The sequence below is a fragment of the Pleurodeles waltl genome, chromosome 3_1 (assembly GCF_031143425.1).
Source record: "Pleurodeles waltl isolate 20211129_DDA chromosome 3_1, aPleWal1.hap1.20221129, whole genome shotgun sequence".
In the NCBI taxonomy this organism is placed as follows: Eukaryota; Metazoa; Chordata; class Amphibia; order Caudata; family Salamandridae; genus Pleurodeles; species Pleurodeles waltl.
In genome coordinates this window covers 1,955,051,715-1,956,205,147 of record NC_090440.1, presented here as the reverse complement: position 1 = coordinate 1,956,205,147, position 1,153,433 = coordinate 1,955,051,715, and the positions used below count along the sequence as shown (strand labels likewise).

Sequence of the window (1,153,433 nt, the reverse complement as noted above, 5' to 3'; positions counted from 1 at the left end):
GGTGTATGAAAAGAAATTCGGACAGAACTATGGTAAATTAGTATATTTAGAAATATAATTACAAATTAGAAATGAGGCGTAAATAATGTGGTTTTGTTTTATTAAATGTTAGGCTTTATGAGTTTTTAGAATGGGTACATAAACACTGAGAAGGGGCACGACAGGAAATGCCTGTGAACAAGGTCGTAATGACCGAAACCCGTCGGGCGTTTTTGTATTCCTTTTGAAGTATATTGATCCCAGCATTAAAGCAGTTCAAAATGAAGACCTTTGGAGTGCGTTTTTTCCTTTCATAAAACTAAGAAAATCGTCTTTATATATATAGTGGCAATCGCCAGTAGGTAGTTATAGTTACGGCCATGTTTCCATAGAAAATAGAAAAAGCGTTTTTTGACTTCTTTCTTTGAGTTCTTTCAAGTAACTATAACTCACATCCTAAGGTAACTATAACTCGTGCCATAGCCATGCACAGCTAATTACTCCACATATTATGTTATTAATGAGATCTTGTATGGCATCGTTGATACTGCAACATTTGCAATAACATTATTGATAAGAAAACTGTGCATGGCAAGGGTGCAAGTTATAGTTACCTTAGAGTGCAAGTTATAGTTACTTGAAAGAACTCTCACTGTAACTGCTGAATTTCTATGGTTTTGTACAAGTAAATTCAGAACCTAACTATAACGTCCCTGTAACCTTTGTTTTTTTCAGTGAATATATTATTATATAAATGCATATGTATATATAAGTATATATGTATATATGTCTGTGTAAATAATATATAAATATATATATATATATATATATGTATATATATATATACACAAAATTCCTAGGAGTCAATTTAGAGTCTTGAGTGCTAAATTACCTTGCGTAGAGGCTGGGATCACTAAAATTAGGCAAATCTTGGCTGTTTGCCCAGCAGTGACAGCCCCCCCACATGTCCTGTAAACCTTGCTCAACGTCAGACCCCAAAAATATTTTGAAGAGGGTCCCAACATGGTAAAAGGGACAGAAATGGGGCAACAAATGCAAATAGTACCTGCTGCTTCAAGCCTGACATCGATCAACAAGTATTCCAGATGCCTTCTCACAATATGTCTGAGAATTTGCAGGTGCATCATTCCTACAAATACCTCTCAAATCTCGTGAAATAGACCCAGGTAGCAATATATTCTAATTTTGGAATGAATCATCATTGACTTATAACTCTAACAAAAACTGTTTCGATTTAGCCAGTCAGTGCTTCATTTGTAAAAGAACAAGAGCTGAGGCCCAAAGGTTTTGGTCAGATGCCTAAGAGTCGCGGCAGTACTATCAAAGGTAAGGGTGCCGAATTCAAAGATGCATAGTCTGGATTCCACCTCATGCCTCTTTAATCCACCACCAGAAACTGTGTACCTCTTTATCTTGGTCTTGCAAGATATTTTTCATACGTTCTTTCTCTCTTCATCACTCTTTTTGTATCTTCCTCTTCTTTTTTCTTTCCCCATTTTGTGTTATTCTCTCTCTTGCTTCGGATCAAAGTATATTGAGGAAGAATATGTGCAGGTCTCTAAAATTGAGTGTTGGTGGGCCCCACCTACAACAATTAGTTCAAATTAAGCACTACAGCCAGCCCAGCCCAAAACTGAGATGGGCTGAAATGGAGGAGAAGTGTAGATATATAAACTGTTATGAATAAAGTGAGACAATCTTAGAAAAAGGCACACATTCCCATTCTTCTGTTGACCAGATCTCAAACAGTACCTCAATCAGGTAGAAGGATGGCTGCCTACATTCCTTTGTCCCCTTTCCAGGACATAAACTCTTGAAAAATGTTTTTGTGAAATTTAAACACACGAAAAAGATTTTTGTGATATTTAAGGAAAATTAGAAGAAATTAGAGGACATTTTAGACAATTAACTTTGTGATTTGTTGTGTGAAAATTGAATGCGAGGGTATACCTCATGTTAATACATCTTGCAAGATACTGGTTAGGGGACGGGGTGAGGAGAAAATGTCTTACAAGAAACACTTTCTGCTCTCAAAAGACATTTTCTGCTCAAAGCAGTCGTACACTGGAAGAAAACTTGCGAAACGAAATTTGAGTACTGTAAAATTCACAAATATTGTGAATTTTGGAGTCATATTAGAAATTCTGCACATTAAAAATGTAAGCACAAAAGTACCACTCAAGAGCAGCCAAATATTAACTTGAATACAAGTGTCATGAAAAGATGACATTCAAAACTGCAATAGGCATGTTGCCCATGGTAGTGCAACAGAAAGAGCCCGATCCACTGAATTTGGCCTCCAAGATGGACAACCTTCTGAAAGCGGACCCTCTCACAAAGACTTGCTAATCATAGCAAACAATTAGGAAAAATAAACAGGCGTCAGGAGAAGTTGAAACACTCTACATAGACATTATATACACAGGGCCGGATTTATCAAAATTTTGTGCCACCCTTGCGCCATACATGGTTGTGCAAGAGCAATGCAAATCCTAGATAAGATTTACCAAGTCACACAAGGCCACCTTGCGTGGACCTGTGTGGCTTGGTAAATCTGCAGTAATGCAAGGCAGCTCAAGTCACTGCCTCTTATTATTGTACATGGTGGGGGTGTAACGTGGGTGGAGCATGGGAGTTCTCACACATCCATCCATGTATTCAGAGGCATTCCCACAAAATTTACCAACACTGATGGACCTGGGAGTATGCCAGAATTGTACACCTTCCCACCTGAGGTGCAACTAGGAGAAATCTTTTTATTTCACTTTGTTGTTTACTCTTTCTAAGTGTGCTGCATTCTGCAATAAGGAGGAATATGCCTCTAAGGATTCTTTTGTGCTGGAAGGTGTCCCATACTGCACAAAAATAATCCTGCCTGTAATGTAGACACCCTTGCTCCATAGCACAAGGGTGCCTGCATTGGGAGGAACATCCGGGACAACGACTCCGGAACAATGACCTACGTTGTTAGCGCAAGTGGAACCACGCTTGCATTAACAACGACTCCACTTTTCTCTGCCTTAACCACGCATGTGCTAAACAAAGCACACACGTGGTTAAGGCAGAGAAAAAGGGAGAGTTCATCGGGTAAGTGGAGCTGGGGCAGCGTTGGCGGTAATTTTTAGGGGTGTGGGAGGTCAATGTAGTTGTTTTTTTTAGGGGCACGGTGGGACATCGGGGTAGTTCTGGTTTTTAGGGTGGGGGATCGGGGCACTTCTGTTTTTAGGGTCGGGGTCGTTTTTTTTGGGGTGGGGAGTCTGGGTACTTTATTTTTTGTTTTTGGGGTGGCGTATCGGGGTAGTTTGTTGTTTGGGGATGGGGTCGGGGTAGTTTGTTCTTTGGGGGTGGGGGTATCGGGGTAGTTTGGTTCTTGGGACTGGGGTGGCGGGGTCGGGTAGTTTGTTTTTTGGGGTGGGGGATCGGGGTAGTTAGGTTTTTGGGGGTGGAGGGGATTGGGGTAGTTGTGTTTTTGGGGTTGGGGGATCAGGGTAGTTAGTGTTTTTGGGGGGTGGGTGGGGGGTTGGGGTAGTTAGCATTGTGGGTGTGTGTGTTGGGGTAGTTTGGTTTTTGGGGTTGGGGTCGGAGAAGTTTGGTTTTTGGGGCTGGGGGTAGGGGGGTCGGGCATTTAGTGTTTTTGTAGGTAGGGGTCGGGTGGTCGGGGTAGATTGGTTTTTGGGGTTGGGGGTCAGGGAAGTTTGGTTTTTGGTAGTGGGGATCGGGGTAGTTTGGTTTTTGAGGGTGAGGATTGGGGTAGTTTGGTTTTTGGAGGTGGAGGGTGGGGTGGTTTGGTTTTTGGGGGTCGGGAAAGTTTGGTTTTTGGGGTGGGGTCGAGGTAGTTTGGTTTTTGGGGGTGGGTATCGGGGTAGTTTGGTTTTTGGGGTGGAGGGCGGGGTGGTCGGAGTAATTAGTATTTTTGGGGTGGGGAATCGTGGTAGTTTGTTTTTTGGGGTGGGGAGGTTGGGGTAGTTTTAGTATTAGGTGTAGGGTACTTCTGGACCTTAGGACAGGTGGGGGGGTCGCACGCTAGAACCACGCATGCCGTTCCCACACATGCCTTTACTAGGCATGCTTTTACAATGAAAAATCGCTGTAAAGGCATTCGTGGTAACAGCGACGCCAGTTGTTCAGGCATGCGTGGTTCCAGCATTCGTTGTTCCATCATACATTCCTGCGTTGGCGCTAGGCTGCTAATTTTGCGCCAGCGCGGGCAGAGGACATGAAGGCGCCATATTTCTTTCATGCAGCACAGCAAGGTATCTTGCTGCGTTGCGGTGCGTGAAAGATTGATTAATCTGGCCTCAAATCTTTATCTTTGAGGCAACTTCTGTACATAACACTACAAGATTACTCTGGGATTAAAAATAAGAAAATTATGTTTTAACTGGGATTCCCTTGCAACTTCTCCCATGCCTTGAACAGTTTGCAAAAACAGTTTATAATATTAAAGTGAATGAGCAATGAACCAAATGTTGTTTCTATGTTAAGTGCGAGATGAGATTTTTTCGTCTTGGTAGACATTTAACATGACATTCCTCGTTAACAGCAGGTTCCATGCTTCATTTATTTTTCTCTTTCTTTATCCCTTCGATATGACATCCAGTGTTTATTAAAGCCTGAAATCACGTTAGAGGCAACTGATTGACTTTAGTGAGCACTTGTGTAAAACCAGCCAACACTGCAGACTGAGGCCCTCATTACAACCCTGGCGGTCGGTGGAGAAGTGGCAGTAATACCGCAAAAGGGCCGGCGGTAAAAAAAATGAAATTACAAGCATGGCGGTGACCGCCATGCCAAACTGCCACTTCTCTACTCCGATCGCCAGGGTGGTAACGACCGCTGGGCTGGAGACTTTGGTCTCCAGCCCGGCGGCCGTCACTACATCGCCGGCGGTATCACGACCCTGCATACCGCCATGGAGTTCGTGGGGTTCTGTACCGCCACGAAATCCATGGCTGTAGGCACTATCAGTGCCAGGGAATTTGTTCTCTGGCACTGATAGGGGTCTCCCCCAGCCTCCTCCCTCTCCCCATAGTCCTCCCCCAAACCCACAACCCCCCTACCAGCACTCCCAAAGGTGGTAGGACCCCGCTCCCCACCCTCCCAAACATTGACACACACGCAGACCCCCCCATACGCACACTCACACAACTACTACACATACACGTACACAGACACACAGACATACACTCACACATTTCCCTCCGGGAGGGAACAGGATCCATGGGGGCTGCTCCGCCGACAACACCCCGTCACCAGAACACCGCCACAGCGAATCCTGGGACGTGATTCGGTGGGTGGTGTTCTGATGACATGCCGGTGGAGCAGCCTCCACTTCACCGCCGACCGCCAGTATGGCTGCTGGCGGCTCTCCGTCCTGAAAAGTCATAATACTGTGTGCGGAAAGCCGCCTTCACTGGCGGTCTTCAGCACGGCGGTAACTCGGCGGTCTTGAAAAAAGACCACCGAGGTCCAAATGAGGCCCAGAATGCCGTAGGAGCCAGGAACCAGGTGATCACACTGTGCCATGCGGAAAAACACCAAAATATAATTAGAGTCAAAGTAATTACACTTTTCTTTTGTATAAAAATATTAACACCATTGTTGAGTTTAAAGCTTCACTATTTGATTCGTAACAGTATTGACCTGATATGTTCAAGGGTAGTCGGGATGAGCTGTGAGATACGACCTCTTGCTATTGAGGTGGCGTCAGGCCCACTTGTCAGGGAAGTGCCACTTTAAGTGCCCAACAGACCCCCATCTCACTGCTCTACCACACCGGATGTCAATTCACCAAAATGGCAGGGGTAGCGGAAGGGACATCACACGCCATTGCTTACACAAACACACATTCACTCATAGGCACACTCTCTTTTACATAAGCACACTCTCATCCACAAGCATGCCCACAACCTGCACTTAATAGTGTTTTTTCTTTCCTCAGCTACCAAGGATGGTCATATTGCAGCTAACTGTATTCCATTTATATTACACTAATAGTGACTATTGTCCCTCATTACGAACCTGGCAGTCGGTGATAAAGTGGCGGTAATACCGACTACAGGCTGGCAGTAATTACCGCCAAATTATGACCATGGCGATGTTATCTCCAATAGACAGCCAATGTACCACACCAACCACCAGGGCGGAAACAGCAGACACCACGGCGGTAGCCGCCTACAGCCAGGCGGAAGACAGAGTTCCGCCCACCATATTATGACACTACAATCCGCCACTTTTTCCGGGGCGATACCAATGCCATCAAAAGCCTGGCAGAAACACATCACAGAAGTGAAAGGACTCACCATTGGAGACACAGGGAAGAACCACGCCGCCATGGAACCGGAACTGCAAGTCTTCCCGATGATATTCTACATTATGCTCCACCAGGAATGCTGGCGAAGATGACGACAGTGAGTACAGACGCCTAGCACACAAGGGGGGGAGAGTGACACACACCTGACATACACACGCCATACACACAACCAGCTGCATTACAAAAAAAATCTGACCACGAAAATCTGCAGAATAATGCAAGGACAACAGGAATTTACAAAAATGATTGTAATCAGTCCAACAATAAAATGATAATTCCGGTTTGGCCATGATACAGATCTGCACACGTATATAACAAAGAGATACTGCCCCGTTCATAGTGCAAAGGGCCCACATGGCCACAGGGCACAGTCCAAGGCCCCACTCAAATCCTTCACCAATCCAGATAGAACCTTGCAGGGGCATCAGTTGTCAAATAGGCAGGCACCTCAGGGGATAAGGGGGCACCACAGCCAGATGCAGGAACAAGCCAACTGGTTCTGGAGGGAGCAACATGCCCTGTGCTTTGTCCTGGGGAGTGCAAGGCCACAGTCTCTGGAGTGGGTGCCTTGCCCACTAGTTCTGGAGGGGGCAACATGCCCTGTGCTTTGTCCTGGGGAGTGCAAGGCCACAGTCTCTCAAGTGGGTGTCTTCCCCACTGGTTCTGGAGGGGGCAAAATACCCTGTGCTTTGTCCTTGGAAGTGCAAGGCCACAGTCTCTCAAGTGGGTGTCTTCCCCACTGGTTCTGGAGGGGGCAACATACCATGTGCTTTGTCCTGGGGAGTGCAAGGCCACAGTCCCTCGAGAGGGTGTCTTGCCCACTGGTTCTGGAGGGGGCAACATGCATCCTGGGGATTTGTCCTGGGGAGTGCAAATCCACAGTCGCTTAAGTGGGTGTCTTACCCACTGGTTCTGGCAGGGGCAGGCCGCACAGCAGCCCATGGAGGCTGGACTAGATGGTGTCCGCCGGCGGTGACGACTGCACTGTGGTGGTGGTTGTTTGAAGCTCCTGCTCAGCCCCTGCACCCTCCGATGGCTGCAGTGTGGTGGTGGTTGTAGGAGGCTCCTGCTCAGCCCCTGCGCCCTCCGATGGCTGCAGTGTGGTGGTGGTTGTAGGAGGCTCCTGCTCAGCCCCTGCGCCCTCCGATGGCTGCACTGTGGTGGTGGTTGTGGGAGGCTCCTGCTCAGCCCCTGCACCCTCTGATGGCTGCACTGTGGTGGTGGTTGTGGGAGGCTCCTGCTCAGCCCCTGCACCCTCTGATGGCTGCACAACCACACTGCAGCCATCGGAGGGTGCACAACCACAGCTGGCGGTGGGGGCTCTGTGACCGCTGCTGGTGGTGGCCGTTGTTTGGCTGGCAGCTTCCACTGGTGTAGAGTGCCTCCTCTCCTCCTGCTCATGGGTTGAGGATCCCTTACCCTTCCTGGCACTGGTGGATGGGCTCTTCCCCCCTCTGCCTGCTGGTGCAGGATCTTTCCCCTTCTTTCCAGCTGCTGCAGGCTCCTTCCCCTTCTTTGCAGCTGGTGCAGGCTCCTTCCCCTTCTTAGCATCTGCTGCAGGCTCCTTCCTCTTCAGTATTGTTGGCCTGGAATCCTTTCCACCACGAGTAGGTGGTGCAACCACTGGGCCCGTGGACGGTTTGGCTGAGGTGCTTGGCTGGGTCTTTGCTACCCTGCCCATATGTGCAGGACAAGGGGGTAGGGGTAAGGAAGAGGTCAAGCGTGGAAAGGAAAACCTTTTTAGGGACTTTGGGGCAGGAAGAGGGGGGAGAAATGGGAGTGGAGGATGGGGGAGTGGTTGTTGGAGGTGCTTGTCTGGGGATTTGGTGCAGGTGCATGGGCTGTATGCTGTTGTGAGGTGGATGTCTGTTGTGTGTCTGAGTGCTTGCATTTGTGTACTTTAGGAAGGGGGGACAGACACAGTGGGAGAGGACACAGGGGACGTGTGTATGGATGTTGTGGAGGTGTCTGCCAGTGAGGTGTGTGTTCTGTTTGGTGTGGTGATGATGCTGGTAATGGATATTGATGTAGTGCATGCAGATGTGAATGTAGTCATGGAGGTGGAGGAGGAGGGGGAGACAGTGGAGATAGTGGATGTTGTCGTGTCTGCAACTGAATGGTGTTTGTGTGAGTGCCTGTGGGATGAAGTATGGTGCTTGTGTTTGCCTGTGAAACTCCTGGGTGTTATCTTGTGTGCATGCTTGTCTGCCTGTGTGCTTGGGATTGGTTGGGGTTGAGGAGAATGGGACTGGGAAGTGGAAGTTGGAGGGGGAATGGTTGAAACAGGGACAATGGCTGCCATCAGAGAGGAGGCCAAAGCCTGAATCGATCTCTGTTGGGCCGCCAATCCACTGTGAATACCCTCCAGGAATGTATTAGATTGCTGCATCTGGGCTGCCAGCCCCTGGATGGCATTCACAATGGTTGTTTGCCCTACAGAGATGTATCTCAGGAGGTCAATAGGCTCCTCACTCAGGGCAGCAGGGCTCACTGGGGCAGGGCCTGAGTTGCCTGGGGTGAAGGAGATGCCCACCCTCCTGGGTGAACGGGCACGGGCAACTCGCTGAGGGGCAACTGGGAGGGCGGTACTGGTACGAGGGGTGGCAGCTGTACCTGCAGCTGGGGTGGTCACAGAGGTGTCCCCCACCACCAGGGAGCTCCCATTGGAGGAGGTATCTGACTCTGTATTGTCCCCTCCAGTCTCTGCTGTGGTTCTCCCCTCGCCCTCCATCCCACTAGTTCCCTCAGCGTCGGTGGACTCTGCCTCCAGGGATGCAGCTCCCTCTGTCACCGGTGCCTTTGCTCCTCCACCAGATGATGCTAATGCACATAAGGACCGGATGACAAAACAAGAAAGGGGTGGAGAGAGACAAAGGATACACTGGGTCAATGAATGCACCAACAACACAGCTGGCGTACACAGCACCCTCACACACAGGGAACAGGCCTACGCACTATGCATTGCACTACCAGTGAAATGGCTAGTCACTAAGGAAAGAGGAGGGGCACACACCACCAACTGCAGCACACCTGGGACCCATGCAGCCCTGCCCAGGAGTGAATTCTAACAAGCTAGGTAAGCATCAATTCCCATTCAAACCCTTAACCACCAGAGGACCCACGCTGCTATGTCTGACCTGGCCTAGGAGCACCCAAGGACACACAACCACCACCCGGATACCACCCCACCAGCCGTAAATTGTAATGATAGCCACTGTACTCACCCCATGTGGCTGCTGTGATGCCCTCAAGCGCCCAACCAGCTCAGGGTAGGCCACCGCCAGTATGCTGGCCATCAGGGGGGTCAGGGTCTGATGGGCACCCATTCCTCGTTGGGAGGCCATCCCCAACGGCGCCTCCCCGGTCTTCCTTACCCAGCGTCTCAGGTCCTCCCACTGTTTGCAACAGTGGGTGCTCTGCCTCCCGTAGACCCCCAGGTTCTGCACGTCCTTGGCGATGGCACACCATATTCCCTTCTTTTGATGGGTGCTGACCTGCAGAGGCAATAGAGACAGGAGAACAACATTAGACAAACAGTCCAGCCTGTCACACAAATGGCCCACTATACCCGTTTCCATCACCATTGGCACACACATAGCCCAGCCCACAACATGTACACCGCCAAGAGGACATCCGCCCACACCCCTTACACGAGGCCTTCATACACAACTCCAAGCATTCATGCCACATGCATCGAGCACAAGGTGTACTCACCTGTTGGTCTGGAGATCCATACAGCAGTCCGTACTGGGGTAGGACTCCATCTATCAGTCGCTCCAACTTCTCAAAAGTGAAGGCTGGGGCCCTTTCCCCGGTCACAGGGGCCATATTAGGTTCCAGACACAGGTCACAGCAGCACATGCAGTGTAGGTCCTCTCCTATGGAAGGTCAGGAAACAAGTGAGGAATCAGATAGAAAATGGTGGGCACGTCCGCAGTGATGCATACCGTCACCGCCGGCGTAGATCACCACTGGCCACTGTACCCCATAGGGCCCAATATTAACCAATGAGGAATTGCACAGCTGTTCACGACCGCCTACCGCCACGGTGCACAACATCAGCGGCATTACCTCACTTCCACCTGTCCCTCTACACAGGACAGGCAGTCGCCATTTCACGGGGGTTGACAGTCATATCAATTATTGCTACATCACAGGATCAACAGGGTGTTTATTGTAGTGCTAAAATCTAGAGGGGAAAGTGCAATGGGATGGGGTGATGATGGAGGAAAGTCCAGGGTATTGTTCCAGTCTGTTTGTAGCACAGGTGCATTGTCTATGGGGACATAGGAAGGGGAGCAGTGGCAGTTCAAGGTGGACAAGGTGACTGAGTGGGACACAAGGGGGACAATCAGGAGAGCCTCATTTCCTGGTGGTGGTCTTAGCATGTGTCTCTGGCTCCTGTCTGGTTCGCAGGGAACGTTTGCGGGGTGGTTCATCTTCTGCAGGAGGAGGGGTGCTGGTGGCCTGTTGGTCCTGTGGCAGGGCCTCCTGGCCACTAGCTGCAGTGGAAGTGGAGGGCTGTTCAGATAACAGGCTAGTGGTGGGGCCCGTTGGTATGGCACTGCCTCCTTCATAATGTTGGCCATGTCTGCCAGCACCCCTGCTATGGAGATCAGGGTGTTGTTGATGGCCTGCAAGTCCTCCCTGATCCCCTGATACTGTCGTTACAGCAGCTGCATGTCCTCCTGCACGTTGTCTAGGATCGGGCCCATCGTGTCCTGGGAATGTTGGTAGGCTCCTAGGATCTCAGAGAGTGCCTCCTGGAGAGTCGGTTCCCTGGACATGTCCTCTCCAGGTGCACACCAGTCTTCCCAGTGTCCCTGTTGGCATGTGTCTCTGTCCCCTGAACAGTGTGCCCACTGCCACTGGCCCCAGGTCCCTTATTGTCTTGTGTGCGAGGTGTGGCCTGGGGTCCCTGTACAGGTGGGCACACTGCTGATTGACGTGTCCTGGGGACAGAGGTGTGGGGACGCTGGGTGGGTGCTATGGTGTTGGTTCCTGATGGGGGAGGCTCTGTGGTGGTCTGTGACTGTGGTTGGATGACCGACTGTCCAGTGGTCCCTGATGGGCCAGGTATATCGTCCAGATCCTGAAGTCCAGAGTTACTGTCATCACTGTGGGCCTCTTCTGTTGGGGGACTGGATAGTGGTGGCACCTCCTCTCCAGTGACATTGGCTGAGGTACCTGTGGGGATGTAAATGATGTATTATGCTTCAGGTGTCTGACATTTGTACTTCTGTAGCTTCCCCTCTATGATTGCTGTTCCCCTGCCAGCTTTTGCTTGTGCATATTGGTGTATAGCTGTTATGTTAGTTTCCCTATGCTGTACATGCTTTGGTGATGATTGTCCATGCAGGGCAGGGAGGGGTGTCAATGCATTGGTAAAGCATGCAGGGCTTGGCATTGAGATTAGTGTGATGTGATGGTGGAGTGTGTTGGATGGAGTGGAGTGATGGGAGTGAAGGTGAGGGTGTGTGATGGCATGCAGGTATGGGGGGTGATAATTGTTAAAAGTTGACTTACCAGTGTCCAGTCCTCCTCCAACTCCGACCAGGCCCTCAGGATGCAGTGTTGCCAGTACCTGCTCCTCCCATGCTGTGAGTTGTGGGGGAGGAGGTGGGGGTCCACCGCCAGTCCTCTGGATAGCGAGCTGGTGTCTTGCTACTATGGAACATACCTTCCCCTGTAGGTCGTTCCACCTCTTCCTGATGTCATCCCTTGTTCTTGGGTGCTGTCCCACAGTGTTGACCCTGTCCACGATTCTCTGCCATAGCTCCATCTTCTTTGCTATTGATATCTGCTGCACCTGTGCTCCAAATAGCTATGGCTCTACCCTGACGATTTCCTCCACCATGACCCTTAACTCCTCCTCAGTGAAACGGGGGTGCCTTTGGGGTGCCATGGGTGTTATGTGATGTGTGTTGGTGAGGGTGTGTTGGATAATGTGTTGGGGTGTGTGATGTGGAGTGCGTGAGGGGTGTATGGGTGTGATTGATGTGTTTGTCTAGTTGTGGCAGTGGTCTTGGTGTCTGTCTGGTGGCAATGATTTGTATTTGTAAGGGGTTGTGGGTAATGTGGGTGTGTGTTTTTATAGTGGTGTGGGTGAGGTGTGTGTATGACTGTCAGGTGTGTGTTGTTTGAATTGTCAAATGTAGTGTTGTTTTGTATGTGGGTGTCCATTCTGAGCGCAGCGGTATGTACTGCCAATTGTTTACCGCCGTAGAATGTCCGCCATGGTGATTCGTGGGTCATAGTGTGATGGGCATTGTTCTGTGGTGTAACGGTGTGGGTTTTGGAACCGCCACTTTATCACTGACCTTTGGGCTGTCGGATTTGTGTATGTGGCTGTATTCTGTCCGATTGGTGTGTGTGTGTCATAATATGGTGGACGGATATTTGCCAGCGTGTCTGTAAGTTGGCGGCAGTCAGCACGGTGGTAAGCAGCATTTACCACCAATGTCATAATGAGGATCATTATATTATTCACTTTTAGTGTAATAAAAAAAACTGATTGAAACCTACAAATTGGACCCTAAGCAACGTCCACCAGCCTTTGTGTTCCTGGCACTGATGTTGCCACTTCTGGGGTCAGGGGTCGCAGAGGCAGTGTCAGGGGTTGCAAGGGGCAAGCTGTGGGTCCCAGCTGCGACCCCTGGTGACCCCTAAATGTCATCCATGATAGGAGTCTGTACCTCTAGCCTGCAGCCGGTAAGGGAAGCCGGCCCAACACTCCTATTGTCTTGCTTTCTTCCTTTCCCAGTGTCGCTCCTTCTGCAATCTTTCCCTGATGATGAGAGGGCCAATCCCATCGCTGGTAATTCTATGTACTCCTCCAACAGACCTTTATCAAGTATCTGCAACCTTATTACATCACCATTATCTTCCATTGGACTATGTCATCACCCTTGTATGTAGAAGTGACAAACAGATCGAAATTTTGCAGGTGAGGTTAACCAGTGCTTGAAATTGAAAAATAGAAGTGCAGGTACTCTGTATCAGAGGACCTGCTTGTTTCTGAGAAGTGCCGGTACTCTCCAATTAAAAGTATTACGTTTTTCTTGAGAAGAGCAGGTACTCTCCCTGTCAAAATAGAAAAGTGCTGGTACTCAGGTTAACAACACAACTACAGTGCCCTCAATGATGTCATTTGTGATTTCACGTGTGAGGTGGTCAGCAGTGTGTAGAAAGCTATGTTGGTTGCAAAGCTAACCATTGTGAAATTTGAGCGTTGCTTAGGTTTTTGATCGTAACCGCAATGTAACTTAGAGAGAAGGGATTTTAGTGAGTTTTTAAGGTTGTTTTGTTCATTATTAGTAACTGATCGTGGGGAACAACCAACATTTTTGTGTTTTTTTAGTATACTTTATCAATTGTCCAAAAGTAGCCCCTACTTTTATCCCAGTAAATTATGGGTTTTAGCTTACTCTTTTTAGCCATGCCCTGTGCCCAGTCCTTTCTTTTATGATATTTTGGAGAATACACAATGGAAAAAGGCATGCTGGAACCATGCATGCCTGAACAATGCGGTCAGAACAACGACCTCGTTGTTACCACAAATGCCTTTACCATGCATGCCTTAACAACAATTTTTTGTTGTAAAGGCATGTGTGGCACGGCATGCGTGGTTCCAGCATGCAACCCCCTGACCTAACACCCCCACCCCTAAAACAAAACTACCCTGAGCCCCCACCCCTAAAAACAAACCTACCCCAAACCTCCGCCTGCCCCTAAAAACAAACCTACCCCATCCCCCTCCCGCCCCTAAAAACAAACTACCTGACCCCCCACCCTTAAAACTAAAACTACTCCAACCCCCCCACACCACCCCTAAAACTACCCCGATCCCCACCTCTGCCCCTAAAAACTGAAACTACCCTGACCCCCACCCCTAAAACTACCCTGATCTCCCACCCTGCCCCTAAAACGAAAACTACCTTGACCCCCACCCCAAAAAAAGTAAAACTACCCTGACCCCCCACCCAGCCACTGAAAACAAACCTACCTCGATCCCCATCCCTGCCCCTAAAACTACCCCGACACTCTACCCCGCCCCTAAAACCTAAAACTACCACGACCCCCTATCCCACCCCTAAAAACAAACCTACCCCATCCCCCCACCCCTACCACTAAAACTACCCAACCCCGAACCTAAAAACTAAAACTACCTTGACCCCCCATCCCACTCCTAAAAACTAAAACTACCCCGAACTCCCACCCCTGCCCCTAAAACTACCCCGACCCCCACCCCTCAAAACTAAAACTACCTGACTCCCCACCCCTAAAACTACCCCCAACCCATGCCCCAGCCCCACTTACATGACCGCGTCCTCTCCAGATCCTGACTCTCTTTTTCTCTGCCTTAACCACGCATGTGTGTTGTTCATCACATGCGTGGTTAAGGCAGAGATAAAGAGAGTCGTTGTTCACGCAAACGTGGTTACTGTTTCGTGAACAACGCAGTCATTGTTAAAGAGTCGTGGTTCAAGATGTTTCCATGTTTTGGATAATGGGACAGGGCATGGCTTGTAGCCATGTGCTATGCCTGCTATCCTGAGCTAAGCATGTGCTGTGTGCAGCCTGGGACTATGCCAAGGATGACCTGCAGCCATATCCCTCATGCCTTGAGACATTCAGCCTGCAGTCAAGCCCTGCATTCTTGGAACCATGTTCTCTAATACACCTCTTGATCTACAGAGCTTCTGGGCATGGCCTTGAGGTATCATATGGTCTTGCCTCCTGGTCACAGAGTCTATGCACAGCAGGCTCTGGGCACAAACTGTGGCATTCAGCCTTGCTTTATGTACACTCGCCCTGTACCCACCGGGCATGGTCTTTAACCATACCTTGCAGATTATAGATAAATGGTGTGACTATAATGCCCCTCGACTGGACATGGCTGTAGACTAGCTGGCCCTAGTGGCCCCTGTGCCAACTGGTTGCCTCAGGGCATAGGGTGTACTGTACCCCAGTACCCCTGACCTCAGTGCTACACCCAGCAGGCATACGGCACAGTGAGTGATTTTTGTCCATATAGTCCACTCAGTAGCTCTGATCACAATGTCCGCTGGGCAGAGGATGTGGCCTTTGATCACTTTCTGAGCCCAGTGATCCTTCCTGCGGCATCCGCTGAGTATAAACTTCGGGCAGCGATTTCTACAATTTCACTTTCTAGGAATTCCTTATGGGAATTTCTAAGGAAACAAAATGCTATTTTATGGTTCTCAAATGGCACAGGTTGTTTCGCAGATTCATCATATTAGGCCAAAGATATTAAAAAAATACAAAATGTTTTTTTTATAGCTACATTTCGTACCAGTCCAGTGCCAAAATAGTATTGGGGGCAAGCCATAGCCATTACAGAGATACATTTAGGGTCAAAGTTAGGGATGTAGGATTAGAAATGTAGGGGTAAAAGGATGTTAATACCATCTCACCCTACGTCTGACAGGGAAGGGGAAAACGTGCGTGCTAACCCTCCCGATTCAGGGGGAAGACTACCGATTTCAAGACTAGTCTCCCGCCTCCCGGTTCCTGCATGTAAAAACCTGATTCCTTTGCGGGCTTCAGCTGGCAGGGCCTGGTCTTGTGTAACTCGGAGTTTGCACTGCCAGTAATCTACTTCTGCAGGCCTGTGCACAGCACTTGCATCACGCTCTCTGCCTGCCATAGCGCTTTCTCTGTGCTCTGGTCAGGGAAGGAATTTTTTTTTTATATTTGTGTATCTAATATCCAATCCTGCAGCAGCAGCAGTCTTGTGAATCCCATACATAACAGTAACCCGCTTCAGGCCCCAATAGAAGTCAATGGGGGAAATGCATTCTCCAGATTTTTTTCTAGAAATCTTCCACTTTTATCATCTAAAATGTTTCCATGTACGGGAAAATTCTTCTATTCTATGAATCGCTGTTGTCCGTTCAAGAGAAGGAGCGAACCCACCCTACTCCCGCATAAACTGAAAGAAATATTTTTGCAGTGAGGTTCACCAGTAGGTTGGCAGTTTGCGAATGTTGAAAATGCTGCCCAGGCCATATTTATCAGATCTGCTCAACCAACTAGATTACAAGTTCAGATTCAAAATTTGACTTGTGAAATAGGTACAAATCCAACTACCAAGATATAGCTAAGTTATTTTTTCATCCCTAAAACTACTTGATAGATTTTGCCAACACATACAAATACACTGTCTTGGCATAAACAAAATATTCATATAAAATGTAATCTAATTCGGCCCAGCACCATTTTCTTAAGCTGCAAACAGAAATACCTTAATAAATCCAACTTTAGGACATCCACATTACCTTTTGTCATAAAGCACCTGCAAGAACCTTTCGAGGCTGGAAAATGAGCAGCCATCATTTTCTGTGTGTGTGAAGTTTATGGAGTTAGTCTTGCCAACGTTGATGTATTTATTTCACAATTACACCTAAACAATTGACAAATTAAAAAAAAAAAACTCACTTACTCTATTAGTGGTATACTTCATCATGGGGTCCCATCCTGATACATCAAATACCAGGATAGGCTTGACATAAGTAGAGGGAGCACTTTAATTATATTTGGTTGTAGGGGATCTAAAGATTCTTAAGAAAATAACTGTATTTGGATGTCCCCTGGTATGGGTAAAAATAGGAGAAAGTGGCTGCTGCTGGATTTTATTTACTCAAGCATCCTGCTCATATACGTTTCATCCTTATGATTATCAGCCCCTATGGTTCCAAGATTTTCATCAGGCCTCGCTTTTTTATTCCTGACAATTGGAGGTACTAGTCCCTTTCCTTAGCAGTCTAAATGTGAAATAAGGTAAAGCTATGATGGCAAGGCTTACTTTGCCATTATGATACACTCAAATGGTTTTGGCTATAGGTAGGAGATTGAAACAACATATTAGTGCAATCACACAACAATATTGGCACGCTTACATTTGTCCAGTCAAACAAGGGATACAACATATAACATACAAACTTTAAACACACAACATGTAGCATGCAAATTAATAGATGGGGCTCATTGCACATTTATTGATGTGTTTTACACCACCATGTATCCTCTCCTTTTACTTCCCAATAAACTAAGAGATATGAAATGTAACACACAGCATATTAACACATGTAACATGCAAGAAAATAAGCGTGGCACACTGTTTTGCGCTGCAAGCTATAGAGATAGCATTTGTGTCACACACGTGTTTGGTCTAGGGTTGCATACGAGTAGGGAGGGGGCATGACTATAATCAGACACTATAAGGCAAGGATAGATAATGTTAAGTCTATGAAAGTTCAACAGAGTAAGGTTAGGTTCATATTTTTAACTCAAAATTAGCTGAAATGCTTGATTGCCATAATTTCAATTTGTGCCATATATTACTTCATAGGTACAGTGTCACAAACACAACTATTTGGCAAAGGGATAGCCCCGTACGCCATACGCTTGAAATATCACAGGTGTATCAAAGGTTAATGGATGGGAATGGTAGTTTTCCCTGCTCATGCTGCCGCCATACGCAAGAGTTCAACTGTGCTCACTACTTTCATCATACACTGAGATAAAGTCCTGTACACTTAGGAAAACATTTGTTATATTTTGAGGAACTGCAAATAGCTGTGCACTAAAATTAGGTAGACAGTGTACCTTATCACCTAAAGTATGAAAGGAAAATAAAGTTTGTATAAATTTGCAAGACAGGGATGTAGTCAGGGGTGGCTCCTCCATTAGGGCGAAGGAGGGTCACCTCTTGCTAGCAGCGGCAGCTGCAAAACCTTTACAAGAAAACAATAATAAAATGAGGTTATTATCGTTTCCTTGTAAGGGGGCAGGGGCACGGGGGTGACAAGCAGCGAGGGGGAGTGCACAGCACTCCTCCTCAGAACATGTGTGTTTGGCCGGCCGTCACAGGCCGGCCAAACACACATACACAGTAGGCTCTCTCCAGCCCAGCAAAACAGTTGCCGGGCTAGAGAGAGCCTGGACAGGCTCCCAGTCTGCCTGGCAGTGCCCTGGATGGGCACTCCCAGCTAATTCTGATGCTGCTTTGAGAAGCATCAGGATTGGCCACGTACTTCGAGTCGCTACTGGATGTAGTGTCATATACGAACTATAATGGCGCTTTTACACGAGGAAGCTTGATATGAGAAATTATATGAAATTGTGTGTCCTGTTGCCCTAATAAGGTGTGTTTGATCACAGAGCGGTGGGCAGAGGGACGGTGCATAGTACTTTAACATGTTTACTAAAATATACATTTGTGGAATTAAGTTGGATTTTTATTGTTTACTCCCTTTAACTTGGTATTTAATTCTGCTTGGTGACCTCATTTTTCACAAGAGGACCAGATCGATCCCAACTTCACTACCCTCCTGGAAGACCTCAGTATCTTGGAACAACCCTACCCACGTGACCAGACACTTTTTCAACCCTATTTATCACCAATTTCTCCAACATCACAGTAGACAAACTCACCCATCACATAGACAGACCACTTCCTTATACCTTTATGCGTGCACCTGCCCAACCAGCCAAGACCACCAAACACCACTGGAGCAAATGTACATTTTGATCTCCAAGGGATGGTCTGCATGCCCTCCACACCACATCTTTCTAATGGACACCATTACAAACTTTAACAAGTGGATCACCTCCATAACTCCCCTGAGAGCCTTCCCCGCATCTCGCCCGAGTCACCAGCCAGCTGGTACACACAGACACATGAAGTGTCACTGCAAGCAACTGGAGAAACAGTAGTGCCAGCTCCACAATAACACTGACAAAACACTCAACTATACAACTACTTTTCAAATGGATCTCTCCACTCTTAACGTCCTCCACTTCGGAGACAGCAACACCCCAGAAACCACCATAATTTGCTGGCCAGCCATCACCACCATAGAAATGGCTAACACCATGCACTCCATCCATTCAGGAATCCTCTCGGACCAGTGCCTGCACTACATTTTCACCAAAGGTCTCGACTCAATCTGTGCAGCTCTCCTACCAATACTCAACTTATCTCTCTCCACCACCACCGACCTGAACTCCTGGAAATATGCCACCATCCTATCACTCCTCACAAAGCCTTCAGAACACCCCCCAGACCATGGCCAACTACAGGCTCACCCCCCCCCCACCCTTATACATCCAAAGTCATGGAGAAGCTCATCAACATCCACCTGCTCAATCAGCACAATACAAACCACCGCCTAGACCATTCACAGTCTGGATTCAGATCCAATCACAGCACCAAGGCAGCCTTCGTCATAGCCACCAATGGCATCAGCATCATCATGAACTAAGGTCACACAGAAGCCCTTATCCTACTAGATCTCTCAGCAGCATTCAACACTGCCTCTCACCTCATCCTCATCGAACACCTCCATTAGACTGAAATTTGTGGCTCAGCACTACAGTGGATCAATTCCTTTTTCTCTGGAAGCCCCTTACCAATCCAACGGAATCAATCTGATCTTTGGCATCCCCGAAGGCTCCTTCGTGAGCACCACCCTGTTCAATAGCTAGATGAGGCCCATTACCAGCACCATCCGCTCTCACGGATTCAGCACCATCTCCTACGCTGACAACACACAGCTCATCCTCTCCCTATCAGAAAACACTCTAACCACCCAAACAAACTGTCAGTTACATGTCCTCAGCAACAGACTTGATGAGCAGAAACTGCCTCAAATTCAACTGTGACATAACCTATGCGGTTCGAATCAGCAAAAACACATCTTTCTTTTCCCCAGCCTGGTGGCCCTCTGCGCTAGGACTGACACCCTGCCCTCCAATGCTACCAGGAACTTGGGCCTTGTGATCAACAGCTAAATCTCTATGGCCAACCAAGTCAATGTGGTAATATCTGCCTACTTCCACACCCTCAAACTGCTCAGTAAAGTCTGCAAATGCTTTGTTTGGCCACCAGTGGATCAATCATGCAAGCCCTTGTCACCAGCAAGCTCAACTATGGCAACATCTACATTGGCATCACAGCCCAATTCACTAAAAGACTCCAAGTAGTACGGAGCACAGCTCCAAACCCACACTCAACTTACCTCACCGCACTCATATATCCAACCACCTCACAGACCTCCACTGGCTCTCAGTCCATAAACACCCTCTATTCAATTCCTCCCACACCAACAAAGCTCTTTGTAACCAAGGCCCAATTTACTTCAACAACCACATCGTGTTTCAAACCCTATCCAGACACCTTTGCCTAGCTAGCCTACTTCTTGCTCACATTCCATATATACAGTCAGCCAAAGCCTGAGGTCACACCTTCCCCTACCTCACCCCCACAGCATGGAGCAAGCTCAGTTACCACATCTGACCTGCCAGCACTGTTTTCAAATTCTGAAAAAAAAAGAAAACCTGGCTGTTTGAGTAGGCCCACCTCAGACATGACCATATCTTTCTCCTTCTCAGGTGCCTCGATACCCTCCTGGTGATATGCATGCCCTACAAATCTGTATAACATAACATATGCCATTCCGGAGTTTGTTGAACTTATTATAGGTAAGAAACTCTATAAATTCCAAAACGTCCTTGCTTACTTCTTCCAACTTCTTTTTGAAAATGCATATATGAATTTTTGTTTCCAAATGGTCTTCAGATACTTGTTTAGCTGTGTTAATGTTTAAGTTTTGCCAACCACATGCACATCGTCATGCTATAAGTGACCAATCTTTTCAGAATGATTTTTCTTTCAGAAATATCAAGGGTTCAGTTCATTGTGAACCAATAAACTGACTGAGGCTGAATTCGCTTTGAATTATTCAGTCGATATAGTACAGTGAGAATTTAGACTTGGCTGTTTTTTCATAATTCTGAAAGGGTGTCTTATTGACCTGTATCTAATATGCGTGATATATTAGTGTCCCCAAGTAAGGGTGGTGCTGATAAAATTGCTGAAGCCATATCATATGAATATGACAGGCCCAATTGTTCTGGCATTGTCAAAATTCCAAAATTCGGAAATAAGTTTCTTAAAGGTCTGGATATTTAATTATAGCCCCCCAGCTGTGTGCTGCTCAGACATACACTTCACCACATGGGGGATTAGAGAATAGATAATGGACTTTAGATACAGCCTGTTAACTTAATCCTATAACACTGAGGTATCCCAAACCTATAGACTATAGCAGTGATACTCAAAGTATGGCCGGGCCAAAATGCGGCCCTCGTGACCTTTATATGAGGCCCTCTCGTCTACAGCAGCACTAGGCTGCTTTTTATTTGATTCAGCACTAACAGTAAACAGATGTTAAATAAGCAAATAAATAAAAAGATAAGCATTTATTTAAATGTTAAATGTTAATTGAAGTTAATGAAAGGTAGTAACTAGGCTGTCCTGCACCGCATAAATTTAGGAACATCCTCATTTTTAAAGGCACTGTGCAGCAAAAGTTTAAAAATACGATTAATCTCTTCAAAATTATAAAAATTAATTTTATTAACAAGCAGAACCGTTTCATCTTGGTACATTAGATTATATCAGTGCATTGAGAAGTATATTTTTAGTGATAGTTTTCAAACATGAATTTAAAAACATTCATTCTTCCCCCTACTACGACAACAATGTCAATAGTAAACTAAGAGGCAAGTCAATTGTTATGTGCACCCTTGGGCGGACTGGGCTCCTAGTACACATGAACAAAATTACACTTTATTAAATCAATCACAGCATATGTTTTTTTTTTTACAGTGCACATCCTGAAATTCTGTATTTCGAGGTCCTCTTATATGCAATAATGAAGAAAAGTGAGGGAAAGTGAAATAAAACAATTGTGTAGGATAACACAATTTGGTAAAATGGGGGGCCGTGTTTAATCCCAGGTTTTCTGGCTTCACATGGTGAATGCAATTTAGCCACTAAATGTATATGCCTTGCCTCCCTACCCTGGCCAATGGTCACATCACAGACCAAATTTTTTGGGCCTGGAGAAAATGTTTGCGAGTCCCCATGGACTGTAGGAATGATGTGAGATGTTCAAGACTGCAACTATTATATACCCACCTTTTGTGTAAAAGGACCTTCACCCACGCTATTAGTGGTATGCTTCATCATTAGGTCTCATTCTGGGATACTGAATACCAGGATATGTTTAACCTTCGTGGAGGGGGCACTTTAATAATGTTTGGCTACAGGGGTATCAAAAGATGCTTAAAAAAAACCTTGAGGCACAGGTACAGTCAAAAATAGGAGAAAGTGGATATCCCTGGATTGTATTCATCCAAGTAATCTGCTTGTGAAGATGTTTCTACCATGTGGTTATTGGCCCCTATGAGACCACAGCTTTTATCAGGACTCACTTTTAACCTCCAACAATCAGTATCACTAGTCCTTTACCAGCAGTCTAAGTGTGAAATAGAGCAAAGATAAGAGAATAACACTCTGGCTTACTTTTCGGGTATGGCACACAGAAATGGTATTGCCTGTAGCCATGAGATACATCAGCATATATTAACGCAATCATGCCACAATAAGTAATGCACAATGTGTAAAAACACCACTGTTAGCGGGCAATCCAATAGATGGGGTTCCTTGCACATACGGTATTTTGATGCCTTTTGCACCGCTATGTATTCTCCCCTGCTGCAGCCCAGTAAACCAAGTGAAATAAAGTGTAACCGACAACATACAAACATATTTTGAAAGCAGGAAGATAAGTGGGGCACACTGCACTGCAAGCTGAAGTGATATAACTTGGGTTGGCTATTTCCAGAAAAATCTGGGCACGTGCAACTTATTCCTCTATTAAAGAAGCCATCTGCTTATCCAGCTATCCTAGGTTAATTTTGGCCTACATCCCTTCTTCCTGCAGGCTCCAAAATGCTGGAGAAAATGATAATGACACCACTCTCATACCACCTTGAAGAACATGATCTGCCTTTCGACCAGGCCATGGCATGGAACCAGAACGTCTTTAAGTGGCAGACTTCATTAAAAGAAATCTGGAACTAGCTCAACTAGCCGTTCTGGTTCTGTTAGACTTATCAGCAGCCTTTGACACCGTGTCCCATACCATCCTGCCGGAATGCCTAGGAAACATGTGAATCCGTGGTTCAGGTCCGTGGTGGCTCCACTCATTTTCGAGGAGTAGCAGCCAGACGGTTTATTTTCCTGTACATGCTTCATCGACTAAGTCATTAAAACAGTGCCCTTTTTGGCTATATTTATGGCTGGGTCACACAGCACAGCAAGTCACCTTGCTGCACTGTGTGACAGGGAAAGGGAAGGAATGTGCCGTATTTACAAGAATGCATTCCTGCCTTTGTCCATGCTCTGGCTCCATTTTGGCTGCATAACGCCAACGCAGACAACCAGAATGCAACGGTGACTGCTTTGTAAGAAGGATTGTTTTTGTGCAGGAAGGGACACCTTCTTGCACAAAAACAATTCCCTGAGACATTGCCCTCTTTCTATGTGTGCTGCAGAGTGCAGCACACATAGAAAGAGCCACAAATGAGGAGAAATAAAATATTTCCCCTCCTTATGCTCGCCTAGTAAGGCGTGGCATTTTGGTGCATTCCAGGGTCTACCACTTCTGGTAAATCTGGGGTGAACACCTTCCCAGGGCAGAGTAATGGAAGGCAGTGATCAGCACTGCATTGCTTTACTCAAGATTTACACATAAAGTGGCCTTGCGTGACATCATAAATCACATTTTAGGCTTGTATTGCACATTCACCACAGAAAGTGATGCAACCCCACCTATAAACATGCCCCTTAGTGCTCATCCCTGAGGCCAAAGCTGTTCAACATATATACTGCCATCATTATTGACACCATTGCTCAATTATATGGTTTTAACATGTCATCTTATGAGGAAGACATTCAGCTCATGCTCTCCTTTTAAAGAGCTAATAAGAAGATTCAAGAGGTTTTTAAGGGCTGTCTTTTTTCAGTAGCTGAGTGTATAAAAAAAGAGTTCCCTAAAACTCAACGCCGAGAAATTAGAATTTTGGTACATTGGCGGAACCTCATCAGTGTGGTCTAGCACATGGTGGCTGTTGGAACTAGGAGGACCACATACCCCCAACTACCGCTGTAAGGATTTAAGGGATTACATTTGATTAAGATTCATGCTTTCGCCCTCATGTTCTAACAGTAACTGCTACATGCTTTTTACTCCTCTTGTCACTGAAAAACATTCTAAAAATTGTACCAGGCGACAGGGGTGGCCCCTCTGCTGTGGGGAAAGGGTGTCGCCCCGCTGCTGAAAGACAGCAGAAAAATACAATGATAATATATTAGGTGTATCATCATTTTATTTTTATTTTCCTCCTCGTAGGGCAGGGCGGTGCGATCCTTGTCAGCAAAGGGGGAGCAGTAGTGTGCACTCTAAGTGAACATGTCGGTTTGGCTGGCCATCGAAGGCCGGCCAAACCGTCATGAGCACCTAGAGCTCCCGACCCAGGTTGTATTGCATAGACTGGGTGAAGAACCAGTGCAGGCTCCCAGTCCCCAGCTGACCAATCCAGGCGCTTCTCTCATGCTGGGTAACAGCATGAGAGAAGCATCTGGATTGGTTCAGGAGAAAATATGCAGACAAGCATCGAGGCGGCGAGGAATCCAGTGGTGGAATGCAGCAGGTAAGTGTTTTAAAATAAAATATGTATATGATCTCCGCTCCCCAACACATGACCGCCCACCCCAATTCTCTGATCATGGCCAGGCTGGACTACGTCAATGTTTTATGTCTTGGCCTTTTAGTCAGCCTGGTTCGCTGACTCCAGGTCGTTCTAAAGTGCTGCAGCCAGACTAAAGCTTAATATTCCTCGGCAGCAATAAATCTGTCCCTATTTGAAACAATTGCACTGGTGACAAGTACAAAAACGGAATAACTTCCAAACTTTGGAAGGATTTACCGTTATCTCTTAGAACTACTGTTAAAACATAGTTTCCTAGACCATTCTGACTAATAGCATTATTATGTGACCAGATTTACTGAAGCGCTGGGACGCCTCTGTAGGGCAGCCATTACTTTCTATGAAAGTTATTTCATTTCATGTAATTTCAGAGTAGGATGAGCGGCCATAACCCAACTATGCTCCCATGGCCCCATTCTAATTGAAATTTCCTGAAATGTGCAGTTGGTTTAAACATTTTCGTGAGGGCTGATTTTCGTTTCCAAACCCCAATCTCCTCCGCCCGAAGCCGGAGCTTTCCACTCATTCAGTGACATAAAATATAAAACACACAAATACATACATCTACAGAATGAAAGGAGTACAGATGGAGGACGTTTCTGAGATTGGAATCTTAGTGGGAAGTGAACAGAGGTATTCAGAGAAACGTAGCAGAGATTGCACAGGAGAGGGTAGCTGTGTTATGCTTTATACCAGCAAGCTGTTGACATTCATGCACCAGGTGTGTCAGTTCAACAAAATGCCATATTTAACAGAAGTTACATCATGCAATGTTTGACTCTGATGGCATCTAAGTTTGAACCCTGGGCCCACCCTCATCCCTTCAAAAGTCTCATACGTGATGCTGACCGGTTAGGGAAGGGATCAGATGGAAACGACTGAAAGTAAATTGAGTTACTTTGCGTTCCATCTCCTCTTTCGGAGGTAGAATGGGAAGATGCATTTCAGCTTCATTAGCTTGATAACTACACAAAGTCTTCATCTTCCAACTATTAATTCCCACCAGCTTCAAAATAGACTTTCACAAGGTGGATAAAAGTTGACAGAGACAAAAATCTGACATTTGGGGCAATTGTTCCACTAGCCAGGATAGGGCCAATGGGATTGTCACTGCAATGGACCAAACCTGCCCTTCTCATACAGGCACTAGGGCCACTTCTCACATGAACAGTTTCAATGGGAGCAGGTCCTGTAGCTTGCTCTGCAGTTAAACATCTCTAGACCTTTGGTTGAAAAAGTCCTTACCTTACAGAGGCACATTTCCTAAGTGGTGAAGGCCTGTAATTCCCATATCTTGCTGGCAGAAAATCTGAAAATATTCCTGACACTAATGTAGTGTGAATGTACTATTCTTTCTATTGGTATTCTGGGTTGAAGGCTAACTCTACCGAGAGCCTATAGCAAGCATAAAACAGGGCAACGAGGACCCTTTTCAAACCCATCACTAGAGGATAATTTCTCTTTAAAATGATATGCTTTTATTTTTCTCCTGTGGCAGTACAGAAGCAGTTTACTATTTGGACCATCAACCATGCAGCCTTCTAATGGAAATAGATGTTTTACTTCCAACCAGTCCAGCCCTGAGATGATGCAGGCTCTCATCTGCCATTATCCACAAGATGCAAGATCAAGAGAGCGCCCCCACCCCCTTGATTTAAAAAGGTTAAATCGGAAGGGTGCATTCCTTTCGGTCTAGCTGTTGGGTTCTGAAATTATCTCAAAATCTTCCAGTGATAAGTGAATCACCTGAATGTATTAATCGCTTAGCTGCTGAGGAGTTTCCACCCTCAGTGTTGGGCCTTTTTTGGCTGTTTTGGGCACTTTACGCTTAGGCCTTCACAACATTTTTTCCATAAATCTAGGGCAAATGTGCATCCTTTTTTCCCCCACTTCTTGAGCATTCTAAAGGTACCATGGGTTTACAAATTCCAGTGGAGGGCACTAATAAATAGGCCAAAATATACCAAAAGTTGGGTTTTTGTTTGAAAAATGGGGAAAAAGTGCTGTATAAGAAAGTATATGTTTTTGTTCTAAAATTGCATGAACAAAAGGTTTGCAGGCCAAAGATCCCCACCTTTTCATCCTTTAGGAACAAACAGTTGTAAAGAAAAACATGTTTTTCACTACAGTTATTACATTTTTCTGTGAACAAAAAAAGCTACTAATTTCTGAAAACTAGACCAAACTCCAAATTTAGCAGTGGGTCATTTGCGTAGATTACTCATGGATTTTCAAACGAAACTAATTCTTGAAATAAAAAAAATGGATATAGGTAGGAAAAATAACAATTGGTGACCTTTTTATTTGTAATTTGTTGCCCTTATGACTGATTTACAGGCATAATATACCATTGCGTCTGCCAGACCCTAGACCCTTCTCGTCATAGGGATAGATAGGCCCTGATTTATGCCAAAGAGGCACAGGGCAGTGCTGTGCCAAAAATAGCAGTGCTGCACTGTGCCACTTTTGAAACGCAGGGATTTGCCGTATTTACAGGAATATGACGCACCCCTGCATTTCCCCCAGCGCTGAATTAAGCTGCCTACACCAACGCAGGCATCCTTGCACCATAGTACAAGGGTGTCTGCATTGACGGATAGATTGTTTATGTGCAGGAAGGTGTCCCTTACTGCACATAAACAATCTATAATGGTGATTTGGCACGTCTAAGTACCAAAGCGTCATTTTGGAATGATTGTTTATGTGCAGGAAGGGTCACCTTCCTGCACAGAAACGATCTTCCATGGTATTTTGCTTCTTCTATGTGTGCTGCAGAATGCAGCACACATAGAAAAAGCAAAAAACGAGGAGTAACAAAAGCATTCCTCCTCGTTTTGCCATTCTAATGCCACCCCAGAGGTGGCGTTAGTTTTTGGTGCTGCTACAGATTGATGATTACTCATAAATCTGGGGCAGCGTCAAAAGCTCCCACTGCAACACCCATTGCACGCCCCTCTGACGCAGAAAACTGGGTTGGAGGGGGCCATATTTACAAGGAGGCGTAATGGCACATTTTGTGGCGTTATGCCTCCTTGTAAATATGGAACAGTGGTTAGCGCCATCAGAGCGTCACAAAAAGTGCTAATATTTTTTTTAAAACAAAAGCTTTTTCTTTTCGAGCATGCAGAAAAAACATTGATGTCCTACACAGTACAAAAGTAATGCAGAGGACATCAACGAGTCGTCATCTGGAATAACGAGATTACGATACTATAAACGCAACTATTATCATACCTGCCAAATCACGAGGTGCACACAGAGTCTCTCATGATCACGACTTCCTTTAAAGCGTGAAATATATTAAGATACTATAAATGCAACTATTTTCACAGCAGCCAGTTCACATGCTGCCACCGTGTATCAAATGATACCAGGTCCCTTCACAGGGCCACCCTGTGAAGAGCCGATAGCGGATTGAGGCAGGGAAGGTGAGTTTGAATCCCCCACACTGAATGGGTTTCCAGCTTCTCTTTGGAGGGTATAAGCAGCCAATGTCCATTAAGGGGTATAAAAACAAACCAGAACTTTGTCGCAGCCTCAGCAAGTCTTTTTTTCTGGAGAGGGGGTGGATTGATGAGAGCAGAGAGCCTCATGTGCAGCGCTCGGCAAGGAGACCCGCACCCTGCAAGGTCCCATCCCCACCTAAAATGGTTTTATTTTTTTAATTGGTAGGTCTATATTTTGGAAGACATTCAGGCAGATTAGGCTACTCACTCTCTCTGTACAGTCTCATTGTTACTGCCCAGTTTAGCACAGCGGGTATGGTGACCTTTGTGCCCCGAAGGAGGCGTGGGTCACGTGCTAACGCATTCTACAAAAGCCTCCTAACATAACATAACAAGTGCTGTGATTCACCCTTTTGTTTGTGCACTGACTGCTACAACCTCTCGAGGCGTTTCACCAGGATGTCACAAGAAAAAAAGGCAGAAGCGCTCTCAGGCTTGCCATGGAAAAAACCTTCTGCATGCCTCACCATTTCTCAAGTATTTCCTGCGGCTGCAGGTGCGTGCTAGCACCCACGGCAGCACATGCAAGGTATACACGAAAATATTTCAAATCTACAAACAAATCACACAGCCAGGATATCCTGCAGCAGACAGGTGACAGTCAAAAGTTTGAGCAAAGCTTGCACTATCATCAAGATTAGGCTGAGATAGATGGATGCCTACAGAGATGTTTGTTGTTGGTACACATCAGAGCACCCTCAGGGTCTTTTCCTGCTCACAATGTTTCGAAATAGGGTACTTTGATGCATGAGTGACCCACGCTACAGGTCGTTTTGATAAAGTCAGTCTGCCCTCTTCTCAAGGTGCATGGAAAAGTTCCATCTTTAATCACTCCACCATGATCTACCAAGACCCATCAGGTAATAATGTGGAGATTCAAGAGAGAAAAGCTTGCATTTCTGTTGATCTGATTTGGATTGGGCCTGTTACATACAAGTACAGCCCAAAACACAATTGTCAACGTCAACAGCTCTGTATTTTTTGATCATACTATATGTAAATGGTTCTTTGTTTATTGACATGAGTGTGTATGAGTGAGAGCAACACGTTGGATCACTAATAATGTGAGGGTGAATGGATGAATGAGTTTGGAGCTGGCTGGATGAGTGTTTGAATGAGTGAGAATGGATGGGTTGGTGGATGAATGAGTGAGGATGGAGGGATGTTAGTGAGAGTATGGATGGACGAGAGTACAATGACGTATGGGTGATTTTCTCCTCAATCACTTTATGATCTTTAGAAGTATAATATCAACCACAGTCTCCCAAATGTCCGTCCCCAAACCAAGCCTTTGGCGTCTCTTCTTGTGCAATGGACCTCAGAGGGCTTCTTCTGAATAAGAGGATGATCTGTTGACATATTTTCCTCTTCCTGGTCTCTGGACTTTGGATTCAAGTTCCTAAGTAATGGGGACTTTAAATTCTGCTATTGTTAAGGTCACACTTAACGTAAGTTGAAGTTGTGCCAGTCACCAAGCTGAAGTTGTACCAATCATTACATGAATGAGTCCTGCCAATGTGGACTTCTGGGCTCAGAAAAGGCAACCATGCTCCTACCCTAGTATTCTGCAGTCCCCCTGCCAGTACTTCTGTGGAACAATGGGAGAGAAAGCTGCATTGAAGCTTCATCCTTTTCTGCAATGCCTATGAAAATAGAAGGACATTGTTGCAGATTTCATATATTGCCAGAGGGCTTCTTCTATTTTCATGGCCTTGATGGAAAGAAGAATATGACTATGATGGCAGCAAGACCAACATTCCTCTACAGCAAAGGTCATAAAACTCTATAATGCTCCACCCTCTTGCAGCCTGAAGTATTACATGAAAGTGGTATCACCTTATAGGCAATATCTGGGATCATCTGTGAATATCAAAAAGCATTTGCGTTTGGCTGTCCCCCTTTCAAGCGGATGTCTGTGCACAGGTTCACATTTTGGGAGCACAGAAGATTATATAATTGGAGGGAGCTTAGTCAATTGTACTATACATTGGTGATTGCACTGGGACTTGAGAGAGAGAGGAGTGGGCCATTCCTCTTCCCTTCTCACTCCAGGCTCCTGCAGTCCTCCCTCACTGCTGATTCCAACCTTGCTTCCACAAGGCCCACACTGTGTTTACCTTTTGCATTTCCGTGATTTTCTCCTGCATCTCTCTTTCTCACTCCCTTCTTGCACTGTTCTAACCTTCTGGACTCTTGCAGCACACACTCCCTTTGAGACGTACTACTCAACTTTCACTCGTCTGGAGGGTGACACTCATATTCATCCTCCAAACAAGCAGAATTCCTCACATTTACCTAAATGGGATTAACCCCCCCCCGAACATTTTCCTCAAGCTCCAAAAATGTTTTTATTTCCGTTGATTTTAATGGGATCACTCTTCAAAATATCTCAGTCTCAAACACATTGGGTACTTAGGCCCTGATTTTTACTTTTTGGTGCAAAACTGCACTAACATAGTTTTGCACCAAAATGTTTAGCACTGGCTTGCACCATTTCTGTGCACCAGCCAGGCACCATATTTATGGAATGGTGCAAGCCGGTGCAAAGGGTGGGCTAGCGTAAAAGAAAATGACGCTAGTCAGGTGGGTCTGGCGCTATGGAAGAAGGTGGTTTTGCACCAAAAAATGACGTTAGGCAGGTTAGAGTGAAAAAATGGCTCTAACCTGCCTAGAGTCATTTTCTGACGCAAAACCATCCATACCACATGACTCCTGTCGCAGAAAAGACAGGAGTCATGCCCACCACCCCAATGGCCAGCACAGGGGGCCAGGGTCCCCTGGGCATGGCCATTGCACCCAGTGCCATGTAGGGGGGGCCATTTCAGGGCCCCCAATGGCACTTTAAAAAATGAAATACAACACTTACCTGTACCTACCTAGGCGGTGAAGAGATGGATAGGATGGATGGAGAGAAAGGTAAATGGCTGGCTGGATGAAGGATGAACAATGGATGTAGAGGAGGATGAAGAGAAGAATGGGTGGATGGAAGGAAGGATGGATGAAGAGAAGTAAGATAGAAAGGAGGAATGGTGGTGGATGGAAAAAAGGATGGATGAAGAGAAGGAAGGAGGAATAGAGAGAAGGAAGGATGAACAGAGAGAAGGAAGGATGGGTTGATGACCAGATTCATTGAGAGTTGTGTGCGAAAGTCACACTTTTATCACTTTGTTTTCAAAATTTTCTTTGGGAAGCAACAAAATGAGTGGCAGACTCACTCGCCTCAGTCGCTCACAGCTATTCAGGATATGGTTCAAAGCGGGGATAGTTTATTTTTCTGGCTCCTTCCTTGTCTCAATGTGTTACTTTTTAAACATATGCTCAATGAATTGAGCAGTAGTGTTCATGCCTAAACTTGTAATTGTATTTATAGAGCGCGTTGTACCCGAAGGTGTCAAAGCGCTAGCTAACCAGAAAACCCCCTACAAGAAAGAAACAGGACCTATTCATCGCAATAGGAAAAAAGCCAGGTTTTCAGGTGTTTATGAAAAGCTGCGTGAGAAGACAGTTTTGGAATGTGAGTGGGAAGGGAATTCCACAGCCTGGCAGTAGCCACGCAAAAGGAATGCCCCCTCACCTGATGATTTTCCGAAATCTTGGGACCTCTACCATTTTGAGATAGGCAGATCTGAATTGTCTACTGGGCGAGTACCATTGGAAGTTCGTTCTCAAATGCCTCGGCCCCTGAAAATGGATAGTGGCATTAAGAAGACAAAGCGCTTTGAACTCTCCACGCTTGGCGACTGGCAACCAGTGCAAAGAGCGAGTGCCCTCACTGGTAGACAAACATTTAGGGACATCCAGGACCAGATGGGCAGCCCCATTCTGATTATCTGCAGTCTATTTAGAGTGCCTGTATTAATATTGAGGTACAGAGTATTACAGTAGTCAATGCGCAATGTGATAAGCGCAGTTACCACAGCTACTCTAAGGGCCAGATGTAGCAAGCATTTTGCATGGTGCAAACTGCGAAAATCGCAGTTTGCGCCATGTAAAATGCCGATTGCGATGCTCATTCACAATTTGCGAGTCGGTACCGACTCGCAAATTGTGAATGCGACTCGCAAATAGGAAGGGGTGTCCCCTTCCTATTTGCGACTTGCATCGCTATGCTAAATTGCTTTGTGACCGTGAATGCGGTCGCAAAGCAATTCGCAGTTACCACCAGTGTCACACTGGTGGTAACCCATTCGCAAAAGGGAAGGGGTCCCCATGGGACGCCTTCCCCTTTGTGAATGTTGCCAATGGACCACTGCCTACTCTGAAAAACCGAAACCAAATGGTTTCGTTATTTTTTTAATTTAGCAACTCGTTTTCCTTTAAGGAAAACGGGCTGCAAAATAAAAATAAAAACTGCTTTATTTAAAAAGCAGTCACAGACATGGAGGTCTGCTGACTTCAGCAGGCCACCATCCCTGTGAGTGCAGGGACTCGCTATGGGGTCGCAAAATGCGACCCACCTCATTAATATTAATGAGGTGGGTCTTTGCAACCCCATAGAGAGTCGCAGACGGTGTCTGAGACACGTTCTGCATCCGATATTGCAACTCAGAAATTGCGAGTCGCACCGACTCGCAATTTCCGATTCGCAATATCGGAACTTGGTACATCTGGCCCTAAGCTTCATAGGGTTGGAAGGAAAGACCTTCCTTAAGATTTTATTGATGAAAAAACAGGAACTGACAATCCTCTTAGCCTGAGTCTCAAAAGGAAAGGGAGGTGCCAAAGGTCACCCCTACATTTTTCGCCTCAGTGACAGGGAGGGGGGAGCGCTGCAGGGCTCTGGCCACCACATTTCTAACCACACTGATCTTTGCACATCAAAAACCAAGATCTCAGCCTTGTCATTGTTTAATTTATGCTAATTCTCCTTCATCCAGTTGTAAATGTCCACCATACAATGTTTAAACCTCTCTGCCACCACAGTAACATTGTTAGGAATGGATTCAATAATTTGTGTATCCTCCACATATGATAATATTTGAAAGCCATAGGATAGACTCAGTTTAGCCAGAGTGGCAACAGAGAGTGAACAAAGTCAGGGTAAGTGAGGAGCCCTGAGGCACCCGCACGATAACTGAAAAGAGCCCCATCTAAAGTGACCACAGCTCACAATATAATATTAGAGAGAAAGGACTCCAACAGGGCCAAGGCGGTTTCCCTCAACCCAGCCCGGTGCAGTCTATGTCCGCTGCCGAAAGATCAAACAGCACCAAAATAGCAGATCCTCCTTGGTCCACCTGAACATGAATGGCGTCAGTGGCAGCCAGCAGAACAGTCTCTTTTCTATGGTTCCATCGAAAGCCATTATGGGAAGGATCCAGTACATCCTGAGAATCTAAGAATGCTACCAATTCTTGATTCAAATATTTTTCTAAAATCTTGGCTGGCGTGGGTAGGAGAGATATAGGGCAGAGATTGTTCAAGTGTTCAGGGTCTCCAGCAGGCTTCTTTTTAAGAGGGGCCTACGGTACCTGTTGAGAGAAGTCGATAGCAAACTTTTTCTAGAAAACAGAAGATCTGATCAGAAGCTAATTGCGAAATGCAAACTGGGATAGGCAATTAATTATTGCGAGTAAGTATTTATTTGCAATATCAATCCAGTCTCTGGTACAGCAGTTTCATATAATAGACACATTTACTGAAACTTCTGGTTCACTTATTTATCATTCTTTGTGTTTCCAGCACAACTAAGGCTTTAAATCGCTCAGATCCTGTCAGTGTAAGTAGCAATTAAAAACTGATTTTGAAACGGGTCCTTATCAGGACTTATAGTTATGCAATTAGCTTTACAAACAAAAACACTGCTCTCTTTTCAGCAATGACTGTAAAACCTCCTAAGGTAATCCATGACAGCAATGAAGTGCCTGTTTACACTTCACTCAATTAACTTCATGTTGCATGTAATACGTGTCCCTATTTCCTTTTCCTAATGCTGTGTCTTGTAATTTTGGTTTCATGCACCATACGAGTATTGTGCAGTGCTTATTCCGAATGAGACATCTCTCGGTGTCTGTGTGACTGCATGGAGTAAATGGGGGTTCAGGATGGGACACGACTGAGAGCACTGGAGTTAAGACTGACAGCAGTGCAGGTTTTCACAATGCTTGTCAATGAGTCCTAAACGGGGTCAGATGGTGTGCTCATCCTGTCGCATGGGCTCTCATTATCCTGAATGAGACTACTGGATTTCTAGGCAGCAGGATCGATAACAGTGTGGGGGACTGAGTCTGACCCACGTGTAAGGAACTCTGTCACCCTAAATCCGGTTTTTGCTCCGGCTAACTAGCAGTGCCTCATTTCTCCCACGGGGAAGAGATGATTGGGCAGCCGAGCGCATTACATCTTTGGGACTTCTCAGGGAAGTCTTGGTCACTCAGATCCAAACCAACTCTCTCATTTACAGTATGATCTCATATACAAATGACAAAGGCAGTATAAGTTTTATATAATGTTTTAATAAAACAACTGTATTTTAGATAATAAGGCGTGAGCCGCAATAACCAGAACCATACAACACAGTAGGATTGAAATAGTCACCAGGAGAGTAAAACATCAGAACAAAGCGATCATCGTGTCTAATAGTTTCTACTCTCCCTCTGCTTGTTCTATTTCGAGCACAGCATGTTAAGCTTCTAACTTGCCTTTCTGAGTCACTGGGGAGACATCAGCCCTCATACCTGAGCAAAGGCCTGTGATCTTGGTTCAGCATCTGCAACAAGGCAGTCAGCGTCTAGTTGTGGTTCCCTGGTCGGAATCTCCCTCTTGCGTGTATTGGGACAAGGAAGTGTTTTTATAACTAACATGTCAGCGTGATCACAAAATGTCCCTACGCAGAAATGCCAAAGTCTAAACTCCTACCACGTCTATCGGCAATGTACCAGACTGTATCCTTGACTGAAGCACAGAGTGAATGTGTTATGGAGAACTCCAGTGCTGAAGTAGGCTAAACAGTGTGATATGAATATAAAACAAGACCGTAGAACTGGCTATTTGAAAAATAACAGTACGAAGCCTAATAAAAAGTATTTAGAGCAAAGTGCACAGAGGCTCTAAGCTGCAAGCAAATGAATAAAATATATCCAGGGCAAAGTGCACAAAGGCCTAAAGCCTGAAAGCTAATGCGCAAAGGATATGTAAAACTAACCACACTACACCCTCCCCTTGTCGGTAGCAAGTGGTTCCAATAACATAAAAGTATGCCCCAGATATAAACAATACATAAAATATATATATTTCGACAAGGTCAGAGGACAACAAAGTCATAAATTTGGGAAGCATGTGACGACAAAGCCAAATAAAAAAAATGTCAATTTTCGAGAAGAAAAAATAAAAATCCAATCGTCAGACAGAAGCAATAGAAAGCAGGAGCTCCTCCACTTCGATATATGTCAAGATCCACGCCAAAAAGTACCATGGAGCAGGTGTGTTCCAAAGCCCCAAAACCATTTAGTGCGGCACCCCGTGCAAGGCCTATAAATGAGACAATACCATCTTCCTCCAGGAAGGGAATCTCATAAACCGCCTCTCGAAGCAAACGCAACCGTAGTACACAAGCCTGGGAATGAGCCCTAATCGGGAACATCAACAGATCAGTATCAACCACCGGAGGGCGCTGCAGTGAGAGACAGAGAGCCAGTGCATGTTCAAACGAGCACCAAAGGCACCGAAACACGGGTTGCACACAATCCAAAACTGGTCGGAATGACAAAGACCAGTCACACTCCAAATGCCCCAGGAGTGTTGCTCCAAAATGCTGCATCATGCGTTCACGACACAGCCGCGCTGACGGGAGCAGCAACATAGGATCTCGTCGTGGCGGGACAGCCATTGCGGAAGAACAGCAGCAATAACAAGACTCCAGCCAATAAAGCCAAAATAATCGGGAAACCCCCAAAAATGCTTCAGAAAATAGAGTGTATAGCCGAAGGTATTAAACCGAATATGGAAGAGAAGGTGTGAGCAAAACCAACACCAACGGCTTTGAAAAAATGTGCAATTCCAGCAGTGCTGGACGCATTAAATATACGTCCCACAAGTTCACCAAAGTGACTCGGAAAGTTAGTATTCAAAAGGGACTGTATTTCCGCTGATGACCTTGCCACCTGTAGTGCGTAGGTCTCGCTAGCAGATGTAAGGGCCACATGCTTTTGAAACAATAAAGCCTTCAGTCGACTCAACTTGTCGAAATTAACCTTGGAAGTAGCAAAATGAGGCCAAATGTCCGCTACCTCCCTAATTTGAGTGGAGGGAAACAACACATTCCCGCAGCACGTAACGGCCTTGGTGACAACGACAACGTAAACTATCCCGTCACGCATGCCACAGCAGCATTCGCTGTTAAGAACAATGTAACTGCCGTTAGAAAGCACCTGGAAAGTGTTTTTAATAACCGGGACTGGAACTCCCTTCAGATAACAAGCTAAGTTAGCAATCGAAGCGTTACACGCTCCGTGCAAGGACAGCTGTTTACAAACCATGGAATGGCTGACAGAAGTTTCACATTCACTACCGCTAAGAAAAACCTCCCTCAAACCATTAATACATCTGTATAGAAAGGGAAGCTCCCACACCTCGTGTATGTAACTGTCTCCCAACCGTTCATATCTACCCACCGGAATGTGTTTCAAACAAGAAGTAAACTGCAGAGTGGAGATAGGCAGATTAATTACCCCATGAATCAACCACTCAGCTGACGGAATTTCAGCAACCGTGAAAGGCAGTTTTTCCAATTTTTCAATATTCAACATGACATATGTCGCTTCCTTTTTAGCTGTTGTTGACGAGTTAAATTAAAGGAGACAAAGATCTCTCTGGCACGAATGTGCTGCCACGGACCACGACCTGCCTTCAAGGTCTGAAGAGTCCAACTCAGCTGCATGATGGACCGCGTCTGACTCTGCCCATGATATAAAGAAGACATATCTGATTTAATAATGTCTATAGCAGAGGAAACGATGCTGTCAATTGTGTAAACACGGTCAGAAAGGGTATGCATGCCATTATCTACAACAGACAAAGCCTGCATCAGGTTTTCCTGATCAATTTGCCTCAACCGGGCCGCTGCCTCCTGCTGTGAAAGCTTCCAAATCTCATTATATACTTCGTATAAAAACCGTTTCTTCCGTGGTACCTTAGGTCCAGACAAAAAATCTTGTAAGTCTATATCATTAGACAGTAACGTGAGATGTGATTTAACTGCATCCAGCGTGGACGACTTCAACCATTGCTGACAAAGCTTTCCCACGCTGTATGTAGTTATGATATCAGCATGTCCTGGTGAAATGTAACAAGGGTCTGCCCTACTAGTCCTGGACCCCCCTGAAGAGGTGACAAAAAGTTGATGACACTTATTAGTGTCTACAGGCCATAATAACCACCCGCCCGGATGTACCAATGAAGTGTTAAGCGTACCATTCTGAACCCAGTGTGTAAACTCACTAAACGTAGCATTAACATATCGCTGCCAATTGTTCAATTTGGAAGGGACAGGTATACTTGGCAAATTTAACTCTCTAATCGTTGCCAAGCCCAAACAGCTAGTCTGTTGTACCGTGTCATTGAGGAAAATCATCTGCACAGCGATAATACATGCTCTAAATAATGTGTCCCTGCCCTGCATTTGCCAATTTTTCGTTCCCCAGACACTTTTCAAATCAACAGTCTTAAACCAATATTCATACCCCTCAACCGAAAGTTTAGACACAAACAAATTTGAATACAGTAATTTAGTATCGGTCAATAACATTTGCTTATTAGCATAAGGAGTAACTTTAAAATAGTAAGACTCAGCATTTTGTTGATTATGCCCAGAAAAGTATGCAAATTTATCATAATACGTTTTTGAACTCCCTTGTGGAGGAGTTGGGCAATGTTCCCATTGCATATAATCAAATATGGACTTAGGGCTACTCGCCTTATGAATAAAGTGGTGTCCATAATAGTTGTAGCAAAACATGTCACCATGATTATCTCTAAATAGGTAAGCTTCTTCATCGTCATAGACAGTATAATATTGCAAATCTGTCAGCATAGAATCTACTGTCTTCACATCCCAATCATCAGAAACAATGCCTGGTATAACAATATCATTCATTGATAACTTGAGGACATACAGTATTTGAATCAATTCAGTGGGACCATATATATCAAACATTACTTTATCCCACACAATCCCATCCGGAATCGGTATTGCAGAAATGTTTACATTGGACAAGTCTCTTCGAACCATATGAGACGAAAAATGTGGTTTTAACACAGTCTCCACGTGCTCAATGTCAGATCGTTCAGGAAGAAAATGACCATGTATTACTAGAAAAAAAGTAACCACAAATCCCAACCACAAAAAAAGAGTCATTACAGCCATAAAAAGCCACAAATAGTTCCAAGGAAAAACAAAATATGTGCGTTTAAGCCAACACAGCAGCTTACGTGGACCTCGGACTGAAGACATCGAGGACGAGGAGCCGGACACTGCATCATCAGTGTCGTTGAAGCAGCCAGAGGCAGTTCTTGCAAAAGGTGCAACTGTGAACAAAGAAGCAGATGGAGGCTCTCGCCTTGGCACACTATAAACCACATGTTCAGAAACATCAGTAGAACGTACAGCAACTTGATCAAAAGATTCCAAATTAATCGTTGTCTGTGGAACAATCGCAAGATCATCTTCCACCCTCCCCAAGCTCGGAGAGGAAACAGCGTTGGTGTAAATCACCTGCAGCTGGACTTCTTCCCCAGTAGTGAGAGGGATTCCGGAACTACTGGGTGTCCCTTTTGGTCTGCTGTGCAGAATCGGCCACATGTTGTAACTTGACAATATCAATGGAAACAACGCGATTTCCTTTGGCCCCTTGCAGCGGCGGTAAAATCACAGTTCTCGTGCCGCTAACCCCTAACACAGGGACAGGTGCTCGATAAGAAGGACCAAATTCTTTCTTTACTGCGACCTTTTCACGCACTAGATCCCCAATCCTGGGTATCCAACCAGTAGGAGTCACTGGCTCATCCTTAATTCTTGAGGAGGCAGCACTTGCAGAAGAGTTATCTTCACGGAATTGTTGTAAATCCTGCAAAACAGTGACACGATCATTTATGTCAAAGGGCGTATCCGCCGCTTCTACACCAGGACCATCTAGATCAGGAACATACATTTGTGTTCCAAACAGGCACTCATATGAAGTACGACCCCCCAGTGACCTTCTAGGCAAGTTATTAAGTGCTCTCTGTACTCCATACAGGTGGGCTAGCCAACCACAACCCGTACTTATAACTCTGGCCGTTAAGGATTGCTTTAAATCACGATTTAAACGCTCCACGACAGAATTTCCCTGGGGATGAAATGGAGACGAGAATTGGAGTTGGACCCCCAACGAAGCCATGGTGTCCCTGAATGCCTTAGAGGCAAATGCAGGGCCCTGGTCCGAATGAAAAGCCACAACTGCAAATGTATCGACAAAGATGCGCAAATCTTTAATAACAGTTTGAGCGTCAGCCGAGCGCTGTGGCCAGACCCACACAAATCTGGAGCACGAATCTACAGCAACCAAAATATATTTGTATGCACTATCTGGTGTCAGCGGACCACAATGATCCAAGTACACACACTGTAAAGGTTTATTTGAAATCAGAAGGGGCGTCTGCTGCGGGCGTCTAGCCGACGAAGCTTTAATTTGTTGACAAACGTCACAACAAAGGACATACTGCTTTGTCTCTTTATAGAGACCAGGCCACCAGTAACGAGCCTGTAAAAGTGAAATCGTGGCAGCCACACCAGCATGTGCAGATGCCGCCCCCTCATGTGCTGCAGAAATTAATCGAGGTCTCTCAATTTTATTGGGCATTTCACGTACACCAATGCCTGGAATATTAACAACAGCATTCAGCGCACTATTCAAGCAGTAACTATATTTAGAAGGAAATCCTTTAGGAAAGGGCGTGCCATGAGCCGTAGCCCTTATGGCAGCCGAAATCTCTGTGTCTGGTTTGGTACTCGAAAGAGTCACTGCGGCCACAGTGGCGACAGCCACCGCCGACTTCGCGGCTTCATCAGCCAAAGTATTCCCAGCAACGTGTATCCCAACGTGCTGGTGTCCAAGTGTATGCACAACATGGACCTTAGGAAGCGTCTCTTTCAGATCCGCAACCTTACCCCACAACAATTTGTGTTTAATGGTGTTGCCCTTAGAATCTCTGAACCCATTCAACTTCCAATAGTGTAGATATTCATTGAAAGACTGTACACAGTAGTAGGAGTCACAGACCAGCAATGTTAACATCACCGGATCCGTGCGCTCTAACGCTAACAATAGAGCTTTGAGCTCAGCCAGCTGTGCCGTGCAATCTCCCAAGGTTTTAGTATAAGTATGTCGGGGCAGAACACTTCCCCCTCCATAGTGCCGCTCACCACCGCACATGCAGCAGAATATTGTTGTTTAGTCCCAACCGCTGGTTGTGCAGAGCCATCGGTATACATGACCACCTGATATTGGTCAATAGGCAATGTGCCAGCAGGAACTGGGTATTCCATTTCATATTGAAGAAATTCTTGAGTCTGCAGTTTAGGGTCAAATATGTAATCTACATCAGTGGCTGTCAAAGACGTAGCCCATTGTATCCATCGCGGGTGTAAAGCTTTCGAATTAGGAACACTCGCTTTTGTAACAGCCTCTAAGGCCGGAATCGGGGAAACAACAATAATGCGCTGGCCCTGGGCAAGCGGTCTTTCTTTAATCACAGCCATCTGTACTGCAGTGAGTATTTTCTCAGTCTGTGCAAATCGTTGTTCTGCAGCAGAATACAAGTGGGACTTGTATGCAATCGGGACTGTCTCACCCTCATTAAAGGTGACATATGTAAACCCAACAGCCCCAGGTATCACCCTGATGACTAAATGTGTCTTATTGTCCCGTGTGTGTAAGTGTTTAACTGCTAAGAGATCAGTCTGAAAATCCTATAGGATATGTGTATGCTCAATCGTCCAAAATCTACACAAAAAATGTGGGCGCATCAACTCGTATAAAGGTTTTATACGCGTAGCATAATCAGGAATGTAAGTTCTGCCAAAATTCAGAAACCCCAACAATGACTGGAGCTTCCGAACCGTATTAGGAGGCTGCAATAAAGCACATTTCTCCAAAAAATGTGGTGCTAAGCTCTTGCCCTCACTCGACAACTCATATCCCAGGAAAATGACGCTGAGGAAGGCAATCTTCGATTTCTTAAAATTAAACTTATAGCCAATTTCCGCAAACCCCACAACAATGTGCGATACACGCCTTAGATGTTGCAGAATCTCATTGTCAGATATATGTCATCAACATATGATAACGCTTCAGGGTCCAACTCGTGCAGCATTTCAGTCACACGAGCCAAAAACAGTCCTGGGCTATTCTTATACGCCTGAGACAAACGACAAAACTTTTTCTGAGAGCCAAACGCACTGAAACTGGTATAGTCCCGACTTTCGGGCGCTATATTTTGGCAGAAAAATCCATTCGAGATATCTAACGTTGTTTTGTATTTCTTACGCACTATATTATTCATAAGCGCTGCGCTATGTGAATTCTGTATTGCATATGTGCGTGTATGACCATTTAAATGTCTGTAATCCACCACTATCCTATATGAATGGTCCGGTTTAGCAACCGGGAATAAGGGATTATTCATCGGCGAGACACAGGGCTCAATTACACCCTGGTACTCCAATTGTGTAAGAATTTTCCTAACCGATGCCCTTGCCTCAAATTTGATAGGATACTGCGGCTGTGGCTGAGCTTCGCCCTTTATTGGAATTACATGATAAGGTGATTGTCTATCCCACCCCACGTTATTTCTATATAGGGCGGGAGCCTGTGCTAGAGCCCATGTTTTACTATAGGACTCCGCTAGTTCTCTCGGAACAAGTGGTGAGAAGGAAGGTGTAATAACCTCCTCCCCAACCGGAGAGTCGCGAACAAAGTCAGGTGGCCAATCCTGTTCGGCCAGCAGAACATCATATGATTTTACCACATGGTCCCAAAAGATGGCGTTACAATGCGGTCAATGTCCCCTTCTAATCGCAGAGTCACTTTATATACTCTATCAGGATCAGAGACTCGCATATCCGCCGTTTCGACTTGTATGAAGTCATCAGTTGCTTTCACCTCCAGATGCTCTAGAAGACTCCGGCGAACTATTGTGACCTCTGCCGCGCTGTCTAACAGTGCCAACGCCCATGTCTTGTTCGTCAAGCGAACTCTCTTCTTGAGCGGCATGTCTAACTGAGACTGCTGCCACTTTCTTCTTTTTAAATTGCTGTTTTTGTTGCAGCGGTTTCTCTTCTTGTTTAATAGAAACCTCCGTTGAGCGTTGTGAATCCTGTCTTGGTTTCACGTACTCCGTTCTCCACTCTGACCGCCCACCTCTCTCACTTCTCTTCTCTGAGGAGTCCTGAAAGGAACGAGATTGGCGTGTATCAGTATATTGATATCTTTCAGGCGTCTTCAAATTATCCCTATTCCTGAGATTATACTTATTCTGCGGGGTCTCCGGTTGCGGAGACTGTCCCCCATCTTTCTTAGGTGTTTGCTGTTTCTTTTCCCAGTGCTTTTTAGTACCCTCAGGTTGCTGTTGTTTAGCATTGTCTTTATTATTTTTACCCTGTAATTGGGGTTTTTGCGGTCTAGCCCCTAGGCTATCGCGACCAATACTGGAATATGTCTCTGCTATTATTCTCGGAAGTTCCCGCTCCTGATTAATCTGCATAACGTCCCGAAGACGCATTCGCACTGCTAGTGCTACTGCCTCTCCCTTGAGATTACTCAAAATAATAGAAGAAACTGCGGCAAAATTGCCCATTAACTGCATGCCCAAATCTAAGGCAGGGGCAGCCCCATATTCATCTTGAATTTGTTTAAGCACTTCCGGTAAATTAGCTAATGTCGGTGTACCGTGTGCCATAGTGTAGAGCGCGGCAAACACCGTGCCCCAGGTATTACAAAGTTCCACCGGAGGAACCATCCCATACGGCAAACACATCGTCAATATTCTATGTTTATCCTGAGGTCCCGTATGGGGAAATACTGCTTCCAGCATATTAATTTTTTGCGCCAGCCAAAATGGAGTTTCCTCACGTTTAGCCGGTACCCTACTCATAACTGAGTGTACAGTGGCCGGATTGATACCCGGAACCACCTCCTGTGGGTGCGCCAGAGCAGCACGCGCTGCATTTGTATTTAGTGTCTGCATGACAAACTGAACTAATCGTCTATATGTAGCCATTAAGGCCCTCATTACGACCCTGGCGGTTTGTAACCGCCAGGGCCGCGGGACGCGGTGGCACCGCCGACAGGCCGGCGGTGCCCCGCGGGGCATTCTGACCACGGCGGCTTAGCCGCGGTCAGAGAAGGGAAACCGGCGGTCTCCCGCCGGTTTCCCGCTGCCCCCAAGGAATCCTCCAAGCCGGCGCAGCTTGCTGCACCGGCTTGGGGATTCCGACTCCCCCTCCCGCCATCCAGTTCCTGGCGGTTCTCCTGCCGGGAACCGGATGGCGGGAGGGGGAGTCGCGGGGCCCCTGGGGGCCCCTGCAGTGCCCATGCCAATGGCATGGGCACTGCAGGGGCCCCCGTAAGAGGGCCCCAAAATGTATTTCACTGTCTGCATAGCAGACAGTGAAATACGCGACGGGTGCAGTAGCACCCGTCGCACCTTCCCACTCCGCCGGCTCGATTACGAGCTGGCTTCATGGTGGGAAGGTCGTTTTCCCCTGGGCTGGCGGGCGGCCGCCCGCCAGCCCAGGGGAAAACTTGGAATGCCGGCCGCGGTCTTCAGACCGCGGTGCGGTATTCCTGCGGCGCAACTTTGGCGGGCGGCCTCCGCCGCCCGTCAAAGTTGTAATGAGGGCCTAAGTCTGTATATAAACGACAAACTTCAACCACTGTCAATTGAGCAGCCGCAGGGTGAGGTGTATATGTAGCCAATAAAGGCCAGGTAGGGCCATCATTACTCGGTGGACCTAACCTAACTTGTGCTACTGTGTGTGGGAGGGCGCCATCAAGCCAATTATGGTGTTCTTGATAAGATAAAGGTATCTCTAAGTATGCATAAGCCCTGTATTGCCCAGGGATATTTGCAACGTGTATTCGTGAAAAGTGTTTGTACCCCCATCAACTGCTGGAAATACGACCCAAGAATAAAAAAGTTCTGTTCTATAGGCTGCATGGGTGTCCGCCACAAAAGTGACCGGACCCCCCTGGACCGTCAGGCCATGTGCTATCAGATGTCCTGTGAGTGGTTGTCGCATATTGATTGCTATATTCACTACATTAGGATTCGGCATTTGTAAAAAAAAAATAGCACTAGGTCAGAGAAGGCACACCAAAATCGGGGTTTTCCTTTTAAAGTTCAAGCTCGAACAACCAACCACCAAGTAACAGGATGTACCTATCCCGTGGTGGCGGAAACCCTCAGCCCCACGGACGTCTCCGCTTACGGAACCGAGGAGTCAAAATATATATGAGACCGAGAGAGTCAGTCGGACCTAAATATTAGAGCCAGACCAATCGTTGGCGGCACCATGTCGCATGGGCTCTCATTATCCTAAATGAGACTACTTGATTTCTAGGCAGCAGGATCGATAACGGTGTGGGGGACTGAGTCTGACCCACGTGTAAGGAACTCTGTCACCCTAAATCCGGTTTTTGCTCCGGCTAACTAGCAGTGCCTCATTTCTCCCACGGGGAAGAGATGATTGGGCAGCCGAGCGCATGACATCTTTGGAACTTCTCAGGGAAGTCGTGGTCACTCAGATCCAAACCAACTCTCTCATTTACAGTATGATCTCATATACAAATGACAAAGGCAGTATAAGTTTTATATAATGTTTTAATAAAACAACTGTATTTTAGATAATAAGGCGTGAGCCGCAATAACCAGAACCATACAACACAGTAGGATTGAAATAGTCACCAGGAGAGTAAAACATAAGAACAAAGCGATCATCGTGTCTAATAGTTTCTACTCTCCCTCTGCTTGTTCTATTTCGAACACAGCATGTTAAGCTTCTAACTTGCCTTTCTGAGTCACTGGGGAGACATCAGCCCTCATACCTGAGCAAAGGCCTGTGATCTTGGTTCAGCATCTGCAACGAGGCAGTCAGCGTCTAGTTGTGGTTCCCTGGTCGGAATCTCCCTCTTGCGTGTATTGGGACAAGGAAGTGTTTTTATAACTAACATGTCAGCGTGATCACAAAATGTCCCTACGCAGAAATGCCAAAGACTAAACTCCTACCACGTCTATCGGCAATGTACCAGACTGTATCCTTGACTGAGGCACAGAGTGAATGTGTTATGGAGAACTCCAGTGCTGAAATAGGCTAAACAGTGTGATATGAATATAAAACAAGACCGTAGAACTGGCTATTTGAAAAATAACAGTACGAAGCCTAATAATAAGTATTTAGAGCAAAGTGCACAGAGGCTCTAAGCTGCAAGCAAATGAATAAAATATATCCAGGGCAAAGTGCACAAAGGCCTAAAGCCTGAAAGCTAATGCGCAAAGGATACGTAAAACTAACCACACTACAATCCAGTCCTTGGCCTCTTTGCAGGTCGCACAGTGGGGTAGACAGATATGCATTACTTGTAACCACAGTTCTATGGGGACGTTGAATAAGACTGTACACAGGTGTAAAAATAATAACAGCGCTAAAGCAAAAGAAAACACATTGTTTGCAGTTGGGGAATTAGGTTGAAAAAGACATGGAACGAGGCATGGTGAAGAGAGGGAAGTACATCCAGAGGACAGAGTGGAAAGACTGCAACAAAGGCTGAAGAAAGAGAAATGTGACTAGAAAAGGCATGCAGGACTAATGTAGAGGAAGGGCTTGAAAGGCAGAACGAGAGGAATGTGATATGGATTGGATAATGGAATGTTTGGGACTACCCAGGACATCCCCTTCCACAGAACTTTGGAATGTTTAACTCACAAGCACCTATTTTAGGAATTATCTATTTTCAGGACTCCTTTATACTGAATGAAGTCATTGCTAACAAAGGTTGGCAAGCCGAAAGCTCGGGTTGCCTAAGGTATATGTGTAGTATGGTTGGATGCACTCCGATAAAACACACATAAAGGCACTGAATATTACGCTGTGGCACGCTGTGTCAAGCACAGGAGTTTAGGTTTGGTGTTTCAAGACATGCCTTTATATAGGTCATGCATCTTGTAAAGGATCATTTACTACTCTTCTTTGGCCAAAGCTCCTTTAAGACCCTTTTTTTTCATCCACTTAAATCACTGAACATATAATAACTACAGTATGTGCTTAAGATGAGTATTTCGTCATCTGTGCATTTCGAAGCAGATTTGCTCGTTAATCAGAATTAATCTCAGGAAATTACTTATGATTTAATTTACACACAGGAAAAATAGTAATTTTATTTCAATATCTTGGCAATATAAAAATCACTTGCGTTTAAATCACAGTTACCAACTTGCCATACCTTTTCTTTCTTCTTAACACGCTTCGTTAATGTTTCAACATCTATCAAAACAACATTAATAATATTAAAATACAGTTATGCTGATAACCTTAAGGCCTCTTCTCTTTGTCCTGAACCAACTGAACTGAACTGATAGCTCTCATTGTCCTCTCAGTCCAGTGGTGTCTGAAACATTATCAATCCAGGCATTGAAGCGCATGTTGCTTTTTTCTATATATTCAGCCTGTTCTTTTCGTCCTCATTCTACTGGGAAATTATCTCTGCCTGCACCTCCACACTGCTTAGTGATGTTCATAATTTCTCTAACAATCTCACAATTACAAGAGCATCGTCACTTTTTCGCTTTTGCACTTTCTTTGTCTGCCATCTGGTATCCCAAAAGAACAAAGTAAGTTTTCTGATTCATTACTGGGTCTAATATGTGCACGCAATCAATATGACTCTCTTTGGTTCAGTGCTCGGGTGCCTTGGCACTTTCACCGTTGCAGATTTGCTCTTCTGCGGTGTCCCCTGTATTTGTGAAGCCCACGTAGGTTGACCACCTGGCATTGAGGCAAATTCTGGACAGGACTGTAAACAATTCAGGACAAATATTTAGGCTGAAGGGTCAAAATTCAGAACAAAAATTCAAGTCAAACGTCAGTTTTACTGACACCCAAGAGAGGCCATACCCCATTACGTTATCAGTGCATTTATTTACTCTTTTTTAACATAGCACTATTTATTCACTGTGATCTTTTTGTGATTGTCTCCAGGTATGCTACATTCAGGTGTCACATTACGTCCCTGTTCAGGGGTAAATTAATGCACTTCAGCACTGCGTCCAGGCCATCACCCTTACCCAAATCTACCCAATCTTTCTTAAAAAGACAGTAACAACAACATTTTGATTATGTTTCTGAACATTTTAAAACCTCTGTCAAACAGTTTGGGAAACATTAAGGTCATTAACCTTATGCTAGTTTAAACAAATTGAACAAAAACATCTGGCTCACCCCAACTGCCCATGGACTTTCAACCTAAAAAACGTTTAATGAGGCAGGGCAGACGGTGTGGGCGACAGTCTCACACCTGATGTCAGGATGTGAGGTACCCACAACTTGTCTGTAGACTCACAGCATTAGAGTGTATGTTTGGGACTCTACATTTATCTCAGAACTGGGAACCCAGACCACCAATCAAAGATAATAAAAGAGGAGGATGAAATTAAGATCAAATGGGAGGTTATTGCTAAGAACCGGATAAATAAGGAAGAGAAGAACAAGGTGGGACAATTCCTAAACTCAGACAAGATGGGTCCACCAAGACTAGCGGAAGGTATTGGGTACCTGGGGAGTTGTCTTTGCATACAGCAGAGAAACAGAAGAGGCACTGTCAAGTGGTCGAACAAGCAGCACCCACCCACCTTGGCAAACTCTTCTGGTGCAATGGTCCGCTGTTCGTGCTTGTGAAGGGTGAGCAGGGGCCAGACCCCTTGCAAGGTAGTGCAAGGCAATTGCCCGCTTTGTCCATGTCTTAAAATTGTTTTAAAATTGAGCAAAAACCAAACTAGTGATCTGGGTTATCCCTAAGTGTCAAGTACACATAGAATCTTCAAAATATTTGGGATGTAAATTGCACAAACAAAATGTAAACATTTCAAAATGTAATTAGTGTTTCCTTAACATATGGCACTGTTTTCCCCTTTATATACAATTAGACCTCAGAATGAACAGGGAACCACTTACTTTTCGATACCTAGTGATTAATATCTATAATTCTCCCACTGAGAAGCAGGATGGAAATCTTGGCAGAACGTCACGGTCCCTCCGAGTCCAGTTTGCTTTTTGGTCTTCTCTTCTGCTTTTTGTAGTGGGCCACGTGGCACTAGTGAAGATGGTGTGCTACCACGATGATAGTATTATTTTGCAGATGTTCCCCTGCTCGTCCTTCTTTCCTTCTTCAGAGATGCCACTCATCTGATTTGGTCACTGGGATGCCGACTGGTAGCTCTACCCACTCTAAAGCGACCCGTGACTGCGGGTGGATTAGGCCTACTGGACTTAGAACGCTATTATTCAGCTGCACAGGTCCAATGGGTGGCTCCTGCATGAGATTGGGTTTATCCATAAAGACTTTTAAGGAGGGATTACTGCCTGCTCATTGTTTACAGCTGACCATTCTATGGATCACCATCCAGGGTTATTATGCACAGCTTTCTCTTGCCTTGCTAGAACCTGTAAACTCACTGACACGAAGAAACCCTGTGCTCCTGCACTACCTTTCCCACTCACACAGGACGGCTGTGCTCAGAGCAGCTCCATCAGTGATATGCTGCAGGTGTCTTAAAATTGGGGGTTTTATTTCTGGATGGCGAGCTACTAAATTTCCAAATCCTTGTGGCAGACTACCGTCTTCACCCCAGCCAACTCCTTAATTAGAACCACCTTAAAAAATAATTAAATGCCTATTTCATGTCTGCCTCCTAGCACTAACTCTACATGAGGTGTGCCAGAAGCACTACACCATAGGGACTGGTGGCAAACTGATAGAATGGGTGTACAGACCTTTCCTGCAACATTGAAACCACTCCAGGTCTTCTCATCATACTATCTGGGTGAGTGATGTGGCCAAACCTCTGCAAGATACAGAGTGGACTAAAATACTGGACTTTCCCCACAAAGTATCCCATAGCTGTCACTTTAAGTACATTCATAGAGCTTCCTTGGGAATGCATTCCTCCTGTTGCTTGTCATTGGCTTTATGGTTTGTAATGCACATTTTGTTGCTTTCAGTTTGCTGGCTTTATTTGTTTTAGGCTATGCAGCTTGAGGTCGTCCCTTCCCTTGCCCAAATCTTATTTACGGTATCCTTCTGAGTGCCCTTTCTGTAAATAGGCCTGTAAATCTTGTTCTTATCTCATCAGATTTGCTGTGCATTCAAAGAACAAGGTCAAATGTCAGGCTCTGTCTTCGGTGGCAACTTAGGGCCAGATGTACAAAGCATTTTTCTAGTCGCAAACAGGTCGATTTTCAGAATCGGCCCGTTTGCGACTAGAAAAATGCTTTTTGGGATGTTCAAAGCCCAAACTGCGATTCGGTAACTTGTTACCGAATCGCAATATGGTTTTTGCGATCCAGTATTAGGAAGGGGCGTGTCCAGGGCGTTCCTTTCTAATACCAAATCTAAATGGTATGTATGATTGTTTTGTGACCAGGAATGCGGTCGCAAAACAATAGCAGTTAGCACCAATTACAAATTGGTGCTAACCCATTCACAAAGGGGAAGGGACGAAGGGGAAGGGGTCCCTAAAGGACCCCTTCCCCTTTGTGAAAGCATGCGAAAACATTTTTTAAGCGCAGGCAGTGGTCCCACGAACGACTGCCTACTCTTAAAATGTTTCATTTTTTTCTTTTGAAACGCAGCCATTACTCTTCGCTGCAGTCCCACCTGGCACATCGGGTTGCCGACATAGCACCTCACACAGGCTAGGCCTGATAGCCACAACCGTACTCTTAATGGCCGACCCTCCTGGCTCATGGGGATTCCAATTTAGGACCTGTGCATGGGCGATGACCCGATTGGTGCAGCCATATTAATGGTTTACTTCACTGCGACTCTCATCTGGCATATGGGAGTTTCCAACTTTTCCCTGCACTCTCCTCTTCCTCACAGGGCACCCTGGTTTTAGCAAGCAGGCAGGTGCAATTGGTCCAGGTTTTAGTGGGAGGTGGTCTTGAATTCCCTGGGTGATGTTCCTTCATCTAGCTGGGAGACTGGCAGGCCTTAGCCCCCAATTCTGATTACAGGCAGAAATCTTACAGTGCTTCCTCTCCTCACAGAGCACGAATGGCCATCTGACAGTTGACCACTTTGGGGGCTTCAAGCCTCTGTAGTCCATTTCCAGAGACCAAATGTGATTTAGAGTCTGAGCTTTTGAGGTTTATGTTGGGGACCTGCTTCCTTTTGAAGTGCCCTCTTCTCTGCCTTGACCTTCCTCTAGAAAACAGTCTGTCACAGCAGGAGCAACTCCAAATCTATTAGCACCACAACTCAGACAATGGGAGTGACTAGAGGTTCACACCTGGCTGTCAGCCACAGTGATATGTGTATCAAAAGGTTTGCCCATGGATTCAATCTTTGATTCTCTTACCAGTCCCATCCCCTTCCTGAGATGTGCCCATTCCCCTTCCAAGTGCCCTCTCTCTGAATCACAGAGCACCCTTTGAAGAGTACTGAAGAATCTGACTCTCCCTTCCTCCAGTGTGTCCCACCCAGTTCACAGGAATGCAGCAATCCACAAATCTGTCTGGGGGGATTCCTTTACCTACTCACATTCCTACAGTTAGCCCTGGGTCTCCCAAAATGGAACCCACGTATTGAACCATTCAGAAGCACACATAGACCCTGCATATGCATACAATATACAAGCACTGCACAGCACTACATCCTTCATGTAGTGTACCATTCAAAGGCACACATACACTCAGAACATGCATATAACATACACGCACTGTACTGCACTAACCCTGTACTATACCATTCACAGGCACACATACACCAACACATGTATAACACAGACTCACTGCGCACCACTCCATACCAAACTGATGTAGGCCAAAGTTGGGTGAAGCACACTAGTGGAACTGTATATGAGTGGGATGGTAGGCTTCACTCCAGGGACAAAGAGTAAACAAAGTACCTGCTAATTTCTACTGATCACTACACTGTACGCTGCGACCACTTTGCACCTGCTGCTTAAGTCCTGGGAAAAGAAGTAGCCTTTCACCACTATGAGGGTAATGCTTTGGGCGCCCCTTCTGGCCCAAAAAGACCGCAACCTGTGAAACGGCCGTAGGTCATGGTGCACACTCATGGTTCGTGTTTGCACATGACAACATAAATCAGCATCAAATATCCAGACATCATAACGGTTGGGGCAGTCATGGCAGGGGTGCATGTCCATCACTATGCAATGGACCTTTTTGTTCCAACAGATGGTGCACTTTTTATATGAAAAGAAAGTGTATTGATGGAGGTCCAGTTGTTATACTGAAGTTAATTAATGTATGTGAATTACTGGAAAAACAAAAACTGAGAAACAACATTGGAGGAAACCAAAACGAAGAAAAAAACTATTTTCAGTAATATTTTCAAAAATTAAAGGAAACATTTTAAGGGAAACATCATTTAAAGGAACCATCCAAAATGATGATGAGGATTGTTTTAGGGGGCAGGGATGGGTGGAGTTCAGGCATAGAAAGTGGTTTTATGGTTGAGTTTGGGGGTGGTGAGGGTTTTTAGGGATCATAAAGATTGGAGCTTAGGAGGGGTGGGGGGATTTCAGAGTTCAGGGATGGGTGATGTGTAGGGGTCTTGAAGGGTTTTCATGGATCATAGATGTACTGCATTTAGGGATAGTGTGGGTTGTTAGGGTTCAGGGATGGGTGGGGCCTTGGGGTCTTCAAGGATTTTTAGAATTCCCTGATGGGTGGAGTTTAGGGGTGGTGAGGGATTTTAGGGATCAGTGTTGGGTGGACTATATGGACAGATAGCTGTAGGATTCAGCAAATGGGTGAAGATTACTGTGGTGAGTTGTAGAAAAGAGCTTTTAGAGTTCAGGGATGGATGAAATATAAGCATCAGAGGTATATGGAGTTTATATGTGATGAGGGATTTTTAGGGTTCAGGGATGGTGGGGTTTAGGGGTCGAATATAGCTTTTAGGATGTAAATGGGCGGGATGAGGGGCTTTTAGGGGACAGGGATGGATGGTTTTTATGGCCTGTGAGGCGATCTGGAATGAATGGTTCTTAGTAGTGAGGAGTCAGTGAATTAAAAGCAGCCAAAGCAGCTATTTGACAATGTAAAAAAATATATCTGAAATAATGCCCCTGACGTAAATATCTCAGACAAAAATGTTTCTGAAATTAAAACCTGTAACCATTGAAATAAGCATATAAAGGCCAATTTAGAAAAAAATACATTATGTTTATATAATGCTGCCAGTAATACACTTTCCTCATGGATTGTCTTTGTTCAACACATTTATGTTTATAATAATGACTAAATGTATTGAGACAGTATGGAATCAGTTGAATTCATCACAATTCCAGCTAGTTGTAATATATTTGTGGTAGCACTTAAAGACATTGTAATATTGAATTAAGTACAAGAGTGGGAGTAAAAATGATTTATTTGAAGCAAGGGAAGAGTGAGCAGCTATTACTTCAGCAAGTCTGAACACTTAAAAAGAGTGGGAGGGCAGTGTGATGTTAACTATAATCACTCCCATATATAAGTGAAACTGTAGGTGCCTAAATTGTTTTCTTGTTTTCATTCTTGTTTGCATTTGATCAAATTTGATCTTTGGATACTAAAGGTTATTATATTTAGACATTAATCATTTCATAAAAGCAATATTTTTCCTAGTTAAAGTGTTGTAGTGCTAGGTAGAAGCAGGGAAAATGAAAACGGAAACGAGGGGCAAATTATGGAGTGTGAAACAGAAAATCCAGCTTTTTCAGAGAGAAGTAAGCTAAATTCTTGTACTTGATCTTGCTTTGCCTCCAATAGGTAAAATGGAGATTTATTCCAAGAGCAGTGGAGGAAGAGTGTGGAGGAGTGTAGTCCTTGCTTGACATACCAGTTTACTTGATTCACATGAGGTAATCTCCATTTTACATTATCCTCTTGGAATCCAAAATGGGAAGGTGTCTCCCTCAAGGACACCATTTTCTCCAGCCTTAAGTTGTTTCCTCTCTCTTCTTATTGGTCACCTTCAATTTTATCTTACAAATTATATTTTGTTATCCCGTAAAACTAATCACTGGGCATTATCACAATTTTGTGTTCACCTGTACCTTCTGGAAAGAATGCCAGTGCTCAAAGAACGGTACTGGAGAATATATTTGGGCCTTCATTACGAGTTTAGCGGTCATGAGACCACCAAACACGTGGTGGCGGCCTAACCGCTGCGGACCCGGCGGTAAAGACTGCCACATTACGAGCTGTATGTTTTGGCCGAAGCCAAACTGCCACAACACCACCAGTCCTGCTGGTCTGGTTGGACTTCTGCAGCCAGTGTTGAGCTCCTCCGGGCGGGCAGCAGGCCTAAGGCTGCCGGCTGTATTAGGAGGCAGCGAACCCTCAGGGTTTTCCAGCGGTCCCCTCTCCGTGAAAACCCTGGCGGTAATGCACCCAGCAACCAAAATCACCATTCCTGATGCTGACACACGCACCCCACACGTCCACACACATGGAGACACCCCCATCCCATCCACAAACTTGCAAACACCCCCACTCAACCACACACATCCATACAAACACCCCCACCCACTCTTACACTGACAGACACACCCCCATTTGCACTCACACATACACAACCCCTTCTGCAATCATTCACCCCCTCACCCCCTCCGCATTCATGGACACCCCATCCACATTCATGCGCACACACCCCCAATCGCACACTTGCACACACACACCCTCATCCTCACACTTGTACACACACCCTCATCTGCACACTTGCACCCCCCCTCATCCGCACACTTACCCCATCCGCACACTTGCACCCCCCATCCGCACACTTGCACACACACACCCTAATCCGCACACCTGCACACCCCCCATCCGCACACTTGCACACAACCCCATCCACACACTTGCACCCCCCCCTCATCCTTACACTTGCACACCCCCCTCATCCGCACACTTACACACCCCCCCATCCGCATGCATCCACACAGACATCCCCACTCACTCACAGTCTTGCACACATGCACCCTCACTCGCATGCATCCCAATACACACACCTACTTACTCGCACCCTGACACCCCCTAACCATGCATGCAGACACACACACCCTCCACACCCACATACATGCACTCACGCACACCCATACCGCTACACATGCACGCACACACCACACACCACACACATGCACACAACACGCCACCCCTCCCCTGCCTTTGGGGTGGTCCACCCACCTGTCTCGGCGAGGAGGTTGTCCAGGAGGGAATGGGTCTTGTCATTTGTCACCGCCAGCACTGCACCACCATTTAGGAAACCGCCGTGCTGTATTACGTATCATAACACAGCGGGCGGAGTCCTGTTGCAATGGCGGTGGAAACACCTCTCTTCAGAATTCTGCTTGTGAACGGGCAGAAATCCAACTTCACTCCTAATATGGCAGTCTTCGGCCCACCAACACTGGCGGTCTTCTGGCCCCCATGACTTCAGCAGTTTTGTGAAAAGACCGCTGAAGATGTAATGAGGGCCTTGGTGTCTTTTGTCATTGACTAAGGAGCATCTGCATCTATTTATATCCATTTGTCCAAATCTTTTGCTGTGGAAAACGGGTTCTAAGATTTCTGCGCTGGCTAATGTAAAAGGTCCTTTGATTTCCATATGTTCTAGTGACATTTGGTATGCCTACAGGATGCCCCTAGAGTCTATCATATAACTCCATGGAATACATTTCTCACTCTCCCAACATATTAGGCAGATCTTGTAAACCTTTTGTCTGAAACTTTCATTAGGCTGTTCATTTTATTTCCCTGACTGAGTAGTTGTTTACGTCCAGATAAGAGGCCTCATCAATATTTAATTTCCTTGTTCCATTGATTAGAACACTTTAAAACTGGAGTAGGATGAGTGCCTTTCACGTTCGCTCAACAGTCCTCAAACAAATTGGTATTTTCCATGCCCTGTCATTTCAGGGCATATTTCAAAAGTGTTTTTTTATCTTATTGTTCATGCTCAGGTAAGTGCCATCAGCTTCAAGAAGGGGGTTAGGAAGAGCATATATCCGAACTCCTTGCCGATAGGGGTCGACAGAGCTTGAAATGCTCCTTCGATTCAAGAGTTTTTTTTTTAAAATGCATAGGATCAGAAGCATTTTTAATGGGTCACAAGAAACCAGCTTAGTTTTAACCACAATCAGGATTTCTTACGATGATGATATAGGTGCCTAGTGTAATAATCCTGATAATGTCAAATGCTGAGATTGTAATTTTACAACGTGAATTTCCGCCCGCTGATCCTTCGCTGTGACTTTTAGCGCTAAAGACCTAAAAGCATGACCTTCTTCACAAGCTCCTTCTCGGTTTATAGGACCCCAAGAATTTTAAAATAATTTATTGCACCTTGTCATTGGTGTAGGATTTCAAGCTGTTTCGCTCCCTAGTCCAGTACCTTCTAAGTGCTACTGGACCCAAACAGTCTGTAGGGTCACAGGCAGTCTCCCTTCCTCGGTTCTACATGATGCGAGGAATGTGAGCTTCTTTCAGCAGTGCCTTCTGACAGGTATAGGATCCAAATAGTCTGACCTTACTTCAACAGTGCCTTTTCAGTCATTTATGAATCCAAAAGTGTGACTTCTTTCAGCAATCTACTGTGGTACAGAATGAGAGGGGTGTGAACTTCATTCAGTGGTGCCTTTTCAGTCTCATAGGATTATAGGAAGTGCCACCTCTCCAGATGTGCCTTCTCAGTGTTAATAGATGAGAGCAGCGTGAGCCTCATTATGCTGTGCTTTCTTATTGGCACAGGATCCCTACAGACAAACCTTTCTTCTGAAGTGCCTTCTCACTACTATGGGATATCAGCAGGGATGGTTTCTCTAGAAGAGCCTTGTCAATACATAAAGGGGCTCAGCAATTGGAGCTTCCTCCTTCAGTGCCTTCTCAATGGTGTAAGACCCCTACTGTTGTTCCTTCCTTCAGCAGAGGGCTCCTAGTGAAAAATGGTGTCACACTGTGTGTCTCTCTCAGTGTGTGTACCCTCTCAGTGATATAGTATACCAGTAGTAAGTTATGGTAGCAGTGTGTATTTTCTCCAGCATTGGCTGTCTCAGTGCTATAGGATGCCAGCAGCTTGTGCATTCTCCAACCTTCTTTCATGATCTGAGGACCATGCTCACCTATAATGAAATTCGCTGAATTCTCTAATGAAATTCATCAGTGTGATATCCTTCCGAGGCAGAAGGAAATCAGAGGTGGAAAAAGAGTGAGAGACCCTCTTGGTATGAGGCGTCCCATATAAGATGTAAACACTACGTGGTAAACACTGATTGGGTTAGAGCAAGCTACAAGGCCCAGGGTGCTGCAGGCTCTCACATGACTAGCAATGGTGAGTCCATCTTAGATTTGTGAAGTGTAAACTGCTCGTGTTTGAGAGTATTTTTTGCTGGACAATTAAGATACTTAGTTGCTGCAGTCAGATTGCTATTCCCAGAGTTGGGACAGAAACAATTTGCAGACCTGACAACCTGAACAAAAATCTCACTGTGTGCAGAGAAGGAGGAGTCTTGGATGGGGGGGACTCGTGCTGAGAAGTACGGAAGAGGCACTTTTTCCCCTCCCCCACCCCGGCCCAAAGCCCCTCCTTCAAAAAACAAAAAAAACTAAAGTTTGCTGAGGATGTTGCCTTTGTCCTGGGATGTTTTCAAACCCATTAGTAACGTCGGCAGTCGAAAGATTCAGAAAACCAACTGAAAACCATTGTTTAAAGTGATTTTCAGCTAATTTTCCCTGCCGTTGTGTGATATCAGCTCCTCAATGGGTGTCTGTGTGATGGGGGCTGATATTGTGTGTCACACAGTGGCATCTTGTGAGTTGGCAGGTCTGGAGATACCAAAGACTTTGTATTCAGAGAATGAATCTGGGATAGCATTGTGTTCAAGTATTTAGACTTGGCTTTTTAACATTGTTTATGGAGTCATCCTGTTCACTTTCACTATTTTCCTCAATGAGATGAGCTATAAGCTATAAGAATCCCCATTTGCACAAGGTCACTATGTGGGATTACATTACTGGAAAGAGATTGTTGTCATAAGAAAAGGCTCAATAAAAGACGTATTTCTCATTATACAACTGATGAACTTGTTACATTAAGAATTATTCAGAGCACAGACTTAAATTCAAAAACACTAAGGGGCATATTTATACTCCGTTTGCGCCAGAATTGCATCGTTTTTTTTGATGAAATTTCGACGCAAAACTAACTCCATATTTATACTTTAGCGTTAGACGCGTCTAGCGCCAAAGTCCATGGAGTTAACGTAATTTTTTAGCGTGGACACCTACTTTGCGTTAATTATATGCAAGGTAGGCGTTCCCGTCTAAAAAATCGACTCCGAGGCATGTGCGTCGGATTTATACTCCCGGGCAAAATTCACGCCCGGGAGTGGGCGGGTAAAAAAAAAAGACGTACGGCCGCTTTTGCGCCGTTTTTTAGCGCCTGCAAAAGGCAGGCGTTAAGGGACCTGTGGGCTCTGAAGGAGCCCAGAGGTGCCCTCCCATGCCCCCAGGGACACCCCCTGTTACCCTTGCCCACCCCAGGAGGACACCCAAGACTGGAGGGACCCATCCCAGGGACATTAAGGTAAGTTCAGGTAAGTGTTTTTTTTTATTTTTTTGGGTGGGATAGGGGGGTCTGATTTGTGCCCCCCTACATGCCACTATGCCCAATGACCATGCCCAGGGGACAGAATTCCCCTGGGCATGACCATTGGGCAAGGGGGCATGACTCCTGTCTTCGCTAAGACAGGAGTCATTTCTATGGGGGTTGGGAGTGAAAAAAAATGGCGCAAATCGGGTTGAGGCGAAAAAATTGCCTCAACCTGACTTGCCCCATTTCTTGACGCCCAAGCCCCATATCCCCCTACGCCGGCGCTGCCTGGTGTACGTCATTTTTTTTAACGCACACCAGACGGCGCCGGCTAACGTCATTCAATAAATACGGCGCCCGCATGGCGCTTCAGAATGGCGTTAGCCGGCGCTAATTTTTTTGACACAAAACTGCGTTAGCGCAGTTTTCCGTCAAAAAGTATAAATATGGGCCTAAAGGTAGCTATTAATATAGAAAGAAGTGTTTAGTTCAAGTGTTCCATTCCATTTATGAAATCAATTCAATTTATGTTTCATCACTAGGATGCAGAGTCTATAGATTTTCACAATGTTTATTATCATATGTCATATTGCGGTTAGTATACACAGAGGTGCTTCTTGTTTTTGATATCAACACCTCTGCAGAACAGGTAGAGGCCAGTTGCAAGAACAGACAGTGCGAAGATATCAAGAGTCTCTGCTTCTCACTTATGCCAACCATTCCCCTTGGTCTTCTTCTGATCAGTTATAGTGCGCGATGTGTGACCATTACAGATTGCGACTCGCAATTTTCATTTTTTGTGAATCGCAATCTGTAATGTACAACAGTGTCTGAGTCACTGTTAGCGATTCCCAAATGGGTCGCAAAGGACCTTCTTCATTAATATTCATGAGGCAGGTCACAAATTGTGACCCATTTGGGAATGGCCACACTCACAGGGATGGTGAGCAGACCACCATGTCTGTGACTGGTTTTTCAATAAAGCAGTTTTTTTTTAAAGCAGCTGCTTTCCTTAGAAAAGGAAAATGGGATGCAGTTAAAAAATAACAAGCATTTTCAATGTAATAGGTCTCACATGTGTGAGAGTTAGAGCTATTGGCATTGTAAATGATAATGTATTTTACCTATCTGTTTTGGGTTGGAGTTTAGTGGATGTATGGCAAGTGCCACAGCAACCCTCCCAGGCATGCTGCTGCAGGAGAGAGGACACAACGAGGCTGCCATCTTGGGAGTGTTTTGCCTCATTCCTGCAGAATGGCTGTGATACCCTAGAGATGCAACCCTTTCTAGTTTGTTTACCTGAACTTGTTTAGGTTGCACAAAACAAGCCACAAAGAGGCACCTTCATGGCATTTAATCCAGAGAATGTAGAGGGTCAAAAGATGAGCAGAGAAAAAGGAGCAGCCATTTACTTCTGTGTGTTGAACTTTTAAAGGAAATATTCCTTTACATTGGCAATACCAGCCTAGCTTTTAAAAACATTGACTGTATACAAAGAGAATAACAGAAGAGGCAGCTTAACTGCAAATTGATTATAGCAATTTTGTTAAGAATGGCACCTGCTTTGCAGCCCTACGAAATGGCAGAACCTTTATTATCAAGCGCTATACACAAAAAAAACCTGAGTTATTTCCAGACTGCCCCAACACGCACCAGACAAAGAACCCTAGGGGAGAGGATGTGGCGTATGGGCCAGAGCTGCTGACTTTGGGGCCGGGGAACACGGTTCGAGTCTCTGTGCAAGCGCAACATCATGTGACTCTCGGCAAATCACTTAATCTCCCCTTGCTACCAAAGTTGAATGTGTTCTTGTATAATGTCACCAGTGCTCATGTAAAGTGCTGTAATACCTTTGTATCGAGTTTGCACTATATAAAACTGCAAAAAAAAGAAAAGCTGCTCCAGAAGCATCACACATTCGGCTACAAGCGGGATAAACCCGGTGACCATTCATTCAATAATGGGTAAGGTTAACCCAAACGTGAGGAAATTCTGTTTTGGATAGCACATAAAGTAAACGCGCTGGAAGCAGTGTTTCCCCACACAGGACCCCAAGATAAATGTAGAATTGTCACAATGTGCTTGCCCTTTGGGATAGTTTCCATTGTAGATCACTGTGCCACTGGGGTGCAATATTTGCTGCAATTTACACTATCACACATGGTACACCAACACAGATTCATGATGAACACAGGGCAGCTCCTGTCCTGGATTTGGGGATGAAAAATTTACAATTTTGCCATAGTCTCCTCAGTCATATTAAGTAATATAAAATGGGAAGCAGTAGCATTGGCAGTATGCCAGTGGCTCCAGGATGTTCCTCCACAAGTTCAGGTACATGTGCTGCCTAAGATTATTGCTGAAACGTATACTAGTATAGGTCGAGATTGTCAAGGAGCCAGACCAGGTAAACCACAATTACAAGGTAAATCCAGTAAGGATAATACCAAGCATAAGAGGATTATAAAAAACGCTGGGGTAAACAGAAAAATAACAAAGATAAAGTAAAACAAAAAGTAGATTCTTCACATTCGAAGACGTCAGAGAAACGCTACAATCTTAGAAATTGTGAAACTTTAAAAACTCCTGCTAGAAATCAATTTACTGATAACACACTTGTATTGTTTCCTTCAGGACTCATCCGATAAATGAAGTGAAAGAAGATGGCTGTCAGAACATCGAAACGAATATGTGAAACCAAAAAAGAAAGCACAACGTTCTTCGGAAATTGAGATTAAAAAAGAAGAAAAACTTCCACAACAAAAATTCAAAAAGAAAAATGTTGTAGCTATTTTGGCTAAATATGTTACACATGTTAAGATCACTACTGAATAACAAGACCTGGGCAGTGACTCTGCTAGACAGCGTGACAGAGGTCACATTAGTCTGCCAGAATCTTCGAGAGCTTCTGAATGTGACAGCAACTATCCACTTCCTTGAAGTTAAAAGAGCAGACAAAGATTGGCCACCAGAATTTGTCCGTACGCTCCCGCAAGGGAAAGATATCATGTTGCCTGCTTTCTCAGTCCTTGTTCCTGATACACTGAAAGAAGCCTATGTCACAGATTGGGCCTTGACACAGGCACCAGCTCTGGACCGCAGTCTTGTGGGTTGGGATAGGGATTCCCTTTACCATATTATACCACTACGATCCAAACCACAAATACAACCTCAATATCCTATTAAACATGAAGCTAAAGCACCAGTGAGGGAAATTCTCTCACAGCTTTAGTACCAGGGAGTAACTGAACCCTGTTTCTCTCTTATGAATAACCCTGTGTTTCCCGGAGCTAAGCCAGACCATTCACGTTCATATAGAATAGTTTTAGGCTACAGACAATTAAATAGTCACCCACGTACATTTGTCATCCAAAACTCACACAGTACAGCCTGAATCAATAACATAGGGCCTGATTTAGAACTCGGCGTACGGGTTACTCTGTCACAACAATGACGGATATCCCGTATGCCCAAATCTAAATTCCAGAGGAGATAACAGGATTTACATTTCGGCGGATGGGATAGTCATCACCTTTGTGATGGAGTAACCTGTTGGCCGAGTTATAAATAAGGCCCATAGTGCACAAAAAATACAAAACAACCTTGGATATTTCTAATGGTTTTTCCTGACAAAATTTAGTGCCTGAAAGCCGGAATCAAAACACACTCTCTGCGTTGGGGTGTCAACGCAGATTTTATCTACTTCAAGGATATAAGAACAGCCCAGGACTGTTCTCTGCCCGTGTGACATCAGTATTGCATGATATTGCTCATGAGATGTTGACCTATGTGGATGACATCTCCCTGACAGATGACAAACTTAACATACTTTTAGCTAGGGTGGATCACATTGTTCTGGGATTCGCCGCACAAGGCTACAAGTTCAATTTCAAGAAAACAAAACTTTCTTTTCTGAGTGTCCTATTGCTAGGATATGAACTTTCACTTGAGAGTAGAAGCCTGGCACCATAATTCTTAGAGAAATGCACACAATTATAACCACCAAACACCATCATGAAACTGCAATCATGACTTGGTTTCTTTAACTTTGTCAGAACATACTTTCCAGACTTTGTACAATGCCCCAAGCCACTTTATTACTTAATTCATCCTGATTTTTCAAGAAAACTTTAAACACCACAACACACACAGATTCTTAGATCATTACAGACTGACATGCTAGAAGGAAAACATTTACACACACGCAAATAAAACAAATTTGGTAATCCAGGTAATTCCTGGTGCCATCGGATTCACATATGTCATATTCAATGAAGGTGACACTGTACCCATAGCATACAAACCACATCTATACTTTAAAGCAGAACAACGCTTTGCTCCAACAGAAAAAATATTGACTGCTGTCCAAATGGCTGTCATAAAGGAGAGGCCACTAGCCCAAGGGAAACATAATATTGTTGTTACCCCAGTATCAGCCACTGAGACTGTCACAAAAGCAAGCTTTCCAAATGCAAAAGCACTACATCCACATTGGATACAATGGGCTACCTCTTTGACTGCCACTGATGTCAATTATGTTTTTGACCCAAAATTACAGACCCAAGAATTCCTTCAGTATGAACTTGAATACCCCATGTCTACCAACAGGCTGCCTCTTGATCAATACAGAATCATCATTTACACAGATGGTTCAGGCCAACCAGCTGTAGGTACCAAACACCAATACTCTGTGGCTTGCATGGCCGTTTGTGGGGTAATGATGCCTGATAAATCCCTTCCTCAGCAAACCTACACGCAAACCCAAGGGGACTGCACAGCACAACTTGCAGAGCTCAAAACTTTGTTTTCGCACTGGAACACACGGATCCAGAACTTTATACATTGATTGTGTGTGTGATTCATACTATTATGTCAGGTCCTTTAATGAATAATTACACTTCTGGTGTCTAACTGGGTTCAGAGATTCGAAAGGAAACACCAAAAAACACAGATTTATGTGAGGGAAAGTGACAGATCTTAAAGACAACCTGCCATGGGCTCATGTAGTACATACATTGGCTCATTAACATTGTGAAATAAGCGTTGTATAAAACTCTTTGGCTGATGAAGCAGCCAAATCTGCAGTTGCTATGGCTTCTGCTGCTGCAATAACTCACTCTCATACAAGGGTGGATGGGGACATTTTGACTGCTGTGAAAGCTTCAACTGATGGCAAGCCCCTCCCAAAAGCATATCTTAAAAATATATTCCTACCATTTAAGTGCCCAAAATATTACCTTTGCTACAATGCCAGGGGTGGGTGATCGTGTGATCCTCAACCAAGACCACAGACTAGATGTGATTAAAGCAGGTCATGAAGAAGTTGCTTCTACCCATGCTGGTATGGTGGCTACCATCTCACTATTGCAAAAATGTTACTGACGGACAGGTTTATACAAACAGACCAAGCAATATGTTGTTAGTTTTTACATTTGTCAACAAATTAAAGGGTCCACCGTAAAACACCCACCACAGACACCCCTCTAAATTTCCGACAAGCTCTTGCAGTGTGTATACCTGGACCACTGCGGTCCCTTACAACCTCTGCCTATCATTCAAGATAAACCTCTTCAAGCACTAAACAATCCTGAAATTATTTCCTTGAGGTTGGGGAGGGAGAATAATGAACATTTGTTGATTTCTGTCACCACTTCATTGACAAGAAATGTCCAAAACATAATTTTGCAATTTAACAATTCAACACAAACAGATGAAATCATTTATGATGAACCACCTATGGATACATCCACCAGTTCTCTTTCACCTAAACTGGCTCCAGTTTTTGCACAGACTGCTTCTGGTTACTTTGTCATTATTGATGGCTTCTCTTAAAATTCTTCAGCATCAGCCACTGTACCTGTATCTAACATACATAAGCTTTTTGATTGCCTCAAACATAACTATATGGTTTGTCCATGGAACTTTCTTTGGATACTTTTGACATTGCTTGATTTTCTTCTACTATAAATTGCCGGAAAATCCTTTGTGCGCGTTTTACCTGACTGAATTTCGATCCGGTAGCGCATGCGACTATACTCGGGCATACTATTGGATCACCCTTCAGGTACACGTCTTAGACAACTGTTCTTTAATTCCGCTTCGTATAAGCATGGTTATTTGGACTATTTCGCTGAACGCGTACTCTTACCTTGGCATCTTACGAATAGGTCCAAACTTTTTAGTTTGGATCCTTATTTTAAAATAACCTGCTTAACGATGGTCATTTTTCAATACAGCTTATAGTATGGGTCAAAAGCCATTTTGATACGTGTTAGCATATATTTGTAGATTTTCGTACACTTGGTGGCACTCCTTAATCAGTTCTCCGCGCATAACCCAAGGGTAGGTCGCTCCCCCTGCCGCTGCAGCTCCTCCAAGTTCCCGAGTTCCTGTGTTCCTGAGACCCACCTAACTGTAAGTACCCCCCTCCTCCCAGCCCCTCGCCCTGCCCCGCGCCACTCACCTTCTCTTCTGCTCCTGCTTCTTTTCCTCCTCTCTGTCTCTTCCTCCTCGCTCCCCCTCTGCAATCTTCTTCTGTGTTCTTCTGTTCTTCCCTTCTGTTCTTCTGTTCTTCCCTTCTGTTCTTCTGTGTTCTTCCGGTCTTCTGTGTTCTTCTTCTCTGTTCTTCTCTGTGCTTCTGTGTTGTTCTTCTGTGTTCTTCTGTGTTCTTCTGTGTTCTTCTGTGTTCTTCTGTGTTCTTCTGTGTTCTTCTCTGTTCTTCTGCTCTTCCGATCTTCTGTGCTTCTGTCTTCTGTTCTTCTGTCTTCTGTTCTTCTGTCTTCTGTTCTTCTGTCTTCTGCTCTTCCGTTCTTCTGTCTTCTGTTCTCCTGTCTTCTGTTCTCCTGTCTTCGGCTCTTCTACCTCCTCCGTCTTCTTCCCCCGAGCCTGCCCTCCTGCTCCTTCCTCATCCCCCTCCCTCACTCGCCTCCCCCTCTCTCACCCCTAGCTAACCCGTTCGCTATCTACCTCCCTCACTCCTCCTATCTTCCTATCTCTCTAGCTCCCTATCTCACTATCTAACTCCCCCACTCTCCACCTCCTCCTACCTACCTATCTGTCTATCTATCTATTTCCCTATCTATCGACTTCTCTATCTATTTTCTCTATCTATTTCTCTATATCTCCCCCCCTCCCGCCACCCCCTCTACTACCTATCTCCCTATCCTCTCACTCTACCTCTCTCCCTCACCCACCTCTACAACCCCCCCTCCCCTATCTTCACAACCCTACTCCTATCTCTCTCCCTAATCTCCAAACCTCCTAACACTCACCCTCCTCCACCCTAAACCCCCTCCCCCAGCTCCTCTCACTCTACCTGTCCCCCCCCCCTCCCTCGCGCTTTCCCGCCGCGACCTCCTGCACGCCCCCGCCCCCCAGCTCCCATTCGCCCCCAGCTGACCCCTCCCCCCCCTCCTACCTCTTATGGCGGCCGCTGCGCGACTGCGCAGCGGGCGCGCGCAGCGGGCACGCCGCTGGCGTGCCGGAGGTGCGCCAGAGGCAAGCCCGTCTGCGCCCGTCTGCGCCCGTCTGCGCCTGGCCCGCGCCCAGCGCCACGACCCCTGGTCCCCAGCTCCCCCAAGCCCCGCTGATCCGCTACGACCCCACCACCCTCCACGCCCTCAACCCAGGGCGCTCCAAAACCTGCTTCCTAGCTCACCCCAAACGCACCCATGGACCCTTCGCCTGCAACTCCTGCAAACGCATCTTCCACCACGCAACTACCACGACCACAAGCCCACGCGCCATCAACCACCTCAAGTGCATCCTGGTCAACGCTCGTTCCGTCCACAAGCACGCCGTTGAACTTTGGGACTTCCTGGACTCCACAGCCCCGGACGTCGCCTTCATCACGGAGACATGGATGAACGCCTCCTCTGCTCCAGACATCGCTACCGCCATCCCCGAAGGCTACAAGATCTCCAGAAAAGACCGCACCAACCAAGTAGGAGGAGGTGTCGCCATCATCTTCAAAGACTCCATCAGCGTCACCACCTCCACCGAAGACCCCCCCCTCGCCGCTGAACACCTGCATTTTCAGATTCGCACCGACCCAAGGACCACCCTCAGAGGATCCCTCGTCTACCGTCCTCCCGGACCTCGCGCCTCTTTCAGCGACGCCATCGCCGACTTCATCTCCCCGCACGCCCTCGCCTCACCGGACTACATCCTCCTAGGCGACCTCAACTTCCATCTGGAACAAAACAACGACCCCAACACCACCACCCTGCTCGACAACCTCGCCAACCTCGGCCTCAAACAACTGGTGAACACCGCCACCCACATCGCCGGACACACGCTCGACCCTATCTTCTCCGCCAGCAAACACGTCTTCTTCAGCCACACCTCTGCCCTGCACTGGACCGACCACAGCTGCGTCCACTTCACATTCCGACGCGAGACCTCCCACCTCCGCACTCAACCCATCCCTCGTCGACAGTGGAACAAGATCCCTGAAGAGCAACTCTTCTCCGCTCTCGCCGCCAACCAACCCACCCTCACCACCGACCCCAACGACGCAGCTCTCAACCTCACAAACTGGATCTCCAACTGCGCTGACAACCTTGCTCCCCTCAAACGCACGCATCGACAGACCAACACCAAAAAACCTCTCTGGTTCTCTGACACCCTCAAAGAATCAAAGAAAACTTGTCGTGCCCTTGAGAAGGCCTGGCGCAAGGACCACACCGCTGACAACATGACCGCCCTCAAGAACGCTACACGCGAACACCACCACCTGATCCGCACTGCCAAAAGGAACTTTTTCACCGACAGACTAGACAAAAACAGCCACAACAGCAGAGAACTCTTCAGCATCGTCAAAGAGTTCTCCAACCCCAGCGCCAGCGCCAACGCCGTCACGCCCTCACAGGATTTGTGCGAATCCCTCGCCACTTTCTTCCATCGCAAGATCAGCGACCTCCACGACAGCTTCGGACACCAGACCCAACCATACACCACTGAACCCGCTTCCCCGGACATCACCCTCAACAACTGGACCCACATCAACACGGAAGAAACCAAATCCATCATGAACTCTATCCACTCCGGCGCCCCTTCGGACCCCTGCCCGCACTTCATCTTTAACAAAGCCGACGACATCATCGCCCCGCACCTCCAGACCGTCATCAACTCTTCTTTTTCTTCTGCTACCTTCCCCGAATGCTGGAAGCACGCTGAAGTCAACGCCCTACTAAAGAAACCTACGGCTGACCCAAGCGACCTGAAAAACTTCCGCCCCATCTCTCTTCTACCTTTCCCAGCCAAGGTAATAGAAAAGACCGTCAACAAACAGCTGACCACCTTCCTGGAAGACAACAACCTGCTCGACCCTTCACAAACCGGATTCCGAACCAACCACAGCACGGAAACCGCCCTCATCTCAGTCACAGACGACATCAGAACCCTGATGGACAACGGTGAAACAGTCGCCCTCATTCTCCTCGACCTCTCGGCTGCCTTTGACACCGTCTGTCACCGCACCCTAATCACCCGCCTACGCTCCACCGGGATCCAAGGCCAGGCCCTGGACTGGATCGCCTCCTTCCTCGCTAACCGCTCCCAAAGAGTTTACCTCCCTCCGTTTCGCTCAGAACCCACCAAGATCATCTGCGGCGTACCTCAAGGCTCATCGCTCAGCCCAACACTCTTCAATGTCTACATGAGCCCCCTCGCCGACATCGTACGCAAGCACGACATCATCATCACCTCCTACGCCGACGACACCCAACTTGTACTCTCCCTCACCAAGGACCCCGCCAGCGCCAAGACCAACCTACAAGAGGGTATGAAGGACGTCGCAGATTGGATGAGGCTCAGCCGCCTAAAGCTGAACTCTGAAAAAACGGAAGTCCTCATCCTCGGCAACACCCCGTCCGCCTGGGACGACTCCTGGTGGCCCACGGCCCTCGGCACCGCACCGACCCCCGCAGACCACGCCCGCAACCTCGGCTTCATCTTGGACCCTCTTCTCACCATGACCAAGCAAGTCAACGCCGTGTCCTCCGCCTGCTTCCTCACTCTCCGCATGCTCCGCAAGATCTTCCGCTGGATCCCCGCCGACACCAGAAAAACCGTGACCCACGCCCTTGTCACGAGTCGCCTGGACTACGGCAACACCCTCTACGCCGGGACCACCGCCAAACTCCAAAACCGCCTGCAACGCATCCAAAACGCCTCGGCCCGCCTCATCCTCGACGTACCCCGCAACAGCCACATCTCCGCACACCTGAGACACCTGCATTGGCTCCCAGTCAGCAAAAGGATCACCTTCCGTCTTCTCACCCACGCACACAAAGCCCTCCACAACAAGGGACCGGAATACCTCAACAGACGCCTCAGCTTCTACGTCCCCACCCGCCCCCTCCGCTCCGCTGGCCTCGCACTTGCTGCCGTCCCTCGCACCCGCCGCTCCACGGCGGGTGGGAGATCTTTCTCCTTCCTGGCGGCCAAGACCTGGAACTCCCTCCCCACCAGCCTCAGGACCACCCAGGACCACTCCGCTTTCCGGAGACTCCTAAAGACTTGGCTGTTCGAGCAGCGATAACCCCCCCTTTCCCCCCTAGCGCCTTGAGACCCGCACGGGTGAGTAGCGCGCTTTACAAATGCTAATGATTTGATTTGATTTGATTTGTATCGTTCATACAATATCTCTTTCTAGTTTAATAAGAAGACATAATATTTGATCATTTTTGGGTGATTATACTTTCTATTGCTTTATGAGTAGAAGGCGTATTTGCCTTGTTTTTCTCTTTCACTTTTCTTTCTTCTTTTGGCATTCTCATTCATTTTCTTAGAGGTCTACTTTTCTAATTGATGTATTTCTTTTTTGATCTTTCTTTTTTTCTTAATTTTTGTTTTTTTCTCACACCTAGTATATTATTTTGATATTGCTCTCCAACTGTTATTTGAGAACAATAGTTAGATATTGCCAGATGCTGAAGAAACATCAAATTTCATATGTACTTAAGGTATGATCTGCATGAATTATATACAAAAAAATACATTGTCACATATAGCCATAACATATTTTGTTGATTCCTAGCAACGCTCTTTCTCAAATTGTTGCGATCTTTTCCTTTCATCCTCTTTTTTGAACTACTTATGATTATTAATATTGGTGTAATTAAATAAACACTTAGAATATATGCGTTACCATTAGATTCTATTGCTGCTGCCGGTCTTGCCTTGTCATAAATTCATATGGGTTTTTGCTTTGTATGTATATAACTAATATAGTACATTTCTTTGTTTGTCCCTTGTCTTTACACTGTTTCACAATTTTTGTGATGTCTTTTATTTGTTTGTTTATATTCATATGTAATTTTGGTATATATACATATATTGTGTATATTAATGGTTTATGTAAATACACTTCGGATATGTATGTTTTTATCATATTTCAGCCCTGAAGAAGTCCTTGGGAAAGGACGAAACGCGTTGGCTGTTTTGTTTTTACTTATAAGGAAAATTTAATAAAGAGAAGATATTCTTATGATGACACGGACTATTGTTCTACTCTAAGTGGTGCACGTTCAAAATTTCTACTGATTTTCTTCTATGGTTCAAATTTGTTACTGTCGCCTTCTTGCTGATACATGGTCTCTACCTTCCTGAACGCTCTGCTGTAGAACTGGTGGATAAAGTTTTAAAACCTTACCTATCCTCACACAAAGTCCAAAGAGACTTGTCCCTTGTGAACATTACAGCTGTTCCAGTTCCTGATGGTATTGTTTGGGATAAAGTACCTTTTGATATACTTGGCCCTACAGAAATGATTCAAATTCCTTATGTGTTCAAAGTGTCAATGAGTGATATTGTTATACCTGGTGTTGTTTCTGATAACTGGGATGAAAAAACAGTTTATTTGATGCTTTCTGAGCTAGAATACTATACTGCATTTGAACGTGAAGATGTTTATATGAATACCACCAATTATGGGAAAATGTTCTGTTATAATTTTAATGGACACCATTATATACGACAAACTAATACTCCAAGAGCAGTTTTCAAGTACACACAATGGGAACACTGTCCCAATGGGAATTTCTAAAACATATGTAGTAAAGTTTACATATTTTATGGGACATGATGTTAAATATGCTGAGTCCTATTTTTCAAATTACCACATTTGAAAGGCTATGAATATTGGAAGAAATCAATTGATTTAAAAAGTGTTTGGGGAATGGAAGATTGACAAATATGAGGCAAAACAGTTTTATTTAGAGCTTGTTTATTTATGTTGCAAATTATATTTTTAAGTGACACCGTACAGCAAAAGACTTGCCTAGTATTAGCAAACATAAGTAAAATAAATGCGCCCAGTTTTCCCTCATCAGCTGAATTTGAAAATTGGCAAAATATCCTAAATGTTACAGAGGAACAGCCCAATGGTTGGGTTCAGAACTGTACCTTAAATTCATCACTCTCAGGTCCCAACGGGTGGTTATTGTGGCCAGTGGACACAAATGGTTGTCATGCATGGTTTATTAACCCTACATAGGGTTTTAGAATGAGCAGACTGGAACCTTGGTATGTCATCATACAGAATAGGTAAACTTTGTCAGCAATGGCTACAAACATCCTCACTAACAGTTGAAAAAGAACACCTTTCTCTCATTTTTTAAGATGTTGACTTACAAGAGTTCTTGTTAGGTCCTAGAAAACCACGTTCAAAATGTTTCTTATATGCAATATATAATGAAATCTGGAAGCTTTCGCAAATGGATAAAGAGAATTTAGAGAAAGATTTAGCCCTTGTCAATAAAAGTATGAACACATTGACTAACCACATTTACACATTAAACAACATTGTGTCTTCTGCTATTGACATTGTTCAAAACGATATGTCACTCTTACACCAAGGACAGACTCAGCTTAGGTCCATTATGCAGTTGGGTTGGACATTACAAGATCCGAAAAACGGCTGCATGCCTATAATGCCAAGGAAGAAGCTCACTACATCATGCTTAACATTGTGAAAATAGAAAAGTTGGCTTTCACTGTAGTCGAAATACCATTGTCAGTGTGGTTAATACATAGAGCGATTGCTTTGCCAATATCAACATTCCAATTCACTTTGTGTTTAAAACATTCTCCTGTTGGCAGGTTTGAGCAGTTAGGAGACAGTTACATCCATGAGGTGTGAGAGTTGCCCTTTGATTACACATGCCTGAACGGCGACAAGGAGGTTTTTCTTAACGGAAGTGAATGCAAAACACCTGTAAGCCATTCAGTGATTTGCACAAACCGATGGCCTTGCATGTAGCACATTGGTTGCAAATTTAGCTTGCTATTTGAAAGGTATTCACATCTCTTTGATTCAGCCAGTGTTTCAGTTACTTTTGAATGGGAGTTACTTGATGCTGAGTGATCAAGGATGCTGTGGTGATTGCTTACGTGATTTCTATTTCTGAAATTGTGACGTGCTGTGGGAATGTTCTCTTTCCCACATGCATGAGATAAAAGTTAATTGCTACTTATAAAGTCAGTTTCGACTAGCTGAGCAGACTTAAAGCACTATTGTTTCAAAAACATGTGGTGCTCACATCAGCCCATGAAACCTATGACCTGCAAGTAGTAAGGTCGTCTGCAGATATACAGTCAAGTCCCTTTTAAATACAAACTATCCAAAACATTTCAGTGAATTGGTCAGTCACATTTGCAATGTATCCAACACCTCTGGGATTGTGCACTTCTTGAATCCTGTAGGTTCTGGATTCGTGCCCATCTTTCAGACTTTATTTTGAGTTATAACGTCAGCCATACGCATTTGTTTTTGGGGGATTCCTGTTAGGTTTGGCATTAATTGGCGGTATCTTGCTGTTGCTATTTCTGATTGGCAATGGCTGTCCCATCTCAACAAAAATAACTCATTTTGCACTGACTAGCCCAACTATGTCATGGACACATGATTCAGTAGCTTGGAGCATCAGTATTGGAGGAGCTTGACAAAAATTATTCACTGTCACTCAAACCAGTTCTCAGCTGTGTGCAGCCTGTCTTCCACTGCTTATGGTGCCATTTCAAACATGTGCACTGGAAGTGTGTCTTGCTTTGCAACATGTACTTTCTGTGGACGTAAATCTGATGATGTTCTCACAATGGCTTCCAATCTCAACAAAAAGAACTCATGGAGCTCCCACCAGCTCAACTGTGTCGTGAACACATGATGCAGTATTTTGGAGCATTGTTATTGGAGGAACTTGACAAAAATTGGTCACTGTTATTCAGATCAGTTCTCAGCTATGTGGAGACTGTCTTCTACTGCATATGGTGCCGTTTCAAATGTGCACTGGAAGTGTGTCTTGCTCTGCAACATGTACTTTTATGGATGTAAATCTAATGATGTTCTCGATGAGGGTTCGTTGCCAGAAGTGTCCTATGGGACTGTGGTTGTTACGTGCCGCCTTTTATGAGCTGCCCTTTGTGGACCTAGTGACTCCTAGTGCCTTGACTTCTGCTTCAACATCTAGCACTGCACAGAATGATGTCTCCTCAGCTGGGACTATGGCTGAGGCAATGGATCAGGTTTGCTCCTTCCATCTTTTAACTGACAACCTGATGGTTCTGCCGCCTGCCGAAGTGGGTCCTTTCTTGGATTCCGTATCCACTGATGTCCTTGGTGACTTTCTGCGGGAACCACATGACTTTTAAATTGGCATTTGTTAACAAAATGTATTTGCTTTTATTTAGCCCTGGTGATTGGGCACGGTTTGCTTGTCGACTTCAGCATTTTATATCTTCTATGTATATTCTCAATTGCTTTTAGATTAGTCAGCCTTTGCTTTGCTCTGGGTTGTGGACCCTGCACTCCTGTACCGACAATAGTGAAAGTGTTGTGTGTTCCCCTTAGTACCTAGGCTTGACATCCTTATTTTAGCTTTAGGCCCATAGCCTGTGCCTTTAAATACACATACATGTTTTATTCATTTTAATCCTGTTAATTTTTGTTTTTAGCACAGCCAACTTTTTAGCTCGTTGTTTTTATATTTTAATTAGGTGCCTTTTCTGAGAAGGCATAGTTGCTTGTGGTACATTTTATCAGCACCTCCGCATGCATTTCACTCTGTGCCCTGTTCAAGGCTGTTATACTCGGTACATGATATTCTAACACTGATTACTGCTCCAGGAGTTAGGAGCCAACCCTCAACCATAGACATAGTAGCACGTCAGGCCTGTTCCTAGAACACTGCTCTTTTATTATAGAGACCATGAAGGCCTAAAGAGGACAGAGGGCATTCTAGCTATGGCCGTCCCAGAACATACATCATTCTACTGACAGCTCCATTGATCCTGACAATGACTCTTCAGCCAATCTGGAGGATTGACAACAGACAACAGGCAGACCCTTATCTGGTTTTCAGGTAGGTGGTTCGGGCTCCTTCCATAGACCGGGAAAGGAGACAGGCTAACATCACTATTATCTCAGGGTTTAGACATTAGGGAGTAGGTAGGAATCATTAGATTCGTAATCATAACAGGATGGTGCAATTGTTCATTTTCTTTATTTTACTGGTAAATATGATCACTGTATTATGTTTCATCTGCCTAATTATCGTAGCCCATGTTTTTTTATAATCAAATGCAGACACTTCAATAAATATATTGAAACCTATCTTGCATTTCTTTGTTTGACTTGGCATGTGTAAGACTTTATGTACCTGATAGAAAAAGTAAGATCTGTTCACTACAACTTCCCTGAGGAGTCAGAGACTCATGTTTATAGGCTGCCAGAAATCACCTTTTCTTTCTAGGTTTGGGTGAGGTGCTGCGAGCTACCTGACGAAGTCCGGCTGACAGTTTCCAGATGGTGGGGGCTGACTCAGTCACTCGCACTCGGTGGTGCTACTGCTCTAACGCTACGCAGTCTTACGCCCAAGGTAAGAGTCATACAACACTATGACCTTCAACAGGCACTCTCGAAAAGTACAGCAGGATTTTGATCCTTTCCTGGTCAATGCACAATTGTATATATGTACTCTTGCAATCGTAGTCCCCATCATCGCATTTGAGGAGGCATCTTGGCTTTCAGATTGCTGAAGAGGGTCAGCAATTCTTGATGATCAGTCATAAGCGTGAAAGGCTTTCCGTACACGAATACATGGAAATATTCACAAGGCCATTCTACAGATATACTCTCCTTTTCAGGCTGTGAGTAAGCATGTTCTGTTTGAGACAAACGTCTAGTAGCATAGGCCACAATATGTTGTCTTGCATCTGGGTATCCACTATGGTGGGAAAGGATAACAGGGTTGGCATCAACCACAACCTCTGTATAAAGCTTTGGATTGAAGTACGGCATTTCTGTAGCATTTCTGATGGCATGTTTGATTCTCTTGAAACCTTTTTCACTTTCTCGTGACCACTTGAAAGAAACATTTTTCTGTGTTAGCTCTCCTATTGGAGCACTTACAGTGGTAAAGTCCTTTATGTATTGAGAACAGTAGCTGGAAATTCCAAGAAAAGATGGTAGCATGGAAAGAGCTTGTGGGGGTTCAAGTTGTACTTTTTCTGGATCAGGCATCATGCCCCTGTCTGAAAAGATATGGCCAAAATTTCAACTTTGTTTTGTTGAGCTCACACTTGTCTGCGTTCAAAGTCAGACATGAATTATTGAGTAATTGACATACTTGTGTGAGGGCTGTTTGGTGCTCCTTCTGTGTAACTCCAAAACACAATACATCTTCACTATGGTTAAATGCATTCACAACAGGTTTTATGATGTGTCGTATGACATCTTGGAAAAGGTCTGCTGCCGAAGACACATCAAAACTAAGGCTCTTGTATCTAAACAAACCAACATGTGTAAAAAGGTCTGTAATATATCTGCAGCTTTCTTCAAGTTCTAACTGATGACAGTGGTGGCTGGCTTGTATTACAGTGGGGGGATGGGAGAGGGGTACAATAATAATAATATTTAAAAAAAGAAAAGGCATTCACCTGATGGCGTCTTCATTTCCTCACAGAGTCCTCCACTCCTCTCATCGTGCTTCTGGAATCTCCAACGCCACAGTGGGGACCAGGGAATAGCACTTTCCAGAATGAAACAGTGTCAGGATCGGTGGGAGCAGCCTCTCTCAGCGCTCACAAGAACGCTGGAGGTCTGTGCTTTCTCTAACCCAGCTGCATTAAGAGAACTAGGTTACAGAAGTTTAAAGTGCTCATGTCAGGCTGGCCGTCGCAAGATGGCTGGCCAAAGGGATATGAACACTCTAAACTAAAGTGCACAGCTCACTGCTACTGTCACTCAGCAGCAGTGGCCCCGCCACGTCCTGACACTCTGTTCAGGTTGGGATGCTGAAAAATAAAATGGTAATAAATAAACTTTATTACCATTTTATTTTTCAGTTCTGGGGGCATTTATTTAGCAGGGTGACGCACCTCCACTCTTGTCGAGGGGCCGTCCCTGACCAATGCTAACCTTTATTCAAATCAAGTCGAGAGAAGACTTTGGCACTGTTAGACCTGACAGCCTTAGGGTGGTCACCCCTAACTTTTTGCCTGCCTCCCTCCACTTTTTGGAAACTGCCTTTAGTGGTTTTGGACTCTGTGCACTTTACCACTGCTAACCAGTACTAAAGTGCATATGCTTTCTCCCTGAAAACATGGTGACATTGGTTTCTACCCAATTGGCTTATTTAATCTACTTGAAAGTCCCCAGTAAAGTGCACTACATGTGCTCAGGGCCTGTAGACAAAATACTAGTAGTGGGCCTGCAGCACTGATTGTGCCACCCACATAAGTAGCCCCTTAACTATGCCTCAGGCCTGTGTGTGCAGTTGCACTGCCAATTCGACTCTGCATTTAAACGTACTTGCCAAGCCTTAAACTTCCCTTTTTATACATATACATCACCCCTAAGGTAGGCCCTAGGTAACCCATAGGGCAGGGTGCTATGTAGATAAAAGACAGGACGTATATCTGTGTATTTAATATGTCCTGGTAGTGTATAACTCCTAAATTCGTTTTTCACTGCTGTGAGGCCTTCTCCTTTCATAGGCTAACATTAGGCCTGCCCTCATATACTGTTTGAGTGGCAGATTCTGATCTGAAAGGAGTGAAAAGGTCATATTTAGTATGGCCAGAATGGTAATACAAAATCCTGCTGACTGGTGAAGTTGGATTTAATATTACTATTTTAGAAATGCCACTTTTAGAAAGTGAGAATTCTCTGCACTTAAATCCTCCTGTGCCTTTCAATCCACGTCCAGCTAGGTTAGTTGACAGCTCCCTTGTGCATTTCACTCAGGCAACCCTAAACACAGGATGCTCAGTCACACCTGCACACATCTGCATAGTGAATGGGTCTTCCAGGGCTGGGAGGGTGGAGGGCCTGACACTTACATTTGAAAGGACAGTGGGCTGCACTCACACAATGGCCTGCCAAACCCCCTACTGGAACTTTGGCAGACAGGATGGAACTGAAAGGGGACCTGGTGCACTTCTAAGCCACTCTTTGACGTCTCCCTTCAAAGGCTCATTTGGGTATTTAGACATGGCCTCTGACCCTAACAACTCAGACACTTCTGGACAAGATACCACTGGTGAAGAAACTCCAAACCAGAACCTGCAACCTGCCAAGAGGAACTGCCTTACTGCCCAAAGGACTCACCTGATTGCTTTTCTGCAAAGAACTGCTGCTCTGCTGTTGCCCTGCTTCCTTGCTGCCTTCTCGCTCTGCTGAGAAGTGCTCTCCAAGGGCTTGGATAGAGCTTGCAGTTCCTTGAAGTCTCAGGGCCAAAAAGACTTCATCCTGCAAAGAACTCCTTGTGCAGCGAAAATTCGATGCACAGCCTGCCAGAAACAACGCACAGCCTGCATCACAGTGAGAAAATCACTGCACGCTGAACCGGAGCGACGCAGCCCGGCTCCCCGAGAGGAGATCGACGCAGCGCCAGCGTTGCGACCGGAACTTTGACGCACGGCCCACTGGATCAACGTATAGCAGAGCTGGAACGACGCAGCCTGACTTCCTGCAGCGCCTGCTGTGCGACAAATTTCCCTGCATCACCCACCGGTTCGCCGCAGCTCCTGTGACTTTGTCCTGCACGCCCAGGATTTCTCTGCATCGTCCCCGGGGCACGAAATACTCCGCAACCTGAAGAGGATCCAAGAAATCAATGCAAGGCCCTGACTGTTGTGGAAAAATATTGACACATCGTCTGTGTACGCCCGGAGATACTGACGCACACCTCCCCGTTTTCCACCCATCTCCTCCTCTGCGACCCATTGCGGATAATTTAGACGCAAACCAGGTACTTTGTGCTTGCAAGAGACACTTATTGCTTTTTAAGAACTTAAGAATCTTTTTTATCATTCTATAAAGTGATATTTCAATGTGTACTTATCAAATCTTGATCGTTTTGATGAAATATTCTATATTTTCCTAAACACTGTGTGGTGTATTTTTGAGGAGTTATACTGTGTTGTTGCAAGATTTATTGCACAAATACTTTACACATTGCCTTCTAAGTTAAGCCTGACTGCTCAGTGCCAAGCTACCAGAGGGTGGGCACAGGATAATTTGGATTGCATGTGACTTACCCTGACTAGAGTGAGGGTCTTTGCTTGGACAGGGGGTAACCTGACTGCCAACCAAAGACCCCATTTCTAACAGGCACCATTCAATTAAATGATCATGGCAGCAATGTGCCGCCCTGGATGTTGTTCTTGTTCAGAAGCTATGTTTGCCTGGTGCTTGTCAACGCATATGCGCACATCTCCTTCATGGTCCTTTTTAGGCACTACTAATATGGGAGAAACCCATGGCGTGGACCAGTGGAACATTCAATAAAGTAATTCTTAAGTAATCATTCAAGTTCTTTTTCAACAACTTCTTCTAACTGAAAAACAACCTGTCTGTGTCTCTGAGCGACAGGACGGACATCCTCATTAATATGTGTGGACAAGTCATCCTTCTTGCCCTGATCACCCCCCAAGCTTTTGGACTGATGCTGGTGGTTGCTGACTCTGACTGTGCCCTGGGCACTGCTAACCAGTCCCAGGGACAGTGCTCTGTGTAAAATGGTATATGTAAATTAGACCCAATTATAATTGGCTCTGTCAACCTACCTGTAAGTCCCTAGTATATGTAGGGCATGTAGGTTTAGGGACCCCAGTATAGATAGTGCACCCATAGGTGCACTGCTGTGGTGTCCAGTGTTCTTCTAATGGCAGGCCTGCATTGCTGGCTGCTTTTAAGTTAAAGGTAACCCCAAATTCAACTTTGGAATTAAAAGTACTTCAAAAGTCCTAAACTATCTTATTTTTACATGTGTCACCCCTAAGGTCTGCCCTAAGTGCCCCCAGGTTGCGTGCAGCGTAAATATAATCAAGGACTTCATAAAAGATATTTTAAAAGCCCTGGTGAGGGGAAAAAAGCCACGTTTGTTTTTTCCCATTGTAGTCAATGGGCCCCATAGGCTAACATTGGAGACTTTATTTTAAAATAATAAAGTGTTATTTTCAATAGAGATTAGCTAAATATAGCACGTTTGGTGCCAAATTAAATGTTATAATAAATCCAACAGCTTGTCAATGTTGAATTTGATATAAGTAGCACAGGGAAAGAGTTTTAGAACTCTTTTCTAAAAGTTACCAAATTTAGCCCTGTAGTGCCCTTTCCTGATTGGTTACCATCTGGGAGCCTGAGCCAGACTGTCTTAATGAGGTGTGAAGTGGCCTGGGCTGACACAAAGGAAGCATCTGGGGGGCTGAAGCCAATCTCTTTTTTGGGTACCTTCCTGTAAGCAAACAGCAGGCATGGGAGGATGACATCCCATCTCCTTCTGAGTTTGTCAGACAAACCCATGATCATGCCCTTTAGGGTCTTGTTAAATCTTACCACCAGACCATTAGTCTGGGGATGATATGGGGTGGTAAACTTGTAAGCAATACCACATTCATCCCACATCGCCTTTAGGTAGACAGACAAAGTTTGTGCCCCTATCTGAGGCGACCTCCTTGAGGAAACCTACTCTTGTGAAGTAGGGCCCTTACCACTGTGGGAGCAGTGACTGTCCTGAGGGGTATTGCCTCTAGATACCTAGTGGCATTGTCCACAACCACCAAACTGTATCTATTGCCTGAGGCAGTTGGTGGATCTAGGGGACTGACAATATCAGCCCCCCCCCCAAAGGCCCGAACCACTGGCATTGGTATTAAGGGAGCCTTTGGCTTGACCCTTGTCTTGCTGCTAGCCTGACAGGTGATACAGGAGCTACAGAACTCGTTCACTTTTGCTGAAATGTTGGGCCAATAGAAATGGGGGACCACCACTCTCCTGATTGCCCCTGGTTTGGGTGCCTTGCCTCAGTATAGAGGACTTCATCCTCCCAGTAAGCCCTGTGGGATCTACTGACATCACACTGTTCTTGCCTGGAGGCAGTCTGCTTCAGGTCCTTAAGAGTGGGAACCTCTCTCTTTGACCCTGGCACAAATCTTCTCTGGTGGGCCCAACCACACCTTGCAATTCTGCCAAGTCAGGCAGAGCTTGCAGGGGTGGGATCCCTTCCTCACAGATCAGATCCTCCCCTTCAGGATTGGATTCCCCCTTGCACCTCTGTAGTCCCTTAGGCTGGCAAGCCAGACCCTGTACCCTTTCCCTTGCCTCAAAAGGCTTGGCCCATTGTTCTAGGGTCCAAGTGCCCAGCACTTCCCTGTTGTGCTGCTTGTGACCTGGTCACAGCACACACCCATTCAGGGAGGTCCAGCATCTGTGCATGGACCCTGCTCTCCACCTCTGACCACTCAGATGCTTCAAGATCATTTCTTAGTAGACACTCTACTTGGAGGGCAGGAGTTACAACTACCTTCTTAGGGCAAGTCACACCTTCGCATTCCAAGCTCACCATAATTATTGGATGAAGCTTGGTTTTGCTGTCTGCATAAGTCACCTGGTTGAATAAGCCAAGTAGGACCTGCTTTCTCCGTTTCTCTGTGACCATAGTCACACTGGCTCCTGTATCTCTCAGAGTCTCCACCTCAATCCCATTGACTTTAGGCACCGGCCTGTACTTCTCCATGCTTGGAGGTAAGGCAGCCAGGGCTGCAACATCCACCCCTCCCACGGACACTAAGGTGACCTCTGTATATCCTGACCCCACCCCTGGGCTAACTTTCGCTATGCCCACCAGTGGGGGGCTTGTGGGAGCAGACAGCATCTCCACTCTTGTGTCCTGGCTGATGACAGTCAAAGCTCTTCCATGCCTTGGCAAGTTCCTGGGACTGTCCGGCTTCCCCTGATAGCCCCTCCTCTTGGAAGTGGCATGGCCCGGGCTCCCCCTTCCTATGCAGGTTTTGGGGACTCTTGTGAGGACTCTTTGGAATTTTTATCTTCCTTCCCCTGGGAAGGACCCTGTCCTACTTTCTTCTGATCACCCCCTGAGGGTTTGTTGGAAACTCTGGTTCTCAACCATTCATCAGCTGCCTCCCCAGGTCCATGGGTTTGGTCAACTTAGAGTCTACTGGATAGTGTTGTAACTTCTCTGAGATACAATTAGTCAAGAGGTACTTCTTCATGATTATATTGTATAGCCCTTATAGGTACTTACCTTGTTACCCTGTATCCAGCCCTTTAGTGCCTTAACTGAGGTATCCACAAAGTCAACCCAGGACTGGGTATTGGCCTTCTGGGTGCCCCTAAACATTATCCTGTACTGCTCTGTGGTAAGACCAAAATTATGGGTGAGGCATTTCTTCATGTTGGGGTAGGACTGTCTCTCATCCTCTCCTAGGGTCATAAGCCTATCCCTTCCAGATACTGGGATCAGTTCCAATAGAAGTGAACCCCGGTACAGAGGTTTAACCTTCCTCTTCTTGAGAGCTCTCTCAAAGACTGTCAGCCACTTATCAATGCCACCCCCCTCTTGATCACTAGGACTACTCCCCTTGGGTCGTCTGGGGCAAAACTCACCACCCCTGGACACCTCAAAGTCTTTGCTCTTCTCTTGCCTACTTCTTCTTTTCTAGGGACAACTTCTCTGGTTCTAGTGCTATATAGGCCAGCTGGGCTTCCAGATCTCTTTCCCGGAGGGACAGGTTTGCGCCTTCTGAGGTGACCCTTCTCCCCCCACTAGCTCTAGGCAGAGCCCTGGTTACTGTGTGGAGGGATGACCCCTCTTCCTCCCCATCACTGAGGTGTAGAAGTTCTCCCTCCCCTGAGAGGTTGGACCTGGCATCCTCCCCCTCCTCTCCTCCTGAAGCCTTCTCTGTGCCTACCTCCTGAGCTATGGCCCAGGCCCTAAGGGACATAACCAGCTCAGCCATCCTAATGTTAGTGGCTGCTGGCAACCCCCTTACTGTACACAACTCCCTAAGCAGGACTACAGAGAGTTGTGGGTAGGGTATTTAGATCACGCTCCATGGTATCCCTAGGTTTTGTGTCACTTAGAAAAAACTTAGCAAAAATTGAATCAGGAATTTTTTTTTAAAACACAAAAATTAATTGAAGCTAGTCCAAATTAAAAAGAAAATTTGCACTAGGACAATTTAGAGGATTTCTTATTTGCTTCGCTTAAAACTGTATTTTGATATCAAACACAAGTACTGAATCGGACCAATATGCAGTTTGATTTTCATAGTCTTTAACTTTCCTAAACAATGAAACAATGAAGTGAATTAACTTAATATTTTGTGATGAGCATTCATATTGTAATTCACCGAAATCAGTCCCATGCCAGCAGCTGTGTTGAAACTGAGCAAGCAGGCACTTGCCGCTGTACCTTGAAGTATGTGGATCGGTGCTTGGACTTCTGTTTTCTTATGCTTTACTTTGGTTTTGACGGGGTATGCCTTGGTAACGGAGATAGTTTATTGTACTCTTCTTCAGGCATTATATTTATCAAGGCACCACTTTCCATAATGAAAGGTATTGAACATCCATTTATTTTCAATTCAATCTTTGGACAGTGTTTATATGATTTCGTAACTTTGACATGTCGACTTTTTTTTTACAGACTTTTATCCTCACAGGAGACCAGTCCAACATGTGCACATGTTTCTGAGGTAAGCATTGACATGGTAAAATCACTTTCTTCACTTTCACTTATTATTGGGGCTTAAGAATTATTTGACGATGATTTAGATAATGATCAACTTCGTTTAATAGCTATTCACCTCAATTGATGTCGTCGCTAGGCCTTGTGGTTGCACATCAAACGTTGCTTCAGGAATGTTCCTGCAGCCAATTTGTCTTTGCGCCGTGTCGCACTTACTTTTTCCTTTGCTTTGCACATTGTCACAAAATTGTTCTCTTTACCAGAGCCTTTGCATATCTGACCAATAGTAGGTCTTTGTGTGGAAACTCAAATCCACAACTGAAACACAACTTTTTTTTTGGCATGTAGACATCACTTTGTGTCCTTCAGTCTTTTGTTTTGAATTACTTTTCACATTCATGACTGACTAGCTCTGGGCACCTCCGCCCTCCATATCGGCAGCTTGTCTCTTAGCATGTTCCTCAGCTCTGACAGCCAACAACACTTACTCCAGACTTAGAGTTTCTCTTGCTAAACGCCATGGAATGGGCCAACAGGTGCCCACCCCAAGCCCCAGGAACACCCACACTAGAGGGACACCAGAGGATTTGGGACCCCATCCCAGGTAAGTAGGGTAAGTATATATAAGTATTTGTAAACATACTTTTAAGTGCCATTGGGGGCCCTGGCATAGGGGCCCCTGCTTGGCACTGGGTGCAATGGCCAAGCCCAGGGGACACTGGTACCCTGTGCTGGCCTTTGAGGTGGTGGGCATGACTCATGTCTTTTATAAGACAGGAGTTATGTGTTATGGATGGTTGTGTGTCAAGAAATTTACGCTAGGCTGGTTACCCGTATTTTTATGCCTCTAACCAGCCTAATGTGATTGTCTGACACTCAATCTCCATCTCCTCTACTGCCTCACCCACCTAGAAAGCTTAACCCCGGCTTGCGCCATTCCTTAAATATGGCTCCCTGCTGGCGCTGTAGAAAGGCTCAAGCCGGCGCTAAACTTTTTGATGCAAAACTGAGTTAGCCCCTGAGAATGCTGTGTGGGGTGTGTGCTGAACATGAGAATGGAATATAATGCTATGGGAATGGCGATTCTCATAGTTTTAATGTTTGAAGAATGGTGATTTTATTAAAGACAAGGAGGCTAGTAGTATGCATTAATCCTTTTATTCACTACTTCCAAGCAGCCTCTTTAAAGGTCCATGTTAGAATCTAAAATAACAACAGAACTAAAAAGAACTTTTAGTCCATAAAATTTGCCAACACTCCATACTCTTCATCTTTTGTTTCTCTCTGAATCTTCAAATAAATCTTCTGCAACTTCATCAAACACTCTTCTGCAGCTTCTGCAAACACTTCTTTAATTCTCTAGAAGAAATACATTTGTGAACATATAAGTTATCTGTAGTACACTTAATAAAATAAACTATTCAACTTAAAACATCCGCTTCAAAATAATAATCATTCCTCTTTCATTTATATGTCATACTATTACTAATATCACAGTACACATTAAAAAAAATAACCTCCCTCCAAATGAAGGGATGGCGGGATAATGATAGCCTCCTTCTCTTTAATGAAATCATGATTCTTCCAACATTAAAACTATCACAACCCCCATTTTATGGTAAGACAGGAGGCTAGCATTATGCATGTTATTAACTCCTTAATACAGAGCTAGGCACAAGCTTCAAAGGTTTAAAATAAAATCTCCTGAATATTTCAGAATTAGACCAATCTGCTGCCTTCAAAATCTCCTCCAACCTTCCTCCTTTATTACAAACATTTGAGGACATAGCTCCTCTTATTGAATGTGATTTGATTTAAATCTTTGCACATCCACGCCTACTTCTTTCATAACATTCTTCACCCATCGACTAATGGTCATAACTGAAACCGCTCTATAAGGTCTCACGTATGATATCAATAACTGAGTGACACCATCCGCGCTAAATTCTTCCATCCTTTTTTCATATTCTTTTATGCAATCGACCACACAAAATTTGCATTTCTCCTCAACATAAGGATAAAATACTGACTATGATATACATTTAGTTCTCCTAAATATCTCAAACAAAACTCCCTCTGGTTGATAAAATCTAGTCTTTAAATTTAACGCCTGTACATCCAAAACTCTTCTAAAGAAATTGAACATAATAAAGTTACTAACTTACAAGACAATTCCCTCAAACCTAAATACCTGTTTGTGGGCCATCCATCAAATAAAGTCAGAATCAAATTCACATCCCATAATGTATCGTACCTAGACTTAGGAGGTCTTTTCAAATGAATACCCTTCATAACTCTACAAACTACAGCACATCTGCCTATAGAATGTCCTGCTGCAATAGCAGATCTATAACAATTTAAAGTTCGATAAGCCAATCCCCTATCATACAAATCTGCTTTAAAATTAGCTACCTCCACATCATCGTCCTTCACGGGATCCAGATTCCGTTCCAAGCACCAACATACCCAAACTTTCCATGCTCCTCTATATCTTTTCTTATGAGCCCATGACTCATTGAGGAGTTCAGAAGCTTTATTCGAAAGTTCTCTGAATCTTTCTGATCTCCTGATATCTTCCACACTATAAGGTTGAGAGAACCCTCCTCCACAAGAGGATGTTCTTTTCAGTGTATACCTTTCAACATTCCTGCATGACATTCTATTAGGAGGAGAATCACCACCGCTATCTCTAAAACTGTTGGAAACCAAATCTGAGTATTATAGAAGGGAGTTACCAGAATTATTTGACAACTCCTCACATGCAGTAAAACTCTCTGAATCAATGCAAAAGCCGGTAATGCATAACCCCTCGTATCTGTCCAATCCTGTGTGAAAGCATCCACTGCCAACGCTTCCGGATCTGGTCGCCAACTGAAATAAACTCCTTTTTGAGCAGTCAAACAGGAAGCAAAAAGATCTATCTCTATAGATCCTAGAGATTTTTCTGTCTCTTTGAAAATCCTCCTGTCTAACATCCATTCGCCTTAGTCTCTTAAATGCCGAGAGTTCCAATCTGAAATCAAATTCTCTTTCCCTGGCAAATACTGAGCCAACAAATTTATCTCTTTCTCCTGACAAAACTCCTGGCTATCTCTGTTAACTTCTTTGATCTGCTTCCACCCAGTTTGTTTATTTAAGATACTGTCATAACACTGTCCATCCTCAGTAATACCGAGTAGCCTTGTAATGTCTCTTTGAACCTCTGCAAGGCAAAAACACCATCTTTCATCTCTAAAAATTGTATTTGTTCTTGTTTCTCCAACAAACTCCACCTGCCTCCTGTCTCCTGGCCCCTGCGCACATTGCACCCCAACCAAAGGTGCTTGCATCTGAATGAATTACGTAGTCTGGAACTGTCCCAAACACCGTTCTCCGATTCCATGCTTCTAAATTTTCCAACCACCAGGTCAACTCCTCCTTCGCATCCACGGACATTCTCACCTTGTCTGCATACCATAAACCTTTTGATAAACCTGAAGCTTTCCACCTCTGCAGAGCTCTGTAATGTAAAAGCCCTGGGAATATTGCCTGAATTGAAGAAGACGAGAGTCCTATCACACGAGCTAGCTCCCTCAACAAAACTTCCTCCTTTATAAGTAACTGATTCACTTCTCTTTTTATCAATTTTATTTTCCTGTCTGGTAACCTGAGTTGTACCTTTACTGTGTCCACAACAAAACCCCTAAATTCTATTTGTTGTTTAAGCTTCAAACTTGGTTTTTCCAGATTCACTATGAACCCCAATCTTTCTAAAGAATTATATACTATTTGCAAGTGTTCCTTTAAAATTCCCCTATCTTGATTCATGATGAGAATATCATCTAGATAAACCAGACCTCTTATGCCCTGTTCTCTCAAAAGGCCCAAAATGGGTTTAAATTTCTTTGGAAGACACCATGGAGCCGATAAAAGACCAAATGGAAGACATCTGAACTGGTAAAGAATTCTATTCCACCAGAACTGAAGGAATTTTTGTCTTTCTTTCTCCATCGGAATAGTGAAATAAGCATCCTTCAAATCTAATTTCACCATCCAACCTTTCTCCTGTAAAATATCTCTTAACATATGAATTCCCTCCATTTTCAAATGCCTATAAGTCACATACTGGTTCACTTGTCGAAGGTTGATTACTGAGTCCCGAACCCCTGTCTTTCTTCACCAAAAATAATGTGCTTACAAAGTATCTTTCCTTTTCCTTTATCTCTATCACGGCATGCTTTTCTAACATATGATTTATTTCCTCGCTTACATTTTCCTGATCCACTTTGAATTGAAGTTCCCTTGGCTCCTTGTCCTGATAAGGTATACTGTCGAATTTTATTCCGTAACCTTTTCCAATATTCAAAACCCAATAGTCCTGTGTTATCTTTTCCCATTCCTTTCTGAAAAATCTTAACCTTCCTCCCACCTTTAAATGGAAAGAAACAGAAGTAATCTCCATACTCACCTGAGGTTGAAGACAGATGTACTCTCCCTCTAGAAGGTCTGCCTCTGGTCCCCCTAACACTTTGAGGGTAGAAATTTGATGTTGTTGCCCTCTCCTTCCAGCTCTTTGATGTAAATTATTTGGTTGAAATACCTTGCGCATAGATCTTTGAGCTCATCATTCCTTCTCCAAAAAGAAGCCCTTTAGTCTCTTCATCAACCTCTTTTTTTTTGCTAATTTTCCCAATTTTTGTTTTTTCTAAACAAAACTGCCTTCTTTTTTTTCTGCCACAAGGTTTGCATTTGCATTTCCTAGAAAACAATTAGCCCTCTGACCCCAGCCTCCGAGGAGTTCCAGGTCTATATCACCTCCACTAATAAGGGCTTCTTCAACTAAATCAAATATACCTGTTAGAGGACCCAAGTCATCTAATAGTTTATCCTCGCATTGTTTCAGCGAGCGTTCCAATCCTTTCCTAGGATCCCTTCCAAGTTTGAATAAATACGTTTTCAACTCTGGATCCAAGTTAGGGGTCATCGTAACCTTTTCTCCAATAACAGGTCTAGAGCACTCAGCCCTCTTGGTATTTCTTTCTGATTTTTCCAAAGGTTTCCTAATTTACTTCTATCATATTCTGCTACATGACCCAAAGGCCACGAGTCTGAACTCCTTGGATGTCTTATCTCTTTAGGATCAAACATTTTGTGACCCAAGGGGTCTTTCAGACTCTTTTGTTTACTTTGCAAGGAGAACTCACTACCTCTAAACTCTGGGTCACTCAAAATATCCCCTTCCTCATAATCCATGTCAAAAATGCACTCATCATAATCTGGATTAGGCTCTTTTCTCTGTTAGTATGACTGAATCCACATGCAGGGTTAACCTGCCCAGAACTTGTGCCGCTTTGGGACACCTATTCCTGTGAGTCGCGTTGGACCCCATATTTTGAAGATACTGAGACCTCCTCAACCATCAAATGTTTCTTTTTTGTTAAGCACTTCCAACCTCCTCAACCATCAAATGTTTCTTTTTTCTTAAGCACTTCCCACCTGGACCTTTATTAGAGGAATTATCTTCATCAGACAAAGTCCACTACTCTTCCTCATCATCTCTCCCATTTCTCTTTTTATTTTTTAAAATCTCACACAACGTTTCTTTCATGCTCTCCTTTAATTCATCTCTAATTAGCTCTCTCATCCTCTCCTCCTGTTTATTATTCCCTTTACCTGGGTCTGCCATCTTTTAAAATAACTATTCTAATCAATTGTATATGTACTAAAATCTCCCAAAATTTGAAATATTTCACTCTTAAACACTTACAACTACACTAACCGGTCGTAAATGATCGTTGTTTTCACTCTTCCAAAGAAAAACGACCTAAAAAACACACAACAATGTCAATAACCCACACAGTGCACCGTAGTGAACTTCTGTCTAACGTTTTTTCATCTCCACTAAAAGTGAAACATATATCAGGTAAGAAAAATGCCTTCATTCTTCCCTTATGACCTTTATTATTTGTTGAAAAACTCTCTACTTTTATTGATTAAGCGCTTGCATGCACTAAAGGTAAGATACATCATATATTTTCCCCTGAGCGTCTCGTGAAGAGAAAGCTCTTCATGCTTTTTTCCTTAACGAGTCCAACACGCAACTCATAAGGAATTAAATCAATGCCAAACAGCCTCGCGAGCACGTATGATGCGCGACTCGCAAAGCAAACTCTCCTTTTGAAAGACGCTCTTAGCCAATGCGTCTCAACTGCAAAAAGCAAACGCCTTGTAGTAAACACATTAATATTCTCCACAATTTCAAAGAATACTTAGCCTTTGTCTACAAAATCCTTCAGCTAACATATATGTACACCATATATCCATTCTTTTTTAAAAACATATTCCTAAACAAATAATTCTAAATTCTCTTCGACTTAATAAATCCACTTCTTTAAAATAAGCAACTTAACATATTGTCTTTTAGTTTTCAAACACATTTTCCCCTTATCTTTTTTTTTTTACTCTAAATCTTTATTAAATTTCTTTCTAGACACTCTAACACAACCCCATAAATTGGGTTCTGTTAAATGCACCACAACATACTCTACCTAAAGAATAATAATTAATTTAAACATCGAAAACTCTATTTATTCTGTTAACATAAAAAGCTGACATAATTTTGAAGTTATACTTATCTGCTCAGAAGCAGCAAACAAAAGAGGAAGAGTATGGAGTGCTGGGGAGTTTTATGGACTGAAAGTTCTTTTTAGTTTCAGATTCTAACATGGAGCTTTAAAGAGGCTGCTTGGAAGTAGTGAATAAAAGGATTAATGCATAATGCTAGCCTCCTGTCTTGCCATAAAAATCAGAGTGTAGCATAAAAGTGATAGATACAGGGAAAATAACTGAATCAATAAATTAACAATGCACTAGAAAACCTTCAAGAGAAAAAAAGCTAATTAATCTTGTAACACACACAATAAGGCAAACTAAACATGTTTCCATACAATATTTTCCATTTACATTTCCCTAGGGTGCTGCCCAATTGCCCCCACAAAGGACCAGAGAAAAAATTAAAACAGAATTTTTCAGACCCACCCAAAAGTTCATGGTTTGGACAAAGCTTTATGTATGGGAAGCTGGCGGGCCCTCATCAGTCTAAAATACATTGCCCATGCTTATGTTGACATCATTGATCGGGGTGGAAGGAGGAAGGGGCTGACATGGCATTGGCCCGGTTATTTTAAAACTTAGGAGAAGTCTCCTGTGCAAGCCCTAGAAGCATCCACCTTCTTGACGAACTGTTCTTGTTAGGCGCACTTCAGATGTAGTGAGCTTGAAATGAATAGTTCATCGAGTGCCTTATAGGGGTTTTGAACTGCCTCTGATACACTCTGAAGCACTGCTGGGTAGCCTCAAACTCCATAAACACACAGATCTCGAACAAATGGCCCATCTTCACACATTCACCCTGTATCCATCTTTATCAACTTCCTCCAGTTCCAAACCACTGAAATGCAGAAGATCCAGCAGTAGAGGACCAGGTTGTAGGGGCACCTTAATCACTCTAGCCCCATACCACCTTAACACCTGCAATCCTGTTCTCCCAGGGGAAGTGAAGAGCATTTATAAAGCTTTGTCATCACATGAACCAAGTACCAGCCTGTTTCGGCATTTGGTTCGTCATCTGGTTACCCTGTCAGTTTTGATGCTGGGAGGCCAGAAAATATTATTCAAAATTGGGCAATCCAAGTCCACCCTGTTCATATGGAAGTTCTAGCATCTAAAGTGTAATCGAAGGCAATGGTCCGGCCAATAAGGGGAGGACATCAAGCTGTCCAGTTTTTAAAGCTCCTGTTCATGATCAGGCACATAACCTCCTGCATTGCAGACACATAGGGAGCATCATCATTTCATTTTAGGGAGTGATATATGGCCCATTAGTGAGAGCGGGAGTGCGGGACAAAATTCTGTCAAGCAGGGCAGTCCTGTAATTACCCTACACGCATATATTTCCAGCATATTACTTGGCAAAGGGGCCATCAGCATATCAATGTCTTTATTCCCTCAGCTTATTACAAAAGGCCAACATCTGAAAGGATCACCTGCTCCCTCTGTACCATCTTACTGAGAGGCGGGGGTGGCTGGTACCCTTTGAAAGTGGTGGGGTCACTGAAGTGGCCCCACTTCCCGAAGAAACAAAAATAAAACATCCCCTCCCATTCAAACCCCCAAAGTAAACCACCCATCCCTCCAAAAGCCCAAATAAAATCATAACACTAACTACAGAATAAAACATATCCCCTACACTTACATGCATTGCACATATCAAATAAAATACAATAAAACAGCACTTACCCTTGGGCTGCGCATCCTCTTTAGTGTAATTCGCCTTCTCTGATACATGACAAGCTCTCCTAAACAATCTAGACGCTGTTAACCAGCATGAGAGAAGCACCTGGATTGGATGGAGTGGGCTGGCTGGATGCTCCTTCAGGCCCTGGAGGCTGGTGCTTAGTCTCCACCCACTTGTCTTAAGACAGCTGGGTGGAGAGCTTCAAAGTGCGCCTGTCACTTTGGCCAGTGCAAAATAGCCGGCCAAAGTGACATGCGCACTATGGAGCATCCCGTCAACCCTGCTTAAGGCCTCTGCCACCAATGCCAATCGGCAGCAGAGGACATGCCCAGCATGTCTCTGGGCTAGAGCTGGTGCAGTGCGCACTGGGCCGGTAAAAATAAAATGGCAATTAAATCTTTTCCTGCAGGGCTCACAGCAGGTGGGGGGTGACGCTACCTCGCCCTCGAGAACAAAATGCTGATAGGGAAGAGCTACAACTCCTGCCAATTGGTGTACAGGTTAGACAGAGCTCTACATTTCCTCGAGGAGTGAAGCAAATGCAGCAACCCACATTCATGCTCTCAGGGCCAGCTTTAGCACTGGTGGCACCCTCCGCAACAAATTCTATTGGTGCCGAACAATGACTTCCTTCTCCACGGATTCCATCACTGCCAGCTACCAACAGTGCCCCTCCTTTCTCCATAGGTATTTAATTCATTTTACAGCTTTACTCATATCAGTCTAAGGTGTGGGAGCACTTTACATCACACACTAATTATATAGAGACTAAGGGGACAATTTACATGTCGGCGGAGAGGGAACTTCCTTGAAACAGCAAAGGCGTTCCATACCCATCAATAAAGTGGTAAACCTCTCCAATTTAAATGTGGACAGATCATAGGTTCGACACTGCCATAGCCAAATGTCTCACATGGCCCAACGTTGTCAGAAAAATTTCTTTATGTCCGTCTGCCCAATTAGGATGGGCAGACATACAGCTGTTTTTACTGTCCCTCCCCACAGGTGGTGAGAGACAGTAATAATAAAAAAATGCCCCCTTCACCATGGGAGATGACTCCCATGATGAAGGGGCATTATCTTTTTTTTATTTCCAAAAAGGATCTCCCACCTACAGATATTCTTTTTGAAAATTAAAATAAATCAGTTTGGTGCAAGGCTCCATCATGTTGACGCAGCCCTGCACCAAACTGTAAACAGCATTGCCAGTAGCCGCCTTGAGGATGGTTCCTGACAGTGCTGTAGAAATGACCACCAGCCTGGCTGTCACACCTGAATCACCATGGCGGAGAAACAGGCCACCCACCGAGATATAATTCACCCCCAATTAATCATGCATGCGCAAATCAGTATATAAGAAATGTTAGGAGGACAAGGTGCCGGAGTCACATCAATTTTCGTAGGCATTATATTCCACGAGTGCTTGGCCTGGAGAAGCACAATCCCAGGAATTAAAACACAAAACAGTGGTTGGTGTTGTCTTTACTAATAACAATTTATTTCTACGCCAACTAACCCTTTTTAGCAACATTAGAATAATCAAACTCTAGGGAAAAAACATAACATTCTAAACTATATCTTGTAACTTGCATGCAACTCTTTGGTGACAGTTCATAGCTCACTGTGCTATATTAGGATTGTAATTTTTGAACTGCAAGTAACAAAAGGATCTCTCTGATAAATACAGTAACCCACTGAGCTTTTTACATAAAATACAATTCTGTGCTCGGCATGGTACTCTTGCAGAAGGCCTATCAACCCTCTGTTCTACTTTATGACGAATCCAAACTGCCACTGGACAAAACCCAATCTCACTCCAGCAGGCTGGAGCAGTGCATTCATCACCAGAGCTATTTTGACATTTTTATCGTTACCTGACATTTGCTGGAGACACAAGGAACTCTGCAGCAGGTGCATTTAAACTCTTAACCCCCCCCCCCCCCCTCCCGAGATAGTCGCCCAGTGCATTAGGAACGGATGCACCACCCTAAAGCCGGCCCTGCATGCTCCCTTAGATATACAAATACGTCATTGTTGCACAACAACCTTATATGCCTAGTGTTCCTTCCCCAATACCCTTTTTTAGCATTGATGTTACGAGTTTTGCCACCAAAGATTTCTGGCCAGTGCTGATAGCATCCGTGACAGAGGGCATCTGCCTGCTTGATGGGTATGCCTCTCAATCGCCACTTTCTCAGATATTAGGACTATAATCATAACCCTAGTCATTGGTGAAGGTTAAAGTAACCTTATCCAGCTGATGACAACTAAGCCGGAATTCTAGCACTCTAGCACCGAAGGCAAAACTTTCCACCCAACAGCATCAAAGGCATTCTCCATTGCGAGAAATGCCACTTCATATTTCCCACTGCTGTCCAGCAAATGCTGTTCAATGTGTACAAGCTGAGAAGACTGGCCCTGGGGTATTAGTGTTTTATTAAGCGTAGCAGCCTAAATGCAACAGTCTTGCTTAGGATCTTCACATCCACGTTTTTCATAGACATGGGTCTATAGGGACTAGAATTAGTACTATCTTTACCAAGTTTTGGGACCAGAGCGGTAACGGCTTCTCTTACAGAGTGGCGTATATCACTGTCCAGTGCTTCCAAATATAGCTCAAGTCATTTGTCAACCAATAATTGCATGTGTCCACTGCAGAAGGGTTTCCGGAGTCTGTCAGTTCCCAAAGCTTTTTCCACCTTTCAATCCCCTACTGCAGCAAGTTCTTCACTGTAGGGGTCAAATTTAGTCATGCACGTTGTTCCCCGTCAAGACATGGAAGATATGTACCCTCCAGACATCATTCAAATTCCGCACATTCAGCTGTTTACCATTTATAAAGGCAATGTATATACTTCCAAAAGCCATCATTTTTGCCCTTCTGTGACCACTTCCCCTACTATTGTGTCCATCGCAGAGTATATTATGTCGGAGATGTTGGTCTTCAACCCCAAGGCTAGCATGTTACTGCAATCTTTTCACATGTGGACTTTTTCCCTATAGTAGGTGTACGTTCACTTAGCTGGCCTATTAGAGGCTTTTCCTGTGGCATACCTCCTATTGGTGAGCTTTCAAGGCCTTTCCAGGCACAAAGGGAAATCTGCTTCCAATCTGTTTATTTCAGTTTCGTGATGAAGTACATCATGTTCTACTAGTGCCCTAACACCATGGAGCTTACTGGGGCAGAATCCTGAACCTTCACTTTCGTAGCCTCACAGTCCAAGGCTCGTGATGATGCTAAGGTCCTTTAGACAAAAAAAGAATCTTGTGTGGGTATCCATATGGAGGCCTGCACCATGAAACATTTCCACCCGGTATCAGAACCTACACGTAAAATAATATGCACCAGCAGCAAGTGGCCAGACAATGGCCTTCTCAAATATTTACTGCTCACACATCCCCTACTCAGTTTGCTGCTCATAAACCAGTGTTGAAGTCTGTTATGTTTCAACCTGTGGACTAGAGTAAAGAGCGAAAGTCCTATTCCGGGGTGCGGCCTCTGCTAAATGTCCACAAGGCAAACTTGACCCCAAAGATTCAGACACCTTTGATTCTGACTATCTACCTCAAGATCTAGTTTACAGTCGATGGCCACACCCTGGGCACGGCAACAAACGGGTCCAACAAACGAATTAAACCATAGCGTATAGAAAGATCAGCCACATTGGTGCACATGTATTTGTTAGACAAATTGCTCTTCAATGTAGAGTTCTGCATACCAACACAGATCTCTCTTGTGGGCCTCTAAGTACTTTACACAAATGAAAAGGTATTCCATGCACTACTTCTTGAGTGTGAACAACTGACCCTCCATAATGTGGCCAGTCACTTATGATCAATCACACATAGGGTATTATTCATCTATGGACACCATTAACATGTAATGGTTTTTCATAGATGAAAACACTCTGCAGTGTTTAGCAAAACCTCTGCCCCCACTTCGTGTCCCAGGTCATCATTTGCACCGACAGTGCCATACACATTGTGCAAACTTTTATTTACTCTGCACCCCAATCACCCAGTCAACCCGCCATTCCCCAGCCATTAATTCAAACACACTGCACTTAACCCAAACCAGAACAGTACCTCCCACCGCGTGCTAAGAGAGAACAATCATAAACTTTAACTAGCACTGTCTTTGACGCCAACATAAACAAAGCCCAGGCCTGCACCTCCACTCTAACTTCCCACCTCAAATTAAAAAATAATATCCCAAACAACTTTATCATGTAGAAAGACGGTGAAACTTAAGGCTTGCCTCAGACACTCTGCCACTGTCTGGAGAGAGAAGGGACGGGGGAGGGGCTAGTTCCAAGGGGTGCCTGTTCTCACCTCCCATATTTTCAGTCACAGTATATCCACACTCCTCGCAGCTGAGGAAAACACTCATCCCCTCCCACCATTACTTTCACCACCTCACCTCTGCCTCGTTGGAGTCCTCCTTCTAATGGCATCCTCCTTGGATTCCGTGTTTCGCTGGAATCGGGTTCCGCTTCCTCTCCTCCTCTGTCCTCCACACTCCGCAGACCCTCTCCTCCAATTCTTGACTGCACAAAACTATCTCCTTGTTGATGTTTTTATTAAACAATAAGGAGTCTAATCATGTTTGCGTTGGGTTGTTTCGGTTCTGGATTCAACCTGGAATTTCACTCCTTTTGTTTCACTTTGGGAGTTGTGCGGTTGCTCTTCCCTGCTGGCTGAAAAGGTAAGGAAAGGTGAAAGGCTCTTTCAGCATCCCCCTGTCTCCTGTGATTCTTCCCCCTGGGTAGAGTGGGACTAGGGAATTCTATATAGGAAATCAGAATGAGTTTTTAGTGTGCCTTCTCTATGGCAAGTTTTAAAACAATATGGTTGTAGGGTCATGAACTATCATAACATTTGGGACATTAGTCTCTTTGTTTTGTAATAACCAGGTTAACAAAGTATGAACGATAAACAGAATAAAGGGTCCCCCTCATAAATAATTTTGACAACCCATTTTAGGGGAAGACATTCTCTCTCCATTTTATAGTAGACTTTTCTTTTGGGAACAGACTCCTACTATTATACAAATGAGGCATACCTACATGTTTAAACAGCTCTCAAGCCCATCCCAGTCTATGTCCGTCAGGAGATGAAAGACATTGGAGAAATGTTTGACGTAGTAAAATATCGCCCGTACATATTGTTGACTTTAATTGGAGTAGCTGCCAGTTTTGGGTTTTGTATATGATTATGTGCTTTTAGATTAGGCAGAACACTAATTAAGGGTCTTGAATTGTAGGGAAAGTTAGGGAGAAAACGTTTATAGTACTCTGTGGTATTCAGTAATTTCCTGAATATGCCCTAAAGGTTTTTTTATCTCTAGGAAATTGTTTATAGCCCGCACTTTATCCTATTGTGGCAGTAGCATGTGAAAAAACTGCTAAAATATGACCTGCAGTTAAAAAAACTGTGAAAAAGAAGGACTGAACAGAGAAAAAGACCTCATTCATAAAAGGGGGAAAAGAGGTAGGACTGTATGTAGAATATGTATGTAGAAATGTAAAAGGGATTCATGGCTGGAGTCCTCACAAACTAAAGACCAATTTCACAAGGGAGCCAGGCTAAACTGGATAAGGTGACACTCGAATGCTCAAGAAAGAACACAATAATCAACTCCACAAGGGAGCAAGGCAAAACCGGACAGGTTCCCTCTCCCCTTCGACTTTCACTTGGCTAATACGTGACCCATCCTTGTGCCGCAGTACTCGATGTAGGAAATTCTCTTGGTCGAGACTACTTATGGCTGGGGAATGCCTTTTACCATTTCCTTCACCACCTCTTCATGTCTGCCTTTGAATATTCATCTTCCCTACAGTCAGGCATCCTTCCTTAGGCTGGTATTCACTTGTCCTTCCTAGTACAGTTTCCGTGGGCCCTTTCCTCCTATTCTCGGCTGCTGCCCTACTATTTCATTGTCATCTTCTTTTATGGAGAAACCCAGAGTTTATTCCGGTTCTAGGTCGGCAACAGAGGTCTGCCCTTCCGGTTCAGGGTTGCCCATGTTCATGACATAGGTGACCTTTCGTCTTTGCTGGCTGATGCGGTAAATGAAGGCGATATGCCCCATCACAGCTGCGTTGCAAGAAACTCTGATAATACATGCAAAGAAGGTGCAAAGTGATGGGAACTGCACTCTGAGGGTTCCAGGCAAGGCCAGATCAACTAGAGTCATGCACAGGAGCGTGGACTAGATTCCTGTGGAATACTACTGCCGAATAAAAACAGGTGCAAACATGGGTAAAAGGAAGTCACCTAAAATGCAGGGGCGGCTCCTCCATAAACTGTGTTTAATATCCCTTCCTTGTGAAAGGGGTGGGGGCATTGGGGGTGACGAGCAGAGGCGAGTGCACTATGCACTCCCCTCAGGGAGCATGTGTGTTTGCTGGCCATTTCGGGCTGGCCAAACACAAACACACATGCGCACAGGGCTCTCTGCAGCCCAGCAATGGAGTTGCTGGGCTGCAGAGAGCCTGCACAGGATCCCATTCTGCCTGGGAGTGCCCTGGCTGGGCACTCCGAGCCAATCCTGTTGCTGCTTTGAGCAGCATCAGGATTGGCCGCAGGGCACGCTGGGAGCCTGTGCCTGCAGCCTGAGGAGAGGCGGCGTTATGTTCTTAATTTCACCCCAACGCGCCGCCCGTCCCCAGAAATCCCTGCGAGCTGCGACTGCTAAAATGTCATGTTTAATATGTGTGACTGTTAGTGAAAATCACACATTTGGGAATAACACTTTGGAAGCCATCTGTGAGAAGAATTTTTTACTGGAGGGTGTGACACGTCACATAACACTTCTAAATTACGTTTAGCGTCTCACACCTTTCGAGCACTGGTAACATTATTGGCATGCAATGCGTCGTTAATGAGCCATTTTGTGTAATGCAACTCTGCAGATCTTCGTGCACTTTTAGATAGTTTTTGGTAAATCTGGCCCTCAGTGGAAAACAGTACAAAATTAATTTGCTCCATTTTCTACCCATGGCCAGTATTGATGCTGGATAAACCAAAATAACGTTAAATGGATAATAATGAAAAACACCTGCTTTAGAGAAGTGTCAATAAAACAAACAATGGGGCTGAGTCGTGGCCCTCTATTGCAACACATCTAAGTGCACAAAAGGTGGAGGGGCATGTGCATTTTAAAATGATGGTAATATTCGGTTCGACTATGGTTTGGTTATTCATTCATATTGTAATTTAACTTTTAAATATCTATAGTCATATTAGAGATGGAAAAACTGACAGTGGCTGCGACTGGCCTCATCTCTTTTTGATAAAACTTGGGATCCGTGCATCCGGTATCTCTCAGAGGAATTTAGGGAATTGACATGCCCCTTGTACTTATGGATTCTCAGACTGACCAATTCTGACACAATCCAACCTTAGACGCGCCAGATTGCACAACTACAATGGAAGACGTCCCAAACGTCCTGCCTAACCTCTTGATTGCTCACTAGGCGTTTTGCATAACCGGTCACTATCACTGTGTTCTTTTTTTTCTCTTTCCCAGTTCCGGCTCTCCTTCCTGATTTAATTGTAATTTCCCACCGGCAAGTGGATGTAGGTGGGAGATGTTGTATCTGTTGTTTTTTTCCTGCTTTCATTAAATAAATAAAAGAGATATTAAACCTAAATAGCTCTAGCCTGTGCATTGTTTACCCACTTCCAAGGGCTGCCTGATCTCGAGCTGCAACCTTGCTTTGGTTGTACGTTAGATCACTTACGTGTAGTTGAAGCAGACTTTGGAGACGTGTCATGTTATACGGTTCCTGCTAAAATATTAGGACTGCATATTTGGGATGTCAGAACTTCAGAATGTGGGAGACTAAATCCAATAATGCCATTGGAAACTGTAGGCACAATTTCTGGCCGGCTCACAGTGCATCACCTGCACGCCTAAACCAACCAGGGTGAAAGTGATTATGGCAACCAGGGAAGTTGTGGAAAAAGATCTCATCCTTTTGTTGTTGTACTCATACATGCCCAGGCGGAAATACAAAAGATATACAAACTGTGTTTTTAATATATTTATTGAAACAAGCGTGGTCTTACATAAAGTGAATAAGCTGTAATAATTAGGCAGATGAAACACAGCAAAGTTATCAGCATGATAAACATGGTGAACACAATGAACAATCCAAGTATGGTAAATGTGTTCTAGAAGTTCTAGAGGTTCCTACCTAACCCTAAGACTACGCTAAGAGCATAGCGTGTGTATCCATCTGCCTGGCCCGATTTAAGTGATTAGCCCCCGCCCCATACATGAAGACGGTATCAGGAGTTGGCCTACAGTGTAGATGGCAAACCTCTTGGGGACTGGTAGATTAGCACCTGCAGAGCTGTATGTCGAACACATCATTCATCACAGGACGGTTGTGGCTGGAGTGCCCTGCCCGGTCAGGGCACCATTTACATAATAAAGCCACACTGTGTTGGAAGCACAGCTCTGATGCAGTGCTGTGTCTAGATGTTAGAAGCTGTCTCCTGAATGGCCAACACAATAACTAGGATATTGTGTACAGTGTTCCTAGCCTTGAACAGAAAGTACTGATTACATGTCATTTCAAAGGCTAACTAAACAAGCAACATGTTCCACATATTCCTGGAAGAATATTATTCAAGAAATGCGTGTAAAATGTAATCGCTAAAAGTAGTGAGTGAAAGTGCATAAAATCTGAATTATAACATGAAGCCAAAAACAGGGAGATCCAACTCGGGTCCAAAAGGTCCTCAAGACACCCTCCTCTTACCTGTCAGAAAGATAGACTCTAAAAACTATACTCTAAAACTATACTGTATAAAACACTATAAAGGATTATACTGTTCGCACCAACAAGCAGAGCAAACAAGCCATAAAAATGAGCCAATTAAAATGTAAATTTGCTTTAAAAATAGGGGCTAAATGTAATCAACAGAGGCGTCTGTGAATTCAGTGGTAATGGAATCCAGAATGGATCTGCATCAGCAGACGACAGAACCCCCAGAGCCTCAGTGAGTAAGTCAAAGGAACAGACATGTTTTAGAGCCTCATCCTCCGCTGAGGGAGGAGCATTCTGTGCAATGCCTGCAGTGAGTGAGCCAAAAGGAGGTAATCCTGGAGCTGTATTATTCAAATCCATGAAAGATGGCTCATAAAAGGCATCCTGAAGCATCATAGTCTCATAGGACAGCTCCGTAAATGAGCCCTCAATGGGAACATTAGCAGATTCTTATCAATAGATGGTATCAATTGCGTTGCAAGACACACATCCAGTGCAAACTCGAAAGGGCACCAAAAACAGTGGAACAGAGGCTGCACACAGTAGAACTATACTGGCCGGAAAGTCAAAGACCAGCTATCCTTTAGTTCCTCCAACAAATGTATGGCAATGTGCTGTATCATGAATTCAAAACACAGCTGGATGTGCAGTAGTTGCATCACTGTTTGGCTTTGAAATGGTACATCCATTGCGGAGCAGAAAGAGAAGTAGAAAAACACTACCAGTTAACGATAACACAAGTGGTTTGCCTCTAAATAGATTCGAAAACAAGGAGTGTATAAAAGATTGAGTCACTCCGAAAATGGTGTGGAATATGCTGACAAACCCAGACGTTAAAAAAGTGCACAACACTCACGATGTTGGAAGCATTAAACATGCGACACACAAGTTCCCCTAAGTGACCTGGAAAATTGGTGTTTAAAAGCGACTGTATTTCAGAAGTCGACCTTGCAACTAGCAATTCGAAGGTTTCACAGGCAGATATCTGCACCACGCGTTTCTGAGACAATAATGCCTTCAGTCTACTCAACTTGTCGAAGTTAACATTAAAGGTAGGAATGGAAGGCCACAAACTCGCTACCCTAATCTCACATGTGGGGGAAAAAGTATGTTACCACAGCAGGTCACTATGTAAGAAACAGAAACTGTATAAGAGACACCTGCTGTCATCCCAGAACAACAAAGACCATTCAGCATCAAGTAACTTCAGTTCGAAAGTAACTGAAATGCTGGGTGAGTCAAGGAGATGGAAAATTCATGTAACATGCCATATTTGCCAAATACACATTAATACTCATGCAATGTCATTGATTGGCTTACAAAAGTTTCACAATCACTTCCACTGAGAAACACTTCCTTTTCCCCACTCATACATTTGTAATCGAAAGGTAATTCTCACACCTTATGTATATAACTCTTCCCTGAATTCTCAAATCTTCCCACTGGAAATGTTTCAAACATGATGTAAACTGAAACATGGAAACTGACAGAGAGTTAACTCCGTGTATTAGCCATACTGCTTATGGTATGTCAGCCGCTGTTGTTTTGCGTTCCCCTTAATACTGAGTCTTGACATCCTTTTTTTTGGTTTTAGGCCCGTAGCACGTGCCTTTAAATATATACCTATGTTTTGTTCATTATAATCCTTTTAGCCCAGCCAGTTTTTCAGCTCAGTTTTTATATACTAATCAGCTGCCTTTTCTGAGAAGGCATAGTTGTTTGTGTTGTACATTGTATCAGCACCTCTGCCCTGCAAAAGGCTGTTATGCTTGGAACATGATATTATAACAATGACTGCTGCTCCAGGAGTTAGGAGATCTCCCTCAAAAATAGACATATTAACATGTCAGGCCTGTTCTTGGAACACTGTTCTATTTGTTATATAAACACCATCTAGGTCTAAGGAGGGCAGAGGGTATTCCAGCCAAGGCCGTCTGGGAACGTGCACCATTCCATTGACAGCTCCGCTGATCCTGACATTGACTCTTCAGCCAATCGGGAGGATTGCCAGGAGACAACAGGCAGACCCTTGTCGTCTTTCAGGTATGGGGCCGAGGCACCTTCCATAGACCAAGATAGGCAAAGGGGCTAACACCACTATGCTCGCAGGGTTTAGACATTAAAGAGTAGGTAGGAGTCATTAGGATTTGTAATTATAACAGGATGGTGGAATTGTTCACCTTCTTCACTTTACTGGTAACCATAATCACTGTATTATGCTTCATCTGCTTAATTATTGTTTCCCACTTTTTTTTAATAATCAAATGCAAATGCTTCAATAAATATATTGAAACCTATCTTGCATCTCCTTGTTTGCCTTGGCATGTGTGAGGCTTGGTGTAACTGAGAGAAAGGGTACGATCCGTTCACCACGACTTCCCGGAGGAGTCACAGTGTCATGTTTTTAGGCTGCCACAAATTACCTTTACTTTCTAGGTATCAGTGAGGTGCTGCTGGCTAGCTGACGAAGTCAGACTGACAGCTTCCAGAAGTTGTGGGACCGACTATGTCACCCACATTCAGTGGTGCTGCCGCCCTAACTACGCAGACTTATCACCAAGGTAAGAGTCCTATGACACTGTGAAAGGCAACTTTTCTAACTTTTCTATGTTAAGCATTGCTTTTGTTGCATCCTTATTTGCCATTTTGTTGTTGTTTGCATGTTAAGTTAAAAGACAAGAGCAACTCTTTCTAGTACACATGCTTCCAAGGCAGGCGGTTTGATTTTAGAACTTGAAATGTCCAACTCAACTGCATTATAGATCTTAGTTGACTCTGTCCATGCTGTAAAAAAGACATGTCAATGTATATGTTGTCCACTGCAGAAGACACAATATTGTTCAGTGTGTAAATCTGATTAGACAGTGTATTCATTCCGTTAACAACAGTCAGTGCTTTCTCCAAATTCGCCTGATCTATTTGCCTTAAACGAGCAGCAGCACCCATTTGAGAAAGTTCCAGATTTATTGTGAATGGCACACAAGAATCTTTTGGAGTGTGGTGATCTAGGACCTAACAACAAGCCTTGAAAATTCATGTCATCAGAGATGAGAGCGAGGTGTTCTTTCAGAGCTGACAAAGTAGGAGGCTGTTACCATTGCCAACATAACTTCCCTAGGCTGAAAGTAGTGACAATCCCTGTGTGTTGTGCCTTGATATAACAAGGGTCCGGTCCGCTTGTTTTAAAACTCTGGGAGGAGTTTATAAAACATTCATGACAACCATTTGTGTTCACTGGCCACAAACACCAAAGTGGCAAATAAATGTACCAATCTGAACAATATAATTGAGCTGATCTTCCGTGTAATTTGCCAAGCTCAGCCAATTGTCAAATTTGTTCAATTGAAGGGGTACAGGGCATATTAATTTCTTCAATTTTTGCTACAGCTAGGCAGAGAGTCTGCTGGACCGTGTCATTTAGAAAAATCATCTGTAATGGAATTGAACACCCTTTTAATAAGGCATCTGTGCCCTGCACTTGCCAATCTTTTGTTCCCCAAAATTATTTTAAATCAATTGTTTCTTTCCAATATTCATAGCCTTTTAATGGCTAGTTGGGAAACTAATGAATTTGAGGAAATTAATTTAGTAGCTGTCAGCATATTTTTCTTTGTTTTTGTTGGCAGTAATTTGAATTATTAGGATACCGGATCTGAAGTATAATTCCGAGAAAAACATGTGAATTTCTCTAAGTATGTTTTAGAGATCATTTCACCATAATTGGCTGAGTTCATATACATATCTTTACTTTCAAATACAGTATAACATTCAAGCTCAGACAGCATTAAAGAAACTGTTTTAACATCCCAGTCACTAGATACAACACTTTGCCCATTTTACCCTTAAAAACATATGAAAGATGAATGGTCTCTGTAGGGCCAAAAGTATCATATGGAATCTTATCCCGATCAATCCCATCTGGAACTGGAACAGGAGAGATGTTCACCAGGGACAGGTATCTTTGCACTTTGTGGGAAGACAAATGAAGCTTCAATACCTCATCTATCAGTTCAACAGTAGACCATTCAGGAAGGTAATGCCCATTTATAAGCAAGAAGAAAACATTCACAAATCCACTCCACAGGAAAAGAGCAAACAGCACAAGTATAATCCACAGAAAGGACCATGGACGGATCAGATAAGTGTTTTTAAGCCAGTGAAAAAGCTTACATATACCATTAAGAGACGTTTAGGTAGAATCTGCAGAAAAATTGTCAATGTCAACGAATTACCCAGAAGTAGCCTGTGTGAAGACAGAAGCTGCAATAGGTAAAAGAGAACTAGTAGGCGCCGTAATGGTGGTTCATCATAAACCACTCCATTGCTTTGAGAAGTAGCAGAGAACTGTAGACTTAGGTCTGGTGCATCTCTTGTGTTTTTATCGGTAACTGGAGTAAACAGACGTTTATTTCCTGCCCTCCCCAACCTAGGGGAAATTATGCTGGTATTGTTCAATGCTTGAAGAGTTATCTTCTGTATACTAGTGATAGGGGATAGGGAACTATCAAGGAGCACTCAAGCCCTACTGTGTAGAATCGGTCACATGATGAAGTTTGACTTTATCAATGGAGACAAACCATTTGTCTTTACAATCAGCAAGCAGTGGCACAATCATAGTTCTGGTACCTTGAATTCCAAGGACTGGCACTGTTGCATGGTAGGATGGGTCAAATTATTTCTTCACCGCAATCTTTTCTCGATCTAGATCCCCAACCTTTGGAATCCAGCCTGCAGGTGCTGGTTGGTCTCCCACTCCTACAGTGGCAGCATATGAAGTAGAACGCTTATCTTGGAAGGCTTAGATTTCCTGTAAGAGAGTTAGACGTTCATTTATGTCAAAGGGAGTTTCTGCTGCCACTGTGCCAGGGCCAACAAGACCTGAGACATATATCTGGATGGTAAACAGGACTTCACATGGGGTACAGCCATTCAAAGATGATCTGGGCAGATTACTTAATGCTCTCTGGACTCCATAAAGGTGGTGGATCCAGCTGCAACCTGACACTAATACTCTAGCTGTTAAGGATTGCTTTAAATCTCGGTTCTTGCTCTCCACAATCAAATTTCTCAAGGGATGACAAGAGTAATGCACTGCTACACCCAGGGTTCCCATAGTATTCCTGTATGCTTTGGAGGTAAAGACAGGGACCTGGTTCGAGTGGAATGCAGCTAGTGCATCTATACAGATGGAGACTTCCAAATCTTTAATACCAATGTGAGTGTCAGCCAATCGCTGTGGCTACACCCAGAGAAATCTGGAGCAAGAATCTACTAGATATACCATTTTGATTGAGCGTCAAATCAGAGGCACCTTGAAGGAAATCTCTTCAAGATGTGTACTCTATTAAAAAAAAATCATCTGTGTTTCGTGTCATAGGTAGTAAGCTACTCCACACCCGCTAACAATATTTGCCATGTATGCGAAGCACATGAAATAGACCATTCTTGGCTGCGTCGGCTGCACATTGATGGAGGAGAAAAAATTAATGTTTACAAACTATTGGTTTCAACAGACGACAATTTATTGATATAGTCTAACGCACTACAGTTAAACAAAAAGTTAAAATATATATATTTAATTTAAAAGAGCCTCTCATTCTATTGATGTTTCCTGTACCAATTACATGGTGATCATGTGATACCTCATCTCGCAGAAGGCTCTGGGAGTCAAGCCAGTACCTGGCGTGGCCCTGGCTCAGCACTCCCAGCGCATGCGCCGGTCTGCCCACCTCCACCGCGCAATCGACCAGGTTACACTTTGCGTCAAGTACGACAACACTAGAGACACACTGAACACATGTTCACCTTTCCTAAACAGAGAGCGAGAGGACCAGGCAGCTTGTGGGTGGTGGGACAAGGGGTGATGGGAAACAGTAGTAGGAGTGAACTCGGATGCCTCACGTATCCCGGCAGGATGTCCCGTGCGCAGCCCTTCACACTGTGAAAATACGCACACGGTGGTTAGCATTTACATGGAAAACTGTAAGAGAGTCGCCGCCGCTCAGAAACTATCTTGCACAAAGCAGGTTCAGTTTACATTCAGTGATGCTTAGACGAGGAATGTGGTCACCTGCAGTGAAGAAGCCGTAAAGCCGCAGAGCACCAGCCCTAAAGCCTTTGATGCAGGCGGCCAAGCAAGCCTTGGCAGCCAGAGCATCCCTGGGTGGCATAGAAAGCTCACATGGATGAAGCGCGTTATGGAAGTATATATGTAGCCTATGTGAATTGAACGTGTGTGACTACTGAGGGTCATTTGCCTGACTGGAAAGTAAATTGCTCTCAACCCCGTAAAGGACAAAGTCAAAAAACACCTTAGGTGGTTTCGGGGTGTTAGACAGGAAAGACACACTTTGCCTGGAAACACCCTGCTTTAATAAGAAAACCACCCTGGTCTGCGCCTTCAATGGCTTCGCTCCAAGATCATAGAATAACATACCAAAAGGGTCTGGCAGGTTCCCTGCTGGCCTACATTCAAAAATAGACTGAAGGAACCCATCCTACAGTACGTCTTCTAGTTTGAAAAACACCTACTAGATGATCTCACACAGACTGAAAGAGCATGTCTCACAATACCTCCCCACAGACCAAAAGAAGACGAACACCTCCCACAGTACCTCTTACAGAGTGAAATAACCTCTACTGTACATCTAACAGACCGAAAGACCTCCCAATGTACCTCTCACAGATTAAAATAACACCCCATACAGTACTTCTAACATACTGAAAAACACCTCATACAGAATCTCTAACATACTGATAGAACAACTCCTGCAGCCCTCCTCACAGACTGAAGGAACACCTCCCACAGTACCTCTTACAGAGTGAAAGAAAATCTACTGTACACCTAACAGACTGAAAGACCTCCCACTGTACCTTTCACATATTAAAATAACACCCCCTACTTCTAACATACTGAAAAACACTTCATACAGAATCTCTAACATACTGATAGAACAACTCCTGCAGCCCCCTCACAGACTGAAAGAACACCTCCCACAGTACCTCTGACAGAGTGAAATAACTTCTACTGTACATCTAACAGACTGAAAGACCTCCCACTGTACCTCTCACAGATTAAAATAACACCTCCTACAGTACTTCTAACATACTGAAAAACACCTCATACAGAATCTCTAAAATACTGATAGAACAACTCCTGCAGCCCCTTCACAGACTGAAAGACAGATCCTGCAGTACCTCTTACAGAGTGAAAGAACATCTACTGTACATCTAACAGACCAAAAGACCTCCCACTGTACCTCTCACATATTAAAGTAACACCCCGTCAGTACTTCTATCATACTGAAAAACACCTCATACAGAATCTCTAACATACTGATAGAACAACTCCTGCAGCCCCCCTCACAGACTGAAGGAACACCTCCCACAGTACCTCTTACAGAGTGAAAGAACATCTACTGTACACCTAACAGACTGAAAGACCTCCCACTGTACCTTTCACATATTAAAATAACACTCCCTTCAGTACTTCTAACATACTGAAAAACACTTCATACAGAATCTCTAACATACTGATAGAACAACTCCTGCAGCCCCCTCACAGACTGAAAGAACACCTCCCACAGTACCTCTTACAGAGTGAAATAACTTCTACTGTACATCTAACAGACTGAAAGACCTCCCACTGTACCTCTCACAGATTAAAATAACACCTCCTACAGTACTTCTAACATACTGAAAAACACCTCATACAGAATCTCTAAAATACTGATAGAACAACTCCTGCAGCCCCCTCACAGACTGAAAGACAGATCCCGCAGTACCTCTTACAGAGTGAAAGAACATCTACTGTACATCTAACAGACCGAAAGACCTCCCACTGTACCTCTCACATATTAAAATAACACCCCCTACAGTACTTCTAACATACTGAAAAACACCTCATACAGAATCTCTAAAATACTGATAGAACAACTCCTGCAGCCCCCTCACAGACTGAAAGACAAATCCCGCAGTACCTCTGACAGAGTGAAAGAACATCTACTGTACATCTAACAGACTGAAAGACATCCCACTGTAGCTCTCACATATTAAAATAACACCCCCTACAGTACTTCTAACATACTGAAAAACACCTCATACAGAATCTCTAACATACTGATAGAACAACTCCTGCAGCCCCCCTCACAGACTGAAAGAGCAAACCCGGCAGTACCTCTCGCAGACTGAAAAAACTTCTCCCACCACAGTACCTCTCACTGACTGAAATAATAGTTCATACAGTACCTCAAACATACTGAGAGAACAACTCCGACAGTACCTCTAAAGAACATGTCCCACAGTGACTCCCACATCATGGGAAAATACCTCCTACAGTAGTACCCTTTATTTTGTGAAAAAACACTTCCTACAGTACCTCTCTTAAACTGAAAAAGCACATCCTACAGTAGCTTTTAAAGACTGGTTAAACGCTACAAGAAATCTGTGTATTCGATGTGCTCACTCTGTTTAGGTTTTTTTGGGATAATTTTTTTAAAGTTTTAATAACATACATCACATTCAGCATGTAGGACAAAACTACCCATCCACACAACCTAATACAGCCATCAGCGGCATATAGATCAGCTTTGCTGAAAATAAGGTCCGAGGCTGTAGTAGTCCATCCATTTGCACCATATCCAGTAATGTTTCTCTGGATAGCCCCTGACCTTGTTTATGGGCTTCACCAGCAGCGAGCACCAATCCATTCCCCTGCGCCATTCAAGAAGGGAAGGCGGTGATTCCGATCTCCTCTTCCTCACAATGTCCTGTTTGGCTACTACAGTTGCTAGTCCTATCAAGGCTCAACCCCCCCAAATATTTTCCACCTCATCCAACATGCCCAATAGTGCCTGTGTAGGTTTAACAGTGGTGAGGGATGCCAATATTTGAGTGAGGGTAGCTATGATACATTGCCAGTAGGAAGCAATAGGGGGGGTCACCGCCAATCCACGTGGTAGAAGCCTGTCCTGGGGCAGGAGCTTCTGGGACATTCTGGAGTCAGGGGTTTGCCAGTACGCCAGAGCTAGAGTGGGTTGTAATAGGTGGTGAGGAGATAGTTACGCTGTAAACGCCTCAGTCTCAAAGATATTGACATTTCCCATGAGGCCATTCGTGCTAGAGTCCAGTCAGTAATGGGCAGTTGTCCTACCTATCCCTCCCATCTTTGCCTCAGAAGTTGGAAACCATCAGGGGCACTTATCACCAATTTGTGATATATTTGGGATAGCCCTTACCCTTCCCACTTTATCCATTAGTAACTTAGTTTCAAATGGACTATATTCCGGTGTATTGGAGAGCTGGGTTTTATAGGCCTGCAAGACACGCTGCAGTTGAAGATATTTATGGAATTGGGCTACTGATAAGGTGAAGTGAGTCTGCAGGCCTTGGAAGGTGGTGACCGTACCATCGGTACAGACATCTCCAATAGTCTCTATACTGATGTCCCATTTTGCAAATCCCTGTAGTTTGGCTGTGTGTGCAAGGCGGCCCTACCACAGTGGTGTTTGGCGTGTCAAGGTTGCCCTCCAGCCCATGCCCTGGGATGTCTCTTACCAACTCCGGAAGACCATCTTGGTGGCTTCAGGGAGATTGATAGGGATTGGTTCATCCTAAAGGATACTCATAAGTCAGCTGAATCCCAGAATTGTGAGTTCGATATGGTTAATTCTAGATATTTTGCCTTTGCTAGACCCAATATTTTTGCTGGCTTTAGAACTCTGTGCACTTTACTTTTGCTAACCAGTAGAAAAGTTTAACCCTGGTTACATTCCTGATTGGCACATCTAACTTGTCTTTAAATCCCTAGTATATGGTGGGAAAAAGTGCACTTGGAGCCTTGAGGGTAGATGCTGCTTGTGGATTGCAGCACCTACTGTGCCAGAAACATGGCTTCAGGCCTACCAGAGCAGCCTTACTGTAGCAGTGTAAAAACTGCAATTTGACCTGTCCAAGTAAACCCTGTTGGCAGGTCAAAACTCTCTTTTAAATATTATCAACTCACCCTTATGTAGAAAGAATGTGTCCCACAGTGCCTCTCTGAGACTGAAAATCACCTCTGACAGTGTCCTTCACAGGCTGAAAGAACATGTCCCTCAGTGCCTCTAACATACTGAAGAACACTTTGTGTAGTACCTTTCACATACTGACAGAACTCTTCCTACAGTATCTCTCACGGACTGAAAGAACTCCTCTGTAAGAACTAATAGAGGAAAGAATTTCTCCTCCGGTACCTTCCCACAGAGGGAAAGGCCTACTCCTACAGAATCACTCACTGACTGAAAGAATAACTTCAGACAGTACCTCTCACAGCCAGAAAGAATACTTCTTCCTAAATCATCTCCTCTGCATCTGAATATCGACATACATCGATTGTTAATATACCTACAAATTAATATTTCAGGCTGCAATACTTAATGCTTTCTTCAGTGCTTAATTTGTAACTAAGAACGTGCCGGTGCTTAAAGCTGTCCTCTGAAACACGTGGCTGCTACAATTAAATGTGCGAACACAGAAATCTGAGGCAGCGTTACCCTTAAACCATCTCAGGCCTCTTTAATCTATTTACAGTCACCCCCTGCCCTTTCAGCACACTCTTGCAGCTTTCTTCTTTCTCCCATTGTGACGCTTTTTCGTTTTTCTCTTCCTCCGTCTTTCCCTTATGTGCCTTTTGCTCACAGTGAATGCTTGAGGCTGGAAAATAAGTGCCAGCCCTCAAAAATAAGTGCCGGTGCAACAACAAGCACAAATTAAGCACTGTTTTTCTTATTTCTATTCATAGCTATGTTACTTCTAAACTCGCTCAGACTGTAAAGCGCTCTAACGCCTGCTTCTAAAATTATGTTTATGCTATATTAAAATACGCCCCTCCTACTGAACCAGGAACTACGGTGTACACTCTGCAAAGAGAAATGAAAGCGAGAGGAAGAGATAATTTACTGAGAGTTATTTAAAGTTGTGCAGAAAACAAACAATGTTTTATTGTTTTATGTGTTTTTCAGGTCTTGGTTCATAGGTGCTTAAGGAACAAGCAGGCTCTTGGTCCACTGACCTGAGAAGCATGGAGGGGGCAGGCAGGATAGTGGCAACATGTGCTTCCTGTGCTACCACCACTAATTAAACACTTAAGACGTGAAGCAGTGCTGCCTGTGGCATACCCGCGTCACTGGAATTATGCAGCAATAAAGGATCAAATTATGCAGCAGGGTTGGCAAAATTATGTGGCAAGAAAAAGCAAATCAGGTGACATAATGCAGCACAATCTGAGGCAGCATTATTTCATTCTTTTATCTCTTTAACAACTAATAAAACTATTGGGTCAAAGTTGCATCTCATTAGTATCAGTTTAAGGGCCTGACTTAGAGTTTGGCGGATGGGTTTACTCCATCACAAACATAAGGGATATCCTGTCTGCCATATTACGATTCCATTATACCCTATGGAAATTTAAATACGGCGGACGGGATATCTTTCATGTTTACAACAGAGTAACCCGTCTGCCAAACTCTAAATCAGGTCCCAACACCAATCAACAACTGAAAGGTGACAATTGAATCCATGCAAAGGGTCTGTCACTGAACGGAACCTCCTCTGGAGTTATGTGTAGTAACTTTTGATCTGTTTGAGTTAGAAACAAATTTGGTGAAATCAGACAAATCATGCAGCAGATGGTGGGTTATGTGGCGAATCCATAATTATGAGGGAAACACGGTAGCTGCAGAAGTGCATAATTCTAGTGATCCTGGGCATAGCATGGAGACTTGTTTTACATTATTATTATTATTATCATTATTCTTATTATTATTGTGATTGTACATGTGGGGCTCGCTCTTCCTCGGAGTCAAAGTTTGGTGATTAAATATATGTTCAGTCCCCAGTGTTTAATTTGTGCTTGGCTATGGTTGCAAGTGAATGACTGTGGAACTCATTTTTTTGGAGATGGGAATTTATATTTCATCTGATTTTCACCCAGCACTAGAGAGAGCAAGGCAGACAAGGGAAGAAGAGAAAGACAGTAAAACAGTGACAATGGAAGAAAGAAGGTATGAATAACGGAGCTGGATGTTGCGCTGGGCTCTGAGGAGAAAGCGCGCCTGGACCTCAGCGCTGGGATCCTCTGGGCCGCGCGGTGTTCGCGCTCCGAGCAGCACGCGACCCTCTCCACACTGGAGCCCGTCTGAAGGCACGCGCAGAATGCATCGTCCTTCTCCTTTCCTGCAACCCAAGTATGGGCCGCCGGGTCACAGCTTTGTCTATAGAAAGTCCCGTGCCAGAGTCAGAACAATTAAGTGTTACATTAGTTGAGGAATAAACACTGTCAAAACCTTAAACATTGCTTCGTCTTCCCCGAGCGCTTCTGCTGTTCGCCCACACATCAAACGCAGGCTGCCTAGTAGCAAACGGAGCGATTATTACAGACGTAATCTCCACGATGCGATCCACATCACACCCTAGGAGAACTCATGAATTAACGGGGGAACTACTTGTCATCGGGTCGCCCCTGCGGTTGTGTCCTTTATCACTTGTCTATTGCACTAAAACTTTTAAAGCAGGCTGGAGAATAGGAGGAATATGGCGGCGAGTAGAGACGATGCGGGAGGGACATGTGGGGAGATAGCTTTGTGGGTTAATGCTGCTGTCGCTGTACAGTTCACCTGCACGTAAATGTACCTACGTGTTTGAAGCCTGCACTGCAGAAGCCAGCCACGCTAGTATTTAAATCGTGCACCTTTTAGAGTCACATTAAAGGAGAGGCGCGGTTATTCTACATTATTACATGGTGTAAACACCACCGGCAACGTCACCTGACCCGGCTTTAATGTTGTGTGCCATAGCACGTTAAACACAGAACTACTGGCGTTGTCAATCGGTTTTTAAGAAGGAGACAGGTGAGGGAGTCAGCAGGAGAAGCGCGGACAATTAGTTGAAAAGTAGTCCCTCCTGCAGTTCAAGGCAAACACTTGAGTGAAGGTGTCAGGATACACCCAAACAGCCAGCAGCATTGGGTGAGGGCAACAAACTCCACTGCCTGAGACCAGGAGTGATTGTCAAAGTCTCAAACCAGTGGCTAAAATACCTTGTTGAAGAAAGTCAGTGGTTGAATATGTAAAGTGTTAGTAATAGGTCTGTTTGAGTTCTGCAGTTAAAACTCAGACCTAAAAAGTGTTGAAAAAGTCAGTAAACCTTTAATAATCTCTTCCTTTGGATTAATTTTTTTATAAAGGCCAAAAACGGCATTGTATATTTACTAAATGAGGAAGGACAATCTAATTGGCCCCAGTCCCTACTTTAATGAAGATACCTATACCAAAGACAATAATATTCTAACCTGAAAGTAAAATCCCAACTCCAAATGAAAGCAAGCACACCTATATATAGATAATAAATCTAAAACTAAAACATTGCGTTATAGAAAAAATGATTTTTACAAAGCAGTGTTTAGAAACCTAGTGCCAAGTCCAAATATTTTCGAATCTTTAGAAGTTGAAGGAACGGTCTAGGTCATGGCAGGACAAATGTCTTAATTAGAGGCGCCTCCTGGCAACTGTCCAAAAAGCTATTATCCTATGAGTAAACAACCCACAATGGATTCTAGTCAAGAACCTCCTTCAGATTCATAAATCAGAGAGATAAGGAATAAAGGACTGCCTGCAGTACATTATAAGGATATTGCAAGTCACTGAGGAGTTCCATAAACATATAGAGGAACGAGGCCGAAAGGCAAGTTTCTTTACCAGATTATGGAACTCCGAGTTGACTTGCAATATCCCCATCATGTATGCCAGAAGGTACTTTATCCCTTATAATACATGGCCACACCATCACCTTACCCACAAACCACTTAAAACTTTGGTGCATAGCTCTTTTTTATAAAAGAGCGAGCATGTTTGTAAACATGAAAGAATAAAAATAAAACATCTAGTGCAAAATTAAACACATTAGAAACCTGTCTGCTCTTTGTTGGAAACAGATATTAGAAACAGTTCAATACACGTTAGTTTAAAAAGAAAACTGCAGTAGCTTAGAATCTGTAGAAACAAGCAGAAAGATTCTAGATTTTCTCTAAGAAGTACAAAAAATACACATATTCTCTCTGCTTGTAACTGTAAACTATTAAAATAGAGCAGAAGAAAGAAAAGCAAGTTTCATTATCCTTGATTTAAACAGCCGCTTCAATAATTCCCATGACATGACCTGCCTTTCGCCTAGGCTGCTGGTTCTGGCAGCAGACACTGTGAGGTCAGAACTCAACTTTAATAGCATAATAGTCGAGTTGTGACTTCAGCGATTGTGTGTGTGTGTGTCACAAGCCGCTGATTATAAGAAAATAGAGACTGCAGTTTATACAGGGATTATAAAATCCCATGTATTATATACCAGCTTTAATCCACCGGTTTAGGAAGTAAGTGAATGGTTTACAACCCTTTTTAAAAGGACCAAAGATGACCAAAAGACTGCCACACACCCTGAATTCAGCTGAAGGAGAGAGAAAGGTCTTCACTGCCTGGGTGACATTCAAAATATGCAATGTCTCTTCCTCAGCTGAGGAAGGATGAGGGTGCACGAAATAAAGAACAATCTACTGGTGTGTATGAAAAGGGAAGACAACCTCGCAATAGAAACTAAATCCAAATGAAGAGCCAAACAGTTTGGAAAAAAAATCACAGATAGTTCATTTTGTTTAGATAACGATCCCACTTTCTCCAATCAGCATGCCATAGTAGTTGCAGCTAGAAAGAACACCTTAAAGGTCAGGAATTTGAAAGACATTTCTTCTAGTGGCTCAAAAGGAGAATGCTGCAATGCCATGTGAACCAGAGGTAAATCCAAAGATGGTGCAACTGGTCTAAGAGAAGGAAGCTGTATAGACAAACCTTTTTAGAAGCGGATTCATTTGCTATTCCATATTAGAAAGTCCTTCCTCCCCCCAAAGCGTTGTAACTGCTTTTATTGAAACCCACTGAACTCTAAGGAGAGTCATCAACGTGACACCCATCTTGAAGAAAATGAAGGACCCATTTAAACCCTCAAGTGCAAGGACCAAGAGACCTGTCTAAATATCAGGAGGAATAAGATTTTCAACTATGGTCTTATGATTGTCGGGTAGAACAGCGACCAGATACTTGAACTGATTCTGCAAGAGAAGGTGAAACGCCTAGATGTTGGGGACTCTTCCTTTCAGCTTCCAAACAGATGGAGATGCCAACAGGACACCTAGGACAGGAAAGGATTCTGGAGCAGACAAGGGCCTGGAAGAAGAATCCACTCTAAGGCTTGATCCAATTGTCTCAGCAAGGGGATCCTGATCCAGACATCTTGAGCCAGAGTGGCACAACTAGCATAAAGCCTGCCCTTTCCTCCAGAGATGAGGTAACAATCTGAGACTCAGACAGACTAGAGAGAAGGCATTAAAGAGAAGAGGAGGCCACTCTCCATGAACACTGCTCTGGAAACCGGGAGAGATATATTGGAAGCTGAGCATGGTCAGGGCTGGTAAAGAGGTTCACAATTAGACTACCAAACATCCTGCAAATGTCTTAAATAACTTGAAGGAATACGTTGAAATTGTGAGATGGAGGCAAGATTGTGCTTAGGTGATCTGCTCTCACATTGAGACTTTCCTGAATATGAGAAACAGATAGGTCTGAAAGATGTTACACTGCCCAGGAGCAGATATAAATAGCTAGGAGAGCTAGATAAGCCAAGAACTTAGTGATTTGCAGTTAGCTCACTTGAACTGGAGAAGTGTCCCACATATGATTGAGGCTTCTCTCCCTGAGTTGAAAAAGACCCCAGGCTTGAGCCATATCCTAACTTCTTGTCACTTATAGTGCTAATCACAGGTTGAGGAAGGGATAAGGGAACTCTCTTTTGAGATTTGCAGTGTTCAACCGCTATTAAAAAACTTTCTCTGATTGAAGGAAATACTGGAATTGAAATGTCATAGTTCTGGGAAGAAGGAGGCAATATGCCTAGTTTAAGAATACCCATAGAAGCAGAAATCAAAAAGGAAATTAATGGTCAGTTCCCAAGAAAAAAAAAGTCCATCAATTAGAACCATTCAGTCCTGGGCACTATCATTTATCCTTGTTCTCAAAGTCAGTCCCTAGCTGAAGCACTGTTCTGGACTGGAAGGCTAGGTAGCCAAAGTCTGAACTTTGCTGGTCTTATCTCGGGTAGATGAACAAATACCTCTCATGTCTTGTACCTGGCTGCACTGAAAACCAGGGCTTGAGATAGACGGGGGCTTCTTGGTGTTGACCAGAAATACGTGTTATACCAGGAGATGTTAAATGCTGCTCATGTCCTAAGACTTCCAAGCTGCAGTTGGAGAATAGATTTGCCCGTTACCCCAGAATAGGGGAGGAGAGCGACGAATGGAGCTGTCACCATTGTTGGATCCTACTCCGTGTACATGGTGTGCCCAGACTGGGCCGCGACGGCACAAATGACAGGACACCATACTGTGGTAGACTAGCACTTGGTGCCAAGCCGCAGGCCTTTTTATTCTCTTGCACCTTATGCCAGGGGCGTACCACTAATTCCCGCCACCGGCAGAGGGAACAAGTGGCCTCACTGAGAAGGGCTCCCTACACAGTTGGACAGCTCCAAGCATAACATTCCTCCTAAACCCATAAACAGGAACGAAAAATGAAAAACAAGAGAAATACATCAGACTGCAAAACAGGCTGGAGAAAACTCAATAGAACTCAACACAGTCACATAAGGTAACACCAGTGTCATGAACCATACTGTTCGTGTCCGCACATGGGGTGGCCAAATGACAGCCCTAACCACCAACTCCCAGACCCTCACACGGGTTCACCAGCACATTCCCCCGGATGTTCTCTTATATCAATACAAAATCTCTCAGTCTGCTGGACAGTGGAGGTCGGGGTCTTATATGATATCTCCCGGAACCATCTCTCAGAGGGACGCTTACCACTGTCCCTGTGGGATCACTACCCACCGATAGCCTTTCCATACTGTCTCTCTCCACAGCCAATGACGTGCCCCCCTGGAGGTGCAGGTTTCCATCCTGCAAATTACCCCGGTGGGTCTTTTCCGTGAGTTCACAGAAGAGGTGAGGATGATCTGAGTTTTCAACACACTCAGAGTCATTGTGTCGTTCACCTGCACCAGTCCTCATTTCCACACCTTCAGATCGGTACCATTTAAAGAAGGAGACGTTCCTGGTCACAGACTCTCCTTCCCTCGTTGCAGTTATCATGGTGCAGTGTGTCTTCACAATGGTCCAAGGCACCATCTCAAATGGAACTTGAACTTCCCTCCCGGGCACCGGTTCCAAACCAACACCCTGTCACCCACTTTTAGTGGCATGATACAGGCACACCTCTTCCTTGACATGCGATCATTGTTGGGGCCACGCTGGCACAACCTTTCAGCTGCTTGCTCCTGCAGGGCTGTGGGGGTCTTGTGATTTGGGATGGTGTCTCCCATCATCCTGTTAATGCACAGTGAGCTTGGTGGTTTTCTTGTGGTAGTATGGGACGTGAGTCAATACTCCTTCAGGAAGGAGTGTAAGGCGCACTCTATGTTATGCTCCTTGGCCACTGCAATCCTCAGAGCTTTGTTTAATGTCCTCATGAAGTGTTCTGCTTCGCCGTTCACCTATGGCCAGCACGGTGTGATTTTCCAATGACAGATGCCCTTGAGTGCCAGATATTCAGCAAAGTCCTGACTGGAGAACAGCGATCCATTGTCCGTCCTGAGCTCCTGGATGACACTGTGTGTGGCCATTATCTTTTTGAATTTAGGAATGATCTGCTCCACTGTGGTTGTGTCTAGAATCTCCACCTTCGGATACTTGGAGAAGTCATCGATGACAACTAACATGTGATGACCATCTAGCAGGGCACCCAGGTTAGCACTAGCTCGGTTCCAGGGAATTGATGGGATTGCTTCTGAGAAGATAGGTGCTGGGGGTTCACTGGGGCTGACAGCCTGACAGAGAGGGCAGTGTTGCACCACTCTCTCAACGTGTTGGTCCAACCATGGGAACCACACTTTATAGCGAAGTCTTGCTTTGGTTTTGACAACTCCTTGGTGTGCTGAGTAAGCCAGATCAACTATTCGGGATTGTAAGGATCTGGGGACCACCAGTCTTAGGCCATGGAGTAGACATGCTTCCAGAGACACAGACAGTTCTTGTCGGACATTATTGAGGGCTGATAGTGTGGCCTGCATCATCAGTCCTTTTTGACAGATTGTGTACCATGGCATGCCATCTTCCTGTGGTGACACCTGTTACAAACATTCATCATCCTGGGTGGCAGTCTTGAACTCTTCCATGGACACCGGTAATGGTCGGGACCGCTCAGCTACCAGACGTACATATTTCTCCACATGGTCTGCTTCCGATTTTTCCTGAGTAGTGGTTGGACTGGCATGCTGTGAAAGGTAGTCTGTGGATTTTGTGCCCCTGGTCAATACACCACTGTGAAGTGGTACTCCTGCAATTGGAAAATCCACCTTTCTATACTGAGGGGAGAGGAGGAAACTGACCTGTTGAACAGTGGAATTAGGGGTTTGTGATCCATCAATTCAGTGAAAGGCTACACGTATAGGTACAGGTGAAAAGGGCGGCAGTCCAAATGAACAGCTATGGCTTCCTGTGAGAAAGTAGCCTCTTTCTAGCCTTGTTACCCCCACTTTTGGCCTGTTTGTGAGTGTATGTCAGGGTGTTTTCACTGTCTCACTGGGATCCTGCTAGCCAGGGCCCAGTGCTCATAGTGAAAACCCTATGTTTTCAGTATGTTTGTTATGTGTCACTGGGACCCTGCTAGTCAGGACCCCAGTGCTCATAAGTTTGTGGCCTATATGTATGTGTTCCCTGTGTGGTGCCTAACTGTCTCACTGAGGCTCTGCTAACCAGAACCTCAGTGGTTATGCTCTCTCATTTCTTTCAAATTGTCACTAACAGTCTAGTGACCAATTTTACCAATTTACATTGGCTTACTGGAACACCCTTATAATTCCCTAGTATATGGTACTGAGGTACCCAGGGTATTGGGGTTCCAGGAGATCCCTATGGGCTGCAGCATTTCTTTTGCCACCCATAGGGAGCTCTGACAATTCTTACACAGGCCTGCCACTGCAGCCTGAGTGAAATAACGTCCAAGTTATTTCACAGCCATTTTACACTGCACTTAAGTAACTTATAAGTCACCTATATGTCTAACCTTTACCTGGTAAAGGTTGGGTGCTAAGTTACTTAGTGTGAGGGCACCCTGGCACTAGCCAAGGTGCCCCCACATTGTTCAGGGCCAATTCCCCGGACTTTGTGAGTGCGGGGACACCATTACACGCGTGCACTACATATAGGTCACTACCTATATGTAGCTTCACAATGGTAACTCCGAATATGGCCATGTAATATGTCTATGATCATGGAATTGCCCCCTCTATACCATCCTGGCATAGTTGGCACAATCCCATGATCCCAGTGGCCTGTAGCACAGACCCTGGTACTGCCAAACTGCCTTTCCCGGGGTTTCACTGCAGCTGCTGCTGCTGCCAACTCCTCAGACAGGCATCTGCCCTCCTGGGGTCCAGCCAGGCCTGGCCCAGGATGGCAGAACAAAGGACTTCCTCTGAGAGAGGGTGTTACACCCTCTCCCTTTGGAAAATGGTGTGAAGGTAGGGGAGGAGTAGCCTCCCCCAGCCTCTGGAAATGCTTTCATGGGCACATTTGGTGCCCATTTCTGCATAAGCCAGTCTACACCGGTTCAGGGACCCCTTAGCCCTGCTCTGGTGCGAAACTGGACAAAGGAAAGGGGAGTGACCACTCCCCTGACCTGTACCTCCCCTGGGAGGTGCCCAGAGCTCCTCCAGTGTGCTCCAGACCTCTGCCATCTTGGAAACAGAGGTGCTACTGGCACACTGGACTGCTCTGAGTGGCCAGTGCCACCAGGTGACGTCAGAGACTCCTTCTGATAGGCTCCTTCAGGTGTTGCTAGCCTATCCTCTCTCCTAGGTAGCCAAACCCTCTTTTCTGGCTATTTAGGGTCTCTGTCTCTGGGGAAACTTTAGAGAACGAATGCAAGAGCTCATCCGAGTTCCTCTGCATCTCTCTCTTCACCTTCTGCCAAGGAATCGACTGCTGACCGCGCTGGAAGCCTGCAAAACTGCAACATAATAGCTAAGACGACTACTGCAACTCTGTAACGCTGATCCTGCCACCTTCTCGACTGTTTTCCTGGTGGTGCATGCTGTGGGGGTAGTCTGCCTCCTCTTTGCACTAGAAGCTCCGAAGAAATCTCCCGTGGGTCGACGGAATCTTCCCCCTGCAACCGCAGGCACCAAAAAGCTGCATTACCGGTCCCTTGGGTCTCCTCTCAGCACGACGAGCGAGGTCCCTCGAATCCAGCAACTCTGTCCAAGTGACTCCCACAGTCCAGTGACTCTTCAGTCCAAGTTTGGTGGAGGTAAGTCCTTGCCTCCCCACGCCAGACTGCATTGCTGGGAACCGCGACTTTTGCAGCTACTCCGGCCTCCGTGCACTTCCCGCGGAAATCCTTTGTGCACAGTCCAGCCTGGGTCCACGGCACTCTAACCTGCGTTGCACGACCTCCTAAGTTGTTCTCCGGCGATGTGGGACTTCTTTGTGCAACTTCGGGTGAGCACCGTTTCACGCATCCTCTTAGTGCCTGTTTCTGGCACTTCTCCGGGTGCTACCTGCTGCTGAGAGGATTCTTTGTCTTGCTCGACGTCCCCTCTGTCTCCTGACGCAATTTGCGACATCCTGGTCCCTCCTGGGCTACAGCAGCATCCAAAAACGCTTACCGCACGATTTGCAGCTAGCAAGGCTTGTTGGCAATCTTTCGGCGGGAAAACACTTCTGCACGACTCTCCATGGCGTGAGGGATCCGTTCTCCAAAGGGGAAGTCTCTAGCCTTTGTCGTTCCTGCAGAAACCTAAGCTTCTACAGTCCAGTAGCAGCTTCTTTGCACCAGCAGCTGGCATTTCCTGGGCATCTGCCCATCTCCGACTTGCTTGTGACTTTTGGACTTGGTCCCCTTGTTCCACAGGTACCCTCGACTGGAAATCCATCGTTGTTGCATTGCTGGTTTGTGTCTTTCCTGCAGAATTCCCCTATCACGACTTCTATGTCCTTTGGAGAACTTTAGTGCACTCTGCACTCACTTTTCAGGGTCTTGGGGTGGGCTATTTTTCTAACCCTCACTATTTTCTAATAGTCCCAGCGACCCTCTACAAGGTCACATAGGTTTGGGGTCCATTCGTGGTTCGCATTCCACTTTTGGAGTATATGGTTTGTGTTGCCCCTATCCCTATGTGTCCCCATTGCATCCTATTGTAACTATACATTGTTTGCACTGTTTTCTAAGACTATACTGCATATTTTTGGTATTGTGTATATATATCTTGTATATATATCTTGTGTATATTTCCTATCCTCTCACTGAGAGTACACTCTGAGATACTTTGGCATATTGTCATAAAAATAAAGTACCTTTATTTTTAGTATAACTGTGTATTGTGTTTTCTTATGATATTGTGCATATGACACTAAGTGGTACTGTAGGAGCTTCACTCGTCTCCTAGTTCAGCCTAAGCTGCTCTGCTAAGCTACCATTATCTATCAGCCTATGCTGCTAGACACCCTATACACTAATAAGGGATAACTGGGCCTGGTGCAAGGTGCAAGTACCCCTAGGTACTCACTACAAGCCAGTCCAGCCTCCTACATTGGTTGTGCAGCGGTGGGATAAGTGCTTTGAGACTACTTACCACTCTTGTCATTGTACTTTTCATAAGAGAAAAATATACAAAACAAGTTCAGTGTAAATACACATAACCAAAAAGTTTTGCATTTCCTCTTTTCACTCTTTTCTAAGTGCTGAAAAGTACTTCTAACTTTCTAAAAAGTTCTAAAAAGTTTAAAAAGTTTTTTTTTCTGTCTTTCTAAAAAGTTCTGAAAACTTTTTTCTCTTTTTCTATCACTTTAACTCTTTCTGAAAAATGTCTGGCACAGGCCAAAATGTTGATCTGTCCAAACTTGCATATGACCACCTTAGCTGGAAAGGAGCAAGGAGTCTCTGTGTAGAAAGATGTTTGAGTGTAGGGAAGAATCCTTCCTTGGAATTGTTACTTAACATGCTTAGAGAACAAGATAAGGCTAAAAGTGCCCCATCTGTTGAAAAAGTAGCTAATGGTTCCCAATCTGATCCAGGGACTCCCCCAGGAAAAGATTCAGGAAAGAAACTTCCAAGCCTGCCCATTACTAGACAGTCTAGCATAGTTGGTACTGATGTTGAGTCACACCATACAGATAGTGTTGTCTCACATCATAGCAAGAGCATTCATTCTCATCACAGTAGAAATGATGTTTCTGTTAGCCAAGCTGTTAGGGTGCCCTCTGTAAGGGACAGGTCTCCTTCTGTCCATTCTCATCATACTTCTGTTTCAAGACATGTCCCTCCCACCCACCCTGATGACAGATTGTTAGAAAGGGAGCTCGATAGATTGAGAGTGGAACAAACCAGACTGAAGCTCAAGAAGCAACAGCTGGATTTGGATAGACAGACTTTAGAAGTAGAGAAGGAGAGACAGAAACTGGGTTTAGAAACCCATGGTGGCAGCAGCAGTATTCCCCATAGTCATCCTGCAAAAGAGCATGATTCCAGGAATCTGCACAAGATAGTTCCCCCTTATAAGGAGGGGGATGACATTAACAAGTGGTTTGCTGCACTTGAGAGGGCCTGTGCTGTACAGGATGTCCCTCAAAGGCAGTGGGCTGCTATCCTATGGCTATCATTTAGTGGAAAGGGTAGGGATAGGCTCCTTACTGTGAAAGAAAGTGATGCCAATAATTTTACAGTTCTTAAGAATGCACTCCTGGATGGTTATGGCTTAACCACTGAACAATACAGGATAAAGTTCAGAGAGACCAAAAAGGAGTCTTCACAAGACTGGGTTGATTCCATTGACCATTCAGTGAAGGCCTTGGAGGGGTGGTTACATGGCAGTAAAGTTACTGATTATGACAGCCTGTATAACTTGATCCTGAGAGAGCATATTCTTAATAATTGTGTGTCTGATTTGTTGCACCAGTACCTGGTAGACTCTGATCTGACCTCTCCCCAAGAATTGGGAAAGAAGGCAGACAAATGGGTCAGAACAAGGGTGAACAGAAAAGTTCATACAGGGGGTGACAAAGATGGCAATAAGAAGAAAGATGGTGAAAAATCTCAAGATAAGCATGGGGATAAGGGTAAAACCAAAGATCCCACTTCAAATCTTAAACACTCTTCAGAGGGTGGGGATAAAACTAATTCTTCCTCTTCTTCTCAACCTGCACACATTAAAAAGCCTTGGTGCTTTGTGTGTAAAAACAGAGGCCATAGGCCAGGGGATAAGTCCTGTCCAGGTAAACCCCCTGAGCCTACCACCACTAATACATCAAGCTCTAGTGCCCCTAGCAGTAGTGGTACTAGTGGTGGGACTGCTGGCAACAGTCAAGCAAAGGGTGTAGTTGGGTTCACTTATGGGTCCATCATAGAAACTGGGGTAGTCAGTCCCAAGACAGTTTCTGTCACACCTAGTGGCATTGGCCTTGCCACACTGGCTGCTTGTCCCCTTACAATGGATAAGTACAGGCAGACAGTTTCAATAAATGGTGTTGAGGCCTTGGCCTACAGGGACACAGGTGCCAGTATCACTTTGGTGACTGAAAACCTAGTGCACCCTGATCAACACATCATTGGACAACAGTATAAGATTATTGATGTCCATAACTCCACTAAGTTTCTTCCCTTAGCTATAATTCAGTTTAGTTGGGGTGGAGTTACTGGCCCTAAGCAGGTGGTGGTATCACCTAGCTTACCTGTAGACTGTCTCTTAGGTAATGACCTAGAGGCCTCAGGTTGGGCTGATGTAGAGTTTTATGCCCATGCAGCCATGCTGGGCATCCCAGAGGAATTGTTCCCTCTCATTTCTACTGAAATGAAAAAGCAAAGGAGAGAAGGCCTGAAAACTCAGGATCCCTCTCCAACAACAGGTAAAAAGGGTATCACAGTATCCCCTAACCACCCTACCAGTCAGGATACCATTCCTGTGGTGGGAGAAACCTCTCCCTGGGTGGCACCTGTTCCAAGGGAATCATCAGCTGGCAAAGCTGGACTCCCTGAGGTAGAAGTACCTCTCTGTGGGATAACTAACATTGGTGACAAAAAGAGCACCATTTTAGTTAACATGGAGCATCCCTCCAACCCTCCCAGAGAAACTTTAGTGCAGAAACCCTGCACTGCCTCACAACACTTAGGACAGCATCCCTGCCCTAGTGTGGAGCTCATAGGACAGCATCCCTGCCCTGCTCCAACTCAAGAGAAACAGCATCCCTGTTCTCTCTTCCAGCCATATGGACAAAGTTTTTGCCCAGCTATGGCTTTTCTGAGACAGCATCCCTGTCTGGCATTTCCATCACTACAAATAGGTTCAGTGGACAATTCCCACTGCTCTAAACTAAAACTTACTGATAGAAACTCTGAAAATACATCTTCACATTGTTGCTTAGCTAAAAAAACTTCAAACAGGGTGGTTTACATCCCCACAGGGAAGTAACCATATAGTGGATGATAAAGGGAGTAACCAGTCTATTGCAGAGCTACTCTCTACTTATCACCACTTAGACAATAAAGTCTCAACTGGCCAAGGTTAGCCTTATTGTCCTTCGTTTGGGGGGGGGGTTGTGTGAGAAAGTAGCCTCTTTCTAGCCTTGTTACCCCCACTTTTGGCCTGTTTGTGAGTGTATGTCAGGGTGTTTTCACTGTCTCACTGGGATCCTGCTAGCCAGGGCCCAGTGCTCATAGTGAAAACCCTATGTTTTCAGTATGTTTGTTATGTGTCACTGGGACCCTGCTAGTCAGGACCCCAGTGCTCATAAGTTTGTGGCCCATATGTATGTGTTCCCTGTGTGGTGCCTAACTGTCTCACTGAGGCTCTGCTAACCAGAACCTCAGTGGTTATGCTCTCTCATTTCTTTCAAATTGTCACTAACAGGCTAGTGACCAATTTTACCAATTTACATTGGCTTACTGGAACACCCTTATAATTCCCTAGTATATGGTACTGAGGTACCCAGGGTATTGGGGTTCCAGGAGATCCCTATGGGCTGCAGCATTTCTTTTGCCACCCATAGGGAGCTCTGACAATTCTTACACAGGCCTGCCACTGCAGCCTGAGTGAAATAACGTCCAAGTTATTTCACAGCCATTTTACACTGCACTTAAGTAACTTATAAGTCACCTATATGTCTAACCTTTACCTGGTAAAGGTTGGGTGCTAAGTTACTTAGTGTGAGGGCACCCTGGCACTAGCCAAGGTGCCCCCACATTGTTCAGGGCCAATTCCCCGGACTTTGTGAGTGCGGGGACACCATTACACCCGTGCACTACAGATAGGTCACTACCTATATGTAGCTTCACAATGGTAACTCCGAATATGGCCATGTAATATTTCTATGATCATGGAATTGCCCCCTCTATACCATCCTGGCATAGTTGGCACAATCCCATGATCCCAGTGGCCTGTAGCACAGACCCTGGTACTGCCAAACTGCCTTTCCCGGGGTTTCACTGCAGCTGCTGCTGCTGCCAACCCCTCAGACAGGCATCTGCCCTCCTGGGGTCCAGCCAGGCCTGGCCCAGGATGGCAGAACAAAGGACTTCCTCTGAGAGAGGGTGTTACACCCTCTCCCTTTGGAAAATGGTGTGAAGGCAGGGGAGGAGTAGCCTCCCCCAGCCTCTGGAAATGCTTTCATGGGCACATTTGGTGCCCATTTCTGCATAAGCCAGTCTACACCGGTTCAGGGACCCCTTAGCCCTGCTCTGGCGCGAAACTGGACAAAGGAAAGGGGAGTGACCACTCCCCTGACCTGTACCTCCCCTGGGAGGTGCCCAGAGCTCCTCCAGTGTGCTCCAGACCTCTGCCATCTTGGAAACAGAGGTGCTGCTGGCACACTGGACTGCTCTGAGTGGCCAGTGCCACCAGGTGACGTCAGAGACTCCTTCTGATAGGCTCCTTCAGGTGTTGCTAGCCTATCCTCTCTCCTAGGTAGCCAAACCCTCATTTCTGGCTATTTAGGGTCTCTGTCTCTGGGGAAACTTTAGATAACGAATGCAAGAGCTCATCCGAGTTCCTCTGCATCTCTCTCTTCACCTTCTGCCAAGGAATCGACTGCTGACCGCGCTGGAAGCCTGCAAAACTGCAACATAGTAGCTAAGACGACTACTGCAACTCTGTAACGCTGATCCTGCTGCCTTCTCGACTGTTTTCCTGGTGGTGCATGCTGTGGGGGTAGTCTGCCTCCTCTCTGCACTAGAAGCTCCGAAGAAATCTCCCGTGGGTCGACGGAATCTTCCCCCTGCAACCGCAGGCACCAAAAAGCTGCATTACCGGTCCCTTGGGTCTCCTCTCAGCACGACGAGCGAGGTCCCTCGAATCCAGCAACTCTGTCCAAGTGACTCCCACAGTCCAGTGACTCTTCAGTCCAAGTTTGGTGGAGGTAAGTCCTTGCCTCCCCACGCCAGACTGCATTGCTGGGAACCGCGACTTTTGCAGCTACTCCTGCCTCCGTGCACTTCCCGCGGAAATCCTTTGTGCACAGTCCAGCCTGGGTCCACGGCACTCTAACCTGCATTGCATGACCTCCTAAGTTGTTCTCCGGCGACGTGGGACTTCTTTGTGCGACTTCGGGTGAGCACCATTTCACGCATCCTTGTAGTGCCTGTTTCTGGCACTTCTCCGGGTGCTACCTGCTGCTGAGAGGGCTCCTTGTCTTGCTCGACGTCCCCTCTGTCTCCTGACGCAATTTGCGACATCCTGGTCCCTCCTGGGCCACAGCAGCATCCAAAAACGCTTACCGCACGATTTGCAGCTAGCAAGGCTTGTTGGCGGTCTTTCGGCAGGAAAACACTTCTGCACGACTCTCCACGGCGTGAGGGATCTGTCCTCTAAAGGGGAAGTCTCTAGCCCTTGTCGTTCCTGCAGAAACCTAAGCTTCTACAGTCCAGTAGCAGCTTCTTTGAACCCGCAGCTGGCATTTCCTGGGCATCTGCCCATCTCTGACTTGCTTGTGACTTTTGGACTTGGTCCCCTTGTTCCACAGGTACCCTCGACTGGAAATCCATCGTTGTTGCATTGCTGGTTTGTGTCTTTCCTGCAGAATTCCCCTATCACAACTTCTATGTCCTTTGGGGAACTTTAGTGCACTTTGCACTCACTTTTCAGGGTCTTGGGGTGGGCTATTTTTCTAACCCTCACTATTTTCTAATAGTCCCAGCGACCCTCTACAAGGTCACATAGGTTTGGGGTCCATTCGTGGTTCGCATTCCACTTTTGGAGTATATGGTCTGTGTTGCCCCTATCCCTATGTGTCCCCATTGCATCCTATTGTAACTATACATTGTTTGCACTGTTTTCTAAGACTAATCTGCATATTTTTGGTATTGTGTATTTATATCTTGTGTATATATATCTTGTGTATATTTCCTATCCTCTCACTGAGGGTACACTCTGAGATACTTTGGCATATTGTCATAAAAATAAAGTACCTTTATTTTTAGTATAACTGTGTATTGTGTTTTCTTATGATATTGTGCATATGACACTAAGTGGTACTGTAGGAGCTTCACTCGTCTCCTAGTTCAGCCTAAGCTGCTCTGCTAAGCTACCCTTATCTATCAGCCTATGCTGCTAGACACCCTATACACTAATAAGGGATAACTGGGCCTGGTGCAAGGTGCAAGTACCCCTAGGTACTCACTACAAGCCAGTCCAGCCTCCTACACTTCCTTTTCAAAATGGGAATATCGCTGTTCAGTCTCAGTCAGTGCACAACTTGCATATGCTACCGGGCCCACTCCCCATTGTCACACACCGTTGAGATAAGATGGCGCCCAAACCTACAGGACTCGCATCCACGGATAACTCAGACTTTTTGGAGGGATCAAAGAACACCAGAGTGGCGTGGGCTGACAACGCATGTTTGGTCGCACAAAATGCATCTTCCTCAATGGGTCCCCATTCCCATGGAGCATTGGCCTTTGTCAGCTCTTGAAGAGGGGCAGTTTGGGATGCCAAGTCCTGAATAAACCTCCCGCAATAGGTGACCATGCCCAGAAAGCTGTGGACTCCGGTGACAGAGGTAGGTACTGGAGCTGTTTGAATGTCTTGGACCTTCTCGGGATCAGGCATTACCCCTCGGTCTGAGAAGTGATACCCAAAGAAGGCACTGTTGGTCCGTAGTAGCGCACACTTCTTACGATGCAGTGTCAGCCCATGGTCTTGCAGGCATTTGAATGTGGTGCGGAGCCGTTCAAGATGTTCCTATACAGTGGGGACATGCACCTTGATATTATCACTGATGTTTATTACTGCCTTCAGTCCAGCCAGTACCCCCTTATTGTGTCCTGAAAAACCTCAGCAGCACTGGATACCCGGAGATGAGACGTTTGTACTTTTGGAGTCCCACATGTGTAGAAAAAGTTGTAACGGCTCTTGATTTTTGAGCCAGCAGCAGTTTGTGGTAGCCCACCCGCAGGTCCTTCTTTGAAAACCATCGGGACCCGCTCACCTCTTCCACAATGTCATCTACGGTCAGGGTTAGGAGGCGTTTCCGATGGATAGCTAGGTTGGGCAACCTCAGGTCAATGCAGATTCTGACCTCCCCAGGCTGCTTGGGTTTCCGGGTGATGACAATTCGGTAAAACCCAGGGCGTGGGTCCCTACACCCGCTTAATGATGTCTGCAAGCTCGAGCTTTCGCAGTTCTTCTTCAACTTTGGGATGCAGGTGGAAAGAGACCCGGCAGTGTTTCAGGGCTAGAGGTTGGATGGACTAATTAATATGGAGGTGTATCAGTCTCCTTTTTAGACATCCAATGCCTTCGAATAACTGGGAATGTTCTGCTACAAGCCCCTCAATGCTCTCCCGATGTACGCTGAATGCGAATGACACTGGTCTCAATTTCTCCACCATCCAGCAGCTCAGCAACATGCCAGAACTGGTCTTGGTCATGTAGACATTGGTACAGACCTTCTGGATCTCATGTGTGATATCAGTCTTGAAAACTCCGGCCAGAGGGAGTGGGGTGGAAGACCCAAAGGCAAAGACTTTGGTGTTTGTGGGGTGGAGCGCAGGGTGAATTTGTAGAGCCTTCAGAACAGGTTGGGCAATGATGTTGATGGATGCTCCAGTGTCAATGAGGGCCACCACTGGTCTACCCTCTACTTGTATGTTGCATTTGGGGATGTGGTTTCTGGGGCATCCTCCCGGTTGCATGGCATGAATCACATGGACTGCCCCGTCCAAGTCATCATCATCTATGTCTCCATCCCCTTCGTCAGGTGTGTGTATTTGTGCAGTGTGTGCTGTCTTGGTTCTATTGTCTTCGATGGAGCAGACCGACAGACCTTGGCGAAGTGGTTGGGCTTATTGCAGTTTTTACATCGTTTCCCTTGAGCAGGGAACTGACCTTGATGTGCGTTGGACCCTCCACACATTTAGCATGCTCAAGTCTTGGTGCCTGGTTTTGGTCGAGGCTTCTTCCGGTCTGAGGTTGCTGCGGTGGCTGCATTCACTGGCTCAGTTTTCACTTGTCGCTGCAAAGCCGCCTCCATATGTGCAGAGCGCACCTTTGTTAACTCCTTTGACCGCCCCATGGTGAGCATGTCCGCCTAGGCACCCCAGGGACTTGCAATATGCTCTCTCTCAGCTTCACTGAGTAGTAGCCTTGAATAAATTGTGCTCTTACTTCATCATCAGCGTTTGACAGTGTACAGGTGCTCGCCAGCTCTTGGAGTGTTGTGTAGAAGGTGTCAGACGATTCTTCTGGAAGTTGTCGAGCCTCTTGAAGGAGGAACCTTTCATAGTCAGGGTTTGCCAATGGCTTGAAATGGGCCGTCAAAACCCTTTTCAGTGTTTGGTATTTGAATGGTGGCCCTTCTTCTGTCACTGATTTGCTGATTTTGTGGATTGCAGCTCCTCCTAGATGTAGCAGCTTGGGACGGCATTGATCATTGTCTAGGGCTACCGCTGCTAAATATAATTCCATTCCCTCAACCCACTCCTTCCATCTGGCTGTCTGGGCAGATGGCAGACAGTCAATTATGAACGGCTCTAGGGCAGGTATTGATGACATTATGTGCTAATGACAAATCTAGGCCACATCAGTGGAAGACCAACAGGGCACAGAACCGGGTCTTTGGGATTGCTTTGTGGTCAGGCGGCACCCCTCCCCCCCCCTGTGTGGGTGTGCAGTAGCAGTGTCTCCCTTGTGACCTGAGCCAGGCCACGACTCAGTTCCTGTGCCGTCCTTAGTGCTATTGGCCCTGCATCAGTGTCTGCTGCCTGTGTGAACTCATTGGCGGTGACAGTGTCCCACCTGAATGTACTTTGTTGCCTGTCCTCCTCCTTTTCTTTAGTCCCTTTTAGTGTGCAGAATGTTCCCCTTTCCACCATGTGTTTATTTCAGTGGAGGCCTCTGGCCCTGCTTGACAGTCTTTGTGACCTGCGTGGTCCTTAGTTGGTATGCAAGGAGCGGGGTCAGGCACACACCTCATGGTCTGCAGCTGACTGGAATCGTTTTCCCTCTAATGCGCTCTCCCTTCCCGTAGGCGTGTGACGAGCTGCGGTGGGTGGGGCTACCGCTGTGGGTACGGCAACTCGCCAACAATTGGGCTGCAGGTGTCGGGCCACAGGGCGGAGAGAATGCCCATCCTGACTGGCGCTAACCGCTTCCGTCCACCCGCCGCTCCTCCAAGTTGGTAGGTTGCTCCGCGAGCGGGGTAGGCGAGGGCAACGTCCCCACAGCAATGCTGCGTGGTGGCGAGACTTCCAGCTGGCATCAGGTACTGACATTAATGCGTCAGTGTAGACGGGGATGAGTGGGTTGTCTATCCCTCATCGCCAGTTTGTTGGGTCCTACTCTGTATACAAGACACCATATTGTGGTAGACTACCCCTTGGCGCCAAGGCGCAGGCATTTTTATTCTCTTGCCCCTTACGTCAGGGGCGTATCACTAATCCCCGCCACCGGCAGCGGGAACAAAAGGCCTCACTGACAGGGGCACCCCTTGCAATTGGACAGCCCAAAACATTACAACCATGATGAATATATCCTTGGGCTGAGTAGACCCTGAAACCTGAGCCAGTGGAAACTTGAACACTTATTTGTTGAAACTGCTTATAATTTGGATGAATTGGAAAGGGTAGGTGTGCTTCCTTAAGCTCTATGGCTGTCATCCATTCTTCCTGATATATCAACTGAAGGAGCTATTTCAAGGTTTCCATGCGTCTTTTTTAATGAAGCAATTGATTAAGGACCAGTTTGAAGCCCCCCACCCCCAGAGTCTTTGGCAACAGACAAATTGAAGAACAACCCCCTTTCCTTATTCTTTCGAAGGAACTGAAACAATGGCTCTTTTCTTGACCCGGTCTGAAATTCCATGTACCACAGCTTGTTGATGGCCTGGATCTCTGCACCAACCTGTTGAAGCAATTCCCGAATCTGCACGAATCTCTTAAAAGCCCAGACGACAGCCCTGTTGAACTACCAACAACTACATCCAGGCATCGAAGGTGGAGTCAACCCAGTTTGATAGAGAGAGAGAAACAAACTTCGACGGAGACACCGAGCAGGGAGTGGCACATTCAGGACTGCTGCCTGAGTTTAGAAGAGGAAAACATTGATTGTGCTGGTTTTAAAAGGAGGAAGACTTGTATTTTACTTCACATGTTGGTGCTTGAGGACATGCAGGCCCGGATTTAGTAACACTTTGTGCTGGGTTTGTGACACCAAAGTCACACAAACACAGCATTAAGTGCGTCTTAGGATATACTTTCTGACACAAACCAAGGTTTTCATTGGAAAAATATCTCAAGTAACACAAAGTAGGACTATGAGCTACTTTAAGTCAAGAAGGTGTACCATAGTGGTATATGAGAGTTCCCATACAATTACCCGTGGGTTTCGACACAAATCCTCATTTACTAATATGTGTAGACAGGAATTTGCTCAAAAACATTACAGCCCCGCAAGGCAGGTGTTTCAGTGATGAAAGATTTAAAAGTCTCCACATTTTTCCTAGTTTTCCTGTGTTCTGCACCATACTGCACACACACAAACTTGATGAGGTAGGATTGAGGAGAGACTGGTGTTCTTCTATCTGCAGAGAGTTTCAAGAACTTGGGGAGGGGACACTCTCTGAGAGCAGCCATCACTGTTGTATGTATACCATTCAGCTGCTCAGGGGAGAAGCATATGTGGAGTGGGTCAGGGTGGCAGAGCCCTAACACTGCTATATACAACTTCACACTTTTTGTGGGTGCCATCTCGCTGCAGCCACCATTTTACAGGATGAAGGCGGTAATGGGGCTGCAGCAAATGGGCGTGCACTTGGCATCCAGTAGCCACCTCTTTGTGGGTGGAAGTCCAAGAGCGACGGTGTCTGTGGCATACCACAACCATCTTTTCGCCCAGGGGAATCAGCCACCACCCTGTTCCGCAGGGGGTTAGAAATACAGGCCTGGGCCTCCCGAGAAGCACCCATATTAAAGTGAATAAAGGATGACAAAGCAATCTCTTCCCTTCCACTCATCTCTAGCAACGTCTTTCTTCAAAGAACTGCCGAAGAGGCGTCGGCCTCAAGCACAACAAAGGCTGCAAGGCCGGTGAGTAACTGAGCAACACCCTGCCTTGTTTCTGTCACTGGAGCCGTGCACACAGGAAGTTTGCAGCGGGACACAAATACTGTGATGACTACAAAGTTTGCATCACACGATTACTGTAGGCCTGCGCACTGTAAACAATGCACTGTGTGGGCGTTCTGAGGACATTCAAAACGACAAACGGTAAACATGTATTTTTAATAATTTATGACACATACTATATGCAGTCAGTTATAACGTGCCAAATCATTCAATTGTTTTGAGCCATGTACCTAGTGTAGGCAGTCAGTCAGCAGTGCTCCATTTAAGGACTTCCTACTTAGTGAAGCATTACATTTCAGGACTTCCTGGCATGTGCCACGATGCTTTATCTCCTTTCCACTACATTGGCTGAAGCAACAAACGCTCTTTCTAGCCAGACCTAAAAGGACTGGACAAGTTGGCCGAAGGGAACCTTAATCCTCCTGCCTCTTACATCTGCGAAGGTCCAAAGTCTGTTTTGTGCAGTTTGTTAGTGAAACAAGAAGTGGCAACACCAACAGGTCTCGCCAACGAGAGGAGAGCTATTGGCTTTGTCAATGTTTAGTCATGTTGTACAGCAACGCGGCTGCCATGCAAAATGGTTTAAAAAACAGTGGGAAAGACAATAGATCTCGTTTACGAGAGCCCTTAGCTTTCTCAGTGTTTTTATCCATGTTGTACAGCAGCGCAGCTGTTTTACAGTATGGCTGAAAGCAGTGCCTTAAATTGGAAAAATAGGTGCAGGAACTCACTAAATTGAGCCCTACACTAAGGGTGGAGTCGGGAGGCAGAGCTAGAGGCGGGGTAAGAGGAAAGCATTTGTTAGCAAAATTAATACGTTTTCAGTGCACAATTGTGCATGATGATACATAGATATTTCTACCATCTGTATTATTACGGTCGAGCGCACAAGCGCTCTGGCCCCTGTTGTAATCTCTCTGTGGGCTTTTAACCACACCCATCAGTTTTGTTAGTTCGTGGGCTTGCCTTTTAAAATTCGCTTGATTTAATTTGTGAAAGGCATGAATGTGTCATGCCTTTTCCTATGCTTAGCCCTCCTCGAGAGCACCGGTAAACTACTGAAAACATATGAGACTCCATCTTTTAAGCATTGCTTCTGGACTACTTTTCCTTTTTATTTCCTACGCAGCGCGATCTTGCTGGGCGGTAGTCGAGCGATTTGCATTACATCAACTCTGTTACATGGATAATTGCACTTTTGCCGATACGTGAAACTGTTTTACTTTTCATATTCAGTTGAAGTAAAAAAAATAACGCTATTACGCGGCCAATGCTAGCTGCATCATAGTGCGTTTTTTATTGCACAGGAGCAGGTGGCAGCATGGAGGCAGGGCATTCCAGGGGTAACAGGGTCTAAGGGTGTTGAGGGAAAAAGCACCATGACTCGGCCAGGATTGCCACGTCAAAGTGCTTTTTTAGGGACAAGCGGGCGCAAGCACTCTAGACCATGTTGTAATCTCTATGTGGGCTTCTAACCCTACCCATGTCACGCCCGTCACTTTCATTAGTCTGTGGGCTTGCCTTTTAAAAATCGATTGAATCCATTTGTGAAAGGCATGCATACGCCATGCCTTTTCCAGTGTTTAGCCCTCCTCGAGTGCACCAGTAAACTACTAAAAACATATAAGGCTCTGTGTTTTCAGCTGGTTTCTGGACTACTTTATCTTTTCATTTCCTGCACAGCGCGATTGCGCTGGGCAGAAGTTGAGCGCTTTGCATGTCATGGCGACCATTGGCTCCCATGTGAAACTGTTTTACTTTTCATTATCAGTTTATGTGGCAAGAAAAGTCAGGTTAGGAGTTTACAACGCTAATAGCTCTAACTCGAGGAAACGTGAGACCCGCTGCATTGCAAATGCTTGTTTAACTTATTGTGAAGTGAGGGCGCTAGGCAACACAGAGAGAGGGAGGGTAGGTGGAGGAGGAGCAACTACACAGACAGCAGGTGGGGTGGGGGGGATGGAGAGCAACAATACTGATAGTGGGTGGGTTGGGAGGGGACAGAAGGGAGAGGTACGACATGGTGAGCGGAGGGGGCAAGTCAGAACACTGACAGTGAGAGACAGAGAGTCGGTGAGGTGGAAGGCATGGAGAGAGCAACAACGTGGACAGCGAGTTGGGGAAAGCAACAACACAGGCAGTGAGAGAGAGGAAGCAAATAAAATGGAGAACATGGAGGGAGCAAGTAAAATAGAGTGTGAAGCATGGATGGTGTGGGTGCCAGATTGAACAGGGAGGCAGAGTATACAAGGGAGACTGCTGGAAAAGGCACACACTTTAGTCAAGTGCTTAGCACTCGCGGCTGGTGACTTTAAAAAGTGGTGGAGCGGGGGCAGGGGGAATAAATTAAAAAGAAAATATAAAAGAAAAAAATAAAAACTTACCTGGATGTCGGCTCCACTCTGACGCTCTCTGCTGTACTGCAGGCTTCCAGCTTGCTCTGCGGCCAATCATGACACTGCTCAAAGCAGTTTTATAATTGGCTGGAGCACCCTGGCTGGGCGCTCCAACTCAGACTGGGAGCCTGGGCTGGCTCTTTTCAACTCTGCAACATAGTGCGAGTTGTAGAGAGCCTTTGTGCACATGTGTGTTTGGCCGGCCCGGGACGGCCAGCCAAACATACATGTGCACTGAGAGGAGTGCTCTGTGCACTCCCCTCACGCTCCACCCCCTTTAAAAATAAAACGATAATAAACGTGGTTTATTATAATTTTATTTTCAAAGGTTTTGCAGCTCCTGCAGATTGCAGAGGGCGACACTCCCGCCCCTGGTGCTTAGAACAGAAAGAAAAAAGTAGCACCCGATTAAGGGAGCAGTGGAAGGACAAGAGTACTTGGGCCATGCTCCAGGGAAGGGACAAACACAAGAAGCTCAAGTGAATGGCACATGTGCCAAATAATGAAAAGCAAGCCCCTGAGAATGACAATGAAGCCTACCATTATTAGCAATAGGCAGCCTCTAAGCCCCCTCTAAGTAAATCAAATGTCTTGCCAGTGACAACACTCGTTCTGTCTCAGGTGAAATCAAAAAAATCGCTTACATTTCCGTGGCAGAAGGAGAATGAAGCATTGTTTGAGGTATTCTCCATAAGCACGCCTTACAAGCAGACCGTCGACCATAAGCTGACTATAGGGTATTGTATAAACAGACATGAATAATGTATGAGGGCCCCCAGGGGTGGTTCTATCCTTTCACTTATAGATATCGCAGGTTAAAATCGTCCTTTTATCAGCTCAAACCTATTTCTGTAGATAAGTATTTGAAAGTACTCTCATTTAGTCATACCAAATGGCCATGAAGACTTGAACTTTGTGGCCCAGCGAGAAAAAATGATTTTAGAAGTTCTTTTAATACTGTTGTGAATGGGAAGTGGGCCTAGTGAAGTACTATTAAAACATTATTAAATGGCTAATCTAAATTGTATCTCTCTCTGTGCCGTTCTAAGAGGCACCTTTTAAGAGGACAAGTGCAAATATGAAATAAAAAAATATACCAGGCAGAAAATAAATCGTCCTGGAAACGACAATAACGAGTCCCGAGTTCTCAGGTGAGTATATAAATAGCTGTTGTGTAAACGTGAAATACCTGAAGTGCTCCCGCACCCCACGGGGCGAGACAGCGGCACGTTTGATGAGGTTTTTTAATAGCTCCATTCGCTGTCGAAATACTTACCCACTAATTACCTGCACCCAAAGATTACTTGGTAATTATGCTAGTAGTCACCGAAAGAGTGCAGAGGCGGCAATATTGAGATGTCAGATGTTATGATGAACTTGCAGTCTGGGAGGCGGAGGGATACACGAGGAAGGGTGGAAAGAAATCTCTGTTCTTAAAGGCCAAATCCCTGTCTCCCGTCGGCAACCATCCTCCGCGGTCAGTGAGCTCATCTGTCAGAACCACAGAAATAAACAAAGTTACAAAAACAGTGTCAAATAAATCCTGGTCCCTGTTGTTTTGATGGTTTCTTTTTATTTATATTCTGGAATGGGCTAATGGCTGAGCAATCGTTGCAGAGATGAGAGCACGCTCGGTGTTTATGTCCACGGCGAGTGTTGACAACCGGTTGCACGTCATAGGCAGGGCACGTGACCAAGATGCTTCTTCTACAGCCCAGTAGCACACAGTGCTTAGTATGTAAAAGAATGCGAGCTGGGCCCAAAGTATTGCTCAGAAGCCCCACCGAAGGGCAGGTTGCAGAACACCCAGGCTGTGTATTCTTTATTCCACACATCTTGACTCTTTAAACCGCCCCCAGACTCTCCCTATCTCTTTTTCTCACGTGTGCATGTTCTTTTTCATCCCCGATTTCTTTCTTTGTCGCTGCATTCCTGTCTTTCTTTTTATTCCATTTTGTGCTTTCCCCTCTCTTGCTCTGCATCAAAATCTGAGGAAAAATAAAGTGCCCGTCCCCCAAATTGAGTGCTGGTGGGAACCACCTGCGACCATTAGCTAAAATTAAGCACTAGTGACACCTCAGTTTTGCATTCTTGGCACAAGCAACGGGACCTATGCCCAGTTAGCGCCTCCCTTGGGTAAAATCAAATTTGGTGCCTCACTACACCTTTTGTGGAAAAACAGTTCAGAAAAACATCTGTACAACACTTTATGGCACTATGTCAAATCCAGATGCGGGGCTCCTTCTCTACACATTACATGGTACACAACAGCAAAGTAAGAGGAGTGACAGTAGCAGATAAACCATAGGGGGGTGTCCAGAGGTCAGCTTTGCCCCGTTCTGTGGTTGTGGATTGTTGTATTTTCCTTAGGGTTGTATTTGTGGTGGGAAGGCAGTCTTGTGACTCCCAGTCAAACTGTATTGTGGTGTGTAAGGGTGTTAGATTATCATTGCAGGGTGTGTTACAGTGGAGGTGTGGGTCTTACACCCCTTCACCTCACCTGCATCAGCTGTTCTGATGTTGTCCATCTTTTTTGAGTGACACAAAAGAATGATGGACTGAATGCTGCGCAATGCAAACGCTCACCCCCAGTCACATATTTGGGTTTAATCCATCGTTCTTTTGCTCACCATGCCACCCCAGTCTGGCCCCAGCCATATGCATCTTTTTTGAGTGACAGTACAGGTGGTCGCAGTGAAGTGTGTGTAGAGGACTACACTTCTCACTAGCAGATCCTGGTATCGGAAGGAAGAGAAGTGGAACAAAAGCATTGAGTTGCATTGCACAGTGGCTTAGACATCATGCATAGTGTATGTGCAATAAGCAGGCAGGAAACAAGATGGCCAGATAGGCTCAATCTTACACTGGTAACAGATCATGTTTCCGAGACTGTATAAAATGCTGCATTGGCTACCTAGGTGTCTATTGAGCTCTGAGACACAACAGCTGCTTTCTATACTCAATTGCTGCTGATTTCTACTATGAACCTTGGAACAAGAGACTGCTTTGAAATTATGTGGTCAGGACTGGTAACAGGTACATGCACGAAGCGACCTCAGTAGTGGGTGATTAAACCACTAGGCAACCTGACATAGATTGCCATACAAAAAGCTCAGCTTTCAGATGGCAGTCAGGTCTCGGGGGCAGGCATATTAAGTCCGTGATTTACCATGGTAGGATCAGGACTTGTGACCTCCAGGTAACAGATATGTCTCTTCGGCAGACTTTCAACACACTGAGGCCTCTTAGGCACCTAAGTAACTTATGTGCATGTTGTGGGTTACTCAAGAAGGACCATAATCACCACTCGGAAGGCCTTATAGAATCAGATAACTCGCAGTAGTATGTCCCAAAACAATATTTGCTTTATTCTCGTTTGTGTACTTATTTTTACATTCCTTAATGGCGCTCTTTTAATCGTTCCTTTTCTTTTATTTCTTGTGTATTTCTTTTAGTCTTTCTCTTTCTGTCTCTTCTCTTCTATCGCTCCTTTCTCTTACTTGGTGGTCTGTGTACATTATTCTCCCGCTTGTCTCTTTCAGATGTGCCTCAAGGTCCCATTGCCGCCATACAGGAGCATGAGAGGAAACAGAAGAAAGAGCGGCAGAAGGTAAGTGTGTTATTCTGGGGACATGTATACTTCATAATTCTTATAGGGGGTAAGTGAAGGGCTAGTGTCAAATGTGATCACTCTGTGACGATTCACTTAGATTTTGTGCTCCTTATAGTGAAATTGTGAAGAGTGTTTCAAATGAAGAAAAAAAAAAAACACCACCCGTTTTCCCTTAGGAGTCTAGTTCTTTGCGTAATTGCTCCTTTTCACTTGTTCGTATTGTAGAACTCCCTCCACCCTCTCCCTTATCATTATTTTCTCACTTCCTTTTTAGCAGGGCGCTAGCAGAGCCCTGGATCCGGGCACGTACCTGAGCTAACCACATCCGTTGTGGGACATGGCGGGCTGTTGAGTCCCAAGACTGGGGCTTGTCAATTTCTTTGGGGTTCTGTTTTCCCTGGGCCCCCTCCTTCAAGCTCTCCTCCGTGTTTTCGTTGGCTTGGTTTTCACTCCCGTTGCGGTTGCATGTGCCTTCTCCTCTTCCTGGGCGTTCATGCTTCTTGTTCGGTTCCACTGCATCTTGTTCCTCTTCCTCCTCCTCCACACACGTCTTCTCTTCCTGGTTCCGTCCGAGGACGTGGTCACGCAGGTACGAAATTCCTTCTATTGTACCCCTGGGGCACGCTCCTATCGGCTCTGATCCCACATGTGTCCCGGCGGGGCCGATAACCCTGCAACATTTGCTTCCCCGTGAAAGGGGCTGATTGAGTCCTGAATCGACAGGATGCCTTGAGTGGTAATCTGCGGTTACCATTTGTGAGCTAGGGGAGTGTTGAATCTGAAATACAAAGGTTGGAGTGCCATGAACCTCCGTAATATTCTGGGATTGGTGTCTTTATGGCGGCTAGCCATGTTAATGGGGCATGGTCTGTGATTTGCGTGAAAGGATGTCCTAATAGATAGTATTGCTAGCTTTCTATGGCCCATTTTATAGCCAAGCACTCCTTTTCTATAGTGGGATAGTGTTTTTCCCTCAGTAACAGCTTCCTGCTAATATACACTATCGGATGTACCTCATCACTCTGGGAAACTACAGCCCCCAGGCACAAATCCAATGCATCTGTCTGTAAACAGAATGGCTTCTTAAAGTCAGGACAGTGTAGGACGGGTTTGGTTGTCAAAAATTCTTTGAGGGTTTGATAACTTGCGATTTGTGGAGCTGTTAATTCACCTATTTTATTTGATTATTCTTTCTTTAGGAGATTATTCAAGGGGCTGCAAGAGTGGAATAATTTGTGATAAAACGGTGGTAATATCCCACCATTCCCAAAAAGGACTGTATTTCCTTCTTAGTTTTAGGGGGCGGTATATTAGCGATGGCGTCGACCTTGTCGACTTGAGGTCGTATATGTCCTTTCTATATGTTATATCCAAGGTAATCAATAGAGGTCCTTGCCAATTTACATTTCTCTGGATTAGCCATTAATCCTGCTTCTAGTCAGGAACAAAATATCCTAGATAGGTGAAATTATGTGTTGTTCCCATGTTTCACTATAGATGACTATGTCATCTAGATAGGCTGCAGCATAGTCGATAAGGGGCCTTAATATTCTGTCCATTAAGCGGTGGAAATGTGTCAGGTGCTCCGTGCAGGCCAAAAGGTAACACCGTAAAATGGTATAATCCTGACGGGCTGGAAAAAGCTGTTTTCTCTTTATCCTGCGGGTTTATAGGTATTTGCCAGTATCCCTTTGTGAGCTCTAACGTGGATAGGTATCGCGCTGGTCTTAATTGTTCAATTAACTTGTCTACTCTGAGTATTGGATAGGTATCAAAGTCTGAAATGGCGTTGAGTTGTCAAAATCAGTACAAAAATGGTTCGTTCCATTTGGTTTCGGAACTAAAACCACTGGAGAACACCATGGGCTCGTGGAAAGTTCAATTATACCGTTATTTAACATATTCTGTACTTCTTGTTCAACGAGTTGTCTATGAGCCTCGGGTATGCGATACGGTTTTAAACAGATTATTCTCCCCTCTTTTGTGATAATGTTGTGTTAGATCAAAGGATATAGATTTTAGATTCCTATGATGTTTGAATATCGCTGAGTTGAGTTCTGTTTTTGTTGGGTAGGTCTGGTTTAATATATGGTACCCACTCTTGTAATTCATCTGGTTGGGGGCATACATTTTTCTCAAGAGGTTTTATTCTATTTACAAGATAGACAGAGCCCTCAGTCGGGGTCTGCATGTCTTCCTCTTCCCATTTTTAAAGAAGATTGATATGATATATCTGTTTTTTCTTTGCAGTTTCCGACATCTTCAATCGGTAAGTGACTGGGGTTATTCTTTCCAAGATTTCATAGGGACCTTACCATTTTGCTAACAATTTATTCTCGGTGCTTGGTAAAAGAACTAATACTTTATCCAGTATGGTTAACTCCCTCAAAGTTTTTCCTGTATTATAGTGCTTTTTTTGTTTTCTTGGGCTTCTTCTAAATGAGTCCTGACATCTTCCCATATAGATTGTATATGGTCCTTCAGCTGTTGGGTATATTCAAGTATATCTTTGCATTCTATTTCCTTCTCCTCCCATTGTTCAGCAGTCATGTCTAGAAGAGTTCTAGGTTGTCTGCCGAAAACGAATTCAAATAGACTATGTCCGGTTGAAGCCTGAAAGTGAGTTCGGATGGCACACAAGACCAACGGTAATTTCTTATCTCAATCCCTTCCTGAGTCCGATATTGTTTTTTTTTTTGGAGTGTTTTGATTGCTTGGTTATATCTTTCTACCAACCCGTCTGTTTGAGGATGATATACAGAGGTGTGAATGTGTTTTACTCCAAGTAATTTACATATTTGGGACATAACGCAGGACATAAAAGGAGTACCCTGGTCTGTCAATTATTCTTTTGGGAATCCCACTTGGGTAAAAAACCTGATCATAGCATGAGCCACGCTTTTAGTGGTCATGCTTGTTAGAGGAATGGCTTCAGGATAATGAGTACCATAATCTATGAGGACTAAAATATACATATACCCACATGAGGAGGGGGTTAAAGGTCTCACTAAATCCATTCCTACACGAGAAAAGTGAACATCATTAATGGGTAGAGTGGGGCCTTTCAGACCATCTGAGGGATTAAGGAGTTGGCACTTGGGACACTGGGCACAGAATTTGCGTATGTCAGAAAATACCCCTGGCCAATAAAAACAACGGAGTAGGTATTTCTTGGTTTTCTCTCACCCATAATGTCCTCCCCCTACCTTACCATGCGCTAAATGAAGTACCTGTATTTGATATAGGGTTGGTACTACCAATTGAGTTTTTTGTGCGTTATTATGTTGAACGGTCCTATACCGTACTCCGTTTTGTATAAGGAAATAAGGACCCACCTGTCCCGTTGATTCTGTGACGGCAGAAACCAAGGTGTGTTTCAACGCGGGGTCTTCTCTTTGACAGACTCTGAAGGGCAGTGGAATCGATAAGACAGTTTTCTGTGGGGAACAAAGGAAAAGGAATGTTTTTAACATCTATTTGATATTTCCTTTTCTGTTCTCTTTTGTCTTGCCTGCTTAATTTTGGTTTCTCTTTACCCTTGTTAATTGTAATATGGGAAAAAGGGGTTTCCTTGAGCCAAGGGTCTCTTCCATGGTCTCGGTTTATGCTTTCCAGTAGTTTATGGAAATCGTAATAGTCAGTTCCTATGATCATTTCCTCCACTATATGAGGTATTATACCTACTGTCAAGTTTTCTTCCCATCCTCTCCATTTTATATTGACCTCCACTACTGGGTATTGTTTACTGTCACCATGTATACAACAAATGGATACTGATTCTCCCTTCCGCCATTGGTCCTTTGCCAGTAATTCAGCCTTAATCACCGATTGACTACATCCGGAGTCAATCAATACCTTAAAGGGTTTATTATTCACTAACAACTCTTTGTTGTACTGTGGTGTGTTTCGGCCCATACATAAAACCTTGCCTCTAGTTACTCCTATCTCCATTGATTCGGGTTTTGGTGACTTATGGGGATAGTTGCGTGCAATGTGACCCCACTCCACACAGTGATAACACTGTTGGTTTTGATTAGGTTCCTTTTCTGTAAAGCGTAAGCCGGGGATACCCTCCGGACTCTTTGACAATCGAGGTTTTGAGAAATGACTAACATGTTTGCCTACTATAGCTTGTCCTTTAAGTGGGGTTACTGTAAAATCGGGAGCTCGATGAAAAGCACATGGCAGCTCTATGGCAGATGTTGTTGTGATATTCAGGTGTTGTTTAATCCAATTCCGTAAGGCTTCTAAAAACGGTTCCAATAATATTATTTGTATCAATTCTTCTTTGTTAGTACCAATGGGACTCAACCATTCCAGGCCTAAATCTTGTACCCTATAGTAAAGGGCTCTGGGATTTTCCATAGGTGTCCATTTGATTTTTCGAAGTTTTATACTGTAATATTCAGTGGCAAACTCTACTTGCTCTAAAATAGCCTTCTTGATATCCCCATACGGAGTTGTTCCCCCTGGATTTACCGCTAGTTATGCGGCTTGTAAGTACCAATCAATAGAGGTCCCACATACTGTCTCCATCTATCCTGTGGCCAATTTGCTGATGCAGCCACCCTCTTGAAGTTAGTGAAGAAGGCAATTCGGGTCTTCCCCTTTCTGAAACTTCTGTAAAACTGAACTAGGTGCATTCGGATGGGCCCGTGTGGTAGTTATGGTATCAGTCAATTTTTGTATCGCTGTCTCGTGGACCAATTGGTTGTTCGCTATTATAGTGGCCTGACTTTTGAGGGCAGTCTGCAACGTCTACCTATCACTCCGGGCTTCTCGTAACTGCTCTTCCCTACTAACTGTAAATGTATTTGACCCTCAGCAAGTTGACGGATCATATCCTCCAGAGAGGGGTTCTCCTCCTTGATCCCTTTTTCATGTAGGGAATAATCCCCCTTCTGACACCAATATTTGTTGTGAGTTACTCGAGAAGGACCTTAATCACCACTCGGAAGGCCTTATAGAATCAGATGTAGTCTGCCCCAAAACAGTAATAACTTTATTCTCGTTTGTGTAATTATTTTTACATTCCTTTAATGGTGCTCTTTTAATTGTTTCTTTTCTTTTATTTCTTGTGTTCTTCTTTTAGTCTCTTTCTTTCTGTCTCCTCTCTTCTATCACTCCTTTCTCTTCTTTGGAGGTCTGTGTACATTATTCTCTCGCTTGTCTCTTTCAGATGTGGCTCAAGGTCCCATTGCTGCCACACAGGAGCATGAGAGGAAACAGAAGACAGAGCGGCAGAAGGTAAGTGTATTATTCTGGGGACATGTATTTTTTATAATGCTTATGGGGGGCGATAAGTGAAGGGCTAGTGTCAAACTTGATCACTCTGTGATGATTCACTTAGATTTTGTGCTCCTTATAGTGAAGTTTTGAAGAGTGTTTCAAATGCTTTTCCCTTAGGAGTCTAGTTCTTTGTGTAATCGCCCCTTTTCACTTGTTCTTATTGTAGGATCCCCTCCACCCCCTCCCTTATCGTTATTCTCTTGCTTCCTTTTTAGCAGGGCGCTAGCAGAGCCCTGGATACCGGCACATACCTGAGCTAGCCACGTCCCTCCTAGGACGTGGAGGGCTGTTGAGTCCCAAAACTGCGTTCGGTTTTCCCTGGGTGCCCTCCTTCAAGCTCTCCTCTGCGTTTTCGTCAGATTGTTTTTCACTCCTGTTGCGGTTGCATGTGCCTTCTCCTCTTCCTGGGCGTTCGCGCTCCTCGTTCGGTTCCGCGGCATCTTGTTCCTCTTCCTCCTCCCCCTCTGGGCACGTTTCCTCGTCCTGGTTCCGTCTGAGGATGTGCTCACACAGGTACGAAATTCCTTCTATCGTACCCCCGGGGCATGCTCCTGTCTGCCACGATCCCTCGTGTGTCCCGGCAGGGCTGATAACCCTGCTACAGTGCACATTTACATAAAGACGTGTTACTGAATAAACTAAGATATTTTAAAATATTTTATGTAATATATGTGGCTATTACCCATTTAATGGTACTCGATTTACCAACCTCCGAAGAATGGAAGGCTGAATCAGCCTAGCGAAGACTTGAACACTCAGGTCACCTCATATGGCAGCAGCAAATACTCATCTCACTGAGCCATTGTAAGGGTTCAAGAAGCGTGCAGTGCTGCTAGAATGCTTTACTTTTTCTATATATATTAGAAAAGATGTGGCAGCCACCTACTTCTGTTGTATCCATTGTATCTACACAAGGGACATGAGCACTGTTTTTGTACTTGCTATGGCCTATAACTATCACTTCACTTAAAAGATATGCAAAGTGCAAACGTTTAGCTTAACAAATACCGTTTTAGGTCTGGCGTAGAGACAGCTTTAATTTTTTTTGCCAGGCTCATGTAATAAAAACATTATTAATAAAAAATGTACACATATATTCCTGCACGGGCTTTAAGAATGCCCATTTCATGCATTGGTCTCTTCAAATGTCATTTACATTTTCCTTCCGCCCACCATAACACACTCTATATGGTAATAGGTCAGCCCAATTCGACCAGTGACACTCTTGCACTAAGAGTTATTGCATTTTGCCTAAACAGATGTTTACATCGACCTTACAAGAAGTGTATTTCAGTGACATGGTTGGTGGGCCAAGGCTTTACTCTGCCAATTCCCTCATCTTAGTTAAACATGTTTTACTCATCCTCGTACGATGAAATATGCCTTCAGGCTACAATAATTCAAAGCCAATTTCCGTCAAATTATAATCCTTTTTCTTGTAATGTGGATTAAAACGAAATAGTATTTCTATGTCTGTTCTAAGTACACTTTCTTGCCAAAAAGTAGTTAAAATTATATGTGGTGGCTATTTTTTTCCTTTGAAATGTTATTGCAAACAAATGGCTGGAAGGTTTGGGCAGCATTTTTTTCTTTTTGAATCTTTTTTTCATACAGTTGCAGTAATAAGTAAAAAAACAAGCATTTGCAATGCAAATGGTCTTGCGTTAGCTCGAGCAATTAGCATTGTAAACTCCTCTCCGGACTTTTCTTGTCACATAAATTGAAAATAAAAATAAAACAGTTTCACATAACTAACTGGACTTTTCTTGCCATATAAACTGAAAACTAGGGAGCTGATGGCCGCCATCAGTGCAAATCAGACATACAAACGTAAGTAGCAGTTCACTCGTAGTGAAACCTATCGGCAAAAGTGCAATTATCTACGTAACCAGCAAAAGTGTAATTAACTGTGTAACAGGGTCGATGTCATGCAAAGCGCTCGACTTCTGCCAAGCGAGATCACGCTGTGAAAAAAGAGAAAAAGTAGTGCACAAACCGGATGGAAAACAGCGAGCTTCTTATGTTTTCAGTACTTGGTCGCTGCGCTTGAGGAGGGCTAACCACCGGAAAAGGCGTGACATATTCATGCCTTCCACTAATGAAAGCAAGCAGATTTTAAAAGGCCACGAACCAATGAAAGATACTGACGTGACATAGGCGTGGTTTGAAGCCCAAAGAGAGAACAACACGGAACAGAGCGATTTGCGCACCCCCGTAAAAAGACCATTCACCCGGGCTTTTGAAGGCTGAACTATTGGTTAAGCCAATGCTTGTTTAATTTAGTAGCGGAAATAAAATATAAGTACTGGAATGCAAAGAAAAAATCACTATTTCGTAAATGCCAACAGAGAAAATGCAGTAACTTTAGCACACATTTTTTTTCTCACAAAAGTTGTTTATCACTGTCTGAGCCGTAAAGTCGTTCTGCCAGGCTCTCCCCTTATGCAGCGACTTTGATTAGATTTTCCCTCTCCAGAGCCGCCCAAGAGTAGATGGGAATGCATGGCCATCAGAGTGTGCCTAGAGAACAGCAGGCCTTCTAGCCCACCTGTCTGGCTAGGTGATTCCTGGCACGAAGTCAGAACAAGCTTAATTGCAAGAACATCAACCTACACTTTTCTGAGGAACGTGAACTGAACGAAGAAAAGTTGATGCCAAACAGCCATACAAAGAGTCGTCAGGAACTCTGGAGGTTTCTTGTTTAAGTGAAAGAGCTAAGGAGTGAACGTGTCTTGAAAGCTGGCTTTTTGTCAGCGATGCTGGCGTCTCTCACCCATTCGGCATCAAAACAGGGCAAGTTGGAATAGATTTTCTACTGGGGAAGGGAGAAGAGAGAGGTACCTCATTTTAATAGGCAAGGACCCGCAGTTGAGCTAGCCTTTTGCCATTCACGAAAGCTCATGGTAAAGCTTTCTGGAAATATTTTAGGAAGAGCCATGGGAACTTAGTTGAGATAGGTCCATGACCCTGCACCAACCACCGTTAATTTGTCCATTTATTTGGAGCCCCTGCCCACTGGAAAACAAAACATTGCTTGGAAATTGGAGAAGCTAAGAAAAAGAGGGCTTCATGTCAGTAGAATAAGGACTGAGTGCAGGAGGATGGCCTGGCTTATAGTGGGTACCCTGTGGTACTTACACCCAGTGCCAGGTCCAGTTATCCCTTATTATTAGTAGAATAGAGGTGTTTCTAGCAGCTTAGGCTGACTGATAGAAGGTAGCTATGGCAAAAAAGCTTAGGCTGAACTAGGAGACATGCAAAGCTCCTACTATACCACTTATATCATATACACAATATCATAAGAATACACATTACACAGAGTTACTAAATATAAAGGTACTTTATTGTTATGACAATATGCCACAAGTATCTCAGCGAGTACCCTCAGTAAGAAGGTAAGTAATATACACAATTTATATGTACACAAACCCAAAACAGGTAAGTAAGAGTCAGAAAAGTAATGCAAACAGTGTAGAATTACAATAGGTTGCAATAGGCAAATATAGGTCTAGGGGCAACACAAACCATATACTCGAAAAGTGGAATGCAAATCACGAATGGGCCCCAGACCTATGGGAGCTTGTAGAGGGTCGCTGGGACTGTAAGAAAACAGTTAGGGTGTCTAGGATACTCCACCCCAAGATCCTGAAAAGTAGGAGTAAAGTACACCTACAACCCCAAAAGAACACAATAGTAGGGATAGGGGGATTCTGCAAGAACAACAAACACCAGTAAGGCACTGAAGGTAGATTCCTGGACCTGAGGACCTGCAAGGCAAGGGGACCAAGTCCAAGAGTCGCGATAGTGTCCAGGGGGGGCAGGAGCCCAGAAAACCCCGGATGAAGGTGCAAGGAAGCTGCCTCCGGGTTGAAGAAGCTTGGAGTTTTGCAACAACGAAGAGGACTAGGAACTTCTCCTTTGGATGTAAGATGTCCTACATTGTGAGGAAGGTTGCAGAAGTATTCCCACGCAGAAATACCGCAAACAAGCCTTGCTAGCTGCAAGGGTCGCGGTAGAGGTTTTTGGGTGCTGCTGGGGGCCAGGAAGGACCAGGATGTCGTCCCTTGGAAGAGGAGACAGAGGGGGCGCTCAGCAACTCAGAGAGCCCCACAGAAGCAGGCAGCACCCGCAGAAGTACCTGAACAGGCACTTAGAAGATTTGTGAACCGGAGCTGGCTCAGAGTCACAAAGGAGGGTCCCACGACGCCGGAGGTCAACTCAGAGGGTTGAGCACTGCAGGACAGAGTGCTGGGGACCCAGGCTAGGCTGTGCATGAAGGAAATCCTGGAAGAGTGCACTGGAGCCGGAGCAGCTGCAAATCACGCAGTATACAGGTTTGCAGTTTAGCGTGGGGAGGCAAGGACTTACCTTCACCAAACTTGGACTGAAGGATCACTGGACTGTAGGAGTCACTTGGATAGAGTTCCTGTGTTCCAGGGACCACGCTTGTCAGGATGAGAGGGGACCCAGAGGACCAGTGATGCAGTCTTTTGGTGCCTGCGTTAGCAGGGGGAAGATTCCATCGACCCATGGGAGATTTCTTCTTGGCTTCCAGTGCAGGGTGAAGGCAGATGAAACCCAGAACATGCACCACCAGGAAACAGTTGAGAAAGCTGGCAGGATGAGGTGCTACAATGTTTCTGGTAGTCGTCTTGCTACTTTGTTGCGGTTTTGCAGGCGTCCTGGAGCAGTCAGAGGTCAATCCTTAGCAGAAGTCCAAGATGGGAGATGCAGAGGAACTCTGGTGAGCTCTTGCATTTGTTATCTGAAGAATACCCCAGAGGAGAGACCCTAAATATCCAGAAAAGGAGATTTGGCTACGAAGAAAGGAGGATTGGCTACCAAGAGAGGTAAGAGCCTATCAAAGGGGGTCTCTGACGTCACCTGCTGGCACTGGCCACTCAGAGCAGTCCAGTGTGCCCCCAACACCTCTGTTTCCAAGATGGCAGAGGTCTGAGACACACTGGAGGAGCTCTGGGCACCTCCCCTGGGAGTTACTGGTCAGGGGAGTGGTCACTCCCCTTTCCTTTGTCTAGTTTCATGCCAGAGCAGGGCTGGGGGATCCCTGAACCACTATAGACTGGCTTATGCAGAGATGGGCAGCATCTGTGCCCATCAAAGCGTTTCCAGAGGCTGGGGGAGGCTACTTCTTCCCTAGCCCTTCACACCTATTTCCAAAGGGAGAGGGTGTAACACCCTCTCTCAGAGGAAATCTTTTGTTCTGCCTTCCTGGGCCAGGGCTTCCTGGACCCCAGGAGGGCAGAAACCTGTCTGCAGGGTTAGCAGCAGCTGCAGTGGAAACCCCGGAAAGGCACTTTGGCAGTACCCGGGTTCTGCGCTAGAGACCCGGGTGATCATGGAATTGTCCCCCCAATACCAAAATGGTAATGGGGTGACAATTCCATGATCTTAGACATGTTACATGGCCATGTTCGGAGTTACCATTGTGAAGCTATACATAGGCAGTGACCTATGTATAGTGCACGAGTGTAATGGTGTCCCCGCACTCACAAAGTCTGGGGAATTTGCCCTGAACGATGTGGGGGCACCTTGGCTAATGCCAGGGTGCCCACACACTAAGTAACTTGGCACCCAACCTTCACCAGGTGAAGGTTAGACATATAGATGACTTATAAGTTACTTATGTGCAGTGTAAAATGGCTGTGAAATAACGTGGACGTTATTTCACTCAGGCTGCAGTGGCAGGCCTGTGTAAGAATTGTCTGAGCTCCCTATGGGTGGCAAAAGAAATGCTGCCGCCCATAGGGATCTCCTGGAACCCCAATACCCTGGGTAACTAAGTACCATATACAAGGGAATTATATGGGTGTACCAGTGTGCCAATGAGCATTGGTAAATTTAGTCACTAGCCTGCAGTGACAAATTTAGAAAGCAGAGAGAGCATAAACACTGAGGTTCTGGTTAGCAGAGCCTCAGTGATACAGTTAGGCACCACACAGGGAACAAATACAGGGCACATACTATGAGCACTGGGGTCCTGCCTAGCAGGATCCCAGTGACACAGGGGCTAAAACATGCATACATACAGTGAAAATGGGGGTAACATGCCAGGCAAGATGGTAGTTTCCTACACTGAGTCGTTGGATTCTGCTTCATCTTAAACCCAAAGCTCTGGAAGTTGTTTTAAGGGTTGGAGGATTTGGCTTCCTAAAGCACAGTGAAATCCAGGGCGAGAGAGCCCATTCGGAGGGAATGAGCCATCATTGGGACTGGACTATGGCTGTGGCCCTGAGGAGGAAGGGGTAGAGAGGTGTGTTCCCTTTTGGATCTGTGGATTGGATGCCTCAGAAAGGCTTCTAGAAGTTTTTGTTAATTTGGCGCTTCCTATCTTATCCAGCCAACTTTCAAAATGTTGAGAATTGAACCTTTTAACACTGCAGGATTGGAACAAAAGGAAGAGGCTACTAGATGAAAGTGAGAACACGGTGCACAGAATTTGCTGGTTCATCTCACTTAAAGCTTTTTTTCTGTAAGAAACAAATCTTCAATGAGACCACTTACAGAAGTATCTGATTTTGTGGAAGTGGCCCAAAATAGCCTTGCGTAAGGATATCAGCACTCTAGAAAAAGTTCAGAGCAAGAAAATGCAGAAAAGTGATCACAACAGCCAGATAACTTTGGCACAAACAATTTTCAAGTTTATCTTGCTTGGGGCATTTGGAAGAAAAACTCAAGAAAATCAGCAGGACACATAATTTGACATACCAGTTCTGATGGAGTCCTTGACAGGCATACCACCCTGCAGTGCCCTTCCACAAGATTTTGACCCCCATAAAAAAAAGGCTCAGTCAGAAGGTAAAATGATTGACTGAGGTAAACTGCTATGTCTTACCTAATGTGCATTCCCTCACAGCTGGCCTGAATGTGCCCCTAGAACACAGTCATCCGTTCTCCATAGACTAACATTTATTTCCGTTGCTAATTGTTATCTAGGGATGTGTTTTGCTTCTTTAAAAATTAATTGCTGCTTATCCCCTTTACCAATTTTTGTGTTTTAAAACATTTTTTATTTCTTTTGTGCATTCACAGTGTAATCATTCTCGAACATTCATTTGCAAGTGGAAAGCATTCTACTGGTTATTGATATTTGGCTTTTGACTTTCAGAAATGTAAACGTCTCACTCAGGATCTGGAGATTAATACTACCAGAACTAAATTGATGTTGTGTTTAATCCCCGTAAATCTCTCAGAAGAATATTGTTCTGGTGGGGGCCCGTGAGCTGGTGAACTCTTTTACTTATTTGGGGATTTTGTTTATTGGGCGTATCCACAGGTCACTAAAGCGGCTCTTAATTTCAAACAATTAGGGCGTTACACAAAGAATATTATGCCTTATTCACCAAACCTATTATGCCTGCACTGCGCATATATGAGGTCAAGGTCCTGGGGTCCATATTGTATGGGGCAGAGTTATGGGGTTTTTCTAGTACTGGGCTGCTTATTAATGTTGAGAATATTTTTTTATGCAATTTAGCCTCGCTCCCCCAATCCTTGTATCCACTTTGTCAGGACATGGGTTTGAGTAGTCTAGTTGACAAAGCCAGGTTGCGGCCTCTTTTATACTGGCGGAGGTTGTGGACTACTCAAGAACTGGTGCACTATGCAGAAGACTTCCGGGACGTAATGGCCAATGAACGCTATCATAAAGTCTTTTGGCTTGTGAACATTAGAGAGTAATGTCTGCAGCTACGGATGACATATTTGTGGGCATATCCTGCAACTACTCGATTCCCATCTGCACGTTCCCTGAAGTAGGCATATTAGGCAGCTGCAGCAGCTAGCAATTTCAGAAAGGCTGAGTCATCTAAACTGGTTAGGGTTTTCCTGGATTTCAAATCTTTGATGACGCTTGAGATCGTTTACAACCAGGTGGACTGGTGGGGCTATTGACACATGCCCCATCTGTTCCTCTACAACAGAGAGTGTCGCCCATGTATTCTTCAGCTGCCCAGCTTATACTCGCCCTCGTAAAAACCTGGCTAGCTCCTATTTGCAGATGCTTGGGTACCCGCAGTCATTTTGTTGCTCTTCCAATCTTAAAGTAGTGTAACATTTGCTATACCAGTAGCCGAAATGTTGGGTGCGATGTGGTTGCTACGTAGAAAGGCATAAACTTCCTTAGCCACACCAAATTGATGATTTTATTTGCTTTGCTTTTATGTAAATATGTAATGGTGACCCTCCTACTGCCAAACTGTGAGCACATTCTTATCTTTTTCTCTTTTAGTGCTGAATTGTGACGTTTTATGCTTCTGTATTGTAACTTGTGTAACGCACATGAATTATGAATCTGTAATGTTGCAATTGTATTCTTTTATTTATTTTGTACTTTAATATTTCTTTTGCTCTTGTAAGGCCCTGGTGGCCGAAATAAAGTATTTTGAATGAATGATTTCGACTTTCAGATATATAGACGTAAAGAGGAAGTACCTTGCAATTATTAGTACTTCTCTGGCATTAATCTCTCTCCCCCAGTGGCCTTTTGGCACTCAGTAGTCTTATTATGCTGACTCCTCTCCACTAACCCTAGAACGTTGTGTTGTCCGGTCTTGTCATCCAGTTGAGAGAAGCTCTTCTATTGTCTCCAAATCTTCTCAATCGTTTGGGGGCATCCACTGCATTGATAACTTTCTAAGACCCCATTCATTACTATATGGTGATGCACCGTCTCTTTTTTGTAGGGCATACCCACTCAAGTGTGATGTCCCTTTTCACTAACATAAACCCTAGGGAAGTGACAGCCTCCTTCGTGTTAGATCTAGGCCATTCCACTTAAACAGTATGGCGGATTGTGGTGTCACGTATGTCTGATATGTCAGACCTCACCTCTTCCCAAAAGGCCTTTATGAGTCTAGATGTCTATCTAGAGTACGAATGGTATCCTCTCACTCCCCATATTTTAGGCACCTGGCTATCAAGTCCCTCTTGTGGAATCCTCTCCTATATTAGTATGCCCTATCCAGTGGGATCATTCTTAGGCCTGCTAAAATCACTAGTACCTTAGGGAGCATCAGTGCAGTCTCCCAATCTGTGACCTAAAAAGATCTTAGGGCTTTCTCCGAGGGAGGCCCAAAGGGGCTGCGGACTCTGGGGTGTTGTTAAGGCAGGGTTCTGTAGTTGTGCCCTCCTTTTTAACTGTTGATTCAGAAGCCCGCTCTCTAATGGTGACACCCTGAGGAGGCTAGGTCAGTCTATTGAGTAGATGCTGTAACTTTAAATATCTGAATTCCTGCAAGGAAGGTAGATTAGATTTGGCTTGTAGCTGTGAGAATATCTTTAATGCTCCGTCTCCCACCATGTCTCCCAGTTTAGAAAGACCAGAAGGGACATCTTTTGAGATTTTCCCCCCTCAAGCCCATGAACAGCATGACTTTGGTCCAGGGACGTATTCTTGATTTCGTTGATGATTACACTTGACTTAGTACTCTTCACCTATAGATTTACTGTAGGTAGTTATCGTCCCACATAGCGATTCTGTCACACATTGATGGTTCATTGTTTGGTCAACATATCCAGTCATTTACAATTTGGACTTGGGAGGCTCAGTGAAATGGTTTAATGTTCAGTAGATACACGTGTCCTACATATACAGATCAATACAGTGCCACATGTGCAATGTGAGAGGATTCACCGTCCCTTAATAAGGAACGATTTCTGCTTCCGGTCTCTTAAGCAAGGCATCCGGGATATAATATGGGGCATTTTGTATAGCATTTAAAGCTTAAGATGAAAGACACTGCTCTTTGTACGTAGCATCACTACACTTCATTCGGTGGGCGCACTACAGACGTGTCAGAGCGAAACCAGTCTGCGCTGGTCTGCATCCTGCTCGACAAGAATCTCTGGCTTCATTGTTGCCAACTTCTTGTCTTACACCCAGGAAGAACTACCATCACTAGGCCCAGTAGCTGCCATCTTCCCTGGTAAGCTGTCCTCAGTTTCTCTCAGTCTGAATGTCCCTGGCACCTTCTTGCCCAGTTGTAGGAATGTAAGGCTATATGCTGCACTACTCAATACCAGTTCTTCTTTCAAACATCATTGTGCGATTCTCCAGTTCATTAAAACCTAGATATTGGGTATATTGTTTCTAACTAAAGTCAGGGTGATAGAAGACCTATTTGCCCCGATCTCCCTTGCAATCTCCTAATATGAATGTACAATTATTCATGTGGATAGGATGGCCTGAGAAGTGGGTTAGCACCTTTAGCATATGCATGTTTAGCACAGTATTTCTTTGCTCTAACATCTCTATAAATGCTACGGCTGGTGCCAACAGGGTTTTGTCTTTAAGCCCCCAACCCAGCGAACAAATTTGTTACTGAGTTTGCTTAAGTTATCGCTCAATTGTAACTTTTTAGCACTGCATGATTTTAATATTTGGGTGGAGTCCCCTCAGCCACCTATGACCGGCTGTCTTCTGGAGGCCTGAGCAGACTCGGCCAATTTGTGTCTGATCCCACTCATGAGCCAGGCTACACTCTGGACTTAATTTCCTCTACTGAAGACTTTGTCACTAATGTAGGAAAGCACCATCTTTTTGGCTTGGTTACCCCCACTTTTTGCCTGCTATCAGCATGCTTTGACTGTTTTCATTGGGATCCTGCTAACCAGGACCCCAGTGATTGTGCTCTCTCGCTCTAAATGTGGTTGCTTGGGACTTTGCACACCTCACAATTGTCATACTGGTGTCCACATATAAATCCTTAGAATATGGTACTTAGGTGCCCAGGGCAATGGGACACCAGGGGTTCCCCATGTTCTGCACCATGTATTGTGCCACCCAGGGGAGCCCATGCAAAATATGTCTGCAGGCCTGCCACTGCAGCCTGCGTGAAAAGGTGCACAGGTCACTGCACCAAGTCACTATAAGTCACCCCTATGGTAGGACCTCCTAGTCCAGAGGGCAGGGTGCAGGTACCTGTGTGTGAGGGCACCCCTGCATGAGCAGAGGTGCCCCTCCAAACTCCAGTTCCATTACACTGGACTTCGTAAGTGCGGGGAAACCAATTTGCTCATGTATTGGACACAGGTGTCCAGCTACATAATGGTAACTCCGAAACTGGGCATGTTTGGTATCAAACATGTCAGAATCATACCCCAATACTGTTGCCAGTATTGGTTGTATGATTCTATGTACTCTGGAGGCTCCTTAGAGGACCCCAAGGATTGCTCTTACCAGGGGGTTTTCTCGGCATCGCACACTGCTGCCACCCCAGATAGGGTTCTGCCCTCCTGCTGCTTGACCAGCTCAGGCAGAGGAAGGCAGAACAAAAGATTTCCTGCAGGAGAGGGGGTTAACACCCTCTCCCTTGGAAATAGGTGTTACATGGATTGGGAGGGGTAGCTTCCCCCAAGCCACCAGTATGCTTTGAAGGGCAGATTTGGTGCCCTCCTTACATAAACCAGTGTGTATCAGTCCAGGGACCCCCGGTTTCTGCTCTGGTGTGAAACTGAACAAAGGAAAGGAGAGTAACGACTCCCCTGTCCATCACCAACCCAGGGGTAGTGCCATGAGCTCACTGGGTGGCCACTTCAATCTGCCATCTTGAATCCAAGATGGCCAGAGGCCCCTGGGAGCTTCTAAGTGGCTAGGCCAGGCAGGGGACCTCACAGCCCCCCCACATGCAGTTCCGGAGGACAGCAGATCCACGCAGCCAGTCCTTATTGCAGTTGGTGCCTGCAGATGCAGGGGAGTGACTTCTTCACTCCAAGGGATATGTCTTGTCGACCTCAGAGGATGTACAGCCGGGGAAAGGTTGCAGATGCTAGAAGGAGCCGGATAAACAATTTTGCAAAGTGGAGTCATCGCTGGAGTTGCAGATTGTTGTTCCTGAAGAGTCCAGTTGCAGTTCCAGTGGCCAGAAGATGAAGTAAACTTTGCAGAGGAGTGCTGCTGGAATCTTACACGTCGGATCTGAGGACTCACCCAAGAGGGAGACCCTAAATAGCTCAGGAAGGGTCTTGTTCACCTCTTTACAGTTTGAAACCCCTATTGGGTCAGGTGAGCCTATTCCAGCTTTCTCTGAGGGAAAATGCAATGTCTCCAAAATACATGTTTCCACTTTTTCGGAGCTAGTAATTGCTTCTGCTCGTGTCGTTAACAGTGCCCCTCAATCTAACTTTGGCAAGTTTAACAACTGACTTATCACAGCCTTGCATGCAGTGTCCCCGTTAAAAAAGCAGCTTTGCACTGAGCTAAAGCTTCTGGCCCTATTAATGATCATTCACTTGCTGAGATCAAATGGGCTTGCAAGCACTCAGCAAAGAATCAACATAATGCAGCATTGAGCAATTACAAAATAGAAAATGGCTCACATTTCAAAGGCCAACATTCAATCTAAGGAAATATTCAAAATTGTGCATGAATCCTAAGTGTTGCCTGAAAGCAATATCGCCTTCTCTACAGGTGAATCCCTCTCAATGTTTATCAAAATAAGATCCAAGCAACTTATAATACTTTTTTTTTTTTTTTTTACTTCAGACTACTTGCAGTGGTAAAAAGAGTAAGCTAGTTTGAGATGTTTTCATTGGAAGAAAAACATAAAATTCATTTACTTAAAATGGCCACCAGTCACAGACTCAGAGCCTGCATAGCCTCCTCTCAGAATCCTCGTCTCAGATTTCTAGGGCCTCTTGGCCACCTTTCACACCTAGTTCACCTTGTGCATTATTTAATCAATTTAGTTTGCTCTGGTTCTCCAGCTGATACTGAATTTGCATCTTCAGTGGCCCCTCAGAACCAAGTCTTGGTTATCTCGTCTTTTCAGCTGCCTTTATCCCTACAGAGAGGATGGGAGCCTGTCTCACCTCTCTATTAGAAAAACTAACTGTGCATGAAGAGGTAATGGGCAATAATTGGCTCATTTCACTTCTAGCTTTCAAGGCAAAGATAGCAGAGAAGGAGGTAAATGCTCAACTCTCCCCGTCCATTTCTTCAAATTCTTGTCTGGAAAGAACTTAGGCAGAGATTGTTCCTCTCTGCAGTACAGACGTGGCACTCACTGCAGTGCAAAATTACTTCAAATGTGATCCTTAATGAGAGTGGAGTGGCAGTCCTCCATTTGCTTGATGACACATTCTATAAGGTATCTCATAAGATACTGGTTTCTAGGCTTCATGTGGTGAGCATTAGAGACCAGTATTTGAATTTGTATTTTCCTTTCTCTCTGGTCGGAGTCAGACAGCACTTTTACCTTGCTCATTATCAGTGCAATTGTCAAGTGGAGGTTCCCCGGGCTCCTTTCTGAGCCCTATGTTTTTTAATATCGACGTCGCCCATCTGGCCAAATTGAATCTTGCTTTTGGGCTGTCATCCACATGTTATGCAGATGGCACTAAGTTAATTCTTAGATCACAAGGGAATTCTGAGGCTGTTTGTCTCAATTTTCACTCCTGCCTTATTAAAGTGGGCATCATAGATGAATAACACCAGTCAGAAACTCAATGCAGAGAAGACAGAGGTGGTAGTGATGAGAGAAGCCTCAATGATCTGGTCATGTGTCTGGTGATCAGAGTCTCTCAAACACTGTTCTATACTTTCCAAATAGGCAAAAAGTCTTGATATTTATAGTTATCATAAAGTTTGTTTCAAGCCCCAGATTGCTAAGGCTGCATCTACATGCCTTTTATATCCGTGTTGTCCAGTACCTACTATAGTAATAAGACTGCATGAATAGGATGGCAAAACGGCAGAGTGAGGGAGACTGAGTTCATCTACCCCATTAGTAAATGTCAGCCTAACTCCTGGCTAGCTCACAGTGCCCCACTCGCACACAAAACCAACGGAGATGGAAGGTGATTATGGCAACCTGAACATGACACTCTGACTCCCCAGGTAGGCCATTCAAACATATCTTATCCCTTTTGTGTTGTTAGTCCTGCATGCCACGGTAAGACAGAAAAGTTGTGAGATACGTTTTCAATACGTTTATTGAAACAATCTCAATCTTGCATATAAAGAGTAAGCTGCGATAATTAGGGAGATGAAACAAACCAAGATAATCAGCATTACAAATATGGTAAAAAAGATAAACAATCCAACCATGGTGTATGTAGTTCTAGGTGTTTTAGAGGCTCCTACCAAATGCTATGCCTATGCTGAGAGCATAGTGGGTGTATCCTCCTGCCTGTCTTGATCTAGGGGATTAGCCCCAACACCATTCTGAAAACAGTGTCATGAGTTAGTCAGTGAGGTAGATGGCAATCCTTTCAAGAGGCTGGTAGAGATGCGCCAGCCGAGCAGCATGTCACACAGCATGCGTCCCAACATAGTCGTGGCTGGAATGCCTAATGCCCCCTCTGGGTCAGTGCACTGTTTATAATAATAAACCATTTTGTGTTTGAAGTAGAGTTACAATGCAATACTGTGTTTAGGTGCTAGAAGCTGTCTCCTGAATGGGCAACATAAACTAGCATATCGTGTACAGTGTTCTTTAGCCTTGGACAGAAAGTACTTTTTATAAGTCATGCAAACGCTAACTAAACAAGCAGCTTGTTAATTATTTTCCTAGAATAAAAGCAAGCTGATAAAAATAGGTAAAAATCATCATTAAAAGCAGCCTTATGAAAAGGAATAAAATATGAACTGTGAAACCAAGCTTAAACAGGGGTGAACAACTCAGGTTCTAGAGGTCCTCTCAACAAGAGAATTCTAAAGAATGTGCTCCACAGAGCACCCACTTTAATATCTGATGTATATGCCAAAACAATTGGACGGTTGGCTGTACCTTTTTGTGACTTTACTCTGGAACTCACTTCCTTCTGAGATTCCTGCTATTGCCTAATATATGAAGTATATCAGCTGATATCCGAAAGATGTATCAGAAAGCTTAAAAAACTGTCCTTTTCAGATTTGGAGTGCATCATTCTCCTTGCCTCTACTGCCAGCACCAGGACATCTTTGAGCATTTACGCACTTGATAAAAATTGAGTTGAATTGAGAAGTGTTATGTTTAATATAGCAGGCATGCCCATTAGTAAAATCGGCAACCACCTTTCCTCTTCAGTCTGAATGATTTTTAGTATTACTTCTAGATTACAATAAAAAAAAGTCTATTTGTGTTAATCTCCATTGCTAGGTATCTGAAGCCATATGCAGATAAGGAGAGTGCCAATGACCTAACTATAACTGCATCCTCCTCATTGACATATAGGATGTTTACTTGGCCCAGTTTTTCTGAAAGCTGGAGTATTTCTGAATCTATGGAACATGGAGACTATTTCCAGTATTGTTCAGAGGGCACCTGACCCATATTGGAAGATGTTATATGTGAAGAATGAGATTTTGTCTTCTATCCCATTTCCTAAACTGAATTCCTGAATTAGACACTGCGACCAGACCCAGCACTTCAAGAGTTCTCCTGCCAATGTGAACAGGAGTGTGAAGAGGGCACAATTATGCCTAGTTCCTCTCCTGAGTCGAAACGTTTCTGAGATCTCCCTGTTTACCCTGACTGCAGCAGTGGGTTTTGAATAAAGGATGTTTATCCATGACTGTATTTTTGGGGTGAGCACAAATCCCCCTAGGACAAGGGTCAGGTTTTGCCAGTCTATAGGATCAAACACCTTATTATCCCTTGTTTTATCCAGCCAGTTGGATAGCCACCTTATATTCCACATAGTGGATCTTTGCAGCATAAAGCTTAACTGGTTTGTGTGACTTAGCATTGCGAGCATTGTGATTATTGTTAACATTCTAATTGCTAGCATTCTAGCAGCCAGCAGGAAGAACAATCTGACCTTGTATATAGTTATGATGAAGGTGTTCTGGAGTGCACAGCCAGTTCACAATTGACCACTCTTCCTCAAACATATCAAGCAGTTGGGGTCTCACCTCCGATGCTAGATGTTGGGTCTGGTGACTCTTCCACCTTTTATCTGTTGGATGACCTCTGTCACCTCCTCAGCCATTATGCTGTTACCCAGGTTGCCGGAAGGGATAGATCTGACAGGATATTGTGTTCATCGGATTCTCCACACATTCCCATCTCACAGTATATAACTGCACAGTATTCTGTCAAGGCTTGTGCTATCTCTTTATCTGAGGTGGTAGGCTCGCCTTCTCTATTCATTATTTCACTTATCCATCTTGTTTCTTCTTCCTGATTACTGAGCAGGCAGCAGGCGACCTGTGTTGCCTCCCATGCCATATAGGTCCCTCTGTATACTTATATACTTCACTTTCTGTACCACGTTTGCTTTGTCATGTTATTTAATGTGTGCTCGAGTCATTCTCTGTACACATCTTTGTGTTAGTCGGTGGTGACGCTCCATTTCTCTCACTCTCTTCTCTAGGGATTGCATCTTTTTTAGCAGGTAAATCTAAGCTTGGGTCCATCTTCTCTGAGTGCCTTGCATGCCTCCCCAATTGTTATAGCCGATTAATTAACTGACCACACATTATTTTGAAAGTAAGCAGCAGTGCCCTCCCTGAGGGTGTTTACTTGTTCATGATCCCTAAGCTGTCTTGTGTTGAGACACAGGGTTGCCACTCCACCTCTTTTTTATGCAGTCACGGTTATGAGGAGGGGTGATGGTTGTATATTCCTCTGCTGCGGTGACTGCTGCAAATGTCAATTGGGGGTTGGGGAGGGGAAACACTGTTAAAAAATTAAAAAGAAGAAAACAAAAGGAAAACACTTACAGTTTTTCGTTGTGCCGCCCATCTCCCGCCACCTCCAGGCACCTAGCACAGGCTCCCCAGCAAGCCTGCTGTTGCTCTCATGCTAAATCTAGCATGAAAGCAGAGTCAGGATTGGTCTGAGCAGCAATGACTGCTACTCAGACACTGTCCTAGTATCTGTGAAGTTCCTCCGGCCCTGCTGTTAAACACAGCACAGCTGGAGAAACCTAGTGCGCATGTGTGTTTGGCCGGCCTGAGATGGCCGGCCAAACAACATTTGCACTTAGGTGCACTCTTTCCTCCTCCCCCCCTCCAATCTCCCATGGCCCTGCCCTGCCTCTTCCTGTACTGCTGGCTGAGCCAGCAGATGAAAAATAAAATGATAGTGCAACTACTGTTTTATTGCCAGCTGGTGGCTCAGCCAGTGGGGCGACGCTCCTCCACCATTGCGGAGGAGCCACCCCTGTTCCTCTCATAAAGGAGCCCTGTTGTATTGGTGGTCTCCACTATCAGAAGGAAGAAATTATCATTCCTTGAGAAGGACTGATGTGTCTCTGAAAAATATGAGAAGTGCCAGACTGGGTTTTGTTTCAATCTCCATACATTTGAGAGCATAAGGCGTCTCATGTATTGTACCAGTTGTGTGGCACCATATGGATTTCTACCTGTTCCCGCCAACCTGTCTTTACTTATTTTCAATATGTTGCCTCCCATAATGTGTATGACTGTCTTTCAAGCTACAGTGGGCTTACTTTCTTGTAGTATGACTATGTCTGAGTTGTGTCTGGTGGGGCATTGGACCACAAATCCTCTGTTGAGTTTGTCACTGAGTTCACTGACATTCCAGGTCATAGCACTAAGCGGTCCCTCACTGCATGACTCTACATCCCTATCCATCCATTGTTCAGGTGGTTTGCCAATTGTGTGCAGTGTCACCTCACTCCTCTGAACTAGCTCTTGTCCTGTGCCAGTGTATATACTTTCCAAGATGAGAACAAACTTCAAAATTTCAAAACTCAGTTGAGATTGGCTCTGAACTTCCTCCACCCTACTGCTTCATACTAGAGATTTCTAAGCACCATCATCCAAATTAAGGAATACCTACAGAATCCTGTATAATTATAAATGGTATAACTCCAGTGTCCCTACACCAAAAGGAAGAAGAAACATGTCTAGTTATGTTTGGTGTAAGATTTCAGGGTCCATATTGTTTAACACTGCATGTCGTGGCTGTGCAGGACACTCACCATGTTTCCATGAATTACATAAGGCATTCTGGTTATTGAGGTAACTCCCATAGTCTCTTCTGTTTATGGATCAGTGTTTCTCTGGGAGTCGGTCATTTCAAACTCTTGATTTGTAATATCATTGTTCACCTTTGCTGTATCTGTATATCTTCTTGGACCCATGTTTGGGAACTGGTGTGGCCTCTGCTTTGCCTGGGCCTTTGGTGCTTACTCCTAAGCGGCAGGGGCTCCCATCACCAAATCTGTATTAGTTCCTGTCCTTGTCTTAGCAGTAGGCCAAAGTCTGTGCGCTCAGCCAACTTGCCCCAGGCTGACCTGGGAGTCCGGAAGAAGAAAGCCTTAGAATTCTGGTTCAATATAAGTGGAGCTGGAAAGAACAGCAAGTAGTCAAAGTGCTTCACTCTCATCTTTTTGACCTTTTCTAAGTATTTCATCTGCTTTTGGATTTGTTTTGTCTAATCCTTGAAACACATGACGTGTAATGACTCGAATATGATTGTGCCATCTTCAGTGCTGTGTCCCTGTCCCAGCACTTAAGAAATCTTTCTATAATAGGGCAAGGAGGGGCCCTTATGATGGTTTTGGGACCAGAGACCTGCAGGAATGAACAGTGAAAAAGAAGGAGGAAGGTTCAGTCTCTGGAGTGGAGCCACACCATTGATCTAAGAAATTTTGGAGTCTTCAGCCTTCTTTTGGTGCTTGGACAAAAGATTGAATTTTTAATATAATGGTACCAGAATATTGACATGAGAATATGAAGTAGTAAATATTGTTGACAGGGATATTGCTGGTAAAAATATTGTTTTTAAGCTATGTTTGTAATAATGTTGCCTAAAATATCATTTACAGAATATTGTTTTATATCGTTTTAATCAATATTTGTGATTTGTGTTATATATGTTTTTATACTGGAAGGTTAAACAAATATTGCATTCCTTATTTTATATGTGATTGTTTATATTTCATTTATGTAAACGTATTTTAGAAATCTATTTATATTTCAGGAGCTGGATGTGGGTTTATAGGGGAAAAGAGTGGTTTAACTGATATTGTTAATATTTTGTTTTAAAGCTAGGTTTTACAAATGTATTACTGACATGTTTATTTTTTGGATTTGATAGATTATGGTTTACAAATTATGTTTAATTTTAATTTAAAATTACTAATTTGGAAATTAATATAGAATATTTTCTGTTTTTATGATTGTTAAAAATATAATTTAACTATCTTAATTAAAACATCAATAGTATTTAATAATTTAAAGTTTACATATATAAGTTCTGAAGGTTATATTTCATTTTTTTGCATTATATACGTATTTCAAATATATTTTTTAGGTTAAATTATGTATTGTTCTTTTCTTTGCAAATAAAATATTTTATGCATTGCTTTAGTGTTTAATTATTTGTTAAAATAGTTTTAATTGTTTTAGTAAAATATTTATGTTATTTGGTATTGAATGTGGGTGTTTTTACTGTGTGTTATATTCATTAATTTGTATATTTATATCAATATGTGTATGCTACAGGCTGTAGTACATATTGTAAGGATCTTATTTTGTTATCCCTTGCCTAACATGGCTTATATTGGATTTGGAATAGTAAATTTTAACTCTTTATTGTGTAATATCTTCCGCTAGATGGTTTTCATTGGAGTGGGAGTAGAAATCTGACCTATTTAGTGTCCAACACCTACTGCAAAATGGCTTTGATTGATGTGGGAATAGTAAATCTGAGCCCTTTGATGCCCAGCACCTTCTTAAAATTAGTTTAGTTTGGAGTAGGAATAGTAAATTCAAACTCTTTAGTGTCCAGTGCCTTCTTCAAAATGGTTTAGATTGGAGTGGGAATAGTAAATCTGACCCATTTAGTTTGGAACACCTGCTTCAAGCTTAGATTGGAGTGGGAATAGTATATTACATTTTTAGCAAGTAAGTATTCTCAACAAACACATTATATTCTATTGTCTTACGTTTATTTTTATTAGCTGTATATTTTGCTTACTTTGATATTTGAGTTATGCATGTATATGTTTTGGAAAAGTTAAGTGGTATATTATTGTTTTGTTTGTAGCTGATATGGGTGTAGTGTTTTAAATTAACTATTTTATTTTATCATATATATTTTATTTATATATTTTATTTATACTTTTTTAATATATTTTCCACATGTACTTTTTATACTTTATTTTTGAAATATACATTTCTTATACCACAAAAATAGTTGCAACATGGAATAACATTTGTTTACTTTGAGATATATATATATATATATATATATATATTCTTTAATAATTACAAACATTTTGTAGTGCAATTTTATTAATACATGTCATACCCATATTACACATATTAATTTGCTGTTTGATACATGGTACATATTTGATACTTCACATATGTATTTTTTCACAAGTATACTGTTTACAAACATTTTGTAACTGAATAAACACATATTACCTAGTTGCGGTCGCCACTAGGTAGTTATAGTTGGGACCTAATTTCTCAATAAAAACCTTTTTTTTACTTGCCTGTATCTTTGGCACCGCTTGACGAATCTTCACAAAACTTCCTACAAAAATGTGCCAGTCCCATCAGCTGCTGCCTGGAAAATATCAGGGTGATCCGTCTGGGGGGGCGGGAGAAAAAAGGGGGGGTCCAAAACACGTTTTCCCTATTCATTTTTTCATAGGGATTTTGAAAAGCAATAGCGCAGAAACTACTGGATAGAATTACATCAAATTTGGCAGGAAGTTAGGTCCTGGTCCAGAAAGAGTGTTTTTTTGTATAATCCTATTCAGTAGTTTTTGGGAAATTAAGGGGAAAACAAATTTGTATATCTAGGGATGCAGAGTATTCACGACCCCTCCCGATCTGGTGCAGAGATCGGTTTGGTTGATAACACTTCAACAACAGAAGCCGTTAAAGTGTTGCCATCCTTCTTGGGACCCGGCTGAGTCCCAAAAAAAAAGTAAAAAATAAAAGAGGCCAGGGTACGGACACCCTGACCCCTTAGCTCTGGTAGTGGGGTCCCTAAGGGACCACCCCCAGGGCTAAAAAGCATTTTTTATTTATTTTCCAAGCAGAGGCACGTTGGAGCTGCAGGTCCGCCATAAAATAAAATAAAAAACAAAGCACGGTCTCCTGTGCTTTGTTACTGTAAAGCCCCCGGGTGGGCCAAGTCCCAGGGGTTCATGAATATAAAAGTGGGGGCCCTCCAGGTCCCCTCCCGCTGCCCCGGGGACCGCCACCTCCTCGGGCTTATTATTTGTATGCAGGGGGGGCGCGTGCACTGCTGCTGCCCTGGGGACTGCCACCTCCCCAGGGCTTTGTTACTATGCGGGGGCCCGCCTGGCACCCTCCCACTGGCCTGGGGCTCACCATCTCGCTAGGGCATTTAGGTAATAATAAGCTGGGGGAATGTGGCCCCGGGGCAAAATGCAATTTATTGGCAGGGCCACACGGCCTCTCTGCTGCCTGGGGACAGCCCCCACCCCGGGGCAATACTGTATTTGGAGCGAGGGGGTGCACAATCCCGCACCCCAAGGACCATCACCCGCGGGCTATGCCTATGTTGAAGGCCCCCCCCCCTCAAGAAGCCACTGATGGCCCTGGGGACCGCCACCCAGGACATAGCTTTTTGCTGTGGCTTGGCTGTAGCTCTGTAAGGCAGGTCCCGCTGTCAAAAACCAAAGCTTTCATCTCTGTCAGGGGACAGAGATGAAATGCTTCAACATACATGGTGCTTCTGTCAAAGCAGCTCCGTGCTTGCTTAAGGCTTCCCCGGCAGTGCAAGGTAGCCTGTAAGGGCTTTTGATTTTTTGTTGTTGTTTTCAAAATAATTAAATATAGAAATAAATAAAAATATATATAGGCCCTCCGCAGTCCCAGAAAGCCCATAAAGGGGTAAAAAAAAAAAAATAACAATAGACCCCAATAGCTCAGCCTGAAGGTAATTTACCTTCACACTTAGCTTTGGGGGTTCGAATCCTGCTCGACTCATTTCCCTCTTTTTTCTTTTAATAAAAAAAAAGAATTATAGTTTTTTAAAATAATAAATTCTTTATTTTAAATTGAACACAAATATCTCATTCTAAGTATATGAGATAATAAAGCCTAAAAAAGTCTCTCACTTTCTTTCTCTCTTTCTGTCTCTCTTTCAATCAATTTCTCCCACTCACACACTGACTCAGACACTTATGCACCCACTTACAGACCCGCTCAGACACTCATGCACCCACTCACAGACCTATGCACACACTGCTGCACCCACTAAACGCTGATGTATGCACTCTCACACCCAGACAGACAATCTGACAGCCACTCTCAACCCAGATACACCCTCTTACACCTATTCTCACACTCAGAGAAGCCACGGCCAGCTCCCCCCCACACGGCCAAAGGGCTGTGCACAGCATGGGTTTGGGTGATTAGAGGGTGTTGGCCGCAGGGTCTGGCTGCAGGCCAGGTCATGCAGGCAATCTCCCCTGTGCACGGGTGAAGGACGTGCACGGTGCAAGGTTGGGTGTTTATAGGGGGCTGGCCTCAGGGCCTGGCCGGAGGTCAGGCCCTGTAGCCAACTGCCACCATCCACTGCCAAAGGCTGTGTGTGGCGGTGGTTGGATTAACGTATAGTAATTAAAATTCCTATGTGTTAAAAAAAAAAAATAGAAATTCACTGAAAAAAACAAAGGTTACAGGGACGGTATAGTTAGGAAATAGAATTTGAAAAACCATATAAATTCACTTATAAAACCAAAGGTTACAGGGACGTTATAGTTAGGTGCATATTTTAAACCTAACAAACCACAGACATTCACCAGTTATAGTTAGAGTTACCTCAATTAACTATAACTTGTGCCCTAAGGTAACTATAACTCGCGTCCTCGCAATGTAGTGTTAATTACCCCACAAATTACAGCATTCATGACATCTTTGATAACATCATTGATATTATTGGTGTAATATCTGCAGTAACATTTTTTATGAAAAAACTGTGCATGGTGGGAGCGTGAAATATAGCTACCTTTGGGCACGAGTTATAGTTACTTGAGGTAACTAACTATAACCTGTGAATTTCTATGGTTTGGTGAGTTTAAAATGTGATCATAACTATAATGTTCCTGTAACCTATGGTTTTTTAAGTGTGTGTGTGTGTGTATATATATATATATATATTTATAATATATATATATATAATGATTAGTATTGTTGTTTTGTAATGTATATTTGTATAGTTTTCTTAAATATATGGCGCATATAAATTTGTATTGACTTACTATATTTTTCTAAAATTGCCTATTTTATACAGTGTTTTCAGTCATCATTTTTTATACATTTAGTTCAACATTAGCATTTATTTTCAAACGAGAATAATATTGTTTTAGTTTTATTTGACAGCCATTTTTCTTTACCTCTGTCTTTATTTTGTATTCCGTTTACATCATTATTCAACGGTTTTGGTTCTGTAGCTTGGGGTTCTCTGGTGCTTCTCAACTGATAAAGTAAGTCTATTTTCCATTATTTTTGGGGGGTTTGGGGTGCGGGGATGTGCATAGGTGTACTTATTGTAGAGGAGTATATTAGTTTGTAGTGTTTCTGTTGTTTAGTGTTAGCTTGTTATTTTGATAGCGATATTTCTTTTAATCAATATTTGTGTTTTTCTTGTTTATGTAAAGGATGATATATTGATCAGTGATAAGTGTCTGGTTATAGTGTGGTAAATCAATATTTTGTTTCTTGCTATTATGTCATGTAACCCTTTTGCTCCTTCAATGGTCCCGACAGTTCTCAGGTTTTTCTATCCTCCCTAGCCCTCAGGTTTTTCTATCCTCCCCAGCCCTCTGGGTCCTCTGCACGTTCCTTTAGCGATTTCGATGTTGCTGTGACCTTCAGTTTTGCCCTGTAGGGTCTTCACACTGTTTTCCGTTTCAGACACTTTCTGCTTTTGTAACATGGTCCACTACATTGCACACGTCTTGTCACAGGAGGGTGACATCTATTCTAACCTCCCGAATCTAGGCTTCTATGGCATATCTGGTGTCTCTGACAGCTTTAAGTTTGATCTCCATAGCTGTTTAGTCTTTTGCCAGCACCTTGACCTCCAAGCTCTGCGCTGTGTCTGACGTGACTATTAATAGGTTACTCCAGTTGCCCCTAATTTTGAAGGTGCCCCCTTATCTTTCAACATCTTGGAGTTTATCTGTGCATTTCTAGATGCTTCACTGATGACTCTAGTACCCTGCTGCTTGAGTTCCGTTTAGCAGTAGGATTGTGTCCACAGTGTATCTATAGTAATCTTTAAAATAGTAGTCACCCAAGTTGACCAGGCACCAATAACGCCTTGCAGTGGTTGCCTCCTCTTTCTGATTGTGAGGTAGTGGCCAAAATTCCAAACTGTGCTTGGGTGTGTGGGGCCTATTCACTGTCCGTGGGCCCACATGTATATAGGTCAGGTGGACAAGTGGGAGGACTATTGGGATGAGCTGTCTGTTCAAGTATTCTTTAAACAGCAGACTCTGCAAAGTTGCACATACTCTTCTTCCACCTAGATTATTTAACTTGATGGGAGCTAATTGGCTGCTTGCCAAGTTTCCTTTATGTATACATTTTCTCACTGCTGGCAACTTTTTGCCCCTTCTCTGGTATCGGTCATGTTTTCAGAGAGCCAATTGGGAGTTGTATTGATTTTGTTTACCTAAAGGCATCCTCTGTCTTTGTAGTACAGTGGGCCAAATTGCCTCAATGTATCAATGAATATCATTAGCTGCTTCACTGTCTCCCACAATTATAAAACTGTGAGTGAGATGCTTCAGGAGTGTATGCAGTGGGGGCTCTTCTCCCAAATCATATCCATTCTGGGGAGCCCCTTGAAGGAGTTGATGGCTGTCAACTCAGTGCTGGAAATGTTTACGTCTTATTAGTGTGGATGGAGATAAGGACAGACAACAATCTGTAAAAATCTTATGTAACCATGTAGCATGGGTCTGCTTCTGGTTTTGGTCTCCTTAGCATTTCAGACAGGGTCATGGATGCAGAAGCTCTTTCATACTTCAACAGTGTAGTTAACACAGGGACAGACCTAATGAGCATGGTTTTCTTAGTCTCAGTTTTTTCTCTAGTTCCAGTTCTCTTTGGGGACGTCTGCAGAAGGTTCAGGAATCCAGAGCTGGTTGAGACCAGTAAAACCTATGCTGCTGCTCTTTGATTTCAGGTTAGAGGTGCACAGGGTTGGATGTTCTTCTCTGTCAGGGTCCATATCTGCTCTTGTATATCTTCCCATTCTTTCTTGATTCCAAGTGTCCTTGCATCGATCTGTGGTGATGCAGCTTCAATGGTATTTATGGTCCCAATATGGTTCCTTGTGTCAGCTGGCAATAGGCCCAGACTAGATTCTCTTGGTGTACCCAAGGTTACTATAGAACCTGGCTCTCTTGACATACTTGTACTGCAGAGTGAGACATCTGGTCAAGTCATTGAGAGGACAGGGCTCCACTGAACAGTTATTTCAAACACCTTGGCTGCCTTAATTCAGTTGTGCCAGCAGGTTTTGATAATGGCACACCTAAGACCATCAATGGGCGCCATTTTAATCCTGGTGACAGGTTAGCCCTTAGAATTGTGGTGCAGTGTTTTGGATTCAATTCTTTTAGTAGAAGTTTAAACTAGAAATGTCAGTAGCCATTCTTCAAGGCTATTTGGTTGCCTGTATGGCTGTTTGTGAGCCTACAAGGGACTGAGGGGGGTCATTGGAATTGAAAAGGCTTGGTAATCATCTTTGGAGGAGAATTTCACTTCTAAAGCCAGCTGTTGTGTCACTGACTCTGGCTTATTATATCCTGCTGGTGTTTTCTTCTATTCAAAGCACCTCTTATCAAGCTCTTTTTAAGGTCTCTCTCAAGGTTTGAATGTAAAGTGTCTTCTTTTTGGTTGGAATAACATCTGCTATGAGGTTGGTAAAGCTTGGGGTTCTGTTTGGCGAACCTCCACGTTTCATTGTCTTCAGGTGGTTGTGCAGTTACACAGAAGGAGGTGGGGGCAGGCAAAATCTTTATAGTCTTTCATGAGCCAGGGGAGTGACATACAAAAGGGAATGGTGCCATTGAGTGTTTAACTCAGTCTAGTAAGAAATAGAATTAGGAAGGGAGAATAGGAGTGATATAAATAAAGCTGTTAGTAATACTAGATGGAAGACGTGGCTTATTTTGCCCTTCCCCACTTTTGGACCCCAGATATCTAAAAATGTATGTGGTTAACCCATAATCTAGTTCACCTCTCAGCTAGCAGTTCAATAAGAGGCAAGATGTATTTACTGCTGCCTGTATCACTGTGAGTGAAAGGTTTCACAAGACATGACATTATCAATTACAGTGGATTTCCCATTGAATGCAAGTTGTCTACTTTCATATTATACTTGTGTATTTTGGCCACGATTTTTGGCCAAGCTATCAGAAGCCCAAAATACTGCTGACCAATCTTAGGCCAATACAATAACACACACATTCTAATCTTCGGAGGGCCCTGTAGTGATAATCCAATATGTATTACATTTTCACACGGACTTTCATGGTCCCAAAAAGCGTGTACCATTTCTTTGCTCATTATGAAAGAAAATAAGGTTCCAGACTATAACCTTAGCTGTCTGCAGGTGAACACCTTTTGTGAACCATACCAAAAACTTACAGTGGGTTTGGAGCCTGCCCATTGCTTACCATTGGCTGGCTTCATTGTGACACACATTCGCTTGCTTCTTATTCGATGACTTGCTTTCCTTGTCTTGTGTTTGTCTCTTCCTTGGAGCATAGCCTCTTAATCATTAATTGTCTCACTTGTTTCCTCTCAATACCTACGTGTAGGAAACCCCTTTTTCTTTGCCTTTCAACTCTCAAGGGGAGTGCACGTTGGGTAGCTCTCTCACTCGTTTGCTGCTTCTCCTCCAAATACACGTCCCTCGTGCTCCGTGCCGCTCTCCTCTCCATCCACTCCCTCTCTCCCTTGTGTTGATTTTCCGTTCAAAGCCCACCTCTCATCCCATGTGCTCTGTGTTGCTCCCTTCTTTCCCACCCCAGTTTTTCAACTTAGTTTAAGTTACACTGGCCCCCGCTGCCGACAGCTTGCCCGAGATTCCCCCCACTTACTCATGTTGCTTTCCACATCCGCTCCTTCGTTACTACCCAGCCCCCTCCCATCCCTTGTAGTCAAAGTCTTTTTTTTTTAATAACTTTTTTGGGCAGTCCCAGCATCCCCAATTTGCTGCCTCACCAGTCCACTCTAAGAAATGTGATTTTGCGCAAGTGGAAATGATTTTTTTAATTACTACTCGAAGTGGTGTCTGCCATATTGGGTCAGTAAATAAAAAAATAAATACTACGGCCTTTATTTATTAGGTATGCACATGTGTGGTGACGCATGCATATGTCATCATGCATGCACATATGTATTTAATGGTGTGGGCACATTAGTTTATAAGGCATACACGTTCATGCACACGGCACATCATTGCTTCCTTTTTTTTTTGCAGCATCAGAAAAAAAAGCTTTATGGGTTTTCCAACCATTGGCAAATCCAATAGGTTATAAAGGCAAAACACGTTGGCTACAAATGTTTGAAAATGCATTGTAGGTGACAGAAACATGAGTATCTTAGCACTTGATGGCCACCACTGTGGCAATTTCACTCTGTATTTGGAAAGTGAAAGGCATTTCTTGTAAGCCACATCTTGTCTGCTGTTTGTCACAACTATGGAAGTATTGACACAGAGGTATAGGAAGGGATGGCTTTAGGGCAGTGCGAGTGGTGCAGCCGCACTGAGTGCTGACCTCAGGGGGGGTGCAGTGTTTAGCAATAACTTTTGATTTAAAAGCATCTGCTGAAAAGTTTCTTGTGCATCCAGCCTTCAGGAAACAATTAAAATGTCAAGATACCTCTTGTTATTAATGGTCTTGCTATAGAGAGAGATTGGAGGTTTGTCTAGCAGGAGCTTTGACTCGCCATAAAGTAGCATAGAGGGTTAATATGCTTGCCTCAAAGAACAGAATGATATTTTGCGTGTACAGCTGAGTGGGTTAGGAAAGCCAGCCTTTACAAGTGCTTTAAAACAAATGAATGTATGTCAAAGGGGGGCTATGGAGAGATGAGTGGCACATTTGCAGGGTGGTATTGAGGGATCTGAGGTGGTCAGGGGGTGGGTGGGTCACCAAAAAAAGACTGTTGCATAGGGCGCCACCAACGCTAAAGCCGGCCCTGAGTATAGGCCTCGGGACAAGGAGCCTGAGACATGGATAATAAGTAATGGGCGTGGGGAAAGAAACCATGGGAATTGGACACAGATGTACAGAGACAGGGACATGAACACTGTGGAACAGAGACCCAGGAAAGTAGCGTAGACATTTGGTGCGGTGTGTAATGGGACAAGGACACAGGCACACAGTCCCTGAAAAAACACACTCGAGTGCAGAGACTGGGAAATAAAGACTTGAAAATTGACATGGGGACCCAGGCGCTGGGAAACAGGCACTGGAACATGGACTTAAAAGCCAATACCAAGAAAAGATCACAGTGAAACCGACTCTGGACCTTCAGGACACGTCACTGTGACACAGATGCTCGGACACAGGAATGAGCACTAGGGCTCTGCGAAATTCGCATGATGTGAAATGTCATGAAAATTAGGTGAAATTGCAATTAGTTACATGAAATACAAAACGATCATTTAATCCTATATTTTAGCGTGAAATTCGTCCTTGCATCAAGGGCGCTTTACTCAGTAAAAAGACAAATAGCACGAAAAACACACGTGGTATGAGAAACAGCCAGTTGCGACTCGCACCTCTTAAAAGGGGCGGAGCAGGTGCGACGGGGAGGGAAATGGGGAACAGCGAGGGGGAGGTGGGAGCAGCTACAATAAATTATTTAAAAAATAAAAATAAAAATAAAAACTTACCTTAACTTGCTGTGCGCCGCCATCGCAGGGTGCAGGAACAGGCTCCGAGCCTGCCCTGCGCCAATCCTGATGCTGCTCAAAGCAGTGTCAGGATTGGCTGGGAGAGCCCAGCCAGTGCACTCCCAGGCAAACTGGGAGCCTGTGCAAGCTCTCTCCAGCCCGGCAAGGGCTGGAGACAGCCTACTGCGCTTGTGTGTTTGGCTGACCCAAGACGGCTGGCCAAACACACATGCGTTCGGAGGGAAAGTGTTGAGAACTCTCCCTCAGTGCACGTCACCCCTGTGGCCCCGCCCCTTTCAGAATGGAAGGATAATAAGCATAGTTTATTATCCTTTTGTTCTGAAAGGTTCTGCTGCTGGATGGGGGCGCCGCTCCTCCGCCCATATGGAGGAACCGCCCCTAGAAACAGCGGTTGGTGTTCTGACCATTTATTGTCGCACATTACAGTAAAGGTTTTCCCTGAACTGTGGCATAATTTAAATTTCATCTGGATTTAATGAGCAACTCCCACCATCCATTCGCGTGGGCCTAATGAGCAAGACCCACGACCCTAACCTGGAGAGGGAAATGGGGCTCCCTGAAAGCACTCAGCATCAAGCGCGAGTGGAAATAACTATTCGATCTGACTCAAGCATACCGAATATTGTAACTTTACAGGACCAACTTTATATCCTAGTGCTCGTGGCCACCTAATGGTTTGTTCAATGGCAGAAGGAGGGAGGAAAACCTGAATGAAATAATTGGTTCAGTGTCAATGCAGTTGCAATGAGACAGATCCTAACTGCAAAACAGGCGAGGAGCCCCACGTTGAAAGTGGAGTTGCCGAGCCTTGTCACTACTAAGCAAAATATGCATTTGGTGAAAAGAGGGAGAGCGGGAAATTTGTTTTTATTTTCAACCCAAAAAACAAACTTTGCTGACATAAACAAATATCACACCATGAAGCACAAAAAACTAGATCCATAATATTCATAGGCAAACCTAGTGATAGTTGCCTGTGTAAGTCAATAAAACCTTTAAGTCTTTTGCCAATCATACCTTATATTTTGTCATTTTCCACGACAGACATCGGTCCCATCTTCACGATCTTCCTCCCTCTGATGAGCACATGGCCTTTTATGTAGACCTACCTGGCTCGACGCTTCATCTAGAGGAACCTCCAGGTCCTCAGAGATGCCTGGTCATCCAGAGATGGAGAATAACTAAGGTGTTTGCATGTTTCAACGCACACTGGTTTACATCCACACAATGCCCGAGATGCCCATACATCTTTTAACAGTACATGTGCACATAAAAAAGGCATTCACCAGACTAAGATCCCCATGTTAAATTCCCATAGTGCCTTACCAAACCCTGTATGATCTCAGGATAGATATGTAAAGAAGCACAACATTCACACCCTAAGAGCTGCACTTGTGGAATATGAAGAACCCATACAATCCCTCAGGACAGCTATGAAAGAACCACAGTCTTCACTCTTCTGAGCACAGCATAGTAATTCCCATACAGATCTCGAGGAACATGTGTATTACCTCAGTTCTCCTACCTACAGTATAACCTACATTGTATATACTATACTATATAGTATATTATATATATATAATATACTATACTATAGGTATATTATATATACCTACAGTATAACCATGGCATTCAGCACCCTGAAAGCTGCATGGTTATATCCCTATTGTGCTATAGGACCCCTTATATTATCTTAGGATAGCTTTGGAAAGAACCACAGCATTCACCACTGTAAGAGCTGCATGGTAACGCCCCAGCAGTGCCCGAGGAAACATCACATTATCTCAGGATAGCTCTGTACAGGATCACAACATCCACCGTTCCGGGTGCTGCATGGTTATAATATCAAAGGCAACGGCCATATATTAGTTCAGACCATGTGCAACCCTGATGGCAGGATGGTCATGTATCCCAAAAATTTGGGGAACGGACCACATCTTACTATTGGTGTAGTTCAAATTTGAAAATCGTTGTGTTGACTCATACGCACCAGACTGTGTAATTGCCAGCAACAAACTTTCATGAATGGATCTTTAAAAGATGAAAAAGTTGACTTTGTTAAAATAAAAAATGTGTGGTGCATTAGGTGCAATACAAGCTGCCCCTTGCGACTTTATTGAACTACTTACTGATGTTTTTCAGTACCTAAATAATTAAAAGCTACAAAATAATTCCTATTGGAACACATTCATGCTTTACCCATTTAGAACTTGGTATACTTAGGCAACATACCATATTTTAAATCTGGCTACCTGGTTAGACCCCCATGAACGACAAGTGGACAGGCAATATGTCATTTAACACCTGGGAGGGTGGACTGGTCCAAAAAGAAGAGCGCAGAGAGCTGAGACGTGCTGAAACTCAGTACTGTGATGCACTCCGAGTTTGTCGCCTTTCACAAGCACTATGTTCAGATGTGCACTAAAACAAATTAGCTGGTCAGTGTGTACAACTTAATCACATTTTCATTGAGAGATATTTTTCAGATTTGCTGCAATGGCACTTGTGTGCCACCAGATCAAGACTGGGTAGGGGCAGGAAGTATGAGGGAAGCTGGCCAGCAGACGTCGGACACTACATATCCAGCCCCTGCAGAGGAGTGCTTGGATTTCGGTTTATGAACGTGTAAACGTGGAGTGAATACTTCTGTGCAAATAAATCCTCCATTACTGTGGAAGATGAGCGCTCCTTCCCAGACAAAAGAGAGGAAGCGATTGGCCTCTTGTAGCCCCCTTTCTGTGCCGATGACTATTGAGGATTCTGGGCAGAAATGAAGCCAGGGTGGCAATAGGGTGGGAAACACGGGTAGTGCACAGGACTACTATTGGTGTCAACACTGCAATAGGAAATTCTAATTTGTCGTTTTGATATCCTGATTTCAGCACCACCAGTCTGATTCATGAGGCCCGGAGGCATGATGGAGTGAAACACGTCATGGCCTTGGAATATATAGAGCGGATAGGTGGGACCCTCAGTCTCACCCCGTGTGCCGCTGTCATAGGAGGTGGTACCAAGCAAGCTACCCCGCTACCACTCTGCAAACGCGAAGTGAGGGGCAGGCTCAGGACAGACAGCGGTGGACCAATGGGCTCCCCTCGTGGGACATTTATGCTGTTTGGAGAGGAAGTGAACTGTAGTGCTGTGCTCAGATCAGTCAAGATGCTTGCACTCCAATCCACGTGAATGAAATGCTGCTTGTTACACTCCTTATTCTAGTTGTTGGCATCATAGGGGGCCAACATTTCCATTAATGTCGACTCCGTTTTTTTCTTCATAACAAAGATGCTCTAGAGACCTTCTGATGGGGATAAGCAGTCCCATGAGAGAATAGATCTGTATTTATTTTCCATTAAAAAATAGCAGTTTGTTTTTCGACTGTACAGTACATGCTTCTTAGTTGCTTAAAGTACAATTTCTATTTCATTCAGTTGGCGAACTTGTTTTACTTTGTATTTCCACCAATTGTCTAGCTCTCCGAACACTAATTCAAATAGAAGTCCTAATACTTCCTCCTGTATCATTTCCATTCTTCAGAGACCCCGTGCCTCCCTCTGTATGCATTGGTGCTAGGCGTGACTGCACATCGGTTTCACAGTACCTGTGCCTGTCATAGTGTATGCCTGTGTATTTGCTTTTGTTCTATCCAGACAATTTCACTTAATCATCTAGAACGTCGTGCACCTCTATCAGTATACATGTGATCGCAGGTATCAGTTTGAATATGTGTGTTCCTGTTTGCAACTATACGTGTTTCTGTGTATGCCACTGGCTGTGTGTGCCTGCGTGCCATTCGAACTCCTGTACCTTCCATATTCGTTTAGGCCCCTATTTGCGCTTGAAAAGTGACAGCTCTCCTAGGTTTGGGTAATAGACAAACGCCTGGTAAAGGGCTCTGTCTTTCGCTGCCATTAATTGAATGTTATTTTCTTTAACTGCATTGCACACGTTGTTAAGGAGCGCCTGGTAAAGGGCTCCGTTTTTCTGCTGCTATTATTTCTAACTCTTATTTCTAACTCTGCTGCTGCCCATATTTTAACTGTTGTATTTGTTCTTATCTCTAATCATCTGCTGAAGCGGAGCGCCTGGTAAGGGCTCCGGTTTCTTTAACTTGTGCATTTCTTACGCCGTGCTCTTTTAAAAACAACAAAAATTTCACTCTGTTCTGCACTTTTTTTAATGAACGAATGAACTCTGGGCTAGCACATTATTAATTTCTCAGTTGTTCCTCTCACCTGCACTGTGTCCCCGGCCAATTGTTTGGATTGTGTGGAGGGACGTTTTGGTGCAATAGGAAGTGATTGACCACTTCCGGGTCGCTCACCAATTAGAAGTGCTCCACAGCTGAATATTCAGCTTAAATCCAGATACCTCCCGCGACGCGCAGCGGGCACGCCACCGGCGCGCCTAAGGCAAGCCCGTCTGCGCCCGTCCGCGGCCATCCGGGGCCTGGGGCCAAAACCCCTGCCCAAAACTCTGTTGTTTACACCCGTAATAATCTTCTGAACCTACGATCTGTTCTTAATCCCTTCTGCTCACTTCTTAACCCCGATTCATCCCCCTACAGCTGCTCTTGCTGTAGCTACACCCTCCCACCACACCTTTATTGTAGCCTTTTTGGTTATGAGTCCAGTCGAATTCTTTCCTTGACAAACAAGACTAACTTATCTTTTACCCCCTTCACTTTCTTCAGCCTAAACTGTCGCTCACTACCTAAACATAAGGGCGATATTCTGAATATTCTTACAGACTTACAACCTGATGCCCTCTTTTTAACTGAAACCTGGCTCAATGAGAGTTCTGGACCTGATATGGCGTATGCGCTTCCCCCCAACTATACTTATCATGGAAGAAATCGTACTGACCGAACTGGTGGGGGCATAGCTTTAATTTTTAAAACTGACTACACATGTAAATGGGTAGACTTGGATTTTAAAAACTGTGAAGCCGGGTTTTTCAAACTCCTACTATCACCTAATTTTACTCTTTCCGGGGCCCTTATTTACCGTCCTCCTGGCCCCGCGGGTCTTTGGGCATCGACCCTTCCTGACCTTATTGTTCCCCTTTTAATAGAAACCACTAATTTTTTGATCTTAGGTGACCTGAACTTACATTTTAATGATACATCTTGCACTACGAGCGCTACTCTTTTAGCGAACTTAGCGGCACTAAATGTTGTTCTACATAATTCAGGCCCCACGCATAAGGCAGGACATTTATTAGACCCTATTTTTTCCAATCTTGCTACTATTTCATGTAAACAAGCCACTCCCATTCCATGGTCTGATCATTTCCTGGTGGAATTCACGATTGCACTAAAGCTGGGTCCGACTTCCTTCGCATCCCTCGCCAAATCCAGTACTTACAGAAACTGGAAAAAGTTAGATATTAATATTCTGAACTCTACACTGAAAGAAACCTTACCATCGATTACGAGTATAAGTGACGACGGGGTTATCCTGGATTGGCTTACCTCTGCCATTGATGTATGTCTTCCTCTATCAAATAAAATGAATAAACAGGGCTACCAGCATCCTCCCGCTCCCTGGTTTTCAGAAATACTCAAAATGGAAAAAACGAAATGCAAGAACTTGGAAAGGAAATGGCGAAGAAATTATGATCCAGACAAGAAATCTACCTACAAACTGGCCCTTCTTAATTACCACCGTTTGTGTAACACCGCGCGCGCCGAATATGCCACCAAGATGATTTTACAATCTCAGAATTGCCCCAAAGTGCTGTTTGAAGTAGTAAATGAACTCTCTGGTGATTCCCGCTTATCCAAACCTCCTGACCTTGATTCTAAAAATTGCAATGATCTGGCAACTTTCTTTGTGGATAAAATTGACCAAATTTATTCTGAATTCCACAATTACTCTAATCATCCCAGCACCAGTATTATACCCCAATCTATTCACTCTGTACCTTCTTCTATTACTCAAGAAATGACCCAAGTTATTAACATTAACCTACTTAATGAATGGCTCCCCATGGATTCTGCCTCTTTTTTTAATATCCTCTCAAGCATTAAGTCTGGCTCTCCGCTTGACCCTATCCCCACTACGGTACTCCAAAAGCTAGATCCCCCCATACTTCTCTCCATCATGCAGTTCCTTAACATGTCACTGATGGAAGCTTTTGTTCCTGCAAGGTGGAAGCACGCAATGGTTCTTCCTTTACTAAAGAAAATCAACTCTGATCCTGCAATTTTCTCTAATTTCCACCCAATTTCTATTCTCCCTTTTTTTCCAAAATTTTTGAAAAACACGTTAATCTTCAACTGACTCAGTTTGTTGAATCCAGTAACATCCTTCATCCTTCTCAATCTGGTTTTCGTGCCGGCTATTCAACTGAGGCGACTTTACTGGGTGTAACTGAAAATATCCGCCAACAAATTGACAAAGGAGAAACAGTAGCTCTTATCCTTTTGGACTTAAGCGCAGCTTTTGATACTGTATCTCACTCCTCTCTCCTAAAAACTCTTAACATCAAGGGCATTGGCGGAAAAGCCCTCTCGTGGTTGTCCAGCTTTTTATCCAACAGGACTTTTCAGGTTTTCTCCCATACAGCTTCCTCCCTGACTCACGCATCCCCTTATGGAGTCCCTCAGGGCTCCATTCTCAGTCCACTTCTCTTTAATATATATGTCAGTCCTTTAGCGAGTATTGCAGAACAAGCTGGTCTAACTATCTATTCCTATGCAGATGACACTCAACTTATTTTTTCACTCTCTCCCAAAGAAACCTCCAACCTTCCCTCTTTGCAAATAGGATTATCTAAGATAGCCAATTGGATGCACTTTAATAAACTCAAACTTAATGGAGGAAAGACAGAAATCCTCATATTTGGAAACAATAAATCACTCTGGGGCCCCCAACATTGGCCTTCTGAGATGGGTGTCCCCCCAATCCCTTCTCTCTCTGCATGTAATCTGGGCATCATTATTGATGACCAGTTGACTATGAAACAACAGGTGTCCAAAGTAGCTTCTACCTGCTTTGCTATCCTGAAGTGACTTCGTAAAATTCTCTAGATGCTTCCTGTGGCTGCCCAAAGAACCGTTGTCCAAGCGCTGGTTATTTCTAGACTGGACTACGGAAACGTGCTCTATTTGGGTGCGAATAAAGAAGTACTACACAAACTTCAAGTTGTTCAGAACTCTGCGGCCAGGCTTCTTTGCCAACTTCCCAGAACTGCCTCTACTTCTGGTGCACTTCGTGAATTACATTGGCTGAGAATTGAGAATCGCACCAAATTCAAAGCCCTATGCTATATGCATAGAATTAATATGGGCCTAGCTCCCAACTACCTTAAAACCTTGGTCCAACATTACCGGCCCTCTCGTTCACTTCGATCTTCCAATCAACAAATATTCCAGGTGCCCAGAATCAGACGTGCCAAAATGGGGGGACGTTCTTTTGCCTTTCTAGCTCCCTCTCTTTGGAATTTTCTTCCCTCCTACTTGCGTCATGAAAGGGTGTTCACGAGATTTTGTAAGGAGCTTAAGACATGGCTCTTTAACCAGTAACTGTCCTAGTGGATTTCCTGATCTGGCCTTTGTCTTGCATTGTCTTAAAGCGCCGGGAAACCTCCGGGTAGCTGTGCGCCATATAAATTCAATAAATAATAATAAATAATAATAATATTTATTTCCCTCCTGAAACCTGCATCTCCCATGTCTCCGGTGCATCTAGTGCCCCTTTGTAACTCTTTGCCAATGGCTCGTTTACCGCTCAGTCTTTGCTCCTCTGCACCTAGTTGTGCGTCTCTGCCCGCCCATTCACCATCTTGCACATCCCGGCCTATTCCCCCTGCCCGCACGTGTGCCTCTTGCGTGTACCCCTGCAACGCCCCCCTGCTCATGCACCTCACTCCTGTGCGCATCCCTGCCGGTCGCCCTCACGCCTCCCTGCTCCAAAGCACGCACGCACAACAGGGTATATATTAAGAAGTTACTTAATAACGTCAATTAATGTAGAAGGAGCAGCTAGCCAGAGAACGGATTCTTTTACTCTCTAAAATGCACATGGTACAGTCCAGAAAAGGTTAAATACAGTGATCAGCGCCCCCAGCGATCACACAGTGACGATAGGCAGGGTCATTGGAATTATGCAGTAGGGGAGGACCAAACTAGGGCAGACTGAACACGCAGCAAGAAAAGACAAATTACGCAGCATAATGTGGCCTATTTTGTGATGCTATTACTTCACTATTTTCTCATTTTTAGGGTCGAGTCTGCACTAGCGAGACACTTGAGTAGTTAGAAAAGGTGCTCGGATCCCCTTCCATGTTACGTCAGTGTCTTTCATTGGTTCATGGGCTTGCCTTTTAAAATCTGCTTGCTTTCATTAGTGGAAGGCATGCATACGTCATGCCTTTTCCGGTGGTTAGCCCTCCTCAAGCGTAGCGACCAAGTACTGAAAACATACGAGGCTCGCTGTTTTCTGTCCGGTTTGTGGACTACTTTTTATCTTTTTTCGCAGCGTGATCTCGCTTGGCAGAAGTGAGCGCTTTGCATGACATCGACCCTATTACACAGTTAATTGCACTTTTGGCGGTTATGTAGATAATTGCACTTTTGCCGCCAAGTCTCACAACGAGTGAACTGTAGAAGCGCAATCGCGCTCCTTTTTTCCATTTAATGTGGCAAGATAAGTCTGGTTGGGAGTTTACAACTGCTAATAGCACTAACTTGCGAGACCCGTTGCATTATAAATGCTTGTTATACTTCTTAGCACATGGCATAAGCTTTACCTTCTTTGTTCCAGTTTATCACTCAGCTATGGCAATAAGCAACGGAACGGTGATCAGTCAACCTTTGAGGAGGGCCTTCCACTGCACGTCAACACTTGTTGCCCCATTTTAGTAGCTTTTGATCTGTTTGAGCTAGAATTGTTTTTTTTTGTTAAAATCAGCAATGATGGAGAATGTGGCAAAGGTGACAAATCCAAAATCATGCTGCAAACACAGCGGCCGCAAAATCACATCATTCCAGTGGCCCCCACTATAGGCGTGTACGTACACAAGCAAATGTCTTTGAGTAGTATGAATAATCTGGGTACACAAATGCTGTTGTACAGTTCACCCTTGTTACTATTGGGAGAGAGTGTTCCTGTCTGCAAGACAATTTTTCAATATCAGTGCTTCGCCTCCTTCCCTGCCTCTTCTGTTCCCTCCATGACACTCTTGGTCTCTCTGTGCCACCTTTGACCTGTCTCTTCTTACGGTTGTGCCTGCATGCTACTCGCAATTCCTCCGCACTTCTGTCCCCTGAAGCACTTTATTTTTACTTGTGTGTGCTGGAATTGTTCAGAATGTGTGGGGAGCTGTGCTTATGATACCCTGTTGTTTGTGTAGGAGAAGCTTGAACTGCTGCTATGTTTATGGTTTCTCTTCTGCTTTCGAGGGAAGCGTGCACTGCTTATGATAAGTCTCCTGTGTGTTTTAAGTGTAAGAACACATTTTCCCTACACAAAAGTCAAAACATTATTCTCTTCGTCAATGCTTATTCGTAGAATACTCTGCAAAAAGTTTGCAACTCTGGCGGATGCATGATATATGCTGTTATCAATGTTATTGGAAAGATGTTCAAAACGCAATTTTGTATTGTGCTCAATGCTCATGTGCATCCAATGTCCTAGGCAAGGACTCGGGACTAGGATGACACTTTGTACCGAAAATCGTTTTATTAGCATTGCAGACCAGCCATCAGAGGACTGTAATTGAATTTTTATGCATTCAAGAGCCCCATTTACCACATACGTATCACACAGGAGACGTCTGTGCCAGCCGCTTGACACGGCAGTTCCCCTACTGGTCAAACTACTGTTCTTAGTGAAAGGTCGTGATTTGCTGATTGGTTAAAAGTTCCATCCATTTTACCTGTTAGCTCACATCCTGCCCAGGACAATGAGAAGGTCGGCAGCCAAAAGGTTTTCGAGGCGTGGTTTTATTAGTTACAATAGAAAACCTGTTGTCTTCTCCTCTGTGCTGGGAATGACGAATGATCTGGCACAGGCTACAAAACCTTCAACAGGTCAAGGCTGGTGGTCGTTGGTGTGGATTAAGGGGAGGGGAGGGGAGGTGTGTGTGTGTTTGTTTTTTTTTTCATGGGATGTGAAACACAGTTGTATTAGACAGATATGTATGATGTCTTCCGCTAGACAGAGTAGGTTAGACACAAAGACAGATGGTGAGCGATAAAGAAAGATGACCAGATGGATCTATGCATGTCGGGATGACTGGTTGCCATAGTTTATGCTTTTAGGACTATACAATGTGATCAAGCAGTTCTGGTGAAATAAAAAAAAAAAAAAAGACCAAAGGTTGGTAAGCTTAACCAGAACCCCAAGATGGCTCTTCAGCACATAAAAGGAAGTTTACCTGCCATGCTTGTTTTACGATATTGTGTTTTTTAGTGTTTTTTGAGAATTTCTCCAAAGTTGAAAATACATAATTCAGAGGGCTGATAACAATTCCGTGCATTATGTGATTCCAAAGCATCGCACTTTCAGGTATCATTATCAAAATGTGAAATTATTCCAAAAGCATCAAAGATAGCAAGTGGGGATCTCTTCGAGGTCCATGCTGCTCAGCAATGCAGAAGATGAGAGCAGCCATCTTAATAATTTAAACATGTCTTCCAGTCTATACTTGAATGGCCATGATGGAGCGATAGTCTCCTGGTTGGCTACTTTGTGCCGTCAGTGATGCTGGCATGAGAGATGAGCAGAGACCTATGCTCCCTTGATACATCAATATAGGAGAAATGAAGGCAAATATAAAGTGACTGCGTGCTTCCTTGGCCGCTTAATTAACCGTCTGTGTGTCTCTCCCCCTCTGGATGCGTCTCATGTCTCGAAGTATTTGTAGATCTGGGCCATGTACTGCATGACACTTTGCCAGTCCGGTCGGTCTGTGAAGAGCATCTGGTTCAGCTCCTACGAGGGGTAAAAAACAGGAGAGAGGAATTGTAAGCAAAGGAGAGGCAGACATGGCACTGTTAGGGCTCACATGGAAGTAAAGTGCTCCATTCTTACGATGACTTTCACAACATAACACTTCATAGATGGAGAAAGGATAGGGGAGCGAGGCGTGGGTAAGTGAATATCTGGATAGTCAAATCAACGAGGACAAGGCAGATAACAGGAATGGATGAGACCTTGACAGTGTGATGAACTATCAGACCCTATCTACCACATGATGTAGAATCAATCACCCATGGAAAGAAGGTAGGCATCAAAACATCCAGGTGTAGTTCTCACCCAGCTTCACTCTAGTCCATGCTTATGCACAACTACGTTTGTTGTGACATGATTTGAACACTTGACTGGTCAGCAAGTACAACATTAAAACAAATCCTACCTAAGGTACACTGAAAGCCTGAGCTCTTCCAGGTGCACAGTGATATGCATTAGTGTAAGAGTCTACCTCTTCTTCATTTCCATGTTGAAGCATGACCCAATTAGAGTACCTCTGTGGTCATCACATACATCCCAAACACTTCTCACAAGGTCTCCCAACAACACACAATGATTTGTATGAAAGTATGCCACAATCTATCACCCCTCTGCACAGTGCTCCACTTTTCACTTAAAAGCAGCCTCATGTGACACAAAACCACCACCTCTTTCGTCATCCTGCGGAAGACCAAAACACACCTCACCTATTCTACACTATAAACCCGCAATTTGCCAGTCACAAGCAATTATGGCATATGCAACCGTACAGGACTATCGCTCATTTCTCTACACTACATGCTTAAGCGCACCTACATGTGACAGAATAATAGCACCCCTCGTCATCACACACAATACCAAAATACTACCCACACAGGCCAGACAATAAACTTATCAAGCACAACCAGTAGAGTAGCGTGTTATGCATACATCAGAATGCACTTTGAGTGCTCTCAGATGTATGAGGCGGTATTCAAGCAACAAATCATTACATGAGTCAAACAAAACACTACGAAGTTAACAATTGCTGCATGGGTACTTCAGAGCAGCGTTATTGTAAATAATGACCAGAAATCATGTACAATATTGGAGTGTACGAGTTATGGGCGCATCATATGGAATCGGTGCAGACTGGTTCATCAGTGCAAGAGCAGCGTACGAGATTGCACATTTATGATAAACACAAGTAAAAAGATATTTTTCCACTGAAGGCCTTGCATCCACTTTGTATTGCTGGCGGCCCGCAACTCTTCCACGCTTAATACAGAACAAAGGAAGTGAACTCAGGAATAAAGGAAATGAATTCCAAGCTACGGGCTTCTTTTTAACAGAGTTAGGCTTACTGTGGTGACTGACGGTCTGTCATCAAGAGTTAGCCCTGAGTTTTCATGTCAAACATCAGAATTCAGGTGGCCTTTCAGGCTGTGGGCATTAACCCCCGTTCAATGGTATCAGTGTACCTGTACCAGTTTGAAAACGTCCTACAAAGCCCTCAAACATTCAGAGCTAGTAAAGTGCATTTCCATGAGATGTTGTGTGATGTGATTCTGGATGGAGAAGATGAGGTGACTGTGATAGCCGAATTGAAGGATGAAGAAGTTGTCCAATGTGATGGCTTGATTGAGGATGTTGAAGATATGGTCTATTGTGATGGCCGAACTTAAGGATGAAAAAGAGGTGGTTCAGTGTGATTGAGGGTTGAAGAAGATGTTGTCCAATGTGATAGCTTGACTGAGGATGAAGAAGATATGGTCCAGTGTGAGAGCCAGATAAAGGGAAGAAGATATGTTCCAGTGTGATTGTCTGATTGCGGGAGGAATATGATATGGTGCATTGTGATGGCCTAAGGGACGAAGAACGTGATCCAGTGAGATGGCCTGACTGAGGGATGAAGATAATGTGGTCCATGGCGATGGCCAGATTAAGGGATGAAGACCGGATAGGGAGGAAGAAGAATTTGATACTGCTACGCACAATGGAAGATAATGCTATCTACATAGCAGCACTGCTCTCTAGAGTGCACACTCACGATCTCAGGGAAGACCCTGAGATTGAGACCTAGCGCCAAAGTTCAGGATCTAAGTTCAGCTCTTGCCCATGTCCTGGGTAATTAATGTATGGACTGAAACACAGCTGGCAACATGTCATTTATGCGCCAGCAGCCAGTCCTGGCCATTTAATCAACAGCATTTTAAATGATGACTGACATTTGCTTATAATGGCAAAAGAAAAACTAAAAATCCCATCACGGTAAATGTCGCATGAGTGCATGTGGCAGCCACGTCGGAATGCTAATTTCTGTTCTGTTGTTAAATCGCAGGGTTTCAGGTTAGAGTGAGCCCTAATCACCAGGGACATATAAAAACAAAGATTGTTGAACGAAGCCTCCTGTTCGCCAGCTACACACTTCGTATTGCAGGACATATCCTTCAAATTGACATTTACGCTCTCTCAAAGGGAACATAGTTTGAGGAGTCAGTTATCTACCACGCTGACCCACCCTGCGCTGTGCCACAGGCCTACTTTCATACTCTCTGATTGTATTCCACTCATCTTTTTTCTTAAAGTTAATTAGGTCTCGCAGTGGCGTTTTCTGTATTTCTTGTCACACACAGCTTCATGCGGTTTTGTTTTCTTTTCTAAGTGTTCCGTAGAAAATATAATGTAAGCAACTTTGTAAAAGACAGCATAAACGCTTTGTATATTTACTGCAGAGAAATGTTGCGTTTTGTACCCTAACAGACTTGTGCAGATGTTCACGTAACATTGCGTGCTTTGCTCGCAGTGCCCTGGGCCCCATTTCCATTTAAAATTCACCAAGAATGTTTTTTTTTCTCAAAGCAAAAACACAAACGTTTTTAAAACTGAACACCAAAAACAATAGTTAGTTCAAAAAAATGTGCAAAGTTAATGTAAAGAAGTGTGTTTCGTTCTCTTTAAAGTAAAACCCCTGAAAGTATGAGGAGAGAAGTATTTGAAAGTTATTACTGATTCTCTTTTCGGAACTGTTGAAATTGCTTCACTGCCAATGAGGTGGTCTCTCTCAGGAGCTTTGCTTGTTAGCAATACTGTCTATGTTGTCTTCGTATGGTTGCTCTGAGGTCCAGCATATATGGTACTTATTCACTAGAACTACTGTAATGTGTTTCATTTTGCCTACTTCTTGGATACATAGCCAAGGATGATTTTAAAAAAGAGTTAAGGCCATGGCTGCGCTGCTTGGTGCTAGTCTGGCATATGAGAATGTCACATGAGGTAAACTGGGAGACTGGTGGCCATTCTTCACTTATGTCACCTAGAACTGAGGAGGTCCTGACCCAAAACACACATCTCTACTTTTGCAACAGACTGTGTATTGTGGTTATGGTTAGGCCTTGTGAAAGATGTGTTTCTCCATTTTGAAGTCAACTGTTTGTTTTCATACATGAGTTTCTCATACAGGTGTAATTCTTGCAACTATTCCCGGCTACACGCTGGGAAGCAAATGATGACCGAATACAACATCAGCTTTGTGAGACTAATGCTCCTGTTTGGAATATATTTATATTAAGTTTTCCTTCATTCACCTTCTCTGTTTTCTACTTATCATTATAACTGATATTAATTTGCTATATACTACAAAATGTATCAAACATATATAAGGTAAAACCAGTGTAGTCTATTGGCTTTTCAGAACCTTTTGTGGGGGTAGGATGTGTATACACATCTCTAACATGGCTGCTGTAGTCTCAGTACTGGCAAGAAGGGCCTCTGAGGCACCGGTCTCTTTTCTCCACTCGGTAACCTCATGAGGAGTTCATGTGGCTCTTCAGGGCTTAAAGGAATCTACTAATGGCTTCCAAAGAATCATTTCACATGCAGCACAGGGAGAAAAATGGCCGATCTGAGTTGACTGAGGGAAAGGTTTTGGGACTCTTTCTCTATGAGATGAGATGATAGAAGGGAAGACTCTGGTGTGGACGGGCTAATTGCTCTAGAGCTTGAAGGCTTCTGTGGAGAAACGGTTGTCTACCGTTCCTACACATTTGAAAGGAGGATGAGGAGGACAATAGAATGCAATTGGTAAAGTCCAAAGGGAGTATATGAGGTGTTTGTTCTTCAGGGGAATGGAGGCAGTTCTCATCAAGCATGTCTGAGGTTGATGTTTTGAATTAAAGTATAGCCATCACTGGGAACCAGTGACGAATTTGAAGGAAGGAATTGACTGGGTTTCTTTTGTTATGGCCAGTGATAAGCCACATTTTGAACTCTGGAGAATATCCATGAAGAAATCAGGTATGACAACATAATCGTAATACAGTTTGAAGGTAACAAGTAAGTATTCATTGCATGAAGGTCAGAGGCATTACATAGGAGACATCCTCTCAGTTGTCATAACTAATAGAAAGACCGCCAGGTGACCGAAGCAATATGATCTGACACTCTGTATTCATCATGATGTTAGATAACAATGGTGCAGCGTAAATTTACCTGATGTCACAACTTTGACTGATATGTACAAATAACATTTCATATAATGTAGGTTTTAACTTTATTAATATAAAATGATGGACTTGAATTCAGAAACAAAGTGCATTGACTGTAGAACTAGGAAATCATATATAATGTGTGTCTTAACATAATAAATGCAGTCATTTGAAATGACTTAGAAACCATCCTTACGTTATTGAAATGTATTAACTCCAACAACGAGAAGTAATCATGGAAATGTGTGTACTAATGCATTCACTTTGAATTTAAATTGTAGTTCCTGGCAACATTTACACTTGTGTATTCAAAAAGTTAATTGATTTTCCTAAAATATGTAACCTGAAATTAATTTGAACTTATGGAATGACATTTTCATTGTTTTGCAGTTACATATGCACAATGACACACATTTAAAATGTGTGTAATTGCACTCTACGTTTAAGTTGACTAAAGTAGGCCTGAATTTCTCTCAACATGAGGAAACTGTTTTCCATTTCTGCTTGCATGTCTTTTCTTTGTAGGTGCCTTCACATGAAATGCTAGTTTGGAAACAGATGTACCATTGTGTTAGAAGTAGAGAGTCTGGGAAAAAGATTGATGGAAGAACATGGAGGGACTGAGTGTGAGCTGACAGTCCCTTAGTAAGAAATTGTTGCAAGCAATGTCTAGATGACCAAGAACGATTTTGTTCTCAGGACTGGTCTGGGAGAAAGCACAGATGTTGCAACTTGCAACGTGAGACTGAAGGAGTAAATGGAGTTTCTGATGGCACAATTATCAGTCTTGCAGCTTGATTTCAGACATATTTTTTCTTAGAGACTGAGAGTTACAGACCTCAGACGTTTGCCCTTGTCCTTATGCTTTATGGAGTGTGGCTTTAGCTAACACATTTCCTGAGTCTAAGAAGACTCTTGACCCTGCTTCTGAAATGCAAGGGCATATTTTCCTTTTTTTCCTCGAATTTCCCTGACTTTTTGAGATCCCCCCCCCCCACGTTTATAATTTCTGATTAATTTAGGTCCCGAGTCATATGACCTTAGACATTACTCATGCTTAGGAGAGAAAATTGAAGATTGTTCTCTGAACACCAAATCTTATTGCTAATTTTCTGTACTGCTGTAACTGAACACCTTGTACGCCTTTTGCTGATGCATCTAAACTTCTTCGGGAGATCTGTTTATCCTGTTGGGATTTCGTATCTTCGCAGCATGTTTATGAGATTGGTTTATATTAACCTGACTGTTTACTTGTAATAAAATCCTGATTCATGGACCTCATTGTGTAGCCTAGTGTGTTACTTTGTTAACTGGGAACTGTTGGTGATTAATGCAAACTCTCTTCACTCTTGGTTCGATAAGAAAGGTACATCGGAAAACCAATATTTTTGGAACGGTGGGAGCGCAAAGGGCCCAGCGTTCCATCAGATATATTTATACAGTGGTTATGACAGCAATGGGGTGGGTAAACGAGGAGAGGGAGGTTAGTGTTCAAAACAGGAAAATGATGGGGCCTCCACATCTCACCATTCACTACTAAATGAAATCTTTGCTTTTTGCAATGAGCTACAACTGATTGTGAAAGCAGAACACCTTGATGTAGATCTAGGATTTATCAATGTAGGAAGTGAAGGTACTTAGATGTGGCTACTGAGCAGTTTCTTGAATAATGAAGGGCATGCACATGTGAAGGAGTTGGGCTTAAGACATGGGCCTCCTGAAAATACACATGTAATGGTGGAGACCCGGAGGAACACGTCTCTTTTGATTAATTCTTCCTGGCTACTTAGAGAAGCTCAGAACAAGTTAAGAGCAAGAATGCTAATGCCGGTGCCCTTCTGCCATCCTTGAAAAGACAATGTACTAGAGAGGCAGAGGAGAACGAATCAGGACCTGAAATTGATATATTGTATTGTATTGGTTAATTTATAGAGCGCATTCCGGCAAAAGCATCGAAGCGCTAATCAAACCGAGAGCTAGGGGAAAAGCACAAGCTACCAACAGGAATACCTATTGAGCAAAGAGCCAGGTTTTAAGGCTTTTCCTAAAGGTAAAATGAGTCGCCCTTTGTCGGAGTGTAAAAGGCAGAGTGTTCCAGAGCCTCGCCGCTTCCACCGTAAAGGCACGGTCGACCCACCTAGCCTTGTTACAACCGTGATCATATATTTGAAAGAAGATCTCAGATATCTAGTCGGTTGATAAAATTGCAGAGCAGACTTCAAATAGTCACAGCCGTCCAACTGTAAGGCTCTATGAGTAAGACAGAGTGTCTTGAAAATAATTCTCTTTTTAATCGGTAACGAATGGAGAGATATCAAACAGACTCTAGCTGATGCGGACTGGGGGCAATTCAAAATGAGGCGTGCTGCCGTATTCTGAATAGACTGAAGTTTGTCAAGGGATGTTTTGTTTGCATTTAGCAGCAGCGCGTTACAGTAGTCAAGTCTTGAGGTAACTAACGCCAGCACAACCAGCCGCCTTAAGTCATCCTCTAGAAGGTGTAAGATGTTCTTGAGCGTTTTTAATATCCAAAAACAGACCTTTACTGTATGATTAATCTCTAACTTGAAAGAGAGGGTGTCGTCGAAAATGATGCCTACGTTTTTAGCAGAGGGCATGGGAGAAGGACAACCCCCCACAAACCAGGGGCCACCAACTGTTGTTCCAGGGAGAATTATTGCGCCCAAATCACATAATCACTGTCTTGTCCCCATTGAGTTTAAGTCAATTATTGGCCATCCAGTTGTTGATTGCTGTCATGCCGCATTGGAATTTCTCCTTTGTGTCCTCCCAGTTATGTGAAACGGGTACAATCATCTGCGTATCATCTGCATAAGAGACAATCTGGAAGCCAAAGGAGCGTACCAGGTTCGCCAGAGACGCCATATATAAATTGAGAAGCGACGGACTGATGGAGGACCCCTGTGGAACTCCACACGGAAGATGAAAAGGGGAAGCACGATGGTCGCCACAGGCCACTGTGATTGTTCTATCCGTGAGAAAGGAGCTGAGTAACTTCCAAGCCTTCCCTCTCACTCCGGCCTGGGACAAACGATTAAGCAGAATGGTAGGAGAAATAGTGTCAAATACTGCCGACAGGTCCAACAGAACTAGAATCGTACCTTATCCCAAATCCCCTCTTCGGCGGATAATATCTGAAGTAGAAATGAATGCCGTTTCCGTGCTGTGAGCACCACGAAAACCGTGCTGTGACGGGTCCAGTTTACCATTCCCTTGAAGGAATTCGGCAAGCTCCTGATTAAGATGTTTTTCTAACATTTTGGCCAAACACAGCAATAATGAGATCGGGCGAAGATTTGTAAGGTCAGCAGCATCTTTTCCCGTTTTTTTAATGAGAGGAATAACTGTGGACTGTTTCCAGACAGCCAGGAAATTCCATTGCCGAAGGATTTCTGCGAACACTGGCTCCAAAGCAGCGGCCACCAGTGAAGGGGCTAACTTTAAGATGCGTGTCAGACAAGGATCCGTAGGTAAACCTGATTTCACTGCCATAAGAGAGTCAAGGATTCTATTGGCAGAAAGGGGTCGGAAGCAGTCTAGTGAGTTAAGTGACTCTGCATGGAAAAAGGGCAATTCACCCTCTAAATCAAGAGAGGGGGGACTGAAGTCCATCAGCAATTTGGTAATTTTATTATTAAAAAAGTCCACCACCAATTGACAGTATTGCAGAGAATTTTCTAAAGGGGAGAATCCTGGGCTCGTCGTAGAAGACGTCAAGGCACGAACTGTATTAAACAATTCTTTAGAGGAGTTCAAAGCCCCTCCAATCACTTTGGAAAAATACAATGTTTTAGCTAACTTAATGGCCACTTTATACTTCCCAAGGGCTTCCCTGAGTTTTCCTCTTTCTAATTGGGTTTTATTTAGTAGCCATTTACGCTCCTGCCTGCGATAGGTTCTTTGTAAATCTTTCAACTCCTCCGAGTACCAAGGTGCAGACTGAGCATGTCGGGCTTTAGTAATTACTACAGACTGTGGTGCAAGCGCATCAATGGCCCTTTTCAGACCCCGGTCAAAAATCTCAAGATGTGAGCCTCCTACTGACTTCGCCTGGTCCCAACCTGCTTTCAGTGCTGGTGGAAAATTGGTCTTATTAATTTTGTGCCATGGCCTTTTTAGGACGGTGCTTGGAGGCAATTTCGAAGCAGGGGGCTGCCAAGATAACTTAATGGATAGTAAAAAGTGGTCTGACCAATCTACCTCCCTGTTATCATTTCTAGAGATCAAATCTGATCTAATAAAGATAGCATCCAGCGTATGGCCCGCCGTGTGCGAAGGAGAGATGTCTCCCAGGTGCCAATCCAGGCTCTGCATATAGCTGGTAAAATCTACCAAGGCTGGGTCAGATAAATCATCTAAGTGTAGGTTAAAATCACCTAATACCAAGGCTTTCTCGGCTAAAAGCAACGGTTCCAAAAGTGAAGGCCAGGCTGCCAGAAAGGCGTTCTTGGGGCCCGGCGGTCTATAAAGAAGTAGGCCTTCAATGGCCAGGCTGTTTTGAACTTTAATTTTAAAATAAGAACCTTCACATATCTGATGACTGACATTGAGTTCAGTTAGTGAACAGCTTAAATGATTTTTTTAAATAATGGCTATTCCCCCCCCCTCTTTCCTTCTCTGTCATTTCTAGCGAAAGAGTAGCCTGGGGGTGACATGATTATAAAGTTTGGGTCAGAGTCAGCTCTCGCCCAGGTTTCCGTAATAAAAAGGCAATCAAGGTCAGCTGAATTAATTAATTCATTAATTTCAAAGGCATGTTTAATAAGAGAGCGGGCATTAATTAGGCCCCAAGTCATAATAGGCTTGGAGGACTTCTCATTCGTGTCCGGATCTATAATGGCCCCTTCTTCCGAGTGGGGGGAAGGCTTCCAATGACAGTAGTTACAAGAAGCACTCATGTCTACCGCAAGGTCTAGTTGCCTGCAGCAATAGTTAGAGGAGACTTTATGTATAGATAGTAATTCCTGATTAAGGTAGGCAATGCAGCGCGGGGGGCAGGTGTTAGAGGCATAATGACCGGCCCTCTGTCCCTTCTGGACGCGGACAGGCGCAGATGGGCTTGCCAGCGGCACGCCAGCAGCGCGTCCGCTACAGCGACCGCATAAATAGCCAATGTCACCTCCAAAAGCTAAGGCGTCAGCTGGCAGCTAGCTCGCTGACCCGGAATACTCCCACGATGTCTGCCCGCTCAATGCTGAAAAGGAGGTGGGGCTCTAACAGGCCCAGACCTCGAAGGCAAGTGGCAGACCACACAACAGAGAAACTCTGCCGGGGTAAAAAGAGACAAACCCCCATTTATATCAACAAATAAAAGGTCAAATTTAAAAGATATTTAAAAATGGCTTTAAATCAATTCGCTAGTTGATATATAAAAGCACACCGAAATTGCCCCAGATGCCCAAGTTAAAATTAAATGGCAATAAAGGTTGGTAACAAAGCAGTCCCCTTACTCGATTAGATTCTGTGCGTCCGCTTCAGCGACCGCATAAATAGCCAATGTCACCCCCGGAAGCTAAGGCGTCAGCCGGCAGCTAGCCCGCTGACCCGGAATACTCCCAAGATGTCTGCCCGCTCAATGCCGAAAAGGAGGTGGGCTCTAACAGGCCCAGACCTCGAAGGCAAGCGGCAGACCAAACAACAGAGAAACTCTGCCGGGGTAAAAAGAGACAAACCCCTGTTTATATCAACAAATAAAAGGTAAAATGTAAGAGATATTTAAAAATGGCTTTAAATCAATTCGCTAGTCGATATATAAAAGCACACTGAAATTGTCCCAAATGCCCAAGTTAAAATCAAAATGCAATAAAAGTTGGTAACAAAGTAGTCCCCTTACTCGATTAGATTCTGCGCGTCCGCTTCAGCGACAGCATAAATAGCCAATGTCACCCCCGGAAGCTAAGGCGTCAGCCGGCAGCTAGCCTATTGACCCGGAATACTCCCAAGATGTCTGCCCGCTCAATGCTGAAAAGGAGGTGGGCTCTAACAGGCCGATTCCTCGAAGGCAAGCGGCTGACCAAACAACAGAGAAACTCTTCCGGGGTAAAAAGAGACAAACCCCTGTTTATATCAACAAATAAAAGGTAAAATTTAAAAGATATTTAAAAATGGCTTTAAATCAATTCGCTAGTCGATATATAAAAGCACACCGAAATTGCTCCAGATGCCCAAGTTAAAATTAAAATGCAATAAAAGTTGGTAACAAAGCAGTCCCCTTACTCGATTGATGTCAACCTGAATTAGGATTTAGTTCCAAATTGCAACCACAAGTCCCGTACCATTTCTAGGATTGAAACCATGTTGCAAGTGGCCTGGAATGAGTTGAGTTTTCAAGAGATTTAGCCAAGAGATAGCAATGTATTTCAGGATTTTGAGACCAGATCAGGAGGTACCTCAACTTTGCTTGGCATTAAATAGGATGAGGAAGAGTTCCACACTTTTGGACAACCAGATAAAAACAAATTACCACAAGTTAACGATCTTTGCACCTAAGGAAAGTCATGGGTGAAGGAATGTAACATTCATTTTTGATTCACTAGCATAGTATTTGATTTTTTTTAAGACATACTCACAGATGGAGTCTGAAGGGAAAGAGGCAGAACCTTCAGTTCAGTTATGAGCTTGGTGACAATAACATTTTAGTGCATCTGCAGTGTGTTGCTACGGTCATGATTGTGAATCTAGAGAGCCAGTCTAGTGGCCATTGTTCAGCCCACATTTGTGCAGGGTGTGTGGCATCTTCCCCTGTTTTTCTTTCTGATCTCCACCTGGGTGTCAGATTGTCTGTAGGCCATGATGTCAGTCTTGGTATCATGTCCTACTGTTCTTTTGAGAGCTGGCTCTATCAGTAATAGTTGAGAGACTGATTACATCAAAGCTTGAATCGAGTTGACATCTACTCATCTACTGTGGTGTCTGGGAAACTTCTCATCTTTATGTACACTTTTGTAAATATATCTCTATGCTTCTACTTGCAAGTCTACAGAGTCTACTTACAGCTGCAACCTGTACCTACCTACATCATATTAGTTTGGATCCCACAGTGTGGCAAACAGCACTCTTATGTACACCAGATCATGCATAATAAACCGATGCTTATGAGGATGATGGCCCAAGCATGTCTTAACCTCCTGAGTGGTATTTCCCGCCAATATATACTAAAGAAGAACAAAGGAACCTTAAGTGAACTCACATTAGCCTTATCTACGAGCCACCGACCTTTCTTCAATCCACAAAGGGCTAATTTTGTGATAGAGAGCACACCGCATTCTCTATGCATGACATCTCAAGCAGTAAATGGAAAGTAAACAAGCTAATTGACAATAACAGGTAAATACATGTTTCAGTAGTTTGACAGGGCTGCCTAAGGACTATTCCTAGTTTAACATTTTAGACAAATGATTCTAATGCGGGCAGAAAACCAAGCATACACAATTCACTTTAAACTGTTACTAACAAATTAGAGGTATTGACAGGTACTTCATGCGAACCACCATGTTGATGTCTACATGCTTAATTTCATGGGAACAAGGCTCTTGGTGAGCCGAAATGCATCGTCCCTGTCATTTCCTTTGCAACACTCCTAGAGTGTCGGTGTCTGGCCTGGGACTAGAAGGACGCTGCCTTTGCACATGTGTACAGGCTGTGGTCAGGTGCTTCGTTGCAAGTTACTGCTATTGTGGAATGTAATATTTCGTATCTCACAACAATAACATCAGTGTGGAAACATGAGCCCATTCCTTTCCAGGCTATTTCAAATGTTCAAGTATTCTGTTTAGAAGGCTTGTTGGAACATGCTTGACATTACACGGATACACCAACCAGATGCTTAGCATTTCCTGGCAGCCACGTGTGCTGCTGTCAGAGTATGTACCGTTTGTCTATTTAAGAAGGGCTTCTGGGGCACCAATTACGGACTGTTGATACTGAATAAACCTTTTGAGGTTCACTGCCTGCTGTCACAGAGTGCTGGTCACTTGGCAAAAAGACTCCCGGTAACGTCATATTTCTACTAAACCAAGACGCCAATCAAAACCAAATGCCAGCAAAGCGCAAGACCTTAGTAGACGCCCAATAAATACAAGTTCTTAGCTAAAACCAACGGGAAGCAGAATAACGCCCTTTTTAAAATCCAAGTCCACAATAAGTCGCCAATGTCTACAAAATGCCATAAAGGTGCACTGCTTTCAAACCTAGTTCTGTAAATAAACTCAAGCTCTAGAAGTGAATAAATCTCTAGAAAGATAAATACAGTAAATAAAGAATTCATGTGAAAGTCAAATCCCTGATTAGGGCAAAAACTGTAGCAAAGTCCAAACATAGCAAAGACTGCTGTCTAGCAAGCTCAGCTCCTACTGTGGTCTGACACCATAAAAAGTCTGGATCTAAAGCTCTCCTTTGTGTTATATTTGCACCGATCCTCTCTCGGATGTTCATGTTACCTCCCAAACCAAATGGCACATATATTTAGAACTTTGTATTAGGTCGTGAGTGTGGTTTTCCCCTGTGTCTAGGGCGCTCACAGCTATTAAAGAATGGACGCATCACAACAGCCCTCAACTCAGTGAGTACATAACAAAAGCTGTGGGTCCGATTTAAGAAAGGAAGCATAACATGTGTCTCCTATAACTTACACCTACATTGATCTTAAAATATGCCTTTCTTTATATTTTTAATCAACCATTCATAAATAGTCATAATATAACCTATCTGTAAATGTGTGTATTTTGCGCACACAGTAAAATAAGCTTGTGATAGACTCTGTTCTCTGTTCCTGGTTCCCCAATCACCCAGCACTCCTCTGAACAATTTTTCCTCAGCAGAGTTTCCTAATCTAAAGATTGGTATCACTGGAATTTCTTTGTTTAAAGTGCATCCCAACAGCAGAGTAAACCCAAACCCAAAGCATCCAGATTAGCTGGAAGTCGCTGGATTATGGTTGTAAAGTGATTGTAAGCATGACACGGCTCTTTCTGCAGCCCAATCAAAACAACCAAAGAAAACGTCAGAGGAGCAGACCTAAGGACAAAAGAGGAGGAAAGAAGGCTGAGGGGAGAGAGGTCGAAGGAGAGAAGAATCTTGGGCAAGAGGAGAACACGAGTGCCATGACTGGGTAGAGAGGAAAAATCCTGATCATGCATAGCTCCTCAGCCCATCAAAATATGCCAAGCAAAGGATGGAGGTTGTGGGAGTAGCCACAGAGCCCTGAAAAGATGCACCTAAATAACTGACCATGACCCACAAACATGCGCCTGGACACAGCAGCCTCGTTGGTCCAAGTGCCAAATCCATGAATGCTACAAATCCATGGGTAGGGCGAGGCTGGAGATCAGTATTGTATACTAAGCAGATAATGCATTTAAGATATCTCTTTTGAGGGACTGGTTTAAGATGATGGCCATTGTGGGGTGCAGTACTGGTGGCCAAACCTTAGTACAAGGTCTAATATAGTACCACCCGCATAATTACAAAGTGGAAACACTGGACGTTATGTAACGCTCGGTAAAAGCCTTACAAAAGATTCACCCAGAAAGCAAAATGATTTTTAACACTCCGTAGGTATTATGAATGGCATAATTATACCTTCTAAGAGCCTGGAACCTCCCTCCACCTATGACAGATGTGAAGAAAGTTTCAGAGAAAGTATCTGTGTGCTATGTACTGTGGTAAGAAAGACAAAATAGACAAACCAGGTCCTTTACTGTGTACCAGATTAGTTGAAAACACAAGTTACACCAAAAGGAAATAAGAAAGACGACAAGGAATACTGTCAGACAATGTGAACTTCTAGAGAAATCATTCTTCTAATTCATCATGTTTCTTCCTGTTTGCTTATGTCCTGCCTACATTACAAATTTAGATTTATGGCATTTAACACATTTTTTAATTAGCGTTGAAATAGTTCATGTTCTCAATTGAAACTGTTTTTATTCTAACAACATTTATTCCTCCGCCAACAGTAATATTGGGGTGTTTGGTGATCCTTCCCACATTTCTGCAGCTGGATCTTCCAGTTGTAATTTAAGTGTGCATATCATTGAGGAAAATACAGTAAGTCACGTTTGAAAATACCACTATAGCTACACCAGTGGCAGTGCACTGCATTTGTACTGTATTTCTTGAGTCACTCCTATAACACACATCTTGGGGATGCCCACAAAGAAATTTATGGGACTACTTACCAGTGCGTAAAATACACACACATGTAAATAAATTACGTATTGTTAATTCACAAACGTTAGCAGTTTTTGCAACTTTTGTAAACATGGTGTAATGTCTGCAAGTGTAGGTTACTCCAGTGAACATACACAAGTCACTTGTAAGTCCGAAATGTTTATTTGTAAATCAGTCATCGGTTTCATATAACTGTTGAAGGCTTATTTGTTGACTCCCTTTCTTATGTTTTGATAACCAAAGTAGAACGTTAGGTAAAGGTCCATGCCTAACAGCAATACTTAATCATGAAAGAGGTGTGTACATACTGCAAAGTTAGTGGCAAAATCTCCTGAGTTCCAGCTGAAGAAGATAGAAACATCCTTACAGAACACATCAAGATTTTCATGTGGTGATTTTGTTCTACCAATTTTTATGTTTAGATAGAATAGCTTTCATTCAAATCATTTTATATTTTTCAATATGCAATCGAAATAATGAACTAAAGCTCTATACTAAACCCAGCAGAAAGACCAAAGAGTCATCCTAAATTAAGTATATTTCTTAAATCCAATTCACAGCAAGAAGATTAATTTCCTAGAAAATCTGAATACCTAGAAAAAAATCAAACATTTGCAAAGTCCATCAGTTAGTTAGCTTAGCTCATTCCAAGGGATAATTAATTTTTGTGCCATGTCTGGACAGACACCTGATTAGGTTCAGTAGAGGAGGAGGTGAATTTTCATGAAACACCATAGATGAAGAACTATTTCTGGAGTTCTTCGATCGAGAAGGAGTGGCAGCTGGATGCAGTACTATGTTGGTCCTGACATAAGGCGTAATGTGTGTGAATTTCATTGCATCAGACACTTAATATCTGTTTACCACCCTTTCACTACAACGTCACTGAAATAATGAATGTTCTCTGTCCTGGCAGAAAGCCTTAGATGGAGGAATGGAAATATTTTTAAACAATTAAATCCCTGGTGTTGCATTTAAAGATTTTTCTAGACATTGGCTGTGACAATTTCAGTCAGCACTTGACAGGCAAGATCTAAAACCTCAAAGTTGGTATTGGCATGATAGTGAGGCACAAGTAAAACCTCTTTAGAGTTGATGATGTTAGGAGCCCGCAAGGTCACTCAAAAACCAGTTGTTTATTCCATCTCCCTGCAGAATGTGGCCCTCAGGACCCAGTGGTGGGCTTAGTACTGCAGAATAAATTTATGGGGGATCAAATTGCTTCTAATCAGAGGAGGCTTTTCACATAGAATATGCTGAAGAACAAAAGATAATTCACAGTAGCCACCAACCATCAGATGCTTCCTCTACAATCCACCAAAGGTTATTTTTGCTATGTACTGTGCGCTGTATTGTCTGCCAATAAGAACAGACACCGTAACTGAAGAGTAAACAAACCAATTGACAAGTAAATGTAAAACATGCCTGATTAGTTTGACAGCCCTCCTTGAGGTCCTGTTCTTACGTTAGCACACCGCAGGTGAGAGATTCCTTTGGATGAATAGGAAAAAGAGCATAAACAAGCCAATATAAACTGTCAACGATAAATGAGAGAGGTTTGCAAGTACCTCAATGGAACCGTCATGTTGATCTCTACACTTCCTTTTTGGACTCTTAGAAAGAAAAGGCTTGATTGAACATGCTTGAATCTAACCTATACTCCAACGGGTGACTTGCCATTTCACGGTGGCCATGCATGTACTACTGCCAAAGGGTGTTCCATTGTACTGTTTGAATATGTCTCCTGGTTGTCAATTATGGGTCAGATGACATTGAACTGACAGGGTTCTTTTCAAAACATGGCTTTGTGGGGCTCTGTGTCTGCACCCACAGAGTGTTGGCCACTGGACTGAAAAGGAGTGAGCATTGTATATTGCCTACAAACTGACAGCGTTCAGACAGGACTTCCTTTAGTGGAGATGAAAATGTTGTCTAGTTTAAAGGTAAAAAAAGAGAATTTGTAACAAGATGAATCCTTGGAAAACTGCAGTTCTCAGCAAATCCCATTGCTACTAAGATCAGTTGTTTGTTACAGCAAGTGTCTTTTCAACCTAAACACTCCAACAAACCCTGGTGCTCCACAAACTCAATGTCTTGCAAGGTTAATACCCAATAACGTCTAGTATTTACCAACAATTTGTCCATATCAAACATTTTTTAATCAGAACGAATCTCTAGCAATGATGGGTTTTGAGCAAATCCCAATCTCTGCCAAACTATACCCCCACACCTAAATCCAGCAACCCTTGATTAAGAGCAAATGTTGATTCCTAATTGAATCAAGTTGTAAATTAATTCCAGCATTTAACGAGATTACCAGGAAAAGCAACATTCTAGTAAAGAAAACTCCCTAATAAGGTTATCTGTCAAAAAAGTATAATCAAAACTAATTCTGAGAAAAATAAATCATTGCCAAAGTTTACTTGTTGACAAAGCATAAATCCTTCTAAAGTAATCTCTCTAAAAATCTCCACCTTGGCCAGGCATAATCAATGGACATACCTGAACCCAAGCATGACCACAATTGAAGCAAAGCTCTATTTCTACTGTACAAATGCTGGATTACAGCAACGTTCAGAAACTATGATTCTCAACAAATCCTGATCGTTACCAAGCCTGATAACTTGCAAACTCCAATGAATGGCAAAGCCTCGCTCAAAGCAAAGTCCTATTTCTAATTCAGCATGACTAGAAGTAAAACCAAATCACAGCAAAGCACAGATGCCTAGCAAAGACCGGCTAAACATTAGTTCTTAGAAAATCCAAACACCCAGCAAAAGAACATCTTTCTCAAAAGCCAAACTCGTACAACTTTCCAGTACCTAAATAGCACCATAAATGGTTGCTCAGTCCCCAAAAAATTGTAACTCATCTGCAGAGTTAATTCTTTACATCAGCTCATCCTGTAGAACCAAACGAATCTGGCATGGACAATACATAGTTTACATTAAAATTGTACCCCTAACTAAGACTAATCCCAAACAAATTCCAAACCAAGCAAACCTTAAAATCAAGCAAATTCCAACCTTATCATCTTTGATGCAATGCAAAGCTGTATTCCAAGGATCTTCTCTCAAACCCTTTCTGTTTCATATCTATATGAACCCTCTCACGTACATGCATATACAAATTACACATAACTGTACATTCATTACTTTACTATGACCTCATTTGTTGGTTCTATTGTTTGTGCCTTAGTCTTTTGAGTTCATTGTTCTCGCTAAAGTCTGCTTGGTGTTGTCAAATAAATCTGTTTCATCATATTATGGTCCTATTTTTCCTTTCATATATGCTTATGCATTAATTTGCATTTTGATGAATTCTTCACTGGTAGTTGCTATTGTTTTTTGATGATCTGTATATCTTGTTCTCGTTTATTAAAGTTAAAAAAAACTTATTTCAAGGCTCTTTTTTTTTTACTGTACTGTTTAATACTTACCTAACAAATCTCTTGGACATGCTTATAGATTTCCACATTGGTTACCACTTCAGTGCAACAGGCAATAAGAGCCTTTTTTCCACACTGTCTCTCATGCACTTGTGGCCATTGTGAAACTGATGCACAGTAACGTTATTTGCCTTAATAGGGGGACAGACAAAGTCTTAGCGCTGGATTTATGGAACTGGCCTAACTGATTAATCTTGTATGTTATACACCGATCTCGTCTTACACTATGCCTTTTGGGGTTATTAACCTCCCCTTCTTAAACAGGTATAACTTAAGACTATCATAAGGAACAATAATTAGTGTATGGCATTCACTAAACAATAACATGTACAACTCTTTTTCCAGCCCTAACTTTGGGTTTTTCACACATTTACTAATATACACTGGTTTATGCTTCGGAGATTGTAATCCCGCTGTTACAGAAGGCGAGGCTTCCAATATGGCTGCTAGGAAACGGTCAAATATGAAGGACTAGAATGTTCCAGATGGCTGCTGGGATGTCAGCCCTACATAGAGGTTGTGGGACAAATCACTGGCTGAGATGGAGTTTGAAAGGGGTGTGCCGGTGACAAAAGGCATCAGTGGGAATCCAAAGATTGGAACAGTGATGGAGCATGAGCAGACCGAGAGGACATTGGAGATGGAGGAGACAGTGAGTACGAGAATACCAGAGGAATTGGAGGGAGACCGGAGAAAACGTGGAGAGCCAACCCAATCCCCACTTGTATGTCTAGCTGTCCTGAGGAGCAGATGATGCTGTGGCCTAGGAGGGGCCACAGGGCTGAGGGGCACCAGATAATGAGCCTCACTCAAAATGTGTGGGAATTTGTGTTGGCATTGTGTGTCTGGGTTTTTGGGCAAACAAAAGCTCGAAGGGACAGGAAACCCCCATTGCTCCTTTTTACCATCCACACACACAAGCAGAAATCTAACTGTTTCTCTCTCTTCAAGCTATTGTTTGGCAGAAACTCCCAACCTCTTTTGGATATGGCTGCTGAAGAATAGACGAGGAGGAGGATGAAGGCAAATTCCTCCTGGCTTATAGTACGAATCTTAAAGACACTTTATACCACTTATGGGAGGAAGTACACACACATATGGAACAGTCACAAACAAAACAGAAACAAGCATATGATTGAGGAACCTGGTTTAGGGAATTTCAAGTGGGGAACGAGGTATTGATATTATTACCCACATCAGTAAAAAAAAAAAATTGGCCACTTGGCAAGGGCCCTATACCGTATTGGATAAGATTACTGTTGTAAAATAGTTCATATAAGAGTTCAGGATAATTCATAGAGAGTTATAAGATAAAAGAAATATAATGGTAGTAGTAGTAATAGTTATTAGAATTAGTAGTTGTGTGGTTAGAAATGGTAGATCCTTCCCCCTGTGCCTGGCAATGGGACATTCGGAATATTGGGCAAAGGAGGGCAGATTAGAATCCGGTGAGCTGTGAGGAGAGAGGGAACAAGAAGAGCTGTGTGAAGGAAAAGGACTGTTGAAGAAGTGGAGATGGAAATAAAGTCTAACTCTTAAGAACTGTATGTAGTTTCAGACTTTATATCACTGGCGACGACAATTATATGGCACTACCTTTTCGACCTTTGCGCACGGGGTGGTGATCTGGGTAGCACCAGGGGTCCCATTCGTAATGTCCCGAATGCAAAATGACCCACACGGACGATATGTGATACTGGAAGGGGTCCTAGAAGGTTATCCCTTAGCATTAATTGCTTTATATTCCCCTAACACAGGGCAACAAGAGTTTCTGTGGGCGCTTAACAACAGCAAACTCAGAGGACCCATCCGAGGCTAGCATATGGGGCGGTGATTTCAACTCAGTACTAGATATACATATGGACCGCTCAACTCTCCCATTATCCTCTGCCCCAGCCAGACGTACATCCACCGATCTAGCAGAATGGGCCTCTAATAACGGTCTGAAAGAAATTTGGAGAGCGGGACACCCCACGCACCGAGAATATTCCTACTATTCATCAGTACATAAACTTCACACCAGAATAGATATGTTATTCGCTACACCTGACATACTTCATAAAATAAACACGTCAAAATATCTCGCCCGCACCATCTCGGACCATAATCCAGTACACGCCACATTATTATGGGGACGTATGTATGCTCGCATCCCAACATGGCGCTTACAACCAGAAGCCCTCACAGATCCCCCCTTCCAAGAAGAGATATCCAAAGGTTTATCAAACTACTTCACGTCAAATAAGGATACCGCCTCAACGCGTGCTATCGAATGGGATGCTCACAAAGCTGTGATCCGTGGCCACTGTCTGGCGGCCACTGTGGGAGTCAAAAGAGTACTTACTAAAGAGTTACAAGAGCTTGAAATCAAGCTATGTAAGACCGAAGTGGAGATCTCCATGAGTATATCCTCCCCGGAAACACTGAGTGCTCTTAGAGCCAGCTACAGAGACGCAGACACCAGACTATGTAAACACGGTTACAGACACTATCAGGCACAACAACACCCAGAGGGGGATAGATCTGGGAAAATGTTAGCCTGGCTGGTTCGTCAACCTATGCAGTCATCACCCATAGGCGCGATTAGACTACACACAGGCCTGGTCATTAACACGCAGGTCGAAATTAATACAGCCTTTCATATGTATTACCACACTTTAAATCAACCTTCCACCTCCCCTACTGAACAACAACTGTCTGCATTATTAACAATAATCCCCCAGAATCCGCACATAATAAGCAACACAGAAATGTTAGACGGCCCTGTCACAATAGAAGAACTACATTTGGCTCTTTCTCAAATGGCACTTAACAAAGCCCCAGGCCCGGACAGTCTGCCAGCGGAATACTTTAACTCACAACCCAATCACCTTTTGCAACCCCTCCTCGAGGTGTTCAACGAAGCCCACAACAGAACGCAACTCCCAGACTCCATGCGTGAAGCACTAATAATCGTGCTCCCAAAACCAGGCCGAGAACCCCTAGACGTCAGGTCATATAGACCTCTCTCTCTCCTCAATTCTGACTGTAAACTTCTAGGGAAGGTCCTAGCAAACAGACTACTCCCTTATTTACCAAACTTAATACACCCAGAACAATCCGGATTTATACCAGGTAGAAACACTTTCTTAAACATCAGAAGATTAATTCGCTTGATGCACGCCAATGTTGAGGAGGAGGCAGTGGCTATGTCCCTGGAAGCTTTTGACAGACTCAGCTGGGACTATCTTTACCGTACATTAGAGGCATTCGGGTTCCAACGAGGCTTCATAAATTGGATTAAGACATTATATCACAAACCCATAGCTCGAGTTAAATCTGGACAAATCTCTGAAGAAGTCCCCATAGGTAGGGGTACCCGGCAGGGCTGTCCGCTCTCTCCCCTATTATTTGCTATAGCAATGGAACCACTAGGAATGTCACTCAATACATGCAAGTTGGCAGCGAATCACAGAAACTACATCAGAAATCGCTGACCACACACTCACTCCTTCCCCGGAATCGTGCTTACTGGGAATACGCCAACGCCCCAAAGGTGATAAACACTTACACAGATTTATAGATCTAGCATTTGTGGTATACAAGCACTCGATCGCCATAAATTGGAAGGCCCCTCAAACCCCTCCTTACTCCGCTTGGCTCCGCGAGTTACACAGTTGCACACAAGCAGAAGCATATACATTAAGACAACTACAACAAAGGGGCCAGCCACAGGATGGGAGTTTAAATTTGGGACAATTATGCAGTAAAAATAGAAACCAGAGACGACTTGTTCCCCCCATGACCCACTACTACTTCTACGCCAAAAGCGTTGAGACTCTCATAATTAATTAACATATAAACCAAGAAAAAAATATCATGGCCCTCAATGCGGTTACTGAGCACTGCGCTACGCTAACCTGAACAAGCCGGACCCACTTAAACCTAGCTCCTGTTAACGCTCGGACCCACATTAGACGTACATCTCCTCCCCCCATGCGCCTTTATGCTACCTTCACTACCTATAACACCACTACGCACGCATACGTAAAAACTACAATCAGAGTGACTATAGTTATATATCCCATAGTTTTTTCTTTTTTTTTCTTTCCTTTTCGATGCATATTAGTAAAGTTATTGTTGTTTACACAGCCTACAGCTCAAACATATTGGTGAGTATATACAAGCAAAGACGCTGCATATTCTTCTGTACCAATTGTAATGCGTTACGAGTTTTTGCACCTTGTTCAATAAACTGATTTTTTTTTTTTTAAATCACTGGCGACGAGTTGGTGCATAAGGGGGCACCTCCATCTCCACCCCTTGAAAGGTATTTCTTCAATTGGCCCTGTCGGTTCTTCCAAGGATGTCAACAGTTAAGTCAGATTTCCTCGTTAAGAAGCTTTCTTATTTTATAGCGACAGCGAAGGCAAAATTATTGCCTGTCAACGTAATAGCTGACAGACACAGCTTGGAATTCCTCAAATTCCTGTATTTATGTATAGAACCAATAACAATAGTGAACGCATTCAGAAATAACATTGGACGTTTATTTTTATAACTCGGCGCGTGAAATTTGAAGCAAAAGTGTACTTTATATTTACATAGGAAATAACCAGTGCATTGATGGCTCACGCGATTAATCGCGCTTCGGCAAGGGAGTTCAAAAGGGAGTTCAAAAGTGCAACTGACGCAGCTGACAAAACAACTGTGAGGAGACATGCGCGCTGAGTCATCACAGTGGAAGAACCTTTGAACACATGCGCGTTGCGCGCTCAAAGTTGAAGAACTGGTTGTACGCTCGCGCGTTCGTCCGCACGCTTGGGCAAAAGAAGTTGAAAATGCAACTCACACAGCTGACGACAAAGCTGTAAAGAGGCGCGTGTACGTGGTATTAGTCAACAAATTAAGAATCGAACCAGGAAACCAAGTACAGGATTTAGACAACTTTCACCTTTATGCAGCAGTCACATTTATTCTACGTGATTGGTATCTGATAAAGCTGTACCAGCTACAAGTGTTACCTACCAACGCTGACAGGCACAGCATTCTTCTCCTAGAAAATAAAAGGAATGTAATAATTGTACTACATACTTGTTTATAATTTAAGACACAGTGTGCTTGTTTATAGTGCAGAAGGGAATTAAGATCTAGTAATTAAGTTCCTTATTGTGTATAAGTTAATTCTTATAATTAGTTCTTGTTTTCTTAAGGGGAATTACTATTACAATGGCGGCTGCAGGTATGTCTCAACCAATTCCTTTCTTAAATGAGATGGGTGAGCCTTATGTTCCGTGGAAAGAATGGATTAAAATTTTTGAATCGTACCTCATTGCTATTGGGGGGGATAAATTCAATCCTGTTAGGAAACAACATATTTTGTTACACAATTTAGGAACACATGGCAGAAAAATTTATGAATCTTTACCTGAACCATATATGCCTGAAGGTCAAGCACAGGATGAATATGTCACCATGTACTTAAAGCTAGAGAAACAGTTTGGTGATAGGATTAACATTGTACTAGAACGGCACAAGTTCTTCTCTCATAGCCAGGGGAGACAGGAAAGCGTTACTAATTACATTGCTGCATTAAGAGGGTTGAGTTCCTTATGTGATTTTGGAGATTTAAATGATTCCCTCATATGGGACCAGCTTGTTCGTTGCATGAACAACGCTAAAATACAAGAGAAATTGCTACAAAGGCAACCCGATTTGCAAGAGGCTATTAAAATAGCAAAGTCAATCGAACACACAGCCTTATGCCTACAAGAAATCAGATCCTCACCTCCAAATGAACACGTAAAGGAAATTGTAGACAACACAACGGATGAAAAAATTCTAAAGATAAAAACTGGTAATAGGTCGAACCAAAAACAGTCTAACCTTAAAGATAGCCTAATGTGCTACTGTTGTGGAAGCAGCAAACATTTAGACAATTCAAGTTTATGTCAAGCCAAGTCTGCAATTTTGTAGGAAATGTAACAAAAGAGACCACTTTGCTAGGGTGTGCAAGAATATCTCAAGAGTAGATAGAGAGTTTGAGGGTAAGAGCTCAGATGAAATTTCACAGTCTGTAAAGAAAATTGTCCTTCAGGTTAAAACGGAAGGGGTTAATCTATCACAGTACCCTGAGTGCACTATTTCAATCAATAACAAAACGACAAAGGTTTATGCTGATTCATGCTCACCATTTACTATAATAAATGCTTCAGATTTCAGCAAGGTGGAGAGTGATAATGAAATTGATCTAGTACGACCAGATGTTAACCCTAAGGGGTATAATAAGGATCTGATTCACCTTAAGGGCATGTTCAAAGCTGTCATTTCGTTTAAGGGCCGTTCCACAGTGGGGAAGGTTTGTGTAGTGGAGGAAGGATCAAGTTTACTGGGGTGGCAACATCAAAGAGAGCTGGGAATAAAACTGGACCCCAATGATCCTGAAGAGGTATTGAGTGTAGACACGTCTATAAGTAGCGAACAGATATTCCAGGAATTCCCTGAAATATTTTCTGAAAAATTAGGTTTACTAAAAAAATGTCAACACAAGATTAAACTTAAACCTAAATTCAAGTCTGTAGTGCAGAAAACCAGACCCATTCCACACTTACTTAGAGATGCAGTCAAGAAAGAGCTTGAAAAATTAGAGACCCTAGGGATTATACAACCGATTGAATGTTCAGAATGGTTGTCCCCCATAGTTGTGGCTAAGAAAAATGGTTGCAATGACATTAGAATTTGTGTGGACTTAAGAGACCTGCATAAGAATATTTGGGTTGAAAGACATCCTCTGCCTAGGATTAATGAATTATTAAGCACAATGGGTGAAGCTGTATACTTCTCAGTACTTGATCTCTCAAGTGCATATCATCAAGTAGAACTACATCCAGATTCGAATCCACTTACAGCATTCACCACTCCGTTGGGCTCATTTATGTTTAACAGAATGCCTTTCGGGCTTGCATCAGCAGCTGCTGTATTTCAAAAAATCATGCAGCAAATTCTAGGGGATGCTAATAAAACTCTCTTTTTCCAAGATGACATTCTTATTTATGGAGCCACAGAGGAGGAACACAATAGTAACCTAAAGAATGTCCTTAACAAATTGAGAACAGCTGGTCTCACCTTAAAGAAAGGGAAATGTCGCATCAGGGTAAATTCAGTAGAATATCTTGGACACATTATTTCAAAAGATGGGTTCAAACCAAAAACCTCACTTGTGGATGCGGTGAAGAAAGCGGTGGCTCCCAAGAATAAGGATGAATTAAGGTCATTTCTGGTCCTAGCTGAATTTGTGGCAAAATATGTCAAGAATTTTTCTGCAATCTCAGTTGACCTCAGAGAATTACTAAAGAGTCACGTACCTTACAATTGGTCAGAACAACATGATCGTGCATTTCAGGAGATCAAACTAGCTATTTTGATAGCACCGCATCTATGTAATTTTGACCATAGAATGAAAGCCATTCTGACCACGGACGCTAGTAAGTCCGGTTTGGGTGCGACTTTATCTCAAATAGTTGATGGAAATGAAAGAATTGTAGCATTTGAATCCAGAGCCTTAAGCAAAGCTGAAACTAACTATTCTGTCATCGAAAGGGAGGCCTTGGCGTGTTACTGGGCTATTAAACATATTACATTTTTCTTGTGGGGCGTCCAGTTTGACTTACGAACTGATCATAAACCCCTGGTTTATGTTTTTTCCACTAAAGGATCCTTCAACAGCACGTCTAGAATTGCTAGATGGATTTTAGGTTTAGAAAACGTTTATTTCAAAGTTGAATATCTACCTGGCAACAAAAATACGGCGGCTGATTTCCTATCCAGAGTTCCGTTAGATATAAAGGAAGACTTTGAAATTTATGAACATCCTATAATGATGGTTAGCATTCCTTTGATTAGTAAGGAGGAATGGAATTATGCATCCCAACAAGACAAGACCTTATCCTTACTCAGAACTAAAGCTAAGGAAGGGTGGCCATCGTCAAGAAAAGATCGCAAAGATATCATTAGTAATTATTGGGAAGTAAAGTATGAAATCAATGAGAATGATAATTTTGTGTTCAGAAATGATAAAATCATACCACCGCATAGTCTTAAACACAAAATCATTACTTTGCCACATGAGGGTCACTTGGGCAGAAGTCTCACCAAGTCCAGAGTAAGAGAAAGGTTTTGGTTTCCTAACATGGATTCGATGATTGAACAAGAAGTTAAAAGTTGCTCCATATGTGCACTCAGTGATAAAAGTAAAATAGTTCATAAAGCTCCCATATCTCCCGTTGAAGTTCCAGATAAACCTTGGATAAAGTTAGCATTAGACATTATTGGCTCAATCAACTTCACTGGGGTAACAAAACGATTTGCTTTAGTTCTAGTTGACTATCATTCACATTGGATTTCTACCAAGTTTGTGAATCAAATAACTACTGATTCAGTTATTAATTTCCTCAAGGACACTTTTGCTATTGAAGGCATCCCAGAAACTCTCATCACGGATAATGGAGTTCAATTGACCTCCTCGTGATGAAGACTTTCCTCAATTCTGTGGGAGTGAAACATCTTACAACTGCTCTCTATTGCCCCAGAACTAATGGTTTAGCAGAAAGGGCCAATCGTATGCTCAAAGAATGTATTCTGATAGCTAGCATTAACCACTTGGGTGTAGAAAATACAGTCAGAGATATGTTATGGGCTTATCACACCACTCCCAATTCAATCACAAAGGTATCACCTTTTTCAGCAATAAAAGGCAAGAAACCGTGCACCAAATGTTTTCCCGTCTGGTTAGGGGGGAGAGAAAGAAGTGAGCATTCCATTCATTTTAGCAAACTCAGAGTTTACAAACACCAGGACAAATATAAAGGTAGATATGATGTCAAACAGGGTGCAAAAAAACAACAGTGGGATGTAGATGACCGAGTATATGTGAAGAAACCTGGAAGTGTAAAGAACACCAGATTCATAGGTCCTTTTCGCATTAATAAGGTAAAGAAAAATGTGGTGGTATTGGACAATGGGCAATGTTGGAGCATGGACAGACTTGTTAAGCAGCCGGTGATCAACGGGAAGATGGGGAAGGACATCGAAAAGAAATCCATATCAGAAGAATTGGCAAGGGACTCCTCAATAAATAAATTTCATAGTTAAATGAGTCACCGGCAAGTCAAACCTCCAGCATGGCACAAGGACTACGACATTACCACTTGAAGGCTATTCTTTATTTCCAGGAGAGAATATCTATCCTTTGGAAAAATTTGGAATGTGCATACTTATACAATTTTTACACAATGGTATACAATAGTTGCAAAAGTTTGGTGAAATTTCATTCAACATTTTAAATGCCATGTTACAAATTGTATGCATAGCAGCTTAGTATTTTTGTTAAGGGGAAAGATGTGTTGTAATATAGTTCATATAAGAGTTCAGGATAATTCATAGAGAGTTATAAGATAAAAGAAATATAATGGTAGTAATAGTTATTAGAATTAGTAGTTGTGTAGTTAGAAATGGTAGATCCTTTCCCCTGTGCCTGGTAATGGGACATTCAGAATGTTGGGCAAAGGAGGGCAGATTAGAATCCGGTGAGCTGTGAGGAGAGAGGGAACAAGAAGAGCTGTGTGAAGGAAAAGGACTGTTGAAGAAGTGGAGATGGAAATAAAGTCTAACTCTTAAGAACTGTATGCAGTTTCAGACTTTATATCAATTACTCCAGTCACTTACCGCATATCCATAACCAATAAAGGCAGGGTGGGTCAAACATACCAGGCAAACCTGTGGAAAGCATGGGAAGATCCTCCAACCCCAACAGTTTATGGGGAGCTTCTAACAAACCATTCATGTCAACCAGGCCCTACCTCCACTCCCATGCCTGTCTGAACCGGCTCGGGCAGGTATGATAACAAACAGGACCTTCCTTAGAATCAGGACAAAGGCAACAACTTGATACCTTGATAAGACAGTATGCTGGCTTACTCTCCCCAATTCCTGGACGTACTCCCCTGGTGTCACATGATATAGGGACTCACACTGCGAAGATAAGACCCTACCAGATCCCAGAAGCAAGGAGACAAGCAGTAGAGAAGGAAGTAGAGGCCATGTTACAAGCCAACATAATGGAACCATCCCAAAGCAACTGGTGCTCCCCAGTAGTGCTTGTCCTCAAAGATGATGGCAGCTTACACTTTGTATTGACTTCCGGTAGCTGAATGCATGTCCAAATTTGACAGTTACCCCATGCCCCAGGGTGGACAAACTGACAGAACGGTTAGGAGGTGCACAATTCCTGACCACTATCAACCTAACAAAGGGATACTGGCAGATTCCCTTCAGACCCACAGCCTGAGGGAACACATGCCACCTTCTAACGACTTATGGATGTACTCCTGAAACACAATCAGACCTATGTGGTACCCTGTTTGGATGATATAGTGTTCAACAGAACAGAGTGGGGCACACATCTGCAGCAGATGCATCAAGTTCTGAAAACCCTACACCAAGCAAGATTGACCTTGAACCTGAAAAAGACTGTTTGCGACTGATTGTGTAGAGTACTTAGGTTACACTGTAGAGGGTGGCACTATTAGAATCCAATTAGTCAAACTGGCAGCCTTTAAAGATATACCTCGACCAATCTCTAAGAAAGAAGTGCATTCCTTCCTGTGTCTGGTAGGCTAATATCGCAAATTTGTACCACAGTTTTCTGAAATTACGAGCCCCATTTAAATTTCTACGGTTTCAACCAAATTACAGCTAAAAGTATTCACAGGCATTAACTTTGAAACAATTTCATATATTGTTAAATATTTGGCTCTGCTAATCTAATTTTGATAGTGTTACCTGATCCTTCATTCTCTAGATATATTTTTACTCTTTTTTTTGCATTCTTGATGATTATTGCTATTTGAAGGGTTATTATTGGTTTCATTTTGGTTTTAGCTCTAATGTGATGTGTGTGTTCATGTTTGGTTCAAATAGCTTGTGGCTGAGTGCCTGGTAGCAATGGATTGTCACTCTTCTCACAAAAAGAAACAGATTAGTCAAGCAAAGCCCGAACCTAAACCCGTCCTAATAAGAAAATAAATTTCTAATTAGGTATATTTATTTCTCAATTCAATCCAATTTCCAGCAAAGTTCAATACCTGTAAAAAAAAAAAAAAGCACAGTAATTCCTAAAGGCTATTATTGGGATTAGTGCACAAGTTCATGAAAAAGGCTAATCAACTTCTGTGCTATGTTTGGGATCGAAACCGGATAGGGTCTGGTCCAGGGAATTTATTTGAATAAAGTGAGATCTTGAGCAGGCTTTGTGGGCACTGAAATTTACAGGGTATGAGATAAGGAATGCGCTAGGGAATACTTCAATAATTTTGGACTGAAATTATGAAAACATGTACTTAGCCCTCTGCCACACACCGATAACATTTGTGAAAGCTGCTAGTGCTGGTAGAAAGTTATGGATAAAGAAATTGAAACATTCTTGATGTAGTATTTTATTTGAATGTTCTTGTAGATGTACTCCAATGGATTCACGGCCTGATTTAGAGTTTGGCAGAAGGGGTTACTCCATCACAAAGATGATGGATATCCCGGCCACCATAGTACAATTCCATTATAGCCTATGGAACGTGTAATACGGTGGATGGGATACCCATCACGTTTGTGACAAACCCCTCCCCCAAACCCTAAATCAGGCCCTCAGTGTTTGAAAGGCAGGACCCACAACCATCAGTATAATTATCTGCAGGGTGGAGGGCCATCTTAGGGGATATTTGGAGTGCCCTCTGTGTAGTGTACTGCAGTGTACCTTTTTCTTATGAAAGTCAGACTCTTATCATAGAGTATTTTTAATATTCTCTTTTCTGTTGATCTCATTTGGGCTCTCCAAGAACCCTGAGCATCATTACCTTGATTGAAGTGTACATTACAGATGAGTGTTGGTACCTTAAAAACGCATGCTTATGATTGAATATATGAAGTGGCCTGTTTAGACGTGTTCTATTTTCATTATGTGCTTGCTTGCAGATATTTTAATCAATTTTAAGTTAAAAGTGTGACGTTTTAGACATGTGCAGAAAGGTTAGCATCCTGTCTGCCTTCTCTCAAAGCTGATGTATTTTATTGTTTTTGTTATAGATGCTTCCACAACATCATGAGCACTTACAGTGGAAGCTGACATGTTTTTATTGTCTTGGTTATAGGAGGACACTATCCATATGTAAGTTGAGATAATGCATTTATTGCCATATTTGTTACGTTTTTTTCTGCCTTAGTGTCTGCAAGTACTGTTTTATTTTATAAATATTAGATACAATTGGCAATCAGATACTATAAAAACCCAGGTATCTGTCCATAAGTTAGAGGGGCTTCACGTTAGGACTATCAGACCTAACGTTTGCAGTGAAAACAAGCCTCAACTAGAGTTGGTTCAAAGAGTTGGGCACCGAAGTGGCCTTTACCCTTGCACTGCTTATTATTCCGGGCAAAAGGTGTCATAGAGAATAGCAAAACTTCTATTTTTTACCACAAGAAAGTATGCTGCATGATCCACTTTAAGAAACTCAATTTACAGGCTTGCTATTTACTACTTCTGCTCAAATGTAGCATAGCACTTGGAATTAGCTATACGGTGTTAGGCTGCTAACAACTTGCTAACCATGTTAGAAAAGTTCATATTGTCTTAGCTGGTCATGGTATGCATTGCTACATTTATGTTTCTAATTCTCTGTGGTTACTGTTCATATTTTATGCATTAGACTTGGGTTTTAGACATGCATATTTTAAAGTTTATCCTCCACTTCTTCGTTCTATTTTGAATGTATTGTCCATATGAAAGAGGGTTTAGAGTTCCACTGTGTCCCTGAACTCATCTAGCAGGACTGGTCGTGACTAGAAAACATTTCCTATACAGCACTACTCACTGGGATGTGTATGGGTTGTATTCCAACTGGATTTCTAATTCGTACTGGTGCACTGAACTAAGTCCTTGCACCAGGGGGTTTGGAATCCAGCCCCTGTGGCCCAGATTGTGATATTACTTGTGATCCTTAAAAATTCATCTGTGGTGACATAACATATTACCAGCTTTATTAAGAAGATATTTCCTCTTCTATGTTGGATCTGTTGAGAAGTGGAATGATCTCCCTAGCCTTCAACTTAGAAGTAGACAACTATTCAAACTGATTGAAACATTATGAACTTTAGATCTTGTGAATACTTATGCTAGACATTTATGTGTTTTCAATTTATAAATTAGATTGTTAATGTATATCTGTGACGGTTAAGATTTGTTTTAAACCTTTGATAAATTTAATGGAAGTCATTTAGGGGTCGCCAGGGGTCGCAGCACCAACCCCTGGCACTGCCTGTGCGACCCCTGGCCTCGGAGATGGAAAATTAGTGCCAGAAACTCAAAGGCAGCTTGATTTTATGAACGCCAGCTGGGGCTCCACTTTCTTTGTTTTCTGTCAATTTTTTATTACAATAACAGTGAATAATATTTTATTATACACTATTAAAGTAATAAAGATTGTATTACAATTAGCTGGCATAGGACCCTCCCGGGCAGCTGAGTTAAGTATAAATGCTTTGTCACGTATGTTGTAAAGGCTAAATGGCGTGTGAGGTTGCTACTGCTACTCCAGCATTTTGGTGAATTGACGTTCATGAATAATTTCTAATAAAAATTAGATTTTGAAAATATGCAGTGATGTATCTCAACATTTATAGTTAGCCTCTAATTGATGAAACAATCCTTGGTAATTTCTGGCATCATTTTACATTATGAGTATCCATTGAGTGTTGATGTGAACTGGACTGCAAGTTCCGAGTAGCACTCGAGTACCAAACGTTAATCCCATCTTTACGTGGAACATGGCTACCTGTACCCTGAAGTGGGGTTCGGAATGCAAAATAATCTTATTATCAAAAAATGTGTTTCAACCCCCATGTGGTCTTTCCCTTAGTTTATGCTAAGAACAGTCAAGCATGGACAATACCTCTAGGTCTGGTTTATTCCTGAAAGTGCCTCTGATCACTAGTGAGTTTAAGGACTCAGTGAATAATCATACATGGACCCGGACACTCATGCTTGCACTCATCCATTACTTCGCTCACCCTCTACCTCATTATTCCATTGAGCCATTAACCCATCCATAATAAAAACACGCACACACAAATATGCTGCTGCCTAAAGGTAGGAGGCATGTGCTCACAATGAAAAATATAGTAAATCATAGTAGCGGGTCAACAACCGTGCCGTGGTGTTTTACGTAATGTATTGTTATTTTAAATGTGCTTGCGCTGCATGCATCAGCACAGTAAACCCAGTCCCTTTGGCTTGGTCAATGTTTGTTATTATTTTGTTTAGGTTTTTAGAGCACCCTGCAACTCGCCAAAACAGTGGTATCGCTTGGTACTCATTTCATCTGGAGTGAGATACATCCCGTGCAACCACTACTTCTAAACTAGGCAGCTATGTTGAAATAGCATTGTCCATAGTAGCATTAGTTTACCTTTTCAAGATGACCATCACAATCAAATACACTATTTCGTCTGTTTTGTATCAGTACAACAATGATACACTATGTACAACAACAACCCAAGAGGTCATCCAGAGTAGTAATTACTGAGTGGCCATTTCAGAATGATATTCTGCATAGTGTATCATTGTTTATAGTTCCAAGATGGCAGCACATTGCCTCCAACAGGCATGATAGCATAAGTTGTGTAGGAGGCTGGCCTGGCTTGTAGTGGGTACCAGAGGTACTTACACCTTGTGCCAGGTCCAGTTATCCCTTATTAGTGTAGAAGAGGTGTTTCTAGCAGCTAAGGCTGATAGAAGGTAGCTATGGCAAAGCAGCTTAGGCTGAACTAGGAGACATGTAAAAGTCCTACTTTACGACTGGTGTCTTATGCACAATATCATAAGAAAACACAATACACAGAAGTACTAAAAATAAAGGTACTTTAGTTTTATGACAATATGCCAAAAGTATCTCAGTGAGTACCCTCAGTATGAGGATAATATATATACACAAGATATATGTACACAAACCAAAATTATGCAGGTAATAGCAAGAAAAGTAATGCAAGCAGTGTAGAATCACAATAGATTGCAATAGGAGCACATAGGTATAGGGGCAACACAAACCATATACTCCAAAAATGGAGTGCGAACCACGAATGGACCCCAAACCTATGTGAGCTTGTAGAGGGTCGCCGGGACTGTAAGAAAACAGTGAGGGTTAGAAAAATAGCCCACCCCAAGACCCTGAAAGGTAGGTGTAAAGTGCACCTACTACCCCCAGAGAGCACAGAAGTCGTGATAAGGGGATTCTGCAGGAAGAACAAACACCAGCTATGCAACAACAGTGGATTTCTGGACCTGAGTACCTGTAAGACAAGGGGACCAAGTCCAATAGTCGCGACAGTGTCGAGAGTAGGCAGGAGCCCAGGAAATGCCAGCTGAGGGTGCAAGGAAGCTGCCACCTGTTGGAAGAAGCTTGGAGTTCTGCAAGAAAGAAGAGAGCTAGGAACTTCTCCTTTGGAGGATGGATGTCCCACGTCGCGATGAAGCTTGCGGAGGTGTTCCCACGCAGAAAGATTACAAACAAGCCTTGCTAGCTGCAAGGGGCGCTGTAGAGGTTTTTGGGTGCTGCTGTGTTCCAGGAGGGACCAGGATGTCGCCACTTGGAGGAGGAGACAGAGGGGGCGTCCAGCAACTCAGGGAGCCCTCACAGAAGCAGGCAGCACTCGCAGAAGTACCTGAACAGGCACTTGGAAGGAAAGTTAACCGGAGTCCACCCGAAGTCACAAAAGGGAGTCCTACGACGCCAGAGGACAACTCAGAAGGTTGTGCACTGCAGGAAGGAGTGTTGGGGACCCAGGCTTGGCTATGCACGAAGGAAATCCTGTTAGAGTGCACAGGAGCCGGATCAGCTGCAAATCGCGTGGTACCCAGCGAAGCAGTCTAGCATGGGGAGGCAAGGACTTACCTCCACCAAACTTGGACTGAAGAGTTACTGGACTGTGGGAGTCACTTGGACAGAGTTGCTGAGTTCCAGGGACCACACTCATCGTGCTGAGAGGGGACCCAGAGGACCAGTGATGCAGTCTTTTGGTGCCTGCGGTTGCAGGGGGAGGATTCCGTCGACCCACTGGAGATTTCTTCAGAGCTTCTGGTGCAGGGAGGAGGCAGGCTACCCCCAGAGCATGCACCACCTGGAAACAGTTGAGAAAGCCGGCAGGATGAAGCGATACAAGGTTTCTAGTAGTCGTCTTGCTACTTTGTTGCGGTTTTGCAGGCGTCCTGAGCAGTCAGCGGTCGATCCTTTGGTAGAAGGTGAAGAGGGAGATGCAGAGGAACTCTGGTGAGCTCTTGCATTTGTTATCTAAAGAATTCCCCAAAGCAGAGACCCTAAATAGCCAGAAAAGGAGGTTTGGCTGCCTAGGAAGGAGGATTGGCTGCCAAGAGAGGTAAGAGCCTATCAGAAGGAGCCTCTGACGTCACCTGCTGGCACTGGCCACTCAGAGTAGTCCAGTGTGCACAAACACCTCTGTTTCCAAGATGGCAGAGGTCTGGGACACACTGAAGGAGCTCTGGGCACCTCCCCTGGGAGGTGCAGGTCAGGGGAGTGGTCACTCCCCTTTCCTTTGTCCAGTTTCGCACCAGAGCAGGGCTGGGGGATCCCTAAACCGGTGTAGACTGGCTTATGCAGAGATGGGCACCATCTGTGCCCATCAAAGCATTTCCAGAGGCTGGGGAAGGCTACTTCTCCCCAGCCCTGACACCTATTTCCAAAGGGAGAGGGTGTTACACCCTTTCTCAGAGAAAGTCCTTTGTTCTGCCTTCCTGGGCCAGGGCTGCCTGGACCCCAGGAGGGCAGAAACCTGTCTGAAAGGTTGGCAGCAGCTGCAGTGGAGACCCCGGAAAGGCAGTTTGGCAGTACCCGGGTACTATGCTAGAGACCCGGGGGATTATGGAATTGTCCCCCCAATGCCAGAATGGCATCGGGGTGACAATTCCATGATCTTAGACATGTTACATGGCCATGTTTGGAGTTACCATTGTGACGCTGTACATAGGTAATGACCTATGTACAGTGCACGCGTGTAATGGTGTCCCCACACTCACAAAGTCCGGGGAATTTGCCCTGAACGATGTGGGGGCACCTTGGCTAGTGCCAGGGTGCCCACACACTAAGTAACTTTGCACCCAACCTTCACCAGGTGAAGGTTAGACATATAGGTGACTTATAAGTTACTTAAGTGCAGTGGTAAATGGCTGTGAAATAACGTGGACGTTATTTCACTCAGGCTGCACTGGCAGGCCTGTGTAAGAATTGTCAGAGCTCCCTATGGGTGGCAAACAAAATGCTGCAGCCCATAGGGATCTCCTGGGACCCCAATACCCTGGGTAACTCAGTACCATATACTAGGGAATTATAAGGGTGTACCAGTATGCCAATGTGAATTGGTAAATTTAGTCACTAGCCTGTTAGTGACAAATTTGGAACGCAGAGAGAGCATAACCACTGAGGTTCTGGTTAGCAGAGCCTCAGTGAGACAGTTAGGCATCACACATGGAACACATACAGGGCACATACTTATGAGCACTGGGGCCCTGGCTGGCAGGGCCCCAGTGACACATACACTAAAACAACATATATACAGTGAAATATGGGGGTAACATGCCAGGCAAGATGGTACTTTCCTACAAGTTGTCTCCCAGACTTGTTATTTAAAAAGAAAATGCATATATAATAATACATACATACATTTAAATAGATAGACAGGCTTTGGGTCAGCTCTCTATTGCCATTGGTCTCTTCAAGTGCAATACATTTCCACCCATGTCAGCATACAGAAAAGTTTAGGATTCCCATGTCATCCATACTGGTAGGCATTGTTTTAAGAGTGCTTGGTCTAGGGAAGCATAAACTCAAGATTCAGAATGGAATACAGTGGTTAGGGTTGACTTTACTAATAATGTATTTCTACATGAACAAACACTTTATAGCAAAATTAGGTTAATCAAAAACTGCGAAGAAACATAACTTTTTAACATATCCCATACAGTTTGCCTGCCGCTCTTTGATGGCAGTTCATAGCTCACTGTGCTAGATTATGATTGTAACTTAGGAATTGCACAGTAACAAAAGAATCTGTGTAACAAAATCAGTATCCCACTGAGCTTTGCACATAAAATACTGTTCTGTGATCTGCATAGTACACATTCTTTGTAGCAGGCATATTAACCCTCTGCACTACAGAGGCATCGTTTCGCATGTTTCTCCTCTCTTTTTGCCTTCTGACCTCCTGTTTTTATGGTATGCTGGACTCTGTTTTGTGAATTTATTGTCTCTGCGCACTTTACCCCTGCTGATCAGTGCTAAAGTGCAAGTGATCCCTATGTAAATTGTATTGGTGATTGGTTTATCCATGATTGTCATATTTAATTTACTAATAAGTCCCTAGTAAATTGCACTATGTGTGCCCAGGGTCTGTAAAGCAAATGCTACTATTGGGCCTGCAACACTGATTGTGCCACCCCTGTGAGTAACCCCGTAAACATGTCTCAGACTTGCCTCTACAGGATGCCGTCACCGAGCTGCTGCCTGCACCGTGACCTGTGGGCACTGCATGTCACACTGTCCCACTTCGCACTGCAGCCCCAACGCCATCAACTCCAGCGCTCCTGACTTCATCATCAGCCCGGAGTTCAACCTGCAATACGTGCGACTTCAAGGGCCCAACGACCCCCGCACCGATCTCCGGAACCATCACCTGCGATGCTGCACTCTGGATCTCATCGCGAGGATCACAATGCCCTACATTTCCAAGGTACTGTTTGCAGGTCTTCCCAACACCGTAGCTGGCCCCCGACACTGCGGCCAGCCAGAACTGTTGGATTTATTGTTCATGACACTGTGATAGTCCCAGATGGAGCTATAGACTACAAGGAAATGTATTTGTAAGTCCATTCTTGCTAAATTCATATCTTTATTATTGTGTGTTGGATTATTTTTGTTTTACACAGATAAATATTGACTATTTTTCTAAAACTGGTGTGGTGTTCTTTTGTAGTGTTTTCACTGTATTACTGTGTGTTATGTGTAAATGTTTTACACATTGCTTCTGAGATAAGCCTGACTGCGCTTGTCAAGCTACCAAGCGGGTGAGCAGGGATTATCGGAGCTGGGTATCTCCCTTATCCTGACTGGAGTGAGGGTCTCTACCTGGACAGGTGCAAACTGACTGCCAACTAGACATTTCTAACAACTACCCTAGATGACTCAAACCTGCCACTAGACAAAACTCTGATCTCTCTCAAGCAGGTACATTAATCACCAGAGTTATCCTGGCACTTTTTTATTGCCTGAAAACTGTTGGGTATACAAGGAACTCATTGTGCTTTTAAATCTGTTGCACTGCTACAAAACCAGCCCCCCAGAACAAAAGCGGACTCCCACCCTCCCGGGAAAATGCCTGATGCTAGGTATGGCATGTCCGGCCTTGCAATTAGTTATGGCATCTAAATCATTACATCAGAAATTGTATATTATTGTTTTAAGTTACAAGAGCCTGGGAGACTACCAAACCTGTCAGGCTTTCCTAAGTGTGTTTACCAAAGATTATCACAGTGTGACTCTATTGCCCAAGGGGTATGTGAAAGGATAACACCTATACATTCTAAACCCTGGCCTCCTAAAGTAATATGTGAGAGTGATTGTAGCAAAATATATAGCTACAGCCTTTAACCCAGTGTAATATAAATCCACTCAAAGGCTGATTGGCTTTAGCCAGTGCTTTTCAATAAAAACAAGTAAGGCCTAGTGCCTTTGTTGTAACTTTTCATAATAAGCATATCAGATCTATGTCACTGAATCTAATTTTCCAAATGAACCAGTCAGTTCTATACACTTTATCACTGGCTTCTCATGAAGCCAACTCATGCCTACTGCATTAAGAATAGGTTTTCCCAGAAGACAACCATTAGGCAACCATTATACATGTGTACAAAATTACAGTTGGCCCCCACTCCACTAAAAGAGCCCTACAATGATTGACAAACTGCAAAACGTCTACCCTCACGTTTTGTTAGAGTTGTAACTAACATCAAATTTCCTCCTTGCTAAGGTAATGTTTGAGTATTAGGATACCTGTCTACTGGCTGTAACACGGTATAATAATAATAATAATCCACTAGGCCTATTTATTTTAATATATGCTTTCCACAAGGAACAAATCAAGCCTACTTTCTTGCAGCTTTTCAAAACACACAGATCAGAACTGTGCCTTTCCAGAACTATTACTTTTCCCAATTAATCAGGCATATAGCCTTAACCATTGGCTTGTACCCACAATTAACTCATGTCTCAGAACTGAGTGTAGCTTTTCACACAAGTAAATCATTAGGCACAGTCATAAAATTAAAAACAGAATTGGCCAAAAATATGCAACCTCTCCTACAAGGCTCTGTCGAGGACAGGTCAAATCCTCTATCCCCAGGGTTTGTCAGAGGGAGTAACCAATACCCAAACCCTTGCCTACCACAGTGATCTCAGATTCTGTGCAAGTTAATACCTTTCTACAGGCTTTAACATAGTGCAATAACAACCCAGTGTGCAATAACAACCCATCGTTATATACCTTTCACAGTAAATGGTGTAGCTTTTCATAATAAATAGATACGACTTATAACCTTGATCAGCCGAATGTCACCATAACCAACTCGGTCCCGCTAAACTGAACAAAAAGTGCAATTCAAGTACTCTGTTACAGTGGAAGTACACAAGTTCTACCCAATCAAGTGGTGTATACAACAAAATCAACAGGTTGGTGGAGCCAATTTCCCTCTCTCAGTTGTGCTTCTTAAAGCTCTTTTTTCTGTTGATCACATAAGGTCTGTAAGGGGTGCTGTCGACCAGACCTAAAAATAATTCTGGAGTGATCTCTAAATAGTCTTATCTAACAGCCACCAATCACGTGCTGTTTTCTTTACAATCCATAGATGGTTAATTCTGTTACAGGCAGTGCACCTGATTTTTTGTCTCTTACAAAAGAAGCAGCAAGTAGGAGGTGTACAAACAAACCAATGGACAAGTACATGTAAAAACATGCCTGAATAGTTGAATACCCCTTTCACGGAGCTACTGTTACTGTAACATTTTAGGGGAAATGATTCCTTTGTGAGAAGGAATGCAAGCGTTCAAATACGTTTTAAACTGTAAATAATTACTTAGAGAGGTTGTCAAGTACTTTGATGAAGGAATCATTTTGAAAGCCACAATTATTACTTCCTCATGCATGCCAACAAACAGTGTGTAAACATAAGTCACTTCCTTTTCCAGCTATTAGAAAGCCGGACAGTTATATTGTTTAGAAGGCTTGCTGAGACATGCTTGACTGTAAAGGATACCCCTGCGGGTTGTTTGGCATTTCATGGTGGCCAGGCATTTGCTACTGCTAGAGGGTGTTCTATTGTTGGACTATTTAAGTATGTCCTGTGCGGTATCAGTTATGGGCTCAGATGACACTGAACTGACAGGGTTCTAATTTAAGACATGATCATTCAGGACTCTGTGCCTGATCCAGCAGAATAGAGGCCACTGGACAGAAAAGGAGTAAGCGTTGCATATTACCTGCTGGTGGACAAGGTTTACCTAGATGAGAATCTTTTTTTACATCAAATATACACAATAGTGAACCCCTAACAAGATGAATCCTTAGCAGATTTCAGTTCCCAGTAAATCCTATGCCTACCTAGATCAGTCCCTTAACAGAGCATCCTTCATAGCAAAGCCAACACTCCAGCTAAGCCTGATACACCTTCAGGCCAGTAGTTAGCATGAGTAATCACTAGCAATTTCTGTGATTTAACCAGACTGTCGATGTTAAGCCTGTAGTTTAGCAATATACATTTCTAAAAAAGTTTCTTCTTGAGCAAGCTCCTAGTCCTATTAAAGGATCAATGTCATTAAAGTTTAAAACAGAAGCAAAAGTTGATTCCTAGTTAAACGTAGTTGAAAATTAATCCCAGCCTTTCACAACAATCCCAGGAAAGCATTATTCACAACAAAGATAAATTCCTCATAAGCTTAACTGAAAGAATAGCATATTGAAACTTAGGGCATAGTTTACAATTTGGAGGACAGGTACTCTGTCACAACTGTGATGGATATCTCATCGGTCTTATTACTAGTGCCATAGGACGTAATACACCTGTAATAAGGCAGACGTAGGATCTGTCAAGTTTGTGATTGCGTGACCTGCCTGCCAAACTCTAAATTCTGCCATTCATTTGTATTTACCTATGCATTTTAGTCGTGGAAACTGTCACAATCAAGATATCCTTACTGATCCAAAGCAAAAAGTCACCCTTACACACCAGAACTCCAATCCATTTTATTATGCACCATACCTCCAATGTAAAAATGGTGTGCCTCAATTCCCTCAAAAGGTCTCTCAGCTTCATGTACTTCCATTTAAACCCAGTGCTGTCCTGCAAATTAGAGACCTTAATTAACTGTGCTGATGCCTGGCGGAAAACAATGAATATCCTGCCTCTCTCACCAATTGTAGACCACTGCAAATCTCTTCTACCTCTGTCAAAAAATCTCATCATCCACTTTGCCACCCTTCAAACATTCTCAACCTACAGCTCAAAAGCCATATGTGGGAGAGCCCGTGGCTCCTGGGTCCAAGTTTGAGCACTGAAATAATCCCCATTTATCCGAGAAAGTTGTCCTGATCTTCATTTCACTAAGAAAACCCTTAAGACCTTCCTGTTCTGTAGACCTCAAGAGGCATTCTCATTGCAGACACTAAGAGGATGAATGTCACTCATGTAGGTGGCAAGCACATGACCTATACTTGTGGCATGTGATGTAAACATAGTTCATCGGTATGATGCCAAAACCAGTTACAGTTCATGTATCCTGGCACTCCCTGGGTGGCTTCTGTAATGCACTTCAATTTGTGGGCCCTCTTCTTCTTCACCCCTTCGGCACTGTTCTGGCACTCCATATGGAGGAGGTCTCATAGGCTGCACGTCAGGATCCTGAGGTTAGTAAAAACGAACTGCATTTATATTGAATTCAGGGTATTGACTACAAACATATCGTCACGGAATGCACTCATAGGTAATTATTGATCTACTATGCTTAACTCCACAGTCGATAACTTGAAGTCGATGTTCGTATCGCCTGATATTTTTTAAAAAGTTACATTTTGCTAAAAAAAAAGAAGCCTCAAATTTTTCTAGAACACCTCATTTCAGTTTCTAATTTTCATGTGCGGGTTAATGTGTGCACTGGTTTCCTTTGCAAGCTCCCCTGCTGCTTTTCTGAAGGCCACTTGCACAGACTCTTCTTGTTCAATTTACACCTCGGGAGGGATCCTGTGCACGGAGGCATGCAGCCCGGAAGACGCATACCAGCACGGTATTCCTCTGGTGCGCGGAGAATATTGCATTGTCTGTACAGTGGCTGGTCTATGGTGAACTCAGGGTGAACTTGGCTAGCCGAGTCTTTTTTTTTTTTTAAGGGTGATTTAACTTAGTGGGCCTACATTGATGCACAAGGACTGATGTATCCCATGCATAGGAGTAATCTGTGTTTATTTGTTATGATGAGTATAGTCACAATTTAACTGTGCCGGCTGATATTAAATACACATAAATAATGATGCCAGACAACAACGACCAAGTTCACATGGGCTTCCAAATTTCTGACGTTTTTCTTAGACGCTAAGAAAGGTTTCCAAAAACAGCATCTCCCCGTGACTCACACCTTTTCAAAATCAATGACAGGCACAAAGTGTTAGCTCAGCCCTGTTAGCTTTTGCTTCCGGAGAGTGTGTATGAGGGGCGCTACTGGAGAATGGAAGAGGGGTCCCTTCATGTATTTTGCACCCCACATCTCCACATTTCTTTATGCCACTGACACAGGGATCAACAAGCATTTGCAATGCAATGAGTCTCGCATTTGCTGGAGTTAGAGCTATTAGCGTTGTAAACTCCTAACCGGACTTTTCTTGCCACATAACTTGAAAATCAAAAGTAAAACAGTTTCACATAAGCGAGCCGATTCGCAGCGCCATGGGGGCCTCCATGAGCATCAGCGATAAAGAGAGAGACAAAAGGGAAAATAAGCTCGCTGGCAGTCAAACTTATCGCAAAAGTGCAATTTAGCCATGTAACAGGGGCGATAGCCAAAGCGGTAACAAAACCTCCCCAAACGTAAACCATTTACCAAAGTCATCAAAGGATTTTTGAAGGGCAAGCTGAAGAACGAGTAATAGTGATGGGCGTGAGGTGGACGTAGTTGAAAGCGAAAAGCACCGCATGCGCGCTGCTATGCTCGACTTTAAAACACTAAGAGCGCGTGCTTAGACTGCATGAGGTGAGCGTTCATAGGCACTGGGTGCACAAAAAACGAGTTACAGAGCACAGACAGGAAGTTTAAAGTCAATAACACAAGCTCAGTTCTAGGACATGGGACGGAAAGCTCGAGATAAACAGGCAAAGTTGAATATATAGGAATGAGGTTCGACGGAGAGGTCAGAGGCACACACGGGGTTGTGTCACCCAGGGAGAGAGAGTGAATGAACTGCAGCGATTTAGGGGTCAAATGTACACATATAAACTCAGAATAACATGGGACACATGCCGGAATCGGTGTTTCCCTGTCTATTCCCTCGGTGTTTGCTGCCGTTTCCACCCACCCCAGAGGGCGGCTCGGCATCTTGTCTTGCTTTCTTGCACGTACGTGTTTCCAGTCCGGTGATGCCACTGCTGCAGACGGGTTGCTTTTCGTTGCGGGGCTTTGGTCTCAAGGTGACACAGGGAGAGTTGACTGCTTTATAAATTATGCAGCGTTCTTCGTTCCTTGTATGTGTTGTGTGCGGGAAGCAGAGACACCTTCAGTGCTGGAGCACCTATGTCAACCTCACTATGAGCGCCTTTAATGAGGTGAGCTGCTGCGTGGAGAACACTTCCCTAGTGCCTGGAAGGGCCTAGGACTCCGACCAGCATATAGACAAAAGCACCGCCTATACACACAATCATCTTAAGGGTTTTTGGGTCTCTGGGGAAGACATGTTTTGAGGCCCCTTGTTCCTAATATCCTAATTTTATTGCACGCTTTTTACCAATTCAAGCCTACACGATGCCAAACAAACTTTCAGAAATGTCACAAAAAACAACTGAAATACGTCCGAGAGACCAAGATCCCCTGGAAGACAGTGGGCAGAGAGCGACAGAGTAAGAGTGAGAAGCAGGGAGAGGGAAGGACGGAGCTTGAGTTATAGAAATAGGGGTGAGAAAGAGACGGCTCTCCTTCTCAGGGGCCCCTTGGCCATGCCTGAACGCCTCTGAACGAGGGGACTCAGAGGTTCCATATCTCCCACATATTCATTGGCAGTGAGCTGAATGTGGGCCTGTGAAAGTTTGCCCCCTCCCTCCCCCTCTGAAGGAGTGGCCTGTGTTTTGCCCCTGTTGGGCCCGGTGATTGAGAGAGTGAGTGACTCAGAGTGATGGAATGTGAAAGAATGAGTAACTGAGAGTGATACAGAATGAGTGAATGACGAGTGACAGGAGAGAGTGTAAGAGACTAATGGCCAGATGTAGCAAAGTTTTAGCGACTCGCAAACGGCGAGTTGCTAAAGCCACTTTGCAATGTAGAAATGCATTTTGCGAGTCGGAACCGACTCGCAAAATGCATTTCCGACTCGCAAATAGGAAGGAGTGTTCCCTTCCTATTTGTGACTCGCAATGCGATACTCGCAGTTACCATCCACTTGAAGTGGATGGTAACCCAGTCGCAAACGGGAAGGGGTCCCCATGGGACCCCTTCCCCCTTGTGTCTGGCATTAAAAATAATTTTTCAGAGCAATACCTGCCCTGAAAAATACCGAAACTAAAGGTTTCGTTTTTTTTTTTTCAAAGTGCAGCTCGTTTTCCTTTAAGGAAAACGGGTTGCACTTTGAAAAAAAAAAAACTGCTTTATTTAAAAGCAGTCACGGACATGGTGGTCTGCTGTTCCCCGCAGGCCACCATCCCCGTGAGTGCCCTGAATCGCTATGGGGTCGCAAATTGCGACCCACCTCATTAACATTAATGAGGTGGGTCTTTGCGACCCCATAGCAACTCGCAGAAGGTGTCTGAGACACCTTTCTGCATTCCAAATTGCGAGTTGCAATTTGCGAGTCGCTGGGACTGGCAAATTGCAACTCGCAATTTGGAACAATGCTACATCTGGCCCTAAGTGAAGGTGAGTACATGAGTGAGAGGGGGTGATTGCCGGGAGTGAGCAACAGAAAGTGTGAATAAGACAGTGACACAGTGATAAAGGCAATGAGAGTGAGTGTTCAGGAGAGAATGACAGAGAGCGAATAGAGTGACAGAGACTGAAAGAACAAAACAGTAAGAGAGTGACAGACTGGAAGTGTAGTAGAGAGTGACAGTGACAGATTGATTGCACGAGGAAGCTAGAGTGACAGATGGAGCTAGAGTGATAGAAAGTGACTGCAAATGACAGAGTGGAGAGTGGCTGAGAGTGATAGGGTAAATGATGGAGAACATGACAGTGATTTAGAGAGTGGTTAAGACAGATGAAGTGACAGTAATTGAGAAGGGGAAGGTGTGGATGAGAGTATTCATGAGAAAAAAGGACTGAATGAGAGTGAGAGAGTAATAAACAGGCAGAGAGACTGTGAAAGAGATAGGGTGGCAGAGAGTAACCTAGAGTAGCAATGAGAGTGAGGAAGTGTGACAGTCATGTGAGTGTTGGGGCGGATCTCGGGGTGGCTGAGTAATGGATCTGGGACACTGGAGAGGCTGTTTCCTGGTCACGAGGGCCTCATGAAGGACTTATAAATTTGGTGAGTGGCAGAAAGGATAAGTTGCTTTGAGGTGTATCAGCAGCTGACTGGGGCTGACAAACCATCCAGCCCAGCGCAATCTAATCCATCCAGCCCACCCCACTTCAATCCATCCAGCCCACCACAATCTAATCCGCCCCACTCCAATCCACCCTAATCCAACCCAATCCAATCATATCCACCTCACTCCACTCCTAAAAAATGCAACCCCCCTCCAATCAACCCCACCCAACTCCATTCCAATCCACCCACCTCAATCCAATCCACCCCACTTCAATCCACTTTACCCCATTTCAATCTACCTCACTTCAATCCAATCCACACCAATCAACCCCACTCGACTCAATCCAGCACACTCTACCCCAATCCAATCCACCCCACTCCTCTACAACACTCTGCCTCTGAACCACTGAAGTCTACTCCCCTATACTGAACTCTACGACACTCTACTCCTCCTACTCCACTCTACGACATTCCAACAAATCCACTCTACTGCATGCCACTAACTTTTAGCCATGCTGAACAGCAGCCACACAGGTGTACAACATGGCAAAACACATTGCCAAAGCCAATAGCTCTTGTATATATGAGACCTATTGGCTTTCCCAATGCTTTTTAATACATAGAAGTTACCCCTAAGGCAGGCCCTAAAAAGCCTATAGGGGAGAGCGCATTGTATTTAAAAAGTACGTTTTACACGTTGCAGGAAAAGGCCACTGTTGGCATTGTTACCCCCTAGCTTTTTGCCTTTTGTTGTATCTAGTTATGATTGAAAGTGTGCTGGGACCCTGCTAACCAGGCCCCAGCACCAGTGTTCTTTCCCTAAAACTGTACCTTTGTCTCCACAATTGGCACAGCCCTGGCACACAGATAAGTCCCTTGTAAATGGTACTTCTGGTACCAAGGGCCCTGTGGCTAGGGAAGGTCTCTTAGGGCTGCAGCATGTATTATGCAACCCTGGGGAACCCTCACTCAGCACATGCACACTGCCTCACAGTTTGTGTGTGCCGATGGGGAGAAAAAGCACTCCCGACATGGCACTCCCCTCAGGGTGCCATGCCCACAACCCACTGCCTGTGGCATAGGTAAGTCACCCCTCTAGCAGGCGTTACGGCCCGAAGGCAGGGTGCACTATACAACAGGTTAGGGTATAGATGCATGAGCACTATGCCCCTACAATGTCTAAGCCAATTCTTAGACATTGTAAGTGCAGGGTAGCCATAAAGAGTATATGGTCTGGGAGTTTGTCAAACACAAACTCCACAGTCCCATAATGGCTACACTGAATAATGGGAAGTTTGGTATCAAACTTCTCAGCACAATAAATCCACACTGATGCCAGTGTGGGATTTATTGATAAATGCACACAGAGGGCACCTTGGAGATGCTCCCTGCACACCAGTCCAACTACTAGTGCTAGGCTGAGCAGTTTCTGCCGGCCTGCCACATCCATACGGGTTTCTGGCCACATGGGGTGAGTGCCTTTGTCACTCTGTGACCAGGAACAAAGCCTGTACTGGGTGGAGGTGATTCACACCTTCCCCTGCAGGAACTGTAACATCTGGCAGTGAGTCTCAAAGGCTTAAGCCTGGTGTTACAGCGCCGCAGGGCACTCCAGCTAGTGGAGATGCCCACTCCCCGGACACAGCCCCCACTTTTGGCACCAAGTCCAGAGGAGATAATGAGGAAAACAAGGAGGAGTCACTCTCCAGTCAGGACAGCCTCTAAGGTGTCCTGAGCTGAGGTGACCCCTGCCTTAGAAAATCCTCCATCTTGCTTTGGAGGATTTCCACCAATAGGATTAGGGATGTGCCCCGACCCACTGGGAGGAGGCACAAGGATGGTGTAGCCACCCTCAGGGACAGTAGCCATTGGCTACTGCCCTCCAGCCCTAAACACACCCCTAAAATGAGTATTTAGGGGTGACCCTGAACCCAGGAAAACAGATCCCTGACGACCTGAAATAAGAAGGACTGCTGACCTGAAAGCCCGCAGAGACGACGGAGACAACAACTGACTTGGCCCCAGCCCTACCAGCCTGCCTCCAGACTCAAAGAGCCTGCAACAGCAATGCATCCAGCAGGACCAGCAACCTCTGCCGACTCAGACGACTGCCCTGCAACCCAAAGGACCAAGAAACTCCTAAGGACAGCGGCTCTGTCTGAACATCCAAGAAGAAATCATCTTTAAAGGGACTCCCACCTCACTTTTGAAGCGTGAGTCCCCAACACTCTGCATCCGACGCCCCTGGCTCGTGTCAAGAGAAACCAACACTGCAGCGAGGACCCCCAGATGACTCCCATGAGGTAGACACCTTGAGGACCTCCCTGCACCCCCACGGCGACACCTGCAGAGAGAATCCAGAGGCTCCCCCTGACCATGACTGCCAGGTAACAAAGAACCCGACGCCTGGAAGAAACACTGCACCCGCAGCCCCCAGGCCTGAGAGAAACAAACTACCGGTGCCAGAGTGACCAGCAGGCGGCCCTCATCGTTGCCCAGTTGGTGGCTGGCCCGAGAAGCCCAACCTGTACCCTTCCTGCATCGCCAGAGTGACCCCTTGGCCCCTCCATTGATTTCTATCTAAAATCCAAAACCTACTTTTCACAATGCACACGGCCACCCCTGTGCTGCTGAGGGTGTATTTTGTGTGCCTGTATGGGATTCCCCCCCCCCCCCCCCAGTGCTCTACAAAAAAAAACCTGGTCTGCTCCACGAGGACGCAGGTACTTACCTGCTAGCAGACTGGAACCAGAGCACCCCTATTCTCCATAGGCACCTATGTTATTTGGGCCCCTCTTTGACCTCTGACCTGCCCTGTGTTACTGGTTTTGGGTTGACTTGAACCCCCAACTGTGGGCTGCCCACGCCCCGGAGACTGAACTTGTAAGTGCTTTACTTACCTGCTAAACTAACTTGTACGTACCTCCCCCAGGAACTGTTGATTTTTGCACGGTGTCCACTTTTAAAATAGCTTATTGCCATTTTTGCCAAGACTGTGTATCTTATTGTTTTACTTCAAAGTTCCATACTTACCTATGCCAAGTACCTTACAATTTATGTATTCACTTGAATTCTGAATCTTGTGGTTAAAAAATAAATTAAGAAAATAATATTTTTCTATATAAAAACCTATTGGCCTGGAGTTAAGTCTTTGAGTGTGTGTTCTCATTTATTGCCTGTGTGTGTACAAAAAATGCTTAACACTACCCTCTGATAAGCCTACTGCTTGACCACACTACCACAAAATAGAGCATAAGTATTATCTAATTTTGCAAATATCAACCTCTAAGGGGAACCCTTGGACTCTGTTCATACTATCTCTCACTTTGAGAAAGTGTATATAGAGCCAACTTCCTATACATGTCTTGGCAACAAAAAACTCATAAATTTGTTTTTCGCTACTGCAAGGCATACGCCTCCTAAGGGATAACATTGGGATACATTATTACATTTATTAAGTGCTAATCTTTGATTGGGAGCAGGTAGAAATGCCATGTTTGAACTCAAATGAAGTGTAATTTAAAATTATCTTTAATGGTAAAGTTGGATTTTAGATTAAAATTAAAAAAATGCCACTATTAGTTAGTTGGCTTTTTTCTGCCCTACATTTTCTGAGGCTTTCTAAGAGTTTCCAGCTGCCTGGGCCTGTTAATTGCTCCCCCAAAAGGACGTCCTATTGGTCACAGACAGTGAAAAATGGGAACTGGATGTAGCTAGGAGAGGGCCATGCTGCCAGGATGGAACTGTTCCCTGCCCCTGTTGATTTTTCGTGTTCTTTTTAACTTTATCACTGGTTGTGCTCTGCATAAATATGTAACACAGTGACTCTGAGTTAAGCCTGATTGCTTTTGTGTCAGCAACCAGAGGGTTAAGCATAGGTTAATTTAGTGACTTTTGTGATTCACCCTGACAAGGATTATGGTTGTTGCATGAGAAAGGTTTTCACCCCCTCAATCAATAGCCCAATTTCCTACAAGGGTAATCTAAAACAGTTTGACAAAAAGCAGGACTAACGCCACCGGGGGCCAGGGCACTATGGGCTTGCATGTTTTTTAATCGCTTTTACGTTCTCTTCTCTGGAAATCTGGGCTTGCATGAATTCCCTCCATGATTCTGAAAAGACCTTGAGGCCTGCTCTGTGGATAAAATGTCTCCATCAGGGGGCTCCCTCAAGAACAACCATTGGCAGTGTTGGTCAAATAGATCACATTTGTGCCATTCCCCTTAAGTTATTAGGGTTGTCCTTCCCCAAGGGATGATATATGTGACTTGGCATGCTTCCACCTCGATTTAGTAGTCAATAGGCAAATGTCTTATTGGTCCCTTCAATGTAGCTCTGTTAGAGCTCTGCTAGGGAGTATTCTACCATTTTTAGTGCCAATATAGATAGTTGCCCCCTTACCAAACTCTGCGCCATAACATCTGGGATATAAATTTCTTATGTTTGGGTCCCATGAAGCAATGCAAGTTACCTTGATTAATGCTTTAAGAGAGGCCCACAGTATAGGGAGTTCACATTTCCCATGTTTTATTAATAGGGATTCTACTGTGTGGAAGCATATGTATTCCTTAGCTACTATGTCTTTGAGAAGGTCCCCATTGAATCACAAATTCTGGTCTCTCAGTGACAACCTGTTCCCCACAGTCAACAGAGATTACCACTGCATGAGTGGACTCTGAAAGCACCCTGTGAATCTTAATGCCGAAACTTTGCTTTTCAGGTAGAGGTGACCCACTCCAGTATGAGCTATGAAAGCCCATTCAGGTTGGAAGGGTGTTGAGAAGAACTTGGTGACTAACAATGTTGAAGAATGAGAAGACAAGGATCTTAGCTGACCGGGGAGTGTCAAGAACCACTTGGTTAGTGTCTGTTTCTGACTGGTACTTGTGCAGAAGGGTGCTGATTTTGCTATCTGAAGTTGGAATGCAACGGCCTTGGCAAGGATATTCCTTAACAATAGTAGGTGAGTGAGGGGGGCGTGGCTTGCGCCCAAGAGGAATGGCCGCCTGAGCAGCTCGTTCCACACTCCAGCCACACTAGTCCTTAAGCCCACAAGCCATAAGCTGACCAAAGATGTATTTTGCCAACAACTACACATCTACGAGCCACTGCAGCATTTCAACAGCCAACTAAACACCACCACCAGCCTGATCCATGAGCCCAATTGGTACCCCCGGCCTGTGGGCACATCGGCTCCCCAAGATGGACTCCAGAAATCCACCTATTACTGCTGGCTACCTGCTTTTTGCTGGAAAAGACCAGAGCACACCGCATCTCCGAGATAATATCTAGGGTACCTTGTTCCGACTGCTGATCTGCCGATCCAACCATATACAAGGTACGAACGTGAAATACCACACTGCGCCATTTTCAATTGCGGCATTGGGGCCCGACACCTATACCACCATCAGTTCATTACCTGGGCATCACTTGGGCTGGTGTCCCCTTCCTTGTGCATGATCAAGAGGAACTCACCTTGCGAACCACTGGGTCTCGCTCCCTTAGGGCCGTGCTAACATCACAGGATGCTCGATCATCACCTCCCTGGCGGGCCCAGCACTCCTTATGGCCTACATGCCCTACGCAAGCCCTCAGATCAGCAAGCAGACCTACGGCTTTCAATCTCCCTTCCGCCCTCCACACCAGAGGTGCTATGACCCTAGTGACCGCAGATTATTTATTTTTGCATTTTAGAAAAAAGCAAACACCATCAAACAACACAAACCAGCTTCACAGAGAGTAAACATAACCTTAATTCTGCTGGGAGGGCTCACGAAACATGAACATGTTCACATTACAAGGAAACCACAGGAGAGACGTATATCATGCAGAAGCACCTCCAGTCCGTGTCCCAGGTGAACTTGAAAGATAGAAAACAACAGAGAAGGAAAGGAAAGAGAGAACAGAGCAAGAATAGAAGGAAGAAGGAAAGCAGCTCTGCTAGCATCCTCCGTAGAGATAGGGGGCACACGTTAGTAGCGCAGCAGGTATAGCCGTCGCCAGATGAACAAACCAGAAATGGCACAGTAAGCCAGCCAGCGTCATGCACACGAGCTGCAAGAAATGTCACCAAGGGGACCCAGATATCCCTCGGCCGGGAACCCTCTGGCATCAGCTCCCAGTACTCCGTGAGCCGCTCCTGACAATATGCAGCATCTCTCAGCCAATCATCACAGCGAGGCACCCGCTTCCTGCCCCAGCACATCGCCATCCGGCACTTAGTCAGCAACAGCGGCAGGCCCACTAATCATCTGGACACAGAGGGGATCTCCTCCACATAGCCCAGAAGCCCCAGCACAGGAGGACGCAGTAGCGCCAGTCCAGTCATCTCATCTATTGCATGCATCACCTCCGACCAGTAATCTTGCAGCACACCGCAGTCTCACGCCAGATGCATGAAGTCCGCATCCGAGGGCGAGCAGCGTGCACAGTTATCATTCGCTCTGAGGCCCATCTTTTTCAGGCGACTGGGCGTATAATACAGCTGATGCAGAAAATTAAAATGGATTAGACGCAATCTATAATTAGGAGAAAGTGCCCGCATTTGAGCACAGCAGTAACGCCACAGCTCCTCCGAAATAAGCACACCCAGGTCTGCCTCCAAGCAGGCTCTGGCCTTGGAATCCGCCCAGGACTCCGCAGCCTGTGAGCAAACATACAGGCTCATAATGAGGCGGTGAGCAGTAGGTGCCGTGTACAGCGATTCCAGCGCACGGCAAAGAGGAGGCTCCACAGGTGTAGGAAGTTGGCTCTGTATATACTATCTCAAAGTGAGAGATAGTGTGCTCAGAGTCTAAGGGAGGTAGAGGTTGATAGTGGCAAAGTTAGATAATACTAATGCTCTATTTTGTGGTAGTGTGGTCGAGCAGTAGGATTATCAGTGGGTAGTGTTAAGCATTTGTTGTACACACACAGGCAATAAATGAGGAACACACACTCAAAGACTTAACTGCAGGCCAATAGTTTTTATATGGAAAAATATATTTTCTTAGTTTATTATAGAACCACAAGATTCAAGATTTGAGGTAAGTACATAAAATGCAAGGTACTTCACACAAGTAAGTATAGAACTTTGATTCAAAGCAGTAGTACAGACAGTTTTAGTTAAAATGGCAATAAGTGATTTTAAAAGTGGACACTGCAAAATTCAACAGTTCCTGGGGGAGGTAAGTTTGGTTAGGTTTCTCAGGTAAGTAAAGCACTTACACAGTCCGTCTCCTGGGCATAGGCAGCCCACCATTGGGGGTTCAAGGCAACCCCAAAGTCCCCACACCAGCAACCCAGGGCCGGTCAGGTGCAGAGGTCAAAGGAGGGCCCAAAACACATAGGCGCCTATGGAGAACAGGGGTGCTCCGGTTCCAGTCTACTACCAGGTAAGTACCTGCGTCCTTGCGGAGCAGACCAGGGGGGTATTGTAGAGCACTGGGAGGGACACAAACAGGCACACAAAACACAGCCTCAACGCCACAGGGGCGGCCGGGTGCAGTGTGCAAAGTAGGCGTCGGGTTTGATATTGAAAGCAATGGAGGGACCCAGTGGTCACTTAGGCGATGTAGGCAGGGCACAGGGGGGCTTCTCGGGCCACCTGCTGGTCACTCTTGCACTGGAAGGTGGTTCCTATCAGTCCTAGGGGCTGCGGGTGCAGTGCTTGGTCCAGGCGTTGGGTTCCTTGTTACCAGGCAGTCGTGGTCAGGGGGAGCCTCTGGATCCTCTCTGAAGATGTCGCTGTAGGGGTGCAGGGGGTTCGACTCAGGTTACTCACATCATCGTAGTTGCCCGGGAGTCCTCTCAGCGGTGTTAGTTCTCTGGAGCTCGAGCCGGGGGCATCAGGTGCAGAGTGTGAAGTCTCACACTTCCGGCGGGAAGAGAGAGTTCTTTGAAAGTTGCTTAAAAGTTGCCAAGTTGTTGTATTTTTAAACAGTGCCGCTGTTCTCAGGAGCTTCTAGGTCCTTCGGGCTCAGGCAGTCCTCTGAGTCCTCAGAGGTTGCTGGTCCCTGTCGGATGTGTCGGTGTGCAGGTTCTTTGAGTCTGGTGACAGGCTGGTAGGGCTGGAGCCAAGTCAGTTGTCGTCTCTGTCGTCTCTGCAGGGCTTTCAAGTCAGCAGTCGTCCTTGTTGTTGTAGGTTGCAGGAATCTGATTTCCTGGGTTCAGGGTCGCCCCTAAATACTAAATGTCTACTGTCCTGGAGGGTGGCTACACCCTCTTTGTGCCTCCTCCCTGAGGGGAGGGTGGCACATCCCTATTCCTATTGGGGGAATCCTCCAATCTCAAGATGGAGGATTTCTAAAGTCAGGAGTCACCTCAGCTCAGGGCACCTTAGGGGCTGTCCTGACTGGTGGGTGGCTCCTCCTTGTTTTTCTCATTATCTCCTCCAGCCTTGCCACCAAAAGTGGGGGCAGTGGCCGGAGGGGCAGGCATCTCCACTAGCTGGGATTCCCAGTGGTGCTGTAACAAAAGGCATGAGCCTTTGAGGTTCACCCAGTGCGGGCTTTGTTTCTGGCCACAGTGTGACAAATGCACTCTTCCCATGTGGCCAGCAACTCGTCTGGTTGTGGCAGGCTGGCAGAAACTGGTCAGCTCCACACTCGAAGTCAGATTGGTATTCAGGGGGCATCTCTAATATGCCCTCTGGGTGCATGTTACAATAAATTGCACACTGGCATCAGTGTGCATTTATTGTGCTGAGAAGTTTGATACCAAACTTCCAAGATTTCAGTGTCGCCATTATGGAACTGTGGAGTTCATGTTTGACAAACTCCCAGACCATATACTCTTATGGCTACCCTGCACTTACAATGTCTAAGGTTTTGCTTAGACACTGTAGGGGCACAGTGCTCATGCACATATGCCCTCACCTGTGTATAGTGCACCCTGCCTTAGGGCAGTAAGGCCTGCTAGAGGGGTGGCTTACCTGTGCCACAGGCAGTGTGAGGTTGGCATGGCACTCTGAGGGGAGTGCCATGTCGACTTAGTCATTTTCTCCCCACCAGCACACACAAGCTGTCATGCAGTGTGCATGTGCTGAGTGAGGGGTCCCCAGAGTGGCATAAGACATGCTGCAGCCCTTAGAGACCTTCCCTGGCATCAGGACCCTGGGTACCAGTTACAAGGGACTTATCTGAGTGCCAGGGCTGTGCCAATTGTGGAAGCAAAGGTACAGTTTAGGGAAAGAACACTGGTACCGGGTGCCCGGTTAGCAGGGTCCCAGCACACTTTTAATCAAAACTTAGCATCAGCAAAGGCAAAAAATTAGAGTGTAACCATGCCAAGGAGGCATTTCCTTACAGCAGGAAAGCAGGTATACCGCACCAGCAGCAGGGCCCAGATCCTAAATAGGTGCAGGCGATATAGGGCAGCTTCACTGGGTACACCCAGCACCTCTTCCAAGGAGATAAACCTCCCTGCTGGGAACCAGGACCCCAGAGCAACCATGTGCAACTCCTTAAGGCGTTCAAAAATCTGGCCGTCCTCCAGCAGGGGAAAGCCCACTGCAACCCACACCGGCATCGAAGGCGCATAGACCTCACACGCTCCCAACCACCTCAGCAGACATGCCCGAGTGCGCATCAAGCACCTCACAGTATCTGTATTCCGTCAATGGGGCCCCACCGGGTTACTGATTACCCCGTCTAGCTTATTCAGCCAAACCCAGTCATGTTCTGCTGCCAAATGCGGCAGGTAACATATAGGATGCAACCAAAAATGGAGAAAATGGGCCTGTGCACAATGATAATACAGTTCCAAAACCGGGGCCACAAGTCCTCCCTGCTCAAACAGCAGAGTCAGAGTCTCCCAAGCTACTCTGGCAGGTTCCCCCGCCCAGTCAAGAGTTACCAGCAAGGACCGCAGCTGTCTCAAAAACCCGGACGTAAGCGACGGGCAGTTTGACAAACAAATACAGGAACTTGGGCAACACCACCATCTTGTCTATCACAATGCATCCAGCTAGTGACAACGGCAGCGAACGCTAAACTGTCACCTTGTCCTCCAGCCACGCAACTGCCATACCGTAGTTGGCCGACCACAGCTCATCCACCTTTCCTTCTCAACCAGATACCGAGATAACGTACCAGCCCATCTGCCCAGCATAGGGGATTCCGAGAACGGCATTGCTCAGAAGCATCAGACAATGGTAATACCACTGACTTGGACCATCCAGGTGCTCCTGATGATTATGGTGTTGTCGCAATCGCGCTGCCAGACAAAAATGAGCGGCGAGAGGGGGCAGCCCTGACGGCGACCCTGATCAATCAAAATAGGAGCCAACAGCGTCCCGTTAATTCTCAACCAAGCAGACGGCTGAGAATACAGAAGGCGAATCAGTTGAATAAATCTAACACTTAGGCCAACTCTGGCCAGTAGGGCAAACATATAGAACCAGTCCAATGAATCGAACGCCTTCGCAGTGTCCAGAAAAACTGCCGCTGCATGGTCGTCAGGTCCGATCATATTGGAAACCGCAAAGAAGGTGCGCAAGTTGAACAGCGTTGAGCGTCCAGGAACAAAACTGGACTGGTCCGACAACACCAAGGGTGCAAGCAAGGGCTGCAGGTGCATTGCAATAAGCTTTGGCAAGATCTAATTGTCAACGAAAGCGGCCACTACGAGTCACAGCTGCAAGAGTCTTTCCCAGGTTTCAGAATCGTCACTATTAGAGCCTCCAACAAAGCCGGAAGAACACCTTTCTCGAGGGCTTCAGCATAAACCTTCAGAAGGTGCAGTGCCAAGACATCAGCGTATTCCTTATAAAAAGCCGGCGTCAAACCATCCGGCCCCGGAGCCCTATTGCCCGGCAAGCTGCGTATGGCCTGGATCACATCCTCAACCGAGAAGGGGACGTTAAGGTATTGCCTATGAGAGCTCTCAAGCCAGAGCAGGCTAATTGCGTCAAAGTAGGCATCAGTCTCCAAACCACTTACACCTGGCTGCTCAGCGTATAAATCCAAGTAGAAGTCAGACATGACATGTCGAACCTCCGCAGCATCCGTCCGAAGTGTACCAGTTGAGTCAACTCTACAATGTAGTTCCCAGCCCATGGCTTGCGAAGCATAGACGCCAGGGTCCACCTGGCCCGCTCACCCTCACCATACCGACGCACCCTTGCCTCCTTACCCAAAAATCACACCTCGCGCAGAGCCACTTCCTCATAGCCAGACAGCGCCTCTCGTATCTCAGTCAAAAGGTCTGGCGACCAGTCAGAAGCCAGCTGCCTCTCCAACCCGGCAAGTTGCACCTCCAATGCCGCCAATTCACTTTGAACGGCCTTCAGCACGCCTTGCTGCTTAGCCAGGCAGACACCGCTGATCACAACCTTGAAGGCTTCCCAAAGAGTGCCCTCAGACGACACCGAGCCCGGATTAATCCGGAAACAATCCTCGGTCGCAGTACGAATCTCTTCCCGAAAAACGCGGTCTTTCAGCGATCCACCCGGGAGCTGCCACAAACGCACGGCTGGACACGCCAGGCAATTGCAACTCCAACAAAACCGGGGAATGATCTGAAAGAGTACGGGGCATATGTTAAAAAGAAGACGTCATCTATAATTCCACATCTGTGGTACCCAGTCACCTATCTAGTCTAGACCAGGTGCCATGCACATAATTAGGACATGTACCCTGCCTGTCTCCACCATGTTGGGCCCTCCACAAATCCACCAAAGCGCCCCCATCCATGATGTGCGTCAACGCCCTCGCAGCCGCCTTATGCTGAGGTCTGGCCCGGCTCTCGCGATCTAACACCGGGTCCAAGACCACATTAAAATCCCCACCCTACAAAACAGAGCCCGGGCCCAGTGAACCGATCAATCGCCAGACTTCTCCAAAAAACTCAGGGTCATCAACATTAGGGCCAAAGAAGAATACCAGACAGAACGGTCTATCATATAAGGTGCCCCTGAGCATGACATATCTCCCTCCCGGGTCGATCACCACCCCACCAGTACGCCACGGCAGGCCCTTCCGAATCAGAATCACCACTCCTTGCACATATCCAGAGTACATCGCCATATGATTTTCGCCTATCCCGCCAGCTCTCACTCTCGCTCCTGTACCTTCACGCAAGTGGGTCTCCTGCAGCATACAAATATCAGTTGCGTGGTGCTGCACATAAGCCGACACCAATCGCATCTTGCGACCATCATTGAGCCTCCTAACATTCCAAGTGAGACTTCTAACAGCTGTGGCATGGGAAGTCATCGCCCCAACAGCCACCAGACATACACCCTCCACAACCATTCCGCACAATGCAGCAGCTGCTAAGGAAAGAAACAGAAAAAGAGGGGAAAATAAGTAGTACAGCAACAGCCCTCACAACCATTATTTCACCACCCCACCCACGCTGGCCCCCAAATCGGGCCAGGCCGACAAACCCACCCTCACTCAAACACAAAACCCAAGTCAACACAACGCTCAGTTTAAGAGGACTCATCCAAGGGGGCACCAGCGAGGCCATCCGGAAACCTCCCCAAAAGGGGAGGATGGGCTAGAGCATTAAAAAAAAAGTAGAAAGTCCAGGACCAACACTGCAAGAACAGCCACAGCAATTTAAATAGCTCCATCACCCCAGCGGAAGGGTGTACCATACCGCAGCAGCAGAGCCAATGTCAATCAGTATCGCTACCAGCAGGGGACTCCACCTCCAATTTCTCCACCTGCACAGTGGCCGGGCCCTTTTTTTAGGAATAGTCTTAGCATATTTGGCAACCAGTTTTGGGTCCGTAAAGAAATTCAGTTTGCCCTTATGCAACACTCGCAGCTTGGCAGGATAAATGATAGAAAACTTGGCATCTGTCTGGCTAAATGTGCGCTTTACTGAAAGAAACACCCTATGTGCGGCCTGCACCCCTGGGGTGTAGTCCGGAAAAAAGTTAATTTCCATGTTATTGTATATCACTGGGTGCCATTCACGAGTCTGAGTATTGTGTCTCTATCTCAGTAGTTCAAAAGGCGCACAACGATAGGACCCGGTGAACCCGCTCCACCACCAGTACCTGAGATAGCTCACCAGGAAATAACGATGCAAACATATTTTCCATGTAGTCCTAAATGCGGCCCATAGCCGTCGACTCCGGCAAACCTAAAATACGCACATTATTGCTGCGGGAACGGGCTTCAAGTTCCTCATTTTTATTACGGATAAGTTCTAGCCCCCGCTCTCCGATGTGCAAGACTCTACGTGCTCAAGCCGGGTGGCGTGGCAGTCCATCTGCTTCTTCAAACAGTCCATCTGTTCAGTCAGATGTCCAGCTTCCCGTCGATACTAGCCAGGCTGTTTGAGATCCACAAACACAGCCTTCACAGAGGGCAAAGAGACGTCCTCCTCTTGAACCCTGCCAGCCTGATTGTTCTTCTTCTTGCCCTCGAACTTGGGCTGCTTCTGATCTGACTTTCACATGGCGACACCCTCCGCGCGGCTCAGTTGGGCACCATAAAATGCGCCAACGCGGGCAGCCAGGCTAGAAGGAGGGCAGAGGACGCAAACAATCACCCAAGGAGCCCGGGGCCAAGCCCTCCAACCCGTAGACCCCAGCGGAACACAGCGTACCGCCATTGAAATGAAGCAGGGAGGGCACTAACCTAGGCACCACCGCTTTGCTCTAGCCACCAGGAGCCACGTGTCGCCAGCTGCAGGTTTCGTCCCAAAAGGCCATTGCAGTGGGGTCCACCCCGAGGCAGCAGGCAGGGCCCCAGAGTATAACCCCCCCAAAAAAACACCCAGGGGAGTGGGGGGGGGGCGGTGGGGACTGAAGGGGGTAAGTCACAGGCCAACCCCTCCCCCCATGCAACACACCTCAGCTGGAAGAGGACTGGATGGGCCCGCCAGTACGCTGGGCCCAGGGGGGGTTGCAATAGCCGCGCGCCGTCAGCCACAGGTGCCGCCCAAGTAGGCCACAGTAGGAGGCCACCCTGAGGCGTCAGGCGGGGGCCCCAAGAAAATGCCGCCAAAAAATACGGGGGATTCCCCACCACATGTGCAACCCCCCCGTAGTCCGCCACAGTGCGGCCACAGGCGCAATCACACGCCCTCCCCCCTCCAGGGAGCACGGAGCCGTTCCCTGAGGCCGAGCAGAGCACAAAAGCAGCCCCGTTTGCCAGCCCAGGTCGTCGGCGTCCACACTTCAACTCCCGAGGGACCTGCGGGCCAATGAACCTGCCGATGTGGTCCCTCAGGCTCACCAGGGAAGGGTCCCCGCGGCGCTGTCCAGAAGCCGCGGGCCGACAAGCAAGGGAACACAGGGAGGGGGCGGGCGCACCTCACCTCTAACCGCGGGAGCACCTCCACTCTAGGCCGCTCCTGCGCCAGTCAGCAAATGGGCGCCGTCAGGCACTGCGCTCCTCTCGAAAGGCACGCGCCTCACTCCATGCCGGAGGTAGAATCCCCTGCGCCCCGCCCTCCACCGCAGCCCGCCACTCTCAGGAATCTGGGGGCAGCCACATCCAGCACCAGCAGGCGGTCCCAGCAGGATAAATGCCCTAGGATCGCTCCTGCCCAGCGGAGCCTCACAAAGTGGTGGCCATTTGCAGGATGGCCAAGCCACACCCCTGAGAATGTTCTAATTGGTTACTTGTGTTCTCAGCAACGACACTGTAGTTGTAGCCATAGCTGCCCTTAAAATAGCTTAGCTCCTGCACTGTGTTGAGCTGCAACCACTCAACATTCTAAAACGCAGATTAAGGGTAACCTCCACTAGTAGTTGGACTTTGCCATCACCCACAAGATGGAGTTATGACCGGTTCTGCTCAGGGTTGGCCTTCTTGTGGCCTTCCTCTCTCATATTCTAAATTGGGTGGGGTTCGGGTGGTGGGTGAGTTGTTTCAAAGGATTTTATGTTTTTTTCACCTATGTTTTTTCCTTTTCCTACTTTCCTCTTTCTACCCCCTTCCACTCCTTCTATTATTCTAACAAGGCAGTGCTATATTATGGTCACACTAATACACTTGTGCAGATGATTAAGGTATCCCCTTGCCCATCAAAACTATGCCAAATACACTCCAATGGGGTCTAATCTCAGGGCACAACACCAAGCATATACCCCATCTTCAGTACATATACCTGCCAAGGCAGCACAACATGAGAGCATCCCACAGCTTCCCCAAACAACCACCACTCTGTATCCCTCTTACTTACAAGACCATATAAACACCCACATATGCACACCAACAAATGGCTGATCTAAGAATCATCCCATTAAACACAAAAGGTATATCACACCCAGACAAACAGAAAAAGACTGCCAACCACTGCAAAAAATTAAATGGGGACATAATCATGCTCGAAGAGACTCGTAGTGTCTATTTGAGATGCCAGATTCTATTCCCCCTGGATAGCTGGCACCTTACTCTCCCCAAAGGTAGACAAAAAGAATGGAGTCATCACTGTGTTCTCTAGAAGCTCCGAAGCCAAAATACTTTCACATACACACGATCATCTAGATCACTGGTTGATTTCCAGAATTCTAAGGAAGAATAAGGAGCTGGCCATCATAAACATCTATGCTCCGAATGATAACTCAGTAGACTTTTGGAAGGATTTAGACAAACGCATCTCTGACATTTCAGAGAATATTAACATCGTAATAGTGGGTGACTTCAACCTCCCAATGAACAGGATCCTACATAGGATTTCCTCCCACAAATTCCATGGTAGTAGATCCCATTCTCAAATGATCTCCTTCTGCAGCAGCAACAACCTAGTTGATATTTAGAGGCTATTCAACCCCTCAGGGAGCAACTACACATTTTTCTCCTCGCCACATAACACTTTCACATGAATTGACTACATATTAGAGGATAAGTCACTCATACCCTTTTCACAAAACCTGAAAATCGAGCCCATTATCATTAGTGAACATGCATGCATTACTCTAGACCTCAACTTGACCACAATACTGGCTCCCTGGAAAACTATGGTGCCTCAATGACACACTTTTGGAAGACAAGTCCTCTAGGTCCAAGATCACCAGGCCAATACATCAATTACTAACAGACAACAAACCAGGCAACATGTCGAATTTGATCAGCTGGGATGCCTTAAAACATGATCTAGAGGTACCCTGCTGAGCATTGTGGCAATTGATAATAAAAACCTTAATGAATGCCTCAACTTGTTAGAAACAGAGATTAAAGTTTTAAATGAGTCCATAAAACACACCACAGGTTCCCAGGACCTTCCAAAATTGCATAGGTTGCAATATGAATATAACTGAATATTAAGCAAAAGGGTGCAGTAACGGGTGGAAATATCTGAGGGGGGTAAAATGCCCAATAAAATCAAAGCAGGGAAGGCATTGGCTTATTACCTGAAATACACCAAAACACGTGCACTATATCCGCAGTTAAAACACGGCCGATATTGCTAATAAACTGCAAAATCTATGCTAAGGTTTTAGTAAGAAGACTTGAAAAGGTGCTCCCAAAACATACCCCCCACCAAACGGCTGTCCAGCAGTGGACAAAATCTGTCTCTTCTGCTATGCATTTGATAAGACCCAACACACTCAATCCCCAAACGCAGGGATTGCACTTAATGCAGAAAAATCCTTCGACAAAGTCTCTTGGCTTTTCCTGAGAAATGTGCTAAACAAATTCTGCATAGGCGAGTCCTTCACCTGCATGGTCATGCCCTTATATGCGAACCCATCAGCTAGGGTCAGAATCAATGGCAATCTTTCTCACCCTTTCCCATTAAAACAAGGCACAAGACAAGGATGCCCACGTTCACCTCTTTTATGCCTTCTAATAATTGAACCTTTCCTCTCCCCGCTGTCACCAAACAGCATCAAAGGCGTTCATTAACAATCTGGTAAACAAGTGGCTGTGGCCTACGTCGATGACGTTTGAATTTTCACAGAAGAATCAGACACCGCAATCATCCACATCATGGGTGAGGCTATACATTGAACCCTTCAAAAATGGAGGTCTTTCCCATGAACATACTGTGTTTACCAACAATCCTGGGTAGCTTTGGCTTAAAATGGCAACCCATGGTACTTAAACACCTCAGTATCTGATTCGGGAAGGACATCCAGACATCACTAACAATCAATGAAAACAAGACTCTAACAAAAATCAAAGACCTGCTAAGCTCATGGTCCCCCAAACACATCACTTGGAGGGGCAGACCAGAGTCCATGAAAATGATGGTGGCTCCACTAATTAATTTCCCATCAAACATGATATGCGTATCAAATCTTCAAATCAGTGGATAAACTCTTACCCGACTTCCTTTGGAGAGGGAAAAGAGCCAGAATAGCCGAATTTATCCTTAAACTGAAGAAGAACAGAGGGCTAAACATGCCTGACTTTCACAGATATCAACAGGCTTTCCTGGCATCTCAAAGCAGTTGGTGGTACAGATGGACGGATGAGCCTTCCCAACCATGGCTCAAAATCTAGCCCTAACTGTCATCGCCACTACCTCTATGCACCAGCCTTACTATTAGAGGTTTCCAGAAACTACATCCGTCTCACTCTTTCACCATAATAGCTGACATATCCTCTGCCCTTTTGCAGGTTGATAAAATGTTGAAAAAACACCTCCCCAACTCTACCGTAGCCTCCCTTTGGCATAACCACAATATTAAACTAGACGGGAAAACCCTGTTATGGGAACAGAGGTCCAAAAGAAGCTTAAACCTCATTGGAGACTTAGGCTCACCCCCATACCCTTCTACCTTTGCAGAACTAAGCTACCGCCACAATCACCCCCAGCTGAATTTTAGAATTCCCTAAAGCTTAAAAAAGCCACCAGATCATTGCCCAAACCACACACACTAGACCTACCGTTCCGCCTAAGGAATCTCAGAATAATCGGTCAGTCTGCCTCTCGCATCTACAAACTGCTTTACGCACCAAAATCACACCTCTTAAGTAATCTGAAAAAGAAATGGTCTCCAAATCTTTTACCACACTTCACGGATGCTACATGGAGTAGAATCTGGCACTCGCCCTTTATTTCTAAAATCAGACCAGCAATTGCTCAAGCTAGATGCTGAACGATACACAACACTCATTGGACCACCCGCCAGATTACATAAACTACGGTTATAACAATCAGATACCTGTTGGCACTTGAACATATGTTTCTATCAAGCAAAATAGTTGCCTCATTCTGGTCCATAATCCTCCAAACGACCTATTACATTCTCGAAATAAGGATCAACCCTCCATCTTAATTGCATGCCTGGGCTCTGCAGCATACCCAGCTTGTACAAATCCCCCCTGCATGACTCCCTACTTTTGGACCTATTACTTGCCCTGGACCAAAAACAGACGTTTCAGAATGGAAATTGACTGATGTTACCTCCTTTGACAAGTGGTGGAACATCTTTTGCTCCACCAGAAGCGCAGATAATATCATGAACAAGAAACTGCACAAAACATCCCACACCCGCTGTTTATGGAATAAACTGGACCTACTGTATACTTACAAAAAATAGATCCACCATAAACTCATCAACCCCTGTGCACATAGAGATCCTTGGGTCCACCTTACCAGGCAAATACTGCAACACATAGCTCACTGGATTAGCATAGCTGCCTTCTATGTAACCACCATTCAAGCCTTCTCCTTGTCCCCTCACCCGCGCCTCACCCCTGTCTCTTTTTTCTTAATTTCCTTCTCCTTTTCTCAACCCTGCTTACTCACCACAGGCATATCCAGGGTCCTCAACACCCACCACTACAGTAATCTCAACCATAAACCTGTACTTCCCTAGATCTGTTCCCCATGTAGTTATCTTACCTGGTAAAGGCTTATAATTGGTTGCTATCATACCACTGTTCCCACCTAATTCATGCATCTCGTCTCCTACACGGGGACTCATACTTTCACAACGTAACCTGTAATGTGCCTATATCATCTGCTGTGCAATTGTTCCGTTCCTCTTTTTCCAATAAAACGATTTGAACTAAAAAAAGAATAGTAGGTGAGTGATAGAGGGGTTGTTAGTGAGGTGATCTGGGTTGAGTTTGGGCTTCTTGAGGAGAAGCTAAATATGATCAATTTTAAAGGATGGTTGGTTGTCTAAACAATGGAATTCTGAGGCTGGAACACCAAGAGGAGCTGATCAAAGGATCCAGTATAGGGTTCGAATGCACAGATACAGGGCTAAAAGGCATAAATCTTAATTTTCCAGGCCCCCCCTAATGCTGCAGTGGCATTCTTCTGTCACAAGATGACAGCAGGGAAAACTCAAAGAAGATTATTATTTACACAGATCTGTCACTCTAAGCGATCTATATTAAGTTACTAGTGTTAACTGCGAGGGAGGACAGAGGCTCGTGGTTTCAAAATAGAACTATCGAAAATAACTCATTGTTGAATATGTAAATTATGTTCAATCTACACCTGTAAAATTCTGTACAGCAAATGGCAGAATTTAGTGGCAGATCAAATGTCTACAATATCAGTGCAGCAAAATAAATTATCTTGCATCTCCCTTCAACACCCAGAAAGTTTATCTATCCTTGTGTTCCCAAACCTTACTGAACCATGACCCACTTTTTAGTATGACAAACTTTCGCGACCAACCTAGCTTTTAAAGGACATGATGTGGGTGATGATTTTTTTAATGTAACTAACGCATGTGATTTACAGACAGCACACTTTCCATTGAAATTGTCACTGAATTTGGACAGGCATGCAGTTTTACTGATAAAACTATATTGCACACAAATGATAATATGTGGAAATAGAGTTTCATTGGATATTTATTATTTGTGAATCACTAAGAAAAGTGTCTTGATTTTTTCTGATCCTATTAAAATCTTTGTTTCCATCATACTTCAGAACTACAAAAACATGCTTCATTTTTGCTTTGTTAACTGCTGAATGTGTACAGTTATTTACAGGTATTTACATTTTGTTGTATGTTATGAAAAAGTGACATCCTACAGCAATGGTTCCCAACCCTTTGGCTCCTGAGGACCACCACTGAATCATTACTGGAAGCCAGGAAACCCCAAGAAGTTTGTACAAGTTAAATTTCAACATTTAAAACAGTAATTCACAAAACATACACAAACAAGTATACACCAAACAAATAATTGAATTACTAAACATATTATTTTATATTGAAAAATATGCAAAAATCGAAACATTTTATTTGGAAAGTTGGCACTGCATCTCAGCAGCTAACTGTTCAATGTTTGGTTTTATTTAGAAAAGTTGAATCCTCAGGTCAAATTCTACATTTCCCAAGGGATTTCTATTTTTATTTTTTAGGTACTTAAGATCTGAGAAAGCTTTTTCACATAACTATGTGGTGGGGAAAGGAAGTAAAACCATAAGGGCCTCTCAACTTTCCATAGCCTCTCTGTCCCATGTAATTCATTTGTTTTATAGCACCTCTCATACCAGTGTAGGGTGTCAGCACACTTTACATGGGACTACAGTGTGTAGATTTCACATGTCATCCACACTGGTAGGCATTTTCTAAGAGTGCTTGGTCTGGAGAAGCACAAACACAGATTCAGAACATAGCACAGTGATTAGTATTGACATTAATAATAAGAATGTATTTCTATGCAATCAAATCTTTTTTTAGCAGCATAAGGAAAATGAAAGATTGGGAAAAAAAACAGCTTTCTAATTTGTGTCATGCAGTTTGCATGCTTCTCTTTAATGGCGGTTCACAGCTCACTGTGATAGATTACAATTGTAACTTATGAACTGCACAGTAACACAAGAATCTCTGTGACAAAAGCAGTAACCCAGAGTGCTATGCAAAGAAAAAACTGTTCTTTGCATGATACACGTTCTTTGCAGTAGGCATATTAACCATCTGTGCTTCAAGTCAAATCTTCTTCTGGACAAAACTCTCATCTCTCTCCCGAAGGCACATTACTAGAGTTATCTTGACGCTTTTATTTTCGCCTGATAGCTGCTGAATGTACAAGGAACTTTGCAGTGCTTTTAAAACTACTGCACAAGGGAAGTAATAAATATAAAACATGCATGTGTTTGTTATATGCCCCAGCTGGAGAAGTGCCTTCCTCCTGGCCCGTGCCTGCGGAACCCCTGGGAATGTGTCAAAGACCCTTGGGGGGGCCACGGACCACAAGTTGGGGACTGCTGTCCTATAGCCTTTCCTTTCACACTTCATGTACCCCAGCAAGATTGTCACATAATTCACTTTACTTTTCTTTCTCTGACTGTAACATAAGAGGAGTTTGTAAACATAGGTCTCCACGATAAAAAAAAAAAGCAGCAGAAGACATAGCCTTACATTTGACCTCTATCATGGAAGCGCAGCAAATATGACCAGATAATTACAGAATTTCAAGGCATCTTTATTTATTGCTTGGACTTTCATGACCCACAAAAAAATAAGATCCTGACACACAAGTGGGTCACGACTCACAGTTTAGGAAACACAGATCCGTCTTATTTTTTTCTCCACTGGAATATATTTACGCCTCACCCCACATCCCCATATATAACCCCTCCCTCCACCCCCTCACCAATGGCAGTAGTTCTTCCTTTTACTTTGCTCCTTGGAAACAGATACTCCTGCCATGTTAGATGCAACTATTAAACCATTTCCATGTGGGGAAATAATTGGAGAGGAGTTTACAAATATGCACAAATGTGGGAATTTCTTGGATGTGCACACTGTGCATGGCAGCCATGCATTATCAACTCCCCTGCCTACTCCCTTCATGAGTAAATTACTCACTTGAAAATCTTCATGTGAGTAAATCCAGTAGTGGGTTTGCACTTATAAAAAAACATGTTTGCATGTGAAAACCAAACATATGCCTGCAAATAGCATACATTTGACAATAGATTTGTGATTATGTATGTTTTTAGATCAAGGAATACCCTCCACTGCTTTCAAATATCTGGAAGTGGAGGTGATGGTGCGTGTCATCTGATCGCAATGTTCCGATATTGTCAGATTGCAACAGGATGCGCCCACTCTACATAGGCCCCAAATACCCCCAAGACCAAAGCCAGGATTTGCCAGTGGCAAGATGAAAGTGACATCCTGATCTTGATACCTTTCTTCAACCACAAACTTGTGTATCCTTCCCGAGCTGTGCCACACCAGGACGTTCTTGCAGGTGGACCCAAAGTAGTTATTTTCGATCCACAACATGCATGTCTCCCAGTGCTTACCTGAGAGAATACAAGGCTAAGGGCACAAGGTTTTCTTTGGAGTCCTCCTCCAGTGGTGCTGCTGAATATCTGGGTCACCAAATACTAGAAGTTGGCAGGTCAACACATTAACAGAGACAGCCAAGCTTGAGCTGAACTAATTGTCTGGCTTGGCTCTAAGAGCACATACAGGAGACGAGCCCTAAAAACATTTGGGATGTGAGGCATGCAACAAAAATCATGTTAACCCCTTCCCCGCCAAGGACGTGCGGTGCTGAGGTGCCACAGATGTAACCACTACATCCTGGTATAGGCCCTCGGGGGAAGTGCTGGCGCTCCCCCACCAGGGCCTCCCCACCACCCCCCCCCCCCCCCAGGGCAGGGCTGGAAGGAGATACACTTCCCCATCCACCACTGACCCCCCACCCCTCCCCCAGTGACGTCTGATGACGTCAGCGCGCCAACGCACACTGACCTCATCAGAGGTCAACTCCTGTTGCACTGGAAGCAATGCTTCCACCGTGACCCGAGGAGATACTGATTAGTTTCTCCCCGGTACGGGGCGCAGGGGAGGCAGAGAGGCATGAAAGGGGAAGGAAAAGCTTTTCCTTCCCTTTTCATGTCTCTCTGTACATTCCTGCAGCACGATCGCAAAGCGATCGTGCTGCAGGAATGCCCACTAGACACCAAGGGTTTGTTTACTTTGTGTAAACAAAGAAGAAGAGCGACCCCTTGGACAAGGGTCGCTCCCCAAGGGAGGGCATTTAATCTAAGGCCATTTCTTCTCCCCCTGGGGGCAGATCGGGCTATGTTAATTAGGCCACACTGCCTCCGGGGGGGCAGAAACCACTAGACACCAGGGATTTTTATTTTTATTTATATTGATAAGGGGGTTGGGTGGGGGTGACCCCTTAGGCAAGGGTCGCTCCCCGGGGGCAATTTATTTTATCAGGCCTTTTCAGCCTATATTAATTAGGCAGGTTGCGAGAATTGTTTTTAGGCCGTTTCTGCCCCACTTGGGGGCATACCGGTGTATTTCTATGAGGCCGATCTGCCCCCGGGGGGTAGAAAACACTTAGGCACCAGGGATTAGTGTGTGTATGTGTGTGTTTTGTTTGGGCTGGGCAGCCCCTTGGGCAAGGGTCGCTCCCCATGGGGGCACATTACTGTTGGCCATATCTTATCGGCCTATTTTTGGAAGGACCATCTGCACCCAAGGGGGGGCAGAAAGCCCACCAGAGACCAGGGAAGATTTTTTTTTCAAAATAGGAGTGTGGGGGTATGGCTATACCCCCACCCCAAATAAATGGGTCCAAAGTTGTTCTGCTCATCAGTGGGCAGATAGGGCAATTACCCCCGATCCACACCCGAGGGGTTGGGAGGTGGGGGAGGCAGAAGGTCTACTAGATGCAAGGGAATTAAAACAAAAATAGTGTGGTGGTGGCTACCAACCAGTATGGGCATGGATTAGCCCCCACCCCAACTGAAGGGGGTAAAAGTCTTTCAGCTCTCTCCCCGCACACTAAAACATCTTATCCCACGGCAAGCTAGAGGACATTTGATTATTTTGGGTTTTGGTTTTACATTTGGGCATGAAAGCTTGGCTAACTCTCAAAACCGTCCCACTTGGAATGGTGAGGGCTGCACTTTTTGGACTTTGGGACACTGCCATGTAGAAAAATCCACAAGACCTAGACACATCTGAAAATTAAACATCTAGGTGAGTCCAGGGTGGTGTGCTTCACATGCACCCGTACCATTTTCTTATCCATAATGCCCTGCAAACCACCAACTTTGCTGGAAATCACACATTTTTTCCACATTTTTGTGATGGGACCTTACGGAAACAAAATTCCTACCACCCAATTTCGACATGTTTTTGGCTCTTCCCTGTCACAGGCACTTGGCCCACCTACACAAGTGAGGTATCATTTTTACCAGGAGATTGAGGGGAACGTTGGGTGGTAGGAAATTTATCCCGGTGCAGTGATCCCACACAGAAATGTGGGAAAAATGTGATTTTCTAGCTAAATTTGAGGTTTGCTGAGGATTCTGGGTAAGAAAATATTGGGGGAATCGACACAAGTCACACCTCCCTGGATTCACTCAGGTGTCTAGTTTTCAGAAAATGTTTGGGTTTGGTAGGTTTCCCTAGATGGCTGCTGAGCCCAGTTCCAAAAACACAGGTCACCCCAGCTAAAAACGGGAAGTTCAGTATTTGATAATTTTGATGAGTCCACATAGTGTTTTGGGGCATTTTCTTTTGCAGGCCCTAGGCCTACCCACACAAGCGAGGTACCATTTTTAGAGGGAGACTTGGGGGGATGCTGGGTGGAAGGAAATTTGTGGCTCCTCCCAGATTCCAGAACTTTCTGTCACCAAAATATGAGGAAAAGGTGTTTTTTTAGCCAGATTTTAAGGTTTGCAAAGGATTCTGGTAACAGAACCTGGTGAGAGCCCCACAAGTCACCCCATCCTGGATTCTCCTAGGTGTCTAGTTTTCAAAAATGCACAGGTTTGGTAGGTTTCTCTAGGTGCTGACTGGGCTACAGGCCAAAATCTACAGCTAGGCACTTTGCAAAAAACACGTCCGATATCAATGTAAAAAATGTGATGTGTCCATGTTGTGTTTCCTGTTGCAAGCATTAGGCCTGCCCACGCAAGTGAGGTACCATTTTTATCGGTAGGCTTGAGGGAACATAGAATAGCAAAACAAGTGTTATAGCCCCTTGTCTTTCTCTACATTTTTTCCTTCCAAATGTAAGACAGTGTGTAAGAAAATATGTCTATTTGAGAAATGCCCTGTACTTCACATGCTAGTATGGGCACCCCTGATTTCAGACATGTGCAAATAACCACTGCTTCTCAACACCTTATCTTGTGCCCATTTTGGAAATACAAAGGTTTTCTTTATACCTATTTTTCACTCTTTATATTTCACTAAATGAATTGCTGTATACCGGGAATAGAATGCAAACCCATTGCAAGGTGCAGCTCATGGGTACCTAGGGTCTTTGATGAACCTACAAGCCCTATATATCCCCACAACCAGAAGAGTCCAGCAGACATAACGGTATATTGCTTTCAAAAATCTGACATCACAAGAAAAAGTTACAGAGTAAAACGTTGAGAAAAATGGCTGTTTTTTTCACCTCAATTTCAATATTTTTTTATTTCTGTTGTTATTTTCGGTAGGAAAACCTTGTAGGATCTACACAAATTACCCCTTGCTGAATTCGAAATTTTGTCTTCACACCCATTTCTGTCACTAACTGGAAGGAGGCTAAAATCACAAAAAATAGTAAAAATAGGGTACGTCCCAGTAAAATGCCAAAATTGTGTTGCAAAATTGGGTTTTCTGATACAAGTCTGCCTGTTACTGAAAGCTGGGAAGCTGGTGACTGTAGCACCACAAACCCTTTGTTGATGCCATTATCAGCGAAAAAAACACAAGCCTTCTTCGGCAGCCCTTTTGCCAATTGTTTGGAAAAAAAACGAAATTTTTGCTGTATTTTGGCTAATTTCTTGGTCTCCTTCAGGGGAACCCACAAAGTCTGGGAACCTCTAGAATCCCTAGGATGTTGGGAAAAAGGGACGCAAATTTGGCATGGGTAGCTTATGTGGACAAAAAGTTATGACGGCATAAGCGCGAACTGCCCCAAATAGCCAAAAAAAGGATTGGCACCTGAGGGGAAAAGGCCTGGCAGCGAAGGGGTTAAACTATGATGAAGTCACTTCAAAATTCAAAAAATATATTTTTTTTAACCTGCAGATTTGTTTCAGTACTTCAGATTACATTATTGAATTATGAAATAGTTATTAAAAGCAACTGTTTTTCAACATTAACTTAAAAGTATTATTCTCACTCCCCCCTGCCTCCTGAGAATGGCATTAGTGACCAAAAAGGCAAATCAACATTCATGTGTACCATTTATATGTGATTTAGATTTTTACTGCAGACAGAACATTATAGTCTCCTAAACAAAAAACAAGAGGTTTATGCATAGTGGACATCCTGAACACACTGATTTAAACGCTCTTCGAAATATGATAATGAAGTAAAAGGAGTTATGGTGAAATGAAATATTTGCCTAGGATCACACAATTTCGACAACCGAGGAAGCCAGGATTAATTTTTTTGTTTTTAATTTTTTTTTTAAATCCACTTTGCAATTCAGCTTCTATATGGATATCTATTTCTCTTTTGTCCATTTCACACCAATGCTTTGTCTTAAATTCTTGACACATGAGGTGACAGCATTGGTGGCATGCACAGCCACACAAATGCTCGATTCGCTGTGGTCTCGAGTGGTCAAGGGTCAAGAAGACCTTGAGCTGAGCTAGTCATCTACCAAATAGTAAGGCTGTTTCGATCTCACCTCATGTCTATCCCACTACTCTTTGCTCAGCCTCTCTTTACCTCTCTCTTGCAGGATCGTATTTATCTCTGATTTCTCCCTTTGTCCCTGTTTCCTACCTTTCTTTTCCACTTTCTTTCTCCTTTTTAGATTTCGCCAGTGCTTAATTTGTGCATGTTGTTTCCGGTGCGGAGCACCGGCACTTATTTTTGAGGGCCGGGGCTTACTCTTCTGCCTCAAGCATTTGCTGCGAGCAAAAGACACATATGGGGAAGACGGAGGAAGGGGAAAATGAAAAAGCGTCTCAAAGGGAGAAAGTAGAAAGCTGCAAGAGTGAGCTGAAGAGGCAGGGAGTGGCTGTAAATGGATTGATGAGGCCCAAGATGGCTTCAGGATTATGCTGCCTCAGTATTTCGTGTTCACACACTTAATTGCAGCAGCCGCGTGTTTAAGGGGAGGGCTTTGGGCGCCGGAACCTTTTTATTTACAAACTAAGCACTGGATCTCGCCCAGACAGAGCGTGCGCTATCTTTTCCAGACCTTTTGTTCTCTAAGAGTGGATTAGAGGCCGCCCATTGCTTACCACTTGTTAGGTTCATTGTTACTCTCATTCGCTTCCTTATTATCGGTCACCTGCCAGAGGCTTCTTTCCTCTTTGTGCATGTGTCCATTCCCTGGAGAATGGATGTATTTATAACTTGTGTCCTTCCACTGCTCATATTTTAGGCACTGCTATTTGTGTTTAAGCACTTTCCCAGAGTGCCTCTCTTCAGCTGGCTCCCTCAGGTACTTCTTTCCTTCTGTGCTCCTCCCTCCCTCAGTGTTGCTTGCCCCTTTCCACCATCTCCTGTCCATATTACTTACCCCAGCTGCAATCTCTCCCTCTTTGTTGTCCATGCTGCTGTTTGTTCCCAAGTGCCCCCTGCCCCCTTCAATTGGTTCCCGTGCCCTCCATTTTTCTGTTGTCCACATGCTTGCTCCCAATAGCCCCCACACACACATTATCTGTGTTGCCTCCGCCCCGTCTCTCCATTTTGTGCCTGTTTCCCACCCCACAATGAACAAAAAAAAAAGCAATATGATGCGGCCAGCGCTGGTCGCTTCATAGCGCTTCCCCCCCCCCCCTCCCCCCCACACCTTTGTCCCTCCCTCCGTATTGTCTCCCGTCCCACCAGCAACAACTAGGATGCAGCAGTTTATTTTTGTTTTAACTTCCAGCAGTGCTGCACAGCGGCCTCGCCAATGCACAACATGGGTTAAATATATTGACAAAGTCAGTAGCTCACTCACAGGCGAGACCTACAGCTTTGCCAGTGCTTGTTCTGCTCTTCTTTCTCCGGCGGAGAGTCTGACGTGGAAAAGCGCCGACTCCACTAACAGTGGAACCCTCCAATCCATCCTGATATAATTATCGTTTCCGACCATGCTACGCGCAGACCGTATTTGACTAATTTATTCGTGCAATTTATACGTTAAATTTGACATCCCATGCACAGGCACAACCTGTCTACATGACCTTCTGTCTCCTTTAACTTAGTTAATTCTGTCGGCAATGATGTGTCATCATCGGTGTTCTTGCTGGTATAATCAACTTATCCATTCACCACGCGATGCACCGACCTGTACCCGGCCAGACAGACAAACGTACAACAGGACACCTCCAGGCCGCCGCTCTCAGTAATAGCCTCTCTTTGCTGCCACAAGCAGCCCCGGCTTCCCGGAAACACTCACGAGTTACTTAAGCACAGGGGCAATTATTTCTTTGTGATAGGGTCATTATCCAATGTTGCACGAACGTCTCTTTGTTTAACAGGTTCAAGGTCACAATTCATTTTTTGACTGCAAATCTAGGTAGAGTTGAGTAATATAAACCTTAAATAAATTAACATACTATTTTTCCATTTTTGCAGAGCTGAGAGACTACAAAAGTGAGGTTCCGTCCAAGAGTAGAGGTATCATTTGGTTGTGGGGTTGCATGTTATGTCTGTCTTGATGTCTAACCGAAATTTCAGGTATTTCCTCAATTCGAGATGCAATGTGGTGAGCTGGTAACAGTTCTATTTAGGCTGTTAGTGTGTGCTGTATGGTTTCTGATTGGGTCGAACTGGAACAAAAAATTAGGCCCAGGCACCAAAATAAGAGTGTTTGCCATTAATGAATTAGATGGCTAAAATATCACCCATGTTTGCAAGGTGAGGCAGTTTTAAAGACAATCTGGATAAGTGTTTTGAAGGCACCCTGGATTTCAACTTTGCTGCAAGCAGTTTGTGGCAGTGCTTTAAATGGGCCGGTACTCTCCGGTACTGAGTACCGGCACTTTTTTATTTTGAGAGTGAGAGTACCGGCATATCTCAAGAAAAACGTAATACTTTTAATTAGAGAGTACCGGCACTTCTCAGAAACAAGCAGGTACTCTGGTACAGAGTACCTGCACTTCTATTTTTCCATTTAAAGCACTGGTGGCAACATCAGGGAAATCAACAGAAACAAGCATTTGCAATGCAATGGGTATTGCGTTTGCTCGAGTTAGAGCTATTAGCATTGTAAATTCCTAACTGGACCTTTCCTGCCACACAAATTGAAAATGAAAAGTAAAACAGTTGACATTAACAAAAAGATTTAAAGCACCATGGCTTCCCTGAGCGCAAAGTAGAGAAGGAGAGACACAAAAGGAAAAAGAAGTTCCCTCACATTCAAACATATCAGCAATCGTGCAATTATCCATGTAACAGGGGCAATCTGCAAGGCGGTAACAAAACTAGCCCAAGGAGGGATAAACATAAAGCATTTATCAATGATAAGAAAGGATTTTTGAAAGGCAAGCCCATGAACGAGTGAAAGTGATGGGTGTGCAGTGGGTGTGGTTAAAAGCAGACAGATAGATTACAACATGTCACAGCGCTTGCACGCTCAACCTAAAAACTGTCCCACCAGAACATAAAAAAGACCCTTAAACAGTTGAAAAACAAGCATTTTCAATGCAACGGGTCTCGCATTTGTTCGAGTTAGAGCTATTAGCGTTGTAAAGCAATCCACGCAGCGATCGCGCTGCATGGAAAATAAACAGATAAAGTAGTCCAGACTCCAGGCTGAAAATATCGAGCCTCATATGTTTTTGGTACTTTACCGGTGCTGTGTAGGTGGGCTAAACACCGGAAAAGGCATGACGTATGCATGCCTTTCACAAATGAAAGCAAGCGGATTTTAAAAGGCAAGCCCACAAACCAATGTAAGTGACTGACGTGGCATGGCCGTGGTTTCAAGCCCAAAGAGAGATTACAGAATGGACGGAGCACTTTGTGCTCGACCATAAAAAAATGGCACAGACACTGGCCTTTCAGATGAGCCCTGCGAGCACTACCTGATTGCCCTATAAGCCAGTCCAACCCTGGTTTCTATGTGTGCTTTGTATGTATTTATAGCCTTTGCTTGTGTGATTGGGTCAAGTGCATCAAATGATATAGAGTGTAAACACTGTTGGAATCAATTTCTTTACACCATCCTGTGTGTGATAGTACTTAGATTATTGTAGCTTTTGTAGAGCTCTCAAAGTCATAAGGGTATTTCAGAGCAATAATAAACATGGACTGGCAAGTCCAACAGGTATGGCCTTGGCAAACCGGTGCAATTAATTTTATTTATGTTTTTCACTGCAACCACGTGCCACAACAATAGGAAAATTGGCAAAGCTGGTATTGGCTGGCAGCCTTTTGACTTTCTCAATGTGTGTTTTGTTTTGCCATGATTTTATATAAAACTTTGGGGCATCTGTTGGTCCCTTGTCAATATTTAAAAAATTGGAAGAAAGCAACCATGTTTTTTGGTCTAAAAAAAACACACATTCCCATAGTTGTCTTTGGCACTGAATGGAACTGCTTTGTGTGCTGATATGCTTAAAGAACAGAATGCCATCACTTAGAGTGAACTAAGCCACTGTCTAAAGTGGGCTCGCCCACTGGCTCATGCTTTGTACTGTAGTGGGTGGAAGAAAAATGTGAATGACAATAATAGCCCAGTTGATGAAAATGACTGGCTGAAAGCCCTATATGTAACTATACTATACATATTTTACTAAATATCAAAAGTTCTACCCCTAGACCTAAAAAGAAAACATGCCACCGCCTAGAGGTTGTGGTTATTTGCTCACAATAAACATTTCAACTTAAAAACACAAATTAACCATTGTATATGATTTTAGTAGGATAGGCTGAATCTCTCGAGCAGGAGGGGGGATTTAGATCGGGTATAAAAATCCTTGAGCTTTGATGCAAATCACAGGAATATACGATTCTTGCTGGCACAAATAAAGGATACTATTGGCTTTGAATTATTGTAAACTGAAGATATAGTTTAAACACTCAAGAATGACTTTAAAAAAAGGATAACAAAAGGAAAAAACATTAGATGGATGTGCATATGCGATCAGCCAAATGTGGTCATTCAGAATGCAAGAGAGCCAGTGGCTGAAGTTGGATTGCCCATTGCATCATTTTGTATGCTGTGGTGGCAGAAGCAACATTCAAATGACAGCTGAACAGACCAATGCATGAAGAAGTCCGAACCAATGGCCTTCTATGTGTGCCTTTTTTGATTTATGAATTGTTTTGATAGCATGAGGCTGGGGAGAACACAAAAAGCTGTTTCTACACCAGACCTAAAACCAGAAAAAGTTCAGAAACCTCTGAGCTTTCCGGATGGAAAACTGCACTCATACCCCAGGGATCACTTTCTTTAACGTATCACAAATACATGCATTTTACATGATAGTCATCAATAATATTAACGTAATGAGTTTCAAAAAGGCCTGAAGTATTGTTTTTGCCTCACCTTGCATGATTCAGTTTAGCTTCTCTATACTTACAGGGTGAATGGATCATGTATTTGTTCACTTTGACATTTTAAATACAATCAATTCATGTCTGTCATAATTGACCTCCCAAATGCCTGTCTAAATTTTTTTTAAAGGTTTAAGTAAATCTACCTCCAGATCCTGGAACCACTTTCTCACTGTTTAATTCCTGCTTAGCTGCATCCTTCAAGGACACTGTCCTCTTGATTTTTAAGAATGTTTCCTGTGAAAAAATGGGTTGTTAGCTGACTGGGGGTGAGCTCTGGTCAAGCAGCAACCACAATCCTTGGGCAATGTGTAAAGTATTTGTGCAACACTTCCAACAGTAAAACAGTAAAAACACCACACAGAAGGATTCCACACCAGGTTAGAAAAATAGAACTTAATTTAATAAATAAAACAAGAGCAAAAAGACAAAAACCCAATCTGCAAAACTTGAGTTATGAAGTTTTCGCCAAAGTACCCTAAATCTGGGTTGCGGAGTGATGTGTTGGTTCCGAACCATGCAGCAGAGAGGATGTGTTGATGCTCTCCATGTAACAGCAGTGATGCTTCGGTTCTCAAATGTGGTGAGAGTTCCTGAGGCACTGACGTTGAGGATGGGTTGGACAGTCAAGACGATGGGTTGGTTCTGATGAGGGCAGAGGTTGCGATGCAGAGTTTTGGTATAATTGTTGAGGCTGTCATTGACGGGGTTGTGAGTACCTTGTGTGGAGAAAAATGCTGCAGTATCGGTTCTGAAGGAGATGAGCTGGTTTCAAGATGCGAGGTACGACAGCAATGCGATTCGGGTTGTGGCAGTTCCGACCCTCGCTGTAGAGGTGATGCTGATTTTCTCCACACACCGTCTGCAATGTGTTGATTCTGCTCCCGTAGCAGAGGATGCATTGGTTTTGCCCGAGCAAGCACCAAAGGTCCACTTCCGTGGGTCTAGGACTGGAGTGGTACCACTTGACAGGACAGACTCACAGATGGCAAAGTCCAGGAGCAGGGTGGTTGAAAGTCTGTTATGCCCCTGAGACTCCAGATCACCAGGCCAGACAACCAGCCCTTGGAGTCACTCTGAGTTCTGGGTTGGAGAGATTCAGGTCCAGTCCCTCTCACTCCCAAGCAAGAGGGCAGCAGGCACACAGCAGCATAGCAGTCCTTCTTCCTGGCAGAGCATCCACAGGTCCAGAAGTGACTGAAGTGGTGGTGTCAGAGGTCTAGTACTTATACCCAGTTGGGCCTTTGAAGTGAGGGAGACTTCAAAAACATGCCTTTGAAGTGCACAGTCACCGCCTTTCCTGTTCTGGCTCCAGACTCACTACAGGGGTGGGGGTGTGGGGGGAGTTATGCAACCCTTTGTGTGTGGACAGGACACAGCGTATTCAGCTCCTCCCTCCCATCCTCCTCAGACTTTTATACTCCAGTTACTTAGATCCATTAAGTCAGGTTCTCAGATCATATCTACCCTATTGGAATTCCTTATGACCTGGCAGAAACTGTGACTTGCACAATTACAGTTATCCTGAATCACTCCTTTGCTTCTGGCCAGGTTCCAAAAAAAAGCAGAAAGGGTGGTTAAACCCCTGCTGACTCATCTCTTGAATCTACTTTCAGGCCTATTGCTTCTTTCCCTTGTCACATCAAATAGGGAGAAGAATCTTGTCAAATGGCTGTTGGTTCATTTAGAGCAAAAACACTTGCAAGACCTAGCTCTGAATGGCCTTCACCCCGTTATGGGTACTGACACCACATTGACCTCCATCTTAACCAAATTAAGGTTGACTATGGGGAATAGACACCTGGGAAGGCCTGATCCAGTTTGGGCCTTTCCGTGGCCCTTGAGACAGCCAATCATGCCATTATGATCAAGCGTTTTGTGGTGATAGGCCTTGCAAAAAACACATTTGCCTGGTTTGTTTCTTTTCTTGCAGGTCAAAGCTAGTCACTATAAGTGACACCATTCAGGTCTAATGTGACCCAGGCAAGCTGGGGAGTACCTTAGGGTTTGTCAGGGACTACAATCCTGTTCAACATCAATATACATCCCTTAATATTCCAATCTATTTATTTGGCTTGGAATGTATGTCATATGCTGAAGATACTCAACTCCCTTTCCGCTTCAACTGCTCTACCGAACAGGTACAACAGTTTTGAGCCTTGCCTTTCTCCTATTCAATACTGGATACACAAAATCATTCTAAAGTTAAACACTGAAAAACAATGATTCAGATCTGGGGTCTCTACTTCTGCCAATTAAGCTTAGGGTCTCCCACTTACCCCAGCTAGTACTGTTCAAAGTTGGGCTTTACATTCGGCAAAGACGTCTCTTAAAGCACAGCTCTATTCTGTAGCATCTGCATACTCAACTCTTCTATCAATAGAACATTCTTATGAAGTATCTCAGAGTCATCTTGCATGAGGTTTGTGCCATGGCAGTGGCAGCATCAATCCTCTCAAAGATTGACTATGCCAGTGTTTGTTACCTGGGGCTTTCTGCACACCTGCTCTCCAGATCACATCTCATTTAGAACACAGTCCTGAGGCTGGCTCTGGGACTGCACAGATTTGAAACTATCACTAAGGCCAGGTGTAAAAATCACTTGCTGAATGTGCAGAAGAGAATACTTTTCAAAACCTTATGCTTGGCCATAAAGTGATACAATGCATTGGTGCTCCTGCCTTCATGAGCTTTATTACTAAGCACACGTATACACAAGCTCTTTGATCTGCTTACAATTTGGGATGCCAACCTAAGCAGCCTTTGGCCGCTTCTTTATTTCTAGATGCAGTTGTGCTTCTCCCTGTGGCAGGATCTGACCCGCCAGTGGTGTTTTCATAACTGCAGCCAACTGGGAGCCTTTATTGTGTTATACGTTCCCTTATGACAAGATTTATTCTCCGTTCAAATAGCGCATTCTTGATCATCAAATTCTGACAAGTCAGCAATATACTTACCTTGCTGCTTCCTCCAAATTCCCACAGTCCTGATAATGCTCCAGTAATTGTCCAAGGTCAAAACGTTATCAACATACATGATAAATAGAGCCCATTTTGTATGTAATCGCCTAGTGACTCAGAATTCTGCATTGACAGTGCCACCTATGACTAATTGATGTGGCTCCACTATCCTGTTGTTTTTATACACACTGTCACTTCTGCTCTATGTATCACTATGTGAGCACCTATGAGCATCAAGCACCTTCGATGAAGCAGTAAATGTTTTGCGTCACTTTTTGTGGTACGTTGTTTTCCTTGCCTGATGGCTTTCAGTGAAACAGAATTGTTGTAATGTGTGTGTTTATTGTTTTCTGATCTTTCAACCATTTATAGTTATACCGCATGAGACTCTTGTTCTTTATGCGTTGATTGCCCTTGGTGCCAGGTGATTTCCAAGAAGGGTAGCCCCTGTTTTGTACAGTTTCATAAGTCAGGGATATGTTCTGTGATTTTCAAAAGCCCACTTTGGAGGAGAGTCTGAGTTTTGGCCTATAAAGCATAGACTCAACTGTCACATTCTCTGCAACCCATTGATGGCCATGAAACTTTCCGTAAGTATGGTAAAACCCATCCTTTTCTATAAATAAGGGCATGAACAAGCAATTAGAAGTATTTTCATGACAATTCCTAATGAACCTGTTTCCAGTGTCTTTTCCTCCTCTCTTTGTCCCCACTCTTGTGGTGCCACGATGCATCTTTGGTGTTTGTTTTGAACTATAAAAGTATTTTAATTAATTCATTCAATAGCAGTGCATACTTTCTTAAAGCAAATGTTGCTTTCCTTATTGTTTGTCTTATTGCCTGGAAGGCAGGACTGAATATTTATTATAAATGCTTGTAATATTTTAATGTGCAGGTTCAAGCATCACCTCAAAAAATCACTGCTGAACTGCAGTGACAAAGTGACAGACACAAAAGGGTCTTTGAAAAAGTACATTGAATGATGTGCATACGTGTACATGCACATACATTGTATATAGAGCAGCATTTTGGACTTCAAATGTGACTCTAGAGTATGCCTATTCCCACTGAAGTGGAGGGTGTGATAAAGCTCTGAGGCTGCAATTTGGGTGTTCATTGTTCAACACTATACTAAATTAACAAATGTGTATACGGCCTAATGGCCTGGGAAGGCCCGCCTTTACCTGCGTTTTTCCCGTGCAAAAGTCTCGACAGAGCTACTCGTAAGACCAGAAACGGGCCCTGCCAGCACTTGTGTGATTCTGGCTCCCATGCTAAAAAAAATAGATTGGTTTTGTATTAGATGTAAAGCAGGTTACTTGTATGAATGGCAGTACACTGTGCATGGTTTGTTAGTGTGACTGTATCCCATATGTTTTGGTAGTGTACTCCAGATTGGTTGGTTGGTATGCAACAAAGTGAGTTACTTACAATGCAGTAATGCATTCCAAATCACTTTCAAACGTAGCGTGTTCCACATGGTTGCAAGGGTCTTACATACACTTCATTAGTGTGTTCCATATTGGTTACATGGTATGTTCTTCCTACAGTGGTAGCGATTTCCATACATTGCTTGTTCTTTCTAATACTCTACTGCATTCCATGTGAGTTTAATGTGGTTGGTAGTGGGTTCTGTATGGGGTGGCAGGTATTCCCAATGGTTTGTGAGTCTATTGCATATGGATTACTAGTATAGTCCATATTTGCATCACATTCACAGGAACTGCAATGCATTGCAACACCCTTTAGAAGAAGGTTTTCTTGACCTGGGTGATGGAACAAGAGAACAGAGAGGGGTTGTACCACCAGCCCGCGTTTTAAACCACTCCTAAGAAGGCATTTGTGAAGTACTGACGAAGATCTTTAAATTCAAGAATGAGTAGGTAATGAAAGTAGCCTATCGGAAAGAGAACAGAGGGGACAGAAAGAAATCAAAAGGAGACTGAAAACAATTAAAGAAATAAAAATGACTTTAAGAGAGAGACGAATGTATGGAAGGCGAGACTAGGGAAATTGGGAAGGAGATCATAAGAAAAATGAGAAGGAGAGAAAGATGGAAACACACTGTCGGGAGAAATACAATTAGGGAGCGTGTGAGATACAGGAAGAAGAGAGGCGGAGAAAAGAAAATGAAAAGCAGGAAGTGAAGGGCTGGGACAGTGAAAAAGGAGGAGCTATAGGCAAGACCAACGGTGCACATAAAATTAGCAGAGAATGAGGTTAGCAAGAAATGGGTTGAAAGCACCAGTTTTGGAGGTAAACACAAAAAACACAGACCGAATATATCCTGTGTACTTCAACAAATGACCCTGACCACGCCTCGACGGCCTTTATATTAATGCACATTGGTCTCACAGACACCAGTGTAAAATGAATCAATACACCGAGGGTCCATTAGTTCGGAAGGGACGGACTGTCTTCGGAAGTCTGGGGTTTCAACGCAAACCACTTTACAGCCTCTGCAATCGTCTGCCTGCTTCACCCGGCACAGCAACAATATTTATGTCACAGAAGCCTCCCTGGATCCCCATGAACGTGCAGGGAAATATAACTACATCTCTGAAAATCCAATGGAACAGGTGCCCAGCGCACACTGGGCTTCTGTAAATCCACCAACAGCCCCAGCAGCTGGTGTACCAAAAGTAGCTCCGAATTGGCATCATTTGTCATTGGATCTTGCTCTGGGACTACTTTGATGAAAAAAGTTGCCCATTATTGCATTTCCAGCTACGGATTTTGTCGAGCTACCCGCAGGGTACATTGTGTACCAGAAGAACTTAAGTTTAGTGGTATTGTTCCTAAGCAGTCAGACAGCCAAGGTTTTTTGGTTTTGTTCCTCAATTCGTTCTAGCGCCTCTGCCTCCTTATTTTTAATATAGTTAAATCAGCAAATTACAAGTTACATTTTTGGATATTCGTTTAAGTCCACTCAAGTTGTCTCATCTCTAGGCGTTGTTCGACCTGACACTGAATGGACTCACCTTACGCCGCGCCAGGTGTAGTAAGCACAATATAAATGCAGTTATAAAAAATAAACATCAGTTTAACATAACAGAAACATCAATTGTACGTTACTACTTCCGTAACTTTCTAACTTGGCATTGATGGTATCTTGCTTTGGGAGTTTTTTGGAGTTCTGTCGTTTAAAGAAGTGCCTAGAGTCGCGTTGGCGCTGGTGTGTTTCACTTGGAAAGCTCCCGTTTAAGATGGAGGCTTGCCCACATTTCTGAGAGATGCTGCTTTTACTGTATCCCATGGAGCCCTAAGCTGTATTTCACTAATGCAGAAGCTGAGATACTTTGAATGCATTGGTAGATGCTACTGTCGCCTTCTGGCTCTGCCTAGATGTATGCTGCTGACAGACTTTGACAGAGTACCCGGCCTCTGAGTGAGGTAGGGTGCAGCTCATGCATTGCTGCTTTTCACCAGCGTGTTTGTGCCTAAAATGGAAACTCGCACAGCATCCATTCGGCTGTTCTGCACGCTTTATGTCACGCTACACTTTTTGAATTTGTCCGCTATGAGGAATCCTTATTAAATTCACCGGAACTTTAGGTTTGTTTGTTAGCTTTCGGATGAACCCCTCCCCCTCCTGTATTTGTTCATTTTATTCGGTGGAACTGATTGTTCATCTTATTTCTTACCCATCGCGACGGCATTGTCGACTGTGATGAGCATTTCGATAGCTGCGTAGAGCTAATTTACTTTATCAGAGCTAGAATTCAAAATATGTAAATTAATTGTATCCCTACAGTGTTTTGCCAAGGACTGGAAAACAAAGTCTTCAAAACAGCTTTTAGCTAATGTGTTTATGCACCTAATGTGCTGCATTTGTGAGTCCGCATTCATCACAGTAATAGATGCGACGTCTATAAACAGGGAGCAATAAACGGGGTTAGATGGCGGACAGGAACAACGCCCGTGCCAATGCTGCCATCTAAAGCATGCTGGAGCCTCCCCTTCTCTTTGGGGACGGCATTTTGGAAACACTTGTATCACTTTTAAATGACATCTTTCCCATTTCCCATTCTGAAAATCAAAATCACAGCGTCCGCTTAAACACTCTTTGGTGGAGGGCCCCTTTCTTTGTAACTCCATGGCAATGCTATCAGTGCACTCGCTGATCCGATCAATCTCAGACTGGACACCCATTTCTGGTCCTTCATGGAGAACAGCCCTCACTCAGGTTTAGGCCTTGCCTGGTGCCCACAGTAGGGAAGCGCAGTGGCTGCCAACAACTTTGGGGGGAGGGGGGGAAATGGGGGGCGGGACACACACACTCACTCATTCTTTCACACTCAGACACGCACGCACATCCATTAACAACACTCATACCATTCAAACATCCACACACGCACCAAACATTCATTTAAAAAGATCGCACACACTCATTCTTTCACACACACACGAACTCACCCACGCACATCCATTAACAACACTCATAACACTCAAACATGCACGCGCGCACCATTCAATTTAAAACATCACACACATATACACACACACACACACAATTACCTTCAGCCTCCAGGTCCCAGGAGGGTTGGGACTGCTGCCTTCCCTCACTGGCTGACCTTGGGTCAGCTAGGGAAGGCAGCAGTCCCAGCCTCGTCACAGAGTGGGATGGTGTCAGTGAGACTGCTGACCCCACCCTACTCTGTGACGAGGTGTCACTGATTGACACTCGCCCTGGGCGCTTCAGGGCTTAAACCTGAAGCGCCCAGGGAGAGTGTCAATTGGTGACGCTTTCTTCGTCACCCAGGGGAGGGCCTCGAGGAACCTTTGCTGAGCAGAGGAGGCCACGCCCATAGGAGCTGTGACCTTCTCAGCCCAGCAAAGCTCAGCTCACGCAGCCAGGAGTCTGCGCAAATTGCACGTCTGCTCCTGGCTGCTTGAGCTGAACATGGAGAGTGTCTGTCAGGCTGACCTTTGTTCAGCCTGACAGACACTCTTCATGAGGGGCAAAAGGTGGGGGAGGGTGGCCCCTCCACCCTAAAGGACGAGCCGCCACTGGGGAAGCACTATTTACACAGGTCATGCTGCTTCATGAACATGCTGGGGCACTTGTAAAAGCAATGATTTTGCCCATGAGGGACACGTGTTCTCCTCGCTTGCTCCTAGCAGTTGTACTCACCAGGCTGGGTTTGATGCCCACACTTTCAGCAGCCTGGAACGCCAGCAGAAGATTCCTCCTCTGTAGGAAAAGAAGAAAACCCTTTCAGCAATTATAATTCACTTCCTCTCAGCTCCCACAATGACCTCTTCAGCCAAATGCTCATTTACATTCCTCTCCCATATGTCACTTCAATGTCCTGCATCCCACGTGCCCTTTCATTTTCTCCTGTCTTCGGTTTTCCCTAATTCCCACTGTAACCAATGATATCATTATTTTCTTCTGCGACTGACCCCGCAGTGTCCAGCCCAACCAAACGCTGCATCCAGCTCGACACTTTACCTAGTGAAATACATTTTGAGGAGAATGCGAGACAGGGTAATTGACAGGTGGTGGCAGGGACAGAAAATGGGGAGGGGTTGTAACACATTCCCTTACTTTCAGGGGTTCTCTTCCTCAGTCAGACATAATGAAGGCGGCTGTTTGGCCTTTAGGCCTCAGTTCCACACTTGTGGTCCCTCTCTGGTTTTTTAGTTGACCTCTTTGGAAGTTTCATTCATGGCCTACACCTCTTTTCTCTCTCTATGAAGGTCAGTCTCGTTTTCTTTCTCTCTCACGCTCTCTCTCTCTCACGCTCTCTCTCTGAAGCTTCAGTTCCAGGTCCTCTCTTTCTGTCATGTGCTGTTTTCCTTCTGTCTCGTCAGGCCAAGGCTCATGCTCCTTGTCAGCATGAAAGAACCGGACAAATGTTCAGGGCTATTAAGTGTGCATTTGACGAGTGAAACCCTGGCTCTTGTATTCCTGAGTCCCTGCCCATCAACTAGGTCTCAAGCAAGATGCCAACTAGAAAGCTCAGTCTTCAGGAGTTTTCTGAAATGCAGGTTGTCAAGTCCTGCCTTCAGACAGTTCGTTCAAGGAGCTCCGAATACTGTGAGCACAGTGATCTGCGTTTATGCTTATGCCATTAGTAGGCCTCTTTGAAAACTTAATCTTGCATTCGTAGTAGTTGCTCTGTGGTTGGTGCCATTTGCAATCTATTTTACAATAATCTAGCCACTCCATCACTCATCCTTCATCAGCTCCACCCGATGAATGGCTTTGATGTAAATTAATTAATGGGAAAACGAAAACTGAGCACCCGCATTAGAGGCAAACAATGCATGGAAAACCTACCTTAAGGAACAACAATTTTGAGGAAATACACAAATAAATAAAAAATATATATATATTTTGAAGGAAAAACAAAAACACACACACACACACATATTACCTACTGGTGCTTGCCAGTGGGTATAGTTAGAACCATGTTTCCATAGAAAAATGCTTGCCTATATCTATGGCAACATTTGATGAATCTTCAAGAAATTTCCCCCCCAAAGAAGTGTGCCAGCAATTCTTCTTCGGGGGGCCAAGAAAAAAAAAAAGGGGGGCAAAAAGCATGCGTTTACTTTGTTAATTCCCATAGAAGTTCTGAACACGACTACAGCCCAAACTGCTGGAAGGAATTACATCAAATTTGGCAGAAAGGTAGCTTTCGGGAAATGCAGATTACGCTTTTTGTTATTTGGAGTAAATTTGTTCAGAACTTTAAAGAGAAATTAAAGGAAAACCAAATTTGCACATATAAGATTGCAGACCCATTGCAACGTTTTCACGATTAATGTGGCAAATGTGCGAATGAGCGCCTCAACAAGAATGCTGTGATTGGCTGAGAGCAATCTTGCCAAAAAGTTGCATCTGCCATTCTAGGTAACTGAACACGATCCTCTGGGATGAAAAATAAAATGAAAGGTGGCATAAGGGATCAGGATAGAAGGACCCTGACCCCATGGCTGTAATATAGGGGTCTTTAAGGGGAAATTATGACCTTAACATTTTTTTTTCCCCACAATGTGCGATATTCGTGAATACGTCATGATTCTCAGCGTGGCCCTCCTGTGTAACGTTGCTCCAAATTTGCGAATATCGGCAAAAAAGACATTCACAGACTCCTTCATACACTAATTCATTGACTCATAGTAGCACTCAGACACTCATGCAGCTACTGACAGAGCCACCCAGACACACACACCCACTAACAGACCCACACAGACACTCATGCACCCACTCAAACCCTTATGCACCCACTCACAGACCTACTCAGACCATCGCACATCCACTCACAGACCCACTCAGACCCTCATGTACCCACTCAGACTTACACAGACCCTCACGCACCCAATCACAGACCCAACTCAGACCCTCACACAACCACTCAGACACTGACGCACCCACTCACAGACCCACTCAGATGTCACACATCCACTCACAGAACCACTCAGACATTCACGCACCCACTCACACACCCAGAGACACCCTCTCACACCTATTCTCACACCCAGAGAGACAGACCCTTTGGCCATGCATGGCGGGTGTTGGGTGGTTATAGTGGGTGATTACAGGTCAGGCCTGCCGCCAACCCCTGCCTCACAGGGCTGAAGGCCCTACACGGTGTGGGGTTGGGTGGTTATAGGGGTTTGGGTCATCATAGGGAGCTGGCCACAGGGCTTGGCTGCAGGCCCTCCAGCCAACACTCACCGCAGTGAGTGGTTGGGTGGTTATAGGGGGTTGGCCGTAGGGCATGGCGACAGGCCAGGCCCTGCAGCCTACTCCCGCTGTGCACAGCCAAAGGCTATGCACAGCAGCAGTTGGATTAACGTGTAGTTATTCAAATTACTTTACGTTAAAAAAAACATAGAAATTCACTGAAAGAAACAAAGGTTACAGGGACATTATAGTTAGGAAACAGAATTAAAAAACACTGAAATTTACTTAAAAAAAAACAAAGGTTAAAGGGACATTGTAGTTAGGTTCTGAATTTACTCGTACAAAACCACAGAAATTGAGCAGTTATAGTTAGAGCTATTTCAAGTAACTATAACTCGCGCCATAAGGTAACTAAAACTTGTGCCCTGGCCATGAACTGCTAATTACTCCAGGTATTACTGCAAGCCTGACAACATTTATAAAGTCATTAAAACTATCAATGAAGCATTAGCAGCCAAATTAATGAAAAAAAACTGTGCCTGGTGGGAGTGTAAGTTATAGTTACCTTAGGGCGCGAGTTGTACTTACCTGAAATAACTAACGATAACTGCTGAATTTCTAAGGTTTCGTACGCACAAATTCAAACCCTAATTTAACGTCCCTGTAATATATATACATATACACACACAAACATATCCCTTCAGGCACAGAGTGAGGCATAAATTATGCAAAAGAGAAGAGAGAATTCTGGGTAGTTCCCAGGTTTAGGGGGACAGCAGCTCCAGTATAGTGCACCCTACCACACCAGTGACACTCTAGATTTGCTCGCCTCAAATGACTGCTTTTCTAGCAAAGTTTTTGAGCATAGGTGTAGCACAGTGCCATCCAAAAAAACTCAATATACACACCTCTTTTTCATGATTAATGGCATTTAAAAAAAATAATCATGCAAAAAGAAATTTGGGAAAAAGGCATTGTATGAATTGGCTTCTAAGACATGGTAAATGCCATTCTTCTGGAAAATTTGGTGAAATAGTTTAGGTGAAATGGTTTCTCAGTAATGATATTCTATGAAACTGTTTTTCTGCGAAATCACATACAACTGCGTGGCTTATTGGGTTGAAATGATTTCACGAGCACAGACAGGTTACCATGCTCGGCTACTGTACTGATTTGAAAAGCAAAAGAGAGATCAGAGTCAAATGTAATCCCAAGACCTCTCACTTTCTGTGAAGGGATAGGGCGATTCTAGAAAGAAGAGTCAGTGGAAATGAAACACATCAAATCCTGCCCTGCCACCATTGGGACCTTCGTTTTTGCTCAGTACTTCCTCAGTCACTCTGCTTTCACAGCCTCCAGTGAGTAATCCATGAAAAGAAACCTGCTCGCTTTATGTGTGCATTGCAAGCAACAACAATTTTGTTTTGATAGTACCATAATGGGATCTCATAATTATCATTTGTGGATGTGTCCCAGAAAGATTGTCCTCTATTTGATTGGATAAATGATGAAGAAAGGTAGAAACAGTAGTCAACTTGTGCCTAAAAATATACACCACCGTCATACTCTTACCTCAAAATATGCCACATTCAATGGAGGATGAAGTGTGACAAAAAAGACCCCATTCAACAACAAGAAGTGTTAGAAGACTTCCCGTTACCTAAATTTGTTGCACCCTCCATACCTCTGGGACCTGTCCGTCTTAAGTATGTTTTATGTTATGGAGATTTTACGAGTGGCTTTGGAACACTTAATGGCATGAATAATTTGCGGTGACTGAACAACTTGTACACTGCTGCAGACTTAATGGAAATATTAGATTTGTTCAAAATTGCACCCCTCCCATTTTCTCCCCCAGGGGCGCATATTAGATTTAATTTTTATGAAGCTTTTCAGTTGCTTAGGGTACGCGCCTTCCGGCAGCTCCGGATTAATAATTAAAGGTCTCTGTACTTGGACTAAAGAAAATTAGAGGAACAGTAGAAGTGGATTTAATATTAAAAACAATGATCAGCCTCCACGTGCCTGATGTACAACTGCATTACATATAGGCCACTATTTTTTCCAAGACAGACCACACAGCTAATGGTCGGTGACCTCCATCCAAACTCTGAGGGCTTATGTTAAGTTGAGCGATGTTTGCCTCATGAAAGCCTAACCCTCTCAACTAGAAGTAATAGGATTGGATGAATTGGATACTACAATGACGTCAGAGAAAACTTCTCTCTTTTTGATACATTTGAAAAGGATCACATGACCACAGGCAGACCTGGACCAGGGGCCATTTTCTTGAGGCACATTGCACTTTTGCAAATCAAGGACAGTTTGCAGTTCAGCGGCTCCTACTGCAGTGGAAGGAAGACAGGAAGGGAGTGTAGGGGACACAAGCAAGTAAAGCCAGGTGACTACAATGTTCTGAACTTATTCTTGGAAAGAGAAAAATAAAAAAAGCCAGTTCAACATGTCCAATGTTTGCTACAGGTCAAGTTTCAGTGTAGTTCTGTCAATGTTGTCTAGAAGGAAAATCTTTCTACTGCCATTCTCACCAGTACCCAAACGAAACTCTTTTATTTACCTATTTTTATGATCTGCTCCCTGACATACGCATTTCTGTTCAGAGGTGAAAATGACAAACCTTGGACGAAGGGACTGATCAATTTACAAACCATCATTTTTTGCAACTCAGAGAATAAGAACATCAGCATCGTAAGCCAGAGCAATTAGATGTTTGCAGAGTCCCCAGGCCTCTTCTCTATGTAAACCCTGGCTCTGAGATCTATAGCTATCTATAGCTATTGCATCTCCTTTCCCCTCTAAGCCCTCCATTGGTTTTAATTTTCTGCAAGATGGCTCCTTAGGTCCATTGAGTTGTGGATGGGAGAACCTTCCCCCCACCACTGCTGGTCTCAACAGCAGCAGCTCCTCGGGCACTCGTCTAAGGAGGCTAGTGGTGACTCCAATCCCCAACAGCAGCCCGGCTCTTATCCACAGCGCTGCCTCCATCACTGCTGAGCCGTGGTGCCATTTTAGGCTGCACCACTCGGCACCTCCTTGTGGCTCGCTTTTCTCCCTGGCTCCTGCAACTAACATGCAGAAAGTGAAAGTACTCATGGTTGATTCCAGGCCTCTAACTTATTTTTTTCTGTAGCGCTGTAATCCGGCAAGGTCCAGGTGTTGCGATGTGAGCAGATTGGGTTCAGCCTGAGAGTTGACTCACTTGCATCAGCATGTTGCCTTGCTAGGCCACACCCCTACAGTACAATGGATGACGTGTCAGGCCGGACTACTACAATCTACTTTGATCTGCAGTGTCAATTAATTGATTTTAGATGGATTCACTCTTTTCCTATTTGGCCTTTCGTGCAAATTATCCACTTCATTGTGTTGGATTTCTCTTCGGCCTTCTGCTGTTCACAAAACAACAAGACTGATGTCTTCCGAAGGTTAATCTGTCCCCTCACCTGATATTTTCAGGGACATTTAACATTTGTATGCTTAACCATAGACAGTCTAAAAACATTACAAGCTGCACAGTCTTTAGTGTAGACAGGAATGGCTCATGTCAGTCGGGTTCCACCTTCTCTAAGGGCTTAGAAAACTCTGAATTTAACTACACAGCAGGAAACAGCACACGCTAGCAAACTATACTGGAGTCCTTAAGAGTGATGGACTATATACCGAGTATCTAGAGAGTGTTACCAAAGCAGAAGACTGTGGTATTGCTTCTGACAGAACAATGACTTCCTTCTTAAAGCTGCCCTAGCTGTGGGTGCACCACTCAAACTACGGCCAAAGGTCATTGTATCAAAGCTACCCTGTCAAGTGCTCCTTCAGCACTGACATCAATCAGGATTTTGACTGTATTTGCCTCAGTTACGATCTTTGAGACTGAGCTTTGTACATCACAGTTCTAGACTATTTTGAAAATATGAGAAAATTATTTGGTTCACAAATCATGAGTGAAAATCCCCTAAAAGTTTACATAGTTGGTTACACCAGTCATTTTAAACAATCTTTCTTCTTTTTCAATCGTCATACCACTGTAGGGAGAAGAGATCGAGGGGGGCTGTAGCAAGACTTCTGACTGTCTGCAGTATTTGCTAAACAATCCTTAAGGAGAATAATTTGCTAATGTCACCAACACGCATGATGAGATCCAACAAATAACCAAATACATGAACCTTTCCCCACAGCAGATTCTGGAAAAACCACAACTATTATATTGAGAGCTTGTTTAATGGTTTCCTAGCACGAACTTTGACACTGTACAGCGTTTAACTGCCTTTTGGCTAAGACCAGCATAAAGTCTAGGAGTAAGATGAGAGAAAGCTGGGTTGTGGATGGTTAATGTATTGTGATATAGTGTTCTTTAGGTTTAACTATGGTTTATTTTGCAGCTGACACACATACTATAGCCTACACCCTCAGGTCCACGAGGAACTTGTGAAAAATACATTAGCACAACATTTAAGAACAGTGAACTACCCCTTCCCTACCCCCTACCCCCTCCTGGTTATCAAATGCATTCTGAAACTTTCAAGGGTGCTTCTTTCACTTCTATTTGAAGGTCGCATGGATGGCCTGTGGAGACAAAGGCATTGAAGGGGTATATAGGACCACTGCCACAGGAGTAAATGGGTCACTCAATTGGGGGTAAACCTTATTGCCTTAAGGTACTGTTAGGTAGTAAGTTCCCTGTAATAATGGGCAAGAATTTGGATGAATGGGTTCCAGCTCACTTCATCAGTTTGTATTCTATTGCTAGAGCTATCTTTCCATGGACAATGACTCCCAAATCCTAGCTACCCAAGAAGAAAATATAGGTGGCATGGCCTCCACAGTATTAGCAGATATTGTATCATGGCTACTAAAGCCATAGCCAGATGTTTGCTCCTGAGTGACTTGGGTGATCACTGAGATGCATATGGTCTGCCCAACAGTATGATACCTGAATCTCTAGGGATCTAAGTTCTGTCAAGCTCACTGAGTACCTCATCCTAAAATCTGGCTAGCTTGAGGCAGTGCCACAAAAGATGTAATAAGGTACTCTGTGCACGGCAATTATCTAACATCTATCTTACTCTGATGTGTTCCATTTCCCAGTCTTCTCAGGGGTTCAATCCCAATAAGTCAGGATATTGCACTGTGCTTCACGTTGTCACACATCAATGCAAATGTGGCGGTCCTATTACAGAGTTTCCCTTATTTTGTATGCGTCGTCTCTTGGCCAAGTTCTTCTCCCCATAATTTTTGGGCTGAAGTTTTGTCATCTTGTGGGGGGTGCTTAAGAAATCAATAAAAAGATGGAAATCAAGGCCTTGTCATGTGGTCCATACTTTAGACACGTTTTAGACCAATAAGCATTCTTGAGGCTCCATCTTTCATTGATCAGTAAGGCACCATGTGAAGGAGTTGGGAATGTACAAACTTATCTCTCCGGGAAACCGAATTACCATCTAATATCTTTAAAAGATCTTCAAAAAATAATTTGGGGTTCGGGAAAAGGGAGCATGTAGTGTTATTTAAAGAAGTGGGCCAACCATTTCTAAATTGGAGCATTGTTGTGGTGGTTCTATTTGATAAAGGGATGTTGTTAATGATCCTGGATAGAGAGGTGGAAAAGGCCTGCTTTCTTAAATTTTATTTTTTACACTTCTTCGTATGCTGTCTGATGGTGCCCGGGCTGCGGTTGTGCTGAGATCCACCAGAAATGGCAAGCTTGTCTGCAAGATAAGCAGGGTGTGCTGGTCATGATTACTTTGTAAATGATGCAGCTGGTTTTGAAGATGGTCTGGCACGCAAGGGGAACCAACGGAGTTCCTTAATGTGAGAGTGATCATATTTCTTCAGGCCACTCTCTGGTAGAAACAGTTCAATTTTCTTTAGAAGAGAGAGCTGGTACCAGGCTGTCTGTCTTTTTTTGGGGGGGGGCAGTGTGCTCTTTGACAGTGAGGTTGGTGTCCACATTGAATTTAAGTGATTTGGCATTCATTGAAGATTTGAGTCTGAAACGACAAAGTTCATGACACTAAGCCAGGTTTGTACTGTTCTTTCCAAATAAAAGGAAATTTTCATTGAGTTGAACTTCTGGTAGGGGCTGGCAATCCAGGTATGGATAATGTGCAAGCAGTGTTTGAGGTGTTGAATGTCTGAAGCAGAGGAGACTTTCAAGTTGAGTTGTGTATCATTGGCACATCGGTGAATCTCAATGTTGTTATCTGTGAATAGTGCACCAAGCAGCTCAATGTATAAGTTTAAGATGACAGGAGAATGAATGGAGCCCTGTGGGACTCTACAGGTCATAGGGATCTTTTGTGGTCTGGACATGCACATGTGAACAGACTGATGTTGGTTGGAAAAGTAAGAGGAAAACCAGTGAAGGACATTGCAAGTGCATCCCATTCAAGACTCCATGGTGCATATGAAGGTGGGATGGTCAACTGCGTTGAAGGCAGCTGAGAGGTCCAGCAATATCGGAAGGGGTCAACTTCATCTGTGTTCAAGAGGGCAACCACTATGATGTGGAAGGTAGAGCTTTCTGTGCTGCAGAGTGATCCAAAGCCAGACTGGTTGTCGTGCAGGACATGGTTAGTATTGATGTGGTCTTGCAGTTGAACATAAACTGCTTTTAATAACCTTGTTGATGAATGGTATGTGAGTGATGGGCTGATACTTGGAGGCCATTGTGGTCTAGTGTAGGTTTTTCATGAGTGGGAGAATCTGGTCTGTCTTCAGAGTTTCTGGGAAGATGCCTTGAGGATGGGAAGCATTCACAATGGGAAACAGGTGCAAGAGAGCATCTCCAGAAAGAGCTTTAATGAAGGACAAAGTTCAGACATCATCTTCATAAGAAGTGCCAGTTGATGAAAGGATGGACTGTAGGTTGGATGAATAGTTGGATTGGCAGATGAATGGATAAGTGGATGCAAGGATGAAAACAAGATTGAAGAGATGAATGAAGGAAAAGTGAAAGGGTGGATGGATGAATTGATGTATGGCGAGAACGGCCAGTAGATAGATGGAATGGTGAAAGAATGGACAAGTGAAAGGGTTGACGGATGGGTGAAATGATGGATATGAACTAAAAAGATGGATTTATGGAAGGGTGAAAGGATAGAAGATTGAAAACATGAAATGACAGATGAATGGATAGAAAACACTTACAAGACACAGGCTCAAAAGGTATAAGTAGTTAATTCTGCAATGGGAGTGAAGAATGGATTAAACAAATGGACCAACCTGGGAGGGGTGACCTGCTAGCATAACTCCAATCCTGATCTCAGATTTTCCCCATGCAAATCCAGCAGCATAAAAGTTCCACGTGCAAAATACATCCATCAAAATACTCAACCATCTCATTTCAAGTGCTATGTAGAACAAACAATTTCGTATTAAACACCTGCATTTTAAGAGGTACTTGCTGAACTTTCATGTCCTATGTAACCAAACACATTGCCTTACATATAGATCAGCATTGCTGCTGCAGGCCAGAATCTGTAGGTCAGAAGTGACGTCAGCACAACAGATAAGATGTACTCCTTGCAGTAATATGATTAAGAACCTTACCTTGCAGGCTGTGACTCCTTTGGAGAATCGGGTGTCAAACTTGATGAAAGGCAGGAATCCCCTCAGGGTTCCAACAGAAAAACAAGCAAAGCAAATCTAATGTTCTAGTCTGTGACATGGCCAACTCACCTTATCCTGGCTGTTGAGATCTTGGTATGGGATGTGTGCAGGCAAGTAGCTGTGAAGGATGGCACAGAAGGCTAGGCCATCGCTCCAGCTGCTGCTGAAATTGGTAATATCGATATTCTGCAAATACAGGAGACAAGAGGTATACATGGAATCATTAATGAATTGTATGAATCGCACGCTGTATTTATCTATGGTTTCTAACCCTAAAAAAATATATTATACAAATTTCCCGAACCATGAATTCAGTGCTGAATACCTATCTGCAAAGTCAGCAAACAAGCATCTCCTTGGAAAAAAACACCAATCCTTATTTGACAAGTGAGACAGTATTGTCACCAGGTTGGCCGGTTTTAAGGCATTTCGTTGTTTTATTATTTCATCTGTTTTCCTATATTCTTTCACTCTATTAGCGTTTTCCACTTTTATTTTTCTGTCTTAAAAAATAAGGTTACTCAACTGTATGTTTGTATTTAATCAAGAACGGTGGATGAGGCCTGAAATGTAATTCTTCGAGGTAAAATAATTTTTCATTCCTAAAAGAAATGTTGTGGAAGTGACATCTGAGAGACACATCTGTAGCGACCACATGTAACCCTTTCAGCTTTGTCACCAGAAATAATTCCCCCATAATCTATTTTACGAGAGACAATTACTCCATCAGCTCAATCACACTTCTGTCAGTAATCGTGCAATTAATTTACACCCTCCATTATTTATTTAACTAGTAACCATGTCCTCGCAGGTTCTAGCAGCTTCATGTTTATTGAGCCCATTCAGTATCCGTAAATGTATATTTTCCAAACCAAAAAGAGCGTAAAAATGTATTTTCATTATATTAAAATGAATATTGTCCATGGAAAACTGAAGATAGTAAGTCCAGTTATTAATAGCTGTGTTACTTAAGAATTAGCTACATAACTTTGATTCTTCCTTCTTTGTCCCAGCAATTATGAAGCGAGGAGGGTCCACCTCCTCAAGACGGACACCCTCTGCAAAAACGATCTGCACTCCATACAGAATTCCTGAATTATGCTCTTGCTCCTGATAGGCACCATCCTTTCCCGCGTGGGCCCTAAAGGACAGGTCACCAGCGACACATCCTGCCAGCATCTAGGCCCCCATTCAGGATAGCTGATGACCTCTCAGTGGGTGGTGATGTAACCACTGGCCCGAGTAATGGAAGATTACCGGTTTGAGCATGGCACGGAACTCGGAAGGAGGTGAGGAGGTATTGGCCAGATTACAGTCAGGATGCACCAAAGGAGCATAACATCACCTCCAGTCATAGGGAGTAGATGTGGCCAAGTGGCAATGCTTGAAATCTTGGTCTCGGTTCAAAGTCCTGTGATTCTGGGCAAACAACTTAACTTCCCGGTGCCTAAAAATTTTTAACACCTGGTTCATGATTAAAGCTCTCTGATCAGTGCTTGCTTCACGGCAATGCGACTGGTGCTGCAGCACCGGGTGCCAAGCTTGCGAGGCTGTCCTTTGCATCACAGGCTGAGGTGAAATAAGAGAAATCTGCAGAGATCTTCCTGTGCCCGGCATTTTTCAAGTAAGAGCTGTATGATAACTCTGGTGCAGAAATGCATTTGATGGGGAGATTGGTGATTTGTCTAGTCAGTTTTGACTCATGATAAAGTAGCATAGAGGGTTAATGTTCTGGCTGCAAGGTGCAAGGTGTAACATACAGATCACATATTTTGTATTTTATATAGACAGCTCAGTGAATTACTGCTTTAGTCACAGAGATCTTTTTTTGTTAAGTGGAGTTCTTAAATTCAGTAGCGTAGCTTGGTCAGTAAGATTGGGGGGGCATGAAGTTCAGATTTCCCAACAATCACGCTGGCACGTAATGCTAAAATACCATACACTATAAGCAGGGTGCACAAGAGGGGCTCATGGGGCAGTGGTAAGGTAGAGGAATGCAGATTGGTAGGGGTAGGAAGTGAGAGAAAACACATTTTGTAAAATAACCAACTATTTTGAAGTCTTTCCAAAAAGAGAGGGAAAAAGGGTGCGTTTTTGACTGTGTATGCAAATGTTCCTGGTGAAATCCGACAGACACCTCACCATACCCAACTGAGAGCTCCTGTACCCAACAATTTATCAGAAAATACACTAGGGGGATGTAACAAGCCATACACACCCCTTGAAGATAGGCCCTAGCTTAAATTACAATCCTTCTACTATTTCTACTATAGAGCATTGAGCTATGAACTGGCATCAAGCCTGTGCATGCAAATTGAAAGCATAGGTTTAGAACCCTATTGTTTTTTCCTCAATTCTTTGTTATTCTACGAATGCTAAACAAGCTTACTTTAGGTACTAATACAATTGTATTAGTACGAGATCCACAATCATTGTGTTCATTGGGCAGATTTACTACCCATGTGTGCCTGGTTTGCATCACAGAAGTGAAACCTGGTGCAGTGTCGCTTGAGGATTCATTTCAAGCACAAATCCTGAACTGCAATAGATAGTATCCCTACAGTAACACAACGTAGCAGTATGCCGTGGGTGGTACATGAAAGTTCCCATTAATGCTAGGTGCATGGGTACATACATGTTGTCATGCACCTACCCATAGATTTGTCTCTAATTCCTATCCACCAATTTTTTTAGGAAAGAATTGCATAAACATATTCTGCCTCCTTGAGAAACATGGCTTTCCAAATTTGCACGTCTGCTGCACCATACAGCACACACATCAAATGGCAAAGTTAAACTTCGCCAAAGCATAACATTTTGTGCCAGAAAAGTATCCTTCCAGTATAAAACCTATGCTGGAAGGATACTCTCACTCATACACCCTTGCACCATGGTGAGTGTGTTGGTGCAAGGCAGCCTATGGTACACCAGCACTAGTGGAGAGAGCAAGAGTACCATATTTTGAAAGCTATTGTGCTGTTGTGCTCTCTCCTTTTCACACAACATAGCAACTTTGTTCACTAGACTGCATGAAAACTTCATAAATCTGCCTCTGTTTCTCCAAACCAAGCACTCGTAACACATAATTAGTATGTGTACTAATATGGATTACATGTGACTCCGTCACCTTGTAGCCCTCATTGGCTCAGGTAACATTTCCTATAAATTGATTTAGACACTTGTACAACTCTGCAACACATCTTCCCCCAATTAGGATTCCCACACAAGGTCCAGGCTACTATCGCTCTTGTACTGTTTAAAATGTATTATGCCATTGGCCTCTACCACGGATCAACCTTATCAACTATGAAAAGACTACAACAGATTTGGAACTCTGCTGCCATGCCGGACTATTCCTACATGTAAAGCCACAAGCCCACATCTCCCCTGCCTTGAGAGCCCTACATTGGTTGCCTGAAGATCCACTTCAAATCTGCTCTGTATCACCCATGAAGCAATACATGGAACAGGACCGCTTTCATCTGAAATAAAGTCACCAAATATATTCAACAAAAGAACCTCTGCTCAAGATTGGCACCTCGCCTCAATACCTCACCATACAAGAAGAAGACAATACATGGTACATCTTTCTCTGTTCAAGTGGCCAAACTATGGAAATCATTACCCTAAATATAAGATCCATGAATAACTATTTTATCTTCGGAAGACTACTCAAGAGTTGGCTCTTTCCTACATAACCATCATGGTCAAACAGCAATGAACAGCATATCCCTGTGTATGTAAACATTCATAATTTGATTATGTGTCTATATCTAGATTTGTGTATTTATTTGTACAAATAGGTATAATAACTATGCTTTTGAAAATATGTACATACTCTTTAAGCCTGCTTAACAAATGTATATATTACTTGTGGTCGAGAAAATAAGATATATATATATATATATATATATATATATATATGTAAATAATTCTATGCTTAACATGTTCATAGGTCATTGCATACTATGATCGCCCCATTCCCGTTCTACAGACTCTTCCTTCCTCCATCTCTCCTTTTGCTCATCCCAAACCTCATCTTACTAATATGATCTCCCAATTAATTAACACTTTCTAGATTTTTCCCTCTTCTATCCCACCATTATTCTATTTGAACCAACTAACAGACTCACAATGTCCACTGCTCAAATTCACTCATATTTCCCTGAACTAATCCACCACTAAACCTTTTGGGCTCCGAAATAGTGTGCTACTCACTGAAAAGTGCTTTGAAGCCTCGTCAAGGGTAGTAAGGGCTATAGAAATTCAATTACAATTTTTACCTATGTAAAGTGTTTGTGATTTGAAGCATCTCGAAGCTCTACATTGGGATGAATAGTGCTATAAAATAAGTAAATGTGAAAGAGGGGCTAAGGAGATATGAAGGGCATAATTGAAGGGTGGCAGTGAGGGAATCTGTAGAGAAAGAGGTAATTGTGGGGAAGGGTGCTAACAAAGGTTGCTGCACCAGGCACCACCGGGGCTAAACCGCAGCCCTGATGTCCTTAAGCCAAGTTTGCGCTACAGAAAACCGCATGTTTTTTTTTTTTTACAAAATCTCAAAGAAAAAAGAAGCACCTGAACATGAATACACTACTGTATGCTGTAACGCAGACACTGTGCGAAACACTCAAGCCGTCTAGAGCAGGGCCAGGAAACAAAGAAGGACAGTCACAGAAACGCACATCAAAATGGCAGCACCTCCAAATGAAGGCCAGAATGCTGCCATACCTCTAGACTGGGACTCCCAACCAGAGCAGATCATGACCAAGACACATAAGGGCAACCAATAAGTCAAGGAGACAAGAACAGTGTGCAAGATATACGCTGAGTGGTAGAAGACGACTGGTGAAGCTTCGAACCCACATGCAAAAAACAAGGGGCACAAAACAAAATAGAAGGTGTCGGTGGTAAATCAGCTGTTTAGGGCCTACATGTGTGCAGGGCTTGTCATGGGCAGGAGTAACATTCAGTAATTTATTGTGAGCACAAAATGCTTTTGCAGTGGGTGCCTATTCTAAGGAGGTAGATCTCCCTTAGTAAGGAATGGGACGAGCAAGAAGTGAAGATGCTAGTGCTGAGCAGGCTTGCATCTAAGTGAGCTTGGAACCGCGTCCTAGGACTAGCGCATGCGTGACAGAGGAAGCAATGCAAGTAGATACGCTCACTATGATGGATTTGATATCCAGTCCCTCAGAGGTCTAAAGTAACTGACTTCTAATTACATACAGATTCGAATAACACCAGGAAATACGTTATGACAGAAGGTGACAACCCAGGATTTTAATGTGCCACCGGTGTGTCATGTGCAGAAGCCTCAGCCTGCTGCCCAACAACTGAAGCCTGAACATGATTGGCTATTGCTAAGCAGAGGTCCCTCCCCTCAGAAGCATAACGCAGAACTGGCGGACCGTACACAGGTGGGACATACTGAAATAGCGCCCTGGCCCACCCACGCAGCACTGCTTTCTACGGCCCACATGCGTCTTTTAAGTACTACCAGGACTGGGCGGTAAAACACTGTTTCAGCTTCACAGGGTTGCAAAACGCCTTTGTGCAGCATTCCCGATTTCCTGAGTTCAACACAGTGTTCGAATTGTAAAATTATAGGCTTCATCTCTTTCTGTGGGACAGTGGAGCAGGCTTTTTACATCTCAAACCATTCGTTGAAACTCTGCTGAGAACACACCTGTCCCAACAAACTAATTGTTCCGGAGTCAAGTATAAATTAGCGGCAATTACCTGTGTCTCATCTCGCTTCTCACATAGGAAAATTGTTGGGTGTAAAGGATAGTTTGTCTTTTAATTCGAGCAGTTGCTAGCCCCTTATAGTATTTAGCAAACTCTCAAATTCTTGAATTGCTAAGTTGTTCTTCAGAAGTTTGGACTCCGCTATATTGCATATTTTAGACTTTTTCAGGCAAAGTGTTTAATACCCTTATTTCTACACTAATCCCTGCAGTGCTTGCTAGCGTCTTAAAAAGGGTCACATAAATTTAGTGTTCCCTTGAAACTGATGTGAGGATGGTATCAGACCTGCGTTTGTCATATTTACTAGTCCCATCAATAAAGATAACTTTTTGGTAAGTGAGTTGCCAGCCCGCATTTAAGAATTATTTTTAAGAGTTCCATTCGCATCTGCCCACTTTTAAGTCACACCACACAGAATAAAAATGTACTTTTCTGCACACAATCAACCAAATATTAAGATTGTGCAATGAACATTTATGATTGAACTCACGGGTAAGATGAAGTGGGAGTTCAACAGTGAAAATGTAACTTTCTGTAAATAGCCGAAAGTGACAGTGCCACAGACTTAGAAATTTGCACTCTTTAAGAGTAGGAGTGTGCTAAAATATAAAGACCTTATAGACAAAATGATGTGTACTGCGTGCCAGCTGTAAATAAACAGACTGTGGGAGAATGGGTGTCTGAATCCGGCTGTAGTTCCAATCTTGCATTATACTTTTCCTTTTTCCTTGCATTGTCGTCTGTCTGGTCTTCGCCAGTGGTTTCTGACTCCCAGAGATCGCCAGAGTGGCAGGTCCAGTGCCAGACCCCTTAGCTCTGCTGGCATAAAGTGGCACAAAAAATGCCCACTTTTTTACCTTAAAAGAATAATATCTTGTCCCACATTTGGGGATTGCCTGTCTCCTCTTGTGTAAATTTCAAGCAAGCCTTTGTAAAATGATATTTGGTTCTTACGCCGAAACAACATGCTTGTAGTACAACATTTGAAATAAATGAATGAAATCAGTTCCTTTTCTCGGGCTCGGAGGTGGTCCGATATGCAAACCTTAGTTCCCACCAAGACAGGTCTTTGTCATTCTCAAATAAGAATGGTCAGAACTCAGTAAAAATAAACCTTTCTGAGTGCTCAGAGACTTTCAAACTTTGACAATGATTCATTTCTGCTTGGAGCTGGACAGTATCCAGCTTTCCAGAACAAGGACTGGAATCAACCACCCAGTATTTCAAATTTAGTTGAAATCATCAGAGACCTGCAAAGCTGTCCAGTGCATGAGGGATACGGCCAGGGCCACTGGAATTATGAGATTCTACAGCCCTGGCTTTACCATATAATTATGAATTTTCTGCATTCGACACATAATCCATCATCTCCTGCATAATGTGCGGATTTTAACAAAAACAAAAAAAAATCGTTTTTAGCCCAAACGAATCAAAAGTTACTAAAGATGCAGCAACATGTATTTGCGCGCAGTGGAAGGCCCTTATCAATGGCTAACTAGTCACATTTCATTTGCTTATTTAGCTGTTAAACTGAAATCTTTGCCCAGACAGTATTACCGTGTGTGTAAATGACAAAATAATGAATTAACACTTTGAAAAAATTTAGTTTAATTTAGTCAACCCTGCCATGTAATTTGGCTCTCCCCTGCGCATAATTTCAGTGGCCCTGGATACGAGCTACACTCCACCTCTTTCCATCTAAGTCGGACGGTTTGAAGGTAATGCATCACACAATTCCAGACTTGATAGAGCAATAAAATACAAACTACGCATGTATAATGTTTTGGTGTACCGCACGTGGCCCTTTAGAGAAGCACAGTGGTATGGTATAGAGTGTTGCAGCACAGTGCCCTTTTAGAGTGTCTGAAAATGTGCCCCATAACTCTCTAGAGGAGAATTATAAATCCGTATGATGATAGGCCATTCACCACACTTACAGTGAGTAGTGTCCAGTGCCCTCTGCTTTTTCTCATGCCATATGTGTGGCTGATAGCCTGCCATTCATGCTGAACTGGTTGCCGAGAGAGGCAGTATCAATGGGGTGCTGGCACACACCTCAAGTAAATATTGGCTGGGCATGATGGACCCCATGTGGAACTACATGGCATGCTGGTGTCCTTCCCTGGTAAAAATGCTGGTCCTGGCATAATGGTTATAATTCTCAACATATTATAGACATCCAAGCCATGATAGTGCCCACCCTCATTAAACTGCAGCCCTAATGGTGGTAATTCTTGGGATATTGCAGCAATCTATGGAAGGCTGTATCTCCTCTAGTAAAATGCTGGACATGGCACCAGGGCAGTACTTCTTGGCATATTGTGGGCATCCATAGCTTGATGGTGCGTACTGCCAACCCTTTGAACAACAGAAGCCCTGTCATCATGGTGTTAACTTTTTAATAACCCCATTTAATTGCTTTAATGGGTTTGTTTTCTTTGTTGTGGTCTCTGATTAAACAGCATAATCACAACTGTAGAATTCAACGGACACTATGAGATGCATTACTTCATATCAATCACTGATCAGATTGTAGTAGGGATACCATTTCCTTCAAATCTTGTGGTGTTTATGTGGGCAGCTGTTTCCTTTCTAAATAGGCTCTTTCCGTTGGGCACACCAGTCTATTACGGCCCGCCACTCGACAGGACGCAGGCTTAGGGGTATCTCCAATGTTGGGCAATGACTCACTTGGCAATTATTGCACAGATACCAATCAGGCTACATTCCCCTCTACAGCCACCCACATCCTCCAAGACAACAAATACATTGGGAAGAACATTCAACAGGTGGCTGTAGTATTCTGGAAAGAGTAGAGAAGATATCAAACTAGTTTTGCCCTGACAGGGTAATTCCAAAGCATATGGAAAAAGTCACATTCATCAGGGGTAAACGGGTGAGAGGAGTGTGCCTATAATCCATAAACACCTAGGAGTAAAATAGGACAGGTGCAGGTAGTTCATCTGTATGAGGTGCAGGCAGGAAGGAAAGAATAACCAGTTCTTGAGGGACCATCCTAGTCACTCTCATTCAGTAGGCCTATCAAGCCCTAATATCCTTCTTGAAGATTAGCAAAGCATCTGGGAGTGGATGACTAAGGACTTGTAGAGGAGTGAGATACCTCGCCAACCCAGTGGACCCAGGTTGACTTTTGACTCTAGTGGGTTCTGTTCTGTTATAGCAGTCATTACTGACTGATACACCGTCAGCGCATATCACAGTTGTACGCATTTGTAGAAACAGGTTTTCTGATAATCGAATTCAGGATGAAGAGTTTGGGGCAATTTTATGTGCGCACCAGTCCAGATATCACCCAATTTTGAAACACAATGAGATTCCATCACTTGAACCCCTCCAGGTGAGATGCATGGAACAGCTACTTACTCTGCCACAGGGGAGTGTCTTGTGTAGGTTTCCAGTCCCTTTGGATCCAGCTGAGGGCCAGCCACCAGCATAGGAGTGTCACCCCCATGGACTCTGAAAGTGACTTAGGAGGAAGGACTCCATATAGGAAATCCAGTATTTCTTGTCAGCCAACCAGAGATAGCTCAAGGAAAAATGAAGGGGCTTTGTGGCCTACAATCAGCTAATCGCTCGTCATTGGAATCTGTGAGGCCCAGTAGTAGAGTTTTGGTTGCTCAAAAGGACCATATCCTAGCCAACAGGACAGTGAATCAGGTTTGTGGTATTATTATGGGGACGTTTTTAAGGCCATACAGAAGCTTCAGTAAGACGTCACCTAGAATAATGCCACTCTGTCAAAGATGTTGAGGGGTAAGTTTGACCACTTTTTCATGACTCGCTGGATCCGAGCCAGTCGCTGGGTGAGGTTGAGGCTCCAGATTTCAAGGATTCAAGGGAAATGTATATCCCCAAATATTGGAAACAGCATGCAGATCCAGGGACGTGATTGCCAATCAACCATCTTCCTATTCCTTTGAGAGGGACCAAGAGTAATTTTGGCCAGCTGACATTGAACCAAAATGACTCACCAAATTGTTCCAAGCAATTTGGTAAGACAGGGACACATATTATCCAGACGGGCAGCACATGAAGAAAAGTATGTCATCAGCACAGAGTCTAATTTGATCTCTCAAGACCATTGTTTCATCGAAATTCCCATACCTGTGCAGCATATCATACCCACACTGCCAGGGGCTTTATCACCAGTGCAAATAGCAGCGTCAAGCGAGAGCATCCCTGTCTAACACCCCTACTGATCCAGAATGGTGACAAGAGGGTGCAGTTGACTTTCACCTGTGCTCGGGATTGGGCATACATTACTCTAGTAAACAATACGACACAAGGCTAAAACCCCATTGGGTGAAGAGAATTGAATGCTTTTTGGAAATAAATGAGAGTAAGAGTTGAGGGGTCCCTGAACCTAAGGTGGAGCGCCAGAGTGATATGCATCTGGAAATACAGTGTCAGTATGGAAGCCACATAGGTCTGGGTGGACAATTGATGCAATCCCTTGCAGGAGCCAGTTGGCCAGGATTTTGGATTAGATCGTAATCTACGGGTAGACAGGATAAATTGGGCAACAGCCTTCTGTGCAGCCCACACCCCCCCCTGGGAGTACACTGATCCTTGGTTAAGCTCAAATATTATATTAGCTCTTGCAGTAAATATTTAGGGCCAGAGGTACGAAATTCCGGCTTTGCGACTTGCAAATTGCGAGTCTGAGCGACTCCCAATTTGCGAGTCGCAATGCCGGATGGTGTCCCTGACACCATCTGCGAGTCGCAAGGGGGTCGCAAAGGCCCACCTCATTAATATTAATGAGGTGGGTCGCAATTTGCGACCCCCTTGTGAGTCGCAGCACTCACAGGGATGGTGGCCTGCTGGAGACAGCAGACCACCATGTCTGTGACTGCTTTTAAATAAAGCAGTTTTTTTTTTTTTTTAATGCAGCCCGTTTTCCTTAAAGGAAAACGAGATGCATTACAAAATGAAAAATGAAACGTTTCAGTTTCATTTTTTCAGAGCAGGCAGTGTTCCATAGGACCACTGCCTGCTCTGAAAAAATGTTTTTAAGGGCATTCACAAAGGGGAAGGGGTCCCATGGGGACCCCTTCCCTTTTGCGAATGGGTTACCACCAGTGTGACACTGGTGGTAACTGCAATTGCTTTGCGACCGCGTTCGCGATCGCAAAGCAATCACGCTGTGACTCGCAAATAGGAAGGGGAGCACCCCTTCCTATTTGCGACTCGCAGTCCCATTTTGCGAGTCGGTAACCAGGTTACTGACTCGCAAAATGGGAATGGGCATCGCGATGTGGCTTTTGCGCCTCGCAAACAGCAATTTTCACTGTTTGTGAGGCGCAAAAGCCTTTCTACATCTGGCCCTTAGAGCCTTGTGTATCGACCAAACATTTTATGGGGTCCCCGTATGTATTGTGATTGGGAAGTGGTCTGAAAAGCCTCTGAAAGATGCTCGCCACAACAGTACATCTATGTTTGGCAAGAAGAGATAATCAATTCTAGACATGCTGCCATGCTCAGCTGAGATATGGGTGTATTCGGTTGGTTGGGGGTGCCGTGTTCTCCAGACAACACATAGACCCAAAGAAGTCACCCAATCCACCAACATGGCAGTTCTCGGTGGTGTTGAAGCCCTAACCCTGCTGGAGTCGACTCGGGGGGTCTATCAGTGCTTAAATGTTCCCACTCAGGATGGTTCATCCCAGGACAATTTCAGGACCACATCCCACAGGCTGTTAAGAGTTTTTTGCCTGTGTGGCTGGGGGACATATACACTCAGGCTGCTCTACTTGGTGCCTTCCATTTGGCCTGCCACCACTGTGTACCTTCCAGAGGCATTGAGTATTGGAGTGGGTGACGGACAGGGAGACATTTTTATGTAGTAGGATGGCAATGCCATGGGAGCCCTTAGTGTGATCTGCCTGGAAGAGCTGGTCATACCTAAAATTAGCTAGGGCAGGGCATCATGTCCCAAGCAGGCCATGTCTCTTGGAGGAGCAATACAGCTGGAGAGTGGCACATAGCAACCCTAAGAACCACCCACGACTTTATGTGGTGGTTAAGACCATTAATGTTCAATATCATCACAGCAAATTGAATCATTGGAGTCATTTTTCTACATTGTGCATGCATGTTATGGGTGCTGTTCCCAGACCAAATACCATACTGGCATCTAGGTGCCCTAGGAATGGAGCATATGTATCTCTCATGGAAGCACTGTGTGGTGATGTGAACAGGGTAAACAAACAACCTCGAAACTTGTGAACCACAAATCCCTCCTAATGCCCCTTGCCCCAACTTCTACCCTGAAGTACCAGTTGCCGGAAAAAAATCCCCATTGAAGAGGGACAAGAAAAGAGTGTAAAGGGGGTGACATCTACCCCAACATCATACAATACTATGATGTTGGCAAAGAATATCCGGAAAAGAAAAGCAGGAGCTAAACATAAATATAGCACAGTGGCCCATTGGCCAATTAGTACACTGAAAAACTCCTAGCGGTTGGTCAGCCTTTATAGTGATCCAGGGTCACCTCAGAGTATAGGTCTTGGGAAGTGGCAGGATCATGTTGGGGTTTCCAAACCTCTGGCCTCCTTCCTGGCTGTGGTTCTTCTCCGCTTCTGAGTCTATCGATCTGCATGTAGGCCCTTTGTCTCCTGGAGCACTGTCACCTACGCAGCTTGCCATCAGTAGCAATGCCATTACTAGAGAAATGGGGTGTAATCTCTTCATGGGAGGAAGGGAAATGGTATCTAAGTTCCAATTCCGGGCCACCTCCGGAGAATCAAAGAAAAAGGAGTTGGAGTTGTGAAGAACGTTATATTTAGCTGAGAACATGAGAATGCACATGAGGTTCACTGCTGTCAGATTTTGTTTAATAGCATCAAAGGCCCTCCTCTGCTTCTGGACTAGTTAGGTATAGTCATCTCGAAAAATGAGAATATGAGTGGGTTAGAAGAGGCCCAGTACCTTTGCTCCTTTGCTTTTGTAGCCTATAGAAAGGGGAGGGCTGGATGGGGCTCCCTGGGAGGGGGGGGGGTTACTTATACTTTGTGAGCACTTTCCAGGACAAAAAATTATGACAGTCTGCACGTAGCAATGATGCAATCTACGATTCCAACAACTTTTCTAGCGAAGATCCTTCGAACATTTCAATGAATCCAATGAACTTCAGATTACTGCTTTACCTCCTGTTCTCAGCATCTTCTGTGTGTTCCTCAAAAGGGTTTGGAGGAAATGCAGAGCTGTGGACTTAAGTTATGTGACGATATCTTTAAGTTCCACAATGTGCCCTACATTTGTGGATACTCTGTCGACTACATTGCACAGATCTTGTCATTGGAGGACAATGTCTGTAGCCACTTTGCCCATCGTGGTCTCATGGGCTGTTTGGGATGTCTGTTTACTTGTAGGATATAGAATGCACCTTTCACATCGAGGGAGGATGAGGTTGGTGAAGGATTCAAGCCTTCTTGGGAGTGCCCACTCAGGGAGAAGTGATTTTAGTCTCTGCTTGTGAGGATGCTGTGCAATCTCTTTCCAAGGTTGCACTGGAGACAACACGTCTGAGATTCTGTGAAACAGTTTACTAAGGTCAGTGCTCTAGCTTTGCTGAAATTTGCCAGCAATTGCCAGGCCCAGGCCCAGACTCAAGATACATAACCAACGAGTTGCTTTAGGAGAGAAAGGTGTAAGCCATACCAGGGCGGCCCATGGATCGAAAGGAGAATCTGAATCCACCGTTGGTGCTCACAAAGGCAACTTCAAGGATGTCAATCAGCAACAACATGCAGGGCCAGTGTGGGTTCCCTCCAAAGTCCTTCCCGAGCTGCGCCAAGTGACCAACTGTGTTTAGCGAGGCATCCTGCGTGGCCATGCTGTAGGTATCCCACCTACAGAGCAGCATCAGCGCCTTTCCATCTGAGGTAGCAATCTGGGGTCCAGTGTCACAGAAAACGTGCCTCAGGCCCACTTGCACTACAGAGCTATAGGCTGCCCGCTGGAGGCATGAGCAGCCAAACATGTCTGCAGAGGGTGGATGGTGCACAGGGTGTCGCAGAGTTTAGTAATTTTCACTTCCTGGTGCCCCCAAGGCTCCAGCAAGTGCTCAATGCAGGTATCTCTGTGATGAGTCCAGGTTTGTGGGTGCAATTTAAATGTCCAGGAGGTAATGGGGGGGTTGTCCAGGGACCGTCTCATGGAAACAAAAGTCTACACAGAGATTCCAACAAAATAATTCTGAGGTGAGAGAGGCCAGCTCCCACCATTTGTCCTGTGACAGCAGGGGACCGCACCTCCCACAGACCCAGTCTCGCCACCTTAGTTGGACCTGGGCTCAGTGCCTCTCTGGTTCACCCTATGATCAAGCCTCTAAACTCAGCCAGTCCTAGGGGCCCGAAATCCAGTGGCCTCACATATTAGCAGCTCCTCAGCAGGGCCACATATGCAGTCTAGGATCATGCATTGAGAAAGGGTTGTCGCCTCAGGATCATTAAGTCCCCCTTGCACCTGGATAAGGCACCAGCATGGGGCAGCAGGGTTGCAGGACATCTTTGTAGCCCAGGAAGTGAGTGAGGCTTCCCACCTCAACTGCATGATCAAGGGTAGTGGTGCTGCTCCAGCTGCAGGCCTGGAGTCAGCCAAGAAAGCTGACCCCCACTCCAGACCTCTGTGGTTGTTACAGGATAAGGCCTGAATCATGCTTGGGCACCGGGGCAGGCAATGGGGAGGTCTTACCCCAGGTCCACAGAGCCCACCAGTCTGCAGGCAAGCATTTGGGCATGATGCCTGTGTATCAAGGAGGCCATTCATTCCTTGCTGCCATTACCTGCAGTCTGTACATGTGGTGGATCGGCAGTCCGCAACTTTCAGTATGTCTATGCCAGGTCGCATGCTGGGCCTTAGGTCGAGCTGTCCTCCTCTTGTGGCTTGTCATGGAAAGCCCTGGGTAGAGTGTCCTTTTAGGCTGAGAATGGGAGGCCCCAATGTGGCCTGCCACCACCATTTGCAACTTCAGCAGCCCAGGTGTTACGCTGTATCTGGGCGATAGCCATGGCGCCTGCAAGCACACCAGAGATTGAGGATTACATTCTGCTGCAGTGAGGTCAGATCAACAACTTTTAACAGCAGGATCAATGATGATGGGAGAGGTTTGGTGCTGGAGCTGTCTAGAGACTGATTGCAATCTTGGTGTTACATGCCATGCTGGCCGATCATTGTGTTAATTATTGGTATATAAGGGTCACCAACATAATTAGGTTGCCTGATATAATGTTAAGCCTGACATTATATTGGTCATTCTTGGCATAGTGCAGGCATCTACAACATGAAGTACCCTCCCCCAGTATAATGCTGACCCTAACATAAGTTGAGCATTCATGATGGTTCGTCTCACTGTTATAGTGCTGTCACTGGCATAATGGTGATAAGGGTTTAAATAATATTTGCATATTTGGCATGAAATGGTGACATGTGGGTATGCAAGGAAGAATTTTTCCAGGTGTGGCAACAGTGCGCATACGTATGAAACTGACAAACTGATGTTTGGTCACCAAATGAAAAACGAATTTGTTTTTGTAATTAAAATAATAAATAATACGTTTTTATTTTGAGGAACTGAGTTTCCCGCCAAAATGAAAAATAAGTATATGAAGCAAAAATATTTGTATTTTCAAGAACTGTGTATCAGGTGTGATAATCATTACTGCTGGCTCAATTTATGGCATTTAGAACTGGTGTAGCTCATCTTCAGTCTGAACTTGCAGGGTGTTTGTAACCTGAGAGACAGCACTGCTAACAGAGCACGGGGGAACAACGAAAAAGAATAGGAAGCAAAATGCAGATGTTTCAATTGGTGTTCACAAAATTGGTAGACTATGTGAATGTGGAGCAGTGTGGTGCTCTTCTCAAAGGTAACAACATCAAGGTTCACCAATATGCCAATGATACACAAATCCTCTTGAAAGTATTCTATCCTCCACACATCCAATGCATCAAACATGCCTGCTCATCATTCAGACCTGGATGGGCAGAGCCTATCTGAAGACCAACTCAAACAAGACAGAATTCCTGTTATTTGCCAGGAACAACAATCGAGAAACAGTACAATCTTTGTTCAATTACATGAACCTTGATGGTTTTGAACCCCAACTTGCACTGAAAGCTAAGTCACTTTCACAATGGACACCAACCTCATCCTCGAGGAACACACTGTCAAAAAAGGGAAAAAAGATGGCTTGGTATTCTCTTCTAAAGAAAGTAAAACCATTTCTTTCAGGAAGCAACTTCAGATCTGTTGCTCAAGTCTGCAATCTCTTGTATCTGGGTGGCAGAAATACACTGATTCATGGCCTCCTAATCTCCACACTGCTACCTCTTACAGGCATCTGTAGAACATATGACTTTTCAGGCATCAGCAGTCTCATTCTATGTGTCACTGTAACTTTGGAATCAAGTACAAATGGAGTTTACATCAGACGGTAAATCATATGTTAATAATGCTTCATCACAGTGTTTGGCCTCTCATTCTCTATAAGCCAATACCTGGGGAAACGTGTGATTTGTGCGACTATAAAAGTGAGAAAAGGGGAATATAATGTGGAAAAGATGTGATGCTCACCATTGCTGTATGCTATTTCCCACCGCATGGGAGAAGGTTTAGAAATAAGTATAAAAGTGACCTGACAACATGTGGTAATGACTTGTAAGTGTGAGACTGCTCCAGCGCTTAATGCACTAACTTGAAAGCATGAGAGTGATCCAGCGCTTGATGCACTGACTTGCAACTGTGAGAGTGATCCACCGCTTGATGCTGTGACTTGTAACTGTGAGAGTACTCCTGCACTTGATGCATTGACTTGAAACTGAGGGATACACTGACTTCTAATAGAGACAGTGCTGCAGCATGTGATCCACTGACTTGTCACAGTAAGATTGATCAGGGTTTGATGTATTGACTTGTAAATGTGAGAGTGAGCCAGTGCTTGATCCACTGACTTGTAACTGTGAGCCAGTGCTTGATCCACTGACTTGTAACTGTGAAAGTGATCCAGCGTTTGATGTACTGATTTGTATGTGAGAGTGATCCAGCACTAGACCTATTGATTTGTAACTGAGAGTGATCTAGCACGTGATGCACTGACTTGTAACTGTCAATCAATCAGCAGATTTGTAAAGCGTGGCTAGTCACCCGCTAGGGTCTCAAGGCACTAGGGGGGGGTAGCAAGGGAACAGTTATCGAGGATCAGTTGGGGATCAGTCAAAGAGCCATGTTTTGAGGTCTTTCCTGAATTGCGATAGGGTGGGAGATCTTCTGAGGTGGATGGGGAGGGAGTACCAGGTCTTGGCGGTGAGGTGTGAGGAGGATCTTCCTCCGGCTGTGGTCTTCTGGATGTGTGGGATGGTGGCGAGAGTGATGTCGGTGGAATTCTGGTCCGACATCGTGAAGGGCTTTGTAGGCATGCGTGAGAAGCTTGAATGTTATTCTCTTGTCTATTGGGAGACAGTGCAGGTCTCTCAGTAGGGTGGAGGAGTGTGTCTGGGGGTGTTCTTGATGAGATGGGCAGAGGCGTTCTGAATGCGTTGCAGTCTTTTCCATACCCTGGCGGTGGTTCCGGCATAGAGTGCGTTGCCATAGTCTAGGTGGCTGCTGACGAGGGCCTGGGTGACTGTTCGTCTGGATTCGGGCGGGATCCATTTGAAGATTTTCTGGAGCATGCGCATGGTGAGGAAGCAGGCGGAGAAGACTGCGCTGATTTGACGGTTCATTAAGAGTGCTGAGTCCAGGATGAAGCTGAGGTTGCAGGCGTCGTCGTTAGGGGCCGGAGTGCTTCTGAGGGCAGTGGGCCACCACGAGTCGTCCCAGGCAGAGGGGTTGTTGCTGATGACAAGAACTTCTGTTTTGTCTGGATTTAGCTTGAGACAGCCATCCTACATCCAGGTGGCGACTGCCTTCATTCCGTTGTGGAGGTTGACTTTGGCTGTGTGCGGGTCGTTGGTGATGGAGATGATTAGATGTGTGTCGTCTGTGTATGAGACGATGTTGAGCGAGTGGTGTCTGGAGATGGCTGCTAGTGGGGCCATGTAGAGGTTGGAGAGAGTGGGGCTAAGAGAGGAGCCTTACGGGATGCCGCAGTTGATCTTGGTGGCCTCTGAGTAGAACGGGGGGAGTCGGACCTTTTGGGTCATGTCGGTGAAAAAGGAGGTGATCCATTCTAGTGCCCTGTCACGGATGCCAGCATCAAGGAGACGAGTCCGTACAGTGTGGTGGGAGATGGTGTTGAAGGCGGCGGACAGGTCCAGGAGGATGAGAGCCGCTGTCTCACCCCTGTCTAAGAGGATGCGAATGTCATCTGTGGCGGCGAGGAGGGCGGACTCGGTGCTGTGGTTGCTCCGGAAGCCTGACTGTGTAGGGTCCAGGGTATTGCTGTCTTTGATGTGTTTGGTGAGTTGTCTGTTGACAGCCTTTTCGATGACTTTCGCTGGGAAGGGGAGCAGAGAGATGGACCGAAATTCTTGAGGTCATCTGGGACTGCGGTGAGCTTCTTCAATTAGGGGTTGATTTCAATGCGTTTCCAGATTTCTGGGAAGGTGGCGGTTTCGAAAAAGCAGTTGATGATGTGTCGTTGTTTGGGAGTGATGGTGCTGCCTGCTTTGATGAAGATGTGGTGGGGGCAGGGGTCGGAGGGTGAGCCGGAGTGGATGGAGTTCATGATGAGGGTTTCATCTTCGGAGCTGGGAAGCTGTGGTAGATGTCTGAGATCTTGCAGTGGAAGTAGGTGGAGAGGTTGTTGCAGAGTTCTTGGAAGGGGGATGCCCGTGGAGTTCACTCCGGAAATGGTCAGTTCGCTGACGATCGCAAAGAGCTCTTTGCTGTTGTGTGCGTTGTTGTTGATGCGTTCCTTGCAAGGTGTGCCTCTTGGTGGTCCTGATGAGTTGGTGGTGGGTGTTTATGGCTTTTTTGAAGGCTTTGTGGTTGGTGGCGGTCCTGTCGGTGCGCCATTTTTTTTCGAGGCATCTGCAGTTTTGTTTGGATTCCTTGAGGGGTGGGGGAAATCAATTGGCTTTCGTTGCTGTGCATCTGTTGGAGAGTTTTTTGATGGGGGCTGAGGTGTTGGCAAAGTCTGAAATCCAGTTGTTGAGGTGTAGGGCAGCTGTGTTCGCGTTGAGGTCATCTCTGGGGGTGAATTATTGAGGCTAGTGGATAGCTGGTCCTTGGTGATCTTGTTTCAGTTCCTGCGGAGAGGGTGAGGGGGGGTCGGTGAGCGAGGTGTCAGTCGGTGGTTTGCTGAAGGTGAAGTGGCTGCAGCGGTGGTCGGTCTTTTGGAGTTCCGTGGTGTGGCTGATGAAAATGTGGTTGCAGGCGGTGAAGATGGGGTTGAGTGTGTGCCCGGCAGAGTGGGTGGGTGAAGTGATGAGTTGCTGGAGTCCAAGGTTGGTGAGGTTTTCGAGCAGCGTCATGGAGTTGTTGTCGTTGGGGTTCTCCAGGTGGAAGTTGAGGTCCCCAAGGATGATGTAGTCCTTGGAAGCGAGCGCATCGGTGGTGGCGAGGTCGGCAGTGGTGTAGCAGAACGGGGGCCAGGCAGCCTGTAGATGAGGGTGCCTCACAGTGTGGTGTTTGGGTTAGTTCCAATCTGGAAGTGGAGGAGTTCCATGTTGGTCGTGGTGTCTTTGGTGTTGTTGGAGAGGCGCAGGGATTCTTTGTGGACAATGGCGATGCTTACCCCAGGTCCGTTCATGCGGTCTTTGCAGATGATCTTGTAGCTGTCAGGGATGGGAATGTACGGTGCCGAGGAGGGGTTTAGCCAGGTTTCTGTGAGGAAGGCGATGTCCGGGGATGTTGTCTTGATGAGGTTCCAGAGCTCAATGGCGTGCCTTTGGATGGAGCACGTGTTGATCAGGATGCAGCTGAGGTCGTGTTCTGCTTTGTGGGTCCTCGGGGTGGATTAGAGGTGCGGAGGCTGGTGAATCTGCAGTGGCGACAGGTGAAGGGTCCCTTGGTGTCTCTTGGTGATGCTGTGATGCTTGGTGAACTGTGAGAGTGCTCCAGCGCTTGATGCTCTGACATGTGAATTTGAGAGTGCTACAGTGCTTGATTCACTGACTTGTAACTTTAAGAGTGCTCCTCCACTTGATACACTGACTTCTAACTGTAAGTGCTCCAGAGCTTGATGACTGACTTGTAACTGTGAGAGTGATCCAGCACTAGATGCAGTGACTTGTAACTGTGAGAGTGATCCAGTGTTAAACCTACTGACTTGTAGCAATGAGAGTGCTCCTGCGCTTGATGCACTGACCAGTGGCGTAGCGTGGGGGGTGCAGGGGGCGGCGGCCGCACCGGGCGCAACATCTTGGAAGAGACTAAATCCACGGGTTAGGGGGCGCAAATTACTTGCCTTGCCCCGGGTGCTGACAACCCACGCTACGCCACTGGCACTGACTTGTAACTGCGAGGGTGCTCCAGTTCTTGATGCATTGATTTGTAACTGAGAAATACACTGACTTCTAACAGAGACAGTGCTAGACTTACTGATTTGTAACCGTGAGCCTGCTCCAGGGCTTGATGTCCTGGCTTACAATAGCGGGCGTAAACAGGGGCGTAGCTTGGTCAATACGATTTGGGGGGCTTCAGATTTCCTGATAATCACGCTGCCATACAATATCAAAATACATTATACCACAACCAGGGCACACGAGAGGAGCTTAAGAGGCAGTGGAAAGGGAGAGGTTTGCAGATTGCTTGGAGTACCAAGTGAGAGAAACACAATATTTTGTAAAATAAGGAACATTTTTAGGGCTTTCAAAACAGAGAGGAAAGAGTGTGTGTGTGCATAGATCCTAGGTGAAATGCGACAGACACGACGCCATATCCGAATGAAAGCTACTGTAGCCAACCAGGCGTCAGAAAATACATTTATGAGGGGGGGAGGGTAAACACCCCATACAACCCCCCTGAAGCTACTCCCCTGCCTAAACCCAAAATAGCTTCAATGTAGACTTGACAACGGAGGGAGAGGATGTGACGTCACGGCCAGAGTTTCCAACAATGTAACTGGGAATCCAGGTTCAAGTCTTTGTGTCGCTCAACATCCCGTGATTCTGGGCATTTAACAATCTACCGGGCATAAAAAAGAACAGCTTGAATGTGACCTTGTGCAAAGTAACTGGTGCGCATGTAAAGCGCTCCAAGTACTTCGGTTACGTTCCTGCTATATAAAACTGAAGACAAGGTAACCAAGCTTTAACTCCTGTGTACTTTAGACATTGACTCTTTGGGGCGGGAAGATGTCCCTCTCAGTTATAAAGTCTTTGGTAGCAGCAAAATATATAATTTATACAAGATGCAGGGACAGCCACTTGCAATTCAAAGATGGACGTGGCACTGACGCTGCAGGCCTGGACCGTGTGCTCGCCCGAAATGAATCTGGACGCGATCTCTAGCAGTCACTCTCACTGCCGTATCCTCTGCCGAGCCCAACGGCCAGGCCTGCAGCGTCACCCTTGGCCGCCGCCCAAGCGAAGACGGACGCTCAGTGATAAATAGCTCTCGGAAAGCCGAACAAGCACTTGTTGTATATGCAACGACTTTTTCAGATAAGTTAAACGACCCCCTCGTATGCGTGTTCTTGCACAATGAGGTCTCCAGTTCTGCTCTAACGCGGATCACTATCGGCCACTGATAAAGTAAACTATGGCTGGGAGGGCTACTATACTGGCTGAATGCCAAGTGTTGGCTAATGTTTAATGCTGCAGGCAAAATAGTTTCATGAGTCAGAGATGGTTGGGAGAACTTCATAGGGGCAGCAGACAAGACTGAACAGCTTGTGGAAAATGAAAAGGAAAAGTATGAGGGAGTAATTTTGTAAAGGAAAAGTGCGAGGGAGTAATTTACGCGCTTATTCAGTTCACTGGGACATTCATCGAGCCAATGTGCCTTACTCCTGATTCGACTGAACTGAAGAATCTTTAATCAAGGACAACAGCATGCTGGCAGAAGTCTTATTCATAGCACTTTGGGCAAATTAACTGGTATAGGTAAAAGAACAATCAGGTTCAGCATTCACATATGCATAAGCTTTGTCAACAGAAGTTGGTTATACCCTTGTTTCAATAACAGCAGAGATGGGTTCAGAAAGGGCAGATTTTGCGCCCCCATAGGCTTGCACCCAGTGGCAAAGCTGGTGCTCCTGAGTCACTAAGATGAAAAGTGCAAAATGAAGTCTGTTTAACTTTATAATGTAGGAAATACGCTTACATGTGGATATACAAAATGTGGCTAAGCACAGGACGGATAGTGGAGTAAGGGATGACCATTCACATTACTCTACTGGCATATTAATAATGAAACTGAATAAGTAGGAGCCAAAGACAGGTTTCTAAAATGAGGGGCGTGACCACGAGGAAAGTCGAGGGTAAATAAAGTTTAGTATTCCAAAAAAGAGGAGCAATTTTCCTTGATACTGAATAGCATGGTTCAAAGCAGGACCAAAGCAGCAAAAGTCCCTGGAAGTAGGATAGAATATCTTCAGTCAAGGACCTCCACTGGCTCCCACTACCCGCATTTATGACCGAGTGTATCATCTAAAACTGTCATTTCAAGCCCTCCACCCTGCCAGGCAGCCAAATCTAAAGATCTTTGGTGCATCATCATAAACGTTATTTTCGTCAATATCTGTATGATATTCTTCAAAACCTCTGCTCATGCAACACCCCTACCAGACAGTGCCCAATAAACTCTGTCAATAAAACAAATAAAGCGGATCTCTGACATATCTGTCAGTGCTTTATTCTGAGAACACTGTAGTTAGTTTTCTTAGGGTTTTTGCCCAGTGACGAGCCAATGTGGCCATTCGAATTCTCTGGAAGAGTTTCTTGAACATTTCTCCAACAGATACACATTATTTGACATTATGATCTCACATTTTTACGCACATTAAAGTCGGTGCAGGGTCCCATAAAAACAGATTTATAAATAGCCTCTTGGTTCATACACTCTCCACTCGTTTCTAAGATAATGCACAGCTTCAGTTAAGTTCACATCTTGGTGTCTTAGGTGTTTTCTGCCTTGCTCTTAAGGCTAGATTGGTGATACATGTGGTTTCCTTGCTTTTCCAGCCATCGTCCTAGGTAGCTGTAAGCAGTGGAACACTGAATCCAACTGTGACCAATAAACTGCCTTCAAAGCTAGTTGGGTTTCCTTCCAAGGACTAGTATCTATGACCCTACAGGGTGACCGGATTGTTTGATTTTGCTATAATGCTCATGAAAAGCAGTCAGTACCCTTTGTAATTCGATAACGTACATCAATAGATTTATTATTATTTTGGTTACTCTCTTTTCCTTGAGGGGGTGGGGGAGGGGAGGGGGTACTTTCTGGCCTCCTTTTAGTGGTCTCTCGCACCAGTGGAAGTTTTGGTCACTCTTCTTTTGACCCAGTGGTCTGCCTTGTTCCCCAATTCTTGAGGAGAAAGTGGACGTAGGTCTCCCAGGTACTGATGCAACTTTTCCTGCACACAATTATTCAACAGATGCTTTTTCATTACTAAATTGTAAAGCCCTTCATAATCATGCACATTGTTACCTTTTAACCAGCCAACTGGTGTCTTCAATGAGAAGTCCACAAAATCAATCCAGGACTGTCTCTGGGTTTTTCAAGTCTCCCTGAATTTGAGTCTATACTCCTCAGGAGGGGGAAGACACCAAAAAGGAGGCCAAAAAAGCACCCCCAAGGAAAGAGGGTAACCAAAATAAGTACAAAAACAAGGAGTCTTTTAAAGGCCCCCAAAAACCTGCACAGGAGGGTGGGCCCCAAGACTCTTCCCAGCCCAAGGATAGGTACAAGGGGAAAAATTGTGATCCCAGTAAGACTTGGTGCCATAAAAGCAAAACCAATGGACACCAAACTGGAGATCTTAACTGTCCCAACAAAAAGAATACCTATAGTGCACCTGCAGTACATGCAGTCTTGAGTCTCCAGATGGGATTCCAAGTAGGCCCTGGCCATGTCAGTGAGCCTACTGAGGTAACTTTAGGCTCAGAGGGTGGAGTCGATGTAGCTGCCCTGGCTGCCTGGCCCGGTAATCTGGAGAGATACAGACAACAGCCTCATATAAATGGGATTCAAGTTGAAGCACTGAGAGGCACTGGTGCCAGTGTCACCATGGTGACTGAGCAACTAGTGTCCTCAGAACAGTATATGACTGGTGAAACATACACAGTTCTCAGTGCTGATAATCAGCCTAAGGCACATCCCATGGCAATGGTATCCTTAGAATGGGGAGGGGTTACTGGCCAGAAGGATATGGTATCTCCTGCTGTACCTGTGCAATATCTGCTAGGAAATGATCTGGAAACCTCAGCGTGGGCTGCAGTAGAAAGAAAACCCCATGCAGCTATGCTGGGTATCCCTGAACGGGTAATGGCCCAACCTACCAAGAGGAAAGGCAAAAAATCTGGGAAGGCAGCTTTCAATCAGACAACAGAACAGGTCCTCTCTCCTCAGGGGGAAGACCTGAGAGCCCCAGAGGGAACTGCGTCTCAGGAGCTTGGGCCTTACACGGCAGAGCTCTTAGGACCAGGGGGACCCTCTAGGGAGGATCTGTGCCAGGGGCAGAGGAAGTTTCCCACTCTTGAAGGCCTAAGACAGCAAGCTGCTGATCAGGAAAAGGGCGATATCAGTGGCTCCCACAGGACCTATTGGGAGGAGGGGCTCCTTTACACTGAGGCCAAAGACCCTAAGCCTGGTGCCACTAGAAGAGTGGTAGTGCCTCAGCAGTTCAGAGAGTTTCTCCTCACTTTGGCCCATGATATCCAATTAGCTGGGCATCTCGGCCAGGTCAAAACATGGATTTGGTTGGTAAACCACTTCAACTGGCCAGGTATGTCCCAAAATGTGAAGGAGTTTTGTAGCTCCTGTGCCACTTGTCAAGCCAGTGGCAAGACAGGTGGCCACCCAAAGACCCCCTTAATTCCACTTCCAGTGGCTAGGGTTCCCTTTGAAAGGGTACGGATTTACATTGTTGGTCCCCTTGACCCTCCAAAAGCATCAGGGAACAGATTTGTACTGGTTGTAGTGGATCATGCAACCAGGTACCCTGACGCAATTTCCAGGGGGACTACTACTGCCCCTGCAGTAGCTAGGGCCCTCATAGGTGTATTTACCAGAGTAGGCTTTCCAAAGGAGGTGGTGTCAGACAGAGGTACTAACTTCACGTCTGGATACCTAAAACACATCTTGGATGAGTGTGGTGTGATCTATAAGTTCACTACCCCTTATCACCCACAAACCAATGGCCTTGTTGCAAAATTCAAGAAGACATTGAAAGGTATGATTGGTGGACTCCCTGAAAAACTCAGAAGGAGAAGTGGTGTCTTACTTCCATACCTGCTTTTTGCATACCTGTGCCCGTCTGCGCCTGGACCGTGCCCAGCGCCACCCCCCCTGGTCTGCAGGACCCCGCACCTCCAGACGCCACTACACGGCCAGCAACCTCAACGCCCTCAATCCCGGCCGCATCTCAGCATGCTTCCAGTCCTCACCGAGAAACACCAACGGACCCTTCTCCTGCCGCACCTGCAACTTCACCTGCGACAGAACGAATAAACCTCCAAAGACCGGAACAAACCACCTCCACTGCATACTCCTCAACACCTGCTCCGCACGCAAGCACGCCATCGAGCTCTGGGATTTGTTCGACACCACTGCCCCAGACGTAGCCTTCCTGACCGAAACCTGGTGGAACGACTCTTCGGCACCCGACATCGCCATAGCCATCCCGGACAGCTACAAGATCACCCGCAGGGATCGCGCCAACAGAATCGGAGGAGGAGTAGCCATTGCCCACAAATCCACCCTCAAAGTCTACACCCACACGGACGACACCCTCAAGACCGCCGAACACCTGTACTTCCGAATCCACACCGACCCAAACACCACCCTCAGAGGAACACTCATCTACAGACCCCCCGGACCACGGGCACCTTTCAGCGACTACATCGCCGACCTCACCAGCACCCGCACTCACTTCCACGGACTACATCCTCCTCGGGGACCTAAATTTCCACCTTGAGAACAACGACGACGCCAACTCCACCTCTCTGATCGACAACCTCGCCAACCTCGGCCTCAGACAACTCATCACCACACCCACCCACATCGCCGGCCACACGCTTGATCCCATCTTCTCCTCAAGCGCCCACGTCACCTTCAACCACACCACCGAACTCCACTGGACCGACCACCACTGTATCCACTTCACCTTCAAGAAACATACCGAGCACCACCGCACCCAACAACCACCCCGTCGCTGTTGGAGCAAAGCTACTGAAGACCAGCTAACCAAAACCCTCGCCCAGAACGCTCCTTCCGACCCCACCGACCCAGACACCGCCACCCACAACCTCAGACAGTGGATCAACGACTGCGCCAACACCCTCGCGCCACTCAAGAAACCCACCGACAACCAAGCCAGGAAAAAAGCCACCTGGTTTACCGACGAGCTCCAAACCTCAAAGCGCGACTGCCGGAAACTTAAAAAAAAAAAAAGGTTCCTCGAAAGCACACCTGACAGCCTTGCAGCCCACAAAGACGCCACCCACAGCCATCACCAACTCAAACTAGCCAAAAGATCCCACTTCAAAGACCGACTGGATAACAACGCACAGAACAGCAAAGAGCTCTTCAGCATCGTGAAAGAACTCTCCAACCCCAGTGCCAACGTCAACGACATCCCTCCATCTCAAGAACTCTGCGACACGCTGTCCACCTTTTTACACCGGAAGATCACCGACATCTATGACAGCTTCAACACCACGACCACACCAGACCCTACCCCCAAAAACACCACCCGCACCAACCGCCTGACCTCCCGGACCAAAGCCAACGACACAGAGACACGTAAGATCATGAACTCCATCCACTCAGGATCTCCGTCAGACCCATGCCCACACCACGTGTACAACAAAGCCGACGCTACCATCGCCCCCCAACTACGGAAGGTCATCAACATCTCCTTCGAAACAGCTACGTTCCCGGACAGTTGGAAGCACGCCGAAATCCGCGCCCTCCTCAAGAAGCCCAAGGAAGACCCCAAGGACCTCAAGAATTTCCGACCCATCTCCCTTCTCCCGTTCCCGGCGAAGGTCATCGAGAAAATCGTCAACATGCAATTAACCCTTCACCTCGAAGACAACAACATCCTGGACCCCTCCCAGTCTGGCTTCAGACGAAACCACAGCACTGAAACCGCCCTCCTCGCCGCCACAGACATCAGACGCCAAATGGACAACGGCGAAACATCAGCCCTCATCCTCCTGGACCTGTCTGCCGCCTTCGACACGGTCTGCCACCGCACCCTCTAAACGCGCCTCCACAAATCCGGAATACAAGAAAAAGCCCTCGACTGGATCACCTCCTTCCTCTCTGGCAGAACCCAGATAGTCCGCCTCCCTCCCTTCCGATCCGAAGCCACCATCATCATCTGCGGCATCCCCCAGGGCTCATCCCTCAGCCCGACGCTATTCAACATCTACATGGCCCCCCTCGCACAAGTGGCACGCCAACACTACCTCAACATCATCTCTTACGCCGACGACACCCAGCTCATCCTCTCCCTCACCAAGGACCCATGCACCGCCAAAACCAACCTCCAGGAGGGAATGAAGGCCATCGCCGAATGGATGAAAAGCAGCCGTCTGAAACTGAATTCAGACAAGACGGAGGTCCTCATCCTCGGACCCACCCCCTCCGCCTGGGACGACTCCTGGTGGCCTACCTCCCTGGGAACCCCACCGACACCGACCGACCACGCATGCAACCTGGGCTTCGTCCTTGACTCTTCCCTCTCCATGTCCAAACAGGTCAACGCAGTCTCCTCCTCCTGCTACAACACCCTCCACATGCTCCGTAGAATCTACAAGTGGATCCCGACAGAAACAAGAAGAACAGTAACACAGGCCCTTTGACAGCAGCAGGCTAGACTACGGCAACACACTTTACACAGGTATCCCCGCAAAAAACATACAACGCCTCCGACGCATCCAAAACGCCTCCGCCCGACTGATCCTCAACGTACCCCTCCACAGCCACATCTCCCACCACCTGAGAGACCTTCACTGGCTCCCCATAGACAAGAGGATCACATTCAAGCTCCTCACCCACGCTCACAAGGCACTCCACAACACCGGACCAGCCCACCTGATCAACAGACTCAGCTTCTACACCCCCACCCGTCAGCTCCGCTCTGCAAACCTCACCCTCGCCGTCGTTCCCCACATCCAACGAAAGACCTCCGGCAGCAGATCCTTCTCCTACCTCGCCGCCAAGAACTGGAACACCTTCCCGACCAACCTACGACAGACCCAAGACCTACCCACCTTCAGAAGACTCCTCAAAACCTGGCTCTTCGATCAGTAGCAGCAGCGCCCCCCCCCTCAGCACCTTGAAACCCTCACGGCTATGTAGAGCGATTTATAAATTCTATGATTGATTCATTGATTGATTACAGGGAAGTGGCACAGAAGGGAGTAGAATTTTCCCCATTTGAGCTTCTGTTTGGGCAAGGAGACCTCCTTGTCTTGTCCCCTCCCAGGGTGCCTAAGCAAGTCATTGTGGATTATGTGCTTGGACTTCGTTCTAGGATGGCGGAGAACATGGAAAAAACTTCCAACTACCTTGAAGCAAGCTAAAAGGCCTAGGAGCTCTGGTATGACCAAAAAGCTGCACTGATGGAGTTCCAACCAGGGCAGAAGGTATGGGTGTTGGAGCCTGTGAGTCCTAGGGCCCTCCAGGACAAACCGAGTGGACCCTACCCCATACTAGAATGAAAAGTGGAAGTCACCCACCTGGTAGACTTTGGCTCTTGCAGGAGCCCAAAAAGGGTTATCCATGTAAACCCGCTTGAAACCCTATCATGATGAAGCTGAGATGATCACGCTCATGGTCACTGATGAGAGACAGGAAGCAGAGAGAGAACCTCTCCCTGATCTCCTCTTCAGCAATCCAAAAGTTGGCTCAGTAGAGGGAGTGTTCTTTTCAGACACCCTCACTGGCCAACAGCAGGCTGACTGTAAGCAAGTCTTACAACAGTTTGCTCAGCTTCTCCTTGAGTCCTGGTATTGGCTACCTGGTGCACACATTGATGTAGAAACTAGGGACAGCTTATCTGTCAAAAACAATATTTACAGACAGTCTAACCATGTCAAAGAGAGCATCAACGCTGAGGTCAGCAAGATGTTAGAACTGGGAGTCACTGAGCACTCTGAAAGTCCCTGGGCCATCTCAGTGGCTTTAGTCCCCAAGCCTCATTCCCAGCATGGAAAGAAAGAAATTAGGTTTGGCGTGGATTATAGAGGTCTCAATGCTGTGACAAAAAACAATGTTCACCCCATTTCTAGTGCTGATGAGCTAATTGACAGATTAGGGGCAGCCAAATATCTCAGTGCTTTTGATCTCACATCAAGGTACTGGCATGCAGGTCTGATCCCTGAAGAATGCCGCTGTTACCTTCCAAAGATTGGTGAACAAAGTCCTGGCTGGGTTAAGAGACTTTAGTGAAGTATATCTGGATGATATAGCTGTCTTTAGCTCTACCTGGCAGGATTACCTGATCCACCTGGGAAGGTCTTCGAAGCTCTGAAAAAGGCAGGCCTCACTATCAAGGCAAGCAAGTGCCAGATAGGGCAGGGCCAGACTGTATACCTGGGCCACCTTGTAGGTGGAGGCCAAGCTCAACCACTACAAGCCAAGATTCAGACAATTCTAGACTGGGTAGCTCCAACCACCCAGACTCAACTCAGGGTATTCCTCATCTTGACTGGGTATTACAGGAGGTTTGTGAAGGAGCATGGCTCCATTGTGGCCCCTCTCACAGAACTGACCTCAAAGAAAATGCCAAAGAAGGTACACTGGACAGTGAGCTGTCAAAAGGCCTTTGACACCCTGAAAGAAGCAATGTGCTCGGCACCTCTTCCCAAAGCTCCAGATTATACCAAGCAGTTCATATTGCAGGCAGATGCCTCTCAACATGGGATAGGAGCAGTCCTGTCCCAGATCAATGATGTTGGCCAAGACCAACCTGTTGCTTTTATTAGCAGGAGGTTTTCTCCAGAGAGCAGCGTTGAAGTGCCATTGAGAGGGAAGCCTTCACTATTGTTTGGTCCCTGAAGAAGTAGAGCCCATACTTCTTTGGCTCTCACTTCCTTATTTATTTAAACTGACCATAGGCCTCTCAGATTGCTTATGCAGATGAAATGCGAAAATCCCAATATGTTAAGGTGGTCCATCTCCTTACAGGGAATGGACTTCACAGTGGGTCATAGACCTGGGACTGACCATGCCAATGCAGATGGCCTTTCCAGGTTCTTCCACTTAGAAGATGAAGATTCTCTAAAGGAAGGTTAGTTTCATCCTCTTTCATTTGGGAGGGGGTTGTGGTGGAAAGAACCCTTTTTGACCTGGCTAGCCGCCACGTTTTGCCTGGTTTCTGATGTGGCTTTGACGGATAGTACACTGGGTCCCTGCTAAACAGGTCACCAGTGCCAGATTTATTTTCCTAAAACTGCACAATTGTTTTGCACAATTGGCAAACCCTTTAGCTACCACTATAAGTCCCTAGTAAATGGTACCCCTGGTATCTTAGCCCTGGGGTACTAAGGAAAGTCTCTGAGGGCTGCAGCACCAATTGTGCCACCCTCAGGGACCCCTCACCTAACCCACAGAGTGCTGCCATTGTATACTCTGATTGTTGATGCTGGCTAAATTGAAAACACAACCTGTCATGCACCCTGTGTGCCAGGTCCCCTACCATTGCATGTGCCATGTGTAAGCCACCCCTAAAGCTGGGTCTATACAGGCACATGTGAGGGCATATATGCATGAGCAGATATGCCCCTGCTGTGTGTCTGTTGATTCTGAGACATAGTAAGTGAACAGGGAGGCCATTTTAAACGCATGTGCTGGACACTGGTCATTGTGAGTTCCCCAGCTACATGATGGCTTCTCTGAATCCCGGAATGTTTGGCATCAAACATCTCAGAATAATAAATCCTCACTGACCCCAATGAAGGATTTTATCATTAATGTACACAGAGAGCATCTTAGAGGTGCCCCCTGAAAACCTACCCAGCTACTGGTGTGTTTACTGATTGGTACAAACCAGTACAGCCACCCTAGACCGAGTTCTGGCTCCTGGATGTGAGGGCCAATGCTCTGGAAAGCCCAGAACAAAGACCTGCTCCGGGCGGAGGTGATAACACCTTGTCCAGAGCAGGATGGACATTCCAGGACTGGGAGCTTTAAAGGCCTTGCTACCTTTGAAATGCTATCCAGGTCTTTCCAGATGGTGGAGATGACTGACCCCCTACCCTGTCCTAAACCCACTTTTGGCAGCAGCACAGGTGGGAAAATTGTTTAAATTAGGAGGAGGGCCCACTTCATGCCAGTCCCACCCCTAAAGTAGATAAGCTGAAGTGGACACTACTTTTTAAATTCCTCTATCTTGTTTGGAAGGAATTAGGCTACTAGGGTAAGGGTTATGCCCACTTCCCAACGGAAGTGATCATACAAAGGGTATAGTCACCTTAAAGGTGGCCAGCCCATTGACTACCACCTGGCACTCCCTGTAACGCTGCTAAATTGAATATTTAGGTGGCACCCGTGCAGTGCTTAATTTGTGCTTGTGGTTTCCGGTGTGGGGCATCAGCACTTATTTCTGTGGGCCGGCACTTACTGTGAGCAAAAGACACATATGGGAAAGACAGAGGAAGAGAACAACGAAAAAGCGTCACAATGGGACAAAGCAGAAAGCTGCAAGAGTGAGCTGGAGGGGCAGGGAGTGACTGTAAATGGATTGAAGAGGCCCGAGATGGCTTCAGGATTACGCTGCATCAGTATTCCGTGTTCGCACATTTAATTGCAGCAACTGCAAGTTTAAGAGGAGGGCTTTGGGCACTTGCACGTTTTTATATACAAACTAAGCACTGCACCCATGAACCCTAGAACTCGACTCCTGACCCCCTACGAAGAAGGACAAAGAAGAGTTGACCCCCAGAACAAGAGGAAAAGGTAGCAGCTGACCCAGTACCAGCCTTTCTGGCCTGTCTGCTAACCTCACCAGACTCTGCACAAAAGACTTGTCCTGCAGCTGCAGCTTCAAGGAACCCAAGAAGCCTGCTTGCCTTCGAAAAAGACTCAGACTCCCATGAGCAGCGGACCTGCTCAGCAACAAAGTATCCAACATGGAATCTGCAGCCTGGAAACCAAACTCCTGAAGTGACCTCTGCACCCAACGACCTCGACCCAGTGAGAATCCCACCAACAGTGCCAGCCGGGCTCGCCGGCAGTCCAGAGTCTGAGTCCACCCCTACTGGAATCAATCAAGTCGTCTGCATCCCTTGCATGCAGGCCCCCTCTCCTCCAGCCCGGCGGTGAAAGAAAACCCGGCTTCTAAAGCAACCACAGCACTTTGACCAATGACCCCAGCTGAGGTGGGTTATTGGTGCCAATGACATCTCCCGGCTCCTATGAGCTTGAGTCCACCGCTGCCGGACTCCCTCACAGGACCCCCTGACCTTGAGTGCTCCCAGATGAGAAAACCCGACACCAAAAAACAACCCTGAACCCGACGCCCCTGGGCACAGGAGAAAAGGGCCAAAGGTGCATCTGTGTCCCCGAGCACCCCAAAGCTATTACCTACCTGTATGTTGTCCCCGACAAGCTTTCCAGCCAGAACCTGAAGCCTGTTTGTCACGGGGTCAATCCTCCATGGGAAACCATTGGGAACCCAATGTCTTATTGCACCTCTGCACCTAGCTGAGATTGGCTTCGTAAGCTGTTGTCACCCCTGTGTTTGCTGAGCATTGTTTTTGCTCCATAGGATAACATTGAGAGAACTTTAAAAATTGTACTAAGTGTCTTTTACCTGATTACATAGTTCTTGAGTGTGAAACATATATAAAAAGATTTGTTATTTTTCTAAATTGGTCTCAGATTTATTCTTTGAGTATGTGTCTTATTTATTGCCTCTGTGAGTACAACAAATGCTAAGCACTACCCTCTGATACTCCTAACTACTCACCCACACTACCACAAATAGAACATTAGTCCTATCTACTTTTGTTTCTGCAATACCAATTGGGGACCCATTGGACTCTCTGCACAGTGTACTTCATTTTAGTGCACTATATAGAGAGCCAGCTTCCTACAGGGCCTGATTTAAATCTTGGCAGTAACGGTCCTGCTGTCAGCTTTTTGACTGGAAACCAGTCCGCCGCTGCGACGGTTAGCCCGCCGTATTTAGATATTGGCCGTCCCATAGACGAAAGCTTGTACTGGAACCACCGTCTCTGCCAAGAAAAAACACCTGTGTCAACAGCGGGAGAGGGTAAAGTGGCTGACGGCAGAACCCCAGATTCCCTTCATGCCGTGCAAATTTGGATGTGCCTTACCACCAAGAAAAAAGTGGCAGTCTGACATCCATGTTTAAGTTGGCGGACAGGGGAAGAGGTGAAAACTCACCTTTTCTCTCCATTCTACCCCAGTCTTCAACTGGACATGACTGGACAACGCCTGCAATCACTGCAGCCACTGAGAAAACTTGACTCCCCAAGTCGCCAGACTCGAAGGTATGGATGCCACATTGCCAGGGTATAATAATGGCACACTCACACTGGACAACAATGTCCATGTGTGTGCATTGCAGGGCTGGGGGGTAACGGGTAGGTTTGTGCTATCTTTTGTGTATGTGTGTCTGTACCCGTATGTGTGTGTGATTTGGTTGGTTGAGATGGAGGGAGCTGTAGTGGAAGGTGTGGTTGTGTTTGCATGTGTGCCACCTGCATGTGAGACCGATGTTTGGTATGCTGTGTTGCCGTGTGACACATTCAGGTGACTGTTGTTCCTGTGTGGTGGAGGTTGTCGCACTGTGTGTAGTTGTGCTTGTATGTTTGTGTAGATGAGTGTGTAGTTGTGTTGGTTGCTTTGGCTGTGTCCTGTGGGTGCAGTGTCAATGGTGTGTGTGTATGGGTGTCAATGTGTGTTTTTGGCATGTATGGGTTGTGTTGTGTTTTGAATTGTAATGGATGATGGTGTGTATATGGTGTGTTGTGCAGTGGGTACTGCAAGAGGACACATATGACTAAAGGACAGTGAGTGTCACTTACCTCTCTTCCATAGCCCATGCCATTGTATGAAGTCTATTGGGTCCCGCTGCTGCCTCCCTCTGTCAGCAATCTGTTGCCAGTCTATCCGCTTGCAGAACTGTAACATCTAAATATGGTGGGTGGGACACAGTTGGCTTGACAGTCTTTTCGGGTCAGCCGTGGACGTGGCTTGATGTAACACCACCAAGATCTAAAACAGGCCCCTAAGTCTGATCTGAAGTTGGTAGTAAATCCTCTGGTTAAAGTATGAAATGCTACTTCCAGAGGAGAATACACCTGTGGAAATGCTTCTATCACAGGGATATTATAAATGAGGAAATTCCAACACTGGATTTCCTCCAGATATTGGGGGCTTTAAATCAGTTCCCTGCTCAAGAGATCTGCCACCTTTGTCACATTTCCTGCAGTTAGGGACCCACATAAACTAACCACAGGCCTCACCCCTGGTCCCAGGGGTTGTGAGAAGTTGATGAACTAATTCAATGTTCTGTAAGACAAAGGTGCAGTTGAAACCAACATCATTTGCATCTGTGGAATCAACATTTCCAATGGCTGTTCTCTAACAAGTGAGCTACTCTCTGCAAAGTCAAGTTGATCCACTTGCCCACCAAAAGCATAAAATATAGGACAAACAGCCTCAAAGCCCAATGGCAGGGGAAAGTGACAGAGGGAGAAATACATTCTGGTTTCCCCAAACAAAGATGGGAGATACAGGTACAATGAAACTCTCACGTTTACATTTATATTTTGCACATACAGCAGAGGTAAAGATGCAACGTTTGGTGCTCTTCACATTATAGCGGTAGGCCTGTAGGGGAATATTTTTAATAAGAATTAAAGAGAACTGATTCTTCAGAATACGCAAACAAATAATCCACATAATATTAAAATCAGGGTGACAGTGACAGATGTGTTATGTTAATAAAAACTGTATTACACTGTACAACTGATGTTTGGTTCGTTTAAAAAATCAGGTTCAATTTTCAATTAATACAAACACCTGGTCTAGTTAAAAATGACAGAACAGCTCTGAAAATGTCAGACAAACGGAGACACACTGTACCATGCAAGAACGCTAATAATTCAGACAGATAAATACAACATCTCAATCTTGCCCTCTAATACATGATGTACTTTTCGGTTTGTTTTAAGTTAAAGTCGTGAAAAATGTTTCGCTCATCCAGGAAACATCAGTTCACAGAATTCCTGACCTTCAAGCTTCGAAGGAGGACTGTGTCAGGTGATCAGTGTTGGTTTCTAAGCATTCACAACAGAGAGGATCAAATAATATAAATAAAATCCTAATGTGCTGCTGCTAGAATATTAGGCCTGGCCTATCCTGGGCCCTACAGTGGCCACGTTTTGTTCTTGTCGTCCAGCTTGTTTACATCTCTGGTTGCTTTCAATGGTGGGTGGATGGCAGCCCCGAATGGTACTAAGGCCGTAGTGTTTCTGATGCTCCGAGTAATGTGGTCTTTCTGGGTCCTATTGGGACTACGGATTATCACTGCGAGCTATAAAGACTGGGTGGAAGTTCAGTGGTATGTCAATGATACTACTAACAAAAAAGGGTAAGCCCTTCCCTCTTTGGTGCGACAGGTCCTACAGGCAGAGGTGGGTGCCATTGCTCTATGACACCGTAGACCCCCATTGCTTTGAATATATAATTTTAGGACATCCCTGTGCACGCACACAAGAGTTATAAAAGGGCAGCCAATCCTATAGTCCTCCATTTTTCCTCACTCTTCAAATATAGTCAGGCTTTCTTGTTGTTTTAGGTAGGACCTTCTGCTTGGCGATACTTGTATATTTACCATTCTGCTGGGTTTGGTGAGCTGTGTGATACTTAAAGGAAAGCAGACAAGGATATAAAGTCTCTCTGCTGCCACAGAAAGTTGTCAGTCATGTCTACGATGCTAGATGATTTCGCAAAAACCTGGTGCTAGAGTGAGGGTGTACTTGGAGAAAAAGATGGCATTCTAGGGAACAGTGGCAGTGGTGGGGCTTACCAATGGAACGGCCCAGAGCACTGGATTATGAAGTGCATGGCTTGCAACCTTGTTGTGGTAAACAGCTGTCATGTTTCACACCCCCCCACGCCCCCCACCGACTATAGAAAGTGTAGTGAATGTTTGCAATGGCTTGTTTGCAGCTCTGGCCCCCAAGCCACATTCTCACTCCACTTGCCTCCTTAACTGTTGACCTGAGAAGACAACCTAATGTGGGCTCCAGGAGGTCTAATATGTGAAGTCTGGTTTGGTGCTAGGCATCGTGCATATACAGAAACAATCATGTGGTGAGCCCTTTATTTGCCAGCCATTCTATCCCTCGTAACAGCAGGAGAGGAGAGAAGACACACAGAGCATAGTCTGGGCATCCATAGTTTGAGCACTGGATTTTTTTGCAGGAGTCACAGTTTGCCACAGAAATGCATAACAAGGTGAAACAGTACCACAAAAGCACTAAGTTCTCTCTTCTCTTTTAAAAAGTCTATTGCGGGGGCGTTGCTAAGATGTCCGCCACGTAGGAGCCTTTTTTCGGAGCTCTGCCGCGGACCGCATCGTGAGCCGGCCCAAGTACATCTATGCCCGTCGCTGGTGGGTTTGTGGCGTGCCCCTATGACCTGGTGGGGCCCTGGATCGGCAGGTGAGGCCAGATCGAGCTGCCACGGCTGCCGGATTGTGGCTCGTGGGGCGGAGGGCGCGTTGCCGCGGCGACCTGCCCCGGCGTGGTTGGTGCCCTGAGAGGCGGAGCGAACCTGCACTGGAGCAGGCGGTGGAGGCCCCGGTGCTGCTCCGAGCCCGTGGAATAGAGGTGGCACCCCCCCCAGCAGAGGAGTGGAGAGTTGCTGGGCCCCTCCTGCACGTTTGACTGCTGGGTGCCTGGGGGCCCGGGACGAAGTGACAGAGGGCGAGCTGACCAGGCCTTGAGGGAAGAGAGCCCCGGGGCACGGAAGAGGTGTCCTGCGCCCGATCCGGGCCACTGGAAGGAGGTGAGCTGCGCCCCCCCCCGCCCACCCCCCAGGCACGGGATGGTGCTGGGCCATCGGGAGACAGGTGTCAGGGGCGCCCACTCTGCTCTGGACAGCGGGGGATCCTGCCCCCCTCCCCTTTTGGAAGTCTGGGGCATATGGATAGCCTGTCTGGTTGCGGGGGAGATGCCGGGCAGTTGGGCGTGCTACCCCTGAACTGAGGAGCCACGCATCGGATGACCAGATTTCGGCGGCTGTGCTTTTGGACTTCCTAGGCCACTGGGGGTGCTGAGTGGCGGAGCGGAGAGGAGAGTCCCCAGGTTCTTGGCCGTTTGAGGGCCTGGGCGCCTTGGGCACCGCTGCGGGCCCCGTGGGCTCCTTCGGGGTCGTGCGGCTGTGACGAGGTGGTGGTGCTGTAGGAGCTGTGGATTGGAGGCAGTGAGGGGAGCACTCCCTACCTGTTGGAAACTGGTGATTGCATCCCAGAGGCACAGCAAGAAAGAGGGCTCGCTGAGGGACCTCTTCGCCAAAACCCCCGCCAAGAAGACACCATCGGGTGAGCCCCCTCTGGAAGAGGGTGGGGACACTGGAGAACAGGGAGAAAGTGTGGAAGGTGAGGCCCCCCTGACCAGATCCTTCATGGAGCAATTATTCAGAGCCTTACATCGGGACTTTGCTACCCTGAAGCAAGAAATAGCAGCGGAGGTCAAAGAACTGAAACGCGAAGTCGTCGAGTTGGAACAATGAGTGGACACGCTGTAGCAGACTCGAGACGCACGGGAGGAAGAACTGGACTGCTATAGGAGGGAGCTTCTCACCCTGCACGATAAGAACCTAGAACTGCAATACCAGCTTGAGGACTTGGAAAACAGATCAAGGCGTGCCAGCAATCAAATTAAGGGTGTCCCGTCACAGGCAGTGACAGGGAAATTGGAGGACTTTGTGGAACGTCTATTCAGACATGTAGCCCTGGACCTTAAGGACCAGACCCTGGTGCTTGATAGATCACATAGATTGGGCCCTCGGGCCTCCTCGCCAGGCCAGGCACAGGACATACTGACTTGCTTGCACCACTACAAACAACAGGAGATCATAATGATAGCGCCCGGGACCATCCGGTCATTGACTTTGAAGGTTTTCGTGTTGGTCTGTTCCAAGATTTGTCAATGCAGATGCTGCAGCATCGCAGAGCATTTAGGCCTGTGCAGACTTCCTGAGAGACAATGATATCAAGTACAAATGAGGCCATTTTTTCCACCTCCAATTTGTCTGGCAGAACAAGACCCGCATTGTTCGCACGGTGGAGGAGGCTCAGGCACTGGAGGGTGTGCCGCCCGCTTCGGGGATGGGCCTTCGTTCGTCGCAGGTGGACCGGGGGGGGGTGCCGGCGGGGGCCGACCGAAAACCGGACCAGACGTTTCAAACAGACAAAACCCTCCACGGCTGAGAGCCAAAAAGAGAGAGCGGCGTTGCTTAGACGTCTCCGCAGCCAGGATAGCATTTCAGCTGCCCCACGTGGACGAAGATTTGCGACTTGCTGGACGATCAACAATAGTCCTTGGGCCGGTGCAAGTGTAGTGACAATTGCATACAGTTGCGGTGCGGCGGGGCTCTGACCCCCCCCCCCCAATCGGAGTGGTGATCGCCTTACAACAGCATGTGGATCGGACTCTCCCTCTACTTGTTCAATATTGGTTCCCAGACGGGGAACGATGCTCCAGTTTGTTTCTTTCTGTTTGTTTATTTTTCTCCTCTTTCCTATCTTTCTGTCCTGATTTTGGTGGGACGTCACTTTCTTCTAATTGCGGTGGGTTGTGGGTTCTCACCTGACCATTAGCGGGGGCTCTTACTCTTAACATGACAACTAGTCTTAGCCTCAATTTACGGGGTCTTAACGCAGCAGTAAAACGACAGGCATTACTGATCCAGCTCAGAGATACGCAGGCGGACTTCTGCCTTCTACAAGAAACCCATTTGGTACGAGCGGACTGGAGGGGATTGAGGTCACAGTGGTTCGACAGACAATTCCACTCCTCAGGCCTGGGGAGGCAGGTGGGAGTGGCAATCTTGCTAGTCACCAGTTTCCCAGGGAGGATTCTGGGGGTACAGGCTGAGATCCCTGGGCGACTTCTTTCCCTTCACATAGACCTAAGAGGTCACAGACTGACAGTAGCGAGCATCTACGGCCCGAACGGGCAGCAGGACCGATTCCCTCGAGACGCCCTGAGCAGGGTCATGGCCACCCCGGATGAGGACATTGTGGTGGGGGGCGACTTTAATTTAGTGCCGGACACCCTGCTTGACAGATCAGCCCAGAGATACAGACAGGCGGGCTCCTTTACTAAAGACCCTCGGGAGTGGTTGGAGGCAGCAGGACTCTCAGACATTTGGCGCAAACACCATCTGAAGGAGAGGGCCTACTCCTTTTCCGCGGCACACCAGACTTATGCACAAATTGATCTCTTTCTTACCTTGCCGCGCGTTACCAGACAGGTGACCGGGAGCACGATGGTTGTGGCGTCCCTGTCGGATCACGCCCCGCTCACGCTGTCCCTCCCCACTCCATCACATGCCTCAGTTGCTAGATGTTGGCGCCTTAATGTGAGACTCCTAACCTACGAAGACATCCTGACCGAAATTGAGGGAATGATATGACACTATCTGGAGACAAACGATACCCAGAGGTCGGAGTGTCTGTCCTTTGGGAAGCATTAAAAGCAGTCGTTAGGGGGCAATTTATAGCGATCGCTGCAAGATTAAATAGGGCCCGGCGGATGAAACGGCAACAACTGGAAGATGACATTCGATCTCTGGAGGCCTCCCACGGGCGGTCGGGGTCGTTAGTGATGCGGCGACAGCTTAATACCCTGCGTAAACAACTGCGCGCCCTGGGCGGCGACAGGGCAGAATATGCTCTGTTGCGGACTAAACTGAGATATTACGCTGGGGGAGATCGCGCGGGGCTGCTACTGCTAGCTCACCGACTCCAGGTGCAGGCAGTGGGATGATGTGTGGAGGAGCTACAACGGAGTGACCGGGAGGAACGCATTATCACTCAGTTTGAGCAATGCTACACTGATCTGTATGCGGGGGGGAGTGGAGGGCTATCTGGCATCGGTCCCCCTAACCGACAGTGAGGTGCTGGATGGCGACATCACTATTGCGGAAGTCTTGGCGGCTATACAGCGGCTGCCGGCTGGGAAGGCACCTGGGGCTGATGGCTTTAGTGCGAAGTTTTACAAATCCTTCGGTTCCTTGTTGGCGCCGGTCCTGGTCCGATTGTATAATGAATTGGGGCCTGCTGGCCCTCTTCCCCCTCAATACAGCTGGGGATTGTTACGGTAATCCCTAAACCGGGAAAGGACCCAACCCTTTGTGCTTCTCATCGCCCCATTACGTTATTGAACGTGGATGCCAAGATCTTTACCGGTATCCTGGCCCACAGACTGAAACCGTACGTGCAGGGCTTGATCGACCCGGACCAAACTGGCTTTATTCCCGAGCACTCGTGTAGTTATAACACCAAAAGGTTATGTCATCTACTGGACAAAGTTCAGCGAGCTCACATCCCGGCGCTGCTTCTTTCTATCGACGCTGAAAAGGCTTTCAATAGGGTCCCATTGGCGATACTTCCACGAGGTTCTGCAGCATGCCGGGTTTGGCCCTAGATTCTGTGACTGGGTATGTTGCTCGTACGATAAGCCGAGAGGTATGGTGTCTGTGAATGGGAGGCTGTCGCAGCAGTTTCCTATTTCTAGAGGCATGCGGCAGGGCTGCCCCCTCTCACCCCTATTATTTTCTCTCTATGTAGAGCCTTTTGCTGAACGGATACGTAGCAACCCTGACATAGCAGGTATCCCGATGGGAGGCAGGTCACATAAATTGGCTCTGTATGCGGATGACGTGCTGCTCCAGATTTCACAGCCTCAGTCCTCCTAGGTGGGGATTATGTCAGAGCTGACGGCATTCGGAGCGATATCAGGCTTTAAAACGCACCTCGCTAAATCATCGGTTCTGAACTTGTCCATCCCAGAAGCGGAGAGGGGCGCCCTGGAGGCCGGCCTTCCGTTCTCTTGGGCCGCTCAGGACATTACATACCTTGGCTTGAGAATCCACCCCACACTGCAACAGTAGCAAATAATTATACGAGGATGCTGGACTCTGCTCGTACCGCATTGGGGAGGTGGAGGGCTTTCGGCCTCTTGTGGCTGGGGCGGGTTGCAGCGGTTAAAATGACTATCTTGCCTAGAATACTTTATCTTATGCAAACTTTGCCGTTGCGACCGCCGCCCCATCTCCTAGACAAATTGCAGGCACTCATGTGGGAATTAATCTGGAATGGAAAGAGGGCCAGAATGTCTAAGGCCCAGGCCTATCTACCGCAGGCGGAGGGTGGCCTGGGTATTCCGCACTTATTGAGCTATTACTATGCTGCCCAGCTGCGGTACATGGTGGAGTGGACCCGGGTGCAAACGGAAAAGTATTGGTGCTTTATTGATCAGGCCGTCGCAGGTGTACACATATGGAAAGTGCCATGGCTCCTTAGGGGACGCCGCCCACCTGGGGTGTATGTATCCCCGGTCTTGCGGGCCACACTGGGGGCCGGGGACAGAGTGCAGATGGCAAAAGGGTTGTCCACCCTCGTATCCCCCCAGACGCCGCTCATTGGTAACCCTGACTTCCCCCCTGCGATTAGAGACCCAGCGTACCTGCCGTGGCAGGAGGCACAGTGTGAGAGAATAGGAGATCTCTTTGATGAGAATGGGGTCATGACTTTTAATAGGCTACAGGCGCTATATGGCCTACCAGATAGTGCTTCATAGCAATACCGGGCCGTCCATCACTGGGTAACCTCCCCTGCAATACGATCCCAGGCGAGTAGAACTCTGACCCGATTTGAGCAGTGGCTCCTAACAAGGGACACGGACAAGCATCTCCTGTCTGATATCTACGCGTTCTTGATTACACCGCCTCGACTTCTTGACACCCCAGCTAAACGTTGGCGTAATTGCGGGGGAGAGGGCACACTCACGCTCTTGCTGTGCTTCTGTCCGAAGATTGCTTCCTTTTGGGATCAGATCCTGCGGGCAATAAACGATATCTACGACACTAGCGTACTGCAATTTCCTAGCTACATTTTGTTGGGCCTCCCTAACTCCCTGACGTATCTGCTCCGTTCTCCTAGAGGCCGGGCTATTGTTTTGGCCTTAGGGGCGGCAAAGCAGCTTTTGTTGGCCCGCTGGGGTTCGGAGAGGGTCCCTACTCACACGGACTGGCTACACAAATTGTAGGCTTTGATGGGCATGGAAAAGCTGACAGCTGCGGCGACTGGCACACTGCCCCTCTTTGATAAAACATGGGCCCCGGCTATTAGATACTTGTCAGTGGACTTCAGGGAGCTGTCCTGCCCTCCTACCTCCGAATACTGCAGCTGACCAGTACGGTTGACCCTCAGAACTGAATGGTGGACCGACCGCAGCTTCCCATATGTACGGATCACTGCTACTCTGGTGATCCCTTTTGGTCGAAGACATCGGCTCATTGTTCAGGGTGTCCTGTCTTCTCCCCCTCTGCCTCCTACTCTTCTTCTTTCCCACTGTCTCTACCCCTCTGGCCTGTGGTTGTAGGTGGGTGATGTTGTAACGTTTTAAAATCAAAAAAATAGATCTTAAACCATAAAAAGACTATTGCTCAACTTATCTGGGCGAGGAGAAGTCTGACGGTGACCATAGGAGAAAACGTATCTCCAGGTTAACCAAGTGCATTAAATTGGTCAGTATTTCAGATAAATAAAGGTTTTCTATTTCTGAAGTTTCTGGCTCTCTAACAAGCTGTTTGTGAAGCAGTATCAGGGTTCAGACTAGATGGGTAATTTCCAGCAGTAGCTAAAAAAAGTATTGTGCTGAAATAAAGAGGGCACATAGAGCTTCTCACTCCACATCCTATAAACCTCGATAGGATGCTTAGTGTAGGCCATCTGAGTAGATGCCCTATCTATAAAACAATTTGCAAACAATTGAAAAACAATTTTAAAGTTGTTTGGACTCCATGTGGGATTGCAGTAGCTCATACTCCAGGGATGATATATCCTGACTGTTCTTGGGAATGCTGTTTCTCTGCTTGCAACATACTCTTGCAAGTTGATGTGAGAACAGCAGTCGGGATTCAAGCTACGTTCAGCTGCTGGCATGCCCTGCTATGGACTATAACATTATGTATGGGGGCAAAGCAGTTCTCTGCAGTGCTCGCTGCTGTCTATCAGCCATCTTTACTTTTCACTCCTTACTTCCTCTCATGTTCCACTTTCACCCCTCACCTCCACAGACGAATCTCAAACCCTCTCAGCCATCTGTCTCTAGATGGATATCCGCTCACTTTTGTCAAATTCACCCAAAATAAATATTATCTACCGCTTTCACCACCCTATCTATTTCCCCCATACCACAACATTCCCAACCAGAAACTTCAGTATATACTTCAAACCCTCAGTGAGACCAGCGTAATTTAACTAAAAAAGCAACAATGGCCATATTTCAATTACTGAACATAACGAAAATCCATCCAAATATTTTGTTTCACACATTCAAGAAACTGATCTCACAAGTCGTCAGAAACTCCACTACTGCAAACATCTACTCGCAGACTGGAAATACCCCCTCTTCATTCTTTACCTCTACTGGACACAGATCTAAACCTTGCTACAAGGAAACTTTTCATTGTTCGCAAACACACTGCTAACCTGGTGATATTGTTACCAATCAGCTGGCTGCCATCTAGAAATTGAAAAATAGAGCTTTTAAAATGTTAAGTTTAAAATGTTATCAATCTTGGTTCTTAAAGCCACATCCCAGAATTCCCTCTTTGCAGTTCTGAGCTCACACGTTCTACCTCCCAGCCGAATCTCAGCTAACCAAAACATCTTCCACAAATACTCCTCTGGTTACTTAGAACCATCTTTAACAGACTAACATAATGTTTTCATCACTGCTACTGTCAAATATCATGTCTCCCGGACTTCTCTCAGCACCCAATTCCACTCACTAGCACACATCTATCACATAACATTTATATTGCCTAATTGTCGTATCATAGATCTTGTATCCTATCTTCTCCCCAGCTTCCACAACCTACTCCTTGAAATGCCTCACATACACTCAAGTTCAAAGACCCATCTACCGTACCTCCCAAAATCTCCTCACAATCTTGTGTTACTCCACGGCTATCCATTCCCTTATGCTGAACTCCTTCAAACATCCATTATCTACTCACCTGTTAAATCAGAACACACATATCAGTTGACTACTTAATTCATGCAATTTGCTTTTGCATAAGTGTGCAACATGGTGGGGAAAGTCCCCAAAATTACATGGCAATACACAAAATGTTAATCTGGTACTTAGCTCTGTATTTTAGAGTGAAATGCGTCCTCACATTCATTTTGGATGCAACGATGCATTTTGCACTAAAAGTTAGCACCAAAAACACAAGTACCGTAAACAACAGCCACTTGTGCTCTGATCATTCCCTTGTTGCTGTGCTGTAGTTTTTATGCACTGTGGTATAATGTCCTGGATTTTGTGCAACTCTAAATTCACAGAACTAGACTGGCGTATTTATTTTTTTGCCTGGGCCTGATTTCAACCCAACTGTAATCTTGCATCACTTCTACAGCCATTGCTTCTAGAAAGTAAGCTTTGGATATTTGCAAAGTCTGACCCACGTTTCTCTTTTATAGAGGCAAAGCACTACTAAGCATTCCTTTTCTGAGCAAGGTGGATTACTGCAACAGTATATTAATAGACCGCCCTCAAAACAATTTCTTTCTGTTTGACAAAGTACTAAACTCTGCAATAAAAACCCTTTATAAATTTTCAACCTTGCTCCTACATCCTACTATTGACATCAAATCAAATGTTTATCAACAAAAAAACAAGCATTAGCATAGCCAACGTGGTTGACCTTTGGGACAAATTGGCATTATCAATGATTTTTAGCCATGCTGTACAGCATCCCCAATGCTGTGCGGCATGGTTAAAGGCAACAAACGTAAAAAATACAAAAAGTGGTATGATGTGGCGGTTGTGTCATTTTGTAGGCGCATGCACCACACAAGTAAAATGGATGTGCAGGGGAAGCAACAAGACTTTCAGAAACAACTGGAGAGAGAAAAGGAGGGTGTGGACAGGGGATAAGCAACTTGAAGGGTGAAAGTGAAGGATGATTTAAATGAGGGGGCGGAAGCAGCATGGAGGGTGAGCATGGGGAGGACAAGCAACGGACAAGAAACAATGCGGAGCTTGGGGGAGCAAACGGGCAAAGAGAAAAATGTGCAGGGGCAAGTGAGAGACACGTGGCCGAGAAAACAATGCAGGGGAGAAGCACAGGACAGCAATCACAGTATAGAGATTGTAGGGAGAAGCATATGGCGAAAGAGCTCAAAACAGAAGGTGGTGGGCATGGAGAAGTACATGAGGGAGCCACTGAAAAAAAAAACATGCACTCTTATGGAGCGATTAGGTCAAAAGAAAAAAATAGGTCTCTAAAAGTGAGCAGTGGAAGGACACAAGCAAAGAGAGAATGCTCCAAAAGAGGTATGAACGCCTTCCAGGAAAGTACACAATAGAGCCCTGCATTTGAAGAGATGTACTTCTCCCTGGCAGGAAGCCACACATGGTGTGAGCCCAAAAGGAGAGCTTCAAAGTTTAAGCTGCCTTTGAAGGGCAAATGATGGGCATACACAGAAGAGGGGGGTTAATCTTTTGTTTTGGTAGATAGGTTGGTGTCAGGGACAGGGGGGGGAATAGTTGCCTAACTGGTTTTGCCACGGGCATGTAGCCCTCAGGTAGCCACATCTCTATGATGGGCTACAAAGCTCCACACACCAAGAGAGAAGGGTTCTGTCATCTTGGGAGTGGGAAGAATAGAGAACTCTGGGAAATCTAGTTACCACACATTGCAGGAAGTAGTCATCAGGCGGGAAAGGACCTGGTAGCCCATTGACTAGTAGCCACTGCATCCCCTTATGGAGGTTGTGGGTATAAAAGTGGCACCCCTGACATTGAGACGTCAGAGGTCTGCCCTGGAGAGAGGACCGAAGAAGGGCTGCCCTGCTGTCCACTGGATGTGGCAAAGAGAGGCTTCAGCAAAGACTGGACTGCACCTGCTGCTCCTGGGCTATCAAAGACAGGACTGTGCCTATCATGCCCTGCTGAAGGAAAATTCATCCCTGAGCTCCAAACAGAAGAGGTGAACTCTAGGAGTCAGTTTGCTGGTTTCCGTTTGCAACACCAGGGCCAAAAAGCTGAAGAAGCCCCCTTGGCAATGTTGGTAGACACGACTGCTTGTTTCTCTGCTAACTGCGTAGCCCAGCAGACCAAACTCTGACACTCAAAATCTGCACCAGAGTCTGCTTGACCCGGAAAAGTTGTCAATGTGTAGTTTGGTTGCACAAGACAGACACTAGCCACAGTTAATGGGAACCGCTGGTTTAGCTGTGTCAGGTCTTCAAGGAAAATCGAACCTTGTGGCCAAATTAACCCCACTGTGCTAGTGAATGAAAAGGGTGGGCCCATGAAGACCCAGTTGCCCGGATCGGCATTTTCAGCATCCTCAGCATCTAGTATCCCCTTGCATCAAAACCACCCCATTGATGTCTATTGGAGTTTGTCCATAGGGTCTGGAACTGGATTGGAGGCTGCTTTGACTGCAAGATAACTGTCCTGCCTGCAAGATTACTGGGTCCTGTGACTTGGTCCCTGCCAGAGTTAGTCACCCCATGCGGGCCGGAGTATCTGAACAAAACTTTATAAAACGCTTTCAGAGTAATCACTAACAGCAGTAGTTGCCAATGCTTGTTTGCGTTTTGAGTGAAAAGTAGTGATTTATGATCTGTTTAAAAATCTATATCTCTGGAACCCTCCTGTGAATTTTGTTTTTTGTCGCCTAAAAGTTCATTAACATAAGCTCTATTTTTATAAGTTGTTGTTGGAGTTACTATGTGTCACATTCTTTCTTATTCAATTGTGTTGGTACTTCTAAATGCTTTGCACTATTACCTTTGATAAAGCCTTAAATGCTCTAAGCCACAGCTACCCAGAGTTGAGCTAAAGTGTTACCTCCGAGCCTGTCTAAATCCAAGACAGTTTAGTGAGTTTATTACATGGCGAGGATGCACAACCACACAATATAATAAACTGCATTTCCTCACACATACATATGATAAATTGTGTACCCTGTCTTCGCCAACTGTTTTTCTAACCTGTATATTGTCTGAGTCAACATCCATCATGCATCTAACATACAAAATATATCCTTTACTGCCCATACCATAGACATCTTGGTAACTTGGTTCTGTTGCTGTGTACAGAATTTATTGGCGAAATGCGCATTTCTATCCTAATAAATAAAAGCATGTAGCTACGAGCATACCTCCATAAGCAGCTTTCAATTTTGTTTTGTACTTAGACCGCTGTGCTGGAAATCTCCTACGGCTTAATTGTATTCAATCTCTTGTTCAAAACTGCTCTTCGGGAGCACTTCATCCTACAAGAAACTCTCTTAAATCTGTCACTGTGGATACATATGGATGATAAATATTTGTTTTGTTCTGTTATTGTTTAACACCTACCATTCATCAAATGCATACCTTACCAAATATATTCCCACACTAAACTCCCATTGCCCCTTGTACTGTGACACTGTTCCTATTAACATTGTGTTTTGCTGATATGCTCCTGTAGCTGACAACATATATTTTTTTGCCCTGTCAATGTGTAACATACATCATCGATATCCAACCGGTGATTAATCTGTAAAAAAACAAGTAAGTGCCACTACTCTCCTCGGGAGTCCACTGCAGCTTGCACCACACATTGCCCCCGTCATGCTGCCAGTGATGGCAACAACACAACTACTAACCATCTCACTCCTGCAAGTGGGACAATTCAGACTATTCCAGGCCCCCAAAGATATAAGGTTTGCGTGGTGAGTAATAGTCATATTTAATGTATATTGAATTAATAATTAACTGTTGTTGTGGTCATTTCTAAAATAGCCAGATAGTGCCACCTTATGGCAGACTGTCCCACCAGCTCAAAATAAGCACTGTATCCCTGCTTTCTTTATATGAAGCCACCCAAAATTCCTATTCGCCTCTGTAATGCAATGCTTTTACTATTTGAATTTTTTGTTTTCAAAATGCTTATGGTGCTACAACTTAATAAATAAATAAATGTGTTTCAGAATTATTACTGTTAGAATGATGTTCAGGAAAGCTGCAGCCTGGGTTGCTGCATTTAGACAGTACTGGTGCGAAACCATGTTCAGGACTCTTGGAGGACTGTCACTCTACTGAAGGTAGAAGTTCTTGACAGAATTTGTTTGAGAAGATTCCTAGTAGTTTGGTCCTTGAAGGTTTTATGGGATGGAACAGTTTCCCTTTTCTGGGAAGATTTTTTAATTTTTTACCTCCTTCTAGACTGTCCCACTACAGCCATATTTAACAATTTAACGTCTTAGTGAGATAAGAACAGATTCTTTAGGCGTTATTCTTTTTTCCAGATTTAGGAAGGGCTGGCATCTTTACGTGTGATAGGTGCTTCTCAATGTATATGTTGGCACAGGTCTTTCTGATGTTGCAGGAGTCTTGGCCAATACCTCTAATGAAACTAGTTTCATTGTAGAAGGTGATACACAGAGTCATTTCAGAGTTGCATGTAGCAAATGCCATTGTCTCAGTGCCTCCAAGAGAGAAGCAGCTGTTAAGTGTTTGTCATACTCTTTCTGGTTCATCACTTCATGGGGTGGATCTGCAGCAGGATGTTACATCAGGATCTTCTAGATCTGGGTGGATGCCTTGTGTTAGAAACGGGGTCTCTAGGTGACAGTGGTTAGCACCCTGTCCAAGTAGGGACCCTCACTCTAGTAAGGGTCAGGGAGTCACACAGCTAAGATAAGCCCTGCTCACCCTCTTTGTAGCCTGGCATGAACAGTCAGGCTTATCTCAGAGGCAATGTGTAATGTATTTGTACACACACACACACACACACACACACACACACACGGTAACACAGTGAAAACACCACAAAAGTTATCCACACCAGTTTAGAAAACTAGCCAATATTTATCAGCGTAAAACAAGATTAAAACGACAAAAAACCAAAATACTGAAGTAAAGATACAAATTTTCAAGGATTCAATCTTAGTAAAGCGCTTAGAAACACAATATCTCCAACTGAGGCTATCACAGTACCTTGACTGAGTCTTTCCCAACAGTCCGATGCTATTTGCGAGGGAGTGTGGGCCAGCCACATAGTCACACAGACTCTAGGTGCATTACTTTCGAAAACTATGGGGGAACAAGGATGCTGCACGGAGTTGGGGAGGCGAGGTGTCAGTGAAGCCGGTGCAGCGCTGGTTCCTTACTGCCACCGGGAGGTGAGGCATCGGATCCTTACTGCTGGGCAGGGGTGGGGAGGCATCAGTTCATTATGATTGCAAGGGAGGTGATGCAGCGTCGGTGGAGGCGCGTCGGTTTCTTACGACCCAAGGGGGTTGATAAATCCTGCAGGTCAAGATGTGAGGCGTGAACTTCGTGGTGTCTCAGTCACACCACAGGGCCACAGGTGCTGTGGCAGAGGTGGGTGTCCGACTCAAGCAGTGGCCAGACTTTGGAAGAGCTACAGCGGCATTGGGTCTGTGTTGCAGGTCGCAGTCGTTGCACTTAGCGGTGGACCACGGTTCCGGTACAGGCGGTGGCGCGGAGTTGGACAGCAGGGCCAGTTCCGAAGTCGCTCTAGAGTCAATGCGCTTAGTTTCTTCTCAGTTGCATTAGAGCTCACTTCAAAGGGCCCAGGTACTGGATTTGGCACTGCTTGGCAAGCCAAGACTCTCCGCAAGAGAGCTAAGGCACTGGCAGATGAAGTTTTTGATGTCCCTGAGACTTCTCAACAGGACGCTATCTCAGTTTAAACCCTTGGAGAACCTTGAAAAGCAGGATGTAGAAAGCGAAGTCCAGTCCTTTCACTCCCAGGACAGGAGGAGCAAGTAGCAGGCCAGCACAACAAGGCCACATGCAGAGTGGCAGTCCCTCGTACTGCATCCAGTTCTTCTTCCTGGCAGAATGTCCTCAGTCCAGAAGTGTTCTAACTTTGTGGTGTCCGAGGTCCAGTACTTATACCCATTAATGTCTTTGTAGTAGGCAAACTTCAAAGAGAAGTCTTTGTAGTGCGCAAGACCCTGCCTTTCTCTGCCTTGGCTCCAGACTCACCCCATGGGGTTTTAGACTGCTTTGTGTGAGGACAGGCACAGCCCTATTCAGGTGCAGGTGTCAGCTCCTCCCACCACCCTAGCTTAGGAAGACCCATCAGCCTGGTGATGGGCCATCAGGATATGCAGGGCGCACCTCCGCTCCCTTTCTGTGACTGCCTAGAGTGAATACATAAACAGCCCAACTGCCATCCTGACCCAGATGTTTATTCAACATACAGGCAGAGGCACATAATGGTTAAGCAAGAAAATGCCCACTTTCTAACAGTGATAATTTCAAACCTACAATTCAACAACCAATTTCACTAAAAGATGTAATTTTAAATTGTGAGTTCAGAGATCCCAAACTCCATATCTCTATCTGCGCCCAATGAGAGATTACACTTAAATGATATTTCAAGGCAATGTGGAAGAGATAGTTCTTGCCATAGTGAAAAACTCAGTATTTCGCTATCAGGACATGTAAAACACACCAGTATATGGGGCTGCCTTGGGCCTACTTTAGGGGTGCCTTACATGTTGTAAAAGGGAAAGTTTGGGCCTGGCAAGTGGGTGCACTTGCTAGGTCGAAATGGCAACTTAAAAATGCACATACAGACACTGCAGTGGCAGGTCTGAGGTGTGTTTACAGGGCTACTCATGTGGGTGGCACAATCAGTGCTGCAGGCCCACTTGTAGCATTTGATTTACAGGCCCTGGGCACATCTGGTGCACTATACTAGGGACTTTCTAGTAAATCAAATATGCCAATCATGGAAAAAGCAATTGCTGATACATTTTAGACAGAGAGCATATGTACTTTAGCACTGTTTAGCAGTGGTAAAGTGCCCAGAGTCCTAAAGCCAACAAAAACAGGTCACAGAAAATAGGAGGAAGAAGGTAAAAAGTTTGGAGATAACCCTGCAAAAGGAACGGTCCAACACCTTGGTATCACCCATGTCCATGGGAGTGGTATGGGTCTCTTGTTCACTCATTTAAGAAAGGCAAGCTTAACCATCCATACCTCTAGATGGAAGTCCTATTAACACCTTTAAGATTACAGTTGCTTCTTTTTTTTTTTTTTTTAGCTTATCAGGCTTGTAAAGGAAGCCTATTAATAATATTATCAGTGTTTCAGCTCTTTAAAGCCGTTGTCAATTGTAAAACTATCACGGTCAGTTTGCTGTGGTCCTGGGTTACGTTTTGTACTGCATGAGTTGCTTGGGATTCTTGTATACCTCCAGGGTCCAGGCTGCATTGACCCTCATTCACGTGAGAGATTTGCTTTCAGGCATCCCTTTATGTGACCTGGTATTAGCCTCATCAAAGGGATTCTGCAGGGGTCGTAGTGCTGGCACCAATACAGAGGGGGGCCCTCTTGGCCCTCCATCTCTGCCCTCACTTCCGTTGCCGTCAATGTAGGCTTAGGGGGTGGCAGTAGATCATGGGAGATTCCGCATGGATGTTTATGAGGCAGGTCATTCAAGACCACTACTGTATGCCGTCTCAACGAGTCTCTCAAAGTGCGTTGTTGCGCTCACAGAGGGGGTCCCATGCTAGTCCTGAGTACCGAGAGATGTACTGGTGGTGCCATGCAAGACCACAGCTCTCACAATTTAACTGACGTGTGACCTGGCGACCAGTTCTTTGCAATCACACATGAGATGATGAGGGCTGCAGACAACGATGGCTGTGACCTCCAACAAAGCAGCCCCTTCATCCTTTGGCAATGACTATGTCAAACACATAGAAGCATATACAATCCTTTCTGTGAGAATTCAGCTTTAGCCTCTCCTGTTTAGTTGTGGCGCAGGGGCTACTTACCTTCAGTGTTCTTATGCTAGCGGCTGGAGGTGCTTTACGTGTTTATTATTTGGCTGGAATTCTGTATTCGTTGGCACTGGCCGCTCTCCTCGGGTGAGTGCAAGAAGAGATGAGGTCTTAGATATGTCCGTTTTCCTCCTTGATTGGCACAGGCAGTTATCAAAACATTAGCACAGTGTATGGGCAGACAGGGGTTCTTTAGTAGTTAGAGTTCACTTGAGACTTTTCTGCTGCTTATGTTTGCCTGAAAGCAGGGAGTTGTTGATTGACTTACTGTCCTTAATACTGGTAATACGGCTTATGCTCCACATTTTGGTTAAAAAGAAACCACAGTAACCAAGCGTATGGAAGTGAGAGAACACCCTCGTGACATTGCACAGGCACGGACTTGGCATCAGTGCCATGGTTCTTACAGAAGGGGCTGCCCCAAGTGCCTGTGGCACGTTCTGTAACACAGAAATGCTGCGGGCGCACGTAAAACAGACACCTGGGTGCAGCTGGCACACTTCCGTACCCTGACCCCTGGCACTTCTGGGAAGTATTCAGCTACTATCTCTGTCTACCGCGAACCCTTTCTCTTAATCAGATACATTTTGTGGGTAGACGAACACAGAGACATTTTTTCACGTGCCACAGTGCAGATTTAGTTAACACGTATGCTACTGTATGGAAAAATAGTTTCTGAGAAGTGCCGGTACTCTCCAATTAAAAGTATTACGTTTTTCTGAGATATGCCGGTACTCTCCCTCTCAAAATAAAAAAGTGCCGGTACTCAGTACCGGATAGTACCGGCCCATTTAAAGCGCTGACTGTATGTAAAAACTGTATTTAATACTTCTTAGTGATTCGCTGTATGTGTTTTTCACGTTGGTGAGTGCTGCAAGTTGTGGTCGGCCGGCGCTGATGCCCTCGGCTGCTGGTCCCAAGGCGCCTGGGATAGTTTCCCCGCCGCCTGCTGTTGCTGCTGAATACCTTGCCTGGGATGTGACAAAGCCGGATAGGACTGGATTCTGCCGCTTTCCTCTGCTCTTCAAGATACCCCTGCTAACCCTCACTATACACGGTACCCCTGCTAACCCCCACTATACACGGTGCCCCTGCTAACCCTCACTATACACGGTACCTCTGCCAACCCTCACTATACACGGTACCCCTGCCAACCCTCACTATACACGGTGCCCCTGCTAACCCTCACTATACACGGTGCCCCTGCTAACACTCACTATACACGGTGCCCCTGCTAACCCTCACTATACACGGTACCCCTGCTAACCCTCACTATACACGGTGCCCCTGCTAACACTCACTATACACGGTGCCCCTGCCAACCCTCACTATACACGGTACCCCTGCTAACCCCCACTATACACGGTGCCCCTGCTAACCCTCACTATACACGGTACCTCTGCCAACCCTCACTATACACGGTACCCGTGCTAACCCTCACTATACACGGTGCCCCTGCTAACCCTCACTATACACGGTGCCCCTGCTAACCCTCACTATACACGGTGCCCCTGCTAACCCTCACTATACACGGTACCCGTGCCAACCCTCACTATACACTGTACCCCTGCTAACCCTCACTATACACGGTACCCGTGCCAACCCCCACTATACACGGTGCCCCTGCTAACCCTCACTATACACGGTGCCCCTGCTAACCCTCACTATACACGGTACCCCTGCTAACCCTCACTATACACTGTACCCGTGCTAACCCTCACTATACACTGTACCCGTGCTAACCCTCACTATACACTGTACCCGTGCTAACCCTCACTATACACGGTGCCCCTGCCAACCCTCACTATACACGGTGCCCCTGCCAACCCCTACTATACACGGTGCCCGTGCCAACCCCCACTATACACGGTGCCCGTGCCAACCCCCACTATACACGGTGCCCCTGCTAACCCCCACTATACACGGTACCCCTGCTAACCCTCACTATACACTGTACCCGTGCTAACCCTCACTATACACGGTACCCGTGCTAACCCTCACTATACACTGTACCCGTGCCAACCCTCACTATACACGGTACCCGTGCCAACCCTCACTATACACGGTGCCCCTGCCAACCCTCACTATACACGGTGCCCCTGCCAACCCTCACTATACACGGTGCCCCTGCCAACCCCCACTATACACGGTGCCCCTGCTAACCCCCACTATACACGGTGCCCCTGCTAACCCTCACTATACACGGTACCCCTGCCAACCCTCACTATACACGGTACTGAACTGACACGACTCCAATGGGACTTTATTTTTACCTCACCACATTACGCGGGTGCGCTGTGGGCTGAGGCACCATGGGCTGATCTAATTCAATTGTTGCACTAGAGCGGCTGACGCTTCAGTCTCTGAGCTCCCACAGCGATCTCTTTTTACAGAAGGCGGTGCAACTGTTTGTGCGGCCCAAGCTGCAGAAACCGGAGAAATTGGACGCTGACACAAGTGGGCCTCACCTCATTTGCACTGGTCGGACCAAACAGCAAGCACTGGCAAAGCCAATACATCTCGCCTATGTGAGAGCTATTTGCTCTGGCACTGTGCTTTAGGCATGTTCTGCACCTGTGTGGCTGCTGTTCAGAGTGGCTAAAAGTTAGAGACGTGGGGTGGCATAGATAGGGGTAGAGTGAAGTGGGGGTAGAATGGAGTCGGTGTGGATTAGGGTAGACTGGAGGGGGGGAGTTGGGTAGATTAAAGTGGTAGATCGGAGTGGGGAAGACTGAAGTGGGATAGATTGAATTGGAGTGGCGTAGATTGGGGTGGAGTGGGATAGATTAGGGTGTAGCGGGATAGATTAGGGTGTAGCGGGATAGATCAGGGTGTAGCGGTATAGACTGGTGTAGATTGCAGTGGGGTATATTTGAGTGGGGTAGGTAGGAGTGCGAAAGACTGGGGTAGAGTGGAGTAGGATATATTGGGTAGAGTGGAGTAGATTGCAGTAGATTAGAGTGGAGTGGGGTAGACTGGAGTGGAGTGGGATAGACTGGAGTGGTGTAGTCTGGGTGGACTGTAGTAGCGTGTAGAGTAGTCTAGATTGGGATAGTTTGGAGTTGGGTAGACTGGAGTATTATGGGGTAGATTGGGGTGGGGTAGATTAAAGTGGAGGGGAGTGGGGTAAAGTGGAGGGGAGTGGGGTAAATTGGGGTAGAGTGGGAAACAGAGATACGTGTGGTAGACTGGGGTAGATAGGAGTGGAGTTAAATTGGGTAGATTGGAGTAAAGTGGGGTATACTGGAGTAGAGTGGGGTAGAATGGAGTGGGACCTATTGGGGTATAGTGGAGTGGATTGGGATAAAAGTGGGGAAGAGTGGAGTGTGGTGGACTGGGCCAGATTGGGGTGGGGTAGATTGAACGGAGGGGAGTAGATTAGAGTGGAGTGGGGTGGAGTGGGGTAGAGTGGGGTAGAGTGGGGTGGAGTGGGGTAGATTGGATGGATTATAGTAGTGTAGAATCGAATGGGGTAGATTGGAGTGGAGTAAATTGGAGTAGAGTGGGGAAGAGTGGAGTGGATTTGGATTGTGTGGTGTGGGGTATTGGGATCAGGTGGGGAGATTGAAATGGGGTAAATTGGAGTGTGGTAGATTGGGGTGGGATGAAGTGGGGTAGGGTGAGTTAGATTGGAATGGGGTAGACTGGAGTGAAGTGGGATAGACTGTAGCAAAGCAGAGTGGGGTAGATAGGAGTGGGGTAGAGTGGAGTAAGTGGTATAGAGTGGAGATGCATAGAGAGGTAGGGACTTAGAGTGGTGAGGTATAAAGTGGAGGGGTGTAGAGTGGAGGGGTATGTTGTGTTAGAGCAATGGGTGTATAGTGGAGTGCATGTCTTAGAGTGGCATTGAGTGTCGTAGAGTGGAGTGTCGTAGTGTGGAGTATGGATGGTGTGGTAGCACACTACTACTACAGACAACATACTTTCAACTGAAATGCCTATTACATTTGCACCAAAATACAGTTTTACTGTGCACAAACAATAATGTGTGCAGATGTCATCACCTAAAGTAATGATGTGTTTTGATTATATTCACATCTTTGTTTCCACCACACTTCAGAGTTACAAAAATAAGTGATACATTTGTACTCATTCTAATATATTGACACATCAGCACCATTCATTTTTTTTGTTGTGTGCTAAAAAAAAACATCCTACATCTCCTCCTCTCACATGGATACTCTGCAGAATTGTCATAAAAATTCTCTCACTTTGAAGTCAGAGAAAGAAAAGTAAACACCAAGCTCCCTCAGAGTGACAGAGCCTGTTGACATTTGACCTCTGTCTTTGAATTAAAAGCATATGAACAAGATTTAAAGGCCTGTTTGCAGAAAACTGGGTCATGGAAGAGTACAGTAAGCAAGGTTTGCGAAACAGGAGGGACAAACTGAAGCTGGACAGCCTAAACAAATAAGGTCAGCAAATGGAAAGCCAGAAAATGTGCTACAGACACAAAGTCAAAAGTCAGCAACACCAGAGAAGCTTTCTGAATGCACACAAAAAGTCGTAGGCAAACCAGACAGCACTTCGACCTAAAAATGAGGGAATAATATGGAGGGATTCCATATTATTTGGAAAAACGAAATGGTGCCTTTATGTGTGCCACCCAGAGGTTAGCCAAATTTAGCAACCCCCCACCCTCCCCTTCAGGAGCTCTTTGTGAATTGATCTACGATTCCTGGCCTGCTTCCAAAAGTGAAGTGGGGGCCCCTATGCAAGGAATCATAACACAAATAAGTGGAGCTCCTGAGATTTTGGAATATCACAGATGTAGGTATCTTCGGGTGAAAATGGGGCCTCCTCCATGGTGGGAAGCTCCACTGCAGCTAGGAATCTGGGGTACACTCATGCTTACTCAAATACCAATATTGTGGCCCATGCCACTCTGCACCCCTCTTGTGGGAGCCTTCAGTGTCCTCAGTAAGGGGCTCTCTGGCACCTGTACGCATAGACATAGACCATTTACATAAACCTAACCCCCACCTACAGACTTCTTCGACAGATAGGCCACTACCGTAACTGACATGAACCACACACTGACCACCTGGAACGTCATCTCCACCCACGGAGACGACACCCAACTTATCGTCTGACTCACCGATGACCCCTCCACTATCAGAACCAACATCCACAGATGCATGAAGAGCATCGCTGACTGGATGAAGAAGAACTACCTGCAGCTGAACACGGACAAGATGGAAGTACTGATATTTGGCAACAGCAGCAACACATGGAACGACTCCTGGTGGTCATCAGACCTAAGACCCGCACCCACTCCCTCTGACCATACCAGAAATCTCAGAATCATCACTGACAACAAGCTCACCATGAAATCACAGATCAACACCACCTCCTCCGCCTGCTTCCTCACTTTGTGCATTCTACATAAGATCTTCATGTGGCTACCCCTACACACGAGACGCACCGTGACACAGGCCCTCATCACCAGCTGACTGGACTATGGCAATGCCCTTTACGTAGGAATTACTGCACATCTCCTACATAGACTTCAGAACATATTGAACGCTGCAACCAGGCTCATCTTCGGCCTCCCCTGACAAACCCATATCACACCCTACCTCAGGAAACTCCACTGGCTCCCCGTAAAGAAGTGATGCCAATTCAAGCTGCTGAGTCACACAAACAAGGCTCTATACAATGAAGGACCGATGCACATTAACAACAGCCTGAACTTCCACCAACCTTCGAGCAGACTACGCTCTGCCTCCCTTTCACTTGCCCATTCTTCCTGCATCTAGCAAAGCAGAAGTGGAGGATGCTCCTTATCTCATATCGCAGCAAAAACCTGGAACAGCCTCCCCACGGACATCCGAACCATCACCTCACTTCCAGAATTACGAATGGCCCTCAAGACCTGGCTGCTCGAAGAAGCCTCCGGGACCCTCAAGTGCCTGGATACCCTATTGAGTGATTAGCCACGCTTTATAAATCCTGATTGATTGTTTGTGAGAGGTGCAAGAACACTCATTCTGTGTTTCTTTGCCAGGGTCAGACTGGCCAAACCGGTAATCAGGCAGTGCCTGATGGGCAGGTCTGTCAGATCAGTGTGTGTGCCATTATTTTGTAAGGAGATTGTGGGCCTGTTTTATGGGCAGGTAGACCGTTTTTTACCGTTGATTTCTGTGATATTACCACAAATATTGCCTGCAGTTAACACAAATCCATTCAATCTCCCGTACAATGCCAAAAACTCATACATCATGTATTCACAAGTTTAAAGCTGGGGTGATTTGCAAATGTGTACCATTTTTTAGCTATGTGGTTCGTTTTAGTGTCCGGCTGATTGTTTGTTCCTGTCCGACCTTGTTCTTTGCTGCACTGTCTCCTAACCATGAGTTATCTGAATTGGCACATGAGCTGAGTGCTTGTTATTTGTTAATGAAATGTACAGCTCGGAGCCAAGTCAGACACGCACACAGTTATAGTACACTGATGCAATAACTTGGGTAGAGTGTGTTCCATCAATAAAATGCCCTAGGGTTTTGCTCATGGCACCCAAGAAAGAGGGACCATTGATCCTTGCAAGCACATAGGGGGTTGTACTGTAATTTGCACGAAAGGGGTGGCACCAATTTCCGTGGACCCATAATGCTGTGCCACAATATAGAGCTATTAGATATACTCTCTAAGTCCACATGCAGTTTTATAACCCCAAAGTATCCACAAATGAGGGTCGCTATTTACTTAAATGGAGTGCAGTGGCAGAGAGAGGCACAGAGTGAAGTGGCACAGCGTAGACTTCAGTAGCGTAGAGAGGAGTGGCATTGAGTGGTGCAGGGTGGAGTGGCATGGAGTAGAGTGGAATTTAGCGCAGTAGCACAGAGTAGACTGTTTCAGAGTAGAGTGAAGTGGCAGAGTGGAGTGGTGCAGGGCTGAGTGGTGCAAGGTAGAGTGGTGCAGGGTAGAGTGGTGCAGGGTAGAGTACAGAGGTGTAGAGTGGTGCAGAGTGAAGGAGTGGTGTGCAGTGGTGAAGAGTAGATTACAGTGGCATAGACTGGAGTGGCATAGAGTGGAGTGATGTAGAGTGGCGTAGAGTGTAGTGGCACAGAGTGCAGAGTAGAGTGGCATAAGGTTCAGTGGCAGAGTGGAGTCTTGGAGAGTAGAGTGTCATGAAGTGCCGTGGCATAGAGTGAATTGGCATAGAGTGCAGTGGCATAGAACGCAATGTCAGAGTGTAGTGGCGTAGAGTAGAATGGTGCAGAGCAGAGTGGTGTGGAAATCAGTAGCTTAGAGTACACTGGTGCAGAGTAGAATAGAGTGGCATAGATTGTAGTGAGAGTGCAATGGTGTAGAGCGATGTAGCATGCGTAGAGTGCAGTGGTATAGAGTATTGTAGAGTATAGTGGAATAGAGTACAGTGTAGCTGGCGTAGAGTGCAGTGGTTTTGAGTAAAGTGGTGTAGAGTGCATTGACATAGAGCACAGTGGTGTAGAGTGTTGCAGAGTAAAGTGGAGTAGGGTGGTGAAGCATAGATTGCATTGACAGAGTGGAGTACAGTGGCTTAGAGTGCAGTGGCGTAGAGTAGACTGTTTGAGTAGAGTGAAGTGACGTGGAGTGGTGCAGGGTATAGTGCAGTAGCATAGGGTAGTGGCATAGGGTGCACTGTTGTAGAGTGGAATGGTGCAGAGTAGAGTACATTGGCATAGAGTGCACTGGCTTAGAGTGCAGTGCTGCAGAGTGGAGTGACAGACTGGAGTGGCATAGAGTGGAGCAGTGCAGAGTAGAGAGAAGTAGCCTAGACTGGATTGGTGTAGAGTGCAGTGGCGAAGAGTGCAGTAGTGCTTAGCAGAGTGGGATAGAATGCATTGGTATAGGTGTAGAGTGGTGCAGAGTAAAGAGGCACAGAGGGCAGTTGTGTAGTTACAGTGATGCGGAATAGAGTGGTGTAGAGTTCAGTGACGCAGAGTGCAATGGTGTAGCGCAGATGTGCTACAGAGTAGAGTGCAGTGGCGTACAGAGAAGGTGCAGAGTAGATTGCAGTGGCACAGATTGTATTTGTCAGACAATCCATCTAATCCACCTGCATTTTTTGCTTTTGCCACTATCAAAGAAGCTAACAAGTGCAAGGGTAGCTGCATGAGTGGCACATTCTCCCCCCCAAAAGGATCTATTAGGCCTCCATCCTAAATTTGGTCAGACTAAGAAGGTATGACAACCCCGCATTTTCTTGCAAGTTTAAAGCACTCCCCAGGATTGAGCATGTGCTCTTCAGCTGGGAGTACAGTGCTTTCTAGGGGCAATTTTTATGGCTGCAACTATTGTGGCTTAAAGGTGTCTAATAGAGTACATCATGGAGAGCACCCTCTAGTGGTGAAGTTTATGATTACATGTGGTTTGTGATCAAAGTTTAATACCCTTGAAAGGGTATGTTTATAATTGCGTTTTTAATGTTGCAAGTTTACCATGAGTACACAAACCCTGAGACGTGCATATATATTTTTCTTGGAAATGCGTTATTGAAATAATGATGTTGACCAAAGTATATATGCTTCGTTGCCAGTAATAAGTGCATTCATTCTTGGTTATATCGATTATTGCATTTAAGTACAAGATAATATTTTGACATGTGGTTTGTTGAAATGGGCCCCCCTAGAGAGTCACAGGTGATTACGCAATTTCATTAAAAAGGTACTTCCATCAGTCTTAACATATTTATAAGTTATTGTGGAGTATTGAGTAGTCTCTGAGTAATAAAAGTAAATTTCCCTTTTCAAAAGAAAAATCACTCACTGGACAATCATTTATTGAGTGTTATTATTGCATGGCAGCGAGTGGTGACTACTAGCCCATACCACATTCCTTGAGTAGGCCTTGGGCTGCTCTGCTTCGCTACCTTGTGAGAGTCCACCCCTAAAATGGGGTGTTTGGTTCCAAGTGGAGGACAAATGTGGACACATTACTTGTGTAGGCCCCACCACTAATGGCCTGTTTTCTAAAAGTACTGGTTTTGAGTAAAGTGGTGTAGACTGCAGGTGTGTAGAGTGCTTTGACATAGAGTAGAGTGGCATAGAGTGCAGTACTGTAGAGTGGAGTGGTGCAGAGCAGGTTGCAGTGGCGTGGAGGGCAACTGCATAGAGGGGAGTAGCGTACAGTGGAGTGGGGCATAGTGAAGTAGAGTGGCATATAGTGCAGAGGCTTAAAGTTGACTGTTTCAGAGAAGAGCGAAGTGGTGTAGAATGGAGTGGTGCAGGGTAGAGTAGAGTGGTGAAGGGTAGAATGCAGAGCTGTAGAGTAGAGCGGCATGGAAGGCAGTGGCAGAGTGGCATGGAGTGCAGTGATACAGAGTAGATTAGAATAGAGTAGAATGGATTGATATAGAATGACGTAGACTGTAGTGGCATAGAGTGCAGTAGAGGGGCATAGAGGTGAGTGGTACAGAGTGCAGTGATGCAGAAAAGGGTGTTGTAGAGTGCAGTGGCATATGCAGTAGCTCAGAGCACACATGCGTAGAGTACAGTGGTGTAAGTGTAATGGTGCAGAGTAGAGTGGTGTAGAGAGCAGGGGCACAGAGTACAGTGGTGCAGATTAGACTAGAGTGGCAGGGGAGGGTAGTGATGTAGAGTGCAATGGTGTTGAGCAGTATAGCTTGCGGTGTGCGTGCAGTGGCATACAGTATTGTAAAGTATAGTGGCATAAAGTACAGTGGTGTAGAGTTCAGTTATGGAGTGCAATGGTGCAGAGTAGTTGGCATAGAGGGCAGTGGTGTAGAGTGCACTGGTTTTGAGTAAAGTGGTGTAGAGTGCACTGGCTTAGAGTGCAATAATGTAGAGTGGCACAGAGTGAAGTGGCGCAGCATAGATTTCAGTGGCATAAGGTGCAATGGCTTAGAGTGGATTGGTGCAGGGTGGAGTAGAGTGGAGTACAGTGCCATATAATGCAGTGTTGTAAAGTAGAATATTTCAGAGTAGAGTGAAGTGGCAGAGAGTGGACTGCTGCAGACTAGAGTGGAGTGCTGCAGGGTAGGGTACAGAGGTGTAGAATAGAGTGAAGTGGCATAGAATGGAGTGATGAAGAGTGTCGTATATGTAGTGACAGAGTGCAGTAGAGTTGATTGGTGTGGAGTGGCATAAAGTGCAGTGGTGCAGAGAAGCATGGCAGAGTTTAGTGGCAGACAGTGCAGTTGTGCAAAGTAGATGGTCATGGAGTGCAGTGGCATAGAGTCCACTGGTTTAGCAGGCAGTTGCATAAAGAGCAACTGCACTGAGGGTAAAGGCATAGAAGGCAGTGGCATACAGTGTTGTGGCGTAAAGTGCACTGGTTTTGAGTAAAGTGATGTAGAATACATTGGCATTCAGCATAGTGGCATAGAGTGGTGCAAAGCAGAGTGGCATAGCATGGCACAGTGTAGATTGCAGTGGCATAGAGTGGAGTGACAGAGTGGAGTATAGTGGCAGAGTGCAGTGGCGTAGAGTAGATTGTTTCAAAGTAGAGTGAAGTGGCATAGAGGGGAGTGGTGGTAGGGTAGAGTGGAGTGGTGCAGGGTAGAGTGCAATAGCATAGAGAAGTGGTGTAGAGTGGAGTGGTTACAGAGTGGAGTGCATTGAAGTAAAGTGCAATGCCACATAGAACAGTTTTGCAGAGTGGAGTGGCTTACAGTGAAGAGGGGCAGAGTATAATGGAAAGGCCTAGACCGGAGTGGTGTAAAGTGCAGTGAAGAAGACTGCAGTAGTGCATAGTAGAGTGGGGAAGAGTGCATTGGCATGGAATAGAATGGTGCGTAGTAGAGTGCAGAGGTGTAGAGTGAAGTGGCATAGAGTTCAGTGTGCACAGTAGGTTAAAGTGGCAGACTGGATTGGCGTAGTGTAAAGGTGTAGAGTGCATTGGTGTAGAGTGCAGTGGCATCAACGCCGTGTCCTCCGCCTGCTTCCTCACCCTCTGCATGCTCCGCAAGATCTTCCACTGGATCCCCGCAGACACTAGAAAAACCGTGACCCACGCCCTCGTCACGAGCCGCCTGGACTACGGCAACACCCTCTACGCTGGGACCACCGCCAAACTCCAAAAACGCCTTCAACGCATTCAAAACGCCTCGGCCCGCCTCATCCTCGACGTACCCCGCAACAGCCACATCTCCGCACACCTGAGACACCTGCATTGGCTCCCAGTCAGCAAAAGGATCACCTTTCGACTTCTCACCCACGCACACAAAGCCCTCCACAACAAAGGACCGGAATACCTCAACCGACGCCTCAGCTTCTACGTCCCCACCCGCCTCCTCTGTTCCTCTGGCCTCGCGCTCGCTGCCGTCCCTCGCATCCGCCGCTCCACGGCGGGTGGGAGGTCTTTCTCCTTCCTGGCAGCCAAGACCTGGAACTCCCTCCCCACCAGGCTCAGGACCACCCAGGACCACTCCGCATTCCGGAGACTCCTAAAAACCTGGCTTTTCGAGCAGCAGTAACCCCCCCCCCCTTTCCCCTAGCACCTTGAGACCCGCACGGGTGAGTAGCGCGCTTTATAAATGTTAATGATTGATTGATAAACTGCAGCGATGTAGAGTGGCGCGGAGTTCAAAGTTGGAGAGTGCGGTGCTGCAAAGTAGAGTGATCTAGAGTGCAGTGGTGTAGAATATAGTGGCATACAGTGCTCTGGTGTAGAGTACAGAGCTGTAGAGTAGAGTGGTGGACAGTAAAGTGGTTTAGAGAGCCGTGGCATTGAGTACAGTAGTGTAGAGTAGAAGAGAGTGGCGTAGAGTTTAATGACATAGAATGCAATAGTGTAGAGTGGTGTAGAGTGCAGTGTCATAAAGTAAAGTAAAGCAGTGTAAAGCATAGTGGTGCAGTGTCTGAGTGGCAGTTTTAAACTGCCACTTCGACCTGGCAAATGCACCCACTTGCCACGCCCAAACCTTCTCTTAACTACAGGCAAGTCACCCCTAAAGTAGGCCCAAGGCAGCTCCCTGGGCAGGGTGCAAAGTAGTGAAAAGGTAGAACATGTATTGGTGTGTTTTACATGTCCTGATGGTGAAAAACTGCTACATTTGGTTTTCACTATCCCTTGGCGTATCTCTCCCACAGGGCAACATGGGGATTGCCTTGAAATATCTTTTAAGTGTAATTTCCCAATGGGCGCAGATAGAGATATGGAGTTTGGGGTCTCTGAACCCACAATTTAAAAATACACCTTTTGGTGAAGTTAGTTTTTGAATTGTAGGTTTGAAAATTCCACTTTTAAAAAGTGTGCATTGTCTTGCTTAACCGCTCTGTGCCTCTGCCTGTCTGTTGAATACACGTCTGGGTCAGGATGGCAGTTGGGCTGTTTGTGTATTCACTCTAGGCAGTCACAGAAAGGGAGCTGAGGCATGTCTTGCATATCCTGATGGCCCATCACCAGACTGATGGGTCTTCCTAAGCTAGAGTGGTGGGAGGAGCTGATACCTGCACCTGAATATGGCTTTGCCTTTCTTCACACAAAGCAGTCTAAAAAACCCTGGAGTGTGTCTGGGGTCAGGGCAGAGAAGGGTGGGGTCTTGTGCACTACAAAGACTTCTCTTCGAAGTTTGCCTACTTCAAAGACAGAACTGGGTAGAAGTACTGGACCTCTGACACCACAAAGGTAGAACACATCTGGAATGAGGACATTCTGCCAGGAAGAGGAGCTGGATGCAGTACAAGGGACTGCCACTCTGCATGTGGACTTGTTGTGCTGGCCTGTTACTTGCTCCTCCTGTCATAGGAGTGAAAGGACTGGATTTTGCTTTCTACATCCTACTTTTCGAGGTTCTCCAAGGGCTTGAACTGAGTTTGCTTCCCGTTGTAAAGGCTCAGGGACATCAAAGACTTTATATACAAGTGCCTTGGCTCTTCTGGTGAAAGTTCTGACTTGCCAAGCAGTGCTCAGTCACTGGACCCTTGGAAGTGTGAGCTGGTGACCTGAAGGAGAAAATCAACGTATTGCCTGTCCCGCGGCTGAAGCATTGACGCAGTGCCTGTCTTGTGGCTGCAGAATTGATGCAGTGCCTGTTCAAGGCTCAATCAACACAGCGTGGCTGGGATTGTCCACTCATCGCCCCTGGGGCGTCAGTTTCTCGTCAACCCCGCACCACAGTAAGGAACCAAGGCTGCATGGCCAGAAATCAACGCATTGCCTTTCTTGCGAGAAAAGATGTGTGCACCACTTCCCCTGCCAGTAAGGAACTGTTGCATCGCCTCTCCTGTGAGGAAAGAATCAAAGAATCATCTCCCCTGCGCAGTAAGGAACCAACACAATGCTTTGCTTTCACCTCACCTCCCCTGCGAACTGCATCGTCTTTATGTTTGACGCATCCCAGGAACTTTGAGCTAAAAAGATACAACCATTGATTTCTGTGGACTAAGACTCATTTAAACCTTTAAAAAATGATATCTATACTTGTGTACGTTGGATTTTAGTCATTTTGGTCTTGTTTTACTCAGATGAACACTGGCTATTTTTGTAAACTGGTGTGGAGTACTTTTGTGTTGTTTTCACTGTGTTACTGTGTGTGCACAAATACATTACACATTGCCTCTGAAATAAGCCTGAAGGCTCCTGCTAAGCTACCAAGGGGGTGAGCAGGGGTTATCTTAGCTGGGTGTCTCCCTTACCTTGACTAGAGTGAGGGTCCCTACTTGGACAGGGTGCAACCACTAACAACTAGAGACCCCATTTCCAACAGTCTGAAAGTGTTTCAGTGCAATAACTGAAAACATATTTTTGCTCAGAGTGACATTCATAGAAAGTAATACTTTAAAGCACAAACTTACAAACAAATTGCAAAAAAAATGCCCTCTCATTCCACAATGATCTTATGACGGTGCCACAGGTGAGCTAATAGACTAGTCAAGTGTGTGAAGTGCAATCCCATAAATGGCTAGTTTCAATGTTGCCATTTTGACTTTTTAAAACCACATCTGAGCAAAGATTCTGATTTTATATAATTCGCACTATGGTCCGAAATTGTTAAAGATTCTGCTGCCGAAGTTTCCAAAGGATCAGCAGTGATGTGCCTAGGATGACTGTCTGGTCAAGTGGGGAAGCTGGGATTTGAGTCTAGGTTTACTAGTCTCACATTTTCAGAATCCACCACCGGCCAAACGGTTTACGCATTTTAACAACAGGTTTTGCTTACCTGTGTTCAATAGAGTCCCCGTGCATAATACATATTAAATTAATCAATGTGACACGATGTAAGAAATCTAGAAGAAATCTTTTTAGAAACTTATAGTAAATCGACATTAATTGAGGACGGAGTGCAGGAGCTTAAAGGAGAACTCATATTTGAAAATAAAAGCCTTCAAACAAACTACTTGAATTACAAATGCATTTGTATTCTTTTCCATACCATAAATATTTAAATGCCATTGACACTGCATTTCCTGAGATACACGATTTCAGAAGCAGTCCAGCACCTTATTGGAGTAAATTGAGTACATCAACAAAACAGTCAGGTCAGAGGTCCTGTGAAGCTCGCCAACAAGTTTTCAACAGGTCAGACTAGAAAAATGTGGCTTAGATCTGTACATTTACTCCCACTGCACTCAATTATTCTGTATTTACATTACAAATTCAGTTGAAGAAGTTCAAGGAAACAGATATTTTGGACTTAATAGGATGCTGCATTTTTTATATTTTAAATTGCATTATATGACAGAGCGAGACGGAGTGGTGCTCTAGATTAGGCCGGAGAGAAAATTATTTTTTTTGTTTAAATTTCTTTATTGACATTTAAAAGAAGCCCTCCACATGTGATAGGGGTAAAAATGTATAAGTACTACCAGAAGATCCATGACAAAAGTTGTCCCAATGCCCTTATTGCAATAACAGCATTAAGAACATGATACAGATATGATATAAATTGAAAAGGTACGAGAAGAGGGCAATGGCAGTTACACATCTGGAGTTTGTGTACCTCTCCATTCAGAGTAATAGTCAACATAGATAAAAGCTCTCACAAATAACAGAAAACCTTTTCGAACCCCTAGCTGGAGGCGCGGACGCACGACAGGTGAGAGAATGATGTGCTGTGTATCCTATGTAGCTTGTTAAGTGGCAGGTCCAGACAGCCGCACGCGGGGGACAGTAACAGGGGGAGTAGCACATTATGTGGTCATGTGCATGGTCCCCAGGGATGGCTCACCCTGGACCTCTGTCAATCTCGCTGTAACAGGACCTATGTGCTAGGGAGCAGGGGGTGGGGTTCATCTTATCAAACAATTTGAGGACATAAGTGTCCCAAAGTGTGGCCGCACCACCGCTGCCCTGCAGTCATTGATCATGAGGACTAATGCAAGATCTACTAACTGTAGGTAGTATTTGTTGGGCTTAGTGCGCTTTTTGATCCCAAGGAGGCACAGGAGTGGGTCAGGCAATAAGTGTACATCTATCACTGCTGAAATGTGATCCATTACCTGCACCCGGTATATGCCAGCGGTGGGAACACCAGAACATGTGTAGAAATGTGGCAGCAGTATTGCCACATTCCGGACAAGCTGATGAAGTTCTCGGGAAGATCGCGTGTAGGCAGTGTGGTGTAAGGTACGTCTGCAGTAAATAACTGAATTGTGTAAATTTCAGACGTGCATTACGTGAAACACGCTTTACCTGCTCTGAGGCCATGGCCCACTGCGTAGTAGTTAATTCCACCCCCAGCGAGTCATACCATTTGGACTTGTTCCGAGATGCATATACCGAGTTTCCTGCCTGCAGCGCTGCATACAGCACAGAAATTGCTCTGCCGCCCAACCCGTGTGTTAAACGGCATTGTATGCCCATATGAACTGCCAGGTCGTTCTGTCCGACTACCCACATGTCTCCAATTGCCAGTATGAGTGCATTAGGTGCCAAACATAGGCCGGTGCCAAGTTCATAGAGTTCTAGTAGGCCTTTGAATGAAAATAGGATGCCATCACTGTAGAGGTCTCCCACTTGCAGTATCCCTGCCTCTCGCCATGGTGTAGGGTCACAAGCCCAGAGTAGGGCCCTGGTGGCCAGCATACCCCATAAGGGCAGCTGTGGTGCATAAGGCACACCTGCCTGCTTGGGCTGCATGTATCTATTCGAAACTTGCTTGGTTACATGAACAAGCCTACTCATTCCTCTAACTCCCGACATGACACCCAGTCTAACACTTCCTAGGCCCCAATGTCTGCCTTCACAAACCTGCTCTCTCCCATCCTGTCTCACACTGACCATCAAATGGGCCACTGTAATTGTGCAGCTGCAAAATACAGCTCCAGGTCTGGCACTCCGGGGCCACCCTCCAGCACAAGGTGCTGAACATGGGAATCAAAACCCACTTACGGGTGGTCCCCCATACAAGATCAGAGTCCAGTCTTCCCAAGGTTTTGAAATATGACCGAGTTGGCAGTACTGGCAGTAATGCGAAAAAATATAGGTGTCTTGAGAGGACTAGCATCTTTGCTATGGATACAAGGCCCATAGGCGAGAGAGGTAGCAGTGTCCAGAAATGCATGGACTGCCAGATTGAGATCAGGGTCCTGCCATGGTTCCCATCAAGGAGGTCTTTGTCGGTGTGATAAACATTCACACCAAAATAGCAAAAAGTCTTAAAGTTCAAGGGAGGGCGCTCCTGTTGTAACATGTCCCGATGCCCAAGGTTCACCTGTCATAGAAGGAAGATGTAGGATTTACCCCCAACTAACCCTAAGGCTGGCCCGGTCACCAAATTGGTCCAGTAGCTCAGAGGGCTGGCAGATTGTTGGTGTGATCTCAGATATACCAGCACGTCGTCCGCATATAAAGAGACAATGTGCCAATCTGTTCCCACCGGGATGCGCCAGGCTGGGCCCCTATCTCACAGAAAAGCCTCCGAGGGCTCCATGGCCAGTTTAAAAAGTACAGGTGAAAGAGCAACCCTGTCAGGTTCCCCTTCCTGTGGCAAAGGAGTGCAATATATGATATCAGTGTGCATCCTAGCTTGAGGTTCCATATAATAACTTGACTCCGCTAAGAAATATAGGGCCCATTCCCATTGCCTCCAACACCCGGAGCAGATATGACCAACCTAGCATATCAAACGCTTTTCCGAAATCCTGTTAAACCGCCACTGGAAGGTCAGCCATCTGAGCCACAGCTCCCATAATATGGTAGAATTGTTGCATGCTGTAACAGGTTGCTCTCTGTGGTATGAAACTGCATCAGTAAGGGTGAACAAGCATACCATTATTGGTAGCAGCCTATTCGCGAGGATCTTGTTCAATATTTTGCAGTCAACGTTGAGCATTGATAATGGGTGATAAGAGCCCACCTCGTGTGGGTGCCTGCCTGGCTTCAGTAACACTACTATGAGGGCTTCCTGGAGGGGTTCTAGGAGTGTGCCTCTGTCATGTGCTTCATGACAAATCTCCAGCAATTTGAAAGCAAGGGTGGCCCTGAACACTGCGCAAAACTCCACGGGGAACCCGTCCGTACCTGGGGTCTTATCCCAGACCATCTGTCGTATCGGCATTCGGATATGAAGGGGCTGTTCCAACTCAAACAACTGTAGCAGGGTCAGATGGGAAAGAGCCACCACCACAAGTAGCCCCTTGCAGGAAAATGCCACTGTTGGCATAGTCAACCCTGTCTTTTTGCCTAGTGTTGATGTCAGATTTGATTGGAAGTGTGCTGGGACTCTGCTAACCAGGCCCCAGCACCGGTGTTCTTTCCCTAAAGCTGTACCTTTGTTTCCACAATTGGCACAGCCCTGGCACACAGTTAAGTCCCGTGTAAAAGGTACCCCTGGTACCAAGGGCCCTGTGGCCAGGAAAGGTCCCTAAGGGCTGCAGCATGTATTATGCCACCCTCAGGGACCCCTCACTCAGTGCATTACATGCACAGTGCTTTGCAGCTTGTGTGTGCTAGTGGGGAGAAAAGACAAAGTCGATATGGCACTCCCCTCAGAGTGCCAAGCCCACAAACGTCTGCCTGTGGCATAGGTAAGTCACCCCTCTAGCAGGCCTTACAGCCGTAAGGCAGGGTGCACTATACCACAGGTGAGGGCATAGCTGAATGAGCCCTATGCCCCTACAGGGTCTAAGTCAGTTCTTAGACATTGTAAGTGCAGGGCAGCCATACTGAGTATATGGTCTGAGAGTTTGTCATCACGAACTCCACAGCACCATAATGGCTACACTGAATACTGGGAAGTTTAGTATCAAACTTCTCAGTATTGACAAATGCACACAGAGGGCATCTTAGAGATGCCCCCTGTATGTTACCCCAACTGCTAGTGCAAGGCTGACCAGTCTGTACCAGCCTGCCACTTCCAGATGAGTTTCTGACCACATGGGGTGAGTGCCTTTGTGCACTCTGCGGTCAGAAACAAAGCCTGTCCTGGGTGGAGGTGCTTCACACCTCCCCCTGCAGGAACTGTAAAACCTGGCGGTGAGCCTCAAAGGCTCAAGCTTGGTGTTACAGTGCCCCAGGGCACTCCAACTAGTAGAGCAAACACTGCATTAATATCTTCCTAAGTACTTACCATATGGCCTGTGCTGTCCTTATAGCACCTATTAATGTTCTGGGGACCTCTGAATGCAGTAACCATACCAGCACCAGTCCTGACCTATTACCGCCTGAATGTTGGCGAGCCAGGCAGGCCTTAAAATCCGTGTCACAAAGCTGCTGCACTCCCTCACGATATTCGCAACGTAAGTCCGTCAAGCGTGGTTAAGTGGCAGCCATTGTTACCATCTCGACCTCCGTCTGGATACGCCACTTTCATGGCATCACATTCCAGCCCCCTGTAGCCATCTTTCCCATCATTCTCCTCAAAATAGCATAAGAAGTGTGTGGCAATGGTGTCCCTATAGGGTGCATAGGGCAGTGCGCCCGTCCTGAGTCTCCATGTAGGAATGGAGTCTCGAGTCCCAGCCCATTGTATCGTGACCTTCAGTGGGCTATGACAGGGTATCGTCCTGCTCAAGTATTTGGAGCTACATATCAGGAGCCAGCAGTCAGAGTTACAAAGAAAATAATCTAATTGAGTATGTACCTGGTGACCCGGGGCATAATATGAGTATTCCACTTCCCCAGGGTGCTCCAAACGGAGCCATGTCGAGGTCCATCATGTAGTGGGACATTTTGGACCACTGCTGAAAGGGTTTCATTGTCTGAATCCCCTGTGTGCCCGGGAGAGGAGATATGAGCGGTCAAGGTCTGTGTTGTGTATGCAGTTGAAATCGACTTCCCTTAGCCCCGGTGCACTAGGATCATGCAGCAAGGATGGTGACAGGGTGTTGGGTGCATATAGGGAGACTATTGAGATGGGGCAGCCATATAGGGTCCCCTCCAAGGCCACATAGCGGCCCTCCTCATCAACAAGGATCCTGGACTTCACAAAGGGCACCCCTGGTGCCACCCAAATCAAGACCCTTTGTGCATACACGGAGTAGCATAGCCCAAATGTCTGTCCCCTCCAGTATCTACAGACCTTCTATAGCTCTAACTTTGTGAGATTCGTCTCCTGAAGACATGCAAAGCTTACACCTGAAGTATTCAAAGATTCTGTGTCTCCCGGTAGGGGTCGCCATGCCTCGGATATTCAAGGTTAAAGGTGTCAGCCATGAGCGGGTACATGCCATCCCAGGGTCTCCATCCCTAGCGGTGCCCCTGCCACCTGCCCCCCCAACACATCGCACCCTCTCCCACCCATGTCCCTCGCAGCCAGGAAAGAAAAGAGAATGCTTACCGGTATTGTGCCATAACACTCCAAACAGAGTAACTGGCTGATGTCATTTATCTGCAGCAAAAACATGTCCTTGCGAAGTCACTGCTGGGGGTGGGCCAAGCCCACAGTTAATAGAGCAATAATCTGCCATGGAACTCCAACAGGCCCAGCCAGATAACGCATGATTACCGGGTCGTACATCTTCAGTCACAGCATGGCCCAAAATGACAGTATTCACAATCTACAGTCTCTCATGAATCTGGCATCTTTCTACGGGGGGAGCATGTTGGCATGATTAGCGACACCCTCTTAGAGGCATCCAAGTTGGGGTTCCAGAGCTCAGAGTCTAGGTCAGTATCTGGGGTCAGTGCTTGGAATCTTTTGGTTGTGAGTGTAGAGACCTCCACCGCTGCCCGCGCTTGTTTCAGGGCAACTTGCTCTTCAGATGGGTGGGATTGTGGACTGCACGAGCGGTAATGGTGCTTGGGTCTGCCATCTGACCAACCCTGTAGGTCATTTCCTTGTGGCACTGGGTTTTCTTGGATCCCTTTGGAATGGAGCCATGTCCAGGCCCATCAGGAGACGCAAAGAAATGAGTTGTGCCAGTGTCCACCACTCTCAAAGGGGCCAGGAATAGTAATGCACAGTATAGTCCCAAGGTACAGAGCTGCACCTTGACTGCCCCAAAAGTGCTGCGCTTCTTCTGCACTTCCTCCATATGGATCGGATATATTGTGATGTTGTTCTCATTGAAGGTCCATGAGCCCTTAGCTCTGAACACGTGCAATAATAGGTCCCTGTCCCAGAAATTGAGTAGGCATGCAATTATTGGGTGCAGTGGTGCTCCCGGCAGAGGGGGATGACCCAGGATCTTGTATGCCCTTTCAATGGAAACGAATTTCGGGACCCTGGTGGATAGGACCGTGCATGTCAGCCATACTTCCAAAAGCAGCTCAGTGTTTGGGCGCCCACAGCCATCAGGAAAGCCCAAGAAACAGATGTTATTGCAGCAGGAGCACCCTTCCACATCCTTGGCCCTTGACTTAAGCATCTGCACCACTGCCTGTAATGTTTTCAGCTGTTCTTGCATGCATACCAGTGATGTTCTGAGCGATGTGAGCGAGGACTCCCTTTCATCAACACGTTCTGCAAGTTTGACATGGTCTGCCCTCAACAGTCTGATCTCCACCTGAATCGCTCCCAATGGTGCTTCTATTGCAGTCTTGGAGTCCTGGATAGCTGCCTGTGTTAAGGTGACTGCCAGCATGACCATGATGGATTTCTGGGGCAGTGTTTTAGATGTATTGGGGCAAACCATGCCCCACCATTGCTAGTCATTGGGTTCTCACTAGTGACTTCTAGCCACACCAGGAGCAATAAGTTTAGCTTGAGCTTTGCTGTGGACCCAATGGTAGAACAACATCGGAGTGCACTCTGGGCTGCGATCCCAGCCCCCATCGCAGGACCAACAGCACCCCAGGAAGCCTCAGTTTGACAATAGGCGCACTGAGATTCACCAACCAATGTTTCTGTGCATTTTTGCCTGCATACCAAAGTCAATGGCCCGGTAGGACGCATCTGCAGGGACCAACTTATCTCAGCAGTCCCTGATGATTTTGTGGTCCAGTGTACCTTATTCACTGCAGCCTACCAAGCTCTGTCTCCAAGTCAGCATATAGTGCACTTCAGTCCCTGGCAAAGAATAATACAGCATAGCGGGGAGCCAATTATGCACCCAAACGTAGAGAAAAAAAGGGGAGAGGGGATGCCAGTCAGGTGCCCCCGTCATCTAGGACTTCTCCAGTCACCCCCTCCAGCAAACCTGAGGAGTGTATGGGTGTATGGGTCAGGAGGGTGCCCAACTTGAATCTCTGGGGTCCCTGTTTACCTTCAGGCATTGTGCTGATCCATGGGTCAGGCCTGTTAGTTCTGTTGGGCCGCAGTTGTCCCTAGCCTCCTTTGTTGGTCTTAAGGCGCTAGGGGAGTGTAAATATACTGGTGAGGTGATTTAAAAAAGTAATGGCTTCAGTTCCTTCGTGAAGCTGAGGAGAGAGGTGGTTTGTCTGATGTGGGTGGGTAGGGCGTTCTAGGCGGTGGCTGTGAGGTAGGAGAAGGAGAGTCCTTCTGTTCTGGTTTTCCTGATGCAGGGTACATCTGCGAGAGAGAGCTGGGCTGAGCGTATGACCCTGTGGGGTACGTGGAGGTTGAGTTGCTGGTTCTGGTAGGCTGGTCCGGTGTTGTGGAGGGCTTTGTAGGTGTGTGGGTGAGGGCCTTGAAAGTGTTTCTTTTCTCTATGGGGAACCAGTGCAGTGTACTTAGGCATTGCGAGATGTGGCAGTGTCGGGGTAGGTCGAGGACCAGTCTGACAGTGGCGTACTGGATGTTTTGCAATTTGTGGGTGAGTTTTTTGTTGATTTCTGCGTAGAGTGCGTTGCCGTAGTCCAGTCTGCTGGTGATGAGGGCATGTGTGACGGTCTTTCTGATGCAGCAATTCGCCGGGCGATGGTAGCTCCCTGCCCCCAGGGATGTTGTCACGCAGCTGTGAATTTAGTACCCCACACATGTGGCATACATTTTTGAATGGCCCATCAATAAGACAACAACTCCTGTTCAATAGTGGAGAAATGAACTTCTGTATCTTTAAGCAACCTGGAAGCATAACCAATAGTGTTCGCAATGCCTCCATTATTGTGTAAGTACAGCACCACCTAGACGATAATTACTAAAATCTACAGTAATGCAACATTCCAAATTAGGATTAAAAGGTTTTAGCTCTTTCGAACCTGCTGTTTTTTGATCCACTCGAAAGATTTTTGACATTTATCAGTCCAAAAATAGGGCACATTTTTTAAAAGAAAATAGTAAGTGATTTGATGTGTGAGGCATAGTCAGGTACGAAATGCACATAAAATTCACAAATACCCATACATGACTTAAGGCCAACATAGTTCTTTAGTGCTGTAACATCAATAATAGCATCCACCAAACAAGGTATTGGTTCGATCCTATCACCCAAAACTAAGTGACCTAGGTATTCAACTTTGGATTTAAAAAATTCTCACTTCTCTATTTTAAGTACCACACCTTTCCCCTGGAGTACACTGAGCACTTGGTTGAGAATAACATCATGTTCTTCCTTTGATGATGCGTAAATCAGGACATCTTCTTGAAAAGCCTCTCCATCCTTCAAGCCATTGAGCATTTGGTGCATGATTGTCTGGAAAACGGAAACACAGAAGCCAGACAGCATTCTGCAATACTGGAATGTGCCAACCGGTGAGACAAAAGTGGTATATTGTCTAGACTCTTAGTCTAAAACCATCTGGTGATACGTGGAGGCCAAATCCAGTTTACTAAACCACCTAGCACCATTGAGTACAGTCAATACATCTAAAATCATGGGCAGGTGATGAGAATCTGCCCAAATGGCCTGGTTAAGACTTCTAAGGTCTGCATAGTCATGCTACTACAAGTGTTGTTAATCATATTGAAGATTATATGTGTTCAATGATTCCGTTATCACATAAACCCTAAAATGTACTTTCTAAATCTTCACTAATGGAAAATGGTCCACTCCGTAGTTTATGTTTCACAGAGATCACACCATCTTTGACTTTAACTATGTGTTGAAATCCCTCAATGGTACCAAGATCTTCAGAAAAAAAAACAGAAGGAAACTTATTCTTAACCCCCTCCACCAGATTAGCGCACAGACCTAATACCGGATCCTTTGCTCCAGGTCGCAAGACCATCTGAAAGAGGCCCTGATGGAGCCAACCTAAAATACAGAGTCCCTTAACTGCCACAAAAACTTTGAAAAACATTTTCCTACCATTAAACATCAGAACATCCTCAAACAACTCAGACAACTCAATTCTCCTCCCTTCATATGACACAGAAGCACGATCAGAAGTCTCCAACACCCTTCCAGGCAAAGCTTATCAAACAACCTGTGAGTTATCATCGCACCAGAATCAACCAAAAGCTTCACCATCATATCTCTGACTAAAACATCAATATAAAGGTCAAAACAATTAGCAGCATCACCTGTAATTACACCATCCTCTCTGACAAATAGAAACATGTCCCTAAGATCGTCTAGAATTTTGTCAAAATATTTTTGATTATCTGAACTATCTGTGACTACATTAACAACTCTATCAATGTTTATTTTAGCTTTAGCAAAATGGCCAACTTTACTACAATTCCTACATGCCACATTCTTGGCCTGACATCCCTCTACCCCCACCCAATTACATGAGCAGAGCTACCACAGCTAAAACAACGTTTTCTGATTAAAGGCATTTCTATTTGGTTTGGAAAACTCTTACTTGCTAACACCTCACCTCCTTTTCTTGCACCACATTGATACTTTCAGAACGATTATGGTACAGCTTTTTGACAGAAATTTGAGATGTTTCAATGCTTTTAGCAATATGTAGCATATCTTCTTAAGTAGGGTTTCCTAAAGACAAGAGTTTTTGGTGAAAGGACTTATCATAACAATGCCCTGTAAGCTGGTCACATACTAATTGATCAGTATAATTTTCAAACTGAAATTCAGCAACCAATCTCCTGAGAGCAAACATTTAAGTATCCACATTTACCCCTGTAAGTTACCTTCTCATAAAAGAAATTATGACGTATAACTATCAAACCGAGCTGAACATCAAATCTTTTTTCCAGCTTCTACATTGCTTCCATGTATTTGTGCAATTCTTCTCCTTCAACCAACTCAATGTCACGTAAATGTTTAAACACAGACCGACCCTCAAAACTAATCGAGTGTAGTAATAAACACTTTTTCCTCTCTGGTCTGAACTTTGATACTACAATAGCTCCAAGATACGTTTGAAATGCATCATACCAACACTTCCAACTTATAGGCAGTTCCCAAGGAGTTTTCCAAGAATGACATACTGCATCATGAAACAAAAGAAATAAACAAACAATGTAAATTTATAAGCAACTGTATTAAATTAGAAACTGCAAGCGTGAAAACTGACAAGCACAAGCATTCAAAACTTAGTCCAAAGTAGACATGCACAATTCTCCCCAACAGTAAAAGTTGTTGCTTCCTTAATGAACAACAAGTTTGACACAACCGTGTGCACCTCGCTGAACTTGGAAATTTCTAGGAAAAACAATAGCAGTCACGGTACAACTTGCATGAAGGACTAATAGTGTACAGCATCTTGGAGATAGCACACAGGCATTGACACAACAAAAATCGCGTGAGGCCCTTGACAAGGTCACAACGCTTCACATGCTGGAAGAGATCCGCATGCGCCAGGAGATAGCACAAGCTGATGTCGACACACGGCGGGTCTCCCAAATTAAGCAAGAAACCACTGTCTTTACCCAAAATGAGACAACAGCGACAAGAAGACACACACCTCATTCTCCAAAGGATCAACGATCCACACTAAAAATAAGAACTTGCAATGGAATGGACACCGAATAATTCTGTCTTTGTGGGTTCCGTGGCAGTTCCAGCTCCCCTGCCTGTCACCAAAAAGATGTGGCGGTCCCAGGTAGGCAACTTAAATTCACACAGATGAAGGTATGAAGCAGCCACAAAACGCACATGGTGGACTCTCCTCCCTCACATTTAGCTTTTTTAACTGAAATCTTTTCACACTTAACATTCTAAATCCTGACATCTTTACATTCTTAAAAACAATGGTCAACCAAACATGCTCAGAGCACTACAATATGGGTGCCTGAGGCACTGCCCTGTGATGCGCACTCACTGTATCCCCCAGGCCTACACTGTTCTGAGTTGTAACCAGTGGCAAAGGATGGTCTACAGCTGATGGATGTCAGAGAAGAGACAGGCTCACGATGGGAAGCTGATAATGGCAGAGGAAGAGGATAGAGAGAGGTGGGAATGGAAGAGCACGGAAAGTGAAAAGAGTGAACGTAGGACAACGGAAGAGGGATGAAATGAGCAGAAATAAGATGCTTGGAATGAGAGGGAGAGGACAGAGAAGATGGAGAAAGAGTGGAGTGGGAGCTCTATAGTGTTATAAAAAGAGTAGGGCAAGTAGGTGGGAGTGACGGGGGAGCAAGAGAAGAGGTGGAAGAGAAGAAGTAACAAACAGAGGAGGAAGATCAAGAGAGAACAGTCTTACAGGCACCTGTTTACTTAAATAGAAAATCCCAATCGGTACTCTAGAGGCCGTCTCATTTGAGAGGCCAAGGATTGACTGATCACAGAGCCTACGTGTTAGACGTTGGCACTAGTAGGCAGTGGAAGAAGGTGGCAGAGGTGGGTAGTGGGTGAAGATGACAGTATCAGATAGTTGGATTGGTGGTCAGGAGGAGGGAGGTTAGACTGATGTAAAAAGTGTGTTTTGTTAGCAATGGAATATGATCACCATGAACAGCCTCTTATCCAGGCTGACCACTTGCACTATCGTCATTTTCGTTCTGGTCCATCTGATGAGCTCCTCCACCATGGCTCCACTGATCCCCCCCCTTGGACTAGTGTCTTGATCTCTTGGGTGGGGGTGTACACAGCCTCTCTGCTGATGGATGAAATCTCCTTCATACTGAAGAATGGTTTTGTCCTGAATGCAGGCTCTTCAGCACATGGGCAGACAGGGCAATCAGGTCATGGCTCAAGCATAACTTCTACTAACTTGTTTCCAGCGCGAGATAAATGGGCAGCGTGTAACCATGTATTCAGGTAACACCTGCCAAGTCATCTTTAAGTCATCAGGTTGCTGACCTCCTAATTACTGGACCAAGTGATAAAGTATTATTGGTTTGTAATGAAGCCAGCTCCAATCATCACCAGACACGGGAACTATTGGCAGGAATTAAGCAGGTAGTCAAGCCAAACCAGGAATGTTACTTCCTGAGGGTGATGGAAGTGGTAGTTCTGGTGCCTCCTGGGCTGGTATAGTATAGAGACCTGCCCGCTAGTTATCAAGAGCTCATCGTGGTGTTCTTGAGATCAGTGACGGGTGGAAAATAACAGTGGTGAATTTCCAGGGGATAGAAAACAAAATTACCACCTGCTGGACAGTGTGACTAATTGGCACCTGCGGGTGGTGTGAAGAGTGGGTTAGCAGAATGAGCGTTATTACTGAAAAGAGCCTGCACCTTTTGGCAGATTGAGGAGCAGGTATTCCGTAGACAAGGTGAGGAGATGGCAATAGTGAACAGTGAAAATCTGGCACTGGTTGGCAGCGTCAGGTGCAGCCATTGTTAGGTAGTCTGAGGAGCTGGCATTTGTTACCAGTGTTGGTGGTTCAAGCTGGTGTTAAAAACTTCAAGTCCAAGTATGTTGAACTGAGCATATTTCAAGAGCATCACGTTCACTGAATGTGTTCACACAAATGATTCAATGCCCATGACAAGAAGACTGGACATTCCAAAGAGTGCACGCTATTCATCATTCGGCCAATACACTAATCTGTACGTGATATCACATCCCAGTGCTAGGAGGAGCCAGAAAGCAGAAGCTAGGCATCACCTTCAGCGTCACGTAACGGGAAACTTGGAAATAGTGGTTTTGTGAGTATATTTTCTAATTATACTTCAACACTTAAGCATGTGCCACAAGAATGATCAGCATATGCACTCAGTCATTTTCATAAAAGATCATTCATAAATGCCACAAGTATGTCAGATCAAATTTGGCATTTGTTGTTAAGCACCCAGTTGCATTAAACAGGATGAGTACACTATGTTTACACGAACACGCAGGGAATCACAGCAAGAGTGGGAAAACCATACGGTGACAGAGGTGGCAGAGCAGAGCTCGAGTGGGAGAGTTCCTTCAAGTATGGGATCATGGACCCCAGCTAGGGCTTGTCGGCTTCCTTTCCTGGACCTGAGCAGAAGAGCACAACGACAATGGGTGACTTTGCATTCATGGACTAACAGCAGGGGAGCACAGCATGGGTGGGTGGATTTCTTTTAATTTGCAGAGGAAGGACATCTAGGGTGGGTGGGATTACATTCATTTAAAGAGGGATGGGATGGATAGCTGGGGTTGGTGGGCTTCCTTTCATTTACAGAGGAACAGGGAGGGCAGCTATGGTAGGTTGGCTTTCCTTCATTTACAGAGGGATAAGGAGGATAGCTAGGGTGGGTGGATTTCCCTTCATTTATAGAAGGATGAGGAGGTTGGGTGGTCTTACCTTCATTTAAAGGACGGGAGGATATCTAGCGAGAGTGGGCTTACTTTCATTTACAGAGGGATGGGGAGGATAGCTGGGGTGGGTGGGCTACTCGTCAATGACAGAGGGATGGGGAGGAGAGCTGGTTGGTTGGGCTACTCTTCATGTACAGAGGGATGGGGAGCACAGCTTGGGTGGGTGGGCATCTCTTCATTTACCAAGGGGCATCTCTTTGTTTACCAAGGGACGGGGAGGACAGCAACCGAGGTTGGGATTCACTTCACTTACAGAAGGAGGGGCGGCACACTTAGGGTGTGCCGAGGATGAGGGAACCCAAAACTAAAGAGAAGAGGATCGGAAAAACGCAAAGTCATTGAGCATATGATTAGAGGCGACATGGTGGGAGTGCAGATCACAGGATAGAGGGTAGACAATATTAGAGCACGGAAATGCTCGACCCCCTCCCTCTTCAGTCAGTCAAAGGAGGGCAAGGGTTGGAAACAAGAGCAGTGGCAATGGCAAACATATATGACTACAACTGATTCAGCTGTTATAGAAATAAATAAAAGGCTTCTGGCTAACATTAACTGTAATGTATAGACCATACTGCCATGCCGGCATTGGTGCACACTCAAGAGCGATAGCAGTCGATCCTCTCTAGGGTATAGGCGAGCCACCAGTACAAATTTACCACATAGCCACCAGGTGAAGGACTTCTACAGGTAAGCCACTGAACCCTTTATGCGCACTTCTTGTTCCCTATCTGCAGCACATTCTCCGGGATGGGGGCTGAGTCTTTATGACGGAGCTTCCTTTGATTTCTAGTGAGAGCCCATGCCACACGGAGCCCGCGGCTGTCCTTTGTAGTTGTGTTTTTTGAGCCCTGTGATCCAAAGGATTCTCGTCTAGCAAGAAAATATTGTAGATGTGTGCTTGTAAAGTGTGGCCTTCCCATATGGGCAGCAAAATGTATGTGTGCATCTGATATTTTTATAGGCAGCTAGGTGTATGGTTACACTGCATGTTTTCAGTAATTTGTAACATGTGACTTGCCTGTACAGTTTCTCTCCTAGCTCATGTTGTCAATACATCTATGCATAAATGTAGCATCATGGGTCTCCAGGTGTGTTTGGGAATTTCAGTACCAATAACAACATGGGTATATAAAAACACTATCGCAATTACTCTTTTGATTGGTCCTAAGTGGCTCAGCTTTGCCATTTGTTCCACTAATTGCTCCCATTACCCACTGGTAGGCTATGTGTAATTATGAACAAGAACTGGTGGCCTACCTGTGTGCACAGCATCATCTGATACTGACATACTTTTTTCTCTTTTTCTTTCACTGTGTGTGGTCCAATCCCGTTTTCCCTTCCTGTTTGTTTGTAGGTACAGCGCCCTGTTGAGTGACAGATGAGTCTTCTTGCCCTGATCAATCTGCCCGAAATTCTCTAATGGCAATGAAACATGTTGGCTGTTCTTAACATCATGATTTAACCATGTAAGTCTGTTTTTAATCATGAGCCTGGGACGCACATTATAAAGGCTGAGGGATGCCAAAAATTGGCTCATTTTTAATTCTGCTTTTTTTAAAGTAAGGGACAAACTCTAACAGTATGAGGGCCCGATCACATACTTGTTGCATTATGGTGGTGTAGGAATTAGTTGGGATAATTTTGCCACACTCACCTGGTATAGGAAGATACACTCACTCTGTGTAGGTCTTTCCTGCTCGAATAGGGCAGTGCCAATGATGATGAAATGAGCCTGTGGGCAAGCACTAGCCAACAGGCTTACGGTGGTTGCTTCTGTGAGGCGCTTCCTAGTTTAAGAATATCTCCTGCTCTGCTTTGTCCCTTGACACCGTATGCCGTTAAACATACACACCTTTCTTTGATTCGCTCAGAGTTTAACCTGGGCCAGTATGGGTTGTTATAGATGGCTGAGACCAGAAGAGCTTTTTGATATTTGCCTCATCTCTTTGGTGTTAGATAATAGGGCTTTTCGCTTTTTTTCTTGACTGTCACAGAGAAATGAATGTTACTAGTGATTAGTTCTGTGACCACTTAATTGAGAAGGAAAATAAACACACACATTTGTGACGAATTGTGATGATGGTTGCAGTGTACTAGGGGGTAAGAAAACCCTCTCTAAGGAACCCAGATCCCAAAAGACTGTGTGGACTGTGCACATATTCACCTCTACTTGTGTGACACTAGTCCCGAGGCGTGTGAGGGCTCAAGTGTTCAATGCATGAGTTCTTGGTGCACAGGTAAGATGACGACGATATCCGGTTTTTATGGCATTGTGGATTAATGCAGCTACTCACAGATAGAAGGGAGTCTATTTGTGAAGATTGCCAGATTCCCAGTCAGATCATGAGAAACTGTCCTCAGATTGTGAACCCACTGTTGTTAATTTTTATGTGTAATTGAGAGTACAGGGATCCCCCCCACACGCATATGAAGTTCTGATGCACTCAGTGTCAACGCCAGTGTGGTTGGATGAGAAGTAGACCTTTGTTACAGATTTCAATATAGTGGTCTGGTTAACAGTCTTTGCAAGAATTGATGACCAGATGGCTATCCTGATGCGTATCCCACAAACATAGTGTGCACCTGTTCTGAATGCTGCTGCATGATAATCTTTGGCTCCTGGAGATGTGATCCCACCACTGTGTTTCTGAAATCACAAAATCAGATTTACCCGGAAGCCAGATGCTCCTTCTACATCATGCATCTGACTTACAATCTGTTACACTTAAGTTCCCAATGAGATCTGTCCCAAAACAAATTTCAGTTGTCAACATTCCACTAGGAGTAAAGAAACACCCTGCTTGAATACCCGGAAGGTCGAGGAAAAAGAAGACCATCTCCCAATTCTTCTCACGTGTTCTTATACACCTACCTGGGGCAAATCACCTTCTACTGACTACATTCAATAAAGGATTTCAAGATATTCTTGTTTAAGAGTTTTCTAAAACGAATTCTAAATCAAAGCAAATTTTGGTGTTCACTCTTGCACCTCCCCTGCTTACCAGAAATTCAGGTGAAAATGACACTCTTAGCGGCATTTAAAAGTATCAATGGCTAGAATGGTTAGTTCCGCCAACTACCATCGATTTTGCTTTTTGTATACTCCATATATTGCACATTGCACTCTTCTTTGGTTACACTAATAATATTGATGTCATATTGTGCACATTTTGTTTTCTCTCATATCAGAACTCCCCTAATCTAATTGTCTGCTCAACCTTCAACTATACTGATTGGCATATTGATCTGTATTCCATGCATAACTGGGTTAAACGTTCCTTATTACTACACTCACTATTTCCTTCAATATTAACTGAATCATGTATAATTGTCTATGGTTATGAATTATCTAAATCACACTTGGGCTGTTTTTTCTTTACGCCACAAACTTCTTGTCATTAAATGAAGTCCTATAGGACAGCTGAAATGTATTTATTAATATGCTACTCTGGTAGGTATCCTCACTTCCTTGTATCTGTTCTGCACCATATGAAACCACAAAATAAATCGATAAATAAGTAGTGGTGTAGGGATACGACGGTGTCTTAATTCATGCCTACTGCAGATCTGAGCTCAGTGCTGGAGGGGCAGTTAAGGTATATTTTACGCACATGCATTCTTGTAGGTTGTTGCTTTCTATGTAGATAAGGCCACGATGGAACATGGATGTAATTTATGGGGAACTAGGATATCAATTTCTACCCAGAGTTCGCCCATTGGTACTTTGGGAACCCTTCCTGGATCATGAAGGCATAGAAAGGAAATGAAAGTTAATGCGGCTCAGAGAGCCGTGTACATTTTATAGTTTCAACTCTCCTCTCCTCCTAAACCAACTGCACAAACAGTACACTATTGAGGGCTAACAGTAGGGCAAAGGTTCAACCTGTGACGTCATTAGGTGTGAAAGAATGAGCGATGCCACTTAAGCTGACCGGGTGTTTTCGTGAATTGACATCTATACATGCACAACTATTACGGTGCATTCCAATCTTTGAAGGACAGTCAGATGAGGAATTGGCACACTACAGAATTTCCACAATGGTGTCCAAAAACGGGAAGCAGGGCCTAATTATTTTTCTAAGGAGACCCCCACTGCCAGGGTTGCTGAATACCAATCCTCGATTCCAGCACATGCTTCCTCCTTCCGCCTCCCTAAACTGCCTGTCTTTATCTCACTCTTGCGGATTCTTTTTTCATCGTTGCTTCTTCTTTTCTCACTCTCTTTCTATCTTTCTTTCTCTCATTTCTGCCATTCTCTCTCTTCCTCTAGGTCAAAGTCTTCTAAAAAAAATAAGTCCTGGTCCCCAAACGTAAGTGATGGTGCTGACCACTGCAACCACCGGCACAAATGAAGCAGCGACCATGCAAAGTGAACGGTCTTAAATCAAGTTTCTGTAAAGGTTATCTTCTGGTGATGGTTTGCTCCTTGGGTAGCTTGCTTCGGCTGGTTGAGGAGAGTAGTTTTGAGTTGTTTCCTGAAGGTGTGAAGGGCGATAGTGTGGTTTGAGAACTTGGTGACTTGAACGAAAAGTGCTCCAGGTTGACGTATATGAGCAAGTGATGTCTTAGATGACCAGCCCATCTAAGGAGTCTTTTGGACACTGCTATGACATCTACAAATACTTTTACTACTACTACCAATAATAAAAGTAATAACAAATAGAATGGCTTCATTTAGTTTGGTTGACTAATAATACCTGCTATCAATAGTTGACTGAATTGCATCCACCTTAAAATAATGATAGGTCAAGACTATCTGCTGGGACTCAAACAAAGACCGTAGCAGAACATACTCCTCCCCGGGAGATATCGCTCTAGACCCAGATGTAGTATTCCATCCAGCTGGGTATCATGAGTTCACAACAGCACTCACAAACAAATTATAGCACACACTGTGCTACAACAAAGTACTTTAGCACAGATCTTTGAACACACATGCAGCACAGCCAAGAAAGGCAAGAAACTGTCTATGAAATCCATGAAAACCTCGTTTCCCCAGCTTCCTACCACACGCATTTGTTAGGTGATTGGGAATGTGTACCACCCAAGAATTCTTGCAAGCAATTTGTTAGAGCTCCCTGACCTCAATCGTCAAACGTTAAATTATTTAAACTTCTATATTCACCTAACAGAGACCCACCATAATTCACTCCATTGACCACGCTTTCCCATAAAATGACCCCAACCTGTGTTGGACAAGGCAAAACTACCGGAAAGGCCACCACTGGATTAATTAGAAGAGCTGCAATGCCAGAGTGCTAGATGGAGTGCTATGCAAATGCCACATTATGACAACAATTACAATTATGTATGCCTGTATTGCATCATTTATTAACGTGCTGCAGCATCTACTAAGCGTGGTAGAGATGCTACAACAACCAGACTAAGAAGGTGCCACAGAGGCAAACCAAAGTTTCACACCTCACCTCTTGATATCTCACGTCAATCCCGAAACGTATTATTTCCAAGATATAAAGCTATCTAGGCAACAACTACCTGAACAGAAATAGAGGTAGTCCTCCGCTTTAAAAATCTGAGTCAAGGCGAATGCTCGTTTAGGGAGCAGGAAGCCCTGCCTGTGCCCGGTGGGAAGTATATTCATAGGGGAAAGGGAAGAGCAAAGAGCGGCTGTCACTAGTCATCATGTGCACAGGTCTGAGAACACACGAGCACTGGCACAAGGAGCACCCTGACACCCATCTAGAGAGAGGAGCAGACAGCAAAGCTATCCTTTGCTTGTCCCAAGGACTGGAGGTACCCCTCTCCTGACACAGACACGAGTGCTGTCCCCCTCTGGTTACACAGAGCTAAGCTGGGCCTGCTTTGTTTATCTCTCCATGTATCAGAGTTTGGGGCACTTTATATTGTTGCCCAATAGTAACAACGTACAGAGGATTCACATGACTGCACTTTCTTCCTGCCCGGGACCGGACTCCACGTCTCTGGCTGCCTGCTGCTTTGCTGACTGCCAGGAGGCGGGGGAGTCAGTGGGCGTGCTGAGCAGGCGCTCAAAGGGTGTGCACTGCCCCTGCAGTGTGGGATGCAAATACCGAACCAAGAGCGGCCAACCCTCTTGGTATGTCTAAAAGTGCTCTTTTCCATACACAGCCCTAACTTTAAAGTTTGCTTTGGCTCTGCTGTTGCCTTGGGGACACCTGTTTGGGGCTTTTGCTGGATAATTTATTTGTCTGCATACGTGACCATCCAACACAGCTTGGAGCGAGGCCTTACCACTACTGGGCGTTTTGATAAAAGAAATGGCGAACATTAATGTCCTAAACCCCAAAACTACCATGGGACCCAACAGCTCGACCCTAGATACTTTTCTGGCAAGAGCAGTCGCAGTTATTTGTAAGGAACTTTATTTGGCGGAAAGGCGTCTTTCATTGGGCTTAGCTGGCTTTCCAAGTATGTCTATGTCAGCTGGTCTCTGTTATGTTGCACGGGGGGGCCTGGAGCCAGCTTGGCTAATGAGGCCAAGGTAACAGCCTGCCTTCTGCTCTTGACCAGGAACTACCAGCTCACCTAATGCATCATACAAGCACCCCAGCAGCCAAGCGCAATGGTAAATCTAAGCATACTACACTACAACCCAAAGACCTGCCTAATAATACCTCTGTTCTCTACTACCATAGATTTTAACCTCCATCGCAGCCTTGAGGACACATTACTAGCTCCTCTTTTCTCTAAATTCATAGTTGTCCTTAATTAATGCCCCACGTCCTTAATGGAAAAACTTGCCCAACTTCATGCTGTGATTGCCGAAATCACTAGAATTTACTCTGCTATTGCTAACTTCATTAGAGCTTTGTTGAAATGGGAAGCAAGAACTCTTGCAAGACTTTTCATTCTGTTAAAATAAAAAGAAAATACTTTTCTGACCTTTTTTTCCAATTTCTGTTCAGACATTTCTGATGTCAGTAGCCGTCGGTGACTACCAAAACATGGCAGGAAAAGATGAAATTGGGAGACAGGGTTGACCAATTTGTGGGGCAAGAAAAGTCCAGTCCTGAATTTGCAATGCCAATTGCTCTAACTCAAGAAAAGGCGAGGCCTATTGCATTGCAAATGCTTGTTAAAACGATATCCTTGTATGCTATGCTTTTATGATTGTTTTCAAATAACTGAATAATGCTCTTTGATTGAGTGATTGATAAACAACATGCAGAATGTGGATTTACTTTTGAATGTACATGTATACATGCGACCCTGGTTAGATGTAGACATAGGTTCAGCGAGACAAGGAAACAGGGGACCTGGATCAAAGTAGATTATCAGTATAGTGCTTGCCTGAGCACATCACTGAAAGGCATGGTTCTACAACTTAGACAGTAAATTAAAACCTTTACTCAATAATCAACTCTGCAGCTGGAATTACAATTTACCTAAACACTCTCAGCAATGCAGTCAGCATCAAACTATACACGCCAACACACAGAAACACTTCAGTAACACCTACGAAAGCACAATTGTACCAGTGCAGCACAAAGTCTACCAAGACCTCAAGCAAACGAACTGTTACAGCTGAAATGGGTTAGGAGAGAATCAAATGACCCGCACCCCTACTGTGATACACTCCGTAGAAACAAGCCTACATGCACCTCATTCTCGCACAGGTTTGGTGTGCATGTCACAATGACCGCCACACTTAAATTAAAAACGCTAAGGGAAAAAGTGACTGTCACATGACCCATATTTTAAAACATCGAGCATCAAGAGTTACATCCGTCTTGGTTTCTTCTCTTTTCCGTAAAAGGCCTGTGACCCCTGAGGGCAAAACAGTCAGGTTGGTGCCAGGGAGTGGACTAGAGCCCCAGCATTACTGAGTAATCCACAAGGGGGGCGCTGACAGGAACGCATCACCGTGACTCCTGGCATTAGTGGTGTATGGTTCATGGCACATCTTTCCTAGGTAGCAGTGGTGTAACAATAGCGCCCGCAGCCCCTCTTGTGCGGCCCAAGCTCTAGGGGGACCCTCAGCACAGCCGGTATTATGCATGGCGGCGAGCTTCTGACTGAGTCCGCGGCCCCCCTCCATGTGTGTTGCAGAGGGGGCCCTCAAGTTTCGTTCAGCAACTGCTAGGTAGGGACATATTTTTATAACAGTTTTCTCTCCACACATTGGATGCGAGGTTTGTGTTAGGACACCAGCCAATATCTGAGGATGTCGAGGTGCATTCCTGCACAACAACTTGCGCTTATGGGTATTTCTGACGCCAATGTGGAGTCTTTGCTCGCTGTCCTCTATGAGTATCAGAGCTTCACAGATTTTGTTCCTTGTGGAACGTGCTCCTAGATCGCTGGGCCACCAGGCATGCCTCCTCGTCTGATTATTTTCCAGCTGCTTAACTTACATGATCATAATGTTTTGCGACTGCCTCATGAGAAAGGACAGCTCCAACATCAGATATCCATCTTTCCTGATTTCATTGTGGCAGCAGAGGCAGAATGCCATAGGTGCACTGAGGAGAAGTGTTTGCGGAGGGGGGCTCCTCATCAAGTAAGCTATGCTGTACCTGGCTAGATTAAAGGTGGACCTGTAGGGTAAAGTCTGTCTATTTCATAAGGCCACAGAAACAACCAAATTCTGCAAGACACTCTCCTCCTCCAGGAGGCCACCTAAATCACTGGAGGGTCCCTGAAAACAAAAGCCCATGTGAGCTGGGACAGAGCTCCACAGGAGAGGAATAACATTAAGGTGTAGTGCCAGAACTATCCATTTGTTCACCTTTAATCAGTTGTGGTCTCTCTACTAGCCTAATAATATAGGCGAGTTGTGTGTGCTGTTCTCACCCTTTGGCACCTCCTTTGGACTTTGAAATTCGCTGGACTAACCAACACACGGACACATGCTAATGCGTGACATCCTATAGTACTTGCCAACAGCGATGCCACGTTTCATTGTGTGCATAACCTTGTATTGGTTATGCTTCTTTTCTTTTTCTTTGCTAACAGGATCGAGTTATTTTTTTCCATTGGGCTTTAGCACTGAATGAGTGGGGTTTTAGTGTGGGAAAGAGGAGGGTTCGGACGGCAATATTCTTTGTGGTATGGTCAAATTTAAGTTGGTCCTACCGGGCTCGAGATTTTGCCACCCACGTTGTAGATTTCCTGCAACATCATTACTGGAGCTGGTACTTAAAGAAAAGCTTTGGTAAATTTGTATGGGCTACTTAATGACACAAGCAGTAAATTATAATATTTCAGTCTGCCATTTTCGACACGTGTAATTTTTCACAGAACTGCATTTCAAACGAAATCGTAGACATTCACATGATTTGTGGAGAAATCTTACTTAGCGACAACATGTGATACCTTAGAATATTGTAATAAAGTACTGTGATTGCACAACTTCAGTAGTCATCCCCTCAAGGCTGTTTGAATACTCCTGTAGCTAGGCACTTCTGGCTATTGAGTAAAGCTCGAGTTTTCAATTGTCAATTGCCCTTTGGGTGTGTATGAATTCTCACACTACTTTTGCTTGGGTGGGATTTGCCACATTAAAACGTTATTTTTGAAAAAAAACATTGGTATCTCAACAATGCCTACAATAAGCAATAGATATGTCTATCGGTGTAGCTTAAAAGGTATGCAGTGGTGGCTGGTGAACTTTTCAAACTGGAAGGGCATAAAATGAAACCATGAATTAGCCTGAGCGATTGCAGCACACAAATATAACACTCCTGGCAAAATCTGGCCTTTGGGGGAAGCCCCAGAATCCCTGGGAAGCAGCCAAAGGCAGCACTATACATCCATGCGAATACATGTCTGTGCTACACAAATGCCAGCAACATAACTGCTTGTGAGATAAGGGACCTTCTGATAAACTATGGGGCGGGGAATACGTGGACACATTAAAACATCTCAGGAATATGGGGCAATCACAGTGCGTAACTCCCAAGGAATAACAGAATATATCACAATGATTAAGGGCACATACCTCAGGTATTTAAAAAAAAAAGATGTTGTGTCTCGGACACTAAGGGCACACTGTAGGTCTTAAGACAATGTGATCTCCAGAGAAATAAGGAGTAACCTCTCAAACTAGAAGGGGGCATTTATCAGGGAGAGGTGTAATTTTAAATAACAGAGCATCTCTCAACAGAGGCTCATTGAGTCAGGAGGGCTTTTTACGGGATGGTTGCAGAGGGCAAGTGGAGAGGGACAGGGACTCGTTTTCGTGAGAATGAATACCAGCTGGCAGTGATTTTGAAAAAAGGAAGTCGAGCTCCGAAGAAGGGCACCCTGCAAGAGCGCCAGGAGCAGTATTAAAAGAAGCCATATGCACTTAGCAAACATAAACAAACATTTGTATCTTACAACTGTGCAACGTATTTTTATCAGTTTTGGAAAGATGAAGGGTTGCGCTCACATGTCCAAGATCAGCTAATGCTTGAGCTGCAGGTATCTGAATTATCTATCTTTCTTTGTGCAGGCTTCATTTTAAACTACGATTTGAAACAGTAATGACGCATTGTCATGGCCAAGAGTGCAGACTATTTCTGTTTTGCGATTGCTGCTAATCAATTACTATGAGAAACGCCTTCCTGTCAACAGAGCAAACGCAAGACCTTAGAGGGATGAAAATGAAACACACTAAAACGAGAAAATGCTGTAACTTATGCCGTTGTTGATATTTTTCCAGAGCACTTAACATTGATTCAACCCTTACTGCGTGTTCTGCATGAATCCTTTGTAAAGCTAAACATCCAAGCACTGACAACCACACAAAGGAAAACTTTAAACTGTACATTTTGCAAATATTTTTTTTATTTAAATCACAAATATGCTACTTTTGCTTGTTGAATAGAAGGACAGATAATCTTAAAGGAAGGGAAAGCAAGCCCTTTTTGTCTGATACATGCTGCTGGTTATATCATTCACTGCAGAGCTATCCGGGAAAGCCGGCAGTAACTTTATGGAATGTGTGTGTGAAACCAGCCTACTGCACTGTAGTGTAATTTCACTTTAAGCGCTGTGAAGGCTTTGCTCGTCACTATCCTTAGATATCAGACTGAGCACGAGGGTCAGTGTGAGGGATTTGTAACTTCCCTTCTCTTTGGGTTTTAGGTGGGCTCACTTGATTTAAACAATCATTGGCAAAGCCAATAGGTTTCACCTATGGGATCTACTAAAAGCAATTGGTACGCATATTGTATATACTTCATCAAGAACTGTAGTGATTTGTTTACAACCCACGTAGACGAGAGAAACCCAGGGAGGAGCCCAGGAGCATCACCTGCATGCACCAATTAGAACAGCACCGTGAAACAATTGAGGGAGAATTACAGGCATCCCCGAAAGCGGTTGGTTGATGAAAGGGACATCAAAACTCAGGACCCAGGATTCATCACCCCAGGTAGAGGACATTAACCCTCTGAGAAGGAATTATAAATGGGGGGGAGCAAAGGTAAGTCACCAGACAAGGAAGCATCAGTCTTTGTTGGCCAGTGAAGTGTTGCCAATTTGATGGGTTTTTTTCTTCTGCAGTTTTATGTAGTGTCAACTAGACCCGAAGGTATTGGAGCACTTTACATGAGCACCAGGTATATTACATAGGGAAACATTAATATTTTTTCTAAGCACAGGGATATTGAGTGATTTGCCCACAATCACAGGATGTTGAACTAACGCCGAGACTCAAACCTGGTTCCCAGCTACAAATTTGGCAGCTGTGGCTGTTACGTCACATCTTTATGCCCCGATATAGGAATGCCTACATTTGCCAACCAGTGCGTAAGGTTGCCTCTGCTAGGGATGCTAATGGTACACTGTCATATTTTACTCTGTGCTAGGGGCAGGTGTAAGGTTTCTGTCTGGCAGGTGATAGGATGGGTGTCTTGCCAAAGATAATCCTTGATGCAGCGACGCTAATACTTTTTAAGATGGCCACTGTATGGCACATCTACTCTATGGAAGTTCTTAACAGCCATTCAGCATTTCTGTGCCGCAAAATTAAAAGCCAGAAGAAGTGAGCCCGCGTGTATTTATGAGTTTGGCTTACAGTAAAAAATAAAATGCACTATGGCAGTCATTGCTGGCTGCCTCATAGCACTTTTTTTTTTTTTTTTACTTTAAGCGGGGTGAAGGAGACGACTGCAGAGGCATGCATGTTACGCCTTAATAGTATATTTACTGCTCATAAGGGCGAGAGGGGGAAGCCTTTGAGGTGAACTTCAAACATATTTAAGGAGTGAAAACGCTGTCGGTCTGTCTGTCGTCTGTCCATCTGTGCTGTCTTTGATGGATTAGCGCTGTACTCCCCTGCCATGCAATCTGCCCATGCCCTCCGTTAACACAGCCCTTATAAATGGCACATACATTCTAAACACTTGTGGAAAAAAGGACCTTTGTCATAATTCTCAATTAGCTAATATGATGGATCAGGTCCCCTTTGCAAGGATGGTCACGAGACTCCAACCATGCCCTCTGGTTTGCCACCGATGGGCCGTCCTGTGGGGCAGGATTGAGCTGTAATTCACTCCTGCTTGTGTTTGCCATGTGCTGCTGTTGACAGAGACTGACCAACAGCCCTGCAAGCGTAGGGTTAATCATGGCTATACAGGTGATGCATTCAAGCGCACCTGCAAATAGTAATCACAGGGTTAACGTGAACTGTGCTGCGATAAAGCGCCGTAACTCTGCATAGTCCAAGAAAGCATTCCAGGCGCGCAGCACTTCAGGCCTGGTTTCTGAAAATAGCTCATTTAAATCTAAAGAAAGCAGACGAACGCTCCTTTGCTTAGTTAGGTGTGGACATATGTGGCCTTTCCGGCCAAATTAGTTGCTAATTTATAGGATGTATTTCTCAGGTAACAGGCAGAGTTCCATTTGAGGGACCCGCCCTGTGATAGGCACTGTGCTGCAGTAGTCACTCTGCAATGAGTGCATGCCTTTGCCATCTGCCTAAGATCCACTGCACGTGCCCGCGGTTTCACCAGTGGCCATAGACAGTAGGCGGCGGGGCACCTCGAGGGGCGTTGGAATGTGGGACCCACAAGCTTGATTGGGGCAGAGAGATCTTTCACACCGATTTACAGCAGGGCAGTAGTCACTGAACTAGTCATGCCTCGGGAAGCAATGCATAGACACATTTGAAACAAGTCTAGGCCCATTCACAAGATGTTGTTGGTAGACTTTGGAGCACAGTTCCATCACTCTACCTCAAGCCTGCTCGGCCACATCCCCAGCTCTGCCAGCCTGCTGTGCTGCCCCTACTTACTGCCAAAGGCCCCAATTAGCTCTCCCATTGGGCCTCAAATCAAAGTGGCAAAACACTTCACGGGCTTTGCCCCCCTTCCCTATACCCTACAGACATTCAATAGTAAATGCTGTCCACCCGAATTTCTTAGCTTGCATTAGAAAGCGTGGAACATGTAGATGCTTATCAAGCACTGGTGGGAATCACTTAATAAAAGGCAGTTATTATTATTACATTGAACAGCACGAAATCCTTCACCAGTAGGTGTTTGGTAGCTGCACGGAAGGAGCAGTGACAAATGTTGGTTTGTGTTCGCCTCGCATTGGCCTCCACCTCTGATTCACGAGTATGATCTTGCGTGAGTTAAATCTCTGCTTGTCCAGTTTGCCTCGAAAGCAGCCGAGAGGAGGCAGGGAGCCTCTGCGCCTCACCGCGACAGAGGCTGGCATTCAGTGCTTCCCCATGCAGCATCTAAGCTGGCATGCCTAGCTTTTTCCTTATTCCCACTCTTCCATCCCTCGGCCTCACAGTGGAGTGTGGAAGAGGCACAAGTGACTGAGTCCTCACATCAGTGCCACCACTGAAGCCACCCTCAACGGGGCAGCACGGGCAGCGCCTCAACTGCTGAAATTGTGACTACCATGGCGAACAACAAACGAGTTCTAGAAACAAGAGGCCACTACAGCAAGGAGAGATTCATAGACTTGTCTGTGATCCAGGAACCCTGTGCACTAGTCGCATACGTAAAAGCGCTATACTCCCGTCACCACAAAGCCCTTCTTTATTGTAGATGACACTAGGCGATGGCTGGGCTCTCCAGTGAGTGTTTCCCCCCAGTCTCAATGGGTGTGTGGGTCAGTGCTGTAACTTAAGCCGTTGTTAATAGTTTAACCGAGCACCTAACATTGATTAAATTCATTGCATGTCCTGCATGAATCCTTTGTAAAGCTAAACATCCAAGCACTGACAATCACACAAAGGAAAACTTTAAACTGCACATTTTGCAAATAAGATTTTTTTCTTTAAATCACAAAAGTGCTGCTGTTGTTTGTTGGTTGGAATGACAGATAATAATCTTAATGGGAGGGAAAGCAAGCCCTTTTTGTCTGATACATGCTTCTGGTTATATCATTCACTGCAGAGCTATCCGGGAAAGCCGGCCCAAACTCTATAGAATGTGTGTGTGAAATCACCATACTGCACCCTAGTACACTGTAGTGTAATTTCACTTTAAGCGCTGTGAAGGCTTTGCTTGTCACTGCTGTCTCAGATATCGGACTGAGCATGAGGGTCAGTGTGAGGGATCTGTAACTACCTTTCTCTTTTGTCCTTGGGTTTGGGGTGGGCTCACTTGATTTTAAAAAGCACTTGCGATGGACTAACTGCTGCAGTTTACCTATGCTCCATAGCACGCTCTCTCCTCAAGTGAGCGCCCCCCCCTCGTCTCAAGGCAGTGTGGCTTCACTCAGCTTCAAACCTGAAGCCTCTCACCGCATTAAGTTATTATCATTTTATTTTTCCTTTTTCTGCACTGTTCAAAGCAGTGGGGTAACGCTCTTCCACCTTAGTGGAGGTGCTGCCACTGAAAAAGAGTGCAAGTGTCTTACAGAGAGGCTGCAGAGAAAAGTTGAATGAAAGGGAGAAGAGGAGTGACTGCAACAGGCATGGCCCATACTGTAGGGCGTAGGGGCCACGCGCCCCCACTTCCCCCCCCCACCCCCACCTTTTGCCCCTCATGAAGAGTGTCTGTCAGGCTGAACAAAGGCCAGCCTGACAGACACTCTTCATGTTCAGGTCAGGCAGCCAGGAGCAGACATGCGCGATTTGCGCAGACTCCTGGCTGCCTGAGCTGAACTTTGCTGGGCTGAGGAGGTCACAGCTCCTATGGGCGTGGCCTCCTCTGCTCAGCAAAGGTGCCTCAAGGCCCTCCCTTGGGCGACGGGGAAAGCGTCACCCACTGACTTCGACTTGGGCGCTTCAGGTTTAAGCCCTGAAGCGCCCAGGGCTACTGTCAATCAGTGACACTTCGTCACAGGGTGGGTGGGGTCAGCAGTCTCACTGACCCCATCCCACTCTGTGGCGAGGCTGGGACTGCTGCCTTCCCTCATTGAGGGAAGGCAGCAGTCCCAACCCTCCTGGGACCTCAGAGGCTGAAGGTAAGTGTGAATGTTTGGTGCATGCGTGCATGTTTGAATGTTATGAGTGGTGTTAATGGATGTGCATGTGTGCGTGTGTTTGTGTGAAAGAATAAGTGTGTGTGTGCTTCCCACTCGCCCCCTTCCCTCCTAAAGCTGCAGGACGCCACTGGACTGCAACACTCTGAAGATTACCACCCATTCCACAGACATCTGTAAAGTATAATACACAGTTGCATAATTTCCAAAATAGGAACATTTTCAATTCTAATTATTATTGTTTCTGTGAATCTGCTACTGCAAAGCCAATCTGTATGGCTTGTTTTAGTCACATATGTCTGGATGCAATAAAGACATTCCAATAGGCCAGATTCAGACAGGAGACTCCTGATTTTTTAATTTAAAAAAAATGGCTTTATTTCGTCTGTCTCTCCCCTGCCAGTGCCTCTGCTTCAATAGAAGTCAATGGGCAAAATATATTCTCCTGATTATTTAATTTTTTTATTCTCCCTCTCCTCGTCTAAAATGTTGGCATTTATGCAATAACAGATAAAAGAGACACCCAGATATTAATCACATAGCATGCTGTGTGAAGCACAGGGTTTTAGTTGACATGTTTTAATCCACACTCTTAATTACATAGGGCAAGGGGCGGCTCCCTTCATCAGGGCCGAGGAGCGTCGCCCCCCCCCGCCATCAGCAGCAGATGTAAAACCTTTAAAAGAAAATGATAATAAACGTTGTTTTTTATTGTTTTCATTTAAAGGGTCGGGCACAGGGGTGACGAGCAGTGAGGGAAGTGCACAGCACACTCCCTCGACGCGCACGTATGTTTGGCCAGCAGTCTTGGGGCGGCCAAACACTGGCTGGGCTGGAGAGAGCCTGCACAGGCTCCCAGTCTACCTGGGAGCCCCCTGGCTGGGCGTGCCCCAGCCAATCCTGACACTGCTAAGAGCGGCACAGGAGCAGAGAATGTAAGTGTTTTTTTTATTTTTTATTTAATAAATGTAATGTTTATTCCCCCACCCTGCCCGCCCCCCACCCCTTCCACGTCCCGCTCCTGCATAGGGCATGCCTCTTGGAATGGGTTACACATTTTTGCTTCTTTGGCACGCCCCTTTTAGAGACCCCACACATTTTTCGTGTCATCTAAATCCCTGTGCACTGCAAAGCCTTATAAAATATTGCCAATCTTTTCATAAAACGTGACTCACTGCACTGCAGGCTTTCATTAGGAAGCACGACAGGCAGACGTGGTGTGGAAAACGGTGGTAGGGCCCCAGAGGCTAGGAAATATGGCCAGCTGGAAGGCCAGGGCAGCGCGAGCCCGAGCCTTCTCACGTTACCTTCAGTGTCAAAGCGGAGTCTTCATCGCTCCGACCTCCCGGTCCCCTCAGGCGGAAGCCGCAAACATTTACCCTTGACCTACTTCGCCTCCCTCCCCCTTCCACCAGTTAGAAGCAGGAAGCACGTAACCCTCACAAATAACAAAAAATATTATTGAAAAGTGGAGGTCGTGATCTTTGTTGGTGAACACTGGGGAGTTGTAAAGATGCGAGGATGTTAAAGTAACTGCGTGCAGGAAACGTCTGAAAAACAGGATAGAAAGGCTTTGAATGTTGTCTGACATTGAAACACGTCACAAGGACACCATCCTGGGAGAAAAAAATGACATTTCCTACCTTGCACCTTATGGGCGGTAAAGCCAATGCTGCTATAGAAAACTCCCATCAAAAAAGGGAATTGCAGTGTAACATTATTAATCACATACCTTTACACAACAACCTGGTGACAATGCAGAGCTAATCTTCGTTGTGACAGCCATTTTAACAAATTATTCGATCCTATTAAAACATGCACGCTGAGGAGTTTCACAATGCAGCAATTTTAACGTAAGTGACTTGTAATTCTGCTTATATGGACATCTACACAACACCATTTTGTTCTGTTTAATTGTGAGTCATCACCAGTGCTTCATTTGTACTAAGAATAACAATAATATTTAAAATAATTAAATAAAAAACAATTTTAAGGGGCCCGCCGTAAATCCTGCTAACTGCCGTGTTTGCTGAATACCAAGACTGCCATGGCTTGAGTCTGCCTCATGCCTTTTGCTCTCTCTCTCTTTATCTCCTTCAAGCAAGTTCTTTTTCCATTCCTGATTTCTCCTTTTGTCACTGGTTTTCCAATCGTTCTCTCCCTTCTCCCTATTATGCTGGTCTTTCTCTTGTTCGGTGTCACAGTCTAATAACAAGCATTTGAAATGCAATGGGTCTCGCATTTGCTCGAGTTAGAGCTATTAGCATTGTAAACTCCTAAGGACTTTTCTTGCCACAAAGTGAAAGTGAAAAGTAAAACAGTTTCACATAACTGACCAGACTTTTCTTGCCACATATACTGTAAAGTAAGACTTTCACATAAGCGAGCCGACAGCTGCTATCAGTGCAAAGCAGACATACAAAACGAAACAGAAGTTCGCTTGCAGTGAAACGTATCGGCAAAAGTGCAATTATTCATGTAATCAGCAAAGGTGCAAATATCCATGTAACAGGGTCGATGTCATGCCCAGCAAGATCGCACTGCGAAACAAAGAGAAAAAGTAGTCCAAAAACCATAAGGAAAACATGGAGCTTCTTATATTTTCAGTAGTTGGTCAGTGCGCTCGAAGAGGGCTAAACACGGGAAAAGTCATGACGTATGTATGCCTTTCACTAATGAAATCAAGCAAATTTTAAAAGGCAAGCCCTCGAACCAAACAAACTTATTGGAGTGACATGGGCATGGTTACAAGCCCATAGAGAGATTACACCAGGGACAGAGCGCTTTGCGCTCGACCCTAACAAAAATTAGAACCTGGTTGGCAAAAAGTAGTGCCAGTGTCCACCACCTTCGAACACCAGCACAAATTAAGCACTGGTTGTTATCGAACCATCAAGCTGTGAAGATGTAAGTAAAATTAGAAGCAAATTAAGGTCACTGAGCCTGATGTGTCGTCGTATGCTTTGCTTTCTAGGAAAGTGGTATTAACTTGCAAGCCAAGCTGAACAGCTCATAAATTTGCAATTGCTGCAGGGGTTTCCTAGAACCTACCATGGGACAAGAAGTAGGAAAGAAAGCTATGCATATCTTAAGGTGCTAAGTGAAGTTACTTTTAGCCCTGCCCTCAAGGGTAAGGCACATTCCACAGAAAGGCACTAATGGAGAGTTCAGAATGAAGGGCTTTGGTGGGTGGCAGTATGCAAGGTGACATCCATGAAAGTCATTTACTTATTCCCCTTAGGGGAAAGGGGGAGGTTTTAAGCCACCATACGCCCTTTCTAGTCATGAACTCACTATCATGTGAGGGATGGTAGCTCATTAACAATATATAATGTTGCCCTGAGTGGGTAAACAGGTCTGTAGTCCAAGTAGGGGTATAATAGGACACCTTGCTGAACTTCAGGGAAGCTCATTTTTATGGAAGATGAATCCTCACATGCTTTTTTGTGTCACGTTTCATCATCGGCAACCTCTCCCCACCCTGGTAGCACAGTGCCACCAGGGCGGACCTGACTTTGGAGGGTCTCCACATTCAGAAGTTTATGATTCCAATGTAAGACTTCAGTTATTTCTTACATAGGCATTAGGAGTAGAGTTGTTTTTAATCTCTTAATGTGGGTTACGCACAACAAACAGGTCCTGAAGAATCACCACCTGATCCGTGTGACTAGGTGAGAAACATGTTGACCATGACTAGTAGTTCTGTAGTATAAGGAATTCCCACACACAGTTCCATAATATCTAAATCTCTAATTAGATTGGTAGACATACATTTAGTTGTTGGTAGACCAAGGTAGAACCAGATAGTTGTTTTCTGTACTTCCACCTTTTTTTGTTTTTAACCGTGGCAGGAGTGCCAGGTTGTGTTAAAGATATTTTCTTTGGCACCTTTAGCCAGTTTTAGCAGTTTTCTCAGCCCCTCACATCCACTCACTACCGGCATTCTTTCTTAAAAAGATCTCTGGCGAAGAGCCCTTTCGAAGGGCCCATCAGGCATTGCAGTGCCGGCTGATGAGGAGCATGGCCCGGTGATGAAACATGTCACCCAATGGTGAGTAATGGCTACTGTTCCTGTAAGACTAATACATGTGGTGACTGAAAAGACCCCCTACCCTAATTGGAGGAATGGAGTTCTTTATTTTCAAACAGTGCATCTTATTTCAGTTACAGGTTCATGTAAGGACAGGCATTGATGCAATGGACCACGTAATGCTCCCTAGTTTTGTATATCTTTGTTTTGGTATAGTTTGAATCTTGATGAGCCAGACCTCTTAGAAGGACCTCAAACAGAGACACCGTAGCACAGGCCTGTCAAAACAGTGCAAACCTGCCATATCCCGACCTCCCTCAAAGGTCAGTGGTAGCACCAAGATGCTTAGGTAGTATATCCTGTCAGACACGGTGGAAGTGCTGTGATGTACTGGTGCTGTATCCTGCATGCCACTCAGTGGCAGCACTATAATGCTTAGAACCTTTATCCTGCGGGTGTCACAGTGACAGCACTATCATGCTGAGGTGATACATTGTGCCAGTCAAAGTGTGGCAGCACTACAATGCCTAGGTGGTATATCCTGCCACTCACCCGGTGACAGCACTATGATGCTTAGAACATATATCCTGGCAGTCACACTGTGGCAGCACTAGGTTTCCATGCTACATCTTGCCAGACTCAATGAATAAGGCGTCTGAGCGGCGTGGTGGTGAGCAGTCTAAAGACCAGGCGACCCGCATTCTTAGTGGTTTGAGTGCTTTGCAGGAGCCGGTAGTGACCACATGATATCAGCCCTCTTTCGCCATTATTTTATTTGTGACTGCAGTCTCCCGGGGATGCGTCTATGTTGCTGCTTTCCCTTTCACTCTGTTTGGGCTACCAGGGCCTCTTACCTGCAAGCCGATGGAAGACCACCGGGGACGATTGTGTGCCCACCGACTTTTCGGCAGAGCTCAGCTCCCTTCTGTTTTACCTACCCTTAAAAGGGACTGGCTTCACGGCTCTGTGCGTACCGACACTGCTACTGCTTGGGAAGGGCGAGGGGCTCCCTAAAATAGTGCAGAAACCGGCAGGTCTCCCTTGGGTCTTGATCCTGAATGGCTTCTTCACCAGTCCTCTGTTTAAAGGAGATTTCTACTCAAAACACTACACCTATTACACCCCCCGACTAGCGCTTTGAAGGGGAGGCGCTGTGTTGCGTTTCACCATAAATGGAAACATTTTCATGTTGAGCCTAGAAGCATGCTAGAGGAGCTTTACAAGTTAGAGCACCCCAGTGGTCCTCACGTTGATTGGGGGCTACATGAACTTAACAGGCTCCTGCGAGACCATCATAAGTGTGCTCTCAGTTCTTGGACTCTTCCGCCCCCATTTCTTCTACAGTCAGCAATGTTCTTGGATTGCAACACGTGCCGAAAACGCTCCGAGGTCTTCAAGGCACTTTATCCAAAGCAACGGTCTCCCAGGCCGGTTGGCATGTATGTGGGACTGTGTGTGGCACACACGGTGGTTGTAGCTGACTGCACTGTGTTATCTTTTGCAGACGTTTAAGACGGAAAATGAAACTGTGCAGGCCTGTGCTCCAGCTGGGGGCCTCTGGTTCTCACTGCCTCGACGGGCAGTGCACGTCCTGACACGGCAATAACCCGCCGTCCGGCCCACCCTCCGAAGCCCAGACAGCGAACTGCACCACTCCCTGGCGGTAGGAGGCCCGGGCCTCAGGGCGCCGGAGAAAGACGGCTCCCAAAGACAACACGAATCCCGGTCTACAGGCAAAGCGGGAGGTTCCATGACCGGCATGTGCTTATGAAAGAGCGGCGCGGCTGGGGAAAGTCAGTCGCAGGTCAAGAAAGCAAGCGACTAAGAGAAGCAGCCAGCCGACTCCGCCTTGAGGGCCAACCGGTGGGATTAACTGGACAGGAGGCTCCAACGAAAGAGCCGTTCTCCTCTGGGGTTAAAACAACTTCTGTAGTCATTGAAGCCGGGATTCTTTCGAGTGCACGGGGACAAGGCTGCAGTACTGTATAGTTCTTACATTTCTATAGCTGCTTTATACCGCTGATTAGCTGATGGGGAGCAGGCCGCACCATGGTGCAGGGCTGGGTCCAAGAGTGCTGAACCGCTGTACAGCCGTCGAGCATGCCGACTGGAATCATGCAATTATGCGGCAGAAGATTTTTCTGCATGACTATGGATTTCGCACATTTGCCACGTAGTACATCACCTGCTGCATAATTTGCAGGTTTAAAAAAAATTGTTTTGGCTGAGTGGAAGGCCCTTTGCAAAAGTCGACTGGTCAATTTTCAATGGCCTATTGCTGTATTTGAGTGTTAGTAATGAGGTGGAAACTCTAAGCAGTGTTAACACGTGTCAACAAACATTGGCACACCCAATAGGTAACACCTGCACAAACTACTGGCTCTGTCAATGTTTTTAGCCATGTTGTACAGCAGTGCATGGTGGAAAGTAAAAAGAAAAAAAACTGCTTTGCCAGTGGTGGCCGTGTGATAGTGCTTTTATTTTATAGCTGGCAGGAAGGCGGGCTGGGAGGCATCTCGTAGGGAGAGGAAGGTGTGAAACACAGAGGGTGTGGCGAAAGAAAAGCGCTATGACGCGGCTAGCAGTGCCTGCATCATAGCCCTTTTCTTTTGTTATGGCCAGGTGAAAAAATAACAAGGAGATGGATTGGAGGGGGGGGGAACAACAACAGGAAGGAGAGATTGGTGCATGGCATGACAGTTTTTAAATAAAAAAAAGTGCTATTACATGTCCAGTGCTGGTTGAGTCATAGCATTTGTTTTTGTTATAGTGGGTGGGGGCAACAAGGATAACGAAACAAGGGCAAGAGGGTGCAAGCAACAAGGAGAAGGGTGGGAGGGGCGAGCAACAATGTGGGGGGCAAGCAACAAGACAGAGGGCAGGAGGAAGCAAGGAAGTACACTGAGAGTGGAAGCAACAACACAGACAGCAGGTGGGGTCAAGCAACATGGAGGGCGGGAGAGAGTTTGGGGAAAAAGCACATGAGGGAGAAGGGCTGTGAACACATGCACTCTTATGGAGTGCTTCAAGAAAAAGAAAAAGTTTCCCAAAAGTGCGAGTAGTGGAAGAACACAAGGACTTGGGCCATTCTCTAGAGAAGGGCCAAACACAAGATGATGAAATGAAGATGACATGTGCGGCCCAAACAGAAGCAAGCAAATAAAGGTAACAAAGGCAACCAATAGTAAGGAATGGGCGGGCTCTAAGCCCTCTGCTAAATAGCAAAATGTATTGCATGTGCTGCCTCAGGTAAGATCTACATAGACAAAACAACGCTGTAATACTACTCCCCTTTCATTTAATTCCAGTGACCCTGCATTTGAGCGCAGTGTTTTGGTGCTGTGCGTTAGTGACCACAGTGGTGCTCTTATCTTGTCCTTGTTCTTTACCTGATGCATGTGATGACAGGGAGAGGAGTGAGAGGTAAATTCTTGAAATTTACAAGCATTTATTGTTGTGCCTGATTGTGGGAGTCTCCATGTAATCCACCCATGAGGGAGATCAGTGCAGCCTATTGAATGCACTAGATAGAAGCAGCTATGGCAGATGCTGTATATATTCTTCTGGAGTGACAGGTGAGCAACCCAGACATGCACGGAATGCAGCAAGCTATAATAAATGGTCAGAGTCCATCAGCGACCAATGAAGAATGACAGACAGATTACAGATGTAATGCAACCATAGTGATGCAGTTTAGGGGCTACTCTGGAGTGACAAAGGAGCGAATCACATGTATGAACTGCTAACAGATCTGCCAACAGGTAGCCAGCATAAATGCTGTATAGGGTTCATCCAGAGCGATACAGGAGAAGACTACGGCATGAGCTAGGCGCTAGCAGAGTAAATGCTCTATGAGGTCCACTGAGGAGTGACAGGAAAGAAAGTGTGACCTACGTACACGCAAAGGATACACTCAATCACAGATGGAAAGATTCTGCCCAGGAGCTTTGAAGAGTAAACTGCAGTCACACCGGCATAGTGATGCAAACTAAAGGCTACCTACCAGTAAAAGTATGTCAATCCGCAGGTATGCACTGGTTCCAGACAGCCAAGGACCCTAGGTTTTAGTTGGCACCACAAGCCCACAAAGAATTTAGAGAAGCATGAATGCATGCATATTGGCTGCAGAGATGTATGTGCATGGCAAGTCTTGTTGCTGTTTGTTGGTGGAGCTTCTCCTCTCTCTCTGGTGCCCTAGTTGGAGATGCTGGATAACCCCCAGAGCCATTTCCTTTGTCCCTTTTGCCTGTCTGAAGGCATGGCTCTGCTCTTTAAGAGCAAAGAAGAATGGCCACCACCCCCTAAGGGTGTTTTCAGGTCTCCATCCATGCCAACATTTTAGGAGAGGAAAGCAGAAGATTAAAAAAATAATAATCAGGAGAATATATTTTCCCCTTGACTTCTACTGAACGAGGGACAATCTCAGGTGGGAAACAGCCAAAATAAAGCAATTTTTTACTTCTAAAATCAGGAGTCTGCCGCTTGAATCAGGTCCATTGGCATGCATGGGTCTCAGTGAAGTAAGCCATAGTTTGTCTGAACCCTCTGTAGGAAGCTGGCCTGGTGTGTAGTGGACACTTTATACCAGGTCCAGGTATCCTCTATTGGTGAAGTGTAGGAAGTGTCTAGGAAACCAGGGCTCTCTAGTGGTAACTGTGGATGAGCAGCCAAGACTTATCTAGGAGACATGCAAAGCTTATGCAATACCACTATAGTCACACAGCAACTTATCACACATGACGGAACCACACAGTGTTACAAAAATAAAGGTACTTTATTATAGTAACACAATACTAGAATACTTATAGGCAGTTCCCCCCAACTGGAGGTAAGTACACCGTAATTATATACACAATAGCAATCAGCAATTAGCATAGAAACAACAAGCATTGGCAATACTTATTAAAAAACAGAGAGGGCTGGGGGAGGAGGGGAAACCATATACTAAGAAAGTGGAATGTGAGAGACAGTTCCCCACCAAAGGATGTGGAGCTGTTAGAGGGGAGCTGAAAGAACTAGGGACCACAAGAGGTGAGTACCTGAGTGACCCCCAGCAACCAGAAGAGCAGAGGTAAGTACCTGGTCTTCCCAACGACTAACAGGAGGACTTGGAAAAAGGACTGTACAAGAACAGGGCCAGACCCGAAGAAACCAAAGGTGGATTCTGGTAGAAGAGGGCCTGAAAATGAAGGGGACAGAGTCCAGTGGGGGCAGGAGCTGCTACCCACCCTTCTGTGGAAGAAGAACCAGGTCGATGGGGAGAGGAGAAGACCAGCTGTGGAGTCCAGAAGCCAAAGAGGAGTCCTTGGAGTGGTGCAGATGGTGTCCTACGTCAATTGTCGGGTTGCAGATGGTCAGTGGTTTTGGAGAACAACCAACAAGCCTTGGTAAATGCAACAGGAGCAAAAGAAGAGTTGCAAGGCTGAAGAGAACCAACAAGGCCCAGGAGACTCGAGCCTTGAAGGGGTGTCGGGTGGGGGGGGTGGGGGGGGGACCCAGAGAGGGCGGGAGAGCCTACAGAAGCAGTTGCAGCTCCCACAGGGAACCCACTGGCAGCAGGCACAGTAAGTCGCAGTGAGGCTCAGCCAGCACACCTGAAGAGCAGTCCCTGTCATTGGAGCAGCAGAGAGGAGACTGTGCTTGGCAGGAAGACGTCCCTGGGGCCGGGGCTACGCAGAGACTGAAGATCCTTTGGAGCAGGAGACAACAAGCCTTGGCAGCTGCAAGAGTCACAGTGCACAGGGGTATTGTCCTGCAAGGAGAGGCAAGGGCTCACTGTCTCCCAAGTTGGACAGCTGGCAGAGAGGACCAAGGGTACCACTCCAGACTAGCATCCACGCAGTTCCAGCGGAGAGCAGATACACAGAACGGACGTCATTATAGTTGGTGCCTGCCGATGCAGGGGCGTGACTTCTTCGCTCCAAGGGAGATTCTTTCTTGGTGCAGGCTGAAGTCTCATTGAACCCAGAGGATGCACAGCTGGGGAAATGTTGCAGTTGCTGAAGGAGCCGGAGAAACAATGTTGCAAAGTGAAGTCATTGCCGGATTTGCAGCTTTGTTGGTTCCTGAACAGTCCAGTTGCGGTTCCAGTGGCCAGAAGTCAAATTAAACGATGCAGAGGAGTTCTGGTGGAGTTTTGCACATCAAATCTGGGGACCCACCCTTAAGGGAGTCCTTAAATAGCCCTAAAAGGGGGTTTGGTCACCTATTAAGGTAACCACCTATCTGGAGTTGGCTGTGACATCACTTGCCTGACCTGGCCATTCAGATGCTCACAGGGGCCTCTGCACATCTTGGTTTCCAGATAGGAGAATCAAGTGACCACCTAGTGGTGGTGATGGACAGGGGAGTGGTCACTCCCCTTTCCTTTGTTCAGTTTCATGTCATAGCAGGGACCTGGGGTCCCTGGACTGGTGCAAACCAGTTTATGCAAGAAGGGCACCAAATGTGCCCTTCAAAGCAACCGGTGCCTTGGAGAGGCTACCCCTCCCAAGCCTTGTTACACCTATTTCCAAGGGAGAGGGCGGTACCTCCCTCTCCCACAGGAAATTCTTTGTTCTGCCTTCCCCTGCCTGAGCTTGTCAAGCAGCAGGAGGGCAGGAACCTATCTGAGGGGTGGCAGCAGTGCGGGCTGCCCAGAAAACCCCAGAAGACTGGTAATAGCAATACTGAGGGTCCTCTAAGGAGCCCCCAGAGTGCATGGAATCATACAACCAATACTGACAACAGTATTAGAGTATGATTCCAACATGTTTGATACCAAACATGCCCAGGTTCGGAGTTACCATTATGTAGCTGGATACTGGTGTGCCCAGTACACAGTGAAATGGCTTCCCTGCTCTTACAAAGTTCAGTTTAATGGAGCTGGAGTCCATAGAGGAACCCCTGCTTCAGCAGGGGTGCCCTCACAGACAGGGACCTGCACTCTTCCCTCTGGGCTAGGAGGGCCTACCACAGGGGTGACTTACAGTGACCTGGTGCAGTGACCAGCAGTGAAAGGGTAGATGCACCTTTTAACGCAGGCTGCAATGGCAGACCTGCAGATGCTTTTTGCATGGGCTCCCATGGGTGGCACAATACATGCTGCAGCCCAAGGGGAACCTCTGATTCCCCAATACCCTGGGTACCTAAGTACCATATACAAGGGACTTAGAAGGGGGCACCTGTATGCCAATTGTGGGGTGTACAAAGTCCCAGGGAACCAAATGCAGAGGGAGAAAGCACAATCACTGGGGTCCTGGTTAGCAGGATCCCAGTGAAAACAGTCTAAGCATATTAATAGCGGCAAAAAGTGGGGGTTCCCATTCCAAAAAGAGGGTACTTGCTTACACCTGCCATGTGTGTGGCTGGTCACTGAAGGCTCTGGCTATTTGTTTCTGGTCCAGTTTTTCCCTATCCTGCCACCAGTAAGATAGTATTTTTGGTCGCTTTCAGAAAAAGGAAAAGAAAAAAAAAAACCACACTTTAAAAGCGCTACTCATTTGGAATAGCATCGTGCAGACTAGGATGTAAAGCTCAAAACAACGTGGCTGGCCGTTTTGTGTATGCAGTTCCCAAACTTGTGTCTCGCGATTCTGCATTTGGGTCTCTGTGTTTTAGGAGAAGGAATGAATGCGATTTTAAGAGGATCTGAAAAGGAGCTCTAAATCACGAATGCAGTATGCGAAGTGGGGCACTGTAGGGCTGCTAAAGTACTAGCGAAATTTCAAAATAAAGGCCAACATCTCTTCTGGTACCCTTGGGAAAGCAACACTCCTTATACATAACGCCAAGCCATGCTTTAGCCACCCGTGACTCATCCCCACACAATGCAACACTAATAAATATCAAATTGCACTCTCCAAATTGGCGTATGAGTTCTATTTGAAATTTATATTTATTCTTTTAAAGACAGAGTTAATGTCGAGCTATGGCCCACAGAAAATTCCCAAGTTATGGTTAAGGCACACAATAAACATGTGAACCATACCTCATACACCAAATGCAGTGCTCATGACCTCACCCTTGATCTGACGGATACAATGCAAAAGCAATAAATAATCCTAAATATGAGATTACATATCGTATTACCTTTAACACCATGAAATTTACAACAAAGAATATAGAATTATTTCTCTGAGTATGTATTTTTATTTATGTTGTGCTTTTTGATGTTGTTACGTATTGGTATAAATATTATGAGGTCATAAACATTAAATTACATGTAGGAGCTATGGCTTTAGTGTCTGTAGGCCAAGTTACGAACTGGGGGCCTAACCAGAAGTTGTGAATCTCAGTGTTTTTTTGCTTTAAATTCACAGCCATAACTCCACTTTAAGTTTGATTTTTTTTTCAGTGAACAGCTAAGACCCTTTACACATACACTAAGGTTTTTTGACCAAGGCAAACCGTAACTTCACTTTAATCTTTGTTTTTTTCTTAGTGACACTATAGAGCTTTTTTTGCTCATATACCACCTGCAACAGTTTCCCGTGCCTAGCTTCCACTACTCTGAATTGTAGTCAGGCCATGCTCACAACCTTACACATGCAATGAGCCCATCACGGGTGGCCAGCCCTTGTGGCGCACGTATGCCGGTCCATGCCTACAGCCTAAATAGGTGTAGATTTCAAATCCCTACTACTCACAGCTGAAGTCCTTGCACAGGGGGGGATGGTCACAGGCAGTGACCCTGTGGCAGACTCTACACCCAGCCAACCTTTGGGTGCCAACCAGTGCTTTTCACAGACAATGGCTGAGTGCAAGTTGAGGGTAAATAGTCTGGTCTCTAGCCAGGCCTTGGACCCAACCCGAATGGCAGCCAATGCTTGCATGTGGCTACTGGGCTAGAGCAGCTGTAGTGTACTAAAATAATTTAACATTTATTTTAATTCTAGGACCTTGGGGTGAGGATAGACTCACCCTGACCCAGTAAACCCTCTATGTTTTTATTTTTTCTGAACACTGTGTCCAATGCATCCTGCTGGGAACAGCAGCTGCAAAAGATTTTTTTCTGTGACAGCCATCCAATCAGAGCATGATTGCTTCACGAATGACTGGGAGAAAAAACTCCCTTGTCCAATGGCAATAGCCTGTAGAAAAAACTCCCTTGTCCAATGGCAATAGCCTGTCCTTTTTTAAATACTGGATTCTTAAATCTTAAGTGGATCCAAAAAATAACAATCCAGGTATCTTTATTTTTTAATCCTTTCAAGCACAGCTAAAACAACAGTTTAACAACTAAATTCTCATAAAACTACTGAACAGATTTAGACCAAACCAAGCAAAGGCACATCCTTAAGTAAAGTTCTTCTTTAATGCCAAGTTTGGTGTCATTATGTTCAACCAGTGAGTGTTAAAATGGGATATATAATTTACGATCCCACCTCTATTTCTTTGGCCCCTGCTTGACAGATCTGCACAAAACCTGCCACGCCCTATTCAAACTACGTGAACTTTTTATTGGAAAGTTTTGTGGTGATTCATTGAACTGCACCAAGGTTGTAAAGCAAACAAAAATGCCTTTTCAATTTCAAGTCAGACATATCACTGCCTGAGTAATGTGTTATATTTAAAACAGAGGAGATGTTAGCTCCTTTTTAGTTATGGAAAGGTCAGAGGTTTTGATAAAAAGGCATTTTAATCTTTAAGATCTTTGGCACAGAGCAAAATCTGCACACACTTTAAAAAAGTACATACATTTTGGGGTGTTCATGGTAAGTTTTGTGAAGATCTGATAAGCAGGTTCCAAAAATACAATTGTCACTACAGCAAAGTTTACCATTTTAAATCCCATAAGGTTGTTTTGTTTCTTGATACAGAAAAAAACAGCTATACAGAATTTCACCAAACATGGAATGTAAACAGAGCTCTAATCAAAAAATTGCCTTTGATTGGTTTAGTGTAAATGTGTTCAGTAGTTTGAGAAATGATCATTTAAAAGGCATAACAGTCAGGGCACTAAGAGGTCACATTTTAGAGATATCTAGATCTTTAACTCGCAGATCCTCCAGAGATTAAATAATCCAGAGGCAAATCCAATTATGATAATAAAGACACACCGCTGCACTAGGAAGACTGAAACTTTTTGTTGTGGCTGTCATTACCCAACATGATTCACCAAACACTATGTTAGGAAAACCAAAAGAAAAGGGGCTTAAGGGAGCTGGGTGGACCTACCCTGACCTTCAGGGTAATTTTTTGGGGGGCGGGGGCAAAGTGACCCCCTCTGGCTATAAATTAAAACTTTTTAAAAAAATGCATTTTTATCAAAAGATTTGCAGATTCTGGGCCCTTCCTGGATCCTGCGACCTAGAGCATTGGACTCAAGAATCGGTTAAACAAAAAGAAAAAAAGGTATTCCGTGCACTACTTCTGTTCTTGACCTATGGCCACGCAGGGGCTTTGGCCGTATGAAGCAGGTTTGGAGCAGGGCCTGGCCACAGTTCATTCTCTACCAATCCTCGCTGTACATAGTTAAAGTAGTTGGCTGCTTGCCATGCAGTGGGACCCCATGGCCAACCCCTGCTGTACACAGCCAAAGGTCCTGCGAATCAAGGTTGGGCCTCAGGCTGTGAGGTGGACTCCGAGCCTGGCTGCCTGCGGCCAAATTCTGCTGCACATGGTTGAAATCAATGGGTAGGGTGGTTGGCCTCCTGTTGACTGTCATGCATTGTGGCCATATGCCCTGTGCACAGCCAATTAACATATCATCAAGGAATTTTTTTTACAAATGAAATTCTTTATTAAAAGGTTGCAAATTTACACGCAGATTTGCAGACATGGACTGAAGTCTGCAAAACTAATGCAAAAAAGCCAGCTTGCAGGATCCACAAATGTGTGTGTGGCCCTGCAGATCTCCAGTGAAAAAGGCTGGCTGTTTTTGGAAGACCTCTATGAACCTCTATCTTTACCCCTTATGTGAGGAGATATTCCTTCTGTCCTTTTATGTGCCCTGAAACTTTCTTTCAGGGCGCAGGCTTTGGTGCATAACATCATGCATTGGCATCCACTACAAATATTTTTAGTTGTAACTAGTCAATCACATCAGCCATCTTTATGGATCCTCTGAGAATCCATGTATCTTGATTTGAGCAAAGGGAAATAAAAGTTCCCCATACTAATCTGATTAATTCATTTTTCACATTTTGAATATTTAAATCCTCTCTAGACCTACAAGCATCTGCTAACTAATTGCCAAGCTATACAAATGATTAACCATTTGAAAAGTGCACAATACTTTATTAAATATATGGGGTGGGGGCTTGAGTGGGACCCTCCCCTGAGCCCATTTTGGGACCCATCCTCTGGGTCCAGGTATATATTTTAAGGGTTTTGGGGTGCACGGCCCCCTTCCTCAAGTCTTATTAGGCCTTATCACCCAGTGCCAAAATCGTAAAAAAAAAAAAAAGAGGGGGGCAACCTGACCCCCGTCCCCAAGTCTTGAATGGTCCGAGGGCCCAATCCCCTGGGGACTATTTCATTAAAATAAAGAGATGGGGGCTAGGTGTCCCTGATCCTGTGAAGGCCCCAGAGACCCCATCCCTTGGGGTTGATTGTTCAAAAAAGGGAAGGAGAGGCTGCATAGCCTCCCTCCTCGAGCCATTGTAGGTCCCTGGGGCCAATATAAAGATTAAAGGGAGGGGCCTGTGCACCCCTGACCTTTTATAGGCCCTGCAGTACCCTTTTCCCCGGGGCTGTCTCATTTACTGCCTTCCAGTGAGCCCACCCCCAAGACACAGCAGTTTCCCTGCCCACAATAGTGAGGACAGAGAACATGTTTGTTCCCACCTGGCAGAAGCATTTTTAAGTCTTCCACCAGAGCTGGTGGAAGATTTAAACATGCACATGTCAGCTAGGAGCAAACTTCTGTTACCCTTCCTGCACCGCTGCAATCAGGAAATCAGAACATGTATTGCTCCCACCCAGAGGTACCATGCAAAAAACAGCTGCTCCCTCCGGGCTGGAGGAATTCTGGCTCCTACACCATGTTTGAGCTGGCTGGGACCGCGGGGGCACTGAGACTCCCTCCGTGGGTACTGAGGGACTCCAGCATTACCGGTCACTCCAGCTCCCCTGCTGTGGTATCGTGATTCTGTGCAAGGGTGGAAGCTTGTAAAACAAGAGGGCCATGGTGAGTCCCACCACAGAGTACCACAGTAACAGCAGACCAATATATTTTTTAAAATGTTAATCTTCCTGGTGGGGGCAGCCCTCTGGGTCCCCTCAAAATTGCTTAGGGCTGTGTCCCATCCTCACCCCCTTATGCCACTTTTCAACAATGTTCTCAGGACAGAGGGGCAAAGTCCCTGAGTCCTGTAATTGCAGCTGCAGCATTCTGTTCATAGCTGTGGCAGGCCAATCAGATTGCTTGGTAATGTAGTACCGGTACAGTGGTGCAGATATGGCTGACAAAAGAAAACTCCCTCTGCCAACCATATGGCCCTTGTTTTTTTTTGTTTTTTTATCTTTTGGAAAAGCTGGACTCTTGTGGGAACAACCATCCAGATACACCTACTTATTCCTACTTATATCTAATTATTCCCCTTCATGTCCAATCACAGCCCCTCTTTAAACACTAATTTCTCAAAAACTGCTTAATGGATTTCCACCAAGTCATCTAAAAGCGTGGTTTCTGAGCAAAGTTCTAACTTTTAGCCAAATCTGGTGTCATTCTATTTAGATGTTTTTCTGCACCAGAGATGAAAAATTACCTTTGGGAATTAACATGGGAAATCAATGTTTTCTGACTCCCCTCTTTTTCTTGGCCTTCACTTGATGGATTAGTGTGAAACTGTACATAAAAGAGCAGAGTTGGATGAACCTGTTTTTGGGAAATGTTGTGCTGATCTGTCAAACTGCACCAAAGTTATTAGTGAAACAAAAAACGTGCTTCCTATTGAAACTCTGACCTAACCATAACTACACAGTGGCCTTATGTGCTAAACAAATGATCATCCCCTACATGCACCATATTCCTTTATACAGTGGGCACTTATGCATTACTTATCCTATATACAGTGCTTGCCTGCAGGCCATCCTATATATGTTTTATTCCCCTCTATATAGTAATCAGTTTGCACTACTTAAAGGAGGTGTCAAAGGCCATCCTGGGTTTAACCCTTGAACAATGAAAGAAGCATCAGTGATGTCAATGGAGAGGCCTTAACTGATGTATGTGATACAATTGATGATGCAATAAACAGAAAATCAAAGGCGGGGAGTTAAGATTGCACAAATGTTAATTTCTTTAGGGTTTGAGTCATAACCATAATGCACCTTCAAATAAAGATTTTTCATTGAATGTTTAAGTGTTTTCATAAAGTTGACTAGTGAATGATATTAGTAGAGACTGTAAATGCCATTTAAACATGTAATATTCAGTGAAACAATATATGCATATAGATGCAGGCACCAACTCTTTTTCAAATTGTAATGTATTGCATAGTATGCTATCATCTGTACTTCAAGTCATACCACTGCAGAGGCCCCAAAACAGTTTCAGGGTGATGGGGTAAGCAGACACCCTGTTAGTTGTGCCTAGGAGAGTGTGGATGTATCGTGTGAGTTTCATAAAAAACACTGTGATATCATCAAATATTTTCCATTTAGGTATCCCCTTTTGAATGAAATAAATTAATTTATTTAGGTGTATGTTTTAAATGAAAATGCACAAATACCAATGTCATTAACGTACTTGTTTCACTGCAAAGTAATAATTAATCTTGCTCAAAAATATTCATGCTCTATTTTTGCATGGCTTTAATTGCTTTTCTAATGTTTTTAAATTATGAACAAGGCTTCATCAAAATTATTATCTTGATTTCTCAGTTATTGTTTTGAAACAATTAACAATGTTTCATATAAAATAAGAAGTTGAACAATGAAACAGGCTTCGTTATTTATTGATTATTCTGAACATGTTCCACAATGTTCAGGCAGAGTATATAAACTAGAACTAAGTATTATTAGGCAGAGAGGAATTTCGATCCAGGGACTCCAGGCTTAGTCGTTCAGTACCTGTAAACACCTTTCCTTGCTGAAGGCTACAGAGAAGGCGTATTGAGCTCTTCGAAGTTTTTTTTTTTAGCCAGCGCATGGACAACATAACCACTAAAATGCAGAGACAAGAACAGGAACTGTTGTTTTTTTATTGAACACAGCTTATATTGTTCAGACAAAATATGCAGGTGTGAACCATCTATGAAACTCAGGTATGTCCTTTTTGGTGCTAAGCTTAGCTCAGTTAACAAAGAGAGGTTGGGGCTAGTGATGGAAAGAAATCCTAAAATGCCACAATAATATGTTTCGTTATTCTGCCTGGTGACATCTATTTTTGCCACCACTGTGCCTATTTTTGTAATAACTACTATTCATATTGTGTGCACCACGTTAGGATATTGATTTCAACAAATCTTGAAATATATTCCTAGCATTCTTAAGTGTGTCTATTCATGATGAAAGGGGGCTTGAGTTCCACTAATTATTCCTGTGAGTTTCACCCGAATGATCATTATCTAATATGCACCTCACTCATGTATTCCTCAGTGGGTTGTTAGCCTATCAGGCTCTCTGAATCATATTGATACACTGACTAAGTCCTTGATGCCAGGGGGGTCTAGAGAACCCTTTCCTACGCGTGTTATGGAGAAAAATCCAAAAGACTTATCAATTGGGTGCCACTCTTGTGATTTAGCAAGGTGTACAGTTGTGTTGTGCTTCGCTTGTAATTTTGCTGAGACATGAGATGGTGCAGTAAGGTGCAGAGTCATACTTGGAAATATATGCCATCATCTACTTGTCAAATTCCTACCCTACGACCATGGGATAGGTCACAGTGAGGTCTTTACAACTCTACGGACCTTAAAATAAAATGCTATCCCACCCCTTAAAGATGGTCCACAACAATGCAGTTTGTGCAGCAAAACCAGTCTGTATCAGAGCAACCTTCCTTGACAGTACTTAAGAAGTCTGAATTGTAAGAAAGTTGACCCAGTGCTACATATGGACAGGTGGATGATAGAGATACTTTCTCTTTCCACGGGTTGTCTACAGTGGATCAGGGCTCCAAGTTTGAGATTATACTGCCTCAAGGCTTTTCTAAACACCCATGTGTTCACTGCCTTTCTAAAGAGAACATGTTGGACTTGGCTCTCTCTGCAGGGTCACCCACAAACTTTTTGCCTTCACCCCTTATGTTTTCTGAACCGGTTTTTGTTGGCTTTCAACGTGCATTTTACTACTGCTAACCAGTGCTAAAGTGCCCGTGCTCTTTCTTCTAAACATGATAAAATTAGCTTACACCTAATTTGCATATTTAATTTACTTATAAGCTCCTAGTAAAGTGGTACGATTTGTTCTCTGAGCCAGTAAGTTAAATGCTACTAGCAGGCCTGCAGCACTCAATGTGCCACACACTAAATGTAGCCTTTTAACTCAGGCCTGTAATTGCAACTTGTGTGCAGTTTTAAACTGCCATTTTGACCTGTCAAAATAAACCTTTTGCCATGCCTAAATCTTCCTTTTTAATACACCCCTCAGGTAGACCATAAACAACCCATAGGGCAGAGTACACTGTATTTAAAAAAAATTACCATGTCCTTTTAGGTTTTTACATATCCTGTATCCTGGTACTGAAAAACTCATGCATTTTTTTTATTTTTACTACTGCAAGGTCTACCCCTCCTACAGGCTAACACTGGTTTACCTTATTATCGTAAATAAGTGATAATGTTTGCTTTTGAACAGGTAGAAATGTCATGTTTGGGCTCTAGAGAATTGTAATTTAAAATACTGTTTAGTGGAAAAGTGAAATTTTAAGTCAGAATTTTGACAATGCCGGTCCTGGAAAGTTGCCATTTTCTTGTCCTAACCATATCATGGGTCACATGACTATGTGCAGTTGGCAGTTTGCCTTAGTGTTTTCCTCCCAGACAGAATCACAAAGGGTGACTGGATGGTGACATGATAGGACATTCAGACCTGATTTTTTTTTTTGGGGGGGGGGGGGGGGGGGATTTCAAAGGAGCTGCCTCGGCACTCACATAAAGAATTTCACACTGGTTTGTGACTCCAGACATCCTGGGGGCTTGGAAGAAGGAAAATCCAGAACCAGATGTGGAGGAAGTCTAGAGACTTCTCCCACTTTAAATGTGGCACCAGGTATCAATATTGGACCCTCAGACCAAGTCTTTAGTACACTCCTAGACCTCTGCATATTACAGAAGGACTGCCCTGCTGCCAGAGGCCTGCCCTGCTGTCTGAGAAGGAAGACTGAATCTGCTCCCTTCATCTCAGGCTACTTGAAGTGGCTCCATGGCTCAACTGACTGGCCTCCTGTTTAGTGCTACTGGGATATAACAAGCTGTAGAGGCCTCCCTGCAACTGCCCAGCTGACAAACTACAAATGGATATGCATAAGCCCTACTGGCCTCTGCAAGAGTGATTCCTTAACCCCAAGAAGCTCCTCCCATGTCCTGGGACCTTGGCTAGCATCAGAGTGCACTCTTACATACACAAAGGAGAAATCCCGAAGTTTTGGGCTCCTTGGGACCATAAATGGGCCAGTATGTGCTGAGATCTTGCCGCCCTTGCAGCACGGCAAATCAAAGCTCTGGTGACTAGACTGCTCACACTATTGTGACTGCTACGTGAGGTCTGCACTGCGCTACAGAATCGACAACCCGCGGTAATCACCAACACAAAAGCTCCAGCAACAACCATCCGCTCTGCCCAACAGTACCTTCACGCTACAGCGAAGACCATCCACGAGGCCCGGCGTGGTACTTGTGCTGCAGTGACAACCATCAGCTATGAATTCCCTACTCCTGATGGCCTCCTTCACCGCAAACTGAAATCTTTGCATTGAACTATGAGAAGGTAACTCTATTTCAGCGGGACTCACCTAGTCCCTGTTTCCGACCCGCACTCCATCGCAGTTGGCCTGAACTTGTGACTTTCCCCCGAGCTAGCATGACCAGATGACTGAGTAGCGCTTTGTGCTATCAAGCACTATACTTACCTACATCTTTGAAATTGTATATCTCTGGTACTGGCGATTTGATTTGATTTTCATTGTTTTGGTGTCAAATAATTTATTCCATTTTTGGAAATGAGTGTCATATTTTTCTTGTGCTGAGTTTTTACTTTACTATTGTTTAAGTACTGCATAAATACTTAATACTTTTCCCATAAGTTAAGCCTGAGTGCTTATTGCCAAGCTGCCAGAGGGATAAGCACAAGTTAAATTATTGCCTTTTGTGGTTCACTCTAACAAGGATTGTGGCTGTTGTTTGAGAAGGGCCCATTAGCCCCTCCCCTTCCTCCCACCTCAACCAACAACCACATTTCTCACAGAACATATCTGGAATTAATATGATATCCTATGGAATCCTATTATAGAATTGTGTGTCTTGCATTACAAAAGAACTAACTTTAATAGATGTTTACATTAGACTGAGCCTTTTAGGTTTGCATTGGACTATACAGCTTTACAGGTATGTAGGTGCCATTCCAAACATAACTTTGCACCCATATCTAATGCTTTAAATTGGCAACACTCTAGTAGGTAACCATGCTTGCCTAGCCATTTAGGCTTCGAATGTTCATGTCACTTCACCACCTTGATCAGTTGTTATGGAAGTATATGGTTTGAATTTGCTGTCATCCTTATAAAATAGGTGCTGATCCGTTCCCAAGATAATCTGTCTGATAAACATAGGGGTTGGAGTCTTTTGTGTTAGCTTACAACAAGCATATGGATAGGCTATGTTTTAAATTTGTAATTTTTACAAACAGAGAAGCCTCTCAGGGTATATACGGCATGTCACTCCAGCTACTGAGAATCTTCCAAGAGGAACAATGCTATTCATTGTCGAACAGTAGTATGCCACATACCTTTTCACCTGCAGCCATGTGAGCAGGTTTTGAGTTAGGTTAGGTAACGTGTACTTTTTTGTGCCATAATTATATGCCTCTTGTTTAAGAGCTGTATCTGAAAGGTGAATTTTATTGACTGCAGTTGTGTTTTTCATTCCTTTATGTGCCTTAGTTACTATTCTTAACCCTTGGATGCGGGCGTCGGCCACTGGCCGACGCCCGCACTACCTCCCTGGTGTGGGTCACGACCAGTGGCTGACACCAGGGAGGGGGTTAATAAATCCTCGGGTGCATCACACCCGAGGATTTATTAGTATTTTTTTGTTCCCCGGGAGACACGGAAGCCCTTCCGTGTCTCCCCCTGCCCCCCACCCGCCACTTTTGGATTACCCCATCGGAGCAGGAAGGGGCCTTGCGGCCGCTTCCTGCTCCGATGGGGAAAATGACCACAAATGGCCTTCCCCATGTTCGGGAAGGCCTCGTAAGAAAGGGGAGACTCTCCCCTTTCTTACGAGGCCTTCCTGAAAGTGTTTCCTGGCCCTGCGATCGGGGGCCAGGAAACACCACTAGAAACCAGGGATTTCACTTGGGCGGGTCGGCCCCCTCGGAAAACGTAAATCCCCCCCCTCCCCCCCCAGGGATTATTATTATTTTTTTTAAAAAGGTAGGTGCCCCCTGCTCGCGATCACGCCCCCCCAGGGGATAAATTTTATTTAAAAAAAAAAAATGGACAGGGGGCCGCCCGTGGGCAGGGCGACCCCCTGTGGGGGCAATATTTTTTTTTAGTTGTTGTAGGGTTTCCCTGGGGGCCATTTTGGCCCCCAAGGAAACCATACAACAACTAAAAAAAAATATAGATCTATATATATAGATATATCTATGTAGATATATCTATCTACATGGATATATCTATAGATAGATGTATAGATATATATAGATATTTGTGTATATATATATATATATAGATCTATCTATAGATATATATATATATATATCACTTTTGTCAATACGTGTGTGGTTTCCCTGGGGGCTGCGATCAGCCCCCAGGAAAACCAGACCCACATACAAAAGTGATATATATATATATATATATATATATATATATATATATATATATTTGCCACCAGTTGTCTTGCAGTTGCAGCTTGCGTCTTCAAAGCAATGCACATACTTCAACTGACGCTTCTCAACTGTAGCTTTTAGGCAGCAATCAAAAAGTCAAGTAAGTATTCTGATTATGTTTCTGCTACAAAAGGGTCAGACTTGTCTAGTGGCAGTTTTAGTGCCATAAAGAAGTGCAGAAGGTTTATATGCCTACTGCAAAGAGCAAATCTGTATTTTATGTAAAAAGCTGAGTACATTAGTAAAGTCAGCCATTACCTGCGCTATAATACAAATGAAATGTATGTGCGGGGTGGAGGGCGGCTATGGAGAGATGAAGGGCACTTTTGCTGGGTGGTAATGAGGGAATCCGAGGAGGAGGGAGTGGGAGCACCAATAATGATTGTTGGACTGGGCGCAGGAGGAGCTAAAGACTGTGCCAAATGGTATGTGACAAGGTGTTTTTTGAGTGTCTTGAAAAAACGTGCTGATTGAGGGAAGAAGCGCAGGTAAGGTGGCCTCTACTGTTGCACGTATCTCACACACACCATCGATTTTGTGACTGTCTACGTAGGCTAGTGTTTTAGAGCAACAGTTTAGCCAATAGCAGAGATGGCATCTTGATGGATGACTGCTGCCGTCACTCGGGTTATAGAGGACAGCTCTGACATAGGATCAGAGACTGAGACATCAGATACTGAGACAGCATCTGAGGGATAGGACAATGGTGCAGACTCTGGGAGTGATTTTTCAGTCGGAGGAGTCCCATTCGATAACTCCTCTTCCAGTAAATTATGAGGGAGGTGATGAGGACAGTCCTGCTGTCCCTTCGCAAGCAGTCTGTGCAATGGGGTAATAGTGGGTTAGCCCAACCCAGAGAGCAGGTGAATGCGGCGGCAAGCAGAGAGAGAGAGTGCTCTCTTGGGAGCTCCCCAATTTAGTTCAGCCCCAAATTCCACCCCCCAAATCGTATTGTGGAGACATCAAAATGATCTATCGCAAAACAAACTGGTTTTGTAAGACAGGCACCTGTGTTTTTGGTCCTGGGTTCGGCGGCCATATAGAGAAACACACTAAACCCAAACATTTCTGGAAACTAGACATTCGGGGGAGTCCACAGAGGTGTGACTTGTGTGGATTCCCCAAAGTTTTCTTACCCAGAATACCCTGCAAAGCTGAAATGTTGAATAAAAACTCAATTCTTCTCGCATTTCTGTCACACAAATTACAGGAATATGCTGGGATCCACAAAATTCTACCACCCAGTGATTCCTCACCTGTCCTGATAAAAACACTACCCCACTTGAATGCCTACACCTAGTGGCAGCGTCAGGAATGGATCACCCCAGGGTCAACAGCTGCCTCATGTAAGGACCAATATTGACCGTTGTGTGATCTATTCCTGTCGCGGGCACCAGGCCTACCCACACAAGTGAGGTACCATTTTTATCGGGAGACTTGGGGGAACGCTGGGTGGAAATTTGTGGCTCCTCTCAGATTCCAGAACTTTCTGTCACCGAAATGTGAGGAAAATGTGTTTTTTTTGCCAAATTTTGAGGTTTGCAAAGGATTCTGGGTAACAGAACCTGGTCAGAGCCCCACAAGTCACCCCATCTTGGATTCCCCTAGGTCTCTAGTTTTCAAAAATGCACAGGTTTGGTAGGTTTCCCTAGGTGCCGGCTGAGCTAGAGGCCAAAATCTACAGGTAGGCACTTTGCAAAAAACACCTCTGTATTCTGTGAAAAAATGTGATGTGCCCACGTTGTGTTTTGGACCATTTCCATTTGTGGGCGCTAGGCCTACCCACGCAAGTGAGGTACCATTTTTATCGGGAGACTTGGGGGAACGCTGAGTGGAAGGAAATTTGTGACTCCTCTCAGATTCCAGAACTTTCTGTTGCCGAAATGTGAGGAAAAGTGTTTTTTTGGCCAAATTTTGAGATTTGCAAAGGATTCTGGGTAACAGAACCTGGTCAGAGCCCCACAAGTCACCCCATCTTGGATTCCCCTAGGTCTCTAGTTTTAAAAAATGCACAGGTTTGGTAGGTTTCCCTAGGTGCCGGCTGAGCTAGAGGCCACAATCTACAGGTAGGCACTCTCCAAAAAACACCTCTGTTTTCTGTCAAAAAATGGGATGTGTCCACATTGTGTTTTTGGGCATTTCCTGTCGCAGGCGCTAGGCCTACTCACACAAGTGAGGTATCAATTTTATCGGGAGACTTGGGGAAACGCTGGGTGGAAGGAAATTTGTGGCTCCTCTCAGATTCCAGAATTTTCTGTCACCAAAATGTGAGGAAAATGTGTTTTTTAGCCAAATATTGAGGTTTGCAAATGATTCTGGGTAACAGAACCTGGTCAGAGCACCGCAAGTCACCTCATCTTAAATTCCCCTAGGTGTCTAGTTTTCAAAAATGCCAAAGTTTGCTAGGTTTCCCTAGGTGCCGGCTGAGCTAGAGGCCAAAATCTACAGCTAGGCACTTTGCAAAAAACACGTCAGATTTCAATGTAAAAATGTGATGTGTCCATGTTGCATTTCCTGTCGCGAGCATTAGGCCTACCCACGCAAGTGAGGTACCATTTTTATCTGGAGACTTGGGGGAACACAGAATAGCAAAACAAGTGTTATTGCCCATTGTCTTTCTCTACATTTTTTCCTTCCAAATGTAAGACAGTGTGTAAAAAAGACGTCTATTTGAGAAATGGCCTGTAATTCACATGCTAGTATGGGCACCCTGGAATTCAGAGATGTGCAAATAACCACTGCTTCTCAACACCTTAACTTATGCCCATTTTGGAAATACAAAGGTTTGCTTGATACCTATTTTTCACTCTTTATATTTCAGCAAATGAATTGCTGTATACCCGGTATAGAATGAAAACCCATTGCAAGGTGCAGCTCATTTATTGGCTCTGGGTACTTAGGGATCTTGATGAACCTACAAGCCCTCTATATCCTCGCAACCAGAAGAGTCCAGCACACGTAACGGTATATTGCTTTAAAAAATCTGACATTGCAGGAAAAAGTTACAGAGTAAAACGTGGAGAAAAATGGCACCCTGCAAAAAACACCTCTGTTTTCTGTCAAAAAATGGGATGTGTCCACGTTGTGTAATTCACATGCTAGTATGGGCACCCTGGAATTCAGAGATGTGCAAATAACCACTGCTTCTCAACACCTTATCTTATGCCCATTTTGGAAATACAAAGGTTTGCTTGATACCTATTTTTCACTCTTTATATTTCAGAAATGAATTGCAAATGAGTTTTTTTAGCTCACTTTCAATATTTTTCTATTTCAGCTGTTATTTAGGAACACCTTGTAGGATCTACACAAATGACCCCTTGCTGAATTCAGAATTTTGTCTACTTTTCAGAAATGTTTAGCTTTCTGGGATCCAGCATTGGTTTCACACCTATTCCTGTCACTAACTGGAAGGAGGCTGAAAGCACCAAAAATAGTAAAAATGTGGTATGTCCCAGTAAAATGCCAAAATTGTGTTGAAAAATTTGGCTTTCTGATTCAAGTCCCACACTTAATCAGACATGATGGTAGCCTAGGGTAAGGCTGAGGGCTCTGGCAGCTTATGTTAGACCACCCCAAAAAAGGACAACTGTCAGAGCCTCTATCTCATCTCCTTGGGGCTGGCTTCTTCCACAAACTCCAATATTCTGTTCTTCCACAGGCGAAGGGCTTGTAAGGAAATCTGGGGTGTAACCAACTGGCAACCTCTGTGGATGAAAACTCTGACTTCAAGTTTTGCCTGAGTCTGAAAAGGTGTCCATGCACCTAGTCAAAAGAGGTCTGAATCACAGAAAAATTGAGGGGATTCCCCCACCATCAGCGAAGGAGTCTGCTGCGAAGGAGTCGGCTGGAGGAAGATCCTTCTACCTCGCCGTGCAGACCTGGAACACGATGCCGCTTCACCTCAGGCAGCCCCCTCGCTGGCTCACTTCAGGAACTGACCTCAAGACCTGGCTCTTCGACTGACCAGCATCGCCCAGCTAGCGCTTAGAGCCCTGGTTGATACATCGCGCTTTATAAATGTTGATTGATTGAAGCTCCCCAAGGCGTGGTGAAACAGGCAAAAATTCTAGAATCAGTCACATGACAGGTGTTCATGCTATAATGAGCAAATGTTGGGGTGAGCTCCTGAGAACCCAACCAGACGACCACCAAAAGTATCAACATGCAGTGGCGGCCGGCAGCTTTAGGAGGGAGGGGGGGGGGGGGGCGGGATACACACACACACACACTTATCATTTTACACACAGACACTCACGCACGCACATCCATTAACAACATTCATACCATTCAAACATGCACGCACCAAACATTCATTTTAAAAGATCGCACACACTCGTTCTTTCACACACACGTACGCACATCCATTAACAACACTCATAACACTCAAACATGCACGCGGGCACCATTCAGTTTAAAACATCACACACTTACCTTCAGCCTCCAGGTCCCAGGAGGGTTGGGACTGCTGCCTTCCCTTGAGGGAAGGCAGCACTCCCAGTCTGGTCACAGAGAGGGATGGGGTCAGTGAGACTGCTGACCCCACCCCACTCTGTGACGAAGTGTCACTGATTGACACTCGCCCTGGGCACTTCAGGGCTTAAACCTGAAGAGCCCAGGGAATAGTGTCAATTGGTGACGCTTTCCTCATCACCCAGGGGAGGGCCTCGAAACACCTTTGCTGAGCCGAGGAGGTCACGCCCATAGGAGCTGTGACCTCCTCAGCCCAGCAAAGTTCAGCTCAGGCAGCCAGGAGTCTGCAAATCTGCTCCTGGCTGCCTGAGCTGAACATGAAGAGTGTTTGTCAGGTTGACCTTTCTTCAGCCTGACAGACACTCTTCATGAAGGGCAAAAGGTGGGGGGCGTGGCCCCTCAGCCCTAAAGGACCAGCCGCCAATGTCAACATGCAAGTAAAGTTTCTACACAAGCGGCAGTTTTCAGAAAAAGATGGGGCTCTCTGCATCTCAGATCTGAGACGAACTTCCTGTTAACAGCCTTACAAGGAAACGCGGGTGAATTACAAGGCATTTTGCATCTAACTGGCACCGCCTTTCTCTGAGAGTAAATTAACAACGTATGAAAGGCCTGCACCCCGCCGCCCCTGCCCCGTGTTCGTCTTGCTTTCAAAACGTCTTACCTCTCCCTCTGTTGCATTAGTTTTTGCAAGTTTCGGAAGTCACTTTCACCTTCCCAATTTCGAACCAAACCCCATTACCTCCCCATCAAACTACCCAGCTGTGACTGGAATCCGTGATGTCCATAACTCATCCCCGCCTCCGTAGCTTGACATCTGACCCCACCGCGTCCCTTCATCGGTGCTCCTCTCTACGGACTCTCCAAGTGCCTTGGAGTAGCAGACGTCTGACAGATGTGCTGTGCGCAAGTATATCCGTACTCACACAGATTCCTCCCAGAAGAATTAGTTTGGACTGTTAGTAGCACACACTTAATGAACCAATTGAGGGCCTCTCACAGCCGAGTAGGGAAAAAGCACTAGAGAAAAGCTGTTTTTATTTAACAGATTGGTTTTAAAGAATTTAAGGGGGGGGTGAAGTGGGAACCCTCTGCCTTTCAACATTTCTGTGTAAGATGGCAAGGCCCTGCTTTTCAAGATATATGTCTGGCTCATGTGATTATAAACCAGTGCCTTCGTTTATCTATAGGAAGAAAAATGTCAAAAGAAAAACGAAGCGCTCCTCATGTATTTATCCTTCCAAACTGCACCCAGTGAGTACTCGCCGCAAACACGTGGCGCGCGCTGTAAAAACACGAACACCGCAGCAGCTTCAGCTGTGGATTCATGGCAGAGAATGTTCTTGGAAACAATATTAACGAGCTTGGAAAGCGGTTTGAACATTTACCTATAAAACGAAAAATAAAAGGGGCGCACCGGACAGATGCAGTCCTTTGAGTGGGCAGGTGCCCTCAACCCGAACATATATCATTGGCCAGAGAGGGCACAGCTCCCATCGTTAGGGTACCAGTACCTCTCCATAGGAAGCAAGTGCTCGGGGGTGGCGAGTTCCATACTTCTGATGGCCCATTTCAAACACTGCCCACATGTGGTGTCATCTGGATAACAAGTCAAGGCCCGTTGGCTCCCATGCCTGGTGACCGAAGAGGAAGGTTCGAATTCAGTGGCTTTGCTGGGGTCACACCAGTGCTACGATTCAGAACCCTTCTCATCCCAGGTCCTGGAAGACATAGTAAGTCCACTGCTTAATTTCTGCCGGTGAATGCAGATGGTGGGCACTGGCACTTACTTTTGGGCACCGAGACTCATTGTCATCATTAGGCTTCGACCCTGGGTAAGAGGCAGAAAGAAGTAGAAAGGGAAAGATAGGAAGATTGATAAACGGAGACTCGGGTGAAAAATAACATGCAGTGTACTGTAAACAGGCAGGGAGTGTAAGGTGGAGGGATAAAGAGGCAGGAGGAGCAAGCAAGACTAGGCAGCCTTGGTCCTCATCGATCCCATCGCCCGGCAGTGCCAGCCACGAGCCCCCAAGGAAAACCTGGAGTCGCTGCACTTATCCTTTAACAAATGACGCCCTGCCTGAACCCGAAGCAGCCTTGGTGCAAGTGGGCTTTTTGAAGCAGGTCTGGCTGAAGAATCACATTGAGCCACCAGGCGCCTAATATGCATCCTGTACTTGACAGGTAAACACTTGTTACCTTCACCTCTAGTTTAAAACCATAACCGCGGATTGTCATCATTGCCCGACCCCCTCCCTACATGCTAGAGCCGAAGATCTATCTATCTAACCTTAACTATTAATATGTTTTAAAAATCGAATACAATATATCGTCCCTTAATGACCAAATAAATGCAATGCCTATGTACCTTCGGAAGGTAATGCCAGTGAGGCACTTTCGTACGTAGTTTCTTTTCAGGTATTTCCTGGCGCCAGCAGCTGCCGGCACTCTGAAGGAGTTGAACACCACAACAGAGACTACCATGCACCGCTGCTCACACACGTGGAAGGTGAAGAGGGGTACACGGAGCACCTCACCGGAAGTGAGAGCAGCTTTCCCCATCGCAGACCCCTTCTGGCCTCCGCACAGCGCTCCCGGATTGTCCTCTAGTGGCAGGGCCCGGCTCTCTGCGCTTCCCGCTGCGCTCCCCGCTGCCCCCCCCCCCTCCTCACAGGGCTCGCAGACGCAGCGCGAAGCGATAAGTGGGACTTCTCGGCATAAGGGCCTCTCGTGATGTGCTGCACGTGTGACCGACGCACCTCAGAGGATGAAGGGTTCGATGGGCATCCGCGGGCTACATGTAGGGCAGGCCTGACCACATCGTGGACCAGGGCCGGCCTTAGCCCTGGCTGCGCCCTGTGCGACAATGTTCATCTGCGCCCCCCAATGACCACCTCTGCCAGGGATTCCCTCACTACCACTCTTTAACAGAGCCACTCATCTCTCTCAGATGCATTTAATTCGTTTTGTAGCGCCACTCATTCTAGTGTAGAGTGTCAGAGCACTTTACATGGCACACACATTACACAGACACAATCAATCATACATGTGTAAATCAGTGTATAAGAAATGTCACAAAAGACAGGGTGCAGGAGACACAGGTAGTCCATACTGGTAGGCTGCATAGTTTAAGAGTGCTTAGTCTGGAGAAGCACAAACTCAGAATTTAAAATGTAACAACATGGTTGGGGGTTCTCTTAAATAATATTAATTGATTTATACCAATTAACCCTTTTTGCAACATTAAGATAATGAAAGAGTAGGGAAAAATAACGCTCTAATCTACACATTACAGATTGCATGCAGTTCTTTGATGACAGTTAACAGTTTACTGTTCTATATTAGGATTTTAACTTATAAACTGTAAGTAACAAAAGGACCTCTCTGACAAAAGCAGTAATCCACTGACCTATTTGTGTTATATGCACTTTGTGATCTGCATGGTACATGTTCTTTGCAGACGGCATATTAACCCCCTGAGCTATCTTAAAACTTCCAATAGAGAAAACTCCCAGCTCTCTCCAGGCAGAACATTAATCACCAGAGTTATCTTGACATTTCTATTGTTGCCTGAAAATGGCGGGAGGACAGGAATGCCGCTGTAGGGGTTTTTAAAACTATAAAATACTTGCAAACACGACACCCCATCTCAAAGTCAGCACCCGGTGCCGTGGCACTGGTCGCACAGCTCTAGAGCCGGCCCTGGCGTGGACTGGCGGCTGTGCCTGGATCTACTTTGGACTGTGAGAGGAGAGTGCTGTGGATGTGGGATCAGGATTGGAGGCCCATTTGCCAAAAACACAAATACTAAGTTGCACATGGCCAGATGAACTGATACAGACAGGGAAACTGATGTAATAGGTTGATGGTCAAATGCACGTTTAGGTTAAGTTCACCAAGTGCTAGGCATGCCTCCTATTAGGTGATCTAGTTTTTACCCGGTAAATCAATGTGTGGTTGTCTGGACCCACCGCACAGTGTGCCTAGATTTGCACACTACATAGAGGGCCAGCCTCCTACACCGATTCCCCAGCCTTTTTGTGACTGTTTTCAGTCAGATTTATATCCTTACGAACTCTCTGTCCCACTGTGCACGGGCCTAAGTCTGTTGACACACAGAAACGACAGGACAGGCGACCTTCAGGGCAAAGTTTCTTCAGACCACCTGTGGCTTGTCACAGGGCTGGCTGTGTAGAGTCTGCCTGAGCCCTGTTTTCAGCTACTATGTAACAGTGTTGAGAGGGTACATGTATAGTTGATTTATATTGAACATAAACAGTGATTAGCAGGGCAGCTTGCCAGCATTTCATTTAAGCCTTATCTATGTTCAGTGGAACTCGAATGTCTTGTGTCAGACGAAGTGCTGCGGCAGAAACTAAATGGATGTAGCTCAGGCACAGGTAACCGCCAGGGCAGATGTATGGACATATGGAGTATTATCGGTCAAAATTACTGCTAAAGTAATCCAGATAGCATGCTTCCTCTTTATATAGGATGCACAGACCATACGCAATCACTAGCTTTACACATACATATTTAGAACTATTGCTACTCTCAATATGAGGTATTTTTAAACGTCCTTCTGATGCTAGGCGCTGTGGAAGTTTCCTGCAGGTTTTTGGAAATGTTCACTATTTTTCACAGTTTGTCTATCTCGGTCTCAAATTTCAGGCAGAGGAAAAGCATGCTTAGGCAGCACAGTTTGTCTATGAATGCAGCAGTCATTTTTAGGTGGCTGGGGTACTACATTTTAATGCTGGCCTACAGACAGGATTCACTGTTTTGCCAGTCTCGTGTAATGAAAAAAATAGAAATAAAAAAATATATCCATACAGCGGCTGTGGTTCAGTCTTCTTCATCAATTTAAATTATGTCTCCAAGTAAAGTAATTCAAAGCCAATGCAACCTTTCTTTGCTCCAATAAGAATGATCTTTACTGTGGTATGCAATAAAACTAAAAATGGTTTATGTGGCTGTTCTAAGTACACCTGCCTGTAGGGATGCATACATACTGTTTTATTAAAATTGTATGCAATGGCTATTTCATTTTTTTAACATACTTTTTTTATTGCAAGTGCATGCTCACCATGTTTAGGTGGTGGGATTTGTTTTACCCTTTTTATATGTATGTGGCATATACTTGCAAAAAATATTTTGAGTAAGCACTGCACCAGCTTACCAGGGCCAAACCTACTGACTTTGCTAGTGTTTCTTTGTTCTTTAATGGGCAGATGAACAGACGTGCAAGTTCATCTGAGGGGTCAGCACGTCTAAGGAGGCCACCCAGCTGGAGTTACTCAGTCACCCGATGCAGGCTCTTTCCCAGGGCCGACTAGAAGCCAGAAATGGCAAAAATGTTCAAACCACTCCCACACAGCAGGAGGCCATGTGGTGGTATGGTTGAGTCATAAGCCTATCCTGTTCTGAAAGCTGCCCCCTAGACTGCAGCCTACTGGTAAAATGCCAGTGTGGCAGAATGGCCAGCGGGCCCTGCTCCCTTCTATCCCCAATGAATACACGTGGCAAGCATTTCTGAGTTTTGAGGAAAACAAAAATGAAATAGGGTCCGAGATACGACGTTTGCAGAGACCCTGGCTTCCGGACAAATGTGAGGGAGCAATACAGAGAATGGACATCAGGATGCACAAACTGAGGGCTGAGGTGAAACTGCACAATGGGACAGAGAACGCATAATATTGCAATAAGATGACTTTCTAAACACGAGGGAATATTCAATTCAAATAATGCATTGAGTGCAGTTTTAGAAGAAACAGTAACATACATTTTTTAAATGATCACGGATTTCCTAGATTTTCTCTCTAGTTTTTTTTTTACTGCAGAGATTATCACGTGCCCATAGACAATACATTTATGAGAGGATTTAGGGTCCCTCTACATATTCCCACTCCAGGACTGGGGCTGCTCTTCAACTGAAACATATAGCCTCTTTATTAGTCAATTATCTCCACTTCTCCAGAAAGGGGAAAATACTCTAAGAGATACCTCCAGTACTTAAAACATCGCTCTCAGGGAAGCCATACTAATGATGTGTACAGTAGTAATCACCCCTCCTTTCTCCTGCCCATTTCTCTGTACATATTCCAGCACCTGTGAATATCATACCGGCAACAATCCTCAGCTAGTTTCTGGTTTTTAAGTGCCCACAATACACCTTGCACTGCTCTTCTTTAGTGATATTTAAGCAGTTAACTCACACATTGCACTGTTCTTCTCGGTGATCTTTCAGCAAAACTGCAAGCATTCCTTCCATCACCTTTTGTGTGCTTGATGTACCACCCTAAGGGGCCAGGGGCATGCCAGATGTGGTTCACTTGCTCATAGGGTGACCACCTGGCATGGAGGCAAATTCTGGACAGGAATGTAAAAAATTCAGGACAAAGGGTCAAAATTCAGGACAAAAATTCAGGACAAAGGGTCAATATTCAGGACAAAAATTCAGGACAAAGGGTCAAAATTCAGGACAAAAATTCAAGAACAAACGTCAGTTTTACAGACACACGCAAGAGAGGCCATGCCTCACTATGTTGTCAGTGCATTTATTTACTCTTTTTTAACATAGCACTATTTATTCACTGTGGTCTTTTTGTGATTGCCTCCTGGTATGCTACATTCAGGTGTCACATTACGTCCTTGTTCAGTAGTAAATGAATGCCCTTCAGTACTGCGGCAAGGCCATCACCCTTACCCAAATCTACCCGATCTTTCCTGAAGAGAAAGTAACAGCATAATTTTGATTATGTTTCTGAACATTTTAAAAACCCTGGCAAACAGTTTGGGAAACATTAAGGTAATTAACCTTATGCTAGTTTAAACAAATTGAACAAAAACATCTGGCTTACCCCAACCGCCCATGGACTTTCAACTTAACGAGGCAGGGCAGATGGTGTGGGCGACAGTCTCACACCTAATGTCAGGATGTGATGTACCCATAACTTGTCTGTGGTCTCACAGCACTAGAGTGTATGTCCGGGACTCTACATTTATCTCAGAAATGGGAGCCCGGACTACCAATCAAAGATAATAAAAGAGGATGATGAAATTGAGAGCAAATGGGAGATCGACGGCAAGTAATTCAAAGGGTTGTTGCCACGAACTGGGTAAATAAGGAAGAGAAGTACAAGGTGGGACAATTCCTAAAATCAGACAAGATGGGTCCACCAAGACTATTCGAAGGTATTGGGTACCTGGGGAGTTGTCTCTGCACACAGGAGCGAAACAGAAGGGACACTGTCAAGTGGTTGAACAAGCAACACCCATCCACCTTGACAAACTCCTCTGGTGCAATGGTCCGTTGTTAGTGCTTTTGAAGGGTGAGCAGGGGCCAGACCCCTTGCAAGGTTGTGCAAGGCAATTGCCCGCTTTGTCCATGTCTTTATATGGTTTTGAAATTGAGCAAAAGCCAAACTAGAGATCTGGGTTATCCCTAAGTGTCAAGTACACATAGAATCTTCAAAATATTTGGGATGTAAATTGCACAAACACAATTTACAAATTTAAAAATTTAATTAGTGTTTCTTTGACATATGGCACTGTTTTTGCCTTTATATACATTTAGATCTCAGACTGAACTGGGAACCAGTTACCTTTTGATACCTAATGATTAATATCTACCATTCTTACACTGATTTCCAGGAAGAAAATCTCGGCAGAGCGAACGGTCTCTCCAAGCCCAGTTTGCTTTTTGGTCTTCTCTTCTGCTTTCTGTAGAGGCCACGTGGCACTAGCGGAGATGGTGTGCTACCCCAATGATAGTATTATTTTGCAAACCTTCCTCTGCTCGTCCTTCATTCCTTCTTCAGACAGTCCACACATCTGATTTGGTCACTGCGGCGCCATCAGGAGCTCTTTCCACTCTAAAGCTAACTGTGACTGCGGGTGGATTAGATCTTCTGGACTGAGAATGCTATTATTCAGCTGCACAGGTCCAATGGGTGGCTCGCTGGCTTTCTGCCCACCTCCCTGCATGAGATGGGGTTTACCAGTAAAGACTTTTTAGAAAGGCTTAATGCACTGCTCATTGTTTCCTACTGACCATTCTACGGATCACCATTCAGGGTTATTGTGTACGGCTTTCTCTTGCCTTGCCAGAACCTGTACACCACTGCACTGACTCTCTACTCTGCAACTCTACACCACTCCACTATAGGTACTATACTCTACTCTACACCACTCTAAAATACTCCACACTGCACTCTATGCCACAAGAGTCTACTCTGCACTCTATGACACTGAACCACTCTGCATTACTGCACTCTCTGCTACTCTATTGTATGCCACACTACTCCACTGCACTCTATGTAGCTCTACCCCATGCCACTCTGCCACTGCACTCTGCGCCAATGCACTCTAAACAACTGCACTGTACGCCACTGCCCTCTACTCTGTACCACTGTACTCTACGCCACTGCTCTCTGTGCCACTCTACTCCACTCTACATCACTGCACTGACACTCTACTCTGCAGCATTCCACTCTCCACCACTGTACTATACACCAGTGTACTATGTACTACTGCATTCTATGCCACTGCACTCTATGCCACTCTACTCTGCATCACTCCACTCTACAGCACTTTGCTCTACTCTGCACCACTCTACACTACGCCACTGCACTCCCTGCAACGTGAGTTTACTCTGCAATCTATGACACTGCACCACTCTACACTACTGCTCTCTCTGCTACTCCATTGTATGCCACTGTACTCCACTGCACTCGATGCCACTCTACTCTGTCCCACGACACTGCACTCTAAACCACTGCACTCTACACTAACACACTCTAAACAACTGCACTGTACCCCACTGCACTGTACTTTGCACCACTGGGCTCTACACCACTGCTCCTATGCCACTCTAACCCACTCCACACAACTATGCCACTAACTTTAAGCCATGCTGAACAGCAGCTACTCTGGTGTACAACATTTCTAATGGCTAAAACACATTAGCAAAGCCAATAAATCTTTCGTAGATGAGACCTATTGGCTTTGCCAATGTTTGTTAGTACTATGAGGTACGGAGGTACCTGAAAGAACTGTGAAAAATACAATTACATCATAATAAAGGCTGCTACAAAATGTGCAAATACATTTTGGTTAAATAAAAAAAAGTGCTTCTCAAATACAGATTTGAATAATATACAGTTTATACCTAGTACTAAAAAAAATTATAACACTCCATTAAAACCACACACTCCACAGCTCACCTTGGAACACCATTACAATACCTTTCTAAAAGAAATATCTTTGCCACCAGAAAACTTCAAGTGACTCCTTTTAGTAGAGTCAATGCAGGTTTTCAAGCCCCTTTGTATTTGCAGATTAACCAGTTGGGCACATTTGCATGTCTTTAGGGAAGGCGACCCCCTGGCAAGAAGGTCTGATTCTTATCTGTCCCTTTCTCCCTCCCTCAGAACACAGGAGACCCCCTGCCTTCCAGTCCAGCTGGGGAGACTGATCTGCCCGTAATTTCGCCCTGCCTCCGTTGTCCTTTAGGTGAAAGGCTAAAATTACTGCTGTCTGTGAAGACTTTCATCACGGACAACGGACGGCAGGGCGAAATTACAGACAGTCCATGAAATTTACGGACGGGAGGTCACCCTACTTGCTCACTGCGCCACTGGAACCAAGCTGCACCTGACTGATGAGCCCCAATCAGATCAAAACCAGTCCTGAGTTGCTTGTGTTCCAGTTCAGAGTGGACCTGGCTTGCAGTTCAGGCTGGGCTGTTCCTATTGGGACAGGTCCAAGGCGGATTTGCATATGGCGGGTCTAATCTGAGGCGGCAAGGTAGGCAGAAGAGATGAGTTGGAATGCTACCTCGAACAATTGCCATTTGTTATCGAAAGCATTCCTCCCATCGCCTTTTGTGTGTTTGATCCTTCCGCAGTCACCTCACAGCTCGCACTGCTCATTTGTGGTGCACATTAAGCAGCCACCTCCGACACAAGCCTCAGAATTTCTGAGCCTGAACTTGCTTTTTCCTTCAGCCTTATTAACCCAAAGATCTGGAAGCCACAGAAAAGACATTGGGTAATACATCCTTGAAGCTGTGAAACACATACCCTGCAGCCATGGGACATGCATCCGGGACCCGGGAGACAGACATCAACCACACACATGAAAGCAGCAAGAGCCTTCATCACCAGGAACCTGCGGAGTTCTGCAGTCAGACATCCAACATTAACGAACAAGGCACTTAGGCACAGCTCATTACCTAAAGAGCTGCTAAAAGAAAGAAACAGGCGCCGATCTCACTAACAATCACTTAGGAGATTCCTGTACAGCTTTCAACGGAGGGCCCTGGGGACGAGGCTCAAAGAAACACGAAGCCGCAGCAAATGATAAGGTTAATACACTTCCTTTACAGGCACATCCCTCAGCATTGGCTTCCAGTTCAGGAAGGCGTTCGGCGTAATATCCTGATAAAATATATTAATTGGTAGTCCGAGATTAGACTCCTTGGAGGGAGGCTTTATGAATGAGGAGTGTGTTGGAGAGAGGGAGGGGTCGGTCTGACGCAGTGGCGTAGCGTGGGTTGTCAGCACCCTGGGCAAGGCAAGTAATTTGCGCCCCCTAACCCGTGGATTTTAGCACTCGAGTCTCTTCCAAGATGTTGCGCCCGCCCCCCCCCCCCCCCCCCCCCGCACCCCCCATGCTACGCCACTGGTCTGACGGGTTCGGTGTGGGATTAAGAAGCATTTTGTCAGCAGATTCCACTCAGGCTAGATGCAAACTGGGTTACTCCACAGAAGTGCACTAGACAAATCTCCGAGGCTCCATAATTCGCCATGATAATTATTTCTATAGTCGTTGTTTGTACATGGGAGGTGGGCGAACTATTGAAGGCTCGCGCCGGATGTCCGGTTCTGGCTCAGCCCCAGGTCACGTGGAGCCTCGAGTCAAAAGTGAGCCGAGCAGAGAAGAGTCTGGATTCCGCCTCCTTTGCGCCCCTGTGCACACTGTGACACCATCCGCCGGGCCTCCCAGGGCGCCCCAGTCAGGAGGCTGCCCATCCAGTGCCACTGCCCAGCCCTTTTCTCTGGTGCACCCAGGGGGCTTGGGAGGGATGTGACAGTGCGCAGAGGGGGCGGTGGCTGGAAGAAAGGACTTGGTGCAAGGCGGTAATAACTGGGTTGGTGCAAGGGCAGAGGAAGGAAAGACAGAAGGCGAGGCGGAGGGAAAAGAGGTGGTAGGGTGTACAGGGGAAAGAAAGTGAGAGGTGCTGACAGAGAAAGCGACAAAAGATGAACAAGTGAGAAAGCAAGGGAAACGAGAAAGTGGAGCCAGTAAGAGGAGATAGAGAAAAAAGAGAGACAGGGAGACACAGAGACGAAGAGGAGAAAGACTGCAACTGCAAGAGATAGAAAGAGGGACAATCTGGAGGAGATAACAAGATGGGGGGGGGGGGGGGGGGGGGAGGGGGGGAGGAAGCGAGACGCTATCCACATGACAGGTTTTGCTGGATCGACTCTTGTTTTGGCTTTTCGAGCCATGCCCGACCCCTGGCTGTGCACTGGCTCAGCTCTTCTCATTAATTCTCTGGCTCGAGGTCCTGTTGGCTGCTTCGGAGCACTTGTGCGTGGGATCGGAATAAAACGAGAAGCCCGCAGGGTGTAGCTTACTAATATTTCAAATTACGAAATACAGAGTTCAAATCTCTGGGTAGAATCGTTCTAAAGGCAGCTCCCCCCCAACCAGGATTATTCAGTGCCATTTGTCAGTTTGCCCATGCCATTTTGCACTTCTGCTCAGTTGATTGCAACAAGCTTTCAAAGATGCCAGCACAATCCACCACACTCCGGTGAGTGGAAAGCACAGGCAGTCTAACCCATCGGGGAAAATCGAGAATTATCAAGACGCCTCTATCTGAAATAGCAGGAGTCTTGGGTAGAGGCAGGGTTCTAGTACACGTTCAGATCTACCTTGCAACAGTCCTAGCTCCATCCTTTCTCCAGTGATATTTAATAAGGGCATTACTATTACACACACAAAGACACTGACAATTGAGCTCAGAACTTCTGCAACGCAGCTCTCAATTGTTAACCTGTGCTCACATAAACCAGCCCTTGGTGGATCTTTGTATGCCCATTGCTTTCACTCATTTTAAACTGAGGTATTGTGCAATGCAATCATTGGTCTGCATAAATCAAAAACGATTACTAGGTGACCCCACAGCCTAGACACCATCAGGTTGCAGAGTAAAACGTATACACACGCATTGGCAAAGCCAATAGGTTTTGCCTAAGCAAGATCTAATGGCTTTGTCCATTTTTTTTAAACATGTTGCACAGAAGGGCAAGTTGCTGTGCACAAGATGTGGTCATTTACCATTGAGGTTGCTTGTGGCTACTCGCAGCAACAGGCGCATTAACTCCCTGAGCATCAACCAAGAGTTGGTTTGCCTTGCAAGGAGTGAAGCTATTAATGGGATTTCCTGGTGGGATATGGGTGAACCAGAAAGTGGATGAGACTGAGACTGGCAGTAGGCAGAGCCGCAGGAGGCAACCTCTCTCATAGATGTCATAGGGACAGGTTTACTGCTAGTTCACCTTTTAACCCCTTGGATTCCGATCCTCAGGCCGCCGGGTCAGCTTTGCCAATAGGGGACTTCTGGGTCTCTCCTGCCCTCCCTGATGTCCAGCTGGCTACTAACCTGTTCACTCTAGGCGCTTTGTGCGAGGGTTCTCACTAGACGCACACTTCAAACATCTGTTGTACCCATTAGTGAGGTCAATCACAGCTGTGATCGTCAAAGGTTTGCTCAGGTGAATGAAAAACGCATTCATTCAGAAGCATGAATCCTAAAAACTGAAATTACAGTGCTGCACATTTACCGATAATCCGTAACTCCAATGCTACACTTTAACTACACAAGCGAATTAAAAAAAGGCCAGGGGGTTATGGAAGCGAGAATACCTCAGAGTGTTTCTTGCAATGTTTGTAGTTTGTAGTGGTAAAACATGGTTAACTTAACCTGTATACATGAGTGTCGATATTGAATCCAATTGTAAAACTACATTTATCAAACCTTGTACCGAGATGAGTAACTGATTAGGCTTGGTGAATTACACTTAGTTCTGTGTGACTGTATTCTGGATTAGGCATTTATGAAAATACTCTGTGCCCAAAAGTCACTGAAAGATGATGCGCAGTGCTTTATACAGCTCTACATAAATGCACATGTTTAGAAAACGACTGATAATAGTGTTTCCTGCTTATATGAACTTAGAATATTGATCCTGCCATACAGATAGTTAAAATGATTTGTCCTAGTGCAGGATATGAGGGGATCCAACCGTATCCGGAGCCGGCAGCTATAGTTAACTAAGACCCAGCCTGGACCCAGACAAATTTGCTGAATTTGCCCTATGCCAGGATTGTCCAATTTCATCAAATGGAGGCACCGGTGAAACCTCTGTTATCTTGGCTCCACAGTGGTTAGCAGCCACATCTCTTCTGTACTCCTTTTATTGACCGCCTGATGTTGATAAAAGAAGCTCACTTGTCGTGCTGTACAGACTAGCACCAGTTTGGGATTTGCAAAGCCGACAACAACTCTTAGAGACATAAAGCAAGTGCACCCATTGCATCGACTCGGAAGCAAGGAAAGTCTGAGCACACTTATAGGGAGTCTAACTAGAAGGAACATGGATCCTAGCTGAAAGCACTCAACCCACTGTGCTGTCCTACTCACCTGCTGCCACTGAGGACTTTGTCGGTGGGTAAAGGGGAGTTTATTCTGATTCATACTCAAGCTCCTCGCATGAACTAGAGTCCCCACATTCCTTAATTAGTAATTAATTTTGCAAAGTTAATGCGATTTGGAGGCTGTGATCTGTGGCATGAACGCATGTACCTGGCTTTTGATTCGGCGCCTGTCGATTCATCATGTCTTTTTTAGCCTAATACGAAGAGGGTTCGCAAATAAGCCCCGTTCGCTTGAAGTTCCACACTGAGTGAAAACTGGTGTCAGAGTCACATCAAGGTGACTTGCAAGTGAGATTAGAGATGCATGCACTCTTCATGCCCCTGCTGTAACATGTGGAACGCACCCAACACTGGATGGCACTTTAACTGAACAAGATAAAAATCTATGGAAGAACCACTGCAAAAATTGCCTTGGGAAGCATATAGCATGTGGAAGGACACTGGCCAGTAACCAATAGCAATGACCGAAAGGAGTACTGCGTCCTGACTCCACACAGCATAGATGGCAGGACAGCAAAGCAGCAGAGAGCAGGAAGTGAAAGCAGACAACAACGTGCTGGCCAATCAGGAGCACGCAAATTGGAGTGATGTTGGATTAAGCCAATGGTAAATTCTGGTAAGTAAGGGGTAGATTTTAAGTCCCTTAGATTTTTTTTGATTTTTATATCACAAAAGATTTTGCAAGCACAACGCGCAAAGGCACAAAAGAAAGAAAAAGGCAGTAGACCTTTTCCATCCATGCATTCATAATCTGGAAAAAACATTCCTGTATTGATCAAGATCAGCCTAGCACTGCTCTGATTTAGGAAAGAGTTGAAGACACACCTCTTTAAAGAACATCACATCACAATGCGTTAAATGTCCCCAAACCTGGTATCTCTCCTATCACTCGTTGACCTTATTCAGGTTTCCGACTTTGTACAGAACTCTGCTACCTTTTGGCTAGGATCAGGCTAAAGAGAGATCACATATATACATTCATTCATCATTGAATATGTTTTACTTCCACCCTATCTTCTTGAGGCTCAATCTCTGAATTCCAGCCTACCCCCTTCTACCAATTTGCAATTTGTGGCTCAATCTTCATAAAGTGGTTGTAGGGTAGATTGCTCCCAGATGACAATATGAAAACTATAGTGATGTGGTTAGAAACATCGGGCATGGCTTAGAGACCTGAGATTTTGAATCTCAGGTCTCTAAGTAATTTGTGTTTCTATGGAAATAAACATTTTAGCCACATTTGCAGGAATTTATCTCAAAAGATATTCAAAGCAGTGCTTAGTTTGTAAAACAATTAGTTCTGGAGCCCAAAGTTTTGCTCATAAGCCTGTAGCTGGTGCTACAGATATCAGGTGTGTTGAATACAAAGGCTGCATTGTCTTGATTCCACCTTATGCCTCTTTCATCCACCACCAAACACTGCCTGTACATTCATCTCACTCATCCAGGTTCTTTTTCATCCCTGCTTTATCCGTCACGGTTTTCCATCTTTCTCTTCCTTTTTCTATCCCCTTTTTATGTTTTTCGCTCTTTTGCTCTGGCTGAAAGTTTGATGAGGAAAAATGAGTGCTGGTTTCTAAAAATAAGTGCCAGAGGGCATCACCTGCAACCACCAGTTCAAATTAAGCACTGATTCATTTACCTCCTGTCTTTCAGCATTGCACTCTAAACTCTATTGCTTCAGTATATTTTAGCTTTTTTTTTTTACTAAACAGTCTTTCATTTGATGGAAGAAAGCTATTTTAGCTACTTTTGCCAGTTAGATGCTACCATAAGTTAACGCTGACCACAGACTCTGCAGAGATGTAAAGGCCAAAAGCTTGAAACCAAGGTGGGCTAGGAGTTTCATCCTTCAAATGTGGGTAAATTGAGGACCATTACATTAGGAATGGTCAGTTCATAAAAATTGTAGATTTGAATTATGAAGCACTATATAAAAATGCAAGTTGTCATTTTTACTGTGATGAAATGTTCAATTGTAGTGATCTTATGTTTGTAAATAAAAGTACCCCTACCATGTTCTATTCTAGTTAAGTTAATGTTTTTGTGTATCGTAGGTCTCATTTGTAGAGCGTCAACGAGCTCTGGGGTATCCTGAATAGGTGTTTCTGCATGGCTTTGAGATTTCTAGCAGACTGGAGTCTTTACAGGAGTTTGATGTGCCAAGTGTGCTGTAATATGTGTTTCTGAATAATTAAAAAAAGAAGAGTCCCTACATGTCAGGTGTTTCTCTGTTGGAGAGTTTGATGGCTGGGGTAGTAAAAGACACATCCAGGGAGACATCTGGGGGATTTATTTCTTTTCTCTCTGTGGTTACTGTTGCACTAGCTTTCATTTTTTGCCTTTTTCGTCATCTTTTCTTTTATTTCTCACCCTCCAGATTGCCAATATTTAGTTTTTTTCACATTTTATTCACATATAACATTCCCTGCTCATTCATCCCCCGTTCCCATTTCCCATCTTCATAGGTCTCTATACAAGGCTTTAAGTGAGCCGGGTTCCGTCAGTGCTCAGCACTGACAGTTCAGAAAAGCAGGTGCTCAGCTTGGTCTCTATCGGGCTCTCTATTATTGCCCTCACCCTCAGAGTGAAAAAAAATCTTAACTTGGCAAAAGTACCACCCTGAACTGCCTTTGATGAAATTTAAAGAGACTGGTTAAAGTTCTTTTACAGTCTTACCATTTCAGAACTAAAGTGTGCTAAATATTTTATACAAGGAATCCATTGTCGTCAATTATTCATCTTATGCAATTAAGAACCATTGACAAAGGCAATAGTCCTGGCTTATTATAGGTGTAATGTTACTAGTATTATATATCTGGAAACAACGACAAAAAGAAACAGCAGAATACCAGTCGGGCGGCACATAATGTGAAGCACAGATTTTTATCTTAAGTGTTTTAAAGTAGGCCCTTAATTATATCGACCACGGCCCTTTGGGAGACCCGTCCCAGTTTTTTCATCCCACTTAAAGCCCTGCCTCTATTCAATTTCACCCCTGAGGTAGTGTCCTGCTGGACACGTTCTAGTGTTTCCACCAGACACCCTGCTGAGGGCTTGCTTCTACACTCACCTCACGCCCATCCATCACAGGCGTCATCAGTCAGGACACCCTGTTAATAAAAAGACTGGGCGCACGTGCCATGGCCAGTTGCATGCACCCTCACTAAGTGTCTGTGTCACCTTATGGCAGCAGCAATTCCTAACCACACTTTCTTTCCTTCTTTGGCTTTTATTGCACCCTCCAGCTTTTAAGTAACAGAGGCGCGGGAAATGATTGGACCACTTATGGAGGGAGAGGCAAGGGAGAGCAACCAATGTCTACCCTTTGCCTCTATTCTTTTTCCGTCCACCAGCCTAGTGTTTTTTTTTTTTTTTTTTTAAATCTTCCAAGACCCACAACGGTCTTCGATTAACCTCACCACTTTCCTGCTCCGCTTCAATGCCACACTTGCTGGACTGGTTTGAAAGCGATCCCCCATTTTAATTGTCAGCCTGGCCTAATTAGCGTGCGTCAGACACACACTGGCGCGCGCTGCTGGCGGCAGATACATCGCCTCGTTACAGGAGTCACAATGCTACATGCCCAGCCACACGTCCTCATAGGTGCGTGCCACCACCAGGCCGTGGCACTAGGGGCGCTGCAGTGCGCGTCTCTTCCGGCCTGGAATCCAAACCTAGCGAACAGGACATCTCGCTTAGTTATCTTTGGAAGCATTGGACGTACAAAGGAAGCTCAACGTGCCTAGGCCTGAGGCACGTAGTGAGATTTCATGTTTGTAATTAACTTTTTGAATCAGCTGTTATTCCTGCTCTTTTCTTTAACTAACAAAGTAAAGTCAACTTCCCCCTACTTGCTCTTTTTTGCCTGAAGGGCCGATTGACATCCAACACTCAATGAATTAACATTACATAAAAAATGACTGTAAGAAGCGAGTGGCGAGGAGATTTGTAAAGGTTTTGCCAATGAATGGGCTGACTAGAGAATCTCTGCAAAATAAAGGTTTATATTAACACGAACATTGGCAAAGCCAATAGGTCTCACCGTTGAGACTTATTGACTTTTCCAATGGCTTTTGGCGATGCTGTGCAGCACGGTCAAAAGTAAACAAAAATGCAAACAAAAGGCGCAATGACACGGTGGAAACTACTGGGTCTTTCTCTAAGCACATGCATGCATCACTCACTGCACAGGGGCACCTACAAAATGACCCAGCATAGTTGTTTTTGTTTACCGATCCGAGGTGGATTGGTAAATAAAAAAATGAAAAGTAACACGTAAACTCTTTATTATTTAAAAGGCAGAGGGGCCGAAGACAATTTGCTTCCCGGCCTTCTCAAGGAAAAGAAAAGTAACAAAAAAAGGACAGTGAGGCATAGAAGGAATAGGTGGGGTAAAGGAGCAAGGACCCGGCCTGGGAGACAGAGCTTGCAACACGAGTGAGACAGCAATACAGCACGAGGATTTGGTATTTGGCTGGGGTGAAAGGCATACGAGGGTGAGTGCTGAAAAATACATGCACTCTCACAGAGTGCTTAAACAAAAATAAAGAAAATAGTTCCCTAAAAGTAAACAGTCGAACTGTAGAAGTCAGCCAATCAAATAGAAAGACTATGCTTCAAGTAAGGGACAAACATACGATGGACAAACTCAGACAAGGAAGGCCACCGAATAAGAAATAAGCGAATGAGAGTGGTAATAAAGTGTACCAATGGCATGCAATGGACAGGCTGTAAGCCTCTGTAAGTTCTTGCTAAACCCATACTGCGTCTTTTGAATCCAAACAGCTCACACCGTCTGATAGGCTCGACTTAAAACAAAGCAGCCTTCAAAAATGTTAATATTCTGGCCAGAGAAATCTGATGCTCCTTTTAGCTGACTGAAGATTATTCATTTGCAGGGCTGGATTGAATGCCTTCATTCCTCTTGGAGGTTTCATATTATTTTATACATTTTGAAGTATTCGGTTTCTCACCTCTCCCTTGTCTTTCTCTCTCTTGCACTCTCTCTGCTGCCAACCACGGTTTTGTCCACTGAGCAGTGCACTTGTAGTTTTTTTGACTTCTCTATTCCGCAGCTATTCTGAGTGGATCCTCTTTAGAGGTGACTGCTGATCAGCGGCACAGCAGTGCTGTACACCAAACGCAAGCCCGTCCATCCCTGATTGCCACCCTTCCCAAACTGCATGGAAAACAGCCGCACTTTCTCTTCTAGATTGGAAGGCAGTCCTTTGTTGTATTAATCCGCCTTACTAATCATGATATCCATTTGCACTTATGACCATTTTGCAAGCAGTCTAAGATTACTATCGCTGTCCTAAAATAGTCAACTTGTTTCGTAATGTTCCACTAAGAAACTTTTTTTGGTTAACTGAACACTATTCACATGCTACCTTCAAGCCTTTGTTATGTAAAGTAAAATCAGCTCAAACACTGACTTCAGACCAGAGAGCTCTGTGAAGATTACAGTCTCGATCGTCAACCAAGACATAGCAAAATTACATTTCGGCTTACCCCTTGGATGATGTATTACCCCCTAACCACTCCACCGTATGTCATGACCAAAGTAGAGGGTTGTTTGACAGTCTTTTACAACACAATTTTAGGCAAAAATCTTTCTTCCATGGATATTTTAATAGAGCATCTTTGGCATGAGAATGTGAAATTGGGCCAATGGGTTTCAACTTGCTACTCTTCTGCTTTCTCCTCCATTCCACTGCAGATGTATCGAAGACATAGGGAACGTTTGTGAGAAAGTAGCCTCTTTCTAGCCTTGTTACCGCCACTTTTGGCCTGTTTGTGAGTTAATGTCAGGGTGTTTTCACTGTCTCACTGGGATCCTGCTAGCCAGGGACCAGTGCTCATAGTGAAAACCCTATGTTGTCAGTATGTTTGTTATGTGTCACTGGGACCCTGCTAGTCAGGACCCCAGTGCTCATAAGTTTGTGACCTATATGTGTTCCCTGTGTGATGCCTAACTGTCTCACTGAGGCTCTGCTAACCAGAACCTCAGTGGTTATGCTCTCTCTGCTTTCCAAATTGTCACTAATAGGCTAGTGACCAATTTCACCAATTCACATTGGCATACTGGTACACCCATATAATTCCCTAGTATATGGTACTGAGGTACCCAGGGTATTGGGGGTTCCAGGAGATCCCTATGGGCTGCAGCATTTCTTTTGCCACCCATAGGGAGATCTGACAATTCTTACACAGGCCTGCCAGTGCAGCCTGAGTGAAATAACGTCCACGTTATTTCACAGCCATTTACCACTGCACTTAAGTAACTTATAAGTCACCTATATGTCTAACCTTCACCTGGTGAAGGTTGGGTGCAAAGTTACTTAGTGTGTGGGCACCCTGGCACTAGCCAAGGTGCCCCCACATCATTCAGGGCAAATTCCCCGGACTTTGTGAGTGCAGGGACACCACTACACGTGTGCACTATACATAGGTCACTACCTATGTATGGCGTCACAATGGTACCTCCGAACATGGCCATATAACATGTCTAAGATCATGGAACTGTCACACTGGGGAGACAATTCCATGATCCCCCGGGTCTCTAGCACAGAACAGGTGCTCTGGCCCAGGAAGGCAGAACAAAGGATTTCCTCTGAGGGAGGGTGTAACACCCTCTCCCTTTGGAAATAGGTGTGATGGCTGGGGAGGAGTAGCCTTCCCCAGCCTCTGGAAATGCTTTGATGGGCACAGATGCTGCCCATCGCTGCATAAGTCAGTCTACACCGGTTTAGGGATCCCCCAGCCCTGCTCTGGCACGAAACTGGACAAAGGAAAGGGGAGTGACCACTCCCCTGACCTGCACCTCCCAGGGGAGGTGCCCAGAGCTCCTCCAGTGTGCCCCAGACCTCTGCCATCTTGGAAACAGAGGTGTTGCTGGCACACTGGACTGCTCTGAGTGGCCAGTGCCAGCAGGTGACGTCAGAGACTCCTTCTGATAGGCTCTTACCTCTCTTAGTAGCCAATCCTCCTTCCTAGGTAGCCAAACCTCCTTTTCTGGCTATTTAGGGTCTCTGCTTTGGGGAATTCTTCAGATAACGAATGCAAGAGCTCACCAGAGTTCCTCTGCATCTCCCTCTTCACCTTCTGCCAAAGGATCTATCGCTGACTGCTCAGGACGCCTGCAAAACTGCAACAAAGTAGCAAGACGACTACTAGCAACCTTGTATCGCTTCATCCTCCCGGCTTTCTCGACTGTTTCCAGGTGGTGCATGCTCTGGGGGTAGCCTGCCTCCTTCTTGCACCAGCAGCTCTGAAGAAATCTCCCGTGGTCGATGGAATCTTCCCCCTGCAACCGCAGGCAACAAAAGACTGCATCACCGGTCCTCTGGGTCCCCTCTCAGCACGACGAGCGTGGTCCCTGGAACTCAGCAACTCTGTCCAAGTGACACCCACAGTCCAGTGACTCTTTAGTCCAAGTTTGGTGGAGGTAAGTCCTTGCCTCCCCACGCTAGACTGCATTGCTGGGTACCGCGTGATTTGCAGCTGCTCCGGCTCCTGTGCACTCTTCCAGGATTTCCTTTGTGCACAGCCAAGCCTGGGTCCCGACACTCTAACCTGCAGTGCACAACCTTCTGAGTTGTCCTCCGGCATCGTGGGACTCCCTTTTGTGACTTCGGGTGGACTCTGGTTCACTTTTCTTCTAAGTGCCTGTTCAGGTATTTCTGCGGGTGCTGCCTGCTTCTGCGAGGGCTCCCTGACTTACTGGGTGCCCCCTCTGTCTCCTCATCCAAGTGGCGACATCCTGGTCCCTCCTGGGCCACAGCAGCATCTAAAAACCCTAACCGCGACCCTTGCAGCTAGCAAGGCTTGTTTGCGGTCTTTCTGCGTGGGAACACCTCTGCAAGCTTCTTCACGACGTGGGACATCCATCCTCCAAAGGGGAAGTTCCTAGTCCTCTTCGTTCTTGCAAACCACCAAGCTTCTTCCATCCGGTGGCAGCTTCCTTGCACCCTCAGCTGGCATTTTCTGGGCTCCTGCCCACTCTCGACACTGTCGCGACTCTTGGACTTGGTCCCCTTGTCTTACAGGTACTCAGGTCCAGAAATCCACTGTTGTTGCATTGCTGGTGTTGGTTTCCCTTGCAGAATCCCCCATCACGACTTCTGTGCTCTCTGGGGGTTGTAGGTGCACTTTACACCTACCTTACAGGGTCTTGGGTTGGGCTATTTTTCTAACCCTCACTGTTTTCTTACAGTCCCAGCGACCCTATACAAGCTCACATAGGTTTGGGGTCCATTCGTGGTTCGCATTCCACTTTTGGAGTATATGGTTTGTGTTGCCCCTATACCTATGTGCTCCTATTGCAATCTATTGTAACTTTACACTGCTTGCATTACTTTTCTTGCTATAACCTGCATAATTTTGGTTTGTGTACATATATCTTGTGTATATTTCTCATCCTCATACTGAGGGTACTCACTGAGATACTTTTGGCATATTGTCATAAAAATAAAGTACCTTTATTTTTAGTATATCTGTGTATTGTGTTTTCTTATGATATTGTGCATATGACACCAGTGGTATAGTAGGAGCTTTTCATGTCTCCTAGTTCAGCCTAAGCTGCTTTGCCATAGCTACCTTTTATCGGCCTTAGCTGCTAGAAACACCTCTTCTACACTAATAAGGGATAACTGGACCTGGCACAAGGTGTAAGTACCTCTGGTACCCACTACAAGCCAGGCCAGCCTCCTACATTGGTTGTGCAGCGGTGGGATAAGTACTAGTAACTACTTACCACTTTGCACTTTTCATAAGAGAATAATATACAAAACAAGTTCAGTGTATGTACACCTAACCAAAAAGTTTTGCTTTTCTCCTCTTACACTTTCTGCTAAGTGCTGAAAAGTACTCCTAAACTTCTAAAAGTTTCCAAAAAGTTTTAAAAAGTTTTTTTTCTCTGTTCTTTAAAAAGTGCAGAAACGTTTTCTCTCTTCTCACGGTCTCTAAACCTTCTTCTATCATGTCTGATGTAGGAACTGCTCTTAAAATGGTCAATACAACTTATGACAATTTAAACTTCAAGAGCCTAAGGAGTCTCTGCATTGATAGAGGTTCAGTGATAGGAAGGAACCCTTCAAGATAATTTCTATTTAACTTGCTCATTGAGAATGATAAGTCCCTAGCAGGCACTTCAACTGAGAAGTTAGTAGATAGCTCCCATTCTGACTCAGGGGAACCCCTTGAAGGAGGTATGGAGGGTTCTATTCCAAATCTGCCCCTCAGCAGACCACAGAGCAATGCTGGTAGTAATAGAATCTCCCATCATAGTAGGGATGTTTTTGTTCCTGGAGGCCAGGTTGTTAGATTGCAAGCTGTTAGGGACAGATCTCCCTCTGTTGTTTCCAATTTGTCCTCAGTGTCCAAGCATTACCAACCCACCCACCCTGAAGACAACATGTTAGAAAGGGAACTCAAAAAGTTGAGAGTGGAAGAGACCAGGCTGAAGCTTAAACAGCAACAGCTGGCTCTAGACAGGGAATCCCTAGACCTGGAGAAGGAGAGACAGAGATTGGGGTTGGGACCCCATGGTGGCAGCAGCAGTATTCCTGATAGTAATCCTGTTAGAGAGCATGATTCCAGGAATCTGCATAAGATAGTTCCCCCTTACAAGGAGGGGGATGACATAAACAAGTGGTTTGCTGCACTTGAGAGGGCCTGTATAGTACAGGGGGTCCCTCAAAGGCAGTGGGCTGCTATATTGTGGCTATCTTTCAATGGAAAGGGTAGGGATAGGCTCCTTACTGTTAGAGAAAGTGACACTAACAATTTTGCTGTTTTGAAGGATGCACTCTTGGATGGATTTGGCTTAACCCCTGAACAATACAGGATTAAGTTCAGAGATACCAGAAAAGAGTCCTCACAAGATTGGATAGACTTTGTTGACTGTTCAGTGAAGGCCTTGGAGGGGTGGTTACAGGGCAGTAAAGTTCCTGACTATGAAAGCCTGTATAATCTTATTCTGAGAGAGCATATTCTGAATAACTGTGTGTCTGACATGTTACACCAATATCTAGTGGACTCAGATCTGACCTTTCCCCAAGAATTGGAAAAGAAGGCAGACAAATGGGTCAGAACAAGAGTGAACAGAAAAGTTCATACAGGGGGTGACAAGGATGGCAAGAAGAAAGATGGTGAGAAATCTCAGGATAAGCATGGGGATATGGGTAAAACCAAAGATCCTTCTTCAAATCCTAAACACTCTTCAGGGAGTGGGGATAAATCAAATTCTTCCTCTTCTTCACAACATACACACATTCAAAAGCCTTGGTGCTATGTGTGTAAAAATAAAGGCGATTGGCAAGGGGATAAATCCTGTCCAGGTAAACCCCCTGAGCCAACCACCACTAATACATCAAACTCTAGTGCCCCTAGCAGTAGTGGTAATAGTGGTGGGACTGCTGGCAACAGTCAAAGTAAGGGTGTAGTTGGGTTCACTTATGGGTCCATCATAGAAACTGGGGTAGTCAGTCCCAAGCCAGTTTCTGTCACACCTAGTGGCATTGGCCTTGCCACACTGGCTGCTTGTCCCCTTACAATGGATAAATATAGGCAGACAGTTTCAATAAATGGTGTTGAGGCCCAGGCCTACAGGGACACAGGTGCCAGTATCACTTTGGTGACTGGAAACCTAGTGGCTCCTGAACAACACATCATTGGACAACAGTACAAGATTATTGATGTCCATAACTCCACTAAGTTTCTTCCCTTAGCTATAGTTCAGCTTAGTTGGGGTGGAGTTACTGGCCCTAAGCAGGTGGTAGTGTCACCTAGCTTACCTGTAGACTGTCTCTTAGGTAATGACCTAGAGACCTCAGGTTGGGCTGAGGTAGAGTTTTATACCCATGCAGCCATGCTGGGTATCCCAGAGGAATTGCTCCCTCTCATTTCTACTGAAATGAAAAAGCAAAGGAGAGAAATAGGCCTGAAAACTCAGGATCCCTCTCCAACAACAGGTAAAAAGGGTATCAAAGTATCCCCTACCCACCCTGCCATTCAGGATAGCATTCCTGTGGTGGGAGAAACCTCTCCTGGGGTGGCACCTGTACCAAGGGAACCACCAGCTGGCACAGCTGTACTCCCTGAGGTGGAAGTACCTCTCTGTGGGATAACTAATATTGGTGAGAAAAAGACCACCATTGTAATTAACATGGAGCATCCCTCCAACCCTCCCAGCAAAACTTTAGTGCAGCAACTCTGCACTGCCTCAAAACACTTAGGACAGGAGCCCTGCCCTAGTGTGGAGCTCATAGGACAGCATCCCTGCCCTGCTCCAAAACAAGAGAAACAGCATCCCTGTTCTCTCTTACTGCCATATGGACAAAGTTTTTGCCCAGCTATGGCTTTACTGAGACAGCATCCCTGTCTGGCATTCTCATCACTAGAAATAGGTGCAGTGGACAATTCCCACTGTTCTAAACTAAAACTTACTGATAGGAACTCTGAAAATATATCTTCTCATTGTTGGTTAGCTAAAACACTTCAAACAGGGTGGTTTACATCCCCACAGGGAAGTAACCATATAGTGGACAATAAAGGTAGTAACCAGTCTATTGCAGAGCTACTCTCCACTTATCACCACTTAGACAATAAAGACTCAACTGGCCAAGGTTAGCCTTATTGTCCTTCGTTTGGGGGGAGGAGGGGTTTGTGTGAGAAAGTAGCCTCTTTCTAGCCTTGTTAACCCCAATTTCGGCCTGTTTGTGAGTATATGTCAGGGTGTTTTTACTGTCTCACTGGGATCCTGCTAGCCAGGGACCAGTGCTCATAGTGAAAACCCTATGTTATCAGTATGTTTGTTATGTGTCACTGGGACCCTGCTAGTCAGGACCACAGTGCTCATAGGTTTGTGGCCTATATGTGTTCCCTGTGTGATGCCTAACTGTCTCACTGAGGCTCTGTTAACCAGAACCTCAGTGGTTATGCTCTCTCTGCTTTCCAAATTGTCACTAACAGGCTAGTGACCAATTTCACCAATTCACATTGGCATACTGATACACCCATATAATTCCCTAGTATATGGTACTGAGGTACCCAGGGTACTGGGGTTCCAGGAGATCCCTATGAGCTGCAGCTTTTCCTTTGCCACCCATAGGGAGATCTGACAATTCTTACACAGGCCTGCCAGTGCAGCCTGAGTAAAATAACGTCCATGTTATTTCACAGCCATTTACCACTGCACTTAAGTAACTTATAAGTCACCTATATGTCTAATCTTCACCTGGTGAAGGTTGGGTGCAAAGTTACTTAGTGTGTGGGCACCCTGGCACTAGCCAAGGTGCCCCCACATCGTTCAGGGCAAATTCCCCGGACGTTCGTGAGTGCGGGTACACCATTACACGCGTGCACTATACATAGGTCACTACCTATGTATGGCGTCACAATGGTAACTCCGAACATGGCCATGTAACATGTCTAAGATCATGGAATTGTCACCCCAGTGCGAGACAATTCCATGATCCCCCGGGTCTCTAGCACAGAACCCGGGTACTGCCAAACTGCCTTTCCGGGGTCTCCACTGCAGCTGCTGCCAACCCCTCAGACAGGTTTCTGCCCTCCTGGGGTCCAGGCAGCCCTGGCCCAGGAAGGCAGAACAAAGGATTTCCTCTGAGAGAGGGTGTAACACCCTCTCCCTTTGGAAATAGGTGTGATGGCTGGGGAGGAGTAGCCTCCCCCAGCCTCTGGAAATGCTTTGATGGGCACAGATGCTGCCCATCTCTGCATAAGCCAGTCGAAGCCGGTTTAGGGATCCCCAGCCCTGCTCTGGCGTGAAACTGGACAAAGGAAAGGGGAGTGACCACTCCCCTGACCTGCACCTCCTAGGGGAGGTGCCCAGAGCTCCTCCAGTGTGCCCCAGACCTCTGCCATCTTGGAAACAGAGGTGTTGCTGGCACACTTGACTGCTCTGAGTGGCCAGTGCGAGCAGGTGACGTCAGAGACTCCTTCTGATAGGCTCTTACCTCTCTTAGTAGCCAATCCTCCTTCCTAGGTAGCCAAACTTCCTTTTCTGGCTATTTAGGGTCTCTGCTTTGGGGAATTCTTCAGATAACGAATGCAAGAGCTCACCAGAGTTCCTTTGCATCTCCCTCATCACCTTCTGCCAAAGGATCTATCGCTGACTGCTCAGGACGCCTGCAAAACCACAACAAAGTAGCAAGACGACTACTAGCAACCTTGTATCGCTTCATCCTCCCGGCTTTCTCGACTGTTTCCAGGTGGTGCATGCTCTGGGGGTAGCCTGCCTCCTTCTTGCACCAGGAGCTCTGAAGAAATCTCCCGTGGGTCGATGGAATCTTCCCCCTGCAACCGCAGGCAACAAAAGTCTGCATCACCGGTCCTCTGGGTCACCTCTCAGCACGACGAGCTTGGTCCCTGGAACTCAGCAACTCTGTCCAAGTGACACCCACAGTCCAGTGACTCTTTAGTCCAAGTTTGGTGGCGGTAAGTCCTTGCCTCCCCAAGCTAGACTGCATTGCTGGGTACCGCGTGATTTGCAGCTGCTCCGGCTCCTGTGCACTCTTCCAGGATTTCCTTTGTGCACAGCCAAGCCTGGGTCCCGACACTCTAACCTGCAGTGCACAACCTTCTGAGTTGTCCTCCGGCATCGTGGGACTCCCTTTTGTGACTTCGGGTGGACTCCGGTTCACTTTTCTTCTAAGTGCCTGTTCAGGTACTTCTGCGGGTGCTGCCTGCTTCTGCGAGGGCTCCCTGACTTGCTGGGCGCCCCCTCTGTCTCCTCATCCAAGTGGCGACATCCTGGTCCCTCCTGGGCCACAGCAGGATCCAAAAACCCTAACCGCAACCCTTGCAGCTAGCAAGGCTTGTTTGTGGTCTTTCTGTGTGGGAACACCTCTGCAAGCTTCTTCACGGCGTGGGACATCCATCCTCCAAAGGGGAAGTTCCTAGTCCTCTTCGTTCTTGCAAACCACCAAGCTTCTTCCATCCGGTGGCAGCTTCCTTGCACCCTCAGCTGGCATTTCCTGGGCTCCTGCCTACTCTCGACACTGTCGCGACTCTTGGTCTTGGTCCCCTTGTCTTACAGGTACTCAGGTCCAGAAATCCACTGTTGTTGCATTGCTGGTGTTGGTTTTCCTTGCAGAATCCCCCATCACGACTTCTGTGCTCTCTGGAGGTTGTAGGTGCACTTTACACCTACCTTACAGGGTCTTGGGGTGGGCTATTTTTCTAACCCTCACTGTTTTCTTACAGTCCCAACGACCCTCTACAAGCTCACATAGGTTTGGGGTCCATTCGTGGTTCGCATTCCACTTTTGGAGTATATGGTTTGTGTTGCCCCTATACCTATGTGCTCCTATTGCAATCTATTGTAACTTTACACTGCTTGCATTACTTTTCTTGCTATAACCTGCATAATTTTGGTTTGTGTACATATATCTTGTGTGTATTTCTCATCCTCATACTGAGGGTACTCACTGAGATACTTTTGGCATATTGTCATAAAAATAAAGTACCTTTATTTTTAGTATATCTGTATATTGTGTTTTCTTATGATATTGTGCATATGACACCACTGGTATAGTAGGAGCTTTACTTTTCTCCTAGTTCAGCCTAAGCTGATTTGCCATAGCTACCTTCTATCAGCCTTAGCTGCTAGAAACACCTCTTCTACACTAATAAGGGATAACTGGACCTGGCACAAGGTGTAAGTACCCCTGGTACCCACTACAAGCCAGGCCTGCCTCCTACAACATTGCACTTAAAAATCATGGTATTGGGTGATTTTAACCTCTGGCTAGAACAGGCGGTGGGGTTCACACAGTTTCCCAAAGGATTTAGATGTGTGAAGGCTCATTCAATAAATATCCAATCCAGGCACAAGTCTGGGCACCATTCTGATGTCACATCTGCCAGAGCCAGCAAGTCTGTGGTCGCCAATAAATGCTGAAGTCCTTCTCCCTCCAGGAAGCAATTAGCACAATCCTGCCACTTTACAGGCAAAGTTCTGCTACAGACCACACAGTTGACACCAATATTCTTCAAGTAACATTCAATTGCAGCTGGAGCAACCTATTTGCCTACACAATCCCAGGAACATTACACAATTGAACCAACAAACCACATTCTAGATGCAGTCAATGGTTTTTAGTGAGCATGGCACTCTGAAGCTAAAACATGCAGATTAGAAAAGAAATGGAAATATACCTTCAGCCAAGAGTTTAAACTACAGTATTTGAAGGACTGACAGTGTACAAGCAGAGTATGTATCGGCCAATCCCCTAATAGTGCAAAATAACTATTCAAAGTGCCTCCAAATTTTGCTTCCCCATTATCTCTGCTGCACCTGGTTGAATCTTCTCAAGATCTGTTCAATTAACTTTCCTTATTTGTTTAACAGAACGACCAATCTGATCATGTAGCAGATCGAACAAGATGTGGTCCCATAACTAAAAATGTCTCACATCACAGATTACGTTTTCATAAGACTGTGAAATCTGGTCTTCTTCAAGGAGATCACTTCTATAATTGTGATTACTATCACTTTCACTTCAAAGCCTCAGGGCTCTCCTTATAAATAATGCAAAAGCTTTGTGCTCTTCTGGTTCAGGAGCTTCTCTCTTTTTTCATCAATTCCTTAAACTAAGATGAGGTGCAAAAACAATGGAAAATGAAATGGACAAACGGTTAAAAAAGCATGTCCTGTTTCTTGATGATACCATTAACTTTTGTCCTGTTTCATTGTTTTCCCATCTAGGGAAAATTCTGAAAAACGCACTTTTGCCCAACAGCAATTGTTTGTTTGAAACCTACATCTTGCACCCCTTTGAGGCAGGTCTCAGACCAGGTCAGAGGATGGAACCTGGCATCACCTCAGTTTTTTGTTGACCCCTGAAAGCTGATTGACAGAGACAAAATCTGGATACAGATGAGTCCTACCAGCAGCCTTCAACACCATGGGGTATTTATATAGCATAAACCTAGCTGAAAGTCAGCAGATGATTGTAGAGGTTCTAGAGGGTCCAAATCGAAGGCAATGTTAACCTATAACTGCAGTGGTTGCTGGTTTCTAAGAGCGAAAGTGGACTGTAGCTGCACCATGATGTAATGTTCATTTAAAAAAGTGTCAATGAGTGTCAATGAAGGTGGTATTTAAGTAAAACAAACTTAGCTGATCACTCCCTCCTCCTTGCCAGACAGAAAAACCTTGGCACTGATAACCCGACCCTCAAGATGGCTGCAGTATTTCTTGAATGATGAGTTACGGGTTGCTCTTCTTCCAGCTTCTAAGTCTTATGTGAGAAAAAGCAACTGCTGTGTTCCACAGGGATGCGTAATCTCCCTATTCTTATTTAACACCTACATGCAGTCTTTGGCTTATTTTCTACTTGTAATGTTTATATATAAGCAGATAACATGCAGTTGCTGTTAATACATTCTGCTGAGCAGGCCACTCACTCTCGATTGTCAGCAGTTTAAAGTACACTTACAGAAGTACTACCTACAGTGAGCTGGTAGATGACTTCTGACTTTTTGATACTCAGTTCGGAAAGACAGAGCTTCTCATTACTAAAATGACGCTCTGATAAATGGAATCTCTACACTTTACCAGATGTTATGAGTCTCCTCCACTCCTCTCCAAAGTTGTCCACAATCTATGGTGTCCATTTTGATTCAGTTACCTCCTTGAAGTGCCAAGTATTGAAAGTGGCCAGTGCCTATTTTTAGCACATAATCTGAAGAAAATTGCGCCCTATATTGATTGAAGGGTGATACCCTGAAACTGGTCCCAGGATGCTTGTTTCTGGTCCAGGGAGGACCTGGCTCGGCAGTTTGGGCTGGACTGTTCCCATGATTTGCATATGGCTTTGTCCAAACTAGGGTGGCGCAGTGGGCAAAAAAACAATGGATTAAACCCAGATCTTTGTGACTGGGGGTGAATGTTTGCATTGTTCAGCATTCCGTCCATTATCTGTTCTTTTTGCTATATTAATTATCAACAACATATTCTAGTAGTCACTGCCTTGGTACAATCCTGGATCTGCTATGGCATTACTAGCAGTGCTTAATTTGAGACAGTGGTTGCCGGTGGGGGCTATCAGCACTCATTTATGTGGACTGGCACTTATTTTTCCTTATCAGACTATCAGCCAGAAGAAGCAAGAGAAAAACAACATAAAACAGGGAAAGAAGGGGGAAGTGAAAAAGGCAATAACAGTGACAAAGGGACAAAGGAAGGATGAAAAAGAACCTAAGAACCTGCAAGAATGTGATAAAGAGGCAGGGAGTGTCTGGTGGTGGATGAAGCAGGCATCAGGTGGAAATTACATCATGATGCAGCTTTGGTATGGGCACACCCAATATTCTGCAGAAGTAGAAGGGCTTCTGAGCAAAACGTTGGGCCCCAACATGTATTATTTTACAAAGTAAGCAGTGATGTACACTCCAAAGATAACCCCTGCTCACACCCTTGGTAGCTTGGCAGGAGCAGTCAGGCTTATCCCAGAGGCAATTTGTAAAGCACTTCCACAAAACACACAATCCAGTGACACAATAAGTACACCACGGAGAAAACTATACAATAATTTATATAAAAATAAACTGTATTGCATGAAACATCATTAGATCAAAAGCAACATAAATCAATAATACTCTGGTTGTCAGATTATCACATAGATCAGTAGCACCCTTTTAAAAAAGCAGATATCAGATTATTATCCTAAGACACGCACTTTAGGAGAAACATTCCCTCATTGCATTAGCCATGAGGACCCCCTCCCACTGCATATCAGGTAGACCTTGAGAGCCTTTATATGTCCCTCCAACATGGTAAATATGACATATCAAAAAAGGTATGAGATCATAACCTGCAGGGAAAATACTCAGGGCAAAACATATCCTAGAGGTAACCACTCCACTGCCCCTCTTACATGTACATCCTAGCACCTCTGTGCTTCTCATGCGTGAACCAGGGCACACTCCATCCCTACAGGAGCTCCTGTGCTCTTATCATAGAACATACGGTAATCTGAGGAAAGCTGGACAGGCACTGGACCTCCGTCGAGGTTTACCTTTCCGCCCTGCCAGCTGTAGAGGACTGCCACCGAAAGAAAATAGAGGGGCTTGCCCCCAGCGAGGAAAGGAGGGGGGGGGGGGGAAACCCTTTCTGGGCTCCCCGTACACACTCCGAAAGGGGGCGGGCTGCCTGCGAGCACGCGGCGCCACTTGATTTCACAATGGGATGCTCCGGGACTCCCTCTTTTTTGGGGTTGGGGGGTGGAGAAAAAGACACTACACTCCTCTCCTCTCCTCACTACCCTGGACCGGCGATCCACTCTCCTGGGCTGCGACGGTGATAGCACAACAGCTGCTCTGAGATCCACTTCCTATGGGCTCTAGGAGCAAGAATAAGTGCCTGCTTGTGCCCCTGGGGCACCAACAGAATTCCCGCGGAGTCCATTCTGCGCAAGAAGCTGCCGACTGGCTCCTCTGCCCTCCTCTTGCAAGGGTGGGGCACGTCAGCCACAAGCAGGTCGGGCGCACTCCACTATCGCCGGTAGAACACGACCAGGCAAACAGTGCTCCGCACACCCTGATGAAGGCACACACAGAGCGCTTCTCCTAGCGCTCCACCACAGGAGTAGAGCCCACTCTTCGCTCTGAGAAGTAGCAAGCAGGGGGGAAGTGGGCATACCACCCAGCCCCTGGAGACAGCTGAGGTGAGGGCACAAGGCTGCAGGGCCAGCACCAAGGCCCTGATAAATGTAAATAGTAGTCCTTCTGGTGACCTCGCAGATCAGCACATCATCGGGGCAGACTCAAGGGCGGTTCCTGGTGAGTTATTCCAGCAGCATCTAGTGTCCAGTTCATACAGTGCCCCCGAACATGGGGAACAAATGCTGTACTTATACTCAGTTTGCCCAGCTTCCAGAAGTGGAGAGAAGGTTCCAGCCTGCTCTAACTAGTTCCAGGAATGCCCCTTCTCCTCCACACTGGTTCCAGACATCAGTAGGGGGTAAACGAGCCCTTTGTGTCAGGGCAGGACACAGCCAACACAAATCTAAGTGCGCTCCACCTCTACCTCTCCCAGACCAACTCAGTATGCAGATGTACTCTTATTACACTTCCACCCTCCCTGTGTGATGGTTGTCTGGAAAGTATGCACAAAGCCCAGCTGTCACTCTACCCCAGTTGTGGATTGGAGTCAAGCTGCAAAAGCACCAGAGTCACAAGCACACAGAAATGCTCAATTTCTAAAAGAGGCGAAAACAAAAAAACTATTTATTCATTTAAATATATCTATTCATTTTTTTACTTATACATAAATATCAATTTAATATATTCATCCTATATATATATATACAGGGAGTGCAGAATTATTAGGCAAGTTGTATTTTTGAGGATTAATATTATTATTGAACAACAACCATGTTCTCAATAAACCCCAAAAACTCATTAATATCAAAGCTGAATATTTTTGGAAGTAGTTTTTAGTTTGTTTTTAGTTTTAGCTATGTTAGGGGGATCTCTGTGTGTGCAGGTGACTATTACTGTGCATAATTATTAGGCAACTTAACAAAAAAAAATATATACCCATTTCAATTATTTATTATTACCAGTGAAACCAATATAACATCTCAACATTCACAAATATACATTTCTGACATTCAAAAACAAAACAAAAACAAATCAGTGACCAATATAGCCACCTTTCTTTGCAAGGACACTCAAAAGCCTGCCATCCATGGATTCTGTCAGTGTTTTGATCTGTTCACCATCAACATTGCGTGCAGCAGCAACCACAGCCTCCCAGACACTGTTCAGAGAGGTGTACTGTTTTCCCTCCTTGTAAATCTCACATTTGATGATGGACCACAGGATCTCAATGGGGTTCAGATCAGGTGAACAAGGAGGCCATGTCATTAGATTTCCTTCTTTTATACCCTTTCTTGCCAGCCACGCTGTGGAGTACTTGGACGCGTGTGATGGAGCATTGTCCTGCATGAAAACCATGTTTTTCTTGAAGGATGCAGACTTCTTCCTGTACCACTGCTTGAAGAAGGTGTCTTCCAGGAACTGGCAGTAGGACTGGGAGTTGAGCTTGACTCCATCCTCAACCCGAAAAGGCCCCACAAGCTCATCTTTGATGATACCAGCCCAAACCAGTACTCCACCTCCACCTTGCTGGCGTCTGAGTCGGACTGGAGCTCTCTGCCCTTTACCAATCCAGCCACGGGCCCATCCATCTGGCCCATCAAGACTCACTCTCATTTCATCAGTCCATAAAACCTTAGAAAAATCAGTCTTGAGATATTTCTTGGCCCAGTCTTGACGTTTCAGCTTGTGTGTCTTGTTCAGTGGTGGTCGTCTTTCAGCCTTTCTTACCTTGGCCATGTCTCTGAGTATTGCACACCTTGTGCTTTTGGGCACTCCAGTGATGTTGCAGCTCTGAAATATGGCCAAACTGGTGGCAAGCGGCATCGTGGCAGCTGCACGCTTGACTTTTCTCAGTTCATGGGCAGTTATTTTGTGCCTTGGTTTTTCCACACGCTTCTTGCGACAATGTTGATTATTTTGAATGAAACGCTTGATTGTTCGATGATCACGCTTCAGAAGCTTTGCAATTTTAAGAGTGCTGCATCCCTCTGCAAGATATCTCACTATTTTTGACTTTTCTGAGCCTGTCAAGTCCTTCTTTTGACCCATTTTGCCAAAGGAAAGGAAGTTGCCTAATAATTATGCACACCTGATATAGGGTGTTGATGTCATTAGACCACACCCCTTCTCATTACAGAGATGCACATCACCTAATATGCTTAATTGGTAGTAGGCTTTCGAGCCTATACAGCTTGGAGTAAGACAACATGCATAAAGAGGATGATGTGGTCAAAATACTCATTTGCCTAATAATTCTGCACTCCCTGTATATATATATATATATATATATATATATATATATATATATATATATAGGATGAATATATTAATTGATATATATATATATATATAGGATGAATATATTGTAGGAAGTTGGCTGTGTATGTGCTATTTCAAAGTAAGGAATAGCATGCACTTAGAGGTAAGATAGTGGCAAAAAGAGATAATACTAATGCTCTATTTTGTGGTAGTGTGGTCGAGCAGTAGGCTTATCAAAGGAGTAGTGTTAAGCATTTGTTGTACACACACAGGCAATAAATGAGGAACACACACTCAGAGACAATTCCAGGCCAATAGGTTTTTGTATAGAAAAATATATTTTCTTAGTTTATTTTAAGAACCACAGGTTCAAATTTTACATGTAATACTTCAAATGAAAGGTATTGCAGGTAGGTACTTTAGGAACTTTGAATGGTCAAAATAGCATATACACTTTTCACATAAATCACATATAGCTATTTTAAAACTAGACAGTGCAATTTTCACAGTTCCTGGGGGGAGTAAGAGTTTGTTAGTTTTTGCAGGTAAGTAAACCACCTACAAGGTTCAAGTTTGGGTCCAAGGTAGCCCACCGTTGGGGGTTCAGAGCAACCCCAAAGTTACCACACCAGCAGCTCAGGGCCGGTCAGGTGCAGAGATCAACGTGGTGCCCAAAACGCATAGGCTTCAATGGCGAAGGGGGTGCCCCGGTTCCAGTCTGCCAGCAGGTAAGTACCCGCGTCTTCGGAGGGCAGACCAGGGGGATTTTGTAGGGCACCGTGGGGGGGGACACAAGTTAGCACAGAAAGTACACCCTCAGCAGCACGGGGGCGGCCGGGTGCAGTGTGCAAACACGCGTCGGGTTTTCAATGGAAATCAAGGGGAGACCAAGGGGTCTCTTCAGCGATGCAGGCAGGCAAGGGGGGGGGGGGCTCCTCGGGGTAGCCACCACCTGGGCAAGGGAGAGGGCCTCCTGGGGGTCACTCCTGCACTGGAGTTCCGATCTTTCAGGTCCTGGGGGCTGCGAGTGCAGAGTCTTTACCAAGCATCAGGATCTGGGAGTCAGGCAGTCGCAGTCAGGGGGAGCCTCGGAATTCCCTCTGCAGGCATCGCTGCGGGGCTCATGGGAGGCAACTCTGGCTACTCACGGTCTCGCAGTCGCCAGGGAGTCCTCCCTGAAGTGTTGTTTCTCCACAAGTCGAGCCGGGGGCGTCGGGTGCAGAGTAGCAAGTCTCACGCTTCCGGCGGGAAACGCAGTTGTTTTAAAGTTACTCCTTTGTAGCAAAGTCGCAGTCTTGGGTGAACAGAGCCGCTGTCCTCGGGAGTTCTTGGTCCTTCTAGATGCAGGGCAGTCCTCTGAGGCTTCAGAGGTCGCTGGTCCCTGTGGAAAGCGTCGCTGGAGCAGTGTCTTTAGAAGTGGGGAGACAGGCTGGTAGAGCTGGGGCCAAAGCAGTTGGTGTCTCCGTCTTCTCTGCAGGGTTTTTCAGCTTAGCAGTCCTCTTCTTCTTAGGTTGCAGGAATATGAGTTCCTAGGTTCAGGGGAGCTCCTAAATACAGAATTTAGGGGTGTGTTTACGTCAGGGAGGGCAGTAGCCAATGGCTACTAGCCCTGAGGGTGGCTATCCCCTCTTTGTGCCTCCTCCCAAGGGGAGGGGGTCACATTCCTATCCCTATTGGGGGAATCCTCCATCTGCAAGATGGAGGATTTCTAAAAGTCAGAGTCACCTCAGCTCAGGTTGCCTTAGGGGCTGTCCTGCCTGGCCAGTGACGACTCCTTGTTTTTCTCATTATCTCCTCCGGCCTTGCCGCCAAAAGTGGGGCCGTGGCCGGAGGGGGTGGGCAACTCCACTAGCTGGAATGCCCTGTGGTGCTGTAACAAAGGGGGTGAGCCTTTGAGGCCCACCGCCAGGTGTTACAGTTCCTGCAAGGGGGAGGTGATAAGCATCTCCACCCAGTACAGGCTTTGTTACTAGCCACAGAGTGACAAAGGCACTCTCCCCATGTGGCCAGCAACTTGTCTCGAGTGTGGCAGGCTGCTAAAACCAGTCAGCCTACAAGGGTAGTTGGTTAAGGTTTCAGGGGGCACCTCTAAGGTGCCCTCTGGGGTGTATGTTACAATAAAATGTACACTGGCATCAGTGTGCATTTATTGTGCTGAGAAGTTTGATACCAAACTTCCCAGTTTTCAGTGTAGCCATTATGGTGCTGTGGAGTTCGTGTATGACAGACTCCCAGACCATATACTCGTATGGCTACCCTGCACTTACAATGTCTAAGGTTTTGCTTAGACACTGTAGGGGCACAGTGCTCATGCACAAATGCCCTCACCTATGGTATAGTGCACCCTGCCTTATGGCTGTAAGGCCTGCTAGAGGGGTGACTTATCTATACTGCATAGGCAGTGTGAGGTTGGCATGGCACCCTGAGGGGAGTGCCATGTGGACTTACTTGTTTTGTCCTCACCAGCACACACAAGCTGGCAAGCAGTGTGTCTGTGCTGAGTGAGAGGTCCCCAGAGTGGCAGAAGATATGCTGCAGCCCTTAGAGACCTTCCCTGGCATCAGGGCCCTTGGTACCAGGGGTACCAGTTACAAGGGACTTACCTGGATGCCAGGGTGTGCCAATTGTGAAAACAAAAGTACAGGTTAGGGAAAGAACACTGGTGCTGGGGCCTGGTTAGCAGGCCTCAGCACACTTTCAAATCAAAACTTAGCATCAGCAAAGGCAAAAAGTCAGGGGGTAACCATGCCAAGGAGGCATTTCCTTACATATATTAATTGATATTTATGTAAATGTAAATAAATGAATAGATATATTTATATGAATAAATAGTTTTTTTGTTTTCACCTATGTTGTTTTATGATATATAATTAAATTTTCGATCTTTCCCCGTTAGGGCATTGTTGTATGTAATGATTATCTTCTACCCAGCCCGATCGGGTTTTTGGGTTACCCTCTGTGGTTTATAAGTACACTTTCTAAAAGAGGCATTTCTACAATGGTAATAAAGAAATCCACCTACACCAGTAAGCAGCACTTCTTACTACAACTCCAACCATACCAAACATGCCTGCGCTACCCTTCATAGATCAGGAAATACCACTTACCCATATGAAAGGGCATTCCCAATGCACTCCTATGAGACAGGCAGCACTCACAGCAGTGAGAGGCTGTGTCACTACTGGGACAGGCCACATAACAAGGCACATGTCCTACCTCTTTCCTACACAGCACCTTGCTCAGAGGGCTACCTATGGCCTACCTTAAGGGTAACTTATATGTAGTAAAAGGGGAGTTCCTGGCCTGGCAAGAAAATTTAGATGCCACTCATATGTGGCAGTAAACTGCGCAGGCAGGCTCTGTGGTGGCAGGCCTGCGACAGGTTTGCAAGACTACTTCTGTGGGTGGCGCAAGCTGTGCTGCAGGCCCACTAATAACATTTAACTTACATCCCTGGGTATAAGGGATACCACTGTACAAGGGACTTACAGGTAAATTAAATAAGCCAATCACGAATAAGCCAACCATACCAAGTTTAGAAGGGAGAGCACATGCACTTTACCACTGATCAGCAGTGATAAAGTGCCCAGAGTCCTGGAGCCAACGAAAAGAGGTCAGAAAAATAGGAGGAGGAAGTAAAAAAGTTTAGGGATAACCCCACAAAAAGGAACAGGTCCAACACTCCCCTGAAGGGTGGAAGGACAAAAATACCTGTCTTCGGGTGGGGAGGAGCAACAAGAACACTGTTCTATCAGAAAAGAGTCAACCAGAGAGGATGGGGGGGAATACTAGCCAGAACTGCTACATAAGACCACTGTAGTGAGGAGATGGAGAGGACTTGGAGACAGCTCCTTCATGCCTGGTTTCTTAGTCTTCGCTATAGGCATGTGGAGACCAGGGAAAGGTTCACAGAGGAGATTTTGGTAAGCAGACTTCTTATTCTTCCCTACACAAGAATGGTATCCACTCACCGTATCTCCTGAAGTTATAAGCTATGGATACTTCCTAATCATCCTGCTAGAAGACCTAGGACTGAATATTGGAATACTTACATAAGCTATTGAGGGAAAGAGCTCTAGAAGACTTCTCACATGTGGGTTTACCACTCCGAGAGTAAAAGAGGATAGCAGGAAAATCAGTCCCTTGGTGCAAGGACGGTCTGAATTGTTATGCTGGAGACACCCAAGGGTATTCTAGGTCATTGATTGGAATCTGCCAAGCCACTATTAAAGGACATGTTTTGAAAACCAACACTGAGCTAGTGAGTGTCACTGTCATTTGAATTCTCACAGGCGTGAATGCCTGTAATATATAATGACCTATCAGACTGGATCCTATCAGAATAGCCAAATCACTCTGCAATTGTCCCTCCGAGTATTCAGAAACACGAAAGCTACACATTCTGCTTAAGGGGAATTTTCCCTCAACGATCAGCCTTTTATGTCCACCACCACATGAATAAAATGTCAAAACGGAAGTTGAGCACAGATGTGTGCAGTCTGATCAGGGTGAACCCACCATTCCTTTTGTCAAGAAGTACTTTTGTTACTGCTGATTAAGGGAGGAACATGGGATGCTTTCCCAACTAAGTAATGGCAGTGTTTGCATAGCGCCAAGGTGCACTACCAGACATATTCAAAGCACTTGTAAGCGTAACAGCTGAGGTAATGAGATAACATTAAGTAAAAAGTTCTTTCTAAAATATACCCCAACTCACGTTTGCTAAATTAATACCCCAGCAACCACTTACTACAGAAGTGTGGCAGATTTCATGGACTAAATGTTAGGGCTTAGATCTTCTTGATGATCATAAATCCCTCACTGGCGTTCTAATCTTCAAAAAATACCCACACAAATAAGGGTCCACAAAGCAATTTCACCACCTTCGCACCCTCCATTGTACAGTGCCATGCGTTACTTGGCAAGCAGAGCTAGTGAGTCTTCTGTCTTCTATCTGCAAGAGCAAATAGAGCGCTTGCATCCCACAAACACTTGTGAAGAACCTGCACGTTCACTTGTGGGGTGGATCATGATAAAATCTCCAATCACTTCTACAACGTATAACCAATACAGGGGACAGTCAATGTCCATTGCTTCAGAACAACCAGATATCACTCATCACTTGTCTCATGATAATGTACAACAAGAAGCTTATTAACTTCCGGGGCACTCATATTTGGCCCCTCAAACATTTACATTCAGACGCAAAATGAACCTCCCTGTACAGGTGGAACATCAGAGGATTTCATACTGCGGACCAGGCAGTCCTAACTGACTTTTAACTGGATAGTCAAAAAGCAAAATTAGGGGACGCTGCTTACACCACTCGATGTGGACTGACGCAGTCAGTCCTTTATACCACGGGTACCTTTGAGCCCAAATCTCACATTCAAGCAACATATCCAGCTAAGGCAGGGGTCAAGGAAACCAGGACAGCAACTATACAGTACTGAGCACCGGAACAGCCCAACATTCTGCCTTGTAGGACCAACCTTCATTAGGGATGGACTGTTACTTCAGAGTTACTCCCGCCCTCATGCAACAGAAGGTCTCTGCAGGAGGCTATTTGCAATACGGAACACAAGCATGCTTACCAGATTAGGCAGTGGTGTTATGTAATAGTGTCCAGGAAGAGGTTACTGCCCGCCTTTGAGTAAAACCACAGCCCCAAACGTAAAGTAAGGAAAAGAAAACCCCCTACTTAAACTGCAGGGCACCTGGAAAGAGGCAGCTCAGCATTAAAACCACCCAATCAAGTGACACTTCCAGGCAGGAACAACACTTCTTACACACTCCATCAGTGGGAAAGACTTTCTAATGAGGCAAAATGTGCTCAGTGACATGAGCAGCCCAAATAGACCACCTAGGACTTCCTAAGAGCTAGTAATTACGTCATAATGTTTAATACACCCACCCAGACGTGCTGCCAAATTCCTGAATCTGTGACAGGAGAGAAAAAACTCGGAGGTTGCGTTCCTGTACCTGACCACAAGAAGCAGGACAGCTTGCAGTTTCATCAGCAACAATTAATTGTGGTCCTTGGTCTCTTCTGGCGATTCGCTCCAGTGACACCAGGAAGTGCACGTGTGGGATTTGTTGGTAGCAGTTTACCACTGAAATGACCCTCATCACCCTGTGATTGTTTTTCCGACTGTGGTCAGCGGGATTTCAGACCATTAAAAAACATGTTGTTTGAATTCCGCTCTCAGCAGACTACGGGTCTTATTTGGCTGTAGGGCAGAAAGCTAAACAGGTCGAAGTGTATACAAGTTAGATGAAACCCTTTCTCGGAATTCCCAGCAAGGACATCAGCCGGGTTGAGAGGGAGAGGACGGGGGAGATGTAGGAGGCCGAGAGCGAGAGATATCGTGCTTTCCGCTGACTTTCCTAACTTCAGAATCCGAACAGAAATCCGTTTGGGTAATACAACTGCGTCACCAAAGCACAAAGAGCCAATTAGGTGTGTGATGATCAGTGTATCTGACATTCTGAAAAATAGTCTATTCCTTTCACATCACAGGGTCAAGACCCACCCGGTTAGCTATGAATACATTCAATGAAATCTGGAGCTGTTGAGTGGGCAGGAGCAGGAACACTGGAATAATGGGGCACCATAAAGTGTGACATAGTTGACAACACTGCGCCAAGAAAAGGCAAATAATGCAGCATAATGTGCGAATTAAAAGACAGATTATGCTGCACATTTTGAGGCATCATTGTGGAGCTATTTTGGCTTTTTAAAACGCATTGATTGTTACAAAAGGGGTTCTTCGGTCCCTCAATTCAAGATGTGTCCTCAGTCTTTGGCAAATCGGTCATCTGGAATACAACACTAAAGTTTCAAAGTATCAGAAGCATCGTTGTGCCACGTGTGCTGCAATTTTAGTAATTTTTGATCCATTTGAGCTAGAATTTTTTTTTTGCCGCAGTCTGTATGTTATACAATACAGGGTGGATCATATGGTAAATGAAACTAATTTTGATGTGCAGTGAAAAAGAGGCAGAAGTGCCCCTTTGTAGTGGCCTTGCCTATGATTAAGGTTATCCAATGTCTCCGTTTCACGGCACACAGCAGTCTGACAGTCCTCGGATTCCCTTTCGAAATACACTGTAATCTCATAGTTTAGCTAAACTGGATCTATAGATGTGAACCCGTACTATACATCCCAATGTATGAGGTTAAGGACAGCCGCACAGTGCAACATTTTAGTACGGTGTTATTGACGAAGTGGAGCTGTGTGGTCACACTAGCTTTGAGAAGTGAACTCAGGTCAGATCCTGGAGAGCTGGAATCCGCCTTTCCTCCTACCACACCCACACAACATTCAGTAAATTCAGATGTGGCCTGGCTGGTACTTCCTGCTAACTTTGGATCCTTGGAACCCAGGTTCAAATCCTGGCATCTGCAGCTTCATTTAACATCGAGTGGTTCTGGTCAAATCACTCAATCTCCCACTGCCTAAAAAGTAGGGATGCAATTTGTGAATCGTATTTGTATAATCCCCACTCAACGTACTAGATCTTGTAGATCGCTCCTTTTCCCAAGTAATGTACTAAGCTCCGTTGCTTCCTAGCTAGGTTCGCACTATATAAATACCAATATATACATACATGCATTCACTGGGAACTTTTCATTGGCGGTCTCAGCTGATTTTGGGATCTCAGTTAGCATTGTGCCCTGTGGTATCTATCATGATATGGCCTGAAACACTAACATTTGGCTCAGATTAAGCCTAGAATTAAAGGCGTCACTTATACAATTGAGAGGTGAAATTGTATAAACTGTCCCTTTTATATTAACGTTTGTTGGAAATACTGGCATAAAAAATCCTTGAACACAGCTATCATTTTTAAAACCCTAATGCAAAGAAAAAAATCCACAAGTATCAATTATAAAATTGCATTCAATACTTAACTCTTGATGTAAAAGATAGATGAGAGATGAATGGAAGAGTGAGAAATAAACTTTTTGGAAATGTTCCATTTTTGTATAATGCTTAACACTAAGGTTCTCATTATGAGTGTGGCGGCCTCAAGACCGTCACACTCGGACCGCCGCAGACGGGACGGTCCGACCGCCCTGTTATAACCGTGGCAGATGGGCCACGGTCCAACCGCCGGCACCGCCAAGCTGACACCTGTCGACAGCCTGGCAGTCTCGGGGGTCGCAATCCACCAGGGCAGCACTGCACTTGGCATGGGCAATGCAGGGGCCCCCGTGGACAGCCCCATTGCGCATTTCACTGTACGAATTATAGGCAGTGAAATGCGCAACAGGTGCTGTCACACCCGACGCACCACAACATTGCTGCCAGCTGGCTACAGCGTTTTCGCCCGCTGGCCTAGCGGAAAACTCCTAATAGGGCAGGCAGCATACCACCAGCATTGGTGGTATGCTAGCTGCAGCGGCTTCGGCGGTCTTTTAAAAAGACCACCAAAATCGTAATGAGGGCCTAAGTGTTGGCTTGTTTTTGAGCATTCTGTAACAAGTATCTCACTCTTGATAGGTCAGGTACTACATTCAGCACGTCGGGCATATGTTAATTGTTGCACATAATTTCGTACAGGTTCATAAAAAGCATTGGTATTCTGGCTGAAACTTTTACTGTTCTTGCAGTAAGTAAGGTTGTCGTCATTCCTACTGGCCTCTTTAGACAAAAGCAGTGGCGTAGCGTGGGGGGTGCAGGGGGGGCCAGCCGCACCGGGCGCAACATCTTGGAAGAGACTCGAGTGCTAAAATCCACGGGTTAGGGGGCGCAAATTACTTGCCTTGCCCCGGGTGCTGACAACCCACGCTATGCCACTGGACAAAAGTGATGTTATGGTCCGGTCTGGTAATATTAGCTAGCTTTATGTTAAGCAAAACTTTAGAAAGTCACTGAAAAATCAAATGTTAAAGTGAGTTTATAGTTAAGTGCAAATGTAAGTTAAAAATACAATATTAAACTTACACTGAAATTCGCCAGTTATATTTAACTTGTGACCCCCACCATGCATTGCTTGTGATCTCATCTGCATAATTATTACTGCTCCCACAGTGGGAACTTGTACTTTTGTCATCATTTTCGTTATCTTGGAGGACCGTGCCCCGTAAGCGTTCTTGTATGGGGAACCATTATTTATCTTCCTCTTTTCTGGTTATTTTCTATAATGCCTCATTTCTAAACCCCCTCTTTCCTTGTTACCTTTCTTTTGACATGTACTGGGATATTCAAACCTTCTGTTACTGGCTAGATATTCTTCCTGGGACAGAGATCCACTGAGCCATAATTTATTTTGCACAGAGAATGCTTGTACAAAAACTGAAATATGAATAATCTTCGTAAATATGAGTATTGCTGCTAGCGATTTCTCATTTTATTTAGGCGAAGGAAGATCAGGTGGCTCAAGTGGGGGCTGTGGTCCTCTGAGTTATTATCACCAAAAAAGATGCTGTATTGCAAACATCCCCCCATATATGTACATCTAGGAATACAACTAATAATGTAGAAGTGCATTACGCAGCACACAATTGTAATAATGTCACAGTATCCTACGATACAACCCAGGCTTGTCTCCACAACCTAACCCAAAACACGAGCTCTGGAGGTCACTATCTAAAAGCATGTTCCAACACCTGCTCATCTGTCCTTCTAGGCTGATAGCGTGAGAAGCCTCAGCCATTCTGGCTCCTTGGGTACATGTGTGACTCTGCCATTCAGAGGCACTGGTCTATTTGGAATTACCCAAGCCTCTATGAGCCATACATTGTAGCGAAAACTGGTTGAATGCTGCAAATTGTGTGAAGGCATTGTCTTTGTGAGTGACCCCAGTATTTTAACCTTCAGGCAAGCGTTTATTCCTCCAGTGATCAGAATGTATCGCTCTAGAGACTGGTCCTGAAGTGACCTTCTAAAGCAGCAGCTGCAGTAAAAATTTATGGTTTCATCTGTGACTTTTAGAGAGCCCTCTAATGTGGAGGATGGGGTGAAAAACTATCAGCACTGTATTTTGTGTGGTAGCTAACAGTGTCTCTCTGTTTCCGCGTTGAAGAGTAATATGTGGTGTCTCCATTGGCATAACTCGTGCCTATTTTTAAGCTTGCAAAAAGAGGTCTCAGTGGCTAACAACTGAGACCGGGAGGCTTACAGATCATGGTAGCTGCTAGTGATGTCATTGGCCACTCTGATAATCACAACAGAGATGAGTACACTGAAGCCTGGTACCGACCCCACAGCCTTCCATGGGTTTCCAGAGCACCCCCACTAATAGTAATACATAATCAATAAATAATACAAAAATGTTACATCAGAAAGCCACGCATGGTCCTAAAGCTCTTCTAGGACATAGCATTAGCTACTACAGCCAGTCCACCATAGCAGGGCGTCCAGGGGGGTTATGTGACAACGAATGATCTGGGTGGTGAAGGCCCACTGACTATATAGCTGGGTGAGGGGAGACTTGGGATCATATGGGTTTTCAGTATGTGGACTGAGTTATCATGCATTTTCTATGTGTGCATCTTTTTTTACGCATTGTGGCCTAGTGTGCCTGTCTTGCTCCTTCTGTGTATATGCTTCCCTGCTCTGCATTTTAGAAGTTTTGGGCTACTGGGCAAATAGCACCTCTGCATGCGTAAGTGTTTATGTGTATCTGTTTGTCTGCCCATGCCCCTGTCTATAGGTCTGCCTGCCTCTGTGTTATGTAATATGTACGCAGGGTCGGATTTAGCGCTGGTGGCGCTTGGTGCGACAGTCATTTTTGTTGCCTTCCCCCACCTCCTCGTCGGATTCCCTCACTACCAATGGGCAAAAGGGCTCCTCGTCTCTCCTTAGCCCCTCTCTCACATACATTTAATTTGTTTTAAAGTACTGGTAAGGGCTGGCTTTACTAATAAGCATGTAAATATACCCAAACGAATCCTTTTTAGAAACATTAGGAATAGATAATGAAAGACTAGGGAAAAACAACATAGCATCCTAACCTATTTTATGCAGTTTGCATGCAGCTCTTTGATGACAGTTCGTAACAGTTAGTGTGTAATATTAGGGATGTATCTTATGAATTGTGCTAATTTTTGGCAAAAGCAGAGATCCACCCAGCTATCTACATACAATCCAACCTGTGATCTGCCCAGCGAGTCAAAATTAGCACTAGACAAAACACCAGTCTCTCTCTCTTGCAGGAACATTAGCAACAACATTTATCTTGACATTTTTATTGCTGCCTGAAAACTGGACGCAGAAGGTACTCTAGTAGTTATTTACAATTTAAAAAGACCTGCTGCAAACACAGCATGCCTCCCCCTTTGAGGTCAGCACCACCTCCCTACGTTAGCGCCCAGTGTGGCCGCAACAGTCGCACTGCTCTAAAGCCGGCCCTTTATGTATATGTTTCTAAACCAACAACGTTCGTTTATTGACAAATTGTGAAAATTATTGCAACCTGCAGCACATTGTTAGTTTGGAAAACTATACTGATGCATTGATGAAATCGAGTAAATGGGACGTTATCAGGTTGTTTGGGGAAGCTTGGCAAACCTTTACACTGCTTCATCACTGTGGAAACTGGGCACTCATGGGCTTTACAATGTCATTGTGGGAACGTGGCAAACACAATCGTTACATCATCAGTGACGAAATTCGACCAATGTGTGCATTTCTTCATTATTGTCAATTCTGTCCTACAATGGCATAGGCAGTGCAGGGGCCCCTGTGCAGTGCACCATCGCGCCGGTCACTGCCCGATTAACAGGCAGTGATCTGCGCGACGGGTGCAGCTGCACCCGCCGCACAGAGTTATTGGCAGCCAATGTCCCGGCCAGGCATTCCACAGGAATGTTCTTTATATGGCTGGTGGGGTTCCGGGGCGCTAGCAGTTAGTGGTAAGAGTGCCAGCATGAACCCGGCGTTTTCGACCAGCGTGTTCATAATGAGGCCCATAGTCTTGCCGTGGTGTATGGAGTGCTGCTGAACCCTGTATACCCCGCAGATCTCCAACCACATTACCATCAGGATACCTGAGTCCCAGTGGGGTCTCATGAGGCAGGACTCCGTAGGACTGATAAGCTCCCAAGGACGGACAGGTAGCCCATACAGGAGGCCTTGAGAACCAAACACTTTTTCCCTGTACCAACAAACAGGGTGTCCTCAGCGAAGGACTCATCTATCTTGATGATGGAGGTGAAAGGGCTCATGGGTAAAGTGGGTTCAGATGCCACGCTGACAATAGCATTTAGACTAGGGAGGGAGAACTCTTAAGGGGGCCTTGGCTTGGATGTAACAATTCTGCTCAACATCCCATTCCAAGCGATCTTTAAAACTCCTCTGCCACTTACCAGCAACTTCCAAGCAGTACAGGCAGGGGTGGAGTCAGATCCAACTACACCCCTGCCCAGAGCTATAAAACAATCAGAGCAGGAAGGGTGGGTGAGATGACCCAAGGTCAGTCACAGAATGGTGATGCCTCTTTCGTCTTCCCAATAGGAAAGAGAATAACACCCATACCCAGCCCCAGAGTGAACACAGAGGCCTATATAACACCTGAACACTGATCATATAAACATCTGAAAGGCTGAAAGACAGACTGCATATCATTACAACAGGCTCTGACAACAGCAGTCTGCTACGCTGTGTGTTTCTTCTTACCGTTACAAACGCCTCTGGTTGTAAGACATCTCCCAGGACTGCGTGGCCTATATCAATCTGCTGCACATGTTCTATGGGTTTGTGCTGGTCGGTGGGGGGAAGGGGGATTACATGCCAATATCTGGATTCATCATATTGTGATAATGACATGGGGCAATGATCTACTGACACTTATGGCTCTTATGTGAAACAGATTGAAAAGTGTTTGGTGGTGATAAGCCCTGATTACATGGCCTGCTGTGTGGAAATGATGGTGCTTTGCACCATTACAAACATTTTTTTAACTATCAAGATCAAGCCTTCTTTAGAACTGCAATGAAATCACACTCTATTGTCATAAATATTAAGAGCCATGTGCTTCAAAATATGTATTTGCCACAAATGTTTTGAAAAGAGGAGTAGCAGATGGAAATCTCACATATAAAAGTGTCTGAATTATATTGAGTTTTAACTAATGTCATTTCCCCATTATGACGTTATATAAATCATGTAGCTTTCCTAAACAAATTCCATGGAGGTGACCTTCAAACCTCTAGTAGCAAGCATTTGCAATGCCAACAGGTCTGGCTTATGAACGGAAGTGCCCTTTCAGTTGTTAATGGTTTAGGACTCAATAAGCCATTACACGTGCACACTACACATGCACTATGTAACTTATCCTGGCACTCATGAATCTGTTGATCCACTCACCGACCAGTCATTTACTTACAAAACCACAATAAGCATACAAACTCAACAAAATATGCAAGATAAACTAAAGGAATAAGTGTAAAAAAGAAAACATTATACCACCTCAAAATGTCAGGCATATACTAACAAAGAAAATTAAAGAGAGTGGGTGCATCTTAAAGGGGTACTGTACATAGTGTATTATTGCTTCAAAGTTCTAGCATGGCTGACAAAGGTTATAACCAACAAGCTGGCCATCTTCGAATGGTAAAACAATAAACAATGACACATTATGGACAGTACCATTATATGATTGTTCCTGGTTTAGAGACAGATGGCACACAAGATGTGGTGCATTGCAGATAAAATATGCAGTAAGGAATTGGTCCGTTAGCACTGTCTGGGAAGCTCTAGTATGCAAAAAACAATTACAATAAAAAGAGAGAAGGAAAGAAATGAAAAGGATGCAAAAAGTGATGAAATATAAACCTAAAAGATAGCCCACTAGCCCTTACACTGAAGCACACGTCTTTTAATGTGGATGCACAAATATTCAGACAGATGCATCACTGACAGGGCAAAAGAGCTGATGGCTGAAGTTGGTTGACATACTGCTCCATGTTGTAATGGATAGAAGTAGAGAGTTAAAGTATACAGTGGCACAAGACGAATGACCCTCTCATATATGCACTTCTCATTAGTATTTTCTTTAGTACAAGAGTCTGTTAGGCTTACCAAATGGATTATATCAAGAAATAGTTCAGTGCAAATCTTCTACACTCAGGGTCTGTCAAAGGCTATAATCAGCACTAAAATCCTAGCTCACAAAGGCAATCTGTGGCCTATTGCCTTTGTTGTAACACTTCATAACAAAAACACAAGACCTGGGCATCTGAGATAACATTTCCCAATGAACCCATCAGGCCTGATGAAAGAGAGTTGAAAGGTACTCTGAGAAACCGATCTACAATGGATTTTTGGGTCTGATAACATGAAGGAAAATGGAATACCCAAGTAGTCCCTTTGGCAAACTGGATTGGATAATCCAGGACGACATTCTCAACAGTGGAGCGCAAGAGCAGATAGCCACCAGGAGACAGTGACACAAGAAATCACAGAGGGACTCCAGGAAGTACAGGAATCTACAAGTTCCAGGAGACATTTGGGAAAAAAGGAGACATGAGCACAGGGCTATTCTGTCATATGAAGAAAAGGAAAAAAGAAAGTACAGGAAGAAACAGACAAGGCAAATGATGGGTCGGTGCAGCGAAATGTGGGCACGGGGAGACATTGACATAAAGAGAAAAGACAGAGAAAGATAATGACTCTGGAAGACACAAGGAGATGGACAGATGAAGACAGACTGCAGGGAACATTGGCAGGCTCGGACACAGAGACAGAAACACAGACTTGGGGGCAACGAGACAGACATGGGGGCAGGGAGAGAAAGACATTGGGGGGGGCAGGGAGAGAGACATGCACACTGTTACAGGGAGATTAGGCACTACCCTGGGAGAGAGTAAAACAAAACACTTAGAAAGGGAGAAGTGTATATATGGACATCAAACAGAGACACAAGGACTATGAGACATACTCCAAGATAGAGACACACTGGCACACCGAAGGGCCACTGCCATTCTCGGACAGCACTAATCACAACCAGGACGCCTCACTGCAAAACTACACCAATTCACAATATGCACTGGCAAAGCCAATAGGTTGGACATTTGTACTGTTATATTGTCCTTTCTACTGCTTGTTAATGTGCAGGAAAGCAAATACAGAAAAAAGCACACGAATATACATGAAACCGAGTAACAGGTTGCTTTCTTTTCTGTATCATCCATTTTTCAGATACCTTTGCCAGTATTTGCTTCCCAGTGTTGCTTTATCGCTCACTGACTGTTTATGAACATGGGGACCACCTTGGAACTGACATTTAGCAATATAGTATGTTGAATATAATTCCAAGATGTCCACCATATTTGTAATCAGTCAGAGTGTGGCATGGCAGCATTTGGGATCAAATGCTGACAAAATATCTGAAAAACGGATGCTACATAAAAGAAAGTAACCCATTTTTCTGTAGCATACATTTTTCTAAAGCTTTTGTCAGTGCTTGCTCCCCACTGCTACGGGTCTGCTCACAGATTGTTGAGTATCCACTCACGCATTTCAGTGGAGGTGGAAGAACACCATGACAGCCAACAGAATAAGCATTGGTAAAGCCAATAACTTTAGCCTATGCAAAATCTATTGGCTTTGCCGTTCTTTTCATGTTGCACAGCAGTTTAACTGCTGTGCAACATGGCTAAAAGTAAAAAAAAAAAAAAGAAAGAGTGCTATGACGTGGTCAGTGCTGGTCACATTTTATAGTTCTTTTTTTTTTTAACAGCGTCATTGCATTTAAAAAAAATATGTTTTAATACTTTTATATCACTAGTGCATTAACATTTGCCAGGCACTTCAGCGGGTGTGTCAAAACATGCAACCATGCGAGGCAGTACTTTGTTCTTTTCCTACAAGCATTTGGTGTGAAAATGAGAGTGATCCAGGAGCCAAGTGTGAGCCGGTCAATGGTAAGTAAAGATACATGGGGGTTAGGCAATGGTAAGTAAAGATACATGGGGGTTAGGCAATGGTAAGTAAAGATACATGGGGGTTAGGCAATGGTAAGTAAAGATACATGGGGGTTAGGCAATGGTAAGTAAAGATACATGGGGGTTAGGCAATGGTAAGTAAAGATACATGGGGGTTAGGCAATGGTAAGTAAAGATACATGGGGGTTAGGCAATGGTAAGTAAAGGTAAGTAATGGCCGGGCTCTATAGCCTTTTTAAGATTTGTGTTTTTAAATTCAGGAGATTTCTCAAGCACAGCTCAAGCGCTGTGCAGGTGAAAACTAAAAATGATGACACAAATCAAGCAGTGGGAAGAAAGCACTCTTGAAACCATACTTAGGCGTCTAATTCAGCCAGCGGAACAGAATATACTGATACACCGCCCACACCGTAGTAAAGCCCATAGAGGTGGCCCTGCGGTACCATCAAACAACGCTTCAGGACCTGAACATCATTTAAAGCAGACACATTGTTGTAATACGTGCAACGTAACAGCTGGCTACATTGTAATGCTTTAACATGCTTGAACCCACCAATTTAATGTCTCAACACCCAACACAGCCAGTTCAATAGCCGACACTTAATGACTCACACCTTAATCCTATGCAGTTAAGACAGAGCCCAGGGCCACATAGATAACAGTTTTCCTTTAACGTCACTAAATATAACTAGTGCATATGAGCTCCCACATCAGAGAGAGACAAATTACTAAAATGCGCCAACCCCATGTATCACCAGTATCTCCTCAGCTACTAAAAGATAAGCACTGTCATCCCTCTTCATCCCATCTACACCGCCAAAGGCCAACACAATAACAAGTTGTCACGCTCAACAGAAAACTCACACTACTTTCTTCCTCTTCCAATAACCCGGCATTTCTTCTTTGTTGATAGCCAGCAATGCATCCCCACTCTTGCACACAAAGGCAACCACCAGAGTGCCAAAGGTCAATCAATTGGCTAGGTTCCACTTTCACTCTACACTAATAAGCCTAGCCAGCCTAGGTCCTACACACAACACCCTGCCCCCAAATGAATAACCACCTGCATACACACTTGTGACACCATATATTGTATGTTCTGCACATTCACACATTAATGAAGTAACTGAGTTATTCCCCCTTGTAATGACCAGTATTAAAGCCTCAGAAAACAGCACAACATGCACTTAAGATGGTGAAGGCTTGTGTGGCAATGCACACACATGACATCTCAGAACAATATTTAAAGACCACAAGAGCAACCGATGTCCGGTATAAAAATACAAGTAACATGGAATTACCTGTCTCCATCTCCCTTGTGTTCCATCAGTTTTAACCCGAACATCAGTATGCAACACATTCCACGTATCTCTCATTTAGCTACCTACCCTCCTAGCCTCGGGTACCACTAAGCACTATCTCTACCTCCCTATCAGCTCTTCCCAACACCTGAATCACATACACTAGTTTAGAGGAAGTAACCTTTAAAGCACCCACTGACCGGGTCCACTCATAACAAGCAAACTCGTGGTGCATAGACAAGGGTGACCTGCTCAGACACGTCTGAACCACTCACGAGTGCGGCTGAATGATCCAAGCACTTGGGTGCGGTGTGAGGCTGCAAAACCCATCCCCTTTCCCTCGGCCGCCTATAGGGACCTGCTTCACTGGGGCTACTCACAACACACAAAATGTCTGACCACAACAACACAGGACAGACAGAAGATAGTAACTTCACAAGCCAGAGAGAAGGCAACATACCTGTGGAAACGCAGCAATGGTCAGACCAAACACTTGAAACAGCAGCTGCTACTGACGCCCCAGTATCACCAAAATGACAAGTGAATGGAGCACGCTGTACTATACAAAAACTGCATCACGTAGCAAACAGGTGATACCTCATTTTGCACTGGAATTCCATTAATGTCCAAGTTTGATCACATACTGAGAAATCTTAGAGGCCACTTTCAGTATCCATGGCAAACCGGAGGGTGCGATCAATGGCGAGGGGGGAGAGGCATCCAGGCCGGAGGACGAGATACTCGGGCTACAATCCAAGGGGCGGTGGGCATTTTCTGCCATGCATTTAGAGCCACGGCCAACTGGCCACGCCCCTGAATCTACCGCCAGAAGAAAGTTCTTATTACTAAACAGAGCATCCAATCCCAGACGCTGCTATGCAAATTTCACCCTACGTCCTCCTCACTAGTCCACACCTGTGAAAAACAATTCCTGTGGCCCAATGCACTTGGAGCACAGAAACAGAATTAGGGTTGACTGGCGCTGCGAATGTACGTATAATTATTGCACAGCGTGCACATTTCATATTCAAATATATGAAGAATTTGCAGTTAACTGTATATGTGTTGTTGTAATTGCCTAAAGTTCGGCTACTGTGTTAGCTGTAGCGTTAAATAGAGCGCTATTGCACCGTATTGCTCGGGTGGGTAAACAATCTCCATTACATTGACTTTCTGAAATGTTATTACGTTGCCTAGTAGAACCCGCGTTGTAAATTCCCGCATGTTAACACCAGCTGCTGGATCATTGCACCGTAGGAGAATCCAGATCGATACATGCACTCCACAGCAGAATGTATATCGACAAACTGAAACCATAATTACTTTTGATACTTGAGATAAATTAATACTTTTGCAGATCAACCGCAAACACTTGCATCGTGCATTGATTAAATAATTGTTAAACTCTATTTATTTCCTGTTCTGCCCAGTTTTATCAGAAGCTTTTCCACTAGGCAAACATTTTTGACCGATGCCTCTGAAGTTACAGCCCCTCCGATTGCAAAGAATCGGACCTTGGGGCATTAGGTGAGTATTTGCCTTGGAGATGGGGGATGTTGGGTGTGGGTTTTTCAAACGGTGCTTATATTCTTTCAGCAGCAATGCCGTATTCATGACTTTAAAAGCAAACTGAAAGCAAGCAAGCCTGGCCCTCAAATAAATTAAGAGAGATAAACTTGTTTAAGGTCTAGAACTGTCACTGTGCTTGTGTTCTTGGGCCGTAGCTGACTACAGCCGCTGCGCAGCTCTTAACACTTAGTGGTGCATTTTCATTAGTAAAAGCTTTGCACAAACCTTTACATTGATCTGCAACAGGGGAAAATATATAGTGCCTGATATTTGCTTTAAAGGTGATCACAGTTAATGTAGGTCTCAGATTGAAATGGCATGTTAGTTGCAATGCTGTCTGTCTGCTGTGTATTTTATTTCTCTCTCCTATTTTGGAGGGGCCCGCGGAGATGAGACACGCTCTAGTCTCCGCGGGCATATTCGGGACAGAGGGGAAGTGACATAGGGGAGTAGGGCAGGATGTTAGGTAGGCGGGGGTGGGTCTTAAATAGGGGATAAAAAGGGGCGCGGGGAGGGCTCTGCCTCTTCTGTGCCAATACTAGTTAGGTGCGAAGTTTGGCTGGGCGGCCGGAGGGTTTTCCTGTGGGGATATTTAGACGTGAATGGAGCGCGGTAAGCTCGCGCTTGCTGTCCCGGTGTTGGTTTCGTCACGTTTAAGTTTAAATAAGCGGCTGCTTCGCTGCTTCCACGTCAGCGCATGGCAACAAGCCATGACGCTGAAGTCGTGAGGGCTGCGCTTCGCCTACTCTGCGAAGCCAGCTGAGCCGATCTCCTCAGGCCTGGCGTGCTTGACCAGGCCTGGGTCGGAATGGTGTGGCCGACGCGAAAGGCATCGAGCCGGGTAGCGGCTGTAGTTGCCATGTGTTCTTCAGCTGATACGTCCCCCGAGGGGGGCAAAACAGTTTAAAAAGGTGGTGGGTGCGGGCGCGCAGCGCGCCAAGCCCCACACCCAGGCAATTTAAGGAGAGCGAGGAGCAGCCAGAAGAGGAGGCTGGGCAAAGGGCGGACATTGAAGGTAGTGGGGAGCAGGCCCATGGGGGCCCCCTGAATTTGTTAGAGGTCACAGGGCCAGTCCTGGATATGGGCAAAGGTGAGGAGACACTTGCTGGGCCCAGTCAGGACTGGGCCCCTTTGGACAGGGGGGACAGAGCACAGTCCGGGCCCCGGGCCCCCATTTAAAAAAGGGGGCAAGGCTAAAGCCAAGGTTAAAGGTTTTCAGAGTAGGGCAAAAATGGTGAGCAGACAGGCCAAGAGGGTCAAAGTGGGGGTCAGGATGGGGCTAAAAGGGCAGGTGAAAAGGGGAGGGGCCTAGCAGGCCAGATGGGACCAGAGCGAAGTGGACAAATTAGAAGCCAGAATCAAAGAGCAGCGCCGTGTGGTGGCGGAAACGGAGGAGCGCTGGGCCCAATTGTGTAGGGATAGGGAGGAGGTGGTGACACGCGATAGGCAGTGGGGGGAGACAGCTGGAATGATGGAGGGCAGGGCCCCCCCGTATACAGACAGGTGGCCCAGCAGTTGGGTTTGGGTGCCACAGGTAGGGGAAGCAAAGGCTCAGAAGGGTAAGACATCCGGAGGGCGTTCTGGCACGGAAGGTCCCATTGGCGCACACGGTCACATTGGGAAAGGACATTCAATGCTAGTGGTAGAGGCTGGCGGGAAGACAGCGAAGCCAACAGGGCGCAACACGGCCCTAGCGCGTTGGTCCGAAGCTCTAGAGGGGTCATCGGCGGCCTTCTCTACACCACAGGAACGAGTGGAACGCACAGGTGGTATGCGCCACGAGGGCCAGGAGGAGTTTTTGGCGAATAAGATGCGGATGAATGAAAGTGCGGGCCATGCAGGGGAAATGGCTGAGGGCGAGGTGCTTGACCCCGATTACGAGGAGGACATAGATGAATGGGAAGAGATCCGTGAGACGGAGGTGAGCAGAACACAGGGGAGGGTACAAGGGCGCAAGTGCGGCGCAACCTGTTTCTGCTTTTGTTTTACAGGATCCCATGGCAGTTTGCAGAACACTGTAGGCGCAGCGCGGCCCGGCCCGAGGTCGGGGGGGCAAGAAAGGTGGGGCGGCCCCTGGCGGGTCAAGGCAGAGGTAAGGGGCAATGGTGAACGGTTTGGGGGAATAATCCCGAAAATAGTGAGACACGCACGAGCAAGTCCACAGGGGTAGGAGACTTTTCAACGCACGACACGGCAGATGGGGCAGGGATACATGGGGGCAAAGTGGGTCAAGTTAAGGCATCTCTGACAACGGCAACAAAAGAGACTGGCAATCAGACGGCAGGGGAGGCCACTGGGGCGGAAGACAAAGGGGAGGGGAAGACACAAGAAGAAGCTTCCTTACATGGGTCTTGCCATGCCTTTGGGCTCATACATAGCGGAGAAAACTAAAGCCAGAATTTGGAAACACGAATACGTAGATGTTTTTAAGCTGTTACATAGAGATATTCAGGCCAAAGAGGGCTCCAAGGAGGAGGAATGGGAGTTAGCACGCAGACCTAGGATGCCGATAACGATGGACAACTGGACATCAGCCTTTTTGAAGTATATGGATATCATAAGGAAAGCTCAGATGCATTTTGGGGGTTTTGCTTGGCTGAGCTATGATGAAGAATTCAGGGCCAGGGTGAGCGTCAATCCTGACAAGCCCTGGGGGGGATGTGGACCCAGAATTATGGATGCAGTGGATGGCGTCAGCACAGTCCATGGCATCTACGCACACCGCAAGTGGTTTGCTGGTAATCTACAAGCCTTTTCAGGCACGTCCCGCCCAGGGAGGGGCAGGTGGGGGGCAGCGGCCCCCGGTGTCCACAACAGGAGCATGTTGGAACTATAATAAAGGTTTCTGTTCCAGACAGCCCTGTAAATTCAAACATGACTGCTCCAAGTGCGGGGGTCGTCATCCAGTCACGCAATGTTTTACGCTCTCCAGCCCAGCTGAACAATGGAGAGCGTCCAAAGGAAGAGGCATGCAGGGCAATTCTGCGGCAAAGGGCTCCTACGCCAATTAGGTTGAGGACCCTTCTGCCCTGGTTACGCAGATATCCGGATACTGACGCAGCTTGTAAGTTAGAGTGGGGTTTTAAGGAGGGTTTCCGGGTGGGCTACCAAGGCCCGCAAATAAGGAAATGGGCGGATAACCTGCGGTCCGCCAAGGAAATGCCACAAGTGGTGCGAATGAAAGTGGATAAAGAAGTGGCGATGGGCAGAATTGCGGGGCCTTACTACGAGTGGCCAAGCGCACGATTGATGATATCACCTTTGGGGGTAGTGCCCAAAAAGGCCCAGGGGAATTTCGTTTGATCCACCATTTGTCCTGGCCAGAGGGTAACTCGGTTAATGATTTCATTGCAGCCGAAGACACTAGAGTGGTGTATGCATCTGTGGATGATGCCATCAAGCTGGTTAGAGGGTGCGGCAGGCATGCGAACTGGCAAAGTGCGATATTCAATCAGCGTTTAGGCTACTGCCAATACACCCGGACGATTTTGACTTGCTAGGAATGCAATTTGAGGGCGCCATTTATGTAGACAGGGTGCTTCCTATGGGTTGTGCAGTGTCATGTGCACTTTTCGAAACCTTTAGTACTTTCATTCAGTGGGTTTTTGTCTAACAGAGCGGTCATCGGACGGTGACACACTATTTGGAAGATTTCCTTTTTGTAGGAAACGCCTCTTCAGGAGACTGTGGGAGGGCGCTCACATTGTTTCAAAACCTAGCACAGGATTTTGGGGTGCCTTTGGCTCCAGAAAAAACAGAAGGGCCACAGTCAGTTTTAACCTTTTTAGGCATAGAACTGGACACGGACACCATGGTGGCTAGACTGCCGGGACCTAAGGTGCAAGAAATGCTGGAATTTTTGGGCACAATAAAAGTAATCCACAAGATTGACCTGCGGTCAGCGCAGAAGCTGTTAGGCTATCTTAATTTTGCGTGCAGGGTCATAAGGGGGGGGGGCAGGACTTTCTGTAGGCGGTTAGGGCTAGCCATGTCGGGAGCTGTGCTGCCACATCATAGGATACACGTTTCAATAGGTTTGAGGGAGGATATCAAGGTTTGGGAATTTTTTTTGGCAGATTTCAATGGTGTGTCCATATTTTTCTGCGACACCAATACAGTATGGCAAGTGCACATTTTTTTAGATGCTGCAGGGGCTTCTGGTTTCGGACTTTTCTGGGATGGGAGATGGTGTGCGGAAGCATGGCCAACACAATGGATGCAGCAAGGGAGGAGCATCGCATTCCTGGAGTTTTTTCCCCTCTTGGTGGCATTGGCGGTGTGGGGACATGAGTTAGAAAACAGAACAGTGGTTTTTCAGGTGGACAACATGACAGTAGTTGATCTGGTGAACAGACAGAGGGCGAGGGATCTCAGGGTTTTGCGCTTGTTGCGACAATTTATGCTCCGTTGTCTATCATTGAATGTAATTTTCAAAGCTGCACACATACCTGGGGTGTACAATGAGATTGCAGATTCCCTGTCTCGTTCACAGTGGCAACGTTTTCGCACTTTGGCACCAGGAGCAGAGCGGAACAAGACCATGGTCCTGGCAGGCATTTGGGAGTGGGGGGCGTGACGATCACTGGGCTGGTGGAGATGTCCCTAGCAGAATCCACTCGGTGAAGTTACAGGCTGGCATGGTTGGATTTTCAATCCTTTGAGTCCTCTCGGGCCATTTTTGGTCGCAGGGAGCAGAGGAGTTAGAGTTACGCGCGTTGCGTTTTGTTTTATCATTGATTGAGAGAGGTTTGTCTCCAGCAACCATAGGTGGCAAGCTGGCAGGGGTGTCCTTCTATGGGAACCTCTTTTTTGGGTGTGACCCAGCACGCAATGATTTGCTAGGGAAAATGTTAAAGGGCTGGGGAAGGGTTAGGTCGAGTTCAGCAAGACCAGTTAGAGAGCCCATTACTTTTGACTTGTTACTAGAGCTCTTGCATGTTTTGCCAGTCTGCTGAATGACGAATGGGAGTTGGCTTTATTTAGACTGTGCATGGTATGGATGTTCTTTGGGGCTTTTTGAGTTTCGGAATTGTTAGGGGTGGGCAAAGGGTTTGGGGGAAGTATACCTGCATGGGCATCGTTTAGGGATTTGGCTCAGGTGCTCAGAGACAGATCAGTTGGGTATAGGGAAATGGGTGTGGTTGGACAGAGGTGGCAATCAGGCGGCATGCCCAGTAACGGAATGGATACGTTTTCAAGGGGTACGGCGTTTGACGGAGGAGAGTGGGGTTTTCGTGCACAAGTCAGGGGCGAAGGTTTTACGTATGGCACTGAGGCGAACAGGGCGGCAGGCTATGGATTTTGGCACTCACTCGTTTAGGATTGGGGCGGCTACTGCTGCGGCGCACCTGGGTTGGGACTGGGTAAAGATTAAGGCAATAGGGAGATAGAAGTCTAGCTGCTGCAAGCGCTACGTGAGGCCTTAGCGAGTTTTAGGAGAAGGGTTACATACAGGGGGTCAATTTCAGGCAAAGGGGTTGGGTTTTTTTTGGCCAAAGGTAGAGACCATTGTTACAGCTCTTTTTCTTTGCAGGGTGCGTGTATGGACCGCAGAGGGACAAGACGACCACATGGCTGGTCGGCCACTCCTTTATCCATTGGGCAGCAAAGTTTGCAGAAAAGCAGATTTACGGACAGGCTTTGGGGCTGCCTAGTGACCAACACGAAGTCCTCTGGTGGAGTAAAAGCGGCATGAGGTGGGGGAACCTGCTGCCGTTTATTACTTCAAGTATGCCGAACTGGGGCTGTCCAGATTTATTGTTGATTCACCTTGGGGAGAATGACCTTGTGAAACTGTCAGAAATCACTTTGCTGCAACACATGCAGAGAGATTTGGAACTCCTTAAGCAGAAGTTGCATGGTACTTGTCTGGTCTGGACTGAATTTTTGCCTCGGAGGGCATGGAGAGGGTCAGTTAGGCATGGAGCCATAGAGCGGGCTCGCAAAAAACTCAATCGGGCCATGAGGGTTTTCTGCTGGTCGCAAGGGATAAAGGTTTTGAAGCATGAGGATATCAAGGAACAGGATGTGGCTCTTTTCCGGGATGACGGGGTGCATTTACCACAGTTGGGGAATGCTTACATTTGACGGAGCTGAGATTGCTGGTAGGAGATCTGTGGGGAGGGGAGATGTGGCTAGAAGGACAAAGGAAGGGATAAGGGCAAACAGCAATTAAAAAAAAAAAAACACAAGGAAGATTGAGATTGGTGGGGCAGCAAAACGCCAAGTGGGTTTGTGCTGGATGGCAGTAGACAAGGGAGGGTGGATAGTCAGATGCGAGCTTGGCCACCCTTCCAGGAGTAAAATAACCAGGAAAAGGATCACAGCGTGGGGGATGTACGAAACAACTAGGGCATAAGACAGCTGAGGTAGGCGTAATAAATTTCATCTCCCCAGGGTTAATTCCAGACTTTTTGCTTTTAGGATACAATCATTTATGACTTCTGCCCGGAACTGAAAGATGCGAACTAAACCTAATCTGCAATAAGCCCTTCCAAATGTCTTTCCCTTTTCTCACAGTACAGTCCCTGTTAACATGAGACTGGTGTGACACTAACACTTAACTGACATTGGGATAAATCATACAATAATAACCATCAAAAGAAGTCAACCCTGTTTGGTTACTTATATGCACAAGTCTCAGGGTTGGTAGGTGAGTACCATATTCCTCATTGTAAGACTGCCTCACGCACGGAGGTGAGAGGTTCTTCATCTCGATCTTCTCCTCTCCTAAAATAAATACATTGATATGTTATGAGAGGTTGACGTTTTAAAACTGTATCTAGCCAAGGTATGAATAAAGGCTTACTTACACATCACGGCTGAAAAAAAGTATTACCAAATGCAGATAAGTTGTCCTTAAAAGATGTTCATATTCAATAAGGTGGTAGTTGGAATTTTCTGGTCACTGACAGGAACTTGTAAGAAATGGATCCTTGCACCTCACCCTGGTTAACTAGCTACCTTGGAGGCTTACTGGACACCCTGGCTCCTTAAGTCAAAGGTATTCCCCAACACCTCTTTCCAAAGAGGTGTGAGTCGCTTTAAAGTCCAGGATTTACTTTCCGAATATTGAATTTGCACTGGGAGAGAGGTTTCCACTGTCTAGGTTTGGAAGCATATGGCCTGTGAGATTTTGCCAACCATAAGACAAGTCGAACAGGTGATGGTTTACATCATTCTCCCTTCACTCTAAACATATCAGTCTGTGAACAGTCCTGGTGCACCAGGTCCCAATTAGAAAATATGCTTTGTGAGCTGCTGCTCATAAGCTGACATTTTAAATTAAAGGCATGATTTGGGGTTTCAAAATTACTATCCTTCCATTTACATTGTTGATTCTTATCCTCTAAAGACTTGTTTTATTTATGCTTTTGGATTTTGTTGTTTCATATCGAAGTCACTTGTAGCCAAATGGAATTATAAAACAATGACTATCCGGGGACTATTTGTCTCTGTTCCTCCTTTATGTGATTCTTCTAATTTTGTGAGGTATTTAGTTAATTAATTGCTAAGAATATTTTTAGAGAAACTGGTTTTCCCTTGTTGGCCCCTCAGTCTGATGAAGTATTGTGTGCAAAATGGTCACAAAACCAAGATCTGCAAGTAGGTTTGACGTTATATAAAGTTTCAAAATAAATTAATGTTGCAGGAATAATTATTTATGTAGTAAAAGTCCTATGCAGGCGTCAGCATGCCGATTTCAACTCAAAAGAGAAGCTACAGCAGAAAGCAAATCTTCGCCAAGTAATGTGCACTTTTCCAGCCTCAGTGAATTGAGTGATTGCTGAACATTTTTGGAAATGTTTGTCTTTTGACGGAATGATGCTCGTTTACAGTAGCACTGCCATTCGTGAGTTATATGCACCAGGCTATACACTGCATATTATATATGTATAGCGTTTCCCATCGGTAAACTCTCAACCTGTTATAGGCTGCTGAGAAGGTAGGAGAAGACCAAGGAGTGGAGATTCCTGCAAGTAATAGTAACTGCAGGAACCCTGTTTACTTTCTGTTCCTGCTTTCAGGATCCCCGAGACCAGGAGTAGCAAGGACAGTGACAGAATTACCAAAGGCAGGCCAGGAGTAGCAACTCTACCCTGGCAACTCCCAGTGACCCTCTATGCAGGTGGAGTTTTGCATAGGACAGTTAATCCACCGTTTTACAACATACCTTGTTGACCAACCATAGCCTTGACTGAACCAAGCAAAGACTATTTAACCCCGCCTTCTTCTTTCTCGTCTCCCTGGTCGGTCCTCCCTCAACTAATGAGGAAGAAGTAGGGAGTATGCTTAGCGTAAAAAAAGGCTAGACGGAGGGGCATGGTTCTTTCACCATCACCTTCCTTCTAAGGTCGAGGTTATTACACGTATGTATTAAGGGTAATGAACACAAAGGTAGCCAAGAAGATGTGGAGCACTGTGAACAGTGGTCCACATCTTCAGCACTCTGCCCCACCTTCCCTCAGTGATAAACAATTTATCACTAAGGGAAGGTGGGACAGGGTGCTTCCACACTGAAGATATGGGATTCTACAGCTTTTCAGGAGTGGAGGATTCAGCCTGGTCGGCAGAGGGATATGCTCCAGTCCTTGGGTACGTGACTTGAAAAGGAATGTTTTCAGGTATTTCTTCCACCTTCTGATTTCAAGTCTAGTGATGGTTTGGCTGTGTGTTGCATTGGCTTCTTGAAATTGCAGTTTTCTGCCAGAGAAGAGTGTCCACCATCCTGCCTTTATCTAATGAAAGGTCAAAATAAGTACGGCCACTTCACTCCAACCCTGATGTATGTGCAGCGACTGCCATATCAGACCACCAGTACAGGAATACAATCACCCTATAAACCAGTTCACTAACACTACATCTTGTGAATTTCGCCCATCACGAAATGAGACTGCTTTTCCAATATGCACACACATTTGCACTCAGTGGTTAAAACAAAAAGTTTCTGCCATCTCTCCCTACTTTAACAGTGGGCCAGCCCCTAGTTTTTCCCTGCGGACAGATCAGAATTTTACTGGCCTGTAACAACCAGGAGGAGGCAGGAAGGCCCTAAGATAGGCTATTAGAGTTTCCTTTTAATACAGCATCAATATTCTAACAAATACAACAGAATAAAAGTTTGCAGTTGGAAACAACAAAGGTTTGGGTGCCACGGATTTGACGATAAGTAGTTCTGTTGCAGGCAATTGAAGACTGCCGGAGGAAAAGGTGACTTCTCTCAGTAACCAGAGTGCCACTTTGCAGAGAATAATATAACACGCATTGGCAAAGCCAATAGGTCTCACCTACGCAAGAGCTATTTGCTTTGGGAATCTGCTTTAGCCATGTTGTACACCAGTGTGGCTGCTGTTCAGCATGGCTAAAGGTTAGTGGCGTGGAGAGACAGAGTGGATTAAGAGGAGTGGAATGCTGTAGAGTGGATTTGCTGCAGCAGAGTGTCAGAGTGGAGTAGGGGGAATATAGTGTGTTAGAGGGGTGTAGAGTTCAGTGGTTTACTGGCAGAGTGTCAGAGTGGGGTGGAGTGAGGTGGGGAGGGGTGACAGAGTGGAATGGATTGAGGTAGTGGGATGGATTGGATTGGGTAGAGTGCGATGGATTGCGGTAGATTGGGGTGGATTGGAGTAGAGTAGGGTGGATTGTAGTAGACTGGGATGGATTGAAGTGGGGTGTATTCTATTGGAATGGGGTGGCTATGATTGGGATGGGGTGGGTGGATTGGAATGGAGTGGGTGGATTAGATTGGAGTGGGTGGATTAGATTGGAGTAATTGGACTGGGGTGAGGTGGATTAGAGTGGGGTGCGGTGCACTGGAGTTGAGTGGTTTGGAATGGGGTAAATTGGAGTGGATGGAGTGGGTGGGATGGATTAGACTGAATTGGGGTGGAGTGGCTTGGATTGAATTGGGGTGGGTGAATTGAAATTGGTGAGGAACGATTCAACTGGGGTGAGGTGTTTTTTTTTTTTTTGTAGAGTGGGGTAGATTGGAATGGATTGGAGTGGGGTGGGGTGGAGGGGACTGGTTTGGAGTGGGGTGAATTGGAGTGGGTAAAATGGGTGGACTAGATTGGAGTAGCGGTGGAATGCATTGGGTGGAGTGGGGTGGGGTTGATTGACTGAAGTGGGTTGGGGTGTATTAGACTGGAGTTGGGGTGGATTCGACTGGACTCTAGTGAGGTGGATTTTTTTTGTAGTGGGGTGGATTGGAATGGATTGGAGTGGATTGAATTAGAGGTGAGTGGATTAGACTGGAGTGGAGTAGATTGGCGTGAGGTGGCTTGGATTGACATGGGGTGAAGCGGAATGGATTGGGGTGGAGCGGAATGGATTGGACTGGAGTGGAGTGGATTAGTTTTGATTGTTGTGGATTGGAGTGTGGTGAATTGGATTGGGATGGGGCGGGATGGATCATAAAAGGGTTGGTTGGATCAGACTGGGGTGGTCTGGATCAGAGTGGGGTGGTCTGGATCAGAGTGGGGTGGATTGGATCAATGGACCAGAGTGGAGTGCACTGGGGTGGACAGGATTAGAATGGGGTGGATTGGATTAAAGAGGGTGGCTTGCATTAGAGTGGGGTGGACTAGATTTGAGTGGGGAGGTTTGTTCTGAGAGGGGTGAATTGTGGTAGATTAGAGTGGAGTGGGATGGATTGGGGTGGTTTGGATTAGGATGAGGGGGGTTCATTGGAGTGGGGTGGATTGATCTGGAGTGGATTGGAGTCAGGTGTACTGCACGATCATGTGTTACAGCATAATTTTGGGATTACACAATGTTGCTTTGCAATAGTTAGAACAAGATAATCATCAACTGTTGAAAACAGGGTCCACAAGCAAAAACAAAACAAAACATAAGTGCAAAGGGAGAAGAGAAGAGTTCGCAAAATAAAAGATAGTTCTTTGCAATTTTGTTTGTCCTGCTGGGCACATTTTTGCAGTCACATGCCTTCTATTTGCAGGGCACTAGAAGTTGAGAAGAACAAAATGGTACCTCAATCACGTCGTGAGCAGTGGACAGGCACTGATTAAGTTGAATCAATCAGTGCTTGGTCCTTGCTCTGCAAAAAGAAATGGAAATGATGCTTGGCCTGAAATGACCATTTACGAGGCTGTAAAGAAGAGTGACATGCAAGTCAATTTATGGGAAATAGCGGGCAGGCTTCAAGCCCTATTCTGTTAACAATAGTGTCATGCTATTGCTGGCTCGACCCTAAAAAAGTGGCAGATGCCTCCTTTAGAGGACTAAAAATCCACAAAGGCAAATCAAAATAGTTCTCAATTGGAGACATTAGCTGTCTTAGTTAAATCAGAAAGGCCCCACATGTCTCATGTCATCAGGAAAGAGAAAAGAGCTGAGAAAGATACAGGTGCAGAGACAGAAGATCCACACGGATGTTGGTTCAACATGACTGCAGAAAAATGACAAAAAAGAAAAAAAAGATGCAAAAAAAAAAAAACAACAGATGTAAGAGGATAATTCCAATGGAAGAATTCAATCTGCTGAGAAAAATAAGGGACAAAAATGTATAGCAAAGGAGCAAACAGCACTATGAAAAATCAGGGAAACAATGCCTTGTGATGCACTTTGCCTTTTCAAGAGCTGCTTTTTATATGCCTAACCAGAACCTTCCCTTTGCAGAAGCAACACTGCTAGATCTTGGATTGTGAAGTTCTAATAACTTCCACAGGAAACACAACTTTCTTGGATCAGGCACTTTACATGGTCAGACTCCGCCCTTAAATTGGAACTCAGAGTCTGTGATTTCACGCAGAAACTGCCCAAGTTTGACATTTCAGGCATTATGCCTTCTTCTGGAATCTTGTTGTCTGCACTCTGCTCAATCTTTAGCTATATGAGATGCCTCTCGGTCCCTATTGGTGCAAAGACACTGTAGTGACTCAGATGAATGAAAGGCCTCTCTCAACATGCATGCCCTGCAGCAATACAGTAAACAGTTATGCAATGCAGACTTCTTCGCCTTCCAAAGCTGCATGTACTTGGGTAAACTCCATTCTTCGATTAGTCATGGCCACTAATGACCATAAACATATTGGAGTTATGGGGTTCTGAAACATAGCTATTTCTTTGATTTTCTCATCCTGTAACCCATCAGACTATGGCCCTCATTATGAACTTGGTGGTCTCGACCGCCGTGCCGCTGGCTGCACCGCCACATAATGAAGGCAGTGGGGACCACCACAGGCGGCCTTCCACCACCACCAGGCTACTGCTGACTGGCAGCCTGACGATGGCAGAATTCTTCATCCGACAGGGCAGCGCTGCTAGCAGCGCTGTCCTGCAGATAAATAACCCTTGTTCCACCAAAGGCTGGCGGAAGGGGTGCTCCGGGGCCACCATGCAGTGCTCCGTCACACAGGTCACTACCCGATTTACGGGCAGTGATATGCACGACGGGTGATGCTGCACCCGCCGCACAGCGGCATTGACGACAGCTCCCTGTGAAGCCGTCAGCAATGTCCCAGCCCAGCAGAATGTTTATTATTCGGCCGGCAGGGTCTCAGGGGGGCTGGCGGTCTGCGATAAGAACGCCAGCAAGAACACGGCGGGGATTCACACTGTGTTCATAATTACCCCCTATGTGCCACATTGTGGAGCAAATAGGGGGTTGAGGCTCATCATATTAACTTCTGCCCTGTTGGGTATATAGAGTCCGTGGGAGTAATGAAAATTGCACTTGGGCAAGGCAGGATCCCAATTTAAGAAAAGAGCTTCACACGTGCTTCAGCATCCTGGACAGGATTTTCTCCAACCACTTCTAATTATTAGCTACTACCTCGATCCTTGAGTCATTCTAAGATCCTCCTGCAAATGTGTGGAGTGGGAACTAAGGTATCATTTTGAGAGAGGGAGACCGATTAAGGTAGTTCTTTGCAGAAAATGTTTTGAGAGGATGAGGAATGGATGAAGGGCAGAAAAAAACAGTCATTCGTGTCCATCATCAACTTGCCACCTCTTTCTTATTTGAAAGGCTTTTCTCTCATCTTTAAGCTGAAATGTTATTTCACATTTTTCTCAGTTTGTCGGTCTTAAATTAAACCGTCCTTGAGTCTTTTTTCAGCCATCTCTGGCTGTCACTTCCATCCTCATCCTTTGTTGTCCTGTAATTCTCTCACGTGCTCTTCTGTTTCCTACATGAGAATGAAAAATGCTGTACACACTACCTACCTGACATACCAATGATCTTACTTTCCACTGCCTTATACCCTCGAACATCATTATTGTTCCCACCTCAGGTCGAAATCCAACCAAGATATTAAACTATTCAGGTACAGCATTCAAAATCGAGAGTATTCCAACATATTATGTATAAAAAATTTCTAAAACCATTCTGATAAATACAAATGTTTTTACTGTGGTTTAATTTGTCATAAATACTTTTTTTTTTATATAGGATAATAACCTTCCCCAACCTCAGTTTTATAGAATACTTCCTTGAATCCATGTCAGGAGTAAAGGAAAGGTATGGCTGCGTACGCCCTTTTGTGTTTCCATATTTAAGAAAAGGTCCATTGATTGTAGAAGCCACAACTCATTGGACCACAACCTCAATTACCCTGGTCATTAATAGCTTTCAAAATAGGACAGGAGAGATCAGTGAGGAAAGACTGCAAAAGGATTTCTAATTGGTCCAATACTTCCCTCACTTGACCAAAGATCTTATATACGGTACCAGTAGGAAGCTGGCTCTGTATATACTATACCAAAATGAGGTTTAGTGTGCACAGAGTCCAGGGGTTCCCCATAGGCTAATGCTCTCTTTTGTGGGAGTGTGGTTGAGCAGTTAGGCTTATCAGAGGGTAGTGCAAGCATTTGTTGTACAAACACAGTCAAGCAATGAGGCACATACTCGATGACTTACTCCAGGCCAATCGTTTTTATATAGGAAAAATATATTTTTGTTACTCTATTACGAGAACCAGGAGAACTTTGTTGCAAATGAGTACAGTTGTCAATAGGTATCAAGCATATGTATCAAATGTACTTTGTTTTTTTGCAGACAAAGCAGTTTACAAGTAAGTAACACTTTTCTATTTCAAAAGTTGACACTGCAATTTTCCACAGGAGTCAATAGAGACCTGGGGGAAGGAAGGGGTGTGGGGGGGGGGATGTTAGCACAGACAACAGGTAAGTACATGACTTCCGATTCCAGTCTTCGGGAGTTAGAATGTCCCCAGGTCAAAGTTTAGGCTGATCCCAAAAGTGCACCACCAGCAACACGGGGCCGGCTGGGTGCAGAGGTCAAAGTTGCCGTCGGGTTTGCAATGGAATCCTATGAGGACTGGGGGACTTGGTAGAAAAGAGATTGCAGGTAAGTACCTGCGGTTTCAGAACACTGGCCTGGGGGGGTTTAGGTCAGCCCTTAGTAACACTGGTAGCTTTTACAAGGAACTTAGCTGTGTGCCAGGGGTGTGCCAATTGTGGAAACAATGGTACAGTTTAGGGAATGAACACTGGTGCTGGGGCCTGGTTAGTAGGACCCCAGCACACATGCAGTCAAGTTAGCATCAGATATCAGGCAAAAAGTGCATGGGGGGTACTGCAAACAAGGGACCAGTTAACTACAGTGCCCTTCTAAATGGTGTAATTTCTTCTTCTGAAAGACTTTCCTCAATGAAGCAGCTTTAGTTTTCCCATTGGCTGACCTTACTTACGGACTAAAACTCTTTCTGGAATAAAGCAAAAGTGGTAACAAGTCAGGTTCTCAATTTATGGCTAGCATAGATGTCACCAAATTTGCACTCTAAATGTGATCTGTTGGACATCATATTAGGGCTCATAGAAATCCCACAAACTTATCCAACATTTTTTAGAACTTTCAACTTTGCTAAACTGACACAAGATAAGATCCTTTTACATGCTTCACCCAACCACCAACGTGTTCCAAATTGTAGATAAATTATTTAAAGGTGTTAACCTCATCAATCATCATCCATAACTTGATAAACTCTTTTCGTGGTTAGGGTCATAGGAGGATCATGGATAAGTGAAAAATAAACAGAGTTTGCAGGGTCATCTGACATGACAAGAGTAATGAAAGAGTTGTATCAGCACCATCAAGCAGGACGGAGTTTTAAAACGTGTTTGGGAGTGTACCTTGATAGCCAGAAAGAACCTTTTGCATCATTTATGAACACAGATAAACAAAAGAGGCCTAGAGGCAAGTATGACAAGTATGCTTTTATGTGTCCACCTTCTGGTTAATTAGCAACCCTTAGTAAACCATAACCAAAGAAGCTTTCCTCATGGAAAGTGTCATGAGATGTCATAGTTTGAGGGCAACGGTAAATAAAATTTGTCTAAAGGTCTTTTTCTTGTCAGTTTTTGGAGGTCTATGGCCATAGAGAGCTCCAGCTGCTAGAGTCAAGTGCCTCCAGAGACTGTGACCTTGTTAGCCAGATATTGGGCCATGTTTCAATCAACTGCTTTGTAATTTATGCATGAAAGTTTCATTTCATTTAACTCTTTGAAGACCAGTGAAAGAAGTGTTCTAGGGTCCTTTAACAGCTAGCAGTTGCATGAAGGACTATTTTGAACGGAGCTAACCTTTTATTTGGGTAGATCCATTAACAGTGCATTCTCATAATCTATCCTCTTAAGAATTAGGGCTTTTAGATCAGACACTTTGAGATGAAAAGCTTCAGTTTTCTAATCATTTTTAATTGACAATGGGCGTCTTTCACTAGATTTTTGATGTATTTGTCAAGATGTAGGCAACTGTATAAATGCCATTAATTTAGCTTTTTTGACATTTGTTGCTTTGCTTCCCAGAGGTGCTAGGGAGGTAAGTCAATTGTGTGTCATGGAGTGATCATCTGAGAAAGATCAGCAGAAATTGTGTCTTGCTGGGATTCCAGTCTTTTACTTGTTTAAGGGATTTTATGAAAAATAAGTACTCAATAGAATGTACTTTAAGTAATGGCTGAGTGTAACCAGCATATTGGTGGTATTTTATGCCAATTTTGTTATGGTCACCCAGGAGTTCCACATAAATAATGAACAACATGGGGGCACGTATGGAACTTTGAGGGGCACCACAGGAGAGAGGGGGGCATCTATGAGGGCCCATGTGGATTTAAATGTTTTTGCGTGAAAGATAGGATGTGAACTATTTTAGTACAAGTTCATCTATGACAAGACTTTTCTTTAGGAGAATATTATGATCGATCATGCTGAAATATGTAATTAGGTCAAAAAGCAATAAGAGTTATAATTCACTGCAATCTAAGACACTAAGAGCATTGTCCAAAACCTGGAGGGTAGTGGACTCAGTTCTGATCAAAATATAAACAAATTACAGAGCAACCACTTCTTGTATGTGAAATGTGCGCATGAAAGGGGGCTAAGGGTTCAGGTTGGTGTGGGTTGGTGTATATATTTACTGCATACTTTCATATATTATGCAAATAACTTGTGCACCTCACATTCTGCAAATACCTATGTGTAACCTGTGTCTCACAGGCTTGAACCCCAGCAGGGTCTACTTAGCCTTTCATTATTCTGGAATCAATAAAATTGGTACAGGTTATGTTGCCTGGGTACATTTCACTAAGGCCTGGCTGTTCAGCAAACAGCAGGCAGAGACTTTTAGTTTCCCTAGCATAATGTATTTTTCCTGCTGCACTTTATAGTATATATTTCATACCAAATTAGCCCCCATCACTGAGGCTCTAATGTGTACCACTGTAATTTATGTCGACATTGCAGTGTGGCACAATAATATATTATTATAGCAACAAGAAATGATCCTTACTTAATATTAAGTCCACTATATCATTTATGTAATGTATTAAAATATACCTTAATTATAAAACGTGTAGGTTCCAGTCACATGTAAGAGAGACACCATATCAGGAGCAGTGTGTTACCTTACTTAGTCATCTCCAGCTTAGCCTCACCACCTCACACCTGGCAGAACCCTCACAATCAAACACTTTCCTCACGCGGACCACAGGATAGTATCAAAGCACAAGTGCACCAGACATGTGAAAGAAGATGACAATGAATAACACCTTCAGCCTGCCAGACAGTGCAAGTTGTCTGGTTGCAAAAGACCTATTGTGGGCTTACCAAGAACTTACAGGGCCTTACAGCCCATCTACTGCTTACCATTTGAGTAGCTTTATTGTCACTCATTTGCTAGTTTATTATTTGATAGCTTTCCTTGTCCATCTTTTGTTTGTCCGTCCCCTGAAGCATAGTTTCTTTACCATCCTCTTGAAAGGCTGACTTGTGTCTTAACAAATTTTTATGGGCGAGCGCAAAGCACTCCGTCCCATTCTGTAATCTCTCTTTTGGGCTTCCAACCACGCCCATGTCACGTCAGTCACTTACATTGGTAAGTGGGCTTGCCTTTTAAAATCCGCTTGTTCTCATTTGTGAAAGGCATGCTTCTGTCATGCCTTTTCCAGTGTTTAGCCCACATACACAGCACCGGTAAACTACAAAAAAAATACGAGGCTCGATGTTTTCAGCCTGGGTCCGGACTACTTTATCTGTTTATTTTCCACGCAGCATGAACGCGCTGCATTTATTTTCTTTACCACGCTAATAGCTCTAACTCGAGCAAATGCAAGACCCATTGCATTGAAAATGTTTGTTTCTTTTTGGCTAAGCAATCCATTGGAATGCATGCATTTTCCAGCTCTCTCCTTCTTTAATCCCCGCCCCAAAATACTCCCCATGCCCTGTGTTTGCATGCTATCTCTCTCTCTATCCTGGATGTTCACTCTTTCTCGTGTACTTCCCTGCATCTTCTCATGCTCTGTTTTGCTGTCTCTCTTGTTTGCTTTTCCCCTGTCTTGGATTGTGCTGTCTTCCTCGTGGACTTCTTCTCACACTCGTGTGTTGCTCTAGTCCCCAACCCACGCCCTATTGCTTTCGCCCAACTCTCTCCCCTACCTGCTCCTCCCTTCCCCACTCAAAAGCACTATTTTGCATGATCTAAGCAATGCCTGCCATCTTAGATCGGTCAATATTATATAAAAGGAAATGGTGCATGCTTCATTCTTCTTGGTTTGCGCACGTGTGATGACAGCTGCAAGTTTTTTTTTTTATCCAGACTAAACAGCACTGTCAAAAAAAGCATTAGCAAAGCAAGTGGGTTCCAAAGGCAAGACCTATTTGCTTTGCCATTGGTGGTTTACAAAGTAACCAAAAGACCATATAATTTAGCAACAACAATAGATCATCAACAGCCAGGATAACCAAATATACAAATAAACATTGTATATGCAATTTGAGAAACACCGGTGTCCCAACTAAGGTACACACATGAACACACAGTAAAGTGCACATGCACTGTTCTGTGCATAGTGTTATGCACTTTCCTGTGAAGGCAGCCATGCACAGGAGTGTTGCCATATATGCGCATCTAAAATCTCTCCCTAGTGTATGCCACACCTAATATATTAGCATTGGGCACCAAGAACTCTAGTGAGTGCCACCTCATAAGACAACCACTGGCAACCAAACACCCCATTTACAATAACTGACAATTTACAATAACCGAGACACAGTACGAATAGTACAGTAGAGTATATCATATTGTGCCCTGAAGTTTCAACAGGCCAGTTGCCACACAATGCTACATGAACAAACACAATGCACATGCCAACCCCTGCCCCAACTTCCTCCAATGGCAAAGAAGACAATATCACTGCATGTTACTTTAAGTGGAGGGCAACCAACATCTCTGAATTAATATTCTCAAGGGGCTCTCTCTATATCAATTAAAGCAAAATGTTTCCGAAGAATATTTTTTGTCCATTTCATTAATGTCAATCATACTCCAGTGAATGGACGCTCTTCTAACGATTCAGATATGATCTTTATTTAGAATCCTCCTCTACAGACCCAGCCAACACTTTCATCTCTAAACAGAGACTTCATCAGGGCTCCAGTGATCATTAGTATTCTTCATCCTAACTCTTTGATGTTTTCACCTTTTTAAGTTCATTCATATTAACACTCTAGTAGTCTGTGTCGTTAGATAGACCAACTGCACAGCGTTTTCATACCCTGAAACTCACACGCAGTCAAAACGGTGGGAGAGAGTACCAGAGGTATTGGGTAAATAATTGTATGAGGAAATATTGACCTGTGCAGTCTGTCAGTTGAGTTACTACCACCAGGGAAATGTCACTGCACAAAAAGCATGCTGAAAAGTGATGCTTGCCCACCTGCTACCCCTTGCAGAGACAGGGGTCAGCGGGAAGGCAGAATATCCATGATTGGCAAGCAAACATAAACAGACATTAGTATACTACCAGATATTATCAAAAACACAATTAACCTGCCACTAAATTGGCAACAACAAAACCATACATGGATAAGTGAAGTAGTATTAATAACTCGTCCTGAACTAAGCACAGAAAAAGTAATATGACAAGCCCATCATTGTTTTAGCCACAAGTGTGCAGAATAACAAGTAGAATTCTAATTTATCACCAAGTCATTTATTCTAATATGCAACATAAGTCCAGGACTGCTTTAGCAGCAGGTAAGTAATATCACTCAACCAACAGAGTAGTAGGGCATGTCCACAATTTGACTTAGGGTTACGTTCTTACTATAAACACCTCACCATTTTGCTAACCAGTGAGTGAGTAGTGATATCACAGACACACCGTTGACGGAACACCAAGTACACTGCAATGCTACATAAAAGAAAAGAAAACATACTGGACAATGATACAATTGGGTTAGCACTGAGGTCCCAACTGCATGTGCGCCGAATGTGGGTCAGGTATTTACCGAACTCAGCAAATGTTACTACCTTGGTGTAAGATACTTACCAGCTACAGTAAATTCCACCTATTCCATCAAGCAGAATCAGTTTTAACACACCAATTTTCACATTTCACATCCGAGCCTTTACCTCCTAAATTCTGGCAGGTTTAACCAGCCAAAATATATCAGAGGATTACTGCGGGTGTGATACTTATCACACAACTTGGAATTCCATTTGCACAGAGATAGGAAATTAAGCTCCAGGATATAAACAGGATCAACATGTATAATATTACGCAGCCCCATTTTCATAGCCTTTTTGGAGTATAAAGCAGCATAGATTCACCCTGTCTGCACAATACAGATAACAGCACATTTGGTGACTAATGCAACAGACACTTAGCTGGCGGTGCCCAATAGTCACTTAAAACAGCAAATGGATATGTTGTTCTATGGAATCAAAATGTCACCATGTACAGGACAAAGGCTTAATGGAGATGTTCTTTTGATAGACCTTTAATCAATGGGCAGAGCTATGAAGTCACAAAGTGGTCCTCTGTGCTTCTGTATGAACACCAGAGAACAGTGGCAGAGAACATCATCAAAGAGCCTTGTAGTGATCAAAGAAACAGCTCTGGGATGTACTCACTGATCAGCCAAAGGGGATTGTGTGGAGGGAGGAGGGAAGAGAGGCTGGCTGGACAGTTTGCTATCATCTGATATGCAGCATCTTTCTTCACAACAACCTTTTTTTGGGGAAGTATGGATTCAATACTTGTTATAATCTTTCTAATAATGATATAACTATTAGTACTTTTTACATTATCGATTGGTCTAAAGTTGACTGGAAGCCCAATGGAGTAACAACTGGGCTCCTTGTGGGCATGGGGGTTACTATATTGCTGCAGGAATTGAAGCTGCTGTCATGAGAGCTATCACCTACAAGAGCCACTGCCATGCACTGCTGCAGCGGGTCGAAGCAGGGGAATCTGTGAGTCTGTGGCACAGTGGCCACCAACAAAAAATCATTGTTAAGGCATTCATGGTAAAGGCATTAGTGGTAACAATGCAGTCATTGTTCCATGTGTGGTTCCAGCATGCGTTGTTGCAACATACATTCCCATAATACATTTCGATGTCTTCCTCTACATTTTGTCATTATTGTAACAAGAACTTTAAAGGGATTACAGTATAGCAATTGGATCAATCAGCATTATGACACCTAGGTGAAATTGTTGTGGGTATAATGGTACAATGCTATAGCAACTGCCTTAATGGAAATTAAATAGTATTACATAGCATATAATTTAAGGTGAAGTTTGGAGATTCTATGGCCATCAAATGCAAATATAAACATGTTTGATAGCATGTGTAATGCAAGCATGTGTGTCTACAGAGAACAGTACCATTATTTACTATAAACATGAACAAGACTACGCAGGTTATGGGATAGAGTGTCATGAAACAGATAAAGGATTGTGGGGTGCTGCTTTTGGGTATTGAACAGCATTATTAACACATCTGCATATGGTAGTGGAGGGACCAACCTGTAAATATAATCTCAAGCATTTGAAAAAGGTGAGTGGCTATTAGGGAAAAGGACTGTGGTGTGTTGCACAGTTTCAGCACTGTAGCCTCTGGCATCGGGTGAGCAGTTAATGCGATGAGGGTGAATAATGTTCCATGGTTTTCTCACTGCGTGTTTCGCTTAGATTCCGTGCAGCTAGCCAACATGATACCCACTGTAGTTGGGCAGCAAGGTAATGTAGTTCAAAATTAGGAAGGGGACCTCCACCTTGATCTGTGGCTCTGAAATAATTTAGTGAGTGCCACTCTGCATCTGGAGTCATGCCATTGAAAGTTGCTGATCATGTGTTCTAGAGGTGAAAAATGATACTGTGTTGTATAATGGGAGATTTGCAAAGAATTAGAGCAAACAAGGCAGTGCAACCATTTTTGGGAGGGCTACTTGGCCTGTTATCGATAGGGGGAAGTGGCCACCAACAAGCTGGAAGAAGCAGAACAAGGAAAAGCAAAAGGCAGAGGCCAGGTTGGTCATTTTCTGTTACCTCTTTTCACTGCTTCAGGAAAGGAGCATGGGGTGCTAGAAAATAGCAAACAGTTCAGAAGTGCCCTACAAGACTTGACATTGAGGAGGGATTAACCATCCAGAATAAGAGACCTAGGGTTTCAGGCTAGACATCTTAAAGCAATTAATTGGGCCATCTCACGCTCTATGATGTTGCTAATGATCCATGAGATGAGCCCTGTTTCGGATAGAAAAGGGCTCCAGAATTTTTCAAGGGATCCGAACTGCTCTAAAGGCTTTGGAGGGTGAAAGCAACCTGAGGAATACCAGACATATTTCAGGAGGTGCAGCCCCTTTATTCATCTTCACTTCAGCAATAGAATAAAGCAATTCAAGCAGCAGGGGTTGAATGCCGAAAAGCATTAGAGTCATTACCATTTCTATCCACATCCTTATCACGGTTCTAACGGGCATCACCTGCAGATAAAGTGGGTTTCATACACCAACTGGTACTGATACTAGAGAAACAACACCATAAAAGCACCCAACACCCATATTTAAAATGTCTTTTTGCTGGTCAAAGTATGTGCGTTGCATGCAGTGGAGGTCATGAAATCTCCTTTGTGATCACACCAAATCAAAAAAACTGTTCAAACTTCTGCAAAGGTTTTCCACCTTTGTCTGAATTTGTTGGCAAACCTTTAAACTTCGCCCATTTGTAAAACCCCCACATCCTATCCCCCTCTCCATTCCTATGGAGCGCAAGATAGGATTTGGCAAGCTGGGGGTGAAATGGCCTACTTCCTTTTGCTAATGTCTTCCTGTACAGAAAGAGGTTACTTTGTACCATGGTCAAATACAGACCTTACATTATCAAACAAAAGGGAAAAAATACTGTTCACCCAGGCATACTGGGCCCAAGTCACAAAGTTAAATCTAGAGACAGAAAGTTACATAAAATTCAATTAATGCCTAAATGTAAATCTCAGTCTGCAAATCACCAATTCCGGATGAAGATTTAAGCCTAGTAACAGGAATGCTTACTCGAGGGTTGGGGACATGCACGACTCATGATTTTATACAATTCCCTTACCGAACCCTGCTTCCAAAGGATTTTATATCTTTCCTATCAAGATGCATTTATTGGCAATTTTGGTGACTGAGATTTTGTGTTTCATTACGTTTTTCGGCAGACGGTGAACCGCCTGAATATCCCTCGTCCTTCCACCCTTTTTTTTTTTTTTAGATTTAATCCTGTTTGCACCTCAGCGCTACTGGATTACATGGGGGTAAATAACTTAGGGGCATAAAAGTACAAAAGCACACCTTCAAAAGGGCATCAGTTGCAATTCACCTCTCGTGCCCCTCCATTTTTCCCTTCATCCTCCCACTTTACAGTAGATAGCTCCATATTAATCAGCAGCGGCTCTATGCCAGCAGCTGCAAAACTTTGAAATTAAAATGATAATAAACAATGTTTATTATCATTTTATTTTTATAGGGGCGGGGCCATGGGGGATGACAGGCAGGGAGGGGGACTGGTGTGCACTCCCCTCAGTGCGCATGTGTGTTTGGCAAGCCACCTCAGGACGGCCAAACACACGTGCACTGAGCTGTCTCCAACCTGAGCATGGTGCTCAGGCCAATCCTGATGGTGCTCTGATGCTTCCAGCAGCATGAAGGCAGTGCTAGGATTGGCCGCAGGGTAGGTTGGGAGCCTGTGCCTGCCTGCAGTATAGAGCTGAAGAAGGGTGGTGCGACTACGCAGCGGGGCTCCAGGTAAGTTTATTTTTTACATTATTTTTTTGTTTTCTTCACCGGCACCTGCCCCGTCGCCAGCCGTGACCGAGAATTATGTTTCTCAGGAGTATAACTCTACAGATGAAAGAGAGAACCAGTATAGGCACAGATGTACGCTTGTATAAATGTAGCCAGCATTTAGGGTACATTAAGTAGTGTTCAAGCAGCACTACTTTACCACTCGTAAATGTATTTTTTTTTGCCCTGGGTTCACTGTTTTTTTCATATCCAGAACCTTTATGCTCATGAAAGAGTATGACGCACAGACAACGCCCACAATGTACACCAATACACCCAACATTAATGCGTTTTGATTTGTGGATTTATAGCTAAAATTAAACAGTTATTTTCTATGTAACAAAAACCTAACATAGCAGGTTTAAATATCTGTACAGTATCTGTAAACTCGCTTTATTATGTGCACACTGCATGCACCTAAATGCCATTGTCTAAAAATAAACCGTCACAAAAGTAAAACCTACATATCTGCTGCAGAACAATCTACAGAGAGACAAGAAATCCGTAATTTACTTTTAACATTTCATACGCACATAATTACAGAACAGCCTCCAAAATAAAGTGGAATGGTGCCATGTCACCTGCTTCGCGCATGCGCGCTTCGCTTACCGAATAGCCCTCTGTTTTCTTCTGACACCATTTCAGCAGAGCGTTCCTCTTTGAGCCGCCATACTCTCGAGCCAGAGCAGCCAGGGGGTCTTTTCGCTCCACACTGCCACAAAAGAAAAGGCACAACTTTATAATATGACAATGCGAAACCCGATGACCTGGTTAATTATTAAAAGACATCGGTGGGGACAATGGACAAGTGGGTGACACTTGCGGGGCTTGGTTTGCCTCCCCTTCGCCCCAAACCTTGAGGAATGACGAGGGGGAATGGATCAATGAGCACTCGCGGAGGAGAGTGTGTATAAGGCTTGTGGGAGCCCCGCTAAGTATCTCAGATAAGGTTGACATGGCGGCGGTCGGGGGAGGGCCGCGTCCTGACTGAAGAGACTCGCGGGACAAGTGGATGACTTCTGAGCTGGTAAAGGAGGGCGGTGCCCGGGGGCGCATGTTGGTATATTAATATATATTCACCTATCTGTAGCCAAGAGTAGTTGTTGACTGAATGTCTTAAAAATACAAATGAGCACGTTATTAAAAAAATATTACTAGAGCTCTGTATTTTGGCATACATATCATTTTGGTCTATGTTTCTTCTTGTCTAAATGTAATTTTAGTCATACAACGGGTCTCGCATTTGTTCGAGTTAGAGCTATTAGCGTTGTAAAGCACACAAAAAAACGCAGCGCGATCGCGCTATGTAAAATGCAGCGCGATCGCGCTGCGTGTAAAATAAACAGATAAAGTAGTCCGGACTCCAGGCTGAAAACATCAAGCCTCGTATGTTTTTGGTACTTTACCAGTGCTGTGTAGGTGGGCTAAACACCGGAAAAGGCATGACGTATGCATGCCTTTTACAAATGAAAGCAAGCGGATTTTAAAAGGCAAGCCCACAAACCAATGTAAGTGACTGACGTGGCATGGGCGTGGTTTAAAGCCCAAAGAGAGATTACAGAATGGATGGAGCACTTTGTGCTCGCCCATAATAAAAAAACAACTAATTCACCTAAAACTTTAGTTTTGTCGTAATAGCACGTGTAGAAATGTGCAGCCATTTAAAGCTTCAATAAATAATTTTATCCCATTTTCAACTACCTATTCTGATTGGAGGCACTGCAGCGGATCTGGCAATCGTGATTGTCAGCATTTAGAGACACTTAATAGAATGTCTATATTCTAGATTATCCAATTTTTCAAATTAAGTACAGACAGGGACATCTGCTTTCTGTGTGTATGTATGCGCAAACATTAGTGCCAACAGAAAACATTGAGATTTATTTAGTATGTAATATATCTAAATTCCCCACACACGGGGCATGTTTATTATTAGGGGTGGGGGGGTCGAGGTATTTTTAGTTTTAAGGGGTGAGGGTCGGTGGTTTAGGGGGGTCGGGCATTTTTAGTTTTAGGTGCGGGGTCGGGGTATTGTTAGTTTTAGGGGCAGGGGTCAGGGGTCCTGGTTATTTTTTACTTTTTGGGGGTGGGGGGTTGGGGTGGTTTTAGGGATAGGGGGAAGAGTCTTCCAGAAGGTCACTTGTGCCTTCAGGGAGGTTGCAGCATGTATTAGATTGCCATCTAGTAGATCTTTGTCTGTATGGTAGATCTGGACTCCATGGTATTTAAATGTATCTGGTTGCCAGACTAGTGAGGTGGCAGTGGAAAGTGGGCCAGGGTCAGGTGTGGTTGTCAAACATGGGAAAAGGCAGGATTTGGGCCAGTTGACCCGAAGACCAGGCAGTGCTGCAAAGGTGTTGAGTATGTTGGTAATTATTGTAGGTATATGTGATAGATCATGCAGATAAGTAAGTAGGTCACCCGCATAAAGAGACACCACGTGTGCCATCACGCCTGGATATTCTGCACTCCTTCTCCTATGTGCGAAGGGCTTTTGCTAGTGGTTCTACAGCTAGAACAAAAAGGAGTGGGGACGAGTGGCATCCCCGTCGTGCGCCTCTTTCTATGTTGAGAGGTGTAGAAATCAACGGCCCTGTTCGCACTTTGGCTGTTGTTGAAGGATATAATAATTGGACCATGTTCAAGAAGTAAGTACCTAGTCTCATTTTTGTTAGGACTTGGAGTAGAAATCTCCATTCTAAGAAATCAAATGCCTTTTCAAGGTCAAGCACCAGGCATCTGGCTTGAGGCCATCTCGACCGTGCGTGAATTAGGAGCTGAAAAAAGTGCTGATGGTTCAGTGATGTGGTGCGGGATGGTACAAATCCATTTTGGTTTTCGGGACCAAGGTGGGGACTACTGGTGCCAGACTCTCTGCGATAATCTTGGCCAATAATTTATAATCAGAGTTCAGGAGGGCTAGAGGCCTATACAAATTAATGTGCGTTGGGTCCTTGTGTGGTTACAGTAGTGAAATGAGAAAAGCGTCCCATTGCGTGACAGGGAGACAGTTTGTATCCAGTGCCCCTTCATATAGGCTAAGTAGGCGGGTGCTAGTAATGAAGTGTATGCCTTATAGAATTCGATGGTAGCCCATCAGGGCCTGGGGTTTTGCCCGTGGCCAGTGCTTTAATAGAGTTTTGAATCTCCATCAAGATGATGAATTAATTGAGCTATAATTGTTGGTCTGGTGTAATCCGGGGTAAGGATAGCTTGGGGAGAAACGACTCAATGGCAGCTGGGGAGATTTCCTTATCAGTATGATAAAAGGCAGCATATTGATCATGTAGTTCATTATGGATGTCTCGTTGTGTGTAAAGCAGCGCGTCTTCTTTGGAATGCAAAGCCACTATGCGGTGCTGGGGGACTGCCTTGTCGTATTAACCAGGCTAAGAGGGAACCTGCCCTGTCTGCTGTGGCATGTGTCTTCGCTGAATGTGCTGTGTAATAATCAATTATTACCATCCATAAGTTTACAATGGTCGTGCCATGTTATGCCAGGTGTGAAGTTATGATAAGCCAGCGACACTCGTTATATGCCACATACAAACCCATATGACCAGCTGCAGTCTTGAATGCCCAGCTGCAGCCTCCAATGCTAAGGCACTACCTTTTTATGTCCTGACCACAGTTCCAAATGGCCAGGGATAGCCTCAGTGGCCCAGGAATAGCAAGCAAATGTCTACACCTAGCTACAGTTTTCTAAACTTAACCTTGATGCCCAGGAACAACCATTATATGTGAGGCCCAGCTGTTAGATAAAGTGTTAACTTATCTACCAAGTGCCTCCACCCATGTGCAGTGGCGCCCCCCCCCAATTAGGGCAGATGAGCGTCGCCCTCCTGCTGCCAGTGCAGCAAAAGTGAAAAATAAAAGGATAATAAAATGTATTGCCATTTTATTTTTCACTGCTCACAGCCCGAGCAGTGTTTGGAGATGGGGCAATGCTGCTGACTGGCAGCAGGGGAGAGGTGCTCACTCCACCTGTTTATTATCCGCATGTCAGTTTGGCCGGCTGTCTTGAGCTGGCCAGCCTCACATGCGCAATGTAAACCTCTCCACCTAGCTGTCTTAGGCAGCTGGGTGGCGAGTAGGCACACGTCCCCTGTGCCTGCTGGAGCGTTGAAGCAGCCAACTCCAGCCAATCCTGGTGCTGATCTCATGCTGCTCATTGGCAGCATGAGAGCAGCGTCGGATTTGGAGAGGGGAGCTGGCTGAGGCTCCAGGAGGTGCTCTGCCATTGCGCTGACTGCACTGAAGACCAGGACAAGGAGCAGGAGCATGGGTTAGTTACGTTTTTATTTTTTTGTTTTGGCCCACTGACAGACACTGAGAAACGCACATTTCTTTCAGCTTTAATTCCAGAGCTCTCAGTCATGGCTCGTTATAATAACGAGCCATGATTAAGAGCTTTGGAATGTTAGCCTTAAGGCACTGTGATTTTTTTTTATTTTTTACTGTGCCTGCCACTGGACTGGTCCTTTGCTCGACGACCCTCCACTGTTGAGGGTCATCGGCCCCCACTGCCCATGTGTCTATAGTCTAGGAAGGTAGTGATCTTGGGAATTAGTAGGTGGGGAAAGAAAGCAATGCAACATGGTCCTCCATCCTTGTATTTTTCCTGCTAAGAGCAAATTGTGACATGGTGCAAGTGGGCTGAAGAGTTCCTGCGCTTTGACCCCCACCCCAAGACCTCTTAGCTGCAAATAGGAGGGAAACTTGAACTGTAACAGCTCACTTAGTAAATATTTTAAATGGTGACGTAGGAGTCACGCATTAAATGGCAGTTTAAGAAGTTAGTTTATGGCTTCACAAGACAAAACCCCAAAAAGCCTTAAAAAATTGTTGTACTTCCGCTAATCCTAGTCTCTCCTCTTTCACTAGTCCACTCACTTAAGCCGTAGAATCCCAACTTCCTACCCAAATCAAATAAGGTAATCTAGGCACATTACTGTCTCACTGTGCCCTTTTTCTGCAAAATATTGTGGCTACCTAGAGATAAATCATTTCATAGGACGTGCTACGGAAGTCATTGCACTCAGCCCATATCCTCATATCTCAGCGAGAAAGGGATCTAAGGGGACCAAGACCTTAAATCATAGGCTACTTTATTAGTAAAACTATCATAGCTAAGACTCGGTCAGAAATGTAAAAATCTTCATTACTACACTTGAATTTCATTTGAATAAATTGGATTGGATAGACATTGGAAATGAACCAAGAACAGAAGAAGGTGCTCAGAAGCGCCCTGCATCCACCTTTCCCCTTTTTCGTGAGGGCATGGTCTTTGCAAGTACCCCAGGTTCAATGCAGAGGGCATACATTTCAGTCACATTTGTGTCAAGTCCTGTTCCCAACAAATTCTACTGACCATGGCTTAAACATTGCACCACTCGCTGGTTGAGCTGGGTAACTTCTACTTCTATGCTCTGCACCAACCTCCCTCTTTTTAGGGCTTTTTATGGCATGTACTTAGGTTTGACTTGTGGGGTCTGGCAACAGATCATGGCCTTAGGGTGGGCCATAAGCCTAGAATATTGGCGCTTTAGTTTTAAGCTTCCATTTCATTCTCAAGGAAAGTAACAGAATTTAAAACATTTTGCTACTGGTTTGTGAACCAAGAATCCAAGTTAATGAGCAGGAAGAGATTCACGAACTGAACATGTGTCTTAATTTTAACAACTTTAAAATGGACAATGCATGTCCAAAGTTGCCACAAGAGCAATGATTGCTCAGATTCAGAATTAGGATCTTGAACCATGAAGACTGAATCGTGAATTGCTGATGTAAGCCAGTTCATCAACCAGGTGAACATTTTCACGAACCTCACATACTCATATGCTTCAAGTAAAGAAATTTTTTATTTCCCTGTTTTTTTGGTGTGCCCTCACTCAGCATGGGATTGAAACGTGTCAGCATTGCTTCCACATGAGCCCAGGTATTTTTTTCACAATACATTACTGGAATGGAGGCAACTAGATCACAACCTGCAATCAACTCAATTATTTTAGAGTTTAAATTCAAATGTTGGTCCATGAATAGTTTCACAAATTCAACTCTCAACATGCTGTTTAACGTTTTTGGGAAATATTACATAAATCTGATGAACGAATTAATACTGAACCAAGAAAGAATTGCAAACTCCAGCAAGCAATACCTTAGGGTCTAAGTTGGTGTACAGCTCACAAGCCGGTTTTACTGCACACCTAAGCAAAATTCCTATGGTACTTTGAATGGCAATCACAAATTTTAGGACCCCTCTCTATCTATTGCCCCTTGCTAATTTGCATGAACCTTCAAAGGGTCAACCTTATATGAGTGTATATTTCTTTTGCAAAATGTATTTCAATATTTATCAGACAACTCCCTCACACTCTATGCAACAAACAACGGACCTCACATATAGCATCATAGTTTTCCTCTTGAAGATGATAAAATATTTAGGCCTGCAACTTCATAGTTAGCAACTAAATGCCCTTAAACAGTTTGTATAGGAAAGAAAGGCCACTGTCACAGAGGTGATTCTTAGTTTGGTTTCTTATGCTACTTCTCGGCCTTAACGGCTTAGTCTTTATAGACTTAGTCTGCTTTGAACTCACCTGAACCACGCCACCCCTGTCATCACTGCCACCGCTACCGCCAAGAGTCCAGGGCTGCCATTACCGCGCCAGCAAGTACCATCTCCTGCGTCGCCGTCCCGGGACTTCAACTCCCGGTAGCCTCAGCGGCGGCTCTGACGCGGCGCCAGCGCCAGGAGGCGTCTACAAATCGCCCAGAGGCCGGCGGAGCGGGGGGGAAGCTGCTTTGAACTCACCTGAACCACGCCACCCCTGCCATCACTGCCACCGCTACCGCCAAGAGTCCAGGGCTGCCATTACCGCGCCAGCAAGTACCATCTCCCGCGTCGCTGCCCCGGGACTTCAACTCCCGGTAGCCTCAGCGGCGGCGCGCGGCTCTGACGCGGCGCCAGCGCCAGGAGGCGCCTACAAATCGCCCAGAGGCCGGCGGAGCGGGGGGGAAGCTGCTTTGAACTCACCTGAACCACGCCACCCCTGTCATCACTGCCACCGCTACCGCCAAGAGTCCAGGGCTGCCATTACCGCGCCAGCAAGTACCATCTCCCGCGTCGCCGCCCCGGGACTTCAACTCCCGGTAGCCTCAGCGGCGGCGCGCGGCTCTGACGCGGCGCCAGCGCCAGGAGGCGCCTACAAATCGCCCAGAGGCCGGCGGAGCGGGGGGGAAGCTGCTTTGAACTCACCTGAACCACGCCACCCCTGTCATCACTGCCACCGCTACCGCCAAGAGTCCAGGGCTGCCATTACCGCGCCAGCAAGTACCATCTCCTGCGTCGCCGCCCCGGGACTTCAACTCCCGGTAGCCTCAGCAGCGGCGCGCGGCTCTGACGCGGCGCCAGCACCAGGAGGCGCCTACAAATCGCCCAGAGGCCCGCTTCGCGGGACGCGCCGGGCGAAGCCCGGGCAAAGGGCGGGCCGTCTGTGGCCGTCCGGGGCAGGAGGAGGCAGGGCAGGGCCATGGACTATTGTCGAGGTCTTTTGACATAGAGTACCCTGGTCCTTGGGCTGACAGTAACGTAAGCAGCTAATAACATTAATGTTTGTTTTATGTACGATATAACCGGCTGACGTGTATTGTTGTGGGGGCATTTTGATAAATAGGCAACCAGTCAATTCATTGAGGAATATTTCCACTAGATAATCGATGACTTCGCTGTTCCCATCATGTCCAAACTGAGGTCTTCTAAAATGGCTACAAATAATGACTCAAAGACCTTGGATAACTATCTTTTTAAAGTAGTTAGTAAAATTAACAAAGATAGGAGATCATCATTAAGTAGGGTTAGTCCAGAAACATCTCCCATAAGGCAGTGCTTACCCCCTACATCAATGTCTCAGAGGGTCTTGACTATTTCCAACAATGAGAACGATTTAAATATTGATGTTTCTGTGGTAGAGCAGGTTTGTTGTTCCGAACCTATTCAAGTACAGGATCGGACATTACCATTAAGGTCTCCTCTTACTCAATCTCCCATTAGGAGAGGGGTACGTGCCTGTAGGAAGGGGCCTGTCAAGAAAGCAGGGTGTCGGAAGCCAAAAAAAGCTGGCCCAACAGCTACAAATAGGGGAAATGTCCCTGAGCCCACCAATATTATTGAGGGGACTAGTCTGCACTCAAGTCAAATTGATCTTCTGGTTACAATTTTTGAATCTAAATTGGAAGTACTGATCAGTCCCCTGGTGGCCAAGGTAGAATTAGTGCTTCTTAGGGTTACTAGATTGGAAGGCCTTGTAGAATCTTGTCTGACTCGGTCCACTGTTCCACTGAGTACTCACTTAGACTCAATAGGCTCTATGGATAACCACCCAGTGGGTTCAGTTACACACTCTATAGTCAGTAATAGGGTGGAGGGCTTGGGGGCTACTGTTCAGGCCCCACCGACTGTAAGTGTGCCGACTGCCTCATCCTCATCTACATCGCCAGAAGGGTCGGCTAGTGCACAAAATACTTTTAGTCGACCACGATCAATACAAAGGAGTACTCAGGACACTATAGGAGGGACAGTCATTGATAGAAGAAGTATAACTAGGCGACATAATTCTATTAATCTCCCGCCAGATTGTGCACCATATACTGTGGTTCTAACAAATGTCCCAGAGGTTGACTTGTGCTTGAATGGTTCTGGGATAGAAACGTATCCTGCTCTTAAAAACAAGACGCTTGCTTGGTTGAATAAGAACTGTGGATTTCCTTGTGCCCTTGCAAATGACATTTTATTTATCCGCAGAGTTAGCTGGATTGGCAATGGCCCTAAAAATAGAGGTGGAGACTGTATTATTATAAATTTTAAACACCCACAACACGTGGCAACAGTGCTTCTGAGAGCTGCAATTTTGCCAACTCTAGAAAATGCGGTTCTAGCTAGACCTCTTGGCTTTTTTTATAATCATGGGGCAAATACTCAATGTCGCTCGTTGTATGTGCAAGGGCAATGTTCAAATGAGAACGGAAGAGGTATGGATGCCTGTACCCCGAATGTATTTGTAAATATGTCCCGGTCTCAAATTAGGGGGGAGTCAAGTCGTCATCAGCTGACTTACAGGCAGACCGTTAACACTTTACCTCTTCACAATCGGTATGCTGCCTTATCTTCTATGGAGGAAAATGATTGACTGCCAAATGTCTTGGGAAATTCTTCCCAGTCTTCAGCATCGTCCATCAAGATTGCTACATGGAACATTGCTGGTTTAAAGAGTAAGTCTGGGATAGCCGAATGGGAAAGGATGTTAAAATCTTTTGATGTCATTGCTTTACAAGAGACCTGGGATCTAACGAAAAGCTTTTCTTTAGATGGCTTTTGTCATTTTTGCATTCCAGCTACAAACAGTGTGGCAGGAAGACCTAAGGGGGGGACTATTAAGCCTTTTTAAACTGGATATGAAAGGCACCTTAACTCAATGCCCCTCGGGTTCAGTAAATTGTCTAATTGTTGAGCTTTCCACCCAGGATAAGGGTAAGATCCTTTTTATAAATTTTTATAACTCGCATGCTAATGATTGTACCAGTCAAAACCTGGATGACTTGGATACATTTTTGTCAGTCTATAGTATAAATGTTAATACTTTTGAGTTAATATTACTAGGGGACTTTAACATACATCCATGTACCCTACCATGTATTAGGAGGGATGAGGAAGGCCCTCCCTTTTCCTCAACTGCTCATCCAGAACATACTAGGCAGGGGGATTATCTTGAGTTTTTCCTCGCTAAATGGAATTTATATGAGTCTGGCTGTGGAGACGGGAATAGTAGGTCCCCTACGTTTAAGGGCAAAGAAAATGGTACTATTATAGATTATATTTATTTGTCTTCTTTTTTGTTACATAGTGTTGTAAATTATTGTACTGAGGTGTCAGTTTTTAGTGATCATAATCCTGTTGTACTTGTTTTTAAGAACACTGAACTGATTTCTCTCAAATTAGTCGCAGAGAGTGGGGGCTTGAACCTTAAAGTCAAAGACCAGAATCGTAGGTTGAAGTGGACAAAAATAGTCCCTGAAACCTTTTTTCAGGAGGTTTTATCTAAAGTGGAGGATGAAATCTCTATATGTCTAGCGGAAAATCCAGATCCTAAGGAGGTTATAGTAGCATTTGATCAGATTTGCTTGGAAATTAATTGTAATCTCCAGGCTAAATCTATCCAGAAGGCGCTAGAGGGCAATAGATGGTTTGATAAGGAATGCTCTAAAGCACATGGTGTACTACTAAAGGCATTAAAAACTATTCCTAAAGATCGATCAAAAATAGTAAATGCTAGGAAAGTGTATAAAATAACTATTCTAGAGAGGAAAAGGACTCTGAAAGATAACGCCTTGGCTCAACTCTTGGATCCAGATACCCTAAAAAACAGTGGTTTATTCTGGAAAATAATAAATCAGCCCTTTTTTTCTGATGAAACCAATACTCCTTTAGAGGCAAACATTCCAGATGAGGGCTGGATAAAACACTTTAGTCAGATATACTCTAATATTGGTCCTCCTGGTGGAATTTTAGCAGATGAAGTTGGGGAAATCTCCCCTGACAAGGATGCAGTTATTTTTGCAGTTGCAGAGGTTGAAAGGGCTAAAGACTTAATCACAAAAAACAAAGCCCCGGGCCCAGATGGGGTACCTGGGGACGTTTTTAAAAGTTTTCCGAAATTTTGGTCTAAGGTATTATGCAAGGTTTTTAATAATCTTGCATTTGATAAAATCCCGTCTTCCTGGAAGAAATCTATAATTATACCAGTGTTTAAAAAGGGTAATAGGCAAGACCCATCTTGTTACAGGCCGATTTCACTGATTGATTCCTCAGGGAAAATTTTAGGTCGAGTTATTCTAAATAAACTGAACGATTGGTTAACAGAGAAAGGGGTCCTAGCAGATGTGCAGTATGGTTTTAGACCTAAAAGGAGTACTATAGATCAAGGCATGAATTTGTATTTATTAATAGAGAAATACACGAAGGCGAAGGAGGGTTCCATGTATCTGGGGTTCATGGACCTCTCGTTAGCCTTTGATCTTGTAAATCGATCTAAATTATGGAAAATCTTACTTTACATGGGACTGGACAAGGCTCTTGTTAACCTCTTAGTAGATTTACATACTGACCTAACAGCTTCTGTTAGAGTTACTACTGCGGGGCGATGCACTAGCCACTTTAACTCAGAAAGGGGAGTCAGGCAGGGGTGCATTCTGGCTCCCCTCCTTTTTACTATTTATATAAATGCCTTGGAATCCACACTAAAAGATGCTACCCAGGACACCCCACGGATAGGAGAACTCGGTATTCCGGTTCTCCTATACGCGGACGATGCTGTCCTGCTTTCTCGTACTGGTGTTGGTCTTCAACGATTATTGGACGCCTTTGAGGTTTTTATGACTTCCCTGGATTTAAAGATCAACGTTAAAAAGTCCCAGATTATGATCATGGGTAAGGGTAATAAAAATAAACTCCCAAAATTTTTTACTTGTGGGAGGCAAGAACTGTGTAGAGTAGCAATATTTCCATACTTAGGGATCACTTTCGATGAGAAAGGTTCCTGGGGCCCCCAGATAAAAAATAGAAATGTTGCCCTTGTAAAGTCGTCTTCTGCTCTTCGGGGTTTTATGAATAAACTCGGGGCGAGGCCAATTGTTAGTTTGCTAAAAATTTATGAAGCAAAATGCCTTGCAATAGCAACGCATGGAAGTGCGATATGGGGCTATTGCTCTATGGAAAGTATACAGATCACGGAAAATAAATTTTTAAGATCGGTTCTCTCTCTTCCCCAGTCTACTTCCACACACATTGTCCATACTGAATTGGGTGTGGGCTACATTTCAGACTTGATCAAACTGGCCCCCGTTCTAGCCTGGCTAAAGATCTGGCTGAATCAAGAAATTCCGCTCAACCACTCTATTTTAAAAGATTGCCTGCATCTGGATAAAGTAAATAAAATAGCGTGGCTAGTTTATATCAAAAATTGTTTTGTTAGATTAGGGAGATCGGATCTTTTTTACTCCCCGGAATCAATAACTGTTAAAGATATTGGACTGATTAAAAGCATGATGAAAGATCTGTTATGTTTAGAAAGAGAACAAGCTGAATATGAGAAACCATCGGTGCGGGCCAGTATCATTTTGAGTACTTATGTGGGACCTGAATTATATTTGTCTATTGTAAATCAACCCTTCCACCGGTTTCTACTTACACGTTTTCGGTTTAACCTGATCCATCTAACTCTTGGCCACTTTCAAACCTGGTCTCCTCCGGAAAAAGGAACGCCGTGTAATTGTGATAATTTTTCGATCCTGAATACAATGCATTTTTTGTTATTTTGTGACCATTACGCGGCCTTAAGAAAGAAATATTTGTTCCCAATTTTAAAGGAGGAGGGGTTTATACAGGCCAAACCTGCCCTCTTGTTCTTACAGTTATTGCAGACCCCTAGGATTATGTTCCATGTTGCTAGTTTTTTAGTGGGAGCTGTTAGGGTTAATAAAAAGAAGTTCGCCATCAATCCGATTATTTTATTGTAATGAATTGAGTGATTAATTAACTTTTTATAGGAAAGATAATTTTTGCGAATCTGGGAGAATATTAATGTTTCACGTTAAATGATGTTTTTAGGATGTTTTATTTTACTGACCCCCCTTTTTAAACATTGTAGATAATATGAATTGTTGATTGCCTGTAATATTTGATTGTAGTGTTTTTATGTCTTTTTATGATATTTATTTATCGAAATAAAGTACTTTGACTGACTGACTGACTTAGTCTGCAAGAGATAAGGGTAACTCCTTCCAGTAGCCATGATGCTGCTGAGACAGAAAAGTGCCTATCAGATAGTGCCTTCCAGAAGGTGCCCAAAAGAAGAAGAAAAAAAAAATGGGCAAAAATCACACAAAACAATCTAAGAATGCTCTGAAAGGTTGAGATGATTTAACCCCAGAACTCGCTGAGCAGTGACCTGGAGAAAAGCTGGCTGGATGAAAGCTAGTCTAACCATCTTGAACAGTGATACAGAAAAAGCAAGGCTGGGAGTAGAAAATAACTGGAGTACAGAGGAAAAGGGAAAATAAATCAGCAAAGGTTCAAGAAGAAAACCAGGAGCAAGGCACCCAAAAAACAGGTACTCTAAGTGTTAGGACACAAAGAGTAGAAAGAGTCACCTCCTTTAATAAGTCAGGAAAGAGGAAATCTTGTAATCTCTCTCCATATTGATTTGGGAAATTATTTCAATAACTTGCAGTGCAAAAGCCATTTTAGGTTGGGACTGACATTAACTTCTCCTGTGACCTCACCAAGGAACCCTGGGAAGGAGAAGACCAGGCAGGCCCATTGACTAGCATGCACTGTCTGCAAGGTAGACACCACAGATAGGAATGCTGCAAGGGAGGACCGTACAGCCAGTCTGCCGCCTTCAGGTAAATTATAAAGAAGAATGCAGCAACCTGCAGTTCGGAGGAAGAAAGGTGTCTTGTTTGCACTAAGGCCCACTCCCTGTAGCTTAATCGGTAAACTTCAAGGGGCTTGAATCTCAAATTCCTGAACTAAAAAAAGCAGTAGGCCACAAGGTGAATGGGTGAGATGGGGGAATGTTCAGGATGGACAGTTCCCACGAGGAGCAGGGTTAGTACTGATCTGCTTTAGGAGGGCCTCTGGGGCCGATTTATAGTTTGCCAAACAGGGTACTCCATTGTAAAGGTAAGAGAGTACCTTGTCTGCCAAACTCAAGGTCTGCCTGCTGATTTTGAGCTGGGTGGGCTGCAGGTTTCACACCTCCAACAGCCCAAGTAGGGGCAGTTTAAGGAAAGCTACCTGACTGTCTATCCTATTGGATGGGAAGTTGGATAGCTTTTTTATTTTGTGTTACAGTAAAACAATTATCCCACACCACTGGAGACCGCTCTCAGGGTGAGGGATACATTATTTTATTTTTTTTCCAATGATAAATTCGTACTTCTTTGGAAAGGTTTGATGGCTGGCAACATGTTTGATGGAGCCATCCGTCAATGTTTTCCTGCACTGACCGGAACTGCCATGATGGTGGTTCCTGCCAATGTATAGAGATGTCTGCGGGCACAGCAGACATCTCTAAATTTTGCAAGCAGAGTAAAGGCAGGGTGGCTGAGGTAAAGTCCTCTGCCATCCTGTCTGCCTTTACTCTGACCATCAAACCCTGAATCAGGTCTAGAGTATCACAGTAAAAGGAAAACTATGATTTAGAATGCCGCCCCAAGCGATAGTCAGTGATTAAACTATTTGCAAGACTTTGTTCCATCACCTTTTGGGTGTTTGACTGCTAGTACTATGCCTGGAAACCTGTGACTGGCACAGGTTTTCATGTCTACTACGGCCAATTTTTATGAATCCCAAAAGGTATTAAATTTGCATTTGTTTAAGGAATAATTCCATTTCTACGTTTTTGTTAAACCAGTAACACTTCATATTTAGGTTCCCAATCCAAAAAACAAACAAGTTAATACCTTTTAGTGACGTCAGAACAATGCGAAAAAACAATTCCGACATAGCAGATCAGACTCAGGAACCCCAGACCCAATGGCCAAGCCAGAACTGCATTTATTACGGTGGTGTCTCATCCCAGACACACCCCTGAACCTACACCACTGTCTGTAGAACTGTGGGCGGGACAGCAGCTGCATATAGAATTGCTGTAGAGCAAATATCTGCACAGGCATTAAATGCAGATGGAAGACTGAAGTGCCTATGGCAATAGCTAGATGAAGAACGGTTGGTGTGTTTACTCACAGGTGATACAGATACAAAAAAGAAGCTGCAAGACCTCTTTCCTGAGTGTGTAAAAGTAGGCATGTGCCACTGGTGCCTATGTTGTGTCTTTTCAGTGCGTGAGAGATGTCTGGACAGCTACTATCTGCCTCCATTATGTGTGCAAGCATATGAGAGCCTTGTACTGCTACTGCCTGTGGTATACCCAATGTGTGTATGAAATAATAAAGACTGCCCATGCTGTGTACTTGTTTCACGCAAAGAATGCATTGCTGTTTGTCATTATGTATACTTGTTCTGTTAATGCAGTTGTACTTTGTTGTAACTCTATGTATGTGTGTGGGAGAGAGTCTAAAGAAGCTTTCCTTGCTGGGGCCCATACTGCACCTATATCAGTTTCTTGCGAAATGTGAAAGAAGCATTCACCTTTGATGCTGAGCCGTACTTGCATTCCTGTTGTGTTTGTTCTGTGTGCAAGAGAGAGTCCTGCAATGCTGTTGCCTGTGGAGTGCAGGATTTTTGTATTTCAGTGAAACTTTCATTACCATTGATTACGTTGGTCGCTTCCACAGTTTGATGAAAGCTTCCTTTACTACTCTGTATTCAGTATCTTTTCTGTGTGTGTAAGGAAGCTTGCATTGCATCTGGCAATGACGTTACAGTTATGTCTGTGTGTTCCTAATGACTGAGAACCACTTTTCTCCATTGAAAAAAATAAAAACTGTGAGAACTGTTCCATTTTGGTAAAGTTCACACTATAGAAGTACCATACATACAGTGCTTGTTTCATGACCTTGTGCTAACCCCTAACATGTGTATGTAATATAGCTTAAAACCAACACTGTCCATCTGCCTTATAGGTATACTGGTGATGATAACTGCAGCACAATGAAAAACAATTATATGAACCACTTCATTGATAGGCAAGTTTAGGCACGCCCTGTAATAGTACAAACCCACGTTACTATGACGTTACAAATATTAACTGTAGAAAAGATACAAACCTGGCCAGCTTTGGAGTAGCGCAATTTAGGCTCCATCCGTTACACGTTGTCAGTGCACAATTATTAATTGATTTTACATTATATTTACTGTGGCTTAATTATATTAATTTATGTTAACATTTAAACACATTAATGAAATGTAACCCCTGAGAAACTGAAAGCGTTATAAACGTGTGCATTAGTGTTCATTTAAATTTCCTACATGTATTAATTATTCATGTCTATATTTACACTTCAAGTTGTATTTGCAGAAGTAACATGCACTCTTTTATTCATGTTTTGCATTGATTTTGAAAGTTATATGTGTTCATGTATAGCCATGTATTTGAAATGCACATTTAATGTTTAGTTAAAGTTAGCCTAACTAAAAGCCTTAATTTGAAAATGTACTTTGCTTAGTCAGTGTGTTCTTTCCATTAGCAGGTGGGTTCTCATGATGTAATTAGCTAGAGAAAAGAGTATTGTGGTATGTATTGATTTACTGATAGTAAGGCTTGAGAAGAGACATTTTGGCAAGAAAAAGTGGAGATCTAATGAGCAGATGACGCCTCCTATTCATTCTGTACTAAGACTGAGGGATGCTCAAGGCTGAAGTAACTGTCTAAATTCTTTGTGATGGAAAATTCAGGTGATTTTGCAGATGTACATACACCACAAAAAATGAAATTATTGGTTCCTGGTGGGGTGTGTGGAAACGATTGCTACTGAAGTTTCTGCTTGTTTTAATTAATGTACATACACCGTCTGAAGTAGAGCAGGCTCCTCTAGACTTTGAGGGGTACATATATCTTTGCTTCCTTTTTCTTGCAAGTGAGAAGCTTTATGCTTAACACCTATTCCTATCCTGGAAGACTTTTACTGAAGTCTCCACTATGCTGACACCTTTCTGCATTTCTGAACCTCCTTGAGACTCCCACAAACCATCTTCACACTTTAATTTAGAACATTGATTAGATGACTTCAGAAATTACTTATGCTTAGGAGTGAGAATAGAGTGTTTTTATGGAACACCTAATTCTAATACTCAGTTTCTGTATTGCTGTGGCTGTGACTATTTTGTACCTAATCTTACTGAGGGTGAACCTACTGCGATATTTCAGCTTGCAAGCTGTAATTCTGTATCTTTTTAATACTCTCCTGACATGCATATTTACTGGATTGATTATTAATTGGCAATAAAACTACTACATTTCAATCACTGATTCCTGGTCCTCATTCTGTGTCCAATTGGGCTATATAGGAACTGAATATTTTATTATTGTTATTAGCCTTTGCATTTCAGTAAACATCCTTCAGAAGACACGTTGTAAATCACGCTCCTGCATGCTCTCAGCTTCAACCATACTAGCACAAGTGATGGCTCCATTTTTAAATCACCATAACACTGTAATGCTTCTTAAGGAAACCAACAATGTGTAACTCTGGAAGACGTGCAGTAACAATAGCATAAGTTGTTACAGTGATGGTGAGAATAAGTAGTAGAATAACTAGTAGAAAAATATAGCAATAAAAAAGAGCAGCAGCACTAATAATTATCATCACAATACAACTAACAAGGACATTGCTACCAATAATGCTACTAATAAGTATACATAGGAAAAGGTGGTGCCCTGCCAGGAAGTACGTGTAAACAGCTTTCTATCATGGAGGAAATTACCAAATATTACTCAATCAGAAAATAATATGCCCACAGAAGAATTTAAAAGGAAACACAAGGTATGGAATATCGATTGGGAAAGATCCTTTTAATTATTGCTTTGTAATTCAGGACATGGGGCTGGGGGGTGGCAGTAATATGCCACCCACAGAAATTAATAAGGCTCTGATGGAATGTTACAGCGATGGATACACAGTCAGTTCTCTTTAGGTAAGGGTAGATTCAGGGACCTTTCCTCTCCCTCTTCTCAGGGGCTGGGAGTGAGGGCAGGTTGGGGCTCTGTGGTAGGCGAGGAAAAAGACCTAGCAACCAGAGGTGACTACTGAAAAAAATGCCTTACCTTCATCACAGGGTTTTTTATGCACAAGCCAGCAAGATCTTGAGTGCAACACTCCTGCAATGCTTGAGCCTTGGGTTTTTGTGCCGATGGTTGCAGGTGCTGGGTACTGACATTCATCTGTGGCGACCAAGACTTATTTTTCATCATCAGACCTTTACCCAGAGCAAGAGAGAGAAAGGCAGAAAGGAGGAGGAGAAAAAGAAAGCTACGAAAACAGTGACAACAGCGAGAGAGCAGGAATGAAACGGAACCTGCAAGAGTGAGATAGAGGACAGTCCAGACTGGTTATTCTAGATTCTAGGTATCTCCCCCTCTAAACTCCAAGGAACTTATAATGAGGCCCAAGGATCCGGCCATGCTTGGCTCAGGGGAACAATTTGTTGAGCCACTTGAAGCCGTTGAAAGTGACTTTTGAGTATTGCCCACAACCTGGTGAATCTTGACATCACGATGAATGGAGTATCCTCCAAATGGATCCTTTAGCAAGTCAATAATCACAGAGGAGATACTAGAACATTCAGGTTTTTTTGCAGGTTACACTCATCACGTGGTCCTGGGGTGGCCATCTAGATGAGTTGCTATTAGATAAAGGTATAGAAGGAAACCAACTATAGTATGATTATTGAATCCAATTCCGTTTTAGAAAATATAGATCAGGCCTCGATTGATGTCTGTGTCGAAGATCCTAGAGATATTTATCATAACTAGGAGCTACTAGTCACCTTTGTCTGTGATCTCAAGGGCATCATCTGTAATTTTGATGGTCGCCGCCTCGGTGTAACATGGCAAAAAAACAGAGTAGTAATTATGTAGTAGGTAGTTGCTATTCATTTGCTTTTACTGGTGGATTAATTTAGGTGCTTTCCATGTTATGTTACAAAGGAAAGACAAATGAGTGAAAGGTCGATTTATAGCAGTCTGAAAGTGGTGTGTATTTTCTATAACGGGATGGGAGGTTGGGTGCGGCTTGCTTGGTGCTGAAAGTGTGGTACTTGATTCAGGCTACTTTTTTGATGAAGAACTGATAATGGCACCAATTGAGTGAGGTGCTGGTGTTTTCTGGAAGTGCACTGATGCAGGGCTTGCCACCTTTGAAACATGTTATGCGTCTGTTTCTGTGTTCTGTGATCTATGACATGTAATAAGTGTCTTTAAATGAAGAAATACGATTTCTACAGGTGGGACAGAGATTTTGGCAGTCTTCAGTTCACTTGGAATCGTGTTTTGGACCATTTGTAGTCTTTCCCATGGACTGATTTTTTTTTACGATCAATCAGAATGCAGAAGGTTTTACTCCAGATATTGTAGCCTAAGGCTTTAGCCTAAGTTTCAATGGTGAATGAAGTTGAGTGCGTCTACATCAGTATTGGCATTGGCTGTAGGTAGATTTATTGGAATTGGCTGTAGATAGATTTGGAGTTAATTGGGAAGGAGGCCTTGAGTAAAAACAGTCTGCTCTGCCCCCACTGTGGATAGTAAAAGACAGAGCCTGGATGCAGAAACTCACTTATACTTCCTGGCCCTTGTGCCACAGCACTTGCTGTAACACTGACCGCAACACCACTGGAAAATCAATTTTATAGATAGTAGAGTGATTTGCCCAGTCCAGTGTGCTTGAGGAATGTCATCCAAGGGATGGCACCATGGTTAAGAGTCGATTGATCAGACTGTACTTGAAGTGCGCTTCTTCGGCTGCTTGGTGTCTAAAGCACCAGATGTCAAATTATTTGAAGACTACATGCTTTGTTTTGTTAGAGGTCAAGGTTGTACTGCCCATATGGGGCATTGGGCGTTTCCCCAGGAGGCTGGACAAGTGGGGGCCAGGTTTGTTACTGGGGGCCGGGTTTAAAAGCACTGTAGAGTTCCTTGTTTATCCAACCATTTTCAGGCAACAATTCAAGTGGCAAGATAATTGATGATTAATGTACATGCCGGATAGAGATCAATGTTTTGTCTAGTGGCAGTTTTGACTCATCTAAAGTAGCACAGAGGGTTAATATGCGTGCTGCAAAGGATGGGTACTATGCAGATTACAGAACAGTTTTTGTGTGCATAGCTCAGTGGGATAATGCTTTTGTCATAGAGATCCTTTTGATACTGTGCAGTCCATGAGTCATAATCTAGCACAGAGAGCTATGAACTGCCATCGAAGAGCTGTATGCTAACTGCATGGTACCGTTGATTGTCCAACTTTTGCTAAAAAGGGTTTGTTTGGATAGAAATAAATTATTAATAAAGTCAACCCTAACCACTGTGTTGCGTTCTGAGTCCTTAGTTTATATTTCACCAGACAAAGCACACTTAAAATGCCTACCAGTATGGATGACATGTGAATCCTATACCTTGTAGTCCGCTTTGTCTTATTAAACATTTTCTATATGCTGATTTACACATGTATTGTATGTGATATAATGTGCGCCAACAATCTATGCTAGTAAGAGAAGCACTATAAAAACATGAAATACACGTGAGTGGGGCTGTGGAGAGATTAGAGGCACTGTTAGAGGGAGATGGTGAGGGAATCATTGAAGAGCCCCAATAAAGATTTCTGTATCCTGGTCATAATTTACTATGCTTTAAAAAATGAACACAAGTGAATATAGAATGGAAAATGTGTTGTAGAATGCACTGTTTTGCCATTTTTTTCCAAACTTTTCTTAGGGGTGTGGGGGAGAAACCACCCCTCACCCAAACCCCACTGTCAGTCTCACTTGCTGTGTACCCTATGGGGCTAGACTGGCACAATCTGCCAGGGCTGCTTTTGATTCTCAGTCCAGCCCTGATAGAGGTCCCTTGATAGCTACTTGCAGCACAACACGGATGTTTAAAAAGCCATGAGACCCTTTTTTAAGTAGAGTTGCACTGTTACTGGATAAAAGGAGATCTAGAAGAATATCTCAGGTTGATGAAAGCATGAGAGGTAGCATTGATTTCACCTTCTCATAAAACAAAAAAAGAAAAACATGTTAGCGTTCCCATTCCATGAAAATGATTCCAATTTTAGCTTTGCGGGGTTTTAAAGTATTTTCAGAGACATGTGTTTTAACTACAGTAACAAGACATGCAAACTGTGCGCACTACACCTGCCTTTGTAGGGTGAGGGCCTAAGTTGACATGCCTTCAGTTTTTAGCGTAAAAGCTAAAAGCATAATCTACCTTCATAGGTATGCAGCATGAACAAAATGCTGTTATCACCACTTGGGGCTACAAAGCCACAGGAACTGTTGGATTCTGGAATATCACCAGAAACACGAAGCTGTGGGCACAAAGGACCCCACAATTTTGACACCTCAAAATTTACCTTAATCAGAATGCCCACAATTCGATGAGTCGGTGACGGTGTTAAACTTCAATTTCATGAGGCAATGTGTCTCTGAATTAAGGCACCTCCCAACACTTCAAAAAATCAAGACATACATTCAATTAAGTAAAGGGGTCCACTCAATAACTGAGTTCCGGATTAGCAGAAAAATTAAGCCTTTCGTTACAAAATTAAAAAATGAGGTGAATCAGAGTCAACACAGAGAAGTATGAAATCTGAAAATTAGTCTAAGTATCAAGTGGGGAGTACAATAAAAGGAGAAACAGAAAGCATCTCTAACAGCATCTCAGTCTTTGTGAAAGTCTTCTGGCTTACCCCCAAAATTGAGGGTGTTGATACATTATTTTTGCATATTAATTTAACAGAACTGCAGAATCACTGTGGTGTGACAGAGAAAGTTACATTCTCAGCAAGCTGGAACACATTAATTCAATGTCATATTGCACCGATCCAATTACATAAATAATTATTCTTCACATCTCTATGCTAATGTCATCCAGAGATGGTAGAACAAACTACTTCCATGAACAACAGAAATGTATTATGAATGAATAGGGTACAATGAACTAGTGGGAGGTCCGTGAAACAGTTACAGTTTCGTGATTGAGCCAGAGAAGATTCATCAAGGACAGCATTAGAAATAAGAATGGAAACAAACAAGAACTGATTTGCTTGACTGTGTGCTTCAGAAATAACAAGTAGTGTAAAGTACACGGGATTGAACATGGGTGACATCCATCCTAGACAAGATGGCTTCCAGGCCCTAATTGAGGCCTAGTTAACATTAGTCTAGCAAATACACTTATATATATCCTAGGAAACTCCTTTGAAAAGCCACAATATTGTATCAGCATATGCATGTGTATTAAAGCGTAACACCACATTTTGCACGTTTTAAAGATTGTACGAAAACATAAATACACAAAAAATCCTTAACACAACTACAAAGAAATATGCAACATGGGAGAGGTGTTGACACAGCATAATGGCCTTCAAGGACCCTCCATCCTCCCTCCAGCAAGGTAAGATGGCACGTGCACAGTTGGACATACCAGGGTCTTGCCTCTTCATTTGACATGCTTATGGAGAAAGGTCAGGTGCAGTCCCTGGGGCTGAGAACCCCACAAGTATGGAAGACAAAGACAACAGACGTGGAGCGTTACAGGGCCAGTCTGCTGAATGATACATCCAGACGTCACCAGAGACACTTCGGAATCGTCATCTTTTCAATGTTGCTAACATAAGTTTGAGTATGAGGACCACTATGAGCCCGCTTTTCGCTGAAAGATTTCATGAAGCACTGTTCGCCATTAGTACGAGCTGCTTTCGAAACCACGGAGGATGTTAAACGTCATCTCGACAATGACACCATTGCCAATTTACCTGCTCCGTGTGATGGAAATAGGTGGTGGGTGAGCGGATGTTTTCAAACCTCTCAACATTTTCCCCACTACCTTAATAACGGCCCTAAATTGCATCTTATAATCACTAAAAGGCAGCATGAAACGGACATGCACAATAAAGTCATGTTACTAGCATGGGTAGGAGTCGAAAGCCACCGGTATGCCAAGGACCCGTGTTTGCTGAAATAACTCTGGGGCACGCGCGTGCGCTGACGCGCGGCTCTTGTTAGTGCGCATTGATCCTGTGCGGTGCTAAAGAGCCCTGCTCATTGTCCCTTTAACCACAAAGTGCAGCCATGGGGAGCACTAATGCAGGAAGCAGCGAGAGCGCAGAGGCTCTTTGTAGACCCGCCTCACAGGTTATCAACTTGATGAGGCCTGTGGTTTTCTACTTAGTGCAGCAATGCACTCCAGGGAGATTATGATGGTCACGTGTATTCTGAGCAAGAGGACATATTACCTGGGCCAGACAGGAATGGCTTGAAAATGGTCACATCTCCGAGGATACACCCTCAACTGAAAGCACTCAGTTCCCTGAAATTGACACGCTGTATGTAGCCTAGATTATTATATCGAGCAAACCTTTAGTCTATTTTACGCAGACAGGAGAGGTGCTTGTACAGCACACACTCTAAACACATTCATTTCAAAGTACTGTCAAATGCAATAAGGAAATGAAAGGCGGCATAGTGAAGTACAATATTTGCCTAGAATTACACAGTTCTAGGTTTTCTGATTTCACATTGTGCCATTCAGCCACTAAATGGGTATCTACTTACCTCTCTCGTTTTACATCAAAGATTAATGTTTTTCATTAATTCTTGGTGCATTAGGTTAGACCGTGGGCACTAGCATAACAATAGCTTCTGCAGCCCCCGAGCTCCAGGGGGCTCTCTCAGCACAGTACACTGTGCACGGGCAGTGGGCCCCTGGCCTGAGCGCTCCTGACTGGGTTGGGAGTGGGGCCCTCCAGGCACTTTGCTGGGGGCCACTAAGTTTTGTTACGTCAGTGACCATGGGTAGCAAGAGGACCTCGAGCTGAACCATAGCCCGGCACCTGGCTCGACTTTAGAACTCTTGCACTCAAACTGTGACCACAGCAAAGCAGCAATGGAGTCCACGTCCAGAGTCTGTGCAGCATGCACAAACTGATTCTGCACTTCCGGTGAGATGGGGTTCTGGATCAGGGGGGCCCAAGCTTGTGGTCCATCTCGATGCAGTCTCTGGGGTGGTGCAACCCCGTCACAGGCACAAGTCACTGATGCAACACAGTCTGCTCAGGCACAGTTTGTTGTTGCAGTAGCATACTCTGTTTGGGCACACCATTGATGCAGAGGAACAAACTGTTTGGTCACACCTTGTCAACTCAGCTACACAGTCTGCTTGGGCATGCCTTGTCGATGCATCAGGATGGTCTGCTTGAACACTTCCTTGATGTAGCAACAGAATGGCCGGGAACACTTTGTTGGTGCAGTGGCACAGGCAGTTGGTACTGCCATAGACGGTTCCCAAATGAAACTGCTCTTCTGAAGAGATGGCTCTTATGTTTCCTTGAACATACAGATTGCTCTACTTAGCAGTCCTCTTTGGCTGGACCTCCCTCCCTCTCTGAGTAGGCAGGTTGACATTCAGATGCTTCAGGTCAGGGGAATAGCTTTTTCCATGTGCAAGACTCCAGGTGTTGTCCACTCACCTCTGGGGAGCTGCTTGTCACACAAACACAAGCTCTGGTTGCACTGCAGTCCTCTGAGTATTCTTCAGAGAACACCCTTCCTTGGTCAAACAGAATCTGGAACTTGAACATCAAACAGGTCAGTAACTCCCACGTTTTTTCTGAGAAAATGGGCAAGGTATGTTTATTCTCTGCCTGCACTTTCAGAACCAGTTTTAGGTTGTTCCTTCTAATGTTCTCACCAGGCTGTTCTCCAGACACAACCCTTGTGAAAATGGATGCTTCTCACACCAAAGTAGTCTACAGCCTGGAGTATCCACAAGAGAATCACAAAGAGATGTGAGGTTTCTCCACATCGCTATCAACAGCCACACCTAATAATCAGGAAACAGATAAAGGGCTGCTCTCTCCTAAAGAACCTTTATCACCCTGAGCAACAGAGATTGTAGCCCCAAACTTCACCCCCATCATCTTCTAAATGGCAGTGCTTAGGAAGCCTAGCGATCAGCTCCTCTCAACCAAAAGTCCCAAATGAATGTCTAAAGGAGCCCTGTCTCCTCCTCCCAGCATTATGAATATCACACTGACTGGGAAAACAATCTTACTGCCATCTCATGTAGAAGAACAGAGGCCTAAAGAATTACACTCAGGCCTCCTTTACTCTAGTTCACTCAAACATACAATGCATGTACCACACTTGGAATGTGAGTGCTAGGATTAGAGTGTGTGCATAGAAGCAGGACTTTACACAAGTAGGCCTTTGGTCCAGTGACACAGATAAAAAGAATCTGGCCACAAATACTGATTCACAAAACATGAAAGAAGCAATTACGGCTGTACACGCTAAAGCCAGGGACACAAATGAAGGCATTCTTGGTGCATCCCTCCAGGTCACAGGACAGGTCCAGAAACTCACTCATGTCAAGGGATCAGCCTAGGCCTTCGCACATACCCTGGATTAGCATGAGACTACAGTCAAAATAAAAAATAGGTTACCAGATAATCACATTGGGTCGCTGAGGACAGGAAAACACAACTGTACACCATTTATGGGAACACTCATGTTCCAACACTCATCTATTCCTAAATGTCTCAAATTCATTCAGTGCTGTATCTCTCTAGCACAATCCCATCTTGTCATTTTAGATATTCCATTATAATGTCAGAATCTGCTTCTTCTGTGAATACACAGATGTGTTTGCTTTCTTGCATTGTGTGTGCAGAGGGAGTGGTATTTCTCTCTTTGTCCTCTGCTCTAAGTACTTCATCTCCTCAGTGCAGTCCTTTTGCCTCTCTCTAGTCTCCATGACAATTGGTGTGGGCGGGGGTGATTTTACAAGTAATTTGATAGCATTTCTTAGCGCAAGGAGATATTATCCTAATTAAGCAGATAAAGGCCTAGCACCGAGTGCCCAAGAATATAAGGTTGTTAGCTACGGAAAAAAGGGCCACGAGGGCAGCCTGGCTTATTCTGAGTGGAAGGTGCCAGGGCAATTTTACGAATTATAATAACTTGTTTTTAATAGGACGTTTCCCACCACAGATATTCTCTTTCATAAAGCTAAATAACAGGCGTTACTTCTACCCATCTCCATGAGACTCAATTTATCATACTCGAAAGGATTGAGGGATGAGTCAGCCCTGGCGGGATTCAAACCTGTGACGTAAAGTTTGCGCACAGTCTAATTATGTTTGCTTCTCGAGATGATATTGCCACTTGCCAGACAAAGTGTTTGCAAAGTTATTTTGTGTGAGGCATCTTGAGCGAATTTCAGTGGAACAGAAACGCAGTCTTTGTTTTCTCGTTTCCAGGAATACTTTCACATTCTGCATTTTAACCTTTCCCTTTTGAAGAGCTTATAATTGGTGCCGTATAAAACTTACTATGAGATGCTGTATGAATTTTGCCATCATTTATACATGGCATGCATGCATGTACTACCAGCCAAGCTGCTCTTCGTACTGCTGTGCACCATCCTTGTGCATTACCGCCAATGCCCTTAAGTAACCTTACCTTAATGATGGTGAATGACAGCCAATTCCATAAAGGGGTTGGGCACTTCTGCTGCTCCTCCTACTATTGGTAATACTAATATATTGATTCATACAACACTTACATCTCTTCGGTGAGACATTCAATGAGAATGGGCCTGCTTGGTGCCAAAATAGAATTTCTTTTCGTATATAGGGCAAGCATGATTAGAAGGTTAGCTGCCTATGGGACCATCATGGATTTTCGCTAAATCCATTGAACACCCAACACATGCTACAGGAAACCACAACCGTAGTAACTTAGAAATGTAAGGGTATCCAAGAACATGGCAGCCGATGTGAGTCAACCAACGCCACTAGATCAAAGGCTACTGCTAGGTAGACAAAAGCCAAATATCCTGCTCCCTGCCACATTTAATAAAAATCATGGTGGAAAACCGAGGTCCCTACAAAACATGCCATTACCATTTGAGAAAGCAGTGCAAAGAATGGGAAGGAAACCTGGCAAATGGCACCAAGGTAGTTGTGAGGAAATGCCTCCTTGGCATGGATTCCCCCTAACTTTTTTGCCTTTGCTGATGCTAAGTTATGATTTGAAAGTGTGCTGTAACCCTGCTAACCAGGCCCCAGCAGCAGTGTTCTTTCCCTTAACTGTACTTTTGTCTCCACAATTGGCACAACCCTGGCACTCAGGTAAGTCCCTTGTAACTGGTACCCCTGGTATCAAGGGCCCTGATGCCAGGGAATGTCTCTAGGGGCTGCAGCGTGTCTTGTGCCACCCTAGGGACCCCTCACTCAGCACATGCACACTGCCTCACAGCTTGTGTGTGCTGGTGGGGAGAAAATGACTACGTCGATAAGGCACTCCCCTCAGAGTGCCATGCCAACCTCACACTGCCTGTGGCATAGGTAAGTCACCCCTCAAACAGGCCTTACAGCCCTAAGGCAGGGTGCACTATACCACCGGTGAGGGCATATGTGCATGAGCACTATGCCCCTACAGTGTCTAAGCAAAACCTTAGACATTATGAGTGCAGGGTAGCCATAAGAGTATATGGTGTGGGAGTTTGTCAAACACGAACTCCACAGTTCCATAATGGCTACACTGAAAACTGGGAAGTTTGGTATAAAACTTCTCAGCACAATAAATGCACACTGATGCCAGTGTGCAATTTATTGTAAAATATACCCAGAGGGCATCTTAGAGATGCCCCCTGAAAACATACCCGACTTCTAGTGTAGGCTGACCCATTCCGGATAGCCTGCCACACACCAGACAGGTTGCTGGCCACATGGGGAGAGTGCCTTTGTCACTCTGTGGCCAGGAACAAAGCCTGTACTGGGTGGAGGTGCTTCTCACCTCCCCCTGCAGGAACTGTAAAACCTGGCAGTGAGCCTCCAAGGCTCATCCCTTTTGTTACAGCGCCCCAGGGCATCCCAGCTAGTGGAAATGCCCAACCCTCCGGCCACTGCCCACACTTTTGTCGGCAAAGATGGAGGAGATAATGAGAAAACAAGGAGGAGTCACCCACCAGTCAGGACAGCCCCTAAGGTGTCCTGAGCTTAGGTGACCCTTGCCTTGAGAAATCCTTCATCTTGAGTTTGGAGGATTCCCCCAACAGTATTTGGGATGTGCCCCCCTCCCCACAGGGAGCAGGCACAAAGAGGGTGTAGCCACCCTCAAGGACGGTAGCAATTGGCTACTGCCCTCCCAGACCTAAACACACCCCTAAATTCAGTATTTAGGGGCTCCCCAGATCCAAGGAATTCAGATTCCTGCAACCTGAAGAAAGGAGGAGGACTGCTGACCTACAAGCCTGCAGAGAAGGAGGAAGAAGACAATTGATTTGGCCCCAGCCCTACCGGCCTGTCTCCGACTTCGAAAACTGCTCCAGCGACGCATCTGACAGGGACCAGCGACCTCTGAAGCCTCAGTGGACTGCCCTCAACTACAGGACCAAGAAACTTCCGTGAACAGCGGCCCCTGTTCAAAACCTACAACTTCTTTGCAACAAAGAAGCAACTTCCAAAGACTTCATGTTTCCCGCCGGAGGCGTGAGACTTCACACTATGCACTCGACGCCCCCAGCTCGATCTGCAGAAAACTAACACCTCAGGGAGGACTCCCCGGCGACTGCGAGCCCGTGAGTAACCAGAGACAACCCCCCTGTGCCCCCACAGAGACGCCTGCAGAGAGAATCCAGAGGCACCCCTGACCGCGACTGCCTGTAACAAGGGACCCGACGCCTGGAACCAACACTGCACCCGCAGCCCCCATGACCTGAAGGAACCGAACTTCAGTGCAAGAGTGACCCCCAGGCGACCCTCTGCCTAACCCAGGTGGTGGCTGTCCTGAGAAGCCCCCCCCCGTGCCTGCCTGCAACTCTAGAGTGACCCCGGGTCTCGCCATTGTTTTCAATCTAAAACCCGACACCTGCTTTGCTCACTGCACACGGCCGCCCCTGTGCCGCTGAGGGTGTACTTTGTGTGCCTTCTCGTGTCCCCTCCTAGTGTTCTACAAAACCCCCCTGGTCTGCCCCCGAGGACGCAAGTACTTACCTCCTGGCAGACAGGAACCGGAGCACCCCTGTTCCCCATAGGCGCCTATGTGTTTTGGGTACCTCTTTGACCTCTGCACCTGACCGGCCCTTTTAGGGTTTATTGTGGGTATGGGTTTTTGGGTGGTAAGGGTATTTTTAGGGTTTAGGGTGGGTTTGGGTTTTTGGGTGGGAATGGTTATGTTAGGGTGGGTATGGGTTTTTTGACGGGAAGGGTAATTTTAGGGTGGGTAAACGTATATATATATATATATATATATATATATATATATATATATATATATATATATATATATAACGAAGTGGTGGTTGCCACAACGCAGTTATAGGACCTAGTTTCTTTAGAAATATTGTTTTTTGACGTGCCTATATCTTTGGCACTGCTTGACAAATCTTCACTAAATTTACCCCAAAAATGTGACAGTCATGTCAGCCGTATGGAAAGTTTCGGGGTGATTCGTCACACAGGGGCCAAGAAAAAGGCGGGGTCAAAAAAGGTGTGTTTCCAATCTTAATTCCCATAGGGATTATGAACAGGTCTACAGCCCGAACCAGTGGATAGAATTACACCAAGAGCCTGATTACGGCCTTGGCGGATGGGATACTCTGTCACAAATTTGACAGATATCCCGTCCGCTGTAATGCAAGTTCCATTATATCCTATGGAACTTGTAAAACGGCGCACAGGATATCTGTCAAGTTTGTGACTGAGTATCCCGTTCGCCAAGATCGTAATCAGGCCCCAACTATGGCAGAAAGGCAGCTCCTGGTCAAGATACCCCCCCCCCCCCTCCCCCCTTTTTGTTAATAGATGTAAATCTGTTCAGTAGTTTTTGAGAAATTAAAGAAAATTCTAATTTGTATATATGGGGACGCGAAGGCTCCGGGAACCTTCCATATCTTGTGCTGAAATTGGCTGAAAAAGTAAAAAAAAAAATAAATAGGAAAAGGTGCCAGGGTAGAATCACTGTGACCCCTTTGCTCTGGTGCTGGGGTCCCAGAAGGACCCCTTAGAGCTTAAGAAGCATTACAAAAATAATAATAATTGGCACAGATCTGCCAAAACTGTTTTATGAAAACAAGCGCGGGCTCCCGTGCTTCTTTTGTAAACAGCCCCCAGATGGCAGTGCATGGCTGGATTTATGTATAGTAATGGAAATTACTATATGTTAAAAAAACATAGAAATTCCCAGAAAAAAAACAAAAGGTTACAGAGACATTATAGTTAGGAAATAGAATTTAAAAAAACATAGAAATTCACTCAAAAAAAACAACGGTCACAGGGGCATTATAGTTAGGCTCACATTTTAAATGTAGAGGACGATAAAAATTCATCTGTTATAGTTAGCGTTATCTCAAGTAACTATAACTCGCACCCTTGCCATTCACTGCTAATTACCCCACAAATTACAGCACTCATGACATCTTTGATAACATCATTGGTAATATCAATGTAATATTTGCAGTAACATTTTTGCAGAAAAACTGAGCAAAGTCTTTGTAAATCTGGGCCCAGGACTGGAATGATACTTTAGTGAGGGCAGTCTTTGATAATCTCAAGGTAGGAAGCTACAGACATAATCCAGAAACCCAATGACATCACAGTCCTGCACATTTAGTTTGATAGCATTGGTAAAAGGCCAGAGAGTAAACTCACTTTGGATATCCCATTTGATGTTTAAAATGGGGAGTTGATTTAGAGATATTTGTAACTGAAAATGTATGACTTCTTACCATCTAAGTTGCCAGGGTCGAACTGGGACCGAAAAAAAGACCCATACATCAAATAGAAAGCAGCCCCCATTAGTAAATTAGGTAACTAAAAAAGTGCTCCCCCTTTTTCATACACAGCAGTTTTAACTCGTAAAGGCACGCTGCGTGGGTGTTTTGCAGTGTATGGGAGAATGCCTGTATTTGTGTTTTCTGCAGGCAACGTTTGTGGTAATGCAGAAATCTACAGTCAAACAAACGGCCGGCCAGACCTTTAAACAGGCCCACACCTGGCAAAAGACACACAGCCCCTACACTGATCTATCAAAGCTCCTCTCCTGGCACTGCCAGACTGCCCACTAGGCCATTCAGACCCTGTACGTTGCTTCCATAAGAACACACGAAGTTAACCTTCTAGAAGACTCCAGTTACTTGGCAAGGCAGAGAGTGAGATCTGTTTTGCTTTGATTTACCCGCGACAGTGGCCTTCACACGTACATCAACACACATCCAAACAAACCAGCCTCGCTGCAGTATCAGCTGCGGTACCCAAAGGTCCTAGCATAACAGAAAGCGAAACACCGTGCATACCACAGGTAACGTTTTGTGCACAGCATAGTGTAGTGTGCAAGGGTGGCCTGGGGCCTATATGCAGCCCTGGAAATGGTTACCCCAGCCATGTACCGACCTGTGCAGCTCTGGTACTGCGGATCTCCACTTGATGAACTGTGTGAGACTGCAAAGATTTCTGCAGCTCTCGGTTTGCTTGTTTGCTAAAACCGAGGATGCTCCTAAAAAAACTGCTTTTGTACAGCATTAAGCGAGGTTAACATTTCTATGCTACATATTGTATATACAGATGTAACTCAAGTTCAACATTTGACAACTGCCTTTAGCGTCCATGTACATTCAGCGGATTGTCACTACTATTTTAAACACTCGATTTTCTTAATGGAGAAAGTAGAACGGCATACATTTTGGGTAGGCTTTGAGAACAGTTCCACCAGTTGGACAGAGCTTTCGGATGCGATTTAATACATCGAGTCGCCGAGCTGTTTATTCACACTCTTATTCATTGGATGGTCAGGGAGCTGGTTTCCCGCAGGAATGTTACCGAGGGGAGCTACAATTACAAAGTTAGACTTTTCCAGCAAGAATCACAAGGTATGCACTAGATGGATGGGGCGCGGTCACGTGGCTAGGTCTGCTCACTTTTGGAACGTAAGGACTTAAGTTAGTATAGAAGCCTCGAACATCGTGTGACTCTAGACAAATACGTAACATCCCAGTCTCTAAAAAATCGTATAATGTGACTTAATGGACATAATGATCTCCCTCTACTCCGCAGAAGGGATGGCCCTCCCTAGCTAGGTTTGCCTAATACAAATTAACACAAACACACTGGACTTTAAGCATAAATGTGCCGTACCCCACGTACACAGTGTGTGACGAGGAGACCTGCTAAGGTCCGCGTATCTAACCCCCAGGGACGCGAGGGACAAAGCGAGCCATCATTCTGAAGGCGGTGACGTCATCCATGTGTGACCCAGTCGCCCTTCGGTCCCACGGCCCTTTCTTCCACTCCACTCGGGTGAATGGACGGAAGTCTTTGATGAGACGCCTCTGGCAGGGACGCTCCCTGCAGAGAGACGGGTGGATTTATGATGTTTACCATTTACCATTTATTTAATTGTTGTCAGCCTATCCGGCCTTAACAATAGTACACAATAAGTATCAATTCATCACACGCAATAAAATTACATTAAATAAAACATTGTAATAAAAGAAAGACTATACTTGAGTTTTTGATTTTACATGGCCCTAGGTGAATCCAATATACCCTGCAATATCATAAAACTTGATAATTAGCCATGATTGGCATAAGACTCTTTAATTATTCTAAAAGCATTATAGATCTAAAATTTAAATATCCTATTCTTGCACTAATCATTTGGGTTCTTGCGATACCTGCCAGCAATATTATAATAACCCAGGACCTAGCCCGGTTTGATCAGCAACCTTCAACGGTTTCCCATATAAATGATAGCTAGAATAACACAAGTAATTATACTTAGGCCAACTGTGAGTACATTAATGAACGTAGCTTCCATGCTTCCAATATATAAGTTGAAACCTTCGCCACAATATGTTTCTCATCTGATCGCATACAAAGCACTTCCGCCTCATTACATTTCCTGATTCCGTATGATCTAAAAAGTGGACGTAAGTACAATTTGCGGAGTTTAAGCGTAAAATTACATAATAAAAGGAAGTGGGATAATGTTTCTTGACCACCATGAAGGCAAGGACAGCAGTCTGAACCGCGCTGTGAGACGGCTTGCCATCTGTTAGTCACCGCCGTCACTGGTAATGTACCCATACGAAATTTAAAATAGAGAGCCCTTTTTTCTTCCGGATAAATGCAGTCAATGAAAAATGCTGGTTTAAGCTCTTGATTGAACAAAATGTACCGCTTGAGTAGAGGGCTAAGTATCTCACACATACTCTGGGTCTTTTGGTCCCAGTATGCCTTTTTAATGACAGATAAACTTGGCCTTCTGATTTTCCCTGGATGAAGCCAGAGGTCTTCTTGGCCAATAGCAGCCAGGGTAGTTGAGATGTGTTTAAACCAAGGCAATTTTCGATGATTTTGTAGCTTCATGATGTCCATGAGTGTATCTCTGTATGGTTTGAGTTCCTCTTTTGCCCAGATACGGATCCAATATCTTATTGGGGCCAATGCAATGTAATCCTCGACCTTTCTCATTTGTAGATCAGTTCTCAACGCAATCATTGGTACGGCAGTGCCTAAGCAAAGTAATCGGCGTAAAAAATTATTCTCGGTTACTTGTATTAATGGGGTCTTTCTAAATCCCCAGATCTCTGCGCTGTAAAGTGCTGCAGTCCTTGCTTTGGTTTTATAAGCAAGCAGTGCAGAGCTCACAGAATGATTGCCTGTGGCTTTAGCAAATCTAAGTACCGCTCCAGCGTGCTGGGCCAAGGAGATGTTACTTTTGTAGATTTGTGATTTCCATGTCTGTTTTTCATCCAGTCTGCAACCCAGGTAGTCATAGGTAGTCACTCGGGCCAAGGGCTTGTTGTTTACCCTAAAAGTCGAATGCATCGCTTGTTTTGGGTTAAGAATCATAAACTTTGTTTTCCCCTCATTAATTACCATGCTCCTTGAAGTGCAAAATGATTCGAAACCCCTAAGTAGACGATGCATTGCTATCTCTGTTCTTGCCAGTAGTACAGCGTCGTCAGCAAAAAGCAGGATAGGTATACTTTCGTTGGCTAGTTTTGGCACATCCAGATTTAATTTCCTCAGATCTTGGCTTACCTTATTTATATAACAGTTAAACAAGGTTGGGGCCAAGACACATCCTTGTTTTACACCACGCTGGATTGGAATTTCTGCTGTATAATCATTTCTCATAGAATATCTAACCCTAGCAGTATTCCCTGTATGCAGTAGAATTAACAGCCTTAGAATTTTTCCCTGTATGCCCATTTCCGACAATAACTGCCATAATGTTTGGCGGTTGACGCTATCAAAAGCTGTTTGGAGATCCACAAAGACCAGATATAATGCACAATCTTTTAGGGTGGCGTATTTCGCGCAGATCATATTTAGCTTAAAAAGTTGGTCTATTGTACTTTGGCCTCTCCTAAAACCAGCTTGGTGTGTCGATATTAAATCTCCATCCTCCAGCCATTGATCTAAACGCAGCTGGATCAATTTGGCGAAGATTTTTCCAACGCTGTCAAGCAGTGAGATAGGCCTATAATTGCACACCATGTCCCGAGGTCCTTTTTTGTGAATTGGGACAATTATTGATTTCTTCCAAGAGGTAGGAATTACCTCGTGGTGCCAAATGCTGTTGAATATGCGTGTTAGAGCAGGCAGCCATAGCGTTAACTGATTACGATAGACGTCTGAAGGGATACCATCTGGGCCTGCAGCCTTGTACGGCTTTTGAAGGAGAATAACTTGTTTAATCTCTTTCTCGCTGAATTCCGGTATCAGCTCCATTGCGCAAGGGATGGCATGGGTTACGTGCATGGCATTTGGGCCGGGGAGTTCGTTTGGGACTAGTTCATTCTGGGTTCCATTTGTCGATCTAACAAACCTTTTTGATAATGCTACATAGGTCGTTTGAAGTGGAACTGCCTTGTTTGATCTTTGATTACTACCTTCCAGTCCTTGGATGAGGCTGGTTGAGTTATTTATGATGTTGTTTTTACTGACTGTACGGAAGGATGATAGGAGTTCATGGTGTTTGTTACCAACCCCAGATGGCCGGTCCAGACGCGTGCTCTGCTCGACCTCATATTTTATGTATTAATGTCTATAACTAAAGGACCCCCTTCAAGCAAACCGAATGATGTACTGTAGGGTGGAGGGTATTAAGATTACCGCTGTTATTATTATTATTATTATTATTATTATTATTATTATTATTATTAACAACAATAATAATAATCATCTCTTTTCTGGAGTACATCATGTGATTTGCCTCGAGGGGCAGTTGCGTAATAATAATAATATTCCAAATAATAATCCTATTGTTTATTATCATTATTATTCAGCTAACATGAGATGATCATTGAGTGCACTTTTGAAGAGCGTTAGCCCAGAAATCGAGTGCATTTCAGCCGAGGGAGCGTTCTAGTGCAGGGCACCAGTAAAAAAAAAAAAAAAAAAAGCACTGGCAAAACCAATTGGTCTCGCCTAAGCAAGAGCTATTTGATTTGCCAATGTGTCTTAGCCATGTTGTACACCGGCATGATAGCTGTTCAACATGGTTAAAAGTTAATGGCATAGCGCAGAGTGCCAAGGAGTGGACTGAAGTGGTGCAGAGTGGAGTGGTGTAGAATGGAAAGGCGTAGAGTGCAGTGAGAGTATACTAGCGTAAAGTAGATTGGTATGTCATAGAGTGGAGTGTCATGGAGTAGAGTGGAATGGAGAGGAGTATTGTGGACTACAGTAGGGTGGTGTAGGGGGCCATAGACCGGCATTGAGTGAAGGAGCATCGAGTGAAGATGCACAGTGTGTTGCAGAATGTCAGAGTAGAGTGGCATATAGTGGAGTGGCATATAGTGTTATAGAGGGGAATGTCACAGAATGGAGTAAATTGTTGTAGAGTAGAGTGGAGTGTCACAAAATGTCATGGAGAGTCGCAGAGTGGAGTGGCACAGAGTGGCTAAGAGTGGAGTGCCATAGAGTGAAGTGTCAGAGTGGAGTAGAGTAGAGTAGAACTTCATAAAGTACAGGGGTGTAGAGTGAATTAGCATAGAGAGTAGAAGAGTGAAGTGGAGAGTCAGAGATTTGCAGAATAGAGTGCTGTAGATTTGAGTGGAACAGAGTGGATTAGAATGTCGTATACTGGAGTGGCATATAGTGAAGTGATATAGAGTGTCAGAGTGGAGTGACGTAGAGTGAAGTAAAGTGTTGTAGAGTGGATTGGCATACAGTACAGTGGATTAAGGTGTCATAGTGGAGTGTTATACAATGGAGTAAAGTGGTATAGAGTGTTGTGGAGTGGGTAGAGTGTTCTAAAGCGTCATAGAGGGGAGTGGTGTGGAGTATCGTAGGATGGAGTGGTATGGAGTAGAATGGTTTTGAGTGAAGTGGTGTATTGGCATAGAGTGTCATGGGGTGGCACAGAGTGGAGTAGACTGCTGTTGAGTGGAAAGGAGTAAAGTGTCAGAGTGGAAAGGAGTAAAGTGTCAGAGTGGAGTGTCGTGGAGAGGAGTGTCATAGACCGGAATGCAGTGGAGTGGCAGAGTGGAGTGGCATAGAGTGGATTAGAGTGTTGTAGAGTAGAACAGTGTCATGGAATGGAGTGGCAGAGTGGAGTAAAGCGGTGTTGAGGAATAGAAAATCAGAGTGGAGTAGAGTGTTGTGAGTGGAATAGTGTTGTGGAGCGATGTGGCATGGTGTACAGCACAGTAGAGTGTTGTGGAGTGGAGGGTGTTCTAGCACCTTGTCATTACAGACAACATATTCTCAATTGAAAAGATTATTACATTTGCACAGGCAGACCATTTTACTGGTAAAACTGTACAGCGCACAAATGATAGTATGTGGAAATGTCATCATCTAGTATATTGATTTGTTTTGATCGTATTAAAATATTTGTTTCTACCACACTTCAGGATTACAAAAAGTGTGCTTCATTAGTACTTTCCTAATTCTTTTATATTTTGAAATATTTGCACAATTCATTTACAGACATTTATTTTTCAAATGTGATTTGTGATAGAAGAAAATAACATTGTACAACCTTCCCCCAGCACACCGGCAGTACCCAGCATGGTTGTCACATATTCTCTTACTTTGAAGTCAGAGAAAGAAAAGTAAACGCCAAGCTCCCTCAGAAGAGAGAGCCCGACATTTGACCTCTAACTTTAAATGCACAGCAAATGTGACAAGATAATAACAATTTAAAAGCTTCTTTAAAGAAAGAAGGCACTTATGGAAGAATATAGAGCCACAGGAGGGACAGAGATACTGCACGGCCTTAAACAAAGCCAGCAAATATAAAGCAAGCAACACTGAGTTAGAAAACACAAAATCATTGGTAAGCAATTGGTAGAATGCATTTCAAGGAAGGTTTCCAAATGTCTCTAAGAAGTCTTTGCAAACCACACAGCTGCACTCTCTGATAAGCTTTGACCTAAGAACGATCAGATGCTGCACATGAGGTTTTATGGTGACCAGAAGATTAAGGATGGTTGAGCATAGATTAGAAGTAGGACTGAGGAGCTGTAGTTTGGGAAGCACTCATTTATCATAGTGAAGACCAAAAAGTTATAGAGAGATCTATTCTTCACTGACCAGCTTGGTGATAGCAGTTGGTGGTTGGCGTGTGTTTCGAAGATTAAATAAATGATCCTTTCAGTAAAGTTTAGTATCATTTCTTATGGGGAGAACCACTAGAAGACTATTAAATTAGTCCAGTTTGCTAAAGACAAATTAAGATACTAGTGTCTTTTCTGTATGTAAGGAACCATATGGATAAATATTTGTTCAATAATTGAAATGTTAGTGCTGAGGCTGTGTTGGTTCTGGATCTGTCCATGTTTATAAAAGTGATGAGTACACTCTGAGGTTCCTGGCTCAGATCCTGAGAGTTGACAGGTTATCAGGAGTAGTGAAGATACTGCAGGGCGAGGAAAGTAGGCAACAAAGGGGGAGAAAAGTCAATTATTTCTGTTTGGATGAGTAGAGGTAGGTGGTCTGATAGACATCCATTGAAGAATGGTGGCTAGGAAGTTGGAGAGGTGTTTGTAGATGGGTTGAGAAAACACTGGGGAAAACCAGAAATATTTGGTTGTCCTCAGCACAGACATAAGAGAAACCAAAGGAATGGATTATTTGGCTGGTAAGAGGTATAGAGGGTAAGGAAAGAGGGCCAGGACTGAGCCTTGAGAGAGACAGACTGGTGAGGGCAATGGCTGAACTGAAAAGGTGCAGTCAAAGGGAAAATATGAAAACAAGTTTAATGCTAATTCTGTGATGCAAAGATTGGAGAGAAGAGTCAGTAGGGAAAGGACAATAGGGTGGGGTGATCAACATTGTGAAATGCAACAGAGAGATCAAGATGTATGAGATTAGAGAAAAGGTGAATGTACAGGGCAGAAGTTTCAAAGCTGGACACATGTGAGTGGGCAGTTTTAGCGGAATGCAGAAAACCAGACTCAAGGGGACAATTGGGCTGTGAGCAGTAAGAGAAGTAGTGAGGTGAGTGTAGAACCTTTTGTGGGGGTCCACTAGCCAAGTTCTGAGTTCAAATATATTTAAAGCACTAAGGCAGCAAGCGCTATATCCTATCAATGTTAAGTTTATGGCAGTGCTTTGCTACGCTCTGGCAAGTACTGGATTAGCAAACCTGAATTGAAATCCATGGACCATAGCAGTCTAATGTGCATATCCACTTCCAACAGATGGAGTTCAGTTGACACTAACCAAACAGAGATGTGTGAACATGTTTCAGTGAAATGGAGGGTGTGCATCAGTTTAAAGGCTGAAGTGACTTATAAGGTGGCTGTGCGTAAGAGCAGCAACTATTCAGGCTCAAACCAAATCCCGCCACCCAAAATGGCCACTCAAATAATCCACCAATAGCTTGGCAAATCAGTTCATATGAGAATGAGGGTGAAAATGGGCAGTGTTTAGTGTCTTGGGTGACATACTCACAGGAGTCCACTATGTTGTGGACTAAAGGTTGTGTCCATGGTGCTACACTGGGTTCTCTACATTCTTAATGATTACTAAAGTAAAATGCCGAAATCTTTGTAATCACTAATCACGGCTGGATTCTTTCTGTACCGGTGGACACCCACAGCTTTGGGGACATGGGTGAAGAACAAAATACAGATAGCGAGTTGGGGATTCAAACACTTATCTCGGCAACTGCACAATGTACATAGATCATGACATTGCGATCAATGGTGCATTAGCTCATAACACCAAGATCAATGGAGTAGTACCTCACTGACAATATCGTGTCCAGGAGATTAAATAGAGATGACCATCAAGCTCTTGGGGAGGCAAATAAGACCACACTGGCAGGGACAAGGAGAAGGAGGGCTCATCATAAGACAAGGTAGGCGACTGTTTATTTTTTAAGCCCCACGCAGTGGAGGGTGGTTGATGCCTGCACAGCCTCCAACAGTCCTCAGGCTGATGAACTCTGCTCAGACAGGCTGCCCTCTACAGGGTGCAATCCAGCAACCCTTTGTCCAAGCAAAAGAAAGCACTACTCCTCAAAGCAGCACCCAACACTTCCAGAAGGAGAAGCAACAATCTGCAAGCCCTGGCACAGGAACCACGCAATTCCTCAACTGTACTGTTGTGCAGCTCCATCTTGGGACAGTGACGGATCCTGGAACACAGACTTAGTCAGGGAGACCAGTTCTTAACCACAGTGATGGCCAGTGGAAGTTTTTGGACTTACTGAACTTTAGGGGGCTTCCTCAATCACAGGGTGCATGATCACTGCTTGCTCAGCATGTGTCAGAAAAATGGACAACAGGAGCACTTACTGAGCTGACTGCTGCTAGTTAAGGTACAAATGTATATTCAACACCAAACAGTAGAGTGAGTTCCATGTGAGGAAGAACAGCCAATAAAAGGGGAAGGATCTGAGAATGTATTAACATGGGATGTGCAGGCCAACAATAAAAGACAATTTAACACTACCCACATGACACAATTAGGCTCCAGATCGCTTTTCATCAGACCGGCTGCACACTACTCTGTTTGTGTTCAATTGGTAACTGTGGGCTTATAATTTGGTGTATGTGGTGCTATATGCATGGAACAAGGGCTGCTCTGATCGCATAGCAGTAAATTTGTAGCTGTGCTTAACCGTTAACTGCATAGGAATGAGAGATACAGTTGGTTATGTTTATACACATGCATATATTTTTATGTGTTACTGATTCTTTCTTCGTTGGAGGTGGTCAGGATCTGTCACTGGTTTGGCAGTATTTTAAATGAATATGGATATTTCTTACTTTGATAGGCAAATAATTCCAATGCTACTGATGCTTGGAACCCAGGTGCTGTGTGCATTTATTATTGTGTATTGCGTAAATACTTTACACATGGCCTCTAAGATACAACTCCTTTGTGCCAAGTTACCCGAGGGTTAGGCGCAGGTTCAGTGACTTTTTTGTGGATCACCCTATTTTTTGAGGTGGGTCCTCCCCCAGAACTAATACCCAAATCTCTTACAACCACCATTTAAGTAAAGTGACTGTACCATTTGTGTGCAACTCTGGGCCCGGCAGTGGAACAAACACACACACACACAAAGGGGGTCAATTATGAGTTTGGCGGACAGAAAAGGCTGTCCACCAAACTCTCGTGGTCAGGTTACCACCAGTGCGGTCCCCTTCCCATGGACCGCATTTAGAGTTTCCTGCTGGGTCAGAGGGCAGAAACAGAGTTTCCACCCACTGGCCTGGTGGGAAATTGCCTACAACATTGACGGCGACTCATATTAGAGCCGGCAGCTATGCAGTAGTGCGCGTAGGGTGCACCCATCGCGCTTTTCACTGTCTGCAAAGCAGACAGTGAAAATCACGATGAGGTGGCCAGGGGGTTCCAAGTGCATGGGCAGTACAGGCCCCCCCAGGGGCACCCTGCACACCGTCTCCGCCAGTCTTTAAATGGCGGGGCTATTGCCATGTAATCGCCGGCAGCAAAGTAATTTGTAATCCCCAGGGCAGTGCTGCTTGCAGCGCTGCTCTGGTGGATTAGGTCCGCCAGCCCCTCCAGTGGAGGAGAACTAGCGGTCCACATTGGTGGCAGTCGAACCGCTACCACTGACCTATCGGTCTTAAAACCGTCAGAGTTGTAATGAGGCCGAAAGTGAAGAACAGGAAAGTGCAAGAATAGGACAAATGGTGCAGTGTTCATACTAGGCTGGGAAGTTTATCTTGACACTGGCTCTATCGTGAAATAGTTGCACTCTGACATTATGAACATCATAGAAGCAAAGGCAGCAGTATTTACCACTGGACTCACAAACTGATGCATACCTAATCCAAACATGCTGTCATCCACTATAAGAACTCATTATTCCTCGTAGGGCTGTCAGGTAGAAGTTTTAACAATTGTGCTATTGATGTTCTTTAGACAGGTTTGCCTTTGCTTGTCCCAAGCAAAGGCCTTCTCCTTCTTAGGTTCTGTGTTAGCTGTGAAACATGGTAGAAACTGCGCATAATACCAGCACAAACCTGAAATACACAACTGCTCATCTTCGTCAGAAATGTGTACTGCATTCTCTACTGCTTCGAAGGTGTCTGGCTTTGGTTTCTGGTATCACACACTAACATGTGCCAATCGTACACGTGTAAAGGGATATTGGCTGCACTTGAACTGATCAGAAAATACAAAAATGTTTATAGGTATACTGTACAATCATCTATCATGTGGGGCATCTACCAGGATGCAATCGCGAAGGGCTGTTGCAGCCTCGGCGGTCCCAGTGTGACCCATCTTTTGAAATTCCATGGAAGCTCCGTATCCACTGAGGGAGCCGGAGATGGTTGCCTCAGCTAGAGGTCTGCACCTGAAGGCTGTTGGTTATTTGATCACTGGAACATGCACTTCAGAGAGACTGCTTCCTTCTGACAAAGTCAAGAATGGCTTATCCCACTAGTAAAGCTAATGCAAAATATTTCATTGCGTTACTTCTACAGTCTGATGAGATTACCCAGACCAAACGTAGGCAGCTGAGTCAAAACACTTAGTAGTGATTGTAAAAACGTCCTGATCGGAAACACTCAATACAATATAAATACAAGAATATTAAATCTGCCTTCGAATATGGCTTTAGGTCACGGGAAAACAGGATGTATATCGTAAACCCCCTCCCCCTCTGAAACACAATAGTCATATATGCTCCCCCCCTCCGAAACACAATAGTCATATATGGGACAAAAACAGCACATTACCTTTTTTTAAGATATGCACTTTTCACATTTTATTATTTTGTTTGGTAGTGTTGTGTAACTCAGACAAGACTTGAGGGTAACTGAGCACTTAGAGAGGGGGTAAATAAATCCAATTCCAAAAAGTCAGGAGCGTTACAGTAAACCCCAGAACACCCCATTGCAATTTAGTATCACATAAGCTAAACCTAACAATGCCTATTAAAAGAGCTACAGAAGTGTGGTGACTAGTATGTGAAGCAGAAACAATGTATTCAGTTAGGTTTAGATTTTTGTCGAGTGTTCAAAGCAGAGATCCAGGTTCCCTAGAATGTCTAAGTGAGGTGTTGCAGTGAAATAAAAGGTTTTGCTAGGCTCTTCTAAATGATTAATAGAAAGACACTACCCTGATGTCAGAAGGAATTAAGTTCCACACTATGGGCACTTCCGGAGAATGCTTACTTCAGTGTTTCAGGAGAACGATTACTTCAGTGTTTTTGCTTTCTGGATAACCGGTATTTTGAGAAGTGTTTCAGTGTTTCTAACATGTCTCTGGAGATCTGAAGTTTCTAGATGAGTTAGTTCAGGGTTCCTTTATGTGTTGCCTCATGCACAATACACACAAGTTTGAAAGCGATTCCTGTTTCCACTGAAAGCCATTTCAAGTAAATCAGTATTAGTATGAAGGAGATGATCAGTTACCACTCACTGTAGAGACTGTGTAGAGGGTTGCTTTGAGGGAGTCCAGATTCATTTTAGGGATTCCTACTAGTAGACAGTTACCATAGTCCAGTCTTCACAGTTAGGACTTGGGCAACAAGTTTGAAGCCAGGCAGCGGCAGGAGCTATTTTATTATTTGGAGAATTAAAAGTTGGAACTGCACTCCCTAGGAGTGGTTACTAATGTGTTTGTAAGGAAATGCCTCTTTTTACACAATCACCTCCAAAGATTTTGACTGATACCAATAGTTTTTCAACTCTTACGGAGCACTGAGTCCTGCCACACAGGCCCCAGTGTTCGTGCTCTGACCCTTAAAATGTGTGTGTCTGATTGGTTCTTCCACAATTGGCACAGGTTAACTTACTTATAGGTCCCTAGTATAAGGTACTAGGGGTACCCAGGGAGTATAGGTTAAAGCATCTCTTGTGGACTTCAGTACTTATTGTGCCACCACGAGTGTGACACAGCAAAGAAAGACTCCCAAGCCAGCTATTATTGGATGGTAGAGCAGGTTTCAAACTGCTATCTCATCGTTGCCATTCAAAGTAATGACAAAGTCAAGACATTCCTTTGCAAAATCTCTTGCAAATAAAAACAAAATCTTAAAAGAGGCTCCCATACCACGCTCCATTTCAGTCTTCCTATTGGTCAGCAGCACCTCTTGGGCTCTGGCTTCCTCCTGGGCTTTGAGTTGAGTCTTCGTCCATGGAGCTTCGACCAAGTACTCCTTCCTGTAGCCAGTGCCCTACCACTTGCCATCGGCACCTGCAGTACTCTTTTTAAAAAAAAATCTTTTTACTTTTAGGCACAACCTCCCCCTTCCTCTTTTTAATCATGTTTTCTTGCAGGCTTATATTCTACTTTTCAGTGCTCTTCCTGCTCTTTAACCCACTCACGCAGGTTTATACAGAGCAAACTTGACCGGTTTATATAGAAACGCACTCAACTGAAAGGTGCTGGAGCCTATAACATGAGCACCAGTTACATTACGCAAGGCTACATTAGTTTGTTGTTTGCTAGGCACAGATTCTGAAGTGATTTGCTCAGAATCACAGGATGTTGAGCCGAGACATGCACATGGACAGTGGGCAGCTGTGGCCCTTACGCTACATCATCTCCACAGAGGAAAGGGTTGGTTTACTTCTCAGCTCGCTCCCCTCACCCATTTTCTTTTATGACAGTTTAAATTTTACTTTTTTCCTGCTATATTTTAATGCTGCTGAACACTGCCAAATTTTCTGAAGAAATCACATGGCAACTAAAGAGGAGGGAGAGGACCCACCCTCTATGCCTGGCAGTGGGAGTTGGGTAATTGCTTTTCAGACTGATGATAAACACACTCCTAATTGAAATAAAAAAACTACTGCCCTGTTGTAAAATCTAAATTGGTTGGCTGCACACTCAACATATGTCTCTCTTGTGCCCATAATACATAGGAACATTTCCCTGTTGGAGTGAAAGCAGGTTCACTTACAGCTACGGAATCATTGCTGATTTTAGGCTTGCATTACACTATTACACTACAGTGTTCCCGATTTCTGTAATAGACATGGTCACAGCAAGGGGCCATTCTAAATATTTATTTCTGTATTTAAGGTATACAAGGTTTTGCCTTTTTTGTCCATCTTAAAACATGCATAAATGACGCTCACCTTCTGTCGAGTGTTGCAGTACACATTTTCTTTAAAAACACAAGTGGCTATCATCTATTTTTGTTTTTTCTTTGCTTTTCAGTCGTTTTAGGTGTTTTATATGCTTGTTTTGCCAAGCTACCTGGTTATAAACACAATCTAATTTTTAAAAATCCGACATCGCAAACAGGTTTGAGCACAAATACATTGTGAAACAAGGAGTACTGTAAAATAAATACAAGGAAATAATTAAGTTTTTCCAAGTCTATAACTTGGTGTGCAAGGCGGAATTCAGCCGCAATTCAAACACAGTGCCTTTTTTGCAGCGCCTAAGCAAGCGCTATTGTTGGTAACCTCAAAAAAGAAGCCAAGACACACAGACCCTTGGATAATGAGTAGCTATTTCTTTATATTTTTTATTAAGTAGTCATGCCATGGAGTGCCCAAATGATCAAAAACTGACGTACACATTTATTAAAAGTGGGCATTACACCTTTTAGCATGCCTTTTGAGAGACGAAGAAAATGTGCTCTAATTTTCCCCATATAATTGGTCAATGGCTACAACTGGGTTTATTTAATTTTGTGCATGGAAGTAGTCAAGTAGACCGTTTCATTTTTTTTAGTCTTGGGTTTAGTTGTCATTACCATAAAATCTGAATATCCCTTTCTATGCCTAGAAAATTCAATAATTCTCAAACCTAGCACTAGGATAGTTTTTAGTCAGATTGGACAAAAACAATGTAAGAATAAATTCAGAGCTACGTCAAAGAACCATGTCAAATCAGATGGGTTGACCATATTTGATGACTACATTAGTGAAGTGAGTAGGTGTTCTTTAATGCCATAGCACAGAGACTTGACTTGAGTGTTTTCAGCTGCCCCCTTCCGCTCACTATTGTTTTGAAGCAAACACACCCTTCTCCTGGTGCGCAGTTGGGAAACTGAATTGCTTTAATCCTCCCCCAGCGCTTTCTTTTTTACATATAGCACAGCAGAGCGAACTGCTGTCTGACATGGTTAAAGGAAAAAAAACACTATGATGTAGTCATGGTTGTCCTGGTCATAGTGCTTTGCCTTTTTTTTTTTTTTTTTTTACTTACTGTGCAATTGCTAAAAAAAAAACATTGACAAAGTCAGTAAATTGTGCTTAGGCAAAACCTATTGGATTTGGAAATGCATGCTATGGTCTGCCTTGGCAGTGCATTTGTCAAGAAACAACTTTATAAGCATAACTAGAAAAATACCTTATCTCCACCCATATGCTGGGAGTAAGGAGTACATGTTTTGATTGGGCAGAAGTTATGTGCTTCCACAAAAAAGTGCTTACACTCAAATAAGCTGGGATCAATTTGTTTACTTATTCAGCTGCTTCAGTTTGAACTTTCAGGGAAACATACAGAATATTGTAATGCTATTAAAGTGTGTGACAGCAGCACAAACGGGACCAGGGCAGTCATTAACCTTCATGGATGTTAAGGTCTGGCTTGAAAGTGCAACTGTCACCTGAAATTTTAACCTATACCAATTTTATTCTACAGTTCTTTGCTTCCACACAAATACTCACTCATCCAGTCTCATCCTATTTACTATTTAATGCTTTGCATTCTCATACAACATTCCTTTAAACCCAGAACTATTGGCACTGCCAGTGATTGTTAATCAGGACTATCAAGCCCTAAGGTCGGGTGCTGGAAATTAAAAAGTGGCCAGTGCTTTTACATATTATAACAAAAATCCCAAATTGTTATTTTTACTGTTGAAAGGATAGTAGTCCCATTGGCGAGTACAGGATTAAACAACCACCACTCAGCTGTGTTAACACCGGACTACTAAAGTTGGTACATCAAAGTATCAAACCAATTGTCGCATTAAGCCAGACTTAATGATCAATTTGTGTTAAATGTAACTTTTGAGCATCTGATTTTTTTTTAAAGCTGCCACTCTGTTCACTGAAGATTTCCAGTGACCATTTATGGTTGCTGGTCACAAGACAGCCTTCTGCCTTCGTGGAGGGTGGTGTGAACAACCCTCAGAAAGGAACACAAAGGGTCTGCCCTTGGAAGAGGTTTAAAGGGAAAGTCTACTTTGAAGGGCAAATGGTGTACACACATGAGAGGGGATGATATTTTGTTCTGGTAGAGAGGTTGGCGTTGGGGACAGTGAAGGAGAAACAGTTGCTAAACCAGTTTTCCCATGGGCGTGTAGCCTTTAGGTAGCCACACCCCTACGGTAGGCTACCGCCCTCCACACACTGAGAAAGGGTTCATGCCATCTTGGTAGTTGGCAGAATATTGAATTCTGGGGTAGTTAGATACCACACTTTGCAGGAAGTCATCATCTGGTGGGAGAGGACCTAGTTCTGGGTATGAAAGTGGCACCCCTAGCACCCAGACCTCAGATCACATCTGTACTGGAGGGTGGACAGAAGGAGGACTGCTCTGCTGTTACCTGGACCTAGCAAAGAGAGGGTACACCAAGACTGGACTGCCCTTGCTGCTCCTTGGGCTAGAAAGGGAGAACTGTGCCTGGGAGCCCTGCTTGAGGAAAAGTCATCCCTGAACCCCAGTCAGAAGAAGTGACTCCAAGAGTCAGTTGGCTTACATATTGTTACAGCTAAAGGGCCACAAAAGCTGAAAACGCCTGCCTGGGCGAGTTGGTAGCCATGATCACTGGAACGAAGAAGTGCAGCATGAGGTACCAAGTCCCAACGCTCAAAAGTTTCACCAGAGTCTGCTGAACTTGGAAAAGTCATCAGAGTGCAGTTTGGTTCCCCAAGGTGAACAATAGCATCAGGAAAAGGGAACCACTGGTTTCACTGTAACCGGCAAACAATGGCAACTGGTTTTTGGCTGGACTTCAACCGTTCCTCAAAGGGACATCGACTCCTGTGACCAAAGTCACCCCACCATAACCGTGGACTGAAGAGTAGCCCCAGCAAGACCCTCATCACTGGATCAGCATCCTGTAATCCTGGCAGCGGGACTACTCCATTGAAGTCTACAGTGATTTGCCCATAAAACCTGGCACTGGAGTGGAGTGGAGATCATTTTGACATCAAGGTAACTGTCCTGCCAAGCATCCTTAGCCGCTGTGACTCACTCCCTGCCAGAGTTGGTCATCCAGGGTGGGCTGGAGTAGGGGACATACCTTCATATACGTTTTCAAATGTTTTTCAAGTAACTGCTAACCACAGTAGTTACCAATGCTTGTTTGTGATTTGAATGAAAATAGTGCTTTATTATTCACATACTAATTTATATCTTGGGAACCCTATAATGTATTTCGTTCATTCTGGTGTCTAAAAATTCATAAAAGTAATCCCTATTTTTTCCATTTCAAGGTAAATAATATTAGGGTTTTACACAAGTAAAGTACAGACAAAGACAAATTAAAAATATAAATAAGAGAAACAAGTTCCTGTGGAGATATAATAAAATGCAGTTCAATACAATACGTTAGTGTTGGTTAGAAGAACATCATGTAATATGGTGAGTGTGTGTAGCTGTAGATTGTATGATGAGATGATGAGGGTTGTGTTGATGTTTGTATGGAGGATTTCGAGGAACTGTTTGGTAAGTGGACCTCAGATCAAAGTTATCCCGGCTTATTGTATACTTTATGAAGGGAAGAAGAGGAAAGGCTAGAGAGAAGATAGAACAGGCAAAAGGAGAGTCGTAGTAGGAACAAATGGGAATGGTGCATAGGGGGGAAGTCAGGGAGGGAGGAGAGTTGTGGGTTGGAGTTGGGGGCGGGGAGTGGCAGATACTATGGGCATGTTTTCCGGATAAGGTTGTCTAACTTGGACCAGATTTCTTTTTCCCTTGAATTTGACCTTAGGAATGTGTTCAAGGAGTTATCCACCCCACTGTGTAATTGTATCCATTCCCACACCAGGTGTGTGGACAAAGCTTGGATATGTCTTTGTATTCAGAAAGAATAACTTTGAGGCCAGCTGAGACAAGGACGTCCCAAAGAAGGCAGCCTTCTTTGTTAGAAACAGTGTCTATCAGTGGGAAGTACTCGCTGGGTAACAGAGGCTAGGTTTGGTGTCCAAGTCAAATTCAGAATTTGTGATACAGTTTTACTTATTTCTGCCCAGACGTTTTTAGACGAGGTGCAATCTAATAGCATATGACCGAGATCTCCTGATTTTTGCTTGCAGCTCCAGCAAGTGTCCGAGTTGCAGAAGCCTAATTTAAACAGTTTGGCAGGGGTCTACTGGGTCATATGCCCCACCCAATATCTACTCTGTGATAAAGTGGGTGTGATTCTGTTTGAGGTAAGGTTCACCAAGATGTACGGCCAGCGCATCAGAGCAGCTACAAGGTTAGTATCATAGAGGAGGGATTCCCATTTGTTTTGTATTTAATTATTTAGTGCAGAGCTAAGGATGATAGGAGGGAGTAGAGTTTGGAAGCTACATGGCCCCTTTGGAGTATGACAGAGTAATAGGAAGGTAACCATTAACTGGGGATTTGTGTCTGAAAATGAGAAGTTAAATTTTTCAAAAGTGATAAAAGAAGTTATTTAAGTCACATTCAGCTTTGAGTTGGGAGAAAGGGCAAAGGCTTGCGGGGGAACCTACGTCTCCTATGAGCAGTATGCCTTTTTGTGCCCAGCTTTCTAAGAAAATTGTTTTGCCATCTAGTTTCAGCTGTTCGTTATGCCATAGTGAGGCCAGAGTGGATTATCACATTTTATTTGGAAGTTTCTTATCAATTTTATAGAGGGCTTGTGCTGTGCGCATGTGAGGATGCTTGTTGAGTGTTCTGCTATTATTACATGTAATAAAGAAGATAAGGGAGAGGGGCTCCGTTAACACCTTTTCAATCTCGAGCCATGATTGGGAGGTGGTGTTCGAAGGAGAGAACCAAAGGCTTCCTTGTTTAGCTAGGAATGCGTGCTGATATCTCATGTAGTCCAGTAAGTTTAGGCCACGGTGATTGGCAGGCTTGGTTTCTTTAGGGTAGTTCTGGTTTTTTTGTATGGCCATAAGCATTCAGTGGCAATCACTTCTATTTTGTCAAAGATTGTGTCTGAGAGGTGCATCAGTGACATGCTGATTAGGAAGTCAACAAGTGGGGTAATGAACATTTCAAAGGATTCAGTCCTTCCCCAACAAGTGACATATCTAGTGGACCAACTGTCTACGATGTCTAATTTTAGTCGGGATCATTTTCTTGTTGTGAACTATGGACTCTCTAAGGTTTTGGAAAACTATAGGCCCAAGTGTTTTATTTTATCAGGAGCCCATTTGAGGACAGGTTCACATATAATGGAGCTGTTACAATGAACTTTGAGAGGAAGCACCTCAGTTTTGTCTTTATTAAGACAGTATCCTGAGACCTGGGAGCAAATGTTTATAGTGGGCATGATGTTGGGTAGGGGTATATCTGCTTGAGAGGTAAATAAGAGAATGTTGTCGCATAAGCTGCCTCTTTCTGTGGTCCTGCTTTGAAGAGGATGCCTGGAATAGAGGGGTTTTCGCTGATTTGTATCATAAGGAATTCCAATGTTAGAAGGAATAGTGATGGGAAGGGAGGGCAACGTTGTCTGGTACCTTGTTGAAGGTTAAAAGTATTAGATAGGCTGCCATTGATGCTTATTCTAGCTCTGGGTTATTTGTACAAAGCAAGGATCATTTTGATAAAGGAAGGAACTACATTGAAGGCGAAGAGTGTGGCATGGAGGAAAGGCCAAGAGACCTTATCGAAGGTCTTCTCCTTGTTAAGAGCTATCACACAAGCAGGCTGGCACAGGTTGTGAGCTTTCTCTACTGCATGGCTGAATAGTCTGATATTATCTGTGTTAAATCTGCTCCTGATGAAATGTGTTTGAGAGAGATGTATTATTTTGTTAAGTATTGATTCAGTCTTAGTGTAAAAAGTTTCACAAATATTTTGCAATCAATAGTTATTAGGGATATAGGTCGGCAGTTTTTAGGGTTGGATGGATCCTTTCCTTCTTTGGATATGATTATTATTGTTGCCCCATCCGATGTGCCTTTGATGGCGCCAGTGGAGGAGAAATTTGTGAAAAAGTCCTTTGGTGGGGATGATAGCAGGGATTTCCACGTCTGGTAAAAGAAGGCTGGGAAGCAGTCCGGATGTGGGGCTTTCCTAGGTTTGAGCTTTTTGATAGTGTTTAGGATTTTGTGTTGAGAAATAGGGCTTTCTAAAGAAAGCTTGATGTCCACACCTACTTTTTCTTATATTAATCCCTTTAAGGTATTCTAGGAAGGATTCATATAAAGTATCATTACTTTTTGCATAGAGCTTAAGATAGAAGTTTTCAAAGGTGGTTAGAAAGTCTTCCACTTTGTTGGAGGTTATGCCCTGTTCATTTGTTATAGAGATTATCCTAGGTTTATGATGGTTTTGTTTTAAATAGGAAGCTAGTATTATATCTGTGTTATTATGACTGCATACTTTGATGCTTTTGTTTCTTGAATTAGAAGATGGGCGGGCTTTGTTCCTTTGGATTATTTTGTATTCATATTTTAGTTTGGTCAGTTGGTTTAGTTGTGATTTATCTCTGGAAAGGTTAAGGGGTTTTCTAGCGGTTTTATTTGGAATTCCACTTGGTCTAGGACTTTATTTATTTGCTGGGTTTTCCTGGACATTAGTTTCATCATGTGCCCCTGAATTGCACCTTTCAGCGCGTCCAACATTAGTTGGGGATTAGAGACCGAATCTTTGTTGAGTTCCAGGGGTGTGGAATTTATTAAAATATCTACTTGTCCAGTGGACAGGTTGCTTCTCAAATCTACTTGTCCTGTAAAAAGATCTACTTGTCCCTTTGGTGCCATGTAGTGTGGCGACAAATTATGGCAGCAATCTCATTATGCAAGTGCTCTGATAATAGCCTCTCTGATTATGCCAGGGCTACTACCATAGTAGGGCTTGAATACTTGCAGTTTCAATCCCTACTGTAGCAATTTCCTTATTTTGCCACCTTTCTGCAGATCTGCATACTGAGGCTGGAGGAAGCAATAAGCAATAGTTCTAGGGCTGGAATGCCTTTGAGTCTGCAAACCTACTAACCTGCATGTTTTAAAGATTTTTACCAGCTTCTCTCTAATATTTTCCCATAATAAGAAAGGTTGGACATTTACTCCTGACAATGGCAGAATTAGAACTTCTTCCAGGGTTGGGAAGAAAGTGGCTGGAGGGAAAATGAACTTGCAAATGCTCAATAGATTTTTACATGAGCAAATCTACACATCGTATTTACCCATGCTAAAATACAGTTCACAAATATTTTATAGGGTACGACATATACCATGGGTGCACTTTTGTGACTTTCTTTAAGAATTTGGGGCCACATGTAGGTAGGTTCAGATTTGCGACCTGCAAATTGCGAGTCACAAATCCGAATGTAGGATGGTGTCCCTGACACCATCTGTGATTCGCAAGGGCTTCGCAAATGCCCACCTCATGAATAATCATGAGGTGGGTCGCAATTTGCGACCCCCTCGCGAATAGCGGCCCTCACAGGGATGGTGGCCTGCTGGAGACAGCAGACCACCATGTCTGTGACTGCTTTTCAATAAAGCAGTTTTTTTTTTTGTAATGCAGCCCGTTTTCCTTAAAGGAAAACGAGATGCATAACAAAAATGAAAAATGAAACGTTTTTGTTTCATTTTTTCAGAGCAGGCAGTGGTCCCCAGGACCACTGCCTGCTCTGAAATTTTTTTTACAGTGACATTCACAATGGGGAAGGGGTCCCATGGGGATCCCTTCCCTTTTGCGAAAGTGTTAGCACCCATTTGAAATGGGTGCAAACTGCGATTGGTTTGCGCCCGCGTTCGCGGTCACAAAACAATCCTACATTGCACTGCGAGTCGCAATTAGGAAGGGAACACCCCTTACTAATTGCGAGTCGCAAACCCGTTTTGCGATTCGGTAACCAGGTTACCGAATCGCAAAACTGGGTTTGTGCATCGCAGTGTGCTTTTTGCATGTCGCAAACAGCGAAAGTCGCTGTTTGCGACATGCAAAAAGCTACCTACATGTGGGTCATGGTCCCTAATTAGGTCTGGTGTTAACAAAGACATTTTGTTTTTATTAAACTTCTATTTCTCTCTCTTTCGGCCGGCTTTACTGTGAGTGATCGCATTCTGCTCTTCCACAAGGAGCATATTGTCACACAAAGTAGTTTTGTTCAGTGTCAGGTACTACAGTGGCAATCAGTGACGTAACTAAACTGGAGGGTGCCCCTTTGTAAAGAACATGGAGGAGCCCCCTCTCCAGACTCACTCAGGGCAGGTGCTGTGCTGAAGGGGCCCCCTGGAGGGCGGCTGCGGGGCCTTTGTTATGCCGCTGGTGTGCTTTTAGAGAGTTCAAAAACGTTTTTGGGGGGGGGTTTGCCAGTGTTTGTTACAATGTTGAGGGCCTGGTAGCTCCCACAACAATAAAGTGTTACAAAAGCCATGTCAAAACAAGACACGCATTGATGAAACTAAAAAACTTATAAAAATATGTCAGATCAGTTGGCTTTGTCAGTGTTTGTTTATTTTCATGCTTCCCATAATCGTGTTGAAAATGGTTACACTGATTTTCCATTAGAAATATTTTTGGGAAATACTAGCATGCATCAACACATTTTACTAAATGACACTTCATTTGCATATAATCAGAGAGCATTCTGGGAGCATTATACTTAGCCTCATAGCCTAAACTTTTCAAACATGTACATACACGTTTTTTTTTTTGGGTACTGGAACCAACGTCAGTAGTGAAGTGTGACCTTAAAACATTTATTTACAGCACTCGCCCTAAAAATGAAGGCTTTCAAATAATGAACCATAAATACAAGTTCGAACAGCATTATCTTTTGGAAACACATTACCTCAACTGCAGAGACTTCCACTCTCTGTAATCGGGCAGCCAAAGGGTTTGTGCTGCAGGGGGTTGGGCCTACTTGTCCCAAGGACAAAGTAAACATAAAAACTTGTTGCCCTTGACCCCAAACAAGATGTCCCGGGCGTCGGGCGATAGGAATTCCACATCCCTGAGTTCTATGTATTGCTCAATCTCTTTCTTGATTGTCTACCTAAAGGTAGGGTCTTCTGTGAGGAGGTAATTCATTCTCCATATTTTGGGTGTAGATGTAGCACAAGAGATGTCAGAGTATGGCAATGCAGGCATGGTCGGATACTAAGATTGCTTCAGTGGTGGGGTTTGAGGTAGCTGGGATGTGAAGATCATCTACAAAAATGTAATAGAAACAAGAGAAGGAATTGTGAGGATGGGAAAATAATCAGTAATCCTTGCTGGAGGGTTGAAAAGCCTCCAAACGTCTTAATGTATGTGTTTTGCAGCGGTCTAGCATTTGCTTGTGAAACTTGTTTTGGGTTCTGCAATGTGTAGGCAGAAGTGATATTTTTTACTAAGGTTTGTCCAAAAAAGTGGAATATCACTATTGGGAGCGTATATATTCACAACTATAATGTCAGTATTGTCTTTTTGTAGTTTGGTAATAAGCCATCTGCCTTCTGGGTCAGCTTCAGTTAGGTAACAGTGACACCCGAGGTGATAGAGATATTCCCTATTTTAATAAATTGGTGTTGGGTTTACTTTGTGTCAAGTTTCTTTCATATTCATCTGTTCTGTTAAGTGCTTTGCACTTGCTCCTTTGTTAGAGGCTGAAAGCCACAGCTATTCAGAGTTGAGCTAAGGTTTTGCAAACAAGCCTGACTAGACCCAACACCAATATATGAGTTTTTTACACAGTGAGGTGGCACAACCATACCAAATAATAAACCACTTTCCTCACAATGTTGATGTAGGTTCAAGTGCTTTTATAGAACTAAGACAACAAATTTGGCAAGGATCACAATGTGAGGGTTATTGTGTAGCAGCAACCAATTTTCAGACCAGTTCCGAACTGTTGAGTCATAATTAGGAGTGGTGATAAGAATAAATTGTGTTTATACCTGGCTTAGTTTCAGGTGGTGGTATGACATCGACCACTAAATATCTTGAAGGACTTAAGAGAGAAGTTCTATATCTATAGAAGAGATTTTTAATAGGGATGGGTAGAACTCGCAGAGTTTCATTCCACAGAATTACTCAGAGTTACACAAGAACTCTGTGAGATTTTGCGGAGTTCTACGAGCGAGGGGAAATTGGTACAGCACACCCACTGATTTTTAGCACCTGGAGATTGTTCCGGGCTGAAAAATCTGCACAAACGGCACCACGTAGTACGCCAGAGGGTTTGTTTTACTGCAGTTCGAGTATATTTTCTACTTGAGCAGCAGCTTTCCTAACACCCATGGTCGCGACTGCCTGCATTAGGAAAATCTCACTGTGTGCCCTCCTAGTACCCGAAAATCACACTAGGGGATGCCACTTCTCACTCACGCTCACCAATTTACTACTGGCGAGCTATGCTTGAGAAAAAACTCTGCCATTCAGTGGTTGGCCGAGTTTGGCCAGAACTCTGCTCTACATGTGTAACCCGGAGTAGCCAAAACACTGCAAACTCTGTTGGCGGAGCAGAGTTTATCACCCACCCCTAATTTTTAACTCGAGCGTAGTATCACCTGCATAGAAGTGAAAAGTAATGTTCGATTCTTTTAGAATGGCTGCCAGATATTGTATAGTGAGCGTGCTGAGCCTTTAGGCACTTCTTGGTAGAACATGGTTATGCTGGACACTAAGGGCCAGATACAATAAGAATGGATTTGGTAAAAGTAGTCTCATATAGCACACCAACTTTTACAGAATCCATTCTGCTTTTGCGACCCGACTTATGTACTAATAGGTTAGTGAGCAAACACCTAATCTGTAGTGAGTCACAATTCACCCAACCCCAGGAATAGTAATGCCGTAGGTCACAAATTGCGACCCACTGTGAATCACAGTGATGGTGGCCTGCTGAAGTCACCAGACCACCATGCCTGTGGTTGCTTTTTAAAAAAGCATTTTTTTAAAATGCAACTTCTTTTCCCTTAAAAAAAATAATGTAAAGTTAAAGATTATGTAAGAATTTAATTTTAAAAAGCATAGGCAGTGGTCCCTGAAGCCACTGCCTACTTTAAGAAATGTTTTTTGTCAACATGCACAAAGAAAATTTGACTTCTTTGGGACTCTTTCCTGTTTGTGAATGCCTTATCACCACCTTTCAGTAGTCTGTAAAAATTAATGTTTTGAGACCGGATTTTGGTCACAAAACTTTATTACATCCCACTGTGAATTGGTATTTGGAAGGACGACCGAAACCCTATCCTTCCAAATACTGTTTTTGTATGTAGTCGTAAACCCAAATTGCAATTTGGTACGGTGATTCGTGATTTGGGTTTCTTGCACACCAAAAGGCCTGATTGTGGTTGCAAATAACCAGATTCTGTCAATCGTAACTTTAGCGATTGTAAAAGAAATAATACGTCTGTCTGTGAGTTCACTACTTGCATTGACACTGGTGTTCAAGGAAAGAAAATAACCATTTAAGGACTATTTCTACTGTATCTCATGAGTAGTGTTCATGTGGCTTCTCATAACAGGATAGTGAAGTCAAAACCGTCCATCTTGCATGGGACAGTATGACTAGTCGTATTTGGCCCATTCTGGCTCACTAAAACATTAATTGAAATTGGTTGGCACCTTTCAGCCACCCTGCCTAAGTAATTGAGCCCTCTGCCGAAGCCACCCACACCTTAAGAAAATCATTAACTAGAATATTAACAGTGTACCGGAAAGCTCTTGTAGACGCCAGACCATTCCACCAAATTAAGAGTCGTTTTAAAAGCATATTAAGGGTACATTATCATAATGTTAAACTGAGTAAATTCGCTAGAGACAAAGCCAAAAAAACCTCCAGAAAGTAAATAAAGATAGCTTCTAATATACCTAACTTCCAATGATTCACATACTACGAAACACAAATGTGGGAGAGTCGCGTGTAAGTGTTCGTGGCGGTGCAGCAACGAGGAAGGGGTGCCCTCTGGGTATCTTACCGGCTCCAAGCCCTTTGGCCTCCATCTGACCTCTGAGCGAGCCCTTTCGAGCGCCTGAAAGACAGAGAGCGCCCCAGAACGAACTGTTAATGGATAACAACTAAAGTTTGCAGTTGCTTAAAGGTATAGCGCAGCCGCATTTCTGCTGTGATAGAAAAGAAGATGGTACCAAGCGCTTGCAATTATGTCGACTGTTTAATTGTGCTTATTTTAATGGTTGATTTAGCAAAATTAAGTATGTTGTGTCGGGTCAGTGAGTTTTCTTGTACTTCATGTACTAGGAGAAAAATTGCCTCTTGACACTCCAGAGCATTTGTTGGGATTGCATATTAGTTACAAATATAACCTCTAACTTCAAGAAAAATATTTCAAAATAAAAAAAGGAGTAACGTGTATTAGTCAAACATAATACGCTTCCTCAAAAAACAAACATACAATAATATTAAGTGTGTTAAAATGGTTATAACACAGGTTTTGACAAATGGGCAGCGATTTAATACAAGCAATGGCAGAGCCTATAGGTCTCAGCAGTGAAATCTAATGGGGTTGCTAATGCTTTTTTGCGTTAGATAGTCACAGTGAGTATGCGCGCATCCACAGCGGCTGTCATCCAACGGGGTTTATTGAAAAATTACAAATGTAATCAAAGATGGACACGCGCATCTTTAAACACATTTCTAATATTTTAATAAATCTAGTTGCACAGATAGCCACGGAGGATGCACACACACATCTTGCAATAGCCATCTTTAAATGGGTTTGTTACAATCATTTAAACCCATTCCTAGATGCCTGCCATGAAAGCACACTTGCGGGTGGCCATCTTGAAAAGGTGAAAACGTAACACTTCAAAATGACCGGTGTTGATACTATGGCATGCGCCAGAAAGGAAATAAAATAGCAGAGGGATGGGCTATGGAGGCGCTAGGTGGAGAGGGGTGAAAGTGCAACAGAGGGGATTAATATTAAAGAAAACAAAGTGGATAGAAGGGGTGGGGAAGCAACAGACAATGTGGGAAGCAATACTGCATTATAGTGGGTGGGGGAAGTTAAGAGGGTAGCAGCACACATGGGAGTAAGCAAGGAAACAGAACAAAAAAAATAGTTAATTGAATCCAAGCAACTTCAACAGCGCAAGCGTACAAGTTAACCAATCAGAACTCCTTCTGGGCAGGAGAAACACAGGAATAGGGAGGAAAGCCATTTAATAAAGAGCGTACAGATAAAATGAACAAAGCCATTCAGTCATGAGCAAGGGGCCCACTCTGTGTATATAAGAAACAAAAGGTCTGGTAACCGCCACCAGACAGCTGGTTATCGGAGTCGAGATTGCAGCGGGTCACCATCTTGGGGGTCAAAATGAGTGCTTTTTACCCCTTTGCTATCTTGTCCCATGAAACAACATGTTCACACTGGCGGCATTCTCAAGACTCACCAAAGGCAAACCTGATGTGTCTGTACACTCCCCGACCAAGCTAAGGGCCAGAAACCCTGGCGGTTTTAACCCCCAGATAGGTAGAGAACAGCTACTATCTATCCGCCTCGCTCCCCTATGTTGCTCCCCTTACTCTGACCTAACCATCCTATTCATTCAGCACCTGTTCCTTAAACCCGCCAGAACATCCCCTCCTAAAATACACTTAATGAAATGTGGCATAAATAAAAAAATAAAAAAAAGAATCTAACGCTGGTTGAAAACAGAGGCTAAACCGTGCATGAATTAATGCCCATTCCTTACTTAGTGAAACACTGTGGAAATCAATGATTTCACAGATTAAGAAGTAGACTTTTTAAAATTATTACAGAAACCTGACTTAAGCTGACTCTACATCCTGAGATTTCTTTAGATGCCTCTCCAGGATATCAACTAAAACATAAGGACAGAGTGCATAAGTGAGGAAGGGGCACAGTCTGGGTATTTAAGAAAAATCTTGATGTACCCCTCTACAATATATCTTGGTTATAAATAAATATCGGTTCCAAGGAGCTGAGTAGCTTGTCTTTACAAGTAAAGTATCCTTGCGCACCTCTTTTAAATCTGTGCTGATTTATAGGCCAGCAGGCCCTGCTCTTGGCTATTATCACCTCCTTATTTGAGTCAGTGGCCACCTGCATCCTGAACATGAACAAGTTGATCTTATTGGGGGATTTTAACTTTCATACAGAGGACAAGTCTAACAACGAGGTCCTGACATTAATTAACTTAAATGCTGCTATGAATCTAGAGAGACTTTCTAGAGGCCCTCCTCATGAGGCAGGTCATACGCTGGGTCTAATTTCTAGATGTACCTCTTTCCTAAAATTATTACCAGCTTCCCTGGACATACCACTTTCTCATTCTATTCAATATCCATCTTGCGACTACAGAAAAACCATGAAACAAGGTTGCAAAAAGCTGGAAAGAAAATGGAGAAAAAGATTTCAGCATAGCAAAAAATGAAACTAGAAAAACAACTGAATATTTATTATGAACTTTTCAACAATACTAAAGCAGCATATACTCAAAAGCGTTTCCTCAGTTCCAAAAAGAGATGTTTTTGCCGTATAAATGCATTTACTATTCTCAGTCCGATGGAAACGTCATCAAACCATCTCAAGAAGTGTGGGACAATCAGTCTGATTTTCTTCACAACAAAAATTCCAACCTGACAAAAAACTTTCCACAAGAACACAAGCATTAGCTTCACCCAATCCTCCAACTAAATAATTATGGTTCCTTATACTATGCTCTTCATCACCTCATCACTACTAGATGTTTGTTCATTACAGCAATTGAAGACATTTGCAAAGACCATCATATGGAACTCTTTACTGATATTTGGAACTGTACTTATGACATGGAAGTCCGTCATAGCCTCTCGTCTTTTAAAGTAACACTCACTTGATCTCAACTACCTGCCCATTTCAGTTCAACCTTTCTTGTCAAATTAACCACAACACTTATTAACAAACAATTGACAACCTTTTTGGAAGCTCATTGAATCCTCCACATTGCACAAACAGGTTTCGACAAGGGCTTCTGCGTCAAAACATTCCTGGACAAAGTTACAGATGTTATCCAGTTCCTTTTGGATGATGGTGAAGTGGAGACTTTCATTTTATTAGACTTGTTGACGATTTTTGACACCATTACGCACTTCATTCGGCTACAGCATTTAACCATGGCAGGGATTATGCGTACTATCCATGAAGGTTTTTCTTTTTTGCAGACATTCAGTCTGTGTCCGAGTACAGATCTTCAAAGAAAACTGGTGTGTCTCAGAGCTCTTTTCTGAGTCCAACACTCTTTAATTGCTATTTGGACCCTCTTGCCCAGCTCATTGACTCTTAAGATATTTCCTTCCATTCTTTAGCTGACGATACCCAGCTGGTCAAAAGGTTATATAAAAAAAAATGAGGAGCAGCACACAACCTTACCCCCTGCCATAACAAAGTTTCTAGGAGGATGAACTCTAACTCCCAGACCCTTGGTCGTAACAAAACTAAAGCCACTGTCTTTGACACTCCTGCTGCATAGACTAATGAATAGCCACCTTAAACCCTGGTATTTTGCCTTCTCCCTCTCATCAAGCAAGATACTTGGGAGTCATAACTGATTCCAAACTATCTTTCGAGGACCACATCAAATCCATTTTCTCCACCTGTTTCCTATTACTTAATATCATCAGAAAATCACTCATTTTTGCCACCTTCATCTACGAAGGATCTGGTAGAAATTCTCATCTTGTCTAAAACAAATTACTGAAATGCATTCCTGGTGCATCTGCTGAAGAATCTTTTGCAAACACTGCAGGCAGTTCAGTATGCAGCAACACCTACAATTTTAGGACTAAAGAGAGATCCCTTCATTACAATCATCTGCATAAGCGTCACTGGCTGCCGATTGCTAAAAGATGCCACTTTAAAGCCCTGTGGGGGAATCTGTATGTGGTTTTCATACCTGAGAGCTGCATTTGATTTGATCCCCACGAACAAGTTATGGTTAACACTTTGGAACATGGGGGTTCCCTCAGGTCTCTTGAATCTCATCATCCGACTCCATGACAATACTTATGCACAAATCAGATGTGGCAAGGTGGGAGAGCTGACAGATCCTGTACCCATCAATGGAGGAGTCCGGCAGGTGTGTGTTCTGGCTCCTACTCTCTTTTTGCTCTACATCAATAACTGTATCCGCTACTTGGAGAATTGCATAATCGACTCGCCAAAATTGGCTCGGGATAAAAATCCCCTGTTTATTGTATGCGGATGATACAATTTTGTTAGCTAAATCACCCATGGGAATCCAAAATTGGGTTAACCAATTTTGCACTTTTTGCAGGGATTTTGGGCTTGATGTTAATGTCAAAAAAACGAAACTTATGTTATATAGCACTCTAAGAAAACGCCCAAGTGTCAGAATTGAAATGAACTCAGTCCCGCTGGAGAAAGTGGACAAGTTTGACTACCTGGGAATCAGATTATCGACCACAGGAAAATGGGAGGCTGCTATTGATAAAGGGGCACTTGTCCTAAGTCAAAGAGGTGGGGCCCTAGTGCGCAGGTCAAGAAAGGCTTTGAGTTCCCCTCTGACCATAATTGCTGAGATCTATAATGCCCAAATCCGTGCGGCGGCCCTATATGGAGCAGAACTTTGGGGATTGCACAGAAGATTGGATATCTTACAAATAAAAGAAAACAACTTCCTCAGACAGGTCTCCCGGTTAGGGGTGGGCACTCCAATGTCTCCTCTTAGGCTCGATTTAGGACTAAACAGCATCAAATCCATAGCGGCCCCGAGACCACTTTCCTATTGGATTCGTCTATGGAAAACTGCTGAACTCGAACCATTCAGGATGGCGGTGAGAGAACATATAGCCATTCCCCAGGGCCTGACTAAAATTCAATGGCTCCAGGAGATGAAATCTGCTTGGGTTAACATAGGTCTCCCTCATTTCTGGGAACACCCGGAGCTGATTCCCAATAATGCGAGACAACTTGTTAAAAGAAGATATTGGGAAAAAAATAATGAAGACATACTGCGCCAAAATGGGATGGGCAGGTTAACAATGGAATTCCTTCAAATTAAACACGAACCTTGTCCTGAGATTTTCATGAACCTCCCCATGCCACCTTATGCTCGTGCCCTTTATCTCCAGCTTAGATATGGTTCTTTGCCTATCAACAACCTTACGGCCCACTGGTCATCCAGCGACCCTTCAACTGACAGATGTATATTTTGCCCTTACTATAAAGAAGCAATAGAGCATATCCCTTCATATAAGAGCCCTAGAGGAAAGTGGATTATCCCCCTCTGCAAAAACCTATCACTATTGGACAGAGCAAATGCCACTAGAATATGTAAACCCGATATATCCACATTGGTAGTCACCTCAGTTACTAAATTTTTATCGGCGGCATGGTGTATCCGCCGTAGGCTCACTCCTGTGAAGGGTTCCTAGAGTTGGGTGAGCCTCTGTTTATAGAGGGAGATTTCAATTAGATATATATATTTTGCTATCATTGTGATCGTGTTAATTTATATGTGACACCTCATTTGTATTTAAGTAAGAACTTGTGGCCCATTGTAGGAGCAAATTGAGATTGTATAAGCTTACAGAGATATTATTTTACGTCAAATCAGTTACATTGCTGTATTTTTAGTTAGATTTTAACTACAGTTATAAGGATTTTATCGAAATATTTTTTATGTTAGCTGATTACTAGATTTTACTAGTATCCTGCATGATTGTTATTATGGAAAACGATAGGTTATTGTGTTTCTAATGGATTTTAAATATTTATGTAAGATTGTTACTTCTACCAATTTTAAATGGCCCACATTTTTTGGACCGATTGTATTTAAATAAATAAATCCCTGTGCCTGTGTCATAAGAAAATCTATAAGATAGGCCCAGCAACACTTCTTCTTTGGTACCTACCAACCTGCACTTCAAGACCTAAATATACTTGCCGGGATGAACCCATAATACAAGAAAACCAGAATGGGAGGCTGCTAGTTAGGGGTCACAACTGTTAAGGCCTGGAATGTATTGCCTTTATTCCTTTACGCCCAACCCAATTGCAATACCTTCAGTAAATAACTGAAGACCTATCTGTTTTTCAACTCGTGTTAATTGTGTTTTCCCATGTTTCAAAGCAGTCTTCTCACTGAGTTCGCTAGATCTACTCACCTCCCTGGAGCTGGGACACTTGTTATTGAAGAAGCTGTTTATGCCCTACAATTTTATCATTCGTTTATTCAAAAGGAAGTGACAAAATCAACATAATAACTAGCCTGAAAGAAATTATTTATTGGTATATTGATTTTCACCTTACTGATTGCACATGTGAAAAAACTCGCTGAATAGAAGCAGCAGGAGACCAAGAATTTACTTGGGGGCTTGAAGGAACAGTGATAGTGTGACATGTCTTATAAGGAATAAAATATCCCTTTCTATATGTTGGAAGGGTATAGTAAATCACCTATGAGTTCGGTGACCTTAAAGAGGAACTTCTGCCTTCAGCTTTCTTTCTCCATAGAACTCAGCATACTGTGCACTATCCTTTTGGCATTCAATAGAGGGTACTTTATCCTGTATGTGAAAGCAAATCAATCTACAACAAAAGTTTTAGTCCACACAATGGGCAAAATAGCGTTACTGTTCTAGATTTTTTAATCGTAAAAAAAGTAACTTTCCCAAACGACATGCTCAAGATTTGCCACGACCTTTTCAGCGCTTTGTGCAGAATTGTAGATCACGCTCACAATATACAAAAAATTGCCACCTTCCTTGGCCATCTTTCAAACATGCTTGTTTAATGCATTATTTCCAGTTTAATGACGATCCCGCCGAAAGGGCATTTCATATAGATTTGGCCCTGGCGAATTAAGCTGTTCTGGTAACATCTATGCTTGAAGTTGGTCACATAATTGCCAGCTTCTTGCCAAATCCACACTTCTCACACTATGCACTAGTGCCTGGGTTTCCCACTGTGCACCATGGTGAGCTATGCCCACTGACTAGGAGTGCCAGCTTCTCATACTGCCAACCAGGTAGAGACCTGGAGATTGTTCAACACTGCAAGCTGCTCACACTGCACACTGGTGCCAGATTTTCACAATGCCCACCAGTGCACAACAAACCAGACTTGCGAAGTGAGGGGAGTCTGGGCTCCAAGCTCACCCAATCCGCGTCCCTTCTCCAGGGACCACCAAAAGGGGTGTCATTTTGTGCCAATTGCTCCTGTGGTTTTCTGAGAAATAGATTTGAAAAGGCTAAAGCCCTCTAAAGATCTAAGAATAAGAAGCATGGATTAATTACAAATCATTAATGCGCTCGATAACTTACATAACTTGAACAAGTTTAGGTGCTCATTAAAATATATGAACTTTATTTCTGCCACTTGTCTTAATCAGAAATACACCAGGAGGTCTTGGCATTATGTGTAGAACGGGCAGCTCCGTGCGTACTAATTAAGCCTATTGAAAAACACATTATCTGGGTCCAGGAACAAGAGAAAGGAGTGAAGGCGATCCTATGGATCAGGTGGTTTTTAAATGCCTGATTGAGCACATAATCAAAGGGCCATTTTCACACTTTGATGAAAGGTGCATCTAATGGCACAGAAGCCTCTCATGATGCAGGAGTTTATGGCAGAGTGACCACCTTAATGAATCATAACTGTTTTGCAGGATTAAATACACATGAACTTTCCCCAGTTAACTACATGCTAGCTGTTATCTTTGGAGACCGGCAGTTATTTTTCTTGATCAGTCATGACCCACAGCAAGACAGTGAAAAACACAAAAATGAGAAAGGGAGGACAGAAAAACAATGATAAAGAAGGTAGGCATGAAACAGAACCCAAAAGAGTGAGACAAAGAGGCAGGGAGTCTGGTGGTGGATGTAAGAGGCACACGGTGGAATCAAGACTACAGAGCCTTTCCTATTCGACATTCAGTAGCATCAGCCGTGTTCTGAGCAAACAAAACTTTGGACCCCAGCACTAATTCATTTTCAAATTAAGCACTGGAACCATGCATTTCGGGCGTCATTTCATGGTTCCCTGTGAAATACGGGGTCCAACATCATACTGAAAGCCGCAAAAACACTCTGAAGAGCTTTACTATTATCAGGGCCACTAGGATAAAGTGGTCAGGGTATCTACATTATGACGCAAAGATAAAATGTACCAGAAGGAAATTATGTGGCACATATTCTGTTAGTCATTTTTATCCATATGAGCTAAAAACTATGTGAAAAGTACAGCCACAGACAGATAAATCCACTGTTCCTCACCATTCTCCACTGTTTTATCTACTGTTTATTCATGACATCTAAACAAAACAAAAATACTATATCTCCAAGGAGAGGCCACTGTTAGCCACACTTTGAAGAAAGCAGATATTTCAATTTAGCTGCCTACAAATAAACATGTAAAATAAAAAATACATAATGGGTGACATGTTTTATGGTCCAATATCCATCTGCGGGTTCTGAAGGCATTTACAAACCACTTGGCCTTCAGCCATATATTGCACCATATTAAACGGCTATCTCTTATGCATACTCTTTCTTTAATATAGATATATCATGTCTGTGCGCTTTTAGGAAAGGATGGGCTGAACTTTCTAGCTACCGAATTCTTTAATTTACTGTGAAAACAAGTACAAAACAACCTACGTGCTGTGACCTCACAGTGTTGATCAAGACAGCAAGGTTGAAACATGTTGTTTAGTTCGTGATTCTTTCCACAATAAATGAATTAATTAATTCAGGACCCACTGAGTACATTCTGTTCTAAGAGGTGGTGGTGGTGGAAGAGGGGGTAATTAATGATGGAAGAGGTGGTGAGTGGTGTTGGAGGAGGTGGATGGTGGTAGACGTGGTGGGTACTAGTAGAATGCAATCTGTGCATAATTTATTAATGGTCTGTACTCACTGACAGCTTACACTCATGCTTAGCATCCACCTTTGGCCCACACCAATAAACAGTACACACTACTACAAACTACACAATAATCCATGTACTGGAGCATATGCCACAGCTTCTTATAGCTCACATGCATTTCTCTGTTCATGACTGCATTCGTGTCACATATGACATAATAAAAGACGTTTTCAATATAATTACTAGTGATTTAACAAATCACATCACCATTGGTATAGTGAGCAAAGCGAGGAGCCAACGTGCCATTCCAAAACTATCACATAGCTGAAAGCTAATCACACAGTTGAATTCTGAGGTAAAGTAGTGCCACATTCACAGTTCACAGTTGCAGGTATCTATTGGGATCCCACAAAACTTCATATAAGCACTGCAGCACCTCCGTAGTATGTCTTAAGTCTCGGAAAGAGGATGGAAGATCTAGAATATATACGAAATACATTTATGTACCATATAATGGTTATGGCAGAACATTTTAATGCAAAACTGTTCTTCTGTCCAAGTGACCTATTTCAGGATTTACTTTAACACAATGTACCTGAGGCTGATATACCTGTAGGTACTAGGTTAAAAAAGGCAATTATGTTGGGAAATTGGTTGGCCAAAAATGGGATCATCTGTTTGAATGAAACTCCAGCTGGGCCAACTTTTCAGTTCGGCCATCACTGTTGCCTAATGGACAATATTTTTATGTTTGTATGGCTTTTTGGCATTTTTAAAAAAGATTTTAAGGTACTGGACCTCAGTTGAATTTATCTTTTAGAGAAGTACCTGCACCTTAGAACGTTTTCCACAAGACAATGGATTCCCCTAGAAGACCCACTCACACAATTAGATCCTTTACGCCTTCAGTATCTTTCATTCCTCCAAACCTCAGATTCTCCTGACTTTTTTAGGATAAAATTGCATGGTATACTTCCCTGATGCATAATGTGATATCTGCATGCACATTACTGTACAAGAGCTCCACCAAGTGCCAATCTTGCCACTTCTGATCCTTGTTTTGATTCATCTGGTCAAGAATTCAAATGTAACCTTCAGAAAGCACAAAAAAGATACAAGCAAGGTAGCCCCCATATAACTAAAATGTAGCCTCTAGATTTAACAGTGAGTACAGACAACACATTAAAGGGAACAAGCAGCGTTTTTTTTTTTAATCATCATTGTTGCTAACGACAGAGGTAATAATATAGTTTGGCGATCAAAAGAAAATTTGGAAATTGGTAATTAATGTCTCCAAAAGCTATCGAAGTGTACTTCCATGAATGATAGCAGAAGAAATGTGGATTGCTCATCTGGATTATCTATATGGATCCCCAGCAATGCATGTTGTCCCCATGTTCCAGTTTAATTATGATGAGCTTAATAAACTCTTTTCAATTAAACTAATTCAAACTACAATTAAAGCATTAAATTTAAGGAGAAGTGCAGACTCAGATAATTTTTCCGCAAATGCTATTAAGCCAAATAGTGATCGGAGGGCAACAATTTGTATGCAATTGTTTCAATGGATAACTTAAACCGGATTCGTGTAGAGGTTCTGTTGTGAACCCCTGCAAATTAAAGATTAATACATTTTTGGACTTTTCTGGAAAAGTTTTGTCTACATGTTTTTTGAAGCTCCTACAGGACTGGGCTATTATGCACTTTCCTATTCAGCAGGGTGGGTTCCATGAGGGCCATTGAACCAGAGACCATTGCTTTGCCCTATGGACGATTGTGAAGAAATTATCTGACCTGAATCAGAGGCTGTGTTGTTGCTTTATTGACTTCCCCACAGCCTTTGATACAATTTAAAGAGACTGCCTGTTGGAGAAAATGAAAAAAGAAAAGGCCAGGTGGCCTCATCATTAATTCATGCATTGCACATCAAATGGGCTCAGGTTGAATTAGATCATTCCTCCTGCCTCTATAGAAAAATTAAAATTTTGAACATTCTGCACCAAGGCTGCATCTTGGCGCATTCATTGTATAGTCTGTATGTGGCAGATTTGCTCTGAACCCTAAAACAACCAATTTATTTCTCATTCAAAATGGGCTCCATTCATATTCCATGCCTCCTTTACGCAGACAACCTAGTACTCCTAGATTATACCAGAAAAGATCTTCAAAGGAAACTAGATGTCTTGTGAACATATTCTAAAGACATTTTTTTAAAGGAACTCTAGAGATAACACAGATCATGATATTTGGCAACAATTCCCCAACTTGCAGTGATCATCTAATACAAATAAGTTAGAAGTTGTAAAATGACTTCCGCACAGCCTTTGAAACAGCCGCTTATCATTATTTAAGGTATTGCATACATCAGATTGTGTTCAGGTCGAGTTAGCACATTTTGTCTGTCTCTAGAAAAATTAAAATACTAAACAGCCTGGCCCAAGTCTGTGTTGTGGCACCTTCCTTGTTTACTGTATCGGTGGCAGATATGTCCTCTGCCCTAAAAATATAAATTCTCTCTCACCCAATATGGGATCCACTCATATTCAGTGCCTCCATTAATGTGACAATTTAATAGTCCTAGATTATACTGCAATAGGTCTTCAAAGAAAACTAAATGTTTTATCAATAAAATGTAAAACCATTAAAAAAAATAACACGTTTAGAGAAAACAAAGATCATGAAAATAGGCAAAACAGTCCCCGACTTTCAGTGGTCACTGGATGCCTGTAAGTTAGAAGTAGTAAATTCCTACAAATATCTGTTAATTTTTTACTATTAATTTGCAATGGGCTGATCACATGATGACAGCACGTACGAGAGTCTTACGGCAAGCAGGGCAACTTATGAAGTTTTATTACACTTATGGGAGGATTGTCACTGGCACCACTGTTGAAAGCTTACTCTAGTGAAATTCCCCCTTGGTCCTGTATGGGGCAGAAGTAATACTCTTGCATTTTTGTAATTTTCGGGAGCATGTTGAGAGTGCTGCACTGAAATGCATACTTAATTTACTAAATGGAAGCATAGTTGAAAATATATGTTGCAAATGTAATCTTACTGTATGGTATCATATGTCAGAAACTAGTTTAAGATTTGTACAAAAATCAACTTTATTCAAAACCCTTACAAAAATAATGCAAATATGTTGTGAAGACATTAAATTTAGTGAAAGAAAGGGGAGCACAGTCTTAGTTAAACTGATCAATAATTTTAAAACCAGGCAAAACCATCTTGGGTCCGTACGAACTGGGCTCTACTCCCAAATAAATATAGTTGAAAGTCTCTCCTCAACTGAGTGTTCCAAAGTGTTACTAAGAACTCTTTATCTAAAAAACATCAGTTATGTTTATTCACAAGACTTTAGGTTGGGCAGATCTATTAACTTATACTACTGATTTGTCTGAATACCTGGCTGTAACCAAATTCAGAATTTTACATGAAGGTCAAGGAAACAAATAGTGTTTATTTATGTTTTTTTAAAATACCAATTGTACCATTTGCCATATTTTATTGACTGTCTCTTTACTTAATTGTCAGTAAAAGGTTTTTTAAATCTTGCATTTTTTTAACTGTCATACGAGAGGCAATTGTGCTTTTAGCGAATGTGCACTTTTTTGATTTTGAAGTAGGTAGTCCACGATTCTTAAGAGTCATTAAATATGGATGCACTATCTTATCTTAGTTGTAAGTATTTAAAACTTTTCTCCGTACCAAGTGATCTTGGTTTATATTGGTATTTACACCATATTGTTCAGTACGTGAGTATATTTTATGGACGAACATCCAAATAAACGTATATTTACTACCACTTAGTATGTCATACGTAAGATATTAATAATTAAGCACAAGGAAACTCGAACTATTTCAAATACAACGAAAAGTGCTTAGTTAAATCTCAACGTGGAAATTAAATGAGTCTCCTTTGTGGGGCATAACGCAGAATCCTCTAGCCCCTGCAGTGGTAGATGTATTGAAGATTTGATTTACTTTTGGAAACAGAAATAACACTGGTATTACCTGAAACTTTGAATTCAGCATTGCTAATTATGTCAATACTCCAACAGGGTATGTAGTTGAATTTGAACATCCATTGGAGAATCTTTAGTCATTTTTATCACATCCAGGATAGGCCAACTTTCATTCTGCTTCACTACATAATCTACCCTATTCACTGTGCATTAATGCAATGTACCTTCTTTCACTTGAGGGCTTAAAGGTGAGGATTTCATCATCCAATACACTTTTCAAATGCATCTCCTGGTTCTCGTTTTAATTTTTCTTCTTATGAGATGACAGTGCTTAAGTTTCATATGGTACTGCAAATTCACCATTCACGCAATTGTTTTACATAGTTAATGGACAATAGCACAATTTCTTATTAAACCTACTATCTGAATTGAGGTGAAGAGCTATTTCTCACCTTTCACTCACTTCCTCTGTCAAATACCCACTTTCCTGTTCCTGTTCCATTTGTTCTAACCTGTCTGTCATGACAGTCATAACAAAAAACAACCAATGGATGTAAACATCTTCTGGGATCATAAAACTGGATCTAAAACCCTCATAAAACATGTGTTTTACCCTAACTGTATAGCCACAGGACCATGGGCCATTTGTAAGAACACATTCTCCCATAGTCATAAAATGGATAAAACCCTATGATACATCTGGCCCAATAACCTGTAAATTCACTGAGTAATGAGCTTCCTTGAAGAGATAATGGTCCTCAGTGCTTCTGCTACCCATTATCCCTTCCTTTCTTATAACATTTGAAGTCAAGGTGGGAGGTCATACAGCAAACAGAGCAATTGCATTTTGAACTTCCCACTGAGCAGGCTCCAAGCACTGGTTGGCTCCCCCCAAAAAAGGCTCACAACACTTCCCACCAATGGGGCTCCATCCATGGCCCCAATGTTCGTGCACACCCCAACAGGTGCCCGCTGAGGCACAAAAGGTAAAAAAAAAAAAAATGCTATGGGAGCCTGCATTACAGCACTCTTCTAACCTGCATGAACTGCCCAAGAAATTGACTGCAGGTAGGCCACACAAACGCTGAAGAGCTTTAAGGAAAAGAGAAAGAAGATCCCCGGACCACAGTAGCTTCTTCAATGGCTGCGGGTTTCATGGCGGCTGGAGGCGGCAGAGACAGCGAGGAGGACAGGAGCAAATGGTTTGAGTCTTACCACACTTTTCAACCTTGTTGGTCTGAGGCCTGAGCCATGCCTACCACCACCCCCAGCTGCTGCATGATCTCCTGGGCAGTGCTAGGCCCCCCACAATGGAAGGTAACGGGCCAGAGCAATGAGTACTGGCGTGCCATCTTTCCCAGTCTGGCCACCCATCTCACCCAGTCTGGCCCCAGCACACCTTCCATAACTTTTTCTCTCCCATTTCTGCTTTATGTACTCCCACTGCACTATTTTATTACAGAAGTGTCTGTAGATGCTTTCACTGCCCATTCTGTAATACCAATAGTGCGGGCACTAAACGTGCACTGGCACGATCCCAAAGGAGGACTACTCTCATTTGCATGGGGAAGTGGTCCCATGCAAATAAGAGAATCTTTTCCGTCCCTGCCCTGGCCATATTACAGATGTAGATGCAGTGGCAAAGAGGCTATCAGAAGGTGCACTGATGGAGCACCAAATAGAGGTGGTCATTGATCAGTGTGTCCTGCAAGGGAGCCCCTTGGGAGGGGGTTATGGAGGTCTCGGGGAACCCATACATATCCTTCCGCCAGTGAGGGCAGTCACTCACTGCTCTATCTTGGAGGGGAATAACTGCTCCCTTTAAATAGGAGGCTGGGTTGCCATCTTTAGTGAAAAGAAACTGGTACCTTCAAACAGCTGGCTCAGTTTTCAGTAATGTGCTAATCAGACTGCAGGAGCAAGTTCAAGCCTGAAATCGGACCAGCCCATTCACTGTAATAGCATGCACTGTTTCAGTCCGCACCAGACGCACACAGTTAAGGGTATGTCGCAACACAATTTGGGGCAGTGCGCCCTATTGGTAATGCAGCCCCAGATGTTTTTTTTCGTCTTCTCCTCCACTTACACCTTTTCCTACTTGCATACTACAGCCCCTCCCTGCAAAACAATTTTGCTCTGCTCCAATACACCTACAGTTCACTACCTAATTGTGGCTTCATTATGTGAAGACTCCAGAGTAACAGAAATCTGGGCACCCTGCTCTGCTAATCCAAAGAGATAATCATATTCATTGGCACATGCATTTACACTGACCTAGGAGCCTGTTTGATTTCTCAAAAAGCTCCCAAATGCTATTTTCCTTTTGATTTTTTCCCAAGTTTGTTAGGACAGTTTTGTCAGAATCAGCAATAGACTCATAAGGAGGTAATCACCTAGATCAGCCATCATTTGGCAAATAATCCTGTGTGATGGTGTTGGGAAGGTAATGTTTCCTGCATGGTGTACAGTCCCCTACCACTGCCTGGAGTGCCCAATTGGGTGTATATGGTATCCTAGTTTCATATTTTTGGCCCTGGCACCAGGCTAGTCTAGCATGTGCTCAAAGGCCTAGGCCATTGTGATGGGTGGGGTTCCACAGCTGTGACTTGGAAGGTCATACCAACTGTACTCTTCTTGATGGACGGTGGACACTATCCCTGTCCAGATTGAACACATACAGCAGTGGTGGCAGCCCACTGTGTTTTGTGAATCTATGGTTGTGACAACGCATTCTTTTGAAACCTGTCACTAGGGTGCAGTGGGTAAACATCTCCCATATAATTTTGCTGTATAAAAGTGGGACACCACCATCCATTTGTTTTTCCAGTCTCAAGTCCTTTATGGGCTATAAGAAAGTACGCTGCAGAGTGCTCTGAGGACTGCTGTACACCAAGAACTGGTGTCAGCCAGAGAACAAGCTTCCCAGAGGTGAGAGGACATTACCTGAGTCTGACCTTTTACTGGAATGGCTGTATACCTGAATGAGGCGCCTAGAAGCCTGCCTGCCAGCCGAGAGAGGAGAACCTACCATCCCTGCAGGAGGATTGTCTGTCCTGGAGGAGCGAGGTTCAACGTGTCCCACGTGTTTGTTTCACATCTAAAGGAAGATGACTGAGGGTAATGATTTATGAACCCTGCTGGCTGTGGGTATGTAGTTTGTCCATAGCAGTTCCAAGCTGGATCCATGAAGACTCAAACTGCTATTACTGAGGCCCAATCAGGGAAATTATCCAGAGTCGAAATCTAGCCTGGGCTTGGCTATATTGTCATCAGAAAAACATTCTGTGTATGGTCACATTGTGATCAGAAAACCAGACTGTGCATGGCCGCATTGCCATCACCTCTGTCTGGCTGCAGAAAGCCCAAAGTATTGGCCTGGGCATGGCTGCACTAAGGCTGTAGAGCCAGTCAATGTGATGCTCAAATGTTTGAGCCAAGAAAAAACTGTCACTTGGGACTGTTGCTCCAGTTTGTTTGGCAACTGCAGAAGATCACTGGGGTCTGTGCCAAACAAAGCAGGACCTTTGGATCCATGCCTGCTGGCCAGACACACCAGCAGCCAGAGTAGAAATCCCAGATGGAGTTGCCAGTAGCATCACCTTCCAAAAGCAGTGGAAGGGCGGGCACATTTAGAAGGAAGATAGGTGGATGGTAATGAACTGCAGAAACCTGAAATGTAAGAGACAGAGTGTTAGAGAGGATATCTGCACCTAAGCCATAATCACACTAAAACCTATCCTGAAGGGGGGGGGATATTGCCTAGACCAGAATGAGGACATGAAGGAGATAGCAGATATAGGTACAGATTTACCTAACTGGGCCTAGGACACTAAATTGTGTTGTACTATATTTTTGTGTTGCATTCCATTCTAGCATGCATTAAAGTATTTTCATTCTTGAAAGCCAAGCACTGGGTTGGACATTATTGATAGATGGCTTTCAGAGAAACACTCTGTCATTCTTGTTTGAAGGTGTATGTGTGTGTATTTGTGAATATATTCAATTAAAAAACAAAAAGGTTACAGGGACGTTATAGGTAGGAAATAGAATTAAAAAACCTAGGTTACTTTGAGGTTATAGTTAGGTTTAGATTTTACACACATAAAACCATAGCAATCCAGCAGTTATAGTTATACTTAACGGAAGAAACTATAACACATACCCTAAGGTAACTTTAACTTGCGCACCCACCATGCACTGTTTTCTCATAAATAATATTACAAATGTTGACTACTGAAAGCTCGCGAACAAGATCTCAGATGATGAGAAGACCCTAACCATCATACAGCCCCCTAGAAAAGGCAATCAGTTGGCCCTTCAGGATCTGCAGCAGAGTCACCTCTGGAGGACAGAGCGAAGAATTTAAAAGGACACCCTTGTAGGAGCAACATTTGCATGCTGGGGCTTCTGGAGGGGGTAGAGGGTGAGGATCCGTTCACCTACCTGGAAACCTGGTTCAAGACTTTCACCCCAACATCAGCTGTCACCCCGTTCTACTCCCTAGAAAGAGCATGCTGAATCCCTACCCACTGCCGGGATCCCCCCCACCTCATGCTGGCAAAACTGCTGCACTTTAAGGACCGCGATGCAATACTCCATGCGCCAGGCAGGGGGCCCCATACGGGTGGAAAACAAGAATATGATGCTGTTTCCTGATTACAACTGATCGTTGCTGCGCCTCATTTCTAGACATCAAGTGGCGTCTACACCAAGGGCTCCAATATGCACTGCTATTCTCTGCCCGGCTCAAGGTTGTGACAGGTGGCACCATTGTATTCTTTACTTACCCCAAAGAAGCTTGGGACTGGATCGACCATCATCAGGGCAAACTGAAATCAGCCCACACCAATTCTGGCCCGGACCCCGGCAAACCACATCGCTGGAGCACACCCAGTGCAAGACCACTGTCACGCAGCTCCTAAGCCAGCTCCCTCAACCTAGAGTATATCATAGCCAATCGCAGACAAGCCACACAGGCTGCAGCAAGCCTGGGTCCTGCTTCTTTAGCCGCAGATGATGACAAAGGCCCAAACATCTTCTCATCGAAGGACAGCACTACTCAGTCCGAGGACTCCACACTGGGTTCACAATGCCCTCCAATGGTGACACCGCAAACAGCAGACACATTCCTGTGACCACCACCCAGTAAACTGCAAGTGTTGACCACCACTAACTGTTATACTCTGGACTGAGAGATCTGAGGGTGGCACACTGAACACAGGGGCACTGAGGAGAGTATACTACCGGCCTCAACCCAGACACCAATGGCACTGGCTACCCCCAACTTACTAACTGACATCATGCCAACTAACATAGCTCCAACTTAAAGCGCAGGACTTCTGCACCACACCCACAGTCCGATGGACAAGACTCTGGGTAAGGACACTCCAGTCATAAACCTCGGAACAGTTTCAAGCCCACCTCAATACGCAACCTTTGCATCCCCTCTGGGGCGTGCTGTCATACCCCCCACCCATGGTGGTGGAAACTCCCTAACTACCTGCCCCTCCCCGCCGTGCCTGGCAACTTCAGCAATTCATATCTAAAAAGCACCTATATCAAAGCGTTACACACCGGCGACCACAGCCCTCATACAAGATAGAGAGCAATCAACCTATTTTGTTGGGGCGTATTACCAGTTGTGATAGTCCCCCAGCATTGGGGCACTTTGACCACTCAGTTGGCACAGTGCACCCCCACGTTCTCTACTGTACCCTTACATTATCCTGATGGGTGGGTCTACAGTCCCTCCAGACCACAAGGAGACTGCGTAACACAACATCACAGAGGGGAGAGGGACTGTCTGTGCATCGCACACCCACAATTGACACGAAGCAATGGCCATCACTGACATATGACTTCTCACTCTAAATGTCTGGGGCTAGCATACTGCCAGGAAACGTTATGCAGTTTACTCCGATATCGAGCGGCAGCAGGCCCAAGTTGTCTTCCTACAGGAACTCACATCACACAGGGCGAGCTTTAACACCTGTGCAGGCGCTGGAGAGGCCTCTTCTGCGCCACGACATACTGAGAATTTGCGCAGGGCACTGTGATCTGGGTTCACCCTGGAGTGTCCTTCAATGCAACAGCCACAACAGTAGACAAAGAGGGTCGATATGTGCTCCGAGAGGGCAATCTAGAGAGCTAAATAGTTTTCCTAGGTAGCATCTATGCACCCAATGTAGGCCAGGGGGTTTCTGGGACACCCTCTCCGCCGTGCTGGCTCATTAGACAGTTGTCCTGTGGGTACTCAGAGTAGACTATAACTGTGTACTGGACCCAATACTAGACAGATCCAACCCCCCGTTTCCCTATTTCCCCCCTTATTACACAGGTAGACCGCTTCAGTGGGTTCGTGGCTCTACTCCTTCCACTCCATTATACACAACGTACCAGTGCAACTTGATAGATTCATGTGCTCTGCACTTCTCGGACCCTTACTTCAGCTGAATTTGTATGATTTTGTGTGTGTGTGTGTGTGTGTGTGTGTGTGTGTGTAAAATATGAACCTAACTATAACGTACCTGTAACCTATACTGTTCCAGCCATGAGAGAGATTAAAAAGATATTGAATTGTGGGAGGGGTTATGAGTTTGTGTTCCCCACTAACCTAGTGTGGGGACCCAGAGATGATCTAGACAGAAAGAGCATGTTGTAGTGAACTAAGGTGGTCCCATTGTCCTCAGACCACCACAAGCTGAGTTATGAGCAAAAATGTTTTGTAAAAAAATGTTTTGTAAAAGAATGACCTGCAAAGCATTGTGGGACAATGAGTGCAGCGAATATTTTAGTATTTTGACTGTAGTGCTCAGAACAGCCCCTACAGTACCCCACAATAAAAATAACATTTGTAAGAAACATGGTCAGATAACCATATAGTTAGTCCCTTGAGGGCGTAATCACATGAAAACAGAATAACAGAATGTAATGTAGTGCAACCATATATTTAGCCCCTAGAGGGCATAGTGCTTTATACAATTCAGGCATAGCGAGCCTATTGTAATATTAAGGCCCTTAGAACACAAAGTACTCCTTGCTGTAAAACAAAAGTTCCAGCTGTAAGAGCCTATAAGGATGTGGAATGGTGGGAGAGGTTATTATTTTGGGGTCCCCACTAACCTAGTATGGGGACCCATGGATGACCTAAACAGAAAGAATGCATTGTGTAGAACATTTTGGTGGTTGTCCCATTGTCCTAGGGCCACCACAGGCTGAGTTATGGGCAAAAAAATTATGAAAAAGAATGCTTGCAAAGCATTATGGGTTGAGTTTTCCCAAGTGCAGTGAATATTGTAGCATTGGCTCTCCGACTGGACCGGGAGAGCTGGTTTGCGATTTCTGCGTATTTTAGTAAAGCATTTATCAATTACAAGTATTTTGGGGAAAGCTATGAAGCGTGAAGGGGAGAGCCAAAAAATTACTCTGATTAGGTAACGGTGTGAACAATGTGACCAGCGCTTCAATACCAACAAAGGAGTTCACGCTGTTGGCTCTGTGAGCACCATGGCTGCCATGGAGCACAAAGGAGAGAGACCAAAGAAAACATAGTTCGCCCACGCTGAAGTATATTGGCAATTGTGCAATTATCCATGTAACAAAACCGCCCAAAGCGGGACAAATGTAAAGTATTTACCAATGACAACACCGGATTTTTGAAAGGCAAGCCCACAAACAAGTGAAAGTGATGGGTGTGACATAGTTAACAATAGGTCAGAAAGCGTTGCACGCACGACCTAAAAAGCACTCCTTCTGGACAAAAAAATTTAGTCAAATGTGGTGTAATTCTGTTCAGCGGTTCAAGCTGTAGTAGTGTTCAAAATCCCTATGGGAAATTGCACGGGCAAATTTTATTTTTGGCCCCCCTTTTCTTAGCCTCCACTTGACGAATCATTCCAAATAGCAGCTGAAGTGAGTGACAGACTCGTTTTAAAGATTTAGTGAAGATTTGTCAAATGCCGCCAAAGTTATTAGTGAAACAAAAAATATTTTTCCTATAGAAACTACCTACTGGCGACCACCAGTAGTATAGATATAGTTTTCCCTTTCACAGGAACAGGAGTCACACTCACAAGGATGGCAACATTTCAACCTTTATTCATGTTGCGGCAACTCTGATGCGTTTCGCTCATCACAACCTTGATCACAGGTGAAAAAAGAAAATTGCAGTCCACTTAAAGCAACACAGTCACCAGTAATTTGCACAATAACATTCATGCCCCCTAATGAGCTCCAATTCGGGTTATCAACCAATTGCATACTGGGGCTAGTAGTCCTAAATGGATCCATTCAAACCCTCCAGTGGGTATCTCAATGAAATTAAAACCAGTTCTTGTTCCGCCAGTCATATTTTCAATGCTGCATGAATCCATAACTGCAGATATCTGTGGCGGCAGCCTTCCCAAAATTGTTTCTACAAGTCTCTATATATGGTCCTCTTTCATGGGGGCCTAGGCACAAGGGGGCTGGGTAGGAATACCTTGACCCCCTAAAACCTGGTAGTGGCATTCACACCAGGCCCAAGAACTTTAAGAAAAGCAAAAAAAAATTGCCACAAATTCAGAAAGGATCCACAAATGTGGATCAGATAAAAAAAAAAAAGCACGGGCTACAACACTTGTTTTTCAAATATCCCTCAGAGTAGGCCATGACCTCAAGGGGGAATCTTTTTTTCTTTTTGGGTCGTGAGAGGGCGCTGCGTATAGCCCCCCTCCTCAGGCCTATTTCTGTCCCAGGACCTGACATTTTATTTAGAGGGTGGGGGCATGCATCACGCCTACTGGGGCTAGTCTCGGCCCAGGGACCCCATACCCCAGGACCCAGTGACTATTTAAGAGGGGGCACATGACACACTTCCTGGATGGCTTTTGGCCCTGGGGACCCATCCGCTGGGGCACAGTGTCGTTTTTAAAAAGGGGGGGTGGGGGGGGACCCGAAAACCTCCTCCCAGAACCACCCCAACCCCCTGGGCAGTGAAACTATAAAAAAAGGGAGGGGGCAGCATGCCCCCCCTTGAGCCATTAATGGCCCCAAGAACCCCATTTCCAGAGGACGGCTCAATAGCTATGTCCTGGGGAGCCTAACCCTGGGACACAGCAATTTCCCTGCCTGCACCAGTGAAGGCAGAGAAACCTGTGTTTGCATTCGGTTGGCAGGAGCGTTTTCAAAACTCCCGCTAAACTGGAGTAAACACAAAACCTGCTCCCAGCAGGCACAAGCTTTGAAAAAGCTCTCACCGGCTGGGAGCAAACTATTGAAATGTTACTCTGCCTGCTTCAATGCAGATCAAAATATTGCCCCCACCCACAGGAAGCAGCTTAAGTAGCCACTCCCTGCACGTGTGAGCAATGTCAGCTTCTGCTGGGGTCCAGATGGTGCCGCAGGGGCCTTAGGGATCTCCCCATGGCCCCAACAACTGTATGGTGGGCACACTGGGAGGTCACCAGGGAACCCACTTTTAATAAAACAGGAACTGGGGGATGGAGTTCCTGGGGCCTGCACTGCCTCTGGGATAGAGGCTGCATGGCTCCCCTCCCTTCTATCTTTAGAAATGGCCCAGTGCCTTACAATGCTCGGGGATTGGGCCACATGCCTCCCTCCCCTTTAATTAAAAAACAAACATTCCTGGGAAATGGGGTATCCACGACCTTATAAGGTTCAGGGAGGGGAGGCCATGAGGCCCCACTCCCCTTTTAACATCTATGTACAGCCCAGGGGAATGGGGTTCCCAGGGCCTAAAGAGGCTCAGCGAGGGGTACCACACGGCCCTCTCATTTTTAAACTTATATGTATATCCCTGTACGGAGCTGGATTTACGTATGGTAGATAAATGTTGCTTTATGTTAAAACAAGCCTTGAAATTCACTGAAAAAAACAAAGGTTAACGTGACATTATAGTTAGGTGAAATGTTCTGTAACAATGTAACTTTTTTAACTCTAAAGACCACTGAAATTCACCAGTTACAGTTATTGTTATCTCAGGTAACTATAACTCATGCCCAAGGTAACTATAACTCACACCCTCACCATGCACTGCTAATTAGCCCACATATTACATCACTCATGACATCTTCTATGATATCATTGATAATAGCACTGCAACATTTGCAGTGAAATTATTGATGAGAAAACTGTGTAAGGCAGGAGCGCAACAAGCTGGGGCCAGGGTAGCAAGGCAGGACCATTCCAAATACCTCTGGGGTGTAATCCCCCAGAACCTTCTTCTACTTAGAAGTGGGCACATGGTATAAATAATGGACCTTCATACCCGACTTTTCAGTCCACCTCTGGGCCTGTGTAAGACTCAGAAGGGCTGCTGTGCTACCCTGCAAGAAGGACTGCTACTCGGCTGCTCTGCTACATGAATGAAAAGAACTGAACTGGCACCTTGAACCCAGGACCACTAGAGTGACTTCAAGAGCTAGTTGGCTGGCCTCCTGTTCAGAGCCTCTGAGACCGAAAAGGCTCCAATCATCATGAAACTAGCACCAGAACTCTGTCTGCTGTGAGTCCTAACCCCCAGTTGTGCCAACCCAGTTCTGGTCCTTGGATGTGGGCCTGACGGTGCTCTGCAAGCCCAACTGTGTTACTATGGCCAGAACTGATGCAACCTGATGCTCTGCTTTGGAACTGCCACAGAGTGATGCTTTCACAGAGATATGGAATTTAATAAAATATCTACTTGTCCATTGCACAAGCTGTACTCTAGTAGCCCTAAAACAAAATCCACTTGTTTCTTTGGTGCAATGTAGTGCCGCGACAAACCATGGCAGCAATCTCATTATATAATGGCTCTGATAATAGCTCTCTGATGTCAGGACTCATACTATAGTAGGGTTTCAATACAAGCAAATCCCTTATTTTGACACCTGTCCACAGATGTGCATACTGAGGCTGTAGGTAGCAGTAAGCAATAGTTCCAAGGTTTGAAATGCCCTTTTGAGTATGTGCAAACCTACAAACAATCATGTTTTAGGGATTTTTAAGAGATCTTCATTAATTGTTTTCCATACTGAGAAAGCTTTAACATTTATTCCTGACAGTTGGGGAAAAATGTAGTTGGGGGAAAAGTTACATTTTAAATGCTCAACAGATTTTCGCATGAGAAATTCTAGGAGTACATATTTGCTTGAGCTACAATGTAGTTCACAAATATTTTCTAGGAGAACCATTTCCTGGCTTACTTGTGTAAATTATTGGTAATTTAGGAGTTGTATATCTGCACTAACACAAGCCATATACCATGGGTGTGCTTTTGTGACTTCCTTTAAGAATTGGGCCCCTAATAAGGTCTGGTATTAACCAAGACCTTTTGTTTTCATTAAAATTCTGTCTCTCTCTATCTATTGGCTGGCTTCACTATAAGTGACAGCATTGTGCTCTTTTACAAGGAGCATATCAGCACACAAAGATGTTTTGTTCAATACCAGGAACTACTGTGGCAATGTGTGCTTTTTGAGACCAACAAATATTTTTGCTTTTGCCAATGTTTGCTATAATAGTGAGTGTCCAGAAGCTCCCACAACAATAAGGTTTTACAAAAACCATGTCAAAACAAGACACGCATTGACAAAACCAAAAGGTTGACGGCCAATGTCAAACCTACTGACTTTGACAATGCTTGTTTAGTTTCATGTTTGCCATAATCTTGTTGAAACTGTTTTTTTCTTCACTGCATTTTTTTAATGAATGTTTGAATTTTGAAATCAAAGAATCCTCAATATTGCTTTCAAGCTTCTGCAAATATTTGCATCAAATCAGAGAGCATTCTTGGAGCATTATACATAGCCTCATATTGTTCGAAATGCAAACGTGTGTGCAGATTTTTACACTGGAACTACTATCAGTAGTGCTGTCTGAGCTTACTACATTTCCTTAGTGCCACTCACCCTAATAGTAAAGGCTTTGCATTAATGAACCATGAATACAAGTTCGTACAGCATTAACATATGGACACAAATGTTACCTTTACTATAGACAATGCCCTTCCCTGATCCAGAATGTGGTAAAGTAAACTGGCAGCCAAAGGGTTTGTGCTGCAGGGGGTTGGGCCTGCTTATCGGAAGGACAAAATAAATATGAAAACCTGTTGCCCTTGACCCCAAACAATACGATGCTGGACCTAACATTGCTGCCTGCAGTCTTCTCAGAACTGCTGCTGCACAATGCATCCTAGAGGCAGGGCTTTGCATCACAAGCCCCTCATCAGCTCTGCAGCTTCCACTGAACCGCCACTGTGCGATGTTTCCTCGATATGGGATCTCGCAATGCTCTTTAAACCAGGAGTTAAGGTACTTTGTTCTGTGGGCCTAACTTGGTCCCTGTATCCAGCTCTATGCTCCATCACTGTCAGCCTGAACTTCTGACTGTGTGCCAGTCCGGCTCAATCATATAACCCCAGTTGGCTTGGTGTGCTTCTAGACCCTATTATCACTTTCATCTTTAAAACTGCATATCTCAGCTTTCACTGACTGGATTATTGCTGCTTTAGTCTCAAATAATGTATTACATTTTGCTCTATTTTTTTTTATTTGGATAGGATTTTTCTTGTGTTGTGTTTTTTACTTTATTACTGTTTGAAGTGCTACATAAATACTTTACACATTGCCTTTAAGTTAAGCCTGACTGCTTTGTGCCAAGCTATCAGAGGATTTAAATGGGTTAGTTTGGGGCTGGCTTGTGACAACACCCTGACAGAAATTGTGGCTGCTGCTTGAGTAGGGTCCCCCCCCCCCAATCATTAACCCAATTTCCTACAATACACATATATGACACCCAGTTGTGGTTGCCACTGTGTAGCTATGATTAGAATCTTGTATCCATAGGAAATTTAGTTTTTGGTTTGCTAATAACTTTGGTGCCATTTGACGAATCTTGAGGAAATGTTCCAAAAAATGTCTCAACCATCTCACCTTCTTCCTGGAATGTTTCAGGGTGATCCATCAAGTAGGGGGCTAAGAAAAAGTGGGGGTATCAACATTTATTTTCCCTTTGTGCAAATCAGTTCTGTAGATTTTGAAAAATTAAGGCTAGAAATGTATGTATGTTTCACGCAGAGGATCCACTGCAGATCAACTGCTGTGGATCCACAAATCCGCATCAAGCAAACATTGCTATTGGCTTGCTGTAACTTGAATGTAAAGTTGTGGCTGCCAGTTTAGGACACTGTTTTAAGACCTCTGGTACTCAATTTTAAGGACTAAGGGACTTGGTCGCAGGCCAGGCCTTGAACCCAAACTCCTAACAAACGCCTTTGGCCATGCACAGCTGGGGTTGAGCTCCGGCGGTGGTGAATTGGGCACCCATGAGCGGTTGGGCTCAGAGCCTGGCCGCAGGCCATACGCCAAGCCACAAGCCGCATACAGCCTTCAACAATGGGTGGCAGGGAATATGCTGGCTAAAGGGGGGGTTTGGGCACAGGGTCTGGCACTCTGCACAGCTACAGACATTTTACTTTACATTAAAAAACACAGAAATTCACTAAAAAAACAAAGGTTAAATGGAAGTTATAGATAAGTGAAAGTATCAGTTGAAACATAACTTTTTAAACAAACAAACCCACTGAAATTTACCTGTTATAGTTCCCTCAGATACCTATAACTATAATGTGCACCCTCACCATGCACTGCATGTACCCTCACAGATTACACTACTCGTGACATGTTCAATTACTGCATTGATAACATCACAAACGACATCTGGAATGACATCATTGACAGCAACATTGAGCATGGTGAGGGGGTGAGTTGTGGTTACATTAGGAAACAAGTGGTGGTGGCAGAGAAAGTGAAGAAAGGAAGAAAATGCATAAGGAAAGAGCTGTAGATTAGAGAGAGACACTGAATGAGAGCAGATAGGGCAGGTAATGATTAAAGTATTAGGATCTGTGTGTTTTCTGCATTCCTAATCCCTTATTACGAGTTGAACAATGAGCTCAGCTAAGACAGACTGTCAAATTTGACTGTAAAGGGCTGAGGATAGGGATCTCAATATTACTACCCCTTTTTTGGATTCTTATGTAGCCGAAACTCGGCATAGAGGCTTTGGAGGGCTTTTTGTTACATTACACGAGGTGTAATTTTCTTTAAGCACAGATTTGGCAAAAATCACAGGATATCGGGACTCAAACCTGCTTTCCCTGTTTCAAAGTCACTATCTCTGGCTCTAATGCCACACCGTCGCTAGTATCCCTTCAACAAATAATGGATGTTACATGTTACTGATCCCAAAAGATAGAGAATAACATGCAGACCCAGGGATAATGTAATTTATGATTCCTGGCTGAATAACAGGCCCTTTACCTATGGCAACGTAGTGTTGAATGACAGTGGAGGGAGGGTGCAATGGGGAGGGAAGGGGGGCAGAGAAAAGCCATATCAGGGTTTTCAGGAAGGAGCGTTCCTCATGGTACAAGAGAGGCCGGTGGGGCCTGGTTGCACATCTGCATGCAACACCTAGAATCATTTGTGGTTTCACTGGGTGCAGATCAAGAACTGGTAAGACAGGGTCCAGTGGTCTCAGACCTGGGGTTACCAGGTACAGAACCACCAGCCACTTGCAGGTTACCACTCTGGGCAACTTGTAGTAAAGGTATTTGGTGATGTGGGATAATGCCCAAAGTATTAAACCACAACTACCATATCTATCCAGTGGTTGTCATGTGGTTCAGCCTCTGCCAAAGGCCTCATGGGAAAACTGGAAGTTTCCCTTTTGTGGACAATCTCAAAGTATGGCATCCTAATGCCTCAGCACCTACAAGCAACTTAGTTCTGCAGCGTGTGCATGGTAAGCACCATAAACCAATATAGTCGAGAAACTTGTTGACTCTCCTCTGACAGCATCATATGTTATTTGTGCTTCACGTAACCTAACAGATAATGCTTCTCACCTGAGCTTGCTCTGAGGTGTAAACCGGCTTCCAGTGATAGAGGACACCCTGGAACTGTAGCCTAGTGGAAGTGGTTTGTGCAAAGACTCAAGAGATGGACTCTTGCGTAAGTAGAAGTCTGGTCGAGCCTTTCCATCTCTGCTTCTCAGAAGGTCTGCAAGGAGAGAAAATAAATTGTTTACATAGGTGGTCCTGAGACAACACTGACTGGCACTGGCAATACACATACACATGGGCAGAGAGACCCACACTTCTGTATTATTGAGAACTAGTCGAATCCTGCCCTGATTGAGTGCATCATTCTAGTTAAAAGGTCCAATGCCACAGGATAGATCAAACACCCAATTGCAAAGATGAGAGCCTGCAAAACAATCACAGGAAACGTGTACATCTGATCATGTCTAGGGAACAGCACCATGGATGTTTAGCAGGTGGCAACAGACAGCTGCTCACTTGAGAGAGATGTGAAGCTACTGCCTCACACACTTTTGTCAACTGGCAAGCATATAGGGTATGCTTTGATATCAGACAAATGCAAGATGGAAGCTTTCATAAAGAAGGATAGTGAACCCATCCTAAGTTATGATAGCTGTGTGAGCCACTTACAGAAGAAAGATTATGAGGAAGTGATGTCATGTTTAACCCATCGGAGTAAACAAACAATTGATGGGTTTGATGCTTGAATTAATCTCAGTCACTTGTAATTACTGGAGCCACGTCCCAGTCCATTGTTTGTTTGTCCACAACGCCACCTCAGATTCGATCTAGACAGTCCAGCCCAAAGTGCCAAGCCAGGTCTTCTCTGACCTGGCCTGACAGTTTACACTGGACAGTTAATATTTAAGCAGGGTTAAGGCTGATATGCATATGGATGGGTCTAACCCTGGCAATTACCAGTAGCTAAGATCAATTCAAGCATTTCACCATCACTTTTTTGTAAACTTTAGTGCAACACTCAAGTGTGAGAGGTAGTTCCAGAAGTGGGTCCCGTGCTCACTGTGCCACTGGAACGAAGCTATACCAGACAGAAGAGTCCCAACCGGGCGAAACCCTTTGTGAAATGCTTGTGTTATGGTTTGGGGAGGACATGGCCTGGCATTTCAGTTGGACTGTTCCTACTGGAACAGGGTCAAGACTGATCTGCATGTGAGTCCTAACTAAGGTGGCATGGTGCCAGAAACCTCTTTCAGGGGGTCATGGAGCAATCAAGAGTTACCACGGGGTTGTGCCCTTACACTCTTGTAATCCTTGGTCCTACTAAGGGCTCTCAGTAATTGGGCCAAGTACTACCCCTTCAGCACTGGACTGTCAGCAGTCCAATACTCTTCAGTTAGAGGTAGGTGCAAGTTGGGCATAGGCTCAATACTCAAAATACACACAGTGGACCCCATACTATGATTGTTCAGTCCAATATTTAATTTTGGTAGAAAAAGCAGTATTTATTATACATGAAAAACTCAGCGCAGTAAATATTCCAGTCTTCAAGTCTCTCAAGGCTAGCCTCCTAGCAGTGGCCTGGGCATTGTCACCTATTCCCTATGGGTCCTTTCCCCTCCTCCTGCACACTAACGAACATAATCCTGGCAGATTTATGGAAGTGACCCCACAGGTGGTGCCTGCATTAGTGGTGCACATCCCAACCTGGCTTTGGCCTCGACAGTTCAGCTCTTCTGGGGGTAATCTGCAGAGCCTGTGCAAGTCTCAAAAGAGCCCGCTGCCATTCCCCAGTCTAAACCAACTGCGTGCTTCAAAGGTCCGGTGACAAGCAGCTTACACCACGCCCTCCTGCAGTCAGCGCTCTGAAGCGGTCACAGCTGGCGACAGCTTCTAGATGAAGCAGCTCCTTTCTCATAGTTTATACTGGTAAGGTGGTGGAGCAGCACGATGCTGCAGGATGGCTTCTTACCTTGATCCAGAGTTCCTCTGCTGATCACAGGGAATACTGACACAGATAATGGCAATAGTGGCGCCCTCCTGATACAGAGGCTTCCAGGGAAATGGCCACACCACGGTCAGTTGTACAGTATCCTCCTGGCATACAGGGCCATGGACATGGGCGACGGCCCCTGAGAAAGGCAACTACGACGGGCCCAGCAGTCTCAGTGGCCTCCTTCTGTCATATGTGTGTCACAGACACAGGTGATGGCTCCTATGAACGCCATAGGTGATGGCCCACAACTGCATGCCAGCCCCAACTGGTGTTACTGACTTTCACAAGAGGGCATACTGCGGTCTTGCAACACTGGTCCTCAATGGACTGGGTGCCTCCCACTCTGCTCACTGAAATTCACAGGCTAGGATCCCTTTTTGGCCTTACTCCCTCCAGGGTGTCTCCTCCCCTTTACGGACACACTAGTCTTAGAATGCAGGCAAAGGCTGGTGCTCCGGGAACAGGTAAGTATTCTCGGTTTCCTAAGTATGGCCCCCTCATCCAGCTGGAAGACTGGCAGACCTTGGTCCCCCTTCCTGGTTGCAGCAGCTCAATGTCGTGGTGATCTTCTTTCTCTTAGGTGAACAGTGATGTGGACAAAGTTTGGGACTGAAGCTCCCACCCTTATAGTCCAAATCCAGACACAAATGTGATTTAGTGTATGTTCCTTTGAAATCTAGGTTGTGGGCATCACCTCCTTTGAAGTGCTCTCTCCTCTGCCCTATCCGTTGTCAAGCGGACAGCCTGCTACATCAGCAGTGGCTCCAATTCTAACTGACCCAAAACAAAGATCAAGGGAGCAACTGAGGATCATACCTGGCTGTCAGCCTCCAATGAAATATTCCTCACAACGGTTCAAAGATCCAAGCCTTCCTCTTTATCAATATTCCATGGACCACATTGCCAGCTTTATTAGCCCCATCACATCACCAGCCAGATTAGTCCCACCATCTCACTGACAATGATCCAGGGTCCACTGACCAGTAACTCTTCCTGGAATCGAGGAGCCCTTGATGTGCTCAGAGGATCCTCTTACCCCAGAGTGTGTTCCCATTCAAGCCCTCAGGAATGTCAGCAATTCATTTCTCCTGTCTGGGGTTTCCAGTTTTCACCTTCACTACCCTTGCCAGGTGCTGACCTTCCAAAATGGAACTCACAGGACTCAGTGTTATGTACCATACTTAGGTACACATCAATCTTAGTAGTACACACACATAGACACAAGTATTCTGCGCTGACTTGCACTACACAAAATCCATGAAGGCCAAGGGTGAGTTGTGGGCTGTAAAGCTCCACTCCAGTGACACAGGTAAAAAGGCCTGTTCACACTACTGATTCAACTAAACCCAAATGGGTATGTTGCCACCACCTTGCTCATGTCACTTAACTCCAGGTAAGGGCAATAGCCTCAGCCACTATTAGGGTAGCACTTTGTGCAACCCTCTTTTTTTAACAAGACCACATTGCCATGAGACAGGCCTAGGTCATGCACATACAAATGATTCATCCCTATTCGCCCATGACCAAAAATCATTATCAGTGGTTCAGAGCCATACATGTGGGGTCACTCAGGGCACGGGTGCACACCAGTCAACATGCAGGGGACTTTTCCGTCCCAACACATGGTGTGCAAAATAATGATGGACTGGGATGTGGCCCAGAGTAATTCAAGCACTCCACCCTTCAATGTTTTGTAAACTTCAAGGTGAACTCCTAAGTGCAACAGGTATACCAGACATGGGTCCTGTGCTCACTATGCCCCTGGAACCAAGCTATGCTAGACTGAAAAGTCCCATCTATGATGAAACTGGTTTTGGGTTGCTTGGGTCCTGGTTTGGGAAGGACTTAGCCAGCAGTTCTAGCTGAACTGTTACTATTGGAGCAGGGTCAAGACTGATTTACATATGAGTGAGTCCAAACTCAAGTGGCATGGTGTGCAAAATATGTTGGATGCTGTCTTGAGTAATTAACAGTGGCTGAAATGAATGCAAGCATCCCACCAATCACTTTTTTTGTGTACTTCAATGCTTAATTCGCTGGCAAAGCAAGAAAGAGGAGGACTTTTTTTATGAAGACCAGGTCAGCACTGCCGCCTAATGCTAATATAGATTTATCTGTGACTGCAAGACTTACTACCTGCACAATTTACAATTTAAGTGATGTATTTTTACTTGTTACAGTAAAGTCCAAGTTGGGACAATGTGGGTGCTGGGACTGGCTGATTCAGGGTGATTGTCATGATAGGTCTGTGTGCTATTTTCTTTGTGTGCTTCGGGGAAGGCAAGGGTGTTTGTTGTGTGCCATGTAGTAATTGTCCTGTTCGCTTCCTTGAAGCTATTGTGAGGGTACTTCTTTGTTGAAGCCATCACGAGTGGGTGTGTGGATGTCCAGGCAGGCCTTTCCCATGGCAGGGGTAGGTGCGCTCTAAGAATCTGAAAGTCCCATGCTCGACATGGCTTGAGAATGGGCACACATTCCTAATAAAGGCAGAGGCCACATAGACCGGAGAATGATACTCCTGTAAAAAAGTGGGCCTCCATCTGCACTGAGGGGCTACAGATGGCTGTTTAGACCGATCGGGCAAGGATCATCTATAGAATATCAAATGCCCTATCACACCTTTCGCCATAGTGAACGGGTGCCAGTGTTAACAAGCATAACCTGCGCAAAGTTGGCTAAACCCATGCAGTAAGACGAAAGTCCTGATTCAGATGTCGGCGACGGGTTACTGCGCCACAACGGTGAGGAATATCCCGTCCACAAACTATAAATCCCAATACTCCCTATGAAACTTATATTTCGGCGGACGGGATATCCGTCACCGTGGTGATGCCTAAACTAGACCCAAATCTTATTGAAGAACCTTATTTGCAGGCTGACTTCACAGAACTGCATTTACAGCGCGTGCCTACCGCGCCTGGGGTGGCCATGGAGACGGGTTACATTCACCATAACCTGCGATGTGTGGCAGGCGCTGCCATTTTAAGTATAAATGGGAATCTGTCAAATCTGGGGATATTGGTAAGCACTCCCAGTCTGCAAATTCTGTGCAGATACTCAGACGCTCACATTGTGGCGGAGTTAATATCGAGGACTCCTGGGGCAAAAATGAAGAAAATTCAACGCTACGCCAAATTTTGCCATGCAGCCACAGCTCGAATCACGGCTCCGAAGGATAACTTGTTGTCTCAGGTACCATTTCATACCACCATTCTACTGTTTCTAAGCACTATAAATAATGATGGACTATTGCCTAATTTATTGATAATGGATTATTGACACTGGCAGGATGGAAGGCTGAGTTACCTTCCCTAGATTATGATACATGGCAGGCAGGTTATTACAAATGTCAGCGACGAGCGTTTAACTCAAGTGGGTATAATGCGGGCAATATGTTCTGGTCTCTTATGAGTAGGAGACAAACACTAATCATGCCACCCACAAGTTTATCACCAGTGAAGGTTTGATGTTCGGATCACAGCTCTTAATACAGCAAACGCCATAAACAGTGCAGTTCGCCCATACAAGCTATGGCAGTGGGTGAACAGCTAGTTTGGCCTCGTCATTTGCAAGAGTAGAGCACGTTGCATTATTTAGAGGAGACGGGCTAAACTGGAGCTGAACCGCGCACCTGCACAGCGGGCAGGTTTTAGGCCGTGTACCTGCAGGAGAGGCAGGCACGGGAAGGAACCCGGGTTTGGCAGAGTTAAATATTCTCCACAGCTGGAGTGACAGCCCATAGCAGGCGTTCATTATTTCTCAGCAGAGGGAAATTCTCACGGTTACTCAGTAAACCAGGAATACCCGTTTATCAGAGCTGTACTGGAAGCAGCGAGGGCAGGAGGGGTCCCTGGGGAAAGCAGTCACTAGATAGGGATTTGATAAGATATCTTTACGAGAAGCCCTGACTAGCATTTTCACCAAAATGTGCATTTTCATGCCACATTCGGTGACTCCACCCACCAAAGCCCTGCCATCTGAATACGTGTACACCTGGACATGTCCTGATCAGCACAGATCATCACCCACGAACGCGTATTCACCAAGAGGCCAAAGCAGGCTTGTGAGGCGTTTTGGGGGTCTAGGAAAAAACACCCACTACCTGCAGGGTCGACAAGGACACCTGATACAAAGCACAGAACAATATCCTCCGGGAAAGAGATGGGGTGCGTCTAGTGTTTTTTATAATACAACTTCTGACAACCTCAAGTGGCGGGCGCCATGACTTTGCCATGTCAGTTTTCTCTTTTTTAACATCAAAAAGGCAGGTTCCTTTTTAAATCTTTAAGTAGATTTTGCAGCCAGGTGCTGAGCCCTGCAAAATGCATGGGCCTGGGGCATCATAACTCCTCTGACTGTGCCAAAGATAAAACAGGCAATGTCGCACACTCTTAGATTTCCAATCACAGCAGAGTTGCCCCCTGCCCAGTCTTTCTACCCTCAACAGCCTCTTATTCAATCAATCAAATCTCTTAAGCGCACTACTCACCCGGTAGGGTCTCAAGGCGCTGGGGGGGGGGGGGGGGGGGGTGGAATACTGCTCGAAGAGCCATGTTTTGAGGTGATTTCTGAAGGTCAGGAGGTCCAGGGTCTTGCATAGGTTGGTAGCGAGGAAGTTCCAGGTTTTGGCAGTGAGGTAGGAGAAGGATCTGCCGCCGGAGGTGGTGCGTTGGATGTGGGGGACTGTAGCGAGGGCGGCGGGGCAGAGCGGAGCTGTTGCGTTGGTTTGTGGAAGTTGATTCGTTCGTTGAGGTAGGCCGGTCTGGTGTCGTGGAGGGCTTTGTGAGCGTGGACAGGGATTATTGCCTCTCTGCTCTTATTGGGAGCAGAGAGGCTATGGTAAGGCAGGAGTGGAATCTACAGATAAATTCCCTACTGGGATTTACTTCTGTTCCCATCGCAGCCTTGATGACACCCGAGGCCAACGGGTAGAGATAACAGTGGCAAGGCAAGGTATAAAAGGTAGCATCAAAGTCACCAGGGGCTGCCACCCGTGCAGGGGCGTAGCTATCAGGGGGGATGTTTGGGGTGTTACACCCCCCTAAAAATGTATTCTGTAATGAATAGTTGGGTACAGGTGCTTTTAGTGGCGTAATGGGAAGTGCCTGTCGGATTTCACCTGGGATTTTTACATGACCACACTAACAAAAACACATGCACACACACACTCTTGTCTTTTCTGAAGGCTTCAAAAATGTTGATTAGTTTGAAAAAATGGTTTTAAAACCAACAATGCGTCGTTCTCTCTTTTCACTGCACCTTAAGCTCCCCACATGTCCTGCTTTTCATATACTGTATTTTTTTACAAGTGATTCCAGCGGGACTGCTGGAAATTCTGAAGATCAAACCCCCCCCCAATCTTACTGTCCAAGCTGCGCCCTTGCACCCATGACCACTCTTAAGTGGCGGCCGCGCTCTCGCTGCCACCAGAAGGGTCTGTCACTGTAAAAGGCTCAAATAGGTCTATGCTGGACAAGGTGAACTTGCAACTGAAAAGGCAAAGTATCCACACAGAACTGAGGCTTGTGAGTCATCCACTGCGTGCAATTCATTAAGAACTAAGTGAAAACTTAGCTCTTGTTGAAAATTAATCATAAAGCACCTCATGTACAAAGGTTGCTGTCGCAGAGTCTGTGATTCGCACAAACAGAGAGTTTGTAACTGCAAGACACGTTTAAACATGTATCAAAGCCCTCTTACTAGTTGGAAAAGTATTTAGACCCATGAAAGGGCTTTTGCGATCCATTATGAAATTAAAATAGGACGGTGGCCTGAAAGAGGCATTCTTCTCCTATTTATCGTTTGCATGGGAGTGTATCAATGCTGTGAGACTGTAATTGTTGTTGCAAACCATGGAGCAGTTACCTACCCCGGATTGGGGTGATACCTGCTTCAGAACGGGGAAAGGGCCGTCATGGGACATATTCCCCTTCGAAAATCGAGCCAACAGCATCTGGGAGAGCAAGCAGCGTTCCACGAGGACTTCTGCATGCGCTCCCTGGCGTGTCCCTAATGGGAAGCCTTTCTTTTTTTAAACAAAATTATTTTTATGGGTTTTCACATGGGGTCAACTATTACAGCAGAAGGGATACACTTCTTTAAAAGTACCCTTGTATTTTAGAGAAAGCTTGTATTCAAATGTGAAGCCTAGGTACCAGAGGGGTGCGTACATATCCGTTGACTCCAGATCTCTTCGGTGCTGGTCCTTTCAAAGGTGACAGCCTGTATGACCTGAGAGAGGAAGATGGCTCTGCTGGTGGGGCTTTTAGAAACGGGACTGGTGTTTCCATATACAAGAATTTTGGGTGCAACACGACTGTGCCCTGGCTGGGTACCAAGCAAGTGTTGAGTTTAAGCGACAGACAGCAGGAACCATCCCACCATTCATTTTCCTTCTTTCCAACCCTTTATATTATTAAGTATGACAAGCCGACTTTTACAATCTTACTAAAATTAAATTATTATACCAATAGGAGCTTTCAGCCAGTCCTCTTCAGCCACTGGTGTATTGTTGTGTCATTCACAATTTTCTTCCACCCACTACAGCATGGAGCTGTGGACCTGCCCACATGACCCATTTGTTAAGTTCACCGTGAGTGATGTAATTCTGCTTTTTCACAAGGAGCACGTCTACACAAAGTACTTCCCATTAAAGCAAAGAAATGAATATAAATATATATATATATATATATATATATATATATATATATATATATATATATATATATATAATGTAATAATATAATGTTTATTTTTTATATGAGTGAGGGCCTGGCAGCTTCTCAAAATAAAGTTTTTTAAAAAAGCACCATGACAAAACCAAACAATTATTGACAAAGTCAAAAGGCTAGCAGGCAACAGAAATAATGGCTTTGTCAATGCTTATTATGTATTTCGATTATCGTATTATGCCCTCAATAATAATGTCAATAGGTTTAAGTACCCAATTAGTTTGGTATACTTCAGCACAGGAGCACAACGACCATTGGGCTCGAAGGGCTTTCCTCCCCCTATCGTGTGCCGCAGCCCGGGCTGCAGCTTTGTGGGTGCTTGTCTCACGCAGGGCACTGCTTGAGAAGCCAGCGTCGGAGAAAACGTTTTGGTTTTTTTAAAGAGAGAGACATGTTCATCTCTTCCTCCTGCTGGAAAGCGCCTTCAAAGGAGGGGTGGAGGTCACCAGTAATGCCTTGTCAGGGGAAGTAAGCGCCTTATAAATAGAATAACAATTACCATGATTGCTAGTTCACGGACCTCAAGGCGGGGATTTCACTGTGCATGGCAATGTGCTTCAACATTCCTCACTGAGACAATGTTGGGCCATTAACACTGTGATGACGGAGGCAGCATTTGCACTAGAAAGGCAATCTCTGCTCTGTTCCCGAACTAACTGTTAACCTGATCCCTTCCAAGCAAAGAAGGTACAAATGACAAATTATATTGTAGGCAGGGCTACTGGAATTAAGCAATTGTGAGGCCCCATCATTTTTTGCATACCCATAGATTCACCACATTCGCTAGATAATCCATCATCTGTTGCATAATCTTTATATTGTAACGATAACTCAGATGATTCAAAAGTTCCTAAATACATAGCAACACGTGTTAATGGGCAGTGGAAGGCCCTTTGCATAGCTTGACTGGTCACCTATCTGTTGCTTATTGCTTTATTTGGGTGCTATGCTAGTACTAATGAGGTGCAACTAATGCCCAGCTAAGGTTAATAACTGTAAAAATGAAAAAATAATGAATAGTGTCACAAAATGTGGCCACACTACGCCTTGTAAGTGGCAAATTCTTGCAACATAATTTATTCAACCTTGCTGCATAACGTGGCCCTCCTGTGTCACATATTGCCAGTAGTCCTGATTGTATGTAATTACATGTTATACACTTATTACCCTTGACAAGGCGTAGCAACCACTATATACAAGCAAAAAAGGCAGGGGCAGCTCCTCCGGTGGGGGTTGTCCTTTCACCAGCAGTGGCAGCTGCAAAACCTTTAAAAGAAAACAAAGCCATGGGGGTGACGAGCAAGGAGGGGGGGGGGGTGCACAGCACTCTCCCTCAGAGCACATGTGTGTTGGGCTGGCCAAACACACATACGCAGCAGGCTAACTCCAGCTCAGCAACACAGTTTCCGGGTTGGAGAGAGCATGCACAGGGCCCAGTCTGCCCAAGAGCGCCCAGGGAATCCTGACGCTGCTCTGAGAAGTGTCAGCATTGGCCACAGGGTAGGCTGGGAGACTGTGCTTGCCTACAGCAGAGGAGCGGCGCAGCGGTGGAGAAGGTAGGTTTTAAAAAAATATATATTTAATAAATGTAATGTTTATTCCCCCCACCCACCTGCACACCACCCTACCCCTTCCACGCCCCACGCGCCACTCCTGGAAAAAGGGGAGATCTTTTTTATGGTATTGCAGTGATTCAGTGTCCATCAGGCATGTCAGAAATTCTTTTATCAGCATCTTGCATTCTGGGGTGCTTGTGCTTTTTCTTCTAAAAATTCCAAGTACTGGCTAAAAAGTCAGAGCATGCAAAGTGATATTGGGAAATATAGGTCTAAGCAGCAGTTACTTTGTTTTGGTGGTTGGTAGTAGGTGGCACCAGCATCTACTTGTAGGGTCAGGGACTTTTAAAAGATGGGCCTGTGGGCAGTCTCTGACTAAAATGCTTCTGGCTGCCTGTTCTATCCCAAAAGGAAGGCCAGCCGTGCCCAAGCCTTGATGTTGCCTGACAGTCTGTCAGGCAGTATTGGTGTCAGAGTGATGTTTGACAATAACGTTATGTTCACAGTTAGTTTAACAGTCAGGCAGTTACTCTAACAGACTGTACAAAGGCAGCAAAGAAGAGCAGCCTACCACTGAGCTCCTGTGCTTCTTGACCTCTTCATTGCTATCTAGCTCAGTTTGGGCGGGGCATATGTATCACAGAAGGGACACACATGGTTCACAGTATTCCACTGCGACGTATCAAAGGCTGCAGGATGCTGACCTCTCACAGTCCACCTCACAGAATGATGCATGTGCCTCTTGCCCTGGGTATTTCTTAGCTGAACATATATTAGACTGACAAGTGGATCTTCATGGCACCATGCATGGACAGCACCTGGCAATGTGCCCACCAAAGCTTTCTGCCATAGTAGTTGGTGTCCATCCACCACCCATTGCCAACCTCAGTTTGGCAATTGAAGTACTGTTGTTTATTGCACCTTTTGCTGAAACACAGTCCAGATACCTCCCATTGTTTGAATGTCTGCCTGAAGAGGGAATTTTAAAGCTCGGGGTTGGCACCAGCAAGAACAGTTCACATTAACACATCTCAGGGGTTTAAGTGAGGATGACATCTGGGCAAATACACTAAACCAGCTCCATTTCCCATTAAAGCAATAAAGTAGCTTGGGGCCACAAAACTTGGTTTTCAAAATGAAACATTCTAGGGCCATATTTATTTTCCTAAAGACACATAAATCCATTTTTTTTTAATTCACACACCAAAATATTTATATAATGTATATTGAACATCCATATCAATATAAGACTAGACATAAAACGTTCTGTCTGAAATTCCCAAATCATGGTTACCCACCGGCTTGGCCCTTCAAGAATCACCCCCAATAAAATGTGATTTGATACCACCATATTTCCACAATGACCCCTACCTAGTTCTCAACAAGATGAACTCAGCTACTCCCTCATACCAGGGGAGCCCCTTAGGTCAACCAGTAAATTAGAACCTAAACCACTGGAGAGCAACCCAAAATTGGATACCCCTGGCACCCTTTGGAAGCTGGACCTGTGTAACCTGGCCACATCTTGGTACCCTGGTGCTAGACCATCTTCTAAACCACCCCTAGGCATTTCTAAAGAAGCACCTATTGGCAGCCAAAATATAGTTACTGTAGTGTCCAAACTGCAGCTGCCAGAAGACTGCTGCTCCACTACGCCTCATGGGGTAAATGTTAGAGCCAAATGTGGAGTTCACCTTACCTTACAGGGGTCCCGTTTTCACAGGGTCTGTTGCCTACTCTATGGCTCCTGCTGAAAGTTTGAATTGTAATACACGATGGCAAGAACTACCATTGGGCACCACCTTCCTTCTCCCACTGGCCCCTGCCTAAATGCTGGTGGCTCCCACATGGAACCCACTTTGATCATACTAGATTTTTGTCTTTTGATTTTTTGCCCAGGTCCACTTTTTTCCTTCTCATGTACTGTAGTGCATTTTTACTTCAACCACATCGTCCATAGACATTCACCTGGGCTCCAGCACTATTTATTCCTTCATACTACTCTCAGTCCCTGTAGTCATGCTCTCCATATACCACCTCCTTTTTTCCTGCTTCCAGGAACCTAAAACTGAAGTGGGTTGTGCTTCTAGAGATGCACCAGAATACCTAAAAGACATAAAAGCGTTCCTGCACAGATAAAATTAGTTCCTGCACATGCAGAGACAGTAGGACTCTGTCATAAACAGAGCCCATCCTATTGAAGAGTGCAGCTCACTCACAGATAGTTTCATGTGGTTTTATATAGCACAAACTCGACCTGAAGGTAATGGAACACTTTTCAGAACCACCAGTGATGTGACACAAGGTCATATTCATTTTTCCAGCAAGGCAGATTAAGGGATTTGCCCAGAATCAGGAACTGTTTAGCTGGCTCCGAAACTCAAACTTGGTTCCTCAGTTCCAAAGTCGGCAGATTGGTCCGTAACGCTACAGCTGAGTCCCTGCATACATAGGCCCTCATTACAACCCTGGCGGTCGGTGGAATAGTGGAGGTATTACCGCCAATCACCTACCTCCACTCTTCTGACACTGGCGGTTTGGCCAAAGCCAAACCACCAATGTACCACACTGACCGCCACAGCGGTAACAACCAATGGGCTGGAGACTTCAGTCTCCAGCCCGGTGGCCGTCACTAGGCCGCCCATAGCATTATGACCCTGCCCATCGCCATGGTTTTAGTGGTTTCGGTACTGCCACTGAAACCATGGCGGTAGGCACTATCAGTGCCAGGAAATTCCTTCCCTGGCACTGATAGGGGTCTCCCCGCCCCCCTCCCCAGAATCTTCCCCCACCCTCCTCCTCTCTCTCCAGACACCCCGCACATTTACACACATATATGCACATACATACACACCCATACACACATTCACCCACAGATTCATACATTCATACACACTCACAGCAACACTCACAAACATATATCCATGCACACACGCAATCTCACGACACAACATGCACGTACACTCACACCCACTCATGCACATACGCGTTACACATGCATGCACGCATTCACACACAGTCACACACACCCCCACTCACGCACACAGCACCACCCACCCCCCTTTCCTGCCTGAGAACCCGACTTACCTGCTTGCAGGGGGTCCTCCGGCAGGAGACGGGATGTGGTGCTGCTGCCAGCAGCAGCGTCCACCAGCAAAACACTGCAAGGCCGTATCATGGGGTAGGCGGTGTTTTGCTGGCGTTGCCATTTGCTCCACATATTTATGGTAGAAGCTGTGAAAGACCTTCAGTTTGGGATATAGCTATCAATGGTAAGAAGGTGCAGTGGCACCAGGATCCATGTGTGCGAGGGGGGCCTTGACCACCCCAATCAGATATTTTACTTCCAAACCAAGGGTGGGGTTCCATTTACCTTGCGTGAGTTAGGGTCCTTGGGACCCTTGGTAAATAACTGTTCAGTGTTTCTTGCTCCACTCCAGTTCCATTTGACACAAAGTAAATTGAATTCCCAGATACGTATAGGTATCAAATACTCCTAATCTTGTTTGATGAATAACACTAAAGGGGGCATGCTCTAAATTCATAAAAACATGTATTATTAACCAGTAGAGTAGGTCTGCTAAGCATAACGGGCCTTCTGTAAGCCTTGCTCTAAATGTTCTGGTATGGTGAAGGACACTCAAGTTATCAACGCAATGCAGTGGTCTTAGACAGCTTAGGTCATCAAGTGCTTCTTCAAGGTCACGCGGGAAGCCAAACTGGGACAACGATGCACTCACAAGGTACCTTCTTTGTGTACTGTCCACTCAGTTCTATGCGAGAAAGTCATACAGAGGAAAGTCATTTGACACAAATATTACGCCCTATATATAATTAAAAAAATTATTATCCCATACGGTGTAGATACAATATTTATATCAGACAATATTCTGGTTAGGCATCATCCACTCATGCTTAACTGAATTTTTATCAAAAAAATAACCTGAGACGTTGATCATCCACTGGGGTGCTCCTCAGTCATGTACCTTACACAGACAAGCCATCTAGATTGTGTAAAGGGCTGAAAAGCACGACACAGCTGCACTTACCTCCACATGCAGTAGAAGTTTGATATGGCGACTACTCCTATCATGTTTTGCTCTAAATCCTTTTTGGATCACCCAAAAGATAGCTTGCATATTGATCTATTCACCCAAATACTGTCATAATTCACTGTCAAAAACCTATGCACAGAGAAACAGTACGGCAAACCGGGTCTGGCTTACAAATCCTTCTTCCATAAGTAGGCATATGACTTACTCCTTAAGTAAGTCATGCCTACACAAGTGAAAGTCCCACTTACTCATGAGAAAAAAAATTGAAAACTGTGCCTTCAGTTTCTTGGGAGACAGTTTCAAAGAACACAGTTTATATAAAAAAACAATAGGTACTGTTCTCCTGCCCCCTTGTACACAAAAAGGTGAGTGAGTAAACAGCTGTGACTCCAAAATTCCTAACAACCTCTAGCAATGGAAGGAAAAATCTTTCTGCTCCCAGAGTAAAATAAGTGTATAGCATAGTTTCCCAGGGCAAAAATTGCTGTTGAATAATTTTCAATTTTCTTTTTTTTTTTTTTTAAATATTCAACCAGCTTTGAAATACTAAATACATCTAACGGGGGCCATAGCCATCAGAAGTGAAACTGAAATAGTTTTTTAGAGTGATGTAACTTAAAATACCGAAGCTCTACTGCCAAATGGGGATTGTGTTATTTAACCTATATTAAGTACTTGCAACTACGAATTTTTAAAAACATCTTGGGACGATTTTTCTGCTGCTCCATATAATTCAATCAAATTCAGATTAATAGAATTTTTGAATTTTATGTGTTTTTGTAGTGCTGGAGTAGCTTAGTTATTACTTCAAATGTTGCTGAGGACAATCATTCACTGCCAGATGTTCTCTTATCACACCAATTACATTTAATATCCTCTATCGCATTAATTCTTTCCTCATTTATAATGCTATTGAGAACTTTAATGTTGCGAAACACTAATACACTTCGAAAAATGTCAGTGAAATTCTAGAAATACCTACAATGTTAGCATAACCCTTTGAATACTCTAATCTTATGCGCAACCCCGGAAATGTTGCTCATATCAGCACAGTTTTAGAAATATTGCTGGCTTTTGTACAATCCTTTGGAAATCATCCAACTAAGCAGAATTCTGGGAATACTGCCTATGTCACAACAATCGTGAAAATAATGCCTTACGTAGCAGAATTCTAAGAATAATACGCACACTAGTACAGTCCTCTAAACATTGCCTAGGAAATCCAAGAAAATGTTGCTATTGGCAGCTCAACCCTTGCATATACACCATTCTATGGCAATCCTATAAATGCTGACTGCATTGGGTAACACTAAGCATGCAGTCCATGTCAGTTCAACTCTATATGCTGACCCTATCGGCACAAACCCAGACACAGCGCCCGTGTCTGAAGAGTCCTGTGAATACGGCCCAGCCAACCAAAAACAAGCAAATCTGGAATGCTGCTGAATAGTCTGGTTTATCTTGATCCTTGTAATATTCACCTCGAAAAACTGATCTGTAATCAAAATCTCCGAATGCTAACTCTCCTCTTTCCTCTCAAATGACCCTCTTCTCCCTTTCCCATCCTGTGCGGACATTTTCTCTCTGAGCACAACTTCTCTAAGTCACTTCATTGTCTGCTTTTAATCTCGCAATGTATTTCCTCAATCTGTCCTTGTTGAAAAACATTCCCTTTATCCTAACAATACCTAACCTCCTCTAGCTCATCTATTAATCCCTACACAAATCTCTATGAACTCACACACCCTCTTCCAAATACCCCACTAATCATAACACCTAACTCCCCTTAATTTAATCTACCACAAAAAAACTGTAGTGAATGCATGGGATGGTTTGCCTGCAAGGGCAAGGCAACAATCAGTAACACTGGACTAGCCACTAATCTTGGGTTTCGGAGCAGCATGAGTGTGTGAAGCACTTCAACGCCTCGCCCGGTGTAGTAGGCGCTATATAAATGCAATTACAATTACAATATCAAGTAGCACATGGGGCCCCCTTTAACTATTGTACAAAACATACACTTTGCATAGTCATGAAAAACTAAACCCTCAACTCTTCCTTCCAACCCTCGACCCTCATCCCCTCTCTTGCCCCCCGGAAGGTAAGTCCAACAAGTTCAACCTGCAGATCACCATACAAGAGACATGTTGAAAATAATTGTTGTTTTAGGTTTCTACTATGCATAAAGGTTTGCAATCTAGGTACCACATAGAGATACATCAAAAGTTATTGCCACTTTCTCTCTATCAAAATAGGTTAAACGATTTCGAACTAGGTAGGTAGGCCTGCACAAGTGCTCCATTGGATAGAAAGTTTAGCAAAGGTTCCCAACAAAATTCACAGCTTTTAGCATCATTGTATAGATTCCAAGAGAGCTTCTCCATAGCCATTAGATGCCAAAGCCGGGCATACCACTGGGTGATGTCTGGGGATTCATCTTTTTCCATGCAGCTGCTACAACTTCTGGGCCACAACTAAACAGTTTCAGAGGAGTCCCCTGCCCCCATTCAATTGCTATGGTAGCCCCTGAGGAGCACCCCAAATAATATAGAACAACAGTCTCCATGGACGGGATATCACAGTATGGCTCAAAGGTGGTTCAAACCCAGTCTCCAGAAGGAATGCATCTTGATGCATGATCACCATATATGCTTTTAATCTCTCACATTACCACACTCTCTCCAACATAGTGGGCTCATACTGGGATAAAACTTGTGTAGTTTAACCAGGTGCATATACCAGTAGTATAGTAATTAAGAATGGGATTTTTTGCCTTTAACACTGTGTAAGGTTTTATTTAAATCACGCCATACATGTTTCCATTGTGGCCCTGTGAGTCTCCTTCCCATAAGTATGTACCACGTATTCTCATAAGAATGTATGGCTGACAGTGTCTCTGTAAAAATTAAACAGTAGAGAGAAGAATTCACTCCTGTGGAGCCCGTGCTGAATTTAATCAGTCGCTCCATTGGTGTGAGGCCTTTCGTTTGTGGCATCTTTAATGACTGGCTGTGAAACCCAGTGCCTTAATTGAGTATAATGTAATGTCTCATGTTCACTCAGAATAAATTACTTTTTACAATACGGGAAGGGTTTAACACAGCCTTTAGGGTACATATTGGTTACCCTAAGCCAGTTGCCTCTACCCCAAACTTGAAAAGACCCTGGAATTAAAATTATACCTGGTGTAAAAGACGTGTTAAAATGAATAGATATGTGGGGAGAGGGATATGTGGTCATCTGCAATTCCCTATTATTTACATTTCATGTGTAGCCATGATTTTTAGGATTCACGTGCATACCAATCAGCTAGCACCAACATTTGGGCCTCTACATTAAAAGAATAAATATCTGGCACGGCTAAGCCACTACTTTCCCTTGATCGACGTAAGATCCGATAGACAACTTGGGTTTCCCCCTGGTCCCCAACTATATAGGCTCTCTTTAGTGTGGTGAAAAAATCCTGGGTAGCGATATTGGTGGGACCTGAAATATGTAGAAGAGCCATTGTAAGATGTCCATTGTTATGGTATTAATTCAGCATGGATAGGAGGCAAAGAGTTGACCACTGTTTAAGATCTCCTAGAATCTGTGTAAGCAAAGGTGATCAATGAAGCCCAAATAAGTCTGATAGGTCAGCAGAAATGTTGACTCCCCATATGTGATATGTTTACTCACTCCCCTAAACCTAGTGATCTTTCGTGTTCTCGCTAGGATCTTGTGTGGGAGGGTATGGTTAAGGATCTCAGATTTAGTCCTATTTATTTTGAAACCTGACACCCTTTCTTAAACCTCTAAGTGAATTTGCAATTTTTGGAGGGATTTTTTGGGATCCATAAGGGTCAACAGTACATCATCAGCAAACATCATACGTTTATGTTCATCCTTTCTGAAGTATATGCTAGACATCTCTCTGTCTCCCCAAATAAGCGACGCAAAGGTTCAATGCTGTGTGTACAAAGTAAAAGGGATAGGGGCAGCCTTGGCGGGCACCTATGCTCAGTGGCATAGGTGCAGATTTGTTTCCATTCAACAGAATAGATGATGCTAGTGACTGATAACCTGCCAGAGCCGTTGCTCAGAATTTTGAACCAACACTTGGTTTTTTTTAGAAGCCATGCCTGCAAATGCCATTCTACCCATTCAAAAACTGTTTCTGCATCAAGGAAACTATGAATGCTGGAATTGCTTTCTTGAGCAGGTGGAGGACTCTTCCAATGCTATCATGTATTTGTCATGACTGGTCAAGGTGTAGGATGAATGGCATAACTGATTCAAGCCAGGTGGCCAAGAGTTTAGTACCGATCTTGACCTCTATGTACAGGAGCTCTACGGGCCTATAGGATATGCATCTGTCAGGATCATTTCCTTATTTATGAACGAGGGTAATAGTTGCTTCATTAATCAAGGCGGTGACCATGATATTTGTTGCAAAGAAGTTGTAGAGTTGTAGTAAAATAGGAGTTAATTGTGCTACACAATGTTTATAAAAGTTTCCAGTAAAGCCATGTGGTACAGGAGCTTTATTTAACTTGAAGGCCTTAATTGCAAGAGTTTTTCCTTGTTGTACACTAAGTAGACTGGTCCGATGAAGGCCCTCTTTATTCCCACGGGCAGTATGTGTTTTTTAATTTTAGTAGGGAGAGTCCACCTTAATAGTACCTGAGGTCCTTATTTGTCCCCTAGGTGCAGCAATGTTCTAAGGTTTTGGTGTGTAAGGGATGTCCTATATTCCTCTTTTTTAATTTTCGGATCAACCTCTAGTTTTTCCTTGTATTACCATCAGTTTCTTTAGATGGGCCACTTTGCTTATGTAGCTCTACCTACGTACTGCTTTAAAGGTATCCGAAATGAGTCCAACAGGGGTTTCTTCTGTGCCATTATCTTGAAAATAGTTGTATATGTGGGTATTAATTTCGTCCCAGAGAACTGAGTCTCTCAATAGTAAAGGATAAAAGGTCCATCTGTTATCACCCCTGGGGACCTCTAGCACGGTCAACGTTACACTTAATAGGGCAAGGTCTGAGATTGCAATTGTACCAATGTTGGTTTAGAAGATTAGTTGCGTGAGGGGGTGAGAGAAATACATAATACATTTTTGAGAATGTCCTGTGTGCATGCAGACGAATGTGTGTTCATTCTCTCCCTCATGCTCTTCCCTCCAAATATCATGTAGTCTAGCTCTCAGAATTGAAAGTACTAGCACATGATTCATCCCCCAGTGGGATTCAAACCGCGTTGAGGTCACCCACTAAAATTATGTCCTCCCTCAGGAAAACCTGCCAATGTATCTGCATTCAGTAAGTAAAACAATCCCGTCCTGCACTCGAGGAATAAATCACAGCCAGAGTAAGGGATTTCAGGTGTAGTGAGCCTTTAAGGATGAATCTGTCTTATCTGACTTTATTGCATTGTAGTTTTATAAATGGAAGATTTTTGCGTAAAAAATAGAGCTACCCTGTTGTGTTTAGACTACCTTAAAGAGTGGGATGCTAGGAGAAAAAGCTTGTTTTTATATTTCGTTTCCTCCGAGTGCTTCAGATGGTTTCTTGCAGAGCAGTTATATTATAGTCCCCCCCCCACTTCCCATGAATTGCCATTTTTTATTGTAGGTAACAGGGGCATTTAGTCACTTTAGACTTTGGTATATTATCTGAACCATGAAAGCAGAAGGACACGTGTGCGGTGTCATCTAGACCAGTCCCATCAGGTACCTTAGTCTTGCCTCCAAATCGACTCATAATTAGCAGAAAGGTGGTATAAAGAGTAGTTCTAGAAAGCAAAGCAACCTCCCCGTATAACACCCCCCCAGCTTCTCATAACAATAGATAAAGAACACCAAAATAAAAATAAAACGGAAGTCTGAAAGTCTCATTGTGTGCTGAAAGCCTTTGATAATCAAGGTCCCCCCCCCCCCTACCGCCCAGGTGGTGACATACGCATCCTCACCGTACAGAGTCCTTGGTATTCCTTACTGCGAAGGAAACCCACAGGGGCAAAACATGTTTCATAGTTACTTTCATACTGACTTAGCCGAGTTTTCAACACCAGACGGTCATGCAATTTGCTAGTTCAATAACGGGAGGTGTCATTGTTCCGGCCTAATTTCAACGCCTTCTGAGGTATTGGCCAAGGGGCTCATATCATGTCGTGAGACTCTTTTCCTTTGGCTTGAGGCAGTAGCCATGCCCATAACTTAGGGAGTGACAATCCCACCCCCCAATGCTCGAGGTACTGTTGCCCTCCACAAGTACTCACAGAGCCAGTCTGTCCAAGAAGATCAGAACTGGGAAGACTGGAGGCAGGCCACAGCCTGCAGAACTCAGTGTCCAGTCACACAATCAAGTCAGCAGTCATGGGGATCTCTGCTTGTGTTTTGTTGGAGGTCGCCCCTGGCCTACACCGCTTCCCCCGTTGTGGTGTCTGGGTCAACCAGAGCTCCTTGCCATCATCCTCTAGGTGTCCTGGCACCAGATGCTCTTTTACCGCCAGCATGTCCTAAGCTTCTGCTGCCGTCCCAATGAAAGGGGAGGCATAACGTGGAGCTTAGCAGGGAACAATAACACTTATTTAAGGTTCAAGGACCTCAGCTGTCTCTAAACCTCAATGTAAGACTCCCTCTTCTTTTGAACCTTCGTCGTGTAACCCGGATAAATGTTAACCTAATCGCCGTCCAATTGCCAAGGTCTGAGAGCCTTGGCCACTTGCAAGATATGATCCTGTCACTAAAGTTCAGGAGCTGCTCCACATTATCCCTCGGTAAACACCCGGGGTGGGGGGGCTGCAACAGCACCCCGTTAACCCTTTCCAAAGTAAACAGCTTTGAAGATCTCCCCTCCAGCACCACTGAGCCCAACCAGTTCTCAATCTAAAACACGATCAATGGACCCGCCGCCTGCTCCGGAACCCCCACCAGTCAGAAGTTATTACAGCGGAAGTGGCCCTCCAAATCATCCAGTTTTGCTGCCCTGGCAGCATTATCCACTGCAAGCTTTTCAAGAAAGTCCTGCCCCCCCCATTAATGGCAATATCTGTGTGATGGTGCTTTTTGCGGCACCTACTCTCGCCGCCAGCTTTCTATGGTTGGCCTGCAACAGCCCCATCTCCTGAGTGACTGTCAATTTTGACTTCCAGAGACTTCTTGGTATCTCAGCTTCCTGCCAAAAAAGCTGCAGTGTTGGGTTCAAGGCTCTGGTACACCTCATCCGAAGGGTGACTCCACATACTCCCCTGCAGGAACTCGGCCTGCTGTTTCTCTCACTTTGTGTGGTCCATCATCTGGGTAATAAGCTCCCTACGTTATATACTATTGACAAAGGAAGGCCCTCCTGACCTGGAACCACACCCCCCACAGCTCTGACACTGGGCTCCAAGACCTCCCATGCTGCAGTCCCAACCAGTGCCCCTGTGGCCCTCCACTGCCATTCTCGCAGGGCCCTAAAGGGCACACCAAGCCCAGTTGGCAAAACATTCTTCAGGAAGGGCCTCCTCTGTGTCCTCCTATAGGGCCCTCAGGCCCCTGCTGATGCCTGCAGGCTGCCCTCAAGGGGCCGACAGCTTTGTGCATAAATCTCAGGCAACACACCTCCACTGGCCAAAGGCCACAGTCGTACTCTCCTTCAGCCAGCCTCCTACTACAGGCAGCCTCTGCTTCGCTTCTGTGGGTCTCCTTGCTCACAGCTGCACCACTGTCCGCCATCAACTGGGCATGGCAGGCACCAAACTGTCAATGGCACACCCTGGACAGAATGGAGGTTCTTCATACTGGGAGACAATGTCATCAGGCCCCAGGCCTTCCTCAAAGCTGGCAGGGCCTCTTTCAAAGGGCCGACAGTCTTTCGCCCCAGGCCCAGCTACTGCACAATCTCTACTGCTTCCGTACCGCCGCAGGCCATAGGCCACCAGCCACACACCCACTCCTCTGGCCTCCAATCGCGGCTGCCTCTTCAAGGCTGCTGTGGGCTGTCATCTACGGCACTACTTGGCAGCCCACCACCATCTTGGTGCGGCAGGCTCCGATTCAGTCACAGCACTCCTCAGCCCTAGGGAGGTTCTCCAACAGGGGAAGACTGCTCCACCTGTCACTTCTGGGCTAATGCACTCCCCAACAAGTTTGGGGTCCCAAGGCACAGGAGACATGTGTCTGTGGAACGCGGGAGCACTACATATTGAAGGATGTATAATAACATGCTTTGACTATTGAAATCAAGACCGAAGGTCTCATGTAGAATGTGGCCGATGAACTCACGGTCTGCTAGGTCAATTTAGGGATTCCTCTGCTGACCTGGTGGAAGACTTTCTGCGATACATGGAGATTTTTGCTAGGGAACGTAGGGCTCCTCAAACCCAGCTTTTAAGGTTACCCTATTGGTTGGCTGATAGGATCTTGACTAGAGCCCAACAAATCCGTAGGTAATTAGCACTTATGTTTGTAAATATCTGACAAGTCTGTGTCCAGAAAAACATTCTCAAGTTCAATTTCCCATTTACTCTTTTTGGAGAGAAGATTAATATTATCATTGATAAATGTATTTTGGGGCTGGGTATGTCCTTGACAGTACAATCTAGGGTTGCAATAGTTGTGTAACTGCCATGGTTTGATATGCAACTTCCAATACAATACAACAGTGTCACTGAGCTTTCCCTTGAGACAGATCTGACGTCTATGAAAGAGAGAGTGTTGTCTTCTATGGGTCTTTCTGTATCACTACTATGCCACAGTTTAACCAAGAATTCTAGCGGAACAGCTTGTCTTGCATGAACATGAATTGATTATCCCAATTAGCAGCTTCTAACAATTAGACTTTCATACTCAATGTTGTCATTGGCCTGTGAATACTTGTTTGATGAAGATCATCGTGTCTCTGCATTAAACCTGAGATCCAAGACTTATGGTACACAGAAAACTATTAAAAAAAACATCTTTTATGGTCTGTTTTAGTTTCTATACTGTTCATTAAAACACCTTTCACATTTGAAAAAAAGTAAAGGCAAAGTTATATTACTTCAAATTAGTAAAGCCAAAACCTCCTTTCTTGATGGAAATGCTCAGTTTGCTCATGAATACTACAACCGTTTTCACAGGAGTGCAGGGAAATAGAGCCAGTAGATCTTCAAGTTTAAGGTACAGAGAGTTCATGCCTTAAACACAGACCATTTGAAACACATTCTTGGCAGGACAGTTTTTTATTGTATTCATCTTGCCCCAGAACTATTATGGTCCAAGTCATGTTTCCAGGACATAATGAGTTTGTCAGTGTCCATTTGTTGTGTGGATTCCACGTAGTATATATATTCTTAAATACAGCAACTTCTCAATGCACTCATTTTACATATTCTCTGCTGTTCACCAATTTTGATAAAGGCATCATAGTGAACCTAGACAAATTAATTGTGAAGGCAGAAGAGAAATCAAACATTCACCAGATTAAATAATTCAGTAATACGTTTTGGAGGTGAAGAAAGTGTGAGCAGCAGATCATTTGCAATCATTCTGCCCAATTCAATAATCCCTGAGATGGCATTGTTAGCTCTGATGTTCACTGCTAGGGTTTCTAATCAAAAATTAAATTATAGCTGCAATAAAGTACAGCTCCTCTGTGTAGGTCAATTACTCTGGACATTAAACCACTGATATTAAAACTAGCCTTGAACCACTCATATAACATTGTCACACTGTTAGTACAAATGTCGCCAAAGTTCTTTTTTGTGTAGATCTCAAAACGGTCATACTATGCAACAATGTCAAATGTCATTTCATCACATAATCCCATCAAAATGCAGTGCATGCTTGGACTTTGTAAAGCGAATGAGATCACATTGTTAGTTCTTATTCAGCATATTCCATCACTTTGGTGAGAAGTTGCAAGGGCAATACTCAAAGGGTCCAGCATCTTTTAACTCCGAGCCAGTCATGCATTGATCCTTTTGCATCTTGTCTTGGGCTGTCGTTGACTCTACAGCAAATAGCTGCCTTCAAGGCGGCCATGTTGCAAATCTTCCAGACCCTACTAGCTCCCTCTGGTACATCTTTGAGCACCATGGAGTTACAGGGGTGTTTAGTTGCACTTCTGCCACCGGGCACACTCCAGAGCCAACTGTTCTCACTAGTCCTGTTCCTGAGTCCATATTAATGGAGGTCCAGACTTCTACCTCAGCCACCTGGTGACACCAGTTTCTTCCATACTGGCGTCAATACTGACTCCCCTGGAACCAGTACTAGATTGGAATTCTTCAACCAGGTGAACTGCATTTGAGTCACTACTACCATTTATTGCATTTATTGCAGCCCTTAAGGACTCTCTCTCATGGACACTTTGTCTAAGCCTTGCGGAGCCCCTCTGTCCTGCCGACCTGTTATGTTATTGAATTTCTAAAGGGCAACAAATGCCTCAAGTTATGTCCTGCCACTGAAACAACACAAAGAATGACAGAACTGGTAAGAAAGGAAAAGAACTAGCTTTTGAATAGCCAGATCTTCAAGGCTTTCCTGAGGTATAGAAGAGAGGGGGACCTTTTGGAGATTGTAGGGAAGCGTATTCCAAAGCTTAGCTGCCCTGATCAAGAAAGTTCTGCTGCTGGAGCAAACCTTCCTAAATCTCAATATACTAAGCAATGAGGAACAGAGGCAGTGTACAGGAGCAGAGTTTGAAATTATTTTCCTCCGATAGAGAGGACCAGTATGATCAATGGCTTTGAATACAACAGAGGTTTAAAAATGATTCTCTTGTCTACTGGAAGCCAATGGAGGATCTTCAAAGCTGCAGAGGCAGAAGAGAAGCATGAAAATCCCAGTGCCAATCTGGCCACCAAAGTTTGGCGACTCTGCAGCTTTTTTTTTTTTATCAGGCCAATAGCCATATCCAAGTAAAGAGAGTTGCAGTAGTTCTTGTGACTTTCTATAATAGCCTAGATCACCATATGATTATAAAATTATAAAAAAGCAAAGTTTTCCTGAGTATCTTCATGAGGAAGAAGCAGGTCGGGGTAACATGCATAACCTGCTTTTCCAATAAAAGCTACGTCTCACGGTACACATCTTTGGTTTTACCACAGAAGCCACAACAGGCTGAATTGACCAAGCTTGAGGCCAGATGTCATCAGGAAATGGATGAGGATGGAAAGGAGTGTCTTATCCACAGCACCTCCATTTTGTCAGATTTAAACTTTTTGTTTTAAATAGATCTATATTGGTAGGATGAACATAAGGTATGTGCATTGTTTGGCAATACAAATGAAGTACTGGTTTATGTTAGATAACACATGTACAATCTTCAGTGATATAACCGTGCAGGCAATCGACATTTCAAGCGTGATCTAATCTGTCATTGTGTCTGCATTGTATCCTATGGTGTTTGCCATCACAGTCCTAGATATTCAATCATGAATCTCCATAACAGTAAACAATAAAATATAAACAACATAATGTGTATAACCCTCCTAATCATCTAAGGGAGTAGGTCCAGAGGCGCGAGAGCTGACAACGCATTCCCCCCACATGGTCAAAAGGAGACAGCCAGCACTGACATTTGGACATGGAGCGACTTTAAGTAAGCTATTGTTAGCTGTGTGTGACTTCTACTTTCTATAAGGAGGAGGGGGTTGGGAGAGTTAAGGGGGAGCTACATATTTGCAGTGCCTCAGGCCCCAAAGCAGGTGTTCAGGGTGGCCTGTCATCAGTTTTGGCCTATACCGTCGCCAAGTATCTCTGCTAATGTGGGGTGGAGGGGGTTAGACAGCGTTGGGTGCCCTGTTCCAGCACTTCACAATGCCTTTTGCTCAGCTAGTATGCCAGAGCACAGATCATTTAGCCACTGTCAAATGGGTGGGGCCACAGCCGATTTGCAGATCATGGCTATCTTGCACTTAGCTAAAACCAATGCTAGGTCAGTAAACTTGTTGACAGGTTTACGCACTGCAGAATGGGAAGTAATCCCTAGTAGGTAGTGCAGGCTGTCCTTTCAGAGTGGAGAGCCCAAGGCCTCTGATAGAATCTCTAATATCTCACCCCAGTATAAATCTAGCTGGGAACAGGTCCAGACCATCAATATAAAGTTTGCCGTATCAGCGGGGTAGGCATCTGGGATCCCAGGGTATATTTTCACCAATCGCTCGGGAGTAAGGTAAGTGTGATGGAGGTGATTAAACTGTGTGTATTTGAGTCTCGCATTCGCTGAAATGAGCTTTGGTAACCCCAAACACTGTGTCCATTGTATGTGCATGAACATTGTGTAAAATGCTGAGTCCCAGTAATCTCAGAGAGAATAGCGTGGCGCCCCCCCGGTCTGTGCATAGAGAGCTGTTTAAGTGCATGACTGCCTGACGACCACCTCGTGTGTCACTAGTGCTTGCAGAAGTAATGAGATGTCTGATTCATTTTGGTTCTGTCAGTCACGGCTGACGATGGTCAAAGTGGCAGGGCGAGGAGAATAAAATAAAAGTAAAAAAAATATATTAAAAAAGGAAATCTGAGAAAGCCCGAACCTCATAAGGACTTCCATCATGTAATCCCACCCTTAGGTGTCGAACGCCTTCTCTATATCAATTGATGCAACCCAGGGGTGGGCGCCCGATGCTCGTATCCAGTTCATCAACATGAAAAGGTTGTGCAGATGTAGGTATGTGTTCCTACTGGGTATAAATCCATTTTGATCAGGATGTATCATGTGCTGTGCAATGGGAATCAGCCTGTTGGCCAGTACTTTGCATAGGATTTTATAATCTGAGTTCAACACGGAGAAAGGGCATATGACCTCAGAAGCAGTGGGTCCCTGTCTGGCTTATGTACCACCACCAGTACAGGCTACACCAGGCGACCAGCACCTGGGTGTTAGAGGCTCATCGTTTTAAGTGTTGAGTGAGTGTAGTGGATGGTGCCCCCGGTATCGGTGGGTGGGAGTGGTCTTGGCCTGTGCCTGGGACACAATTAAAGTCTCTGCCCCAGTAGCAGGGGGTCAGCGTATCCTGCAGCAGTGCCGGAATAAGGGAGTGTATCAATTTTGGTGTTCAACACCTCAAGTGGTACCCCTGGGGCCTTCCGTATGAGGACACTTGTAGCATATCTGGAATATGTGGTACCCACCAATGTGCCTCTCCATTGTTGACACACAGCCTCCAGGTTGAGGGCGGTAAGATGGGTCCCCTGGAGGAGTGTCACCTGGATATACACAATATTTTTTCACGGAACTAGCCAGCCTCTTGCGTTCCAGGTCATAAGTAGGATTTGGTCTCTGCTAAATTGACTATCACCCATCTGGTCTTAAGTGGGCGGCAAATATTAACACTGCAGCTCCGAAGCGTCCCTCCCCCCCCACCCTGGCCCTGCCACACCCTGCCCCCATCATACCTCATGCAACAGTGGAAAGAAAGGGAACTCAAAAAGCAGAATAGGTAAATGATAAACTTCCAACTCCCCTTCCCAGACCAGTAACCCAACAGGTGGATGTCCATTAACATTGTAATGCAAGAAAAAACAAGATAATATACCATGCAATGTTTGTATCACTGTTCAGATGTGGGGAAGTGGCTAAATATGAAGAGCAACAGCTCCAAATGGATTTGCTTGCGACCCCCGGCTACCGCCGTTGTATAATGCTCTCTCTGGAAAAGTCTTAATACTTACACTCGCAGAGATTCAGGCATGACATGTTACCAATCATGAGCCAGCAAACTCTACCAGTTCTTTTACTGACTGAGGTGTGACAACTGGGCTCCCTCCCAGCAATGTGTTCAATAGCAATTGAGCCCCATCTGATATTCTGCCGGTGAGACTTCCAGTGTCCGAATCTGTTGGGGAAGGAGTCGCCACATGTTGTTCCACTTTGGTGACTGCCTGGGCCCCTTCCCTGGCTGCCTGTTCTTTTGAAGGGCCAATCATGCTGTGCCTGCTGCGAGGCGTACAACATTTCTGCACTTTCCATTCAGAGGAGGTGTCAGTCATCTCAGTTGAGGGGGTACCATGTCGCTGCATTCTAGCCAATTCCAGGCATCTTCAGGTGTTGTGCAGAAAGTGGTAGTGTCTTCATGTATGATTCTGAGCGTGGCAGGAAATTGCAAAGCATATTTGATGCCGTGTTTGTGAAAGCATCCCTTCATGGCCAAGAAAGCCATGCCCCTCCATAGTGTAGTCAGGGAAAATGTTTACTTTGGAACTGTCGACAATTCACGGGCCCTTAGCTCAGGTCACCTGCAATATTTGATCCCTGTCTCTGTAGTTAAAAAGGCGGGCGACCACCGGCTGTGGAGGAGACGCAGGACCTTGTGTGCACACTCCACTGGGAAGAAGGTCGAGTGTTTGCCTTTTAGGATTTTGTTTGCGAACCACTCTTCAAGGTACAGCTCCATGCTGGGGCCCTCAACTCATTCCCATGATCCTTACATTATGTCTGGACCTGCCTTCCTGATCATCTGCACGTCTTCTGAGAGAGGTGACCTCATCCTGCAAGGCCTTCAGGTGTGTCCCGGTTTCTGTGACAGTTGGTTCGATGGAGGCAAACTTGATTCTGTGTTTTCGACCCGCCCTTTTAATTTCTTGTGATTTACCCTCATTAGGCCCATATTGATTCTCAGGACATCAATTTTTGATTCAAGAATGGATTTGATGTCTAGCACAGCAGTCAGGAGTTCATAAAACCTGAGTGTTGGAAAATGGGTTATTGGTAAGGGCAGGTAAGTACCTACACTTAGCAATAGGCCACTAACCTCCACTTAGGTCCAGTTAGGTCTCAATAAATAAAACCCAGCTCAACCCTTGGTAGCTTGGCAATGAGTGACAAGGCTTGAGTTAGGAGACAAATGTGTAAAGCATTTAAAAATCACAAAGCAGTAAATAAGTAAAACACAAAAACACAATAAAAATTCAACACCAATTTATAAAAATAGATTATATTTTTATCCTTAAAATGACACCAAAACGATTAAAATCAGATAAGGGGAACTGGGGATATGATTTTTTAAAGAATGAATGCTTTTTAGTGCTTAGAAATGAATAGCGCCAATCTGGTCATCTGGTCGCACCTCAATCAGGGCAAAGTCAAAGTTTGAGGCCGACTGCAATGGAGCCCTGCTCGGCTACAGCTCGCGGGAGGCCCTAATCAAAAGATTTCCTTCGGACTTAGTCATTTTCTTGAAGATTCTCTTCAGCGGGACCAAGTCGCCAGTCCACTGCGTCCTCCTGGAACTCTTCCTCGGATACCCATCGTGGGAGCCCTTGGTGGAGATTTTTACCTTCGGACTTAGTCGTTGTTTCGAGATGAAAATCCTTTGACCGGGGCAAACCAGAATCTTGATCCTACATCCCTGGAGCCCTCTTCGGATACATTGCCTGGGAGGTCCCGGTCAACTTTCTACGTTCAGACTTAGTCACTTTTTCAGAGATTTTCTTCACCAGGACGAACCTGCAAGTCAGGCTGGGTCACGGTTGAGGCAAGCCGGCTAGAGTTGCAACAGCAGGTCGCCCCTTTATGGAGCTTTTTTTCCCCAAAAGTTCTCAAAACTTCTGGATCTTCTTCTAGATGTTCTTTTGAGGTCCACAACTCACTCCAAGGTTCTAGAAGCTCTGAGACGCTTCTTGAGGGGTACGGACTACAACTCCCAGAATGCACCTGGCCCAACCTCCAATTTGGCTACTGGACAGGAGTCAGCTGGTCAGTTTCTTCAGGAGTTGGTGTAGGTTAGCAATTTTTCACCTGTAGCAAACAGGGAGTCCCTCCTTGAACCAGTTGAAGCCAGGCAAAGTCCTTCTTGTGGTGAAGCCCAAGAGTGCAGCTGGCACAGTCCTCCAGACTGCAGTGTTCAGGAGCAGGTCAGGGGTCCAGCAGGGCAGCCCTTCTTCTTCTGTAGTTCTTCCTTGTTGGAATCTGGTAGAGATCTGAGGCGTGGGTGCAGGTCTGCCGGTTTTATCCTTGTTCCTGAGGGAAAACAGAGGGGTCCTGGTTCTCCAATCAGGTGCAGGGTCCCTCCCCCTGTGATGACCACTTCCTGGGAAGTGTGGCAAAAATAAATCCCAGGGAGCAATATTCCTCAAAAATCCATCATCACTGAAAGTGATTTTTTGAGGTTACATCTGGCTGAACCCACCCACTGGTGTGGCTACAAATCTTAAACACACCCTTCTCCTGACCTCTCCTAATCTAATCGGGGGGGGGCACCTAATTGTTGGGGTTTGCAGGATGTGAGGAAGGTGCTGGGTTGCTCCAAATGTCCTTCCCTGCCTTTGAAGACCAGTTTGGCAGCCCTTCCCCCTTCCTGCTTCTCCATCTGTTGAGGGAAGATCTCCTCCCACAGGCACATTCATTTGTGTTGAGCCCAGGCCACTTCACACCTCATTGAGGCAGCCTGGCCACGCTGCCAGAGGCTGGCCAATCAGAGCAAAGCAGCAAAACACTACAGGGCTGAAGTTGGCAACTTTTTAGGTAAAGTTTAACACTCTTTACCTGAACAAGTTATATTAAATCCAACGATTGTAAGTTGTGGGATTTATTATAACAATTAATTTGATACCAAACGTAAGGTATCTGACACTTTATAAACTACAATAAAAGTCTTTCCATTCTAGCCTATGGAGGCCATTCACTACAATGAGGGAAAAATGAATTTGGCTGTTTAACCTCACCAGGGCTTATAAAACTATTTTTATAAGGTCCCTGCTTATAGTTACATGGCACCCAGCCCTAGGGGCACATAGGGCACACCTTAGGGGTGACGTATATGTAAAAAAAGGTAGTTTTAGACTTTGGAACTACTTTTAATTTCAAAGTTGAATTTGCATGTAACTTTAATTTAAAAGCAGCCAGCAAGGCAAGCCTGCTTTCAAAATGAAACTGGGCACCTCAGCAGTGCATCTATGGTGGCACCACCTATGCTGGGGTCCCTAAACCTATATGGCCTACCATATACTAGGGACTTATAGGTAGGTTGACTTCACCAATTATAATTAGCCTAATTTGCATACTCATTTTATACAGAGCACAAGCCCTGGGACTGGTTAGCAGTACCCAGGGCACCATTAGAGTCTGCAAAACACCAGCAAAAAGTGAAAAATGGGGTAAAACGTCAGGGGGCCTTTGCAACCATCCCTGTTTGCTCACACTGGGGGAGTCTCTGATATCGTAGTTGGCAAAGATATATCTGCAGCGTGTGTCACCTTCAATCCCGCTGCTGCCCTGGGCACTCCCATTGCTGCCCTGTCATATTTCATGTGGACCATGAGGAGCATGACGCTTGGCAGAGCGCAGTGCCTGTGGCAGTGGCCAAGAGGGTCCCTGGTCGGGAGGGCAACAAGAGATAGCAGAGTAGTGGGGTCGGAGGGGGCACAGCGCCTCCTACCAGTCTCCTGATGCAGTCCTCTTCGTGTTGTCCCTGCTCCTGAACCCTCATCCACAGGCCAACCACTCAGTCCAGTGAGAGTGTTGTACGATGAGAGGAAGGGCAGGGAAAAAGAGGGAAGTCACTGATTAGTCCAGCTCAGCGCCTCACCACAAGAGGCTGTAGTCGCAAGTGAGTAAAATAAAATGCTCTTGAGACAGCAGCGCCACAAACAGTAAAGAAATATTGTCTTGTCTGAGGAGTTAGGACCTACTCACCTTTGAGTGGTCAAAATCTTGGATCCCAGTGATCTTAATCCAACTCGTGCCCCTGTCGGAAAAGATAGGCCGATGGAACGCCAACCGTCCCCTGGTGTCTCCCCTGTCCTCGAGAGGGGGGTGGGCAAGCAGATTGGCAGGCTGCACGCCTGTGCAGTCTCAGCGGTCTATTTGTGGCATCAGGCAAGGGCAAGAACAAAGACCGCGCAGTCCTCAGGCGCTATGCTCCAACCAGTAGACATCCGGGCCGCCCGCCCCGCTGCTCTGTATAAGAATCCACAGTTGCAGTAGGGTGCGCTCAATGACGCTTTGTCTGAATCACTCTGGGCTCACCTCCATACCACCAGGTAGGGCTGCGGGTGCCACAGTGTGTCGCAGACTCACAGGGAGCTTATGGGTGAAGTGTCCATCGTGCCGATCAGGAGGCTGCAAGGATGCTGGTGTGACCTCCACTTGAAAATGTGTGGTGGGGTTATATGGTCCTGGCATGTCCCAAAGCCGTCTTGATGAGCTGTGGGTTCAAGCTGTCTGCTGCGGCCCTGCAGAGAGATGGTAGGCCGCAATATCGATTGCGCCCATCAGGATCGCACGCAGGTCTGTGCGACAAGCAGGACTGATCTACCATGTCGGTGGCCTCCGCTACTGGTAAGCGGTGGGTCTGGCCAAGTAAACCCCTTTCCAATTGTGCAGGATAATTGTCGGCAGGCCAAGGGTCCCAAGCACTGTATCATGGAGCACAGTATCCTGCGACTCACTCGCAGAGTTAAACTTAAAAGTTTTGCGTTGTAACAAGGCAGACACCGCAATCATGCACTGATAAAAGGAGTCAAAAGGGGCAGGACCCGACCTATGCATCATAATGATGAGTTGTGCATTCGTGCATTGAAGGCTAAGAGATTTTTATAAGCTGAACTAGGGGACTGCTATAGATGTTAAAAAGTGTCAGGCTTAAAGCTGACCCTTGAGGAATCCGTCGATGCAGTGTCAAACTCTGACATAAACGGAGGAAGACAGACAGGGACTTCACTTCCAGGTAAGATCTGTACCAATGAATCGCAACCCTCCAGTACCAATCTCATGGAGCCTAGTTAACAGAACAGAGTGTGATGCCACCACGTATCAAACACAGACAGGTCCTGTAACACAAAAGCCGACGGCTCGGCTCTGCCTGACAGCATTCACATGTCATTAACCACAGCCAACAGTGCGATCTCTGCACGATGTGGTGGACAGAAATCGAATTGAGCAGAGCCCAGAATCAGGTTGGGTCTTGGATGCTGCAGAGGACCCAAAGGGGAACCCTATGATATGGAACTAGTGATGGGCATAAAATGCTATGAAAGCCTGGTGGTGCTGGATTACACAAGTAAAATCAATCCAAATGCTTTTCCTTCCAACATCTCGGTTTACGTCTGGAAAGTTACAGGTGTCTTTGGCCAGAAAATGCTTTCTTTTGCTAGGTTTGCGAGCCTTGAATGTGGTGTACCTTGTGGGCTGGGACACCCATGCCTTATGGGACACAGCCAGACAGACATTGCCAGCCAACCTGGAGGACTTAAGGGGTACACTCACCCAAAGAATCCAAGACAGATAGACAGGACGCAGCAAAGTATGTGCTTGAGCATTCAGACCATGATACGCATCAATGTGGCTGATGATCCCATGAAATAGAGGTATCCAACAAGGCTTAAATCTGTATAAGTAAATGGTGTTCATTTAGAGAAAGTGCAAAGTAACTTATAAATATTTCATGGATTCAGCCCTTCTGGACCTATGTTGGCCACCTCTGCTGTGGAAGGCAGACCAAGCCAAAAACTGAGGGCCTGATTACAACTTTGGCGGAGGGGGTTAATCCGTCCCAAATGCAATGGATATCCCGCCCGCTGTATTACGAGTTCCATAGGATAAAATGGACTCGTAATACGGCGGGCGGGATATCCGTCCTATTTGGGACGGATTAACCCCCTCCGCCAAATTTGTAATCAGGCCCTGAGTTTTTTGTTTTCACTTATACTGGGTTTTTTTTTAGAATGGTGATCTTCATTTTGTACTAGAAAAAAATGAGTGAAAATACAATTGCACTATGAACTGAAATAGTTCATGCTTTTCAGTCTTCAATGGTATGATTTTTTATTTCCAGTCGTTTTGCTGTTTGGATTTGTTGCAATTTTAGGCCCTCTTTTCTTTGTGAAAAGATGATAGATACACATAGCAATTAAAAACACAGGACTTCATCCTGCAGGGGAGGTGATGCATGTAATTATATAACATTGTAAAAATGCAGGGAGAAGCATATGGAACATGTAGCTGGGCAGACGTATAAATGGCATCAATCACTTTGAAAGGGCAGTATTCGTGCTGGTCAGAGGGCAGGATATTCACAATAGTAGCGAGGCGGGTCCGGTGAACATTCCAATGCTTTGTGCAACGCATGCTGCAACCTATCTGCCGAGTGGGGCCCACCCAGGTGATTTTCATGCCGACCCAGCATCCCACCTGATTGCTGCTCTCGCACCATGGGGCACTCTAAGACATGCTAGGCTAGGAAGACGTGTGGAATGGCATCTGGCTGTTATCACATCTTTGTACACCCGGGCAGCAGCTCACACACAAAGAAACACTCATCACAGACGACATGTGGGCTATGCAAAGATGAACGTGAAGAAAAGCTAAACTGGATAATGCCCTGGTTCTTTACCAGTAATCTTCATTACTTCCAAGTCCAGGTCTTCTTTGCTACAGTATTTACTCAATGAGCTTTAGACTCCCTACCGAAACTCCCAAGTCCAAAAGCTAACGTACCAGCTTCCCATCCCTCCAATATGGCGGACTTCACGCTCCCACTTTGTTATATAAATAAAGAGGTCAACCCCACGCGCATCCTGTTACCAAAAGCCTCCAACACAAAAACGAAGCCATTCACAACAGGGCAGGGAGGAATGGGAACGCATACTATGGCGAGAAAGACCTGGACTTGGAGTAATGAAGATTACCAGTAAATAACCGGGGCATTACCGCCTCGTCCATCTTCCTCAGCACAGTATTTGCTCAATAAGCTGATACCAAAGCTAGAATCGGCTTCATTAGTAGAGCAATGAAAATGTATACCTATGGAAGACATTGCATCACATAAGTTTAATCCACCAAAGTACAATAGGTTTCAATGCATATACATCACACTATACTTGAAGTCAGTGCAGAGGTAGCAAAAGACATAGATGCACCTCCCCTTAGCGTTAACTTATTGTGCTCCATGAAGGTATGAGGAGTGGCCCATGTGGCTGCATTGCAGATGTCCATCATTGATACACCTTTGAACGCAGCCCATGAAGTGGCTATGGACCTAGCCGATCTCCCTTGAATCTGACTCTCCACCTCCTGTCCCTGAGACTCATAAGCCAAAAAAATCGCCTGCTTAATCCACAGACTCAGAATGAAGTTCGAAGGTCTCAAACCATTTCTCAGTGGCACAAAAGTTACAAAAAGACTGTCCACCTTCCTGAAATTCATTGTCCTGGCAAGGCAAACCAATAAAGCCCTCTTCACATCCAACAGGTATAACAAGGACTCATCCTCAAACTTAGGATCCAGAAAAAAAACAGGCAGCATCACCTCTGTTGACCTGTGGAAACATGAGGATACCTTAGGTATGAAAGTGGGGTGAGGTATCAAAATCACCTTATCTGCCAAAATCTTCAAAAAAAGGTTCCAACCGCGGGAAAGACCCTAACTCCCCAATTCACCTGGTGGAAGAGATGGCCACCAACAATACAACTTTAAGGGTCAGGAATTTCAAGCCTGGCTCCAAAGGGTTTGAACGGTTTACCCTGCAGAGCCCTTAATACCAAAGGCAAGTCCCACAAAGGAGCTGCTGCTATAGGTCTAGGCCTTTTCAAAGAAAAACATTTCAGCAACCAAGACTCAAAAGGGTAAAGATTAATCAAACAGAGGACTTTAAAATGCTCAAAGTGCCACCCACTGAGCTCTAATAGTTGAAGTGGCCAATCTAAATTCAAACCCATCTGACACAAAATCAAGCACCTTCTTGGGTTCCACATCATCAGGTTTAAAACCCTTCCTTACACACCACATACCCAAAATTCGTCCAATGATTGGCATAAGCTTTCAATGTAGAAGGACTTCTAGATTGTTGTATCTATTCAGCCACCACAGTAGAGCAACAACTCGCCATCAAACTCATCCTTTCAAAAACCAGGCCTGAAGGCGCATTGTCTGTAGCATGGTGACGTGAAGCTGGGGACCCATAAGTGGATATGGGTGACATGGAATCTCCCACTGGGGCTGAACTGTCAATTCTAATTACAGGGGAAACCCAGGTGCCTCTTCCACCCTGGAACAACCAGAACCACATAGGCTTTGTCCAATCTGATCTTCTGCAACACTTTAGGGGAAATTCATGAAACAGACCTTCCAGCCATGTGAATTACATCACGTCCAATTCCCAGGCCCCCTGTCAAGAAATAATTGTGTGAAACCATAGCAGCTTGGCATTCTCCTTCGAGGCAAACAGGTCTATCCTCAGGACCCCAAACGTCCTCTGTAGCTGCAGGAACACATCCTTCGTCAAGGACAATGAACTTATCAAAGGAAACACATGACTGAGTCTGCTGTCACCCAGTTATCCTTCCTGAGTAAGTAATTAGCTGTCAGTGACCTGAGCTTCTCTTCTGCCCAGCTGCAAATATCCTGACTCAGCCGACTGAGGGACTAGACCCTGCAACCCCTCCCCTGGTGATTTACATATCCCATGACCATTCTGTTGTCCATCCAGGCCTGCACATGATGATCTGCCAATTGAAAGGCAAATACCAGGTGACCCAACTGCACTGCCTTTGCTTCCCTGTAATTGGATGTCCAAGCTGATTGGACCTTTGACCATTTTCCCTGTGGTGATAAAATGTTCCAAGGTTGCTCCCCAGCCCTGCTTGCAGGCATCTGTGGTGACAATCTTGGAGGGCACTATATGGAAAGGATGCCCCTTTGACAGATTCACATCATCCACCCACCAGCTCAAACTCTCCAGCAATCGTGCTGTCATCGGCACACCCTGAGTGTAATCCTGAGAACTCAGCAACAAATGGGACAGTGAGTGAGTGATCACAGGGTACATATGTAGTTGTGCCAAAGGAAGAACCATAAAAGAAGCTGACATTAGGCCCTGGAGTCTTAACCACTGTCTCACTGGGGGACACTCCTGTGCTAGCAACCCCTGAACTTCCACCACTAGAGTCTGCTTTTGTTCAATTGGCAGTAATACCTTCCCCACCAATGTCCTAAAATGTGCCTCAATGAAAGTCAAATCTTGTGTTGGAGTGAGACATGATTGCTTGTGATTCACCAAGAATCCATGATCATGTAACACACTGCAAATCTCACTGAACTGCTGCTCCGCCTTTAAGAAAGAAGAAGCAGAAATCAGCAAATCATCTGGATACACAAAAAGCCTTAATCCTTTTCACATGCATGATACCAAGGGGAGCCAACACTTTAGTAATGACCCTAGGTGAAGAGCATTTTCCAAATGACAATCTCTTGAACTGATAATGCTGACCCAGCACACAAAACCGGAGAAAGCTCTGTGAACTCTGGTGAACTGGGACATGCATCCTCTAAGACCAAAGATGTTAGAAAGACCCCCTGATTGATAAAGGGGACAATGTTCTGAAGCACCATAATTTTGAACTTTACATGGAGTCTGAACTGGTTTAACCATTTCAGATACACCACAGGTCTGAGTTCGCCTGACTGTTTTTCCACCTGAAAAAAATAGAATAAACTCCCCTTCCTCTTAGTGAATGCTTTACAGGCACAATAGCCCCTTTTTCCAGGAGATTTCGAATTTCGTCTAACAGCGCTTCTCTTTTCACTCGATCCACTGGACGTGGTGTTGCCTGAAAAACTTCTGGTGGGGAAGTCACAAAATCAATTTGGATCCCTTCCTTTACCACTTGCAGTACCCACTGATCTGACACTGTCCTTTCCCAAACCTTGGAGAACAGAGAAATCCATTCTCCAACCTGGTTGCGAACTGCTGTCATATATTCAGGTTTTTGTGGTGTGCTGAGAGGACATAGCTCAGCCCTGAAACTGGGATATATATATGGGGAAGGGGCACCCCCGGCCTCGCCCCCTACCATGAAAGGGCTGGTTGGGCTTAGTCTGCCTGGCTGCCGCAAATGCCCTTTGAGTATCAAAAAATGTCTGCCTCGCCACCTTCTCATGGGCCATTAGCTTGCGGTCTTCAGCCGACTTCTTGATCATTTCCTCAAAAGGAGGCCCAATCAACTTAAAGCCAGAAAATGGAATGTTCATCAATAGTGCTCTCTGTGTAGCATCCGGCTTCCATGATCTCAACCATAACTGGAGTCTGGCTGCTATGAATGAACATGCAGTGGATGCAGGTGCACCCAGGGAATCAAAATAAATGTCTGATAACCGCCTAACCTGCTGTTCCATCAAGGCTAGAATAGAAGCAATGTCCTCTCCTTGATCCATCAACTCCAAAAGTGATTGGAAGTCCCTCATTAGTGACTGAATGGCATAGGATGAATATGCCGCTGCCCGAATAGCAAAGTTTGATGTAGCAAAAGTATGCTTCACAGCAACATTCACCCTTTGATCCACTGGATTTGCAGGCGTGGCATCATCAGAAATGATAGTCTCTTGGGATGTCAACCCTGCCATTAAAGAATCCACCTTGATGGAATTTTTCAGCAAACTCTTGCAATGGGTATCTCATGGTCAAATATTGAGGAAAAGCATGTTTGTCTACCTCTTTTCAGTTGTCCATTACTTTCTTAACTGAAGGATGGAGTGGTAGGGAGCCAGGCTCTCTTCTTTAATACTGTGAGAAAAAAGTCTCACTCTCCTCCTACAAAACCAACTCTGGAAACTCTAGGTTTTGCCTAATGAGCTGCAGAACTCTCTTCAATTCTTGCCCCTGCACATATCTCATCCTTAAGTTGATTATCTTCCTCAGTATCAGAGTTTGTAGGAGCCACAGCCTCCAAACTAGGTTTTTTTAAGATGGAGAAATGGATTCCCTCTCTTGAAATGCAGCAGCAACTGCTTCCTGGATCATTTGCTGTATTACAGCCAAAGTAGGAGCCGACTCATGGATCCTAGACTCCTCCACATTGTAAGTTGTTATGATGTCAATGCTTAGTGATGCAGATATAGAATTTGATGCATTGAGTGTGCCACAGGAGTCAGTTAACCCTGGCGCCTAGGAGTGGGTCCACGGCAGGTTATGTGCTTTATCAAAGCTGAATTGAGCAGCCCTCGATATCTTGTGTTTATATTGTGAACCACACTTACAACATTTTGGCGACGACTGGACTAGGCGCCATCAGGATTACGAGTCCCACTACCTGGGTGATCCGTGCTTACAACGAGTCTTCTCAGTAGCCTTGCCTCCAGTCTCCATATTAGAAGTGGGACAATGCTACCAGAGGCAGGAACATCCAGCTTATATTGTTACTAGTAAGAACTTAGGAGGCTTCCAAAAGCATCACAATAACCTAGCAATCACCCCACAATGCCTTGCGTCCCCCCAAAGGCAAAAACGCCAAACCAGCATCCATGGTGATGCGCTATACATAATATGCTTTAGCAGGCTGCCCGCCAAAGCCTCATAACATGACGGCACGTGCTTGTCATGGACATTGCCTGAATGTGCCTGCTCCTGCTGAGTGCTGCCCTCAGGGAGTCCCTCCACGCTATCTTTCGCAGTGTTAGTATCAAACGAGCAGAAATGCTGCTCCACTCTGGCCCTCCCCGCTGAAGTCACTGAAGATGGACCTCATTGCAGGTAGGGGGAGCACCTGGGCAATAACACTGTATGATGGGCAAAACACAGCTGTAGCGCGGATTGGCCAAAACAAGACACACCAATTAACTCCAGTGCAAAGTACTGGGTCTGCTAATACAAAACCTCAAATTTGCTGGGCAGTGGATGAGTCTGCTACAGCCAGACCTCTGTCCCCAGTACACTTACATGTAAACTTCATTGACACGCTTGCAAAGTTTAGCAGAAACTAAAAAACAAGACGAGGTGAGGTTGACTTCTTTATATAATGAAGAGGGAGGGTGAAGTCGGTCATTTTGGAGGGATGGGAAGCTAGTATGCTAAATTTGTTACTTGGGAGTTTCTGTAGGGAGGCTAAAACTCATTGAGTAAATACTGTAGCGAGGAAGACGGGCGAGGAGGAAATGAGAAACAATACATCTGATGAGTCTGTAATGAGGTTAAACTTCTTATCCTGCTGAAGTGGATAAAGGAGTACCAACAGCACTAACCAACATTATACAAGGGGAAGGAGGCAAGCGAAGCAATCTGGAAAGCTGGAAGTGAGGAAGTGGGGGCAGAGTAACACCCATACTGCACACGGCCTGTGATGAGGGCGGTGGGCATGCAGGATGGAAAAGGGGAGAATAAAACTATGGCTGCCTGCGCTGGGGAAAGGATGCACGCGGTAGAACCACTGCGCACCTGCACATTCAAGGGTCTTCCAGAAAACAAAGTCGCCAGGGAGAGACTGTCTAGAAATCAGGGACCTTGGTAAAACTAGGCCTGAGCAGGAAGGACCCACTGGTACAAAACTCCAAGGAGAAGTATGCAGCACCCCCACCCCACCAGCACTGATGTTGACTGATGTGAGAGGTGTGTTTAGGATGCTCAATGAAACAAAGGTTTCTAGGCAACGTTCTTCAATCAGACATGCAGAGTGACAGTCTAAGAAGAGTAAGGTCTTTAGTCAATCAGCAGAAATAGTACTGCAGGTTTAGGTGCACCAGGGACGTCGCAAGATCCGAGCCTCTATGCTCCCAAGAGAAGGAGAACCAGCCCATGTGTTTATTGCCTCTGACAGAGCAGATGTCACTTCCCCAGCCCTTCCAACATTTTATATGGTAATGGCTATTTTTTTAGTGCGACATCACCGAAGTTTGTTGGTGCTGAATACTGCTTGGATGGAGACAACAGTAGTCTGTCATAGTGAAAATCAACTCATAATTAAGAGTTGAAAATAAAGATTTTCAGTGCTCTCCTGAATACCAAGAGAGAAGGCTGGATCCTTAAATATAACTGAATTCTGCAGTTTAGACGAGGTTGGAAAACGAATTATCACCAATGGTCTTTGTTCTATCTTTAGGAATGTGTAGAACAAATTTATTTTCTGAGCGAAGCCGTCTGGAGGGCTTGTACTGATGGAATTTTTCTGCCAGGAAGGGTAATGTATTCCTGAAGAAGTCCTTGTGAAGATTTGAAGATTATGCATTTATATTATGGTAGTGGGTGCAGTGCTCTCAAAGTTGGAGAAATTGAATCGTATTTCTTAAGGCCCTAAAGCAGCCTGGCAGAGGCATTTAGAAAAAGTCATGTTTGGGATTATTTATCTGTGCAGCATTACCTAATCCAATCAGGTTGGATCAGTCTGGTGACAACCACAGCTCTTAGTACCGGATTTAAAAAAAGAGAGAATTTTCTTCATTGTTTTTAAGTAAAAGTTTTGACCCCTTGTGGAAGCATGGAGCTTAAATCTGAGCTTCGAGTCAATGTGAATACCAAGATTCTGGCAAGGCAGTTAACACAGATGGGTCACAAGGTGAGGACCAAATAAGATCTTATCTGGATTTTAGGGAAAGATAACAGAATCTCTGTTTTATTGACACTCCGTTTTAGAAAATTGTTGTTCATCCGCCATGGGGTTAGACACAAGCAGTTGGGGAGGAGTGCGGGCTAATTGGTCACAGGGGATATGCCAATAAATAATCGATTGTCAGTGGTGTACATTGAAAATGTTACATTTATCTGATGAAAATAATAATAAAGGGTCTCACATAAGTATTAACAAGCATTTGCAATGCAACGGGTCTTGCATTACGTTGAGTTAGAGCTATTAGCGTTGTAAACTCCTAACCGGACATTTCTTGCCACATTAAATGGAAAGAAAAAAAACGAGCGCGATTGCACTGCGAAATAAAGAGAAAAAGTAGTCCACAAACCATATGGAAAACATGGAGCCTCGTATTTTTCCAGTAGTTTACCAGTGCTCCCAAGGAGGGCTAAACCATGGAAAAGGCATGACGTATGCATGCCTTTCACGAATGGAAACAAGTGGATTTTAAAAGGCAAGCCCACAAACCAATGAAAGTGACTGACGTGACATAGGCGTGGGTAAAATCCCCCGAAAGAGAGATTAGAAGAGGAATGGAGCACTTTGCGCTCGCCCCTAAAAAGTAGAAAAGGGAAAGTCAAGGCCTCTGCAGTGCCGAATTAGAGCTGGTGATTTGCGGGGCTTGGCATCGGCACTTTATTTTCAGCACTGGCTCCTAAGGCACTGTTTGTCTAATTTTGTGACAAGCACAACAACAGCTGTTTGATAATTAAATATAGATTAAAATCAATAATACCTGCCATCCAAAGCGATAAGAATAGCTTTTGCGGCATAGAGCAATCATGTTTAATGTAAATTTGAAGTCTGGGTTGTCACACTAGTATGTGTGGTTGTTTGTTGTGATGGTGCTGTCATTGGCAGTGCTGGCAGGGGCGATGGGAGGTGAAAGCTGCAGTGGACCTCTGACAAAGACCCTGGCACTCATCTTTTTACAAATTAAGTATTGGGGGTCTGGTACTCCACTTTTTATGGTTCAAATGAAAATGGCTGAAGTATGATGGTCTACTGACATATGGCTAAAAAGTCTCTTAATCATGCTAGTGAAGGGCCAGTGACGCAACAATCCTTCAGACTTGTATGTAGGATGTTGTGATTAATGGTATCAAAGGCCTCAGAGTGGTCTATAAGCTCTTCGGCTCTCTGCATTCTTTAGTATGTGGAGATTGTTCAAGGCCGAGTTCACTGCTATTTCGGTATTCATGCCAGGTCTGAAGCCAGCTTGGAAGGCATCTAAAATCTCATTGGTTTCACAAAATTCTGAAGTTGGATGAATACCCGTCTTACCAGTAACTTGGAAAAGTAAGGCAAGGGAGCGTTGGGTCTAAAATTGGTGGGATCTGAGGCGTGGCTTCGGGCGTCAAGATGGCGGTCGCACTCTGAGAGTGCTCTGGACCCCTCCGTCATCCGCCCATAGTTAACGCGGTCCGAAGGAGCAGAAAGATGCCGTTTCGGGCACCCCTGTGACCCTGGGTCTCATAGGGGGTCGTATACGGCAAACGAACGAGGATCCTACATCCCACGCTCGTGCGGAGATCCAGCCGATCCCGGGAAGGGAAAAGAAGATGGCGGCTGCTAAGCGATGCACCCGGCTGGGCTGAGGTCAGGCCGATGGCCTCGCTGATGGCCCCGTCGGCGGATCCCTGTGGCCGGGAGGCCGGTGAAACCCCGGCTGAGAAAGAAAGCACCAGGTGAGCGGCCTGCCCCTGTGCACTGCCCCGCGGGTGCAGGCCGGGAAGCCGAGACCCCCCATTTGTCCTGCCATGCCCGCGAGACGGAAGTGAAGCGGCCAGGCGAGGACAAGAGGACCGCCGCCGCAGCTGACGCCCTTCCCCCCGCAGCCCCCTTCTGACACGAAATAAGGGCTGGGGCCGCGTGGGGGATCAAGACCCGGCTGGGGGTCGGGCGGGAGCCCCCGAGAGGACGAAGGCACAACTCAAAGGCCCAGGAGAGGAGGAGGAAAGAGAGGGGGTCGGCGATTTGTGATACCCCCCTCTCCTGTCTCTGTCACAACGAAGGGGACACGCGGTGGGCCAACCTCCTGCTCCCCCTCAGGCCTTCACCCAGAGGGGATTCGCCAAGGCCCATAACAAGAGCTAGGAGCAGACCAGGATCCGAGATGTGGAGGAACACATCCCAGAACAGTCTGAAATTTAAGGCCTCGAATCATAGATAATTGATCCTTGTCGAAACAGATCTGGAAATCAGAGGCCAACGTGTGGCGAGACAAGACCTTCCACTGAAATACCAGATCCCGGGTATGGGGGGACTTGGGCCCTGATCTATAGCGAGTCCCTCCCAACTAAGCAGGGGGAGCGAGGAGGGGAGCTACCGGATGGGAACCAACGACCCGGCCCTCCAACGGCGCCGGCAAGAGATGCCTCCACAGGGCCCAAGGGAGAGTAAAAGAGACTGGAGGACGCCCTTGAGACAGTGACATCACACCGTCCCCGCGCTGAGCAACGTGTCGAAACCTTCCCTGGTCCAAGACACTTGAAAACAAACTGAAATCTTGGGCTTGGAAACATAATACGGAGAGTACGACACACTTGACCCTCACCCCAGGCGCCACGATGGGAAAGGACAAGGCGAACAAACAACCTCCACCCTCCCAGCAAAATATCGATCAGTTCACGACGACGACGGGCCAACGGGGAGGGGGAGACACAGCCAGCGGGGGCCCGGCCCCGGACGGAGTGAGTGCCATTCTTCTAGCTATCCAATCATCGCAGACGGCCGTGGAAACCAAAATCGGAGAAGTACGCGTGGACATGGGCCTCATCAGACAAGACCTTAGAAATGCAGTAAACCGAATCACTGAGGTGGAATCCCGAGTTTCTCAGAATGAAAGCGATTTGTCTGACCTCAAAACCAAAGTGGCCCAGCTGCAGACCCGAACCAATGAGCTTCACCGCCGTGCAGAGGATGCTGAAAACCGGGCAAGACGCAACAACTTACGCTTCATCGGTTTCCCCGAGGGCATAGAGGATGACAAGGCCTCCGAGTTCCTAGAGAGATGGATCAAATCGTGGATGCCAGACCAATCCCTCTCGCCCTTGTTCGCAGTTGAACGAGCCCACAGGGCGCTCGCACCTCACCCCCCTCCGGGCGGCCCGAAGCGCCCAATGATCGCACAATTTCTTAACTTTAAAGACAGAGACAATATCCTTAAAGAAGCGAGAAGGTTGGAAGATCTTCAATGGGAAATTCACAAAATCAAAATTTTTCCAGACTACACCAGAGAGGTCCAAACCCGCTGCAGGTCATATGAGCTTGTTAAACAAAAACTCAGGGCAATGCAACTCTCGTACATGCTCCTCTTCCCCGCACGCCTCAAAGTTCTCATGACCAGAGGAGGCATGGGACTGGCTGACGGAGGAGGGCATCGGAGCCCGAAAAGGTCCCCCAAGAACTACTGGGAAAACCCCATGTATCGAACCCTCCTCTTCAGAGGGGCCCCGGAGGAGCCGGCGGCACACCAGATCCCGGAGAGGTAGGCGGAAAGACCTGAACACTCCTGCAGACAATGAGGCGGCCCAAGACTCGGACCCACAGACTGAGAATACCTCTGACGCTCTCCCGGGGCCTCAGATACCAGCCCAGGCGGCGGAAGACGGTCGCCTAAGTCAATCTCCGATGCTCGGCTGACAGGATATGTGCGACCCCTTTGCTGGACGCGGGGGGAGACTGGCCGCACTTGGTGTGCTCGAGCGGGCCCCGGTGGGACTGCCATTGACGACACCGGAGAATTCCTAATGCATGGTGTCGGATGCTCGATTTGTGACCGTTAATTGCAGCTGATCCGAAGGAAAGGAGGGGTCCACCACTCCACCCCAATGACAGCTCTACTGGCTGTCTGGTTCTGGTTGGGTATTTGGGCGACAGATGCTTCCGGGGTGGGAGTATGTGGAGGGGGGGGGGGGGGGGGAGTTTGATTTAGGTTTAAAGGGCTACGAGTTAGTTAGCCCGGTTTGTGATTTTAAGATTCCACCCAATTGTTTGAAATAGTCGTCCCTAAGTTCGCACCCGCACACTAAACCTTGTATAGCACCTACACATCTCACGCTTGGCCCTCAATGACCCAAGTCCTTTCCTGGAATGTAAATGGCCTATTAGACAAGATCAAGAGGTCAGCAGTATTCCACACTCTCCGTAGATACTCCCCCCTCCGTGGTCCTCCTGCAGGAGACCCACCTCCTTGGGTCCAGATGCCCTATGCTTGCGCGAGGAGGATATGATAGAGTATATCACGCGGGATTCTCCAGAGGCTCTAGGGGGGTGGCCATCCTACTTCACCGATCTCTACCCATGGTGATCACAGCCACGCAGTCCGACCCACAGGGTAGATTCGTAGTAGTCACAGGGACTCTTCAGGGGCACCCGTTAAACCTTGTATGCGCCTATGCTCCTCAGGACTTCCCCAAGGGACCACCCTACTGGGAGGCAACTTCAACGCGGTCCTTGACCCAACTCTGGACGTATCTGGGGAGATCACCACCAATAGAACTAAGAGGGCTTCAACCCTAAGCAACTGGGCGGAGAGCCTCGGCTTGTGTGAGGTGTGGCGCACCTGGCACCCCAGAGAGCGCCAATACACGCACACGTCGGCTGCCCACCAGACGCAATCCAGAATAGACCTTGTGTTTATGCCCGCCCTGGACTTCTTAAACGTCGCGGGGGCGGAGATTCTCCCTCGAGGGGTCTCGGACCATGCGCCAATACGTATCCGACTGGGCGGAGTAGACCCCACCAGGCGGCCTATGTGGCGCCTGAATGCTTGGCACCTACAGGATAAAGATTACACGCAGGAGCTCAGGAATCACCTTAATCAATACTTTGAATTAAATGTAGGGTCAGTTCGATCCCCGGGAATAATATGGGCCGCTTGTAAGGCTACTCTTAGAGGGCACGCCAAACACATCCTTCGGTCCCGTGAGCGAGACCAGAATTCCCAGATTTCTGAAATGGAGACCAAGGCCCTAAGACTGGAACGCCAGCACATAAACTCGGCATCGGCCTCTACCATGAGGCAACTGACTAGGGTGAGAGAGGATATCAAACATATAATGCTGGAGTCGGCCAAACACATGTGGAGAGCCTCAGCAGCCCGAATATACGGATGGGGGGATAAAAACGGGAAGCTGCTGCACTGGCTAGCCACCCGCCCCATGGCCAACAGAATTATACCTGAGATCCTAGAGGACTCAGGCTCCCTTGTGAAAACATCTGCAGAAATTGCACAGTTTCGCCTCCTACTATACTCGTCTATATGCCAAGCACCCGCGCCCCGCCATTGAGAGAGAGACCCCACTACTAAACGATATTACCCTTCCTAGGGTGTCCCCAGAGGCGAGAAACCGACTGGAGGAGGCCATTAGCCTCGCAGAGATCAGCAATGCAATATCCAGCCTGGCAACAGGCAAAACCCCAGGCCCAGACGGTTTCCCAGCAGAACTATATAGTAAATGCAGCAACATCCTGGGTCCCCACCTACTTAACATGTACGACAAAGCTGAAAACCAAGGCCGCTTCCCCACTGAGATTGACCAAGCGACAATTGTGGTGATCCCCAAAACCCAACCCCCATCACGACACTGCTCAGCGTACCGACCCATCTCGCTCCTAAATGTTGAAATCAAGGTACTCTCCTCGATCCTTGCCTCCAGACTGAAGGAGGAAATGCCCACGCTGGTACACCCTGACCAATGTGGCTTCATGCCTACCCGTAGTACTAGGCACTGCATCAGGCGGTTACATCTGGCCCTGGCGCACCACAAAACTCTGTCACACAAGCACTTGGCACTAGTTTTACTTGATTTTGAAAAGGCCTTTGACACGGTGGATTGGTCTTACCTCAAACAGGTCCTGCATAAGAACGGGCTCGGACCTAAATTCCGAGGACTAGTGAAACTCCTATACTCTAACCCGCCTGCCCGAGTCCGGGTGAACGGAGTAGTCTCCGACCAGTTCCCCATTGGCTGTGGAACTCGACAGGGATGCCCGCTATCCCCCCTACTCTTTGCGCTAGTAATAGAACCCCTGGCGATACTACTGAGAAGCGATCCACTGATCGAGGGCTGGCACTGGCCCTTCGGTTTGGAGGACCGAGTGGCATTATACGCGGACGATGTTCTCCTGTATATCTCTAACCCACCCAAAAGCGGTCCACACGTCCTAGAGACCCTGAGCCTTTTCGCAGAAGCCTCGGGACTGATCCTGAACCCGGCCAAGTCCATGCTAATTCCCCTACACCGCTCTCGCGACTGTATAGACTGGCAACGAAACATCCCAGTTCGGAGAAACAGCTTCAAATACCTAGGAATACATATTTCACTTCTTCCTGAGTTAGCGTGGGAACTTAATATCACGCCACTAACAAAGAAAATCAAGTCCGATCTCTTGCGCTGGAAGGCGCTTCCCCTGAATCTACTTGGCAGAATAGCGCTGTACAAGATGATGATCCTCCCCAGGCTCCTATACCTCCTGCAGAACTTTCCACTTCCTGTCCCCACGAGATGGTTCAGGGAGATGGACTCCTTAGCGCGCCAATTCATATGGGGCGGCACTCGCGCACGATTGTCGCTTAAAACATGTCAGAGGGACATATACGACGGGGGCTTGGGCATGTCCAATATCCAATACTACTACCTAGCGATGCATACACTCATAATTAATGACTGGGTGGGAGGTGGGTGGACAGACCCTGCATATCAACTAGAACTACAGACAATGGGCTACCCACGGATCTTTGGCGCCCTATACGGGAATCCGATCCCCAGAGATGTCCCAGACGTGACCAAAGTGGTACTACAGGGATGGCGGACGGCTCAGAAAGTGAAGGGGTGGTGGAGACGTCTTACCCAACAGACCCCGCTATGGCACGGGAGGCAGCTGGTACATGTGGCAGGCCTGGAGGGCTTTCAGAACTGGGACAACATAGGTATCTCTACTCTGGGTGATATCTGGGGAGGGTCACATATGCGGTCCTTTCAGGACCTCCAGAAACAATACGCTTTGAACAAGACACAGTTCCACCGGTATCTTCAGTTGCGTCATGCCTTCCTAGTCCACATACAGGCAGGGGACACCATACCTGAGCATAGCCCCATGGAAGCCAAGGCTCTGATGGGAAACCTGGGTAGAGGAGGGGTTTCCCGGATATATCGCACCCTAACTACCGTCGCGGTGGGACCCCAGGGAGGACTTCGCCAAAGGTGGGAAGACTGGGTGGGTCCCATGGAGGAAATGGACTGGACAGAAGCACTGATGGACCCACGCTCTCTTACAATGGCCACTCGCCTCCGATTAATACAAACCTACTTTCTTCATACCGCATATCTCACGCCCGACAAACTACACAGAGCGGGCCTCCGCCCCTCGGCGGAATGCCCCCGTTGTGGGAGCCCCACAGCTGACTTCTTCCACATGGTATGGGCATGCCCGATAATAGCGGCTTATTGGGAAGCGGTTGTGCAGGAGATCTCTGGGGTCTTACAAGAAGAGGTGGAGAGGTTGCCTTTGCCCCTTCTTCTGGGGGTTATGGGAGACATTGGGCTGCGAAGAGCAGACCGGACCTTCTTAGGGGTGGCATGCCTGGTGGCCAAGAGGGATATAATGGCAGAGTGGAAGGCCAGGAATGCACCGACACTGACTAAATGGAGACGGGGGTGGACTGGTGTGCGCAGCGAGAGAAACTTGTATATGAGGCCAGAGGTTGCTTAAATAAACATAACAAGATATGGGGGAAGTGGGAGAGCATGGCAGGCTTTTAGGTTTCTAGAGTGTGTACTATATTTATCAACACTGTGTAGCGGGGACTTAGGATTCGACCATCATTGTTTAATGCCCGTTGGCATCATGTTAATTTGTGCACATTATTGTTTCATGCAAAACCAATAAATTCTCTTTATCAAAAAAAAAAAAATTGGTGGGATCAGAAATGTTCTTAGTAAATTTTTAATAGTAATCTAATAACTGTCTGCTTACAGTCATGAGGAATCAAACCAGCCCTCGGAGATCAATTAAAAGCTTGAAAAAGTGTTCCACCAGCCCAACTGCAAGTTTGTGCATACATTTTGCAGGAATAGCGTCTAGAAGAGAATAATCAGCTATTTGCAATTAGCTTAAGTATCTGTGCTGTCTGTAGTAGTCAGAATTCCTCTACTGTCTCAATTTTACCCAAGGCGACGAGAGAGTCAACAATGGATGGTTTATGAGATACTTGTGAACAGGTCTTTTTAATGTTGATTCTATCAGAAATAGCATACTTTGAGGGATGATGTCAGGACTGGCTCTAGGATAGTGCGACCTCACGGAGCACTTACCTGGAGGAGGAGTATTGACCCAAAGGGGTGCTGTGTTTAGCAATAACTTACAATTTAAAAGCAACTGCTGCAGAGTTCTGTGTGCAGCCGGCTACAAAAACAAGAGAACTCTTGTGATGCAAGAGATACTGGAGTTTTGTCTAGTGGCAGTTTTGACTCGCCATAAAGTAGCTCAGAGGGCTAATTGCCTGCTGCAAAGAACAGATATGCATTTTAGGTGGATAGCTGAGTGCAGTAGTAAAGCCAGCCTTTGCCAGTGCTTTAAAACAAATAAAATTATGTGATAGATGGGCTGTGGAGAGACGAGGGGCAATTTTGCCAGATGATAGTGAGGGAATCAGAAGAGGAGATGGGGGGGGCCTTAGAGGGGGTCATTAACCAAAAAAGATGGTCACTGCAGGCACCACCAGCGCTAAAGCTGCCCCTGGATGCTGTGGTGTCATTTTGCATTGCCGTAGTATTCTGGGCTGTCTAATAATGAAGAAACGTTCTATACGTAAATAGTGGCCATTCTCCAGTCTGGATGAGAAATAAGCTTTACTGCTCCTTTCATTTTAGCATAATATACTTTGGCTTTAATTTAATAAGTCAGTTAGGAGTCCAATAAATAGTCTCTATGCCATTTGCGTTCCAGCTGGTGAAGCTAAAGCTTTCATTTTATGAGATCTGCGGAGGACCAGAAGCAAATCTTCCTTTTTCAACAGGTGGTTCTTTGTTCAGTAGGTAAAAACTAATCTAAGGTATTTTTTGTAGTAGTATTTCATTGACTCAGTTAAGTGAAGCATCAACAACGTGTTCCGTCGTAAATTTCAGATTTAATTCCTTTGAGTGTTTCACAATCATATCTGGGTCAGGTAGCCTTTTCCAGTGATGCTGAAAGGTTGCCTCTTTACTTGGGCTCTTTTTCATTTTCAAGGAGAGGAGTGTGTTAAAAGCAATTGCTAAGAGCTCAGTGCAACATAATGCAACCTCCTTATGGATGAGGAGATAACCGATGGTTACCATTTTGGGCCTAGGAGATGACCAGTCTGGTGCGTTGATTCAGTTGAAATCAGTTTTAACTGAAAAAACATGACTTGTGACACTGGCACAGTCCTAAACAGTCCCGTGGGCCATTCCTCTGCAATGGCTTTAATCATGACTGTCTCTGTTTTACCCCCATCATCTTTTGAGATACAGAAAACTGACTTGTGATTGACTGCCATGACAGTACTAAACATCTGAGCCCCAGGTCCAATTTGTAGATGACTCTTGTTTAACCGAAGTTGCCCATCAGAAGTACAAGCTTGACTTTTGACCAGGGCTTTCCAACCTTTTCTATAATGAGATGTACTTCTGATTGATGAACATAATCCAAAGCTACTAATGACTGACAATTGCTACAGTAGTGACCACATCTGGGACAATCGCAATACTAGCACACCCTGCAGAACTGTGAGTAATGGTGGCCAGCAGATCTATGTCACAATATTCAAGTACATAAAATGATCACATCTAGAATATTGATTAATACAGAATCAAAACTGCACTTACATAGGAGAGTATAGATTTGCATGTCAAAACTTCACAGCAGTATACCCTGGAGCTATATATATATATATATATATATATATATATATATATATATATATTTTTTTTTTTCTTCAAGATAAATAGATGTAGAGTATAGAATGTAAACAAAACTATACTTATCTTCATGATGTTGTGGTAGTCTATATGTTGCATACAATATTTTGGCTAGATGATATTTAGAATTCGATATTGCATTTGAGTACCAACCATCCTGACAGATAAGACGGGGTAGCTAATAGCAGTGTTAGGAAAAGCTTTACCATAATAAAATGCCTTCACATAACTAATGATATGAGTTGCAGATGTAAGTGCCCACTGACACAAAGGACATACTAAAAGCTCTAAATATACACATCTTAATATGAACTATTACTCAAACAGTAGTTTAAATATGTTTTGGTTTTTCATTTGTTTGTTCCAAACTTCAGCATATTAGTCTCTCAAACTACATGGTTTTCTATTAAATATGCACTCCCACCTTTTGGGTTAACACGCTAAAAAGAAAAAAAATAACTTTTTCTTTAAGAGGGGCCTCCTTTAAAAAGGCTAGACTAGTCCTGCTGAATTAAGTACTGTCCTGGGATGCACTTCGAGGAGCTACTTCCAGGGTACAAGTGAGCTACCAGCAGTTCCCAAGCTACCCGTTGGAGACCCCTGCTTTTGGTGAACTGCCACAGTCCAACACAAAACGGAAGGGTATGGCTTTTGTCTGACTTTTCACTATCTGTACCAGTATATCAGTGGGCCACACCTGACTTACAACAGATCTCCCCCAAGTATCCTCTTTCAGAAACATGGGGCTTGAATTTTGACTGACTGCAGTAGTCCTTACCAAGATTCAGAGGCACAAGCCTAACTTGTAACAGTCCCTTCTCAGCTCTACTGGCCTTTTACAGGAACGGGACTGACATTGATTAAATGTGCTGCCTTACCTCAGTGGCCTATCCATTGCAGTCTAAGCAAGCCCACACTTTGTCAAATATGCCTAACATTATCCTGATCAATTGTATTTGAGTCATTGTGTGGCATCAAAGTGGGACACAGGCTTGTGAAAACCTACATTCCTATTAAGAGCTACAGTGCCCAGAAAGGGTATTGATTAGTTTAAAATGCAGGGATGAGTGGAAAGATGGACTGGCACCCACCTCTTGGAATTTCTTTTGCTTTTAAGACACAGGTATTGAGGGGTGCACTCCTTGGACCTGTCTCACTTGCCTAACTTTGAATAACTGTGATAAGCCTATTCCTAGAACACTGACCTTCTATGGATCATCTAACAGGACCAAATCGATGGGCAGGGGGTCTGCATATGCTCTTGGTTGATAATTGTGCTAGGTACTGGTTTTGCACTCGATGGGAGGACCTCTACGCCTTCTTGGTTCACTGTGGCAAGGGTGGTTGAGCAGTCAGTTCTTAACAAGTGGGAGGTGGAATGAAGATTGAGTTAGGATATAGTGCAAGACAATCACAAAAAGATGAATCTCAAACCAGGGTTTTGTCTTGAAAAGGATAACCCTTTAATATTTAATTGTGGTGCATTAAATCTAAGAAATAATGGTGGTAATCTGATATTTGTAGCACTAAAAGCTACAAAGGTATGTCGCTACTTGTGATTAGCCAGTGGGTATGTCTTCAGAATGAGTATCAGTTTGGGTTCTGGCTCACAGAAGGAATGTTTTTGGCTTGGAATGATGTTGGACTCGTTCAGTACAGCAGCATATGGTCAATAGTACTGGTCCCTAGAGAAGTCAGTCTTGCTGTTGGTAGGGGTCAGGCTGGGCTTAAAGGCAAGTTACTAGTAGAATCTAAGTTGCACAAATTACTCTTTCCAAAAGACCTTTATGTTTAGTGGAATTATCGGCCAACCAGGTGCTGGACCACTGCAGAGTGGCCGGGGGTCCTGTTGTATGACTTAACCATTCTAGCATCCACCTAATTGCTGTTTATCAGCACATGCGGTCTACGTGCTGAAAGGACGGTTGTGGGTACAGGGGATGCTGAAGAGGGAGAAAGAACAGTCCCAAAAAGCAAATGTTGGGGCAAAGGACCATAACAATCTGGAAAAGTCACTGCTCTTGGTGATAGTTCACCTGTACATGATGATATGTCCTTGTAGGATCTCATATGCTCCTTTCTCTGCTGAGGGGTCTGCAATATATCTGAGTTACATGGGCCTAGTCCCTTAGAGTCCTCCGGCTGGATAGGCACTACATACAAGAATGTTATCAGCAGAGGGCAAAGCAGCAAGTTCTCAAACAAAGCTTCAGGCTTGGTTCCTCCTTAGAGGAGTCAGGCAGCTCCAGACATCCCTGAAGGCATTAGGGAGGTCCACTCAGGCCATATTCAGGTGACGTTCTTCTACTACCTGGAGTGAGGCTCAGGTTACATTTTCAGTCTGACAGTTGTAGCCAAGCATACTGCCAATCAAATCAAAAGCTTGGTTTAGACTTCGGGTTCCATCCAATCACAAGTCCAAGTCTGGATGTTTAGGCATTCCCCCTCTTGTAAGAAGATATAGGGATTCCAATGTGCAGATAGCCTAATATAAAAGGAGATATTGTTTCAATGCAGTTATGTGCTATGGCACAGGCACATATTCAGGGAAGCTGCACTAGTAGTTAGTTTTGTGCATCTCAACCACAAACTTCAAGGAGGAGTCGGGTTGGCTGACTGGTTCCCTGTGGGTGTCAACAAGTCACACTGATAATGGAGCATCCTTAAAACACGGACTGGTGAAGGGAAGTGACATGAAGTATTGAGACCCTTTACATTTATTTTTAGGGAATAATAGACCTCTACCAAACCAAAGGTGGGAGTGGGCCAGCTTTAGAGTAGCCTCCCTAAACATACTGCAAAAATCAAAAACCCTTCAGTCTCCAAGAATGTAGTGTTCCAGTGGGGCGGACTCACTCTGAAGAGGCTCTGCTGGTAAACTCCGTTATCCATAATTAATCCCGTTCACCAGGAGCATCAGGTGCCATCATTACCTGTATCGTGTTTCAGAGACGCTCCGGCTGCCACCGCTACCCTTATTTCCCCCCTTGATGTACAGGGGAGCTGTCCCGGCCACCCAGATGGAGAGTGCAAGCGAGGACCTCTGACCGGGATATGGCTGGGTCTGATCCGTCACCAACTTCTTACATACTCTAGGAGGGTTGGTGCCGGCTGGAATGCCATTGTGACTTGTGGCCCGCTATCATCAGGATGCTGGGGCCCCAGGGAACAGTGCTGCATCGCTGGAGCTCGGCGGCCTGATGTGGAGTGGCCAGGACCGTTGGCTTGGCGCAGGTGAGCTGGGGCTGTGCGGAAGATTGCACTGCTGCCTGATGCGCTTTGGACTGCTCTGCCTCTATACTGGGAGGCCCAACAGTGTTGGAGCCCTGAGCGATGACACGTCACCGAATTCCACAGACGTGCTGCAGGTGAGCCACAATGGGGCCTACAAGTTGATTCAGAGAGCAAGTGCCCAAGACACAGAAATGTATCATCTGGCTGCTACGCCACCACTGTGGGGGTGGCGACAAGGCCCGGGGGCCGTGTCAGGCCTAGCCCTGAGCCGCCGTAAAGCTTGCTGAGTGCTGTCGTCTCTTCTGAGTAATTGGGACTGGGGCGGAGAAGTGTGGGGCCCTGGAAGGGAATAATGCGTCCCCCCCCCCACACCATTGCCAGCTGTGGGTGCGGTGTAGACCTGAGGAGTGGTGTACAACCTTAGGCTTTGATTGCTGCTGTGTTGTTCCAGACAACACTGAACATGTGGTGAGACCTGGGTTTCATAACCAGCTTATGCAAGCAGACCTGCGTAATCCACCTGGTACCTGAACTTCGTTGGTTCATAGTGGAAACATAGGGGCAGGGGGGCCAGAACGGGCTTAGGCCATTGTATCACTGACAAAATCTATCACCTGCAGGGCACGATTGCCTATCTAAACCTGTGTGTCGCTGGGCTCTTGTTCACGCTCACCCCTCAGGGGTGGCCCCTAAAATATACATCCCCTGAGTGTGTACAGGCCGAGTCGACGAACTAAGGGCACATATATCTGTTGGAGGACTAAGGCAACGCACAACTGAGATTGCATCATATCACCTTCTGCTGGCTGCTATCCTGCCTTGGCACATAGTGAATGATCATGACTGACCCACACACTGGCTTCTACTTGCCTGAGAGCCCGGGCCCACCAGCACCCCCCCACTAGTATTTTTCTTATCTGGAAGCCTTGATAAGGCACCCCCAGACGCATCCCCATCTGGCCTGGTGGCTTGTATACCAGCATTGTTTCTGGATTGCTGTGTTTGTTCCAGCTTGCTGTCGACCCACTCTGCCTACCGCACGACATCTGGATCGATCAGCCACAGTTTGGAGGCCCATGAAGTTTCGGATGGGACAGGGATGTACTTTCACCCCAACATTGTATTGTTTGGCCTAGACAAGCTACATTAGCCGGTTGACGGTTATGACCGGCTCTGTTGCCCCCCCAAAATATTCTTGGGACCCACTGAAATTACTGGTGGCTCTGCGAACTCCGACGATGGATCCCTTGCAGACAAATGTACAAGGCACACAGGCACGTTCCGTGCCGGTATTCAATAGATCTTGCGCAGAGATGCTGTTACTGGACCCCTCCATTCCTCCTACATCAATAGAGGATAAATTGACATGGTGCTTGCTGGAGTTGAACATTCCAGAACCTCATTAGAACACAAATTAACAAAGTGGCCTCATATCTAACACTATTACACACAGATCATCGTAAGCTTGCAGACAGGGTCACTTTGGCGAAGTAGGCTCTCACGGACCTACAACCACAATCCAGGGACCTATCCTCCTCTCTAAAGGCGCTATGTGAACACGTTATGGAACAAAGAGTTGAAGCTGTAGAAGGGAGGTCAAGGAGAAATAATATTTATCTACTTGGCCTCCCAGAGGGCAAGGAGGGCTGAGACGCTGTACAATATATGGAACAATGGCTGCGGGAGCTACTCCCATCACACGCGATCTCACAATGTTTTTCAATTGAGCGGGTGCACCGTGTACTGGCTGGGAAACCTCCACACCTGGGTCCAACCCCCACCCAATGGTACTAAAACTGTTACACTACACAAGACCAGGAAACTTCCGGAAATTAATGTGGCTAATGCTCAAATTATGCTTTTCCCTGATTATAAAGTCATGGTTCAGAAGCAATGCAGCTCCTTCAAAGCAGTCAAAAGGCAACTCCATGAGTTAGACATGAAGTATTTGCTGACCTTTCCGGCGCACCTCCGGGTGATTGCTGGGGGCACCACACATTTCTTTGACACTGATGAAAATGCCTGTCACTAGCTGGACACATGCAGCCCATATGCCTCTGGACCCTCTTTAGCTGGTGCATCGGCAACCCGGGGTAGACTGGGAGGACATCGCCGCAGGAGGTGATCTGTATGAAACCGATTATCTGCACCCAAAACTACTTCAGACCTGGAACAAAGCATTGTCAGGCACTGCAGCGCTCTGCCACTCTTACTGATGGAACGGGGACACCTGGCTCAGAGGATGATCCACCCCCTCTTCCAGTGATGAGGGCTCTGTCACAACACGGCCCTCGCAGACAGAGACGGGGCCCCCACTGGAGGCGATCCCGCAAACAGCTGACAATATCATATGACCTAATTACACCTCTGATATTCCAGCTAACTCTATACACAATGTGATTTTAAACTAATGTAACTGTATGCTTCTGTCCCCTGCTCAACAGAGTTCATTAATCTGCAGTCTCACTGTGCCTCCTAATTTTGTAATTCGCTGTATGTTCATTCTGTTAACAACTATACTTTGCTGACATTGCCTGATACTGATAAATCACTTCTTTGTGATATTTGAAACTTGTGGGGTTTGTTGACACTTACGCAACTGCTTTCCCCCCTGTACATGAGAACTTCGTAGCACTCCAACGAACCTGTTACAAATTGGTTGGGTGGGCGCCATATTGGTGCACTGCTGTCATGGTATTTTTGGTGATTGTTGTGTTGTATTATGTTATCTTACACACATGCTACATGCTTCGCTCACATTTACCCTCAATATTGCTGTGATTATGCCATTATGTGACAGCATAGAACTGCCCACACCGCCTTAGGAGCACTACTTTCATACCCATCACCTACATCAAGGTCCCCATTAAATTATTAACATGGAATGTTCGTGCTATCCACACCTCCAGCCGGAGATATGCCATTTTTTGGGGGGGGGAAATATTTTTTATTGCATTTTAACTTTAGGTACATTTCCAGCGTGTACAATGCCAGGATATAATAAATCTTATTTCACCATTTTCACACAAATTAACAATCGAAGTTTAACTGAGGTCTCGTCATATTTCTTCTGAGGAGTTTCAAGTGTAGTTCCTGTATACTCATTTTCCCATGTGTGTGTAAGAAGCTTATGTGTCCCGGATCTGTGGTGATGTCGTGTCTTGTGGATTACTGTGGTGGGGGGGGGGGGGGCGTGGGGGGAGGCCCATTTAATTGTCTATCAGTGGTGTGTGGGTTCTGAGTTCTTGTGTGGGGCCCTAGTCTCGTACCGGGTTGCTACGGATATTTGCTGGTGCAGGAGGTGGGCAAAGCAGTGACCCTTGGTTAACGAGTTAACTTGTCTGACCCATTCGACGTGCATGAGTCTGTTAGATGAGTGAGTGTTTGTCTTAGGGTCACCCTTGGTCCGGTTCATGGAGGTTTTTCATCGCTTTTGGCTTCCAATCTATTTATTAGGGTTTCCCAAACCTCACAGCCTGTGTGCTGTTGGCCCTCCCCGGCCGATTTTCGCAGCACCATCAATTCTGCGCTAGCCCATTTCAGTGTCGTGTTGTGCCAAGTTTTCAGATCTGGAGCAGAGGCAGATTTCCAGTTCGTTTGCTATCAGTCTTTTATACATTACGTATGCTAGGTCTGCAAATTTATGTAAGTACTTATGTTTCTTATCTCTCTGCCTTAGTCCCAGTAGGCAAGATTTAGGGTCTGCTGTTAGCGCCAACCCCGTTAGCTCCGATATCCTCTCCGCTATCTCACTCCATTCCCTGTACACTTGTGCGCATTCCCAAACCATATGATAGAAGTGCGCCAGCGGAGCCTGGCATCTTGGACAGGTTGGGTCCGAGCTGGGAAGCATATGTTTAATCCTGGCCGGGGAGAGATACGCTTGATGTGTATAATTAAATTGCGTATAGCGGAACCTGGGGTTTCTCGATACCCCTTGTGTGTGGTGCAACGCATTCGGCCATTCCTCTTGCGAAATCGGGGTTGGGAGGACTGCGTTCCACCTTCTCCGAGTATTTTCTAAGTTGGGTGTGGGGTGTTTGTTCAGAGTTTTGTATAGGTTCGATACTACTTTCGACTGGCTGTCATATTGTAGCATGTGATGTAATGCTGATGAGGTCGCAGGTTCTTGGTTCCCTGCTAGCCACAGCTTCTTGATGGAGTGGCATATAGCATAATATGTCATGAACTGACCAGGGTTTACAGAAGAGAGGTCCCGTATCTGTTCGAAGGACATTAATTTCCCTTCTTCAAAGCAGTCACCTATCGTCTCTATGCCCGCCTCCGTCCAGACCGATAGTGAACGTTTTCTTTCTCCTCTTTCCCAGCCACGAATTACGCCCAGCTGTATGAGGGGTGAGTAGGGGAGCGCGCTTCGACCATTTTGAATATATCTCTTCCAGCATGCATGTGCCACTAGCATGAGTGGTTTATCGGATACATCCCTCGGGGTCCTGGTAGCCAGCCATGCCACCAAGGGTGAGCCGCACAAGTGCATCAGTGCCCGTTCCAATTCTCCCAGTGTGGGCCTGTGTATCCAGCTCAATATCCACTGCAGCTGTGCAGCCGCGTAGTAGCGTTCAAAGTTAGGGGCGCCTAGGCCGCCCTCAGACACTGACCGCTGTAGTATAGTCAGTGTCACGCGCGCCCTGCCTCCCGCCCATATGAGTTGCGACAGGGCTCCGTTCAGGTCCCGGAAGTAACTTCCAGGGATCAAAAGCGGCAGTGCCGCGAAATAATATAGTAGCCTAGGTAGTATCAGCATGTTTGCTATCGCCACTCTGCCCACCGGTGATAGCGGAAGTTTGCACCAGAAACGTAGCGACCCTTTTATAGAAGCCAGAGCTCTCCCCAAATTCCCATCTCTGAGGTCCTCTGAGCTATGATATATTTGTACCCCCAGGTATTTGAATGAGTCGAAACACCATTTCAGTTGTCCGGGATGTAGCTCTGTTTAGCAGCGGTCGTGGAGACAGGGGGAACACGCACGATTTACACCAGTTCACCGCCAGGCCAGATAATCCTCCGAATTCAGTCAGAAGTGAAACCACTAGCGGAATCGTCTCAGTTCCCTTCTGCAGGTATATTAGGGCGTCATCAGCATATAGAGATATTATATGTTCCGCACCATTCCTGAGTATGCCCCAGCTGTCCTCCATCATCCGCAGACAGGTCGCCAATGGTTCCATTGCTATTGCGAACAGCAAAGGGGACAGGGGGCACCCCTGTCTAGTGCACCTGGCAATCGGGACACTGTCAGATACGACTCTCCCTGTCTTCACGCATGCTTGTGGTCTGGAGTATAGTGTCTGCACCCATTGTATATATTTAGGGCCTATTCCCATTTTCCGCATGGTATCGAACAGAAAGTCCCAACCTAGCGTGTCGAATGCCTTCTCAATGTCTAGTGCAAGCACCATTTCTTCAAGCGCCTCCGGTGGTGTGCCCACCAACACTTCCAATAATCTGCGAATATTTAGAAAGGTGTTGCGCCTGGGGATGAAGCCATTTTGATCGTCGTGTATTAAAGTGTGAATGACAGGCACTAGTCTGTTAGCCAATACTTTACCCAGGATTTTACAGTCAGTGTTTAATAATGATAACGGTCTATAGGATTTAACGTCCATGGGGTCCCTACCCTGTTTGGGTAGGACCGCTATCACGGCTTCTCTTTGTGAGGGGGGCAGCACCTTGTGGTTCCAGGCTTCTTCAAACACTTTCAGTAGATGAGGCTTTAAATAATTCAAGTATTTTGTGTAATATTCTAGTGGGAGGCCATCTATTCCCGGTGCTTTATTCCTGGGCATCTGTGTTATTGCTACATTTAACTCCTCTACACTCAACGGGGCCTCCAGTTTCTCGGCGTCTCCCTGGGACAATTGTGCTAACTGGGATCCTGCCAGGAATGCGGTGAGCTGTGTGGGCGTACAGGCAGTTCTCTTGGCGTAAAGGTTAGCGTAATATTCCATGAATGCCCCATTTATCTCCTGTTGTGTGGAGACCATCTCTCCGTTGTCTGGTCGTATGGCCCCTATTGGGGGTTGTTGTCGGTCTCCTTTCAGGAGCCATGCCAGTAGCCTGCCTGACCTGTCTCCTTCCGACTGCTGTCGCATCAAGTAATATTTGTAATCATGCCTGCGAAGGCGATCATCCGCTTCTTTATGTTTTGTGCGCGCCTCTTGCAGTGCGGTGTAGGGTACCTCCTGTCTTGCCACCGCTGTTTCCAGCGCTCTCAACTCCTTCTCTAGTTTACTGATCTCCGAGTATAGTGAGCGTCTAACTCCCCAGGTGGACGACATACAATAACCCCTGACCACCACTTTATGTGCCTCCCATTCTGCTGCTCTTGTGCTCGCGGAATTTATGTTGGTTTCCCAATATTGCCTCAATGCCGTGCCCAGACCCTCTGCATATGCCTGATCTTGGAGTACCTCTGGTTGTAGCCGCCAGGTGGGGATCACTGATCGAGTTCCGCCCCATTTTAATAACATTTTGAGCAGCGAGTGGTCCGACAGTGTCTTAGCCAGGTACTCAGGCTCGCTCAACATTGTACATATATCTGCAGTGCCCCAGAATATGTCTATTCTAGTATACACTCCGTGGGGTATTGAATAGAATGAGTATTCTCTTTGTAGGGGGTGTAGTATGCGCCATACATCATAGAGTTTCATATTTTCCGCCCAGGTCTGTAGGGGGCTCTTAGTGCTTCTATCTATCGTACCTTTCTTGGGTGGGGTTGATCTATCCAGCGCTGCATTCAGTAAGCCGTTAAAATCCCCTCCCCATATGGCCGGGGCCGCAGGGTTTGCTAGTAGCGCCGGGGTGAGTGTTTCTAGAAAGCCTGCCAAATCCCTATGAGCGCCAAGTGCCTCCCATCCAATTGTCCTTCCACTATCACGTATCTGCCTCCTGGGTCTACTTTGTGTGAGGTTCGTGTAAACGGGACGCCTCCTGCTATCCAAATTAAAACCCCCCCTAGCGAACGCTGAGTAGGCTGTGCCTGTTATCTGCCCGCCCCATCTCCCACGGATTTCCTGCAGCTCGGGTTCCAGTAAGTGTGTTTCTTGTAGGATAGCTACGTGTGCTCTCTGGCGTCTGAGGCGGGCGTGCACCTGCGTCCTTTTTCCCGGTGTGCCCATGCCCCTCACATTCCACGTAATTATTTGGTATTGGTGTTCATGTGAAGTCATATGCCCAGACATGTGTCACTGTATGGTGCAGCTGCAACCTGCACTTCCCAGTGTGCAGCTCCCTCTTAAACTCCCCCCCCAATCCACTGGGTGAGTATTTAAGACTGACATCCTCCATGGTGTATTCTGACCTATAACAAACCCTTTAACTCCCCGAATCCCTCCCCTCGTCCTAACTATTAAACTGAACCAACTACTAACCCTTAGTGAAACACCCCATGTACTACTATGTGGTGGGAGCTGTATCCGTTCGGATACCTGTGGGGGAGCCGTGTTACTATCAGATGTGGCCCTTGTGTGGAGCACGCATCCTTCCTCAGACCTGGTCTGAGGGAGTGTGTGTATATGGGTGTGAGCACTCCCGTTGTACTGTGTTATGTAGTGCTGATCACCCCCTTTTGTTTGCCCGCGGGTATTATCGGCAGACACAGCGGTCAGTGATTTAACTGTTCAAAAGATACTATTTGTAGCCAACGGGCTGGCGATTCAGTTCTTTTTGCTGTTTCTTCTGTGTCCCAGTCGCTCTCTGTCTTATCAGGACCCAGGGATCCGGTGTGCCATTTTCGTTTACAGATCATCTGCTGTTCTAGGGGTGACCTCTGGGCCCCGGAGTGTCTCTGTGATCGTGGAGTCCGAGCTGGCCGATTCCGAGTCTAAGCCCTCCGAGTGGTGCTCCATGAGTGTCTCGAAGGAATTCTGTGTTAATAACGGAGTTTCTTTTAGTACTTTTGCTCTTTCCTCTGCTGCTTGCTTCTCCGTGGGCTGTCCCTTGTGGCGTTTCTTGTTGCGTTTTCTCGATGTGGAGGGCATCCATTCCTCTTCTTCATTCGCTCCCTCCCTGGACAGTGCTATACCTTTGGCGTGCATCCAGGTCCAAGCATCTTCGGGGGATGTGAACACATGGGTACGTTCTTCAGAGATCACCCTCAATTTAGCAGGGAAAAGAAGAGCATATTTGATGTTGTGTTCCCGGAGCCGTTGTTTGACTTTCATAAATGAGTTCCACTGTTTCTGTACTTCCTGAGTGAAGTCTGGGTAAGCATGGACCACTGAGCCTTCCAGCCGGAATGGGCCTTTGCTGCGAAATTGCTGCAGTATCAAATCACGGTCTCTGTAATTTAGTAGCCTCACTATTAATGGTCTGGGAGGTTGACCCGGTAGAGGCGGTCTGCCCGGGATTCTATACGCTCGCTCAACCGAGAAGAACTTCGAAGGGGCCCCGCTCAGTACTTCTTTAATTAGCCATTGCTCTATGATTAGTTCCGAGTTCTGTTCTGGTGAGTGCTCGGGGAACCCCACGAAGCGGATGTTGTTGCGACGGGATCTACTTTCCGCTTCCTCTGCGCGCCTCCACAGGATCTTCACCTCTGCGTCCAGGCGCTGGAGTTGTTTCCGGTTGTCAGAGTCCATGGGGGTCGTCTTACTCAGGGTATCCTCTGTAGTTTTCACCCTCTCAGTTAAGTTCCGATGATCCACTCTGAGTAGGTTTAAATCTTGTGATACGGTGCCTATTTTTAGTTCTAGCGTGGATTTAGTGTCCATGATTGCCTGTAGCACTTTTTCGAACTGCACAGAGTGGGATTGAAGCGTGCTTTCCAGTGATTGCAAGGTTAGGAGTTGCTGTTGGTCAGTGGGCGGCGACGGGCCGGGCGCGGTTCGTTCTTGGTGTTTCGCTGACTTAGATTTCCCGGCCATTGTTATTCTTCTTCTGTATTTCCCGTTGTCAGAGATCAGTTAAACTGTGCCTTTCTAAAGCGACGAAGCGCACCGGGAGTACCAATCTATCTTTCGGCGTGGTGTACTTTGTTGAGGCCCCCAGTCCCTGTTCCTGGTCACTCCTTTTCTATTCGATCTGTGAAGGAGTATGCTGGGTCAAGTGCAGCTGTCGGGGGGATCTTGGTGCTGCTAGTTGGGCGCTCCGGTCCCAGGTCAAGCGCAGGTGCCTCTGCTGAGTGTCCGCCCCGTGCCCCCGTCAAGGATGGGGGGAGAGGTAGGGAAATCCTGGTGGGCACAATATTCCTCTACCAGCATCCCCTCCGTGTGCGTCTGCAGGCCCCAGCCCACGCGACGCGGGAATGTCTGATGAGGGCGCAGGGGGGAAAAGGAGGGGGGGGGGAGCCCTCCGGTTGGGCTGCCCCTCTCCGTTGTTTTTTTGTCTGCTTGCTGTGTTGCCCCCATTGCCCTCCTCGCTCCTTTCTGTATCCCCGTCCCTGGATGGGGGGGGAAAGGGAGCAGCTGTTAGTCGGTTTCCTAGTGACGAAGGGCCTGTCCCCTGTAGCGCCTGGGCTTCTCCCCCTCGGGTCAAGTGAGCCTTCAAGTGGCTCTTGCTGCTCACTCGATGTGGCTCCTTTAAAGTTTCTTCATGTCCGGCCCGGATACCGTGCCCGGACACAGCTGCTTTTCCTGCTCCTGTGTCCCCTCGCTGTTTAATGCTTCGGGCGGCTCATTCCCCGCAGCGCAACCCGCTGATGCCCGCCGCACCGCTCAGCCGGCACAAAGGAGGGAGGGAGGGGGGGGGGAGAAGAAAGAGCGATACAGCCGCGGGGGGTCGCCCCAGCGCCTGGGCCGCGGCCCCGATGTTCCCCCGACCCAAAGGCCCCCAGCCTCCTACCTCCGCTCCCGGTTTCCAGCTCCTCTTGTCGGAGGTACGGGGCTCCAGGGTGCCGCCATTGCGCGACTCAGTGGCCGCGCCCTTCCTCCGGCTCCCTCGCCGACTAAATCTCTCCACGTGGGCTCGAACAGCCCCGCGGGCCCGCGCGCCTCCCAGGGACCGGGCGCACAATACCAGGGAACTGCCTCCGTTCCACGGGAGTGCCCTGCAGGATGTTTTAACCAGGTCCGAGTCGGAGCTCCTCGTTAGGCGCCCGACTCGGTGGCCATCTTGGCTCCGCCTCCGATATGCCATTTACTCGCACATTTACAGGCTTGGCATTGATTTCGCCTTCCTACAGGAATCACAGCTCAAACTAGGAAGCTTCTAGATTGCTGAGACGCTGGTGGGGACAGGTCTATGCCACTGATTTCTCCTCATATGCTCGTGGTTCGCTCCTTTGGGTTAGACCAAGCACCCCATTCGCACCCGATGAAATAGTCACGGACCCAGAGTGGAATATGCTCTAGTAAAGGGTAGGCTGGATGGCTGTCATTTCCTACTGGGCAGTATATATGCCCCTAATGTGGAACAAGGGGCATTTCTGCACACACTTTCACTGGTCATCTCACGCTGGAATGGCCTGCCTTGGATACTGGGGGTGACTAATTGTGTGCTCGATACGGCACTAGACAGATCATTCCCTACATGACCACATACTGCAGTTGCCTCCAATGCCCAGGCACCTACCACTTGGCTGCAACACTGGGGATTAATAGATCTCTGGTGTAGTTGCAACGTGACTGTTAGAGTCTACTCCTTTTCCTCTGCGCACCATTCATTACTTGTGAAAATTGACAGTCTGGTAGGTACACTGAACGTTGCCCCTTGCATTACGATTATAGACTACGTAGACCGCACCCACTCTGATACAGTCCCCAGGGCCTCCAATTTGCCTGGGATACCAGCATCCCCCCATGTCCCGGCATGACGCCTACAACCAATGGTGCTGGTGTACCGACCCTTCCGCAAATCTGTTGCCACGGCTTTCCCAGAATATTTTTAAAGTAACACTAACACCAGCAAACACTAGCACCACCACAGAGCGGTCTACAGAGTGGGATGCATTTAAGGTGACATTGAGGGGTCACTGCATGGGGGTTAATTGGAATTTTTTAATATACACAGGCAAGTAGATACAGATATAACACGCATCGAATAGCGACAGCTGCATCTGGAGAAGGTGGCAATAACTAACCCATCTGATAGTCAAAAATTAGCAGAGGCCCAGGGTGAGCGCTTCGCCTTTCTTGAACACTTACGATGTCATAATTACGCTGCCCACTCGGCCAAAAAACAGGCGACAGCTGACAAAGCTGGCTCTCTCCTGGCGTCATCTCATAGCAGCACTGCATTCTGCAGCAGGTACTTTGCTGAATACACATGATATCCACCAAGAGTTGATCAGTCACTACATCCATCTTTACTGATCAACTTGAAAGGCCACCCTGGAAGATATAGATTCCTTTTTGGCTACAACGCCCCTGCCTTTCATTACTTGTGACCAACAAGTGGAGTTGGATGGCCCCATCACACTTTCCGAAATACGTAAGGCAATCCGTGCATTGGTAACTGGTAAGACGCCTGGCCCTGACTGCCTGCCTATGAAGTTTTTATAAGGCATACGCCATGCTGATCGTACCCCGGTTAAAATCAATTTATGATGAGGCAGTCTAGACATCTCACCTTCCAGATGTCCTCTGTGAGCTCTCCTCATCTCCCTACCAAAGCCAAACCTACACTCTTAAATTTGTATTGTCCCTTGGCACTCTTAAATACAGACTATAAAATGTTGCACAGGTAAATGGCCCTGAAAAGTCTATCCATAGGACATTTACCATGAGACAATGATAAAACTATGTGGATTTGTCACTTTGCAATTGTGTGAGAGGTGATCTTGTTGATCGATGAGACCTCTCAATGATGAAAGTAAGTGCTGAGAACAGGACAGCTGATCTCCCACAAAATGAGTACTGTGATTTGTTTGTCATTTTCCATGAACAGGCCTATGAATAAAATCATTTTTTTATTTCTCTGCCTGGCTGGAATGACGACTAAGAATTATTTTTCATGTAATTACAAAAACCTAACTCGATGGTAAAAGCAACTCTAAGAAAATGTACTTTGTACTGCCTGAAGGAAAACAAGTTTAGAACTGATTTGCCTCTGAGCCCCACCCCAGAGACTAGAAGACACATTCTTTGCTGATTTTCTAACAACCCTCTTTCTGCCAGCCGAATGCTTAGCCTCTGGGCCCAGGAAGGCAGCTGTCTGCACTTACCAGATGGTTATCAGGGACAGCAGTGTTGGCAGAAAGTTGCAGCCTGTTTCTCCATTTTCAACACAGAGTCTCAGGGGTCTCAATCTGTCAGATTTTTGGAAGATGGTGGCAATGGTCACCAGTGCAGTGATGGAGAGTGATTGCCGATCACACTTCCTACCTTGTGCATAATTAGAGTTCTCCTTGATTCAATATGGCCACCACTTTTTAAAGACTTCTGTGTGATTTTCCAGGAAGGCTGTTGTTGACTATCAGGATTATCCTTCATTTCCCTGTTAAAAGAGGTTTTGATAACATATAAACTGGCGCTACCTTCGAATCTATGCCTGGCAAAGTCTGTAGTTGCTGGGTCCTATAGTTGCCAACTTCGCTCACTTAGCCTCCTTCCTTCATGTGCCCCTTTCTTCTTTATTCAGGCCCCCTCCGGGTAATGTGTAAAAGGTTGCACTTAACTCTCCCCAGTTATTCTTGTAGCCTTACCAGTAGGAGCCAGTCTCCAGCTGCCACGTGGTGCAAGTTGCTCTCGTAACTAATGGTAAGTGTATCCACTTTGGGGCTACCCTGAATACTATTAAGTGTTTGTTGTGATATTAATGAATCCCTTACTGTACTGAAAGTAGGCTTACCTAAGCAGCAGAACCATCATTGTTTTTCTCTGCCTACCATAACTCAATTTCCACTGAACTTCCATCACCAACTTCTGCTGTACAAACAGGGTTGAGAGCACTGGGTAATCGGAGGCTGGCCGATAATCCACACAGTCCTCTACTCTGGTTATGGCAGCAGAGGTATTGCCAGCAAATGGTTGCTTACCAGGGATTAGCCATTTGGGACGTGGATAGGAATAGTTGGCTGTGTAAAAAGCAGCCAACATAATTCTTACTTTGACTTGGAGATGCCAAATGAAGTAGGCAGGATCTGCTACCATTAATTCACAGGGTAATCCCAGATATTCCTGCTCCATGCCCACCAAGAGGGAAAATATAGAAATGGAATAGGTAAGCTCAAGGAAGGATCTGAAGAACAACATAGAACATAACCTACTCAACAAAACAAAATATATCCTTGCTCGAACTGTTTGAAGTACTTTTTGTACTGAAAGGAGGTGTGGTGCGTCAACCCTCTGTGGGGAAAAGATTACATTGAGAGGTGATAAAGTGTCAAAACAAACATTGTGTTCATGACAGGACTAAGAGAAGTGTAAGCTACACCGGAACGAACATTGATAGAACTATTCAAGAACATACACTCACCTTTCATAATACATTTTGTGGAGAAGGGTCATCAATTGTCAAAACTTTGACTTCAAGTGCTTGAACTAATAAGGAGCAACATTAGAGGAAGCATGTTTAGGAAGGCTTTATTGAAGAAAAACGTTTTCAACGGTATCGTTGAATCCTTTAGATTTTAAGAAGTTAAATGATGTTCAGGATTTAAGCAGTTTTTATAGAATATATAAAAATGTGTTGAAAGTTAGTGGAGAATTTAGCCTGGTGTAGTTTCTTAGGATGTCTAAATAAAGTAGTCATATTCAAACGTGGCAACAGAGAAAATAATATTTGAGGTGTTTTCGGCTAGAAAAAAAAAGACCGTCCTGAAAGCGGAAAGGTTGTATACTAGAGTAGGACGTGCTGGACTCCCATCATGGAATGATGCAGTAGCTAGAAGAGTGAAGTGCACATGGAGACACAAATGGGGACACTTTGGTTTGAGCTATGATGACTGAAAGGGACATCATGTAAGATTGTTTTATCTTGTTTTTGGAGGAAAACAGGACTTCCTTTTACATTTGTTTCTTTTTATGGGGGAATAAAATTTATTGAAGTCTATTGGGGAGGTTGAATTAATGATAAGCGTTAGTGGACCATATGTTTTCATAAATCTACAAATGATGGGAAGAATTGTAAAACACTTGTTGAATAAGCGTTGCATGAATAATTAATTAAAAGAAAATAATTCACATATTGGAAGAGGTCATTACAAATGTGCATGATCATTTTTTGGCTTGAGAGGTCCTAATCAAATATACTTGTCAGTACATGGTCCTCCACAATCAGGCCCATTTTGACAGTCCATTGCTCTGCTCCTAAGCTTTAGGCATTAAAACCCCGGGTACGGTTTGGTCAGTAATGAAACTGGAACAGCAAATCAGTACTGATTAGGGCAGACTGTTTTCATTGCTTGCCTTCCTGAAACTTTTTTTCCATGCATGGCCTTGCTTTAGAAGCTCTAAGCCTTCTCTACCTGCTGCTGCTGTGCATACCTTTTAAAATACTAGTGTATATTCAAACACCTGCTGTTCTACAAACTAAGACTATGAAATGAGATGGTACACATGTTGATAGGTCTTCAAATCAGAATCATGCTCTCTGGTATTTTGTTTACGAAATTGACTTTTGAAAGCACAATGGGTGAATTTCAAGCCTTTTACAGTGGATGGCCACTTATACCCTACAAAAACACCCTTATTATCATCTTACAACATACTTGAAATATTTAATGGCACTGCTATTAGAAATTCCTGGAACTCGCAGAATAGGCTCAAACCTGTTTACACCTTAGTCCCATGTAATGCTCTCTCATTTACAATGAAGGCTAAGAGGTTATTCAGGAAACAGTTTAAGACTTACAGGTCTCTCATAGGCAGACCCACACAATTCCCACACTGGTTAATGTTACAGGGAGTGCCATGAGGTCACTAGAAGAAGAAGTACACTTTATAAATAATATTAAAATGGCGTAACCCCTCGAAATGTTACCTATTGAATACAGTTTTAGAACCCTTATTTCTTGTATTTCCAATTTAATGTCTTTAAAGTAAAAAAGATGGCATGAAAGTTAGATCCTCATTCCCCCGAATCCTTCACTCTGAGAAGAAGGTAGAGGCTACCATCTAATTTCACAAAGGACACAGTCAAGGCATGAAGTGTCTGTGGGCTTTGTCCTCTTTTGACAAACTTTAGATCGGGATGGGTCCAATGGTTATACATAACCATTATATACAAGCTGGAATATGTCATACAAGAGCCCCTTTTGTCCACGTATTGCGCAACTGTATCATTATAGTCTGTGATGCTGTAAATAATTTTGTTGGTTCTAAGTTTGCACTTGGTGTAACATGTCTGTCATTTGTATGATTTCCTAGCACTGCAAGCAGTCAGAAGTATGCATCTCAGAGTGGATGGAGGGTACCATGCAGATCTGAGCCTGAATGGTGGGCTGCATACGCCTTCCTTTCCGTCATCAACAGGGTATGTTTCTGTAAGTTATTGGCAGTGAATGTCTCTTGCTCCCAGTTTCTGGGACTATCACTTCAGAAAAAGATCCTAAGGAGCCCATTTCCTTGATCAATCACTTTTCTGAGTCCACTAGACTGCATAATTGAAAGAAACTGAAGGTAACTTAATAAAAACACTCCTGAAATTGACCTAAGGAACACAACTGTAATGCTGAGGTCTGGTCACTCTATTAGCTAAATGCCATTTGCCAGTGTGACAGGAAGAGAGCGAGTGTAAGAGAAGAGACTAAAAGATCACAAAGGGAGAGACAGGATTGAAGGATAATGGGGGCACATGGCTGAAGAGCCTCAAGAAGACAGGGCTGGAATTTTTCAGGGCCCCGAGAGTTGTACGGGCAGCTGAAGGGCCTCTTCTTATTAATACGCAGATCTCAGTTCCTTTATTGTTGTCATGCTGCCATCGTACTGCGTTGTGAAGCTGGTACTCGGCACTGCCTGCATTCCCATCATCAATGTCCCACCATATTCCTTTGGGTTTTCAATTCCAAAGACTCCTTCAGAGTTTATGATATCCATCAGTTTTGTTATCCTCTGATCCCGGGTTATACTCCTTTGAATCTTTTGGCAGAAACTTTCAATAAAGTCTGAAAATCCGAAGAACCTTGTCATGAATAATGAACAACAGCACACTTTCTTGCCTTGTTCCACCCATACCCCATCTTTGCATTCACATAATGCAGCATAAGCACGTACAGGATGCAGCACAACATTCCAATCAATGTTTTTCCAGATTCTTCACATTGAACACGTATGACACTTTCGAGCTTGAGGTGGATTGTGCTTGTTAACCCCATGCTTAATACATTTGAGTGGGTAAAATAGACTGTCAATAATGGATTGATGCATTTCACTTTAAATGCTCTCCCCTTAAAATGGGAACTTCTTACAATTCCTCTTTCTGTTTTTGCATAATGTATGCATCCATCTAAGCTTCTAACCAGTTTGGCGTCATTTGAGAAAAAGTCACTTTTCTACAGCTGTCAAGTACACACGGTAAACAAGGAAGCAAATACATGGACAAGAATTTAATCACAGTAAGCATTTTTGTAGCAGAAATAATAAGGCCCGGATTTATGGTGGCCTAGCGCCATTCCAATGCCACATTCGCGTCATTTTTTGTTTTACTCTAATGTGGCGTTAGAAGGGCAATAACGCCACACCATATTTACAAAGTGGTGCAATGTATACATTAACGCCACTTTGTAAACCCTTGCGCCACATTATGCTTGTGCCAGGTATAATGTATGCAGAGGGGGGCATTCCAGTGCTAGGGTAGGCGTTAAAATGGCACAAATGAATCTATAAGATTCCTTTGCCTCATTTCTATCTGTATTTTTTAACACCTGCTAAGTGCAGGCGTTAAAAAGAGGCTCCCATTGTGTTCAATGGGCCACAGGATGCTTTGCAGGATTAGCGTCAAAATGTTTGATGCTAGTCACCCTGACTACCGCCGCACACATGATGGTGTTAGGGGGCCGCTAAGGGGTGCAAGAAAAGTGGCCCTGCACTATTTGCAGCGGCACTTTTCATAAATTTGGGCCTTAGTTTTGTAGCATAAGTGTGAGTCTATATGATAATCACTAAACTAGTTTATACTTTACAGCATCTCCATGGCATAGCTTTCAGTAGTCAAGAGAATCTTTCGCTACCCGAGTCTGATTAAGTCATTGACTGCTATCTGCAGACATCTGATGTTAGATGACAAGCCATATTACATGCTCAGTGTGATGATGACCCAGAGGTTCTCTCTCTCATCATGTAACAGAAGTGACCGACATGCTGTCACTGAATAATGAGCTCACTGGCAAGACTCTTCTCAGAGCTCCGAATGATGACTTCAATCAAAAACTATTTTTTCAGCTTTGGTCCACATGGCGAGTGTACCAGTGGTGGAATATGGACTGCTCGCCTCTCTGCAGACTCCCGAGCACCACCGGATGCTGTAGAAGGTTTATCTATTTAGTTGTGGCTGTTGATATAGCAGAGTACAGGGTGACAGAGAGCTTCACAACATAGTATGATATTAACATAGCACAGTGTGGAATCCGCAATTATTAGCTTTTAATATCTGACGAATGTATTAGCTTGGCCGACACTTAGAACTGATGTCGCATTCCCAGTTAGCCAGTATGTCAGGATTTATTAAAGACTGCGCCGTCACCATGTTGGCTGGCTGAGGGAACCTGACCTTGTTAGCCCTTCTACGGTTAGGACTCATCGGGTTTCCATATTGATAAAGGCACACGGCTAAACTAGGAAAGGGTTGCAAGGAAATAAGAGGGTTTTGAGTGATTAACTATCAGACGAGATGTTCATATATCACAAGCCCTTTATGATGTTCAAGATCATCGGGGAACTCACTCTCATATGTATATTAAAAAAAGGACAAACCTACAACTTAAGAAATGCCAACCAAAGCCTGTTCTTCCATTCTAGTCTGTGATTCACTTTCATAACAAAAAAGGCAAATATGATTTTTTTTAAGAAAGCAATGTGAGCAACTGGAGACAGGAGAGGCAGGCAAACCATCCAGAGGGTGAAGCTGTTTTATACACTAGTCCAGGTCTCTGGTTTGGAAGAGCTAAATCCAGCGCAACCAAATGCAGTAGTTGTCAGACTATCAGGTGCCAAAAATATTGCCCTACATAAATACTGTAGTCAGAAAATCGACCACCACAATATTGTGAAGGTAAGTATAGGTAAGTGTTACTATTCTTAATTCAAAGCTGACATATCTTGAGGATATATATATTTTGCACCCACCTATTTGGACTTTGACACGTTGTAGCCTGCATCTGTCATACGTTTTACCCTCCTTATTACACGTACGTCACCCAGATGAAGCCAATAATTTTTGCTGACCCATGCATACTCCTTCCTCATTAACCACTTTAGCTGTAGCAGTGCATTCAGAAATGGTCACAAGGTAAAATGCTGTTTCTCTAGGGAATAAATTAATGAGAAAATAAATCAACAACTCAATAATCCCCCAAAAATGTGAAAGTGGAAGAAAACTATAATACTAAAGGCTAAAAATTATCTTAACGTTCCCTCACTTGCAGCTCTCTTGATAGACCTCTAGTTCAATGCAGTGGCTGCTCAGAGAGTTGCGGCCAGAGGCGTTTATGTCCTCGCTAATGCTGAAAATATCCGGTCCTTTGGCAACCCCTGTAGTCCTCACATGACTGGGCCAATGCATCTCAGTAGAGACCTTCAGCCTAATTTTCTTAAACTAGTTCGTAGGTTTCTTAAAGGTATAGACTAATTTCTGGTAAAGTGAGAGGGGACAGATCTTCACAGCTTTTGTGCCCAACAAACAAATTGTCATTGAAATGCATGCTGGGTTTTGAGCCTATTTAAGGTCCACAGAGTGTCCATGGACTCTGTGCAAGTTTTCAAGGATGTACCTTTAAAGGCATTTAGGGTGCCTTCTGGCCACACAACTCACACTTGATTGGCTGTTCGTTGCTCTAGGTTGCAAACCTTTGGTTTTTAATTGTTCCCTTGCTCATATCGGTCATATTTTTCTGTTGACACCTTTAAATATTTGATTTCACTTAGCATAAATTCCTGTTCGTATTCTTCAGAGTTTGGAACTCACCTGTGGGCACGTTGCTGCGTTTCACGGTCTCTGTGCTGTGTGATTTTGCGAGGCTAGACATGGAATGTCTCTGCAAAGAAAAAAAATGTTTAAAATGTTTAAATGCTAATGTAGCTTTGGACAATCATTCAGAGTGTGCCGAGCACAGAAAAAGGATCACAGATGCGGTCCCGACAGGATTTTTACCTTTACAAGCCAAGTAAGAGGGTAGTGTGGATTTGTGGGCATGTATAGTACAAGTCAATGGACAGACGAAGAAAGGCAAGGGGAACAGGGGGTGTGAAGGGTTAAAAACGGGTCCATCTATTTGATTTTCTTTTTTTCTGATTTTAATGTGCCATGCATGCTAATTTTGGGGTTCAGAAACCTGCCTAATATCTCTGGGGTGGATTCACAAAAAAGTAGTAATCTTACAAGCTATAGGATTTTGCCTACGATTTTAAAAAATGATGCTAATTAGGTTTTACCTACTATACCACTTTTAGCTGTCTGTAGGCGAAAGCCTCTTGTGGGCCATACCAAAACTTACAGTGAGCTTAGAGCCGCCCACTGTTTACTATTAGCTTGCTTTATGGTCACTCTCATTTGCTTGCACCTTACCCAATGACCTGCCTCCTCCTCCTTCTCTTGGTCTTTCTCCAGGAGCATAGAATCTTTAGCATCCTTTGGTTTGACTGACCTAGAGACAACCACTGCACGCATTTAAAGAACTTATTTTTAATTGTCTTTATGCACTCCATGAGACTGCATGTTCTTTCTAACTCTCGCCACCATGTGATGCTTACCCTACCGATGCCTGCACTCCGTGTTGGACCTCCTTCAACCCACATGCTCTCTCCCCCATGTTGCTTTTCTTACTGGATACCCGTGCTCCATGTTGCTCCCTCCCCCCCAACCATTTTTTATTTAATTATTTCAAACCTAACATGTGTTGCTCCCCTGCTTTATTCCCATTACTTCATCCTATCCACTCCTTTTTCGCTACACCACCACTTGTGGTCCTTGAAATATAAAATACGTCATTTTTTGGAGAGCCCAGCAGCTTCTATTTGCTGGCGGGCCACCGCTGCTTTCACCAAATCACTTTTGCGCAAGTGAAAATTATATATTTTTTTCTTTAACTCTCCGAACAGCGTCTGTCCACTTTAATCAGTAAATAACAAAAATAAATAAAGTTGTGCCTGTGTCATTCTGTAGGTGCCCACATGAGTGTGGTGGCATATGTGCATGCCTACTGAATAACGCAGCTGCATGAACTCATGATGTGTACGCAGTCATGAGTGACTCATTTTTTAAAAAGTAATTCTGTACATATCTGCTTTACTCTTAATTTGCCATCACCAGCACTACACAGTTAGTGCTTAATTTGAGCCGGTGGTTTTAGTGGGTGCTGAACACTGGCCCTTTATTGTCAGCACCGGCACTTATGAAGGCATGCTACATGGTGGCACTGTCTAATTTTGTGATGAGCGCAATTGCTGAATAATTCAATACACATTGAAATGACTAATACCTGCCACCCAACGCTGTAAGAATAGCTTGAGCAATGTATACTAAAAGTCTGCATGGTTACTCTTGTGGGAGTGTGATGGCTGGCAGGGGCAATGGGTGCTGCTATCTGTGGTGGCCTCCTGATAAAGGCCCTGGCACTTATATTTGTTTTCCTTTTTTTAACAAATTAGGCACCGTACAGAGCGATTACTATAAGGTAAAATACTTATCCTTGGTACGAGACACACTTAGTATTACAAATACAGAAATGTTATATGTTGCATGTCAATAAATGTGGACATATAACATTACTGATGCTTTCCCTGTTTTTTCAATTTAAACTGTTCGCTTGTTTATCGTTAATACTGCATAACTTATGAGTCCCTCCCGCTGCTACACTTAACTTCGCCCTCTCACCTCTGGGTCTACTGGAACAAACCATTTCATGCGTGCATTTTTATTGGACAAAAACGTGCAGGGACTTGAGCAGAATATGCTGCAAAAGTGTTGGTTAAATAAATGTTGATATATCCTGCCGAGGGCTGCTCTTGGCAGGGACTCCTGGTCTTCCACGTTGTATTGTACTGTGGATTTATACAGCGCGTACTACCCCTGTCGAGGTGCTGACGTGCTTTGTTGATGGGTAGCACTTCTCCTCGAAGCCCAGGGTTAGGTTGTAGTGTTCATTTTAAGTGTTTCAGTTAAGTTCGATAATATTGCACAATACACTGAATTAGGTACGTGCAATTTCTAGTCTAGCGGAAAGTTAGTTCGTTAATTGATGTAGCTGTTTTAGTCATTTATTGATATTCATGTGTATATTGCTCTGCATAATCCACGGGAGTGGGAAGGAACTCACTGCCCTGGGTCTGACTGCTGCAGAGGGCATGCTCCTCGGGCAGAACACTGCACTGCCAGCTTCTTGTTTTCTCTTTCTAGTCACACTTTCACTTTGTCCCCTCGGTGGCTTTAAGGCATTCTGGAGCAGTTGGCTGGGGGTCTGACACAGGCAGTATTTCTAGTCAGCAGGATAACAAAGCAGGCTGATTGTGAGCACAGAGTAAGGATTGGGCTCAAATTCGAGTAGACATGCAGTTCCCATCTGTCAATGCAGGCTCACTTCACTGCAGATATTTCACTAGCTGGAGTAGAGCTAAGGCTTACAAACTCAATCTGTTGTAGCCGGGCCAGGTGGCTAACCAGGCTCAGTCCACCCTTGTAACACTGCCGTCAGCGCCAAGAGGCCAGATGCGGACTGAAGGTCATACGCCAGACATTCCTAAAGGAGCATTCTGTTGTGGGGTAGCACAAGGCTTGCTCTATCAAGATGTATAGCCTACCACGGATATGAGTTCTCGGCAGGATTTAGGGGCTTCATTCAAGAAGACTACAGGGGAAGGCAGGTTCATGGATTCCCCCAAACAGAGAGAAAAAGAAACACTGGTGTGTGGACCGGCCTTGTTCCACTATTTCAGCACATGCAGCCATGTTCCACGGGGCACCACTGGGCTAACAGCTGCAAACCACAGCACACCTGGAGGGAAGAGGTTACCTTACTGAAGTGGCAGTGGGCATTTATCCAGAGTACAGTGCATTAAGGGGGTGGGCTGAGGAGAGCTCTGAATGGGGTGACAGGGAGCCTGGTAAACAAAACATGGCTGAAGACACATGTGTGCAACAGAGAACAAAAGACCCTGACAGTGTTACACAGGCGAGCTAAGCGGAGATGACATTTTGGGCAAAAGAAATACAATGATTGCAGTGTTGTATAGTCTATACATTTCTGGTTGTTCTTTGAGAAAAGTTAATGTACATATGTTCACAATTTGTTCATAAGCTGTTGATGTTTACCGTGCATGTTCTAATTTTCCGTAATGCTTGCAAATCATTTTCAAAGATTTAACATATTTCACCGCAGGTTAGGACTGTTCATAGCTACAGGGACGAGAGCATCCTTTGCGCACAGTGCTGGACTGAGTGATGCGCCAAAGGTTGTTAGCAGAGGTGTCTGATGCACCGTACTTCTATGCTATCAGAGCACTGAAGTACCTGTGCTTCGGAGAATGGCACTGCCGCTGCCCTGCTTGTGGCAGCCATGCCGGTCTCTTTGTAAAACATTTATTTATTTTTCTGGGACACAGAAGGACAACCTTTGGAAAAGGTCTCCTGCAATTTTTATTTTGTGAAATCGAAAATATCGAAATAGCACATTAATTTGCTTTATTTCGTAGTGCACCCATAGGTCCCTAAAATGCTTTAACAATGCCTTATCCACGCTGTTCAATGTGCATAACTATGCAAAGTCAAGACATCTCTTAATGGAAACTGACGTGTATTTATTTTAGAAGAGACAATCGTTCCGACGTAGCAATAGAACAATGGTACAGAATGCCATGTGCAGCTTGGGAGATGTGCATGGGTGCGCTGTCAACAAAGAGCCACAGTCTAAAAAACGACGCACATGTACAGGAGGGTGCAGAGGTGCTAGGCCGAGTTAGTAAGAATTATTAGCGCCTTGCTTCAAGAACGAGCAGGTGGGTATTTAAGGCTGTTTTGAAAGCGAGATGAAAGGAGAATCGCAGTTGAGCTGGAAGCTCGAAAGAGTTCAAAAGAGTTGAACAGTAGAGCAGCCTAAGGAGTTTTGGAGCTGACAAGACGACTGAGACTGGGTGAAGGCACATATCTTGTTAACATTTGAGATCAGTAACTCCCTCCAGGTTTGGCTAAAGCCCTGACAGAAGCCTGGGGCTGCCACCCTCACTGAAGACCATCACTCACCTGTGCATACACAGAGCTGCATTATTCCACATGCACAAATCCTGCACGGGCTGCCCACAGGCAATGGCCTATATCATAAGGGTCTGTGCATTCCGCACACAGTCATGTTATTGGCCCCACATTCCTGACATCCAAATATGCATTCTACAGTCCTTTTTTTTTTACAATTGCCTTTGGTTTCTGATTGACCTTCCATTCTTCCTCAATTTTCTGGCGAATGCTCTCTTCCTGTCCACGTGGTTAAGCTGTGGAACCTCCTTCCTTTGCTCATGAAGGTACATTTGACCCATCGTCTTGTTGAGAGCTCCTTAGTACCTGCCAGTGTTCACAATAAAATTGCAGAACTCTAGTGGCTTTCTATGGTGTTGTGCCTCCAAACCTAAATACAATTTTGATGGTAACTAATACCGTAGCACAACACACCATTACATTACAATTGGAATCTACTAAATGGTATTCGTAAAGTGTTAAAGCTTTCTAAAAACACTATTACATAAATGAAAATGTAACAGTAGTTATTAAAAGTGTATTCAAACCTTCTAGAACTTTCAGACTCCACATGTGCTCTCTTTCCCTGTCATCCTCCCCCTCCAACCATTCTTTTTCGGAGCTGTGTTATGGATACAGAATTGGTGAAAATATTAGTATCCCATTGCAATAACCAATGGAAGTATCTCCCTTACTTCGTGGGAAAATATAGCCAATTGGGCACAGGATGTACACGTTACACCGTGTCTCAGGACCACTATATCTCGGGTGCACAAACTTTCAGGGCTATGATCTCTCCACTGCTGAAAGATAGAGCTTTAAACCCCAATTAGATTGGCTTATTTTTCTGGTTCAAAGGGAGGAACTCTCAGTCATAGGGTTCGTGGTTTTATACTATTCTTTTTTTAAAAATATTTATGTGTGTATTCGTCAATATTTTTTGTTTGCTATTTTTATCTATGTTTATCTATATTTGTTTTGGAGTCAAAAAATGAAGCTGAAACTAGTATATTTTCCCATTTATTTAACAGGCCAACGTACACTCATAACTGTATGACAGTTTTCAATAACATTATATATATATATATATATATATATACACATATATATATATATATATATATATACACACATACACACACACACACACACACACCCATGGATGTTAAATCATTGCATTCATATGCAAACGTGCACATTTAAGTATAACTGTGGGCACATCTGCAGCTGTTTAAGCCGTGCTGGGAAACGTTCTCTCTTTTTTAAACCCAACATAAATCCGTACAAAATTTTTGGACTGGCTCTTATGACTTACAGCATTTAGAGTCCCTCGAAACAACCTCATTACAGTTTTTAACCTTATTAAAAAAAACAGAAACCGGAAAATAGATGTCTTTCTGCCTGCATCTGTAAAAGTTTGCAAAAACAGAAATCAGGGAGCTTCGGCAAAAAACACCAAGTGCAATTGGGGGGGGGGGAGAGGAAGGTGTTCACTTTAGCATTCCTTTCCTCCAAACAGAAGCGTGGGGTAAAGAGGAGACTAGTCTGGGGGGGAAGTGTGTTTGTCACTTGAACTTCCAGAACATTACCTCACCGCAGCTCCATTCAACACCCAGAAAGGCTGTTCAGAGCTTCCCAGTAGAAGGCTCCAGGCTTAGGCTCGAGCGGTTTAATCAGCCATGAAGCGCCTTCTCTGTCAGACTTGGCAGCCAAGGCACTGGGAGCCGCTTCCTTTCAGGTCCGACTATGCCTGCCATGTCACTGATCCGCGTTTTTGTTGACACTTTGTGCCGTGAAAGAAGCTCCCCCCGCAGCCCGAGGCCCCCTACATGCAAAATAGCAATGATGTCAAGCCCGCCTTTATCCACAGTGGGAGAAAAGTTTAAAAAGAGACTGGGAAACTGGCCGCTCTGAAAAAATGTAGACTACCCAGAAGCAGGGATCTGCAGTGCAGGAAAAGAGCACATCCTGTCAGTGAGTGTTAGTGTGACTTTAGATCACTACCTGGCTCTGCCCTATGTAAGACTTGGGAAGTCACCATTTACTTTGGACAGGTAGTCACTTATATTCCTGCCCATTGCATCATAAAAGTCACAGGCCCTCCCTTTCCGGTGAGTAATGGACTGGTGCTGCTAATCCACAGGATATCTCTACCAAGGTAGTCTCCTTGTCTTTAGCACCATAAAATAATCTTTCCTTCATGCCACTGGTATGAAGCCACTAGACAGTGGCATAGCTAGGTTGTCATGGGCCCTAGTGCAAGCAAAGGCCTAGTGAGGGCCTCCTCACTAGGGTGACATCTCAGTCTGTCAAGCTAGCCGCAACACTCCTCACCCTCCTTGGACAGTCTGTACTTGCCATATCAAAACTCACTACTGTTCTCATACACCTACTTTTGAATTTACACTCTCTGCACTGTATTTCTGCAAGTCAAGGCCATATACTTAAAAAGTATCAACAAAGGCAATAGGTTTGCCCCTGGTAAAGTGCATGCACACAAAGATATAACATGCCGGGACAACACATTCACAATGCTACCCTCACATAGGTATATTCGTCACACAGAACCCACAGAAGTATATGCTTTACTCTGCACTAACACAGGCATTATTTTTCAATCTGTTGACCACTTACTCTGCACTTGCAAAATACCATGTTAACCCTGCATTCTCACAGGCACACCCCTCACAATGCACTCACTAAACATGGTGGCTATCCTGCAATCACACAAGTACACTGCTTACACACAAGTACACTGGTCAATAGGAAGGAGAACAGATTAGATAGATGGTAGATTAGGAAGCGCAGGTTGAGTATCTGGTGCATCAGGCCACTAGTACAATTCAAAGCTGTTGAGGTAGGCTACACTGAAGCATGAATGCCCACCAAGGTTATCTAATTTTCCATTAGCCATACTTGGATCAGCAATGTAAGTCTGATCTGTGTAGACTTGTGCAGGGAAGAGTTTTGGCATAAAAAAAAGTCCCACTTGCCTTTTAAAAAGGCATGGTGTTTGTTTTCTTTGTAGTACAAGCATATATATAAATAAATTAAAAAAAAGTCACCTAAATGCTGTTACTCAGACTGCCTGAAATCCTGAAGACCAGAAGTTATCTAATAGGCAGGGTCAAACATGGGAAACAAAGCCTATGGCTGAGGAAGGCTGATCCACTACTCAATTGTATGTATGACGTTCTGAAGAGCTGAACTAAAATGTGAATGTTACTCTGTCTGATGAATAACTGATATGGGCTTACCCAAAGCCCATTTTCTATAACCAAGTTTATGTATTATTTGTGTGAAAATATGAGGCCTTATGAGACAGCTGAAACAGTGTTTTTGTCAGCCCAGCAACACACAGAAATAGAGCACAGGGATCAGGGGTACTGGTCAAGAGCATCACAATCTTCCCTGAAGACACAGAAGAAGTGTGGTACTGCAGGACCAGTGAAAGCTTCCCTGAAAGACATGGAACAAGTGTGGTACCACAGTGAAGCCAGTGTAAGTGTCCTTCAAAGACATGGAACAAGTGTGGTATTGCCGGGTCATGGAACAAGCGAGGCACTGTGCAGCACCATTTAACACCTCCCTCAGATACAATGATGAAGCAGGATTTCAGATTTGGTCCAAGTTTAAAGAATAGCACTGGGGTGTATTAGTGTGAGCTTGTCTCACATGCATTGCAAGATTTCAACACACAAACCAGGGACAGTGCCAGGCAGGAGTGCACACTTCCCTCACACCCATAAAATACATACCCACCTGGTCGGAAACAATCAAGCTTCCCTTGCATGCACAGAACATGGATAGCATCTGCAGCAGCAGACTATGCCAGTGCATAAACACCAAACACACACAATGTGCTGCATTTGGCAGCAGTGCATGTTCCCTTCACACCCAACACAGGTACAGGATGGGCATCCGCAGTGCAAGCTAAGATATCCTCACAAAAAACAGGCATTACACAGGCAGCAGTACCTAAGCTTATTTCATGCACAGAATGCTCAGAGTAAAGTATGGAGGTGGTGAGCCACTGAAGGCTTTAGGCAAATTCTAGGCTCTGGTTCAGTTTGAGGTCCACTTGAGCTCTCAAGCTCAAAATGAACTATCTTGTGGCCCAACGCTCTAACCTCATGCACCAATAACAGAAGACAAACCATCAATCTTTGATGGCAAACAGGAGCAACAAATAGATACCAATCTAGTGGCTGAATTACACAGTATCAAACCAGAAACCCTGTGATCAGTTCTGGCTTGGCCACTTGATCAAATTGTGCAATCCTAAACACTTATTTTATTTTATAGTGCCTTCTATTTTCTTCATTACTGCATACGTGAAAACCTTGAAATACATGAGGATGTGTGATGTACAAAGATCTCTTGTGTTTGACTTAATAGACTATAATTTTGCTCCATGTAAAATAAGAATATAACCCACATAAAGGATACACATGACAACTAACATGCCTATTAGTTCAATGATGGTGTTGTTAGAGTGGGGGGTGGGGTTATTAATGTTTCCAAGTTCAGGTTTAAAAACTATCAATTTTAGTAAAGTCTTTTAATGCACTGATATAATCTGATGCACTAAGTTGAAACACTTGTCAAAGAAATACTCTTTTTTTAATTTTGAAGACACTATCATATTTTTATATAACAACTGTTGCATGATTGCCATGCCAAATGTTCCCCTTGCTCAGCTCATGCCTAGACTCTTAGAGCCAAGACAGCCACTTGGCTCAGCTCTCCCTGTTAATTGTGTGTCTCACCCATTTCTACTACAGTACTGTTAGAACAGTATTCCAGTTCCCCCTCTCAATGTCTCGCTTTAGGGAGCAACATCTTGTGTTTTGTGATTCTGGACAGTTTTCATGGGTCTCAGAAGATAACCATTCTTACTTCTGGTATTATTAATGAAGATTTGTGCATTAGCGACACTGAGAAGTTGTTTTAAAGTTACCTGTGCATTTTTTTAGCATAAAATGAAACAATGTTTAAATCATTTTTTCCCAATTCCAGAACTCTCTGCTAAAAAGTCTATAATAATTTGCCAAATGCCATTGTCTACTCTCCACTCAACAGGCTGAATGCAGTGATTACACTCGGACTGTCTTGTCTTTAGAAGCCACCCAGAAGCATGGGCATAACTTCTCCTTTGACCTCTGTTGAGGTCAGGCATCCAGGGCCGAATGGCACACTGTGCATTTACAAAAGTGAGGCATGAGCACTGCTCGGACATTCAGTACACCTGCAATGAGGCCTTTGCAGTGCTCTCACAGGTTCTTCTGCAGATTCTGCTGCTCGGAGTCAGACTCCTACAGCCCAGTGCTCTAACAGCTCCTGTGGCCCTAGTAGGCAGTGAACTCATAGGCATTCTGAAATATCCAAGCAATACACAAAGAACAAGTGTCACAAATATGCCACCACCATTCAGCAGTAGTAGCAGTGCACTATGTAGCTGGGGTTGCACTTAGGAGCACACTGTCAGAAATACACCAATGCCATTAACAGACAGCACACTTCCATTGAAATTACCTCTGATTTTGCACAGACATACATTTTTCCTGATAAAACTAAATAGCGCAACCAAAAGTGTGTGGAAATTTGGTTTCAGCTATTATCATTTGGCATCACCCTTTCTGCATCAGCAAGCAAAGTGTCTTGATTTCTTTTGATCTTATTAAAATCTTTGTCTCCATTACACTACATAATTAGAAAAAAGTGCTTCATTTGTGCTTTCCTAAATGTTTAGCTATTTTAAAATATTTGTTCTGTTTACTTATAGCTATTTAAATGTGTTAGAAGAAAACAACATCATACAGGCTTTCCTTTCACACCAACAAGATTGTCACATAGTTCACGTTACAAAATCCTTAAACTTTGCCCTAAGCGAGAGAAAAGTAAACCCCAATCTTCATGTTAAAAGAATAAGCAGCAATTTGTCAGAAGAGTAGAGTGACATTTGACCTCTGTCTTTGAAGGGAAAGCAATGTGATAGGATAAACATAAAAATTAAAGTCTCCTTTAGAATTCCAACATGATTATTTAGGTGCCTTCTCAGGGATCAAGGGGATGCTGGAGTTGTGCTGCCTCGCACCTCTGGGCCTGGGTGCAATGCACAGGCTGCACAACTGAGAGCTACGCCCCCAACACTAGACAGGCATTCAAAGCCGAAGGATCCATTTGTTGTGACTGATCAGAGACTAGGTTTAGGTGAATTCTCACTGGAAAAATCTAGAGTGAAAATATTCAGCAAGCCTGAAATGCAAATGGTGCATTGCAGCCGCAAGAAACTGGAAAAATGGGATGGATCAGTGATGATTGCAGAATTGTTTTCTAAATATATTGGTTAGAAAGGCATAGGCTTCACATACTGTTCTCTACGTAGACTTAAAAAGCAATCTCATAATTAATGAATGTAAACAATTCCAGGGAGGATTATTTCTTTGAAGTTGCAAAACATTTATAGCTTCAAATGCAAAACAGAGAAACGTTAGTGTCAGTGGCCCTTCTCATCTCTTGTCAAAGAGGAAACACTAGTTGTCAGGACTGAATACTTGCCGATCCCAAGCCTTAAAACGTCCTGGGACCGGTGGGGGCAGCACAATTGTCAGGACCCAGACAAACAATGGATATTGGCACAGAAAAAGAGAGAAAAAGGTACGCTGCTGGTACACAGAGGAATCTGATGGCTTTCGAAAAGGAAATTATCACTGATTCATCCTGAGCAAGAACCGCTGAATAGTTACAGTGTGACATGGACAACAGCAAGCCCTGCAGCTACCACCAACCGGTTTGAAGGAGACTGATCCACAGGAGACTGAGCAAGAATGCTCTTTTCAAATTGAAAAACATTAACAGATCCAACACCTCTAATGAAATCCAGTCTACAGCTCTGCAGCAGCGAATGACTCACACACAGCGGTAACGATAGAAAACAACACAATGTGAGAACGAGGGGAGGACACATACTGAACCGAGAGAAAAGCGAGAAGCCCACCAGCTGCCAGGCACTGCTTCTGGTGCCCGAGTCTGCTTTATATTGCCCTCGCTACAAGTGCCTGGAAGCCCCCCCCCACCTAAAATGTTCATGCTGGGGAAGCTGCCATCTCGGATTACTCTTCATCACTGTGAGTTTAAAGGAACCTACTACCATGCCGGATAGGGATAATCCCCGTCTGTACCTGTCCCAAATCCACCATGCTTTCACCAACTCCAAACCCAGCATTCTCACTTCAGTTGCACACATTTTTGCTGGCACACGGTTTCGGACCTAGGCTACAGGTGAACCCTTTCACCTGACCTGTCCCGAGTATCATGTAGCACACTCAGTGAGTCCTGCAGCCACGGATCAGATGAGCCTACATCCAGTGCCAAGAAAATAATAAGATTTCAAACATGTGCCAGGAAATAATCCTATCAATGCTCATCAATTGTTCATCTAATGGTCTGTGCACAAAAACTCCTCTGCCAAATATGAAAATGCCATCATAATTGCTGCAATTACATGGCAGGGACTCGAATTCATATGTTGGAATGCTGCCAAAAAGGTGCACGGGCGCTTTTTCAACATTCTAGGATGCCTTAAATAAGATAAGTGGGTGATTCAAATATTTACATCTGCTGATGCTATTTGAGGACATTTCTGAGAGATCTGCTCAGCCAGGTCTGTGTCCTACTCTCCGGGTGTAGGCTGCTGCTACTCTAGAGTTTCGCTCCTATTGTTAGGCTGCTTAATACTGCTCCTTATTTAGTCCATTAGTGTTCGAGAAGCAGGTTTCACTGTGCAGCAAGATGTTCACCACCTCAAGAGTTTTCCTTGTGTCAGAGGCTGCTCGTTGGGTCAGAGTTTGTTCAGCAGTCTGCTCATTGAGTCAGCGGCTCAGTGAGTTGTGGCGCCTCAGGGAGTCAGTGGCGGCTCAGGGAGTCAGTGGCGGCTCAGGGAGTCAGCGGTGGCTCATTGTGTCAGCGGCGGCTCATTGTGTCAGCGGCGGCTCAGTGAGTTGCGGCGGCTCAGTGAGTTGTGGCGGCTCAGGGAGTCAGTGGCTGTAAGTTGTGGCGGCTCAGTGAGTTGTGGCGGCTCAGTGAGTCAGCGGTGGCTCATTGAGTCAGCGGTGGCTCATTGTGTCAGCGGTGGCTCAGGGAGTCAGTGGCTGCTCATTGAGTCAGCGATGGCTCAGTGAGTTGTGGCGGCTCAGCGAGTCCATGGCTTCTCATTGAATCAGCGGTGGCGCAGTGAGTTGTGGCGGCTCAGGGAGTCAGTGGCTGCTCATTGAGTCAGCGGTGGCTCAGTGAGTTGTGGCGGCTCACTGAGGCAGAGGCTGCTCATTTTGTCTGGGTGTTTCTAAGTCGTAGAAAAGGGCCATTGGTTATGTCTGGATAATACTCATTGTTCAGTGGGTACCCATTAAACAGGATCACTGATTATTTCATGCAATACCCATGGCGCCAATGGAATGATCACTACAGCAGCAGTGGAGCTAATGTATTAGGATGTTGCTCATTGTGTCAAGAGGCTACTCCACGTGCCAATTAACTGCTAACTGTACCATACCTAGTAATATTTTGCCAAGGTCAGTAGTTTGTATGCCATGACAGGGAAATCTTGTGATAGTGCATTTTGTGGCAAAGCTGGGCTATTATGTGGCCAGACAATGGCAGCAGGTTCCTCGGCGTGCACCACACTAACCAGTCTGTTATCAACTGGCAGCGGAGCTTTATGTGCTGCAGATGGTGTGCTGAGTATCGGGGATGGCCCTCCATCTGCTTGGGCTGATGCTCTATGTGACATAACTGGACTACCAAGTGCCAGGAAAATATGACATGTTTTGGACGGGGGAGCTGTGTGCCAGAGTTGGTGCTCATGTGTCAATCTAGTACATTCTGTGCTGCAGTTACTGGAATCTCTGCCAGTGGGGCTGCACGTTCCACAACATTGCTATATTTTCTGCAAGGCTGGTTACTGTTTGGGTGTAACTATGCGCAAATCAGTTTTGGTCCCACTCCCAACCCTACAGCTCAAGCTCACAGTGCTACATCTTAGACTGGAGCCCACACCATTACTAGGCATCTATAGCGTTGCGAAGATGACGATCCTTGTAGGGGTTTTGAGTGTTTTTGCTGGGCCAGCAAGAGCCTCGCAACCCAGAACTATCAAGGTCCATCATCCGCTTTGCCTGCTGTAACCCAGTCTCTTCAGTCCTGCTATCACCACTCTGCAATAACATATATAATGTGACAATGCTCTAGTCTCTAGTGACAGAAAACCGGTGACATCCCAGGTAAGGCTGAAGCACAGCTCTTACAAACCCATCTCTGCTGCTGTCTGGCAGCCACTGAAGCTCGACCTCAAGGCTGGAGTCATGGCCCCCTCCCAGCAGACTGGTTAGTAGTACTAGGGATGCCAGTCAAACGGAGTCACTGTAAAGGATTATTTCTTTGCATCAGTTCAAGGGTCCCATGCACCTCTACCAATGGCTGGGGACCCTCTACCCACATTAAATTAACAGATCACGTCAGATTAAATGTGCAGCTTGATTTCGATTTGGTATCAAATGTGTATAGTCATGGTATGTCCAGGGCTGACAGCTGGGCAGTGCCATTTGTACCGTTCGTTATGGAGACAGTGAGAATGGACGTTGGGCTTTTTCTGAGATTCACCTGGATTTTGGTCTCTCCACGCATCACATGCTCTAGGTAGTTTCTTGTAGCTTGCTGCACTTGCCAGTTTAAGGTAAGTTAAGTGACGCTCATGATTCCTACAGCAAACACATCACACACACACCACTCACTTATACATAGCGGCCCTTCCCTGGTCCCACCATTGACTACTGCTATTACAGTTCCTGCCCCATGTCCCTTAGTAGATCAGTTCTCCCTCCCCTTGTACTTCAATTTAAGTTCAGCTCTTTGTACCTACAGTTAGTTTGCTAGTTCAGAGCACATTCACTACTCCAAGTCACAGGTTCCTGAGTGCTCTCGTTCTTAAAGTTGTGTTCTTCTAGCCTGGCTCCACCTTGGCTCCATAATTTTGCATTTTAGCCCCTTGTATTCTTGCTTCGTGTCAGTTTCCTCTGCTGCAATACCCTTGTCTTCCAATTCTAATGCTTTAGTCCAGTGGTTCCCAACCTGTGGTCCGGGGACCCCTGGGGGTCCGCGAAGCCTTCTCAGGGGTCCGCGACTGCTTAGAAAATTAAAAAGTATTAATAAATATTGACAAATATTGACAAATTAGGTCCCAAACTTCCAGTAATGACTCAGTGGGAGGGTCCCCGGATTCCAATGATGATTCAGTGGGGGTCCCTGGGTTCAATTAATGATAAAGCGGGGTCCACAGAAGTCAAAAGGTTGGGAACCACTACCTTAGCCCATCGGCCCTTTTCTTGTGCCCTGTTCTCCATCTTAAACTAGTGGTTGTTACAAACTTTCTTTTTACGGGACATCCTTGTGACACTGCTTTAGTACCACTCCTATACAATAACTCCCTTAGCTGGGAGGATGACTGCATATTTCTCCAGTACATGCTTTCCCTTTTTGTTTGCTTATGTGTAATTTTTTGATAAATGTGCATAGCCGGGAAATAGTGTGCCTTAATCCTTTTACAGTGCTCAGTACAGATTACAGAACACCCTAATGAATAACCGAGCAGATGCATAAGGACGGAGTAGTTCCAGTCCATAATGCAGCCCAAGGATTTGAGGTTTCCTGTGATAAAGGGGGGAACGGGGAGCATAAAGGCTTCTTTCAAAGTAAAGGACAGCAAACAACAATCTTCAATTTCACCACGTAGATCGATGCACGGGCTCCATTTGTGATATCTCTAGTCACTAAATTTTGCTCGCGGATTTTGTACGGCTAATTTCAGGATACGAAAATAACAAAACAACAAAATGACAAAGAAGCCACATTATGTGTTGCGAAATCACCTCCTTTGCCCTGTTCCTTTCGGCACATGTGTGCTGTCATTACACTGCAATGGCATCATGTCACATCTCACTTCTCCTATGATATGATAATGTTTCTGATGCCGTGCCTGTCCATACTGCAGGGCTAGAGGACACATTACCTGCATAGGAGACACTGCTGCTGCTGGGGCCGTCCGTACGGGAATGCCGCTCAACAAACTGCGGGGCGGTGCCTGGATTGGCATGCTCTGCCCTGTGGAGCCTGCAGAGAAAGGGTGCATGAGAGATGGTCACAACCCGATTCACTGGTCTCCCCTGTACCCATACATAAACTACCAGGACTAGCCAGACCGCCCAACGGTGTCACATAGTTCTGTTGCGCTTTGGGTACAATTTTCAAGCCCACGCTGGTAACAAACAACGAGCACAATCTCACAGTAAATTCGTAGCAAGTGGCACTGTCGATGAAAAGAGATCCCAGTTTCACGTTCAGAGGTTCAAGTTCCAATGGGCAACAATGTGCTGAACTGTTCCTATTGGAGCCTGACCAAGGCTGATTTGCATATGGTTGGTCTTCTGTGATAGGGCAGATGAACTAAAATTATGGTATGTAATGCACCCAGAAAAATTACCAGTGGTTCAGATCTCTAAAATCCTGCCTATGCTATTATGACTGACCATATAAGAGCCCAAAGGTTGATGGCATAGAGACTGAACTGCCCTCCCACCATCTATCGGCAGTGAAGGCCAGTGAGGTTTGTTACATTTGCTGTACCCAGAGCCTAAGTTCATGTTTTAGATGTAACAACAACCCATGTTTAAAAAAGTAAAACACATTCCTTTTTTTTGGAAGTCTAACTAGTTCCGCACTTCAAATGGGAGGAGTAAACGACTTCTATAACAAAAATAATCGAAGTGAATAGCTGGGTGAGGTGCCAGACAGAACAATCCTCCCTTCCTTTTTTTCAAATCTGAGAAAAATAAAGAATTAAAAACTGCCAATTTCATTTGCAAGAATCACACTCTTTGCGCAAACATCGGACGGATGGAAACAGGAAGATGTTTAAGAATACCACCCGAGGCTCCACAGAGAGAAGCAAAGTTTTAAACATTCTGCAAAGCATGGAAGCCTTCGATATTCTTACTTCAACAATTAGACAATGGTAAGAGACAATGGGCCACCAGTTCTGTCAAAGAATTGATGATGCTGAAGATAATCAGGGATCCCAGTAAGTGGGAACTGCAGCCCAGATGCATCAATGCTGTCTAAATGTCATCCACTGCTCCAGTTTATATATGTAAAATGGATGTCAAACTCATAGATTCCCACCGTCAGCCCTAAGTATGCTTTTTCTCATTTTCTTGTGTCTCACAATGGTGAAAAAAGGTTGAACATTGAAAGCACAGATATGCTGCGCAGGTCAGAGCAACAAGGGCATTTTTTGTATTTGGCATGAGGTTTGCTGACCAGTTGCACAATGTGATTTTTGAGAAGGTCCCATTCATCTACTATCTTTGCAATTTGATCCACATTTGAGGCATATTTTGATCCCAGTATCAGAGTGAGAAAGAGTATTATTAGAGGTAGCACTCCGAGATATCCTAAAACCACCTTTTACACTCAGGGATGAGTTTACCGTGAGGTGTAAATGTTTTACGTTATGAATTTGCCTTGGGGGAGTGAGGGTGATTTTGTTGGGATTATTTTGACAGCTTCTTTTGCACAGTTGCCATTTTCTTTTGAACACGTGTAAAGCAACATGAGGACAACAAACCATTTAACAGAGACTTTGAGTTGTCATTATTATTCAGATAAGACAGCTGTGGAGAACACTAGTGTTTCCGTAATTTTCATCTTTGCGGTCCCCATTTCTAGTGATCTTATAGATCAATGGACGGTATTCCACCATGGGGAAACAGAGCGGCACTCTCAAGTTTTAAATTATGCCCTCAACTAAAACTACTTTGTCTTGGTATCTAGAGGAGACAGGATGCCAGAAAACCTTCAGTGCATGTCAGAAGAAGAAATATTTCTAAGAAATCAGGCATCAAATGTTTATTCCAAAGGTAGTAAAGGTGCCCGCACCTGGTTCCGCAGAGTCAAAAGACTTGATTAGCAACTTGACGGTAGGCAGAGACTCAGACGGAAGAGGAGCTACTGGACTCATGTTGATCCCTTTCCACTTGCTGCTGGGGTCTCCCACCACGGTGTCCACCTCATCCACCTTTGATCTGCAAGAAAAGGCAAGAGACTTTACTTTATTTGCTGCACGGGCCAACTAGAACCTTTGGAAACACTGTAAGGCACACAGGCAGAAGGGAAAAACGAACAAGCTATTTCCATGCTTCATTTTAATAGGGCACATATAGTTTTACTCAGTTCCTAGGTGGAAGAAAACACAAAAGCAAACAATATGCTGCTCTCGAAACCTATGATTATATGCTTTCAATAATAATTTCAAATGAAAAAAGGGCCATTCATATACTGTTAATAACAGGCAGGCAGGTGGGCTCACAGCAGGCACAGGCAGCCTTTTTAGTATTATTGCAGCTCAACTAGGATTCCTAACTGAGGCTTTGAATAACGGTAACATAAAACAAAGACTAAATGAATAATGTCAATTCAAGAACAAGGGATAATGAATGGAAATAAAAAATAATTTTCCCAGTAAAGTACTGGGCCCTCAGCCTTGGCACTGAAGTACACTTCTTTTTAGGCAAATATGTAGCTGTTATTAGGCAAAACTGCTGTCACTCAAAGTGCAACCCCACTAGCGGCTGAAATGGACTGACACTGCTTCCTTCTGGTGCGTGGAAGAACAATTTGAATGAGAGTTGCACAGAGCAATGATTGAAGAGGGTTGGCACAAAGCCCTTTTATAAAGCAGGCATTTAGTAATGATTTTCTTTCATTACATAAGGCTACAGAAACAGCTTAAGCCGTTTCCAGTCCAGACATATAAAGGAGTCAAAAGCCTAATGATGACACAGGAACACGCCCATCCAGGGGAATTCTGATAACCATTTGTATAGCACAGGGAAGCATTTCAATCACCTCCTCTGACCCCAAGTGGCTACTGGCAAAGCTGCTTAGGGATACATTTTGCGGCGTCGAGGGTAATGGGGAGAACGGTCCATAAAATAGTGTATGTAGCCAAGGAATGGTGGAGAAGAAATAATTAAATTAAACAGGTTACAGCTTTAAGCAGGGGCTTCTAGAGCTCAGTATCACGTAGTAAAGCCTAGGAAGTCCATTACACCATGAGGCCAAAAGGACCACAGCGGACCAGCTGCTTGACGCTGAGCCTGTTCCTGCAGGTCCCACGAACCTGTAAGGGGAGACTCATGGAAATCTATGCAGGGGAGGCTGGCTCCTCTCCTAAACTAAAGCCCCCATGAGCAAGGGCGACTCCTCGATCTGGGCAGAGGAGCGCTGTCCCCCCGCCAGCAGCAGCAGCTGCAAAACCTTTAAAAGAAAACGATAATAAACTTTGTTTATTATCTTTTTTTTTTTTTTTTTTTTAAGAGCAGGGCCACGAGGGTGATGAACAGTGAGGGAGTGTGTACAGCATGCCTCCTCACTGCGCATGTATGTTTGGCCGGCTGCCTCGGGCTGGCCAAACACACATGCTTGTGTGTGCTCTCGCCAGCCCGGCAACACAGTTACCGGGCTAGAGAGAGCCCGCACAGGCTCCAAGTCTGCCTGGGCGTGCCCTTGGCTGGGCACTCCCAGCCAATCCTGACGCTGCTTTGAGCAGCATCAGGATTGACTGCAGGGCAGGCTGGGAGCCTGTGCCTGCAGCAGCGACAAGAGCAAGAGGAGTGGCACGGCGGCATAGAAGTTAAGTGTTTTTTAAAATATAATGTATATGAATGTTTATTCCTCCCATATGCCGCCCTGCCCCTTTCGAGTCTCGCGAGCTGCTCCTGCCCAGGAGATTGCAGTTTCAGAGAAATACCTTGAACTATATGGTGACATATTATTTATCCATTTACTTTAAAATCAAACATGGCACCTGCCTGTTTTCTACTATTATAATTATGCTGCACATTATTTTTATTTATGTATTTATTAATTATTATGTAGAGTTTTTCTAAAGAGCTAAGTGCTACTTTCCAGGTGTGCCATTCAAGGGCTAAAAATAAGGTGAAAGATGTACACATCCTAGCAATGTCTCAAGCAGTGCTAATAGTTCTCATGGATCAAGCCTTGGAGAGGAAGGCAGAAAGGTCACTCGATCACTTAGGTGTGACCCATAAGTGGGTACATCGTTGTTGAATCGCTGGCATCCTGCACGTAGTTTAATATGGGAAATTGTAGTAGAACTTTAGCATTTCTAGTGATGCATAGCTCAAAAAACGTTTCCTGACTACTGCTTTGTAGGCCTCAGATCTAGGGTTGCTACTCTGAAAACTAAATCACAAAAGAAAGGTGTGGCGAACTGTTATTGGACTCCCGCCACATACCGCTAAAACTAACCCAATTAGGAAACAGACCATTGGCATCTCCCACGTTAATGGAGAAGACCTTTATATTATTTCCCTCATGGTTACTTACTGACCGCAGACTACTCTACCAGCTCCAACAATGAAACAATCATTAAACTCAGATCCTCCACGTCCCCTGCCTCTGTATTACTGAGGAATGGGATGGGCTACCTGAAATAATGCTACTAAATGGCTATCGCTCACAAACCAGCGCTTTCCAAAACAATGAAAACAGGAAAATGATGAGCTTCTCAGTTTAAGGCATGGTGTCCTTTGTTTTCATTTAAATAAGAAACTGAGGCATTTATCTTGTCGTTATGCAGATATTAAGAAAGAAATTATGTCATTATAGTAATACGAATTCTGCCTTTATATGTTGTTGAGGTAAAAATTGCAAAATGGTGGCAAAAAAAGTTGACCATGCATTTACTTGAAACATCACACAGCTAAACGACTACTCAAATCTCTGGTTCCATTAGAGGCCTACCTACTTCCAAAGTGATATTCAACACACGTTGTGATTTCCTTAAACCAGATTCGGGATATCTTTCACCTCACCTGTGTTGACAATTTATGCTGAATTATATTGAAATCCATGACAATATGTCTGGCGTGGAAATAACCTGGATACATCAACATACATACAAACAATGATACCGACCGATTTTGCAGGCAAGTGTTCAAGTATCTGGTACTTACCAAACAGTTGGTAAAGTGCGACTTTTTAATATTTAAAAAATGAATAGACGTTTTAACGTGTTTGGTAAATCTATTTTCTTCCTATTTATTGTAACATTGAGTAAATATTTAGAATTTAATCGCACAATAATGTGTTATTAAGATGTATACGTGCACGGACTTTGCAACGTTTATTGTAAACTGGGCAACAAAGGTTGGAAAAAGCTGGATTAGTGGGCTTCCCAGCAGGGAAACGCACATCCAGATTTTTTTGGCCAAGTCACACACATTCTCCTCCAAATCCCAAAAGTTGTAAAAAAATAAATAAAAAAAAAAAACACACTTTGTGTGCGAAGAACGTCAATCCTGTGCCATGACCCAAGGAAGGGGAGACAGAGAGAATCTTGCCGAGAGTTACTATTCAGAGACCTGCCATCAGTGTTTATTTGCACTTCTTCATTCTTCTTCTGTTGACTAATGGTGACTCATGCTAGTCATTGGTAATGACATTTTTTGCACTTTTTAACTTGTTTTTAATATAGCGCTTTGTGCCACACTTTTGCCACTTCTATGCGCTGTAAGTAACAGATTACTATTAAAGATGGAAAGTTGAGGTGGCCTTGCTGGATTCCAATTAATGGCCTTGCCAAGATTTTAACTTTTCATCACATGCTACAGTGGCAAGCGTTCAACTCACTGAGTCACCCTGCCCTGTCCCAACAAATAGTGCATATTTTCCAGTGGGTAATACATGGGGATAAGAAATGTTTTACCTCCCATCTCATTATCTATAAAACAAAGTGATGACAGGAATGCTTAATCTTGGCCACTGGGATCACCCATGCCATCCACAATCCAGTCCATCGTTTTTTCATCCTCTCTTTTACTCTAGACAGAGACGAGCCTCATGCAAATCAGTCTTGACCCCAACTCCTACAGGAATATTCCTGCCTTAAGTGACTGGCCAGGTCACTATAGAATAGGAACACATGCATTCTTATACCTGTTTTAGATTAATTGTCCCTTATAAGTGAGGAGTAACTTGTGTCCTATGTTACAATGAGCCTGGGACATTAGTGCGCAATTTGAGCCGGTGGTTGCTGGTGGGGCTCACCAGCACTTATTTTTACTCATCAGTATTTGTACCAGAACAAGAGCAAGAAAAACACAAAAAGGGAAAAGAAGTAGGAAGAGAAAGATGTAAAAACAGTGACAACCTTAGAAAGCAGGGAGAAAAGGGAATGTGCAGAAGTTTTTGAAGGGCATGGAATATCTAGTGATGCATTAAAGATGCACGAGGGCGACTGAAGAATAAGCAGCCTTGGTATTCGGCACCACAATCTTATGCATTGCTGGTAGCAGCTTCTGATCAAATGTTTGGGCCCTACACTTATTATTTTACAAATTAAACACTGTGGAACATACATAGCACTATGTGCCTGGGCTAAATAACAGTGTTCTAGGTTACATTTCCAAGTGTAAGATCGCATTGAAAAACAATGAGGCCGAAAGTGGTCTCGTGCTGCTTGTGTTCCTGCCTGAAGAGGCCCAGGCCTGGAAGTGCAAGCTGGACTGTTCTGAGAGGACAGGACTAGGACTGATTTGCATATGGCTGGTCTTTGACTAGAGAGCGTAGTAGGCAAAAACGATGGCCTGGAATAAAGGTCTGAGATTAATTCAGACTTGTGTTCCCTCACTCTGTTGCTTGTTATAATCCAAATTAAGCAGATATTTAGCCTCAATCAAATTTTGCTGCAGTTAACAAATGCACTGAATTTCCATTTCTATCACAGTTCTCCTGGTTTAGGAGTGGAAGCAGAGAACTGAAGCACCAAGTGAATCTACCACAGAAGACTGAAGTATGATACTCGAAATGACAGAAGAGTAAATTAAAATTCACTGCTTTCAGTTTACCTCCTACTTCTTAACAAGAAGCACTTGAAACAATAGCAAGTAGAGGGAGCTTTAGTTATTGACAAGAGAAGCATGGTTTGTGTTGCTCTAGTGGTGCCTCAGTTTGGGCCCATTCACATATCACATCCTGGGTCTCTGGAGACATTAGCTATACTGGTAGAATATGCTGGTTCAACTAAATAGTTCCATTAACGTGGACTGAACCAGCTCGAACAACATTAAAGTTGCTATTTTGAAGAAGACAAACTGTTGTCTTAAGTGAGGTTGGACTCTAAAGGAGGTTCACTTCAGATCTATGAATTATCGCAATAGTGCCTAACGCCCTCATAAGAGTCTCATTTACTCCACACAACACGGACTAGAAATGCAGGTGACTGGGCCATGGCACAACCATGCTCATTAGTCACACCTTATGCACCAATTTCCCTGGCACTGCTCTGACTGGTAGCCCTTGACTCATGCTGTCCCTGTGTTTTGGTGGAGGTAGTAATGAGACAGGGGAGGGCTGAGGAGAGGAAGTAGCTGAGGTAGAGGAAGAGGCTGAAGAGAGGAGATGAGAGAGAAGAGAGTAAGCAGGGGAAAAAGAAAACAGCAAATGGAAATATTTTGGTAGAATAGAGATACAACAAAACAAGATGACAAATAAAAAGAGAAGAATAAAATGACAAAGGATGGGGAGTACGCAGTGAGTATGTTACGAAACAGGTTTTCTCAAAGTGCAGGTTGGGACACAGTGGTGGGCAACAAGACCATTTTTGGGGTGCCACAAAAGCCCTGGTCAACATGTAAGTAATGATTTAAAATGATTAAGTATGTTTGTGCACCAGTGCAAAAGTGCTGAACAGTGTCCCTAAATCCAGTTTTAAAAGGAATAATTGCTAGTTTTCCCAAGCAAGACTGAGTAAACCTTCCAGTATTTGTTGCTGCTGTTATTTTTAATTCACAAAGCCATTTCAAAAGAGTATATATTCACTATATGTGATCATACACAACCATACCATTAGTGTACGACTTTCATACATAAATGGAATATGGAAGTGGGCAGTGGCCTAAGGGTCAAATGCGCAAATTTTGGATCAGGGGAACCAGGTTTGAATCTTGGAGCCGGCTTGAGTCTGGGCACATCACTAAGTCTGTGCTTATAATAAAATGAAACTGACCTTGTGTAATATAATCTGGTTCTCATCTAAATAAAGTGCTTGACACTCGACTGCCCTTGAGCCGTGTTATATATATATATATATATATACACACACACACACACACACTTACACACTGTTGGGCCTCGTTTTAACACAATGAATGGCCTTACCTCATACTCTGCTGGAGAAGGGGTTTACCAAATTTGCTAAACTAAGCTGGAATCAACACCAAGACTTTTTTTTAAGAAGTCTTGTGATTCAAGTGAATGGATGCCACAGGCCAGCACCCTCCCCCAGAAAAGTGTTCCAGCTCCAGACTCAAGTGCAGCTCCCCATCGACCTCTTTTATAGGCAGATCAATAGCTTGGCTATAGTCCTATATCGAACTGAAGGTCAAGGTCACGACGCTTACAATTGCTGTTAATGTATTAAAATATTGCTCCTGCCTCCGGTCCATTAAAGCTAGATGGATCCTGAAAGCTTGTCATTCTAAAAATTGGGGTGTGGTTCTCAAAAGTTTGTGAAGCACTGTTATAAAAAGAAGGAAGAGTAAGAGAGGGAGAACAGTAGTAAGAGGGACCAAGGATTTCAGTCATTTAGTCTAAAATCCCTATCAATGTCCAGAGCATGTTTGTTTTGCAAATGAGGGCAATATGGGGTGGACTTTGATAACATCTGGCACTGCAGGGAAGTGTGAGATGGAGAGTAGGCAAAGGATTGAGCAGTCACCTCGGTGGCAATGTGAAAAGCTGGCACTGGGTGGTGAACATGAGAAGCTTGCACTGGTTTCTAGTGTGAGAACTTGGCACTGGTGGAAGGAGCTGGTCGTGCGGAGTGGTGTGAATAACTTTCACTGGGAGGAGCTGGGGGTGGTGTCCAGAGTGAAAACCTGACACTTGGGAGCAGGAGGAGGAGCTCACCTGGTGGGCAGCGTGAGGAGTTTCCACCGGTGGGGAGTGCGAGAAGACAACATAGGTGGGCCACGCGAGGAGTTATCACTGGGAGGTGGTGGTAGTGGCTCACTTTGGTGAGCAGTGTGTGAAGCTGGGAATGGAGGGCACTGGGAGAAGAGGGAACTGAGGGGCAATGCGAGGAGTCTGCCCAGCAGACTGTACGAGGAGCTCATATTGGAGTCAGTGTGTGATCACATCTGTTGGCATTGTGACAGCTGGCACTGGTGGATAGTGTGAGTAGCAGGACAATATCTGTAGTATGTTGCAGCGGTAGCCGGTGGGCAGTATGATGGTCTGGCTTGAGGGTGTAGGGGGACCCTGAGCAGCGAGGGCTGCTGGGAAATATAAGGCAATAACACAGGTCAGCAATATGAAACGTTAGCTTTGGTGGTGAGAAATAAAATCTAGCACTGGTGTACAGCGTGGAGACTGGCAAAAGTTGGTAGTGTGACAAGTAGGCACTAGTCACAAAGGGCAGTGTAAGGGGCATTGTTGGGCAGTAAGGAGCTGGAAGTGATACTCAATGTAAAACTCTAACACAAGTGGTCGGTGTAAAGACTGGCACTACTGGGCAGTGTGAATAGCTGGCACTGACTGGTAGTGTTTGAAGGTGGCGCCGGCTAGCAGTGTGAGAATATACTAACTGTGAGTAGTGTGAGAAGTTGGCACTGACGGGTAGTGTGAAGGAGCCGCCATTATCGGGTACTGACGAGAGAAAGATTCAGGGCGGCAGTGCAAGGAGTTGGCATGGATTTGAAGTACTTTTAATCCGACAGCTGCCACAAGCATCACTTCTCATATTCACACAAATAATGCAGGTGTAGACAAATGTAAAACTATGAAGACAAAGAGTTCGAACCAATAGAAACTGCGAGAGAAGCTCAATCCTGTCACCGCACCAACATGTCAGAAGAATGATTTAACAGGCTAAAGACACCCACAGGCGTCTGCATCATTTTATGAAGAATTTGAAGTTTATGTTGCGCGAACTGTCGAAATTGTACATTTCTAAACATATTTTGCACGTACGTTTGTATTGCTTTGGAAAGCTAAACTGCTATTAAAACCTTTCATGAAAGATTATGCTTCGTTAATACCAGATCAAAGTTTTTATGTTTTGCTAACCATCTATTTACAATGCCCGATTAGTGCGTCCTGCTTATACCAACACACGCAGGTGCTTGGTGGCTGCAGGTGTCTCCGTTATAAACTACGGGTATTTGGGAAGGTTCACCAGATCCTTCTGTAATTCCGAACCATCTCTTAATGTCAAGACAACAGCTTGCGCCTAGTGGCTTTAAAGCCCCACATTGCGTCATTGAATGGCTCATCCTGGTGACTGGTGGGCAGCCCCACGCAGCTTTCTCTCCGTTAGGTCTCTGGGGAGGGTGGGCAGGGGAGCACAGACAAAGATGGGAGTCAGTTCTTTGAAGGACGGTTTGAGCAGCAGATGGGTTCATGGAAAAGTGTCGGGGCACAGCTGAGAGGGACAGGACTGGACAGCACACCGCAGAAAAACAGGATGGAGAGAACACAGGATGAGGAAAGCACACAAAAGCAAGAAAGCCCATGATGGAAAAGAGAATTGTTTTGTAGTAATAAAATGCACCTTTGGTTAAAGCGGGACGGTAGAGTGCATCAGGCGACAGCAGGGGGGGGGGGGGAGAAGAGAGAGAGAAGGGGGCGAGGGGGAGAGAAAGAGAGAGAGAGAGAGAAGGGGGGCGGGGTGAGAGAGAGAAAAGGGGGAGGGGGAGAGAAGGGGGAGAGAGAGAAAAGGGGGGGAGGGGGAGAGAGAGAAAAGGGGGGGAGGGGGAGAGAGAGAAAAGGGGGGGAAGAGAGAGAGAGAGAGAGAGAGAGAGAGAGAGAGAGAGAGAGAGAGAGAGAGAGAGAGAGAGAAAAAAAAAATACACTGTGACAAATTGTTCAAGGTGGCCTGGAGCATATGGAGAGAAGCCCACAATGGGACAGCACAGGCTGAGGTTTATAGGAGAGGAAGCATCCATTGTGGGATGAGCACAGAATAGCAGAGGAAGGGTGTGTGTGAGCCCACAGGATGGGCGAGACTAGGACACATGAGAGCGCAGGGTACGACAGGAGGCGAGACAAGAAAGAGCAGCACAGAGCAGGACTAGAGACCGCAAAATATGAGAGCAAATGAGGGAAGCCACCACCCTGAGGAGGATGACGGTGCCGGACCTCCAAGCCTTGGAGCGTTGTGATTATTTAAAAAAAAGTTCCTCATCTAATGTGTTTTAATCCTTTTCAGGCATTTTATATTGTGTTAAGTGCTCTATTCTGCACCCACTGTAAGCTAAACTGCTGAAGAAATCTTTCTTTTGAATACATGAATATTTTGTTTTGCACACAAATACATATTTATGATATTTATGTGTGTTGTACATGGGTTACTGTAAAAGCAGAAACGTTTGTGAAGGTATCTACGTATGTTTTCTGTCCAAAGGTATAAATGAAAGGCCCCCAGATGACTTGCTTCTTCCTGCGCCTACCTGTGATGGCCAATAGGGCTCTCTTCCCAGTGCTGCACTTTTTGTGGGCATTGGAAACTCCCAAATTCAGTGCTGTTACCATAAGAGACACAGGAAGTCAATCTCTATAGAGCTTGAAAGCCTGACATCTTTTAGCAATGAGGTTTGCCAACTCCAAGAGGACGTGTTTGAATTTATTCAATTCACTCCAGGACAATAAACTCCTTTGCTTGGCTTTTAGAGTTGACTTTGTATCCCCTCTTAGGACAAATGAAGAGCCTTACACTGACCCCCAAAGAGAGCTGCAAACTCAAGTATCCATCTATGTGACTTTCAGGAAAGACAATCTGTTTTAATCATCCAACCCGACACATCTGCATGTGTCTAAGCCAAAAGGCATCAATGTGCCGATGGCAACTGGTAATCCTGCAACTAAAAGGCAGGGTTGAGTTGGATCTGTAAATTCTTTTAAAAAGGTTGAGATCAGGTAACTCTTTAAATATAGGGGGCAAATCATTTCGTGACTTTGGCCCCACTTTTAATATGGATTAGGCCTGTGATGGTTTCTTCTCGAAGAAACAAATACATGCATAATTGGCCTAGACAGATCTCAGACCCCTACAGAGAGTATATGTTTGTTTCAGTCATTAGAACCCTTCTGATGTAAAACGTATCGATATGCACCAAGCATCTGCACGCTGCTCTCTGCATGATGGGAAACTAGTGTAGAAAGCATAAGGTGGGAGGAATAGGCTGGTGATTGGCTAAACCCACCAAGGCTCTAGCTGCTTGACTCAGCTTTTTTTGGCACCTCTTGGCCCTTTGCTTAGCTGCGCTAGAGAACAGATTAATGCAATACTCAAATTAAAAATGATGGCGCAGGCAATAGTGGCTACGACTGGACCTCTGAAAAGGTCAGTAGTTACCAACCAGTCTCTGTGCTTGTCAATGTGATAACAGGGTTTTTATTCAACTACGGTCTGCCTAAGCCCAGGGTTTTTTACTTTCCTCAACAACAGCATTGAGCCCTCTCCAACAGTTAGCTGGTCACAACATGACCCAAATTACGCAAAGTCCTGTTCTGAGCTCACCAACATCAGACCCAGTTGTTCTTCATTCAAGTCCATTCAAATAGTAATTACATCAACCTGTTAATTTATTTCCCTAGAATCATCAGTGGAATTACCCAGGAAAAACAACTATGCATCGGTTGTATAGATCTGAAAATCACAACCCACCTCCTGGCTCTAAAAGGCATTTAATACAGCGTCTTTACATAGATGTTAAACAAAACTGCGGTAAGAAGAGAGCCTTGAGAAGCCCCACAAGTCCCCAAGGAGTGAGGTGTAAACAACCTATTAAAATCGACCACTCTGCTGCAATGACTGATGCATGTAGGCGGTAGTGTCATCAATCTTATCAAATGTGGTAGAAAGGACAAAACACAAATCCACTAGCTGCATCCAACAGCTCGATCAGCTGTTCTCCAGTGTATGGAAGAGCGCATTCTGTGCCTCTGCCTGGAAGAACAACCAGACTGGTGATCACTCAACAACAGGAACTCAACATGGTGAGTGAGCTGCACGGTCACTGGTTTCCTCAGGATCTTTGTGAAAAAAGAAGAGAAACATCTTAGAAAGCGAGGAATCGTTCTACCAAAAAAAGAGGTCCAAGTTTGTTTTAGGCACTGCTGGGTATAATTTTGATGTTGTTAATCTCTGCTCCCACAAATCAAGCTAAGAATACTAATTTGTATTCTCCAATTTCAAATTCCTTCACATTTACAAAACATTTTAAAATGTTCATTTTACTTCATTATTTACATATAATTTATTAATCTGTTAATATTATTTAATTCTCTATGTGGTTGCAGTTGAGGAACCCTGAGTAGGCTCTGTGGACCCTCAGGAGTCCCTAAAAGACAGGTTAAGGAATACTGTACTAGAGAATTTTATGACTGATGAATTATTGCATTGTAACAGACCTCTGAGTAGAGCAGTCCTTGGACTGAGAGGTGAGGTGGTACATTAACCCCCTTCAAGATGTTCAAGGTTTTTGGTACAATTTCTTGCACTAGTGACATTTTCACAACAGCATATATTCTTAGACTCTTTGAGGACATCTGTATAGATTATCCTCAAGGTGTTAATCGCAGGTTTATCCTGTTTGAGGTCTGATTTCTGCACATTGTGGTCACAGATCGAACATTGGCTTTTAACTTCAGAAATCTCCAATGTACCAATTCTGGGAGCTGCTGGCTTCTTCTCTAGCCATGAGGTACCTCAGTGACACTAGGCAATTAGTTATATTGATAAGAGTATCATTAAGTAGCTCCACAACAGCTCCCATCTTATGCTTTCTACATATAACAGGAGATGTTCGATTCTCCAGAAGGGGTCCCATCTTAGCCAGCTGCAGATAGCGTAAGATATTTTTAAATATATAGCATTAGACAGAAGAGGTACACAGGTTGAACCCTTACCAGCGTGCTCGGAAAAGTAGCTCATTTAAAAGGAAACAGTGGTACCTTTGAGTGGATTCAGACAATATGAGGTAATTAGGAAACCCTATTGTTATCCTGCAGGTTCATCAACAGTAATCGAACGTGCCCATCATATAAATAGGTATCGATTCATACTTTTGATTACTCTAACGGGACAGCACCGAGATCCCCTAATTATTTAACACTGTCTGAATGACATCAAAGGAACAATTGTTTTCTTTGTGCAGGAGATAACCTAAGCTTCCAATGATACGCGTTTCTGTTGCAAAAGAGGGCTCATCAGCTCAGTGAGCTGGACCTCAGAGTGAGCATCTTTACCCTGCGTTCTCCAGGGTCTGATACCAATTCTTGTAATTCGATAGAGGATGCAGATTGTTTGCAGATGCTTCTACAATGAGAGATGGTTCAGCCATGTTCTCCCGTCTTTCAGAATGTTTCCTTTCCCTTTTTCAGCAAACAAACCACATTACCCAAATATCCTGCTTTCTTCAATGTAGCACTGAGAAATGGCACAAGAGGTTACTGCATTATTATTATAATATATATTTACACTCGCATATTAATGACCTATTTCACGTCCAAAATTATGGGGGCAGTATGAACCTCAATTAAAAAAAAAATGTAACCTTCAATACTAGTTTTGATAGTCTTCCACTTTCTCCTAGTGGAGCACATAAAATTGGGTCTCTTCTACACCACAGAAAGGGCAGAATGCCGCAAGGGCAAGGGTAGATTGCATAGGTGGACACCCATTACAAAGCAACTAGTGATATTGTGTTTGCACACACCCATAAAATCTGCCTCCTAAAATGTAAGTGGCAGAAACACTCGGACAGGCTCCTTGGGCTCCAAGGTATAATAGTGGTGCTGCAACAGTTTTCAGAGTGGGGGGCAGAAATCAAAGTTACAGCACTAAAGTCATAGGGATTGTGAAACATCCAAGCGCTTTGCAAAGAACAATTGTTGCAAAAGTATTCAGCCGGAGAGTGGTCAGGGTAAGGTATGTAGCTGCTGGTGCTTTTTGGGGAACATTGTTGCAAATATATTATGAAAGTATACTATGGCAGTGGAGTATAATTTACTCACAGCACATTTGTCATTGAAATTACCAGTACATTTGTTTAAACATACAGTTTTACTGGTTAAAAAATTGTGTCAACGATAACGTGTGGAAATCAGGTTTCAGGAAGTAAGTACGTCATTTGTTTTGATCCTATTAAAATCTTTGGATCCATCACACTTCAGAACTGCACAAAATGTGCTTCATGTGCATTTTCCAAACTGCTGATATAGTCTCAAACAACATATGTAAAGGTAATTTACTGGTAATTAATTGTTATTGTGTGTCGGAAAAAAGCACAAACTACAACTGTTACTTTAACACTACCTGAATCCTGCAGGACTGTCACATTGTTCACTTTATAAAACCATCTCACTTTGCAGTCAGACAAAGACCAATCTCCACATAAAGGAATAAACAGCCATTTGCCAGAAGATATTGCTTGACATTTGACCTCTGCCTTTGAAAGCAGCAAACATTAACAGATAAAACCTACATTTAAAGGTATCTTTATTGCTCGCAGTGGCGGCCCCGTCCTTTAGGGCGGAGGGGCCACGCCCCCCCACATTTTGCCCCTCATGAAGAGTGTCTGTCAGGCTGAACAAAGGTCAGCCTGACAGACACTCTCCATGTTCAGCTCAGGCAGCCAGGAGCAGACATGCACGATTTGCGCACACTCCTGGCTGCCTGAGCTGAACTTTGCTGGGCTGAGGAGGTCACAGCTCCTGTGGGCGTGACCTCCTCGGCTCAGCAAAGGTGCCTCGAGGCCCTCCCCTGGGTGATGAGGAAAGCGTCACCAACTGACACTCTCCCTGGGCGCTTCAGGTTTAAGCCCTGAAGTGCCCAGGGCAAGTGTCAATCAGTAACACTTTGTCACAGAGTGGGGTGGGGTCAGCAGTCTCACTGACCCCATCCCACTCTGTGACGAGGCCGGGACTGCTGCCTTCCCTCATTGGCTGACCTAAGGTCAGCCAATGAGGGAAGGCAGCAGTCCCAACCCTCCTGGGACCTGGAAGCTGAAGGTAAGTGTGTGTGTGTATGTGTGTGATGTTTTAAAATGAATGTTTGGTGCGTGCGTGCATGTTTGAATGGTATGAATGTTGTTAATGGATGTGTGTACGTGCGTGTGAAAGAATGAGTGTGTGTGATGTTTTAAAATGAATGTTTGGTGCCTGCGTGCATGTTTGAATGGTATGAGTGTTGGTAATGGATGTGCGTGCGTGTCTGTGTGTGAAAGAATGAGTGTGTGTGTGTGTGCGTCCCACCCGCCCCCCCTCCTAAAGATGCCGGCCGCCACTGATTGCTCTTTCACCTTCTGAATTATTGAGTGGGTTTTGAGGGAGTGCTGCAGGACCCCCAGGACGCCTACTTCCAGCACCTACGCGGTATAAAGGGTCCAGATGTACGAAGACACTGGTTGCAAAAAAGTGGTTGCAAATTGTGACTCTTCTTTTTGCAATCAGTATCGTTTTAGGTGATCTGGCTTATGTATTAAAAAGCCAGTTCACATAATACGAAATTATAATCTGTGAAAGACCAACCTGCCTAATGAATATTATTTAGGTGTGTCACAAATCACGACCCACCAATAAGATGTATGAGGGCTGCTAGGGTCAGAAGACAACCATCATCGTGACTGCTTTTCAAAAATATAAACTATCTTAATGTCTTGGTTCTTTTTAAAGCATCCTTTTTTCTATAAGGGAAAACTGGGAAGCTTAGCAAAATAACAACAAAAAACAAGAAAAAGTTTTCATTTTTTTAAATTGTCAGTGCGACTTTGTAGTGATAACCTGGACCACTACCTGATGCCCATAAAGATGCCATCCCCAACTCAATAAGGACAAGATGTCCAAAGGGTACCTCTTTCCATTGGCAAATGAGTTACCACTCCAATCGTGGAGTCAATAAATTATCAATGGTGTACGACCAGAGGAATTCAGAAGGGATGCCTCTTCCAAATTGACACTTAGTATCCATTCGTAAACCCATTTTGCTGGCTCCTAAAAATGTTATTTTGAATGGCTTCAACCCATTTATCAGTCACAAGCACACCAACATTCTGAATCAGAGTCTATGTGACCACTAAAAAGAGTAGTACATCTGGCCCAAGATTCTGTAGTACTCTCATTCCAAGCTGTAGAACAGAATTTACAGACTTGCAATACAGGAAAGAAAATTTAAAACTGATTGCATTAGATTCAAAAACTCATATGTTAAGTAGGGTGCATTACACTTAGTAGAATATATGAACTTGTAATTAAATGTATGGTACAGCTCCCCTTAGCTTCCATTTGATAGTGTGACTTTATGTTAATGATTTTTATGTTTTTCTTTTTTTTTTTTTAAACCTTCAGATTATTGTAATCACTTTTATTTTATATATCTCATAATTTCATCAATTTATTATTTTTAAATAAATGTATTTCCATTAATTAGCCTTGCACTCAGAATTAATGAATTACATTTAAATTATTTTGTTTAATAACACAGACTCCAAAATAAGAAAACAAGTTACTTACCTGTAACTGCAGTTATCCCGTATTGGACCTTTCATAGATTCACATGCTTGAATCTGCATAGCAAGCAGTACTCAAAATAGTTATTAGGCCCAGAGTGGATGGCGGGTGTAAGCATATCATTTCATATGGATAATAATATCAACAGTACAAGAGTTGTGCATAAGTAATATTCAAGATAATAATTGCAAAGTGATTAGAAACAATATATATATATATATATATATTCTTCACACCAAGTTGACACTTAAGTCAGGGATGCGGCACTCACAGGATTGAATCAGAATTCTTTTATTCCATAACAGGACCCCAAACAAACTGACACCAACACGTTTCGACCTTCTCGGTCTTGATCATATATATGAAAAACAGAAGAGAAATCATATTTCTAATAAAGACAATGTTACTTATATTTATAATAATGAGGCTCACCTTTTTTAAATTGACGCAACACAGCCTGCCCCCTGACTGAATCACTGCGTTGTGCTGATTCCAAATAGTAGTGCTGCGTAAAAGAATGAGAAGTCTTCCACACTGCAGCTTGGCATATCTTGTCCAAGGTAAAGCCTGCAAACAGAGCAGCTGAGGTTAAGATTGCTGTCGTAGAATGCACTTTAGGTGGGTTGGTTAGTGGTTTGCCAGCTTGTGAATGACAAAACTGTATGGTGGAAGAAATCCATCGGGCTATTGTTGCCTTTGTGACTCCTGTACCCTCATTATTTCATTTGGTAGGAAGAAGGTAACATTTCAAAAATTGTTCAACATCCAACGTGTGGAGAGTTTTTTCGGCTGCAGTAGATGGGTTTGGAAAAAATGTTCTCAATATAACCGGTTTGTTTAAGTGAAAATATGAAGGGACCTTGGGAATATATCTTGGGTTCGTCCTGAGAAGAACAAAGTCATCCACGAAAGTTAGAACAGTCTCTTTGATGGTAAATGCCTGTATGTGACAGACTCTCCTAGGTGGATGCAGGTGCAAGGAGAGTTGCGACTTTCCATGTGAGGAACCTCAGTTCTGCTCTGTGTATGGGCTCGAACTGTGTTTTCATTAATTGAGAAAGGGCAATGTTGAGATGCCACTGAGGAGGAGATGGTCGCACCGGAGGAAAAAGTGCAAAACAGTTGTTTCATAAACTGTTTTATGAGTCTAGATGAACAGAGTGAATGTACGTTTGCAGAACATCTATATGTAGATATTGCAGGCAGGTGAACTTTAAATGAGCATGTACAAGCCCGGCCTTGGAGACTGAAAGTAGGTAGGATATAATATGCTCCGGTAAAGCCTCTAACAGGTGCACATTGTTTTATTGGCATCAGATACAGAATCTTCACCACTTGAGTCTGTAAGTCTTATTTGTACTTTCAGCCTTTGATCTAGAAAGAACTATCCTACATTCCTGATCAATGTTCATGTTCCGGAACTCATAGAACTCAGGAGCCATGCGTGCAATTGGAGAGAGGCTGGTTCCGGATGTAGCATTTGCCCTTATTTCTTCATTAGCAGATTCTGCCTGTTGGTAAGTCGTGTGGGATTGGTCACCGATAGGAAAATGAGTTCCGTGTACCAATAGTGTCTGGGCCACCTGGGTACTATTAGTATGAGCTGGCAACCCTCTGTTTTCATCTTCTTGAGAACTCTGGGGATCAATGGGAAGGGGGAAAAGCGTATGTCCACTTCCTTCTTATCGAGTTCCCATTCGTGAAAACTGTCATCTGCCCTGCTGAGTGAGTCCGTGAGGACGTTGTTGATACCACGTATGTGTTCTGCTCTCAGAGAAATTCTCTGAAGAGTGAGCCAGTTCCAGAGAACTTGAGCTTCTTACGAGAGGGAAAGAGATCGTGTTCCTCCCTGTTTGTGGCATAATGCATGCTTGTTGTGTTGTCCGTGTGGATCAACACCGAAGATCCTGAAATTCGAGGAAGTAAAGCTTTGGCCATAAGGGAGATTGCTTTCAACTCCAAAAGATGTGTGTGCATCTTCTTCTGCAAGTCAGACCATTTCCCCTGAATGCACATGTCTTGTAAGTGACTACCCCAACCTTCTAGAGAGGCGATCGTTGTGATAATGAAATCTGGGATTGACGTTAGGAAAGTTCAGAGATGTGGTTGGTTTGAGACCACTACTGTAAGGTTTCTACGATCATTGGTGTGACTTTGATCAAGTTCTCGATGGACCCTTGAGACTGGGTCCATTGAAGTTGTAGTTCCTTTTGTAGTGGTCTCACCTTTAGTCTTGCTAGATGCACCAGGTGTATTGAGCAGGAAATCCTAAAAGTGATTTGAATGTTCTCACAGAAGCAAACTTTCTTTTGGAAATTGTGAGAGCCGGGTTGGAGAGTGTCTGTTGCCTCTCTTTTGAAAGATAAGCCTTGGTACTGTCTGTGTTGAGTTTCGCACCCAAAAAAAAACATTTTGCACTCTGGGATGGTGGATGATTTCTGGTGATTCACAGTTAGGCCAAGATTGCAAAATAACGCAAGGCAGGCTTTGGTGGCACTGGAGGCCTGTTGAGGACTTGGTACCTTTAGTAACCAGTCGTCAAAGCACAGGAACATTTAAAAACCTTGGTTGCGTAGTGTAGGAGCCACTGGTGCGAGACACTTTGTGAAAATCCTTGGTGCTGACTTCAACTCGAAAGGCAGAATTTTGAATTAATAATGGGTACCAGCTACGTTAAAGCGAAGGTATTTGCGATGCCTGGGATGAATGGGTATGTGGAAATAGGCCTCTTGGAGATTCAACAATGTCCTGTAATCTCCACTGTTGAGAAGATGGAGGATATCTGATAGGGTTATAATACGGAAGGGTTTTTTGCGCAGGAACGTGTTTAATTGCCTGAGATCTAGAATCGGCCTCCATTTTCCTGACTTCTTTTTTACTAGGAAGAACCGAAAGTAAAAACCTAGTCCTCTCTGATGAGTGGGAAACTTTTCTATTGCACTGTTGGAAAGCATTTGAGATACTTCTTGCTTTAGTAAGTGAAGATGAGGTGAGTGTGTTTTTGCGAGAGGATGGTTTGGTCATTTTTGCACAAATTCTCGTGTATGACCAGAAGTCACTATATCCAGCATCCACTTGTCCAATGTTATCTCTTCCCAATGATGATGTTAATTGGAAATATTTGCGCCCACTTGTTTGGTTTGTGGGGAGGGAGGAACTGTAGCCAGCACCAGATGTAGATCATTGTATACGGTTCACCTTCTGATCCTGGGTGGCTGTTTCCTTCTGCTGCCTTGGTTGGCATAGGCCTCCGCAGGTGGTTGGTATTAAGATTGGTGGTAGGTAGATCTGTATTGAGATTGTGCTTGGTGTTGTCTGTGTTAAGTATCTCTAAAAGGGGAGAAACCTCTGCCTCTGACTCCGCGAAAGGGTTGCCTCTTGTACTGCAGCGTACCCAGAGAGCGGGCAGTATCCATGTCCATCTTGATGGCTAGTAAAGCATCATCTAAATGTTTACCAAACAGTGTTTCGCCATTAAAGGCCATGTCCAGTATTTTTGATTGAACCTCAGGTCTAAATGAGGTTGCCTTCAACCAACCCTGGTGGTGCAACACTGCTGCTCCGGCTAGCTGCCGAAAACCTGTGGAGACTATATCCAGTGCACAATCAATAACCTCTGCAGATGTGCGCTCACCCTTTTGTAATATTTTACATGCCTTGGGTTGTTTATCTTCTGTAATGAGGTCGATGAAAGCACTCATGTCAGACCACATCTGATGGTCGTAGCGTCCTAAGATAGCCAAGGTGTTGGCAGCATGTACGTGATGGCTGACATTGGTGAGAATCTCTTCCCTACATTATCTAAACGCCTGCCCTCTTTGTCTGGGGGAACTGAAATGGGAGTAGATGGATTTTTAGAATGCCTTTGGGCAGCTTTAGAAACAACAGTCTGGTTTTGGGTGCCCTATTAAGCAGGCTGGAGAATCATCCGTAGCCTTATGTTTTTTGTCCAGTTTAGGTGGCACTGGTGGGACTGTGGCGGGATTCTTCATTATTTTCAAGCCTTCACTCCAGATGTAATCGATTATGGGAATCGCTCTCACCGATTTGTTTGCTTGCTCCTTGAAATCATGTAGAAAACATTCCGAATGGGGGACTGATGTCAGTAAATGAAAACGTGAGGCAGCCCTAGCCATCAAATTATGAAATCCTCATATATCCTCCCGAGGAGAATCCGATGGAAGAGGAGGAGGTGGTGATGGTGTAGCAGCTAAATAATCGTCCCATACGTCACTAGGATGGTGAGGAGTGATGATCTCTCCTCCTTTCCTTTCGTCGTCTGAGGAGGTGATATCTTCTCTGGGAGGTGCGGCTATCAGAGGTAGACGTGAACCTAGGTGTTGCCGGAGGTGGGGGCACGGCTCTCTGTGTAGCCAGAGAAGGAGGTTGTAGTTGTTGTTGTGGCTGATCAGGAGCTGAATCCGGAAACCTCCTCTTGTAGTCCTGGAGCATGGACTGCAGGTCCTGAATTAAGGCAGCAGGCATTTGCACTGTATTGCACGACTGCTGATGTTGCGTTGGTTCATAAAAATACCTATTGTGTGTATAATGGGGCTCATATTCCTGCTGTTCGTAGTCATCGTTATCATCCTGATATTTGACGCATAACTGAGTTGGACTATGTGTGTCACCAAATGTCCCTCATCGTCAGATTCTTCCCGTCCAGAAGATGACTAAGTAATAAGATAACTAAGTAATTGCTAGGGGATGCATCTTCAGGGTGCAAGGTAGTCCTGGAAAGTGTAGAAATCCTGACTGTTGTATGGAATTCAGGTGAATCGGCAGAGGTGGAAACCATAGTGCGTTGTGGCACCGTATCCTTTGGGTGGATAATGCTAGTGTCATAGTCGACAGTGGTGTAATTGATGACAGCATCGTCACTGATAGTGTCAACGATAATGGTCTTGTCGAGGCTGACCCTGTTAAGGCTTTAGAAGAGTCTTTATGATGCTTTTTGCTCTCCTCAGACCACCCCTGAGCAGATTATTTAGACCTTTTTTGAGGCCTTGGGTCCACGTTGCTATCCTTACCTGAAGTACAGGATTTTGCTTGTAACCAGACTAAAAGTCTTCCTTCCCTGTCCCTCAGAGTTTTAGCGGAGAAGGTGTGACAAATCTTGCAGTCCTTCACCTGATGCTTGGGATACAGGCAATACAAGCAGTCCTTGTGTGGATCATCCACATGGAGCCTTTTCTTGCCACAGGATTTACAAGGGTGAATAAGGCCTTTTTTTGGAGGTATAGGACATTTTCTGAAGTAGAGGTTAGTTCTGAGAGGACACAACTGAGCAGAACTCGAGGAGACTTCCTTCACACAACATGCTGTAGAAAATCTGAGGGAACGAGACTCTCTAGGGAGTGTACTAGAGGGTGCTAGCATTTGATTGTTCATAGACCAAGTTTGGTTCTTTTTCCAAAAGGGCATGGATAAGCTATATGTTTAACTTGATTAGCATTATAGCCTATGGCTTGTCTGACTTACTGCTTTTTCTAAGGTACCGTGGGACTCCCACTTTGACAACGGGGATGATTCAAGCATGTTAATCTATGAAAGATCCAATACTGGATAAATTATTCTACTTCGACAATACAAATGCAGTTACCCACCATGACTATGCAGTTGTTTTGTTAATGTATTGGGAGCTATGTAATCATTTGGCATAATAGAGGAGGCTAGGTAGTTAGAGTATACAATTTATAAAGGGAATCCACCTTACGTTCGGACAAATTAACTACCCTCAAACTGTGCCGTCCATTCCCCTAACCCAATATTAAGTAATCGCCTATGCCCAGCTACAAAACCAACACACAAAGGCCACACAATAATGGGTAACACCAGGAGTACAGCTTACAGCTTTAAGTAATAGAATCAGCATGGATCATTAACCCATGAGAGTATCAAATTATAACTAAGCACTCAGAAATCACCAGAAAAAATCATCATAATCCAAATCACCAGAAATAAATTAGGGCATGGAATCACTAAAATGCTAGGTGTACTGGAAGTGAAATCAAACAGCCTAAGACACCCAGTAACACTTTAAACAAACTCCTATTTGCTGCTGAGGGATTAGGGGAAGAGCAAGAAATGGAAAGAGGACAAAACAGGTACAAATAACAATTTTAATTTCTGAAATGGATGTGAGGAAATTCTATTTTACCACCACTGGATTGAAAGATCAGCATGTACTGCATTCCTGTGGATATTCAGACTCACCAACCTTGGCTCTCATGGCTACACCATGAGTGGAAAGGTATTCTCTTAGCTGCAAACCATACAGTATCTCTCTCTGTATAACAAAGGTCATAACACAAAACACCTCTAACACCATATGTTTTTGGAACAGAAAACATACTTAATATTAAAACAGTGTGTGGTATCCTTGGTTATGTCGGTGGCAGTCTAGACGTTTTCCAATAGTGTGTCAGAGGATTTCTTACAGTGTTTATAGATAATGGTAATAGAGCATTTCAGATGGCAAGAGTTGAAGCTAGCCTACTGGGATGTTGGATTGAGTCTTTATTCCCACCAGGAGAATAACCTTTTTTTGGAATGGTACATGGTGTGGCCTCTTTTTGGGAGCAATATGTTCTACAATTTGACAACAAGGATGGGATTTCTACTGGACTGCAAAATGCATTCCAGTATCTACTGATCCAGGGAAGTGAACTACCTACCAAGAAGGTATTGTCTTAAAAAAAACATATAACCTGCATGTGACTTATTCTTAAATTGCATATTGCTATCCAAATTTTGGCACTGGCATATATCCTTAAATTGGTTTTTATTACAAGTACATTAGAATTTATTTTGGTTGCCTTCTTTCTGTCAAGGTGTACATATTGTTGCAATGCACTTCTGGCCAACCGATGCTATGAATTATCATTTTTATGCCAGTTACACTTGCAGTCTTCAGCGGGCACCCATTGATTAAACAGTGAGTGTGAACGGGTCTGCTTAGACCCTTTGGTAACTCTTGCACTGTCTGGGCGTGCATCCACTTAGTGGCTATCGCTCATATCAAGTCCTGCATGCTCCACCTTCAACAAGCTGCTCCAGGGCACCCCAAGTAATAGAGGAAATTGTGACCTTGTGGAAGTATGCAGGTACAGCTACAAAGGTGATCTATGCTTGTGCTGAATAATTAAAATAATAAGATAAACTTTTCCTACTAGATGCTTCTCATGCATTTGGATCTCTACTGAAAGCAATCTGAACTGGAACCCTCTCTGTACCCAAGATTCTGTTTCTGGTCCTTTAAGAAACAGAGTGTACTATTGGTGTTGCATTGCCAACTTCTAGTCATTTTGGTATACGCAGGTCCACTTCTGATATTACATAAGATTTAACCCTTTAACACATTTTAGTTCATTTCCAGGGTGATCTCCAGTACCACTTGGATACCTGTGCATTCATGTTTCAGTGTTTACTTGTAATCCCACCACGCAAAACATTAGCCCACCTCAATTATTTTTTCCTTTTCCAGGAGGAATCTGTTTTTAAATGGTAAAAATGGAAGAACGTTTTTTCTGACTATTTACATATTCGTGGTTTGAATTTAGCAACTGAAAAAGGCATCTATGTTAATACACTGCCTTGTTTCTGAAGGGCAAGATGTATTTGAGAACCTGACAGATCTCACTGGTGACAAAGATTAACATGCTTCCACAAATTTTCATGGCTATGAAGGGTGTATTGTGAAATTAGGCAGACATTATTCGCCAAAAACATCTACAGCTGTTAAAAGATGTCACCCTGATAGACCAGTACAAAGAGAACTGAAACAAGGGAAGAGTATATCATCGGTTTTCACAAACTTGTCTCCACCTGCAACTTTGGTGATCATGCTGATACAAATTTATGGTATGGTGCATTAATGACAGTGTTAGAGAGGAACTTTGGCTAAAAACAATCCCAACTTAACGGAGGTTGTAACTGTTGCAAAACAATTTGAACATTCCCTGGCATACATAGCTGAATTATGCAAGGAAAAACCACAAGTGTTCAAGCTATTGATGTGAAGGCCAAGTTGTCTGTACATTGTAGATGAAATATGGAGTTTAAAGGATGGTGTTGCTGCAGCGATAATCCTTGCCATTAAAAATTGGCAAATGAAAGAATGTCTGACAATTATGGTTTTTCATAAAGAAAATGTGGGAAAAAGGCTCTCATAAAAGGGTTGCAAAGGTACGAAATCTACTGACAAAAATCAATGAGATCACTGCCTATCTGAGGATATTGTGCTAAAGATGGAGATTGACATCAACAGTGAAAATAAAAAGGACTTTGCCCATTCTTTTGATTTGGTTACTCTCAGTGGGGTCAAAGTGAGTATGATGATGGCTTCTGGAGCCAGCTTCACCCTATCTGACAAAGTGTATGATGAAACAACGTAAACATATTGGCTTGTTAAAAGATCCGGGTGTAAAACCATGCAGTTACTGGGGTAAGCCCTTTATTCTTAGAGGCTACTTTAATGCCATTATTGAAATCAAGTGAAATGCCACTGTACAGAAGGCTTATGTTAGTGTATGCTACTTTATCTTATTGAATTGTGTGAAGGCCGCGGGGGTCCAAGGTACATCATTAAAACGAATCACTTCCTTTGTGTAAGCCCATGTACAAGCAGTACTACTTAAAGGCTACTCAGCGGAGTTATCACCAATTAACTGCGGGGTGCCCGAAGGATCTTCCTTATTAACCCACTAGGTTAACATCTATATCAGACCATCAATAAGAGGGCAAACTGTCAAAGGCTGCAGGTGAAATGGCTATGCTGATGACTCTCCGCTGCTACTCCACTGGGACGTCTCTTTGGCTGCTCAGTCTAATTCCAAAACATGTGCGTTTCACCTGGAATTGGATGAGCAAGAATCAATTGAAACTTAATGCCGACAAGACAGAGAAAGTAGTTCTTAACTACAGAGTTGATCTCTGGCATGACTTCTACTGGCTGCTGGAATGGGAGCCCCGTCTGCCCCAAAAAACATCCAATCGTTAGAGGTCATCATCGATGGTTGCCATTCAATGAAATCTCAGCTCGGTGCTTGTTCTTCCAAGTGCATATTTATGTTAAAAATTATAAAAAAGACAGCTTCTCTCCCTCTGGTAGAGTCCCTCAAAATGATCATCATGGCAGTCATTACATCAAGACTTGATTACTCTAAATGATATGTGGGAGGCTGTAATTTTCCTTTCCAGGTGCCAGTGATATGGAGTTCCCTCCTGGGTTGCTGGCGACTTCAAAATAATTTCACATGGATCAGGAAGCAATTATAAACCCAGCTATTCAAGCAGGCATACCACTGTTAATCCTATTCCACCTACTTCCCCTTCTTATTTCTCTGACTACTTAGCAACAAGATACCAATGATGAACATGCACTCAATCAGGTGCCCATAATGGGTGATGCTGTTCTTTCTTGGCCACATCAATATTAGGCATTATTCTTAATCCTAATTGCATGCCTCGAGGGTGGGAGCATTGTCAAGCTGCGGAAAATGGTGGACGCCTCAATGTAGAGCTTGGCCACACCACACTATACTGATTAATCCTGACCATTCTTTGAGTTGTATGGTGCTGTGATAATCACAGTGCAGTGCCCTGCATGTTCCCAGGTCTTTGACCGTGGTAGTTTGCTCTCAGTGCTGCAGGGCTTGAAGGCACAGATTGCGGCAGCCTGGCCTGTTGGCTTAAGATGGAGGCCCCACACCTTTTATAAACCACAGCCAGGGAGGCAAGCATCCAGAGGACTGCTCAGAACCTGCGTGGTACGGTGATAGAGTCACCAACTGCATTAAATGGGGAGTGGCTGCTGCACCTGGCTGGATGAGTGCTAAAGGCAGCTACCCCAAGGTGACATAGGCGGGTGACAGACTCACCTGAATGGGCTACGATGGAGCTGGGGGATGGAGCAGCCTAAGGCCGCATAGGTGGCAGCAGCAGCTGGTATCGGGCAGCCACCTCTAGATTTATTCCCCCTCTGGCTCACCACTCCTTTGATTGGTCACTGAAGGAGGGCTTTCTCCTCTTCCTTGTGTAGGGTGAGCATCATTGCTGATGGCTGGTTCCTGCTTGAGTGGGGAGATACTGGCTGCAGATCTCCTCCACCCTTGCTCGCCTCAGGACGCCTCGGATTGAACTGCCTCCAGTCCCACTTAGAATGCAACTGGTGACTTTCCTATGCACTACAAATTAATCTTTGACCTGGCACTGTGTGTGGACACAGTAACTTTCCTGGAATAAGTGAATGGAGAAACTTGTTCCATTGACACATAGAGCTCTGTTCGATTATTGCTTTATCATGTGCAAACCCACCACTAAAACTGTAAAGGCTGGCACAATCAAAGTGGGCCACCCAGCCGGTGCTCACCAACTGACTCCATGCCTGCTATTAGTGCTCCCCTAGACAGAGCAGGCAAAATTCTGTATGCGTTTCAGGAATCTTGCGTAGGCCTGGAGCGCAAAATTGACGCAGTAGTGCTTGATCTGAGCCTGCTTTGGGCCCAATCATCAGACAAATTTGTTCCAATAAAACCTAACCACAAGTAAGGAACGCAAGTAGAGATAGGCACTGCATCCTGTAGCAAACAATGTGCATGGCAAGTTGATCTCCCCTGTGATGTTCACAAGATCCAATTGTTTAGGGTCTCGGTCATCCATCAACTATCTTGCTATCCACACCAACTGTGTGGCCAGGTAATATACCTGTAGGTTGGGGACTCCCATCCCCAAAGCATCAGTGAAGAACATTGCCTTCGGAATGGAGAGACTTCGTCTCTGCTGAGCCCAGATTAGGGACGATTGAACAGACTGTCGATCTCGGGAGAAGGATTGTGGAAGTATAAGAGGGAGAGCCATAAAATATTAAAGCCGTCTTGGCAACACAATCATCTTAATGAGCGCTACTCTGTCCAGTGGGGAGAATGGCAGACCCCTCCAAAAAGGCAGCTATTTTCGTATTCGGGCCACACACTTATCTGGGTTACCTTCTTTCAAACGGGCATCCGTGTGATATATTCGAACCCCCAAATATTTAAAGGTGTCAGGCTTTCCTCGTATAAAGGTATTGGGGCCTGGGCATGGTATCGGGTAGATGGAGTGGGTACAGACAAGACTTGTCCTAATTGACCTTGAGGCAGGAGATCTCACAGAATTCCTCCAACAACGTAATAAATAGCTCAAAACTTAGTTTAGGGTCCCTGAGAAAAAAAAGTGTTATCTGTATACCACGCAGCTGCAGGTGTCGTCCATGTACAGATTTGCCCCAGTCAGTGCCCTCATTTCATAATAGGGACGATAGCTGTTCATAGGCTATCACAAACAAAATGAATAACAGTTGTGATACCTGTCTGGTTTCTTCAAATATTAATCACCATTCAGAAAACTCTTTGCCAGTCGGACTCTCGCTTGTGACTGGGTGTTTAACAGCTTTATCAAGTATACAAGTCCAACTGGTACCTAGGGTGACCACCTGGCATTGATGCAAATTCTGGACAGGACTGTAAAAAATTCAGGACAAAGGGTCAAAATTCAGGACAAAAATTCAGGACAAAGGGTCAAAATGCAGGACAAAAATTCAAGAACAAACGTCAGTTTACAGACACACGCAAGAGAGCCCATGCCTCACATTAAGGTAATTAACCTTATGCTAGTTTAAACAAACTGAACAAAAACATCTGGCTTGCCTTAACCGCCCATTACTCTCAACCTAAAAAACAATTAAAGCGGCAGGACAGACGGCGTGGGCGACAGTCTCACACCTAATGTAAGGATGTGAATTACCCATAACTTGTCTGTAGTCTCACAGCACTAGAGTGTATGTCTGGGACTCTACATTTATCTCACATGAGTCTCCATTGCACTCTATGACACTGCACCACTCTGCATTACTGCACTGTCTGCAACTCTATTGTATGCCACTCTATCCACTGCACTCTATGCTACTCTACCCCATGCCACTCTGCCACTGCACTCTGCACTAATGCACTCTAAACAACTGCACTGTACACCACTGCCCTCTACTCTGCACCACTGTACTCTACGCCACTGCTCTCTGTGCCACTCTGCTCCACTCTACATCACTGACACTCTACTCTGCAACATTGCACTCTCCGCCACTGTACTGTACACCAATCTACTATGTACTAATGCATTCTAACCACTGCACTCTATTCCACTCTACTCTGCATCACTCCACTCTATGCAACTGCACTCTATAGCACTATACTCTTCTCTGCACTGCACCACTCTACACTATGCCACTGCACTCTCTGCCACACAAGTCTACTCTGCGCCACTCTACACTACTGCACTCTCTGCCACTCTATTACATGCCCCTCTACTCCACTGCACTCTATGCTACTCTACTCTGTCCCACGCCACTGCTCTCTAAACCACTGCACTCTACGCCAATGCACTCAAAACAACTGCACTGCACCCTGCACCATTGGGCTCTACGCCACTGCTCCTATGCCACTCTACTCCACTCCACACCACTATGCCACTAACCTTTAGCCATGAACAGCAGCCACTGTGGTGTATAACATGGCTAAAACACATTGGCAAAGCCAATAACTCTTGCATAAACTAGACCTATTGGCTTTGCCAATGTTTGTTAGTACTAGGAGGTATCGAGGCCCCTGAAAGAACTGTGAATGTGTAAGTCTTTATTTTAAACATGCATTGGATGCCTAGTCAGGGATAGTAAGCGCTATATAAATACAATTACATCATATATAGGCTGCTACAAAATGCGCAAATACATTTTGTTTAAATGAAAAAAGTGCTTCTTAAATACAGATATGAATAATATACAGTTTAGACCTAGTACTAACATTTTTTATAACACTCCATTAAAACCACACACTCCACAGATCACCTTGGAACACCATTGCAGTACCTCTCTAAAGGAAAATATCTTTGCCATCAGAAAGCTTCAAGTGACACCTTTTGGTTAAAGTGGATGCAGGTTTTCAAGCCCCTTTACATTTGCAGATTTACCAGTTGCCCACATTTGCATTTCATTAGGGGAAGAAGGCACCCTGGCAAGAAGGTCTATTTATGTTCTGTCTGCCCCTCCCTCTCGCCCTCTGAGCACAGGAGACTCCCTGCCTTTCACTCCAGCTGAGGAAACTAATCTGCCCATAATACCGCCCTGCCGTCCTTTGTCCTTTTGGTGAAAGGCTAAAATTACAGACAAATGCCATCCGTTAAGCCTTCCATCACAGACAATGGACAGCAGGGCGAAATTACAGGCAGTCCGTGAAATTTACGGACGGGTGGTCACCCTACTGGTACCCCTACCTGTGCTAACATCGTCAACTGACACAGCCAGGCCAGTGTATCAAATGCTTTAAGAATGTCCATTGAGACCTCTGTCTGCGGTCCCGATATGTCTTTCAGAGATTCCATAACAAACAGTAAGCGGCGTCTGTTTACATTTGTATTACATCCCAGAAGGAACATGCACTAGTCTGGGTGGACTGATCCTGGCAGGTAAGGGAGCAGGCCATTAGCGGGGCTTTTCCTCAACATCTTATACTTTGTTTTCAAAAGGGAAAGTGGTCTGTGGAAAGAGACATGCAGAGGGTTCTACCTGCCACAGGGCAAGACAGTAATAACAGGACCCTGGTAGAATGCCTTCCTGATATGCCGCCATGTATAAAGCATGAGGGTGTGGAGCCATCTGCAATCTGTAGGTTGCATACAACTCTACAGGGTAAATGTTGTCCAGGTGTTTTACCCTGGGCTAGCTGATTGATTGCCAAATTCACCTCTTGTGATTCCAGGTTATGATTAAGCAAGGTCGCCTGGGCTGCAGTGAGGGTCAGCATCAGGACAGCCATTAAGTAATTCATTGATATGGTTGGAAGAGGGCAACGCCGGCGCCTAATACAAGGTCTGATAGTAAGCTGTAAATGTTTTGTTTATCTCTGTCTGCCAAGTTACTGAGTTACCCTCTGGTGTATGTGTGGTATAGATGGATTTCTGTAGTGTTTTGGATTTCCAAACCAGGCTAGAAGCCTGGCCTCCCGGTTGCCCTCATTATGTTGATGGTTCATATATTCTTAGTAGTTGAGGCATCACAAGTGCTCTAGCAAGGCTTGATAATCCTTAGTTGCCTCTAAAAGATACTTCTGCAGAAGATGACCGAAGTCTCTAAACCCTGCAGTGCATTCTCCGCCTCCCAGAATTCCCTGGACAATATCAGTTCAATGCTAAATTATGTTTTAATTCAATGACTCCTAAAGACAACTTTAAAGGCGTCTCACTCAACATTTGCATCGGGCACTGTCTTGGTGTTCTCCTGGAAGTAGAGAGATATTTATTTCCCTATGGTATCCCTAAAGGGAGTGTCTGAGAGTGCCAACCCTTCTTTTACATGGTGTGGCACTGCCAGTTGATTCAACAATACTAGGCGGTGCTATTCGGCCTACTCCGCAAAAGCACAGGGAGGACCCCGGAATTGAAGATGGTGACCTGTTTACTGAGCAAATTCCCCAGACCCATAAAAGCTAAAGCGGTGTCTATTTTTATGGATCTGGCATTACTATTGGCTAGGTGAGCCACTGACATGCAGTGGAAGTCCCCAGTGGCTCCTATGGCTTGCACATGACTCTGAGATCTACAGAAATGGACAGTCACTGAGATCAGGGTTCCCTCTCTTTCACAGCTGCATAGATGGGATGGGGCGGTCACTATGGAATAAGATACACTACTACTGGTGATACATTCTAAATCAAACGATATGCCCCATGAATGACTATATACCCATATTAGAGTCATTCTCTTGATCAATATCCTTAATAGGAAAGCAAGGGGTGAAATTCCTAGAGACTGTATGAATACTGGAGTACCTTATGCTGAGTATGAAAAGGGGTGGTTAATCACAACAATGCTTCCAGTTTCTCACTGTTGGCTCTTCTACATTGATGGCAGACTTCAAATGGTATCTATAAATAATTCCCTGATATATGTGACGCTTAGCATGGTCTAGTTGATAGTAATTATTTTGGTCTTTGTTCCTCAGGTCTATTTGTTGGCAAACCATATAAAGCATTATCATTGCTGTCTTCATAAGTACAATGCAAATTATGTCATATATTATGCTACTAGCACAGCTTTTATGCTATGTTACCATATAACAATGAAGTGATACTTAAAAAAATATTAAACCTCAAGTTAGCTGTGTTACTGATTTAAGAAGGTAATTCCTAGGTGTTTTTTCTGCACAAAATGGGTGTATGAAAAGTTTTTTAAACTAAATTGAAAGAAAGTGCAAAACCAGTTGCCAATAAGAAAAAATATTGCTACTGTAAGGAATGCTATCAATGCTGACACTGATAAACTGTGTGCCAAAAAGATGATGGAGCCAGCAGCGTCTAGAGAAACACTGGCCTCAATGGTAGCAGTGCATAAGGCCAACTGGGATATCAGACTCTGTGTCAATCTCAGAGAATTTAATAAGAGTTGTTGTAGACATATACCATTTATCTAATATCTCTGAAATAATCAGTAGACATAGTGGAGCAATTTTGTTTTTTTACCACACTAGACCTCCCCTTAGCTTTTCTTCGGGTCAGATTATGTGAGGAATCAAAAGACTTGACAGCGATTATTCCTTTCTGGATTTTTTTGCTTAAATGGTATGAAGTTTGCTTTGTGTATGGCTGCATTGTTTTTTCAGAGCATTATGTCTAGTTTGTTGGTATGTATGGCATACTTTTTTTTCAAGATGACAACATCTGAATAGAGTGAAAAATGTATTAGAGATTCTTAATGAAAAAGGATTAACTCTCAAACCCAACAAATGTAGGCTTGTGAAGATTGAAATAAGTTACTTGGAACATGTAATTTTGTGGAACAGGCATTAGGCTGAAAGGGGAATTAGTTCAAACCATCCAAAAGCTACCTTGCCCACCAAAAACAGAACAAATGCAGGTTTCTGTGGGAAAGGCAGGAATCAATTAGTATTTTGTTCCATAGTTTGCAATTAAAACAGCTTCCATTCTTCAACTTTTAAGAAAAGGAGCTCAGTTCCAACAGACAGACGATTGTGAAGCAGACTTTGTTTCAGTTAAGGATTATTTAAATTAAAGTCTCAAAGTGAGCAGTTTCATCAAGGTCTTCCTTGTGTTCTTGTAACAGATGCCACTAAGAAAGAAAGATTAAGAAAGGAGTGGATTACATCATTAGACTCATCACTCCTAGCAGTTTGCATTTAGCAGAATGCAAGTATTCCATGATTGAAAGGGAATATCTGGCAGCCATCAGAATGTGTAGGTCTTTCTTGTGGGATTTTAAGCTTTAAGGGCCTCATTATGAGGCTGGCGGTCTTGATACCGCCAGCCCCGCAGTGGCGGTCAGGATCGCTGCTGCTGTGGCAGTCCGACCACCACATAACGACCCTGGCAGTCAGACAGCCAGGGTAGCGATATTTGCGCTGGGATCGATGATCCCAACGAGCTGACAATGGCAAAGGTTGGAATCAGGCAGGGCGGTGCTGCATGATTATGACCTGGTTCTCCTCCAGCCTTATCACTGCCATGAAAAGGCTGGTGGAAAACAGATGCAAGGGGCCACGGGGGGGCCCTGCACTGTCCATCCACTTGGCGTGGGCAGTGCCGGGGTCCCCCTGCCCAGCACCGTCAGCCCAGTGGGAAAGTTGTAATGGGTCCATTGGGGAGGTAGCCAGTATGGCGACAACCTCCCAGTTGAAAGTTCCTTGGACAGGGCTTCCTATCAGTCAAACTCCTAACCAGGTCCTTAGTGTTTTCGGTTCATAAACCCTAGAATACATTTTTAACAGTAAAAAAACTTGATTCAATCTTATATAGGATGTGTAAATCGATTGTGGTGCTACATGATTTTCAGTTGGTAGTTAAATGCTCAACTGGTCCTTTAAATAAGGCCATCTTTCGAGACTACTCAAGAACTACAGGGAAGCAGACAACATTATGTATGAATGGTGGTCAGATGATTACATCAAAGTGTGTTTGATCCCTGAAGGGTGTGTGGAAAATGATGTGTTGTATAAACTGGAAAAATATGTATTTTTAGGAGAATTGTGTGATTTGGTTATTAAAGATGGGGAAGAAGGGCAAGAACTTGCAACATGTTAAATCATTTAAAAGAGGAAACTTTCTAATAAGGTTTTTTTATTTTTTTTGTGGTGGCAAGTTAACACAACCAATCACTTTAAAGCCTCATTTGATTTACCTTACTCATTCTGGTCACTGAGGTTTTTGTAAAACCAAGGAGCGATTACTGGTGGCCAGGAATAGATCTGGTGGAAGACAGGAATGGAAGGGATTGCACAGAATGTAGTCATAGTGATAAAATTAGGAAGACCAGAACATCAACTAATGAGTGCAGATAATTACTGAGAGGTCCTTGGGAAGATGATTCTCTTGACGTAACAGGGCATTTAAAGGGAGGCTCTTGTGCTGTCTATTAGTATTGATGGATATGTTCTCTCAGTGGCCAGAGGTAGCTGTGGTGAGTGATCTAACTACTAACTCAGTTCTTAAGTTTTTGAAGGAAGTGTTCAAAAAAGAGAACAACCCAAGTACACTCCTCAACAGGAATCACACCTTTTGTATTGTTCAGAAAAAGAAAACTGTGTTCTATAACTTGTCCAGTGAGGGCCAGAAAGAATGTTAGTAATCAAGAAAATAATTTAGTGGAAAAAAACACAGGAAAGCGGAAATACAGAAAATGAATTATGACATAAAGAAAGCAGTTGGTGATCCATGTGTGACTGCTGGAGATACTGTTGTTGAGAAATGTTCAGGAAAAAAGGGATTTGAAAATTTGGTAAGCCTCTCAGTGTGGTGAAGTTGTTCAAGGGGGCAGTTAAACTTGAGGATGGTCACAAATGGAATTTTGGTTCTGTTGCAATTGTAAAGAAATGTTTAAAAAAATCTATTTTTAATCGGTTTCTTTTGAATTATTTTCTTCTTTCCTATTCATTTTTTCCTCTTTATTCCATTGTTTTTGTGGCCGGGTGAAGTTGTGAGTCATCCTTAGTTACGTAGTTAGCTGTCTAGGTATTTTTCTATACTGTCTCACAGGAGTTCTTAGAATGCTTACAGATGATGGTACTGGAGCATACCAGATGACTGCAGTTAAGGCTAGCCTGCTGGGATGTTAGATGGATGGAGTCCTTTGTTCTGGAGAATAAACTTATTTGGATTGTATATTTTGTGGCCTTTTTGTGAAGTAATTCCTGTTATGCAGAGTTCTCCTTGGATACATTATTCACACACCATGTTAGAAAGCAGTGCTATGATCGCCTCACTCCGATGCAGCGGGGTGAATATAAGGACAGCCCTGTTTGGAGAGGGGATGTACTGCCCTCTCTTCTTGAACGAGAAGGAGGTAGAAGTGCACTGATGTGACAGCCATGCAACCTTCACCCTCATGTTACATCATGCACATGCAGAGGCAAATATCATTGCTTTTCAGCTGTGCAAGAATGGTTGAAGTGGTGAGAATGTCATATTCAAGGGGCTGCAGCTCAGAGTACTAAACAAGGAAGAGTTTTGTTGAAGTTTATTATAAGGGAGTGAAGGGATTGAACCAAGTTGTGTAGAGGGTGGAAGGAGGTTACTATTCAATTTTATAGTGTTCACATGTCATTTATAGTTTGAATGGCTTGACCGAAGCATGTGATTGTGAGCTCAACCTTCTTCTGAAATGAAGCAACATTTTCTACATAAGAAATTAAGACGATGTCCTTCCTCTTCCCAAGCAGAAACCACCAGGGCATACATGCTCTGTCAGAAAATATATAAATATATTTATATGTATTTATTACGTACTGAAGGTCACCAGTAGGTAGTTATAGTAAAGACCTTGGCCCTCATTATGAGACTGGCGGTCCATGGACAGCCAAACTCACAGTGGCAGGCGGACCGCCGCGGAAATGGCGGTCTGCCTGCCATATTATGACTGTGGCGGAGCCGCCACAGTCGAAACGCCACCATTGCCAGGCTGCTGGCACCAGGCAGCCTGGCGGTCTTGGCGTTTCAAATCCACCAGCGCAGCGCTGCAATTATGAGCTGGATTATGAGTCCCATTCCGCCATTTTTTTAATGGCATTTAACACCGCCATTGAAAGGCCCGTGGAGAGGGGGATCCAGGGGTCCCCTGGGGGGCCCTGCACTGCCTATGTACTTGCCATTTTTGTGGAGTAATTCCTGTTATGCAGAGTTCTATTTGGATACATTATTTGCACACCATGTTAGACAGCAGTGTTATGGCATGGGCAGTGCAGGGGCCCCCAATGCACAGCCCCGTCACGCATTTCACTGCCTGAATTACGGGCAGTGAACTTGGCACGACGGGTGCTCCTGCACCCGTCGCACTGCCACATTGGCGCCAGCTCCATTAGGAGCTGGTGTAAATGTAAAAGCCCTGTTTCCCACTGGCCCAGCAGGAAACTCAAAATAGGGCCGGAGGGGACTTGACCTCACTGGTGGTCAAATGGCGGCAATGAGGCCGAACCCATAATAACCCCCCCTAGTTTCTAATGGAAAAGTGCTTTTTGTTTTGCTAATAACTTTGGCACCATTTGGCAAATCTTCACTACATTTTCAGTACTAGTTTGCTGCTTACTTCAGCGGCTGTCTTGAAACTTTCGGGGTGATTCGTTAGGCGGGGCCGAGAGAAAGGGAGGGGGTCCCAGAAGACTCTTTCCACATGCAATTTCCCACAGGGATTTTAGACACAACTGCAGTCCGAACCGCTGGATGGAATTACACTAAATTTAGCAGAAAGCTTGCTCTTGGTCCAAAAAGAGTGCCTTTTGTAATTTGGGGTAAATCCGTTCAGTAGTTCTTGAGTTATTTAAGAAAAAGAAATATAAATATCTAGGGATGCAAATCCTCTGTGGATCTGATTGGCTGCCAACACTTCAACCAGGAAGTGTTGGCAGCCATCGTGGGACTCAGTCGAGTCCAAAGACAAAAGTTAAAAAATAAATATATAAATAAAACAGAAGGAGGGAGGCTAGGAAAACCCTGACTCCCTCTGCCTGGTAGTGGGGTCACACAGGCGTTGGGTCCCAAAACTTTTTTGGGGTTGTTGTTTTTTTTTTTTTTTAAATGCTGCAAGTTCACAGAGGATCCTTGTACTAAATCTCTGTATGTGCCTATGTGCACGTTTTGATAGATTGAGATGTAACTCTCCTCCCAGCAGTTTGAAAGGCTTGTTTCACACCTTCGAAAGGACATATGAGAAGGAAACCCGAAAGTCGTGGGAAGCCACTTCCTTGCAGATATATTTGGATGTGGATTGGGTGAAGAGAGGGTTTAGAAGCTATATGGTGCCCTCGTACGGGAATCCAGAACCCGCATGACTTCAGAAATGGGCAAAGCATATAACCTATTCCTCAAAGGGAATGATTAAAATATTAATAAAATATGTAAAAATATTAAATTAGTGATGAAGCAAAACTAATGGAAGAAATTAAGAGGATTGAGAATTTGATTGGGCAGGATACAGACACAGCTACAGTTGGTACACTGCGGCAACAGATGAAAACGAGGCTGGTCACATATGAACAGAAAATTTAACAATGTAAACAGAGTAAGTTCATATGAGATCAGTGGGATTATGAATCAGGATGCGTGTTAACCTTTGCAAAAAAGTTTGAAAGATCAAGAAGACCACTCCAGCAAACCAGGAACCTCGCAAGTGTGAGCCAGAGGGAGACCTGAGTCAGAGGTTGGAACAGATCTGTCAGAGGGAGAAGTGAACCCAGGGGAACCTAAACCTAGCACCAGCAAGGGGGTATATTTTCCCCAGGAACATCAATTAACAAGAGAGACTGCCAAATTGAGTCCACAGTGTACACACCCACCAGAAAGAGAGGCAGAAAAACATGAAGAGGTTGCAAAGGGCATGGAAAAAACATTATCAGAGAAGGCAGCAAGAAACAGGGAGAAGGTGGGATACAGCAGATAAACATAGATACTCTTACAGTTGTGAATTTGACAGAGAGAACTGAAATAGATGTTTTACAATTAGGATTGACTTTTTGCCCCTTTCCAATTAAATTATACCCAAACTAAAATTGATCTCTATAGTTCTGTGAGAAAACTCATACTGAAGAAGCTACATTTGTTACACCCCAAGAAGAAGTTGCCAAGTGAAGGGAACCATTCACATCCAACCAACATCCATACAGCTGATGACTTGGACACATAACAGATATTGAATGAATTACAAGGTCTCACATTAGATTTGATGAACTGTCTGGTAAAGGTAGCACAGATATTATCTAACAAATTGGAATAACTCAAACCAGTGGTAGCAGCAGGCTGAAAGTTAAGTCCAACTCTATTCTGCAGACACCATTTGATGCCATTGCTTGCTTTCGTGAGACAGTTATCCATGATTTGTAAAACTTTCGGCCACAGGCAGCTCCAAATTTCCAGAGAGCTAACCTTACAAAGCAACAGTGGCAAGCACTGAATAGCTTAAAGACCCTGACATAGTTATCAAACCATCTGATTTGCCATGCAAACAAAGCAACAACATACAAATGAGGTGTTGCGACAATTGAGGGACAAGATCTGCTACACACCCATCAAGAAAGAACAATATATGACCAGCATCTAATACTTTTACAACCTATTGGATAAATAAACCGTAGGGTTTTGGGTTTTGATGAATATCAATATTTAAGGGTTGAACATCCTTGATTACCACCTTTCTACAATTTGCCTAAAATTCATAAAAAGATTGACGCCCCACCTGGTCATCCAATAGTATCCTCACAGGGCAGTTTGCTGGAACACGCTTCAATTTTCATTGATCCTTTTCTAGCCGCTTTTGTGAGGAAGTTGAGTTCTTATATAAAGGATACCACCGATTTTATGCAAACAATTGAGGGTATACAATGGGATGACAATTTCCTATTGGTTACTTTGGACATAAGTTTATACACAAGTATTTCCCATCAACAGGGCTTAGAAGCCGTGGAATTTTTACTGAGAAGATCACTGAAATATAATGAACATAACATGATGCTCTTGGATAGGATTTCCTTCTGCTTAAATCACAACTTTTCTTTATTCTCTGGGCATTTGTATCAGCAAGGCTAGGGAACAGCAATGAGCATGTGCTTCACACCCCCAGCTACGCAAATCTTTTCATGGGCCGGTGGGAGAAGCACGTGGTCTGGGCTGAGGAGAATGAGCACTGGATAGAATGTATTGCACCATGGATGTGGTACATTGACAATCTTTTTATTTCATGGAATGGGACCCCACAGCAAGTCAATGAGTAAAATGACAGGTTAAATCGAAATAGTTTAAATCGGCATTTTACCAGACAAATTAGTAAGATTTCAGTGCCCTTTTTGGATTTGCAGGTATTTGTCCAAGAAGGGCAGTTACATACCAAATTGTACTGAAAACCTACTGCATGTAATTCTGTTTTGCATGCGTCAAGTCAACATCCACAAGGCCTGGTGAAGAGCATACCTTATGGTGAGATGTTACGTTAGAAATGAAATTGCTCTTTACATTCTGATTTAAGGAGGCCAGTGTTGCTGCACTGAATAAATTCAAACAGATGGGATACTCAACAAGAAAATTAGATTGGGCAACCAAGAGGGTGGCCTTTATACACAGACAGCAGTTGTTGGTACAACAACCAGATAGAACAAAGGATCAACAGGGAGTTAGACTCATCACTGACCATTCCAGAGGTGCAGCTGAATTAGCGAATGTGTTGAGAAAGAACTTGCATATTCTTTTGACAGATCAAGTCATTGGGTCACGATTGTCACCAGGACCACAGATCACCTATATAAAGAGTACCCCCATTAAAGATCAATTAGTCCACAGCCATTTTGTTGATAAAAAGATTGATTCCCAAACAACACAGTTTTTTATTTCTTGCCTACAATGTAAGGCATGTAAAAACAGCACATTGGTGGAGGAATATCACACTGCAGATACGTGTATAAAAGGATCTACCACAAAGCTGCTGAATTGCAATTCTAACTTTGTGGTATATTGCCTAGTGTGCCCTTGTGAGAAAAGGTATGTTGGGAGTACGATACATGTGGCCAGGAGAAGGGTACTTGAACATATGAGGGCAATTAATAAAGCAGATGCTACCTACCCCATAGCATGCCACTTTCAGGAGGAACATGGTAATAACAACAGCCTTTTGAGGTATTTTGCATAGATCAGGTGCCCAATGATGAGAGAAGGGGAGAAAGGGAAAAGAAATTGAGACTCTTAGATTCTAAGTATATCCTTAAGCTACGTGCGAAAGCCCCAATGGGTCTGAAGATGGATGAGGAATTATGGACACATATTGGGTGAATCCTGCCACAGTGAAAACAGAGTTGTAATTTGGTTAATAGGATTGCCTATTCACGGCAGTATTATAGGGACGATTATTAGATCTTAAAGATTAGTTTGATTTATTTAGTATTAACTTGTTTGAGTGAGATTGCAAGTCTGTCAACACCTTACGGAATTTAAGTGTACAACGTTCAGGTAATGAGGATTTGTGGAGTCTCAAGTGAAGGGTGGCCAAATACAGGAAGCATAGAGGCCATCAGCAATTATGGAGATGGTTGTATTTTTAAAAATTATTTTTGTTTTTCATTTTTAAATTATATATTTTTTGCTGATGTGTGTGATTCATTTAATTTCAATTAGGATTTGCATATTGATTAATTGCAGCTACAGGCTTGAAACATGTTTGAAGATGTCCGCCACCATCTGATTCTATTTGATTTATGTTGTACGTTATTTGTTTTTATCATTATTCTGCAGCGAAATCCAATGAAATGTGATTGTAAAAGTTTAAATATGGCAGGAAATATTTGGAATCTTAACACTAAGGAAGGCGGGTAGCCGAATTGTGTTTGTCAAGTTTCATTGCTGTTGCCACTCACAAATAAACTCTACTTATATATTGATTTAAGCCCGTGTGAGTGAACGTTCACGATGAAGATTGGAGTTTTGGTGAGTCCATCCCCACTTTACATTGCATCCGCTTGCAAGTGGAGCGGTGACCTGACGGAGCGTGTTTGGACATACATACATATATATATTGGTTGTCGCCGGATGGAACTATGCTAAAATGAACATCACACTTGGATCGTAAGCCCTGAAGAAGTCCGTTAGGATGAAACACATGGCTATGGCTAGTTTGACTCTCACTTGAATGTATCTATGGACTATCACAGATTAACTAATAAAGGCATAAAATCTTTTTAAGAAGATCTGGCTGTTGGAATAATATTGACATATGGCACCTCATAAGGATATGAGATATACAAAAATACTTTTTTCTCGTTAACAGTGGATACACATGTGCTGAGTCTCTCTTTTATTTGTTATACCAGGATTCCTGGTGTCTGAGGATTAGGGGGTTGGCCCTCAAGACTCATGCACTATCAATATTATCAATTTTTCATACAATTGAATGTAAAGGTTGGACAGCAACCGCCTCAGCCCCCTTTTTGTATTTATAGAAAAAAAAAAAAAATATATATATATATATATATATATATATATATATATATATGTCAAATGAACAAATAAGACATGAAGCACTACTCTGGGACCCAAACACTCATTTATTCTGATGTCAGACAATGCGTTTCAGTTATGCCGTCTTTGTCAAGTACAGAGTCAATCCCCTTAAGAAACTAAATAGTGCAAACCAATCCTCAGTGATCAATAAACACAATGAAAAGACTAAAAAAAAAAGAGGAAAAAAGACCCCGATAGTAACATCGATAAAACAAATCATTATACATAGAATTATTTTTTTAGGCTGCTAATATGCAATTAGGGGAGTTAACATAACTGAAATAGTTGATAGAGACATCCGGTTTTCAACAACTGATCCAGTGCACATAACGACAACCATTGCTATGTTGTAAATAATGCAACCTAATTCGACATATTTGCAGCAATTGCCATCTTGCAGTGAGTACCATCCTACTGCTACAAAAAAGGAAGGAATTGAGCCGAAGTGGGCAATGTCCAAAAATCCTTACTGTTATCACAACACAACGTCCCTTTAATAATTATACCTTTCATGTCTAGTACCACAATATAACATGATTATTTAGATCAAGAATCTCAGATGGATGTCCTCTATCAACCCACGGACAAAGCTATGATTGAAAAGTTTCATCAGTCCTCCAAAACTTTCAGTTATTACATTATATCATCATCATGTTTAATTTTTCAATACAAATCTTGTAAATAACTGGGGTAGAGAAAGAAACCTTTCAATAACCACTGCAACCATATGCGTACAGACAGTTCCTCATCAATGTTCATCCTCTTTGTGTTTTTTGTATTCAGATCGGTGATATAAAGGGAACTCAGTATACGTAATCGTCGTTCCCTGTCCCCATCTCTGATGGAAGTTTCCACTCTGTCAATACCAAAGAATACAAGGGAATCCGGATTACTGTGGTGTTTTTCTTTAAAGTGCCTAGCAACAGGAGAATTGTCATCACAATTTCTTATGGCACGTTGATGTTCCAATATTCTTTTTTTTTTTTTACAGGGAAGATCGTGCTACCTATGTACCTTAATCTGCAAGGCCATTCCAGCACATAACACAATGATCAGATGTACTTAGATATGAATCAAATAATAGGTATGAACTCTGTGTATGTATGCCTTTTCTTGCTATACCTACAGGCTTTGAACTTCGCACATCTGTAAAAGTCTGTGGCACTACTCAACCAAACTGTCTTGTAACTGCATTGGAAATTACTATGGGTTGAAGTATCCCTGAAAGATTTAGCCCGCCTGTACATAGTGCTGATGTGAATTCCCACATGTGATTGTAACACAGGGTATGCTCTAATAATGCCCCAAAGCTTATTCATAAGGTGGCTTACAGTCCTAGATCTATCACTGTAATCAGTTAAGAATCTGATCTGAGGACTCCCTGTATCCTCATTTCATCTTCTGAATAAGAGGTCCTCCCTAGTCTCATCCACAACCATTTCCTTTGTTGATTCCACAACCTTATTGGGGTAATCTCTCTCACAGAACCTTGCAAGTATAACCTCACATTCTTTTTTGTACCCTTCCTCCTGTAAACAATTTATTTGTGCTTCCCACAGTGGATTCTCCACTTTAATCTAGGAGGATGGTGTCTCTCAGCATGTAAAATGCTGTTTCGAGTTATACATTTCCTAAAAAGTGTAGTGACAATTTGTACCTGATCAATAGTCAACTGTACATCTAGATATTCAATAATTTTGTTACTCATATTGAAAGTTCAAGACAAATTCAAATCATTCTGCTGTAAGCAATCAACAAACTCTTGTGCCAAATCAATTTCACCATCCCAGATAATAAACAAATAATCAATATACCCGGTCCACATAACCACATGAGTCGTATACATGTCATTATCATCCACCCAGACCACCTGCTTCTCCCACCAGCCCAGGAACAAGTTTGCAAAGCTCAGGGTGAAGCAGGTGCCCATCACTGTTCAAGATGTCTGTCTATAAAGGACATCATCGAAACAAAAAATGCTTTCACTCAGAAAGAATGACATCACCTTGCTCAACATCAAAGTGTGCTCCACAAATTTCAATTATCGACTTTTTAGAAAAGACACACAAGCATCAATTCCTTCTTGCTGATTAAAGAAGTGTATAGGGATTGTATATCCAATGTAATCATCCAATATCTACCCTCCCACTGGATATCATGCATCTTTCTCAAAAAGTCCGTAGTATCCTTACAGTATGAGGGGAATGAAGTAACATATGGAACCAAAAAGGAATCTAAATACATAGCTGTTGGCTCCAAAAGACTACCATTGGGCGAAACTATAGGTCTACCTGGTGGTACAGTGGAATGCTTGTGTATCCTTGGTAAAAATAATGAATGGTGGGTAGTTTTGAATGGTCTACCTTCAAAAATTGATAATCTTCCTCATCAATTAGACCTTTATTCAACCAGTTCTTCAACATATCGCAGTAGGTTGTGCACAATTTTTTTCTACTCCACAAGGCTGATTGTAGTATAACAAGTTCAGTCTGAAAGTTGTCTACTTGCTTCCTTCAGATATTGGTCTACATTCATAATCACAAAATTACCCCCTTTGTCAGACGGTTTGATAGCAATATCATTGTCACTAGCCCAATGCTTGTAAGGCCTCTGACTGTTTTTTGGTGAGATTATCCATGCTTGTGACCTGGACCCACTTCTCACCATGACCAAACAAGTCAACGCCGTATCATCCTCCTGCTTCCTCACCCTCCGCATGCTCCGAAAGATCTTCCGTTGGATCCCCGCCGACACCAGAAAGACCGTGACCCACACCCTCGTCACGAGCCGCCTGGACTACGGCAACACCCTATACGCCGGAACCACCGCTAAACTCCAGAAGCGTCTGCAACAAATTCAAAACGCCTCTGCCCGCCTCATCCTCAACAAACCCCGCAACAGCCACATCTCTGCCCACTTGAGACACCTGCACTGGCTTCCCGTCAGCAAAAGGATCACCTTCTGACTCCTCGCCCACGCACACAAAGCCCTCCACAACAAGGGACCCGAATACCTCAAACGCCGCCTCAGCTTCTACACTCCCACCAGCCTCGCTCTCGCCGCCGTCCCTCACATCCGCCGCTCCACGGCGGGTGGGAGGTCCTTCTCCTACCTGGCGGCCAAGACTTGGAACTCCCTCCTCACCATCCTCAGGACCACCCAGGACCACTCCGCATTCCGAAGACTACTCAAGACCTGGCTTTTCGAGCAGCAGTAACCCCTTCCCCCTAGCGCCTTGAGACCCGCATGGGTGAGTAGCACGCTTTATAAATGTTTATGATTTGATTTGATTTGTGTGTTTCTGGTACCGTATATTTTTTTATTCCGTAATCATTGGTTCATGAAAGAAATCTATAGCATCATGAGGAGTATTGGGGTTCATACGGCTTTTGGACTCCAAACCACTCTCAGCCATTGCATCAATACGGAAACCCATTTCCAATAAAGTGTCTTTTATTGGTTTCTCATTCTCAACTCCATGTTCCATATTGTACCAAAATGATGGTCCCAGGCTAATGTTCCCTCACAAAATTCTAAAAAAAGACTCATATCTGTAGGGCTTGTTCACCTCCAAATCATGTAGGGATATCAACTTATCAACATCTTCAATATTAAAAAGACCTCTAATATTACTCATAGGATTTGCATCCACCTTAGTGGGTGCCTTACGTAGTTTGTGAAGTTTGAATAATTTCAACTTACGACAGAAGAGAAAGAGATCTATTCTACTCTGTGTGTAGTTGAAATGGGCAGAGGGACAGAAAGACAGGCCCAGGCTCAATACCTCTTTTTCTTCCTTCATCAAGATCCTTTTAGATACATTAATAACTCAACTCACCACTTGTTAAGTTGGCTGTCCTTTTTTGGTTACTCACCAAGGCCTTTTTGCGGCTGCCCTTCTGCAATTTTGCCATTTCCTCTTCCGGCGCCTCATTTGTTTTCTCCCCAATTTTAAGGTTTCTTCTGTTTTTGTGGTTCCAAATCCTGTTTGAGGAGTTTGAATTCTTCTAAAAAGTAATCCATAAGGGAACTCACATTAGAACTAGATGCCCCAGATGTCAATTCCTAATGAGCTTTGGATGGCACAGATCTCAACTGCTGTCGTGGGACATCAAATTTCCTGGCAAAAGACAGAATGCATCCTTCTGCGTAATCCTTCTTATCCCTTAGGAATTTTCGCTTCTGCTTGTTTTTAATTTCCTCTTCATGTGTTTTAAGTCTGTCTTCCAAGGTGACCAGAAAATCCTTCACTTGTTTATTATACTTCAGTGTTTTAATCACAGCTCTAAGTGGAGCCAATTCCGCATGTGTCTGCTAGATCATTTCTGGCATATTTTACCAAAATCTCCAACATCCCCTTACTTGTTTTTGCCATGAACATTGCCCATACCTTGAGTAACTCTGGGTTAGGCTTCTTATATGTGGGACTGATGGTAATGCGTAAGGGGGCACATCTATATAATTTTGTAATTAAGAAATTTCCCACCACTTATTAATTTCTCTTTTCGATAATTTCTCTAGTATATTAAATTTTTGTCACATGTGATGTCTTTGCACCCGTTATTTTGCCATATTCATTAGAATCTATCACCACCTCATTTTCAGTAAATAATTCCTTTGCCTCCAGTTATCGATTCTTATCAAAGTCACTCATTTCTCCCTGTACTGGTTTAGTGTCTATGCGCACCCAAACAGTTTGTAATAGAAAAACAGGAATCCTGGGCGGGAATCCAGTACTGTGGACTCACCAAGCACTCGCCTTTCTTCCACTAGCGCCGGTAACAGTGCTACCAGACATCCAGCATGAAGACGATCTCAGCACAGAGGGAGATAGCTGGATCGTCCTCCACTGCTCCGTGCCGGAACGCCCCGCGCTCAACCACACAGCGGTACACGGCAAGCAACTCCAGAAGCACTTCAAGAATGCTGCGCTTTATGCTGCCATTTAGTAAACGCTCAGTAACCGCTTTATCATTGGCTTGCTTCAGTGTTGCTCTCATTTCCTTCCTTCTGGTTTGTGAAGGCATGCTTGCATCATGTCCCCACCTGGTGTTTGACTCTCCCGTGGACCTAGTACCTGTGCCCATCCGCTGCTCCTATATTTGGAGCTGCCTTTTTGCGTTCAAGTGAGTGCTTGTGGTTTCATATATCAATGCAAACGGTGCAACTCAATTTAACAGACTTGCATCTAATCTCCTTTGCAAATCGAGGACCATTTCCTCTGCTGTCCAAGCACTTCAGCGATACAGGCTGCACCCTCCTTCCCAAGCATCTCAGCCCTACAACACCTGGACCATTAACCCTACTTTGTCCTGGAGCCCGAGTTTGCTCCAAACGGGTGCCTGCTGTGTTTGCCCTTTCTCACTGCAGCATTTTAGTGCGTTGAACATGGAGCTGTCTCTTCTTCGTCAAACTCCGCAGTCATTGCTTTCTGCCATGCCAATCTGCTGTACTCGGGGAAATGTAGCTGTGCAGAGCCTGGAAGCTGAGCATCTGCAAATCCTGCACGCTATCCACCTGAAACAACATCTCCCAGAAGCTCGCCGGGACCAGGGGCCAGATGTAGCAACCCGTTTGCGAGTCGCAAACGGCGAAAATCGCCGTTTGCGAGTCGCAAACGTGGGTTTGGCATGCAGAAATGCATATTGCGAGTCGTTACCGACTCGCAATATGCATTTCCGACTCGCAAATAGGAAGGGGTGTTCCCTTCCTATTTGCGAGTCGCTGTGGGATGCAATACCATTTGCGACCGCGTACGCGGTCGCAAATCGTATCGCAGTTACCATCCACTTCAAGTGGATGGTAACCCACTCGCAAATTGGAAGGGGTCCCCATGGGACCCCTTCCAGTTTGTGACTGGACCCCAAAATATTTTTTCAGGGCAGGGAGTGGTCCAAGGGACCACTCCCTGCCCTGAAAAAATACCGAAACAAAAGGTTTCGTTTTTTTTGCAGTGCAGCTCGTTTTCCTGTCAGGAAAACGGGCTACACTTCAAAAAAAAAAAACTGCTTTATTTAAAAGCAGGTCGCTAACATGGAGGTCTGCTGACGTCAGCAGGCCTCCATGTTAGCGAGTGCCTATACTCGCAATGGGGCCGCAATTTGCGACCCACCTCATGAATATTCATGAGGTGGGTCATTGCGACCCCATTGCGAGTCGCAGTCGGTGTCTGAGACACCGTACTGCATAGCAAATTGCGACTTGCAATTTGCGAGTCGGATGGACTCGCAAATTGCAAGTCGCAATTTTGCTTTTTGCTACATCTGGCCCCAGATTCTCAACTGCAGCAGAGCATCTAGGGGCGGGACACGGAAGTAGGAGGGGGCCGCTCATTGAAAAATAATCACCTCTGCACTTTTGTTAGTGCGTCTTCATCATGACTGCTCCCTTCCGCTCCGGCAGAATGGTCTCTTCCCGACTGGCGGCAGATCCTTTCTGTGTGAAGTAAGAAAGGCATTTCTGTTCCTTCTCCCCATGGGCTCTCCAGAAGGCGACTCCTTTCACTTTGGTATTATTAAAGCTGTACATTGTCACCACCCTAGTAGTTTTCCTTTCTATAGGAGGCAGATACTATTTGATGTCGTAGAGTCCCCTTTGTTATACTGCTTCTGCTCTTCACTAGCACTGCATTGCAGCAAGAGCATTGGCAGGCCCCACTACAAGTAGCAACAAAATGATGTGCACCTATGACCTCCTCTAGCTGCATAGGCAGCTACAATTGAGGTGCAACGTGTCCCTCAGTCTCCTGGGCTTCTGTGTGCTTTACATGAGCACCAGTTACATTGCAAAAGGACACATTTATTTTTAAGGCTTGCTAGACAGGGCAAGCACGGTGGGTTTACAGCCCACAGACGCAGGACAATATGGCCTAATAAAAGAGACACTTCCCAAATATGAGCAGATCACATATTTCATTGTTAAGATGGGCAAGAATAGAGTCTCGGTCAGTAAAATCCCCACTAGAGAAGCCATTGGTGGTGGAGCTAGGATTGGGCAGATCTATAATTTGTCAACACAAGTTCTGCCTGACAACCTGGAGGCAATGAATGCCAAGTGGGAGGGAAGACTGGTGGTAGGCGGACCAATGCTACAAAGCTCTTTAGAGATCACAATAAGATTCTGTTAACTGCAGAACTAAAGAGCCAGCATTTTAAGACAGTATTTGACATATATTACACCCCGGCTAAGCAATATATACAGGACAGGAAACCTGATGCTAAGTGCCACTGATGCAGAATAGAATTGGCTGAAATCACACATACGTTTCACTCATGCCCAGAGCTAAACCTCTACATTCAGGAAATTGGGACCGTCAATTTTATGATCCTAGAAAAAAAAAAGATCAAATTACTCCCCAGACAATGTTGTTAAGGCTAATGGAAGGCTGTGGATACCCCAAATGGGAGCGCTATCTGATATCTGTGGATATGACAGTTGCATGGTTGTGCATTTTGGGCAACCAATTCTCGATTAATGATCTGGATTGATCGAACTCTGTTTCATGCTATTACATACTGTTGTGTTTCACCTGCGGCTATGGTCACATGAACTAAGGATGTGTAATGAATGCCCCTTTAAAAATCAATAAAAAATATATTTAAAAAAAATAAAGGGTTTACAGCCTGCTCACAACTTTATTATTGATTTGCTCCAGCCTCACTCATTTCCTTCACTGCGGTTTGTGAAGGCATGCCTTTGACACTGCTATACAACATTGCTGAAAGCCATTGACAAAGCTAATAGCCCTCACATTATTGAGATCAATTGGCTTTGCCAATGCTTGTTTTATCAGCTTTTCATTTGAGGTACTACATTTTGCTTACTGTGCTCTGCTTATCTGATTGCATTTTTTTGCTTTCTGCATCTTGCTTGTTGAGTTACATTCTTCTTGCTCCTCTACAAGTTATGTTATCCATCGTTTTGTAGTGCCTTCAAATGTTAATACAGTACAATGGTGCTTTCTTGAGCTATAAAGTGTGCATGATTGCTAGCTAAAGGGTGCTGGAGTCTTATGCAACTTTAGCTTGTGGCACATATGGTCCACGGATTCACTGTAGGTATGTTTGATTGATAAAAGTTAGGAAGATGAACGGTCTAAACTCAAGAGAAACCAAACACTCCAAATACTAGGCAGCGAATAAATCACACAGAAGGCAGAGAAATAACCTGAATGACTGCATCAACCGCAACTTCTTCACCTTAGTGGGGGAGCACACACATTCTCCCATGGGCCATTTATAAATCACACTATTTTCTCCAATTAAATCTTTTAAAATGCTATCCATGTCTAATGATTTAAGCATTTATTGATCTAAATATCTATTAAGCATACTGATTACTGATAAGAGCCAATGAACTCAAATTAAGATATCCACAGATTACAGCTAAGTATTTGTAATAGCAATACATTCACTGGAAGAACAATCTCAGACCTAAACAAAGTAATAGCTGCAAAAAGCTCAGCTGGTATTGCAGACAGAGGCAAACCAAACACCAGAAATCAATAACAGAGTGGTAAAGTTTCAGACTGCAATGTTAATGGATTAATCTCCGAGGAACAAATACAGACATTTTTCCTCGCCAACGCCTTTTGGAAAACAGAACCGGAATCCAAGGGTTTATTAGGTTTCCTCTCGTCTCAGTTTCATCTCAGCATCCCCATCTTTAATGAGCTGTGCTGAGGATAATGAATGCAACGTTTAGGACTCATGAAACACTTCTGTTATGCATCTATGAAAGGGACTGACTAAAGAGCATTGAAAATGGACTGTTGCGAGGGCTATAGACCCGAATCAGTCAAATGTAATTCCGTGCCAGAGTAAACACAGAAAGGGTCACTACTCACCTGGGACGACCAATTGCCATTACTGCTCATATGCAGCGAGATGGATAGCTTATTGCCAAATTAACATCACTTATAGCTGCCACAATAAGTAAAAATTGTATGTTTCATTGAAATCCTTAACCCTGGTATCTGAGGTGGATGTGAAATGGCTGTACAGAGTATTATTTCAAGTAACTTTGTTTAATTTTTGTGATTTAAGACCATTTTCTCTGAGCGCAAATCATCATATTCTACCTGAATGAATATGGTAAAAACACGTGAATGCCAAATAGCAGCATCAAAATAACAGATTGTTATCATGGGCGTAGATTAGTCAGCGTAATTCAGGGATTGTGAATTGCAAATTGTCCTTAATAAAAAAGCAGTGATCCACAGGGTGAATGTGTGAGGTGACGAAGGTATGGGATGGAGTCTTCCCATGAGGACCAGAGTCAGCACTGATTAGCTTCAGGTGGGCCTCTGGGGCTGATTAAGAGTTTGGCAAATAAGTACTCTTTTGCAATGGAAGGAGTACCCTGTCCATAAAACTCAAGGATCTCCTGCCCCATTTTGATTAGGGTGGACTGCAAGTTTTACGCTGATGGCATAAAGTTCCCTCTGACAATATAAAACTTTGTTTGCCAACCTTTTCACTATGGGACAAAACTGATGTGGGACCCATTTGTTTTTTATTTTTCAAAAACGAACTCCAGATTTGGGAGGTTGTTTTAAAAAAATAATAAGTGTTGGAAAAGTTTAACGGCCAGCCATCATGCTTGATGGAGCTATTCACAACACTTTTTCTACATTGAAAGGAACCGCCATGACAGTTGTTCCTGCCAACGTATAGGGCTGTCTGCTGGGCTGGCGGACATCTCTAAGTTTGGTGGGTGGGGTAAAGGCAGTAAAGTGCTCTGTCATCCTGTCTGCCTTTACTCCATCTGGCCCTCTGGCTATAGTGGGACAGTGGGTGAAAAACAATGGCTTGGAATGCTACCTCGAGGGATTGCCGGTGGTTAGACTATTGGCGCCTTTTGGGAGTTTGATTGCCCGCAGTATGCCTGGAAACCCGAGACTGGCGTAACTTTCCAAGACTTCTACTGACAATGGGTTGTGAATTTTAAAAAAGTAGTACGTTTGTAGCCATTCAAGATTTAGTTCTATTGGTGCACATTTGATATTTTTTTGGCAAACCAGTCACTGAGGGGCATATTTACAAAGACGTGGTGTAACGGAGTGCAGCAAACAAATTTGCTGCACTGCATTGCTTCACCTCAAGAGAGCTGAACTGTGCAATATTCTCCCCCCCCCCCCCCAAAAAAATGACATATTTCTGCTCTCTTCACACACTGGCATATTTTGGGCTGCCAAGCCCTAACGCAGGCATCCTTGAGCCATAGCGCATGGGTGCCTGCATTATTGGGCAGGATATTTTTTGTGCAAAAAGCAGTACCTTTCTACACAAAAACTATCCTTGGAGGCTTTGTCCTCTGCAACACACATACAAAGAGGAAATAACAAGTACAAATAAAGATATTTCTCCTTGTTATGCTAGCCTTCGGCAGGCAGATCATTTTGGCACAAGCTCATGTGTAAAACTCTTTGTAAATATAGGTGTGCATCAAAATCCATAGGTGGATGCACAGGGGCGCCCAAGCCTACCTGATGCAAAGTAACACAGGGCAATGCAGTGCAATTAATTACTTGCTCTTTCAAAGCCACACAAATTTACATTTGAGTGGCTTTGTAAATACCAAAAAGGATTCTGTGTTGGGCTGCATCAAAAAAGTGTCAACCCTGATCCAAAATCTTTGTAAATCTGAGACTAAGGCGGTCATTTTGAACTTGGCGGTTCGGCCCGCCATGTCGGCAGTGGCGGCTAAAGCCACCAGCCGGCATGGCGGGCCGAACCGCCATATAAAGAACAGGGTGACGGCTGCCAGCAGCAGCCGTCACGCACAGCCAGGCTCCCGTCGTCTGGCAGCCTGGCGGTGGGATGAAACACCATCCACCAGGGTAGCTGTGCTACCCTGTGGATGTTTCAAATGCTGCCAGCCTTTTCCTGCCAGGAAAAGGCTGGCAGAGGGGGTGCCCCTGCACTGCCCATGTACTTTGCATGGGCAGTGCAGGGGCCCCCGTGCAGGCACCCTTCTCACATGTCACTGCCCAATTTACGGGCAGTGACATGCGCAGCGGGTGCTGCTGCACCCGCCGCACAACAACATTGGCAGCAGCTCCTCATGGAGCCGCCCTCAGTGTTGCGGCCGTGTTCCCCACCAGGGCGGCAGGCGGAGACACTATCTCCGCCTGCCGACCTGGTGGGGAAATCATTATACGGCCGGTGGGTTTTCCACGAGGCTGGCGGTCGATAGAAAGACCGCCAGCCCGAACACGGCAAGAAATCCCGCCGTGTTCGAAATGAGGGCCTAAGTATATTTTTGTTGTTACTGATCCACAAATAAGCAAGTAAAAACCTCTTGGTGAAATCAGGATGGCAAGAAAAAACAAAACAGACATAGCAGACCCATCTCAGGGCCAGCAGACCCAATTACTAAGCCCAGAATATAATTATTTCGGGTGTCATAAACCAGACACCCCATCCCTCCATATAAAGTTACTCCCATGATTATTATACAGAGTGAAATGAATAGATTTGTCAGCACATTATACTCAAAACAATGTTAATGAATGATTATTTCTTAATTTATAGCTTCCAAGATACTTGTAGGTTTGAGTGGGTGGAGATGAATTAGAGAAAGAAATACAATGCTAGATATACAAAGAGAAAGGGAAATAAGGACATATAATACTTCACTTGGACTTCATGGTTACCCTATTTGATCTTCTCTGTAATCTTGCTATGTTTTCTGGATGAACCAAAACATGGAAGGCACCCACACAAGACAGTCTAGTCAATTAAAAGCTACTTATTGTGTCTGGCCAGCCAGAGATGCCACATTCATATCTAATTTGAAGATGGGCCAATATTTTCTAGAGTATAATTTTGAATGTTTGATTTCAAAATGGTGTGGTACATTTACACATAAGAGAAAGACAATGACAGTTACCAATCTCCAGTCTCCAGAAGTGGTCCTGGAATAATTTTCAAAGTGGTGATGTTAACCAGTGGTGTGAGTACATTAAAATCACAATAATGTTTAAAAATTCCAATGATGGGGGGTGTGGCCAAGCCGGGAATGGAAATGAATGCACTCTGCGTGAGCACCACTCCTCCTCTGCGTACAGAACTAAAAAACGCTCCATCATTGGAGGCATAAGCCCCCCCTTCTAATTTCACTAGCACCCAGTACCCCACAAGAGGTCAATCTTACTGCCATTGAGTGACGGTCAAAAAAAGGGATAGTTTCTTTAATCCACACGATTGGATGATAAATGGAGAGCTGCCATCTTGTCAGCACGCATGCCCAGGACTGTCTGAGCGGCAGAAGAAAGATCCTAGGAGGTTTGAGGCGCAAGGCTTTTGCTAGACTCACGGCAGTGGCCAAGTGATTGTGTCCCCACCTACAGCTCACCATGGAGATCAAACTCATCTGCTTTTCCATGCGAAGGTGGCGGTCTGTGCAATTCCATTCAATGAGTGCCCCACTGGCCTGGGGGCAGTGGCACCGTCAGAGGGAGAAGATGGGGTATCCCACCGCCCCACTACAAGCCAACACACTGGGGGAGGGGGTGGCAAATCACAGATCATACATCAGCTTGCCAACTACAGAAACTCCTTTCCCACACAAGACAATCTAATTGTAGCAGCAGATTTTAATACGACATACGATCCCTTAAACAGTAGCAGCTCTGCCCTTTTCTAACTGGAGGACAAGGCCTAGGGCATTCCATCTATTGATGTCACTCCTCTAAAGCACTGGGCAGACGCAGCATACCAATGTTTATCCTTTAGAGTTTCGTTCAAGTTGAGGACATGCAATGGTCGCAATCTTTCTGACTGGAATGTAATGCATACTTTCAACCGTGTGGCTCCACCAGCAGGATATACTACATATTGATAGCCCTCCCCTTGGGCGTGCTGTACCAGATATTTGAGGCTAATACACAGATCTGACAGGGAGTATAATGCGCTACACTGCTCTTTTAATAGTCTATTCAGCCAGCCAGAGCAGGTTCCTTGCTCCCTTGCTGTGGACCAGATCCTGTCCAACAATGGAATTAAAGTGAAATAGGCAAAAGTTGCAGTCCAGCCCGATCTTGGTGAAAAGCTGAATAGGGCTTTGCTTCATGCCACTGCTGAGCTATAAAGTGCTCAATCTCCTGAAAGTAGATTGGGGGTTAAGCCCATGATACATGAAACCCTATTTATGTCGCTGGAGGAGTGCTTCATTTATCACTGTTGGAAATGGCCCTTTTTGCAGGGTCATCCCCAGTCTTTTTGCCTCCTTCCTCCTATTTTTTCTGACCTGTTTTTGTTGGCTTTAGGACTCTGGGCACTTTACCAGTGCTAAAGTGCATATGCTCTCTGTGTAAAATGTACTGTGATTGGTTTATCCATGATTGGCATATTTGATTTACTGGTAAGTCCCCAGAAAAGTGCACTAGAGGTGCCCAGGGCCTGTAAATCAAATGGTACTAGTGGGTCTGCAGCACTGGGTGTGTCACCCACATTAGTAGCCCTGTAAACATGGCTCAGACCTGCCACTGCAATGTCTGTGTGTGGGGTTTTAAACTGCCAATTCGACTTGGCACGTGTACTCACTTGCCAGGTCTAAACCTTCCCTTCTACTACATGTCAGGCACCCCTAAGGTAGGCTCTAGGTAGCCCCAGGGGCAGGGTGCAGTGTATGTTTAAGGTAGGACATATACTAGTGTGTTTTATAAGTCATAACAGTGAAATACTGTCAAATTCGTTTTTCACTGTGCAAGGCCTATCTCTCTCATAGGTTAACATGGGGCTGCCTTTAAATGTCCTTAAAGCACAGATTCCCTTTGAGAGCAGATACAAATATGGAGTTTAGGGTCTCTGAACTCACAATTTAAAAATACATCTTTTAGTGAAGTTGTTTTTTAAATTGTCTGTTTGAAAATGCCACTTTTAGAAAGTAGGCATTTTCTTGCTTATACAATTCTGTGACTCTGTCTGTTTGTGGATTGTCTGTCTGGGTCAGTTTGACAGTTGGGCTGTTTTGCACCTCTCTAGACAGTGACACAAAAGTAGCTTGCATATCCTGATGAGCCATCTGAGCTAGAGAGGATGGGGGAGTGGTCGTTCACACTTGAAAGGACTTTGCCTGCCCTCCCACACTGAAGTCTCTGACCCACTGGTGTGCGTCTGAGGCCTGGCCTGTACCAGGAAGGATCTTGCAAACACTTGAGACTTTGATTTGAAGTTTGCCAACTTCAAAGGCAGAACTGTGTATAAGAAGAAGATCCAAAAGCCCAGACTTTTAGAATCTTTCTGGAATCAAGAGGAACCTCTGCAAGGAGAAGAGCTGAAGAGCTGAAGGAGGAGTACTGTCACTTTGCTGTGCTGCTTTGCTGGACTGGCCTGCAGTTGCTGCTTCTGCCTGAAAAGAGTGCAAAGGGTGAACTTTGCTGTGTGTCCTGCTTGGGAAAATTCTTCAAGGGCTCGGAGTAGAGCTTGCCTCCTGTTGGAAGTCTCAGGGACACCAAAGACTTCAGTTTCCTCGACCTGCAGCACTGGGAACTGTGCGTTTTGTGCTGTTCAAGAGGAGAAACCACTAATACACCACCAACAATGCCACTCGTCTGCACCGTGACCTGCCGACGCCACACGGAGTTGCACTGCCCCACTTTGCACCGTGACCCTGGTCTCCCCGACACAGTCATCGGACGACTTCACCAAGCCGCTGCTCGCGCCGCTACCTGCACCGTGGCCTGTGGACACCGCTCGTGAGTTACACGAAGCGCCGTCCCACAGCCCCGGTCCACCGACGCCAACACCATCAACTCCTGTGTTGTCACCAGGCATCCTGCCTGCACCGTGGCCTGTGGACACTGCTCGAGGCTCACGAAGCACCGCCCCGTCCCGCACCGCTGGCTTGGGCCTACTGACGACAGCACTTCAGCAATGATGACGCCGCTGCCTGCACCGTGACCTGTGGACACCACACGTCGCACCGCCCCACTTCACACCGCAGCCCTGGTCTCACTGATGTCGCTGAATGCCCTCACAGAGCCGCTGCCTACACGTGACCTGTGGGAACTGCACGTCGCATTGTCCCGCTTCGCACCGCAGCCAGACACCATCCACGCCGGCGCACCTGACTTAATCAGCCTGGAGTTCGATCTGCAATGAGTGTGACCTCAAGGGCCTGACGACTCCTGCACCGACTCTGGAACCAACACCGTGACACGTTCTCCGGAGCTCACCTAGAGGATCACGACGCCCTGCAAATCCAAGGTACTGTTTGCGGGTCTTCGCGACACAGTAGCTGGACCGCAACGCTGCAGCTGGCCTGAACTATTGGTTTTGTTGCTCACGACGCCGTGATAGCCCCAGGTGGAGCTATCGACTTCAAGGAACTGTATTTTTGAGTAAATCTTGAAGAATTCATATTTTTGTTACTGTACGTTGGGTTTTTATCGTATTTGGTCTTGTTTTAAATAGATAAATATTGGATATTTTTCTAAAAGTCATGTGGTGTCCTTTTGTAGTGTTTTCTCTATGTTACTGTGTGTTATGTGCAAATTGTAGGAAGTTGGCTCTGTATGCACTATTTCAAAGTAAGGAATAGTATGCACAGAGTCCAAGGGTTCCCCTTAGAGCAACGGTACTCAAAGTACGGCCCGCGGGCCGCCAGCGGCCCCACGGACCTAGCTTGGCGGCCCGCGAGACGCACACCAAACGCCACATCATAATGGCAGTAGTATGTAAACATAGAAGAGGGCCGCGGGAGCATGCTCCCGCGGCCCTCCTCTATGTTTACATACGGCGGCCATTGTTTATGGCGTTGCCCTGACGATCCTGGAAGCCAAAGCCCCATAAAAGTCAGCGCTTGCAGCTAACTTTTACCGGGCTTTGGTCGTCTGCTTCCTGTCACCGGCTCCACGTCTGCTGCCCGCCTGCCTGCCTGCTGTTCCACATTTGTGGCATCTTTACAGTGCTTTGAGTCAGGTAAGGCTCTTTGGTTATTTATTTATTTGTTTTTAATGTAGTGTGTGTTACTGGGGTAGGCGTGAGAGCAGATTAGGCTGTGTGTGTGCGCTGTGTGTGTGTGTTACTGGGGTAGGGGTGAGAGCAGATGGCGCTGTGTGTGTGCGCGCTGTGTGTGTTACTGGGGTAGGGGTGAGAGCAGATGGCGCTGTGTGTGTGCGCGCTGTGTGTGTTACTGGGGTAGGGGTGAGAGCAGATGGCGCTGTGTGTGTGCGCTGTGTGTGTGTGTTACTGGGGTGGGGTGAGAGCAGATGGCGCTGTGTGCAGATGGCGCAGTGTGTGTTACTGGGGTAGGGGTGAGAGCAGATGGCACTGTGTGTGTTACTGGGGTAGGGGTGAGAGCAGATGGCGCTGTGTGTGTTACTGGGGTAGGGGTGGGAGCAGATGGCACTGTGTGCAGATGGCGCAGTGTGTGTTACTGGGGTAGGGGTGAGAGCAGATGGCGCTGTGTGCAGATGGCGCAGTGTGTGTTACTGGGGTAGGGGTGAGAGCAGATGGCGCTGTGTGCAGATGGTGCAGTGTGTGTTACTGGGGTAGGGGTGAGAGCAGATGGCGCTGTGTGTGTTACTGGGGTAGGGGTGAGAGCAGATGGCGCTGTGTGTGTTACTGGGGTAGGGGTGGGAGCAGATGGCGCTGTGTGCAGATGGCGCAGTGTGTGTTACTGGGGTAGGGGTGAGAGCAGATGGCGCTGTGTGTGTTACTGGGGTAGGGGTGAGAGCAGATGGCGCTGTGTGCAGATGGCGCTGTGTGTGTTACTGGGGTAGGGGTGGGAGCAGATGGCGCTGTGTGCAGATGGCGCAGTGTGTGTTACTGGGGTAGGGGTGAGAGCAGATGGCGCTGTGTGTGTTACTGGGGTAGGGGTGGGAGCAGATGGCGCTGTGTGCAGATGGCGCAGTGTTTGTTACTGGGGTAGGGGTGAGAGCAGATGGCGCTGTGTGCAGATAGCGCAGTGTGTGTTACTGGGGTAGGGGTGAGAGCAGATGGCGCTGTATGTGTGCGCGCTGTGTGTGTTACTGGGGTAGGGGCATTGTTTTGAAAAAGGGGGTGGGGTGGTTGTTCCCCCTCTAAGCCCCGCCCCCTCTAAGCCCCGCCCCCGCTGTCACTTCAGTGCGGCCCTCGGCCGCAAACCATACTGCAATTTTGGCCCCCGAGAAAAAGTTTGTGAGTACCCATGCCTTAGAGGTAAGATAGTGGCAAAAAGAGATAATACTAATGCTCTATTTTGTGGTAGTGTGGTCGAGCAGTAGGCTTATCAAAGGAGTAGTGTTAAGCATTTGTTGTACACACACAGGCAATAAATGAGGAACACACACTCAGAGACAATTCCAGGCCAATAGGTTTTTGTATAGAAAAATATATTTTCTTAGTTTATTTTAAGAACCACAGGTTCAAATTTCACATGTAATACTTCAAATGAAAGGTATTGCAGGTAGGTACTTTAGGAACTTTGAATAATCAAAATAGCATATACAGTCTTCACATAAATCACATATAGCTATTTTAAAACTAGACACAGTGCAATTTTCACAGTTCCTAGGGGGAGTAAGAGTTAGTTTTTGCAGGTAAGTAAACCACCTACGGGGTTCAAGTTTGGGTCCAAGGTAGCCCACCGTTGGGGGTTCAGAGCAACCCCAATGTTACCACACCAGTAGCTCAGGGCCGGTCAGGTGCAGAGTTCAAAGTGGTGCCCAAAACGCATAGGCTTCAATGGAGAAGGGGGTGCCCCGGTTCCAGTCTGCCAGCAGGTAAGTACCCGCGTCTTCGGAGGGCAGACCAGGGGGGTTTTGTAGGGCACCGGGGGGGGACACAAGTTAACACAGAAAGTACACCCTCAGCAGCACGGGGGCGGCCGGGTGCAGTGTGCAAACACACGTCGGGTTTTCAATTGGAATCAATGGGAGACCAAGGGGTCTCTTCAGTGATGCAGGCAGGCAAGGGGGGGGGCTTCTCGGGGTAGCCACCACCTGGGCAAGGGAGAGGGCCTCCTGGGGGTCACTCCTGCACTGGAGTTCCGATCTTTCAGGTCCTGGGGGCTGCGGGTGCAGAGTCTTTACCAGGCGTCGGGATCTGGGAAGCAGGCAGTCGCGGTCAGGGGGAGCCTCGGGATTCCCTCTGCAGGCGTCGCTGTGGGAGCTCAGGGGGGGGGGGGGGGGGGGGCAACTCTGGCTACTCACAGTCTGGTAGTCGCCGGGGAGTCCTCCCTGAAGTGTTGTTTCTCCACAAGTCGAGCCGGGGGCGTCGGGTGCAGAGTTGCAAGTCTCACGCTTCCGGCGGGAAACGTAGTTGTCTTTAAGTTGCTTCTTTGGAAACAAAGTTGCAGTCTTGGGTGAACAGAGCCGCTGTCCTCGGGAGTTCTTGGTCCTTCTAGAGCAGGGCAGTCCTCTGAGGATTCAGAGGTCACTGGTCCCTGGGGAGAGCGTCGCTGGAGCAGTGTCTTTAGAAGTGGGGAGACAGGCCGGTAGAGCTGGGGCCAAAGCAGTTGGTGTCTCCGTCTTCTCTGCAGGGTTTTTCAGCTTAGCAGTCCTCTTCTTCTTAGGTTGCAGGAATCTATCTTGCTGTGTTCTGGGAGCCCCTAAATACTCGATTTAGGGGTGTGTTTAGGTCTGGGGGGTTAGTAGCCAATGGCTACTAGCCCTGAGGGTGGCTACACCCTCTTTGTGCCTCCTCCCTGAGGGGAGGGGGGCACATCCCTAATCCTATTGGGGGGATCCTCCATCTGCAAGATGGAGGATTTCTAAAAGTCAGAGTCACCTCAGCTCAGGACACCTTAGGGGCTGTCCTGACTGGCCAGTGACTCCTCCTTGTTGTTCTCATTAGGACTTGCCGCCAAAAGTGGGGGCTGTGTCCAGGGGGGGGGCATCTCCACTAGCTGGAGTGCCTTGGGGCATTGTAACACGAAGCCTGAGCCTTTGAGGCTCACTGCTAGGTGTTACAGTTCCTGCAGGGGGAGGTGTGAAGCACCTCCACCCAGAGCAGGCTTTGTTTCTGTCCTCAGAGAGGTCAGAAGCTCGTCTCTCAGCAGCAGGCTGGCACAGACCAGTCAGTCCTGCACTGAACAACTGGGTAAAATACAGGGGGCATCTCTAAGATGCCTTCTGTGTGCATTTTTTAATAAATCCAACACTGGCATCAGTGTGGGTTTATTATTCTGAGAGGTTTGATACTAAACTTCCCAGTATTCAGTGTAGCCATTATGGAGCTGTGGAGTTCGTTTTTGACAGACTCCCAGACCATATACTCTTATGGCTATCCTGCACTTACAATGTCTAAGGTTTTGCTTAGACACTGTAGGGGCATAGTGCTCATGCACATATGCCCTCACCTGTGGTATAGTGCACCCTGCCTTAGGGCTGTAAGGCAGGCTAGAGGGGTGACTTACCTATGCCACAGGCAGCGTGAGGTTGGCATGGCACCCTGAGGGGAGTGCCATGTCGACTTAGTCATTTTCTCCCCACCAGCACACACAAGCTGGCAAGCAGTGTGTCTGTGCTGAGTGAGGGGTCCCTAGGGTGGCATAAGACATGCTGCAGCCCTTAGAGACCTTCCCTTGCATCAGGGCCCTTGGTACCAGGGGTACCAGTTACAAGGGACTTACCTGGGTGCCAGGGTTGTGCCAATTGTGGAGACAACGGTACATATTAGGTGAAAGAATGCTGGGGCCTGGTTAGCAGGGTCCCAGCACACTTCTCAGTCAAGTCAGCATCAGTATCAGGCAAAAAGTAGGGGGTAATTGCAACAGGGAGCCATTTCTTTTCACAAATGCTTTACTCATTGCTTCTGAGATAAGCCTGACTGCTCGTGCCAAGCTACCAAGGGGGCGATCAGTGGTTATCTGAGTGGGTATCTCCCTTATCCTAACTAGAGTGAGGGTCCCTACTTGGACAGGGTGCAAACTGACTGCCAACTAGAGACCCCATTTCTAACAATCACCACACTAACTCAAGTAGTAATCCCAAACCTGGCTGCACCTGGTTTAATGGAGACTATAGTAGGGCCAGATCTGAGCTATGAGATGCCATTGCGAAAGGGGATGTTTGTGCTATTAGTGCCTGTAGGAAAAATTACAAATGGATTCTACTTAGAGCCTAGGATGAATGGAGCCTGAGAAGATTTATATGAAGCAGCAATCAAGAAGGACTCCAGGCAATTTTAGTGGTTGATAGCCAACAAGGGGCTGAGCCCAGCAACCTGGTTTGCAGACTCTGTTCAACCGGAGAACTGGCACAACCACTTCTCAGATCTCTACGCTTCCACCCCAGCCCCAAGTGCAGGTGATGCAACCTCACTGTATCCTTCATTCTCCCCCCATCTCCAATAACCACAGGGACGACTGAATTAGTAAGGGCAATTAAGGCGATAGCAGCCCTAAATGTAGGCGAAGAAACCCCTTTGAATTCTTCACCTACCCCCCTCTACCCATCTCCAATAACCATAGCGATAAGTGAAACACTAAAGGCAATCAAGCTCATAGCAGTTGGAAAAGCCACAGGCCGGACAGAGTATTGGGGTATCTCTATTTATCTGACATTGAGAGTTGGTCCAAATATATAAACATGCTAACTGGCCTTATTTTGGTGGGGATGGAAATCTTGCATAGTCGGAAAGCGGCTGCAATTGTTCCTGTCTATAGGAAAGGCCACAGGAATTCTCCATTTAACTACAGACCCATTAGCCTGATTGATGTAATGCAAGAGGTCTTAAGCAGACAGATTCTGTTCCAGCTGGACCATTGGATAGAGGTGCATGGTCTTATCTCCGAGATGGGTTTAGAAACCAGATAAGCACCACCGACCAGATCTTCAGGTTCATGGCTATATACTGGAAGACAGTCTTAACTGAAAAATTACACTTGTATCTGGTTTTTGTGGAACTGAAAATGGCATTTGACCTGGTCCCCCACCCTACATTATAGGAGGTACTAAAAGCTAATAAGGTGCACCCCAATCCCTTGGACATTAGACAGTTGCACCAAGATACCTATGCGCAAGTCCGCTGGAGCTGTAGGGGGGAACCAACAGATGAGATAGAAATCCATAAGAGTAGTTCGAGCCACGATTCTCTCCGGACTGGACTATGCCAACACCTTGTATCTGGGACTACCAGCATACCTAATCTGCCACCTTCAGGTATTCCAAAACATGGCAGTGCACCATCTTTTCAACCTCCGAGAAGGTACTCCTACCTCACCTTTCCTTGCAAAACTGCACTGACTCCCAATCTGCAAAAGAATCACCTTTAAAGCACTCACTCTAGCATACCTGGCCCTGCGCAATGCTGTCCCCATTAATTTGAACAAAAGAACCAAAGAGTACCAGTCAAGCAGAAATCTACGGTCCCGTAAGGCTCATGCTCTATCAGTCCCCCTCCCACCCACTTTAAACAAACAAGACGTGGTGGGGTCTCTTATTTAGTATGCAGAGCCAAAATATGGAATTGCCTCCCAGTTCAGCTTAAAAGTATAGAAAGTAAATCTGCCTTCCACAAATCCATAAAAAACTATCTTTTTAGTCAATAATGTAGTCGCTCCTCCATATGTTACTCATAAGGCAGTGCCGGGAAACTCAATTTGAGTAGCTGTTCGAGCTATACAAATAACACAATTCTTTCATTGATGAGGTCTATGGTGGTAACATCTCACCACTGCTGAACTCGCTCTATAAAGAATTGTGCAGATGGGGCACATTACATTAATGTAATATCCGTGGTTGCTGTAAGAGGTTGGGACCCATCCAATCCTATCCTTCACATGGATATTGAAAATAATCCAAAAAGGCTACACAGCTTTACTTGGAACAACAAAGCACCTCATACTGCTAGGTCAGTCTCTGCTGCATTACCAGCAGATAAATTGAAACCAGCTCTGGCTTGGTCTTTCCTAGCCAGAGAAAAGACCTTCAATAGGCTACAAAAATACTTTGGAGATCTGTTTTGGATGCCTTCCGGGGTCCATGTGCAGTTGGGATCTTACTTGAGCCCTTCTAAAATCACATTAACATATTGGAAAAAAGTAGTGAAAATGCTCCTGACCACGACATTCCCATCTCTCTTGACACGGATAGTGGGGAAGAGTGGACAACTTTGACTTCCAACAAGGCATAATGGACAAAGTATTTAAAGGGTGGGCTACTGGATACCATCCAAGCTTAGGTGCTGTATGTGATAATGGCATCCTTAAGTGAGCAGAACAATGTGCTTTGGCAGGTGACGGGGATGCGGATAGGCTAACACAGCTCCTACACTGGGTAGAATAAGACAATGGGGTGCCAGTAAGGATAGTACACAGGTGAAGGAACTTTTTTTTTTTTTTTTTAACAGACTATCACTCACTTATAAAGGGCGCTTGACATGAGCTGATTTGTTCAATCACATACATATGTGAAAAACTGGTTTCACTAAGTACAGACTGACATTTCTGAATGCTCTTGGATTCACATCCGGCAGAAGGAAGGTACATCTTCCATTTGCATGCAATATAATGAGAAAGCTTAAAAGGCAAGTTTGAGGTAGTATGAAATACCAAAAAGACAGAGCGCAATGTTTGGCATCTATTGCACATGGGAAAGTGGATGTGGGGCCACTGGCACTTACTATCACATTTAATGGACATGCAGTTACATTAAAATATTCTGGAAAGACGTTCTGGAAAGATATTACTAAAGTACACTTACTGTTTGACCCATGGATTGCCCTTCTTGGAGATCTTTAGGAGAGGGGTTTATTCTCTTTCATTGTTATTTAATAAGTTGATCTCCCCACTATTACTAGCTGCCATGTTAACAAATGCCCATGTGAGGAGGGCTCCAGATCTTACTAGCATGGGCGGATAGTGGTAAGAGTGCCTGCAGCTATATGCTATGGGAAAGCTATCAGCAACTGCTAAGGTCAGGCTGTCAGACATTGAGAAGGTATCTACTCCCTTCCACACAAATTAAAATACAGAACTTAGTTAAGTGCTTTTCCACTGAATCTTGCCACAAACAAAGTCCCTTCACCTTAACTTGTCCTGTTTCCAGTATTGAAAGTTTGCTTATCAGGTAAGCTGCCTATAGTCGTGGCAGGGGGGCAACATATTCAGTCTGAGCGAGCAGGACTGTTGACTCAGCCTTGTATTTGCACATAGACAGCCCTGTGGTAAATACAGCACAGTCTGAATTGTAAGTGGTTTGATGTATAATTATGTTAAGATTATATAATTAATTTTGGTTACTGAAAGGGAATGCATCTTTAATTTTGGGTAGTGTGTGATATGTGGTGTGTTACACTGTGCACTTTAAGTGAAAACTTTAGATTCTAACTTTTGTTTGGCATGGTACAATGCCTTTTAAACGATTCATAATTCAGATTTAAGGTCAAATTGACACTAGCTGAAATGTTTATGCACTTATGTACTATGTATGTTTTTGTGAGTCTCCCACTAATAAAGTTTGTTCTTGAGCTGACTTGCTGTGTGGAGACAATTGCTGTCCTCACAAGGTGGCAGATCAAAGGCCCCTTACAAAAAAATAAGTCAATCAAGGTGATATTAACTTGTGCTGCTAAAGATGGGGCTGAGGTTGTGAATTTAAGAAGCTGGTAGCAGTAAATAAAGCAGGGAATACTACCAGTGTCAAAAACGGGGAGAGGGCAGACTTTTGTCTCCAGTACTCATCGGGAGCACCTTTGATGCTCGAGTTGGTAGGAGAAGGCCTGCATTGGCAGAGACCAGCACAGAGGGCTGCAGTGACCTTAATTTTGAAAGATTTGCTGTCTTGGATCTTTACCAGCATGCTGTACAGGGCTGGAAAAATAAGTGAGTTGGCTCATGCTAGTGTAAGTTAGTGGAGAAGGAATGATGTAGAAACTTCAGATTGGGTGGGGTCCCGCCATCAACATAATTATCTTCCTTTCCTTTGATATCCCATGTACAGGCAAGATTTGCTATAAAGGTGATGGGGAAAAAAGGAATAAGGATCAGCTCAGCTGTTGACCTTGGTCAGTAGACTTGGGTGTGCATCCACGCCTCACTTCTATTGAACTCTCTCCAGAGCTGATGATGCCCCTCAGTGACTCTCTTTCAAGTCTAGTAGGGAGTGGGCTTGCTATGCTGCTCTGTTGATAGGCACTGAGGTTTCTTGCTGAGGGTGGACCTGCTGTAGTGCTGTGAGGGAGTGGGCACTGGGGACCTGTTCTGTTCCACAGTCACCCTGGAAGCAGGTAAAGGCCTGGATGACTGTTGATTGCAAAGACAAAGGGCCTCATTACGACTTCGGCAGTCTTCGCAGAAGACTACCGAAGCCGCTGCAGCCTGCATACCGCCAGTGCTGGCGGTATGCTGGTTGCCCAATCTGGGGTCTTCCGCTGGGCCAGTGTGTGAAAACAGTGTTTACGCCCATTGGCCCAGCGGAAAACTCACCACAGCATTGATGCCAGGTTGTAATCGAGCTGGTGGCAATGTTGTGGTGCATCGGGTGCGGCAGCACCTGTCGCGCATTTCACTGCCTGTCATTCGGACAATGAAAGGTGCGACAGGGCTGTCTATGGGAACCCTGCACTGCCCAGGCCAAGTGCATACGCAGTGCAGGGGCCCCCAATGCCCCCTTTCTGCCAGCCTTTGCATGACGGTCCGACCGCTGAGACCGCCAGGCTGTCGACAGGTGGCAACCTGGCAGTGCCGGTGGTCCAACTGTTGCGATTTCGCCGCAGTCGTAATGTTGCGGGCGGACTGCTGCTTTGGCAGTGGTCTGACCACGACCATGATGAGGCCCTAAGTGTGTTGTGCTGATGAGGACCTGTGGAGATAAAGGGCCCAGGTCAGAAGACCACCAGAGATGGGAAGGAGGGGAAGTACAGAGCCCTTACTGGGAGGATGCTTCTGCCAGGAGGAGGAAACAGTGGTGCAGAAGCTGTCAAAGTCTGAAGAAGACCTCTAAAGTGTGGAACTGAGGGATAGGAACAATGCTTGCCTTGGTTTGGCACCAGAAACATGGCAAGCCAAATTATCTCCAGTTGTAGCCAGAGTCCCTTGGCCACTGTCCCTAGTGGCTAGGAGAGGTCCTCTGGTTTGCTCTACAGTTTCAATCCTGTGGAAACCCGCCCATGGGGATTGAAATATCTGAATTTCCTTTTGCTACTCATAGGAGAATTCTCTACCTTTCCAATGGGTGCCCTGAGGCTGTGGGCACTCACCCATCACCAGAAATTACTAGTTCAATCGAGCACTGCTATACTGCGGACTTCCTGAAGCGGGCTGCTAGTAAAAAAAAACCTGCATGCAAAGGTGTGTTTTCAAGATTCTAGTCCTTTGAGAAGATTGCTTTCTCCAGAACTGCCTTATCAAAATTGCAAGCCAGAGAAAGATCATGACCACTTCATGTCATCAGGGGTCACCCGATGAGCCCACCAATATAATAGCAACCACCAAGGCTCCTACCTCGGGTGAAGAGGGGGAAGGCAAGCGGTTGGCCCACATAGCCCAATATTCTCCTTTGTCTTGGCAGTGGGGGACGACTCAACAGCCCATGCTGCCTTCCTCCCGCTATACGCAGCTGCTTCGAAGGGACAGCAGCTGGGCAGGACAGCAGATTGGTGGGAATAGCTGCATGTCACCTACTGTAAAGAGCCAGCTAGGCTGGAGTATTGTGATGAGTGGCCCATCAAGGTAAAGACCACCTGGCAGCTGTGATTCGCTATAAGAGGCGATAGTTGTTTTTAAAGTGCCAAGCAAAGCATTTCTTTTTTGGTTGCTAAGCTACCAGTAAACAACACAGACGCAGGGGAGGGTTAGTGGCTCCCTTCCCAAAGAAAATAAAATCTGACCAAATTACGTTACTGTCTCTAGTTAGAAACGCATGTTCCTGTTTTATAATTAGCTGCGACTATTCATGATTTATGTTGATACAGCAACAGACCTTATATTGATGGGTAAAGAATCATCTCTCTCTAAAATGTGATTTTACTTTCTTGTGGGTGAACTACTTTTAGTACAACAGCGGCAAAAGCATTATTTACTTAGTTTTTCGGTACATTTTACTCATTGCTGAGAAACGGTACTTCCTACCTGTTTTAAAATAAGCGAACATTTGTTACTGCAAAGCAGCATTTAACCATTTACAGACTTCCTTCTGTGAAAATGTGTTTTTAACTGCCACTTTTATTCAATGTGCAATAAAGCAGAGGGCAACGCTGATTATGTAGTTGCTGATGTACTTCTTTCAATTTGCGTGTGACTGCTTGGGCTCTGTCTATCTTATGACCATCTGTTTTTAATGGCTTTTATTGTCTTTTAAATGAACCTCGCTTGCTGTATGCTTTTTTTGGTTTGTATTTATCTGTATGGATTTAATTGTTTTATACTTTTATGGTCTAGCTAAACCAAATAAAATTGTTCCTGACTCTTCTAACAAAGGCACATATTTTTATGTTTTTGATAAAAAGTATTTGTTAAAGCCTGTAGGTTGGTAGTTGTCACTATGAAAGCTGTATCAAGACCTGTTAGCCTCTAATTTGTATTTGAGGAAAGTTAATTTTAAAGGCATTAGATTATGCTTTTAAAACACCCTATAGGGGCCTATTGGAGGGTATGCTGCCAAAGACAATCAACAAAGTGGTTGGGATTAGCTTCTCCCTTCCATAAATATTTAGGTTACCTGATTTTTCACTTTGGTAGTACTTGAACGTTTCTTTAGGAGTGGTTCTCAATAGTTTTACCTACTGTAATGTACATATTTGTGATTTTGTGAATAGTATTTAGTTGTGTGTGCACTAAAGTACTTTTACTTTTTAAAGTAAAAGCACTGACCGGATATTTATTCAGTGTTATTGTTGTGCATGCTAAGCTGTGAGTTTCTAGCCGACAGGAGCTACTTGATTCAGTCATGGCATGCTCTGTCTTGCTATCTTGGAAGTCAAGTGTTAAAAGGGGTACCCGGTCCCTAGTTTGAGGGTCCCTGGTGAGAAGCTCATAGGATGCAAAAGGGAAATTGCTCCAACTGATACATTTTGGACCTAATAACATCTGGTTCCCCTGGGATCCCTGAGCCAGCTTCTGAACAGGTAGTTTCTGTACAGAGATAAGTACCCATAAGGGACATTTTGATGAAGTTGGATGGAGCAACATCTCAATGGTAGAATTAATTGATGAAGGGTGGGTCAGGGTTATGGCCACTCTGGCATTGCTAACTACAGAGGATAGGTGGTTGTTGAGAGTTTTTTCCTTAGTTGGTTCAATAAAGATGATGCTTTTGCAGAGGGGGCAGCAGTAGAATGTGAGGGGATGGGGCTGGGCTAGAATGTGTCATTGATAAAGCTCCCTGTGGATCCTCTGGTGTTTGTTCGGACTCATCCAGCAACAAAGATAGGATTGTTCATTCCGTTTACCTGATTTTACACAATGGGAATAAATATTGCATTGGTAGTTTCCTAGGATCTAGCCTGTAGACTGAGCAGTGAAAGGCAGGACTGATGTTCTGGTATTTGCCCACTCCTGTAACTTTAGGTGGAGCTGATTGGCTTTCTTCAATATGCACCATCAATATGTGAGGTTGCTGCAGGGAGGAGAGAAGTGTGTGATGCAAAAAATACCAGTCTGCGAAGCAAGATCCTGCTATAGGGGAAAGAACATAACCTGCATGTTTATCGCAACATCCGTGACTGTGGTACTTTATAATGTTTGCAGTTGGGTGTGGGACACTAGGTATCAATCTAGAGATGTAGAAATAGTGATGTCACTAAGGGGTGAGCAATGTTTCTCAGTTAGCCGGATACGGCTCTGATGAATACTGCATTCCCAACAGTTCTGTAGGGATCACCCCCAAGGAGTGCACAGCATACATTACAGGGATGTCTACTTAGTGCCACATGCCAACCAAAATATTGTGCCAGGAGCACATGAATTGCTAAATAGGGTGTCTTCTAGGAGAAAAACATTCCCACAAAAGGACATTATAGCTAAAAGAAGATGTTAAACCTAAATTACCCAAAATGTAAGGCTATTTTGGGCAAACATATTAGTAAATCGCAGTTGTCTGAATCCAGATTTTAGTTCATTGCCAAGTGTGGGTCTTACAACACTGAGGCCCTCATTACGAGTGTGGCAGTCTCCAGACCGCCACACTCGCAATGGCGGCCAGACCGCCGCAGACAGGGCAGTCCGACTGCCCTACTATGACCATGGCAGATGGGCCACGGTCCGACTGCCAGGTTGCTGCCTGTCGACAGCCTGGCGGTCTCAATTCGCCAGGGCAGTGTTGCAAGAAATGCTGCCCTGGGGATTACGAGTCCCCTTTCTGCCAGCCTTTGCATGGCAGTCTCACTGCCATGCAAAGGCTGGCATAAAGGGGGCGTCGGGAGCCTCATGGGGGCCCCTGCACTGCCCATGCACTTGGCATGGGCAGTGCAGGTACCCCCATGGACAGCCCTGTCACGCATTTGGCTACCCGATGCACCACAACATCGCCGCTGGTTCGATTACGAGCCGGCGTCAATGTTGTGGTGAGTTTTCCGCTGGGCCAGCGGGCGGAAATGCTGTTTTCACCCGCTGGCCCAGAGGAAAACTCCTAATAAGGCAGCCAGCATACCGCCAGCAGTATGCTGGCTGCAGCGGCTTTGGAGGTCTTCTAAGAAGACCGCCAAAGTCGTAATGAGGCCCTGAGTATCTATCTCAGCACAAGGTCCGTGTGGATAATCCCTTTGTTATTGTCACTTTTTATGACATTCCAGATCATAAAGCAGATCTGAGATCATTTTAACCTGGTCATGTGCCATGTTGTGACAAGATACAGACTTTCATAAAAGGCCACCCGGCCAGAGACTCCAGGGTTGCTTAGCTACTCCCTCATCAAGATTACAATGATGGGAAAATGCGTGGAAGGCAAAGAGGGCCGCCCCATCTCAGCAGGAAGGGTGGCCGAGGCATTTCCAAAGCAGTTTTAGGTAGCTTTTATCTGCAATAGGAATCTTTTTTGCAGCCAGCTGTGTTGAATTTTGTGTCTGCGCGTTAGTATAACACAAAATATGTCCTTTAGCTTAAAATAGCTGCACGGCCTCAAGTTTTAAATCAGAGATCATCTCTCCACGGCAAGTACTTTCTCTTAGTCTACTTCAGTTCTATGTAGAAAGGGGTGTAGCATGTGTGTATTGTCTAGCCATAGTACATATTTTTTGTGTGATTCATAGTAGCATATTATGGAGGCATGTCTTTTCTATTGCGAAGACATATTTTATCAGAAAAAAATAACGTGCGACATACATTTTTGCTGAATACCATATGAAAAACTAAATGAAATATTAAGTAATTATATACTGAATTGAAAAAAGGTTGAGAACACATTTGCAAAAACCATTGATCAAGAGAATGAAATAAACCAAAACACTTTTTGAATGAGAAATAAAAACTATTTGCAATGATAGTTAGAAGTTTTATGGCTGCCGCCTTGCTACACAAGACCATTTTTTATAGATATTTTGACATCATAACGTCATGTTTACCGCACCCACATGAGTCAAACAAAGCAAGTGGCTAGTTATGGGTCCAGCAGTGCAGGGAAACTACAGGGAGTGCAGAATTATTAGGCAAATTAGTATTTTGACCACATCATCCTCTTTATGCATGTTGTCTTACTCCAAGCTGTATAGGCTCGAAAGCCTACTACCAATTAAGCATATTAGGTGATGTGCATCTCTGTAATGAGAAGGGGTGTGGTCTAATGACATCAACACCCTATATCAGGTGTGCATAATTATTAGGCAACTTCCTTTCCTTTGGCAAAATGGGTCAAAAGAAGGACTTGACAGGCTCAGAAAAGTAAAAAATAGTGAGATATCTTGCAGAGGGATGCAGCACTCTTAAAATTGCAAAGCTTCTGAAGCGTGATCATCGAACAATCAAGCGTTTCATTCAAAATAGTCAACAGGGTCGCAAGAAGCATGTGGAAAAACCAAGGTGCAAAATAACTGCCCATGAACTGAGAAAAGTCAAGCGTGCAGCTGCCACGATGCCACTTGCCACCAGTTTGGCCATATTTCAGAGCTGCAACATCACTGGAGTGCCCAAAAGCACAAGGTGTGCAATACTCAGAGACATGGCCAAGGTAAGAAAGGCTGAAATACGACCACCACTGAACAAGACACACAAGCTGAAACGTCAAGACTGGGCCAAGAAATATCTCAAGACTGATTTTTCTAAGGTTTTATGGACTGATGAAATGAGAGTGAGTCTTGATGGGCCAGATGGATGGGCCCGTGGCTGGATTGGTAAAGGGCAGAGAGCTCCAGTCCGACTCAGACGCCAGCCAGGTGGAGGTGGAGTACTGGTTTGGGCTGGTATCATCAAAGATGAGCTTGTGGGGCCTTTTCGGGTTGAGGATGGAGTCAAGCTCAACTCCCAGTCCTACTGCCAGTTCCTGGAAGACACCTTCTTCAAGCAGTGGTACAGGAAGAAGTCTGCATCCTTCAAGAAAAACATGATTTTCATGCAGGACAATGCTCCATCACACGCGTCCAAGTACTCCACAGCGTGGCTGGCAAGAAAGGGTATAAAAGAAGGAAATCTAATGACATGGCCTCCTTGTTCACCTGATCTGAACCCCATTGAGAACCTGTGGTCCATCATCAAATGTGAGATTTACAAGGAGGGAAAACAGTACACCTCTCTGAACAGTGTCTGGGAGGCTGTGGTTGCTGCTGCACGCAATGTTGATGGTGAACAGATCAAAACACTGACAGAATCCATGGATGGCAGGCTTTTGAGTGTCCTTGCAAAGAAAGGTGGCTATATTGGTCACTGATTTTTTTTTGTTTTGTTTTTGAATGTCAGAAATGTATATTTGTGAATGTTGAGATGTTATATTGGTTTCACTGGTAATAATAAATAATTGAAATGGGTATATATTTTTTTTTGTTGAGTTGCCTAATAATTATGCACAGTAATAGTCACCTGCACACACAGATATCCCCCTAACATAGCTAAAACTAAAAACAAACTAAAAACTACTTCCAAAAATATTCAGCTTTGATATTAATGAGTTTTTTGGGTTCATTGAGAACATGGTTGTTGTTCAATAATAAAATTAATCCTCAAAAATACAACTTGCCTAATAATTCTGCACTCCCTGTAAATTAGAACATCTTGCGTTGTATGTGAAAGTCGTACATATAATTGTTGTACTGTGGGAGTTTCTCTACATCTTATTTGGAATATAACATTACCTCCCGTCCCTCCCTCACCTTCCTTTGACCAATGAGGCTTCCTGCCTCCCCTAGACCCTCCCTTTCCCTTTTAAACCTCCTCCCCCCACCCCCACCACCTCCTGTTTTTTCTGTCTAGCCCACGCTAGACTTACCTTTCGCTTTTCCCTCCACGGCGGGGCCTGGGGGTCATCGTTCCTGCACTCCTCGAGGCGCGGGCGCCTCGGGGTGTGCTCTGGCCGGTCGGGTCTCTGCAAGCAGGTGGGGCTGCTTGGCAGATGCGTCCTGAGAGTCGACTGACGAGGTCAGTCGGCTCCTTGCGGCTGGGGCGTCTGTTTCCGGTTCCTCGGCCCGCGGAGCCGCGCGGAGGTGCCGGTGGGCATTTTTTGATGTCAGAGATGGTAGGACGGGCCTTCTGCCCGAATTTTAACTAAATTCCTTAATTGAGGATGTATTTTTATTGGATGATTGCTTTTTTGGAGGTGGACCTGTACCTAGTAGATTTAGAGGTTGGGTTCAGGGGATGATAGTTATATTTGAATTTACCATGCCGAAGGTTCTTACAAAAAGGCGCAGGATTGTTTCTTCTTCCTCCTCCTCAGGGGAGGAGGGTACTACTGCCATTTCTACACCTGGGGGTCGCCAGGTTCCAGGTAGTTCTTCTGCACCACTCATGTCAAGAGAGGAAGTACAGGACATGATAGAGGTGGCTGTTTCTAGGGCTCTCCAGGCAGGGATGGCCAGGCCTAGTCGGTCTAAAGTTGCCCGTCCTCCTGCGACTGCGGAGAGATCCTCTTCAGATGATGAGGAGGAGGATGCTCCATCTACTTCCTCTGGGGGGAAATAGGTCTCGAGGGAAGAGATGTGGGAGGTGATGTCACATGTGCAGGACAATTTAGGTTTTCCAGTGTTTCAGCCTGCGGGATCTGACTCACACTTGTTCCCTCAGTATCAGACGCCTTCTAAGTTTGCCATGCCTTTTCAGGGTCCTGTGAAGGATATGGTGTTTCGGGAATGGAAGGATGTGGATAAAGCTCAAGTTCCACGATTCCTTCAGAAACTTTATTTACTGGAAGGGGAGGATGTGTTACCTCCCTCTGTTCGTCTGGATTCCATTTTGGCAACCCTGATTGGCAAGACGGCAGTCAATCCGGAGGATTGTGTGCCTACTGATGCCACGGACCGTAAGGTGGATTCTGGTCTGAAGAGGGCTTTTGTGGCAGAAAATCTGGCCCTAAGAGCAGGTATATATACTGCTTATGCGGCCCAGTCGTTGGTGCAGGACTTTGATAAGCTGGCGGTTGCTGTACAGGAAGGTGCAGAGTGCTCCGAACTTCTAGCAGTTATGGAGCAGCAGGCCAGGTTGCTGGCGGACGTATCATCGGATGTGGTCCGTACTTTGGCTCTGGCATCTGGGGCTTTGATTGGGGCCCGTAGGTCCCTCTGGTTAAGATCGTGGAAGGCGGATCCAGGGGAGAAGTCTGCTCTACTGAGACTGCCTTTTGAAGGACGTAGTTTGTTTGGTGATCAGTTGCCTTCCATGCTTTCCAAGGCATTTAAGGAGAGAAAGCATGCTTTGCCTTATAAAGGTGGCTCTGCTTCTGGCAAAGAGTGGAAGAAGCATTCCCGTTCTTCTCCCAAGATGGATGAAAAATCTTTTTCTTTCAGGAAACGTCGTTTTCAGTCCCGTTTTTCCCCTAAGAAGTCTGCTCCTTCGAACCGGGGTGGGTTCAAGAAGGGGTCCTGACAATCACTGTGGGCCTGGCATAGGGCAGGTTGGGGGAAGGCTGAGGCACTTTCTTTCTGCTTGGCAGGAGAGTGTCAGCGATCATTGAGTGCTGGACATTGTGGCCAATGGTTACGTCATGGACTTCGATATGGTGCCTCCAGATTCCGGGGTGCGTCCCACTCCTCTGCCTGCGGTCGGGGCACGGAGAGAGGCGTTGTTGAACGGGATCAGAGACTTACTTCTCAAAGGGGCCATTTCCCGCGTTCCTATAGAAGAAAGGGGTCGGGGCACTTATTCTGTCTTGTTTCTAGTTCAGAAGGTGACAGGGGTTTTTCGGCCTGTCCTCAATCTGAAAGGAGTGAATGCGTGGATCAAGACGGTGCATTTTCGCATGCTGTCAATTCAGACTATTTTTCAGATGGTGAGTCAGGGGGATTTTCTGGCGTCGCTGGATCTGCAGGATGCATACCTACATGTGCCAGTGGCAAAGGCTTCTCAGCGGTTCCTACGGTTTGCAGTAGGCCTGGAGCATTATCAGTTTTGTGTGCTGCCTTTCGGCCTCAAGTCTTCTCCCCGGATTTTCACCAAGGTGCTGGCCCCTCTAGTGGCTCTTCTAACTTCAGAAGGGGTGTTTATTCATCCTTATCTAGATGATATCCTAATACATGCACCCTCACAGGTCCAGTTGCGGAGGCATGTGGCCCGGGTACTGGTGGTCCTGCAAAACCACGGGTTTTTGATCAACTGGGGGAAGTCAGATTTGGTTCCTTCCCGAGATCTGGTTTTTCTAGGGGCTCGGTTTCTGACTCATCTAGGTTTGGTGACTGTCGGAAAAGAGGTTAGGTGTGCTCCAGTCCCTGGTGAGGACGATCGTGTCGCAGTCTGCCCCCCCGAGTGCTTCCATGGTTACGTCTGCAGGGACATTTGGCTTCAGTGATTTTTCTGGTTCCTTGGGCGCGATTCCATCTTCTTTGCTTGATGAACTGGTTCCTAAGGATCGGGTTCTCTGCTGACTCGGATTCCGGGGTCAGGGTTGATACACAGGGAGTTGAGATGGTGGTTGGGGTCCACGCATCTTCAAGTAGGGGTGTCTTTGTCTCCTCTAATCCCAGTTGTGATAACGACGGATGCCAGCCTCTCAGGTTGGGGTGCTTAGATGGGGTCGGCGCAGATTCAGGGATTTTGGTCTCCGCTAGAGGCCAATCGGTCGTCAAATTGGCACGAATTGAAGGCAGTGTTGTTGGCTCTGATTCATTTCCAGGTATCCCTGAAAGGAGTTGCGGTTCTTATTCGGACAGACAACTTAGTCACCAAGGCTTATGTAAACCGGCAGGGGGGGACCAGGTCAAGGGCTTTGTTCAGTCTGGCAAGAAAGATTTTTGTGTGGGCTCAGGAGCGGGTTCCTTCTCTCCGGGCTACCTACATTCGGGGGGTGGTCAATGTTCGGGCAGATCTGCTAAGCAGGGTGATTCCTTCCTCACAACTTTTGTCCCTCCAAAAGTCGCTGTTTCTTCATCTTGTTCGCCTCTGGGGTCTTCCGGTGATAGATGTGTTTGCATCCCCAGAGAATGCAAAACTCAGTCGCTTTTGCTCCCCGTTTCGTTGTCCTCAGGCTTGGGAGGTGGACGGGATTTTGTGTCCTTGGCCTCGGGGTCTTTTGTACGCTTTCCCGCCATTTCAGCTGCTCCGGGCTTTTCTGTTGAGAGTTCGGCATTTGGGAGCCAGGGTTATCTTGATTGCGCCCCATTGGCCGAGGGCGAATTGGTTTCCATTGCTGCAGTTGATGGCGTCGGGTCGGATGTGGCCTCTTCCTCTTTGTCCGTCTCCCCTGGAGTTTCCTTGCCTCTCGAAGGGGTAATTGAGGAGGTTGCACTTGACAGCCTGGAAGTTGAACGAAGGGGTTTGACGGGTCTAGGGGTGCCAGTAGCTTTGAGGTCTACGTTACTGGCTTCAAGACGGCATTCCACTTTGGTTTCTTATGGTAGACAGTGGAAAGTTTTTTCTTCGTGGTGCTTCCGGCATAAATTAGATCCTACATGCACTTCTATTTTTGATGTGATGCAATTTTTACAGGATGGTGCACAATTGGGTTTGTCGGTGGCTTCTCTGTGGGTGCAGTGGGCGGCTATTCAGGCATTTAGGGGTCCTTGGTGTAATCTGTCGGATGAGGGTCATTTGATGCCTAGATTTTTTTAGGGTCTTCTTAGCCTGTTTCCTCGCCCAGTACGTTCTTTTCCTTCCTGGGATCTTTCCTTGGTTTTGGATGCATTGACTGCTGCCCCTTTTGAACCGCTGGGGGATTGTGACTTGCGTCATCTTTCTTTGAAGACGTTCTTTTTGGTGGCCATTACTTCGGCCCGCCGTTTAGGGGAATTGGGGGCCTTGGCCTGTTCTTTTCCTTTTTGTAAGGTTTTTCCAGATCGGGTGGTGCATGTTCCGGTTCCTTCTTTTATTCCAAAAGTTAATTCTTCTTTTCATGCTCGCCAGGAGGTCATACTTCCTTCATTTTGTCCGAATCCTTCCTCGGATGAGGAGGTTCGGTTACATTCTTTGGATGTGCGCAGGGCATTGTTAGAGTATCTGCGTGTGGTGGCTCCTTTCCATAAAGGGGATTCTCTTTTTGTGAATTTCGGTCCGGCCCGGAAGGGTGAGAAGCCTTCCACGGCTTCGTTGAGTCGGTGGGTGCGCTCCTTGATTCTGTTGGCGTATTCATTGAAGGAGGTGGTTCCTCCCCAGGGGATTCAGGGCCGTTCTACCAGGTGTATGGGCGGCTACGGTGGCTGAGCTTCAGGGTGCTTCAGTGGTGGAAATTTACAGGGCCGCCACTTGGGCCTCGCTTTCTACATTTGTTCAGCATTATAGGCTGGTGGACTTGGGTAGTTTGGAGTCGGTTTTGGGTCACCGAGTCTTATCCTCTATGATGTAATAGGGGGTTAGGGTCTCAATGGTCTTTATGGATTGTAATTAAAACTTATTGCAACTCAGTGTCCGTCTCCTGTTTTCTCTTGCTATGTCTCATTGGTCAAAGGAAGGCGAGGGAGGGACGGGAGGTAATGCGTCCATTACTTACGATAATGGCATTACTCCTAGTCCTACTCCCTCGCCTTCCTTTCCGTTCCCTCCCGCCCCCCCGGTACGGACCGCCTTAGTTGCTGCTTGGGCTTGTTTTTGTACAGGAGGTGGTGGGAGGGTTTTTTTAAAAGGGGAAGGGAGGGTCTAGGGGGAGGCAGGAAGCCTCATTGGTCAAAGGAAGGCGAGGGAGTCGGACTAGGAGTAATGCCATTATCGTACGTAATGGACGCATTGGCGTGTGTCCTGCTACTTTCCACATCACTGAAAATAATCTGCCTGCCATTAGTGCATTGAAATGCAATATGCACATTATTCTTGCATTGTGAAACATCAGGTGATTGCCTTTCTTTATGATCTGTCTATATCATCTTTCTATATCATGAATTGTAGAAAATATCACTGAAAGGCATAGGAGGCATTTTTGTTAAGTGGATTTCTAGTTGCTCTCTCATACGTTGTAATAATGTGAGTGTTCAAGTTTTTGTTATGGCACATGAAAAGTTCAACATTATGTAAATTGGTTAAATGTAAAATTGATACTTAAATTAATGCAACATAAAAAGTCATTAGAAAAAAAAGAATAACGCACCTGAAAAAGCATTTGGTTTCGTTTTCTGCCTCCTATTTTAAAACACATTTAAATATGATATTGAGGCTACAGGAGTGCCAGATCATCTTCTCGGCTGATGTCAGGCTCAAGTTGCTAGCAGCGAAAAGGGAGGCCCCTTTGGCGTGTTACATCTTGAACAAACATTTGCAAAACCTATAAGACTGGACTATTACCTGAAAGCCACTGATGAGTTTAGTAACTGGATAAGTCACCATACATGAACTGTGTCACTCAGATTTGCACTCAGACATTCATTCATCCACCCACTGACTCATTCTCACATCACCCATAAATAATCCATAATAAAGCAGACACCTACAGTGGCCAAGCATATAGATGATAAATTGAAAGGTTAATAGATGAACAAAGAAAATGTGCTGCCACAAACTTGGCTGGTACATGGTGGCAATACACACAAAAAACAATTAAACACAGCAGCAAAAGCCACCCTCTTTCAATGGAATTTTACATAGTGTATCATTGTTTTAAAGTTCCAACACAGCTGTCACATTTGGAAGCAATATGCTGGTCATCTTTGAGTGGTAACAATGATAAACTATTCTCAATAACATTCTAATATGGTCTCTCAGTACTATCTGACTAGCAGTAATCTTTAAAAGCTAAATCGTATGGTGTATCACTGTTATACTGATCCAAGGAAGCCAACATTATGCCCTTAAACATGGCTGCCAACTGGCAATGGCCAAGTAATGATATACCATGGACACCACCATTCCAAGTTGGCCTACACCATCCCAAAATGGCCAACCAGCTTAAAAATAGTGCTTGCAGAGGATGCAGCACACTGCAGATGAAATGAGCTCAAAGCGAATGACCAGCACAACAACATAAATAAAAAATGTAAATTCATCTTTATTTATAGCTTTTTCACAGCCCACCAATGGGTTGACCCACAGTTTGGGAAACACTGAGCTATTACTTCATGCAATGTACTGTCATGGGGAGAAGAATAATGTGAATGACACTTAGAAGAGGGCTGACCCCCGAACCCAGCCCATTCTGTTTATAAGTAAATAGAGTTTTTCTGTTTTTTTATTACTCAAAGGAAGAAACCAGCACAAATATTCTTGCTTACTACTTTAACCATTGAGATTCTTTGAAACAAAGTGCCTGTCTACAGGGCTTAACGGTGTAATGACAATCCATTCTTAACAGCTTTTTGGCTTTAATATATGCTTTTAATAATGTATTTCAAGCTTAACCCATTTATTATAACTTCTCAACACAAAGAGGCTAGGTTTATAGCCTTGAACTATGGTTTGTTAGCATAACCAATGCAATGCTTTTGCATTGAACATAGACAAAAAGTGCAATACAAGCCCATTTTGTTTTCTTCAACAGAAGCATACAACCAATTAAAATCTGTACTCAAGTGAGTCCATATTTGGGTAGAGCCCAAGTCTATCTCCAAGTAATCATACATTTACAAATATACACAACATTACATTTGGCAAAACAACATACATCCTGTCCTAAAATGGCATAACGATTCCGAAAGTGCAAATATTCTACCCTGATGGTATGTCACAGTGGCAACCAAAACCAAATCCCTTGCTTACGAGGGTAATCTGTGAGATTCCCTGTAACACAACACCTGTCTACAAGCTTTAACACAGTGTAATAACAATCCACCCTTAAATACCTATCAGTTTTTAACATATGTTTTCACAATCAATAAGGCAGGCCTACTATTTTTGCCATACCTTTTCATTATATACAAATCAGGTCTATAAACTTTATCAATGGCTTGTGACTACGAGCCGCTCAGTCAACATTATTGAACATAACGTCTCTCACAAGACAAAAAGCTTAATCACAGCACTCTTTTTCAGAAGGAGCACACAACTTCTGCCCAGTCAAAATCTGCTCTCATAGAACTAACCCTGGGCAGAGCCACTTTCCGCCTCTCAGTAGTGCTTCTTAAAGCTCCTCTGCTGTTGATCTCATTGAGCTTGGCGACAGCCAGACTTCAAAATTGAATAAATGGTTTCTACTACAAGTTCTGTGGGGCACTAAAAATGTAATACTGAGGTTTAGATGCAGGAATCCAAAGGGAAAGGACCCTCCGGCATTTAGATTTCTACAATTATTTTGTGCATTTTGAAATCCTTTTTAGTATTACATACAGCCTGAAAAGCATTCTCTTTTGAGATTCTAGAATATCCTACCTACCTGTGCTTTCACAGAATGCTTCAAGTGTTGCATATGAAAACACACTGAGAAATATAGACTGCCAAAAGGCATGGTCAATGTAAATAGGACATGCTTTTGCTGCTAAGCTATTAGCCTCATTTTATTAGGCACTGAAATCCTAAGGCTGCTGGACAAGCAGACAGAATGGGTTCTGCTAAAATCTGTATATGTGTTCCTTAGAAGGGACACAAACCTCTCACCTGCAATAGGGGGCGTGTTTTGTCTTTGGTGTTGCACCTCCACCTGCAACATATGTGACGTTAAAATGGTACCCCAAGGTAGATCGCTAATTCTTTAATAGTCTCTTTATTTGTCAGAAGATTAAACAGGTAAGGTGGAAGATGAGAGCTTTTAGGCCCCTCTATATGTTTGCAGTTATGGTGCACAAGTTCCAACCCTTCCTTGATGCTTATATGGGCCTTGGGGGTTTCTTCAGAATCTACATTACCCCTATATTATTTTTATTCTCTATATTCTATGTTGACCATTTCTTTGATGGAGTGTGGAGTATGGGTGTGAGAAAATGAAAAACACTGTTGGCCAGTTGTCACAGGCTAAGCATCGGGCTTGGTGTGTTGTCCTCACAATTTGAATTCCACCAGTACACTAATTTCCACTATTGTATATTGCAGGAGATTTCAAATATGCGCAGCTGCAAACCAAAATAACTGTTGGATGCAAATTATCAAGATGAAGGCATTGGAAACAAGGACCTAGGAAAATATAAAATACTTTCCAGAAGGCCAGTTAAGGTAGAGAGGATACAGATCAAAAGAGAAAGAGAATTCCAGTTTAGGGTCATAAGTAGAACAAGCACTGACAAAGCCAATAGGTCTTCTGCGTTACTCCCTTTCTCGCGTGGTGCTTTTCTCCTCCCCACCTGCCTTTATTTTTACTTTCAACCCCATTATTTTGTGTAATAAATAAACAGCAATGAAAACTACAGTACGTATACTAATGAACACTATTAATGGCAGTATCAACGGGTATTAATATATATTAGAACACTGGAATGTTGGGCACTCCACTGAAGACAATGTGGTGCCCTCTATTCCACATTACAATAATTGTCTTTCTGTTTCTTCTTTATTTTAGTACTAATTTATGAAGCAAGAGAGCTATCCCTCAATTATTAAGGAGATGGTTTAAACACCAAGCTGCTACAATGCTGTCCCAAAACCATTCTGGTACAGTGATGTGGGTTGAAATAAGTATATACTGCACACTTCACTACACTACAAATCAGTTAAACTTAAGTTAAAAGAGTCATTATAATTTATTGTTTACATTTTTTTTTATAGAATACCAAATAATAAATCAAATTAAATGTCAGAATTGTCCACCTGCAAGACTAAATGATCACATATATCTGTTATGTTTTAGTATTTGACAAGGGTGTGCCTATATATTACTGAGAGCTGAGCCAATGTTCTGTAAAAGGAATCTGAAATACAGAACGCTGGTGTTATTGTGGTTTGAGTTGGAGGAGTTGAAGCTGGGCAGGAATGAGGCAAGCTGCACAGAGGAGTTGTGGTAATAAAGCTTCTTTAAAATAACACACAACCTGCTCTTATTGCGAATGTTCCTCTACTATATATCATTGTAAATGCTGAACTACAGATCCAGTTATTAATACATCAATGAATAACAGTGAAAATCATATTCATCCAGTTGGAGCTTTGCAATGTGTAAGCACTGGCATTGAGAAAATTTGTTGATGCACTGTTTTGATGTTGTTGATCTTTATCCACCACTTTCCTTAGGGCTAGTACTTTTCATAGATTAATAAGGGTGAAACTCCAATGAAATTTCTTATCAAGATTTAAAGCAGCTGATAGGGAGTAGTGCACCGCTCCTAATAGAATATATTTTAGAGTGGGTGCTTCGCCAGCCAAAACCAAAATATCTTCAAAGACTCTTGTAACATACGACTTCTATCATAGTAAAACACTCACAATGTGTAGTCACTCCTTAGGGTTGTTTGTAAATTCTCCAGATTAAACAGAACATCACCTTATTTTTGTTCAGTCAGGTGCTTGACTTGTGGCCTTAAAGTATGCTTGAGTAAATCTGCACATTGCAAGCATTTTGTTAGGGTGAAGTCGCGGGGAGAGCCTCATTGGAAAGCAGAGTTAGTTTTGTGCTAACAGAGACACTATGAAAGAGCAACTGCCAGGGCTGTCGGGAACCCCTTGTCAGCCCCTTGTCAACCGTGATGCAATAGAGATCCACAGCTGACAGAGGAGGTGGCAGTGGCAATCCCCCACATCTCTCTGCTCTGGAGAGAACCAAGGAAGGCGGGAGGGATGGCAGAACTTCAAACACCATTCCAGCACCTTCCTAGAGTCTTCACATACTGAGGGAAGTAGACCATCAGGTTTGCCTCAACATAGGCTTTGCAGCCTGTTGATACACTGCTCTGATGTGAGGACAGAGAAAAATGAGTTTTGAAACTGGTGAATAAGTCTTAAATACCTGCTGTGTAAATCATACACAACAAAAATAATGACAAAAAATATTTAAAAAATAACACCATCAATAATACAAAAAAATAAACAACCATTACAACAGCAACAATATTTATAATACTAGTATAACTATTTTATAATTTTGTTCGCTTTCTGGTTCGGTGGTGACTGATGGGCTTAAAAGGGAGCAGGCAATACAAAAAAGAAAGATCAAAGACAAGAAATTGTAGATTGAGCTCTAACTAGCAAACTATCAAAGTACACAAGAGACCTGGGGTGTTAGGGTGCTAACTCCATCCAAAACCTCATCGGGCTGACGAGGGTGTTCCTCCTAGCATTCTGCAGTTTAAAGACGTTAAACCAATGTGAGCGCCATTTGTTGGGTTGAAACAAAGGACATGAAGATTGAAAGTATTTCAAGCTGCACTGTATTGAGTCCAAAGTGTTTTGTCATCAGAATGTGTCTACAAGGAAACAGTTTACTGAGGATTATGCTTTGAGACAGCTATTTGGTGCCAGTTACATCTCAAGAAGTGAGCAGGTTCATTGTTGCTGCAGACTGTGCCTTTGCTGGGACTGATTGCGGGCACACAAGCACAAGTGGGGAGGGACTATGTACATGGGGGCTTTGCCAACATATTGTCTATGGAGGTTGGTGATGATCAAGGCTGAACAAGGAAAAGTATTATTGTGTGGTAATACAATATTAAATGTGAGAAATGTGCAAAGCATCACAACTATGCAGTCTACAAAGCCAAACATTAAATGGAGCAAATGGAAAACATTTTTGGCAATTATGCCTATGTATGTGGACGTATTTTGAGTTACCAGTGAAGCAGGCAAGAACCCTGAATAAATATGAGATTTGAATAAGGAAGTTTAACTTGCATTATTTGTCATATGTCAGTGCCAGGCTGGAATATTTATAATTATGGCTTGCGGGTGCAAGGAGATTAAGAATCCATTGAGGAATGTATAACAAGTTTAGGAAGGTTGGTCTCAACATGCAAATTTGGGGCTGCATTAAAAGAGTGCATAAGAGATTAATTTTTGTTAAAATGTAGGAGTGACTAATTGAGAAGGAACTATGGCTGAGAGACGAACCACCTACAGATAGGGTAATCTCTGTTGCAAAATGGTGGGACACATGTTGAAGTGTGTGAGGTAAATACTGATTAAGCAAATGAAGGAAAGGGTGAGTGATGGAAAATGTATGAAGTGAGTTGGTTTTCATGAGACGGTGTATGTGGTAAAGCAAATACTGGGAGTTAAGCAGGACAAAAATAACCTTATGAGAAAGTGCTTTTGATGTAGTAATGAGGGTCATGAAGTGAATGCAAAGTATTCTGCTATTGGTATAATGTGCAATGGTCGTGGAAAGAAAACACATTTTGTTAAATGTCAGAACAATTGCAAATAGAAAGTGCGCCATGAGGTAGAAACAATAGGTGAGGGACATCATGTTGAAACTAAGTTATGTATGCATACATCATCCATCAGAGGTAGTAAAAGCTGAGTCTGTAGGTGAAGATGAAATTTGACTCTTTCACAATTATATCAAACGAGAAGTTAGACAAGTGTTTTGGGAAACATAAAAAGCAGAAACAACTTGAAAAAATGCCATGTGGATATGGAAGGACACCCACTAAAATGTCTGGATATCTTGAGGCACGCCTGAAAGTGAGGGGACGATTTGTCGTTCGTAAAAGTATATGTTTCAAACAAAGGAGATAGCATTCTAGTTTGGCCTCATCAATGCATGCTGAAAGAACACTCACTCCTAACTCAAATTCTCAAGCACAAACATGGTAGTAGAAGGAAATAGTGTGGAGTTTAAAAAGGAGGTTAATGACTTGCTCAGAGAAGGGGAAAGATCCCATAGAGGTTGTAAAGGAAAGGAGTAGTACCAGTAGTGGCAAAGGTAAGATGTATACATTTGAGCATACAGGGATGAAATGAAGAGGGACTCAAGAATCATGCTACATATGAATGGTTGTTCCAAATTAATGCTTGTCCCCAACTGTGGTGACCAAGACAGCCCCCAGAGAGATTTGACTGTTTAATTGCTGCTGTACTGATTTAAGAGAACTAAATAAAAAGGTTGTAGATGATCAATCTCCTTTACCAAATATAGAAGAGATTATGCCCACTTTGCCTGAGTCAAGTACACTCAGCTTTGCATCTGCCTACCCTCTGGTCATTTTTTGGAGGAGAGCTCTCAGAAGTTGACTGCGCTTATAACATTGATGAGGGTCTATAGGTTTAAGAGGATGCTATTTGGTTTAATTTCAGCTGCTTCAGTGGTTCAAAGAGGATGTCAATTTTACCAGGTGTACAATAGTGAAATTCTACCAAGAAGGTTTAAACATTTTTGGGAAAGTGGTAGAGAGGCATGACAATAGGGGAAATGTTGTTTTGAGATCGTTGGAGGCAGTTTCCTACTAAATAGGGGATGTGTAGATTTAGAGTTACGGAAGTGAATCATTTGGGACATCTGGTATCGGAAGATGGAATACATTTTAAAAAAAAGATGAAGGGAAACACCAAGAATTTACCTGAACCTCAAAATAAGAATGAATTTGTCATTTCAGGCATGGTTGAATATCACAGTAAGTTCATAAAAATATGCAACGGAAACTGTAAATCGAAGGAGGTTATTCAAAGACATGTAGTGCACCAATGGAAACAGGAGTGTCAGAATGAATTTATGAATGCAAAAGAGAAGTCGGCAAGAGCTCCCCGTCTACAGACATTTATTTCAGGAAACAAAATGGTAATTGTCACTGACGCCAGCTCAAGAGGTTTAGAAGTGGTGTTGATGCAGTAAGTTTGTGAGAGAGAAGAACTTTTTATGTGTACCTCATGAGCCTTGAGAAGTTCTGGGAGCAATTACTGGGAAACTGAAAAGGATTCTATTGAAGCACACTGGCACTTGAAAAAGTTTATAGTACATCTAAGGTACAAACTATTAATGTATTTTTTTTATGAAAAAGGACTGGAGTCTTGATCAACCAGGATTATGAAATGGGTAATTTCATTAATGGATTTTTTTTGTAGTGGAGTACATGCCAGGCATTAGGAATTCAACAGCAGATTGCTTATGCAGTTCAATGGGAGAGATACAAGATGATGATGATGAATGGCAGGAAGAGACTACTGCTGATGTTTGTGTATGTGCTTTGACCTCTTGTGCCATTACGAAGACAAACTGAAAGAAGGACTGGTGGGAAGTTAAGTGCTGGGCTGCATAATTAGGAATCTGTTGGATAATAGATCTCCAAAGAAGGAATTGGGTGGGAAGGACAAGTCCTGGAGAAAATTAGGAATGGATTAACAGTGGAGACTGAAGTGTTTTTGAGAGGAAAACATTTGGCACCACTGGAGGAAGAGAAAGGGAAGATCTTGAGCCCGGCATAGGAGGGTCTTCTAGAAATCATAACAATGAAATAAACAATTCACCTGGATTTTTCACGACAAGAGCTAGACAAAACAAATTGAAAGATTCTTATGAATGTAAGAGTATTGATAAAGGTCTCAAAGTGAGAGAGATCCCCATGATGATTTGGAAGGTACCCAAGAAGCAGGGGGAAGACGTAGCTATAGGTTTGATAGGTCTTCCATGAGGAGGACATGCCACAACATATGTGTTAGTTGTAATGTACATGCATTCAAAGTGGGTGGCGGTGTCTTGAGCTAGCAACATTTAGACAGATGTTATGAGGTATCTGGGGAACATTTTCATAAGGGAAGGTGTGCATTCTGCCTAACAATGGTGTACAAGTTTGTTTGTGAGCTACAGAGAATATATGGAGACAGTGACAGAGTGCAGGTGGCTTCACCTTTACCTACCTTCTATCCAACCCTGCCCCTCCCCTCCCCTCAAACTTGCATACAAGCTTTCCCTGTAACAATTCTAAGTGTCTTTGGGGGTCATTCTGACCTCGGCGGTAAAAGGCGCTTACCGCCGGTCGGAAGACGGCCACAACACCGCCGCGGCCGCGGTACACCGCCACGGTCATTCTGACCCGCAACTGCCAAACCGCCGAAAACCCGACATCCTCAATAATCCGCCACACCAAAGGTCAGCGAAAAAATGTCGCTGACCAAACCTCCACCGTCACGCCAACAGAAATACGCCCATACCATTCCGACCCACAAATCCACGCGGCGCTCTTTCAAACGCGGTATTCCATTGGCGGTACACACCGCCGCGGTCAAAATACACTCACCCATAGAAAACTCAGCCACATTGGTTACTTCGAAATACACACACCTGATACACATACTAACACCACTCCCACACACCCAACACAATATAAAACACACACCCACATCACCCACAAGCCCCTACCACCCGAAATCATTGACGAAGGCTAGAGACAGAGCACAGAATAGAGAATCCCACAACACAGAGGCACACAACACCATTACCCACACAGAATCCACGCACCAAACACCACACACCACCACACGCACCACACTCATCACCACAAACGCCACCCCACACCTCAACCACACCACCCCATGGCCCCCCCAAGACACCCCAGGTTCAGTGACGCCGAACTCAGGGTCATGGTGGAGGAAATAGTCTGTGTAGAGCCCCAGCTCTTCGGGGCACAGGTGCAGCACACCACAATTGCCAGGAAGAGGAAGCTATGGCAAAGGATAGTGGACAGGGTCAACGCGGTGGGACAGCATCCACGCAATCGGGAGGACATCAGGAAGAGATGGAACAACCTACGGGGGAAGGTGCATTCCATGGTATCAAGGCACAACATAGCGGTGCAGAAGACTGGCGGCGGACCCCCACCTACTCCCCCAGAATTTACCGCGTGGGAGGAGGAAGTCTTGCACATCCTGCATCCTGAGGGCCTCGCTGGAGTAGGCGGAGGAATGGACTCTGGTAAGGCAAATCTTCACTACTGCTTCCCACTCCCACCCCACCCCACCTGCATGCCAAATCATGCCCCAACCCTCACCCCCTCCCCCATCACACCAACCCCTAGCAAAAGCCTCACCATCACAACCCACCCATCCCAACACCAAGCCCTGCATGCGACCCCAAAGCATGGACACCCATCACCAAAGCATCCCCACTGCACACACACATCACCCCCACAAGCCACCCTCACTAAAGCCCCCACAAGGAAATGCCTGCACATGGGTACACGGACACCCACCCATCACACAAAATCCCACACACAGAAGCAATAACCATACCTTTATACCCCTGCAGGACCCGAACACCACCACACCGCCACGGAGGGTCCAGAGATGTCCATCCCACCCCCAGAAGAGGCCCCCAGTGATGACAGCAGCTCTGTCTCCCTGGACCCAGACGACCAGCCCGGCCCATCGGGGACCTCTGGACAGTCGGTTCCCCACAGACAGCCACAGGCTACACCAGATCCAACCCCCTCTGGGAACACCAGCACAGCTCCCACCCAGCGGGCCCATGCCTCTGTCTCCAGGGCATGTAAATCAGCGGTGTGTCCACCAATACAGGACACCCAGGTTGACCCACCACCCCAACAACAACAGGGACCTGGGGGCAGTGGTAGTGGGCACACCAGCCAGGGGACAGAGGCCCAGGGACACAGGGGAACTGGGAGGGCTGCTGTGCGACAGGGGGGGGACAGGACCGGGGAACCGACTCTCCAAGAGGCCCTCTCCACCATCATGGGAGCATACCACCGCTCCCAGGAGACGATGGCGACGGTACTGGCCCGGTTCCAGGAGATCCAGGAACTGCAGGAGGAACGGTACATGGGGTTCAGGGAGGAACTGAGGAACATCGGTTCCGCAATGGGGACCATCGTCCTGGCCCTTACCCAGCTCGTCACCACATTGCGGGACCATGTGGCTCCCCAAAGGGCCCCTGTCACTAGCCCAGGCCAGGAACAGCCTACCACCTCCGCCGGCGCTAGTGGACAGGAGGCCCCCACACAACGACGGGCCACCAGAACCCCACCTCCTGCAGAAGAAGAACCACCCCGCAAGCGGAACCTGAGATCTCACAGGAAGACAGAGTAGGATTGCAAGACCCCCGCCAGCCTAAGATACCCCCTGATGTCATCCCACTGTCCCACATTGTCACCCTGTCCAACCTTGAACTGCCCTTGCCCCATCCTTCCACAGGCATATGGACAATGCACCTGGGCGACTGAGAACTGGACTCTGCCATGGGCATTACTCCACCCCCACCCATCCCCGCTTCCCAATCATTTACCTATATCTAGCACTTTAAATAAATCACTTATTCCACTTAAATAAACAGGAGTCTGCTTGTATTCTTAACAAATGTATTACACATAAGGGTTCAATAATGTCCAGTTACTTTGTGATGACAACATACCAATTTCAATAAGCTTTAGTCCATGGGCAAACAAAGCTGAAGTCAGGCAGTGGGTCATACAGCTCTGAAAAGGGAAGGGAAAATCACAAATCAGTTAACAGGAACTGGGGGGAAACACAGACAGTGGAGACGCATGAGGCCTCAAGTAAATGTAAATTGGGGTGGCTGTTTCTTACCTGTGTGCTACTGAAAGTATTGTTGTATGACTGTATCCCTGTTGTCTGTGTCGTCCCCGTCGTCTTCCTCTTCTTCACTCTCCACATGCTCCACAGCTGCAACACCACCACCATCTGGACCATCCTCCTGCAGAAAAGGCACCTGGCATCGCAATGCAAGATTGTGAAGCATACAGCAGGCCACGATGATCTGGCACACCTTCTCTGGTGAGTACATGAGGGATCCCCCTGTCATATGCAGGCACCTAAACCTGGCCTTCAGGACCCCGAAGGTCCTTTCTATGATCCTCCTATTTCGCCCATGGGCCTCATTGTAGCGTTCCTCTGCCCTTGTCCTGGGATTCCTCACTGGGGTCAGTAGCCACGACAGGTTGGGGTAACCAGAGTCACCAATTAGCCACACACGGTGTCTCTGTAGCTGTTCCATCACATAAGGGATGCTGCTATTTCGCATGACATACGCGTCATGCACTGACCCAGGGAACTTGGCATTTACATGGGAGATGTACTGGTCAGCCAAACAGACCACCTGGACATTCATCGAATGATAACTTTTTCTGTTTCGGTACACCTGCTCACTGTCTTTGGGGGGAACCAAAGCCACATGGGTCCCATCAATGGCCCCAATGATGTTGGGGATATGTCCAAGGGCATAGAAATCACCCTTCACTGTAGCCAATTCGCCGACCTCAGGGAAAATAATGTACCTCCGCATGTATTTCATCAGGGCAGACAACACTCTGGACAAAACCTTAGAAAACATAGGCTGAGACATCCCAGATGATATGGCCACTGTTGTCTGAAACGACCCACTTGCCAAAAAATGGAGTACTGACAGAACCTGCACCAGAGGGGGAATCCCTGTGGGTTGGCGGATGGGGGACATCAGGTCTGGCTCCAGCTGGGCACATAGTTCATGTATAGTTGCTCTGTCAAGCCGGTATGTAAGTATGATATGTTGTTCTTCCATTGTCGACAGGTCCACCAGCGGTCGGTACACGGGAGGATTCATCCTTCTCCTCGCAAGTCCCAGCGGACGGTGCCTAGGAAGGACAACATGGAGCACAGAGTCAAGCAACCCACAGGTTCGTTCACACAGCTTGCACAGTACACGAATCGCTATGCATGGAACGGCTTGTATGAGTGGCAATGCAAGGCCTAGGCCTGTGTGACGCAGTACAAATCATGCCATGTGGGCCCTTGAAATGGCGGCTGCCTGACCTGTGAAGTGTGACAGTGGGATGTGAGGTCACTGCGCTGGCGTGGCACACTGTGGCGGTAGGCGGTCGAAGACCGCGGCGCAAAGCAGCATTGGTTAACATTGAACCCTATGGGTCTCAGGAGCCAATGACGATGTGCGCCGGCGGTCGCGGTACGCCATTTTCTATCTGATTAATCACTCGAGACCTGATCATCCACAGGAGAGAACCTATACTGCAAGTGCTGCTGTGACCTCGGTCTGGGAGATACAATGGCTGCTGCGACTGGGGAAAGGGCCCCTGCCTTCACTTCCGAAGAATTGGAGAAACTTGTTGATGGGGTCCTCCCCCAGTATGCGCTACTCTACGGTCCTCCAGACCAACAGGTTAGTACACAGGGTGCACGCTGAATGGGCTATGCCTGTGTTGAGTGGGGTGTATGTAAGATGGTGGGGAGGGGAGCGAATGAGGAGTGCAACGCACAACAGATGGGAACATGTGCCACATGGCAAGGTTGGGGAGGGGGGGCCACTCACATCTACCATGCTGAAAAGTGATGATATGTTCTTTCCCACCCTGTACATGTCAAATAGGTCAGCGCCCATCAGAAGGTCGACATTTGGCGTGCCATCGCCAAGGACGTCCGGGCCCTGGGGGTCCACAACAGACGGGGCACCCACTGCCGAAAGAGGTGGGAGGACATCCGCCGCGGGACCAGAAAGACCGCTGAGTCTCTGCTGGGGATGGCCTCCCAACGTAGGAGGGGTGCCAGCCGCCAATTGACCCCCCTGATGTCCCGGATCCTGGCGGTGGCCTACCCCGATTTGGATGGGCGCGTGAGGACATCACAGCAGACACAAGGGGGTGAGTATCAGCACATTCTGCTATCTTTGCGCGCAGTGGAGGTGTCTGGGTGGGGGAGGAGGGCTGTGGGTAACTCAAGGCCAGGGCGCTTTCTGTAGGCTAGTCTCCTCCGTTAGCCATGGCCCTGTGACCCCGCCCCCCACCTCTGTAGGTTGCCAAGTACAGCTATCCATGGTCCTGCATCACCCATGTGTGCATTTGTCGTCCATAGACCTGTAGGCCTAGTCACAAGAACTGAGTAGTGTACCCCGATTGCGCAGCGTAGTTCAGGGGGCTTCTGTGTCTGTCCTCTCCGCCAACGGTGTTGCCAATGCATGCACTCAACCTGTCTTCATTTCCCCCCCCCACCCATTTTATTTTTCTTCCTGTGCATGTGTGCATTAGCATCATCAGGCGGAGGAGAAGTGGCATCGGCGCACGAGGGAGCTGCATCTCACATGGCCCCGGAGGGCCATGCAACGGACTCCGAGTTCAGCAGTGAGACGGAGGGCGAGGGGAGCTCCACAACGGGGACCCGTGGAGACGTCAGCGACACCGACACGTCCTCGGAAGGGAGCTCCCTTGCGGTGGCGGCAACATCCGTGGCCCCCGCAACTACAGGTACAGCTGCCACCCAGCGCACCAGCTCCGCCCTCCAAGCAGCCCCTCAGCGTTCGCCCCGTGCCCACTCGCACACCAAGGCGGGCATCTCCTTCGCCCCAGGCACCTCAGGCCCTGCCCCAGTTACCCCTGCTGCCCTCAGTGAGGAGGTCATTGACCTCCTCTGGACGCTCATTGTTGGGCAGTCTACCCTTTTGAATGCCATCCAGGGGGCGGAAAGGGAGGTGCATCTGAGCAATGCATACCTGGAGGGCATTCATTCGGGTCAGGCTGCCCATCAGCGATCGTTCAACGCTCTGGCCTCAGCACTGACGGCAGCCATTGTCCCTGTCTCCAGCCTCCCTCTTCTAACTCCCTCCACCCAGTCCCAGTCTCCTGTTCCTCAGCCTATCCCATCCACAACATCAGACCAGCCTGCACACACCTCAACACCCAAGGGCAGCTCATCCAGACATAAGCACCACAGATCCCACAAGCATTCACACAAACAACATCCAGATGCAGACATGCCAACAGTCACTACCACCTCTGTGTCCCCCTCCTCCTCGTCTCCCTCCTCCCTCCCTGTGACATCTCCACTCACACCTGCATGCACACCACCATCAGCCAGTACTTCCAGCACACCCTCCATTACAGTCAGCACACGTGCAGTCACCACCCCCACTGCCATTTACACGTCCCCTGTGTCCTCTCCCACTGTGTCTGTCACCCCCTCTTCCAAAGCACACAAACGCAGGCAGCCACCCACCCAACAGCCATCCACCTCACGACAGCCTCCAGCACAAGCACCTGCACCCAAAGACACCACACTTGACTCTCCTACAACCACATCCTCTTGCTCCACTCCCATACCCACTGCACCTAGCGTTCCCATTGCTCCTAAAAAACTTTTCCTCTCAAAAATTAATCTCTTTGCATCACCTGACCCACCCCCTCCATCTGGTAAGAGTCCAAAGAGCACCTCAGCCACCACCAGCCCTGCATCTAGTATCACCATAGTGCAGGGCTATTGGAGTCCACCAGCTCCTAGGGAAGGAACATCGCCCAGCAGCAAGGGGACAGCCAGCCCACCCCCTGGGAATAGGACAAGAAAACTTAAGGGCCGGCGCGAAAAGCCTGAGACAGCTGCCACCACGGAGAGTGGCCTTGCCACGTCACCTGCCACATCATCTAAGGGAGGCAAGGGCCCGAGAGCTGCAGCGAAGGAGGGCAAGGGAAGCAGGGCGGAGAAGACATGCAGCAGCCGAGCGCACCAGGAGGGCCCCACCAGCCCCATACCGGGTGTGACGGACGACACCCACGGGCCCAGGACTCCATCACAGGAGGGCCCCGCGACCGCAAGGTCGGATGGCGACTGAGCGGGAAGTCTTGCCCAGGTCTGGCTCCCTAGACACACAGGACAAGCACCGCTGAACAGGGCCCCGCCGTGAAGAGCACCGCTGAACAGGGCCCAGCCAAGACAGGCACCGCTGAACAGGGCCCCGCCAAGACAGGCACTGCTGAACAGGGTCCCGCCGTGAAGAGCACCGCTGAACAGGGCCCCGCCGTGAGGAGCACCGCTGAACAGGGCCCTGCGAAGACAGGCACCGCTGAACAGGGCCCTGCCGTGAAGAGCACCGCTGAACAGGGCCCCGCCGTGAAGAGCACCGCTGAACAGGGCCCCGCCAAGACAGGCACCGCTGAACAGGGCCCCGCCGTGAGGAGCACCGCTGAACAGGGCCCCGCCGTGAAGAGCACCGCTGAACAGGGCCCCGCCGTGAGGAGCACCGCTGAACAGGGCCCCGCCGTGAAGAGCACCGCTGAACAGGGCCCCGCCGTGAAGAGCACCGCTGAACAGGGCCCCGCCGTGAAGAGCACCGCTGAACAGGGCCCCGCCGTGAAGAGCACCGCTGAACAGGGCCCCGCCGTGAAGAGCACCGCTGAACAGGGCCCCGCCGTGAAGAGCACCGCTGAACAGGGCCCCGCCGTAAAGAGCACCGCTGAACAGGGCCCCGCCGTAAAGAGCACCGCTTAACAGGGCCCCGCCGTAAAGAGCACCGCTTAACAGGGCCCCGCCGTAAAGAGCACCGCTTAACAGGGCCCCGCCGTAAAGAGCACCGCTGAACAGGGCCCCGCCGTGAAGAGCACCGCTGAACAGGGCCCCGCCGTGAAGAGCACCGCTCCGCTGGGCCCTTCATCTCAAGCACCGCTCCGCTGGGCCCTTCATCTCAAGCACCGCTCCGCTGGGCCCTTCATCTCAAGCACCGCTCCGCTGGGCCCTTCCTGTCAAGCACCGCTCCGCTGGGCCCTTCCTGTCAAGCACCGCTCCGCTGGGCCCTTCCTGTCAAGCACCGCTCCGCTGGGCCCTTCCTGTCAAGCACCGCTCCGCTGGGCCCTTCCTGTCAAGCACCGCTCCGCTGGGCCCTTCCTGTCAAGCACCGCTCCGCTGGGCCCTTCCTGTCAAGCACCGCTCCGCTGGGCCCTTCCTGTCAAGCACCGCTCCGCTGGGCCCTTCCTGTCAAGCACCGCTCCGCTGGGCCCTTCCTGTCAAGCACCGCTCCGCTGGGCCCTTCCTGTCAAGCACCGCTCCGCTGGGCCCTTCCTGTCAAGCACCGCTCCGCTGGGCCCTTCCTGTCAAGCACCGCTCCGCTGGGCCCTTCCTCTCAAGCACCGCTCCGCTGGGCCCTTCCTCTCAAGCACCGCTCCGCTGGGCCCTTCCTCTCAAGCACCGCTCCGCTGGGCCCTTCCTCTCAAGCACCGCTCCGCTGGGCCCTTCCTCTCAAGCACCGCTCCGCTGGGCCCTTCCTCTCAAGCACCGCTCCGCTGGGCACCGCCGTCTCAAGCACCGCTGGTCCATTGACAGTGCCGGTTCTGTGTCGAGCAGGTGTTCACGAAGCACTCTGGGCACCATGCCTCCTCCAATACCAGTGGAGTCTGTTATCCATCTGATGGACTGTGGCTTTGCACTCTCCAGGATGGTACAGTGGGCATGGAGGCCCCTCGTGGATCTGGCGTTGTGGACTCATGTGGCTGAGGTGCCCCCCTTTCCCTTCCCCCTGAGGTGCCTGTTGTTTTCTCATCTGATGCCCCAGCAGTGTTCTCTCCAATGGTTTCCGGTCTCCTGTGTGGGCTTTGCCCATGTGTTTGTACACATTGGCCCACGGACTATAGATATTGAACGGACTGTGCAGGACTTATTGACTATGTTTATACTTTGCACTATGTTCATTATTTCTTTTGTATATTTCATATGGCATATTTACCATGACTTAAATGAACCTATTTTTTACATAAATTTTAAACTTCATTTGAATTATGTCTTTGAATTATTCCGGGGGGTTTGGGGGGTCTCACTCTGACTTGTTGCTCTGTATTGGTGTGTAGGTATTGGGAGGGGAGATGGGGGGGTGGGTGGATCGCGTATGTGTGTGTGCCCGTAAGCTTTCCTCCTCCCCCCTCCCCTGTGTCGTAGGTGCAGTACTCACCGTTGTCATCTGCGCCGGCATTCGTACTCCTGGTAGATGAGCAGGTAGACAATAGCCGGTAGGATGTGTAATTCGGGCTCCATGCTGTCCTCCTTCCTCGTGGAGTGTGTATAGGTGAGCGTTTTCCCGTTCGTAGTCTGTTTCCGCCGTGTTTTTATCGGCGGGGCTCCCGCCCCGGAAAATGTGGCGGATTGGTGAGTTGTGATAGGGTGGGCGGTACATTGTCTGCCGCCTGCCTGTTGGCGGTGACCGCCGCGCTGTTTGTCGGTCCCGCCGTGGCAGTCGGAGTGTTAATGTGGCGGGCTGTGTTGGCGGTTTCCGCCAGGGTCAGAATTCCATTTTTTGGACCGCCTGCCGGTTGGCGGGTTGGCCGCCGCTTTATCACCGACCGCCAGGGTTAGAATGACCCCCTTTGTTTTTCTCTTTATATTCCTCAATATTGCACCTAACAACGTATTACCCCCTGTGACATTGCCCACTTGGTCCCTCTTTCCCCCATCTTCATTTAGCATTGCCATGTTAGGCGCATTACTACTCTACTCCTCTATACCTAGCATAGGACTCTTGCCGGCTTTCTTGCATGTCCAGAACCTCAAGTCTCTTTGAATCACTCCTTCAATCTGCCGCAATAGCTGGAAATTAATCCCGACCGCATATTCAGGAACAATTGTGGCTTGTAGTATCACACCAGAACACAACACATTGGCTATGCCCCAAAACTAAACTTAGGTGTTCTGCCCATTCACCTGCCACTCTTCCTGTATTAATGTACTCTGTCCTTGCCTTTATCAACCACTCTTCCAATAAGTGAAAGTTGCCCTTATTGCTCCCTCTGTTTTGCACCCATCTCCCACTTCCTCTTTCATTTAAGAAACTCTTCACTCTAGCAGCAAGATGTGCCACCTCTTGAAGCAGGACGTGTAAGCAACAAAGGTTCTAAGCGATTGAATAAGTATATGCAAAAATTGAAAAATTACAATATAAAGATATGTGAATGTAAAAGATACCAACACAAAAAGAAATATAGATGCCCAGACACAGATTCAAAACGATTTCATTTATAATAATTATTTCAATTAATATTAGAAGGTAGATTAAAAAAAAAAAAAAAAATCAACTGATTGTGGAATCTAACAATACTCTACGTGATAAAATGTCAAATTTCAGACTAGGAGAGAAGTAGAAATGGCAATAGCCGAAATGATCAGAGAAGATCTGCTCTCTTCCCTCAGTGATGGCCATTTGCACATCCTAATCTTGCTTAACCTGCAGTCTATACTACAGTGAACCACAAAACACATTTCAAGTGCCTGAAAAATGGGCTTGAATCACAGATCCATTCAGTAGAGCTAATCATTTGTCTGAATGTATGGTCAGCAAACCAGAATTGGCTCCTCATTCTCGACAGTGAAACATCTCACGTTGTGTGATACAGGTATTCCAACTACTGCGCTGCTTTTTAACATTTACCTGAGACCACAGGTCCAGTTTCTCCTTCAACACCGTCTAAAATTTCTAATATTTATAGGCAATATATAACTCTACATTCACCTTGCCATACAGAACAATGTGACAAAGTCACTTCATACCTGAGAGAGACACTTCAGGGATGAAGGAGGGCACCCACTGCATGGACATCACAAAAACCTAAATCATTTTATTGGGACACAGGACAGAGCTTAACAATCAGTTGGCCAGAGGAATAAGATTTGGAATATGGCTTGAATATAGCCTAAGTAGCAAAAATAATCTCAGTGCACTGTTTGTCTCTGACCTATTCTTTACAAACTAAATCACAGCTGTGGTTAAAAATACTACACATCACATTGAGCTCACACATCATAGACTCAGCTTGGTTGTTGTAATATGATATATGCTGGAGCTCCCAGGGTAGGGATCCAGAAACTACAGAGTTTGCAAAGGCAAGCAGACAGACTGTGCCTCAACCAGAAAAATATCAGCCTGTACCACCCGACTCTTGGAGATCTTCACTGGTTCATGGTAGCTCAGAAAATACATTTAAAATATTTTTACCATGTTCGAGGCAAATGCTTACATTCATTTTCCCTAAGCTATATACGAAAGCTGAAATCGTAGGACCTGCAAAGCTAATCTAATAAAAAATGCTGGTTTCACTCTCAAGAACCACAGACCCTGGACAAGCCATGTTATAGATGCATAACTCTAGGTCTCGCATAACTCAGACCTAAGAAATCAGGTAAATATGTCAGCATTTACAAGAAACTGACGACAAGCCTTTTCTGAAGTGTTCTTCACCTGTCTTGCTGCCTCAAGCACCACTCCTTCATCAAAAAAAGGCAAAGCACACTCCTGGTTCAGTATCTGAAGTCATGATCTGAAATCCACACATGATCTCCTTCCTTCGATACATTACAAATCACTCTGACAGAGTCTTCATGAACATTTGAAGCTGGCTCCTACAAAGTCAACAGTGACTTTCTGTTGCAAAATAAGGTATGAACAACAATTGAAAAAAACACACCAAAACTAAATATTCTTGCAACAGGCTGACATTAGAAGACAAACATCAACACTTTTATATACAGGCTACTATTCAGTAGTTTTCTTGCTTATAATTGATTGCCCTTATGTTTAAAATAAACATACATGGGTTTAGAGAAAGAAACTGATTTGCACTGAATCACAAACCTGGCAGCTCAAGAAACTTGGGATTAAAACGCTACTGTCCACGTTCCACGTGCAACTACTCAAGACCACTACTCTGAACTAAAATAAAACTGCTACACATAAAGAAGATAGACATATACAGACCAAGTCTTTGGTTATGTGTTGAAGTTTCCTGCTCTCTTATTATATTCATCCCTACATGAAGTGAAATCATTGCATTGCATTGCCCATCATCCTTCTCTACAGGAAGGAATATCACTTGTTTCCCACCAAAACATCCTAAGAAGAAAGAGCAGTGGATCTCACTCAGCAGCATTCATCCCTAAAGGAAGTAACAACAATGCAGTTCCTAGCATTCATCCCTAAAAGAAGTGACAACACTGGTTTCCTGCCAAAACCATCTTTTAAAAAGAAACCAGATAAGCAGACTTCATTCACCAGCATTCTTTCCCACAACAATTGACATCTGTCAAAATTTGTAGCCTACTCTAATTTTTTTCATGCTCATCAAACAAAAGAACTTAGTGTTCTGAAGGGTTGGACATTGCATGCATTTAGAGGAAGAAAAGGCTGGCAGTGAGCAAGTATTTGCACCATTTGGAGAGAGGCTGTGTATCTTTGCAGGAATCTCACTAGGCAGAGCCAGAGTACAGCCATGAAACCACAGGACCTTCACAAGAGATGTGTGTGGTAGCTGACATTTTGAAGTTACCAAGTATAAATTCTTTGAAGGTCCAGAGCGTCCTTGCGAGACAATCATGATGCATTGCTTCTGAGGCCAGAAATGTGTAACTCTGGAGAAGTTTAACTTTAATGCAGAGAATGATTCTTATGAAACATTCTCTGCCTTAGAGAATGATTTATGAATCAAATTGTATTGTACTTGAATCTACTGCTAACCAACATATTCATCTTATGTAGGGTTGGGTATGGATTTGGAGAGTGCTTTTTGACATGACTGCCTATTTGAAGCAGCCATCTCTACATTAAATTACATCATTGATTTCCACTTGAAATCTTTTGTCTATCTCTTTTTTCAGTCACCTCTTCATACCGATTCACCTCCCTGGCATACTCATATAAGAACACATAGATAAGGGTACAACCTTCGTCGGCCTTTAGAAGACATGGGAGGCTGTGCACCACAGCCCTTGCTCCTGTACAACCACATCAAGAACCTATTAGGTAAAATTTCATCTACCATAGCTCTGGTCACTACTTATCCTCACAATCACATCCAGACCAAGAGCAGACAAACACACAGTACATATACACACTAATACACACACTTAACCGAATACACATCCCACTAACTACCGCCCCCCTCAATCTACCAAACAGGAATTGCAACTCATACTTATAAATGGGCTCTGCTATGTTCCGCGCTTCTGCAATCCCAAACCTCATCACACAATCTGGATGTACTCTTCAGCACAGTCATGTCCCACCCCCACATGCTCGCATATCCTAGATCCCCTCCTTCTCAAAGACAGCAGCATTCAGTGTGTGAACCATTGGGAGGTAGTTTTTCTGTCATCTATGTTATCTCCTGGCACTGCATCCAGTTATGCAATACTCAACTCCATGGAGCTCCTGACATGCCTCTTCCCACCTTCTACATCTCAGGCCATAAATTTCTACATCATTTACCAGCCTCTCAGACAGAATAAGAATCCCTTAGTTTAATTTGCCAGGCTCCTAAACACTTCATCCATCTGGCCCACATTATCCTTCAACCTCAGTGACTTCAACCTCCCTAACAACTCGAGTATGGAAAATGCTAGGCACTACTCGACATGTGATACAGAACATCACTCAACCACAACACTTCACATTCTAAGTCCTCAAACTTGCTTCTCGATATCACCAAACATCCATTGTAAACCTCCCAACTGGACTGGACCAACCATCTTGCCATTTGAATCAACCTGCTCAGCATCCAAGTAGCACACTGAGGTAAATCGAAGAGAGCATCAAACCTTGAGATTCTTCAAAGACTTCTCCATTGACAACCTAAAGTGCAAATTCACTTTTCACCCTGTCACATCTACATCAAATGTCAACACCCTGCAAAACCACTTCAATGCATTTCTAGAAAACCAAGTGAACACCCATGCTTCAATTAAAACACACAAATGCAAGCCCAACCCTACAGCACTGAGATATTCAAAAGACATTGTTGACAGACAGGAAAAGTAAAATGGAATAAAAACAGAACATCATGCTACTGAAATCCCTCTATGCAAGGCACCGACAACTCACCACATCAGCTAATGACAAGTATTATAGTAACACTATCAGCGAAGCTGCCAACAAAGCACTTTCAAGCCATCAAGCAGCAGAACAACCCTCTGCCTGAAACTCCATTCCCCCACTTCACTGGCAAGTGGTATGTCTCAGACTATTATTTAGTGAAAAACGTATAGAAGGTCTTCAGTGCTGAGTGAGCCTGCTTCTCCTGTATCACTCACACCTCTGTGCAACATCCTTTAAGTGTCATTCTTCAAACCTTTTCCACTTGCAGACCTTGCCGACACTCTCAACTCCTTTGTAAACACCTCTTAAGAAGAAGTCTTATCCATCACCTGCACAGAGGACCAGCGTTTCATCATTATGATCATTATCGCATTACTGCATTCATTTGCAAAACTGACAGAATCGGTGGTTAACAATCGATTAATGAGTTACCTAAAAAAAAAATCATCTTTTCCTCCCCGTCCAGTCTGGGATTTCATAGAAGCTTTAGTACTGAAACTTTTAGCAAAGGCCACCAATGACATCCGCCTAAATATGAATGATGGAGGAGCAGCAGCCTTGATTTTGCTTGACATGTTAGTTGTATTTGACACCATGGAAGATAGTGTCAAATTCAACTACTGGAATAGATTGCGGGTTTTGGTGTCAAAGAGGCAGTTTACAAATAGTTTGCATCCTTTTTGCAGGACCTGTGGCAATCAGTTTCTTTGCCCAAATTTTAGTCCCGGTTAAATCCATTCACAAAGGGGTTCCCCAGGGATCCACACTGTCTATGCTATTCTATCTTTACATCTCACCACTTACAAAACTTGTTGATTCCTTCAGTATGACTTGTTATCCAGATGCATGCATGACAACTCATCCTTAGCTTAGACAGTTCCAAGGGTGAGTCAGCACTAAAGTTTGTGGTTTGCATTAAAGAGGTGCTTACTGGATGAAATACAATTTATTGGTATTAAAAGCTGGTAAAATGAAGGTCCTCGTTTTTGGAAACCCCTCTTTGTGGGCAGCCAAACTTTGGCCAGATATTTTGGTGCCTGTTCCTCCTGCTACCAAGTATACTAAAAACTTCAAAATCAATTTTGATCCCAAGCTCTCTGTGAGAAATTGGGTTATTGGTTGAGGAGTGGTGAAACCCTTCACAGGTAACCACATGCCTCTTCAGGATGAACCAACTATAGTCACTAAATTAACCTGTACCTGTGTACTCTGATAGCTTGGCTCAAAAGCAGTCAGTCTTAACTTTGAGGCAATGTGTAAAGTATTTGTGCAGCACACAAACAGTATTAAAGTTAAAACACAAAATACAAGAAAAAACCCACACCAATATAGAAACATTTAGTACATTTTAATACATAAAACGCTACTAGAAGGACAATAGTTCAATCAGTAAAACTGGAGATATGCAGTTTCCAAGTCTTAGGTAAAAGTAATGTCAAAATCACAAAGCGCCAAATGTGGTTATCTGGTCGAGCAAGCCCGGGGCAAAGTCACAGGTTCAGGCTGACTGCAATGGAGTGCAAGCTAGGTACAGAACCAAGTTTGGCCCACTGGACAGTGTACCACGTTGTACTTGAGTTGCGAAGCGAGGTCCTGCACCGAGATGGATGGGTTATGATGGGGACAAGCAGCTGAAAGGTGTAAGATGCTGCATAGAGTTCCATCACCATATGTCTGTTCCGATGAGGCCCCTAAACAGGAGCTGCAAGGTGCTGGTATGTGATGTCCTGCACTGGATTGTGTTACACTGTGTCAAATCTGATGAGGCTGCTGATCAGGAACTACGAGGTGCTGGGATACAAGGTCTTGTGTTGAGTTGTGTTGAACTGTGTCAGTTCCAATGGGGCTGCTGATCAGGAGCTGCGAGGTGCTGTGTTGTGAGGTCCTGCATTGAGTTGGGTCACGCTGCATTGCTTCCGAGAGAACCTTCTGTTGGTTAAGGAGGACCACCTGGGTGGCACTTCCTGGGGGTTCAGGGCTCACTCCAGCAGAAGCGAGCAGCAGGGCAAAGGTAGGTGCAGTTGAGTCTGGTCAGCTGGGAAGATGCAATATAGATCTCTGGAGCTTGTTATGCCCCTGTAGATCACACAGTAGGCCAGACAGCCAGCTAGCCCTTGGAATCACTCTGGTAGTCCTGGGTTCAGGTCCAGGCTTCCTTCCCCGGGCAACAGGACAGCCCTTCCAGCAGCAAGGCAGCAGAGCAGCCATTCTTCTGACTCCTCTGAGTCTTCCATAGATTCAGAAGTGGTCTGATGGGTGGCTCAGGAGGTCCAATATTTGTATCTGGTGCCAGCCTTTGAGATGAGGGGACTCTCTATACCACCCCTACCTATGGTTTCGGAAAATGTTTTCCCTTCCTCTGGTAAGGTCTAGGATGACAAAAGACTGGTGTCAAGCTCACTGCATTGTGCGCTGGAGACAGCCCTTCCAAATCTAAGTGGAGTAGGGAACAGCTGTGCACAACCATCCTGGCAGGATGGTCCATCCTCCCAACACCTAGTACCCCTGCTATGTTATTGGAATTTTTACAACATAACCAATCACCCTCAATGGTATCCAGGTACATGAGCAGGCATGTAAGCAAACAACTGGGGTGTGGGGTGCCTGCCCCGCAAAGTTATTAAAAGAAAAAGGTCTTCAGTTTCTTGCAGAATTCAAGAAGACCCTGAGGACACCCTGATGTGTTGACAGAGGTTGTTCCAGGTCTTTGGTGCTATGTACAAGAATGCTTGATGTCTTGTTCTACTTTTGTGGATTCGGGGTAAGGAAAAGTGAGGTTCAGCACAGGTGTGAAAGTGAAGGCGGTTGTTTCGGTATGCTTGTCCGATGTTGTGCAGTGCCTTGTATGCATGTGTAAGGAGTTTAAACAGGCTGTGTTTGTGGATGGGGAGCCAATGGAGCTCTCTGAGTTGTGGTGAGATGTGGGTGAAAGGAAAGAGGTCAAAGATAAATCTCGCTGCAGCGTTCTGGATGATTGGGAGTCGGTGAAGTAGATGGTTGGAAATCCCAGCATAGATTGCGTTGCAGTAGTCTAATCTTTTTGTGATGAGGGCTTGTGTAATGGTGCGCCTGGTGTTCTGAGGTAGCCATTTGAAAATCTTCCAGAGCATGCAGAGTGGAAGCAGGAGGAACAGACTGCGTTGATCTGTGCTGTCATGTTGAGCTTGTCATTCAAGATGATTCCAAGGCTTCTGGCATGGTTGGTTGGTGTGGATCCAAGCCCTGCTGGCTATCAGATGGAATCCTGCAGAGAGTTCCTGTTCCTGCAGATCAGCACTTCTATTTTGTTGGAGTTGAGTTTCAGGCAGTTAGATCTCATCCAGTCTGTTACGTTGATGACACAGTTGAAGAAGTTGGTTCTGGTGGTGATGGACTTGTCGTGAGAGAAAAGATTAGTTGGGCATCATCAGTCTAGGATATGATAGTGATGCCTTGGGATCTGATGATGTTGGCAAGTGGTGACATGCAGATGTTGAACATGGTTGGGATGAGATATGAACCCCGAGGGACTCCGCAGATCAGATCCTTGGATTCAGATGAGTGCAGTGGTGGTCTGACTCTCTGTTCTTCCTACGAGGTAGGAGCTTTTCCAGTTGAGGGTTGGACCTTGATGCTTATGTCATGCAGTCTTCTGACCAGGGTGTGGTGGGAGACTGTATCGAAGGCTGCGGAGAGGTCGAGAAGGATGAGGGCTCCGGTTTCCCCATGGTCCAGTATTGTGCGCATGTCATCTGTGGCCATGAAGAGTTCTGTTTCTGTGCTGTGGTTGCTCTGCAATCCTGATTGAGTTTGGTCCAGTAGGTTGTGGAGGTCAAGGTGGCAGGTGAGTTGTTTGTTGATGGCCTTCTCCATCACTTTGGCAGGGGTTTAAGAGCAGAGAGATGGGTTAGAAGTTGCTCAGCTCGCTGGGGTCGGCCAATGATTTTTCTTTTTTTTTTTTTTAGAAGGGCACTGACTGCAGCTTGTTTCCAGTCTTCTGGTAAAGTGTTGGATTTGATGCAGGTATTGTTGACGTGGGTCAGGGTATTGCCGATTGGTGCCTATCTTGAAGATGTGGTGGGAACATGGTCCACTGGGGTCTGTATTGTTTTCATGATTGCTGTAGTGTCTTCTTCGGTGAGTGTTTTCCATTCAGTCAGGGGTCCATCTGAGTAGGTGGTGGTCAGATTGATGATGAGATCTTTGGGGTTTGATTGATTATCAAAGTTGTTGTAAACCTTTTCTTTTTTCTGTGGAAAAAGTTAGATAGGTTGTTGTAGAATTCCTGTGCGGGGGTGAAGGTGTTAGCTGTGGCTCAAGAATGGTGAATTCTTTGACAATTGAGAAGATCTCCTTGAAACTGATGGCACTCATCTCTAGGCATTTGTTTAGTACCCTTTTTGGGTGTCATGCAGGAGTTGGTGGCAGTGTCTGAGTGCATCCTTAAAAGTAGTTCTGCTTGCCATATTGTTTGGATTCCTGGAGGTCGTCTGTACACCAGCTGGCTTGTTTGTTGGTTCTTCTTTGTTGGTTTTGATGGGCACAACATAGTCTGCCCAGGTCTTGATCTCTTCTCTGAAGTTGGTGATGTCCTTGTCGTGGTCTTTGGTGGTGTTCAGTTGGTCCTTTTTAAGGGCGTTGAGCCGGTCTGCCTCTGTTCCTTTGCTTCAGTTTCAGCTGGGTAGGCTGATGCGGTGGGTGTGTTCATTTGTGGTTTGTTGATGTGGAAGTGTATGATGGAGTAGTCGGTGAAGAGCGGTGAGGCGGAGTAGGTTATGATCCTGTTGCTGGTGGCGATAACTGGATCCAGAGTAAGGCCTGCGATGTGTGTTGGGTCACTGATGAGCTTAGGGATTCCAATGCTGTCCAGGCTTTCGGGGAGACTGAGAAGTATTTGTGTCCTCGAGGTGGAAGTTGAGGTTGCTGAGTACCAGGAAGTTCTTGGAGCTGATGGTGAGGGAAACGATGAAGTCTGTGATGAGGTTGCTGAAGTTGTTACATGGTCCTGGTGGTCAGTATGCGAGGGTGCCTCTCAGGGGGAAGCCGTAACCCGTTTGTAGTCTGAGGTGCATGGGTTCCATGAATGGGTTGTTGCTGTCCGTGAATGTGATGCATTTGATGGTGTCCTTGTGGGAGTGCGAGTCCTCCTCCAGGCTTGTGAAGGCAATTCAGTTGTTAAATTTTGTAGCTTGAGGGATAGCCACAGCGTCGTCGGGTGCTGACGCAGGGTTGAGCCAAGTTTCCATGAGGAAGAGATGGTCCGGCGCATTGTTGCTGAGGAGGTCCCAGATCTTGGTGGCATGTTTGCTGAGTGAGTGGATGGGTGGGTGGTTAGAAGCAGGTATGTGAGTGGTTGCTGTGGTGCTGGTTTGGTGTGTTGTGTGGCCTTTGCCCAGCTGGTCGGAGGTGTTGATGGAGCATTGAGGACATGTAAGAGTGTGCTGCTGCAGGTGAGTCTGCAGTGGGTGCATGTGATGGGTCCTACTGTGGTGTGGGGCGAAGAAGCAGAGGGTTAATTGGCATCCAAGGTCAAGGGAGCAAAGGAATGCTGCAGTGTATTGGTGGGGGCCGATCTGACCAGGGGTTATGGCACTGGACTTGCCTTTGGCATGCTACTGGCGCACCAGTGGCACGTCCGCTGCATGGCTGTACTTCAGCCACCATTAAGTAGATACTGGGAGTGGGGGGGAAGGAGCACAATAAGGTGGTGGGGGGAGGAGTGCAGGAGGCTGCTGAATAGGGCTGGGATGTGCGAGAAAAGACAGGAAGGTGAAGCATAGGAGAGCAGGCAAGGAGAGGAGGGAGGTAGGAAGAGGCATGGGATGGGAAGGTGAGAGGAGCACAGGCTGGCGTGGGGAGAAGGGCACGAAGCAGATTCGCCAGTCGGAGCAGCAAAAAAGAGCAGGAGGAGGAGAAGGATAGTGAAGGAGGATTTCAACTAGGCAGCAAACTCATTAAGTGCTACAGAGGAGTACAAACAGGCACAAAAGAGGCTGAAACAGTGGCTGAAAAGGCACAAAAAGGCCCAGAAAAGTGATACAGATGAGTGAAAAGAGGCATAAGGAAGCTAGAAACGGGGGAGGCAAAGGCATAGACAAGTGTGACTAAGGAGTAAAAAGAGGCACAGAGAGGCTACGAATGGGGGGGGAGGCATAAGAAGCTGGACAGAGGAGTATGAGAATGGCACGAAGATGCTGCTGAGGGAAGAGAGAGGCACAGAGGGAGCAATTAAGAGGGCAGAGATCCAGGAGAGAAAGAGGACAGAGGAGGAGAGGGATAGCAGCAGCAGAAGCGGGGAGCCTGTGCCAAAAGGGCCTTGACTGGTCAAGGGACTGGCCTTGGTAAGTCTGGGGCTGGGCCTAAGCACACCTTTGTCTTACTGCTTGGGAGGAATACACAAAGGTAACAACATAGAGAACGCATTCTGGGGGTGTCAGCAAGTGGGACATAAACTAGGGAGTTAGACTTTGTTTACGGGGGATTTGCAGAGAGCTGCAATACGTTTGCCATACCGTGAGGTTAGCACTGACTGACAGGGGTCACAAAGGTGCGTTTCCCTGCAGCACTCTTGAAGACACTGAGGATGCACTATTACACAGTTTGTTTTGTACATCTTGCCTATTTCTACAAACACAATATACATCTCAAACACAACTCATGGCCTATGATGCTCCCTGTAGAACCTTAAACTTAAACCAAAACATGAAAAAAATTAAAATTACTAGTGTTACATTTAAGTAGCAGTTGGGTGTCACTCAAAATGTCACATCTATGATGTAGAGATGCCACACGACAAATACAGAATGTCAGACATAGACAAAGTAGTAGCCAGAAAATTAAAATACCCCCCCCCTTTTCAACCAACGCTCTAATGGCACCAAGCAAGTCATCACAACCCAACCCAGAAGAACTCTCTTGCCTCTTCCATCCAAGCATCTATCTATTCATCTTTCCATCCTTCCATCCATATCCACTATTTCACCTTTACATTCTTTCATCTATTATTCAGTCTTTCACCAATCTGTCCATTTGGGGGTCCATCCATTTCTGAACCCATCCATCTCCAAACGTATCCATCAAACCTATCCATCCATCATCAATCCACCTATGCATCCATCCATCATTTCACTCATCCATCCCTCCATCCACCCTTTCACTCATTCACCCAGCCATCTATTTGTCCATCCTTTCAATAATCCATCCAATCGCCCCACATCTTCACTCCATCCATTTCCCATTCTGTCTATCCAGTTACCCATTCACCCATCTTTTCACAAACTCATCTGTCCCTTCACTCCCCTGCCCATCCATTCATCATTTCACTCATAAATTCATCCTTTCTTACATACCTTCATCCTTCCTTTCACCCATCTATCCATTCTTTCTAGCTTCCATTACATTAATCCTTTCACTCATCTGCCCATACTTTCAGACATCGATCCAGCCTTTCGCACATCAATCCGTCCTATCATTCTGCCCATCCATACTTTCCCTCATCCATCTGTCAACCCTTTAACTCATCTTACCCTCCTCTCATTTCATTTCGTCCATCCGTCCTCCCTTTTGCTCATCCATCTACCCTTTCACTCAACTATCCATCCTTTCACTAATCCATCCACCCTCCATCACCTGCTCATCTATCTATCATTTACCTTTTTCACTCATCTATGCCTTGACTCACTCATCCATCCATCCTTTCAATCACTCATTCATTCATCCTTTCACTCATTCACCCTTTCGTTCACCCCTCCTCCCTTACACTCATCCATCCCTACATCCACCCTTTTACTTATCCATATAGCAATTCACCCTTTCACTCATCCATCTATCCATCATTTCACTCATCCACCCATCGCTTCACTCATCTATCCATACTTTCACTCCATCCATCCGGCCTTTCACTCATTTATCCATCCACCCTTTCACTCGTTCATCCACACGTCCAATCATCCATCCAAGCTGTGGCTTCTTTTTTGCAGTTTTATATAACGCAAACTCAGTCCAAGAGCTTTTGCGAGTGTTACACGTGTACTAGTAAATCAGAGGATTTAGAACCCATGCCAGGGTTTGTATCTGGTTCCCCCACCTCCATTAGACTACCCCAGGTGCTGCGAGGCCAAGGGGAGGGAGTTTCATCCCCAGGGCTTCCGCAATAGTGTAGAGCTGAAGTCAAGGATAAAGAGCCCCGTGTCCTGGGCCTCGCAGCGGTGAATAATGACCTCAAGGCCCAGGGAAGGGGGGCCCATGCCTGGACCTTGCAACCTGATGCAGCACTTCAAGGTCCAGGGGAGCGTGCTTTGCTACACATTGCCCTAGTACCCCTTTCTGGTTACTCCCTTCTCCCCCCAAACCACCTCCCTTCACCTGATTATGGTCCTTGTTACAAAGTGGGCATTTTATTGCCTGGCAATGCAAAACAGAAAGGGCATGCAAGGCTTCAGGGACCATTTTTAGGAGGTGCAGCCCGCCCCGGATGTTGAAAGCCAGCACAACAGTTGGCTTTGCTGTCACCCACTTCCTTACCCACTGGTTCCCTTCCTCCACCTCCTGCACCCCCAAGAATGCCATCACACTTGGACCAGGGAGGTCAAGACACCTCCATTAAATAATACGTTTGTGATGTAATCGGATGGCTGATGGGGGGTGGGGCACTGGAGGAGCAGGTGGGCTGAATAATAGTGTGGGATTTCACACCTAAGCAGAGCCCCCTGTTTTTGACCTGAGCACAGGGGACTGGGCACCAGCCACACTGCACATACATAGCGCCAGCCCTGGTGACCGAGGACAGTGGCAGGTGGCACAAATGGTTAGGACAAGAGGATACAAACTTCCGAAATGTGGCATTTTCAGAATTGTGAATTAAAATTCGACTTTTTCATTAAAGAGGGTTTAAAGTTACAATTCAATTAAGTGTAAACACCATTTTCATATCGGTTTCCAAACTTATCACTTATTAAGTGTAATAAGGAAACTCAATACTATCCTATGGGAGAGATAGGCCTCATAATAGTGAAAAACGACAATATGAGTTTTTCACTACCAAGTCATGTAAAGATGAACCCACATGTCCTACCTTTTAAACACAATTCATCTTGCCCTAGGAGCCTCTAGATATTATGTAATGGGTCTTGTGGGTAACTTTTTAAGGAGGAAGGTTAAGGCCTAGCAAATTGTTTATTTGGCCAAGTCGAAATGGCAGTTTAAAACTACAGGCTGCAGTAGAAGGCCTGAGGCATATTTTAAAATGTTACTTTGGTGGGTACTGCAGGCCGACTAGTAGCATTTAGTTTACAGGCCTTGAGTATGTGGAGTACCATTTACTCTGGACTTACAAGTAAATTAAATGAGCCAATTAGGTGTAGGCCAATTGTGCCATGTTTTAAGGAGCACGCACATGGCACTTTAACACTGTTAGCCATGGTAAAGTGCACGGAGTCCTAAAGTCAACAAGCAAAACAGGAAGGTGCCAAGTTTAACACTCTCCTTTGATGACTATGTCAAGGTTTTAACTTTTACGAACCTCGGTCTCTTAGGTATAATCAGAAAAAGCCACGTGCAATCCTTAATAATATCTACGCGTTAATATTACAACTCCCTGCTGGTTGGCCTTCCAAAGTACCTATTGCAGAGACTACAAATGGTAAAAAAATGCAGAGGCTTGCTTAATCTTGAGGTTGAACAGAAGATCTTTCATCTTCACACATCTGCCCTAACTTTACTGGCTTCCTATTACAAAAAGAAGCATACTGAAAGCCTTGTGCCTCTGTCATAACACCATTTACAGTGCTGTGCAAAGAAGTTATATATTCTCCTGGCACCTCCTTTCGGGTACACTTAGTTGTAACAGTGATTTTCAGATTTAAAAAGGTCAGGGTAGGGGATTGTTTACTTTCTGTAATGCCTTCTAAAGACTGAAGCACAATTAAAGGCTGACTTGTTCTCTACTCTGTTATAACAAATGTTTGCTCTGCTATGTACTGAATCCCAGCTGTGTTGTTTGGTTTACCTGCTGTGCCAGTACACTGTTGTTCATGAGGTATTTGCATGCTCAATAAATTATTCATTCATACTTTGTTTCATCATCTTCATCCCCTACAAGAAGCACTTGGGTTTCTAGTCACAGATAACAGCATCAAAATTCATCAATACACAAATGACTCACAACTCCACTTGAAATCTTCTTCCTTCCAGACATTAAACACTTTAAACATTACCTGCATCTCAATTAGACGTGCATGTCCAACACCTACTTGAAGGTCAACATTACCATAAAATTACCATAAAATAAGTCCTACTATCTGTCAAGAACAACAGGCAACTAATAGTCATAACCCAGCTCAGCGGTATGAATATAAGTTTCCCCAATGCCACGGCACTCCAATTCATACTGGATGATAATCTCACACTCAAGGAACTCACTGTGAAAAACACCAAGCTGACCTGGTAGCAGCTTTACATGAGAAAGTGAAACTATTCCTCCGAGAAAGTGACCACTACAGTGCCACTGAAGCCCTCATACTCTTGCAACTGGTCAGTGCCAAAGTCCTGCTCCATGACTTCCTAGACTCCAACCAGCCACCGTTCTAGGCATCCTACATGCTGCTATCTAAAACATCAAGGGCCTAAAGAAATCGCGGGTCCCTTGCTTGCTGTGCCACAGGAACCAATTTATTTCTCATTGATGAAGCCTTATAAGGCTGAAAACAGTCTGTGGATGCTTGATCTGAATGGACAATTCCCATGAGAAGCAGGATCAGTACTGATCTGCATATGATGGGTCTCTGTCTAGATTATCACAAGTGTCAAAAAACGATGTGTTGGAATGCCAGCCATAGAAACTGGGAGTGCTTTCGACTATTTGCGAGGGGGAGTGATTGTGCGTGCGTGTGTGTAAATGTGGCGATGCGTGTGTGTATGCATGTGGACGGGGGTGGGAGTGTGTGCATGGGTGAAATTGTAAGAGGTAGAGGGGGGTGTGAGTGAGTGTGTGTGCAGGACCGTGTATGTTTGTATGTGTATATGGTGTGTGTGCTTGCGGTGAGGTTCGATTGGGAGGTGGAAGGTGTGGTTGTGTGAAGATGAGTGGGGGGTTGTGTATTTATGTATGCAACTGAAGGGAGGGGTGAGGGATGGAGAGTGTATGCGTGCGTGTGGGATGTGTATGGGTATGTATGCGTGTCTATGGGGGTGAATGTTGTGAGTGCGTGTGCGAGTGGGGGGGTGTCTGTGTCTGTTTGTGTGTGTAGGTGGGTGCATGCCTGAGTGTGCGCAGATGTGTTTGGGGGGTATCCCGGCGACAGGAACACAAGTTCCTGTCGTTGGTATACCATTCTGCCAGTATTTTGTGGCAGTGAGACCGCAAGGAAAATTCTGGTGGTGTCCCTAGTTGGAATAACCTCATCGGTTATCTGACTCCCGTCGGGCTGCAGGTGGAAATCTCCAGCCCTGCGGGGTGGGCGGGTACACGGCGGTTTGGCCAAGCCGCTGTGGTTGTAATATGGTGGTCTGCACCTCCAGTCCCGCGGTGACAAGACCGCCCCCATGGCTCTTGCAGTCCATGGAGCGCCAGGGTCATAAGGAGGGCCACAATGTTTGATTGACCTCAAACAGTTAATCTAACACAGGAGTACATTTATAAGCACTGCTGTGAAATAGTATACACTATAAATTACTGTGTGTAATACAATGCATTATGCCACAAAAGCTCAATGTGCTAAAATAAGTTGTGTTGACAAGGTAAGGTACATTATTTTGAACTCTGGCTATCTTGGAAAGTACTGAGTTTGGACAACAGCAGAACTTTAAATACAGTGATTAGAAACATGCACACGTGATGGGCCTAATGGTAATGTAATAATAATGATAATGTAATGATCCAACTGAACAGTTTCACTTAAGTAAAATAAGGAACATCAGAGCATGTTATTCAATCTTGGTGGTTTTATAGATAGAAAGCAGTACCCGAAGGTCATCAAAGCAATTTAACAGATTAGTTGGTGCCTGCCGCCTTAGAGGGGTGCTATAATGGGTATATTAAATCACTCACACACCATAACAAGACGTGTCAAAAGTCCTCTCGAGCAAAGTCCTCTGGCTTATGGATGTGTATACATACCCAGAAATATTTCACCCAAGAGAAACTTGCATCAAATGTTGAGCGACACGTCTGATTTGCTTGCCGGTAGACGGTGACAATGTTCGGGTAGAATATTTGTCTTACTGTGAGTTGACTACAAACGCCTGCGCATAATGTTGGGAATGCGATGACCACCAGTCACAGTATTGTCTAGTAAGGAAGAATGGAGGCGTGCATTTTATTTAGGAGAAACAGGTCGTCTCTTCCACGCAGATAGGGAAGTGCGCCCTTCTTACCACAAAGAAAGACCTCAACTACTGATGCTCTCAAGGAAACGTGAGAAGGTGAAACTTTTGCATTTCAGGGCGGAATCATGATATATTGTTTGTTGGTTGTGAAGCTCTTAATTTCTATACTGAGCACTTCCTTATCTTTTTTGTGTATCAGTTCTTCTATTGGCATAAATTAAGCACCAAAAAATAAATATCAGCAAATTTAATGACATGCAAGTCCAGCATAAATCCATAGTAGGAAACAAATGCTGTTAGGATGACATGCACCAATACCAAACGTTACTATAGTATAAGAAAGGGAAAAAAAGATGGACATGAGTGAGAAAATAAGCTATAGATGGAGAGAAGAAAAGAAAGGAAAAAGGACAGGAGGAGAAAGAAAGGAGGGAAGACAAAACTACAAAACAGGGAAGAGTGGGAAGGTGGATGGATAATTCATGTGAAGCCCAAGTATAGTAATGCTGCGGAGAGGGGGGGCGGGCAGTGACGGTTACGAGATAGAATCAAGAGTCATGGCGAATTAGGGGGATGGGCATCCTGTAGAAAGGGAGACCACATAAGAAGAAAAATGTATCTGCTTTGTCCATTAAATTGTAAATTACCTTTTTGTAGGACACGGTCTTGTGCATTTCTGTGAGCAATTCCCCATGCGACAGCAGCTGCAGAGAATGCCAATGTCGTAGAATCTTAGCAGCTGTAAGGGCAGTGACTAGCAGGTGTCGGGATGGAGGGTCAGCTTGGAAAGGTCCAATAAGTCTTGGAGAAGAATTACTGGGTCCGGAAGTGGTGAGGGCAAATCCATGGATTCCCAGAGCGTAGACCTCACTGCTGTCCAGAAGGGATGAATGGCAGGGCAATCCAGTAATATATGAACTATATCACAGGGCGCGTGATTGCATCACCAACAGGTAGAGTGAGGGAGCAACCCTGCAGTCTGAAGCCATGCCGGGGTCCAGTGCCAAACCTGAAGAATCTTAAATAGACTGAACTTCATCTGTGCTTCTTGGACTCCCCATTCCATAGCTTCCAAGAGTTCTACCCAGTCCTCCTCATCATATTACACCTACAGGTGAGCCTGCCAAGTCATCCTGAGGCTAGCCAGTTGCGGCTGGGAGAAGAGGTGGTAAATCAGAAGACTGTAGAACCCGGACATCACACCTTTAAACTAACCCCAAGTGTTAAGCTAAGAGAGCACTGGGGAACAGGAGATGGTCTAGGGGTGGGGACTCAGTTTGGTCAGAAGACAATGACGTAATTGTGTATAGCACCATTGTTGAGTCTGCAGTAGGTGAAATTCATCCTGTAGCATTTTAAAGGACTTGAATCTGACCGTCAGAATTCAGGTGTGTGAGTGTTAGAATCCATCCAGCTCTGTGCCAGGGGCCCCAGTCAAGCATAGTTCCCCCCCCCCCCCCATGTGAATACCAGTATTGTTCCAAAGGGGAGCATGATCTGGAGATACATATCAACCAAAAAGAGCTTGTGAGCCCGTATACAGGTGGCATTCATGGCTTTCAGCATCTGGCTGGGGGATCTGCCGGCAGCTGGGCCAGGAAGATAAAGGGCCTATAGTTTCAACGAGGCCTCTTTGAGTCTGCGTTCCCATAGCCGGGAACATGCCACGAACAGATGTAAACTGGGTTAGTGACTTTTTCAGTTCGGTGGCATGTGTAGCTGTGCATAGACTACAAAGCAGTTTGTCCTCCCATAAAAGCGGTGGTTAACCTGTAGGAGTTGAAGTTGTTTGAAACAAGGTTCTGAGGACAGCTTGACCTACTGTGGCTTGTTGTGTTGCTAAAACATCTACACAGTAGTGTTTTGTGAATGTATGTGGTGTTGACCAAGTAACTGGTTTACATATTTCAGCCATTGGTATATTTCCTAAAAAGGCCATTGTAGCACCTTTTTTCCTTGTAGAATGTGCTTTAGGAGCAACTAAAAGTTGTCTTTTGGCTTTAATGTAGCATGTTTGTATGCATCTTATAATCCATTTTGCTAATCCTTGTTTTGAATTGGGGTTACCTGTATGAGGCTTTTGAAAAGCTACAAACAGCTATTTGGTTTTTCTGAATGGTTTTGTTCTGTCTATATAGTACATTAGTGCTCTTTTAATGTCTAATGCATGTAGAGCTCTTTCTGCCACAGAATCTGGCTGTGGGAAGAAAACTGGTAGTTCCACTGTTTGATTTATATGGAAAGGTGATACTAACTTTGGAAGAAATTTGGGGTTTGTTCATAGTACAACCTTATGTTTGTGTACTTGATGAACGGTTCTTCAATAGTGAACGCTTGAATTTCACTGACTCTTCGCAATGATGTAATTGCGACTAGGAAGCCAACCTTCCATGTTAAGAATTGCATTTGGCATGAGTGCATAGGTTCAAATGGTGGACCCATAAGACGCGTAAACACTATGTTTAAATTCCAAGAGGGAACTGGCGGTGTCCTGGGTGGAATAATGCGTTTTAAGCCTTCCATGAAAGCGTTAATTACAGGAACTCTAAATAAGGAGCTGTGCTGTACATTTTGTAAATATGTTGAAATTGCAGTAAGATGTATTTTTATGGAAGAGAATGCTAAATTTGATTTTTGTAAATGAAGTAAATAGCATACAATATCTTGTATGGATGCTGTAAGAGGGTCAATCTGTTTAGATTGCCAATAATATACAAATCTTTTCTATTTGTTAGCATAACACTGTCTAGTAGTGGGTTTTCTTGCTTGCTTGATAACTTCCATGCATTGTGATGGTAGTTGTAAATATCCAAACTCTATTATCTTTGGAGACAAATCGCCAGATTGAGTGTATTGGGATTTGGGGGCCTGATTTGTCCTTTGTTTTGTGTCAACAGGTCAGGTCTGTTTGGGAGTTTGGAGTGTGGTACTACTGACATGTCTAACAATGTTGTGTACCAAGGTGACGGGCCCACGTTGGTGCTATGAGTATCATATTGAGTGTGTTTAGACACAATTTGTTGACTACAAATGGAATGAGTGGGAGAGGAGGAAAAGCATAAGCAAATATCCCTGACCAATTGATCCATAGAGCATTGCCCTTGGATAGGGGATGTGGGTTTCTGGATGCAAAGTTTTGGCATTTTGCGTTTTCGCTTGTGGCGAACAGATCTATGTTTGGTGTTCCCCATTGTTGAAGGTATTTTTCAAGTACTTGAGGGTGAATTTCCCACTTGTGTTTGTTAATTATTTCTACTGAGAACATCTGCCAATTGGTTGTGTATCCCTGGAATGTATTGTGCTACCAGGTGAATTTGGTTGTGGATTGCCCATTTCCAAATTATCTGGGCTAGAAGGGTGAGTTGGGACGAATAGGTCCCTCCTTGTTTGTTTAGGTAATACAATTGTCGTCATGTTGTCTGTTTTGATAAGGACATCCTTCTGTGTGAGAAGAGGCTGAAAAGCTTTGAGTGCTAGGAAGACAGCGAACAACTCCGAGTGATTTATGTGTAGCTGTTTGTGTGTTGCATTCCATTGTCCTTGAATGTTGTGATTGTTGAGGTGAGCTCCCCAACCAATCATTGATGCATCTGTTGTAATTATGGTCTGAGGCACAGGGTCTTGAAATGGCCGCCCTTTGTTTATATTTGTGGAATTACACCACTGAAGGGACATGCGTGTTTGGTGGTCTATCAACACTAGATCTTGAAGTTGACCATGTGCTTGTTATCATTGTTGTGCAAGGCACTGGTGTAAGGGCCGCATGTTTAGTCTTGCGCGTGTAACAATTGCAATACATGATGCCATCATTCCTAAAATTTTCATGACAAATCTGACAGTGTACTGTTGATTTGTTTGTATCTGTGTGATTATGTTTTGGAATGCTTGTATTCTTTGCGTATTTGCACATGCTAGCGCTTTTTGGGTGTTTAGTATTGCACCCAGATATTGTTGTATTTGTGCAGGTTTTAGATGCGATTGTTGGTAATTTATTGAGAACCCTAGCGTGTGCATGGTTTGTATAACGTAATGCATATGGTTTTGACACTGCTTATGACAGTTTGATTTTATTAGCCAATCGTCTAGATATGGAAAGACATGTATATGCGGTCTTCTTAGGTAGGCTGTGACTACTGCTAGGAACTTTGTGAATACCCTTGGTGCTTTTGTTATTGCAAAGGGTAACACTTTAAACTGGTAGTGCTTTCCTTGAATGACAAACCTGAGATATTTTCTGTGCGCAGGATGGATGGGTATATGAAAGTACGCATCCTTGAGGTCTAATGTTGCCATGAAATTGTGTTTTTGGAGTAGTGGGATAACATCTTGAAGAGTTGCCATGTGAAAATGTTCTGACAGGATGTAAAGATTGAGGGTCCTGAGATCTAATATTGGTCTGAGGGTGCCATCTTTTTTAGGAATTAGGAAGTATAGAGAATAAACTCCTGTCCCTACTTGATCCTGTGGTACGGCTTCTATTGCTTGTTTGAGTAATAGAGATTTGACCTCTTCCTGTAACAGATGGATGTGTTCTGTGGAGAGCTTGTGTTGTTTTGGTGGAATGTTTGGGGGAATTTGTATCAATTCTAGGCAATAACTATTGCAGATAATTGATAGAACCCAATTGTCTGTGGTAATGTTTCACCAATTGGTGTGGAACTGTTGCAGTCTTCCCCCCACAGGAGAGGTGTGGAGTGGAAAGGGATAATCCAAGTAACTACTTAGGGTGCTGCGGAGTTTGTTTAGAAGTTTGAAACTTCCCTCTACTTTTAGGATACTGCCCCCTACATGTGCCCCTAAAACCACCACGTTGGTATTGTGGTTGGTAGGTTGGATTTGTACAGTAGTCAATTGAGATTTATTCTTCCATAAAATCGTCAAATGTGACGAAACACATGTCGGCTGTTTTGGATGTATCAGACTGATTGGATTGACCTCGGTTTATGCAAGAATAAATCTCAATTGACTACTGTACAAATTCTTGAACTTTGAATTATTTTTCCACTTTGGATGATACGACTTGGATTACTGTGGTATGCCCTGGTGTATATCTAATTCTGTTCAGTTCTGTGTGGCTTCACCAACCAGTATCTCCACACCTGTGGTGGTTGGGTGTGACACCGGGTTGGCCCCCATGACATTCGTCAACACACCAATTAATTTGTTACAACGGTTACTAATATGACTGGAATTGGATGTGCGAACCGTAAGGCGCTAACCACCTGGAGCTTCTTTTTGTATGACTCCTGGCAGCTGTGACTGATGCGTCTAGGGCAGGCCTAATTTGATTATTAGTGATCGCTTGCCCTTCCTCCACTATTTGCTGTGCCCTTTTTTGTTGTTCTTTGGGGAGATGCTGAATTATGTCTTGCATCTCATCCCAATGGGTCCTGTCGTATCTAGCCAACAATGCCTGTGAGTTGGCTATCCTTCATTGATTCGCTGCCTGGGATGCAACTCTCTTCCCTGCAGCATCAAATTTCCTACTCTCTTTGTCTGGTGGGGGTGCATCACCTGATGACTGTGAGTTTGCCCTTTTCCTGGCAGCGCTTACTACTACCGAATCTGGAGGGATTTGTGGAGTTATGTAGTCAGGATCAGAGGGCTGAGACATAGCCATCCGGCAGTGGCGTTCCCAAGGCCTTATGCTTGTGTCTCTGTGATGGTACAGTGGCAGGCGTACTCACATGCTGTCCTGCCGTGACCGGTCTGTCGTCCTCAGATTCTTGGTCGGAGTCGGAACTTCGGACGGAGACTGCTGTCTGCATGATCTCCTCCTCCTCCACGTCGAGATGTTCGGAGCTTTTGGACACCATCTCGAGTCTTCTTGCCCTCCTGTCTCGAAGCGTCTTTTTGGACCGGAAGGATCGACAGGCCTCACAATTTTATTGCTGATAATCTGGGGAAAGGCAAAGATTACAGACGAGATGTTGGTCTGTATAAGGAAATTTGGCGTGGCACCGAGGACAGAATCGGAATGGAGTCCGATCTATGAGGCTCCCACGCGGTCGGCCTGACTAGGCCAGAGTTGGGCACACGTGCCCCGAAGGGCGAGTAAAGTTGTCTTCTCCGACTGTACCCGCAGTGTGCACATCAAGCAAGGTAGTTTAATTGCCTTTCTTGTGTCATAAACCAATTTTCAATTCTTCCAACATATAATATTTATCCAGGGGTCTTTGTGAGTGGTTTATTTGCGCTTTTATGAATACTTTCAAAAGGAAAGGCATGCTTAAGACATGTTTAATAAATGGTCTCTGATTTTGGGCTTAAAAGCGGATCGCAGAATGGCTGCTTAACTCAAGTTATAATCCAGGAATTTTCTTTAGCTCCCTACGTATAGTGCCAGCAGTAACTTACTGAATTACAAACTAGGGGATGTAGATAGTATTCACTGTACTAACGATTTTGATTATTTCATTAGGGTTGACGTCCTGGAAGAAGATTGCCCTGTGTACAGGCCAGACTCACTGTGTCCTGGTTCGTCACTTTCATGCTGTCCCACATGGGAACATCAATTATAGCTTGTCCGTAGCTGGACATTTTATTGCGGAAGTAATTTTGCAAAGTGTCACCATTCCTGTGCGGATGAAGTTTTATACAATCTTTCGATAGGATCAGTAATTGTATGTAAGTGTTTAAAAAGCTATGAGTTTTCTCAAAAAGGCTACCTTTTATTCTCCTGGAACGCCTTCTGGACTTTTTCACAAATTCTCTTAATAGTAAATAGGTATTCATGAATGGGTCCTCTACCAACTATGTTGGGACTACCTCACTTTTGTTTTCATAGATCATAAAGGTGCAATATAACACTGTGCTTGTTTTATTGATCTTTAAAGACCAACCTGACAGTACCAGAAGTAATATGCCTGTTACTGTTGTGAAGGTTTTGCTATAGCGACCCACCGGAATGTCACATGCCTGGTTGAGCCCTGAAAGGGTGCACCTAATGTGTCTCAGACGTGTCTGTTGTGTTGATTTCTAATCGTTTCTATGTTTTGTCAATTTCGTAGGGTTTTACATGAGCGGTTGATGCAGTGGTCTCAGTAATAAAGCTGAGAAATTTATGATCAGACCATTAAACTGCTTGAGTAAAAAGGTTCCAACCTTAGCTCCATGGAATTACATCTAGTCAATGGTATTTCATTTGAAATAAGTTACTTAGCACAATAGATGCTCAAATCCCAACTCTTCTAAAGTATGCAACTATTCCATTGTTTGTGAGTACTGCGTATCTCTACACTAAAGATTAAAATTACCTACACTGGATACCATTGAGTGGGGTAGCATAAAGGACAAGATACATCCAGATTCACAAACTACATTTTTAGCATGCAAAGTAGTACTACTTGTGTACTGCAAATGTAATTTACCTTCTCCTCAAGACCTTCTTCTGTTCTATCTTTTCTGTGCTGAGATTCCAGTCACAATGGTGAACATTTCCACTCAATTAGGTATGCGTTTTAGAAATAAATGGGAGCACGACAAAATGAGGAATAATTACTACTAAATGGGATGGGTTTAGGGAAATTTAAGAATGGCTTTGGGAGGAACATGCCAATACAAAATGCACACCCACAACACAGTAAGACAATTGCATATCACAAAATAACTGTCCAAAGTTACTGCAGCCCTAAAGCTCAAATGTTCTTCAGTCTAGACTCAAAGTCAGGCACAACACATGTCCCATCCACTGGTATTGCAACACATACCTACAGAAAACATAGGGGGGGCCATGCTGAGCCCCATGGTGGGTCCATGGATTGGCTGGAAAAAAAATAATTGAGCAATTTTTTGCCCTTGAGGGATCCCTGCGAGACCCTTCTATGTGTCTATGGGGTCAAGATACCTGTATCCTGACCCCTAATGTTTTTACTCTTCTTTTTTTACCTCCCCTGGCTGAAGCAAGAAAAAAAATGGTGGTGCAGATCTGGGGACCCTCAGCGAGTGGATTCGCGAAGGGTCAGAGTTCCTAGGTATCTATAATACTTTTTCCTTCAATATCTCTAAAATTACTGAACAGATTTACACCAAATCACAAAAAGGTCTCTTTCTGGACCAAGAGCTAGCTTTCTGCCAAATTTAGTGTAATTCCATTTAGTGGTTGACACTTATTTTGCCCCTCCCCCTCCTTTATCTCTGCTCCCGCTTCACAGATCACTCTGAAACCTTCCAGACAGCAGCCTTTGAAAGGCACTACTTTTCAACATTTCCTGAAGCTTTGTCAAACAGTGCCAAAGTTATTAGCAAAACAAAAAACTCTTTGTCAATGGGAATTAGTTCTAACTATAACTACCTCTTGGATATAGATAGATAGATCGATAGATAGATAGACAGACAGACAGATAAGGTTACATGACTGTATATTCTACATTCCTTCTCAAGTTCCAAGTAAACCTCAGTGATCTACTACTGCTCCAGGCACAAAAATATATTGTTTTTCCCCTGTGATGTTACAAACTCAAGCTTCTTGACATGGAGAATGCAGCATTTATAGGGTGATTTGCAATGCTATATGTCTGGGTGTAATGGACTTGAATAATAATACCCAGACTCTGAGAAGCTGTCACACGAGCCCGAGAGAAGATACGTCTGTGAGAGTACCACATGTTACCATGGCAATAAGCTTATGAGATGCTGGTCGTCATTTCAATATATGTGTTGAAAACCACTTGCAAAGCTTTAGATTGAATATATGAAAATCTAACTATGCGTGGCCACAATTTACAGAGAGAAGCTGCGAATCTTAATAATTCCTTCTAGCTAATACGAAACAGTGCAATGCATGCTCAATATACATAATTACAGTGCATGCACAGAGTACAGATGTGCTAGCAGAGTACTGCAGCCACGTCTGACAGAGTAATTCCATTTCCCTCAAACAAGATGTCTAATTTAGTGATAGATAACGCGGGAAACGTAGGAGTTCATCTTTTGCAAGCAGTATGGACTGAAATGTCAGAATGGCATGTGGAAGAAAGATACTTTACTTCCACCAAGGGGTTTCTTGCTAACTTCTGGATAATGCTTAAGTGTCACTTGTCACTGTTTGCAGCTATGAGGACATGCCCTTGACTCCATCAAGAACTGCTATTATGGAATTTACATGAAAAATATAACACCAGGCAAATGGTTCCAACATTGGAAACATGTTGCTGTCACGCACTAAAACTCGTCGAATTGCAGTCGCATTTAAGGGATACCAAGCACTTTGCAAGCTTCAAGAAGTCTTTTACTTTGAGTGCCCCAGGTAGACTGTATATGTATTGTACTCTCCCTGAACACATTAACTCACAGATTTCTTGTAAGGTTATGGATGCCCGTATTCTATCACAAAAATGCAACCTGGTACTTGGATGTATCTGTTCTAATGAGAACATTTAAGAAAATGTAGGCTTCTTAAAGGTATTTGCATTCAAGTAGGTATCCCAGAAGTCTGCACTCTTTTCCTGATGCAATTCCATTGGTACCACCTTCAAAAGCAGGTGCATCAATTATAAAGCCATCACGACCGGCACCCCAACTTATCTTGCAGACAAGCTCACCATCTCGGCATGCCTGCCTTTAGACTGCAAACTAAGAAGTGTAAAAAAAAATTGTTTTTAAATCAGGCATTTACCATCTATGCACTCAGGATGGGGTACAACACCCCTGTATCCATGCAGGCCATTGAGATGCTGCCCCAGTTTACGAACGAGTTGAAGTTGCACCCCTTTAAAGAACACTATGTCACATTAACCATATACAACCTAGTCACCTCTCTTATTACTTGTTGACTTTATACTTGCCTTTGACCTTGTACAGTGCTCCATTGCCTTTTAGCTAAGTTCACTCTAAAGAAATACCACATACATCCATAGATACACAACAAACAGACTTCCCTGCAACTAGCGAATGGTATACTTTTAAGCAGTCATTATACGTAGATGCTGATGACAACAAGACCGTACTGTGTCAAGAAGCGTGGTTTCCCAGTTGGAGCAAGCGTCCTTGTCTCCTGTTTTAATGTATGCACCTGCAATAATTAATTCATCACAGCCTGAGGTAAACAACAGTCTTCCCTGAAACTCAATCTCCCTCTCTTTACAAAATCTTCAAAATGATGTTATGGCTCATTAATAATGGTAAATCTGATGGCTTAATAATAGTGGCACACATATGTATGCACTGCACTTAGCATGGTTTATGAAGCTATCTCAAGATGCATGTAAGTGCAGACAGTATACTGCTTCACATCTGAAGAAAGCAAATCAGTAACATCTACATGAATTTCTGCCACAGGTTATGTCATAGTGTTTTTAAAACTCAACCACATGCAGATGCGTCTTTCTGCTGCACAATTTATCTGCTCTTTCGACATGGAAAAGGCTCAGGTTCACAGTTTGCGTCTCACATATTTATACTATATTCACAAGCCAATTTTCAGAAAACGAAATGATGAATGCTTGGATCTGACTGAAAAGCAACTGTTCTAAGAATGTCTCGTGATGTTTACCCATTATTTGTTTTTGTGTGTGAGGGTGTGGTTGGAGTGACCTATATGACATTTCACCTTTCTACTGTAGCATGCTAATACAGTAGAATATGATTTATGCCTGGTTTTTGTTATGCGATTTTTGCATTCACATATGCACACGCTCATTGTCTGATGGCAAAATGATTTATCATAATCACCATCCATTTTTTCAAGTGTAATTCTCACAAACATTTTCCAGGGTTGCCTTTTCACACATTTTTCTGGTATAAACAAAAACACATTTAGCCACCTAGACACGAGCACTGATACAGAGAAAGATCAGCTTGCTGGGATTTTCTGTGGAAGACAAAATGAGCACTCCCCTTGAACTGCCCAGAACAGTGCAGACAATACTCCTATCAGATATTGGAGGAAAAATATACATAGCTATTTGGACAGCTTTCCTTAGTATTGGAGAATCTAATTTATGATTTACAAGACTGATTTTTTCAGAATTTTGAAACTATTCTTCTGCTTTACTTTCCTTAGCTGGTTTTTGGTTCAATAATAATTATACTTGCTATGATTCTGTTGTAAATGAAGTTGGTGTCTAATGAGTACTTAATGTGAGCCGGCGGTTTCCGGTAGGCGAATACCGGTACTTATTTTTGGGGACCGGGACTTATTTTTCTGCATCAGATATTTCCCTGAATGCAAGAGAGGGACAAACACATAGTTTGGAAAGACGGAGGAAGAGAAAGTCGGCAAAACCATCGCGAAGGAAGAAAGCAGGAACCTGCAGGAGTCAGAGAAAGAGGCAATGAGTGTCTGATAGTGAATTTAAGGCGACCAGACAAGGCATTAAGTGGGCTGACTTTTAACTGCACCGGATGTCGGCTTCCGAGCAGAGCTTCAGGCACTGGCACTCTTTCTTTCACAAATTAAGCACTGCATTTAACACATGCGTGTAACACCTACTCTGTTTTCACTGACTTCTCGGAGTCTGTTGGGGTGAACAGTATAACCAATTCTACTCTGGGTTTATGGCAGCCTAGTGGTCAGACTCTGTTTGGGGGAGGTCAAAGGGAAGACGGGGGATACTGCCCTTCAACTGCAGTGGTTGGGATTGTTTGCCACTGGTGTCAAGAGGCCCATCTTACTTATAGCTGTGCTAACTGGGTCACACACGCCCTTGCCACAGTTGACTCAGCGTAATGAGGGAGAGAGGTTCAAGACATATCAAGTGGGGGGGGGGGGAGAAACTCAAACACTCAATCGCACAATAGGTGCAATAATGTAACCACAGTGCTTGCCCTTTAGAAAAATATAAGTATTTCAATCGCAACAGAACCTATTTTGATTAACGCAGAGTACACAACTCTACAGGGTTACTCCACGGGGTCTATAGAGTTCTCTACAGAATAAAAACATTGAAGTAATTGTGATTAAAGCTCAGGTGCAGACTCACTGTGTTACAGCATAGCAGCTTCAAAGCATTCTAGGACCTATAGATCATTCTACAGCAAAGGGCTATTCAGTTATTGTGCAAGGATAGCATTGCTTGACAAACAGTCCCACCAGCCTCTGTTACCCAAACGTTCACAGACAATGACTCAAGACATATGGAATCACTGGCTCAATGAAGCTGGTTTGGAGAATTGTGCCACCTCCTCTCCGCAGTCAGCCAGCAGCCATGGTAGCAGCTTTATGAAGTCCATTTCAGCAGTCTTCTCCTGTGGTGGAAGGATCTCCCTCTTTCAGTCTGGGACGTTGATGTAATCACTGAATTGCAATAGAGGTAAAGTCAGCACAGGACATCTCCATCTTAGCAGTGGTCAACCTCCTCTCTGTCAGACTTGACTCAGCAGTGGGACAGGGAGACCAGGGGACCATAGGCCCTTCACGGATGTTCTCAGTACACCCTAATATATCTGGGCTACTCCTCACACCAGGCTCACCCCCTCTGATCCATGGCAGGCAAATATGAGTGGGACAAGGCACTTCCCTCTACCCTCTCACAGGGAAGTAGCTCTGAGGGCCAGTGGCAGACCCAGTGCTGCTTCCAGCAAGAATAAAAGAAACCAGGTGATGCCCCACTCGCCTACAGGAAAGTGTTTATCAGGGATACCAGTCCTGAAAAATAGTTGCTCTTCTCTGGCAGCAAATGCGCTTGAACTGGAGAAGGTGGGGGCCAACGTTTATGTGGCCTTTTCAAAGGGGGGGTGTGGATCCACTGTTGGGTTTAGAACCTGGTTTGGCTGGTTTTGTTACGTAGTTCATTTTTCCTATGCAGTCGAGGTAGGTTGTTTGTGCAAGATGTTGGTTCCCCACAGCAAGCAGTGGCAATGATGGCTCCAAACAGGAATACTCACAACATGAGCACAGTAAGGGTGATGCTCCGCACCTGGCTCTCATCAACCTTCCAGGATGGGTCACTGAAAGGAAAACAAAGCACCACACTTTTCTCATTCACTAGCAGCTGTCTCTGCTGACTCGACGTGATACCCCCCCATTAGCCAAATGGCAGTGCTCAGAAAGGACTGATCAGGAATCCCGGGCTACAAAAAGTTCACATAAAATTCCTAAAGGTAATCCTGTCTCCATCTCTTTCTCCACCCTGCTGTACCTAGAGTTAGTCCCCCCCTCCTTAGTAAATCAGGCAATGCACATCAACTGTCAAGGGGTTGTTTCACAGGCTCCATATTGGGCCGTTTAAGGCAAGTAGCAATCCAAAATGCATCCCACTGTTATTAGTATATAGTGCACACTAGCGTCCTGCTACCATCCACCATATATGCATGTGCACACAACATTCACACAGGGATGCCAGCGTGAGGACTGGTCATAACATGAGCGACCCTTTACTCATTTCCTTGAACAGCTAAATTAGTCTGATAATTTACTAATCACTAAAAACATGGTATGCTGCCACCACCACTCACTGTAGAGGCCAGGACCATAAACGATAGTCTAGTCCACAGCCTAGGGTATTCTTTTGACAACCCACTGTGACCTCAGTGCCAAGCTTTGGGTCTCAGTGTCAATTTTGGTCCTAGGCCTGCATCGTGCACACGGGATTTTGAATGTGCAGAGGCCAAATTAAAGTCATAATACCAGATATACTTGCAGTTGGGCCACACAGGGCACGGGCACATGACCTTTATCGTGCAGGGGAACACTCCTGTCCTACCGTGTCTGAATTCTCCCCATTAGGCCATCCCGAGTGCACTAGTTCATGAGAGGGCCTGGTGAGAGCCTCTGTTGTCTGTGATCCCACGGCGAATCTATATGGTTAGGTTGCCAAGAGGGACCTACTGGGTTGTCGAAGAATCCCTTGGCACACAACCATCAATACTGTATTCACTCAGCCCCGGGAGTAAATGCATAGCAGAGCATCATGTGCATGACTAGGGAGACTGTCTGGAAGGGGGGCAGTAGTGAAGGAGAAGGGAAGATCGTCGTCTCCTTTATCATGTAGTTCCCAAACGTGGTACGTGGGGGCACAGGCGGGAGTCTCCCTCAAAAAATAATATCAACAGTTGTAGAAGACACTCAGTTTCAAACACATTTCAATTATATACAGAGTTTGTAACTTGGTACTATTGCGGCGGCTTATCCTTCAAGTGTTGTTGAACATCTTTAAAGTACAAAACAAGAAGACCATGGTCAGGATGTGAAGTTTGTGGACTCACCCACTTCTCCCCAGGTTGAAAACAAACAATTGTGGAGAGACTGGAAACATGAAACACTGCAGATCCCTGTTTGTTCTTGGCGTGCTATGAACTCCTAATCCCAAATTAATCGATAGGCAAACAAAACAGAAAGAGGAAACTACACACAGGAGAGCCACCTGGTACTAAAGCGAATAATCGTTTATTTTGCATTTGAAAATGTTAATGATAAAAGATCAGCACAATAAAACTCACATAACACTGTACCATTCATGGGTAACAGAGTACACATGGGCCAGAAAAGGTGCGATGTGAAAGTGGTTCTGGAACGGAACCAGCCGCATGCCACACACACACACACACACGCACACGCACGCGCACACGCACACACACGCGAACGCGCACGCGCTGCCTCTCCAAACACTTCTGCGTCCAAGGACCAGCATTTTCGAGCACCCTGTCATGAGCGCTCTGGAGACTGATTGCTCCAAGAAACTTGAAGCAACCTTCGTTCAGTATGGGGTGGGTGACTCGCATACATTTGAAAACTACTGGTTAGGGAGGAGTAATAGACTTATTGCACAGGTTGCGTCGGAGAATCCACGCAGGAATTTCACCGCAGCTCCACGGAGACCAAATCTTATTAACTTTACAGATAAGGCTGGAGTGATCGTCTCCTCCAAGTAAATGATCGTTGAGTACCACAGTACGAGAGAGAAGGGTGAGTGGTTGTAGAACATCTAACATCTAGGCTGGGCCCATCCAGGCGCATGCTTAGAAGAGAGTACTGGCCTTTCGAGAAGATGCTTAGAGCAGCACTACTCTCTCACAGACCTCACAGTCAGGTGTGGTCATGACTGTCTAATCCTAATATTGCAATAATTGTGAATGTAGATCTTCCGCTCTGTGAGAAATAATCATCCCTGATGGGACTTTTGTCGTCCAGTGGCTGGAATTCAATAGACAGTGACCCGCTACACCAGACTGTGAGATAGCTTTCACAATGACCGTCAAAATAGGACTTACAAAGGCAGTTCAAAGCAGGCTGCTTTACATTATGCAGTGAGGTCTTCACTAAAGCAGCCGACCAGAAGGTGTGTGTGAAGTATACTGTCTAATATAGGGGATCACTCACGCCTGTAGGGCATCTGAGTGCACCAGGCATGGTAGGATTATGACAGACGACCTGAGACATGGGTCTTTTCTGTTCATAGACTGATAAATGTGCTCACGGTTATCAATGATGCCTCAAGTGCCAGGGTTCAAAGCTCTAAGGCACATCATGTGCTTGGTGGCATGATGATACCATCAGCGAGGACATTTACTGCTCAGGTAAATGAGTCCTTGGAGATCCCCTCTGGTAATGCCCGGCAAGGCCAAGATGGTGACTTATGGAATAGCAGAAAGAAGCGAGAACTCGAGTGTTTTGGAGTCGCTTGTAAACAATAGAGTGTCATACATGTTCCAGGGATTTTCAAATCTAGCCATACCTATGAGTGCGTGCATGAAGATTTTCCATGTCTTTTACTAGCGATTGGAGGGGACGGTATGTTTTGAACTTCGGGAAGTACCTGCAAGGTTTTTCTTTTAGTTACACAGCCTACATACGGTACTGATCCTGCCCGGGACAGAAAGGCTGATGCAAGAATATGTCTTGATGCTGAAACTGCTTGGAGTATGGATGGGATAGTGCACGGAAATGATGATGTCAGGGTAAAAAAAAAAACTTGTTTAGAAACTCCTCAAAACCACCCTTAGAATACTTTAATGTGTGTTAATGTCTCAGTGACACATAGTTGAGATTTACCCAATCAAGGACAAACCGTGGCTACTGTTACTGGAGAGCCCTTGCAGAGGATGCAAAAGGCTCAGTCATTGGACTACTGGCTCTTCACTGTAAATGATATGCTGTTGTGTCTATACTACAGGATTTGAAGAAATTGATTCTTTTAAACCAAAGGCTTTTAGTTCACATACCTGTGGGAATGCATTATGTCCAACTCTATAATTTGACAAGTATGGGTAATTTGTCTACAAATCTGGGACCCAAAGCCAATTGTTAGCCATCACAAGGGTTCTGCCTGAATCAATGAATAAATTTGCCATCTGTACGGTAAAATGTTTATTTTTACATTCCTTAGGTAGTAATAGAAAAGTTAGAATAGTTCTGGATGTTTCTACACATTCCAAGCAACTACATCTTTAAATTTTGAAAAAACTGACTTGTATTAAACTGTTTCTAATACCTTTTTGCAACAAATATCTCACAGCTTTCTGATGTGTTTACATTTGTACTACAGATTCCATTTTTATTTTTCATGTTTGCAAACATGCTGTCTCTTTCACATGAAAGAGAGATGCACCAAGTGTTTAAGTGAATGTGGGAAAGGTGATGGTGTGACTATGTATTATAATGAATAAGGTCCCCACTCCGACCCGCCGGTGAACAAGGTAGGGATAGTGACAGTCACCTTGGAGTTTCATAACCTCAAAGATATTTGGCCTTCAGCCTTGTTCCTCTTTATGGTAATGGAACTCCTTGGTGACTTGCAATAGCCTTATATTGTAGAGTAGGAGGAACTTTGTCCAATATGTGTCAAATGCTCATATATAGCTCTGCATTCTTACAGAGAATTGATGTATATTGCTCAGTGTTGTTAACAAAGGATGGTGAGGACTACTCATACAGTTTCTGTTGCAAAGGTGGGCTATCAGAAGTCCCTCTGTGACCCCTTATTTCCTCTAGGGGAAAAAGAAAATGTCTGCTTATTTTCCAGTGGGGATATTTGAGTGCTTCCACCAAAGGCACATGATCCAGATGGACCCATTCAATGGGTTCCTTCCCTCCACCCAGATTTATAAATGAACTAGTAGTTAACCCCACCGAGTAATTAATAAGTGATTAGTGTGCAGTAGAGGTGGGTGAGCCACTGAAAGCTCGAGCCAAGGCTCGAGCATGAAGCCTGGCTCAGCTTGAGGTCCTGTTAGAACCTTGAGCCATTAACAAGCTGAGCTTTCATGTAGCTTGTGCCTGTCACCCTCACTTTACCCAGATGTGTGGTGTTATAACCAAAGCTGCAAACTTTGGAACAGGGAAACTAGGCTCGAATCTTGGTGTTGGCTCAACATCCTGTGAATGTGGGCAAATCACTTAATCGCCAGTACCTAAAAAAATGAATTGGCCTTGTGTAATTTAACTGGTGCTCATGTAAAGGGCTCCAATACCTTCCACTCGATACTGTGCTATATAAAAAAAACTGCAGAAAAATGTGCAAAGAGGTATAAACAAAGCATTATTTAAAAAGGAGAGACAAATAAATACCTATTCAGTGGCTGATTTTCACATGAATAAATTGCGGCTTCAGCCCTCCCAAAGCCTGCCCATTCGCTGGCACCATCGATGCTCTATTTTGCAGCATCCCTCTTCATCAAAGGCATGCATACGCCAGGCCTTTATCGGTGTTTATCCCTCCGAGAGAGTTCTGACCAACCACTGTTAACATAAGAGCAGCCATTTTTTACCTATTGTTTGGGACTATTTTTTTATTTTGTTTTCTACAGGTGACCGGTTCCGCCACACATTCGGAATGCTATTCTTCCTGTCCCTCGGTTTGTTTGCCCTGTTTGTACACTTGCTTGTATCAGTCAGATTTCTCATGTGCTGGGTAACCAGGTCTGTCATGTGATAGGGCATTGTGCCACTAAAGTACACAACGGAAGAATCCATTGGAATCTCTGCAGCGCGCGATTTCACTGAGTGGGCTTGGGTTACATCAGAAAGTACGCGGTCAGAGCCTAAAACCCTGCATTCCGACGGATCGCAAGGTGACTGCCAAGGACTGGTTGCAGGTGCTTTAGCGAGGGTAAACTAGCTCTTCAATAAATGGCTGCATGAGGGATCCAAGTCTTGGGCGGATAACTAGCTGTTATATATAAACAGTTAATATCCAAACTGTTTCAGTACCGGCACTGTGATGGAATAAGGCTGCACTATTTATAAGCGTAAAAAGCTCCGTTAGCCAAGTAGTGTGAGTGCCAGTTGACCAAAGATTAACATATCTTGGAAGACAAATGTTTTCTATGTGCATACCTAGTTGTTGATGTCAGATAAACTTCAAAGTGCCCATCAAGCAGGTTTTTTACTTTTCACCAGAGACCACACATAAGGTCTTCATTCTTGTGGGGTGCTAAACTTGAATATGAAAGTAAAGAACCAGGATGTAACTTGCGCACACCAGGAGTGATGCCCACACTATTTCACCAGGCAAAGCCTGGCACAAATGATGCAGGCAAATAGTGGGCATGTGGTGTTTGCACATTTTCACCTGGGATAACATGCACTAGTAGTGCCGTATTTGAGGTGCATACATTAGAATGCAGAGCAAATTGTACTTCCAGTAAATGCAAACATGTACAATCAGGATTTACAAAAGGCAATAGGTCGCCCATTGCAGAGACCTTTTGGCTTTGTCAGTGCTTGTTCTTCATAGTCGCGTATGAAAGCACTTTCCGATATGAGAGTTCAAAATACCAGTTGTGCAAAAACCTGCTGTATTTGATTTAATGGGCTATAATGTTGCTCTATAATCATCTGTGCTGCATAGAGGGTTCACTTGACAACTGTCTTTCCTCTTGGTTCACTAATGGCACTGCGACCTGTGTGTGGGCAAGAATGGTGTTCTAGGTTCATGTTTAAAAGTTCATGCTTAAAAGCTACCAATTTAATAAGTACTTCTGAGGGCGGTGCTATAATGTGACATATTTATGGAAAAGCTTCCACAAGCTGAAGAAATACACGTTTTAAAATGTTTAGAAGAGTGTGATATGTTATGTGGTTTGTTGTATGATTTACATAGCGAACATTTTCAGTGCTCGGCTCGTGCTCTAAGATCCGAGCCAGGCCCTTGGCTCGGCTCTGGCTCGGTTTACCGTTAATTTGTTGGCTCGCCCATCTCTAGTGTCCAAGGTTTCATTATTAACGGTTACTATAGTCGAGGCACCGGTATAGAGGATGAACCGTGAGATTTTGTGGCAGAAAGAGGGTGTAAAGCGTAAAACCGAGACGTCTGCATCCCAAGAGCTGAACGTTAAGACCTCCCTTGACAGACATGATCCTCGGTGTGCTGGGCGTTCCCCACAGTACACCTAGAAAAGTCACTGAAAGGGGCCAGGCGGCGGACAGACTCCGCGTTAAAGTTCCTTTTTAGGATCGAGCCTGCTTTGCATGCGCTCGCGCATGCGTATAGCAGGGAGACTCTTTAGTATTTAGAAAAGGGCTCCGGGCCCTGTCAACTTCACGTCAGTGCTTTTTATTGGTTCGTGGGCTTCCCTAATTAAATCGGCTTGCTTTCATTAGTCGAAGGCACGCATAGGTCATGCCTTTTCCGGTGGCTAGCCCTCCTCGAGCGCAGCGACCAAGTACAGAAAACATGCGAGGCTCGCTGTTTTCCATCCGGCTGGTGGACTTTTTTTAAAACTAATTTACGAGCCCGATCTCGCTTTGCAGAAGTCGAGCGCTTTACCTACTTGATTTCACTTTTTCGGGTTACGTGCATAAATGCACTTTTGCCCGATAGGTGAAAAGTCGGGTTAGGAGTTTACAACGCGATCGGCTCTAACACGAGCAAACGCGAGACCCGATGCATTGTAAATGCTTGTTTAACTCGGTCTCATAGGGAGGTCCGGCCATGATTTTATCAAAGAGGAACAGGTTTGTCTGGGTTAGGTCAAGTAAGGGTTTAAAAAGGACACTACCACCACCTAGAGGCCAGTCTGTGCCAAATCTCCAGTTTGAGGCAAGTTATCCCTGAAGCCGAGTTTGGCACTAATGAAAATCGTGACTGACCTGCATGGTACCCTAAGAAGTTAATTCATGTCAGACAAAGCAAATAATTTGAGTAGGTCACGGAATAACCACATAAAAGATGATTACTCCGGGGTCTTTCTTGAAAAAAAAAAACCTATATTTAGCTTAACAAAATTAGCGCGCAAACACCAGACGAGTGCAAAGCCACGGTGCGCGCTGAGAAAAGCACAACAAATGCGTGGTGCAAATAGAGTACTGCGCAAGGACCGAAAGCGGAAGGACGTGTAATAAAAATGAGTACGTGTGATTTGCCTCGGGCTGCCAGAGCCCCCGATACCGATGTTTTGAAACACCCAGAGGCAGAGGCGTAAACATCAAAGGAGTGTCGCGCAAAAATCTAACGGCCCAAGGAACTGCAACCTGCGTGTAAACAGCAGCGCCAAAGAAAGACAATGGTTTGCACAGGCGCCATGCCGAAGACCCCCAACTACATGTTTTTAAATCGCAGTCCTGCAAAAAACGTAAGGCGCACAGCAGCTCTGCAAGAAATAGGCCTTACTGACCTTTCACATGTTAGTGCAAGAAACTATCCACGCCAGAGAAGAAAACCACTCGAGTCAGAGGGGCAATGGGACAGATGGGGATAGACACAGAGGGATGGAGAGCGCCAGAGAGACTTCTGTTCACGGCCCTGAACTCCCACGTGCCGCTCCCATTTACAAAAGTGCCTGAATCCAAGCCCCATTCTACACGGCAGCCGTTTCACGGGCCTTCGACCACGGTGCTAAAAAAACCCTGACACAGTAGGCACGGTGACCTTCGGAACTGCATTAAATGTTTTCGGCGAGTATGGCTGGGTAGTAATCCATTGTGGTTTAACAAATACCCGCAAGACGAAAAATAAATGAGACTGCGGAGGTGCCTTCGTCAGGGGTTGCTGGCCCTCCAGGTCGCTGGTCCTTAATGAACCCGCAGTTAAGTACAGGTTTACAGTTTATCAAACACATACATCAATGACAGAGTAGGAGTGTCTGTGGATTGTGGACACGAAAGGTGCGGGCTCCACACACAGTGAACCATCTTGTGTTCTCAATGTCCTCTCAGCTGCCGCTCCGCGGAACCGTCCAGTGATGCTGAGCTTTGTCCTTCGTGACCAACGAGAAGGCCTCTCAAGGTCACCTTGAGCCGAGAGGACAAGGGGTGCCCGTGAGGAGCCGTCGATACCAGGCCTCAGATGTGTCCGATGAGGGCTTGGGTACTGCAGAGACAGGGCCGCGGTGGCGAGCTAGCTGGCCGAGATCAGAAACCTGCAAATCCAAGAGAGACAGAGATTACACAGCCCCCGTCAGGAAGAATCATGGTGTAACAAAGCAAATCATTTCATAGATGTAAGAGCCTGTGCTTTGAAAGCGCGCAATCGAGAAGGCACTGGGACTGGCACTGCCTGGCAGTACTTCTCATAGTGAGCATGTGTTCGAGGATGCACGGATTGGGCCTGGCACACCCAGCACAAGCTTCTCATATTGAACAGTCATGGCACATGGGTTTACAGAGATTGCAGCAAGTGAGGGTGGGCTGTCTGGCACAGGTGACTGCGGTTTCATTGCTTTTTAACAATAAGGTATATCTGTACATGGGTTCAATTCTAGGAATATGCAATGATGAACCCGGGCAGGGGTCCCGGCTGCACTGGCACCCGGTGGGTGGTTTAGAGCTGTGTTTCTGGAGGGTATCACAGATTAGGTCTGGATTGTTCTGGAAACACTGGGTGATAATCCCACTGACATGATGCTCTCTAGGTCTGGTTTTGGGTGCATTGGCACAGGTCACACAAAGTGCTTCTGGCAGATCCTTCAGGCACTTTTCAAGACCGCACTGGACTGAATTTGATCATTACAAAGGTTCTTGTATTCATCACAAAAGACTACCCTGCCAGGTGTCAACCCTGTGACATGCAGTTTACACATCTCCCTGTAAGTGACACATTGACCCACTGAGATATGTGACTATTTTAAGAGTGTAGGGCTGGATTACTGGAGTCAACGGTCACCGCAGATTCCTGCTTTCTATGCTGTGACTTCCAGTACTAGAAAAGAAGGCGTGCTGCGCGTCAGAATGAGGTACACCTGTGAACTGGAATATAAGATTGGTAAATTATGCTGCAGATCCTAGGGCGGTGGGGGAGAGGGAGGGGCTTGTAGGGAGCCTCGTGCGTCAACAATGGGGGACACTGCTTGAGCTGTGGTTGCTTTCCAGCCCCACAGTAACATTAGGCCCTGCACGGCATGACTGAGGTACAGTGGCAGAGTCTAGTATTAGACCACCCGTGGGCGCTGCTGTGCAGGACTGAGGTACACGAGTTGAGCTGTGAAAACCTACAAGCAGCAAGTGAGGTGCCCTGCCGAGTACCTGCAGATACACGGGAGTCATGGGTACGTGACAGACTGCTCTCTGCCAACCCACATGTGCCAGCTCCATCAGCCCTCGCCCTTCAGATAGTCTCGGCAAGGGCGGCCGCTTCCGAAACCCCGCGGCTGACTGTCCCACTGGTGTTCCCACAGCGCGAAGCGCCTCTTGTACAAGGACAGTGAAGCCGAACACGATGCTGGAAGCGAAAGGAAAAGCGACAGCACAGATGAAAAGCACACTGCAGGGCACAGAGGCAGAGCGCACACAAATACAGACGTGGCTCAGTCCCACAAGCCATGCTGACCCCGCGTGAGAAGGCTCGGGTTCCTTCCGCTCCTTGCTTCTCGGTCTCTGACTTGCCCTTGAAACTGCCTAGAGGTTGCTGTAGCTGAATGGCAGGGTGAGCACACGTGCATCAGGTGGAGTAGCAAAGGTGCCACACTGGCCCTAGTGCAAGCAGGGAAAATGGACCCGTCTATTGCTTGCGGAGTAAACCACAGTGTTATTCAAGGTTCGGTGGGACCCTCATGCCTCGGGGCCCCAGTGTACCCGCACCTGCTGCTCCATGCATAGCTGCACCCCTGCGTGCATCCATGGGATGCCTACAAACTGCAGACCGTGCTCCGTGGGATGCCTACAAACTGCAGACCCAGACACATTTACCCCTGCGCGCTCCACGAGATGCCTACGCACTGCAGACCCAGACACATTTACCCCTGCGCGCTCCATGAGATGCCTACGCACTGCAGACCCAAACACATTTACCCCTGCGCCCTCCTTGAGATGCCTACGCACTGCAGAACCATACACATTTACCCCTGCGCGCTCCATGAGATGCCTACGCACTGCAGAACCATACACGTTTACCCCTGCGCGCTCCATGAGATGCCTACGCACTGCAGACCCAGACACATTTGCCCCTGCGCGCTCCATGAGATGCCTACGCACTGCAGACCCAGACACATTTGCCCCTGCGCGCTCCATGAGATGCCTACGCACTGCAGACCCCAGACACATTTGCCCCTGCGCGCTCCTTGAGATGCCTACGCACTGCAGAACCATACACATTTACCCCTGCGCGCTCCATGAGATGCCTACGCACTGCAGAACCATACACATTTACCCCTGCGCGCTCCTTGAGATGCCTACGCACTGCAGAACCATACACATTTACCCCTGCGCGCTCCATGAGATGCCTACGCACTGCAGAACCATACACATTTACCCCTGCGCGCTGCATGAGATGCCTACGCACTGCAGAACCATACACATTTACCCCTGCGTGCTCCATGAGATGCCTACACACTGCAGACCCAGACACATTTACCTCTGCCTGCATCCATGGGATGCTACACACTGCAGACGCAGACACATTTACCCATGGGTGCTCCATGAGATGCCTACACACTGCAGAACCAGACACATTTACCCCTGCGCGCTCCATGAGATGCCTACACACTGAAGACCAGACACATATACCTGCCTGCATCAAGGGGATGCCTACACACCGCAGACCTAGACCCATTTACCCCCTGCGTGCTCCATGGGATGCCTACACACTGCAGACCCAGACACAAGACCTAGACAGATTTAACCCTGCCTGTCCATGGGATGCCTACCCACTGCAAACCCAGACACATTTACACCTACGTGCATCCACGGGATGCCTACACACTACAGACCTAAATAAATTTACCCCTGCATGCTCCATGGGATGCCTACACATTGCAGACCTACATACATTTACCCCTGCGTGTTCCACTGGATGCCTACACATTGCAGACCTAGATACAAGACCAACAGATTTACCCCCACGTGCATCTATGGGATGCCTACCCATTGCAAACCTAGACACATTTACTACTACCTGCATCCAGGGGATGCCTACACACTTCAGACCTAGGCCTATTTATCCCTGCCTGCATCCATTGGATGCCTACACACTTCAGACCTAGACACATCTACTCCTCTCTGTATCCAGAGGATACCTAGACACATTTACCCCAGCAAGCTTCATGAAATGCCTGCACACTGTAGATCTAGACACATTTAGTACTGCCTGCATCCAGGGGATGCCTACACACTTCAGACCTGGACACATCTACCCCTGCCTGCTTCCACTGGGTAGCTACACACTACAGACCTATATACATTTACCTCTGTGTGCTCTACGGGATTCCTACACACTGTAGACCTAGACACATTTGCTCCTTCCTGCATCCAGTGGATGCTTACACACTGCAGACCCAGATACATTTAGGAAGATGGTATTGCTCTAGATTTGCTATGGAAAAACCTAATCGCTCACTGACTAGTAAAGTATGCAAAGTAGAACACTAGCATCGGTGGCTTACCAGGGATGGGCGAGCCGCTACCAAGCATGAGAAACTATGCACACTGAGTATACCTCTGCAAAACATAACTACCCCCACCCCCGGAAGCAGGGCGAGGATGCATCTGTATGTGTAAGTGAAAGAGATAAGAAGAGAGAGTGGCAGAAAGTGTTTATGGCAGCAAGGTGGCGTTAGTGTACTAGACAGAAGGGATGTCATAAGGGGTCAGAGAGCTGGAAAATAAGATGTACATCATTTTCAGTGCAGTTTGACAGCATAGCGATGTCGAAGCTTTATGAGTTAGCTTTGGCTCTGCCCTCAGGAGCATCTCTCTCTATCTCATGCTACTCACTGTTTGTTGAATCATACTGCTTCCTAGTAAGTGCCTGCATTGCAATGCACAAGAGACTATTTAACTGCTCAAAAGTACACTGAGGACCTCATTACGAGTGTGGCAGCCTTAAGACTGCCACACTTGTAGTGGCGGTCTTACCGCCACGGTCCTGGCGGTAAAGACCGCCGCATTAAGAGTTCGGCGGTTTGGCTGAACCCAAACCACCAAAACGCCACCAATCCCACTGGTGTGGTCAGCGGTGAGCTCCTCGGGGCAGGCAGCATGCCAAAGACCACCGGCCATATTATGAGGCAGCAAACAGCCAGGCTTTTCGTGGCGGTCGCCCTACCACGAAAACCCTGACGGTAACGCACCCAGCGTTAGGCATTCATACTCTTGTCGCCAGCACCCCCACCCCCACATGTCCACACACTTGCAGACACACACCCCCACTCGCTTGCACACAACCAGACATGCACCCTCACCCGCTTGCACGCTTACGCACCCCCCTCCGCATTCATACACACATACCCCCAAACCCAACATTCATACACACATACATACCCACACCTTCCACTTTCATATACTCAAACACCCTCTCTGCAATTGTGTACACACACACACACACACACACACACACAATCCTTCGCAATCATACACCCCCTCCACCTTCACCCACTGCATTCATACACACCCCCACCACCACGCATGCATACAGCCTCTCACCTGCCGTCTGTCAGGCCGACGGTGTCGGATTTCTGCCGGTTTATGGGCGGAAATCCATAGGTGACTCATTATATGGCGGTCTTCGGACCACCAACACTGGCGGTCTTTTGGCACCCACTTAGATGGCGGTCTTCGCAAAAGACCGCCGAAGTCGAAAAAAGAGCCTGAATCATAACACATCAAATTATTTATCCAATAGATATATGGCATACAAAAACAGCTATTTATGATTTGTTTCCTACTGCACCAGGCTTTTTTTTTTTGGAAACCTTGCCTGGTCTGCCCTGACGCATGGGAAAATAAAAAGTAAACCAGTTAGAGTGTTTCTGAGATTAATGGGTGAACAGTACATCTCTAATTTCTGAATACAGTCCCCTGTAACATATATCACCCCTGGCTCCTTATGCCAAATATACACAGCTTTCGGAAAACAAATATTTTGTGTTTAAAGGTCAAACCTCACGTGAGTTAAGCTTTGTGAAACTATGTACTAATGTCTGCTGGTACGGATCTAATTATGCATCACATCCATATTCAAAAGAGATGCTTAAAGCTGGGACAGACCCAACAGGTTCCATCTATTCATCTTTTAGAATAACTAAAGTCTTCCTGAGAAGTGCAGATGCTGTCCTTCCGAGAAGTAGATAAGGTTTTGTTGAGAAGTGCCAATCATGTCCCATTACAAATTTAGCCTTGATAGTATGGGCTGGTACTGTCCTAATAAATGTAACTGTCCTGATGAGGAACGGCTCATGTTCTACTAAAAATACACAATTTAAGCTCAGAAGTGCAAGTTATGTCCCATTCCAAGCTTAAGCCTAATAAGTGTTAGTACTCTCCTGTTAACTGCTCAAAAGTACACTGAGGCCCAAGCAGAATGTTGAGTGGGACGGTCAAACAGGTTTCTCAGAAAACAGCATGCAAGTGCTGGTATTCGACATCTCTGAAATGTCTCTGAACAGTGCTCATTTTAGGCTCTTGCAGTGACAAGATGAGCAGTGATCAGTTGGACGAAAAGACTGAGGACTGAGGGCATGGTAGAAGTAAAAGACATACTGAACTTGGAGTTTGTCAGCTAAGCCAGTTGCCCCTAACTCTCCATATGCGTCTATCGTGTTGCTGAGGTGTGTAAGTCAGGTGAGAGCCAATAACCTGCATTATTAATGGGCTCCACATTATTTCACCTGTTGGAAAATGGGTTATTGGTAAGGGCAGGTAAGTACCTACACTTAGCAATAGGCCACTAACCTCCACTTAGGTCCAGTCAGGTCTCAGTAAATTAAACCTAGCTCAACCCTTGGTAGCTTGGCAACGAGCGACAAGGCTTAACGTAGGAGACAAAGCGTAAAGCATTCAAATATCACAAAAGAGTAATTAAATAAAACACAGGAAACAGTTCAAAAATCCAAAATCAATTTATAAAAATAGATTATATTTTTATCTTTAAAATGACACCAAAACGAATAAAATTGGATAAGGGGAACCGGAGATATGAATTTTTAAATAATTAATGCTTTCTAGCGCATTGAAGCAACTAGCGTTCAAAGGTCACACTGGAAAGGAACAAAGTCCAGAGTTCAGGCCACCCACGAGGTAATACTGTCACACTTACTTTCAGAAGTGTTTGATTCAGGAAAGTGGTCCACAGCACCAGCCAAGGGTTCTGAGGCTCTGGTGTGCCTCTTGGGGTCTGGGACTACAACTCCTACAATGCACATCTTCAACTTATGGAGTTGCTCCAAACGTCTCCAAACTTCTGGATCTTCTTCCAGAGGTCCTTTTTGTGTCCTTGAAGTGTCCACAACATCCAAGGTTCCAGAAGCTCTGAGTTGCTCCTTGGGAGTTGAGACTACAATTCCCAGAATGCACCTGGTCAGATCCTCAAATGGCCACTGGACGCTGGTCAGCTGGGCTCTGCTTGCAGGACTTGATGCAGGGGACTCTGGGCAGCTCCTTTGTACCTGTAGCAAACAGGGAGTCCCTTCTTGAAGCAGTAGAAGACAGGTAAAGTCCTTTTAGTGGTGAAGCCCAAGTGTGCAGCTGGTGCAGTCCTCCAGAGTGCAGTGTCTAGGTGCAGGTCAGGGGTCCAGCAGGGCAGTCCTTCTTCTCCTGTAGTTCTTCCTTGTTGGAATCTGATGGGGATCTGAGGTGTGGGTGCAGGTCTGCCAGGTTTATCCCTGCACCTGGGTGAAAAACAAGGGGGTCCTGGTTCTCCAGTCAGGTGCAGGGTCCTTCACCCTGTGATGACCACTTCCTGGGAAGTGTGGCAAAAATCAATCCCAGGGAGCAACATTCCTCAAAAATCCATCATGGCTGAAAGTGATTTTTGGAGGTTACGTATGGCTGAGCCCACCCACTGGTGTGGCTAAAAATCCTAAATACACCCTCTCCTGCCCTCTCCTAATCTAATCAAGGGGGCACCTAATTGTCTGGGTTTGCAGGATGTGAGGGTGTTGCTGGGTTGCTCCAAATGTCCTTCTCTGCCTTTGAAGACCAGTTTGGCAGCCCTCCCCCTTCCTGCTTCACCATCTGCTGAGGGGAGATCTCCTCCCCCAGGCACATCTCTTTGTGTGGAGCCAGACCACTTCACACCTCATCGAGGCTGCCTGGCCAGGCTGCCAGAGGCTGGCCAATCAGAGCACAGCAGCAAAAACACTGCAGGGCTGAAGTTGGCAACTTTTCAGGTAAAGTTTAAAACTCTTTACCTGAACAAGTTATATTAAATTCAACAACTGGAAGTTGTGGGATTTATTATAACAATTAATTTGATACCAAACTTCTGGTATGTGTTACTTAAGGGGACTTTTAAAATAAATCTCCTTATTCTAGCCTATGGAGGCCATTCACTACAATGAGGGAAAAACAAATTTGGCTGTTTTACCTCACCAGGGCTTATAAAACTATTTTATAAGGTCCCTGCTTATAGTTACATGGCACTGAGTCCTAGGGGCACATAGTGCACACACCTTAGGGGTGACTTATATGTAAAAATAAGGTAGTTTAAGACTTTGGAACTACTTCTAATTCCAAAGTCGAATTTGCATGTAACTTTAATTTAAAAGCAGCCAGCAAGGCAGGCCTGCCTTTAAAATGACACTGGGCACCTCAGCAGTGCACCTATGGGTGCACTACCTATGCTGGGGTCCCTAAACCTACATGCCCTAAAATATACTAGGGACTTATAGGTAGGTTGACATAGCCAATTATAATTAGCCTAATTTGCATACTGAGTTTACACAGAGCACAGGCCCTGGGACTGGTTAGCAGTACCCAGGGCACCATCAGAGTCAGGAAAACACCAGCAAAAAGTGGAAAATGGGGGTAAAACGTTAGGGGGCTTTTGCAATCAGCCCTGTTCTCACACATCACCCATGCCAAGAAACATTTAAACCAAGGGAGGGCCAAGAACTACCATTGCTAGCGTGCTCCACAGGATGTCAGACCTGTTGAGAAGCATTTAGGTCAGATGAGGGCCAATAACTAGCATTAATGATGGATCCACAGGATGTTAGACCTGTTAAGAAGTGTCTGCACTCCTTCCCATTAACAATGAAGCATCAATGCTAAGAAGTGCTGGTCTAATCCCCTTTGAAGCATTGCAGCTCACCTGAGATGTTCATGCAGTATGCACTTTCCCAATTAAAGTAGAACAGACCTGTAGAGAAGTGTGGGTTCAGTCCCAGTATAACAATTATGAAGAAAGTGCAAACACATCACAGTCCTTTAGAAACACTGAACCATGTTGAGATGTAGAAGGCAAGGGTCTGCTCAGGTAGGACTTGAACCTGTGACCTTTAGGTGTCAGACAGTTTTCTACATTCAGCACATTACTTTCTCACCAAAATGATAACTTGATACCTGTAGATGTACACAACCCTCCCTTCAACCTAAAGAGAAAAGATTCCTTTTGCTTTAAAGAACTCTCACCCGCCAGGGGTGGTGGCATGCTTCAGAGATTTCCTTCCTGTTCGGTTGCTGAGCGGGGCGTGCTGCAACTTGTGAGATGCACAGCAGCACTTTGTTGAGAAAGAGAAACAGAGTAGTGAGTGGGGGTAAGGCTACTCTTTAGAAATACCTGCCTGGTAGTTCTTAAGTTTTAATCTGTGTAAGCCTATCCCATACAGTAGGTGTGAGCAGAAGGGTGGGATGAATCAGTCACTGGTGCTGCAGGGTAGGGTGGGCGTAGGCCTGCTACTTGGCTGTTTACTCCTAGTGGTGGAGGGTGTAGCATGTGGGAGTACAAGACTAATCGGTGTTTCACCCCTGCTTGGTACGTGTTTTTTCCTCTGTTGTATGTAAGGGTTTCACTGCCACCTTCTGTTGCACATGGGTGGTCGTGGCCTGCAGCGTGGTGAGGACAAATCTCCTGGTAAGGGCGAGAGAAGGTGTAACATGGGGAACAGATCTTCTCCAGAAAGCAGGGGTTGTGCAGGTTCTTGCCACTATCTAGAGATGCGGACGGGAAGATGCTGGCATTGGCCTGCACACCTCCACCCTGATGACCACCGAACCCAAGGGATAGATGGAGTAGAAGGTGGGGAACGGGGCTGAGACCTGCTCCTCCGGGGATCCCGGGTTCCCTGAAATAGACTTGAGGCTTGGGTGGTGTAAGGGGTCTCTTGTGGACGCTGCTTAAAGCATGGATTGTGAGGGGTTGATATTACCCAGCAGCCTTCCTCACACGGACAGTGGGAGCAGAGGTAGCACATGTACACATAACACGTGTACAGCTTACCTTAGCATCCAGCGGGTGCCTAGATTAAACACTGCCTGAATGAATACTATAGCAGGGCATTATTACATGTACAGACTCCTCACGACCCGAATCCAATTGCAGGGGTCTCCTTGCCACACTGTGCATTACAGCAGGGCTCCCCCTAAATGCTACTGCAATATAAATTCAACTGAAAAACAAGGCTGAAAGGTAATTCAGCAGCTTTTTAAACAACAGTCGAGCTGACTGCATTATTTTCTTGCTATGGGACTCTCACCCCTTTGGTATGATGCCAAGCATCCCCAAAGGGAGAAACACTACAGTCTGAATAATCAAAGTTATACCAGTAACTTAACGATTTATATTACACGACTACTGGTCTTTGACAAAGTTTCATAGACTTACTTGACAATTGTTGAACCATAAGAATAAACTAATGCACAAGAAAGCAAAGAACATTAGATATGGGCATAGAGGGCTCGGAGTCTAATAGATGTTAGGATAAGAACACCCTTGGAACAGTTAAAGAGTCTGTAAGTTTAGGTGTTTCAGAGGATAGAGGCCTTTTCTGGCCACTATTGAAGAAAGACCTTCCTAAGGATACTATGTTGACCCCTAGGTGATTTAGTCTTGTCTTGTGAGTTCCATTTAGAGTCCCAGGACTGAAGTTTATCTTGAAATAGTCCTTTCTGCTCTGTTAAACCAAGCTGCAGTCTGGTTTTGCAGGTGCGTTAAGGAACTAACCGTGGTGTAATGTCTTTCAATAGAGATGAGTCAATCTACCTCAGTAAAGACGCTCAGTCTATTGCCTAAGTGATAACCCTTTCCAAATAGTAGGACTTGATCCAGGATATAGTATGTGGGCATTCTGAAGGTTGATGGGAGCAGGGGCTCTTAAGATGGAGTGTGTTTGCATTACTAAGTCTCACAAGAATTGAAAGACACGCTGTTGGTGCTGCTGCAGTAAGTGCTAAATGTATGGCAAAAGTAATCGACTATGTCTTCGCATATTGTGATTGTGTGTGGGGTGTCCCCCTACAGACACTGAAACAGAACAAAGAAACTAAATAAATGAACAGCTGAACTTTACTGAGGCCGATCTAGCAATTTCCTAATGGGCATCTGCAAAAACACTAGGTAATGATGTCCTACCGCTTGAATTCTATAGCTTCAGGTGCAGACATTTTAGTGACTGCTGGACATGTTCCAGGGGCCCTGGGATAGAGACATGACGGGAAGCCATTGAGGCCATGTGGCAAAAAGCTCATTGTGACCCGCTTCACAGCACATCATAGAAACCCTTACTGATGGCCAATCTTGACCACAAGATTCTGTGGAAAATGCTTGTAAACAGGATACAGAACGTTCTCCTGAGCTTGGTCCACTCACATCAGTGGGTTTGTCCAGGCAGGAGCACAACACCGACCCTTAGGAGTATTTTTCCATGTCATGGACACCATGCCACATAGTGGGAGTGACGCGCACTCAAGTGGGACAGCTTTATAACTTTAGAACCATTGTTTTATTCTTCTTGGCTGTTTGCTTCATATAACAGAAGAGGTATTTCGTAAAACCTGTATGACTTTGGTACCTTTGTGTTTTTCAACAGACTTGGGGGGAAGGGTGCTGACTGGCAGTGGGTGAGTTCCTATGCACACCTCATTCCTCAAGCTCTCTGCATTACTGGACTGCATCTAAACTATGGAGCATGGTCCAGTCTGCTCTGGGTTAGACTGAGAACTAAACCAACCATCAAGCAAGAATGCCAGCCTGTCATTCATTATCTGTGAGGAGCAAAATGACCAATATTGCACATTATGACAAGCAACAGCTTACTGTGTCCGTGAGCTGCCCAGTGCAGTTTGTGGTGCTGGGGGTGGTGAGCGATACTTATAATACAGGATCAGGCATCACCAAACAGAAGTATCCCCAAGGTTAAAGGTACACCCACGATGAAAGTGCCCACACTATCCCATTATGAAGAGCACTCCTTGCCATGGCAGTTTCTACATCACCAATCCACGTAAACAACATTGCTATCTAATGGGTGTCATTGTGAAGGTAGCTAACACACCACTGTGAGCAGAAGGTAAAGCACAGTTATCATGCCAGAATCCATGACCTTGAATGTAAAGCATGCTGTCATGCAAGAACCCACATTCCTATTGCGTGGTTGCACCATGGCAATACAAGCGTGCATACTACCCAGTTTTCTACAGCACCATCTTTCTGTCAGATTCATATTGCCCAGGTGTGTACAGCACCATCATCACTGCAGAAACAAAATTCCCAGGTTATATATTCAACTAGTTTGATGCACATATTATTGGTTGTATGCTACCAACCTCATTTCCCACCTCTCCTCTCCTTCCCATCCTCATACTTGCTGGGGCCTGGCCTGCCACTGAGATCACAGGCTAAAGCAGGGGTCTTCAAACTAGGTGGGGCCCCTAGGTGGGGCCACAAAAGATCCCAGGGGGGCACCAGGTCCTTGCCAAAAGAAGTATTATGCTGATAACAGGCCTTTGTTTTAAGCTGAAAAAATGAGCATTAGTGAAGCTCTCTGTAAAGGGCCGTCATAAACATGTTTTGTCATTTACATTCAAGTTGGGAGTATGTATCTAAAGGGAAGAGGCTCCAAATACTCTTCAAAACCTCCAGACCCACTTTTAATAATCACACTGTGGATAATTTTACATGTTAGTAAGGCCTGTCTCACCAGAATAGTATGTTTGGCATCATGTATTTGATTGCATTTATAAAACAGACACAGAACTTACCTGCAATGTTCAAATAAGTCTAGACATATTTAGACATTGGCAGTTTAACAGAATAATTGTGAAAAATTTGGAGGGGCACCCCATGATTTTTCTTCATTTCCAGGGCGCAGCATTAAAAACTTTGGAAATCACTGGACTAAAGGAGATGTGCACCTAGATTTAAAGGGTCTGCACGCTGGACATGCAGACAGTAGTGCAGGGTGGCCAGGTGTTCCAGGTTTGCTGGGACAGTCCTGTTTTTTCACCAGCTGTCCTTGTAGATTTCAGCACATTTGTCCCAAGTCCTGTTTTTAAGGGGGTCGACTGAAAACAGTGAAAGGCACTTTTTAGGTGTTCTAAAGCTGTGCTACTTATCAGCTGTTAAAAGTAAGCAATGTAATTAACAGGTATGTTGCTGGTTTTGAAATGTACCTTTTATTTATTTTCTTAGTGGCTCTTGTGTGTTCCTATGTTGATGAGAGTTATCATTCTGCTCTGATCCCTTGATGTAAAATTGTAGTGCTATTTTTGCAAGATGTCTCGGTTTTTTGACTCTCGAGATCTGGTCAGCCTACGGTTCTGCATCCTTCCTTCATAGTGATTCAGTCTCCTGCTCTCCCGACCCTCCCCACCCTTCCCGGAAACATACGCACGTGTAGCAGTGTTTCCAGGTTGTTTGTGGTCCTGCGCCAGAAGAATGAGCTACGTATAATTAGTATTGTTGTGACAAGGGAGCAAATGGCAACTTGGATGGGCGTGGGCACCACAGGGGTCCTTGTAGCTGGAAAGCTGGAAGGTGACACGGGCTGTTAAGGGCTGGTCATGAACAGTCCGTTTAGCCCTGAAAGTAGCACGCTTGTAGCTCACCGGTGGCCAGGCTTGGTCAATTGGTCAATATGATTGCGGGTGGTGGTGCTTGCTTCATATTTCCTAACAATTACGGTGGCCTGTGATGTTAAATACGACAAGCAGGGCGCACAAGAGGGGCTTAAGGGGCAGTGGAAAGAGAGAGGAATGCGGATTGGTAGGTGTACTAAGTGAGAGAAATCGCAGTGTGTGTCTGTTTTTGTTTAAAAATTCCTGGAGATATCCGACAGACGCCTAACCATAACCGAAAGAAAGCACCTGTGCCCAACTATTTATCACAAAATACATTTATTAAGGGGGGGTGAAACACAACCCTCCCCCCTTTGAAGCTACGCCCCTGCCAATGGTGTAACAAAGGCCCCCGAAGAGCAGGGGGGCCAAGATCCAGGGGGGCCCTCAGCACACTACTGTGGCCTGCAAGCTCCTAAGCGGGTCCAGAATGAGGGGCCCCTCCGTGTACTCTGCGGGTGTGGGGGGCTTCAACTTCGTTGGGCCACTGTAGCCCACGTAGAACTGACAGAATGTCCAAATGGGCAGTCTGACCCCCGATTCAGCCATGTCTTCGTCACACACATTTCAGGATAAAGCCCTCGGGACTTAATTCAGATTGTGTTATAATGGAATCCCGGCTCCAGCAGACAGACACTGATGCAGCAGTGACATCTAGTGGCCAACAATGGATTGTACTACCCGATGTCCACACAAAGGACGAGATGAGTTTACAGCAGAGACAATTGAAAACAAATCAGTTATGACTTTGACTTGACTGCGCTGGACACTGACGGGATGAATGAAGTGGTAGGTTTCGGAGGCTGGATAAAGTGGGCTGGCTTTTTCTGCCTGATGATACAGCATGTGGATCCTACAGTGATCCTAGACTTCAACAGGAATTTCATTTCACCTTCCTTGTTTAAGTATTGCCTATGGTGCTTACTTTGGGCCAGTGGTTGCGTGTGATGCCTACCAGCGCACACGTTTTTGGGTTGGCACTTATTTTTCCTTTACAGGATTTGTCTCCGAGCAAGAGAGGTAAAAACACAAAAGGAAAGATGGAAAAATGTTGACAAATGGAAGAAAGCAGGCATGAAAAAGAACCTGCAAAAGTGAAATAAAGATGCAGGGAGTGAGGGGCAGTGGATTAAAGACTACGCAGCCTTGGCATTTGGCACTCTGGCCTTCAGTAGTGCGAGCTTCTGAGCAAAACATCGAGTATCAGCGCTTGTCCTTTTACATATTAACCAGCGTGTACCTACTTCTAACTAGTTGGCTAGGGAACAAGTGAGGGATTCAGCGACTTTATTATATATATATATATATATATATATATATATATATATATATATATATTAGTCTAGATATGTGTAATGACTTTAAATGCAAGGTTTGTGCATGGCATTGAAAGAAGACATGATGTGACTACATCACTCCTCTTCACTCATGGGGCTGGCTCCACAGAGATTCTAGAGTACATTCCCACAGCTACACAACAAGCACTGGGGCGGGACAATTCCAGAATCCGCGAGTTCCGGTGTGGAGAAGTTCGGTTAGCATTCCTACACGTTATTCACATCAAGAGCTAGCATCTACAGGGGCTTTTCGTCAGACTCGGGGGGCAAGTGCCAGCTGCAAGGAGTTCCATTCCATCAGGCTTGCACCACTCATGGCTCTGCACCTTACCCCAGCATCCCTCCGCCGACGTCCAGTTGTGAAGTTCAGACCTCCACAGAGTTACACCGAGTAGCAGCGCTGATTTCCTGTTCATGGCAATCACAAGTCTAGGAAAGACCAATGCTAAGTCACTGAAGCGACAGTTCGATGTGTCTGCCGAAAGCCTCAACACGAGGCCCACCAGACAACCTGCACTGCTAAAGTCTGACCTGCCTGTAAGGGCTGAGGCCTGTGTGGGGGACAACCCCAAACAAAGCCTCGGCCACAGTACCTCTAGGAAATGAGCGTGGATCCCCTGAATACGCTGTGCAAGCATGCTGATCACGTATGTTCATATATCTATAAAACAAGTGAATCCGATTGAACCTAACATTCATGGAAACCTTGGCCCTTAAACTAGTCACTATTCGTGAACTCCCTCCAGCCTTCCCGTGGGCCCCTCCGGTTCAACGAATCTTTTTTGCCTTGGTCTTTGCTAGCGGTCCATAGTGTGGTGACCATTCTGGACTGTGTGTCCGCGTCAGAGGCACCTGCTGCTGGACGGCGTCCATCCCTGGTTCTGTGTATTCGCAGCCCCACGTGAATTTGGCCGCCTCACTAACGAGGTGTACACAGGAGCTCACTCAACAGCAGTGCACACGCCTCCGAGTCTGCTGAGTTACACAACGGTACCAAAGTCATATAGCTCATATTACATACCTCCATTCTGTTCAGTACTTAATTTGTAAATAAATACGTGCTGGTGGCCAAAGCTCTCCTCTGAAACACGCGGCTGCTGCAATTAAATGTGCGAGCACAGAATACTGAGGCAGCGTAATCCTGATGCCATCTCGGGCCTCTTTAATCCATTTACAGTCACTCCTGCCCCTTCAGGTTACTCGGGCAGTCTTCTGCTTTCTCCCTTTGTGCGCTTTCCAATCGTTCTCTTCCTCCGTCTTTCCAATGTGTGTCTTTTGCTCGCAGTAAATGCCTGACGCATTATAAAAAGTGCCGGCAACCAAAAATAAGTGTTGGTTCCCGCCCCGACCCACCCCCCCCCCAACCGGAAACCACCGGCTCAAATTAAGCACTGCTTCTATTTTATGAAGCAAGCAGGCAAGAAGAAAACACAATGACACCAAAGTCATGCATCTCTGCTTAACTGAATGCACTTTCTGGTATATAAAACAAGCAAGCAGCCAGTAAGGTGCTGATGCATTCGGAGGTGCATGATCTCATGGGGGAAGCGAGTAAAATGTCTTTGGAACTGCAACGCAATGTTGATTAATTAAAATTATTACAAAAGAATAAAGAACAATTGATAAATGCGTGGTTTAAAAACACCCTTGACCCATAAATTACAATTGTATTTTTTAATCGAATCACAAACTAAAATGTGTTAAACAGTAAAGCAGGACCTATGCTGAGCCTTCCCCCACAAGCAGCGTCCCAGACGTTTTTTTAATAACCAATGCGTGTCATCAGCTATTATAAGAAGTACTCTTTGTATGAGGCAGCTTTTCATTCTTTTGTCACCTGGGCATTAAACTTCGCCGAATGAGCCAGCAGCCGAGGGTGCCAGTTGTTCAGATATAAGTGAGCGGCCCTCCTGCAGCGCCAGGCCCCTTGTTCATCTCAGCCAGCACTTACATTGGGCAGCTAGCTCTCACCAAGCGCAAATAATTGTACCATTTTATCTGTGCCCTGCACACAATCTACACCCAGTGGCGGCTCCTCCGCTTGGGCGAGGAGCTTCACCCCCCTCCGCCAACAGCAGAAGCTGCAAACCTTTCACCAGGAAGGGACAGTGGGCCAGATGTATCAGGCTTTTTTGCATTTGCAAATGGTGCGAATTGCAAAATTCGGCCGTTTGCGAATGCAAAAATGCCTTTCGCAATGTATGAAAGGCAATCACTGTGAAATTTTAAGGAATCGCTAAAATAGCGATTCCTTAAAATTGCGACCCCATTTAGAGAATCGCAAATTGCGATTCTCTAAATTGGAAATGGCAAATAGAGATTTCCTATTTGCGATTTCCAAAGCACGTCTCAAACATTACCTTAATGCAAATTGGGCATTTAGGAAATGCAATTACCGCAAATTAAAGTTTGGTGGTAACCATGTGCAAATTTTAAAAATGCATTGTAAATAATTTTTTGAATTGACATGTAGCGCACACATGCCCCTAAGGCATGTGTGTGCTTCACATGTCCGCAAAAAGTTACTGGGGTGCAGCAGAGGAGGCCTTAGGCCCCCAGCACCCTGGGATTTACAGGCCCATAGGTGCAAATGGGGTCGGACTCTTTATTTGCGATTCAGTAATAGCATTTGTTAATTTTAAGAAATTGCTATTACCGAATCCCAAAATTCATACATACCATTTTGCATTTCTTAAATAGCGATTTCTTAAAATTCGCTATTTAAGAAATGCAATTCGTTTTTTTGATACATCTGGCCCAATATGTTTATTATCCCTTCCTTGTGAACGGGGCGGGGCCATGGGTTGACGAGCAGTGAGAGGAGTGCGGTCTGCACTCCCCTCACTGCTCATGTATGTTTGGCCGGGCTTCTCCGGCCGGTCAAATATACATGAGCAGTAGGCTCTCTCCAGCCCGACTATGCTGTTGCCGGGCTGGAGAGAGCCTGCACAGGCTCCCAGTCTGCCTGGGAGCGCCCAGCCAGGGCACTCCCAGCCAATCCTGACACTGCTCTGTGAAGCATCAGGATTGGCTGCAGGACAAGCTGGGAGCCTGTGCCTGCCTGCAGCCTGTGGAGACTGGGGGGGGAAGTGGCGCAGAGGTATGTTTATTTTTTATTTAAATGTATTTACCACCCCAGCTCCCCCCCACCCCTGCGCGCTACCCCACCCCGCACTCTGTAACGATGGCGAGCCGCGACTGTCTACACCATCCACCAAGCTCCACAAGGCCTCCCGGAGGTCATAGATAAAACTAACAGGAATTTCCCACATGCCATTTCTAGGGCGTAGCTTCAAGGGGGGTGTGACACACCCTAATAAATGCATTTTAAGATAAATTGTTGGGCACAGGTGCTTTCAGCCGGGTATTGTGAGATGTCGGTCGGATTTCACAGGGATTTTTACATGCACACAGACAAAGGCTCACACACTCTCTCCCTCTCGGTTTTGAAAGTCCTCAAAATATTGGTAATTTTACAAAACATTGTGTCTTAGTTCTTCTACCAATCCACGTCCCTCTCCCTTTCCACTGCCCCTTAGGCCTCTCCCGTGCACCCTGCTTGTCGTGTAATGTATTTTATCATTATATCCAGCTTGGTGGTTGTAAAATCTGGAACTACCCCATTTCACTGACCAAGCTACGCCCAGGTGAACAATGTGGCAATCTTGCAGGATACACCTAGTGTTACAGGATCGCTTGTAGTTTGTAGTTTTTTTCTAATACACGATAACATGTAAATGACAGTAAATTAGCTGCACAAGTGTACATTATATGCCACCCTGATTGTCCGAAATTTTGAAGCTCACCCAGCTCACCCCCCAAACACACACTGTCGGTGCCCAAGCTGCGCCGCTGATAATACATCTGGTTAATGGGACAGGAGGTGTTTCAGTCCCAGCAACTCACTGTATGACATGTACCGAGGCTTTGTTGCTGTTCAATGCTTTGAGATCTTCGAGGGGCAGTTGGGCTCTCACTTGCACTCTGCAGGCACACGGTACCCGATTTAATGGGACTGGATACACTATACCGGAAAGGGCTGGTCTTGCCGACATTCATACTCGTGACTTGCAAATGACAGCAGATTTTGGCTGCGAGGATAACTCACTGAGCCGTGTTGCCGGCTCCTGTACCCTCGGTGCACCAGCGAGGGCGGAAGGTCAGTAACAAGTGGACCAGGGGATCTAGGTTGGTTTTCCCGGATCTCGCGCTGTTTAGGGGTTGGGGGGCACTTAGACACACTGCAAATGTATTTAATATCCAACCTCTAAATCTGATAGGCGAGGGCAAACCCTCCACTAGAGGGCACCATACGACGAAGCAGCTTGTTGAGTCAAACAGACTTTTTTTCCTTTCCCCTTCTGTTCTCGATTCCTTGGGTCTCTGATATTTGTAACTGGTCTGTCAATAGGAGGGCCGCCCTCCGCACCCAGCCCATGGCAACTATTATACTCACTAGACCTTGGTCCCTTGCTGGGGCTCTCTACCACCGAGCCAGGCCCCACGACTTCCTGACACCTACACACGCCTGCAGACACTGACCGAGACTGATCTCTGCAGCACGGCAGGTCAGAGGGGGCGCAGAGAGGGGAAAAGGAGCGAGACTATGTGGGTCAGGGGTTGAAGAGCAGTGCCACTGGAATTACAAAATAGTGGAGGACCAAAGTATGCAGCAGGATTGACTAAATTATGAGGCAAAAAACAGCATATTATGCGGCATAATGTGGTACATTCTATGATAGTATTATTTTTGATTTTTACACATGCGAACACGGTCTGGGACAAGGTGTCACCTCATTAATACCAGCTTCACGCCCAAAGCAGCAATAAGCAACAGAAAGGTGACCAGTAAAACTTTGCGAAAGTCTTCCTTTTTGCGGCAACAAGTAGAGCCACGTTTTCAGTAACTTTTGATCCATTTGGCTAGAAAAAAATATTTTTTCAAATCTGCACATTATGCAATCGATGAAAGCTCACACGGGAAATGCGGCAAATGCCACGGCCACAAAATTACATATTTTCAGTGATTCTAACTAAGAGAGAGAACGCAAGAAAAGGTGTGCGCGCGCTTGGAGCTGTGGCAGAGCTTGCACGTTCAGTGCAAGAAGCTTGCACTGGTCAGCTGGTGCCTTCGCTGTGCTTATTCTATGCGACGGGCAGGCTTGCAGTGCAGCAGCTGACAGCATGAGAGAAGCTTGCAGTGCAGCTGCTGACAGCATGAGAGAAGCTTGCAGTGCAGCTGCTGACAGCATGAGAGAAGCTTGCAGTGCAGCAGCTGACAGCATGAGAGAAGCTTGCAGTGCAGCAGCTGACAGCATGAGAGAAGCTTGCAGTGCAGCAGCTGACAAGCTTGCAGTGCAGCTGCTGACAGCATGAGAGAAGCTTGCAGTGCAGCTGCTGACAGCATGAGAGAAGCTTGCAGTGCAGCAGCTGACAGCATGAGAGAAGCTTGCAGTGCAGCTGCTGACAGCATGAGAGAAGCTTGCAGTGCAGCTGCTGTACGTTATCCACACGAGGGACGCTTGTGCAATGTTCTCATTCTGACGCTCACCAACCACTAAGCAGCTGGGAGTTTCGCTATTGGCAGCAATTGTTGCTACTGGCAATTTAGTCATACTTTATTTTGAACAGTTCTAATTGTCAATTTACACTGTCTGTGACCTGGTTACGCTTTAAGGAATTATCACATTGAATGGTGGTGCTTTTAAAGCCATAAACCTGCCCTATGGTTCCAGAGCAATTGTGGCTCCCATTACTTCTGAAGTTGTAATGACATGGTCATTCTAGTGTCTCCAACCGACATGTCTGTTTCTAAGATGACGGTGTTCTCATGCCAAGTTAAGCCTTTGTATCTTTTGGGTGGAAAGAACATTTATTTAAAGATAACCTTCTTTAGCAAATAGCTGAGTGGGGTACAGATGCACATTTGAGAAGTAACTAACCTCCCGCATGAACTGTTTCCCCAGATCTAACATTAACCCTAGTTCTGCAATCATATTCAAGTGAAACAGACAAAATAACCATGTCTGCCTACCTAGGAAAGCAGGTAAGAACTACCTTAAGATAAGGAGTGAAATAGGCAATGATGGCTTCTCTTTCCAAGCCATCTCCACCGCAGTCCCCGATACTCCAGTTTAATGTATGATGTAAGCCTGTACTATGCTGCATGTGCTGAACTTGCGCCGGATGAAAAGGGAGCTTGTACAGCTGCAGCCTCCTATGCTGCCTCCTATGCTGTTACTGTTACTGCTCCGACATTTGCATCACTGTTGCTTGTGCTCTGGGGCGGGTACAATTGTGTTTGCTGCTGAATGCGCTAATGTGCTTTACGTTTCGCTTTTAATAGTGCATGCTCGTGTTTAAAATCCCAGCATGCAAGGTGATGGTAACCAAAAAGCCACGACAGAAGAGGTCACGTGTGACAAGGGTACATTTGGCGCTATATCGTGGGATAGAAGACTCCACTACTGCACTCTGTGCTGAGCCTTCTCTGATGTAATGAGCACCGCTATCTCCCTGCTGCGCCTGTTATGTGGGGGAGTCTAGCTTCTGTTGCTATGCGAGTTGTGTGTGTGTGAAAGAAGCTTGACCCCCTGTGCTTGTGTATGTGAGCAAACGCTAGTCAGCTTCTGCTTACACAGCAATTGCTGTTTTTACGCATGGCTACCATACCCAGTTCAGAGGTAAAGGATTACAGAACTTTAGAAAGTCGCCGTGTTGCTCACTTCTTCCCAATTATAAGGGAGAGAGTCTGTGATCAGCGTGTGATCTGGAACTGCCGGTAAATTAGTGTAGCAAGGTATGTGTCAGCTACTTTTCTGGGTCTGACTTTCCTACCCAGTAAGAGAGGCAATTGCATGAAAACTAAGAGTTGGGAGCACGAACTATGTGGAAAAAATGAGTTCAAAGATAGTTGGGAAATTAATGATGTTAACTTTAGTCTTCTGTTTTTGTTTGTATTTGTGCCAGAGGTAATATTTACACAGAATAAAAAAATCTAAGAGCTGACGCTTGTTTTGCATTAGTGGAGTTTGCTGGTAACACTCATGCGTGGACCAAACTAAGTGACTTTGTGCGAACTCGAGTCGAAGAACCCAGCCCTGTTGCTCTCCCTTAACCCAATATTCTATCTTCTTGACATGCTGCTTACTCCAGAATACCTTGAAAAAATCTTGGGCAGGTACTGCCTGAACGATACGGGTGCCATTAATCAAATCTTTAATTTATAATACAAAGGGAACACGTTATGCATAAAGTGCCACCGGCTATTACTTTCAAAATATGTTCAGGTCAGCAGTGGGGCATCCCTCAGCAGACTTGCAAAGATGTAGATGAACGACACCGAGGTTTGGCTTATATTACTGGTATAATCTTCTCCAAGATGCATTATTTAAATGTATGTTCAAGAACATTCTTGGAGGATAACCTTCAACCCGTTATAGCATTGTCTGTAAATCCTAACTGGTATGTTTGTGACCAAACATGTTTTAAAATCCACAAATCAACAGGAAATTGTCATTTTTCCTGAAAACATTTTGGGTGAAATCCACCCTCCGAACTTTCCGTTAAATCACATTAGATTTTCACCAATGCTACGAGCAACATACGCTTAGAAAAAAACACGTTTCTAGCAACGTATTTCCAAATCTCCTTGTTTAATACAGACAATGAGTGCTCATGTACTCAGCACCAACACGTATTTATAACAGTTGGCCGCACTGTGTTAAGCAAATCAACATTCATGAAATTATAATATCATCGCATCCAGCCTTTCTTACAGCCTCTTAGAGGCTAAACGGTCACATTTGCAGGAGTCGGGGGGGGGGGGGGGGGTGGAGGGGGAGGGGGGTGTAAGCTGTAGCTCCACCCTGAAAAATAACATGGGCCCTGTCCTTTAAAAAAAAAAATTAAGCTCAGGTTAAGTAACTGTACCGGGAAAAGTTGGACTTTGTTGTTGAATAGGAAGAATATGAGTGAACCCGCATAGCCCACAATAGCCTTTCAATGGCATCGGTGTTGTTCCAACAGTTAACAGTAGATGGCACTAATGCACCAGCATTGTCTGCCATAACCCGAAGCTTAGCGTACGCCACTCTCGGAGTCTGATTCCTAAGGCAACGATTTTGCTCAAGTTACTGTGGAAATAGCCACTATGGTCCCGGGTGGGACAATTGTCAGAGTGGGAGTGCTGCCATCAATATTCCATCACTGTAGTTCGAGAGTTTGTGAAAAACCCAAGCGTCACACTAAGACCAAGAAGAGCAAATGAGTCACATTTTAGAAGTCCAAAATCCTTGCTTCTTTTGTGTTTTCCGCACTGATTATGTATTTTTAAACATTTGTAGTTATTTAGATAACTATTTACACGTTGCTGTTTGCGAGAGAAAAAAACTACGTCCTACACCCTTCCCGTTTACTCCCTCTGTGTCCCGGCACCAAGATTGCCAGATACTTCATTTTACAAAGTCCTCAAACTCTGCAGGCAGAGAAAGAAAAGTAAACTCCAAAGTCCTTCTTAAAACAATAAACAGCAATTTGTCTGAACCCGTAGCTTAACATTTACCTCTGCTTTTCAAGGCGTTACAAATACGACAAGGACAAAAAGTAAAGGCATATTCAGCTTCTGAACTCCAGCATGGTTACTTTGGCTGGGCAGCAACACCCAGTTCTCTACTTCCAGTGCATATGCGATCGATTTATTTAACCGTCTACGTTGCCCTTAAAATGTCCGGACTGAAGAAATAAATTGGGCAACAACTGCCTCATCTGCGCAGTATTTCGTATTCCCTATATTTCATCACAATTTTCAGTAAAAGCAACGTTTTAAAAAGAATTGCATCTGGGATGTTCCACATTCTTTAAAGGTTACTGAGAATATTCTGAACGCCTCAACACAATGTCGACACCATGAATAAATCCACCGCATACGGTGCACACGAACAGCTGCATAGATATTTGCAGACACAGAAATGAAATTCCGAAAATATTCCCCGGTGCCGTCAAAAATACGTTAAGCGGAGGTCACTTGCTTTAATAGCAGCATCGGAAACTATCTTTAAATACCAGTAACATAGGTCACAGATATCATTTTCTTTATAGTGGAATGATCAGTAGTTACGTACGTTTTGTCTTGCAATGCACCTTCTTTGTTTTTGGGGTTACCACTCAGTTTGAAACGGGACCAAAGATGCCGTTTTGCAGCTAATTCCGACCAAACACACTCTTTTCTGACATAGTTAAGCACCATCAATTGCAACTGCGCTGCTCTTCCCTACACAAACTCAAAAATACAGTCCGAACAATGTCAATACAAACATCATGTGCTCTCACACATGTACAATAAGGTCTAGACCAATCAGTGCTTTAAATGGGGCGGTGCTGTCCGGTACTAAGTACCGGCACTTTTTTATTTTGAAAGGGAGAGTACCTGCACTTCTCAAGAAAAACGTAATACCTTTCATTTTAGAGTACCGGCACGTCTCAGAAACAAGCAGGTACTCTGACACAGAGTAACTGCATTTCTATTTTTCCATTTCAAGCACTGAGTAAAACAAACAAGCATTTACAATGCAATGGGTCTCACGTTTGCTCATGTTAGAGCTGATCGCGTTGTAAACTCCTAACCCGACTTTTCACATATCGGGCAAAAGTGCATTTATGTACACAACCCGAAAAAGTGAAATTAACAATGTAAAGCGCTCGACTTCTGCCAAGCGAGATCGCGCTCGTAAATTACAGAAAAAGAAGTCCACGAGCCCGATGGAAAACAGCGAGCCTCGCATGTTTTCTGTACTTGGTCGCTGCGCTCGAGGAGGGCTAGCCACCGGAAAAGGCATGACGTATGCATGCTTTCAACTAATGAAAGCAAGCTGATTTTATTAGGCAAGCCCACGAACCAATAAAAAACACTGACGTGAAGTTGACAGGGCTCCGAGCCCTTTTCTAAATACAAAAGTCTCGCTGCTATACGCATGCGCGAGCGCATGCAACGCAGGCTCGACCCTAAAAAGTGATGTCGCCTGGAGCACTGGGTATAAAGGCTGTGGAGAAGAATTGACTTAGTCCAATGAAAGATACAACAAATCATTGAACATTATCACTAGACCAAAGGATTATGTACACATTGGACACTTCCATAGACAGAACTGAATTCAGCCACTTGTACATCAGGAACAATACATTATCAAAGAGGTCATAGAAGATGTTACGAGTGATGTAATACGTTGGGTAATTAGCAGAGCATGGCAAGGGCGCAAGTTTGTAGTTACCCGGCCAGTGAAGGGTAGGGGTCCTGAAGCCAACCCAGGGAACCCCCTGCATCTTCTCTGGGGGCTGTGGGAGGAGCCCCGATGCTCCTCTGGCCCCCATCAGCTCCCCACTTACAGAGGGAGCCAGCATTACTCCCACATGCAGGGAGCAACTAAAATGCTTCTTCCTGCTGGCAGAAGCAACATTTTAATCTGTTTCCAAGCCAGCTTCACATGGGGCAGGGAAACAGATGAAAAGTCTGCTCCCAGCAGATAGGAGTATTTGCCATCCTCCCTCCCGCCAGGGCTTAGGCCCTCATTACAAGTGTGGTGGTCTCAAGACCACCACACTTGCGATGGTGGTCGGAACGCCGCAGGCAGGGCGGTCTGACCGCCCTATTATGACCATGGCAGATGGGCCTCGGTCCGACCACCAGCACCGCCAGGTTGTTGCCTGGCGGTCTCAGCAGTCGCAATCCGCCAGTGCCCTGAGGACTACGATTCCCCTTTCCGCCAGCCTTTGCAAAGGCTGGTGGAAAGGGGGTGTTAGGGGTTCCATGGACAGCCCTGTCGCCCATTTCACTGCCCGAATTCCGTCAATGTTTTGGTGAGGTTTCCTCTGGGTCATTGGGCAGAAACGCTGTTTTCACCTGCTGGCCCCATGGAAAACTCCTAATAGGGCAGGCAGCGTACCTCCAGCACTGGCGGTATGCTGGCTTTGGTGGACTTTTAAAAAGACCACCAAAGTCGTAATGAGGGCATTAGTATTCCCTCTTGTTTGGCAGGAGCTTTGAAATTGCTCCCGCCAGGCGAGAGCGCAAACAGTGGTTTCTCTGCCCACACTAGTGCAGACAGGAAAATCTATGTCCCAGGGGTGGGCACCCCAGGATATAGCTGGAGCTGGCACCCCCTCCCCTATTTAATTCATAAAGTCATGGGGAGGTGGTGGTGTTCCCCGGGGCAGCAGGGGGGGTGTGGCTGGCCCCCTACTTGTTAATTGACTAAAGCCCCGGAGAGGTGGCAGTCCCTGGAGTTGTGGGACAAGCAGACATGCCTCCTCCACACCAGTAATTAATTTAGCTCCAGAGAGGTGGTGGTCCCTCGTATGCCCCTGGGACTTGGCCCACCTGGGGGCTTAAAAAGACAAATCGCAGGAGTCTGCACTTCATTTTATTTTTTTGTTCCCACTGGATACCCCGATCCACCACAAATTGCAGTGACAATAAAAAAAAAATGCATTTTTAGCCAAGGTGGGGTCCCTCTAGGACCCCACCACAAGAGCTAAGGGGTCAGGGTGTCTCTATCCCTGCCTCTTTTCTTTTAATTTTTTTTATGGGACTCGGCCGCCAAGTCGCAAGATGGCTGCCAACACTTCCTGGTTGTAGTGTTGACAGCCAAATGGATTTCAGCAAGAGATCGGGGGGGGGGGGATCGTGAATCCTTTGTGTCCCATATTTATAAATTTGTTTTCTCCTTAATTTCTCAAAACCGACTGAACAAAATTTACACCAAAACAAAAAAGGTCGCTTTCTGGACCAGGACCTACCTTTCTACCAAATTTGGTGCAATTTTGTCCAGTAGTTTCGGCGCTAACGCTGTTCAAAGTCCCTTTGGAAAAATGAATGGGAAAAGTGTTTTGGCCCCCTTTTTTTCTTAGCCCCCCTGGACGGATCACCCCGAAACTTTCCAGACAGCAGCTGACATCGCTGGCAAATTTTTTGGGAAAATTTCATGAAGATTCATCAAGCGGCACCAAAGATATAAGCAATAAAAAACACTTTTTATATCAAAACTAGGTCCTAACTACAACTACCTAGTGGTAACAGCCACTAGGTAATATATCTATCTATATATTCTCTCACACACAGTTTTTGATGACATGTATATAATGATGGATTTTTGATGCATTTTGGAAATTATTTTTGCAATTTGATAAAATAAATTATGAGAAATGAAAGAAAAGAAATCAAAATAAGTGAATGGGGTCTGTTTGTAATTATATAATTAACACAATGTAGAATTAAAACAGGTGAGCGGGAACATTCTTTTATTGTAGTGAGTTCATTTCCCCCTTTCCTGTAGCTTTAATTAGTAACTAGGGGGTGCCCTTTGAGGTTTTGTGCACACAGTAATCTAGAACTGGCCACACACTGTAAAGAACAGCTTTGATCCTTTCTATTCACAGAATCCCCAAACATTTAAGATGATCACCATGAAGCAGAATACAGGGAGTGCAGAATTATTAGGCAAATGAGTATTTTGACCACATCATCCTCTTTATGCATGTTGTCTTACTCCAAGCTGTATAGGCTCGAAAGCCTACTACCAATTAAGCATATTAGGTGATGTGCATCTCTGTAATGAGAAGGGGTGTGGTCTAATGACATCAACACCCTATATCAGGTGTGCATAATTATTAGGCAACTTCCTTTCCTTTGGCAAAATGGGTCAAAAGAAGGACTTGACAGGCTCAGAAAAGTCAAAAATAGTGAGATATCTTGCAGAGGGATGCAGCACTCTTAAAATTGCAAAGCTTATGAAGCGTGATCATCGAACAATCAAGCGTTTCATTCAAAATAGTCAACAGGGTCGCAAGAAGCGTGTGGAAAAACCAAGGCGCAAAATAACTGCCCATGAACTGAGAAAAGTCAAGCGTGCAGCTGCCACGATGCCACTTGCCACCAGTTTGGCCATATTTCAGAGCTGCAACATCACTGGAGTGCCCAAAAGCACAAGGTGTGCAATACTCAGAGACATGGCCAAGGTAAGAAAGGCTGAAAGACGACCACCACTGAACAAGACACACAAGCTGAAACGTCAAGACTGGGCCAAGAAATATCTCAAGACTGATTTTTCTAAGGTTTTATGGACTGATGAAATGAGAGTGAGTCTTGATGGGCCCGTGGCTGGATTGGTAAAGGGCAGAGAACTCCAGTCTGACTCAGACGCCAGCAAGGTGGAGGTGGAGTACTGGTTTGGGCTGGTATCATCAAAGATGAGCTTGTGGGGCCTTTTCGGGTTGAGGATGGAGTCAAGCTCAACTCCCAGTCCTACTGCCAGTTCCTGGAAGACACCTTCTTCAAGCAGTGGTACAGGAAGAAGTCTGCATCCTTCAAGAAAAACATGATTCTCATGCAGGACAATGCTCCATCACACGCGTCCAAGTACTCCACAGCGTGGCTGGCAAGAAAGGGTATAAAAGAAGGAAATCTAATGACATGGCCTCCTTGTTCACCTGATCTGAACCCCATTGAGAACCTGTGGTCCATCATCAAATGTGAGATTTACAAGGAGGGAAAACAGTACACCTCTCTGAACAGTGTCTGGGAGGCTGTGGTTGCTGCTGCACGCAATGTTGATGGTGAACAGATCAAAACACTGACAGAATCCATGGATGGCAGGCTTTTGAGTGTCCTTGCAAAGAAAGGTGGCTATATTGATCGCTGATTTGTTTTTGTATGTCAGAAATGTATATTTGTGAATGTTGAGATGTTATATTGGTTTCACTGGTAATAATAAATAATTGAAATGGGTATATATTTTTTTTTGTTAAGTTGCCTAATAATTATGCACAGTAATAGTCACCTGCACACACAGATATCCCCCTAACATAGCTAAAACTAAAAACAAACTAAAAACTACTTCCAAAAATATTCAGCTTTGATATTAATGAGTTTTTTGGGTTCATTGAGAACATGGTTGTTGTTCAATAATAAAATTAATCCTCAAAAATACAACTTGCCTAATAATTCTGCACTCCCTGTACATGGATATAACACATCTTCCTGTTTCTCAGACAGAAACACAGACACACACAAATCCCACAAAGTCTTCTAAATACAAGAAAAGGATAATGTAAGGGAATCAAAAGAAAGACTGTGTAAGAACATAGTTCCCCAAAAAAGAACAATCTTGTGGCAGAATGCTTAAAATAGCAGGTACATTTGAAATGCATGTGCCCTGTTTTTTCCTCATCATTGTCTCTTCTGACCTTGCATTCCTGGAGACAGAAACCACACAGCTGTTAACATTTTTTTTTTTTAATACATACATTTTTGGGGTAAAATCAAAACATGTATAAACAGCCTTTGTCTACAGAGCATGCCAACTATGGTTACACAATGAAATTCTCAAAAGTTTAGACAAGTGTCATATTTCATGTATAGTCACCAATAGCCTTTATCATAGTTCCACTTAACCAAAGTCAGTGCGCTATCCATACCATTTCACTTGACCCCCACTTCTTCTCCTCCTGGCTGATCCTTGTGTGCCCCTACCAATTCAAATGGTCCTTCAGTGGAAATGTACTTAATCTACAGAACTCCCTCCACCATCCAGACATTTTGAAAACGCTTTTGTACAACCATTAGCTTTACAGACAACTTTCTCTACCCCCCCCATGTACAAGTCCATCCCATATTGTCATTTCTTCTTCAGTGAGACCATGGATGCACTCAGGCCCTTGTTGGATCTCTATTTGCCTTCATCAGGGCTAATTGACACCCTACCAATTTTTGTCTGAGCAAATCAATATCAGTAGGAATCCCTAGAAGAATTGCTAACATTCTTAACCTTCACCACTGTGTCACTATTCCACCATTGTTCAGTGGCACAGCAGTGCCCTTTGCTTACATAATCTCCAAATCCTCTCCATACCTCATCTCTTCCTTCCTCACTGCAGACTGATACGCACAGTGTTGCCCTTCTTTAAGGCACGATCCAGCACACTTCAGTAGTCGTCACTTTTTTTTTTTCAGGACTCTTCTTAACAAACATTTCATTTTCACCTACATTGGTACGGGCTTTTTTTGTTTTTCATTGCCTCCAACTTGCCCATGCTTGACATACAAGGCCCTATGCAACTCTTTCTCACAATGTTCTGAAATCCAAAACATGTGTCACTGTGAAGCATACTGTAATATGCCCACAACATAGAGCTGATAGTGTCAACCAGATCGGTACCACTCGCCACTGCTATTTGATACAATCCCTCACCAACTTATTAGTCCTCTTTGCCAACCCATTACACTGTGGGTGATAAAGATCACAGCCCTGTATTTTATTCCTGTTTCAGCTAAAAGCACCTGCATCTCTTTGGATGTAAACATTGTCCTATTGACCAACCCCACTTCATTTGAAATGGATCTGAGAGAACTGATATGACACTTCCTGTATCTGAAGGAACTGTACTTCCACTCATTAAGACACACAATCCACCAATCCAGCAAGCTTTTGCAACATAAGCAAAACTCAAACTACATTTCATGCTTACTCCAATCTTTATTAGTACAACCCACTTCAACCATGGTTGTAAGGGGAGTCTCTGCAACTGCCAAAGGCTTTGAACCATTACATTCCACAGAACCCGTGTATACATCTAAATGCCCTCCACATAACATAGAGCAGAGGTACGCAACACATACATACATTGATTCCGAAATGGGACCCACCTTTTGAGTGCGGGCGGCAGACAGGGAGAGGAGAGGCAACATAAAGTAACACTCAACCACCCTGAATTAACACAACATATATATTAAACAAGACACTGAAACAGGTGATCCTGCCGCACGCCGCAAGAAACAGTCCCTCTGTCATATGTTAAAGATACCAGTTTGGTCTGCTAGAATATATTATTAAGGAACGGGGAAAATAATTGCTTTTGAGCAGGAAGTTGAGTGAATAAGGTATCACTGAGCACCGAGTCAAGTCCAGCATAACCTACAGCACAGCAAATTCCTCCTCTATAAATTAAACAAAATTAACCAAGGCTTTAGCCTAACCTAGACTGCAGAGGGGCATGCAATTAGGTAGATATAAACGGTGGCATTGACTCACAACATTCTTCTTAATGAGTTACTAAAGTGGTAAATTTGGCCAGATTGTTAGCATCCTAATTGCACTTCTTCAGTAATGGAACCATCAAACTATGTTTCTATTATGTAGATACACAGTCCTCAATATTAGAAAGAGCAACAAGAGTGGTGATAGATGCGCAAATAATTATGCAATTTTCATTTAGGAGTAAAGTTGACAATGGGTCTAAGACTGATTAAATGGTCTTCCATTTAAGTAGAAAGTCTCAAAATGAAATCTGAGTGAATCCCAGGGTAGAGGTCTGGCACGATTGGTGCAGCCAGAGCAAAGATGCGTCCTATATTTAAACTTTTTGGGACAGGAAAGAATGAAACTGAGTCACTGAGTTACAGTATTGGAGAGAATGAAGAGTATTCACAGAGATGACTCTTTTAAACTACATCTGGTGGACCTTTTGCCTGGTTTTAATCCTGTGGTTTTATTTCCTTCAACTGCAATGTGAACTAGAGGAAAACATTTGATTGGTCCAAAGTTGCTTTAACTGGAGTTTGTCTGGAAGGACTATTATAAAAGCATGCATGGTTCCTGCATACATTACAAAAAGCCACAGTCACGGAGCTTCTCGGAGAGGAATGACATTTTCAGAGACAGGAGTTTATTAGAAACTGGTGCAAACTGATCAGGGGAGAGCAAATATATCTTTGTTTATCAGGTCCAAACAACTCTACAGGATTTCATTTCTAATTCTCAACGGTAACTTTTTGACTGCTATAGACTTGAAGAACACATATTCCCTATATTCCTGGACACAAGAGGCATAGTAAGTGCCTGTGCGTCACGAGAAGCAGAAACAATTATCAATTAAATAAAAAGTCTGGCACTCCATGTAAGCAGAGAATCAATCACATGTAACCAATTGATTGGCTGGAAAAATAATTACTTCACAGCAATGTTGGCATGCAATAATCAGCAGAATATTGCTGGGTTTAAATTAGACTTCAAAACGAACTTGAAAGAGCCTGCGACTTTACTAGACATCACGGTTTGAAGGCAAAGTCCGTCATATAATACAAATATGCAACAATAATTCGATTGGAGTGCAAACATTAGGTGACTCAATGAGTGGCTAGTAAGTTAGAGGCTTGAGAGGATTTAAAGGTTCTAGTTGGTGATGCAGTAGTTTGGTTCATGCAGTGTTGAGTCACTAGGAATCTTAACAGTGAGGTAGCCATTCACAGAACAAGACCATAATGTGACATTACCATAAATGCATTCATGGTTGCAATGGTTACACATTTCCAAGGGTGATAGTCTAGGGCACGAAAGCATCAGAAAGTCGCCCATTAGCCTAAAGTATGTGAAGTTAAATTCCAATTGACTTGCAACTTTACATTTTTTAAAACGTTCGGAACTTCTCAAACTGTGACAAACCTGAAGTTAAAGAAAAAAATAAGGTTCAGCATCAGCGGAAAATGGTTCCAGCTGCCAGGAAGGTCATCTCAGTTCAACAGAGCACCTCGCACTCCTGAGCCTCGTTCTACACCCTTCTGTGCTAAGCACCATTCCCCTGTCCATATTGTCTTCTGGCTGACTCAGCACTTCTATTCCCTGACCAATACAGCTGTTGTTACTTTTCGTCAACCAAGTCCTGCACCCTGGCACTTTCTACCATGAAGACTGGAGAATGCAACTGACTTGGCACCATTTCCTGATCTAGAATGACTCGCATGCTGAACAAGCGCAACCGGAGGACACTATGGGCAATGCTTTGCAGTTACACTTAGGCCACAGTTGGCTGCATGATAAACGTGATGATTGAGACCTACATTACTTTTGAGGAAGAGCCTCAAGCTCCATTTGGCATGCATTGTTGCAGATATGGCCATGACCAGGGTCTTGTAAGTAGAGAGCTTCTCTTACCTACCCGTCCTAGCGAACGGATAAGAAATTGAAACATGCTGACCCTCCTAATATGAGTAAGCTTATGACGCTGTTCACACAGTGATATCTAAGGAGTGTATAGACTCTCACACTGACTACTTTAAAACTGAAGTCTGTATAAAACTTAGTGACACTCCAGCATCTATGCTTGTTTTGTATATAATGGGTGAAGGCTCATACGAAGTGACATTAGTAGATAGATACCAGGCTAAGGCATATAGTAATTTGCATATAGGGAAGTAAAGAACTGAGGAGGGGGTGACACAGCCGGCATCCTCTCCCCCCTCCATTAACATGTTTCCAAGTAATTCAATTTTGCCCAGGATGGAAATTAGTAATCAGAGTTTATTTATATATGATGTGCCCATAAGGTGTTCTTTCAGTTCACACACTTGTGTGACCCACACAAAGTGATATTCAATTAAATTTTTGTGGTGAGGATTTTGAATAAACGGGGTAACATTTAATTCACAGACTCTAAATAAACCATTGATAGTGGATACATAAGTGCGCTCTGTTCACTCCAAACAGGACCATTATTGTATGTGATTAGCAAATGAGAATAACCCTGAAATTTCTCTCGCTCTGCCTCTAGTTTTTCCTATGGAATAGGATCTTCGCCCACCTCTACCACATTGATGGGTTTAGTCCCAAAAGGATTCCATTAGCATTTACACGACATGGTGATTTTATCAGCAAAGAATACCGCTACCATGTATTACATGTATTATATTGAGCAAAAGCCGTGTTGAGTGGGGAAACTCTTCACAGGTATCAGACGAGGAAGACTCCGTATGACTTTGACCAGAGAGGAGAAGTCTGCTTGTTGACAGAACATGTCCTATGAATAGACAACAACCTTGTAAACATGTTCAGTTGCGAGGGACATTTCAGTAGTCAGGGGACAAATATTCTGATATTTAGAATCACTGTTGCATGAATGGGACATCCCAAACAGGTCTATTCGGTACAGCAGCAGACGAAAAGCAAGAGCTTATGAACAAGTTACCTTCAGCGAGGCTCTCTCTAGCCAGCACTATCGCACAACTGAAACAAGATGCTCCTACACTTCTTTTCAACAAGTAGCGAGAAAGCAGACACATCTAAATGAAAATGGCACATTTTGCTTCAGCGTCGGGGAGGCAATAAAATGTTATGGCGTTCTCAATTGCAGCATAGAAAGCAATCCCCAAAAAATCAAAATCTATTCCTATTACGGAATGGGTGAATCTCTTATTCAGAAGGCCAAGTCATTGACTTTGTAGCATATCTCTTTCAAAAAGTCATGATACATAGATACTAATCAAAATAGGAATAATATTCTGAAGGAAACCTGAAAGCCTACAACATGGGCATGGTATTCTAAGCAGAAGAGATGTTTAACATGTCATACTAAGGGCAACAATTCTTTTCATGCAACTGAGAAGAAGATATTAGCATAAGTATTGTGTTTATCAGAGAAGTAGAATAGCATCTTGGTACATCTGAAACATTATCTGCAATAGTAAAACAAGAACAAGAAAATATATCCATAAATTGGATTCATGTTATTAGAGGCTTCCAAAAGACTTAAATCAAGATGTTCCCCATAAACACCCGAACAAGCTTCAAGCAGGAACCTTTACATATAATTAAGTTAATAGGTTTCTTTAATCTATGCCTAGACCAGGGGTGAGGAGTTCAATAAAATAACTACTTGTCCAGGTTGCTTCATAAATCTATTTGTCCTGAAAAAAAATCTACTTGTCCTTTTGGTGCCGTGTAGTGCAGGGACAAATTACGGCAGCAATCTCATTAAGAAAGAGCTCTGATAATAGCTTAACTGATTACGCCAGGACTAAACTAGAGTAGGGCTTGAATGCAAGAAATGTTAAGCTCTACTATAGCAATTTCCTTATTTTGCCACCTTTCCGCAGATCTACATGCTGGGGGTGGAGGAAACAGTAAGCAATAGTTCCAGGGCTGGAATGCCTTTGAGTCTGTGCAAACCCACTAAAATGCTTGTTTTAAGGATTTTCACCAGCTTTTCTCTAATCTTTTCCCATACTGAGAAAGTTTGGAAATGTACTCTTGATATGGGCGGAAGTAGATGTTCCTCCATGGTTGAGAAGAAAGCGGCTGGAGGTAAAGTGAACTTGTAAACGCTCAGTAGATTTTCACATGAGCAAATCTACACATGCATATTTGCTCATGCTTAAATATGGTTCACAATTTTTTTCTAGGAGTACGATTTCCTGATCTACTTCTACAAATTCTTGTGAATTCATGAAAGCCACTAATGCAAAGACATATACCATGGGTGCACTTTTGTGACTTTCTTTAAGAATTGGGCCCCTAATTAGGCCCGGTGTTAATCAAGACATTTTATTTTTATTAAAATTTAGTTTATCAATTTAACCGCCTATAGGCTGGCTTTGCTGTGAGTAATTGCATTTGGCTCTTCCACAAGGAGCATATTGGCAACAAAGTAGATTTGTTCAGTGCCAGGAACTACTGTGGCAATGTGTGCTTCTTGAGACCAAAAATATTATTTTGCTTTTTGCCAATGTTTGTTACAGTGGTGAGGGCCTGGCAGCTCCCATAACAATGAGGTATTACAAAAGCCATTTCAAAGCATGGCGCACATTGGAAAAAAACAAAAGACCACCCACCAAGGTTGGATCGTTCAGCTTTGCCCATGCTTGTTTGTTTTCATGTTTCCCATAATCTTGTTGAAAGTGGTTTCACTGATTTTCCATTGTGAATATTTTTTGGACATTCCAGCATGCATTCACAGTTTACTGAATGATGCTTCAAAGAAGTAGTACCTAAAATTCCACAGTAATTTAGCAAAATGTTTTTTTTCCTATTTGCATTTTTTCTGAACATTTTATTTTGATAGCAAAGAATCATCAATGCTGCTTAAAAACGTCTGCAATATTTGCACCTAATCAGAGAGCATTCTGGAAGCATTATACATAGTCTCATATTGTTACAATTTTCAAACGTGTACACACATTTTTTTACTGGAACCACTGTCAGTAGTGCAGTGTGACCGTATGTTTATTTAGAGTGCTCACCCTAATAATAAAGGGTTTACATTAATGAACCATAAATACGAGTTGGAACAGCATTAACAAATGGACACAAATTTTACACCTCAACTGCAGACAGTTCCCTTCCCTGTAAACTGGTAGCCAAAGGGTTTGTGCTTCAGGGGGTTGGGTTTACTTGTCCCAAGGGCAAAATAAACATGAAAACATGTTGTCCTTGACCCCAAACAATATGCACTGAGCGCAGGGCTGGCTTTAGTGCTGGCAGCACCCCGTGCGACAGTCTTTTTTGCACCCTCCCACCCCATGATCACCTCCTTGGATTCCCTAACACACACCTGGAAAACGTGCCCCTCGTCTCTCCTTAGCTCCCTTTTCACATACATTCATTTGTTTTAAAGCGCTTGTAAAGGCTGGCTTTACTAATCCACGCAGCTATCTACATAAAATATAGTTTTGTTCTTTGTGGCAGGCATATTAACCCTCTACGCTACTTTATGGTGAGTCAAAGCTGCTGCTAGACAAAACTCCCATCTCTCTCCCTATCAGAAAAATTAATCACAAACGGTATCTGCCCATTTTAAATGCTCCCTGAAGGCTGGACGCACAATGAACTTTTTAGCAGGTGCTTTTAAATTGCAGGTTTGTAAGTTATTGCTAAACACAGCACCCCCTGAGGTCAGCGCCCCTCAATCCAGGTCAGCGCCCCGTGCGGCCACACCGCCCTAAAGCTGGCCCTGCCTGGCCGTGGTACTGTGGATGGCAGCTTACATCATTGCCATAGCAACAGTGAGAAGAGTAAATTGTGTTACTAGCTTTCTATATGCACAAAGGAAAGAGAAGTCATAGAGGCATACTCCAGAGTTTTAATAAAAGTGGTCGCTCAGTTTCATATAAATCAGACCACTGAATTGCCAGTTTTAATTAAAAACCCTAAACTGCAGTAAGGGGAATATTACACATTTCAGAGCGAGCAGTCGTGGATTAGATGGACAAAACTACAGCAGTAAGAAAGACTGCACAGCATTTGTGCACGTAGAACTTCCACCTTTAATCCTACAACAATCAATATTTTGTAGACAAACACATTAATATTTTGTCGACAACTACAACTCATAGAACACTCAAGCAGTAGCAACTTGTTTTTATCTAATATTCTCTTAATGTTATATGTAAAGCTGCAAATGGGGACCTCAGGATATGGGTGGGCCAAATACTACTGCGTTGATATACAAACAACTCCCAACAAGCATTTCTGAAGAATGTGTTTGCTACCATGTCACAACCTCCTCTGCCTTGTGGATGACTAGTCCTGCTTTCATATCCATGCACGCGTATACATCTATAACAGATTCATTCTGCAAAAAAGAAAACATCACTTGCTGTTCTCCATATCTTTTAATGGTTCACTAACCCCCATGTGTGGATGTAGGGTTGCAAAGGGTATTTGTTAGTATTTCACCTCATCACACACATTACAATGTAAAACACAATCTGAAGATGAGGAGGGTATTTGGAACATTGTGGAATTTGGGTTGAGGTCACAAAGAGGCTTCAAAAGGCACCAATTGTTGATGCCATCATTTAAAGTTTGACAAAAAACAACATGGAATGTTCAACCCCCACCGCGAAATAGAAGTTTTTTTCCACAAAATATAAATCTATAACTGGTATCAAGCTGCAAAAATACTGTTACGGGTAAGTCATGTTTGCCTCTTTATGCAGATCTAGGACTGAAAAGGCATGTCAGGCTTGTTTAGAATGTGACTGGATATGCTCCTACATACCAGCATTAATGTTCAGCTCACGTCTGAATTCCAAAGCAGACAGACCGCGCATGCTCTATGTATCTTTAAAAGTCATGTAAATATCTTGTTTTTAGTGTCGTTTTATTTCACGTATACCAGTGTCTCCATTACTGTTGTGAAGATGGGCAAAAGCTCTGCTGTACCTCGCTTCGTGGCTAGTTTCTGGATGCAGAGGTCTTACACATATCCACAAAGGCTTTACACAGAAAGGGAGGCAGAGACAGTACCATACAATAGCAATTTAATAATATCACAAGGCTGGTCTTAATCATACTCAGGATGCAAGTTCTTGAGCTGCAACTTAAGTCTTAAAAACAAAATCCATCTATAATGGGTAAGGCAAAGTAGCCCATTCTAAGATACTTTGTGACCCGTCACTATAGCATGCTAATAAAAAGTTTTTTTTACAAGATGCTAAAAGCACTATTTCCACCATTTGTAGTAAATCAACTGTATGAAAAATATTTTGAGCTGAAGTTAGCTAGGAAGCTAAGGCTAACTGTCTCCTGCTTTCTCAAATCAGTTAAGTTGGTGAGTTTCACGTCGATAACATCTCATCTAATTTGCACCATGAACACTACCCCAGTCATCTTTAACCTACAATAAACATGCAATGGTGGAATAGGCCTTCCTAAAATACATTCTTATGTTCAAAACAAAACACAAGAATTATAGAAATAAATTAAATAAAGATGCAATGAAATGTAGTTTAAAAAACTTTTGATACTTTCAACTGAACACAAATCTACACAATCCTAAAAGAGATGGTGTGAATGTGTTCCCTTAATCAGGTTGAGCTGCTCTGGTATCGCAGAAGGTCGAAACTAATAATGCTATAAACCCTCAGGACCCAAGATGCTACTCCTAGAATCATGTACCATCTATGAAAACGGCCTGCTTAAATTGTTCAACTTCTCCGAAATCTATGGCTGCAGAAGCAGATATTAAAGACAGACAGGATGCCATGTTATCAACATTTAGGCTACAGACCAAGCGTTGTGAGCAAGCGTGCGAGGAGACATGGAGAGCAGATGCCTGCAGGAAGGAGAACAAGAGAAACTAAAAAAAAAAAACACAATCTGACCTGCATCCGCGCACCTCCTCAAGCTCCTTCTGTAGCCGGGCACTTCTCTCCTCCTCTTCCTGGAGCCGTCGCCGTATAGTGCGTAACTCCTGCTGGGCCTCACACTTTATATCATTGGCCACTACCACTGCGGTCTGCAGGTCAGCCTGGAAGAACTTCCACTCCTCTGCGTCATCCTGGCATGAAGAGACAAGGCAGAAAAGGGATCATAACAGCTGGATTGCAGGATGGTGGGAGGAGTCTGTGTCAGGGATAGCATAATACACATATAGAAAGGAACTCATTTCAGCCTATCAGGAGGATGACATTAACATACAGAGTCTCTTGCACTTGACGAGAAGCATAGAGTCATAAAAGTTTCAAGTTAAAGGGCACTCTATGTGCTTCTCAAAAAATCCAGTTTGTCGTCATCACCAGTCCCTCCTAACCTCCTTTCTATCTGCTTTACTGTGAGACTGCTGTCAATTTCATATCTGAGAGTGTTTTGGTGCAAAGTGCTGGTGCCAGAAAGTCTCCCTAGAGAGTTAGGGTCCGATTTAGATATTGGTGGTAATGGTCCCGCTGTCAACTTTGACTGGAAACCTGTCCGCTACCATGACAGTCCCCCCACCGTATTTAGATGTTGGCGATCCCATAGACTAAAGCCCACATTCAAACTGCTGTCTACACCAAGAAAAAACACTCTCGTCGACGGCGAGAGAGGGAAAAGGAGATGCTGGCGGGACCCCTGCCATGCTTCCTGCAGTGCAGATTTGGATGTGCCTTACCACCAAGAAAAAAGTGGCGGTTCGACCTCCATGTCTGAGTTGATGGATTGGGAGGGAAGAGGGGAGAAAACTCACCTTTTTCTCCCCATTCCACCCCTTCTTTGACTGGACATGACTGTTCAACACCTGCCGTCACTGCTGCCACCGACCCACGGAGAAAACATGACCTCCACCTCCTACCCATCCCCCTCCCCGTCACCGGACTCAAAAGATAAGGATGCCGCATTGCCAGGGTTCGTTGGGTGGACACTGCATAGGAGGTCGGGACCACTGCAGACATATAGGTCAAAGTAAGTTTTTAAAGTTACTGTGTCATGCATTCGTTGGGGACACAAGTGGGTTAGACACAGATGGGGGCACACTGGTACACAACACATATTGCAGACATACACAACTGTCATTATGGTGCCAGTATTCATTGGCAAATGAATGCTGGCACCACAATGATGGTACAATCACACCTGTCAACTGTGTCCATGTGTTCACATTGCCAGTGGACCTGAACCTGTCATGTTGTGCTGTGAGTTGTGTGTGTGAACCATTATGTGTTTGCATGTATGCAATGAGATTGCCAGGGTGAGGAGAGGGAGCTGGAGTGGGTGCTGTGGTTGTGTCGGTATGTGTGCCACCTTCATATGGCTGTTATGTTGTGTATGCTGTGTTGTGTTGCTGCGTGCAACACAGCATACACAACACAGCATGGACATATGCAGGTGTCACACAGATGTTGTGCGGTTGTCTTTTTTGTGATAAGTGTATTTGTGCTAGTGTGTGAGTGCTTGTGAAGATGAGTGTGTAATTGTGTTGGTTGTTGTGGTTGTGTGTGGGTGCAGTGTCAATGGTGAATGTATGTTGTGTCGTGGATGCCCGTCAATGTTTGTTTGCGGCATGTACGTGTTGTGGTGGAATGGCAATGGATAATTGTGTGTATGTTGTGTTGTGTGTAATGCAGGGGGACACATATGACAAAGGTATAGTGTGTGTGTCACTTACCTCTATTCCACAGACACTGCCGTTGTCTGCTGTCCATTGTGTCCTGCTGTGACTTCCCTCTGCCAGCGGACTGCCGCCAGTCCACCACTTGCAGAGCTGTAGCATCTACATATTGTGTGCGGAACACCGTCAACTTGACGGTCTTCTCAAATCCACCGCTGGCGTGGCTTGGCGGTGCAACCGCCTAGATCTAAATCAGGTCCTAAGTTAGGTAAAACAGAAACCCTAGTTTACACAGGAGAGATGAGAGGTAAGAACCTGAGGTGTGGCACCTGTGAGGTTACCCGACAACAGTAATCTATTACCTAGACAGCGCTGGAGTTCTATCTTCACACAAGAGGAATACTCACATTTGAGCACAAACACTTGGGTCTGTCTGGAAATCTCTAAACATTCTATAGGCCAATCTATTGCATGCATAACGCAAGCATTGTGATTTCATTTGCAACAAGTTATGTCAGCATCATTGGCAAAACATAGGGAATCTTCATTTTTGCAGTTCTGGTCTACTGTGCTCCACATAACCAAAGTTGCAACACCTGGCAGCAGGGCCATGAGAAAACGTCCAGATTTGGGTGTTGACATCGGAACAGCTGTGGATTTGGGTCAGAATAAGATGTATATTATACAAGCTTGCTATAAGACTGCCTCTGCCAGAAGCCAGTGAGGTTTTTTTTTAACACCCTTGGCTCATTTACCTGCAGACCAGCCAACTTCTGAAAGAAGTTGCATGGCATCTCTTCTGAAAGACCTTAGATGTAAAGAGCTCAGAACGCCAATCATCCACCTCACCAGCTGCTCATCTCAAGTCTTAGATGTGACCCTGTTCACCACTGAATCAAGGATGACAGAGTTCCTAAAACTCAATGGTTCCAAAACAGAACTACCTGTCAGCTCCAAATGCAACTACCACATTAATGGTCAAAGACCTGCTCTCATTGTAGATCAACCATGATCGATGAAAGACAGACTGAGAACTTACATATATATTAGCTGAAAGCAACTGGTGTGTTAAATATATAACGGTTGACGTGCACACATTTTCTGATGCTGCAAATGCTCCAAAAAGACCATAAGGTGGAGAAGTGTGGCACAATGGTTAGAGAGGCAGACCCTGATGCAGAGATCTAGCCCGGGACCAGGGTTGAATTCCCGCTTCGGCGGTTCTTGGGCTCAATTTCCCTGGACAGGAGATTTCTCGCCTCGGTGCCTAATCTAATTCATGGGTCTCACTCTGCAACTCTGGGCAATAGCTTGCTTAATCTCCACAACTGCCCCAACAGTGCTGGGATGCCTGGCTTCACCTTGGGGGTTGTCCAGGAGTGGGCCCCTCAAAGGGAAAAGCCAGGAGGGGTTCCACAGCGGTATGCGTTCAGCGCCTCGATACCTCAGGGTCGGAGTGCGCTTTACAAGTACGAATTTACATTACATTACATTACATTACATAAGAGCAGGAGGTGGGTAGTAAACAGCAGGGAGTGTTCTGTTTCAACAGGTGGTCCAGACTCTAAATCAATTTGGGTGAAGCAGGTTGCTGACTTACTGATTAGCTTTCAAACTTCGAGATGAATATTTGTGAGTAATAGGCAAAATATTATGTAGCTTGACAAAGGTTTTTTATATACTTATGGATGGCGAAAGACACTGACCGACAGTTTCCACCCTTTGTAGCATCACATTCTTAAGGATTACTGACAAGTTAAGATACGTAAGAGAAGGAACCAGTTTTAAGCCTTCCAGCTAGTTAAGTCCGGTGCATCTGATTTTAGGTTTACTGAAGATGTGGGAGTTGGCTGTTTTAAGAAGAAGTCAGGGGCAGCTGGTGTTAATGAGCAAAAGGGCATCTCGCTTCCACCTTGGGGCAGACAGAAGAGGATGAAAAGAAAACCGAGCAGCTGGAAGCAAATTGCAACTGCTGCTCAGTCACAAATCAGTTAGAGTATGGGTTCTTTAGTGGGGAAGTGGGGGGGGGGGGGAGTCATTGGGGGAATACCCTGAGGCTGCTTTCTGCACATGTCATGGGTGGTTGAGGTTTTCCTTGTCCTGGAGGCATAAGCCTGGCCGGTGCCGACAAGTTGTTGGCATGGTGGATTTTACCTTTGAGGCACAGGCTTTCATATGGGTGTTATTTACAATGGCTCATGGTGTGATTGTAACACTGCCATTAATCTAAATGGCCAAGGGCGAGGCTGGCTCCTATGGACAATGGAGGAGTGGGTGTGTCCCTGTCCTCTGCCTCCCTCATTGCCACCCAGCAACTGCTTTTGTTCCTTCCCACCTGAGATTGTGATAGGGTGGCTGACGCAGGTGGGGTAGTCCATCGAAGCATACATCGAGAACCTGGGTCAGTGCAGAGAGGTGTTTTACTTTTTTCCAAATTGCAGGTTCAGGAGAGGAGAAGCTGCACCAGTTGACTTTAGAGGCCTCATTCTCTTACCCTTGTAAATGGTGTGTCAGAGTCGCAGACAGTCTAATTCTCGATCTCCCTCTTCTTCTTGTTCCCTCCACATGGGTTTTTCCACCGAGTTTAAAAGACCGAGCCTGAGTCCAGGTGAGGAAACCTGTACTCTGGATCAGCAAGCAAGTCTTCTTCTTTTGTTTGTAAAACGTTTGTTAGTAACTTTGCTGTAGACGTGACTGCTGCCTGGGCTGACTCTCCTGCTTTCTGGCAGGACAGGCCTGCCTCTTACAAGCGCTGCAGCCACAAAGGACAACAACTCAATTTCACGGTATGCAACCTATGTTTGGCCTTTATACTCCCAGTTCGCCTTAAGTAAGCTCTGCCAATAGCTATTTGATGTGTATGTCTAAGCTTTCTACCCCCAGCTGCCCGTTGTGAAGTACCCTTGTGTCCTTCCGCAATTTAAATGACTTAAAATAAACAAGGTTTTTGTCACCTATGCTGTGATATCTTCCTTCATTAGTTAAGAAAAAGCATTATTTTGATGTCAGAAAGAGATAGGCATGTCGGGGCTGCACTGTAAAATATGAAACTGGAAAATCAAAAATCAACCCTGGCTTCCTGCTAGGACATGCTGTGTGATCCTAGGTATATGCAATACTTTATTTCACAGTCTCCTTTTTGTTCATTATCGCATATGAGAGCACCTTCAAATATGCAACTTCAGGATGTGCGCTATACAAAAGGCGCTCTTGTGTTTGATTTAATAACCTAGTATGAAGTTGCTCCATTTATAATCAGAATGAAGGCCAAAATTTAGTGTGCAGATGACATATAGGCGGTCATTCTGACTGCGGCGGGCGGCGGTCGCCGCCCGCCATGCGGTCACCGCCGAATGGCCGCTCCGCGGTCAGGAGACCGCGGATGCCATTCTGGCTTTACCGCTGGGCCGGCGGGCGACCGCCAAAAGGCCGCCCGCCGGCCCAGCGGTAAAGCCCCTGCAATGAGGAAGCCGGCTCCGAATGGAGCCGGCGGAGTTGCAGGGGTGCGACGGGTGCAGTGGCACCCGTCGCGATTTTCACTGTCTGCAAAGCAGACAGTGAAAATCTGTATGGGGCCCTGTTAGGGGGCCCCTGCACTGCCCATGCCACTGGCATGGGCAGTGCAGGGGCCCCCAGGGCCCCACAACACCCGTTCCCACCATCCTGGTTCTGGCGGTGAAAACCGCCAGAAACAGGGTGGCGGGAAGGGGGTCGGAATCCCCATGGTGGCGCTGAAAGCAGCGCCGCCATGGAGGATTCCCTGGGCCAGGGGAAATAGGCGGGAAACCGCCGGTTCCCCTTTTCTGACCGCGGCTTTACCGCCGCGGTCAGAATAGCCCTGGAAGCACCGCCAGCCTGTTGGCGGTGCTTCCGCTGCCCTCCGCCCTGGCGGTCAGAGACCGCCAGGGTTGGAATGAGGGCCATAGTGTTCAAATACAGTGTACGCTTGTCCTAGTTTATTAATATCATTGTCTTCAGGGCAGGGGCAGGAATATTTGTTTCTTAGTTCTTGCTTGAAAATGTTCTCTTTTAATAAATACTCCTCGGTCCAGATATATAATATGATGTACCGAGGTGTAAAACTTCGGTGTGTGAAATATACTTTTTGAATTATGAAAACACCCTATCATATTCTAACATGGAGTTGGGTGTATAATTTACATGCCAAATATTTTCAAGGCTCGGCCTGTGGATGGCCAGAGACAAGCCTTAGCACAGCACTCCCTACTAATTTCTTGGCTTTCCCACCTCTCATTAGACAAGCATTAGCAAAGTCGATAGGCCTTGCCTATGCAACATCTATTGGCTTTAGCCTTGTTTTTTTAAATTATATTGTATGGTATTGTACAGCCTGTCATCGTATTATATGGTATGGTTTAATATGGTACAGCGTGTCATTGGATTATATGGTATGATCTGTCATTGGATTATATGGTATGATCTGTCATTGGATTATATGGTATTCCCTGTCATTGTATTATATGGTATGATATGATATGGTACAGCCTGTCATTGTATTATATGGTACGACCTGCCACTGTATTATATGGTATGATATGGTGTGACCTGTCATTGTATGGTATAGTATGGCCTGTTGATTATGGTATGGTGTGGCCTGTTGCTCTACAGCATGATATGTTATGATAAGGTAAAAACCTGTCATTGTATGTTATATGTATTGTATATAGGTGATGGTGTTAGCATGCAGGTAGAAGAAGAAGAGGAAGGAAGTGGACAGTTCAGGCTTCCGCTCTACGTTTGTACATTAGATTCCCACATTTGTACCCCACCACTTTTAAAATCCAGAAGCCGCCAATAGAAGAAGTAAAGCCATTGGTAGGAAGGAGAGGAAAGGATAGATCTGAAGTGGAAGGATCTGAGCAGCGAACAAGGAGCCAGGTGGAATGTCAGTGAACCTTTTATTGTCCTATAGGGCAACCCGTAAAAGCCTTGCCTATGATCCATTGCTAGAGGGCTGCAAGAGTAGGACATGTGGGGCTCATATCAATGCAGGGCACTCCCTGGACAAGGGGACTGAATCACTCAGCAGCAGCCATTACAAGGAGAAAGATGGTAAAGGGAGTTCCTCCTTCTCACCTTCACTTACCTTCATCTGCTTGTTCAGAGATTTCATCTGCCTCTCCAAGTCGAGCTTCTGCTCCTCCAGCTTGAGCACTCTACCTGGGAAAAAACAAATGACAGGTTGCAGTGAAACAACTTGTGCCATAAAGCCAGTGTCAAATTCAAAGGGCCTGCTGGGGTCTATTCACCCTTGTTGACTCATTCCATGCCACTTCCCAAATAAGTAGATAGTTATAGGTTAAAAAATTCTCCTTTTACCGTGCACTCACACAATGTCCATCCTAGTGAATGCAGATGGAGGTACACAATAAAATGTCCTGCAAGTGGAGGCATGTGTCCTTACTAGAACAACCTAAAGCAGCAACATTACTTTGGAACATAAGGTTACTTTGGAAATAGTTCTCCGACAGTGGTCCTTAACCTGTGGTCCAGGTACCACCTCGGATCTGGAAAGCTTACTCAAAAACTCCACGGTTGCTTAGAAAATGTAATAACTAACAGATGAATTACGTTTATGTAAATAAAGAAGCAAAAGATATAACTGAACATTTTAAAATATTTTGTTAATGTGAAGGAATTTTAAACTGTAGGCTAAAAATTCAGATAGTAGACTCAAATTGATTCAAGGGAGCAGTGCAAGTGCATCAAACAGATGGATGATGAGTGGCCTCAATTCAATTTAGAAAAGCTCCTACCTTCCCATTAAAATTAAAATTTAGATAGCTGTTTGTGAATGAAATAAAATATTTCATCATTTGTATATTTGTTCGATGAATGCGTGCGTCTGTATTTAATGTTTTGCAGTTCTAATTATCGAAAATGCTTAGGCCAGGTTCCACAGCTTCCAGTAATTACTCAGTGGGGATCCCTGGATTCCCATAATGATTCCGCTGGGGTCCCCGGGTTCCACTAATGGTAAAGTTGGGGTCAAAAGCAGGCAAAAAGGTTAAGAATCACTTTTCAAGGACTGTCTACTCTGAGTGCATCGGAAACCTGCAAAAAAAAGTCAATGCTTTAAAAGAACGTTCCTCCTGACTACAATTCTGAGAAATATTTGTGGGTCGCATGGAGCGGTTTGAAGCATCTATCTATCCACGCCAAGGAACGTGGGATAATAGTGTTTTTTCTGCATAGTACACTACAGGCTTATCACCCACCAGCTAAGAGAGGAGCAAGCAGCTTCTGCTAAGTTTAGAAACTTACATAATAGACATTTCCATGCTGCCCACTGTGATACAGACATTTATTTAGACAGGTGACGGTGAGGTCACCCAAGCAGGTTCTAGCAATCCTCTGCGCTTCAGTCCTGCTAATAGAGCAGGCGACAGAGCCCTAAGTCAGCGGGGGATCGGTCGCTGAGGCTTGACTGCAGCTGGTGGATCAGGCATTTTCCACATTAGGGTAGAGCACAGTCCATCACCGTCGCACCCACTACATGCAACTGAAGCTATTTTAGAAATATTCGTAATTAAAGCAAAATGAAAATGGGCATGATATCTTTCCAAACTAATATTCCTTGTCCTATGTCCGAGTGCGGGTCACAACTAGTGGCCGACACCAGGGAGGGGGTTAAAAATTCCTCAGGTGTGTTGAACCCAAGGATTTTTTTGTTTGTTTTTAAAACCCCTGGGAGACACGGAAGCTCTTCTGTGTCTCCCTCCCACCCCCCACCCGCCCCTCTGTGACATCAGCGCTGACGTCACATTGTTGTTTTCTCCATCGGAGCAGGAAGCGGCCACAAGGCTGCTTCCTGCTCCGATGTGGAAAACGGCCCCAAACGACATTCCCGATGTTCGGGAAGGCCTCGTATGAAAGGGGAGACTCTCCCTTTTCACACGAGGCCTTCCTGAACATGTTTCCTGGCCCTCGATCACAGAGGTCCAGGAAGCACCACTAAACACCAGGGATTTCTCTTGGGGGGAGGGGGAGGGTCAGGGTCAGCCCCCTCGGAAAACGGGCCACCCCCCCACCGGGCATATATATTTTTTTATATGGAGGTAGGTGTCCCAGGGAGGAGCGTGATCGCGCTCCCCCCGGGGCTAAATAAAAAAAAAAAGAGAAAATAAATAAATTGACATGGGGTCGCCCGTGGACAGGGCGACCCCCTATGGGGGCAATACTTTTTTTTTTTTGAGTAGTTGTAGGGTTTCCCTGGGGGCCATTTTGGCCCCCAAAGAAACCATACAACTACTAAAAAAATATAGATCTATATATATATATTTTACAATTGACAATTTTACTTTGGATTCGCCTACAAAGGTTTTGCACTTTGGTTCATTATTTCGTTTGGCTCCAGCAACCCACTTGGGGCAAAATGAAAAAATTGCAGGACCACCACAACCAGCATGCACTGCTCACTTGAGAGGCCCACTGGGGCGGACTAGTATTTAAAGAGACTAATCAGGTGCCTGTAATTAGACAAGCTGAAGCCATGCCGGTCTTTTCAGTAAGAAAGAAATGCCTGGAACACTTCCAGCACTGGCTGCACCTACGAGGGTGATACACTTTTATATTTTTCTCTGCTGAAGAAAGGATTGACCTAGAAACACGTGTCCAGAGATGAGTTTATAACTTAAGGCCTGGAATAATGAAACTGCTTAAAGAATTCACTGTGAGTTGCTGGCTTTGCTTTTTCTTCCCGTTTATATAACCTGTTGGGAGTGCGCTTTCACATGAGGACAACTTCGTTTTTTATATATATCTATGTAGATAGATATATCTATCTACATGGATATATCTATAGATATATATATATATATCCATGTAGATAGATCTATATCTAGGAAAACCAGACCCACATATAAAAGTGATATATATATATATGCCACCAGTTGTCTTGCAGTTGCAGCTTGCGTCTTCAAAGCAATGCACATACTTCAACTGACGCATTTGAACTGCAGCTTTTAGGCAGCAATAAAAAAGTCAAGTAAGTCTTGTGATTATGTTTCTGCTACAAAAGGATCAGACTTTTGTCTAGCGGCAGTTTTAGTGTCATAAAGAAGCGCAGAAGGTTTATATGCCTACTGCAAAGAGAAAATCTGTATTTTATGTAAACAGCTGAGTACATTAGTAAAGTCAGCCATTACCTGCGCTATAATACAAATGAAATGTATGTGCGGGGTGGGGGGCGGCTATGGAGAGATGAAGGGCACTTTTGCTGGTTGGTAATGAGGGAATCCGAGGAGGAGGACATGGGAGTGGGAGCAGCAATAATGATTGTTGCACTGGGCGCAGGAGGTGCTAAAGACTGTGACGAATGGTATGTGAGAAGGTGTTTTTTGAGTGTCTTGAAAGAATGTGCTGATTGAGGGAAGAAGCGCAGGGTAAGGTGGCCTCTACTGTTGCACGTATCACACACACACCAGCCATTTAGTGACTGTCTACGTAGGCTAGTGTTTTAAAGCAACAGTTTAGCCAATAGCAGAGATGGCATCTTGATGGATGACTGCTGCTGACGCCATCACTCGGGTTATAGAGGACAGCTCTGCCATAGGATCAGAGACTGAGACAGCATCTGAGGGATAGGACAATGGGGCAGACTTTGGGAGTAATTTTTAAGTCGGACGAGTCCCATTGGATAACTCCTCTGCCAGTAAATTATGAGGGAGGTGATGAGGACAGTCCTGCTGGCCCTTTGCAAGCACAGTCTGTGCAAGGGGGCAATAGAGGGTTAGCCCAACCGAGAGAGCAGGTGAATGCAGCGGCAAGCACAGAGAGAGAGTGCTCTCTTGGGAGCTCCACAATTTAGTTCACCCCAAATTCCACCACCCAAATTGTATTGTGGAGACATCAAAATGATCTATCACAAAACAAACTGGTTTTGTAAGGCAGACACCTATGATTTTGGTCCTGGGTTTGGCGGCCATATAGGGAAACACACTAAACCCAAACATTTCTGGAAACTAGACATCCGGGGGAGTCCACAGAGGTGTGACTTGTGTGGATTCCCCAAAGTTTTCTTACCCAGAATACCCTGCAAAGCTGAAATGTTGAATAAAAACTCTATTTTTCTTGCATTTCTGTCACACTAACTACAGGAATATGCTGCGATCCACAAAATTCCTACCACACAGTGATTCCTCACCTGTCCTGATAAAAACACTACCCCCCACTTGAGTTCCTATACCTAGTGCCTGCGTCAGGAATGGATCACCCTAAGGTCAACAGTTGCCTCATGTAAGGACCAACATTGACCGTTGTGTGATCTATTCCTGTTGCAGGCGCTAGGCCTACCCACACAAGTGAGGTACCATTTTCATTGGGAGACGGGGGAAACGCTGGATGGAAGGAACTTTGTGGCTCCTCTCAGATTCCAGAACTTTCTGTCACCGAAATGTGAGGAAAAAGTGTTTTTTTTGTCAAATTGAGGTTTGCAAAGGATTCTGGGTAACAGAACCTTGTGCGAGCCCCACAAGTCAGCCCATCCTGGATTCCCCTAGGTGTCTAGTTTTAAAAAATGTGCAGGTTTGGTAGGTTTCCCTAGGTGCCGGAGGAGCTAGAGGGCAAAATCTACAGCTAGGCACTTTGAAAAAAACACGTCAGATTTCAATGTAAAAATGTGATGTGTCCATGTTGCCTTTCCTGTCGCGAGCATTAGGCCTACCCACGCAAGTGAGGTACCATTTTTATCGGGAGACTTGGGGGAACACAGAATTGCACAACAAGTGTTATTACCCCTTGTCTTTCTCTACATTTTTTCCTTCCAAATGTATGACAGTATGTAAAAAAGACCTCTATTTGAGAAATGGCCTGTAATTCACATGCTGGTATAGGCACCCGGGAATTCAGAGATGTGCAAATAACCACTGCTTCTCAACACCTTATCTTATGCCCATTTTGGAAATACAAAGGTTTTCTTGATACCTCTTTTTCACTCTTTATATTTCAGCAAATGAATTGCTGTATACCCGGAACAGAATGAAAACCCATTGCAAGGTGCAGCTCATTTATTGGTTCTGGGTACCTGAGGATCTTGATGAACCTACAAGCCCTATATATCCATGCAACCAGAAGAGTCCAGCACACGGAACAGTATATTGCTTTAAAAAATCTGACATTGCAAGAAAAAGTTACAGAGTAAAACGTGGAGAAAAATGGCTGTTTTTTTTTAGCTCAATTTCAATATTTTCTTTATTTCATCTGTTAATTTCTGTAGGAAAACCTTGTAGGATCTACACAAATGACCCCTTGCTGAATTCAGAATTTTGTCTACTTTTCAGAAATGCTTAGCTTTATGGGATTCAGTATTAGTTTCACACCCATTCCTGTCAGCACCAAAAATAGTAAAAATGAAGTATGTCCCAGTAAAATGCCAAAATTGTGTAGAAAAATGTGTTTTTTTGATTCTAGTCTGCCTGTTTCTAAAAGCTGGGAGAATGGTGATTTTAGCACCACAAACCCTTTGTTGGTGCCATTTTCAGGGGGAAAAAAACACAAGCCTTCTTCGGCAGCCCTTTTTTCCCATTTTTTAAAAAAAAAACAACAACATTTTAGCTGTATTTTGGCTAATTTATTGGTCTCCTCCAGGGGAACCCACAAACTCTGGGTACCTTTAGAATCCCTAGGATGTTGGAAAAAAAAGGACGCAAATTTGGCGTTGATAGCTTACGTGGACAAAAAGTTATGAAGGCCTAAGCGCGAACTACCCCAAATAGCCAAAAAAGGGCTCAGCACGGGGGGCAGCTAAGAGGTTAAGGTAGGGAGAGTTGGCTGTGTCAGCACAAACTAAAGACATAATTAAAGACGAACTGAGCTACAGGGAAAGGAGATTTCTTTACAAGCTGCAGCAAACGTAGCTTACAAAGCCCATCCCACAAAAAGTTTTTTTCTTTTTTATCCGAAACACAAAAGAGCCCTTGAAAGGAGACGAGGCAGCCTCCTGCTTTTCGTAGAACCATTGGAGGCTGAACTAAGTGACACTAATCAATCGTCTTACCTGCCTATAAGGAATTCTGCTTCTGTATTTATGCCACCTTGCAGGGCCAGATCACCTAGGGGCGGCAACGATTTTAGTATCCTTCCCTCCCTATTCTTGCTCCGCTTTGGTGGTGGGAAGCAATACTGCTTGGTAAGTCAGAAATTAGGAGATGATCCATGTCTCTCTCATCGGGCCAACAATTTACTTTCTGCCAGTAGGCTGGGATTAGGCCCCCCTGAGGGTGTCCTCCATCCCCACCCCCGAGAATGTCTGTTGTACATAAGATGCTGAGTGGACCAAACGTTGTCTTACAAGGCAATGTGGCATCGTCTGCATTGCTTTAAAGGCCATGTTGGCCTGGAACTCTCCTTTGAGGGTGAGGACGAGCAGGTTAAGTGAGTTGGGGCAAAAGCTGAGGTGGAAAACAGAGGGCTTCAAGACCTAGGGAACTTTCCATATCAAGTAATCACAGTCAATGTAAGGGAACATAGAGGGTAAATTGAGTGTGGCGCGTGATGGAGATGGACCTTAGCAGATGCTCAGAGAGACTAAGTTGGTGATGCAGAAACCGCATGGGGAGTAAAGGCAAAGGACAAGCTTCGGGCCACAACAGCATGGCAGGTGGGCAACCGTTTGACAGTGATACTGAGGTGCCCCAGAGACACATGTTGGGGGGTGTACATGTTGCCCACAGGACTGAAGTGGAAGGGGGGATAGCTAGAGCACTCTCATCCCAGGAGTCTGGGAGGAGAGACACAGAGCTGAGGCTCAGACCATTGAGGACAATAGAAGAACAGACAGGCAGACGCAGAAAAGGAAGAGGTCCTCAATGCTTCCCTAGGTTCCCAAAGAAGTGGAAAAGCGGTCAGTGTACTTCCACTCAGGATCATACCGGAGGATGGAATGCAGGGGAGGACAAATAAATGTGGAAGTAAAAGCATTGGATAAGTCTGGGGGTCATTTGCTGCCACATGAGTGCATGAAGGACCTTCCACTGATTACTCAGTCAGCATGTCCCCGGACTTGAGTGGCTGCACAATAAGTGTTGGACAGCAATTAAGTCTGAGGGCTGCCGACAGAATAAGTAACATAGATATGTCAGCCCTACTGTAACTGATTTGAGGCCAGTGGAGCTGCAAGGTCTGGCAACTGTGACACCGGCACCAGCAAGGCTCCCATCATACTCCTCATTTGAGTTCCCTGCCTGCAGTATATTAAGGCGTGTAAGACAGGAAAAACCTAGTTGGTGTATAGGAAGGAGGAACTGACATGTTTTAAGGGCCAGGGAGCAGAGGCACCAGTCAGCAGCTGAACTGGTCTAATCATAAGATTTAGGACAATGGATTTCAATGAGCTGTCCCCGCTGTAATGCCACCGGTTTGGCAAGCAGGCAGCTGTTATGCTCTTCTGATGTATGTGCTGGGTGAAGAGCAGTCTTTCCTCTAGGATGGCACAAATGTCCAACCCTCTCTCGTTTTAAGGAGGAGGGAAGGAATGTGTTCTTGGGTCACTTTGGAGCACAGGGTCCCCTGAGGCAAAACCTATTAAATTGCTAGAAAAAGTGTAAAATGTGGTTACATTTAAGTTACATTTGGTGACTGCGGGGGAGGGTGGGGGTTATGGAAGCTACAAAAACGCCTTTAGCGATATTGCATTCCTGACCAGAGGGTACATCAGTCAAACTGAGGGGAAAAAAAGTAAGTCAATAACATTTAAAGGTTCTGGGAGACGCTGCAAAGAACGGAAAAGGGTTAGCAGCCTGAAGGTGGACAAAATAAGGTGCAGCAGGTCTATTGGTTAGTGGACGAAGGAAGTTGTAGGAAACTACACTCCAAATCTAGAGCGAAAAAAGAATAAAATGTGCTATACAGGATATTAAATATGTGGTATAGCAAGTATTGAAAGCAGTTATCTGGGGTAATCTCACTCAGAGAGAGCTACACATTTCAAATGCATAGGAAAGCTAGCGCTGACTAACCTGACACCCGAACTGAAGCATCCAGAACAACAGCAAGAATAAACACCTCCAAGAGGAACTGGAGGAAATGGACCCCAGTCCATGGACAGTTCCACATACTAGGATGTTATAAGGCCAACTACATACTAACTAGGACTGTGGCTCGCTTCTAGGGGGTCGGGAACAAACCAGGCATTCTTCTGAGCCACAAACTGTGAGCATGCCAGACAAGCAGATCAACACAGGAGATTAAAGATGAAAAGGGATTAATAGAAATGAGGACAGAATGCTCAATGCCTTAAACATGCACTACCAATGGCAATCTACAGCTGAACGCAGCTCGCAAAAAGCAGGCACAACTAATCTTGACTTTGTCACTCTCCTCAAACTGTCCACCGCGACCCTTTGGAGGATCCCACCACAGAGATGGAGATTATAGGGATCATACAGTACCTAAAGCTAGCAAAGGCACTAGGCCAGTTAGATTCATGGAAATATTTTTATAAATGATTCATTCCCCAAAGGCTTCCCATTCAGACATCACTTTTCAGCGAACTAAACACAAACAGCGGGGTGTCGTCATCCATGGCCAAGGCAAACTTTTTTCGGGTAATCAGATCGGGCAAAGACCCACTGTATGCCCATTCAATTGCCCAGTATCCCTCATGAATATTAACATCAGGATCCTTGCTAAAATGTTAGCTAACAGGTTGGCTAAATTAATGCAGTAGATGGTTCACTCCGCCCAAGCAGGTTTTACATTAAATTGAACAACTGGGGATAATACGAAGAATGCATAAGAAATAATCAATATAGCCAGGAAGCAGGGCAAGGAAACAGTCCTGTCGCTTGACACTGAGAGATTGTTTGTTAAGGTAGCGTGTGGGATGAAGCTTGACGTCCTGAGCAAATTCGACTTGGGGAAAAGCTTTCTGCGATGAGTAACTGCATTATACAATAACCCTCGGCTGAAAATCAGATTAAGGTAGAACCGCTGCTTGTGAAAACAAAAGCCGAGGAAGATGCCAGGGGTGAACCTTTTCTCTTTTCTTGTTCTACCTTTTCCTGAAACCTCTTCTACAAAGTATCAGAGAACATCCATAAAGGTATTACACTTCGCCTAGATATGGTCAAGAGAGCAGCAGAGGATGTGCTATTCTCACAGTCAAGTTTACGATACATGATTGAATGGCAAAGGGACGAAACGGGAAAACATTTCAGCTTTATTGTCCAGAATATGTCCAAAATACCACTGGGAGAGGTCCGATGAGTTCCAAGATATCAACAGGGGCACAACTGGTTTATCAACTCAATAACAATGATTGATTTGGAGGTCTGGGAATATATAGCAAGAAGGGTGGTGGCTCACCATGCAACCCTAATCCTTACACTTACGACTGGACAACAACAGATTCTCCCTGGGAGTGGGTACACATGAATTCCAGTTTGAAGACTAAAGGCACTCTTCGGACTGAGAAACCTCTTCGAAGAAGTGTACTCGAGTCATTCAAGAAAGTTAAAAACAGAAAAAGTAATCCGGAAACTTAGCTCTTGCATTACCTTCAACTTGGGCACTGGTGTACAAAGTGAAATCAAAGTGGGTGCCACTAAAGAGTGGACATTTAAAAAAAATGTTTTAATAATCTTCAGTCCCTCATATCAGTCAAACAGCTAGACGACAAAATATGTGCACAGCTTAATACACCACTCTCCTATTAGAAATACCTCAACATTTCACTGAACACAAAACAATGAGGCACAAGATTTTCTTCTAAGTGAACAATTTTGCACATCATGCTTGAGGATACAAGATCCTATTTAAGTGGCACTATACCACGACTCATCTTCATACAATCGATAGTCCAAAATCTAAGATTGGCTGAAGGGATAGTGGTGACACAGTGACCAGACTACACGTGTTATGGCCATACCCTAAATCAGTACAATTTTGAGACACAGTATATTTAACTATTTTCCAGATCTACACCATGATCCTAGATCATTTCTAGAAATATCCGTATTGGGCAGGCCCTCAGAAGAATGTTACCCTTGCATTTCACTGCATTTCGCTAGAAGCAAAACAATGTCACATCTACTGGCTGTGAAACAGGCAATACTGGCACTATGGGGACAGAAGACAATCCCGACATATGAATCATGGCTCCAGGGAGTGGGGACTCCACTCAGGCATTAAAAGTTTGCATACAACTTAGCAGATAAATCTCACATATTTAACAAATTGTAGATCGCAGTCCTTGCTTACCTCAAAACAGACTAAAGAAGCCTAACATGGCCCCACATACGGACAGCAGCAGGCTTAGTGGAACACAACCTTATTCCATACTGTGAGGCACTAGACCTACCAGAGTAACGAGACCAGGTGAACACAACCTGCTGCACTAAGAGATGGCAGCTCGTGGTTGGGTGGAATCCTGTAATGAGGAATTACATTGAGGACTAAAGTTGGCCAGGGACTGTTCAGGTGCGAATACTCACCTTAAATTCTCTTCTGGTTACCTTAATGACAGTGAAAATTGAAATAAAAATTAAGCTAAGATATGCCTGAGCATTCATAAACATGACTACACCATAGTAACAGTAAAAGCACTTCATTGCACCCCCAATGGTGATTTAAATCAAGTCTGTCTTAATTATTCACAAAGCCTTTTGGGATAAAGGAGCTCATTATTTACAAAAATTGGTACCATCCTCTAGGGAGGTGACTCCGAACAGGAAGATCATCACCTTTATTCAATTTATATGACATTTCCGTGTGATTTTCTATTTGCTGGCAACCTAAATTAATCATATGATGACAACTTTACAAAACATCTAAACTAATATACAAATTTATTTTTAAAAAGTAATAAAAAGAGATGAAAGCAAAAAAATATTGAAGAACAGAAAATGACAAGAGAAAAAACACAAGGGAGTGCGATATAGAAATAACAAACTGCGGAGCACAACAGTGGTCCTGGGCCCTTACATCCTGACTGTGCAAACTTCTGCAGACAGCGGTACTTATACTTACTCTCCAAGTCCCGGATGGTCTGGTTGTTGTGTAATTTGACTGCTCGATGTTGCTCCACTTGGTCCTCCAGCTCAAATATTGTGTCCTTCAGGTCTTTCAGCTCGGACTCACCAGACAGAACCCTCTCCTGCAGCTTGAGGTGGGCACTGCGGAGCTGCTCTTCCTGCTTGGCACTCATTTCCTTTGCAAGCCCGCGTTCTGTTTCCACCTGCAGAATAATTTAAGGCATTCAGTATACTTTGAAATGTAAAAGATAGAGGCCTGCAAATGGACCTAGACAATACACTGAGAAAGACATTTTAGGCTCATTACTTTGGCAAAACAGTGGGCTTGTTTCACAAATTTCAATTTGAGTGTAAATGTACGTTTTTGACTGAATTTACATTACTTACACCAACCAGCAACTCAAAAAAGAATTCCTGGTAGGAGTACGCCCATTTACCTCTGCAAAGATTTTCACCATGAGTGTGGCGTACTCTCCAGCTGTAAATCCCACTGAAGGGGTGGGAAGTGGAAGGTCCAAGACATGGTAGCCTTGGAAGTTTGTAAACATGGAAGTTTGTCTAGCGTTTGCAAACGCCTCTCTTTCCCACCTTAGAAATGGTTATATTTTTATTCCAGCCAACAGCTTGCATAAACTCCCTTCCAGCTGGGAAGCAGAACTGATCAGCAACAGAAATGGGTGGGGGTTTTGGGGAAAGAACTTTGACACCAGCCAACTATCATTTACCTGGTTATTGGCAGGAGACAAGGTTACAGCGAAGAGCCAAAAAAGTCAATTACTCATCAGTCTTCAGGATCAGTCACAAGGAAGGGGAACCAATCACAATGTTCGACTGGTCTGGGGACTCCCAGAATTTTGGGAACGCCAACTGTAGGCACTTTTTAAGGAGTAACAGGGCAGACAGAAGTATTTGAGCTTAGAATGTAGCACTGAGACCCTTTTGCTACTAGTATTTCCTGGTGCTTCACCTTACTAATGTACCCAAAACCTAGCACCAAGTGCACCCCTTTAGCACTTGATGTTTAGGGTAGCCCAGTCAAGCAGTCCAACATTTACAGATGGAGGTGGTGTGGGGTAGAAGTTCAGAACTCAGTGAGACCTAATGAGTATAACAACATTTAACACATCAGAGCCCAGAGAGTGCTTATGATCAGAAAAGAAAACAATTCAATTTTGACACAAAATAAGTCTGTACATAATCAACAGAGGGCACGTTGGCACACAGATATTAGATTAACAATTAATGTGCATTGAGAGACAGCCTAGGCTGCTCTGCAGAAACAGGTATCACGGGGTATCACGGGGTACCACAATGCAAGTCTGACATCTACCCTCCTGGAGGATATAGGTGCAAACGTTTGTGGGTTTCTGTTTTTGCTGTTCTCATTTGTAGACCCGGCTTTAGAGACCAGGGGGATGTGCAGTGCTTCAGGTGTTGTGTGTCCTTACATGGACCATGAAGCAGGATTGAGTTGACCCTAGAGCATAGAAGAGTTTCTTGGTCTCCACTGCTTTCTGTGGCACGCCTGGATCTGGAAGAGAAATCTTGGCACACTGGTGGGTAGTTTCTGTCAAATAGTTATACTAAGATGTTTAAAGATTGTTTGAATTCAGATTGTTTATTCCACAAGTCGACCTCTGAGACCATTTTTATGCAGCTGCTTCCCTTCCAGACAGGTCCTGCAATGCTATTTACTTGACAGTGTCCTCAGAAAATTGGACTAGTGCTGGGAGTCTCCTGGAAGGAAGACCTACAAAAAAGACATAAAACAGGGAGAGGCTTCCCCACTTATCAACCACGTACCCTGGTGTGGGTAACACTTCTAGGAAAAAATAAAACAGGAAGGTGGGATGGGCTTTCTGCATACTACAAGGGCACGACTGTCTTCTATGCTATACACTCTTATCCCTGCCAGGCATTAAATAACTTCAGAGGTCCTGACAAACTTTAAAATTCAGATTGCCGTCTGGAGTTAATTACAGCAGTCTATCTTAGGTTCTGCTCTAGTGGAGGAAATCAAAATGGATTCCTGTGTGGACATAACCACATGAAACATACAGAGTCCACACACAGCCTACTGTACGTACATGGTCAAACACATCTGTGCCTTCCATGTCCCAACTGGAAAGACTTAAGGACCTGATTGCACGGGAATGGCAGCCTCATTTAATACCAAAGGGGAAGTATACTGTCCTTAGTATATGAGAGATGGAAGGTCAGTCCTCCTAATATAAACTGTTGTTAACATCAGTGTCAATCCTCTACAGCCTGGTGAGCTGTCGATGGTCATGATCGGATAAAGAAGGGTTGTTATGGTATGCCCCTCCTAGCCAAAGAGCATCCTGCAATGAGTGGCATTCAATGTCACAGAAAAATCTCAGGGCACACACATTATTGTTGTTTGGGCTAAGGCAAATGCCTAAAAACCTACAGAACTTGTCAATGAGAACTTGGAGGGGTGCACGCTCTCGTGAGCCATGCAGGCATGGTTTCTGTCCCAACACCAAGTCACAAATGGGGAAGGAGGACCAAAGACTGAAGCAGAGTCAGGCCATAAGGGGACTTGTGCAGTTTTGAGAGGGCCAAGTCACAAAGGGAAATGATTACTGGATGTGGCATTGGGGGGGCACATGAGCTCTCAGCATTAGAGAGCTGAATCTGCTGCAAGCCAGTGTCAGTAGCATTAAGGTCAAAGATTTTGCAGACTTCGAGACTTCACTACCAAAGTCACAGTGTGCAGGCAGCTCACAGGCTATTAGCTGATGCTGGGAAGGGAAAGAGACCTTAGACAATCTAAGTCATACTCACAGGGGGAAGAGCAGTGTAGCACATGGGAACACACAGGGAATTGGGGGCTATCACTAATCTTTGTAGGAATCTAAACCTTTTAGGGCTAAATACATATGTGGGGACTCCAACTGGGGGTATCCCACATGTATCCAAGTACTACATCAAAACATCTTTTACACTCAGCAGGAACTGAAGCCCAGACATTGCAGGCTCTACAGATTTAACTAGGAAAGCCGGTAGATAGTGTCCCCACCAGCTTTTACCCAATGACTATAGATTAGATGCCATTAATAGCTGTGCCATTGACTGGTCAAGGGGTGTGCTGTATATCCTGAGCACGGGTATGGATCTGGAGCCTCTTCTGATGATGTACATGCTAAATTGAACTTGGAGGCCCAGAGAGACATTGAGAAAGAAAAGAAAGAAGACTGAAGAGACCGGGCATGCTGTTGTCAGTTATTTGCAGTGTATTGTCACCCATTTGGATTGTGGCTGTTACTGTGCAGTATTGCGACTTGAATGCAGATTGGTAGCCCCATAGCACATTGTTGGCCTTGATTTTGTTGGTTACCTGGGAGACTACTAAGTTTTTGATGAGTTTCACATCAAAGGAAGGAGGGTGACTGGAAAGTAGCTGGCTAGGACATCTCTGTCCCTTTTGCATTTTTTCAGCAGCAGCAGAAAGTTTGCTGTTACTTACCTGTAATTATTGTTTTAAAGCTTGAAACACTTTGTAGAGTCACATCAGGTGCATAATTCCACCGTCTAGTGGATGCGTCAGTCAGAGTTGAAGTTAGGCTTGTTTCCTCAATGAACATTCCCTTAGGTGGAGTCATATGACTTTGATCACAAGGCCACAGTGCCCCAGTTTAATATTTTTTTTGCATCAGCTCCCCACCTTCAACCAACCTCACCATGGAGGTGGGAGGGTCACTTGTGGAGGTGGAGGAGTTTTAATCAGCAAAACCATATTTTTTACAGGGAAGTAAGCAGTATCTCACTTCCGACCTACTATATTTTAATCTTGTGGCTAAACATTCACACAATAATTGGATAAAGGTGTAATGCTGGCCAGGTTAGCAAATTGCAGATGACTTGTAATAATAGATTGTCACAAAAAAAATGTTGCTCCTTCCTTTCTTGTGTCCTTGGTTTAACCGCTAACGTTTTGTTTGCTAACTGATAGCAAAATTGTATTGCTTTATTTTCATCTTGCAACATTCCCTTTTGTTATGAGTTTTCCCAGCACCTGTGGATTATCTACAAAAAATATTTACAATTTCTAATGGATTGAGTCTCCTGGATCTAATACATTATAGCGCTTCTAGAATTCAAGATATATAAGGCTCTTTCTGAAGCATTACTTTAATTTTGAAAAAATGAAGGTAGGTGTACTGATTGATTGACACAAAAAGATGATATAACCATTGGTGTAAAGGTTGAATTTGTCCTTATAAATACCTTCTCTTTGTGCACTCTTAAGTAGGTTGTTTTCAATTGTTAGCAATTGTAATACACTAATCCTCATTACTGCTTAATTGTTATTAGAAAAGCTATTTAGAGTAGATGTTTTAAAGTGCCTGTGTATAGGATCAAATGGCACGTTCATTGGCCTATTTACAGCTAAATTTAAATTCTATTGATGTCGCAGGACTCCATGTGATGGAGAGATTACTTTGGCCCCTTCAAGAAAATGTCTAATCTCTAGTACAGTAAACATTTCCTTTTGATGTACTCCTTTTACATATGCAGCAAATGTCCAATAAAGCAATCTTATTGTGCATAACTGAATCCTGCTTCTAACAAGTATGTTAAGTATGATCACTGTTTCACTAGTTATCATAGCTAAATTATAATTTTGAGAGTAACAATTAGTATATCTATCCCACTTTTCTTCATAACATTTCCTGGTTTATTATTTCCTTGCTTCCTTAATAACAGCCATATATTTATCTGGTAAATGTAGGTGCCCAAATCCTATGACTTCAGGAGCCAGTCTCCTAGGTGGAGAACCGAGGTTCTGGTTAAAAGTCTCTCTCCCTTGTACTGTTAGCCTAATCTTGTGTAACAGACGCTTGATGTGGTGTTGGTGAGACATCTCTATATTTTTTTTTTGAACATATTTTATTGTGATTTTCAAACGGTCAATAGGCAAGTATACAAAACATCTCACAGAAATACATGTATCGATTCAATTGGCCTATGTCTGTGGGATATCTGACCTTGAGGGTCCTACACAAGGACTCTCGAAATCACTACTAATCCTTAACATCCCTCCCATATCCCACCCCTATTCCCTCCCCCCAGGTGAGCGCAATGACGTGCTGTAGTTCTTTTGGAGGAGCTGAGCGTGCCATAACAAGGTGTAATCATATACCTAAAGTTAAGGGTAGTGCACTATTTCTTTATCTACCTTGCCGTTCCCATTGTCCAGGTCCCAGGGAGGGTCACCAGTGGTCAGAATTTTCCTGTGTCTTTATTGTCCCTTGGCCAGTGAGTCTGTCAGGGGGTTGATTCAGTCAGGGTTTCGGCCTTAAGAGTTTCGAGTACCATCTCCCAGCCCTCTGCAACTTCTGGGGGTCTGATTCCTCTCTTGACCTCTCGATGGAGAATATTCCCCTCGCTGCTAGCCGATTTAATCAACTCACTTTTCCACTGGGATGCTTTTGGCCCCCTTGGGTTTTTCCAAGACATCGCAATCTCTCGCCCTGCCAGGGAAAAGGCCAAATCCTGAAATCTATCGGAAACTTTATGTTCAGCTGAGTGTGGAAACCAACTTAATAGACAATGACCCATTGTGCAAGGGATCTCTCTTTCTATGACCCCGCGCCAGGGTTTGGTTCACCTCTGCCCAAAACGCTCCCAGCTTGGGACAGTCCCAGAACATGTGTTTGAATTCCACCCCCATCGAGACACCTCGTGGGCAGCTCTCGCTCTCTTTCCCAAAGTATTTCTTGATTCGTGCAGGTGTCAGGTATGCCCGGTGGAGCACATAGAAATGTATGAGCTTGAATCTGGCATTCCGTGTCAATTTAGGGAGACCCCTCAGAATGCGCCCCCATTCTTCCTCAGTGATATCAGTGTCCAGATCTTTCTCCCAAGTCTGTTTAAGAGGGCTCAGGGGGGCAGTCCTGTCCAAACGCATCAAACCATAGAGGGTTGAGACTGCTTTGTGTTTGCCAGTTGAGGATGCTATGGTGAGACATCTCTATGTGAACCAAATCTGATGCAGCCATCTGTGTGCTAATAATGAGTGTCATTTGATGTTCCACACCTGTTTATTATCTCCTGTATAAGAGGTATTGGAGGAAATATGTACACACATTTCTTCTACCAACTTATCAGAGCATTTCCCTCTGCTAGTGGATGGTAATGCCTGGATGCAAAGCCAACACATTTTGCATTTTTATGTGTTGCATAAAGACCAATATCTTAAGTTCTGATTTTCTTTTAAAGGAGGTCTACAATCAGTTGTTTCAACTCCAATAAAAATGTAATTCTTGATTGTCTACTTAAAAGGTCTGCTTGCACATTTGATACTCCTGGTATGTGATGTGCAGTTAGTGTTTTATCCTCTGTGATTGCTCATTTCCAGATTTCTTGGGCTAGTTTGACAGAGGGAAGGACACAATTCTTTCCTGTTTGTTGAGGTAAAACATTTGTGTTTTGTTGTATGTGAAGATTTTTCCAGTTGCTTTAGGAAGGCGGTTAGTGCCAGAAAAACAGTTTTTAATTCAAATAAATTTGTGTATTTAACTGCATCTGTTTTTAACCATTGACCTCCGATGCTTAACCTGTTCATATGTGCACCTCACCTCTGGTCTGATGCTCCTGTTGCTATGATGACTTGCAGGGCTGGCAAGTGAAGCATGTTGTGTGTGTTCTACCACTGTATGTCCTTCTGAGCCTTGCTTGTAACAACCAGTAGACTTTCCCAGTATCCCTTAGCGTGTGACCACTCTAGCAGAGGCCCCAAATGAGGCCAGCATTTGGGATGCCCGGAATACACGAGGACATCATTCCCAACAGTTTTATTACAGTCCTCACTGTTAGAGACCAAGACATTCAATAAAGGGGAATTAATTTCTGCATTGCCTCTAATCACTTCGTTATTGGTTTTGCTACTCATCTTGTTGTAAGAAAAGAAAAGTATTTAATTTCTTTATGTTGACTATAAGCCCAACTGAAAGAGAATATCTACCACTACTGATATATGTCTCTTTGGCATTGTTGAAAATAACTTGCCCTCACCAGCTAATCATCTAGGTATGAATAAACATTAATCACTTGTCTTCCGAGGTATGCTGCTCCACTGCAAATGCTTTCTTAAACAGTCTTGGTACGAACGTGATGCCAAAAGGAAGAACTTTGAATTGAAATGTAAGCACTTGCGATGAGCTGGATGTGAAAGTACGAATCCGTGACATCTGTTGCCAAAAAGGAAATAACTTCTATCAAGGGAATAACCTCCTGTAGAGTCATCATCTGGAGCATCTGCATCTTCATAAATCTGTTTACAAAGCACAGGTTCAGTATAGCTCTGAGAGTTAAGTCTAACTTTGGATTCAGAAAGTACACATAGCATACTCAAGTGACTTACTCCTGTGTTGCCACCTTCTAGGGTTTTCTTGCACCTCTTCTTGTAAAAAGAGAAGCTGTCTGTTTAGCTTCGCTGATTTTTTTAATTTATCACTGAAGCATTTTTACAATTGGATGCATTATCCATGGGGTATTGCATTTTGTACCCATTTGTCTGTCACTATATTTCCCATTGCTGACAGAATTGCTTTATTCTACATCGTACTGGTGTTGAATGTTGCGGTGGCAGACTTAAAAAGTGATTTGTTGGCTAGAACGTAATACTTTAAAGGTTGACTTTTGCCTCTTCCTTTAAAGGTTTACCTTTGCTGTGTACTTTGTTACATTGATCCTGTTTGATGGAAAGACAGACCCTAATTGAGATCTTTGGAACATTGATGATAACAGCTTATTTACTGGTATTTGTCTTCCATATGAATCTTGTACTTGCAAGGCACTTATTGCCTTGGTAACATTGGCCATCTTTGTATGGTCAATGATTTGTCTATCTGTGGACTGTATAGATGTTCCCACGTCTATATTGATGACCTGTATCTGTGGTTTAAAAGTGAAAGTACATAACCAAGCATGCCTTTATAACACTGATCCACTAACAAGCAATATCTGAAGAAGACTTGAGACAGGTGTTTGCAGTGTCCTCTCTTCCACAACATATTTCACTATCTTTTCGAACTCATCTGGCAGGTGTTTTAATAACTCTCCTACTTCATTCCACAGTTGGTGGGAGTATCTGTTTAGCAAAGCACTGGACATGGCAATGTACCCCTGAGTAACATCTGATGTGTGTATCGTCTTGCCTACTGACTGATACAACTTTTTTCTAGCTGTACCAGCAATTAAATCAAATCAAATAGGATTTATACAGCACAGATAATCACGCGTGAGGGTATCCAGGTGCCGAGAAGATAGCTGCTAAGGGGTTCATTTAAACAGTCGGGTCTTGAGCCCTTTCCTGAATTCCAGAAGAGAGGGTGAGGCCTGTAGGTGAAAAGGGAGATTGTAAAGGGAGATTGTTCCAGGATTTTGCTGCAAGGTGGGAGAAGGAACGTCCTCCACTATTGCTTCGGCAGACACAGGGGGGTGTGTGCAAGGGAGAACAAAATGGTGTGCAGGTGCCTGGAAGGCCTACCTCTTCACGTACTTTCATACATTGTAGAGCTTGTACAAGTACCTTATATTTACTTTCTGTTCTAATGCTACAGTCCTTGTTGTAGCCGACTTTAAGAACACCTGTTTTACTTACTGAGTGATAGCTGGCAACACAGGCAGACAGCAGTTGTCTGCCCTCTTTTTTTTTTCTTTACCTAGAATTATACTCTGTTGAATCTAAAACTTTTGTTACCTCCCCCTCCAGTTAATCTTTGAATTTGTTGCAGAAGGATGACAAATTTGTACCTTGTGAATCTCTTCAACAAAATATTATTCCAATGCTGAGAGCTTTTCTTGATAGGGTTTGTCTTTACCATACCAATGCTTCAACTTATTTTGAGTTGGTTTCGATGTTTTGTCTTTTGAGGACTATTTACAATCTTTTGAAAGAAGTATTCTTATGATGTTCTTGAAGTATTTTCTCTGAAAGGGTTTCCTGTTTTTCTGCGATTTCAACAAAAACCACCTCAAACTCAGTGTCTGAGTGATGATTCCTCGAGGCCTCATCAAAAATATCCTCCTCGTCTGAAAATCCCCATGTCCTGCAATGATGGAGCTTGGTTTCTCGTGTTTCATTCTAATTCGAATTGAACCATATTTTTTTTATTGCAATGAGCCAAAATTGTTGTTTTCCTTTGTGAATTAGCTCACAAATAACAAACAAGCTTTACAATCCCCCAAGTTATAGTCTCTCACAAGGCATAGCCTACACAGTAGGTGTTTGTCGCGTACGGTGAACTTTTACTTTGGTTTGAACAAGTTTTTAACAGACAATTGCTTTGAGGAGGTTCAGAAACAACACTCTACACTGTACATATTGTACCACCCAGTTGAAGTTCTTCTGTGAAGAAAAACTGTCTTGTAGTTCCAGCAATGTTCTCAGCATTAAGGCAGTAATCTGCCTTCGAATCACTAGTAAATATAAAATGAAACATCATCTTTCCTAAAAAGCTCTGCTGAAACACCGTCAAACCCAACAGTGAAAATAAAAGAATCTAAAATGGAAGTAGCGTATGGGGAAACTGTGGCCTTACAGCTGACATCAAAGCAAGTTATATGACTCCACCCAAGTCGGTGCACATCGAGACAGGAAACAAATACTTTAACACCTCCATATCGAGTCACTAATGGTGAAATTAGGCTAGTTGGTGTTTGAATCTAGAATGGACTTCGTCTGGCAGAATTGGCCATTTTGAGCTTTAAAACTCAAAATAGAGGGGGGGTGGGAGGGAACTGGGAGACTGTACAATAGTTAATCAAACATAGAGGGATACTGTTCCTAACAGAGAAGACACCAGAAGGCTACACACTCACGCAGGTCAAACAGTCGAGGAATTACTCCCTTGATTTTTGGTGCTCCCACACATCCCAAGAAGAGATGTCATGCTTCATCATCGGTCCACACGTGATGTTCCGCAATCCTAAATGAGCTGACATCTGTAGCTCCCAACTAGGGAACTTTAATTCATTTGTGGTCCTGAAGAAGACTAGACTCTTGATAAAATGTGATGCTTGAAGGCAGGACCATATTAGATCAATTAGAGCTTCATTGGCTTCCTCGACAGGCTTAAATGATGCTCAGAGCAATGTGCCAGGCATAATGTAATAGACACTAAGGCCCATGAATAAAGAGCGAGTCAATGGGAGTACTATTCTTTGAGAGGAAAGTACTATCCCATCTAGGAAATTCTTAAAATTAGGGAATGAAAAACCGTGATTCAGGCCTTCTCTGGTCTGGTTCCAACAGGGTAAAATAACAGCCTAGCAATTGCTTGTGCAGCTACTAGTGTTCAGAAGAAACTTGGAATACTTATTTTCCAGTTCTCTGTGTTGATTTTAATCTATCTGATTTCAGTAATGGCGTGAACCATTTTAACAAAAGTTTACTTTTTACTTGTGTGGTATGATTTATTGTAGAGAGCTCTGGAACCTCTAGCAACTTTTTAAAAATGCAAAGAAAAAATAAACATTCTCACACACAACAATAATTATTTACTATTAATGGAAGAGGAAATAAGCAATTCTGTAAGGGCAGGAGAATGCCACCATATGCAAACGAGACAAAGCATGGGTCACTGGGTTACAAGAAAGGTATTCAGCTTTTATGGAGGGATGAGGACAGAAGGTTAACACCAGGTGGGCCTATTCATGCTTGTGCTATTAGGGCAGCTATCAACCATATACTCAGTCTCTCATCCTTACATGCATGGCTAGGATCTGGGCCATGACCTGACTAGGGCTTACCCAAACATGTCCACCCAAGTGCAAGAGAGAGGCGTGGAGCATTAATTTCTGCTCAAACCTTTGCTTCCTTTGGCCTAACAGTAGTAGGAGCAATCTGGGCCTTATAAAAATTGAGTAGTTGCTGTTCAGGTTGCCAACTTTATTTGTGCCTGTACTTATTTCTTCTCCCACGAGGAATATTTTAACAGCAGTAAGCAGTCTCCATGCCTTCAAAAAGGTGCATGACTATTGCTCATGTCACCAACTACCATCTCTTGCCCAGATGGCACCCAAATCCCCTTACCTCCCTAAACCCTAAAAATACTCTTAGCCCCAATACCCTCACCCACCCTAAAATGTACCTTACAACCCAATACCCTTATCCACTACTAAACACACATTTACCACACAATATCCTCACCCACCCCTAAGCCCTAAAAATCCCCTTACCACCCAAAAAGATGTGTCTCGCTTCGCTCACAAGGAGCGGGGCAGGTGAGGCACGTAGGGAGGGAGGGAGGGGGGCTAAAATGTAATTTAAAAAAAAATCTTACCTCACTCTTCGCTGCGCCGCTCCTATCCTCCGTCGCAGGCTGGAGGCAAAGGCTCCCAGCCTGCCCTGCAGCCAATCCTGGCACTGCTCAAAGCAACGTGAGTACTGGCTGGGAGTACCCAGGCTCTGACTGCCCACCTTTCAATTCCAAAGCTGACTACAAACGAGAGTGGGACACAGCATAGCAGTCTCAATCAGATTTCCCCCACACTTCATCACAGCCTGCAGATTGGCAGTCCCGCTTTAGCAGGAAACTCCTTTCAGAATATGAACTTTACCTTAGTACTTCTGCTGAAGTACACCAGGCACGCACAAGGACATTAAGTCCATCAAAGACAGTGACATATTATACCAAGGTCATATACGCCACATAAGGAACTGAAAACCTTTGATGTACACAATAGTTTTTAAAGACCTTCCTGAATATGATAGAGATAAGAACCATGTACGCTTGTCCACACTAGGCCCAAAGAGTTCAAGGAATGAAAAAGGAGAAAAATAAATGTATTTTTTAGGACACAAAGTGAAAGACTCCCACAAAACAAATTTAGCTTGTACTTTGTCCTGTAAGGTGTGTACTTATATGTCTTATACACTGGAAGCTATAGGACATCAAAAGATTCCCGACAATTGCTAGGGATGGGAACAAGGTGGGTCTTAAATGTTTTAGACAAGATCAAACATTATCTATAGACCTGTAACCCCCTAAGCCAGGGGTCTTCAAACTGAGGGACCTCAAGTGATCCCAGAGGAGGGTGTCAGGTTCTGGCCAAAATAATAATTATTCTTATAACTGTGCTTGATTTAAGCTGACAAAAATGAGCAGCAGTAAAACACTCTGTAATGGGCCATCACTACCATGCTTTGTCATTTATGTCCAAGCTGGGAGTATGTGACAAAAGGGAAGGGACTCCTAAAGCTATTCAAAAACCCACCTTCACTTATAATAATCACACTGTGGTTACTTTTACATGTTAGTAAAGCCTGCTTGACCAGCATAGTATGTTTGCCATCATGTATTTGATTGTATTTTAAAAACAGTAACAGAACTTAACTGCAATGTTTAAATAAACGTAGACATATTTAAACACTGTCCATTTAATAGAATAAAAGTGAAAAATTCGGAGGGGGGCCCCTAATGATTTTTTTTTCCACTGGGAGATGCGGCATTAAAACATTTGAAGACCACTGCCCTAGGCAGTTTTCTTGCATCATTTTAAACAAGTAAATATGCAGTGCATATCGATAACAACACAAGAAGCAATTGACTAACCTTAGTTAATTGACCTTCAAGATGTTTGACTTCACTGTTGGCCTTCAAAAGCTCCTGTTTAAGCTCTGTGCAGGCAATCTCCAGTTGTTCTTTCTCCAGTTGGGCCTTTTTTAACAACTCTTGGTTCTCAGAATTGTCCTTGTGGTTCCCTGAGGCATTGATGCCTGTCGTTTTCTGTTTTTCACAGTACAATTTAGCCTTCAGAGAGTTGTTCTCGAGCTTCAGTCCTTCCATAGTAACCTGGCAGTCTGCAAGAGTCTTTGCTAAGCTGCTGGTTTTCTGTTCTTCTGAGTCCAGGAGCCTCTGCAGCCGTTCAGTGTCCTCTCGCAGACCTTTTATGACTTCTGGAGCATCTTGATGATCCTTTTCCAAGCTCCGCAAGCTGCAAGTCAGCTGCTGCTGGATGCCGAGGAGTTTCTCTCTTTCAAACCTAGACTTTTCCACCAGCTCAGAGTATTTCTGATCCAGCTCCAGAATCCGGCTTTTCATCTCTGCCTCTTGTTCCTTCAGGCAGGATACAAGCCTCTCATTCTCTTGCCGGAGTTGTTCTGCTCTGTCCCGCTGCTGGTGGAAGGATTTCTCCAGTAAAGTTTTCTCCTCTGCTAGTTTCTCGCTTTCTGTGCTCAGCTCCTGCACCATCTGTTGTTGATCTGACAACTCCTGTAGAGTGGCCTGGAGCTCTTCTGCAGTACTGTGGTGGCTCTCTTCCATTTTCTGAATCTTCTCTGTCAATGAAGCCACGGAAACGTCACTAATATTATTTGAGGGGCACCTGGTGCTCTTTAAAGAATTGTTATGGGATGCTATTGGTCTAGAAGGGACCTCGTCAAGATGTTCAAAGTCTGATGCATCAGGAGAAAGAGATGCTTTAGTGACATCACTGCTGCTAGAGCCAGAAGGCTGCAGCCCATCTCTTCTAGGTGGTCTGTAATCGTCGGATGCAGAAAAGGGACTTTTGATCGGACTTGGGCCTTGTGGGGACAAAGTTGAGAGGCTGCTGTCTGTGTCATTGCTTGTAGCCATTTCAGAAACTGGGGATGGCTCAAGAGAGATCAGTCTCTCTTTTAGCATTTGGTTTTCTGACTTGAGTATGGCTAATTCAAACTGAAAATTCTGATTTTGTTCTTTAAGAGTCCTTACTAACAACTCAGGTTCACTAGTTGATATCGACTCTCCTTCAGCATTTTGACTAAGTGCATTTGGTACATCAGGACTAGGGGAGCCCTCATTTTTGAACTTCTTAAGTTCACTGCGGAGTTTGCTAATTTCAAAATCTTTTGTTTTCGCTTCAGCCAGGAGCTCCTTGACCTGCGACTCCAGGACTGTCTTGTCATTAGCTTCATTCTCTTGTTTTTGTCTTGTGGTGGGACGAAGGTACTTCACTGGAGTGCTTGAGGAGATTGGACTGGACGGAGGCTTTTTGGCATTGGCTGGACTGCGCAGTGTCACTCGCTCTCTTGTCACAGTAACAGGAAGGTCCCTTGGAGCTGGGATCCCAGTGCGCTTAGTGACAGAGGAAGGTCCTGTAGAAAAAAGTAAATACATATTAATAACTAGGGCAAACCACAACAAAGGTAAATCAGGGTAGAACCTACCTCCAACCACAGAGGCATTTCTCCAAGCTGTAAATAAGTGCTAAATAAGTAAACAGGCTCAGCTTTAAATAAGTGTTATGAAAACAGGTTCAAATATTGGCAGAGCTGACTCTGCCCTAATGCCAACACCTAAGAACCCCATGAGAGAGATACTCAACAAATGACTGCCCTTACACCCCAACAAGGAGTATATACTGCAGTACAGACAATACTATACCTATGGTTCATCCTCAACCACTCCAGTCAACTACCTAACATTAAAAGCTTGCCACAACCTTTGATACCTCAACTGGCAGCTCAATAACTGGGTTTTATCCCCAGTACCGCCAATTAAATTGCTGCACCATTCAGGCTCTTAATCATAAGCTACCTCAGTCACTAGTGTTCACCCCCAACCTCATCAGCCTACCTCGCACCATGTTCACCAGAATCCCACCCCACTAAGTACTTAAAGGGGTAAATGTACACATGCATATTTACTTCAATGTACATTTACTACTACACCTAGGTGGTTCTCTACACTTGGGAATAGTGAATAGCACAAAAGTGTAGAGTACACCTAGATGTAGACTTATATGTATTCACTCCCTTCAATCAGGGGGTGAAGCCTCCTGCAACAAAAAATAGAAGGGTACATTTACTTCTAGTAACTTTGCACATGAAGGTGGAGATCTCCATAACTGTGGTGGAGATTTCCCTATAGGGAAATACAGGGAAATTATCAAAGTTAATTATTTTTCACACAATATTAAAATATTGTAATACAAACTATAAATGTAAACTATTTTTTAATATTCATTTTTACCTAAACAGAAGTGTCACTCCTTCGACAGGACGTCTGATGTGTAGCAGAATGAGTGACAGAGGTTGAAGGGCAAGGGACAGGGCTAGAAGATATCACAAAAAGACATGAAAACAGAAGGCAAGGACCTGTAGGCAGTCACAACAGATCTCCTATGGAGAGCTGATGATGCTGAAAATTGTGCCCGACGCAATAACCTGCGAATTACTGGCTTCCCAGAATAAGTGGAGGGAACTGATGCAGTGCCCTTTCTTGGAGAATGGCTCAAAACAACCTTCAAACTAGAACATTTCTCCACCCATTTTGTTCTTGAGCAAGCACATCAGGGGTTGGCGGCATGCCCCCTAAAAAGGGTATCCCCACGAGCATTCATTGTCCGTCTCCTCAATTTTCAGGATCATGACATGATATTCGGGGAAGTGCAACAAATGGGTGACTTCAAGTATGGTTGTTCCTGAACTATATTTCTAGACTATTCCGGAGAAGTCCAGAAACAAAGACGGACGTTTGACTCTGCCAAAGCTAAACTCGGACTGCTACATATGCAGTATATGCTACTCTTCCCAGCCTGGTTGAAAGTGATCTATGAAGGCAAGTCCCACTTCTTTACTACACTGGAAGAAGCCTGGAACTGGCTAGACAAAAGACCATGCATACCTCCGTCTCAAGGTAGAGGAAAGGATCGCACAGACAAGATGCTTCAGAGCCTATACCAAGCTTTTGGACAGACAACAGCGAAGGAGAAATAGACCCGGGAAAGGTCAGTCTCTCTGTCGCTCAGAAGACAGCAGGAAAGATAAAAGACGTTCTACGGGCCCAGAGGATGACCACTGGCAACCAGTTAGTCAAAAACCCAGAGCAGATGGAGAAGAGGACCCTTCTCCTGCAAAGGAGAGAGAGCACAGAAATCAAGACTCAGATGGGACAACAGTATCTAGAAGCCAGAAACTCCTGGACTGAGAAGATCCAGACCTTAGTGAAACCTGCTGAGAGATAGGGAGATGTGGATAGATGGAACAACAGAAGAAATATCTGGGCCCCAGAGGGGAGCCACAGGGAGACTGTGTGTTGGAGGCACTAGAGCAGACAGTGTCCACTAAGGCCCTCATTACAACCCTGGCGGACGGGGGAGAAGTGGCGGTAATAGCGCCAACAGGCCGGTGGTAAAAAAAAAATGGAATTATGACCATGGCGGTTACCACCATGATCATCCGCCACTTCTCCACTCCGACCGCTGGGCTGGAGACTTCGGTCTCCAGCCCGGCGGCCGTCACCAGACCGCTGGAGGTATCACGACCCTACATACCGCCATGGATTTCGGGTGGTTTGGAACCGCCATGAAATCCATGGCGGTAGGCACTATTAGTGCCAGGGAATTCCTTCCCTGGCACTGATAGGGGTCTCTCCCCCCCCCCCCCCCCCAAGTGTTCCCCCCCACCCCCATGGTACCCCCCAAAGGTGGCAGGACCCCCCTACCCACCCATACCCCCAACATGCACATACACACACCCCCTCCCCACCCCCACCCCCAACATACAGACACACACCCCAAAACGCACACATACACTGCAACAACACATACCAGCACACATACAACAGACATGCACACAGACTGACCCGCACACATTTCCCATACACACAACACACCCCCCACATGCATACACGCACACACCCCCTCTACATACTCACACGCACACCCCCATGCACGCACACAACACACACCTCCCCTAACGGACGATCAACTTACCTTGTCCGTTGATCCTCCGGGACGGGATCCATGGGGGCTGCTCCGTTGCCAGCTCCCCGTCACCAAAACACCGCCACATCGAATCACGGGATGTGATTCGGTGGGCAGTGTTCTGATGACAGGGCGGTGGAGATGGCGCAACCTCCACTTCCCCACCGCCTGCCAGTATGGCTGCTGGCGGCTCTCCATCTGAAAAAGGACAGAGGGCTGCCAGCAGTCATTATACGCCGCGAAGCAAACCACCTGCACTGGCGGTCTCAGCATGGCGGTTCCTCGGCGATCTTTGAAAAAGACCACTGAGGTCGTAATGAGGCCTCAAGTTCCTTGTTGCTGGCAGAATGTTTTTTTTTGTCCCCCACACCCTTTCTTACTTCTCCTCCTTACCCCCCCCCCCCCGTTTTGTCTATTGTTCCTAATTTTCATTTCAGTTTTTGATGAATGAATGTTGAGTGGGACATAAGAGAGCAACGTATTTTGTTCTAAGAGTGGGAGGGGAAGGGAGTAGTGAGAGTGAGCACTTGGTAAAATTTGAGTTGCTAAGTGTCTAGTTGGGGTGTTTGGGTGGGAGGACTACAGACCTCACTGGCAGATCCCATGATGCAGTTGCCAAACAGACATGGAAAGAGAAACATATGGGCTGCAGGGGGAGGTGGGGAAGAGGAAGGGGAAAGTTTTGTTTAAAGTTTGCGGAATTGTTCTTATGGAACTTTCCTATTCAGTTGCATGAGTGGTGAAATGTGTAGGAATGGTGCACCTATGTAGATCCCAATTTGGGCGAGAAGACATTACTAAAAAACAGATGGCAGGAATTGGGGGACTAGAACGGATGGGGACCTCCATTCTTGGAATGTAAATGGCCTAGATAAAGTAAAATGAGGGCTGGTTACCACCTCCAACAGGAAGATAAAGCCAAACATGGTACTGTTGCAAGAGACATTTGATGAGATCCTGTAGTCGCTTGCTTAACAGGGGAGCTTACAATACCCTAGCACAAGCCAATTTTACCTCAGGCTCTCAAGGAGAAGAGATCTTAATTAGAAAAACGTCCGCCCTTCCATATCCACAAATAATTTATAGATCCTGATGGGAAATATATGGCAGTACGGGGTATGTGAGGCAGGAGGGATGTGATGCTCATAAGCGTATATGCCCCCCGCATTTGCAATGGACCACCCTAGAAAAGGTGACTGAGATATTACTGGGTACTAGCTCTTCCTTATACATAGTGGGTGGGGAGACTTCAACAATGTCAAGCTCCACGCCTCAATAGATCAGGGCCTGTACCACACACCTCTTAAGAAACACCTTTGGCTAGCTTTGCAAATACATTGGGACTATTAGATCTCTGGCACAGATGCAATCTTGATAGCCACACATACTCCTACTTCTCAGGCACCCATAGTCTTCTCCAGTATAAATTATGTATTTGCTACAGTAGGAGAGGTAATGGTAATAGACTTTGCCGAGTACATGGCTAGAGGGATATCCGATCACTCGCCACTCATGATTAGGATAGGAAATAAACCCCGATGGCCCGGAATGGGATGGAGGTTAAATGCCTGGAACTCTGAGACCCGCAGGTCCTGAAAGAACAGAGTCGACACAGAGTTATACTTTAACGAAAATAAGGCCTCTGTGAACTCTGCGGCCGAGTTGTGGAAAGCATACAAAGCTGTGCTGAGAGATAGGACGCAAAATATTATTGCATACAAAAGAAAAAAAGAAAAAAAGAAAAAAGGAGAAATGCAGGATATAGAGAACCAACTGCTGGCTCTTGAGAAGAGTGTAGGTCCTGACATGGAACCACAGACCCTACGTACCACAGCAATCCCTCAAGAGGGATATTGTTCCCTAGCATACAGGGAAATGAGAACCCAAATCCTGGCGAAACAACACAAACTTTTGGATGCAGGGGATAAGACTGGAAGGATATTAGCCTGACTGGGATGACGAGAGATGGAGTCCCATTGAGTTGATAGCATTATAGACAAAGCAGGTACTGTTCACAACACTGATGAAGGGATAGCCCAGGCATTTGCAAGCTACTCTAAGACCTTCTATAAAGCACGTCTGCTGACAGAAGCTTCACAAATATGGTCATACTTGGTAGCAATCCAAATGCTGAGTCTTCCGCCCCAAGACCTAGAGGAAGATATTTCCCTCTCGGAGATTAAAAAAGCTATCACCCGACTAAAGGTGGGGAAGGTCTCCGAACCAAACAGATACCCGCTGAATTTTTCAAAAGTAATTCTCAAATCCTTGCTCCCCATCTGCTGCAGCTTTATGAAGAAGCCAAACGTGAAGGGATTTCCCCCCCTGGACCGACTGAAAGCCATAATAGTGGTTATACACAAACCAGGGAAATCGACTACAAGCTGCAGTTCCTATCACCAAATCTCACTCCTAAACATAGAAACTAAAATATTAGCGATTATATTGGTCGCAAGATTGGTGACGGTTATCGCCCTCTTAGTCCACAAAGACCAATCTGGCTTTATGCTACAATGGTCTACCAGACTCAATCTACATAGAATGTACAATTGGCTGGAGACAGTCCGAAATCGAAAAAGATCTGCATGCCTTTCTCACATTGGATGCTGAGAAAGCATTCAATGCTGTCTAGAGGTGTTTTTTTTATGCAGGTGCTAACTAAGTATGGATTTGGCCCCAGGAAACCTGTGGCAGTGGTTAGGGCAAATGAGGTCCAGTCATCTGAACTCAATATAGAACGGGACGCCAGGCAAGGCTGCTCCTATCCCGACTGCTATTCACCCTGATCTTAGAACTACTGGCATATCTGATTTGAGCCCAACCGGTAATCAGAGGCTTCCGAGCAGAGGAGGCATCAAGAGGAGAGGATTTTGTTATATGCAGAGGATAGCCTTCCCTATGTCACCCGCCCCAAAGAGACCATCCCAGCAATACTACAGGTGTTCAATGATTACAGGACCCACTCTTGATACACCATGAATTGGGATAAGTCAGGTCTCTACCCAACTGGAGTAGAAACAAAACTAGTTGTTCTTCCAAGACAACTATGTATAACAAGAGATGGTTTTAAATATTTAGGCATATTTGTCACTTCAGACATAGAGCGAGACCTAGATTACAATCTCCTTAGAGTAATAGCAGAGTTCCAAACAGATGTCGACATATGAGGGAAGCTGCCGCTAACACTGATGTTCAAGATGATCGCCCTGCCTAAATTCCTCTACATACTCCAATATAACTATTATCATATCCCAGATGATTATTTCATCAAAATAATGGGGAAATCCACAAATTGTTATGGAGGGGGCATCCCAGAATAGAACTGCAGACCTACAAAGCAATCAATATAATGGCAGACTAGCCCTCCCAGCCATTTGATAGTCATTACTGAATGGGAATATGCACATGAGGTCCAACCCACTTATCAAGTCAAACGTCTTCAATTCCACACAAAATCTTACTTACACTACCTGTATGGAGGTCGGGGCTGGAGGAAGTTATTGCCAGCAACACAGGTGGCAATTGGAGCCTGGATTAAAACCAGAGCGACAAGATACACCAGGGTGACAAGATACACCAGGGAGACCCCACTGTGAATAGGAAAGAGATATGAGGAAATAGGAAATCTAAAGGGGTTCAAGTATTTGGATCTTATAGAAATATCCAAATTAGGGGGCCTTTTGGAGAGTGGAGACTTAATCCTTTTTATCTCCCTCCAGCGAGATTATCACCTCCATGCAATTTAGTATTATAAATACTTGCAACTGAGCCACATGTGGCAAGCGAAGGGAACAGACATTCTGGAATACACCCCTTTGGAAAGAAGGCTGCTCCAGGTGGAAATACTGGAAAAAGCGGACTCATACACATATAAGACCATAAGAACACACCTGATAATCTACAAAATTTAAGAGAGAAATTGGAAAGTGAGCTGGGAGACCTGAATGACGCAGACTGGGAGGCGGCCCTGATGCAGCCAACAGAGGTAGCGATCAAATCAATGTTGAGACACATACAATTCAAAATTCTACATAGAATGTACTATGATCGAGTTAGACTACATAAATTTGGGAGAGCCAAGTTGCCAACTTGTTTGAGATGCGGAGATCATGAAGGTACATTCCTACACAAACTGTGGGACTGCCTCAGTATCTGCCAATACTGGCAATCCTTAATGCAGCCCTACAGGCAGACCCCAAGTATGTGCTCCTAGGCATCCCCACAGACACAGATATCCTGAGAGTGCATCTGCTTTTCTGCAATCTGGGTTTGTTAGTGGCAAAGAGGGATATTAACCAAAGATGGGGTGCTCCAGAGCCACCAACCATGGAAAAATGGAGAAGGGGAATGGATTTATATATTGAGGCGGCAAAGGTTACATACAAAATTAGAGGCTGTCCAAAGAAATATGCTAAGATTTAGGGCCCATGGTGTAAATATTATGAATTAGATGTGACTGATGAAAAAGCAATGTTCACACCGGAATGACTACTGTATTTCCTAACCTCTGTATATGGAGTAATGTATTTGGAGGTATGTAATCTGCCCGAGGGGATAATGGGCCGCACTATATGGTTAAAAGTAATTCAAGATGATTATGAGCTCAATGCAAATGATTGTTTCCTGTTTATAAATCCAATAAAAACATTTTTTTTTTTAATCTAAACATAGGAAAAATAAAATGTTACAGCACATTAATCAATCAAGGTAAAATTGTATTATTTGAAATACATTAATTGATTAATAATTCTTAAACCGTAATTAAAAAGAACACACACTGACATTTCCAAAAAGTTGCTAATTTTGGTAACAATTGTGTTTGTTTTTGTGACTAAGATTTATAAGTTTCATTTTTTAATTACATGTATTATTAACTTTTTAGAATATTTATTAAATATGTATAATTTCACCACAATATATATATAATTTAAAGGCTGAAATAATGAATTTAACAGTTCCTATGAGGTGTTATTTATTTCTCTGTCTCCATTGTTTTCTATGGGTGCATGTTGGAGTACCTGTGAGAGGCAATGTGCAATGCTTTGCTTACTGCAGGGCTAGCCATAAGTATATATATGAGTCTGTTGTCACACCCTTTGGCTATAATCACTTTAGAATACTAGTTTGTAAATAGCTATGATCTCAATAATCATTTGTTGGTATGTGTTTGTGTTAGCCTGTCCCTGCCTGAACCCCCCTTAATTTTCCCTGTACCCTTCCCATTAGTTAGTGAGCATTCCCCATTTTCCAGCCACTCCCCCTTGTCCCTACCATTATTACTACTAATAAGTATACTTGTATGTGTTAGGATTTTTGCCACAATGGTGGTGATCTGAACAGAAAAGATAGGAGATGCAGAGGTCTCTAGCCAAAGTGGAGAATAGGAATGTTTAGGATGAGCCTCAAAGAAGGCACAGCTGTGTGGTTGTGAAAGACATATTGTGGACTTATTGTGGAGGTTAGAGCCCTTCTATTGCTTAGCTTTCCTGTCACTCATTTAACTACTTATTATATGAAGGCCTTTTTGTCAGTATAGCGTTTGTCCCTCCTCTGGAGCATAGCCTCTTTACCATCTCTTTGATTAGCTGGCCTCTATGCTTCCTCTGCTCGACTTTAGAGAACTACTTTTTTATTTTTTGTTTAAGCACTCCATGAGAGCAAATGTGTTTCCAACTTTCTCCTGTGTGTGTTTTTCTTCCCCAATCCAGACTGTTCTCTCTCATCCATGTGACTCTCTCCTCCTACCTGCACTCTTATTGCTCTCTCGTTGCTCTTTTACCCATGTTTGTCTGTCCTTTTCTTGCTTCTTCCCACTTCCCCGCTGTTTAACCCCCCCACTCACAATGTTGTTTAACCCCCTGCAAGCTATTTTGCTTAATATCCAGCCCAACATGTTACTTAATCTTTCTCCCCATGTTTCTTCTCTCCTTGCCCCCTTCCTAATCCGATACCACTCATGCATTTCTTAAGCCATTGCATGCTACATTTTTATTTAAGTTACCAACCCAACTTGGATTGGTAAATATAAAAAAAATTCCATGGCCTTCTGTAGGTGCGAGCATGCTTACTGAACGCATGCATGCACCCACAAAATGAGGTGATGGCTGCATTCTCACGTCTTTTTTTTTTTTTTTTAACTATGCTGCAGAGAAGTCACAATGCTGTACAGCATGGCTAAAAAACATTAGTAAAGCCAATAGGTCTTATAGGTGAGACCTACTGGCTTTGCCAATGCGTAGTTCCTATGTGAGTAATGCTTTACCTATTACAAAATGCTGCTTGTGAACATGCTCCTTAGAGGGTAACTTAGACATGATCAGCATTATCGAGCTCAAACACATCTTGGCACAAATTATATTTTCACCAGTGCCCACAATAATCATAGAGCAGCTCTAAATGTGTGCTTCCTCAGACAGGGACAGAGTGCCCTATTAACTAAAGTAAATGTGCTGTCTCTAGCACAGCCGTGAACTGACACCTGCCCTGGGGCAGCGCATTAGTGAAAGGTGGACCAGCTGTTTGAGGCCTCCTTGTGGCACAGTCAGTGCTGCTCCTGACAGCTCGGCCGCAGAGGCAAAGCGTTTCCTTCCTTGCATGGTGCCACAGTCCCAGGAAAAAGAAGGAATGCGCCCTTGAGATCATGCCAGTGCTATGGATGTGCCAGCACAATCTGGATTACAGTGTCTGCGGCACTTTCTGTGATACCAAAGTGCTCTAGGAACACAGGCACACACACCGTTGTGCCTCCACGTCCCCCAGTACTCACTGTACATTACATCTATTGATGCTACTGATGGGAATTAGGTCACGCAAATTGTATTTCCATCCACTTTGCACATTATTATCCTCACCCGACATGTTTTGTTTTAACTTATAGAAGCAGCAAAACATGAGCAAGTGTACTTTTATTTTTATTTGTCAATTGCTAGTTCATAAATGGGTGCAAATTAGAATCATTAGGATACATCGATTGCAACATATAGGGCCCTCTTTAAAACATGCAAACCAATTTTTCAGCCACTAGGGCCCATCGCAAAGCAGTGGCAGCCACATCTCAAATGTAAACATCTGGGACGTATTCCAAAGATCTATAATTTAAATACTGCACTAAACATAATGCCAAGCATGTAAACAAATTGGCTGTACCACAACTAACTTGGGTTCACTTTCAGAATCAATTCTTACTCTCAGTCATTAAAACTCATCCCCAACACCGCCTACCCTCAAGCAATAGGCACTGTACCCAAGCACACCAGCCACGATAACTCACATCCGCCACTCACTCCAAGTACTTGTGTCAATTTTACTCCAAGCAACAGGCCTCTCCTCACCAACTACTCGGGTAATCTCCCACCCAGCTGCTATGTTCTAGCAATACTCCACAACAACAGGGGGAAAACCACATAAGGGGTCAGTCCCTAACGGTTCACTGCTGTAGAGTGATGCCAAAGGATGGGGGCCCTCTGGCAGAATGTTATGAGGGCCACCCCAAAGTCTCCCATATCTCACAGGTATCCATTGATCTTCAGCGCAATGGGGCCCCTAGAAGTGGTTGGGGCCTTGGATGGTTACCTCCTCTCCCCACGTGCCACAGGGGCTACAAGGATCTGCGTTATACGTTTGATTCACCAATCATGTATGAACGACACGAGTCAGCGAGAGGGCAATCAGACCAGTCGGGCCACACACCACCAATACAAGCTACGAACTTTTGATTATAGTGATATTTTTCTGTTAATGTATGTTTACTATGTATTGCTAATATCTTGATACTGTCACCATATAAATTGATATAGGTTTAAGGCCAGTTCTTGGGGCCCTAGCCAACCCAAGGGAAGTTGGCCAATCCTTCTAATAAATTGTAGTCGTAATCCCTATAACCAAAGGAACCAGATATTTCTGCGAACCCCCTGAAGACGGGAATGTCTATTTTCATTATTTAACTATCGGGGGGTAATAAAACCAAATAAATAAGTATTACTTGTGGAGGGTTATGTAGAGTTAGTAACTTGGATCAAAGTCAAAGATGAATTGCGCGCAGTAAATAAGTCCTGGCAGAGCTAAACTGTGTTTTTATTTACAAAAGGCATATCAAATTTACATGAGTAACATTTCTGCCCACGTGTGGACTATCTGAAATTCTCTATAGTTACAGTGATTGCATTATGTACACTAGGGGTGCAAAAAACAGTGATTCGTTCAGCATTTAAGAAAAGCAGCTCAGGTGCAATATCTGGTGTGCTAAAATACAGACATTCGCGCTTAGCATCGCCAGTGGCTGGCCTTAAGGGCATGCCACGCCACGCACTGCAACACTAGCCACTGCTAGCTGCACCAACTACTTGCTTGTTATGTTACATATTTTACATGGAAACACATGATCCCGACAGATTGTATACATGGAAAGCTGTAAAATGTCCTGCTTGACAAAATATATGTCTCCTTTGGAACAACACAAGACCTTTTGATTCCTTTTGGGGTAATTTCGTAGATAGTGGTGATTAAATATTTGCCATATCATGTCATTTGAGGAGGATAGACCGAAATTAAATTATTAAACAGGACACGCGTTTGTGACCACTTTGGGAAAAAGCTGGTAGACAGCTCAGAGTGATAATGCATTTATTATAGAAATGTGTGTAACCTGAAGGTGATGGGTTTGAATCCGAGTAAGTTCCCATAGACTTTCATCCTTCAGAGGTTTATAAGGAGTACCACTGAATTGGCTATTAATGAGCACCTGCTGTAAGCACCGAGAAGCCATAAGAATGGTCGAGTGCAATCATTTCTAAATGACAAGTTCTTGTATGTGGACCAAAAATGTATTCACTAAAGAAGAAAAAAGCTGGTATTTAGGGCCAAAACAAAGGGCTTGTTCAGGAAAATGCCAAGTGTTTATATTGGTCAACTGAGGTTAATTATCCAAAAAGAAAACTGTATTTCATGGTGACGTTTCTGTCATTAAAAATACCTGGCAAGCAAATGTTGAAGAGCACACAGCAGATTAGGAAAACAAAGAGGTTGGCAATTGTAGTTGCGCAGTAGACGATATAACATCTATAGTCATTCGAATCTGCCCTGAGAAGCACAGAGGAGCACAGGTAACCCACACACACAGACCTGCACACCACACAAAGGGCGACTGGTTTTAGAGAAAGGAAGAGAATCTCATGTCACCCACACTAGATCAGTTCAACCAGCAGGCTTCATGAACCCTTCCCTTGTGCTGCTGCTGACTGTGCTCAATGATGGGTGACCTGAGGAATGGAGCATGAGCTCTTCTCCTGGTGGGGAAAATCTCTGGGCCAGGCTGGAAGCAGACGCAATACTTGCATTGCAGACGGAGTCCTCTGCCATGATGCACTCATCAAACAAGCTTTTGAGGAAGCATGTCTTTTGGTGCTTCTAGTGAATAAGGCATGTTCTTGTGAAGCGTGGCAGGATAGCTCCATCTTCTTCATATCACAGCAGCAACTTCTCTGAAGTCTTCTACTCTATTCTAACTCTTCAGGAGGGCAGCCACGAATCCTGGCTCTGGTCTAATCCTTCATTTGAAAGAATGCACAGAGCTTAACTGAAGACAAAGATGAACTTGTCACAAGGCACCCATGTCCCATTTATGTTCCAAAACAGTGGCAGCTGGTGCCAGGCCAGCCAGCCCCTTTGCGCATCACTTGCATTTTCGGAGAGAATAAATCTAGTTCAACTCCATCCTCTGTCAGGTGCTGTCCATTGTCATGGTATCTAGCATCACCATGGAAACGTCGCCAATGTGATGACCATACCGCCCCCCACCCCCAGCCACCTACCCAAGGCTTTTGAAAGGAATCCAGCTCCTGTCAGAGCTGACAAGCATAAAAAGCCCTGGTCACAATACTTGATAATCCACAATCAGGGGGCTACATACATGCAAGAAGGACCACTCTCCTTAGGTAACCCCATTCCTTCATGTACTTCCAAACATTACTGACCTCCCCATCCCCCCACCCCAAAGGTAAAAACCCATTCCCTCGAGCATTTCAGATGGATTTTGCTTACATTCCAGGGCAGTAAGGAGTCTCAGTCAGACTGCATGGTTTCATAAAGGAGGGACAGAAGGCAGGCTTCACATCTTGAGGTACCTGAACCTCACTAGTATCGATCAGATGCCTTTCGTTATATGGTGGCCCGGACATGGGGCTGATAGTCACTCATGTTAGAGGGTAGTATACAGTGGGTGAACCTCGTCACTAGCAAAGTGTGCTGAAGAATATCTTGACAAAAAGTGGCGTGCATCTGCCAGAGAACTCGTGGCTTGTTTGTGCAATAAAGATGTCGAAATTTCAAAGGGGTATGGGTGCGACGGGGTTGCTGAGCTAGGGTCAAGTGGTCATATATGCGCGTCTGCTTTCTCACACACACCTTTCCAAATAAAAGCTAAGCCCAGATGAATAGTACCTTCAAAGATTTTGGTAACGGGACACTCGCACAAAGTTTCACTGGAATCCTGAAACGTACCACACAAAAATATCTGGTACCATGAGCTGGGCTCCGCACAGAACTCCTGCATACTGACCCAGCACTCAGCTCTACCACCCGGAAGGTTCCAGCACTGGGCTAGCCCTCGCGCACGCATCCTGGCGGGAAGCACGCGCTGCTCGCCCTCTCGATCTGTTTACTGCCGCTTAATCAGGGCCGACGAAATTGTAGTTGGGCACAATGAATCAACAATATAACTGATAAGACAGAACTCCAGGACGGTCCATTTCAATATTTCCAACCCCCACCGCCCTCTCGTGAATCTGTAGGGCGTCGGGGTCACCCCTGCAGCGGCACGTGGCTCACAGCCGAGCAGCGACCGAGCCTGGGAGCGTGCACTGCGGGGCTGCAGTCACAGACCTGCCTTCCCTCTGACAGGAGCCATAACTCACCTGCTGAGCAGCCGAGACAGCTGTCTCCTCATTGGCATTCTGGTGAAGCCGCAGCGCCCAGACCGCTCTGTGTCCGCAGAGAGCGCCGCGGTCCTGAATGCCACTCTCACAATAAACCCGTCGCCAGCGCTAATCCCCCCAGCTGCAAAAAAACCCAGTGCGATGCAAAGTACAACAGCAAAGGGACGATAAAACATGCCCGGATTCTTGCACTCGCCATTTTTATTTCAGCCGTTAATTAGCAATTTTACGCCATCTTTTTTAAATGCAGCAGAAGGTGCGGTTATGGATATATTACTGGTGGAAGTGGCACCTGTTGCCGAGTGGAGCCCTCCGCGGAACGGCACTGTATTCCTAAAATGCAGGTTTCCGCACAGGTTTTCTAGCGATGGACTGGGACATGTGAATAGCCTCGATTGGAACACCAGTGACGCAGGGGTAACGTTAGTCACGTGTCACGCTAAACCTGCTCTGAGAATAGCCCCGTTGAGGACCGGTATCACCAGTAACGTATTTTTCCCGAACCTAAGATGCGGAGAGGGGACACCGTGCCATTTGCAGTGGGAATACTACTAATGTGCAGTTTAAAGTGTTCGAGTCCCAGTAAGACACAGCAACGTTGGTACTACTGCCGATGGAAACGCAGCCCAGCGTAAAGAAAGCGGAACAAAGCATTAGCATGGCAAATCCACATATTCCACCACAAAGCGCGACATAATTGGCAACTACTTAAGTTGTAGTAGTTAACTAAAATTGGAGCAAGCACCTCCAACACAAATCGGCACAGAGCGCATGTCACAGAATACACCAGTGCCACAGAAGTAAGCACAAGACGGAGTTACACATTTTACTGCACGTTGCATAACTGCAGGATCTTGAGAAGGTGGGGCAGAGAGCCTGCAAGAAAGATGTAGAGGGGAAAGGGACAGCACTGCAAGCCTGCAGACCATGCCTTTCACCTGTGAGGGGGTCTGCCTTTCACTTGCGTGGACATACAAGAGCACTTTGTCTATGGTGAAACCTGGTTTTGATGAATGAAAATCCCCCCCGAGTAACTATCTCTGTTACAACAGTGACGGTACCAGGCAAGTAGTAGTAACCACCACACACAGTTTTTACTCGTAGTTACTTCCCCACCGCATCAGGTATTATCAGCAGCAGTCTCATAAAAATCTTATCACTAATAAACGCATCCGCATAAGTAAAGAAATATGATACACAGCAACATGTACCCTCTAGCAACAAGGACAGTAGCTTTAGCAATAATACTCCCTAAATGGGCTTAAATTATCATTGAAATATATATTTTAATATGTTTTTCAGACGGAAATAATTTTATAACCAAACACCAGCTTATGCATTTCTAAAATAATACAGATTCTCTTAGCAAATACAGCCTTTTCATTTTGTGAAACAAATTCAATTATCCTAAACAAAAGCTAGCAATTTCCTAACATTTCTAAAATAATACAGATTCTCTTAGCAAATACAGCCTTTTCATTTTGTGAAACAAATTCAATTATCCTAAACAAAAGCTAGCAATTTCCTAAAAAAAATAAAATAAAAATAATAATAAAACAATGGTTGAAATACCAGTTACCATTTTTACTAAGTATACATGTGCTCCCCAACAATCAAACTTTCATTTTTAACAAGTACTCCCATGTACAACTGCCTCACGGGGACAGCGTCTGCCTTACATACCAATATATCAATCAATCAGTCCATTTATAGAGCGCGCTACTCACCCGTGAGGGTCTCAAGGCGCCGGGGGGGGGGGAGTTTACTGCTGCTCGAAGAGCCATGTCTTGAGGTGTTTCCTGAAGGCGAGATGGTCCTGGGTAGTTCTTAGGTGTGCGGGGAGGGAGTTCCATGCTTTGGCTGCCAGGTAGGAGAATGATCTTCCTCCGGCGGTGGTTTTGCGGATCCATGGGACGGTGGCGAGGGCGAGGCTGGCTGAGCGAAGCTGACAGGTGGGAGTGTAGAACGAGAGGCGGCTGTTGAGGTATTCGGGGCCCATGTCGTGGAGTGATTTGTGTGCGTGGGTGAGGAGCCTGAAGGTGATCCTCTTGTTGATGGGGAGCCAGTGCAGGTGTTTCAGGTGGGCGGATATGTGCCTGTGGCGAAGAATGTTGAGGATGAGGCGTGCGGAGGCGTTCTGTATGCGTTGTAGTCGTTTCTGAAGCTTGGCGGTGGTTCCTGTGTATAGGGTGTTTCCGTAGTCCAGTCGGCTTGTGACAAGGGCATGGGTAACCGTCTTTCTGGTTTCGGCGGGGATCCACCGGAAGACCTTCCGGAGCATGCGTAGGGTGTTGAAGCATGACGACGAGACGGCGTGGACTTGCTTGGTTATCGCAAGGAGGGAGTCCAGGATGAACCCGAGGTTGCGTGCGTGATCTGAGGGGGTTGGTGCGGTGTCCAGCGCCGCGGGCCACCAGGAATCGTCCCAGGAGGATGGGGATTGTCCGAGGATGAGGACCTCCATCTTGTCTGAGTTCAGTTTTAGGCGGCTGAGCTTCATCCATTCCGCGACGTCTTTCATTCCTTCCTGTAGGTTGGTTTTGGCGTTGGCTGGGTCTTTGGTGAGGGAGAGTATCAGCTGGGTGTCGTTGGCGTAGGAGATGATGTTGATGTTGTGTTTGCATGCAATGGCGGCGAGGGGGCTCATGTAGAAATTGAAGAGGGTTAGACTGAGCGAGGATCCTTTGGCTACGCCGCAGATGATCTCAGAGGGTTCTGAGCGGAAGGGAGGGAGGTGGACTCTCTGGGTTCTGTCGGAGAGGAACAAGATGACCCAGTGCAGGGCCTTTCCTAGGATTCCAGTGGTGCAGAGGCGGGTTATTAGGGTGCAATGGCACACGGTATCGAAGGCTGCCGAGAGGTCCAGGAGGATGAGGGAGGTTGTTTCTCCGTTGTCCATCAGGGTCCTGAAGTCGTCGGTGACTGCGATGAGGGCAGTTTGTGCTGTGGTTGGCTCAAAATCCAGACTGGGACGGGTCGAGCGAGTTGCTAGCCTTGAGGAAAGCGGTCAGCTTCTTATTGACGGTCTTCTCGATGACCTTGGTCGGGAAGGGAAGAAGAGAGATGGGGTGGAAGTTCTTCAGGTCATTGGGGTCTGCTGTGGGTTTTTTCAGGAGGGTGTTGATTTCTGAGTGCTTCCAGCTCTCGGGGAAGGTGGCTGATGCGAACGAGCTGTTGATGATGTTCCGGAGATGTGGTGCGATGCTGGTGTCGGCTTTGTTGAAGATGTGATGGGGGCAAGGGTCCGAGGGGGAGCCGGAGTGGATGGTGTTCATGATGCTTCTGGTCTCTTCTGAGCTGATAGGGGTCCAGGAGCTGAGGGTAGGGGTGGGGGCTGCTGGTTCGGTGGTAGGAGGCGGGGTCTGGGGTCCGAAGCGGTCGTGTAGATCTGCGATCTTTTGGTGGAAGAACGTTGTGAGGGAGTTGCAGAGTTCTTGTGATGGTGTGATGTCGTTGGAGCTGGCGCTGGGGTTGGAGAGCTCTTTGACGATGTTGAAGAGTTCCTTGCTGTTGTTGTCTAGTCGCTCTTTGAATGATGTCCTTTTGGTGGAGCGGATCAGCTGGTGGTATTCACGGGTGGCGATCTTGAGGGCTGTCATGTTTTCTGTGGTTCGTTCGTTGCGCCAGGTTTTTTCGAGGGTTCGGCAGGATTTCTTAGATTGTTTGAGGGCGTCCGTGAACCATGGGATTTTCCTGTTGCTGGTCCCGCCTGGGGGGTTCTTAAGTGGTGCGAGGTTGTCGGCACAGTTGGTGATCCACTGTGTGAGGTTGTGGGCTGCGTTGTTGACGTCAGTGATGTTGGCTGGTGGGTTCTGGCTCAGTGTTGAGAGGAGCTGTGGTGATTTTGCTCCAGCATCTGCGAGGGATTTGTTGTGTGCAATGGTGGTGAGTCTCCCGTTTGAAGGTGAAGAGGACGCATCTGTGTTCGGTCCAGTGTAGTCCGGCGGAGTGGCTGAAGGAGACATGGTTGCTGGCGGAGAAGATGGGGTCGAGTGTGTGGCCAGCGTTTTCGGTGGGGGTGCTCACCAGTTGCTTGAGTCCGAGGTTGGCGAGGTTGTCGAGCAGGGTGGTGGTGTTGTTGTCGTTGTTTTTCTCCAGGTGGAAGTGCAGGTCCCCGAGGAGGATGTATTCTGGTGAGGCTAGGGCGTGCGGGCTAATGAAGTCTGCAATGGTTTCGCTGAATTGGGCGCGTGGGCCCGGGGGTCTGTAGATGAGTGTTCCTCTGAGGGTGGTCTTGGGGTCGGTGTGAATCTGGAAGTGTACGTGTTCAGCGGCAAGGGGTGTGTCTTCGGTGGTGGTCGTGATGTTGATGGTGTTCCTGTAGATGATGGTGATTCCTCCTCCGGTTTGGTTGACGCGGTCCTTCCGGGCGATCTTGTAGCTGTCGGGGATGGCTATGGCGATGTCTGGGGCCGAGGAAGCATTCATCCAGGTTTCTGTGATGAAGGCGACGTCTGGTGCTGTTGTGTCCAGGAGGTCCCATAGTTCGACGGCGTGCTTGTGGGCGGAGCGTGTTTTGAGGAGGATGCACTTGAGGTGGTTGTTGTTGTTGCGAGGGCCAGTGGGTGGTCTGCAGGTTCGGAGGCATGTGTATTTGCAGGCTTGACAGGTGAAGGGTTCATGGGTTCGCTTTGGGGTGGCTTGGTAGCAGGCGGCTGTTCGTCCGGTGTTGAGGACGTTGAGGGAGGCGGAGTCGTATCTTAGTCGGGTGTTTTGTGTGCGGTGGGGGCCAGGGACTCTGGTGCTGGATGCTGTCCAGGCGCGGATGGGCGCAGACGGGCTTGCCTTTGGCGCGCCAGTGGCGCAGCCGCACAGCGGCCGTCATAAGAGGGTAGGAGGGGTCAGCTGGGAGGGAAGTACAGCGAATGGGAGCAGGGGGGTGGGGCCGCACGGGAGGCAGCAGCGGGAAGAAAAAAAACGGGGCTGAGTGGACAGAGCAAGCGGAGCTGCAGTGGTGGGGAAGCGACCTACCCAAGGGTCAACGCTCAAGGGTCGCTGTCTCCGCCGCGCAGCTGCCGCCATAAGAGGGTAGGAGGGGTAAGCTGGGAGGCGGGAGGGAAGGACAGCAAATGGGAGCAGGGGGGTGGGGCCGCACGGGAGGCAGCGGCGGGGAGAAAAAAACGGGGCTGAGCGGACAGAGCAAACGGAGCTGCTGCGGTGGGGAAGCGACCTACCCAAGGGTCGCTGTCTCCGCCGCGAAGTGGCCGCCATAAGAGGGTAGGAGGGGTTAGCTGGGAGGCGGGAGGGAAGGACAGCGAATGGGAGCAGGGGGGTGGGGCCGCACGGGAGGTGGAGGTGGAGGCGGGAAGAAAAAAACGGGGCTGAGCGGACAGAGCACCCGGAGCTGCAGCGGTGGGGAAGCGACCTACCCAAGGGTCAAGGGTCGCTGTCTCCACTGCGCAGCGGCCGCCATAAGAGGGGAGGAGGGGTCAGCTGGGAGGCGGGAGGGAAGGACAGCAAATGGGAGCAGGGGGGTGGGGCCGCACGGGAGGCAGCGGCGGGGAGAATAAAACGGGGCTGAGCAGACAGAGCAAGCGGAGCAGCTGCGGTGGGGAAGCGACCTACCCAAGGGTCGCTGTCTCCGCCGCGCATTGGCCGCCATAAGAGGGTAGGAGGGGTTAGCTGGGAGGCGGGAGGGAAGGACAGCGAATGGGAGCAGGGGGGCGGGGCCGCACGGGAGGCAGCGGCGGGAAGAAAAAAATGGGGCTGAGCGGACAGAGCACCCGGAGCTGCAGCGGTGGGGAAGCGACCTACCCAAGGGTCAAGGGTCGCTGTCTCCACTGCGCAGCGGCCGCCATAAGAGGGTAGGAGGGGAGGAGGGGTCAGCTGGGAAATGGGAGGGAAGGACAGCGAATGGGAGCAGGGGGGTCGGGCCGCTCCGGAGGCAGCAGCAGGAAGAAAAAAACGGGGCTGAGCGGACAGAGCAAGCGGAGCTGCAGTGGTGGGGAAGCGACCTACCCAAGGGTCAAGGGTCGCTGTCTCCGCTGCGCAGCGGGCGCCATAAGAGGGAAGGAGGGGAGGAGGGGTCAACTGGGAGGTGGGAGGGAAGGACAGCGAATGGGAGCAGGGGGGCGGGGCCGCACGGGAGGCAGCGGCGGGAAGAAAAAAAACGGGGCTGAGCGGACAGAGCAAGCGGAGCTGCAGCGGTGGTGAAGCAACCTACCCAAGGGTCAAGGCTCAAGGGTTGCTGTCTCCGCCGCGCAGCGGCCGCCATAAGAGGGTAGGAGGGGTCAGCTGGGAGGTGGGAGGGAAGGACAGCGAATGGGAGCAGGGGGGCGGGCCACACGGAAGGCAGGAAGAAAAAAACAGGGCTGAGCGGACAGAGCAAGCGGAGCTGCAGCGGTGGGGGAAGCGACCTACCCAAGGGTCAAGGGTCACTTTCTCCACCACGCAGCGGCCGCCATAAGAGGGTAGGAGGGGTCAGCTGGGGGGAGGGAAGGACAGCGAATGGGAGCAGGGAGGCGGGGCCGCACGGAAGGCAGCGGCGGGAAGAAAAAAACGGGGCTGAGTGGACAGAGCAAGCGGACCTGCAGCGGTGGGGAAGCGACCTACCCAAGGGTCAAGGATCGCTGTCTCCGCCGCGCAGCGGCCGCCATAAGAGGGGAGGAGGGGTCAGCTGGCAGGCGGGAGGGAAGGACAGCGAATGGGAGCAGGGGGCCGGGGCTGCACGGGAGGCAGCGGCGGGAAGAAAAAAACGGGGCTGAGCGGACAGAGTAAGCGGAGCTGCAGCGGTGGGGAAGCGACCTACCCAAGGGTCAATATATTACCTTCATATGCCAGGGATGGCCACTATAATGGCAAGAATGGCAACATAGGCAAAAGACAGTCACCGTTAAGTAATTTGTGACTAATGTCAGGGATGTCGGCAATGTGGAAGGATAGTCACTTTACGCCACAGTTAGCCCGGGCACCATAATGCCAATGATGTCCACAGGCGGACCTGAATGACCGACTTTATGCCTGGGCTGGCCATCATTAGGCCACAGATGCCCACAATAATTCACAGATGGTTTTCATTATGCTCGGAATGGGCATCACCATTCCAAGGATGGCCATGATTAGGCCAAGGATGCCAGCAATAGGCCAAGAATGACCACTGATATGCCAGTGCTAAAACAATGCTATGGTTGGACACCATAATATTAGGGATGGTCAGAATATGTGAAGGATGTGCACAGTACGTCAAGGAGGACTATCATTCTGCTAAAGGTGGCTATGGTTACTTTGTGAATACCCAAAAGGTGCCAACTAGATACTTACAATGCCTACTCCATCATTTAGTTGGGTTGCCATCATGAATCTAGGAAGGACCATAATTAAGGTCCCTGTGGTACCATATCCTCGTATGGCACCCCTACAACCTTATGCCGCTGGTGGTCCTAGAGGCTAGTAGGTGGGAGGAGTGGGGACATCTGCGCTTCAGTATCACTTCATAAGCACGTATTGGCTATGAGGATCCTGAGAAATATAATGAAATGCCATCTTTATAGAAAATACTGTTCACCTTTTGCTTCTGTGGAGTATGCTCCTTTCTAGCTTCAGTCCATATAGGCATCTTAACACAAATATTCAGAGCTGAGTCCCAGAAAGTAGATCTCTACTGTTATACCAGCTGTGAATCCGCATTGGCTGCACACATCACACTAGTATCCCACTCACGAAGGAGCAATCATGACAACCGCAATTGGAGCGTACAAAAAAAAAGGTGCAGGTGGTATGTAGTCATAATCAGATCATCATGTGTGTGCCCATTTTCCAACATCCAGCAATGATTTCATAATTATTTAGAGTAGCTGCCTCCCCTAATGCCAACACATAGCCCTTAGAAGAATCATTCCCTAGACAACAATGTGCCAAGAAGATATAAGTTTATCAGAATTACATCCATCATTACCAGCCTTCCAATACACACAGTTCTGCATATATATATATATATATATCACACACACACACACACACACACACACACACACACACACACACACTAGCCGAATCGGCGGTGTTGCATGTATTTAGGACAGAATCATGCGATAATCACAGCACCTTTGCAGAGCAAGTTCGCATGAAACACCTGCACTTCTCGGTAGGGTGACAGGACATCCACCATGCTACTGTAAGATCACATCGTGTTTCATATCCGACCTTGACTCCATCAGCCATTCACTGTACAGCCACTCACACAGGACAGGCAAATATGATGACAAACACAAATTGGGGAGTTCCCCTACGATTAACGCATGTCTTGCTCTCCTGCAGGAAAAAACAAAGACGTTAAGGCTGTATATCCCACTGCAGGGTCTACGTACGTCATCTAAAATCAGGCACAAAACTGCTCGTGAATGCGCTCAAAACTCAGTGGAGATGGCATTTCTACTTCTGAAGTACAGATCTGGACGTCTCCGTGGTATGATTCAGCTAGATAAGATGTTCCATCGCTGCCATATGGATTGAATATTACCACTGTAGGTACCAGCTGTTCTATTCTGCTTTTTCAAAGTTTTACTAAATGTTCCATTTACATTTTGTGCGGACCACACAGACCACACCTCCAATGCTCCCCACTGTGGGCCTGCTGGCTGGTGGAAAGTATACATAATTTTCGGAGTTGCTGCATGACTGAACCACAGGGGTTAGGGCTACAGACTCCCTCCTGTAAACCCAGCAGCATCCTACGGAAGGGGCTCCCTTTTCCCTCACCCCTTAGGTGCAAGAGTCTCGTTACCATATTCACGCGAGCCCTACGAATCATGGCTGCACGTGATTTAAGATGGTGGGTGAGCGCCAGCCAGCAGAACGTGTGCTGCAGCGACCTCTTTACTTATTTCTAGCAGCCGTCAGGGGGATTAAGGCCAACTCACTGTCCAGGTCCGGCAGCGTTCATGAGTAGAAAGTATGGGACATGTTCAGCAACAGGTATATGTGGGAGCCTGAGCAGCATGGTGGAAGCAGAGTATGTCCTGTTCTTTCCACAGCAGGATGCTCCTCCTTAGTTTTCCTCTGAATATCGTACTAAACGGTGACTCAGGGAGACATCTGTCCGCTCCAGTAGGGGTAGAACCTGCAAAGATTTGGCCAGACTGATTGGAAGTAGCAAATGCCTAAACTCTGTACTGAGTTTGGCCTGCAATACACAGCTGGCCTCTTTGACATGAACATTGGGCATAAGCTGTTGCTCAATGCCTGCGGTGAGCTGAAGAGCTCTACTGAACTGGACCTACATTGAGTGCTGGTGCTTCTTGGGCCAGAGTTGAAAGTTCCCCACCTTGTCAAGGTGGAGACTAAGAGAGAAGTTGTGCACGTGGACCTGAAACTTACTTCTCACACGATGATAATGGGCTCCCCAAGGGGAAACCCCAGGTCAGGTGGGCCAGAGGAACTTCCACATAGTGGCTTACAGCCCCCAAAGAACATGGGAGAAAATGAGTTACTATAACAATGACAAAGAGTAGGTAACCACACAAGCGGTGATTCGATCTGGCGGCGACACTCAAATTCATTCCCGAGAGAAACTTTCTAATAAAACAGGACCACCTGTTCCATCCTTTAAGGCACCTCATAGCCTGTCTGGCTAAGCTTTGTGCATAGGTAACAGAACTATGCCCAAAGATATGGTAGACGCCCTATTGACCCTGCAAGTATTTTGGAATTTCCAGCTTTAGAGCTTGACAATTTGGACTGCGAGATGCCCTTTCTTGAACTTTGGCTCAACCAGGCCTGGAATGCAAACAGGTTTTTTCGTTGTTACTTTGTTTTTAAAGTAAAAACCCACCATTATTTAGGGCTGTTGCCCTTGTGTGTCTAGACTTGAAGGGGCCAGAGATGCATGTCCCTAAAAGCTTGTGTGTTCCTAGGCATGTTAGATGAATTTACTAAGTTAAAACTGGCTCTGAATGGTATGTGAAAGGACAGCACGGATGACGTATCAGTTGCCCAAGAGATGCACAGATTGATCATATAAATCACAGATCCTTGATATTGGTCCCAGTAGTGTTTGGTGACCCTGGACCCCAAGGTGGAGTCTCTAACACCTCAACAAAGCCACAAGATTTGACTGCTGCATCCTGTAGAAACTTGTTTAAAAGGCCTTATTCAACATCAATTACATTTTATTTGATCTTATTCACATTTAGTCTTATTTCTCAAAATAGCTAAAATGCAAGTTTGTGGAGCCTAAAATAACCTAAACAAAGATTCCCCTAGGGTACCATCTGATTGAGTAACCCCACGAGCCTAATATATTTAAAGCTATCCAGACATCTCTGCTGCTATCCATGGTGTTAAACAGCCTCATGATAACACTTGCCTATTATTTCATAGGAGAGGTATTCTGCCAAACTTAACCACAGAGCCATACTCTGAGACAGCCTCTAAACCCGGGAAATGGTATACATGTTGCAATACCTTTCAGCGATTGGGGCTAAAGAACAGAGACTACACCACTGTTACTGCATAAGGTATTTCAAAAAGTGATATGTACTTTCAAGTTAAAATGCTGACAGGAATTCCTACTTAATGTGCATATGTAGGATATTTGTTCAAGTGCATCTGACTCAATCTTCACAACAACTATTATATGGTAAATGTTGGATGCTCGAACATTAGGCCTAACATGAAAAACAGTTCTGGGGGGGTTTATGTGCTCCACTCTGGTGAGACCTGGCTTGATAGTTAGAGCTGGACTTTTTCTGATGGAACATGCCCAAGTTTAATTTGCATATGGTGGATCACTGTCTAGAGTAGCATAGTGTGCATCAAAACCGATTGACTGTAATGCAGCCCCAAGTAATTACCAGCATCTGGCATGAATTCCAGGATTGCAACCAATACATTTTGTTTTCCTCCTAAGTCTGAGTGAGATTGTAGGAAATTTGCCTTTTCTGTATTGTCATCTCAGATTTTCACATTTTGCTGGACCCTATATTTTTGCTGACTTTAGAATTCTGTGTACTTCACCCCTAACCAGTAATACATTGCCTGTGTTCCCCCTTTAAACATGGGCGAATTTACATACTTTTTAAAATATATTTAACATGCATATAATTCCCTAGTATATGGTACAAATTGTGCCCAAAGGCCCTGACATTTAATGCCACTAGTGGGCTGTAGCACCTTTTGTGTCATCCCCTGTAGTGACAGTGCAAACATTGCTTCAGGTCTGCCACTGTAGCCTGACTGTAACAGTGCAAAACATGCACTGCAGCCAGTAAGAATAAATCCTTTTTGGCCCTTTCAAATAATATTGTCCCCTTTATGTAAGCCTTGTAGCCCACAAGGTAGAAAGTGGCAGGCCTAGCTGTAGAATGTAAAATACCAGAGTGAAGATTAAAATACTAATACTGTATCTCAAGGATGGGACCAGCTAGAAAAATAAACAACTATTTCTAATTAGGTATTAGAAATCCAATTCAATTGTGAAGATGGATTTGTAATAAATATTAGGGAAAAGTAACTTGTAGAACGTTACATTTCCCATGTCTAAAGTTCCTGGAGGCTAATTTGCATTAATTTTTCAGCTTCTCCTACCCAGTGACTAGCCTTTAACATGTGTGAAAATAGTGTTAAAGCCCTCCTAAGAATAAGCAATAGGTTGACCTGAATGGGCAGAAAAGACTCCTCTGAGTTTAGTAGAATATGCAGGGTGGGGGTGTAAGCTTCCTTTTGAGAGCACAATGCCTAATCCTGCTTAATGGTCGATTGAGCCTCACGTAACACTTGAGGTGTACTTGTAAGGGAGGGAACCGGATGCCAAAGCAATTCTAGTGGATCCCCTGTCTGGTTGCTGAGGACCTGGCTTTCATCCTACTGAACATCTGACTCTAGGTGTACAGATGACACTTGGGGTGCACTTGAAAGTGAGAGAACAAGATGCCAAGACAATTCTTGTGTATCCACTATCTGGTTGCTGAAGGACTCTGCTTCTGTCCTACCAGACTGCTGTCTCTGGGTTTGTTGTTGGTACAGTATCTGCACCAAACTGGATTTTAGTGTTAGAAGTAGGAGGACACTATGATTGCCATGGTACACCCAGCTCTCAGAGCCCAAGTTTACTGTTGCCGGTGACTTGCCATTTTGGAAATGCACTGACACATGGCATTTTGCGCCTGTTTGCCATAAGTGAAACAAGGAACTTCTGCTAAAGTGGGTAGGGTTAACCTGGGAAGATTTATTCCAGTGGTTAGGGCATGCCCAGGGGACATTCCCACCCAGTAGCTAGTGCCAGGCACAAGTGTGGCACCTCCTGGCATTCCTTTCTGGGTCTGCTGAAGATCAGAAAAGGCTGCTGTCTGTGACCCAAGAGGACTGAAAGGCTAGATCTGCTTCCTCTTGTATCCAGGACATAGGCATGGAGTCCAAGGGTCAGGTGGCTTACCTCCTGTGTGACCAAAGGGAGTCAACAAGCTGTAAGAGGTGTTTTCCTGAAAGTATCCAGCTGATCAGTGATAAATGGGACTGGACTGGACCCTCCTGTTGCCCTCTGCCTCACACCCTGTGAGTCTCCAAGGACCATATGTACAAACACATTTTCCCATAGACAAAGAATGGGTAAAAACCTTTGCTACATCTGGCCCTAAGTTCTTTTCCTGGGATTCTAAGGGGCTTTAGACGTGTACTCCTGTGGTGGATTGGGACCTAATAGCCTAAGTCAGAAGGTAAAATCGTTGAACAGAATGAATCTGCTTGGTGTAACCAACCCAGAGTCCATCACAGTTTGTCCCAAATTGCTTCTAGCTCTTGGTCTACCATGATCATGGACTAATATTGACATTTTGTTCTTTGGCTCCATTCCTACTTAAAACATTCATATCTCCACTTCCCCTTATTGGATTTTTTCATTTTGACGTCATTTTTTTTTTCTATTTTGCTAATTTAGTTTGGGATCTTTATTGTTTTGCATTTTGACTTTATTACCATTTCGGTACTGCATAAATACTTTACACATTGCCCTAAGTTAAGGCTGTTTCCTCTGAGCCATAGCTAGTAACTGTTTGAGCGACTGAGGGTTCACTCGGACAACGGTTGTAAATACTCGTTGAGGTGGGTAGTCTTCCACTCCAAATAACCCAATTTCTTACAGACTGCTTAAGCTATAAAAGTATGCCCAGGTTTTCTGTGCTCAATGTGCTTTAGGACTCGAGCTGAACCTCACTGATGAGGCTCAACAAGGCTGAAACCGGTCTCAGGTTACTTGTATCCATGTCTGAAGGGAAATCTGGCCTGGGTGTTTAGGCTATACTGTTTGCATTGGAGCACAATCAAGTCTAATTTGCCTATGGACACTTCCTGTCTAGAGTGCCACAAAGAATGATGTGCTGGAATACTGGCTAAGTTATCAGTGGCTGAGATTAATTCAAGCATTCAAGCAATCACTAATTCATTTTTTTCCACAAAGTGTCTTTGGCACAAGTCTACATAAAATGCCTTTAAGAACCTCTTCGTCATACTGTGTTAGCTCATTAACTGAGCTTTTACTTTAGTTTATCCTTGTAAATCCTATTTACCATGCCCCTTAACCCTTGCATTAGTCATTGATCCCTATTGACTGTGTCCAGGCTAAGCATGCTTGCTTTGCAGTAATGGCCAGATGTGTATATAGGCTTGGGGGGGGATGCATTCTTGGGCAGCTCTTCAAGGCTAGCTGAAACAGTGCTGCCCAGATTCAAAACCCACAGAACACCTTCTGGATGTAAGTGTCACAGTGTTTCAATTCAGGGATGGGCGATGATGCAGCTGTGATACTCCTGGCAATGATGCAACTTGCGGCAGTGTGATGACACCTTATGTTGTGAGAGTTACATTGTCAACAGTAGGATCTTGCTGATATGCCAAAGTGGTTTCTGCCGACTATTCTTTCTATAGCCAAGGCGCCAGCCTTCCTACTTGAAGTGGCCTCCATACTGTCTGAAGGAGTGGCCTTTTGCTCAATCATGCTGCTGGTTATTGTGCTAGAATATACTGATGTACCAGTTAGCATACAACCCACTCCTTTACCCCACCGCTCAATGCCCATTTATGGATTTATATACCTGATCAGGTAGAGGAACAAACTATCTCTTGGTAAGTGGCATGACTGATTACATGTTGGTGACCACAGCACTATATTGCATACCTTTCACTGATCTGGCAGGGTTTATGCTCACAGGAGACTGGGTATACAAAACGTTTACAGACTCTCACCTCCTGTTATGCCCTGCACATATAGAAGTAGAGGTTAGGACACCGCCTTATGACATCACCAGCAGGAGCAACAAAGAGTGCTTAATTCAACTGGGAGTTGAAATGTGCCACTTTTGCTGGGATGGAGCACACCATGTGCAAAAATATATTCTTGTCTGACACTGTGGGCTACCTTTGCACTGGTATTGCCTGCTATACTTGATATGCAAGCCCCTGCTCCTCGTGCATATCAACCATGCTGCCTTTATCTGTGAAGTCCCTCCATTTCTCCTTCTCGGGTTCCACTGTCAATTATGGTGGACTGCAGCTATCTGTTAATATAAGACTCCCTTCTTTGTATTTGGAAAGTTTGGTCCCTACATGCCTTTTATGTCTTGCTACTTTCTATTTGAATCGGATATGATACAGGTGGTCAAAACAAACACATTCATCTTGTTCAAGGTGCCTTTCCACAGTCTATCCAAGGTACTGTACCTGGTTTTGGCTCTGAATTTGCTGCACAGCCTTGGCATTCCCTTTGTGATCTGTTAAACCAGTATTGCTGACTTTGTGCCTGAAAAAGCACTTTCCAGTTCCTTTGAGTCTGACTTTACTGGAACCATTTCCGGGCAGACTTTGGTCTTGGCACCAACCAGGTTCTCATTGCCCTGGTATCCATTTTGCCCGGGATTCCACTTAAGTGTCCATCTCTAGTGGTGAGACTGCCAGCACAATTAAAACTCCAGAGCAGTGGTACTTAACATTTGGACTTCTGTGGACCCCTTACTTAATTGTTACTATAATCCGGGGACCCCTACCATGTCAGTACTGGAATCTGGGTACCCCACTGAGTCATTATTGGACTCCAGGGACCACAGCATTTTTGAGGATTTAAACCACAAAAGTAGCCATAGAATTACAAAAATATTCATTCATCAAACAAATACACATAGGATGAAATATTGTATTTAATTCACAAACTATATATATATATATATATATATATATATATATATATATAAAGAAAAATCAACATTTTAATTTTAATGGGAAAGTTTAATAATTTCTAAATGCAATTGAAGTCACTTCTTATTAATACTTTATTCTGTTGTATGCACTTGCACTGCTTCCATGAATCAATCTTAGGATTTCACCTCAATTCTTAGCCTCAACTTTTAGATTCCTTCACATTTGGAGAATGTTTTAATTATTTCAATTTTATAGTTTATTTCTTCATTTCTATACACTTTACTAATTCGTTAATATTATTCTTTAAGCAGTCACAGAACCCCTGAATAGGCGTTGAAAACCCCCAGGGTCCCCGGATGACAGGTTAAGTAACACTGCTCTAGAGTAATGGGTAGGCATATAAAAGCATGCTTGATCCATTGTACCTCTCTGCCTGGCATCACTGCTCCACCGATTAACATTTGTGAATGCAACAATAAGTAAAAAAAAGAAAGAAAAAAAAAAATATATACACACGATCATAAAATCGCTAAAACTGATTTACCGCTTAAAGGCCATTACTGCATTTGGGGTAGTAATTCAGTCCCAAAAGATCTCGGATTTTCTGTTTGTGTCGTTCCTTATAGTAACTGCCATCATCTTATATAGGTAAATAAAGGGAATTTTGTTTCTTTCAAGAGAAAACTCTGACTCAACAATGACTTTAGTGAGAGTAAATGCCTCTGTTCTGGAGCAGTGGAGTTCCAAATCCTTGACCAAATCCAAAAGAAAGTCTTGACTGCTTGCCCTCACTTCCTTTGGAAAACCACGTCTACAAAGCAGATCATCTGGTATTCCTAGAGGGCTGCATTAGTTCCTGAGGCCCTCGGTCATCAGCAAAAAACAACAGTACCCAGCATGGGTATAGGCCAATACCCACTGGATGTCCCAGGACCCACAGCAAAGGCCTCAAAGTATTTACCACTGAAAATCCTGCAGATCTTTCTAAAATAAAACAAATGTAGTTTTCAAATCGATTAATAGTTCCAAAAAAGGGCTCCCTAAAATCCCCAAAAGGAAAAAGAATAGGAAGTTTTCTATTCTACCTAAAGTGCTCTGCATTGCACTATAGACAAAAATTCCCCTTCGATGATGCCTACACATTACGGCTATCCAACCAAATGTCTCCAAATTTGTATTTTGGTCCCTTTTTTAATATACGACACAATTCTCCTCCATTACCAGCAATAACTTGATGCTGGAAGTACTTTTTCCTCATCCTCCCCCCTGTACATAATGCCTGGTCAGTTCTGGGTAGCCATAATCTTCCCGGGCCTGATCATGGCGCAGCTAGTTTGTTACATTTGGTACAGTTTCACCCTACCGAGACAGTGTTATAGAGTGATAAACTTTGATGAAGAACTCTTGCAGCATGGATCTTTCAGAAGGCAGAATTATTTGAGGACAACCACTGCAGCTATCACCTGTGGGTCGACATAGCCATCCACCATTTATACAGATCATCAGTGAAGTTACAGTCACTCCAGCCCTTAACGTTAGGGCTTGGAAGCACTAATTTGGGGGAAGACAACCACATCTCAGCTATAGATTTCATCTTGCAGATTATTCAGTGGCGTAACAAAACTTAAGGGGGCCCCAAGCAAAGTACATGGAGGGGGCCACCTCTCCCACAGCCCACCAGCTTACACCTCCCAGACCCTGTCAGTGTACTGTGCAAGGTGGGCCCCTTGGAGTTCAGGGATGATACAACCTCCCCCCTCCCTCCGCTCTTGTGGGGCTAATGTTAAATGAAGATAAGCACTAAAGCCTGCTGGTGGAACAGGGCTTAACATTGTTCTGATGCAGCCATAGAGTTGGGAGGAACGGGAGAACACTCTGGTCTGTCACACAATGTCGCCGCTGGTCAGACTCAGTACACTCAAAGATCTAGGTCTGTGTGAGTCAATTAGGGTGGCAGAGGTGGGTGGAAAGGAGAGTGAGTTGAAACAGGAACTGACAATAGGAGGTGAGAAGGAAGGAGGCTAGCAGTGGTCACTTGGAACTCAGCACAAGAACAAGCACTGGACTGTGAAACGAGCTGTCCCTTAGGCCCAGGATGACATAAGGAATTATTTGATGTGGTAGCAGTGAAAGGCCAAAGGGGAGACATGAGACTTTATCTCTTAAAAAAAAAAAACAAGTGTTCCCATTTTCTCAGCAATGTAATGCATTTATAGAAGAAACAAACGGAAAAATCGCGTGCTCACTACAAAGTTATCACCCCTCCATTCATGACACCAGAAGAGCAATAACTGGATCGGTGAACCCGGCGTCGCCAAGTCATAGGGGATTTCGGTCCCTATGAGGAGACAGAGGCTGCTCTGTGTCACTAAAGGCTTGATACGGCTCCGTACAAAGCCTGTTCTGTGCGCCTGGCTTTGAGCGCGGGAACAGGCCAGCGCGCGGCAGGCGGCCCACGCAGCGCGGCCCTGGCTCGTCATCCGCAGCTGCAGAGCGCGCGGACAGGCGGAGACGGAAAGAAAAGCCTCGAAGGGAACGGAAATAAATAGCACTCAGGGAACGGAAAGAAAGGCCTCGCCACGGCGCCTCTAATGAAGTATTAATATTATGTCGTTATAGGGGTAATTTGCAGGCCAGTAACGTACTCAAAAAATAACACTGGTCTTCTATGCATTGTTACCACATGAACCAGCTGATTCTATCCATCTATACTGAAAATATCAGCAACATGAACTATCCGCGCCTATAAAAACGGCGACGAAAACAAGGGATGGATACCAAAGCAATATCCACAACTAACCCGGCCTCTGCTAAAATACAGTGCCCATACCTGACGTCGTCCCTCCTCACCTTATTCCTCACTCGACCGAGACCTAGCACACTACAAGCTGGAGACAAAATGCATAAATATATAGGTTGTTTTACAACACTGCCTCGGTGAAGTTTCAGCCATGCCACTAAGTCAAGCCTATGCGTCGTGTTGGATGCAATAACCTCCAACAGCATAAAGGGACTGTTCTTAAGTAGAAAATCCGTTCTCCTCAATATTCACAAGCCACTCTACGAATCCTTGAGAAGTGCTGTGGCTGCAAACATTGAGGGCTCCATCTATACATTTGCATTTCCATAGCGCTGGTATGGTAAGGCAGATAAAGAAGCTGAAATATGAACAATGTGGCACATTCTGAAAGGGACATGGAGGACGCTTGCAGTAGTCCATAGGACAATGGCAGTTGGTCATCTTTCAGTACTTTGGGAGCAATCGGCGACCATTGCTACATTTTAAATCACAAGGGGACCCTTTGTTTGCCACCCCTTTTTCACTGTGAACTGCTAAACTGTGCAATGTATGTATTGTGATGTGCCATAACAATTGCGACTCGCGGTCTATTTTGATGCATTATGTTTTTGTTTCCCCTTGTCAAAGCAAACCACTTTGTGCGGAGTGAACTTGCAAGGGGAAAAAGTTTGATAATGTGGGGTATGGATCCCCTCTCCTCAATCACTTACAAAAAGAGAAAAGGCTTCCTGTTGTATTCCAACCTACAATTCATACTGTGCCTTGGGAATACGGTGAAAACAAAACTCATCATCACCATCTAGCTTGTAAGGTTAATGGCATTTGGTAATGTTTAAAATAAGTCTTCTCTTGAGAAAGGTGTATGATAGACTGTTTGCATGCAATCTGGTTATTTTGCAGGTTCCATAGGGCTTTCTGTGTTTGTAGCTGTCGGGAGGAAAATGTTCCCTGCTTGGCTCTGGAAAGCATGCACCCCTGCCCTGTATTGGACGGTTGGTGAAGTCCTAATATGTCGGCATGGTTTTCATTTTGTGCTTCCATGAACATGGCAAGCATCAGTCTCCTGTGTGAAAAGATTGAGACAGTAGATCACGGCTCTATGGTGTACCACAGTGCACCCTTCCTTGGAAAGTAACTACTGACTTATAAAGTGGGCAAAGTGAGGCTGGCAGCCTTAATTCTAGAAGAAGGCTTTGCCCTTTTTTGTCTGTGAACTTGAGAAAATATATGCATACTGACCTCTCCTGTTCAATGGTCTTCAAATCTCCCTCAAATATGTCCTTTGCTACATCCATGTGAGGCAGAGATGCTAGAATTCTGGGTAACATATTATCCCCAAGAATATCACTTTAGCTAAGCCTTTTCTTCCTTTTGAAGTTAGCCTCCTATTTCTTGCCAGGGAACTCCCATCTCTACCCCCTCGTCCTACTGCATTGGTGTGAGGAGGGTTCGCCTGACCAGTCTGTGGTGGAAAAAGTAATGAATTTTCAGCTTCAAGAGAGAGGAATCAGTAAAAGTCTGCAAAACTATGATTGGATGAGGTCCCAAATTTAAACATTACATGAACTGTGATTGGTTCATACTGAGCAGTGCTTCTCATGGCCAAGGACATGAGTTTATATAGCACTGCCACCGAGAAGACAACTGTGTGCCGGGGCTAGGATCTTCAGCTGTAAGTCTTCCTGTAAGGCTGGGGTCAAAATGAGTCAAGGCTCTGTAAGGAGAGCTGTAGGCTGCCGGGAGAGGGTCAAGCTGCTTGCTCCATCCAGGGGCCTACTGGACTGCATTGTCCAGAGGAGGCGGCTCTGCCTTGTGAAGTCAAGAGCCCACCTGCCAGATGATAAGGTGCTGTGCAAAGGACTTGGGTCCTGACGGGCTTGAGCGATGCATCTGCCTTGAGTGAAGCGGTTACATCATTGTGAAGAGATTTGCTGAAGGGCCCCTGCAGGAGGAAGCTTCCTAGGAGAAGAGACCACAGCTATGCAGATAGACCAAGTAACTGAGCTCAATGCAGTGTCTCAGATGAGGGCATCACAGATGTATCGGATCTTTTGTGTGTTAAGACCTTCTCATGTGGTTCCGCATAGTGCCCTTGGTAGCCCCTAACAAGACCTTGGGCATGCTTGGGCCTACTTCCTGGTCTGGAAGTGGCCAATGAGGTTGGTTAGTAGAAGCAAAGAGGAGCAGATCTCTGGTTGAAGAGGAATTTTAATTCAAAGCACGTTTTGTGGGTTTCCTTTGTGAGAACGGTCATGTTCTCCACAGCTCAGAGTGTGTCCACAAATTGGACAAGTTGACCACAGTCAGGAGGTTTTTAGTTCAGATGTAGGTTAGATGTAGGCTTAAGAAGTGCCATAGCATTAGAAGATCCTTACTGCATGCAGCAGTTTCAGAAAGATGACCTCCTGAATATAAGGGCTTTTTACAGTATGCACTGTTGGAAAAGTCTTCACAACATTCTGAGTTTTCAATGTTGTAGCCTTTTAAAGTATCACCGTTTTCCCCATTTCACAGATGCAGCTGGGGAACAAATGTAGGTCCCCACTGAAGACTTCCTCATCGCTGTGTCAGAACCCTACTCCTCAAAGTCATACGTGTGTCATGCTCAGCTCCTCCTTTGTTTTGGCAGTAAAGGACACTGAGCCCCAGGAAGTGAAGAGGGAAGCACCGGAGAGGAGCACCTGGCCTGACCTGAATCAGAAGAAAGATTTGGGTGCGCTACCAGTTTGTTGCCACAAAGCTGATCACCAGCAGAGAACCTCTCAGCATTTACAGATATTGCCTGCTATCTCACATTGGCTGCATGTTGCATGGGTGCACACTTAAGAACAAAATCCGTGGGGCCATAAAGGGTCTGGGGAGCTCTACATAACTGCATAAACAAAAAGAGCATCCTGAAAGTGGGTCTTGATAGCTCTCACGTGAACACCCTTCTCAGAAACCTTCTGAGAAAGGTCTCTTGTTTATGATGAATGCCCTTGGTCCAAGTCAGTAGGCCGATATGGACTATAAAACCCCTTTTGTAAAAGCCTATAGGGTGAATTAGGGTGAATAAATTTTGAGAAGTTTAATAGGCAAGGATTTTATATTGTGGAAAGCCTGCATTCCAATCCTCGTTCTCCCTCCTCCATTAATATTTTCATGGGCTGTTTTAGCTGTACGTAGAATTAAGTACTTTTTATTCTTAAAGTAAAGCCACTGGCTGGACAGATAGTGTTATTATTGTCTTTACAGGGTTCCAAGTTTCTAGTTCACACAATCTCCATGAATAACCCTTGGACCACTGCCTCGTTACTTTGAAGGCCAAATGCTCAAGGCACGCACTTGGTGCTGTTTTGTAGCCCCAGGAAACCACAGATAAAAGGCTTCCATTGCCATAACCGATGTCCAGTGACTCACGATTACCCAGATAATCCTGAACCTTTTCCAACTGCGCCAGTCATATGTGTATCATGTGCTCATCTGTTGTTGAAGGTAGGAACATTATTGGGATGGTAATTGTAACATAAGTGTTACACATGTTTGCTTTTTCTTAAATCTAATGACACTTGTTCTGCAATGTGTTTCATTAATATTTAACTGTTTCCTTTTAATACTGATTTAGTTTGTTGTCATTTATCTGAATATGAAATATGGTATTACTGTATGCATGTATGTAGGCATGCAGTATTTTCTATAGTGTGAGCCTAGCCAAAAGGCAGCAGACCATTGTACAGAGTCAACGACAAGCATAAAGTCAACAAGTGTGGCGGTTAATGCATTGGTGTATGTTTGCTGACCCGAGATTTAAAAGAACAAAATACTATGGAAGCAGCAAAATGACAGCTGAGCCTTCCCTGCCAGGTAAAAAATCTTTGCAGTGGATGTCAGTACTGCAGGCACTCGGATGACTCAATGAAATACAACAATGCTGTGCCAGTGTGGGGGCCTAAAAGCAGACTTGCATCCACATGCACCACTAAACAGCTCACGCGATCGCAACCAATCTGCTACAATTACTTCACCCCATCCTGGATACCCCTACATGAACTTTGAATTCAAGCAACACAAGCGCACAGTCTTCAGAACAACATTCTTAAACTCAAAGGTTGCCAGACACAACTCTATCTCCAAAATTCGTAATGCAGTAAAAAACTTCAATGACCCTCCTAGAGCTGTAAGAACATGCAGGGGCAGAAACCGCTATCTTTGCTTCGCCTGTGATACTACTGGAATGCCCTTGCTACCCGTCCTGTTTGCGGGGGGGGGGGGGGGGTCTGAAGGGATGAGTAATGTATGATCTTTGTGATTTTTACTATTTAACCTTCCCCCAGGCTCTGGAAGAGAATAGGAGGCTGATGAGGGACTAATTGTGAGAAGATAGGTCAGCCCGGAATTGCCTGTCGAGAGTCAAACAGTGCTCAATGTGATATCTGCTACTGGCATGTTGGTGAATCGACATCCATGGTCCATGATCTGAATTAGCCGTACAAAACTAGAAACCAAACTTCTTATCACTAGAGTGTGCCTGTTCTACAGGCCTCCAGTGGCGGCTCCTCTGCTAAGGCAGAGGAGCGTCGCCCCACTCCTCTGAGCAGTGCAAAACTGGAAAAATAAAATGATAATTACAGAATGCTATTATCATTTTATTTTTCAGTGCAGAGCCAGATTAGGACGGGGTGGGGCTCGGCTGTTTCACAGGGAGGAGGGATTTGTGCACCATAAGTGCCCATGGTGGTTTGGCCGGCCGTGTTGGGCCGGCCAAACAGACATGCGCACTTAGCATTTGTCCACCTGGCTTTAGTGCACAGCGGGGTGGAGAACATGTACAGGCTCCCACTCCCTGTTTGAGCACTGAACCAGGCCGCTCAGACCAACACTACTGCCATGCTGGTGACAGCAGCCTTGTGATTGGCTTAGGGGAGTCTGGGAGCCTGTGTGCTGCCGGGAGTCAGGAAGAGGACAGAGGAGAGACGGAACCTGTACAGAGGAGAGATGGAACCCGATGGAACAGGTAAGTGTTCTTTTCCCCCCGACCCCCACCCACCACAGCCGGCACTACAGGCCTCGTTGACTTAAGAAAGTAACTCAATGACATTATTTTCATTAAGAATGTAACTGTATCTAGTTGAAGAAGACTGAAACTTACATTGTAGAATTACCAGCCAAGTTATGAGGAAACGGATGCAAATCAAATGCTAAAAATGTGCAAATCCAGAAACCTGGCCCCATATGTCTGTACCTTAAAGCACCTGTAAGGTCTGTACCTTAAATACTAGTGTCTGTGCTAAGCACAAACCAACAACACTGATAACAACAGGATTAACTCAGAGAAATGGCAAGGCAAACAAGGTATCACCACCAAAGCCAATGATACTTACTAAACCAGCCTCAAAAGAATAAAAAGTTTATCCAATGCTGTCAGAATCACAGGCACTGCCAGCCAGTTAGAGATGGTTCCCTAAAAGGTCGATGACACCACTGAGCAATCTGTAAAGCTAACAGAGTTTATCGCTTCGAGATACTAAAGTAAGCCCTGCAGAAGCACACACCATGCAGGCAGCTCAGACTAACCTCTGCTCTGGGCTGAATGTTTATTTATGTAGTTCACTGAACTCGTGCTAAGAGTTCAGTGAAACTTTGCTATTCCAAGGAAGCGTGAAGTCAGAATACAGATTATCTGATCATAGTATAGGTAGCTTCAAATACCTCTCTGCATAACCACTGCCTACTGTTTAATCAAAAATCTATTCATAAAAGCTGAACATTCTAGTTGCTGTCAGGGCCCACTGTTAGCTGTCCGTTCCTAGCAGTAGCTTCAATAATCTCAGGTTTCTAGATTCAGAATGTGTTAAAGAAAGCAAATGCTGTTTAATCTGAAACCCTGTATTCTTACCTACATCGTTAAACACCTTTGTCTTTCTTTTACTAATATCAAATAGTTTTAGTCCAGTATTTCCTGTTAAAACCCACATTGGTTTCATGCTAATTACACCAAAATAAAACATGTAACATAAAAAACACACAAACAACTTGTGCATTATGTTTCTATATTCCACATCACAGGTCTGGTGACATTTACAAACCAGTTTGCTTTCTGCCTCATAGATTAAAAGGGCACCAAAATCCCTTGATGGCAATTAGCATATTATATTATATGGTTACCCATAATATGCATACATACAATATTTTAGTTCCATGCATTTGTAGAACATACCATCTTGAATGAAAATACATTGTACAGGTCATAAGATTAAAATTAATTTAAAAAAAAAAAAAAAAAAAACTACAGCAGATGTTTACTAAATCCCAATGATACATGAGGGCAATAGACCTGCCCTTGTAGTAATATTAGATTCACCAAATATCAGTTTACCATTGGCATTGCGCTAAGAGCCTACAACATGCAAGTTCTGCAAGCAGTGCGCATTGTCCAGTTATAAACTGATGTAAACGACAGAGCTGCTGCAGTCTATTTTAATTTGGAAATATAGCATCAGTGTCAGATGGAGACTTTAAACAGCTGAATAAAATCTTGAAACGAAATTAGGTGGATTGAAGAATGGCTGGTACAATAGAATGTACATGGACTTTATCCTTTAAATGTCAAATACAGATCGAATACTGACAAAAGGAAGTCACTGCCCTCTCCACTAAGGCCACAAAATGGATACAAAAACATAAGTCTATGAAATGTACGTAAACAGCAGAGTATGGGAATAAAGTAATATATTCATGAAAATAAGAGGTAATCGTCTCTTATTTGTTCGTTTAACATGCTCCCTCTTCAGTGACATTTCTCATTGTACCCCATTATTTCAGTTTTCCTTCAAAATGAAAACGTGTTGGTCCCCACAAACCTACATAGAGGGCTGTCTGTGTTATGCTCATTTGCCAAAAGAATTCAACTGTGGCAACACTCTAGGACATCAGCCCCCCCAGAGCAGACAGCCCGTCTTCGAATGACAAGGGGGAACGTGAGAAAGATTAATCAAAGATTCTAACTCTATTCTAGCTGAAAAAGTAACTTTATGATTTTTAGGTCTTGGTACAGACAGGGCTAAACTACTGATTGAAATCATGTAACCACCACCAAAAGCACGCACATAAAGGGGCCAGAGGTGAGCCCCCTTCAACCTTTGTTCGAATAAGTACCCTGTTGGCCAACAGGGTGCCTCCCATATCTACGAATGGCGGTGAAGTGAACTATTCATGCTCTGCAATGGAGGCATGTTTTGTGCTCCTAAAAGTGTTTCTACACAACATTTGATACTGCACCAACTGTGATTGCACCTACGTGTGACTTCTACATCCCTGCTCATATTGCATCAAGGATGATTGCAGTCTTTAATATGGGTTTACTCCAAATGGTATTTCAAAATGCAGTTTTCTTTGCACCACCAGTGATTTTGCACCAAAAAGTGGTTTTACTTTCAAGTCTGATCTATGCTGCTGAACATTTCCAATACCACATCTGTGCTGAGATTGTACTGTTTGATTTTGCACCTCATGGCGACTTTTGCTTGTAAATATGTTTTTGGGCTCCTACAAGTGTTTCAACAGTCTTATTTATATTATACCTAAACGTGTGCTGCCTCCTTAATGTAATACCTCAGTCCTGCTTGCTTTGACAAGAATGGGGTTACATCAGAAAGTAATTTGTACCCAAGTGATTTTTTTGTACCTATAAGAACGTTTTGCACATATAGGATTCATATTTTCACACTCATATTGATGTTGCACCAAGGGTGATTCTTGCACCTCAATGTGCTGCTAACCAAATATGAAGTCAATCAAATGTGTGAGAATATTAATGCACGACTCTTGCTTTCACAGTAACACTGTACAACATTTCTCACTGCTCTGAGTCATATCCCACAGGGGAATACCGTGGCTGTCTTAAACTGCTTCTGCTTCTAAGGAACAATAGCCTATTAACATGTTCATGCTATGTCCAATGAACCTACAAGATTGGAAGCTTTAAATCCAATAAGGCTTCAGGATGCCAAACTTATTTCCCCATTCTATAGAAAATAGCCATCATGTAACACAAACACAGAGTTTGGAGGTCACTTCTGAATCCTTCATTATTGAATAGCATAATGCACTGCTGGGCTCCATACAAAAAAGGACAAACGTTTGCAAGCATTTTTAGTACTAAGGACATACCGTCTGAGCCGGTACACTCTTATCTTCTTAGTTGGAAAGAACACACGATTCGCGTATACAAAACCGTACTATGCAAGGTTACTGTAACGAGGAACGTGATTTAAACATCAGCCTGTGTGAAAACGATCAAGATCCAATCCTTGGATCTAAACCTCCATATCTTCACAGCATTGCTTGGTACACCGAGGGTCCTAAACCCTTCTACGGCATATAATAGTGGTACTCTGCCTGCCATCTTTAGTGACAATAGCACCACAGCTAACTCTCCTCCACTCCTCCCATTTCCCACTAAGTGAACACAAGCCACTCCTCATGAATGAAATCAAGCAGCATAATGCCAGCGTAAACCAAGATAGTCAGTGACTGTAAACTGGAACAAAGCTTTTGCTACATTTTCACAGATTGAAACACTGTCAAGAATCAAACCAAGTGTCGGAGGAGGGGTATGTCTGTAGGAGGGGGGTAATGTGGTGGGAGGAGTGATGGGGGAAGCAAGGGGTAGGGTGGGAAATGGGTGTGATTATGGGGGGTATGGTAAGCATGAAATTGTCGAACCTGGACCAGAAACTATCCTTCCTCCCTGAATTTGTCTTCAGATATGAGTTTAGGGTGGTATCCGCTCCTCTAGTAAATTGTACCCATTCCCCCCAAGTGTGGGGAGAGAGTCTGGATATGTCTTTCCATTTGGAGAGGATGGCTTGTCCTCTGCCTCTACTCTCTTCTTACTCTTGTCTATCCTTCTCTCTCTCTTTGTCCTTACAACTTATCAGTTGAGGCAATCCCAATCAGAACTTTACTGTCATCTCTTTGAACCCGCCAATGCAAACAACAACTCTCCCATCACAAACTTACATTCATACGACTACTCTCCTCCAACATCATACTTACCGCTTATGTCAAAAACCGAAAATACCGTACCCTACAGAATTTATGTCTCCCCAATATGACACCATGTAGTTGGCTTACATTTACATGTCTGTACTGTTTCGCTCTTATGAAATCTTAATAAAAATGACTTTAATTAAAATAATCAAACCAAGTGCCTTTCAGGAAGCCACTAGTTATCCTCAATACAGCTTCTCCCCATCAATCAACCTACCGATCCAGTAAAGTTACACCAAAACAACAGGACAAAATGACTCTCCACTGAAGTGCTGTATTTGGCCTTCTACTTCATCAAAAATACTTAACAGTAAAAAAAAACAATAATATATCCAAACACAAGAATGAACTGCTGGACATCAGACTGAATCACCAGCATGAAAAGATATAAAGTATAAAAAACGCACTCCATCTTCTGCCCTTAAGCGGTGTCCTCTCACGGACAACTCTCCTAACCTCGTAAAACCTCACTTGACAAATTAATCTCTGCAATGCACCACACTTCTGATCATTCGCCCATGCTCATTCCCTCAAACACACCCAGATATTTGTGATCACAGAACCTCCAATATCTTCCTTTACCTCTATCTCCACAGCTCGACGTCCAATACACAAATCAGTCTGCCCAAACAATCTCGAAATAATTAATTCCTCTCACACCAGTGACTCATCTCCTACACAATATATTAAAACAGTATTCCCAAATTGTAGGCTGCTGTGTTCTATTTCCTAAGCTTAAGGTGCTGGTGCCATGCTGTACAGTAAGCTTGCAGAATTAAAAAAGACACATAAATAGGATGAACAGAAAAAGGTAGGCTGTATAAAGACATGGCACAAAATCTATGTGCAGTTGAGCATGCCTGTATTTGTATGGGTTAGCACTATAAAGATAGACTTCTTGGCTTTGACATTTGAGTTTCTAAATTAAAATACATTTTTTGAAAGCACTTGCAAATCCAAACATGCATGACCATGCGCTTCAACAATCTTATCCGTTATAAATAAATATACAGCCTGATTTATATATTGGTGGTAAGCATACTCCGTCGCAACAGAGATGGAGTATGCTTACCGCCAATATGATGGTCTGCCAGCCAAATTTATATGCGGGTGGACCATAGTATAGCAACAGCGAGACTACTCCATTTCCACAGTGCCCAAACTGCTCTAACGGCTTATTGGAGTAAGGAGTGTGGGAGAATTAACTTTATGGCCACATGTCCAATTTAGATGGGTAGACATATAGTTATTTTTTACTGCCCATCACCGCCAGACAAACCCAGAGGTAAGGGGCAGTCAAAAACTAAAAATGCCCCCCTCGCTATGGAAGACAGCTTCAATGGCGAGGGGGCACTTGTTTATCATTTTTAAAAAGAAAATCGAATTTCGGAATTTTCTTTTTGAAGAAAAAAAAAAAGTTTGACAGATTGCTCTGTCATGTTGACGGGACCTTGCATAACATTTTTACAAACATTCCCAGGAATCGCTATAATGGCGGTTCCTAACAATGCTTAAAAAATGATCATATCTTGGCAGCCATTCTAAATTTGGCAGGCAGTTACTTCATCATGGTGATGAAGTAATTTACTCCATAGTCCTGTCAGAGTAAACTTCATCCGCCCAAACATAAATTGGGCTGATAGTCCCAACTCATAACTGACGAAGCACCATCTATAAACCTTCAAGCAAGTGAATGTAACGTAAAATAACAAAGGTCACAAGTGGTTGTAGAGTTGAGATTTGAGATCCTTAATGTCTGCTACTTTTCCACCTGAGGTCCTATTACACATAGGCTGCACTCTCTCTGTTTGTGCCATGGCACACCTTAAAACAGGCACATACAAAGAAAGTGTGCCCTATTACATTGAACTCCCTAGCCCCAGGGCAGCCGTGAACCTGTACTGCCCCCAGGGCAGTGCATCCAAATGAAAACATTTTTTGACATGGTTTTGAAGCAGCCACTCTGTGTTTCTCTGGGCAGGCGACAACCCGTCTGCAATTTTAAGGGGGATTAGAGCTCCCCTTGCAGTGGGGGATTGTTGGACGAGCCATAGGACCCCCCTTCACCCCTCCAGGAAACTGCCTTCAGGGGGCACACTAACAGTACGCCTCCTGACAGCTTCTTGCCTCTGCACCCGCATCTATAGTACAGCGCAGGCGCAAAGGGATTTCCTCATTTGCATGGGGCCACGCCCACACAAATGAGGGCACACCCTCTGGCGATATCGCTGGTGCTATATGTGCGCCAGAGCTATCTGTATTACAGAAAGGGCCACACAAGCATCTGCTGCCCTATCTGTAATACCAAAATGCCCTGGGGAGCACGCAAAGCGGGCGTACATGCCTGTTGCGCTCCCGGGGCACTTTGCATAATACGGCCCCTGGCCTCCTTTGGCTTCCATGCCTGTCATGTATGAATGAGAAATGCGCTCAGGAGAGAAATAAAGAACTTTCAGGTGTAGTAATTAAAAATAGGAGAAAAATGGGGGTTTGAAGATAAAAGCTTATAAACTTAGAGCCATAGACTACCCAGGACAAAGAGCTATGATCTTAGGCCAGTGATAAACAGCTCTCCACCGGCGCTCAAATTTCAGCAGGGAATCTTCATTGACACTGTTTCTCGACTGCTTACAATAAAATTCATTTTTTCCTGTTTCCAGGAAATTTGTTTTAGAGCCCTATCACCTGCACAGAGCGTGGGTTGGGGACAGATAAAGGTGTATTCAATCGGACTATGGATCGAGGTGGGCGACCATAGAACATTAGATTATATTCACTTTCATTTAGAGGTAATTAATAAAAGTGATAGTTTTTAAACATGAACTTAGAAACATTCCTGTCCCAGATCCTGACAAAGCCATTAGTGAACTAAGAGGTAAGCTACTTATCTGTACCCTATGTGTGGCCTAGATTCTTATCATAGATGGAGCAACATTATAGTTTATTTAATCAAACACAAGAAGTATTTGTACAGCGCATATCCTGAACTCACGTATTTGAAGGTTCTATCATAGGTGATAACGAATAAAAAGGAAGCTTGTGAAATAAAGTGTTTGCCTATGATCGCAATTTGGACAAGTGGGGGAGCCGGGATTGATTTCAGTTTATCTGGTTTCTCACTGTGAAATTCAGACACTAATTGGATATCCACCTCTCTGCCATTTTACATAAAATGTCAGTGCTTTGTCTTTAATTCTTGGCACATGAAGTTAAAGTGTGAGTGCCAGACAGAAGCCACATAAAAGCTCGGCTCGTTTTGGGGTTGAGGGTCCTAGAGGACCTTGAGCTGAGCATCAGCCAGGCATCTGACTGGAGTTTTCAGTGGCTGGCCACTTCTGTGGAGAGCGTGGTACAACACAGACTGGATGGGATGCATTGGCTCAAAACATAACTGAAAGAACTAGAAGAACGTCAGTGTCTCAGAAGACAAAGTTTCTACTTCTTTGATCATTTAAAATAAAGACGACAGATTTTAGAGTTAATTATTGTAATTTGAATATGTTGAAAACAATCTACATGTGGGTGGGCTGAAGTTGCAGGTTTTATTCTTTCCATACTTTGCGTGAGGAACGTTTTATGACTGTATACCAACTCAGTGTGTACTGGGTAGTCTTCATGAGTTAAACTAAACTCGGTAAAATCTGAGGGGGATGTTGTAATGGTGGCTTACTTCCTACAGAGTGCTCACTTATTCCTCTTGTACGAGTTTCAAGTTGGCTGTTAGTTGGAGTCCGGGGTCTCCAGCTGTGGTGCACTTCTACACAAGCTCTTATTTCAATAAATCGGTTAAATCTTACGAGCAATTTAGCTCGGTGTTCTGTCCCCACTCGCACCCAGACAGACTTTCAGAGCGAAAAACACAGATTCGAAGCCTCGAACTCGTCCCGCCTCCCTCCACAAGACAAGTAGTCATGGACGTCATTTAGGTGTCGCCAGGGGTCACAGCTGCGACCCCTGGCTAGGCTCCTGCGACTCTATGCACTGCTTTTGCGAAGACCTGACAAATCCGTGCCAGGGACACGCGGGCATCTCGTCTTAATGGATGTTGGCTGGAGATGCTCTTTCCTGGTTTTCTATCAATTTTCTAATTGCACAAATAGTGAATAATATTTTTCACTAGCAGTACAATAAAAACAACAGGGTACATTGCCTGGAATATGACCCTATCTAGAAGCAAAAGTAAGTAAAAATGCTTTTAAAAGTATGTTGCATGCTTCCGGGTGAAAGTGTTTATGTGAGTGTGTGTGAATGTGTGAGTATGTGTAAGCATGTGTGAGTCACAGTAAAGGTGAAATGGTGTAGATGTCACTTATGCAACCCCTGGCATTTTGGTGAATTGATGCTGAAGCACGTAGCCTGGGATAATCCTGCAATGGGAGAGGAGGCGGAAGTGTATTACAACCATGGCGTTTGTCTGGCCTGATCGAATCTGCTCACAGACAGAGTGCGTGGCTCGACTTGTAAAACGCGTTGCAATTAACATCTATCTTAACATACATGCACGAAAGCGGATATCCTAAACACTGAACTTGTATCAACAACTATCACACAGCTTCTGCATCACTACATATCACACAATGCATGTACCAATAGCTGCCAGAGCACACAGCATGTATGAAGAGGAGTCTAGAGTGAGATGCCATTATGAGTCCCCTCGAGGTTTCCTCTGTTAAGTAACTGGGACAGGAGATCTCTGAGGGTGTAAAAGTGGTATTTCAAAAGTAATACCCAAGCTGAAATTTGGAACAAAGGTGCAAATACAAGCTTGATAGTGTACGTGTTACAATTAACATGTTTTATTGAGCCATGGTTATTTTAACTGGCATTGCATAAAGCGTATACATCAACATGTCCCACCTAGTTGACTTTGGGACAATTCAAAGGAGAAGTGGTGGGTTTTCTTGGGTTAGCAGTCTGGTCTTCCTGTAATAGAATATTGTTTGCATTCTACTTTGAAAATTATAGGTATGAATGATTATAAGGCTCTAACCGCAAGAAAAAAAAAATATTTTTGGATGGTGTTTGGAGCTTCTGTACTTTGCAGTGAATGTGCTCAACCACCCCTTATCTGCCGGACTCATGCTTCAAGGGATTACTACATTTTCTGATACAACTAATCCAAAACTGTCAAGCCAGTGACACATTAGAACAATTCTACACTGGAACCTCAGAAAGTTTGCATTAGTGGGATCTGGGCAATTTAGGCTGAAGAAGCATGGAATGACACACAGTTGTCCCATAGCAACCTACTGCTCAAACCGGAGACCTTAAGAAAACAGTAAGCTATAAGGAAAACAATTCTTAACAATTAAGCAATGGTCAGTTTGAAAAAGATTAAGTGCCAGGGCCGAAGATGTGTTCAGTAGCCCATGGCTATAAAAAGTCACAGTCCCAAATACCAGGGCTTTGCAGTTTTGGTACTACACCATGAATCCACCACCAGACACTCCCAGCCATTTATTTCACACTTGCAGGTTCTGTTTCATCACTTTCTCCCTTTCTCTGTCTTCTTTTGGATCAAAGTCTGTTAAAGAAAAATAAGTACCAGTCCCCAAAAATAAAGAACTGCATAAAAGTATGCAAGAAACAAGAAAGCCTAAATGATGCAAACTGATACTTTACAATGTTGTAGAAGGAGCCACTTGGAAAAAAAGTTAAAGCATTTATTGATCTGTAGTTCTTTTTGATGTCACTGACATTGCTGTTCTCTTTTCTCGGACTACTTGATAGTTTGCGCCATTCCTTCATAGTACTACTGATTGGAGCCAGAGCAGGGCAACCAGTGGGCCATTTGCAGCCAGTACATTCACAGCTCCTCCCCTCAACAGTCTGCTTGACCAACCACAGACTTACCTGCTCCAGACTTTAGTCAGTTATCCAGTCTTGCTGCCACAAGGTATGCCTTTTTAACCGACCAATATGTGGAAAAGGAGTCTAGGGCTGCTTGTATCTCACATTTCTTCCCTTTTACCTTCCAAGTTATGTGATGTAGGGATGTCTACAGTGATAAGTATTGTGTTATGGTTTGTGAGACTTAGTTTTTAGACCACTCACCAACTGCTGAGCTGTCTGGTTGTGATGACTAACAGGAGGCAAAGGTACAGAGATATTGCATAACCTTCTGTCACAGGTGGTACAGGTAGGTCACTTACAGGAAAAAGAAAGACGACTGAGGAAACATCAATTTGTCTTTTGTGGAATAGATGGGTGGCCACCAGACCCTAGGAGAACTGTGGTGCTACCAGGACTTCAGAGCCCAGGCATGACATTTCACCAGTCACTGACCTTAGTGACCAGAACTATCAGTAGCACTAGAACAAGAGGCCAAACATTTCTCCTCTCCGTGTTTCAATAATAGGGGCTACTTGTGGCCCTTATTAAACCAAGACAATGCTGGTATGGTTTTGGGCTACACCTCCAGTTGCTTTTATCTGTAGGTATTTGCCTATGTATGTGATATGTTATAGAGCCGCTAGAGCAGCCCAGACACTGGTATTTTCTCCGTCTGTCGTAAGTATGGTGGGGAAAGTTATGGCTCAGGATACAGTCAGGTGCAGTAAGTCCATGGGTGCTGGTCTGGGAGTTAATAAAAGTGGGTGTCATAATGGCATCCCTCATGCCTCTGTAACTGGAAGCACGAATGCTTCGGGACTTCAATGAAAGCAACAATAGACCGCACCAGAAATGCCCAAGTCACACCAGTCACAGTTAAAATGACCCCACTAATCACACAAACACAAAGCACTTTTAGGACAGCATTTCAAAGCCTTCTCAAGGGGAGGCTAGCCACAGCTCTGATACCAGTCCTGCTACAAAATATATTTATGTTCTAAACAAGCATTGGCAAAGTCAATAACTCTCGCTCAAGTGAGAGAAATTGGCTTTGCCCATGTAATTTATCCATGCTGTATAGCAGCTTCGCTCCTGTTAAGCATGGCTAAAAGTTAATGGTCTAGAGTGACGTAGAGTGGAGAGGCATAAAGCAGAGCAGTGTAGAGTGTAGTGGAACAGCGCAGAGTGGCATAGATAGACTGACGTGGAATGGCATAGAGTAAAGTGGAGTGGCATGACAAAAAATGGGGTGACAAAGAAAGGGGTGATGTGGCATAGAGTGTCATGGCACAGAAAGGCATAGAGTGGCATTGAGTGGAGTGGCACAGTGGAGGGGCACACAGTGGAGCAGCACAGAGTGGAGTGGCATAGCACAGAGTGGCATAGAGTGCACTGAGTGGAGTGGCATAGAGTAGAGTGGGTAGAGTGGAGTGATGTAGAGTATAGTGGTGTAGAGTATAGTGTAAAACAGCCTAGTGGTATAGCGTGGGGTGTAGTGGCAGACTTGGGTGCGTGGGGTCGCCTAGGATTGAGTGGAGTGGTGTAGGGTCAAGTAGCGTAGGGTTAAGTGCCGAGTGGAGGGGCATAAAGTGAAGTAGAATGTGAATAGAGTGCATACAGAGTGCAGTAGAGCAGCACACAATGCAGTGGCATGGCACAGAGTGCAGTGGAGTGGTGCAGGGTAGAGTAACATAGATGGAGTGGGGTGGAGTCGAGGAGTGGTGTGCAGTAGCATAGAGTGGCATGATGTGGAGTGAAGTGGAGTGGTACAGAGTGGCAGAGTATAGTAGCATGGAGTGGTGTAGAGTACATTGCCTTTGAGTGGTGTGGAGTGGAGTACAGTGGAGTGGAGAGTGTTGAGTAGAGTGGCATAGAGTGGGTAGAGTGAATTGGCATAGAGTATAGTGCATGGAGTGACATATGGTGGAGTGAAGTGGCATAGGGTGTATTGAACTGGGAGAGTGGAGTGAAATAGATTAGAGTGGAGTGGCATAGAGTAGAGTGATGAAGAGTGCAGTAGAGTGGCAGAGTGGATTGGCTTAGAGTATAGTCGTGTGGCATACAGTACAGTAGATTGGCATATAGTAAAGTGGTACAGAGTAGAGTGGAGTGGCATAGAGTGGCATGGCATTGAATTCAGTGGCATTGAGTGGAGTGATCTGGAGTGGAGTGGCCTAAAGAAGAGTGGAGTGGCATAGAATGGAATGGAGTAGCACAGAGTGAAGTGGAAGAGTTGAGTTGCATAAATTAGTGTAGAGTGGAGTGCCATAGAGTGGAGTAGGGTAGAGTAGAGTGCTGTAGAGTAGACTGGTGTTGTGTGGAGTGGCATAGAGTGGTTTGGCATGACAGAGAGGAGTGACGTAATGTGGAGTAAAGTGGCATATTGTAGAGTTGAGTAGAGCAGAGTAGAACGATGTAGAGTACAGCAGCATAGAGTGGCATACAGTGGAGTGGCATGGGTAGAGTGGAGTGGCTTAGGGTGACAGAGTGGAATGACGGAGTGGAGTGGCATAATGTTGAGTGAAGTGGCATTGCTTGGCATGGAGTGGCTATGGTAGCATGAAGTGGTGTGGCTTTGTGTGGACTGGAGTGGAGTGCTATTGTGTGGTGAAGAGTGGCGTGTCATTGTGTGATAGGGAAAGCTTCCAGAGTTGACAGTGAATCGATGCACAGCGCTTCAAAAGAGGTTATGGTTAGTGACTGCTATATAAATGTAATTATAATGCAATAGGTTACAAATGATCTCGACCTACGATCTATGTAAACATCTGATGCCTTTGATCCAATGAGGTAGCTTGTTAACCCCTTCTGTGCCGCGGACATAATGGTTACGTCCCGCGGCACAGCGCTCTGGGCAATGAGCTCAGAGGGAGCGCTAGCGCTCCCTCTGTGGGCTTTCCTCCCACCCCCCCAAGGCAGGGATGGAAAGGGAAGCCCTTCCCCTTCCACCCCTGCCCCCCACCCCTCTGTAAAGACGTCAGCGCGTGATCGCGCGCTGAGATCATTACAGGGTGCCGGTCGCACTGGAAGCCATTTGCTTCCAGTGCGAGTAGAGAGAAACAGGTGGGTTTCTCCTCCGGCAGGTGGGGTGGTTTGGAACAAAGAGGCATCTGGGGAAAGGAAAGGCTTTTCCTTTCCCCCAGTGTCTCTTTGAGCATTCCTGCGATCGGGCAGCAGGAATGCCCACTAGACGGCAGGGATTTTTTTTGTTTGTGTATATTTCTAATGTTTTGTGTCGGGGAGCGGCCCCTTGGGCACAGGTCGCTCCCATTTGGGGGCATGTTTGTTGTGCCCATTTCTGCCCCCCTTAGGGGAAGGCCATCCTATTAGTTTTATGCCGATCTGCCCTCAAGGGGGGCAGAATCCACTAGACGCCAGGGATTTTTTTAATGTGTATATTTCCAATGTTTTGCATCGGGCGGCCCCTTGGGCAAGGGTCGCTCTCATTTTGGGGGCATGTTACCTGTGGCCATATCTGCCCCCCTTGGGGGTAGATCAGCCTATTAGTTTTAGGGTGAGAAACCACCTGAACGCCAGGGATTTTTTTGTGTATCTTTATTTATGTGGGGGGTGTCCCCTTGGGCAAGGGGCGCCCCCCCAATGGGGGCATTGAACTATTGGCAATTTCTGCTCCCCTTGGGGGCAGATCGGCCTATTATTTGTAGGCTGATCTGCTCCCAAGGGGGGCAGAAACCACTAGAACGCCAGGGATTTTTTTGTGTATGTTTATTTATGTGGGGGTGTCCCCTTGGGCAAGGGGCGTTGAACTGTTGGCCATTTCTGCCCCCTTTGGGGGCAGAAGCCACTTAGACACCAGGGATAGTGTGTGTTAGGGAATGGGGGCAGCCCCTTGGGCAAGGGGCACGTGTACCAAGGCCATTTCTGCCCCCTTGGGGGCAGATCGGCCTATTATTTTTAGACTGATCTGCCCCCAAGGGGGCAGAAACCACTAGAACGCCAGAGATGTTTTAAAATGTTTATTTATGTGGGGCGGCGTCCCCTTGGGCAAGGGGGCCATTGAGCTGTTGCCCATTTTTGCCTCCTTGGGGGCAGAGGGGCCTATTTTTTTTTAGGCCCATCTGTTCCCAACGGGGGCAGAAGCCACTTAGGCACCAGGGATAGGTTGTGTGTGTGTTTTTTTGTTTGGGGGGTGGCCCCTTGGGCAAGGGTCGCTCCCCATGGGGACACACTACTAAATATATTTTCTGCCCTCCCTGGGGCAGATAGGCCTATTTTTTAGTAGACTCATCTGCCCTTATGGCAGAATCCACTAAGGCACCAATTTCTAAATGCTTGATGGTTGGGTGTTTGTCAATTGACAAAGTATTTGCATTTGTGATTAAAAAAAAAAATCTCTTTTTTGTTCTAGTTCAAAGCTTTTGCTTTTTTTGCTGTGGTTCCTTGCAGTTTTGGTGGTGATTGACCTGCGGTTTGCATAGTTGCATGTTTTAGGTAAGTAAAAACAATTTACTCCAAAGGAGTATTGTTGCCATGCATGAATGACATGTTTGTAGGTGGTGTACTAAATGCAGGTTTGTGTGTGAAATTGTCCTTAGATTTGTGCACAATGATGTTTGTGTTGTCTTATTTCTAATTTGCTTTTCTTTCTTTCTTTTTAGTGGGATATCATTGGTGATTGCTGTGTCTGTGCAGAGTAGTTGCTGGGGAGTCAAGCTTTTTCAGGCAAGTGAGCGGTATAGTTTTGGAGTTTATAACTCTTACTGCTAAAGCTACACTTTATTACTTATCTTACACAGTGCTGGTTGTTGTTGGTGTTGCAGTTGTCCAGTTAATTTTCATAGGAAAGATCATGGCTAGCTGCAGGATGACCGCTCAGCAGGTGGTTGGTATGCTTTTTGAGTCACTGTCTGATCATGATTATGAGACGGACTCTGCATCGGAGGCAGAGGAGGAAGTGAGAGATTCTGGCAGCGAAGTTTCTGTCGGAGGGGAATCTTCTCATGAGGAAGCCACACTCAGTGCGGATGAAGGGCCTGTTTTAGAGGAGGACACTGATGTGCCATTAGTGCAGCAACCTGGGGCTGAAAGGTTTCCCGTTAGAAGACCTGAACTCTGGGTTGCCCCAAACATGGAGCAGCCAGAGTTGCCTGCCTTTACTGGTCTCCCGGGATGTAGAGTCAATACTGAGAACTTTTTGCCTGTCAATTTCTTTGAGTTATTTGTGGATGATGTGTTTTGGGAAGAGATTGTTGAGCAGACTAATTTGTATGTGGAGCAGTATATGAGGATCAACGCTGCTAGACGTAGGCCACACTCTAGAGCTACCCAGTGGATTCCCACAAATTTGGAGGAGATGAAAAGGTTTTGGGGCTTGACTCTTTTGATGGGGTTGATAAGGAAGCCGTCACTGGCTTCTTATTGGTCTACTAGTTCCTTGATGGCAACAGCTATATTGCCTGCAACCATGAGTCATAATCGGTATTTGCTGCTTCTTAGGATGCTGCATTTTGTTGACAATGCCTTAGCCTTGCCATGAGATCACCCTGATTCTGACCGTCTTTTTAAGATTAGGCCTGTCCTTGATCATTTTGTAGATCAGTTTTCAGAGATCTATGTTCCAGGCAAAGAAATAGCTGTGGACGTGTCTTTGGTCCTCTTCAACGGTCATTTGTTTTTTAGGCAGTACATTCCTAGCAAGAGGGCACGATATGGAATTAAATAGTATATGCTGTCTGAAAGTAGTACAGGATATGTGTATAGTTTCTGTGTCTACACTGGTAGGGATACCAGTATTGACCCCCCGGTTGTCCCCCACTTTTGGAGTTACTGAGAAATTGTGTGGGAACTTGGTAGACGACTGTTAAAGAAAGGTCACAAGGAATTGTTTAGAGTGGACACTGTTGCTTGTGGCACAATTCGTTGTAACCGGAAAGGCTATCCAAGGGAGCTTGTCTGTAAAAAACTTGAGAGGGGACAATGCATTGCCTTGCGGAATGATGAGCTGCTAGCTTTGAAATTTTCAGACAGGAGGGATGTCTACATGCTAAGTACCATCCATGATGAGAGTACTTCCCCCGTGACTGTTTGGGGCCAGGTTGAAGTGTGCAAACCTGTGTGCATTTTAGATGATATTAAGCACGTGGGAGGTGTAGATAGAGTTGATCAGAGGTTGAAACCTTATACTGCTATTCGTAAGTCTTATGTTTGGTATAAGAAGTTAGCAATTCACCTCTTCCACTTAGCAACTTTTAATGCTTTTATTGTGTTTAAGGATAGGTCTCCAGAGTCAAAGATGACATTTGTGAAATTTCATGAGTCAGTGATAAGAGAGCCTTATTGTGGTGGAACAGGCCAGAGTTCCTAGAGAAGCAGTGGTGGAGGATGTGGCTAGATTGAAAGATTGCCACTTTGCTGAGCACATTCCTCCCACACCCAAAAAAGACTTTCCAGCTAAGAAATGTAGAGTGTGTTTTCGAAGAGGTATCCGGAGGGAGACTCGAATGTACTGCCCAGATTGTCCTTCAAAGCCTGGGCTGTGTGTGGGTGGTTGTTTCAAGAATTACCACACCCAGAAGAATTACTGGGAACAACCATGAGTGTAAACTGCCTGTTTTGTATTTTCATGTGTTCAGTTTCATGGTTGGCGTTTCTGTCATGTACTTAGTTAGAGCTTTTGTGTTTGTAGTTTTGTAATTATTTCTAATTAGTTAGTGGTTTCTTTGTTTAAAAAAGAAAAAGTGATGCCATTGTGTGTGGAGTGGAGCTTGGCTGACGGTGTACATATTGACTTGTTGTTGGCTACAGCAACACACTGCCAGCCAAACGCCAGTCCACACACTCCCATCAGCTGGTGTGATTGCTGTATCAGGCATGTGGGCGTATGGAAGTGATGGGCCCTTGAGTGGCGCAGTCTATCGATATGAGTGTTGTAATGTGCTGGGCCCGTGGCTGGCGGCGTGAATGGTCTTGTACATGTCATATATGAAAGGTGTGTGAATGGACTGTAAAGCGGTTGGTGCCTTGCCGTGGCTTTACAGCTCACGAGCTGTGAGTCATTGGTTTAGTTTTTTGGCCTTTCAGTTATTAACAGTGCATTTCATTTTTGTGAAATCTCTTATTAATAAAATTTGATCCACTGAACCATCACTCACCCTCGTGCCAAATCCAACCAGTATTTGTGGTAAAAATGACAAAACCTGATCCGCTGTAATCAGCATTCGCAGCACACCTGTGACACACTAGGTGTCTTGGGTGGGACCCCGATGATGAAGCATGCCACCAACTTGGTTGGTGGGTGAGGGGTCTTCTTAGCATAACCTAAGTGTGTTTCTTTTCACAATTTTAGTGTTTGGAACATCACATAAGTATGTGGACACACCAAAATGATCTATTGCAAAACTACCTGTGTTTTGGGGGGGGGGTGCACCTATGTTTTTGGTCCCGGGTGCGGCCTTCATCTAGGGAAACCTACCAAACCCAGACATGTTTTAAAAATAGACACCCCAAGGAGGTGTGTCTTGCCTGGATCCCCCAACATTTTCTTACCCAGACTCCTCAGCAAACCTAAAAATTTGCATTACAAAAATCATATTTTCCTCACTTTTCTTTGTAGGATCACCGCTGTGGCACAAATTTCCTACCACCCAGCGTTCCCCTCAGTCCCCCAAGTAAAATGATACCTCACTTGCATGGGTCCCCAAAGCAGAGTCAGCCTAAGAGATGTATAAAAGAAAAATATGTGCTTATCAACTTGCTGTGCTATCCCCTCAATCTCTACAAGTTTTTGGCCTTTTTCTGTTGCAGGCACCTGGCCCACCCACACAAGTGAGGTACCTTTTTTTTTTTTTTTTTTTTTTTAAATCGGGAGACTTGGGAGAACGCTGGGTGGAAGGAAATTTGTGGCTCCTCTCAGATTCCACAACTTTCTGTCACCGAAATGAGAGGAAAAGGTGTTTTTTTGGCCAAATTATGAGGTTTGCAAAGGATTCTGGGTAACAGAACCTGGTCAGAGCCCCACACATCACCCCATCCTGGATTCCCCTAGGTGTCTAGTTTTCAAAACTGCACAGGTTTGCTATGCTTCCCTAGGTGCTGGCTGAGCTAGAGGCCAAAATCCACAGCTAGGCACTTTGCAAATAACAGCTGTTTTCTTTGTGAAAATGTGATGTGTCCACGTTGTGTTTTGGGGCATTTCCTGTCACGGGCGCTTGGCCTATCCACACAAGTGAGGTACCATGTTTATTGGGACACATGGGGGAAGACAGAATAGCAAAACAAGTGTTATTGCCCCTTGTCTTTCTCTAAAAATTGTATTTCCAAATGTAAGACAGTGTGTAAAAAACACTTCTATTTGAGAAATGCCCTGTAATTCACATGGCAGTATGGGCACCCCGGAATTCGGAGATGTGCAAATGACCACTGCTTCTCAACACCTTATCTTGTGGCCATTTTGGAAATACAAAGGCTTTCTTGATACCTATTTTCACTTTTTATATTTCAGCAAATGAATTGCTGTATACCCGGTATAGAATGAAAACCCATTGCAAGTTGCAGCTCATTTATTGGCTCTGGGTACCTAGGGTTCTTGATGAACCTACAAGCCCTATATATCCCCGCAACCAAAAGAGTCCAGCTGACGTCACGGTATATTGCTTTCAAAAATTTGACATAGCAGGAAAAAGTTACAGAGTAAAACGTGGAGACAATTGGCTGTTTTTTTTTCACCTCAATTTCAATATTTTTTTATTTCAACAGTTATTTTCTGTAGGAAACACTTGTAGGATCTACACAAATGACCCCTTGATGAATTCAGAATGTTGTCTACTTTTCAGAAATGTTTAGCTTTCTGGGATCCAGCATTGGTTTCTCACCCATTTTGGTCACTAACTGGAAGGAGGCTGAAAGCACAAAAAAATAGTAAAAATGGGGAATGTCCCAGTAAAATGTCAAAATTGTGTTGAAAAATTGTGTTTTCTAATTCAAGTCTGCCTGTTCCTGAAAGCTGGGAAGATGGAGATCTTACCACCGCAAACCCTTGGTTGATGCCATTTTCTTTTGCAGCCCTTTTCTCCCATTGTTTTTTTTTTTAATGACATTTTCACTGTATTTTGGCTAATTTCTTGGTCTCCTTCAGGGGAACCCACAAAGTCTGGGTACCACTAGAATCCCTAGGATGTTGGAAAAAAAGGACACAAATTTGGCGTGGGTAGCTTATGTGAACAAAAGGTTATGAGGGCCTAAGCGCGCTCTGCCCCAAATAGCCAAAAAAGGCTCGGCACAGGAGGGGGAAAGGCATGGCAGCGAATGTGTTAATATGTACAACTCTTCTGTGAGAATTGGTTAGTTTGCATGGGCTTTAAACTGGAAGGGGCCAGTGGGCGAGGAAGTATCATATATGATGCTGGCTGGGGAGAAAGAAGATAGAGCCAGGTGGCGGTAGTGAAAGAAATAGCACCTGATCCATAGCCCTATCAGGGACGGACATTAATTGAGTTGAATCAATCTGTGCTTGGTTCTTGCTCCACATAAAGAAAAGCACCTGCTGGCCAATTATGCAGCATTGAAGAGTGACCAAGAAGCCAACAAATGGTAAGCAAAAGTTTGGCTCCAAGCCTTTTACTGTAGTAAACAATACACCTCTCACGTTCAGCACATATAGTGTGCAGACCAGATCTAAAAATTAGGCTTGGTCTTTTCAACGAGATGGGGCAGTGCAGCACCCGCAAGATGCACCGCTAGGTGGCACAAAAGGCTGAAGTTACATGGTTAAACTTTCTCCCAAAACCCATCGCCTTAGAATGGACGCTTTCCTAATAGAATTAGGTGCTCGTGGAATGAAAACCAGAGTGGACCCGGCATATAGTTTTTCATTAAGGCTCACAAGAGCGTCTGAGAGGCCCGTAGCGAACATGACACAGCATGTATGTTTTTTTCTTCAGTAATAATAGTTGAACGATGTCTCCCCGGGGACTACAGCACAGACAGGGACTTGGTGACGCAGCAGCTTTTGGCTCCCCGTTCTCTGCGACGCGGACGACGCCTCACTTCCGTCAGTTAGAAGTACTTATCAACGTGCAGGGCCGGTAGATTACAGAGCGCGTGACAGACAGAAAGCGCTTATCTGTTGGACTTTGGTCCAGGCCCCCATTCACAGCTGTCACTGCTGCGAGTCCATCAATGAAGAAGCCTCTGCCGAAGTGGAGTCTACTTTCGATTCGTATAGATAGCAAATACGTTTCCAGTGGTGTAATACAAAACGATGAGGTCCCTTGCACAATTTGGTGACGGAGTACCACATAAATGTGCAAAGGTTCGGTCGGGGGTGGCTGCAGGGCCTCGCGAAGGTCCACATGCGCTGCAGGGGGGTCTTGCTTTAATCACCTGGTTATTTTACATTTATGAAGGAAAAGATAAACATTTTGGTTTCACAGTAAAACACTTTACGTTGCTTAGCTCTCTTTTTTGGATAACTGTGGGTTTCAGTGGCGTAGCGTGGAGGGTGCAGGGGGGGGCCGCCCGCACCGGGCGCAACATCTGGGGGGGGGGGGGGGTACTCGAGTGCTAAAATCCACGGGTTAGGGGGCGCAAATTACTTGCCTTGCCCCGGGTTAGGGGGCGCAAATTACTTGCCTTGCCCCGGGTGCTGACAACCCACGCTACGCCACTGGTGGGTTTGTCAACTTTTCATTTGGCATTATGGATTTGTCAACCTTTTATCTGCTACAAGCTAGCTACATCATGCAACACTGCACAGTGATCACTCAGAGGGCAATGGTTAATTTGTGTGAACATTTGTGTAAAAGAAAGAACCTCAATGCCATTACGTAAGTGGTTAAGGTGGCACCACCCATTGCAACAATCGGGCCGCCCCTATAGTTCTCCTTTGTCTATGCCACAGTTCTTATGACCCCCTCTGTTCCTAAGCGTACCACTCCATTTGTAGAGAAATGTAGAACTACCAATAAACATTGCACTTGCCCATTTGTTTATATTTATTCAAAGACTCATTGACTCTGCACTGTCCATGTCTAGTGCGTGTACTTTCCGTCCTCCTTTATAATGGAAAATAAAGTAAATATACTTAAATGTAATGAAAAAGCATACGTTTATAGGTTTTACAAAGAAAGGGAGCACACTGCCTCCACTTCAGCAACAGAGTATCACCCCAGTGCATCATGGTAAATGCAGTCACATTCATAGTCCATTCAGAAAGTAATAAAGTCTTTCACCTCCGTAGGTGCAGGAAGTGCTGTATATCCCTGTACCCGTGTTTCTGGGTTTAGCCCGTCATCAGCAGGGAGCAGCACGTTTATAGGTTTATTGCCTGTCGTTAGTACACTTCAGCGCTCTTATTTCTAAATCTAAATTGGGAAAGATTGATGCCAGAGCCGCCGGGCCTACATCGTTGATTTATTGAACAGGAGGGACGCTTATATATTCTGTGCTTGCCTACCCTGTTTTGGCTCAAATCAGTCAATGTTAGGGGAGCCAGTGGCTCCACCCACTTTGGAATGTGGTGTGTCATGGGAGAGTGCCACTGGGACTCCAGCCTCTTTGCCATGGCAATAGTATTATTCTTAAAATACAAATGTGTGTGTCACTCACTGCTACTCAATGACCCGGCAGCCATGGTGCATTCATGCAAAATGTACAACTTCCAGCCCACTGCGCAATCAGTGCAACCATGAGTGAAAGCACCTCAGTTAAGAACTGGTGGTCTAAGAGAGTTCTGCATCTGAGCCCTGTCACACTGACTATTCTCCATAAACACCTAAAAAGGCAAAAATGTGCTCCTAAGAGTTTTAGGCTCCACATGGATGCAATCTTTCAGCGTTTTGGATTTAGGGAAGGCTATCCAGGCTACAACATGAAGCTTGTGGCAGACGGTCACATGTTTGAATGAGTACACCTGGAAACCTTTCAGAAAATATACAGGCGTACATTTCCACAGGAAGACAACATTGGCAGGGCCCGTCTAATAGCACATGCTACATTGTTCCTCCTGCAGAAACTTACTCATCACTCCCACGAGTTTTGAGGGTGTTCCCTTACCCTTTCTGCTTCCCACCCTGGAAAGAGATTCACTACTGCTATTAGCAGCAGTAAATGTCCCATCATTCCAAAGTGGAAAGAGATAAGAGAGGAGTAGCCAACATCTACACACATTTAGACTTCCGGTTATCCAAAACGCAGTGGATGTTTCCGTCCTTTAGTGGCTGATCCTCACATCAGACCACATCCTACTCCATAGATGGATGTACACAAAACTCTTGCAGGTACCTTCATTTGATGAGTGTGAAACTAACTTTTCTGAATTGAATAAAGTGACTTTGCAATCCAAAATAAGGCTATCTACACAAGTTTGACTCTGCCCTAAACCCTAAAACCTACACTGTCCAGGCCAAAAAACGACCCCAACCCCCGCCTTCACCCTAAAACCTCCCCTTCCCCTGTCCTAAAATCTACCTCGCTGTTCTAAAAACTACCTGACCCCCGCTCTAAACCCTAAAACCTACTCCACCCTGTCCTAAAACATACCCCGACCCCCGCCTTCACCCTAAATCCTAAAACCTACCCTGTCCTAAAAACTACCCCATCCCACCGCAAAACCTACTCTTTCACTGTCCTAAAACCTATCCCGCTCTGTCCTAAAAACTACCCGATCCCCGCTCTAAACCCTAAAACCTACCCTGTCCTAAACCCTACCCCACCCTGTCCTAAAAACTACCCGACTCCCCACCCCATCTGAAAACCTACCCCACCCTCTCCTAAAACCTACCCCACTTTGTCCTAAAAAAAACCGACCCCTCTCTAAACCCTAAAACCTACCCGACCCCTGCCTTCACTCTAAAACCTACCCTACTCCGGTCCTAAAACCTACCCTACACTTTCCTAAAATCTACCGAGCCCGCCTTCACCCTAAACCCTAAAACCTACCCTTACCCTGTCCTAAAACCTACCCTGCTTTTTCCTAAAAACTACCCGACCCCCCTCTAAACCCTAAAACCTACCCTGTCCTATAATCTACCCCAACCCCCACCTTCACCCCAAAAACCAACCCTACTCCTGTCCTTAAACCTACCCTGCGCTGTCCTAAAAACTACCCTGACCTCCGCTCTAAACCCTACACAACCCTGTCCTAAAAACTACCCCACCCCTGCCCTAAACCCTACACTGTCCTGTCCTAAAAAGTACCCTGACTCCCCTCCCCATCCGAAAACCTACCCCACCCTGTCCTAAAAAAAAACCGACCCCACGCTAAACCCTAAAACCTACCCTGTCCTAAAACCTACCCCACCCTGTCCTAAAACCTACCTCACTTTGTCCTAAAAAAAACCCGACCCAGCTCTAAACCCTAAAACCTACCCTGTCCTAAAACCTACCCCACCCTGTCCTAAAAACTACCCCGCCCCCCGTCCCACCCTGAATCCTAAAACCTACCCCACCCAGTACTAAAACCTACCCGACCCCCTTCACCCTAAACTCTAAAACCTACCCTTCCCCTGTCCTAAAACCTACCCCGCTCTGTCCTAAAAACTACATGACCCTGCTCTAAACCCTAACATCTACCCCACCCTGTCCTAAAAACGATCACGATCCCTGCCTTCACACTAAAACCCTGCCCCACCCTGTCCTAAAACCTACCCCTTTCTATCCTAAAAACTACCTGACCCCTGCTCTAAACCCTAAACCTACTCGGTCCTAAAACCTACCCCACCCTGTCCTAAAACCTACCCCGACCCCCACCTTCACCCTAAATCCTAAAACCTACCCTGTCCTAAAGTCTACCCTGCCCTGTCCTAAAAACTACCCTGACCCCGCCATCAACCTAAAAACTACCCTACTCCTGTCCTAAAACCTACCCCACCCTTTCCTAAAAATTACCCCAACCCCCGCCATCTCCCTAAACCGTAAAACCTACACTGCCCTTTCCTAAAAGCAATGAATATCGGCTGATAAAGAGTAGAAGTACAGACTGGATGAATGTTGAGTCAACAATAAAAGGCCTTGGTCTCTCCAATAGTCCTGAGGAGATCCAAATGTGAAGGGGCCGAAACACGTCTAAGAGAGGTTGTAAGGAAGACTTAATTTACTTTTAAGGATTGTGGAACACATCTCTCTATGAATAAGGATGGAAAGTATATAGAAGAGAGATGTGTTATGGAGTACGACCATCTCATAGATGTGGATCTATTGTATAATTTAGGTATATAACCACATCGTCTTCAAATAAGGAGAGCAATGAGGAACTGTCTTTGGTACATAGGTTATGGCAGTATGTGTTTGGATAGTATGGTTTATACCTTTAATGTTGATTTTATACCAATGATTTTTGTGCTTTTTGTGAACAAATTTAATAATAAATTATGTAATTCATTTTCATTGCCAATGAATGATTAATAGTTTCATTGTGTGCAAATTAAGTTTAGAGATTTTTTCCTACTATTAGACCAATTGTTTACATTTTGTGCCAACTGGACAAGGAGCAGATTTTGTTTGAAGGTACTTCTTGTAGCCAACATGTCTAATGTTACTGGGGCACAAAGATTGCGTTGGTTAAGGCATTGAGTAATTCTTCCTTACTATTCAAGAGCGCTCTCCTGATACCTTGGGAATCAGTGAAGAATTGCTTTAACTTTTAAGAGTAATTATGATTTTGAATCTTATATGCTAATGACTGTCACCATTATTTACAAAGCAGACCCAAGACATGTCTCTGTGGCTTACGAATGAGAGAAGTTGTCAAATGTATTTTAACACTTCTCTGCAGTTTGGAAAAAAAACAGCTCTAGACATGTGTTTATGTATGTATAAAATAGGGTTTGCATGAAAGGCACGCGTTTAACCCTTCTCGTGGGTTTGATCATGCTGTAAATAACTAATGTTATTAATACCCCAGGAGTCGAGGCAACGGCACCGACGGCTGGCCTACCGAAGAGGGGGAGGGGCCTTGAAATGCCAGTGTAATTCACTAGGCATGTGGCAATGATCACTTCTTCCGCCCATTAAAACAATCGGAAACAACCCCTGCCCTGTCAGGCTCCAGAGGCAGGCAGCGGCCCAGGCCAGACGCATGGAGGGGCCTGCTCAGGATTAGCAGGGGTTCAAGGAACGCGCCTCACAGACCCTGCTCTTCCAGGGCCTAAGAAACTACATTTTACGCTTCACAGCAGGGGAAATATTCAACAACCAAACCTAAAAAAACTTTAAGCAAAAGTTACACCTATCTTGAGGTAGCCACACACGCCTTTGTTGTAGTTTGCAAAGAGACATGAGATAGTAAACATTACTTTCCCGTCTGCTTGCTGCCATAATGACACGTGCCTACAATCTGCAAACAGGTGGGTGAATGTTGAATGCCTTCTGCAGTAGGCGCTGCAGGTTCAGGATTAAATATGAATGACATCACGTCTAACCGGAGGCTCTGCCGGTAATGGTTGGGGTACATTGAGAACTCCCAGTATTAAACAGCAAGTGGCAAGCCTGAGTTAAGATGACAACGTTTTACAAGGTGCTGTAAACAAGGTGTGAGGAGCAGTGAGAGGGACTACGCGTCAAATCACGGTAAAGTGGTCAATGCGGGGGGGCAGGAATGAGGTACACCGAGGCAGCCCCGACTTCCACCACGCAGATGTTCAGCATCGCTCCGCTACCTAGAAGATGAGGTCGAGCGCTTCCTTTTCGTGTAGTGATAAAATGCCGAGCTTATGCGTGGTGCGTGTACCAAGCATGAACAACAAGACTGCATGTCCGTGGGGTTTATGGTAGCGCCTGGAGCACAGTAGCATCCACGTGCCAAGTCCATGACCAAGCTGCAGCTCATACATCAGACCTCTTCAGGAAAGGTGCGAGGTCCAATGAGAAGTTAGTAAGATCCGCTATGATTGCTGCCGGTCTCAGTTAGGTTCATGGATTTAGGACTGTTGATCCGAGTTTAGCAAAAAAGCCCCGACGGAGGCGAAACACGGAGAAGCTATTGAAGTTCCCCTCCCCGAAAAACTGAAAGGCCTGTCCTGAAGGAACAAAGGTGTGATGATGTCACGTCTGCGACATCCACCATCTTGTGAAGGACTCAGTGCTTTAAGTGTGCTGAAGTGAGAGAGGGAGAGACGGCTAGCACAGTGGCGGTTGCTTGTTTTTTTAAAGTAGTGGAGCGATCAGGCAAATATATCGACAAACTTTCAGGCACTCTAGGAATGCCCTAAGGCGCAACCCCAAAGCTCTCAATCGTAATTTATAACGGGCCACAATTAAGCGCCCTGGTGCTGAGGCTGAAGGCAGTGTGAGTTTTTCACAGAGTGTAAAAATAAATAAAACATTTTTAAATAAAAAAAAACAACAAAAAAAACATACCTACTCCTCTACAGTCCCGCAGTCTATGGCAAATGGCAGCAAATGTTCTCAGACCTAACGCCCTTAACCAATCCAGACACTAGAAGAGCCAGGTTGGGTGGAGTGACCTAGCTCAATGCTCTCTCGGGCACTGCGTGGCCTGTGCCTGCTCTCCACACAGCTCTTTAAGACAGCTCGGGTTGGAGATCTTTAAGTGCGCATGTCAGGCTGGCCAAAGTGATATGTGCACTTTAATCTGTAATGGGCAGTACTTCTCCTCCCCGCTGCCACTCAGCAGTAACCGCTTCCCCCTCGTCCCCCCAAAAAAAAACCTTGGCTCGGGCTGACCAGCTGCACTGAAAAATAAAATGGTATTAAAATCATTTTAATACCATTTTATTTTTCACAGTTGCTGCGCTGGCAGCAGGTTGGGCAACACTCCTAACGGAGGAACCGCCACTGGACTAATACGTCATGAAATATGTATTTGAGGGTGTGTCCTCAGAAGCGTAACAAAGTATGTATGGCCCACGTAAATAGTGGAGTGGCCTAATACGCATGAACAGGAATTTGTGCTGGATACATTCCTAAATAAAAGCATTAGAATGTGTAGTTGAAATCAATGAAGCAGGGCAACATCTATTTGAGCAGTATATACATGTGACACAGTAAGTGCTGTTCCATTTTACTGGCCACACAAATGTGAACAAACCTTTAAGAAAATCAATCATGCAATTGAGAACGCCACAGAAATGGCCTACTTTGATTCAAAGCTGCACACAAAGGTTGTTGTTGATGCAAGCCCGGTCGGGTGCAATCCTTGCCCAGCAAAATGGACACCCAAATGCTTAAAGGAATAATGTAGCATATGCAAGCAGAAGTTTGTCACAAACTGAACATGCCTGTGAACATTTCCACGTAATCTTATATGGAAAACCTTTTACTCTAATAACTGATCTTAAAGGATTGCGTACCATCTTTAGCAATCCAAAAGCCAAGATGCCTCCCAGAATTATGACTACACTATCATGGATCAACCAGGGAAAGGTCTAACCCTGCTGGCTACTTTTAAGGGGTGCCAGTGCAGTGTCATGGTATGCCTTCCAAAGCGGCTGAAGCCTACATAAACAGCATTGTAAAGTCAAACATCACTGCCGCTATTGCTTTGGAACAAATTCTTACTGCAACAAGCAAAGACTGTGACATGTTGATACAGAAGGACATTATGCATATCAGGCCTTGTAACAGCACACTCGACCTCTCACATGTGACAGAAAATATCAGAAGTTCAAGAATGTAAAAGATGAACTGTTCATTACTCAAGAAGGTATTGTATTACGAGGTTCAATAATTGTCGTATTACAGAGTCTGCGACAACAAGTAATTGAACTAGCCCATGAAGGACATTGTGGGATTAATGCCACTAAACAAGCTCTATGAGAAAGAGTTTGGTTTCGTCATCTTGATGAGAGGGTTGAAAAAGAGTTGAAGTCCTGTCATTTATGCAACCGCATATATCCAAAAATCACTCAACATACCTTGAAAAGGTCAGATTTACCAGAACATATATGGGAGAGAATTGCTGTTGATTCTTTGGTTTGCCTGATAATGGACATCATCTGATGGTGATTATCAATGAATACTCCTGTTTTCAACTAGTAAAAGATTTCTTGTTTACTCAAGGAAAAGTAAGGGAGAGATTATATGGCATTCTTGAAATATGGGATGTTCCTTCAATTCTAAAGTCTGACTATGGTCCGCCTTTCAACAGTTGAGAGTTCTGTACTTACACATCTCAATGTGAAGCATCAGAAAATCACACCTCTTTGGCCACAAGCAAATAGTGTTGTCAGAAGCTTTATGAGCACACTAAAAAAGACTGTCTAGTGTGCTAAATTGAGAAGTTTAATCTGAAGTCAGCTTTCAATGCTACTCTTCAGGCTTATCAATCGGCTCCTCATTCAATGACAGGTGAAAGTCCAGCCACACTAATGCTTGGGAGAGCCATGACGACCAAGTTACCACAATGAACTAACAGGAGATCTACAACAGATGGTGAATTTCGCCAAAAAGACTTGTGTGGTAAACAAAATATGAAAGTCTATGCCGGCAAACGTTGATGTGCCAAGAACATTACTGTCAATGAAGGAGATTGAGTATTGGTACAACAACAGAGAAAATGTAAATCTGATTCTCCCTTTGATGCCGAATCCATTGAAGTAGTGACTAGCAAAGAACACAGGGTGACTGTTCACTGTCCTGGAAAGTCCATTACATTAGATTCCTCGCACTTCAGACATGTGCCTCATCATTTGCCAGTTCCTAATGTCAGAGATGAGACTGATTTTGGGACTACAGAGCGCACTCTGACTCCATCCGTCCTTACATCACCACTATCAGTCATAAACGCTTCTCTTCTCTCTTCCCAGCCTCAGAGGACACCATATGGGTGTTTGGTCAGAGCTCCAAGACGACTTTTTAAGGAACTGTAGTATATGTATATGTCTGTCCAAAAATTATATCTTTTTATTTAACAAACAGGGAGATGTAGTGTCTTGTGAGTTAGTGATGACAGGACCATTTTTGTTCCTGATAGACTCTGTAGAACCTTGCTCGGGAAGATTTAGGATTATGGATTCTAGAGAAGCTTTACTATACCAGCAGAGAAGGATGTTGTATTCTAGAAAGGACTCATTAGGTCGAGCGTAAGCGTATGACCTCTTGTATACTTTTAAGTATACTTCTCCTGTGGGCTTCCAGCCATTTCATTTGTTAGTTTCAGTGTCATTCAAAAATCCTTGCTTGCTAGTGGTCAGTCATGCCTATTTGTCCCTCCTTCTTCTGTACAGGAGCAGGGACCAACTACTGCATAGTTACGCTTTGTCCTGTTTATCTAGTCTGTAGCGTACGTTTTTTAAAAGTTTTTTTTTTACTTTGTTTCCTGCCCAGGGAAGCTTACCATTTCATTTGCAAAGCATTCTTGCTCTGTGCTTAGCTGTGAACAAGGTTATAAATCAGGCTGTTATCTTGGTCGCATTTGGTCTTTGCAAGATCTCTGCACCCTCTTTCAGCTGCCTGGCTCCTTCCCTCCTCGGCTTGGATTTTCTATACCAAGTCTGCCTGCCTGTAGTGGGAGTAAGGGCAGAGAATCACTTTTAATTGCTTATAGACTAGGCACCAAGCTCTACCAGGGCTCCACAATCCTTAGAAACAGTGCTCACTTCTGCTCCATACTGGGATCCCACTCACAGCTCCATCAGTGCACCTCAGTTCCCACACTCCAAGCCCTCAGCCGTAACAGTGCCAGGAACCCCCACACACGCTGTCTGCCAGCGCACCTCAGTTCTTGCAGTCAGTACACTCTGCTGCTCCAGTACTGGGACCTCGGGTGCAGCTCGATCAGTGCACCTCGGTTCACACATTCCAAGCCCTCAGCGATGCTAGTGCCAGGAACCCCACACACGATGTCTGCCAGAGCAGCAATGTTCTTCCAGTAAGAACCCTGCTGCTCCAGTACTGGGACTTCAGGCACAGCTCCATCAGTGTGCCTCAATTCACACACTCCAAGCCCTCAGCTGTGCCACTGCAAAGAACCTCACACACAGTGTCTGCCAGAGAACCGCAGTTCTTGCAGTCAGTATACTCTGCTATTCCAGTACTGGGACCTTGGGCGCAGCTCCATCAGTGCAACTCAGTTCACACACTCCAAGCCCTCAACCCTGCCAGTGCCAGGAACCCCACACACACGGTCTGCCAGGGCACCTCAGTTTCTGAGCTTAGCTGTAAGCAAGGCTATAAATCAGGCTGCTATCTTGGTCACATTTGGTCCACCTGCCTAGGGTCCCTGGTGCTGAGAGCAAGGGAGGATCGCTTGTAAATTGCTTATATCTTCTTACAACAGGGTCTGCACCAAAATTAGCAGTGTTATCTGCATGCCACAACATTGTTTTCATGAGCTTTGGAATACAATGTGACTGCTTGACATTTCCTACTTTCTTAGTCAAATGTGCCAGACCTTTCCTAATTAAGTAATTTAGAGGCGTTGTAAATTAACCTGCTACCTTCACTTTGGTCCCAACAAGCATACAGGAACGTTCAGATCCAGAGGCCCTCCCTGATGTCACCTAGGAAACCTTTGCATGGTGTCCCTGCTCTGTCAGCTCTGCTACCCACATGCAGCTCAACCAGCGCACCTCCTTCCAAGCACTCAATGCCCACTGCTGTTCCAGTTCCGGGACCCCTCATCCATCTCTACTAGGGCTCCACAATCCTTAAAAGACAGTGCCCACTTCTGCTCCATACTGGGATCCCACTCGCAGCTCCATCAGTGCACCTCAGTTCACACACTCCAAGCCTCTCAGTCATGCCTGTCGGAACCCCACACTTGCTGTCTGCCAGAGCACCTCAGTTCTAATAGGCAGTACACATGGCTGTTCCAGTACTGGGTCCTCGGACGCAGCTCCCTCAGTTCTACCATGGCGAGGTCACTTTCTTTCCTATACTGGGACCCCGCTCACATACAGTTCCATTACAGCAGCTCAGTTCTAATAGTCAGTCCCACTGCCAAGCCAATACTGGACCTAAAAGAGCAAAACACAGCTCATCCAGTGCATCTCCAATCTAACATTCAACACCACCGTTGATGGGAACCACCACAGCTCTGCCAGAATCCATAAATTCTAACATTCAGTGCACATTTCTTCTCAGTACTAAGATATACACACACACACACACACGCGCACACACGCACACACGCACACACACACGCACGCACACACGCACGCACACACACGCCCTCCGGGGCTCCTCGCTTCTGTGGTTCAGAGGCAATGCCACTCCCATGCTGAGCCCCACTTGCAGCTTCACCAGGACACCTTCAGGCTAACACCCGACAAAACTGGCACACCAATACTAGGTTCCACACATAGCTCCATTAACATACCTCACTTCTGACCTTGTGTGCCTGTTACTATTCCAGTACTGCAGCACACATACAACTGTCAGTGCACCTGAACCCTAACCTGCAGCGCCCCATTATTCCAATACCAGGAATCACACGGCGCTCCCTTTATCATTCCTCACCCGCTGCCTTCCTGTTATTCCAGCACTGTGCCAGGACACAGCTCTGTCTACACCCCCAATCCTGATTTGAAGTGCCCCAATATTGCTGTATTGGGGATTACATACTGCACCTCCTGCTGTTCCACACTCTGACGTCTGTTTGAGGATGTGGGGAGCCAATGCAATCTATTCTGAACTGCCATCTTTATTTGGGAGGGTATGTTTCATCTAGCTCACTCCGTTCTTTCCTTTACTCTCAATGTTTTCTTTCTCCCCCACTTTTCTCTTTCCAGTTCTGAAAATCCGCACGTTAACAGTTTCTCTTTTAACTGTTTATTTCTACTCCTCTCCCTTTTTACCCCCTCTTCTTCTTCCTATCTCTTCTTTAAAACTCACAAAAACGTGGTTATTTCTTTCCTTGTTTTGTTCCTCTCTTTTTTCTTCATCCGGCATCCATGCTTTCACTGTTTTTTTTCTCTTCCCTTCATTCTTTCTTTGCCTTAATTTGTTCTTTCCTTTGAATTGGTATGCGTCCTTTCACTTTTTTTTTTCTTAGATCTTTCTTCCTTCCTCTGCTGTGTTTCTTATCTTTATCTGTCAATTCACGTTTTACCATAAATCTCTATTTTCCCATCTTTATGTGGAAGCCACAAGTTACTTGCCGGGCCTGAAGTGTCAAAGAGGTTTTCCTATTCTGTGTCTGTGAGAAATGTGTCAGTTCATACATGCCCTGGTTCTCTAGCTGGTTGTTTCTCTCACCAGCTCTCTGTTTTTTTTCTAATGTTCATTTTTCTCTTTCTTTCCACACTTCTTTCGTTATTTTTTCCGCCTTATCTTTCATTCACTAGCTTTCTTACCTTTTTTCTTTTGTCTCACACGTTTGCTGTATTTCTTCTCTTAGTTGTGTTTTCTTATTTTTGTTCTTTCTTTCCCTTCGTTCTTTTAACATCTTTGAGACCCCTTCTCTTTCTTCCTTTTTTCTGTGTAATACCTTTCGCTTCTCTTTTTCTGCCCCATACGCTTTCCCTCCTGAGGCCCAGTTATCAATGGAGCAACAGGTGCAATGGCACTAGGGCCCAGAGACCACCGGCCCTCATTCAACTCTCATTACTGCTGTATTTTCCTACCGAAATTCCAGTCAACCATTTTCCTTTCTTAATTCAGGGCCCATGACACCGTTACTACGCCACTTGTCCTCTCCATCTTTACTCCCGACTCCCTTTTCCTTTCACCCTCCAATCCGTCCCAAATGATATTTTTGTTATGGTGTTTTGAGCATTACACTCTAATGCCAATGCCAATGTTTTTTTTCCTGATAAAGGTTTATATGATAATTGTATATGTTTTAAGATAGAGGAAGAAGCTAAATGGAAGTAGTTTAGTTAAATGCTGGGCAACTGGAATTATATGGCAGGAAAAGACGAAATTATGAGACAGGGTTGACCAATTTATGAGGCAGGAAAAGTCCAGTTATGAATTTAAAATGATCATAGCTCTAACTAAAGGAAATCCAAAACTTATTGCATTGCAAGTGCTTGTTTTTCATAGGTATGGGCAAATTCACAGGACTTAGGAGAAAGACCCCCTGCTCTGTCCTGCCCTAAAAGAGAGATGCAGATATGCTGCCTTATGTGGACAGAGGCCTTTCCTTGACTAAGAGGACAAGGAACAAGGCCTCTCTAACGGCACCCAGTGTAGTAGTTGTCTCAAGGATGTGAATCACAAAAGAAATGTGAAGGCCTTTAAGCCCAGCATGTGTGATGAGCCTGAATCGCTAACATACTCTACAATCTATTGATGTTGCTTAAAATCCTTTCACCTCATTTCCAGAGCTGGAGGAATAGAGGGCTTCTCATTTCCCTCCCCAACATTTTAAGGTAGTATCACATTAGTGTAGACTGGCTATCCTGATTTTGGAATTGTTTAAACCCTCTTTCTAGAAGTTATGATTCTGGTGATACTACGATCAAGTTGGTTCCCCGCGTCCTTTGGGTGCTCTTCACATGTAAAAAGCGTTGCCGTGACCAGCTGCTTACACAGTATGGCCCACAAAAAAGCCTGCTACCCTTAATAGACCTATCTGGGTGCTAGCCCAGTCTTATGAGAAATAGTCCAATTTCTGTGACTTTGACAAGCAGTTGAAGCAGTAACTGGACTCATATGAGCACTATCTGATGCACCACTGAAAAACTAGGACAAAGGGCAAACATGGCAGAGCATACTTTATTCATGGTAAACCCTGCCAGACACTGTCGCTGCACCGACCTTTGACTTGGATCAGTAAATAAAACCACAGGACGTGAACTGAGGCCAGACATTTTGAGAAGAGAACAACGCTCTGCCTGTCATCAATCAGAGGATACCACTGTCTGGCCCTATAGGCTAGAATGTATGCATTTTCGCGGCTGTGATCTTTTCTGCATGGTTATGGATTTGCTGAACTTGCCACATAAACCACCAACTGCTGCATATAACACGGCACCACGTGATGCTGAGCAGACAGAGCCTGTGCAAAGGTTAACTGGTGACCTTTTTAATTGTTAATTGCTATATTCTGGTCTTAAACTCACACTAATGAAGTTAAAGTTGCTCAGACAGTATTCATGTGTGTTAAGATAACAAAACATTGAAATAATACTGCCAGAGAATGTACCACATTATTCAGCATAATTTGCATTTTCTTGCTGCATTCAGTAGTCAATTCTGCTGTACATTTTGGCCCTCCCCTACTGCATGGCTTCAGTGTCCCTGGGAATAACATATTGAACAAATGCCATACATATGTTTGAGGTTGTATCTAAAGCTGTAATGGTCATAGAACTTTTACATACAGTTTTATGTGCATTAAAGTGACATACATTTCTTCCTCGCAAAAGATATTCTTTTTTCCCCAAAATGGACCTTTGACACGACATTGGGTTTGTGATATGCTATTAATGTACTAGAAATTCCACTTGCTTCTAAAGGATGCTTGAGTGCTCAACATAGCTACCCAAGGAGTGTCAAATGTACAAAGGGAGTAACTGGTTTTCTAAATGGAATTCAGTCCTGACAGAGACCCTGAAACATTCTTGATTGAATTACAATACCCAAACAAAGTGTCTCACGATCTGAAGCATTTTCCATCAATGAAAAAAGGAAAGCCACCGGTGCCTTATTTTATTTGTAAACCGGAGTTCGGCTATTGGGAAGAGCCAATACCATTGTTCTCCCTATACCTGGATTCAGATGTTTGGTGAAACATCACCCTAGTCAAGATGGCAAGGATCATGGGTACCATGTTTGCCACTTAATTATCTTGACTATCTAAAGTTAACAAGTCGGTCTAGGAAGTGAAGCATTAACTGAACATACAAATAAATGCCCTCCCGGTATTAAAGACATAAAGATCTAAGAACATCGCAGCTCCTCCCAAGGCTACTCTACTGTACTCAGGTGACCTCAAACCGCCAACCCAATAGTGGCAGAAGCTGCAAAGCAAGACAGCCAGAAGCAGCTGAAGAAGGGTAACCACAGCATCATACGTGCAGCTCTTAAGGCACAGATGAAGAGGTGCAAGCATTTAGAAACATTACAGATAGCCACAAGAGATTGGATTGCTCTCGAAAATTGGAAGAATGCTTCAATTAGTTATCAAAATGGTTTCTGTACAGCACACAAAATAACCAGGAGGCACCCTAGCCTTTGCAAACCAACCACCTGAATTGTACAACAGTTTCCCTCCCCAGATGCTAACAAAGGAGAAACAGATGATCCTAACAACGGAGAAAGGATAGGGACAGCCCTCGAGAAGCAGCAAAGTTGGCTACAAGACTACCATCTGATGGCATTTCAGTCTTTGGGGCACTGACAAAACAGAATGCCTAGGCTGTCTCAAACACACGAGCTAGCAGGAGGAGAGTCTGCCCACATATGTGGGAAAAGCGCAAACTGACACCTAGACTTCCAGCACCACCTTTTAGTGAACAGATCTTTCACATCGGGAACTGTTTGTTTTCATTGAAGAAGCCCACTGTCACGCTGCTTCCACAAAAAGCCCACTCCATACCCTCTGGTTTTAACAGCTACTGTCCTGTGGCAGGACCACCATATTTGGCCAGATCCCTGAAGAAGATATATGGCACAGCACCACGCCCTGCACCTTCCCCAATCAAGTTTCCACCTGAAACACCAAACTAAGACTGATCTGCTGAATTTATCAGTAGGGACTTGGATAAACAAGGATATCTTTCTCTCATTATAACGCTGGCTCTCTCTGTAGCCTCCAATAGTGTGAATTGTGGCCTGCTACCTGCAGTCTTATAGTGGTTGGTGTATCTGATCAAGTTTAATTTCTCCTCACCCCTGGAGGGGGAGAACACAAAGAGCAGCATCTTCATCTCTGCCTGGGTACTTATTGTTTGTGGCATTTTTGGGGAATCAGCTTGTTACATATATAGTTAATGTACCTTGAAAACAGTATTTCTGGTTGCAATAATATCAGCAGGACACGTGAGTGAGCTTCAGGCCCTTTTGGTCCAACCTCCTGATTACCGCCTTTTTTCTGGACAAACTATGGGCGTTCCTTCCAAAGGTGGTGATGCCTTTTAATGTCAGACAGGCCACCACTCTCCTATACTTACTTGCACCGCTTCATTCCTCTAAGAGTAAAAGAGACTCCATTAGAGGGACAAGGAGATGCGACCATGTAAAGCACCCCAATCAACTTGGGCAGAGTTCGCACTACATAACACTGCAAAAAATATACATATAGTAGGCCCCTACTTGAGCAGATAAGCTCAAAGGGGCTTAGATTGAACTCAGAGATGATTTATAAGTCTATGTATGCATAAATGTTTGTGGACAAATTCTAAAGTGTTTTCTTGAGATTGAACAAAATTTCTAATTGGCTGGGGACCAGTGGGCTGAAACTTAATGCAGATATTATGGAAGCTATTTTACTGATCACAAAACATATGCTCACTTTCCGCATACTATGTCCACAACCCACAATCCAAATGAGTGTCCCCGACCATGTCAAGGATAACGTTACAAATTCTTTACTAGAAATGAAATTCAGGCTGAAGTATGAACTTAACAGTAACTAGAAACTTTTGGTTCCAGCTGCATCAGTATGACCGGGAGTTCCATTTCTTACCCACGGATAACCGCTAATGGTGCTTGAACCTCTAGTAAATTCCAAACCTGATTATGGGGTATCCTTCATGGAAGCCTCATTGAGATGTAGCAGCAAAACATACATCATGCCCAGAATGCAACAGTTCAACTCAACTTTTCTAAACAATCACACCTTCTAATGGGATCCACTTAAGATCTTCATTGCCCTGCAACCCATACAAGACTCGTTACCTCTGTATAGATCTTCAGAAGCCAAACTAAAGGCTTCCTTACCAATGGAGTAGCGAGGGTGCCATGGGCCCACCATGCCCTTGTTTGGTAGTGAAAAACGGCTGCTAATTAGGGTGAAGCAAGCCCTTTACAGACCTCGTGTCACTGCACCTACTGCATGATTGATAGGGACCACCCTGCCATCTACTCAACCTGCCCCAAGATCGTTCACTTTGTTCATCACAATACATTCACCCTGCAGATATACTGCTGTTGAAATCAAATGGCTAGAACTGGTCAGATGTACCTTTGCTAGACACAGTATGTCAAATCTGATCGCCATGCAGAGTTTCAGGAGAGCCACATATCTCCTTTGTGTATTAATCACACCCTCGCCCATTTTCTTTCCCACAACTGCTGCTTATTAGAAATGCATGTATTTCATACTTTTCTATTATACTGCTAATCTATGAACGCATTTAGTCCTTGCGGTCTACAGATGTATACGTCTTTTAAATACCTTAGAATTATACTGACCCCAACCAAAAACCTACATAGCTCTCCCTTGTTTCAACTGTGAATGTATTATGTCCTATCTCTTGCAGATGTTGTGCAAGTTCTCATCATATTACCCTTTGTTGGAAAGTGCCCGTCACTTTTTGTGGTCTATCAGGAATTATATATATATATATATATATATATATATATAAATAAATGAAATTAAGTATTTTGAATGATGAAAATGGATCATGTAGCTGACCTTAGGAAATCCACACATGTCTGTTAAGTGACAGAGTGAAGTTTAAACTCCTGTCTTTAGTATTTGAAATACTTGTGTTAACTAAGGCTGTCCAACTCAACTATCTCCCTGGTATTGTCCCATTAGATAATTATAGGTGGTTGGCCAAGGGTGAGAGATTCAACTGCACCCCACAACGCATACTGTAAGTCGAAACAGGGTTTTGAAATATCATCCGAGGGTTCCTTACCAGAGGTACTGGGTTGTACATGAGCCTTAAAGAGGCCCTAGTCTTGTGAAATTCTCTTGATCTCTTTGTAGGAATCGGGCTCCGGGATAACTTTCTGTTCAGCACGCTTCTATAACGCCTAGCGTATGAAGACATAGTATTGTTTTCTTTCTGTGGTTTCCATTACCCTGCATCTCCCTTTTAGAAAAGAAAAACATTTGGGAAAACTTGGCGTAAGTCTACAGTGATCACCACACCACAGGCTTGGGTGAGGTCACAGCTGGACACAGCACTTGTACTTTGTGAGTCCCCACCCAGTCCCTCATCCCCTAGATATGGCATGGATCCCGGTACTCCGATGCAAGGATGGGCTGTAATTGTAAATCAATGGCCCGAATCCAGGATCTGTAATTTTCAGTTAAGATCTTGCAGTGTGAACCAAGATTTTGATGGACTTGCCGACACAGAGATGTTACAAATCTGTCACTTCTCATGGAGGCACATTATTTGTTTATTTATTTTAGTTATAGGTGGATGCTAAAAGCTAGTTGAAAATGTGAGTGGGAAAAGGCCAAGTATGTAGGGAAAAACCTGCAATAAAGAGAACTTTGATTCCATGACCCCACATGGTATTCCACACTTTTACTCGAGCTTGCACATGGGTGGTAACACTGGGTTGGTATTCCCGCCCAATTTAACAGGCAACTGGTCCTGAGGGCCACAGAATGTAAATTAAAAGCATGTCAGATTGTTTCATATTTGAACAACAGTATGCAGATTTGATGTAGCTGTTAGTACACTTCATAGAGTCAGAACGGAATCGGAATTTCACACCACCTTAGGAAAGTAAGGGGATTTATGAAAGTGGAAAATAATTAGGGGTGGGTGGAAGGAAACATTCCACGCGTAGAATTAGCGGAATATTGTGACTCCACGTTACTCTTGTAAGGCGGAGCTCTGGCCAAATTCTGCTAATCACAAAGTGACAGACTTTATTCCCCCACAAGGAATGTGAGCATGAGTGAGATTTGGCGTCCCCTAGCACCATTTTCTAACGTGGGCAGTTGTGGTCAGAGGGCTGCTTCTTGAGTCGATTTGCTGCCACAATATATTTTCTACTTGAGCAGCAACAAAATCAACTCAAATAGCCGAGCGCTCATACTGATATTTTTAGCGCTACATGCATTACTGGTGCTAAATTGCAGTGCAAGCAGCGCTACGTGATTATTTTCCACCTGTTGATGGAACTCCATGGAATTTCATGGAGTTTTTATTTAACTCCACTGAATACAGTGGGGTGAAACTCCACAAGTTCCACCCACCCCTTAATAATAATTATCAACTATATAATAGTAAAAGCACCAGTAAGCAGAATACAAAAATATATAAAATAAAATAACCCAAAGAAAAAAAAAAAAAAAAGAATCAAACTTTTAATTTGACTTTGGATATTTTTAAAAAACAGTCCAAAGTTTATGTATTTCCCTAAGTTCTTGGTGCACCTATACATGTGAAAATCACTGGTCAAAAAAACTTAACGACTTGGAACAGGTTTTTGAAGGCGTTCCATGGTGCACAAAAAAAGTTTGGAATTGTCTGCATCAAAACTGCTCCAAATTTCCCATACACCTTCAATCAACATTGACCACAGGTGCTTTTTAAAAATGGTGAAGAATAAAACACCCATTTTAGGACAAACAAGAGTCCTGAGCCAGAATTTAGTCTTAGTTTAGGCACGCACAGTGTGACCAAAGTCTTAAGTGACCCTTTCCAATCAAATTCATCTGTGAGGATTTTGCCTTGCCGTCAATAAAAGTGTCCACTCTCTTACAGTTTAACAAAATTTGTTACATCAGGAGGATGATTGGTCTTCCACCCTGGGGCACATGGGGTTTGGGAAATGATTTGCAGCACTCCAGAGCAGTGGCATAATTAAAAAACAGGCTCCCTGGAGAATGTGATGAGGGACCCCTAAGTACCTATATCTGAAAGATATTCATGGACATTGGCCTAAATGGGTTCCTCCTGAGGCCCTCTAGGTGTGAGGGACTCCCTTGCGCAGCAGGGGCTTGTACAGAGATGTGGAATTCCTATTGCCCAGGACATATTGTTTGGGGTCTAGGGCAACAAGTTTTCATGTTTATTTTGTCCTTGGGACAAGTAGGCTGAACCCCCTGTAGCACAAACCCCTTGGCTGCCAGTTTACAGAGAAAGAAACTGTCTGCAGTTGAGGTAATATGTGTGTCCATATGTTAATGCTGTTCGAACTTGCATTTATGGTTCATTAATTAAAAGCCTTCATTATTATAGGTGCTGTAAATAAACGTTTTACGGTCACATTGCACTACTGACAGTGGTTCCAGAAAAAAAAAAAAAAAAAAAAAAAAGCATACACACATTTGAAAAGTTTAACAACAAAAGGCTAAATACAACGCTCCCAGAATGCTCTCTGGATGGATGCAAATGTTTTCATAAGCTCATAAGCAAGAGTGATGATTCTTTGCTTTCAAAATAAAATGTTCAGGAAAAAAATGCAAGTAGAAAAAAATTGTTTCGGTACTATGACATTTTAGGTGCTGTTTCTTTCAAGCGTTATTTAGTAAAATGTGTTGATGCATGCTAGTGTTTACAAAAAAAATTCCTAATGGATAATCAATGTAACCATTTCCAAGAAGATTATGGGAAGCATGAAAATAAACAAGCACTGGCAAAGCCAATCGAGCCAACATTTATTGTGAGTCTTTTGCTTTTGTCAATGTGCAACGTGTTTTGACATGGCTTTTGTAAAACTTAATTGTTGTGGGCGGTGCCAGGCCCTCACAATTGTAACTAACACTGGCAAAAAGAACATAAAATGTTTTTGGTTTAAAAAAGCACACATTGCCACCAGTGGCGTAACAAATGCCCTGCAGCCCCCCTCTAGGGGCACCCCCTCAGCACAACACCTGCCCTGAGTGAGTCTGGAGGTGGGGGGCCTCCATGTTCTTTGCAGGGGGGGGCATCAGTTTAGTTACACCATGACTGTCACAGTAGTTCCTGGCACTGAACAAAACTATTTTGTGTGCCAATATGCTCCTTATGGACGAGTAGAATGTGATCACTCACACTAAAGCCAGCTGATAGATAAATTTAATAAACACAAAATGTCTTTGTTAACGGCAGACCTAATTAGGGATCCAATTCTTAAAGTCATAAAAGTGCACTCATGGTATAGGTCTTTGAATTAGTGGCTTTCATGAATTCACAAGAACTTACAGAAGTAGACCAAGAAATCGTACTCCTAGAAAATATTTGAGAACTGTATTTTAGCTCAAGCAAATATGCATATGTAGATTTGCTCATGTGAAAATCTATTGAGCATTTACAAATTCACTTTCCTTCCAACCACTTTTTTCTCCAACCCTGAAATAACTTTTACTTCTGCCATTGTCAGGAGTAAATCCCCAACCTTTCTCATTATGGGAAAAGATTAGAGAAGAGCTGGTGAGAATCCTTAAAACATGCAAGTTAGTAGGCTTGCAGACTCAGAGATATTCCTGCCCTGGAACTATTGCTTACTCCAGCCCCAGTATGTAGATCTGGGGAAAAGTGGCAAAATAAGGAAATTGCTATTGTAGGGATTGGAATTGCAAGTATTCAAGCCCTACTATAATAGTAGCCCTGGCATAATCAGACAGGCAATTATCAGAGCCCTTACATAATGAGATTGCTGCCATAATTTGTTGCCACACTACATGGCACCAAAGGGGCAAGTAGATTTTTTTTTTTTTTACAGGACAAGTAGATTTAAGAAGCAACCTGTTCCATGGACAAGTGGCTCTTTTATTAAATTCCACACCCCTGTCCATAGCACAGGCCAGAAACTTGTTCCACTTTTGCCTGCAACAGATGGGACATTTAATTACAACATACTTTAATGATCATTTATTGACGTTGTGTGTTTCTAAAGTGTACATTCACTCAGAGGGGTTTCTTGACCCTATCTAACAGAAGTTTGTTACCAAATTCAATGGCACTTCTACTATCAACCTCTGGACGGGCCAGGGAAAGTGTGAGCCTGATGTGTAGTCCTGCCCCATGCCTAGGCCTGCCTGATACCTAGCCCTGCCTAATGACTGGCTCTGGCTCAGCTGGAGTTCCTCTTGGAAACTAGTGCTCAAAATAAGCTGAGCTTTCACAGGAGGTGAAGTGGCCTCATGGCTACATCTGCCAACAATGCAACTTATGTCTTTGGGTAAAACATGTGCTATGTAAAATTGCCAAAAATAAAATGTGGGTTCCGCTAGTCACTCACGCTCCCATCTCATCCTCAAGAATTAAGGACTTACTATTAACATTTGATGTCAGACAGAAATACCCATTTAGTGGCTGAACTGAAGTGTGAAACTGGAAACTATGGCAATATGCTAGTCCAGTGGTTCCCAACCTGTAGTCCGGGGACCCCTAGGGGTCCGTGAAGCCTTCTCAGGGGGTCCGCAACTGCTTAAAAATTAAAAAAATATTAACAGATTAGGTCCCCAGCTTTCAATAATGGCTCCGTGGACGGGTCCCTGGATTCCAAAAATTATTCAGTGGGGGTCCCCGGTTCGAATAAAGATAAAATGGGGGTCCACAGAAGTCAAAAGGTTGGGAACCACTGTTCTAGTCCAGTGGTTCCCAACATTTTGACTTCTGTGGACCCCCAAATTATCTTTACTGGATCCCGGGGACCCCCCACTGAATCATTATTGGAATCTGGGGACCCCCCACTGAGTCAGTACTGAAAGATCAGGACCTAATCTGTTAATCTTATTTAATGTTCTAAGAAGTCACGGACCCCCAGAGAAGGTTGGGAACCACTGTTCTAGGCTTTTCTGCTTGACCAATTTGTGGTATCCCATTCAGCTACTTTAATTCACTAAACCTTCTTTTTGTTGAGAGTACCTTCAAATACATTACTTCAGGAAGTGAACTGTACAAATGCCTCTTATTTTTATTAGCCGATAATGTTGCTACAACTAGGCTACAACTAGGGTTCACATGACCTCTGACCTGCCTCTTAGCTCACTGATAGCATTGTTTATCAGGGCTGGAGCAAGAATGTTTCTCAGTTCCAGTTTAAAAACACACTTTATATAAATACTTCTCAAATAATCTGATGTCCTAAGGTAAAACACTTAGCATGTTAAAGAAATACACTTTTTTACATTTTGAAGATACCTGTTATATTCTAACATGATGTTTGTCACATGATGTACATCCCAAATACTTTCAAGGCTTTGCTCATGTACGGGCTCTTCCAGCCAGAGCCGACCCTTGGATCGGCTCGCCCTGTTAATTTGTTGACTTGCCAACCTCTACTCTGGAGGATGGAAACCCAAGACGGACCCATGAGGGTAGAACCAGTGACCATGAGATTAAATATAGAGTGCCAGGGTAGGTGCGTTCGTCCTGAGAGCAATTCCAAAAACCACTCAGGTCATCAATACGTGGATTCCGAGTGAGAGGAGTCGGTAGGTGGAAAGTAAGGGGACAGGGCAGGATGATGGATAGTAGAGGTTATGAATTAATTCAAAAAGTCAAGAGCATGCACACTTCGCCTATTTACATAGTAATCATCACCCTTCGTCCTGCTATCAAAACATATCAATGTGGTCTATAGAAATGTATAAGGGTATTTTATATGCACAAACTTAGCCCAGGGGCAGTAAAGCACTTTAGATAACCACCAGACTACATTACACAAGGCTAGAGTTGAGTTTTCGTGCACAGGAAACTGACTCACCCAAAATCACAGACGTTGAGCCGACCGAGGTTCTCAAAACTGGTCCACCAGTTTCAAAGTTTGCACTTAGACAGCCTACCATGAATGATAATTAAGGATGCCCTAAAGAGATACCAAGCATTGGCACAGCCAATAGGTCTCATTTGTGCCCCATTGACCTTGCCAATGTATTTGTTTTTAGCCACGCCGCATAGCACCCATAATGCTGTGCGGTTTGGCTAAAAAATAAATAAAAAAAAAAGCCTTTGCTAGGGACCAACCCAACGTACACGATAATAAATAGTTGGGAGGAGTTCGTTGTGAAACCGAGTATGACGATGTGCGTGTGCCAGAGAAAGCGAGACCGAAGACGGGAGGGAAGAAATAAGCGTGGTAAGGAGAGAGAGAGAGAATGAAAGAGTGAAAAGAAGGATGTAGTTAAAGGGGACAGAGAAAGGAGGTGAGATAAAAGAGGAAAAGAGGCGAGATCGGTGCAGAAGGTAGAAACGTAAACTAGAAAGAAAACAAGAGAGAATGGGGAGAGACAAATAGAAAGAATGGTAAGAGAAAAGAAGAAAAACTGGAGTTAGAGACAGAACAATGTGATGAGGAGAGAAGAGAGAGAGATGTAGAGAGCGGAATGGAAAAACAAAGGGTGAAGCTAGCTAGACCAGGGGTGGAAGGGGGGGGGGGGGAGAAAGAGGGCCGAAGGGGCAGACCTTGCACTGACTGCTGCTTCTTTTCGGCTCTATGGGGCGCTTTATTGAGCAAGAAAGATGGGCTAACGTCTGGAGAGTTTGTACTTTCAAACTGTGCTCAGATTTTTTTCTGCTGCAGCTCACGGACACCCAGGCACTAACCCTTCCATGCACTACAAGGGTATATATTCTTGGTAAAAATCATGAATGAAGTGGGCTAAATCACAAGAGGTGACCATGAGGTCATGTCTAAATTATGCTCAGCTGCAAACTGTCGGTTCGACAGTTTTCGGTACACGTAGAATTCAAACCGAAGTACTAAACTCTGCACACAGTGTGACTTTAGCACTAACTTCGTTTAAAATACAACGCTAGTGATGACGCAGAAAAAGAAGGACCAACATATATTCATATATCAAGTAACCAAAATCGTATAATGTAGTGTGATTTTAGTAAAGAAAATAATGTACGTGGGAGATTGTGCCCACGGAGTAGTTCGCCATTATTATAAACGAGCTTAATTTATCATGAAGAATTGAAAAATGTAGTAATCCGTCATAATTGCAAATGTGTTTTATGATTTTCTTGTTGAAACTGTTTTATGCTTAGCTTAAATTTAGTAGAGGCTTTGGCCTAGTCGCCCGGTCTCAAATTTAACTGCATGGTTTTCACTTTGATTAACAAAAATACATTATTCTGTATTTTTCCAGTAGAGATGACTAATACACTTATCTCCAAGGTTTCGTGCTAGGCCGGTTTGATCCCCTTTGATACAAGGTCAGCTCCTGCAGGTGCGGACAATAAAGGCTTTAAGATAAAATTAATTGGCAAACTTTGTTGCAACTTGTGTTCCAAGGCTCCAAGGACAATGTATGCAAAAATGAGTACTAGGAGAAAGACACTATTCATTGGTCAAATTGAAGCCACCCTATGAATCCTCCAATGGAAGACCCTGAAGTATTTGGAATGTTTCTTACTTAAACCCACTGGACAAAGAGAAGTCGCCATTTTCCTGATGCCATCTTTGAAGCCAAATGCCAGACGTCATCTTGGACGACATCTTGATGCCCTTTTCTCTATCCCAGAGAAGGAGACTTTAAGAATTCTCACCCTAGAGACTTTAACTTTAATTTGCCCCGTCTTGCCCATGCAGCAACTTTGCCCCATTCTCCTTGTTGCCGCAAGGAAACTTGCCCTTAACTCTGCCCCTTTGAAAGCTGCCCCATGCTGATCGAACCGGTACCTGAAGGACGAAGACTTTCCTTGTATGCTGACTGTATTTGGTAATTATGAAAGGATAATTGTATTATGCATTGTTCTTTTCCTTTTAGGTACCAACTGCTATTTTGATAGGGCCCAAGCTAGGAGTTTTCCAAATTTGTGTTGACTAAATTCATTTTGCATGAAGCCCCACATGCCAATGCTAATTAGAGGTTAGTCGAGGTATTCACTTGACGCACCATGTTGAATTGAAATCTTGTTATGCTGACCGATGTATGTAATTAGTCAAATTCAGTTACTCATATTAGTGATTTGCATTGCTATAACCGAGTGTATTATAATTCAGATTTTGCGTAGATTGCGTTTCTTCCGCCGTTATGGACAGCTAGTAATGTTCGTATACATATATCATTTGATTTTGAGGCTCATATATATTGTTTTAGCTTTGTTAATATAGGGAAATAAACTCATTAACTTTTAATAAACTGGTGTGGTTATCCATGACTGAAAGGTCATGTTGCGTCGAAATACCAACTGTTATTTGATTCCTAACGTGTTATTTTGATCTAGTAATAAGAGTATTGGGTCTCAATTACAATAGTTATTGATTATAGATTTAAGTGATCTGACTATTCTAGGATGAGGAGAGCCCAACTTGGCTAAAAGGTTCACCGACCTCCAACGTGTCCAGGTACAAGTAATTTATAAGGACTGGACGCGTTATCAGTAGATGGTAGCAGAGGATGGTTTTGCCCTTTGGGACCCCATCCAAACAATAGATGGAGTCAAGTTAGAATTTTCTTTGATAAAACAAGTTGGAGAAATGATGATGCCCTAAATCCCCAATGACTTTCCCGGAATCTCGGAGCTTGCGAATGGAGGAAATGGAGGTGTGAGAATGTTTCCGGCGTTTCTAGTGACGGTATGAGAGAAGTTAGGGTTTTGCGCTTGCACAGCTTATTGCCGCGGATTAATTGAGAAGTTTGTGAGGATTTTAGCGTGTTGCGAACTCCAATTAAAAGATTTTAGAGGAGTGTTACTCCAAAGTGTGAGAGTAGGGAAGTCGTCATAGTTCACATGTGTGTAGCGCTTTGTGCAGGAAAAATTGTCCATGTGGTTGTTGATGTTGAGACTGGCCCTGCGAGGTCAAGAGACTCCGGAGTATGTTGGAAAGTGTATGAGACACTTGATTGATGTTGTAATCTGTTCGGTTTAATAGGTTGATCGGGCGTGGTCAACGAGTCAGTATGAATATTGAGGAATGAAAGAAAAATTTCGACTTTGAGATTTGACGAATTCTAAAGTGCACTAGAATAGTTCATTGATCAGTTGAGAGTAAAGTTTGCAGGTCAAATTTTGCTTGCGAAAGTGGGAAACCGAGAAAGATGGAATAACTGCTGAGGCTAGTGAAAAATCCCTAAGATTCCTGTAGTAAACCAACAGATTTGTTTTCTTCTTTTGGTTAGTGCTCACAATATATTGCGGAAATTAGTTTTGAGTGAAGTTGAATGAAAGAGGACAAGCCGCGGGATTTTGTCAACCACAGTGTGTGGGAGTGACGTCACTAGGAACTGCGCTGGGATAGGTTGGTTGGTGAGAAGGGTCGCGCACAGATTGGACGCAGTCCGTGAAGCGCAATTGGTGGGGAAAGGCAAGCGAAGAGTATTCCGGGAATTAAAGTCACTTATTGATTACATATTTTAGAAAAATAAAAGACGGAAAATATGAAATTTTTCAAAGCATTTAAGAGTGCCTTGAGGGGAGACATATATATTAAAGCAAATGTAGGAGAAGAAACACCGCCTGAGGGTACACCAGCTTACATCGTGATTGAAGAAAAGGGTGTCACACCATGTCTTTGGTTAAAGCAATGGTGCAAATTAACAGAAAAGCATGGAAGTGTAGCGTTCCCTATCCATGGGTCATTTAATCTAAGAGTTTTGGAGAACCTAAGATTCGCGCTATACGACATAAAAGTACCTCCAAGACCAGCACAGTTTGAGGCATTAGCAATTTGGGAGCTAATAGCTAGAAACCAACAACAAAAGAAATTTGAGACAAGAGTGAGAAAAGTAGAAAAGACACTAGCGGATGCTAGATGGGATAGCACACAAAAGGTTTGGAGATCAGACGTATTGCAGGGAATTAAATTGTTTCCAGCAATTACTGACGAAGCGGAGACGGAAGGAAGGAAAGCTACCTATAAAACAAACAGGAGTCAGTCCAGAGATAGAGAAAACAACAGAAATTCGAAAATATCAGACGAGTCAGACGATGAGTTCATTATACAATTGGTAAATGATCGCCCGCCAACATATGTGGAAAGCGAAAAAGGCTCAAGCACTAGTACTGCCCCTCCAGAACCAATACAAGGTAATGTGACACCGAATTTGAGAATATCACAGAAGCAGAGCAGTTCCAATATGCCCTTTGCACCACAAATACCACAAATTCAGAGGATATATCCTGACGTGCCTAAATTGAATCCTGTCGATAATTATCAGCCGCAGGTTCAAAGGCGCTGCTGTGATGAGCATAATCTGGGAATTACTTCTGATTTAATGGCGCAGGGAGGACAGAATTATCAAAGACTGACATTGATTCAAGCCGAATCAACACAAATTTTGATGCCTCAAAAGCAGGTACAAGAAGTGCCGAGGTACACTCGAGTAACAGAGAGCCAGTTAGGTATGCCAGCAATGATGAACCATAACGTGGGGATTAACATGCCACAGAATTCGGGGAACAGACAGAATCCAGATGCAATATCTCTGCCGATCACTGTAGGTCCACCAGTGCCATTGTATATACAGGCAAACCCAAACGTGTGCGATCAAGGGGTAATGACACAAAATGAGACAGGGAGAAGATGCATAGAAAACACTCCAGAATCTACTCCGGTAGGAACACGGCCAAATGGATCTGAGTCTTTGTCGGAATTTAGTCCAATTCCAATTTGTGCTCCGTCAACTGTGGTAAGGTCAAATCCACCACTACCACTAATAGTACCGCTAACTTCAAAAACTGAAGTGTTACAGCAACCATCAGTAGCAGTTGATGTAAGTGCTACATTGATGGGACGGAACGCACAACAGTTAACACAATGGTTCAACAGTCTGAACTCCCCACAGAGTACACCCAGCGGGAAGGAAGAAGAATACCTGAATAAAATAAGATTGGGCATGGAAGCAGATGAACTAGTAGAGGGAACGATGGGTCTGAACAGGTCAGAATCATACACAGAAGAAGAGCTGAGATACATGTGCCCTAGGATTACAAGAGAAGTAAGCAGGGTGCATAAGAAGTTACAAGAAATTGCAGATAGAAACGAGATCGATATAGGTAAGACTAAACACTTGAGCAGAAGTTACAGGCTAGACTTTGAGCCAAAAGATTTTGAACACATGAGATCTGCAGGGATGAAAACACACCTTAAGGAGATACTGCAGAGCGCGCAGGTCTGGAGATGTTTAGACATGTAGGAAAGTAGATGGGTTAAGAAAAAGGACAAAAAGAAAGAAAGTACCCCAGATCGGAACGAAAAAGCACAACAGAATGACGACCCGATAACCATGTTGCCAATGAGAGAAACAGCAGGAGGAAAACTTGTACATGTACCGTGGCACAGGTGCGATATTCAATCCTTTACGGATGATTTCCCTAAATTAAGAGAGAAACTGATTGAATGGTATCAACAAACAGATAGATTTGTGAAACTCGTAAAATGTCTTTGAGAAGACCTGAGCACTTTATTCGAAATTGTGGTTCCGGCAGATTTGTGGGAAAATTGTAAGAGGGCTGTAGGTTGGCCGAAAAGTGAACCAGAAAGAGATAGGGACACAGGTGCACCATCGCCTATGGTAATGAGTTTATACCATAAGGTGATTGAGCACTTGAAAACAAAGGTTGCGTCGAAAAATGTGGATTGGCAGAGGATTGACAGAACAGCGCAAGAGGTTAAAGAGTCGATACATGCATACTATGAGAGATTGTTGAAAGCGTTTAAAAATTACAGTGGTACGGAAACGATTGAGGCAAAGGACATGCTCCATTTTGTGTTCAGATTTGTGGAAGGGTTGAGACCCGAGATCAGTCAGATGATTAAAATGCATTTGATTTGTTGGCAGTCAAAATCGATCGACGAAGTGTTGAACTATGCAAAATATTGCAGTGATGAGATTGAGACAAAGCAGAAAAGGTTGAAAGAAAAGGTGATGGTGATGCAGCTTAGAGCAGCTCAGACAGGTTTACAAGGTTTTCAACAACAGTTGCCGCAGCAGCAACAGCAGGGAAATGCTATTTTTCAGCCACAAATGAGAAGCAGGGGCCGAGGAGGTTTTGTGAATAATGGTCCTGATTTAAAAACTGTTATGATTCCAAATGGTATACAGGCAATGAAGAAGGTGATGCCATGTCACACGTGCGGAATCGTCGGGCATTGGAAACGGGAGTGCCAAATGATGGTGCAGGAAGGTGTAGGTCAGCAAAACAATGATGTCAATGCATTTCAGAATATGAGGACTGAAATTGAGAGGTCCAAATCCAAATTTTCAAAATAATATAAATCCGATGCAGGGTTTGCAACCCATACAACCGCAGCAGGTGCAAATGCCCCGTGCACAAATGGCACAGTTGCAGCCAATGCAACAGCAGTTTCCTATGGTACCTAATCAGCAAATGCAAATACCCTTAGCACCAATGAATCAGCAACAAGTAATGCTTCCTCAACAGGTCGCGGGTCAAGGGATGAACCAAAATGACACAGTACACCAATTCCCGTTACACAGTGAGAATGGAATAAACGATGCGTGGGAGAGTGAAAGTTCAGATGAGGAGGGAAATTGTATGCTTGCAGCATCCTTGGAAGTTGATCAAAAGGGTCCGTATGTGGAAGGAAGTGTTATGGGTCACCGTGTTTCGTTCTTGGTTGACACCAGAGCTACACGTTGTACAGTCAGAAGCATCGAAGTACCAAATTTGCCACTTTCAGGGAGAACAGTTCAAGTAGTGGGAGTAGCAAATAGGTACCTGACCAACCGAATCACAGATCCAGTGCAAGTCAGAATTAGTAACTATCAAGGGTCACATAAATTTGTGGTGTGTGACTCAAGCCCGATATCACTATTAGGGAGAGATTTATTGTGTAAATTGGGATGCTCGATTATGTGTTCAAACGATGGAATTAAAATTCAGACAAACAGTGATGAGGAAGAAGAGGACAGTCTAGGAGGAGACGAAGTGGAAACTGTCGATGAGGAGTATCCCCTGATTACTCTTTATCCAATGCTCACTGAAGCAGATATTCCTGCTGAGTTACAGGAAACAGTTGAAAGGGAAGTGTGGGATATGACAGGGAAAGAAGTAGGATTGGTGAAAGGGGTAGAACCAGTGAAAGTGACCGTAAAACCCAATGCAAATTTTCCCCAGACACCACAATACCATATGCCGCAAGACACCCTCATGAAAGTCGCCCAACTCATTGACGAGTATGAGAAACAGGGAGTACTGAAAGAAGTGCTAAGTAGTCCATGCAATTCACCAATCATGGGACTAATAAAACCGAGTGGAAAGGTCCAGATTGTTCAGGATTTGAGGAAAATAAATGACATAATAGTCAAATGTTGTCCCGTAGTACCAAATCCAGCTGTGATAATGTTTCAAATTCCCTGTGATGCTGAGTGGTTCCCAGTCATCGACTTATCACAAGCTTTCTTTTCTGTGCCTCTTCACGAGGACAGCCAATTTCTCTTTTGTTTCAAATTTTTGGACAGAGTCTACAGTTGGTGTCGAATTCCTCAAGGGTTTTCGGAGTCACCATCAATTTTCAATCAGATTCTAAAGAAAGATTTTGAATCATTGGAATTACCATTTGAATCAACCTTGGTACAGTATATTGACAATTTGCTGATCGCGTCCAAGACAGAAAATGACTGTACAGCTGACACCATTGCCCTATTGAACCATTTGGGAAGGAACGGACACAAAGTGTCCCCTTCAAAATTACAGTTCTGCCAGAAGAAAGTGAAATATTTGGGTCACCAAATATAGAAAGGGGTCGAAAAGAATTATGAAAGAGAATAACAAGCGTACTTCAAATGAGTCCACCAAAGACGAGAAGAGAGGTGAGAAAGTTTTTGGGAATGGTGAGCTACTGTCGCCAATGGATTCCCAATTTCTGCCATCCAGTTACCAGGAGAAGTAGCAGTGGTAAAATGCAGTGCACACTCAAAATCACAAGACTATGTTTCTTTGGGAAATGGGTATGCAGATCAAGTCGCAAGGTTTTGCGCATTGAACTGTATATTGCTCAGAGACGAATGGAACTTGATAAATGAGCCAGAACTTGAACCAAGTGAAGCCTTTGCTCTAAAGGTTGTAGATACAATCGATGAATTGAAGTCCCTACAGAACGATGTTAGTGAAGATGAGAAACTCTCATGGAGCAGATTACAATGAGTAAAGAAACCAGATGCTTTGTGGGTTTCAAGTGAAGGGAGATTGGTTCTACCAAACAGTCTTTTGACGCAGTTGGCCAGACTGTATCATGGACAAGCTCATCTTGGAAGGGATGCCATGGTTAGGCTATTCAAAATTGATTGGTTTAATCCCAAATTCCGTCAAGTTGCTGAAGCAGTTTGCCATCGCTGCGTCATTTGCCAACAAATGAATGCAGGGAAAGGAACAGTAGTAAATTTGAGCCACATTGGAAGAGCAGGTGGTCCATTCAGCAGGATGCAAATGGATTTTACTGAGATGCCTGTGCATTGAGGCTTGAAATATGTGTTGGTGATTGTGTGCATTTTTAGTCACTGGATTGAAGCATATCCCACACGTAGAAATGACAGCCTTACAGTTGCAAAACTACTCTTGAGAGAACTAATACCACGTTTCAGATTCCCGATCTCCTTAGAATCAGATAGGGGAAGTCACTTCAATAACAAAGTAATAAAATTACTGTGTGCAGCGCTGAACATTGAGCAAAAATTGCATTGTAGCTACCACCCTGAAGCGTCAGGACTAGTGGAGCAAATGAATGGCACTTTGAAATCGAGGATGGTGAAAATATGTGCATCAACAAACTTGAAATGGCCTGACACATTGCCCTTGGTGTTAATGTCAATGAGGAACACCCCTGATAGAAAGACTGGACTGTCCCTGCATGAGATCCGCAGTTCCTGCAAATGCTCTTTTGAATATTACAGATGATATGGTGTTGGACTACTGCAAAGGTCTACCTGATGTGGTGCGCTCTTTTTCTCACCAGGTGGAGGCAACCACCTTTCCACCGATCCAAGGTCCAGGACACGCCCTGAAAGCAGGTGACTGGGTCGTGATAAAGAAGCACGTGAGGAAGTCGTGTTTGAAACCCCGTTGGAAAGGACCTTTCCAAGTGATTCTGACAACTACCACCGCTGTGAAGTGTGCGGGAGTTCCCAACTGGATTCACTCCAGTCACACAAAAAGGGTGACGTGCCCCACAGAAGAGGAAGTTGAAGCGCTGAAATCACCAGTGACTGACAAAAGAGTACCAGGCACTGAGACAGAACAAAGAGAACCTGGAGGCGAACAAGCAGAAATAGAGGCAGGAGAGATATTTTTTGAGGAAGAAACTACTGATTCATTTGAGGAGGACCAAGGAGAAGCCTCATGAAGGTGACAAAGAGCCTGAGACAGGTGAAGGAGCAGGAGAGCCTGATCAGAGGAGGGCTTTCCCAGAAACAGACGATACAGGAAAAGAAAAGGAGAACCTAATTGACCTCCTAGAGGGAGAAGACAAGACAGGACAGGGTGAAACTGTTCAAACTCTTCCAGGACCGGTTGCAGGTCCATCAGGTGAAAACAGTGCGAAACGGAGACAAAGCATATCGCCAGTGAAATTAAGGACTAGAGAAATATTAAACGAAAGTGAAGGGCCAAAGTTGAAAGAGAAAAGAAAAGAAGTGTCTGTCGCAATAACAACACCAAGTGAAGAGAAAGACCCGGCCAAGGAAGAAAGTACCAGCGAGAGAGAATCAAAAGGAGAGGCAAAATTGAAAAGGAAAAGAATACCGAGCAGAAGATATTCTGGTCCGGAGTGGGCGTATATAGCCACTAACGATTGGTCAGACGAATTCCTATCTGTCAGTCTTGAGAACGAAGAAGCAGAACGACACTTTGGTACCTGAAAAGTGAAATTCCATGAACATTACCGAATAAGACATTGATAACCTGATTGACTTTTGAACCGGATGAGACATTGCTAACTTGATTGACTTTGAAACCGATTTTGAGACAAAGCTGCTAAACCGATAAGAGACTAATGCTGCTAAAAAGAATCGTGTGAACATTGAACTCGTTCAGCTTTATATATATCTGCAAATCTGATTTGATAAAGTGTCTTCAACTTTCTGATTCTATATAGATCATGACAGGCTACACTACACAGGGACATAAAATGAAGTGTTGTAAATACATGTGTATAGGTCTAATAACTGCATATGTACTTACAGTTATAGCAATAGTTTTAGGAATGCACGGAAAGAATGAGAGAGACGCGAATGATGCTTCTACTTCTAAACCTATTACTGAACTAACTCCTTTGAAGAAACTTGAACAAGACGAAAGACATTTGCATGATAAGAAGGAACTTTCGTCCAACGTTTTCTATCGCTTGTTGAGTGAGTATGTTGACACCATGGATGCGAAAGATTGTTATGTATGCACACAAATACCTACCTCAGTAATGGAAGGAGTGACATATCATAGCATGCCTCTTACGTATGGAATTTCATGTAGTTTAATAATGACCAGATTTTATGGTCAGGCGTATATTCATTACTTTTATTCCAATCAGGATGTTGTATTTGCATATATCCCCATAATAGAGCACCTGAGTAAAATAGCAAGAGATTATTATATAAAGATAATGAGGGGTTTCTTTGAGCCATTGTCACCTTTTCCCACAGCTTACGCTCACAGAGAGAACCTTACATGCTTGCTTTCAGCGATAGAGAAAAGTTTTTTAGATCACACTGACGATAGGAGGAAAGCGGGGAAAGAGAAATTAGACAGGGAATTACACAAAAGGACATCTGTAGATTATTATGCTTTTGCCGCAATAAAGACACAAGGTAAAATAGCTTTAGATGCATTACACGTAGGGAGGTTCTGTGTACATAGACATAGATCATATTATGACACAGTCTTTGTGGGAACGAGTGAATGTAAACATACGTTTTTGTTTCAACCCAAATGGACGTTCATGCTGAATGGACAAGACCCAGTTATTCCAGGGGTATATTATATTTGTGGACTTAACGCCTATTATCGTCTTCCTAAAGGATGGTATGGGAGATGTTATTTGGGAATAGTGTTCCCAAAGGTTTATCAATTGGACGACTTAAAGAAATTCCCAAGGCTGTCTGAATCACATCATGTTCAGAAAAGGGAGACAGCTTCTGGTGTGGTAGGAGATATATTTGGAGCAATGATTCCTTCAGTGGGAGTCATACTGAATTTAATTAAAATAAGAAAGTTGTCTACTATTGTGGATAACATGCTGACAAAATTCTCAGGAGCTAGAATCCTGATGGATGCTGAACTTGCTGCAGAAAGAGCTATGACTCTCCAAAATCGGCTTGCTTTAGACATTCTTTTAGCAAAGGATGGCGGCGTTTGCAAAATGCTTGGTACACGTCACTGTTGTACTTATATTCCGGACAACAGCGGGCAAATTAGAAAAATGCTTACAAATTTAACTAACGAAAGTGCAGATCTGAAAGAATTGAGAGAACCAGGTGGATGGGAAAAGGTTGGAAAAGGATTTGCTTCTGTGGGAAATTGGCTCAGCAACATTTGGAATGGATTATTACTGAAAATAGTAAAAGGAATATTAATAGTATTAATTTGTTTATTAGGTATTTGGGGAATATGGAAAGCTATTAAAATATTGAAAACAAGAAACAAAAGGAAAAGAGAAGAGAAAGAACAAAATAAAATGATAGAAATATACAGAGAAAAATCAAAGGGAACCAAAAGAAAGAGGGAATTGACTGAAGTGCCAAATTACTAAAACAGAATTTTAATGGAATAAAATTTGTGGGAAAATTTGATGTGATGACATAATCAGTCATCAGAGGAGGGATTGATGACGCAGAAAAAGAAGGACCAACATATATTCATATATCACGTAACCAAAATCGTATAATGTAGTGTGATTTTAGTAAAGAAAATAATGCACGTGGGAGATTGTGCCCACGGAGTAGTTCGCCATTATTATAAACGAGCTTAATTAATCATGAAGAATTGAAAAATGTAGTAATCCGTCATAATTGCAAATGTGTTTTATGATTTTCTTGTTGAAACTGTTTTATGCTTAGCTTAAATTTAGTAGAGGCTTTGGCCTAGTCGCCCGGTCTCAAATTTAACTGCGTGGTTTTCACTTTGATTAACAAAAAGACATTATTCTGTATTTTTCCAGTAGAGATGGCTAATACACTTATCTCCAAGGTTTCGTGCTAGGCCGGTTTCATCCCCTTTGATACAAGGTCAGCTCCTGCAGGTGCGGACAATAAAGGCTTTAAGATAAAATTAATTGGCAAACTTTGTTGCAACTTGTGTTCCAAGGCTCCAAGGACAATGTATGCAGAAAATGAGTACTAGGAGAAAGACACTATTCATTGGTCAAATTGAAGCCACCCTCTGAATCCTCCAATGGAAGACCCTGAAGTATTTGGAATGTTTCTTACTTAAACCCACCGGACAAAGAGAAGTCGCCATTTTCCTGATGCCATCTTTGAAGCCAAATGCCAGACGTCATCTTGGACGACATCTTGATGTCCTTTTCTCTATCCCAGAGAAGGAGGCTTTAAGAATTCTCACCCTAGAGACTTTAACTTTAATTTGCCCCGTCTTGCCCATGCAGTACCTTTGTCCCATTCTCCCTGTTGCCGCAAGGAAACTTGCCCTTAACTCTGCCCCTTTGAAAGCTGCCCCATGCTGATCGAATCGGTACCTGAAGGACGAAGACTTTCCCTGTATGCTGATTGTATTTGGTAATTATGAAAGGATAATTGTATTATGCATTGTGTTTTTCCTTTTAGGTACCAACTGCTATATTGATAGGGCCCAAGCTAGGAGTTTTCCAAATTTGTGTTGACTAATTAGTTTTGCATGAAGCCCCACATGCCAATGCTAATTAGAGGTTAGTCGAGGTATTCACTTGACGCACCATGTTGAATTGAAATCGTTATGCTGACCGATGTATGTAATTAGTCAAATTCAGTTACTCATTTAAGTGATTTGCATTGCTATAACAGAGTGTATTATAATTCAGATTTTGCGTAGATTGCGTTTCTTCCGCCGTTATGGACAGCTAGTAATGTTCGTATACATATATCATTTGATTTTGAGACTCATATATATTGTTTTAGCTTTGTTAATATAGGGAAATAAACTCATTAACTTTTAATAAACTGGTGTGGTTATTCATGACTGAAAGGTCATGTTGCGTCGAAATACCAACTGTTATTTGAGTCCTAACGTGTTATTTTGATCTAGTAATAAGAGTATTGGGTCTCGATTACAATAGTTATTGATTATAGATTTAAGTGATCAGACTATTCTAGGATGAGGAGAGCCCAACTTGGCTAAAAGGATCACCGACCTCCAACGTGTCCAGGTACAAGTAATTTATAAGGACTGGACGCGTTATCACTAGCGTCAGCGTGCCTTCCATCTGCTGGGCTGAGGTCAGGGCCGCAGCCGTGTGACAGGCGGTGTTAGAACAGAGAAGGGTCCAGTCGGACAAGCAGCAGCAGAGCCCAGGACCCCGGAGCAGCGCGCTCTGAGAGAGGACAGCGCCGTGCGGCACCCCCACCAGCACGGTGAAGGGAGGGATGGGGGGTGAAGGCTGAGAGGCTGTCAGCTCTCCCTCGCAAGAGGGATTGAGCGGATATGAGGAGCTCTCGGTCACTCGGGTGAACGGCTCGGGGCTGTATCTGGGGGGTATGCAGAGGCACATCCGCAATGGAGGCGCGTTCAACCTGTGAAAATAAGCACCAGCAGCTTTATAATCGAGTTTTTACTGTACTGAGGGACCCCAGTCTGGAAGTCATTTACTCTGCTCTTCTTATCTCCATCACCCATGGCTCCGCCCTTCTTGGGTCTACCCGTCCCAATCCGCGGGCTCCGGGGTAAGTCATTTCTATTTCCGGCACTCAGGCGAGGGGAGCTGCAGGTGCGCACTGGCCTGAGGAAGATTCCGGAACAAGCCAGCTCCTATGAAATTATCTGGTAGAGGTGGGACTGTGTTTTATACAAGGAGGGGACCGAGGAGTCGTAAGAAAGCTTTGTGGAGTACGAAGGAAAAAAAAAAAACTTGTGGGGTCCTTCCGATTTGTAATCCAGTAAACACGTTGTTAGAAGAAAAAAAAAACATGCTCGCTGAGGAAAGAGAAAACGTTACTTATTGCTGCCTAGTGGCGTCGACGCCGTAGCTACCTCGTTAGTGATGCTTTTCCCCTGCTCCAGTAGCCTTTAATGGCTGGTTAGAGGGGACCTTTCGAAAGTCCACGTGCCAGCCAACAAAGAACGCAGCAAAGGAACAGATTTGTTAAGTTGTTTATGGAGGGGCCCGCGGAGATGAGACGCGCTCTAGTCTCCGCGGGCATATTCGGGACAGAAGGGAAGTGACATGGGGGAGTACGGCAGGATATTAGGTAAGCGGGGGTGGATCTTAGGTAGGGAATAAAAGGCGGCGCGGGGGAGGGCTCTGCCTCTTCCGTGCCAAAACTAGTTAGGAAAAGTTTGGTGTAGGGAGTTTCCTTTTTGGCGCTAAAGGCCCGTTTTACGGCAGGCCACCTTGGGAGACGAGGTTGCGCACCTAGCAACTAGCTGGTACAGTGAGTGTAGCGGGGAGGGGGCCTGAGTCGAGCCCTCGGTGTCAGGCGTTTTTTGATTTCAGGTAAGCGGCGGCCGCGCCGCTTCCGCGTCAGCGCCATGGCAACAGGCCATGACGCTGAGGCTGTTCGGGCCGCGCTTTGCCTGCTCGGCGAAGCCGGCCGTGCCGACCTCCTCAGACCTGGTGTGGTCGACCAGGCCTGGGTCGGCATGGTGCGGCCGACACGTAAAGCGTCGAGCCGGGTAGCGGCTGCAGTTGCCGCGTGTTCCTCGACGGAAACATCCCCCGAGAGGGGGGGGGGGGCAAAAAGAGTCAAAAAGGCGGCGGGGGTAGGGCGCGCAGCGGGCCCAATACTACGGCAACCCAGGCAAGGGTTAGCGCTGAGAGGACGACGGAGGAGGCGGGGCAAGGGGCAGTGAGAGACGGTGGGGAGGAACAGACCCAAGAGGGCCTCACAAATGTGGCAGAGGGCACGGGGCAGGGCCCAATGACGGTGACTGGGGAGGGGACATCCGAGGACAAGGATCAGGACTGGGCCCCTTTGGACCTGTCATTCCAAGGGGAGGGGTCAGAGCACAGTCAGGGCCCTGGGGCCCCATTGAAAAAACAGGAGAAGACAAAAGCCAGGTTGAAAAGCTGGCAGAGCAGGCTGAAAGGGGCGAGCAGACAGGTCAGGAAAGGAAAATTCGGGGCCAAGATGGGCAGACTGGGGCAAAAGAAAAAAGGAGAGGCACAGCAGGTCAGATGGGACCAGACTGGGATGACCGAGTTAGAAGCCAGGATAAAAGAGCAGCGCCGAGTAGTGGCGGAAACAGAGGAGCGGTGGGCCCAGTTGTGTAGGGACAGGGAGGAGGCAGGGAGGCGAGAGAGGCAGTGGGGGGAGATGCCAGTGGGGATGGAAGGCAAGGGCCCACAGTATACAGACAGGGGGGCCGGCAGTTGGGTTTGGGTGCCACAGGCAGGTGCAGGAAGGGGGCAGGAGGCTAAGGCGGCCGAAGGGAGTTATGGCACGGAAGGCCCCAGTGGCGCACATGGTCACACCGGGCAAGGACATCCAATCCCAGTGGCAGAGGCTGGCGGAAAAATGCTGAAGCCAGCGGGGCGCAGCACGGCCCCAGAACGCTGGTCAGAAGCACTAGAGGGGTCACCAGTGGCCTTCTCTACACCGCAGGAACGTAGAGAACGCAAAGGTGGTATGCGCCACAAGGAACTGGAAGTTTTTTCCACTGATATGATGCGTTTGAATGAAAATATGGGCCACACAGGGGAAATGATGGAAGGGGAAGTGCTGGAACTTGATTATGAGGAGGATGTTGAGGAATGGGAAGAGGGAGAAATCCGCGAGTTGGAGGTGAACAGAACACAGGGGAGAGTACAAGGGCGCAAGTGCGGCGCAACCCCTGTTTCTGCTTCTGTTTTACAGGATCCCATGGAAGGTGGCAGCCAACAGGAGACGCAGCGCGGCTCGGCCCGAGGTCGGGGGGCAAGAAAGGTGGCCAGGCCCCTGGCGGGGCAAGGCAGAGGTAAGGGGCAATGGTGGTCGGTGTGGGGGAATAATCCAGGACAGGGCGAGACACACACGAGCAAGTCCATAGGAGTGGGGGACTTTTCAGTGCATGACAAGGTGGAGGGGACAGAGAAAAAGGGAGGTGAAGAAGGTTCAGCAAAAGCATCCTTGACGCCAGCGGCTAAGGAGACGGGCAAGGAGACAGCAGAGGGGGCCACTGGGGCGGAAGACAAAGAGGGGGCGGGGGGAGCCACAAGAAGAGGCTTCCATACATGGGCCTTGCCATGCCTTTGGGATCACACATAGCAGAAAAAACAAAAGCCAAAATTTGGAGACACGAATATGTAGATGTTTTCAAGCTGCTACATAGGGATATTCAGGCGAAGGAGGGCTCAAAAGAGGAGGAATGGGAGCTAGCGCGCAGACCCAGGGTGCCAATAATGATGGACAATTGGACATCAGCCTTTCTGATTTTCGCTAGCATATACTGCGAGAAGTTCCCGGACAGGGCCATTGCACTTTTCAAATATATGGATATCATAAGGAAGGCTCAGATGCACTTTGGGGGCTTTGCGTGGCTCAGCTACGACGAAGAATTCAGGGCCAGGGTGAGCATTAATCCAGACAAGCCCTGGGGGGACGTGGACCCAGAATTGTGGATGCAGTGGATGGCATCCGCACAGTCCACGGCATCTACGCACACCGCGAGTGGCTTGCCGGTAATATACAAGCCTTTTCAGGCACATCCCGCCGAGGGAGGGGCAGGAGGGGGGCAGCGACCCACAGTATCCACAACAGGTGCGTGTTGGAACTACAATAAAGGTTTCTGTTCCAGACAGCCCTGTAAATTCAAACATGACTGCTCCAAGTGCGGGGGTCGTCACCCGGTCACACAATGTTTTACGCTCTCCAGCCCAGCCGAGCAATGGAGAGCGTCCAAAGGCAGAGGCATGCAGGGCAATCCTGCGACAAAGGGCTCCTACGCCAATTAGGCTGAGGACTCTTTTGCCTTGGTTAAAAAGATATCGGGATACCGACGCAGCTTGCAAGCTAGAGTGGGGTTTTAAGGAGGGCTTTCGGGTAGGTTACCAAGGCCCACATTTAAGGAGATGGGCAGATAACCTGCGGTCTGCCAAGGAGATGCCACGAATGGTGCGCATGAAAGTGGATAAGGAAGTGGCATTGGGCAGAATTGCCGGGCCTTACTATGAGTGGCCAAGTGCACGGCTGATGATATCACCTTTGGGAGTGGTGCCCAAAAAGGCCCCAGGTGAGTTTCGATTGATACACCATTTATCCTGGCCAGAGGGTACCTCCGTTAATGATTTCATTGCGCCCGAGGACACGAGAGTGGTGTATGCCTCGGTGGATGATGCCATCAAATTGGTCAGAGGGTGCGGCAGGCACGCCGAACTGGCGAAGTGCGATATTCAATCAGCTTTTAGGTTGCTGCCAATACATCCGGATGATTTTGATTTACTAGGAATGCAATTTGAAGGCGCCATATATGTACACAGGGTGCTTCCCATGGGGTGTGCAGTGTCCTGTGCACTTTTTGAAACCTTTAGTACTTTCATTCAGTGGGTTTTTGTTAAGCTGAGTGGTCACCGGACGGTGACGCACTATTTGGACGATTCCCTTTTTGTAGGAAATGCCGCTTCAGGTGACTGCGCAAGGGCACTCACACGGTTTCAAAACCTGGCAGAGGATTTTGGGGTGCCCCTGGCCCCGGAAAAAACGGAAGGGCCACAGTCAGTTTTAACCTTTTTAGGCATAGAACTGGATACGGACACCATGGTGGCGAGATTGCCGAGATCCAAGGTGCAAGAGATGCTGGAATTTTTGGGAACAATAAAAGTACTCCACAAGATCGACCTAAGGTCAGCACAGAAGCTGTTAGGCTATCTTAATTTTGCGTGCAGGGTCGTGAGGGGAGGCAGGACTTTTTGCAGGCGTTTAGGGCTAGCCATGTCAGGGGCGGTGCTGCCGCACCACAGGATACGCGTCTCTGTAGGTGTTAGGGAGGATATTAAAGTCTGGGAAACGTTTTTGGCAGATTTCAACGGTGTTTCCATGTTTTTCTGCGACACCAACACGGTTTGGCAAGTGCAACTTTTCTCAGATGCGGCAGGGGCCTCTGGTTTCAGGCTTTTCTGGGACGGGACGTGGTGTGCAGAAACATGGCCGACACAGTGGATGCAACAGGGGAGGAGCATTGCATTTCTGGAGTTTTTCCCCGTCTTGGTGGCCTTGGCGGTGTGGGGACACGAGCTAGCAAACAGAACAGTGCTGGTCCAGATAGACAAAATGACTGTAGTGGATTTAGTGAACAGGCAGAAGGCAAGGGATCTCAGGGTGTTGCGTTTGTTGCGTCAGTTCATGCTCCGTTGCCTATCGCTGAATGTAATGTTTAAAGCGGCACACATACCTGGGGTGTACAATGAGATTGCGGATTCCCTGTCTCGTTCACAGTGGCAGCGGTTTCGCACTTTGGTGCCAGGAGCAGAGCGGAGCAAGACCAAGGTCCCAGCAGACATTTGGGAGTGGGGGGCGTGACGATCATGGGACTGGTTGAGATGTCCCTAGCGGAATCCACCCGGCGGAGTTACAGGCTGGCATGGTTGGATTTTCAATCCTTTGAATCCTGTCACGGTCAATTTTGGTGTCAGAGAGCGGAGGCTTTAGAGTTACGCGCGTTGCGTTTTGTATTAGCACTAATCGAGAGAGGTTTATCACCGGCAACCATAGGTGGCAAACTGGCGGGGGTGTCCTTTTATGGGAATCTCTTTTTTGGGTGTGACCCAGCTCGTAACGATTTGTTGGGGAAAATGTTAAAGGGATGGGGAAGGGTTAGGTTGAGTACAACTAGACCAGCTAGAGAACCTATCACTTTTGACTTGTTACTACAGCTTTTACATGTGTTACCGGTCTGTTGTACTGACGAATGGGAGCTGGCTTTATTTAGGCTATGCATGGTATGGATGTTTTTTGGGGCTTTTAGAGTTTCTGAGTTGTTGGGGGTAGGTAAGGACGTTGGAGTGAAAGTTAACGAGGTTTATCTGCACGGGCACCGTTTGGGGATCTGGCTCAGGCGCTCAAAGACAGATCAGTTAGGTAGGGGAAAATGGGTATGGTTGGACAGAGGCGGCAATCAGGCCGCATGTCCAGTAACAGAGTGGAGGCAATTTCAAGGGGTACGGCGTTTGAAGGAAGAGAATGGGGTTTTCAGGCACGAGTCAGGGGCGAAGCTTACTAGTTTTCAACTGCTTCAGGTGTTGCGTATGGCGCTTAGGCGAACAGGGCGGCAGGCTATGGATTTTGGCACTCACTCGTTCAGGACTGGGGCGGCGACGGCTGCGGCGCACCTGGGTTGGGACTGGGCTAAAATCAAGGCCATAGGGAGATGGAAGTCTAGGTGCTGCGAACGTTACGTGAGGCCTTAGTGATTGTTAGGTGTAGGTTACATGCGGGAAGGCAATTTAAAAGGAGGGGGGTTGAGGGGGGGGGGGGGTTTGGCAGAGAAGAGACGTGTTTTTTGTTACAGCTCTTTTTCTTTTCAGGGTGAGTGTATGGACCACAGAGGGACAAGGCGACCACATGGCTGGTTGGACACTCATTTATACATTGGGCAGCAAAGTTTGCGGAAAGACAGATTTACGGTCGGGCTTTAGGGCTGCCAAGTGATAAACACGAAGTTATCTGGTGGGGGAAAAGCGGCATGAGATGGGGGAATCTGCTGCCGTTCATCACGTCAACCATGCCGAACTGGGGCTGTCCAGACTTACTGTTGATTCATCTGGGGGAGAATGACCTCGTGAAATGGTCAGGAATTGTTTTGTTGCAGCACATGCAGAGAGATCTGGAACTCCTTAAGCAAAAATTGCACAGTACTTGCCTGGTTTGGACTGAATTTGTGCCCAGAAGGGCTTGGAGAGGGGCGGTTAGGCATGGAGCCATAGAGCGGGCTCGCAAAAAGCTCAATAGGGCCATGAGGGTTTTTTACGGGTCACAGGGTGTTGAAGCATGGGGACATCAAAGAACAGGAGGCGGGTCTTTTCCGTGATGACGGAGTGCATCTATCACAGTTGGGGAGTGCCTATTATTTAACGGAATTGAGACTGCTGGTAGGAGATCTGTGGGGAGGGGACATGTGGTTAGAGGGGCAGAGGAAAGTATAAAAAAAAATTAAAAAAAAGAGAGAGAGAGGGGACACGAAGAAAACAAATGTGGGTGGGGCAGCACAACGCCAAATGGGTTGTGCTGGATGGCAGTAGATAGGGGAGGGTGGGGAGAGTCAGGTGCGGGCTTGGCCACCCTTCCAGGAGAAAAAGAACAAGGAAAAGGATCACAGTGTGGGGGATGCACGAAACAACTAGGACATGAAAAGAAAAGGGGAGTGCGTAGCGGAAAAAGGGGGGGTTTGAAGTAGAAAGATGAGCGGGAAAGGTTTAAAGGGGGGGATCTGTTAAAGTTGGGGTAGGCGTTTAAAGTTTAAAGATGTTATTGTTACAATCCTGTCCTAATAAATGACCTTTTACACTTACGACTGGTGTCACTTGTATATGTCCCGATGGAGGGGCCCGCGGAGATGAGACGCGCTCTAGTCTCCATGGGCATATTCGGGACAGAAGGGAAGTGACATGGGGGAGTAGGGCAGGATATTAGGGAAGCGGGGTGGGTCTTAGGTAGGGAATAAAAGGCGGCGCGGGGAGGGCTCTGCCTCTTCCGTGCCAAAACTAGTTAGGAAAAGTTTGGCCGCCCACCCACCTGGCAGGTTTTTGTAGGAGACAGTTAAGGTTTTATTTTAAGGGTACGTTTGTAGAAGGCAGGAAGTCCGGAGGGAGTCAGTTAGGGCAGGTTGTAAGACAGAAGAGTGGGAGCAGTAGATAGGGGAGGGTGGAGAGTCAGGTGCGGGCTTGGCCGCCCTTCCAGGAGAAAAAGAACAAGGAAAAGGATCACAGCGTGGGGGATGCACGAAACAACTAGGGCATGAAAAGAAAAGGGGAGTGCGTAGCGGAAAAAGGGGGGGGGGTTGAAGTAGAAAGATGAGCGGGAAAGGTTTAAAGGGGGGGATCTGTTAAAGTTGGGGTAGGCGTTTAAAGATGTTATTGTTACAATCCTGTCCTATTAAATGACCTTTTACACTTACGACTGGTGTCACTTGTATATGTCCCGAAATGCTATCTAACGGGAGGTACACTAGCAACTAGACATCGTGTGTACTACAGCTGGGGACAAGCTAGGCCCCGTCACCCCGCTAAAAGCCCTCAGTCGAAGGGTTTCTTATCCTAACACCCTCTGAACTGCAGAGCCAGAAAGTCTGCAACGTTTACCTGTTGGAAATGTTTAAAAAAAAATACAAAAAAACGTAATTAAGTATTGGGAGAGCTAAGTACCACAGCTTGGCGCTGACCTAGACAGAGGTCAGGCCAAAGGGGCTTCCCCTGATGTGCAGGAACCAGCACTTCCATGGGCGTCATTTAGGGGTCGCACCTGCGCCCCCCAGCCTGCCCCCTTGCGACCCCTGGCACCGCCTCTGCAACCCCTGGCCTCAGATGTGGCAAAATAAGTGCCAGGAACACAGGGGCATCTCGTCCTTGTGGACGTTGGTTGGGTCTCCACTTCCTTGTTCTCAGTTCTTTTTTTTATTACACTAATAGTGATTAATACATTGGGCCAGATGTACGAAAGGATTTTACCCATTCTGTGTCTATGGGAAAAAGCTTTCGTACATCTGGCCCATTATTCGCTATTAGTGTAATAAAAGAAATGGAGTACAGTTAGCTGGAATACGACCATACTTGGTAGTTTAGGTAAGTAAAAAAAAACACGTTTAAATGTATGCTGTGTGCATGCTTGTGGGTGAGTGTGTGTTTATGTAAAAGAGTGTGTGTATGAGTGAATGTATGTTTGTGTAAGCTTCTGTTGTGAGTGAAAGTAAAGATGAAATGACGTGGGACGTCACTTCCGCTACCCCTGGCATTGTGGTGAATTGACGTCATTGAGCACTTCCTTTGGTCAGTGGAGGAACATTCTACTACATTCAGGGGCATAGTTTGGTCACTGAGATTTGGGGCTGTGAGCCTCAGATTTTCCAACAATAACGCTAGGCTATCATGTTAAAACAGATTACATGAGAAGCACGACATGAGGAGGCTTAATGCGCAGTGGAAAGAGAGAGAAAGATTGTTTGGGGCACTTAGAACACAAAAACATGTTTTCAGAGAGAATGTAAAATTCCCAGGGGAAATCCGACAGACACTTCATTACACCCAACTGAAAGCACTTGCACCCAACTATGTAGTACAGAATACCGTGTTTTTTTTGTGGGGGGTGGGGGGGGGGGGGTAACACCCCAAACGCGTCCCCACCTCCCCTCCCCGAAACTAGGTCCCTGACCCCCGGACTACGTTACTGGGTGTTGCGGCGCGTGCACGTGTGGGTGTTTTCTTCGAGGCGTTTGTCCGAAGCGTTTCTAGGGCATCTATCTATGTGTACTTTGTGCAAATATGAAGGTGTGCAGACACGAGTCACTGGGTGCGCGCGCGTGGGTACGCCTGCGCCTGGTAGTATAACACGTGGGTTCTAGTGTGCGCTTCTCTGGGCTTGTGCTTACACCTGTGATGATATGTGAGGCGTGTTCTAGAAGGCACATATCTCTGTTTGACTATCTTCGTCTATGGCGCTGGGAACGGGTGCAGAGTCCGACGTTCTCTGTGCATATCTGTGGCTCCCTGATTTGAAGCAAGGTACAACCTGGCAAATAGGTGCCTGGGACGTGTTTGGGAGCGTCGGAGTGGATGCTGTAATTTGGCAGTGAGGAAACAAGCACCTTAATGTGTGTTTTACTGGGGCACCGTGGAAATAACATTCTAATAAAGAGAGCTCCTCTGGGGCAATGTGGAAACTGGCATCATGGCAATATGTCCTGTGCTCCTTTGATGTGCATACATTTGATATGCGATGCCCGAGCATGTAAGATGGTGGACGCTGCACCAGTCTTGCACTTTATCTGTTCCTAGCTCCAGTGACATGTTCAGCTTTCCTTGCTTGTTCGAACAACGAACTATTTCAGCAGCACGATCGACAGGCCGAGGTCTTGGAGAAGGCCCATCATCAATTTAAGTAGCGCCTATGGCCGTCTGGCACACTGCACCAGGGTGTGTACATCACCCTGGAGTACGGGGCTACTATTTTTATACTAAAAGCACCCTGGCATATTTGAGAAGTAATTAGATATTTGTCACCGTGCAACATCATGACAGTAGTTATGTTGCATCTCCTTAGTTGTTTTTTGTAGTCGAGAGTTGATCTGCTGTGTAATCTTTGCAGGGATTATCTGGCTGAGACACTGGCCCAATGTTATACTTTGCCCCACAGTTGCACAGCGAGGAACGGCTACTCGAGAGCACATTAGCACCTAGACATGGACTTCTGCGCTAGATGACAGACCAGTCCATGACACGTCGCTGTTATGTGGTGAAGGTCTCCTGCAGCAGTCTACGAACCTGTGTGGTCTTCCTATTTGCAATTTACATTTTTAAAGAACATTTGCAGGCCTTGGTAAAGCTTTTGGCTCTGGTAGCCCTTTATGTTAGTAGGGAACTAATCCTGCTTCCACGTGGTTTTGTAGGTGGCCTGGCTCTGCATGGCTTCCACTATGAGCCCCTAGCCAGGTCATTCTTTGCTCCCACACTGCCCACTTTCATACTGTGCCCTGCCCTCGCAGTAACTTTGAAAAGAAGCAGGTCCGCCAAGCGTGCCCTACTGCACTGCATGTTGGCAGAATGGGAATCTGATTTGCTCAGAACTAATCAGCCCTTTTGGGTAGGCGACCATTAACGCCTCTTGGAAGCACTATTGTGCAAATAACAGATCACAGACAAGCAGAGTAAGGGCAAAAAAATAAGGAAAGGATCTGCCAACGTAATAGGCTCTCTGGGAGAATCCTGAATTAACTTGGGAGGAAATCCTCTCTGCGTTTTGTTATCCTTAAGGCAGTAATCTTGCTGGCATGATGCTCCATGGTCTTATCCTTTCGTATGGTGCACAGGCATTTACAGGATTCTCAGATGATAATTAGATGCTATCCTGGTGCTGACGAATTGGAACTGGTGTATTATATAACCACACCCGTTGTCATCAAGGCAAATTATTAGTGTAGAAATGTGGTACTCACAATATGATTAGACAATGGGAACTATGCTTCCCTTTGTATTCTTTGAAAGCTGTAATCTCTCCCTTAGGTGAAGTGAGTTGGAGAGGAAGTTTTTGAAAATATAATTAAGTGGCATACTAGGTCCTCAATTGGATCTGGTTGTTTGAGGGTACCTAACCTGTGAGAAATTGTGCGCTCAAAGTGGACTAAACATTTGGCTATGAACCAATGTAGTAAAGCAAAGTATATTGTCTATGTAAGAAAGAATGCACAATTATTGATTGGGTGCTTTAGCCTACAAGGAGGATGTACAAAAAAAACATATGCAGAGGGAGGCATGAACTAAAATGGAAATTGGTAATTTCCAGTGAAAACAAATCTAAATAATAAATAAACAGAACAAGGAAAGCAGATATGTGCCACATTCTGAATGTGACTGGACAGATAGAGTTTACTTAGTATTCAATCAATCATTCAGTATTTGTATAGTGCGGCATGTCACCCAGATGGGTATCCAGGCTCTTGCTGCAAGTGTTATTCGAAGATCCAGGTCTTCAGCCCCTTTCTGAAGTGGGACAGCGATGATGCGGTGCGGAGATGCAGGGGGAGAGCGTTCCAGGCCTTGGCGGTGAGGTGGGAGGAGGAGACTTGAGAAGTGCACTTCTGCTAATATTTGCTGTGATTTGAGTTGGGAAAGGTAGTGACTCACTGATGAATAAATATTCTGCTAGACTTGCGAAACCTTACAAGGTGTCATTGGAGAAAAGTGCACTCTTGCTTGTTTGATGCATTATATGTCACATAATACTGTCTGCCTCTTTCAATCCTGCGGCCAGCTGATGTTGCCATGAAGAAGGCCTGTCAGGAATTATAAACATGGCTGAAATATATTAACTTTTTTTTTTTCTCAATTTGAATGCAGTAATCGAGACTAATGAAAGTTAGGTCCTCAATCTAGTCGAGGAGAGTGAAAATCGATCTGTTTACAACAACCATGAGGCTTGTTTTGAATTATGTGTGTAAATATATGTTCTACCCTTATCCAATACATAAGTCACTGGAAGAAGGGAAATCTGTTTCCATTACCTATCTTCTCTCGACAAAGGTTCATCACATTTAGTTTTGCAAGACGCGCTATAAGGGGTCTGTTTCTCCTGTGGCACAGTTACCTCACTGCTGTGCCCCCGGTCTTTGTGTGGAGCATGCAACTATGTACATACATTATTCGCTGCGGTGGAGGAATGATGTTCCTGCTTACTGTGGCAGATCTCAATACACTAGACTATGTTGGGAGTTTCCCCTCACGGCTGCCTACGAATTCTAGGTTTTCAAATCTTAAGTTTGGATATGTGCACCTCCAATTAAAAAAAAAAGTAAAGTATTTTGGTGAGCGAAGAGGGATCGCCCACACAGGTGAGCCAATCACCTACCTCTGCACGCGCCGCTGCTACAGACCCTCTTGAGTGTCCAGCTTGCTTGGTGAAATGAGGTCGGCTTGTGACATTTTCTGGGCAGCTGTTTGTTTTCTGTTTGACCCTGGAAAGTCAGTGATATGTGACTGACTGTGTCCAGCCCCTGTCGGCCTGCCGGAGGCAATGATTTCCTACAGTTTTGTCTGCCACGGAGGCAGTGTAGCTGATGCCTATGCAGGCCTTCCTGTGCTCTGGCTAGTGTTGCAGTTTAAACAAATTACCCCGAAGTCCGCTTTCACCAGCCTTGTCTGGGAGGCCCCCAGCGCTGTGGAGAACGATGAGATCATTCCTCAAAGTCACCTCGTGCCCCAGGCCCCGTGAGACTCTGACCGTGCACGTGCCTTTCCGGTGGTTCCTCGGGCCTTATTAGCAAGCTCGCTTAAATCCTCCTCTGTTCGCGTACTTCGAGTCTGCCTAGGCCAGGCCTTGCGTGTTCTGTCGGGACTCTGCCCGCTAGGTCCAGGGGGTAGAAGCGACCGCAAAAAACAACTTTAATCAAAAAGTTACCTAAGCATCTAATCAGGGACTGCTAACTTCCTAACAAAATGGTAGAGCTGGGGGAGGAAGGTTGGAGGTGAAAGTGTATGCGAGAGACCGTGACAAAGAGGCCCCATACAAGGCACAGTCCACGCGATTCACACCGCCACCAATCACCTCTTGGACCCCCCCACCCCGCGCCTCAGTTAAAAAAAGACTGTGGAAAATGCAGTTGTGCAGTTGACTTATTACTAAGGTGAAAATGCAGTTGTGCAGTTGACCTATTACTAACGGTTTCTGCTTGAAAGCCATTGATATATGACGGCTCTGGCATCTAAAGAGGTGCTTTGGAGAAAATTCTCACAATAACTAGGAAATGGCTCCGCAGCAACCCCTCACCCTGGGCTTTAAGTGACATGAAACAAGTGGGAGGAGGGGCCTTTTAAAGGGGTTTCGCCTATGTAATGAAGGGCGTGGCTTAAACATGCAAACTAAATTTCTGTGATTCCTGTACTATGTCACCCAACCAGTAGTATGGTTCCTCGTTGAGCTTTCTGATACTGCATCATCCACATACACCTAAAACTAGCCAGAACTATTGGTTTTGTCAATGGTTGTAAGGTGTTTAAGGTAAAGTAGTAATGATTTTTTTGTAAATAATTAATACAAAAAATGTTTCAATTGAGAAATTGGGAGACTGAATTACTGAGGCCTTGGCAAGGATTAGCAGTTTCATTAACTTCTGTTATGTCACTCTGTTAGACATGTGCGCCCATTTGAACTCTCTAGTCTCCTCCATCTGCACCTCATCTTTTTCCTCTTCACTCTCTCCTGCCTGTTCTTCCTCGCATCTCCTTTACTTCACCACCCCCAAGCACAATGCACCACTCGCCTCTAAACACTGCATGAGCTTTTACTTTCTTCTCGTCAGCATTTTCCCAGCAGCGTACCTCCTTCACACACACGACCAGAATCACAACTGCAACACGAGACCACTGCTCTGTGCGCTCTTCAGAGAGGCCCATGATTGGATGATCATGTATTCTGAAGACCATTTTAACCCGCTGACAGACACAGTGAGAAATTTGCCTTCAGCCTAAACTCTAGAGCTCTCAATTTTGGTCCACTATGAGCACCTGGAGATGAGTCAGTTCAAAGTATGCACCTTGTAAGAGTAACATGCTATCTGGGGAAAAATACAGAAACACAACATCCTGAAAACAGCTAACACTCTAGGAATTCAAGATTAGGTAAAACGTGAAATATAAAGAGGAACTAAATCACTAACGTGATTAAACTTATCGTTTTTTTACATTCATTGTTCAGAAATCAGACAGTGGTTTGCCATTAGAGTTAAGGACATGAATACACAGCCTGATAGGGACACTTTTCAATGTCGGTGTTCCATTACTGCCAGGCCTGGGCCCAGGAGGGCCCAGCGCACTTAAAGTCCTGCCCTCACTCGCACCCTTCCAAATCCAGGCAAACTACGTCTATACACATCTAGTAGGCATTCAAACAGAAAATGTGCTGCCTGTAAAGAACCATGGGCTACCACACAGGTGCTCCAAAATGCACTACAAGCTCCAGACCACAACCTTACCACTCTCCAGCTGAATGGGCACCTCATTTACTGCACTTGTCTATTGTGTGACGCGTGGATTTCTCACCGTAACCTCTAACTTCAGTGATAAAACACTCCTGTGAAAACTGTTCCAGCGCCACTGAGCTGAACTAAAAGAGGTACACCTGAATGTTGGTATATTATTGCTACATATTGTAGGGCACGCGGTATGCAGAGTTGCAGAAGTAGACTTTGTACCTGCAGGTGGTGCACTCTGCTGTTACAGCTCATAGCGTTTAATACTGCTGCGACTGTACGGTAGATATGTTGTTCCATTTTATCCTCATGAAAAGTCCCCAACATGTGATATTCAGGGGCGGCTTTTCCCTGAATGTCACATGTACTCCCACCCGCTCCCCTCATCCACACACGGCCTTTGCCGATTATCACACTACCTTTGTGCTCAGGCGGGCGGAAAATGGGGATCCACCACTGTCCGCATAGCATCAGGCCAGGACGTGGAGGCCAGAAGGATATGGTTCTATATTCACGTACCTTAACCACACTTTCAGCCCTGGGCTTACGGTTCCTAAATCATCATGAGAGCTGTTGTGCTCCTAGCCGCCAAGTTTCCAGATCAATGTGGGATGTAGCGTTCCAGTCCAGTCTTTTTTCTTCAAAATGTGGGACTTTTAGTTCTGTGTTAAAATAGCATAAACATGACTGCAAGTCCAAGAATTCAAAGAAAAAATCTGGACTAGAGTAAAACATGCACGGGCCCAGGAAATTTGGTTGGCCTGGGTGCTAAGCCCTCAAGATTTCTACTGCATGCTTCAGTAGCTCAGGCAAGTCAGGTTATTTTCTTCACACTCTGGAATTTGTAGATCTTTTGAGTCCATTTTAAATAAGAACTGCAATTCCCAGAATGCAAAGAACTGTACTGGAGCTACTCGTGCATAAACTTGGCAAATGTTGGAGCTCTAACGCTGAGGTATTTAAACCAGGTCATGAAGTACTAGATCCCTGACAGATGTTTGTGAAACCCACTACGTAAACATGCTTCATCTAGTTACATTAATGTAAATTCATCTTAGATGGCAGTAATGAATATCTGGCATGGAACCTGCTCTTCGAACCCTTCGTTATACGCCCGTTTTAAAAGGAAAACCCTTTGACTGGAAACGCCTAGTCCAGAATGAATTGAGACACGTGGACACCTAGTGCCATTCGATTTTGAAATAGCATATTTCATCATTCGTGGGGAATTCTCCTGACTCACGGAGCAGACTGTGGCCTAATCTCAAAAGGTCTTGTTAGATACAAAAAGAGGCCACGCCATGACGTTAACGGACAATTCAAGCCATTTACGTGCCGATAGTAGCAAAGGTTGCAACTGGCGACATCAAATGGAGACATTTGGAGACGCCCACATCCAAGACACTAAAACCAGACTGGAGCAAGTTCTCCTCCAGGCCCAAAAAAGAAGACAGGATCACAATTCCCACAATGCACTGCACCGTCAGATGAAAAACCGGGCTTGAAGACCATAGTGCAGATATTGAGGTGGTCCAACAACTTAAAATACACCTCTTTGCACATTTTGATTTAGGTTCAGTAATACTAGATGGATACCAGGGCGTATGAATGGGTTTTGAAAAGTTACAGCAAAGTTAAATGTCAGTCTTAAACTTTCTCCCCACTGCTCCTTGTTTTACAGCCTCGTTTTACGGTTTTTAGTTCTGGTTGTAGTCAGCTTTAACATCTCTAAAAAAAAAATCATGTGATCAATTATTTGAAAAGTATACGTGACAGAGAGACAGTGGGCTTAGTCCCCTTCAGCCAGTGGCTTTCATGCGTTTTTATGATTTTCCGTTGCTTGGATGGTCTGCCCATCGAGGCCCATGGCATTTCGAGGATGGGTGCACTGTTCAATCAGTACTGTCATTCAGTATTAGAAATGTGGGCTTTTAAGTTGTGCGTTTGTTACATTCCAGATGCAACTTCTGCTTGTGATTGCAACCCAGTGTGTGTCCTTTGATGTATTTACTTTGCCTGCACTATGTTTTAATTGCCTATTTGTATTTTTTGTTAGAAGTTTATGTAGGTTGGATGTTTTACCCTGTCATAAGGACAGTTCTATTCATAACATATTGCTGGATTTTCCTGTACTTTTGTTCACAATATAAGGATATATATATATATATATATATATATATATATATATATATGTATCTATATTAATCCGAATGCTCATTCCGGGCTCAGAACGGCCCGCGAGGGGTGGCGCAAAAACCGGCAAGAGCAGACCGGTAATAATAACATCAATCCAAACAGAAACAGTAAAGATCGCGCACTCAGGACTTCAAGAAAGTAAAGCAAAGGCGTTATTCACAACGCGTTTTGGCTGTCTCCGCAGCCTTGATCATGTGATCTTTACTGTTTCTGTTTGGATTGAGATATCTATATAGACTTTCTTGAAAAGCAACAAAAATGCTGGCCCTTTTATCAAAACTAACTACTAAGCTGCGTTTTGCTGCGCATGCCTTTAGGTGCATTACTTACAATACGCTTCTTCTTTTCTTATTAGTTTTCATAGCACTTTTCTATGAGGTAACATCTTAAATCTTCTAATGCAGTCTGCTCTGCAAAGTGGCCTTAATCGCAGCCCTCATATTGTTGTATCCCACAAATGTTGCTTCATTCCGTAGAACAACTGACAACAATACATGAAAAGTCGCCCAAATAATGCCAAGAAGCTCCCCTAACAGAAAGGCAGACCAATTTGCTTTGCCAGTGCTTATTAGATTTCATGTTTTAATGAAACCGTTTTAGGTTTTGCTTGATAGCCTTGTTATGTGCAATACCTATTGTTAACACTTCTTTAAAATCTAAAAAACAGTGGACTGCTACTCCCCCTTGAGGCATATTTATCCCACCTTATGCTACTGGCTGTATCATTCATCAAAATTACGGCCTGCCTGCATTGTAATGTATAAGAGACTATTCTATATCTCAAAAGTACTCTGAATCATCACACATCAAAGTATTTACCTTATAGATGTGTACTCAAAGCTACTACTTTATTTTTGTTTCACTATAGGAGGGTTTTTTTTAAATGGTTTAGTCAATATTAAAAAACTAAAGTCAGGCCCATTGACTTTGCTAATGCTTGTTTACAATGCACTGAAGTAAAGAATGGGTTTTGTAAGAAATGTTGATTTTTTCCCATATACTTACGAAGAGTGGGTTTTCTATTATAGACTGAATTCAATGTTTAGAGTGAATTCGGAGTCTGTACACTCTAGGCAAACACAGATAGAAAGAAACAATAAACACAGAGATAGAGTGAGAAATGAATAAAGCATAAAGGAGAGAGACAGAATGACTGATAGTGAGAAAGGACTGACAGACTTCAATAGGGTTCTGACTAAAGTCTAATCCCTCTCAGTGTAAGAACTTACTGTGAGCAGAATACTCACTGTGCGGGTAGTTGGGAGGATTGTAGGGTGCGGAAATAGGGGCTACCACTGCCACTGAAATGACCCAGACCGAATTCTAAGGTCACAAATCTCACACAGTAATGAGAGCTACTCTCACTGAACCCATCACCAACCAGCTGAACTTTCTACATTTAAGACAATGTTTTTAGCCCCTTACCAGTGGCCCATTCTCACCCAGCCAAGTGTACAGGCTTCTCACACTATGCAGCAGTGAAAGCTCTACATACTACCACACTGCGCCAGTGCAGGCTCCTCACACTGCCTAACAGTGCCCTCTCTTCACACTGCACCCACTCCCACCAGTGCAGCTCCTAACACTGCACACCAATGTGAGAGCCCCAGTGCCTGCTCTTCCCACTGACAGCGTAAACTTCCAACACTGGTCACTCAGGCGAGCTGCTCACACTGCCCAAGAGAGCTATGGGCTGCCACTGCCCGTCAGTGGGAACTTCTTACACTGCCTGAGGTAGCCATGTCGGCCACTGCCCATCAGTGGGAGCTTCTCACACTGTCCGGGGAAGCCATGTTGGCCACTGCCCATTCTCACACTGCCCAAGAGAGCCCTATGCTGCCACTGCCCATCAGTGGGAGGTTCTCACACTTTCCATGGGAGTCATGTCCGGCCACTGCCTGTCAGTTGGAGCTTCTCACACTGCCTAGGAGAGCCATGTGCTGCCTCTCTCTGCCCGTCAGTGTGAGCCATGTTAGCTACTGCCCAATAGAGCCATGTGCTGCCACTGCCCATCAGTGGGAGCTTCTCACACTGCCAGGGTGAGCCATGTTAGGCCACTGCCCGTCAGTGGGAGCTTCTCGCGCTGCCCAATAGAGCTATGTGCTGCCACAGGCCGTCAGTGGGAGCGTCTCACACTGTCCTGGGGAGCCATGTTGGCCACTGCCCATTCTCATACTGCCCAAGAGAGCCATATGCTGCCACTGCCCATCAATGGGAGCTTCTCACACGGTCCGGGGAGCCATGCCTGGCCACTGCCTATCAGTTGAAGCTTCTCACACTGCCCGAGAGAGCCATGTCCGGCCACTGATCACAGTTTCTAATACTGCACACCAGTGTGAGAGCCCCAGTGCTAGCTCTTCCCACTGACAGCAGGAACTCCCAGCACTGGTCTCTCACGCAAGCTTCTCACAGTGTCCAAGAGAGCCATGTGCTGCCACTGCCCATCAGTGGGAGCTTCTCACACTGCCCAAGAGAGCCATGTCTGGCCACTGCCCGTCAGTGGGAGCTTCTCACACTGCCCAAGAGAGCCATGCCCGTCAGTGGGAACTTCTCACACTACCCAAATGAGCCATGTGCTGTCACTGCCCATCAGTGGGAGCTTCTCCCGCTGCCCGTGAGAGTCAGACATTCTCATTTGGCACCAGTGTCAGATCCTCACACTGGTCACTGTCACAAATACCAGCTTTTCTGTGTCAGATGTTTGACATCCGTGATGCCATGTGTTCTCGTTACATGGACCTTTGTTTCCAAGTTTTTACATCAATTACTTGAAACGCCTTTTAAAGCTCTCTTTACTTTTCAATTTCCATTTAATTCATTATCCGAATTCAGTGATTTCTGGTGTTTCCACCATCTTCAGGAGTTATAACATTCTATTTTTTAGGGTCGAGCGCGCAAGCGTTCATGCCTGCTGTAATCACTCTGTGGGCTTGTAACCACGCCCACTGCACGCCCATGAGTTTCACTGGTTTGTGGACTTGCCTTTTAAAAATCGCTTGATTTTATTTGTGAAAGGCATGCCTTTTCCGGTGTTTAGCGCACCAACTGTTGTATCCTAGCAACGTGTCTGTTTAGAATGTTGTTCTTTGAAGGGTGGACTGGGGAGAACGGAGGAGTTGGTTACTCTCCCTGAGATCTGGCAGGGGTTGTTCGTGTGCACTTAAATAAAAGGAGTTCCACATCTACGTTTCTAGTGTCACCCTTTATCACAACATGGCGACAAGGATGGGATGGTCTGGTGAAAGCCTGTATCAACCCCTGTCAGAAGGAGACGGAATCCCAAAGATGCAGAAAATAAGTCCTGGAGCTTACAAGAAAAAGGCGGTGTGGAGTTAAATAAGTGCTTACGTTGACAGAGAAACTGAGGAGAGGAAAAGAACAAAGGTTCCACGGTTGCGCAAATAATGAAAAAGTGAAATCGAGACGGACGGCAAGGAAAAAGGAAAAAAAAAAAAAAAGGGAGATAAAACGAACAACACAAGGTCGGCGTTTCAATTTTAACAGCGTTTATACTGAATTGAGTGCGTGTAAATTGAGAACAATTTCTATAGCAATGTAAATAACGAAGACCGCGCGCTTCTTTTAAAACAAAACAGAATTCTGAGCGCGAGAACCTTACCGCGGCCGCACGGTTAAGAGGTGGTGTGAAATCGAAGAAGGACACCATTTAGGGTCAGGCAGACGCGCAGTGAACGTCTGCGCGCATATTAACCACGGCAACGGACAGCATGGTGTGAAAGCAAACACGCGGTGAACCTCTGCGCACATAGTAACCACGGCAACGTGACAGCGTGGTGTGAAATCGAAGAGGGACAAGATAACGCTGCAACGGAAGAAAAAAAAATGGGGAACATCATGTACCACGCATTGCATCATCGTGTAGCACACGCATAGCTGGGGATATTCATGGTGTGACAGCAGAAAGCAACGCAGACGACGGTGACCACTTTATTCATTTATTTATTTAGCTGTTTGCAGATTTATTGTTTTTACGGTGACCACTTTGATCATTTATTTCTTCCATTTTGGCGCCAGTGAAGTTCTTACAAAATCCAGACCCACCGTGCATGGTGTGGGAAGACTGGCGTGAAGCTTTTGAAACTTACTTGGAGGCAATTGGAGGGGTCATGTTCGATCCATTGCGAAAATGAGCCATCTTAAAACACAGTTTGGGCGTCGAGGGACGGAGAGTACTGAAAACACTGCGTAGGCCCAGTCGGAACATCTCCTCGAATGTTGACGGAGAAGGTGAGGATGAGTCATCATCACCTTCTGAAAATTTCAGTGGGGATGAATAAAGCGTAGCTATGAAAGCGTTGGACGATAACTATGGTAAGAAAGTCAGTATAGTAGTGGAGAGACACAAATTCTTCTCTAGGATTCAAGCACAGGGTGAAACTGTGGAGCAGTATTTTTCCGAATTAAGGACATTAGCTGCGTCGTGCAAATTTAGAGACCTACAAGAAGAACTGATAAGAGATCAATTCATTAACAAAACAAACAATTCTAAAATTCAAGAACGGTTATTAGAATTGAAGGATCCCTCCTTGCAAAAGACCATCAACATAGCTAGACAGATAGAAAACACATCAAACTATTTGACAGAACTCAATCTCAATCAACGCAATACTGATAGTATTTCGAAAGACGTAAATGCTATTTCCAAGGCAAAGAAGGGTGGAAAAAAAAGAAAGGGAATGTTATAAATGTGGCAGTGATAATCATACTGCAGAGGTGAGTAAATGTCCTGCGACATTTGTGAAATGTTACCAATGTAGAAAAATAGGTCACTTTGCACGTGTGTGCAGAATGGGACGTGTGCAGAAGCAGTGCCAAAAGCAGTCAGTGAACAGTATCAAAGCATGCATCGATGTACAGTCGGAAGAAGAGGGTGAGAATGAGGATGATGGGAACGTTGAGGTGTTAACAATAGAGGAATGTGTGGGGGAAATTGAGGTTAACTATACTCCTGCAAAGTGTAAAGTTAAGATGAATGATAAAGAGGTGGAGGTGTGGGTGGATTCATGTTCACCATACACCATTGTAAGCAAACAAGTGTGGAAGGAGTTGGATTGCGGTGAAATCTTTCCCACAAATATAAAACCAGTGGGATATTGTGGAGACAAATTACCCCGGATTGGTTACATAGTGTGTACAATAGCCTTCAAGGGGGTGTGTGCAGATGTACCTGTGTATGTGGTGGAGCATGGAAAGAGTCTATTGGGGTGGAGTGAGCAATGAACTCTAAGAATGGTGTTGCATCCCAACCATCCAGAACAGGTATTGTTGGTAGATGACGTGGAAAAGAACAAATGGCAGGAGAGATTTCCGGATTTGTTCTCAGATAAATTAGGGTGTCTAAGAAAGTTTGAGCATTGAATTGTAGTTAAATCAGATAGCTCTCCTAAGATGCACCAGGTGAGAAACGTGCCATTTGCTTTGAGGTCAAGGTTGAAAGAGGAGTTAATGAGATTATGTGACAATAAAGTTATCGAACCCATTGAGTCATCAGAGTGGCTCAGTCCTATTGTTTTAGCGCGAAAACCTAATGGAAAGTTACGCATGTGTATAGATTTGAGGGATCTTAACAAATGTATATTGGTGGATCGCCATCCCCTACCTCACATCAATGAATTATTATCGTCTGTTAAAGATGCTAGATATTTTTCATCGATTGACCGGTCAAATGCGTACCATCAAATACGATTACATCCCTCATCTAAAAAGTTAACATCATTCATTACACCCGAGGGTATGTTTCAGTGTGTTCGCATGCCGTTTGGGTTGGCATCGGCCTCCTCAGTCTTTCAGAGAGTAATGAACAACATATTGACAGGAGCTGAGAAGGCTGTAGCATTCCAAGATGACATTTTGGTTTGGGGAAAGGATGTGGATGACCACAATGATGTCTTAGTGGAAGTTCTGCAAAGATTACGAGATTAAGGCCTCACAATTAGTGCTGATAAATGCAAATTTGTGTAAAGCAAATAGAATATCTTGGTCACACATTATCCGAGAAAGGAGTAAGGCCAAAGAAAAAATTGCTCGATGCCATTGAAAATGCACCCGCTCCCATGGATAAGGATCAACTACGGTCCTTATTGGGCCTGGCAGAATATTATTCAAAGTTTGTTCCCCAATTTGCTGCAAAAGTGCATGTATCGAAGACACTTATGAAATCTAAAGTTCAATTTCACTGGTCAAAGGAGTGTCAGGAAGCCTTTGACTTTATAAAAAAGGAAATTGTAGAATCAGTGAGTCTGAAACCGTTTGATCCCAAGTATCAGTCAATTATAGCGGTGGATGCCAGTGCACACAGTCTTGGGGCAGTGTTGATGCAAAGAAGGATGGGACAAGAAAGAGTGGTGACCTTTGCGTCACGTACGCTTAAAGGAGCGGAAGCTACATATTCTGTAATTGAGAGAGAGGCCCTAGCATGTTGGTGGGGTGTTAACTATTTCAAAATATATGTGTGGGGCAGTCGATTTGAATTAAGGACAGACCATAAACCTTTGGCAGACATATTTTCTACCAAGGGAGCCGGCAGAGCGACACCAAGGATAGCCAAATAGCTTTATTGATTACAGGAGTATGACTTCAATTTAGCATATGTTCCGGGATTAGTTAACAGATATGCTGATTGTTTGTCGCGCATTCCCATACAAGATAAAGTGGATGATGAGGATAATCAGGATGGTGAAGAATGGTTGGTTGACAGTGAATCGTGTGGATGTAGCATAGGAATGGAGGAATGGTTGCAGGCATTGAAGGATGATGAAGTTTTGAGCACAATGTGTGAATACATTGCAGATCCAATTTAGATGCGTAATCCGAGGGACATGTTGCGTGAGTATAGTAAATTGTGGCCAGAACTATCTATCATAGATGGAGTGTTGAGAAGGGGTGAGAGATTAGTGGTGCCTGTGAGTTTGAGGGAAAAGTTGGTGAACCTGTTACATGAAGGCCATGGTGGTATGACAGGGATGAAAAGGAGAGCTTGTGTGGACTTTTGGTGGACAGGTATGGACAAGGATATAGAGAGGTGTGTGAGCAATTGCGTGGCATGCATGTGTAGCGACAAATCTCATGTAGTAAGGGAATCAACTATATCAGGTACCAAATTTCCGGAGAGACCTTGGCAGAAAGTGGCTGTGGACATTTGCGGTCCGTTTGTTTCCAGAGGAATAGTGAGAAAGTTTGCACTAGTTCTGGTAGACTACTTTTCTAAATGGCCAGAGGTAGCGTTCATGAGAGAGGTGAAGGATGACAATGTAATTAATTTTTGCGAAGAGGTGTTTCGCAGAGAAGATTATCCTGAATATGTGGTCACTGACAATGGTCCACAATTTGTGTCAGAACAGTTTAAGGACTACTTGAGGAATTTGGAGGTGGAACACTACACCACCGCTGTCTACAATCCCAGGGAGAATGGTCTTGTTGAGAGATTCAATAGAGTTTTGAAGGAGTGTGCAATTGGGTGAAGAACAGGGCATGGATTGCAAAGAAGCTGTCAAAGAAATTATTTGGAATTATCGTAATATCCCTCAGTTACTGGTGAATCTCCTTTTTGCTTGTTGAAGGGGAGGGTGGCAGGCACTAAATTAACGCCACCATAGATGAACAAGGCTAAGGTTAGAATGACAGACAGAAGGGAGATTGAGAAGAGATTTGAGAGGTATCAGGATAAATATGTCAAAAGACATAATGACAGTGTGAAAAGAATTGGTCATAAATACAAAAAAGGGGACTGGGTTAGATCGTTAGTACCATGTGGTCAAAGAAAGAGTTTATCAAAATGGTCTAAACCCAAGTGAGTTGAGGGTGTGGTAGGCAACAGCGTGTGGTTAAGTGATGGTAAGAAATGGAATGTGCGAAAAGTTACAAGTTGGAATGAGACGGAGAGTGTAGTAAAGTGTGAGGAGATTGACAGAGGGAGGTCCAATCATATGGATTGCAATGTGAGGAGAAGTAGTAGAACTACGTCATTAGTACCAACTACGGCCAAACCGTCATTGGATGAGAGATTATATTATGGTACTTAGCTGGTGCAATAACAGTGTGTATAACACTATGATAACAGTGTGTATAGCACTGCACTATGTTTTTTTTTTTTATTCGTATTTATTTTATATTTAACCTATTGTTTTTTGTTCGCTTGCACATGTTTAGGTATTTGAGAAAAGGGGGGAGATGTCTTGTATCCTAGCAACTCATTGGAGCGTCTGTTTAGAATGTTGTTCTTTGAAGGGTGGACCGGGGGAGAACACGGAGACCACAGAGGAGTTGGTTACTCTCCCTGAGATCTGGCAGGGGTTGTTCGTGTGTACTTAAATAAAGGGAGTTCCACATCTAAATTTCCAGTGTCACTCTTTATCACAACACCAACTAATTACAAAAAAAAACATACGAGGCTCCATGTTTTCAGCATGGTTTCTGGACTACTTTTTCTTTTTATTTCCTACGCAGCGCGATCTCGGTGCACATTTGCTGATACGTTTGACTGTGCGAGCAAACTTCTGTTTCATTTTGTGTGCTCCTTAACGCTCATGACGTGGAACTTTAAATTGGCTCGCTCATGTGAAACTGTTTTACTTTTCATTTTATGTGGCGAAGTCCGGTTAGGACTTTACAACGCTAATAGCTCTAAGTCAAGCAAATGCGAGACCCACTGCATTGCAAATGCTTGTTTAATCTGAAATCAGCGCATTCAGTTCCCTAGATACGATTCTTGTAAATGTGCCTTTTGTTCTCATTACCACGTTTCAACAATGACACCCTTTCTTCTTGTGAGAAGAGGAACGAGTAGAGAGACCACGGGGAGCTACACGGAATTAAAGGCAATACGTAGAGAAAACTGATGTCGGTCTAAAGTCCAATAAAGTTTGTATAAGCGGCGTTAACTTATCCCTCGCAGGGCTGATGGTATTTCTTTGATGGGAGTAAGGGAGTTACTATATGCAGTCAATCAAAGACAATATCTCGGATAATTACAGTACAGCAACCTGTGACCTTCGACAACAATTACTCTACTTCCTGGAATTCAATATAAAAGTTTGCACTCCATCCTCACCCACAAAATGCTTTGCTCACTCTATTTGAACACTTAAGGGACGTTTCACTTGTATTAGTCCTAGAAAATTAATAACAGGGGAGTTTTGAGGGCTACGCTTTTCCCAGGACATTTCAACGTACGTTTAACATCACATATGTACCATTGCAAGTATATGACAGTGTAAATCACATGGCAAATGTTTTATGAAGACACTCCTTAACACCCTGGAGGGTGGACTGTAATGAGCAAACACACAGAGCTTGAATGCACGACCACACTTCCTGATATAAGGCTCGCCACATTAATGAGACACCAGCGTGGTCACGTACAGCGACCAGATCTAAAGAACGCAGTAACGCCACATTCTCCAGTGGAGTTACCCCGGGTGGTTTCTGGCAGAAAATGACTGCTGGAAAAAAATGCAATCAACGCAGAGAAGCCTGAGGTCAGGGGCGTAACACAGCTCCCCCTAACCCCTCCAGCCGCTGCCCACCAAGGGCCCCAGTCTTTCCGGGAGGTCCCCAGCGGGCCAGTTCAGTCCAGCGCCAATTATTATCTGTGAGATATGGGAGGATCACGGGCCCCTCATCACATTTTGCGAGAGGAAGGGGCATCAGTTTGACTTACTCCACTGCCTGAGATGAGATTGTTAGTGCATAGTAGCACACAGTCGGTTGCGTGAAACTCCAAATCTGGGGGGTAACGGGTTTAGGCAACGCTACTACTTCTACAGTCTGGCCAGAGGCGTAACTAAGGCTCCAGTCATCACGCCTCATCTTCAAACATGAATGTCATTTTTAACAGTGTTTTACATTCGAAAACGTGCATTTCTATATTTATAACAATTAAATATAAACTACAAATCCCAGAATGCAGGGTGCTGCCGACTAAAATCATCTACTATGACATGTAACAACACGCCAGTGATCACTGCACCTGCAATGGAGGGCTACCCTGAAGGGAGACTCGCTGGCACATAAGCTATTAGGGAAGACAAACTAGCCTTCATATCGTTAGCTATCCCCCTTTAAGAATGTAAACCTAGAATGAACTAACAGCTCACTGAACTGTGACGCCATGTTTCCACTTCTTAGCCAGCCGTCATCTCATCGATGTCAGCTAGCCATGTCATGAGCTAGCCTCGTTTTTCAGCCAACAGCTCGAAGAAGGCTCAGGCCAATGGTTACACTTTTCTCGTAGGTATGAGCCAATGGTAATACAGCATCTCATGGTGACGTCACTTATAACGTGGAGCGAGTTGCCAAATAACTACATGCCGCCAGACACGCAGTGGTCTAGTTCTGGGCATTTCGTTTGCAAGTCATTGCTTTCGGGTTTGTTACTTTATTTATGGATCAACTAAAGAGACCTTGGACTACAACTCACAGAATGCATCAGGTTTTCAAACAGGACCGGAGAGTAGCATCTTTGGTGACTTGGAGTCATCTGGTAACCTTAAAACAGATGCATTCTGAGAGTGGTTTCATTCAAGTGCTCCGTATGGCATGCAAGCACCAAATGAAAGAGGACTGAAAAGTTGCCACGGTGGTGTCACAAAAGCTTGCCAATAAAACAAGTGTTTGATGTCCGAATTAAATGGCCCTCCCATGGGGACTGACAGTGATCGGTCTCGAGGAATGACCTTCCTTTGACAGGAAAGTAAAAAACACTGAGCTCTCAAGCATAGAGTCAATTCACCGAAATGCCAAGGGTAGCGGAAGTGGCATCACACGTCCTTTGACCTCCACTTACACTCACACTCACACACACAAATTCACATTTACATAAATACTCTCACATAAACACACTCTCACCCGCAAGCACGCACACAATATACATTTAAAACATTTTTTACTTACCTCAGGTGCCATGGAAGGGCATATTCCAGCTAATTATACTCCATTTCATTACAGTAATAGTAACTATATTATTGTTCACAATTAGTGTAATGCAAAATTGACAGACAACAAAGACAGCGGAGCCCAAATGACATCCATAAGGACGAGCTCATCGTCATCGCAAATACTTTCCAGTTCTGAACTTTAAAGTAAGAACCTAATGCTTTTGCGGTGTTCTGCCAACTAATTAGAGAAACATACTGATAGCAAAGAAAAGCCCAGGAATGGAAGCAGTGTCCATGAAGATAGGAAATTCGGTGTCCACTCAAGCCAGACCTGACTTTTACACTTATATCACGTATTTTAGGTAACCTCTGGAAACACTGTTTGAATTATAAATGCAGCTTTACAAGTAATAGAATGCAAGGTAAGGGTAGCTAAAATTAAGGCCTTTCTGAGTATCTTATGCCTAACAAGGGACAACCTGAAAGTTCTTTCAGTTTATGGGGTTTCGTGAGACCTAGAGCAAATCTCTTGCAGCCTGATTTTGCAACTTTTCTACAGTTGTTGTGCTCAGTTCAGCCTTTCTCTCCTTTAATGTATTTGGATCACCACTGCTGTAAGGGATCCTATGTCATGCATGCAACACAATTAGCCAGTTCTGGATTTTTAGTCAATGGAACTTTGTATTTTTTGCTGTTCCAATTATAATTTTGATCACAACTCTCTCAATGCAGGAATCTGTTGGATAAAAAGCCAAGCCTGGATCATGTTGTTTTCCAGAGCACCTATTATCACAAGTCTGAGCACTAAGGGTAAAGCGCCCCCCCCTACATGGGGGGGGCGAGGCCTGTTAGGAGACGGGGCCACCGAGGCCCGACAATCCCCTCCGCACTAGTTGTGCAGCGGGCTGGCTTCGACTTCCGCCCTCATGCCTCGCGAGGCATGGGGGGCGGAAACTGGGTGTTGAGTGAACGTAGCGGTTGCGTTAGCCGGTTTTAGCCGCCGCGTACCGGTGGGGAGCTATTTAAATGCCCCCCCCCCCAAGAAAGCTCGACCTTCTTCTTTCGGTAGCGCGGCGTCTGGAGCTTGCAGAGGCACACAGTTGTCCCACCCACCCTCTCCTTAATTTAGGTTGTGAAGAAGGGCATAAGCGGAAAGTGAGGTATTAAAGTTACCAGAAACAACAGAGGGGTCCCCAAGGCTGTGGCCCCGGGAGGACACCAGGGATAGGATCCTGAAGTCCTGAGCCAACCTGCGGATGTACACACCAGATGAAGGGGTAAGGGAGCCCAGATCGCTGGTGGGGCCATAGGGCTCTCGCTCCTGGCCGCCCCATTACACCCAGAGTCAGATTGGTGTTTGGAGGGGGGGCGGAACCCTGAGCGTGGGGACAAGGAACGGTGTAGTCAGGGTAACCGCCCCTCCTAGGGATAAAGGTGAGGCACGGTTCACTTGTGTGGTCCAGTGGTGGTTCAGGACAGGAAGGGATCCTGTCGGATAAGATTTATGGTTACTGATTTGAAGTGGAGTGATTTATGATTTGGTGTAAAGAGAATACCATACAAAAATGTTGTAATAAAAAGCTTCTTCCAACAACTAAGTCTGTTGGTCTGCGTATAGCTGGTGGGGGGTATGAGGGCTGTCTGGTGGTCTCCAGATCCTAATGGAAGATCTACCTATCATAATTAAGGTGTAGGATTTACCTAGTCTATGCAAAGTTTACACAATTTCCAACTTTCATCATTTGCGAAGACTATTAAAATTTCCAATTTACATTTGCCTTCTAATGTGCAAAAAGTTTATGCGAATTACAAGTAAATTATTATTGCATTGCAGGATCATATTTACTATAAGCAAACAGACATGTTGGAAATTGTTTGCAGACTCACTGCAAGGTAACCTTTCTCAACATATTTTTTTTTTAAAGTTACAATCATTAGGCAAATGCAGGAAAGTGTTAAGCTTTGCAACTTGAGAAGGTATAAATCTTTCCATCTAACTTTGCAAGAAAGTAATGGTAACAATCTTCACCTTCCTAATAATTGCAGCGCATGTCTTTTATCATAAAATGCAGTTTCTTCAATAAATGTATTGAAACTTATTGTGCATCCCCTTGTCTGCGTTCGCATGTGTGTGACTTCTTGCAAATGAGAGAAAGGGGTAAGACCTGTTCTACCACAACTTCCCTGAGGAGTCTGGGTGCCATGTTTTTTGGCTGCCAAAAATCACCTTTACGTTTCTAGATTTGGGTGAGATGCTGCTAGGTAGCTGAGAAAGTCAGGCCAACAGCTTCCAGTAGGTGTGGGACTGACTCAGTCACCCACATGTGGTCGTGTTGCTGCTCAAATCCAAGCAGTCCTACCCCATGGTAAGAGTCCTTCAACACTTTTGACAACGTTTCTGAAGTTTTCCAGTTCTCAGCAGGTCATCTGGGTAATTTCTTGCTGCATTCTGGTATTTGTAGTCCTATATAACCTACTATAAAATCAGATTGCATCACTGCATTGAGAGGTATTTATTAAAAGTGTCAACATGCCACTACTGAACTAAAAGGCAAGTCAGTTGGTATGTGTACCCTACGTGTGGCCTCAATTCTTATTATGGATGAAACTAAATTATAGTATTAAATCAAACAGACGAGGTGTCTATACAGTGCAGATCCTGAAGTCACATTTTGAAGGTATTCTCTTATGTGTGAAAAGAGAAAAAAAAGATACTCGGGGAAACAAAATATTTGCTTAGAATCACACAATTTCGCCAGGCGGTGAAGCCGGGACTGATTCGGATTTCTGGTTGCACATGGTGCATTTCAGCAACTAGATGGCTGTCTCTTTCTCTCTCCGTTTGAATCAAATATCACGGCTTTCTTTTCAATTGTTTTCACATATGGTTGGGGCGTAGGCGATAAACCCAATCCATATGAAAGTTCGGCTCGTTTTGAGCTCGAGGGTCCCAGGAGACTTTGAGCTGCCCTAGGGCCGGACATCTGACTCGAGCCTCACTCGAACTTTCAGTGGCTCACCCATCTCTATAGTACAGCCCAACACAGTGGAGCAACACACAGAATCTGCAGTCTCGTTCTCTGCCAATGATTAAATCTTAGAAGGGATGCGAGGTGAATATGTTTTGTAGCTCTGAGGGAATAACGTGATAAGGTTATGGCCGCCTCACCCCTCCCCGCCTAACCCAAAGTTTCCCCTGCGAGACATATCTATAAAAGATAACCTTTAATCACATCATTGAACAAAAACAGCCACCGCCTGAGTTTAATTAAACTCGTTGCCCATGTTTGCGGTCACCTACAACCACGTTAGACTTTCAGAAGACGGGAGCACACGAGTCTAGCGTAATCACTGCTGCTCGCCTTAAATAGTCTCACAGAACTTAACCTCTCTACACATCCTTTCCTAGAGGTCAAGAGCATGATGTCACTTGTTCTGGCCGAGTTTGCATTCTGGTATTTGTAGTTCCCTTTCGCAGTACAAGTCTCTAACTACTGGAATACACACAGACAAATGGCAGAGCAGTGCCCCGAGACAGTGAACTGTTCATTACATCCTTCACTCCTAACTTAACTGAAGCACTGCAAAAGAACACCGTCCCCCGGACCAGAAGGTGGAAAGGGCCGAAGGTTGCACGTGACCCACGCGGCGCGGGACAAAGACGTCCAGAAAGGGGGCTCCGCTCCCCGAATTCACAACAGGCTATTGCAGGGCAGGTTCAACTTACAAAGGTCGAAGTTGGAACACAGGAGGTCCAAATCACTGCCCTAGCCAATAAGCATCCCTGCCCACCTTCCCCAAAAGTGCCTACCACTTTCCACACCTGCAGACAGCGGTATCTGCTCCAGGTCTACACCGACACCTACCCGGCTCCGGCTCCTCGGCTCGTGTGGGCTGGTTGCCCATGGCTGGCGTCCAGCCCGCCTCCTGCCCTTCAGGACACCTGCTGGGGGGCCCACGCCCTGCTCATACTCGTAGCGACAAGGGGCAGCCCGCTCTGTGTCTTCCTGGGCACCAGCGCCGGTCAGTGGCACAGGACGGGCTGCTCACTTCGGCCCCTTCCCAGAGACAGCGCAGCCGGCTCTCTCCAGGTCCCAGCAGGGACAGCGCGGTCCCCGTGCTCTCACTCCTTGGCACAGAGAGCACAGCCGGCTTCAGAGCCCTGCATCCCTCTGCACATCCCTCCCTCCTCATTACAATAGGCTGCGCCAGGAGGCGGGAGGGCAGAGAGGGATCTGCCTGACTGCAGGAATGAGCATGGGAGGTGACTGCAGAGCAGAGACACCTATCGATCACTGAGCGGTACTGCAGCCGCCTCCCAGGAATAACGGTGGCTGAGGGCATGCAAGGAATAGCGCACCACCGACGCTTCCTGGGAAAGTCCTGCATTACTTCATCTATTAGGGCGTATTGCGCATGGAATCTCAGCGCCTAGGTAGCAGCAACCAGCCAGTATCACAATGTCTCCGGATGAGCACGAATTTATACATTTAATTACTTAAGGGGCAGAGCAGCGCTGCAGGGAAATGTAAAAAATGTACCCCAAGAACCAGGGTTGGAATTGGTAAACATCAACTAACCACATTAGGGTAGGGTGACCAGTTCCGAAGCTGCCAGGGCAGTCAAGGTTTTCAGTGACTGTTGACTTCAAACAGTGAAATCAGGTTTTTATGTGTTACAAAGCAGCACTAGCCAGCAACTGTTATCAGAGAGAGCTATTTAAATAACATGTTTGCTGCTGGGTATTAAAACTCAGATTTTATTTATTCCCCTAGTGCCAAGTCTGTGTTTCTATACTGAAGAGCACTGTCTGCCCTCCCTTGGATCATTTTGAATTAGTCCTTCTATTTTTTTGCAAAATGTAAAAGTAGGACATGACAACATTGAATGTAAACATGTCCTTACAATGACTAGCACCCAAACACTATTTTCAATGTCTCAGGCCTAAATGTGCAAGCCAGAGCACAGATTACAGCCCTCATACTATACCTTGTGAATGGGAATAGCTAGAAAAATATTTAAACAACTATTTTTAATAATTACTAAAAATCCAATTCAATGGTGAAGTCAGACTTTTGATGAATATTAAGGAAAGGTAACTTTTAGAAATTTACCTTTTCTTTCCTGAAGTTCCCGGAGGATATTTTGCATTTGATCTTCCAGCCAATAATTATCAATTTAATAGGTGTGAAAATGGTGTGACATGCCTCCCAGCACTAAACAAAAGGCTGAATTGGACAGAGATGACTCCTCTGAACCTCCTAGAATATGCCGGATGTGGGCTTTAAGCATCACTTTTAATATCACAGTTTTGAATCCTGCCTGAATATCAAATCCTTTTTGGTTGGTCTGCTGGGTTTACATACATCAAATTGGGACACACTTAAAAGGAAGGGAAGCATGATGCCAAAACAGTTCTTCTGTATCCACTGTATATTTGCTAGAATACCATGCAAGCTTAATAGACTGTATTTCTTAATCAATTTCAAATCTTGGCACTTTGTAGCTGACATGCATGTTGGAAGAAAAAATGCAAATTATCATACTCTTTTAATTGCAAAATTTTCATTACAAAGTTTAAAATTGGCTCCTAAAGTGGATCCTCTCTTGACATCATTTCACCTGGGAGCAAAGCCTAGTCTGCGGAAAAGAATCACATTTTCTTACATAGAAAACCACAAATTGTATTAGACCTTCATAAGCAAGTATTCTATTCTCATCAAAAGAAGCCACAAACACTCAGGCCCTCATTACAACATTGGTGGTATTTTGGCAAGACTGCTGTGCTGGCGGCTGCTGAAATATTGCCAGTTAGAGTGGTCTCCTGACCGGCGTATTACGAGGCACACACAGGAGACCGCCAAAATACATCCACATTACACCCACCGCCAGGCTGACTAACAGTGAGAGAGAGGCAGTCCCACCACCACCACTATGTCTTGAAGACTCCACCTGCCTTATTACAAGCCACATTTCTGCACAGTGGTCACTGCACATCGGTGAACCATTGGCGGCTCGCACCGCCATCCAACGACCAATAGGGTCCTGTTGCTGCCTATGGGGGACTGGGGCCCATGATGTCATACACCGGCGATGACGGTCTGGTACGCAGTAGCCGTCACCGCCTTCATCTTCCCCCTTCCCGTCGTCCCCCACAACTTGGGCCGCTGGGTGACTCCGACCAGGTATGTGGGACGACTGTAATGGGTGGGGGGGTGTTTGTGTGATGTGTATGTTTGGGATGTGTGCGTGTGTGATTGCAGGCATGTGTGTGCATGGCAATGGGTGTGTGCATGTGTGGGGTGCGGTCTGGTGGGACAGGAATCAGATTTCCTGCAGGGAAAACCCTGGCGGTATGCACCCTCGTAATACGGTCGGCGGTGTCATGCATGCCGCCGGCCCGGAGAAGGCACCCGCTGGCCGCGGCGGTCCGGCCGCACTGGAGGGACTGTCGGTGGTGTGGCTGTTTGGCATCGGCCACACCACCTTCCTCGTAATACAACAGTCTTCGCCGTCGGGACCGCAGCGGTGGAACTGCCACCTCCACCGTAGTATTTACCGGACCGCCAGGGTCGTAATGAGCACCTCAATCTGTAAAATGAAAGTTTTAAAATGGTATGATGATGAATGTTTTGTGAAAAAATAGGCACTAACAAAAGCCTTAAACACTAGGCATCTGAACATGTCAGGAGAGTATTCCCTTAAAGACCTAGGGAACATTTTCAAATTACTAATCAAGCTAAAAAGAAACATATATTGTGAAAAATGGCATAAAAACAAAGGATTCCAATAAGTTTTGGTAAATGGTAAGATGGGGCTGTGAGCTCCGGCCAACAAATTTAAATATGAGAGTCTGCCCTGCTGAACAGATTGAACAATTCTCTCTATAATATCAGAAATCCACTAAGTCAGAGAATGAAAAAGGGCTTCATATGCAGCTGCACATAAGGCTGAATGTGGAACTGGAATTCACTGAGGAAGAAGAGACTGATGCAATATGTAGCCAAAGACTGCATAAAGCACCAGGGCACCATGACATCTCCTCAGATGCCTTCCGAATCATTATATCAACTTGGGCTCCACTTCTAAAAAACTTATTTCATGCAGTTTGGAAACTTGGCGAAATTTCCCCCTTGTGGAGAGTAGCAATTATAGTTCCCATTTTCAAAAAAGGATTTCTCTTAGGTCGTAGGAACTGCCATCCGATTACATTGCTTAACGGGTATGGAAAATTTATGGTAAGCTACTCCTTAATTGCATCCAAGACTGGGTCTATCCACTCTGTAGCCTGGAGTGGGAACTAGAGACCAGCCTATGAGGCTTTATTGTACATGTATTAAATACACGAGAGGGAAGAAATCTATTGTGTTATAGTCTTCATGATTCTAGAAACAGCATTTGACTTAGCTGAGCCCTTCTCTGGACTACACTGAGCAATCGGGGGATTCCAGAATGCCTTTTAGCTGTATTATAGCAACTCCTTTACACAACGACTTCTAGAGTCAGACATAGGGTGAAGGGGAATGTAAATTTGACTTCCCAATCCAAACAGGAGTCTGATAAGTTTGCATGTTAGTGCCTGCCTTATTTAACCCATATAGTAATGAGATGGGAAGATTCCTCATCGGCCTAAATCTGGATGTACCAACAATAGGAAAAGAGAAAGTTCCATTACTCCTCTTCGCAGATGATGCTCTACTCCTGGCTCAAAGTGAACTCGCAACAACTCAACATCAATGTTAGCAAAACAAAATGTATAGTCCTGAATCCAGCAACCAAATTAAAGAAATCACTTTATGTTAGTGATATCGCTTTGGATTGCTTCTTTTTCTTTTGATCACCTAGGCATTCGATTTGACCGTAAACAGTCTCGGATAAATTAAATCGAAAAATGGGGTAATTTTAAGGTAGAATACAGCAGCTGTCCTGCGTTGTAAGAACAGCATTGGTGTAACCGCAGTAAAGGCCGTCCTGGAAGTCTTCAAAATGTAAGAAGTAGCTGTTACCACGCGAGTAGCCGAATTGTGGGGTTTTAAAAAGCGAACTGAGGTACAAAATATTGAAAATAGCTTTTTGTGATGTGCATTACACCTAGGCATGGGTGTAACGAAGGAACGTATCAGAATAGAACTGGGCCTACACGGTATTGAGCATGAAATCCATCTAAAGTCCGTAGTTCACGAGCCAGGATTTGGACAATACTGCAGTGACCATTTACCTAAAATCACTTTCTGACCTTTTGGCTAATAAAGATTTATCAAGAATCCAGAAACTGTCCCATATTTGACAAACTTTAAAAGAAATTTGTCATGCTGATTTCTGGGATAGCCCAAGCATAATAAATAAACTTAGCGTTTCAATCATCAAAAACAGTTATTGGAAGCAATTATTATTGATGTGCTGTAAAATTACTGAGAAAGTCAGTCTTTTTTCTTACTATTTGGAAATTAATTTCTCCAGATTTTATAAACCATATATGAACTTGATGTACCCAGAGTCAAAGAGCATTCGTTATATCTAATTCAGATTAGGAGTTTCATCAGTGTTCGCATACAAAAACGATCTGTCAATAAGGAATGTTCAGAAAGTTGTACCTGTGATCTTGGTGGCCCGGAGACATTGAAACATTTTATGCTGCTATGTACAGAGACTTTGCTGAGGAAGCAATTGCTCCACCCACTTTGTTAGAAGCATAATATAAGACTGTGTTGCAAGGTTCAGACCTCATGCCTCAGGTTTGACTTAGATAATGTCATCCTTCCCTTTGATACTTTTTGGCATTGGCTGGGATTGTCACCAGACACAACTCTATTTAGTTTATATTTTAACTTGAAAACTAACCAATTACTTTTTGGATGGCGTATTAATTTTCAGTATTTATTGTCTTATGGGTGTATTTATTTATGAACTGTGAGGCGTTTAGCTGAATAAAGGATATTAATTAATTGAACATCATAAAATCGAAATTAGGATTAACGTGTCTGCTCCAAAACACAGAATTCAGCAGACAGGACACAGATATGTATTTTATGCAGATAACTCAGCGAGGTACTGCCTCTGTTGCAGAAATTCTAGTGTATTTTGTAATGTAGATGACCGTGTTATGAACTGCATCAAGGAGCTAACTACAAACACCAAAGCATAAATTGGCTTAATGTTTGTTTCTCAATGTTTTGTTATTACAGTGTTGCTAAAAAGGGTTCCTTTGGGCCGTTATGAACACGCTTAGCAAGTGCTATGTAAATCTTTATCTGATATTCTTACAGTGCATGCATAACTTCCATACAAAACTTCGAAAACCCAAAACCTGCTCCAAAGTTATAGTTTATCTCTTGAGTACCTGTGAAATGGTGAGCTGATTGACTTTCTTTAGACAACACCGGTCTTAGGTTGCTTGTTTTTCAGTTCAAGGAGGACTCGGCCTGGCAGTCTGGGCTGGACTGTTCTCTTTAGAGCAGGATCAAGATGGATTTACATATGGCAGGGTATAAACTGAAGTGGCATGGTATGCTAAATAATGTTAGACGGGGGTCCATAGAAGAGTAATTAATTACCAGTCTTATATACTTCACTGTAAGACCATAAATGGGTCGGGTATGCTCAAACATGAGTCCTATGCACACTATGCCATTGGAACCAAGCTATACCCGACAGCTGAGCCCTAATAATGGCAAAACCAGTCTTGGATTGCCTGTGTCCTGATTCAGATAGGACCTGGCCTGGAGGTCTGGTCTGGACTTTTCCCATTAAATAAGGGTCAAGATATGGCTGGGTCCAAACTGAGGTGGCATTGTGTGCAAAATAATGATGGACTGGGATGAGGTCCGGAGTAATTTCTTGTGGCGGAGATTACTTCAAGCATTCCATCTATCACTTTTTGTATGCTGCAAAGAAATTGGCAGCAAGGACAAATGTGACAGTAAATCTGTTTTGGCTTACTTAATTGGTCACAAAGTGACTGCATTTTAAATACCTAATGGGCTTAAGGTGAGAGTGAAAAGAGGCAAGACCTTCAAGGAATGAAGGAACAGAGTGGTACATATAGTCAGTACATCCTGTGGAAGCAGGAATAGCAAACACACACATCCTTCAAAGTAGTGGAAACAATCAGCAAGTACACTGTTAGTAGGGAGAGTACACTGAAAGCAGAAGATTAGGGTCATAATGCGCCAGTGCAGCAGGAGAGTGGGAACTGGCCAGATTCCAGTCCCAGTAGCTGTTTTTGAGCCAGAACCGGGTTCAGGGGTAGACACATCGAATTGCACCACATGAGTCCTGATGTAGTATGCACTCACAATTGGGGGTTAAATGCATCAAAGAAGTGGAACAAAAACCTGGCACCACATCCAGAAGCCCATCATGAGAAACAAAGACACTTCTTGCAGTGTGACATACCAAGTTGCTAAGAGATTATTAGATATTTAAAGTGTTTTTGACCTTCTCCTAAACCTATGCATGCTACGCAGAAATACTAAATATATCTTTCTACGTATGTAATAGCACAAACAATAATCATTAATAAAACACATAATACAAGCTGATTTTTTGCAATTTAATAATAATTGCCTATTGGTACCCATCAGAGTAAATTTTATAAATCTTGGAATTAACAAAGGTTGAGTTAAATCTTGCAGTTTTAAACTGATGACTTATAACACGCACAAAACCATTTTCAAACAGGAATATAAATACATAACTTCTTTTATCAGGAATGCATCTTGTAACCTGCAGGTAACAATAATCTTTACAAAAATGCATTAATCCATCAAGTTATTTTACATAAAATATAAATCTATAACATAAATAAGTTACTTTATGATGCCTTCAGAGAACCTACAGATCTCCCCAGCGAATACATTAACCACCAGTTATCTTACCACTATTATACACTGAAAATTGCAGGGTACATATATTCACATAAATATGTATAGATATATATATTCCAAACTTTCTCCAACAATTATATTTCGAAGAATGCTCGAACACAAAAAGAAGTCCCAAAAGATTATATATTTAAATACAAAGTGTCTCCTCACATACAACGCGTTTCAGCCGTAGCCTTGTTCACGTACAAACTGGTGCTTCACTACACATGTTAAATGCCCTTGCCAAACAATTAACACAAACAAAGGACTACATAACACAATACCTGGCAATCCACAGATACCATGGGTGCCATATTTGAACGTCCAAATATATGTCTTATAGTATGTGTCGCTCATATCCAAACAATATCATCATACTGTTTCTCTTAATATTTAACAATGCAATTAATTAAGTTTGTAACACTCTGCCCATGATGTAAAATATGGTAAATAATTACAAGCAACTCTGCACACTATAACTATCAACTTAATCGCCAAATACTAACACCTGATTTTATGATTCTGTAATGCCTATACAGGTATTACTAAACAAACACAACCTTATACTGACCCTATCCCATATTGACAAATGTGCTGCCCCAGACCCAAAAATAAACATAAATAAATACCCAATATGTAGAATCTTGAACGAATACTGAATGCAAAATACGAAATATCACCAGCATCTCATTATTATCCCATATGTACATTCATTTCCTCACTGGAATTGAGGCCCACGGGGCTCAGAGTGTTAAGCCTAATTATCATCCTAGATTCCAAAATCCTCATTTTTCTTTCTCTATCTCCACCCCATGAAGTAGGCTTTATCTGGTCAATGACCGCGAAACTTAGCATCCGCTCATCCCCATTGTGTTTCTCATGGAAATGCCTTGCTACCGGATAATTGCGATCATGAACACAAATGGCTCTAATGTGCTCCAGAACTCTTTTTCTTGCTCAATGTATTGTACTGCCCACAAACAATTTCTTGCACGGGCATCTCAAACAATATATGCGAAAGTCTGTATTGCAATTATAATGGCCTCTAATTTGATATGTCAAATGCCCATTATCACCAATTACTTGAAAACAATTATCACTGTATCTACAAGCTTTACATTGTTTACAACAAAAAAAACCCTACAGGATTTTTTGTTATCGATGCACTCTCAAGACCACTTGTGACCATATTGTGACTTAAATCACCCCGTAATGATCTGTTCTTCCGAAAGGTCACCAAAGGCACATCAGTTATAATATTACTTAAGATGGAATCTGTGTGTAATATATGCCAACTCTTATTCAAAATTTGTCTGATAGCCTGTGATTGATTAGAAAATGTTGTAATGAATCTAACACTTTGCTCTGCACTATCAGGTTTTGACTTGGGGTACAGCAAGACATTCCTCTCTATATTATCTGCCTTTCTTTTAGCTTGTAGTATGACCTTACTGCTATACCCTCTCTCATAGAATCTCCTACACATCCTTTCGCTTTCTTCCTGATAATCTTCCCTTGTACTACAAATCGTACGGGCTCTCAGAAATTCACCAAAAGGAATGCTATCAATGAGCTTTGGTGGATGTGCACTAAATGCATTTAACAAGCTGTTCCCAGCCGTGGTTTTTCTGTGTAATTTGGTCCTCACCGATTCCCCATGGACCAGCACTTCTACATTCAAAAATTGAATTTGTTTCTCACTATGTTGTTCACTCAAGTGCAAATTATAGTTGTTCTTATTCAAAGTAGCCACAAAGTTCATTGCTGACTTCTCATCTCCTTTCCATATCCCAAAAATGTCATCAATGTATCAACACCATAAAACAACCTTTTCATCATACTCTGGAATCTTGGTGGATATCTGTTCTTCCCACCACCCCATAACCAAGTTCGCATAACTGGGTGCAAAACATGTCCCCATCGCTGTACCCTGGATCTGTCTGTACAGCTTATCATCAAATAGAAAAAAGTTGTTATTGAGACAGTAACTAATCATATCACAGATCATCTCTGTATGCATCAGATAAGAAATCGATCTTGCTCTTAAAAAATGTCTAATGGACCTCAATCCTAGATGCATGTATATAAACTAGTGACATCCATCGTCAAAAGAAGATAATCATCGTCCCATTGGATACCATCAATCATTTTCAAAAACTGGGCCGTATCCTTTATATATGATGGAAGGCTCTCTACACACAGTCTCAAAAAGTAATCTATGTATCTGGAAGTGTTTTCCAACAATAACAATAACAACTTTTTTCTATTTGATGATAAGCTGTACAGACAGATCCAGGGCCCTGCAGTCAACCCCGTTTAAGCTTCAAAACCCACACCACGCATGGCCCAGGTGGTTTTGAACTTAAAGGGGAGCAACATAAAATAAATATATTTAGGGGGGAGCACAGGCCACTACCCGGTCCCCAGGGACCACCACGTCCGTGGGGCTACATAATATAAAAACTTAGGGGGTGCCGCAAAGACCCCCCTAGCCCTGGGGACCACCACCTCCCTGGGACAACATTTAAGAAATATATGGGGTGGAGCACTGATCCTCGGACCCACCACCTTCCAAGGGCTACATTTTAAAACTATGCAGAGGGGTGCACAGACCCCCCAGGGCCTGGAGACCACCACCTTCCCAGGGCGATTTAAAAAATATTTATAGGGGGACCTAAACAACCCCCCGCGGCCGGTGGGACCACCCCCCCCCCGGCCAAATACTTTGCTTCAAAAGGGAGGGGAACCATGTAGTCCCCCTCCCTAGGTTGATTTCGGCCCCGGGATCCCACCCCCGGGACCTGACCACATGTTACTGGGTGCTCATGCCACCTAGTCTAAATTTATGGGGACCACGGGTGAAGCCTCAAGGCTCCTGCGGTACCTCAGGTGTCTGTCCCCTGCGGGAGCTAGCACTGCTTCGACATGCAGGAAGCTGCTTTAAATAGCAGCTCCTTGCATGCAGGAGCAATGTTTTTATCTCTTTTCCTTCCCGCTCTGATTTCAGCAAGCTGGAGCATTTTTAAAGCTCCCGCTTGCTGAAAGCTGAGTGGTTGTTTGGCGGGAGCTGTCAGCTCCTGTCAAGCAAAAGCAAACAGCTACCTCCCAAGGGTGGGCACCTCAGGAGGTAGCAGGAGCAGCCTTGGGGGCTGGTGGTCCCCAGGCTCTATGAGGGAGCCGCGCGGCCCACCTCTGTCTTTTAAATTTGTCCTGGGGAAGTAGTTGTCTCCAGGGCTAGAAGGGTCCACAGGACCCCCTTACAATTATATAAAAGGCAGCCCCCCTCGCAAACTTTCTAAAAATAGTCTCAGAGTGGTGGTGGTCTCTGGGGCCCAGGGTGGTCCGCAGGACCCCTACATTATTTTATTTTAAATATAGCCTCAGGAAGGTAGTGGTCCCCAAATTCTCCTCCTATTATTAGTCTGCAATGCCCCCAGGACCTGGCCTACCTGGGGGCGAAAGCATTTTTAAACGCAGTAGACCACAGTTTAAAAAAACAAAAAAAAACATAAAGAACTCCATGGATCCAGCCGCTGATTACTCTGTGATTTAAAAAAAATGCTTTTTAGTCTTGGATAGGGTGGTTCCAGGGGGACCCCTAGGCCGAGGCTAAGGAGCTAGTGTATACATAACCTGCCCCTTTTTATTATTTTATTTTTTTACTTTTCTTGTTTGAAGTGTTGTCAGCCAATCAGATCTCAGCACGAGATCTACCTGGATTTGCGGCCCTAGATATATAGAGTTATTTTCCCTTTAATGTCTCGAAGACTACTGAATGGATTTACACCAAATAAAAACAGGGTGATCTGCGGACCAAAAGCTATAATTTTGCCAAATTTGGTGTAATTCCATCCAGCGGTTCGGGCTGCAGGCATGTCTACAGAGTCTATGGGAATTAACATGAGAAACACACTGTTTTTGACCCCCTCCTTTTCTCTGCTCCCACTTGTCAGACCATCCCGAAACTTTCCAGACCCAACTTGGCACTTTTTTGGGGAAAACTTTTGTGAAGATTCATCAAACGGTGCCAAAGCTATAGGCAAGTCAAAAAATGCCTTTTCTATGGAAAGGAAACTAGATTCTAGCTATAACTATCTAGTGACAACAGTAGATATTATATATATATATATATATATATATATATATATATATATATATATATATATATATATATATATATATATATATATATATATATATATATATATATATATATTCTTTAAAGTGTGCCTTCAGCTCTTTCCTAAAATAGAACACAGCTGGGGCAGTCTGTATGGACATAGGGATATTGTTACAGATCCTAGATGCACAGATAATAAAGGCCTGCTGCGTTGTTTTTTTCTTTTTTTACACTTCTTAGTCTGCAGTATGATGGTGTCCTGGCTCTTTAGAGTTTGCAGAGATGGTGAGCTTGACCAAAAGATAAATGGGAGTGCTGGTCGTGATGGCTTTGTAAATGATGCATCTAGTTTTGAAGATGTTGTGGGTCGCCAAGTAGTGCCAATAGAGTTCCATTAGAATGGGGGTGAAGTGATCATATTTCTTCCAGCCCTAGATGAGATGTGCTGTGACATTTTTGCTTGTTACTAATTTATTAGGGACAGACATTGTAAACAAAACAAGTATAAGCTCACTGTCATTCACTCTGCTTCTCATTGCACTGCCCTTCATGGCGCCACCCCCTTTGACCACCACCCCAATTAAAGGTCTCAAGGAGTACATTTGTTTCTCTTTAAAATAGTGAAATCCACACAGTCAGCTTTAGGGCTGCCACATAGTTCCATATTAACCCGACACCATGTTTCCTGGATTTTATGTTTTAAAAACAAATGTATTCTGGTTGTTGTAGTCTTAATTTGCCTCTATTGAAGCAATTGAACAAATGGAACAAGGACAATGGTGTTAATCCGAGATGGAGAAAACAGACAATCCTACCAGCATTTGACCTGCAACATTCCCTGTGAAGTCCCTTGATCAAAATCAGCTTCTCTAAATAAGAAGATAAACCTTAATAGGCATATTTTAGCTGAAACCTCTACAACAAACACTTCCGCTGGCTGGAATTTCAATGATCCTGGAGCTAAAAAGAAGCAATACCACTGTAAACAAATTTTTAGGAGGAGCCCAAGAACGACAGCTACCCCTGATAAACTTAAATAATTATTTGAATCCCTCAAACAATTATTTGATTCTACATTTACAAAAGACATAATTGAATTGACTTGTGAACAACCTCACAACATTTTCTTCACTCCATAAACACACCACAAATTTGGGTATCTATCATTCTATGCCACCAGTGGCTCACATGCTACACAGAAATGGCAAGGACATATTAAATAAAAAAGCACCAAATCCATTATCAACCCAACTCCACTGTGACCCAAAAATGTATTATTATTTCCAATAGAATTTATTGAGTACACTTGCACTGACTGGGCTATGTGATTGTTGGATCTGGCCCTTTTTGTTTGTAGGGTTATCCCCAAATGTTTTGCCCTCTTTCTCCTATTGTGTTGGCTTTAGGACTCTGTGCATTTTAACACAGCTAACCAGTGCTATAGTCCATATGCTCTCTGTCTAAAATGTATTTCTGATTGGTTCCTCCATGATTGGCATATCTGATTTACTCATAAGTCCCTATTAATGTGTGCTGAGGGCCTGTAGATCAAATGCTACTAGTGGGCCTGCAGCACTGATTGGGACACCCACATGAGTAGCCCTGTAAACATGTCTCAGACCTGCCACTGCAGTGTCTGTGGGCACAGTTTTGAATTTGCCATTTCAACTTGGCAATTGCACCCACTTGCCAAGCCTAAACCTTCCATTTTACTACATGTAAGTCACCCCTAAAGTATGCCAAAGGCAGCCCATGGGCAGGGGGCAGTGTATTTAAAAGGTATGACAAGGACAGGTGTGCTTCACATCTCTTGATAGTGAAATACTGCTAAGTTCAGTTTTCAATATTGCAAGGCCTTTTTCTCCAATAGGGGAACATGGGAGTTGCCTTGAAATATTTTTTAAGTGTAATTTCCCATTGGGAGCAGATAGAGATATGGAGTTTGGGGCCTCTGAACTCACAATTTAAAAATACATTTTTTGGTGGAGTTAGTTTTTGAATTGTAAGTTTGAAAATGCCAAAGTGGGCATTTTGTTGCTTAACCATTCCTTGCCTCTGTCTGTCTCTGGAATACACATCTAGGCCAGGATGACAGTTGGGCTGTTTGTGAATTCACTCTTGACAGTCACACAAAGGGAGATGAGGTGTGCCCTGCATTTCCTGATGGGTCTTCCTGAGCTAGAGTGGTGGGAGGAGCTGACATTTTCCCCTGTCTGGGCTGTGCCTGTCCTCACACAAAGCATTCTCTAACCCCCTGGAGTGTGCCTGGGGCCAGGCAAGGAAAGGCAGAGCCTTGTGCCCTACAATGACTTATCTTTGAAGTTTGCTTTCTTCAAAGGCAGAAATGGGTAGAAATACTGGACCTCTGAGATCACAAAGTTAAAACACTCCTGGACTGAGGACATTTTGCCAGGAAGAAGAGTTGGATGTTGTAGGAGGGACTGCCACTCTGCCTATTGCTTTGTTGTGCTGGGCTGCTGCTTGCTGCTTCTGTCCTGGGAGTGAAAGGGCTGGACCTTTTGCTTTCTACATACTGCTTTCCAAGGTTCTCCAAGGGCTTGAATTAAGCTTGCCTCCTGTTAAGAAGTATCAGGGACATCAAAGGCTTCATCTGCCATCTGAGAGTCCTGACTTGCCAAGTGATGCCAGCTCCAGCCCCTGGGCCCTTGGAAGTGTGAGCTGGTGACCTAAAATGGGGGAATCCACACACCAAAGCACCGCAGCTGAAAAATCGACTCAGCGCCTGTCCCACAGCTGGAGAATCGACTCAGCACCCGTCTCGTGGCTGCAGGATCAACGCATCACCTGTTTCACCGCAGCTCCGTCCACACAGTGAGTCTGGATTTTCCAGGCATCGCCCCTGGGGTGTCAATTTCTCATCGACTTCACACCACAGTAAGGAACCAAGGCTGCGTGTCCGGAAATCAATGCACCGCCTTTCCTGTGAGGAAAGAATCAACACATCACCTCCCCTACGAGTAAGGAACCATATTATCACCTCTCCTTAGAGGAAAGAATCGACGCATTACCTCTCCTGTACAGTAAGGAACCGATGCATCGCTGTGCTTTTTGGCGCCTCTCCTCCCCTGCTGCCTGCATCATCTTTGTTTTAGATGCATCCCAGGTGCTTTGTGCTAAAAAGTTACAACCATTGATTCCTATGGATTGAGACCCATTTAAACCTTTAAAAAGTGATATCTTTACTTGTGTTTGTTGTATTTTTGTCATTTTGGTCTTGTTTTACTCAGATAAATATTTGCAATTTCTCTAAACTGGTGTGGAGACCTTTTGTGTTTTTTTCACTGCGTCACTGTGTGTGTGTGTACACATACTTTACACATTGCCTCTGAGATAAGGCTGAGTGTTTGTGCTAAGCTACCAAGTGGGTTAGCAGGGGTTATCTTAACTGTGTGACTCCCTTATCCTGACTAGAGTGAGGGTCCCTACATGGACAGGGTGCAAACCACTGCCAACTAGAGACTCTATTTCTAACAGTAATACTATAGAAGAACAGCATATTTTTAAATGATGTGATAAGCTGTTTAAGAAGCAGATAGCTCTAAAATGGATTTGTTTTCATTGTGTTAATGTCTAGGCTGTTCCACAACCCGGGTGCTTAGGGTGTCATTAAAAGTTCATTGGAACAGGTGAACTGCCACCTCGCCAATCTCGGGGTTTAGCTGTCTCATCCAGAGGTGAGGAAAACACAGGTCTCCACAGGCAGAGCATCAGCTAGCTATCCTAATGGAAACCACTGATTAGGTGGCTTGTCTAGCACAGGGCCACCAGGTTATAGTGGTGGTCGTCCCTCTCTACTTAGAATGGAGGAGCACACCAGGGAGCACAGGCTAAAGCCTCCATTGGCATTATGGGCTAGTAGGGCTTCTGCATTATAAATTACCCCTTTTAGTTTGCAAGGGGCGGCCCTCCATTCAGGCCTTCCCAGTTCTATAGAGTCTAGGAAGCAAGACAGAACATGATTGAAGATTTCTCAACATAAAATGAAGAACCAATGTATTCTAAATGAAAAGTGGGCCTCTGCTATGAAAGCTATGGTAGACCATACAGAGAATTTTGAAATCTATAGGCTTAATCATTGATAGCCAGTGGAAAGAAAGAAGTGCTACGAGGCATGAATCCAGCATTGCAGGCCTGTCAAGAGATTTAAGTTCTGCAGCCTCTGCAGTTTATAAATTAAGTACTCAGGGAGGCCAGCGGCATGCAATTGGCATAAACAATACAAGTCTATTAAAGTAATCACTGTGCAGACTCTTTGGAAAGAGGCTGCGTAGAAAAAGGGGGATTCATTCGACCTGCTGCGCTGTGATTTGGTTTGCTTTCTGTTTGTGTTTCCATCATAAGGATTCTGGCCGTTTGGCGGTATTTGGAGCATCGGGCGAGTGGTTAGCCCTTGAAGGCGTACATCACCATTGCGGTGGGAGTGGAGTGATATAACAGATTTCGAACTCATGGTGGTTATTTGGACACTACAGCATGCGTATAGCCCTTGAGGTATCATCCAATAGTATTTACAGCAAGTGTATTGGATTTTGTGTTGGTTTCATGCTGTGGCAAGTGGGTTCATGAATGGGTGCTTCCTAGTTGCTTCTGAGACTTATCATTTCATCCTGATGATGACCCGCCTTTGACTAATCTTGTATTTGGTTAGAAACATCGACAGAAAATAAACATGGACTGTCTTTTAATTAGTTAGGGAATTTCTGACACATACTATAGGTGCTGAACAAAAGATCACAAGATCCCTATCAGTCACATTTGTGCCTATTATTTGGTAAATATCACTAATGCACTTTTATGCTCACTTCATTCACTTACACTGCACAGTAACTAATTAGGAGCACCTTAAGAACAATACTACGCAAGTATTTTTTAAGTTTTTAAAGTTTTTAAAGTTTTGTGTTTATTAGATAGAAATAAAATGTATGAATTTTTTAAAAAACATCATTGTTGCGGAGGTTTTGTTGTCTAACTACTGCTATGGGCTAAGGGTTACACTCCCCCATTAGGGACCAACTTCTTTGTTATATATTTATGTACCCCGGTCCCGGGGTTACTGGGTTGGCCCCCTTTTTGATTCGATACAAAAAGCAGCATTTCAACAGGTGTAAGCAAGGAAAAGGACCTGCTCTCTGCTGAATCAGTAGTAAAATACAGATAATTGGAGTTCAATCAGCCCTTGAGGTACTTGGACTTCACTTCCACTGCACCTGCTGCACTATTGCTAGCTACATCCCTGAACAGGCATAGCCTTCTCAGATATGAGAAATTCAGGCCTTACCAAGTGAGGTAACAAGAGGTTCTGTGGTTAGAAATAGATCAAATTGGCTGCAGAATTGCAGAGTTGGGTGGAAGGCTCATGCCAGAAGGCCTCAAATAAGGATCTAAGAGACTGGATTCAGTTCTAGATGCCACCCCCCAGTGTTTGCTGCATAATCCATTTGTCGATATCCTCTATACAACTGCTTAAGATCTCACAATTGTTTGAGATATTGGTACATTGACATAACTGTATTCTGACAAGCCGAAAAAGCAGATCAGAGCAATGGGAATAAATACACGTTAAACTTTAAAAACGAAGGCTAGACTTGCTTTTAGTATCAAAGTCTCATAAAAAGCTGTGCGGAGGTCCATTCAGAACTATGTCAGACTCCCCACCTGCAAGCTTATACATTCCTTTCAAATTCTCTTACTTGTACTTGCCAAAGCTGGACTAGAAAAAAACAAAATCAGCCCTGGCGGAAATGCTCAAACCAGCTCCACACTGCAGTGGGCTGTGACTAGAATGGGGCCACTGGGATATAGTTGAGTCACGGGAGCTCATCCTGCCCTGAAAGCAGCCTCTTATCAGGAAGCCGACTGGAGAACAACCAGAGTGGCAGATTGGCCAGTTTGGCCATGGTGGGTGTCCTTTTTTAGCTTAATTCTGATAGAGGAAGAAACCCTTTGTCTTCTGCTATGCTGATTCACATAGAATAGATAAGGTGAAGATTTTCACTAAGCATTTCATGAGCAATTTTAGTCTGTGTTAAATTCTCTAGAATAATATAGGGCCATATGTACGAACACATTTTCCCATAGACACAGAATGGGTAAGTTCCTTTCGTACATCTGGCCCATAGTGTTCTCCCTGGATGGGAATTCTTGGTGCTCGCAGAGACTGACCAAAACTAAATAATTTTTAAACTAAAAAAGCCACAGAAGCCTCTATTTTTGGAGTATAAATGGTGTTGCATGTCTTATCTTAAGACCCAAACTGATGTCAATATGTTTTTTTCCTTTTAAAGATATTTAATTCAACCCCTCTTCTAACCTATAATTGTTCTCTATTTGTATAGTGCAAAACTAGCTAGGAAGCAACAGAAGGCGGATTTGTGGGTGACAATCCAGGAATAAAATTCACAGTGTTCCAAGTTAGGTGGGTACAAATAACTTCTATTGTGTTCATTTATGTTGCAGGGTTTGGCTGATGACTTGCATGTTACATACAGATAAGGCCTAATTGTGTGCTAAATATCAGCGCTTTTCTTTAAATTGTGTATATGAAAGGCTTTGTTGCATAAGTTACAACTTTGGTGTAACTCTGCAAGGGGGATCTTCCTACTCACGGACAACACTAGTGAACTTACTTCAATTCACCAGCACTGAGTGTGAAAGAGAAGACATTGTAGCCCTGCAAGACAGTATTCAATGTGGAATTGACAAAGAAGTATTGCTTTTGGGTGGCTAAAAATCCCATGAAAGGGATCAGGGGCACAGTGGAAAAGCAGTGACCTAATTTCATTATTCATAGTATTACACACACCGTACTAAGAAGAATGAATGTTTTTAGGTTAAAAGTTGTCTTACTACAGAAAGAATTTGTTTTTAGCACATCTAAAACTACACAGAATATTATAAAAACAGCCACGAGCCACTTTATGAGTAGCAAGAATGATATGAACATTTCCAGCATTGCTAAAACGTCATTAAAAAATATTATCTAGAACCCAACACCCTACTGCCTATTTCTATGCAATATACCCTGAGAGCATGAAAGGCAAAGAAACTTGGACTCTAGAGTTTCCTGGAGAGAAGGGATGCAAGGCTGTCTCTATCAGCAGAGATGTGAAGAAAGTGTTTCCTGAGAAGGGCAAACTCCCACTGCGGTAGCAGTAGTTCGTCTTCCTCCAAGCTTCAGGTGAGATGTGTCATCTGTGAAGTGTGAAGTGTGCTGGCAGTCGTTGAGATCGTCGCTGTCAGAATCTCAGGTGGTAATCTGGGTGAAGGACCTCTCTACCAAGTGGGGCAAATGACAGTCCTTATATCCTAACTCAGAGATGGGGGACGTTCATTCTAGATTATGGACATCAAAGTATACGTTTCTGACATTGGCTTTATGGACATATAGGGGAGAAAGTCATCAATTCAGACTACACTCCTTTGAGTAAATATCTATATTAGTTGTTATGGATCCTTGACTTGAATTAGCATTCAACCAGGATGAATGTGGCCTTAGAGTTGTATCAATGTCACTGATCAAAGAGTTGGATGATAGCATGTTCTTACAAAGATAAAGTATGAGAACCATGGTGTGAGCATACAGGGATGACAATGATCCTGCACAAAACAGGAAACACGTCAAAGTGCAAGGTCAAAGACAAAGAACATAGCGACATCCCTGAACTAAGATGGAGTCAAGGACTAGCTAAGATGGAGGCATACCTTTGAGACTCTACGTGAGCTTAGTGCCTAGAAAACCAATGCTTAGAATGATAATAGCTAACAGAGTGTGCAAGGTCACCATTATATTTTATAAGGAGGTTGACATTAATTGTGCTAACACAAATAACATAAATGAGGTGAGGAGGAATCTTCTTTTTTTATTGCCTTGAAAGCTACATGTGGTAAGTAACATTACAAGGCTGGCTGGCCTGACACAGAGTTAATGTGAAAGGAAGAATGTTTTGATACAACTACTTGTCTTTCAGACATGTCTCTAACTGAGACCTTTTCACACATTAATGAAGATACAAGACACTGCACAGCAACTCCCCGCCAGCTCCATAGGGCATCACTGGGGAGAAAGGTATAAGGAGACCTAATAATCTTTGGGGGTAGAGCTACGAAGACTTGACGCCTGTAAGAAATGCTGGACCACTGTTATCCAACAGCAGGCCTGGAAGCTTTCTTGAGGTATACAGGATAAGGCAAGACTTGGCATAAAGAAGTGAAGTAAAATACAAACTATTCAGCCAATACCAAACTATCAGGCTGATTATATAGACCGAGGTGTTAGAGTTTAAACCAATTATTACAGATAGAAGGGATGTGCAATATGACATACTTTGAGTTTTTCTAATGTTTATCTTATTTTATATTTTGGGTGCTGAGGTTACAATAATAATTTAATTCATTCTGATATCAAGGTGTGTATGTGTGCTATTTCTACCCAATAAATAACCTATAACTATAAAACATCAATTGCTATGTGTGTCTGATGCCTTCAGAGGTCTAGGTGAGGGTCCACACTTCTACAATTAAGCTCCGCAGACAATAGGTTCTGTGCCAGTGTTGTCTGACTCACAGCAATCTGGATATAGATGACAATAACAGGTCATATAAAGCGTGAGGAGCAAAACCAGTCCTTTCTTTTCTTCTCTAAAGGGGGGTGTGATAAGCAAAATCGTTTTAGGACCATGAGAAGATTTCTGGGTCAGTTCATGACAGTACCAGGTGTAATTTTTCTTGAAGTGTTATGGCTTCAGTTTTTCTGAATTTAGGGAGGAATTAAGTAGATCTGAAGTCGATCAGGATGTTGTCCCATATCATGAGTGTGTTGACCAAGAAGGCATATCCTCTGGTCCTTGCTTTCTTATACCACTTTGCCTCTAGTTGGGCAATGATCAGGATCCTCGTGTGGCACTGCCCACCTGAGGTGGTTAGCTTCTTAGACAGGTATGCAAAAATGTGGTTTCTGTATGCCTTGTCAGTAATACAACTGGTGTTGTAGAGGATATAGGGTAGGACGGGTGCAAGTGTAGTTCCGGTGGGGGATGTGGTTATATTTCTCCATGCACCAATAAGATTTGCTACAATGTGTAGTGTTTCTTTCAAGGATGCCAAAGTGACACCAGGAAGGCTGTTGAGTAGAGTGTTGCAACCATACAGAAGAAAGATCCCCAGAACTTTTGCTGTTGTTCGGATATCAGCTTTCTGAAGAAGGATTCCACTTTCTTTGGGAGGGAGAGCTGGTACCATCTTGTTTTACTTTTATTGATGACGTGTTCTATGAACTAAAGGTCTCCGTCTAGAGTGAAACCAAGTAATTTTGCTTTGCTGTCAAGTAGGGGGGTAAAGCCATTTAGGTGCAAGTTAGAAATTCAGGCTTGAATCTATGATTGCTTGGAACTGTTAACAAACAAGATGAATTCACTCTTTGTCAGGTTGAGCTTTAGCTAGGTACTTGACATCCAGTTCTGATTTCGAGTGAGGCAGGTTTTGACTCATTAACATCATAGATTGACAATATTTTGAGGCAGAGTTGATTGTCATCAGTGTTTTGATGGATCTTGATGGTGTTATTGAGTGTGGATCAGAGGGGCTCCATATAGAATATGAAGAAGATAGGTGATAGAATGAAATCTTGGGGGATTATGCAGTCGATGAGGAGTTTCTGGTATTTTGCAGATTCTTTCTGCACAAAATGACAGTGGTTGGCAATGTAGGAGGTGAACGATTACAGAACTATGTTGGAGAAGCCCATACAAATTCCCAGGGTGTGGATCAGAGCTTGGTGGTCAATAGTGACATAGGATGCCTAGAGGTCAGTTTGAATCATGAGACAGGGGTCAGTTCTGTCATTGATGAGGATTACAGCAGCATACTTAAAGAGGGTCTGTCTCCTTATTGGAGTGTGGTCTGAAGGAGATTGTTCCTCCTGAACAATTATTGTAATATGGTGGAGACTGCTTTTTCCATGATTTTTTTACGAATGGTATATGTAAGATGTGGCAGAAGTTGGGGGGATTATTGAGGCCAAGAATTGGTTTCTTCACCAGGGAGGCTAGTCTTACTTTCTTGAGGGCATTCAGGAACGCTCTTTGAGTAAAGAAGGAGTCCATATTGTTGAGGAGTGTTGAAGAGATTTAACAATGGATGTTGGTAGAATGTCATCTTCATAGGAGGGTGCTTATTTAATTTAAGAAATTTGGCTAAATTCAACTGGTGATAGGAGTTTGAAGCCAACCATGTGCAAGTAAAACAATGGAAATAAGAGCTGTGGTTTGTGTTTCACATTTTCAAAAGTGTAGGTGGGTTGCCACTAGCACAGTGAAACACGGAGCAGCTGCTTCAAAGTGCTCCATTTTTCACTTGGATGTGCTGCCCCAGCCCAAGTTTGAGGCTGCCCTGGGGCAATGCATTCAGTGTAATAGGGCACCCTTTCTCTGTTTGCTCCCTGGTGCACTTGCTTTAAGGTGTGCTGTGGCACAAACAGAGAAAGCATGCCCTATGTATTATAGGGCCCCAGATGCATTCACCACACATGCCTTTACCCCGCACTTTAAGTATAGGTAAGGTAAGTGTGTGTGAATATATATATATATATATATATATATATATATATATATATATAGCTCTCAGCTCTCACAATAAGCGAGTTTACTTTACCATGGAAAATCAACTGACGGGATCGGTGCAGCCGTCAGATGGCTAATTGTCCATCTGTTGAAGAATCATATATATATATATATATATATATATATAGCTCTCAGCTCTCACAATAAGCGATCGTAAATTGGGAGCTCTGCGGTAAGCAATGTCAAAGCTGTAAAAAACAATATGTAGGCCAAGCAGTGAATGACCTCTGTACACGATTCAGGAACCACAAATCAGCAATAATTAACAAGAAACTTGACCAACCTGTAGCCAATCATTTTAACCTTGTGGACCATTTACTATCAGATCTGAAGATTTTCCCTGTGGAACATGTTTTAAAGGAAGAACTACTGGACATCAGAGAAAAGTTCTGGATGTACCGTTTAAAATCACTGCATCCAGATGGACTGAAAATGACTGACAATACCACTTGATTTCTGCATATCTGTAGAGTTCTCAGGACTGCATTGATTCCACCTTCCAACTGGAATCTTCACTCATGATGCTTTTTGAAAATCCAGCTGTGTCAGCTGTGCAGCCACTGAGCAAACCATCTTGTACTACCTGAGGAAGGCGGAAGCTGAAATGTTGTAGTAGAAATATATGTTTGTTCTTTGGTGAGATCATCTGTTTGAGTCACTTCTTTTGTGGATATTACATTTTCTTGTGACTCATTGCATCCGGTGGGATCCAGATTTTTGCCCTGGCTGGCTGTTGTTTTCTTGCAATCCTTCATATATATATACTGTCTCTCGTTGAGCTGCATTACTGCAAACCTGTGAACACTGATCTGGTGACCAGTGCGTATCCATTTGGTAATGTCCCGACTTTCGGCAGGCATGAGATAACTTCTGTGGTTTTGTCAGTCTTGTAAAACATTCACCACAATTGCCACTAAGCTGCTGCTGAACTCTTCTTGGAAAGAGGGATAAAATTGTTCATTATTGTGAGTGATATCATTTCCCTGGAGTAAAGGTGCGAGGACTGGAAATCACATGGCCAGGATTTGAAAAAAATGAATAGTGCATTGTGGGAAGCGTACCCATTTCGGGGGGAAACATCTACTTAAGGTAAATAGAACCCACTAGCAAAAATGTGGGATCAACTAATTTGTGAAAAACATATACTACGATAGTAGCATGAAGAGTAAACAACTTAAACAGTCTTTTTTTGTTTTCCAGGATCCATCATCAGGAATTCAAGATTTGAAAGATCTTAAAGATTTGTTAATGGATATCATTTGTGTAACGAACATTGAAAAAGGCACTTTTGCTGTAACATTTTTGTCGGACTACAATAAATTGGCTAATTTAAAACTGCTGGGCGCTCCGGTCCTTGTGACGGTTGCTTTGAAATTCAATGCGTCAGGCAACTTACATTACAGAGGCACCTATTCTGCTTTGGCAGCAGCTTAGTTGCAATTGTGGTGAATGTTTTACAGGACTGCCAGAACCACCGCAGTTATATCACACCTGCTAAAAGTTGGGACATTACCAAATGGATGAGTGCTGGTCACCAGACCAGTGTTCTCAGGTATGTGATAATGCAGCTGAACGAGGGACAAAATTGTTCTTTATTATGAGTAATGTCACTTCCTTGGAGTATTAGTGGGAGGACTGGAAATCACATGGTCAGGATTTGAACAAAGTGAATGGTGCATTGTGGGACGTGTATCCATTGTGGGGAGAAACATCTGCTTAAGGCAAATGGAACCCACTAGCAAAAAACTGGTATCAGCTAACGTGTGAAAAACATAAACTATGATGATATCATGAATGCTAAACAACTTACACAGCCCTCTTTTGTTTTTCAGGATCTGTCATCCAATCAGAGGGTTTCAAGTGTTACTTAAAGAATTTTTAATGGATAATGATTGTGTAACCAACATAGAAAAGGCACTTTTGCCAAAACACATTTGTTGGACTACAATAAATTGGCTATTTTAAACCCGCTGAGTGCTCCGGTCCTTGTGACGTTTGCTTTGTAATTAATACGTGTGACCACTTACACGACAGAGGCACCCATTCCAAGAATAGTTCAGCAGCAGTTCAGTATCAATTTTGGTGATTATTTTACAGGACTTCCAGAGCCACTGCAGTTATATCACACCTCCTGAAAGTCAGGACATCACCAAATGGATGAGCCCTAGTCTCCAGAACACCTTTCTCCAGTATGTGATAATGCAGCTGAATGAGGGACACAATTGTTCATTATTGTGAGTGACATCACTTCCCTGGAGTAATAGTAGGAGGACTCGAAACAACATGACCAGGATTTGAACAATGTGAATGGTGCATTGTAGGACGTGCACCTGTTGTGGTGAGAAACATCTACTTAAGGCAAATAGAACCCAACAGCAAAAAATTGCGATCAACTAATCAGTAAAAAACATATACTATGATGGTGGAATGGAGAGTAAACAACTTTACCAGATTCTCTTATGTTTTCCAAGATCCTTCATCCAATCAGAGGGTTTCAAGTCTTACATAAGGAATTGTTAATGGATAACCTTTGTGTAACCAACATTAACAAAGGTACTTTTGCTGAAAAGCATTTTCTGGACTGCAATAAATTGGCTATTTTAAACCCGCTGAGTGCTGTGGTCCTTGTGATGTTGATGGCGGTCACCACTAAGAAGTTATAGTTTGGACCTAGTTTCTATAGAAAAAGCTGTTTTTTACTTGCCTATATCTTTGGTGACAAACTCTTCACTAAATTTTCAAAACAAATGTGACAGTCACATGAGCTGCTGTCTGCAAAGTTTCAGGTTGATCCATCAAGTTGGGGCTGAGATAAAGGGTGGGGGGTCAAAATTAGAGCATTTCCAATGTTAACTTCTATAGGAAATTTTGAACAGCGATAGAGCCAAAACCAATGGATCGAATGACACCACATTTGGCAGAAAGGTAGTTCTTTGTCCGGAAAGAGTCATTTTTATTGTTTGGTGTAAATCTGTTCAGTAGTGTTTGAGACATTAAAGAAAATCCAAATTTGTATATATTTGTATGTGAAGAATTTGTGACCCATCCTGATCTCGTACAGCGATCTGATTGGCTGCCAACACTTCAGCAAGGAAGTGTTGGCAGCCATGTTGGGACTCGGCTGAAGCCGAGTCCCAAAAGAAAATGTAAAAAATAAGAAAAGTGGCCAGGGTATGGACACCCTGACCCCTTAGATCTGGTGGTGGGGTCCCAGAGGCACCTCCCCCCAGGGCAAAAGAGCATTTAAATGTATTTTTTCAGTGGACGTTGCAGTGGCTCCGTAGAAAAAAACAAAACAAAAAAAAAACAAGCGTCAGTTAATGCACTTGTTTTTTAGTAAGCCCCTGGGTGGGCCAGGTCCTGGGGGCATTGTTATTTTAATGCATGCCTTCGGGTAACTATAACTCGCGCCCTCGCCATGTACTGCTAATTACCCCACATATTACGGCACTCATGACATCTTTGATAACATGATTGATAATATCAATGTTATATTTGGAGTAACATTTTTGACTAAAAAGCTGTGCATGGCAGGGGTGTGAGTTATAGTTACCTTCGGACACAAGTTATAGTTACTTGAGATAACTCAATTTATAACTGGTGAATTTCTATGGTTTTGTAAGTTTAAAATGGGAGCCTAACTGTAACATCCCCGTAACCTTTGTTTTTTAAGTGAATATATATATATATATATATATATATATATACATAAATATATATATATAATATATATTCACTGAAAAAAATGAAGATTACAGGGACGTTATAGTTAGGCTCACATTCCACTCATACAAAACCAGTGAAATTCAGCAGTTATAGTTACCTGAGCTAATGTTGTGATGTGGCCTTGACTTATTTTACAATGCCCCTGGGAGGTGGCAGTCCCTGGAGCTTAAAAAAGCCCTAGGCGGGGGCCCCTGTGTGCCTCCCTCCTTTTTCTTTACCCACAATGCCCCTGGGATTTGGCCCACCAGGGGGAAAAAATAAAAGCGAGTGCAGGAGACCATGCTTAATCATTTTTTTTGAATCACTGCGAAATTTGCACATCCGTCGCAATTCTCACAGTGATTTTAACAAATACTTTTAAGCCTTGGAGGGGGAGGTGGGTATCATTGGGGGACCCCTGCACCAAGGCCAGAAATGTAGGGTACCAGTACCCTATCCTCCTTTTATTTTTTTGTGTTTTTTTTAGACTTGGCTGAAGCCAAGTCTCAAAATGGCTGCCAACACTTCCTGGCTGAAGTGTTGGCAGCCAGTCAGATCTCTGTATGAGATATGGAGTATTTGTGAAGCCTTTCCCGCCTCCAGATAACTCTATTTAGTTTTCTTTTAATATCTCAAAAACTACTGAATGAATTTACACCAAATTACAACAAGCCCTCCTTCTGGACAAAGAGCTACCTTTCTGTCAAATATGGGGGAATTCCATTCAGCAGTTTAGACTGTAGTTGTGTCTAAAATCCCTACAGGAATTAAAATGGGAAATGCACTTTTTTGACCTCACCTTTTTCTTGCCCCCCCCCCCTACTTAACGGATCACCCCAAAACTTCCCATGCTCAACAAGAATCACTGCCACACTTTTTTGGGAAACTTTTGTGAAGATACATCAAATGACACCAAAGATATAGGCAAATCAAAAAATGCTTTTTCTACGGAAACATGGTCCTAACTATAACTACTTACTGGTGACCGTCAGTAAGTCATATATAAGATATTTGAATTCTTGTACATTTTGGGAGAACTGGAAGTTTTGAGGCGTTTGCTTAAGGATGGGGCAGAGAAAAAAGAGCGGGTGCCACCATGGGCTTTAAATCCAATGCATTTTCTATAGACTTTTGTATTTCACATAGCGCAAATACTATCTGCTGCATGTTTATGAAAGGTGGCAGTATTACATATTAGGGGGTGCAGATGATTGTGTGGGGGTACTGCAGGTAAGTAGAGCAAGTAAATATTAAGTTAGAAGGATTTTCAACTTTGTTATAGCTTGTAGCACAATACTGCTAAAAGTAGCAAGGAAACCCCAAAAATAAACTAAATTGTGAAGGTAAAGTTTCAGATTTACTACATGAACAACTGAAAGACCCATTTATGATCACATGCTAATGGAAACCTATAAACACATACATAACAAATTGAATACATCTTAATCTACATACTTTTTTCCCATGCTCTGTGGCTCACAAAATTTAACTGGCCCAACATGCCAGACAAAAAGCATCTTTCTTATGCATCCCTGTGCAAGAAAATGAAAAACTGACTTAGCAGTGAGCTACACAAGTTACTATTTGGAGGGAATAATAATTGGCACTAGGACAAAAATAATAATCTAAGTTTTTATAACAATAGCAATGGTTGCCTTTTATTTACTTTGGGCTTCATATGTAGCACAGCCCTACTAAAAATAGCATGAAAGCCCAAAACATAAACTAGACTGTATATGAAAAGTTTCAGAATTACTACATGAACAACTAAAAGACACATTTATGGTCACATGATTATGTAAACTAAAAAAACAAATACAAAACAAATACAATGGATAAAAAGAAAGAAATCACATTTAATCTGATTGCCACTCTGTAGTTGTAGTTAGTATTCCCAGGAATTCCTCGGATATTACCTCCCTAATAACTTTCCACCCTTTTGACGTATCACCACAAAACTTTCCTGGTCTATAGCGTTTTCTACATTTTGAGATTATGGAAAGTTTTGTGGTGAATTGTTAAGGGGGTGCAAAGATAAAAGGGCGCCACAAAATATGTTTTTCTACCAATGCATTTTTGATAGACTATTGTATTTGGTGTAGTATGAAAACAGCTTGATGGATTTACTTGAAATTTGTCAGGATTATACACTCTAGTGCAGAGATGATGCTTTTTGGGTACTGCAGCTAGGTAAGGTAAGCATTTTTAAGTTTTAAGACATTTAAACTTAGTGACATCTGTCACCTCTGTACTTTCACTAAATATTGTGAAACTACCACAGTACATGGCCGTAAACTTATTTAAAAATACATAGAAAATATAAATACATTTCCCCATCTAGTACCACTTTAATAAAGTAGTACTATGTAGAGACCTACTGCTTATCTATATCTAAGGCCCTAGCACTAAACCCAGCCAACGTTTACTAAAAACAAAATGGCTGGAGTTTCATTCTCATAAAACAGCCATTACCGAAATACATACTGGCTTCTCATCGCCATGGCCACACTATACTGCAAAGTTATCACAGTATACCATGGCCCACAATGTAACTAAGGCCTAGCTGTATTACTGGATTGCGGTACCCTTGAGTCACTCATAGTGTCAGATGGGCAATGCAATGTTTAAGTCAGATTTACAAAGGAATGAAAGCCCTCATGTGTGGCCCCGTGTTGATGAATAAATCTGGAGAAACGCAAGCCAGTGCAACTTGCTGTTTTGCTTTCTTCTGCACACCATAATCTAAATTGCTGCTAAATTTCATATACATCCCTATGTCGCACCACTGTAGCCACTCCACTTTATGCTGTTCTAGTCTATACCACTTCACTCTCTGTCTCTCCACTGTACAAGACTCCACTCTACACAACTCCACACTACGCTATTACATTGAACGCTACACCACTGTATGCCACTCCAGTCTACGACACTCCACTGTATGCTGTTCCACTGGATACTATTCCACTATACGCTATTCCACTACACACCATTCTACTGTACGCCACTCCACTCTACTCTATTCCAATGTATGACACTCTACTCTACAATACTCCATGGTATGCCACTCCACTGTGTGCTGCTCCATTGTATGATGGTGCTCCATTGTATGGCACTCCATTCTACACCACTTCATTTTACGCAATTCGATTGGACCCCACTCCAATGTACAGCACTCATGACACCCATGCTACTGTATGCCACTGCAGGCGACACCACTCCATTATATGCCACTCCACTGTATGCTACTCCAGTATACACTGTTACTGTTTGCACCTCTCCACGATACAACACTCTGCTCTATGCCACTCCACTCTATACTATTACACTGTACACAACTCTACTCTACGAGAGTCCACTCTATGCTATTACACTGCCTGCAACTCCACTCTATGTCTCTTCAGTGTATACTACTTCACTGTATCCCACTCTGCTGTATGCTACTCCAGTATGTGCTATTTCACTCTACGCCATTCCACTTTATACCCCTCCGTGCTATGCTATTCCACTATAGGCCACTCCACTGTATGCTACTCCACTCTACACCACTCCAGTGTATGCCACTCCACTCTATCCCACTCAATTCTACACCATTGAATGCCACTTCATGGTACGCCACTGCATCCCGCACTATGCCAGCACACTGCATGACACTTTGCTCAACAACTCACCAATATACTCTATTGTACTTTACTCCATACTACATTACACCACTTCACTCAACTCTACTCCTTTGTACGAAACTTTACCTCACAAAAGCCCACTCTATGAAGCTCCACTGTTTCAAACACGACTGTACTCAAAGCAACTCCGCTCTACAACACTCAATACACAGTATGCCACTCCTATCTATACCCCTTCGCTCTACTGTACAAGACTGTACTATGCTGTATACCACTGTACAACACTCTACTCATATCTACTCTACAGTACTCTGGTCCACTATACAGCACTGTACGCCACTCTTTATATGCCGCTTCCCCATACTTTACTTTATTCTGGCACAGTACTCCACTCTATGCCACTGCTCTACAACAATCAACTAGACTATATGCCACTCTACTCTACTGAAGTCTACATCACTTTCTAATACTGTACGACTTCCCACTTCACTCTACTGTACATCACTGTACTCCAATTTATGACACTTTACTCAGCTGTCTGCTACGCCACTCCACTCTACTGCGCTCCACGTCACTACAGTTTATGCCATGACACTCCACTCTGTGACAATTTACTCCACTTTAAGATACCCCACTCCAGTGTACTCCACTCTACTATCCTCCCCTCCATTACACTTTAATCCACTCCACGCCACTGTAATATACTCCGTTCTACTCCGCTCCACTGTCCGACATTCTACTCCACTGATTGCAACTCCACTCTACAACACTGTACTGCACTCTATGCCAATCTGTGCCAATCCACTCTATACCACTGTACTGCACTGTGTGACACTCAACAACATGCCACTCAATTTTTCTCTATGATATGCTACTTCACTATATGACACAGAACTCTACAACACTCTCCTCCACTGTCCTCTATGACACGCCACCTGACACTTCTCTCTATAACACTCTACTTCACCCTACTCCACTCTAAAACACTCTACTCTACTCTATGACAGTCTAAGACACCCTACCCCAGTGTTCAACACACCATCCCACTGTACAACTCACTGCTCAAGTCTATGATACTTGACTCCACTATATGAGACACCACAAAACTACACTATAGAAGTTTACTACAATGTAGGATATGCTATTACACTCTACTGTACTCTGCTGGACTCGATTCCATTAAAATGGAACAAAAAGAACAAAGGTAAAAGTTTGTTATAGATAGGAAAACATATTTTCCCAATATAAATCAAGTCTAATCTACACAAACTTTAAAAATTCAAAAGTTACAGTTATAACTTTCATTTACAGTTTATTCATCACCTTCATATTATTAAAAGTAGCATTACACACTCTTTTCCACTTGCTTACCAGACAACACTAACTATAACTTTCCACTCTACCATGCACTGTCACAAACTCCACTACAGAACATTGCACTCTATGAAAGTCTCTGTTACTCTACTGCACAACTAGACTCGACAATACTGAACTATATAATACTCTACTCCACTGAACTCCACTCTATGCCACTACACTCTTCAACACTCTTCTACACTCAGTGCCACTCTACAACACTCTACTCTTGATGACACCCCACTCCACCACACTCCATTTTATGGCACTGCAGCCAGTGTCACTCCACTGTAAAAAACTCAGTTCTAACGTCCAATACCCCACTATAATGTCCAACACTGCATTGCACCTATGATACTCTTCTCCATAACACAACACACAATGCCACTTCAATGTATAACACTCTACTCCACTGTATGGTGTCACTCAACTCTATTCCACTCCACTATATTCTACTCTACAGTACTCCACTCTTTAATACTATACTCTACAACACTCTCCTTCACTGTAGTATACTAGACTCCATTTTATGACACTCAAATCAATGACATTTCACACTGTGATTGGAAACACATTTTTAATAAAAAATAAAAACCAATAGCATACAATGAAAAAAGTAAAGGTTAAGCGTAATTTATAGTTAGAAATACGTTGTCTATTCTTTCTATACAAACCCAACTTAAAAAACAAAAACATTAAAAACTGTAAATTATAACTCAATTTATAATTTACGTGCCCCCTTCAAATTACTATAAGTTATGGGCCTCGGAACAGTCTTGTCACCTCACTCACCACACTACATTAACTATAACTCATGCCTTCTCCTTGCACTGTTCATACCCTTGAATACTACATCACTTAAAGCATGTGAAATCACAGCATTCATAACAACACTTAAATTTCTCAAATTAAATTATTTGTCATAACACAGCACATGGTAGAGTGGCAAGTTGTAGTTAGTGTTTTGTGGTTAGTGAGCTGAAAAGAGTTTGTAATCGAGTCCTCTACTTATAATAATTTGAAGGTGAAACTGTAAATTAAAGTCATAAGTATAACTTTAGAATTTTGAAAGTTTGTGTAGTTTAAACTTGGTTTGTATAGGGAAAATAAGTGTTCTTAACTATAACTAAGTTTTAACCCTTGTTTTTCTGATTGAATACATCTAATATATATATTTTCAAATAATGGTAAGGAAAAATCTAATGTTTAAGAATGGGTATTGGTAAAGAGAGGTATAGGTAATTTTAAGTTTAGGGGTGAGTAGTTGTAAGGTTAGGAGTAAAGTAAAAAAAGGGGGATAATAAAAGAAAAAATCAAAAGAAAGGGAGAGTAGTGGTAAAAGTAAGTATGGGTAATTTCATTATATTGCTTACTGGCGGCCAACAGTAGGTAGATAATGTTAAGGCCTAGCTTCCATAGAAAGGGCATATTTTGTTTTGCCAAAAACTTTGGCACCGTTGGACAACTCTTTATGAAAGTTTCAAAACTAGCTTGCCAGTTACTTCAGCTGCCGTCTAGAATATTTTGGGTTATCCATCAAAAGGGGGCTGGGATAAAAGTGGGGGGGATGTCCCAAAATGCATTTTTCCCATGACATTTCCCATAGGGATTTTAGACACGACTACAGCCTGAACAGCCGAATGCAATTACACCTAATTTGGCAAAAAGCTAGATCTTTGTCCAGAAATAGTGCTGTTTGTAATCTGGTGTGAATCTGGTGAGTAGTTTTTGAATTAACAGATGTATGTATATCTACAGTTGCAGATCCACCACAGATCCTCGCACAAACAGCAACACCATGATTAGCAGGCCGCAACCTGAGAGTTGCAATCACCATTTTGTGCATCGGGCTTGGTTCCCAAGGGGAAAATAAAGTTAAAAGTGATAGAAAAGGTCAAGCTAGAGGTGGCCTGAACTCATGGGACTGATGGAGGGGTCTGTAAGGAACCCTTCATGAGCAAGAAATTGTCCAAAAACGTTTTTTTTTTTATCAGTGAGGATCCACAGATCCACTCTGACATTCAGCGTGACCCCCTGTGTGCTCTGCGGTGGATCCAGATCCCAATTAAAAAAACACATACGCCCTCTCACAGACCCACACACCTACTCACATACTCACTCACACACTCACTTACACACCCAACCACTTACACACCCACTCACACACCCATCCAGCCACTCACACACCCACTCACAGACCCACAAAACCACTCAAATATCCACTAGCAGACTCACACAACCATTCACAGATGCACTCACACCCTACCCACACATCTACTTACACACCCACACAACTACTCACACACCCACACAACCACTCACATCCGAATATTTTTTAGCTGTACTCCCCCAACAGTTTCTGGCTGCATATGTTGCATTGCACTATTTTTGCGACCCTTTTCTTTCTCCTGAATGTATTGAGAAAAATGTTCATTCTTCAGAAGAGTTCTTTGGAGGTCGCAAGTCTTCTCCTTCTTCCGCTTGCCCTTCCTCTTCTCTTCTTTATTCAGCAGAAGACATCCTTACTTTAAACATGCCTACTTTGCAAATAAAGCCAAACAAATAATGGAGCTCTGGTTCTGACTCTGTCTCCAGAGAAATGTGAAACTCAAATAACTCATTTAGGGTGTGACTTGCAATGTACATGGGTGGAGATATACTGTATCCAATGAGAAGCTGTGTTTTAGGTGTGTCTCTAGATTCACAGTGGATCTGCAGATTCATCAAATGCGTAAAACAAATAAGTGTGTTGTAAAACACAGGCATTCTTCCAAATATTAAGGTATTGATATGGTTTCTCTGGTGTAAATGGTCAATTTTGTGGGGCCTTCACGTCATACTCATATTTTTTAAACATTTTATCGAATCCTCTGATCTGCTGTGATTTCGTCACAGGACCTAGTAACCACAGTTCCCTCATATAGGCTTCCTTGTCGAATTTGTGGTGAATCAGTGGATCCATAAAATGAATGAAAAAAAGAAAGACTTTGTGCATTGCATTTATAGAAAGACTGCATAAGTTACCGTACCTTTATTTTTTTTATTTTTTGTTTTAAAATATAAGAATTAATGTGTGCATAAAATGTATTTATAAACGTGTGAAAATGTATATCAGGAAACTAAATGCATGGGTCAAACTGTAGTACAAGTTATATTTAAGACAGTGAAATTCACTAAAAAACCAAAGGTTGCAGGTACGTTATAGTTAGGAAATAGCATTAAAACACTGTAGCAATTAATTTAAAAAAACAAAGGTCCCAGAATGCTATGATTATGAAATAGATTTGAAAAAAATTTGAAATTAGAAATTCACTTAAAAAAATAAAGGTTATGGGGACTTTATAGTTAGGTTCAGATTTTACACACAGTGAATATTTATATATATATATGTATCACATACCAAATCGTTCCTTTACCAAAAGGAAACGCCGCAGTCACTTGCTTATGCAATCCATGAATTTAATCAGGCAAAAACAAAAAAGGCATTGAATTTCACCATCCCGCCCGACGCATTTCGGGAGACCTCGCTCCCTTGTTCACAGAAATACAACAATCCCTCCTTCAATTTCCATTTTAACTTTAAACACAATACATGAACATAAAAGTTCTGTGGGTGAGGTATATTGATAACTTTTTTTGCATTTGGAAAGGAAATATGGAATCAGCAACTAATTTTGTAGAAAAATTGAACGATAATTTTTGGAATTTAAAATGTAGTTGTGTGATGCATCCATCTGAGTTGGCATTTTTGGATGTAAAAGTTAAAGTGGTCAACAAGAGACTAGAATGTGAACTATATAGGAAAGATATGGCGGGTAATAGTTTATTTCATGCCATGAGCAGTCATCCAAAGAATCTAATCCAGAGTATTCCCTATGGAGAGCTATTACGGACTAGAAGGAACGTCAGTTTGGATGTCACATTTGAGAATGAAGCTAAAGTTATGATTAAAAGATTTAGGGAAAGGGGTTATTCTCCAGATTTGATTGAAAAAGCTTTGAAGAAGGTGAGACAAATCAAAAGAGATGACCTTCTGGTGGACAATATAGAAGGGGTTAAAAAACAAAGTACACAAATAAGATTCGTCACTTCATATCATGATAAAATAGGTGAAATCAAGAAGGCTTTTTTAAAATTTTGTCCGGCTCTCAAAACTGATGAAAATATGTGAGAAATAATTAACGATTACCCCCCTTTTACTTTTAGGAGGAGTAGATCCCTGAAAGATACGCTTAGCCATGGTTTAATACCGAGTATTGAAAAGGTGAAACCCTTTCAAGGTTTCTTTGTTTGTGGTAAATGCAAAGCTTGTAGACATAGTGTAAACTGCAAAGAGATACATTTTCCAGGGGTACAAAAACCCTTTGTAATAAGGAAACATGTATCTTGTTCCTCCGATTATTGTGTTTATGCTTTAAAATGCCCTTGTAATAGATTCTACATAGGAAGTACAACACACATGGTGAAAAAGAGAATTCTGGAACATAGAAGATTAAGAATGAAGACAAATCATATCCAGTGGCAAGACATTTTAAGGAGTATCATGATAAAAATGTAAACAAATTACAGTTTATGGTCCTAGATAGGGTCACCATGAGTGTGAGAGGTGGTAATAGGACGTTAGATTTAAGGAAACTTGAATCACGATTAATCATAGGGTGTAACACAATGGAGCCGGAGGGAATGAACAAGGATGAAGAACTATCGGTTCATTTGTATTAATTAATAATGTGTTATCTAAGAAAACAGATTTGCTCCCATAGAAATGTTGATTCTATATTTCTTTTCTCTTAAATATACCTTTTGTTCTTGTGCTATTAGATTACCACTAATCCAAAGTTTAGACCAGTGTAGTGAAACATCTAACGATGATAAGCTTTATTTTAAATCTATTTCATGTAATTTACTTAATTTTTAAATGTTCTTTCTTCTATTTCTATTGTTGACAGAGGCATTGATTGTTAAAAAAATATAAAAAGAAGCAAAGGAGCTATTATATCTATGACGAAATTAGGACTATGTAAAGGTTGAATTATAACAAGGATGGCCGTTTGCACAGTAAATGAGTACGTGTATATGGGATATACAAATATATGTTAATAGGTTTGAAGCATTTGATTGATGGAATACAATTAATGGATAAAATCATTTGATATTAATAAGTAACCAAATTTAAAGTAAATATAGTAATAAGCTTTTATGTCCCAAATCTGATTATATTGTTAAGCATGAATATGTGGAGTAAGATGTTTAAAGATGGCCGGCATTTGTACGTAAGGATTATAGTCTGTCTTTTATGTTCATGTATTGTGTTTAAAGTTAAAATGGAAATTGAAGGAGGGATTGTTGTATTTCCATGAACAAGGGAGCGAGGTCTCCCAAAACGCGCCGGGCGGGATGGTGAAATTCAATGCCTTTTTTGTTTTTGCCTGATTAAATTTGTGGATTGCATCAGAAAGTGACTGCAACGTTTCCTTTTGGTAAAGGAACGAGTTTTACGTGAGATTTAGGGGTTCGCGACACCACCGTAGTCTGCTGTGTAGGGCGCAGACTAAACGCGCTTTTTGAATATTTTTCGGACTAATATAAATATATATATATATATATATATATATATATATATATATATATATATATATATATATATATATATATATATATATATATATATGCCTATGGCCAGGCCTGCATCTAACCTACTGCATGCAGCCAACCACACGCTGCCTACGGTCTTCAGACATTCCTGGCAGGGGTTTGGCTGTAGGCCTGAAACCAACCCCCTTATCCAGCAAAATTAGTGCTGCGCATAGCCTTCGGCTGTGTGCGACAGGTGGTTGGAACCTGGTCCTGGCCTGCGACCAGGCCCTGTTGTCAACCCCACCAACGGCTGTCGCGCTGCATCGGCTCCGCGAGCCGAATGTTCGGCTCGGGAAGCTGTGCGCGGCAGCAGGATGCGACGTGCCCCGAGCCTTTCATATGTTTGTCGAGGCCCCAAATTGGGCATGGGGCCTCGTTTTTCCTTTGGTGCGGCGCTCCCCCATTAGATCCTGCTCCCCCCACTCACCTCTCTTATTCTTTTCTTCTTTTCTGTCGTTCTCGTTTCTTCAACTTTTATACTTACTTTTTTACCCATGTTTGTTTCTCTTTTCCCAGCATGCTTTCCTTTTTCCCTGCATGCACTGGTTCCCTATTCACTATGGTGTTTTTTCTATAGCATTCTAGACTTGATCCCAATTCAAGATGGCACCTTTTACTTCCTGTCGGCCACTTCCTGTTCCTGGGGTATATAAGGTGTGTGTTTCTTTTTCTCTTTGTGTTGCAGCACTTCCTGTTTGGTGGTGGTCTTCGCTCCGGTTCCTCTGCGTCAGATATTGATACTCTGATTTTGTTCCAGTTTTTTCCTGGTCATTTTTTCCTTTTTGTTTTGATTTTCTTTTACTTTGCTTTTGTTTCAGGATTTCCCTTTTGTTGAGGTTTTTTCCCCTTTGGGTTTTTTTTCCCTCGGGAACTCCTTCTGGAGGGCACGGACTTCCTTTGGCGTTCCCTCCGTCAGCAGCACCGTGGCTACCAGAAAGGATCGCCCCAGTTGGGCCAAGGCAGAACTTACAAGAACAAGAATCTTGCCACACTTCCTGTGGGTCACGGACACAGACTGCGAGTAGGTTGTGACAAAGGCAGTCAATCTAGGTGGGGGCACACATCTCCCCTCCCCAGGCTGATTTCAGCCCCAGGGGCTCTATCCCTGTGGCCTGCCAACTTGTTTTAGGGGAGAGGATGTGTGGACCCCCTTCCTGGGCTGTATTTGGCCTTGGATCCTATCCCCTGTAGTCCATCAATTAAACTGTGTCCCTGTACACGTTCCCCCTCCGCAGGCCAATATTAGCCCCAGGTACCCCATTCCCTGGGTCCTGCTGAGTAAATGGTGGGTGCCCTGGATCCCACCCAGAGCTCCCACTTCATACATAAAAGGCGTGTGGCCACTACATGGTAGTAAATGGGAGGAGGCACGGAGCTCCTCTCCCTGGGACAATATTGGCCCCAGGGACACCATCTCCCAGGGCCTGGACACTATATGGTAATAAATGAGGAAGGGGGCATGGAGATCTCCCTTCCTGGGCCAATATTGGCCCTGTGGAGCCCATCCTCCAGGACCTGGCCACAGAGTAAATGGGGAGGGAGCACTCAGCCCCCCCTCTCTGAGCCAATATTGGCCCGAGGATCCCATCTCCTGGAGCTGAGCCCCTACATGGTGGGTGCCCTAGTGCCCACCCAGGGCACCAATTTGTTCTAAGTTTAGTGCTGTGGGGAGCCTCAATGCCCCCATCACCCCAGACAGCTTCCTGCCTCCTGCAGGAGCCAGCATTTCTCCTGTCTGCAAGGAGCCGCTTAAAATGTTGGTATCTGCAGGTGGGAGCAATGTTTTCATCTGTTCCCTACCTTGAGGGTTGGGTCCCTGGAGCGGAAAATGGTCCAGGAGGGTGGGCCGCATGCCCCCCTTCCCCTTTCTAGTAATAGGCATGAGACCGGAGGGGTGGCAGTCGCTGGGGGGTGAAAACGGCCCGGGACAGGTGCCGCATGCACCCCCACCTTTTAACAGAATCAGTTGGGACCCAGGGGTGGTGGTCCCCGGGTCCAAAATCAGCATGGGGAAGGGGCCAGTGTTTATTTCCCTCCTCCCATAATAATGATAAATCTACACCCCAGGACCTAGCCCACCCAGGGGGCTATACAAAAAGCAAGCACAGGAGACTGCTCATATATTTTTAAAAATTTTGCCTGGATTTGCGGTCCCTGGTGGAACCCCAACCCCAGGTTTATGAGGGTCAGGGAATTCCTACCCTAACCTCTTCTGTTGATTTTTTTACTTTTTTTGTGGGACTCAGAAGAGTCTGAGTCCAAGACGGCTGCCAATACTTCCTGGTTAAAGTGTTGGCAGCCAATTAGATATCAGTATGACATCTGTTGGATCCTCGGAGCTTCTACATTCCAAGATATCTATATTTCCTTTACCGTTAATAACAGAAAAACAACTGAACATATTTGCACCAAATTGCAAAAAGAGATCTTTCTAGACAAAGCTCTAGCTTTCTGCCAAATTTGGCGTAGTTCCGTTCAGCAGTTCAGACTGTGGTTGTGTCTAAAATCCTTATGGAAAATTGCATGGGGAAAAAGCATTTTGGGACCCTGCCTTTTCTTGGCCCCTGCTTGATGGATCACCGCAAAACTTTACGGACAGCAGCTGAAGGGACCAAGACACTAGTTTTAAAAATGTTGTGAAGATACGTCAAATGGCTCCAAAGTTTTATGCAAAACAAAAAAAGCTTTTTCTATGTGAAGTAGGTCCTAACTATAACTACCTACAGGCAACCGATATGCTTGTCTATATTATATATATATATATATATATATATATATACTTATGTATATGTGTGTGTATATATATATATATAAATAAATAAATATATATATTCATTTAAACAACAAAGGTTATAGGGGCGTTATAGTTAGGCTCACATTTTAAATGTACAAAACCATAGAAATTCACCCGTTATAGTTAGAGTTCTCTCAAGTAACTATAACTCGTGCCCTAAGGTAACTATAGCTTGCGCCCCCATCATGCACAGTTTTTACGTCAAAAATGTTACTGCAAATATTACATTGATAGTATCAATGATGTTATCAAGAATGTCATGAGTACCGTAATTTGTTGGGTAATTAGCACTGCATGGCGAGTGCGCGGGTTATAGCTACCTTAGGTTGCGAGTTATAGTTACTTGAGATAACCATAACTATAACTGCTGATTTTCAATGGTTTTGTGTGAGTTAATTCTCAACCTAACTATAATGCCCAAATAACCTTTATTTTTTAAGTGACTTTCTATGGGTTTTTTTTAAACTCTACTTCCTAATAATACGTCCCTGTAGCCATTGTTTTTTTCAGTGAATTTCCATGTTTTTTTTAACATAAACTAATTTTAATTACTATGCGTTAATCCAACCACCGGTGTTCATGGCCTTCGGTCATGCACGAAGGGGATTGGCCACAGAACTTGGCCTGGAGCCAGGCCCTGCGGCCAGTCTCTTATAACCACTCAACTAGTCCCGTGCATGGCCTTCGGCCTTGCACAGTGGAGATGCCCTGTGGCCAATCCCCTATAACCACCCAACCACACGCTATGCACAGTGTTTGGCCTGCAGCCAGGCGCTGTGGCCAACCCCCTTTAATGACACCAACCCTGCCCCACACACGGCCTTTGGCCATTCGCAGTATGGGTTGGCTGCAGGGCCTGGCCTATGGCCAGGCCCCACAGCCTACCTCCTATAACCATACCAACCCCGCACCACGCATGGCCTTTGGCCGTGCACGGTGGGGGTTGCCGGCAAGCCCCTTCGGTCAACCCCCTTTAAGCTCCAAACCACACTTCATGCATGGCCAAAGGGGTTTGAAACTTAAAGGGGCAACATTAAATATATATATTTAGGGGGGCCGCATGAGCCTTCATAGGCCCCAGGGACCACGATTTCTCTGGGGTTACCTAAGGAAAGATTTTTTGGGTCCACACTATCCCCCCAGGGACCACCACCTCCCTGCAGCAACATTAAGTAAATATATGGGGGTACATGGACACCCTCGGGCTCCGGACCCCCACCTCTCCAGGGCTACATAACAAAAAACTTAGAGGGCACCGTGCAGACTCCCCAGGTCCTGGGGACCACTACCCCTGCCGAGCAAGATTAAAAATATATAAGGGTCCCAGGGACCACTATCTCCCCAAGTCTACATTATAAAAAAACTTAGGGGGACTGACCAGACCCCCCTGGATCCTGGGAACCACCACCTCCCCGGGACAACATTTAAAAAATACAAGGGAGCTACAAGGACCCCCCAACCCGGGGCCCACTACCTCCCTGGGGCCACATGATAAAAAAAACTTAAGGTGGCCGCACAGACCCCCTTGGGTTCCAGGGACCGCCACCTTCCATAGACAACATTAGAAAAAATATATCAGAGCTGCACGGACCCCCAGGCCCCAGGAACCACCAGCTTGCCGGGGCTACATAATAAAAAAACTTAGGAGGGCTACATAGACCCCATCTGGGTCCTGGGATCATCACCTCCCCCAGACAACTTTAGAAAAGTATATGGGGGAGCTACACGGACCCCACCGAACCCTGGGGACCACCACCTCCCTGGGGCTACATTTTCAAAGAATATGGGGGGCCGTGCAGACCCCCCTGAGCCCCAGGGACAACCACCTTCCCAGGGCTCTCTTTAAATTATTTATAGGAGGGCCACAAGGGCCCCCCTGGGCCCAAGGGACTACAACGTTCCCAGGACCAACTACTTTTTTTTTTTTAAAGGGAGGGGGGCACGTGCCAATTTCAGCCCTGAGAGCCTCACCCCCAGGGCGTGCCCACATGTTATCGTGTGGATAATGCACCCAGTCTAAAGTTATGGGGACCACTGGGGAGCCTCAAGGCCCCCATGGTCTCGCCGGCTCCTGCAGAGCTGGCACTGTTACCGCACTCAGGAAGCTACTACAAGTAGCATCTCCCTTGCGTGTGGGAGCAATCTTTTCATCTCTTTCCCTGCATGTTAGTGGGCAGGAAAAGAGATGAAAACTCTGCTTTCATCTAGCAGGAGCATTTTTAAAGCTCCCACTTGCTGAAAGTGTAGTGTTTGCCTTTGCTTGGTGGGTGATGTGAACTCCCGCCAAGAAAAAGCAAACAACTACCTCCTGAAGGTGGGCACCTCGGGAGGTAGCAGGAACTTGCCCTGGAGGTTGGATGTCCCCAAGGCCATGTATGGCTCAAGAGGGGGACCAAAAGGCCCCCCCTCCATGTTTTCTATTTTGCCCCAGGGAGTTAGTGGTCCCCGGGGCCAGGGTTCCGCATGGACCTCCTATGTAAATCGTTTTGTAGCCCTGGCGAGTTAGTGGTCACTACATAAATATAAAATATGTTAGCTGGGGGAGGTGGTGGTCCACATGGCTCCTCTGCATACTTTCTAAACTTGGCCTTGGCAGGTGGTGGTCCCTGGGGCCCAGGGAGGACACACAGTCCCATGCCTATTTATTAATCATAGGCCCAGGGAGGTGATGGTCCCTGGGGCTACTAAAAGCCCTAGGAGGGGAGCCCCATGCACACCCTCCTATTATTAGCCTGCAATGCCCCCTGGACCTGGCCCACCCAGGGGCCAAACAATTTACAAACACATTTTTTTTAAATCATGGCAAAATCTGTGGCTCCAGCTGTGGATTTCTCCGTGATTTAAAAAAATACTTTTAAGCCTGAAGGGTCCCAGAGGGACCCATGGACCAAGGCTAAGGGGTTAGGGTACAAGTGTTGGCAGCCAACCAGATCTCAGCAGGAGATCTCTCTGGATCCGCGGCCCTAGATATATACATTTCCTTTCCCTTTCAAAAACTACTAAACTGATTTAAACCAAATAGATAAAGGGTGATCGGTGGACCAAAAGCTACATTTTTGCCCAATTTTCTGTAATTCCATCCAGGAGTTTGGGTTGCAGGGGTATCGAAAGAGTCTATATGGATTAACATGGAAAATGCACTTTTTGACTTTTTTTTCTCAGCCCTCGCTTGATGGATCATTCCAAAATTTTCCATGCACAGCGAAACCCAACTTGACACTTTTTTGAAAGTTTTGTGAATATTGATCAATCAATGCTAAAGATATAGGCAAGTAGAAAACGTTTTTTCTATGGGAACTAGGTCCTAACTATAACTACCCACTGGTGACTGCCGGTTGGTAATGTAATACCTTAAATATACTTACCCTGCGTGTTAAAGGCATTCGTTGTAATGTCATACACATACAGACATGCCTGTGCTCTCCCTCCCTTCGACAGAAGCCGACTACATCCAGACATGCTGCGCCGATCCCTTCACCAGGGAGAACTGGAACTAGTTCCGCAAAAGTCAGAAGTGGGGATGCAGCCTGAGCTCCTAGAGGGGTCACGGAGGTCACTGCGAGTACGAATGTGAGAAGTGGGGAGGCATGGCTGAGGGATGGACGAGGGTGGGTCGCAAAGTGACAGAAGGAAGGAAGAGGAAATGCTACTTCTGTAAAATGCCTGTTTAAATGCAAATAATGCTAGAGCTAGTTCCTTCGAGCCCTGCTGCGGCTGCTGGCGAGTCACGACCAGAGGAGCTACCTGGACAATCTGACAGATGTCTTAAGACTGGACGGATGACACTTATCCTGAGCCTGGAGGGTTGTTCTCTGACATACAACACACCTTCTGCACCTATCTCAACTAATACGGCTGTGAGAGAGTTGACGACAATGCAGGTGTCCTCACGGCACACATGCTTTGGGAGGCGGCTGCGAAGGACCCTATCTCTTGCCGGCAGAAGGGAGGGTGCCGGCAGCACTGGAAGAGCTGGTTTCTTTGCGTATTTTTGGTATTTGAAGAAGGGGCCGGAGGAATGCGGTACACCGTGGGAGCCGGGGCCAGCGCAGCTCCTTGTGGGAGTGGGAAATGGGCCTAGGCATCAATTCTGACAAATTAAGACAAAGTGGCCTTAATTCGGTGGATATATGTTTGTTTTTTGTCTGTCAGGGGCTCAGTCGTCGCATTAACTCTTTCCTTACTGGAGCTCTTCAGGGCAGAAAATGGGAGGACGGGAGGCGGACACATAACAGAAACATTAAACTACCGGGGTCCACATATGCTACCCTGTTCAATATCAGTCCGTAGATACCGCTCCACATATGCTACTCTTTCAGCCTCCATCTGTATTTCTTGGTCTTTCCAGCATTGGTGTGTACCTACTGGCAGTGCTTAATTTGTGCATGTTATTTCCGGTGCGGAGCACTGGCACTCATTTTTGAGGGTTGGCACTTACTTTTCTACATCAGGCATTTTTTGCAAGCAAAAGACACATATGGGAAAGACAGAGGAAAAGCAAAACGAAAAAGCGTCACAAAGGAAGAAAGCTGCAAGAGTGAGCTGGAGGGACAGGGAGTGGCTTTAAATGGATTGAAGAGGCCCGAGATGGCTTCAAAATTACGCTGCCTCAGTATTCTGTGTTCGCACATGCGAATGCGCTGTACTAGCATAAATGCGCTGCCCTTGCGGCAGCTGCGAACTCGCGCTGCACTGAGGGCAGCGCATTCAAATGAAATATGGAGCAGCTTTGAAGCAGCCGCTCCCTGTTTCACTGTGTAGGCGGCAACCCGTCAGCACTTTAAAGAGAGATGAGAGATCCCCTTGCTGGAGTGTGTGGTGAGGGACTGCACCAAACTGCATGGGTATTTCTGGGGGTCCACAGGACTCCCTTTACTCCCTCCAGAGAGCTGCCACCAGAGGCTTTCACTGACACTGTGCCAACTTTTTGTGGTGCTCTGTCAGTGCGCCTCCTGTTGGCTTCTTTGCCTTTATGCCCACATCTATAATACAGCGCAGGGGTAGAGGCAAAGAGATTCCCTGATTTGCATAGGGTCACGCCCCCATGCAAACGAGGGAGCACTCTCTAATAATAGCTCTGGTTCTACATGTGTGCCAGTGCTATCTGTATTACAGAAGGGGTCGCACAAGCGTGTTCAGCCCCTTCTGTGATATTTACGTGTCCCGGGGGCATGCAAAGCAGGCGCAAGTGCCCATTTGTTCCCTATGGCACTTTGCCCTACGGCCCCAGGTGTCAGTTTATATCCACTGCCTTTTTTGACAATGGTTGCAATATGACTCCCTTTCAACCATCGAGTAAAGCTTTTTGTTCTTTCCAGCACTGATTACTATCTATTGCTGTTTTAGGAATCCATCAACATTCAGTGTCTTTTCAGAAACCGAACTCTATATGCTGTCCATTCAGATATCAGTGAATATCTACTTCTCTTCCAAGCACTTGTGTAAATGTACTGCCCTATCATATACACTGAGAACTATGTACTGTCCTTCAGATGTCGCTCAATATCTACTGCTCTTCCAGACATTGGTCTAAATCTACTCTCCTTTCAGGCACTGAGCCCTATATACTGCCCATGAGATACCGACCTCTATCTACTGCTCTTGCATACGTTGGTCTCAACCTACTGGTCTTTCAGGCACTGAACTCCATATACTGCCCATCAGATATTGATCACTTTATATTGCTCTCCCATACACTAGTCTAAATCTACTGCCCTTTCAGGCACTGAGCCCTATATAGTGCCCATCAGATACTGATCAATATCTACTGTTCTTCCTGACATATGCCTAAATTTACTGATCTTTCAGGCACCAAGCCCTATGTACTGCCCATCACATATTGATCAGTATATATTATTCTTCCATACACTAGTCTAAATCTAGTTCCATTTCAGGCACTGAGCCCTATATCCCATCCATCAGATATCGATCAATATCGACATTACATATTGCATCTAATATTACAGCTCTCCCAGGCACTAATCCAAGCCCAGTGCCCTTTCAGACATCAATCTATAGCTACTGCCTCTTTGCAAAATTGGCCTGATCCCATTACCACTACAACAAGCAGCTACATCGACTGGTCATTCATGTTTCGTTTAGCATCTCCTGCTCTAGCAAACATTGCCCCTATTGCTCCTAGCAATGTCTGTTTGCATCTACTGCTTGTACATTCATCAGTTCAAATTCACCATGCTGTACTGCATCGGTATCTATGCATGCCCCTCCTTATTATGAACACGCACCCTTTCAGCACCAGTGCCTATCTGTAACCCTTTTCAACATTGGTCCGTATATAGTCTTCTTTTTTTGGTGTTGTCTTAAAAATACTAACCATTTATATTTCAGTCAGAGTTTTCAAGCCTTTCCAACAGCAGTTTATATCCATTTCACATTCTCACATCAATCCAAATCTGCTATCTACATTGTTCTTTGATACCAGTCCGTACATACTGCCCAATACATCTATATTTCATATCCTTCACGCATGAAGACGAGTCAATAGCGCCCTTTTAAGCAATCGTCATTATCTACTGACCTTCTGGTATCCACTCATAGACTTTGTCATTTTAAACACTGTTCCATATCTGCAGTCAAAAAAAGCATTAGTTCATATACACTACACTTTCCATCACCAGCCCATATTCCCACTATATTCTGAATCAGTCCATATTGTCCATGCTTAATTCTCATTGGTCCATATATACTTACCATTAAATCCAGCATTCCCATCTGCTGCTATTTCCATCATTGCTTCTTTTCTAGTGCTTCTTACAGAGTCATGCAATATCTACTTCACCTTTCAGCATCTGCCTTGAACTACTGCCCTTTAGTCAGCACTGGATAGCTCTTCTTGGCATAACTTGATATCTACTACCCTTTCCTGTGCTGGTTTACATCCAAAGCTCTCTCCAGCAGCCGCCCTTATGCGCTGCTCTTACCAGCAATGATCAGATCTATATTTGGGTAACATTAGAGCTCTGTCAGTTCGTACCTAATGCTCTCCCAACATTGTGCATGTCCTCTGCCTTTTCCAGCACCTGTAAGTCCTTATCTACTGCACTATCCGGCAACGATTCATATTTATTTCTCGCTTGAGCATCAAACTTTCTTATCTGCTTCCACTCTCTAGACCCAGTCCACATCTGTCTTCCTTCATGGGATCAAATCAGCGCATCGTGTGTCAGCGTTTGCGCTTAATTCCCGGATCTGTCAATATCTACTCGCCCAATTGTCCTCGTTCAAAAAAACTGCCTGTCTTAGCCCGTATCTGCATCCTTACTTCGCTCATTTGTACCTTGGTTTCTCCTTTCTGCCACTGCTCTTATATTTTTTTCATGATTTACTGCCGTTTGGACATTTGTTGTAGCACTACTTTCTATTCCATCATCTGCTTGCATATATGCGAGTCTTTCCAGTAAGTTAGTATATTCACTCTGCCAGGGGTGGCTCCTCCATTAGGGTGGGGGAGCGTCACCCCTACCCCCCCGCCAGCAGGGGCAGCTGCAAACCTTTTACCAAAAAACGACAATAAACTGTGTTTATTATAGTTTTTTGGTAAACGGGGCAGGCCGCAGGCTGGGGCGAGCACTGAGGGGGAGTACACAGCACTGCCCCTCAGTGCTCATGTATGTTTGGCCAGCCGTGTTGGGCCGGCCAGACACACATGCGCAGTAGGCCCTCTCCAGCCCAGCAACACAGTTGCTGTGAGCAGCGTCAGGACTGGCCGCAGGGCAGGCTGGGAGCCTGTGCCTGCAGGTAGCAGAGGGGCGGATGGAGCGGTGTTGCGGCGATGGAGGTAAGTCATTTTTTTCTTTTTATGAATTTAATTTTTATTTCCCCCACGCGCCACCCCACCCCTTCTGCATACAGTGAGCTGCGACTGCAACTGCCCTTACCAGGACTTGACTGTCTCTACTGGCCTTTTTGGCACTAGTATGGATATATGGCGTTGAACCATAATACGGAATTAATAGAACTTCTTTTTTTGAGCTGCTATTCAGTTTGGTATAAAACTACCAAAATGGATGCCGCTATGCTATTACTATGATCAGCTGCACTCTACCCTGCACTATACACAAACTGCCAAGCCATAGACAACTAGACAACTCCTAAACCACTCTGTCACCAAGAAATGTTTTGAAAACTCATGATACCAATATAATATTGATATTCATTTTGAGGTGCATTCTTATAACTCCTAAAAGTGAAAACGAAAGTGTCACTAACAAAGCGGTCACCAGCGTTAAAACTCATAGACATCAGGTTGCTCGCAGGACTCCAGCAGTGTTTAAAATAACCGAGCTACTATATATTCTTATGCACTCTAATAAAATCAAGTTAGTTTAAAGTAACCCCTAACACGTGGCCATATGTAACCTTTACTACACATAGAAATCGTTCAACTCTTTGCATACACATGACAAAAACAGATGAGGTCACCGATAATCAGTGTGAAAAGCTTGACTGGAATCAACATGTACATTATACACATAATTAGTTTAACTTTCAAAAATACAAATGTATTAAATAAAAGAGCTCAATTAAAAATCATGATGGGTTATTTTTTTTATGAAACAAGCTAGGCAATATGAAATCAACAGGCACAAAGCACACTGTATAATAGGATGACATACATTTATGGAGCACAGAGGACATGTTAACACACTTACAGCATGTACATTCCACATATGTGGTGCGGTACGGGAGTATCGTATCAAGGCAAAAAAGAAGGCTAGGTACGCAATGACTATGAAGAACATAAAATGAGAAAAGAACAGAAATATAATCCAAGAAAAGAATAAGAGATTAACACAATTAACTATATGGACAGCAGCTATTCAGTGTGTGCATCTCCCTCTGAACATCCCCCTGTGGTAGGGACACAGGATAAGATAAGCCAGGGAGAGCTTGTGAGAGACTGTATTGTCTCGTATGTATGCAGAGGAGGGGCGATAGAGGCAAAAAGCCCAAGGGTGTTCAGAACTCAGCTCCAGTGAGGTGGCCCAGACCGTCTCTTAGACAGATGCATTACATTTGTACACATGCCCAGATAGTTGCTCCCTCGCACATACCCACACGTGTGCGTCCATCTATGCCACCATCCATGCATACATCCACATCCTTGCACAGCCACACCTACAAATCCTTCAACCATCTGGGGATCCCGCCTGTGTGGTCCCTAAGGAGACAGCCAAGTCTGTGCCCAGTGAGTGCAAGAGGGGGTGGCCGGCTGTGGATCTCTAACCATCAGACCCCCCAACATGGTGCCCCAGAATTCCAGGTCTATTCTCATCAATTTGGACCAGTTGCAACCTGCGCTCCTCAGCTACACCCCACTTGAGTAGATTTGCCCTCCTTCGGTCCAGCACAGGGGAAACGGGGTGCATCCAGTGGATTGTGATACGCCATCTGGCCAGAACCAAACCCAACAAGGCAAACCTGTGCGTGTGCGCCATCTGTGCACCTCTCCGCAGAGTCGGCAGCACTCTCAGGAGGCAGTGCTTGACCGAGGTCTCTAGCTTGACCTGCATGACCTCAGCAGTACCCACAGTATCTCATCCCAGTAAGCCCACAATTTAGTGCAGTCCTAGGTCCTGCGGAGGAACACTGCTGGTGCCGCTCCACATCTAGGCAAGCCGGTGAACAGGCAGCAGTAAATGCATGCAAGCGTTGGGGTGTTAGGTTGGTGCGGTGCAAGTAAAAGAAATGTGTAAGCTTGGAGCGGCATTGCTAGCAACTTCCTGCATCTGTCCAAATGCCTGTCTTCACTCACTGTCCGTGACGGGCTCTGGTAGGTCTGGAGACCACCAATCATGGAGCCCTGCGACGTCCACTCTGCGGTTGGCCTTCAAGGTTTTATATATGGGGAGATCATTCCTCAGGAGGAGCCCGGGTCTAACAGTAGCCGCAATGTCTGGGGCTCCCCAGGCTCTGCCAGGTAGATAACCCAGATCTCGTGAGTCAAGCTCAAGACCTTAGCATATTGTAGGAATTGGCAGGGTCGTAACTAAAAGTCTGTGCCTCCTCCATCATGAGGAATGTAGCATTGAGATACAAGACTCCCACTGTGGAGCATCCCCCACTGTACCACTACACCAGATCTATTACGTTTTGTATCTGCTGAAAACCGGACAGCCACTGAAGGGGCAACAGTCTAGTGTACAGGGCCCTAGGAAGCACAGTGGTGACTGCCTGTTCCCAAACCTCTGCAACCTGACAAATGATGAATGGGCAGCCAGCCGGCACCCTTTACCTCCACATCCAACACTCAGGAAGGTCCCCTCTTGCACCCCACTCCACCAGTGCCTTCTTGCCATTTGGGTAATCCGAACACTGTACAGCGTACTGCAGCAGGACCATGAAATAATAAATTCTCAGGTGAGGGAGGCCCAGGTCTTCAAGCTCCATGTCTAGCTTCAGCACCGCCACCTTCACCCTACTCCATTTACCAGCCCACACTAGGGAGACCAGTAGGCTGTTTAGCTTGACAAGAGTAGCTTGCAATATTCAGCAAAGGGAATTTAGCAGTACATAAAGGCAGCACTGCAGCAGGCCCAACCTGCTCAATGCCACTCTAGCAATGATGGAGTTGGGGAGGCAATTCCAGAGAGAAATCGAAGCCTCAAGATAGGTAATGACTGCATCCATATTCAGAGTGTAATTGGCTTCGGCAGAATGATCCACCTGTATACCCAGGTAGCAGAAGTGAGTCCACTCCCAGTTGAGCCACGTCGCAGGGAGGGCAGTCATGGTCACCTCAGCTAAACCAGCCGGTGGAAATAATACTGACTTCTGGTGGTTAACACGTAAGCCAGAGACCACTCCGAACGTAGTCATTATCTCCAACAATGCAGCTATGAACGCTCTAGGTGACTGATGTAACTAACATGTTGTCTGCATAGGGGGAGACAACATGGGTGCACTCCCCCTCTGTTAAGCTCCACAGACCATGTTGTGATGTAATTTGATCGCCAGTCTCTCCATCGTCAAGGCAAAGATAAGTGGGGACAAAGGACATCCCTGCCCCATGCCTCGTTCTATAAGGAAAAGCTTGGAGACCACGTTTCCATTGCAGACACGCCCCACAGTTTGAGTGTAGAGCATCCGAATCCAGGATAGAAACATGGGGCCCAATCCCATCCTCCTTAGCACCTCCCAGAGGTAGTCCCTGCACAGGGTGTTGAACGCCACTACTGCAGCTCTTATGTCCGTATCAGCCACAGAGTAAAGAACATGGGACAGTCTCTGGAAATTCATCTGTGTTGACCTCAGGGGCAAAAGCCACATTGGTCATCGTGGACCAGATTTGTTATAAGCCTCCCCAAGTGCCCCTCCAGGGTCTTAGCCAGGATTTTAGCCTTGACTCCCAGCATGAACAGGAGCAATAGGAGCTGGGGTCCGTTCGGTCATTGCCAGGCTTCGGGAGCATGATGATCTGCGCCTCCAACATAGAATGTGAAAGGGAGCCAATGCACCTGGTTTCTTGAAAGGTATCCAGCAGGTGTGGCATTAGGAGGCCAGTGAATGCCTGATAGTACTCTACAGGAAGCCCACCTGGGCCTGGCACCCTGCAGCGTTCCATGGCACCGACTGCCTCATGCAAGTCCATTATTCGAAGGTCTTCCTCAAGCCCCTGTTTCTGCATCTCCATTAGCCGCGGAAGGACATCTAGGAATCTCTCCACCATATCTGGGGCAGTCTGCCAGCCCCCACCATAAATAGCCACCAGGTGGTCTCTCAGAAGTGAGTTAATACAGGCCTGAGTGTTGACCACTGTTCCATCCAGGCTCTGCAGTGAAAGCACGAGTGGGGGCAGGCACTCTCTCTTTAATAGCCAGGCCAACAGCCTCCCCGACTTATCACCCTCCAGTGCAATAGATGCCAGTATTCATGCCTGGTCAGGTAGTCAAGCCTGTCCCAGATCCAGCCCATCGTTGCACCACCGGCAAGGAATTCTGGTGGTCCCTGACAACAGGCTCCATGCACTCAGTCAGCTCACGTTCAAGGTGCTGCCTTGCACCGCCCACCCTAGACAAGTATTGTCCAAATGTTACTAGTTTCAGAGCATCCCACTCAAGGCCCCTTCGAGCGGAGGACAACCAATTTGTATTGAAGTATTTGTACCAATTTGTATTGAAGTATCCAGCAGTCACTTTGTGAGTTCCTCTTGGAACAATATGTCCCCTAATGTCTCTGGGAGGAGACGCCAGGGGGTGGTCTGTGGCCCAGTGCCACCCATCCCCCACTCCAACAGCAATGGAGCATGGTCTAAAAGGAAGGCACCCAGGTCATGGATCTGTGGTTTGGCAGCTGCCACATCACCTGATACCAGAAATCTGTCTAGTCGGCTATAGGTCTCATGCATGGGAACATAATATGTGTATTTCTGCATCTCATTACTACATCTATGTAGTGCAGGCGTTCCATCACAGCACGTAGAGCAACTTTCATATGTGGTTTAGAATGCGGCCATGGTGGGTGTCACTCTAGGTGGCCATCAAGCACTCAGTTGAAGTCATCAGCCTGAATCAGAGGCACACCAACGTATTGGAACAGTTCCCTTTCACTTCCAGATAGACTCCACCATCATCCACATTCAGTGCATAGACTTTAAAAAGGCAGACTTCCACTCCAGCTAGTAAGCCGTGTACAAGGAGATACCTCCCATCCACATCTGCTCTGAAACCACGAACCCGGAAGGGAACTTGAGGAGCCAACCAGGTTATCACCCCGCAGGCATAGTTAGAACAAGTAGTGTAGTACATCTGGCCCCTCCATTTCTTGTGATCCTTGTGGACTTTGCTATCCATTAATTGTGTTTCCTGTAACATTGATATATGTACCCGTGCCTGCGAAGATATGTCTGCACCCTGCATCTTTTGACATAGGAGCTAAGCCCACAGACATTACAAGTTACACATTGAAACTGTGCCATCATCTTGTGTCAGTGCCCCATCCTGCATTCCCACCATCCCCTCTGCCAGATATCAAACAAACTGAGAACAAAGCTTCCCCACCCACTGAGTAAACTCAAAAAATCAACAACTCATGCCTCCCCAATTATTGCAGCTTCCCAGAACCCCTCCCTATATATGAAGCAACTCACAAACAGATCAAACCTGTCACCCAACACTCACTGAAAGACTCTCAGCTCCCAACATAACTAGTCTATTACCATGTGCTGTGGGGGGGGTGCCCAGCACCAGCCTCAATCGCAGCTGCACCCGATGTTGCACCGCCTCTCTCAGCCACACTCACACTAAACACCCTCACTCACACAGTGACGAAAACCACCACAGCACAGCTCCAACCACAGCAATACTCAAACACTCACTCGCAAATGTCAAACAACACAACACAACCAATGGGATGGGGCGGCTATGCCAGAGTTACTCACACCCGGCACCCACTCACCACCAGCAACCACCACCAGTATAAGGAGAAGGTCCAAAAGCACAGGCTGCCTGACCAGGGCTAATGTCACTGACCTACTTCTCCGGTCCACCCCACAGGTGTCATCAGCATAGTCCACACAGAAACCATCCACCATCTGTGTCGATGGCTCAGGACTCCCCAGTCACCGGTTTCTCCTCCACTATATTGGCAACACTGTCCTCTGAGTTGGAGGCAGTCACCACCTCCACAAGTGCCCTAGCCGCCTCACGCTCTGACTTCTGATGCTAAAGGTCCAAAGTGCCGTCGCGATGGACCACCAGTTGTTGGGAAGTCCAGGAAGCCAGCCCTCCTCTCTGCCTGTGTCTCCCTTTTCATACGAAGGGCCAAGTTCCAACCCTCCCTGCGTATCTCCAGCCAACCCCAGGCAACCTCCTGGGAGGTGAAGAAATATGTACGATCCGCATGAATCACCTTCAGCTTGGCTGGGTAGAGAAGCATATAATGAAGGCCCATTGCCTGTAGTTTTTGTTTCACCCCCCCACCCCCGAGAGACATCTGCATCTGCTGCACCAGTTGGGAATAATCTGGGAAAATACGGATTATATTATTCTCAAAGGCAGGATCCCCTGCCTGTTGGACTTCCCGGAGAATTGTGTCCCTTTCCATGTAGTTGAGGGTCTATGCGATAACAATGCACAGCAGGGCTCCCATTGGTGGCATCTGGGCAAGGGCACAGTGAGCTTTTTCAATTACAAACAAGGGGGAGAGGGCAGAATCTGGAAAGATGACTCTAATCCAGCACTGAAGGAAGAGCTCAGGTGTCTGGCATTCTGCCCCCTCTAGAAACCTAACAAAGGGAAGGTTACAGCATCTGGAGCGCCCCTCTGCATCATCAGCTCTGTGCTCCAGGGCCGCTGTTTTGGGAGAGAGCTCAGTAAGAGCAGATTTCAAGGCAGTGACTTCACCCTGCAGGTCAGACCCATGTTGCTCTGTGGCAAGGGAGTGCTCTGCCACCACACCGAGATTGACTCTCTGGAGCTCGCCGCACCTCAGAGGCACCAGTATCATCTGTAGGGTATGAGGAGCCCCAGGCGTGGGAGCCTCCCAGCTGGCAAGGACGTTGGTGCTCCCCAGATGAGTCTCTGGAACAATATCTTCCAGCCAGGCAGTGCCTTCAGTGTTTAGTGCCCCCTAATGAAGACTCACAGGGCCTAGGCATCTGTGGCGATCCCGCCAAAAAGGCTAGCCAAACAGTCACAGGGTCAGCAGAGTTTGGTGGCCCGTTCGGGAGCTGGGCCACCCAACAGGGGTGGCACCCGTCCTCCTGGGCTTCAGCTCTGCAGGGCCTCTTCACTACGTCCCACTGCAGAATGACACTTGCAGAGTCACAAGCCACAAAAGGCACCCTTAGGCCCAATACCTGTCCCCCACGACTGTCCACAGGGCTACAGGTCACTCACCTAGGACATGGTGCACAGTTGGTAGCAGGGGCAGCCCCCTCAGACACACCAGCTGGATGCAGAAGGGTCGCACCTCTACTGTTCTGTCCAGGTGGGCAGTCTCTGTGCAGCTGGAGCTCCCACTAGGCCATCACAAGCTGGACCGCTGCATAGGCTCCCAGGGTGGTGGCAATAAGGTATCCAGGGTCCCTGTCGGCAGTTCCCCTAAGGCTGCCCGCAGGCCAGAGACCTCATGGGCAGTGCCCATCAGTACAATTACAGGCAAAGCAGGGAAGTCTCCTCCATGCTGGGGAGTCCCACTAGGCCGCTGTCCAGTCAATGACCTTGTGGATGTGCCGGGGGGGAGGGGGAGAGACCATCAGCCATCCAGTCACCTCTCAGGTCAGAGGGCAGCACATTCACCCCATCTGCCACATACACCCTAATACCAATGTGGTGCGTGGTCTCCAGAGGCAGAAGGACCACATCTGCTTTGTCACCACACAGGCCGCTCCTCACTTTGGCACAGAGGCAGTGCTTAAGGTTGCCTGTTCGTGGTCCCCCGGGGTGAAGCAAGTGGAGTGGTAGGCAGCTGCGGGTTGGCAGCAGCAGGTGGAGGGGATTAATTTAGGATTATTCTCGAATCGTCAGTAGAGCTCCTCAGAGCACGTCTGTTGTGACCACCATCCAAGAAGTGATCCTTGATGGTTTATTTATCATTTTTACCGTGATCTTAGCACTTGCTACTTTTGCATCATTTGCATATTTGCCCAGGGCATTGCCCGAGCAGACATGGGTTATCTGGAGCATACATTTGGGACAAGCTCGTGTTTTGGGGATGAAAAACACCTGGCTGGATTAGCTCATGTTTTGCGGCTGAAGGACACTAGGCTGGGCCAGCTCAACGTTTAAGCTGAAAAATGCATGGCGGGGTTAGCTCGGGATTCAGAGCTTTAGTTACCTCTTTTTGGGCCTGCTCAAGGCTATCAGATGCACAATCAGTGGTGACCTAGTTTATGGGTTCTAAACTAAATATATTTAGTAAGAGTTAGTTCATGCTTTTGGGCTACGGAATACTTGATGGGAGGGTCATTGCTGGGGGCTTCATAACAGCCTACTGGGACAGTTGGTAAAACTGGGCAATTGAAGGGTCTGGTTTATGTTTCAAAGCTGTGCAACAGTGAACATTGTGGGTTTGTGTTTCACCGCTTAGACCACCTGACTGCATGGCTCACTTCCTGGAGTTGTAGAGCACTCAAAGGGACATTCCCGACCATGACACTGCAGAACACTGCAGTGGGTCACCTCATCCCTTGATACTGTAGAACACCCAGCTGTGCTACAACATGTCTTTGAGAACACATCCTCTGGGCAGACCAATGGTATAGAAGTTTCGTTCCCTCAAAAAAGCCAAACTACGTCTTAAAGCCAACGCTAATGAGATTATAGGATTCTCCAGCTAATGTGTTTTCTGCATAATTATGAACTTACACACACATTCCACGTTAGCCACCATTTGCTTCAGAATTTGTAGATTCCAATAAAAAATGTTTCCAGCTCAAATGGATCAAAGATTACTAAAAAAAAACACGCTGCACACTGGATACACCATTGTAGAAGACGTTTATTAAAAGTTAACTGGCACCTTTTTTTCCTATTGATTGCTCCTTTGAGGAACCAAAAAGAGAGATTTTTTCCTGGAGACCATTAACATTCCCATGCGAAGGACCGGAGGAAGGTCTTTTGTCTGTGACCGGAAACAAAAAACTTACATATTTAAATGTATTTAAACAGGGTAGAAAGAATGTGTTCATCGTTCCTATGACAATGTTTGATTCACTGTTCATGCAAATTAACTATTATATGACATGCTCTATTCTCAAAATAACAGATATTTCAATAGGCCACAACATCTCTTTTTACAGGTCTAAATCTTGAATCTTAAAGTGTTGCCTATAGAGGTTTGTACATAAACATATGTAATGTACACTACTGTTCTGTCTTTGGCAGGGCACACAAAGGTGAAGGGGGGTGCCCCGCGACTACCTGCACAAGCTCTGCACAGACACTGGAGAAAATGTCAGACAAAAGAGTGTGCAGACACATTGGCAGCAAAAGGGTTAATGGATACAGAATATTTTAAGAGACCCTAAAATGTGGCAGAGCAGCGGTGGAATTGAAAATATAGACTCCAGAATCCCATAAATTAGAAGCTAATGGGCAGCAAAAAATGGTGGTGTTATGAGGGGAAGAGTCACAAAAAATAGAATGACAGACACATTGTATAGCTACACTTTCAAAACTCTGCCGCAAAAAATAGCTAAGAAGGACAAAGGTGATAATAATCTGTTCTAGTCTAGTTAATTCGTCGCAAAAAGACTGCATTTGACAACATTTTGAGGGGTAAGGCACCTGCTTTGGGTACCCGGCATGTTCCAGGGTAGGATAACTAGGGTGGTTAAGACGCTTGCTGGAGACATTTGTGGTCACAGGAGTGACTCATCATAAGATTGCAGAGAGACGTGTTCACTGCAAGTCATAAGCTTAAAACCATACTGTTGCCTCACTCTTCTGTGATTATAAAGGGGTTAAAAAGAGTTCCTTTGAGTAATAATAAACATATACTATTAAGTACTAGATAAATGGTTGTTAGCATAAATACTCAGATAGATACAGCTGACATTTTACTCTGCATGCATATCTCTTGCATTCCGTGGTTGGAAATGTCAAGAACCTGCCCCAAAATAATAGTGTACCTCTGAAGCACTTGTGATGTGACAAGCTGAGTGTGTTTGTTTTCCTAGATGGTGTTGGCATTCAGGTGTTACATTCCAGTGCATTCCCAGCCAACGTGAGAGGAGAGCGAAAGGAGTGGTGATGGCCCTTTAAGCGATGTGTTTGTGTTGGGCCCGCTGAAACTGAGAATAAGAGAACTTCCTCACTCCATGCAGGTTTCTGCTCTGAATGCAAAACAGGCACAATGTGGGTGCTACTGAATGTGACTAAATGCCTGCTATCGCTTCGGGATTTTGATGGAGCCCTGCTCTAGACTATGAAAGTCACTGACAAAATGTGGCAGGTGCCATCTCCATCAGGGCGACGGAGTACCATGGTGGAGAAACGAGGCATCTGCCTATAACAAAATTGGCCCCTATATCCTGCTCAATAATAGCTGCTGGGCCCAGGATTGGAATAAATCCCCACCCCCTCCTTTTCAAAACTGGAACTGAGAGTAAACCTGAAACTAAATAGACATTTTAAAACATAATTCGTATTCACAAAGTAAAAGAGGCACACATTTAGATACAAAATGTATGTGGTTGTATGCTCAGTGCCTGATTTATTAAATGTTAGCGCAGCCTTTGCAACATTTTTGATGCAAAAGCGGTGCAAACTTACAAAATATGGCACATATTTAGACTTTTTTGCTCCGCGTTGGCATCATTTTATGACGCAAAAGAGGCTCAAACTTACAAAATACAATTGTATTTTGTAAATTTGCACCACTTTTGCATCAAAAAATTATGCAAATGCGGCGCTAAAAAGTATAAATATGGGCCTATATATTTTGAAAGTTTGCACCACTTTTGCGTCAAAAAATGACGCAAAGGCCGTGCCAACTTTTCATAAATCAGGCCCTTAGTCTCTGCGGAGTAAGACACTGCACATGTTTTACATTAATCTTTTTTTCTCTGAGAGGTAGAAAAGACAGCATCAATAAAATAATGTTCCAGTGTTCCTGTGCTTCCATGCAAGCAAGACAAAATCATTCGTTTTAGGTGAATAATATTTTGAACATACTTTCCTAAATACGAACCAATATATCGTCTAAGAGGTGTATGAATTTTCTATACAGTTAGGATCCTTTAAAAAAAAATATATTTTCAAAAGTCAAAATAGTATGTAATAATGCTACAGAACGTGCTTAAGATTCAACTGGTCTAGCTCACTTCTTATGGCTGCTGGAATACACACCATTTCCCTTTTAATACAGTTATTAATTCAAAGCACAAGCAGAGATATTTCGTTTCTCAATGAACTGGTTTGGTCAATTTGAGATCAATGTCGGATACTGAAGTCATAACATTTACAGAGATTCTGAGAGGTCACTTCTATAGAGGATGTATCATACTAAACCTAGACTAGTTCAGACAACACGCTGTCAGTCAGTGTTGACTCTGTAGCTAGCAGCACTTTGCATACAGGCAAGTTTAAATGCAAACATATTGCTAAAAAACAACTCCCAGAATGCAAGATGTTGCTAAAAGGCAAGAATAGGCTGATGCTGAAATGGGGACATTTTGCAGCTATGTGGAGTTGAATGGGTGTGGGTAGGAGAACTCTCAGCTATGCAATATCTAGCCTGAAAAGTTCAGTCAGTCATGAGAAGTTCAGTCAATCCTCTACAGCAGCTCACAATACTCTTAATTGTGCAGGACAAGTAAGCCCTCTAAAATCTCGATGGAGGTATTCTAAGATTGTGCCCCACCGTTTATGGAAAAAACCCTCTTTACTTTGGCACTGTGCCAGCTTTTCAGAATCCAGATCCTTTGACTCTATAGTTCATATGTTGGTGATTGCTTGTCTCCCAATAGAAATGAGATTTCCATGAGAGATTGTTTTGCCCTCTTGCAATGGGTAGAAGCTTTGTGATGAAAGACCCAGGAGTATGATTTCAAGGCATTTATCCAGGTCAGCCCCTTTGGTCTGTTGTATCCTATTTTAAGGCTCTGCTCTATACTAGCCACATGTACAAAAGGGTCATCACCAGGCAATATCCAATGTTAATGCTACGCCCTGTACTACAAGCATACAGAAGATGCTCATATCAAGGCAATAGCTAATGTTAATGCTACATATAGTACTACCAGCATACAGAAGTGAGTCATACCCAGGCAGTATCTAATATTAGTGCTTCATACCATACTACCAGCACACAGGAGGCACCCATACCCAGGCAATATATAATGTGAATGCTACGTCCTGTACTACCAACATACAGTAGACACATATCAAGGCAATATCTAATGTTTATGCTATGTACCGAACTACCAGCATACAGTAGACACATATCAATGCAATATATAATGTTTATGCTATGTACCGAACTACCAGCATGCAGCAGACACATATCAAGGCAATATCTAATGTTTATGCTATGTACCGAACTACCAGCATGCAGCAGACATTAATTATACGTCCTGTACTCCCAACATACAGTAGACACATATCAAGGCAATATCTAATGTTTATGCTATGTACCGAACTACCAGCATGCAGTAGACATTTATACCCAGGCAATAGCTAGTGTTAATGATACGTCCTGTACTACCAACACACAGACGACACTCATATCAAGGCAATATCCTACTTTAAGATCAAATGAAAATTCTCCCAGATCAGGCTCATTCCAAAATTCTCCCAGCCTTGGACAACCCTGCCTAGTGGGGAGGAGAGTGACGCCCCCCTCTCACCACAACTCCTCCTGCATTTCTCATTGTTACAAGCCTCTCCCTTTTGCAATCTGGCTGAGCTGTAATGCAAGCAATAGAGTCGTTTGTAAATTGCTTCTCTTCCTAAAGCTAGTTTACTGAAGTTCTTAGCTCAAAAATACATTTCACTCCACTGCTCGTCATTTAACTCTCAGTTCAGTTCCGTTTCCCGCTGTTTCTGGTGTGGTAACATAAGCCCAGTATGGGGTGCATTCAGGATGGCCTATATTCTGAATTCTAAGTGCCAGGAGGAGGGGATGTGGCCTAACGACCAGAGTTCCCAACATTAGAACTATCAAACCAGCCCTGGGTTCCAGTCCCGGGGAAACTTTATATTATGTGATTCTGGGTAAATAAATAATCTCCCATGTCTGATCAGGTGCTCATGTAAAGCACTCTAATTCCGTTGGACCAAGTTCACACTATAAAAAAACTGCAATATAATAATAATAACCTTTGGGAGAACCTTTTAAAGACTGAGTTCTCTGGTTGCCCCTGTCTTTACCCTAAGAAAAGATGCCCATGACAAATGTTTTTAGTTTTACAAAGTAAAAATGTACTCTACTCAACATGCAATCGGGCACTGGGGTATATTTACTGAGTACATTACCCTTGTATGACGCTAGTGATCCTAAGGGAACACAAGGCCCTAAAGGGTATTTACTAAGCCACGAAAGTGACCTTACATGACTCTGAATGCTTTAGTAAATCCAAAATATTGCAAGGCAGAGCATATCGCTGCTTTGCGTTACCTTACAGCAGGGAGGCATTCCATGGGTGAAATTGGGGATTTCCCATGCATATACCCATGTTTTTGACACAATCCCAGATTTACTAAAGTCAGGAAACCTGGGATTGCACCAAAATACTGCACATTCCTGAATAAGGTGTAACAAGGAGAAATATCTTTATGTCTCCTCTTGACTCCCTCTTTCTATGCATCTTGCATCCTGAACACACGCAGAAAGAGGAAATTGCCTCAAAGAATTGTGTTTGTACAGGAAGCTGACCCTACCTGCACAAAACCAATCCTGCTCATAATGCAGACACACTTCCAGCATGGTTCAAGGGTGCCTGTGTTGGCACTTCTCGTGGTTCACCTCCATGTAACCAAGTGATATCAAAATTCAGATTCAGTTGCTTTAATGAAGAAAAAACCTGGACCCTGATTTCAGAAAAGTGGCGCTGCACCCATTGCAACGCCATTTTTTTTGCTCCCACTAGCACCCTGTTAATGCCACCATGTGTGCTCCGTATCTAAGATACTGCGCACCATAGTGGTAGTTAAGGGAACTAGAGTCAAAATTTTTGACAATAGTTCTGAGCTTTGCAGGATTAGCGTAAAGAATGCTGACGCTCTTCCTGCAAAGCCCATTGAGGCCCATTGTAAACAATGGGAGCCTCATTTTAACGCCTGCTCTAAGCAGGCGTTAAAAGTGCCGAAAAAAATGACGCAAAGAAATCTCTCAGATTTCTTTGCACCATTCTTTCGGCCCCTAATGGGGAAACGCCCCCTTTGCATACATTATGCCTGGCACAGGCATAATGTAGCGCAAAGAGTTACAATGTGGCACAATGCATGCATTGCACCACTTTGTAAATTTGGCGCAGCAATTTAGGTCTCGTTGGGCCACATTAGCGTAAACAAAATGGAGCTAATGTGGCACAAGGAGGCACTAGAGGCTGTTAAATTTGCCCCCTGGAGCTCAGCAATATGCCGGTATATGCTCCATGTCAAGTTACTGCACTCTGAAATTGTTTTTTGTTTCATTTGTATGTAGGCACGCTCTTTAAAAGTTTGCCTTTAATATCATGCTCAAATAGTAAGTGAAATGTAGAAGAACTTCAGGTGCTTGCTCAGAAACACCCATCTTCGATGGTATGACTCAGTCCTAAACTATTAGCATGAAAAAAATGCTGCAAATAAGGCAGTACCCAACTTTACTTGTGCACCCTTCACTCCCGAAAAATAAAAGAAGATCAGAGCCAGGCACTGTCCGGTTTTAATGCTATGCCATTTACTACCACAGCTGAGAATACTCGCAGAAGCAGATAATATCCTCTTTCGATGCTCGTCTTTGCACTAGCTGCATGTAGAAGAAGAATTCAGAAACAGGCAATGCCTAATGCTAATGCTAAGTCCTGTATTACCAGCAAACAGAAGACACTCATAACCAGGGAATATCCGATTTCAAGATTCTGCTTCACTATCCGATTTGAGGACTCCAGCGGCGGCTCGTCCGCTAAGGCAGAGGAGCATCGCCCCACTGCTCGGAGCTGTGCAAAGAAGGAAAATAAAATGATAATAGCACAGTGGTGTTGCCAAACTGCTCTGAGCTGTGAAAAAAGGAAAAAGAAAATTATAATAGCACAGTGTTATTACCATTTTATTTTTCAGTGCGGAGCCAGGTTAGTATCGGTCGGAGCTGGACTCTGTCACAGGGAGGACAGGTGTGTGCACCATACGTGCACATGACGGTTTGGCCGGCCGTCTTTGGCTGGCGAAACAGACATGCTCAGTTAGCATATCTCTGCACGGCTGTATTGCACAGCCGGGTGGAGAACATGCACAGGCTCCCACTTCCTCTCTGAGCGCCAAACCAGGCCGCTCAGACCAATCACAACGCTGCTCTCATGCTGGTGAAAGCATCGCTGAGATTGGCTTACGGGAGTCTGGGAGCCTGCATGCTGCTGGGACTCAGGAAGAGAACAGAGGAGAGATGGAACCTGATGGAACAGGTAAGTGTTTTTTTTATTCCTTCGCCCCAACCCCACCATCCCCGTTCTGTAGCAGCTGCCACTGGTGGACTCTGGCATTTACTACCCACACAGAGCTCTACAACCACATCATGTTCGCTTTTAAGGTCTATTCTATATGGCCACTCTAAAGAAGAAGCTCACAACCCTACAGTATTTAATGGGAAGCCTCTTTTACCAGCATATAAAGAGGTTCACAATCAGGCAATATTTGATTTTAAATCAATGCATAACATGCAGTATCAGTCTCTGTGCAATGAAGACAGAGGTCTGCATGCAACACCATGTATCACTCGCTCTGTCCTAAGTACACATTGCAGTCCCTTGATTGACATTCTTTTTCACTCATTCCATACCGTGGATAGATTTCTAGTCGTTTTTCACAGAACACAGCAGCGGTATCATGCGCTGCGTATAATTGCACACGCCGTTTTTTCCTGACTCTCGGATTCTGGGGTAGCGCAGGCTGGGTCTACCTAGGCCTTCTTGTTAGTGTTATCCTATACTACGGATACACTCCACGGTACAGTCCCTCTGCTTTGGAAGATTACCTTTCCCTATATCATAAGGGACGTTCTTATACATTGATTGACTAATCATTTTTGGTATAGAACCACTATTGGAGGTTTAACAGAAGTACTCTAGGAACTTATGGTAGTTTTTGAGCCTTGAAAAAGTCTGTGAGGACGAAACACGTGTTGGCTGTTTCTGAACTCTCATATGCCTGTTCTAACATGTGGACTTGAATATCTTTGAGTATCTATTCGACTTCCCATTACAAAGGATTAAAGTATCTTCTGCAACTTTACTCATCTTGGACTTATTATTTTGGAGTGCCCTGGTTTCTCTTTTGTTCTTGCAGATTTCTAGTCTGTGCCTTACATGCTGCATCATTCATTCTATACAGAAAACAGAGCACTGGTCGGCGGGTGGCACACTGTATCACTCACCTTCCATATTGGATCGGTTTATTTGACATAGTGTATCACTAGTTTCTGCTCACTCAACTGTATCATTCACCAGAAACTGAGGATAGATTGCTGGTCTGTTTGTGTTATACTGTATCACAACATTGTCTCCTGAGAAGACATTGCTAGTCTGTGATTGTTATACTGTATCACTCACTGTCTCCTCGTGATAGAGTGTTATTCTGTGTGTGATATGCTTTATCACTCGCTGTCTCCTGAGGATAGGTTGCTAGTCTGTGTGTGATGTCATATATCACTCGCTGTCTCCTGAGAACAGATTGCTAGTCTGTGATTGTTATCCTGTATCACTTGCTGTCTCCTGATGATAGAGTGTTATTCTGTGTGTGATATCCTTTATCACTCGCTGTCTCCGGGGATAGTTTGCTAGTTATTGTGTGATATCCTGTATCACTCGCTGTCTCCTGAGGATAGATTGTTATTCTGTGTGTGATATCCTTTATCATGCGCTGTCTCCTGAGGATAACGTGTTATTCTGTGTGTGATATCCTTTATCACTTACTGTCTCTTGAGGATAGGTTGCTAGTCTGTGTGTGATATCCTGTATCACTCGGTGTCTCCTAAGGATAGGTTGTTATTCTGTGTGTGATATCCTTCATCATTCGCTGTCTCCTGAGGATAGATTGTTATTCTGTGTGTGATATCCTTTATCACGCGCTGTCTCCTGAGGATAACGTGTTATTCTGTGTGTGATATCCTTTATCACTTACTGTCTCCTGAGGATAGGTTGCTAATCTGTGTGTGATATCCTGTATCACTCGCTGTCTCCTGAGGATAGATTGTTATTCTGTGTGTAATATCCTTTATCGCTCATCATGTACTGAGGATAGATTGCTAATCTGTGTGTGATATACTGTATCACTCATCATGTACTGAGGATAGCTTGCGAGTCTGTGTGTGATATGCTTAATCACTTGCTGTCTCCTGAGGATAGGCTGCTAGTCTGTGTGTGATATCATGCATCACTTGCTGTCTCCTGATAATAGAGTGTTATTCTGTGTGTGATATCCTTTATCATTCGCTGTCTCCTGAATATAGCTTGCGAGTCTGTGTCTGATATACTGCATCACTCATCATGTACTGAGGATAGCTTGCGAGTCTGTGTGTGATAGGCTGTATCACTCATCATCTATTGACGACGGATTGCTAGTTGTGCGTCATATACTGTTTCACCAGCTCTCTCATAAGGTCGCATTGCATCTATTTGATTGACAGCCTTTATTATTCACTGTATATGGAAGACAGATAAGGCTGCCTTGCGTGCAACACACCATTCCGTACAGGAGAAGTCACTTGTCTGCGCGCACTCTGCAGATCTCTGCTCCGCATCCCTGCCGCTCTTTACCAAAGGCAGATCGCTGGGGTGTGCACGACTTCCGGTGCCACTCTCTGTATCATTGAGACACATTGCAGCCATTTGCACTGCATACTGTGTCACTCAGTCAAGGACCAGTTACTGGTCTGGCCTCTGCATACTGCAAGGAGCGTAGATCCCTCCGGTGTGCGCAACATCCTGTACCATTCACTCGTCATCAAGGACAGAGCGCTGATGCATGCTTCACACTGCATCCCTTCCTCTCAGGGACAGTGGTTTAAGCTCAAATGTCAAGATGGAATTTTATGAGGCGTTTGATGTCTCCGTGCAGTAACATCGGCACGCTGAGGTCATGTACATCACCAGCCGTGTCCCCTCGATTTCATTAGTCAGAGCAGAATCAGACGGATCCGAAGTTTCTGAGCCTTTAATAATCACATTCTCCGACTCAGTGATCACCCATTACAGCGGAACTGACTTGGCAGCAAATGTCTTCCTATGAATGCCAGTGTGGTGTCTCAGGGGTTGTAAATGCGCTTTTCTTGTTTCTTCTGCACGTAGAATGAAAATAAAGCTCAACCGCGTCTGACAACAGGGCAGAATGTTCCAGAAAATGGGACTAAACAAGAGAGCTAAAGGACCATTGGCTCGGATTGGCCAACTGCTCTCAGAAGACTGATCATGGGTCTGAGCCGTTTCACACTTTAGGGCAGAGGGAAGGCACTTCTCGGTTGACTTCTGCCTTGGCCAACGTGCACCTCAGAGCAGATGAAATAACTGCCTTCACCAACTTCCACCCCAGAGCAGATGGACCACTCCAATCTCAAGCTGAAGGAAGTCCTACCTGACTGCTGGAGTACCCACCTCTGGTGGCTCTCAGTGTACAGATGGTGACACGCCACCATGGGCCGACTCGAGCATTGAACCAGATGGAACATTCCCATGTAGAAGCTTGCACCACATAGAGGATGGTAAGACCACCCAGACTGACATGCACTCGAGTGCACTCCTGTGTTGGAAGACACACCACTGCTTTCAGGGACCCTGATCCCTCTACATTCTGCTCTTATTCCAGTCACTGGGACAGCCCACACAGCGTTCCATGGCTCTAATCACACTGCATTGGGCACTGCCATTTCACTCATGGTGTCACTAACTGTGCGCCCAGAGAGTTGTCACAGAGTATTGGCGCAGAAGACTAATCAAGGAGATATCGCCAGGACTGGATTGACTTGCACAAATCACTAATAGTCCAATACTGAAATATCTACAGGAATCTCCCGAAGCTGCATACTGTCTGCTTCTTGTGTGCTGTCTCTTGGTGCTGATATTCAGTTTGACTGAGTGCACTGCACTTTCAGTTTACTTGCTGCAGGGCTGCCTGTTTTGTGCCCTGGACGCTGAAGAAAATGCTTACTTAACTGAATTAAGCTTGAGGTCATTGAGATACAAGAGGAGATGAATCAAGCTTTGCTGCTAGAAGGGGCTGGTAAATGAGGGAAGCTAGCAGTGATCCATGCACACATATTACACACATGCTTCTCTATTAACGCCCCAAAAGACAAACTCAACCTGTGACTTTGATTTCTGGCATTGTGGGCTGAGCTTCAGGGTTTGTAAATGCATTTGTACACTAGGGGTGTGCGAGATTTAAATTTCATCTACTTGACAAACTTCTCGCTGTGTGATGATTTAGAAAGGGAAACTATTGGTTGTGGATTTCCGACCAACACCATGGAAAAATGTTGCTTACCCTCCGGAGAATTAAACCTGCTTTCGGTTTCGAGAATTGTAGCAATCATATATTTCCACTGCTACAGAGAGAATTGTACATAAAATTATGGCTAGGATGCCTCCCTGTAAAATCTCTTAAACAGAACTGGTCGATCTCCTCCCATTATCCATCTGTCCGTGATCCATCTGTCCCTGCTCGCTAGGTAGCACTGAATCTCTCTCGCACTTTATGCTGCTATGTACCCTTTCTTTGTTAGCAAGGAGGAGATTCCTTCACCACCGTTTTAGGTCACAGCCTACTAGACAGCGCACCTGTCTGGTTTACTGAAGACGTCTTGGGGACTTTCTGAAAGTTGACCTAGGAATTCATTCCACCCGTTCATTACCATTGTCTTTGTGGTTTGTAACTCACATTTTCTGGCTTTTTATTTGCTGGCTTTATTTGCTTTAGGCTGTCCAGGTTCAGTTCATTTCTCCCGTTGCCAAAACCATGGTTACTCTATTCTTAAACAAACTCCCTTTCTGTAAACAGGCCTTTAAATCTTGTTATTATCTTGTCACATTTACTGTGAATTCAAAGGCCGAGCGACCAAGATCAAATGTCAGGCACGGTCTTCCGAGGGTGCTTGTTTAATTTTCTTTACCTGATTACAAAGTGAGACGATTTATGTGACAATCTTGCTGGATATTGGGGGTAAGAAAGAGGTTTTTTCTAGCACATGACAACATTTAAATGAACCTTGTAAGTATGTCGGAATATATCAGAATTAGTAACAGAAATGAAGCAAATTTTTATTATTTCTGAGGTCTGTTGGAAACAAATGCTTTAATATGATCAAAACAACTCATTACAATAGGTCATGCAATTTCCATACATTTTTCGCTTGTGCACTGTATAGTTTTATCAGTAAAACGGTATGTCTGTGCAAATGTAATGGGCATTTCAATTGAAAATATATTGTTTGTAATGGCAGTGCGCTACCATACCATGCATACGCCACTCTTCTCTGCAGAACTCCACACCACTGCACTCAACTCTGCACCACTCCATGCCGCTGCACTCTGCAACACTTCACACTCCTGATCTCTACTCTACACTGTACCACTTTACTCCACGGTACACCTCCCCCATCACAAACACATCTCAGCCCACCTCAGAGACCTCCACTGGCTCCCCGTCAACAAAAGGATCATCTTCAAACTCCTGATCCACGCTCACAAGACTCTCCACGGTGCCGGACCTGCCTACCTCAACGAGCGTCTCAATTTCCACATTCCAACACGCCAGCTCCGCTCCGCCAACCTCGCCTTCGCCACCGTCCCCCGCGTCCACCTTACCACAGCTGGCGGCAGATCCTTCTCCCACCTTGCCGCCAAAACATGGAACTCCCTCCCTGTCAACCTACGTCTGACCCAGGAGCTCCTGACCTTCAGGAAGCACCTTAAGACCTGGCTCTTCGAGCAGTAGCACCCCCCCCAGCACCTTGAGACCCTAACGGGTGAGTAGCGCTCTTAACAATTTACTGATTGATTGATTGATTGACTCTATGCCAATGCACTCTTCGCCACTCTACTCTACACCAATGCACTCAAATCTGCTCCAGTCTAGGCCACACCAATCTACTCTGCACAACTCCACTCTATGTCACTGTACTCTACGCCACTCGGAAACACTGCAATGTACACCACTGCATTCTTTGCAGAATACAATTTACGCCAATGCACTTTACTCTGCAACACTCAGCTGTTTGCCCCTGCACTCCACACCAATCCACAGTATGCCACTCTAATATACTTGACACCACTGCATTCTATGCCACTGCACTCTACACCACTTAACTTTACGCCATTACACTCTATGCAACTGCACTCTACCATGCACCACTCCACTCTACACCAATTCACTCTACTCTGAAACAATCTACTCTATGCCACTGCTACGCTATGCCATTCTAGTTCACCCTCTGCCACTCCACTCTGTGCTACTGCACCACTCTACACTTAACCACTGCACTCAACACCAATGCACTCTACACATCTTCACTCTGTCACTACACTGTATGCCACTGCACTCTAATCTGCATCACTGTGCTCTATGTCACTGCTCTCTATGCCAATCTACTTCACTGCACTCTGACACCCTATTCTGCAACACTGCACTCTCTGCCTCTGAACTTTATGCCACTGTACTCTGCACTACCCCACTCTATGCTACTCCTCTTCACACTACTGCACTCTATTCCACTCGACTCTACGCTGAGCCACTGCGCTCTGCATCAATCAACTCTATGCCACTGCACTCGACACCAGTCCATTCTACTCCATGGCATGCCAGAATATGCCACTCTATGAGATTCCACACTACGCCACTCCAATACATGACACTCCCTGGCACGCCACTCTGCAACACTCTACTCCACACTTTGCCATTCCACTCTACAATACTCCAAGCAACTTTCCTCTACTCCACTAACTTTTAGCCATGCCAAACACCAGCCACATTGGTGTACAACATGGCTGAAACTTATTGGCAAAGTCAATGGCTCTAGCATAGGTGAGACCTATTGGCTTTTCCAATACTTGTTAAAAAACTTGGCTGCAGACATTTCAATGCTGCCATAACATTTTTGAAGTCATACAGCCATTCATTTGATGGTATAATGTTTGAGTTTTGAAGCCACCCTTAAGTTGAAAACATATTTCAACTAGCCTGCAATTTACTGCACACAGCACTTTACTTGGGTTCTCTGTTATTTTAACTGCACGTCCAAGCACAGCCCAATTATTTTTTAGGTGCCCGTGTTGTCTCTTACATTTTCGCATGATGCCAATTTATTGTTTTCACTTTCACTCTTTCTCTACTTTTATTGTATTGATGCATTAGCTAGTATACGGCTTGAATGCTGAGGTGTTTTTATGGCAGTAACTTGTTATATCATTTTTAACTGTGTCCATTTCAGGTTGTGAAAACGTACCACATTTAACACTCAATTTCTTGTACAGACCACTTTTCTTAGGCCACTGACGACATTTTAATTGCATGGCCAATAAATATTTCCATGCTCAAGCTTCCTTGGCGCTTCCGTCATCTAGAACCATGTGTGTTGCTAATTCCTAGTTCACATCCATCATCACAGTTTTATGCTTATATTGGACATTTTATAATTGTATATGGCATATTGTATGTTTTATGGCTATATGCTCACATAAGAAAAAAAAAAGTGAAAGTAAGAAGTTTGCCAACTTTGCAAAGATCCATCTGCCGGTTGATATTCACACAAAAACGTACTGGGAAGCATTTCAAGTGGCTTTCTCAGTGACACAAAGGGCCTCATTACGTGACTGGCGGTCTTGAGACTGCCAGCCTTGTGGTGGCGGTCAGGACCACCGCTGCTGTGGCATTCCGATCGCCACATTAAGACCCTGGCAGTTAGACTTCCAGGATACCGCCAGCACCACTCGGGATCCATGATCCCGAATGGCTGGCGGAGATCACAATCAGCATGCAGCACCACCCTGCTGAATACAACCTCGTTCTCCGCCAGCCTTTTCATGGTGGTTTTACTACAGTGGCAATGGACATTGCAAGGGTGCTGGTGCACTTTGTGGTGGCACCATTGCCGCTGGCTTGATTACGAGCCAGCCACAATGCTGCCGTCTGGTTCCTGCTAGGCTTACGGGCAGAAACCTTGCCCCCCAGCCCAGCGGGAAACTCTTAATGGGTCTGGCAGAGAGGTAGCTAGTGTGGCGGCAACCTCCCCGATGGAAGTTCGGTGGACTGTTCAAACTGTCTGCCGAACTCCTAATGAGGCCCTAAGTGCTTAATATTTTTGGGGCAATTATTTCCATGAAGCATACGTTTTTTTCTGGATTTTCTCAACAAAATGTATTTTTTTATTTTGCAGTGGTTTCAATTTTGCTGAAGTAAATCTACACAGTGTTATGCGCAGCCAGTGAACAAATGACTTACTGATGCAGAAAGGCCTAACTAAAGAGATAGAGGGGGATGTGTAGGTGAGGAAAAGAAGCTGCTGAATATGTGGATCCTGGGGAGGAGATGATGAGGAAGGAACATATTTAGGATGGAAAGTAGGGAATTATGGGGCAGATGTATCAAAGTATTTTGCATTTGCAAGCAGTGTGAATTGCAAAATTCCACCGTTTGTGAATGCAAAATTGCCTTTCCGAATTTATGAAAGGCATTCGCAGGGCAATTTTAAGGAATCGCAAATATAGCGATTCCCTAAAATTGAGATTCCATTTTGTGAATTGCAATTTACGATTCGCAAATAGGTAATCGCAAAATCACTGTATGAACCGTTCACAAATTGGGAATGGTTGTAATACTGGGATTTTGCATGTGCAATTTACCACCAACTCAAATCAGGTGCTAAACAGGTGCAACCTATATAAAGAGGCCGAGAGTGCATCAGCCCTTTTCAAATGTAGCTGCACTCTACGCCATGGTGAGGAAGATGAGGATCCTGGCAGGTTAGAGGAGAGGGAGGAGGAGACAGGAGCACATTTTCAGAGTGCGCATAACTTTGTTTGACCAAACAGAGGAGGACATTTATGAGAAGTTTAGGTTGAATTATGTCATGATATTAGACCTAATAGCAGATTTGCAACCACAACTGCAGCTACACACAGAACCAATGCAATACCCACTCATGTGAAGGTGTGATGCTGCCTGCACCTTTTAGCCTCAGGAAGCTATCAGGGAGTAATAGCAGCAGCTGGTGGTGTGCTCCAAAGTGCACTCTCATGCTTCTTCCATGCATTCCTGAATGGAATGTTAACTAAAATCAATGAGCACATCAAATTCTCCAACACCCACAGGACTTGCAGCTCACAAAATTAAAATTCTATCAGGTAGCCCAATTCCCACACGTCATTGACTGCAATGTTGCAATCTGTCCACCATCTAACAATGAGTACATGTACAGAAATAGGAAATATAGCCATTCAATAAATATACAGGTCATCTCCAATGCCTCACACATCTCCACTGATTTAGTGGCCAGATTCCCTCGTAGCACACATGACTCCTATATATTTAGACATAGTGGAATCTACACACGGCTACTTGGTGGTGAATTTGGAGAAGGATACCTACTTGGTAATTTAACACAGAACAATGTAGCATAGTGTACAGGTGACGTTAGAGACGACAGTGTCTCAACATTCACTTCTGTCATTGTAGGAGACAGTGCATATGCAGTGCTGTTCTTCCTCCTTACACCATACCTCAATTCTGCTACACCAAGTGAACGGAATTACAATGCTGCACATAGGAGGAGGCAAAGTGTTATTGAGAGGACCTTTAGTTTGCTGAAGAGTCGCTTTTGAAGCCTATAAAAAAGTGGGGGTTGGGCACTACAATACAGTCCTGAGACCTGCTGCCAGATTGTGGATATATGTGCTATGCTGCACAACATCGCAACATCGAGACGCATACCCCTGGAACCCTTAGATACGGAGTCTGATGAGGAAGACAACCCATTACCACCCCGTCACCCAACAGATGGATCAAAAGCAGCAGAAGGCAGTGAAAGACGTGCAGAGATTATGCTGAATTATTTTTAATGTAAGTAATGAAGAAACCATGTATTCCTTCTTATTGCTACAGATATCACATTTATTGCCTTAACTTCAGGTCAAATATGTAGGCATACAACATAGGTAGTCCAAATGCACTATCTGTAATGCTTCACCATAAGCATCATATATGTAGTGCAAGAACATGTCCACATTACCTTTTGCATCCACGCAGTCCACTGGAACGGTCAGTGGGCTCAGCGGCATCTCTTGTGGAGGCTTCTGAGGCAGCACTGTGTCTGGAACTGCGACACCTATACTCCATCACGGGGCAGTCACACTACTGATGCAAGAGAGCTCCTTACTATCCTCACCACCTAGCTTGCTGTTCCCAGCGATTCAGCTGTCTGCATGTTCTCCATTCCATTGTTAACCTACAAAAATCCCTGTGCAACGTTTCCACTGCAATGTGCCACCTCCACTTGCATTCCCATGGCACATTGTGACAGTAAAGGGGTTGTATCACAGTTTAATTTTGAAGTAAACCGTTTCCCTGACATAGTGTTTCTGCTTGTCATTTGTATTGTTTATCTGTGTGAGGATGCTCAATGCTGCAATGTTTGTTCTGGGGTCACAGTTGGAGTATGGACTACCACTCCCATGAGGCATTGTTGGGCTGAATGGAATGTGTGGCACAAACTATTTTGATCAGATTTTCTGTAGGGGACAATTTTGCCTGCACATGTGGTGATTCAATTAATTTTTGTCCTTACCTTTGCTTCTGCCTGGTGTGGCCGAGGTGTCTATATCGGTGACACAACTAAGCCTTCAGGCTGCAGAGTTGCCTCCACCATGTCCTCCAAGGGGGTGGATGATCCTCCGCCACGGCTCCTGGCCTCCTTAAGCCTGGTTGCTACCCTCTCCTTTGCATGTGTATGCGAATCGTACTAGCGCTTGCATATCTCCTCAATGGAGCGCTGAACCACCCCCACCGCCCTGATTTTCACCTGGATATCACTCCATAATTTGAGCTTCTCACTCTCTGGGACATGGAATGAGTTTTTCCCCAATAACTTATCATGGCTCTTCACCACCTCTTCAGTGAGCACCTCCAATCCCTGTTCACTGAACTTGAGCTTCCTCTTTCTGCCTCCAGTATCCTTGACATTCCCGTCAGTGGTCATGGTGTGTTTGGGTCCTGGCTGATACTCCTGACTGGCTCCCTGATGCTCAGCTCACTGTGTCTGCCTCCTCATATGGGTAAGGGTTCTGGAAACAGCATGGACTGACCCAATTCATGGTTGTGAGGTCATCAAGCTGCTATAGAATTTTAAAATCGTAAATTGCGATTACCAAATAGCAATTCGCTATTTTACCAAATCACTATTTGGTAATTACTATTTGCGATTGGAAATTTTTGGTAATCGCAAACTATTTTACGATACACTGTTACATCGCATTTAGCGAATTCCAAATAGTGAGTCAGTAAAAATAGCTATTTGGTAATCGCTAATCTGGTGCTTGATACATATGGCACTTAGAGGATTCAGAAATCAGTTCTCAGAGAATAGAGCAAGTAATGCTGCAGTTTTGTTTATCACAATAATGTGTTATTACTAGAGATTCTGTTAGATAATATATCAGATCAGCTACTAATCAAATGGTGACCAATATAAATGAGTGCCTGTACAAAGCATGTTAGTTTGAATTCTTTTCACAGCAAACTAGAGTGTTACTTTTTAATTATTTATTACTAATTTTAGTATATATTTTCCTCATTTCAGGTTTTACTCTTTGTGGTTTAAGCTTACTCTAGAGACATGTAATCACCTATTTTCCTTTTCTCTTTGTTTTTTTTAAAAATAAATATCACATCCCTTTTTCAGGTCCAAATTACTACATTTGTTCCATGTTTATTCTCCCTCACAGCTAATATCTGTGGTGTACCTCTAAAGCTAATATACTTTTCAGGTAGGTCTTCCTACTGCCTGAAACTAAAATCCTTGTAGCTTGCTAGAAGTGCTATGTCACAATTCCAACTACAGAATATAGCAGTACAAAATGTTAGTTTGATAATATAGATATAGTAAATCTACATATCCAAAATAAAAATGAAAGTACTATAAACTACAAAAATATCAACAGAATATAAAGAGTGCAAAAATATCTGCCTCAAAATAGTATTCTAAAAATAATTGTCGATTTAACAAAAATCTAATACAAAAATATAGCTTGTCAAAATATAAAAAAATAATGTTAAAGTGATTCTAAAAAAGTAATCTACATTTAAATTGAACTTGTACTTATTACAAAATTATAAAAAAAATCACAATTTATTTCCTTGCACACTAAATAAAATCCCTTATATTTGAATTTATCCAAACAATAACTAAACATTAAAACATGTGTATTATATTTAAAACAATCATTTAAAATATAAATGTAGTTATTCAGAGGAATGTAACTTTTAACACAAATTATTTTAACTTGCAATATAATTAAAAATAGATAATTATTTTATTTAAAAATACCAACATTGAAATGAATATTTAATTTAAAATATATTCACCAACAAAATATAATTGGCAATACAAATTGTAAAGAAATATGTATATATAAAAAGTTAGTCCTGACTATAACTACTTACTGGCTTTTGCCAGTATCTATCTATCTATCTATCTATCTATCTATCTATCTATCTATCTATCTATCTATCTATCTATCTATCTATCTATCTATCTATCTATCTATCAATCTATCTATCTATCTATCTATATATGTTGGACCTGGCCTCTAAGGTGAAGTAAACTGCCGTAGGTCCGCGCTGATGACTTGCGGTCACAGAAACCGAAAGCTTTCCTGGGCGGCCACCTCCAGAGGAGAGAGGGTGTGGCAGCTCAAGAGGTCCTGAGGGCTCCGGCGTGCTGCCCTAGGAAGATAATGCTGCAGTGCAGGGACTGAACCAGGTGTCCCGTAGAAACCGTGAGTGTGGGTCTCCCTGAGGTGGGACCTTTTGTGGCTCTAGTAGCAGGATGGGTTGGCGACCCTCGACAGAGGTTCCCGAACCTGCTAGTACTAGGAAAAATATAACTATAACTCGTGCCCTAGTCATGGACTGCAAACTACCGCACAAATTACAGCAATCATGCCATCTTTCACAGCATCATTGATATTATCAATGTAGTATTTGCAGTAAAATATTTGATGAAAATACTGTGCATGGCGGGGACAGGGCTAAGGAGTCAGGGTGTTCATACCATGGCCCTTTTTGTTTTTGTTTTTTTACTTTTTATTTGGGACTCGGTTGAAGCCAAGTCACAAGATGGCTGACAACACTACAACAGCTTCTGTTGTTGAAGTGTTATCAAGCAATCAGATCTGGGCACAAGATTGTGAATCCTTTGCGCTTTTAGATATACAAATTTGTTTTCCTCTTAATTTCTCAAAAACTACTGAATGGAATTACCCCAAAACAAAAAAGCACTCTTTCTGGACCAGGACCAATCTTGCTGCCACATTTGGTGTAATTCTGTCCACTAGTTTTTGCACTATCACTGTTCAAAATCCCTATGGAAAAATGAATTGGGAAAATGTGTTTTGGGACCCCCCTTTTTTCTCAAACCCCCTTAAAGGATCACCCTGAAACTTTCCAGGCAGCAGTTGATGGAACTGGGAAATATTTTTAGAAAGATGTGTGGCGCCAAAGATGTAGGTAAGTAAAAACACACTTTTTATCTAGAAACTAGGTTGTAACTATATATATATATATATATATATGTATTTAAAACCTAATGGCAATAGCCAGTAAGTAGTTATAGTCAGGACTCACTTTTTCCATCGAAGGAGCTTTTTTGTTTTGCCAGTAACTTTGCCACAGCTTGATGAATCTTCACAATATTTTCAAAATTAATTTGACAGTCAGTTCAGCTGCTGTGTTGAAAATGTTGGGGTGATTTGTTAAGCAGGGGCCGAGAATATGGAGGGTCTCAAAACACTTTTTCCCCCATTCTATGACTACAGACAGAACTGCTGAACAAATTTCCACCAACATTGGCAGGAAGCTAGATCTTGGTCCTGAAAGTGTGCGTTTTATAACTTGGTGTAAATCTGTTCAGTAGTTTGTGAGGTATTTAAGGTGAAAAAATATTGATATCTAGGGATGTGGATTCTCTGTGGATCCACCCAAGAAGGATTCCTGGATCGGAGGGTAAAAGCAAGGTCCTGATTGGCTAGTTGCAACCTGTAAGGAAAGCTGCAGAGGGGTCAGGATAAAAGTATCCTGACTCTATAGGACAGATGGATGTGTCCCTTGGGGACACCTCATGTCCAAAAATGTGCCCAATTATTTTTTTCATCCAATCTGCGGATGCACCGCGGGCTCAGTGATGTCCCTTGAGTAAACTCACCAAAGATCAGCTGATCCAGGGAAAAATGGAAGAAGTACACCCATTGCATCCAACCCCACACTGCCCAGAGCCAAAGGCCTTGCACAGCTTGGATTTGGGTGCATACGGGTGGGTGCAAGGCCTTGTGGTCAACCCACGCTTCGCACAGCCACACAGTGGTGGTTATATTAATGTGTGTGTTTAAAAAAACATAGAAATTCAGCAGTTATAGTTATACTTACACTTATCTGAAGAAATTCATGCCTGAAAGTAACTTTAGAAAATAAGTTATAGTTTCTTAACATAAGTATAACTATATCTACTGAATTTTTATGGTTTTATATGGGTAAAATGTCAACCTAATTTTCCCTGTAATCTTTGTTTTTTCAGTGTAAATATATATATATATATATATATATATATATATATATATATATATATATATATATATATATATTTGTGTGCATATGTATATATGTACAGAAATAGACTCATGTATACGCATATAGAACAACTACATATTCAGTACTCATTCAAACATTGAAACTATTTTAAATACCCATTTGTTAAAAAACAAAAAAGGTATTTTAAAATGCTAAGACATACTTTAATAATTGCAATGTTACAAACAATAAAGACTTGCATATTTGGGGTGGTGTTAGATGTACTATTTGACCTCAAGCTCCACAAGCATTGAAGAAAGTGCATAATTGAAAGGGGTCAGATTTACTGTTCTGACTCCAATCCACAAACATTGAGGGAAATGCATAACTCAAGGGAATGAGGTGAACTATTCTAACTCCAAGCCAAGAAATATGGGGTAAAATTCACATATTGGTGGGTGAGATTTGCTATATAAAAATAAGGCCAGAGAAAATTAGGGAACATGTATATATTTTGAGGGTGTCAGATTTACTATTATAACTCCAGCCCAAATGAAGTTAGGGAGTGTGCATACATGTTCGAGGTGGTCAGATTGACTATTTAATGTCCAAGCCCACAAACAATGCAGAAAATACATAAACTGCAGGGTTAGAGTACCTAATCCAACTTCAGGCCAAATAACACTGGGGGACAAGTATTCAATTTGAGGTGGACATATTTACTATTCTAACTCCAGTACTACTAGATTTGGGGAAAGTATTCAAACAAAACAGGGAATAAGTACTATTGTAACTGCTGTAAAAAAAAAGGGGTAAGGGCATTAATAAAAGGTATAATATTTACTGTTCTAACTCCAGTCTCACAAACATTGAGGAAAGCGCATAAAGTGAAGAGGTAAGATTTACTATTGTTAACTTCAGTCTAACTTAAATTGGAAAACATATGTAAATAAAAAAATTTAGATTTACAATTCTAACTGTAGTACAATAAAATAGCCCAAAGTGTGTAAACGGATGATATTTTCACCCCTGCATGAACTGTAGGGGTGGGAATCTTTAGTCCAAATTCAACAAAAAAATGGGTAAATGCATAAATGTAAGGTGTGAGATGCACTGTTCTAACTCCAGCCCAACAAAAATTGTACAAAGTTTATAAACATTATGGGTGGGAAGAACCTGTGGAATTTGACTCTGCAGAATTCCACGGAGTTACATAAAAACTCCGCAAGATTCTGCGGGGTTCTTCCAATGGGCAGAATTAGGCACGTAGTTCTGCTTGTGCTGTGATTTAGTGCTGGGAGTGCATTTGGCTTTTACAAAACAGCACAAATGGCACCATGTGGTGCACCTGAGGGCACAGCTACTCAAGTTGATTTTGTAGATTTTCAACTCGAGCGGCAGCCTTCTGATTGTGAATGACTGCGACCCCCAATGACAGCCTGCAATAGAAAAATCTTGCTGGATGACCTGCTGAAGACCAGAAGTCGCACTAGGGGATGCCAAATCATACTTGCACTCACCAACTTCCCATCCTGGGGCCACACATGAGGAACAAATCCACCACACGGAAATTGCTGAAATTTGGCGATAACTCAGTGTTACAAGAGTAACACAGAGTCGCCAATATTCCGCCAATTTGCTGGCTGACAGGAATATTTCACCCACACCTAATAGATAGGAAAAGTTCCAGTCCAACAGAATTTGGACAAGGTTGTCATGAGGTTGTTTTAGCATCATTTTATGGGTATGTTATTTTAGCGATAGGCCTGCAGCTTTTGCCCTTTAGCCTAGTAGTAATTCATTTAAGTTCATTTCTATTATTTTACCAAACATCTCATTTTGCCATGATGTTTTTATTTCTGTATCTATTGGCTGCTCTGCCTAAGAATTATTTTCATTTCTTATCACAACATCTTCACTCTGTGCTTGCTAAAGGCTGTACACAATTTTGTTGTCGGTACAAAGTAGAACAGAACATTCTCTGCCACTTCATGGAATCATATGTGTTCATTACGCTAGGACAGTTTTCTTAGAACACCAGCTATTTTATTATAAAACATCTCTCTGCCCCCTATATGTTAGAGGGCCATTCAAGGCAGAAACTGCAACCACATGCTGTAGCCTTATTGCAGCTGTCTGCTGAGACTTGACGTATTTTCTGCCTACATGGCAGAGGACTCTCAATAGACCAACAGCCCTCTTCACTACTACCGCATTCAGGTCTGGGGGATGGTGTCTTTCAAGGGGTCCTAAAGAGCGGATTAGGGCTAACACTGCTGTGCTCTAATATAGTACTTTAGTGGCATAAGTAAGAATTCCAATATTTTGTGACTATGGTGGGAATTTTCCTATGTTTCACCTTTTTCGTCTTTGCTCTGCTATTAGCATGTTTCAGTATCCTAGTCATTGCAGTACATGCCTTCTTATCTAGTATGCAGTTGATTTGATTTAATAAAATGCATTGAACCAAGTCCTGCTTATGTTTATATTTTGCATGTGTAAGACAAATGTAGCTGAGAGAAAAGGATGAGATCTGTTCCACCGCAATTTCCCTGAGAAATCAGAATGTCATGCGCACAGCTGCCACAAATCTCCTATACTCTTGGGTACTGCTAGCTGGCTGGAAGAGTTGAGATGACAGTTGTCATGTGGTGTGGGATTAGACACAGCTCCCCACAATCCGATGGTGCTGCTGCCCAAATCCAGCAGTCTCATTAGTACATTGACAGCCAACACGGCAAGGTGTGTAAAGAGGAAGAAGTGGTGATATTAACTATTGTAACTCTAGTCTCATTAAAAATTGAGAAAGGAGGTGAATTTTACTATGTTAACTCATCTCACAAACATTGGGGAACTAAAATTTGGAATATTTCATACTTGATAGGGATGAGATTTACTATTCAAACTCTGGTCCAGCTAAATTGGTAAAGCTTATAGATAACGACGTGCTGATTTATTATCTATCTCCCGTCACTCACAAACATTGAGGAAAATGCATAAATCGGGTGAAGGGTGTAGGTGGGGGAGAAAGTACATAAATGAAAGAGATGAGAATTGCTATTTGAACTCAAGTCCAACAACATTGGGAGAAAGCATAAACAAAGGTGGTGAAATGTACTATTCTAACTATATTCTTAAAAACGTTGGACAAAGCGGATAAATCTGAGGATGAGATGAGATTTAATATTCTAACTCCAATCCATCTAAAATTGAGGAATGTGCAAAAATGAAAGGACTGAGATTTACTATTCTAATTCAGTCCAAAAAATAGATTGGAGACACAACATAAATAAAGGAGTGAAATGTACTATTCTAACTTCAGTCTCAAATACATTAAGAAAAGCCCATAACACAGAGGGAATCAAATGACAGTCACTCTTTTAACCAAAATTGAAAAAAAAAGGGGTGAGATTACCTATTCTAACTCCTGTCCTACAAAAATTGAGGAAAGTGCATAAATTCCGGGTGAAGGGTTAAGGTTTATCATTGTAACCCTTATTTAACAAAAAATCAAAAAATAGGATCTATACATAGATGGAAGGGATGAAATGTACTATTATTAACTCTATTCTAACTAAAACTGTAAAAGTGTAAATATAAAGGTGTTCTAATTCCAGTCTCATGAACTTTGGAGAAAGTGCATGTTGGAGGGTGGGTCATTAGTTGGGTGGCCTGCATAAGCAATAGGTCCACATTAGATCACCAATAGGAAGCAAATACCCTGCTTATAGGGTAGCTTTGCAGAGCAGTCTAAGACTTACCCAAGGGAGGTGGTCTGGGCTACTAATCACCATTCATGAGCACACAAAAATAACACTAAATAAATGATTGTCCAGTCTGTGCTTTTTCCTTTGATAAAGTAAATGTACATTTATTACACATACACTACTCAATACTATGCAACAATTTACAAATATACACCAATTGATGGGATTACATTTAGATGCGTAATCATTGTGTAATCTTTCTTCTCTCTCCACAGGGAAGATATAAAACAACAGCCTACATGGCAGAACATTCACTTGTAGTCCAATGCAACATTTGACTGTAACTTAGGTGGGAGAGAACCTGATTCTGACAATAAAGTACAACTACTTAATCACTGGTGGCTGTCAGACTTATCACTCAAATAAGCATCAACAAAGAATATGTCTAGGCAGGCTGGAGTGGTTGGTGTTGCTAGGATTACCTTCAGCATGACCTACGCAATCTACGCACACCCCTAAAGGGTATGGGCCAAGTTTCATCATAATTCACATTGAACTATTAAACATAAAAATGATCACTTGGTTGTTAATCAGAGTGTAATACCATTTTTCACCCCTAGAGGGTGTTGTCACATTTGAAAACACATGTAGCGCATATCAATTTAGGTATAGTCCCTAAGGGACTCAGTTACTGTAAGAACACCGAACACCTGTAATTACAGTCTTTCAGCCCTAGAGAGTTTTCATCATTATAACACTTCTGTTGTTCTCATTATTCAGGCCACAAAGATTGCAGCCTTGATCTTTGCCCCTAGAGGGCACAGTCCCACTACCCTTAAACAAAGGCTCCAGCTGGCCCTTTGTTTGAAATAGCTTTGGAGCCTTTGGGGGGTTATCATCTTCAAGTCCCACTCAACCTGTGGTGGAGACATTGGGCAACTCCTTAGGGGAGACTGCACTCCTCCTGCATCTCCCCACCCATTTGGATCATATTGGTGGTTAGCCCCATCTTCCTGGGCTACCACAGTCTCAAAGCGAGCAGATTTGGTGCTCAAACAGTTCCAGGCCCCACAAAGTATTATGGGGAGCTCCTCGCAGAAGTGTGAATATTTAATTAGTGGCTCTCCCGCTGAGCTGGGGAGAGCAGCGTTGCTGCCAGGATGTTCTTCACCACCTCGGGGGTGCCTGGTCCCACCCAATCACCCCCCACACAATGTGAGTCTTCTGATTGGGAGAGGTGCACTAAGCCCGCCCCCAGCCACTCCCACCGGGCCAGCACCTCCACGTGCTGCTGTGGGAGCCGGCTCTTCAGTAGGAGTCTGTGGACCCTTGTCTGCCTGCCAGTGTACACTGCAACCTGTCTGGGCCCTTCGAAACTAGAGTCTGTGGATCCTAGGGAAGTGGAGTTGAGCCCTAGGTCAGCCTTTCCCATTGGTATATAATGATGTGTCACCACAGTGAAAACAGTAAAGCACACTGACTATCCTTCAAATGTGTACACCTATCTCAAAAGGCCTACTCCAGGTCACTACTCACTCTGAATGGTCCCTTCTGTGCCAGGCTACCTAAGCGCAGTTCTTGGGCTGTGCATGCCAGGAATCCTGCCTGCACAACCGTCACACTGGTGCACCTGTTTATGCACAAGTGATCACATGTAACCATCTCAGGACCTCCTACCCTTGCTGCCTCACAGCAGTCTTTGCTTAACAAGGTGGCACATTTTGCAAACATGCACCGTCCATTTTACAATATGTTTACTGTGGGTGATTCCCAAACTATGAGGTCAAGGTGATCCAAAAGTGAAAAATCAGGGCAGACCAGATAGTCAGAACCGTCCTCTCACAGTGCATAAATTGGCATGGGGGATGGTTTACTTTCGTAATTCAAATAAAATACAACTAAAATTGCAGAATGTGCATACATGTTAGGGGTGAGATTTACAATTTAAACTTTTATTAAAAGAAAAGTGGAGAAAGTGCATAAATCAGGGATTGGGTGAGATTTACTATTATTTTCTATGGGAGTGTATTTCAGGACCTATGAGTGGCCTTGCATGGTATGTAACGTAGGGCCTCATTACGAGTTTGCTGGTCATGAGACTGCCAAACTCGCAGCGGCAGTCGGACTGCCGCACACCTTGGAGTCCGATCGTCAGATTACAGCCTTGGCGGTTAGACTGCCAGGAGACCACCGCCTCTGCCAGGATTAGGAATCCCCACAGGATGGCGGCATTCAGAAGTTGTGGTCAGCCACTTTCCTTTCCGCCAGCTTTTTCATGGATGGCTCCCCGCCATGAAAAGGCTGGTGGAAAGGCAGTGCTGGAGGCCATGTTGTGGGCAGTGCAGGGGCCCCCCTGCCCAGCACCCTCGGAATGCTCACTGTCTGCTATGGCAGACAGTGAACATTCCGAGGATGCTGGGGGCACCCTCTGTGTGATGGCATTGGCCTCAGCTCCCTAAGGAGCCAATGCCAATGCCACCACACTGTTCCCACCGGGCTGACCGGTGGAAACCTCCTAATACAGAGTTTTCTGCCTGTCAGCCTGATAGAAACATTGTAATATGGTTGGTGAGGAGACCTCCAGCTTTGCAGCGGTCTCCTCCCCATGGGTCTGGTGGACCGACATTTGGTCCGCCAAACTCATAATGAGGCTCTTACTCCTAGACTTGGCTGGAGTACATCTACGATTGTTTTCTCACCTTAAGTGAGAAACTTTAATAGTGTAGTCTGTGAATTGCAATGGTGTTCATCTTTTGAGGGTAGAGTGTTTGGATTAACATATGCCTCTATAAGCACTTCCTCACCTTCTTTAAACCCTTCCCATTCAGAGTAGATAGTCCCTATTCCCTTCCCCCCACACACACATTTACTTCTAAGCACAGAGATCTCCCCATATAAAATACAGGAGATATGCAAATGGAGATTTTCACACATAGGTTTGTGAATCACATTTTCTAGTAAGTAGTACCACTGCCGTACTACCTTATGGTTTGCATGGCTGTTGTCCGACCTCATCTTCTCTCATTGCAATATTATTTAACTTCTATTGTTTCATCTGTAATCATTAACTTAAGGCCACCGGTACACTGGTGAAAGGAAAGATATTCCTTCCAGAAAAGAGGCACGTTTCAGATTTTGAATGAAAAGGTAATCAGCAACTGTAAGAGTAAACATTTATTTTTGCATATATGTCTGAGGCTTGGAAAAAATTATAGGCCACACGTTTGTAAAGTTTACTGGTTAGCACAAGTGCAGCTGGTATTTACATGTGTAGAACCTGTGAAAAAGAATATTTACAATACATTTCTGAATGTTTCTGCACATGGGACATTAGACTTAAATGATCCAAATGTAATTGACGCAGAAAGCCTATTTCCTCATTTTCACATAAAATGATGTAAAGAAAGGCTTTTAAAATAGTTTTTTTGTATAAACAATGAATGGAAAATATATTATTTAAATTACACTGTTTTCTAACCTTGCGAAGGTGGAATTTTTGTAATGCAGAAAATCTACATTCACAGCATTACGGAAAAAAGGTGTATGTCAGAAATGTGTGTTATGTACATAAATCACATGAACTGTAAATATATCTTGTTGTTTTGTGTGCAAGGTAGCAAGTCATAAATTTCTGCACTGAAAAAATGTGATCCACATAGCTTTGAATGTATTACCTTTTCGTAATGAGATCCAAGAGATTTGTAAGGGAATAAGAAAATGGTACAAATAAATTACCAATTCTAGGTCTTAGAATTAGGTGTTTGGAATGTGTGTAGCTGCCAAGACTATATTAGATAGCTTGTGTTGAGATTGCTACTCAGTCTCACATTACAAAGTATACACATTCAATCCTTAGACATCAGAGACACCTAGGGCCTTATTACGAATGTGGTGGTCTTAAGACCGCCACATTTGCAGTGGCAGTTGGGACAGCTGCGTCCAACCGCCACGTTAAAACCCTGAAGGTCAGACTACCAGGGAACTGCCAGCACCGCCAGGATCCATGGTCCCAGCGGCCTGGCTGTGGCGGAGATTGCAATCCGCCTGTGCAGCGCTGCGTGCAGTGCTGCCCTGCGGATTATGACCTTGTTCTCCGACAGCCTTTTCATGGCGGTCACAATGCCATGAAAAAGTTGGCGGAGAACAGGTGCACTGTCCCCATTCACTTGTCATGGGAATTACAGCCCCCCCCCGTCCAGCACTGTTGCAATGTTCACTGTCTGCTTTGCAGACAGTGAACATTGTGAGGTCCTGGTGCACCCTGAGGGCTACAGCATTGCCGCTGGCGGGATTAAGAGCCAGAGACAATGCTGTAGCCTTTTATCCCGCTAGGGCGGCGGGCAAAAACTGAGGTTTCCACCCACCGACCTAGCGGAAAACTCTTATTACCTCTGGCATGGTGGTTGCCATTAAGGCAGCGACCACCCTGTCGAAAATTTGGCAGGCGGGCTTTCTCGTCCACCAAACTCAAAATGAGGCCCTTAGTTTAAGCATATGGGGCCAGATGTATGAAGCTTTTTTCTGTTTGCAAATGCCCGAATTTCAGAGTCAGGCTGTTTGCAAACAGAAAAAAGTATTTTGTGATGTACAAATGGTATTTTGCAATTCAGTAATCTATGACCAAATCACAAAAAGGTGTGTGAGTCGGTATTAGGAAGGGGTGTGTCAAGGATGACTCTTCCTAATAGTGAGTTGAAGGGGGATGTAAGAATATTTTGTGACCGGGAATGCAGTCGCAACACATTTGCAGCTACCACCTACTTCAAGTTTGTGGTAACCCACTCACAAAAGGGAAGGGGTCCCCAAGGGACCCCTTCCCTTTTGTGAATGTGGGTGCAAATATTTTTTAAGAGCAGGCAGTGGTCCCACTGAAATCTTTTCAGTTTTCTTTTAACAATGCATTCCTTTAAGGAAAATGAACTACATTACAAAAAAAGATTGCTTTATCAAAAAAAAATCACAGACATGGTAGACTCCTGCACCCAACAGGCCACCATCCCTGTGATCGTGGCCATTCCCAAATGGGTCACAAATTGCGACCTGCCTCATGAATATTAATGAGGCAGGTCTCTTGCAACCCATTTGGGAATCGCAAACAGTGTTAAGCACACTGCAATACATATCAGTTTGCAATACTTTTTAATGAAATTGTAGGAAGGTTTAATGTATTTTTAGGGCTGTTGGGTTGATTGAGCAATTGGGTGGCTAGTTCTTTTTGACATATATATATTATTTAATATATATTGACTAATATGTTCATTATTTTATAGTTTTTACATTCTTTTTATTTTTAGATTATTGATTAAATTGGTGAATTAGGTGGGTAGTATGACCATTAAAATATATATTAATGGATATTGATTGGTATAATAATTATTTTCATTTTTAAATTTGGAGTATATTGAGGGTTAGACAAGTAGTATTCACATTTAAGTATATATAATATTGATATTAGTGTAATTGATCAATTAATACAATTGAAATTAATTGATTGTGATGTTATATATAATCTAAATGGGTAATTATGTACATGTTTAATTTTTAAGGTATTTATCACTTTTTATTTTGGGTTGCATGGTTAATTTGGAGTAAATTATTTAAAAAATATATTAATTAATAATCATTCCTTTAGCAGATGTAAATGTTGTTAATTTTTTAGGTTGTGTAACTGAGCTCAAATAATTATTACTTTTATTTATTATTATTATAACATATTTTGCAATGTTTATTGGGACTGGATTTAGAGTACTAACTCTGACCCCTCGCTCCCAAATATATGCACTTCTCCAGTGTTTGTTGGGACTGGATCTACAATATTAAATATAATCTCCCTTCTAACTATTCACTTTATCCATTGTTTTTGGAATGGAGTTAGAATAATACATTTAAAACACCCAAATCTGCCCATTGTTTGATGGATTTTCAGAATAGTAAATCTGTCCCTGCCCCAAACGTATGTATTTTCCACAATGTTTGTCAAACTGAAGTTAGAATAGTAGACATCACTACCTAGGGATATTCACTATCCACTCTGTTAGTTGGACTGGAGCTAGAATAGTAAATCTGACCCCACCTAAACAGATGCACTTTCCCAATATTAATTGGACTGGAATTAGAATATTTGAACTGATCACATATATGTGAACTTTCTTTTTATGTTATTTGGGCTTTGGGCTGGGCTTAGAATACTAAGGCCCTCATTACGAGTTTGGCAGACTTCGGGCAAGCCCGCCATGGAAAATGCCGCAACCATCCCACCAGTGTTGGCGGTACAGTGGCCGCCGTATTACGAGTCACAATCACCAAGCTGACGAAACACAGCCAGAAATCCAACACCGCCAATGCCACTGACCGCTAAAGAACGACTGTCACCCCGCCGGGCCCACCACGCCGACACCATTCAGGCAGCCATATTATGTGTCACATTTCAGCACAGCGGAACATGCACGGAAACCATTGGCAGTGCGCACCACGCAGCATAGAAAATCACCGCCAATTGAAGGCAACACCAGATTGGACAGGTCGAATACCCCACACCTGAAACACATAAACACACTGCAAACACCTGTTCACTGCACCATAAGACACACCTCCTCACACCTCCTCATATCCTTGTGAATAATACCACGACCCAGAGATACATGACCCACGAACCACTGCACATTGAGCATTTATTTTACACGGTGCACGCAACCCCACAACATGTCACACCACAAGAACCCACGCTTCACTGACAATGAGTTGCGAGTCATGGTGGATGAGATCGTCAGAGTAGAGCCACAACTGATGGGAGCACAAGTCCAGCAAACATCTATAGCCAGGAAAACCAAACTCTGGCACAGGATCGTCAACAGGGTGAACACAGTCGGCAACTACCCACACTCAAGGGAGGACATTAGAAAGAGGTGGAACGACCTCAGGGGGAAGGTTCGTTCCATGGCGTCCAGGCACAGCATCGCCCTTAACAAGACTAGCGGTGGACCCCCACCTCCTTTCCTTGACTTGACATCCTGGGAGGAGAAATTCTTGGACATCATCCTGAGGGCCTGACTGGAATCATCGGAAGGACTGACTCTGGTAAGGAAGCAACACCCCCACTGAGCACTAACCACTCCAGTCCTGCATGCCTCCCAAGCACCCACCATTTCCCATTCTATTACAAACCACAAGACTGCACCTCACACTATCACCCCAACTTCCTACTCTGCACGCCACACCACCCCTCTCCCACCATCCACACACCCACCCAGCATAATGCATGCTAAACCTTCACAATCTCCTCAACTACCACTCCCATAATCTATCACTACGCATGCCAGAGCTGAGTCACACTCTCACCTCACAGTGGACCACCTGCATGGACAATCATCCCACAGCCCACCCCGACTGCTATCCAACACCGCCTCACTACTGATGGCAATTACAGCAATGTCAAACAGCAAACCCACGACTACATATGATATGAAAAGCATGGCCTAAAGCCCATTCACCATGCAGTGTCTGCATTGCTGCAAATGTCATAGCCATCCCTGGGTAATGAATCCACCCGCTGCAAGCAGCACACCATGTACGTACTAACTCTCACCCTTTCCATCCACAGTTTAGCCTGTTACTGCCACCCAGCAGAGGATGGCAGGGTCAGACAGCCCTCCCCAGGATGAAGGCCCCAGTGGATGTCTGTAGGACAATGAATTGCCTGGGCCATCTGGGGTGACTGGCCAGTCCTCCCCCAGCAGCCCCAACCTGGACACCCCAGACTCACCTTCCCATGTGGTTACAACACCTCAGCTAGCCCCACCACCCCAAACCTGTGCCTCAGGGACCATTCCATTAGAGGTGTGCCCCAGAGTACCGGGTCCTGAGTGAAGGGCACCCGCCTCAAACAAGGAAGACCCTGGTGCTACTGGGGGTGGGCACACTGTGTCAGGGGCACAGGCACAGGGGGCCTGGGGTAGTGGGAGTGGATCTGTGGTCCAAGGGAGGGGGCAGCAACAACATCAGACTGGCCAGGAGCCCCTCATCCACGCTCTGGGTGCATACCACCAAACCCAGGACACCAGGGCCAAGATTCTCTCTACCCTGCAGGAGACCCTGAGGGTTCAGAGGGAGAACCATAAGGAGGCCATGCAGCAGTGGCAGACCCACAATGCCACCAATGCCTCCATAGCAGGGGTGCTGACGGAACTTACCACCATCCTGCGTCAGTCCACATCCCACCAGCAGGCTACTACCATTAGCCAGACGACATCTGAGCCCTCCACATCAGCCTCAGTCAGGGGAATCGAGACACTGCCACAGGACACGCAGAACACCAGCGCCCCTTCCCCTGTAGCTGAGGAGCCCCCATGCAGACGAGGACATCCAACCAGACATCCAGCCTCCACTGATACTAGGATCACCGCCAGGAAGTGAACCACTTCAGAACATATCCCCTTGTGTGTCACAGCAACACCTTGTTGACTGGTCATTGTCATAACTCCGTTTTCACATGGCCATCATACTGGACTTCGACTCCCTACAGGTGGGCCAACTACTCTGATGATCCCACTCGCCATGACCCCACTCATCAGCCCTTGCACTTGTCTTATAAAAATAAACACCTTCGAGCACAGTTACTGTCTACTTCTCTATCTACCATGATTACAAATTAAACAATAATGACGTGTGTAACAGGCAGACCATTGTCCTACCAATGTATGTGACAGTGCAAGAAGGGGAAGCAATCATTTTCAAGTTCTGAAATACAGATAAAAGCACCACATCTAATGTTAAAGGTTCACCCAAAACCCACATTGAACATACGACCCTGGTGGCAGCCGTGCACATGGAAGACATTGCTACTGGTTGCATAGCATGGCTTTTACACATACCTGTATGTCAGTGGAATTATTGTTGCATCAGCTCTGCTCTGGAATCAGCTGCATCCTCTTCATCCACCTTCTCATCACTCCCCATGTCCCCTTCATCAGCCACTGGCACAGCTGCACCCTCCTCAGCATCCAGTAATGGGATGTGACGTCTGAGAGGCAAATTGTGTAACAAGCAGCATGCTACAATGATCTGGCACACTTTCGCTGGTATGTACAGTAGGGCCCCTCCAGTAAGGTACAGGCACCAGAATTTGGCTTTCAGCACTCCAAAGGTGCATTTGGTGACCCGTCGAGTCCTTCCATGGGCCTCATTGAAACAGTTTTCAGCTGCTGTAGTCTGATGCCTGAAAGGTGTCAGTAGCCATGACAGGTTAGGATAACCAGAGTCACCAGAGGTAATAGGCATATTCAAAACTGTAGGTAAATCAGGCAGGTGGTGTAGAGTGTTCAGTATACAGAACACACATATGACACAATACATACCGATGAGCCAGGCACGATCTCTTTGCAGTGGTGCCATCAGGTGTGGAATGCTGCTGTTCTGCAGAATGTAGGCATCATGCACTAAACTTGGGAACCGGGCAGTCACTTGTGTGATGTAGAGGTCTGTGAGATATACAACCTGCACATTGGTTCAGTAGAAGTTTTTACGGTTCCTGAACACCTGTCCCCTCCTTCTGGGGGACACCAGGGCAGTATGGGTCCCATCAGTAGCCCCATCACATGTGGCACATGTGCTACAGCGTAGAAGGCTGCCATCACAGTGGGCAGATCATCACATTGGGGGAACCTGATATAGCTGCCTATATGTTTGAGTAGGGCACATATGACGTTCTTCAAGACGTGGTTGGACATGGGCTGGGACATTCCGGCAGCTCAGCCTACTGCAATTTGGAAGGACCCTGAGTCAAGGAAGTGGAGGACTGCCAACACCTGTACTGTGTGTGTGATGGCATTGGGATGACGAATACCAGGCCGCAGATCCAGCTCCAACAGCCTCACAAGCTCCATGATGGTCTGACGGTTCAGCCGATAGCACTGGGTGACGTGCCGCTCTTCGAGGGAGGCAAGATCTACCAGGGGCTTGTAGACTGGAGCATTCCTCACCATCATTCTTCCACCGTACCTGGGAATTGGAGGGAGTAGCAATCATTATGTGCATTAAGGACTGTGTGGACGCAGTAGAGCTGTGCACAGGTCATTGTAAAACATCCATGACGCACCTCATAAACCCCTTCTATACACATTGTAGATGTAAAATGCAGCCGCCTGTCCTGCATGCACAGGACAGATGAAAGTGAGCGAATCCCACTGGTGTAAGATGTCATGGCAGTAGATGGTCGCAACCACTGTGCAACTCCTCATTGGTTGCCTGTGGGAGACATGAGCCAATGGTGATCACCGCCGGTGGTGACGGTGATGTCCGCGGCAGCCGTGACCGCCATTTCATGTGCTCATGTTCACTTGACTCCTGGCACTCGTGCTGAGGAGACTGCCACTGAGTGTGCTGCTGTGTGCTGACTCTGGTAGCCAAGATGCCACGTGCTGCAGGGGATACAGCCCCAGCCTTCTCACAAGAAGAACTAGACAAGCTTGGGGAGGGTGTCCTTCCCAGCTATGCAAAGTTGTATGGGACACCAGAGCAGCAGGGGAGTCCACTGTGATTGTACTGTCCGTGAGTGGCATGAATGTGGACAGGGGCCTTGGGACGAGGATTAGTGTCTTGTGGAAGGACCTGGCTGAGGGCTGTGAGGACAACTGGAATGTTGAAATGTGCGTATGTTCATGAGATGTGTTGTGTCCAATGCAGTCCCTAAGATGCCACGCTACATGATTGTCTCCTTTTCTCCTTGTCATCCATGCAGGTGAGCGCCCATCAAAAGAAGGGGATTTGGTGTGCCATCGCCAAGCATGTGCAGACCCTGGGGGTCCATGCCCGGTGGAGCAACCACTGCAGGAAGCGGTGGGATGACCTGAGACGCTGGGCCAGGAAGACCAGTCAGGCCCAGCTGGGGATGTCCTCCCAACGAGGGGGAGGTGCCCATCGGACCCTGACCCCCCTTATGTCTCAGATTTTGGTGGTGGCGTTCCCTGGGGCGGATGGGTGCTTGAGGGCAGCACAGCAGCCACAAGGGGGTGAGTTCACATTCATACATAGGTTATGTGGTGAGTGATAGGTGCAGCTTGTGCAGTGTGTGAAGGCTGTGGAATGTGTGCTAGGTAACTACTGTCAGACCAGGCATGGGACAGATTGAGACCAGATGTGCTACATATATGTGTTAAAATGCCATGCAGGATGTGAGTTGAGGTTAACTTAACTGCTAAGTAGTATCGATGGCATGGCAACTGTGTAGTATATGAGCAGGGTATTTGATGTGGACAGAGTCCCTGCTTCTGGAGTTCACACACATTGTAGTCCCAACTATCCAAACAGTGTGGCTGGGGCCATATCCCTGTCAGCTGTCTGCTGGCATGTGGTGTATGAGTAGTCTACGAAGTCTGAGGTTTCACATCACACAGCTATATGTGCATGAGTTATGTGGCTGTGCAAGTATGCCTCCAAACACCCGTAGAGTATTTAGGGGGTGATTTTAACCTTGGCGGACGGCGGCCGTGAAATGACCGCACCGCGGTCAAAAGACCGCGGCGGCCATTTAGACATTTCCACTGGGCCGGCGGGCGCTCTCCGAAAGAGCGCCCGCCGGCCCAGCGGAAATGCCCCTGCAACGAGGACGCCGGCTCAGAATTGAGCCGACGTAGTTGCAGGGGTGCGACGGGTGCAGTTGCACCCGTCGCGTATTTCAGTGTCTGCTTTGCAGACACTGAAATACTTTGCGGGGCCCTCTTACGGGGTCCCCTGCAGTGCCCATGCCATGGGCACTGCAGGGGCCCCCAGGGGCCCCGCGGCACCCCCTACCGCCATCCTGTTCCTGGCGGGAGACTCGCCAGGAACAGGATGGCGGTAGGGGGTGTCAGAATCCCCATGGCTGCGGAGCGCGCTCCGCAGCCATGGAGGATTCTGTAGGGCAGTGGTAAACCGGCGGGAGACCGCCGGTTTACCCTTTCTGACCGCGGCTGAACCGCCGCGGTCAGAATGCCCTCGGGAGCACCGCCAGCCTGTTGGCGGTGCTCCCGTGGTCGGTGACCCTGGCGGTCACCGGCCGCCAGGGTCAGAATGACCCCCTTAGTTTGGGTCTTGAGATCGTAAAGAGCTATGACCAAATGGGCTGGTTCAGCCATGAGTTGAGGGTATGGCTTTCATGAGTGGAACACATGTGCATGACTGTGGTGGACGCATGGTCTGTTATTGGAGTGGTATGTGTGAGTGAAGGCATGGCATTTAATGACTTGGCATTAGAGTATGTTGTAGTGACTTGTGTGTGGCTGTGTGCTGGCATTGACCAATTTCCCCCTGTCTCTCTCTCCCGCTCTGTCTCTCACTGTTCCACCCTCCCTCACTCTCCTCCTCTGTCTTTGTGTGCATCAGCATCATCTGGCGAAGGAGAAAGGGCACCGGCAAGTGGGGAAGCTGCATCCTACAGGACCCAGGAGGCCTATACCAGCAGAGCCGAGGGGACCAGTGGGACAGAGGGCGAGTGGAGCACCACGGGAGAGGCAGGAACAACTACACCATCATCAGATTCTTCCTCCAATGGTGACTCCCTGGTGGTGGCGGATCCTTCAGGCCTTATGCCTGCACCTACCTTGTCCACCACTCCTCTTACCAGCACCGCCCTCCCTGTAGCTCCCCACCCAGTTGCCCATGCCAGCTCACCCAGGAGGGTGGGCATCTCCTTCACCCCAGGCACCCCTGCCGCAGTCAGATCTGCTGCACTCAATGAGGAGGCTTTTGACCTCCTTAGGTCCATGTCTGTTGGGCAAACAACCATAATGAATGCCACTCAGGGACTGACATCCCAGATGCAACAGTCAAATGCGTTCCTGGAAGGCATTCACGATGCCCTGTCTGCCCTTCAGAAATCGTTTCAGGCTCTGGCCTCCTCATTGACAGTAGCAAGTATTCCTTCTTCTTCCGTCCCTACCTGTTCCCACTCCCACATCCCTCTCCCATTTCCCATCCAAAGCACACTTTCATACCAGCATGCATCCCCTCCAACAGACCCAGAGCACAATGACAATCACATGCACCACAAACGCCACCACCACCACGCACATACCCACCTTCAGACTCACACACAACAACATCCACTCCGTACACTGGCTCCCCCACCTCCTACCCCCTCACAGTCACATCGCCACTCACACCTGCAGACACCACATCATTAGTCCCAGGTTCAGCCACATGTGCCGTCACTGCCACCATCACCACAACAGCAGATCCCCATACAGGCACCCCATACACCACATCCGCACACACCACAACAGTCAACACTACCACATGCAGCACATCCACCCTACCTGCACACACCACCCCAACATTCACTCACACATCCCCCCTCAAATCTCCCTGTTTCTCCTCCACTCCTCCTCCCAGCACACCTATACGCCCACACTCATCCACCCGACACACACCCAGCACACACATGTCATACACCCATGCACCAGCACCCAAACCACATCCATGTACACAGCTGTCAACCATCCCCTCTCCCTCCACTCCCAAATGCCTTACCCATGACCTATCCGCTGCCCCAAAAGAAAGATTCCTAAATGAGTTTTCCCTATTCCCGTCCCCTAGTCCAGTCCCTGTTCCCCCCAAACACTCTGCTGCTCTTCCCAGATTCCTGCCTTCTACCTCCCTGTCCTCCTCAGGGCTGAGCCATGCCCCACAGACAGCAGTCTGCAGTACTGCTCCGACAAGCAGACTTGCCCCTCACACCGCCAGGCCTGGTACCATTCCATCTGAGTCCCCTGCTGTTGAGGCCCCCACCGCTGTCCCACCGAAGAAGGCAGGAAAGAGGACCAAGGCTAAGGTGTCCCACAGAAAGCAGGACAGTGAGGAGAGGAAACCTGAAAACAAGAGGAGGCCCCCCCATACAAACCCAGACCACACCACCCGTACACCCACCCACCCATCCCTGAGGTGCCTAGCATGCCCCATTGATGCCCCTGTCCTGTGGAGGTCTGCACATTACAGTCAGGAGTCAAGTTGGGCAATCCTCAAATGCCCAGTGTGCCGGGGACATTTGGACACTCATGCACTGGCGCTTGTGCCATTATGTGAATAGTTGTTTTCATTACGTTTTTTATATATCTAATTATATTTATCTACAACAGCACCGTTAGTGTCGATGCCACATAGCTTGTCCTGGCTTTCCTTCTGCATGTATGTGTGGTGAATGTGCGTTTGTGCGTGTGTACAAATGTCCTTCCCTCCAGTGTGTGCTAGGCTGTGGTACTTACGGCTGGTGTCTATGTCGGCGTCACTGGTCCTGGATGTCAATGGCCAGCAGGAGCATTGGAAAGAGTTGCATTCACGTGCCATGGCACCTGCGGATGTGCTTGTGTTCCAGAAGGTGGGCATTTCCTTTTATGTTGTTTGTTTCCGCCATGGATTTTGCAGTGGTTAGACCACCCCGGAAGTCCTGGTGGTGTGCAACCTCATAATACGGTGGGTGGAAACTGTGTGACTGCCGGCCTGAAGAGGCCTTCCGCCGGCAACAGCGGTCCGTCCGCAATGGCAGTCCAGATGGAAACTTGACCAAGTTCTGCATGTGCCTTCCCAGCATACGGAATATGGCGGTCTGCATCGCCAGGTGCATCTCCACTGCGGCAGTCCACTGACCGCCAAACTCTTAATGAGGGCCTAAATGTGCCCCCCTCTAAACATATGCACTTTACCAGTGCTTGTTGAATTAGAGTTAAAATGGTTAATTTGAATTCTCAAATGTTAGTAGGAAAGGAGTTAAAATGAAACCCCCTGATTTCTATATACACTTACCCTAATGCTTGTTGTGGTGAAGTCAGACTAATAAACCAGAAGGGCGGTTACCCAGGCCCTTGTCAGCAGCAGACTGGACTACGGCAATGCTCTCTACGCGGGAACCACAGCAGCTTTCCAGAAAAGACTGCAACGGATACAGAACGCCTCCGTATGCCTCATCCTCAACATCCCCCACCACAGCCACATCACAGTCCACCTGAGAAACCTCCACTGGCTTCCCATCAACAAAAGGATCCCATTCAAACCCCTAACCCACGCCCACAAAGGACTCCACAATGCCGGACCAGGATACCTCAACGATCGTCTCACCTTCTACACCCCAAATCGTCAGCTCCGCTCTGCCTACCTCGCCCTCGCCACCGTCTCACGCATCCACAGGACAACAACCAGTGGCAGATCCTTCTCCTACCTCGTGGCCAAGACCTGGATCACCCTCCCCATCCACCTACGGCAGACCAAGGACCTAATGACCTTCAGGAGACTCCTCAAGACCTGGCTGTTTGAGCAGTAGCAGCTACCCCCCCTCAATGCGCCTTGAGACCCTCACAGGTATACATTGATTGGTTGATTGATTGATTGAATAAATCTGACCAGCCACCTGACACCAAACATCTGCACTTTCCCCAATGTTTGTTGGATTTGAGTTTGAAAAGTATTTCTGCCAACCTGCTCTGCTCCTTCCCCTCAATTAATGTATGTTACGTAGGGCCAGATGTACGACCCTTACTGTTTGCAACCAGCAATTTGCATTTTTTGAGACTTGCAAATTAAAAGTCGCAAACACTGATATACAACAGTGTCTGAGACACTGTTTGTGATTCTTAAATAGGTTTCAAAGGACCTACTTCATTAATATTCATAGGTCAGGTCGCAATTTGTGACCCATTGGGAATGGTCAGCACTCAAAGGGATGGTGGCCTGCTGGAGTCAGCATACCACCACTGCCTGCTCTAACAATATGTTAGCGCCCCAATCACAAAGGGGAAGGGGTCCCTTGCAACCCCTGCCCATTTGCGAATGGGTTACCATCTCCTTCAAGGAGTTGGTAAAGTATGAATGTTTTGCGACCGCATTCCCAGTCGCAAAACATTCATATATACCAGTGTGACTCGTTGTCAGGAAGGGATGTCCTTTATACGCCCCTTCCTAATAGTGACTCGCAAGCCCTATTTTCAAGTCGCTAATAGATACCAACTCACAAAATAGGGTTGGTACATAGGAAAATGCATTTTACCAGTCGCAAACGGTGTTGTACATCTGGCCCTTAATGCTTTTTATGTTGGACCTTTAGTAAATAGTAGTCCGTTTTGTTGTTTTCAAATTTTTACCATGTTAATTTTTTGTACATTTTTTAATTTTGTAATTATTAGCTATTTTTATATGCACTATGTACTTTCAAAAAATAATTGATGTTATAGTTCTTTCAAAAAATGCTAATGATTTAATAAATTAAGATTTTAAGGACTCATTTCGGCTTTGGTGGTCCCACACGGGACCGCCAAAGCTGCAGGGAGGATGCCACCCCCATGGTGGTGGCGTCTCCCCCACCCTATTACAGTGTTCCTGCCGGTCTGACCAGCGGGAACATTGCAATAGAGTGCTCCCACCAGTCAGACTGGCAGGAACAGTGCTACGAGATAGCACTCAGCTCCTTTAAAGGAGCTGAGTGCTATCTCGTAGCACTGAGGGGGCCGACCAGTAACCCTGGAACGTGCACTGTCTGAAAAGCAGATAGTGCGTATTCTGATGGTGCTGGGTAGGGGGAACTCTCACTGCCTATATATATATATATATATATATATATATATATATATATATATATATATATATATGTATATATATATATATATATACACATATATATGTATATATCCAAACAAACGCTATTCCGGCCGGGCAAAGCGCGTAAGCCGCTCTGGTGGAAATAACGAGTCTCCGTCACAGCAAACGATTGAAGTGAAGTTTTTAATGGACAACCAAACTCTCAATGCGTTTCGGAAACAAAGTTTCCTTGTTCACAGTTGAGTGACCCTTCGACTCTTTCCATTTTAAATACTAAGTCTACCAAACAAAAGTTAACAATAAACAGTGAAGACGGACCTTGGATTCACATCTATATGTATATACTTGAAAAGTGTCAGCCATCTTTGAGTGACTTTCAACTTAAAGAATACTTATTATCAATGTGTATTATAAGCACAATTCAGTATTTGCAGTTTTGTCGCACTTGTTTATCTATAGCCAATTATCTTAAGCTCGTAATTCTTTAGCATTGAGTTCAGATTACATGACCTAACATCTCTAATCATTGTTTAATATTCACAAATTAGTACTTTCATCATTTAAAATGACAAAAATATATTAAATTAAACTAATATAAATAATAACCCAAATTCACAAAAATTACAACAATAATACTCTAAATACATATTGGTCAAACATAATCCTTCATCAATGATCCACCCTTGTGCATTACCTATAGTTATTTACTCATTATGCTATGTTTATTTTAGTCTTCACTGTTTATTGTTAACTTTTGTTTGGTTTTATGAGTGTTGCGACCTCGTCTCTGTCTGCCACGGGCTAAGCGATGGTTTCTATGCATATATATATATATAAGAGTTGTCCTGAACAAAAGTGCACTCACAACTGGTCATTGTGGAATATAGCAAAGTCAGCAACTTACAGAGAATTCTTTGGCATTTTTATTATTTCAGACCTTGTATTTTCAAACATCTCTGGACACATGTTTCTGGGTTAATCCCTTCATCAGCAGAGAGCAAACATTTCCTTCCTTTTTCAAAGGCCAACTGCCTGGCTGCTCAGCAGATTTAATTGCAGGCACCTGATATCAGTTGAATACCAGTTTTGTCCCAGTGGACCTCAAGGGAGCTGCAAAGTGCATCCTGGTAAAGGTAGTCCTTCACATTTTAAAATTATATCCCAAGTGGGTTGCTGAAGCCAAACAAAATAATAAAACACAGTTCATTACCCCAGTGGGCAAAGTCAAAGTAAGAAAATCGTTTTTGCTGCCAATGTTCCAACCTGCTGCTCTGAAAGTGACCATCCATACAGTCACACATAGAACTGCTCCTTAAGGCAGTGGTGCTGCCTTCACATATATATATATATATATATATATATATGTATATGTATATATATATATATATATATGTGTATATATATATATATATATATATATATATATATATATATATATATATATTTATTGAAAAAAACAAAGGTTACAAGAACGTTATAGTTAGGTTCTGACTTAACTCGTACAAAACCATAGAAATTCAACAGTTAGTGTTCTTTCAGGTAACTATAACTTGCGTCCTAAGGTAACTATAACTCACACCTTCGCCATGCATAGCTAATTACTCCACATATTATGTCATTGATGAGATCTTGTATGTCATCTTTGATATCACTGCAGCGTTTGCAATAACATTATTGATAAGAAAACTGTGCATGGCAAGGCACGAGTTATAGTTACCTTAGGGCACAATGAGTGTCTGAGTGGGTGTGTCAGTGGGCGCCTAAGCCATGTGAGTGAATGAATTAGTGTTTGAATGGGTTTGTGGTTTTTCATTCAAATTTTTCCATAATCGTAAATATTTTGCATATTCAAGGATATTTGTGAAAAATCACAACTTTTCGTGAATATCACGCTCCCTGATGCTAAATTATATTAAACATATAATTTGCCCCTAAAACACACCTATATTACACCTCTATCACACCCCTGGGGTCAGGGTACCTGCACACTGACCCCTTATGCAACTTTCAAATTGAATTTTCACCCTCGGGAACTGAGTCCCATGAAACAAAATGGAGGATGCAACTTTCTAGTCAGGTTGTCGTCAACCAATTGCAAAACTTCTTTTTGCAAAAAAAAACTTCTTTTTGCATGTGTATTCATGAAAATTCACAAATTTAGCAAATTATTCGCAGCCAGACATATACACAATGATTTGCCCTTAGATATCTCCTAAACTACTGAATAGATTTTCACCAAATAACAAAAGCACAATCTGCGTACCGGCAGCTAGCTTTCTTCCAAATTTGATGTAATTCTGTGAAGTGGTTGGGGTTGTACATGTGTTGACAGGTCTGATGAGAATTAACATGGGAACCACATCGTTTTTTGACCCCCTTTTTCTCTGCCCCCGCTTGACGGATCACCCCGAAACTTCCCATCTGCAACAAGAATCAATGGGCCACCTTTTTTGGGGAAAATTTCATGAAGATCCGTCAAATGGTGCCAAAAATCTAGACAAGTCAAAAAACGCTTTTTCCATGGAAGCATGGTCCTAACTATTACTACCTACTGCCGACTGCTAGTAGGTAATATTTAAATATATATATATAATATAATATATGGATATTTCAGACCATTATGGTTGTATAATCGATATTTTGGTACTTACATTATAAATATGTAAAAGTATGTAAAGTATGTAAAGTTAATTTTTTTGTGGTCAATATTTTGCTGTACAAGCATATATGGTTTTGTCAGTCAGTCAATCAAGAAAACTTTATTTCGCCCAAGAAAGGACATAAAAATTCAAAATACATTCACATAATAAATACACTTCAAACATTTTTAAAACTGTTCAAATACAGTTTGAATAGACACTAATAGGGCAATTACAGATTCATCAAAAATGTCAATTATTAGTGTGCAATTGATCAGCTGACGATAGTTAAGTATTCATTTACTATTCTTAACTCCACTGCTATGTACCTTGAAGATATACATCTATATCATTAAGGTACACATATGTGGACTAAATATAGTAAATCTATTCTTACCTTTATTTACTTAGGTTCACAATATTTCGGTAGTAGATATTCTGGCTACGATATTTTTGTAGCATGAGACTGAAAACTCAATATTCCAGAAGTGTGCTACATATAGTAGAAGCTTTGGCATCAATCACAAAAGCTTTCTCTTGATTTACATATATCTAACATATCCAGAGCTATCCCTCAGGTTGTATGCATTTCACATTATCCATCTAGAGACAGAAGGTCTGCTTTTCAACTTTATCACTTTATGGGCTCAGACCAGATGCAGACTGGCCTAGAAGAATATCAGAGGAGTAGATGGCCCATTATGAGGTTTCTACTGGGCTGACTGGTGGGAACATCTGAAATCAGATGTTTCTGAAGTTCAGCCCAGCTGAAACCGTGTGGCGGCATACGCCTTGGATCCTCATAGAGCCAATGCCGTTGCACAGAAGATGCCTCTGGCATTCTCGGAATGGGTACTGTCTGCACAGCAGACAGTGCGCAATCCGAGGTTCCTGGGCAGGGGAGCCCCTGCACTGCCCACAACATGGTCATTTGCAGTGATGGACCCCCCCCCGTGGCCAGTCCACTGTGTTTCTGCCCGCGTCTCCATGGCGGAGTTCCCCCCTATGGAAAGGCTGGCAGAAACGGGACTCGTGATCAGAGTAGCAGCGTTGAACTCCAAAACGCCATGGCCGGTCACGACACCGACCACCTTTGTGCCTTCGGAAACAATGTTCCCTGCTGGGACTTTGGTCCCCTGGTGGTCTGACCTCCATGTGGCAGTCGGACTGCCTGGAGTGAGGCGGTCTAACCTTTACCGTGAGTCTGTGGGTCCTTGGACAGCCAGTCTCGGAATGAGGCCTTTTGTCCCTTGTCGGGCTCAATAATCCTTCATCTTTGGAAAGCCACCAGAGCTAGGTCGAGTTCAATCACATGTCGAGCTATACAAGCCCGTTCCTGCTTGGTAGAGTCCCATTTTCCCAATTTCATGTCTCCAGGGGCAAATGAAAAATTGCACCCTGCATATGTGCTGAAGAACATGGGCAAGTAAGTCGGTAGATTTGTTTAGTGCCTTTGCAAACTGCCTCGGGAGAGAAGTTTTATTGTCATTCAAACTCTGACTCTTATGTAAACCATCCTTTGCCCTGTGAGTATTCACAAAATTCCAATTTACTTATTAGCTTCTGCCTAGGAGTGTGTGCACGTTTGCTGAGGTATTCTACCAGAATATTGTGGCTTGGTTTAAATATCAACCTACAGAAATAGTCACGCCAGAATACCTGGATCCAGCAGGATCCGCTCATTTCTTGCACAGGACGCAAAATAAATTGTCAGCATTTCCACACAAAAGTAGCAAAGAAAAAACTTCGCAAACTTTCAACGTTTTTATTGAACTTTGCAAAGGTTGCAAAAAAAACAAATTTCTTACTTCGCACACCCCTCGCTGAGTTCGCAGTAAATTAACTGCCTCTGTACAAACACTTCCTATCAAGATTAATTGCGGTACTCTACAGTTAAGACGCGGTATCTCAGGGGGGAGATGACATATTCGGAAGGGAAACAACATTCAGTTCCAGCTCTTAGGTGATGATTGAACGGAGAACGGTTCTGGCCTGAAGGGAACAGCTGACCTCAATCCGTGGAGCTCGCATAAGAACCAGCCCACCCTCCTATTGCAATGAGCCACGAGGCTGGATTGGACCACGCGTTCGCTGACGAGAGAGGCCTTTTCACATCTTCATGGCTATGAGGCCGATTACGAGTACAGAGGTCCCGAGACCACTGTGCCAACATTGGCAGCACGACCGCTGCGTTCTTGTCAGTTCGACCGCCCGATTTGGATAGTGGCCCTCTGACCACCACAAGACCGCCACCATCGCCAACTCCTGCCTCACCGCAGCGGTCGGGAGAGCTGGTGAAGATGGAGGTGGCGCTGGCAGTGGCACCGCCGTCCATAATCCGATCCACCTTTTTGCCGTTCTTTTCATGGCAGGGACACCACCATGAAATAGTCCACGTAAGGCAGGGAAGGGGCCGCGAGGGGGTGGGGGACCAGGTTGGCTGCAGCCAATGTTTTTGACATTGCATGGGCCTCCCTGCAGACATCGTCACAGCACGCACTGTCTGCCATGTATGACAGGTGCGCGGCAATAGTGCGCCCGACTTGCTGCCTGTGAAGTCAGTGGAGCCGGCTTTGGTGTTGGCAGGCTCCTGCAGCCGGAGCCAATGCCGGGTCCACCGACTGCGCCGCCCGCCCACCCAGCCCTGCGGGTGTCATAATACGGCAGTTGGGAGTCTCCCGGCTTGGTGGCGCCCTCCCGACCGCCCCACGATGGTCTGGTCGTCCGACCGCCAAACTCCTAATTGACCCCTATGTCTGTAGGGCGTACCCAGTGATGTCAGCTCATGCATGTTAACAAGGCCATTTATCCAGATTTCATGTGCTGCATGAATACGTCAGGACTGGGATGACCCTCACACAGTCATAATACACAGAAGTATTTATTTGTGTTTAATCCCTATGTAGTTTGTATAGTTTATTCAGTACATATGTTACAGTACAGTTTATACAGTGCAGACTTGTAGTGTTTATGACTTGCCATATGAGATACATTGACCCATCTTTAATGGTAAGCATCTTCAACAGGTTCCATTAAGGTAATTCAGCATCATGACCGCATGGGGCAGAGCAAGGCATTCCAACCATGGATCGAATGGGTGTCTAGTACTTTGCCTTTCATAGAGTTTGTGTTTTTTGTGTGTATAAAGGGTTACAGCAACTTTAAAATGGAATATCATATGGCCACTAGAGGGCAGGAAATGACCAGGACTGAACGTGAGACATTGCGAAAAGACAGCATTCATAGGGATATGTTTCACGTTCCATTGTACGCATATACACTAGGATCACAGCCCCATATCGCCCCAATTAGTTACAGATAATGAATATTTATTGCGAGTGGTGTTTTCATCCTCAGTGTTCACACCTCTATGAGAAGAGACATCATCAGGGATACAGTAATGACATTTCCTTTTGTTTCCTAAATTATCTGTTGGCGGTGCTTCCTCGGGTATGAACGGAACCCCTTCTCCATCCCGTTATCTTAACTCCCGCCATCCAGGGACCGTCTCTGAAATGCTCAACCTGCAATACTTATCTTAAACCAATGCGAAAAGCACTTGAAAGCACTAAATGGAAGAACAGGATCACAGACGGTCTTCATTTTTTCCACTGGCCCAGGGGTCTTGAACTCCCTGGCAGGGAGGGGTCGCTGCCACCGGGAGGGACTTTGGCCCATATTTATACTTTTTTAGCGGCGCATTTGCGCCACTTTAGCATTAAAAATAGGGCAAATGCGGCACTACAAAAGTATAAATATGGGCCTTTGTGTCCTAAAACACTGACTGTTTATGGCTCATTTGACCTTTGATGAGAGGGGCGTCTACAAGCAGAGGCTTCTAAACACATCAAAACGTGTATAGTTTGATGTAAATGTAAAATGTAAATTAGCAGTTGTATAGCGCACTACTCACCCGTTAGGGTCTCAAGGCGCTGTACTCATACCGCTATGGAACCCCTCCTGGTTTTTCCCTGGGAGGCGCCCACTCCTGAGCACCCCCAGGGTGAAGCCAGGCATCCAAGCGCTGTTGGGGCCGTTGGGGAGATTAAGCAAGCTATTGCCCAGAGTTGCAGAGTGGGACCCATGAATTAGATTAGGCACCGAGGCGAGAATTATCTGGTCAAGGGGAATTGAGCCCAAGACCTGCCGAAGCGGGACTTGAACCCTGGTCTTGAGCCAGAGCTCTGCTTCAGGGTCTGCCGCTCTAACCATTGAGCCACACTTCTCCACTTGATGGAGCTGTGTGTGTGTGTTGGGGGGGGGGGGCATACATGGAAACATGGAAAAAGAGCGCGAAAGGAAGGGAGAAAGGGGTGAAGGGATATGCATATGGATGAGTGGACTGAAGGGTTGAGACATGAATGCGTGGTAGGATGGATGAGAGAACGACAGGTGGGTGCAAGTAGACATGAGTGGATGAACTGAGAGAAGAGTGGGTGGTTGGAAAAGCAGTGGTCGGATTCATGGATGGATGAGGCGATGGGTTGATGGCTGGAAGGGTACAAGGGATATGAGGAGAAGGCTGTTTCGATGGTTGAAAGAGCAATGGATGGATTAACGGATGTATGGAGAGACAGGAATAACAGAGAAACGGATGGATAGAAATTGAGAGATGAGTGTGTGAAATAGAGGTGGGGAAGGGAATGATGAAGAGATGGCTGGATGTATGAATGTCGAGATGAATGAATGGATGGATGGAAAGAAGGCTAGGTGGACGAAGATAGAAGAATAGGAGGAGAAGGATGGATTGGCAGAAGGCGGAAAATAAGGATAGCTGGATGGATGGAAGGAGGGAAGGAGAAATGATGGCTGGACAGAATGATAGATTGGAGGATGGGGGAAGGATGAATGTATGGAAGGGAGGTTGGAAAGAATGGTGGATGTATTGATTGACAGAAACATGGATGGATGAAAGGAAGGATGGATTGATAGAAGGAAGGATGGATGACAGATAGGAGGAACAGTTGATTGGCTGGTGAACGGGGAGACCACAGGAAGAAAGGACAAAAAAAAACGAGTGGCAAAAACGGGACAGAAAATGAGGGATCAAACTGGTAGGCAAAAAAGAAAAAGGTGAATGAGAGAAGGAAAAGGGACATAACAATGCAAAAAGTAGAGAACGAAAAAGAAAAAAAGAAGGAAAGACGAAAAAAGGAGATGACGATGGAAAGAAAGGCATCAATGGATAAAGAGAAAGAAAGGGAAAAACTACTTTAAAAATCAAGAACAAATTAAGCTGAGAAGAAATATAAGCTAGAAATAGAAATGAAAGAGAAAATATGAAGGAAAGGAAGATGGAAAGAAGGAAGATGAAAGTGAATAGGAAAAGGAGAAGTGAAGAAAATACATGGACAAGAATTAAAAGAAAGATGAAAACAAGAACTGAGATCTGGGAAAAATGAATGAAGAAGAGAAATGCAAGATGAAAAGCATGATAAAGAAAGATGAAAACAAAAAATTTGAGCTAGAGGAAAAGAAGGAAGAAAAGTAGGTAATAAAGGGGAGAAGAAAAGACATGGAAAGAAAGACCAGCTCCTGTCCCCTGTGCAACCCTGGACCAGCAGGCTGAACTCTGGTCGGGAGCACCGAGCTGCACTGGTTAAGGTTTCATGTGTCTTCCGTCAGTGGGCTGCGTGGGGCTGCCACTGGATTGCAGAAACACCAGGAAAGTGCACGCGGGTGATGGGAACATGGGACACTGGAGTGGTTCTTAACTTTAGATTTCTGTGGACCCCCATTTAATTACTACTGGAACCCAGGGACCCCCATGAGTCATTATTTGAATCTGGGACTCTCTAATCCTTACCTCTCTGAGTCATACTGGAAGCCAAGAACCCCGTCCTAGACATTTTAAAACATTTGAACCACACAACAATACACATAATTCACACAAAAAATTAAAAAAATAAAAATTGTCATTTTATTTGGAAGGTTGGAGCTTTTCCTAATTCATTTGAGGTCACTTATCACCTACACTGGATTTTGTTTGCTGCATTTGCACTGCTCCTATTAATCAATCTGAGGATACCAACTTCATTCTTAGCCTCCAGCTTTACATTTTGCTTCATTACTTATATACACTTTATTAATCTGTTAATATTATTTAATTTTCTAAGCAGTTGCCAAACGCCCGAGTAGCCTTCGTGGACCCCGAGGGCTCCGCAGACTAGAGATTAAGTACCACTTGACATTCATCATCTGTGGGGCAGAACTGTGGTCTGTGTAGTGTGTGCAGGTGCAGAAGTAATAGACGGTGTCAGCAGTGGTGGTGGTGTCCCCCTAAGAAATATATTGGGCAGAAGAACTTTTTTCCTTGCAAATTAAGCATTGACTATGTGACAATCTTGCTGGTGTGAAAGGAAAGACTGCAGGATGTAATTTCTTCCAACAGAAAACAAAATGTAACTATCTATAAATGAATTGTGCAAATATTTCAAAATCTATCAGAAGTACAGAAAGCACAAATGAAGCATTTTTTTGCAATTCTGAAGAGTGATGGGAACAAATATTTTAATATGAACAAAATCAAATCAAGAGACCTTAGTTGGTGAGGTGCAATTGCCAAATATTTGCTGAAACCCTATTTATGCACATTGTCGTTTGTTCACTATTTAGTTTTATCAGTAAAACTAAGGGACAGATTTACTAAGGACTTGCATTGTCCTTGGGTGACACAAGTTGTTGCAAGACAATGCAAGTCCTGGTCTGGGATTTGCCAAATCATGCAAAGGTACAAAAAGTGACTTTGTGTGATTTAGCAAATACAGAGTAATCCAACTCCGTGTTCGGCGCTGCCTTGCGTTACTTTGCATCAAGTAGCCATTACATGGGTGGAGCGTGGGTTTTACCATACACCTGCCCATGTATTCTGAAGCAAACACAGATTTACAGAGACGTGTAAACCTGGTTTTGCACCAGTATGGTGCACCTACCTGACAAGTGTAACAAGGAGAAATATCTTTATTTCTCCTCATTTAGTTCTTCTTTCCATGTGTACAGCAGCACACATAGAAAGGGGATTATGCCTCTCCGGACTGTTTTTGTGCGGGAAGGTATTCCTTTCTGCACAGAAACAATTCCGTCCATAATGTAGGCACCCTTGCTCCACGGTGCAAAGGTGCCTTCGTTGGTGCTAGGCAGCAGGCAGTGCACCAGGGCAAGTAGAGTGAAATGCTCCATATGTATGTAAATATGGAGCATTTCTGCCCTTTCATGCAATGGAGTGCAGCAAGTGGCCTTGCTGCGTCGCATGTATGAAAGAATGGCTACTTTGCCCCTGCATGCCTTTGCAGATCTAGTGGCTATTTCAATTGAGAATACGCTGTCTGTAAATGAGTGCATTGCCACACCATGCCTCAGTAACACTGATCTCCAAACTGCACCACCGCCTACATACTACTCCCTCACCCCCCTCTTGTCGAATGGCCGCGGCTCATTTTCTACAATTATTCTGCATGCCACATTTGGCTTTATTGCAATTTCGATGAGTTCAGTGATGTAACACTGATAGCAGCATCCCCAGTCCGAAAACTGTTCCAGCACCTATGCTGATGCCCCACATTTACCTCCGCTTCTGCAACACCGCCATATCAATGCAACACCCGCCCGTCCCCCACTTCCCTAAACATAAAATGGCTTTCTAGTGTACCATGTAAACACCGGAGCAGGTGAATTACACAGCCGCTTTAAAATAATCCATTCTATTGGAGACATAGGAGAATGTACTGACCCTAAATCTAGTAACATGTTGACAAAATGATTGTCTAACATAGTCACCACTGCATCCAGTTGGAGAGGACTACAATTGCTTTTCCCCACCTCGTTATTCCAAAGCAAGTGGTTGCAAATATTCTTGCAACTTCAATGGCCAAGGGGTTCTGGAGTGTCTCTTTTGTGGCCAGGTCCAGTACTACTGCAAAAGGGCTGCAGGATAAAATGATGTTTTAAACAAAAATAAGAGCAGCAAAGACAGCAGTAGACTAGATATCGACTTTAATTAAAACAGAGCACCCTAGTCACCATCAGCAGAAAGGAATCCCAGCATCACTTAAATTGGTGGTTGACGAGACACTGGCAACGTCAAAAACTGTCACAGGGGTTCCTACAATAGGTGACTGCAGTTTTCTATTTATTAGTGCTTCCCTATTGAAATTCAAGTTATATACAACACATTGGGGGTCATTATGACTTTGGCGGACAGAAAAGGCCGTCACCCAAAGTACCCCGGTCAGCTTGCCGCCAGAGTGGCGCTTTCTTGCAGTCCCAATAAGAGCTTCCTGATGGGTCAGTGGGTGAGAATGATGTTTCTGCCCGCTGGCCCAGCAGGAAACACCCAACAGCATTGTCTCCGGCTCATAAAAGAGCCGGCGGCAATGCTGTTGTGCATAGGGTGCACCAGCATCCTTTGCAACGTTCATGTCTGCAAAGCAAAGCAGACAGTAAACATTGCAACGGGGCAGGCCGTGGGGCCCCTGCACTGCCCATATCAACTGCATGGGCAGTGGAGGGGCCCCCCTGGTACCCTCCGCACCCGTCTCTGCCAACCTTTACATGGCGGGGCTACCACCATGTAATCGCCAGTTGAGAAGGGACACGTGATCCCTAGGGCAGCGCTGCCCTGGTGGATTAGGACCACCAGCACAGCCAGCCCTTCCTGAAGGGGAAAACTGGTGTGCTGGTGGTCCAACCATGGCGTAACGGCCACGGTCATAATGTGGCTGTTGGACCCCCACGCTGGTGGCAGTCTGACCGCCACCGTGGCCCTGGTGGTCTTAAGACTGCCAGGGTCGAAATGAGGCCCATTATTTCCAAAATGGCAGATTTACAATACTTCTAAACAAAGCATTCATGGTTCAACAAGAATGTTGATCCGATGTGAATTCTTTATATTGTGTAATTTCCTATTAAGTGATTCCCCATGGGGCAAACACTATGGGGGTTATTACGACCCTGGTGGTCTTCAGACTGCCAGGGTCACAGTGGCGATCTCACCACCGGCAAATCGATGGGCCAACCGCTTTGGCGGCGGTCCGACTGCCACATTACGACCATGGTGCTGCACCATGATCGGACTGCCAGCACCCCCAGTTTTCCTCCACAGGAGGGACTGGCGGTGCTGGTGGTCCTAATCCGACAGGGCAGCACTGCACGAAGCACCACCCTGGGGATTACTACCCCCCTCTCTGCTAGCTTTTACATGGCAGTAGCACCGCCATGTAAAGATCGGCGTAAATGGGGTGCAGGGGGCTCCAGGGAGGCTCCCGTTCTGCCCATGCACTTGACATGGGCAGTGAAGGGGGCCCCCATGGCCAGCCCCGTAGCGCTGTTCACTGTCTGCTTTTCAGGGTGTTGGTGCACCCTATACACTGCAGCATTGCTGCCAGCTCAATAATGATCCGTCATCAATGTTGTAGGCAGTTTCACGCTGGGCCAGTGGGAAACTCCTAATGGGGCCCACGGGAAGGTGGCCGCACTGGCGGCAACCTGACCACAGGAGATTAGTAGATGGCCTTTTCCGTCCTCCAAACTCATAATGACACCCTATGTGTCAGCTAAATCAAGAAATATTTAAGAGTACATGGTTCTTTTGTATGGATACGGTTATTGTTTTACATCTAGGTTTTACTTTTCATGCTATTAAATAAAATGATTCTTATTCTAGGGAGCATTCTCAACAGAAAATATCTTAAAACTCAAGTAGGTGCCTTAAGTTGGAAAAGTGGATTATGAAAATGTTTGCAAAAATATATGAATTATTGATCAAGTAGTCATAGGTCATGCCTGTCTGTCATACTTGGCGTTGTTTATTTATTATTTATTTAGTTATGCATTTTATATAGCGCATATATTATCCAAGAGTGTCAGAGCACTTTATGATAGAAAAGGAACATGATATGAGGTGCATGGTTATTGTTACACAGGACATAGCAACATTACAAAAGGTGTATGATTGCGGTACTATAGGACATAGGAATTACCAATACATGGGACATCGAGTTACATTAGGTGAGAAGCATGGTAACTGTACTAAACTAGCAATCCTAGACGTAAAGCAACAGGTAGAACCATAGGCGTAGGGGGTACAGATATTGATTGGAACTGGGGCGGAGGCATTAGCTAAAGTGTCTTTGAAAGAGAAGGACTTTCAGTTTAGATTTAAAGTCAGCGATTGAAGTCATTGTGCATAAGTCCCAATGTAAGGAGCTCCATATCCTGGTCACACTTCCTGAGAAGGATTTTCCCATAAGTCGTTCCTTTTTAGATGTCAGGGGGTCCAGCAGGAATAGTTTACTGCACAGAAAACCAACTCATCATCGAGAAACAGAGGCCCATATTTATACTTTTTTAGAGCCTCATTTGCGTCATTTCTTGACACAAAAGCGGCACAAAGTTACAAAATATAATTGTATTTTGTAAGTTTGTGCCGCTTTTGCGTCAAAAAATGATGCAAATGCGGCGCTAAAAAGTATAAATATGGGCCAGAGAGCACTGATTTAAGTGCAGCTTACAGACAGGCACCACCACCGTGTGTGCACTGTGCTTATCAGTTGTTCACTGTTTAATATGAAAGGTGCTCTGGCCAATAGCATTTTGACTGCAAACAACCGTCTGAAGGGATAGTTACTTCATGGGAACATTTATAAAGTGTGGCAGCTACAGAATTAACTTGTAAGCGTTTAAATTGGGTGGAAAAGTTGACCCAGGATGCAGCAATGCATTTGTTCCCGAAGCAGAACTAATCTATCACCACATAAGTTCTCCTCTGCAACTCATGCACGACTCTTGGATACTGCTTACTTGTGCTAGCACATGATCAAATCCGTCACCACTGAAATGCCGCTCTGCATCTCATGCACGACTGTACCCTCACTTTCATTTGTGCTTGCACAAGATCTAATCCATCACCTCAGAAGTGTTGCTCAGCACCTCATGCATGACTCTAGGATCCCGTATACTTGTGCTTGCACATGATTGAATCTATCACCATTGAAATGCTGCTCTGGCTTTCATGCACGACTGTATGCTCACTTTCATTTAAGTTTGTTCAAGATCTAATCCATTGCCAGGGAAGTGTTGCTCAGCATCTCATGCAGAACTCTGGGATCCTGTTTACTTGTGCTTGCACATGATCAAAACTATCAACACTGAAATGCTGCTCTGCATCTCATGCTCAACTGTAGGCTCACTTTCATTTGTGCTTGCACAAGATATAATCCATCACCACAAAAGTGTTGCTCAGCATCTCATGCAGAACTTTAGGATGCTGTTTACTTGTGCTTGAACATGATCAAAACTATCACCACTGAAATGCTGCTCTGCATCTCATGCATGACTGTAGGCACACTTTCATTTTTGCTTGCACAAGATCTAATCCACCACCATAACAGTGTTGCTCAGCATCTCATGCATGGCTCTAGGATCATGTTTACTTGTGCTTGAGCATGATTGAATCAATCAGCACTGAAATGCTGCTCTGCATCTCATGCACGACTGTAGCATCACTTTTACTTGTACATGATCCAAACTACCACCAAAGAAGTGTTGCTCTGCATCTCATGCACAACTGTAGGCTCACTATTATCTGTGCTTGCTCGAGATCTAATCAATCACCACAAAAGTGCAGCTCTGCACAACTGTGGGCTCTCTTTTATTTGGTCTTGCACTCGATCCAGTCCGTCATCACAGGAGTGTGGCTCTGCATCTCATGCACGTCTCCTGCCTTCCAGGCTCACTTTTAAAAGAGGAGACTACAATTTAAGTAAATCTGATAAGAAGTTAGTGAAGTGAGATAATGCAGAGCTTTGTACCTCCCAAAGAATGGATGGGGGGTTGGTAAGTGCTATGTTCACAATTATTATATCTTGTTAGCATCCGGGGAGATGGCATTTTATTTGCAAGGCCTCTTCTCTTCAGATTCAAGGCTGGCACAGTGTGGTGTCTTTTGTGTTTCATTAATGATTCAAAGCTTTGGGGAGGCTTTGGGCAAGCCAACTACCGGCCTGCTTTTGCGATGGGTCGGTTGAGCAGTCCCTGCTGCATTTTATGTTTTTTTTGCAAATTCTACAGACCTTTCTTCTTCCATTGTCTAAACACATTTTGAAACAACTTGCCTTCCAGAAATGTAGAGATTCTTTATTATATTTACAGCTACTAGAAAGGCTGGATGTCTGTTACAGTGTATGTTGTTTTGTAAATGTCAGACACAAATAAGAAATCTATGGGTGGGTGAGGAGAATCTGTCCTGTCAGTTACTGAACTCGCTGTATTTATATTTGCGGAAGTGTTCGCCTCTTGTGAAAATGCACTTTATTGTAGCAGTTTTTGTTGCACAGAGACTTGTTTCCCCTGGATGAAATGGCAGGAGCAAGTTTTAGTTAATACTTTTCTCTTCTACTGTATTTTAATCTTTTAAGATGTATTGTGTTGTGCCCTTTTATGATTTTCATCCAAAAAAGAAATGATGACTGACTGATTGAATAGACTACAGCTAGCGTGAGTTTTCTATAAATACCGAATAAGGACCGTTCGCTAATCATCTGCACCCGCAATACAACAGATTGACTATAACTGCTTACCTGAACATTACACTCAAACCTATCAGGCATGCAAAGATGGGAACCCTCGGACCACACCACAGAATGTCGGAAATCAATTAAAGATTTAGGATGCATTAAAGTTATAAAACTCGTCACACAACCTGGTGGCACACGAGCTCAGACAACAGGCACTGCTTGTTATAGAGGCCGAACCCTACTGGGCGATGCTGCTCCCCAGAAAACCTGTCCCGACCTCTTTTCAATGCCAGTCTCAAATACTAATTTGGAATTACAAGGTCAGAGGTGAAAGGGCACAGGCTGCTTTTAGCTGCTTTACCTTTGGGCAATATGCAGGGGGCACAAGGAGCGTATCCTAAAACCTGTTGGAGTGTGATGGATCCTAGGGAACCCCAACACCTGATGGATATTGAGTTTCCCTCTCAATAGGTAAGGGGAACCACTTTGGCCCTTCGCAGAATAGTAGAGGCATTTTCTTCCAGCACAAAGTCCAGAAGAATGGGTCACTTGCCTGATTTTTTTGCCCACTCATGTAGAGAGATACATTTTTATAATTCTCAGTCTACTTGAAAGAAAATATTCGCAACTAATGGCCTAATTTACACTTTGGCAGAGAAGGTACTCTGTCAATACCCTCTCTGCCAAAGTGAAATTCCATGCACCTTGTTTAGAGTCAGGAGGAACTTCAGCATGTAGACGGCGGAGACTATTTTGTTTTCACTGACTACATGCACATTCACCAGCCTGACAGAGAAAGGGCTGTTGGAGGTGTGGTTGTGTGTCTACCCACCATACTTAGAGTGGGCTAACACATGGCTAGTCCGTGGCGCAGTTCACGTAGTTCCGTTTGACCAAAAAACTCTGTTGTGCTTCGCGGAGTTCCACGAAGTGGCAGAGTGTGTTAGGTCATGCTGTTTGCGCTGATTTTTAGTGCTGGGTGTTTGTCCTGCACGTAACATCAGCGTGAACTGCACCATGCGCCGCACAAGAAGGTGCTGCTTCTTTTCTGCTGCTCAAGTAGATTTTCTACTCGAGTGGCAGCTTCCTCAATGTGATCGGAAGGTTTCTTAATGTGAGTGGTAGCGACCATCTGAGACAGCACGCAACTGCTCACATTGAGAAATCTCACCGGGAAGTGGTCTGGAGTAACATTTTCCTTACTCGTAAACTTAACGTTGGCGACTGCGAGCGAGGAAAAAACTCCATTCCGCAGAGTTTTTTTAGAACACCACGCTCTAAGTGGAGAGTGGAGAGTGGAGTGGGAAAAACTCTACAAGCAGAGCGGAGTTCACCGCCCACCCCTACACATGGCTAGGTTTTGCTTTCACATACCACCATGGCAAGGGTGTCAGTTTTTTTATTTTCAAAAACAAAATCCCACTTTTAGATTTTGTTTATGAAAATAAAAATATGTTAAAAGTTTGATGTATTGCTCTGTCATGTTGATTTAGCGATCCATCAAACTCCCAATGCATTTACAGAAACCACCATGACAGCATTTCCTGGAAATGCAAGTATATTTAGTGGTCAGGTACTCTCACCATGCTGGGAGTAAAGGACTCCGCAATGGCACCGGTACATAATCTGCTAAAGTCTAAATCAGGGCATAAATTTCGAGTTCAGATCTATAAAACAATTAACTCTAACCTGCATGTCCAAAGTTCGCTTGGCCTCTAAGGAAAGCCATCGATTGATAATAGCAAGGACTTATACATGCCACACAATAGTAGCTATTGTAAAACTGGTGTTATCACTACTTGTCTTGCAGAAAAAAATATTCAAACGTCATTGATGGCAGCATGCTCTCTTTGTCTTGGCTTTCCTCTAAATCTAATTTAATGTGAAGTTCCACACTATAAAAAAAAAAAAAAAACTGTTAAATATATGCAATTCATTTCCTACCAGTGGTACTGCGTGCCCGCGCTTCGGCGAGCTCAGAGATTGCTCCTGTGGTGGTGGTCTTCTTCATCCTGCAGGTATTCATTGAAGTGCTTCCTCCTGGCTTGTTGAGAGTGTCCTCACTGCTCGCTCTTTTCATCTGGTACAAAATTGGAGGCAAATGTTGAGAAGAACATCTACAAAATGCACATTATGCCTGATTAACAGAAAAAAGGTCAGCCATGAGCACATAACCCCAGGTAAGAATGCAGAAGTAAGCATTCCTTCTCAGTACCTCAGTGGATGAAGTGCATATTTACCGTGAGTTAAGTGTGCAAAAGTAACCATTCGTTCTCAGTATCGCTGTTCACGTTCCGCAGACTTACCTTGGGGTAAGCGCACAGAGGTAGCCATTTCTTCTCAGTATCTATTCATTATCTGCATACTTATTGTGATGTAAGCGGGCAGAGGTGAACGTTCCGTCTTAGTATCTAAGTTCATGTTCTGCACGTTTACCATGAGGTAAGTGTACAGAAGTAACCATTCATTCTCAGTATCTCTGTACATGCAGTGCATACTTACCATGAGATAAGCATGCAGAAGTAACTGTTCCTTCACAGAATCTCCGGTCATATTCTGAAGACTTACCATGAGATAAGCCAAAGTGTACAGAAGTAACCGCTTCTTCTCAGAATCTAAGATCATTTTCTGCATACTTACTACGAAGTAAACATATAGAAGGAACCGTTCCTTCTCATTATCTCTGGTTATGTACTGCATACTTATCATAAGGTAAGCATACAGAAGTAACTTTTCCTTTTCAGTAGTGCTGGTCCTATTCTGCAGACCTACAATGAGGTAAGTGCACAGAAGTAACTGCTTCTTCTCAGTATTACAGTGCATATAGTGCATACTTACCATGTGGTGAGCGTGCAGAAGTAAGTATTCCTTATCAGTATCTCATGAGGTAAGCATGCAAAAGTAACCATTACTTCTCAGTATCGCTGCTCATGTTCCACAGATGATAATGAGATGAGCGTGCAGGAGTAAATGTTCCTTCTTAGTATCTAAGTTAATGTTCTGCATACTTACCACGAGATAAGCATACAGAAGTTACTTCTCAGTACCTGAGTGCATGTAGTGCATACTTACCATGAGGTAATCATACAGAAATAACGGTTCCTCTTAGTATCTAAGTGCATATTCTACAGACTTATCTTGGGGTAAGTGTACAGAAGTAACTACTTCGTCTGAGAGTCTCAGTACATGTGGTGCATACTTACCACCAAATAAACGCACAAAAGTAACTGTTCCTCCTCAGTACCCAAGAGCATGTAGCACATACTTACCACGAGGTAAGCGTGCAGAAGTAACTATTCGTTCTCAGTATCTCTGTACATAGTCAGCATGCTTAACATGAGGTAAGTGGTTCTTCTCCGTGTCTCAGTGAAATGTAAAGCATACTTACCATGAGGTAGGCGTGCACGCATAACTCATATTCTCAATTCATGTTCCACATACATACCATGAGGTAAGAGTGTAAAAGAAACTTCTATTTCTTAGTGCCCTACCAACAATTCTTTGAAAACTCTTCTGCTGCTAGTATATATTTGCCTGGACATTTTAAACCTCTGTGTATCAGGTAAAAAAAAATTCTACAGTGAAAATGTGTTTTAGGTGTAAATTAAGGTGTCAGGGAGAAACCTACACCAACATGTGAGTTTTTATGTATGATTTTGTCCTGTAATAGACTGTTTCAGATTTGCTAAGCTGTATTCTAAAAGTATAGAATTCTATATAGTGTGTGCATGCAGACTGCAGCTGGCCTAGTGTTGTGCTTGGCTCGTTGATTGAATGGCTTGTCAGTGCCATGTACAATACTGACTCTGCCTGTGTGTATAGGGGTGGCTTTATAGGGCTCACCTGGCTCTTTAGTCAGATGCCATTATTACAGCTGAAGCTGAGTGAAAGGAAGGTGATCACACACTGAAAGTGTAAGTGAGCGTTGGGATCCCACTGAGGCAAGGATGTGACAATGGCGCACTGACAGGTTTCCAGACAGGAGGCACATCTGTGAAGACAGTGTGAATGTCCACATGAACGGGTGGGTGATGACCACTAATCTCTTAGATAATGTACAATTGTAATTCTTCAAGAAGGGGATTGGGATGGGGTGGGTCGGGCCTAGAATGAAAATACAATGGGCCTGATTCACAAAGGTAAACTTACACGTTTGTGTAAGTTTACGATTGTTTGTTACTCACAAAGGTATTTTACTAGTAGTATCTTTACCACTGTAGAGTCTCCCCACAGAGAAAGATAGGACAGTCTAAGCTTTCATGTGCGGAGACTCTGCAGTCGTACTGAAATGATGTTTTAAAAATTCCTATTTCATATACAGATAGCAGAATAAAATAAGGAGATAACTTTTCACAAGCCCCCAGTTTCTACTTCTCTAGACATGGTACTTACAACGTTCTTCAACTCAGAAATTTCTCTGAGGATCAGTTTTGCCATAAATGTTGATACACACAATATGCATGATGGAGAGGATGTCACATTGTTTTAGCAACTCAAAAATTCCAACCAGCATCCCACAATATACAGTTTAGTGTAATGTTTGTGGGCATTCATATATGTATTTATTATCTTTAAAAAGTTATAAAATGGAACTTCTAGCAGATATATAATATTAAAAAGCTTTGCAAATAAATTTGGGTACTCCTAAGGAAAGTGTCTTTGTCCATGAGCATGGTTACAGAACCCTAGACTCGGGGGCAAGACCAGGGAGTAGCCACAGTGGCTTTCACTTATTGAACAACAATGGACATGGAGAACAAGGGTCCTTACCTTGCTGAGCCGAGACTCAAACCCAAGTGAGTTGGATGACCTGGATGGTCTCATCCCGAAAGAGGGAGCAGGGGGGGATTTTCCCCTGTCACGTGACTGAGTCCCTGGCTTCATCAGTGAACTAGGTGGCCTGGCTGCCCCCTTCATGTTGATGGGTGAGTGGGGATCAGCAGCTGTAACTGAGTAGAAACAAAACAAGAAAAGTAATTACTTAGCAGAACAAGGGCTATCAAACACTTGAAGACACTTGCAGACAGGTGCTTCTTCATTTCTATCAAGTATTGGGCCAGTTGAGCTGACAGTGAGCTAAAGTCTATAATTTGTGAGAGAAATACTTGGAACATTGACCTGAAAGTTCCTGTGTATGTTTGTTTCTGTGTGAGTTTCAGCTACATTAATGTTCTTCTGCACTCCATTATCATCTTATGAGAGAGGACCAACTAATCTAACCCACAAAACAACAGAAGCCTGCATTGCCTCTTTTGGAGTGGTCCTCTCCATGTAAAATAACATGGAAGAGTAGAGATGTTTCTGCATCTTTGGGGTATGTCATTGTGGCACAGTGTGAGTCTCTAGACACAGCATGCATGGGGTCAATATCTAAACACACAATACCACTTACATTTGCAATAACATCCATTTCTTTGTGATCAGAATGCTTGCATCTCTGCTTTATGTGCTCCTCAGAATACATCTCCCAATCATTTTTTTCACGGCTGTTCTCTTAGGAGTGCAAACAAACTTATAGAATAAATGGATATGCCTGGTAGACTACAAGTTTATGTTGGGTTGTGTTAACTTGTGCTTTATCGTGTTCTGTAACATCATGGTATTTTGTTTTAGTTGCTTGTATAGATCTCAGCAAGCCTAAGCCCAATCCACTTCCCTTTGTCTGGTCATCAGGCCTTAGATTCCCTCCAGCCCCATTGACCTTATGAAAAGTATGGAACCTAGGAATTCTTTTAAGAAATCTTTTTAGTGCAAAACTCATCTTACCATCGTATGTCCACACTGTGACTAAAGATGTGGAAGGTTGTTTAGGATAATATCAATTGCATCACTTAAACAGTTTCCACATTTTCATGAATGATTCATCATGACAGCTGTTGCAAAGTACACATAAAATTATTTTTAATTATGTCAGTGTAATGTCTACATATGGATGGCCCCAACTGCCTGCGTGTAAAGGATCTCATCAGTGTGCAATATTGTGTGTGGAATGGACAGAGAATGCTTAAAAGGAAAAATCCAAAACTGCCTACTAGCTGGAACACTCATACATCCCATGGACAGAGTCACAGAAAACATGTGAATTCAAGCTTATGATTAAGACCCTTCAGGGTCAAAGTATCAAAATGTTGAATCCAGAAAGCTTCATGTTGTAATTACAGTTTATTGATGTCCACTTCTCGGTTGGGACGTGCTACTTCAATGACTAGGAAGCGAAGCTGAACTATGTTATATTTAAACTCAACCCAATGCGCTGCAAGGTTAGAATTCATATTCTTAGTATGAATCATGCTTTTGTGCTCAGATGTCCAAGTTTTGATCTTCCTTTCTGTCTTGCCAATATAGGTTAATCCGCAAGGACAATTAATGCAGTAAATCAAACCAGACAAATTGCAATCAGTTGAATGGCAGATTTCCATGTCTTTGCCTGTCACTGGAGGGTTAATAGTGCTATCTGTAATTACATTGTTACAATGCACAGAGTTCTGACATTTTTTAGTCCCATGCCATTTGGAGGAGCAGAAGACAACAGTTCTTTAAGGTTTTTCGATCTTATATAGGCAAACACAGGTCTGTCTTAAAAAATGCTCTTAAAATGTGGTTCTGGTTGTAGGATGTCCCATTGTTGACAAAGCAACCTTTTAATTCTGTATGACACAGTAGACAATTTAGACACAAAAATGTTAAAAATGTTGGCTCATACAGTTTTTGTAGTAAGGCTTGATGATCTAGGGACCCAGCTTTTCCGATCAAATTATGCAACAATCTGGTAGGGTAACCCCTTGCTTGAAAGTCCGATCTATATGCTGCCAGGGATTCTGTGCATTTTTTCATGTCAGAAGTGATCTTTTTAATTCGGGTGAACTGAGAGTATAGTAGATGATTCCTCAAAGATGTTGGGTGGAAGCTATTGAAAAACAGAGCATTATTATGGTCAGTAGGTTACCGGAAAATACTGGTTGATCTCCTGTTCAACTCCACAGTAATCCACACATCCAGAAATGCTATACACTTATTGCTGATTGTGTGAGTAAAAGAAGTTCGAACCAGCTATGGAGTCTTCTAATGCCTCTTTAGAGCCATGCCAAATGAGAAAGACATCATTTATGTAATGCACAAACATCAACAGGTTTTCACTCCAAACTTTTGCATTCAGGATGAATTCTGCCACAAATTTAGCCATAAACATATTGGCGTATGGCGGAGCTCCAGAAAAACCCATGGAGGTTCCTGTCCTCTGCGAATAGAATCGATCTTCGTGTTTAAAATAGCTATGATATAGGCAGAAGTGGAGCACCTCCAATCCGAACACTTTGTTAGATCGAATGCCCGGCATTTGGAGAAAAGCCCATTCTACTGCTTCTATACCTTTTTGATGTGAGATAGAGGTTTAAATTGCAGTCACACCAATCATACACAACAGTGGAGAGACCTCAGTCTTCAATATCATGTTCTGCAATTTTCTGAGGAAGTCAGTTGTGTTTTTGATGTAGGTCTGCCAATGTTGGATGAACGGTTGTAGAAATGTACCTAAATACTTTGCCAAAGGTTTATGGAGTGACCCACAACCAGACACAACAGCTCTAAATGGCAGATCAGTGGCATGTTTGTGAATTTTGGGTAACATGTAAAGCTTTGGCCTGCGTGGTAACATGTAAAGCTTTGGCCTGCGTGGAAATTCAGTAGTCAGAAATGTTTTTGTATTGTCACTAATCCAAGATAAATCCAAAGCCTTCTCCAAAAGCATAGTCAAAGTTCTCATCAAAATAGGAGTGGGATCTTGATCCATCTGCATGTACGTCTCCTCATCTGACATGTGCTCATGTACTTTACTCCTGTAATAACTGGTGTCCATCACAACCAATGGACCCCCTTAGTCAGCCTTCTGGAATGTTAATGCCTGATTCATAGAAAGTAACTTCAGAATCCTAAATTCACTGGAAGTCAAATTATCATGTTGCTTCAATCTAAAGTTCAATTGACTCAAATCTTTTTTTCACCAGAGTCTCAAAAATATCCAAACTCTTGTGAGAAATAGGGGAAACAAAAGTAGATTTCTGTATGAATTCTTGGTTTGGGGGTTCTGTCCCCCCCCCTCTCAAACAGGCGGCAAGACATTGTAAAAAAGATGGCGTAAGCGTAACTTTCTTATAAATTTAAACAAGACTACTTCAGATTCCAATAAATTAGTCTGGTATGTTGAAACAAAAGATAATCTTTTGTTCAGCACTGCTATCTGATGTGAAGTGAGTGTGACAGAAGAAATATTGATGACTAAATCTTGTTGCGACTTTGTAGGTTCATGCAATGATCCTTTTCTCTTCCTTTGTCCTCTACGGGGTTTCTAATGATAACTTCTTGGTGTTTGCAGCTGTCTGGCAGGTGGTTGGCTGCAGGACTATTGCTGGTTTCACTATGAAACTCATTGCCATGCTCCAAGGACTTCAGAAACAAGCAACCAGAATGTGCCCCAACTTGGGCTTAGAGCACTTCATTATCTCACAGTAGATGAAATGCAATGATTTGTACATGGTTCATAAACCATAATGGGACAATGGCACTGAAAACCAGCACAAAGCACCCCTGCACTGTCTCCCAATAAGAGAACTTTTATCAGTGACTGTCCATCGGTTCAACCGATGATCTTTCAAGAGGATGAGACAGGGAGGCAGATCATTGGGTTTACTAGAACCCATGTTTTGGAATACCCCTAGCTAACCTTGTGATACAAGCCTAAGTCAATGCAATTCAGTAACTTCTTGAAATCCAAAAGTTTTCAGATACTGTTTTTTTGTTGAAGTCAGCAGAGGACAGTGGTTGCCTTTGGAATTTGGCTGGGATTAATGCAAGCATTCCATCCATCACCTTGTTGTTTTGGCATCTGATGCCCTAAGTGCGCCTGGTATGCTGAGGCGAGGGTCCCAGGCTCACTGTGCCACTGGAACCAAGCTATACCTGGCTGAAGAGCTCCAAGTAGGGTGAAACCGGTCTTAGGTTGCTTGTGTTCCAGTCCAGGGAGGACCTAACCTGGCAGTTCAGGATGGACTGTTCCCATGAGGAACAGGGTCATGATTGATTTGCATATGGCTGGGTCCAACCTGAGGTGGCATGGTGGGCAAACATTGATGGCTTGGGATGCAGCCCGAGAGATTGACAGTGACTGAGATTAATTTATGCATTCCATCCATCACCTTGTTGTTTTTGCATTCGAAATTCACCAGACCGGATTACTCACCCTCAGAGGTTGGACTCTAACTTCCTACTCCTGTCTATTAAGATGCAGTTATTATCTTTTTCAGCTCTCTGACATAACTAAAAGGTGATACACACTACTTTACATAACTGCTAAATAAACTTTAAAAAGCGTGAGCGAGAGGCTCATGGGGTTAAGAGAAACATATTGAAAAGCCACTTAGGAGTGCAAACGTACAGCACCATTTAAAATGATGAATGCACCTGGATGGTGCTGGTCAACTCTTCTAACTTTAACTGATATTTAATTTCTGTGACTTTTGTTTCTCTACTTTCTGTTCACTTGTGTTTCTATCAAGTTCAGGGTGCAGTTAGGGTCCGTGTGCACACATGCATTTGTAAAGAGACTGGAATTTCGAGATCTGTGATAATTATCACATTCTTCACTTTTTTCCCTTTACAAATAAAAAAATAAATGAAAACGTGGGATTCAGTAGAGTAAACACTGATTCTGCATGCTGCGCCTCATTTCCAAGTTGAAAACTCAGAGTCGGATGCATTTATCACACCCAGGAAATATCCCATCTAGTGGTAATGGTATTTACCAGGTGTGGTTAATACCCCAGTGTATTCCACACAACTTGTAATCCGTGTCTTTGAAGGGTAGTGCAGGCCTGAACTCCTTATCCCCTCCTTTTATATCATTTGATGTTTTCATTTTCCTGTTATTCTATGTCAGTGCACTGCTATCTGCTATTTCCTCGTCACAGTCAGGAATCAAGATTTTACTACTGTATGCTATGTTTTCCCCAGGTTTTAATTTGACATTTGAGAGCAGATTTGCATCCATAGCTTGGAAGTGTTGTGCAAAATGTGCTCTGAATGCAAGTCCATTTGTACTCCGCAGCACCAGTCTCCATCCACGCAGCTAAGGCCTTTATCATGAGTGGACTGGAAGGGTGCAGTATTTATGACAGCGGATTTAATCCAGTTACGTATGAGTTAGAATTCTCTTATAATGGTAAATGACACTTAATATGTTTCCCAGTAATGGGTAATAACATGCAGATTTCGACACTTACCACACAAAAATCCATTTATGTTCCGGTAATTAGTAGGTATTTTCCCTATGCCAATTGCTGGCAGGTTTAATTTGCAGAAGTCCAACATGGGATTCAAAGTATAGTAAACCTAATATTGGGAGTGATAAAGTCCATATCACTTGCAATGTTGATCCATGCACAAACAGAGGCTTGCACAAGTCAGAGAACTCATCAGGAGGACCTAGGTGGGGCATCTGGAACATATGGCTGACCCTTTTCCATCTGAGCCAAAAACATGACTTTAGTATCCTGTGGCTCTTGTGGATTCTTTGTCTTCCACCATGTGGGCTACTATTCAATTTTTTGATGAGCCTCAAACTTTAATCTGATCCAGTATTGCTCGACCTTTATTTTTCACAGTGACTGAGGCTGAATTATCTCTTACCCACCCACCCAATGGCAGCTACTGTTGTCTTTGGTTTTATCACTGGTCTATTAATCAATCTTCGAAACACGGCGCTCCACTGTCTAGATGGTTATTAGAAGGTTGTCAGAAAATGGGTGGACTTTTAAACAGTGACTGAGTTCTAGATTATGAATGGATCTGCAACTGACATTACTGTAGCCTTGATGGCTACAAGGTCTCCATGCTGATCACAAGGACAGTGTTGGGAGTGGTTTAGAAACAATCATCTGCTGTGTTGCTTTCTCTTGCCCTCGTGGCAATACTTTCAACTTGGTTGTCATATACTCTGGTTTACACAGTAGTTGTTTAGTTGTGTATCTTAAAGGGCCGTCCAGTCCTTTTGCCAACTTATTGGGTCAAACCTATTTTAAATGTTTCTCTGCTCCTGCAAGGTAAATTACCTCAGTGGATGTAGCATGTGGGTAGTGAGTGTCGTGCTGAAGGCCTCTTGAAACCGTTTGTCCAACCTAGAAATTCTAGGTGTAATAAGGTAGTTAGGCGTCCGGTCAGACTGATAATGTTTGACTCTGGAATAGGGTTGTTGTAATTTTGTTCACAAAAGCTTAGCAGCTTTGTCACTCAAAACAAAAGTGGAGATCAGCTTGGATTTTAACAACTGTATTTCCGAACTCTGGACTAAGTTTCTAGTCTTAAATCTAAATTATCTTTGGGTGGCACCATCAATGTCCCTTGGTTTATGAGAGCCTCCTGCCTTGAAAGCCAAATGTGCATTATTGGAATGTGGGTGCGCATTACTGTTATTTCCATGAGGCTATTGCTTCATGCTTAACCCAATTTAGGCACAATTCCCGATAGTGTGTAACATGGAGTGTATTTATCACACCCTGTAAATACCATTACCCCAAGATAGGGTGTATGTTGTGTGCAGTATATACCTCTTATTCAGTTGCACTGAGCTGTAAAGAAGCATAGCATGCAGTATTAGCATGTTTCCACCAAATCCCACATTGTTTGGCTTCTTTTCCAGCTGATGTATCCTAATGATTTTTGTCAAGCATGTCCTCCAAACCTTAGATTGTAAAAACCCTTTTACAAAAAAATCATCTTACTTTGGCTGGTAGCCTCTTTTATAATTGCTTTTTTGGGACCCCACCACTTGGAACCCCCAAAAGGAGCAAAAAAGCACCTTGCCTCTGGGGAACACTGGTGGAGTGGAGCGACACAGACAAGAGGTGAGAGGAATTGCACAAGCTTAGGAGGCAGTGGCCTTCCCTCCCCTTCTCCACCACGTCCCCGCGGTGACACTGCGAAACAGGGACTGCACAGGGACGAGAGGCCTTCGCTAAGCAGCTGGGGAGGCTTGCTGGGAACGACACACAGCTAGTGAGGTATAACAGGAAGGACACCTAAGAAAGGTGCCACCTTCACCGCAAACCCGGCGCCCAACCCAGGGGTGAGCGAAGACACAGGTAGGCGTGCCTACTAGATGTAGGCAGTGAAGCCATAGCAGCCCTGTGAAGGGAGCTGAAAACAGAGGGACCTAGCCTGCTGAGGCATGCCTGGAGGCTGCACTGAGGCTACAGGAGAGAGAGCGTGGGGCGTTGGGCTCAGAGGTGCTGGCATGATTGGGGGGCCCCATAGGGAGCCTGTGGAGACCAGGGGTGGGGAAGACCACCTGGTAAGAAAGGGTTACCCATCCATCTGTAGGCATACGAGTGAGAGGAGGTGAGGACTACCAGGTGGCCGGGGATGGCTGTGAAGACACATAGACGGAGGGCCCGGAACTACCTCGGAGGCTCCGGACTGTGGGGAAGCTGAGCAACCGGTTGGATACCGGGAGCCCCCAACAGAAGAGGGGGGACCAACGTTGGTGGCAAGAGGACCTCACCGGACTGGTGCATGGATAAAAGGACTTGGAACAGTTAAGGCCTGGAGAGAGATCCTAATGGGGAAACAGCATCCTAAACTGCAGGGATCGTGGGTGTTTAGCCCAGAAAATGAGCAAAGAGCCAGGGCACCAAAGCAGCGGATGGCGACCCAACCAGCCCAAATGCATGACACATTTCAGAAGATATTGGAGGCGATCAAGGACTCTAAGAATACCCTCCAACAGGAGATCGGGAAAGTGTCGACTGAGCTGGGCCTCCTGAGAAGTGACCACCAATAATTGACTGAAAGGGTGAAAAACACGGAGGAAGACCTGAACGAACTGGGAACATCGCACCATGCGCAACAAACCCAACTTGCCCACCTCACAGACAGAGTACACCGGTTAGAACACCGCGCAGAAGATGCGGAGGGCTGAAGCCAGCGAAACAAGGACGTATCATAGGGCTCCCAGAGGGGTTCGAGGGCACAGACATGATGGCCTACCTGGAGCACTTGATGAAATCGCTTATGGGCAAACAACAACTCATGCCATTCTTCACAATGGAAAGAGCGCACAGAGTCCTGGCCAGAGCTCCTGTGCCATTAAGGCCCCCAGGCTGTTCATTGCCAAGCTATTACACTAAAAGGACTGGGCCTATTACTGCAGAGAGCACGCGAAGCAGGCCCCTTTGAGGTAGAGAACAGCAGAGTCAACATGTTCCCGGACTACACAGCAGCAGTGCAAGCAAAAAGGGCATCCTACATTGAGGTGAAGAGGTCCTTACGAACAGAAGGAATCCGTTATGCCCAGTTATTTCCCTCAAAATCAAAGATAATATGGGACTGCCTCACGCGTTTCTGCCTGAGCCCTGAAGAGGCATGGGCCTAGCTTTAAATGTATAAAAGTGGGAAAAACAACTGAGGATCGAATGTGCTCACCACACCTAGATGCCAGAGAAAGGGACACTGCTCCAGGGACACGACTCACAATGAAAGAGTGGTGAGGCCAACACAAATGGAAGCAAGCCAGGGAAAACGAGCAGTGATCAGGGCTGCGGCATCCATGACTGAGTTCGTCGCATCTGATAAAGACAAAAATGACCACACCTACGCTCATAAGATGGAAGGCACATCTGACCTAGAATTGGTTGCTAATGTGCTTGAAGATCTCCCGCATGTGACGCCCCAAACAGCAGAGGACATTCTCTAGTGGATGACACCCCTCAACATTGTAGGGTCCTCTTAGACCGGGAGTGGAAACTCAAATATGGGTCAGGGCTGGTCCGAACACCATTGAAAATCGATGACCTAAAGACATCATACTGCAAACTCACCCCACCCCCCTTGCCCTTGGACGGCTCCAGCAGGGCGATGATGATGAATTGCCACAGACTGACATTACAGGTTTGGGTGGTTGCCCGTTGCCGAACTGCCACAGGGAGTTGGGGTTGGGATTGTGTTGTTATCATTGATGCCCAAATACTTGATTGGTGTGTGGGATTGGGTTCAGGGTGGATATGAGGGGGGATCAGAGACCCCGACAAGAGACATAATACACTCATGCTGAACAATGATACTAATCTCGAATTGATGTCCTTGAACATACAGAGGGTGGGCATCGCGTCAAGGTGCCATAGAATATTGACATACATGAAGAGTAGAGAGGTCCACATTGCTATGTTACAGGAGTCCCACCTCACTAAGGTGGAGGCTGACCGTCTCCATAAACGCTGCTGGGGGCAACTGTTTGCCACTTGTACAGATGACTAATGGTGCTGGGGAGTGTATACACCCCCAAAAAGGACCAGGTTGCCTTCCTACATACACTGTCTGCCCGGTTGGTTCAATACCCGGATGGCCCCTATCTCCTGGGGGCGGGGTCAACAATAGCGTCTCAGACTTGGACTGCTCCACCCCCCTAGTGCAGGGGGCGGCAGCACTCAGGGTGGCAAGAGGACTGACACAGTGGAGAGGTAACTGGGACATGGAGGACATTTGGCGGACCCAACATCCCTTCCACAGGAATTCTCATACTACTCCCTAATTTATCAAATACACACCAGGATTGACCATATGATCTGCTCTGCTGGCCTCATTTGCGCCTTTGTGCATTCACACTACTTGGGCTGCACAGTGTCCAACCAAAGCCCTTTACTACTAATGATGCAGACATTGGAGAAACCCCCACTGATCTTGATGTGGCACCTGTATCCTAGAGCTACAGAAGACTAGGTCTTCCGGAGCGCCTCAACAGTCAAGCTGATGGACTATGTTACATTGAACTCAGGGACAGTCTCTACTAGGAGGGTGCAGTGGGAGGCATTGAAAGTAGTGGTCAGGGGCCATTGCTTGGGACAAACAGTGGGGATTCGGAGGGAGCTGGAAGCTGACACCCTCCACATAGAGACAGCCCAGCGTAGGTGAGAATCAGAGCTGAGGACTTACCCTGAGGCTCTTAGAAACACGGGAAGCCCACAATGAGGCATTAGGGCGCCTTCAATGTCACGATTACAAAGTATAAACGAACAAGATACACAAGGCGGATGACAGGGCAGGGAGGCTACTAGCCTGGTTGATTAAGCCGGAAAGCGGGGGCACGCCGATCACTCACCTGAAGTCCAGGGACAGGAATCCATTGTACTCCCTGACACACATTAATCATGAGTTCCGATCTTACTATATGGTCCTTTATAGTAAGCCTCCACCTGTGGATGTGGACATACTCCACAATTACCCGAAGGGCATGCACTTGAGAACACTCCCACTGCTGGAGGGCGAGCATATGGAGGTGCAGACCGCTATCAAAGCTCTGGCAACGGGGAAAACCCCCATGTTGGACGGTCTCCCCCAGAATTTTATCAAAGATTCATAGTAACCCTGTCACCACAACTTGTGGAAATGTTCACGGAGGCATATGAGAAGGGAGAGTTGCTGCCCCCAACTAGGAAAGCCTTGGTGATACCTCTTCATAAGGGGAAACAGGACGAGGCGACTGTCGCTGACTTCCACCCACTTTCAATGCTGAACACCGATCTTTCAGCAAAGTGCTTGCGAATAGATTGCTCCCACAAATGCGGAACCTTATTAATGATGACCAGAATAGGTTCATCCCAGCACGGAACACAGCACACAATCTACGGCGGCTATGCACGCTACTGTACAATGAACGGTACACACCTGACCCAACAGCAATGATAGTATTGGTGGACCTAGAAAAGGCCTTTGACACAGTACGATGGGATTACCTGTAATGCTACAAATGGGCATAGGCCCCAACTGGGGGAGATGGGTTAATTTACTTTACACTCACCCCACAGCAAGGGTCAAGCCCGGGTGAACGATATCCAGCAGCTACAATATATATAGAGGTCCAGACAGGGCTGCCCGCTCTCACCCATACTATTCGCTAAAGCCATAGAACCATTAGCAAAGAGTTTCAGGGCCATGAGTCGGGAGTGGGGCATAATTAGAGGAGGGGTTCTGCACATCATCTCCCTTTACACAGACGACCTCCTTATATATGTAAGGAATGGGGATGCCGTGCTATCCCAGGTGCTCCGGATGCTGGAGGACTTTGGTAGACACTCGGGCCTACAGCTCAACAGAAGGAAGACGTGCGTGTTCCCGATGCTTGAAGGGCCCGGCGGATGTCCACTGGGCCCCACGGACATTTCAATATCTGGGTATTCAGATTTACCATGATCTGAGATACTTCAGAGAGGGTAATTTGGGCGGAGTATACCGTGCAGTGAAGGCTGCTGTGGCTCTCTGGCACTCGTTGAAGCTGCCCACCATGGCCAGGTTCACACTTTCTAAGATGGTGATGCTCCCCAGACTCCTTTACTATTTTATCAACCTGCTGGTGCACATTCTGACACGTTATTGTGAGAGTTGGTGTGGACAGGGGATGCCACTGGGTAACGCTAGGAACCCTCTGCCTACCTCCTGAATGGGGAGGACTCACAGCCCCCGACTTTGAGCTATACAACCTTGCGGTCCAACTTCAATGGCCAGCACAATGGCTAAATGGGTGAGACTTATCAGCGACTACCTTAGATTGAGAGACTGAATGGGGAGGGGTTCCTGGTCTGACTGCTCCGTGGGAGGCAGATACCCATCAAACCAAACATATTGGGGTCCACGGCCATGGCTGCTTGGTGCAGAGCCCTTGCACGACTGACCTCTATGCCCCAGCCCTAACCCTGTTGGACTACCGCATGACGAACCCTGTACCTCCTTCACTTCCGGACAACTAACACCTTGGACAGAGGCAGGGATTAAGACTGTGGGAGACTGTTACCAAGGGGGGATGCTGGTACCTTTTTGGGATTTAATAGAACAGACGGGCTTAACTGCTGGCCAATTCTTAACTTACAAAGCTGTTACACGTGCCCTGAAGGATTTGTGGGACGACAAGAGGGAGGAGCCCCCCACAACTGCAGTCATCCAGACTATGCTGGTTGTGGGTCCCACCTGCATGACCTCCCTGGCGACCTCCCCCCGGGCTAAGCCACCCACCCAACAACCTCTGTCCCCCTCTTGTGATGGGGGCCCCACTGGACACTGATGGGTGGTGGGACCCGCAGAGATGTGCGCTGCATGAAGTTCCAGCAATTGCAACCACACACCACATAGCTGCACTAACCATGTATTGGCAAGTTAATTGGTTACCTGGTTATTTAGTTATTTTCCTTTTTTTCTATATATTTCTTTGCTGGTATATGCTCTACAAGAGGGCGGCTACACAGGCCCTCAGAATTGCAGTTGATCAAAACTGACTCCTTGTCTCACAAACAGAGCCTTAGCGTGTGATGATTTATCCTGTCCAGACACTTGCAGGTGGTTTTGTTGGTCTCTTTTAGGTCTACTTCTCACCCGCTGCAGTTAAGCAGGATTATCTCCACTCCCATATGTTTCAATGTTCATGTCTGTCCTTCTGCTCGAAAGATTAGTTCTTTAGTTGTACGGTTGGTATATGTATGTCAAAACCCAGCTCCACATCTTTTGGTGGTCCTTTCATTTCTGTCCTGCAACCATGATAAAGCAGCCTTAGATACCTTTGTCTTTCAGAAAGAGTGTAAAAATACTGGTTGTTCCCAATGTTGTTCATTCATCAAAATGTCAGGTGTATCAGAAGTGACATCACACACCCTTTGACCCTGATGACATCACAGGATGTGACATCATATGACTGGAAACTCTGGTGCTATCACATGAAGTGGTGCCATGTGAATTCGGCACCTATCACATCATAGGAAGTACTTTGTCAGCTAAAGTATAAGGTTCTCTAAATAGAAAATATTACCCAAAAAGTTTTAAAACACGAGCATTATTAACTGTGCAGTTATGAAATGCCATGGGCACAGAAATTATAAGCATGATATGCTCCAGGTTCTACCTATGCAGGCTCAAACTCAGGCCTCAAATCCTTAAGCTCGACATTCATCTACCCAGACTCAACCATCGGGCTCAGAAATATTTGACTATGTTCAACGATAATTTGCCCAGACTTGCATCTCATTTCTCCGTGCTTATCTATCATTAGCACCAGTGCTTTAAATGGGCCGGTACTGTCCGGTACTGAGTACCGGCACTTTTTTATTTTGAGAGGGAGAGTACCGGCATATCTCAAGAAAAACGTAATACTTTTAATTGGAGAGTACCAGCACTTCTCGGAAACAAGCAGGTACTCTGGCACAGAGTACCTGCACTTCTATTTTTCCATTTAAGGCACTGATTAGCACTGTCACCATCATTAACCATAATGTGCCCAGGATCAACCACCTAACACAAAATGTAAATTCATATAGAGAGCTCTAACCATAATATCTCCTACTGGACAGTAGGTCTGCTGCCATTTCTAGGGAATTAAACATGCCGTCTGGAGGAGGAGAAACTGCTTGTCCATCTAGACCGGATGTCTCGGAGAAATAGTATCTATATTAAAGGGTATCACGTCCATACTTTGTGCTCACAAAAAGCTCAGATACAAAAATAATTGACATAATGTTTTGCATGTTACTGTACATTATATTATCGTTGTTTCTATTTAAAGGTCAGAGTAAATTTCATTTTAAATTACGATCAAGTTGAAGAAAACAGGAAAAATGAGCCAAAGTTCCACAAATAAAAACAATGCATCCATAAAATCATAGATTAGGGGCTGATTTATTTATCTTTTTCATGGGAATAGGTCTGTCGTATGTTTATTCAACGCAGCCTGGTGCCTGGAAAACTCTCAGGAGAGTTGTGTGATCCATCCAAGCCCCATATTCAACTCGACATTTCGTATACAGTGTGAATTATATTTTAAACAGTATGCTACGCCCCCTCAGCCTCCTCCCACACGAGCACACACACACACAACAATGTTGAAGTCACTTGAAAGATGATCTATCAAAAAATGAATATATTAAAACCAATTTCACATTTTATACATATTGTTACCCTAAGAATGTTCTTCGGTGATTTGCCATGTATGCTCATGTGACACTGAATTTCGGACAATATGCTATTTTTGCCGATCTTCAAGTAATAAAGCTACAACCCGACCAGTCAGAATAACATTGTACACGTCTGTAAGCGTTTGCTACATGAAATACCTTAAGGGAAGAGTATTTGCTTTGGTATATTTGGCTTTAACTTTTAGTGTGGATTAGATTATGTCCTAACTCCTAGACAGTAACTGCACACAGATTTGGAATTATTGCAGACACAAAACAATAAATCCAGGCAAACTATAACCTATGTTTAGGTTCAATATGCAGGACGCAGTTGTACAGATCAGAAAGTCAAAAGCAATAAAGAAAATCCAAAATGTGCAATATTTATTGATATAAGATTGTGGTTGTTATTTTATTTGACAGGTGTAGTACACTGCCACCATTGGTTTGGCCTTGCTGCACTCAGTCATTTGGATGCTTATATGTGTGCACTGTGGCCTGTGTGGGAAGAGACTGTTGTCATGCATAAGGCTGTGATTCTTTACTGAGGTGTGTATATATTCGCGAGTGTGTACAGGAAAAGTAGAACATTTATTTGCACTACTATAGGGAGTATTATTCTGGGCAACTACATGATACTAATGGGTTGAATTGAGTTTCTAAAGCCATTCTTTATGTGAGCCATCCAGAAGGCATAGTTTTGAGTATGATGTGTGTGTACTGGTTGATGGGCTTGGTTCCATCGATGTCTCATCCATGGATCAAGCAGTAAAGAACAATAGTCTGGCATAATACCACGCTGCTGAGGCACTAGCTAAATATGAGCACTCCCATGGTACTTGGTCGAATACTGTGGACTAGATCGTCAAACGTTGCAGCCCAAAAAGACTAATAACTCGATGCAGTGAAGTCCTTAGCTGACAGAGGAGTGGCAGTTATTGGGCCTTGGGCAAAAATATAGTTTAACTTTTGACAGAATGTTTACAACTTGGAAACCTTGTTGGGGTGGTGATACACTGAGAAGACCAAATAGATTGTAGAAAAAACCTCTGGAGTCCCGGTTGAAATGAACACTCCGTTGGTAAAATGGTATTGCTGCTGGATAATCAATAGATATTGCAGCAAGAGTGTCTCTGTGACGTAATAGAAGGATGACCAAAGCCGCACGTGCAGTAGCCCTCAAATAATCTTAAAATAAGTATTTTGTTAGGAACTGAGAGCATATAGCTGGTGCTGTTTATTGCACAGTTGTGACCTTGACTATTCTGTAGGTGTAAATGATGCTGGATGGATTTCAGCTCCAACTGGTGTGTCACTAATGCTTCATCATACATGAACACTTAATCATACATCAGAATCAAAACCTCATGTTAATGTTGACTGTGACAGCAATTGAGCTTCGGATTAGTGGATTCATATGGGGGTGCAGTGTCCAGGTCTATTCTGGAGTAACGAGGTGAAATAGGGCTCTGGCCAGAAGGCACAGAGGAATCAGGCCTTCCAGGTCTAGTTAATGGTACCTATTGATCTGTTATGAATCTGATAAATTGTAATGTAGAACATGTACGTGAGGTCATTACAGGCTGAAGATAGGTCCCTGGCATTAGTCACGATAGGGTTATGTTTCCTGTAGTGAAACGATTTAAGTGAACACATGAAAGATTGAAGACAAGAAGCCAGTCCTTGATTCATAAGGTTGTATGATGAGAAGATGGGTTTAGTCCAAGTATTCAGTAATAAAAAATGTAAAGTCCAGGCTGCACTAACCTCACTTCCACTGAAACTATGATATTTAAGTCCGCTCTTTGGTGTTGGTTTTAGGAGCATGCTAACGCTTAGAAGTGGCTAGAATACAAGAACAGGTATCAGTGTTCATCCCTTATTTGTAGCTGGAGGCTAAATTACCCAATAATACTCAACATTCATGGGTACATTACTATCAGCGTTGATCAGTACTTACCTTTGTCTCTAGACACAGCCATGTTTTCATGCCTTTAATTTTAAACGTTTTTGCAAATTACTGTCAGCAAGTATGCTCAGTCAAAATAAGATCAACAGAAGCCCAAATAAACTAGGCTCCCACTATACTTAAAGAACCCAAGATTACTGAGAAAACAGACAGGAAAGTAAGACTACAATTTCTTTACAGGTTCCTTCAATTCGTCGTTTGATTAGAACTCTAGCCATAACAAAGCAGTTGGAGATGTTGGACATCTCAGACTATTAAAACAATGCGAGCAATATATAGCACCAGTCCTCACTCAAGGAATAAAAGCAGGGTTTGAAGGAGGTGTGGCACCTTCACTCTGGTACTAGTAAGTTACTGTAGCTCTCATTCCTTAAATACAAAAAAAAAACTGTGCACCTCTTACCATTGAGATCAACTTTCTTTAAAGCTACTCATTATCTGTCTCTCAAATTGCAGTAAATTGTTATTTTCATGCAAATTATATCAAATACAAATTTAGCAGTGGCACAACAGAAGAAGCACAATGTGAGGATTAGGGCCTGTCGTCAATGTAATTATATGCATAGAAGCCCTTTAATTAAAGAAAGAACTTGTTACTGTTGACGTCACTTAGAAAATGGATCCCAGTAGTTGTTTCCTTGGCTGTATATGAAATAAACCTAAAGTGGAAGTATGTATTTAAAGGACATTATTTATATCTCCGCGGAGAGACTAGTCACCTACATCATCTATTTCATGTGTTCCACACATGGCACAGTTTATTTTGGAGATACAAAATGATGTGGAGTTATAGGAGGTCACGCAGGCCCTTGTAGGTGACCAACCTGATCATCATATGATATGGACTCTGCCCTCCTCACTCTTCCTGCCTAACTTGGCGATCTTCACCATGCAGGCGGTGACCTCTGTGCCTTCTGCAGAGCTGCCACTATGGTAGTTATGCTGAAGGCGCTGCAGCTTTGCCGTACAGGTACCAGGTGCCTGACGAGAGAGCTGTGGAATTAAACATCAATATCTCAGTCTCTGAATCGGATACTAACAATTATTTATGCAGTAGTAATGTCAGGAAAGTGAAAACTTCAAATTTATAGATGCTGTTTTTCAACTTGCGGTACTTATCTCAGATCATTATAATGGCAATGAAGAATTAGCAGATAATGGGCAGGCTCCCAGCACCCTAATGGAAACTTAACACTTATCATGGGAATGTGCCCAAAACATGGAGGACACCTGAACTAGTACCTTTATTAAATTAAGTAGAGTAAGAAGAAACAAACTTAAACCTCCCACAGTGACAGATATGATGGGAAGAAAGGACCAACAAATCAAGAGAATACGATCTATTACTCTTTTAAAAAATGATCGGTATTAGCCAAGGCATTCCTAGGTCGACATGTGGGTTCAGTAGAGAACAGCACAGGAAGGAGTCAATCTGCTTCAATAACAAAGAAAAAAAATAACAAATAACGGAGATTTTTTGGGGGAAGCACAGATCAGCCATGGCTATGAATGAACACATGTCTATTTCTCATTCGCCTTTTTTGGTTTATAATTAGTTAAACTACTGCCAGTATAGAAACAAATTATGTTTTGATTGTCTCACAGGAGGTTCTGTGAAATCTTCTTCCAGCCAGTGTATATGGAAAATACCTTTAGGTGTAAACTTTATATTCCAATGTGTATTCTTTGCGCTCTCCCGTGCAGGATGCTGGGCAACTATGCAGCCCTTGGCGCACATGTTCGTAGGGCTGCTTCACAATGTGACTCCATCATGAGAGCAGATGTGAAGCTGTGGCACTTTACTGTAACAGAGGATGGATTCTTATTTCTGAGACCCAATATATGACCTGGCGAGTAGATAATATTCTTCACCATTGCCAAGACTTAGCATTTCTAAAGATGTCCTCCTGGGATAAAAACTGCCTGCCCTTTCTATTTCTATTTCCTCTGTTGGACCTTCACCTATTATATCTGGAATCAAAATTTCCTGCACTCTATAAAACTATTTCCCTGTCAAATTAATTTCAAAAGAAACTGGGCCACAATGTTCTTGTCAAAGTGCCTTATCAAAAACTTGAAGATATATGAGATTTGAACATGGGCAATCCAATTTCATTTCCGAACACAGTCCAGTACAATAAACACATTCACAACGTCTGCAGGATCGATTATTATTGGCAGTACAAGCTAGGAGAAATAAATATTTTAACATGCTTCTTACAGCGTCAGACACACGGCTGTGGGTAAATGTTTTTATGTAGCCCATGACGCCATGGTAGTTCTGGGCTGCTATCCAATCGGAGTGTGGGATTTGAATCACATAGCTTAAGGTCGTGACCGTAAATCTGTAGAATCCTGAAATGAAAAGCGCTTTCAGTGCTGAACCGAAAATAGCACAAATGCTCCTGCTGCTGTTTCCGCAGTGTTGCTTCCCAGATGTGGAAACTTGGAAACTGTTCCTGAGAATAGCAAAACCAGAGAAACGTCAATGGGGCCTTTCACAAAATAATAATACGTCATGTGACCAACCAAATATCAAAAGGGTAGTGTGATCACAACAACAACTAATTGCTCGCCCAGTTCTGCAGTGGTAGGTGTTACTTGGCTTCAGCGCTTAATTTGTAAATGAAAAGGTGCTGGTGCCCTAAGCCCTCTTAAACATGCAGCTGCTGCAATTAAATGTGCGAACACAGAACGCTGAGGCAGAGTAATCCTGAAGCCATCCTGGGCCTCTTTAATCCATATAAAGCCACCCCCTGCCCCTTCAGCTCACGCCTGCAGCTTTCTCCCTTTGTGCCGCTTTTTCGTTTTTCCCTTCCTCTGCCTTTCCCATATATGTCTTTTGCTCGCAGCCAACGCTTGAGGCAGAAGAATTATCCCTGACCCTCAAAAATAAGTGCCGGTGCTCAGCATCGGAAACAACAAGCACAAATTAAGCACTGCTTGGCTTGTCCCACAAAACAGTAAGTCCCAGGCCATTCTCAAATCAGAAGGATGATGTGATCCACCCTACTTAAGTGATGCTACCAGACCTACTGGCACAAGTTCTGTGACTCACCCCATGAAAATGAGGTTCATGTGATCTGTCTCACAACAATAGAGGTCATGTGACCAGACTCGTGCTCGGGGCTCTGTTTCTGACAATCATTCATCACATGACCCATTCCATGGCATTCTTACCACCCTGCCAAAGGTTTATACTGACAGGAAGGCTCAATATCCCCTTGTTTAAACCTTGCCCACAGTTACTGAAATCCCCATAATGTAGCTTTGAGTTCTACCCCACACCATGGCTCTCCAAGAGTTGATAGCTTCTGATAGTATATGAGAGAGGCACACGTGGCCATAAATTACTTCTAAGCTTGTGACGCATAAAACACTGAATATTATTGAATACCACACAGTCAGTCAAATCCTCTATTTTTAAGAAATAAATTATTATAGAAATATTACATAGACATCATTTAACATACACAATTACAAACATTGTAAACATTCATACATAACCCTTAATTACATTTAATCCACCAACACTTACATTAACCTAAAATGAAAACAAACATACAATTTAGAATATCATTGCATTAAAACTCAGTCAAAGGTCATAACATTATCACATATACATTAAGATCATTTGAGACCTCAATAATTAGCCAAGGCATACAGCGCATTTAAGCAGATAAAACATTATAAAGTGCAATGTGCAGAACCACGCTCTCTCAATTCTCAAAGTCTCGACACATCTAGTACATTACATGATCAACACTAACCTATCTAAGAGGAACAGATCTTAGTGAGTTCAAAACACATTACTAAGCCCTTTAATAACTTTCAAAAGTATGTTGAGTTCCCAAGGAATACAACTCGTTTAGGCAGGTAGAACATTAAAGTGCAAGGCAAAACTACCATGAACCTTGCGGTCCCATTCAGCCTACTTTCTAACATGATCAACACCCACCTATGTTTAAGAACAAAAACTCAATAGAAGATTACAGCCCATTACCACATACCTATCAAAAGTATTTGGAGGCTTTATTACCCAAGTCAAACAGTTCATTTAAACCACTGGAGCAGTACAAAGTGCAACATACAACCCAACCCAAGTCACATACCCAATAGCAGCATTTAGAAAACGTGGCAAATTGCCCAAAGCATACGTCTCATTTTGCCAACCACGTTATGAAGTGGAGAGTGCAAAACCACTATCACATCCCCAGATCCCTTCCTTCATCCACCTCCTAAGGTATTTTAGTTCTGCCTATCCTGTAAAAGAGAGTCAATACCAAACCTGTGAGTACAAATCCTATTGTTAATCTGAATCAATTGAGAGGAGGCCTGGCATAGGAGGTTACAATTTTCTGCAAAAATTGGCCAGTACCAATAACTGTACCCTGGAACCTTAGGCCACATATCAGATTAAGGCCCCCATCCTGTGTTTGAATCCAATATTTTATAAAAACAGGGCAGAGAATCTTCCTACTTTCCTCAAAAGAAGAGTGAACAGTCCAGCAAGAGATGACTCGCTGAGTACTTATGACTTTGCCGGCAGGGACACTGTCCAAGGGTCTCCATAATTTTCACCTTCAAGCCGGGCATCCGCCATCCAGGGTCAATGCTAATCCTTAAACGCAAAATTTCATATCTCAAAGGCACTTTTAAAGGCCATCATGGCTTCTTTTAGGCTGGTGTTTTGTGGATCAAGATTCAAACGCCGGCTATTCCTGTTAGCCACTTGTCTACCCTCCCAACAATTGTTGTCAAATCAGCTATTCCCCTTCACTCTGGTCCCTCTAGATTTGTGAGTGTTCCTCATTGCCAATTTGAGATGAGATAGTATTTGCTTTGTTATCTACAATCCCACCCCATCAGAACCATACTTTTTTCCAAGTCTAAAGGCTCGAAATCGATGGATAAAAGGGATTGCAGGGCATCTTCAGTAATCACAACACGCATTCTCTTGTGGTAAACTACCTCAGAGGACAAAGCAAAGTGTGCACAGTATGGGACAGTGCCATTAAACTCCAAGCTACAAGGTAGATGGTCGCTTGTCCCCAAATCAAGGACTCTAAATTTTTTCACCCAATAAAACTGATGAATTGGAACAAAGACATAATCAATAGACATATTACTATTGCTATGTTTAAAAGTACTAGTCGTAGGGATGTCGTCATTGCATCTGCCATTAACATTGATCAAATTCAGCTGGGCGAGACAGGCCAAGACCTTAACACCCCCTCCCTCGCACTTGCTGAAAATGTACAGTCAGGAATGTTTAATGCAGACCACAGATCTTTTGTTGACTCGTCAAATTCCTTGAAAGGTGATTTTTCATGAAAATCACCTCCCACCACAAAGCATTTGGATAATCGAATACCAACTTTTTCACATCATTAATCAAATTACATAATTCACATTCCGGTAGAGGGGGTATATTGGGACACACACATATATTAACACATATCATCTGATTTAGCTCCACTTCATTAGGAAGTAGGTGGATTAGGCCCACAAGAGCCCACACACAGGAAGTTTGGAGCTTAGTTACCTTCCTCTCCAGACAGACAGATACCAGTATTAACAAACTGCCCACTGCTCTACCTCTTATCGAGGCCTTAGCCCTTTGCTCTACCTCAGCAAACCCCTTTACTGCTGGGCATTCCAACAGCCAGGTCTCCTGAAGGAACAGCACTGGGTAATTGTTCAAAACCTATTGTAGTGTTTCTCTTCCAAAAATGACTTGACCCCATGTACATTCCAGATCAAGACATGACTCTGCCGTGGATGCCCTGATCAATATCCTCTGCTTCTCCCCCATTCTTTGTTGAGCTATAGCAACCTTGCACAACATCAAAGTGGTGCAACACCGCTCACGTGGGAAGATATCCCTGTCTCACATACCCATTACAACTCCTAAGCTAATCAAAATCTGATGGATAGGAATATTTTCGATTTCTCACTTTTGGGAGTCTATAATTTTGAAACGTGATAGTAGCTATTCTTTCTTGGGACCCATCCCGTTCCTATCAGCTCCTGCCAGACCCTGTTCTCTGACCGGTACCTGGGAACCTGGAAACCTCCCAACTGTCCTCTGTTCCCTCACAGAGGCAGACACCATTCGCTGCCAAAGAAGATATAGAGTTTTCCACAAAGCTCATAATCTCCACAGAAGCAAATAGTAGCCAGGTTAGTTCTTCACCTACTACGGTGTTAAAACTAACCAGAGCTAAGTCCTTTGAGGTAATACTCCTTATTCTTTTAATGTTAATGAATATGCTTAACAGCTGTGGTCTGAGGGGTCGACTAACCAAGCGCTGTATTTCCCTTTTAGATTGTAACTTTAGGAATAGCTTCCATGGCACTCTTGACTTAGGATCACCTCTTTCTTGGGCTAGAGTGGGCTTTTCCGGGCCTGCCTCAGGCTTTCCTCTGCCAGAGCAAACACTACACTTTGCCAATTTGAGAGAAGATCTCCCATAGGTACTTTTACACCCAGAAGCCTCTTTTGCTACCTTTGGGCAACCCTTAGATTTCCCTTACCCTTGTCTAGAGATTCCCTCAGTGTCCCCAGATATTCCTTACGAGGCCTCTCCCTGACAACAGGCTTCTTTTTTTCTACTAGGATCGCTGTTGGAGTAAAAGGGACAGGGGAATGGCCCAACAACCTACTCCCTCGTGTTTGGATGAAACTACACCCTTGATCCTTCCCTTCCTACAGTGACCCTTTTGCCCCCTCTTTTCTTCATTAGAAAAGAAAACTATTTTTTTCCCGAAAACATTTCCTCTATTTATTAGTAGGTAAGGAATTCTTGAAATATGGATCCCACCATTTACTGAGGGAACAATAGGAGATGCCACCTCTTGAGAAGTAGAGGGAGGGCTAAACTCAATAGGAGCCTCTTGAAGACCACCACCTGAAGCAACATCCTGACCACACCCTTGAGAGATTGACTGATGGCTTCAAGCAACTATATCATTTTGGCATTGTGGGTGATATTCAACACAAGGGCCTTTAACATTCCCTGGAAAGTTACTTACATAGGGGAAAGCTAATTCAGCAGTTATAGGTCCTGGTCAATTTCGGAGACATTCCCAACGGAGATTGTCTCATTAGATGGTTCATGGTTGAATGGTTCCTGCAAATCATCTAAAATCTCCTTCACTGAGCCAGCAGTCAGACCTTCGGAACTGGCAAGTTGTGCCTGTTTAATGTATATCCTGAAAGTTGGATCAGTCAGGATAGCGACATAACCGGTTTCCCTTCTCACTTTTGGTGAGGATGAAGACCTCAGGGAATGGGGCCAGTTAGGACTTGAAACCCCTCAGCCAGGTGCATCAGACTTGAGAGTTTTACCTCCAGTTCTCCTGGGCCATTTCTAACACATTTATCTACCAGATGGAAACACTCAACATCAAGCTCATTTTCAGCATGTGGACCAAGTTGGGTGGTTCCGGGGCACAGACGAACCAAGCTGGACATTCGATTCACAGGGTTTGTGGTATTGCAGCAATTTGCAAGATCAGTCTACTGGCGGCATCACCGCAATTGTGAGAGGCGCTGCGGTTACCACTGTCAGACAACCACAGGTTGCGGCATGGTTACTAACACCTGCTACCAGTTCTACTGTCAGTTGTTCAGCGGGGGCAGTAAGCCCTCCTATCCGGAATTCTTGACCCTTAGATCCATCCTTAAAATCTTTCTATATGCCAAATGTGAGTATGGCCTTTCCACATTCATGTGATTAGTTCCATCCTCGGCGACATCATCTTTACTTAATTGCAGATGAATTGCCCCCTCGTTCAGCTCTGAGGCACTGGGGGCTGGATTTCTTACTTTGAAGTGCTTTGTGACAAAGGGCCCGATTTAGATGTTGGCGGTAACGGTCCTGTCATCGACTTTTAGTCTGAAAACCCATTTGCTTCTGTGACAGTCCACCTGCCGTATTTAGATGTTGATGGTCCCATAGGTAAAAGACCACTGAGTCCCGCCGACTCCGCCAAGAAACTTCACCTGCATTGACAGGGCAATTAGAAAAAGTGGCTGATGGCAGGACCCCAGCTACACCTACCACCAAGCAGATTTGGATCTGACTTACCGCCAAGAGAAAAGTCGTAGACCGACCTCCATGTCTGAGTTGGCGGATTTGGGGGGGGGGAAGGTAATGGGGAAAACTCACTTTTGTTCCACTCCACCACCCTGTTTTTGACTGGACATGACCTGCCATCACTGCTGCCACTGTCTCATGGAGAAAACACAACCCACCCCATCGACGACCCCGAAGGTAGGAATGCCGCATTGGTAGGGTATGTTGGTGGGTATCACTGCAGGCATATACGTCACAGTAATTGTTTTTAATTACTGTGACATGCATATGGGGGGTAAACAATGGTGTCACACATGGCTGGAGACACACTGGCACAACATGCATATTGCACACGTACACAACTGTCATTGTGGTGTTAGTATTCATTGTCAAATGAATGCTGGCACCACACTGACGTTACACTTACACTGGACAATGGTGTCCATGTGTGCGCATTGCAAGGGGACCTGTACGGGTAAGTTTGTGCCATCTGTTGTGTGTGTGTGTGGACTGGCTGGTTGAGGTGGAGGGAGCTGGAGCGGGTGGTGTGGTTGTGCCTGTATGTGTATTACTTACATGTGACACAGATGTTGTTGTGTCTGTTATGTTGCTGGGTGACATTAAGGTGATTGTGGTTGTTGTGTGGTAGGTGTTGTCTGGTGTCTGTAGTTGTGCATGTGTGTGAGTGTGTTGGTGTATCTGAGTATACAGTTGTGTTGTTTGTTGTAGTTGTGTCATATGTGGGTGCAGTGTTAATGGTGTTTGTATGTTGTGTCATGGATGTATGTCAATGTGTGTTTTCGGAATGTACGGGTTGTGTTGTGCCAGAATGGCAATGGGTTATTGTGTGAATGTGGTGTGTTGTGTAGTGTGTAGTGCGGGGTACACATATGGCTAAGGGACAGTGTGTGTGTCACTTCCCTCTCTTCCATAGCCACTGCCATTTTACGAAATCCATTGGGTTTCTCCTCCACCTTCCACCATTAGCAATCTCCTGCCATTCAACCTGCTTGCAGACCTATATCTAAATACAGTGAGCAGAAGACCGTCGACTTGGCAGTCTTTTTGGGTCCAACACTGATGCTGCTTGTTGGTGCGACCACCAAGATGTAAAATAGGCCCAAAGTCTCTTAGAGAGGAGGGCAACGCAGCAACAGATCTCATTGTTTTATCAGACTTATGACTATGACTGGCGGTAATCTCAGTAATTAAAACACAAAGTGAGAGCCACACAGGAAAACATTCTATGCACTCATGGCACCTTAGGATTCTCACCAATAAGGCAGGTGGCCGATTGGCCATCACAAAAATGTTTTTTCACTGCTTAATCTACCAGCATCCAGAAATAAATATAAGTGAAAATTATAAGTAGATGTGCTTGATCAGCCATAATGTGGCACCAGTAGCTCCTCTGCCAAACTCAGGACCTGCTCCACAGCCAACTCGGGATCATCTCCTCTGCCAGGACAAGTCTCTCTATCTTTGTAACACTGCATTGCCACTTCCAAGGTGGCAAACAACAAATTAATTTGATATCAGTTTTCGTTCTAAGTTCATCATAGTAACGAGGAAGCCCACACACTATACAATTTTGGCGAGGTCTACAGTGAACGCTTTATATTGAGGTAGCATGTGTTGTACCTCTCTAAATTGTTCTCCAGCTAAAGCAAGCAGGACAAGCATTTCTATGTCTGAGGTTAAAGGTACCATTACCTAAAGGATGTCCCAACAAATTTCAAAACTTAAGTCACCGTCATTAAGTAATATTCTAGAATGTCTATTGTTGGTGATTGTTAGAGATGGAGGACCAGATAAATAGACTGTTTTTTAAACTTTATACTGGATGGCCCATTAAGAGTCATGCAAGAGCGAGTGCATACACGTCATTACTACTGGGTGAACATGCTGTTTATAAGGAATTGTGGGTGTTGGTGCATCTCCCAGTGCCCACCCTGAGTCGGCTAGTGATAGCTGTTCATTCAACAAAGAGATGGCTAGTTCGGGTAGGGCTGTTGATGGATACTATGCCCACAGTATTTGTGGGTCTATAGTCCTGCTCAACAAGATGGCACCCCTGTCCATCTGAATTCACGTGTACCCATGTACCAAAGGTAGAGTATTTTGGACTTGTCTGCCAGGCCGCTATTCCTCATACATTACACAACAAACATTAGTAAGAAGACCATGATTAAGGTATGCTGTCCATAAATCATATGGGGGCGGGGTGTAGCTCAGTTTGAGGTGTCTGAGTTTTTCCTTTATACTCTTCATTCATACCGAATCGGTAGTGGAGGGAAAACTAGTTCCCAATCACATGGGCTCCAGCCCTTAAAATTCAGGTGGCCGGCCAATCAGTTTAGAGGGCATCTGTCTGCCCTTTCTTCACAAGAAACAGGGATGAGGGAAGGGGTGAGCACCAAATGGTCTTCGGTGTTTATTAACACTTCCCTGAGGATCCTTTGTCCAGGCCAATGCGGCTCACAGATCTTCATGATTCTGCAAGCATCCACAGAAAGGACGGGGGAGGGGCAACACCAGTCTGCTCGGGGCTTCAAGTGTCCTATTGTTTTAAATGTTACAGGCTATGAGTTCCAGGAACCTAAAATCAGACAGACAAGTGAAATATAGTATCTGGGACATGTTCGAAAGGAAGGATGAAATGTATTCTCTTTATGTTAATTGCATCCCACTTTGCTGTGTGTATTCTATTAAACCACAGATGTTTGCATTTTTAATCCCCAGAGGGAGAACTCCTTTTCCATTTTATTTTTGTTTTTAGAGTTCATCCATCCACTTTGTAGCCATCCTGGCACTATGCTGCACTGTTTAAAAGAAGCAAGACTGCCTTCATTTCACCAACATTTTCATGTAACTTGCCCATGTGTCATTACAGTAGCAAGCAGTTTAGGCAGTCACTTGAAAGGAAACCTGGTGAAGCCTGCCATGGTAACATCACCCTCTACAGAAAGCTTCTGATTACCCGATTTGGAAAGAAAAAGGTCTGCAAAATTCGAAAGATGGGACAGTGGCATCTGAGAGTAAGTAGACCTCTAACCACTACCAGAATGGGAACTCCCTAGCATACGGTTCCTCTTCCAGATCAACACGAGCAGAGCATATTTAATCTCACTGTAATACTAGCTGTGTGCCTGGCAACATCTTGAAATTGTATTGGCTCTCTGCTCTCACTTGATTCATTTACCCGGTCTTTCACCCCCTTTCTGGTCAGACTCTACCCATTTGCGCAAGGCACTGTCTCTCTTGTCTGTGTGTTTGTTGTTTGCCCTCCATCGTGCTGCTTCTTGTCCTAAGACCTCCTTGCTTTTTGGCGTCCCTGGGATCAGCGCTGGTATCCTGGTCACATTTTGTCTCATTTATGTCTCCACCACCTTGGAACAGGGTAAGAGATTCACCCCAATACTGAAAGGTGTTATGGTATATAAGTATATACTGTCAGCACACATAATAATTTTCTCATACTTTAATTCCTACACAGGTTCTGCCTCACCTGGTGCATCACAGTCAAGCAGCATACCAGTCTGAAAACCAATAACAGTCAGTTATGGGTCTTACTGGCACCATTCTACAACAGTAACCATTCCTGTGTTTCCTCTTCCCCTTCCCTGTTTTTTCCTTCCTCCTTTGGTGAGGAGAGGGCATGCTCAGCACCGACAAAAAGACACAGGGAAGGTTGAGAATCTTAGAGAATCTGTATCTTCAGCCAAAGCTTGACACCTAGTCATGCACACCAACCCAAACTGATCACTGCATCCAGTTCATGACGCTTTGGTCACAGCATGCCTTGACCAACATGGGGCTTCCAAGGAAACTCATCAATTGGTTTATACCATGCAGCCTGAACATGCCTACTACTGCGCAAATGAGACCACATTAGAACAGCACTGCACTGGCTCCTGGTTGAAGCATGGGTCAAATTAAGCTTATTTGCAATATCTACAAAGCCTATTAGGGAAAAATCCAAAACTATATACATACACTAGCCCCCCAATCTTTCACCAACCAGAAATCTCCACTCTGCAATCATCTCAACAGTCTTACAAATTGCTTAAAGGAGCAGGTCGATCTTTTGGAGTTCAAGGCTCTAGGCTATGGAACATCTTCAACCCAAATCTGACAGCGGAATCAGGCTACAAGTGGTTCAGAAAACTGTTGAAAACAAAACAGTAATCTTCAAAGTTGCCTAAAATATGGTTTTGGGCACCAGGTAGTCGCAACTGGAGACCATTAGGTAAAGTTCTCAATCTCCGACTGGATTCTATCACTTGGACCAAAGAGCCAAAGTTGACTTATTACTTCAGGACTTCAACTCCTAAATCCATACAAATATTTAGTAATCTAACATCTAGGTTGGACCACCATCACCTTGACACCACTTCATCAACTGTTTAGGATATCAACTAGAGCATGATTCCACATGTCTTTACTGGAACTTGACCCTACTGCACTGATTGCAAGAACCTGAACTTGGATAGTGAATTTGCCCAACCTACATAATAGCAAGAGAAATGGCCATGGTCAATATAACTGTCATGTCCAGATATTTGTCAGACTGTAATGCGAATGCAAAGGTTGTTATATACATCCTGTATTTGTAGGTAGTAACTGATACATGATCTTGTAAGATGTTATTTGTTGATGATTTATAAAGAGTTGGTTTTACCTCCTGGTAACTCTGGAGTGCTGGACCTATCTAACATTTTTATATCACAGGGCAATGAACAGTTCATTTGTCAAATGTCCTAAAAAGTTCAATGAGTTTCCTGAAACATGAGTAATCTGGTTCTGCAAAGAGGATGGGATCTAGTGTGGTCCTGCACATTCTACAGTATTGCAGTAACCACACTAAATGTTCTGGGTGTTAAAGTATTCTACATTCCGACCATTTAGTCAGTTGCTTTTGAAACAATTTCCATTCCAAGCACTTAACATATCAAAGTTGTGCACTGTTCAATGGTCCCTATTGCTACACACATACATGATCTGCTAATAATGCTCCACCTGCTATGAACTGTACAATGTCCCTGGCTGCCATTAATCATTTGTCCTTTTCATTTATTTTACATTGCATTTCATGTCCATTCTAAAGCAATACAATTTAAAAAAAATATTATTCCACATGTAGGTCCTTTTTTAGGGTTTGACAGAGAGGGTGGAAGGCCTTAGATCAGTGATCCTCCCACTCTACCAAACCAGCAGTTTCCCAACTCTGTTTGGAGTCCGAGACACTGCTGGGTTACCAACTGCAGAGACTCTGCTGGCTCTGTTGTCAGTAACCCTTGACCCAGAGGTCTGTCCACCACAGGACCGCTGGGTCTCAGTGACAGTTGTACCATCCTATTATGCGTGGGACGATTGTCAGTCATTTGCCATCTCATTGGCCATCTTGCGAGGCACAGCGGAAGCGGACATGAAAATATTAAATGGTCCCAATGCACAGGCAAATAGCCCCCTGCATAGAAGAGACAATTACTTTTTTGCTCAGAAGAAACAAAATCCTCCTTTGGGGAGTTTGTTTTCACTGAATAAAAAGTTTGATGAGCAGGTGCAGTTAACATGGCGCCTTTTTAGCAACCTTGAACTGCTACGAGGGGCTCCTTAAACAGAGATTGTTCTTTTCTCTACAATTGTAAAAGAGACCCATGCAAAAAATGTATTGTACTGTCAAATAAATGTTCCGCCACTGTATAGTCCTACACAATTTCCATAACTCAATCTTCTGCAAAATGGTTTGCTTTCCCTGCAGGATGCTGTTCATGAAAGGATAAGAAAACAATGTACCCATCCCCCGGGTCAATTATAGTGACTGACATGGTGGTCCTGGGCAGGGACCGCCAATGTGGGCCACCCCATCAGGCCACTGGTAGTTTGGAAGTGAGGTGGAACCACCAATTTAAGGCGGGTGATCAACTCTGCCAAGTTCTAAATTAGTGCCTTAGGGCCAGATGTAGGAAAAATGCAGTTTGCTGCATGCAAAAGGCCGAACGCGATGCACAACCTCAAATTGCGAGTCGGTACCGACTCGCAATTTGAGGAGGCGACTCGCAAATAGGAAGGGGTGTTCCCTTCCTATCTGCGACCGCATAGCCATGCTGAGTTGCTTTGTGACCGGGAATGCGGTCGCAAACCAACTCGCAGTTACCACCCACTTGAAGTGGGTGGTAACTCATTCGCAAAAGGGAAGGGGCCCCCATGGGACCCCTTCCCCTTTGTGAATGCCGAAAAAAAAATTTTTTCAGAGCAGGCAGTGGTCCTATGGACCACTGCCTACTCTGAAAAAAACGAAACCAAATGGTTTCGGAAGTTTTTCTTTTTGCAACTCGTTTTCCTTTAAGGAAAGCGGGCTGCAAAAAGAAAAAAAAAACTGCTTTATTAAAAAAGCAGTCACAGACATGGAGGTCTGCTGTCTTCAGCAGGCCACCATCCCTGTGAGTGCATGGACTCGCTATGGGGTCGCAAAAGGCGCCCCACCTCATTAATATTCATGAGGTGGGTCTTTGCGACCACATAGCGAGTCGCAGAAGGTGTCTGAGACACCTTTCTGCATACAATTTTGCGAGTTGCAAATTGCGAGTCGGTCTGACTCGCAATTTGCAAGTCGCAAAATTGTAGATTGCTACATCTGGCCCTAAGTTCTTAGCACACACAGAGCAGGCACTTTATGTATATCTGGTTGCATATATAAGAGTGTTGCTCCTATTGTACGACTGTCTTTCTAGCAATGATTACTGATGACTCTCCATTTGTTCTGCTACAGTAATGAAATATTGCTGCCACAACCTGCCACTTAATCATGGCCTGCAGTTGAAATGAACATGGCAATTTCTGATCAGTACTTTGTTGCTTTTTGGGACTATTTTCCAGATGTGGTGCTCAAATATATGCATTTAGGAGAATATGTATTAAGGGTTTTGTGTAGCCCTTGTACCGCACAAGGGGATGCAGGGTGACGCAAAACCCATAACATGAGTTGCCGAGCTATGCAAGGTCACCTTGTGGCTTGGTAAATCTGGAGTAACGCAAGGCAGCACAAGTTGCTGCCTTGCGCTACTTTGCCCTGGGTAGGCGTTCCATAGTTGGAGCATAGGTATTCCCATGCATTTATCCATTGATTAAGCATTCCCAGATTTACCAATACTTGTAGACCTGGGAATGTGCAAGGAGCTACTCCTTCCGAGGCGAGGTGTAATGAGGAGGAATATCATTATTTCACCTTGTTTTTTCTCTTTTTGCATGTGCTGCATTCTGCAACACATGTAGAAAGAGGAACAAGTCATAGAGTATTAGTTTTGTGCGGGACGGTGTCTCTTCTTGCACACAAATATCCTGCCTACAATGCAGGCACCCTTGCCTCATGGTGCAAGGGTGGCTGCGTTGGCGCAAGGCAGCAGGTTGTGCGCCAGCGCAGGCAGAGAGCAGAAATGTGCCCTATCTTGATAGACATGGTGCATTCCTACCCTCTCGCCTTCACACAGCACACCAAGGTGTCTTGCTGTGTTGTACTGCATGAAATAATGATAAATATGGATCCTAGTTCAATGTATTTTAAATGAAAGTCAGTTTACACCAGTATTTCAACTGATTAATATGTGAATGTTACCATGTGATTATTTCAGAGCAACAGAAGAAGGAGACAATATACAGTTACATGACTGAAGTGAGGCTTTGAGTCCAATCAGACAGTATGGGTACTCCTATCTAACATTATTCAGTACTGACCCTGATCTGTCCAGAGGTCAATTAGAAAGCAAGGCACAATAGTTTAGTTTTCAGGAGCTTCCTGAACTGGATGTAGTTAGATTAGGGTCTCAAAATTGGGTGGACGTCATTCCACAGTCTGGGGCATGTACTTCCAGGGATCTGTCTCCATGTTACATCTTCTTACACAACCACTGGTGGATCAATTGGCCCGGCGAAGAGTGGAGGTTTCTAACGGGAGGGTATATGCAGCTAGGTTCTACAGATATTTTGGGCCTTTACACAGTAAAGTTTATGGGGGAACCTTACATTTAACCTTGGTTTCTAACTGGAGGCAGAGAGTGCCTTTGGTTTGGGTATAACATAGTTGCATTTTTGGTGGTTTAGACACCTTCTTGCTGCCCAGTTCTGAGATTTTTTGTAATCCAGCAGTAACTTTCTTAGGAAGACTAGTGTAGAAGATGCTGATAATTAAGTACATGTCAACTCCTCCTGTTGGTAGGTTTGGAGTAATGGGACAATTTTTAAAAAAAGGGAGCGGTGGAGATCGGCGTGCATCGACTGGTGAAGAGAAAAAAGGTTTGGAATCAAAGAGTTTCACACGATTCTTAGCATTTTGGGTAGTCCAAAAGGAGGTACCAATACCTGGGAACCAATAAAAGGGTAATGAGAAAGGCCCAGTTTCTCCTGTTTGGAGGATCTTGCATTTAGACCTGTTTATGCAGCATAGGCTCTCCTAAATCCAGTGGATTATGTGGTATGTTGGACATGGCCCTTTTTGCAGGGTTTCCCCTGTCTTTTTGGCTTTTCACCTCATGTTTTTGATGCTGTGTTGAATTTAGTTTTTGCTGGCTTTAGGACTCTGGGCACTTTACCACAGATGACCAGTGCTAAAGTGCAAGTGCTCTCGGTCTAAATTGGATTGGGATTGGTTTGCCCATGATTGGCAAATCTGAGTTACCAGTAAGTCCCTAGTAAAGTGCCTAATGTGTGTCCAGTGCCTGTAAATCAAATGCTATGATGTGCCTGCAGCACTGATTGTGCCACCCACATGCGCAGCCCTGTAAATATGTCTCAGACCAGTCACTGTAGTGCCTGTGTGGGCAATTTTTACTGACAGTTCAGCCTGGAAAGTGCACCTACTTTGCAGGCCCAAACCTTCCCTTTTACTACATGTAAGTGGCCCCTAAGGTAGGCCCAGGCACCCCATGGGCAGAGTGCAGTGTATTTAAAAGGTAGGACATTTACTGGTATGTTTCACATGACCTGATAGTGAAATACTGCTAAATTAAATTTGGCAGTCATCTCTCCCATAGGTTAACATGGGGAATGCCTTGAAATATCTTTTAAGTGTAATTTCCTATTGGGAGCTGATAAAGATATGGAGTTTTGGGTCTCTGAACAAACAATGTAAAAATATATCTTTGATTACGTTTTTTTTTTTATTGTAAGTTTGAAAATGCCACTATTAGAATGTGGGCATTTTCTTGCCTAACGTTTCTGTGCCTCTGCCTGGTTGTGGAATACACATTGGGGTCAGAATGACAATTGAGCTGTTTGTGATTTCACTCTAGACAGTCACACATAGCAACCTGAGGTGTGCCCTACATATCCTGATGGGTCTTCCTGGGCTAGAGTGCGGAAGGAGCTAACAGTTGCACCTGAATAGGGCTGTGCCTGTCCTTACACAAAGCAGTCTGCAACCACCTGGAGTGTGTCTGGGGCCAGGGTAGGAAAGGCAGGGTCTTGTGCACTACAAAGACTTTCTTTTGAGGTTTGCCTACTTCAAGAGCAGAAATTAGTGTAAGTAATGGGCTTCTGAGACCCCAACTTCAGAACACTTCTGGACTGAGGAGATTCTGCCAGGAAGAAGAGCTGGATGCTGTAGGAGGCACTCTGCCTGTTGCTTTGTTGTGCTGGTCTGCTGCTTGCTGCTTCTGTCCTGGGAGTGAAAGGACTAGACTTTGCTTTCTACATCCTGCTTTCCAAGGTTCTCCAAGGGCTTGAACTCAGCTTGCCTCCTGTTGAGAAGTTTCATGAGGCATAGATGTTGAATAGGAGGTAAGAGAGGGTGATCCTGAGGGAACACCAAAGAAAACTGGGTAAGTGGATGACACAAATATCCAAATCTTGAATTTCTTGCTGTTGCTAGAAAATAAAAATAGACTGGACAGTCATGAAGGAGGTGGTTTAGTTGCACACACTCTTAGGGCTTTCTTCATTGTGCAGGCTGTTGCTGAGGAAGGGAGGTTGGAGGTGGAGTGGCAAACGGTCAAGATCTTAGGGTATGAAGATGATTTTTTTCCAGACCTGGGTGATGATGAAATGCTTTGGACTGGCATGCACTATTTGTAAATAGACACAGTTAGCATGTTTGTGAAGTCGAGTAAGATGGGTGGAAGCAATTGAACTGGAAGCTTTTATTTTGGTGGTCATGCTTACATCTAAGGTTCTCCATGTGTTTTGAAGAGGTGAGGATGGATAGTATTAAAGGAAGCAAGAGTAACGAGTAGAGAGATTGTCCATGTATTTTAGTGTCAGAGGTGTGGTTTTTGGATTCCAAATACGTAAGAAGTCTTTAATGGAGTTGTTGAGTTGCACGTGGGCCACTTTTTAGACTGTCAGGGCTAGCCAGGTCATCTTAGATGATCAAGATTTCCTTCGTCTGATTAAGTGCCTCATTAATGTGTTTTGTGAGGTCTGCCATTTGGGCTGTGTTGATGGTTCTGTTGTAGCCTCTGTTGTGAATCTTGTTAAGGGTTTTGTTCTCTTTGGCCTTTGACTGGCACCATTTGCATTCCATGTCGAGGATGGGACTCTGCTTGAGTCTAGCAATGCCCCTCTGTTCAGAGTCTAGGCACGTAATTCGCCAATGGTTAATAGTTTAAAGAAGGACTGCTCACTACTGCCAAGATGTTATGCATCCTGAACACCAAAAAGACTGTCCTCCCTCCCATTTTCACTGCTTAACCGCAGTTTACTGTACATGTCAGAATGTGTGGGATGGTGTAATGAATAAAAGGGCCCTTTTTGAAATCCTGAATCTGTTTGAGGGAGATCTTGTGAGGCTCGTAAGCGATATAAAGGTCTGTAGCTGTTGCAGTTGATGTTCCAAGTTGTGAAACGGGCGGGTCTGGACGTCCGACCTCACGTTCAACTTACCTTTGTGAACTGGCACTGAATCAGAGAACATCATGATACACGCCCTCCTCGCTACCCGCCCCCCAACCCGGGCCTTACACCCGTGATGTACAATGCAGTGTGTATTTGCTGCTACTGTCTGCGTGTTATGAATTACGCTATTGTTATGCAAGGCTGTGTGTTCAAAGGGTCTCCAAGTGCTGTGAAGTGGGTGGAAGGTAACACGGCGCTCCGCAAAACAGGTAAAAGAAATAATGTGATAAGTAAATAAACAAAAGGCTCAGTGAACTAAATAGCCGACGCTGACAACTGCTAGAGTGGGGTCTGCAGGGCGGGAGCCTGGATTCTGGAAGGGCTAACTCGGCCTCACATCCCTCTGAGGTCAGGAAGTTGAGTAACATTACAATGAATAATGGTCGGAACTGTTATTTGCTGTGCCTACTTATGGAGGGAGGTGCAAGTCACTATATACAAAACATAGTTTTATTACGTTTATAAGTGGATGAATATGATCCAAATTAGAGAGACTTGGCCTTGCCAGCGATCTTACAAATCAACAGCAATATAAAATGCAAACATCTTTGAATGTATTACTCAGCAGTCGACTATGTTATTTTAACTTTTACAGCGCCCATCCTATATGAACCACATGTAAACCACATTAAACTCAACCAAATGCAGTGAACAGACCGCCGTCATTCCCGGGAACGAGAATCCCAGAGCTTAAAGAGCGCCCAGATCCCGAAAGGCGCCACAGTGGTATAAATGTTCTATAGTAAATAACACTGGATGTTTATAAAAATTGTATAGCGAATACAGCTGAATTAGTACAAGTCTGAAACCAGTGAACTACAGCACTTGCTCGCAAAGACTGTGTTCTGCCCTTTATAACCCCCATCAGCCATTCACAAGAGGCCCTTTTGTGAATGTTTGAATATGTGTCTCCTGGACTGGCCAGTCTAGTGTGCAGGTCACACTCGGAGCGCACAGATGGCTTAAGCAGGGCCTGCCCCCTGGGTCTATTTTGCTCTGCTCCGTGTGTGCTTGAAGGATTTGCGAGTTTTCCATCACTAGGCCCGGCTTTGGAAGCTCAGTTGGCTCAGGTCTAGCAGCCGAACATCTGCTCGACAGAAACAGGGTAAATGTTGCTCTGCTACTGTCTGTCGAAGCCTCTCTCGCTACTCAGTATTCATGCGACACGTCTGGAGCCTTTACTTTTTGACCGATGGCTACAGCAAGTGCAGAGAAGTAAGTGGTTCTTGTCCTGTGAGCACAATACCGGCACATGTCAATGAAAAACACAGAGACAAGGAACTTAAGGGGAAGAAGAGGGGGGGTGTATATAATATCATGCGTAAAAAATATTAGCCATCATTGAAGGTTCCCTCTGGGATCCTAAGACAACAAAAGGCAGAATAATACAAATAAACCACATCACAGGTTAATGTGGCTTAAACAATCACTCAGTGTTCAAAGCGGGGGTGGTGGCATGACACTTCACAAACATGACACACTTTAACAGTGCAGCCGCGTGAGGAACGGTGCCTCTCACCGTGGGGTCGCTCGCTGCTGCTGATGATGGCGTCACATCCGCCGGTATAGCCTGTAAATACAGGGCCAGAACTTTATATCGAGCTGCGTACCATTCATGTGACCCTGAAAAGCCGGTAAGGCTGCGGCGTGGCACTGGGTCACATTTTCAGACGTATCTGACACGTGACAGACTGCTCCACCCTTACCAGCTCCACAGAGGCACGTGGCTAAGCAGGTAAGGTACGTTTAATCACATTCGACCTGGAAAGTGGGAGAGCACGTGTTCTTGGCACGTTGAATGCCTTCTGGTCGGAACGTTCTCCTATGAAGTGCTCAACAACTCTGTTCATAGGAATTGTATATAACAGGCAGTATTGCTACCCAGTTTAATGGTACTTTATGTGGGACTCGAGCTTGTGATCTGCACGTCGGATACAGATGTTTAACTCACTGAGCCACCTTAGTCGCTCTTTATTCAGTATACGTTACTGATGCCTATTGCACATTAAGTCGTGACTAAGGTAAGATGGCCTAGACTGTGGCCTGGGATTACAACTAGGTGTCTTTTCAGGTATTGCTTACTGTCCAGAGGACGACTAAACATAGTGAACAGTCTCCACGCCACCCAGGCCGCCCTCATCTAGTGCTGTCCTAGTGAAACGCTGCTTTGCACGTCATAAAATATAGAGGCATATTTACAAGCCCCTAGCGCCACCTTGCGCTGTCCTAGCATCATTTTTTTTTCGCTGAGGCGGCGTTAAGGATGACTTTCTTGCACGCCATATTTACAAAATAGTGCAATGCTTGCATTGCGCCACTTTGTAAACCCTTGCGCCACATTATACCTGCGCTAGGCATAATGTTTGAAAGGGGGGGCGTTCTGACGCAGGGAGCCCCGAACAAATGGCGCAGTGAAATTTACAACACTTCACTGCATTTTTTCCATCATTTTAATGCCTGCTCAGAGCAGGCGTTAAGATGATGCACCCATTTTAATCAGTGGGCCTCCCTGTCCTTTGCTGCACTAGCATAAACTTTTTTGACGCTAGTGCAGTAAAGCGCCACAATAGTGTAAAAAATGTTGACACTATTGCCCCAACGACCGGCATGGTGCACTGTATGGTAAAAGCGGTGCAACCATGGTGTCATTAGGTGGGATAGGGGCGACGCAAGGAAAGTGGCGCATGGGAACCGATGCACCACTTTCTTGTAAATATGCCCCTGAGTTCCATATTTACAAAGGAAAACACAAAGCTGCATCGAATGATATTCACTGTGGTGTGGACTTAAAAGGTGCAACTGGCTGAAGTGTCAGAAATGACCTGAGCCTGCTTGGCTGCTGTGAGTGAAAGGCATCTTCTGCGGGTGGGTAATAAGAAACCCAGGAGCATCTGGCCCTGGCACGTTACTGCTCACAGACTTCTTGCTCTGTTCAAAAATGGGTCTCTGGCTACCAAAAAGGGTTGTTGTGAAATAGCAGGTTTGTTTGGGCACATAGAAGAGCATGGTGGAGGGGCATGGAGGAGGCAATGGCGTCTACATCTGTTCTCCCCAGATTGGTAACAACTGTTGGAACATCGGCCTGGGACACGGACAGCGCTCATGTCAAATTTTATCCACCACACCCAACACACTTGTCTGACGTGTAGCCCACCATCAGGTAGCTCCTACAGGTGTTCCCCTCATTTTGCTTCTCATCGGCATATATTTGGGTATTGTTTTGCTGCCTTTGGGTGTATCTAATGGGGAAAGCGGGACACGTTTGATATTAGTTCTCTGACAAGTGAAAGTCTACCCTTGGTTCATAAACACAACACATATCCACTGTACACCTCACACAAAGCCCAACCCATTCAATGCACTGAGTAGTGCAAATACTAATCCCACATTCCCCTACATCGCTTCCCCACAATACTTCCTTATTCTCTCGACCCCTGCACTCACACCTTTCTTGCACTTGGCCCTCCAGGAAACTTAAGTTAATAGAGTGCAACACATAAATGAAAACAAAATGTCATTTTGATGCAATACAATTGGAAAAATACTTGTTTTCAGTAAATGAACTATTGAGATTTTGAAACTTTCAAAGGCTGTTGGCTCATCGTTTGGTATATTCTGTGCTGTCGTTTATGACAGCGCAACTTCTTTGTGTTTCAATTACCTCTCTAGTAGAAATATACAAATATTAGTACAGCTAATATGTCTCACCTTTAAAATGTGGGGGCTAAATCATTGGCACCGCCAATGCTAGTTTGTAAAGCATAATGAAAAATATGTATAAAGATTTGAAATGGTGGCGCATCACATGTGGATGCTCAGGCGGCCATCTTCATATGTTTTGCCTTTAATAGAAAATCTATTCCAAGATGGCCACCAGTGCATCACGACACATGCACATGCATAAGTGGCATTTTGAAATTAGTTTTCTGAAAGAAACGGCAATTCAAAATTGCAGCTGGTGCATGCACATGATATTGCAAATCATGAGTGCACATTTTGATACACTGATGGACACTAGCTCTTTTGTAAGTTTAATTTACCTTTCCAAAAGGACAGACATCTATTTTCGAAAGGTACATTAAATTACAAAGGTGAGATGGCGAAAGCACAAAAATAAAGACTCAAGTGGCCTGGGTAGCACTACACAGTTGCTAGGCCCTCGCAAAAATAAAATATAAGAAAAATAAAAAGCAGGCTTTGGCTGGGAGAAACATTGTGGAGCTGGGGGGCTGCATAATGGAGAAAGTTGTGGGGGAAGAAAAAGCATAGGAGAATCGCAGAAGGGAGTGAGAGCAATGGTGGAAATGTGGGAAAGCAATACGCAGCAACAACAACAGTGGCACGGATCGAGGGAGAATGGGAAAAAAACAGAGTAGGGAGAAGAAGTGGGAGGGCAAAGGAGGGACTAATGGGGTTGAAAAGCAATGGAAGAGCAGGAGATAGCACAGCAACAGAGGAGCTGGTAGGGGTGGGGTGAATAGTAACTGCAGAATGTGAAAGTGTGGAAATGCAAGGAAGGAAGTGGGGGAGCAGGCAAAAATGCAAAAAAAACTAATGCACAAGGGGAGAGAGATAAAACACATTCAATCCAGTATATTCTGAAACAAAAGGAAAACAATAATTTGCAATGCAATAGGTCTCGCATATTTCAAACAAGTTAATTGTTATCTTTTGACAACAGCGCCCATGAACAAAAACAAAAGAAAACATGCGAAGAAACTGAGGAAAGACGACTTGGCAAAATAAAATAAAGTTAGCTTTAAAAAATAAAAGCTGCCAATTTTGTGCCTGCTGGGCTCATTTTTGCCAGTCACAGGCCTTCTGTTTGTAGGGTACTTGAAGTTAAAAACAACAAATAGTAACTCGATCACATCGGGAGCTGTGAACAGCCACTAATTAAGTTGCATCAATTAGTGCTTGATCCCTGCTCCACACAGAGAAACGGAAGTGATGCCAGGCGTGCCTTGATGAATTACGAGGCTTTTAAGAAAAGTGCCATGCAAACCAACAAATGCTGAGTGACAGGCGGGCTCCAAGCCCTTTACTGAACACAACAGAGTCTTGCAAGTGAGACACATGTGCTAGTGCATGCACTCGTAGGCTTGACCCTAAAAATAACTTCCTGGATGTAAGCAGAGGAAGAATGCAACTAACAGTGTAAAATCGCTATACGCAAGAAGAGGAAGGAAATCCACCAAATAAGAAGCAAGGACATGAGATTACTAGGAACATCAACCAATGGAAAGCAGTGGGCTGACCCAGAGCCCACTCTTGGCATTGTTATTGTACACAAGTGGTCTATCAAGAGGACTAGGCTGTCGAAGGTGTATGGTTGGTTTTATCAATGGAGACACATGAAACCAGAATAGGCATCAGTGATCTGCAGGGCACAAGCACCTTTTCGGCTGCTGTTATGGCGCTCAAGAGACTCCTGTTCCAGCATGGCTCGTGTGAAGCATTGATCAGTGCACCACACTTATAGCAATGTGTGTTGAGGAGCAGTCTTTTCATAAGGCAGAAAACGCCAAGTTCATAAAAAGAACAAAAAAAAAGTCTGACATAAAATGAGGTTGATATTGGGGAGAGACACAAAACCAGGAGGAGAAGCATGACCCAGAGGATGGGAAAAGAAAAGAAACTGGTCTTAACTCAACAGTGCTGAAGAGAGGTGAAGTAAACCGCAGTAGGAGTCGCATGGAAAGTAATAAAGGGCCTGCAACATCCAAACTTACCTCTGTGTCCCTGGTCCTAGGTTTATAGCCTAGATTAATTTTGACTGTGTGTGGCCCTCCCCGCGCTCTATGAATTCCCCATGATTTGGGGATCGCCCTGTTTCTAGGTCCATAGCCGAGATTTTGAGGGTGTGTGGTCCTCCCCGTGCTCTATGAATTCTCCATGATTTTGGGACCTCACTGATTCTAGGTTCATAGCCTGGAATTTGAGGATTTGTGGCCCTCCCTCTCCTCTACGAAGACTCCAGTGAGAAGAGAGCATACAGCGTCACCAATAACTTCACAAACCCGCGCGCGCGCTGCTGACAAGTGGGATGAGCATCCTCCAGTCAGGGTGACACTGCAGGGTCGTAACCCCTTCCATCTTTGCGTAACGCATCTGTGCGGAAGTGCACGTCTTGTTAAGGAAGCCTACTCTGCAGCACACCCTCTGCTGTGGCACTGCAGACAGGCTCATATACATCCTTCCACGTTCGCAAGAGCAGAGAGCAGCACAGATAACCTTATCTACACATCAGCAGCACACTCACAGCGTCGGTTGCCAGCTGTCCCCTGCATTAGTGGCAGCTCACGCAACATCATAAACCTGTCCTATCAGTGGGTCCGTGCACACAGCAGCACAACCCTGATCCTCTGTGCTGAGACATGCAATCACAAACATGGCCCCACTGTCCCAGGTACAACGAAACCTTGAGTCTGGAGTGGCATTTCCGCATCTTGAGATGGTTCAGTCCAGGTGTGCGCGCCACAAACCACATCACTACAAATAAACACAGAAGTGAGCCGGTCCCTCCGCGCACTCCGGCCTCCGCCTAGCGCACGGTTCCCGCCTAGTCTCCAGCTTTACCAACGCTGCCTGAATGCCACGGCGCCCCAGTGACCTCAGAACCCTGCAGTCCCCAGCCTCGTCCTTGGCTTCCTCGCTTCTGCTTTTTGAGACTAGCGGTGGCCACTGCTTCTCAGTGTCCACAGAGCGGGCTACCTTACAATGTCGTCTCACACCAGGCTTCCGCGGAGATGCACAGGGCTCTCTCCGTGCCACGCAGGCGAGGTAGGACACGGTGAGGCTTAGGAGTCCGGACGCCAGGCAAGCACGGAGACTCGATGGACTATAGAGGCATCGGGATCATTACTGACTGGGCTGTGGGTCTGGGAGTAAGTGACGCTTCCCCAGACCTACCGACCTCCAGCGGCACGGCCTGTTGCAAATTATCCAACTGTCCCTGCAGCTAAAACCACCCCCGATGCAAACGAATGCTGAGGCATGCTGTGGGAGCCAGGCACCATGCCACTGCATCAGTGCCCTGCAGTCCTTCGACAGCGTCATCGGTGACAGCAGGGACGCCCCCACCCCCCACCTCCATAAGAAAGAATAATGGGGTCTGTACTCACAGTTTAATCTGCGGGGCTCGCCCCTTACAGCCAACGCTGCCTCTTCCTCCCCGGGCACATCATGTGTCCTGCAGGCTGAGGGCTCGTTCACTTCTTCCCTGACAGGAAAACCACATTCAGCGCGAGCCCGTCCAACGAGTGATTCACACGAGGAAGCCACCAGCATCTGCTGTTCGGAGCGCACACAGGGGCGCCCAGGCGCACACAGAGGAACACACATGCACAGGGGAAGGAGCCTGTCAGAGCCCAGTGCGGAGGCGGCGTCAGTTGCCGCTTACGCCAAAGCCTTTGGAATCGGGAGTCGTGACAGTTTCCACCGCCCCCACGATCGCAGTGTGAGATCCCACACTTCCACTGCGCGTCCCCGACACGAGGCGCTTTATAAACACTGATGGAGAAGTCCTGGTGGGACAAAGGGACTATATATATAGAAAGAGGTTACTGTGCAATGTATTCTAAAATGGGGTACTGATGGTTTGCAAATGTCACTAAAACACCAAGAGAGCAATATTGGAACATACAACACAGTTACCCGTTATTCCATTCTCATCATTGGCACGTTTAAAATAGCTGTATCTCCCATGCCTGGCATCGAAACTCTAGGAATCTTTGTGGGATGTGCAACATTTTTGATCCATCCATTCTTTGACTTTTGTCTCCCAGAGCCCCCAGATCTAGACTCCAACCTCACAGCAGAAAGCCTTGTTAGAAGCTGTAAGCAATGAATGGGCGTCCCTTTCTCCGGGTTCTACCACTCCCAGTTGTTGTTAGGCAACCTCTGCCTGGTCCCCTGCCCACAAGACTGGCGTGGGATTCTACCACAAACAATGGCTTGTCCCCAAATACTGCACACCCTTTCATGTCAACATATTCTGAAGCCACCATTGTATCTCTTATTTCAACTCCATATGAAGAAACGCATTATTATTGCACCAAACCCCTCCTGTGAGATACCTCCGGTTGAGCCTTTGTGAAGTCCTGGAGTGCAACAGACTGGAGAAGGTAGGCTATATAGATGCAGATAATAGGCTTACCAGCCTTGCCAGCTCCCTCAAAGGCAACCTGTTTTTCCCCATTACCACCCTCAGTTCTCTCTCCAACTGTTTCATTTTACCCACTGGAGACTTCTTCTTTACAGGGGTCATAAAACTTATAAATTCTACCTACCTCGTTGGTTGAAAAACCAACTTCTCTTGATTCGCCCAACAATCTAAATACTTCAACAAGGTTTTCGAGACCATCACTTTTTACAAAGTGATTACGTCCTGAGCTATCAGAAATATGTCTAAATACATTTGTAAATGTAAATCTGTTTTCCTTAAACCACCTGTTACTGGCCTTAAAAAGTTGCTAAAACACCAAGGCTTACATGACAACCCAAAGACAGGCAAGTGAATTGGGATATCTCGTCCTCCCATCGAAAGTAAAGTCTTTTGATGTTCAAATGCATTGGCACTATAAAAAACACAAGTCCTGATGAACCCTACAATCTCTTCATATAATAAGATATCTCTGAGCAAGTGAAGCCCTTTGATATTCAAATAATGATCTGCAACTCACTTGTTCATATCTCATACGTTTATCACTGGATTTAAACCTTTGTCTTTAAACCTTTTTTCTTATTGGCTAAAAATAATTTCTTCCAAGTGCCGAATATGTTTGAAGTATCTCTTTTAGTGCTGCTTTTCTTTCCTTCCAAAGCTTCTTTTGACATCAAAAACCCGTCCTGATTTGAGAAAAATCTCCCTCTGGGCAACCTGTCATGAGCTAGCCGCTTGGTGAAATTTATCAAATAAGCAGAGATTGTTTGGAGGACCCATCAATGGTACATCTATTCACTTTCAGATGAGAAACCTTAACCTTCTTCCTACTTTTATCTGCTTGAATCTGATATCCTACATCTTCATCTTCGTGCTTGACCCCCTCCTATTCATCTGGGTGCTTGGCCTCTGCAGGGAAACATCCCTTTGGTAGTCTAAAAGTCTGGAAAGTAATCACATCCTTGCACAGGCTCGTAGCAGTTGGAAAAAACAAGCTGTTTCCTGGAAGAAGCCAGAAAATCGACCTCTCCATATCCATGCCATCCAAAAAACACTTTGATCAAAAATTCTCTTCGTTAAGGTCTGACCTTATCTAGGTTCACACATTTATGGCATGCCTGGCAAGTTTGTTAAAAAATAGCTCCTTATCTGGGAGCATTTGGACCTTGCTCAGATACTGTGTAAGCCTCTGATTTATGGTTATTTCTCATAAGTATTGACTTCCTTCATTCTGCCGTTATGCAAACATTAGCATTCACAAAAATAACAAACTGATCTTTTAATTCAGCCTTGAAGACACTCAAGGGCCTATTCGCAAAAGATTTATGAGCATGGGAAGTAGAACTACAGGGTTACTGTCTTACATATCTTACACACCTTTGTGAATCAAATCCCAAAATGTCCAACTCCATATTAGTTAAAGTGCAAAACGTGCTAATTGCATATGAATATTCCCCGTTTATTGCAACTTGGTTGGGACTAATTCACAAAGACAAGCAAGAGTAAATGAAAGAATATCACAAGAGTACTATTTGACATATTCCAAAATCCTTTTATAAATTGGCCCCCTAGTGTCTACATCTGTGCCCTTTGAAATAGCTTTATCTCTCATGTGAAGCCCAAAACATACAAAACTTTACCTTGCCATGCTTATCAATCCCCTTCTTGGAATCCCTTACCAGTTCTCTTATACAGTTAACTATCTTTGGATATAATCTGGTGTAACGCACACTTTGCCAGCGATAGGACTAAGCATAAGCATTTAGTATAAACAATGTTTCTGAATCTTAATTGCAAAATATTTTTCCACATGTTCACAATGTACAGGTCCTTGGACCAAAGATAGTGGATATCCCCTAGCTGGAACACATGACTGCAAAACAGATCGTATTCTAGTTCATCCTTTTCTTTGCCAGACATTTTTGTTTCCTTTAGTTTTCAAAATTAAATGTCATCTCCATATGCAAATCACATTCTGCATCAAATAACACACCCTACTCATGATCATCATCCTTCAAAAGTTTTATCTGTATGTTTCTTTCTTATTTCTTTTTAAAAGAGGGCCTCTGTGGAGGTTCTCTTCCTAGCAGTCAGAAAACATCTCAAGAGCAGCACACTTTTAGAGGTAGTGGTCTTATTTTTCTTTCTTATTTCAGAATTATATTTATCCAGTGCAGTTATCACTGTATTCTTCGCACCAACGTTCCTATTCCATTTTTTCTTCCACATTGGCTCCACTGTGTCAGACAGTGACTAAAATTCATCATGCTCTGCCCTGGTCATCAAACCCTTCTTCATTGGTTTCTTTTTCCCAATAGATTTTGACAGAAAAACTAGATCTCACTGCTTTCAAACCATCCTGTTCGTGAAATTTGTCAGCATTTCCTTTAACTCCTGTCTGGACATTTACACAGATCTTGAACCACTTGAAACTTATATCCCCATCACACTTGATTATACCTGTATCAAGAAAAGGTATGCAAACATTCCTAGAATTTGTTAACAAAATTCACAAATATGTCAAATATGGTTTCTTTTATTTGTTTTTTGTTTTTCTCATTTTTTAAGTATTTTTTTCTCAACTAAAATATTCAAATTTTGGATAGCTGATTTGTAATACTCCTCATATGGCTGAACCATAACAGTCCTCTTTGTGTTTCTGTTTTTGAACTACACACCATCAGTCCCACCTACATCTGTAGGCTAAAACTGATTACATAGCCACCTGGCCTAGGACATTTTCCCCAGTGATATTTACTTTGGCTGAAGGTGAGAGCATTCTGAGATGACAGCCGGTTGTCAGCTTAGCAGCTGCAAGCCTGACAACCCAGTGCATTAACCCCATTTCTAAATTATCACAGAATGCACTGACTGGGTACATGAAAGATATGTCACCTGGCATTTAGCATCTTTACTATGAGTAAATGATCGCAAACGGCCCATGTAAGGAAATGCCTCCTTGGCATGGTTACCCCTGACTTTTTGCCTTTTCTGATGCTAAGTTATGACTTGAAAGTGTGCTGGGACCCTGCTAACCAGGCCCCAGCACCAGTGTTCGTTCCCTAAACTGTACCTTTGTCTCCACAATTGGCACAACCCTGGCACTCAGGCAAGTCCCTTGTAACTGGTACCCCTGATACCAAGGGCCCTGATGCCAGGGAAGGCCTCTAAGGGCTGCAGCATGTCTTATGCCACCCTGGGGACCCCTCACTCAGCACATGCACACTGCCTCACAGCTTGTGTGTGCTGATGGGGAGAAAATGACTAAGTCAACATGGCACTCCCAACAGAGTGCCATGCCCACCTCACACTGCCTGTGGCATAGGTAAGTCACCCCTCTAGCAGGCCTTACAGCCCAAATGCAGGATGCACTATACCACAGGTGAGGGCATGTGTGCATGAGCACTATGCCCCTACAGTGTCTAAGCAAAACCTTAGACATTGTAAGTGCAGGGTAGCCATAAGAGTATGTGGTCTGGGAGTTTGTCAAACACAAACTCCACAGTTCCATAATGGCTACACTGAAAACTGGGAAGTTTGGTACCAGCCCTTGTCAGCACAATAAATGTACACTGATGCCAGTGTGCAATTTATTGTAAAATACACCCAGAGGGCATCTTAGAGATGCCCCCTGAAAACATACTCGACTTCCAGTGTAGGCTGATCAGTTCCTGCCAGCCTGCCACACACCAGACATGTGGCTGGCTACATGGGGCGGGTGCCTTTGCCACTCTATGACCAGGAACAACGCCTGTACTGGGTGGAGGTGCTTCTCACCTCCCCCTGCAGGAACTGTAACACCTGGCGGTGAGCCTCAAAGGCTCACCCCTTTTGTTACAGCACCCCAGGACATCCCAGCTAGTGGAGATGCCCGCCCCTCCGGCCACTGCCCCCACTTTTGGCAGCAAGGCTGGAGGAGATAATTAGGAAAACAAAGAGGACCCACCTACCAGTCAGGACAGACCCTAAGGTGTCCTGAGCTGAGGAGACCCTTACTTTTAGAAATCCTCCATCTTGTGAGTGGAGGATTCCCCCAATAGGATTAGGGATGTGCCCCTCTCCCCACAGGGAGGAGGCACAAAAAGGGTGTAGCCACCCTCAAGGACAGTAGCCATTGCCTACTGCCCTCCCAGACCTAAACACACCCCTACATTCAGTATTTAGGGGCACACCAGAACCTAGGAAACTAGATTCCTGCAACCTTAACAAGAAGAAGGACTGCTGACCTGAAGCCCTGCAGTGAAGACGGAGACAACAACTGCTTTGGCCCCAGCCCTACCGGCCTGTCTCCCAACTTCAAAGAAAACTGCAGCAGCGACGCATCCAACAGGGACCAGCAACCTCTGAAGCCTCAGAGGACTGCCCTGCAACCAAGGACCAAGAAACTCCTGTGAACATCGGCCCTGTTCAACAACCTACAACTTTCTTGCAACAAATAAACAACTTTAAAGACTTCACGTTTCCCGCCGGAAGCGTGAGACTTTCCCCTCTTCACCCGACGCCCCCAGCTCGACCTGCGGAAAACCAACACTACAGGGAGGACTCCCTGGCAACTGCGAACCCGTGAGTAGCCAGAGACAACTCCCCTGAGCCCCCACAGCGACGCCTGCAGAGGAAATCCAGAGGCTCCCCCTGACCGCGACTGCCTGTAACAAGGGACCCGACGCCTGAAACCAACACAGCACCCGCAGCCCCCAGGACATGAAGGAACCGAACTCCAGTGCAGGAGCGACCCCCAGGCGACCCTCTGCCTAGCCCAGGTGGTGGCTACCCCGAGGAGCCCCCCCTGTGCCTGCCTGCATCGTTGAAGTGACCCCCGGGTCCCTCCATTACTTTCTATCTAAAACCCAACCCCTGTTTGCACACTGCACCCGGCCGCCCCTGTGCCGCTGAGGGTGTACTTTCTGTGCCTTCTTGTGTCCCCCCCGGGGCCCTAAAAAAAACCCCTGGTCTGCCCCCCGAGGACGCGGGTACTTACCTGCTGGCAGACTGGAACCGGGGCACCCCTGTTCTCCATTGAAGCCTATGTGTTTTGGGCACCTCTTTGACCTCTACACCTGACCGGCCCTGAGCTGCTGGTGTGGTAACATTGGGGTTGCCTTGAACCCCCAACGGTGGGCTACATTGGCCCCAACTTTGAGACTTGTAAGTGTTTTACTTACCTGAAAACCTAACCTTTACTTACCTCCCCCAGGAACTGTTGATTTTTGTACTGTGCCCACTTTGAAAATAGCTTATTGCCATTTTTACAAATACTGTATATGATATTGCTTTTATTCAAAGTTCCTAAAGTATCTAAGTGAAATACCTTTCATTTGAAGTATTACTTGTAAATCTTGAACCTGTGGTTCTTAAAATAAACTAAGAAAAGATATTTTTCAATATAAAAACCTATTGGCCTGGAGTAAGTCTTTGAGTGTGTGTTCCTCATTTATTGCCTGTGGGTGTACAACAAATGCTTAACACTACCCTCTGATAAGCCTACTGCTCGAACACACAAACACAAAATAGAGCATTAGAATGATCTCTTTTTGCCACTATCTTACCTCTAAGGGGAACCCTTGGACTCTGTGCACACTATTTCTTACTTTGAAATAGTATATACAGAGCCAACTTCCTACAGCCCATAAACCCCTCAAGTGACAGATGCTTCACAATGAGAGTCATACTGGTCACCTACACATGCCATTACAAAATAATCAGAACCTTAAAAAGTAAAGGCTGAAACAATAAAAGAAAACAATGTGTAAAGAGCTATATGCAAACACACAATACAAAGAACAGTTCCAGAGTAGGGGTGGGCAAAAAAATCCACTCTGCTGGCAGAGTTCACAGAGTTTTGCCCACGCCATGTTCTGCTTGGAGTGCAGAGTTCCAACAAAACTTCTCCAACTGCCATGTGGCAAAGTTTTTTCTCACACATGGCTCTCACCAATGTTAAGTTGGCTAGCAAGAATTTGAGTCCCCTAGCATGATTTTCGAGCGCTAGCCTGGCGTGATTTCTCAGGTCATTACCACTCGTGGTGAGAAAGCTGCTGCTTACCTTGAGAAAGCTGCTGCTCCTCGAGTAGAAAATCTACTTGAGTGGCAGGAAGAAGCAGCGTTCTCTGGCCCCTCCCATGGTGCAGTTCGCATTGATTTTGCAACGCAGGTCAACGCCGGACAAGCTACCAGAGCTAAAAAACAGTGCGACGTACCGAACTTCCACCGCTCACAGAAATCTGTGGAATCTTGCAGAGTTTTTAGGTAATTCCGTGGAATTCCGTGGAGTGAAACTCCACAAGTCCCCCCAAAACTATTCCAAAGAAAAACATTGACTAGGGAATCATACAAACGTAGCACTTCACCCTCTGTTCATCACAACATTTTCAGTACCTCTGAAAGAACAGAAGAGTACTGTACCTGCACTTTGTGACTTGTGTGGAGGCCTGTGGGGCTGGATCTGCTCCTACTTCTACCCAAAATTGAGAAGCAGACTTGTTAAGGCAAGTTGACTGATCTTTTATGTGGCTACAGGAGCACAACAAGCTGAAAGAGGCCCTTTTCCTACAGTGGCCAACAGACCAGAAGCAAGTGTACCTAGTATGGGCTCTGTGGCAATGAGTATTGGTCCCTAAATGCTGGGCCAGAGCCATAGAAGAGACCTAGAGGAAAATCTGAAAAGTCGAGACTTGGAACATTTTTGGATTTCCAGGACCTCCCGAACTTCAGCGGGGCCTCACAGCAAAGGACTTTGAGAGGACTTTGTCTTTGCCTGTCTGAAGTTCCAGTATTCTAATCAACATAAGCCTACCAGCAGCTGCCTCTTTTCAGTACTTCCCCTTTAATGTGGTGTGAAAAAAGCTCCCAGAGCAGAAACTATGACTTAGGTCTTTTGGCAAGAGGACATGGGAGTGAGATATATGACTTTCAGATCAGTAAGCAATGTTGGTACTCCCATTACAGGCGCCACTCACCTCCTAGCACTAACCTTCATCTTCGATGTGAATACCCTCCTTTTGGGTATTAGTTTAGCGGTGGTATAACATGGGTACTTCCTCCCACTGATTGCCTACTTGCCTGTGATAGCTCACTGATAAGGATGGAGTCCATGGGCAAGTGGGCACATACAACTACCATCTTCTGGGCAACTACAACCTTCACTCTAAGGGGACAAGGGCCACAGAGTGTCAGACTCCCTCTAGGGATATCCCTTACCCTGTACACCTCTCCATGCAGATCCTGTGCTGGGGAAAACAGCTTCCCCATCTGATTGGCACAAGTATCCCTCAGAGAAGTGACAGGGAAACTATTCACTGTGACCCTCTGAAAGTGATACTTGCCATTTTCACCAATCACCAGTTTACCTTCTGGGTCCACCTCCTAACTAAGGGACATGATCTATGTTCTCTTCTAGGTAACACTGGACACCCCTGCAGAGTGCTCAATTGTGAGTACTTTCTTCTTGGGGCATGACGAACTTCCACTTTGTGCCTTGACTGCAGATAGTCAATGCACCTGCCCTTCTCAGAGGGCTTCACCTCCACTGAGTTCCTAACTTCTTGTTTCCTGGAAGTGATGTGGACTGTTTGTCTAGAATTGTGAAAGAGAATATTGAGGACAAAGTAGAAGTGGATGAGGGAGGAGAGAAAGTGTGTGTGTAATTTGAATGGGATTGAGATTAAACTAAGAAGAAAGGAATAGCACTGATGGGAAATGGATGGATATCTGAAAAACTGTTAGATGAAGAATGTAATGGTTATTGGAATATTAAGGATGAATTGTCAGTTGATTTGTTTTGTGTGTAATGTGTAGAGGTACTAGATTGGTCCCACTGAAATCTTTACTAGAGAAGCTGGTGAAAAAGGAGCATGAGGGACATCAAAGTATTTTGAGGAACTAAGCAGAGATTACAAATGAGTTATTTGTGGCCATGGATGGATGGACAGGTAGAGAGAGAAGCGAGAGAATGTATAGAATGCTGTCAAAGTGACAAGGTTCTTCAGGCAAGAGAGCAGCCAATGATTGTCAGGAACATGTTGGAGAAAGCAGAGATGTGATTGCCATGTGCAACGTATGATCCACTGGTGAAGCAATATAGAGAACATTTATTCTGCTGTTGGTGTACATGGTTTCCAGATGACCAGAGGTGAAAATAGTGAATGACATAAATACCAGGCGAGTGATAGAGTTTCTGTCTGAGATATTTTCCAGATTTTTTTTGGGACACTACTCACAATGGATGGCAATTTGCCTCCATGAAAATGTGTCAGTTTTTGAAGGAAAGAGGACTTAAACATACAAGATGTGCATTATATCATCCAGAAATGAATGGGATGGTGGAAAGACTTAATAGGACACTTAAAAATGATACTCTAGTGGCAAAACATGCATGTAAGAATTGGAGGGTGGAAATTATGAAGTGGTTAGAGACATACAGAGTAGCCCCACATGGTGCTACAGGAAGACTGACTTTCATGTTATCTAGGGGAAGGAAAGCTAATACCATGTTAACTCCAGCATGTCTTCTAAATTCAGAAGGCAGATGAAAGCTAGAAAAGTGTTTAACAATGCTGTGAAAACTGAAGACCTCTGGATTTGGAACCTGAACAGAATTGTGCAAGTTAGAGGTGTCACCAGTAGCAGTGTGGAAGAAGAACGAAAAGTACATAAAGAATAAGAAGCAGGGAAGGTACAATAGAGAAACAGGGCCAAGAGAATTGACAGTGTCCAGTTTAAGTGTTAAAACTAAGGCCCATTAAGTTTGATGACTGTATAGTGTATAATTGATTTACTTGTGATGCTTTGACATAAGCATTTATTTTTATTTGTTTTAAACTTTATCATTTTATAATAAACTTAAACAAAAAACAGATCATCACCATGATCGCCTGTGATAACACTAACCTTGCATCAAATCAGCGCACTCATGATAAGGAAAAATCAAGTATATGGATTGTTATAATAGCATTGAGGGTAAGGAACAATAGATATTGCATTGTGAGGCAGAGGCATCCGAGGTTAGATTCTTAGTACTGTATTGTAAACATTCTGGTTTGAAAAGGGCCAGGTGAATTTATAGGCAAGGCTGTGAAGTTATGTACTACCCTCATTCAGTCATCATCAGAGTTATCCTGTAATGCCAAGTAATTTCTAAGAGGTTGCCATATGTCTTGTGGCCTAGAAGCGAGGGGGTGAAAGTGATGCGTAAACCTCACTAGTTGTGTCGCAGTATATCAAACTGCTTATCCAGTCGGTTTTGGATGGGCAGCGTTTGCTACCCCAGTGTCGGGCAATATCCCTCCTAGCCAGAAGTAGGGCTATCGCCACAAAGATGAGGCCTACCTGTGGCATCTCAGCCACATAGCCCAGAAGGGCCATTAAAGGAGTTGGTACTATTGTAATGTTGACCATCATGCATAACTGCGTGAATACCGGCCTCTAATATGTGCCAATTTGTACTGAGTTCCATGTCATGTGTGAAAAATCAGCATCTGGGGCACCCAAAGTACTGGGTAAAGGGTAAGTGCATCAAAGGAATTTGTAATCTATCGATTTATGCTTATGATTGTAGGAGATCAGCTTGGTTTGAGTACAGCAAAAGTTCCATATTTTATCAGACAGCTGGAGTCCTATATCCCACTCCCACCTCTCCTTAGTCTGGAGTCGCGAGCCGGCAACAGCCCTAACAAATTATTACGATATAATGTAGATAATAGCCTTATTCCCTCATGATTATCGATTACTAAAGTCAAAGGAGAAAAATCATCAGGGGGGAGGGGATATATGGGGACCTGGGCACGCAATGCGCCGTGTATATGCTGTAGTGCAAAGTGATCAAGCAATGTAGCATTAGCAAATCGAATGTTGTCGCCATGAGACAGGACATGCCCCTCTGGGAATAAGTCACCAAATGTACATAGCTCATGATACAAGAGTGTATGTTGTACTCATTTATCCTGAGTGGGGGGTAGCCTCTAACTGTTCACCAGAGGAATTGATGAACAATAGAGGAGTTCTTCTCCAAGTAAATGAAGTAGTTGCTTCCACAGCCAGCAGGTAGTGGAAAGGGGTTGAATATCCACAGGGTCCAGCGGGACACCTTTCGGGATTATGCAAGCTAATGTAATGGCACAGGGAACACCTTGTCCTGCACAGGGATGGCATAGAGTAGGCAAGTGTCTGGGTGAAACCAGTGATACCAATAATGACACTGAGCAGCTAAATAATAAAGCTGAAAATGAGAGACCCCTAATCCACCCCTTTCATAAGAACCAATGTATCCCAACCCACCCTGGGTCGAAGGCCCGCTCATATCAAATGGAGCATTAAAGTTTTAATGGTCACAAAGCATTAGTGAGAGGAATCAGGATATCACGAAATAGGTACAGAAAGCATGGGAGCACTACCACCTTAAAAATGGTGATGCGTCCTGCCATAGCGAGCGGGAGATGACACCAGCGCACAAACTGGGAGGTCAAGAGATCAAACGCGAGGCCATAGCTCAATCGAATTATTTGTTACTTTTTCCTATGTATCCAAATACCCAAATAGAGAATGGGACCAGCATTCCACTGCAGTGTATAAGGGCATGAAAATGGACCTGTTGAATTGGTGATGGGAAACAACTCAGTCTTTCCCCAATTAATGCGAAAGTCCTGAGAATACACAGAATCCGGTGACCTCCTGTATGAGGGGCGTCATATTTTCAGCAGGAACGTCGGATGAAGAGCAAAATACCATCTGCGTACAAAGAAAGGAGAAGGGTATCAGTGCGGAACTGTAGTCCGTGATGGAGATGCTTTTCACAGAGGTGGTGGACCAAGGGATCTATAGCCAAGGTCAAAAGAATAGGTGATGGGGGCACCCCTGCCTCGTCCTTCTTGTAATGTCAAATGGAGCAGTAATAGAGCCATTGGCTTGAATGCGAGCCTTCGGCAGTGTTTACAGTAGTTGCATCAGAGATACAAAACCAGGAGGGAAGCCGTAGGAACAAGAGTGTGGCCAATATTTTTGTATCAGAATTAATCAGAGAAAGCGATTGGTAAAACATGCAGTGTGAAGGGTCTTTACTGGACTTAAGGAGCAACATTATTAATGCTTTGCGCAAGGGATGGGGGAGACTGACGGTCTCCAAAGACTCTGCATACATCTCCAGGAGCTGAGGAACAAGCAATTGGTTATACTTTTTATAAAAAGAGCCCATAAGACCGTCCAGACCAGGGACTTTGGAGCTCGCCAGGGCCTCAATCGCTTGGATGATCCCCTCACAAGCAATGGGTTTGCTAAGTAATTGTTGTTACAGCTAGAGCCGATTCCTCATATGATCTCCACGTGCTCTACAGTGCAGTATAGACCTAGAGCAGTTCTTGCAAAATCTCTGTATTGTCTGTAAGCCTGGTACCGGTATCGTCTATCAACTCCTGGATGTAAGAACTGCCTTGGGGAGGGGATCAGAGTAGTCTGGCCAGGGTGCGCCCAGGTCTTTCCCCCTCACCGTATTGCCGTGCCTCGGTATATTTGCCCAGAAACAGCTCTGCCATTTCCCTGAACACCTCTGGTAGCAGATGTCGTTTGCCCAGCTGAGGGTCATTTTGAGAAACGGAATCAGGGTCATCGATAGCATGGAGATCATTTTCAATCTGGGTAAGCGCATTACAAGTTGCTTTCAATACCCCTGAATGTTTAGATATAACAATGCTCCTTATGTAAACTTTAAAGGCTTCCCAGGGAACTGCCTGTGTCGACATAGAGTCCTTGTTCAGGTCAAAGAATTCTGTGATTGAGGCACAGACCTCATCGCAAAAAGCCTAATCTGCCACAGCCGAGCAAGGAAAATGCCAGTAGCACTCCTGACCCTCGCTGCTGGGGATCTGGACCATCAAGGGCACCTGGGAATGGTCGGATAGTGTACGTGGTAGGTTGCTGATCTCTCCCAGCTAGGGCGCAGCAGTGGTGGATAGTATCCAATAATCGATTTGTGACCAAGTATCATGGTGTGTTAAATAAAAAGTTTATCCGGGGCAGGTGCCTCTTACAAGGCGTCAAGCATCTCGAAGGGCATGCACCTTGTACAGGGAATGGAATGCCTGGCTTGAATGTGGTTTAGAGTTGGGGGCCTGAGATGTGGAATCGACACAAGGATCAATAAGTAAATTTAAATCACCGCCCACAATAATGTGGAAAGGGTCTACATGGTCCAGCAGAGCCCCTACAGAATGCAAAAACCAAGACTGTCCATGTTAGGGGCATATATGGTCAGCAATAGGATGTTTTGGCCAGCCAGCGAACCCAAAATGCAACATAACTCCCATTGATGTCAATGTATTGTGCTGTGGGGTGGAATGGTATAGATTTGTGGATTAAAATATTTACACCCCTGGAATATGTGCTGTAATTTGAGAAATATCTGTGCGGACCCCAGTTAAAGCCAACATTTTGATGCCCACTGGGAGGCAGATGTGTCTCCTGAAGGAAAGCGACGTTGATCCCCTGCCTAGTGAGATATTGGAGAATCAACTTGTCCTTGCGTGGGTTGTTGATGCCTCTGATATTCCACGTCAGGAAATTAAGTTCCAGTGTGGTGTTGTGGTCCTTGTGTGACTGCATGTATAATAGTCAGAAAGTGTGCATGCCATGTGTACCAGATGCGTTTCCAAGTCTTTATAGACCAGATTTCTGAATCCGCAATGACCATACATAACAAACAGTACATAAAATATAACACCCACCCAACCTCTCACACGAGACCCAACTGTGCCCAGTGAATCCCCAAAATAACAACAAACAACATCCATATAAACAAAGGCATAGCAACACAATAAGGAAGGCAGCGTAGGGGCAAAAACACGCCTGGGGGGATGGCAACACTACAGCCCCCTTGCCCTATGTACGGACCAGTCTAAAGTATTCATGGTGCTGCGTAACTCCAGCATGGAGGTAGTTAGTCAAAGTTCTGCAATGTAGATTGTGCGCCAATACTGGGGAAATGGCAATGTCACTGCCAGTACAATCAGTCCAACATAGCCAGGTCAGATCCCTGGGGCAGCTGTTGCAGCACGGTAGGGGACACGGGAGCCCTTTCTTGGAGACTTATTTTTCCTGTATTGTTTGCAGAATGCCATCCGAATTTTCGAAAAATCGAGCTTTGCCATCCACTGGCACTTGCTGTCAAGCCGGATATAACATAGCAAATGTGAGCCCCAGTTTGAGGAGCGTGGCCTTGGCATCACTGAATTTGGTGCAGGCACCCTGTACGGCCATGGTATTGTCGGGGACAAATGCAATATGTATACCCTGAAAAGTGACTGTCCCAGCCTCACGCGCCTACCTCAGAGCGGTGTTTCAATCACGATAATTAAGCAAATGTGCTATGACAGGCTGTGGTAGAGTGTCTGGAGGGGGACTGGGGCCCAGGGACCTATGCGCCCACTCCACGGAAAAAGCAGTGGAAAAATTGTCCTTTCCAAAAAGATCGATGAGGTGTTCAATAAAATGATCCATGCGTCCAGTGTCTGTGGTCTCTGCGAGGCCAATAATGCGTAGATAGTTCCATTGAGATTGTGCCTCAAGGTCTTCATTTTTTATCGCCACCTTTTTTAAGATCTTTTCCACTTTTTCCAGCCGCTTCCATACACCACAAGCGTCATCCTCCAGGGTCGAGATGCGGTCTTCAGCCCCATCTAACCACTGATTTTGTTGATCTAATCTTCCACCCCATGCGATCTATGCAAGTTGTTAGGGTGTCTACGTGAGCATCAATTGCCCTAAAGCCAGCGTGCAACTTAGTTATTATGGTGGTCATGTCTGCAGGGGGTGAGCCATTAAGCGAATCAGCAGCACCGCCCCCTGCACACTGACCTTGCTTTCTGGACCTCTGGTGCGCTCAAATGGCAGCTTTTGTTGCTTTGGGTCCATCTGACCCATGATGAGCCAGCAAGGCTGACCAAGTGTGGTGCCAGGCAAGGCACTGCTAGCCCCTCAAAAGGCAGAAATTTCAGCAACTCTTACAATGGTATGAAATCCTGTACTTGTAGGTCGGAGCCGACTGCTAGAAATATGGGCACTCTTATGCCCCCAAGGGGGAATGCCCCAGGTGGAACAGATCGGTGCTCACTCCACTCTAGTGGGAAAAGCAAAGCTAGTCCACCAGTTAATAAACCACAGGAGAAAGCCACTGGAGTTCAGCACAAGGCAATTGTGTATGGTAGTGGTCGGTGAGAGTATGCAGGTTGGGTGTTCCAGTCCACCCGGCCGCCGCAGTGATGGGGAGCTGGGGCAGCGCTATGACGTCT

The 1,153,433-nt window shown here is 44.8% G+C and overlaps 1 protein-coding gene across 4 annotated transcripts; it reads right to left on the bottom strand.

The window, feature by feature from the left end:
* Window positions 1-182,186: 182,186 nt before the first annotated feature.
* On the bottom strand, window positions 182,187-1,138,335 carry SPECC1 (sperm antigen with calponin homology and coiled-coil domains 1). 4 transcript variants are annotated; one of them, XM_069226282.1, is made up of 15 exons: window positions 1,138,121-1,138,334; window positions 1,095,853-1,096,031; window positions 1,093,027-1,093,162; window positions 853,159-854,681; window positions 840,567-840,774; window positions 829,687-829,760; window positions 822,877-823,052; window positions 652,221-652,366; window positions 650,296-650,396; window positions 634,974-635,043; window positions 561,221-561,374; window positions 477,894-477,996; window positions 277,768-277,884; window positions 267,568-267,627; window positions 182,187-183,193 (listed from the first exon to the last, which is right to left on the bottom strand). In XM_069226282.1, exons 1-15 carry the CDS (start codon window positions 1,138,284-1,138,286, stop codon window positions 183,104-183,106), a joined length of 3,303 nt encoding a protein of 1,100 aa, XP_069082383.1. In that variant the 5' UTR covers window positions 1,138,287-1,138,334; the 3' UTR covers window positions 182,187-183,103. The 4 variants fall into 4 exon arrangements, with proteins under 4 accessions (XP_069082383.1, XP_069082384.1, XP_069082385.1 ...); XM_069226283.1 differs by lacking the exons at window positions 1,093,027-1,093,162; window positions 1,095,853-1,096,031; window positions 1,138,121-1,138,334 and adding an exon at window positions 979,373-979,759; XM_069226284.1 differs by lacking the exons at window positions 182,187-183,193; window positions 267,568-267,627; window positions 277,768-277,884; ... (3 more) ...; window positions 650,296-650,396; window positions 652,221-652,366 and adding an exon at window positions 777,840-784,769 and having other exon boundaries at window positions 1,138,121-1,138,335.
* Between the last annotated feature and the right edge of the window lie 15,098 nt (window positions 1,138,336-1,153,433).

Coding starts and splice junctions, on each gene's coding strand:
- SPECC1 (XM_069226282.1), bottom strand. CDS start 1,138,286: ATGCTGGTGGCTTCCTCGTGTGAATCACTCGTTGGACGGGCTCGCGCT. Junction 652,367..822,876: donor GAGGAGGTGCGCGGATGCAG/GTCAGATTGTGT, acceptor CTTTTCTTGCAG/ATCAAAGGTGGATGAGGTGG. Junction 650,397..652,220: donor TTTTGACTCTGCGGAACCAG/GTGCGGGCACCT, acceptor CTTTCTCTGCAG/GCTCCACAGGGCAGAGCATG.